The sequence below is a fragment of the Schistocerca cancellata genome, chromosome 4, assembly GCF_023864275.1.
Source record: "Schistocerca cancellata isolate TAMUIC-IGC-003103 chromosome 4, iqSchCanc2.1, whole genome shotgun sequence".
NCBI lineage: Eukaryota > Metazoa > Arthropoda > Insecta > Orthoptera > Acrididae > Schistocerca > Schistocerca cancellata.
Window position 1 is genome coordinate 515,806,459 of NC_064629.1, and position 1,117,081 is coordinate 516,923,539.

General features: G+C 42.2%; 2 protein-coding genes and 1 non-coding gene across 6 annotated transcripts; all 3 read right to left on the minus strand.

Annotated features, from left to right (window-relative positions):
• Positions 1 to 20,395: 20,395 nt before the first annotated feature.
• Positions 20,396 to 942,657, minus strand: LOC126184525 (uncharacterized). 4 transcript variants are annotated; one of them, XM_049926927.1, is made up of 25 exons: positions 942,525 to 942,582; positions 684,100 to 684,152; positions 612,172 to 612,227; positions 550,284 to 550,384; positions 540,800 to 540,932; positions 528,892 to 529,021; positions 511,512 to 511,679; positions 510,463 to 510,661; positions 460,159 to 460,289; positions 297,547 to 297,825; positions 237,642 to 237,743; positions 234,259 to 234,449; positions 232,924 to 233,533; positions 231,695 to 231,934; positions 230,571 to 230,882; positions 215,821 to 216,168; positions 208,218 to 208,388; positions 207,977 to 208,132; positions 192,181 to 192,283; positions 132,216 to 132,397; positions 95,744 to 95,895; positions 86,766 to 86,961; positions 57,264 to 57,590; positions 45,934 to 46,172; positions 20,396 to 27,525 (listed from the first exon to the last, which is right to left on the minus strand). In XM_049926927.1, the coding sequence occupies exons 4-25, from the start codon at positions 550,291 to 550,293 to the stop codon at positions 27,285 to 27,287; spliced, it is 4,620 nt and encodes a 1,539-aa protein (XP_049782884.1). In that variant the 5' UTR covers positions 550,294 to 550,384; positions 612,172 to 612,227; positions 684,100 to 684,152; positions 942,525 to 942,582; the 3' UTR covers positions 20,396 to 27,284. The 4 variants fall into 4 exon arrangements, with proteins under 4 accessions (XP_049782884.1, XP_049782882.1, XP_049782885.1 ...); XM_049926925.1 differs by lacking the exon at positions 684,100 to 684,152 and having other exon boundaries at positions 942,525 to 942,657; XM_049926928.1 differs by lacking the exon at positions 684,100 to 684,152 and having other exon boundaries at positions 942,529 to 942,547.
• Trnat-ugu (transfer RNA threonine (anticodon UGU)) lies at positions 66,333 to 66,407 on the minus strand. The gene has a single exon. It is a non-coding gene; the product is annotated as a tRNA-Thr (tRNA).
• Positions 942,658 to 964,241: 21,584 nt separating the features above from the next.
• On the minus strand, positions 964,242 to 1,022,213 carry LOC126185150 (signal recognition particle 54 kDa protein). The gene is made up of 9 exons (XM_049927995.1): positions 1,022,013 to 1,022,213; positions 992,054 to 992,230; positions 991,096 to 991,325; positions 976,501 to 976,651; positions 976,275 to 976,423; positions 975,925 to 976,186; positions 975,702 to 975,810; positions 975,315 to 975,581; positions 964,242 to 964,638 (listed from the first exon to the last, which is right to left on the minus strand). The coding sequence occupies exons 1-9, from the start codon at positions 1,022,088 to 1,022,090 to the stop codon at positions 964,547 to 964,549; spliced, it is 1,515 nt and encodes a 504-aa protein (XP_049783952.1). The 5' UTR covers positions 1,022,091 to 1,022,213; the 3' UTR covers positions 964,242 to 964,546.
• Positions 1,022,214 to 1,117,081: the final 94,868 nt, after the last annotated feature.

Genomic DNA, 1,117,081 nt, shown 5'->3' on the forward strand with positions numbered 1-1,117,081 from the left:
GTGTTCTGCTCATGGGTGATTTTAACGCCAGGATTGGAAATCGAACAGAAGGGTATGAAAAGGTTACGGGTAAATTTGGAGAGGATATGGAGGCCAACAGGAACAGGAAAAAGCTCTTGGATTTCTGTGCCAGTATGGGCTTAGTAATCACAAACTCCTTTTTTAAACATAAGAACATTCACCGGTATACTTGGGAAGGCAGGGGAACCAGATCTGTCATTGACTATATAATAACAGATCAGGAATTCAGGAAGGCTGTGAGGGACACACGTGTATTCAGGGGATTCTTTGATGACACTGATCATTATTTAATCTGCAGTGAAATTGGGATTGTGAGGCCGAAAGTGCAGGAGGTAAGGTCCATATGTAGGAGGATAAGAGTGGAGAAACTTCAGGATAAGGAAATCAGGCACAAGTACATAACAGCGATCTCAGAAAGGTACCAGTTAGTTGAATGTAGTCAATTACAGTCATTGGAAAAGGAATGGACAAGGTACAGGGACACAGTACTAGAAGTGGCTGAAGAATGTCTTGGAACAGTAGTGTGTAAAAGTAGGATGAAGCAAACAGCTTGGTGGAATGATACAGTCAAGGCAGCCTGTAAAAGGAAAAAGAAGGCGTATCAAAAATGGCTACATACCAGAACCCAGGTAGACAGAGAAAGTTATGTTGAAGAAAGAAACAAAGCCAAACAGATAATTGCAGCATCCAAGAAGAAATCGTGGGAAGACTTTGGAAACAGGTTGGAGACTTTGGGTCAAGCTGCTGGAAAACCATTCTGGAGTGTAATTACCAGTCTTCGAAAGGGAGGTAAGAAGGAAATGACAAGTATTTTGGACAGGTCAGGAAAACTGCTGGTGAACCCTGTGGATGCCTTGGGCAGATGGAGGGAATATTTTGAAGAGTTGCTCAATGTAGGTGAAAATGCGATCAGTAATGTTTCAGATTTCGAGGTAGAATGGGATAGGAATGATGATGGAAATAGGATCACATTTGAGGAAGTGGAAAAAATGGTCAATAGATTGCAGTGCAATAAAGCGGCTGGGGTGGATGAAATTAAGTCGGAACTCATCAAATACAGTGGAATGTCAGGTCTAAAATGGCTACACAGGATAATTGAAATGGCCTGGGAGTCGGGACAGGTTCCATCAGACTGGACAAAAGCAGTAATCACACTAATCTTTAAACATGGAAACAAAAAAGATTGTAACAACTACAGAGGTATCTCTTTAATCAGTGTTGTGGGTAAAATCTTCTCAGGTATTGTTGAAAGGAAAGTGCGAGTATTAGTTGAGGACCAATTGGATGAAAATCAGTGTGGGTTTAGGCCTCTTAGAGGTTGTCAGGACCAGATCTTTAGCTTACGGCAAATAATGGAGAAGTGTTATGAGTGGAACAGGGCATTGTATCTATGCTTTATAGATCTAGAAAAGGCATATGACCGGGTTCCTAGGAGGAAGTTATTGTCTGTTCTACAAGATTAAAGGTCTTTACATGGATAGTCAGGCAGCAGTTAGAGTTGACGGTAAATTGAGTTCATGGTTCAGAGTAGTTTCAGGGGTAAGACAAGGCTGCAACCTGTCTCCACTGTTGTTCATATTATTTATGGATCATATGTTGAAAACAATAGACTGGCTGGGTGAGATTAAGATATGTGAACACAAAATAAGCAGTCTTGCATATGCGGATGACTTAGTTGTGATGGCAGATTCGACTGAAAGTTTGCAAAGTAATATTTCAGAGCTAGATCAGAAATGTAAGGACTATGGTATGAAGATTAGCATCTCCAAAACGAAAGTAATGTCAGTGGGAAAGAAATATAAACGGATTGAGTGCCAAATAGGAGGAACAAAGTTAGAACAGGTGGACAGATTCAAGCACTTAGGATGCATATTCTCACAGGATGGCAACATAGTGAAAGAACTGGAAGCGAGGTGTAGCAAAGCTAATGCAGTGAGCGCTCATCTACGATCTACTCTCTTCTGCAAGAAGGAAGTCAGTACCAAGACTAAGTTATCTGTGCACCGTTCAATCTTTCGACCAACTTTGTTGTATGGGAGCGAAAGCTGGGTGGATTCAGGTTACCTTATCAACAAGGTTGAGGTTACGGATATGAATGGTCTATTGCAAGGTTGCAACGCATGAAGTCTGTAGCGAAATGCAGGAATATCCGCAGATATCTGACCGTGAGTAAATGTAGTGTATTGCGCATATATAGGCTATTAGATCCATTACTGTTCGATTACGTTATTGGTAATAAATCATCTGAAACGGTATCAAATATAAAATGCCTGGAAGTAACCGTCTGGAACGACTTAAATTGTAATGACAACACAAAACCAATCGTTGGTGAAGTAAATGCCAGAATGATATTCACTGGAAGAATCATAAGGAAATGTAATTCATCCACGAAAGAAGAGGCTTACAAAACACATGTTTGAGCGAGTTTTCTCCATCAATATGAAACCCTTACCCGGTAGAATAAACAGAATGGACAGGAAAGATCTGAAGAAGAGTTGCGTGTTTAGTTACGAGTTTCCGTGGTAATCGCTGGAGCGTTATGAAAATGCTAAACAAACTGCAGCAGCAGACGACAAGAGAAGCGTTCTGCATCACGGAGAGGTTTACTTTGAAAATGCCTAGAACGTATATTCCAAGAATAATCGGGCAACACATTATCTTTTTCGCATACATCTCGTGAAATGACTAAAGCAGGAAAATCAGAGAGATTAAAGTTCAGCTCATACGGTGGCTTACATACAGTCGTTCTCCCCGTGCACCGTTCACGAATGGAATAGGGGAAGGGGGAGAGGAAATGATAGTGCTACCAGAAGTAGCCTCCACCACACATCGTAAGGTGGCTTTCCAACTATAGATGTAGATGCAGGTGCAAGTTATCTCAACCGTCACCCACACCTAACAAAGATTGGCTGGAATTGCGTCCGAAAAGCGCACATCCCGCCCAGTGGTAACCCAGACGTGACAAACAGAGCTAAGCTCACATAACGTGAAGGGAACTGGGGAGTAGAGTGGGGCAGCACAAATGCTCTTGCACCTTCATCTCCATGAGGTGTTAACAAAACATTCGGTTTACCATTGTCTTGCTAAAGGTACAGGTCACTATCGGACTTTTGTGGGCAAACTAATGAATACGCATATTCAGAAAAACATGTGGTTCAGGAAGACAGGCAGCAGCCTTTTCAGTAGTTGCAGGGGTAACAATCTGGATAATTGACTAATCTGGCCTAGTAACATCAATCAAAACGACTTTGCTGTTCTCGTACTTCGAACTGATGAAAGCGAGGGGAAACTACAGCTGTAATTTTTCCGGACGGCATGCAGCTCTAACCGTGTGGTTAAAGGATGAGTCGTTGGGCAAGGCGTCTGTCATCAAGGCAAAAAGTCTCTCAAATGTGTCCGATCTCCCACATGCCAGCTGATCGCACACAGTTGTGACTCCTGCAATGCTGGAACGTGTGGACACACTCGTTCAAGGCGATCGACGGATTACAACCAAACGTCGTGCTGCTCAACTGGGCAGCTCTGTTGGTAGTAATGACACCTTCGTTCACCAGTTGGGGAACCCAGTTGGGGAACTCAAAGGTGGGTGTGTGTGTGTGTGTGTGTGGGTGTGTGTGTTTGTGTGTGTGTGTGTGTGTGTGTGTGTGTGTGTGTGTGTGTGTGTCTCCACTGGTTTCCTCGCCGCCTAACAGAAGCTCATAAAGAGCAACAGAGACCATCTGTGTGGAATTGCTTGCGTGTTACTAGGCTTTTCGTAATAATTTTTTGTTGAAAATCAGCACAGACGATGAAACATCGATTCATCACTTCGAAACAGAAACAAAATGGCAGTCCATGGAGTGGAGCCACACTGTCTCTCCTCCAAAGAAAAAGTTCAAAGACATGCTCTGAGCCTGTAAACTCATGGCGGCGGTCTTATGGGACTCTGAAGGGGTTATCTGTTTGATGTCCTCCCTCATGATGCAACGATCAACTTGGAAGTATATTGTGCTACCCTCAGGAAACTGAAGAAACGACTTCAGCGGGTTCTTTGTCATAAAAATGCAAACGAATTTCTCCTTCTCCATGACAACGCCCCGCCTCATACAAGATTGCTCACCCGAGGGGAGTTCATAAAATTTTATTGGACTGTTCTATCTCGGCCGCCCTACGGCTCGGGTCTCGCACCTTCCGACTTTCATCTGTTTGGCCAAATGAAGGATGCACTCTGTGGGAAGCAGTACGCGGATCATGGGGAGGTTATTGATGCAGCAAGGTCTTGACTCTGATGTCGACCAGTTGAGTGATAACATGCGGACATACAGGCTCTCTGAGTTAGGTGGCATAAGGCTGTCGCATTCAACGGAGATTATGCCGGCCGCTGTGGCCGAGCGGTTTTAGGCGCTTCAATCTGGAACCGCGCGACCGCTACGGTCGCAGGTTCGCATCCTGCCTCGGGCATGGATGTGTGTGATGTCCTTAGGTTAGTTAGGTTTAAGTAATTCTAAGTTCTAGCGGACTGACGGCCTTAGATGTTAAGTCTCATACTGCTCAGCGCCATCTGAACCATTTTTCTATGGAGATTATGTTGAAAAATAGGGTTTTGTAGTCACATGAGTGAGGAATCCTGAATAAAACCAACCCGTTTTCCGAAAAAAAGTGCTGTATTACTTTTTGAACAACCCTCATATGAGTGAATTTATCAGAATTCACGGAGCTCACACGACCTTAATTACTTCTGATCATCATAGCACTACTAACAGGAACGAAACAGTTATCCACGTATGAATTTACAGTTCTAAGCTGCCACAACACTCTTGTACTGAGTGGCTTATGATTTACGCTCTCTGCCGTGTGACAATTAAAACTACAATGCCAGGATAGTTTTGGATTTGCTGGCAACAAGTAACACAGTATTCTCCAAGACATAAAATGATTTAAATCCACCATCGCGACCAAGAGACCATCAGCGACGATATAGTCACAACACTGAGGCTGTATGCAACTGAACAGTGTATCTCATCCCACTTACTGTCATGCATAGGAGTGATGGCCTGTTGCACGGCATAAGGTTTGCTCATGATCTATTATCATTTAAGTCTGTGTGGAGTGTCAGAATCAAAATATACTTTATCGACGCCAACTAAAATCACTGCCTATGCGTTTGTACTGAAATACACGTTGTTAACGGCACATGAAAAAAAAATTACCCCATGGAGTTGCAACTGTCATGCGACGCCGAGTCCGATCTTTTATCCTGCGCGTTCTCCCTGAACAATGGTTCGTCATCCCCACAGCGAACTTTTGTGGGCTGCAGTGACGTCATACAGTCTGCTTTAGGAATATTAATCCTCCTCATAATATAATGGCCTAACTCGATTGCTCCAGTGGAGACTCAGAATGCTTCGTGAAATAATTTCCCTTACCTCCTAACCGACAAAACGTAATTTTATGAAGGACTATTTTTCCCTTCTGTCTGCACTGACTTGGACTGTTCCACCTGGTAGTATATGAGGTGGCGTCTGCCACCTGCAAACTGCACCGTATTCTTACGTCAGCTCTCCAATCTTTCCACTACTGACAATGGCTTCTCGTGGCCACTGCCAGCTCCCAACAATTCCGATTATTACACTCAATCAAAATTCAAATACACTCCTGGAAATTGAAATAAGAACACCGTGAAATCATTGTCCCAGGAAGGGGAAACTTTATTGACACATTCCTGGGGTCAGATACATCACATGATCACACTGACAGAACCACAGGCACATAGACACAGGCAACAGAGCATGCACAATGTCGGCACTAGTACAGTGTATATCCACCTTTCGCAGCAATGCAGGCTGCTATTCTCCCATGGAGACGATCGTAGAGATGCTGGATGTATTCCTGTGGAACGGCTTGCCATGCCATTTTCACCTGGCGCCTCAGTTGGACCAGCGTTCGTGCTGGACGTGCAGACCGCGTGAGACGACGCTTCATCCAGTCCCAAACATGCTCAATGGGGGACAGATGCGGAGATCTTGCTGGCCAGGGTAGTTGACTTACACCTTCTAGAGCACGTTGGGTGGCACGGGATACATGCGGACGTGCATTGTCCTGTTGGAACAGCAAGTTCCCTTGCCGGTCTAGGAATGGTAGAACGATGGGTTCGATGACGGTTTGGATGTACCGTGCACTATTCAGTGTCCCCTCGACGATCACCAGTGGTGTACGGCCAGTGTAGGAGATCGCTCCCCACACCATGATGCCGGGTGTTGGCCCTGTGTGCCTCGGTCGTATGCAGTCCTGATTGTGGCGCTCACCTGCACGGCGCCAAACACGCATACGACCATCATTGGCACCAAGGCAGAAGCGACTCTCATCACTGAAGACGACACGTCTCCATTCGTCCCTCCATTCACGCCTGTCGCGACACCACTGGAGGCGGGCTGCACGATGTTGGGGCGTGAGCGGAAGATGGCCTAACGGTGTGCGGGACCGTAGCCCAGCTTCATGGAGATGGTTGCGAATGGTCCTCGCCGATACCCCAGGAGCAACAGTGTCCCTAATTTGCTGGGAAGTGGCGGTGCGGTCCCCTACGGCACTGCGTAGGATCCTACGGTCTTGGCGTGCATCTGTGCGTCGCTGCGGTCCGGTCCCAGGTCGACGGGCACGTGCACCTTCCGCCAATCACTGGCGACAACATCGATGTACTGTGGAGACCTCACGCCCCACGTGTTGAGCAATTCGGCGGTACGTCCACCCGGCCTCTCGCATGCCCACTATACGCCCTCGCTCAAAGTCCGTCAACTGCACATACGGTTCACGTCCACGCTGTCGCGGCATGCTACCAGTGTTAAAGACTGCGATGGAGCTCCGTATGCCACGGCAAACTGGCTGACACTGACGGCGGCGGTGCACAAATGCTGCGCAGCTAGCGCCATTCGACGGCCAACACCGCGGTTTCTGGTGTGTCCGCTGTGCCGTGCGTGTGATCATTGCTTGTACAGCCCTCTCGCAGTGTCCGGAGCAAGTATGGTGGGTCTGACACACCGGTGTCAATGTGTTCTTTTTTCCATTTCCAGGAGTGTATCTCGTGATCTCAAGCTTGGATCTCAATGCAGTTTTCACCAATCTCACGTTAATAAAAATTCACGTCCACCTTTGTAGACTTCCATCTGGTTTCTTATCTTAATCACTGTTGTAATCTAAAAGCTTAGTAACTTTGAAATAAGCATGAGCATTGAAATGAGGTACCACTGCCACGTCTCAGGTTGTATATGTGAAAGGGACCTAGAGGTACTGGAAGGTTTCAGGCTGATTATATGATAGATTACATGATAGCTACACAAATATTTCAGAACAATATTTAAAACTGCAAGACATATATGAACTCTTTATTAGTTATGCACTGCAGATTAAAACTGAAAAAAATTACAAAAAGGTAGGAAATTAACGAGATCGGGCGTGGATAAGATTCAGAAGTTCTTGAGAGCGCGAAAGAGAACATGAGGCAGCGATTGGCTGAAACAGGGGGAACGTATACAGTAGATGATGAGTGGGTAGTTTTGAGAGATGAAATGGTAAAGGCAGCAGAGGAGAAGATGGTAAAGGGACAAGGCGTAGTAGAAATCCTTGGATAATATAGGAGATACTGAATTTGATGGTGAAAGGAAAAATATAAAATTGCAACAAATGAAGCACATGGTTCAAATGGCTCTGAGCACTATGGGACTCAACTGCTGAGGTCATTAGTCCCCTAGAACTCAGAACTAGTTAAACCTAACTAACCTAAGGACATCACACACATCCATGCCCGAGGCAGAATTCGAACCTGCGACCGTAGCGGTCTCGCGGTTCCAGACTGCAGCGCCAGAACCGCGCGGCCACTTCGGCCGGCATGAAGCACATGAATGGGAATACAAGCGTCTAAAAAATGAGATTAACAGCAAGCCCAAAATGGTTAAGGAGAAACGGCTAAATGACAAATGCTGCACCATAAAAAATGTGTAACCAAGGGAAAGACAGATAACGCCTCCAGCAAAATTTAAGGGGCCTTTGGATGAAAAGTAAATCAAAAGGTCAGATGGAAAACCATCACTAAGCAAAGAATGGAAAGTCGAAAGGTGAAAGGAATATACGGAAGGTTATACAAGGGAAATGAACCTTAAGGCAACATTACAGAAAGGGAAGAGGAAGTAGATGAAATGAAATGGGAGAAAATTGGCAATTGACCCTAACTTCAAAATGGCTCTGAGCACTATGGGACTTAACAGCTGTGGTCATCAGTCCCCTACAACTTAGAACTACTTAAACCTAACTAACCTAAGGGCATCACATACATCCATGCCCGAGGCAGGATTCGAACCTGCGACCGTAGCAGTCGCGCGGTTCTGGACTGAGCGCCTAGAACCGCTTGGCCACCGCGGCCGGCTGACCCTAACTAATGAAAAGCGTGAGGTCATCCTCATGAGCGCTAAAAGGAATACATTGAACTTTGGTTACACGATAAATCAGTCTAACCTAAAGGCCGCAAAATTCAACTAAATACCTAGGAATTACAATTACGAACAATTTTAAGTTGCAAAGACCACCTGGAAAATGATGTGGGGAAGGTAAACCAAAGTCTATGTTTTATTGGTATAACACTTAGAAAATGTAACAGATCTACTAGAGAGACTACCTACACTACGCTTGTCCATCCTCTTTTGGAGTACTGATGTGCGGTCTTGGATCCTTACCCGACAGGATTGAACTTTCTCGATGTACTCCATTAAAGAAGAGCAGCACGTTTTGTATTATCACGAAATGACATGATACATGATTTGGGATGGACAGCATTAAAACAGAGGCCTTTATCGTTGTGGCGGAACCTTCTCAAGAAGTTTAAATCACCAACTTTCTCCTCCGAATGCGAAAATATTTTGTTGACATCGATCTGCATAGGAAGAAACGAGAATCACAATATAATAAGGGAAATCGGAGCTCTCAAGGTAAGATATAGGTGTTCACTTTTTCTGCTCCCTGTTCGATAGAGGAATAATAGAGAATTATTGTGAAGGTGATTCGATGAACCCCCTGCCAGACACTTAAGTGTGATTTGCAGAGTATCCATGTAGATACAGATGCAGATGTGACACTGCGAGCAGAATTCGACAGAGCAACGAAAGATCTACTCAGAAACAAGGCCCCTGGAGCAGACGATATCCCCTCAGAACTGTTGTTATCCTTGGGAGAGCCAGCCATGACTACAACTACTCTACCTGCTGCGAAAAATGTATAAGACTCCAACAGAGTGTAACCATTCCAATGTCGAAGAAAAAGGTGCTGACAGAAGTGAATATTACTGTACTATCAGTATAATAAATCATGGTTGCAAAATATTGACAAAAATTATTTACAGAAGAATGGGAGAACTGTAGAATCTGACCATAGGTAAGATCAGTTTGGGTTCCAGGAAAATGTTCGAACACACAAGGCAATTCTGCCCCTATGTCCTATCTTAAAAGATAGGAAATGGAAGGCCAAATTACGTTTGTAGCTTTTGTAGACTCAGAGAATACTATTGACGATGTTGACTGGAATGTACTCCTTGAAATTCTAAAGGGAGCAGGGATAAAATACAGGAAGCGAAAAGTTATAAACAACTCATACAAGAACCACAAAGCAGTTATAAACGTCGAAGGGCATTAAAGGGAAGCAATGTTTGAGAAGGGAGTGAGATAGGACTGTAGCCTATCCCCAAAGTTATTCAATCTATACATTAAGCAAGCTGTGAGGGGAAGTAAGGAGAAATTTCGACAAATAATTAAAGTTCAGAGAGGAGAAACAGAAATTGTGAGGTTTGCTGATGACATTGTACGAGTAATTCTGACAGAGACAGCAAACGAAAGTTGAATGGAATGGGCAGCGTCTTGAAAGAAGGATATAAGATGAACACTAACAAAACCAAAACAAGGGCAATGAAATGCAGTCGAATTAAATCAAAAGTTCCAGAAGGAATTATATAGGAAATGAGACACTAAAAGCAGAGGATGAGTTTTGCTATTTGGGCAGTAAAATAACTGATGATGGCCGAAGCGGACGGGATACAAAATGTAGACTGGCAATGGTAAGAAATGTTTTTCCGAGGAAAAGAAATTTTTTAACAGCAAATATACATTTAAGTGTTAGGAAGTATTTTCAGAAGGCTTTAATCTGGAGTGTAACCTTGTACGGACGTGAAACGTGGATGACGAGCTGTTCAGACAAGAAGCGAACAGAAGCTTTTGAAATGTGGTGCTAGAGAAAAATGAGAAAGATTAGGTGGTTAGATTGAGTAACTAATAAAGAGGTAGTAAATAGAATGGCAGAGAAAAGAAATTTGCGGCTAAAGTTGACTAAAGGAAGGGATTTGTTAATAAGACACATTATGAGATATCAGGGAATCGTCAACTTAGCATTAAAGGGAAGTGTGTGTGTGGGGGGGGGGGGGCGGGGAGTGGGGGCAAAAGTTATAGAGGAAGACCAAGAGACGAGTGCGGTATGATGGTTCAGATGGCAGGTTCAAATGGATGTGGTCTTTCAGTGGTTATTTGGAGATGAAGATGTTTGCACAGCTTACAGAGCTGTATCTAACCAGACTTTGTACTGAAGACACCACCACCACCACCGCCACCAGACAGTAGATTCCTGTAAGAGAAGGTGGCAGACATATCAGGAACCCCATGCCATTGCATATGAACTTCTGCTAGCCTATTTTCCCTGTGACATGTGGCGACCAGAGATACACATGTGGGACATAGCTCCTGAGCGGTGGTGGTGGCGGTGGTGGCGGCGGCGGCGGCGGCGGCGGCAGTGACAGTGGCAGTAATAGTAGTAGACCAGCAGTTACTGGTAGATTTGCTGCACTGTGTCCCATACGCAGCTGCTAAAATGCCAGGTAGTCAATAGCCACCAACCCGTTAGTACTCATGGCAGATGTGTGTGTAGAGGCATCTGTTGCCCTTAATTGAGTATCTCTTACCTGAATTGACAACACCCCTGTCACACAGTAAACTATTCCATTTCATTGTAGTGACGCGAGTATTTGCTCTCCAACACAGTACTTATCACTGGTTCACTTTCTCCTGAGTGTGCATTTAACTATTGATCAGCGGAGCACTGCAAACTGAACCAGGTCTCAAATTTGAACCAAGTTACAGCACATGTGTCCTGATTTCGTGTACAGCCGGTGGATTACTTTATGCTAAAAAGTAACAGTCTACTGTACAGGCATCTGCAAATTCAGGTTTTTTTTAGCATCTCCATAACGCTCTTCTTTTGGTCAGACCATAATATTAGCATTTGTGCAGCCCTTATTTCTATATGGTAAATATCCCCTATTAGTCGTATCTGCTACGGTTACCATACACTTCAGCAGTATTCTAGGATGGATCGTGCCAGTCTTTTGTAAGAAATCTCCTTTGTGAACTGAATGTATTTTCCCCAGAACCCTACCAATGAAACGAAGTCTGCCTCCTGCGTTACGTAAGACAGAGCCTAAGTGATCATTCCATTTTATATACCTAAAAAGTTGTTACTCCCACATGTATATTAATATTGTAGTTATAGGAAACTACAGTTTTAAATTTTTTTGAAACACACTAATTTCCATTTCAGTACAATCAAAGCTGACAATCTTTGCACCACTTTGAAATTTTACATGGTGACAATTATTGAATTATATGCAATAAAATCGTCATAACCTCTGAATGGTTTGCATTAGGACGTTCAAACTGCATGGTTCGCCAAGGGGCACAATGGGAATTAGCATGTGCATTATAATTTGGTTTAGCGATGAAGCCTACTTTCATCTGGATGGGTTCGCAATAAGCAAAACTGGCGCATTTGGGAGACTAAGAATCCGCATTTCGCGATAGAGAAGTCTCTTCACCCTCTATGGATGACTGTGTGGTGTACAATGTCCAGTCATGGAATAATTGGTGCGACATTCCTTGATGGTACAGTGACTACACACTGGTACGTGAAGGTTTTAGAAGATGATTTCATCCTCATTATCCAAAGTTTTGTGATTTCGACAAGATGTGGTTCATGCAAGACGAAACTCGACCCCATCGAAGCACGAGAGTGTTTGATGTCCTGGAGGAGCACTTTGGGGACCGCATTCTGGCTATGTGGTACCCAGAGGCCACTGGGCCGCCATATTCTCCGGATCTGAAAACATACGACTCCTTTTTGTGGGGCTATATTAAGACAAGGTGTACAGTAATAACCCCAAAACCGTTGCTGAGCTGAAAACAGCCATTCAGGATGTCATCGACAGCATTGATGCGACATTTCAGCGGGTCATGAAGAATTTCGCTATCCGTCAGCGCCACATCATCGCCAATGACGGCAGGCATATCGAACATGTCACAACCTAAATACGAATATCCGTAGTGACGTTTACATGTTGAATAAAGTGTGCACACACCGTAGTTTGTAACTAATTTACGTTTTTTTCATATAGTTCAATAACTGTCGCCCTGTATCAAGATCTGATTGAATATTTGTGCAGCTTTTCCAGACAGTGCTTATTTACAGATAACTATCATCTGCAAGAAGACTGCGGTTACTATTAATACTTCATGCAAGGTCTTTTTATATAAAAATTTGAATAACAATGGTCCCAAAACACGTGTGTGCCGCACCTCTCAAGCGACTTCTACATCTCTCGATGTCCCTCCATTTGAGATAACATGCTGTATATTTCAATTCAAGAAGTCGTCAAACCGGTCACAAATTTTAATAGTACTTTCGTTAACAAGTGTTGGTGTGGTACCGACCATGTACTCAACTGTTGATCCACGACTTTCAGATCATCATATGAGAAAAACGTGACTTAAGTTTCACATGACCAATGGTTTTAAGATCTGTGTTGGTAGGCATGGATGATGCAATTATGTTCGAGATAACTCATCCCATTTGAGCTGTGTTCTGGGATTCTACAGCAGATAAATGTCAATGATAATGGATGATAGTTTTCTGGATCACTTCTATTCCCCTTCTTGAAGAGAGTGTGACCCCTTGTTTTTTTTCCAACTTCTGGAAGTTGTTTGAAGGATCCACGACACATTAAGGTTAAAAGAGAAGCTACCTCAGTCACAAACCGTATATAGCATCTGACAGGGATTCCATAGGGGCCCTAGAATTTACTGCCTGAGGGAAGAATGTTCCAGCCAAGGGAAGTTGTCTTCATTGAAACACTGTCACAATGTCCATCTATCTTAAGGAGTAAACCAGTTGAACTGTGTGCATACTCACCAGGACATAATTTGCTTGATACAATGCCACAAGGCACTGGGAAGTAGCTTGGGGAAGACTTTTCAAATTCTACAGTAGTTTGTTCCATATTTATAAGGGCTGCTCAAAAAGTATTTGACCTTATTTTCTGTTGTTGAAACAAACAATGGTATCGTGGCATGCACACACACTACGTTTTGTAGCTATACATAGTATGCATGCCCAATTGTTTTTGTGACTGCAGAAACAACCAGTTGTTTGTTGTGAAACTGGTAGTAGTTGGCTTTTGTGTTGTGGGAAAATGACAGAAACAGTGGAACAATGCTATAGACATCAAATTTTATTTTAAGGTTGATGACTCAAGTTGAAACAATCCATAAGATTTGAAAAGTGTTTGGCGATGAAGCAATCAGTACCACAGAGGTAAAGGAATGGTACAACCACTCCGAAGATGGCTGCTCACGAGTGAAGCACATTCAGTGAGGCTGTTGTTGATAATGTAAGGACCCTGGTGATACAGGATAGACAAATCATGATCAGATAACTTATAGATGAGGTTAAAATGTTAGTACTCGGTCCAGTCATAGATGAGGTTAAAATGTTAGTACTCGGTCCAGTCATTCCATTTTAACAGCACATCTGGACCTCAGGAGGGTTTCAGCAAAATTTGTTCCAAAGTTGCTAACAACTGGGCAGAATCAACTTCAGAGATCATGCATGACATGATGGATACTGTTTACAGCAATCCAAACTTTCTTAACAAAGTGATCACTTGTGATGAGAGCTGGGTTTATGGGTATGACCCAGAAACAAAGTTCTGGTCACTACATTGGAAGGATATATCATCCCAGAGACCTAAAAAGACAAGGCAGGTCTGCAACAATGTGACTGTCATGCTGACCATGTTCACTGATTCCAATGGTGTGATCTATCATGAGTATGTCCCAAAAGGTGCTAATGTCAATAAGGAGTACTACAAAGAGGTTCTGCATCACCTTTGTGAAGCAATGACACACAAACAGCTGTATTTGGGGGACAGCCGGCAGTCAGCACCTTCACCACGATAATGGACCCACTCATAGTTCTGAATTAATTTGGAGTTTTTTGGCCAAACGCAACACAGCTGTGGTCTGTCAGCCTCCCTATCCCGCTGACTGAGCCCAAGTGACTTCTGGTTTTTCCCTGAACTCAGAAAGGCTTTGCAAGGGACCAAATTTCAGAATATGGAAGACATTATGCAGAATTTGACATAGCAGCCATGCACCATACCCTAAGAGCCTTTCCAGTGATGCTCAGGTAGTGGCAGCAGCATTGGGAGATGTGTGTAAAAACTGAAGGGGACTACTTTGAATATGATTAGTGTCAAACAGTTGTATCTGAATAAAGATTGATTATATAAATAGAAGTCTGATACTATTTTTTAACCACCCTCATATTGTCACTAATGGTACGAATGTGTGTATATACGATTAACGGTGACACTGCAGACTGTTTTGATATTCTGAGTGATGGGATTACTGAGAAAGTACTCTAAATGATTTTTTGTGGTACAAACAGTTTACAGCACGTTGACGAGTTGCCAATGGTATGTGAATTAGTAGGAATCAGTGTACCATTTGCTCTTTGTTTTTTGTAATTTTATAGGGGACCTAATAAGCCAATTTACTGTTACAGGCTATCTGGCTAGAGAGAAGAGTTAGGTAACTTTTCCGTGTTAGTTGATAAATAGTAACTTAACATAGCTACCATTACCACTGTGGAAAGGTAATTTACCTTTACCTTTACCCTGATGTAAGGTCCAGGTACGTAGTGTCACAACTAATTTACAATATCACTAAGTACAGGGAGAGGCAAATGAAAGTGACCTGGAGAACAGAATTCCAGGGTACAAAGAAATACAGCAGACGAAGGAAAATACAGTACTAACCTGACTATAGCAGGTGTTGAAAGTAATCACCGTTCATCTCATGGCACTTTCGGGCCCTGGTCTGCGAGTTACTGAAGGTGGATCACAGCTGGACAGGTGGAATTGCAGCAGTCTCATCTGAAATGTTCTGCTGCAGTTCTTGAAGACTCTGAGGGGTTTTTTGATACACCTTAGACATGAGGGCTTCCCATAAAAAAGTGGTTACACCTGACAGATCAGGTGAACTGTGTCGCCAGCTAGGGCCACAACCAGACTGACCTCGGCCAACAGCTTTTGTCAGGTGTAAAGATTGTGTAAATGTGCTCCAAGTTTCATTCAGTTGTATAAGCAGTTGCTCCATCCTGTTGGTAGTAACTGTAGTTCTTTTGCTCCTCTGTTAATGTTGCCACAAACTGTTTCAAAATGTTGGCAAAGTAACGCGCGTAAGTCAGCACCTGATAAAAGAAGGTGGAACCAATAATGTGGCCTGCAAACACTGCACACCAAACCCCAAACTTCTGATCATGCAATGGTGTTTTGTGGAAGTTATGCAGATACTCCACTGCCCGGAATCTGAGAGTTGACATAACCACAAAGGTGAAACAATGATTTATCAGACATAAGGAATGGATACTGTCCAAGCATTCATGTTATCTCAGTGAACAGCCACTCACTCATAAAACTGTAGGCACTGAGAAGCATCAGCTGGTTTTAATGCATGAACAACAAATACTCAGTAGGGATCCATGGGCAGCTCCAGGTGGAGTGTTTGTCCACATGATTGATGTGATGTGCTGGTCTCTTGTGATAGGTGTTGGGTTGATTTGGTAATACTACTCTGAAGCATTTTCTTGTGAACTGCAGCCACATTTTCTGATGCGCAGGCACGTTTCAGAATTTTTTTGATTTGTTTAAAACAAATCCTGTCCTATGCCATTTTCAGAAAAGTGTTGCATGGAATTTTTTGCTGGCACATTGACACCATTGACCTTCTGAACAAAAAACTGACCACACCATTTCTATGAATCTGTTGTCACATAACTTTCCACAATGAACACCTGCTGCTCCATTGTTATTACTGCTGTCCCCTTCACACTGCTCCACTCACACTAACACAGCCTGAACTAGACTCTGAACTGGTATAGACTATGTGGCAGGTGTACACATGGTGTGTGCATCACAGGGTGTGGCTATTGCATACATTCACATCCAATTGTATCCACTTGTCCAGGCCACTTACTTGCCCCGCCCCGTGTAACGGGTGATAATGTTTCTGTTCTAAGCCCGTCCAATCCAAAATCTGTATCCCAAACAGGCAAAATCACCAGGAGCACCAAGGAAATCATTCCACTGAGACACCAAGATGAATATACCCATTTGGTAAAACGCCATGTCCTGCTGCATGAAGCTGTCCGCAACTGTCTGCAGTACACTTTGTCCAACAGGACTTGTCAAACTTTCAAAGCCCTTTTTTAAGGGACCAAAGGCGTGAGAATTGCATGGGAGAGAACAAGACTATGGAGCAGATGCCGTCTGTCCTCCACTTGAGTTGGTGTATCTTCTGCGTTACGACACTTACAATGTGGGGTGTGAGTTGTTATGAAGCAGCAGCACTCCTCGGTGCAACATTCCACAGTTGTGGTATTCAGCAGATATGTTGCCTCCACACACATACTTCATTCTCCAATGGATGTCTACTGGTGTTTGTCCTTCAACAGCCAAGGAATGGATAACAGCATGTTGGTCCTGTCTGGATGCATTTGGAAATAACGTCTCCACAGTTCACGTTGCCTACAAGTCAGTGTTTACATATCCACATTGGGGTCACATTATGTTGGATATATACTACAGCAAGTGCCCTCAAATGGAAACTTTTTGATCACCCTTATGAAATAACACTGCCACTGCTGCCACAAATGGGTCGCAGGTGCTACCAGGCACAGAGTGGACAAAAACACCGCTGCATCAGATGCAGGGTCACCTGCCATAGAGTCATGCCAAGATGATACACATACTGCCACATTATCATGTCAGCATTCTGGCCTCCTGTTGCATCAGCACCACTGATCTTGCTGCAGTCAGTATGCACTGAGGGAGCATTGCTCCTGAAGGACTACAATGAAAGTGCTGTAGCTTTTTTCCTAATAAAATGTGTGACTCTTAATGAGTTTTCTCGGAACGCCATCAGCTGATATCCTGATGACAACCCACCACCTCAACTCAACCCTGACACTGTAGAATCCATGCACCCCACAACCCTACAATACCAAATGACAAGTAAATTGCAGCACTACTGGTCTGCATACTTCAGTTCCATTATGGTAAGAATATACTCAATTTCTGATACAGTTACTGATGTTTCCTTGAATAATTGCTGTGTTCATGATTTTTCAGATTGAAAGACATCAGTGTGCTTAAAGTTTCTAAGTAAACATTTTTTTATGAATCTGCATACAAAGATGTCATTAAGTTTATCAAAAATAAATAGCTGTAAGACTAAAGCCATGCCAACACCAACTCATGCAGATGCCGTTAGCTGCCATGATCTCAGAAATGGTGACAAGCTACTTGCATCAGTACAGATGGATGTCTGCCACAGAATGCCTCGATAGCTGGGTTGCTGTCCACCTGTACATGGTAAACTGTCAACTGAAAATCTATTTAACTAACCAACGATCATAGAAAGTGTCTGTCCCCCTCAAATCATGCTGGTGAGTCTTGATAAGTTTGTACCTATTTGCTCAGAGTGACAGACGTAGTGATGGTAGGTGGGCATAGTGCATATGTTAGTGTATTTGGGAATAAATTGGTGCCAGGCAGGATTAGCCGAGCGGTCTGAGGCACTGCTGCAGTCATGGACTGTGCGGCTGGTCCTGGTGGAGGTTCGAGTCCTCCCTCGGGCTCGTGCGTGCGTGTGTGTGTGTGTGTGTGTGTGTGTGTGTGTGTGTGTGTGTGTGTGTGTGTGTGTGTGTGTCCGTCCTTAGGATAATTTAGCTTAAGTAGTGTGTAAGCTTAGGGACTGATGACCTCCGCAGTTAAGTCCCATAAAATTTCACACACATTTGAACATTTAAATAAATTGGTGAAAATTATTTCACCACTGTCAACCTATTTCTGCTCCTCATGAACCCAAAGTCTACATTGCCTAATAACTAGCATGTGGTTTCCACAGCTGAGGATAGCCTATTATACAGCTTTGTACATAATACAGTTGTGTACAGAGCTCACAGAGTATGGTAAACTAACTTCTTAGAACAGACAAAACTATCAGTACTTACAACATGTTAGATAATAAGTGCAACTTCTTTCAGTGATACTTCCGTAAGTGACAAAGGGTATCAGACTTTTTCAAGAAGTAGATTTAGAAACTAGCCTGGCATAAATTTTCTGAATTTGATGCTATTATTGCAATCAAACAGGCACCAAAACAAATGGTAAAAAGAAAAAGAAAAATTAGAATTCTGTCTTCCAAAGCTGTTCCACAGCAACATTTTTCACCCCAATTTCTGCTCCCATTGACGGTATAGAGAGAAGTGATCATGATACTGAAAAGCAAGACAAGTAACTTCATAGACATAAAGCCACTGGCTCTTAAGGACTGACAGTTTTTATATTGATTATGCGCAAGAACTGCTCTTCAAGCATATAATTATTGTTAGTACTTCAAGTGTCAGCAAGTTCCATTTGACTGGATAGTTTGTCGCTGCATTATGGAACCTGTTTTGTGATCATGTAAACAGATTTGCCTAGAGACAGAACAACTCCTCTTTAACTATGAATACTGATTTTGCAAGCCTCAGTTGTTTGATACCTTGCTCACTATCTTCACCGAGATACTCCACAAGACTGTAGACAGTGAAGCCCATTTTGTAGCCTTGTATACAAAAAATGTGCTCATCACTGGATGCAGTTGGACTGTACATATCTGCAGCACTCTGATACAGTTTGTACACAACACAGTTTTATACCAAAAGAAGTTCTTGTTTTGGAACACCAATAAACTGCATTATGAATACAACAATTACTAATAAAACTTGAATAATTGTTTATGATAAATTTATGCCCTCCTCTACATTTATGTAGACTGCAGTGAGGTTCTACATAAAAAAACCCTAAACTCATTCTTGACTAGTTTGATGAAACACTTAAGATGCAAGGCAATGGGGGAATACCTGTGAATTACCGAGCCCAAAATGTGCAATGCATCCAACATGGTTCTTGAAATTGAGCCCAATGCCTGCAAGAATGGCCCAAAATCTGATAAACATACATAAATGATGCAGCTATCACATTATTTTTACAATATGTTGGAAATAACTGTTGCTTCATATGGATATACTATGTCACTGTTTTGTCTAGACTTAAGTTATGTAGACAAACAAATATGTATATGTGAGGCATTATTATGCACAGACACAAGAAGTATACCCACTAAATATATCGCACCCTCTGTCCATTTTTTGTAATTTATTATTACTCATCTCATTCATTCATAACATTCGTACATTTTGTGGCTCACATTGACTTGCCTTCATTCAGGTTCACGGTGCTTAGAAGAGTTTCATCATAACTGATCTGGCATTGCAAATCTAAACCCACAATCAAATTTCATATACCCACAGTAAATGTTTATGATAGAACATTTGTTCTAAAATGTGCACTGCACGACATAAAATTTAATTTGCTTGGGAAGAGGTGGATTCTTATCGGAGTACTAAATTTCTTGTTGCCTCAGGCTGCCAACATACATTTGAACTGTTTCACTGTATTTCACATATTTCTATCATTAGTCTCTACTATCATAACAACTTATTTACTTGGAGTATGGTATTTTGTGACAGAAAATGAAACTGTCTCACATACTGTTAAGTACCAAAGAGACAAGATGTCAAGTGAACAGGCAGTGAAAACAAACCATGTCAAATTAAAAATATCACTTTGGTATCATCTGAAAAAAGTAAAAATGCCCATGGCACTGACAAAATTATATCAAGATGATCTTGGGAGACCACGGTTATGTTCTTTTATGAAGCAACAGACATTTTGTAGTGGACTTAGAGAGCAGAAATCATGTAGATTCTGAGAGAGAAATCTTTCTAACATCATGTGCAAGGCCCAAGTAAAAATTTTCACTTGGCTTCAAAAATCTTATTTCATTTCCAGAGCAACAAGAAAATTAGTGGTTGTACCCTGTACAAGTGGAAGTTTACAACTTCCTTATAAAACATAACACTAAATACAACATTCATTTCAATGTTACTTATATTTCAAACTCATTTTCCATCAATACATGTGAACATTGAACAATTTTTGACATAAAAATGAAACACTGTTAACCACAGAATTTTTTTAAAAAATTTTGTTTCCCTTTTTTTCCACACATGCCATCAGCTGTCTGGGTTCTTATTTTGCTTTGTTAAAAATGGAATAACTGGAATATGAAGACTAGAGAAACTCTATTCTGAATACATCTGAATCAATGAGACAGTAAAAATTCCTAAATATGCTTAATAATTTACAAAGCATTAACTACACTACAAAAATAAAAACTGATTTGTACTTAACATCTCATTTCACACCAAACAATAATTATGCACATGGAGTCATAAATTAATGAATGTATATAAAAATTACATCATACTAGAACAGTGATACAATATTAATTGTTATGTAGCACTGTATTATTTTAAGACTCCAATGTACAATAGTCAGTTACCTCTCTTTAGCAACAATTGATTACCCCGACACTCCATTTTATAAATATGGATTGGTCTCAAATTCAACACACAACTCAGAATGAACAGATAGTAACAATAAACACTGTTCAAAAGCAGTTGCTTTAAAAAGTACTGTGTGTTTAAACATTACTTGACTGAAGAGGCTTACATACTTAAAAAGTATAAAACTTCCCATTGATGGAAACTGATAATTTCTTAAAATTAACAACCACCATATAAAAATGTTCCCCAAACTGAAAATCTTATAAAGTATGTCTCAGTCTTTTAGCAACGAAGTTAATTTCACTCTATTGGCTATGTGGTACACAAACTCATGTTGAAAATAGTTTGTACGTACTACCCAATCAATACTTTTGCAATAATTTGTGGTAAATCCACTTTTAAAACCCTCACCTCTAGTCAGCGATACAATAGTATTTCATTCCATTCATGTAAAATTTGGAATGTCACTGACAAGGATGAAGTTTTGTGGTAGAAACATATACAGAAAATATGGGTAATCTTTAAAAATTATACTGTGAAATTACCCACAGACTACACTATCTCAGTCATTTACTAGCTTTAACCCAGACAACTGACACACCTGCACTTATTTTCTAAAATAAAAGATACAGTCTTTTTCTGAACCAGCAAAATGTCTTGTGCTTTTAAATTTTTTCACTATGACAGGTACAAATTCAACTGCATAAACAAGAAAATAGTATGATGGGTTCTTGAAGACATTCCCATTCTAGAAAGTGCAAATTGTTATACATTAGGCAAGTCAAAGTTCATAATGCATGCATATTTATATAAAAACATTTACGAAGATTACTAACAGTAAGTGGACATGTCAGTCACACACACACACATACACATTTACACACACAGTTCATTGTGAGCACAATATTTTTATTTTTGATTTCTCAATCTATGGAAGAGATCTGTGACTCGAAAACAAAACTGAATGTGAGTGTGGGCCACCTTTTTTTCAAAGTAAATATTACTTCAAACAGTACTATACAATGTATGTATGTTTTAATTACCAGTTCCATTCTTTCACTTACACTTTTTTTGAAAGTAACACAAATGAAACTGGCAGTAAATTATAATCATATCTATGCATAAAAAGATTAGTAGTAAATTTCAAAATAAGGTTAGTTATGTTTTAATAATTGCTGCTGATAGTGCCACAAAAGGAAAAAGAAAGAGTTGCCTTTACCTTTTAAATTACCTGACATGTTCACTGTTGTTAGGATAGACAAACACTTATTCTTAACATGCTTTCCTCTTAAATTTACATGTTCAAATTAAATGTAATTACACTATCAATTACCTGCCTCCAATGTATTAAAATGCACCTCTTTGAATTAATGACATTCACACTAAAACAGAGTATCAGAAAATATAGCATTTGTCTTGAGCAAATTTTCTCAGGGAAAATGTGCTCGAGAAATAAATTATTTTTTAGTGTATCTTCAACTTTTTGTGATTCTTTTATGAAAATATTCTTTTATAGGTTCAGTTATAATGTGCAAATACCAGCCATACTTTGCCTTCAAACAAATTTTGTAACAGTATTCAGAAGTTCTGAAGACCACACAATTTAATAATAACTGTTTGTGAGAGCTGATTTTAACCATGTTTACTACAGTAAAATGTATTCCCCAACCCTTTCTCTCAATGAAAGAGTACATTACCTGGTGTGCGTAATCATAATTCAGAGGAAACATTCTACGTTGTATTCTCTACTTTCTCATCAAAGACTACAATGTTGCATTGCATTTCTAACAATCTAAGCCTTGTTTCATGCATTATGGCTATAATATAAATCAAGTAATGCAAAGCCCAACGGTAGAAATTAGTTTTTACACAGTGAGGTATGTCTGGTTTAGCTTAATGTTTTGTCATTCAGTAACTCCTACACCCTCCCCTCCCCCCTTCTAACTATGTGGGGGAGTGTTGAATGTGTGTTCTATAATTCTGTTTGGGTAGAACTCTGTCAAACTTGAGAAGAAAGTTTTTACTTCTTACAAATTTAGAATGAAAACTGATTAGTTGCTGGGGGGGGGGGGGGGGTTATGGAACATCACAATGACAACAGTAGGAAAGATATAAAAATTCGAATGCCCTCCCACTCATGTTTTTAACACGAGACAGAATCAGAATTTTCATATGTGCCTGATCTCCAAAACTGAAAAAATACTAGCCGAAGACTACAGGAATGTGATATTTACACATTATGAACCAATACACTGGATGTAAAAAGAATGAAATTATCTATTTTTCTTTTACCCTAAAATATGGGAGTGGTGGTGAAACAGAAGGATGCATACTGAAATTGCAATATCATGGAATGCAAGAACAGTTTTATCTGAAATGCTAAGAGGAAAAAAATATCAAGTTATGAAAAAAAATTTATTTAGCAATGGAATGTGAACCGCACTCTTACACATGAAGAGAACTGTTTAAAATAATAACTCACACTTTAACCTTTACTGACTTTTATTCAGCTGCCAGACCTAGCACCATAAACATTATCAGAAATCAGTGCAGGTTTCACTGCATAGTCTCTGTTGTTAAATTTGAATTATTAGCTCTGTTATGCAGCTTTCAGAAATTAAGTATGTTCTCAATCTATTGCCAGAACTATTCCCCAATGAATCTCAGCCATTTATAACCACTCCCATGAAAGTGGAGCTTAACATCATATTATGTCTGTTGGGGGAGAAAATAAAAATGCTCTTACACTCTGTTCAATAATAACTATTCGACAGGTGCATCATTCTTTGGCGGCACGTTTTCTGATTGAGAGAAGGCATATTACAAGGCCTATATTATGTTAATTGAAACTACATTGCATGCAATTACTAAACTGAAAAATAATTTTGCTAACTACACATACAAGACAAAATACTCAAAAGGCAACAAATGCTACTAGAGCATGAACATTTGCAAATTTTTGAAGAAAACTAATTTAGGGTAAAATGTACAGAAATGTCTCTCAAAATCTCTTCTTTAAAGATCTGCTGACACTTGGTTTTCTGTTTTTACATTTGTTAACAATATAAAACTGAATTATAGGACATGAATGTACTTAGTCAATGCTTAATATGTCTTCAGGTCTCCAGTCCAGTGATGGGCCTATCCATGTGCCACAGTTGAAGAGTTGCTAATACTAGTGGCAGTCACAAAATGGCTATAGATGGATGGAAGGAAGGAAGGAAGGAAGAAAGGATGATTAAGAGTTTAACATATTGCCAACAGTGCAGTCATTAGAGATGGAGCACAAGCTCATATTACAAAAGGATAGGGAAGGCATGAACAACGAGTGGAGTGAGCTACGGAAACTGTGGAAGGCCTAAATCTGTATGGCCAGATGGTTATGTAAAATGTTGTCCTCCCAACTGCAAAACAAATGACTGTAAAATATGATACAAACCTATTTGCACATGCTGGCCAATATCTAGCATGTCCTGGCTTCTGAATATTAACAGCCAAGTATTACACTCAATACTTATGCTATGTTATGAAGAGATTTGTACATACAGAATACACATAGTGCTGCAGCAGACAACACTTGCATCTAGGAGAACTATATAGTATTCTTGGTGTGTACTGTGCAACTTCTGCTGTAACAGGGGAAAGTGATTGAGGAGTTTATTTTTCACTGCAACAGAGTTAGCCAGTGACTGAATATTATCCATTAAATTTTAGGAACTTGAAAAATTGATTGCTTACATATTTTATGACAGCTTACAACACTCACTCATTCAGTTCTTCGAACGAGCAAAAAGATATCTACATGGAAACTCAGAAACATGATGCTCAAAAGACGGTCACATGAAGAAATGGAATTGATTTTATCTTGCTTGATATTTGAAGCAAATTTAAGAGTGGGTAGTACTTTTAGAATGTGAGGTTTATCCAGCTATTGTCTACATCATATGACATCTTAGAAGGTAACAGTTTGTTGCCATTTAGAACGCACAAGCTGTGTATTAAATAAGACGTAAGACACAGTTTAATAGGAACTGACATTTTGAATGAGTGAAATCAGATGACTGTGCACTGTCAATACACGAGGTGACTCTCCTTTATTCTACAGCGCATAAAAATTTCGAACTGTTTCCTAACTTACAACAGTTTCACTGAAAATGGGTATATACTTCATAATCTGCCCCAAATGTGTCATGCATGGATGAGTAAGTGGATAATGCTATCCACAAGAAGAGCAGCAATGGAAAATTTAGCCAGACAAGGAATGTGCAGATATTCTGCAACTAAGAGTAATCAGGTAAGTCCATATTACTTGATAAGTGTTTTACGACTGCTATAAATTTTGGTTTACATCATCATCATCATCATCATCATCATCATTTAAAATTAATGTTCAATTTACAACTGTATGAGGCAAAAATCTGAACTGTTATAAATGGCATTGAAGTAAATTACGTGCACCATCAATAAATGATACGGCTAAACAAAAATTTGGGTTTAAAAGTAGGACAGCAAACATTTGACTACCGAACACAAATACTAATCAAACTCTCTACAAACAGCCATTTCAGCAATGGAGGAAGTATAGACTTACTGAAAATATATCTGAAAGTTAACAGTTACAAGCATGGAGACCTGAAAACAGCACAAATGTAAAACTTGGCTGTGTTGACATGCATTTCCATGAGCGTAGAAGTGCCCAAAAGGAATGATGATCATGAATACATATGAAGCATTTCACGTAATCCATAAATGATATGAGGTTTGGAAGGTACATTATTAGTTAGTTTACAGAAAGCAATTTGACAGTGTTGTGGCAAAAGCCAGAGGAAAAAAAAAAAATAAGAGGACCAAGAAGCATACACACACACACACACACACACACACACACACACACACACACACACACACACACACACACATTAGTTTACTGTAAGGATATCACATATACCATAGACAGATTAACATAAATCTGATTATATGCAGCACCATTTTAGGAGAATTTCATTTGAACAACAAAGAATAAAAAGAACTCAAGTCACAAGCACTCTGTTATAACAGCCAAGGATAAATAAATACTATAATATGTATTATATCCTTTGCTAGGCATTGAAAGATGGAAATTCTCTGGAAAAAAGAAACACAATTCCTGTGCTTCAGCAGCTAATCTATTCATATGACTGATTGTGTGTCACAACATAAGACATGTAACTCTTACTGACTCCAGTAGTTGCTTTACATGACCAATCTTCTGCTAATCCAAATCCATAGATCGTCTCATGCTCTTGAGATCTTAAATTTAAAATTTTATAAAAACCACATAAATTATCTTTTCAAAATAATTAACTATTAAAAATAATATTTATTCTATTATCATAATAAAAAACTATTTTTATTATATTCAGCACATTAACTATGTATCATTACATTTCCACTCTTTTGATTACTTGAACAGTAATGGTGAATGCAAGAATTCACAGTCAAAGGAACATACTGACTCATTACAGTAGGCACTTAAGTACTCACTGTCGATAGTGCTTCATTTGCTCCCTGGATCTACTCATTGCTACATTAGCAGCGGTGCTCATGAAGGTGCAATAAAAGTGAAAACTTCAGGTACTGAGTGGAACTGTAGACTTCAAATAACTTGTCCTCCACTCCCAATCTCTCATTCTCTCTCACAGACAAACATGAGAGTGTGAGAGAGTGGGGGGCAGGGGTTGGCATACACTGAAACAGCTGCATACAATTGAAATAATATTTCAGCAGACTAGATGCGCTAGACGTATGCGGCAGGAACTCCCTAAAACATTTAAGGTGCACTGACTACAATAGTTCAGTTATCACACACTGAGTTTCTGAATGTGGAAGCTTTTCTTCAGTTTTCAGTTACTCATTAATATGATGAACATCAGAATTTCTGCAGCATTTATGAAGCAATGTCCTTGATATGTTCCATCACATGGTTTAAACATAGATTCAGTTAGAAGATCACCAGTATCCTTAACTGATGGTCAATGGACATTACATCAAGAAGCAAGTCTGGAGAATTACATGTGTAATTCCATTTATAAATGAACATCACATCCTAATCATTGCTCAGTAATCAGCATCTCATGTCATGACTGTAGATCCAGATGTTCTTCTTAAAGTGCTTTCACAGTTTCACAAGTTTAAGGAATTTAAAAAGGCCACAGTACAACACACACAACCTCTAATAGTCATTTTCTTTTCACTAAGAACAAAAAACTGACAAAATAAAAACTGTGTCTCTGCAACAAGGCAGGCAATAAAACAAAGTCAATAAGAAAAACCTGTCACACCACACAGATAGGTAGTCAGTACACACAGTGTGTGTATCAATCAAGTGAGCTGAACTGGCCTACATGCAACAGTTCACTTTCACTGGTGGCAGCTTAGATTGGTGGAGGACCACGAACATAACGCAGCTGTGGTGTGAAGGACATCTGCATGGTGTTCATACTGTCACAGCAGCGTGGCTCCAGGAGGTATGCAACACAGAAGAGTAGCACGATGGTGACATGGAAGGGCAAAGAAGCACGTAACACACGCCATAACCACGGTCGCACTCCACTTGGTGCAGCCTCAGGATCACCTCCATCACCTTTGCATGCTCCTCCACGATGTTTCTTCCGCCTGCAACATTCATATCAACACCTTAAATCATTTGCACCACGTAATTGTGACTTCATGACAGCAATTGTTAAATTCTTGACTCATACATGTGCAATGTAACTTGGCATGCACATTGTATCAGGAAAGAACACTCTGACAGTAAGGAGAAGTTGAGGATTAATTATGCTGTCAATGTGCTAACCAGAAAACTTTTGATTCAATAAAACATGAGGAAGAATTCTTTCCAATTAACTCGGAATTACATTTTTTATGTATCTCAGTTTGTGTATAACACCACCATGGTTACTTCTTTTCCGACAAACTATTATCTCTCTCAGGGTTGGAAATACAATTTTTGTAATTACCAGTAGAAGTTTATTGAACAAACCACCTATAACTTTTTCATGAGAGTAGGATGTTTATTCATTAAGCATACCAAATGGCATGTTATAAGACACTCATACACCATGACATGTGACTCCTTATAAATATACCAAATACTGTTGTAATTAATGATTTGGAAAAGGTTTTTAAAGAATCCAGGATCAGTAATCATAAAACACTGATACTGGTAGCAAATGACTGTTCAGTTTTTTCATGTATCAAGTATCTTGAAGTCACAATCTTGACTGTGGCCAGGTGATAATGAAAATGTCAGAAATCACATAAAATCATTAATAACTGTCAGGAACTGAATGTGCAATTGAAATATGACGTCAGATCGACAGTAATGTTAGAGTGAGTATGGGTCAATAAAGAAAGGATGACAAAGCAATCAACAAAGAATATTGGAGGTAGGATAGACGAAGAGACAGTCATCAAAAGCATGAAAAAAACACAAAACGAAGTTAATCAGTCAAAAAACTGAAGTGTGCAAGGGAATGGTCTTCATTTAGCTAATTTTTATACGAGAACACATTTTATCTGAAAGAGTAAACTATCTTTCCAGTAGCAATCAGATGACGCATACTAAATCCATTGAAAATAGGTTAATTCTTACAAAGTTTGTGCACCACTGTTTCTTTCCAAACCTGCTGGAAAAATATGATAATTTTGTACCTGTTATTAGGAACATTGGAGCTGTTACAAATTTTCAAGAATTGCATGACTTTTAAAAAAATAATGTAGAACCTTATTTCTTGTTCAGAAAAAGAATTAAAGAATTTTGTATTATCACCAATGGATTCTCTATCGCAGTTTTCCAACAACAGCAGTTCCTGAGCAGTTCACACAGTTCTACTGCAGGCCAATACTGTCAGAATTTACAACAGTTTAACAACAAATGTGCAATGTTGCAGAGGGTCATTTTAACATTCTCATATAATCATTATCATATAATTTTTCCTGAACTGTAACAGGCCGTGCTGGAAGTTTTAAATTTCGCTTAATGAAATTTTGCGTTATTGCTAAACACTACACAAACCGTGCCAATGTCATCCACCTCTAGCCATTAACAGCTGTTTGTTAAGGAAACTTCCTCTCGCAGTTATGCACATAATAAACAATATGTTCTGTCACACTCTACGCACTACGAAACACTGAGGACACACACTGGCTTAATAGGTATGAATAGTAAAACTCTGAAAGAAGAAGGGTGACAGTATTCAACGTTAAAGTTCTACCAGGCACTCCTTTCTATTCTAGAAGTTATGAAAAAACGCATTTCGCAAATAGGAATTCTCGGACGTTAAATGCGTGCAAAAATGCAATATGCAGCGTTGCGAGTGTTAAGAGACGAAACAAATTTGGGCAAATTAGGGGGGACCCGCGGCGTCGCAGAGCGCGCCTGCTAACGCGGCGCAGCTTTTTCACGTTCTCCACTTTCTAAGTGGCGGTAATGACAAGCGCCCCGACGCATAGGAATCGCCTGATTTAGCCACCGGTACGCCCCCGCCGCGCTATTGCATTCCGACGCCTTCAGCTTCGGGGGAATATTAAACTTCCGGACCAGTCCACCGCTGCCGTCTGTAATAGTTTCCCCAGCCACAGCCAGCCGCTCTGCAAAGTTTTGTCGCCGACACTTGGCTCTATACGTCAAGATCTGCTCAAACCACGAGATACTAGAAACTGAATCCTCTACCAATTATTCGTGCAACTGGCTTCGATAAAATAAGGAACCATTCTTAGAAAAGTCAGCCGACGAGCAAACCACTTCAAACCAGCCGCACGTGTGTAGGTATACACGTCTCATGCTCGACACATGCACACCCGTGATTCCATTCACATATAAACAGGAGCACGCACTCTGTTCCAGCGTTCGAGACATCCGCTTTGCAGCAACTGTCGCCGCAGACGATACACAGGGTGTTCGGATATTCCCGCTACACACTTCTAGGACATAACATTTTGAATAGGAACCCGTGTCCAGAAATGTCATCCAACGATGCGTCGAAGTTATGGGCGCCGACGCCTGTATATGAATGTATATACAGGGTGATTCCGTGACGATGTTACAAACTTTCTAGGATGATGGAGACGGACAAATACATCTACTTGAGTTAAGGGACCCTGATCCGGAAGCGAATCAGTCGCAAGGTTATAAGCGAAATTCGTTCTGATACCTCTGACAGTTGAATACGATTTGTTGGTAAGATCGCAGGGTAGACAGCTTTCGGAAGTGGTAGTATGGACCATAACAAGAAACAATGTCTAATAAACATGGGCTGTAAAATGGGTACCGGATGAGCTATGAACACTTCATCTTCGTTAGTTTGAAACATCATCTCTACTGAACAAATGATCATAGCTCTCAAGGAATGCGTTTTAGAGCTCAAGTTTACTAGACATTGGTTCTTGCTTTGGTCCATACTGAAAGTTGCATAGCCTAAAATCTTAGCAGAAACAGTACAGGTACAAGTATTTCACTGTCAGAGGTATCACAACGGTTTTCACTTATACCTTTTGACTCGTTCGTTTCCGAACCTGGGACGCTTACCTCAAATTGATGTAGTTATCCGTCCCCATCACCACGAAAATTTGTAGCATCATCACGGAATCACCCTGTATATACGAGGTGCATTCAAGTTCTAAGGCCTCCGATTTTTTTTCTAATTAACTACTCGCTCGAAATCGATGAAACTGGCGTTACTTCTCGACGTAATCGCCCTGCAGACGTACACATTTTTCACAACGCTGACGCCATGATTCCATGTCAGCGGCGAAGGCTTCTTTAGGAGTCTGTTTTGACCACTGGAAAATCGCTGAGGCAATAGCAGCACGGCTGGTGAATGTGCGGCAACGAAGAGTGTATTTCATTGTTGGAAAAAGCCAAAAGTCACTAGGAGCCAGGTCAGGTGAGTAGGGAGTATGAGGAATCACTTCAAAGTTGTTTTCACGAAGAAACTGTTGCTTAACGTTAGCTCGATGTGCGGGTGCGTTGTTTTGGTGAAACAGCACACGCGCAGCCCTTCCCGGACGTTTTTGTTGCAGTGCAGGAAGGAATTTGTTCTTCAAAACATTTTCGTAGGATGCACATGTTACCGTAGTGCCCTTTGGAACGCAATGGGTAAGGATTACGCCCTCGCTGTCCCAGAACATGGACACCATCATTTTTTCAGCACTGGCGGTTACCCGAAATTTTTTTGGTGGCGGTGAATCTGTGTGCTTCCATTGAGCTGACTGGCGCTTTGTTTCTGGATTGAAAAATGGCATCCACGTCTCATCCATTGTCACAACCGACGAAAAGAAAGTCCCATTCATGCTGTCGTTGCGCGTCAACATTGCTTGGAAACATGCCATACGGGCAGCCCTGTGGTCGTCCGTCAGCATTCGTGGCGCCCACCTGGATGACACTTTTCGCATTTTCAGGTCGTCATGCAGGATTGTGTGCACAGAACCCACAGAAATGCCAACTCTGGAGGCAATCTGTTCAACAGTCATTCGGCGATCCCCCAAAACAATTCTCTCCACTTTCTCGATCATGTCGTCAGACCGGCTTGTGCGAGCCCGAGGTTGTTTTGGTTTGTTGTCACACTTATGTTCTGCCTTCATTAAACTGTCGCACCCACGAACGCACTTTCGACACATCCATAACTCCATCACCACATGTCTCCTTCAACTGTCGATGAATTTCAATTGGTTTCACACCACGCAAATTCAGAAAACGAATGATTGCACGCTGTTCAAGTAAGGAAAACGTCACTATTTTAAGTATTTAAAACAGTTCTCATTCTCGCCGCTGTCGGTAAAATTCCATCTGCCGTACGGTGCTGCCATCTCTGGGACGTATTGACAATGAACGCGGCCTCATTTTAAAACAATGCGCATGTTTCTATCTCTTTCCAGTCCGAAGAAAAAAAATCGGAGGCCTTAGAACTTGAATGCACCTCGTACATACATTTGCAGGCGCCGGCACGCGTATCTTCAACGCTCTGTACCATCGTTATGACGTTTCCGGACACGGGTTACTATTCAAAATGTAATGCACTCACCCCTTCCTAAAGTCCTAGAAGTTTGTAACGGGAATTTCCGATCGTCCTGTATTTTGTGGCGAAGGCGAAATAGTTCAACGATGCCTAAGTACTGGGATAATTAATACCTTTTGCGTGTCGCATGTGTAAGCGTAGTGGGAACGATAAAGATGGCAAGGAGTATTGTGTTTAATTGCCGAACTTGTGATTTCGAAGTAATGCTTCATTCTGTTGCGCCACTAACAGAAAAGAAAAATAGAGAGACGCTATACCGGTAGCGGCAATTTTAGGTCTGACACTTCGAATTCCTGCTACCGAGGGTAGTTACCCCAGTCTGAAGTTCCATTTCAAAGTACCTATTACAGCGAAGCCTAATATTATTCCAGATGTGCCCAGGTTCTGGTACAATCTTTGGAAAACCATCTTAAGCTGCTAGGTTCACGACTACATAACGTTTCTTTCTTTGGAAAGCGAAACACTTATTTCATGCTTAACGTTTAGAGTCAATAAGGGGATTTGTGTGTATTTCTGAACATGCAACATTGTACACGTACACTGAAAGGAAGCGCTAAAAGGGTTACATTTCCGTTCACATGTAAGAATGTCAAATTTCATCGGCGTTAACAGTGGAAGTAGCTATTTCAATTACAAGCACGAATTTGGGGTTCTTTTACTTGGAACCATAACCTGCTTCAGCACATCAAGCGCCCCAGGCTCACTCTCCAACACGTATTCGTCGGAAGTACGAACGAAGATTTTTTTTCAGCTTTTGCCTTTATTGTTTCCAGGTTGCCCTTACTTATGAGGAAATGTAAGCACCTACTTCGTTTCACTTTGCCTTTATAATTCGCGCAATCAACCAGACAAAAAAAAAAAAAAATGGCAAAAATAAAATGTATGGTAATACTCAAATTCCACGTGTTTCTCTTTAGACGTCTCGGCCAAAGTGCTAACACAAAGGAATATTTGAATGTGTGGAAAAACTGCATCTTAACAGTGAGACGCAGTAAAAAGTGGCACCAAACGAATGAACAGCTGACAGGTGCATGACTGTTCATTTGTCTCCCCTTCTAGGATCACCGTTCGCCAGGTCTTACGTAGAAAACCAGGATACTTCAGAAAATCTAAGTCATTATGGCCGTAATGAAAGGTCAGTCCAATGTGTGTCTAGAGTCTTAACCACTGCGCCATTTCGCTCGGTACAAAATTTAACCTGAAGTACGAAAGGCAACGATGACTGCCACATTACTGTCTTTTTTGCGACGCTCTAGAACATAAGCATACCGATTCTCACACACACGATTCTAGGCTTTAGACTGCACTTTGTAATTTCACACGCCATATGGGTACGTTACACACAAGAATAGCTCAATTGAGCAATTATGTAAGATGTAAAACGCCGGGCTATTTTTTAAAAAACCATGACGGAAACGAGAATGACTGTTACTTTTTCTTTTTGATTAAGAGGAGAGTGGATGGATCCGTGGGACTCAGTGGTTACACGAAGCCCACTCATATCGACCTCTATCTGCATGCAACGAGACGTCGTCAACCAACGCATGGATGTTCCGTGCTTAGAACACGCACGCTCTGTGAAGAATGAAGTCTCGCTGGAGAACTGAAACAACTGAGCGCAGTTTTAGAAAAGAACGGGACTCGGAACAACAAATCGTGCGTGCCCTGCACCCAGAACCAATCCGTTTGCACAGGAAACCGACACCAATGATGTAGACAGAATCCCGTAGCTTCCATGTGCTGGCACAGTTTCATAGGACATTGGGAGAAGACTTAGAAGACGTGGTTTCCAACGTGTATGACCGCTCCAACGAAATTGTAATCTGTAAAGTCTACTATGCTGCGTAAAAGATGATCTAGGGCACCGAAAATAGGTGTGTACTACATACTGTGTGAATGTATCATACCCTAAGTTGGAAAGACTGCAGCAACTGTTGAGGAAAGACGTAAATAACACAAGCGTTACACCTGACTGAAGCAGCCAACTAAATCATCTGCTGTTTCTATGACAATGGCAGGAGGTACACAAATACCAGCATCGCGGTGCAGGCGACGAATAACTGGGACAGTGTACTAAAGGAGTCAATAAAGAAACTTGACAGGGTCGGATGCTTTAGCTGAAGGGATCCGGCACTTAGCTTTCTTACGCAAAATATTCCAACGCTCTCTCCTCTTTGGTATGCTATTGCCTCACGCCTTTATCTTTAGTTTTAAATTTTCTCAGTTTTCGTACTATCGTTCTGTTGGTTTTGAATTTCTGTTGATTGTTTTATTGTTCAACTGCGCCGGGAGATAATCGCAACGGCAGCGCGTAGCATGTCCCGTTCACAGTTTGGTTGTAGTCCAAAGAGAGAGCAACGAAACTGGCACTCAACGTCTGATGATGGCACTAGGTAAGTTGTCGAAATACTGTGTAAAGACGAAATCACAACTTCACACCAAATCCATGAACTTATTTATAAGTTTTCAACACTTGTCCCAATAAGAGGAGAAATAACACAGTACTTGTCATTGACGTTACCATCCAGTTCAGGACTATGGGCTATAACTGAAAAGCAGGGGACGGAAAGTTACTTAATTGGTGTTCTCTTTTTCCCTACTTTCTGGGTTTCTCTTCAGCGGGCGTAATCCCTTGTTTCTAAACGATGTTGCAGTTTTCTATTACAATTTGTTATTGTAAAATTTCGAAGACATCGATGTCGTCATAGTTGGGCGTCTCGTTCATAATGGTTTAAAACGCTTGTCGCCTTGTGAAGAAACACGTATTATCTGTTTATGGTAATTATTCAAAAGACGATAGTATCGCATTTCAGCCCGACTCGCTGTTCGTGTTGTTTATGTACATTACTAACGGTGCGCGGGGTTGCCGCAATGTCTTAGGCGCCTTGTCACGGTTCATGCAAGAGGGGACTGTTGTCAGTTTTAGTGTGATTTAACAGAGAAACATTTAGCTCTGGCCCCATTTGTAGGATATTCGTCAATAAACGTGTTATACGACTACTCTAGAAGAAAAGTTGAGAACGTTCTCATTTGAGGAAAGCGCTTCAGAGATCTTAAAAGTATCAATGAAACTTTACGTTACTCAGAGGTGAATAAAGCCAAAGATATGAACCAAACAGAAAATATCACGATTGTCTAGTACCTGTACAGAACTCAACAGTGCTGAAAGACAGATGGCACACACCACCACTTTCAGTGATAAGTTTTAGTAGTGTACATGACCTGCTGTCAACGGTTTACAAAACAAGACATTCGCAGTATCGCTAGGACTGCCGATCACCAGATTGTCAGTACGAGAAAGTTATGCAAATGCTCAGAGAATCCAAATTAAATATTTCTACAAAATAAAATGTCGCGTCAAGACAATTAGGAAGATTATGTCAAGTAAGGACATTGATAGTCATTCTATCCTCTCCAATCCCAAAATTAATTTCTTTCGTGATCAGTTTAAAAAAAAAATGGGGTACAATATAATGTTACAAAGTACCCTCCACGACGAAGTCTAGTGGACATCTGGAATGTATGTGTAATATATTCATCAAACCAATTATTATTATTATTATTATTGACATTTTTTTCTCAGACTGTTAAGTCTGGTTAAAAATGGAACGTGATGCGGACCTTGATCAAGCGTGACTTCCTTGTAACTGTATGGTATATGTTATATTGCATTTAGGAACTTTCGGGTAATTGAACATGTATCAATAATTACAGATTTTTGTAGTTGTATATATATGTTTGGATGTAGCTGTATTGCATTGATGTACTGGTGGATATTGTGAGGTATGACTCCTGTAGTTGATAGTATAATTGGTATAATGTCAACTTTATCCTGATGCCACATGTCCTTGACTTCCTCAGCCAGTTGGATGTATTTTTCAATTTTTTCTCCTGTTTTCTTCTGTATATTTGTTGTGTTGGGTATGGATATTTCAATTAGTTGTGTTAATTTCTTCTTTTTATTGGTGAGTATGATGTCAGGTTTGTTATGTGGTGTTGTTTTATCTGTTATAATCGTTCTGTTCCAGTATAATTTGTATTCATCATTCTCCAGTACATTTTGTGGTGTGTACTTGTATGTGGGAACGTGTTGTTTTATTAGTTTATGTTCTATGGCAAGTTGTTGATGTATTATTTTTGCTACATTGTCATGTCTTCTGGGGTATTCTGTATTTGCTAGTATTGTACATCCGCTTGTGATGTGATCTACTGTTTCTATTTGTTGTTTGCAAAGTCTGCATTTATCTGTTGTGGTATTGGGATCTTTAATAATATGCTTGCTGTAATATCTGGTGTTTATTGTTTGATCCTGTATTGCAATCATGAATCCTTCCATCTCACTGTATATATTGCCTTTTCTTAGCCATGTGTTGGATGCGTCTTGATCTATGTGTGGCTGTGTTAGATGATACGGGTGCTTGCCATGTAGTGTTTTCTTTTTCCAATTTACTTTCTTTGTATCTGTTGATGTTATGTGATCTAAAGGGTTGTAGAAGTGGTTATGAAATTGCAATGGTGTAGCTGATGTATTTATATGAGTGATTGCTTTGTGTATTTTGCTAGTTTCTGCTCGTTCTAGAAAGAATTTTCTTAAATTGTCTACCTGTCCATAATGTAGGTTTTTTATATCTATAAATCCCCTTCCACCTTCCTTTCTGCTTAATGTGAATCTTTCTGTTGCTGAATGTATGTGATGTATTCTATATTTGTGGCATTGTGATCGTGTAAGTGTATTGAGTGCTTCTAGGACTGTGTCACTCCATTTCACTACTCCAAATGAGTAGGTCAATACTGGTATAGCGTAAGTATTTATAGCTTTTGTCTTGTTTCTTGCTGTCAATTCTGTTTTCAGTATTTTTGTTAGTCTTTGTCTATATTTTTCTTTTAGTTCTTCTTTAACATTTGTATTATCTATTCCTATTTTTTGTCTGTATCCTAGATATTTATAGGCATCTGTTTTTTCCATCGCTTCTATGCAGTTGCTGTGGTTATCCAATATGTAATCTTCTTGTTTAGTGTGTTTTCCCTTGACTATGCTATTTTTCTTACATTTGTCTGTTCCAAAAGCCATATTTATATCATTGCTGAATACTTCTGTTATCTTTAGTAATTGGTCGAGTTGTTGATTCGTTGCTGCCAGTAGTTTTAGATCATCCATGTATAGCAAATGTGTGATTTTGTGTGGGTATGTTCCAGTAATATTGTATCCATAATTTGTATTATTTAGCATGTTGGATAGTGGGTTCAGAGCAAGACAGAACCAGAAGGGACTTAATGAGTCTCCTTGGTATATTCCACGCTTAATCTGTATTGGCTGTGATGTGATGTTATCTGAATTTGTTTGGATATTAAGTGTGGTTTTCCAGTTTTTCATTACTATGTTTAGAAACTGTATCAATTTAGGATCTACTTTGTATATTTCCAATATCTGTAGTAACCATGAGTGGGGTACACTATCAAAGGCTTTTTGGTAATCAATGTATGCGTAGTGTAGGGACCTTTGTTTAGTTTTAGCTTGATATGTCACCTCTGTATCTATCATCAGTTGCTCTTTACATCCTCGTGCTCCTTTGCAGCAGCCTCTTTGTTCTTCATTTATAATTTTGTTCTGTGTTGTATGTGTCATTAATTTCTGTGTGATGACTGAAGTTAATATTTTGTATATTGTTGGTAGGCATGTTATGGGGTGATATTTAGCTGGGTTTGCTGTGTCTGCTTGATCTTTAGGTTTCAGATAGGTTATTCCATGTGCAAGTGTATCAGGGAATGTGTATGGGTCTGCAATGTAACTGTTAAATAATTTAGTGAGATGTGAATGTGTTGAGGTGAACTTCTTTAGCCAGTAATTTGCTATTTTATCATTTCCAGGGGCTTTCCAATTGTGTGTAGAATTAATTGCTCGGGTGACTTCATGTTGCAAAATTATCACTTCAGGCATTTGTGGTATCATCTTGTATGTGTCTGTTTCTGCTTGTATCCACCGTGCATGCCTGTTATGTTGTACCGGGTTTGACCATATGTTGCTCCAGGAGTGTTCCATGTCTGTTATGTTTGGTGGATTGTCTATTTTAATGTGTGTGTTGTCCAATGTTTGGTAAAATCTCTTTTGGTTTGTGTTGAATGTTTGGTTTTGTTTCCTTCTATTTTCACTTTTTTTGTATCTTCTAAGTCGTTTGGCCAATGCTTGTAATTTCTGCTTTCTTCATCTAATTGCTCTATTGCTTCTTGTTGTGAGATTTTACCTAACCTTTTTCATTTTCTGTCTGATATTTCATTTCTTATAAATTGTGTTAGCTGTCCGATGTCTTTTCTCAGTTTTTCTATTCTGATCTGTAGCCTGTGTTGCCATGCTGGTTTTGTGGGTTTCTTCTGTGTGTTGGTTTGTTCTGATCTCTGCCTAGTGCGTATATTTAGTGTAGTGAGTGCTCCTATATAAACCAGTAGTTGTAACTCTTCCATAGTTGTGTTTTCATTTATTTTGTTGTGTATGATTGTGTTGATAGTTTTTATTGTTGTTTCGACTTGTGGGTTATTTGGCGGTCTATGCAAGAATGGTCTAATGTCTGTATTTTTGTCTTTGTATTCTATATATGTCAGCTGAAATTTCTCTTCTATATCTAACACGTGTGTCTCTTCGTGTTCTATTTGTGCTTGTTCTGGTGGCTGTCTTAAGATTTCGTTTTCCTCTGATTGTTTAATTGATGCGTGTTGTTCTTTGTTTGTTTGCTCTGGGATGTTTTGAGTCCATTACTTTATTTTCTTCTTCTTCTGATTGCACATTATTTTGTTCCAGTATTTGTTGTACTTGTTGTTTGATGTTTTCTAATTCTGACTGGGGTATCCTGTTATTTTTTATTATTACACGGATCTGATCAGCTAGTCGTTTTTCTGTTAAAAATTTTAATTCCGGGTATCTGGTAATAAATGTTGTGTGTACTTGTGATCTGTATCCAGTTGTGTTGGTTCCTAGGTTTGTTGCTTGGTAATAACAGAACATGAGGTGTCTATTAACTTCATCTGACCATCTCATCCTCTGTCTTTGTTTTCCTTCTAGAGTGGTTGCAGGAAGCATATCCTGCAAAACACCTCTATTTGGATTTAAATCATTTTCCAGTTGGCTAGCAGTGTCATTACCATTGTGGGCGGGCATAGGGTTCAAGCGTCGTCCCCGACCACGATGGCGCTTGTCCGAGGCTTCTTTAGTTCTATCCTGAACCAAGTAATCACACTAAAAGGGGGGTTAGTCCTATTAGTGGTTTGTTCTTTTCGTCGCCTTTTACGACTGGCAGAACATACCGGAGGCCTATTCTTTTCCCGGGCCTCCACGGGGTTTATTATTATTATTATTATTATTATTATTATTATTATTATTATTATTACTATACATACTTCACGATAAGGCATCAGTGGGATAGTTGGGGGCAAGATTGTGAAAGAATAGTTCGACGACACAATAACCGTCATTGCTCACTCAGTGTAACAAGAATTAAAGTCAAATTCTCAGGATCTCAAAAGGACATTTAAAAAAATTCTCCAAAAACTTTTATCCAAATCTTTTACGACATCTTAGAAGTGACAGCTACATCTGCTATTGTACCTACTCATAATGGTTATATGAAGTTCACTGCTAATGGACGGTAACTTCAAGTCGAAAAACACTAACTAGTTGACGGTGGCAGTTTTGTATTTTGTAGGTGGCTAACATCGATACTTATATGGAACAAGCGTCAGTTTTAGTGCTGGCGTTGTGGCTAACCATGGCATACTGAAGTTAGATTCGAAACTTACGTAGCAAAATACAACCTTCTGCATCTCTATTTTCAGCATACACCTTCCCTAATAGATGGAACTTCACGTTTCGTGTTTTAGTTTGTACACAATCATAATCTCCTTACACAGGGTGAACAAAATCACAGCAATCACTTCTATCTTTTCCTTTTGCTGCCTGCCTATACTATCTTACCATGAGGCAAACGTGAAGTTTCCATATCGCCCGCCATCCATTGCACAAACCTATAAAAATAGTGACCACTTGAATAAAAAAAATTATGAATTACTTTTCTTGACTCACTACGTGAACTGTAACAGTGTGTCAGATACTGGAAGGTAAAAAGCCTTTACGCGAGCATGAAATCTGTAAGATGCTAGATAACGTACCTGATATTATATAACCTAATCCGAATAATTTTTTTTTAATCAAAAGTTACCAGGACGCGGTAGAGGCAGCCGAAAACATCTATACGGTACAATAAAAAGATTGACTGTACAGTGGCGAAACTTATTGGCAGATTAAAACTGTGACTCGAAACCGGACACACTCCTTTCGCATGTGCAGACACTAGCAACGGCTCGTTCCAAAAGCCGTACACGCTCAAACAGGCGTGGAAGATTCATTCAGTTCCAAGGACATGAGCCTAAGAGATTAAGAGTGTCGGTTTAAGAGAGCTGCTTTTAACAACTGTGAACCCGGACGATGCAGTGCTCAAACCTCTATTGTTAAAGACTCCCAATAAATAGGAAAAGTTGACACGCCGAATTTGCAGGTTCCTCATAATCTCATGGAAAATAAATGACGTGTTGGCTACATCTTTCTTTTCTGCGCTCTCCCATAACTCAAGCGTTCCAATTTTCTTTCCGAACAGACACGGAACAAAAATTCTATTTTTATAAAATACGCTCTTCTGGTCCAAAGAAAAACGACCAAATAGAGACTTCATTCGGGAACGATAAACGTGATTGGTGGAGTACAATCGCTAGTATTCCCTATCCCTCTAACTAATATAACAATAGTGAAATAAGCGCGTGAAATTTCGCTTCAATTTACTACTACAAAACCCTGTAAGATGAACTTATGTAAAAACATCATTTCTGAACCTATCTGCAGAAACCTGTTCAAATGGCTCTGAGCACTATGGGACTTAACATCTATGATCATCAGTCCCCTAGAACTTAGAACTACGTAAACCTAACTAACCTAAGGACATCACACAACACCCAGTCATCACGAGGCCAGAAACCTGTATAATGTAACGTTGTTTTCTGGCGTTTTCTCCCCCATACTGTAACATTCAGATGATTTCTGAGCTACGAGCGCTATGGCGCTGTTATTGATCTGTGATCGTGTCAAACCATAAAAACTTTTGGTACCGTACCCGTTTAGTTCTTGCAACTTCGATAAGTCACAAATCTGCTACGAGTATCAACAGTTACTGCACCTAGAGGCAAGAGAGCGTAGGAAGATAATGAGAATATTTCGTCTTCTGAACACAATACGCAAATAGAAACTGAGCTTCCTGATAGAGGGAGGTCACAGAAGAGCACTGTTAGCTCTAGTGCGATGATCATTGCTATGAAAATTACGTTGAACTTTATATGTGATTCGGGAATTGTCAATGAAAATATTGCGACGGGATTCACAAAGCAAAACATTGGTGGAAGTGCAGTTGTTACCATATCTGATGTAAACCATTGAAGGTAAAATCTAGACTACTAACTGAAACATTTAAAGTGAGTCAACTACTCTAACTCTGTATTGTTCCCTACCGCAGGATACGGTTACTCGTGGTGAACACTAAGGGAAGGATGGAGTCCAGAACCATTTGTCCCTGCTATGAAGCAACGTGAAGGATCTGTCATGCTTTGAACCGTCATATCATATCTTGGATTTCAGTGGTCTTATGGTCACACTACAAGAAAAGGCGACTGCCAGTGACGATAAAATCGGCGCAGTCACTGTTCACAGACTGAGAAAACGAAGATTGAGGTCTAAAGTAACGGGAACGCAAAGGTCATTTGATATGGAAGTAGGATTGAGTAAGGATGGAAACGGAAATCGTCAGTGTTCTTTTCACAGGAATCATTCCAGAATTTGCTTTAAGGAGAGTAGAGAAACAACGGAAAATCTAAATCTGGATGGCCGGGAGGGAAGCGAAACCATGCCTTTTCGAAAACGAGTACAGTCCCATTCACTGTGCCAAGTCGCTCGACGATCGTAGAAGGTAGCTTTTCTAAAACGATAATGCTCCGACAAACGTGGCTGAAAATAAAGTTATTTGAAGAGCATGACGACGAAATAGCACGTCTTCCTTGAAATTATAAGTTCCCAGATTTGAATATTATCAAGCCAGTGTGTCCTGTTTTGGAACTGTAACATTATTTGCGTGGAATTGCGCAGAATGCCATTGATTACCAGTCAGGACTACACGCATCAATACCCGAGACGACAGAGGCTATTTCGAACCCCCTATTACTGGATCACACTAAGCCAGTAATTCAGTCAAGAGTACAGTTTTTCAGTTACTAGAAGTGTGTGGACAACATAATTTAAACAGAAGTTCAGAAAACGCTTCAGTGAGTCCGATCCGGTGAGTTGGATACTAGATAGTCCAATAGCTTCCCCCTCTGCAACTTCACTGGCATGACGCAGCGAAGGTGGCACTATCACCTGCTCAGTACAGCGAATTACTAGTCCTCCATCTTCGTTCCGCTCTCTTTTCAGTAATCTGTTTACTGTGCAATGGTAACATGGATCGACAAATTAATGAAGCGATAACCAAGTTTGTAACTGCTTATGAATGTTAAAGGTGACCCGTACAGAAACAAAGCAACCACAGTCGCAGCTCGACGCAAATCTCTTCGATGAATCTACATTCGTACACATTTTCCCTTCTTTGGCATTCTTCCACTCCTAAGATTAGCTTTGCTGCAAGATGCATTGCCTGATTCGTCATCGCTCTCGGAATAATCATGCACCGCCCACTCCACAGCAGTCAGTATTGCATCTATATGACTTTTTGCAGTTCACCCTTTAGTGCTTGGCAGAGGGTTTCTCTATATCTACCTCTACATGCGTCCTCAGCAAATCACACTTAAGTGCCTGGCAGAGGGTTCATCGAACCACCTCCACAATTATTCTCTATTTTATCGCGCGGAAAAAATTAACACCTATATCTTTCCGTGCGAGGTCTGAGTTCCCTCATTTCATTAATAATCGTTTCTCCCTGTGTGAGTCAGCGGCAAAAAAGTATTTTCGAATTCGGAGCAGACATTTGATGACAAATTTCGCGAGAAGATTCCGCCGCAACGAGAAACGCCTTTATTTTAATTTTGTCCACCCCTAATCCTGTATCATGTCAGTGACACACTCTCCCCTATTTCTCGATAATGCAAAACGTGCTGCTCTGCTTTGAACTTTCTCGATGTACTCCGTTAATCCTATCTGGTAAGGACCCCTCGCCGCGAAGCAGTACTACGAAAGAGGCCGGACAAGTAGACCTGTCGCATCTTCCAAGTGTTCTGAAATAAATCGGTCTTTGGTTCACCTGCCCCACAAAATTTTTGTGTGTGTTCTTTTCAATTTAAGTTGTTCGTAATTGTAATACCTATATATTCACTTGAATTTACGGCCTTTAGATTTGACAGCTTTATCGTGTAACGAAAGTTTAACAGACTCCTTTTAGTACTCATGTGGATGACCTCACGCTTTCCATTATTTGGGGTCGATTGTAAACTTTCGCACCACAGAGATATTTTTTCTAAATAGTTTTGCAATTTGTTTTGATCTTCTGATGTCTTTACTAGACGATAAACGACAGCATGACCTGCAAACAATCGATGACGGCTACTCAGATTGTCTCCTAAATCTTTTATATAGATAAGGAACAGTAGAGGACCTTTAACACTACCTTGGGGAACGCCAGAAATCAATTCTGTTTTCTCGATGACTGCGCCCTTTCTGACAGGAAATCACGAATTCAGTTGCACAACGGAGACGATACTCCACAGGCATGCAATTTGATTAGAAGCCGCTTGTGAAGAACAGTGTTGGAAGGATTCTAGGAATCTATGAATAGAGATTCGATTCGAAATCGCCTGTCGATAACACTCAATAATTCGTGTGAACAGGGAGTCAGTTGTGTTCCAGAAGAGCAATATTTTTTTCAATCCGGTTGTCTGTCACAGATTACGTTCTTCGGCGTATTTCGTAATGTTAGAACATGGTTTACATTCCAAAATCCTGCTACAAATACATGTCAACGATATGGGCCTATAATTCATCAAATTACTTTTATTTCCTTTCTTGTGTATTTCTGTCATCTATGCAGATTAGTCCAGCGAGCGGTTGTATGTGACTGCTGTAAATTGAGTCATTTCATCAGCATATTCCGAAAGAAACTCAATTGGGTTACGATCTGGACTAGAAGATTTGCATCTTTTAGGGTACTCACGTCGTTTAGATACATCGAGGGTATCTACTTCTGAATTACTCATGTTTGCAGCTGTTCTTGATTCGAATTCTGGAATATTTACCTTGTCTGCTTTGATGAAGGAATTTCGGGAGATCGTGTTTAGTAAGTCCAGTTAAGTGGCACTGTCATCGGTAACATCATCATCGTTATTGCGAAGTGCAGGTGTTTATCTTGCTGCTGGTATACTTAAATTACAACAACGCACTAAACCGTATGCGAAGACACACTCGCCCACTTGCCGATTACTCATTTAGAAAAGCTACTCGGCTTAATTTTAGGTCTAGTGTGAACCACAACAAAGAAATTAAAACTGAGGTTTTCCGATTACAGTGTAGTCCTCTCAGAGACGTGAAAGGAATTGGCAGAGCAGCTGAACGGAATGGATAGTGTCTTGGAAAGAAGTTGTAATACGAACATCGAGTGAAGTAGACCAAGGATTTTCCATTTCAGTAGCAGATTATGTGACAATGGATGAAGTAGAGAGCAAACAACACGTAGAATGGCGACAGTAGGAAAGGCATTTCTGAAAAACAAATTTGTTAACACCAAATGGATCTAAGCACTATGGGGACTTAACATCTGAGGTCATGAGTCCTCTAGACTTCGAACTACATAAACCTAACAAACCTAAGGACATCATACACATCCATGCCCGAGGCAGGATTCGAACCTGCGACCGTAGCAGCAGCGTGGTTCCGGACTGAAGCGCCTAGAACCTCTCTGCCACAGCGGCCGGCTGTTAACATCGAACATAAATTTAAGGGTTAGGAAGTTTATTCTGAATGTATCGGACAAGGATGAACAAACCATCCGTCCAATAAGTTTCGAGACTGATTTCATTCTAGGTGTGTAAGCTGCGTCAGCGCAATAACAACGGTAGCAGCTTGAACTGTAAACAACAATGTGCATTCGACCAGTCAGTGGTGAGCATGTAGTGTTAAGTAGTGGACGTGCCGTCGTAGTGTGTCAACAGTGTGTAAGAAATCGTACCGGAACATTATTTCTAAATCAAGTGTTCAAGACACTCTTTAGAATGTTGTGAAAAAGAGAAAAGTGTGTGCAAAGTTCGCACCGTGCACGTAGACTCCCGTACAAAAACAAACGCGTGGCCATCTGCCGCGGCTCAACTGAAATAAAAAACGTGGACAGTTCTTTTCTAGAAAAAAATCATCACGAGTAACGAGACTCTGATACCAATACAAACCTACAACAAAAAGAAAAATCGCAGAAATTCACATAACTGGTCAACGCTTTGACGACATAATCGACTTCCAAGAGACTGTGACGCGCGAGTCTAACAATATCCGAAAGAAGGACTTTTGTGACCGTTTCACAATGCTTTATGAAGGTTCTGTGCGATGTATTCATGTGTACGGAGACTATGTAGAATACCTAAAGCACCAAGAACACCGTCTTAACATTTCTATATTTTTTTGTTAATCCAATCTCTAAACGTTTTGGACTGACAGGATAGAAGGTTTTTGAAATGTGGCGCTACAGGACAATGTTGCAGATTAGATAGATAGGATAACTAATCGGGTGGTAGTGAAACTAATTGGAAAGAAGAGAAATGACTAGGTTCCCGGGGCACGAATGAATCGTCAATTTGGTAATGGAGGGAAGTGCTAGGGGTACAAAATTGTAGAGGTAGGTTCGACTACAGGAAGGAGGTTCAGGTGTATGTTGGTAGCAGTAGTGCTGCAGAAATTATGAGGCCTGGACGGCATAGAGTAGTGCGGAGTGAAGTTGTGACTGACCTGGACGCGGCGGCAGTCCTGCGCTTGGCGGGCAGCTGGTCCGCGGGCTGCGCGTCGGCCAGAGGCAGCGGCAGCACCGCAGGCGCCGCAGAGTCCTCGGCGTCGACGTCCGGCCCCAGGCCGGCATCGGGGCTGTCGGCCAGCGGCTTGGCGTCCGGCGGCGCGGCGCCCGTCTGCACCAACAGCGCGCGGCACGACCGCTGCAAGCCGCGCAGCATCGCTTCTGCTTGCTCGATTTGCTGCAACAGTCCACCGCGTCGTTCGTCACGCGTTCGTTGCCGCCACTCCACACGACACACAACACACAACACGACACACAAGACACGACATACAACAGACAACACACAACTCTACGTGAAGAGGGAGCGCAGTGCTAATGTGTAAGTAGGAAACACAGTCTTGCCATCTTAAAAATGGTTCAAATGGCTCTGAGCACTATGGGGCTTAACATCTGAGGTCTTCAGTCCCCTAGAACTTAGAACTACATAAACCTAACTAAGCTAAGGACATCACACACATCCATGCCCGAGACAGGATTCGAACCTGCGACCGTAGCGGTCGCGTAGTTATAGACTGTAGCGCCTAGAACCGCTCGGCCACCCTGGCCGGCTTGTCATGTTACGCCGACGTCAATGTCAACACCGCTTCTCGAGACACACTGTTCTACTACTATCATCATCATCATCATCATCATCATCATCATCGTTTCTAGTCCTCTACCCTCCTCTGACCTTATGATCACGTTGCTTTACTCCACCCTGTATTGTATAGCCTCTTGCGCAGAAACTTATCAAAAAACGAGCCGGACAAGGTACAAAAAGTAAGGGCTGTGTGCCAGCACTGCACGATTCCCCCTGTTTTCCACGTAAACATCGGATAACGAAGGAAGACCTACACTGGTCAGCAGATTTGACCTTCACATTTATTACACACTGACGGAGAAGGAATCGCAACACCAAAAAAATTACTAATGCAGAGGCATCAAATTTCGGGAATTCATTTGTCTAGATAACACATTGACGAGACTAACACAGAAAGATCGCAGGTTAATGTAAGCGTGCGATAAACTACTGCAAATGTACATTAATAACCAGTGCAACCGCCAGAATGCAAGCATTGTGTTGTGCAGGTGCCTGATGTCAATTCGTTGAAAGGAGTTTCACGCCTGTTGCACTTGGGATGTCAATACAGGGACAGTTAATGGTGTTTGTGGATGACGCTGGAGCTGTCGTCCAATGATGTTCCATATATGCTCGACTGGAGACAGAGCTGATGATCGCGTAGGCCAAGACAACATGCCAACACACTGTCGACCATGCTAGGTTACAACGGCGGTATGTGGGCGAGCATTATCCTGTTGGAAATCCCTACTGGAATGCTGTTCATGAATGGCTGCACAACAGGTCGAATCACCAGAATGAAATGGGATAACCACGACAGTGCTTCTGCTCTCATACGAAATCGCATCCAAGACGGTAACTCTGGGTATACGTCCAGTGTCTCCAGCGTGCAGATAGGTTAGTTGCAGCCCACAACTGGCTTGCTTCTAACCAACACACGACCAATCACTGCCGCAAGTTTTCATCCGAAAACACATCAGACCTTCACCTTGCCGTCCAATGAGCTCTCGCTTGACAATAACGTAGTCGCAAATGGGGGTGGTTTAGGGTCAGTGGAATGCACGTTACAGAGCGTCTGGCTCAGGCTCTCCTTCAAGTACCCGATTTTTAACAGTTCGTTGTGTCACTGTGATGCCAAGTACCGCTCAAATTGCTGTTGCACATGTAGTACGACGCACCAGAGGCCTCGTGGTCGACCGGAGCCCGGGCTTCTTGTGACCGTACACGCTCGTGACCACCACTGCCAACGATCACGTACATCGGTTACATTCCTGCCAAGTCCTTCTGCGGTACAGCAGAAGGAACATCCAGCTTCTCGTAGCCCTATTACATGACCTCGTTCAAACTCAGTGAGGTGTTGATAATGGCGCCTTTGTCACCTTTAAGGCATTCTTTACTAACATCAGCTCACCATGTCCAATCTCAAAGATAATTGACGCTCACGACCGATACAGTGTTTACTTGAACCAAACCTGATTTGTATCCTCATAGTGGCGCTACTAGCGCCACTCTTATACGACTGGCGCGAAATGTGAACAGACATCTTTCAGACGTAGGAACACCCCTACCAACTTTCGTTAATGTCGCACAACTACTCCTTGGTGCTGCGAGTTTTTTCAGTTAATGTAATTCCACCTCCCTGAGAGAAATTTTAATCGCACAACATATCAAACATACAAACAGTTAGTATTTCTTTTTGGGTGATTTCTAATGCAATGAAAGCAGTGTCACTACTGACCTTACTTCAAAATACTAGTCTCACCGCATACGATTACTTGTCGAAAACATTGTAAATCCTACTCATGCATAATAATTTCATGTTACTATCTTATATGGCTCACCCTGTATATTTACATAGCAAAAAAATATCGATGTGACCAAACCTGAATTCCCCCCCCCCCCCCTCCGCCCCCGCCACACATTTAAGATCTGTAATTTGTATATGAGATCTATAATTTATGAAGAACAAAAAGAAAGGAAGACATCACATGAAGCGTTAATCAAAGCAAGAACACTACATGACGTGAGCACAAACACAAGTACACATAAGCGCATGCACGGAAGTCCTTGTCTATGACAAATTTTCCTACCTCGTTTTACCGAAGCCATTCCTCACGCATCAATGTGCAACGATTAATCAAATCCGGCTGAAAAATTATCGGCATGAAAAGCGTATTAGACACCATTAAAACTGTCATTCTGATGTATAACATAAACGAAGAACCTTTCTGCGACGAAATTAGTCGCTATTGTTCTAATCCTTAAGTGTACGAGCATAGAGTACGTTTTCTTTGGGGCTGATGGACTGTTCTGAGAATAACAAGTAATTTAGTGAAAGGGATGCAGTACGGACGTCACCGCATAGTATCCGAAACTTTCCATTATCACGGATTTTGTCCCTGTGCGAAGCACTGCCACCTCTATTTGTATCTATAATACTAACGTATTAGTTACTTACAGGAGAAATTAGAATCAACTGGCAATTAGTTTTTTTTTTCCTTCTAAGGCCGAAAGAAATTTCTCTTATTAAACTTTATATACAACTACCCTTTGTAACTGAACACAATAGTTCCGTCGCCAAACAAGGCAGTTACAGTGAATATCGACCAAATATACATTGATGAAAGCCATCAGCTTAGTACAGAGGCAGAAGAAAGTTAATAATAGAACACCTTATCAGAGTGGCATTTGAGCTGCACAGCAAATACTACTATTCGTTTGATATTAATGTCGGTAATAGTTTTAGTTTGTGAATTTAGAACTGAAAAGCTTGTTTTCCGTGTCACGGGACCACTAGAATCATGAACAGCTCCCATAATGAGGATAACAATAAGATTACTATTACGGTGAACGTAACCACCATGTTTCAGTATGTGCCGATGACTGCCAATCATAATATTTCGTATCATTTCATAATCACACTCTTGTCGGCATATGATGATGATTAAATATGGTCGTCCTACGAAACAAGAAACACTTGCCTCCAGAAAACCTGTCCAGTCTGGGAGTCTGTAAATACGGCCGTCTAACTGACGCATTGGGCAACTAATATAGCAGCAATCCGTCAGTAAGACAGTGTGCTATGGGTCTCTCATAAGAAAACTAATGCGGACCAGCACACGGATGACGTTTGCAGCGAGGTCGGTCAGCGCTTGGAAACTAACACAGGACATGCTCGTCACGAAGCTGCGACTGTAACGCTACCTAAACGCGGTTGTCTGCTACATCTGACGCGCCAACGATACAGATTTTGCTTCTGAAAACGTACCTGCGCGAAATAGCTATATTAACATCACTCACAACTGTCAAAGTTGCGTGGAGAAAAATCCCAAAAAGCGTCAAAATTGGATGTTCAAGCAAGAATCGAACATGGATCCCCTACTTTATAGCGCAGTGTGCTAATAAATATGTTGTGGCACAAATAATACAAACGTGATCACGGTATGTAGTTTTAAGTTGCTTGTTTGAGATGAACTTGGCAGATAGGGAGGCAAGTTTCGTTTCTACCCAATAGGAACTATCAGCATACACCCATGTAATGCGGAATTGACCGCTAGACGTTACTAAGAGGCGGGTTGCCAGTATAAATGGAGGCGGGCATATTGTGTTATCGGTAGAAAACCGATAAGAGCTGAGTGGATAGGTCAAGGTCTCTGTGACTTCGAACGTGGACCCGTCATTGAATGTCACCTGTGTAACCAACCATCAGGGACATTTCATGAAATGGAAACGTGAATGAACAACCACAGCTAAGCCAAGACCTAGCAGACCTCATGTACCGATCGTCGAGCATTGCTGAGACAAAATTGCATGAAATCAGCTAGAGGAGTGACACTTAAGCTCGTAAAGTGCTACCAACACTCCAGCCAGCAGAATAACTGTGCGCAGCGAGTTCAAAAGAATGGGGTACAATGGTAGAGCAGATCCCCGTATTTCTGTAGTCGGTGCTAAATGAAGGTTGAGGTAGTGTGAAGAGCGACGCCCCTGAACACTGGATGACTGGAAACGAATAATTTTGAATGATGAATCACGTTATACCCTGCGTGAATCCGATGGAAGGGTTTGACAAATGCCTGCCGTAAGTTGTAGTGCCAGCAGTGAAGTACGGAGGAAGTGAGCCGTTCAGAGACTGTCACTGATTGTATCAGCATAACAGTGCACCCTATAAGCAATGTTTTATGGGCAATAACATTCCTGAAATTGGCTGACCTCCCCAGAGTATCTAACTGCGCATAAAGGAACATCTTTGGGACGCGTTAGAACGTCGACTTCGCTCCACACCCCAACGTTCAACATCACTACCCTATCTGGTTTCGGCTCTTAAGGAAGAATGGGCCGCCATTTCTCTGCAGACGTTCAGACACCACACTGAAAACGTCAATCCGTCATAATGACGAAATGTGCACACATCCCACATTAATGTACACTAATAGGTGTCCAAGTATTTTGTGTCAGATTGTTTACATTGGTTGATTAAAACATCTGGACACGTTTATAATCCGCATCCTACACCTTTGCATTTACATATATAGTAGGCCTTTTAACCACTGACATACCATTATCTGACATTTTATTGTAAAAAATTGTACGAAAAACGCATCTTGTATGTGTTTTCAATATTGTGGAGCACTGAAGCAGCATGTTTGATTCTTTGCAAGTTCTAATACAAAAGCCACCAAATATGACAATTTAGATTAGTGAGCTGTATTCCAATGTGGCGGTTCAGCGTGTGACGTAGAAAACAATCGTCAATCTGGTTCATGTTCTGTAGTGATTTACCGAAATCTGACAGGACTTATTGCGAATTTGACGCAAAGTGATATTCCTACGATATGACGCAACTCAATTCATCCCGCACCATTTTTACGTTAGCTTTCATATACCGTGTGAGGGCGGCTTATGTACGAAGTTTAAAGTGATGCAACCCTAGAGATGTCGGCGCATCGACACAAAATACACGAGTCAAAATTGCTGCAACGTTTCTCCGTCCTACTGCCTCGTTTCTGTTATACACTGCACATACGGATATAGCTGCCACAGCATCAAACAGTTATGCAGTAAGACTGATACAAGTGCAAAATTATCTGGCTTTAAAGATGGGCACATACTGGTAACGAGTCTTTGTGTCACTTCTTAAGTCGAAGAAGTAGTACCGGATCTCATTCTTAACATCACTGTCGTTTTCAGATAACTATATTTTGAAGCTTTTACTACGCAAGCATAAGAACCACTGTGCGACCAGAATCTATGAATGTAGACGTTAGCCAGACGCACGATGCTCTGACGGAAACGGCCGTCACCGTCTGCACAAGCAGAATTTACAGTTAGTTGTGGGAAACCGCTGTATGGCATCTGTGTGACGCAGTTCAGGAAACATACTACAGCTTTTTTTAGATTACATTACCTATCATTCCTGCAACGCAGATTCATTTCAAATCTTGCTTCTTAGGAGAGAAAGCGAACAAAAAACGGCGGGAAGTAACATCATTGCATGAAAAGCAAAAATGTGCTTTAATTCTCAATTTTTTTTTTTTACAACTTAGAAATGTGTAATAGGCCGGTAGTCTAGCTCGCACTCTGGCCTCCTGCAGGCAGTGTGCTACGAATTCCGCTATCCGAACACTGAGTTGCAACTTGTCACTGGGCCGTTTCCAACATTTCGAACTCAACAGAGGTTCTAACGATGCCGCTATTCTTTCTTGAAACCTTCAAGAGGAATGTGAGGTTCGTTAGGATGGCGTCACTGGCAGCGAGCTGTCCGCAGGGATCCAGGTTCAACCTCCGGTTGATATTTTCAGCAGGTCACAAACATTCATTACAATGGGTACATCGGTAATGAGTACAATTTTGCCGTATCAGATTTAAGGTTAACGTTCAGCCACTTCATTTCAATGTAGCGCATCCAGTTCGGCAACTCAAGTCTGAACAAGGGATATTCCATATTTTGTTCCTGTCAGCAACGTTTACAGCAGTACTTCTAGATTATTCTGAAACGTTCTTGCAGAAGCAGATCCCAACGAGATATTTTTGACACACAGTTTACTATCAGTTTTAGAAATGGCAGTATCATCCACAGTGTTCGAAAGAAAAAATTGTTCGCTTGTTTTTCAAGCACTGTGCAAGCTTCCGAGAACTTTAAATGATCGCAGTCTCTTTTGCAAGTACCTGCCACATCCAAATGATAAACGAATTAGTCCTTCCGTTAGAGGAAATGTTATTTACAGCGACAGACAGATGCGCAACAACTGTACTGCATGCAACACTGACAGAACTGATTCTACAGCCAGGTATTACAAGAGCATTTTTTTCTGACAAACGATCAATACGTTTATCAATGCAGGAGCGGCTCCAGTCGCTAAAAAGTTAGAAAAAAGATAAAACCGCTGCCTTATAATTCATCTAATTTACTTATCAAAATACCACTATAAAAATCTCATTTCGCCTTTAACGGCGAAGCTTAAGCCACTGGAGCCGCCCCAGGCTGCAATCAGTTGTACGTGTGAGAGGGGATCACCTGCCACCGCAGTTGCGTCAACAAGCAACTGGTTTGCTGAAGACACTGAAGATCCTTCCTGTAGATGGTTGACACCTCAGGACACGCTGTTACACACATGAAGCCCGTCGACTAGTTGGAAACAAATTACACCACACTTCAGTACTTGTACTTACGTGAGTTCACAGCAACAAAAATTCTCACTTGAAACATCATAATCACAACAAAACATAAAATGCCTAAACATAATTACCTTCCAGCTGTTAAACAGAGCAGTTCAGATTTCACGACGTCTTAAGTAATTGTCGATCTGATGGTTCGCAGTATTAATGGCTCACTGACTCAGTTCAAAACGGTTCAAATGGCTCTGAGCACTATGGGACTCAACATCTGAGGTCATCAGTCCCCTAGAACTTAGAACTACTTAAACCTAACTAACCTAAGGACATCACACACATCCATGCCCGAGGCAGGATTCGAACCTGCGACCGTAGCGGTCGCGCGGTTCCAGACTGAAGCGCCTAGAACCGCTCGGCCACACCGGCCGGCTCACTGACTCAGTTGACATCCGTTCTACATTTGTGTTGAGCTGGTACTACACTGAGAGATTATACATATAGTTTGTTCATCATACATCGCAATACTTAATTTTCATTATTACCGTCTTTGTTGTATTCTACGTTACTCAGCAGTGTATGAATTTTTATCGAATAACCCCTTATGCAAAGTGCTCCTGTAATAATCTCATAGGATGTAAGCAGTATTAACAAGAGTCATAAACTAGCATCATAGAAGTAATCCTGCTGAAATACTAAGCTGCATACTGCGTGTCAGCAAATTTCTGTAAGTAATGTATGACTCACCCGAGTTGCCACCAAAAGCGTATTATGTTTTGGAGAAAAGAAGTGTCTCTCCTGGGACTGACAAGTGTTGCTGGTATATAAACCTTCAAGTATTCAGTGGTATTTCTATGCACTACATCGGCACAATTCTATGCAGAGACGTTGAACAGCGGAAACATGCAGCTTCAGAAGTCAACGTACCATTACCATTAAGGTTTCTTGACTTTTTGCACCTGGTACATACCACACTAACAGAACTCGGGACACACTTTTTTTCCAGCAGTAAACGCATTTTAAGTTAGAATTTCGGAGAGAGATTAACATAAATTAAGACTTAACTGAGAAATACATGTCTGTTGACCCTGGGTCCACTGTAATAAAGTACAGTAATCGTGAAAAAATTCTTATGGTTTGATATCTAACCTAGACCGACTGAAAACCGCGGAGAACATAGGTACATTTTGAATATGCTAAAGATGCACATCTCATTTAGTGAGACACTTCACTCCTTCAGTTAATATCTTATACTATCGACAGCCTGTAATAACCTCACCGTTGATCACACAAGTTTTTTCCTTTAGAATGTCTTATTTTACTGTCGACCGTTTCCTCGTAGTTTTCTCCTAAATACGTGGTACGTACGACGCTCTCACCAAATATTCTACAGATGTGTCATTAATATATCTATGATAATCTAACGCTAATACTGACTTGATGAAACCACCCATTTTCTTGTGTGGCTTAGTTCAGTTCTGGTTATGTTAATATGTTCAGCTACATTTACTGCAAATGATACCCTTCATATTTCAGCCCATTTATCTATCTATCTACCATCTATCGCTTTTCCTTTTACTATGAAACCTGTGCTGTTTCTTATGTGATTATCTTAACCCCTCGACCCTTCCAGTGGCCATCTCGGTACAGTCGAAATCATTATGGTCTTGGATTTTTCGACGTGCATTTCATTTTATACAGACCTGTGTCCGTGGCATGTTGTTTTTAATCCAACTAAGCTTTGCATTTTGGAACAAATTGCACCATGCACTGCTAATATGCTTCTGACGCCTTTCTTACTAAGCTGAAAGCGTTAACGGTGCATAGTAATAAATCTGATAAAAATTGCACGTGACTGAAAATAGAAGTAAGAGCCTTTTCCAAAGCGGAACTTTGTAATGTGAACATTAAGGCTCGTTACTGGAATGCTGCTGCCAAGAATTTTTACAGTAAAGCATCGATTAGCCGAAACAACTGAGGGAGGGAGGGAGGCGAGATGTTTCGAATCACTCTTATCGGATAATCGATCATTTACGAATATGTACCAATATTCATAGGAATAAGAAACAAAAAACATTTCAATTCAAACGAAAGTTTTCATATATAATTTGTATCATATGTCTTCCTAATAAGACAACTGTGTAGACATAAAATTTGACCGAGCGAGGTGGCGCAGTGGTTAGACACTGGACTCGCATTCGGGAGGACGACGGTAGGCAAATGCCGGGATGGTTCCTTTCAAAGGGCACGGCCGACTTCCTTCCCTAATCCGATGAGACCGATGACCTCGCTGTCTGGTCTCCTTCCCCAAAATAACCAACCAACCATAAAGTTTGAAAACTTCAAACTGTCACTAAAGTAGGTCTACAGTTTAGAAAGAGTAGTCTAAAATTTTGTTTTTGATTCAGAGCAGAGACTGGTTTGTTTGTTTTTTCGATATTCTTTGCGAAGACTTTAAAAACAACAATCGGACAACTCTTTCCTCCTCTTGTTCTAACCGCCTCTCGCCCGTTCCAAGGCAGTGAAAGCCTTCCTCACCGGACGATGTTTTTTCAGTGTAGTAGTTGGCGCTTCGCATTTTCTAGTCGTCGCAAGGGTCCTGATGATGGTCTATGACACTGGCAGTTATTTCATCGAGTGCCAGTTTTTGATATCCATTGTCATCAATATCACCTGTCAGCCAGTCCCGAATATTGTTTCTGATTGAATTTTACCTTTTCTCAAGATCTTGTAATCAGGACGATCAAATTGGCTGTCTCGCGGCTCTTTAAGTGTATCTGAAACAAGAGGCTGGTTCCAAACATTTCCTACTACATCGTCCTTCACAGTAGCTCCAAGCTTCTGCCGCTATGTACACAGCGTTCAACTCAATTTCTTCAACTCGTCAATAACATTAAATTCACCGGAAATACTAAGGATAAAGCGTTTACGTTTAGCGACATTGCAAATGGCACAATAGCATGACATGAGACAAGTGAAGGTTGAGACGTGAACACACAACAGGTGCAATGTCGGTTGGTAGACAGGGAGCGGGAAACAGTCGAACTGGCCAGCCCGTGCCAATGGAACTTCTACATTATCTGATCAAAAGTATACGGCCACCGCCGTGCAATGCGGAACTGACCACTAGATGTCACGAGAGGCGGACCAGCCAGTATAAAAGGTTACGATATTGCAATGCCTGTGTTAAGGAGGAGGATGCAAATTTCCTTCGGCATGCACAAAATCAGCGGCAGGAACGGGGTACAATGGTCGAGCAGGTCCTCATATGCCACACAATTCTGTAGTCTGTGCTAAGCGACATTTGTGGTGGCTTAAAGAGCTACGCCACAGTACAATAGCTAACTAGAAAAGAGTGATTTGGAGTAATGACTCACACTACACCATGTGACAGTCTGATGTGTTTGGCGAACGCCTGGAGAAGGTCACCTCCCATCATGTGTAGTACCAACAGTGAAGTGTGAAGTATGTGGTGTTCGGTATTGGGGTGTTTTTCGTTATTAGAGTGTGGTTCTTCACTGCACTTAAAGGAATTCTAAATGCGGATGGATTTGAACTCATTTTACAATATCGTGTACTGCTTACAATAGAGGGACAGTTCGGAGACAGTTATTTGTATCAGCATGAGAATGCACCCAGTCATGAAGCATCACCTGTGATGAAATGATGTGGACGAAAACATTTCATTTCACTGAGTCGCGATCTGAACGCAGTGGATCACCTTTGGGACGAACTAGAGCGTCGACTCTGCTCCAGACGCCAGCGTTCGACATGACTACCTTTTCTGGATTCGGCTCCTGAGGAAGAATGTGCTGCCATTCCTCTACGGACATTCAGACACCTCACTAGAAGTGTCCCCAGCAGAGTCTAAATCCTCAAAGGCGAAGAATGGACACACCCTGTATTAATATCCACTAATAGGTGTCCGCCTATTTTTATGCGGCACGCATACAAATTTGAATTTGCCAACTGGAACGCTTTCGGATAATCGATGCTTTAATGCTCAGACCTACGGACTGCAGAGTAAGGAAAGGCCGCCTTATTTCACGTTAAAGAGGGGGAAATGCACGTGCAGTAACATATAGGTGAAGGCGGAGTTACCTTGGAGACGGTGAGGAGCGCGTGGCTGCCGGCGGGCAGCACGGCCATGAGGTGTCGCGCCAGGCTGCGCAGCGTCGCCAGGCGGCGCTCGCGCTCGCACAGCTCGTGCTCGGAGCCCGAGTCCGAGATGCCGGAGTCGGACAGCGAGCCGTGCTCGGCCAGGGTGGACAGCAGGCAGGCCGGCGCCGTCCCCGCACCCGCCCCCGCCACTGCCACTGCCACCGTCGACGCTGCTGGCGCTGCCGCTGTCGGCGTCGGCGTCGCCGCTCCCGCCACTGCGACGCCATCCGACGCGCTGCCCTTGTTGCTCTCCATCAGCATCGAACTCTGCACACAGTGAGGCGCCAGGCCAATTTCACGTAGCCGTCCCTAGACAGACCTCGGCGATACTTTGCCAGTACTGGCTAAACCGTCCCGCACCACAAACCCCGAGTAAAAACTCTGATAAATGTTTCTCGCTGTTCTTGCCGCGTCAGATTTGCTTGTATGCTATATATACCTTTCAACGACTTCCTCCATCGTCATCGTAACTATTTAGGTGTCGTACTAATAATACGTTTGGTACTTTCGTACGCAGTTGGACGAACTGTATCATGGAGAAGTCACTAAGTTATTGACGTTCCACATTCTAACGGAGATTGCACGGACAATTGTGATGGGACATTAGTAGAGGTGCTGTTTGTGTTAGATGGTACGTAACTGAGGTATTTCTCTGTGGCCTTTCAGCATAGAGTGCCCGTTTACATGCACCACTAAGGGTGTATGTCCTGGTTAAAGTTATTGTATATTCTTATCTGCACGGAACAAGATTTTCGTTCCATCAAACAGTCGTATGATGAAATGACAACATTTCCGCTATCGGCCGTGATTATTGTTGATTTCTCAATATCGTCCAGTTTGGGCTATTATGCCATTTTCGGATTTTAGTTTACGTCCAGCCACTAGCATATGGCGCTCAAAAGCCAAAATTTACAAGTAGACTTGGGTACGTTTGCTATAACAACGGTTTAAAAGTAGTAGAAACGAAAACACTTCAGTGCGAGTGAACTGTAATAAAAGTCATATCACTGGCACGTAATCAGATTAGCAACTGACTGCACGTTGAGGCGGTGTTCTCGTTACACCAACACCGGAATGAGTACTCTGTTGCTGATGGTCTTATCCGTTTGAGAACTGCTGGTGCTATGATTATTTATTTATTTGTTTAAATTACAGTCCACTCGTACTGGGCAATGTTTTCGATTGTGCCACAAGTTTTAAACTATTTTTATACCAAGTGTACGAAGGACTACCTGTCGTAAGTTTTGTGTTTTACAGCCATATTATAAACGTCACTTATCACTGAAAAAGGCATAATATCCGAAAATGTATCATAGTTCATTTTAGAAATTTTGTACGACTATGGTACCTGAGCGATAGGAAATACGAAGTGCATCCTAAAAGTTCGGTGAGTAATCTCAGAAAATGAAGGAAAAAAGAATTTGAAACAAAATACCTTTACTGACCCTCAAAGTGGTCACCATTAGCTACAACACACTTCTGACATCAGTTATAAAGCTGTTGTAAACTGTCAACAGACGCTTCTTGTACAATCGTTCGAAGCACCGTGATCACGTGTTGTTGGATATCCGCACCATGCCAAGAGATGGAACCTGGTACTACCAACACGATCCGGAGACCAAGCCACAGTCAATGGCATGGTGTTAATCGTCTTCCTCGCCTCTCAAAAAAAAAAAAAAAAAAAAAAAAAAAAAAAAAAAAAAAAAAAAAAAAAAAAAAGTCGACTGACAAAATCCCAAGACTAAGATGGTGTTGATCGCCTTTTTCCGACAGCAAGGGCTTAGCCATCAAGGATTTGTATCCGAGGTAGACGGGGACAACGATCAACAACATGCCACTGACTGGTGTACGTAATGCTAGCACCAAGTATCTCCTCTAATGATGTGATTCCACAAGAAGCGTTTGCTTCACAACAGCTTCAGAACCGATTTCAGGAGGGTGTTGGTTATTACTTTGAAGTCCAGTAAAGGTAATTTGTTTCTAACTCTAGTTTTCTTTATTTTCTGACACCATTCAATGAACTTTTCAGACACCTTCTAATCTTCATATGGCTGTTTTCTGCGATTTATCAGAATCGCGATATTTAATGTGGCATCGGTGCTCTGTGCAGCGTTCTGAAAGCATACTACGTACTGACCAACGTAACTGCAACCACATTCCCAAGGAATTTTATAAATTCCTGGAACACTGACACGGTAAGAAAACAGAGAAACATTTATCCAACTACGTTCTCATCTCTCTGAAGTTACACTCTGACAGCACCACTGGCTATATTTGTATTACTGTACATGATAAACTACTGATTCAGACCAAATACAAATTATTCTATCAGGCAAGACCCACTGCTGTTGCACCATGGTCAGTGGCTCCTTTTATTACTGTGAAATGTAACTGAGATGGAAAATCAGTTGCTAGATGTACCTTTGCTCAATACTTGCTTGTGTACGCAGCTGCTTCTATTGGTACAGCTGTGTCACTAGAAACTAAGCATGCTTTTGATTTAACTTTCTTCGTGTAGAGAAATTTGGGCCCAATGATGTTTTTACATTATCTCCAAAATCTAACTATCCATAATATTTCAACGTGTATTCATTTGAACTGCCGACGATATAGCTCGAAAAGTATGCGGATACCAACCGACTAGAAATATATAACCAAATAACGTACGAAGATATGTGTTACACATAATCATTATCGATTTTGGTAAATTAGTTTACCTGCCTGTATTTTAGTGAAGGATATACATGGGGTGGACAAAAATATGGAAACACGGATAGCGCACAACCATTACCAAGCCTGATACGGTGAAGAAAACCCGATGGTATTCGAAATAGCTTCCGGTCGTCTAAAAAAGGAGAAATACAGATTTTGAATGAGTTTCAAGGGGATATTATACCATTCTTCCTGCAACATAGTAGCGAGTTCAGGTAACGATGATGCACGTGGATAGCTATGACGCACCCTGCTCACCACAGTAGGCCACAATGAATCAATAACATTGAGAGCTGGTGACTGTAGTGGCCGCGGGAGATGCAACAATTCATCTTCGTGCTCACAAAACCAGTCCTTGGCGATTCCAGCTGTGTGGACAGGAGCCCTGTCATCTTTGAACACATCACCACCGTTGGGGAACAAACGTTTTGAAATGGGATGGATCCGATCAGCCAAAATGGTACAGGCTGCCCAAATCACCCGTAAACTCGGACAGACGTCATAAACACTGTGAAGCAGGAATCATCCGACCAAATGACTTTCTTCCATTGCTCAATAGTCCAGGTCTTATGACTTCGGCACCACGTTTTCCCGTTACGGTCATTTACAACAGTAACGAGTGTTTTTGGCATTCCAGTTCGCCTTTTAGTTCTCTACTTATGGAGCACCCTTCGTGTTGTTTTAGAGCTTACAGCGTTCGCGAATGCGACATTCAGCTCCGCAGTGACTTTTATAGCTGCCGTCTTCTTATTTTTAGTCACAATTGTCTTCTATGACCATCTGCCACAATCGCTCAACACACACGTCCGTTCGCATTGTGAACTGTGTTTTTCCGGTTTCTCTGTACGCGGTATGTATCCTCGAAACGGTGCCTCTTGGAACATCAAACACTTCGGCTACCTTGGTTATGGAAGCACCAACAATATTTTCCCACGTTCTAATTCACTTAGCTCCGACACAATACACTCACAACCGCATTGGACATTGTCGTGCCGTTCATTGCGAAATACAACATTGCATCCTGCACGCTCGCCTAGAATCCGATCTATGTTCACGTGCTAATTTCTCACGGAGTTTCCATATATTTGTTCGACCACTGGTAGTATGTCTGTACCGCAAGCAGTCACAATATTTATGACTATTAATCTTGAGACATGAATTTATTAGCGACGCGTTTCGAACCACTAGTGCTCATCAGGCGTCGAGGCGTAATATATCTTTAGTATGGTTTTCGGTACTAATACTACTAACTACATTACTACTGATTTGTTGATTTGCCACGACATATGACACTTGCACATATGTCCACTGGCTACTGCGTTGGAGGTACGTCCTAGACCTGATGAAGACCCTGACAGATCAACAAATTTGCGATAATCTAGTTAATAGTATTAGCACTGTAAATAATATTTGTTATATACCTCGATCCCCCCCATGAACCATGGACCTTGCCGTTGGTGGGGAGGCTTGCGTGCCTCAGCGATACAGATGGCCGTACCGTAGGTGCAACCACAACGGAGAGGTATCTGTTGAGAGGCCAGACAAACATGTGGTTCCTGAAGAGGGGGCAGCAGCCTTTTCAGTAGTTGCAGGGGCAACAGTCTGGATGATTGACTGATCTGGCCTTGTAACATTAACCAAAACGGCCTTGCTGTGCTGGTACTGCGAACGGCTGAAAGCAAGGGGAAACTACAGCCGTAATTTTTCCCGAGGACATGCAGCTCTACTGTATGATTAAATGATGATGGCGTCCTCTTGGGTAAAATATTCTGGAGGTAAAATAGTCCCCCATTCGGATCTCCGGGCGGGGACTACTCAGGAGGACGTCGTTATCAGGAGAAAGAAAACTGGCGTTCTACGGATCGGAGCGTGGAATGTCAGATCCCTTAATCGGGCAGGTAGGTTAGAAAATTTAAAAAGGGAAATGGATAGGTTAAAGTTAGATATAGTGGGAATTAGTGAAGTTCGGTGGCAGGAGGAACAAGACTTTTGGTCAGGTGATTACAGGGTTATAAATACAAAATCAAATAGGGGTAATGCAGGAGTAGGTTTAATAATGAATAAAAAAAATAGGATTGCGGGTTAGCTACTACAAACAGCATAGTGAGCGCATTATTGTGGCCAAGATAGACACAAAGCCCATGCCTACTACAGTAGTACAAGTTTATATGCCAACTACCTCTGCAGATGATGAAGAAATAGATGAAATGTATGACGAGATAAAAGAAATTATTCAGGTAGTGAAGGGAGACGAAAATTTAATAGTCATGGGTGACTGGAATTCGTCAGTAGGAAAAGGGAGAGAAGGAAACATAGTAGGTGAATATGGATTGGGGGGGAAGGAATGAAAGAGGAAGCCGCCTTGTAGAATTTTGCACAGAGCATAACTTAATCATAGCTAACACTTGGTTCAAGAATCATGAAAGGAGGCTGTATACATGGAAGAAGCCTGGAGATACTGACAGGTTTCAGATAGATTATATAATGGTAAGACAGATTTAGGAACCAGGTTTTAAATTGTAAGACATTTCCTGGGGCAGATGTAGATTCTGACCACAATCTATTGGTTATGAACTGCAGATTGAAACTGAAGAAACTGCAAAAAGGTGGGAATTTAAGGAGATGGGACCTGGATAAACTGAAAGAACCAGAGGTTGTAGAGAGTTTCAGGGAGAGCATTAGGGAACAATTGACAGGAATGGGGGAAAGAAATACAGTAGAAGAAGAATGGGTAGCTCTGAGGGATGAAGTGGTGAAGGCAGCAGACGATCAAGTAGGTAAAACGACGCGGGCTAATAGAAATCCTTGGGTAACAGAAGAAATATTGAATTTAATTGATGAAAGGAGAAAATATAAAAATGCAGTAAATGAAGCAGGCAAAAAGGAATATAAACGTCTCAAAAATGAAATCGACAGGAAGTGCAAAATGGCTAAGCAGGGATGGCTAGAGGACAAATGTAAGGATGTAGAGGCTTGCCTCACCAGGGGTAAGATAGATACTGCCTACAGGAAAATTAAAGAGACCTTTGGAGAAAAGAGAACCACTTGTATGAATATCAAGAGCTCAGATGGCAACCCAGTTCTAAGCAAAGAAGGGAAAGCAGAAAGGTGGAAGGAGTATATAGAGGGTTTATACAAGGGCGATGTACTTGAGGGCAATATTATGGAAATGGAAGAGGATGTAGATGAAGACGAAATGGGAGATAAGATACTGCGTGAAGAGTTTGACAGAGCACTGAAAGACCTGAGTCAAAACAAGGCCCCGGGAGTAGACAACATTCCATTAGAACTACTGATGGCCTCAGGAGAGCCAGTCATGACAAAACTCTACCATCTGGTGAGCACGATGTATGAGATAGGCGAAATACCCTCAGACTTTAAGAAGAATATAATAATTCCAATCCCAAAGAAAGCAGGTGTTGACAGATGTGAAAATTACCGAACAATCAGTTTAATAAGCCACAGCTGCCAAATACTAACACGAATTCTTTAAAGACGAATGGAAAAACTAGTAGAAGCCGACCTCGGGGAAGATCAGTTTGGATTCCGTAGAAATGTTGGAACACGTGAGGCAATACTGACCTTACGACTTATCTTAGAAGAAAGATTAAGAAAAGGCAAACCTACGTTTCTAGCATTTGTAGACTTAGAGAAAGCTTTTGACAATGTTGACTGGAATACTCTCTTTCAAATTCTGAAGGTGGCAGGGGTAAAATACAGGGAGCGAAAGGCTATTTACAATTTGTACATAAACCAGATGGCAGTTATAAGAGTCCAGGGGCATGAAAGGGAAGCAGTGGTTGGGAAGGGAGTGAGACAGGGTTGTAGCCTCTCCCCGATGTTATTCAATCTGTACATTGAGCAAGCAGTGAAGGAAACAAAAGAAAAATTCGGAATAGGTATTAAAATCCATGGAGAAGAAATGAAAAACTTTGAGGTTCGCCGATGACATTGTAATTCTGTCAGAGACAGCAAAGGACTTGGAAGAGCAGTTGAACGGAATGGACAGTGTCTTGAAAGGAGGATATACGATGAACATCAACAAAAGCAAAACGAGGATAATGGAATGTAGTCAAATTAAGTCGGGTGATGCTGAGGGAATTAGATTAGGAAATGAGACACTTAAAGTAGTAAAGGAGTTTTGCTATTTAGGGAGTAAAATAACCGATGATGGTCGAAGTAGAGAGGATATAAAATGTAGACTGGCAATGGCAAGGAAAGCGTTTCTCAAGAAGAGAAATTTGTTAACATCGAATATAGATTTAGGTGTCAGGAAGTCGTTTCTGAAAGTATTTGTATGGAGTGTAGCCATGTATGGAAGTGAGACATGGACGATAACTAGTTTGGACAAGAAGAGAATAGAAGCTTTCGAAATGTGGTGCTACAGAAGAATGCTGAAGATAAGGTGGGTAGATCACGTAACTAATGAGGAGGTATTGAATAGGATTGGGGAGAAGAGAAGTTTGTGGCACAACTTGACCAGAAGAAGGGATCGGTTGGTAGGACATGTTCTGAGGCATCGAGGGATCACAAATTTAGCATTGGAGGGCAGCGTGGAGGGTAAAAATCGTAGAGGGAGACCAAGAGATCAATACACTAAGCAGATTCAGAAGGATGTAGGTTGCAGTAGGTACTGTGAGATGAAGAAGCTTGCACAGGATAGAGTAGCATGGAGAGCTGCATCAAACCAGTCTCAGGACTGAAGACCACAACAACAACAACAACAACAACAACAACAACAACATATACCTCGATGCCTGATGATGAGCACTAATACAACAACAACATATACCTCGATGCCTGATGATGAGCACTAATAGCTCGAAAGGTGTTGCTAGTAAATCGCCGTTAGATTAATAATCTTTAAACACTGTGACTAGTTGCCATGCTATCTTTTCAATGAAAATGATGGCTTCGCATATGTACTTTGTTTTATATGCAGCGTGTATAAAAAAGAATAACCCCATCTTTTAAAAATCATAACTATTATGTTATTTGAGATACAAGCGTGAACAACGTACTGTTGGAAAGAGAAAACTCAAATTTTTACATGGTTCCCGCTAGGTAGCAGCAGTGTGCTCCCACTTCAGTTCTAGTAAAAATAGTGGTGTTCTATGTTTTACGCAGTGCGTGACTTTCGTACTACGTGTGGTGTGAATCTTCCTACAGCGCAGAACATTAGACGATGGGATGAACAATTCCGAGAAACAGGTTGGATGTGTAAAGGCAAATCGCCGCGCTCCGCCATAGATCCACAAGGAGTCCGTAGAAATCCGTTCGCCGTTCAGCTCGACAGCTTAACACGCCCCGATGTCCGTCCGGCGTGTGTTGCGTCGACATTTACACATGTAGCCATACAAAATTCAGCTATTGCAAGCTCTTCGTGAAGGTGTCAAACAACTACGTGTGGAGTTCTGTAATTTCGTTCTTGGCAAGATGGAGGATGACAGTTTTCTTCCAGGCTTAGTGTTTAGTGACTAGGCAACATTCCATTTAAATGGAAAGGTGAAGAACTGTCATAATGCGAGAATATGGGGTACGGAACAACATGAAGTTGTACAACGTGAGAGGGATTCTCCAAAATTTAATGTGTTTTGTGCACTTTCACAGGAAAAGAGGTATAGTCTATATTTCTTTGCCGAGAACATTGTTACAGGAAGCACAGCATCTCGTTATGCCTGAGAACTTTCTTTTTCCACAGATGAAGACTGATTCGAACTACTTAATTTACCATCAGGATGGGGCATCGCAACACTGGCATCTTACAAAGCAGGAATTTTTAAATCAAAGGATTACTGAATGATGGATCGGTCGCACTGGAAATTTGTGGTAAGTTCTATGGGACCAAATTGGTGAGGTCGTCGGTCACTAGGCTTACACACTACTTAATCTAACTTAAACTAACTTACACTAAGGACAACACACACACACACACACACCATGCCCAAGGGAGAACTCGAACCTCCGACGGGAGGGAGCCGCGCAAACCGTGGCAAGGCGTCACAGACCGGCCGCACTGGATTAAATCATTCAGCCTCACATTACTGGCCTCCATGGTCACCGAACCTGACTATATGTGATTATTTCTTATGAGTGTTTATAAGACACTGTTTATGTGCCTATTACCAACAACAATGAATGAAAGAAAGAAATGAGATACCCCATAACAGCAGCTGTGAAAGCTGTAACTCAACATATGCTCACTTCAGTGTGGGAATAATTTGAATTACAATGAAATCACTACGCTTAACTGCATACATGCGTTGATATACGTCAACTGGGACAGTCGAAAATGTGTGTCCCGACCGGGAATCGAACCCGGGATCTCCTGCTTACATGGCAGACGCTCTATCCACCTGAGCCACCGAGGACACAGAGGATAGTACGACTGCACGGTCTTATCTCCGGCACGCCTCCCGCGTTATATTCATAGTGCCCCTGCCCATTACACTCATTACTCGTGGCTTTTTGCCGATTCCCGTAAGAGTTCGGGCATTGTTTGTGTATCCGCACAGAAGATGGTCAAATGGCCGGTGAGCCTTAACACACTCACTCTCTCTCTCTCATATATATATTCTCTCGGACAAGTTCGAAAAAACATACCATATTCATATATAAATAATTTTAATACCGCATTGACATATGCCGTGCATTTCAAGGGGGGCATATTGAACACCTACGAAAAGATAAAACTTAGAGTTTCCCGTTCATAAAAAAACAAAATTCATTGTATATGTTTATTAGTTTCAGAAATATAGACGTGCCAAATCGAATGATTCTTTTTGATACACCCTGTACTTTACCTTTAGTCATAAAAAGAACCCACTGGTGATAATCACTACTATTAAATTTCGGCCAAAGAAATAGCCAATGAAAAAGATTTCCTCAAATAAAGTTACCGTGAAGTACTTCATTTTTAAGGAACCATAAATGTAAGTTTTGAGTTACCAAGACAATAGTAAACGATAACATTAGATGTTAACAACGTAGTTCCATCACAGCTATAATCCCTAACTTCATGTCACTTTCGTTACTGTAACAATCCTACCTCAAAATTTCAAAACCTCACAGTACAGGTTCTCTGCTGCGTTCGTCACGCAAAGAGTCCGGGTGTGAAGGTATGGTGACTTGTACCGAGCAGTTGCTGAGAAAACGTGACGCGTTTAATTATAATAATATACGCGACATCAGATGGTAAATAATCTGATTATAAACATGTGTGTCACTACAAAACATTATTTACATGCAAGATCTCTAAAATGAGCCAACCACATGAAAATTAGTCCATGTTTCATCATCACCTTAACATCACCCTCCTCCCTCTAATTTCAGATATTTATCTCATTTATTCGTGAATCTTACAAAAGAAACTACTCGTTTCCCAAATTTACTGAAAGATACAATAACCAAAATGTAGTAAATAAGCTCCACTCACAATGATTCGCAGAAGATATACCGGGACTGGCCAAAATAATATGAACACCCTAAAATAAACACTTATTTCCAGATCTTGTTTCTGACTCTGTTGTAACGCAGTGGTGTTGTCTTCTGTTTTCATCTTTAACTTGACCTTGCCTCGAAATGCTCTGAGGCCTCAACACGTCTGCAGTCGTAGCTGTAAAATGTTGATTTACCGTGATTTTCAGCCATTCTGCTAGAATCCCTGACAACAGTTGAAAATCTGCCAAATTTATCTAGAGCTACCGGATACATCATCATCGAAACATTTGGAGCTCAAAGAATATCTTCGTCTGTAAAGTTACTGTGGAAGTAAAACTTAGTGATAGATGCAGCAGGGCCCACTAAAAGGAATTACCAGCACAAATAAGAGGCCGCGAAAGTTACTGCTGAACTATGTGCACCTGAAGGATTCAATAGTGCAAGGAGAGCGAATTCTGCACTACCGACACAGATAAATGTGTGTATTGTATTCTTGGGAGTGTACTTGTACCTTGTCGTGTAGCGACGGATATGTGGAGAACGCCACAATGAGCTGTGATATCATGGATACACTGCCCACCAAGAAGGAATGGTGCGACATTAAAGAAAGTTGGTAGGCGTTTTTCTACCTCAGAGACTTCTATTCAAATTTCACGCCAGTCGCGTAAGAGTGGCACTAGTAGCGCCACTTTGAGGATGCAAATCAGGTTCGCTTTAAGTAAACCCTCTGACGGTCGTGAGCGTGAGCGTCAGTTGTCTTACAGGCTGAACGTGTTGAGTTAATGTCAGTCAAGAATGTCTTTAAGGCGACAAAGACGTCATTATCGACACCCCACGGAGTTGAATGAGGTCGTGTAATAAGGCTACGAGAAGCTCAGTGTTCCTTCTGTGACACTGCAGAAAGACTTGGCAGGAATGTAGCCAATGTACATGATTGCTGGCAGCGGTGGTCACGAGCATGTACGGTCAAAAGACGACCAGGCTCCGGAAGACTACGTGGGACTACCGAAAGTTAAGACCATCGTGTTCGGCGTATGCCTCTGGCACTTCGTACTGCATCTGCAGCAGCAATTTGAGCAGCACTTGGCTCCACAGTGACGACGAACTGTTACAAATCGGGTACTTCAAGAGCAGCTCTGAGCCAGACGCTCTGTAGCGTGCAGTCCACAGACGCCATACCACCGTCACCTGCGACTACACTTGTGTCAAGCGAAAGCTTACTGGAGGGATGTTGTGTTTGCTAACCAAATTTGGTGGCATTGATGGCCGTGTGCCCGTTAGGAGGCTAGTTGTGGGCCTGCAACCAACGTATCTGCGTGCTAGACACACTAGACCTATACCTAGAGTTATGGTGTTGGGTGAGATTTCGTATGACAGCAGAAGCACTCTCCTCGTTATCCCACACAACCTGACAGCAAATTTGTACGTCAATCTGGTGATTCGACCTGTTGTGATGCCATTCATGAACAGCATTCCAGGAGTTGTTTACCAACAGGATAATGCTCGCCCACATACCCTGTTGTAACCCAACGTGATTGGCAGTGTTGACATGTTGTCTTGGCCTGCTCGATTACCTGATCCGTCTCCAATGGTGCACATATGAAACATCATCGGACGACAACTCCAGCGTCATCCACATGCAGCATTAAACGCCCCTGTAGTGACCAAGTGCAACGGACGTGGAACTGCGTCGCACAAGCTGACATCCGGAATCTGTGCAACACAATGCATGCACGTTTGCATACAACATTCTCGCGGTTACACCGGTTACTGATGAACCAGCATTTCCCATTTGCAATGGCTTATCTCGTGCTTGCATTAACCTGTGACCCTGTAACGTTAATAACTTAAATATTTTATATAGACAGATGCGTTATCGAAATTTCGTTACTATACCTTAATTATTTTTTGGTCTCGCGATTTTTTTCCGTCAGTATATATTTCAGTGTCTCGCACAGAAAGTAAAGGTGATTGGTAAGGACTTTGAAAATTTTATGTGATTATTCATTCAATAACGTAAGCACTGTTCACAGCAGCATTTTGCCTCTTTCAAGATGATACTATACTGCCTCCGTTCACACGACTGGATACGCCAGATACTGTTTTATGACCGCGAGGGTGAAAAAATACGCGTTTTTTGACTGCACATTTTTAGATTGTAATATTATCCGATAATTGTGGGACGAGAAGACGGAAAAAAGTAAGCATAGTTTAGGATAAGCACAATGAACACGTTACACATCGCCTTTAAGATGACCAGTGAAATTGTCATTTCAGGTAACAAGCCGACAGAAAGTGCACAATCACTAAAACTGTAGACATACTATTGTCTTTTGCGCTCACAATAATCAGAAACAAAGAAGGGAAAACACCTATATGTTATTAAGGACACGAATCAGGTAATGAACGGGCACAATGTTGAAAACGGCAGCAAATTCTCATTTTCCATTTGAGGATGGTCCATGAAATATAACTGTGTATTTCCTCGGTAGAGTGATGTAAATCAATGCCCTGACGATTGATTCAAAAACCCCAGTACATCACGAAACAGTTCCATTGGAAGAAGTATGCCTTTGGTTGCCTGTGGTATACAAAAAACCTTACACAGACTTTCACAACACACATCGGCAGCTCAAGATACGATCAACAGTGCGACTTCGAATTTTCTTACGATTAAAGTCCCTTTAAATGTTAGAAAAGTGCCCTACCAACATTTGGACTTCAGATCTTTGGATTACTGTGTTGACTTCTAGCGACACTACACTCCAAGGAACTAGTAGAGGAATGGTACATTTTCCGGGGTGATCGTATAGCAGAGGAGACTGACATTTAAATCCAGAAGCTACGCTGCAGCGATTAGGACAAGGAAACAGCGTGCCCGAAGCTGCGAGCGGACGGCCATTACACATGCTTGTGTGCCCAAGAAGTGTTTTCCAAAGGCCCGTCAAACATACGTTGTTTGCATTGGTTCCCCAGTAGCAGCGGCGCGCATACCGCGGCACTCAGCTCCTTGTCGTATATGCTCCACACGGAGAACCACTTCACAACTTAACTGGAAAATGGACGCCCAAGTGCTCTGCTCAGAGAGCGCCAAAAAGAGGTTTGAAAGCAATTATCGTCAAGAATTAACACTCCTCGGATCATACTGGAGAAAGTGATCGAGTTTAGTCATGGTCCGTCACCAAAACTACACCCTCTCAAACAAAATTTCAGTTTACATAAATAAGGGATTCGCGCATGTGAGCATAAGTCATTGCTGGAATTCTACATTATACGCTATGGCCCGAAGGTACTGTCACTTAAGTGAGCGAATGTCGGTCTAGGATAACGCTCCACGACTTTTGTGCAAAGCTTAGGGCTATTTCTAGTCAGTCCCAGATATCTAATTAGTATTTTGTTGGAGCGAAGTTTGTGACAGTAAGGGCTCCACACGCAATAACGTTGAAATTCTACTGATCTGTTGAAAATAATTATACAGGGCCATTTTAAATTCCAATTTCATTCCAGGATGATTAAAATGAAAAGCTTCAGAAAATTCATCAGTTATACTTGCTCCAATTTCTTTAGGTCTCCACAGTAAGTGCCGGCAAACTAATATTTACTTTTTAATTGCAAATAATCACTAGTTTCAGTCCTCTGAAGACAAAGAGACTAAATCGTAAACTGGCATCACCTTAATAGTTTACTTCCTAGTCTTCGGCGAGGTTCATGATCCATTTGTTCTGAATAATATTCAGACCCAGTTGTCTACATTAGGTGCATACACACAACACAGGTCAGAGTACCCAAAGACGACGACTGCGTCGGTCATCAAAATAGTGCAGAAAAATAGAAGTAACATCTCGGCTGAACACCCCGGAGCACATTATTTCTCACTCACGCCGAGAAAACTGACTGACTACATGGTACCGTCTTAATAGACCTGATGAGTGTGAGATAGATGATCACGAACATTTCCAATAATTTTCCAAGCCGAAGGCACGAAACAAACCATTTTTTCCATAAAAACTGAAGAAAAACCACTGATGAAGGGTGCAACACGTTGTGAGGAATGCCTTTGAATCACGCTATAATCTTTTGCCAGTCGTTACCTTAAAAGCTGGTACAATCAGGGATTGAAATTAGCACAAATACGTCGTAAATAATGACTCACGTGTTTAACTGCCACAACCCTGTCAAAGGCAAATACGAAAGAAACAGTTGGTCAGCTGCCTCACATGTTAACTTTAATATTCTCAGAAACATTGCAGATATCATACGAAGCTCTAGAAATGTGATCGTACGAAATAGGGAAGTTTGTTCCTGTATGATACGCGTTTGAAAGTGCTTTTATCTAACGATATACTGAAGCAACAATGGCTTCTTTCAAAGAATGTACGTAGTTTTTGTTTTTAATTTATACGAAAACATTCTCCAAACACAGGCGAAAAATACGGCGATTATTAAGGTCAATACAGCCGGCATGGCGTAGGTTTCGTATAGTTTTACCAATTCGCGGAAAATCTGCTTGAACAATGCCAAGCCAACGTTCTTTGTGTTCATGTTTCGTACATTTTCGCCTCCTTTTGCACAAAAGTGCAGCAATGCACTCTTCATGTCATAGCTCCACACTATGAATAGTAGGTAACTGGCAGGCTACAGCTGCTACAAATTATAATGCCCCACTACTATTTTTGTTGATAGGACTCTGAAAATTTATACGTTTCAAATATTCAATTCTCCTCATTTTTGTGTATAGCTTCATGACATCTTTTTGCCTAAAAAAAAAACTTGATGCGTCTATATTCTACTTATCACCATCTTTCAGAATTATGAGAAGCAAAAATGTTAACCATGTTTGGCTCAGACTCTTGTTACTTTAGTCCCTTGTTTGTAGGAACAGAGTTGTCCTGAAAGATAAGGGTACATCATAGGTGTTTCCAAACCTAACTTTCATGCTACCATATGGTAAAATAGTTGGATGAAAATGGTTCACCAATGGAAGTCACCATTACTAATGACATAATTTCCATGTAAATGAACTGGGCCCACCACAAAACAGTATCAATCAAAACATTCACAAATATGGTTGCTACTGAAAATGCTGACAAATTTTTGGCAGCTGGCATGCCATTGGGACCCACTCACAGCCACCTAACATGACATAATTCACACATTAAGACAGACGACATGACCAGATGCCAATGTAACTGTACACACACACACGCACACACACACACGCACACACACACACACTCTCTCTCTCTCTCTCTCTCTCTCTCTCTCTCTCCCATCAGCAGGTTACGTAAATAGTTACAAGTTCAAATCTCTCACAGGTATAACAGCCACTACAATATTTTAGTGTTGTTACCAGCTCTGGTGTGGTATATAAAGAATGTGAACAGTGATAGATGTCGAGTGATCACTGAAACATGCAGAATGCCATGTACATATGTGAGGTGGCATTATCAGCACCTCACCGAGTGTCTCCACTCAGCTGACTGAATGAATCGTGAAATATACAGTTTTGTAGGGCATTTGGATATTACAGATGCCAAATACTGGACTGCATGAAAACTTGGGGGCAGGCATACTCATTGTCAAGGTTCCAGTCAACCACACTTGACTATCACATGGGAGGATTGTCATACTGCACACCAAGCACATCGTAACCCCATCACATCTGTACCTGCCATCTGAAAACAAGTAATGGACCCCGTGCAATGTTCTGTGTCATCCTAAACCATTAGTCCGAGACTACTAACAGCCACACTAAGAAATTACCATCCCACGTATACACAACAAGTAACACTGCAACACAAACAGCTACGTCTGGAGTGATGCCGAGTCCATGAAGCATGGACTGCTGATGAATGGCACCAGATACTATTCAGCTATGGATCATGGTTCTGTACAATCCCATACGACCATTGTCAGAGTATGTCAGTGACCTGGGGAGAGGTCCCATTCTTCAAATGTGTTAGAAATGCACAGCACTGTTTCTTCTGGCATCATGGTGTGAGTAGCCATAGGGTATGACTTCTGGTCAGGCCTGGTAGTGATTGAAGTACCTCTGATGGCAGAACAAGATGTCACAGACATGCTGCATCCTCGGGTATTACCTCTCATGTGACAGTAGTGTGGTGCAGTTTTTCCATCAGGACAATGCTTGTCCACACATGGCACTCATATCTACGAACTGTTTGTGTTTTGTGAGGTACTCACATGGTCAGCAAAATATCCATTTCTGTCCTAGATAGAAAACATGTAGGCCAAGTCAGAGGCCAACTCCAGCCCAGTGCCAGTATCCAGGGTATCACTGACCATTCACAACAGTTGTGGGCCAGCTTGCCTCAGGAGAGGATACAACTGCTTCATGACACACTCCCCAACCAAGTCATGTGTGCATCCAGAGTAGAGTGTACAATGTCATACTGATTATCAGGGTCATACTGTCAAGTTCTTTGTAAAATTGACTCTATATTATCACTGTTGTGTCATTAGATGCCCTCTGAACTGATGAAGTTTCATTTTCTTCACACTTTCCTTCTGGGTGCTTCACTTTTTTTTGTGAGGCAATGTAGTTACTGCTTTCCTGCATGTGTAATCTTTAGAATCTAGATAAACATTTTCTTTTCTGGCACAAGAGTTGCCGCCGCCACTGCCCCCCCCCCCCCCCCCGCCTCCCATTGTTCTTAAGTTTAATTTAAAATATGTGATTTATGTGATCTACAGAGGAGAAGAAAATATGAACCATTCATTTAAAATTATATGAATCAATAATTATGATGAACAACATAGGAGCCAGCTAGCAGTGATGCAGAAAATTTACTGACCAATGGGAATGGATATTTGGTGGTAGAATTTTTCTGTTTGTTTCACAATCTAACAAATATTTTGTGCAGTTCTAGTGCAGACAGATTGGTTAGTAATATCAGATAATGGTTCACAGATAGCCACAGAAAGAAGTCGCAGCACTTATCACTGGAGGCACAACTTTATACAAGGATAATTCAATTACTATCCACAATTTAGTTATATTTTTGTTTATTTTGATAGCACTGGTGTTTTACATTGATGACGCATGCATTGTTTATTTGTTGTTATATCTTTGCAATTTTCAAGCTGCTAGGTCAGTTTTGTTATCACTGCCGTGCTCTTAATCATGACTGCTCTACTGTCTACTTGCACCAACGAAGAGCAACATTCAGTGATCTGTTTTTGGGGTCGGCAAGCGTATCAGGGGCTGAAATTCATTGAAGACTTTCGATACAATACAGGAACAGTGTTCTGCCACAACGGAGGGTCTACGAACAGATTGAAAAATTCCGAAATGGTCACACAAGTGTTATGCGTGATGAAGGAACCAGATGACCATTTACTGCCACAAATGAAAAAACCATTGAGTGTTCACGTGAAATCATTCTCTTAGACAGACAGTTAACTATTGACGAAGTGGCACACTGTCTGCAAATTAGTCACTGTTCTGATTACAAAATCATCCACAACAGACTTGGGTTTCATAAAGTTTGTGCAAGATGAGTCCCAAAACAACTCACACAGTTGCATACATAATCGCACTTGGACATCTGCAAAAAACATTTGGATCGCTATGGTAACGAAGGGGACAACTTCTTAGACAGGATCATTACAGGTGATGAAACATGGATCCATCATTACGAGCCGGAGATTAAACAGCAGAGTATGGACTGGAAACATCCAAATTGCTGTGCAAGAGAAAGTTCAAGACCCACCCGTCTGCAGGAAAACTGATGCTTACGGTTTTTTGCGACGCACAAGGTGCAGTACCGGAACGTTATTGGGAAAGGGGCACAACAATAAACAGTGTATGTTATAGTTATATGTTTACTGTCAGGCTAAAGCCTGCAATTCGAAGCAAATGCCGAGGATTTCTGTCAAAAGGTGTTGTGTTGTTGCAAGACAATGCCGGTCCGCATACTGCTGCCCACACTGCTGAAACGCTTCAGAAACTCAAATCTGAAGTACTGGATCATCATCCATATAGTCCCAATCTTGCTCCTTCTGACTATCACTTGTTTGGTCCTTGCAAACAGGCATTAAAGGGCAGTCGATTTGCCTTGGATGAAGCAGTGAAAGAAGTGGTGCATTCCTGGCTCGCAGCTCAACTGAGAACCTTCTTTTATGATGGCATCAGGAAGCTTGTACAACGATGGACCAAGTGCGTTGAAATGCAAGGAGACTATGTTGAAAAATGATGTTCTTGTAGGTTTCCTATTTGATTACAATAAAATTTTATAACTACTTTGCAGATAATCATTGACTTATCCTCACATAATAAAATATTTACAATGTATATGAATTCATTCCTGAACGAAACTAAGAAATTTTCAAATAATAAAACAATATCTACACGACCAAGAGTAATGAAGATACACAAAAAACTAAACAACTAAATGTAAAAAAGAGGAAACAAAGAATGACACTTCATAGCCCTCTAGTACAGAGGAATGAAAATAATGCATGCATAAGAATTTTTGAGCACGTCGGTGCAAACAGCTCCAAGAAATCAAAAGTAATCTGCAGGATATGAAGACTGATGAACATGTAATTTTGGAAAGTTATGTTTTGAAATGTGGTTTTAGTTAAATTTCTATATTCGGAGTAAACCGAAAATGAAAACTGCCAAAATTGTCAGAAATCATACATAATAGCACTGTGACTGGAAGAACTGGAAGCTAAATCAGGGGTAGAAATTTTTTGTCCAGAAGGTGCAAACTGGGTAACAAAAATTAAATCCAACTCCTCAGAAGTCAGCTCAACATAATATTGTTTTACATAAAATTTGACAACCATGATATGCTAAAGTTTCTGTGTTGCCCCCCCCCCCCCCTCCACCCTTGTCATTTTACAGCAAATTAATGTTTACTTACCTGAAATCAGTAAGCAAATGAAATGAATCAGAAATTGACCAATATGTTGTGCTTTGTTGTGGAGCTCTTTCTGTAGCAGGTCTATTATATTTCTCCAACAAGGGTTTTAGACAAATCCCACTGACTTTTACTGAAATCACTTTTGTATATAAGATATGAAAATGTGGGAGTGTTCTCACTTTCACAAGCAAATCAGTCTATCAAGTGTGGCAAATTCTCCATCCTATTATGAACACTCACCTTTCTGGAAATCCACAGAAAATGAAAATGACATTTATCCTTTCATCATACTAAGAAAATATAACCAACTGATCATCATGCTGCACCTCTGGTTGCATGATAATACATACAAAATAAATGAAAGGTTTATGCATATCAGTGATACCAGAATTATGATCAAAAACGTATTACACATTTCATCCTTTGGCATTTTGTTGTCAGATTGAATATCATCTCAGGAAAGTTTCCAGTATAAATAAATAATGCATAATACTGCCACAGGTACATCATTTAGTGCAAAATGTGCCCATAATCACAAAATCAACTCCCATCAGATATTGTTTTAGTACATGTATCACATTCTTACAGGCCTAATTTCCAATGGTACTCACATGACATGAATATGCTATACTTGTAACAAATCTAAGTGGTATGTTTTAATTGCTTCTACAAAGACCTTCAAACCAAATGTGACTAAATTTGATTTTACCTTGACTGAAGACATACACTAATAATGTGACTGTTCAGTTTTTTGTTGTTGTCTGTAGTGAAGATCAAGTACTCCGATAAACCATTAGACTATCATGGCAGACATTTTCCTAACAGGTTAGCAATTGCCATTTTCTCAGGCATTAAAAAAATATTACTATGTTAAAAAGTAGTTACAACCACCAGGAGATTTCTAACCAACACCAAAAGTCAATCAATGAAAATTCTATCCAGCATACACATTTAATAGTATGTGTATAATATACAAAAGTGTTTGACATAGGTTTTATGATCTTCACACAATTGGTTCATATTGACAAATACTTAATGAGTTAAATTTAAAAATATTTCAAAAACTACCAGTCGTAATCTCAGCATTGTACTGTATTTGTGTATTACTGGGATGCAATATTTGCATCCAGCTGATGATGCCTTTTGGTGTCTTCAGCTGTGGGTGTAGTTGCACAGGAAATTAATACTTCGCGTAAGTAATGCAAGGTTATCATAATTTTTTCTTCTCAACTCAAGCAACAGAATATATTATAATCTTCTCTACCAGTATCTAGGACTAACAGTAACAGGCAAATCATTTTTTCAGCTAACATTACTGGGTACGAATGAGCATTGTCTAATTGTTATTACAGTGGTCTCACTAATGAAGACAAGAGCAATGAAATGAAAGATTATCTGGACTTTAGGCTAATTTAGTTTCTTCCATAAAGTCAGTTCTTACTGACTGAGGTAACACACATTAATACTACTGTGTACAATCCAATGATTAGACACACATTATGCAGTACTGTGCATCATAGAAGAGGAAACAGAGTAAAGGAGGCAGCTGTCAATAAATGAGAGAATGAATGTCTAAAGGAATGGGTATCAGGAAAAAGAGATGAGAGAGGGGTGAGGCTCAAAAAGAATTCTGTTGCATATACTATTTCAGTAGTCTACTCTCTTACACTTATGATAAACAACAGTTAATGCATCCGGAACTAGCTTCCTCCAGGTCTGTGTGTTGCCACTATTCGTACAAAACAACCTCCTACAAGAAGAATCATCAGTGAACAGTCAGGGAGCTACTCCTTTTGTCTGCTGTCATTCACATTCAACTACACAATAGACTATGAACATGATATCAGGGGTAGAAGTGCAGATATTTCTATTGTCGACTGGGGACAGTGTGCCAAACAACATTATAATAGTGTTCACTTCATTTGCAGGCTGGTAATTGTTGCTATTACAAATGGCATGTTTTTATCTTGATTAGTAACTATGTACACATTGCACAAAAAAGTCACCAATGTTTATTTTCTCCTGGGCAGTAGGTATGCTATTGTAGTGTGGATGTGTGGACACAAAACAGATAGTCAGTACATACATTGCTTGAAGATATGTAGCCAAGGAAGAAGTGGCCTTGCAAACACATCAGTTGGACCGGTCAGCAATGACCCAATAATTATATATAACAAAGGCTTCATAAAAGTCAGCTATCATAATGCACTCACTACAGCTGCATTGTATTTTTCAAAATCAATCGTTATAATGTGTTTCAGCAGACTGTCATAAGATTATGTCACAAAAATAAAAAAAAAATGAAATTATATGCTGAAGTGACAAAATCGTGAGAGATCCTGACAATTCATTCATTGGGTAAGGAACCCAATATCCTCTACAGTCACGATTCCATGTGTGGTTCCTGTTACACCTATAGGATTCACAACTCAATTGACCCAGCATCACAGATGAAAGAAAGAATTATATTAAGGCTATGTAACAGTGCTTACAGGCAATACACAGATGACAACTGCCAATTTTTCCACTCGTAATGGGAGGATTGCTTGCAAATCTATTCAAAGTATAATGTATAGTTGTGTTGTATCTTAAAAACAGCTGGTTCTCACAAAGGAGGTACAAAGTATTAAGTAACAAGGTATTTTATCTTCCTACCAAATCTACTATGTAAGTTACACCTCGTTTAGCTGTGCCATGCACAGCATATACAGTAACTGAACACAAGCCTATTTTGCAGGAAATGAAATGTGTACAATGGTGGAAAGTAATTGTGCTGCCAAAATGTCAAAGGAAAGAAAAAGGGCAGTGATGATGTATCAGTAGTAGGTGGAAAGCATAAAACTACTATGTGTTGAAATGATACCAGTACCTTCACTGGAAAAAAAAAATGAAGCCGCAAGTCTCCAACTTACATTAATGATAGAAGATGAAAGAAAACACAAGCTAAACTTCTGAAGAGCATGCACAAGAGACGTTACCTTCACTGACTAATATAAATTCAGAGGGAATTTATAAACTTCAGTAACCATTGCCCGATACAAAAATGTCCAACATGTTCTTATTTCTGTTTTCCATTTTTCTGCATTTAGAAATAGTCTTCATCCCATGGTTAACAAATAAGGTCGGTTGGTTTATTTGGGGGAGGGGACCGAACTGCAAGGTCATCGGTCCCATCGGATTAGGGAAGGATGGGGAAAGCAATTTATGTAAATCGTGGAAAACCTACATCAGGATGGCGGGACTTGGGTTTGAACCATCGGCCTCCCTAATGCAAGTCCAGAGTGCTAACCACTGCGCCACCCTGCTTGGTAGCAAATAAGGTATGTTATGAATTTGTTGCTCTTGGTGTCAGCAAATTAACAATATGAACCTTATCCATACAAGTAACAGGTTTTCTTTTTCACCTTTTACACATAATCTCAAATCTCCAAACCTCAATACAATTTAATGATATATAACGAAGGGTTTAAGTGGCAAAGAAAACCTTCTGCGTTTAACATGCAAGTAACTTGCTTCCCATAGTGCAAACAACAAAAGCAAACATTCTTGGTATAAGGCTAGAAGCAAAAGTTTAAGCTGATGCCCGTATCCCACATTTTATGTGAAAGTGTGTTAAAACATTGACATCATGCAATAAAGCTGCTGTAGAAACATCTTGGCAACATTAAAAGGCACAGAAAAAAAAAATAATATTCTTGGTTTAAGTTCTTAAACACAAGCATCACTACAGTAATATGCCTGTCTTCTCTATTAATGTGTGGCAGCATGAATGTATACGTCACAAACCTCGACTCTCTCATTATCACTGAATATGTGAACACTATTAGATACCTGGATAAGGGTTTAGCAACCTTTTTTACAGTTCACCATTTGATGAAGAATGTTAGAGCATGCAGCAAGACTATTTAAGAACATAACAAGAGGTCTAAATCTGTAAGTTTATATTTATGTTCATAAATACAAAATGCATGTAGTAAAGACCAGAGACTGCAAAAGTAGAACTATGACTAAAACACAGGGACATGTTAAACCAGTCTTTGCGACACATCCAGAATTGATTCCTTCTTTACAAGGTAAAAATAAATAAAATCACATTACATAATGATGTTGACCAAATCACAGTTTTCAATTAATGGGAATATAGACTTAACTTCTATATTTCTCTGTTTCTTAAACATGTTACTCTTTAAAGTCTTGTTTCAAGTTTTGTTTTTGCGAGGACTTTTTTATTAAACTGTAGAGAGTAGTGACTTCCAATAGGCAAAAACTCTTTATAATGAACTATATTTCACAATTTATCCATTAGCTGCTCAAACAGATCATAGAATATTACATAAAACTCTCATTTCTGTTGACATACTTCAATATGGTTTATTTCTTCATTTGCAATTAGGAGATGATAATTGCTGATGTAGCTATGATTCACTAAGTTTACATGGCTACTTGTTCACTTTCCAAAGAGCCATAACATGATGACTGATAGAAGTTGCTGTTTTATTACAAGTTGAAAGATTGTGTATGGCTTTGGAACAATATCCACTCACTCACTCCTTAGCTTCAAACAACATTTACTAGTTTGCCGATGTTATCTTAGAAATACGATTTCCATGTTAACTCCACTGTGACAAGTTGTAACATGTAAGTATTCTGCTGATGAGTCTGATGCTGCTTCATGAAGGGTAACAGCTTCAAATCCTTCCACTCCCATTCATGGAAAGGCAGCTGTGATTCAGAGTCAATGTCACAGAATAATGGTAAATGTGGTAACATGCTGTGACACTGTGAAGGAGCAGAACAAGCTACTACAGCCACTTGCTCTGTCTAGAGAGGGAGCTGTTGTCTACAAAATAAAAAATATGGCCAACATGAATAGGCTCCTGAAGCTCAGTAATACACTTCCTGGTGAATCACCAGTAATGCATGGAAAGAAGAAGAGGTTAGTTTAGGTAATTCTTCTATTTCACAGTCTTCAATCAGCTTTTCTATCCATGAGAATTATTTTAATGTGTGTATTTGATTACAGCCAAACCAGTAATTTTTTAGAACATTTCTCATGGAGAAACAGAAGTCTGGCTAAAAGTGCTCTAAAATGGATACCACACAGTCTTGACAACAAAAACACTTATTTTGATGATAACCAGTTTGGGTCAGTGTTTGACCATCGTCAGACTCTCATAACATGATGGTAGGCAGTGGCGATGAATGGAGAGGGTGTTTCAACTCCATGAACATCAACTGCCTGAGCTTGGTATGAAGGTCTGAGGATGGTAAAACACTGACCAAAACTGGTTACCAACGAAATAAATGCTTTTGTGGTCAAGACAGTCTGGAATACATTTTAGAGTATTGCCAAATCACTTTAAAGAGAAGTACAACTATATATTACATAGATTGTGAGATATATAGTACTTTTAATTGGTTTAGTGTACAATGGTTTCACTGTATCTACAGGGTCTCTTCCATTTTCTTTCCTTAGGAGAGTTGATGGAAAAAATAAGAGTTAGATGACTTTAACAAGCAAGTCATACAAGATTTCATAGAAGAATTTTATGCCATACAGAAAGTTGTACTGTGTATCAGGAAACTGTTGCCTGTGTTACAAGAAAAGATTAGATGGAGATGCAGTACTAAAGTCAATGGGTTTCTTGTGGAGTAAAGTGCAAAACAAACTAACTGTGTTAACAGAACATAAAGACATTTTAGACTTGTATTCCCAATTCCTAGTGGAGATGAAAGAGAGGGTTGAATAACAATGTTGTTTGTAAAATGCTGGCAACACAAATAAATAGATAGAGTTACAGCATGGAGAAGTGAAGGACTTACAGTTGCAAGTATGGTTCCAAAAATGTGTTTCTAAGATATGCTCAGCTACAGTTCTGGGCTAGATCTACACAGAGCAACTACTATGGCCAAATGAATTCTATTAATTTCAAAAAAATGGTTTCAGGAATGAATTTTGCCAAACCTCAAAAATTAAGAGACATTTCTGAGAACACAATATAACTGGGTAGATGCTCCCTTTCAATCCATCACTGCACAGTCCTGGACGGGGTGTCATAATAAGGTGAAATGCTTAGAAACTGTATTGGACAAATGATGGCATCATGGAAGTTGCCATCAATTTATATAATTATTAATGTGGGCACAGCTCACTCACTCAAGTGGTGATGAATATGAACAATCAAGGACAGACAGAAGTGTTGGAGGCAGTTCAGGTGAAACTGACAGCCTTGTTTCAATCTGTCCCAGCATGTAATGTTTTGGTAGTTCCATTTTTAAGATTTAAATTAGATATTTTCGTGAAAAGTAAAAAAATGAAGAAGACATTGTTGGCAATTTATTCATTGTTGTGTAAACTTTATGAAGTAGATCTTATTTTAATACTTCATTTGTGTTGTCACAGTGTTCATAGGTGCTTTATAATTATTAAAGGTATTTGAAATCCATATTTGCAGCTAATGAAAAATGAGCAGGCAGAAATCAGACAAAAATGCAACTACTGACAATGTGTTAAATGGAAAAACGAAACTTTTCAGCTAAGAAAATATTCATTTTTAGTGGTAGCAAAGAGGCTTTTAGGTACTTGTCATAATAATGACATGCAATAGCTGCCGTGTGTTTTGTAACAGAGGAGCTTCATTGAACATATCATCAAATTAAAACCACTTAAAACTCAAATACAAATACATACAATTTCTGTGATCTTTAACTCAGTGGGTTACATCTGCTTTTGTTTACTGGTTCGAAGGCACACTAAACACACTATCATCTGCTAACTATGGTTGGTTCGGACTGCTGCGACAAAACTGGTATCGGTAACAACTGAGGCCTTTCAACATACATCTAAATGATAATCATCAGCTGCCGCACTGTGGCTCTTTAGAAAATGATCAAGTAGAACATGAAATTCTGTAATAGTGCACATTGCTGTCTTTTAGAAAACGGTATGCACCAGGCTTATGTGTAAGTATGCCCTATTGAACAACTTTCCCATCACCTCTTTTCGTAGAAATGGGAAGTAAAGCATCTTCTGTCTTCACCCGTTTTTTTTATGAGTTATAACTCAATGATGATGGAAGAATATTTGCCATGCTTGCTTCTGTGCAAAATCAAGGAATATGTAACCAGTTAACAACACTATCACAATCCTTTGTGCCATATGAAGTAAGTTACATTATAAATCACAAAATTGCTCCAGATCAGAATTTACTAATGATAGACTTTAAAGATTACTACATTTTCTCTAATTTAGATACAAATTTCATCTATATTCAGCAATATAAACTTGCACGTCAACCTAAAACAAACACTTTTTTGCAATAGAACAGCTTCACAGAAGCTACATTTGTTACACTGTGAAGCATTCAGAATTTTCTTTTTCATAGCTACACAATAAGACTAATGTGCATAAAATCAAAAATAAGCTATTTGTTCTTGTATTGCAAATTTACTCATATGAATTATCGAGACTGTGGTCCTGAGTAATTCCATTTGATCAAGGGAATAAAAGATTTTTTTAAAAAGTTTATCTTCTTTGCTAATCCTTTTATTATTGTTAGGTAATGTAAGAATTAAAGGGTTGTGATAAGCATATTTGAACAAACATTTTTAAATAAACACCTTTATTAATACAGTACATTCTTTAGTAAGTACAAGTTTAAGTCATTTAACATGAACTGCATAGTGATGAGAGCGTTCACTTTTAAAACACATCTAAACTGCAAACAACATGCAAACATAAAACACCATGCAATGAAGCATTAACAAATATCTTGAGTTTCAACGAATCAATGCACAATAGTTTAACACAGTGCTGCCAACTGTTTCAGCATGCAAGAACTCTCACTAAAACAAAACAAAAAATTAAGATGATGCTGCCTAACTTCCAGTTCCTCCAGTTACTGACTCACGAATTCTTGTGTCACTATGCAAGTTCTAGAGATTCATTCCACTAACAGTGGCAAAGTATAGCTTCTTTTATACATGCAGATAGAGGAAATCAAATGCCTCATTTTTCCACCTACCTTGTTACTTATTGAAAACATCAGCACTGCTTCAATCAGTTGCCAGCACATTAAATTTTCTTGTGAATAGATTTATACTCATTAGTTGTATGAAATTACAAAGAATTATTAATTCTGCCTAATAATGGAGTGTACTATGCCTGTTTACATAAAGAGTGAAAATAGAAATGATATACTGCAAGCAGGATACTCCAGTATTTGTCTAATACGAGCAGCTCACAATACTAAGTTTTAATGAGAAATTTGTTTTCTCCCTTTTACTGTACAGACATATTAAATTCAAGGTTACAGTATTTTCCCCTCAACATTCCATTGATTATTTATCTATAATTTCCCTCTTTTATCACCTTTTAGATCGACAGATAACGACTATTCTACACTGTAAATCTGGATAAGGTGAAGTAAAAGAGGATGATATTTCTTCTATCACTTGTGCAAGGTAGCAACATCAGGTACTGTACAAAATTACACAATCAAAACATTTATCAGACTACTAAGAACTAAATTCTCAGATGTACATGTTTCATATATTCAACAAACTTTTAAGAAACAATAGTAATAACAACGACAATAACGAAACTGACAACAAGAACCTGCATGTTACAATTATGACCATAGTAGGTGAACGAAAACTTGCTTGCCACACTATTTTGGCAATAAGCTCAACCTTGTCCACTCATGCTGAAAGAAAGTTCTCTCTTGAATCAACAATACAATCTTCGGTTGGTAGTGAATTACTGTGACACACAGACCACTAAATTCTATATTGAGAGCAATATACTACTTAAGCACACTTTTCAAATGGTGAAATGTAATCAAGGTTGTTTCACAGGGGCAGAAGTTGGTTAATGGAGAACACTTCAGTCATATCTGCATCAAACTGATACCACTTTCTTCCAGTGGCATAAAAATTTTGGTCAGGATGTATATTTCTTCTACACTGACAGCAGATGCATTGCCTGTTCCAGCTTCAGATCATATTAAAATTCTCTGCTCAATGCATTACATCTAAGAATTTCCCAGATCCTTAACTTCTCTCTAAGAACATTTCTGTGGCATTATTTATATTTCAATTAAAATGTTCCATCCCAAAATTTTAGTTGTAGCAATACGGTCAGGATGTTGTAAGGTGGAACAGTCACAGAGAACCGATTCCATTAAGTCCCGCCACCCATCACTGTACAAGTATCACACAGAATCTAAGCCTTGGCATTATAAAGAGTTTCTTAAAACAACAGCTAACTCCATTATCACAACAAGTTTATACTGCATTTTTGCCGAAGAAGAGTAGGTTTCTCTGAGAAACAGACCCTCCAACTGCTCAACTTTCTTAGCTATGTATTTGCTGTCAAAAGTGTACAAGTTTTGGGAAGCATTCTGACATAAGATCTGCGACATTAATTCAATTGGTAACATATTATGAGAGTAGTCTTGGATCACAAGAATGAACATACGAGTTTTTTACATGAGAGTAACAGGAGCTGCAATCTCATATTTTCTTGTAACCAAACAAAAATTTCATGAAGCACCAACACAAAAGACAAGAAAATAATGAAAGAGGTATGGCAAAAACACTTTAGTGCGAAAAAAGACAAGGCTAAAACCCAGATTTCCACTCAAAACCTTATCAGGATGTTCATTACCATTTGTATTTCATATCAGTTAGTGCCTACATGGATGCAGAAAAATTTGTTATTTGTAATAGTGAAATCCCTCAATTTTGTACTTTAGATGTCTTTAGATGGCAAGAATGGCATAATTCCTCCATGTCAACACTTTTGTGCTGTGTAAACACAATCTAAACCATACCCGAAAAATGGAAGAGGTAATTGCATCACTGTCCCATTCATACCATTGTGCAGTTACTTTGAAAATATGGGACAGCAAAAGTTCTTCCTCTTTCAAATTGCTACAAAAGTTGGTGAAACAGACTAAAAACTGAAGCCAATTCTACCAATGCAAATTCCTGAGAGTCCTCTTGAGCATTATGATACAATACTGAGTAATGTTCTCAATTAAACTCAGCAAAGATAAATGTCAAAATTAATATTTCTACACTTTCACTCCTAATATAAGATGAAATTATATCCTCCACAATGATTGCAATAATAAAAAAAAAAAAAATCAAAAACCCAACTGAAAACTACTGAATGTACAAGATGTGCAATCTCAGGTACATGCAGGTGCGTTCTCAAAATTCATTGCTCGCCACTCCACAGTAATTGGTAACATTCAGGGGCCACTACAATTTAAGATATGAATAATGACCAGATGGTGAAACTACTGAACCACATCCATAAGACTGTAATAATTATGAGAAGAGAGGCAGAGGCAGTAGCAATAATGGCCAGACATAATGGGCGACAAGGCCTGACCTGACATAGTGCTTCTTGCTTCTCAGACAGCACACGAGCCACCTCAGGCTGCAGCTGGCCTCCACGAAGAGCTGCATCCAGCATATGTAATGTCATTCGATCATTGCACAGTAGACCTTGCAGTTCTGTCATGTTTGTGTCAAACTGTTGCCACGTCTGTGCAGCTCGTTGCAATACTGCCAGTTGTTGAGTAACCCTGTAAAGTGAAAAATTATTCACATAAAATGTTAACTGCAAGAACCACCACAAATCTGCCATCACTCATTAAATACTAAAACATAAATTACTACAATAGTTGAGAATAGTTGACGTGTCAGTCACACAAGTCTACTGCAAGAAAATGGGCATATTCCCAGCATACTTGCAAATACTGAAATGATTACTGCATAACACTTAGTTGTGATGCAGATTTTAATGCACAAGTTTCTTGAACATGGACTGCAAGTTAGTAATACAGATACAGTGAAGTACTTTCTGATTTGAGAGATACTAGGTAAATGATGTTCTTGTCATTGGCCTACCAAAAGACAACTGGTGTTTATATGAAACTGAGGCACAACTGTAACTCACATAGTACCAGCTGTTGAAGTATGACTGTAATTACAGGTGGCTGAAGAAGAGAAGTCTCTACAAAATATGAGAGACTGAAATGGCCGATATGGCAATGAAGCCTACTACTAAATATTGTTCTCACTCCACATTTGCATCTAAGAGCATACAAGAAAACCCACAAGAAATGTAATTACACCGAATTTTCCAGCCAGCACTACTAACTGACATAGCACCCAGTACTCTCACATTTGGAAGGATGGCAGTTTAAATCCCAGTCCAGCCATCCTGATTTGGGTTTCACATAGTTTCTCAGAATTGCTTAAGGTCCCAGTAGGGTTCCTTTGAAAAAGGCACGGCAAATTTCCTTTGCCATCCTTCCTGAATCTGAATTGATGTGCAGTTTCTAGAAGATCTATTGTTCGACAGAATGTTAAAAACTAATCTTGCTTTTTTTTCCTGGAATAGCTCTGATCAACAGACAGTTTACATTTTGAATAAAGAGCTTTCTGATGTCCACTTCAAAATGTTCAACTGTGTTGAAGGTACTTTTAATGTAAGACAAGAGCAGTCTGTGCAAAAATTTATTCACATACTTCTGACTAACGATTTCAACATGGAAAGCCAAATGAGGAGAGCGTGAGTGTGGAATCAGGTAACGATGTCTTGCACTTAATTTCCTGTGTGTTGTATTCAAATTAATGTTGACAATATTCACTTCAAAATCAACGAGAGTGTTCCAATACAAATCTACCTCTTGTTGATTTGGAACTCCATCCCTACATCATCATCATCATCATCATCATCATCATCATCATCATCATCATCATCTTGGACAGTTTCCAGCCACTGGCTGGGTCTGTCGGGAACACAAGCCTCTCCATCGTGTTCTGTCTTTCCACCATTCCCCCTCTTCCACCTTCGTCCAGTTCTCTCCTCTTCTCGTCACACATTCCTTCACTCCCTTCACCCATCTATCTCTTGGTCTTCCTCTGGGCCTCTTCCCCTCCAGTTGCAGATCAAACATCCTCTTAGGAATTCTTCCCTCATCCATTCTCTTCATGTGTCCATACCACTGCAGTCTTGATTTTTCTATCCTGTCCTGTACTGGTTCCTCCTTTAGTCTTTCCCTCACATACTCATTTCGCAATCTGTCTCGTCTTGTTACACCCAACCTGCTCCTCTGGAACTTCATTTCGCTAGCCTGTATTCTACTTTTGTCGCTTTTGTGCATTACCCATGTCTCACTTCCGTATGCCAATATGGGGACAAAGTAGGTTCGGTATATAATTCCCTTGGATTTCTGTGGCACCTCCTTGCTCCAAATAAGCCCCCTAATGCATTTGTAGAACTGCCCTGCTTTTCTGCACCTTTCATTTATTTCCATTGCGTTTCCCCCCTTACTTTCAATCACGCTTCCCAGGTACTTGAAGTTCTCTACCACTTGTAGTTTTTCCCCTCCACAAGTTATATCCACATTTGGCCTATTCGTCTTCCTTGTTGTGACAATTATTTTACTTTTCTTTGCAGAGAAATGCATTCCATATTGTGCTGCCGTTGCCTCCCATGCATCTAACTGCTCTTGCACCTCCTTCTCGCAATTTCCCCATAACATCAGGTCATCGGCAAAAAGCACTGCTTTCATTTTATGATCTCCAATTGCATCTGACACTTGCTGTAGGATTTCATCCATAACAATAATAAACAATAAAGGCGAAAGTGCACTTCCCTGTCGCAGCCCATTTTCCAGCTTGAACCATGCAGTACATTCCCTCCCCACTTTCACACAACTCTCACTTCCCTCATACATTTTTCTGACTTTTCGTGTTATCTCTTCATCTATCCCTTTTGCGTTCAGCACATCCCAGAGCTTGTCCCTACAGATACTGTCATACGCCTTCTCAATATCTAAAAAGGCCATGATTAAGTCCTTCCCGTACTCATAGTGCCTTTCCTGCAGTTGCCTTACCGCAAATATGAGGTCCGTTGTTGATCTTCCCGGTCTGAAACCATACTGCTCCTCTTGCAGTCTACTTTCAATACTGCTTCTTATTCTCTTCTCCAGGATCTTTTCATAGATTTTTCCACAGTGGCATAGCAGGGTGATTCCTCTGTAGTTCTCACATCTCCTTTTATCCCCTTTCTTGAAGATCGGGACTATAATTCCTTTCTTCCAATCCTCAGGAATTCTGTTCTCCTTCCACACCACCCTCAGCACTCTGTATAGCCACTGGGTTCCTACTTCTCCTGCTGCTCGTATCATATCCACTGTTACTTCGTCCCAACCTGGTGCCTTGCCCCCTTTCATCCTCTTTATGGCTTCTTCCACTTCATTCCAAGTTAGATCATCAATTTCCCCACTATTATCATCGTCTGCTGCCTTAGGCTCTCCATCGCTGTTAGTTACCCGCTTGGCGGCATTCAACAGATCTTCAAAGTACTCCTTCCAAATCTTTTTGAGCTCATGCATTTCCTCCACAACTCTTCCATTATTATCCATGATCCTCAGGCACTCGCTTCTGTCCTTCCTCTTATTTCTTACCATGGTGTAAAGTACTTTTTTGTTCCCTTCACTGTCCTCTTCTAACATTCTTGTCCATTTTTCCATCCACTTCTTCTTCTCCGCCCTTACTATGGTCTGTGCCGCTTTCTTGCTTTCCTTATATTTTACCCTAGCTTCCTCTGTTCGGGTCTGGAACCATTCTCTGAAGGCTTTGTTCTTTCGAAGTACTGCCTCTTTAAATATGTTGTTCCACCATGGGGTTTCCTTACTTCTCCTCTTTGTGCTAGTTCTTCCGCACACAATCTCAGCTGCCTCAACTAGGGCCCTCTTAAAATCTCCCCATTCTTCTTCCACTGTTCTCTGATCTTCCTTTGGCAGCTTCTTCCTGATCAGTGTCTGGTACTGGGTCCTCCGTTCATCCTCTTTCAGCATCCATGTCTTCAACCTTTTCTCCTGTATATCTGTTGCCCTCCTATCTTTTTTCTCTCTCAGGGTGGCTACCAACAGCCGATGGTCACTGTCTAAGGCCTCAGATGGAACGACCTTAACATCTGTGAGGCTGCTCATCATCTGCCTATCCACTAGTACATAGTCTACTACTGAAGTTTGGGACCAGTCCCCACTGTACCAAGTTATTTTGTGACTACTTCTCTTCTTGTACCAGGAATTTGCGATCGTCAGCCCATTCCTCTTGCAGAATTCCAGCAACAATTTTCCTTCTCTATTTCGGTTCCCCCAGCCCTCTGGTCCCATTATCTCCTCGAATCCTTTCCTGTCTGTGCCAACATCCCTACAGCATACATAAAATTGATTCTGTACTATAAAACAGTGTGTGTGACTTACAGGGATTCCACAGTTCCTGTTTGGCCCAGTTTTGATTTAAGAAATTCCAATATGACAAAACCCCTACCTGAAGTTACATTCCAAACACAACATAAAATTAAAACAACAACAGCAACAACAGTAACAGTGTATTCCTATCCAACTATAATTGAAAAATGGTCTTTAATACTTAAATGTTAAACTCTCAAACCCTGCTACCCAATCATGTCAACTAGGTCTCCTGCAAACAGTCATATGAATTTATTTCCAATCCAAAAAGACGACATTTCTCTCTCAACATAATGATCATTTGTACGAATCTAAGAGCATTATAATAATGTAATACAAGACACGTCACAGGAAGATGAATTTTCTCACTTCTTTGCACCACATTTCTTGGTGACAAATTCTGCGTTATAAAGGTAACATTCGTCATTTAAAATCATCCACTGTCAAGATAGCCGCAAGAGCTTTGAACTACATGGGTATTCTGTACTTTCAAAGTAAACTGCAAAAAGTTTTCTCTGCAAATAGCATGTAATACAAAGATGAGAGCACTCAACTCAACAGTACGGAATAACATAACTGTTTCAGTTTTGATGGTTTTCTGGATAATGTTGAATGCCATATTTTCAAAAGTTGCTGCATATTAATAAACACCATTGGGAAGTTACTGAAACTACCTATGTCATGTCATCCTCATTTACGAACTCTACAAAAATGAATATATTTGGCACAAGCAGCACTGGAAAGAGAGAGACCAAAAATTATCATTCTTTACCTAATGACTATGGACAATAGGCATAACAAATTATCTCAAAACATTATCCTCAAATCTTTCTTGAAAGAGTGATGAGTGTGAACTTATTAACTATTCACTGTACAGTTTGCAAAGTGGCTGTTCAAAGAACTGTACAACATGAGGAAGAGACCAAACAATCCTTAAATCAGTTAAATCCAAGTCTTCATGGCCAGAAACCAATTACTAATTACAGAGTCAAGGAAATATTCCAACTGTCCACAGCTAATAAAACTACTGTGACAGGAGCAATTGCAAATCAACTGGATTTGTTGTATACTTCCAAAACAACAATGCTGCTGAGGGAGCCACACACTGCCACCCTCCGTCTCCAGCATCTATACAAATTCCATTAGTCACGTCTGATATTTAGCTGCTGGAGAAAGTGTTACAGAGAAATCCCAAATCAATAATTTACGTAAAACGTAGAAAATGTGAAATTAATCTCAAACAATGTAATGTCCACAATAACAACTAGACAATTAAAAATAAAACTAAAGAATGAAATCCATGTGACCCTATCTTCTGCACACATAGAGGTGACAAACATATTAAAAACAACACTCATAAACCTGGGAACTATCCTTGGAAGGCAGCAACAATCTCTGCCATTTTTTTCTTTTACTGCAAACTCATTCTGGCATCCATCAACTGCTATTCCTCAGCAGGAATCCACACATCATTGTGTATATAAATATGGCAACTTACATTTGAATTACACTGCTGTAAATGCATTTATGTGAACTGCATTGGTAAGCCACAATGGCTTCAGAAGTAATTATTGATTTGCAACCAAGACTGTTTCCAACCAATACTGTTAAGCAATGGTTTGCTGTATGCCACATATGGATTGGAAGAATTTTTATTGATTTGGGATCTTTCAATTGAGGGTTCCTACCAAATCAAGGTGGCAGGTTATAACTACTTAGGAAGTCGAATATTGCTTCTCATAAACAAAATGCAAAATTTTGCCACAAGCCATTGTTACATTCACACGTAACATCACTATTGTCTTTGATGTTACTATAAACGTAGTGGCCTGTTCACACTGTAATAAATTACATTGGAAGAGTCAGAGGACTTTCAAAAATATTAACTTCTTTGAGCCTAGAATTTCATGAAAAACAAAAAGCATTAATGATTCAGAAGAATAACTGTGAATTAGCATGCTAGGTGTGCAGTTATGAATATTGCTGTGGCTATTGCACTTCAGTGAAAACTTCTGGGCTGAGAGGTTGTGGTAGATTTGTACAATTATTCTGTGACATTTTGTCCCCATCTATGGGACACATTTGCAAATATATAGATAACTACACAAATAATAAGCCTTGAGGGTGTTAAGTTAGGTGAGGTGAGAGAATTTGATTGGGAAAGGAGTCTCTGGAAGTAGAAGGTAATTTTGTTATTTTGGCAGAAAAATAACTGACATGGATACAGCAGAAAGATAATGAGATGGAGACAAGTAACAGTAAGAAACTTTTCTCTGAAGAAGAAAAAAATCTATTAACATCTAATGTAAATTTAAGAGTTTGTAAGTCTCTTCTGAAAGAATTTTCCTGGATTGTTGCATTTTATGGAAGTAAAAAGTGAACAATAAGCAGTTCTGAGGAGAGAATACAACATTTATTGAATATGGTGCTACAGAAGACTGCTCAAAATTAGATGGGTATATCAGATGACTAATGATGATGAATTGAAACTGAATGAGGGTGGGGGGTGAAATTTAGTGAAAAACTTGACTAAAGGCAGGGTGATTAAAACACACACTAAGGTATCAAGAAGTAGTTCATTTCGTATTGGAGAGAAAGATGTATAGAGGCAAAATTAGTAGAGGGAGACCAAACCTGGACTATAAAAGCAAGCTGAAGTGAATGTAATTTTATGCAGAAATGTAGCAGCTTGCAAGAGAATAGACTAGGGTGGAGAACTGCGTCAATCCTGTGTTTGGACTGACAGTCACAACATAGCATCCTCATATTACAAGATGAATGGAACAACATGTGGCTGAAGTGAAAAGAGCTTTGGTTGCAGCAATCTGTAAACGAACATCTGACCAGCTGATCTGAATTGTTGAAGAAAGCACTAATGAAAGTATAAATAAAATGTCCACACTATGGAGAACAGATTATACAAATTGCTGTCTGTGGAACTTCATACAGTAAGGAGAGGAGGGAGAGAGAGAGAGAGAGAGAGAGAGAGAGAGAGAGAGATCCAATTCTTCCTATCACTGACCAGTTTTCAAAAATTACATGAATCGAAAGTTTCTTTGCGCTCACTTCAGGCCAAGAGAGGTACATGTTTACAGGTTTAGTTTGTTTCTCAGTCACCATTTGCAATCAACTAAATGTGAAAGCAAGATGCAGTAACTCTACCTCTGAAGTGTGTGGCTTTTAGTGGTGAATTCCAACGCAAATCGATATTAAGTGGAGGATTTGGCGTGTTTAACTCAATTGCGAGACTTGGCAAGGCCGAGAGGACGCAATTTTAGTAACACTTTAGAAGGCAAGGCGCAGTAAAAACATCCAACAACAACTGACGTTCCCCTATCACGTCTCGTGTAAGGTGCAGAAAGAAAGCTCCTACACAGCCCCGTGTTTGTTTTGATTTGGCCAGGGGGAGAGCCGTGGGAGCCAATTTTTGTGGCGCCGGGGCGCCTTGAGAGATCATCACGCCGCCGGGAGGGTCAATATTTGCGCAGGCGAGCTGCAATAAGCCGACCTCTGCGGCCGGTCACTCCGGATTACACGCCATTCGTCTGCATGCTAATGCACGGCTCACCCCTCTGCATTTATCGCCTGCTACTTGAGCTGCCATCCTGACACTGCACCAACTGAGCAGAACTTTTCGTTTGGTTTAAAGAAGGTAAGAACAGACTGTAATCCTTGTGTGGGTCGCCATACAGACCACCACCGTTTTCTCTCCCAAAGCCGCGTAACATGTCTTTATGCTATTCGGGTTCTGGGTTGTACGTTCTACACTGATTCACGCCTCCCGGTCCATACTTAGCCCGACAGACAGACAAGAGATACAGACTGGCTTAAGCCGAACATTTTGTTCCCCATACATCTCTAACGCTGGAAACAGTAACAACTTCGTTGTTATAAGCACATACAGCCTCGGCAGTAAGACAAGCGGCTGGCTTATGCAAGGCCCTTTCAATTTCAAATCACGCTTAGTATAACCTTCACAGATAACAAAGGTTACTTTCCCTACGCATGGTTTGTTTTAAAGAGCATAACCGACATATTTCAACAAACTGAGGTTGTACTATGTCTCTTCTAATGACCTCGTCAACCCTATTCTTTCTTCCTTCCAAAACATGGGCCTTACGGTAATGATACTGAATTCTTATAAACAAATCATAATTCACCTCGTCAATGAGCGAGCGTTAAACCCTGCTCTTTCTTAAGCTTCAGGATACGGCAATGTTTCATTCGAACACCATATTATAGTAATACACAGGTTTAAATACGAAAATATTACACGGCATTTCAGCTTCACGAACACACAATCCAAAATGAAGCCGCCTCGATTTGCTTCTATAAGCCACTCAGTGCTCAGGACAAGCGATGATTTGCCAGTGGAAGTCATAATAAGATGTGATTCCATACAAAGCTATCATACTGCTGGTGAAGATGCACTAAATTTTTGCACCCACATTTGTCGACAGCGACATCCGGGGCCCACGGGAAATATGGGTACCGCACAACGAACTTTTGACGTCACACTCGTTGTCTTGTCCGCCATAAATCGCGAACGCGCGGCTACGTGTGGGAAATCAGTATGTTAACGGAAAGTTGGCCAATAAAGTCCTTAACTCTGTCATCTGTTATCGAGAGCGTGAGTCTATTTAAGCGTGCAGCTATGAAGTATTACAGCGGTCTCAAATAGCAACTCGCTCCCCGCTGGAGACGGTCGCTGCAACGTTTAAGACCTCTAGTGTCACGTGCTATGACATACGCCACAGGGTCTGGATATTTCGTCAGCTCTGAGAGAGGTCTGTATGAAGTCTCGTACCCTGTGCAGTGATTGGCTGATATGAGCAAGGCTATGCTGGCTACATGTTCGTGACGCTCCAGTGCCGTATCTTGCGTGTTGTGAAAATACGCAGTTTCATTGCAGTACTAAACCGAAGAGCACTCAAAAACGCGTCCTTTAAGACGATTTGTTCTTGAAAGTGTCAGGAAATATTACGTCGGTCCACCGTAATGTTACCTTCGTTCGTCGGAGGCACAATAATTCGATTCGAGCCAACCAATAAATAGGAGCGGCTAGCCTCTGCAGGCTGGGAGCTAGTGTACTTACCTCTGCACGATGTCGTCCCAGACGCGGTAGAGTTCGGCCACGTCGTCCTTGAGCAGCCTAGCCGGGTGTCCGGTGTCTGTGTGGTAGCGGTGCACCGCCACATTGAAGCGCAGCAGATCCGCCTTGCGATCCAGCAGGGACGTCAGCTCCACCTGCAACAAGATAAACATCATTGCCTTCTGCAGCACTAATTTTTCCATTTGTAATATTTTCAGACTTCATCCATCCATTGACATACAACGCTTGCTGTTATTGCAGGACAGTCTTGCAGACGTCCGGTTGAGTCGCTGTGTCCTTCCAAGCGGCATTTAGGCGGACAGAAGAAAGAAATACAATCAATGGCCCTTCTCTAGATCCAGGTATTCAGTCACTAAAGAAACCTGCACAAATGGTAACGAAGTGGAGCCCTAGATAAGATCACCAGGGAAATTAACATTCAAGTGCAAAAACTTGTTCCAAATTCAACTCTTCACCTCACGTTATAACCAAATTATTTCAACAAAAAACAAGTTTTCAGATGGTAAAACGATAATTGCTGCTAAAGGAAACGCCTTATTTTCGAAGTCTGACGACTGGAGCAACAGAATGACAACGTAAACAGCTTTTAGCTTTTTTTGGTTGCTTCGAGCTAGCATAATTCAACTACACAGCCTTTTATACGACATTCCGTAATGAATAACTGCTTAATGAGAAACGTAGCGAGAAACTGTATAAAATTCGTATGTTTCTTGCCTTTTCGCTTTCTGACATTATTTTGCGGTATGCGATACACAAGAAAAAATTTGATATGTTTGGGCCGCACCTATCAAAGATTCTCAACTTGTCAGCATAGTCTCTGTTTACCGAACTATGGCAAGTGAGGCTTACAGAGACTATCACAAACGCCAACCAGCCATCCAAAGCACCTATCAATCTCCTCTCCTCCCCCCTCCCCCTATATATATATATATATATATATATATATATATATATATATATATATATATACTGCTGGCCACCGTAAATGCAACACCCTGAAGGAAGCATCCAAATCAAGTGAAATTTACACCATGAGTTTGCAGCGATGAGATATGCAACTGATTAGAATTTCAGCGCAGACGCACATCACGCGCGCCTGTGGCGCCACCTCATAGCGCCATTTAAGGCTTGGCGATTTCGACGAGTGTACGTTCGGCACGTGTGTTTACCTTGTGGTTGTTTCACAAGACAATCAGTTATGCCTCGTAGAAAACAGCGAACATCTTTTGATCAAGTATCCGAGTTCGACAGAGGAAGGATAGTGGCTTACCGAGATTGTGGATTATCATACAGAGAAATCGCTAGTCGTGTTGGACGAAACCAAACAACTGTAATGCGGATATGTGACCTTTGGATGCAGGAGGGTACGACGGACCGACGTGGTCGATCGCATTCACCTCGGTGCACCACTGCACGTGCTGATAGGCAAATTGTGCGCATGGCAGTGACGGATCGCTCAGTGACATCCCGAACCATAGCACAGCACATTGCGTCTGTAACGCATCATCCAGTGTCTGCGCGTACCATTCGACGCCGTTTACAGCAAAGTGGTCTGTCCGCAAGACGTCCATTGCTTCGTCTACCATTGACGCAGAACCACAGACGTCTCCGTCGCCAATGGTGTGATGACAGACGGATGTGGACGGCAGAATGGAATGACGTTGTCTTTACTGACGAGGCACGCTTCTGTCTGCAGTACCACGATGGTCGGATTCGAGTGTGGAGACACCGTGGAGAGAGGATGCTGGACAACTGCATTATGCACCGCCACACTGGTCTTGCACCGGGTATTATGGTATGGGGCGGTATTGGATATTACTCTCGCACGCCTCTAGTACGCATTGCCGGTACTTTAAATAGCCGGCGCTACATATCCGAGGTGCTGGAGCCAGTTGTCCTTCCTTACCTTCAGGGCTCGGCCACAGCCATATTTCAACAGGATAATGCGCGACCACACGTGGCACGCATTGTCCAAAGGTTCTTCGTCAATAACCAGATTGAATTGCTTCCCTGGCCGGCTCGCTCTCCGGATCTTTCGCCGATAGAAAACATGTGGTCCATGGTTGCTCAACGAGTGACCCAGATTACATCCCCAGCTGTCACACCAGATGATCTTTGGCAACGTGTGGAAGCTGCTTGGGCTGCTGTACCCCAGGAACACATCCAACGTCTCTGACTCAATGCCGAGACGTGTGGCAGCGGTGATCTCCAACAATGGCGGCTACTCTGGCTACTGATTCTGGCAGGAACCACATGTCACAGGCGTCTGTAAACGTAATCATTTGATACTTGGTCAACATGTTATCTACAAAATAAATTTTGTTGTGCTACCTCTTGTCTTTCTTGGTGTTGCATTTACGGTGGCCAGCAGTATATATATATATATCAACAATGTAATCATCGTATAGACCACAATTGTTGATCTTAATTACATATTTTTTATTGTTTTGGTCTATTTAAGTTATTCAGACTCAAAGTGATAGCTACCTGAAATCTGAACCAAGAGTGAACAACACTGGCTAATTATCACTATCGGTGGCAACTGGAATCTGGCACCGTATCTGAAAAATCAGTATCTATTCGTAACGCTGCTGGCCACTCCGTGGCAGCGAAACTTAGTGAATCTAACCATCACACTTCGACCTAGGAATCCTAAGAACTATTCTACAGAGTGATTTTTTCCGCCGTGTACAAACTCTAGGGATTGATCGATGAGAGAATACGGAACAAAATAGTTCTAATGAATTTGTGTCCGGAAATGCATGGTTTCCATACCAGAGACCATTTATTACATCACAATTTGTTACAGAGACGGCGCTATAATACAAGCTGTACCATGCAGCCACAATTACAGTAGGCATGGTTTCCACCTGCAGGGTGGTACTGTTCCTCATACGTCGTGCCCTAGCGCCCTCTACTGCCATAGTAACTGGTAATGTTGTGTCCGATTCACTTCTCTTGCTGACTCACCTTCCAATGGATGTGATACAGCGTTGTACACAATGGTTCAGATTTGACTCCAGAGCTTACCGAAAAATTGCAACGGGCGGCGGGCAGCAAAGTTTTATCAGGAGACCGGTCCCCGCCGACAACAATCACAGCATTCAATGTTTGCGACTGTGTGTCGCCATTTTTGTGAGACAGGGTCATTTCAGAAAGCAGCAAATCATGAAGGACGTACCCGAAACGTTCGGACACCATACTTGGAGAAAAATGTGATTAACACTGTGGTAGGCGAGCGCCGTGTCAGTACCAGACAGTTGGCCCACCAGTACAGGGTAAGCCAGACGACCGTGCGGAACATTCGCCATGACAATTGTTACTGCCCTTATCACTTACAGCGTGCGCGTGGCTTACTAGCGACAGACTTTCCACACCGGGAACAGTTTTGTCACTTGTTTATTCACCAGCCAACCACGATTCCGGGACTTGTGCCATCCATCCTATTCACAAATGAGGCCACATTTACGCGGAGTGGTATCTTCAACAACACAGTCATCTGTGGGATAGTATGCAGAACCCCCGTGGTATGGGGACCGTGAATCATCAGCAACGGTGCAGCCGGAATGTGTGGGCTCAGATAACTGACGACCGTATTTTGGGACCGGTCTTCCTTCCACGTCGCCCAACTTTTTTTAAAATTACGGTTTTAAGGCGCAAAACTGCAACGGTCGTAAGCGCCCATTCTGTGGCTTAGTAAAAAAAAAATTAAATCGTCAGCAATGGGATCGAAATTCTTGAAGGAGGGAAATTAAAAACGAAAGTAAATCCGAGATAACTGCTATTGACGGGGGATTGTTTTCCCCGAGAAAGAGCTTCAAATGACCGTTGTCATCGTAGTGACACTAATAAACTCAAGGACGCAATCGGCTGAGTGTGTGTCGTCTGCTAAAAGGGAAGATAGATCAGGCGACAGCTGTAAAAGGTCGCGCAGTGGAATAAAATAGGGGCACTGAAGTAAAAGGTGTCTCGCCGTCCACCGTTGAGAGCAGTGGGAACAAATCCGGGGGACGATTGCCCCATAAAGTTGTAAATGGCTAAAAAGACAGTGCCCTATCTGGAGTCTGGTTAAAATTACTTCCTCCAGACGACGAGACCGGGAGGAAGAGGTCCAAGCACAGGGAACAGGTTTTACGTCCCATAATTTATTATCGGGAAGTGCAGACCAATGTGTGTGCCATGAAAGAGCAACACGACTACATAAATCGTTCTGCAGATCGGCAAAGGCAACCATGCGAACGGCGGGCCGAGTAAGAGAGACTGCAGCCTCTGCCGCTATATCGGCTGCCTTGTTTCCGTGGATACCAACGTGCCCTCGGATCCAGAGGAATGCCACAGAGACGCCCCCCCAAGTGGAGCATGTGTAGGCAGTCCTGAATCCGGTGGACCAGAAGGTGGACGGGATGAAGAGCTTGGAGGTTAAGAAGAGAGCTGAGCGAATCCGAGCATATAATATACTGTATCCGCTTATGGCGACGGATATATTGGATAGCCTGGAGAACATCGTAAAGCTCCGCGGTAAAAACCGAACACTGGTCGGGGAGCCGAAATCTAACAGGGTTGTCGCCAATAATATAGGCACTCCCAACACCAAAAAATGGTTCAAATGGCTCTGAGCACTATGGGACTTAACAGCTATGGTCATCAGTCCCCTAGAACTTAGAACTACTTAAACCTAACTAACCTACAGACATCACACAACACCCAGTCATCACCAGGCACAGAAAATCCCTGACCCCGCCGGGAATCCAACCCGGGAACCTGGGCGCGGGAAGCGAGAACGCTACCACACGACCACGAGCTGCGGACACTCCCAACACCAAACGTGGTCTTTGCGCCGTCGGTGTAAATAAATGTATCAGCCTCCATTGGTACACACAGAGGAGCGAATGCCTGACGATAAACTATAGGAGGGGAGGGGGCATCCTTGGAAAGTTGACAAAGGTCACGGAGAAGGCACGTCCGGGGGCGAAACCAAGTTGGCGCCGCAGCCCCATTGGTCAAGAAAGTTTTAGGAAATTGGAAGGAAAGGGAATGTAGCAGTTGACGGAAGCGGACTCCTAGTGGTGGTAGAGAGGAAGGGCGGCTTACATACCCTAAAGCCAAGGAGAAGTAAAAAAAAAAATGGGGGGAGGGGGCAAGGATCGGATGAGCAGTCATATGGAAGACAGATGACTTGCGTAACGACTCAGAAGGACAGCTCGCCGATTGGACAGTGGAGGTTCAGTAGTCTCAGCATAAAGGCTCTCCACAGAGCTGGTGTAAAAAGCTCCAGAGGCTACACGTAATCCACGGTGGTGGATAGAATCTAGACGCCGGAGAATAGACGGCCGTGCAGAGGAGTAAACTATGCTTCCGTATTCCAATTCAGAGCGCACTAAGGCGCGATATAAGCGGAGGAGGATCATTCTGTCCGCTCCCCAGGAGGTACCACGCAGAACACGGAGGGTGTTGTGGTCTCAGACACCGAGCCAAAAGATATGAAACGTAGGGAGGCCAGCACAGTTTTCTAAAATTAAATCCCAAGTATTTGGCGACGTCTGCCAACGGAAGTTCGACAGGGCCTAAATGTAGGCAAGGTGGATAAAACTCCCTACGACGCCAAAAATTCACACAGACAGTTTTACTGGGAGAAAATCGGAAGCTGATTTCGATGCTCCATGAGTGGAGGCTATCGAGACATCCATGAAGACGTCGTTCAAGGAGGCTGGTCCATTGAGAGCTGTAGTAGATTGTAAAATCGTCGACAAAGAGGGAGCCCAAGACATCGGGACGGAGACAATCCATAACTGGATTTATGGCAATGGCAAACAGCACAACACTTCGAACAGACCCCTGGGGCAGACTGTTTTCTTGGGAGAAAGTACAGGAGAGAGTAGTGTTCACCCGCACCTTAAATTTGGGCTCTGTCCATAAATTCAAGAATGAAAAGGGGTAGCCGACCTCGAAAGCCCCAAGAAAACAGTGAGCGGAGGATGCCTGTATTCCAACAAAGGAGGGGGGGCGCTTTATGGTGACCCGACCCCCCCCCCCCCCCCCCCGCCAGATCAAAAAATATAGCTACCGTTTGGCGTTTCCCAAGAAAACTGTTCATGATGTAAGTGGAGAGAGCAACAAGATCGTCAACTGCAGAACGATGCCTTCGGAAACCGCATTGGGCAGGTGTTAAAAGGTTTCGGGACTCCAGCCACCAGCCTAAACGGCAATTTCCATACGCTCCAAAACCTTACATACACTAATCGTGAGAGATGGGGCTATAGCTAGAGGGGAGGTGTTTACGCTTTCCTGGTTTCGGGACAGGAATGACGACAGCTTCCCGCCGTGTTCTGGGAACTGTACTGCCGGTCCAAATTCCATTCTAAAGGCGAAGGAGGTAGTGCGGAGTATGGTATGATAAATGCAGCAACATTTGGTCGTGGATGCCATCTGGTCCTGGGGAAAATAGTCACTCTATTGTGTATCAGCAAGAGCGAACCATTCAAAGCGCCGAGCTAGCTGAACAGTAGCGACCAAAAGGTCCAAATGAGAGAAGGTTGACGTGGAGGCAGACAAAAATGTAGGTTCCCAGTGTTGGGGCAAACAAGATCCACTTAGTGGAAGAGGTCAATCAATACGGAGCCTCTCGGACAAGCACGCAGAGATGCCCAAAGCGGGTGGCGGGAGTCGAAGTCCCCTACACACAAATGGGGTGAGGGTCGGGGGGTGGGGGGGGGGGGAAAGCTGACCAAGGAAATGAAGGAGATCGGCTCTTGGCATTAGTGTGGACAATGGAATGTATATGGTACATAGAGAGAAAATGTATCCAGAAAGGGAAAGACAAAGCGACAGCTTGGAAGGAACTGCTCAAGGGGATTGGGTGATAATGGACAGTATCCTGGAGAAGAAATCAAACCGGACTGATTGTAAATGAAGGAAGACTAAGCGATCATGGAGACGTAGCTTTCCTGAAGACAGAAAACGACTGGGCGGGGGGGGGGGGGGGGGGGGGGGGGGATCGACAATTGATCCCGACTGGAGAGAATTCCACGGACATTCCAATGGATAATTGACATAGGGTGGACAGAAAAGGGAAAAATCTCACCACGATTGCCGTCAACTCAACGACCACTGAGAGCCGGCGGCCGACAGCGTGGAACAGCATTCAGCGAGAATGCTGAAGACCCTGATCCATAGGTTGTTCGTGGGTAGTTTCTGCCGCCAGTGATCGGCCTCCAGCGGCGAGTCTCGGCGACACGAAAGACGACCGAGGACGGATACCGCTGGGTGGCGCTGTGGTGGAGGAGGAGAGGAACTTCGTTTCTTATGAGCCTTCTTGGAAGCAGGACGTTGAGATGAGGGAAGAGTCGATGCTTATGAGGTCTGGGTACGTAGAAAATCTTCGCGAGTAGGCTCTTTTTTGGAAGTCCAGGCGTCCGATTTTGGTGCCCGTGACTTAGCAGGAGCCGGCCAGGGTGGCCGAGCGGTTCTAGGCGCTACAGTCTGGAACCGCGCGACCGCTACGGTCGCAGGTTCGAATCCTGCCTCGGGCATGGATGTGTGTGATGTCCTTAGGTTAGTTAGGTTTAAGTAGTTCTAAGTTCTAGGGGACTGATGACCTCAGAAGTTAAGTCCCATAGTGCTCAGAGCCATTTGAACCATTTGAATTTAGCAGGAGCCGATGAAGGCCGAGCCTTAAGTGAGCGGGTGATAGTGGGGAGGTTGAATGGGCGATCTTTGGGCTGGCCGATCGGACGACCGTGGCGCTGAAGGTGAGATCGCAAGTCTGCGTGGCTACCTCCTCAGTAGGTCGAGGAGAGGCGAGGACAGTGCTTTATTTACCCGCTGGGAGTATAGTGGCCTTTCTAGTGGCGAATAACTTACGAGCACCAAATGTAGACACCGTTTCCTTCACTCGGATTTCCTGAATAATTCGTTCATCTTTAAAAATAGGGCAATCTCTAGAGGAAGCAGCATGGTCGCCGTTACAGTTGATGCAACGAGGCGATGGAGGTATACAATCACCCTCATGGGCATCCCAGTCGTATGTAATACATTTGGCCGTATTGGAACACAGCTGGTTGGTATGATTAAACCGCCGACACCGATAGCAACGCGTAGGATTTGTGATGTAAGGGCGAACTGAAATGATTTCATATCCTGCTTTAATGTTTGATGGAATTTGAACTCTGCCAAACATCAAGAATACAGTATGGGTCGGTACCAATTCTTTTTCAACCAGTTTCATGACGATGTACGGCCGTTACGCCCTGATCAGACAGACAATTTTGAATGTTCTCATTGGATAATCCATCGAGTGATCTTCTATAAACCACCCTGCGCGATGAGTTTAACTTACGGTGCACTTCCACCCGGACAGGGAAGGTGTGTAGCAGCGCAGTTCGAAGCAATTTATGTGCCTGGAGGGTACTGTCTGTTTCTAACAACAAGATGCCATTTCGTAACCGGGAACAAGACATAACAGGGCCTGCAATTGCGTCGACACCTTTCTGAATAATGAAAGGGTTGACTGGAGAAGTCTATCTTCGTCAGACCGAGAAACAACTAGGAACTTTGGCACTAATGGAAGAATTGTCCGTGGCTGAGACTGGTCTAACTTTCTCTTGTGTGCAGAAGTTGTAGAAGTAGAGAAAACCATTGCGAAAGTATCCCCCATGATTACCGGCGTCTCTGATGGCGCGCTCCTTCCTAGTGGGGGCCTTCTCTGATGGCACTCCCGCCTTAGATGATTGTCCACACCTCAGGTCACACCTCCTGAGAAACGGACGGAGGGACCAATCGGCACGTTCAGAAGGTACCAGCTCGGGTACTCACCCCTTCGTGGGCCTGGCCTTTACCAGGGGGTACGTTCGTGTCCTACTTGTCTATCCGGGGCGGGGAATTACGCGTTACCCCGTCACCTGTTACGCGTGGATCGGCCCAGACACGCACAGGGAAGAAAGAAAGAGAAAGGGAGGAACAAAGAAAAGGAATGAAAAGGTCTCAAACGCCGCAGCGGAGAAGGTAAAGAGAAGAATCAAAGAAAAGAGAAGGACAAAGTGAGGACAGACTTTCCAACATAGAGAGAAATGAAGAGAAACCATGTCTTACAGTTAGAAGCGTCCGTCTCCGGACGTAGGCACAAAACATACTCCCAAAGAGAGGGAGGAGGAAAGGGAACGAGCGTGGGGAGGGGGGGGGAGAAGGATCGGGGACAGGGAGGGATGTGGAAAGGGAAGGTATGCAGCCCAGAAAGGGAAGAGAGCTGCACTAGCTCGGGGTCCCGTGGTCGACATCGCGTAACAGGCTGGAAGTATCGGCGGTTCTCAAGCGTAACTCTGCGTTCCCTGCTGGAAGACGTGCCGTTGATGATTCTAAGGGTTATGGGCTGCTACATGATGGTGCTCCAGCCCACTTCGCCGTTAACGCCCGGACGAATCTCAATCGTGTCTTCCCTGGTCGATGGATCGGACGAGGAGGTATAGTTGTATGGTCTGCTCGTTCACTGGATCTCAACCCGTGCAATTTCTGGTTATAGGGACATATCGAAAGTATCGTGTATGCAGAGCCCATTCCAGATGTGGAGACACTGGAGCAGCGTATTCATGCTGCCATTGACGCTGTTCGGGTGCAGCTTGGCCGAAGTGAACATAAGAGACAGAACATGCTACGGCGCGCACACGCATGTGTTGAGGCACATGAAAACCATTTTCAACGCATATATTAACTGTGGCTGCATGGTACAGAGCGTATTTGACCGCAATTTCAAAGTACGACTGAATAAATGGTCTCTAGCATGGAAACCATGCATTTCCAGACGTAAGTTCATTAGACCTTTTTGTCCCGTATCCTCTCAACGATCAATCACTAGAGTTTGTACACGGTGGAAAAAAATCACCCTGAACACGTTGATGCGAAAGCTTGTATAAATTTGGTCTCTTTTGCGTATGACGCATAATCAGCATCGAGATAATGAAAAACGAATGTCCTGTAGTAAGCCTGACACGCAAAAAACGAGATGATGTCATGTACTTCCCAAATATGTTTAATTACTGGCGCCCACACACACTACAGACCATAACATTTTGTGTAAGTTCGTTTCAATGCGCAAAACCTTACTGCTTTTTTTTTTTACGCAAGGCTGAGCAGGAGCTCCATTTTTTTTAATTTCCTTCCGTCTGCGTTCATGAACAGATCGTCAGTAAACTGCTCCTCTACTGCCACTGTGTAGCTCGATTTTGATGAAACTTTCCACAGCGTAACGACACAGTTCAAGGTCGCGGAAAAAACGCGCACCAATACGCTACAACAAATAGCTCCTTTGTAATACGAACAGTCATTTCTTTCCAATCAGTGTAGTAGGTATGTAAAATTAAGCCAGATGGAAAAAATACCCGAGCTACAAAAGGGAAAACATGGATCTGTACGGTAGCAGTTTCACCTCTACGAACTTTTCTGTCCATGAAACATTTCGTTTAGACACTGTACTAGTAATCGTGGAAATTTAGATCAGTTTCCTGTCCAGCTACCATGGTTTTAGATTTCCACAGTTTCCCTAAATAACTTCGTACGAAGGCCAGGACGGCCTCTTTCGGAGCCCTTTTCCGATTGTTCCCTCAACAAATTTTTCTAAACGAACAACTGTTTCGTCTCAAATAATCTCGACGGAAAGCTGAATCCTTAAATCTGCTACACTAGTTTTCCTCCATTCTGTCTTCAATGAAATCTTTACTTTTTTTTTATTCTGGAAAACTGTCCAGAAGTCACACGATGACGTCTTGTAAGCCACATTGCGATCTTCGCCTTCACTTACAGTATCACCCTCGATACATGTTCAAGATACTTTCTACATTCTGTGGGCGAGTGCGCTTCGAAACGCCACATCATCTTAATTTACTAGGTACACTAGAGTTTAATGATCTCAGTGCCAACGTCACTTTGGATGGAGCACTATCTCAGTTTAATACCGGTAAGTCAAGATACCAGCGGCAGTCTTGTTGCAGGGAACATATTAGAATTTGCCAGATGTAATTCCGGGAGTGTACGTATGACCTCGATCGGGGAAGCAACACGTGCCCTCTTGAACAAGACTGCATTGTCTTATAAGGGGCGCTACCTCTATCAGTGTAAGATTTGGAGGGCGGGACGAAGTCGTGTACGCCACCTACCTGTGAATCGTGTAACTTCGTGGCCTACTACCCAGTGTGCCGAGCCAAGGATCGTTATAATCTGGCTTGCAGATCCTCGGATCCGGATTCCTGTCTCTTAAGATCTCTTACAGCATGCTGCACAAGGCTGCATGAAGTGTATGTATATATTATTCGGCAAGAAATAACTTTCCATTATTATTAACGTTACACGTTCCGTATCGCAGAACTGTATTGCATTGCTGCTAACCGCTAAGAGCATAACCCAGTAACTATGAAGGGCCTCTGCCTGTAAACCGATTGACAGATGATTTTCGGCCTCTGTGGAAAAACATTATGAGCGAGATCCCGGAAATGGGAAATTAAATTTGTGTTAGGAGACTTGTGTCTCGTTGAGCAAAACGAGAAGGGGAGGGATGGGGGTAGGGGTTGTGGGCGTGCCGTGTATTATGTAGCAGGCGGGGCGGCAAGGGACACATCGGCCTGGGAATGGCCGCTAGCCGCACACACATGCCGCTCGAGCCATTCACTATTTACGAGGCCGCCTTACTTATACAGCAGCGCAGCGCCGCACCACGCCTCCCTCCGGCCTTGCGCGATCGTATTAGTGCTTCGCTTATGTTTGGTTCACGGCAGCGCGGAAAGTGGTACAGTGTCGATACTGAGCTCATTCGCGGCCTCGCAACTCTCCGTCGTTTTCCTGTGCCCGTACCAACTACAGGACAGGGCAGCAGAGAGCAACGCGAATGGTACATGCACAGCAATTTGGACAAACAGGAGAAAACATTCCAGCGGTCCGTCAGTATTCTATTTTCCGTTTTATGTACACAATTCAGTTCACATACATGCCTCCAATAGTTAGGGGCCAAAATTAAAGTGTAACTTGTCAGAGGAGAAATGAAATTACAGCAGTGTAACATAAAATCTCTGACATGAATGACTGATATGAAACTCAACTTTAGGAACAGATTAGAGAACACGACACTGATGAACTCACATCTGTATGGAAAGCAAACATCCACACCCGCCATAATTACTAATCGTCAACGTGCTCATAAAATAACGCGTAGGATGACAATGATACAACACAATTCAAACATATTTTCGTGAAAACCGTTACAGAAATTCTAGACAACGTTTTATCCAGAGCTGTAAGGTATAGTCTGAGCGTCTTGAGACAAAAATGACAATGGATATATGGTTGCTCTCTTTGCTGGAGACGGAAAGGAAACGGGCCGGCCGGTGTGTCCGAGCGGTTCTAGGCGCTTCAGTCTGGAGCCGCGCGACCGCTACGGTCGCAGGTTCGAATCCTGCCTCGGGCATGGATGTGTGTGATGTCCTTAGGTTAGTTAGGTTTAAATAGTTCTAAGCTCTAGGGGACTGATGACCTCAGATGTTAAGTCCCATAGTGCTCAGAGCCATTTTGAAAGGAAACGAAACTCACGAAGTTCGAAAAACTTCAACATCAAGTTCTCACGTCAGTTAGAAAATGAATACAACTTAATCGCTAGCATTTAGCCGTCAGCGGGAGATCATGAGTTGGCGTAAAAGTCCTTATCATTAGACTTTGTGCCAAAATTATCCGTGGTGTTTCATGAAGTGAAATAGAAGGCAACAAGATCCGGAATTAGCGTACCAGCGACGGCGAGTTCATTAGGAACGATCAAGAACTTTGACTGAAGAAAGATGGAGTACGCTACTTCAAGCCATTATGGCATTTGGTGGATATGGGTTTTGAGTCTCACTCCTCCAGATTCCGAGTCCAGTAGCACCTCGCTCGGTTTGCTGGGGGGGGGGGGGGGGGGGGGGCGCGGCATGAGGCACTTTAAATTAATCTGTCCCTCGAAAGGGCAACTTAGGCTCAGCAGCCTCTTTGATGATTCCCGACAGAGTAAATTTGCCAGCATCGAATTTCATATTTTCGCTGATGTAGCATAGCCACCAGACACGACACTACACCACGCAGAATCATCACGGTCACTTGCACTGACCAGTTATGGTTTTGTTAAGACGTATGACACGCAGTTCGCGGAAGTGGCGTTAACAACGAAGACTTTCATCAGGCCGTGAGCCACACGAATAAGCAGTTGGATTCCGGAACCAGGTCTAATATGTAAACGAACTCTCAAATTTTCTGAAGATGATTCAGAGGCCGGAGAGACATAATAGGTCAAATGGTTCTCAAGCCGTCACGGATCTCTTTCCAGATCAAGCTAATTTTACTATTTGCTGATTCCTGTATCTCGGCTGAAATAGACTACAGGAAGTTGACGAAACGAAGTGCTCTTTGGGGCCATCGACGGAGCCAAAACATTAAGGCGACTTATACAAGGATTAGCCACGTCTGCTACCACTGTAATAGAAACTCACGACTGTACAATAAAAAGAAAGAAGATACTGTTACTACCACTTGACAAGGGTTTTTTAAACGAGGACGAAATGTAATACTTTTTATTGAGACTTACCTGCATATATACACTTCATCCCTCAAAGCCACCTTACACCATTTATCACTCCCTACTATTGCCATTCACGAACAGACCGACGGAAAAATGCCCGTCTACATGCATATGTACGCGTCCGAACGTTTCACCTGATTCTCCTGATACCGTAATATAACCGTTGCGTAGTCTACGTCGAATACCGGTTCGCGACTACAACGTCACGCTTACTCCAGAGATTCTCTGAACATCACTGCTGTACTTCTGTGAGAGATATACCAATTCGTTACACCCCTAGCAGCGCGTTTTTAGTTTGTTCGATGCTTGATGACTGGCCTACGTGATAAGGACTCTAAACGCTGGAACAACGTTCTCGAACAGGTCGCACTAGCGTCTTGTCTGCGGTATCTTGTGGATCCTTGCACTTTCCTAGGACGTTACAAACAATCTTTATCTTCCATTCGCTTCCCTACAACTGACTTCACGTGTTCGTCTAATTTCATACCACTTCGTTGCGTGTTGAAGCAATGAGGAAGGCTCTACGAGGTTGGTGCCGAAGTTGTAATTAGATATAGTAATTTTTCACTTTGTTACGGGAGTTACATCTAATTTATTCGCCGCGCAATTCAGAACACCTACTGGAAATATCGTCTAGCCGTTCTGCATTTTCTTCCAAATTTTCACCGATGCAAGCACGCTGCTGATTGCAAGCCATCGATGTCCTACGTTGCAAATTTCAGAAATGAGTGTTTCCCGCAGGTAACAATAGTCGACGGACAATCTGATCGTGCAGCTCACCCTATCCGATAAATCGTTTATACATGGTGTGAAAAAAAAAAACAATATACAACACTTAAGTTTGTTTAGGTGAGATAAAAACGAACACTTCATGTTACAAAACTGTCACAGGTGAACAGTTTCCCCTGTAGAAGTCCATGAAGGTTTTATCGCTACTGATTTTCAAAGACCGTGTTCGAACAGGCGTGAGAACTGATGTTTTAGAGATATTACTGAAAATGTCGTCCGTTTATATTAACACACAGCGTTTGGTGTACAAGACACCTACAGACACTCCGCAAGAGATGCTCGCTTACTTGGCTAAAGCTGCAGCCATTACTCGAATATCTGGTGGTTTTGAGCGTGTCAGACAGTCATATGCACGCATATGCCAGCTGTGCGTTTATGTAAATCGCGGCATTTTCACCAACATCTCAAAAGCAATATTCATGACCATATGTCATCAACACCGCCTCTGAACATCACTTGCGTCAAAACCTTCACGCATCGCTAGAGAGGAAACTGTGTACCTATGACTTTATAGAGGAACAGAACTTCCTAAAACGTTCCGAAACATCTTTCGTTAACATCTGACTGTGGAATTTGTTGGAGGCTTCCTGTACAGCCATTCTTACGGACGCATGTCTTGCCATCCATTTTTCTGTCAGTTTCCTTGTATTCTCTTTTGAAGCGAGAGTTAACGCACCATTTTCGGAAAAGGCTCCAAATGTTAATATTCAAACACTTTGAGCGTTTACAATATTTTATTAATCGTGCCGGCTTCACTGTTTTAGAATTTGAATAAAATATTCTTAACTTGATCTAAATGTATCGTGTGGTGATTATAAATTCTACGAAATACAAATAATCCTAGCTTTATTAATAAAACTATTTTCTTTTGACGTACCTCATCGTTGTAACTGCATTATAGCCGTTAATCCCTGTCTCGTGGATGGCATTGCCAGAAGTATCTGGTTGTAATATTTCTGTAATGATTTCTGGTATGCATATGTGCCGGCGAGAAGTAAAAATGAGCGGCGGTGTCACAAACTGATTAAGTTTTCTATCATTACCATTCTGAATGAAAGCAAACACGACTGTAAACTGAGGTGACGGACTAACAGCTTACGTTATGAAAAGACTGTTACATAAAACTAATTTAAACGTAAAAATGTTCGCTGAGTCAAACGTTCCCTTTCCATGAAATTCGATCCTTGGTTTTGCCATCCTTGACTAACCAAAGCTCTTGCAAGTTGAAATTGCCTTGCCAAAAATTACGAAATTCTCTCTCTTAATCAGCCGTTTTATTATGTTTAGGCGATATCCAAATGAAAGGGATTGATCGTCAAATAAATCCATGAGCCGCCTGCGAAAACCACACGAGGGTGCATGCCAGCACAGAGGAAACTGCGTGCAAGTGACAAAAGGAGAGTTCGGCGAATGTACTTGGCTGGAGATGAACAAACGAATCCCAGAGAAAGCCGGCAGAGCTAGCGCCGGCATTGGTATGCAGCGCCGACGACACGTCCGGCCAGCATTCCTTTCTAATTCAATTTGCAATCAACAAGCAATCAATTGATTGGCATTCGGCATGCACACAGCACGGCACACGACTGGCATAGCTCATGAGGCCATGGCACTGCCCGCCCCGGGACGCGCACAAAAACGCTGTTTACGCCCAAACTTTGACACGTCCGGCAGCCGTAGCACCGGAAACGTGACGTCCGTACACAATTCCTTCACTTCATTTCATCCGAAGCCTCTATGAACGACTGTACAGTTGCCGCTGCGATTTTGTGGTTGGTCAACTCCCTTCAGTTTTAACTCAATAATCTAGTAGGCTACAATCACAGGATTCGCCGCGGGTGTGATGGCCAAAACAGCGAACAATAAAAAATAAGCAATAATAATATTACAAGTGTAACACGGGTAAAATATCGTAACTACTATTAGAGCATTTGCTGTTCCAGGCTTGGCATACAGCTTCGGAACCATCCCGGATCTGGAACCTGCAACGTCTTGTAGGGACCATGACAAAATTACAGCGTCCGTCACCCTAAATCCAATTCGTTTCTGCCAATCCATGTCTTGGCCATCTAACATATAGCTCTAATATTCAAAGCAGAGTGAATTCCTTCGCAAGTATTTCAGTGAAGAGGCGCAAGCCTTCGAAACAACTGTAAACCATTTCCGAGGAATTTTATTGAAGTTTGGCACAACGAGCGAGGTAGCACAGTAGTAAGACACCGGACCCAACAGGACGGTGGTTCAAATCCTCGTCCGACAATCAAAGTTTAAATTTTTGTGGTATCGCTAGCTCGGTTAAGCAAATGCCACGATGTTTCTTTTGGTAAGGAAATGGCCGATTTCCGTTCCGCAACCTTACCCAATACTAACTATTGCTCCTCCTGTAATATGGCATTATCGTCAATGGGTGTTGAAGCTTAAATATCTGTCCCCTTAAATGCAGACAACCAGCAACAGTGGACAGGCTGCTAAACCATTACGTTGGTTTGTGGTGCAGAAACTTACTTTTATTCCGTATTTCCAGAAGAAAACCAGCACCTACCAACAACTGCTACAAAATAGACCAGTACAACCAGATGGGTGTTTCTAAGGTAATATACTAAAACTGTACTGTTACTTTACAGAAGAGACAGATCATTAGACATCCTTTATCAAGAACCAAACCCAACTCGGCGGTTAAAATCAAACAGCCCACCACCAACATAAAAAACACTCAGGGTATGGTACAAAAACAGGTAGGCGTTGGAGACATCAAAAATCTATCTATACACCACCCTCCCCCTCACACCTATAACACTGAATGATCAGACGGAAGGCAAAAATAGAAAGACTGAAGAGGAATGCCTCCTTTTGCAGCTACAAAATACTACGAACTCAGATGTACAGGAACAGTCATCTAGTCACATGAAACAACTGGTAATGAAACTAACCCCATCACCATGCCATCGAGCTCCCCCTCCTCCTTTCTTCTTTACCACAGCAAGCTGTATCCAACAGCATCTATCGTTAATCTGTAGTATTTATCATCTCTAATACGATGTACAGTATAGGCATGAATTTTACAGGGGCCCAAAAGAGTGTGTTCCAGTTTCAATTGAATATTATATCAGTTTAATTTAGACTATTTGCAACAAATCACACATCAAATTAAGGGTAAATTAAATTGCCTTCAACTTTTGTAGTCCTTTTTTCCTCACCGAACGAGGTAGCGCAGTGGTTAGTTAGTACATTGGATTCTCATTCAGGAGGATGACGGTTCAAACCCGTCTCCAGCCATCTTCACTTAGGTTTTCCGTGATTTCCCTAAATCGTTTCAGGCAAATGCCGGGATGGTTCCTTTGAAAGGGTACAGCCGACTTCCTTCCCAGTCCTTCACTAATCCGAGTTTGTGCTCCGTCTCTAATGACCTCGATGTCGACGATACGTTAAACACTAATCTCCTCCTCCTCTCCTTCTTCTTCTTCTTCTTCTTCTTCTTCTTCCTCCTCCTCTTGTCTTCCTCACCTGCGTGTAATATTACGGTATATTGTTAAATTTTACTTGCAGACCATCGAAATACAACTGAACGAAATAATTTTCGTGCCATACGCTTTATTCTCTGCAAGGCATCTTTAGTTGCCTGGAATATGTACATATTTTATTGTTTGGTTTGCATTTTGGGACAATGTATATATAGGTTATAAACAGTTCTGGCGGTTGGTTTTTTTTAAGGCGCAGTAATATTTTAAATTCTACTTACAAGTTCCGTGGATGATTTTCCACATGTTCTTATAATTGCCATTTGGGTTTTTGTTTTCCACACCTCACAGCACTATAAACTGAACACTTGTTTTGATGCTGTGTTTTGGTTTGTGTTGCCGACTGGCGGATGCTATTTCCAGAGATTGAATGTTACAGCCAACTTTCAAGTGTAATATTACATGAGCTGTCTGTGCACTGATTTTGCACCGCGTGCGTGTGTGTGTGTGTGTGTGTGTGTGTGTGTGTGTGTGTGTGTGTGTGTGTGTGTGTGTGTGTGTGTGTGTGTGTGTGTGTGTGTGTGTGTGGGGAGGGGGGGGGCGGGGGACAGAAGGAGAGTGGGAGGGGGAGAGAGGTGGAGGTAAAAGGGAGGGAGGGAGGGAGGGAGGGGGAGGGAGAGGGAGAGGGAGAGGGAGAGGGAGAGGGAGAGGGAGAGAGAGAGAGAGAGAGAGAGAGAGATGACATATAACATGTTAATAAGTCATAGAAAATCCAGCCATCAGAACTGCTTATAACCTATATATACATTCTCCCAAAATGTGTACATATTCCAGGCCACTTAAAATGCCTTGCAGAGAATGAAGCGTATGGCACGGAAATTGTGTTTCATTCAGTTGTAGTTTCACGCTCAACAAGTAATAATTAACAATTATACCGTAATAAACTAGTTATTAATGTTCACTATTTGCATCTTTAGTTATACGGCACACATCCAACCTAAAATCCAATTCTTTCCACCCATTGGTTAACAGACCTGACAAATCATTAGGTAGTTGCGGAACTAGGCACGACCTTTTACAATGTCCCACAGGAAGAAAACCGCATGATGTGAGGTCATGTGAAGGTGGAGGCCAGCGTAAAAGAGCTCTGTCGTATTGACCATTACAACCAATTCACCGGTCAGGAACGTCCGTCGACGTTCAACCACTCTCGTACAACGAGATGCCGATGAAGAGGGGCCCTATCTTGTTGCCAAATAAAGTTTTCAAAATGGTTCAAATGGCTCTGAGCACTATGGGACTCAACTGCTGTGGTCGTAAGTCCCCTAGAACTTAGAACTACTTAAACCTAACTAACCTAAGGACATCACACACATCCATGCCCGAGACAGGATTCGAACCTGCGACCGTAGCGGTCGTGCGGTCCCAGACTGTAGCGCCTTTAACCGCTCGGCCACTTCGGCCGCTAAAGTTTTCAGGTTCATCTTTTAATGGGGGAAAAGAGGTGCATTCTTGCAATATATCCTAATCAGCCACCACTGCTACGATAGGTTCATCAGAAGAAAAAAAATAGGGAATCTCTTTGATATTGTACAAGTTCATGAGGGCGATCAAAAGAGTCGTCTCCCCACCGTAACACTTCACTTGCAAAATTGTAAGTTACAACATTGTCATCTGGCTTTAAAGCATATACGAATAGCAACTGTTACGGACGCATGTGTAAAGGTTTTCTTAAAACCTTACACACTGTCGTCTCTGGCAACTACAGTTCAAGACTAGCTTTCCGAACAGACTTCTTAGAACTACGAAGGTAATTGAAATGCCGTGTTGCTAGGGCCTCCGTCGGGTAGACCGTTCGCCTGGTGCAAGTCTCTCGCCACATCGGTGACTTGCGTGTCGATGGGGATAAAATGATGCTAAGGACAACACTACACCCAGTCCCTGAGCGGAGAAAATCTCCGACCCAGCCGGGAAACGAACCCAGGCCGTTAAGCATGGCATTCCGTCGCGCTGACCACTCAGCTACCAGGGGCGGACACTACGAAGGTAAGGTGCTCTGACTAAACATTCTCTTCGAACACATTTGGTCGTTTCGTGCTTTGCCCTTTACACACACATCCCGTCGTTAAGAACTGACTGCCATCAGCGGATGTTATTGTCGCATGGTGAATATCTCAGATAAGACGAAACGGACATGGAATTTAAATTACAGATTCACTCTTAAACTGCGGAAAACAAAACGGTTTATGCTCAGGAGTCGCCATTTTTGCGTATGTGGCGTAAAAGGAGCTGCAAGAGGAAAAAAAAAAAAAAAACAGTGGTATCGTGCTTGCGCTTATCTTAAACTGTTTGAATTACTCTAATTGTGACCTTGAACCAACACCCTACAACATTTACAGTTGACTACAATGAAATTTATAACTGGGACATTCTTTTATCGACATCATGTATAACAATGAAATCTTTTTTTTCCAGAAGGCCCATACATGTTCGGAAAAAAAGGGAGTGATTAGTAACAGTGAACCTTTGAGTCATACCGTACGTCATGAAAATGTGAAATTTCATGATGTGTGAATGCAAATGCGGGGCCATTTCAACAGTCCAGGTGAAAAATATGCAAAGGCAAAAGCAAGGTTAATATCATGAATTCATAAAATGATGTTTTCATTCCTTTACTCTCAGTTTTCACGGTCTTTTCATCCGTTTTTGCAGAATTCACAGTTTTCCAGTTTTTTTTAATGATAGGTGGCAAATTGGAGCAAATATAAATGGTTCAAATGGCTCTGAGCACTAAAGGACTTAACATCTGGGGTCATCAGTCCCCTAGAACTTAAAACTACTTAAACCTAACTAACCTAAGGCCATCACACACATCCATGCCCAAGGCAGGATTCGAACCTGCGACAATAGTGGTCGCGCGGTACCAGACAAAGCGCCTAGAACCGCTCGGCCACAGCGGTCGGCCTGCTGGGACAGAGGAGAAAGGAAAAACGAAACTACTTCCGTACTTGACAGTGGAGTTAAGATCAAACGCATTGGAAATAAGAGAAACAATTAATTTTGATTGGTTTTATTATTATCAATCTCACTAAACTAATTTATTATATCTAAAAAAACTTCAAAAATGTCATGTGAAGTTCATCAATACAGTATCTACACTTATAACAACACGAATCACAAGTCTGTAATACTTGGCCCACTTTCCTGAAAATCTTGGGCAATCAAACTACTGCATCAAGTTGAACTCTTACGTTATATGCCTGTGTTTCGAGTCGACGGGACGTGCGACGTTCATCTACCTTCGTTTCCCGGGACTGTAGTGGTCGAAGTGAAACGCACCATACACAGTTGTGGAAAAAAAACTTTTTACACAGAGTAATAGTTAATATGGGTAAATGGCAAGTTGACAACGTTGAAGATGGTTGAGTATGGAACGGATGGTGTGACTATAAGATACGTTATTTCTTCACCATATATGCCAGGGAAAGGAGAGTACTAAAAGATCTTATAAAATAAACCCATTACAATACTTATTCAAACAGTATTTACTACCTAAACGATAACACGCCCATTTATCTGCTAATGCATGCAACTCTTGACGTGAAGCCACAACGTAAGCACGACTGGTACACTTTTTCCTAGTTGTGAGTTATTTATCTCTAGTATATTCGGTTGAGTGCTACTGCGAAGGGACTGCCAAATAACTCTAGTGCTTCTTGATATCACGGACATGGCATATGAGTTTCTATAGGGGCAATCACACACCAAGTCCGTTGTTCACAAGGCTGAACACAGAGTCTCTTTTCAGAGCACAATGGGAGCGCTTGTGTAGCGCTTAATAGAAACCAGGCGCATTAAAATAGGCCAGCCGCTGTTTATCGCCACTGCAACACCGGACAAAGCGCTAACAACTGTATGGGTGTGCCAAACAACATTACTTTAGCAGTTAACAGCGACCGAAAAAAACACCTTTTTTACAAGTGGCAACAAAATGGCAACATCCACTTGAAACCAAAGATTCTTGCTTCAGACAGGAGGAGATTCACGACTTGCCATGGCTCTTTTCAACATAGTAGCTACCAGAAGGAACTAAAAGCAAGACGTGTTACTTCTAAACTGTTACCAAACAGTGTGGGACTCCGTGTCACCTTGTCTTTCGTGGTTGGCCACGGAATGTTTGTGAATACAGCCTAGTTACACGCAGAATAGCATGCACTGGAGTTTCATGCTGAGATTTTTAGTTTAGTGCAGCGAGGGTTTACATTCCACACCACAGCACGTTCGAAAAACGATGACGTTGCAGCTCGACCAAGCGAAGTGCACACGACGGGGAGGACAGCAGCATATTTGGAGCGATTCGACGTACTGTACGGTTAAAACTGCCACCGCGGCGAGTATAACATAGTTTGTAGAGTTTTAAAAATTTCTTCCCAGTAGCAGGAGGAGATGGAATATACGAATAATATTAGAAATTCATTTTACAGAACGGTGACCTAAATGGCAAAGGCACGGTGCCCCTAATAGCACCTCCGCGCCATCTGTACGGCAGCGACGCAACTTTATAGTAGCCCTCTGGCGGCGGAACTTCGAAACTCCGCAAGTTCTAAAGACTGGAGCTTTACTGGACGTTACGCTGTCTTTCTTTTTTGAATCGCATCGATAGCGTAGTCCATTTACTGTTTATGTATCAGAAAGAGGATAAGGGGCCATACCTGGCGTTATGTACGTTGTTATTTCCGCACTCACCGCCTTTTAGGCACGCCAAGCGTCAAAACCACATGGGTTCGAATCTATTTTCCTCGAAAGGCAATAGTTAAATTACCAATGTGCCATCTCACTAGAGGGCGTTTCCGCAGCAACCTGGTAGGGTCAACGTACTTCTGATTTATCTACGATTGAACGATTTCCCTGGAGTATTAGAAGAACAAGGAAAGGAAAACCGATTTGCTATAGTAACACGGTGCGACATTTACGAAAGAACTCTCAACTACAACGGCGACGATAATCTGCTTTCATACAAAGTTATTCGATATGCGCAATTTGTCATCGCTATGTTTTTATAGCAAGGATGTCTAGGAATGAGTTTTGAATGCTGACGTACGACTGTCAAATTTCGCGGCTACGCATATACTGCCACAGTTGTGCAGTCATATCTTGCAAACTACACAGTCTAGAAGGCTGTGAATTGCTTTGTTTTGTGCCTACTGCTAAGTCTCAGAAGTTGGCATAACGAATAAACAAATCAGTCCTTTGTGTCTGATATTAGTTTTCGTTGAAAGTAGTGTGATTATCGGCTATTTTTGGTAGTAAGCTAACTTCTATTGCTTTTTATTCGTAAATAAAACGACTAAGCGTAAAATTAACTTCAAGAAACGCAAATATGTGGGTAACATGCGCTAGCAGCGAAGGAAACCAGGATTATGTTTCTTAAGTGACCACGCCGCCTAGCGCAGCGAAAATGAAAGTAAGTTTAGAAACGGGTGACAGTGGTAAAAGTAATGATATTATGGATAACGTCATTATTGATCTGCAAATCCTTCCACAAGTTCTTTCTGAAACTGTCTCTTGCCGTCTTTGTGGCGATGAAGTTAAACTTTATGAGGATATCGGAGCTAGAATAGGTGTTGTGTCTAAATTGATTATTAAATGTCAGACGTGCAAAAACGAAAAAGCATTTCATACTTCATCAAAGTGTTCAGCTAATGAATTGTATGAAACTAATTTGAGACTGTTGTACGACCTTAGATGCATTGGTAAAGATGCAAGAGCTGGTAATGTTCTTTGCACTGTGTTGAATTTGCCAAAACCACCTTCTCGGTATACGAAAAATGTAACAGCAATGGAACTCTGTAAATGCTGTGACTACAGATTCAATGGTTGCTGTAACATTAGAAGCTGTTGAACAAAATGTGGGTGACACATACATCAGCACTGCTCGGGATGGATCCCGGCAAAAGCGTGGGTTTAGTTCCAGTTAGTTTTACATCTGCAATAAGTATAGACACTGGAAAAGTTTTGGATTTTGAAGTTCCTAGTAAGTACTGCCAAGGTTGTACAGTGAGCCAGAAAAACAGATTACTTCATAAGCAGCAGTGTATAAAAAATTATGATGGCACAAGTGGAGAAATGGAGGTAAAAGGAGCAGTTAACATTTCCCAGCGTTCACAGGAGGAGATATGTGTCGTATGTGAATTACTTAGGTGATGGAGACAGCAAGGCTTTCATTGCAGTACAGAACAGTAAGCCATATGATGTTCCTGTACAAAAATTAGAGTGTGTAGGACATGTCAAGTAAAGGATGGGAACACATTTGTGTAACCTAAAAACCACGCTGGGTAACACAAAACTGTCTGATGGCAAGACAATAAAATGTTCTAGAAGACTAAAAGACAAAGTAATTAATAAATTACAGGAATATTATGGGAAGGCCATTAAAGATAACTGACAATCTAGAGAAGATGAAAAGAGCTGTGTGGAGCACTTTCTTTCATCGAATGTCAACTGATGAAAAGCCGTGTCATGCTTTTTGTCCACCTCCACCAAACACTTTGTGTAAATGTAGGCAAACTGAATTTTCTGGCACCCTGCATGAATTTACACAAACATTCTCTTCCTTTGGCAGTAATGGAGACAATCAAACCTATTTACACAGATTTGGCAAATCCTGAGCTACTAAAGAAGTATTTACATGGGAAGACCCAGAATATGGACGAGTTCTTCGGTAATGTTGTGTGGTGCCGTGTGCCTAAAAATGTATTTGTTGGCCTTATGACTCTAAAGATAGCAGTGTCTGATGCTGTAATAACTTTTAATGGTGGGAACTATGAACGACGTAAGGTTCTGGAGAATTTAGGGGTAAGATTTGGACAGAACACAGCTAAAGGACTGCAGGAACTGGATGAGCTTCGTGTACGTGAAGCAGAGTTAGCTGCTCAGCAAATGACAGAAGAAGCAAGAAAGAAAAGGAGGCGGCAAGGACTGGGCTGTTGTGACACTAAAGAAATCACACACTATAGGCCAGGGCAATTATAGTGCATAAAAGACTCAGAAATATAAGTCTGAGTAAGATTTTGCAATGAAAAAGTTTTAAATCTCAATATCTGTGAACTACATGCTTTGCAATTAATGACCCATTTTCTACAAAAGTACTGATGGTCGACACATGAAATTTTCAGTGCATGCCAAGTATGAGATTCAAAACACATGGGACTAGAGTAATTAAAATACCCCGAGTTGTTTAGTTTTTATGTTCATTCATTTACGAAATGTCAAAAAAAATTAGTGTCTGAAAAAAAGATAACATGTCCCACAATACAATTCTAGTAATAATTCTAGTTCAGTGTATCTAGAAAGGTGCATTCAATAATAAGGGAAAATTTTAAGTTGGTGTCTTAAAAAGTTTCCAAGATAATGGGTCACAAAATTCCATAATTTAACATTGGCGGCATAGGACATACAAGGTACCATTAAGAATGACTAGGGGTGGCACATATAGGATGGAAATGGGAGGATGACTGAAAAGTATTCTGTAAAACGTAATTTGTGATTGTCAGAAGTGCGACTAACAACAGTTTGAAAACATGAAACTAAGGGCTCTAGCAAAGACCTTCAAAATACAGCAAAACGTATTACTGTGAGTTGACAACGACGTGGTATGCAAAGCCCTTAGAATACCACTTATCTACCAATCTCGATCCAGCTGAGTGTGACGTATTGATACGTCCCTAACGTACTACCTTCTGTAGTACCTTTGATTTAGGTAACTGACATTTCTACAGAGCGCTAGACAAAAACGACACAGGATGTGGGCGCTTGCGGTCTCTGGCGACCTTCAGCCGACAAATAGACTAACGGTAACAGCTTTCGCGCTGTATAAAGTCGTTTTAACGTCTTCGATCAATGACTCAAATACGTGTTGTAACTTTTCATTGAATTTGTTACACTCATATTCCTTTTTCATGATACAGAATTACGGCTGGTAATATCCTGTATTGAAACTGTGACGCTAGTTTAGTGTTCCTTATACAGCACCTCGTTTGGATTAAGTTTCCACCAACGTTCTCACTAAAGTCACGCTCTATGAGAAAAATTCCGAACACAAAACGGATGACTCCAGTATCCGTCTACGAGTCCTGTCAACTGTGAAATTATTTCTGCCAAAAAGTGAGTGAGGAGAGGAGAGAGGGTAATTGGTCAGGGCTTTGCCGAAAAACCTTTTTAAACTGCCAGAAGAATTACAAAAACTACGTAAAAATGTAAACTCAGAAAAGCCAATAAGTAAATTTAAGACCCTGATAGCGGATTACAGAATCTTTGTGGCCAGGATCTCGCATGCAGTGATTCTGGAATTTAAAGTAACACTGCTATTATTCGGGGTATATTTGCTAAATAACGCGAGAAAAATCTTTTTTTAAAACACAAATCGACGTAGCAGTCAAATTAGTAACTATCAATATGACTTACAACGTGCTATGCATGCACAAAGACCTGTTTGGTATGTGGCTGCTCGGTCGTTAGTAGCAGCCACAGGTTTCCACAGTAGTGTTGAATTTCCGGAAAGACTATATACCGTGGCGGTACGCCGGCCGTCCTCTTCCCGTGTCTTTCTGCTCCTGCGCGTTGATTCTTCTGTTGAAGTTCAAAGGCGTCTTTACTACAATATTGAACAGAGTTCTGAGCCATTCGTCCATTACAGGAGCATGGCCCACAGCCTCATCTTTCAGTGTGTGTACAGACCTCGCTAAATTAATGGCATACGTACAGTATGCACAAAACGCAACTCATCTGAAACCACGGCTGTATAAACAATAGACCTAAACTTCCATTAGGTCATACTGAAAGGTCAGCCGAGATCATCAGAATCAGGAGTAAATTGAGAACAAAAAACGCACCTCACCAACAAATTAAAAAAACGCAGAAAAATTACTTCAGACTGGTTATGGAATGTGGAGTAACAGGCCATAAATAAACTGCCACTGTACGTCTGTTACCCTACAGCCAAGTCTATGTTTTAAATAGTTTTCTCACTTTTTTTCAGGATCATAAAGATAAGACAGTCACGTCACGTTTCTGTGGAAAACTAGTTTCAAACAATGAATTGACTTAAGCCAAGCATCGGCATGCTGTAGAGTTTTTAGTACACACTTCACTTTCTTAGCAATACAATACGAAGGAATGGCATTACGGGCAAAGTAGTCTCAGTTTCATACGAGACATTATTGGCTAAAACTAGAAGAAAGTCGTGTTACCATTTGTCAAACACAAATACTTGTTGAGAGTAGTGTTCAATGACTTTAAAAAGTAAAATTTTGTCAACCGATCTGATTAAATACTTAAGAGGTTTCGGTTTTACGTAAAATCAGTAAGCCGTTCGAAAACCTCTACTCATTCACTCAGTGTCCATACTGTCATCAAAACGGAAGATAACAGAGAGCAGGTCGAAATACTGAATTCGGTCTCCCGAAAGTGTTCCACCGCAGAAGATCATAACACGGTCTTTCCTTCCGGTCATCGTACGAACATTGAAATGGACATATTAAGATAACCAAACGCGAAAGTCAAATGCAACTACAATCTCTTAGTTGTGGAAAGGCATCAGGACCAGATGAGATACCTGTAAGATCTACAAAGATTATGCGAAAAAATTTGCTCATCTTCTAACAGAAGCTTATCGTAGATCACTGGAGTAAGAAAGGGTACCTAGCGAATGGAAAAAAGCGCAGGTCATTCCTGTTTATCAAGAAGGGGCGTAGGACAGATGCACACTGTTACAGGTCTGTATATTTGACGTCGATATGTTGAATTATGGAACATGTTTTGTGCTGACGTATTATAACGTTTCTGGAGAACGAAACTATTCTATGTAAAATTCAATATAGATTCCGCAGAGAGAGATCTTTTGAAATTGACCTCGCTCTGTGCGTCCTTGAGATGCAGAGAGCCGTAAATATAGGCGCTCAGGTTGAAGCTGTGTTCCTTGACACCGGTATTTGACACCAGCCCGCACTGCTGTTTAGCAAAAAAAAAAAAAAAAAATAGCAGCTTACCAAGTAACAGACCAGATTTGAGACTGGATACAACACTTCCATACAGACTGAACTCAAAACGCCGCTATTAACAGAACATAAACGATAAATGTGAAGGCATTTCCTGAGTACCTTAAGGATGTGTGGTAAGACCGTTACTGTTTACAGTGCATATAAAGGATTTAGTAGAATGCGACGGAAGCTCTTTAAGACTGTTCCCAGATGTTGCTGTTGTCTATAACAAAGTAGAAACGCCAGTAGACAGTATCGATATGCAGAATGACCTACACGGAGGATTAACGAATGGTGCAGGCTCTTGGCAGTTGTCTCTGAACATCAACAAATTTAACATATTGCGCACACATAGGAAAAGAAATCCACTACTGTACAGCTGCATTACTGATGACGAATTGCTGGAAACAGCATATACCGTAAAGCACACTAAAAAAAATAAAACGATGCCCAACGAAAGAATTATCCGAATGGGATGGAATCGGTAGATGTGATGTGTATGTACAGACATATCATTACAATTTCAGAAAACTGGATGATATATTCAATTAGAGCTTCACAAATTGAGCAAGTCAATAATGCGTTGGTCCACCTCTGCTCCTTATGGAAGCAGTTATTCGGCTTGGCACTGATCGACAGAGTTGTTGGATGTCATCCTGAGGGATATCTTGCCAAATTTTGTCCAACTGGCGCGTTAGATCAACAAAATATCGAGATGGTTGGAAGACCCTGCCCATAATGGTCCAAAAATTCTCAATTGGGGAGAAATCCGGCGACCTTGCTGGCCAAGGTAGGTTGCGGAAGGGCATTACCTAGCTGAAATGTAAGCTCAGAATGGCTTGCCCTGAAGGGCAACAGAACGGACCGTAGAATATCGCTGTGCTGTAAGGATGCCACGGATAACGGCCAAAGGGGTTCTGCTGTGAAATGAAATGGCGTACCAGATCATTACTCCTTGCTGTCGATCCATGTGGTGGGTGACATTCATTCAGGCTGGTATCCCACCGCTGTCCAGTCCGTCTCCAGGCACGTCTTTGCTGGTCATCGGGGCTCAATTCGAAGCGGGGCTCATCACTGAAGACAATTCTATTCCAGTCAATGAGATTCCAGGATGAAGGCGTGTCTTAATACGAACCGTACAGCGGTGGGGTACGAACCTGACTTTCGCCCGCCATACGGCCCGACAACACACGAGTGATGGTCTGGGGGGCCATTCCGCCGCACCCTGACAGCACCTATAGGAACGTCGACGATAGTCGACGCTCCGATTTGCTGCCCTTATTGTACTTTAAGAACGCGTCCACAAAGCACGATTTTGCTCGTTCTTTTGAACTTTATTCTTTGTCTTATGTACAAGTAACACAGCCGCACACATTTTCACTAGCTCGTGTTCGCCCATACTGTGGCAATAGTGTGGCCCATTGTAAACACGTCTGGCCCAGAAATGTATGGCGTCAAACACTGCCGGCCAATAGTGGCCCGTAATGCTGTACATGTGGCTGCCATTCGTATGGTTGCAATATTGCCGTACAACACTGAGATATATTGTCAGCAATGTTCAATTTTTATGGCGCATGCAAACATACCTTTGGGGACGGAGCAAGAGTTCGAATTGAGGGAAGAACACCGACCGTGTTCTTTTCAGAGGAACCATCTTGGCATTAACAGTACACGATTACGGAAAGCTAGAAGTAACGTAAGCAAGATGTACTACGGAGATGCTCCGTGAACCCAAATGGGACTCCATGGAAGAAAGATGGCGTTTTTGTCGCGAAATACTATCTAGAAAATTTAGAGAAGCGGCATTTGCGGCTGACTACAGCACGATTCTACTGTTGCCAACGTACAGTAATTCATGCAAAGACCGCGAAGACAATGTAAGAAAAATTAGGGATCGTACGGAGACGTATAGATAGTCTTTTTTCCATCGCTCCATTTGCGACTGTAACAGGAAAGGGGATAACTGGTAGTGGTATAAGACACCCTCGGCCGCGCACTGTATGGTAACTTGCGGAGTATGTACCGGGTGGTTATAACTGAAGTGTAGCTACTTTCGGAGGTCCAGGGTGGGCTGTAATTGTCGTATGGCAGCGAAACTTTGTACACAAGGTAATGCGTTAACGCGGAACCGATTTACACTGGAAAAAATTAGTTTCAATTGTGGCCACTAAGCGCAAATCTGGCACTGAACACAGTTTGTATGACTGTACGATATCCATGCTGTAATTTGACTGGCCATAACGTCAGTGAACAGAGAGACCGTGCGTTGTTAGTGAAACTGCTTTATGTGAACGGCAGAAATTACAGTGCTGCTTTAAGAGAACATCGCCGACGGAGACGCTCGATGTCATTGAATGGTTTGAACAAAATTATAATGAAATTCGAAAACACAGGTAAGCTTCGTGTGGCACCTGGAAGAGGTGGGCGTCCTTTCACAGCCGAAGTTATCGACAAGGTTGCTGTTGCTGTAACTGACCATGCAGCATGTGGCCCGGGGAGTGCTAGTGCTCGTGCAGTGTCACGAGGTCTGTCCATCCCATGGTCAACGGTACGGAAAGTTTTGCGATCTATTTGACACTGGTACCGGTACAAGATCCAGACGGTGCAGCAACTCAAACGTCATAATCCGCAGCAACGTTCTGGATATGCTCTTCGGTTTCTGGCACAGATCAATGCTGATGACATGTGGCTGAGCAATATTCTATGAAGCGACGACGCATATTTAAAACTACAGGGCGCAATGACTACGCAGAATTGCCGAATTTGGGGTACTGTTGCGTGTCGTGCACGGAGAGCCATTGCACTGGCCATATGTGACTGCATGATGTGGATTCGCAACCACCTATATTCTCGGTCCGTTCTTCTTTGAAGAGAATACACCCAGAGGGCCTGTCATATACCGTGACGTCTACGTTATCTAGACCACCTCCTACAGCATGTGACCCCTGCTCTGGAAGAGCGCAACTATGTGGAAACCACTGTTTTCATGCAAGATGTCGTCAACACACCATTTCGCTCGCCCAGTGAGATATCTGCTTAATGTAACCTTCCACGAACGTGTGACTTCCAGAGGTTTCCTAGTTGCATGCATGCAAGATCACTTTATCTGCATCCATGTGCCTTGTGGCTCTGGGGATAACTAAAACAACGCGTTTACCAGGGACACGTTCGGTCTCTACTCGTACCTTATCTGAAGGCCAGTATATACAAACACGTTGCTCAGATTCCACCGGAACTGCTGAGAGCAATTGTTGATCACGGCGTTTCCGGATGAGCACTATGGGACTTAACTTCTGTGGTCATCAGTCCCCTAGAACTTAGAACTAATTAAACCTAACTAACCTAAGGACATCACACACATCCATGGCCGAGGCAGGATTCGAACCTGCGACCGTAACGGTCGCGCGGTTCCGGACTGAAGCTCCTAGAACCGCTCGGTCACCCCGGCCGGCGATGCAACATCTCGTCGACGTCTCCGGTTCCCATACTGAACAAATTGTGTAAGCGGCGGTTAATAATAAAATCAACATTATACCTTTATTACTTGTTTGTCTTTTTCTGCCCACATCCTGTTTCTAATCCATTACATAGGAAAACATTACTGAAGTTCTTTCTCACATTCACAGCGTCATATGTGCACCTAGCGGCCGAAATTGGAACTGTTTTCTTTTCCAGCTTAAATCGATTACGCATTAACGCATTAGAATCTCTACGAAGTTTCGCTGCCGTAAGATAATTACAGCCCACATTGGACCTCTTTAATTATAACCAGCCGGCATTTAAATGTAGATGGACCGACGGCAATGTGAACCGTCGTCCTCCCAACTAAGAATCCAGTGCCTTAACATCACACAATCTAGCTCGGTACGTGTATCGATCACGGGAGTCCGTAACACGTAAAAATTGCCTTTTGATGTGATAAAAACCAAAGCTTTGTAATGAATCCACGCCCAGAAATTATAAGAATTAAGGTCATGTGAACGGGAAGGCCATATTAATGGATCTCCTCGACCAATTCGTTGGCATTAAATGTAGGGGTTAGGCACTGTCGTTCAAGGTGCAGACAACTGGATGGCGTCCGTAATGCATGAACGACGGTCCTCTACTAGAGTAACGTTCTCCAACTGTGACCATAGTTTGCTGCGCAGAAATTGTTGAGGAAAAGCATCTGTTAATATGTCTCGCCCTGTTAGTCTTCCCACAAACAGAGATTAAAGCGAACTTACTTTCATGATCGCTTCTATATTTGTATCTACTTGTACGTTGGTATCCTGGTAATTTATTACTGCACTCCTGAATCCTGCCACATTCGCAAATGAATGCAACCTGTGAATTGCATTATCTCCAGCTTTCAACACTGTACTTGAGGAATGGATGACCTAGAAGACAGTTGTAACTACTATGCGAGATGTTATCAGAATCAGTCGATGGAAGAAGTAAACAAATTAAAAACTAGTCAACTCAAATAGAAAAAAACGTCCTAAATTACAGAAAAATTAATATTTTCGGCCCAAGTCAAACTGCCTACAGCTCAAGACGTTTATGTTACCGAACATACATTCAGTGCGTCTTTTATAATATAATATTCGCCAATACTGTCTCCTGTACGAATATCTAATTATTTTCTTTAACACCCTGTATGGCACCTCGGAGCACCTACGGAAGTGTTGCATCGTAGTACTTGCTAGTAGAAAATGTTAAACTGTCTAGTTACCAGCAGAGTTTGTTTCTCATCATAGTCCCTATTTAGGAGTTATTATTTAACATTAGCACAAAAATCCGTGCACTGCTCTGTGAGATCTTTTCTCGATAATTCTCCAATATAAACAAAAATTGAACGGTTAACTTCAGAGTTGACGGTTTAAATTTATATGCTCCCTTTCCGACACGTTCCGTTTGTTCTGCTTCTCGTTATAACCTTAGCAAGGAGATACCGAATGGAAACCTTACTGTGTCTCCCTTCGCATGGAGATGGGGGAGGTGAGCTGGAGCACCGTTATGTAGTAGTCACAATGCCCTTCGTACCACCAAATACAAGTCTTCCAGTCGGAGAGGCAAGGTCATCCGCAGGAAGTGCAGATATGTCTCGGCTATGAGGCGTTGTTGTCGCCGGTAATCCGCGCCCACACATTGAGGCTCAACCAGTGCTGATGGTTCGCTGCCACTAAAACATCACTACAGACAAAACATGCCCGGCGTGTTCTCATGTGTGCTTTCAGTCACTGAAACCTACATTGTCAAAGATGTTTTGCCTACACATTCAAGTGGACGCAACCCCAACCACATGTCCATATGACCCTTTTCTACTAATTCTCTCAGGGATCGTCTCCTGCAGTTTGCCCCCGTTTAGCACCATCACCCTGAACACTAGAAGACGACAAGAAATATTAAATGATATCGACATTCTAGGCTGAAATCCTGCTATTGGAAGGCATGACATACTAGAGTAGCGACAGAATGTCGTGGTCGTATCGTGATATGTTTATTAAACAACTGACTGCATAAATTAAAGGAACTATTATTGATAAGTTTCACTCCTGGCGACTGATCACTTTCATATCAGTTACTGGGAAAAGGCTGTTCCTACAAGTACTGATACCTACACACTGACACCCTTTTTCTAGTAACTGATCCAAAGATGATCCGTGTCCTGGACTGAAAACTATAATACAAAAAGTCTGATACACACTGTCAGTTTTTTAGTAAAGGTAAGATCGCTACATAAACTATACTACATACTCATTACCTAAAAGTTAGTTATCAGTGGTTGTAGCACAAAATGTCTTAGAAGAAACACTAAAAATTTAATTCAAAGAATTATAAAACAGGAGTTAATATTTCTAAAGTTTTATAACGGTGAAAAGGGGGGGGGAGAGAGAGAGAGAGAGAGAGAGAGAGAGAGAGAGAGAGAGAGAGAGAGAGAGAGAGAGAGAGGGGGGGGGGAGGGAGGGAGGGGTGGGGGGGGGGGTATGATTTGCATTTCTTCACAGACTGACGTAATCTACCAAGTGCGGCAGGTAAACATTTCGCGAACTAATCTGTCAATTCAACAATGCATCGACAATAAGGACACCCACATCTCCATTTTCATGCTAGCTGGTATACAAATGGCTTTACTGGTATTTCTCCTCCTCTCCAAACGTCGAAGATCAGTATTCGGTCAAAGTGTGCTTTTGCCAAGCTCTGCGCTCAATGTCACAGCGTAACAGAAGCCACGTTTTGTTTGTTGCGGTATTTTTGAGTATTTTGTGCGAAAAGTAACGATAACGCAGATCTTGGTTAATCAAAAGCGCTACCCACTCTTCCTCCACTGAGCAACAGCTTCAGACTCGATTTCACGGTACATTCAGAAGTTCATTTCCTACGCATGTTAATTCTGACTCTGTAGTTGCTCAGTAGGAAACTCAGAAGGCAGGTCGCATGTCTCTTGATGGTGACACTAAATGCGAAAGTTACACCTTCTATCCCAGGAGGCTTTTGTGGGGGCTGGAGATTCCTTGCTAAAACAAGTCGACAGCCGCCAACAGTAAATGCGCGGATACTATTATCGTTATGCTCAATGACACACTTGTAGCTAACTTAGCACGTGCGCACACTTGGAGAGACAAGGCTTTAAACAGGGTGATCCACCTGGTTACGTTTCACAGAAAGAAAAAGTCGGTTGGTTGTAAGTCGCGTTAGGTCTCTACGGCCGGAATAAATTGACTGAATCTTGAAGTTTCATTAAGCGTCGTGCGTGTACGAAAGCAACTTTCTCGCCCCTCAGCCATAGCCAAATGCTACGTCCGAAGACTAGTTGCTAATGGCGTGGAAGGAAAAATAGAAGTCATGGTCCTTCTTGGTGTAAGGTTGGAAGGATCAAAATAGTAATTTGTCTGTCCAAGCATCATTTCACAAAGATACCAGATTCACTGACGTAATACAAGGGAAATTGAAGTCATATATGTGATCAAAAAGTAAAGGCAATTTTTAAATTTCGCGGACTTTATACATATGACTTTCAATTTTTTTATCTTGTTGGAAAACATGTTCCTGATGTATGTTTGCATTTTTCAACTGTTTTGAATATTTAGTTTACTGTTAACAGTCGAAAAGGTTATACGCGTTTTCGAGTGATCTGCAAATTTTTACTTTCAAAAACGATGGCTAACAGAATTTGCATTAAATTTTGCTTTAAAAATGGAATGAAGTGCAGCATCACAATCTAAATGTTGACTGTGGTTTCTGGCGAATCTGCTATGATTAAGACAAGAGTGTACGATTAGTGCAAACCTGTCGAAGACGGTCGAAATGAAGTTTAAGATAACGCCCGCCATGGAAATTACTGACGACAATGTGGAACAAGTAAAGAAAATGGTTCTGGGAAATCGCCGTATTTCCATCAGAAAAGTTGCTGATTATGTCGGTATATCCTTTGGCTCATACCAAGCAATTTCTTCCGATGTTTTGGGCAGGAAAAGTGTAGCAGCAAAGTTGGTTCCGAAATTCTTGAATTTCGACCAAAGACATCGTGTAGACATCGCTCAGGAATTGCTGAATGAAGTCGACAACGATCCAAAACTTGTAAAGGATGTCATAACAGGTATGACGTCAAAACCAAGGCCCATTCATCCAAATAAAAACTGCCTGTAGAACCAAGACCGAAAAAAAAGATCGATAATTTCGATCACATGTGAAGGTTCTCCTCACTGTTTTCTTCGATCACTATGGCGTAGTGCCTTATGGTCGAAGGGTCAAATAAGGAATACTATCTGGAAGTCATGCGACCAGAGCCGCGAGGAGTGGCTGTGCGGTTAGAGGCGCCATGTCATGGATTGCGCGGCCCCTCCCGCCGGAGGTTCGAGTCCTCCCTCAGACACGTGTGTGTGTGTGTGTGTGTGTGTGTGTGTGTGTGTGTGTGTGTGGTTTTTAGGTTTTTAGCACAATTTAGTTTTAGTAGTGTGTAAGTGTCTAGGGACCGATGACCTCCGCAGTTTGGTCCCTTAGGAATTTGTTCTTCACGATATTATCGGACTAGAAACAACCTTCGCCAAAAAAGCGAGAGCATAAAAATTATAAATCACTACCTGATACCGATGAACATACGAGACTCTCCTTTTTTTGTTACTGCCTTTGTCCCGCATCGTGCGCAGGGTCGGCAAGTTTAAGTACGGATTTGTCATGGTTAGTTTTAAGGTGTGGCCGGATGCCCTTCCTGCCGCCACCCCATACCCCGGGATGGAATTAGTGTACCCCAGCTGCCTGCATCAAGTGTAAACTATGACATAGTGCGAACGTTTTTCAAATGTCTGCGAGGCGTGTAACTGAAGCGGGACGTGGGGATGTGGAAAACCGCCTAAAACCCACATCCAGGTTGGCCGGCACACCGGCCCTCGTCGTTAATCCGCCAGGCGTATTCGATCCGGAGTTGGCGCGCCTACCCGAGTCCAGGAAGCAGCGCATTAGCGCTCTCGTCTAACCTGGCGGGTCGATAAATATACGAGACAATGAGACAGAATTCCCGAGTCTCGGATAGTCCATACCGCATTTTTCAGTCGAGGTATGCGTGCATGCGCAAAAATAGAAAGGTGGCTCAGAAAGAGAGTACTCACCTTGACCTTTTGGATGACACCATCGAGCTGACTTCTGTCCTTGAGCTCGCTGGAAATATTGGTCACCCTGTTGGCGAGATCCATCATCTCCTCGCGCATGGTGACCATCTCGCGCTGCAAGCAGCGCACTCTCTGCAGCTCTTCTGCAGTGCTGTACAGTTGCTGCCAGCGATCCAGCCAGCCTGAAAGGAAATGTGCGAACATAGGAGTAAAATAATGCGTTGGCATACGGCTTGTAATCCAAAGAATTTGAAATTCATCACTCAGTTACCCACATTCTCTGAACGGTCACTTCCAGTATACGAATCGGTCTACAGAGAATAAAAACATTCTGGCAAACAGGAAGTATCTGCGAACACATCTATACCAGAATCCCCAATTAAAAGCTTACTTTAGAAAAGCATCTTCTAATTACAGTGCAGTTTCGATGTAAATTCCCTGACACAAGTTCTCCGGGTAGAACTACGCATAAAAAAGGAAATATTGTGTTAAACTCTTTATAGTATCTAATGCACATTCGTCTAGCAGAACGACTATCACCGACGCGAACCGTTACATTGTAAGAATGACACTGGAAAAAAAATCAATATCACCTTGGGAAGTTTAAACAATACGTTTTTCTTGAAAAACGTACCAGTTTCGAAGGTGAAAAATAATTATAAAGGAACGAATGCAGAATCCACAAACATGTAGCTCAAGTTCAAGTAAGAAGCTAACAAAATGTAGTGACGTAAATATTACTGAGGCACCGCCAAAGGATATGAATAAGATAGTTTTTACGAAAAACGAGCTAAATGAGATTGTTACTATGGTGTCTTATACATTCTCCCAGACTTATAGTTACTGTCGTGTACTGGACGAGTAAAGCTTGATAACGTACCCTACTTTTATTTCATTTTTCCTATAGCTTTGCTGTCTTTATATGAGCCTCGAATATTTTATGGACTGTCCTGTTTCCATCAATGTTTTTGTCGACGAGACGCCAAACAGTTGATAGGGAATCCAGTTCGAGTCCCACTCTGGGGCAATTTCAACCTGTCAGGAACTGTCAGAACAGCGCACACACTGCTACAGAGTGAAATATTCATGCTTGACACCATGATAATTATCAAACATGCCAAGAGTTCGGTACCAACAACAAAAACTAACACCATATCGTAACATAAGGGCAACTTGCCTCCGAATAAAAAAATTGTGCGTTATGTACGGGAAATTCGTTATTTCTGCCTTCGTAGTAATCTTTAGGGCACGCAAATGTCAAAAATTACTTGGATATCCCCACTTCATTCCGCCATGTAAAAGCAGAACCAATGCAGCCAAAGACATTCACACAAGTCTGCGCAAACGTAACGGATCTATACGAATAATTAAGCTGTTCTGCTTTTGACATCTTACGTTTGTTTGGATTGCGCTAGCCAACGAGTACATCAGTAGCCAATTCAGGGCAATACTCAGTGCACAGTTAAGTCCATCGAAAGAGAATTTGATACCGAAGAAACCGAGTCGCTATTTGAATGTCACGGAAATGGCAAAAACGCCAAACGTCATTAATTTTTAAGCATGAAATTTATGTATCTGAGTGTCACCTTTTGAGTAAAAAAAAATTATGTAGCGCCTAAAACTGATGGACTGATGATATCATTCCATTTGTCTATGTTTATAGAACATAGTTCATTCACAGCAAACACTATTAAAAAAGGAATGTGTGGTGACTGTCACGAGGGAACCCGCTGATTCCATTTTGTGGCCGTTTTGTTCAACAAGTGAAACAAAAGAAACAATGATTCTGGTAGAGGAACACACTATTAAAAATGCTAGCTAGTGAACAGGTTCATCCTTTAATCCCTCTCACTCGAAAGTGGCGAGAGAATTATTTCGAAACAAAACAATCCTCCAAATTCCAAATCTGTTCCATTTTCCAATTTCTTTTACAACTAACCGCGCGATACACTACCTTACGAGCCAGACTCAGATCAAAGCAAGACGTTGTTTAACGTACATGACACAGTCCAACCTGTAAGTGATTTTATGAGATTTCCCACAATCTAGGCAAATGTCTAGCGTATTTCTCACATCCACCTCCAAAACAATGCACAAATCGCTGGAACTCGAAAAGGCACACACAAATAAAATAACCATCGAATCCGAGATGGGTTACTGTCCAATGTTTGCGGATCTCGAAAAGTAACAATTTCAGTGTTCAAAATCAATGAGAGGATAAGATGTATGTCAGTTTTTAACAGGAAAGGTACGAGACAGAGGAGTGCATAACTCATTAAAAAACTTCAATGTGCAGATTCCTGAAACACCCATATAAAACATATCTTAATTTGAAGTTTAATCTCTGAGAATTTTTGCAACACAACACAGACTGTACCTTTCGTGGGTCATTTATATGTCTCACTACTACACTCCTGGAAATGGAAAAAAGAACACATTGACACCGGTGTGTCAGACCCACCATACTTGCTCCGGACACTGCGAGAGGGCTGTACAAGCAATTATCACACGCACGGCACAGCTGACACACCAGGAACCGCGGTGTTGGCCGTCGAATGGCGCTAGCTGCGCAGCATTTGTGCACCGCCGCCGTCAGTGTCAGCCAGTTTGCCGTGGCATACGGAGCTCCATCGCAGTCTTTAACACTGGTAGCATGCCGCGACAGCGTGGACGTGAACCGTATGTGCAGTTGACGGACTTTGAGCGAGGGCGTATAGTGGGCATGCGGGAGGCCGGGTGGACGTACCGCCGAATTGCTCAACACGTGGGGCGTGAGGTCTCCACAGTACATCGATGTTGTCGCCAGTGGTCGGCGGAAGGTGCACGTGCCCGTCGACCTGGGACCGGACCGCAGCGACGCACGGATGCACGCCAAGACCGTAGGATCCTACGCAGTGCCGTAGGGGACCGCACCGCCACTTCCCAGCAAATTAGGGACACTGTTGCTCCTGGGGTATCGGCGAGGACCATTCGCAACCGTCTCCATGAAGCTGGGCTACGGTCCCGCACACCGTTGGGCCGTCTTCCGCTCACGCCCCAACATCGTGCAGCCCGCCTCCAGTGGTGTCGCGACAGGCGTGAATGGAGGGACGAATGGAGACGAGTCGTCTTCAGCGATGAGAGTCGCTTCTGCCTTGGTGCCAATGATGGTCGTATGCGTGTTTGGCGCCGTGCAGGAGAGCGCCACAATCAGGACTGCATACGACCGAGGCACACAGGGCCAACACCCGGAATCATGGTGTGGGGAGCGATCTCCTACACTGGCCGTACACCACTGGTGATCGTCGAGGGGACACTGAATAGTGCACGGTACATCCAAACCGTCATCGAACCCATCGTTCTACCATTCCTAGACCGGCAAGGGAACTTGCTGTTCCAACAGGACAATGCACGTCCGCATGTATCCCGTGCCACCCAGCCGTTCCAAAGGACTACATCCAGCATCTCTACGATCGTCTCCATGGGAGAATAGCAGCCTGCATTGCTGCGAAAGGTGGATATACACTGTACTAGTGCCGACATTGTGCATGCTCTGTTGCCTGTCTCTATGTGCCTGTGGTTCTGTCAGTGTGATCATGTGATGTATCTGACCCCAGGAATGTGTCAAAGTTTCCCCTTCCTGGGACAATGAATTCACGGTGTTCTTATTTCAATTTCCAGGAGTGTATCTCGCACACAACCAAAACGTCCTTCACTAGTCAATATTATTGCGTTAGGGGCTTCGCACTTTACTCTTAACCTGCAGCCATCCTGTAAAACGGGTTGAGGGACTTTTGCTGGTTGGGCGACTCCGAATATTAAGTGCAATAGTGAAGGTTGCCACGTTACGCATACGTAATTCTTATTCTCAGTACATTATTCCTCACCATGACGCTCGTCTTGCTATGGTAAAAAGAAAAATCTATGTCACAGTGGCTTCCAGATTCCGAATGAAAGCTTAAAAGTAGAAAGAGATTTCCACTCTGCAGCGGAGTGTGCGCTGATGTGACGCTTCCTGGCAAATTAAAACTGTGTGCCGGATCGAGACCAACTCGGGACCTTTGCTTCTCGCGGGCAAGTGCTCCACCGACTGAGCTACCCAAGCACGACGCGATTACTGTTGACGCAGACTCCAAGAATGACTGTCCCCGCTTCTCAGGATTCAACCCACAAATAAGATATGTCGCGAACAACGAAGGTATGTCAGATCCAACCAGGTTACTGAGCAGTTCATTGTCACAACAGGCGGGGCGGCAGTCTCTAAAAGATGTTTTAGTAATTCTGCGTAATACTGTTATAAGAGGTTTTGAAATAAATGATAGTCCCAACTTTTAAGTAACGAAACACTTTTTCCAAATAACAGGTGATACGGAATACACGAATCACAGATCTAGCATAATGCAAGATTGCCGCAGCGCCGCAATAACGCTTTAATTTCTAGCCTCGGCACACGACAGAGAGCTTTCACATAACGACAGCGCAGCTAGTTTACGCATTACTTAACTATTATTTGCTCAGACCGTTGTATCGAACTTAAGATGCAGGCTAAGCTAAAAGAAATTGTTTCTGAAGAAGGGTTTCACGTGTCCAGTATACGTTAAATGAAACAGTTGTTCTGATACACTTTTCATTGTGCCAGCGGAAGCCACGAAGGACAAAGCGTCCATTACAATGACAGAGCTCTAACTAGTCATAACGTGCAAGACTAATTACACAAATACGCCGCTGCCACGAAAGGCTGACCGCTGCTGTTGAGCGCTGACCACGGCAGCGCTTCTGATACCGCACTTCTAAGCTAATGATGCCGCATTAACTATACAGGATGTACATGAAGTCCGGGAATACTTTCAATTATTTATTGCACAAGAGCCGAACATTGTACAGATATCACACATCTGTCATTTTGAAGGGAAACCCTGAAAGTGTTTTTTCTTTTTCCCCTTCATGTATACCGCCACAGCGTACTTTGGTAATTTGCCGATAGTCAGCGCTAGTTGCAAAAATGGTGAGTTCAGGTGCGGAGAGAGCTTTCTGTGTATTGGAGTTCGACAAAATCAAGTATGCTACAGCTGATGCCTCAAATGCAATCAGACGCTCCGTTCATCTTTAAGCAGGATGGGGCTCCACCCTATTTTCTTCGTGAAGTTCGTGGTTACCTGAACGCGGAGCTGCCGCATCGATGTATTGGCCGTGCTACAGAAAGGGGACAGCTGTTTCATGAAATGGCCTCCGCGATAACCAGATCTCACTCCATGCGACCTTTTTCTGTGGGGACACAAAGACCTGGTGTATGTACCGCCTCTACCACGTGATGTAGCACAGCTCCGGAAGAGAATACGGGAAGAGACTGCCGTATTGACGTCTGCCGCGTCACTCATGGTTTGCATATCAAATGTTTGTAAAAAAAGGCTTTCAATAAATAATTGAGTGTTCCTGGACTTTATGTACACCCTGTATATTCGTGTAAGTTCCGTAGCAGTAATTTCTAGCATCGGCACACGACAGAGAGAGCTTTCACATAACGACAGCGCAGCTGGTTTAAGCATCACTTAACTATTTTTGCACTTATCACCGTATCGGTATTGTTCAGCAATCTCATCCTACTAAAACGCAATTAGTAGTTGCAGATGTGCTGAACTACTCAAACCCAGATTAAGAAAACGAAATAAATTAATAGAAGGTATCTTTGGTTGACATACTGAACAGTATACATGTCCACCACATAAATGTTAATGAGTCCGTTAATTGCCTTTCGATATGTCGCATGTACGTTTATCCATAAAATTCCATTTACGTAACGTAATTAGGAGATAGCACTGTTCGACATATTAAAAAAAAATAAAGAAAGCTACTTGGCTCGTACAGCAATAAAGCAATAAGTATGAAGTCACAATGATAACGAAATTACATCATTACGTTTCGGAGAATTCGGAGTTACTGTAACTGCGGCTACCAGAACATCGTGATAGGGGAAAGCAAGGACGAGCCTACAATACATTTTCAGAAAATCGCACTCCTTTGGTGACCAGATCGAAACTAATGGAGTGATAAGACGATCCTCCCCCTACAGAAGTGTTGGTGACGATTGCAGACGGTCTGGCTAGGTTTCACGACTGTAATCACCAAATCTTAGTTTAGTGGTTTTTGAAACCTTGTCCACGGCCACGCCAAATGGTACGAATACGTGCTCGGGTAACGTATGGATGTTTAATATACTTAGTTGTAATTAACGGCATGCTGTGTGGTATGGTTGCCCACGATGCACAGATAATAAATCTAAATTCTGAACGCAATTATATCAAATGTCTCTATATCCCCATTTAGCTCGTCCCGTAACAAAATGATAGTGCTGAAACGAAATTATCAACTTCTTGCTTTTCCTTTTACAAGATATTTACGACTGCCGTTTCGCAATTTGCAGTTCGTTTTACTGTCAAAATCTGGGCAATATCTCCTATTTAAAAATAAACTGCAGACAGCACGTAATAATGCCACGAAACTGTACTCCTGCAGCAAGCTACAGCAAATGTGTGTGGTGTAATGCAGCCGCTTGTGTGGCACTTGGTCGGTCGTACTGCAAACTCAGCTTGGCCTATAAAACAAGCTCGATGAAGGTCGACCGCGGCAAGACAAAAGGAAAACCGTTCTTGGCACCTACGAGTAAGCAGCCAATGTCTCAACGGAAGGCCCTTGTGTATCGCCCACCAGAAACCTAACACACGGAAATGAACTTTCAGTAACTTCGTTTAGCATCCAATGTTCCTGTTTCTTAACATAGCACAATACACAATCTCCATATATTTTAAACTACGGTACTTTTAATATAGGAACCAAGTAATGTCTGCAGTTAGTATCTGCGTGTGAAACCATACTTTCATGCGTTTTCCAATATACGACGAAAGAATGATATGCAGTATATGTGAGGAAGCTGCGTATGACTTCTCTCCACCTCTGCATGCGCGTCGGTAAAACGAAAAAATCGTGTCGACTTCGCTGGCTGATAAAGCAACCGTCACGAAGGTCGTTGGGTCCGCTTGATAATGCCTTTTACACGAGCACTTCACACGGCGGAAAGTGCGCACTAAATCAAGGTGTCACTGATGTGAAAATGACGTGCTCTTAAAAACCCCTTAAGAACTCAGTGTGTACAGGCGCAGGACACAGTGGTTTGAACGGGAAACCATGTTAAAAAACTTAGTTTCCGCAATACAGGTACATGTAAATGGAAGTTTTCCACACTGCGTCTACCGGAACACACACACACACACACACACACACACACACACACACACACACAGAGAGAGAGAGAGAGAGAGAGAGAGAGAGAGAGAGAGAGAGAGAGAGAGAGAGAGAGAGATGCTATTACACTGGTTTGTAACCAACTAAAGTACTGTGGTAAAAACCCAACGCAAATTACTGTTGTACTATTAAACAGAATGCATGGGTCACCTGAGGAAGGAGACGCACTGAACATATACACGAAAATTGTACGTTTCGTGTGTACCTTAGCACTGGGCATTATTAACACACTGGGTAAATTGGTTAATATACAGCACGTTACCGAGTCACAATAAAGTACAGTAGGTCATTCATCAGCAGACTTCGGAGATCGAAAAACACTGGCTTATTGTTGATATTGTTATTTGTAGATGGTCCGCCCTTAAAACGAAACTCTTATATGTGACAACACTGTTTCCGTTATACTTCGGAGAATCAACTGAAGATATCATGGTGCCTGCACTTGCAAATCCTATTTCACATTTTATCTTAAAAATATTCACTACGAAATTACCGGGCGTGGTGGCACAGCGGGTAAGACGATGGATTAACATTCGGAAGAACCGGAGTACAAGTCTCCGTCCAACAATCTAAATTTGGGTTGTCCTTGGCCTCCCTAAAACGCTGAAGTCAAATGTCGGGATGGTTCCATAGGCATAAATAAGGCCATTCTTGTCCAACATGAGTATGTACATCGTCTCAAAACGCCTTGTCGTAGAAGGGGCGTGAAATGTTAATGGGAAGAGACAGAGAGAGTGAAGTGTCTTTCCTCGAAACAACTCAGTGCGCAAAACTAAATACATGTATCATGTTGCAGCACACTGTCTTAAATGAAAATGATTCACAATCAAGCGACTGACTACGATTTCTACGGTGTAAAAATGTGAAACTAGACAACTGCAATTTGCCAGACAATTAAGTCAGTTTCACGTAACGTGTATAGAACATGTTAGCAGTTTCATTACGTCCTGTCAGACTATTGCTTCGTCCAGCTTCCCCATCGAAAGAATTTATAACCCCCCTTACTGTGATTTCATTACGATACAATTCCACTATCACGAGAAAATCACATTGCTCGCATTATTAAGCAAAACTGGTATTAAGGAAAATACTAGAATATCTCCTACAGAATAAGGATTACCATAAAAAGTCACTCACATGGGGAGAAAGCAATTGTGTGTGGCTTTTCGATAGTGGAGGAGTACGTCCTCGATTTATAAGCAGCCAATTATTCCCGTCAGGAAACGCGTCCCCCATCACCACCAATGGTAACTAGTAGAGCTACTGAGTTTCTAATACAAACCCTAAAAGTTCGGACTTGACAGCACGTAAGCAGCATAACAAAGTAAATAAAATGTAGTTACAAATGCGAAATCCGCAATTAAATGTAGGAAGTCTACACACTAAGTTTCAATACTGATCAGTTTGAAAAGTACAGTGTAAATTGACTACCTCACAGTTTTACTGGAACAAAATACACATCACCCAGTCATTGATGTCGAGGGAGTATCGTGATCAAACAATACAAGTTTTTGATGACAGCAGCTTTAGCATTTGCTGAACGTTTTGTTGTTTCTGGATACTTCCTTGCAATGCCAAACATATGGCCTAGTCATTCCTAGGTACGTGTATATTGCATCAGCATATTTTTCATAGTTGATGTGCCTAACACGCATGAAAATGCTTGTGGAACATTTGCCTATTAACACAGCTTCTTCTGAATTTACTTTGCAATTTTAGTTTCTTGAGGACTGTGCCTGCAGTGAAATATGTCTTGAAAGAACATTGTAAATAAGGTTCCAGTATCACCGTTTCGGAAGCTTTCCATTATCAAGAACCTACGTATACAAAGTTTGATAATTACAATGTACTAGAGTTCAGTGTTATTTTTGCTGAACACAACTTCGAAATATACAGAAAGCCTACCACCACCGATTTAATCACAAATGCCGAATCATGTCATCCCACTTCACATACATTTGCATATTTCAACTCCACGATCGATAGATTAATAAATTTTACACTATATAAAGAAGCATTCGATAAATAATTTGAAATACTACATTATATAGCTTACGCGAACAACTTTGATCCTAAAATTGTCACCCAATTATATAAAAAAGTAATAAAATCAAAACGAGACACACTACGCAAACACATCAACCTAATTACAGAAAACAAGACACACGCTAAATTAAAATACATACCCACGGTATATTCAGGTAACATTTCCAACCAAATGAACGCACTCTTAAAAAACACGATAAATTAAAAACGAATGACACTTCCGCAGCACGAGAAATTCCCAGAGTGGATACATATGCCAAAGACATCTACAGACAAAGACATCTACACAAATGTAAAGCATCTGTGGTGTCAACTATCAGATCATACTAAATATTTACAATTTACACTAAAACGTTACATCCAACTGTATGAAAACAGCACAAAGTCAACGTGAAATGTACCACGAACAGTCACGCCAGATGTTATTTATGTGTCAGAAAAACGTTACGTCAGTTGAGAACCAAAGATAGGACATACATACTTAACGATACCTAAAGATAGAATCACCTCTGACCATAGTCTGTTACTATTTAAATATAAAACATTATGTGAACTGTCAAAAATTACAGTAAATATAACAAAATATTACGTCATTCTGTATTAAAAAGTACAAAATCGACGTTAAATCGATATTTTGGAATTTCACGTGAAATTTGACTGAAAAGTAACCAGATACAGTCACACCCGATGTTATATACGTCAGGACAACGCAGAAGAAAGTGTTCCTCTTCACACACAATTTAGAAATATAAACATTGATTACAACATAGTTATTTGTGTAATTCGCGATAATGAGAATTACGACTTATTTCTGTTATACCTCAATAACTCACGAAATTCTTCACTTATAAAAATTAAGTCTAAAATTCCTGTAGCACTATATAGCACACTGTAATTCTCTAACTTGGCATATGCACGTACTTGAAAATGGAAGTCTTCCGAAACAGCTGTCGTAATACTCAGTAATTGTTTTACGCAGTCATACTGGAACCTTACTTACAATGTCCTCTGTTTTTATAAAACGACAATGAGTTAAATATAGGCCGAACGTAGACATCGGGCTACGCTACAGATCAATCTGCTGACATCACTTTTCGCGGACTCATAACCAAACTGTCATCTTCTAGTACAACCCAAGCCTCTGACTACGCTATGTATCAGTGTCACCACAACCATGATTTCAAGGGGAAATTATCGCATTACTGATTAATGAATTCTTTACACCGAATCCAACTGATATTTATTCGAGAACCAGAAAAACATCCTATTTTAAGTCATGCGCATGGATTTCCGGTAATTTCGATTTTGACCGAAAGTTTTCATCAGAGGCCAAAGGTACCAAATACATACCAGCGTCAAAGAGTTTGACATATGCTACCATTCTGCAGTGTGAGCCTCCTCGCCGTGTCTATCATACAAAGCTCAGCACTCTAAACGATACGTGTTTCAACCGGATCCATTCAACAGGCACAGTTCCCCAAGTAGTTAGTCCGTCGCTAATGACATCGTCACAAGCAGGTGTGAGTGACACAGGTGGGAATACTTAATAGAATGTGAAGGGGGGGAGGGGGGATACTGTACAGCAAGGAGGGAAGTGACTAATTACATTTACCGAAGGTTTGAGAGAGCGGTTGATTGATTGAGGGCGGTTATGGGACAAAACGGCGAGGTCATCTGGCCTGCAATTCAAAAATAATATGAGTAAGATAGACGTGTCCACTAAAAGTGGGCGTATCCAGTCAGAGGGGTCAAACTATAAAACGAGAAAGCTAGAAGCCCACACAGTAGAAAGCGTAAAAGGGTAGGCCAAAGCCAGAAACTGGAAAACAGAGGGATAAAAGAGTGGTCTTTCTAAAGGGGGTAGTAGTCTTCGGTCCTAGACCCAGAAAATACGAAGAGAGGCCCCAAGCATAACCACCCTGCCCCTGCTCCACTAGTAAATGAAAACTATATAACTGAAAATAAAAAGCACTTTCACGTACGATACTGAGAACCAGTTCAATCATCTGTGAATCATCTGCTAATATTAAAGGCAAGGAATCCGGAAGGCTATACTTAGTATGAAGGGCCAAAAGAAACGGACATTCCACCAGTATATGGGATACCGTCAGTCTGGCTCCACAGCCACATTGTGGGGGTGGCTCCTTACACAAGCGAAAACAATGGGTGAGCCTAGTATGACGGATGAATAGACGGAATAAGAAAATGGACTCCTTCCGAGAGGAGTGGAAGGAAGAGCGCCAAACTGTAGTAGTCTCCTTGATTGTGCGAAGTTTATTACTGACAGCAGTAGGGCACCAGATGCCATTCCATTTTTGGGCAAAGAGAAATTTATTGTGTAGCCGCATATCTGCACCTGAATTCATGAAAGGAAATGGGGGACAAGTACTGCCCCTACCCAAACGGTCAGCCAATTCATTCCCTGGGATGCCAACATGACTTGGGACCCTAAGACAGACAACTAAGCAGGTGGCACGGCCAACGGCAGAGATAAGGTCATAGACAGAGAGGCCAAAGGATGAGACTAGCATCGGTTTATAGCCTAAAGGCTGCTCATTGAGTTGGTACATATTAAAACACTGTGGAGGGGGCAAGGGGGGGGGGGGCGGGCACTATCAATGGCTAGCAGTTCTCCTATGAACAACACGGCATGATCCTTGCAGTAAATGGTGTTCCATAACCGCAGAAGACGTAAAAGCATATCCCGTAGTATCTATCGTTTTAGAACAATCAGCATCCTTTAACTCTTCGAGGATGGAATGTACAAGATGCCGCAGTATCATAGGGGGCGACAAACCTTAGGCACTACAATTGGTCGGTCTTAATCCATGGTCTATGCACCATACGGAAATACACGGGACACATCATTCCAGTGAGTGGAGATGGAGATCCCAAAAAAAGGGAAGTGAGGCGCATTCCAACCAGCAATGCTACCTGAGAATTGGTATCAGGAGGGAGATGTCCCTCATTTGCAAAGAGAAAAGTTTACATGGGATGGTCAGGGAATCGTTGAATGGCGACTGCGTAAGAAACCAGGAGTTGGCTTCATCGCATTTGTAGAGGGAATCCCCGTTTCTGTGAGGAGATTGTCGATGGGACTCGTGAGAAAGGCACCAATAGCCAGACGCACCCCATAATGATGAACGGGTTCAAGCAGTTTCAGAGTGGAAGGAGCCGCTGAGTCAGGAGCCAGAAGCCTGACAGCCATAATCTAGTCTGGACAAAACCAGAGTGCAGTAAACATGAAGAAGAGTAGCATGGTCCGAACCCCAAACTTTTTGGGCCAGGAGGCGGAGAGCATTAAGTTTCTGCATGCAGGTAGTCTTCAGGTGGCGAATATAGGGTAGCCATGTCAGCTTGTTATCAAAAATAAGACCCAAGAAACGGGACTATGCAACAACATCTAGGAGCTGGTTGCCTAAATAAAGTTCTGGGTCGGGGTGAACTGTGGGTTGACAGCAAAAATCCGTAACCCTCGTTTTAGAGGGAAGAAACTGGAAGCCATGGGGAAGAGTCTACGCAAAGGCCTGTTGGATGGCGCCTTGGAGCTGGCGTTCACAGCAGATGCTTCCGAGTGGGAGGTGCGCAATATGAAAAAATCGTCGACATACAACTCCGGTGTAACCAGAGAGCCAACAGAGTTTACAATCCCATTGATGGCGACGAGGAAGAGTGTGATACTTAACTCCGAATCCTGTGGGATACAGTTCTCCTGGATCCAAGGGATGCTGAGTGAAGTGCCAATTCTAACCTCGAAGTTCCGTTGGGTTAAAAATTCACGGATAAAAATCTGAAGGGGGCTGCGAAAGTCCCAGTGATGGAGGGTAACTACAATGGGATGGCGGCAAGCCGCGTCATATGCCTTATGTAGGTCAAAGAAGACTGCGACAAGGTGTTGGCGTTTAGCAAAAGCCCGACATATTGCAGTTTCCAATCTGAGTAAATGGTCAGTTGGAGACAGTTCTTCCGCAAGCCACACTGCGGCCACGAGATTCGAATACCCAACATAATCAGAAGCTAACCAACCTCTCGATCAGTTTACGAAGTACGTTCGTCAGGCTAATCGGTCGGTAGCTGTCGAGACACATTGGATTCTTCCAGGCTTAAGTACAGAGATAACCATGCTTTCTTGCCATTGCGAGGGGAAAACAACTGTGAGCCAAATGTGGCTGAAGACCCTGAGTAGATGTTGCCTCTGGGTAATTTCCAAGTGATGGATCATCTGGCTGTGGATGGAATCTGGGCCTGGGGCCGAGTCATGTGGAGAGGTAAGAGCCTGCAAGAATCCCTAGTCAGTGAAGCTTCTGCTTCGCGGGGGTTGAAACAGAGGTGGGTTTCTTCAGCTCATCGTTTCTGCAAGAGAAAGGTAGCAGGATAAGGAAGAGGGCGCAAATGCTGTCACAAAGTGCAAGGTGTTCTACAAAGACTGATGAATCAGTGCACAGAGCACCATGTACGATACGACTCTGGACAGTTGATTGTCACTGGTGGCCCAGAAGGCTGCGGAGCTCTGGCCAAGGCATACGTCCCCAGCATTCCTTTTTACTCTGCTTGATAAGGTAGCGAGCCTTAGCACAGACACGCTTAAAAGCGATAATGGTATTCTGACAACAGTGTCACTGCAGCGCCAGCCGGCGGTCCTGGATAGCGAGTGCTACGTCCTTGGTCCACCACGGTACCAGACGACGACGACGACGACGACCCATGGATAGGCGGTAGCAGTACCAGCGTCATGAAGAATAGTGTCAGAAGATATCCTGCACGACTGCATCAATGTAATCCGAGAGAGAGAGGTGTCTAAGTGCACAGCAGAGGTATATATTGGCCAATTGGCTCTGTCGAATGCCCAACGTCTGGGCCTGTCTGCCTGGCGGCGGCAGGGGAATGGTAGAATCACCTAAAAGTGGTCACTGTCACAAAGATCATCATGTGGTGACCAGTGTAGTGAAGCTACGACAGCAAGGGAGAAGATCGTGAGATCGATAGCAGAAAAGGTGGAATGAGGGCTACTGAAGTGTGTGAGAAACCGTCATTGAGGAGAAAAAAAATCGAAGTCTGTAGTAAGTTGGTCAATTAGATGATCCTTACTCATTGAAGTGGCACTCCTCCCCAGGAGATGGTGTGCCCTGAAGCCCCGAGGTGGTGGTACGAGAGCGAGAGTTGCTGTATTAAGGTAGGCATTTCAACACAGAGAAGTTGCCTACCTGGAGGGAGGAAGACAATGCAAATGGTAATTGCTGGGGTCGTTCGCACTCTTACCACTATTGCTTCCAGTTTGGTATGAGGGGGGACCTAGTCACTAATGGCATCAGTGCAAAACGAAGTGCAGACCCCTCCAGATGCAGTACCAGACCAGGAATAGTTCCGACAGAGCGCCCAATAACCATGAAACGTTGGAAAAGATCACAGAAGAGCGTATTTTGAAAAGAAAGAACACAGAATAAGAGGTAGGTGACGGTAACATCCGTTGCAATTCCACTGGACGATCGTGTAGCGAGAATCCAGGTTAGACATGAAGAAGCTCAGAGGAGTACATGCATCAGGTCAGCAGTCATCACCAACGATGATGGAGGTGACATACATAAAAACTGCGTCTGATTCGGAGTGAGGAGGAGCGGACTAAGACCCCAGGATGCCGGGGAAGTCTCGTCCTTGGACTTTCACTGCTGCTGCTGCTGCTCCTCCTCCTCCTCCTCCTCCTCTTCTTCTTCGTCCACGTCCTCCTCCTACTCCCCCCTCGGTGGGAGGTAGGTGGTGTTGCCAGTAAGCGAACAGGTGGCAGCAATGTCCGGATCAGACAGAGAGTGAGCAGCTTTCGGACCCTTGGAGCGTGTATCCCTTGTCTGATCCAAGGTTGCAGGCTTCCTATCTAAGAACGCTGGGGAGGGGTGTTCTGAGAGGAAGCCCCGTCCCTACCAGGAGCCAGAGAAAGGACAAGAGCTGCCAGGGTGGTAAGGAAAAGGTGGGAGGGGGATGGATGTAGTAACTGAGGCAAAAGTAGAAGACATCGGCACTGGATGGAGTCAGTCATCTTTTTGACAAGCCTCAGTGTAAGATAGACTAACCAGGGACTCATACACATGCATTTTCTTTTCTTTGTTGTAAGCTGGAAAATCTGGCGAGCGTGGAGAGTGGCGCTAATGACGATTTACATACATATGTAGCGGAACATAGAGGCTTCCCTCGTGGAGAGAGATTCCACAGCCACCACAGAGGGTCCGCCATACAGCGGGAACCTATGCCCAAAATGCAAGCACCAAAAGCATCTCATGGGTGGTGGGATGTACAGCTTCACGTCACATCGGTAACACATAACCTCGATCTTCCCTGTGTGGTTATCTCTCTCGAAAGCCATAATAAAGGCACCAGTATCGGTGCGCTTGTCTTTACAACCTTTCAGCACACGTCAAACAAACTGAACGCCACGTTACTCCAGATTAGCGTAGAGTTCCTCAGCAGTTTGAAGAATGAGGTCCCTATGAAAAATCACTCCCAGGACCGTATTCAGGTGCTGGTCAAAGGTAATTGTTTGTTTGTGGTATAAAGAGACCAAACTACAGGGTCATCAGTCATTTTTTCCTGGCGCAAGCAAGCTCGAGGTACAAAAACACCCAACACCACAACTAAAAAGAAAACGAATGGAAAGAACAAAAAACGGAGAAAACATACACCACAAGGAAAAGTAGAAGAAGAAGATAAGAAGATATTAAAAACATAAAGCAGATGGTCTGGGCTGGCTGATCACAATAATAGAAGAGGATGAGCCAGCCACTCTGCAACCCATTAAAATGTCCACCCGAAAAGGACAAGGCGAGATGAACACATGTACGCAAAAGACGACCAACAAGACAAACAAATGCAAAGAAAGTGAGACAGAGTTAAAATTGAGGGAGGGTGGCGACCTCTGAGAGAAGGGTAAATGCCCACCCTTAAATGGTACAATAAAAACGCCCCTCACGAATAAAACAAAACAATCTGCTGTTGAGGCAGACGCCGACGGTAGGGAGCTGGGAAGGTTAAAAGTCCGTCGCAGAGCGGCTAAAAGTGGGCAATCCAGCAAGATGCGTACAACAGTCATATGTGAGCCACGGTGACACCGCGGTGGGTCCTCACGACAAAGCAGGTAGCCATGTGTTAGCCACGTATGGTCAATGCAGAGCCAGCAGAGAACCATAGCGTCCCTCCGACAGGCCCGCATGGAGGTCTTCTACACATCTGCAGTCTCCTTAATGGCATGCAGCTTGTTGTGCGTACTGAGATTATGCCATTCCGTCTCCCAAAGCTGAAAAACCTTGAGCATTATAATGATCGCAGGTCAGTTACAGGAATGCCGATCTCCAGAAGCGGTTTCCGTGTAGCCTGTTTGGCCAGCCTGTCGGCAAGTTCATTTCCTGGGATTCAAACGTGGCCTGGGGTCTACACAAACACCACGGAACGACTGGACTGTTCTAGCTCATAGATGGACTCCTGGATGGTCGCTACCAAAATATGGAGGAGGTAGAACTGGTCAAGAAGTCAGTACAGAGAATGAACGACTCGCCAGGGCATGAGCGGATGCGCTCAAGAGCACGAGAAATGGCCGCCAGCTCTGCAGTGAACAAACTGCAGCCATCTGGCAAGGAGTGCTGAACCAATATGTCATCCATAAACATGCGCAAAGCCAACGTGCCCATCAGTCATCGAGCTATCAGTTTAAACAACTTCATGGGGCCAGTACATGTCAAGAATCGAGAGGAAGTGACAGCAGAGAGCCGCGGGGTTAACTGAGTCCTTACGACCATGTGAAAGGTCCAGGCGAAGCTTCGGCCTAGGTGTACACCATGGAGATGTCCGAGACTGGACCTTGAGTATAGGTGGTGAAGGCAAGGACTCCCACTTCAGACAGAAGAGTTCGAACTGGGCCACCGATGCGGGAGATGAACCACCATGGATGGGAAGAGGAGATGATTATTTGGATGTTCAGGAGAACTAAGAATGTGTGCAACGTAGCTGGCGAGCAGTTCTGCATGCCTGAACATCAATGGAAAGACTCCGGCCTCCACCAGGGCGCTCGTCACCGGACTCGTCCTAAAAGCTCCCGTTGCCAGTCGAACGCCACAGTGGTGCACTGGGTCGAGTAAACGCGACACCGAGGGCGCCGCTGAACCATAAACCACACTCCCATAGTCAAGGCGGGATTGAAGAAGGACCTTGTAGAGCTGCAGCAGCGTAGAGCTATCTGCATCCCAGTCGGTGTTGCTCAGGCAGCGGAGGGCACTGATGTGCTGCCAGCACTTCTGCTTAAGCTGACGAAGGTGAGGAAGCCACGTCAACTGGGAGTCGAAAATCAGTGCTAAGAATCGATATGTCTCCACTACAAAGAGTCGATCGTCATTAAGGTAAAGCTCTGGTTCCAGATGAACGGTACGACGCCGACAGAAGTGCATGTCACACGACTTTGCGGCTGAAAAATGGAAGCCGTGGGCTAGAGCCTATGACTGCGCCTTGTGGATGGCTCCCTGGAGGTGCCGCTCAGCAACACCAGTACTGGAGGAGCAGCACGAAATGCAAAAGTTGTCTTCATACAGAGAAGGTGAGACGGACGGCCCGGCAGCTGCTGCTAGACCGTTAATGGCCAGTAAAAATAGACACACACTCAATACAGAGCCCTGCGGGTCCCCATTCTCCTGGATATGGGAGGGGGAGGGGAGCGGGAACAATGGGAGACACCAACTTGGACATGGAAAGTATGGAGCGATAGGATATTTTGGATAAAAATCGGGAGCGGGCCCTGGAGACCCCACCCAATGTGGCAAGGATATGATGTCACCAGGTGGTGTCATACACTTTTCGAAAACCAAAAAAGATGACAACCATGCGTTGGCGTCTGGAAAAGGCTGTTCGGATGGCAGACTTGAGGGAAACTCGATCATCACTGGTAGAGCGACCCCGGCGGAAACCGCCCTGGCATGGAGCCAGTAGGCCACGTGACTCCATGATCCAACACACCCGCCGGCTTTCCATTCATGCTAACAGCTTACAAAGAACGTTGGTGGTGATGATGGGCCGATAGCTATCCACATAAAGCGGGTTTTTACGCGTTTTGAGCACTGGAATAATGGTGCTGCCCCGCCATTGCAATGGAAAGACGCCATCGCACCACATCCGGTTGAATATCACGAGATGATGTCCCTTGTAGTCGGAGGAGAGATGTTTGACCATCTGACTGTGGATTCGATCTGGCCCAAGAGCTGTATCAAGGCGATGTGCAAGAACGCTGAGGAGTTCCCATCCTGTTAATTCAGCATTATAGGGTTCACTGTGACGTTCAGTGAACGAGGGGGCTTTCCTTTCCATCTGCCATTTGAGGGTGTGAAATACTGGGAGGTAATTCTCCAGCACAGTGCTCGGCAATTGCGTTTGCGTCGATAGATAACACGCCACTGATGTTAATGCCAGTAACACCTGTTGGGGTCTGGTACCAACAAACACGTCCCATCTTCGTCCAGACTTGGGAAGGTAACGTATGGCACCCAATGGTCGAGACATACCTCTCCCAACATTCCTGTTTCCATCTTTTTATAAGCTGGAGAACGTGGGCATGGGACCGCTTAAAAGCTATTAGGTGCTCTAGGGAAGGATGCCACTTACGTCGCTGTAGAGCTCGCCGACGTTCTTCAATGGCCTCAGCGCTTTCCTGTGACCACCAAGGTATTGACTTTCGCTGGGGGCAGCCTAAAGAACAAGGGGATAGTGTTGTCCGCCGCAGAAACGATCATTCTGGTGACCTGCTCAACTACAACATTGATGGTACCTTGTGGGGAAGATTCAACGGTGACAGCAGAGGTTAATGCGTCCCAGTCTGGTAGACGTCCGGGGGAATGGCGCTGGGGGAATGACAGGAAAATGGGAAAGTGGTCACTACCATACAAGTCATTGTGTGCTCTCCAGTGGATAGATGGGAAAGTCCTGGGCTGCAGAGGGATAAACCAATGGCCGAGTAAGTGCCATGAGCTACACTGAAATGTGTGGGGGCTCCAGTATTTAAGAGGCAAAGGTCGAGTTGAGACAAAGTTTCGACGTCTCTGCCTCGGCGAGTAAGCGCAGTGCCACCCCACAAGGGGTTATGAGTGTTAAAATCTCCCAAAAGTAGGAAAGGTTTAGGGAGTTGATGAATCAGTACAGCCCATGCGTTCAGGGGTACTACACCATCTGGAGGAAGATATACGTTGCAGACAGTTAGTTCCTGGTCGTCGTCATCCTGACAGCCACAGCTTCAAGAGGGGTTGGAAGGGGCACAGATTCACTGCATACTTAGTTCAGGAAGGACACAAACTCCACCTGACACACTATTATAGTCGCTACGGTTCTTGTATAAACCCTATAGCTGCGAAGGGCAGGGGTCCGCATTGTCGGGAATCAGGTTTCCTGGAGGGCAATGCAGAAAGCAGGTGTCAAGCTAAACAGTTTCCGTAGCTGAGCCTAGTGGTGGAAAAAACCGCCGCAATTCCACTGGAGGATGACGTTATCGTGAGGCTGGGAAGGCATGAAGCATGCAAGGAGGCAGGTTGCGCCTCAGGGTCACCTGCTGCCATGGATTGAGTATGTGAATAAGGCATTAGTGAGATCCAGGTCCTAAGGTGAGTAGGGAGTAGTGGTGATGGAACCACCAGAAGGTCGTTTTTCTTAGCAGACTCCTTTGTTTGCTTGCCCTCTCGCTTCTCTTTAGGGGCTTGCTGGGAGGACTTCTCCGAAGTAGCTTCAGGCACAGAGGAAGACCGTGAAGCTCTTTGTCCAGCAGCTTTTGTGCTCCTTTAGCCACTGGCGAGTGTCCGCTGCGGCATTACTAGAGACCTTGGGAGAGAGGGTCCCAAGTTGCCCCTTCCACACGAGAGGAGCCGAAGGAAGGGACCCATGTCCCCTGCGTTTGGAGGGGGTCTTGCTCCCGTAGGAGGTACTTTAGGAGCAATGGAAGATTTTCCCCCTAAAACCAAGGGGGTAGATGTATTCTACAGGACCGGAGGGCCCACTGTATGTGGCACATACTTTGGTACAACTAGCACTTGGGATGGCGATGGTAATGTAGCTGCATCATAGGTGGACGTCAACCAAACGGGGTGTAATCGTTCAAATTTACGCTTAGCCTTTTGTTAAGTCAACTGGTCCAGGGTCTTGTACTCCATGATTTTCTGCTCCTTTTGGAGTACTGTGCAGTCTGGCGAGCAGGGGGAGTGCTGCTCTCAGCAGCTGATACAAGTGGGAGGAGGCGCACATGGAGTATCTGGATGCAGGGGGCGTCCACAGTCTCGAAATGTGGTGCTGGAAGTGCAGTGGGCATGTGCCAGAATTTCCAGCACTTAAATCACCACATAGGGGAAGGGACGTATGGTTTAACATCACAGCGGTAAACCATAACCTTGACCTTTTCAGGCAATTAATCACCCTCAAAGGCCAAGATGAAGGCACCAATAGCAACCCTATTGTCTTTGGGTCCCCTGTAAACGCGCCGGATGAAATGGAACCCCCCCCCCCCCTTTCCAGATTGGCGCGAAGCTCGTCACCAGACTGCACGAGGAGTTCGCGATGGAAAATAATCACCTGCACCATGTTGAGTCTTCCATGGGAAGTGACAGAAACAGGAATATCACCCAGCCGGTCAAAAGTGAGTAACGCCCGGGATTGTGCTGGGGATGCTGTCTGAATCAAGACTGCACCACTTCTCATCTTGGTCAGCGCTGTCACTTCCCCAAACTTATCAAGATGTTCAACAAAAATTTAAGCTTCATAGGTAGAAAGGACCCCGCACCCCCCCCCCCTCCCATTCTGCTACAGATTAAACACCGAGGCAAATCTGGCTCTCTTCTTTCTGAAGCCCTATGTACCTCCTATGGTGTAGCGAAGGAGGGAAACGATTAAGGGTCATATCTTTCAGCATTGTACTCGATCTTGCCCTTCGTAGAGACTGCTGGCACCGTACAGTCACCAGCAAGAGATGACTTAGTCCTCTTCATTGCGGGTCATCCGCCCTGATACCACACACTCCGATCAGGGGCTCTCCCCACAGGCGCCACCCAGCCACAACAGAGGCCACCTGGCATGATGGCCGTTGCCAGGAGTCCTGATGTCTCAGGAAGACAGGCATCTACTCCTTGGTATACACGAGGAGTTTACAACTCAGGCATCAGCAGTGCGAGCCCTGTGTTATCAGAGAGCTACAACCAAATGGGTACATGACACCTCACCACAATGGACGGTCTACCATGCTGGATATGGGGCACAGAGAAATCCATAATGTCATGGGGGCGAATGAGGACAGGAGACAATGGAACAAGATGACATACCCTGGAAAGTGTTCTCACCCAAACAGTTGAACTGCAGGTGGAGATGCAAAGCCATGACAAGAGGTCCAGGAGATCGAATCTAAGGGCATTATGGATAACTCGCGCACCACATAAGGTGTCGTCCCCCAACTGGACGGCATTTCTGTACAATTTGGGAAGTGGCAGGTCAAACCATAAAATGGGACTTGAACTTACAGGGCCAAAAAGTGTGAGACTCCTTTTAGTAGCCTCTTACGACAGACAGGGATACCTCGGGCCTATTCTAACCCCCGGACCCACAGGAGGGACGGGTAATGGACGCCAAGACGATCACATGCACGAAGAGCTGCAGCTTGGGTGGCAGAAGAAGCTATAACAAGGAGCCCAATCGCATTTTCACTGAAAGACTCCGCCGGCCGTGGTGGCCAAGCGGTTCTAGGCGCTACAGTCTGGAACCGCACGACCGCTACGGTAGCAGGTTCGAGTCCTGCCTCGGGCATGGATGTGTGTGATGTCCTTAGGTTAGTTAGGTTTAAGTAGATCTAAGTTCTAGGGGAGTGATGACCTTAGAAGTTAAGTCCCATAGTACTCAGAGCCATTTGAACCATTTTGAAAGACTCCACTTCGTCATACCATCCTCGATATACTCCGCAAAAAACAATGGCTTTGTGGTGGTGAATGTGTCCCCGTCCGTCCTATTACAGAGCAGGTAGCAGGAAAAGTGTTTCACCCCAAGACGGCGAGCCTGGCCCTGTTCCCAGGGTGTAGCCACGGAAGGAAAGGCTGCAGGCTCATACGAAGCCTCATTGAATGATCTGGTACCACTCAAAGAGACGACCGTTTGAGAACAGATATATTTTTGCAGCCTGAAATGCTTCATGTGCCAAGCATCTGTCTTGATACCACCCACTCCGATCAGGGGCTCTCCCCCCATGGATGGCACCCAGCCACACCAAGGGCCATCTGGCATGGTGGCCGTTGCCGAGAATTCCCATGCTCTGGCATGCCAAGTAACCACTCCTTGGCATGCATGAGAAGGCAACAGCTCACGTATCAGTGGTGTGATCCCTGTGGTGTCAGGGGGCTCAGAAAGATGAGTATGTAACAGCCCCACCACACAGACTGGCTACAAGTGCTGGTGATGTAGCGAAGCGGAGAGGAGGGGGCTGTGGCGTGGAAGGAAAGAGGTGGGGGGAGAGGAACCCACGCCGCAGACGCTGGGGAGGGAATTCTCCCCCAAATGGCTTACACTAAAGACAGAAAATTTAGATGTGGAATTCAGACCCCAAAGGGGGACCAAAAACGTCAAAAAGGATGAAAGAGGAAAGGCAAGAGGAACAAAGCCGCAAGGAATACAGGGAACCAGGTGGATAGCCAGGACGACACAAATTAGAAAGCCGACAGAGCGATAGGAGGGGGGAGCGGGGAAGGAGCAAAGATGAGGAAGGAGGGGCACGGCGAAGGAAATGCAGCCCAAGAAGGAAGAACGGGCTGCACCACGCACGACCTCAAGAAAGAACTGAGAGCCCCCTGGGGAATGAGAGCGGTAGTTACACACACTTGCTATACTAAGAATTTTGGTGTTGAAAGAATCTGGACTTAATAAAACAAAGAAACCTTGGTACAGTTAGATCTGCATTTCTGTCACCATTTCCCAGAGTTACACAGTGCCAAATATTTTTAAGATAAGACTCATTTTGATGAGATGTTGCAGCTACGCCATCACCTGCCAAGTGTCATACAACAAAGTGATTGCTCTTCTTGAAGACGGGAACAGCAACACTAAGGAAATCATGAACAGTCAATGAATCCAAGGCCTCACCGCATTATTGACCTTTCATGGTAACCACAGAAAATGCAGTCCATCACTTCCACTATTATACTAATCACTCAACTGGAAATTCCGCGTCCTCGCCCTCAAATAGGCCAGTAGGGCCAGACCGACTGCCACGTCATCCTCTGCCAATGTTGTCACTGAATGCGGCATGGTGGGAGGGAGATGTGGTCAGCACAGCGATCTCCAAGTCGTCATCGGGTTTCCTGACCTTCACCCTTCTACTACTAGTATATAAAACACTGTTGTCTTACATTTGACGTAAGAATGGATGGAAACATGATCTGTTCGTAATGTGTGATATCCCGTCTGCCCCGTAGTTATTTGGCCACTGTAGGTAACGATTCTTTCCGCATTTTGAAATTTCAAGTGCATTGTGTTCGAGGCCAAGACCACGGCCGTGACTCGGCCCGCCAGTCCGTGGTTCTGGGTTGCGTCGAGGAAAAGAACAAGCAACTGAAGAAGAGCGGGCATCCTACACTATCACAGAACCATGCTGTTCCCCCGTTACGCGGCAGATGCGTCCTGCCGTTACCTGCTGTCACTGAGGTATTTTGCTACATACGTACTAACAGGACGATCCATGGTCGAAATAAAGCTGCCAATATCGCCCTTGCCGCTCAACAATAATTTCGAAATAGTTTTAATTCACACCAATAAATCAAAGATAATTTGAAATACGATTTAGGTACATCAAACATGCAATAAACGAAAACTTTTTCACAAGTACAGATTACAGGTAACGAAACTTAATGTGAAAAAATTTAGTTTCAGCACACTTTTTCATTTATGTCTCCGACAGTTGCGTTGCTAGCAGTAAAAGGAAGAACATTAACGAAGTCCGGGTGTAATAGTCACCGTTTCGCGTTGAGAATGGAACCGGCGAAATAAAATTTCTTTCAGAAGCCCCGCTGGATGCTTGTACACAAAATATTTTTGTATCGCTCTTCTCAGGGACCGGAAAATTTTTGCCCTTATGTTTTCCTTTACGAAGCCACATTTTCTTCGATTTTACAGCTTTGATTTAAAAACCTCTTCAACTCGGCCGTCATATTAGGACTACCAGCGACGTCTGTGCACAAAACCAACTTTTTTTAGTTTCAGTGGTAGTGGAATTTGATGATGTAATGGTCCTTTCGTGGTTCGTACGTATCTCTTATACCCTTACACTTTATACTTGATTAAGGAAATAATGACAGTTTTAACAAATCGTTTCGCAGACTAGTGACAATACGAGTTCTATTGTGTATGTGGTAGTGCCATTGAAAACAAAATCCAGTGTTCTGTTCTTAAAGATATTGCAACTATTTCATGGAATTTCAGGACTCAAACAAGGTTGTTCGAAGATTCGATGAGCGATATGATTTTCTATGCCAAGAAAAAGTGGAACAGTTGGTAATTATGTAAACTAGCCTATACACTAGGGCGTATCAAAAAACGGAACAGCGGAGGTCAATGTCACTGGTGGGGCGTCGCGGGCTGCTTCGTCCGAGACTCGAAGGCCAGTGTGGAGCAGTGCGGCAGCCGGCCGTCGGCTGGGCCTATGTGTACGACTCTGGCTCCCATTACCGCACAAAACCGAAGTAATAATGACAAAAACCAAAGGTAACGTGTGCTATGCCGGCACTTGTTTTGTTAAAAAGCCTAAAATTAGCCGAATAATGATATTTTAATTGCTTCAGTCGAAGAAACAGCACAATCATGATAAGATAGTAACACTGCTACAAAATCATTTACGTTACTTAGGAGCAGAACGTTCAGACGGAGGACTTTTTTGATTCAACGGAATAAAGAATGTATTACTAGCATTTAACATCTTCAAGCGAGAAGTGGATGGACGTCAGAATTTCACAAATACAGTCGGTTGATGCTTGCCCGCCGTGTCTTCTTTCTGAGAACAAAAACTGATTAATCTATACGTCTCCGCCTCTTACTAGCAAACACTTCGTATCATCAGCCTTCTGACTATTTTCGTACGTTACCTTATTGTTTCTTCTCACTGAATGTTTCACAAATTGTTTATTATTTCCTACAGCTCTCGTGACATGTCAATCCTAGCAGCCAGCCTATTATAAGCAGCTTCTGAAGATAATTATCAAACCAGCTACTGTGTGGTTAGCGTCTACTAATGAGTTTCGCAGTGGCTTGTTTCTTCGTCCATTTTGTACAGCACATTTTTCCCCAAACCAATTACTTATTAACTTTCTTACAAACATTGGTATTTGATATTACGAAATTTGATTCGCTAACTGCGAATCTAAATTCACTTCAGCTGTACTATTAATCGGTGACGTGTGAAAATTTGTGCCCAATAAACTGGTTAAGGCGACTGCTCGCTTTAAGAGGGAAATCAGGGTTCCAGTTCCAGTCTGGCACAAACTTTCCCGTGTCACCGATAAATAGTACAGCTGAAGTCAATTCAGATTCGCAGTTTGCGAATCAAATTTCACACTTCTTAATGGACAGCTGTAGATCGTCACGCAGTGTCTATTCCTTCAGACATGCCTACTGAATTGTCAACTGAGACTGTACAGTAACATTGTTTTTATATTTGAAATGTGCCCTGACGTCCACATTCAGGTTTTATTCCTGCCCAATTTGTCATCAATAAACTCAAATACCTTTGTTCAAAAAATACAGAACTTCACAAAACTATCACCTTTAGTGAAACGTAAATGTCGAGTGGGGGAAGTGGTGGGTCACGGAGAGAGAGAGAGAGAGAGAGAGAGAGAGAGAGAGAGAGAGAGAGAGAAGGGTTTTCAGGGAACGTGGTCAACGTTTGAGGTTTATCAACGTTAAATATAATCACAACTTCAGAAACAATCTGTTAGAGTGCGTTACAGCTACACTATTGTTTGCGAACACTGGAGCACTATGAAGGAATGATTAGTACACGCGCGGGCGAGCGCGCTTGGCGCTTCACGTTCCGTATTATAGATAGGTGCAGCAGCTCATTGTGGGTACACTAAGGTCCAGTGCAAGGAGCTCCTTCGCGTGACGTTACCCCTACAACCGAGCTGTTGCGGATGCTCACTGCGACACAGCTTTTTGTGGAATGAGGAGCAGCAAACTAGCATATGAGCGGCTCTCCGTTGGTCTCATCCCCCTCTTACAACAGCGGACGCTTATATTTAGCCACATCAGCCGGCAGGAGATCTGCCAGCCTCGTGCAACGCACTACAGAGGTTAGCGTCTTCTTCGTTCGCTCTTCAAGTCGCCTGCACTATGCGACACTGCCACGAGATAAAAGATTCTTATCACAAAAATAAAAATAAAGGCATAATTTCTAAACAGGAAGACGATATGACTTGCTTCCATCACCTTGGACATAAGTTACCTGTTACTTGTTCAGTATCACTTCGGTGTGTTACCGTTTTCTTATACATTTTTAAATAAATGAAGCGCGCTCTACCGGAAATGAGCAGACGATGCCAAACGGACATTTCACGCGCTAGCTATTATTAGTGACAGTGCGGCTGATTAACAATCTAATGTACAAACTCGACTGGGACGTTTTTTTTCAGTGTGAGGCTTCACGCTCGAAAGTCGCATCTCGTTTCTGTCAATACATGCACTGTACCAAGAGTCACAGCTTACCCTGGCATGTTTGCCGAAGTTGGTCATCAGTTAGCATAGAGAGGTGTAGTAGATGAAAACGCGAGTGGCGATCGGTTTTGTTATACAAAAGAGCTGACAGTGAGCGACCTCTTCCAGAAAATAGCTCTGCTTCTAGGATGAAAGAGCTCAAGTCGCTAACAGGTTGTTCCAGATGGAGGGTGTAACTTAGCCTCGAAAACGCACGAGCAATGTAGGCTGTAGAGGAAGCCCCTAACAAGTTTCCATCCACAACACACATCACTCTGCAAAAAAAATTGAAAGGTTGAAATTTTGGTCTTCGTGTTTACCGTATTACTTGGTAACTGAATAGACAGCTCATTTCTTCTTATCGCACAAAGGAATGATAAATATTCAAGTGACGCAACTGTCTGTACACTGAGATGGGTATGGGAACTGAAATGAATTGTAGCTTCTCTTTGCACCCCATGAAGAAAATAAAAAAGTGCCGTGCTCGAAATTAGAGAGAAGAATAAAAAAATAAAAACAGTGATTCGGAGGTTGTACGCGGGAGAATGTCTTCGTGGAATTTACGAACGTTAGTCGGACAAAGCCAATGCTAGTGTGAACATGTTGATGTTGCAATCTTCCAATTTCTGTTGGCAGAATGCAATTTTTACTCTGCAGCGGAGTGAGCGCTGATATGAAACTTCCTGGCAGATTAAAACTGTGTGCCGGACCGAGACTCAAACTCGGGACCTTTGCCTTTCGCGGGCAAGTGTTCTGTTGGCAGTTTTATTGATTGATTGCTTCCATGTGGATATACTGCTTGTGTTCCTGTTTTTGAAAGCAATTTCGTTTTCTCATACTGAGTTTTTTGTATGTCGCCTGATGTTATGTTTTGTGTACGGTATTTACCAAGATATCTCTCAATCTACACTTGGGTCCAGACGTTAGGTTGCGATATTTTTCTGTGCTTACTTTTATGATATTTGTACAAATATTAGGGTAGATTCCGCCCTCTTGAAGAGCAGCCGCTATTGACAGTCTGCTAGTTGCTTCCTGTTTACGACTGCAGTGAGTGCATGCTGTTCTGTGATTCGCGTGATCGCCAGTTCTACATTCCAATAAATATGGCGGTATGACCGTGTCGCTCTCATGGTCTACTACTCTTGGTATTTGGGAAAGCAATATTTTTAATCCTTAACTGTACACTTGGACTTTGTTGGTTCACGTTTTCATTTCTTCAGATTCCAGAACGTTAGAGCTATAAGGCGTGGCCACTACGCACATGAAATAAACTACTGTCACTTCATATTTAAAGTAGCCCATTTTCATATATCTAAGTGTTTGATTCATATGGTTCTGTTTAATTGTTCCTGTTTCACTTGGCTTTTATAGGTGTTCTTTATACTTCATTCTACTTAGATTTAGTGTCTAACGTTGTTTATACAAGGGTGTGCAGAAAAGCGATGTCTCCGCATTTCTTGTTCTGTTGTCATTATCGGATGAGGCATTACATGTCATGCATAATATTCAGTTGGCTTTCCTGCGGCAAGTTGCAACCCTCTGCCGCTAGAGAGCTTCGAATAGCAACGTGTAACGTGGCGGTGTGTAATGTAGCTGTCCGTGTGTGAGCCAGAACTGAAAACACGAATTCGACGGGTTCGTCCAGACATGGAGCATCCTCTCCTTCAGTGTGCCAGACCAAACACGAGCGCTACGACGTCTGCAACAATCCAATGCCTTGGGTTCACTGTCATCGATCATCGGCAATACTGTCACTACTTGGTCCCATCCGATTTTCATCTGTTTCCAAAACTTAAAGAACACCTTTGAGGACTTCATTTTGATAGCGATGAAGCGATGCAAGCAGAGGTGGGGTTGTGGCTCCGTCAACTAAGTCAAATATCCTGCAGTGGCAGTATCAAAAAACTGGTCTCTCGTTGGGAATAATACGTTCGTCGGCAAGGTGACTTGGGAAATAAATATGTAGACATGAAGAATAAGCGTATAGAAGGTTAATAAAGTTTGTTATGTTTCGAAAGCTTCACGAGTTTTTACATAAATTCGGAGGCATTACTTTTCAGCACGTTCTCGTACATTCTTGCAATAGTAAGTGACTGCAACTTGACAATGGTCATGACACCATAAGCATTGTGAATACGAAGTTAAATAAACTATATAAAAAATTTAAATCCAGTTGGTGGTGGACTTCTACCTGTAGTATGAACAAATTATTCTTACTAGATCTAGGGCACATCTTGCGTACAAACGACATGATACTTCCGTGACAATGTACCATGATTGTGCGACGTTGTTCAGGAAAATGACAAAAGCGGGACAAAAATATATCTCGGGTTTAGTATTTTGGTATTAAGCTCACATAAATGTATAATCTACAAAATGTTCCAAGGGTTTAATTTAACCAAGTACACATAAGAAATTTTCGAATGCAACTGAATTCGAAGAGCCTATTATATGTAGAGTGAGAATGTACTCGAGATGAGGTGACAAACATATCAAAATCGGTCCCGAAAGAGTCGTAGTGAATCCACTGAGACATGTTGTCACAAAATGTTGATTGCAGTCTTACTCGAAAAGCGTTAGGCTATGACATTTCATCTATTCCGGAGTGCTTACAGTAGATTGAGTCAGCATGTAAAACGGGGAGCCCCGACTCACCGCGAGATAGGTGACCGCCCAGCTGGCAGAAAGGACAGCGCTGAGAGCATCAGCACTGACGTCACCTAGTAATTGGGCGCTCTCCGGCTTGTACCTGCGCGGGACTGGGCCTCTATCAGCAGGCAGAGGGCGGCTCTCGCGTCAGTGAATACTAAACAGCAGTATCAAAACATACCACCATTACAAGCCTCAGATACGGGCACGGTTTTGACGAAGTTTGTAGCCGCATGCCATGCAATATCAAAATTTGGTCACAATGCCACTACACCGTCAGAAACTGGAACGTTTTGTTGCTGGAGAGTAGAAAAATAAATACTTCCAAACTATTCACAATGTCTCGTTTAGCATGAGTGCAGGGTAAACTGCATATCAAGTTTATTGGCTATTCTTAAATTTGTCGAGGGCCTATCGACTAAAAGAAGCCAATGCCTCTCATATGTCACCTACTGTCTGGAGACAGACTCCACTGCTCCTCTCAGTTAGATGCTACTCATCTCTAGCAGCTTCACTTCAGGCGTTTATGGTATCATATCGTCAAACTCATTTTTTTTCAATCATCCTTTATTTTCTGTGTCACGTGAAAATGCTTTAGTGGGGTTCCGGCCTACCTCAGCTGTGTAATGAGATTCCATTATACTTTATGAAAATGTAGACAGATTTGATTTATACCAAAATCTAAACGTATTATGAAGTACTGCACGGCGTTTTTCACTATGTATGCGAAGACTAACCTCTGGAACTATTGTACGAATTTTGAAACGGTGTTCACTAATTCACGAGAAAGATTTGTGCATACAATGCATTACCGCTACGGCAGACAAGTCGTTCGCACATAGATACTTCGTGCCACCCGTGTGAAGCCGGGGCGGGTTGCAGGCTGTCACTAAACAGCACCCAACAGGCGAAATGTCTCCGTTCTTCTCAAAATGTGGGATCTGTAAACTTTTTTTTTTCCTCATGCATTCGTATAAACCGAGTTTCTTGACGCATTTAGCTCGCGTAATCTGGAAGAGCAATTTAACATAAATACCCCGGTGCGTCAAAACGCGAGGAGCCTACCAAGCGGAAGAAGGAACACTTACACAATTTAGTAGTGGGCGTCTAGAAGATAAAGGGTGATTAAGCTGCCCCTACTGCTGTCGTTTTATGCAACCCACAATGTTATAGCTGGACTTCATGAAACAAGCGCGATATTTTCACCGTCTCCCGCTTGCTACGCGCAAACGATTAGTCTTATAGAAAAAAATAAGCAGAAACTTTTTGTAGGAAATTTAATGCAGTTAAATTTTGTACTGGTGCACGTTTTAACTAGAGGCCACGGTTTTCGAATTATTCACGAAAAACGTATAAAACTGATCAAACGCACCTCCACCCCACACTCCTCCCTCACCAATCAGGATTTCTAGTATGTTGTTCGTCGCGCTCCCTTCTGCCACTGTACAAAATTTCCGAGTATACCAACTATTCCCCATATTCGACCTTTTTGTCTATTGATTGGCTATTACGCCGCCAGCATTGTCGGCTACTTCGTTAACATTATTAATTTAAATGTGCCCCTGAGGGTAATGAACGAAAGAGGCCTTTTGTAAACTTTACGCTGAAACTAATTACGTTAGCAATTCGACGCAAACTTTTCACTTACAAGCATATCTACATCTACATCGATACTCCACACTTCACCTTACGGCGCGTGGCGGAGGGTACCACGTACCACTATCAGCCATTTCCTTTCCTGTTTCACTCGCAAATAGAACGAGGGAAAAACGGGCTGTCTAAATGTCTCCATATGAGCCTTAATTTCTCGTCTCATATCTTCGTGGTCGTTACGCGCAATGTACGTTGGAGGCAACAGAATCCTTCTACAGTCAGCTTCAAATACTGCTTCTCTAAATTTTCTCAATAGTGTTTCTCGAAAAGAACGTCGCCTTCCCTGCAAGTATTCCCACTTGAGTTCACGAAGAATCTCTTACGTGTTGTCCGAACCTCCCAGTAACAAATCTAGTGGCCCGCCTCTGAATTGTTTCGATATTCTTTAAATCGACCTGGTATGGATCCCGAACACAGTACTCAAGAATAAGTCGCACTAACGTCCTACATGCGGTCTCCTTACAAATTAACCACACGTTCCCTGAACTCTTCCAATAGAGCGAAGTCGACCATGCGCCTTTCCTACAACAATCCTCACATGCTCTTTCCATTTCATATCACCTTGCAACGTTAGTCCTGGTATTTATACGACGTAACTGTGTCAAGAGGACGCTACTAATATAATATCCGATGACGACGAGTTTGTTTTTCCTACTCATCCTCATTACTTTTCTACATTTAGGACGAACTGCCATCCATCACACCAGCTAGAAATTTTGCCATCTTGTGTTCTCCTAGAGTCACTCCACTTCGACACCTTACCGTACACCACTGAATCATCAGCAAACAATCGCAGCTTGCTGCCCACCCTGTCCGCCAAATCGTTTTTTGTATATAGGGAATAACAGCGGTCCTATCACAATTCCCTAGGGCATTTCTGACGATGCCCTTATCTCTGATGAATACTCGCTGTCGAGCACAACATACTGGGATCTACAACTTAAAATGTCTTTGAGCCACTCTCATATCTTTTACATATGCTCGTACCTTCTTTAATAGCCTGCAATGACGAAGAGTGTCTAATGCTTTCCGGAAATCTAGAAATATGGTAACTTCTTAGTGAGAAGGCTTGACCAATACAACGACGTAATTGTTAATTTTGTGCTGTTAAAATTACAAATTGTGAGGTAAAATTTACACAAACGTCAATTTTACACTCTAAGTGCTTAACTAAGCCGGTGGCGTCTTAAGGCTAGTCAATGAAGACTAAAAAAAGGTCGAGTATGGGAAATAATGCATGCAGTCGCAAATATTTTTACAGTGGTAGGAGGGAGTGTCATGAACAACATGACAGAAATCCTGACCGGTGGGGCCGGAGTGTGAGAGTGGTGTGTGTCTGGAGGACGCTTTTGTACGTTTTCCTTGAGTAACTAACTACGACCTCTAGCAAAAACGTACCCCAGTATAAAATTTTCTACAAAAAGGTCTCGTTTCTCTCTGTTGGACTATTAGTTTCACGTAACAAGAGAGAATATGAGCATCTCGCTTGTGGTTTATGAAGGCCAGCTGTAACATTACGGGTTGCACAAAACGATAGCGATAGGGGCAGCGGAATCGCCCTCTAAATATTACAAAGCCATGAGCAGCAGTCTCACGAACAAAGTCATCTCTAAAATAATGGTTGCTTCCATCACACGTGAACAAAATGTATGAGTTTCGCAATGAGTTGCTACATTTCTCGTATTCCAATGAGTAAAGCATTCTCCGGCAACTGGGTTGTGGTTACGGCTTGGATGTAACTGACAATCCATTTATTGCTCACTACGCATACTTTGGCATATGAGACAACCGGAGACCGCCCCCCCCCCCCCTCCCCCTGAATACCCCACTGTGTCCCCTCTGAACCAGTAATTGGGTTTCTGTTTATGTCTTATTCAGAGCAAGCAATTGGGAGAGCACGTTCCAAGGATGAGGCGGTCATTCGTGAAATGGGCTTCCGATAAAAGCATTCCACTTACGCAAGCTACTACGCATGTCCAAATACAAAGGAATGATATCCACTGTGACTAAGTGGCATCAAACGACCAAGCTGACATGTGCCTTTGAATTCCAATTTATTACATTCTTTTTTCCTGGCCTTGTCCCGTGCACACACCAGGTCGACATGTTAATTGGATTTGGCAATGTTAGTGGTAGAGGGTGGCCGGATACCCTTCCCGTCACCACCCCATACGCTTGCGTCTAGTATTATCCACGTGGAAGTGTGAGAACGTTTTCGAAATGTGCAAATCACATAACTGAGGCGGGACGTAGGTATCACCTTGGTTTTCACCTAAGCGGATGTATGCAATCGCCTAAAAACCAAATTCAGGCTGGCCAGCACACCAGATCTCGTCGTTAATCCACCGAACGGATTCAATCCGGGGCGGCCCGTGCGCCTCCCCGAATCCCGGAAGCGGTGTGCTAACGCGCGCGGCTGCCGGCTGTCCGGGCCGATCAATTCCTATCTACTACATCTAATAGAGGTGTCTCCAGAAAGTCGTTCTAGCGGGCAGATAGTGCCAAACACAGCTTGCCTTTGGGCGTGAAGAATGAATTTCATACGTCTTCCTATCTCAAACAGAAATTTCACTGCGGTTAGATTTGCTCCCGTTTCTATACTAAATCATAACCTACAAATCCCTCTAACATTACTAGCAAAGAGTTCTACATAACTGTAAATTTCTTTTACAAAGTAATGCGACTAGACACTAAGCAGTGTAAAATCTTACGTGTAACTAGTGAGAATTTTTTCCTGTGTTTGTTATTCACGGAGAACCTGCACTTCGCATTTGACGTAGCTGTGCAGAAAAACGCACAGACCAAGAACTTTTTCTTCCGCCATGATTTTGCCCTACTATAAAAGTCTAGCAAGTACTGCAGCAGATGACAAACGCGTAATGATACGCGCGACTTTCTCAGTAAAACTAACGGCGAAGGGCCGTTTCGTATACATTCTTTAGATGGTTACAGGCAGCAGAAATTGCTAAACTTTGCTTTCGTCAATAGACTTTACAGAATTTTTGTAACAACAATTACGATGTCATGTGTTTGGTAGCAAAGCGTGCAGACTTTTACACTTAAAATCCACAAATCAGCATAAAACTGGAGGGAGGAGGGGGGGGGGGGGGGAGTGGATATTGTAGTACGCTTCTCTCCGTGGAATACCCTTCCAGGCAACGGCTCTGAACTCTTCAAATATTGCGTGCGGAGAGATTCTCGGAGCCCTTCGGTGTGGCGTTAGCAACGGCCTGTTTGGTCGATATTCAGGTCAGCAAAGTGTTCCAACGTCACTCCAACAGTAATTATCGCAGAGATGCTCGTACCTTCAGTTATGCACATTAGAGAAATATGCAAATGACGATGTCATCGTTCAATGTCGAAATTTTTTACGCCATCTGAAGTCCCCGAAGCAGTGCATGACGGAACACTGAACGGTAAACACTGTGCGCTTGATAAGGTAGCTCCGTAAGTGCAGCTTGGCACGCGCTCCCTGGTAACTGTTCTCATCTCCATTTGCTGCTTGCGGCTTTGTAACTAAATTACAACGATACAGTTAGACACCAAACAATCCCTTTTCATGTCCTTGCATCTCCCCCCTTCTAATAAAACGTTGTAATATATATATTATTCATTTGTACTACTAAATTGCGAAGATCGACTCACTTTGTATTGAAGTAACTGTACGGTCTTATTTCCATGGCGAAAGGGGTAAACCCGAAATAAAACCAAAGCGAATAGGTAACAGAAGAAATATCAACGGACGTTTCAAGTTTCGTTTAAAAAAATCTGAAGTCAGTAGCACTGATTTTGGAAAAGAAATTTTACATCAAAAATTTATATATTTAAATCTACTTTCTTCAGCTAAACGACGAACACTTATTACCTGCATAAACTGCGTAGGCGTGGTTCTAATAAATACTATTCCAACGCCAGTCTCTTGAAAACAGAAAATTCAGGGCTAGCGAGGAGAACGTAGAAGAGCTATGGCACAAATTCAAAAGTATTGGAGTCCACGCACTATACAAGTTTGCGCCGTGGAAGATAGCAGATAGGAAGGATGTACCACGATTCACTGAAACATCAGAAAGTTACTACCACTGCAGAGACATATATACATAGCATATTCCGAAGCAGCCGAGTACTACCTGACGATCAAAATCTGAACAAAATCAAAACCATCGTAAGGACATTAACGCGAAAAGTGTACAATGAATTCGTCAGCACAGTATTATCAAAAAATCCTGAAAAGCTTTCGGCCTTAGTAAATAAAATCGATGGATTAGAAGTCTTCTGGCCAGATGTTCCTTTATCACGAGGACACGGAAACTGAAGTGAAGGCCGAAATGCTCAATTATTTTCTGAAATTTCTTCAGTGAAGAGTACAACATGCTTTCTACTCTCAAATGGCAAGCATCTCCTATAGCGTGTGTATAGAGGTAAGGTCATCACACCCGAGATTCTCTAACGAATATGCAGAAAGCTGTGCCGCCGCCGCCCCCCCCCCCCCCTCTCCTTCCACCAAGTCTACCATGGGGTAATGGAACGCTGAAGCGAACCATGTGGTTGGAAAAAGGCACGAGTTGATGCTCCATTATTTGAGAAGGCTCGTCGGACAGATGCACACTGACGTCAGTTTGTTGCATTATTATGTTACATATTTGTTTGCTAGCGTATGGTGACTTTTGGGGAGCTCGTATGCGCAGACGAACATCGTTTCCATGTGATACTCTGTTCGTTCACTAGGTCTACAAGATGGTATATTGCCGAGCCCAGACTGATGCTGTGTTTTTCTTCTGCTTCGAGAAAGACTCGAAGATTCAGTTGCGGATCGTCACTTAGAAAACGGGCTTGCGAAACATCGAACAGTTAGGCAACTGAACTGAAGACTTCCCAGATAAAATGTAGTACTCCCTTCCTAGCCGGGAGACATGTCAGAAAATTAAGTAAAGTCCAGTGTATCACAAGAAAGGGTGATAAGGCTACATACATATGTTTTTAACTCTGACACTGTTCGCAGACGACGCAGTTTTATACACAGATGTCACACCATTAGAAAATTGCGACTAAATGGAGGAAGACGTTAAGATGGTCAACAATTAGAGAAAAATCTTCAATAGGTTCACAACATAAATACATGTAATTTACTATGCAGGTAGAAATGGAACTGGTTTGTTACCAGTTTTTTCCTCCTTACTAACCATAGTGACGAATCAAAATGCATATAAACTCTCCAAAACAGGAAGTAAAACTTCCGCCTTACTAATAACGTAGAAATTTCTTCAGAACGCCATATCAAAACTATTAGTGATTTTATGTTTTCAATTAGGTTCCAATGGCCGGTCGGCATACTAGTTATTAGAGACATCAGTTAATTTCTTTGCTAAATGAAAACACATCGAATCAGTTAATTTCTTTGCTAAATGAAAACACATCGAATGTTAAATACCGAAGCCATTTCCTTATGTAAAAAACATTTTGACTACTCAAAGCTGTCAGGCCGCTGTGAATAATGAACATCATAATTACACTGCCAGACACTTATAACTTGGTTAAACGACGAATTAAAATGATCCTAAATAACTAGAAGATCTAGAGTAGAAGTAAAAACCGTTGTTGAACAAGTCAGCAGCAGCAGCAGCAGCACTGTGTCATTTGCTGCCCTGAAAGAGTCAAGAGTGCAACAGTTCGTTCCGCTTCCGCTCGACGACGGGCAGGAAATGCCGTATGGTCACACACCACCTGCTTAGGTGAACACAGTTTTCAAAACAGCATTACGGAAACAACGGTCAGTGACTGTCACAGAAGCTTAATGTAACTAGCTAATCAAACGGCACGGAAGCTCCGAGAGTGTTATACATGCAGTCCGCGTTTTACAAAAATATTACTGGCTTATGCTTGTAAAAACTATTTTGTGTGTCTGTCCCAAGATCACTCTACTGCTAGAGAACGTTAATTTAGGTTCGAAATGTATTCGTATTGGACAATTTTAACACATTATTAAGGTGTGACAACAGTAAACAGTCTGTTTGCAACACCGTACGGTCTACTCAGTGACTTTAGCAGAGTGCGCTAGTGTTTCCTCCAGAAGGCCATGGCTAATTTCTTTCCGTAGCTCCGTTAGAGAGAGAGAGAGAGAGAGAGAGAGAGAGAGAGAGAGAGAGAGAGAGAGAGAGAGAGAGGGGGGGGGGGGGGAGGCGGCGCATTATATATAAAATCACTGTGAAATACGTTTTGGAACGCATTAATGTGTGTACCCATGCACAAAAACAATTCACTTACTGAATTCCTCTTTTTCCGCTTTCAGTCAAATCTCAGTCAGTTTTAGTACTTTACTAAGGCGCTGCAATAGTAAAACAGCGGCACAAACTTATAAACACAAACAGTTTCGTATTGAACTACCAACAGGTACCAGACAACAATCTTTACCGAACGACTGGTTTCAAGCGCACGACGTGAAAGATGAACGTGCCGATGCACGAGTCATCGGTGGAGAATTATTAGGAAGCTGATTAGAGAAGTCTTGATATTCATTTCACCACTGAACGACGTACACATTTTTAAAAGTAATAATGTGTATCAGACTTCATTGTAGCAAGACAGAGGGCTAGCAAGTGGAAGGTAGCTACGCCTATGCCTTGTGTCAAGTTCTAAAGTTCACTAAGAGGAAGGTTCACCGGAAGAGTCGATGCTCATGCAGGAAGGAAGCAAGACGTCACTGCACTGTGGCGCTCGCTACCCTTATCGGGAATCACGGATGCACTCAATGCTTCCGCATACTCCTTTATAGCACTACTGAATGGAAAAGAAACACTGCACGTAACTATTCCTTCTACATAAGGCGTCCATAACTATCCAACGGACGGAAAGATGATTGTGAAGTTGGAGACGTGGGCAGCAGAGCGGAAAGCTTCCAATGAATTGCCTGTCAGACGGCCCGGGTCCACAGTCGGTATCCACGGCGCAAAAAGTTGCTGAAACGTAGTGTTAAGCTTTTGTTGAAGTTAATTGTTTACGTTGTTTTGAAGGCTGCGAATGAGACGTGGACGCCAATTCGGCACTCTTTATAAGTTTTATATAAAACAGCATAACCTATCATACAGGGACAGTTCGACAAATCTGCAGCCATTGAATTCAAACCTAGTCGTGATCAAACGGTTCCGCTGAAATCACGTTCAGGATAGATATTTCTGCACTAAGCCCCTGACAAAACTGTAGGAACAGCAGCAGCAGCAGAAGAGAGCGTTGTAAATGACATTCCCACCGCATGTTTGGAAAAAAGGAGGGCACTTCTGGGATTAGATTCGCGCAGAACGTGAGAAACTCCGTGCGAGAGCGTGTTTTCATGATGCAACAGGCAGTCGACGTGAGAGCACACGTGGGATCGTGCCTGCCGAGGTCGGCGAGCACGTAACCGTGGCGTTTCCTTGACTTGCTGCCCACGCCAGGCCTCGACGCAGCCGCGCTCTTAATTGCAAACAATGTCTGGTAACTGGCACAAGTGGTTCGCTTTCGATCACAGGATGACAGGCTCTGAGCGAGCACGCCACCTTCGGTAGTATTTTTATACACATTTAAATCCCTGCAGAACGTCCGAAAGTATTTACTATCTGGGACAACTGACTTCTCCCTGTACAAAGCTAAGGCTGTTCCAAAAAAAACTGATGTCTTATTCCTGCTCAACCCCTTAATGCTAGAATAAATTTCAATATGAAAGATAAAATCAAAAACTGTGGTGGTTTAGAGGGATCAGAAACACTCAGGAGACTGTGGCTCTTGTCAGAAGCGTTGGCAGCTTCACGAAGAATCAGCATTTACCGGCACTGACATTACAAAGCAGTTAACCTTCCAGTTATTAGCACAGCACTGGTATGATGCGAATTCGCGACACTCGGCATCAAGTGGTTAAGAAGCATTGCCCTAGAATTGCAGATGTGAAATTTCGTAATATCTCTGGGCGCGCACCTAGTGACATCTACAGGCACTCTGCTTCATGTAACCGTGAAAACAGCGCAGACGCAGTGAAACCAAGCCGCGGAACGGTTGGGTGTAACAAATGACTCAGGTATTGGCTCTCAGAGAAATTGTAGTTGTGGTAATTTGTGTGAACGAACATTCCACTAAAATCACGGGGCTCTATATTCCGACGGATTTTTACGACAATGGTAAATTGCCTATGGCCCATTTGTTCCAAACCGTTCTCGTGTACAGCAGACTGCTTGTTAAATAATGCAGTTTCGTAATGGTGATACTCGCGCACGTAAGCACCAATCAATATTTAACTGGTGCGTCGTGACTAAGGAGATAAAGAAAATGTAACGACACAATCATTTTAGCTATACAGTCATCAACCGATGAAACAATGATTATTATTTAACTACACACAACCACCAACCTGTCGGTGATCATAAATATACGCCACTTTTTGAGGCATACTGCAAAGTTCAAAAGTATTTGTTGTCATTCATCCTTTCCTGCGACTAAGGCATTTTCTTAATTTTTGCCAGAGAAACTGCATCACTTTGAAAGATTTTATAGCAACGCTGCGGACACTTACCATCTTCCCAAGTACATGTTGCTGCATCCATGACAAGAAACAGCTGCTTCTATGTGCAGTTTCTGCCTCCCCCGGCGCAACTGTCAACGCACATGACACACGGTACGACGCAACGGGTCGCTCTCCTAACTCGACCGAAGCACAAACCGGACTGACAGGTGGGTCATGCCAGTGAGCGTGTTTACATTACGTAAATTATCACGTGATCAACGTCGCGCAGCTTTGCGAACGAAACAGTGTCCGAGCTTGTTGGCGCGCCTCTGTCAAGCCTCCTGCTGCTAACGGTAGGGGCGCTGTGAGCGCTGGCACAGTTTCCAGTGGCGTGTAGTTCCGCTGTCTCCTCATTTCAACATAGGTTGTGCAAGAGCGAGAGTTGCTTATACGAGCCAACGAAACATATTCGAAAATGTCACATTTCAACTGATTACCATGCATGTGAAGATATTCTTATTTCACTCGTAAATGACAACAGTTTTCTTGTAATCTTGACTACAACTGACTGACTCAGTTAATTGTCTTTCACGCGTTTGAACTACTTGCGTCATTAACATATACGAAACTCCTCCCCCCCCCCACCCCTCTCTCCCGACATTCCCATGTCCGTGGTATTGGCTAACAACCACCCAGAATCAATGGAAGAAACTGTAAAATTTAATGTATACAGAATGTGATTCCTCCTAGTATTATATCTGTCTGCAGATTTTCATGTACGGTGGCATTAGAATTTATTCATTGTAACTGTTCTTAACTTCTCTTTTATTTCAGGCAACACTGAACTCCATGCATTTACAGTACTTGGTATGACTTGCCTTTACAGCTTTCTTTTCACATCTTACAAAAAATTGCTTTCCCCATTCTAATACTAAAAATTCTGTCATGACAGTGACTTTGAGAATCCTGGCATAATGATGGAACACCTTGCTTATTTTGAAGGTTAATAAAGTTTTAAAAATGAGATAAACTTGTTTCATTTATGCAGTGATTACTCCAATTTTAAATTATAAGTAATAACACAGAACTCATAATACAATTTCAAAAATATAATCAGCACTGTCAAAAAAACTGCCATATTGCTAATAGTTTTTGGTGGAGCCCTTATTCACTTCTCATGGAACACCAGTGTTCCTCAGAAAACAATTTGTGAAATGCTGGCATAGCGTGAAATTTATATCTACATGACGACTCTGCTATTCACAATAAAGTGCCTGGCAGAGGGTTCAATGAACCACCTTCAAGCTGCCTTTCTACCGTTCCACTCTCAAACGGCGTGCAGGAAAAACAAGCACTTCCATTATTCTGTGTGAGGCCTGATTTCTCTTATTTTATTGTGTTGATCATTTCTCCCTATGTAGGTGGGTGCCAACAGAATGTTTTCACAATCTGAGGAGAAAACTGGCGATTGATATTTCATGAGAAGATCCCATCGCTACGAAAAACACCTTTGTTTTAATGATTACCACTCCAATTCACGTATCATCTCTGTGGTACTATCTCCCCTACTTCGTGATAATACAAAACGAGCTGCCCTTTTTTGATGTCATCCATCAGTCCCATCTGATGCGGATCCCACACTGCACAGCAATACTCCAGAATAGGGCAGACAAGCGTGGTGTAAGCAGTCTCTTTAGTAGACTTGTTGCACCTTTTTAAGTGTTCTGCCAATGAATTGCAGTCTTTGGTTGGTTCTACCCACAACATTATACAGGGTGGTCCATTGATCATGACTGGGCCAAATATCTCACGAAATAAGCATCAAACGAAAAAACTACAGAGAACGAAACTTGTCTAGCTTGAAGGGGGAAACCAGATGGCGCTATGGTTGGCCCGCTAGATGGTGCTGCCATAGGTCAAATGGATATCAACTGCATTTTTTAAAATAGGAACCCCCATTTTTTATTACATATTGATTAGTACCTAAAGAAATGTGAATGTTTTGGTTGGACCACTTTTTTCGCTTTGTGATAGATGGTGCTGTAATAGTCACAAACATATGGCTCTCAGTTTTAGATGAACAGTTGGTAACAGGTAGGTTTTTTAAATTAAAATACAGAATGTAGGTAAGTTTGAACATTTTATTTCGGTTGTTCCAATGTGATACATGTACCTTTGTGAACTTATCATTTCTGAGAACATGCTGTTACAGCGTGAGTACCTGTAAATACCACATTAATGCAATAAATGCTCAAAATGATGTCCGTCAACCTCAATGCATTTGGCATTACTTGTAACGACATTCCTTTCAACACCGAGTAGTTCGCCTTCAGTAATGTTTGCACATGCATTGACAATGCGCTGATGCATGTTGTCAGGCGTTGTTGGTGGATCACGACAGCAAATATCCTTCAACTTTACCCACATAAATAAATCCGGGGACGTCAGATCCGGTGAACGTGCGGGCCATGGTATGGTGCTTCGACGACCAATCCACCTGCCATGAAATATGCTATTCAATACCACTTCAACAGCATGTGAGCTATGTGCCGGACATCCATCATGTTGTAAGTACATCGCCATTCTGTCATGCAGTGAAACATCTTGTAGTAACATCAGTAGAACGTTATGTAGCACCATTTAGATTGCCATCGATAAAATGGGGGCCAATTATCCTTCCTCCCATAATGCCAGACCATACATTAACCCGCCAAGGTCGCTGATGTTCCACTTGTCGCAGCCATCATGGATTTTCCGTTGCCCAACAGTGCATATTATTCCGGTCTACATTACCACTGTTGGTGGATGACGCTTCGTCGCTAAATAGAATGCGTGCAAAACATCTGTCATTGTCTCGTAATTTCTCTTGTGCCCAGTGGCAGAACTGTACATGATGTTCAAAGTCATTGCCATGCAATTCCTGCTGCATAGAAATATGGTATGGGTGCCACCGATGTTGACGTAGCATTCTCAACACCGACGTTTTTGAGATTCCCGATTCTCACACAATTTGTCTGCTACTGATGTGTGGATTAGTCATCATTTGCTGCAGGCCATGGTTTACGTTTCACATGTGGCTGAACACTTCCTGTTTCCTTAAATAATGTGTCTATCTGGCGAACGGCCCGGATCACAATAGCCATACATAAACACAATATATCGACCTTTTCCGCAATTGGTAAGTGGTCCATTTTAACAGGGGTAATGTATCATGAAGCAAATACCGTCCACACTGGTGGAATGTTACGTGATACCATGTACTTATACGTTTGTGACTATTACAGCACCATCTATCACAAAGCGAAGAAAGTGGCCCAACTAAAACATTCCTATTTCTTTACATACTACACGAATATGTAATAAAAATGGGGGTTCCTATTCAAAAAAATGCAGTTGATATCCGTTTGATCTATGGCAGCACCATCTAGCGGGCCAACTATAGTGCCATCTGGTTTCCCCCTTCAAGCTAGACGAGTTTCGTTCTTTGTAGTTTTTTCGTTTGATGCTTATTTTGCGAGATATTTGGCCTAGTCACTATCAATGGACCACCCTGTATATGTGATCATTCCAATTTAGGGTATTTGTAATTGTAATCCCTAAGCATCTAGTTGAATTTACAGCCTTCAGATTTGTGTGACTTATCAGATGATCGAAATTTAGTGGATTTGTTTTAGTATTCCAGTGAATAGCTTCACACTTTTCTTTATTCAGGGTCAATTGCCACTTTTCACGCCATACGGATTCCTTATCTAAATCAATTTGCAATTCGTTTTGGTCATTTGATGACTTTACAGGATGGTAAATGACAGCATCATCTGCAAACAATCTAAGACAGCTACTGAGATTGGCTCCCAAATCGTTTGTATTGGTAAGGAACAATAGAGGGCCTATAACACTTCCTTGGGGAACACCGGATATTACTTCTGTTTTACTCAATGACTTTCCGTCTATTACTACGAAATGTGACCTTTCTGACAGAAAATCATGAATCCAGTCACACAACTGAGGCACACAGTTTGTTTAGAAGACGCTTGTGAGGAACGGTGTCGAAAGCCTTCTGGAAATCTAAAAATATGAAATCAATTTTACTTCCCCTGTCAATAGCACTCATTACTTCACGAGTATAAAGAGCCAGTTGTGTTTTGCAAGAATGATGTTTTCTGAATCCGTGCTGAATCTAACTGTGTATAAGGCACATGCCAAGTTAAACTACATTACAAGAATCCATGAAGCAGACCACATGGAAGACTCTTGACCAACAAATTTTTATATACTGTTTATCAGTATGAAATCATTACCAAGTTGAGTTAACATAAGTAACAGAGACGATTGAAGGAGTTTCTATGTGACTTGTCATCAATTTGTATCATACTTTAGAGAAATACTCGATAAACTCCAGTGGAAAACACTACCACACTAGGGAGCAGAAAAAGTGGCAGTTCTGAGAGTTATGTTGAGTCTCCTAATACTTGTCTTCCTGCCTTTTCTAAGTGCCAATGAGAAGCCTTTGGCCTAGTCCAGCTTGATCTGTGACTCTAAGTTCACACTTACCAATGTGTAATTTCTGCTACAGGTGTCATCCAGGTAGCCTCGTAAGAAGCGACGGCTACCAAACACCTGTCATGAACAGGGTTTATTTGGCAATACACCACTTGATTTATACTGCTGCTGACACAGCTTTGCAACTTGGATGCTACCCTCAATCCAGCATTTTCTTGTGTGTGTGTGCTGCATGGAAGCATACATTAGTAGAGAGAGCAGTGACTTTCATTGGGTAATATTGCTCTTTTTGTCTGTGAATTAGGATGACCGAGTATCAAGACACAAAGAGCCAAAGAAAGGGAGTCATATACACAGTATACAGATTCCTTTGTCATTTTAGAGACAAGCCAGAAGAGGTGGAATCTTGTCACAAATTTCAATAGCAAAAGTATATGGTGTTTCACTATGAACCTTACAGAGAATATCTGCAGCAGTAGCAGTAACTGCGGCAGCCAGATGGGTAGTGGAAACCTGTGATCAAGAAGTAAAGTTTCAATCTCTCAGAAGAACCATCACAAATTTGGACAATTTCCAGAAAGATGATGTACATTGTAATGTATTGGAATTTCGTGATTGTGGTGAGCATCCTAGAAGGTAAAAAGTAGCAGACTTTTACCTGCAAGACTGCTTTTACAAGGGCCACCATTCAAGTTAAATAATTCCGAAATCTTTGGAATTCAAGTACAGAAAATGCAACAGTGGAAGATGCATTCTGATGGAGAGAGCCAATATTTTAGCAGCTATGGCTACTTTTCCGAAAAAAAAAAAAATCCTCATCAGGAAAGAAAATCTTTGCCCCATTATCTAGCTCAAGGAGAGCCGATTCAGTCAAAATCATGCTACAAAGCACATCTAGCAGGATTCAGAAGGCAGCTCCAAGTTGAAAGCACTGACTGCAAAGGAAATACCCTTACTGTCTGTCATGCAGGATCATCTGAATATGGCTTTATCAAAACCTTAATGCTAATATTTAGATCCTGCAAATTCTGTGATTGTCATGAAGAAACTAATAGGTACATACTTAAACACTAGCTTTTTTTTAGATTTTATTATGTGGTTTAAAAGAGGGTTGTGTGATTGTCATGGATAACACCACTTATCATTCAAGAAGAAATGAGAAAATTCCTAATTTGGACTCAAAGGAGGATAAAAATTCACAGTGGCTAGAAGACAAAATTTCAGGCTGCTGTACAAAATTGCAGACGTTAGAGGAAATCAGGTGCCACAAGCACCTTTACAATCAATTTGAACTATGCGGCAGAAACTGCCCACGAGGTTGTGAGTCTGTCCCCTTACAACAGTCAGTATAACTCAATAGAAAAACATATGGACCCTAGTGAGTGGAAACATCAGCCTCCAGAGCCCAGTGGTCTGCATGTGTGACTGCTAGGCACATAACCCAGATTTGATTAGTAGTACTGTCAGTGGTTTTTCCTTGATGGGAGGTCTATTATGGGGTGCACAGAGCCTCCTGAGGCCAGCTGAGTAGATACTTAAATGAGAAGTAGTGGCTCCAAGGTGAAGAAAGCAGACAACAGCCGTGAGAGCAGTGTATTGAACCACACCCCCTCCTTATCGCATCCAACGACACCGCTGGCAGGGGATGACACAATGCTCAGTTTGTCTCTGATTGGCCCATCAGGGTCAGAATGAGGAGCTAGTTAAGAGAAAGGTCAGAGCCAGAAATTGCACATGCAGAATGAAAAATGTGCAAATTTTACTTGAGGAAGCGGTTGATGATGTCACAGTGAAGACTGCATTTAGTGCATATACCACATTGAAAATTGCAAGAAAATTAGTTGTTGAAGGAAGGAATGTGAAAATAGTTCATTGAAAGCATTGTCATTGCTTCAAATGACTCCTCAGATAGTGAGGCTTCAGAGCAGGACAACAAACAGCAATAAATTGCATTAAATGTCATGTTTCTAGTTCATTCCCCTGCCCCTGAAGCTAGGAATGCTGTTCCCTCCGATTCCCTTTCCTGTAATCTTCACTTTCCTCCTCCCCCCCACCCCAAATGCTTATCAATACAAGGCAGATAAGCCACCAGGAGTACACTGCCTGTGCTGGCAAGTTTGTCAGCATTACTTGTGGGTAGCAGAAGGTTCATGTTTTCTGCTCTGTACCATGGTTAAAACTAACATGCAAAGCCAAGGAATGCTAAAATGTTCACATAGTCAAAATTGAAATAGCATTATAATTTAATATATGAGCAGTAATAATGCATTTTTGACCACAATATACCTTTTAAAACCTGTGAGAATACATTAATATGGAGAGGCTAGTGTTTCACTAAACTATTTTCTAAAATTTTCTTGGCATATGATTTTGCAGTCATTGAAACACATCACTGTCCACTTCTGATCATAAAATCTTTATTGTGATGTGCTATATGCAGATTTCAGGTATCATAACATTTTAAAGTGAGAATCTTGTAATGCACTAAGCATAAATGTACCAGATAGCAATGCCTAATGGCACAGTTTGTACGTTCAACTTGACGTGCATATGCCGAAGGCTTCTGACTTGTGGCAACGACTGATGTGTATGGTGAGAATATGTATGGGGGAAGCATGCATAAATGGGTAGAAAAGGTGGAGGAGATGCCTTCTATACTCGCCCCTCCTGATGTCACTTTCACTGCTCCCTTATAGGGAAAGAGGCTTTGCATTACATAACTTACTCTCAAAATTCCAATAGTAGATGTTCCAAAACAAATTAAGGAATGCTATTTTACCCTACAGATATTTTAACTCAAGAAATGATCACATCAGTAACAAAAGCACTATTCAGGGTTACACAGAGTGTATTGACAGTCATTTTCACAAATCACCATCCACAATTGGAATACAAAGGGTGTACAATGATGCTGATACATAACGTGCCCATTACCACTGATTTTATGGTAGCTTGCAGCACACAGATGTTAATTTAGAAAAGGACGTATGGAAGGATAGTCATGTTATTGTTGAAAAAAATCATTCCTGTTTCTGCTACAGAGATGATCTAGTATTTTTCCTGAATCAGTATCTCTTCCTCATATCATTCAGGTAAGTTAAATGTTATCTTCAAACATGAAGACACTCATTTTGCCCATTGTTCTTAAAGAAAAACTACATATTTCACTTCCCACCATGTCAACTTCATTTTAATTTGTTCAGCTGTTTTTGTTCATTCTCAAGGTTTTTTTTTCTTATTTATAATTCTCTGTTTATGCATTTCTTTTAGTTGCTGGAATGTGTCTCATTCATGTATCAAATTATTTGATTAGTTTCCATGAAATCAGTCACCAGCTGATTCACTGGGTCTTCCATGGCTTACAAACATTATTCAGTTCCACAAATTTGTACAGCTGGTACCAACATACTAATTTCAGTCTTCATCAGTTTCACATAACACAACAGATTGTGGTACTTCAGATTTTCCCAGTGGATGGTTAACAAGTAATGAGTAAATGACGAGATTTTTGTAACCAGTAAGTACAGTTTCTTTATTTTCACAAAGTAAACGAAGATGCTAGGCCTGCTGATCTGCTATAACCTTTGTAAGAGGGTAAGTAGCAGTTTGAAGTGCTCGTAGATAATAAGTTTCCACAGTATGGAAATTCATTATTCTATTTTATGATAGTAACTCTGTCTGCAGCCAAAATACTGCACATATTTACGGTATCAACCTGGTCATTTATCCAAGAAGAAGGGTGTTTCAAAAGGGAGTTACTGCCATTTGATCGTCTTTCACTTAATACAAACAAATCTTTGTTCCAGATATTATAAAGACTTTCTTTGAGAAACTTTTTTTTTCCACTGATATCACAAATGACTATGACCAAATCTGTCAGAACATCTAACAATCAAGTGGAGATATGAAATTCAACAACTTTCAAACAATTGGTACAGTATTCTGCTACATCATTTTGAGACAAATCAGGTCGACTGGACATTTGTGCAGCCATTAACCATCTTTCTTCCATATTTGTTGGAAGTCAATTTAGTTTTTCCTGGAACCGAAGGCTCTCAGAAGGTATCACTGAATGACTGCAGCCACTCTTTTGATCCTTCAACACTCAGTTCTCAGTATCAGAATATTTTTATCTCATATCTGTTGTAATTATTTTATGAGCATAAATACAGAAGATTGGGTATCTTCAGTAGGTTGGTAGTGGCAGTAGCAAAATATGGTTACTGACTGATTCCACAGAACAACACTCAAAGCAGTGAACTGTAAATTATTCAACTCAACTGAATAGAACCCAAAACTACTTAAGAAGAGTCCTTATTCAAATACGTAATATCTGAGTATCATCTTGACAACAACTGGAATGAGTTATATGCCATATGTCTCTCTCTCTCTCTCTCTCTCTCTCTCTCTCTAATCAACAATCAACCAGAACATTATGACCACCTACCTAAAAATGGTATGTCCACCTTCGGCATGGATAACAGCGGGGACGCATCATGGCGTGGGAGCAATGAGGTCTTGGTAGGTTGCTGGAGGGGGGTGACACCACATCTGCACACACAAGTCACCTAATTCCCGTTAATCCACTAATTCCGGGAGGGCAGCAATGAGCTCTGACGGCAAGATGCGTTCGATCAGGTTCAGATCTGGCGAGTTCGGGGGCCAATACATCAACTGGAACTCACCACAGTGTACCTTGAACTACTCCATCACACTCCTTTCCTGTGACATAGTGCATTATCTTGTTGAAAAATGCCACTGATCTCCAGAAACATGATAGTCACGGAAGGGTGTACATGGTCTACAACCAGTGTACCCTATTCCTTGACCATCGTGGTGCTTTGCACGATCTCCACTGGACCCATGGATGTCCACATGAATGTTCCTCAGAACATACTAACACTGCTGCCAGCTTGTCTCAGTCCCGTAGTGCAAGCGTCAAGGAGCTATTCCCCTGGAAGATAACAGATTCGTACCCTCCCATCGACATGATGAAGAAAATGCCAGGATTCATCAGACCATGCAATGCTCTGCCATGGCACCAACATCCAGTGCCAATGGTCACATGCCCATTTCAATTGTGTTAACATTGGCACATGCATGGGTCATCGGCTGCAGAGAACCATGGTTAAGAGTGGTTGGTGCACTGTATGTTTGCACTCTTAGCATTAAAGTCTGATGTTATGTCTGCCACAGTTCACCGCCTGTCCTGTTTTACAAGTCCGCCAAGTCTACAATGTCCGACATCTGTAACGAGGGTGGCCGCCCAACCCCAAAATGTCTAGACATGGTTTCACCAAGTGTTGATGATAATGATGATGATGATGATGATGATGACATTTGGTTTGTGGGGCACCCGACTGCGCGGTTATCAGTGCCCATACAAATTCCCAACCTTTGCTCAGTCCAAACTTGCCACTTTCATGAATGATGATGAAATGATGAGGACAACACAAACACCAAGTCATCTTGAGGCAGATAAAAACCCCTGACCCTGCCAGGAATTGAACCCGGGACCCCGTGCCTGGGAAGCAAGAATGCGACTGCGAGACCACGAACTGTGGACACCAATTGTTGAGGACACTCACCAAAGTACTCCTCAAACACCCAACAAGCTGTGCAGTTTCCAAAATGCTCGTGCCAAGCTTTAGGGCAATCACAATCTGCCCTCGGTCAAAGTAAAATAGATCACAAACCTTCCCCATCAAAAATGGCTTTGAGCACTACGGGACTTACCATCTGAGGTCATCAGTCCCCTAGAACTTAGAACTACTTAAACCTAACCAACCTAAGGACATCACACACATCCATGCCCTAGGCAGGATTCAAACATGTGACCATAGCAGTCGCGTGGTTCCAGACTGAGGCTCCTAGAACTGCTCGGCCACAGTGGCCGACCCTTCCCCATCGTGCACATGGACAGCACACTCACCTACACTAAATGCACAATGCGTGTATCTGAGTAGCAGTCATTCCTTGCCACTTGATGCTGCTGTCGCTTGGATGGGTTTACATTGATAGCAGGTTGGTAGTCAATGTTCAGGCTTATCAGTGTATCTTCCATATCTCTTCCTGAGCTACTGGATCAATTTGAAACACCCCCCACCTACCTATCGGGAGGTGGGGATGGGAGTGAAAGGGGGAGGGAAAGTGAAAAGGGGGGTGGGGGCAGGTGAAGAAGTAATGTAGCCCATGAGACATGGATACCCACATTTTATTCACCCACAATTTGAGAATGAGAGTACTTAGTCAGTAAACTTTACATACAATTTCAACCTTCACGAAACTTTTTCTTGCTGACTCCCTGCCCAAAACATTGAAAAGAAAGAAGTTTATTGCTTACTACATTTTCGCTGTTCACGGAGTAAAACTGACATATCAGGCATACCATTATAATTTATTTTTTCTGTGTTTTTCTGTGTTAAATTTCACAGACAGTTTCAGCATATGGTGCTGAAAGTACTTGCAAAATTATAACACTGTTCAACACACAGTTCAGGAGACAAGCCATCATAAACATTGAGTCGCATGAAAACGCAACTTCAGGGTCAGATTTCATAGAGATACAGGTGAAATGTGTGTACAGATATGTGAGAAATAGGTTTAATGTATGTGAAATGTGTATGACGTGTGTACACGGGTGAAGCCATAGGTAAGATGCTCCTCCTAAACTCCTGGGTCAATTTCAACCTAACTCGGTACACATATTACGTACTATCTGGAAAGAAATACTGTAGGGGTAAGAACCACCAACCACCTACTGGGATGGAGGTGAAGGAAAGAAAGGGGTGGGTGAGGAGGAGATGAAAAGGTGAAAGGGGAAAAGGGAAAGATGAACACAGAGGTTGGTAGGTTGATTGGTTTAAAACAGGGGAGGAAGGGACCAAACTGCATGGTCATCAGTCCCTTGTTCCAAATAAAACAAAGCCTCAAGTGTGAAAATCAAACATACAATATGTATAACACAGAACGGAAAGAAAGGAAAAACCACAACAAAGAAGGAAAGGCACCGAACACTAGAAGGAACCAAAGGGGACAAGAAAACAACAGACAGACACAAGAAACAGAAGAGAGTAAAACAAGAAAGCAGATTATAGTGACAGGCCAACCACGAAAATAAAAAGGAGAAGCCAGCCACTTTGCAACACATTAGATCCTCCAGCCTAAAAACACTAAGGTGGAGGACACAGAGGGACAAAGGACATGCACTAAAACTCATATTGAACGATAAACCCACCCTCATGTATAAAACATAAAAACAAATCAGCTGAGAAGGTGTTGTCTGCTAAAATCAATAATAACAAGTCTGGCAACCGAAGATGAAGTTGCTGGGCAGCCAAATAATAACAGAGCAGAAGAATATGTGGCACTGTCAACCAGGTGCTGCACCGACACTGAGGCGGGTCTTCACAGTGCAGGAGGTAGCCGTGCATTACCCAGACATGGCCAATGCGGCGCCGGCAGAGAACCACGGAATCCCTGCGAGAGGCCCTCATGCCCCAGGGCATGAACGGATATACTGAAGTGCACGAGACATGGCCACCAGCTCTGCAGTGAATACACTGCAGCCACTGGGTAAGGAATGCTGTTCAACACGGCCACCATGAATATAGGCGAAACCAACGCGACCATCAGCCATCGAGCCATCAGTGTAAACCACTTCAGAGCCCTGGAACACGTCGAGAATCGAGTGGAAGTGACAGAGAAGAGCCGCAGGGTTAATGGAGTCCTTAGGGCCACGTGAAAGGTCCAGGCGAAGCTTCGGCCCAGGGCCCAGAGGAGAGGTGGTAAAGGCAAGGACTCCAGTTCAGACAGAAGTGATAGAAGTGATCGCAAGTGAACTGCAATCGTGAGCCCTGACCTGGGTCGCCTATGGGAGACCCCACTCATATAATGTGGCAAGGATATGGTGTCACCAGGTGGTGTCATACACTTTTCATAAATCAAAATAGGTGGCAACCAGGTGTTGGTGTCTGGAAAAGGCTGTTTGGATGGAGACTCGAGGGACACAAGATTATCAGTGGTAGAGCGACCCTGGCGAAAGCTGCCCTGATGTGGAGCCAGTAGGCCACGTGACTCCAGGACCCAACACAACTACCGACACACCATACATTCCAGCAGCTTGCAAACAATTTTGGTGAGGCTCATGGGCCAATAGCTATCCACATCAAGTGGGTTTTTAACGGGTTTAAGCACCAGAATGATGGTGCTCTCCTGCCATTGCGATGGAAAGATGCCATTGCACCAGATCTGATTGAAGATGACGAGGACATGTTGCTTGTAGTCAGATGAGAGATGTTTAATCATCTGAGCGTGGATCCAATCTGGCCCAGGGGATGTGTCGCGGCAATGTGCAAGGGTACTGAGGAGCTCCCACTCTGTAAATGGGATGTTACAGGGTTCACTGTGTTTGAGGTTTGAGGGTGTGAAAGGCTGGGGCAGAGGGGTAGCTCTCCGACACAGAGGCTCAAGCAAAGTGCAAAGTGCACAGCAAAGTGCTCATGCTCAGCAAAGTGTTCAGCCATTTATGTGAACACCAGGAACACCTGTTGGGGTCTGGTACCCAAAAACTAGTTTGACCTCTGCCCACACCTGGAAAGGTGACGTATGGCACCCAATGGTCCACATTTACCTCTTCCAACACTCCTGCTTCCGTCTTTTGATAAGCTGGCGAACACAGGCACGGAGCCATTTAAAGGCTATGAGGTGCTCCAGGGAAGGGTGTCACTTAGGCCACTGTAGAACCCGCCTATGCTCAATTGCCACAGCGACTTCCGGTGACCACCAAGGGACTGCCTTTCGCCGGGAGCACCCAACAGAGTGAGGGATCATGTTTTCCAATGCAGTAATGATTGTTGTAGTCACCCGCTCAGCCAACACATCGATGTTACCATGTGGGGGAGAGTCAACGGTGACTGCAGGAGTGAAAGTTTCCCAGTCTGCCTTGGTTAAAGACCAATTGTTGGGGGTGGGGGGAGGGGGGGGGGTGTTGCTCCCGAAGTAGGTGGTGCAGAAGCAACAGGGAGGGTAATTCCCTCCATGGTCAAGGTGGCAGGTGTAGTCTTACAGCTCTGAGAGCCGACTGGAATTCGCTGAAATGATGGGGTTATCGCTGTTGTCATAGCGGTGGCATAAGAGGAAGTCATTCACATAGGATGGAGTCATTCAAATTTCCTCTTAGCCTCAGTGTAGGTCAGTCAGTCCAGGGTCTTGTACTCCATGATTTTTCTTTCTTTCTGTAAGATCCTCCACTCTGGCGAGCAAGGGGAATGATGCTCTCCGCAGTTAACACAGATACGAGGTGGGGCACACGGAGTATTGGGATGCGAAGGACGTCCACAATCTCAACACGTGATGCTGGAAGTACACCAGGAAGACATAGGGCCAAACTTCCAGCACTTAAAACATCGCATTAGGGGAGGGATATATGGCTTGACATCACAGTGGTAGACCATCACCTTGACCTTTTCGGGTAATGTGTCACCCTCAAAAGCCAAGAGGAAGGCACTGGTACCAACCTGTTTATACCTCAGACCCCGTGCAGCTCATTGGCAGACTGCAAAAGAAGATCCCTGTAGAATATGAGATCCTGAACCATATTCAAGCTCTCATGGGGCATGATGGAAACAGAAACATCCCCCAGCTTGCCGCAGGTGAGTAGTACCCGTGACTGGGCAGTGGATGCTGTTTTGATCAAGACTGACCCAAAGCACATTTTGGACAAGCCCTTCACCTCCCAAATCTTGTCCTCTAAATGCTCAACAAAAAACTGAAGCTTCATCACCATAAAGGATTCCCCATCAGCTCTCAAACAGACAAGGTACCGGGGTGAACAAGCTTCACTGCCATCCTTAGCCTGGCATTCTTCCCATGGTGCAGCAAGGCAGGGGGACGATTTGGGGTCATACTTCTGCACACTGAATTGAGCCCTGGAACATTTAGATACTGCTGGTGGCTGGCCACCAGCAAGAGATGATGTACCACACTTCACTGCATGTCATCCGCCCTGATGCCACCCACTCCAACCAAGGGCCCTCCCCACGGGCACCACCCAGCCTCATCAAGGGTCACCTGGCAGGATGGCCATTGCCGGGAATCCCCATGCCCCAGGGTGACAGGTATCTACCCCTTGGCATACGTAGGGAGTAAATGGCACAGGCATCAGCAGAGCGATCCCTGTGTTGTCAGGGGGCTACAACCAACAGGGTACATGGCGGCCCCACTACAACAGACTGGCTACCATGGTGGATATCAGGTGCAAAGAAGTCCATGACATCATCAGTGCAGAACGCGACACTGCACAGTGCATGGTAGAAAATGCACCCAGTTATGTATCGTCACCCAAGAGATGGAGAATGAGCGGGACTGCAATGCAACGATGAGAAAGTGGGCTAAATATCTCAATGCACGATGGACATGATGCACCATGTAAGGCGCTCTTCCCCAATTGGCTCGCTCTCCAGAAAAATTTTGAAATACAAGGTCAAACCCTACAGGGGACCATCATATAAATGCTGAAACATGAGACACTCCTTTTAGTTGCCTCTTACGACAGGCAGGAATACCTCGGGCCTATTTTTACCCATGGACCCACAGGGCGGGGGGGGGGGGGGGGGGGACACACAGATAGGATGGAGAAGGAGATCGACAGAGAGGGGAGAGGAGGAGATGGAGTAATAGAAGACTGGAAGAACTACATACGAAGGCAACGTCTGGTACTCAGTCAGTTCCCCTATAAACGAGCTGGTTCCAAGTCAGACTAAGGGCAAAGGCATACCAACTTCACTAGGGCTATTCAAACCAGTCTTGGGATGATGAATGGCTTGTTTGATAGTTCTCAAGAAAAATCAACAAATGGCATAAACGTCTCATAGTGTTTTAATGAACAATCTCTCCATGTGCGCCCAAAATAATAACATCAACAACTGAAACAGCAAAAGAGTAGTGATTTGACTGCAACTCAGGAGAAGGTGTATACAGTGTTCGTGAAAGATATTAAATTAGCAATCTTACCCAGCTTCGCATGGATAGCACTACGTATCTATGGGCGTATGACTTTTCTGATGTATCAGTAATTTTGTTTACTGGCAATTGTAAAGAGTTATGACTAAAATTCAGAGAACAATGTTAGGTAACTTTCGTATGGTACAATGCACCATCTGCTATGCACAATCGGCCATGCAACATGGTATGAAGCAGCTCTGCCACACAACACTGGTAGGAGGCACCCTCTGCCATGCAAGTAAGTAATACTGGTTCACAATATTCTTTGATATGTAATGTGGTAATATAATATGCCAAGAAACACTGGCATGGCAGCCTGGTGATTTAGTCTGGTAGCCTTAGGCTTATGTGAATGATTCCAAGCAGTTCTACTATTTCCCACGAGATGGCAGTGGGATCGTTTTCACCGTGGAGGAGGACTTTAATTCATCAAAATGCAGCCAATTCACACTAAATACTTACAGATGATATACATGAACCTTCCTCATGAATCATTCTGTGCATCAGTGTACCGTATAAAAATCCCTAAATTATTTTCCAAGATTAGCCCAAACTTACATACAGAAAGTGTGCCGGGGGAACTTTAATTTGTGTACATGTAGAAGAAGGCCAATTTCAGCACCAAAACTTGCATAGCCCTCTCAAATGCCTCATAAAAGTGTTTTTCATCTCTTGGCATAGATGTCGGGTTTGTGAACTGAGGTTGCAGACAGAAGATCTTTTGAGCTGTTGTAAATCTGGTGATTCAGTAAAAGTGCTAAGAAAATTAAAATAAAGTTTGAGCTGTTATGTATGTCCACTGCTTGTGTTAGAGTCAATTCCATTAATGCTCAGAATGCAGTGGAGTAATTCATCCTACTATACCAGATACTATTTACTCTCAATAGCACTGAGAAGTGACTATCAGGAATAATATAATGCAAGAATGATGGAACAATGGATAACCTACAATACAGTGAAGCTTGTGAAAATAATAAGACAATGAATAACAGTGATGTGTATTGCATTTGCTTACAAGTGACACAATTTTTTATGTCCTGTACCAATATAACCACATTAAAATAAAAATAACCATTTGTCATAATTACAATATTATTTAACTATCATTTCAACTAATATCTTCAAAGTAAATGCAGAGAAACATCCCCTATGTCAAGTTAGTTACTTAATATGTGACAAATAAGACATTAACATTTTCACTGGCTGTGGAACATAAAAAGTTGAATTTTGTAAACCAGAACAGGCTGCAACACAATTTGTTTTCAGGCTGTTGAAAGACAATTCCTGAGGTACTTCCTGTTAGCTTGCTGTAGGACACTTCTATGCATAAGGTTAAAAAACCATTCTTGACTGACCTTCAATTAGTAATGTGTCTCATTAAGCCAGTATTCAGTCCTAAATCGCTTAGAATGCAAAAGCATGAATGTTTTGAAGTTATCACATGACTTAAGCCACAACAGTATCTACATTTATACTCCACAAGCCACCCAACAGTGTGTGGCGGAGGGCACTTTACGTGCCACTGTCATTACCTCCCTTTCCTGTTCCAGTCGCGTATGGTTTGCGGGAAGAACGACTGCCAGAAAGCCTCCGTGCACGCTCGAATCTCTCTAATTTTACATTCATGATCTCCTCGGGAGGTATAAGTAGGGGGAAGCAATACATTTGATACCTCATCCAGAAACGAACCCTCTCAAAACCTGGACAGCAAGCTACACCGTGATGCAGAGCGCCTCTCTTTCAGAGTCTGCCACTTGAGTTTGCTAAACATCTCCGTAATGCTATCACGCTTACCAAATAACCCTGTGACAAAATGCACTGCTCTTCTTTGGATCTTCTCTATCTCCTCTGTCAACATGACCTGGTACGAATCCCACACTGATGAGAAATACTCAATTATAGGTCGAACGAGTGTTTTGTAATCCACCTCCTTTGTTGATGGACTACATTTTCTAAGGACTCTCCCAATGAATCTCACTCTGGGACCCGCCTTACCAACAATTAATTTTATATGATCATTCCACTTCAAATCATTCTGTACGCATACTCCCAGATATTTTACAGAAGTAACTGCTACCAGTGTTTGTTTCGCTATCATGTAATCATACAATAAAGGATTCTTCTTTCTATGTATTCGCAATACATTACATTTGTCTATGTTAAGGGTCAGTTGCCACTCCCTGCACCAAGTGCCTATCCGCTGCAGATCTTCCTGCATTTCACTGCAATTTTCTAATGCTGCAACTTCTCTGTGTACTACAGCAGCATCCGCGAAAAGCCGCATGGAACTACCGACACTATCTACTAGGTCATTTATATATATTGTGAAAAGCAATGGTCCCATAACACTCCCCTGTGGCACGCCAGAGGTTACTTTAACGTCTGTAGATGTCTCTCCATTGAGAGCAACATGCTGTGTTCTGTTTGCTAAAACCTCTTCAATCCATCCACACAGCTGGTCTGATATTCCGTAGGCTCTTACTTTGTTTATCAGGCCACAGTGTGGAACTGTACTGAATGCCTTCCAGAAGTCAAGGAAAATGGCTTCTACCTTGGAGCTTGTATCTAATATTTCCTGGGTCTCATGAACAAATAAAGCAAGTTGGGTCTCACACGATCGCTGTTTCCAGAATCCATGTTGATTCCTTCAGAGTAGATTCTGGTTTTCCAGAAATGACATGATACACAAGCAAAAAACATGTTCTAAAATTCTACAACAGTCGATGTCAGAGATATAGGTCTATAGTTTTGCGCATCTGCTCTACGACCCTTCTTGAAGACTGGGACTACCTGTGCTCTTTTCCAATCATTTGGAACCTTCCATTCCTCTAGAGACTTGCGGTACACGGGAAGGGGGGAAAGTTCTTTTGCGTACTCTGCATAGAATCGAATTGGTATCCCGTCAGGTCCAGTGGACTTTCCTCTGTTGAGTGATTTCAGTTGCTTTTCTATTCCTTGGACACTTATTTCGATGTCAGACATTTTTTCGTTTGTGCGAGGAGTTAGAGAAGGAACTGCAGTGCGGTTTTTCTCTGTGAAACAGCTTTGGAAAAAAGTGTTTAGTATTTCAGCTTTATCCGTGTCATCCTCTGTTTCAATGCCATCATCATCTTGGAGTGTCTGTATATGCAGTTTCGAGCCACTTACTGATTGAACGTAAGACCAGAACTTCCTAGGATTTTCTGTCAAGTCGGTACATAGAATTTTACTTTCGAATTCACTGAACGCTTCATGCATAGCCCTCCTTACGCAAACTTTGACATCGTTTAGCTTCTGTTTGTCTGAGAGGTTTTGGCTGTGTTTAAACTTGCAGCGAAGCTCTCTTTGCTTCCTGGAATATGCCCTTGGCTGCAATTTCTGGTACTCATAACGCATTCATTACAAATAGGGTAGCCAGGTCTCCAATATTTCCCAGGTTTAGATGTATTTTGACCCTTTTTTCAGTCTCTTGTCCCATGTATTTAAAAGCATTTATCCTGATCTCATTCTAATATACTGTTTTTTGGGTGAAGTGCAATATTTTTTCAGTTTTTACTGATTCAATGTCAGTTATTGAAATGTTTCACAGAAAATGCAGATAAATTTTCTTCCTGTCTGTATAACCACTGCAAGATATTATTTTGAATTTGATGCAAATGAAGATGAATTGTATGGTGGGTTCTGTAATGTCAGGGGAAATTTAAATAATAAAGTCAATCTTTGCTGATAATGCTTTTGAGTAATGGGTATCTGTGTTTTGTGATTCTAAATGCAAACTAATTAACAAACAGAATTTGAAAAAAATAAAAAAAAGAAGAATCCTGTTTTGTGATAAGTAATATGTGGACTGATGTGATAAACAGATGTTCTGTTGAACTCATTGAAAGTGAACTGCAAATTGTATTCAGAATTATTCAGTTGTGTGGAAGATAAGTTTCTTTCTGAATACCAATCAAATTATAAACATTCGTAACCATGTCTGTGCATTCAAGTGTATGAGTACAAAAATTCCACAAAAACTGAAAATTGAAATACTATACAAAACATCAACAGTGTAGTGTTACATCCTACATGATACGACATGTTGCCAATTTTCAGAAACTTCCTTATTTCAGAAAACCTGGCATCACTAATTACCAATGACACCCACTATATCTTCTCTTTGCTCTCTATGATGCTGTTTTATATCAACACAGATTTCTACTAAGCCACCTTAACATCCCTGTTTAAGTATACAACCCATAAGCCATTGACAAGACTTAAAAAGCATATCCAACTCATTCCCTTTGTTCCTCTAGTTATTTGTCTGTCTTCCTGCTCTTTGCATTCTCAGTGTGTTTCATTCCACATTAATAATTACTTTCTAATATGATAATGTTGAATAAATTCAAGTATATTCCACACACATTTGGCATCCCCTGATACTGCCACACTTGCAGATACCAGTCAGCAATGTTCACCACCTTCAAATGAAACTAGTATACTAAGAGGCAATACAGCTATTAAGAGCAATGAGCTGTAACACTGCTGTCATTACAAAAAAAAACAACCCTTCATCAATGATATTTACAAAAAGTGAGACACATACATTTCACAAGGGAAAAACACACACACACACACACACACACACACACACACACACACACACACACAAACAAAAAAACAACTTACCTCTCAGTTCTTTTAGCCTCTTCTCTGGGAGAATTCCATGTTCCTTCTCCAAAACAACACTCAAAGCACTTATATTTTCTGAGCACGTCGACACTATATGGGCCTGAAATACAAAACACGTCAAACATCAAACTTTAATCATGTTTGCCATATGAAGAGCAATTATAAATTTAAAAATCATTAACAACAGTTACTGAACTGCTGCCTTCTAATTAATGATAGGTTTGTATGTATATATATATATATATATATATATATATATATATATATATATATATATATATATATACGTGTGTGTGTGTGTGTGTATTCATCTACCTGCTTCTTGCTTGATTCCTTTGCTTTCATTTGATGGCTTTGATTATGCTTCATACCAAGTGATATTCAGAGGCAATCATGTATTGCTCTGCAGTTCCCTCTGGCTGCAAAGTAGCAGGTCTCATATAGAGAGTATATATACTCAGCCATAAGCACCATGGCTTCTGCCATCAAGAACTGCCTCATTAATATCAAATATTTTACATGACTTATATTATGGGCAATTCACCTTGGGGATACAAAAACCCCCTACAACCAGTAGTGCTCTGAACTTTTTGTCACACACTGAGTTGCAAAAAGAAAGCAATATAAATAAACTCCCCATCATTTACTGCCATGAGCATGGGAGACTTCACTAGGAGGTCCACAACTGTTTCACACGTTTGATACCACTTAGTAATTACTTGAGAAAAATATGCACTTTTAGACAACTACCTTGATTAATGTCTTTCTTTATCAGTATTGCTGCAACTGAATATCTTGAGTCATAGTCTACCTGCTTTCACATATAAGCCCTCTAAATTGTGTTATAACAAATGTGTTTGACTTGGAGGAACCTAATTCAAATGCTAGTGGAGGAAGAGATTATCATAACCAAAACTTGGTCAACAGAGGGACAAGAGGTGCTTAGCATATAATTCATAACTATCAGATCCAAAGTCTTTAACAGAGTGAAGACAGACAATATTGCTGATCATCCATCTTCCATCTGTCACTTGACATTGTTAAGTTGGGTACGTGCTTTTTTGAGAGCAACAGACTGTATTCTGGAAGTTCATTACAAATCCTTACTCCCACTCAATGCCCACCAGTAACACACACATAACATTATGCTACCCATTGTTTTCCACCTTTAATAAAATAGTGTCTTCAAAACAGTCCACGGAAATTAAACTTTGTGCATTTGGGTTACAAGACCACACAGTATTTGAGCTTTTTCCTCCTAATGCTGTAACTTTTTATTGCACAATCCCTCCAAAAGGTACCTTTGCCATCACTCACACCTTTTGCGTCTTTTGTCATTCTTCTACTGAGATAATCTGGAGTTTGATGGATTGTTTGTTTTTATTGATGACGACGATGACGATTGGTTTATGGGGTGCTCATCTACGCGGTTATCAGCACCCGTACAAATTCTCAACTTTTGCTCAGTCCAATATTGCCACTTTCCTGAATGATGATTAAATGATGAGGACAACACAAACACCCAGTCATCTCAAGGCAGGTGAAAAGTTTGTTTTTATCATCCCTTAGTTTTGCCAATTATTTCATGATGGTTCTTCTGTGATGAATCCCTGTTGATTTTTGTACTCGGTAATGTGCACCTCCTACAAGAGCCTAATGCCTTATTGGGCTGCAGGCAGAATGTAAACACTTACAAAAAAACCTGATAAGGAAGCTTTCCTTTCTTCCAAGTGAGAAATTATTTTAGCAAATATCTCTGCAGAATGAAGTTATAGTGCCCTTTCTACCATGTTGTTAAACCACTATTTTGCCTTGGGAGGAGAGGGATCTGGATTTGTCTGTGTTATGATATAGCTTAAGACCATTTTCATCTTTAAAGACACAGCTTTTATTTCAATGCCATTTGCTGCAGAGGGAGAAAATGAAGTTGGAGAGAAAGAGGGAGGGGAGGGTATGGATGTACTTTTTTAGTCCACATTTATTGAACCACTATCACAGTAGCCATGTGAAATAATTTAGGAAAACAAATCAATGAAGCCAACCAACAAACCTCAGTAAGGTGAGCATGCAGTTAATACTGAATGAAGCTGATATTTTCTTAATAATTATCAGAAAAGTTAAAATGGATTGAATGATAACAATAACAATGTGGTGAAGAGCACAACATGCTCATGAAATGAGAGCAATTCTACATCCGTGAGAGACAAAAAGGGGAGGGAATTAAATAAATAAATATAAAAAAATAGAAGAAAACGTGGAGATGAACATTCATCACAAATAATACAAATGGTAGACTGCACTGGAGGAGTGGTGATGCAAATCATTTTGCTAGTGTACACACTATTCACATGGAATGAGGTACAATAAAAGATGCTGGATAGAGAAGTTCCAATACTCAATTGTGATAAAAAAAGGAAAAAAAAATGCAAATTGTCTGGGGTTATCATTCACGCTGAAGAGTGTGGAGAGATGGAATATATGCATTTTCACTCCAATTTTAGCACAGTGGAATGCCTGACACACAATTTACAAATTAAATACTACACCTATTCAATTAATTTAGCAAAAAAGGTATGAGAGCAACTTCTTAAAAAGTTACTAATTGAATCCAAACTTCCTTTACAGAGCATTAGTTTTGCCTTAAAAAGTCATCTCAGTCAGATGGGATACTAAACCTTTCAAACCTCACCCACAGATACAATTTAATTATCTTTCACTTGTTTATCTCACTATATTTTAAAGCAAAGACTATAGTAGTAGTAGTAGCAGCAGTAACATTACTGAGACAGCTACAGAGGAAAGAAGTATTGTGGAGAATCTTCTCAGAATGAAATTCAGTTTTTGTATACTTAGCACCCACGAATACCAGGTTGGTCAACACTCACATATAATGATAGGCTTTCAGGATATTACCTACATAAGTCATGTGGCAATCTTTGACAGCATAGGTGAGCTACACAGTACTGAAATACATCTCGGCCAGCAATGCAAATATACAAGGTCATTAGTTACGATGAGACATGCAGATTATGATTGTATGCTGTTTTAAGAGTTTTATGATGAATGGGTTAAAGTTGAAGTTGCCATATGACAACCAGGGAGCTGTATACGATACATGAAATACCAGGTTCAGTTGAATGCTTATATAAGCTATGACAGAGTTTAATTCTGAGTCCCTAAAGCACAATGCAGCTCTGAAAGTCAGAAAGCATTACTATATGTACAGTTACCATGAGAAATATGCATCAAGGAGTTTGTAAAGGGATTTACAGTAACTGCTGTATAATGGGCCTATACCTACTCTGTCAACAACCAACATTACAGCCAGGCTATGTGGGCAGCCATCTTCCTTGCAGAAGACACTTGAACTCTACTGTATTTTGCACAGCCACAAGATGGCAATGTAACTGCCATCCAGTGGTCACTGGCCCCATGGACCTTTTCCCTGTGCAGGTCATGGGTGACCAAAAATAGTACCGGCTGTGTCCTGGGACCTGGGGCAGTATTTAGGCCACTCCTTGGTCCAGAAGAGCCAGTTCACCCTGAGCGGACTTCCTTAGCCAGGTGCTCACCAAATGCAGTAGCATTCCATCAATCAGGAATATCTTTGGAGCTGCTACACTGATGATGCCAATTTCCATCTCAGTGATAAGCTAGGGGACCTGGTAAGACTTCAGGTCTTTGTTTCATTAGTGCTAAACTGGACTTGGCTGTGTTTCCTCGAAATATAATGTTGATACTGGACTGTCCTCCTGGGACCTTAACTTGTACTGATTCTAACTTCAGAAAAATCACATCATTGTATATAGACTGTAGTAACGAATCAAAAGTTGTACCGAGGTCAGGATTCAAATCTGGGTTTCCTGTTCACTAAACAGATGCACTAACCACTATCCCACCCTGGTAAAATGGCTTTGCAGAAGTGCACGGACTACTACAGCATGCTTCCCACCTCAAACAAAATTCCATTCACATCTCAGCCCACTTGGTATTCCCCTTAAACTCTAACAGCATTGCAGAGGTACTCCAACTGTATTGCTATTAGCACCTCAGCAATGAATGAGGTGGGGGTCCTCCTGAAACCCGAGCATAGGTGTTTTTAATCAAATGAAACTACATGGTTCCAGAGACCTTTCAAGTCTCAAACATCTGTGGTGTATATATGCAGATTCAAGTGATGAATGAAAAATTGCACCAAGCCCAGAATTCAAACCTGGGTCTCTTGCTCACTAGGCAGATGCTGAGGTGCTATTAGAGTAAAGTTGGAGAGTCTCTATGATGCTGTTCAAGTTTAGTGGAAATACCAAGTGGGCTGGGGCATGAATAGGAATTTGGATTGAGGAGAGAGGATTGCTAGGATAGTCCGTGCAGTTGTGCAAAAAGCCACTGTGCCATGGTAGCATAGTGGTTAGCACATCTGCCTAGTGAGTAGGAGACATGAATTTGAATCCCAGACTTGGTACAAATTTTCATTTGTCACTTCAGTCTATACATATACAGCAAAGATGCCCAAGACCAGAAAAAGTCTCTGGAACTATATAGTTTCAGTTAATCACATTAGTATTTGGACTGTCCCATCGGGACTCAAACTTTGATAGTGTTGTTCATTGTGTAATTACTAAGTTCAGCTAAGCCAATGACAATTTTGATGTTTACTCTTTGTACACGAAGTGACTGTTTTGTTCACACCTTTGGCCTCCATGTATATACCCTGCTGTTATTTCCAAACTCGAGAAGAGACATTTTGTTAATACTATTTATTCTTATTCAAGATGCTATTGTCTTTCTAAAGTAATTAATTCTTACATTGTACTTAACTCATGGCAGTAGACATGTATTCTTTCTAGTTAAATAAACTTGTTATATCAATTTATATTACAAACTTTCATGTCAGCAGAACCAGGTGGACATACCAATGACAATGAAGAATGTGTGCATGAAGTTCCTGTAATGATGAAGCTAACTTGCTACAGGTACCTTCAGCAGGCCAGTGATATCAATGCATAAACTAAATTTCTGTACAACAACTACAGTAACTGGACCTCTATACACAAACCATTTATTTTTAAATTCCTTTTAAAGATGGTTTTTATACATGTAGTGTGTGACTTTGTGGGTATAATGATTATTATGTTCATCTAATTGTATGGTTACTCTGTTATAAACTCTTTTATGATGTGTGACAATCTTTGATTCTAAATGCCTAGTGCAAACCACATACTGAAGTCATTGTTGTTCTCCATTAAACTGTGTTAGATCAGTTACTTTTAAGTAAATTTCATGTGCTAGGCCTAAGGTGACCACCTCTTTGTATTTGCTACTGCCATAACCTGACAAAACCTTCAGATCAAACATTGCATTATGAAGTGCTACAAGTGCAGTCTTTTATGGCAACTCCTGTAGTGGTTATCAGTATTTTTCATACATCCATATGGAACTGGGAAATTGGGTTTATTCAACTCATGATATATACTTGCAATACATTTGGTTTAAGTACAGGAGACATATCAAAAATTTATAATACAAGGTCTGGTCAAAAAATTCTGGAACATTCATAATTTCATGCCAATGGTGTACTGGAGCGAAATGCAGCTGGCATCCCAGCACAGGCTTATGTTTAATGTGTAACTGTCAGAAGTTTCATTGTTGTATGTCTGTTAGTTATTGTTCAGTGCTGTATTGAATAGAACATTATGTCACACAGTTTGCAAAATTTCGAGATGGATTCATATTCACAGGAGATGTACATTAGTATGTTCTGAAGAAATGATTAGCATTTCAGTCACCTCGGTTCAGCAAGTGTCCTGTCACCTAGTAGGCACAGGGTCCGCCACGGGCCCTGATAACTTGTTCTACGCATGATGGCATCGATACGTATAAAGCGCGAATGCTGTCCTGTGATGTAGCCATCCATGCTGCATTCACCTGGCTCCAAAGTTCATCTGTGGTGACTGGCATTGGGTTACAGCGCTGCACCCATTGTTTCACATATCCCACACATTTTTCAGTGGTGACAGGTCTGGTGATATTGCAGGCCAGAGCAAAAGGCTCACATCCCGTGACACCATGAAAACGTGGTCGTGCGTTGTCTTGCTGAAGAATGGCATCTGGGGTGTTGCGCAGAAAGGGTTTGGCTACGTATCGCAGGAGATCATTCACATAGGTCACACTGGTCAATGCCCTGGATATGCACCAACTGTGGTTTTCGGGTGCACCCAATAGCGCCCCATACCATAAGGCCTTGAGTTGGCAATGTATGTCTTGTGAAAATGCAGTCACTGTGATGCCACTCACCCGTCTGCGGTAAAACAACATGCAGCCATCATTTTCACACAAAGAGAACCTCAATTCATCAAAAAACACTATCTGATGCCATACCTGTCCCCAGTGATATCTTTCGATACACCATTGCTGTCTAGCATGTTTCTGCACATTCATCAAAAGTAAGCGGAGAAGTGGACAATGTGCATAACCCAAGCCAAAACAAATGGTGACAGACTGTCATCCCTGATAGTGTACAATGTGTAACACTATCCCACTGTTGTGCTAGAGCTGACGAGGATGTAGATGTGTCCTGCAATGCCATCTGGATGAGTTGTTGACCTTCTCGAAAGGAAAAAGGGGGGGGAGCTGGTAGTGTGACCTGACCCATCTCATCATGTTCTAAAGCCTTCTGTGAAACATTCTGCACACACCAGTTGCACTGCTGAAACACTTCATCCCACACGAGCAGTAATTTCCTGGATTGATGCATCACATTCCCTCATTTCAATAATGCGCCCTCTTTCAAACTCACTGATTTAATGGTACGTTTCATGCATATATTTGTGAGTCATTCTGCACATCTGCTCAAATCACACTGACCCATTAGCTTCTGTTTATAGTGACAATGAGAGCTGCAGGCACATTTTACAGTAGGTGATATTGTACCGAAATATCAATGCTGAACTTGAACCTGCAGGCTGATACGGTTCAAACGCCAATCATTTCTGTAGAAGATACTAATGTATATGTCCTGTGAATATGAACGTCCTATCTCTAGTCGTTCAAGGTGTTCTGTTATTATTATGAACACGAGTGTTTTTGCATTCCAAATACAACGCTAATCAATTTGTTTGCTAGGTACTCAATGTGTGTCTGCCAGCTCAAATTTTTATATGCATTTAAACCTAAGAATATGCTGAGTCAGCTTCTTCTAAATCTTGGTTGTTGTGAATACTCTTAATCTAATCACATTTTGACTATTTGGTTTTTAATTGCATCATGTGAACCTTGGATATGTTCAGATTCAACCTACTTAGCTGAAACCAAGTTCCTAAGGTACAAAGGGTACTGATCACAGATTTGGGATTTTTTCTGAAACCTGATTTTCAATTAACACAGAAGTACCATATGCAAACATAACTGGCACAGAGCTGATATTTAAAGGTAAGCCATTAACACAGAGGAGAAACAGGACTGGACCTAATAAGGGGCCTTGTGGAACATCCTGAGATCTTTCCTTTCCCCCCCCCCCCCCCCCCCCCTCCCAGACAGAATAATAATTTGCCCCATTTAAAAAGATGCTAACTCTTTGCTTTCTGTTTGATAAGTTTGATTGTAGGGCATCACCATTAATGCCATACTTTTCAAGTTTGTAAATAAGCAATGTATGGTTTACAGAATAAAATACCTTCGTGAGGTGACAGATCATTCCTACCACCTTACTGCTCTTTTCTAATGATGTACTTATTTTCTCGGTGAAACTGTTCTCTGCAACTATGGTGTTTTTTCCCTTGTTGAAAACCAAATTGATGGTTTACAATAACAGAATATTTTGCAGTGAAGTTTTGGATTTGAGCAACAGCAAGTTTTTGAGGTGTTTTAGATAAGACTGGGAGAATTGAGATAGGATGATAATTTCCCATGATCTCTCTTGATCGCTTTTAGACACGTGGTTTGACTTCAGCACCTCTGGAAACAGCCCTCTACAAAACATTGATTTATTATTTGAGTTGCGGGTTTGCAATTTTATTGTGTATTGCTTTAGTAACATTGGTGGCTATGCCATCCCAACCTGCAGATTTTTAGTTTTTTAATGCTAGGACTGCATTTTCTACATCCTTCACAGAAATTTTTAAAAATTTTGTAAAGTTTTCAGAGTTTTCATTTAGGCCAAAGGGGTTTACTTTTTTGTGATAATCTGTTACTTTTACATCAGACTTCACTAGATTTATAAAGAATTCATTAAAGCACTCTAGTATTTGAGTTGGACTTACAGTAGTTTATCCTTTAATGTTAATTTCTGAAATTTCTTGGTTACAGTCTCTAACACCTAACTCAGATTTAATGACTGATACACAGTCTTTGTCTCATTTTTGTGGTTTAAAATTAGCCTGTTATTTGCCAATTGTTTTTCCACCTTGACAACTCTTTTAAATACAGTTTTATAGAGTCCAACATATTCAATGATATTAATATCTTTATTACATTGGTCAGGATTTTAGTTAGTCTATTTTTTGACTATGAATAACCCTCTTCAGTTTTTTATATTTTATGTATTATTTATTCTGTGTCACTGAAAGGGATGTACAGTTTGCCTCACAATCTATTTATGTTTGCAAACTGCTACCTAATTCTGACGTTCATATGATTTCTCTATGCTTAATGTTGAGTTGTCCTGAAGTTAAATTCATTAAAGGAGGAGTTGTGTGACAAATGATTTTTCTACATCTGAAAGATTATGTCTATTCAAATTTCACACTAGTCACATAAGAGTGAAGCTAGTAGCACCACTATGAGGATACAAATAAGGTTTGCTTTAAATACACACTTTAACAGTCTTGAGTGTTAGTTATCCTTGAGACTGAAGGTGTTGAGTTCATGTTAGTCAAGAATGCCTTTAAGGTGACAAGATATCATTATCAACACCTCACTGAGTTTGAACAAGATTGCGTAATAGAGTTGCGAGAAGAGTCGCAAGAAGACTGTGCTCCGTACTGTTGCATTAAGGTATGTCAAATATTTTGACTTTGTTTTGCAAAAACTGAGTGGAGGTCATAATGTTGCGTTTACGTTACCAATTCCCAATGATATCTATATGAAATGTGAATTACATTGTCAACTAATTCAATATCATGCTATTTTTGTCAATTCGTGTACAATTCACAGCAAACTGTTTTCTTTCAAGAAGTGCCTTCTTATCATTATTTTTGTCTGTACTTCTACTCTAAGCTTAAGAATATACTATAAAATCTGTGAACTTTTTTATGTGACTTAAAAGTTTTCAAACCAGTAGTACTCATTTGAAGCAGTGTCATTTTATTATCACACAAATAGTAATATTTTCATGTATTTCCTTTTCCAGGCACAAATAATTTTTTCCACTTAAAAAACCTGAAAATCAGATCATGACTAGTAAAAGGAAGACAAGACGGGTCACTACCACTCACATGAGTAACTTCACTGGAACTGGTAGAGAAATGCTGCCTTCTCAACCCCCAACTCTGTGTGATGTTCTAAGATATGGGCTTCTGCTAAGACAACAGAGGGGAGAGAATGTCAGAAAATATGAAGTAGCCACTCTTGCAAAGGATATTTATATTTATCAGAAAGTGCTTGAAATGTGTGGGCTAGCAAACATTTGTTTTGTGGCAACAATTTTAAATTCGAGAGTCACAGTCCCGAAGAAAATAGAAGAGAACTGGGAAAAGGCCGAAAACTTATCACCTGGCAGAGGAAACCTGGAAATGAAGGCGGCTTTCACAGCAATGTTAGACAAGCTTTTCGGTATCCTTAGTTGCAAGTGTGACATTAAGCTATGTTCAGAATTTGAGGGTCCACGTCCAGATGGTTCTCACTGTAAATATGAAGTGCACATCTCCAAGTGTTTATTAAAGGTCAATGAGAGAAGGTTGGATCTGTTGGACAGGAGCACATTCAATTACCCAATATATCTGAGCACAGTCAAATTAAAAAGCACAAGAGGTAATAAGACAAATTAAAAAGAATTTCTGAATATATGCAGCAAATGAAGGAAGAGTTAACATTACAACCAAATGAAATTCTTTTCTACTAACAAGGTGAAGAGACAACTGATATTAAAAATGAAGGTTCTGAAGATCCATTGCAGATACCATGTGATGATTCTGACATACTTTCTACTTCAATTGTATGGCAGTATAAGACATTACAGTTGCAGAACATTGCACTGCAAAGTATTAGGTATGTGCTACAGCTGCTGTTACAACTACTGCATATTTGGGTGCTGTGTTAATTACTGAATAAAACAGGAGACTTGTGGTTGATCACAATGAGTTAAAAGGACCCAAAGGAAAAGTCATGACATCACTTGATGAAGAATTTCATGATCAGTGCAGGACATGCAAGAGTTAATGTATTTTCTTTGATGGATGCCAAGATTCCACTATCATCTGTCACAAAGCAGGTAACTGAAGTAATCAGTCTCCAACTGTTGTGAAAGGATAGCATTATTCTTTTTGCAGTGAGACGAGTGGAAGATACCTTTGCCATTTGAGACTTAATGAAAAGAAAACCTGCTTAAGTTATTGCTAATCATCTTGTGGCTATTTTAATGAAAAACAGCATTGATAAAAATTTGCAGGCTATTGACAGTGACTCAACAAATTTCAACACTGGTCGGAAAGGAGTAGTCATACATTGGGTTGAAACAAAGCAGAATCATAAACTTATCTGGTTGTTTTGTGCTATTCATATTAATAAGCTACCTTTACATCACTTGATCAAACAGTTGGATGGGAAAACTTTGTCTACCAGCAAATGGAGTGATAAGATTGGCAAGATGCTTGATAGTACAACAGAACTTGAAATCAATCCCTCACTTGTCAGAATATCTTTTCCATACCCTTCAGTTCCACTGAGTGACTCTGCTGTCAAAAATCTCTTTATAGATCTGGCCTATAGTTACAGGATAACTTATTGTATAAGGACAGGTGGACCACCTCTAACTATTCTGCCATTATTAGAAATTGGCCCTGTAAGGCCACTCTCAGTGGTTAACAACTGCAAACAGGATTTGCCGCATATGCTTTTTGAAATTTGGCCTTAAAGACAACAGCTTGAAGATGTTACAATTTGTTATGGAGTATATTATAGACATTTACTATCCCTGCTTGTTTAATGTCAAGCCGGGCTCCAGAAGATAACTAAACTGAGAAATGGAGATGATGATACACCAGGAGACCTATCTGTTCACCCTAGGAAAACTCTTGCAGTAAATACAAATGCAACTTCTCTTTTGGAACTGACAGACTGGTCAGAAAAAGTATATTAACCACCACTTACTTGTAAACTCAAAATATCAGACATAAGGAAGTTCGTTCAAGAGCCTATAGAAGTTCCAAAGTGGCCAAGTCATGGGAAGTCCATAGAAAGGTGAGTGGAACAAGTAACAGATGCTCCTGTCTGAGTTATACTCAAGAGAAATGAGAAGGATAAATTAGATGCCAGGAAGTAAGCAGAAGAATGATGTCTAGGAATGAATCAAAGATAGATTTGATGAATATTGTTGGTTGTAGCTTTTTACATTTTTACGATGTGTTTTCAGTGTTTGACAATAGAAACAGTACATAAAGAAAATTGTTTGAGTTCATTAAACCAGTTTTTGAGCAAATTTTGGTGGAGTTTATATTAATTCATGCCCTTTCGATATATATTAGAATCAAGTGCCAATTTACCAAACCAAATGTTTATCAACAAAGAAAAACCTTTAAATTATGATATTACACATCAAAAGGCATTTTTGAAACTCCCTCATTCACAAAAATCATGAAATTTTATTTTTGTCCTCTAAAATGACACACCATACTGTCATGTGGCACTACTGAGAAGGCAGACCATTGTGTTTTGAGGTATAGCTCTGGCACATCGTATTGCATCTGCAAAAGCAATTTGAGCAGCAATTGGTGCCACAGTGACAACAAACTGTTACAAATTGGTTACTTCAAGGACAGCTCCAAGTCAGACACCTTGTAGTGTGCATTGCACTGACCCCAAACCACTGCCATTTTGGACTTCAGTGGTGTCAAGCAAGAGCTCATTTGAGGGCAGGTTGGAGGTCTGTTGGATTTTCTGATGAAAGCTGGTTCTGCCTCGGTGGTGTTTAGGGGGAAGCCAATTGAGGACCTGCAACCAACCTGTGTGCGTGCTACACACACACACACACACACACACACACACACAGGACCTCTACTAAAGAGTTACAGTCTGAGGTGCGATTTCATATGGCAGCAGGAGCACTCTCGCAGTTATCTCATGCACCCTGACTGCAAATTTGTCTATCATTCTAGTGATTTGGCCTGTTGTGCTGCCGTTTATGAATAGAATTCCAGAGAGTGTTTTCCAACAGGATAACGCTCACCCACATACCACTGTTGTAATCCAACATGCTGTACCGAGTGTCAACAGGTTGCCTTGGCCCGCTCAATCACAAGATCTGTCTCCAACTGAGCACACATGGGACATCATCATATGATAACTCCAGCATCATCCACAAACAGCATTAACCACCCCTACACTGACTGACTGAACAAGTGCAACAGGCATGGAACTCCATCTCACAAATGGACATCTGGCACCTGGACAACAAAAAGCATGCATGTTTGCATGCATGCACTCAACATTCTGGCAGTTACACCAGTTATTACTGTACCTGCAGATAACATTTGCAATGGCTTATCTCGCATGTACATTAATCTGTGATCTTACTATGTTGATCAGTTAAATATTTTACTGGACAAATGTATTCCCAAAATTTCATTACTCTGCATTAATTATTTTTTAGTGTTGTGATTTTTTCTGTCAATGTATTTCCATTCTTCTTTCAAGGCATTACTCATAAATATTTAAAATAGTGTGTATATTTTTGATTTTTATGTTCATTGCAACTTTTCAACAGGCAACTCCTTCGTCTTAATAAATCACATCAGAATCAGCTTTCCTGCACCCGCATCTGAATGTACCTTGTTTTCAAGCCAATTTAGGTAGTGAGTACATGATTGCTCGTGCCAGGATGCGAGCTCCTCTCCTCCGGAGCTATTTTAATCCCCCCCCCCTCCCTCAACCCTAACCCCTTGCCTCACTCCTCCCACAGACACACAGCTGCCGGAATGAGTATCACCCCCTCCTCCTAAACTTCCCAAGCAGCCATTATGAATTTGTAGCCTATCATAGATTACTGCCTCTCCTCTCCATGTGGTCTTTGTTGACGAGACATTTGGCAGTTCCTGGCCATGTCCTAATTCTAACACCATTTGTTTAGACCTATAGTGATATCTTCCCACAATAGCTTTACTCTTTTTTGTCACACTCATTTTTATTTTATTTATTGTAATGTTTTTTTTAAGAATTTACTACTATGGGTTTTGGTTGTTTTCTGGAAATGCTATGAGGTAATAGTCAAATTTTTGATCTCTTTTTTACATTTTTTTATGGATTAGGTTAGTTAATGTTTATATTATGGGAACTGGAATGTTAATAAGGTAGACAATTGATTCTGACTGTGAATTTCTATTTTTATTATAAATTTAGTATTACATAATTAATCTTTAATTTCACTCCAGTTTCAACCATATTTTATTTGTTCATACTGATAGCACTGAAATTTATATCTAGATTCTGTTCTGTGTTCACCTTATAACTTAGCCTCTTGATTAAATTTAACTAAATCATTTAATTAAAACACTGCTTGTTGCAACTGGTCCTCAGTATCCAAATATCATATTAAATTCTAATATTTTCCTTCAGACATCCTCTCATATTAGTTGTCCACGTGTTACATAAATTGTCTCCCTTAATAACTCATGCCTGCAGGCCTGCCTAATCAAGAAATGCCAGACCTGGAACACCGTACTGACAAACTTGTCTGCTATACAGACCATAAAATCATTTTATACTTGTGATTACTCAAACATCAATTAAACACTGTTACCCCTCAGTCTGTAAGTCCCTCCTAGGATTCCTTTACCCACCTACCATGGGCCTATACGGAAGGGGAAAAACTGTTCAGTCCAGTAACCATATGTACAATATCAATTGTCAGTCTCACTGTGAATTGCAAGAAATTGATGGTTATTACTGTCTTCCTAAATCACTAAAATTTTATATTTGGTACCCAGTCTTTCCAGCCAGCTACACGTGCTACAAATGTTTGCACTGAACTGACAGATCAAAGCCCGAAGGCAGTAAAGAGTTGTACTGACACACTGCATAATCCAGCACACTTTGACTAACCAATGCAGAAACATGGGAGGGGGGCCATGTGACTGATTCCTGTGTCCACCTACAGGGAGACAATTCTGAATATCGTTCTTCCGTGTTCTAGATCTCCTACATGGCAAATGTCAAAGTGTTCTTAATGTCCTCTTATGAGTGTCAGTCATCTTACGGGGCAGACCGCTTTATGCTGTATGTCCCTGGCTCAGTCTCTCTCTATTATTTCACAGTCACCCTGAAGCACCACTGTTCTTTTTTTAACATAATTCAACTTCTGGCCAACCATGTGACTGGCATATGGAATGTTCTTCCTGGAGGATCTTTTGTAACTCTTAATTGCTATAATAACCAGACATTTTCTTGCATTTTATGACTTCCATTCTACACACATCCCACATGAGCCATCTGGTACAGTACATTTTAACCTGGGAATTAATTCAAGTGAACATTCCACGTAATAGTCAGTTGCATTCTAAACTGTATTGTTTGAGGTAGGTAGTGTTTGGGAATGTTAAATATCTTCATAGAGTACTTTAAATAAAACAACCTGGGAAGGAAACTGGTTGTTGAGGAGAAGGAAGTGGGCAATGTCAAGGAGAAAAAATTCAGTATTTATGGACTGGAATACTAGCAATGGTAATTAACGTCTCTGAAACAAGAAATTTATGTAACTAACTCTTGCTAGATGATCAAACACATTTAGTATAAAATTTTTGAGTTGGTGGTATTCTCACTGTCAGCACCTTTCAAAGTATCACATAGTTAATCCAGATTTACAGTGCATAAATTTCTATATTTTCAACAAGCTATCATAAACATATGTTTTGTGTCTTTCTTTTTGAGGAGTTGGCACAAGAAAGAAATTTAGAAAAAGGGCTGATAAAAAATTCCTGGATCAGCTCAAAGAAAAATGTTCCTTGTTTCCCACATAGCTGTAATCATTTACATCTTAAGACATATGCTACAAAAAGTGAAGTTAATATACAAAGATACTGAAAATAATGTAACAGGTAAGTCATGAGTATAGCTGGTCAATAACATATCAAATTTGGATGAGGATCTTGGTCAGCATGTATTGACATGAATGAAGGTCTTAAATAAAAGAAGAATTTTTACTAGTATTATTCACCTACATTTAAATGTATGTTGTGAACCTGTACAACATTATCTGTTAAATTTGTGTTGATTTTGTTTATCTTCTTTAAGATGCTGAACTGGTAAACACTAATTACTTGAATGATAAGCGGTATCTACTTATTATAAAAAAAATTTATTCCTTGCATTGACCTCTGTATAATTACATTTACTTTTGTTTATTTAGTGAAATGTTGTCACCAGCAATGCATACTTTTGACCAACTGTTTGTCAACAGCAAATGATTTTTACACTGGTCTTACAGTGAGGCATAACTGGTACATACATGTGCATAATGATCACATGGCACAGACATTATGGCTGCTTTAAGTATCACAGCGCATCCCCTTGTACTCTGCCTTCAGGAAACAGACATAAAAAAATTATTACAGAACAATGAAATTGAATTAAAAAATTGAATATTTACCAAACTAGGGGCAAGAACCAAATCTGCATGCTTGCTCATATGTTCACTGATAACCATTTCAACATATTCTAACTGAGCCTGAGAAAGGTAAATAGCATGATTGAAGTCCTCTAAGTCTGAATCACTGTCAAACACAGAGCTGTCATCGGCGGGTCCCTGTAACAAACAAATGATTACTACGTAACTGCATTGTCCAACACCCACTTAATTACTTTTCTCTGGACACACTCGAGGAACTTACAGGAGGCCTACGATGTCTCAGAGATGAAGTACCATTAGTGGCACTTCTGCTCAAGCTGCAGTCTGACTGACTGTCTAAGAAATTGCGATAATCATCTCCAAATTCTAACAAACGTCGTGCTGTTTCTGGATCAGCAGGTTCTTCACTATACGGCTCACTCAAATACTTTTCCTGCAACAAAATTATCAACCTACATAAAAAATTATTCAACAAATTAAACTAAAGAAGAAACAGCAAGTAAAATTCTTTGCCCCTGTCAACTGTAAGAGGCATTTTGAAATAATAAAGTCTGTTATCAGACAATGAAGTGTACCTTTACATTAAATAAAAAATGTGTCACATCTGACCATCATAACATATTTTAAGAAAGTTCTTGTAGAATGTAAATACTTTAGGACTGAAGGAGACCACTCACTGAAAAGCAGACACATTGAGTTAACTTAGTTTTTTTGTTTTTTTTTTTTTTTTTTTTTTTTTGCCTAACAACAACCCAACAATACTTCTGTTCTTTGGTGAGTGGTCCCCTTTAATCCTAAGTATTTACATCATCATATCTTATCAGTCCTCAGCTCCAACAACTTTGACATGCTATGAGAACTGGCAGCTGTGTGAGGTTGCTGTTACTTACTAAAAGCAAAGGTCTTAAGCTACTTTGTGAACCCGACAAAAATCTATAAACTTACATAAAATATGTTTTCCTAGCATTTAATGTAGCCTAAGCACATTCACAGAACAGAATTTATTTCTTAAACAAAATAGTCATTGTCATAAACACAGAGGTAATTAAGCTGAATACTGAAATCAGTACTGAACGGCTACACTAGCTTTAAATGCACAGTATCCACTATACTATTACAAACTCATATTTTAAACCTCACAAAGTTCTTCCCATTCAATATTTGTTTTCTTTGCTCTGTAATATCTCTCCCAAAGCCTTAAAAATAATTCTCATGAAATAAAATTATTAAATACATAAATCCAAAACAATCCACTCATTACTGTGCCCACTGCAGTTGTCAAAAAACTCTTATCACATTGTTTTCTTAACATGTTAAGCACATGTTTAAATTGTTTCATACCCTATAAATAATCAATGTTTATAAATAAATTTTAAAAAATGGTGTCACCATACGAGGCCAAGTCCCACACATCCACAAGTGCTTCCAACAATTATGATGTACTAATTAAACTAATATTTTCCTTTTACTGTAAAATCTGTTGCGCCTACTTTCTACCAGCTCCCAAGTCTGGGAACATCCCATTTTAAGTACTTCAAGTCCTTTTAGCAAAACTTTCTTTTGTCACTAACAATTACCTAGAACCACTTTCCTTCAAACTTCTATTTTATATCCAGCATGACTTATTACTTTACTGGCTTTTGAAAGCAACACCAGACACCTCCATATCACCACTATCAACCAGTCATATTTATTGAGATCACACATATGGTATATTCACTGCTGAGCATCTCTTCCAGCACCCATCTGGTTACATAGCCAATAGCTTATTTTTCATCGGATCAACAATTATTTAACCTTCAAAATTCTAACCACTAAACAAATTATTCATGCTTCCATAAAAAAGTGCATTCAACTTCATGAGTTCCAAAAATATTAGATTCGAGTCTGTTCTAAATCAATGGATCTTTCATATTTGGATTCCATGAGCCATCACTTTTTTCCTGTCTGTTACTTTATTTCTCCTATTAAATTTATTTGTACCAGCTTCAAATGAAAATCACTTTTCATGATGCTGAAGCCCATTCTTCTGGAGGCCATATTATCATACTGTTGTGACTCGCCGATCATTCGAAGTGCCGCCGCGCAATTATGCGCGTCCTCTACTTGCGGCGCTGTCTGCCAGACATGCAGCAGCTGTGCCACCTAAGCAGCCAGCCGAGCAGCGGCCGCTAGACTGGGACTCAGTGCTCATTTGAATGCTTACGTGTACACATGTCTTACTTGTCAACTTACTCTGTGACTTATATGTGTTGTTGTGTCGTTCCGAAATATATGTGTTAAACTTGAAGTTCTAACACATACCTTACACATTATAATCATTTGTATCCAACTGTGAACTTTTCATGTTTCTACGTCATTTTTCATTTGACTTTAGCTATACTTACAGTTGTTTGTATTGTTTACTGCACAGTTCTTGTTCTTTTGTTCTTATTTTAAACCATTCCTCAAACATGATTAATGACACAGGACTACCAATTGTAATCACTGGAGGACAGCCTAATGTTTTTTGATACGGTAAGTTCAGAAATGCTAAGGTTTTCTGTCTGTCTGTCTTATAAAGACAGTCTGTTTAAACAATGTAATGATCAAGATCCAGAAAATTCTTACAAAACACGTACATCTACTGCTAACATTGTAATGATGTATTATGTTCTTCAACACTAATACAATCGCATAAACCTTAATGTCTCTTCTTTTTCCTCCTCAAATGTCCACTGTTTTCTTCCTTGCACTCCCTGAGGGCATTCCCCATGCTGCATCCATCAGTAGTCAGCTATCATGCTGACATCCCATTGACCCTGGTACCTCTGTTCCATTTCTATAATTTCTTGATTGACCATTTTTCCCTGTCTCTCACTCACAGCACCTACATTTTCCAGAAAATAGCTGATGTGGGAGTTAGAAAGTGCAGCATGGAGTTCAGACTCTCAGAGGCATCCACTCTTTGAAGGTATCCATCATTTTCTTGCTATATTGTCATAAATGCAGTCTCTACAGTTGCCAAACAACTTGTTGGCGCTTTGTTTAAAGGACACCTAAGGTCATCATTGAATTTCATTCATTTTATCTTAAAATGTTGTCAGAGCTGACAAAAAATTCCTTGTTTCATCCTGTATTCTGATGGCTCCCTTAACTTATTTGCCATATACTTGAAAGTGTTACCATCTTTTTGTAGTAAATTGTTTAATAATGCCAAATTTTATGCAAATTGAAAGTGGAAGTTCTTTTGGGTCCTCCATAGAATTGAACAGTATGTTTCTCCCTCCAACTCCTGTATTAACTGGCCAGATTTTCTCACACCAGTGCTTGTCTTTTTCGCAGATGGTCCCATTTGCATAGGACGCAGGGATACATGGTATAGCCAATTTATTGGGGATCAGAGAGAATTCTTTTAAATCCTCACAAATGGACTACTTGTATGATTTGTAATCAAGCTTGTTCACAATAAAGACTAAAGAATCAAATTTCTCTTTTAAATGTATTAAATATCCCATAGACATTGAAGCACATTTGTTTTTGTAGTGTAGGAGGCCCACTTTGACCTGCTTCTTGAAGAATTAATGAAAGGTCAACAATCTCTTGCTTTGTGCTGAATTCAAAACTTTTGCATCAAACCTGGAATAACGGATTGTTAAGGTCATCAACATGACAAAAGAATGAAAGGAAATCTTTTTCTCTATCTCTGGAAAAATAGAAAGAGGATCCAGGGGCTATCAAGTTCTTTTCTTGCAGTCTAGAAGCTCACAGCTGTGCAGCATCTTGTAGGAGTGACAGGTTTCTGGCCAAATCATTCAGTTCGAATTGTGAAAACAATTAAGGTTTGTGGAGACCTTGTCTTCATAATCTTGATAAAAGTGTCATATAACCCATTTCCTAATAGTGGAAGCACATAATCAAGACCATCAAGTGGCAGAGGTACAGGAATTTCAAAGCCTGAGGCAGGGGATGCAATGAAGATTTAATTTCTAAAAAACAGATTTCCTTTTTGATTTTGAAGTTGTGTTCTCATATGTAATGTTAACAAGAGAAATAGTCATCACTTTTGAGTCTATGCTCAGAACACATGCATAGAGCTTCCTCACAATATGAACATGACTTGTCCTAATTGCTGCCCTTACACCAAAGTATGCAGAACACATTTAAAATCTGTAGTTGTCCACTGCTGGTTTTGCTGCAAGTTTGCCATATATGACAAAGCAGCAATGGTCAGGAGAAAGCAGACACCAGCAGAATTATTATCCAGCACTGAAGTTTGCGTGACAAATGATATATAATGTGAACATATAGGCCTCGATGCTACATTACAGAAGTATGTAGGTAGTTGCATTATGGACTACACAACAAAATATCGTTTTTAGCAGTTTTCGCAGCAAACCTTCAAAAAACAATATGGCTGTTGTTATAATGATAAATGGCAACATTTTGCATATCTCACAGAAATTTTTAGTTTGGGTCAAAACTGTATGTGATTGAAAATTGTAAGTACTTTACCTAAGAACAGTACCCAAAAATACACCAAAAAATCCTTTGTCAACCAGTTAACCAACAATTCTAATTTCAGCTCTAAAGCCTCACATTTACTACCAATGTCTGTCATGTACTTTTCATGTCTCTCTACAATTTGATTTCAGCTTATTCTTTTCCACCTTCCTGTTCCAATGTGTGCTTTTCCCCTCATATTTTGATTGTTGGACCTAAGGAAACAACATATGGCAGCTCCTCCAAATGCTTATCGATCACAATAAGCAACAAAAAGTAATTGGGCATGTCAAGAGTATCCCAGGTCTCTATAATGGCACAGAGGCACTTCATTCTATATTGGCATCTATGGATAGAAGTGATACAGGCTTGCTTAACCCCTTAAGATATTAATTTTTTTTTTCAAATTATGTTCCAAAAATTTTATTTTTTTATTTTATTTGTGAAAGATGCCCTATAATGAATGATATTACAAACAGACATATAAAGCTCAAAACAGGAAGTTACAAATGTTTGGAGAACACCATTAATAAAATCAAAGGACACTAATGCTCTGGACTTTGACTAAAATATACTGAAACTCAAATTATTTTTAGTTTCTGTGTTGATATGAAGTTGAACCAATCACTTAACAATGATTTCCTGTTAACAGACATCTTGGAGGAGCTGGGTGGAGGCCAATGGATATATTTATCTCGTACCACAGGTGAGCAGCTGTCAGTCAACTGACAAACTGTCATCAATTTCAGTCTCCAATGAAGTATCGCCACATTCTTTTTCACTTTCTGAGATGTTAAATTCATCAGAAAACTCGAGATCATTATAGCTATTGTTTCTGGAAGCAGTGCCAAAAAATAATACAGGACACAGGCTTGTGTTTTGTTGTCAAGTAAACAGTAAAGATTGTACCTATCAGCAAACACCTCTACTAAAACATGAGTCTCGCTACAAAGGTAGGACTGGATGTGCTCTTGTGGTTGAACATTTGACTATCAGTGCTGAAATTGATATGAGAGAGGCTTTATTTTTTCATAGGACTATTCATAAATCGCCTGAGTATACTCAGGATTTTGTATTAAGCAGATAAGCTGCATTAATTCTGTCAACAGTCAACATCTAACATTCAGTACAGAAGTTTAGACTTTTTATTTCCATTTGTGTAAATGCTAGACAGGCTTCACATTTCTACCTCTATCTGCAGAACATAATATACTTGACTCAATATATGTCATCAGTACAAATCATTATAAGCACTCAGATTAATAACATGATATATATGCATTCTTCCTACACTATGTGATCAAAAGCATCTGGACACCTGGCTGAAAATGACTTACAAGTTCGTGGCATCCTTCATTGATAATGCTGGAATTCAATATGGTGTTGGCCCACCCTTAGCCTCGATGACAGCTTCTGCTCTTGCAGGCATATGTTTAATCAGTTGCTGGAAGCTTTCTTGGGGAATGGTAGCCCATTCTTCATGGAGTGCTGCAGTGAGGAGAGGTATCAATGTCAGTCGGTGAGGCCTGGCACAGAGCTGGCATTCCAAAACACCCAGAGGTATTCCATAGCATTCAGGTCAGGGCTCTGTGCAGGCCAGTCCATTGCAGGGATGATGTTGTTGTGTTACCACTCCGCCACAGGCCGTGCATTATGAACAGGTGCTCGATTGTGTTGAAAGATGCAGTTGTTGCCCCCGAACTGCTCTTCAACAATTGGAACCAAGAAGGTGCTTAAAACATCAATGTAGGCCTGTGCTGTGATAGTGCCATGTAAAACATCAAGGTGTGCAAGCCCCTTCCATGAAAAACATGACCACACCATAACACCACTGCCTCTGAATTTTACTGTTGGCACTACACACACTGGCAGATCATGTACACCGAGCATTTGTCATACCCACACCCTGCCATCAGATCGCCACATTGTGTACCATGATTTGTCGCTCCACACAAGATTTTTCCACTGTGTGATCGTTCAATGTTTACACTCCTTACACAAAGTGAGGCGTCGTTTCACATTTATCGGCATAACGCGTGACTTGTGAGCAGCCGCTCAACCATGAAATCTAAGTTTTCTCACCTGCTGCCTGTCATAGTACTTGCAGTGGATCCTGATGCAGTTTGGTATTCCTGTGTGATGTTCTGGATAAATGTCTGCCTATTACACATTACAAGCCTCTTCAACTGTCGGCGGTCTCTGTCAGACAACAGAAGAGGTCGGCCTGTACACTTTTGTGCTGTACATGTCCCTTGACATTTGCAGTTCCCTATCACATCAGAAACAGTGACCCAGGGATGTTTTGGAGTGTGGAAATCACGTGTACAGTCATATGACACAAGTGACAGCCAATCACCTGACCACATTCGAGGTCCACGAGTTCTGAGGAGTGCCCCAGTCTGCTCTCTCACGATGTCTAATGACTACTGAGGTCGCTAATAAGAAGTACCTGGCAGTAGGTGGCAGCACAATGCACCTAATATGAAGAATGTATATTTTTGGGGATGTCCGGATACTTTTGATCACATAGTGTATATCATTGCAATTTCTAACTGTAACACACAAAACTGTTAAACAACAGATCAATCTGCTGTATAATAAGTGGAGAAGGAGGTGGGGATGCTACCTCTCAGCATTCTACAAGCGGCAAAGCAGAACTCAAAAACATATCACAAGATGTTAACTATTTCTCTATTCATTTGTATATACTAAAAACTTTAATGCAGTAATAATGTTTCTAAGTTGTGGGAGTCTATGCATTCCACACATTATCTATAAATATGTATGATTTATGGTTACATCAATGATTCCTAATACGAGACCTACATATCCATAGAGGGATAATGAAAATTTAATGAATTGAAGTATTTTTAACATTATTTATCTTGTGTAATGTTGGCAGTTTCTTACAGAACTGGATAGTTAAGTTGAAAACTTTTAAGTAGATAAACATTGATAGCATCAATGTGCAAACTGAAGAGCGAGCAGACAAGTCCTTACTCTTTCTGCTGCACTACATCAGAAAGGTCACCTACATTCTGTTTCATGAAATTATACTGTCCTTTTCACAGCACAGATTTTTAAATTAGTAGTAACACAGTGGACAGAGATGAGAGTAATTATTTTCCACTAAATGCTTTGGAATATGTGATTGGTAACTACTAAACAAACGGAAGAAATGCACATTAATGGTATCCATCTAAACTGCCCCAAGCTGCACTGCACTGCTAGATGAGAAACTGTTTCTCAGACATCCTGTGCAGAAGTTTTAGCACTCTTCCAGGAAAGGCTATTTGCCCCCGAACAAATGCTGCTCACTCTTCAGTTAAACTATAATTATAATTTTTTAGTTCACATCTATGAAGTACAGAAATTAAATTAACCTGATAATTATCCCATGCTTGCTCAGAAAAGGAACTGAGCTGCTCCTCAGTACCCTGCGCACTACCGCGGTCAATATCACTGTCAGCTGGCAGTGTCAGAGGACCCAACCTAAAAACTGGCAGCTGTAGCCGGGAGTCATCCTCTGTTCCACTAGCACTAGTGGAATTTCCTGCATGTGCTAAGGTAGATGGATCACTTGCAGTATTGCGTTCTGTTGAACCAACTGCTGATCTAGAACCAACTCCAGAGAAAGACCCTGACTTCACTAAGAGTGAGCTACCAAACATTCGGCTGATAGGTCTCTGTGTTGTACTCAGGCTATCTGATCCAGATTCACTTTTACGCCCCTGAAACAGAAAACAGTTTCATAGTACATATTACTTAGTACTCAGCTTCTTAAACAAAATTAATAAAATATAAGTAGCTGAAGTAATAGGGTAATGGTAAAGCAAAATGTAGGTGATATTATGGCACTTACAATAAACTGGAAACTGAATCAAAGGACCACATTTACACGGCTCCATCTGCCACTACAAATCAACCAGAGCCTAAAAAAATGCTCTCACAGAAGCTGCCACAGGACTTAGCAGATATGACATTCAAAGTAGAACATACAATCACAATAAATATGGAATCAAGGCAAACCAGTAGCAATTTTATTATGCCAGTGACGTAGTCTTACAGGTGCATTTGTCAACATAGGTATAGACTGTTCATACTAAGTGATGAACAAGATCTCTCTATTTATAAATCGGCAGAAGTCTGTAGAAGTTGGTCGACTATGGCCTGCTCATGTTTTGTGTATAGCTGCTGCCAACCTCAGTGATCTAGTACAGAGTCCTGTGTATTTAGTCACTGCAAAGTGCTTGTTGCAACATGCTGTGCTGTGTCACATCATGTCATGTCATGTCATGTCATGAAGCAGCGCAAATTTATACATCTCTTGACGAATAGTGAAGTGGTTCCTTGACATTCACGGGCAGTACCACATACTCTTTCCACTCCTCAGAAAAAGGTGATGGTTACTACTTTATGAAGTTATGCTAGGAAATAATAATGTCGCTCAATGTTGCAAATGGGAAAGCTAAAATAAAGAGTTGCTCCCCACATTCTCTTAGGTGGTAAAACAAATAATGATGTAGAAAGCAGCAAGCTTCAGCTCTGTGAGAATAATTCAGAATTTCTGCAAAGATAATCCTATAAAATAACCAGACATTCATGGCAAAAAATGGTAAATTTAAATTCAAACTTTTCAGTTCACTAGTGATTGGAAACTGCCCCCCCCCCCCCTTGTCTGAATTTCTTTAAAGTGATCATTTCATTTGTTTGCATAAAAGCAGTATCATTTACTGTATGGACTCCTGGTACTGTTTAGCTTTCTAGGAGAAACAACTTTTTAAAATCACACGTGGCATTGTCTAGGTTGGCTTCCCAGGTATTTTCCCACACCTTGCAATTATTTTCTGTTCCCTAGAAGGAGAGGTCCCCAGGGGTGGGATCCAATTTTTGAAACCACAGAGGTGGTTGTGCAGGTTCAGATCCCAAGTATTATATCACATCCTGAGATCTTTTACCCTGATGGACCCCTGTTTGCATATAATCAACAAAATGAATGACGAGAGAGAGAGAGAGAGAGAGAGAGAGAGAGAGAGAGAGAGACAGAGAGAGAGTGTGTGTGTGTGTGTGTGTGTGTGTGTGTGTGTGTGTGTAGGGGGGGGGGGGGTGCAGAAAGAAAAGAAAATCATTGCAGTACAGTGGTTCAAGTCATTTGGTTAGTATGTTGAAGATAGTGGGTTCAAGTCCCATCACTCGTAATTTTTTTTATTACCTCTTTATAGAAATGACTGTCATCATTATTTTTACTCAATTAATTGTGCCTGCACTGTAAATATGATTCTCACAAATCTTCCAACACAGGCTGTCACTGTGATGGACAATTCTCCATGCCATAACAAACCACCAGACAAACACAATTATGAAGCCAAGTGATGATGTTGCAATGGCTGCACGAGAAGGGTGTCACCTGCAATGTAAGCATGGTGAAGCAACATCTGTTCTCTTCAATTCAAGAACATATAGCTGCAAAAGTGAAAAGGTTGTTTGGAGAGTACAACATTTCGTGGGACATTTCCAATAAATATCTGTTTAAGACTGCCCATGAATCCCTTCTGGTAGTAACTGCTGATGACCGACAAGGGCATTGTGAAAAAAACTCAACAACTAGAAGATGATTACTGGAAGGCACAACAATGTTGTTGAACTAGTAGTGGACGAAATATTTATTGATATGCTGAATCAGACAGTAGCGACAATAATAGTGAATTATGCACGTATGAGGAATATAATGAGACTGATTCTAAGCTATGTGTGTGTACTTACACTTTAGAGTTACAGATGTTAAAAAAGAAAAAAAGCCATCCAAACAGGCCTTGAAGGCACAACGGTACTGACCAGCCATTGTGTCATCCTCAGCCCTGAGATATCACCGAAGTGGATATGGAGAGGCATGTGGTTAGCACACCTCCCTCCTGGCCATTGACAGGTTTTTTAACCGTGCCACTACTTCTCAATCAACTCAGCTCTCAACTGGCCTCACAAGGGCTGAGTGAACATCGCTTGCGAACAGTACTTGGCAGACCCAGACGGTGACCCAGCGCGAAAGTGCTTAGCTTCAGTGTTATGATGGGAACCAGTGTTATATATATACTAACAAATGATCAAAATTTCTTCTTTTTTTTTACTACAATGTAAGTTTTACTGCTGCTCTTTTTAATTTCAAACTGCCTACTTGAGAACTGATAGGGAACTAGTAGCAAGAAGCACCATTACGCAACATGAAGAAACTATCAATTTCAATTTCATGAATTCTGTAAGATTTTGTTATGCTCCATTCTCAGTTTTTACTTCTGTAGACATGCAAAACACAGCAGCTGACAACTGATACAGAGCCAGTACAGTCTGCCCACAAAGAGATGAACAAAGGCTCCGTATTTCTGGACTGGCAGGAATTTCAACTTTGGCCCACTAATGTTTTATGTCCAACCACTGCCAACATTAAAGTGCCCGTCATTTACAACGGCGGCCGAGTTTAGGTTTGTTCTGCGCATCTGATGTCACAAAACATAGTCAGCCAATGAACAGAGAACAATGTTGCCAGAGTTCGACTGCAGTGCAGAGCGCGGACAAGTGTCTTCAGTTTTAGAAATGTTCAGTCGCAAATAAAGTAACTGAACAAAAGCAATGTCTTGATAGCAGACTTTCTATAAAAGAATGCTTGGAAAAAGCATTCTTCATACCAGTTGCTTCATATTCTATTAATTAATTAAACCAAACAAGCAATAAGCCTCCTAATTCAGGCGATAGCAAGGAAATTTATTCTCACTAACCGCTTTTTGGCAATAAAGAACAGTGGTAATTGTTTATTTCTTGGTGCACTTCAACGAAACATGAGTAATTCATAGTCATACCAACAGTGTTTGTTGTTATTTTGCATGATTCTTTAAAGTCCTCAAGGAAGTCTGTTGAATGACAAGCTGCGTTAGCGTAATGTTTAAAGTGTTTGGCTGCTAAGCAGAAGGTTCTGAGTTCAAACCTTGTTCAGTGCTTAATATTTTCTTTACATAAAAACAATATTGAAGTGTCTTACTTCATAAATTTTATTCGTTTGAATGTAATTTCTAGTGGCAACTAAAATCGACCATACAGAAAGTATACGCTGTGGACTTTTACCTCCACAAACACTTCAAAATTTCATGCAATGGTTTACTACATTTAATACTACACAATAACTGTGTTGAACATTGAAACAAAATTAAGTTATTTATGGGGGGAAGGTATCAGTCAAGAAGATGTGTAAAAATCAAATTTTTGGGCCAAATAGTTTTTGTGAAATCGAATGATAAGTGTGTCAAAGCAGTCAGAACACCATGTGTCTGCACAGGCGAGCAGTGCAATGATGACAAAATCGCGCACAGCACAGAATGCAGGGAGCACGTCTCTGTAGCAGCGAAAGGGTTAATGAGGCCGTGGTGGCTTTACTTCATAAACTGCGCGCTCCCCCCTAAATGTAAGTTTGTGAACTATACTATACTATGGCGCTGCTTCTCTTGGTGCCTGCAACTGGCAACACAGCACTCTCCCGCATCTGGGCGGGCATGCGCGAGCCGCCAAGATAAAACAATTGAACTATAGTGATCTAATATAGAACCTTACGTACGTAGCCATAGCGAAGTGATTGTTGTGCTATCCTGTGTTGTGTTGTATCACAAATTAACACATCTCTCCACGAGTGATGAAGCAGTTCTTGGCCCATCATGGGCAGTACTATATATTCTTTCCTCTCCTCCAGAGAAGGGCAAGGTGTAGCACTTTACAAAGTGCAGCTAGAAAAATAATTAATAATGTCGCTGAATGTTGGGACCAGATGACGAAAAACAAAGAGTTTGTTGACCCCTCTCTCAGCCAGTGAGATAAACAGTGGCATATACAGGTGGAGGGTTCATCTCTGTGAGAAGACTTCAGAATTTTTGTAAAGATAATCATGGAAAATCACCAGAAACTTCTGGCAAAAAGGTGGTAAATTTCAATTCAAATTTTTCAGTTCAACAGTGCTTTGAAACTGCATTCTACTTTATCTGAATTACTTTAAAATTGTCATTTTGCGTATGTCTGTGAAAGCAATTATATTTATTGTAAGATCTCCTGGTACCATTTCTCTTATGTGGAAAGGTTCTCAGGGTTGGCGTCCCAGTATTATGTCACATGCTGCATTCATTTACCCTGGCAGCCCCTCATTTGCAAGTAATTATGCAGAGATGAGGAATATAATGAGTCTGATTCTAAGTGAATTATGAGCACTTACAATTCGGTGTTACATATGCTTATGAATTTTCAAAATTTCAGTCATTATTTTTATTGCTGGAATGTAAGTTTTATGACTGGCTCATTTCAATTTCAAATTGTGTATAAGAATAGATATGCAATTAGTAGCAACAAACACTATCACTTGACATGAAGTTATCAATTTCAGTTTCATGAATCTTGTAAGTTTTTGTTACGCCCATCTCTCTTATTACTTTAGTAGATGTGCAATACATAGAAACTGACAGCTGGTATGGAGGACAGAACATTGCACCATCAACATTTCTTGGAGCGTAAACTGATATACGAGCACAACTGTAGTGCCACCACAGCATGGCGTAAGTGCAGCTTGTTCCCCTGCACAATCCCTCACACCTCAGCAGACTGTCCTGGGAGTCGGCCGGGCACAGCTTGCTTCTTTTGCTCTCCACACTCCGATCAGAATTCATTCATCTCCTTGTGAACAGACTATAGTATTTGTGGTTGAAACAAAATCAAGGTGGCCACTAGTTACAAAACTCAAATACATGACAAATCTGTGGATATTTTCTTTTTTCTACATTCTTGACAGTGTTATCAGTTGAGGATTTTCAGATACCATGTGCTTTACATGTGCATAAGATGGATTTTATGGTTCTGAAATCAAATGCAGTACAACTTGTACATCAGACTCAATTTTACACCTGAGAGGAAAATGGACAGTGTTGTGCAAAACTTTAAGGGCAAGACAGACAAAGTAAGGCAACATATTATTAACAACTCAGTGGAAATGAGTAGAAGTGCAGTGGAATGTTGTCACAGGTCTACCAGTCATGCACAGAAAGCTGGATGTAGCAGGGTGTGAAGTCGTGACTATAGCACCAAATGTGACTGGCCCACAACAACATGTAGTTGAAGGAACAAGAAAAAGACTGTGTGTGTGTCAATCAGTGTGCAGTTATGGTGCACTGTGGTGGTGGTGTTCATTACAAGACGGCCCAGGGACAACTTTGGGAGGATTGTTTCACTTCCACAGGGAGCATTCAGAACCATAGGCACTGCTGCCTGAAACAGGAGATATCCAACCAAGGTCAACTGCATCAGCAGATGACCACTACATTGTGAAGTAAGCAAGAGGGGGCCCACGTCAAACAGTGGGTGCAATTACAACCTCATTTAACAGGACTGCATGGTACACAATCTCATGCTCCACAGTGGGCCCTTTGCCCAGTAAAAAATATACCTTTTGTTCCAACGATACCAGCACTTTGGTGGTACCATTTTTGATGATGCCAGGAGCATAAGGAGTGGGGCCACTTATTCTTCTCAGATGAGAATAGACTCAGTCTGAGTAGTAGTTCTGTACATACTCTCATATGGCAACAAGTGAGAATGTGTAATGACCATACAACAACTGTCAACTGCTCTGGTAGAGGAATAGACAATTTGTGTCCCTATTAAGTACCATGTCCTAGATTTTCCTTACAAACCTTGCAGCCCACACGGGAGCAAGTTGCAGATCATGCAGTGCCATCTGTGGTGATCACACACCATATTAAAAACCATGTCCTACATTTTGTAATGTCCAGGGGACCATTATTAATGGTGATGACTTCATTGTAATGATTGTATTTGAATCAAAGTGTCATTTCTGTTTGTCTCATTGTGTATTTCTTTCAGTTACTTTCTGTACTATACTGTAGTGTATCTTTCTATGCATGGTCCAAGTTTCATTCAGCTATCGTAGTTGGCAGTGAGACATCATGCAAAAGTTACTTTCCTCCTTTAGTTTTGCATATCAGTGTGCTTTGTATAATTAACAAACTGTAAGTTGGGTACCTCAATTCTTATACCGTGATCGATGAAATCAACAAAAAATAACCAGTAGTGTTTTGGTTAAAACTGACATGTGCTGTGCCTCATAATTAGTTAACAACAACATAAAACTGAATTTGTGTCCAGCCTGACAGCTCATTTTGAGTATAAGAGTATTGTGCCATGGCTGATCTCAGACTGCTGAAATCTGACATCATATTGCTCATAATAACATGTGAAACCTGTAAGCTATATTAAAACTGCAAGATCCATTTAGTTGAATCCCACACTCATTTGCTATTTCCACCTCATACAAAAATATAAAGTGAAGTCTACACAGTTAACCAGTAGATAGATGACTTCCACATCCACCTTCAGTTATGATAATATTACAGTGACAATAAAAATTTGTCTCCCCTCAACAATGGGGTCCCTAGTGATGGAGCATTAGTGCAGTTGGAGAAGCATAGGAACCATTGGCTGTAATGTTGCTATATCAACCATCCCAAATTAATTAATGAAAGCCATTACAATTGCTATTGGGAACTTCATTGAGTCCACCACCAGTTTTGCTTTACATTAAGCCATTTTCAAGTGGTTCTGAAAGCTCCCACACAACAGAGTGTTGGAAGGTGAAAAAACAAGGTCACATATGTAGAATAAAAGTACAGATACGAGTAAAAGGTTTGAATTATACTGTAGAGGAGTAAAAGTTATGTGCACTATGACACTGTGAGAAAAATAGGATTGACAACATTATATGAACTGCGCAATTCCATACAATAAAAATACTGTCATGCTTTAGCTGTACGACAAATTCAAAAATTATAAATTGCATGTATTACCAGTAAAAGAGGTTAAAAATAGTTTTTTAGATTCAATAGAAGAATAAAATATTTGCAGTGATTGGAGCATGCAAGCTGAGTGTGAAGTTACATCCTCTAGCATGCAAAAGTTGAGCCAAAGGAACTATAGAGGGCATTAGTGTAGCTTGGACGCATCATGGACTGCTTGCAAAGCATGTATACAAATATTCAGGTATAGTTTTTTTTTGGTCATCAGTCTACTGACTGGTTTGATGTGGCCCGCCACGAATTCCTTTCCTGTGCTAACCTCTTCATCTCAGAGTAGCACTTGCAACCTACGTCCTCAAAACTTGATGTATTCCAATCTCTGTCTTCCTCTACAGTTTTTGCCCTCTACAGCTCCCTCTAGTACCATGGAAGTCATACCCTCATGTCTTAGCAGATATCCTATCATCCTGTCCCTTCTCCTTATCAGTGTTTTCCACATATTCCTTTCCTCTCCGATTCTGCGTAGAACCTCCTCATTCCTTACCTTATCAGTCCACCTAATTTTCAACATTCGTCTATAGCACATCTCAAATGCTTCGATTCTCTTCTGTTCCGGTTTTCCCACAGTCCATGTTTCACTACCATACAATGCTGTACTCCAGACATACATCCTCAGAAATTTCTTCCTCAAATTAAGGCCAGTATTTGATATTAGTAGACTTCTCTCGGCCAGAAATGCCTTTTTTGAGATAGCGAGTCTGCTTTTGATGTCCTCCTTGCTCCGTCCGTCATTGGTTATTTTACTGCCTAGGTAGCAGAATTCCTTAACTTCATTGACTTCGTGACCATCAATTCTGATGTTAAGTTTCTCGCAGTTCTCATTTCTACTACTTCTCATTACCTTCGTCTTTCTCCGATTTACTCTCAAACCCTACTGTGTACTCATTAGACTGTTCATTCCGTTCAGCAGATCATTTAATTCTTCTTCACTTTCACTCAGGATAGCAATGTCATCAGCGAATCATATCATTGATATCCTTTCACCTTGTATTTTAATTCCACTCCTGAACCTTTCTTTTATTTCCAGCATTGCTTCCTCAATGTACAGATTGAAGAGTAGGGACGAAAGGCCTTGTCTTACACCCTTCTTAATACGAGCACTTCGTTCTTGATCATCCACTCTTATTATTCCCTCTTGGTTGTTGTACATATTGTATATGACCCGTCTCTCCCTATAGCTTACCCCTACTTTTTTCAGAATCTTGAACAGCTTGCACCATTTTATATTGTCGAACGCTTTTTCCAGGTCGACAAATCCTATGAAAGTGTCTTGATTTTTCTTTAGCCTTGCTTCCATTATTAGCCGTAACGTCAGAATTGCCTCTCTCGTCCCTTTACTTTTCCTAAAGCCAAACTGATCATCACCTAGTACATTCTCAATTTTCTTTTCCATTCTTCTGTATATTATTCTTGTAAGCAGCTTCGATGCATGAGCTGTTAAGCTGATTGTGCGATAATTCTCGCACTTGTCAGCTCTTGCCGTCTTCGGAATTGTGTGGATGATGCTTTTCCGAAAGTCAGATGGTATATCGCCAGACTCATATATTCTACACACCAACGTGAATAGTCGTTTTTTTGCCACTTCCCCCAATGATTTTAGGAATTCTGATGGCATGTTATCTATCCCTTCTGCCTTATTTGACCGTAAGTCCTACAAAGTTCTTTTAAATTCCGATTCTAATACTGGATCCCCTACCTCTTCTAAATCGACTCCTGTTTCTTCTTCTATCACATCAGACAAATCTTCACCGTCATAGAGGCTTTCAATGTATTCTTTCCACCTATCTGCTCTCTCCTCTGCATTTAACAGTGGAATTCCCGTTGCACTCTTAATGTTACCACCGTTGTTTTTAATGTTTGTTTTGACTTTCCTGTATGCTGAGTCTGTCCTTCCGACAATCATATCTTTTTCGATGTCTTCACATTTTTCCTGCAGTTATTTCATCTTAGCTTCCCTGCACTTCCTATTTATTTCATTCCTCAGCGACTTGTATTTCTGTATTCCTGATTTTCCCGGAACATGTTTGTACTTCCTCCTTTCATCAATCAACTGAAGTATTTCTACTGTTACCCATGGTTTCTTCGCAGCTATCTTCTTTGTACCTATGTTTTCCTTTCCAACTTCTGTGATGGCCCTTTTTAGAGATGTCCATTCCTCTTCAACTGTACTGCCTTCTGCACTATTCCTTATTGCTGTATCTATAGCGTTAGAGAACTTCAAACGTATCTCGTCATTCCTTAGTACTTCTGTATCCCACTTCTTTGCGTATTGATTCTTCCTGACTATTGTCTTGAACTTCAGCCTACTCTTCATCACTACTATATTGTGATCTGAGTCTATATCTGCTCCTGGGTACGCCTTACAATCCAGTATCTGATTTCGGAATCTCTGTCTGACCATGATGTAATCTAATTGAAATCTTCCCGTATCTCCCGGCCTTTTCCAAGTATACCTCCTCCTCTTGTGATTCTTGAACAGAGTATTTGCTATTACTAGCTGAAACTTGTTACAGAACTCAATTAGTTTTTCTCCTCTTTCATTCCATGTCCCAAGCCCATATTCTCCTGTAACCTTTTCTTCTACTCCTTCCCCTACAACTGCATTCCAGTCGTCCATGACTATTAGATTTTCGTCCCCCTTTACATACTGCATTACCCTTTCAATATATTCATACACTTTCTTTATCTGTTCATCTTCAGCTTGCGATGTCGGCATGTATACCTGAACTATTGTTGTCGGTGTTGGTCTGCTGTCGATTCCGATTAGAACAACCTGGTCACTGAACTGTTCACAGTAACACACCCTCTGCCCTACCTTCCTATTCATAACGAATCCTACACCTGTTATACCATTTTCTGCTGCTGTTGATATTACCCGATACTCATCTGACCAGAAATCCTTGTCTTCCTTCCACTTCACTTCACTGACCTCTACTATATCTAGATTGAGCCTTTGCATTTCCCTTTTCAGATTTTCTAGTTTCCCTACCACGTTCAAGCTTCTGACATTCCACGCCCCGACTCGTAGAACGTTATCCTTTCGTTGATTATTCAATCTTTTTCTCATGGTAACCTCCCCCTTGGCAGTCCCCTTCCGGAGATCCGAATAGGGGACTATTCCGGAATCTTTTGCTAATGGAGAGATCATCATGACACTTCTTCAAATACAGGCCACATGTCCTGTGGATACACCTTACGTGTCTTTAATGCAGTGGTTTCCATTGCCTTCTGCATCCTCATGTCATTGATCATTGCGGATTCTTCCGCCTTTAGGGGCAATTTCCCACCCCTAGGACAAGAGAGTGCCCTGAACCTCTATCCGCTCCTCCGCCCTCTTTGACAAGGCCGTTGGCAGAATGAGGCTGACTTCTTATGCCGGAAGTCTTCGGCCGCCAATGCTGATTATTTATCAAAATTTAGGCAGTGGCGGGGATCGAACCCGGGACTGAAAATGTTTTGATTATGAATCAAAGATGCTACCCCTAGACCACGGTAATGTATAGTTACGATCTTGCATATCAATTTCAAAGGAATTCATCAATAACAGGGTGTCAGTTGTCCAGGAAACTGGTGTTTGTAAGTTGATTAAACAGAACAAGTGAGACTGCCCATAGAAGTGAACAAAATTCTAAGAGATGCCACAAAGTGACCTACAACTAATGGTTTTGAGCTTCACTTATGTCACAACCTTAATCACAAACTAAAACAGCATAATGTCTTCATCATTAAGGCAGACAAGGTGAACACCCTGATTATTGTGTACACACACAATTACATTGAAAACAGTGAAAAGTTCCTTTTGGAAAGTAATATTACAGAAATAAGTATTAACCCAACAAATAAACTTCAATCAGATATCAGGAACAATAAGTTTGTTTGTGTGGCCATCCTCCACAGCAAAAACAGAAATATTTGTTTTGTAAATAAAACCACCTTTCCTTGCTGCACTGTAATTTATTTCTCCCAGATGTGTTTTTGCCCCCTGCACCCCCTGCCCTTTTTACTCTAAGGGATCTTTAGTGGGATCTATAATGATACAGTTTTTTTATATGTGGTGTTTTTAAGATTATAAAACAGTCCATATCACATTTTTTTACGTAAATAAGTAATTACTTGCAGTTCTTCACATTTTCGGTTAGCACCTGCATTTCCTCTCATTTCTATCTGGTCTGCAGGTCACACTACCACTTCATTTACGAAACATAACCATTCCGGACTTTTTCTTCACACTGTTCATCTTGATTACCCTCATTTTTGTGGTGCACTATTACCCATCTTCCACTAGTTATACATATTTGTTCAAAAACTGTGCTTTTAAAGACATAAATATTGTGGGTTCACTATGTGCTTCATTCCGTTTGGTTTGTTTACCTACATGTTGCCAACCTAACAAAGTATATCCTGTAAACTAATGTCTATTCATGATTAAAAGATTAGGAATAGATGTTAATTTACAGCATATACTTCGTAAGTAAGCAAACAAAACAGGGTGAAACACATACTGAACCCACAACATTTAAGTTTTTAAAAGCACAGTTTTCAAACAAATATCTGTAACTACTGGCAGAAGAGTAATTGTCCACCAAAAACGTAAGGGTAAACAAGGTGGGCAATGTGAAGAAAAAGTTTGGAATATAAAAATGTGCTTATGCTTCAATTATGAAGTGGTAGTGTGACCCCCAGACCAGTTGCAGATGAGAGGAAATGCAGATGCCAACCAAAAACATGAAGAACTGTAAGTAATTACTTATTTTTATAAAAACATGTGAACGGTTTTATAATCTAAAAATAACACACATCAAAACAAAACTGTATCATCCTCCAAGCCCACTAAAGACGGCTTAGAGTAAAAAAAAATATGGAAAGGTGTGTGTGTGTGGGGGGGGGGGAGGGGGGGGGGAGGGCGAAATGCATCTGGGAGGAATAAATCACAAGGAAAGCTATAGATAGTATCTGCTTTCAGTTCAAAGATAAAAATAAGAAAGAGAGAACCTGAAAATAATGAATTGCAGAACACCTTCTCTACATCTACACATTAAAATGCAAAAGAACAAGGTTCCTGGACCAATGGTTAACATAAATAAACCTAGCTGTTTACTGGAGGAAAAAAAATCATAATTTATTAACAGATCATTATGTGTTTCAAAACAATTACTATGCAACAAATAGCTACAAACTTGCACAAGCAGTTAAAAATATCTGTATTCCTGTTAATGCAAGGTTCAATTTGTGTGATGCAGCAAACATGTCTAATAATATTCCTGCCAACAAAATGATTACAGCAATAAAAAATCATTTGCTAATGCAAAAGACACTTTTCCCTTGGGAAATTATTGAATTGATGGAACTTCTCCTGAAATAGAACTATTTTACTTTTCAAAACAAGATCTATCCACATTTCCATCAATCATTTGGAAAATAAATTCTTCATAGAACACACCGAAATTAATTGCCACACAATTTACTAAAAATGTTATGTTGACAATGTCCTCATCTTATTTGGTGGCTCTTCTGAAGAAATTAACTAGTTTGCAAACATCTTTAGTAAGATACATAACAATATTAGCTTTACAATCAAGCACCAGTGTGCTAACAATATAATTTTTTTTAGATCTTTCCATAGTTATGATTCAAGATATTGTTTTTGGAACTGATCAGAAATCAACATCTACTGATGTCACTATTTTTGCTGCATCATGTCATCTGGCTAAATAGGAACAGGCCACACAAACTTATCAACTAGAAAAGGAACTTTGCTGGTTGTGAAATATAGCCTGCAATAACAACTATAATGATCATTTATAAAATGTATAATTTGATGATGTCTAAAGGAATCGGTTGACACTGTTCAAGGTGCAACATAAAGCACAATTTGTATTGCTTCCTTTCTATGATCATGTCTCATATAGTCTCAGTAATCTTTTTAAAAAACCACAATGTAAATATCGCTTATAAATCTCAACCTTCACTGTTACATCTTTTAATACATGATGTTAACACAATGTGAGACTTACAACAAAACCATGGCATACACAAAATTTATTGCTCTGATTGTATGGGTGACTACATCAGACAAACCAGAAGGAGTTTTAAAGATACAACATAAGGAACAGACAGAATTAAAAAGGAAAAAATACTTAGGAAATAAATGCACTTTTGCAGCTCACTACACACAAGAGAGACATATGGCGTACAGTATCGAAAACAACTTTGTAATTCTTCATACAACAAGATAGGATACTTATGTGCATACCTGAAGAAATAGAAACCTATACCCACCCGAAAAAATCATAGGAAAAGTCGCTCAACAAGCAATGCACACTTAAAAATACCCATTTCTTGGACATATGCTACCCTGTTATTGTTAACTTCCTTTAAAGTTACTCTGCAAGTTCATAATGGTACCTAAATGTTTGTAACCATGCTTTGTAGCCACTCCACAACACATTGAAGATAACAGTAAAATTTACTTGACTTCATTTGATGAGTTTTAGTGTTTGGTCTATAATCAGCATCTGTGGTACACTGAAATAACAGAGAATCAGTAAAATGTAGTTCACTGAAAATCAAACTATGCATGACCCAACTAGCAACATATTTGTACTTGCCAATGTTTTATTACAAGAAAAGTACAATCTCCAACAATCTAAAGCTTTGATACAGCACCACATACATTACATCAAGAGCCTACAAAAATTATCATGACTTAGCTTACACACTGTGATACAGTAAAGTTGTGTTATGTTTATTTCCTTTTAATAAAAAATGGAGAGTACAATTTTATTGTTACTTAGGTCACATTCTTGTCACAGCATGATTTCCAATTCTCAATGAACTATTTTGTACTCCCCCCCCCCCTTTCTCTCCAGTCTAGCACAGATTCTAGTGATCGTGAAAACACAGAAATGCTAAACCTGTTGCTAAACGAGCTGACTGTGAGATCAAGACTTTATAATAATACTTTGGGTGCTGAACACAGTGACTCTAGACGTATGTTGAGATTTCATGGCTTATGTTTTATGAAGTGTTTCAAAACATTACAGGACTATTGAAAGCCTTAAATGACAGAGTGTTAATTATCAATAGCAGCACAACTTGTGATGCTATAAATAAATAATTATGGAGAGACTGGTCAAACAGAGCCAAAACTGAGTTACAATTTCTTCCTGGCCTCACAAAAGGAGTACAAAACTCTCTACTATTTAAACTGATAACCTTCCGTAATAGCAAAACAGACTTACCCCTGTCCTCCTGCGGAGCCTCATTCTCCGTCTGCGAAGAGAGCTTGTTCTTGAACCAGATCCTTCTGCAGCCTTTACAGACACTTCATCTATTGTAGATGATGAAAGATTTCCATGCACTGCACCATTTGAGCCGACTTTTGCACCAGGTGGAGTTGTAGCCATTTTGTTTATAGCACTTTCCGATATTGAGAACTGTGCAAGAGGTTCATTTTTTCCTGACTGTGCTGCAGTTTTTGCCAACTGTGTTATGCCCGATACACTCCATGGGCGTTCTCCATGATTCTGACGCCGTTTTGCACGCATGACAACCTGAAAAATTTAAAGGTTTCTATAAAATAAAACGCATTGTTAAGAAATCTCATTGGGAGGTGAAGTGTAATGTGTCTGAGAAAAACTATGTTTGCAAATATCGTCATTCCTCTGTAAAACTTGATGGAATATGGTAATGAGTGTTTGGCGTCATTGGCTGCGAGGCCCCTTGCGGGGCAGGTGCGCCCACCATGGTGCAGGTCTTATTACATTCGACACCACGTTGGGCGATCTGTGCACTGAATGGGGATGAAATGATAATGAAGACAGCACAACACCCAGTCCCTGAGCGGAGAAAATCCCCGACCCAGCTGGGAATCAAACATGGGCCCATAGGACGGCACTCCGTCATCCTCACCACTCAGCTATCAGGGTGGACTGTAAAACTAAATAGAAACCAATATATAAACTATGTAACTGTCACACTTGCAATTACTTTATCTCACAGCCACATTATTACGTGAATCTATGAGTAGTTTGCTGCATCCATGGAACAAAAGCAGACTAATACAAAATATTGAAAAACAGCTCAAATCCTGGAAGATGCCTTAGTGGTCAAAGTGATTAACAGAGGAGACAAGAAGGGTTTTATTTCAGTTTATTGAACTTACAGAGGAACTCAGATACAACTTACAGAAAAGCGTTTCATACATGGGAGAGGAATTTTAAGGGATATAATTAAATTTTATACAGTCCTCTCCTTTTTTTTTCTCGCATTATTTCTGTCCAAAATGACAGCTTTCTTCTTTTGATGTATTATCACTGGAACAACATAAATGAAGATCTACTACCGTGATGTGGTTATTTATTACCTTTGTACCACTTTGCTCTGGAGACAAAGAAGGGAGGGCAGGAGCTTTCTCTGCTACAGGTGTTGTTTCTGGATCCAACAGTACATCTGTTGACACTGATCTTGATTCACAACCTGGAAGTGAACTACCTTTTCGACATGTTGACACACTTCCATTCTGATCTTCGGATGATACAGATTCCTTTTCAGCTTCAGAATCACCTGTTGTGTATTCTCCACTAGCATCACAACTGTCCATGAGCTGTTAAAAGAAACAAATTTAAGAATTGTAAAAGAAAGTCACCACAAAGTTCTGATTTTTATGAAATGGAATTTTATTGGTGTTACCACTGAAGTACTAAGAATACAAGAAGAATATGATCAGAAATATTGTTCCTATAAAGTAATCCCAAAAGGAGGTACCCTAGAACATCATCACATGCATGTTTTCTAATGTACAATTCCAGATCATCATCATGAATTTTACATTTTCTACACTACACAGTCATAAATTTTTAATGCAGTAGCCAGTTAACAGGGCATTGCACAGAGCTCCGTTAAAATACTCATAACTTAAGGCCATTCACCACCTATACAATAACAACTGTTTGTGTGATATTCTTACCACAGAACAGCAGGTGCTACTAGAAGTAAAATTCTTTTTACACATACAATGCAATGTATAAAGACCGACATCAGTATCTTTTTGTACACAAATAGCAATAATGTAGTAAGCTCTGTAGAAATTCTGAGCTCTTTGCCAAACACCAGATTTGCAGTAAACTCTTCAGAAACAATGGTTATGGTAATGGGAAGTTCTGGTGAAGTTAAAGAACTAAAGGTAACAGACAATTGAATATCAGGGGTGCTGAGTCATCAAAATGCACATAAACAAGACAGAGCAAAGTTCTCAGTGTTGTTTATGTGCTGTTTGATGACTGAAGCAATATTGCTGATCTGAATCAGCACAAAAAATAATTCAAATTATCACCTTTTGTAAGTTTCATAACCAGGTTCAAAAGGCATGAGTCCTTACATTTAGTCACACATTTTCAAGATTTTAGCCAGTCTGATGCTCTGCTATTAACGTAAATAGTGGTTGCATGTGCAGATATTAGAAGATTTCCAGTATTTTAATATACATTGTGCCTTGGAATCTCTCTCCATTCTGTCATTACTAATTCCTAAGTAGCCTTATGATCACTCTGAATTACTGTACTTTCTGTTATAAGTTTTCCTGAGGTTACTTACCTGCATTTTATCTGTGGCCAGGCCCTGGGCATGTAGTCTCAGCCATTCTTTGGTACGTGCACTCTTTGCTTGTGCTCTTACAAGTGGATCAGAGAATGGGTCCAAAAGAAGTGGTTCAAAAACTCTTGGTGTATGCATGGGTTTACCAGATGTTTTCTTATCACTCTGAAGCTTTTCAGGTTCAATTCTGCCTAGTGCTCTCTTTACAAGCTGCTCTTTGCTTTTCCTCCTCAGAGGGGAGGTTGACAGTTCAGTGTTCTTTGTCTCTTCTGCTGAAGGTTCTAAATTTTTTTTCCCACTACTTGAAGTTCCTTCAGATGAGCTGCTACCAAAATCTAACTTCACTGCTGCAGAGCTCTTACGGACAGTCACTTCCGACATATTACTTGAGCAGTCACTCTTACGATTACGCTGCCTTGATGGAATGCTGCCTGGTGTGTATGTCCACTCATCATCTTCTGAAGACTCTTCCTGAGACTTGGCATCATTAATTGAGATCCTTGATATTCCAGGACTCACATCACTCTTAATCTTTTCCTTGTCCTGATCAGAGTCAGTGTCCATATGTTTGAAGTAAAAAGTTCCAATGTTGTTAGCCAACCAATTTGACCTGGGAATGAGGCAAGCAAATGAATAAAAGAACTTTTCTATTTTATGAAATGAATTTTGAAAATGCAAGTTACATTTAAGTAACACAAAAAGCAAAAAGAAGCTTATAATTGTAACATTTGGCATTCCTACCAGTACTTGCATTAGAAACACATACTTTACCATTTCACAAAACATGAATAAGTCTTCGTTCAACACAATGTTTTCAACAAATTATCAGAGGTAAACGACCAACTTCAAGTTCAGTGTAATTGATCAACAACCATTTCTTTATAGTTCAGAGCCAAACTTAAAATAGGCAGCAGTAAGTAATAATATACATCAAAAATATTTAAAGAAAATAGGCTTCCTGTGACAAAGATTTTCATAAAAGATAATTTAATGGAGTAGTATAACTTATGATCAATAAAATGAATTTCAGAATTCAAATTTATATCAAAATTAATTACACAGGTGGTGCATCTTGGAATTTTTTTTTTTTTTACAATCTAATCTTGCATACTTCCAGTGCCAACATACAGAAGACTTTACCATACAGGCTCTTAAAAAATTTAACTGTGTGGAGAAAGTGCTTCTGTTCATATACTGGACGATTTTAGGTGAGAACATAATTTTATGATCTCTCTCTCACACACACACACACACACACACACACACACACACACACACACACACACAGAGAGAGAGAGAGAGAGAGAGAGAGAGACTTTGCTTTTGCTTCCTGACCTGTTGAAATTACTGCAATCTTCACTAGTTGCAAAGCCATCTCTGGTAAGACTAGTTGGCCTGCATACACTGCCACTTGCACCCACCATGTTAAAATCAGATTCAGTGTTTCGAGGATGGGCAGGATTTGGCTGAAGGTTTTCACATTTATCTGCATTTGATTCCATCACACACAGCTCCTCCAAGTCATCCTGTTTACAGAGAAAGAATTATTATAACAAAACATTTAAAACATGCACAAGAAAAAGATAAATTATATTTTAACATCAACTGATGAGATGGAACCCCATGACTACATTTTTGTGAAAAATATAAGAAACAACTAACACTATCTTTTGTGACATGTAGCTGTGACATATTTGGCTGATAAATACCTTATTGAACAAGGAAAGAAGCTTGCCTCGCTAAAACATTGTGAATAATATAATTCCTTACAGTCTAATTAACAGTTCTGAAGTTCTAATACAGAGTACCAAATCAATCAAAAAGTATGTAATATCATATTGTTTTATTTACTTGAAAACCTAGTTGATCTTCAGAGCTAACACATTCAAGGGATATAACCTAACATGAGAGGAGATGAGGGAGGAGGAGGGAGAGGGAGAGGGAGAGACAGACAGAGAGAGAGAGAGAGAGAGAGAGAGAGAGAGAGAGGGGGGGGGGGGGTCCTTTTTGACAAAGCCATACTGGCAGTGTTCTCATTACATGATTCAGAGAAATTATTGTCATTGTAAACCTAAAACAGGAGAATCAGAAATATATTTAAATCCTTATGTCCATGAATATAAGTCCGGTGTCTTAGTCAGTGTCAGTCCACTCATTATGGAGGGTGGGTGGAGACAGGGCACCATATTAACCCGCGTAACATCACAATAATTTTCTGGTAGCATTCAGATTCAGATCAACAGTCAAGGAGTGGACTATCAAGTCATTCACTGTTTTCATAAATCCCATCATGAAGAAAAGCCTTCAGGGATGTAGAATGAGTGACATTATATATTAATAGACAGAAGTGGCCACTGCAGGCAATTTCTATACATTATACCAACAGCAAATTATGAATAGTGCTTATCTATACACACTCATAATTACAGGAATTATTTCTATATTGCATTACATATATGTATTAGAAAAAGGCAGCCACTGTTCCTCCTGTCACACTACTTTGCTGCCATTTTAAGTGAAGTATTTATGTCATTCAATACAGCAAACTATTGGCACAACTTGTACCAATGAATATTTTTGACAAAATCAATACAATTTACTGAAGATTTTGTACCACTCCAGAGTGAATTTCCTACTGCACACTAGTGTATGCAGTGAAGTTAATTTTCTTGACACCATAAAGGATTCAAGCCATTAGCCAATCAAGTTTTTGATTCTGAGTAGATTTGCCAACTAAAGACACATACCCTAACTCCATTAACTTCCAGTACTTTGACCTTCATGAAATTCACTAGAGTACACGTCATATACTTGTTTCAGAATTGCAACCCAAGTAGCATCGACTCTTCCAAGAAAAATTATTCTATTATCACCATACACTACTGCTGAAAAACATTTATTTAGTTTGTAGAAATAATACCTATGCAGCTGGAGAAGGCAAAAAGAGAGAACAAGGAGAAACCTTCTCATGAAAAAAACAATTGAGAATTATGGAATTATCAGGAACAACCTAAAGTAGAGAAATACAATACAACAGCAATGTAATTACTTAGTTATCATCAAAGATACATTTCTATTGTCTCTCAAAGGACTGAAATTTGTGGTAATTTAGTAATTTACATCGTGTTGGTTGGCACTGAGAAAATGCACATACACCATCAGTGACACTGCCATAGACACATACACTGATGGTTAAATGCATGCTGTAGCAGTCAGAAGCAAACTGCCTTTCATGACAATATATGTTTTCACAGCAGCATTTTTCAATAAGTTTTTCATGACCACATCACATTTGCATCCAGTCTGCTTATGATGACAAAAGAGAAAGACGTCAAAAGCTTGTGACCCAATACAAATTTGATGGAGCAATAACTCCGTGAAGTATTTATTCAAATTGCCCCTTTTTTTAATGATTCTGAAAGATAATTCTACGACTATTGTACTACCAAATACTGATTTTGAATAACAGTGGGACATTAAAATTTATAAGAGTGCTGACCCTTATTGCGGTAAATGATTTTAGAGAAGTTTTGTCCAATAATTATGAAGATTTACCTGATATACAAGTGGCAATTCAATGAAAATGACACAGATGGAAAAAAGGTAAGTAAACTGTTTATTATTTAAAAATGATCACCATAACTGTTAATACATTTATCCCACGGTTAGACAAGATGGCCAAAACTTTTATGGAAAAATGTTTGTTGTTGCCTATGAAACAATGCTTGTACCCAGGCATGCACCTCTTTGTCCAAAGGAAACTGACACCCATGAATGTCTTTCATCAGGGCTTTGAAAATGTGGCAACTACATAGGGAGATATCAGTACTGTATGGAGTTCCAGCAAAACTTCTGCAGTGTAGTTGAAACAAACTTGGCAACATGGGCTCTTTGCAAAAACTGAACGTGCCATCGCATCCAAACACCCACGAATGTTGATGGACGGCATCATTCTGTTATAGGATAATGCCTGCCCACATGTTGCCACGGTCGTTTTGACTACACTGCAAAAGTTTCATTGGGAAGCCCTTACACATCCTCCATACAGCTCCATCTCTGCCCACACAATTACTGTACTTTTGGTGCCCTGAAGAGACATTTGTGGCCATCAATTTGTTTCAGATGAAGAAGTGCATATCTGGGTACAATGATGGTTTCCCAGGCAACCAAAAACATTTTTCCACACCTCACAGTGGCATAAATGTAGTAACAGTTATGGCAATTACTTTCAGAGTAATAAACAGTATACTTACTTTTCCATCTGTCTCATTTTCACTTGACTGCCTCTCATAGTTACTATATCATTAAAGGTGCAATTCTCAATTAAATAACAGAACACTGTCATCACAAGTGCCCTGAAGAATGTTCATTTGCCCTATCACATTATCATAGTTTGTTAGGGCTGATGGCATACACTTTTAAGACCCAACAAATGAAGGACAAACTATATTATTAGCTGCAGCCCATCACCGCAACACCTATTTGCTTCCTGTGTATCAAACTTGCTTCCACATTACTAAATACTTTTAGTACTACCAGGTCTCCCTTGGTCAAAGAGTCAAAGTAGCCACCAAGCTATAACAAAATTGAAATAATTGGATACATGTTTACAACTCGGCCCTTCAAAAGAACTGCCTACACAAAATACTTGACAGACAAGTATTTAGGTTCTCATACACATACAGTTACATACAATATCATCATTGAGATCCACTAACCTCAAAATATGAACCCTCATCTGAAGTATCACCAGCTCCTGTAAGACGTGGATGTTTACTAACAGGTTCTTCGTCACTCTCTGAAGACACCCCACTTGGGCTCTGAAACAAGCAAATTTCCTTTAGAGTCTATGGCTACTACATTGTTACAGATTAGCAATCACAGTGACAGATTATACTGACTGTGATCATAACAATGAAACTACAAAACACGCGCGTGCTGTGTGTGTGTGTGTGTGTGTGTGTGTGTGTGTGTGTGTGTGTGTGTGTGCGCGCGCGCGCGGGTGGGGGTGGGGGTGGGGGGGGAAGGGGTGGGGTGGGCAAACAACCGGCTGAAAAACCTTACACAAATGTCTACACCATAAGTAACTACTACCATAAAGTGTCCCTGTTGGTTTGGCCACACCCTTAGTGAAACAAGTAGAGTGAGATCATAAATCACCACATGAAAAACTGTAATTAAGGTATTCCACAGACGTTGTATTTCAACATTCCTACTAGGGTTTAATGCAACTTCCTTCATCAACCACAGATCATTATAGGCATTTACAGACAGTACAATTATTAACAACTTTTTCAGATCTCATGGCGAAAAAATTAATACCCCCCCTCCCGCTATAAATGCTCACCGAATAAGGAAGTCATTCTAACAGAGAGATCTGTATCTGAAACAGGGAGCACAGACACAGTGACCCTGACGTTTGGTTGCCTACCCTTGTTGGAGACACCAAGATAAATATAGCGTCTGTTGATAACGTACTTTGTTACTGTGCACTCTCAAAGGTTACAAGCACTGCGTCTAACAGTTAAATTAACAGGTAAATAATCAGCACACGTTCCGCCTCAAACTTATCAAATTAGAGCTATATTAAATGTTTGTAGTCAATAAAATAACTGAAAATCATCCGCAAAATAAGAGATAAAGAGCGCATGCTAAAATGAGTGTGGTGGGTTATTTTCGCAAGCCATAATAGTGGCTGCAAGGCTGCAAGCATCTGGAAGCAACAGAGGCGAGTGACTCACTTCCGCCGCGGCCGTGACTCCCGGGCCAACTCGATGACCGCGCGCATGACCCGCCCAAGTTGCCTTTCATGGGATGCATCTGAGATGGCATGAGAAAATTATTAAACGACAACGTATGGTGACGGAAGCTTGAATCACCAGACCGGCACTGAAGGCATGCTTGCTTTGTAGCCAGACTAGTCCACCAGATGGTACAACCGCGAAGACGTGGGCAGCATGACGAGGACTCAATATTTTCCACAGAAATATTTTTCTTTGCTATTCATGTAAAGAAAATCTGCAATCTGTTTTCAAAATTAAACGCAAAGCTAAGTAGTCCCAGAATACTCTCTGCTACAGTCGGTTCTAGTCGTAATTGTAAAAGATGTTGTGAATCTGTATCCATCGCAGTAAAACAGAGTTAGGTAAAACCGAGTTAATACATGTGTTAGGTGCAAAGCCTACAGTCCGAAAAACCGAACTGAGCGGAAGAGGCGTGTCACGTGCGAGGTCATTATTTTATCGATTGTTACGAAAGTAGAATTCACTGTGGTTGACACAATGACCCGGAAGAAAGAATTGGAGGAGGTCAACGGAAATAGGTATTATGAGCTTCTCACCGCATTTGCGATACGAAGCTAGAGTTCCTTCTCTCGCAGAAATACGATCAGCGGACAGAGACAATTGGCACGGTGCCAAATGCAGTGCGCGTTGGATGGAGAAACAAACTAAAATTCACTACGAATATCTTTGGGTCCTTGCAATGTTATTGATATTCCAAAGAAACCGCGGGCTTATTATCCTGAGTAAGTTCTGACTAGTAACCTTATACCCACTTCATCGTTATTCACTTCGCAACCAACTGGTCTGAGCAGGCCACGAAGCGGACTCGAGGCGCGACGGCCAGTTTTCGTCAGTGTGTCGCCTCCAAAGTGAAAGTTACAAAGCGAAGTATGCGAACAAGATTACACAAAATATGATACATAATCTGCCATATTAACTCAAGTTCAAGCAGTTTTAAATGGAATATTGACCTGAAGTACTTTTCAAGTGGAGTGAAACTGAATCCAGAGAAAATAGTTAGCCTTCTTCTCTCATGTAATAAAAACCGATGTGTCACTGTGTTAATATGTCAGCTGGGAGAAGAACAGGGACTTCCTCGCTTGTTTTAGCTGTTGTCACTTATTTCTCCTGTCTCTTCTGCGGTATAAATTCCTTAAAACTGATGAGATATATTTACATCTGCGTAAAGTGTTGGAAGTCTGACATCAATAAATTGTAAGTACCTTGAAAAATAGGTAACCATCGGATTCTAATGAAAAGTTCAGCAAAAAAATACAGACAGTAAGTTGAAGCGGGGACAAAACCAGATTGGTAGCTCGTAAAGCGTACAGCTTACTCATGCTGTTAGCTTTACAGCCGCGCCCCAGTTTGCGTCTGCCGTCGACAATTTGAGTGTTTTATGTTTCGCTAACGCCCATGCCGTTAGAAACGGAGCACCTTCTTCCTCTTAAGAGCTTATCTTGCCGTTATTTGTGGGCCATTCTTGGATACGCCGTACGTGACACAGCAGTTGACAGGAAACATAACTGAAAGCTGTAGGTCGAAAGAAACCATCTACACAAGAAAAATAAGACTTCCGTCGACGCGTTCGAGTATTTATTATTAAAAGCGTCGTGGGCAGTAAACCAACGACACACAGCACTGCTTCTTCAGCTCGATACATTTTGAGGAACCAGTAGTTTGCGGTCTTCATTCATAAATCACGCAGGCATTTGACTGCATTGGTTTGTGAATGTGAAGAGACAACAGTGGTGGTAATTTTGAGTCACATTGTTTCAGTTATTTGGCTACGGTGGGTAGGGTTTAACACCACTTATTCTGTGACGTCATTAAAACTGTGCACTATCCATTAGATCCGGGATGAGCCAAGGAACTTTCCATCACTTAATAAAGTAGCTACTCTTCCATTCGCCCAAAGTGTTTTATGCGTACCTGAATCAGGTTGGCTGACTAGCAAGTTCTTGTCGTAGCAGGCCGCACTTTCCTCTGTGACATACAGCACACGAGATACTGGAAAAACTCCTTTGATGGCAGCAACAACTTGCTGTTTTTCGAATGATTCAGCTTTCGTAGATGAAAAACGACAAACACGGCAGACGATCAGTTACGGATACGTTCCCTGGCGATTCGGGTAAAGCGCCTTCCACGCCAGTGAGGACTTCACGAAGAGTCAGTTGTGTAGGCTCAACCTCCTTTCGCAACCAATTGTACGAGTACTAACAAGTCTGCTCACGGCTGCTGTTAAATGGAAAGTGCATACCCTAATAGCCAGGCTTAGCGTTTGTTTTACAGCGCCAGATAGGGTTCAATAACAAGTAAATATTACGTCCATTGACAGTAATTGTGATAAAACCGTCTCCACACCATGTGCAATAACAAGATTTTCAAATTTTAATTTTTAATGCTATATGATCACTGCTGTCGTTTCCCCCTCATTTCGGCTTTTTATAGTTCAAAGTCATGATGTTGGCTATTTCCTTTTAAACGTTCTGTATAATTAATAACATGTCTCATGATTCTGCGTCATATTACACGTTCCAATAAAAATAACAATAAAATACAATAACGTAAATGTACGAATCGTTACTACATGCATCTTATTAGAGTACATCATGGGACTGACCTAACAACGGACGCTACGGATAAGAACATCCGTGTTACATACATAAAAAAAGTTTTGCATCACCCCGGTTCCCAGAACTCCTGAAGATAGACGTTGACTGTGGATATTGTATCACAGACATAGTCCCTATGATTGCTCAGAGATGTCACTAAACCTGCCCAAAGATGTAAACAACCATGCATGAGCAGCGCCTACTATACGGAGAGGGTCCGACAGCCCATCAAAATGGTTCAAATGGCTCAGAGCACTATGGGACTTAACTTCTAAGGTCATCAGTCCCCATGAACTTAGAACTACTTAAACCTAACTAACCTAAGGACATCACACACGTCCATGCCCGAGACAGGATTCGAACCTGCGACGTAGCGGTCACGCGGTTCCGGACTGTAGCGCCTAGAACCGCTCGGCCACCAAGGGCGGCGACAGCCGATCAGTTCCAATTACTCCACTAGAAAGGTGGTACACGGTTCGTGTTGACGGTAGCTCAACCATGCCTAGACGGTCAATGTCGCGGTTCGATCGCGTCCGCATTGTTAGTTTGTGCCAGGAAGGGCTCTCAACAAGGGAAGTGTCCTAGCGTCTCGGAGTGAACCAAAGTGATGCCGTTCGGACATGGAGGAGATACAGAGAGGCTCGCTCAGGCCGCCCAAGGACTACTACTACAGTGGATGACCGCTACCTACGGATTATGGCTCGCAGGAACGCTGACAGCAACGCCACCAGGTTGAATAATGCTTTTGATGCAGCCACAGGACGTCGTGTTACACTCAAACTGTGCGCAATAGGCTGCATAATGCGCAACTTCACTCCCGACGTCCATGGCGAGGTCCATCTTTGCAACCACGACACCATGCAGCGACGTACAGATGGGCCCAACAACATGCCGAATAAACGGCTCAGGATTCGCATCACATTCTCTTCACTGATGAGTGCCTTCAACCAGACAATCGTCGAAGTGTTTGGAGGCAACCGGGTCACGATGAACGCCTTAGACACACTGTCCAGCGAGTGCAGCAAGGTGGAAGTTCTCTGATGTTTTGGGGTGGCATTATGTGGGGCCGACGTACGCCGTTGGTGGTCATGGAAGGCGCCGTAACGGCTGTACGATACGTGAATGTCATCCTCCGGCCGATAGTGCAACCATATCGGCAGCATATTGGCGAGGCATTCGTCTTCATGGACGACAATTCGCGCCCCCATCACGCACATCTTGTGCATGACTTCTTTTAGGATAACGACATAGCTCGACTAGAGTGCCCAGCATGTACTCCAGAGATGAAACCTATCGAACATGCCTGTGATAGATTGAAAAGGGCTGTCTATGAACAACGCGACTCCACCAACCACTCTGAGGGATCTACGCCGAATCGCCGTTGAGGAGTGGGACAATCTGGACCAACAATGCCTTGATGAAATTGTGGATAGAATGCCACGACGAATACAGGCATGCATCAAAGCAAGACGACGTGCTACTGGGTATTAGAGGTACCGGTGCGTACAACACTCTGGATCACCACCTCTGAAGGTCTCGCTGTATGGCGGTACAACATGCAATGTGTGGTTTTCATGATCAATAAAAGGGCGGAAATGATGTTTATGTTGATCTCTATTCCTATTTTCTGTAACAGTTCCGGAACTCTCGGAATCGAAGTGATGCAAAACTTTTTTTGATATGTGTAGTTCGCGGAGAAGATTCTGACAAATATTTTTCCTACTAAAAATATGGAAAAAATCTAAATCATGAGGTATTTTATTAATCTTAAATATTACTTCCTAACTGCGTATATATGTATTGCACTGTTGTGCCCGATATCTAACGAGAATGAAAATTATCCACGAATACTTCGAAACTTTTTGCAGATATGAATCACTGTAGGTGGTCTGGAAATTTCAGATCTCTCACCCGTGTGGTTGTTGGCATAATGCCTTTTTTATGTGTGGGAATGTGTGGGGACAGTGGGAGGGAGAGCGAAGTGGAAGCTTCAAAGCCAAAAATTATAATTGTCAAAATACTTAATATAATCTCTCTAACTCAATTTGCTAAGTGCATATTTTTTCGTATTTTGTGATTTTTTCACACTATCGATTGTTCACAAATCTTAACCAAACTAAATCAGTATGGCTGACACATTTGACATTGTAAATTTCTTCCCAGTTTTGAAGAAAGTTTGATATCATTGCCATTGCTTTATTAAATAACAAATGAGTGAAATAAAACCTATAGGAGTTCAAGAAATGAGGAAAAAATTCATGTAGCTTTTTACTTTCGCGATTTACGTATCACAATCTTCCGCTTGAGCAACAGACTGACACTCCCTCACGAGGGTATCTACATTTTCCTGTCTTTATGGGTTCCGTAATACATGGGGAAAACGCGTAAATCATACAGGAAGAGAGTTCGCGGCCTTCAGGAAGCTGCGCGTACGTAGATTTCTTGACAGGCCCAAGATTTTCCATTTAATTTGCAGCGATGTCTTCAGAGAAGGTGAGGTCTCCGGTCGCACCTACTGCCCACCTTAACACGCTTCCAGTCTGTAGAAGAAATCCATTTTAAAGTCAAGCTAAATAGATTAAGATGATTGAAATAAATCAACGAAAACGGACACCATTTATCGCCGGAAGGTGAAATGACACTCAAATTACCAAGGACGAAGGTTACAATTTACAGTCTTGTCGAGACTTCGGTCATTCAAAGCGGAGAACGGAGGAGAAGACTGCCACGACCTTGCTTAAGGAACCATCCCGGCATTCGCCTAAAGTTGTTAAGGCGCAACACTTGTTGCAAAGTTCATCATGTTTCGTATATTCAGCATTGTCTAATAACGCGGATTCCATTCAGTACACACCATCATACCGAAATAATGAAAAGGAAAAGACGAGCTTAACGTCCAGTTAACGGCGAGGACATTCAGAGGCGGAGTGTAGTACAAGTTTGGATAGAACAAGGTTACAGAAAAAAAGGGAGAGTCCTGTCAAAAGGAATCATCCCTGCATTATCTTTAATTTGTTTAGGGAAACCACGGAAAACCTAAATGTAGATGGGCCCGGGCAACTATTTGTGTATCGTTCCTCCCGTATGCGAGGACCACCTGCTGAGTCCATTACGCAGGAAGGTCCGTTGACGTGTATTTTAAGATGTTTTGACGAATACTAAAAAGTTGCGCTACATGACGAAGGCGGCAGTTTAAGAAGCAACAAAATCGAAGTCTGAAACGAAGGCATTCCACTGTACAGAGGTGGGTAGCACTAAAACAGGTGATGGCGTAGTTTGTGTTATATGGTCTGACGGCGGCAGATAATATCAGTTGCATTAACGCTAGTCTCTGGTCGTATCCTCCACAACTAACTGCCAGAAGATAATGAAAAAGTGGTAGGTCGATAACAGCCAAAGCACCTATAGTTTCACGAGACTTACGCAACAAGATAACACGAGTAACGGCCTGCACGCAACTATACGCTCCATGTGTGGCCTGCTGGTTTCTTGTCTCTGTTGACAGGAAGGTTTGGCACCATGTCTCCACTAACGTGCGTAGTCTGAGAACACTACAACCTCAACATCAAAACAGTATAACACAACGTGGTTTCGATATAATTATTTCATTCTAGATTCTCACTTAAATAATTCGTGTGTCATGGCAACTCCAAATATATTGGGTGGCATATTTCGACTCTGATCACAAAGTGAAGCTAGAAGACGCAACTGAAACTAGACCCGGAGTTGTTTGTCCTACCGAAACATGCACTGAGCGTTAAATCTCCACTAATTGCTCACAATGTTTACTCTAGTGACCACCAAACCGCTGATCGCGAACTATTAGTAACTCGCGGCGACATTTTCGGTACATCGCGGTAACGCTCAGGTTGGCCAACTGGGATTGCTCCTCCGAGCTCAGAACGCACCGGCGACAGTAACTGCTTGTTTCTCCGGTACAACTGCCTCTGTCAGTCAAGACAACTACACTGTCAGCATCACAGCTAATTGTGCACGTGTGAGGTTGTGCACGTCGTTTTTCGTGGGAATATTAGACATTTGATAACATAGATAATTTGACTTAGCCATTGATGATAATTCAGGTTTATTCTAATGATGGCGTGTCCGAGCAAGGAGCAAAAAACTTATCACTTTCGGAATGGGAAACCGTTTACTTCTTTACCCAGGCATAGGGCAAACATGCGCGTGTACTGTGCTACGCAAGTACATCATTTGGGAAGAAAGGGAACGTCGAATGTCACTTCAAAACCGCTCACTCAGAGATTGAAACGGGTTTCCCACTGGATATTGCTTTAAGGAAACAAAAGGTAAGGCAGCTAAAATCCAGAGTAGTGATCAAATGCTTCATGCGGAAATTAACTGGCTTAGTAGAGGCAGGGTTTTACATCGTTTTATACATTAACTTCCTGCCTTAGCAGAATTTTTGAAAGAACGAAGCAAATACTTCTGTGATTTTGAAGATCCTGTTTGGCTGCAGCATTCTGCCTTTCTCGCAGACGACACAGAAAAGTTAAATATCCTAAACCTGCAGCTTCTAGGTAACGATTAAGATATTGGTGGAATAATTGCAGATGTAGCTTCATTCAAAAAAGCTGGAACTGTGGGTAAGATACCTAATACAAGGTTAATACAAACATGTTTCTAGTTTGAAACTAACCTTTGACAAGCAAGACTCTTCAGTGCCTCCTTACAACAGTGAACAATACGCTGAAATTCTTTCAGATTTGAGAAGTCAATTCAACAAACGCTTTCAAAATTTCTAAAGCATTTAAATTGTTGCACAGTTTGTCAAATCGCCATTTACAGAGAATGATGGTAAGATGTTCTCTACTTATGTCATAGAGCAATTTGATTTTCAAGAAGACAGCGCTACATTGGAGTTGGAACTGGCTGATTTACAAAATGATTTATCTTTATAACCGTTTTCGTTTTCTTCAAGCTCTTAAAATATTTGGCCTCTTGTTCCTAAATAAAAATACCCAATTTTCGTCCAGGGTTAGCCTCAAAGTGAAGGCAATGTTCAGCTCTACATAACTGTGTGAGGCTTCTCGTTCCACCACAGGTTTAAACTGACTGATGAACACTTGGACAACTGTGTTCGAACGGCAACCACTACCAACTCTTCCAACGTTAAAAAATTTGTTGATGACAAAAAGGATTGCCACCATTTTCATTGAAATTACGGAGCCTAATACGAAAATCTGTTCTTACATATGTAATTCATTACAAACTGCACTTCAATTGCTTTCTCGTGTGCAACTCAGTTTCTTTTTATTTTATACAGTTTAGTTAAAATTGATTTCATATTTACTAGAAATAAAAATTCATTGGCCGTAAACAAATGTAAGACTTTTTTTAAATTCTTATTTCTGTTTTTAATTTCTTCTGATGGATCAAAGTAGTATTTAAAATCGGTACGGTAGCTCAGAAGCTTGGCGACACTGGTTGACACTAAATACGTGCAGTTAGACGTGAAAATTCCGTAGAACAAAATTTGCAGAACTGCAGTTTTCCCACGGAGATGATTATATCGATTACACTACAATTGTAAACAGAAGTAAACTACTTCAAAGTCTAGTTGTTAGCGCTGTTGGCTGCTGACGCGCAGATCCTGTGTTCCAGTTCAGGTGATCAGTTAGGATTTTTTCTGGTACTTAGAGAAGATGGAACAAGACCTGCTCTGTCTCGTGAAACCAAATGAGAACCCGCATGACTAAATACGCGCTGACACTGCAATGCGCAAGTCGTCGAAGTGGCTTCAAATATAAGGTGCCCCAGCAGTAATGGTCGATATTCAGGAATATGACAGGAACGATCCGAAGCGAAAAAGTTTAGTATAAATGGGCTCTAAAATGCATACCTTAAGAACCATGGGCACTTTCTTGATACTGTGAAACAAATCTCTTCTACTTCAAGGTCTCTGCTTCCCAAATTCTGAGAGGTGGTACTACGGATCAAAACAACAAAAAATTGTCCCGTAATCATTGACTCTAAACGGCATACCTTAAAAGCGATGAGCGCTTGTTCATCTCCGCTACTGTGAAATCTCTCTTATACTGAACAAGTGCTCATAGTTTTTAAGGCATGCGTTTTAGTACGTCCATCAAGGCTCGAAATTAAAAATGGAGAACGTTTTGAAGTACACAAATATCGTGTACCATATACCCAACAGAGCAAGAACGATAGAAATATATCCTCTCACAACGCACGCGGTAGCGTCTTAAAGTCTCATACCTAGTATTTGATCACAGACCTACAGGTCATAACGGGCTAACTTAATAATACTATCATCATTTTTCAAAAACGGAATCATCTATAAAATATGTCAATATTGCAAAGGGATTCATCGAAACATGAAACCTGCCTGATATTTAAGAAGGTGTCTTAACAGACTGCTCTACGCAGCGAAACGGGCTAAATTAAGCGCGGATCGCCTGAAAGTGGTTGTTCTGCAGTATAATTAGTTTCAATCCTGAAATCGTTCCTTATTTTCTTACATTAGCACACTTTCACTGCCACTCCTTCAGAGTTGCTTCTGGCTGACCAAGTGTGATAGCACAACATTTAAGACACCGGACCTGCATTCGTGAACGGGATTCAGATCCTCGTCCGGCCATCCAAATTTAAGTTTGCTGTGGTTTCACCTGAATCAAATAAGGCTGAAATCAGGAAGGTTACTCTGAAAATGACATAATTGATTTCCTTCCACATTCTTGATCTTGTACTTGTGCACAGTCTTCAAGAACCTCGTTGTCGACCGGAAGTTAAACCATAATCTTTCTTTCCTTCTGACTGGTCGGAATATCGCCCCTCAGTATCAGATATCTGAAACTTGATACCTCGCCAGGCAGCAATCGCGAACTGCAGACGGCGATGGATCTCTTGGCGCACAACGTGTCGGCTCTCCTCAAAATAGCGCAGAAATTAACGTAAGAATTAACGTGTGTTTAAGCTATCCACTTAACAACCAATTGCTAATAATGAAAAAAAAAAGAAAAACTGTCAAGCCCAACACGCTTCTTCATATTTATAACTCACTTGGCATGTAAATATGTGAAATGAAATAAGGAAAGTGCAGCATATTATTAAATGTATCCTCTCCTTCGCCAGACAATACGGAACGTATGTAGTGATTTGTATCTGTGACAGGGTGCATCATCAAATACCGGTACTGGATAAATAGTGTTTTGCCTGTTCCAACGCGCGCCGCCCCCCCCCCCCCCCCCACACACACACACACACACACACACACACACACACACAGAGAGAGAGAGAGAGAGAGAGAGAGAGAGAGAGAGAGAGAGATACGGGAGGGAGAGAGGGGGGAGGGAGGGGCTTGTGCGAGTTTTATGAACACTTAGAGAAACGTGCTAGTTCCGCATCGATCGCTGGAAGCGGACAATGCGTGTCACAGCAGAAAGGGTTCGGGGTCAATGGCCTCCCTTTAAAAACGCCTAAGAAAGATCGATATTCTCGGTCGTTGCCCTGGCAGTTAAGTCCTCTATTGTGTCTACTACCTGGGATGTCATTTCAAGTTCCGCGTCCCATTCTGGTTTACTGCCGACACTAACGTACCAGGTACCGGTGAAACTAGGGAAGGCCAGTGAGTGACGCGACTCTGATGTCTTTCACTCCATCAAAATAGATAATCCTAAGCAAAAGCCAAACAAATTCCGCGATTTCAGTCCATTATTTATCCCATTTAATTTTAGATTGCTTCTGTAATTATGCAACAAGTTACGAGTCTGAGAATGGAATTGTTATTTCTCATACATTCTACCAATACATGTATAATTAAGACGCAAAGGAATTAATGACATTAGCTGTCAGTGAGTATTAATTTAAATCGAAGGGGAAAGCTGAAAATTTGTGCTGGACCAGGAATCTAACACGGGTCTCCCGCTTACTAGGCAGATGCGCTGACCACTGCGCCATCCCGACGAAGTGGTCATCGCAACAACACGGGCTACCGTCCCACGCGTCTTGTCAGTTCCAAACTCTCAACGTATCCACATACTACTGATGTGGTGCCCCCTGCCCATTATCCTCATTACTCGCGGCATTTCAACTATTCCTTAAGAGTTCGAGCGTGGTGTGCATCTGCACCAAAGTGATCGTGATGGCCGAAAGAACAGACACCGCGTATAGATGCCTAACTGATTGGGATTTCATCCTTCCCTGTCTTGAAAAGTGGTGATCCGTCGAAATCACGGTTATTAGTGACGGCAGATGTTAAATTACGTCTATTGCATCTGCTTCATTGCTTATTGAGACAGACAGTTACCGAAATCTCGCGAGTTGTAATCCTAGCCTTATCATTAAGACGTACATAATCAGTATCTAACATTTCAGGAAATACAATGAAAGTGTGTGCATGACAGTTATTGCGTTTAAGGAGAAGTTAGATGAACCACCTGCTCAATGTAGGGAAGAATTTGAAACTAACGTACCAAAGCATGATAGTCGTCCTGCTTTGAACAGCAGCGTATTCTGTAACATTTGTACCATCTCCGGGGTAGCAGTAAGTTTGGTAGATGTTCCACGCTGTGACATGGCGCATGTGTGGAAACTCAGATTTCCAAACAACTTACGGATACGGAGAGTAAAAATACAACTACAACTTCTAAACGCGGCATCCAACAGAAGCGACAGTTTCAACGCTGTCGCAGTGACATTCATAAATCTTTTCAGGCAGTTTCAGAGTAAAGAAAATCTGCTATGAGATAATAGTATAGTTGTAATAACATCTTATGATTACTCCAAGTTCATCGTCATTACTTAAAAGAAAAGCTAGCACACTGCATTTGTTATCTACCTCCACCAACATCATTTGTTCCGTCCGTGTAATACTGACTGATTCTACCCCCACCGAACAAAATAAGTCTGTCGTCCCCATATTCTAGGGCAAGATGTAACGTCCTATCTTCTGTTATTACCACAGAAACATGAAATTCAGCAAAAAGGAACTAATGGAAATTTTGGACATATTTCAACAATTTTCGACACAGATTGGTGCTTAGAAGGACCGCATGGAGTCATCTGGACAGCAGCTAATTTTAATACTTTCGTATAACCACTATGTATCCTCTGAGATAATATTGGCAGACGATGACGAAGAATTACATTAAAACGTAGTTTAAAAGCATTAGAATGTGCACTCGGGCAGTTAATAGCAGAAACATCCACTTAAGCAGATTATTCTCTCTCCAACAAATTTAACTTCACAGTTAAGCGAGATAGAGTAAAAGAAATAACAGAAATGGTTCGCGGAGCTTAATTTACGCGACATTCATCCAACCGAGCTAAAAATGTGTGTATAACACCAATTACAGCTGATTTTGGCCATCCATTATACTAGTCCAGGTTTTTCAAGGGAAGGATGGGTTTTTCGATGGAAATTATGTCATTTTTAAAAATCAGTTATTTGCAGTATTTAACGGTAAATCTTATGAAAGGTGAAAATATGATATATTCCTACTGTCTGCCGTCGTCAGTTTTGATCCCCAGTATCGTCTAGGAGTTATCAGTGGTGGAAGACTGAAGTGAGACTCATTCAGCTTCGTGGACACAATTGAGAAGCTACTGGAAGGAGAGTTTCCGATTTCGAAAGCCAACATCCTGGTTGGGAGAGGTATGTGCTTAGTACATCTCCTCCAAAACTGCCGTTCAACGACAATATACGTCAGAAGCTGAAAAAGCGCTCTTTAGGGCTGTTTTATTCCTTGGAGCTCATCACGAAGTTAGTTTGTTTGCTGCCTTTATTTCGTCCATGTAGGACTTTTACTACTACTACTACTACTACTACTACTACTACCACCACCGCAATTGCTATTTTACATACATTCTACCAATACATGTGTATTTGATACGAATTCTATCGTTCCCTGTCCTTGAAAACTGTTGATCCGCCGAAATCATGATTATTATTGACGACAGTTGTTAAATTACGTCTATTGCATCTACTTCGTTGCGCTACCAGACTCGCGCGGGATCTAATCCCAGCCCTATCTTTCGGACGGCCGTAATCAGTACCTCACATTTCAGGGAACTGACGACAGCAACGAAAAATAACACAAATGCACGAGTATTTCTGGCCATTTCGCTGTTTCAGTCCTGATATGTTGTGTCTAGTGGTCTACTCGTGTTGGCAAAGCGCGGTCCTTTTTTTCAGGCTGCCTTTAATCTAACCATCTCTCAACGATATAAGGAGTCGCCAGGAAAGACACGTGGTTTGGATTCCACGGTTAACTGCAGGTCCCCTTTCCCGGTTGAAGTTAGGATCATGCAAATCGCCGAAGTGTTGTGCAATTGAAATATGTGCTTCCGGCCTTTGAGCCATAAGCATTTATTATTAGCAATGATAGAATGTTGTTAGACATTATTGTGTGAATCTGCTGTCGCATCAAAACAAAAGATATAATGGAGCAAATTATCATAAATGAGCAAAATCCACGGCATCCACAAAATAGAAATAAAACAGACAGAGCTCAGTACCTGTCTATCTGCTCAGTAAGCAAATTTTTGGACGTAATTTAAAATAAAAAATTTCATATTCAAATACGTAACTCTCCTTCCATCTCTTCGTCGTCGTCGTCGTCGTCGTCGTCGTCGTCGTCGTCGTCACAGCGATATTTGGCACTAAAGATGTATTTTTTTCATAATAACAAAGCCCTCGTGCCAGCGAAGGAAAGATGAAAATGTACAGATTCATGTCCTATCAACGTCCCGGTCATCAGAAACGGATCGCTAGCTCCGAGTGGACAACAAACTGAAAAGAAATCAGCTGTGGTGCTGTTGAAGGGATCATCCCGGCATTCATGTGAAGTGATGTAGATAAACAACAGAGAATCTAAAATCAGGGCGGCCGAATGCAATCTGACTCTGCTCCTCCAAACGACATACTTAATATCTAATTGCAGCAGCACGTTTGTTGGCCTGGCAGAAGTCTGCCAATATCTGCTCAAGTTCTTCATTGACCTTCATTAACGCCAAGAAACTAATAAAGCTCTGAGAGGAGGGCGACTAGTTTTAGCCAAATAAGAGGGAAACTGATGATAGTCGAGTTAGACAAACTATCCCGGCATTCACACAAAGGGACATCGGAAATCGGAGAGGGTTCTAGCTTACACTAGTTCATAGCGTATCGCCGAACAGCCACCTGATTTAATGAGGGGATGCCATGGATTACATTTTGAGGAGTCAGATTTTCGTAGTAGGAAACCACATTCCATCTCTGCCATGGGGTCAGCACACTGATCGCCTAAAGTGTTGCAGGAAATCCGCGATAAAGAAACCAACATCGCCACCTCTTCGCAGCATTCTTGGTTAACACAGTGCTGTGTTAACAGGAAGCCGTACATCGGACAAAAATAATTTCTGCTTTAGGACTACAAGCTGTGAGCATGACGATAAGAATTTGATTTTCAAGATAAAATCTGAAGGAGCAGTGCGATTCGTAACCGTTTTCCATCAACAGAATTTAAAAAACGAAGTTTTTCTACGTTGCCTCTAAGGAAGTACTGGAGGAAGTTATTAATTCTGATGACAGCTCGCAAACGTGGTCAGTCAGCGCGCGCGCGAAACGAAGCCAAGAAAAACCGCGAGCCATGGAGAGGTGGGCGGCGCTTTCTCCCAGCCGCGCGCTGCCCGTTGAGAGGAGCCGGTTAGTCCGTGGCCCTCGGCGCTGACACCTGCCCACCCCCTGCTCAGCATTCCTTGCCAGTTGCTAACACTGCACACCTGCATCATCACCCAGTACTTGACAAAGAAGCGAGTACACACACACTCTCTCTCTCTCTCTCTCTCTCTCTCTCTCTCTCTCTCTCTCTCTCTCTCTCTCTCTCTCTCCCTTCTCTGTGCATATTACCATAGCGTGATACTACCTGCTTGCAAGGTGAATTCTTTCTCGCAAGGAATATCCCACCTGAACAGCAAAAACCGCTGAAACAATTCCAGAAGATTTCGCTGCGAGTGCGTGAACTATTGCGAAGACATTAAACTGTCCTAACAGCTTGTACCTAGCGAGTTGGCTGTTGCAGTAGATCCTAAATAGTCTAACGTTATTCATTTTATTAAAAATTGGCCTTTTATAAGGGTGAAGCTACATTTAAATACGCTTTCAATGTTTACAGTAATATATACCAATGTGAGGACGCTGCCTTAACCCATACTTGCCTAACAACTCTCGTTATCAAATCATATTGAACAACAACGAGGGTAAAAACGACTGAAAATTTAGTACCTCTGAAGCAAAAGTTGATAATTGAGAGACCCACAGCTTACTTGCTATTTGACCTAGTCTTTCCTTTAATATACACTCCTGGAAATTGAAATAAGAACACCATGAATTCATTGTCCCAGGAAGGGGAAGCTTTATTGACACATTCCTGGGGTCAGATACATCACATGATCACACTGACAGAACCACAGGCACATAGACACAGGCAACAGAGCATGCACAATGTCGGCACTAGTACAGTGTATATCCACCTTTCGCAGCAATGCAGGCTGCTATTCTCCCATGGAGACGATCGTAGACATGCTGGATGTAGTCCTGTGGAACGGCTTGCCATGCCATTTCCACCTGGCGCCTCAGTTGGACCAGCGTTCGTGCTGGACGTGCAGACCGCGTGAGACGACGCTTCATCCAGTCCCAAACATGCTCAATGGGGGACAGATCCGGAGATCTTGCTGGCCAGGGTAGTTGACTTACACCTTCTAGAGCACGTTGGGTGGCACGGGATACATGCGGACGTGCATTGTCCTGTTGGAACAGCAAGTTCCCTTGCCGGTCTAGGAATGGTAGAACGATGGGTTCGATGACGGTTTGGATGTACCGTGCACTATTCAGTGTCCCCTCGACGATCACCAGTGGTGTACGGCCAGTGTAGGAGATCGCTCCCCACACCATGATGCCGGGTGTTGGCCCTGTGTGCCTCGGTCGTATGCAGTCCTGATTGTGGCGCTCACCTGCACGGCGCCAAACACGCATACGACCATCATTGGCACCAAGGCAGAAGCGACTCTCATCGCTGAAGACGACACGTCTCCATTCGTCCCTCCATTCACGCCTGTCGCGACACCACTGGAGGCGGGCTGCACGATGTTGGGGCGTGAGCGGAAGACGGCCTAACGGTGTGCGGGACCGTAGCCCAGCTTCATGGAGACGGTTGCGAATGGTCCTCGCCGATACCCCAGGAGCAACAGTGTCCCTAATTTGCTGGGAAGTGGCGGTGCGGTCCCCTACGGCACTGCGTAGGATCCTACGGTCTTAGCGTGCATCCGTGCGTCGCTGCGGTCCGGTCCCAGGTCGACGGGCATGTGCACCTTCCGCCGACCACTGGCGACAACATCGATGTACTGTGGAGACCTCACGCCCCACGTGTTGAGCAATTCGGCGGTACGTCCACTCGGCCTCCCGCATGCCCACTATACGCCCTCGCTCAAAGTCCGTCAACTGCACATACGGTTCACGTCCACGCTGTCGCGGCATGCTACCAGTGTTAAAGACTGTGATGGAGCTCCGTATGCCACGGCAAACTGGCTGACACTGACGGCGGCGGTGTACAAATGCTGCGCAGCTAGCGCCATTCGACGGCCAACACCGCGGTTCCTGGTGTGTCCGCTGTGCCGTGCGTGTGATCATTGCTTGTACAGCCCTCTCGCAGTGTCCGGAGCAAGTATGGTGGGTCTGACACACCGGTGTCAATGTGTTCTTTTTTCCATTTCCAGGAGTGTATATGCAATCCGCTAGGCAACGGACTCATCATTTTATTAATACTGTGGACTGTAACATTTAAGTGAATCAACAGCTGCCTCTAGTCGTGCATCTGTCTTTAAAATGTTACGTTAAACATTATATTGAAATTTTACAAACAGAATTGTACCCTGAATATCTGACATTCTAATGTTTTAGGGCAGGATGGCCTCCCAACTTACTACTATTACAAGGAAAAAAAGGCAAGAAAAGGCTGGCAATTAACCAAGCCCGAGGTGGTGTATGAAGTAAGAGGTAACGGTGAGCGTGGAAAGGACAGAAGGAAGAAATATTCCTCTAGCAAACTACACCCCATCAGTGCTATCTCCAATATTTGTTCACAGCCAGCTGATAACGTGTTAAAAGGGTGATCGCATCTCGACCTGTGGCTGATGATAAATAGAGAAACAAAAGAAATTATAAGAATGAGATTTTCACTCTGCAGCGGAGTGTGCGCTGATATGAAACTTCCTGGCAGATTAAAACTGTGTGCCCGACCGAGACTCGAACTCGGGACCTTTGCCTTCCGCGGGCAAGTGCTCTACCATCAGAGCTACCGAAGCACGACTCACGCCCGGTACTCACAGCTGGTGGGAGTGCCAGGAAGTTTCATATCAGCGCACACTCCGCTGCAGAGTGAAAATCTCATTCTGGAAACATCCCCCAGGCTGTGGCTAAGCCATGTCTCCGCAATATCCTTTCTTTCAGGAGTGCTAGTTCTGCAAGTTTCGCAGGAGAGCTTCTGTAAAGATTGGAAGGTAGGAGACGAGATACTGGCAGAAGTAGAGCTGTGAGTACCGGGCGTGAGTCGTGCTTCGGTAGCTCTGATGGTAGAGCACTTGCCCGCGAAAGGCAAAGGTCCCGAGTTCGAGTCTCGGTCGGGCACACAGTTTTAATCTGCCAGGAAGTTTCAAAAGAAATTATAACTTCCGCGAGAAAGACGAACCTGGTCGCCAGGGTTTATTCGGAACAGAATGCTATATCGCTTTTCCGACAGGCACCTTTCCTTACGCCACTGTAATACAAAACAAGACGATGCAGCTATATACCTCATAGCCTACAGTCCTTTTAACTGCTTTTTTCATAATCATGCCTTGCTGATGTCTGTTCCACTAGTCTCTCATGACAAGCCAAATGAAGTTTTTCCCCTGGAAACTCATACCTGGTAAATCATCAAGGACATTTAACTTCTTCAAAAGGGAGAACAACAATTCACAATTAATTAGGAAGTGTAAGACTTATAACTACTTCACTAAGAATGTATAAAACAACTGCGGCAACAAACTATGTATAGGAACATCTTCAACGATTTAACAACTCCTTTATCCTCGCAAAAGCCCAGCATTCAGTATTTACTCGTTGGCCACTTACTAAATTCTTAAAATGACCCAAATTTTATTTATAAGAAGTACATAAGTTGGGACTCTAGTAGTATCACTTAATGAAAAGGCTTGCTACTTTGTAACCACTGTATACTGTGCAAATATCATCCTTACAGAAGGTAAATTTTAGGTGACGGTACTCATATAATTTTTTACTTGCAAATAAATGATTCGAAAGGCTAGGCTGAAATTTTATTTAAAAAAATCCAAGTCTGGATAACTACACCCTAACCTGTTTGAAAGGACGAAATAGTTTATCTGCGTTACTGGAAAATACGCACAATCCACTTTCAACGCACCTTACGCGTGCACATCTTTCTTACTTCCCGCGTCAAAGAATAAAATTTCAAAGTCAATAAAAAGTTTCTCGGTGTCTAGTTTGCATTTACGTCACAATACACTCCTGCTAATCTGAATTTATGGCTGGCATCTCATTTTGTTACAGTTTCCGTTTAAATCTCGCTCAACGTACCAGCCAATAAAAAACAATACTGTCAAATTTTAACGTTCACATATCATCGACATCGTCAGCCTCAAGGGAACACACTATCCCATTTTAGACAGGTAGGAGGGAAGTAGTCAGCAGCGGGTATAGTGGAGTAATCTTCCCGGCATCGGCCTGCAGTTCTTTTTTTTTTTTCCCCTGAGGAAAACGCAAGTCGGTATGACTAAGCCGACATTACAAAACGTCTATGCCCAACTGCAAATCTTTCAGTTTGCCGTTCTGCAAGGGAAAAATAGAAAGGAAAATTACTTTATTGCCGGATGTTTCCTCTGCGAAGAAAACTCAAGTTCTGCACTCTTTAAAATCTTACCACATTGCCATCTTGTAAACAGCAACTCAGTTTAAAGAAGTGTGTACCTACAAAACTGTCATATTTCTTTTACTACCAATAAATCCTCTATAAGCATATGAAAACAGTACCGTTTCATTTCTAACATAGCTCATAATGATCTGACATGAAAAGCAATATTATATAGGCTGCGGACAAAGACTTCAGACGATACATTACTACGAAATGTAACAATCACTCAAAGAGAGAAAATACTTCTTACATGATCACGCAGTGGTGTGACCACTGGTACAATGCAATTATAGATATGTGAAAAAAAGATATTCCAAGGAAAATTCCCAATAAGTATTCGTTCCCCTTTATCACTTACACGTACCTCCCTTCCTTTTCGCGGTATTTAAATGTCTGGCTACAAAATGTGCTCTGAGGTTAAGCATTTGAATAATGTTCAGAAGAAAGAGATCCGATATGATCGTGTTGGAAAAAGTGTTCGGTTATTCACATAGGGTGGCTAAGAAAAACTGAATCATGACTGACGGATAGGCATTTGAATCAAGGTTCTCTTAAATGTAGACGTTGCTCAGTGTCCGATGACGTATGCAGGCGTATCATAATTTCATTTGTAAATAATTTCTTTTTATTTTGTCCGTACATATTGACCTTTTGTATTACTTTAAATTACAGTACATCAGGAAAGCTCACTCTGACGCAGATTTAGTGAATAATTTATTATGGCGCAAACTATAAGAATTGTCACAAAACTTACCTACTCTTGAACGATAGTGCACTAGTAATATCCGCATACTCACTCTGTGCCCCCTGTCGGGGAAGTTTTGTCTTTAGGTTACGCACCCACGAGTAAATTTTTATAACTGTCAACTCGCTTAAGGAGCGAGCCACAGAGACTTGGTGAACAAATAGTTAATTCCACACCGGTCTTCTACAGTCAAACTAGTAGTGGCGGCTACTGGCAGTGTAGTTGTCCACGAATTGAAACCGAAAGAGAGGACTCTCGTCTGTTCCTGACAATGACGAAGAAGAAAGTCGTCTAAAGCTTGAGTGACCATTTAAACCTACTCGGCAAGAGATTCTGGAGTATGGTACCCATATACTACTGGTACCGAGTATTCTCCGCCATATACGATACGGTGGCTAGTGTAGTTATGATGCAGATGTAGCACTTAAGATTCATAACGTCAGGTGGCACACTACCGCCACCTACGCCGAAAGTGAAATCTGGCGGTGACAGTCTGGATACGACACGTACTTACAGGTGACACACTCCAGCGGGGCCGCTGCTTATTCATTAGTTAGGTAACGCACGTTCATATACGATTGGATATAATAACAGACAAGCCAAGAAGAAAGTTTAAGGTGGCCGGAGCAAGCCATCATGTCTATACCAAATCTGGGACATCACACTAGAAAGCTGCTGCGCCTAAATATCCCCATCATGAACGTAGTAAGTATCGACGGTGACTGGCTGTTGTTATGATCCTTCGTAAAAGCTCAATGGTATAGGGAAATTCCTGCTATTTATGACCTCTCGTCTAAGATGAATACCTTTATCTTCATCCTCCACATTCGCACAAGATATTCACACCGGTAGCATCGTTCCCGACCGAAGCTAGTGGACGGGGAGAGGAAGTCGCTCATCTAATCACTTACAAGGGAACCTCCCCATCGCACCCCCCTCAGATCTAGTTATAAGTTGGCACAGTGGATAGGCCTTCAAAAACTGAACACACATCAATCGAGAAAACAGGAAGAAGTTGTATGGAACTGTGAAAAAATGAGCAAAATATATAAACTGAGTAGTCCATGCGCAAGATAGGCAACATCAACGATACAATATGCTCAGGAGCGTCGTGGTCCCGTGGTTAGTGTGAGCAGCTGCGGAACGAGAGGACCTTGGTTCAAGTCTACCCTCGGATGAAAAGTTTAATTTTTTATTTTCAGTTTATCTGACAAACTATTATGTTTTCATCAGTTTTTTGGGTGTGATTATCACATCTACAAGAAAACCTAAATCGGGCAAGGTAGAAGAATCTTTTTACCCATTCGACAAGTGTGCAAGTTAGATGGGTCGACAACATATTCCTGTCATGTGACGCACATGCCGTCACCAGTATCGTATAGAATATATCAGACTTGTTTTCCTGTGGAGGAATCGGTTGACCTATGACCTTACGATCAAATGTTTTCGGTTTCCATTGGAGAGGCACGTCCTTTCGTCTACTAATCGCACGGTTTTGCGGTGCGGTCGCAAAAAACAGACAATAAAAATATTACAGTGAACAGTGACGTCAATGAACGAACGGACAGATCATAGCTTTGCGAAAATAAGGAATGCAAATTCTTCACTCGAGGGAAGACTTGAACCAAGGACTTCTCGCTCCGTAGCTGCTCACGCTAACCACGGGACCACGGCGCTACTGCGCCTACACTTTTCTTGATGTTGCCTATATTGCACACGGACTACTCAGTTTGTAAATTTTGCTTATTTTTTCATAGTTCCACACAACTTCTTCCTGTTTTCTCGATTGATCTTTGTTCAGTTTTTCAAGGCTTATCCACTGTGCCAACTTATAACTAAATCTAAGGGGGGTGCGATGGGGAGGTTCCCTTGTTAGAAGTGCTTTTATTCCCATACAGCGATGTATCTACAGAAGCCTCTCTTTGGGTAATTTATCCATGACTAATTGTTATAGTGATACCCTTGCTTAAAGAACGTGCAGAGGCTTTCATAATTTGACTTTTTAAGTTCAGTAGCCCCGATTACAGTTAATTCCAAACAAGTATATCTTAATTCATACTCACTGTAGAATCACCTTATCTGATACGCTAATAATAATGGATGATGGTCAGTTTTATATCGTGGACACAAGAACTAAGTAGATGACTGAAAATGAAGGAAAAAAAATAGTTGTCTGACTTCGCACTGAAGAATATAGTACGAAAACAGTTTGATGAAACAATACCCTACACATGAAATTACTGCTATGTGTTTATTGTGTGTTCGGTTCTGGAGCCACGTACCTTCAATAATGAATGTTTTAGAACAGAAATGTCAGAACAGTAGGGAGACACCGAATACGTGAATAATGCACTAATCATGGAAAAAAGAGGAAACAATAAAAAGAGATTCCAGGAATCGGCGCAGCTATACGAAGTACCGACCGAAAAGTTGATCTGAATTAGGAGTTAACTAGAGTTTCTGAGGGTAATTGTGGCTACTGTCCTTGTCGTCAGGTACCGAGCACTAGCTCGCGTGGAAAAAGAGTTGGCGACGGAACTGCCCATAGCTTTATCAAAGGAACCGTGGCGACATCCGCCTGAAGTGGTTTATGGAAACTAAGGAAACTACGTAATCAAAAGTATCCACCCATCCGAAAAAACAAACGTTTTTCATATTAGGTGCACTGTGCTGCCACCTACTGCCAGTTACTCAATATCAGCGACTTCAGTAGTCATTAGGCATCTCAAGAGAGCAGAATGGGGCGCTCCGCGGAACTCGCGGACTTCGAACGTGGTCAGGTGGTTGGGTGTCACTTGTGTCATACGTCGTCTCCACACGAGATTCCCACGCTCCTACACATCCCTAGGTCCACTGTTTCCGATGTGATAGTGAAATTGAAACGTGAAGGGACACGTACAGCATAAAAGCGTACAGGTCGACCTCGTTTGTTGACTGACAGAGACCGCCGACAGTTGAAGAGGGCCGTAATGTGTAATAGGCAGACATCTATCCAGACCATCACACAGGAATTCCGAACTGCATCAGGATCCACTGCAAGTACTACGACAGTTAGGCGGGAGGTGAGAAAACTTGTATTTTAAGGTCGAGCTGCTGCTCGTAAGTCACATATCACGCGGGTAAATGCCAAACGACGCCTCGCTTGGAGTAATGAGCGTAAACATTAGACGATTGAACAGTGGAAAAACGTTGTGTGGAGTGACGAAGCACAGTACACGATCCGATGGCAGGGTGTGGATTTGGTGAATGCTCGGTGAACGTCATCTGCCAGCGTGTGTAGTGCCAACAGTACAATTCGGAGGCGGTGGTGTTATGATGTGGTCGTGTTTTTCATGGAGGGGGCATGCACCCCTTGTTGTTTTGCATGACAGTATCACAGCACAGGCCTACATTGATATTTGAAGCACCTTCTTGGTTCCCATTGTTGAAGAGCAATTCGGGGATAACGACTGCATCTTTCAACACGATCGAGCACCTGTTCATAATGCACAGCCTGTGGCGGAGTTGTCACACAACAGTAACATCCCTGCAATGGACTGGCCTGCACAGAGTCCTGACCTGAATCCTACAGAACACATTTGAGATGTTTTGGAATGCCAACTTCGTGCCAGGCCTCACCGATCGACATCGATACCTCTCCTCAGTGCAGAACTCCGTGAAGAATGGGCTGCCATTCCCCAAGAAAGCTTCCAGCACCTGACTGAACGTACGCCTGCGAGAATGGAAGCTGTCATCTAGGGTAAGGGTGGGTCAACATAGTGAATTCGATCATTACCGATTTAGGGCGCCACAATCTTGTAAGTCATTTTCAGCCAGGTGTCCGGATACTTTTGATTACATGGTGTAGCTAGCTGTATGGGAACTAATTCCCTACCTCCCGTCGACAGTTGTGCCCCATCAAGCGCCATAATGAACAGGCAATCAAACCAGACAGGAAATTCACTTCTGTGTTGCTGAACCTCAAGTGCAAAAGCAGAGCTCTCAGTAGTAGACAGACATTCTCAGTCTGATCCAAATCAAACGTTACAGGGATGGAATGATTTTGCGATATTCTCTAAACCAAAACAGAGCGTTCGTGAAACAAAACAATTGCATCCATTTTCTGAGACTCCATTAGTAATTTTGGGAATTTCTTGGCATTCATAAAAATTCCTTAACGTATTATCTTTCGTACATCTGTCCCAATGAATCGAGAACAGAAACAGTCGACCTTAATTACGACGACAAGCGAAGCTACACAAAACGTACACAATTAGTTAAACGCTGAATGTTACCATATTACCTTTAACCAAAATCAGAACTTTCCAAAATATCGCACTAACATTCTGGGTAAGTGAATAAAAATCAGGAGAGATTGGATTTTGGGTCATACAGATAGACTTCTAATTTATACAGATAGACTGCTGATTTATATAGACAAAACAGAAGAGTAATGACTTTATTGAGCATAAAACTTAGTTAGCATAAAGATAACTAATTTTAAACGGAAGTTGGCTGAGCTGGTTCGTGACGATATCTGAGATAATTCTGTCTGTATAAACAACAAATAAAGCAACAAACTGGCTGGAAGAATCGGCAGTTACTAAAATAAACTGCGCTTCTCTAAGATCATTTCTTCAGTGTTTCGTAGCACATGGGACTCTTACATCAGTGATCAGTGGTTTTTTCTTAGTTTTGAGAACATAAGGACTTCATTTGAAAATCATTTCAGTTGAATGATCTTTTCGTTCTTGGGTCACGTACTATAAAGTCGACATACTCGTCCTACTTTGTATTAACGGAAAGTCTTGCAATATTTCACGGTTTATTTTGTATTTACATTTGCGCGTAAAAAACATAAGAAATATTAAAATACAATTTATTAAAATTATAGCTGCAAGTATTTGAGCTACGTATTAAACTATAGCACATGATGCAATGCATAACAATAACAACACTGTTGTTAGAACTGAACATCGAAGTCCAAACACGTCACATTGTTGATGGGCCAGCAAAAGTTTTGTTTTCGATAAAATCTACGTAATGCGTTAAACTCGACGCTTGCCAAAGCTTAATTTTTCGGACAATAAAGTGGTAATGCCAACATTCCTTAAATTCGTGCAATAACTGAGATAAGGCAAGACAAATTCGTCCAGTGTTTTTTTTTAAAAAACATCGTGTAAGGATAAGTGACTAGGTTAAAAAAAACGAAAAATCCGGTACACTTGAGGTCGCCAGTGCAATTGGTTTTTAAGTAAGAGCTGAGACACATGCTTTATAGCCAGCATACGGGGACACCGCCTCTGTCTTGTGCGGAATGGGACTAGTCTAAGACGGGGACAAATGGGTGAGCTGCTGAGACAAGCTTGGGTATTCCGCAGCACGTTAGTGGAATCACTATGTGTTATACCTGGAATAAATCTGACAGACCTGAACATCAGATAGCGCGGCATATTGGCTGAAGGTGGGTAAACTAAAGGAAGTCCAGAGAAACGGCGAATCATACATTGATAACGAGCGCAAGCTTAGAAAAATAAAATGGCGAGTGAAATTTTTTTAAAGGAAATGAGGCAAAAACGATAATGGCTGAATGGTATCCCCATTATTCCCCAACATTACATTGCGATTAAAAACGGTCCACGGTCCACCGGCCCATTCGGGCATGGTTCAATTTTCAACGGAACATGGCCAGTATCCCACATATTTAGAGTGCACGAAACTCACTCAGAGATTATAGTGCCCCTGTAGAGTCCAATGAACTCCCGAACACTTTGTCCGTAACAATAAAATGCATAAGCGGAAGCCAAAAACAAGAGTCTCATTTAGCGATCTAGTTTCTACTCAAGGATACCTCTTAATCTAGAGGGAAACATAACGATTAAATCAGAATATATAACATGTTAGTTAAGGAATGACGGGAGACTCGAATCAAACGCATGAATGACACTGATGACGGCGAAAGTGAAGTAAATAAAGAGTTTGGTTACATTAATGTCAACAGTGACCATCAAGCAACCTATAAGCTCAATGTCAGACGACAAATGACTTGGATTAAGTAATAAACAGCATAAACCGTATCTCAACAGACTGATATAATTAGCAATTACTGTGTTCTTATTCACTGTAATTGGTACATCCGTTTGTTAACGGGTATCTCTAATTAATATTTAGATAAAAACTAGTACCTACTAGAGTAAGCAGTACCTTTATTTACCGATCGAGGTGGCGCAGTGTAAGACACTGGAGTCTTACTTGGGATGCCAGCAGTTCAAATCCCCGTTCGGCCATTCCGATTTAGATTTTCTCTGATTTCCCTAATCGATCTATGCCAAATCCGGGATGGTTTCTATGAAAGGGCATGGCCGATATCTTTCCCCATCCTTCCCCAATCCGACCATTTTTTCCGTCTCTAATGAGCTCGTCGTCGACGGGACGTAAAACCCTGACCTGACCTGATCTTCCTTCCGTCCCTTATAGTGTCTGTACTTGATAATAGCACTTTAAGTGTGATCATGACCAGTACACTCCAGGTTGTACCACGAGTGTAAAACTGCTTATCTATTCCGAGGCTGATACCTATAGCCAATTACCTTGAGGACAGTCAAATTATTTCTACTGTCATCTGACCTAACGTCTATATCTATCTCTATCTGTAGTCAGTAAAATTCTATCTGCCACAGGAATACCAAAGTCTTTTTTTTTCCTACAATTGTAACAGCTGCTACAAAACAACTAGAGCGATCAATAAGTTCTAAGATTAGTTACTGTATCAATACGCAGCTAGAAATCTGCTCTAGCTATTAGATAACAGATTTCAAAATGAAATGCAGCAGCAATTTAAATCAAAATAAACAACAACAAAATTGACCTTAATTTCACGGGATGAGTTAACGCGTGTACCATTACGAATAATGTATTAGTAATGAGCAACTCAGGAGCAATGTTGCACTACAAGTATTTGAGCGTAGCTACAGATTTGCGACGCTTTCTCGGGGTGACGCAATGGCGATGTGGGGCGCCCCGCCCGCCCTGGCCAGCCGCAGAAGCTGCCCAGATCCCAGATGGCCTCTCGCGTCATCGCGCGGGTATGGAAGCCATCATCGGGCTCTCACTTCCGGCTTCGCACCCACACCTGCTTCCGCCACAGGTTTTTCTTTTTTCATATACATTTCTCTACTTTGTAGGTACATGTAGGTTAAGATCTAACAACGATCCAGTGAGTTTAGTCTTGTTCTCTGTCTCAGCTCAGGTTCAGGACAAAATTTTTCGTCCTGCACACGCAAACACAATTTTTAAAACTTTTTTTCAATTTCAGTCCGGCTATTCGTTCACCGTATTTGGAGTCATCAAAACATGAAACCTGCAATTACAATCTGCGTAGGTTTTAAAGAAAGTCAACAAATAAGGTATCTTCACAGTGAAGAAAGAACTATCTGAAATCCACTGGCAATGGCCTTGTTTTTAAATGACGCAGAGATTATCGTGAAAGAAAACATATACGACCGGATTGATCGACTGTCGCTGTTACCAAATCCCAGGCAGACCTATGGCAGAATCATTTGCACACCATCAAGCCTTATTAAAAACGTTGATATCCTACAGCCACAATCTTGTGTCATAACGACAGCCCGTTGTACACAACAACTGTTCGGAATTAAGATACACAGCAAAGGACACGTTACTGCGAATCATTCTGCCATATAACTAGCGTTACATATGAAAACCACTGAAGAACTACAACTACAGCATTTAGTATCTTATGTAAATCAAATGTGACTGTTTCAACTTTTTCTGCCAGCGCTACTTCGCAAGTATTGAATTACTTCCAAACGCACTCCTTCTATGCGTTCTGCTTAAAATTTCCATGAACAGCGAAAATACGATTCCTCCGCCGTGCTTCGAGTAATTGGTAAGGTTGTGACGGCTTGAAATTGGAATTAAGCGAAATGGAGCAATTACTTTCTTCACCGTTGAGTTTGAGTCCAAAATATTCCTAATTCTTTATCGCAGTTTCCTCCAAAGTCTCATTTCAGAAGAAATGTGAACTGCAGCTTATTGTAACATCAGCATTCAAAAAGAATAACTAAAATAAGACCAGTGACTTGCTTTTAATGAAATATTAAAGGACTAATCCTTATTCAAATTCAATCCCTTACACGTCAGTGCGTATGTAGATTAGCATTCCAAATAACATGAAGCTGGCGAAACGAGTAGTATAGTACTTATCGGCGAAACCAGTAACAATCCACATAGTGAAATGATTCTAAACATCTGACCAGATCAATTACAGACGAACTTCAGGGGACTCACTTTACACTTGCTCAAATGAGCCTCACGACTTCTCCAATTTCCTCGAGCGTTAATCAAAGGTAGACGAACTGGTGCAGTCTTAAACATCCTTTTTATTGCATAGGAGGGGCGTCGCCAAAATTCCATACCGCCTCCTCCATTTTACGTATTTGTACTAATGAGTGGTGCTATATTTCCTTGTTTATAATAATGTCTTGCGTCATTATCAGCGCTAAAATAACAGTAAGATTATAGCCGCCTTTTTACTGAAGTCATTACCGAAAGTCACATTTTTTACGGTCAGGCAGATACACACATCAGTTGTACTGCACGGTTTGGGATGGTTACCTCACTAATATTTAAGCAAATACAAGTTATATTGCCGTGGCGAATATATGTGAATAAAGAACGCTGTTCTCCCTTATCTACAATATGCCTACACCACATCTACAGCTGTCCAGTAGTTCACAAGCCTGGACCAGGTGAAGTATGCGGCTCGTGCCAGTAGGCGCCACAGGTGCAGGTTGGCGACCATGGAGAAATTCGCTCTGGCTGCCTTCAAGGACACTGCACCCGTCTAGACACTAACCGGTCTGCACAATCAAGTCTGTCAACTACAAGAACAGCTATTCGCCATTACATTCTCTACCATCTTACCTAATTTTTCAGTGCAACACGACAATAATTTTACAGTCATTATAACAGAATCTTACATTACCTCTATCTATCGGCTATCAGAAGAGCGACCACGTGCGCTACTCCGTAAGACATGTGCATAAATGATCCTTTCTCAATATGTTCTAATCCTCCTGCCAGCACTAATATACATACACCACAATCACAATATCGCTGAGAGCAATACAGGTAATTATGCAGAGAGCTAGGTCTCGTAATCAGTGAAGTATAGTTCACTTAGTAAGAGACGATCGATCTTTACTACCTGTCGTAACACATTTTTTTCTTCGAATCCCGAGTTAAAATGTTCAGTAGATACCACATTTCAGTCGCAGAGGTTAATTATAGCGTCACTTAGCAAATATGATACAGAGTTACTTAGTACCTCCAAAACTTGACGGTTATCATCAACACGAAAGTTAGTTTGCGCTACACTTTGCAGCACTAGGCACTGTGCTATTCGGATATTTTCCTAGCGCTCTATACTGAATAAGTAACGGCTTCGATCTATGAATGTACACTGACACAATAACGACGCATTTCTGCCTTTGAGTTTAAGCATCGGAATCTAATTCCATTGTTTAGGGATCTATGCGATAAGATACGAATCAGAGATATCAAGTAGCGGAGGAACCGTTAACACTGGAACTGCATGCGACGTTCGGGTCCAAAGGTGGTAGGTGGCCGTGCGGTCGTCTTCAGATTAGCGACTCAGCCAGAGCACTGGTATACTGAAGTGCTGCTTGTGGGCAGCATGGTGCACTTTATGGCTTCTGTGTCGGTAGCAGCGGATCAATGTCTGTCCGCGGCAACGCCACGAATAACCTGCCCTTGCACTGCATAGCAGATGATCATGTTGTTCCTCCTCGTCTCACAGACTGCCCTAAGCAGAAATTTCCTCTTAAACTGTCTGGTTTACGAAAGAGACGCAGGAGGGATTTACATAATACCTTACGGTTTCTGACCACGATCAAAATACAACAGAAGTTAAGTATTCCAACGTACAATACCCTTACCTGCCATTCATAACTGTGGCTACCTATGGCATAAAAGGGATAATGAATACTTTTAAGTAAGAAAAATTATTTGGGACAAATTTCAAGTTCCGATGCAATAATAAAGTTCATCGATAAATGGAAAAATATAACTGAAGTCATAAATCATGTTACTCAGAAGTGGCTGAAAATTATTCAAGAGATATATATCGTTACGAGAATTGGTAAATACCAGGAATGGTGGAAAATTTAACAATCTGAGTGAAGGTGGTCAATATGGGAACCTTACACTGAGTCAGGATTGAGCTCGTCTGTATCAGCTAACTAATTTTCTTGGATATCAGTTGTATACAAAGTAAACGTATCTAACAGCATAAGACTCACGTTGAGTTATTAAACAACGCTATCTCTCAGAGAATGCGTGTCGCGAACAGCAGCGTAATTAGTGTGTGCTTTATCAATGACACCTGGCGCCTAATTTCACTGAAGTCTGACTGTAGTTAACTGTGTTTTCCGCTTCATTTCTAAGGCACTCTTTCCTCGCAATTAAGGCCGCATTACACTGCTTAAGGTCCCAGTCAAAATTTCTTTATAAAAACAAGTTTTATAAAATATCTCACTATGAACTGAGATATGCTCTTACATTTCTTGTAGAAGTTAGAGCGTGCTCCTACTATCATAAAAAGTTGTGTCTAAGATCGTTTATTGTCCAATATGGGCCTCCCTCCAATAAAAAGTTAAGTTTGCGGCAGCTTGAGTCGTTATCATTTGAATGAGGTAACAAGTTTCATACTGGTAAAGTTCAAGTGGAAAAGTTACTCGGAAATAAAAACACGTAATTCCTTCCCAGACAGAGTAAACCTGCCATATTAGTGATCCTAACCAACTGTTTTGCACGAAAGCCTCCATCTCTCACTTTTATATAACCACCATAACGACCTTTGAATGTAAATTGTTGTCTCTGGGGTCTTTCGGGTAACAGTTCCGCGAATCACGTCTAACCTATCTTCGGATTATAAAGCTGAACTTGCGGAAACTTATACTGCTAAATGACTCAACCATAGAGTACAGCGCAGTGTTGCTATATGTGACGACACACCTATGCTTGCGTCTGGTAACCTACTTCAGCGATAAAAGGAGCCGACAACTTGACCACTGACGATAAATCGGGGCGAAGAGAAATGCATTTTGTCGAAACTAACTTACTGCAGCCGCAAAAGACATAACGATGACAAGTTTGATTTAAATCATATTTTCAAAAAGTCCAGTGCACTTAACATTTCTCGGCATAATATTGCGTGAAACTTTCGCGTTCTTGTATATGGGCAGCAAGTTCATAATTCATGCTCATAATTCAAGTTCATAATTCAAGCCCGTGTGAAATTTTACTGTGCACATTTCCTTTTTTCATTTACAATAACAGAGAAATTTAAACAACCACAAGCCAGTACATGGCTACCGCGAATGATTCATCAGTAAAAGTAAGTGATGTACATATTGCTGCTGGAACTCTCATGATCTCCACCATTCTCTAACAGTGAGTCCTTTCTGATTACCAAGACGCCTCTCCCAATAGCATTAAGAGCTCAATAAGACTGCTGAGTGAAACAACCACTCCAGTCAACTGTCTATAGCATGATAAACACACATTAACAGATCTAATACGTTCCAAATGTACCTCAACAATCATCGTTTAACTACACTACCGGTACCGAATTGAGTTGCGAATAGTAAAAGGATTTTCATTCATCATTGGGGACAGTTTAAAAGATTCGATTGGACATTACCGACAACACAGTGGCAAAAATTCCCGGATTCTAGTTGCATTCCATTCGTGGAAGTGCTGCATCCGCTAACTTCAGTAACTATAAGTGCCCAACCACCGAACGCAGGGCATATATGAACTTCCATACAATCTGTTGAGAACAACAACTTCAAACGTATGCTATCTCACCTATAACGCTCCGATATGAACGTTGTGAGAGTTTTAAATTCTTACAGCGGAAGTATGTCAAGAAGTAGCTATATTCTTGATGCCTGCCTTCCCTTTGAAAATGGACGAACGTATATGAGACACAAGAAGCGGGGTTATCATCATGTAAGAAATTCAAAAATTGGGTGTGACCACTGCACTGAGCAGAGTAATGGTCCTGTGACAATGTACCTGAGAACGGATGATTCCCTGCTAAATGTAGACCACAAGATACCTTTTTATCATCAGGGATATCTTGACTTTTTTAACAAGTTAATGCCTTTCTATTTCACCATCTTATATTTTTGCCCTACAGAAATAGACAGTCGTAGTAGAAGAGTCAGTAAACTGATGTCTTATCTGTAAGAACTAATCATTTTCAAATATCACGCACTGGAGAGAAGTTTGTTACCTCGCAGCGCAGAGCATTGGGAAAAAAACACACAAACAATTGTGGAAGCACAAATAGTTCTAACGTGTATCTCCTTCGAATTACCGGAACTTCTCTATTTTTATTTTGCGACTAAGTAGTAGATAGTCATTGCTACAGCCGAAGAACCGTTTCTCGCGCCGATCAGCCCACGTCTGAATATAATGCCATAACAGTTCCGTCCGTCATCATACTATTATAGCCCGCATCTCGTGGTCGTGCGGTAGCGTTCTCGCTTCCCACGCCCGGGTTCCCGGGTTCGATTCCCGGCGGGGTCAGAGATTTTCTCTGCCTCGTGATGGCTGGGTGTTGTGTGATGTCCTTAGGTTAGTTAGGTTTAAGTAGTTCTAAGTTCTAGGGGACTGATGACCTAAGATGTTAAGTCCCATAGTGCTCAGAGCCATTTGAACCATTTTTTACTATTATAAGGACAACAGCACTGTGGTTCTTGCTAGCAAACTGACTATTTTTATGTTCTCTCTGCCCATTCATTTCACTAAACTTTTAATTCTCTCAAAAGTCTTAACGGTTTGTTAGGTCGATCATCACTAGTTCACCATAAAAACTCCACGTAAAGGACTTACGGGCTTTTTACAACGTAATTCAGACAGAAACTAGTGAAATCAGTAACCTCTATGCATTCGGTTCATCATCACGAGACATCAAAAAAAAAAAAAAAAAAGTGTCGACATCTGACAGGAGGAGGGATCATGTGACAGACCAGTATATAATTTTCGGGCCAGTTTTGCCTCCACCTGCATTCGAGTCACTGTACGCTATGTTGTGGAGGGTACTTGTAAGATTTTTTTTCTAGTAATCGTGAAACCTTCATACTGATTAAACAAATCCACGAAGAATTGTGCAGATAATTTCTTTACCTCTTCCCCATCTTTTGTTAATCCAGCTCGGTAAGAGTCCGAAACTGACGAACAAGACTCACTAACTGGTCAAAGGAGGGTTTTCTAAGTGACTTCTTTCGTGCGTGCGATCCAGTTCCTTACGATTCTTCCAATAAATCTGACATCTGACATCCGACCTTCCCCCCCCCCCCCCCCCCCACACACTCCGATACTACATTTATGGCCGGCCGGTGTGGCCGAGCGGTTCTAGGCGCTTCAGTCCGAAACCCTGCGACCGCTACGGTCGCAGGTTCGAATCCTGCCTCGGGCATGGATGTGTGTGATGTCCTTAGGTTAGTTAGGTTTAAGTAGTTCTAAGTTCTAGGGGACTGATGACCTCAGAAGTTAAGTCCCATAGTGCTCAGAGCCATTTGAACCATTTGAACTACATTTATGCAGTGGATTCACCTTAATTTGCTCTGGACGGAGGCTCCTAGATATTTAATGGTTGTCGCTTACTGAAGTTTTTGATCGCCGATGGCATAATCTAACAATCTCAGATTTTTTCGTTTATTTATGCACATTACTTGACGTTTATCTACTCTTGGAGTCGGCTGCCATGCCAATCTTGCACCAGGCGCTGATCATCTGCCCGTCGCTCTGGATTTCGTGATCAGTTTCTAACCATGTCACTTTCCTGTACACAACTTAAATGTCGAACAGCCTCATGGAACTACATATGCTATCTGCCAGGTCATTTTATTTACGTTTATCGTAAACGGCGGTGGCCCTTTTACATGGCAAAGAGGTACTGTACAATCTACCTTTTTGCATCCGACGATGCCTTCCCATTAGGAACTGTGTCCAGTTTGTAAGTAAGTCTTCAATCGAATACCATATCTCTTCGGGTGTTCCACATGCACGCGTGTAGTTTAATAGGCGACAGCGCGGAACTGTATCGAAGGCACTCTGGGCGTTATTTTGGCTACACTGTGCTTACAGAATTACTTTTCTTCACAATGCATTCAGCTTTCCTTCGCCAAATTCAGAAGAATCTTGATTAGAAGTGAATCAATAGTATATCCAAGCATTATTACCCTTAAAAATAATTCAATAATCAACAATTTTTCTCACTTCAGGTTGTCGCCAGTATTAGCTGTTTCGTACAAACACCGCCCGTCCAAAAAGTTCAGTGACTGAATTTATTCCTGGAGTACAAGCGACGTCAGCGCAGTAACTACAATGGCAGCTTGGGCTAAAAACTGTAAACGACGATGTGCAGTCGACTAGTCAGTTGTTAGCAGGCAGTGTTAACCACTGGACGTGCGATGATTATGATGATGGTTTGGTTTGTGGGGCGCTCAACTGCGTGGTTATCAGCCCCCTTACAAATTCCCAACCTTTTCTCAACCCAATATCGCCAATTACATGAATTATGATGAAATGATAAGGACAAAACAAACACCCAGTCATCTCGAGGCAGGTGAAAATCCCTGTCCCCGCCGGGAATCGAACCCGGGACCCCGTGCACGGGAAGCGAGAACGCAACCGCTACATCACAAGCTGCGGACCTGGACGTACGGCCGTAGTGTGTCAAAACTGTTGTGACATAGATCGCAATGGAACAACGAACTGACCATCTCTACATGATGCGTTCAAGACATTCTCCAGAATGCTTTAAAGAAGACAAAAGTGTGTGCAAAGCTTGTTCCGCATACCCTGACTCGCGAACAATAAAAAACGACGCGTGGAGGCCTGCCCCAATTTGAGTGAAATAAACGCACACAATTCTTTTTCGCAAAAGGTCATCACGGGTGACGGCACCTGGTGTTATATATGCTACTACAAAACTACGAAGTGCAGAATGGGTCTCCGATGGTTCGCCAAGACCTTACGAATCTGACGTGCTAATTGAAGAAGATCCAAATGAAAGACTTATCTGACAGTTTCACAAGGGTAATATGAACTTTCTGTGCGTTGTACTGAACTTCCTGTGCGTTGTACTGCAGATAGTGGGTGGGGAGAGGGTAGGGGGGGGGGGGGGGGGAGACTATGTAAGACCCATTATGCCTTAAGCCATCTTAACTTTTCCCCATATTTTATTAATCCAGTCTTGAAACTTTTTGGACTGATGGTGTAGTACATTCATATGCGGAAAATACGGCATAATATTTTTGCAGTATTCACATAAACACGAAAAACTGCATCGCATCACTTGTCAGATTGTCGATCCATTGTCTAATATATCTGTGAATGATTAAACTTCACGCACGATCGAAAAGGTCATCAGCACGAGAACTCGTATTGACACTGAAGTATTTCATGACGTCCGGTATTTTGGTGCTATGCATTTCCGTTCCAGCGACCTCGTGAACAACGCCAGCAGTTCTGGATTAACCTCGGGGTGTAGCGCGCACTTCGGATATTTACCACTAGACAGTTTCATCACTCACGTCTAAGATTTATTAATCTTTTTGCCTGTGGCTCCTCGGCCACTGTGAACATTTTAAATGACAACTTGGTTTCACAACTGCCCGATTTTTCCAACCTTTATTAGTGTTACTGCAGTTTCGGCTGTTAGGCTTCAGTTCAAGTATGTATGTATGTATTCAGAGCGTTGTTACCTAACGTTGTAACTATTTGAACAACAGTGCCATACCGATCTGTGATTCCATTCCCGTCTTTCGAAAATGGAACAACAACCGAAACTGTAGTAACACAAAGGTTACATCAGCTAGTTGTGGAACCATGTTGTCATTACAAAAGTCACAGGTTAATGTTTAGTCGTGATAACTTATCACAGAAACACCAATCCTAGGTCGGCATTAGGCCATATTCTAAGGCGTGTTTCTGGGACGTTTTGTCTCTTAATGCCGGAGACTGCAGATTTCATAGCCTCTGAGGATGTCTCCAATATTGGAAGACGAAATGTTAGTCACAGAAGCATGCCTTAAACCGCAGTGTAATGCCCTTTTAACTGAAATCCGCAAGAATGCGAAGCCCGCATTGTAATGTTTGCTAAAGCACCTAGCATGCAGTTCGAAACAAAAAATGCTCATGAACTTAGTCTAAAGGGGAGATGCACCGAAACAGAATATTTTAATGTCCAAAGACACTGGCAAATCTACCTTTCTACATTTAATCTTTCGTTAGTGGGTTACTGCGTCAAGTCATTTGAAAGGACGAAACTTCCAGAACGTGAGCAATTATACGTAGTTTCCCTGGCAATTATCCGGCGTTGCTCAAGAGAGGAGGTACGAGTAGATGGCAGCCTGGCGGGAAGCTGGTGGCGGCTTGCGAGAGCACGGCGCGCGGCTTATGGCGTCGTCCGGAGCTGCAGGGGCTTCCTTTCTTCCGGACGATTCGGCCACGGCACCGACACACGGCTTGAGCCCGCTGCAGCCCAGGTGCAAGCGGAGAGCTAACCACGCTTCGGAGAGAAGAATTGCGACATTCAGCAGCTCTTCTAAGAAGTTCAGAAATCTGACAAATGTACGAAGGCAGAATTATCAATAGTACCCAGACAACGATGAAAGTAAACGCGTACATAAAAGGAAATTAAATGGCATGGCAAAAGTATTCAAGCCGCTTTCAGCGATACATCGAGAAAATTAGGCGCAATGCTACACTCCGCTCTTGTACAGTGCTAGGCAATGGTCTTCCTTAAATATGAAGGGCGTGAAAGAAACTGGACATTATTTAAAGTTGCTGGCAGATTAACACTATGTGCTGTATCAGAACTCTACGTGTTTTGTTCCTTCTCCGGCACTCATTTTTAATCTGTCAGCAAGTTTCAAATAGGCGTATATTCCACTGCAATGTGGAAAGTTATTCTGGATACAATGGACTTACAATCTTAGAAACGCTACAGTATTACGTTAGTATCTTGGCACACGAGGAAGAAAGTATTCGCGTTATCTTCTGTGAATTCGTTCTACGCGGATAAAGATTAAGCACGCCGCATGCAGCACAAATCGAGTGCATATTTTTACGAACAAGACATCTCTAAGACGTTATTTCACTTTGCACAATCTGTAAACCAAAAGTTCGAGGGCACGAGAAAGGCTGTTTCAAAACAGAAACGTGACTACTGCAGCATTTTTAATAAACTCATTATTTTCAGGTACTAACGTGTGACCTAATTTTTTTACTTAAGTGACCTTCCCTCGGCAACAGAGTTCTGCCGGAACCCGTCTAAATGATGACCGAACAGCTTGAGTATTTTAGAGCAGCGCCCCGCTACGTGTGCATCGAGTGACTAGCAACGCTGGCTGCGGACGCGTGCCGCGGAGGCCGGAACTGGCCACACGAATGTGGTTCCAGCGAGCTGAGCACGTCTGCGACCAGATGAAGGTCAGTGTACCATCTGCAAGCCAGCTCCGCAGCCCGCCGTGTCCGGGCTATGGCGGCGGCTGCAGTCGGGCAGGCGCGGCAACGTTGCTGCTGCTGCTGGCCAAGGCGCCGGCATTTTTTCACATCTCCAGCAACAGCCGCCGATTGTACTCCGGCTGTCTGACAGTCCGCTACGGTAACCGCTTGTCAACCAAGGTCACAAATCTATTAGCCCTATCAGCGCTTCCAAAGCCTCTCAAAGCAGGACGCCGAGGCAATTTCTCCAGAGAGATGGAATCCACTTTCGTAATGCCGGCCATCGTACACACACACACACACACACACACACACACACACACACACACACACACACATATTCCGGATCAAAAGCGTTACTTACAACTCAAATTCATATTACCTGCATGAATACACTGGTTCTGTATGAAGGAAACCTAATGAATCAAATTGGATTTTCGACTTATCATTCCCGCGTATTATTGAAAGTGGCCCTTGACTTACGCCAAGACAAACTTCTCGCCTCGCTGGTTATAGGAAGGACCCATAGAGAAAGTTGCAATCGGAACCAAAGCACAGCTAGGTATTTTTCGCACGGACGAATTACTGCCCAAGGTGAAATTCACATTAAATGCAAAATAATCCTTAAACAAATGAGGAACAGACAGTGATTTTTTGGATGATAAAACTGGCAAGCAACTTGCCAAATCATTTTTAGGTCATCACTCTTCAGTCGGCTCGATGCGGCCCGCCATGACTTCCTCTCCTGCCAGTCTCTTCACCTCAGAATAGCACTCACACCCAACGTCCTCATTGTTTTTGAACGTATTATAATATGCCTTATCATGCTGCCCCTTCCCAATGCTTTCCAATTATTCCTTTCCTCGCTGATTCTGCGGAGAGCCTCTTCATTCTTATCGTATTAGTTCGCCTAATTTTCAACATCCTTCTACAGCACCACATCTCACAGGGTTCGATTCTCTTCTTTTCCGGTTCTCTCTTCTTAATCCCTTCTTTGTCTGTGCTAGTCTGCATCTTATACCCGCCTTGCTTCGTCCTTCATGCGTATTTATGAGAATTCTTTCACTTCGTCTACTTCTTAGTCCCCAATTTCCATCTTAAGTTTATCGCTAATCTCATTTCAGGTACTCCCGATCACTTTGGCCAACTTTGGTTTACTCTCAACGCATATACTGCGCTCATTACATTGTTCATTCCATTCATTAGATCCTGTACTTATTCCTAATTTCACAGATGATAGCAATGTCAGCAGCGAATCTCATTTACCATAGATATCCTTCCATTCTGAATTTTAATCCCACTTCTGAACCTTTCTTTTATTACTGTGACTGTTCCTTCTATACGCATATTGATCATTAAAAAAGAAAGACTGTCTCCCTGTCTTACACCTTTTTCAATCCGAGCACTTCGTTCTTTATGTTCCATACTTCTTGTTTCCTCTTGGTTCTTATACATACTCTCATGCTACCGACCCAAATCCTGAACATTAGTTAAAATAAAGGGAATATTACTATCAACAGCGATCGAGAAATACTCTTCCTTAGGAGTTTTAAAGCATGAACAGTTTCCTTCCCCGTACTTGCCGTTTTGCATCTCTTTAATACTACTGCAATATCCCCATAATTTGTTGCATCAAATCTACAAAATTGCATGAATGTTAGAGAAAGATAATAGAGAAGTAAAAACTAATTCAGTATCATGTTGTTTCACACAGAAGACTGTCAATTTTAGCGAATCTTCCAGTAAAAATAACACAACGGAAATTAACTTTTATAAGCCACGGGCATCACACGATGCTACCTACACATTTATTCCAACAAGATGCTAGTAAATTCAAGTCACGTTTCTAGGTCAACCTTCTCATTATTAGAAATCCATCAAACAAGTTGGGTAAAATTACCTCGGTTTTCTTGTCACGTCAGGTTTAAGTGAGAATTTCTCTGTAGTTATTGTCAGCAGCTAATTATCTTCGCTGTTAGTGAGGTAGAATTTCATAAAAATACGTAAGATTATCTCGAGAAACTGCGTTCCCATCTTCAAACTCCCTCTGCGGATTCTCACTACCGCACCTTTCACTAGTTAGAAACGAGGAAAAATACCGAAATGCCACTAAAAGTAGTCCAGGACAAGGACAAAGTACAGCGTATAGCAATGAGACTCTCATGTTGCAGAAGTAAAGTTACGAGTATCTTTCGTGTCTCTAGGGTATTTTTTGCCAAACATTAACGCGTCGTGTTTCTGTCGATCAACAAAGGCGAAATAACTTATTTGTCCCTATTTCACACAGCATACTGCAGTACCGCCAAGAATTTACTTTTATTCATTCTCATGACATTGCGGTGTCTGGTATCAGCAATGAACGACACGACAGCCGTCGTTATCCGTCTGTAACGATGCATCGGTTTCGCAGGGAAGGAAAGAAGGAAGGAATACTGATGTTTAACGTCCCATCGATGACAAGATCATCATAGATGTAAAATAAAGCTCCGGTTAGGCTAGAATGGGGAAGGAAATTGGTGGCATGCTTCTTTTCAAAGAAGCCACCCGGTCATTCGTTTTAACCTATCCAGGGAAATCACGGAAAACCTGAAGTGGCCCGGCACAGGGGTTGGAATCCTATTCCCCTGTAATGGAAATCCAGTGCCTTAATCAACGCCTGTCTTCGCTCTGTGACTGAAGCAACTATTTATGTGGTCTTGTAAGTGGAACGACATAAAAGAACCAAAAAACTGTAACCAACATTAATAGGGAACGTTATCACGTTCCGCTGAAACCGCAGGACAGTCCTGAACTCATTCAACCAGAAGCGGAACATAACCTGCCGTGTATGTCGGCCGGTGTAACAAGAAGACGAAATGCGAAACACAGTAAGGGTTGCCTAGCACACTGCCTGTTCATTTAATGTTTACTCGATGTCGATGACGTCGTAGAGGCAGATTTACAATTGTCCTACTGAAAACAAACTCACCAGCGCCCATTATAGCCAAACAGATTCTAATGCTTCTTGTGATGTGAAAAGGATATGGTCACAAGAATTTACCTCAGTCTTTAAGACTGGATGTCTGTTGATCGACAGAAGCAAGAACTGAAAGGAAGCGGGTACATCTTAGCGTTCATTTGCCGCTCGGCTACTTGTTATTCACAGAAGAATCTTTCTTCGTATACAGTTACAACTCTCCACTCTGAAGAGTCACGAAGTTATCCCTTAATGAAGTATGTATTCTTAATGTGTACAAAGCCAACTCATACAACCAACGGACATGATCTACTCGTTAATGACTACGTATTATCAAACGATATAGTAGACAATGTCTTCACTACTTATTAAAGAGCCATTTTTTTAAATTTTATAGAAGTGTTAATTACGACGTACTTTAGGTGAAGTCTCCAGGTAATGGTGCTCTGATATAGGTTGCGCGTGACGACCATCCGGCTGCGGAGATATTTGTATCTAAGCGTTTCTAGACAACAAGATTGTTCTTGGTCACGAATGTTGCACTGGGAGTGAACTTCGTCAACATTGCTCTTAAATCTATAGATTTTACGTTCTCCGTGACATCCTGTATCTCTCAAAATCCTGAACGTTTTCTTTTACGATATTTTACAATGACTAGGAGGCTGAATATAAAACATTTCGTTTTTATCAGGGTACAGAATTCATCAGTGGGGAAATTGTATAGGGGTAAACTGATAACCAAATTTTAGGGATAATTACTAGAAGAAATGACCTTGTTAATGACAGGAAAATGGTGTGTCAGTCAGATGCTAGCTTTATGTGGAACTAAGTGCCTGCTAATGACAATGTTGTGCATAGTTAAGAAGGAACAGGAAAATTATAGTGAGAAGTATAGACGTTTGAGGATTTTTCATGAACACCGGCATAATGCTTTGAAATACGCCAGTGTTATGCGACTAAACTAAATAATAATGCAGAGTTACGACCGAAAATGACATAGTATTCATTATGGATAGAAATTTAATTTATGGATCTATTCTCTTCCTCATTGTGACGATTTGCTGACGAAAAGCAGCACGTAAAACACATTTTCAGACACTTTATATAACAGCAGTACAGAACTAGTGCGCAGTAATACAGAACAAAATGCCTTTTGTCTGTAATTTACAGAATCCTAAGTTTCACTAAAAAGGCTATCACTGGAAAAGAAAACTCATTCTTCAGAAATCGCCTTCAAGCATAACCTGCATACTGAAGACGCATGGAAAAACGTAGATTTTGTTTTCCTAAATTTCACCGAGCGAGGTGGCGCAGTGGTTAGCACACTGGACTCTCGTTCGGGAGGACGACGGTTCAATCCTGCGTCCGGCCATCCTAATTTAGGTTTTCCGTGATTTTCCTAAATCGCTTCAGGCAAATGGCGGAGTGGTTCCTTTGAGAGAGCACGGTCGACTTCCTTCCCCACCCTTCCATTATCCGATGAAACCGATGACCTCGATGTTTGGTCTCTTCCACTATATCAACCCAACCTAAATTTCAGATCGATCGAGTAATTGACATCAGGAGTAGAACATGATACAAATCAAAATGAGAAGGAGTCATATAGGGAGCTATTTTATCTCACTTCATAGTCCAATGGAAAAGGATTGATATTTAATGGTACCGAGCACTCTAGGCAATATGCTGTACAGCTACTAGCGGAAATGTTGAGACAAAAATAAAAAACAAGGCGTAGAAAAGAAAAATAAGTTAAATTATAATGAAATTTAGACCTTTGGCTGCTTACAGGCGGATAGTGTGTCCGACTTGTAAGCTGGAGGTCCCGGGTTCGAGTCCCGGTCGGGGCACACATTATTCAACTGTCCCCGTTGATATTTATCAACGCCTGTAAGCAGATAAAGGTCTAGATTTCATTATAAGTTCATTCTTCGAGAGCTGCAAGATCACAAATGATACATGTACAGATACCAGCTACATATAGAAAAATAAGTGTACAGCTTGGTAGTATATGTTCTAGACACTCCAAACTTTATAATCGTCTTCACTGGCACAACCTCCTAAACAGTTTTCCAAGAATAGTATACATACAAAACAATTTTGAGTCAGGTATCAAAGTTAAGCGGCTGCTTGGTAGTCAATCACATTACAACGTAAATCGCGGAAAATGCAATTAAATGCCCTTTATCCTGCTTAAATGGCGATAATAACTGTTGTGTGACTTAAACCTTTTTCAGCCTCGTTCCCATCTCAGCGTCCCAGATAATGACAAAAGAAGCAAGATAAAACGTTCTTCTTGATTAGCCACGCCCGCATCTCGTGGTCGTGCGGTAGCGTTCTAGCTTCCCACGCCCGGGTTCCCGGGTTCGATTCCCGGCGGGGTCAGGGATTTTCTCTGCCTCGTGATGGCTGGGTCTTGTGTGCTGTCCTTAGGTTAGTTAGGTTTAAGTAGTTCTAAGTTCTAGGGGACTTCTGACCACAGCAGTTGAGTCCCATAGTGCTCAGAGCCATATGAACCATATGATTAGCCACGAATGCTACATTGTTCACAGTGAGCATGTCACTCAACGAATATTACATGTATGGATATCTCATTTACCAAATACGTCGACTTTCTACCAAAGGCGTTTCCAGTCTCGTGGGACCAAATTTGGATAAAATCTGTCTAACTGAAAGAAGTACATCCCTCAAGGAAATACTAATGCATCAACCCAGTTTTCAAAGGAAGTAAGGATTATGAACCGAAGCAGTTCCTGAAATCGTATATGAGTATCCTACGCCTGCTAACCATTTCCTAGTAAGAGGGATGGTACGAGGTTTAGTGAGCACTGTGTGTGTGTGTGTGTGTGTGTGTGTGTGTGTGTGTGTGTGTGTAAGTGCGTAGTTCTTGCCACTCGAGGTTGTGAGGGTGATCAATGTATGCTACTTACCTCATAATATTTGCTTATTTTACCGGACAGGGTGCTTGATCTTTCAGCAGTTACAGCTGGTTTCAGTAACTGATAGTGAATAACGATGCGTTCTGTTGTACCATCATTTTCTGGCAGGCGCAGAGCGACGGTTATAATCGTACAGCTACTTTACGTCCTACATCATTCTTTTTCCCTTTCACTGAATAACAGAGAAAGGAAACACTTCATTTGGCGATACAAGTTATTCGCCTTTTTGATTTCTCCAAGTTCTTTCAAATGCCGAGAAACTGTGCAGTAAATTACATCCGATGACAGTAATGTCACTGCTGCGTCCCAGTCCAGTCTGTTAACCGTCAACCCCCTCCAGGTCTTATCACTGATAGCTGTTAATGCAAGCCACACAATTCACGTCCAACATCACACCACCGAATTTTATTTTTTTACCCACCACTTCATGGTTTTCATTTCCTTTGCGAAATCCAAAAGAGCAGCCGAAGTTTCTGGTTCGTTCAGTTTTAAACTGGTAAATACACGTCCATGTTTTGTCTACAGAAAGGCCACACGTCATGCTAGCACTCAAATGATGCCTTCCTAAAAGAAAAGTTAAGTACACATTTCTAGAGAAATATCAAAGTTAAGCCAAACCAGAATTCAAAATGTCATGTGCAGTAATGACAAATATCAAAAAGTAAGATGTTGAGAAAGCACATGGAACTGAATACAACTTTTTGTAAAAAAGAAAAAAACTACTGTTACATACTTTCCTCAAGTTGCGACCTAATCGTGGAGTAGGCACAGGGATCCAGAAATACGTCATATGTATTTTTACTCCGATCACTGATGACAAAACTTTAAGTTAATAAACTTTGCTCCGTACTGACACTCTTCAGACATGAGTGCAGGAAACGTGCTAAGACGCCCATATAACATGTATGCGTATGGTACAATGCATAAACAGAAAGAAACCAGAACAAACATCTTTTGCGAAAAAAAAGCACGGGAGGGAGGGAGGGAATGCACCATAAGGAGTGCGATGTAATATCGATTGAAAAAATAAATATTTCACCTGGATGTTGCTAATGGGATAATGAATTACAACAACATGAAATATTTCTTTTAAATCCCTCTGAAGCAGCTTTCCAATCAAGTAAAACATAGCGGCTCCCACAGATGGAGTTTGTATTTTCTCTGCATGGTAGTCAAATTACAAGTTCATTTTTGTCTGTCAAAGGAGACCTAATTACAAACCAATTGAGCCTAATTTCCGGGTAAAGTCAATGTGAAAGCTAGCTTGCCATTATTGGCTCTGGAGCGGATCAAATATTTAATAAGCGGGAACACTGACCTGGAAACGCAATGCATTTCGTTTCTCGTTGTGAGAGGGTCATGTATTCGCCACGGGAAGGACGCAGTTGAAGTAAGTGTGAAAGCACGGAAGTCATAATACGCGAGTCTTTGATATTACTGTATCTCTTTTCTCCTTTGTGATGTTAAACACAGACCTATCGGCAGTATTTCAAGACTGGCTCTCCAAGAAAAATAATGACCGCGAGAGGAGAGGGGTATTGGATGAGACGAGCACAAAAAATTGTGCACCTTTCTCATGATCACCGAACTGGAAATCAGTGAAAGATCATCACGAAGCGAGTTCAGTAACCTCTAATGACTGACGACATACTGCTATGGGGAAGAAATACAAATTTTTCACTTCTTAACGCTGTCGCAGCAAATTCAAATCTGCACAGGCAATACAAAATACTTCCTGCTGATTAACTAAATTTCTCGTATCCTCGGTCTCAAACACATTCGCTAATCGATAATGAAAATAATAATCATTTTCTATCCGTCCTGTGGAGCATCATGCATCAACGAAATATTTCCAAGTTGTTTTGTTTTTACCTAAATCCTTTATTTAGTTTTCCCTTCCTTTACTCATTCCCCTTCGGTGGTGCGATTCAGTTGTTTCTTGGTCTTTCCCGCATCTCCTACCCTTTACACGCCATCTCACCGCCATCTGAGTAGTATAATACGGTTTTCTTGAAGTGTATTCACACCACCTCCATTTTTTATGTCTACACTGACTGCAGTTTCATCACTATTCTTCAATAGGTTTTAATTTGAAATCAACTTTGGCCGTTTTAGAAAGGCGTGCCGAAGTACCGATCAATGATACTGAGTTGAAAGGTAATACGTTTGTTTAGCAGGTAATACGTTTGAGGGCAGATTTCACATTATTGTTGATGTTTCTTAACCTGTTTCCTCTGGGAAGATTAACGTTTTCCAATATTTCTGCACTTCCAACATTCATGTATTACACTGGAATTACACTCCTGGAAATGGAAAAAAGAACACATTGACACCAGTGTGTCAGACCCACCATACTTGCTCCGGACACTGCGAGAGGGCTGTACAAGCAATGATCACACGCACGGCACAGCGGACACACCAGGAACCGCGGTGTTGGCCGTCGAATGGCGCTAGCTGCGCAGCATTTGTGCACCGCCGCCGTCAGTGTCAGCCAGTTTGCCGTGGCATACGGAGCTCCATCACAGTCTTTAACACTGGTAGCATGCCGCGACAGCGTGGACGTGAACCGTATGTGCAGTTGACGGGCATGGATGTTTGTGATGTCCTTAGGTTAGTTAGGTTTAACTAGTTCTAAGTTCTAGGGGACTAATGACCACAGCAGTTGAGTCCCATAGTGCTCAGAGCCATTTTTTTGTGCAGTTGACGGACTTTGAGCGAGGGCGTATAGTGGGCATGCGGGAGGCCGAGTGGACGTACCGCCGAATTGCTCAACACATGGGGGCGTGAGGTCTCCACAGTACATCGATGTTGTCGCCAGTGGTCGGCGGAAGGTGCACGTGCCCGTCGACCTGGGACCGGACCGCAGCGACGCACGGATGCACGCTAAGACCGTAGGATCCTACGCAGTGCCGTAGGGGACCGCACCGCCACTTCCCAGCAAATTAGGGACACTGTTGCTCCTGGGGTATCGGCGAGGACCATTCGCAACCGTCTCCATGAAGCTGGGCTACGGTTCCGCACACCGTTAGGCCGTCTTCCGCTCACACCCCAACATCGTGCAGCCCGCCTCCAGTGGTGTCGCGACAGGCGTGAATGGAGGGACGAATGGAGACGTGTCGTCTTCAGTGATGAGAGTCGCTTCTGCCTTGGTGCCAATGATGGTCGTATGCGTGTTTGGCGCCGTGCAGGTGAGCGCCACAATCAGGACTGCATACGACCGAGGCACACAGGGCCAACACCCGGCATCATGGTGTGGGGAGCGATCTCCTACACTGGCCGTACACCACTGGTGATCGTCGAGGGGACACTGAATAGTGCACGGTACATCCAAACCGTCATCGAACCCATCGTTCTACCATTCCTAGACCGGCAAGGGAACTTGCTGTTCCAACAGGACAATGCACGTCCGCATGTTTCCCGTGCCACCCAACGTGCTCTAGAAGGTGTAAGTCAACTACCCTGGCCAGCAAGATCTCCGGATCTGTCCCCCATTGAGCATGTTTGGGACTGGATGAAGCGTCGTCTCACGCGGTCTGCACGTCCAGCACGAACGCTGGTCCAACTGAGGCGCCAGGTGGAAATGGCATGGCAAGCCGTTCCACAGGACTACATCCAGCATCTCTACGATCGTCTCCATGGGAGAATAGCAGCCTGCATTGCTGCGAAAGGTGGATATACACTGTACTAGTGCCGACATTGTGCATGCTCTGTTGCCTGTGTCTATGTGCCTGTGGTTCTGTCAGTGTGATCATGTGATGTATCTGACCCCAGGAATGTGTCAATAAAGTTTCCCCTTCCTGGGACAATGAATTCACGGTGTTCTTATTTCAATTTCCAGGAGTGTATTTTACAATCACTCGATAAAGACGCGATTATGTCATAGCTATTGTAGTGAACTGTGATCTGTAAATGCAGGGCGCTTGAGAACTTTTATATGTTTTAACGTTTCGTATTTATACTTTTCACTGGTGATACATTTTGGCGTATGCACCTGTTCGAAAACGAATGGGCTTGTTCGAAACTAGTCACCACTAAGGAATACATACGCAACTGTAACAGGAATCTAAATAAATAGGTTTTTCAACATTTTCTCCAGACTAATTTCATCTGCGTCAGCTTTACGAATGTGAGTTTAAGCCTACCTTTGCCCACCGGTTTTTGTAGTTACGCTCCAAGGAAGACAATATAGTTTACTACTACTACTACTACTACTACTACTACTAACTACTAGTGTTTCCAACAACTTTGAGGTGACTCATTAGACTATATTAATTCAGTTCTTTAGTAGTGGTGGTGGTGGTGGTGGTGGTGGTGGTGGTGGTGGTGGTGGTCTTCGGCCGCATAGATCTTCATTTCTTCTTTAACTTTTATAATTTTTCCTTAACCCATCTTACAATTATATAACAAGCAGATGCCATAAGGAAAACAAATCAAGACACTGGCAATACTTGAAAGTATGTCACCCACGAGTTTCAGAAGTACTATCACTGAAACATCTTTGTAATGTCCTTTATGTTACTGAGTTTAGAAAACAATTATTAGTTTGAACGATAACTTAAAAAAGCACAAATGGACACAACAGAACCACAAACAAGGACACTATAGCGCTAATTTGGAATCTCACAGCCCGAAACTATACCGCAATGAAGTAACAGTATAAAGATCAAAAAGTTGTTTGCTTAAGGTATAATATTCAGAGTTCTCAACACGTGAGAGTACTGTGGGCAAACGGACTCCCACAAAGCTTCATCCGTCAGCATCGGCGAATGAAAGCGCAACCGGACACGCAAAATGCGCATTAATGCTGATTCACATACACGCAGGTTTGTGAGAAACATGGCTGCCTCTAACAGAAGTTTCGCGTATCGATCTGGAGGTAGCGATATTTACATGAGGCACATTGCTGATATGATATCTGCCCGATATTTTATCTTCTGACGCTAAACATTCAACCAGAGTTGTGACCGTTGCTCATGTTTTGTTCTAGGGTATCTACGTATCTGCACTATATTCTACGTCAACTAAAAATATTTAAGTAGAACGTAAGTGATTTTTTTTTTTTGAATGCACATAAGTAATACGCTCCTGCTAGTTAAACATTTCGCGTCCTACTTAAATTCTGCACCATTTACTCTCTCTCTCTCTCTCTCTCTCTCTCTCTCTCTCTCTCTCACACACACACACACACACACACACACACACACACACACACACACACACACACACACGGCAGCAAATATCATACAAATTCTGTCATTAGTATGAAATAAAATTGCATTTTAACTACAAACCTTACAGTCTTCAGCAGGCTTCGTGTTGATCCCAGGCATCCTCTCACAATGTAGCTTCTAAACCCTCAAAAAAAAATTTTTTTGTCTATAATGTAAACTTCGCTAATTTCGTAGCGCCATTGAGGCCACTTCACTAAAGTTTCTCCCGCTCTGGACTAGTCCATTATCACGAACGACAAAGTAAGAAACACGTTTTGCGTGAAACGAAACACGTAGGGCGTACAGATCTTTGAAGCGAACTTCGGAATACAGATATCATAGACAGAGAGCCGACGACCGTTAACCGAGGAGCATACTGCACTGCCCTACACAGCTCTCTGCTCCCAACTGGCACCTTATCTGGACAAGAGCCGATACCACCTTATTGAACGTGCCACAGCGCACAGATGCGTCTTTTTGGAACTTATCAGTTCAGTCACTAAAACACGCACGCCATCTATGCACGAGATAAGCGCCTGTAAAGATTTCCGTGAAAGCACTAAACGGAATAAAACGATATAAAGAGTATACGTCTTCCTTTGCAACCATCAGAGTGAGGCAGCTGATCTCTGTTTCCATACCCGTTACGCAATTATCAGTTTTCATCCACGTACAACCGAGCGAGGTGGCGCAGTGGTTAGACACTGGACTCGCATTCGGGAGGATGACGGTTCAATCCCGCGTCCGGCCATCCTGATTTAGGTTTTCCGTGATTTCCCTAAATCACTCCAGGCAAATGCCGGGATGGTTCCTCTGAAAGGGCACGGCCGACTTCCTTCCCCATCCTTCCCTAATCCGATGAGACCGATGACCACGCTGTCTGGTCTCCTTCCCCAAACAACCAAACCAACCAACCATCCACGTACATCTCTTTAGAAACACGTAGTAGTGGATGAACGAATAATTGACTTCTAGGCAGCGAAAAATAATAGATACCCGTCAAGTATATAACACCACTTCAACAGGTATCTATGAATTTACTCACAACATAGGTATGAACATCTCAGCACGACACTCGTGCTTATCAATAAATTGTTAGCAAAAGTAAAAGTCTGTGAGCTAAAGTATACAACAGGGGAAGCACTTTTATCTGAAATTACGCCATTCGGTGTGTCAAACTTACAGATTTAAATATATCTGATCACGATGTAACACGAGACAATATACCTTACTTATATGTAATCACTTCATATTTTCGAACATTATAGAATTTCTGTTTATCTTTCTAGAAGTAGATGTAAATTTACATACCAATTAAGCCAATACTCATGAGTGACAAATGTCATCGTCTCCGCTAACACCAACAAATGTGTTAGTTTTATATTGGGACCACTAAAAGTGCTTTTGTGGGAGCATTCTATTGTAACATGTGTAGCTCCAACGAACTTTTAGGACAGTGTGTCGTTTCTTTATTAATTACAACGTTAGCACTTTGGCAAATTGTATTTGTACAGACTGTGCATTATGAATTGACATTTCGATTGTACGCGCTACTAGGCTGTTGCGATGAAACTGCAGAAACAACTCATTCTCCGAGCGCTTGATGCTGAGAGCACGACCGCCACCACTCAACGAACGTATCACCATACATTCCGCAAGCGGTTTATCAGCCATCACTTGGTTGGGCACAAAACTTATTTCAACTCCAAGACCTAAGGCCGAAGTTCAGAAAAAATTGATGATATTAACAGATTAACGAAATCCCCCGCTAGCATGGAACGGTATATTGCCTAATTTTCCTCAGCGCCACTACAGAACGTAACAGGGCAAGTTTTGAAGCTTATCTCAAAATAACGATTTGTCACATGTAACTTCATCATGATACCCGCATTATCAACATCTGTACTGCGTCACCAGCCAGACGGATTGGTGATTTTCGCGACACTACCATGCATATACATTGATGAACCAAACGTTATGAATACCTGCTTAATAGCTTGTTTGTACGTGTTTGGAACGAAATACATCACTGATTCTGCGTATCAGGGATCCGACACTTTGTTAGAAGGTTTGTGGAGATATGTGGTATTAGATGCCTACGAACAGGTTACGTAACTCGCGTAAATAGCGGACCGCTGATTTGCGTACGCTGTAATGGCACCCGATAGCGACCCAGATGGGTTCCACATGATTCACTTCAGGCGAATTTGGTCGCCATGACATCATCAAGACCTCACTATAATGCTCCTCAAAACCACTGTAGCACGGTTCTGATTCCGAGACACGGGCAATTATACTGTTAAAAGATGACACTGCTGTCTCGGAAGACATCAAGCATGAAGGGATTCAGGTGGTTTGCAGCTGTCAGCGTGTCTTCGGTTACTACCATAGGTCCCATGGAAGCGCAGGAGAATGTCTCCCATAGCATAATACTGCTCCAACCAGTCTGTGTCCATGGCGCGCTGCACATTTCGAGCCCCCGTTCACTTCGGTGATGGAGATTGTGGAGACGACCAGCGACCTAGTTTAGCAAAAATGTGATCACCCGAAGAGCCGGCACGTTTCCATTGATGACAGTCGAATCGGGATGGTTCCGTGCCCTCTGCAATCGTAACTGACGATGTCGTTGGATCAACATGTGAACACGTAGGGGTGTCTGCTGCGGAGCTCCATGTTCAACGATGTACGATGAACGGTGTACTCCTAAACACTTGTGCGTGCACCAGCATTGCGCTCTTTCGGCAGAGATGCCACAGATCGTTAACTATCTACTTTACGGAGCAGACAAGCCTCCCCAACCCACATTCTGTGAAGAGTGCCTAGTGGTAGTTTCACTGTCGTTCCACCACTTTCCGTAGATGCTCACGAAAGTAGCACGTGACCATTCGACTAGCTTCGCTGTTTTCGAAATACACACTCACAGGATCTGTGTAATAATAATCTGTCCTTTGTCAAAGTCGCTTGTCTCAATGGAATTCTCCCGTTTGCAGCCCATATCTTCGCCAAGGTGCTCCCTCGTCCGTGTCTGCTCCGCTTACATGCTCTTGTTATTCTAATCGTGCCCGTAACGCCACCAGGCTGCATCCAACGTCGCGGTGGGTAGTAGTCATAATGTTTTGGCTTGTCAGTGTGTTTCTGATCGCTTACGGTCTAATGTGGATGCTATTAAGGAAAAAGGAAGTATCTGGAAAGCGTAATTATGTAATTGGCTACCTTGGGGACTGAATGAAACTACAGAGAGATGTCCACCTGCAATTCTAATATCGCTTCGGGCCAGTGTACACAAGCCTTACTGAATCGCACATCATAAAAAGACTGAAGTATCCTTTTCTAGCAGGAGACAATTGTCCGAAATGTGTGCGACTTTCGTGAAACATTACTTGCAGTGGAACATCTGCTGCGGTATCAATTAGCTAGACATCTCTGCTGGTCAGTGTATTACGCGTTTTGCAACAATTCTTTCTCGCTGAAATGATACTATGTAACAGTTTGGAGCCTGCTTCGGAGTGAGAACACCGACTGTGCTCGTTCTTTCGGGACATTCTACAAGGAACGTAAGGAAGGAAGACTGGGTTTAACGTCCCGTCGCCATCGAGGTCATTAGAAGCGGAGCAAAAGCTCCGATTGTGTCAAGGGGAAGGAAATCGGCTGTGCCCTTTCTAAGGCACCATCCCGGAATTTGCCGATGGTGATTTAGGGAAATCACGGAAAACCTAGACCTGAATGGCCCACCGTGTGTTTGAACTGTCGTCCTCTCGAATGCGAGTCAAATGTGCTAAACACTGCGCCACCTCGGTGGACATTCTACAAATTTTACCTTTCGTGTAGATGGGACAAAGCTGCAAAGAAACTGGTGGACTGGCAACACCGTTTGAAAAGTATATACGAGTATATGGAACTAGGGCGAAGTGCAGAAGTACAAACATGCTCGGAACTCTTACGGGTATCAGTAAATCGCTGCGAATAGTGAGGCACAGGGCACTACGTCAGTACTGTGTGGATACGTTGTAAATTTGAGCCGGTCAGGGACTGCGTCCGACTGGCCGAGACGGTCAACAGATGGTCAACAGACGGTCGCGAGGAATGGAAAAACCCAGGTTCGAGCCCAAGTCTGGCACAAATTTCCAACTTTCCCACCAATGTATTTCAGTGCCCAAAGCGCTCATGCCTATATTTCCTTTGAATTATTTGAAAATCGCATCAATTACCGAACCTGGGTAACTGGCAGTGAACATGGAGCTCTTCATTTTCCCTTTTGCTTTTCTCTTCGGTGGAAGTATTATATGTCACTATGTAGAAATGCACAAAAACACTGGAAAACCTTAATACTAATGGCCACATAAGGATGATAGTCATTGTCTTTCGGATTACGAATACCGTATTTTAAAACTGTCCCATGAACTCCGATAAGACATATTTAATGTAATCAGTACGTTCGTTAGAAGCATACTGAAAACGGAACAGCTCTACAGCAGTGCAGAGTTGCTTATCTCGTTCTCGAGACCATTTATCACTTAAAATTACAGAAAATGACAGCATAAATTATATAAAGCTATTTGTGTAGTGAGAATATCCATGTCTTGTGTTGCATACCTTTGACTTATCAGGCTGTACTTAATGAATGTTGTTTATAGTTTTGTTTCCTTTCTAGAATTTCTCGTAATATGGATATCGTTATTAGAGCCAACTGCGAATTTAACACACGAAGGCCATGAACAAAATCAGGATTCGCTGTTGCTTCGTTTATGCGAACACATTTTCCCCGCAGACGAATATTATTTATTGAATAAGAAAGATTATCATTACACAAGTTTCAACTCATGGTTCTATGGGAAGTAGTACGATGTCTCCCCCTTCCACCAGACAGTGAACTGGTTCACCAGTGTCAGCGAGCGTGTGACTTCCTTTCCACACTGGCTGCATCAGTGGCAAATACACGCCATTTTGAAAAATATTATTTCAGACAACGCTTCCGTTAAGCGGTAGTGGGCGCCGCCGACGACTCTGGCCTGGGGAGGGAATGGACGTGTTTGGGCTAATACCAGTAGTTACACCGCTGGATATGGGGAGTGTTATATTTTCTTTCATAGCACGCAGTTCTAATCAGAAGTTATGAAAAGCACGCAGCTCTTATCTAAAATTACGCTAATCAAGCACATAATAAAATCACAGATCAGGTGTGTCCGACAGACAGAAGGCACGACTTAATAATCACTGTTCCCGTTGGAAGATACATAGATACATTCCACTACGCTGCTTGGAGACAGGGTCTAAATGCACTTCCATCCATTCTCGCCGTGGTTACACGGGCCTCTTTTACAGTTTCTGCAATGTTGTTGACAATGTAGATGACCGCGTCATATCAAATTTCAAGTGAGTTCAGTAAACGTGGCAAGTTGTGAGACAGAGAGTTGAATAGCGCTATCTGCACAGGTTACAGCAGATTAACCTCGGACACGATACTACAATGCGAAAAAAATTAAGAAAAAACCACTGTGAGGTTTTATTTTAACGTCTTCCTGCCATTAGCAAACACCAGAGCAAGTGGTCGTTGATGACACTCCACATGTCCAGCGTTTGTGATTCGTTAGATTGTAAGCTTGTTCTCTATGCCACCAGTTGTGCTGTGACCGAGTGCACATAAAACGTGGTAACACTCTTCACAAAAAATTTAAAAATTATGGCTGTCGTTGCACCACAGAAGACAGGCAAAATAAAGCCGAGACGTCGTAGGCAAATGGTACAAAGCACGCCGTACTTGTAAACCATCGTTTTCAGTTGGCCTCGGGATAGTTTTTCTAAAAATTCGTGTTACTCTTTATTAATGTTAGCGGTAGATTTCATTTTGTATAATGAAACAAATGGCATCAAAGACGTGATTTACGAGCTGTAAAATATCTCCTTATCCCATTGTGCAGGTGGTGTCATGATTGCTTGGCTATGAAACGATCCTAACTACGAACAATAAGATTCTAATTATATGTCTAAGTGGTGGTATTTTACATTTGTCTGACGACATCATGAAATAGTTATGATAATTACATGTAACCTGCAGGCTTCCCAGCCACACGTACAACATTTTTTCTCTGGCTACTGACAACTAATGAAACCAAGTGATGTTTCTGTGACATTACAATAGGTTAACATTTCACCGCTAGTAGTTCGCAAAAGTCTGATCACAGTGTTAATATATCACATCTTATAAGACAGTACAGACTACTGTTAAAATCACAGTGTCCCCCAGCTGTAGCATAGTAATATACGAAATGAGCATCAGGTACTTGTCACTCGACTTCAATATAAATTTTCATGGCTCGCCCGTCACCCAAGCAATCGCCTTCTTCCATCGAGCTGCATCAATGACAAAGGCTTCCTTCGCTTTACTAACTCCCTCTCGCGGACAAAAACCACTATGGAAAATTGAGGCTTTGACGGGCAGAGGTCAGACATTTCCTTGCGTAATATCGAAAAAGTAACGATGACAAAGCTGATTTTGTCACAGTACTGCGTACTAGGTATTCTACAATGTAATAAGCACATAACCACAGCAATTACTGATAAAATAGTGAGAAATAAGAGAACCAATACTTCGGCTACATTGTAGCTACACTATGGGATATTTCTATTATCGTAGTTTATTATCCACCGAGTCTTTTGCGTGTAGGCAACCAGTCTGAAGTATACAGAGGAAAACGCCATACCAAGCGGCCTCAGTGTCATCCTCTGACATAAGGCGTCATTTGGCTGCGGTTTGGAGAGTCATGCGGTCAGCATACCGCTCTCCAGGCCGTTGTCAGCTTCCCAGATCTTGCAGCCGCAACTTCTCACTCATGTAGCTCCTCAGCAGGCCTCACGAGGCGGAATGCTTTCCACTTCTCCCACAAATGAAAAATCGCTAGCAGTACGGGAAGTGAACCCAGGTACACCGCATGACGGTCGCACATGCTGACTGCTCGTAGGAGGGATCGGGCACAGAGACGTAACGTCTATCCACAATCCACAAGAACGTTTGTTGTTGATAAAAGAGAAAAAAACGGTGGAAAGTAAACAAACATCTAGTTAATTAAACGTAGATGATAAACTGTGAATGAAGTAACAGCAAAAGCACGACAAAAATATCAAAGTTAAGGTATTTAAGGTAGCGCTGTTTCTAGCACTAATGGCAACAAATACTTTTAAGTCTACTGGTCGTTTAAAATACGATTCAATTATACTCTCTCATCCCTAAGACCATACATGATTAGAATTTCAAAATTAAATCTGCCTATATCCTTAAAACGGAAGGAGGAAGGATGATAATTCTCTTTCCCACATATGATATGGTGATAAATTAAAAAAGAACAGAAGGACGCGCGTCTATAGAGGAGGAAGCGCAAAGAACGGCTTTCGAACTCAGTAGATAGGATGACTCAAAAGGTTGTGCAAAAGACTGAAGGAACTGTGATAGGAGTCGAAATACAATAACTATGGACTAGGAAATTACTGTCTTGGAAGCCAGTGAAAGTTTTGGAATGGCAAGAACAGGAAGGACAATCAATGTAAACGCTTCAGAAAAAATAATGTACTCTTTACTCAACAACGTTGTTCATTGCAGAAGGCGTCCAAAATGACGGTCACTACATTAAATACAGTCATAGTATCTTTGCAGAAAATTCTGGCTCACTCTACGCAGGCCATCTTGACAGTATTTCGAGTTCTGGCCTGCTCACTGATAAAGTTTTAAAGAGCTGCCTTAGTCTGACCGTCCGAAGGTAGTGTAATCACTCGTCTCTTACGGATACCAGACATGGTACGAACCTCATCAGACGTTGCAAATATCCCGGTAAGAAGCGTTTCTTAGTTGTGAACTAGCCTCACGTAAACGAGGCTTCTGGTACGCCCCCACGAAAAAAAGAAATCCAAGAGGGCATTAGATCAGGGGAGCGAGGTGACCATGCGCTTGGACTACCCCTTCCGATCCAACGCCTGCGACACGTCCACACCAACTGATACAAGAGGTAAAGACTTAACAACAAACGCAATGCGCCTGCACGTTCACAGAAACAGTACATTATCTTTGGTGAACTGTTGCATTTAGACTCCTCTTTCAGCTCCTTCAATTTGTGTGCAACCTTTTGAACAACCCTGTACACAGTACTTGGTTAAAGAATACGCAACTGTCACACAACAATGGATTGCTCACAAACGACCTGTCCTCTTCCAGCTACATGTAAACACGTCGAAGAACCGAGACATCAGGGGTTCCAACAAGAGTTACCACGTCACTGCTTTAATTCTTCAAGCAAGGACATCAATAACAGAAACTTCTAGGAGAAGAAAGGTAGACATGATTTCATGATCAGAGAACATACGCTAATGTAACGGAAGTCAGTCTGACGTCGTGTTTGGTAACAGTCAGTCTGCAGGAACATTTGCGGAAGTATGTGCGCAAATCAAAGATGACATGGCCTTTATGAAGCAGATTTGAAGGGAAACTGTCAAGCTCGTAATATCAACGAAGTTAAATTGATTGTAAGGATGGAAGACTGGCGACCCATAACCGGACAATATAGACAGCACTACAAATATGCAAGGCACGATAGAGTATGTTTCATATGACACCACTTGCACAAAATACTGCTGGCGTTATATGCGAAAGAATACTGATACAAGAAACACTGAAGATAGCACTTACAGTGCTGCATCGTGAATGGGTAGAAAAGTAATAAATTATTTATGTCTTCTATAAGACGGAAATTTACTTATCAAGTACGGAAATTAAGAAGAGGTAAAATATCCAAAAGACTTGTATGTAAAAGTATGGCTCAGCCCCTGGTCAACAGTCTGTTAACTGGCCCTTTCATCTATCGAATCTTCAGTTCCCTAATCGAGCTAACCTGCAAACTGAGTTTTTGTTATCTGAAAATGTAGCTTTAAGGACAAGACTAAGTATATTCTTAAAACATGACACACTCCTATACATTCTACTTGTTAGTTAACGAATCAAGAACCAACCACTGTTAATTCAGTTCCACCTTAAAGATTTGTATACATTGTTTTCATTGGTTATTTGGTACAGTTAGAATTAAATATGCCATTTCTCACATAGTTTTTTACTGTAGGGATCCATCATCTCATCAAGAAACTACAATCACAAGGGTGACGGGGCCGGGGCCATCGACAACTAACGTAAACATCAATAGCCGTCGGAAGATGAACCTGTCTGTCTGAAATCGGCAACGGCGCTATTTGCGTAAGTAAATAGCATTTCAATAGTGGCTGGCTGTTGTTTTGTTCTTTGTGTGAATCAACTTGTACTTTTATAGCTATCTGTAACTTTACATTCTCCTCAGATCAAAACCAATCACATCATCGACTCCAGAAATTAGTTAGGAGTACCGCCATCTACATTATGTATAAGGGAACACTGTTCAGCTAGATCCTTACTTAGAAAATGTGCTTCTGGTTGGTTGTAATCATGTTACACCTCACGTAAGAAGGAGATAGTCTTCCACCACTTTTGGGAATCCGACAACGCCAGGGTCGTCGACTATCGAGACTGTTGTTTACCGTTCCACGATATTGCTGCTCGCGACTATCATGCAAATGCGAAATCGATTAATTCGCTAGAGCCACACTCAGTGCCATGCAGGATCTCAACTGACCAACGCGACAAGCGCCGGAGACGAAAGATGTAATGGTCGCTCGTCCGTACAGCCACATCATGTACCTCGAGGCGAGAACTGGACTTCTTTGCAGTAAGGTAAGTACCCACAAGGACAGCCGGACGACGTCTGGTGCACCACCAACTGACAGCACGGCAACTCTTGTTCCGGGCCAGCCGGGGTGGCCGAGCGGTTCTAGGCGCTACAGTCTGGAACCGCGCGACCGCTACGGTCGCAGGTTCGGATCCTGCCTCGGGCATGGATGTGTGTGATGTCCTTAGGTTAGTTAGGTTTAAGTAGTTCTAAGTTCTAGGGAACTGATGACTCCAGAAGTTAAGTCCCATAGTGCTCTGAGCCATTTTTGAACCTTGTTCCGGCTCCCTATGACGCGGCAGCAACAAGAAATGCAACGACAGCGGTGGGACCACGTAGCCTTTTCAGACGAGTCTCGGTCATGTGTACAGCATCACGCCGGACGGATTTGGGTGCAGAACGTCTGACAAGAACGAAAGCTGTCACATTACGTTCTTCGTCCTTATACGGGCCCTGCACCAGGCGTGATGGTATGTGCATGCCATAAGGTACATGGTTCGCACGCGCAGTAATATGGATATCAGACGTTACATTTCTGACGTGTTAGAGTCAATGGCTGGTCTTCTTTTAGAGGCCTCCGTAACGTTATCTTCCAACATGATAACGCTCATACTGTCACGAACAACTTCGTTGCAGAAAGTGTTTCACTGTTGCCCTGGCCAGCACTTTCTCCAGATCTCTCATCCACTGGAAACATCTGGATGTGCGCTGGCACGACACCACTCGCCAGCCATTACTACTGATAAAATATGGCATAAAGTTGAAACAGTATCTGTCATCGAAGGTGATTTCGAATCTACACCTAACCGTTGCGAGAGACGTTTTTGCTGCTACAGGTGGCTCTGTGTACTAAATTTCGCGTCCTGTAATATCCCTAAGCTCCTAAAAATTTAATTATGTCCTCTCCTACTATACTGTCGATGACCAATAAGTAAAATTTCGTTATTTGGTATCCTTTGTGGAACTGCAATTTTAATGGCCAGTTGCGTATTTGCAATTCCCTCGTGAACACCGTGAATGGAACGGAGGTGGTGTTATTCAAATGTTGCTGATACTGAAGACTAATCTGTTTTTCGTCCCGGACATATTACAACTGGTATGATCTTGACGGGAAAGGAAGAATGGTTGGATGAGCTGAAATGTGACGTACCGGGTTGCGGCTGTTGAGCAGCTCCTCGACGTGGCACTGCCACTCGAGCGCGCGCAGGTAGAGGTGGTGCCAGCGGCGCTCGAGGGTGCGCGCGACGCGCCACGCGCTGCCCGCCGACCGCGACCTTCCCGTCCTCCCACACGCCGCTGTCCCGCTCGAGGCTCCACCCTCGTCGTCGCTAGCCGCAGACGTCGCCGCTGCAGCCGCAGCCGCTTTCTCACACAACCGCACTACAGATGTCACGATCTTTCCGTGCGACTTTATGCCTCGCAGCAGCACCTGCAAACAAATAAAGTCTCCTTTTTTAATTTCGCCGAGCGCAAGGACCGAGCTGTTGTACAAGAGCAAAAACACAGAAATTAATTTGCCACTGTCGATTTACATAGGCAGCTGATACGCCCACCATCTAATAGTGATCTGTTGACTAAGCAGTGCAACAACACACGTATAAAGTGGAGGCAATTATCTCAAATGGGAAACTTCCTGCAGTACATCATACTTAGGGCATTTATGACTGGACCTCGGGGCTACTAATTCTTAAACTATGGCACGAGACATTGATGCGTCTTACAGCTGAAGTACGATGACATCTCACGATAGCAGTAACCATTTCTACTTGACACGAACAAGGAATACATTAGAAGCAATAGAGTTGTCAAGACATGCACCTGCATTAGCGTCATCAGTCGCTGTTTTTAGGTATGAGATAACCACAGAGTTTTGAGGCTGCTTCCAACTATATTGCGATTTTGTGGAAATAACAGCAACGACAAAGAGGACACTACAATGATTTTGTTGTTCAGTTGCCGTGTATGAACGACCTCTTACATGTTTAAGCCACGCCGGCCGGGGTTGGTTGGTTGGTTGGTTGGTTGGTTGGTTGGTTTGGGGAAGGAGACCAGACAGCGTGGTCATCGGTCTCATCGGATTAGGGAAGGATTGGGAAGGAAGTCGGCCGTACCCTTTCAGAGGAACCACCCCGGCATTTGCCTGGAGTGATTTAGGGAAATCACGGAAAACCTAAATCAGGATGGTCGGAAGCGGGATTGAACCGTCGTCCTCCCGAATGCGGCCGGCCGGGGTGGCCGAACGGTTCTAGGAGCTACAGTCTGGAACCGCGCGACCGCTACGGTCGCAGGTTCGAATCCTGCCTCGGGCATGGATGTGTGTGATGTCCTTAGGTTAGTTAGGTTTAAGTAGTTCTAAGTTCTAGGGGACTGATGACATCAGAAGTTAAGTCCCATAGTGCTCAGAGCCATTTGAACCATTTTTGTTTACGCCATAAACAATCGTAGCAGTGCAAAAATAAATTTAAATTTGTAGTTACGTTAATGCTTTTCTTAAGCGCGTGGAAATGTTCCTTTCAGAGAAAATCTTTTTTACAATAAAAAAAATAGTGAACAGGTCACGAGTGCAGTCTCAGGAGAGAGACTGTATCCGACAACAACGGAAGAACAAGCTCTTGAAGTTTCTACTACAAAAGCAGAATTGTAGTGAAGCAAGTAAGGTTAGCGGAACAAATCATAACTTATACGAAACTGCTTACTTTTACAAATACTTCGCTATTAATGTTACAGCGAGTCGATAGACGGAGCAACAAGTTTAAGACAGATTTCCACTAAAGAAGAATTAAATAAGTTCCCGGTGAACTTTTTGCTTCTAATCAGCCAGAACGCACTGAATTAAAAATTTGCGGCACCGTATTTATATCAAGGTGATGCCTTCACCGACTTCAAGAAGTATTAAAACAGTTTTGAAGTTCCGTACGTTGCCGATTACTCGGATATTTGCTGATAGTCTTTGCCTCTTTCAATTCAGTATCCAACTAATCACGGTATGATGTTAGAAACACCACTGGCCACCCTATCTTGAGCAAATTTCGAGAGCGCCCAAACTTTGAATCAGTTACTGAAGGAGAATAGTCGAACACACAGAGAAAAGTTTCTCTTGTCGTTACATTTAAAGAAATATTTACGCAGCAACAGAGAAAATAATATTAATTTCTTATAAATTGCATTCTTCACATTATTAAATATCAAACAAACAACAACAATAATTAACATTTCACCAATTCGTATAGATGCAGAGTTGCAGCTGCTCAACGCATATTTACTGCATTTACCCGTCATTTGGTATCATTTATATGAATCAGTTGTTGTACTTGGATACAGTGATGTTTGCTTATATGAAAATGAACTTCGCAGAATATAATTCGTTTATTTTCCATTAACAGTAACGTGGCAAGCACGCAGTTGTGGCCGCCTCGTCGGAGGAACTATCGCCCTGGGGGACTGTTGTAAGTATTTTAATATACGTGTTTTTCTAGAATTAAAATATGCATTTTTTAAAAGTGTTGTCTTGAATTTACAATCAGTATTTAGTTTCGTCGATTGGGGCTTTTTTTCCTTCCGTAGTACTGTGCTGGCGACAGGAAACTAGAAGCGTTATACTAAATTCGATTCCATAATGCTAAGGAAGGAATCTGTCATCGATATGGTGAAGCAACAGTTTCGAAATTCGCCTCGAGTAGTTTGTGATAACCACATACGCTTTAAAACTAGATGGCACAACCAGTAAATGAATCCTGTTACTGCAGAATATCTCTGTGTGATATCAAAGGGATTTAACTTAAAATCATAAACGCCTCGATGAACCTGGTGCTACTGTCATTTTTACTTTGCCGAGTACCATAAAATGTGGCAAAAAAAGAATTTCAGGTCATTACACAGCACCAATCAGCGGTGCGTAAGTTTACAGGGCTTCTTTTAGCGAAACTGTAGACAACTGATACACAAGCAAAAAAAAAAAAAAAAAATTGGCTCTGAGCACTATGGGACTTAACTTCTAAGGTCATTAGACCCCTAGAACTTAGAACTACTTAAACCTAACTAACCTAAGGACATCACATACATCCATGCCCGAGGCAGGATTCGAACCTGCGACCGTAGCGATCCTGCGGTTCCAGACTGTAGCGCCTAGCACCGCACGGCGACCGCGGCCGGCTGATACACAAGCAACTACAATTCTATTTTAAATCGACGGAGTCACCGTAGGATACGAGACACTGTTATTGATGAAAAATGAAACAACGCATTTACGAATGGAGCCACAATGACTTTAATTTTACGGCAGCTCATACGAGTTGATTTTGTTGATGATGGTAAGCGACACAGCATAGAAATGAAGATCAGATTGGGCTCCACAATAAGAGCGCAATATTTGCAACTTTCAATGATATTTGCGTCGACCAACGTCAAATAATAGTTTATACCTATGACAAAAAAGCGGATAAACACATTGGCCCTCTCCCGCCACGCTTATGATTCGTCTGAGGACAGTGGTAGGGATTCAAGGTAGGGAGGATCATAGATTATATATGCAAGATGTACCGCACCCTGCAAGAATTTCTGAAATGATGGTTTGGGCTTGCCGTTTCGTCGATAAAAGTATCACTACGTTCGGATCAGCTGGAGAAGGGTGGGGAAGAACATCAGCCGCGTCTTTATCGAAGGAAGCACTCTAGAATCAGCCTGAAGTGTTTAAGGGAAACTAGCAAAACCTTAATCGGATTAGCAAGGTGTAGCTCTGAATGCTGTTTCTCATGAAAACTAGGTCAGTGACAATGTCGTGCGCCACCTATAAGCTACGAGATTCTAATGAAAATTTTTACGCGTATTTCCAACGCCTTTGACGTTAAACTTGGCACTTAACTTCATTTGAATGACTTACACTGCTAAAATACAAGTGAATAACTACCGTCAATTACATGCATTGTACCAACAGGTAAAATAATGGTAATTGTGGCCGTTATGTCTCAACGAAAAAAAACTTTACGTAAGCCGCAGCCGAAAGTGAACTATTTCTACTGATTGTGGCGTCCGTTGCGCGCAAACGGAAGACAAAAGGAACCACGTGACACCGTTTATAAGGGTAAACAAGACCGCTGCCTTTCTTTTTAACTAGTGGAAGTAATAAAAATTTTCGTTGTTCCCAACTATGGAGAGAGTACTATTTAGTTGACGGCAGTAACATAACTGCCACAAGTGTAACTCAGCCAACGAAACCGAACTTGGCTCACCACATGCTGATATCTAAATAAAGCCATGACGTACAATGACACACAAATTTAAGGGGTGGTTTTAAACTATTTTCTAGTATAAATAACGCCGATCTGCTGGCCTGACAGGTGTTTCACACAAATCTGTAGAATCGAGTTCCCTTTAACTCTTACGGACAGCCAACAATCATATGAACCACTTTGTTTCACTTTACTGTGCAGTCATTTGCATATATTTGTAGACAGTGCGATTGTCAAGTCATTTTTCGTGGCATTGCCACCGAACTGCATCTTACGCGGCATCAGTTGTTTATGCTGCAATTCGCTAGAGAATTTCAGCAACAGAAGTATCCTGTCAGTGTATATGCGGTTTTCACTTCACAGACTACTGTAACAATATAGAGTAAGAATAAAGCACTTTAGCATTCATGTAAATAACAGAAACGTCAAACATTTGTATCGTAGAGCATTATCAACTGGAAATTAAATCTAAAGTATCATGATGTGAAATTCCGCTGAAGGATTCATCAGTGCAATAATTTTGCCTATGGAACCCGCTGGTACGTCTGAACGTGCGGGGCACGTTTAGTGGCTCCACTTACATCAAGAGTCACGCGATTCCGTCATCTGCAGAGCTATTCACGAAGAGCAATTTGTCAGATACCGAGGGCCTCGTTAAATGTCACAAGCTATTATGCAGAACGGTCTGCTTGTACTGGCAAAGACAAATTAAACCATTCTGCCTGGTCATCATCATCAGTCTACCACATCATGCTAGACATCGTCACCTGTTCGAAGTGTCATACTCTAAAACCCTACGGTAAAATAACATTTCATGGAAAGTTTTAGTATCATTTCACTAAAACGGTGAATATTTCAAGAAGTCTTTGGAGCTTATTGATGTATCAGCACCATGATCGAGACGGGTGAATTCCAGTCTATTTCGCTGCGTGATTCATGCCTTCCATGTTCGAAATGAAGAATCTAATTTTGCTTAACGTTCGCTACTGACAAATATATATTTCGTACTTACAAAAGTTCGCTTCCATTTTGAGGGAATCAGAACAGAGATTCTGCTCTGCTTGATGCAGAAGTGGCCTCGTACACGCACTCCGTTCTAAATTGTGTACCAAATCACGTAGTTTGCTTGTCCAGTCAGTGACAGTAACATTACACTACCCTACGCTGCAAGTAGCCTCAAATATTGTCCAAGAGCTATAATTTTTGTTTATGTGACACACAAGAGAACCTGTAATTCCATATCTATTTTGTGGCTGAAATATGCTTTTGTTTCTGCCACGAAAGTCAACTATTATGAGTGTTAAATTACCGACGACGTTCGCTACGGTAGAATAGCGTAACAACAGCATGTCTGAGTTCGATAAAAACTCCTCTGTAACGTTTATACAACTTACCGACAGGTTTCCTGCGGTGATTAATCAAGCGAATTCTACAACTACAATGAGTTGCAGAAAACTGTCAGCCAGTTGTAGCAATAGAGAAGTTAGATGATGGTATCTCATTAAACTTATCAAAACGAATTAATCTCGGACAATGGTTTCATTACAGAAAGTTGAAAAACCGGAAGGAAGCTAATCAACTCTATCACTTACCACAATCTAGCAATTTTTACTGAATATTCGTGTAACGGGGCTCTTGCGTTACATGTCGTAGAAGAGTAAGCAACACACACTGATGGCCCAAAATATTATTACCACTGTCCACCGCGAAACTGAATGCTGAATGGTTGACGTTGATGACACGGACGCTGTAACGAAAGTATATACGTAGAGCAGAGGCGAATGGAGAATCGTTCTTACGACGATACGAGCCGGAAATGAGGAAATCCACTAACATGTCTGGGAACGAGAATCTCGATAAAGGCGAAGCTGGTTGGCTGAACGCGTGCTACTGTCGTGAGAACGTATGGAAAGTAGTTAAAGGACAGTGAAACCAAGAGTTGGTGATAAGTTGCTGGGCATCGACGCCTCATCACATCACAGAACGTGTAAGTGAGTAACTTGCTCACTCTGTGTGAAGCATCGTAAGAGGCGAGCCGTGGCAGACCTGATGCCTGAGTACAACGCTGGTGTTACGAAGAACACCGTTCATCGCACTATGTTGCACATGGGGCTCCGCAGCAGGTGTTCCCTACATGTTTCCATGTTGATCCAATGACATCGACAATTACGACTGCAGCGGCCACGAGATCATCGACATTGGACAGAGGATCAGATCATCTATGAAAACGTGTCAGTCGGATGAATCTCGTTTCTTGTGCACCAAGCCGATCGTCGCGTCTGGATACGCAGTCATAGAGGCGAGCGGTTGTTCACATTACTGTGGACCATCTACATCCCTTTATTCTTCATGTCTTTCCCGATAGCGATGGCACCTTACGACAACATAACTATCCGTGACGCAAGACCCATCATACTACTGTGGTTTGAGGAGGATGACAGTGAACTCTTATTGATGCCTGGGCCGCCGTGATCTAATTAGATAGAACACATCTGGGACGCTATCGGGTGCCAGCTCCGTATCCGCAAAACCACCGGCCCGTAAATTACGGGAATTCAATGACCTATGTGTTAACATCTGGCGCCACATATCTTGAAATCTACCAAAGACATCTCGAATCCATGCCACGCAAAACCGCTGCTATACTGCGTTCCAAATGTGGAGTAGCTGGTCGTAGTATTTTGGCTTATCAGTACAGATATTGGGGCTACGGGAATCATACCGACTCTGCATTGTAAAATAACGAAGGCAATGGCAAGTGTCTTTTGCTAGTTCCGGTTCTAAAATCAGGTACTTGCAACGCCTGTTGCACGAAAAAGCGTTCACTTGATGTTATTTACACATCAACATAAAAATTTTGCATAGTTCAAAAACCGTAAAGCAGTTTCAGCGATTATTCTCTAATGGAAATGATTGAATGGGAAAGAGAGTGAAAGTCAAAGTTATGCGGAAAAACAAAAAAGAAGACCACAATAAAGTGTGCTGATAGACCGTTCATAACATTGATAGAAATAATTCAGATAGTTCCATCAGCACTATCGACGCTATTTTCATGTAGCATGCGGTGTCCTGAACGAAACTGAGCAGAAAAGTAATTCCTATTGCTTTTTGTCTTTGCCCTATCAACTTAAAAATCTAGCTCAGTTTTCACTGAACGTTCATACTGTAAGGAACCAGAGGATGAAAGAGCGCAATAAAGCTACAGATAATCTTAAGATTCCCGTAACAATACATATCTATTCTTCTTCCATGTGGCCGGTCGCGGTGGTCTAGCGGTTCTGGCGCTGCAGTCCGGAACCGCGGGACTGCTACGGTCGCAGGTTCGAATCCTGCCTCGGGCATGGGTGTGTGTGATGTCCTTAGGTTATTTAGGTTTAAGTAGTTCTAAGTTCTAGGGGACTTATGACCTAAGATGTTGAGTCCCATAGTGCTCAGAGCCATTTGAACCATTTTTTTCTTCCATGTGTGAACCCTCAACGCTGCTTTCGTCATTGCTTGGGATTTTTCTTTGGTGCGACGACTACAACGAGGTTCCTCGGCATCACAACTGAGGCGCTACATGAAGAGGAACTGGAGACTAAGGTTTCAAAATCTGTAGTAGCGCCTAGGACAGCGGCTGTGTTAACCAGGTGCCACACAATGACAACTTAAGAGGATGAAACAGTAGTCGGCCGATCTGAAACAGTAGTCTCCTGAGCCTGATAGCGGAGTTCGCTTTTCTAGGTTATCAACGCGCAATAGACACGCCAGACGGAAATCTGACGAAAAGAAACTCCTACAGTTGATCACGCGTCAACACTTTGGTCTCGTTTAAAACGCTGTAATCCACACAAAGCAAAACCAAATCGATATTGGTGAGCATCTCGTATTAACAGATCACGGGACACACTTATCCTTTTATTTCAGTCATCACTGTGTGAAGAACGCAAGGAGTTCACCGAAATGGGACTGAGAGAACTAAATGATCTTAGAGTAACTTTTTTCTTTACTGCAACCAGCTAGAGCAGTGGCTGGAGATCTCTATGACACCCCCTGTTCAAATACAGAACGATTACAGAAGGAAAATAAAATACGAAGATTGTCAATAGACCGAACTAGTTAGCCACGCATACTAAGACGAGTAGCTAGTTTTCAAACTGTCGCGGTTTCTAGTCAGGTATTGTTCAATTTTGTTTCCGGACAGCGATTGTTTGTGATGCTAATCATATAAACAGAGATGCCTCTTTGTGACACAGTCTGGTATTATCTACACAGGAAAGTTGCGAGACACTGTATTCGAGATGACAAGTACCGCCTGTATCTGGAACATATTCTAGTACACTTAAGATGCGTTGACTGGCGGTGAATTTCCTAATTCCTGTCACTGTAATCTCCTCCTTTCTTTACTGTAGAATGACATAATCTCGAGAGCTAGCGCGTACGTTACTGAAAATAGTTTACAGTAGTCGTATTTTTTGACAGCTCGTGTCATTCAAGCAAGACTACCAAGTTTTTCCATACTAATACCAGTACCAAATGTGCCGACGGAGTGTCGTTTATGTTTTTAGCTACCCGACAGTCTATCAATAAAGCTAAGAACGCTTGGAAGGAACTATTCTCAGAATCAAATAAACTACGGTGTGATCCATCGTGTTCCTGACATTGAATTAATGGCTGTGCAGATAAACCCGACTCTGACTCGGTTGCTCGGCTGTTTTGTATGCCCTTTGTTCCACTTGTACAGTGGATAGTTTTAGACAACTAAATACTGCTAACTCGCCAACTGTTCTCCCTGCTTCTGTAAAGATTTTACGGGTGAGGACTGGGAGCAGTGTGTGTTAAAACTAGCGAAATGGATTCGCAAAAAGCTTCGTCTACGATACATATGCAAGTACGGTCACGTGCCATTCAAGTTACACGCTACGTTCTAAAAAAGAAGGAAAGAGTTTCAGGAAATCTCAGAAGAAGGAACTGGGCCACAAAAGAAGCGGCAAGCGCGAGCACGCAACGAAGAGCCGGCTGGCTGCGCGCACAGACGTCTCTAAACGGCCGGTCCAACAAAAAATAAACAGAAGCGCATTCAGCGGCGGTCACGTGCGCGCGCCTGCTGTCCGCCGGGGCACGGCCGCGCTCGCCTCCCGCTCCGGAAAAACGCACGCGCCTCTCGTCATGTGCCAATTCCCAAGGCTTCGCACCTCACCTGCTCTCCACTTCACCTAATAACTCATTTCTGTTTCTTCATCCTTCTTCTCAATGTAATTTGAGGGCCACATTTTTTTTTTTTTTTTTTTTGGAAGGAACCAATTGCTGTCTACGTTATATCGCACTTTTCATTTAGAACCAGCAGTTTTAAGGATCACTGGGCGAAAAGAATACGCTTCCCTGCACACCCCCCTCCCCCCCCCCTCTCTCTCTCTCTCTCTCTCTTTCTCTCTCCGTGTGTGTGTGTGTGTGTGTGTGTGTGTGTGTGTGTGTGTGTTTTCTAGAACACAAACAAACCAATGTCAGCTGCATCACTTTAAGGGACAGGACTGTCAGAAAGAACAAGTCTCGATAGACAGGTAACTACGGCAATATGAAGTGAAATGCAGATCAGAGAAATGAGACCAGTTTATAGAACAGTGTGCATGACTGGTGCGGTACGAAGGTTCCTTGGCTGTAGAGGTGACGTGACCTAAACGAAATAAAGATCACAAGCATTCGCAGCTTTGACCGATTTGAGGAAACTAGTCATGTTTTCTTCAGTACCAATCTGGAATGTCAGCTGGTGCTCACCAACCTTTGTGCAGAAATGCAAGTGCGTTCGAGCATTTCAGGTCTCGAAATCTAAAATTTGTAACTCGAGTTAACATCTCATCAATATCTTAACATGAATTGCGGCATCCGGAAAAAGTCTTTTGTACTACCCTTTAGAAGAATTCATTTTCAGCTTACGGAATAGTAACGACTTAAGTAACACATCTTACATTCGCTCAACGAACACAGCTAATCATAGCACCTTTCTACGAATCATGTCGTGCGTAGAGATGAAACTACAAGCCATCGTAGCCGAATCCACTAAAGCCCCTAGTGGAAGTGAACGTAAAACCCCTAACTGAGAGTGATTAGTATTTTCGTTATCTAGGGCAGCAAACTATTCTCAGAGCAAGTTTGTTAATCGGCGGGCCCATATGTCTCTCGATACGTATTTTGACTAAAATACGAGAACTATAATGAATGTGGAAAACAGATGAAAGTCTGTGGTTTTACCATATGTTATAGACGTTTACATTTCAACATAAGAAATTTAATCTGACGTTAAACAGACAGCAAGTAAGTACAAGCGACAGTTCCTTCCGCTATAGTAAGTAAATACAGCAAAGATTCGAATGTAGTTACGAAGTACCACCAGAACGCAACAGTGCCAAAATACTTTGCTGGTTACCATACGGTGCAGCCCAGTTTATAAACCTCTAGACTCACAAGCTATAGAAGCAAGATTTAAATCCCTGTCTAGTCATCCCGATTTTCCGTGGTTACCTATAGCCGCTTCGGATGCATTCCTGGGTGTCCACACAAAAAAGATGCAACCGCTTCCTTCCGCCGTCTTTCATCTGTGTTAATACTCCGTGTTAAACCCTTCGACGTTACGGAGTCGTGAAATTCAAATTCCCTTCCTTATCGGCATGATAGCGAACGATGACCCCCATGTGAGGCTGTCAAAGTGACAGTAAATGAAACCGCTCGACGTGGACACGCCAATAACATCGGCTGGAGGTGTATTCCGGCGGTTTTTCATACTTTTTCACTTGAATGTTGGATCGGACCCTATATGTTTCCACTAAAGGCCTTCGTAACTGTTTCCTTCTTTGAAACGAAGACACGATAAAGGTGAATAACTATGTAACGTACGCTACAGCAACGACAGCGCATTTATCCTTGTATGACATTTGACAAACAGGCAATCTGTTGATAGATTAATCTTCACTCTTCACTACTGTTTCCCCGTGACGTCTCATATCCTGGCGGCATCAAATTTACTTTGTTTCCGGTAGGTGAAACACTGTATTTTCGGTTTTCGTTTGCATTTGCAAACAATACGCGCCACGAGTGATGGACACAACTGCTTAACAAAACTATTCTCAGAAAAAGTCTCGCAAATAGCTCTATTACTCCAGCCCCGGCTTTCTTCTTCACTGTTCCGCTGGAGAATATGACCTACAAAATGATAGACTGTTCACCGAACTGCTGCAGTCCACCCCTCGCCTCAGTAGGTCACCAAACAGAGGACAGCTGCTGCTGAACAAAATTGACCGCTGTAACATCGCAGCCTGCATCCTAACACCTGGAACCGCAAGCTAATGTACCGGTTCTTCCAGTGTAATAAAACTATGTCTCGAGCTGTCGGGTACAGTAGAAAATAATAAAAAAGAAGACGCAGTGAAACATTAAGAGCACGCAGCTAACAGTAACATAGCGAGTGCACACGAATGTGTTATCAACAGTTGCTTAGTCAACATTGAAGACATTCTTCAAAACTTGAATTCGAACATCTCAGTATGCTCATTTTACCATACACCAATTAGTCTTAACAAGAGACGCTGGCCAACTACCTCAAACTATTTTCGCGCTGGGCCAAACAGACGCCAAATTGCCAGTGGCTGTACAAGCGATTACGCACACCTTGCAATTTATCTACGATGAATCGTCTTAGGTTCACCAGGTTGCTAAGAATTTAGCTACATATACGATGGACTGTGAAAGGAACCATTGCCTGCGAAACTTCAAACATTTTTATCTAATCAAAACGGATTTTTTTAGTTACCATAATGAGTGACTTCACTAGCATGGAATTTTATATACTGGGCGTCCCTCCTCAGAGTCATTAGGTGCATTTTCTCAAATGTTTCGGCAGATAATTTGCAATTTCGTTTCTGATATGTGTAGTAGGACTCATCCCAAACAAATAATGCCGATCACGTCTTTCATGCGATACCCAGTGTGGATGGAAATTGTCGATGTGTTTCGCGTTACACGTAATTATTTTTAAAGCGGAATTACACGTGCCCATTCGATAGAACAGTCACAAATTAGCCTAGTGCAATATTTTTTATCGATGTGTATTGACAGGGACAGTAAAAAACGAAGAATAAACTCCAGCAGCGATTGGGCAGTACTGCTGCATGGCGGTAAAGTAAGCGCGGATGATGGCGGTGCTGTCGCTTCTGGATTACTAGTTATTTTTCATATTTTACTGGGCCAGTTAACACGTATCGATAAATTGAGATAATTTTCGACCGCTCTATGGAATGGGCGCGTAATATTCCGCTCTAAAAATCATTTTGTTTGTAACAGGATACAAGCTAACGATTTACGTCGACACACGAAGACGTTGTGAGTACATTACAAATGCAATACATTAAAACACCACTTACACTTAAGTTTACATTATCATACAACATTTTTAGAATAGTCTGTACATACTATTTCACTATGTGATATGCTAAACACGAAATGGTGGAATTACAATGCTAATTTCGGATAATCCTACAAGTTTTATCGTAGTTTCACGTTTTCGCGACTGTTTCACATTTACTGTCAGAGCATTAGTTCAGTTTACACGGAGGAAGATGCACGAATCGGTGACGGCCTACTAGGATGACTTCAGAAACTGCGTAAAATTTGCTTCAGGAAGGCCAGATCGCAATTTTCAGCACGCCCCTCGCGACTGCGAGTTCAGTTGCTTGCCCTGTGCGTCATTTCGCTAGGCTATCGTAATCTACGAATTTAACACAGGATAACAAAAGAACCTGTGCGAAGGCAGGAATGAGCGCCGCAATTCCACTTACAACGAAAATAGCCCGTCGTGGCGCGGCATTTGCCGGCACTTCCGCTGACATGCGAGCGTCGAGCTGCACTGGAAACAACGCCAGCCGCTGGCTATTTCTGCGCTCCTTGCATGCGGCGCGGAACCTTCGGGAAGGGCAGTGCTTTCTGTAACCTTACCGATTTTTAAAAAATAAATCGATAAGGAACTATTCGAGATAGGAATTTCGTCTCTCTAATAGTCGTCAATCATTTTCTGGTTAGATATCTGCCGACAGAAAACGGGGAAAGGAAACTTGGAAGAATAATGCAGCAGCTGCAGCTTGGTTTCCCGCGGGAGCTGTCCCGTCTGTGGCAGTAGCGGGGGCGACCCACGTGGTCAGGTGACTTCGGGCACGCACTTCGCCTCCATTAGGCCCACAATAACCTACATCCTCTCGTCAAGACACTTACACACCACCGGCACGCCTGTGTAGTCGTTTAACAGCTACTCCGCTAGACATCAGGCGAACACGTCCAATACAAGTTTGATGTGCGAAGTGTCAAGAGAATCCGCGTTTCAGGAACGAGACGTTCGTTACTTCCCAATCCTAAAATCTTCTGAATGCAACAGGAGTTTCTCTTTTCTGACATGTAACTATTCCCATCTCCTTGTTCATCTATCATTCTTACACGCCTCCACTGAAAAAGAACATCTTTACGATAAGTTTATTTTGTCACTCTGAACATACGATTCCGCCGTAATTTTAAAAATGGGGTAAACACGTTTCGAAACGGATCGGCAAATAAACTTAGGTTACTTTCATATGTAAGATATTTAGCAATTCTGTGGCAAACGGCTACACGAAGCGTTTCACTAGTTTATAAATAAATTTGTGTATTATTGCTTGTGATTTGGTATTTATACAATCCTGTCAAAATCTTAACTTTTACGATGGGTTAGATTGCTGTAGATATGAGTTGGCGCAGCCAGCGGACTTTAAAATCTTTGGTTATCTTAAAATACTGAACTAGTAATCACTTATGTCGGCAACGTGTTCAGTACTGCATTATTTAGTAACAACACAAAAAAGCACAGAGTACAACATAGCTTAGGTGACAACAAAATAAAATGTTGGTTTCTTTCCGTTAGTAAGCAAGCGAACAATTTACATAAGGTTTCCACACTTTCAGTCCTGAACAACTTTAAATTTATTTCTTCTTTGTAATAGCAATTCACCTTTAGAATATCTAAGGTCTGAGATAGCTAAAAAGCAATGAATGTTCCCCCTACCAAATCCATTCAGTAGTCAAACCATGCAAAGAAATATAGCAAATTCATAAACTTTCTGTCACATTCAAACTGTGTGCCAGAAGGAAACCATCTCCCAGGCAGCGGCTAAGCCAAATCTCCGAAGTATCCTATGTGCTACCCCCGCTAGGTATGCAGGAAAACTTATGTAAAGTTTGGTAGTTTGGAGATGAGGTGCTGATCGAAGTGATGTGAGAGTGGGTCTTGAGTCGTGCTTGGATAGCTCAGTCCGTAGAGCACTTGCCCGTGAAAAGAGAAGGTCCCAGATCGAGCCCCAGTCCGGCACACAGTTTCAGTCTGTCAGTGAGTTTCAAATCACATACTTGGAGTGTTGCCCGCGCACTTGTCACCTTCTATTCCTCAAAACCAATGCTCCCGGTATACGTCGGTGATTTAGGTTTGTAAGCAGTGACAGATATGGCAAAAGTCAGCAAATTAGGAATAGTCAGTCGAGGTATACAGTTAGAGTATTTTTAACTTGCACGTTAAATATGAAAGAGGAACTGCAAAACAATGTAGTAAGCCAGGAGATAAAGAGATGCTTGCCAGAAATCCTCCTCTTTATGACAATTACATTTTCTCCGGTTTGCGGTAAATGTTCTGATTCACCCTAGACAGCAACAATACACAGGACAGTCAACTACAGACTCAGAGATCAACAGCACAGAACGCTTCCGTTTTGAACACCTGCGTCTGGAACCGCGCGACCGCTACGGTCGCAGGTTCGAATCCTGCCTCGGGCATGGATGTGTGATGTCCTTAGGTTAGTTAAAGTAGTTTCAAGTTCTAGGGGACTGATGACCTCAGAAGTTAAGTCCCATAATGCTCAGAGCCACTTGAACCATTTTTTGAACACCTGCCCTAGATATTCTTCATCCTACAAATTGTGTTGTCTGCCTGAATCAAAAGCAGTTCAAAGGGCGTTTAAGACTTAAGGATTCGTAAGGATGAAAAGCACACAAACAAGAATGGATGAGCTAGATTCGAGTACACTAAAAAGAAAATAAGATTTCAATAAAAAAATGTAAATGTTTCGGTTCTGATTCCATAGCCTACCATGGAAACATGAATTCATGGCAACGGATTACGGAGGAAACATCAACAGAAGAAAGACCTGAATAAACACATTACAAGCCACATACGCGTAATATAGAGTGAAAAATAGTATCGACACAAAATAAATCGGCAACAACGTTGTATTTCAAAATGAAAATGTTTCTTTGGTGGGTTTAATGCAACAGGAATACATGGTTGGGGGGTAAAGCAGATGAAATTTATTTGTTGCCCTACATTGAAGTGCGAAGTGGGTGCTAATTAAACTAGTCAAAAAGTTGTATGAAGTTCTCTCATGATCTTTACACGTACATTGTTGGCTATAGCTATGAGGTTACGCATTTTATCGGTTGGCATTTCTTAGCGAATAAACATGTAATGCAGGATTTCTCATATACAGATAACTGAGCCCAGGAAAGCATTGTAACGTATATCGCACACTACTATCATTCTGCTTAATGTATAACAACCCATAGTCATTAAAAAAAAAACGCAGCGCGAAAAACGTATTAGAAAGTCGAGCACTGGAGACTTGATAAGTAATTATGTTCCCCCAAGAAAACACACACATTCATTCAGTTCGAAAGTTACTTGAAAACTACAGGACACAGTTTTCTGTTTACCTTCGAAAAGTCCATTCCTCAACATAGCTGTCTGCTTTTATACACTACGGCAGTCACGTTGCTGCCTCCGAAACAACACTTGTAAACGTGTGCGAGAAAGAAACCTGCGACATTTTGGTCATACAGCAGTATTTGTAATAAAACTATGTTGCAGTCATTTTCCACTCCTTAAGTATGCGCGAATTCCAAAAGTTATTTACTGTTGCGCAGTACACCGACAAACATCAGCAGTGGTGGGAGGCACAAAGCAACTCTGTTCCGGGAAGGAAACAGAGCAGTCGACCGGGTTTCCGCAGAATTATGTGAACAGTGTCGGATCGTTAAACAATGAAAATACGAGAGCTGTGAACAGGAGGCACAAAACAGCACGTGGACAGTGCGCTGTGATCATACCTTGCATTAGTGCGCAGTTCCTGGTCAAGTCACCGACCCCTGAACTCCACGTGCCTGCAGCCAGTGGCTGGAGTCACAAGCAAATCTTTCCGTCATCGGTGGAGCACACTCATGTAAACTTATGTTATACCGCGCAGTTTCAAAATGAAAGGCATCATTCTATTTAGATACGGTGTATTTTGCGTGAAACAACTTAAGAAAACTCCTTCAAAATGTATAGTAAGAGTCAAACTTCATCCAAATGTACTGCAACGTCAGTTTGTACGGCACAAGAATTTATTGTACAGCGAATTTTATGGAATCTTTTACTTACTCAAAGCATTACTAATTAAGAAGCAGATTTCCCATGTCATACTGAGTCTTTTGCGACAGAAGTATAATCACTGCAGAATACGGACTGACTAACTGTATTGTAATTGTACAATTATTTTCTACTTCTTGACACACTGTGCTTTAAAATACAATACAAGCGCTAATACATTCTTTACTCATTAATCACATTAGCACCACTAGACACCAGAGAAAATCTGATTTGAAGATGTTAACAAGAAGTAACTCTTTCAAAGTTCTTGAATACATTGGAACAGTCCACTCTGATCTGTAACGCAAATTATTTATTTATGTACGGTGACTGCGTTGTATTCAGTAACACTGGAGAATATGTTGCTCAATTTCTTATTTCGTAAGACTTGCATCTTTTCAATTAATTGATGAAATTAGCTGTAACAATCTCACTACGGAACTTCAATATCACGTGCACAAAAAGTTGTACTTTCACTTTAACCACCACACAACAAAAAGCTATTTCTTCTTTTCAACTAGGTACCTCCCGCAAGCAGTTAATGTCCAATTTCTTAACGCTATATAGTCATACAAAATTATGAATCACGTTGATTAATTAATTTTATAAAAGCTAGTACTAGTTCAGTGGTACGCAAATAATATTCGAAACTTGGCATCTTTGACATTAAACTTAAAGTATACTCACAATTCTGTTAATGCATGTGGAACCTCTTATCTACCAAGTGAAACGGGATTCTATCATACGAAAATAGCTAACAGGTCCGGTCTTGCTGTTAAGCAGATTCAAGGCCGGATTGGAATTTTCTCTGCTCATGGACTGGGTGTTGTGTTGTCCTCATCATCATTTCATCCTCATCACCTGCACGCAAGTCGCCCAATGTGGCGTCGACTGCAATAAGACTTGCATTGGCGGCCGAACTTCCCCGGATGGGGTCTCCCGGCTAACAATGTCATATGCTCATTTCATTTCAATGTTGAAATGAGCGTTCATAGCCGCAGAAGTACCGTCAATATTGCTACTCACTTCTAGTATACAAATAAAAAAGAAAACAGCAGCAATAGTAGAAGTACCTCCTTTACACAGGAGATCGTGACAGGAAGTTACACCTATTAAGCGTACTTTCTCCCTTTCTTGTTGAATGTCCTCTGCGGTTACAACGCTGACGTTCGCCTATTTCTTGCTTTCTGAACTTTTGCTTGCAGAGTGGGTGTTGGGCACAATCGAAAGTGAATACTGTAACTATGGGATGCAGAGATTTCGTGCCTTTCTCCATCACTAAATTGTACCTCATGCGTTGAAGTATGGAAACGGTGCTTATAGCTACATGCAAACGTTTGTTGCTCGAAGAAACAACGTTCACCGACAGATTTTATCTAGAAGTAAAATAACTTCGTGTAGTAATACGTAATAATATTTTTCTTCTTCTATGAAACACGGAAAAGAGGTAAATTCTGTTTTTAGCAATGTGAAATTATTTGTTCGTTCACTTATGCAGGGATCGTTCCACAGTGATGATTCCTGTAACGTATACCGTATTTTACGGACTGTAAGACGCACTTTTTTCTTCGAAAAATTGCCTCCAAAATTCAGGTGCGTCTTATACGCGAAATTAATATAAAAATGTCCAGTGCTTTATTTAAAATTCCCGCCAGTCTTAAAAGTGGCCATATATTCGATGTCGCGGGAAACCTATCTCTATCTGGCAACATTGGATTCAACTGGCACCAGCAGTGCACGGAAATGACGAGATCAGTTGCGGGGGTTCACAAGCTTGCTGACACAGTCTCCCGCCCCGCCATCACACGTGATCTGTGATATCGGTGATAGTACAATATTTTTGTTAACCGGTATTTTCGTAATGGAAAAAATGAAAGTTATTTCTATGATGTGGGCTATAAACTGAAGTTAACAGCTTATGCAGAACAGCATGTAAACCGAGCAGCTGAGCGGCATTTCGGCTCTCCATCAACAGGAAAAAAAAAAAAAAAAACACATTCGCGATCGACGGGCTAGTAAAGAACTGGAAATAAAAAATGAAAGGAGGGAGGGAGAGAGAGAGAGAGAGAGAGAGAGAGAGAGAGAGAGAGAGAAATGGTTCAAATGGCTCTGAGCACTATGGGACTTAACATCTGTGGTCATCAGTCCCCTAGAAATCAGAACTATTTAAACCTAACTAAACTAAGGACATCACACACATCCATGCCCGAGGCAGGATTCGAACCTGCGGCCGTAGCAGTCGCGCGGTTCCGGACTGAGCACCTAGAACCGCTAGACCACCGCGGCCGGCAGAGAGAGAGAGAGAGAGAGAGAGAGAGAGAGAGAGAGAGAGAGAGAGAGAGACTGAATGCAAAATGGGCAAAACTAGAAGATAGATTCAAGGACACCATCAAAATGGCACTGAAATTAATACGAAAGTGATTCAACTACACGCTCGTAAACTAGAGCTACAGTGGAGCTTAACGTACTCTTAAAGAGTGGAGTTGGTTGGCGCTACTGGTTTATGAAGCGTCATGGATTTAGCATGCGAATCAAAATCAAAATATCTCAGAAAATGCCACAAGGGTATGAAGAGAAAATATTATCTTTCCATCGTTTTATTATTCAACATCGAAAGAAAACCAGTGTGGAATTAAGCCAAATAGTGTATATGGATGAAACGCCTCGGACATTTGATGCGCGGAGTAACAGAACCGTTGCCGTGAAAGGTGCTAAAACTGTAACTATAGAAAGTGACATGAAAAAACGGCACTACGTTGTTGTGCTTTCGTGTTGTGCTGACGGTAATAAACATAATCCAATGAACATTTTCAAGAGCAAAACAATGCCAAAACCTGAAATACCGCCAGGTGGTGATGTTCACGTACATGACAAGGGGTTGGATGGACGAGACTGGTATGAAATTATGGATTAACAGCCTGTGGGAGAGAAGCTATGGCGCTTTGCTGAAGAAGAGTTCTCTTCCTGTGCTAGATTAGTTTAGTAGTCACTGGAAAAATTCTCTGAAAGCGAAATTGAGACAGGGAAATTACAGAGTTCGCTGTTTCCCAGGAGGACTTCACAATTGCAACCTCTTGATGTCTCGATAAGTAAACCATTTATAGCGTGTACGAGAGAGGAATAGAAAAAATGGGTGATCCATGAAACCCAACATGAATTCACGCCGAAGAGAGCTTTATGACGATCTACAATCAAACAAGCGTGTCAGTGGATAAAACAGTCGTGGTCTATTGTAAGAGAAGACATTACTCGTATTTTTAGATCTTTCAAGAACTGCGGCATAAGTAACGTTCTCGATGACAGTGAAGACCATCTTATATATGAAGAGGGCAACGTTAACGTTGACGACGGCGACGAAGAAAGTTCAGACGACAAATTTCATGGATTTTCAAGCTCAGTTCGGTTTTATAGACTAAGAATATTTTTAGTTTGGCTTCGCAATCTAATAAAAATGATAAAAATGTTATGTTTTTTTTTAAATGCTTAAAAATCAAGATCCATCTTATAGCTCGTAGCGTCTTATAGTCTGTAAAATACAGTATGAGTTATGACGACGTTGATAAGTTTCCGAGAAAAGTTTTTTTTTTTTCCTCTCCTTCTAAAGAGAACGGAATGTGATCGTTCAACAAGGTGGTCTGGAGAGTCGTATATCATGTAATTCAATAATCCATGACGGTGTCTGTGGCACAGAGGCGCCTTTGGCCATGCACTTAAGATCCGCTGTGTGCCTGTGTCATCATTCAAAACCCTTAAGTGAATCTTGCAATAGATATTGTGAACTGCTACTTCGAAACAGTGTTTTTAAAAGCATCACTGTACCTGTGATGAGGAATTGTCGTCGCGGAGGAGCTGTTCAATGATGAAGCTGATCTTAAATCGACAGGGATGGTTTCTATGGCCAAGGATTTCTTCCTTTCCTGAAGTGCTTCACATTTTGCAGTGATGCTTGTTCCCCCTCCTGTAGGTTTCAGACAAGCTACTTTCCACTTTAAATGACACCAGATTTCTCATGATTGCTGCCTCAGTACAGAAGTGAATTTCTCCCCAGTGCGAAAGTGTCTCCACAGAAGTGATTGAAAATGAGACACGTATTGTCGTCGGATAGAATGAGGAATGATACAATAAAGGTTTCTCTTTTCTTCGTTTTAGTACTACTCAATTCTTCGGAAAGCCCCTGTTCCAACATTCAGCTACTCAACTTCCTGGATCCCTCACGCATCACTGCTCTTATTAACACGCTTCTTAGATTGGCTTTTGTCTTTACCAACGTTCTACGTTTTGTTTCGATGTGAGAATGTAACAGCCTATTGTTCCCTCAGCAGCTTCGCTGCAAAAGTTTTCTTGTATTGGCCACCAACGATCTCAGTCGTCTCCACTAGTACTCTACTTGAAATACATTACATTATGCACTGACTAATATTTTATGCCAGCTGGTGTTCCCAGTATATGATAACAAACGGTCATTCATCAGATGTTATTTAAAAGCGTACGGATCGAAAGCTATGTAAATTTTTTTTGCGTCAATTCCTAAATAATCCACTTGTCATTTAACAGCGGATCTCTCGGATAAATAACAACTGATCGCTGGAGGCTGCCAACGATCTCAGTATTTTACGTGGAATTATTTCCACGTACAATTGGTTACTTCTAAATTTAGTGTCCAGCATGCGATATTACAATAATATTCAAAACATTATTAGTTCAATAGCCTTTTTCTTGTATGAATCCACATCTGCGTAAAGGTTGCAAATATTACATGCTAAAAATTTTTTATAGCGATGTAGCTTAATAATGCCCAACAGGGTCGAATTAACCAATTGTTAAATAATAAAATAAAGATAAAAGACAAACACACATTACTGCTGTTCCATAACAATATTTTCTAGATCGACGTGAACCAACGTTCGGCTCTTTAGGCCATCCTCAGACAATTTAAGACTAAGCAGATTGCCCATACACCATCAGTGACAGTTTATAGCTGTAAAAATATTGTTTTTCCAAAGATATGTTACCTTTTATGACTACATATCTATATAGAAAGCCACAAGCATAATTAAACGAACTAAAGAACTATGAACAAAGTAACCTTATAATACATTATACTCATTGAAAGTATAAGAACGTACAGGCCAAAACATTACACAAGTGGGTATGGCACGAACTAGTATGTTATATGGACAGAATAACTTGTTAATGTGATGGAAAAAAAAAGTAGGAACTGATGCAATGTGAATGGGCAACAGTTATACTACTAACAACACAGCACGCATATTATCTAACGGTGAGAAAAATATTAACTAGCTATTGCTGCTCTATGAAGGATGAATACTGGGACAATTTTTTATCATTAAGGGCCAAATCATGATTCTGTGACTTGCATTTCTTTATAGTTAGTGTTTCAAGTAATGTTAGTTTTCTGCCTTTATCTGCTCTGTGAAGAACATCACATTTAATATCGTAACAATGGTATTCATTGAGACCATCTTCAACAACGGTAGAATCTTTCTTTTCGACTCTCAAACTTCTTGCATGTAGTAGTTATAGGTCTACATCATGCAGACCTACATATACTTTGCCACACAATATATATTATTGCTATTTTAAATATGTCTACGTATTTCAAGTATCGACAAAATATGTCACAAATGTAAAAGAAGCCGGCCGGGGTGGCCAAGCGGTTAAAGGCGCTACAGTCTGGAACCGCGCGACCGCTACGGTCGCAGGTTCGAATCCTGCCTCGGGAATGGATGTGTGTGATGTCCTTAGGTTAGTTAGGTTTAAGTAGTTCTAAGTTCTAGGGGACTGATGACCTTAGAAGTTAAGTCCCATAGTGCTCAGAGCCGATGTAAAAGAAATTGTTCCTTTCAAAATAAAAAAAAAATTGCCCGCGCTGGAAAATGACTATAGTACAAATTCAGAAGAGGACTACTGGTCACAGAGGTCGATATCTGGAGGAAAAACAAATTTATAAGGAGCAGTCAAACGAAAACGAAACAGACTACATAACGAGCATGGCGCGGACGTTACTAACGCAGATACCTGTGTGTACAGAACTGCCCTCTACTGGGAACAGCGCGAACGTTCACCGCTGTTGCATTTCTCTATTAGACTTGCTCTACGTGACGTCAGCGAGTATTGTGTGCCTCCATTACGATGGAGGCCGGGAATGAGGAACAGCGCAGTGTAGTGAGGTTTTTGACTATGGAAAGAGTGTCAAGGTCGGGTGTCATTGAAAGACAGCAGTGGGCCAGGACAGGCTTGTAGTCTTATTATCCCGTATGCCACTGCTGCTGTGGATGCTGCCGAGAGAAATGACCGACGACGTACGGTGGAAGATATGCGGGTCATGTTAGCCATCAGTCAGGGTACCGCTCACTGCATCATGACGGAGCATCCGAAGTTAGGGAAAATCTGTTCGTAGTAGATTCTCCACAGCCTGACGAAGGAGCAGAAACTGAACAGACTGTCGACATCACTGCAGCACCTGGACCGGTACCACGAAGATTATTATCGTTACCTGTCCCTTATTGTCGTGGGAGATGAATCATGATATCATTTTGAAACGGAGAGCAAGCGTCAGAGTAAATAATAAACCACATGGATTCACCCGCACAGAAAAATCTAAAGCCATGCACGTCAGCTGCGGACATGTCATGGTTGGTTGGTTGGATAATTTGTGGAAGGGGACCAAACGGAGAGATCATCGGTCCCATCGGATTAGGGAAGGCGGGGGAAAAATGTTGGCTGTGTCTTTTCAAAGGAACTATCCCCGCATTTGCCTGAAGCGATTTAGAGAAATCACGTAAAACCTAAATCAGGATGACCGGACACGGGTTTGAACCGTCGACCTCCCGAATGCGAGTCCAGTGTGCTAACCAGGGCAAGTCATGATGACCTGTTTCTTTGACTGCAAGGGCCCTCTGCTCATTGACATTCTGGAATACGGCGCCAAAATCAATGCACGGCGGTACGTGGACACTTTCCAAAAACTGAAGAGCGTCATCAAATCCAAACGATCAGGAATGTTGAAGGACGGCATCATTCTGTTGCGGGATATGTCTGCCCACATGTTGACCAAATTGTTTAGATTACGCTGCAGCCGTTTCGCTGGAAAGCACTTACACACCCTCCATACAGTCACGATCTATCCTCACGCGATTTCCATATTTTTGGTCCCCTGAAAAAAAGTCATTCATGACCGTCGATTAGCTTCGGGCCGGTCGGTGTGGCCGTGCGGTTCTAAGCGCTACAATTTGGAACCGAGCGACCGCTACGGTAGCAGGTCCGAATGCTGCCTCGGGCATCCATGTGTGTGATGTCCTTAGGTTAGTTAGGTTTAATTAGTTCTAAGTTGTAGGCGACTGATGACCACAGCAGTTAAGTCGCATAGTCCTCGGAGCCATTTGAACCATTTGATTAGCTTCGGACGAGGAGGTGAACGCCTGGGTACAATCATGGTTCAGCATGCAATCGTAAACATTTTTCCTTGCAGGCACTGACCGTCTTGCTTCATAGTGGGACAAATGCATTAACATTTATGGCGATTACTTTTAATAGAATCAGCAGTTTACTTACTTTTTTCCCATCTGTTTCGTTTTCATTTGACTGCCCCCTTACAAATTAACGGAATGGGAATGCGAGATCACCCCCCACTAGCGTCCTGCTATGTATGACAGAGTGAAGTTATCTGCAATCGCAGTTTAACTCATCTGCAGTATTAACTAGAAGAACACCGAGCCGTCATTTTACAACTTCCAGTTAATTGTTCAGAAAGAAGAACTCTATACTGTCATGCACAATTCAAGTTGCGAAAAGCAACAATCACACGGAAATATAATGACAGTTTTCAATACTTTATGCAGTGGTATGATCCATTACTGTACATACCACACTGTTACCTTCGGCCATTCTGGTTCCAGTACTCTGGGAGTTCGCGACGTGGTCGGCCACCTGGCCTTAACATCGTGTCGATGAAAGGTAATGTTGACGTCACCTTCCCGAAGGATAAAGCTAGCGTCTGCGAAACGAAGTTTAGATGTATGCCACGTGATTCCAGTGAAAGGCTGCCACCCTAACAAAGTAAAACTAACGCATTGAACACAGTGTAGTAACAACAGATATCTGACAATTAAGCAGTTAATTGTATTCCGAAAGTAACAACAATTGTGCAAGACTAATGTTAGTCTCCACGTTTGTACACACTTAAAGTTGTATTTTATGGCGTTTCAGCACCTCTTACAACTGGCTTTCGTTGAATATTTATACTATTGTATAAAGACAAGTCGTTGTTTAACGTTGTTACCAAAAATATCGAAAAAGTCAATGACCGACTTACTCCAAGTATTTGCACGATGCTTTTAATACACTTTCAGAGGGACATAAGCTACGTATTTTGTTAATATTTACAAGAAGCCCTGACACGTTGTAAAATACAACTTGCAGTGCAGACAAAGGTGCAGAGTATTGTTACTCTTTCACATTCCTTACTACTTTTCGGGACACAATTAACTGCTTGGTTGTCAGATATCTGTTGTTAGTACACTGCGTTGAATGCGTTGTTTTATATATTACAGGATACTCTAATAAATTTCAGACGGACACAGGCTAAATATTTAACAACAACTTAGAGGTTTTCTATTACCACGGAGTGCGAGAAGGCAAATGCTGCGCTGTGATGTGAACATGTGCGATTACGTTTTCTTTCTTGTAGACGGTTTGAACTACAAAAGTGGGGCATTTAAACCATTAGATGAATTGTTTCTCCCAAATATATTCTTAGATATAATTTTAAGGGTAAGTTGTATAAACGCCTATGTGATATTTGTTTCCTCGCGGTCGGTTTTAACGCAAAACAGGGAAGTTGTATTCATGGCTTATCGGCTCATGATTAGAATGCTACTAGGGAATCTAAAATCGTCCAAAGTTTGTAATGCTACGCGTTGGCAACAGAAAACTATGGGAAATACTGTCATCGAAGCTACTATCCTAACAGATGGTGCAGCAGGAGAGGTATCTCATACGCTGTACACCAATAACCCCAACCGATTTAGAGATTCATTTTAAGCTACGTTAATTGCCGTCGAAGTTCCGTTGGCGATAACAATAAACAAGGCTCAATGTTAGAAAATGGGGAGAGAACAGATGGGCTGAGGAGGAGGGGGGTGGAGGCGTTGGAGAGAAATAAGCAGCAAGGAGGAGATGGACAAAGAGAGAGGGGAGTAAGAGATGGTCTGAGAGAAAAGGGGGGGGGGGGTACAAGATTAAGGACGTATATCCAATACCCATATATATTTAGCAATTACAGGTTTCGCTAGTTACCTTACAAAGGACACGGCCACAAACGTAGGTGGTGTTAAACTGCATCTCTCTCTCTCTCTCTCTCTCTCTCTCTCTCTCTCTCTCTCTCTCTCTCTCTCTCTCTCGGGGGAAGTGTTCTTTGAAGAGTGAAAATTGAAAACGTTCCAACGGCTAAATATGACATTTCTCAGGAGAATGAAAAAACAATGGACTATCTCTGCTCATACATAAATGATACGCATCCAAAAAAATTACACGGTGTTATGCTGCTCACCGCAAAAAAATGGGAAAACTAGAAAATAAACAGCCAAAAGCCAAACTAAACAACAATAAATGTAATATACACGTCCGTTTCCGATCTTCATTTGCTGGATAAATGAAGTAGTAAGAATACAGCGTTAAAAACAATTTCTCCGCAACTAAATTACAGGCAACTACACTTCTGTAAAAGAAACAAGATGGAAATGAGATATCATCATTTCAGTGCAAATAGTTTATTGTTAACAGAATTTTTCGCCTCTTCTCTATTACCTAAAAACTAAGATGCTATTCATAAAGAAATAATCAAAAGTGAGTTAAATCGTTTCCTTATATTCGTTTTAAGCAGGTAAGAACAGAGTTTGTTTGAGAAGTGAATAGTGTTGTTATTCCTGTGATAGTGAATGATGAGGGTAACGGGCACGTCTGAGATGAATGTGTGCAAAAATGTTCTACAAATGTACTCGCTTTAGTTAGAATGACGCTTTCACTACGATCACATACATCGATCAACATCTTTTTATCGTATCCAGCCAATTTATGCAGCTAATTGTCGGCAAATATCAACGTTACTTGTCTATTTTCACGAATTGTTGATAAAATAACCCCAAATTTTCACAAGAAAAAGAAAATGACCCACTACTCATTCATACATTAGAGGTAATATGTCAAATAGAAGGAAAAAAATTCATGGCAGCCCGTATAAGATGTCTGAAAAGCGGCAAGACGTTTTGAAATGATGGTAAAAAGAAGCAGACTTTTTAAAGAAGCTCCCCACAACTCAGTAACGTGTGTATCGTGCAGGAGAATTCATGTGTTCCTCATACGATCCCACTAAGGTAAGTAAGGTACGCTCGACTTTTTGAACACTTGGCGTGAATGCAGAGATCGCGGCGCGCTGGCTCCGGGAAGTTGGGGAGTGGACAGATGCCAACGTATTCCATAGAGGCGAGACGATGAGAGCGGCTCAACCGCGTAATTGCGAGGCGTCCGCCGACGACACGATCTGTGCCTTGTACAGCTATAATGGGGCAACCAGCCCACAGCTTCTCCGTCACGTACACGGCGAATTCCTGGGGCTTACCCACCGCTCACGACCTACTAGCTGCACCCACGGTGACTACATTCACCCGCCTTCAAAACTTGGACTGCCGTTTCTCAGACACCAATTATTTTATACCGCATCGATATTCTTTAACCTTTAACATGGCGAGCGCTATGGCACAACAATACGGCAGTATCAGCACAACCCGTGTTTATAGCATGCAATGAACGGGAAGAACACCACCAAACCATTAGCGAATGCATTTGAGCCCAGAACTATATTTTAATACAAGGGACATACAGCGAAGACAGAAAGACAATACATCTGCATCTAAAAGGGACAAACTTCACGATCTTGGGTATTTTCTCAGTTCGCTCTCACAAAGATCTGAACCATATTTCAAAGATCTCTTCATCTAATATGATGTTCATCATAACTTTGAACTCATCCGTCATAATTCCGAATTTATTGTCTGCTCAACAACCGTAGATATATGAAAACTTTGAAATGAAAAGCCATAAATTGTGTTAACACTTGAGACGAAACTTGTGGTTTGTCAGGGAAGTACAAGCTACAGAAAGATCTAGTTTAATAAACACTGAGGCGACAAACGTCATCGGACAGCTATATGCACATATACAGATGGCGGTAGTATCGCGTACACCCGATGTAAAAGGGCAGTGCATTGGAGGAGCTGTCATTTGTACTCAGGTGATTCATGTGGAACGGTTTCCAGATCCACAGTGTCGAGTGTGTGCCGAGAATACCAAATTTCAGGAATTACCTCTCACCACGGAAAACAGAGGCCGACGGTCTACACTTAATGACCGAGATCAGCGGCGTTTGCTTAGAGCTGTCAGTGCTAACAGACAAACAACACTGCGTGAAATAACCGTAGAAACAAATGTGGGTCGTACGACGAACGTATCAGTTAGGACGGTGCGGCAAAATTTGGCGTTAATGAAGTAATGCAGCAGATGACCAACGCCAGTGTCTTTGCTAAAGCACGACATCGGTTGCAGCGCCTCTCCTGGACTCGTGACCATATCGGTTGGACCTTAGACGACTGGAAACCCGTGGCCTGGTCAGATAAACCCAGATTTCAGTTGGTAAGAGATGATGGTAGCGTTCGGGTGTGGCGCAGATTCCACGAAACCATGGACCCAGGTTGTCAACAAGGCACTGTGCAAGCTTCTGGTGGCTCCGTAATGGTATGGACTGTTTTTACATGGAATGGACTTGGTCCTCTGGTCCTAAAAGTTATCCGACCCTGTCTAGAAATAGTTATGTTCGGCTACTTTTAGACCATTTTCAGCCATTCATGAACTACATGCTCCCAAGCAACGATGGAATTTTTATGAATGAGATTGTTCGCGATTGGTTTGAAGAACATTCTGGACAATTCGAGCGAATGATTTGACTACCCAGATCGCCCGGAATTAATCCCATCGAACATTTATGGGGCATAGTGAAGAGGTCAGTTCGTGCACAAAACCCTGCACCGCCAACATTTTCGCAATTATAGATGGCTGTAGAGGCAGCACGGCTCAGTATTTCTGCAAAGGACTTCCAACGACTTGTTGAGTCCATGCCACGTCGAGTTGCTGCACTACGCCGGGCATAAGGATGTCCAACACGATATTAGGAGGTCCCCCATAACTTTTGTTACCTTAGCGTATGTACTAGATTTATAGAACATTACCATTGTCGTCGTAGACATCGTTAATAATGACTTGGAATACAGCGTGCATGATAACAGGCAGAAACCAGAAACTACCGTAGTAATTATCTACGTCAGAAAGTTTCGAATCTGATACTTCGAGTGCAGCACCACCTATATTGGATGTGACCTTTGCCAGACCCAAAACGGAAGATCTGTCTGCAACTACTAGGGTCATGCTTTTAAATAACTGAGACGCCGCAAGATAAGAAAACACCCCCATTCTCTCTCTCTCTCTCTCTCTCTCTCTCTCTCTCTCTCTCTCCCCCCTCCCCCACCCCCGTTTCACTGAAACATGAACATTTTGTCGAAATTATGCGGAACATAACAGAAATTTATTCTAACTGTGATCAATAGATCGACAATGTGCAGTTTTAATGCTCACAATTAACATTCAAATAATTTTTTTAGCCGACTGATTGGTTTAATTTGTGTTATAAAAGTGTGCTGTCCGATGAAAGTAATAAAACAGGGGAAAACGACCCGGACTTCTGTAGAGACTAGCTTTACCGAACGATTACTCAATTTTCTGATTTCTCGCATCCACTCCACACTACGCATCAGTCGAATGCTGTAATATCAAGCACTGCAGTCGCGTGTCGACGACTTACTATCAAACAGAATGCTATCAGTCTTTCGCAGACACTCGTGGTATTATTCCTCGCGCTTGCTCCTCGCAAGCTAACCTGAAGTGGGAACTGTGGAGCCACAAATGTCCGTAGCCTTCGCCCACGCGGCCGACTCCCAGACAAAGGGAAAGGATGCACACGCCTGCGGTGAGAGAGGCGGCGTGCGCCAAACACGTCCGGTGCACGGGAACATAACCCGCCTTCCCAAATGGTCATCCGCCGTCTCGCCACTATCTTGTCCGCATCAACGGCAGACGCGACTGGACTGCCAAACAATACAAGGCACACGTTCCGGCCTACGGTCAAGGTCACGCTTCTCACGACATCCGAGGAAAAACCTATCTTCACATGTGTCGGCAACATGGCAGGATGACAAAGCAAGCGGGAAAAAACGAAAAGGAACGAACGCTTGTCCGAATGTCTGTTACGTCACAGGCAACACGCTCAATACCTGCATGGTTAACGCAGGTCTAGCGAGAACATATGCACACAGCGCGTGCCAACTACTCCAGCACGATTTGCTTCTCGTGCGTCACATCTTTCAGTGACAGAAGATTTACGGTAAGTTCCGCGAGATCCCAACGCGCGAGTAAAAAAAAGGAAGGTTTTGGTGCAATATCCTGTCGATAATGTGCTCATTACGATTAAAAACGAGTTCAGGCAGGGCAAGGATGAGGGAGGGAATCGGTCGTTTCCTGTTCAAAATTAATTATCCCGCAATCGCTGCTGTCGACTTTGGGGAAAACATGGAATGAGCGAACGTGGATTTTAACGCCGTTCCTCCCGAATACTAACAACCGTGCTGCTTCGCTCGTTCAATGTGAATTCATAAATGCAAGCACATTTTAACTCCAAACTTTCAAAAGTAAATTTTTCTGCTGTGGTAACTTATATTCTGAACAACAGGAGTGTCTCTTCATGTCACTATTTCTTTTTATGATTTCGGCGAGTATGACTTCATTTTAAACACAGCAAGCTCCCGACATTCAGGATTAATGCAGACCAGAGACTGCACCGATAACCGAACACACGGATAATCCAAAATACAGTCTTTTTTTTTAATGGAAACTGCAACTTACTTTCCTTTCAAAACATACTACATGTCGCATCTTAAAACCTATTGAATTACTTACGAGTTATCCGCCGGAAACAGTGGGTTGACTTGTATCGACTTTTAGCTCCTAAGGAAAGGGGCTAGGAAACAGAGGAAATCAGCCACAAGTTGGAGTAGAATCCCGACTTTTACTTCAAGATAGAATGGGAAATAACAACAAAATATTACAGGGATGTCCGACGGCGCGACTGGGATCTGTATCGTTTCCCAACGGTAAAACATGAGACACATGCTTCATAGTATATTCTAATCATAAATACTGTTTCCATTTATAACGAAATATAAAGAGCGAATAAAATATTGAAACTGAAAGACAGTATCACAAGCAAAGTCAAATTCCACAAGAGGTATGTGTATGACACCCTCATTCTATTTGTTGGAACAAATGATGAAGCAACAATCCTTTTTAATAAATTCAATAGTCAGCATACAAATATCCAGTACACCTTTTCTTGATACAAGAATATCGAAACAGAACCAGCAGATAGCTTTCAATGATCAAAGAAAACCTACTGGCACAGACACCACTACACCGAACTCTTCTACACATCCCACAAAAAATCTGCATATATATCAAGGCTATATAGAACCCACAAATTTTCACTTCAACATACAGAACTCCAACAAGGAATAGAAACCTTAAAATGCATTAATACAACAAATATAAACAAACTCAACAAACTACAGTCACAACTGAAAGCACCTCAGCAGTGAAATATGTAAAAAGTGGAATATGTACCGTGCTATAATGACTGATACGTCAGATATATTATTCAAAAACACAGATGTGAAAGTCAGTTTCAGTACCAACAACAACCTAAGTAGGAGGCTTATTCACAATACAAAACCGCCAGATACAGATCTTGACGTATCTGGCATTTGCAAAATTACCAGCAACCGGTACAACGAGATTATGTAAGTCCGACAGGCAAAAATTTCAGAATGCGACTTAAAGAACATACAGACTGCTACAGACCAGAGAAATGATACAAATCAGCAGTAGCAACACACATTAATGACACAGGCCACCCTCTGATAATCGAAGAGAACTTGGAAATTTTGCAAAAAATCGGTAACAGTAAAAGAATGTATGTGATGGAAGAAATACAAATTTTCATTCACAATAAAAAACGTGATGATAATGTCCTTGATGGGATAACTGAATTCAGAAATTCAAATTTCTTCTATATCTTAAACCAGTAGAACAGTACCAGAACTGCAACAGACTGAAAATGTGCCACGATTACCAGACTGCCAGTGCCGTCAATATCGATGGAAGAAATGATAATCCACACGCTGTAACGCCGACGTATTCTTTTGAAGATATAGTTTTTACATGTATGGAGAAACGTTTGTGTAGTGAAAGTACGTCAACAAACAGTGTTAAAATAAGTAGTGTAATAGTGCAATGTTGAACAACAGCTCCGCCAGTGCACCAACGATGTAAACGATTCTCTGGGACGTCAACTTCGTAAGTGAAAAATCGGCATATAAAAGTAGGACACGATTGTCGTGTCATAACAACTGATGCTAAACTATCAACATCCTCCACAGGCTGTGGTATCAACCGCAACAGAGGCACAGCTCAAGACAACATGCCTTCCCCCTCCCCCCTATTACGTCAATAGCTACTCCGGCAACAGAACAAGTGAGTAAGACATTTCTAGGTTAATTTAGGCTAAGACATTTTATCTTCCAGTAACATCTGTAGGCATAAACGCCCGATGATGAGCAAAACATGCTCGATACGCACTGCATTAAATTGAGTTAAATTAAACATAAAATAAATATATGTGACTGGTAGCAGAAACATACAAATAATTACTTTTTTTTTTTTAATATAGCCGAACGGTGCACGGATGAACTGCACGCCGTTAATCCAGAAATTGCTGTGTAATGACTGAGAACCCGCGAAGAACAATGAAGCAACAAGATCCTACATCCTCATTTCGAAAGTTCTTTCATTCTTCAGGTCATCCGTACTATAAAAAACAGATTTCCCAAACTGATTATTTTTTTAAATCATAATCTTTGATGTTTCATCTCGTTGAGAGTTAATTAAGAAAGGACTTCGTATTATAGAGTATTGTTGTTGCTGTTAAATGACTTCAGGGGTATAAGAGAGGCAGAAATCTCACGCGGCATACAGCTTGCGGCGGCTATGAAAACCGGGAGTGCGCAGCCGGCGGCTGCGCTATAACTTGCGCATTACGTCACGCTGACCTGCAATGAGTAACGAAACCGTTAGCCGAGTGCCTCACGCAAGCGCTTTACAGACGTGAAAATGTCTAGCTCTCAAACTGATGGAAGGCTGCCGTGTCTCCTGCTTTTGTTCACCGTCTACCAGGTTGGCCAATTTGCTCACCGCTTTCGCCCCGAGGCCGTTGTAACGAAATGGGAAAGACAACTAGCATCCTGCAGCGTGCTTCAGCCTTTTACAAATAAACACTCCAAGATACTTGATAAAAGTGAGCTGAACATGTCGAACTGGAGCGAAGTAAAGGGTGTCTTCCAGAGGTACAGGCAGAGGCGACCCAGATGGCGGCGACAAGGACAAGCGCCGGCTTCGACCTCGTCAGCTTTCTCGGCCAGCGCTCACATTGCTCTGACATTGCAACCGCCGCACACCCAACAGATGCATTCACAAATTTTACTGTGTACACTCATGCGTCAATCGCTATCTTCTTTTATTTTCCATTCCACCGATTCGTTAATATGCAAAATACAGGGACCATATCCACGAAGAAATCTCTTACGGAATTTAGAACACTGAACACCGAATTATTCAAAAACTAGTGAGATAGTTCCATATTTTCCGGGGAATTGTGGCGATTGCCGTAAACGGTTTATACACTGCATTACATTGAAATGGATGTCCGTTTTGCATGTAACACAGTAAAGAGCGATATCATCAGGCACAAATTTCGAGTTAAAACTGTCACAATGTTACTTGTAACTCGATCTGTTTCACATTTGCACTGAGTAAACATTACAGCTTTCCTCCAGAAAAAACTTCGATGAAATCTAGGGAATTTGCTCTGATCACTCAGAAGGTTGGCGGCTGTCAGGCCAACAATGAAATTCGACTGGAGTAAAATGGAAAATTATAACAAAATATACTCTTGTTAAATTCAAAACAGTTATTACTGACGCGTTTACAGTATCTCAAATTTACCAACAAGAACACTTGCAAACTGAATGAGCGAAGGGGAGAACTAGATCACATAGGTTACAGTCTGAAGAATTTTCATGTCGATCGGAATTACTAATTTATTTATTGTAATATATTTTAAATACTGAACTGCCACAGTCTCGCTGAGTCAGATAAGATACAACTAAATACTTTGTGGAAATGTTTGCTTTTATACTACAGGTTTGGTATTTAAACACTGCTTTCACGAACCATGCTGAATGTTCACAAGATCATTACCAGGAGTATACCAGTTAGTTGATGACAAAACGCGGCGGCGAACTGCATGTTCTTCGTTTCCACAAGCAGAAGCGTATTTCTGTATCTTAGCATGGAAAACACGAAAACCGTATTTCTATGGCCTCCGTATATCACAGACACATACATCCAATGGTATGGGGCGCATAGAGTGCGAAAACCTCGAATGAACATATTAATGTTTTAGCTCTTTGCCGCAACAGAAGTAGATATTTTGCTACTCATTAGTATCACACAGGTCTGCGACTCCCTCGGAGTATGTATTGTAACTACGCCAACACCTATCACAACTGTGTGTGTGTGTGTGTGTGTGTGTGTGTGTGTGTGAACACGCTAATCTCCAAAACTACTGGATGAATTTTCAAGGGGTTTTTCAATGTAACTTGAACATAGGTTGGGGAAACATTCATGCTTTATTTCATCAAAATAGGAAAACGAGAAGAAAGATATTGTAATTTAAAGTTTTATCTAAAATCGTCTGGTCTGCTCTACTCTGCTCAGCTCAGTAGTTCGAATGTTTAACAATCACGGCTTAGTACACCAAAGAATCAATAGATGACGCTGACAGTTTCGTAGTATTGCAAAAAACCAATACATGATCCTTTTAGTTTCTTTTTAACTCAGTGACATGTATTTTCGGAAGTTAACGTCAGTGATAAAAGTAAGCACAGCATAAGAATACAAATTAACATCGAGTTTACGTGGTTAGCACATACGGATTTACTTATTTTTCTTTGTGCATTAAAAACTTAAAGACATTGCTCTGCTTCTTTCGATGGATTTATTCGTGTACTTTGCTGGGCATACAGAATTTATTAAGTATGCCTTGTGATTTGGGTGCCTAATCATTAGATTTTGATTTCGTTTTGTTTACGAATAAAACTGTGTAGAAAACACAAGGATTTTTCTGAATACACCAATATAGTTAAAAGACTGAGGAATATGTGGTCTCAAGAATCCAATGAAGGTCATGAGGCAAGAATTGCTGTGGCTCGAGAACATCAGGTTTTAACTCGCTCTTTAGAAACTCCTTCCGAAAGCGAGGCACAACATAACTCTGATCGATGGTGTCATGCATTATCTCACTCCTGAGAACCCCTCACTCGAAGAGGCCTGAAGTTACTTTTCTCCCACAAATCACCACATAAGAGGAAATTGTGACGAAGTGGGGCAGGCGAGTGAGTTTTTATACCCCGGATCCTGGTGTTCCTAACAGTTTACCAATTCGCTTTAAACGAGTACAATCCCCGGCGAGCTTATGTTATGCCATGAACAAAAGCAAAGCACAATGACAGACACGGCGCGCTGTGGGTGTCGGCCTTAGAGCAGTCGCCTTCCGCACTTCCAGCCCCATGTGGCTCCCTCCCATGTCTGTGAAGCAAACTACCTTGTTCCTGTCTCCAATAATACTACTTCAAACGTTGTATATAAAGAAGCCTTATACGCCAAAAATAAATTTTACACATGCGGAGTCTCGGGCACAGCTATAAATAAATATTTGGACAATGCCGCATTTCTCTGCTAGTCAACAACAGTTATGGTTCCTTTCACTTATTTTTAATGTATTTCAATTGTGTAACATCTGCCCTTCGATATCCTTAGTCACACCGACTACACTGGATAGTACATGTACGATCAATAAGTATATAATCCTATGTACTATATCCGAGTGAAGTGAACAAGGGATTGTAACTCTTCTACCGTCCAAAATGCTTTCAGAGTATTTCATGAAAGTAATTATTTTTACATCGGATGTAAAAACGGCATATTTCAATCTTACTGGTGGAACACAAACTCTCGCCAGTTACAGGCTCCGGGGTTCTAACTCGAGTATGAAAATAGCGGATTCGCTACCATACCCCCAGTTTGGTTGGAGTCCACACAGAGAGCATATCTAAGCCGCCGAACCTCATGAAGGAGAATGGTTACTTCGCGAAAATAGTGTAGATAAACAATCTTCAACCCAATGTGACACCCAAAATATACTGTCCATCAATAAGGGTGTGAAAACGACACAAAACAAATTCTTCTAGTGCATACTGAAGTTAATTGTTATGCAAATCTGTTACTGGCTACTCGTGCATACTATCTGTTGTCCGAATAACTGTCGCTCATTAATGTAATAGGATATTCTTTACATCCAATCAACTTTTTTCGGCTGTGACTGCCAAATCTAGAATGTCGATGAGAGCGAGCGTTTTACGGCCTTGAAGACAGTACATTACTATAGGCACTGTATTCAAACTGGGTAAATGGACTTGTGAACATCGACAAAATCATGACTGAAAACATGAATATGGTTTATGGCACGAAAAACACAAGTATTTTGAGAATTTACGAATTCATTAATTCAGGTTTTCAGTTTTTGATTTTTTAATATCTATTGATTCTTTACGGAAAAAGTTTTTGAGCATCGACTAACATAAAACTGAAGTCACCAACTTCAGTGTTGACTAAATGCTCTCATTTTAGATGACGTTATTCCCAGTACTTTGACAGTTGTTGTGACTCCAGTATCTACTGTACCAGTGAATAGTAGTCTCATTTGTATTGAAATCTACTTCTTGAAGATAAATAGTGACGCTCTCTGATAAAAATTACAAATGTTTTCGTAATATTTGCACCTGATTGCGTTTTTGATCAGTAACTATTTAAGATAGCTGATTCTGCGAAGACGTGCAGCGCAGCCCTTAAGAAGATCACATAGCAACTTCGTAGGCTTTTTGTTTCATTTCTTCATTTATTGTTGATTTCAGAAATGCATATCGTAAGTCACCGTGGTCACTCCAAGATGAAGGTAAATCATTCACACTGTAAACAAATCGTTTTTGTCGCAGCATATTTACTGGTTTTTAATGTAATGTAATGTAATTAATACAGCATTAAGTTCAGCCCAAACTAAAGAAAGCTACAAGGTATTAAACCTTCAAAATTAAGTGGTAAGTTACGAAACAGCTACCAACAACTAAATTTCATGACATCTGAAATCCTTTATTGTTAACTGTAAGTGCCGGTTTTGAGCAAATTTTCATCTTCAGATGGCTGCAGTACATTAAGGAGACCAATTATCCATCATTTGGTCGAATTCATGGCGTCCGTAAATCTTTGTTCTTTTCTCGGAAACTTAAGTGCCCACATAGCCAAAAATATCATACATCCGTCTTTATTGTATAGGTTTTCAACGTAACAATGGATCTTGCATCGGCAGGGTTGCATCTATGCACTGTAAAATGAAGCAAATAATGTAATATAAAAAAATGTGACGCTCATTTCACAAAATCCTTTCACCCCTTCTGAAGGAATGTAAAATTATCATATATAATTTTCTGCATGAAGGAACTAAACTTGGAAATTCGACCACCTAAACAACGAAATCATCTTGCCATCTCTGGTAAGACATAAGAAAGCACCGTGAAGTAGCCTGTAGCTATATCTGAATTTTGAGGTATTCATGTGTTGCCCAGATCGCACTAAATTACTCACTGGTGAATATACTGTCTTCCTGCATCTTTGCACATTGTCTGTTACCGATAGGGAAGAAAAGAGTTACAAAGGGGACGAGAAACAGATTGCTCTCATTTGAAAGTTTCGTAGATAATGAAATCAATGCCCATTGATATAATTATTGCAATTATATCATGAAAAATCACAGCACGACGCACCACCCATGACTTCCCGCTTAGTATCGGAGGCAAAATGGTTTTCTGTACATTTCCTAGTTTGAGCACTCCAATCCTTCGGGTTATATGTATGCTAGAGACGAATTACCTGCTTGGACTCTTCCAAGGAAACAAGGTAACAGACCTTGCAATGTCTCATTACACAAGGAAAATGTTTACATTCAAAACTCTCCCAGGAAAAAGAGAATGCCATTTTCTAGTTCCAATACTCGCTTTAGGTTAGTCGGTTGCTACGTGCATAATTGACTCCATATCTAGACATACAGCGTTGAATCCTCGGTTCGTCCTTAGGTCCCTCTCTCTCACTTACCGCTTCTTTCATCTCTGACAATGATTTTTCTACGTGAAAATTGCTAAGTTGCATCATGGTTTGGAAATTGCGTTATACTAAAGGTCCCACTGTAACTTGGTACGCAGACCTGTTCACAGGTCGGAGGAAGACAGGGGTGTACCGCCTCAGATACGACCATGCCTATAAATCACTACAGTCCATCACCGGCAATGGAGGGTGAAGCTTTGACAATGCCAGCCACTCGTGATGGCGAAACGTCAGTAAAATCATCAGACGAAAGTCGGCCGAAGAACCAGGGACAGAAGCAAATAGGCAGTTTGTCAATCACTACGGCGTTAAAACGAATCTTCGCGTAGAGAGCTGCTTTACTTTTTTTACCTTTTTGTAACTATTCTTCAAAGCTTCATAGCTACTTAATGAACATCACAGATTCGAATAGCTCACCAGTAATACTGTGACCAAACTATTCTGAAGTACTCGTTTTCTTGTTTTTCAAAATTCCTTGAGTAGAAAGGGAGGATGGTACCTTAAAGATCCCGGCCAATTTCTTCGCCTATCTTTGTTCCATCCGAGCATGTGTTCGAACTCTGACCTCTCGGTTGATGAAGAGTTAAATTTTAACCTACATTTCTTCATTTGTTTAGTCATGTGTACTATTATGTATTTGGGTATACCGCTAGTATATAACCACTACAGAAAAATTATTGATGTGCTAATACTTAAATTCTACATTAACCGTGACGTCACTTAATAGTGTTAATAATGTAACGTCGAAATTAGGTACAGCAATTGTACGAAAACATAGACATAGAGTATACAGAAATAAGGTTCTGAATTAAAATGACCAATCCGCACGGAGAATGTTTTTAATGCTGGAGCACCCTGCTTCAGAAATAGACCAACGCTACAAAGACATTTTGGTGGACGTGAGGAGAGACGCGTCGTCATCCTGCAATACCCGGAAGAAACATTACGAAAGAAGTGACATGTGCTAATACTAAGCTGGCGTGCTAAACTGGTATCTTTTCCTTCAGATCTTTACGAGTAGTTAGTAGTGAGGGCAATGAAAACGAGCCTGTTGTGCTTAACCTAAGTCTGGACAGAAACAGCTCATTTCTTTCAGAGTAACAGTTTATCACAGACTGGAAAGGAATAATAGCCTTGAAAATACTGCAAGTACGATAACGCGCAGTAAAAGAACGCAAAAGAAAAACTGCAGAATACACCCTGCAGCTTTGTCACAGCTGTCACAATTTCTATCATTTTACTTCGATAGGAACTCTGGGAGCAATTTTCTTTTTTATCTATCTATCGTAAGGCATCTTAGGTTGCCTGTAATCGAGGAACGGATTTTTGTTTCGGGGAATATTTCACAAATATTGTATTCGGAAACCCAGAAAAAGAGCGTGTTTAGATCTACCACAACCTGTTGCGCGTCCACCCTTTTATTGAACAAATACTGCCGTATAGAGAGACGACCACAAGCGACATTAGTTGGCGCCTCGGGGCGCGCCCTGTTATTATTGGTACCAGGCGCGAGACGTCGCGCACATCGATCGGAAAGAACGCACGGGGCGGACTGTGTTATTCGAAACACTCGTAGCAAAATGAGACTGGTATCACCCTACACTTTTAAAAAAATATTTGAGCTTCGTCTGTAGACGAGGGAAAATAGAACTACTCAGCACATGTAAAACATACTAAAAGCGCGAGAGAGCTTAATTTTATTTACAAGATTGTAATGATAACATGTAGCCAAATTCTCGCGAAACTGAGTACCTTGTGATGGGGGCAAATTCGCATAGATCGACTTCTTTGGGCTTCATGGTGCACGTGCATCAAGTCACCGCGTTTCAAATTAAGGTAAAATAATAAATTACCGCAGTATTCCTAACACGTCATCCTCACGTTCAACAGACTTTTTTAAAATTAAATATCTAAAAAAATCCTTTCCTAATTTTTGAATCCAGTTTACATCAGTCAAGACGGTCGCTATCAAACTTAGAACAGATACTCACTTTGCAATTATTCAATTATAGGTCCCCGCGTTTCTAATACGGTATTACTTCTACAAGTTACCCAACTGCGATTTGAAGCGAAAAATAAAGGCAAGGCAAAGTTACAAATTGTTAAAAATTTTACAGATATCACGCTCATCATAGGATTAGCATCTTTCCAGGGATTTTACTGGATTCACCACAACGCCGTCACATTATCCATGCAGACAAACGTTACGGCTTTTGCACAGAACGAAGTTAATTGTAAACATGTAACAATTCAAATCCTTATCTGTCTAGAACGAGATCGTATAGAAATAACCAACTAAAATTCTGGAAGTGACACTACACTCCATTTGACTGAAAACATTAGATACCATTCACATACGACTATCTGGAAATAAAACTTAAGTCTGTAGTATCGAGCATCTATAGCAATAAGGAAACACATCATATTGCGGTACCATCCTTTTCCACACCCGATGCGTCATTGCGTCACGTAAATGCATAATTCTCAATACTTCACACAACATTTTTTTTCTAAAATATTCTTCAAATATTATGCAACTAACTGTAAAGTTTATTTAAATATCTTCAATCTTACAGGACGCAGGCAACTTAACGTAAGACACTTTCTGGTAGTAATGCATTCAATTTGCTTGTAACAATCACAATTTCATCAGTGTATCTGGCCTGTACGAATTAAACTGAAATAAATAAAATAATTTCCACATGCAATCAGCAATTTTTACCAGTTTTTATGTGCAGCCATGCCTTTAAACTCGCTAATTTGTGCCCAATCCTACTTGTAGCTATTAAGCGAATATCAGTGCCAAATCTGATACCACCATCACAAAGAAAGGTAGAAGTTGTTGGCACATAACTTCTCTTCGTAATTACAACGACGCGGTGTACTCACGACTTCCTCTTCCTTGTATACTACATTCTGAGTATTGTAAAAAATCATAAAAACTACACGTGGATCTACAAACAGTCTTGGAAATTTTGTGACCTTGCTTAGAGATTCGTGTAACACTTTACGTTCTCTGCGCAGTAATCACGGCTGCAATTACCATTTTGTTGTCTACCAAGACGTTTTTTCTTGTACCTTCCTATATACGTGAACACATTCACCGTCGTTTATCGTTTCAGCCTCAAAATAATAACTCTGTGACTCTAGTACATGCGAGCTGGCGGTAACACTACAGCAACACAGATAACACCACATACTTAAGTCAGACCCCATTCCCTGGAACCCACTATCCTTTCTACCACTCTTTTACATAACAACTGAAAGCAGACGACTAATATCTTCCCATTAGTTTATAAACGTGTCCCTCAGAGTAATACTCAGAATTAAATGTGATAAAAAGAGGAACAAAAACCTACTAGGCGCTTATACCAACACACACACGTTTCTTAGGGAAACAATAGTAATTATTAAGCCAAACGAGCTAGAGTTTTTATTGTAATACGTGTAAGTTGTAGCAACCTTCAATGATAACCAGATCAGTACTGAGGTGATTGCTCGTCTCTGCCCCCACCCCCAAGAAATTAAATATGTAAAATAAAAATAAAAAACTGTTAAACAATCAGCTAACAATCATCTTGAATAGAAGCTAGGATGCCAATGCTTACAAAAATAAGCACAACGGTGATATCTAATCAATAATTCCTAGCCAGTTTCCTGATTCCTGTAACACAACCACTATTTTGAAAGAAGTTTAAACAGTAGTGAATATATTAACCAGGTGCTTTCTTTTTATGTTTGGAATATTTAGTAGTAAATGGAAAACCATAATCGCACTTTTATTCCTTTACCCCCCCTCCTTCCTCACCCTAATAAAAAAAATGTGCAGCCTCCAGGAGAAAGAAAGAAACTTTGAAGCATCAGTGCCTGTTTGAGATTCCAACGCGCCTGAACGCTATGGACAAAAGCTAGTCACATTTTTGTAACGGGTTTCTGTGGTCACGTGTAGGCCTATTACTGTAGTCCGGCCACCTCGCCGCCAGACTCCTCGAACACACAAACGTGCACCTCATAATTGCAGTGAGCACTGAGCTGCGACAGTTCGGAGGAGAGTCCCGGACGAAACCGCCAATTGCTCCGCTTTCACAAACCCGTGAGAGCGCTTCCGGGCTGGGCACCGCCTAAGCTGGAACTCTTCCTCGACTTCTGGCACAGCATTAACTTTTCTACATATGGTCAACTTATTTGTTTCCCACTGAAATTAACTGAAAACATAAAATACGTGTGTACATTACATACTACACACGATCTATAGTGTGTCATGAAAATACGACTGAAAAAGGAGCCTCCAATCACAGAAAGACAGTGCCACAGGCTCCCGAAAACGTGGAACATGTGAGGCATGTCTTATTAATATACATACAGCTACCTGTTGATATAACCCCTAAAAAAGCGCAGTGAAAAGTATAATATAATAAACGTGACAGCAATTTGTATTTTTAATTGATATTCATAATGGTGTTGGTCAAGCGTAGCCTAAAATGTTCAGATTTAAAGTTACTCGTTTCCATTAAAAAGCTAACTCCTCCTTCGTGCAGGCTATCACTAACAACTTCTTTTTTTAAAATATCGAACTTGCTTTTCATCGTCGCCTCCAGTGACAGAGTGGTAAATTCGAGCTACACATGGCGAAACGTTCTTACGTAATGGAAAAGTAGCCAAATTTCCACTGACTTAAGTACGGCTGGTATCGTAAAATATGATCCAGCGCAGAATTATGTCCCAATTTGCTTTCGTCAGCACTCTGCTGCCTGAATGAGATAGCAGAATACATTCGAGGGTCGTCTACGTAACTCTGGAAACAAGCACATAATAATTCACACACAATCCAGCAGCCGCAGAAACCAGAACTATGAAAATCTGTGATGCTGTAATAAAAATATCTGATTATGGGGTGTATACGTGTTTAAACTTTAGTGAAAACCAACAATGGTTTTTCATAACTGAAGTTACGTCTCTGACAGAACTGCGAGCTCTACAGGACATTCGGAATTACGGGCCAATATCAGCAGAAGCATGTTGCTGAACTTAATAACGAGTAACAATGAACAATTTCATACACGCGGAAAATAAGCTATCACTTAATGTGTGCTAATTTTATCTCCAACAAGAACGCAAGTGGAGTAAAATTAAATATTGGAAACTAACAGACGTTACATTCTATACTTATAGAACACTGGTGGACACAACTCACTTGCAGTTGCCGTAGGAGCTGCAATTCAAGAGATTCAGTTATCTCGCAATATAGAATCTGGATGCGCAGTTAAACAAATGAAACCATCAGATACGACTACTGGTAAACTTTCGAATAAAATAGGATACTGCACGTAAAACTATGCCCTAACAAGATAATTTTCCTCGCAGAAATCTTCACTAAGAGAAACATCTATAACAGGACAAATGACACCAGAAATAGAAAATCTTGAGTAAATAATCAAGCAGTACTATGACGGAACTAACAGTTAAGTAGGGGAGATCCTCAGGGGATACAACTAACTAAGGATTTATTATTAAAAACAGAAAGACATTATTAAGATCGAATTCCCCAGACAGCCTTTTTGTGCAGGGCCGTTTTTATAAGTAATAAGAGATGTATGTTGAGACATCTCACGTAAATTTTACGGATCATATCGAATTTTAACATTCTTACGAGGCTGTGCATCGGATGTAACTGTACATGCAGTCTATCCAAAGCTGTGAAGATGCTTTCCAAGTTGTGCTGATTAAGGCATTCGTCTGAATATCATAAAGAGTATCTGCCAATAAAGCTCAGATTGGTGGTTGGTGCCGGCCGGAGTGGCCGAGCGGTTCTAGGCGCTACAGTCTGGAACCACGCGACAGCTACAGTCGCAGGTTCGAATCCTGCCTCGGGCATGGATGTGTGTGATGTCCTTAGGTTAGCTAGGTTTAAGTAGTTCTAAGTTCTAGGGGACTGATGACCTCAGAAGTTAAGTCCCATAGTGCTCAGAGCCATTTGAACCATTTGGTGGTTGGTTGGTTGATATGGGGGAGGGGACCAAACAGCGAGGTCATCGGTCCCATCGGATTAGGGAAGGAAGTTGCCTTGCTCTTTCAAAAGAACCATCCCGGTATTTGATGAGATTTTGGGAAATCAAAACTTAAAATCAGGATGGCCGGACGAAGGTTTGAACCGTCGTCCTCAAGATGGTGTGAAACATCTGAATTAACTATTAAATTGAATAATGTAGCACTGTGCTCAACTGATGAAATGAGTTTTTAATGCCAATTAATCAGAGATGGCTCACGGTCAATAGGCCACGTGCTAACACAATGTCTCTTCTAGAGTCCAAATAGGCTTTATCAGTGGAAATGGTTTGACTTGAAAAGAACGACAAAACGAGGCGGAGGAGGAGAATGGTAACTGGAGGGAGCAGGGGGATTGAAAAACAGAAGGAGGTGGTGGTGGTGGTGGTGGTGGTGGTGATTTGTGTATGCTACGAATAGTGGCAATACATGATTTCTTTTTGCTTTAGGGTTTCATACTTTTCATGTGTGTCTCCTTTATCACTACAAGTTTTGCTTTATAGAAGAGCGACAACAATAGACAAAGTTTCCAATTTCTAACAATATTTGAACACACTGTTTGCTTTCTTGATCGTAAATGTGTAGTGATTATGATAATAAATTAAGAAGTAAATCAATTGTAATGTAAATCCTAAATATTACGAAAGACTACCGCATTCTTTCAAGATTGTGGCATGTAGTTGCTATTTGCAAGTGTATAAACACTGGTCTATCCTGTATTTGTCTAACATGCCATGAACAGACCTGAGACTACTGACAGTTTTCGATATGATGAAAGACTAACAGTGACTATAAGAAATGGAATGAATAGTACATAAATAAGGTTGGTGGGACTAGAACCGGCAAAGTGATACCTAAAAGACTAACACATAATCTGAATTCTCGAGCAACAGTAAAAGCCCGTAAATTCAGAACTGGGATACGGAAAGCGAACGTAAGACACACAATTTAAGACTCTTAGCATATGGCGCGACGTTCCATTGAGCTGCACTCTGTTACCGTACAACGTAATTACCCCTAGAGTACATAACCTTTCTGATATCGAAAGTTCCGTCAACAAGGTACACTATATGATGCAGGTAAACGCTTACTGGACGTTAATTTCCCGCGCGAAAATGAAGCACGTGAAAGTCTCGATGGGGTCGCTGTTGGTCGACGCTGTCCACTACATAGAAGGGGCTGCGTAGGGATTAAGTTTCACATGAAGCTTGAGCCACTGGAGCGCGCGGGAAGAACGGCTACGCCAGTAAGCCAATAGGCAGACGATGGCGAAAGGGCAAGGAGAGTGAAGGTTTAGCTGCACAAGTTTATGGCCCACTAAGTGCAGTTTCTGTTATCTGGGCAAGTTTCAGAGTACACACCCATATAAAAATAGTCACTTTTATTTTATACAGACTCACATAATCTGGTAACCGATTATCATTTTTTTCTTATTATATTTTTGTGTGTAAATGAAAAGACGTGTATAATACGTCAACCATCTTCTCTCTCTCTCTCTCTCTCTCTCTCTCTCTCTCTCTCTCTCTCTCTCTGTGTGTGTGTGTGTGTGTGTGTGTGTGTGTGTGTGTGTGTGTGTGTGTGTGTGTGTGTGTGTGTGTGTGTGTTTTTCCTGTTTTTGGAAGATATACGCTGATAATCAAACTCCCGAGCGTGCTGGAAACAGATACGGAATAACAGCCAACATTAAAATCTCCACAGAAACATTCCCAACTACGCTACATTTTGTTAATCATTTCTAAAGACGACAGTCAAGTAATTAATAAAATTAAGGAAATCAGCTTTCACTAATAGTGTTTCCAGCTTATTTGTGTCCTGCAGCGTGGTGCGTTAGGAACTGGCAAGATACACAGACAGTGCCCGTTGGCTAAGTATGAGAGCTTGCCAACAGTACCATTGCGATTAATAAGTAACTGGCTCAGTTCACAAGATTTAAGGAAGGGGAAGGAAGACTACAGTTTATCATCTACATCTACGTGATTACTCCGCTACTCACAATAAAGTGCCTGGCCGAGGGTTCAATGAACCACCTTCAAGCCTTGTTGTTGTCGGCCATTTGCACGAACTCTGATCGAACATAGATGGCACAGGGACTCGATAGTATCCTTTCGAAAGAAAATACCTCGATGTCTGCCTTAAGAGATGTAGGGAAGCTACGGACAGTTTAAATTTTGGCGACCATATGGGCATTTGAATGATGTTTCACCAAAATGTGAGACTTGTCTACGTCGGTGTTGCACAAATGAAGTGAGTTACTTGCTAACACACTTACATCGTGCATTGCTCTGCAAACCGCTGCTTAAGTTATAACACAAATATTTGTCAAGTCACATTTCCGCGCCGGCCGCGGTGGTCTAGCGGTTCTAGCACTGCAGTCTGGAACCGCGGGACTGCTACGGTCGCAGGTGCGAATCCTGCCTCGGGCATGGGTGTGTGTGATGTCCTTAGGTTAGTTAGGTTTAAGTCGTTCTAAGTTCTAGGGGACTTATGACCTAAGATGTTGAGTCCCATAGTGCTCAGAGCCATTTGAACCATTTGAACCACATTTTCGCACCCACCTGGTAAAAAGATTTACCTTGGGTAGCCTATAACCCTACACGTGTCATATAAATAAGCGAATTCTTTACCCTTTTTAAAAAAAAATTTGCTTTGAGACGTAGTTTGCTGAAGACAAACATTTATGCGTAAGTAGGGTAATTTACGCTCAAATACTTTGCGGTTTGTGGTAACTGAAAACATTTAAATCTTAAAGTTTGTAATACAACGAAAGAGAGAACACGACTGGTACTTTTCAACCAATGTTAAACGATATTTACAAATTACACTACGGTATTTCACTGTCCATCGGGTTACAGACATACAATGTGTTTTGACCCGATTTCAGAAGACTGTGTCGTGTACATGATCGAAGATGGAAACTACGGATGAATTGTAACTTATGAATCGTAAGTTGGAATTTGCTGGTTCACATGACAGCTGGTATGGCTCTCCCTGATACAGCTAGCTTATTGCGCTTGTTCATTACCGAATGTGCGTCTCCGCTTTTTCATGACCGGATGTGCGTCTCGCAGACATGACCATAATACAGCAACAAAAGGCGTTTTGCGTCCTCCGTTTTAAAAGGTGTAATTCAGTTACAATTGTATAACGTGCTTCTCGGCGAGAGTATGGGACTGCACCTCCTGCAGCTCAAAGCCTTCGACGAAGGCTGTAGCATTTTAGGACGCTTGTTGTTTGTGTACTGGTAAATCCCCCGTGTGATCTTTCAAAACGTACACAGCGTTCAGAAGAGTTTAGTACGTAGTCCGCAAAGGTCTACTCGTCGTGTCAGCCGACAGTTATTCATTCGTCTGTTTGGTGTGTTTAGAGGCGACGTACAGGGTGATAATTTTTGACCTATGTGAAATAAAATCGTCAGAGCTTCTGAACGGTTTGCGTTACGACGTTCAAACTGCGTGGTTGGCCGCGGGGCGTGATGGGAATTCGTATACGCATGCGCACGCGCCTTGTTGTCGCGAGAATGTCACGGTACAGCGCATTTGGGGAACTGAGAAAATGGTGTGCAATGTCCAATCACGGAATAATCAGTGTGATATTCTTTGATGGGACGGTGACTACCGAATGTTAAGTGAAGGTTTTGGAAGATGATTTCATCGCCATTACCCAAAGTGACCCTGATTTCGACAAGATGTAGTTCATGCAAGACGGAGCTCGACCCCATCGAAGCAGGAGTGTGTTTGATGTCCTGGAGAAGCACTCTGGGAACCGCATTATGGCTCTGGGGGGTGGGGGTGTACCCTGAGGCCTCTGGCATGGGTCTCGATTGGCCGCCATATTCTCCAGATATGGACAATGCGACTCCTTTCTGTGAGCCTATATTAAAGACAAAGTGTACAGTAATAGCCCCAAAAACATTGCTGAGCTGAAAACAGCCATTCAGGAGGTCATCGACAGCATCGATGTGACGACACTTTAGCGGGTCATGCAGAATTTCGCTATTCGTCTGCACCACATCACCGCCAGTGATGACAAGCATATCGACCATGTCATAACCTAAATCCGAACATCTGTAGTGACGATTACATGTTGAATAAAGTGTGTGCACGCCGTAGTTTGTAACTAATTTACGTTTTTTTTTATAGTTCAATAATTGTCACCCTGTATGTGTTGCATACTATGAAAGATTGAACTGCTCCAAGTCCTTCACTATGGTGACGACTTCGAATAGAGTTTTGTGAATTCATAATAAGCGTGGAGGAAGACGAGGATGATAATTTACCTTTCACATTTGCTGTTCAGTAAAAGGCTACATTCTATTTGGGTGGAAAAGTGAACCGCAATAATTTAAACATATGTGGAACACAGCAGCTACATATCAGTGTTGAGCATGAGAGGCTTCATGCATTTTCCGCCGCTTCCCGAGAAAAGATTTAATGCTCTTTCTTTTCTGCTACAAAGACGGTTGCAGGAATTTTGTACCAGGATATTTTCCGCAATTGCGACAATATGCTGAAAATTTCATTTTTTAGCAGGCCGGAGCACCAGCGCACAGGCACATGCATGTAAGAGCATTTACAATGAATGAGATTCTCAATGATGAACCCGCCGTAAGAGGCGTGCGGATCTAGAATTGCAATATAGGGCTGCAACGGCACCTCATCGCACAGAGTGATTTTTTTCCCGGGAGGGGGTGAAAGACTATGTGTGTTAGCTTCCCCTTACTACAAGTTCGAGTGAACTGCGCCTCTGCATAACAACAGTAGTGGATGCAATTAATCTGATGCTACAAGTACAATGTACAGAAAGGATGCAGGTGCATGCATGTAGAAAAATACACATTTGTAAAGATATATGAGAGTTTAAATCCATCATCAAGTTTTATCTTCATTCACGCAGAAGATACGGTCCAGTGAATTAAGGTGAATCTTGTTGAAACATGCTGTACATCAAAAAGGCGGGAATGAAGTGTCAGAAATGCACTGACGTGAAAATAGTCAGCATAAAAATGTGACACTAGATTACATAATATCCAAACACGCATGCTACCAATCTGTATTACTCATATACTAGAGTGAAGGCAGTTTAGTTTGCACTATTCCGGTTTCGAACTGAAATACGTTCCTCACACTAAAACTACAGGGGGTTGACAAAAACATGGAAACACCAAAAACGTAACACATCACCATATCTAATACGGTGTAGGAAAAGATAGCATTTAAAATTGCTTCCAGTCGTCTCGGAAGGTCCAGCATGGTTTTCAAGGGAATCTTATACCATTCTTCCTGTAAAATAAGCGTAACGATGTGGATTGCAATCACACAACCCTCTCTCCAAAGTGGACTATAAATGCTCTGTAATATTGAGACTGGTGACCAGGAGAAACGCAACAATTCATCCTCAGGCTCACAAAACAGTCCTGGATGATGCGAGCTGTGTAAGCTGGGGCCCTGACGCCTTGGAAAACAGCATCACCATTGGGGAACGAACACTGTACCATGCAACGGAGATTATCAGAAAAAATGATCGCATAGTCCTTGGCAGTAATGAGATCTTGCAGAGTAACTGGAGGGGGGGGGGGGGGTGTCATGGAATACTGCCACGATGTGCCTGCCCAAATCATCACCGAACCCCCGCAGTGGGTCACTCTCAGACCGTAAACTAGGCCAGAAGTTCGAAACGGTGTGAATCAAGACTCATCCGACCAAATTACTTTCTTCCATTGCTCCATAGTCTAATTTTTATGGCTCCGCCAACACGTTTTCCTGTTACGGGCATTTCCCTGCCGTTTCCAGCTTACGGAGCTCCTTTCGTGCTGGTTTGGTACAGACAGGGTTCTTTAGTGCGACATCCACTTCCGCGGTGACTTTTGCAACTGTCGTCCAGTTATTTTTCGCCACAATCCTCTTCTACGACCGCCTGTCATGATTACTCTACACACACTTCCGTCCGCGTTGTGAATAAATGGATGAAGTTTTTCCTCTTTCCCTTTATGTCGCATAAATCTTCGACACGGTGCCTCCTGAAACACCGAACACTTCGGTTACCTTGCTTACGGATGCATCCACCATACGAGCACCAACGATTTGCCCACGTTAGAATTCATTTAGCTCCGACATAATGCACTCCCAAATACACAAAACGACTGATATTTGGAACGTATTGAGGACATTGCACGCGTGCCGTTCATAGTCAAATCCAACAGCGCAACCTGTAGGGCTTGGCTTCAATCTGAATTTATGTTCAAGCATGCTTTTCTCGTGGTGTTTCCATATTTTGTCCACCTCCTGTATTGTTTGAAAGCCTGCTATCAAAAATTATTATCTAGGAGGAAAACCTATGAGCACTCTCCTTCAGTAATGTGTAGCTATATTCAACAGTCGTGTTGTAATGCTTACATTCGTCAGCAATCGTGAGCGCAAATATGCACACATTTTTAACCTCACCCTTCAGTGTGAGGGAAACGAACTGTCCAAAGAAACCGTGGCACCACGCAACATACGTTAGGACAAAGTTTTGTCAGTGCGCCCATGCTGGTGGTGGCGGCCTTCGGTTTGCCGTCGTTCCGCCACAGCGCGCCCAGGGGCATTCGACCGCCAGAGAGCGCCGTTCATTGTCCTGGCTTTTTTCGCGCGCGCGCCCGTAAGCGGCAAAACTGTCACATGTAGGCATCTGCGCGTAACACGGCGAAGAACAACTGCTTGTAATGGGAAGGTTGGCTTGGTCGTTACCGTGGCGATGTTCGATGGTTATTGAAACATTACCAGATCTCATCGAGCAAAGGTGTACTACATATGAGAATGAATACTTGATAATCTGGAGTAGCATGCGCGTTCAAGATTTATTTCCTGTGTAAAACTGATAACATGGTGACCTGTTTTTGTATCGGCTTAACGACGTCTCGAATACTAAAATGTCATCTGAATGTTGATCTCCAGGTTCCTGTCAATTTTATAATAGGAACAGCAGTCACTGTCCGCACAAACACGATGAAAGACTAGTAAACAATGGCTAAACAACGTAGTTCATTAGACGTTAAATGAGTGACGTTGATGAATAGTCTGCTGAATTCTCATTCTCCGATTAGATGTGAAAATGTGCCTCTTACACAATCGTCACTGCATGATTAAGGTACGTTTTTTGTCAACTCAGGCACCACCAAAACTAGAATAATTGAACAACGAGTCTCTCACGTCTAATCCGGTAAAAAGCAAATAGGGAAAAATACACTCCACAGTTGTTCTTAAGATATTCATTCCTACAGAATATTTTAAAGAAGATAAAATCTTTGTCATTAGCAAAACCCTATCTTCATATGGCCGCTTTTTAAGTTCAAAAATAACCCATCACGCTACTAATCTTTAAGTAACGTTAAGGAATACATTAATACCGGGAAAAACCGAAAAAAATAATTTCATTTGGCGTTCTCGTGTCACTCGTTTTTCGCTTAAGCTTCATAACTCAGGAAAGAATGTGATTGCTGTGCTGGTCTCTTAAACGACGCGCACAAACCTGACCCCTTTCTCACTGACGGAGCAAGAAAAACGGGAAGTCGTTTCTCGAGCGTCCAGCCTACCGAAGTTGCCACATCTCTCAAGAAAACGATCAACAAGCTGAAAGTAGAATCTACCGACAGAGACCAAAAAAAAAATACCGAAGAACCTTAGACAGTAACTGATGCTGTCATTCCTGATGCCTCTGCAATTACGACGACTGAAGATCACAAAGCGTGATTTGCGCCTGGGTACATATCTGGTAGCCAACATTAACAGCCTGCTCTCAGACTGCTACCTCCATTAATCGATTCTCTGGTTACCTTGCTTCAGAGTTACGAAAGCAGTGGGTATCATCATCATCATCATCATCATCATCTATAGTACGCCATCCCATATTCAACATAACGATTTCATTACTGTTGATCTGATGACGAAAACAGTATAGGTAGCCGTGGAGGAGCCAGTTTCGAGTAAGTCTACCTAGTCGACTGGGAATCAACAGCTGTAAACAAAGTCTCCCATAAAATGCCACGCCGCATCCAACTACAAGTCGTGGACTCAGTCATTAGCAGACACGTCGTTTCTCGCAAATAACACGGTAGCGAAGACGCCTATTGTGCAAGGGCGCAGCACATGGCAGATAGCGAAAGTGACTACCGCCGCGTGCAAAGCCAGGTCCGCTTGGTTGCACGCGAAAATGTTGGGAAACCCTAGCCTTGCAGGCCGTTCACCTAGCTAACGCAGAGTGGCAACCATGAAAGGAAGCACTCGCACTGCGGGGCCTCGTCACGATCCCATCTCAGCTGGCTTTGTCCCGCAGGCTGCCCTCGTCGAACACGTGTCCGCCCGGTTCATTACTTCCACGCCAGCATTGGCTTACTGCAGTAACATCAACAACAATTATCCAACATTATGACAACGAATACACTGCCTAATGCTAATGCGACGAACTCTTGTTTTAATCCAGCCGTGAGGAGAGCTTCTGTAAAGTTTGGAAGGTAGGAGACGAGGTACTGGCAGAAGTAAAGCTGTGAGGACGGGGCGTGAGTCGTGCTTGGGTAGCTCAGTTGGTAGAGCACTTGCCCGCGAAAGGCAAAGGTCCCGAGTTCGAGTCTCGGTCCGGCACACAGTTTTAATCTCCCAGGAAGTTTCATATCAGCGCACACTCCGCTGCAGAGTGAAAATCTCATTCTGGGAAAAAACAAGTACGGACACGTGTTAATGGTCATATCTGAATCACCTACGTTTTGCCTGTTCGCTTCTTGTGCAGACTAATTTTGACAACGAATGAAAGATCTAAATATAGGAAGTTTTGAAACAGGTCTAAAAGTCAAATGTGATATTACTGAAATACTGTTCAATCAGCACATCGAAAAGAAAACTTTACATATAGCAATGAAGTTAAAGAAACAGTTGGTTATTCTTTGCATTTAAGGCAGTTTAACATGATGCGTGAATGAATAGAGAAGTACAAAATAAGATAAGAGTGACCACAACCACAGTATATCACTAGTTTTGACTTATGGCTGTAACATAAGGAACTTCCAATATGAAAAACCATTACAACTGCAGAGAGGCTTGCTGAAAACAGAATTAAGGTACACAAAAAGGATCAGGGAACACAATGGATTGAAAGTCAAGATGATGATTGTCATGGAAGTGGAAATGAGGTGGTGAGGTGAACAGGATATGCAAACAAGGGGAATGATGGTATACAGAAAGACGCATATGGTTGAAGACGGAATTGCACTGATATATCTGGAGTAGAGCTATATGCAGCAGATGTCAAACAGCTACGGGGAGAGAGAGGGGGGGGGGGAAGAGGGGGGGGGAGTGTCGAGATATCTGAGATGAAACAGGAATGACATGTTCTGAAAGTCATGTCATACACTCGACAATAATGCGGCTGAATCAAATCCTGCTCCAGTAGAAGGTGTTCAATCGTTTCCTGCTCGTGTACGGGGTAATGGAATCTGAAGCATCCAATTCCGATGTAAAAGGGCACTGAAAAGGCTACAGAGAGACGCGCACTGTGCGGATAATGGAAGGCGTTGAATCCGATTTGCCACTGAGCGGCGACGTCCTTCCAACTATCGAAACCTTGAATGCCACAACTTCACAGTTAGGAGCGCCTGCGTTGCTCATACCCCGCACACGGCTGCTGCAATGATCGCCTACAGACGACTATACCGATGTAAATAAACGCTGACGGCATCTTTGCTTATCCTTCAGCTAATAAAAGACACTCACTCCTCCGAATGGCTCGTTAAAAAGCAGACGTGATTCAAGTTGCAGTCGTCGCGACAAAGCAGCGGGGCAGACACTCGTGATTCACATCTTACAGTTATTACCTCGAACGAGTATGAACTGAACGTTCAGAGCTAACAGCACTGAAAATTTTATACGCAAGAAATTAGGAAGCAAATTGAACTTTCACGGGGTACAACAACTGGGTCGATTATTTTCAACGTTTCGATAACAGTGTCCGTGTCATCCCAATTTCAAATCACAGTTTCCGATAATTTCGACTCTAAACGTCGGACGAACACAGTGCTATAAGGTGAACACACAATATGAAAATTTTCATGTGATACCTCACTGTTAAACTTTTCGCCAAGAATAGACGTACACTGTCGCTTTTGTATAGGCTATTACTTCGTCAGAATCACGCACAAATGCACCTTGCGTACGACGACTATGGAAATCTACTGCGGTCGTTTGAGAAACCTGTTCGAAAGCAAATAAACAAGCTAATGATGCTGATCGTATTTTGTTTTGCTGCATACGGCGTTTCTCGGACTTTCTTTTAAAGTACATACTGTTTCATCCAACGAACAATAATGAAGATTGCAATGTGTGTATGTATAAACCTGAAGAACGATCTACGAGTTATTCGTTCAAAAAAACCATAAAAACAAATTTCCTGGTCGTCATTAGACGTAATTTGCATTCTAACACGAACATCTACCGCAACCATGATTGTCACACATCTGAAACTTTTGTTTATTCCAGTCCAAGTCATCTTTAAATCAAAGTCCACGTGTTTTGGGAAAAAAGACATGTAATTTGCCTGTAGATATATGTATCAATTCGAAACCAGTAACGGCGGCTTTTTAAGAAAGTACATCAAATTACAGCTGCTTGCTGCTCTGTATCATCAAAATTCTGTATCACATATTGTCCGACCACGATATTATTGCATTTGGCCTAAGAAATTTGTGCAAATACTATCATGTGGTTCAGCGTTTCCTCGTATAACAACATGATAGAAACTCATGATAAGCCAACTGAAGCTCCCTCACTCCCAGGTGCAATAATACGGCGGTCGACTAATAACAGCCAATTTTCCTTAACAATGTACTAATTTGAAGAACTGCATTTATCGAACGTATAAATATAGGATGCAAATGCTAAGTGATTACAACAAAGTGGGTGGGGGGAGCCGAGGCAAACAATTTTATATAGACCACTTGTGCTCCATCAGCCGCGAAAACTACCTCAAATTGGCCTACAAACGCTACCTGAACTACAGCGAATGCGCGTCGCGCCAGATTTTGAATATCCTCTCACCTCTTACGCAACTGGCTAACCGTTTGACGACCATTTCCCTTTTTTTTCTATAAAAGCGTCCTTGAATACTAAACACAGCTTGTCCTTGCACTTACAAACTGTGAACCTGAATTTCATGTAAATTTTATCCTTAAATTTTGTGTATTGTAACACAGATAAAATTAATAATTAAACTATTTTGTTTCTCTGCCCTTCCTACTACAAGACCACTGTGTTTGTAAGGGTTAGGTTTAGATCGAATTCTACGTAATTGATTTTTTCGTAACGTCTACGAAAATATTTTTTCTTTCATTACCCTCACGTGAAAGTTTACATTACCACCGCTAACAAAATAAATAAAATTAAAAAACCTGTCTGACTAAACAGGCGGAGTTAGTGAGCGAGAGGATATTCAAAATCTCGCGCGGCTCACATGTGCTGTAGCGTAGGTGGCTTTTGTAGGCCACTTTGATGCTGTTTCCGACTTTATAGACTACAAGTGCCCTGTCTAGAATTACTCGCCTCGACTTTCCCAACACCACTGTGGTACATTGTCAACAGTTAACGTTTACTCCTAGTGCCAGATGACATGTGTTAAAATACTGTCGTAAACATCCGCAACAATAACATATAGCCATCGTGCTTTTTCGGAGTACATGCGCTTGTGGCTTTATTTGATGGAAGTATTTACAGAAGAATAACTAATTATTTCTAAACAGAGAGGGTAAAAACATGAAGCCGACGTTACTTATCCATTATATATAGGGGATGAAACAGCAGTTCCACCACAGCACTTTCGAACTTTGTCTAAACCGTAAATCATTCACAAATTTCGGGCATGTTATAGTATCTGAGAGTTGTAGCATTGCGTTTTAGTACCCTTATAGTGTAAATTCGCTTAGTCATCAGTTATCTGTTTGTTTTGAACGGCTTGTGAGATAAAAGAGAGGAAAAAAATTGTTAGCAATGGATAGGGACTGCGCCTGTTGTGTACGGATTCAGGGGGAATTGGCCACCGTCCGTAAACAGCTGGACGCTGTGTTGGCTGTGGTCGACAGGCTCCAGGCTGTTGCCCTGGGCCGCGGTGACATTGGGACACCTGAGGCGAGCGCTTTGGCGCCTCTGGAACCTGTAGCATCGCCTGGGATCTCTGATGCCACTGCGCCCTCGGATTCGGACGTCCCTGCCGGTTGACACTTGCCTGACGGTGATTGGCGAACGGTGACGGGGTGGCGAATCAATGGGCGGAAGGCGAAAGTTGGTGCTAGCCGCCAAGGCTGTACCCTTACGCCTCCGCATCAGGTTTGAGGTACTGCCTACTGCTGAAAGTACTTCTGAGCCAGCAAGGGCGGTCTCGCTGTTGCGGCAGTGGCCGGTCTTCCTGAGAGGTCCGGACAAGCGCAGAGGGTGGGATTGCTTGTCATTGGGAGCTCCAATGTTAGGCGGGTGATGGAGCCCCTTAGGGATATGGCAGCTAAGGACGGGAAGAAAGACAATGTGCACTTCGTGTGCATACCAGGAGGAGTCATCCAAGATGTGGAAACGGTTCTTCCGGATGCCATGAAGGGTACAGGGCTCATGTCGGCACTAATAACGGGTGTCGCTATGGATCGGAAGAGATTCTCTCTGGCGGCTATCTGAGTTGGTGAAGACTGCCAGTCTTGCTAGGGAGATGAAGGCAGAGCTCACCATCTGCAGCACTGTCGACAGGACCGATTGCGGAGCCGAGTGGAGGGTCTGAATCAGAGGCTCAGACGGTTCTGCGACCATGTAGGCTGCAGATTCCTCGACTTGCGCCATAGGGTGGTGGGGTTTCGGGTCCCGCTAAACATTTCAGGTGTCCACTACACACAGGAGGCGGCTACACGGTTAGCAGGGGCTGTGTGTCGTTGATTGGGTGGGTTTTTAGGTTAGACAGTCTCGGGAAAGATCAAAAAGGGCTCCAGTCTCAAAGCGTACAGGGCAAAGAAACGACGAGAATCGACCAAGCAACAGTCGGTATTGTAGTTGTAAATTTTCGTAGCTGTGTAAGAAAAGTACCAGAGCTTCAAGCGCCGATAGGAAGCACTGAAGCTGAAATCGTTATAGAAAGAGAAAGCTGGCTAAAGACGGAGATATATTCTGCCTGAATTTTTACAGGGGCGCAAACCGTGTTCAGAAAGGATAGATTAAATAAAGTAGGTGGTGGTGGTGTGTTTGTGTCTGTTGGTAGTAGTTTATCTCGTAGTGAAGTTGAAATAGATAGTTCCTGCGAATTACTATGGGTAGAGGTTATACTCAACAGCCGTACCAAAATAATAATTGGCTCCTTCTACCGACCCCCCGACTTAGATGATATAATAGCTGAACGGTTCAAAGAAAACTTGAATCGCATTACAACTAAGTACCCCACTCATACAGTTATAATTGGTGGAGACTTCTATCTACTCTCGATTTGTTGGCGAAAAATACATGTTCAAAGCCGGTGGTGGACAGAAAACATCTTCCCAAATTGTACTAAATGCTTTCTCTGAGAATTACTTTGAACAGTTACTTCATGAGCCCGCACGAATTGGAAATGGTTGCGGAAACACACCTGACCTCTTAGCGACAAATAATCCTGATCTAATAGAGAGCGTCATGACGGATATAGGGATTAGTGAACATAACGTCATTGTAGCGAGGCTCAAAGCCATATCAACCAAAACCACTAAAAATAAACGCAAAATATGTCTATTTAAAACAGCAGATAAAAATTCACTTGATGAATTCCCAAGAGAGAGTCTCCATTCCTTCCAAGCTAATTATGTAAGTGTAGACCAGACATGGCTCAAAGTCAAAGACACAGTATCGACAGCAATAGATAGATTCCTACCGCATAAGTTAATAAGAGACGGGACTGATCCATCAAGGTAAACAAAACATGTCAGAACACTGTTGCAGAAGCAACGAAAAAAGCATGCCAAATCCAGAAGAACGCAAAATCCCCAAGACTGGCTAAGTTTCACGGAAGCTCGAAATTTAGTGTGGACGCCAATGCTAGATGCTTTTAATAGTTTCCACAGTGAAACATTGTCCCAAAATGTGGTAGAAAACCCTAAGAGATTCTGGTCGTATGTAAAGTACACCAGTGGCAAAAAAAAAGTCAATACCGTCATTGCGCGATAGCGATGGAAATGTTACCGATGATGGTGCCACTAAAGCGGTGTTACTAAATACAGTTTTCCGTAATTCCTTCACGAAAGAAGACGAAGTAAATATTCCATAATTCGAAACCAGAACAGCTGTTGGTATGAGTGACAAAAGTAGGTATCTTAGGTGTTACGAAGCAACTCAAATCACTTAAGATCCGGTCCTGATGGTATACCAATCAGGTTCCTTTCAGAGTGTGCAGACACAATAGCGCCTTTCTTAGCAATCATATACAACCACTCGCTTGACGAAAGGTCTGTTCCTAAAGACTGGAAAGTAGCCCAGGTCACACCAATATTCAAGAAAGGAAATAGGAGTAACCCATTGAATTACAGACCCATATCACTAACCTAGATTTGCCGTAGTATTTTGGAGCATATACTGTACCCGAACATTATGAATCACCTTGAAGAAAATGACTTATTGACACATAACTAACACGGATTCAAAAAATATCGTTCTTGTGCAATGCAGCTAGCTCTTTATTCCCATGAAGTATGAGTGCTGTCCATAAGGGATCTCCGATCGATTCTATATTCCTAGATTTCCAGAAGGCTTTTGATACCATTCCTCACAAGCGACTATTAATCAAATTGCGTCCATATTGAGTATCGTCTCAGTTGCGTGACCGGATTCGTGATTTCCTCTCAGAGGGGTCACAGTTCGTAGTGATAGACGGTAAATCATCCAGTAGAACAGAAGTGATGTCTAGCGTTCCGCAAGATAGTGTCATAGGCCCTCTGCTGTTCCTAATTTATATAAATGATCTAGGTGATCTTCGAGCAGCCCCCTTAGATAGTTTGCAGATGACGCTGTAATTTACCGTCTAGTAATATCATCAGACGATCAATTCCAATTATAAAATGATCTAGAGAGAATTTATGTATGGTGCGAAAAGTGGCAATTAGCACTAAACAGCCGGCGCTTCAGTCTGGAACCGCGCGAACGCTACGGTCGCAGGTTCGAATCCTGCCTCGGGCATGGATGTGTGTGATGTCCTTAAGTTAGTTAGGTTTAAGTAGTTCTATGTTCTAGGAGACTGATGACTTCAGATGTTAAGTCCCATAGTGCTCAGAGCCATTTGAACCATTTTGAAGCACTAAACAAAGAAAAGTACGAGGTCATCCACATGGGTACTAAAAGAAATCCGATAAATTTTGGGTATACGATAAATCGCACAAATCTAAGGGCTGTCAATTCGACTAAATCCCTAGAAATTACAATTACGAGCAACTTAAATTCGAAATACCACATACATAATATTGTGGTAAAGGCGAAACGAAGACTGCGCTTTGTTGGCAGAACACTTAGAAGATGCGACAAACCCACTGAAGAGACAGCCTACATTACACTTGTCCGTCCTCTGCTGGAACATTGCTGCGAGGTATGGGGTCCTTACCACGTAGGCTTAACGGAGGACATCGAAAAAGTGCAAAGAAGGGCAGCTCGTTTCGTGTTATTGCCCAATAGGTGGAAGAGTGTCACTGATTGATACGTGAGCTGGGGTGGCAGTCACTGAAACAAAGGCGGTTTTCTTTGCGGCGAGACTATTTACGAAATTTCAATCACCGCCTTTCTTTTGTTGACACCCACCTACGTAGGGAGAAATGATCATTATAAAATAGAAGAAATCAGAGCTCGAACGGAAAGATTTAGGTGTTCCTCTTTCCCCACGCGCCATTCGAGAGTGGAATGGCAGGCAAGTAGTACGAAAACGGTTCGATGAACCCTCTGCCAGGCACTGAAGTGTGAATTGCAGAGTAACGATGTGGATGTAGATATGAGGGTCATTCAAATGAAACCTGGACAGGCTCATCATGACATCACACCGGAAATGGTTGCAGAAGTGAATGCTTTTAGTCTTGGACAACCGCAGAATCACCGTGGACGAGATCCATCGGTTACTGGGTATTAACGTGGGCACCGCCCACACCATAATGCGTCAACACTTGAACTTTCGAAAAATCTGTGCACAGTTAGTTCCCCACCAACTGACCGCCGAACAGCGCAATACTCGAATGGCGCCGTCTTTGAGTCATCTGCAACGTTATCATGGGGAGGAATACGGCTTTCTGTCGCGTATCGTCACAGGTGACGAAACATGGTGTCACCATTTTGAACCGGAAAGCAAGCGGCAGAGCAAGCAGTGGAAACATGCGACTTCCCCACCTCCAAAGAGATCAAAGGCCGTGCACACCAGTTCTGGTGAAGTCATGATGTCCTCCTTTTTCGACCACAAGGGCCCACTGCTTGTCAAGGTCCTGGAACAGGGAACAAACATCAGTGCCCAGCGTTATCAAGCCACTTCACAGAACCTTAGACGAGCCATGAAATCAACACGCCGACGCCGAGGCATGTTGTCCAATGGCGTTATCCTGCATCACAATGCCCGCCCACATACGGCCAATGCGGCGAAGACGACATTGCGGCAGTTTCGGTGGGAAACGCTGGAACATCCACCGTACAGTCCCGCCCTTTCACCGCGTGGCCTTCATGTGTTTGGACCTCTAAAACAAGCTATTCGCGGACATCGATTCGCAACGGACGACGAAGTGTGTGACTGGGTCCAGGCATGGATCCGACAACAGCCTCCTAGCTTCTTCAAGGACGGAATCGACCGGCTAGTGTCGCAATGGGACAAAAGTGCCAACAGCTTTGGCGGCTATTTTTGAGTGTGTGCTGTGTATAACTACATTTTTCAGTCAATAAAATCGTTACCGTTACTTTACACTAGTGACCAGGTTTCAATTAAATGCCCCTTATATTCGCCCTGTTCTATTAAAAAGAAAACTATTGATAATGAAGACTCAACGAACTAAATGAAAAGTGGTCAACGATTTATCGTATCAAAACATCGATCATGCTCCATCTAGTAGCAAAGAACATTTCTTAGACGCGAGGCGCCTGCATTGTTATGAGAGTCATGTGAGTGACTTCCAGTGAAGTAGCAACGGACCACAGTGGCCGGGTCAGGCGAAATGCACGCTGCAGACTGGACTTCGCCGGTTGCGTCTGTCTACATAAGGAGGCACGTAACGGCAGCGGCCGGTACGCAACATGCGACTCTTTATTTGCCCGCACTGCCGCAACGTGTGATTAAGGACTGGGTAGAATACACTGAACATCTGCACACCTGGTTAATATCTCCGGGATTACGGAAGAGGAGGCAGTACACGAGAAAACAATGAGAAAATGGGGCAGCTGGAGGGTTCTGAATGTGCTCGGTCGCGCCGATGTTTAATCGATTAACATGTATCTCTATCATCTTAATTGTTTTCCAGTTTGGACTGTTACATGAAAGTAATAAAAGACCACTTTGGTAAAGGGAAATATGAAAAGAGAAAAAGTTGCATTTTAACGGAGGAGGAGGGGGAGATTAGTGTTTAACGTCCCGTCGACAACGAGGTCATTAGAGACGGAGCGCAAGCTCGGGTGAGGGAAGTTTGGGGAAGGAAATCGGCCATGCCCTTTCAAAGGAACCATCCCGGCATTTGCCTGAAGTGATTTAGGGAAATCACGGAAAACCTAAATCAGGATGGCCGGAGACGGGATTGAACCGCCGTCCTCCCGAATGCGAGTCCAGTGTGCTAACCACTGCGCCACCTCGCTCGGTGCATTTTAACGCCTCTTTCGTTATTCCATATATTAGCAATGCATATTAACGCACAAGCACCTAATGTCTTTTTCCATTTTACACACTGTTTTCTCAGACAGCAGTCCTTTATCTCTCGTACTGCATACCATTTATTTTAAATATCAGCATGAGACGGCATCCTCGAATTCTTAATGTTGCTTTAGTCGACAACCAACTTCAGTTGCAACATGGGAATATGAAAAGGAACTCCATACTAAATAAGAAACATTTTACAAAATGTTAAAGGAAACATCTACTCGATTCTCAGTACATAGAGTTGTAACATCCAAAGGACTAAGGGTCAGTTTTAACTTCCCGTCGACGACGAGATGATTAGACATGGACATCTGGATCGTTACAGTCAAGGATGTGAGAAGGAAATCAGCATTTGCCTTAATCTACATTCGAGAACCATGGAAAACCCACATCGGGATCGATGACCAAGCAGTTTGGTTCCTCCCCCCCCCCCCCCCCCTCCTCCTCATTTAAACTAAACAACCAACCAAAACCTACATCTACAAGGCCGGAAGAGGATTTGGGCACCGATCATCTCGTCCGGAATACGAGGTCAGTGAGCTAACCATTGTGCTGTCTCTATCGCCGTCACAACTCTCAATTTTTTTAATAAAAACAGAAGTTAAAAAAGGAGCACTCTGAATAATATGACAGCCTGATGTCTTCAAATAACTGGATGTGTGTGCTCGTCTCCTCAAAAAATGGTACCACTTACTTCCTGCCAATTTCAGGTGTTTTAACGTCGTATTAAATCTAAAAAAATAATGGGCAGATCTGAGGTGACCAGATACTTATCTTCTATTACCAAAGCGCATACTGATGGGTCCTGTGTTGCCGATGTATGAAGCTCTGCAGAAACATGGGACTTCAAACGTCCTGCAGGCACTGAACACCTGTAACGCCAAATATCTGATACAGCTGTAAGAGTCTAAGAATATGAAAGGAAAGCAGTAGTTGAGTAGGGAGTGAGACAAGTTTGAAGCCTATCCCCGATGTTATTCGATCTGTGCATCGAGCAAGCACTTAAGAAAACCAATTAGTAATTTGGCAACAGTCCAGGGACAATAAATAATAACTTTGATATTTGACGATGTTACTTTAATTCCCTCTGAGACGGCACAAGACTTGGAAGAATTGCTTAACGGAATGCATAGTGTCCTGAAAAATAGATAAGATGCACATCAACAAAAGTAAAACAAGGGCAATGGAATCTACCCGAACTAATCAGATTATGCTGGGGAAATTAGATTAGGAGATGTTATCCAACAGGGAAAAGGGGATCCAAAGTTTAACGTGGAATCCGAACCACGCGTCGTTTCTGGATACTTCCCATATCGTTGGGAGGTGAAGGCTAAATTACAACGCAGCCTGAAAAAGCTGTGGTCCGACGAGGAATCGATCCCGCGACTTCTCGGTTAGCAGGCTCGCACTTTACCGCTAGACCACCAGACTCGACAGGTATTGAAAGAATTAGATGAGATTTGCGGTTTGGGCTGCGAAATAATTGGCAACGCTGAAGCACAAAAAAAATGGCTCTGAGCACTATGGGACTTAACTGCTGTGGTCATAAGTCCCCTAGAACTTAGAACTACTTAAACCTAACTAACCTAAGGACATCACACACATCCATGCCCGAGGCAGGATTCGAACCTGCGACCGTCGTGGTCGTGCGGTTCCAGACTGTAGCGCCTTTAACCGCTCGGCCACTCCGGCCGGCCGCTGAAGCACAGATATTATAAAACACAGGCTGGTAACAGCAAGAAAAAATAGCAAGTTACAACGAATTTATGAAAGCCGACCTGCATACGAACAACAGGTTTTAGCGTAAGAGATCTGTAAGCTTCCAGCTACGACCTCTATAAAATAACATTTAGTTTCCAATGTACCCACACACTGAAGTGTAGGAATATTTTAGGATTTATTATTAGTATTTATAATTAAACGTGCTCTTCCTGTGTCATTTTCCAATAGCTTGCGGTCGCTGAAGTATCGACGTGAACAAAAAAATACAAGCCAGTTACGCTGTGAGAATATCAAGAACGAAACTCTCGTCTCCAAAAGTAATCTTTACTGTACTCCGCTTCGTTCAGTGAAGAATGAATAACTCTCTCTCAGAACTACAGGGGTTGGACAAGAATACGGAAACGCCGCGAGACACGCATGTTTGAACAAGAACACAGATGCTAGCCAAGCCTGCAGGTTGCACCGTTGTATTTTACTACGAACGGCAACTGTGCAATGTCTTCACGTTGCAAGCGTCAATCGTGGTCAGAACAGAGTTCTGTGTAGTTGTGAGTGCACTGTGCCGCAGACAAGTGATTTTGAACGTAGGCAAATTGTTGGTGCTCGTATGGTGTGTACTTCCGTAACCAAGGCAGCCGAAATGTGTGTTGTTTCAAGAGGCACCTTATGATGATACGGAAAAACATTTCCCGCTAAGTCACAACGCAGACGAAAGTGTGTGTTGAGTGTTCGTGATGATCGGTCACTGAAGATGATTGTGATGAAAAATATGCGGACGACAACTGCTAAAGTCACTGTAGAATTGAATATGGCACTATCGGCACCAAAACAACACGAAAGGAGCTCCATAAGCAGGGAATTGCAGGGCGAGCTAGCATTCCAAAACGTGGTGACGAAGCCATAAAATAGACTATAGGGCAACACACGAAAGTCATTTGGTCCGATGAGTCTTATGTCACATTGTTTCTAACTTCTGGCCGAGTTTACGTCCAGAGTGTGACTCACGGCGTGGATTTCGTGCCCATTTGGTCAGCCATATCGTGGTATTCCGCGAGTCCCATGATTACTGTGCAAGGTCGCTTTACTGCTAAGGATTGTTTGACCATTTTGGCTGATCAGGTCCATCTCATGGTACGATGTTTGTCCCCCAGTAGTGATGCTGTTTTCCAAGACGACAGGGCCCCTGTTCACACAACTCGCAACGCCCAAGACTGGTTTTGGAAGCACGAGGATGAAGTATCACATCTCCCCTGACCACTACGATCACCACATCTCAATATTATTGAGCCTTTGTGGTCTACTTTGGAGTGAAGGGTGCGTGACAGCTACCCACTTCCATCATCCTTACCTGAACTTGCCACAGTCCTGCAGGAAGAATGGTACAAGATTCCCTTGAAAACCACACAGGATCTGTATTTAATCCATTCCGAGACGACTGAAAGCTGTTTTGAATGTCAACGGTTCCCTAAATCGTATTAGACATGGCAATGCGTTATGTTTTTGGTGTTCCCATATTTCTGCCAACAAATAATTTATTTAACAACATAGCCGTCTAAACGATCGAGATGCTTCTGTCATGAGCTAAACACAACTATATCCGAACAGATGTGAAGACCCGACAAATATTACGTTTACTGTTTGTCTGCGAGCGAAGAACGGGAACCGAACGACACAAGAAACGAAACGTCGCTTAGTATTTGCGGAAGTAGTTGTGTCATAACAGAGGGTCCTGAAAGCCGGGAGGGGGCAAGGGACAGGTGCCTCACAGATACGCTGGGGGGGGTTTCAAAGAGCGCAGCGGCGGAGGCGCACGTGCGGGCAGCATTCCGTCGACCGGTTTGGCACGCCAACGCGGGGGAGCTGGCGTCTCCCCTCTCAAGGCGATACCGGCTGCGATAGCCACGCTTCACACCACACCACACTAGCTCGCATCTGCCAGCACACTCTTCAGTCGTCCGTATTCGACTAAGGCTCGTTTCCTACCTGTCAATATGGATAGATGTCATTTTTGGCTCCACTAAAAAAAGCGTTTGGAGACGTTCGTATGGATACAAGAAACACGTCCATTCGTTGATGTAATCCCTGCACTACTCATTAACAAGAAATCGCTCTCGTAATGACAGTGCATATTGCTGATTAATAAGCAAAAGGTAAAGCTGTCACCAATTCGAAGGTTGATTTGAACAGCACAGAGCTATATTAAGTACGGTCTTATTGGAGGTAGTATGCCCATTCCTTCCCCAAACGTTCGAAATGACACTGCCAGTATACACCCATACCTACATATTAACGTGGACTCCAAACCATGGGGCAACGTGGCATTTTAAAACTAGCAAACGTTGCCACAGGCGAAATATATGGTGACACAGAAATACTAGAACCGACCAGGGATCGAACCTCAGATCTTTGGACCCAAGACCCTGTAAAAAATGTACTAAAGGCTAACAGACACGTGCCACGTTAATCTTGAGAATATACTCATTTGTTACTATCACTTCAACAACCACCACTTCAATTAATACAAAGTCATACATTATTTTGCGCATCTCATTCTCTTTACCCAATCTCAGAAATATTAATAATCCTGTTACATTTTTGCAAATTTGTGAATATGGCTTACTCATGCAATCGAGTGCAAAAGTGTCCTCTAGTTTTCACCACCGTAAAGAAGTAGTAAGCGATTCGTTTCGTAGTATTTTGCCAAATATTTCTACAGCTTAACAGTTACTGAAGTGATAATGGCATGGTAACAGCCTACATGGCACCGCCTCTCCATTTATGTAGTACCATTCACGCTGGATCTTTCACCATATTCGTAAAGTTCACAGAATCTCATGTGTTTCAAGGGTGGATTCAAATTAGCCGAGCGCATTAACAGAGTTTTATCTACAAGTTAGCAAACATCGACAAACACTCAAAATTCTCAACACCATTAGCAGTTGCAGACCTTATTAATTTCATTATGCCGCACCTGAACTTTTAATTTGTAGCTTAATACAACATGTTTCCAATACTGAACGGCGTCATATGCAAATGGACTTACTGCGAGGTAAATCAAAACTGAATTACTGCAGCGAGCATCAGACCACTCGTACGATACAGCCACAGAGTGGTTTGTGATCTTCATTCTGTAATCACGTTGAGTGTCCGTTGTTTTGGGTGGCTGATGGCTGCGCTTTGTTTATTACCACGCACACGTGCGCAGAGAGCGAAAGCTGTGCTCAAAGAGGGTATCGCTACTGACTGCCTCCGTCCTCTACAACTGCTTGCGTTTCAATGGACTCTAGCTACCATGACATTGTCCACTCTCGCGTGCCTGGAACATTTCAGCAGATATTTTTATCACTTCATAAAATTGAAATGAGCATTATGTTGCGGCCACTTACGCTGCTATACTCCTGCAACGCGACACGGTTTTCCTCCCTGTCTTTACATTATGTAGCACATAGAACCCTAAACCAGAAGTAAGCCTATGTTGTTGATATGCAAGCAGATTGAATCGGAAGGCACTGTACATCTAACGTATTAGTGACTAGTGAGGAATGAACCCCGTCATTTTAACACGAGAGTCATCAGCTACTGCTCGCAGTACGCATACACTAAAAACGAAAAATGGCGATTATCCTCAAAAATTTCCGTGAGGCGCTTAAAATTACTCCAGTGCCACCCAGAGGGTCAGTCCCAACTTTCCAGTGAAACGGATTTACTCTAGTGACATATGTATCACAACTGATCAGATCTGCTCACGTTTAAACTTCGACTGCACATTTTAGAGAAGTATGAAACGTGAGATGGTGACTATTCATGAATGACGATGAAAAACCTCTCCTCCACTCCTTCCTAGTCTCACGTAATTTTCGTTATTTTTTCTATTTCTTCTTCGTTTATTTATTACAGTATACAGGCACACAGTTGTGGATACTGTGACTTCGACCGTGTCTGCTATGTTTCAGCTGTGGTGATCGTTCTATCACATGAATCTGTCTGATCCATAGACCAACTTCGCACGACACTCCGCTAATGAAGCCTGGCACAGAACGAAAGGCCTGTAAGCAAGTGTGATAAGAACTTTGTTGTTGGTCTTTTAACTCTGTTCACCCATCATTTACTCGACTCCGATAGACTAAATCATGGCGAATACGTGCAGTGGCCGCTCTGTCTTCGTTAGCAAATTTACATATGTTCAAGGAACGATAAAGTTTTCGCCAGACGACTGGAAGGAATACGACGTTCAATTTACTCCACGCTCGATATATGCTTTTCTCAAGTGGTATTCTACGTCAGTTTCCACATCTGTCCGACTATAGCTGAATCATTTCGTACCAGCGGCAAACGCCAGCCTTTTCTTCTTCTTCTTCTTCTTCTTCTTCAGGAAACAAGTATATCAAACGCAGAACAGCAGCATGAATACTACAAATAAAACTAGAAATTTTTCTCACAACAACGCTCGTCTCTCATCCAGTGGTGCTAAATTACGCTGATTATCTCATTCGGCCGTTCCGCAAGCCGCAGGGAAAGTCTGGCGTCTGAGCGCGCTAACCGGAACATTCAGGCTTCGCTGTTACTGCCTCAATAACGCTCATAAAACTAAGCTCTGGACAGAAGACACAGAGGAACGTTATGTTGATATCTTCAGTGCAGTCGAATTTTACGATAGCTTTCTACTGCACATTTACGTAAAACCCAACTTGGAATCTGCTTCTCTGACCTGGATCTCAATTTGTAATTACAGCCATAAAAAAAAGTTTCCGCAAAATAAAATTAATATTTAATACGGACCGAAAGCGAAAAATATACTCTGGTTTTTCTTACATTGCATTATGTTTCATCGTGCCTGGATGGAAGGAAGTTTTGGATTTCGGTGTCCTTTCGAAGACGGGGTCATTACTGACGTAGCAAAAGCTGTGATGGAACGATGATGGAAAAATAAATCGCATGGTTCTTTTCGTATAGTGCAGCCCAGAATTAGCTATAATCGATTAAGGGAAGCCAAGGAAAACTTGAACCCCAATGGGGATTTGGGCCCCGCTTCTCCCGCCGTGTTTCGTACACCGAGGAACATACACAAGAGTAGCCGTTAACTACATCTTGCATTCGACAGATATCACAGAATACTATCTTTACATAACACATACCAGAACTACACCCATGCTGATAAATTAATGATAATGCTGACACATGGTGAAACAACGCTGTGATGGGCGGTTTGCGGGTTTAAATCACCTCGGGGTATGACCATGCGGTGCATTTGACCTGCGGTCGTCGCACGGTGGCGCTGGCAGCAGTCCACATACGCAGAGGAGTGTTTGTGCATGTCAGAGTACAGTGTAGCGAGTAAGTGTGCAGACGGTTGCAGGCGTGTTAATGCTGACTGTGCGCTGAAAATGGATCAAAGAACACAATTGGATTACGTTATGAGGGGTAGAAAACTAGGGCGACTGGAGGCTTGTCAAACACAGCAGGTCGTAGCACGGGCCCTCTGTGTGCCACAAAGTATTATCTCAAGATTATGGCAACGATTCCAGCAGACAGGAAACGTGTCCAGGCGCTACAGTACGGGACGTCTACAGTGTACAACACCACAAGAAGACCGATATCTTACCATCAGTGCCCGCAGAAGGCCACGGAGTACTGCACGTAGCCTTGCTCGGGACCTTACCGCAGTCACTGGAACAGTTGTCCCCAGACACACAGTCTACAGACGACTTAACAGACATGGTTTATTCGCTCGGAGACCTGCAAGATGCATTCCACTGACCCCTGGTCACAGGAGAGCCCGTAAAGCCTGGTGTCAAGAACACAGTACATGGCCATTGGAATAGTGGTCCCAGGTTATGTTCACGTACGAGCCCAGGCATAGTCTGAACAGCGATTCTCGCCGTGTTTTCCTCTGGCGTGAACCAGGAACCAGATACCAACCCCTTAATGTCCTTGAAAGAGATCTGTAAGGAGGTCGTGGTTTGATGGTGTGGAGTGGGATTATGATTGGTGCACGTACACCCCTGCATGTCTTTGTCAGATGAACTGTAACAGGTCAGGTGTATCGGGGCGTCATTTTGCACCAGTATGTCCGCCTTTTCAGGGGTACAGTGGGTACCGCCTTCCTCCTGATGGATGATAACCCAAGGCCCCACGGAGCTGCCATCGTGGAGGAGTACCTTGAAACAGAAGATATCAGATGAATGGAGTGGCCTGCCTGTCCTCTAGACCTAAACCCCATCGAGTCCGACTGGGATGCTCTTGGTCGACGTATCGCTGCACGTCTTCAAACCACTACGACACTTCAGGAGCTCGTCAGGCACTGGGGCAAGAATGGGAGGCTATACCTCAGCAGCTGCTCGACCACCTGATCCAGAGTATGCCAACCAGTTGTGCGGCCTGTGTACGTGTGCATGGTGATCATATCCCATATTGATGTTGGCGTACATGCGCAGGAAACAGTGGCGTTTTGTAGCACATGTGTTTCGGGACGGTTTTCAGAACTTATCACCAATACCATGGACTTACAGATCTGTGTCGTGTGTGTTAGCTATGTGCCTATGCTATTAGCGCCAGTTTTGTATAGTGCCACGTTGTGTGGAACCACATTCTACAGTTATTCTTAATTTATGAACATGAGCGTATATATAAACTAGTTCACATTTAAAGTACAACCTTGAGATTTGAAGATTTATTATAGGAAATTAATAGTACAAATAAACTTTATTCATTAATTATTTGCCATTGTCTGTTGACTTGGACACGTCCATTATGTCATAAAACCATTATCTCCACACGTGAGAAAATGGTCTGTTGTCTGCAGCTCCCACGTTGCATCTTCGGGTAGTGCCCTCTTCGCCATAAGCTATATGTTTCTTCTCATGCCAACTCTAATCTTGTTTCATGTGATCAGCAGTTTTCAGGGTAATCCAAAGCCGTGCACAAGCTTGAGTGGATTCTCCATCAATATGCAGTTACCAAACTCCATTTGTCAATATCTCCTCCAGTCGTCGGGCTTAACATGCTACAAATGTATGAAAAACGGCTTCCAGAATTTAAGCACTGTACTTTGGTGTAGATACTGACGGAATGGCAAGTCAGGAATGCACTGTACTATTATTCGTGATGTTTTTAAGCGTCAGTGATAGGATAAACCTATATGCGCTGGCACTGGAAGCCAGAAAATAGGTGTAGCTCTAAGAGTCCCATAAATTATTCTTATTAGTTCTGTGAGTTCTTACCTTGACATGTGCAACAGGTATCCCGATAGGTCGGCTGTATTACCCAAGCCTCTACGCTAACTCAAATGTAAGATAAGTAAAGTCGCCGAAGTGTTTAAGGTAAATATGACGGTGCATTAGAAACAGCGCGCTGTAGTCGAGTTCGAATTAGAAGAGTTGGGCCACACATGGAGCACCCTCTTGTTCACCATGAAAATCCAAGACCACACACGAGCGCTGCGGCATCTGTAGCAGTTCAGAGCCTTGGGTTCTCTGTCATCCATCATCCTCCATGAAGTACCGACCTGGCCCCATGCGATTTTCATCTGGTTCCAAAACTTAAAGAACACCTTCTAGGACTTCACTTTGACAGTGATGAAGCAGAGGTAAGATTTGGCTCCCTCAACGAAGTGAAACATTCTACAGTGACGTTATCAACAAACTGGTCTCTCGTTGCGAGAAATGTGTTGGTCGCCAGAGAGTCTATGCTGAGAAAGAAGTCTGGAGACATGAAGAACGAAGATGTAGGATGCTAATAACGTTTGTTCTATTTAAAAAGCTAAAAGTTGCCACAAGACATTACTTTTCAGCGAGCGCTCGTTGTAGTTCTTAGCATATTAGAACTGAAGACCTCGGCTGTAAACATGATAACGAACAGTCGATGAAAAACAGAGTTATTGCATGTAAAACATGGTACATGACGTGGTCAGGTCATAGTTCCACGATAAACCGAGAAATGAAGTTCCATTTCTAATTTCAGATTGTCACTAATGGCAGCTTTGTCAAGATGTGGGCATGTGAAGAGTGGTAAGCGCCAAAAACATGGCTGCCAGTAATAGTGATGCGTGTGCGGTGTTCGTGCCTGGAAAATCCAACAGTTTGTACAAATTCGAGGATACTGTGGCTAACAACGACTCAGATATGAATATGACTCTGAATGCAAATGGGCTTCAAAAGTGGTTGCTAATAGGGTAATGTCCGTACAATTGACCATTCCCCAAATAGTGGGACACTACTGCTGACGGTAGCATGGGGGTTTAGCTCTAACGCTTCTAATATTCTAACCGATTATGTTTAATTAGAATTCACAGTACCTCAATGTATGCAAGATTAATAGCTTCAATGTACACTGAAGAGCCAAAGAAACTGGTACACCTCCTTAATATCGTGTAGGACTCGAATAATGTCTCTAGTAGTGCTGGACGAAATTGACACCGTGAATCCTGCAGGGCTGTCCATAAATCCTTAAGAGTAACAAGGTGGTGATCTCTTCTGAACAGCACGTTGCAAGGCATCCCAGGTATGCTCAATAATGTTCATGTCTGGGGAGTTTGCGGCCACCGGAAGTGTTTAAACTCAGAGTATTCCTGGAGTCACTCTGTACCAATTCTGGATGTGTGGAGTGTCGCATTGTCTTTCTGGAATTGCCCGTCGGAATGCACAACGGACATGAATGGATGGAGGTGATCAGACAGACTGCTTATGTGCGTTTCACCTGTCAGAGTTGTATCTAGACATACAGGGGATAGGCAAAATAATGTGAACACCTGTACTTACTTGGGAATGGTTTATTAATAAGGGGTTGGACCACCATTTGCCTGTAATACAGATGCGATTCTTCTTGGAATACTGGCAAATAATGATTGTATAGTCTCCAGTGGAATATTATGCTACTCTTCGATCAGAATCTCTTCTAACTCCTGTAGTGACGAGGGAGGCCAAAATATGCTCCGGAGCCTGCGCTCCAACACCGCTCACAAGAGTTCGATAATGATCAAGTCCGAGGACTGCGCTGGCCAAAGAAGATGCTGCAGTCTAGTTGCATGTTCCTCATACCTCGGTTGTAATGTCACGGCTGTGTGAATGGGGGCATTATCACCCTGAAATTTGGCATCATGTTGGGGAACGACATCTGAATCATGATCACCTAAAATGCTCACATAGTCTTTGGTTGTAACACGGCCTGTGAGAGTAATGATGGGACCAGCAGAATACCATGCTATGGCTGCCCACACCATCACACTTCCGCCTCCACGCTTAACCGTTGGAATCAAGAAATCAGGGTTTTTGACTTCTTTTTGCGTTCTCCAGGGGTAAACCTGGCCCGATGTTGGAAGTAACGGAAACATTAACTCGTCGGACCACATGACCTGTTTCCACTGATCAGCCGCCCAGGATTTATGCTGCCGACACCATGTTTTACGCTTCTTTGCGTTGGTTGTTATCACTAATGGTTTCGGTATAGCAGCTCGTACGTGAATATTCACTTTATGGAGTTCTCGGCGGACAGTGTCGATAGATATGGGGTCTCGAAGATGGCTAGCCGCCGTAGTTGTGTGTTGTTTCGACACAACTGGTGTTAGCGTACGACGATGTCTGTCATTTAGTTTTGATTTGCGCCCACTATTACGTTTACACGATGACGTCTTTCCATGTTTTGTGTAGGCTGTCATAACTTTTGAAACAGTTGCTCTTGGAACATTCAATAAGTTAGGTGTCTTGGTTACTGATGCTCCAGCTAATAGGCCCCCCACAATCTGTCCTCTTTGAAACTGTTAGGTCTTTTACTGCACGTCGACATCGGCCACTGAATGCAGATATGAAGTGTGCACTATTCGTAAACGAGCGCACTGATGCCTAGTTCGTACTGAACACGCACAGTCCGGCGCGACAAATGCCTTACCTGCGTTGTTGACCGTCAAACACAACCATCTCATTACTACCATTGTTCACATTATTTTGCCTATGTATCAGGGGTCCCATATTGCTCCAACTGCACACGCCCCACACCATTACAGAGCCTCCACAAGCTTGAACAGTCCCTTGCTGACATGCAGGGTCCATGGATTCAAGAGGTTGTCTCCATACCCGAACACCTCCATCCGCTCGATACAATTTGAAACGACACCCGTTCGACCAGCAACATGTTTCCAGTCATTCACAATCCAATGACGGTGTTGACGGCCCAGGAGAGGCGTAAAGCTTTGTGTCGTGCAGTCATCAAGGATACGAGTGGGCCTTCGGCCGCGAAAGCCCATATCGATGATGTTTCGTTCAATGGTTCACACGCTGAAACTCGTTGATGGCCCAGCATTGAAATCTGCTGCAATTTGTGGAAGGGTTGCACTTCTGTCACGCTGAACGTTTCTCTTCAGTCTTCGCGGGTCCCGTTCTTGCAGGGTCTTTTTCCGGCAGCAGCGATGTCGGAGATTTGATGTTTTGCCATATTCCTGATATTCACAGTACACTCGTGAAATGGTCGTACGGGAAAATCCCCACTTTATCGCTACCTCGGAGATGTTGTGTCCCATCCGCTCGTGCGCCGACTATAACACCACGTTCAAACTCGATTAAATCTTGATAATCTGCCTTTGCAGCAGCTGTAACCGATCTAAAAACTGCGCCAGACAACTGTCGTATTATATACCCGTTGCCGACCGCAGCGCCGTATTCTGCCTGTTAACGTATGTCTGTATTTGAATACGCATGCCTATACCAGTTTCTTCGGCACTCCAATGTAGTATATTCTGTGTGTCATTAATACTACTGCAGACCAACACAGAAGAAATAAGCAAGGGGTTGTATACAGAACGAAAAAATGTTCTGCCAACAGAAGGTGAAGTGTTATTAGTTATGCGACAATGTTCCGTGACTGATTACAGAATAGCGTGACACCACCACAACGCAATCATTTTATGATGAGCTCTTTCACACGCGTTAACTTCCACTTAGATTCTAAGGGACACCGTCAACAGACTTTTATTATAGTTCACGTGCAAATGAATTCGCGTCACTGACCACAAAACCTGAGCGAGCAATTTTTTGTAACTTCTCTTTTTTTGTAATTACTACAAGAAGGATATGAGCCTCTGGTATGGGGGGTGAGGTGGGGGTCAAGGTGGGGGAGGGATACAGGGGTAAGGGGGACGATTAAATACTCTGTATGTAAGAAGTAGCAGCTTTGTGGTAATCGATTGCTCGAACTTCATCTTTTTTGCTGTCAAAAAGTAATTCGTAAAACATGCTTGAAGGACTATCTCAGCTTTTGAAGTTATCCTAAGACAACAACAGTCGTTCAACTTTTTCAGTAACCCATTTTGAAATTGATGTTCATAGCACAGTCCGCGTCAAGTCTTAGGCGTATTATGTTGGATGTAACCATATTGCTTGAGCAAAGACCGAGTCTTAAACTCAAATTCAGAATAATTCTTCCAACAACAGAAGTACTATCCTGTACTTGTGAAGGAGCTTAGTAGCATTATTGTAAAGTGTTTGCATAAAGCGTTTACTTGAGACGGCTTACGTTCATTCACCGTCACAACCTAGAGATTGTCCACATCTTCAAGTGATAGTGACATCCGTTATCCATTCATAGTCTGTGATTTTCTTCTTAGGGTGTATATGAAAGAAAGCGATAACGTCCGAATGCCTAAGTGTTGACTAATTCACAGGTAATAGTATTTATCATGGATACACATTGAGACTAACCTAACGCCTTTAACTTGCAATTTGAAATCTAACAAGTACGACGACGTTTCTCACGATGCATTATTAATGGAAGATGAACAGTTGAATAAGTTGCAAGTGCTTAGAAAAACTAAGAATTAGTAATGCTGACACATATTTGACAGTTCCTTTATTTTAAAATCAGTGCGGCTTGACTGTTAAGTGGATGAATCAGACTACAATTCGAAGTAGTTCTGTGTTCGATTCCCAGTCCGCTTCACTGGCAATGATGGGCATTTGAGGACGGACAAGTTGAAACAAAGTTCAAAAACTGTAGGTCACCCTTTAGTTGGCTGGGTCGGTCATTTCAGGGGTGGAAGGAAGGTAAGTGCACACATACCAACTCCAGTAGGATCATTCCTAGTAAAGCACCAGCCTTCGGTTTGATGATAGCTTTACAGTTATCACACCCACAATAGGAATCGACATTTTAATAACATAACGCATTTAAAGTTATCACTGTTTACTGTTTGTTTCTGTTATTCCTTTGAGTTTTTTTAAGTGATTTAACCGCTCGCATTTTGAATCAAATTCTTCAGCGCTGTTAACTTACACAACCAAGTCCTTAGTTCTCCTTCTACACGTTCGTACCTTTGCCACGTTATAGAATCAATTTAAAGTTCATTCACTTCATATCAGGTCCTTCGAAATAGACCCCGTCGCTCTATTCTTGGCCAACTCCTTTTATATGCTTTTCCTAGTCGTTCGCCATTATCTTCCTACGAAAGCTGTAGTTCAGTTCTGCAAGTATTCCAGCACTGTGTATACGTTGTGTATCTAATCTCTTGGACTAGTATGTCACTTCTCTCAATTTGACCCTAGCACATCCTTCAAACAGGACATCAAGGTATAGGAATTGTGTAGCTCAAGTACATCGGAGCCCAAGTGGATGGGATGCAAGAAAAACACTTTCATGTTGCATGACAAGGAGAAGCTACTATTGCTCGACAAAACAACGAACGTAAAGGTAAGTGTTCAGACGTAACACGCAGTGGAAGAATTTCTCACGACCAGTATTATTTACTTATGAAAGCGCATGACGTATTATTTACTTATGAAAGCGCATGACTAGAGCCAATGAGATATAGCCCGGAAATGGCTCTGAGCACTATGGGACTCAACATCTTAGGTCATAAGTCCCCTAAAACTTAGAACTACTTAAACCTAACTAACCTAAGGACATCACACACACCCATGCCCGAGGCAGGATTCGAACCTGCGACCGTAGCAGTCCCGCGGTTCCGGACTGCAGCGCCAGAACCGCTAGACCACCGTGGCCGGCCAGCCCGGAAATGACAGACTGTTTTTAATTATGTGGAAAAATCTCCAACAAGAAGCAGCTAGACACATACTCTGCAAGTAATTACTACACAGTGCAGGGTGGGGAGTACACATCCTATCAACATTATCAATTTTCTTTCCTGTTCCATTCGCGTACTGGGCGAAAGAAACATGACTGTCTACATGTCTCTGCACGTGCCGTAATCACTCTGATCTTATTCTCGTGATCTCTATGCGGATGTAAGATGGTGCCAGAATAATGGTGCGCAGCCTTCTTCAAATTAAGGTTATCTTAATTTACTCAAAGGGATTTGGCGAGAGCTACGCCGTCTTTCTTCTAAGGATTTCCTTTCAAGTTCCTCGAGCATTTCTATTACGTTTTCGTTCGGACTAAGTCGGCTTGTAGTCTCACAATGTCTATTTTCGTGCCTATCTGATAACGACTCGAATTAATGTAACAATACTTTAGAGTTTATCGCTATGGGATATTGTATGCGATTTCCTTTACAGATTAACTGTGTTTTCGTAATACCCTTCCAACAATTTAACCATACATTCGTCTTCCTTAAAACGGACTTTACGCGATCGTCCCATTTCATACACCTTTTAAGTATTATCCCTAGATATTTATTTCATGTGACGTGCTCAAGAAGTTCAGCACTAATCTTGTAATGAGAGACCGTCTTTTTTTTCTTCTTCTTCTTCTTCTTCTTCTTCTTCTTCTTCTTTATTATAGGTTTATCTTACATTTAACCACATTTAAAGGCATATGCCATTCTTTACATTAAGTGAAAACAAGTATTTATGTAATTTCGATCTTCCAGCGACGAAATTCCTATGTAGACGATAGCAACGTTCATAGTAGTTCTGCGGACTGTGAGGAACATTTGTAAAGGATAATCAAAATATCCACGGATGTACTGCCGGTCTACAGTGTCCAACGGGCACAATATTACGGCGATCATACATGTCGCCATCATTAGGTGAACTGACGGACTGAGCTCCTGTGAACGTGCCGCAGCCGCGACCGAACCCAGTTCCCTCTGAGCAGCCATAGCGTACGGATCTCCGTGCCGGCACGTTCACAGGAGCTCAGTCCGTCAGTTCACCTGATGATGGCGACATGTATGATCACCGAAATATTGTGCCCGTTGGACACTGTAGACCGGCAGTACACCCGTGGATATTTTGATTATCAAATACGCTGGGAGAAACTCAAGAATCACATTTGTAAAGGATGATTAACAACGCTTTTACATCAGGGAACGCCTACTAGCCATGGCAACAGCATGTGGTCCCCCGCGCTCCCACGACGTGACGACAGTGTGACACTGTCAAACACGGCCGCTACAGCTGGGCTGGGGCTAACAGCGACTACCGGACCATCTGCCGAGGACTGGCAGCAGGAAACCGCCCCCTCCGCCGGCACGGCGTTTACCGCTGGAAGCCCCGGAAGCTTCCTGCAGCTGCCAGGCACGAGCCCACGAGCCTCCCCCGACTGCCGTGCTACCCCTCCACTCATTCCGCCAATAGCTCCAGCTGTGCAAACGTGTCGATGTGCTCACGCGCCTGCATGCAAACAAATCCAGCACTTCGCGCAAACACCTTCTACATTCTCAAATGGCTAGTGCTGAAATGCTTCCAACATGGGGGGAGGGTCGGAGGTCATTAGCAATATAGCTGCTGAAAATTTAGTCAGCGTTGAGAGTATTTTTACCTAATTTCAAGCACTAGACACTGATAACCCGGTCTCCCTTTTGTGATAAGGGTCCTAGAAGTTATGTCATACTTTTCACAACATAAAATTTAATACTTGTGGACTCCCGATACTTTGATTTGTTGTTGACAGCAGATATGATCAGCCTCTCATTTCCAAGACACTTATTTTTCATACTATTTTATCTCCGAAAGTTTGCTGTGAAATCTGGGAGATGATGAACATAAAAACATGAATGCTTTTGCATTTTCCTTTTGCTTTTGTTTAAGGGGGGGGGGGGGGTGTTATGACATACGAATCCGCAGACTCGCGCTAACTTCCTGAGGTACCTTTCAGGCGTTTAAGTTGGGCACACTTTCTTTCCCACATCCCCACTAAATTTCTAGAAACGTTCTGAGCCGTGATTATGTTTGAGATCACTGTAGTGACGTGTTGATCTCCCGTCAACGTCGTCTGTTGAACACAGATCTTTCTTACTCAGTGTTGATTACATTAAGAGCAGTAGGATTTGCAGGTGAACCGCAGCAGTGCACGAGTACATGAGTAGGGTTTAGCGCTGGCTGGAAGCACGGCGCTGGAACAGTGGCATACAAGAAAACGGAGGCGGAGGCGGCAAGCAGCCGGCAGACGCGGCTGCCGCTTTATGTTTTACGGCGGTGACCCCAATACCAAACAGGACATACCCTCGCCTTGTCAGCCTTCACTGCAAAAATACACCTCTTCGTGGAACAGGCCCTTAACAAAAAATCCCATCAAAAAGCTTACCCGCACTCCTCAGAGCTCCGATTTCTCGGTATATTCACGTCAGAAGATAGATTTAATGAACAGAAATCTTCTGAGACGCGGGACAGTGGTAACTTCGTTGGATATTCAGTACCCTTCTCTCTTCCCTCTCCAACAACCAGAGCTGCAGTCGACTGATCGCTGAATGAAAATCTGGTAGCTTTTATTACCTCACTGCGGCTTAGAGCTCATTCTCACGCTCAAACTCCATTTTCTGAATTACACAAAATGTGTTAGAACCGTTATGTGCGTACGTACAACTGTCTGTCTAATCAATACCGTGGGGCACTCAGCGTCATAGCAGCAGCAGCAAACAATGGCCATTTACCACCAATCTCAATCTCACTGAAGGACAAAGGAAGTGAGAGTAACAGATTAACTAGCCGACCGTAGAAGGAACAGTGGAAACAAAGTGCGAGTCCAAGACGAGGAAAATTACGGAACATTTACTGACCGAGAAATAGTGAGTCAGTATAACAGCATCGAGTGAGGTGGTGAAATTTTTCAGTGGTGCTGTGTCGAAATTCCGGGCTGACCATCCAGATACGTTTTTTTTTGCATTGTTTTCCTAAAAATCTCTGAAGAAGAATATCACTGGGGATCCATCAAGGAGGACACTGCCTATTTTACTCCCCATCTTGTCCAAAGGAGCTCACGCTCTATATTTGATAACGAGAGACCGAATTTTTAGCATAATACGTATGAATTTCGTTCAAGCAATGCATATGCTCGATTACTTACATGGTCGCTCTGGCTTCTTTTTTACATTTTGATGCTATTTTACAATGTATATAAGTGGATACTTCCTTGTTCTGTGAAAAAATACCTTTAATTAATGCCGCTTTTTGGCATTATATCCTTACTTCGATTTGTTTTTGATTGTGGTTCAATTTTTCAGTGGCCGTGGTAAACATGGTTTTTAACAGAACGTATATTACCGAGTGTACTGCGAATTCAACTTAATTATTTTATTTTACTTTATATTTTCTTTTATTACCTTTGCACCCTTCCAAATAAATGCTGTAAGTTCCGTTTAGAGTTCGCTATAAATTTTCATACACGGAATCGAACAATGTTAAGTCGGAACCGTATTCTTGTGATACTTTTTAGAATTTAATTCTACGCTACAGCAAGTAAGTATTTTTTTTTTATATGCATCTCTAAGTTCCGGTGGGGCTTTGTTATATAGTATAAGACCTTAACTTAGAACATACGGAACATACAGACAGTAATGAGAAACTGCAGCAGAAGGTAAGTAACGAAGTAAATAATAGTACAGTACGTTGCTATGAAATGTTTGGATTAAATTAGTGGTTTCGCGAATTTTTTTGTTTTATCGTAGTTTTCATGCAAGTGACTAATTCTGTGAATATAACTGACCTGGGATTTTCTGTTTTACGATTAAAACAACGGAAATTCAGTTTCACTTTTTAAAGTTCACGGTAGCTTTACTTACGGGCAATTTATGCGTACACGCTGCCTGGATTTTTTTTTGTGCATAAATGTATACATATGAAAAGGGGTATATTTTATAAAAGACCTACTCTTACTGGATGGTTTCGACGCCAACGCAACTTTGAGCTATTTATGACGCTGTTCCTCCAAAATAACTGAAATAAGTCGTTTTCAAATTCGCCGACAACTATGCATACAAGCGAGATTCGATACTTAGTGATTCGCTAGGTTTAGGCCGTAAGTGAAGATACTAACCGTACAATTTTAGGTCAAGTTCCCGTCTACGATATTACATGTTATTACAAAGCAATCTGATATAGCTTTGTACATTATTTCTTTCGTTAATGATGTAGGAGGTGGCTTAGAGAGCGCGTGATGCAATTACTATGTAAGATGCTAAATACGATGACAGACTTGCGAAACTCGTATGCTACTAATCACCTTCGAATTGTGGCTGACATCATCTTACCACGAACATGTCAGTGGGACGACCAGACCAAATGCGTTACTACCTACGTGTAATTATCCGCAACTATAATTTCATTAAAACCACTTGGGCGCCGCATATCCAAAAATAAATCCCAGCAACAGCTACTTTCGCTAATTCAAAAGCCTTCGCCCTCTCTCGTGTCTATAATATTCTAGATACGCAGGATTGCCGTGATTGAGTGTCTTATCATAGTATGGCAGCAATAACGTTTACCTACGAAAATCACTAAGCTGAATTCCATCTTTCAAGAGTACACATACACCAAGTAATAGGATATGCAGTACATTACAAGTCATTTCGCAATTGTGACACATCAAGGTCCAGCAAAACGTACGCTTCCTGAGACCGAAAGTGTGCAATTAAAAATTTCGCAACATTCCGTTGATCACAGCTTTCCGCCCGCCCCACAATTAACACGGACCGACAGAGCACGAAGTTCTACAGAAGAAATCTGACCTTTAGAAAGCAGGTCAGTGTCTTGGTCTGTTTACCGCAAAATTCATGAGTATTGAATGTAACAAAGAGAAATCCCATCATTTAGTTACTTTTGAATGTGTGGAACACATGAATACGTAGCAGTTATGTTTGGTTTGTGGAGGCACTCAACTACGCGGTCATCAGCGCCCGTACGAAGTCCCTATTATTTCACAGTCCAGTCCAGCCACTGTCGCGAATGATGATGATGATGATGATGATGATGGATGATGGATGATGATGATGAAGACAACACAAACACCCAGTCCCCGGGCAGAAATAACCACAACCCGGCCGGGAATCGAACCCGGGACCCCTTGATCCAGAGGCAGCAACGCTAGCCACTAGACCACGAGCTGTGGGCTGTATATACGTAACAGTGTAATAAATAGTTGTTAGGTGAATTTGGTATAACCATGAAACTATTGTAATTCTGATCCGTGTATTTCTCTTGTGCTTGGAGAGTGATCAATCCTCCTCCGTCTGTTAAGAGTACTTATAGGCCTATGAAGACCATTTTTAATTCTAATATATTATTTTCTCTCAGTATTTCAGTTTTCAATGTTCACCCCTGTAGGGTGCACTGCAGACGCAACGACTGTTAATTTGGACTATGACGATGTAGCGTTCATATCACGTTGTCTCGCTGGCCGTGTGACTATCCACACGCTCTTCGAAAGTTGAGGCACTTGTGACCAGAAGTTGAGAATAAAAAGACGAGCTCCATGGTATCAAATCTTCGCTCCCTATCCATATTTTTGACAACTTTGCTCTTTAACCATTTTCTAGTACTTTACTTTGGTTATTGTCTATGTTATTTTTCGTATGTTTGCGCCTCACATGAACAATAAAGTTTTCTTTGAGGTGATCACATGTCTTTTCCTTCAAGATGTCTTCTGTACATTGCATCCATTGGCTATGTTTGTGTAATAATGCCAGTGTGACATTTGCATCTACTTCTTGTATAGTGGCTCTTCATACCTTTGACAATACAGTTAAGTTTCTGAGCTCCTAGGCGGTCATGTTGTGTGCTTTTAATTAACTGACAACGCCCAAGTGTGTTTCTACACTACTGGCCATTAAAATTGCTACACCAAGAAGAAATGCAGATGATAAACGGGTATTCATTGGACAAATATATTATACTAGAACTGACATGTGATTACATTTTCACGCAATTTGGGTGCATAGATCCTGAGAAATCATTACCCAGAACAACCACATCTGGCCGTAATAACGGCCTTGATACGCCTGGGCACTGAGTCAAACAGAGCTTGGATGGCGTGTACAGGTACAGCTGCCCATGCAGCTTCAACACGATACCACAGTTCATCAAGAGTAGTGACTGGCGTATTAAGACGAGCCAGTTGCTCGGCCACCATTGACCACACGTTTTCAATTGGTGAGAGATCTGGAGAATGTGCTGGCCAGGGCAGCAGTCGAACATTTTCTGTATCCAGAAAGGCCCGTATAGGACCTGCAACATGCGGTCGTGCATTATCCTGCTGAAATGTAGGGTTTCGCAGGGATCGAATGACGGGTAGAGCCACGGGTCGTAACACATCTGAAATGTAGCTTCCACTGTTCAAAGTGCCGTCAATGCGAACAAGAGGTGACCGAGATGTGTAACCAGTGCCACTCCATACCATCACGCCGGTCGCTAGTATGGCGATGACGAATAGACGCTTCCAATGTGCGTTCACCGCGATGTCGCCAAACACGGATGCGACCATCATGATGCTGTAAACAGAACCTGGATTCATCCGAAAAGCGACGTTTTGCCATTCGTGCACCCAGGTTCGTCGTTGACTACACCATCGCAGGCGCTCCTGTCTGTGATGCAGCGTCAAGGGTAACCGCAGCCATGGTCTCCGAGCTGATAGTCCATGCTGCTACAAACGTCTTCGAACTGTTCGTGCAGATGGTTGTCGTCTTGCAAACGTCCCCATCTGTTGACTCAGGGATCGAGACGTGGCTGCACGATCCGTTACAGCCATGCGGATAAGAGATGCCTGTCATCTCGACTGCTAGTGGTACGAGGCCGTTGGAATCCAGCACCGCGTTCTGTATTACCCTCCTGCACCTACCGATTCCATATTCTGCTAACAGTCATTGGATCGCGACCAACGCGAGCAGCAATGTCGCGATCCGATAAAACGCAATCGCGATAGGCTACAATCCGACCTTTATCAAAGTCGTAAACGTGATGGTACACATTTCTCCTCCTTACACGAGGCATCACAACAACGTTTCACCAGGCAACGCCGGTCAGCTGCTGTTTGTGTATGAGAAATCGGTTGGAAACTTCCCTCGTGTCAGCACGTTGTAGGTGTCGCCACCGGCGCCAACCTTGTGTGAATGCTCTGAAAAGCTAATCATTTGCATATCACAGCATCCTCTTCCTGTCGGTTAAATTTCTCGTCTGTAGCACGACATCTTCGTGGTGTAGTAGTTTTAATGGCCAGTAGTGTATTTCAAGATGTATGCTCTCTAATTGCACTTGTGTGTGTGTGTGTGTGTGTGTGTGTGTGTGTGTGTGTGTGTGTGTGTGGGCGCGCGCGCGCTTCTTTTAAGATACCTTCACTTTCTCTGTGCGACACACACACACACACACACACACACACACACACACACGCAGTTATAGCGCATACTATCACATATAGCGGAATGTGCATTATTTTGTAACACAAACTCTTATTATTTCTTGCTGGAGTTACATGAGATATGAATGTCTGCTCCACAACACAGTGTATAAGATAAAACGTCAAGAGAAGGATTTTTAACACTTATCACTTAATTTTTGTGGTAAGTTCTATGGGACCAAACTGCTGAGGTCTTCCGTCACTAGTCTTACACACTACTTAATCGAACTTAAACTAACTTACGCTAATGACAACACACACCCTCATGCCCGAGCAAGGAGTCGAACCTCCGACGGGGGAAGCCGCGCGAACCACGGCAAGGCGCCCTAGACCGCACAGCTACCCCGCGCGGCGCACTTTTCACTTCTTGTGAGCAAATGTTGCTAACTGTGAACTCTCATACTACATCATCTATATTGATACGCATGCATTTTGCGTCATATGCCATCAATCATCACTAGCCTCACTTGCCTCAGAAACCGACTTCGCTAAAGCACCGCAGTGTGGTGTCATTCGATTCGGAGGCATTCGGGTCGTAACTTGACAGGTGGAAGATATTTACGTCGCCAGTAGTTTGCTGGCGAAATTCCGGTTCACCAAACTGTGTGCCAATCCACTGGGTTCTCATTGAAAACTATCTGCAGTCTCTCATCGGGCGAGGACATGTGACTCTACCGTTGGCTTCTTCCTTCAGATGGAAGATTTGGACCTTATACACTTGGGAGATGATAGATTGGGATAAGGTATGGGCCGGCACAGCTTTATCTTCTTCCTTCCTCTCGCCTATTCTTACCCTACATTACCAAGACACTCCACTTTATACAGAGATATGACTGTCCCCTGCACTAAGAAACTACTTTTAAGACAACCTACATTCATGCCATCGAAACATCAGCCAGAAAGGCCTGCACAATGCAGTTATTCATTTGTCAGATGAATGTATGAATAATAGCATTTACATTTTCAAGGACCTATTCGGATACGGTCAGTTCGAAAACGCAAAATATGTTCGTCATTATTCAAGAACTCGCAGTTTTGTAGAGAAAAAGACCTGGTTCATGCAGTCTGACGTCAGATAATGTGCTAAGTTAAATGTCCAACAGACCTAATTACTGGACTACAGTTCAATTAAATACGCTGTGGCTTTCTCTGCAGGTAAAGAGGAACTCCGCGTTTCTAGACGACTTTTGTTACACGCGAATCATACTACACCGTCGCAAAATATATGGAGAGGAAACAGAATGCCTTAACTGTGATAGCCGAACTACCTGGTACCAATGGTTTCGTCCATGTAGTTCAGTAAAACTCATACGTCAGTTAATTTTTTTTTTTTTTTTTTTTTTTTTTTTGCAGTTTGTTTTGCATTTCCAGTTCACAGATATTGTGCGCAAAGCAACTTACATAAACAAGATTTAACTCTAAGATAAAGTTTTAACGCTGAAGAATAGTATTCGTGAGACGCACAGAAGGCGATCCTGAAGTCCTTGAGCGAGCAGAGTTCAACAACACTGACTCATTGTGGCCAATTTAGATCATTAATGCTTCCAGCGCTGGCTGGCAGGGAAGTGTCTCGTGGTTTCCAAGGCAAATAGCTGTTTATTTTTAGCATGCCTTCGTCATTTAAACCAACACCACTGGCCATCTACGCCGTCCCAAGGCATAATTCAGAACAACTACTGAAGTTTTCAGATCCCTGCTTGAAAAGCATAATCAGGAACAACCTAGCAACGCGACAAGATTTCCTATTGAGCTAACGTTCATAGCAGTAGTTATTAAAAGAATCTTTTGGAAAATATAATTCATACATGAAGCAGGAATTTTGCAGAACACCCATTTGGCTAATTGTTGAGTACCAAACGTTAGGCGGGAACACTGACCAGATGGCATTACATGGGCGAAAATTTTAAGGGGAGCTGCACGTTATCTTCAGCACTCATTCTGTCAGCTGCAGAGCGTGAAAGTTATAGTCTGCGAAACAGCATCAAAGAGATAGTTCACCAACCCCAGTGGCAGAAAAAAAAAAAAAAAAAAAAAAAAAAAAAAAAAAAAAAAAAAAAGGCGTTGTGCATCACGGCGACGCTCGCAGGAGGATTCCGAAAGTGAACGTTCCAGAGTCACAGAATTTATTTCGTCCTCAGACATATATTGTACGAAATATCGGCAAACACAGATAAGCCTGTATCTGTAGAGGTCAACCGCCAGTCGGGCTTCCCGTAGACTGTTTGTATATGGAAGAGAAAAGGTACACAGTAGTGGTGGACGATGTTCTCAATCACACACCATGGGCTGACTTTGGGTGTATGAATGTTTTTCATCACACTCAGTATTCCATTTTGCTGGTTTCTTGCTCCATTATCGCGTGAATTCCCGTCAGCCGACGTAACAGCTCGTCGGCGCCATAAAGTATCTGTAGGAGAACGTTTCCGTGCAAGTCTTAGAGTGAATGGCTGGATCAGTATCACGGGTAAAAACTATACCCACAACCTGTCGCCATATTGTCATAAATATTAGTGGCGCTACGAATGAATGTGTGTATCATCCAAATCGCTAGTTTTCTTAATCATCCAATAAACAGTTAACTTCTACACAAAGCTTTTAGTGCAGGAAGGAACTTCGTGGCACAATGATCCCTAACGAGGCATGCACAATCCCCGAAGCAACTGCACTGATATACAATGAAAACAGGCAGCTGAAAGAAAGGAGGCAAAACATATGCATGTAGCTGTCACACCATTGCGTATCACGTCTAGGTAGAGAACTTTTAGCAGGGACAGTGCAGCGTAAAAAATACCGTTCCAGGTTCATGAAAAATCCTCTGTCCGGTCGACAGCGATGTCTGTATGGAATATTGTTTAACAATGTCTGCAATATGTGTGTAATCTACCTGTAGTGACTTGTAGTTACGAAAGCTGGTATGACAATGCGGCCCAAGGTTCCGCTGTTTAAAATATTGCAAGTGATCACCTAAAATTAACAACTCTTCATGTAAGCTGCAAGGAAAACTATAGCTGAGGCTTTTACTCCTGGAGAAACTGAGTAGGTCAGTCTCAGATTATAAACTTTGAGTCATAAAATTAGCGACAGTTGTACTCCACGAAAAGCGAGAGTCAATAAAATGTAGAAAGACACAAACAGGGAGGAAGAAAAGAAATTACACAGCCTTAACGGGGAAACGTTGAGCACAGCTGCACCAGTACGCCACGTAACGCTGATGAAAGGCAGTCATACTGTCAGGAGCATACACTGAATATGAACATCAGCAAATAATACACTAATATACATCGTCTTACATGTGATATATATATATACACCATTTACAGCCATCGACGCCGCGGCAATCACTATTATAGCGATGTAGCTACAGCATCAGGTACCGATGAGTACACTCCGTGAGTTTACATTGCACTGTAACAAAATTTTACCAACTCGAGCAGAATGTAAGCGACTAAACAGTTTTTTTTTTTTTTTTCAAAATGGACGTTTGTAGCGATACAGTGCAGCCAGACCGCTGACAAGCAGACGAGAATGGAACAATCGTTCCTCCAAAATCCAGTGCCGGGTCACGCCGAAGACATTGAGGAACACCTGCTGCTTGGGTCGCGAACACCTGCAAAATGGCTGCTTGAAGCGGCTCGTGCCGCCAAGACTGCAGGGCAGGGGATGGGTTGGGATGGAGGCGCGCCACCACGTGACCGCACACCCTCTCGCGTGTCCCTTTGTCAGACTTCGAGCGGCGCCGTGCCACAATCTGGCTACACAACAAACCTCGCTATTAACACAAAAATATATGTTCTATACGATTTAACGGACACACAAATGTTAAAACCTATTGCGATTACGTCGCACGAGCAGACGATCGCTCTACGACGGCAAGCTGCTACGTGGAACTGCGAAAGTAAAAAACGACGTTGAGTTCTTGACAAGTGACCAGCATAAAGTAAACTCTGCGACTGTCGCTACACCACCACCAACACGTTCTTGATGCCAAATCCATTCGAGCAATAATGTAACTCCGACTGATAACTAGAGAAAGTGACGTTTCGATTAATGCTGCCACATAAAGTTCCATGCTACTGTCAGTGCACGTCATCGCTGGAGGTAGCTGCTGTAGCAGCCTTTTTATTTGCACCAGGCCCGGTCGCGTTAATATCAATCTTGCTCTTTGCTTACGTAAGCGCCCGGAACGCGCTGAAACGTCAGTTGCCGGCTGACAAGTGGTGGGCGTGGCGATACGGGTCAATGGTGTATTTTCTCCAATGACTGCCTTTCTGTTACATCCGCCAAGTCCTTGTGCACGTACACAAACATTTAGACTGTGTCGCTGGTAAAAGCCCGTTAATTTCACATGCTGTCTGTCTGACTGTGGTTGATATTCTGTTTCTCCTTATTTTCATATTTAATTCTTTCATTTTTAAACGGTATACGGCTTACCTCAGAAAACGTGGATTGCCTGTGTAAGATACGGAAGTTCTCTCTTCGATTCACTTAAAGTTCTACGAAATCTTGGAATGTAACTAGAAAAAGATCACAAACGATACATTCGATGCAAAGTAATAAGTTTGAAATTGACATCGATTACTGGAAATTCTAGTTGTTCCCGACCAGTTAGCAGTCTTTATTGTTGCAATTATTGCAGTTTGCGCACAAATCAAAGTCTTGAACAACTTGTTAATTTGTTCTCAAATGTCCGACCTGCGAACAAAAAGCGACATACCGGGGGACAATGCGCGCCGCTCAACCTGTTGAACAAGCGGCGCGTTACGGGGAATTCTGAGGTCGGCCTGGCGCGCTGACACGCCGGCGATCAGCTGCTGCGGACCAGCAAATACACCTTTTTCCACAGCGCAACCGAGTCTTTTCAGAAGTATCTGTTGTAAAAAGGTTGCAACAACAGGCCAATTCCGTGACTGTAGTTGGCTGGTACCGCATCAACATCACTGAAATTGACGGCAACTAACGACAGGTACTGTCTCTTTCCACCTTTCGCATCGCCAAAAGTAGTCAATACACGCTCAATATACGTTATAAAAGTTGATATTCAATGCAGATTTAAATCTGTCCTTAAACAACAGGGTAAAAAGTGATAAGAAAGCGCCGCTACTTACCTCAAAGCAAGGTTACACTAGAATCCCGCGCAGGTCGTTCAGAAAAAAATCCCGAGCGAAAAAGGAAAGACTGAAAAACTGGCTTCGCCGGCCGGTAAATTTCCCGCGCCAAATGCAACGGTTGTACCGACGTCCCCGGAGGCACAGAAAACAGGACGCAGAGAAAGCGCTACGGGAAATGCACTAAACTGCCTACACAGAGAACAGCTAAGTCACTAGAAGCAGCAGAGCAGCTAAGGCAGAAGCAGAAGGCACGGCGAGCCTCTCCGACCAGCGTTAGAATGCCGACTGAGACCGCCGCCAGCCGCCACGCTCACACGGAAGCTTCACAGCGCCTCCACAGATGGCGCGCGCGTCGCGCCTCCAGCCGCCCCCACTAGCGCGTTTTTCAAACGGCTCCGCAGTTGTCTCTTGAATCCACACATTCAGTATCTGCACCCTGACCAAAGGCCTCCTTCCCCAAAACTCAATGGTCGCCCCCATTGGAATCGAAGTCACTCGTATGTAACAATGTCCTCAGAAGATGTGCCTTTTTTTGCCATTTCTTCAATAAACCAATACATTACATTAGTTTGTTTCCTACACGTACAGAACGGAAATTCTAAGCTTTCGCCATTTCAACTTTACAGAGTTGCACAAAATTAAATACAAAGCCTAATTCTTTATACCAGTGTAACCGACAGACTTACACAGCCATTAAGTCCCTCTCTTTCAGTGCTGGTAAGGATGGCCGACATTCAGTTTACAATGTGTGTTGAGAGTATGAAGATTTGAAACAGGCCCGCATCTCGTGGTCGAGCGGTAGCGTTCTCGCTTCCCACGCCCGGGTTCCCGGGTTCGATTCCCGGCGGGGTCAGGGATTTTCCTTCCCTCGTGATGGCTGGGTGTTGTGTGCTGTCCTTAGGTTAGTTAGGTTTCAGTAGTTCTAAGTTCTAGGAGACTGATGACCATAGATGTTAAGTCCCATAGTGCTCAGGGCCATTTGAACCATTTGAAACAGCACAGATTAAGTACATGAAGTATAGACAATTATGGGTGTACGTAGGCGATTTCACAAAGCCGCAGGTGCGAAAGATCTTAAGTTCAGACTCGACTCCATATCATTCTCAGGAAGCAACATTCGAAAAATGAATTGCTCAGTTACTCACAAAAACCTCCGGGATAAAAGATGACAAAATCTGTGCCCACAGTAATGGAGCTCGAGAGAAACGGCACGCTTTGACTGTCTAGACCGCTACCTAAATCAGAGTCAATAATGATTCAGAATCACTGATTGGGTCACCAACCGTGTATGGCCCCGTAAGGCACATAAAAAATAAGATATAAAAGACGATTCTGTAATTAATATATACATAACACAGATAATTCTTTCGCTATCACCATTTACAAACTAGATGACGACGTATGGAAACTGTACAGTCCGTCTCGTGTCAACAACAGCGTTATGCATCTATAATAAATAAAGAGACAAACTGACACACACACACACACACACACACACACACACACACACACACACACACACACACACCATATACTTTAAATTTCCTGATTATTAGACGAGAACAATGCAATTAAATCATACAGTTCCAGCCTACAGCGGACGTTCCAAAAGTAATCTAATCGTTACTAACCAGCATGCTGTACAGCTTACGCTGCCCGAGCTAGGTAGCGCGCTGGTTTGTGCACTGAGCTCGCATTCGGGAAAATTCGAAATTTGTGGGAAGTTCTTATGGGACCAAACTGCTGAGGTCATCGGTTCCTAGGCTTACACACTATTTAATCTAACTTTTAACTAAGTTACGCTAAGGACAACACACACTCGCATTCCCGAAGGAGGATTCGAACCTCCGACGGGGGAAGCCGCGCGTCGCATTCGGGAAGACAAGGGTTCAAATCCGCATTTGCCGATCCTGATTTAGGTTTTCTGTGATGTCCCAAAATCACTTAAGGCAAATGCCAGGATGATTCTTTTGAAAGTACGCGGCCGATTTCCTTCTCCTCTAATGATCTCGTTGCCGACAGGAAGTTAAAACGATCTTCCTTCCTTTCTTCGTAATACGCTGACAGAATAGCCAGACACTAAACGATTAACCAACAATATTTTCATTTAAAGATTCATAATATGTGATGAAAAAAGAATTGTGTGGCACATCAACTTACAAGGAGCTTTAGGGAAGTGTTATGTTAACCAACGTTTGCGTAAGGAAGGGAAAACGTAAGTCTATCGTGGTTACCAATAAGGCGCAGACGTGCTGGAAGCGCACCAGAAGCGTACACACGTGCCCGGTGCTGACACTGCGGGCCGTGTTGGTTTACTCCTGGTCGACGCTTTTAGTTCACCTACGGCATCACAACGCGGGAGAGCTTGCTGTGGTTTTCGCGACGTCGCAACATCTTTTGTGCAGCGCCTAGACGACACTCTGCATATCACAGCAACGACACACCATATCACCTCCACAGCGTGTTTACAGGAGTCGATAGGTGGGTCATTATACGCGGGATGCGATTAAACTCCGAAAGACGTGAGAAGAATCACCACCACGGATTATTCCAAGGGTCATCCCGATATACGAATTACTAACAAGTCTTTTAAGCTGATAACTTCCAAACACTACTTCACCAGCCCCATGTTTACACAATTTCGGTTGTAACTTTTATTTTATTGCGTCTCTAATCTGTATTACAACACCAACAGAAACGTAAGTTAATATTAGGTCTCCCTTCTACATAGTGCAAGTCACGTTAACTCATTTAAAAAAAAAACAGGTACCACGTGAAACACACAGTGCGATTATAGCTGGTTGTAACACGAAACAAAACAAAACTCGCCTGCACTGACACTAAAAATACGTAACAGATTTCCAGTATGGTCTCTGTACTATACAGCTTTCAGCGTTCCACCGAGGAACGCCTTCTGACGTTGCTTTTTATCATACTGTGGATATTGCGATCTCTTCAAAGTAACTAAAACATAACATAATTTGTCTATATTTCAGTTTATTAAAAGTTAAAGCTGTCCTCATCCTCGAGATTGCTTTGATCACGACAGTACTTCAAACGAACCATGTTCGATCCAACCATTTAACATGCTACAGTCACAACCCTGATTATCTCATTATTACAAATATCAAATCGTGATTGCACCGTAAAAGTACACGAAGTTATCTGCTTTTACATTTGGACAAGGATTTCATATTCTTATTATTACAGATACATTGTCTCCATCAAGTAACACTTTGGGTAACTGTTTGCACTTTAAGTTAATAATACGGGTGATATCTGGATCTGAAGACGATATAATTTCATTACCATGCAGGAATACGTGTGTCCAAACTGAAACCTAAGAACTTACAATATAGTTAGTATTGTAGAAGTAGTGCGTGATTCCGACAGAATGCTTGATGTAGAAAAAATTTCCGTAATTTAAAAGTTTTTGTCACTTAAAAGCCTAAGCAGTTTTGTTGAACATGAAGTTATTGTATATTACAATACCAAAAAGTAGTGCCTTGTGTTTCTGTAAAACCCCAGCAAACAGAACATTGGGTACATTAAACAAATGGTCCTGGAAATCCGGGCTGATCACCTTCATAATTTCTCTCTTTCGTGTTGTTGTTGTTGTTGTTGTTGTTGTTGTTGTCTTCAATCCATAGACTGGTTTGATGCAGCTCTCCATGCTACTCTATCCTGTGCAAACTACTTCATCTCCGAGTAACTACTGCAACCTACATCCTTCTCAATCTTCTTAGTGTATTCATCTCTTGGTTTTCCTCTACGATTTTTACCCTCCACGATTCCCTCCAGTACTAAATTGGTGATCCCTTGAAGCATCAGAACGGGTCCTACCAACCGGTCTCTTCTCTTAGTCAGGTTGTGCCACAGTTTCCTCTGCTCCCCAATTCTATCAGTATCTCCTCATTAGTTACGCGATCTATCCATCTAATCTTCAGCATTCTTCCTTAGCACCACATCTCGAAAGCTTCTATTCTCTTCTTGTCTAAACTATTTATCGTCTATGTTTTACTTCCATACACGGCTACACTCCATACAAACACGAGTACTTTCAAGAAAGACTTCCTGACACTTAAATCTATACTCGATGTTAACAAATTTCTCTTCTTCACAAACGCTTTCCTTGCCATAGCCAGTCTACAGTTTATAGCCTCTCCACTTCGACCATCATCAGTTATTTTGCACCCCAAATATCAAAACTCATTTACTGCTGTAAGTGTCTCATTTTCTAATCTAATCCCGTCAGCATCACCTGATTTCATTCGGCTACATTCCATTATCCTCGTTTTGCTTTTGTTGATGTTCATCTTGTATCCTCCTTTCAAGACACTGTCCATTCCGTTCAACAGCTCTTCCCGATCCTTTGCTGTCTCTGACAGAATTACAGTGTCATCCGCAAACCTTAAAGTTTTTATTTCTTCTCCGTGAATTTTAATTCCTCCTCCAAATTTTCTTTTGTCTTCTTTACTGCTTGTTCTATATACAGATTGAATAACATCGGAGATAGGCTACAACCCTTTCTCAATCCCTTCTCAACCACTGTTCCCTTTCGCGCCCCTTGCCTTTTACAACTGCCATCTCGTTTCTCTACAAATTGTAAATAGCCTTTCCCTCCCTGTATTTTACCCCTGCCACCTTCAGAATTTGAAAGGGAGTATTCCAGTCAACATTGTAAAAAGCTTTCTCCAAGTCTACAAATGCTAGAAACGTTGGTTTGCCTATACTTAATGTATCTTCTAAGATAATTCGTAGGATCAGTATTACCTCGCGCGTTCCAACACTTCTACGGAATCCAAACTGATCTTCCCCGAGGTCGGCTTCTATCAGTTTTTCCATTCGTTTGTAAAGAAGTAGTTTTAGTATTTTGCAGCCGTGACTTATTAAACTGATAGTTCGGTAATTTTCACACCTGTCGTCACCACCTTTCTTTGGGATTGGAATTATTATATTCTTCTTAAAGTCTGAGGGTATTTCGCCTGTCTCAAACATCTTGCTCACCAAATGGTAGAGTTTTGTCATGGCTGGCTCTCACAAGGCTATCAGTAGCTATAATGAAATGTTGTCTACTCCTGGTACCTTTTTAACTTAGGCCTTTCAGCGCTCTGTCAACTTCTTCACGCAGTATCAAATCTCCCATCTTATCTTCATCTGCGTCCTCTTCCCATTTCCATAATATTGCCCACTAGTACATCGCCCTTGTATAACCCTCTATATACTCCTTCCACTTTCCGCTTTCCTTTCTTTGCTTAGGACTGGTTTTCCATCTGAGGTCTTGATATTCATACAGGTGGTTCTCTTTTCTCCAAAGGTCTCTTTAATTTTCTTGTAGGCAGTAACTGTCTTACTACTAGTGATATATGCCTCTACCTCCTTACATTTGTCCTCTAGCCATCCTTGCTTAACCACTTTGCACTTCCTGTCGATCTTATTTTTGAGACGTTTGTATTCCTTTTCGCCTGCTTCATTAACTGAATTTTTATACTTTCTCCTTTCATCAATTAAATTCAATATCTCTGCTATTACCCAAGGATTTCTACTAGCCCTCGTCTTTTTAGCTACTTGATCCTCTGCTGCCTTCACTATTTCATCTCTCAAAGCTACCCATTCTTCTGCTACTGCAGTCCTTTCCCCTGTGTCTATCAATCGTTCCCTAAGGCTCTCTCTGAAACACTCTTACAACCTCTGGTTCTTTCAGTTTATTCAGACCCCATCTCCTTAAATTCCTACCTTTTTGCAGTTTCTTCCGTTTTAATCTACAGTTCATAACCAATAAATTGTGGTCAGAGTCAACATCTGCACCTGGAAATGTCTTACAATTTACAACCTGATTCCTAAATCTCTGTTTTATCATTATATAATGTATCTGAAATCTCTCTTTCGTATAATTAATTAATTAATTAATGTACCCTTCTCCTGAAAATTACTAAAAATCATAAAGTGACTCTTTACCGCCAAAAGGCGAGACTGTGAACAGCTGGACGTGACCTGAAAGCGGGGAGTAGGACTGAACTGGTGAGAAGAAGGACTATGTTAGTGGTAACCAGTAAACCCCCGATTCTTAAAAGAAACGAACTCTCATCTATACAAAAGCTTCAAACGTCTGATTACAAATGAGTTGATGTATTAAATATTTGACGTTAAGCACATAAACGAGAAAAAGTTTAGAAAAGGTTTGGAATTATGCTTAAGGCTTGTTGGAAGTCGATAAGTGCTATCGTTCTCAAATACTGGATGAATGATGTCCGGGTACTGGCGCGCCGTCAGCAACGCTACCTCAAGATAAGCAAAGTTTATAACTGTAATACTTGTCTTATTGTGCGAAACTTTTAAAATAAGAGTATAACTCTTAGTAAGTAGATTATGACAGCATTTTATGTTTTTAATTTCGGTCAATAATTACGTGAAATACTGAAAATCAAACTTTTGTTGCACCTGGAAGAGCCGTGCGGTTCTAGGCGCTACACTCTGGAACCGAGCGACCGCTACGGTCGCAGGTTCGAATCCTGCCTTCGGCATTGATGTGTGTGATGGCCTTAGGTTAGTTAGGTTTAATTAGTTCTAAGTTCTAGGCGACTGATGACGTCAGAAGTTAAGTCGCATAGTGCTCAGAGCCATTTGAACCATTTTGCACCTGGAAGCTATTAGATGGGCAACCTGCAACTGGTACCGGGTTCCGGGATACTGTGTTAGTAGTCTAGGTGATGAAAGCCTAATGTGAACTGTACCGCGTAAGGGTATTATCAGATTTTCCGAAAACTGTGTTAATGTAATGACTGTGGTGGGCGAGCAAAATAGTGAACAGAATCTGCCATCATCAAAATTATCAATGTTGTGGAGACAAACTGCCCATAAATAGCATGTACCTGTGAATTTTTAATTAACTCCCTTACAGCTTCATTTTCCAATGCACTTCCACTAGTGAGAATTTTAGATTCAAAGTTCGCAGAGTAACGGACGGAAAAGTCTGACACGGTAAGGACCGCACACAACGAAAACGTTTCATGCTTTATTTGTCACAGTGGGTGAAATGCTTTGCCTCCCTCCACTCTTTGAACTTGCTGACCAAGTCAGTTATTGGGGGTACCTACAGTTCACTGCGCACTACGGACCTCGGTGAAAATTGGCATTTTGCACATTAACAAATCAGAGTCAGGGGTGACAGAAGCGTGTCAGAAAAATCGTAGGATTCCTAGAGATCGAGCTCTGAACCTTCGGATTTGTAGTTTGAAATTTACGGACTGAACCTCATATATTCACTATATAATATTCAGAGCCTACAAACAGAGCGTAATGGAAAAGACGACATGACATTCAACCTGCCAGACACTGAAGTACGCGCCTGCCTGCGGATCTTAACCATTACTCGCCTTCACTGGATGCTCTGACGAATTTGGCCACTTTCCCTGTTAATTATGCTGCACCACTGAAGTTCGTCGAACAACCAGGAGAGTGGCTGAGAGAAATGCTTCAGCATCCTCCACTCTTCGTAAAAACTAGTCTCCGCTAGTCTTACATTCTAGACAACAATGAAGATGTCTCACGGCACCCATCAACTCAACTTAATGAAACCAAGGAAAACACGAATCAGAATAACAAGACACTAAACCGAAGTACGGTTTCTACCTTTTGACTATTCCCTTTCAGGTATTTTGACTATTCGCTTTCAGTTAGAGAGGGCTGTCTTATTTACAGTATATCAACGTACTCTCGCAAAGCCGTGAGCCAGAAGTTTCACTACATCTTTATCTCAAGTCGATTCGTTACGTCTTAACTTTCACGCAATAACAACAGCAACGCCTATGCTCACTGAACTACAAACTTCATGCCCTTTCCATTTATCAATACGTCCTTCGACAGTTTTGTGTGAAAGTAACGAAAAGATGCCTGCCTAAGCGAAAGCAAACACTAATCCGTTATAACGATGCTAGTATGACAGAGATGCATTAGGGTTATCATCATCCCACGAGAGATAACGCAGAAAATGATTTTTGTTTCCTATTTTTAAAAGCATTCTAAGCAGCTGCGGACGGCAGCAACTTCAGAAGAAATATTCTCAAATTCTGTATAATTTTCGTTCTATTCTCAACCTACCGTTTTTGCACTCACGAAATGTGTTTCGAGCAGGTCATACTGCCTACTAGCACAAATGCTATGAACATTGCTCCCCTACACGTATAAAATTGATAGTTTCCTTGTACGGCAATAATTCATATCGAATCACAAAAAATATATTACGCTTACTGTTTAATATTCATTCGATGAGAGGTTTATTGAGTATGAACTTATAGTTGTGTGATTAAATGGGTAAGAGTCAAGACTACAAGACAAATTGCCGGGAGTTCGACCTTCAGTCGCGCCTAGGATATGACAGTCACTAGGACCTTCATACAAACGCTGATAATGTTTTTGTGTGTGTGCGTGTGCGTGTGTGTGCGTGTGCGTGTGCGTGTGCGTGTGTGTGTGTGTGTTAAAACCGCCAAGTAGCGCTGTGGATTGGAATCCATGTTGAACTATAGGTAGCCCTACAACTGGAGAGAGAACAACGTTCAAAAGGTCAGAAGAAGACAAAGGCAAACCACCTCCCATGCCTAGTAAGCCATTGTAGTGTTCACATCAACCGTCTCATTGAGTACACATTTAATTCAGTTTAGGTTAAATGTTAAAGAATCGTATTGTCTGAATACTCACTAAATGGTAAATAGAATCTGCCAAAGCTCTAGTACTCGTAAAATCTATTAACCACATTACGAAGTCATGCAAATACACTGATCACCAAGAACATTACGACCACCGATCTACTATCGACATAAATTCGTCCAGACGATAGCAGCTTCACCTTGCGAGGAATGATTGCTAGTCAGATTCATGCACGGCGCTTGTAGTACGTGTTGTACGTGTGTAGAATGTGAAAGGCTCACGACCTATCTGAGTTTGACCGAGGGCAGATGATGATGGTGATGATGGCCCAGAGGGTCGGCACGAGCATTTCGGAATCTGTACGAATTTTTGGGTGTTCGAAGATTGCTGCGGTGAGTGTCTTCAACACGTGGCCAAACAAAGGTAATACCACGTCCAGGCGTCGTGGGGTTGGGCGGCCACCCCTCCTTACAGATGACGGACGTCGTAGGCTGTGCAGACTGGTAATACAGGACAGGGGGGCGAACTGTGGCGTAACTAACATCAGACTTTAATGCTGGGCAAAATAGAAGAGTGTCTCAACAAAGTGCACCGAACGCTCCTAACGATGAGCCTCCGCAGCCGACGACCCATGCATATGCCAATGTTAACACCACTACATCGGCAACGGCGACTGAAATGGACACGTGGCCTTCATCACTGGACGTTGGCACAGTGGCAGAGTGTTCCATGGTCTGATGAATCCCGATACCTTTTTCATCATGCCGATGGAAGGGCGCGAATCTGCGGTCTTTCAGAAGAATAGCTCCTTGCACCTGTATTTCTGGACGGAAACAAGCTGGCGGTGGCTCAGTATGCTCTGGGGAACATTCACATGGGCACTCATGGATCCAGTGGACCTCGTGTAAGGCACCATGACGCCGAAGGAGTATCGTACACTGGCTGCAGATCACGCCCACCCTTTCATGACGATCATGTTTCCCGACGGCACTGGCCTTTTCCAACAAGATAATGTGTCATGTCACAAGGCCAGGAGTGTGATGGAATGGTTCGAGAAACACAATCCCGAGTTCCAATTGATGGACCCCCCCGCCAACTCGACAATTCTGAACCCGATCGAACCCATCTGGGATGTGATTGAACGTGGCGTCAGAGCTCATCACTCCCCTCCCCTTAATGTATGCGAATTAGGTAACTTGCGTGCATATGTTAAACCAACTCCCTCCAGCGACCTTCTAAGGCCTCATTGCTTCCATGCCATGACGCATCGCCGATGTTATCCGTACCAGAGGTGGACATACCGGCTATTAGGCAGGTGGTCATAATGTTCTGGCTGGTAAGTGTATTATTGGTTACAACTTAAAAAACGAATTAACTGCACACTTTACTCAGAAGCCATCACATGAGCAGCGTGTATGACTGCAGTATATCCAAACTGTACACTCATGAAGGGCGGGCACGAAATCCTTACTTCAGAGAAGTTCGAGGAAGAGTCGAGTAATTCCCCTACTCGAATTATGTAGTATGCTCTTTAGGTAGACGAGCACATACATATACAAAAGGAAATAAGTAAATAAATGAAACCCACGACGAACGAGTTATGCAAATTGGTCACAAACCGATATTGATACAGCCATCGACGAAAAATACAAAATTGTAAATACTGTGAGCCGCTGCAGCGCAATTTCACCACACAGCTGGAAAGGATAGTAAACAAGTAACAACTCGATAGCAGGGCATAAAGTCTTTGCCAAGTTCATTTCTTGCATTCAGTTGGTCGGTAACTATGCCTGACAGACAGTCCCGTGAGCAACATACAAAGATGTCAGCCTTTGAGAGAGGACATATTTTTCTGAAATTGTAAATGACTTCTATGTACACGTGCATCCTATCTACCGATCTCCTTCCCATTCGGATAATTCCTTTGCGGTGCGTCTTTTTTGAGTGTATTTCAATCTATGTCAAGCAACGCATTACAGCAAATTACTGATCTACACTGGCCAAGAGAAAATGAAGGGCAATTTTCGTCAAGTTGCTAATTTCGTGTACTGAACAGGTAAATATTGCGGAATTCGTTTGAGCATATCACGAACGGAGGACGAAGGTGGTGGGGACGCGCAGCTACTGGCCTGGCACACAACGTATGACCTCTTTTATTCTTATTTCTTTCCACTCCTCTGTTCCCTCACATTCAACGAACCATTACAGGTGGCGAACAGGCTTAGAACCAAGATCTACATGGAAATTTTGATATGTGAGGCCGCAAATCACAAATCTACTTTTGTACATGTTTAGATCTCTCCACACAAGCACTGTGAACAAGAGCTCTAGCACCTCTAACCAGTTCTGCCTTAACTTCTGGTAGTTCAGTGTCAATAGATGTCTCGGGGCTAGAAAGAAGAGTAGGCATCAATTGATTTACAATGAATCTTGGTGAAATAGTGGTTCACATAATTTCATTAAACCCATTTATGCTGCGTAAAAATCCACCAACAGGTACAATTACTTCACAATTAATTCCCTATATTATGCTGGAGCAGAAAAGCTAATGGTGACGTATTGTCATGTGGTACACTGAAAGACAGACGAATCTCGAATCTGTGTTTTCCAAGATGTCACACTATCCTCTGAGACAGCATCAAAGAAAGGATGTTTTCTACTTTGCGAGTACCCCCGTCCTTGATGAAGGTGCTTGCTTCACACGATGGCTCGTGGTGAAAACGAGAGCACAAAACAGTTTGTGGCAAGAAGTAAGCGGTACAGAGTCTGCTCTACCAACTGTCTCGAAGGGAGTATCGGTAAGGACGGATGGGAGTCCCGTCGATAACGAAGTCAATGAACACCTAGCACAAGCTCGGATGTGGAAAGAGAATCAGCTCCGTCATTTTAGTTGAAACCATCTCAATGTTTATTTACCTTCTGAGACTTACAGTGATCACAGTATAACTGAATCTGGATGACCAGATGAGGATTTAAAACCAACGTCCTCTCACTCGATACGAAGACTAGGTTTTAATGAGCCATCAACAACGAGGTCTTTAGGAATGAGCAGAAAGATACTCGGTCGTGGCCTTTAAAGAACCACCCCGCCCATTGTCGGAAATGAATTATGCAGTGCAAACCAAAGAAGGAACTGCTAGATGGTGATTTGAGCTAAACACCTCTCAAATACAATTCATTGTTTTGAGAACCGATATTTCCACAATCCCCTTACCACTGACGGTTCTTTCATCACAAGGAGATATCAGAAAGCCGATACGAGGTTGCTACTAACTACTTCTGCAGTAGCCTTCAGTATTTGGACGCACACTGTACATAATTCACTCTGTTCACAATTCACTTGCTGGTCTCTGGTTCTGCAGTAGTACATTTACCTTATGAGAGTAAACTGTGAGAGGACTCCTCACTGCCCTCTCCTTATTTCCGCTCACATGAATTAAAACAACACAATATTATTTGACTGTATAATACATTCATTCTCGTAAATCCTATGCATTCCGCTCACTGCGGTGCTTGCCTGGCTGAGATATACGTCCGCTCGCTGTAGTCTCCATGCTACCTGCTCGCCCTTAACAAAGGGACCAGATACAGCAGTTAGGTACACTCAATACTTACGACAGTTCTCGACAAGCAGCAGCCTACATGTTGACCCCTACCAGTTTTGCACGATGCAGAGCTAGGTGGCTCTACGAGTGGCAAAGTGAAGGACATAACACACCCGTTATCGCTATAAACATGTCCCACGTTTCAGGAAATGCGTAATCAGCTAAAAAATCTATTTCTTAAGGAGGAAGAAGTGATAAAAGTTTGGGAGAATGGATATCCTCAACTGTGACCGACAGTTACAAAGTAATGTTGAACGAGTGTTTTCGACTGGGGAAAACAAGGCATGAGGTTTGGGTTTAACGTCCAATCGACGGCGTGGCCATTAAACACGGAGACTAAGTTCAAGTAACGCAAGGATGGAGCAGAAAATCGCTATGTTCCTTCCAATAACACATGCCAACATTCGACCCGATAGATTTACGAAACAACTGAAATTCTAAAGCAGGGTGACCGGACGAGGGTTGAACCCTACTCCCGAATGCGAGTCTAATGTGCTAACCACTGCACCACAACCCTCGATAGTGGTTTCGAAGGCTGAAGAACTGTTCTGAGCGCAGTTGACATTTTTGAAGTCTGAAAGAAACGTGACTGTGTAGGACAGTGGTCGTTAAACGTTTTTGCTCAAGGGGCAACACTAACATTGTGGAGCGGCACCTAGGTCCGCATATGTAACAATCATATTATTATAGGTAATCTACATAAATTAGTATGTTATGAGCCCCCAATAGACTAGCTATATTAAGGACGTGATAATCTAGCCACCGGGTCCCCAGTACAGACTGTTAAAAAGTCGACACAGTTCGGAACACTTCATGTCGACTGTTCTTAGTTTCAGATTGCTGTCACCCTCAGCAGCTATAAAGGCGTGACACTGTAAATTCCTGCCGAAGTCATTTGTTGTCCGTGCGGGTGCAAGATCAGCTGATTAACTGTACTTATATTCCAATGCAAAAAGCAACATGAGACACGATCACATATGTTTACTAAACGTTCTGACAGTAATTTTTCTTCTACTCATTGCGTTGTAGTTCAACAGCCTTTATTTAATTTCATATCCCTTACTGCAAAAATGTACCATACTTTATGACCGTCTCTACAATTGACCTCTTAGCAACAAATAATCCTGAGTTAATAATGAGCATCAAAACGGATACAGGGATCAGTGAACACAGAGTTATCGCAGCGAGACTGAATATTGTAACCCCCAAATCTTCCAAAACTAAACGAAAAATATACCTATTCAAAAAAAGCAGATAAAAATTCCCTTGACGCCTTCCTGAGAGACAATCTCCACCCTTTCCAAATTAATAATATAAGTGTAGGTCAGATGTGGCTTGAATTCAAAAAAAATAGTATCGGCAGCAATTGAGAGATTTATACCAAATAAATTAAAAAACGACGGAGCTGATCCTCCTTGCTACACAAAAGGGTCAGAATAGTGTTGCAGAAACATCTAAACAAACATGCCAAATTTAAACAGACGGAAAATCCCCAAGAATAGCGATCTTTTACAGAAGCTCGAAATTTAGAGGGGAGAAACTACATAGGGATAAACGATCAACACGATAAAATAAGGGAAATCAGAGCTCGTACGGAAAGATATAGGTGTTCGTTCTTTCCGCGCGCTATACGAGATTGGCATAATAGAGAATTCTGAATGTGGTTCAATTAACCCTCTGCCAGGCACTTAAATGTGGCACTGATTTGCAGAGTATGTATGTAGATGTAGATATGCCACTGATGCACGAGATCAACTTTACTTCTCATGGCGGAATTGACCAACCACAAGAAAACTTAACTATGTCTTAAAATATTACTGTGTAAGTATTTTCGTTTGTCACTGGTTAGGAAAACTACAGTCTTGTACTCGCGGGAACAATTGAAGGAAAACAATCGATTCCTTTGTAGTTTTACGTATTGGTTGAGTTATTGACTCTTTCTTGCGAGTGAAACCAGTCTATGACAGCAACCGAATGAAAACAATCGATTCACTCGGATATCGCTTCGACATTGACATGGGAATGGAGAAATGATATGACTGTATAAAAAGTGATCCTCAAGATAAATTCAAATAAGTATATAGTATCTGCAAGGATGATTCATATTCTGAATCTGTGTTATTTAAATAAATTCGAAGTAAATACTAAAATTGGCGAAAAAAATATATCCGGTAAGTGACAGCAATGCTTAAGAAAGTGATTACGTCACTAAATAATTTAAAAAAACTAATTTTCACATGCTTTCTATTCATGTCATCTCAGCATTTACCGAAAGAGAATTATCAGTGACGTGTGCAAACCACCATAGAGAGAGAGAGAGAGAGAGAGAGAGAGAGAGAGAGAGAGAGGAGAGAACCTCAACAAATTTAAATAAAAAAGTAATTTATCATTAATTTAAACATAAATTTGTAATGTGGTGCTAGTTATTAACCTTTAAAAGACAACAAAGCCATATTTAATGCCAGAAGTACAAATAATTCGTGTGTAACTAAATAAAAACATAAATTTTGAAATTACTTCGTTTTTAGGAACACACTTTTTATGCTCCTCTCCTTCAAATAAAGTATGATATTGGTCTCTTAAAAACTTGTCAACCCTAGCCACAGTTCACTTACAACCTAAAAGGCTAAAAAGTCTGAAATGGAAATCAGTGATGCCCGGAGAATGAATGAAAAACATTTGCGTACCTGACATGGCCGCAGAGCTTAGTTTCATTCGCTTGTTACAATCGACTGAAAAAAAACTCTCTGAATGAAAAAAAGTCAACTGGTCACGCAGTTGTTGATCCAGTCGGATGTCCCACCAGTGTCTGACCCCGCAGTCCCCGTGCTACTTAACCCCACCGCACTGAAGTAAGCGGTCAACTTTGCGTAGATCACGGCCGAATTCACAGACGTGAATAAAGATTAAGCACATTTCAAAATATATCTGTACTTTTTTCCTTGCTACTGAGCTTTAAAACTTCATTCTTAAGAAGCTCTTAACCGTTAGGTGACTTTTTTTGTATTCGGCTGTCAGTTGCTAGGTGCATAATATTATGAAATACGCCTGATTGTGAGGACCGCGGGCCTAACGAATACTTGATTCGGGCCGCAGTTTGACGAACAGTGGTGTAGAACAACATATACCTCTTCGAATGGCAACAACGTCTTAAGAAATTTGTCCCTCAATCTGTTCAAAACCCAGGCTTGGTCAACTATACATCAACTAAATCAGGTTTGCCAGTCTGAGATTCGAGCTACGATGTACGAGCCAGCCTGACAGTGTCTTAGGCTTGCAACTTTTCAGAAAGCCAACTGAAGATGGGCCAAAACCAGAAACTAGCCTTGGAAATTGCTAGTTAAAATTGCAGATGGATATTAAATTTCACTAACTGATATAATTTGTATGCACAGTGCTCAACTGCAGGTATTATAAAATAACGTTTCTTAAACTCTTCACACTTTGAATTTTTGTCAGCGATTAAATGTTTTATTCATATACCGATCACACCTATTCAACGTACAAATATTTGGAAAAATGTCTGCTGCTTATTTCACCGATTTTCTATATCTTCCAGAATAAACTCTGTCCAGCTTTCCGCCAATCTCTTACGTATTACCAGTAAAACGAAGGTCAGTCGGCAGTGTGGCGGTTGCGCGCAGTGTTGGCGTGAAGGCAGCGTGCAGGACCACGTATTAAGGAAACTAGTGTTGAAGGCCAGACAGCCTGTTGCGACCAACCAAGCAGAAGGCACGACAACGCCAGCGAGAATTAGCGCGCCTCGCTAGGCGCGAGCCTTACGTACATTCACAGTCGTACAGGCAGCAGCACAGTGCACTATATCACAGGTCTGCTTTATTTCCATCGAGTCAGCAATGTTGTATGTATGTATGTATTTTTTGCCTTCAATGAGGATCCACACTTTAGCCATCAACAACTTCACTGTTAAGCCTTAAAAAATTACACATTTCAGCCATTAACAATTACAAAATGTACGAATTACTTAAAAATAACAAATGTTTTGTACTATTATCCAAAAAGGAAAAGCTTCTTAATTTCTGAATATAGAGGTAATAATTAAATTTTCTTTACAAAAAATATTTACCAACAGGTTCGTACTGCCACAGCGCTGTGACATACTGAGCTGCACACAGTTATGCTAATACCAATATGTTAGTCACATACTGATAGCACTCAAGAAAATTTTTTAATTGATCACTAAAACGATAACTGTGTGTGGTATATGTGGGGAGGGAGGGAGCGCATTGTGCAAATGTTGACCCAATACTCACAGGCACATACCGATCTGATACTTCCGTCATTTAGTTTCATATCCGTCAACCATTTGAATAGGAGGCAAAGATTATTTTCCTACTACCTGCGATTTCATCAGTAGTGAAAGAAGAAAAACAAAAACTATACAGGAAGCTCGTGGTTCACTTTGAAGAACGAGTAACAGTGGTAGGAAAAAGCAGCAACAATCATTAAGTACTTCGGAACTCAACGAAACTACGTGACTAACCGGAGTCTAAACCACATTTCTAAGGTTTGAGCTCAATGTCTTCGAAAAATTAAGCCGCGAACTCAGTTTGTCATCATTGTTTTCGTAGTCATTTAATACTATAAAGAAACACAACCATAACACGATAGTTTCCTTACGTAGCTATAGCGAAGTCGGTAAGCCGTAAGATAAAATACAAAAGGAATAAAATGACTATTTTTATAGACTTTGGAGGGCCTATAGTAAGACCAACACACAGTTAACGAAGGTGTGGCCAGAAAACCACCGTTCCTTCATAAATAAGTGCAAATCACATTATAATACGGTTAACAACCAGAGATACAGTTACTTATTTATCACACATAAGATCAGAGAAGAGTAAGTGTTCGAATTAGTGACATTCACAAAAAATAAATAAAATCTACTCTAAAAATCTCGTTTGTGCGGCCATCATCCGCAGCAAGCTCGGAAATATTCCTTTTGTAAGAAATAAAATACATTGCAGTAAGAAAAGGCGGTGTTTATTTACACGGCGAAAATCTAATTGGGATAAGGGAGCAAGAGCGTAATTATAGTAATAAAAAGTGAATACACAAAATATTATTCGCTTTGTTTAAGGACGGAATAACAACACAATATAACCTTAAATTACCATGCTAAACACACTGTAGACAAGACAATGCAAATGTATTACACACACCCAATGATGACAAAGAAACAATTTCTTAAAAAGAACTAGCGGAAAGGGCGTGTACGTCTAGTTTTTTTCTATCAGTTTGGAAAGTCAACTACGGAATGGCATATAACGCAAAGAAATAAACCACCATAAGATTTTCTGAATAATAAGGTCGTGATATGTGAAAAAGAACATCATTCGAATAAAATTCTGCATCAAATGAACTAAGTTGTATAACGAACTAACAAATGTAGTTTGTGCATAAAAATACTAACAGAGGGCATTGTCAAGAACTGAAAATTAACCCCTTAGAAGATTCGTTGACTCAGTTCATCTAGTCGGGCAATAAAACTTAAATGCACGGTGGATTTAGATAGTTTACTACAGTACTGTTTGAATGGATATAAAGGCAGAAACCGTAATTCGCTACAAAGAACTGCCTGTATTGATTAAAATACTGTCCCTGTTGATCTTAAAGACGAAGAGAAGTAAGTCCTCAAGGCGTATTTGACGGGAAAGAAAATTTTATGCTCAAATTTTACTTATTTTACACTCGTGCACATGGTCTTCTGAGTGACAAGTGATAATGAAATGACTGATCAGCATTGTACCCTGCGTCAGGCAAAATTTCATTCAGATTCACGAATAAAATGGACTGTATTAAGTTTCACAGGAAAATATGAATACAAACGGCAATGACGGTTATTCGAGACTCAGGTTTACGAAGTGGACTGCGTGTCTCTACATCATAGTGAATTAAATGTAGTCCCCTCCCCCTTAAATACACGCTACACTAAAGTCTAAATAAGGATAAGAAAATCGTTCTTTTCCCTTTTCTGTTATTCTACTGTTCTTATAAGTTCGGCTGGGTGGGTGAAAGCTTTTCTTTACAATATGGTAATGTGTATTGATCACGTGACCTTAACTAAAATTACACCATTTCTTTCCAGTGTGTTTTAAGGAGGACCCTCTGCCAGGCACTTAGGTGCGGTTTGCAGACTATCCATTTAGAAGTAGGGGAAGGAGCTGGGCCTCGCTTGGATGTGAAAGCAACACCCACCTGCACACTTCCACATTCTGCGGAGAGACATGCCGCAACAAAAGCTCATTGCGACGGGAAATTCACGAGCCACAGCGGGCGTGAGCAAGAATAAGCGGCGAGGTTTCACACGTACTTTCCAGCTGCACTCTTTACGGCGGACTACGTGTCGACCCAGCGAGAAAGTGCTGCTCATCTGACATCTGACTAAGATGCACAGCCTATGTCACACCGCCTTACACCTCACCGCACCACAAAGTCATCGTTAAAGCAATAATCTTACTGCTTCAACACGCCCAACACAAACGAGTCTTTCGTTCTGGAAAAGTGCACTCAGGAAGCATATGAAAGAGCCGCTCTTTACCCAAAGTTACAAGAACGCTCGAATGCACAATGTATTACGCGGTATTTGAGAAATATTACAACTGCAGCAAGGCCCATCCCGTCCCTACATCTTCATCCCATTAAGGTCGAGCCACACTTGACGGGACTGAACGGAACGGAACGTCGAAGCATACCACAAAGCATCTCACATGTGGCATGCACACGAGCTTTGCTGAGTGAGGGGAGGATGGCGGTGCATTGTCGCTGCCAACACCAGAAGTTAACGTATTCTCTCAGCGCTCAGTCATGTTATAGTAGCGGATTTCGCGCTTTTTTGACTTCTTACTCTTTATTTTATTGTTTACTTCCTTTTCGCGACACACTGCAGCATCTACAGCTGTGCTCCAAGAGCTACCTGACGGTGTGTGGAAGAGAGTTCTTCTGGTATCACCAACCGATTCCCCTTAACTGAAACTTCCTGACAGATTTAAACAGTGTGCCAGACCGAGACTCGAAATCGGGACTTTTGCATTTCGCGGGCAAGTGCTCCACCGACTGAGCTACCCAAGCACGACTCACGACCCGTCCTCACAGTTTCAATTCTGCCAGTACCTCGTCTCCTACCTTTCAAACTTCACATAAGCTCTTCGCGAAACGGGGCCGCGCGGGATTAGCCGAGCGGTCTAGGCGCTGCAGTCATGGACTGTGCGGCTGGTCCCGGCGAAGGTTCGAGTCCTCCCTCGGGTATGGGTGTGTGTTTGTCCTTAGGATAATTTAGGTTAAGTAGTGTGTAAGCTTAGGGACTGATGACCTTAGTAGTTAAGTTCAAATGGCTCTGAACACTATGGGACTTAACAGCTATGGTCACCAGTCCCCTATAACTTAGAACTACTTAAACCTAACTAACCTAAGGCCATCACACAACACCCAGTCATCACGAGGCAGAGAAAAACCCTGACCCCGCCGGGAATCGAACCCGGGAACCCGGGCGCGGGAAGCGAGAACGCTACCGCACGACCACGAGCTGCGAACAGCAGTTAAGTCTCATAAGATTTCGCACACATTTGAACTTTTTTTTTTCTTCGCGAAACGTATGTGGGAAGAAGCAATATGTTGTATGACTCTTCCTGGAAAGTAGGCTACTCCTCTAATTTTCAATAGTAAACATCTCCGTGGTGCACAACGCCTCTCGAATAGCGGCCGCTACTGGAGTTTGTTCGTCGTCTCTGTAACGCTGTCGCGCCGACTAACCGATCCCGTGACCAAACTCGCCGCTCTTTCATCAGTCGTACCTGGTAAGTGTCCTAGATTGATGAATAGTATGCGAGAATAGGTATAACAAGCACCTTGTAAGCCACTTCTATAGTGCATGAATTACATTTCATTAAGATTCTTCCAATGAATCTCGGTCTCGCATCTGCTTTTCCCGCTGTTTGTTTTTGTGGTCATAACACTCAAGGTCGCTCCAGATAGCTACCCTAGATATTTTGCAAAGTTAACGGTTTCCAGAAATTTTCATCCATAGTGTGACTGTACAAGGTGATTCAAAATGAAACAACAGTTATTACAGACGAACTATAAAAGACAGAAACACACTGCGTGTGTCACTGGATAGAGGAAGATTCAGAGTTTTGACCAGCTGTGCGGCTGTTTGTTAATAGTAACATGGCGGCTACACCACAAGAGGAATCACTTTGTGTGTTGGAATTTGCGAAGTAAGTCCATTGTTCAAATGCAACGTGCATTCCGTCGTACATTCGGCAAGAAGCCGCCTCTGCACAAGCAGTTTTATGACTGCATAAGCAACCAACTTCCAAGAATTTTTTATGGCAAAGGGAAGACACTGGTCGCCCACGCACATCTGATGAAAATGTCGAGCGTATCCGAGATGCGTTCACATGGAGCCCTCGGAAGTCCAGAAGACGAACAGGCCATGAACTTAAAACTTCCTCTAAAAACGGTGTAGATTGTTCTGAAACGACACCTGCATATGAAGTCTTAGAAATTGCAGTTACTGCAGCAACTGTGTCCCGGCGACAACACGAGAAGGTACTAATTTCGCGTTTCAGTTCTTCACGATATCACACAGAACACTTTTTCCTAACGTCTCGCCTTCTGACGAATAGACGCTTCATCTAACGGGTAAAGTAAACTTCCATAATTTAAGAATTTCGAGGTCACAAAATCCTGGCGTTGTCGTCGAACATGAAACAGACTCACCGAAACTGGGCGTGTTTTATGCCGTTCCTGTTCACAAAGTTTATAGACCTTTTTTGCGGAGGAAAATGTGACAGGTATGGCATACCTGGACATGCTGCAAAATTACTTGTTCCCTGAACTTCACGAAGATCCCAATGATTTCATTTTTATGCATGACGGCGCCCCACTTTACTTTCACTTTCAGCAGCGGCGCTGTCTTAATATAACCATCCCACATTGCTGGACTGGAGAAGACTTGAACATTAGATACTGTTCATTATTTTTGGCCTCACAGGTCACCAGGCCTCACACTTTGCGATTTTTTTCGTGTGGGGGTACGTTAAAGACGAAGTCTTTGCCCCATCTATGACACCTACTCTTCAAGATCTGACAAGTCGAATTGTTGAAGCTGTCGATTCAATAAATAGGGACCTGTTGATTCGTGTGAGGAATGAAATGGACGAAGTTTCGACGTTTCTCGAACAACACATGCTGGTCATGTTGAGCCTATGGTAAAGATAGTTGCATTTTTTTTACGTTCAGGGTAACTGCCAGAACCTGTACCATTCATCAATCCTCTGTAGGTCCTTCTGCAAATCGATACCTTCTTCTGGCATTGCTACCTCATTTATCCAACCGCATCATCTGCGGACAGCCTTAAGGGGCTTCCAACGCATTCTACTAGAGCATTTATATTCACTGATGAGCCAGAACATTATAACCACCGGCCCACTTTCGGTATAAGCCAGTAAGGGTGATAGCAGTGTCACCTGGCGAGGAATGACTGCTAGTCACGTACATGGACGGTGTTTGTAGTATCAGTCAACGTGTTGTCCGTGTGTAGAATAGGAAATGCTCACGATCTATCTGAGTTTGACCGAGGGCAGATGATGATGGCCCAGAGGGTCGGTACGAGCATTTCGGAAACTGCACGACTTTTCGGGTGTTCGAGGGGTGTTGCAGTGAGTTCAATACGTGGCGAAACCGAGGTAGTACTACATCCAGACGTCGTGTGCATGGGCGGCCACCCCTCGTTACAGATGTTGGACGTCGTAAGCTGTGCAGACTGGTAAAAAACATCAGACTTTAATGCTGGGCAGAGTACAAGTGTGTCTGAACACACAGTGCACCGAATGCTCCTAACGATGGGCCTCCGTAGCAGACGACCCATTTATGTGCCACGTTAACACCACTACATCGGCAACTGCGACTGAAATGGACACGTGGCCATTAGCACTGGACGTTGGCGCAGTGGTAGAGCGTTCCACGGTCTGATGAATCCAGATACCTTCTTCATCATGCCGATGGAAGGGAGCGAATCCGTCGTCCTCCAGGGGTGGACAGCTCCTTGCCGCCTGCACTGCGGGACTCAAACAAGCTGGCGGTGGCTCCATTATGCTCCGGGGAACATTCACATGGGCCTCCACGGATCCAGTGCGGCTCATGCTAGGCACCATTACGCCGAAGGGGTATCGTACACTTGTTGCAGACCACGTTCATCCCTTCACGACGATCATGTTTCCCAACAGCAGTGGCTTTTCAAAAAGATAATGCGCCATGCCACAAGGGCAGGAGTGTGATGGAGTGGTTCGAGGAACACAGTGGCGAGTCCCAGCTGATGTGCTGCCGCCCATCTCGCCAGATTTGAACCCAATCGAACACATCTGGGATGTGATTGAACATGGCATCAGAGCTTATCGCCCCTCTCCCCGGAATTTACGGGAATTAGGTGACTTGGGTGTGCAGATGCGGTGCCAATTCGCCCCAGTAACCTACCACGGCCACTTTTTACATGCCACGATGCGTCGCCGCTGTTATCCGTGCCGAAGTGTACATAACGGTTATTAGGTAGGTGGTCGTAATGTTCTGGTTGATCTCTGTAAACAGTAATGGTCCTATCATACTTCCTCGGGGTCCGGCCGACATTACCTTTATTTCTGCCGATTTCGTTCCGTTAAGAACGACATGCTAAGTTCTATCTGCAATGAAGTCTCGAATACAATAGCAAACCCGCTCCGATACTTCCTGAATTCGATGAACACTCCATCAGCCTGACCGCCGATGTCTACAGCACTGTGGATCTCAGGGAGGAATAGAGCGGGCTGAGTATCGCAATATCTCTGTTTGCGGAATCCATGTTAATTTTTAATAATGGAGATTTACGTTCTCAAAAAACGTCATAATATATGAATATAAAACATGTTTCATAATTCTACAACAAATTGACGTCAAAGATATATGCCTATAATTATGTGTATGTATCCTACAATCCCTCTTGAAAACGGGAATGGTTCAAATGGCTCTGAGCACTATGGGACTCAACTGCTGTGGTCATAAGTCCCCTAGAACTTAGAACTACTTAAACCTAACTAACCTAAGGACAGCACACAACACCCAGCCATCACGAGGCAGAGAAAAACCCTGACCCCGCCGGGAATCGAACCCGGGAACCCGGGTGTGGGAAGCGAGAACGCTACCGCACGACCACGAGATGCGGGCGAAAACGGGAATGACCTGCGCTTTTTTCCAGTCGCTAGGTACCCTTCGTTGCTCTAACGAGCTACGATGAATTGCTGTTAGAAAGGGAACAAGTTCTTTCGCATAATCTCCGTAGACTCTTACAAGTATCTCATCTGGTCCTGATGCCTTTCCACTACAAAGTGACCGTAGTTCAAAAGTGTCATTAGAACTAGCTTGCTTCCACAAAAGAAGCGAAAAATAGTTTATGTTTTACAAACCTTTATTGCACTGTAGGTAAGTAAGAAAGTAAACTGACGAAACAAAGTTCTTTAAATAACTTTAACAGTGGAAAGTCAGCTCATTTAACGTAAAACAACAATGTCTTTGACGTTATTTGGTTCTTGGAAGCAAAAATGCAATGGATAAGGTAAAACGTCGTACTTGTACGTTAAAAAATAGTAATCTTTACTATTTCTTTTCAGACTGACATTTCACCGGGGCCCCTTGAAACTACTATGTATTGACCTCTACATATTATTTGATGTGTTTTTTACGTATACATTTTCTCTACGAAACGACTGTCGATGTCTTGACACGTATATACGACTCTTTTTCCTATTGTTTCACTTCTCAGCAGCTTACCAGACAAACTTTGTCAAGTATAACAGTTACGAATCTGGCTTTGCCCATTAATAAACAATCATAGCTAGTTCTTAATTCTTATACCGTATTCCAACTTTTTCGTGTCTCATAATCTCACTTTCACCGTTCGGCAGAGGGCTCAGCGAAGTGAAATTGTGTTGATGTTCCGTCTAGTTTGAACACACCAGCGTTTGACTGTAACTTCCCTTTCCGTTGACGTCCAGCGTGAATCGGTCTTTACGGTATCGCTTGAGAAAGTTTTAAGCTCTTGTGACAAACCCGTCCACACCTATTTCCATGAAAATAGACAGGATTAGGTACGTAGTATGTTTGTTAGCGTCTTATTTTCTATGATCGAGTACAAATACTCCAAGTGAGTGGCATTATCCATGTGTCTGCGAAATCCGTATATGATGAAATAGTCAGATGTACACTCGAAAAGAGGAGACGATGGTTACGTGCACGCTACAGGTGTGTGAATAATTTAATGTTTGCTCCACTTATTTTTGCTTTTTTTTTCACGTGTCTGCGCCGTTGGTCCAGAAGCAGTCCGGCAGTTACCTAACGACCGACTTCTCTAGAATGTTCGTTAACGCATTAAGCAAGCGTAAAGCGGCTCTAACTTCCAACATGCTACTCGTTGAACGACCATATTCAGCAACAAATTTGCTGCATGAAGAAACGTCGTACTTGTACGTTAAAAAATAGTAATCTTTACTATTTTTTCAGACTGACATTTCACCGGGGGCCCTTGAAAGTACGGAGCAGAATCGCCACGTCCGGGATGGAACATATTTTATACAACTCGTTCGAACTGTTACTCTCTTCTATGTAAAAATATGAATTGCTGTTACTGTGTGCTAGATTCTTTTTTTCCATTTTAATGTTACAACACGTAACAAACTTTTAAGGCGGTATACTAGAGTCTACGAAAAATCCATTTTTTGACGACGTTACCGAATTATCAATAGGCCTTTGACGGAAAATTTACCGTTACTGAATTTAGATGCATACAGTTTCCTCACAAATCCTAAAGGCTAAACCATATTTACGTCTGCTTCAAACCAGAATTCTATCAGAGATCCTTAATGCGAAGTAATTTGGATAACATACGACGCATAATGCTCCGTCCGCGCGTACAGGAAATGCGGAGGTGTGTTCGATTTCATTACGAGAAACGCGTTGCTAATTACTTTTTCTAGTGAGCCTGCTAATTTCTATAAGCTTAAGTGTGACGTTAATTTCTTCATAATTAATCAAGCTGAGAAATATTTATTTCAATCATATCTAAGGAGTGGGAGAAAACTAGAAATAACAATAAATACTGTTTCAATAACTAAGCAATAACATTGCAAGCAATGTAACCGACATTTCAGGTTTTCATTAGGAAGAGTGTTCGTACTACAAAGAGTGATTTTGCTGAACGTTGACTGGCAAAATCACTGAGCTCAACGAACCATTACACAGTACAGAATGTTACCTGAAACTGATGATTAATGCATTGGGGATGTACTGTAACTGTGGGAGTGAACATCTGGCAACGACGGAGTGTTTCAATGGCTTAGAGACACCGTGATAATAGGTTATACGTGCCGTGCATCCCGCGTTACACTTATTTTCTTCTTCATAGCCGACACTTCAAAAGTAATTCTGACAGAGTATAATTCACCATTTTGAGTTCGACTGATACCGCTAGTAATTATTTCGATGCCCTGCCACCACTAATAATGATTACCGCTTTTTAAACGTAAATAAGAATCCTGACGGAAGTGTATCAAGTGTCATATAACGTTAATCTGTAAAACCAGACAAACTCATCGAGCTACAACCAGATGATAGAAAATTAGAGCAGACAGAAAACCACACTTGAAACCTACTACTTCACGTGTTGGAGAAATGAGACACAATCATCAGACTCTCAATGGTCTTCACTGATCCTTTAGTATTGTTTGAATAATGTAAATTGAAGGAAGGAAGAAGGAAAGGTAACGGCTTAAGCTTTCGTCGACGAGGTGGTTACTTGAGACCGACTACAAGCTTGTCTTGGACAAAGATATGAAAGGAAATTAATTTTATGCTTTTTCAAAGCAACTATACACAAAAGTCGTCTTGAGCGACACTGAAAACATGAAATTAAATGGCCACACAGAGGTCTGAGCCCGTTCCTTCCTACTGTGAGTCCGGTGCCTTAATTCCGGGGTCACTTCATTCGGTGGGCAAACTGACGGCTGAATTGCTAACGAAAGTGAACCGAAGATAGTCAGCTAGGCGGTATTAGAACAAAGTAAATAAGCAGGCGGTAACATGTATGAAACTTGCTGAACTTACCTTCGACCGCCACCTAAAATTAGGTACGGCAAGAGAGTATCGACATCCTACAGGATTTCATAATTTGAATGATCCTGTGAAATATGAATGCTAATTCACAGTTCAATTAACATCAGGGGGTTTCGCAGACCAATTAAGACTTTTTTGGGGAAGGCAGAGGGAGGTGGCCCTTGGCGAACAAATTATTGCAAACAGGGATCCATGTCACACGTGATAATAAATTGTTAAATTTAATTTTGTGCGGGTATGAAGACACTGATATGATAAGTGTGTAATACTCTACGGTTAATCTGGCCTCAGCACACGGTCGTCACAAAAGGAAATAAAATCAGCTGAAGTTTTGTTGCGCGGTATCAGTTGTAACTTTGCAGTAACTATGATCAAAGCGTAATAATATCTGTATTCAATTACTTTAATATCCTGCGGGCGTCTACGGTTATCCTTTACAAAATACAACTCGCGAACGATCAAACTTGGAAAAAAATCTAGTGAAAGATTAGTATTGTTTCACTTTTACTCCCCACTCCTCTAATAATGAGTGCATTTGTCAACTGCTCTTAAGCAGTAGTAACATTATTAATTACTCTAGCCATTCCCAAGATACTATCACGAAATCTAAACAATATTGAGAACAGGAGCACAAAATTACAATTCTGGTAGTGGCATAATTTCGCAAATAAAGAGACCGCAACCAAAACATACTGATTTGCCGATACTGGTAAAAGCTTTGCCATCCGATACGAAACTGTGCTTCACGCACTATTTCCTGTCTCAAAAGTGCTCCCCTTTATGTGGCCCAGAACCCGACCCTCGTAGCACTCAGCGTCTTCTGTGGGGCGTCTTCCGTTAGGTGAGGAGTTTACGTTCTGCGGTGGAGTGAGCTGCGGCGTGCTGAACAGAGCCAGCAGCTCACGGCGACCTCCGGGACGAGCAAGTTGCGGCGTGGGAAGGCTTCTCACGGCAACCGGCTTCTCACACGGGCGACATGTCAGCTAACAGCAGAGAGTGAAATTCACCTCACTCACACCCAAGTTGCGTTGGTCAGTGCGTCACCGAATACATTTTAGTTTAGCACACTTGGTATGACGCTGACGTCGTCTCAGAAAAAACAGCCCAAACACATTATACAGGAAGTATCACTTGTAACTCAACTAGTACTGAGGTAACTGAATTGGATTCTTTGATTCGTTGCGTTTCTAAGTATACGCTGCTAATATTCAGTTATTACATTTGCAGCATGAAATTGTTTTACTGTTTACTTTAATCTATCCACTCCCATTTCTATCCAATATTCACACATCGCTGATCATACACAACTTTTTTGGACAAGGCATGCAAAAGGAATTTTAAGACGACTGTCTGAGCGCCTCAGTACGAGCAGCTCTAATTTCCTTTATCTCTGAATGGTGATCATTGCGCGATATGAAAGCTGGTAGTAATAATACATGCTCTACATCTTCGGGGAAGATCGGATTTTGGAATTTAGTGAGCAGGCCCTTCTGTTTAGCGCGTCGCCTATCTGCAAGTGTGTCCCACTTCAAACTTTCTATGAGATTTGTAACGCTCTCGCGATGGCTAAATGTACCAGTCACGAATCTTGCCGCTCTTCTTTGGACCTTCTCAATCTATTGAATCAGACCCAACTGGTAAGGGTCCTATACAGACGAACAATACTCTAAGACTGGACGAACTGAAGTATTGTAAGCAGTTTCCTTTGTTGAACGACTGCATCGCTTCAGGATTCTACCAAAAACCGCAATCGAGAGTTCGCCTTACCAGTTACTTGTGCAATCTGATCGTTCCATTTGAGATCATTTTGAATAGTCACACCCAGATACTTGACGGATGTTACTCCTTCCAAAGACTGATCATTTATTTTTACACATACATTAATGGGAATTTTCGCCTTGTTATACGCAGTACGTTACAATTACTAATATTGTGAGATAACTGCCAATCATTACACCACGCATTTATTTTCTGCAAATCCTCATTGATTTGTTCACAACTTTCGTGTGATACTACTTTCCTGTCGACTACAGCACCACCGGCAAACAGTCTAAGGCCGCTGTCAATACCATCAACCAGATCGATTATGTAAATCGTAAAAAGCAACGGACCTACTACGCTCCCCTGGGGCACACCTAATGTTACGCTTGTTTCTGTTGAAGTTGCCCCATCCAGGACGACATACTGCTCTCTGTCAGAAAACTTTCTATCCAACCGCATATGTCATCGGATAGACCGTAAGGTTGCGCTTTTTGGAGCAAGCGACAGTACGGAACTGAGTCGAACGCCTTTCGAAAGTCGAGGAATATGGCATCAACCTGGGAGCCGGTATCTAGAGCCTGTTGTATATCATGCACAAAGAGGGCCAGCTGTGTCTCGCATGACCGCTGTTTCCTAGAACCGTGCTGGTTTCTGCAGATGAGCTTCTCAGAGTCTAGAAAGGTCATAATGTCTGAACACAAAATATGTTCCATGATTCTACAACAAATCGATGCTAGCGAAATTGGTCGGTAATTATGTGCATCCGATTTTCTACCCTTTTTATACATTGCTATGGCCTGGGCCTTCTTCCAGTCTCGTGGAACTTTGCGCTGTTCCAATGACCTCTGATAGATGATGGATAAGAATTCAAAAAATGGCTCTGAGCACTATGGGACTCAACTGCTGAGGTCATTAGTCCCCTAGAACTTAGAACTAGTTAAACCTAACTAACCTAAGGACATCACAAACATCCATGCCCGAGGCAGGATTCGAACCTGCGACCGTAGTGGTCTTGCGGTTCCAGACTGCAGCGCCTTTAACCGCACGGCCACTTCGGCCGGCTGGATAAGAATTGTGCTACATCTGTAGCATAGTCAACATAAAATCTTACGGGGATACCGTCTAGGCCAGATGCCTTCCTGGCGTCTAAGGATCTTAACTGTTTTACAATCCCAGATACACTAAACACTATGTCAGCCATTCTTGCGTTTGTTCGATGATTGAACGGGGGAATGGTGCTGCAGTCCTCTACCGTAAACGAGTTCTTGAAAGCTAGGTTTAGAATTTCGGCCTTCTGTTTATCATCATCCGTTACATTACCCGTACCGTCCGCAATAGAAAAAAAATATATGTTGGGTTGGGTTGTTTGGGGGAAGAGACCAAACAGCGTGGTCATCGGTCTCATCGGATTAGGGAAGGACGGGGAAGGAAGTCGGCCGTGTCCTTTCAAAGGAACCATCCCAGCATTTGCCTGGAGCGATTTAGGGAAATCACGGAAAACCTAAATCAGGTTGGCCGGGCGCGGGAATGAACCGTCGCCCTCCCGAATGCGAGTCCAGTGTGCTAATCACTGCGCCATCTCGCTCGGTAAAATGTATGTTATGTCCAATATTTGATTGAATAAGTTCAGCCCCTTCCACTATCCCACAAGGGGTACGCTGCACAGCGGAATTATAGCCCGGTGACAATAACACTCGTATATACCGCCCTCTTCTCTACACATCACCGACCATCTCTCGTCAGGCCGTCCTCTGTGATGACGAGGTAATGGCTGCAAACCGGCAACTTCACCTATAGAGTCGTCAGCTATTATACGAGTATGTGTGTCCCTACTTAATACTGTTGACGTCTAACGAAAAGTATCTTCATAGATTCGTCCTGGAGCTTTGGAATTATTTTAGCCGCTGGATTCAAACGCAGCTCAATGGACTGCAGCATAAGGTCGTGTCTCCGTACGGCTATTTACATTTTCAATTACACTCACTCTCTCTCTCTCTCTCTCTCTCTCTCTCTCTCTCTCTCTTTCTCTCTCTCTCTCTCTCCCTCTCCATCCCTCCGACAGACTTTTCTCAACTCTTCCAGTCACAATCACAAAACTTACCACCTCACGACGTAAATGCCGAATAACTAAAATAAAACTGTTCCGTAAAATGTTTTCTGTTAAATCCATTTGTGGATCAACTCAAATAAGAGGGACTTTTTTCAGTCGGGTGGAGAAACAGCACTCACCGAACATAAAGAGCTTGCAGAAAATTTAGGGACGGGTCTAAGTTTCGTTAAGTCCATATTTGCTATGCTAGATTGTTAGTTTGATTCGGCCTTGCACTCATTATTTTCAGAAGATGTTAAGCTTAAGGAATACTGCCCTCCTCTAAGTCGTACTTCACCTTGTTTGGTATAATCTATGTAACGTACGATGTACACAATCGAGCGGGCTGGGGAGGAATTTAATGTGCTGCTGTTAGGAATATGCATCCAACTCTTTCATGATAAGTAATGTACTTCACAGTAGGCCCATGGAGATGCCAGCTGGATGATGGTCAGTTACATACTGCGGATGAATAACTGAGATACGTAATTCAGTCTGTAGGATGTTTATGTTTCATGCACATCTACATACTACGCATTTTCAGTTGGGGAAACCGTCAAGGAACATTATCTGTAACATTACATTTACAGAAAAGAGTAATTTTAAAATAAAAATGTACTTATCTCTTGAAATTAACGATGCTCTTAAGTTGTCATTGTAAGTAAAAGCGAGCACACATAGTAAGTATTTGTTCTGTTGGCCCTACAGTAACGGTTCGTCAAAATACGAAGAACAGCTGGTGCGGCTCTAAATCACACAACTCCATTACAAAAGATCAGGTACTATGAAAGGGAAGAAAGAGACAAGCACGTAAAGGGCAGCGAGGGAAAGGCACCAAGTGTGAGTTCGCACTGAGACTTGTTTCGCTGTTTCACCAAACGGCATAGCATTAAAGTTAACTACCACTTTCATCTGTCAGAAAAGTTCACTCTGGGTCTAGACTGTTGTCTGTGTTTCCTCGTATAGTAAGCCTCTCCTCTCTGAGACAGCAGGTCGCGGCACTCGTTGCAACTGTGCTTACACTTCGTTTCCTAGTGAATGTTGCTCTAACATGTAAATACTTCAGTTAGAAAGGAACATGGGAGGAAAAGTTAAGTTTCACTAGGCCAGACAAGATATCCCGAGAATCATGTACACTCAAATTCATTCTGCCACTTGGTAAGTGATGCGTAACGTACAAGACGGCAGCAGGAAAAATAATCAGTGCTTTTCATCTATGAAAGCAACGAGTGCAGGACGTCAATTACTAAGAGAAATGTTTATTTCAGCGCTTCTGAAACACGTCGCTCGTCAAACAAATGAAAGGCTAACTTCCGCAAATGCCGTTGTCCAATGAGCCAATGTGACTTTATTACACCCTCACATTTACAAATAAAACGGAAGGACATGAAAGTGTATTGTTTTCTAACATGGTGTTTTAGTATACATCCAGTGTCTCAGGAATTGAAATTGTCTTTGACAATGGCTCAGCATAACAAGTAAGTTCTGGGGACCAAGGTCTTCGAAAACGAGCAATGTTATTGTAATACAAAGGTATTCTGAAGACTAAGTGTGTCACGAAAGAATATTCACCATCAGGAATATACTTTCAATATAACAATTTCACTTAGCTGAATATTTTGGCTATCCATCCTATGTTTGCCATAAAATAGGACTTTTACTCATTTAGCGTTACTTGCACCTCTGGTAATACGTAGTTTAACTTCAAGTATGAGGTATACAATCATAATGCAGAGTTTAATTTTTTAGTTGGATGAGCTGATTGTCCACCCTGAAAACGAGACGGACATACAACAAATAAAACCATGGTTAAGTCGAATGATTTCCATGCATCACTTGAACTAATTGCATCTCCCCCCCCCCTCTCTCTCTCTCTCTCTCTCTCTCTCTCTCTCTCTCTCTCTCTCGTAAAGGAGGCAATATATAAGAATATGTCTACATCATTTTTCATGGTCACAGACGTGCATTACTGTGCAACTATTACAAAAGTCAACTTTTATTTTACATGTAGGCTTTCGAAGTCGGCGTAGATCCTCTAGATGCACTGCCGCGTCATGCTAGGAGACACTTAAAAAGCTAAAATGACAGGCATTTCGACCGTGTTGCTGCAACCTTCACTAGGGCGTACCTAGCCCAAAAGGATGGGGAGTGCGAGTTTCAGTACACTGCATTTCTAACAGTTTCAAGAGACCAAAAACCTCACATTTCTTAGGATTTTTATTGACCATATTTGATCTTCCCATAGTGCTACGTATTGCAATTGAAAATATTATTTACACCTTTTTCGACTCTCCAAGAATATCGGAGAGTAAAATTTGTTACATTTACGAAACGGATTCCAGAAAAATAGCAGAATATGCGAACAATACACGGTAATGTTGACTACGACGTTTAAAATGCTATCGGTACTGATGTCAACAGAAACGAAGGATTTCTTTTCAAGTTTTATACTGCGGAGGAATTCTACAACTGTCTTCGTTCTGGGCGTATCACATCGACCACACAACGTAACCGACAGTAACTTGGCAGTTGGCGTGGACATCCAATTCATGTTATACTTAGATCTGCCTTCGCGCGGATACGTAAAGACTGATTTATATGGTATCTTGCACCCTGCATGTAAGTTGTGAACTGTGTGTTGGGAGAAGAGCCCTAAATAATTTTCTTTTGGTCAACGTTACACTTTTTCCCTCCGAATGCATTTTGATCTCAACTATCAAGTGCAAGTATGAATCTCAATACGCGAACTTAACAAATACGAATGCTGTTGCAATTTGTCGAACAAATTAGCTACTGTTCTCAAAATATTACTCAGGGATATCCTACCACTATGACGAAGAGACCTTTTAATAGCTGCCGTTACTGCTACATCGGAACGCACGCAAAATCATCAAATAAGACACGCGAAAAATTAAATGTTTAGCGCCACGTGTATTTGGAAAGAAATGTATTACGGACGCGTTTCTCATTTTGGAGGATCTTTATCTGAAGAAATTGACAAAATTATGACTACTGATAACGATTTAAATTTTTCCGACATTTTCCGGCATTTGGCTTCGAAGAATAGGCATGAAGACCTTGTTTACTGATCCCATGATGAATCCGTGAATTTAACCCTTTGAGGCCCAGTGGTTTCTTCCTGAAACCAACATTTTTTATATTTCTTTGAAGTAATGAAACCTTTTCCATGAAACCACCGATGCTACTGCAAGACAGAGATTTCTAATGGTACAATGAGGTACTTCTACGAATATAGCGTATTTTAGCAGTCACTCATAGCTTCGTGATTGTAGGAGATTGTGACATGCGGTTCTTTTGGTGGCCATACTGAGATCAGTAATATGGGTTTGCACTACTGCTTTTATGAGCATAATCGAAATGAAACCACTGAGACAGTAGGTATATGTGATACAAAATTTAATAAATTTTAGACTATTTTTGTTTATTATTTAGGATTGTAATTTGTTTTAGACGTTATGAATTCATGGATGTTTCGAGATGTGGGATTTTGCCTAGGAAAAATGCGAATTTGCTTTCAAATATACCACATGAAATGATGAGTGGTTGAAAACTGTCCCAGTGGTTCCAGAGTGAAACCACCTCCTTAAAACAACTAACTTCACTGTTTGCCAGTTCCTTCTTTTATTCGTTGCTAAATAAGATAAAGGTTAAATATGTGAAAAACTTACGCGTTAACTTCTTAACTAATTACGCTATCACAGCCACTTTGTGTTGCGAATTAGCAATGCTACTATCAACAGTAAATTTTGATTATCGATCATGATAAATAGCACTTACTTCGGCATTAGTGATTTTTATCTCTTCATCGGAAGAACAACCTGTGATACCTATATGCATAACGGTCAACATTCCAATGCTAGTGAAGCAAATATTTCTTGTGTAAGGGATGCCTGCAACACAGTTGTTGGTTCCAATTTTCCTCAAAAATTAATCTTGAGTCTACGGAAGTTCCACGCACAGACACACATGGCGATACCACCTATGTTTCATTTGCTTTATTGTAAACTGATCAACATGCGGCAGTGAAGAGGTCAATATTCAACCACCATAAATTTACAGTTAAACGTTGAAAGAAAATCAAGAGTTTTCAGATACATCTCTAAGCGCTCGCTGTTACGCATTTAGGTGTTACAGGTTGTTCTACCGATGCAGAAACAGAATCACAAATGCCGAAGTAACCGATATTTTGCAATGGTCGCCAGTCAAACACGCACCGAGGGAACGATGAAAGTAGTAGGACTTCCACCACCAACAGTTCTAATAGCTCATATTACGTTTTGATTCTCTTCAGGTATGAATGGCAATGTCATTGTATTGTTAATAGCTTGAGAATATATCGACACACAGATTTATCGTCAAACCATCCAGGTTTGAGAGAGAGAGAGAGAGAGAGAGAGAGAGAGAGAGAGAGAGAGAGAGAGAGAGAGTAGTTCAATCACGAACAAGTTAGTTATAGTACTGTGTAGGAGTGGCGACTCTCCTGCAGCCACGAGAAAATGGAAAACTTCTGCGTGTAACGTAACAGGTGTTACTGGCCCAAGGAGCTTTAGCCAGCAGCAAAATTGACAAGACGAATGATATCGTCGCGTTTCTTGGCAGTGAGATCATGGGTGTCCAAAAAATTGGGCACATCATCTTTGTGGTCTTGGAGGCACTGTACGGAGGCCGACGCGTAAGCCGTCAACTATCACTGGGCTTTCATCAAGCCGCCGTGCCAAGGGTGTAACGCTAGTATGTAGATTTGGATGAAACCTCTTACACCAGCATTAACTGCCGTGAGCAACAATTTATTGATGACGGGGGTTGTTTTATTGCAGAATGTAGTAAAGTTATTTGCCGATTCAATGCTTAACAACGATGTCCCATCAGCAACCACAACATAAGGAACCACCACCTCACAATGGGATAGATACAGCTACCACTCAATACGCATACTCCACCTGCAACACGTCACAAGACAAAGGTTAGCACGGGTTTCAGCATTGGACGCTCGAAGTACAGGAAACATCGCCTTTGCCGTAAGTTTTAGTGGAGACGTTTGTTCGTGTCAAGGACGTTTACATGTGAAGAAATGGAGCCCCTAATACATGTGTCATTTATTATCTCTCCACGACGAACGATTTAGGAACCTACTATTTAATCATGGCCATCCATTCGTTCGCCTACGACAATACACGGGTGACTGGTGCTTGAAGCGAGACGGCGCACAGACCTATCGGTCTCTGTATTGGAATGGTTTGCTGTGCAGTCGATGGACTTCAAGGGACGCACATTAGCGCCCTAAGCCCAACTCTGATTAACGCCCCTGAGTTATGGCATTGGTTGAGCTGGCCTGCATCAAGATGGCTCCCAATGCTACAGCTGTCTCGTGGAGTAATGGTCATGTGGTGTCGTCGCCGTATTCAGGATGAAAGGCGGAACTATACGGTAACTTATACTTGCGTCTAACCCTATTTCCCACAAGTGTATTTCAGACTGGGGGCGTGCTACTAAACTGTAGCCCAGAAAAAACTCCATGTAAGAGGGTAACGAAGCTTCTTCTTAAGGACCGAACACTGTGTCGCTGTTAATCACAACCATTAGTGACACTGGGCGTAAACAAACAGTGTATAATTATATCATTAGTCGCAATAATAATTCACTACATATTTATGACCTCTGTGCCAAATGCACCAAAATACAATCACGATTCTGGTGCTACTATTTCTGATTCTGCCCATACAAGAGTACCAGCCCATCTGAATTCTCACTTTATCCCACTCTGCCACTTCTTTGTTTAAGTTTTAGAGAAATATCGTAGGTGAGCACAACAGATGACATCTTTATAAGCACATTATTGATTAGACAGCGTACTTAACGCCATTGTTACGTTTTCGAACACTTATTATTATCAACACAAGATTAATTAATACAAAGGTTAATTGATAACATTGTGCTGTTTTTGCTATCTTCTGCCAAGCCTTTCTATTCGAGGCATCCTCCCTGTGGTGCTCTATTATTTCGATATACACGGAGACGACAAGTCATGGGATTCCTCCTAATATCGTGTCGGACCAGCACCTGATCGGCGTAGTGTGGCAACTCGATGTGGCATGAACACACTAAGTCGTTGGAAGTCCTCTGCACAAATATTGAGCCATGCTGCCTCTACAGCCGTCCATAATTCCGAAAATGTTGTCCGTGCAGGATTGTGTGCACCAACTGACCTCTCCATTATGACCCATAAATGTTCGATGGAATTTATTTTGGACTATCTGAGTGGTCAAATGATTAGGTCGAATTGTTCAGAATGTTCTTCAAACCAGTCGCGAGCAATTGTGACCCAGTGACATGGCCATTGTCGTCCATATAAAATGCATCATTGTTTGAGAACACGAACTCCATGAATGACTGCCAATGGTGTCCAAGTACCAGAACATAACCATTCTCAATCAACAATGGCTTCAGTTGGACCAGAGGACCCAGGCCATTACATGTAAACAGAGCCCACACCATTATAGAGCACCACCAGCTTATTAAGTGTCTTGCTGACAAACTGGGTCTGCATCACTCTCGGACAACCAGGGTCCATGGCTTCGTAGGGTCTGCACCACACTCGAGCCCTACCATCAGCTCTTACCAACTGAAATTGGGGCTCATCTGACCAGGCCACGCTTTTCCAGTCGTCTGGGATCCAACCGATATGGTCACGAGCCCAGGAGATGTGATGTCGTGATGTGATGTGCTGTTAGCAAAAATTTCGCGTCGGTCGTCTTCTGACATAGCCCATTAACTCCAAATTTCGCCGCACTGTCCTAACGTTTACGTTCGTCGTACGTCCCACAGTGATTTTTGTGGTTATTTCAAACAGTGTTGCTTGTCTGGTAGCACTGACAACTCTACGCAAACGCCGCTGCTATCGGTCGTTAAGTGAATCCCGTCGGCTACTGCGTTGTCCGTGGTGAGGGGTAACGTCTGAAATTTGGTATTACCGACACACTTTTGACGCTGTGGATCTCGGACTATTGAATTCCCTAACGATTTCCGAAATGGAATGTCCCATGTGTCCAGCTCCAGTTACCACTCTGTGCTCAAAGTCTGTTAATGCCCATCGTGTGGACATAATCCCGTCGCAAAACTTTTTCACGTGAATCACCTGAGTAGAAATGACAGTTCTGCCAATGCTCTGCCCACTTGCGACCGGGGTGGCCGAGCGGTTCTAGGCGCTACAGTCTGGAGCCGCGCGACCGCTACGGTCGCAGGTTCGAATCCTGCCTCGGGCATTGATGTGTGTAATGTCCTTAGGTTAGTTAGGTTTAAGTAGTTCTAAGTTCTAGGGGACTGATGACCTCAGAAGTTCAGTCCCATAGTGTTCAGAGGCATTTGAACCATTTTGAACTGCCCACTTATACCTTGTGTACACCATGCTACCGCCATCTGTGTATGTGCGTATTGATATCCCATGAGTTTTGTCACCTCAGTGTATTGTCTTTTCAGGAACATCTTGGTCTGATGTGTTTCTGCCTGTCAGGTGGTTTCACTCAAAAATTTTCTCTGGCTACCGATCATCTAGCATTCTCAATAAATTTGCATAGCACTTTTATGATTTTCTTTCAATCCTATCACTGTTTCGGTTGACCTCATTCTAGGTCTGTCTTCATCGTTATTTATCTCCTCGATAGTTTAAATTCTGGCGCTCCACTGAAATAGTTCATTTCCACAGCTATTAGCCTTCTTTCGAGGTGAGCATTTAAATCCATAGTTCTCATCCGTAGCATTGGGCAGATTCACCTATCAACCCACTCCTTTCTTTGTTAGCTTTCTGCTTTTTTTTATTTTATATTTTACTTCTGTAGCATCCAGTCGTCTTGTCAATATGTACACCCAGATATTTAAATTTTCCTATCTATCTCATTACTACTCTGTCAATGATGTGTACTTCAAATTTAGTGTTACCATTCACTATTGCATGTTTGGTTTTTGTTAGACTCATCTGCAATCCCCATTTGTCATGATCCTGATATAAATGTCGTATCATAAACTCAAGATCGTATTCATCTCGTGCTCTAATTCCTTCATCATCAGCGAAACTTAATGAAGACATCCGTACATCATTAAAATTATTTCAATTCTTCCACAGCTAATATTCTATCTTCAGAGAGCCACTTCTACGCATAAACTAAAAATGGGTTACATACTGCTTCGTTGTCTCAGCCATTTTCTGAGATTAACCGTTTCTGGTAACTCTGACCCTGAATGAGATTTTCACTCTGCAGCGGAGTGTGCGCTGATATGAAACTTCCTGGCAGGGTCCCGAGTTCGAGTCTCGGTCGGCCACACAATTTTAATCTGCCAGGAAGTTTCAACTCTGACCCTGTTTTAATCTATACCTATTGTCTCCGTAGATGTAAACAATGATCTGTAAAAGATCATCATTCATATCTATATCTTTCAGAGTCTCCCACAGTTTTGTTCCATGAATCGTGTCATACGTTTCTGCTTATCTACGAAGGCAATGAGTAACTCTTTTCCTAAGTAATTCTGTCGGGACACGTCTTGAAGGCCCAAAGGTACCGAGCGATCGCTGTGACATCTTCAGCCCGTAGGAGTTACTGGGTGCTGATATGGAGGAGCATGCCGTCAGCACACCGCTCTCCCGACTGCTGACAGTTTTCGTGACCGTCGCCGCTGTTTCTTAATCAATCATCTCCTGAATTGGCTTCACAGAGGCAGTGCAGCCAGCCATCCAAGTGATCGCCAAGCCAGACAGCGCTTAACTTCGGGAACCGGTGTTACCACTGCGGCGAGGCCATTGGCCCAACTGTTTTCCTACTGCTATAAATTTCTCCATTAGCAGCTGAAAAATAAAGAGATTATCTGTACAGGATCCAGTCTCTCCAAATCCACTCTGGTCTTCCGCAATATGGCGGACAATATTTTGCGTAATTTTGCTCATACATGATTCTGCCAAAAAAGCAGCTCATCTTACATTTCACACTAATGCCTCTGTGCCTTTTCTACGAGTATTTCTCTTCTTGAAAATAGAAATAATGTATGAGCCTCTCCACTACGATGGAATTTCAGTCCGCTGACAGCAGTTCTTTATACGGTGCATTATTCTTTTCGTCAAATGACGTCCTCTAGCTTTCAATAATTCTACAGCAACGTTACCACGAGCAGGTGGTCGGCCATTCTTCATTGTAGCTACTTCACTATTGACTTATCGTAGTGGTCATATTTCGAACAGTTTCTACAATCTTACCTTCCTCCTCTTATGTACTAGCGTGTGTCGTCAATTTGATCTATATAACACTTTTCCATTTTGTTAAAGAAATGAAGTTTTCTACTGCTTTGTTCACTGTGTTTTTTCATACATGTAATTGTCCTCCAAACTTCTCTAATTTGTCGTCCACCCTATTGAATTCTCTATCTGAATGCATTTCTGTTCCTGAATCTTGTTCCTGTCTGATTTGATTCTATTTCTTAACGCTTGATTTATCGTCTGGCAATTTTGTCTATCTTGAGGTGATTTAACTGATAAACATTTCTGTGTGTGTATTCCAGGTAGGTAAAAAACTTAGACTGTTTGTGTCAAAACTGAAAATACTTGGGTACTGAGCAGTTGTTGAACATCAAATCTGCCAGTGTCTCACTTGCAAGTTGCCTTGCTTCCACATAAATATTTTTCGAACGACATTCTGTTACAGATATCTAAAAACATTAAGAGACACTTTGAGTAGTGGTAACAATGATGAAACTGCGGCTGATTTGGTGGTATAATGATAAATTTCTGCACGTAAATTTTGAGAAAATCTAAGTAGTGATGACTATAGTAGCCATCTAAGTGCGGAATAGCAGGTCACAAATACAGTTTGCACTGATTCACTATGAGTGATGCCTTTCGTGTACATTGTTTTATTTTTATGCATTCTTGTTCTGCAAAAGCCGCATTTAAGTTCCGGTTCAGAGATCTTGATTTACATTTTCCGCTTTACCTACAAACACGTCAAGTGAATGTTGGCGAGGTCACTGACGGCAGCTATGATCGGTTGCTTCCGAAATTCCCATCCAACTGATCTTGAACTTCGTCACCGCGTGCACGATGTTGATGTGGCACCAAAAGTTACCTGTAATCCTCATATGAGGAGCTTTAAGGTTATGGACTAACTGACATCCGATCATCACTGTAGGATCATTGAGAACTTCATGCTAAGTGATGCCTTCTGTTGCCGTGGACGACCACCAAATGTTGTTCAGCACAAAATCGCACAGCCAAACACGTGAAGGTATCTCGAGTGTTTAGAAGGAACCGATTAACAGTGTAATGCTTTAAACAACTCGCAAAGTTAACTACTGTTTTTATTGTTCAGGAGCTTCAACCGAGAGAACGAATCATCATAACGTACGTCAGGCAGTGGACGCATACTATTGCATGCATACCTGCGACACAATAATTAGAGAGTGCGCGGGTGTAGCGGAGGCGTGCAGCAGTGCGGGGACGCGGGCCGCGGCCGGCAGGGCAATGCCCCGAAGCGGGCGGCCAGATTCTCTAGCACTAGCAGCGAAACCAATTCGAGGCAGCACTGCCGCCCCTCCGCTAACTGCGACTCGCCCACTTTTTGGGAGCAGGGGAAGGAGAGGCACAGGCAAGCTAACAAAACCGGTATGCAGTTTTTTTTTCCTACTTGTCAGACTCTCCAGTACAATGCGCAACTTCTTAAAGTCGCCGCGTCCACGGTGCGGAGGTTCCCTACGGTTTGAGGACGTGCACTGTTTCCCAGCAAATTAGGGAACCACAATCAAGATATACTTAATCGGATATACCATATTTGGATCAATTTGTATGTCAATCTATTAGCAACGGTTATAATTAACTGAACAACTACGTCCTGCTTTTCAACCGAACCCATAAAACATCTTTTATATAACTCTGTTACACACCAAAATTCATGCGAAACATTCAAGTGAGCAACTGATACCAATTCGATCTACACTCCTGGAAATTGAAATAAGAACACCGTGAATTCATTGTCCCAGGAAGGGGAAACTTTATTGACACATTCCTGGGGTCAGATACATCACATGATCACACTGACAGAACCACAGGCACATAGACACAGGCAACAGAGCATGCACAATGTCGGCACTAGTACAGTGTATATCCACCTTTCGCAGCAATGCAGGCTGCTATTCTCCCATGGGGACGATCGTAGAGATGCTGGATGTAGTCCTGTGGAACGGCTTGCCATGCCATTTCCACCTGGCGCCTCAGTTGGACCAGCGTTCGTGCTGGACGTGCAGACCGCGTGAGACGACGCTTCATCCAGTCCCAAACATGCTCAATGGGGGACAGATCCGGAGATCTTGCTGGCCAGGGTAGTTGACTTACACCTTCTAGAGCACGTTGGGTGGCACGGGATACATGCGGACGTGCATTGTCCTGTTGGAACAGCAAGTTCCCTTGCCGGTCTAGGAATGGTAGAACGATGGGTTCGATGACGGTTTGGATGTACCGTGCACTATTCAGTGTCCCCTCGACGATCACCAGTGGTGTACGGCCAGTGTAGGAGATCGCTCCCCACACCATGATGCCGGGTGTTGGCCCTGTGTGCCTCGGTCGTATGCAGTCCTGATTGTGGCGCTCACCTGCACGGCGCCAAACACGCATACGACCATCATTGGCACCAAGGCAGAAGCGACTCTCATCGCTGAAGACGACACGTCTCCATTCGTCCCTCCATTCACGCCTGTCGCGACACCACTGGAGGCGGGCTGCACGATGTTGGGGCGTGAGCGGAAGACGGCCTAACGGTGTGCGGGACCGTAGCCCAGCTTCATGGAGACGGTTGCGAATGGTCCTCCCCGATACCCCAGGAGCAACAGTGTCCCTAATTTGCTGGGAAGTGGCGGTGCGGTCCCCTACGGCACTGCGTACGATCCTACGGTCTTGGCGTGCATCCGTGCGTCGCTGCGGTCCGGTCCCAGGTCGACGGGCACGTGCACCTTCCGCCGACCACTGACGACAACATCGATGTACTGTGGAGACCTCACGCCCCACGTGTTGAGCAATTCGGCGGTACGTCCACCCGGCCTCCCGCATGCCCACTATACGCCCTCGCTCAAAGTCCGTCAACTGCACATACGGTTCACGTCCACGCTGTCGCGGCATGCTACCAGTGTTAAAGACTGCGATGGAGCTCCGTATGCCACGGCAAACTGGCTGACACTGACGGCGGCGGTGCACAAATGCTGCGCAGCTAGCGCCATTCGACGGCCAACACCGCGGTTCCTGGTGTGTCCGCTGTGCCGTGCGTGTGATCATTGCTTGTACAGCCCTCTCGCAGTGTCCGGAGCAAGTATGGTGGGTCTGACACACCGGTGTCAATGTGTTCTTTTTTCCATTTCCAGGAGTGTATTTCACGACGCATGTGTCTGGTTTTCTAATCTATGAGTATCATTCAAACTGGAACACACAATATCAACTGGGAATAATATTGCTTCAGCTCAATTTAAAGGCCAGTAAGCATTGCTGTACACTGTATAATTAAGTAATGCACAAAAATTGTGTAAGTACGCGCAAAAAAGAAAGACATGTTGCAGTGACCCTGTGAAGAATGTGGTTATTAAGGTAACAAGGAAAGGGGGCAGTAAAATAGCTATAAATGAATTCTTCACTTCCAACACGTCAGCAGAGTTACATCTGTAATCATACGACTTTTTTAAACAGTTTAAAAATTCCTCTGAGTTATCTAACAAGCTAACTTCTCCTTCAGGACAGACTACAGACGATAAAGTGCACGAGGAAGGATATCAGAGTTACATAATAGTGTAAGTGAAAGAGAGAACTGGAAGACTGGGATGGGGGGATGCGATGTTGAAGTCGAAAGGGGGTGATGCTGGATTGGAGAGATGCCACTAGTGGGAGGCGAAAGGAGCATGATGGCGAGCAGAAGAGATGAGACTAAATAAGGGGGACGCGAAAGGGGGCATGAAGGTAAGTAGGAGAGATGAGACGAGGGGGAGGCAAAAGGGAATGATGACTAGTGGGATGTGGGAAGCAATGGGGCATGATGTCACGTGTGATATGGGAGACGAGGGAGCCTGGCGTCGAATGGCACGGGGCTGACGATGGGGTGAGGGGGGGGGGGGCTGACGGCAATTTAGAGAGGGAGTGCGTTAAACGGGAGCCTGAAGGCAATTCAGAGGGTGTTAGTGAAACGGGGACTTCACACCAAGTTAGGTGGAGTGACATGGGGACCTGATGGCAAGCTTACAAGGAGTGACGCAAAGGTCCTGATGGCAAGTTTGTGGGAGGTAACGCAAGGGCCTGACGGCAAGTGGGAGGGAGGAGAGGCGGGGGAGGGGGGGGTTGGATACGAGAATTCAAACAGCGACGGATGGTAGAGAACCCAAAGGCAGAGGTCGTGGAGGGATGGGGAGCAGCCTAATGGCGAGGGAGAGGTGGTGGCTCGTAAACGGTGAGGGTAAGGAGAAGGAACATGGGTACAGTTCTGAGGTGAGTGCATGAGATACACGAGGGGCTGATAGATGTGGTGGACCATGTCCTTTTTGAAGGAATCGTACCAGCATTTGCCTTAAGCAAATTAAGTATGTCTCCCTGAAATGAAATAGATAGTCACTTAAAAAAGGAGCTACATGATAATTCTGCAATGCTTGCCAATAGGTAATAAACAGTACTGCGATGATAATAATTTCTGTATTCTAATGCCTCCCAGAAGCAAAACAATTGTTTAGTATGCCAGTATAGTAATAAACGACAAAGATAGAGTAAAAGTTTGACAGCACATGTGGACGATAGAAACAGCAGCGTGGAAAATTTTCATAAATAATACGTTTGTGCCACGAACGTCACCTTCATCCATTCTGTTTTTAAGGTAAACAAAAGTGACGTCGTTCCTAGGAAAAGCATCAAATTGTAATCTGCATGGAGACTGTCAGAGTCTGGAAGCAGTCGACCGCTCGAAAAAAATTATTCTGATGACTCTCTTCAAAAATTTAGTTTCCTCATCAAAGTTTTTAGGTGCTCGGTCAGCATGTCTGGAGAAGAATATTTCACAGTAACAAAATTTTTATACTAACCAGAAATTTAGACTTCAAGGTTTCTCACAGAATGCGCTGCTAAAACCATGAGTTTTGGGCAGCTACCATATTTAACCTAAGATACAGGAAACCTAGATCAGATTTTCTAAAAGCGAATTAAAAATCTGAAACACTAGAATACGAAACGGGTCATCTCACCGAGTTTTAATTTCTTCGAACTCTGTATGTATTACTACTGCCCATTAAAACGGCACCACCGTGCAAACTTGAAACAATCGTCAACTCGTTATGAGATGTTCTACATGTTTGGATATGCAAATGATTAGCAAAGTAGGTACAAATAACGCCATATACATTCTGTCTATAGGGAAAGATTAAGCACTGTGTTTCTCACTCAGGAATCACGTATGTATGTTGGTTGTTTGCGAAAAGACTGTGTTATGCCTTCTGTACGAAGGAGAAACGTGTACCTGCACATGCATAAAGTTTACAGTGTCCTACTGAGACAGCAGTTTACCGTTCAACGATATTTCTGCTCGCATTAGTCGGGATCCCACGACTGTAATGATAATATAGGATAGATGGCTTCTGGGAGCCCATACCCAATGCTATGTAGGATTTCAACGATTCCATATGACCAGTGCCGGCATGACAGAAGGCCTACTGTTCACTCGCCTTTGCAGGATCAAACAGGCACGTCATGTATTTTTAGACAAGAAATGGGCTTGTTTGCAGCAAGACCAATATGTGCACAGACAGTGCGAAGATTCTTGAGACACCACAAATAGTCAGCACGCAACCCGTGTTCCGGCTTCGCTTGATGCAGCATCAGAGGTAGGCGTTCTGATAGTGGAGCGCCCAACGCCAACACAGGACAAAGGACAAAGGAGTGGCACCACGTAGTCTTTTCAGACGAGTCTCGGTTATGCGTTCAGTATTACGATGGATATATTCGTGAGTGGAAATTCCAAGAAGAACGATCGTTGTCCCACTGCATTCTTCGTCGTCATGCGGGCCCACCACCTCGCGTTGTGTTACTAGGTTGCCTTGCATACTCAACTGGATCACCTATGGTTCACGTAACCCGTAATTTTGGCAGCAGCCATTACATTTCTGACTTATTGGAACCGGTGACTATACTTTAACTTCCAGTTCTGTGTAACGTTATCTTTCAACAATATAACGGAAGACCACATGTCGTCTTGCTCCCCTGACTGAACCTTGACACAGAGTGTTTGCGGCTATTATCTTGGTCAGCGCCAACCCCAAATCTCACACCCATTGAAAGCATTTTATTGTGCGTTGCCAAGAGTTTGGCACGTCACCACTCGTCAATCATAATAATAATAATAATAATAATAATAATAATAATAATAGCATAAAATGATGCAACCTATGAGTCATTCTATCTCATTTCAACAGGATGCCCAGTCGGGTTGGAGCCATTGTTGTTGCCAGAGGTGACAGCTGTGTGTACCATATTTTCCACCCTGTATACGTCTACACTCCTGGAAATTGAAATAAGAACACCGTGAATTCATTGTCCCAGGAAGGGGAAACATTATTGACACATTCCTGGGGTCAGATACATCACATGATCACACTGACAGAACCACAGGCACATAGACAAGGGCAACAGAACATGCACAATGTCGGCACTAGTACAGTGTATATCCACCTTTCGCAGCAATGCAGGCTGCTATTCTCCCATGGAGACGATCGTAGAGATGCTGGATGTAGTCCTGTGGAACGGCTTGCCATGCCATTTCCACCTGGCGCCTCAGTTGGACCAGCGTTCGTGCTGGACGTGCAGACCGCGTGAGACGACGCTTCATCCAGTCCTAAACATGCTCAATGGGGGACAGATCCGGAGATCTTGCTGGCCAGGGTAGTTGACTTACACCTTCTAGAGCACGTTGGGTGGCACGGGATACATGCGGACGTGCATTGTCCTGTTGGAACAGCAAGTTCCCTTGCCGGTCTAGGAATGGTAGAACGATGGGTTCGATGACGGTTTGGATGTACCGTGCACTATTCAGTGTCCCCTCGACGATCACCAGTGGTGTACGGCCAGTGTAGGAGATCGCTCCCCACACCATGATGCCTGGTGTTGGCCCTGTGTGCCTCGGTCGTATGCAGTCCTGATTGTGGCGCTCACCTGCACGGCGCCAAACACGCATACGGCCATCATTGGCACCAAGGCAGAAGCGACTCTCATCGCTGAAGACGACACGTCTCCAATCGTCCCTCCATTCACGCCTGTCGCGACACCACTGGAGGCGGGCTGCACGATGTTGGGGCGTGAGCGGAAGACGGCCTGACGGTGTGCGGGACCGTAGCCCAGCTTCATGGAGACGGTTGCGAATGGTCCTCGCCGATACCCCAGGAGCAACAGTGTCCCTAATTTGCTGGGAAGTGGCGGTGCGGTCCCCTACGGCACTGCGTAGGATCCTACGGTCTTGGCGTGCATCCGTGCGTCGCTGCGGTCCGGTCCCAGGTCGACGGGCACGTGCACCTTCCGCCGACCACTGGCGACAACATCGATGTACTGTGGAGACCTCACGCCCCACGTGTTGAGCAATTCGGCGGTACGTCCACCCGGCCTCCCGCATGCCCACTATACGCCCTCGCTCAAAGTCCGTCAACTGCACATACGGTTCACGTCCACGCTGTCGCGGCATGCTACCAGTGTTAAAGACTGCGATGGAGCTCCGTATGCCACGGCAAACTGGCTGACACTGACGGCGGCGGTGCACAAATGCCGCGCAGCTAGCGCCATTCGACGGCCAACACCGCGGTTCCTGGTGTGTCCGCTATGCCGTGCGTGTGATCATTGCTTGTACAGCCCTCTCGCAGTGTCCGGAGCAAGTATGGTGGGTCTGACACACCGGTGTCAATGTGTTCTTTTTTCATTTCCAGGAGTGTATATTATCTACAAATTCAATCATGTATTCTTCATACTATAATACTATACTGTATGTGCGCAATAAGTAAAATTTCGTTATGCTCAGCAATCTGTGTGTGTGTGTGTGTGTGTGTGTGTGTGTGTGTGTGTGTGTGTGTGTGTGTGTGTGTGTGTGTGTGGAGAGGGGGGGGGGGCGGGGGGCTGGCAATCTGTCATGTTTCTTGAGTAGATTATCGGCTACAAATAAGACATGACTACAGAGGTAATGCGCAAAGAATTGATTTATTAGACAAGCTTCTTCCTTTCGGGTTTCAAGTCCATGAGCAATATTCATAGTATATTAGGTCGCGATAACCATAATCATTACAAACTGATTGAAAACAGTATCCAAATTGATTGGCCCACCAATACTCATTACTAAATTAATCTGCAACGTTTATCTGTCTGTATGTGAAGATAGACTGAATCACGAGGGAGGTTTGTGTATATACTATAATACCTCTACGCCAGCCAAGCCGTCTGGCCGTGGATACTGTGTGCTGAGCATACAAAGCCGGGTTAAGTCGCGAGTAAATACTGAGCACGATATAAAACAGACAAGCAGTGCACTTGGAACGTCAATGTAAATGTAGTGCCTACTGCAAACAGCTGGATCGCCGTTGACAATGGATGTTGATGTACGGTAGTTTTGGCCGCAGCTCTCTTTTAAATTCAGAAGATTTCCCGGTATTTCAACAAATTCAGAATCTGCAACACTTCCATATACAGATCCCATGCTTGTCAGTTAAATGCGAAATTCATTAAAGGATACTTCTGACGCTACCGACGATACGAAACCGTTTCTTTCTTTGTGACACGTTCAACAATCTACGACATACTTCTGACGTTTTTATCGAGCTTCCAAGTCGACAGTGACACTGGTCGTCATAAACATGAGCCAACACTTTCTACGTGCGTCGTTGAGGGGGCTGGGGGTCGTAAAAACCGGGAAAGCTTTCAGTAAGTTAACCTCAAGGCGGCTTTCCCGTGAGAGTGATACGCTAATCGGGAGTCAAAGGTTCGCACAGTACTTCGGCTACAATAGGCGAGATTGCATCAAAGGCAGAGCTTTATTCTCCTCAGCAGGATTCGCAGTGCCAGTCGCGTTAATACCTGCACGTCTCCTTAACAGCTGGCTTTCCATTCGGTCACAGCGAATGGGGTCTCTTCAGTGAAGTTAAGGCTTATGACGCGTGGGGGTTAACGAACGACGATAATGCGAATCTCCTAACTAAAGCTGTACGAGTTTCTGGGCGGAACCTTCCACATTTTCAGGCAGGTGAATCTCCAAAAGAGTTTGGCTACTGTCATGCCAACTGTAGCAACCAGCTTCACTAACAAAATTATTTTATCCCTCTGAATGCTAAGACGAAACAAACACCTTAACATTCCGTAATGCGCGACACAGTTTTCTCAGATTTCAGAATACGCTCTGAAGTGAACAACAAATGGTTCAAATGGCTCTGAGCACTATGGGACTTAACATCTGTGGCCATCAGTCCCCTAGAACTTAGAACTACCTAAACCTAACTAACCTAAGGACATCACACACATCCATGCTCGAGGCAGGATTCGAACCTGCGACCGTAGCAGTCGCGCGGTTCCGGACTGCGCGCCTAGAACCGCTAGACCACCGCGGCCGGCGAACAACAAATTACGGAGGATCTTCCGAAAAGAGACACCAAATATCGGAGCATATATTTACGGTAAAAGTAATATAAAGTTACCGTGGAGGTACTGCGTGTAATCATCACATGAAAAGCGATAAGAAAGTTAAAACCACTCGAAGAGGAACGAAGATGTCAATTATTTCATTTGATGTTTCCCAATAGTTAGTGTAATGTCCTGTATTTATGACATCGTCAATATGTTCACTGCCCAGTCAATCTAAACCATTCAGGGCTCAACGAGTATGCAGTGCAATTCCTCACACTGTGGATTTCCTCACTACAAAATCTCATATCTTGCGAAATGTGTTTACTGTTCCGGAAAATGTTACAAACTTCACGTATTTACAGTTATAGAGAGAGTACAGATAAAATAAGAGCCCCTCCCTCCCCAAACTCTCTCGGCCTGAAATCACTGAGCGACATGCGACAGAGAGTGATTTATGTCAAATTTATCAAATGGTAAGATGTCTTCAAAAATATGACGATATGAGAAATATTTTGCGACACTTAACACTAAATCAGCTTTCCTCGATCTTGGATCCCTCCCCCCCCCCCCCTCCCGCCGCCGCAGCCACCGCCGCCATTATGTATTGTGCAAGAAAATGCCAAATACTTACGCCATTTGGCGTACGGAATCTACACTTTGTGATCAAAAGTATCCGGACACCTGGCTGAAAATGACTTACTAGTTAGTGGCGCTCTCCATCGGTACTGCTGGAATTCAATATGGTGTTGGCCCACCCTTAGCCTTGATGACACCTTCCACTCTCGTAGGCATACGTTAAATCAGGTGCTGGAAGCTTCCTTGGGGAATGGCAGTCCATTCTTCACGGAATGCTGCATTGAGGAGAAGTATCGATGTCAGTCGGTGAGGTCTGGCACGAAGTCGGCGCTCAAAAACATCCCAAATGTGTTCTATAGGATTCAGGTCAGGACTCTGTGCAGACCAGTCCATTGCAGGGATGTTACTGTTGTATAACCACTCCGCCACAGGCCGTGCATTATGAACAGGTGCTCGATCGTGTTGAAAGATGCAGTCGTTATCCCCGAACTGCTCTTCAACAATGGGAACCAAGAATGTGCTTCAAACATCAATGTAAGGCTGTGCTGTGATAGTGCCATGCAAAACAACAAGGGGTGCAAGCCCCCTCCATGAAAAACACGACAACACCACCGCCTCCGAATCGTACTGTTGGCACTACACACGCTGGCAGATTACGTACACCGAGCATTCGCCATATCCACACCCTGCCATCGGATCGTGTACCGTGCTTCGTAACTCCACACAACGTTTTTCCACTGTTCAATCGCCCAATGTTTACGCTCCTTACACCAAGCGAGGCGTCGTCTGGCATTTACCGGCGTGATGTGTGGCTTATGAGCAGCAGCTCGACCATGCAATCCAAGTTTTCTCACCTCCCGCCTAACTGTCATAGTACTTGCAGTGGATCCTGGTGCAGTTTGGAATTCCTGTATGATTGTCTGTATAGGTGTCTGCCTATTACACATTACGATCCTCTTCAACTGCCCACGGTCTCTGTCAGTCAACAGACGAAGTCGGGCTGTACGTGTCCCTTCACGTTTCCACTTCTCTATCACATAGGAAACAGTGGACCTAGGGATGTTCAGGAGTGTGGAAATCTCGCATACAGATGTATGACAAGTGATACCCAATCACCTAACCACGTTCGAAGTCCATGAGTTCCGCGGAGCGCTCCAGTCTGTTCTCTCACGATGTCCAATGACTACTGAGGTCGCTGATACGGAGTGCCTGGTAGTAGGTGGCAGCACAATACACCTAATATGAAAAACGTATATTTTTGGGGGTGTCCGGATACTTTTGATCACACAATGCAGCATTCACACAGGACAACCCGTCTCCAGTGACAGCTGCCATAAAGCTACTACGTGACTCAGATACAGTTTCCACTAGAAAAAAATACTCCAAATAGCTATTCTTCCTGTGTCCTAAATGCCTCGCAGTAATTCTACAGAACTTATCTTCCTGTCCTTCTGTGCATGCGACAAGTGTTATATCCAATAATACGCCAACATAAGATCACTAATCACAGCTATTAATAAATGATACCGATAACTGTTCAGAAATTTATACTTAAAATATACTGGCACTTCACTGGAACGTGAAACGAAGCCAGGTATTCCAGTATATCAACGCATTCTCTTACTATTACACTCCATTACTCGTCAACTTTTGGAGATATCTTCTTCACATAACATCACTCCTCATTTCATTAGCAAAATTGTCTCCTACGTCTCAACGTGAAGAGTGGCTCGGTAAAACTATTAAAATTATCCTTTTTTCAGCAATAAAGAGTACGTAGTTTTAATCAACATACAGCTAACCATTAGTGAATGAAAGTCAGGCTCTTTGCGTTATGAAGTTTGTGACCTGAAATTGCCCCACCCCCGTACAGTGCGTTCTAACGCCGGAGGCAAGGAAACGGGCGAGCAGCAAGTCGTAAAGAGCACTGCTAAACGTGTAACTTCTCAGTTAATGCGTACGCTTTCTCTAAAGGCCGACTGTTGGTTTCCGTTGTCTGCCCCTGCATTAAACCAAACAGGAAACGGGATCTGGGTCACGTTCCTGCCACTATACCAATATTCGGTAGCTGGGCTGTTTGTACCAACTGAAGTACATTTTAAGAACCTGTAACACGCACTGCTATCACTGCCGAGGGTTCTCCTGTACTGTACATTACTAATTTCTTCTGTATGTATAGATATGTATGTACTCTACAACCCACCATACACATTGTATGGAGGATATTTCATGTATCTTAACCATTTAGGATGTGTTCAGCTATACTAATTTGACAAAGAAGGAAAGATCAGGCTTAAACATCCTGCTGATGACCTTGTCAGAAAGGAAACACAGGCTCGAAACATTCGGCAAGGAAATCAATTACGGCCTTTTCGGAGAAACCACCGCGATTCTATTTCCTATTTAGGGAAACTACGGGAACATTAATTCTGACTGGTAATGACATTTGAAATCCATTCTTCCCGAATGCGAGTCACATTGCGCGCTAGTAATCTAGTAAAGTCTGCAGTACATTCAGAAAGGTCTGCTAAAGCGCTTAAAAGCTTATTTAAACAGCAACTACAATTCGCTTGTGATCCAAGCAAATGACGCTGTCTTTGCAATGCGTAGTTGTCCAAACGGGATGTGTATGTGTGTGTGTGTGTGTGTGTGTGTGGGGGGGGGGGGGATAAAACCAGCTTATTGCCTAGGTGCAACACAACAACGTTGACTGCACGTGTTTATCATTCAACTGAACATTTATGGATAGCTTCTATTTGACCCTGAACATATTGAGAAATTGCTGTATGTAAGTTAAGAGCGTGTGACAAAGACTTACACTGACTTGCGTACTGAAACTGATGTCCTTACCTCGCTAGCAGAGGTTGTCTTGAAATGATAACATAATTACTGTAATTTATCCTTGCGAATAGGTAGCGTTCGACAATAGATGAAATGTTCCAGAGACAATTCTGTATATTGGGCGCCCCAGAACGGAGGGTAAGATCCTCAAGTTGGCGGTTCAGAAAATAAAACTGATTGGTCGGAAGTTGACGACATAATAATTAGATAGGTCCAAGTAAACAAACATAAAACAAAGCATTAGATGGATAAACAGCTTTCAAAATAATGTAAACTTACAGAAACCTGAATGTTGTTCGTACAGAGGAGCCTTATGCATGGAACGTACTGTGCTTTAGTAAATGATGTGAATATTTGCTTAAACTCACAACACAACGATTAGAGCTATGTGCTTTATGTATTCATAGAACGTAACTAACTGAAAAGTATGCCTATCTTGACCACTCCCCCCTCCCCGCCCCCCCCCACACACACACGAGATCGTATGTACAAGGGCAGTCATACGGAAACGAAACAGATGGGAAAAAGAAGGTAGACTCTTCATTATTTCAAAAGTAATCACCATAACTGTTAATATACACTGACGTCCAAAATTAAGACAACAAACCGCGATTTCCCCGCCCTATCTCTAATTCACGATATAATCATACAAACTGTTAACAGATGTCCGCACGATCGTGTTCTGTACGGAGGATGGCATTCCAGTCAACGGACAACCACGCCAACTACGACGACAGGGTACCCATCATACGGGGTAGTGGTTGACGTGTAGGCCAACATCCACAATCGCTGTGGACAGTTACAGACGGTGCAGTATGGCACAGAGAAGACGCCTACCAGACCACCACCACCTAGTTGGTGGTGACCAGACACACTGCGGTGGAGGGCCATAGGAAGAATGGAAGCAGGACAGTCGCAAACTGATGTGGCCCGATGGCTCAATGTGAATTGCTCTGTTGTTTCTCAGATTTGGCGACAGTTTGTAGAGAGCGAAACTGTATCCCGAAGACCAGAGCAGGACCGACCACGTGTAACATCAGAAAGGGAGGACCGTTATTTGGCTGTAAGGACACGATCGTATCGCCTTAGTACTGCACTACAACTGGCATCTGACCTCGCAGCATCCACTGGAGGTGTCGTACCGAGACAAAAGGTGTACGGAAAGCTTCGGCAGAGTGGCGTTTATTGACTGAGACCCGCTCTGTGTGAACCTCTGACGCTTCTTCACAGTAGAGAACTTGTAGTCCAGTTGTCAACATGCCACCTGGACGGTCTAACAGTGGCCAAGTGTTCTTTTCACAGATGAGTCCCGCTTTGGTCTGGACAGTGATTCTCGACGGATTCGCATCTGGAGGCAACGGGGAACGCAATGTCAGGATCCAAACACTGTGGACAGACACCGATATCGAGGATCATTCCTAATGGCGTAAATGTAAATGTCCTGTGACTAGCGCCTCCCGTCGGCTAGACCGTTCGCCGGGTGCAAGTCTTTCAATTTCACGACACTTAGGCGACTTGTGAGTCGATGGGGATGAAATAATGATGATTAGGACAACACAACACCCAGACCCTGAGCGGAGAAAATCTCCGACCCAGCCGGGAATCGAACCCGGGCCCTTAGGATTGACATTCTGTCACGCTGACCACTCAGATACCGGGGGCGGACTCCTAATGGAGTGGGCAGGGATTATGTTGATCACTCTTAACACCCCTTCATGAAACTGTATGGGTGAATCAGCAAGGTTTAACTGCTGTCAGGTATCGTGACGGTATCTTGGGACCTCATGTGCGGTTGTTGCGGTGTCCTGTAGGTCCATACATAGTACTGATGGACGACAATGCTGGACCTCATAGACCACAGGTGATGTTTCTTGGAAACGGAAGATATCGCACGCATGGGGCGGCTGCTCGCTCTCCCGATTTCAATCCCATAGAGCGTGTCGGGGATGCACTAGGGAGACGGGTTGTATTACATACGCATTCATCAATCACTCTCCAAGATCTACAAGCAGCTCTGCAGGAAAAATGGGTTTTTTTATTGCCTCAAGATGAGACTCATGACATCATTAACAGCATCCCCCGTCGTTGTCAGGCATGTATTGCTGCCAGAGGTCGTCACACCCAATGCTGAGCACATTAACCAGTTGTCGGACTGTTTGTGCAAATTCGTTAAGCTGGAAAAAACGAAGAACATATTTGTCTTAACTTTACACATATAGCAGCTTTTTACGTTACGTATTCTTTGCATTGTTTCTGCTTTAATATCCGCTGTCTGTACTATTTTGTGGCAAACGTAATCTCGTAAAAATTTCCATTTGTTGCTTTAATTTTGGATACCAGTGTACTTACTTATCGTTTTCAATTGACTACTACTTATAGAAGAAGAGAAGTGCAGTGAAAAAAAAATAAAAAACGAAGGAGGAAGAGATTCATATGAAGATTATATTGCGTCTTAACGGGCAAGGAAAAAGCTTTCGACTGTCTGTATGACTGATTCTGAACAACAGTAAAGATGGTCATCAACTGACAGCGAGCTGAACTTTTCCGATTATGTGGAAGAACACCGAACCTACCGTGAAGTCAGAGAACTGAGAGGTGTGAATAAAAGTAAATGAAAGGTACCACGAATACTTCCTGTTCCGAAATGTATATACACTGAGGTGACAAAAGTCGTGGGACATCTCCTAATACGGCCTCGGACCTCCTTTTGCCCGGCGTAGTGCAGCAACTCGACGTGGCGTGGACTCAACAGGTCGTTGGAGGTAACCTGCACAAATGCTGTCTCTACAGCCGTCCATAATTCTGGAAGTTTTGTCCGCGCAGGATGTTGTGCACTAAATGCCCTCTCGATTATGTCCCGTGTCGAGCGATCTGGGTGGTCAAATCATTAGGTCGAATTGTCCAGAATGTTCTTCAAACCAATAGCGAACAATTTTGACCCGGTGACATGGCACACTGTCGTCCATAAAAAATGCATCATTGTTTGAGAACACGAACTCCATGAATGACTGCCACTGGTGTCCAAGTACCAGAACATAACCATTTCCAGTCAATAATAGCTTCAGTTGGACCAGAGGACCCAGTCCATTACATATAAACACAGCCCACACCATTATGGAGCACCACCAGCCTGTAAAGTTTCTTGCTGACAACCAGGGCCCATGGCTTCGTAGGGTCTGCGCTACACGCGAGCCCTACCACCAGCTCTTACAAACTGAAATCGGGGCTCATCTGACCAAACCACGGTTTTCCAGTCTTCTGGGGTCCAACCGATTTGGTCACGAGCCCAAGAGACGCGCTGCAGGTGATGTGATGTTAGCAAAAACACTCGTGTCGGTCGCCTGCTGCCATAGCCCACTAACGCTAAATTTCGCCGCACTGTCCTAACCTTCACGTTCGTCGTACCTCCCACTGTGACTTTTGCGGTTATTTCATGCAGTGTTGCTTGTCTGTTAGCACTGACAACTCTACGTAAATGCTGCTGGTCCCAGTCGTTAAGTGAATGTCGTCAGCCACTTCGAGGTGAGAGGTAACGCTTTGGTATTCTCGGCATACTTTTCACACAGTCGATCTCTGAATACTGAATTCCCTAACGATTTCCGAAATGGAATGCCCAATACGTCTGGTTCCGACTGCCATTTCGGATTTAAATTCTTAATTCCCGTCGTGCGGTTACAATCACATCAGACATCTTTTCACATGAATCACCTAATGACAGCTCCGCCAATGCACTGCCTTTTTATGCTTTTCTTGCGTCGGTGTGCGGGAGGGGGAGAGAGAGAGAGAGAGAGAGAGAGAGAGAGAGAGAGAGAGAGCGCTAGCTAACTTACGTTGGCACAAAGAACCCGACTATCTGCCTGCCCACACTTCATTTTGCTACAACTGATGTTCGCCATTTAAGTGCCGTAACGAAACTACTGGATAGGGGGCGAAAGCAACGACGTGCAGCGCCGCCCCTTTATTCTTCACGGCTGACACGGTATCGCAGCACGTTACGGTTGAAGGAGCCTGGAGAAAGAGTACGCACTGACATATTGTTAGGAAAACGCCTCAGGTTACGTGGGTCGAGCGAAAGAAAGAAAAACAGACAGACAGAAACCGAGAAAGAGAAAAAAAAATGCTAAAATCTTCAGTTGGAAAGTCTGTGACAAAAATCATTCTTTCATGTGATTTGCTATGCTCTGAGACAAGTTTTACGCACATCTTCTGATTAATCAAAGTATCTTCCCTTTCTGAAAATGAAACGTTTTGAATCGGAAGATGGCCCAAATATCCATGTCAGTAAGAATACCAGCAGACAATCCAACAATCACTGAAGATTCTCAGATGGCTAACCTGCTAAATCTCACAACCATATCTTTTTTAATAAAGATGTCTAATCTCTTATAACAAAAGCATGGGGTTTCGCAGTGGTGCTCCAGGACTGGGGCGTTGTCATTGCTTTCTAATCAAACGAGAATCTGAAAAGGAAAAACGTCGAAGGACTAGTTGTACTGAAAATAATCTGTGACCATATAGTCATATAATAATATCACAATAATTGTAATCCATTGTCAATTGCTGACTACACAAGTCTACATATGCTGTGGTCGTCGTATTTCTGTTAGCTGAGTTGTTAAGTGAAGTGTCAAATCACTTAACGCCTTTATCACCTGGGAAAGAAACATTTGCATTCTGCCTTTTCATTCTCCTAAGGAATTTCTTTGACCTTTTCATAGATTTAATACAATTATGACGAACATGACACCTCGCAGCTGCGATTATAATATACACGTCCCACGAGAGGTTTTACATGTACGTAACTTTCGTGCTTTCAAAACACTAATTTTGTAAGTAACTTAAAACGCAGAAGGCGGTGGGCCTTTAGGATACATTATACTTTTAACAGATGGATTCAGGCGATATATTAAAACTATTAATTTACAACACCACTTATGAACTTCCCACGTGTAGGTTCAAATGGTTAAAAAAAATGGTTCAAATGGCTCTGAGCACTATGGACCTTAACATCTGTGGTCATCAGTCCCTAGAACTTAGAACTACTTAAACCTAACTAACCTAAGGACATCACACACATCCATGCTCGAGGCAGGATTCGAACCTGCGACCGTAGCGGTCACGCGGTTCCAGACTGAAGCGCCTTCAACCGCACGGCCACACCGGCCGGCCCACGTGTAGGATACGGGAGACCTGACACCTGGGAAACTGCCACAAACATCAGATGAAATACTTTTAGTCTCATATAATGCCCAACTAGAACAGACAATACAAAGAATGGACAATGTCCTTGTAAGGTAGCATGAATGGTGGAATGCGAGACACTGTGTTGCCATGCCCCACTACTTGAACGCCACGAATAACGTACCGGCCACCATTAACTGTAAGATGGTAATCTTGTAGCACTGGAGTGTAGCCAAATACGAGGCACAGGTCTTCGAATAACCATCAGACTGAAGATACCAAGGAGTCACTCCCCTACGTAAGAGCAGCACACTCTTGGATTAAAGGACGTCGGCCGGCACTCTGACAAAACTACGCGCAGACGGGACTTCTTGTTTTCCGTCGGACCATGGTCCAAAGTGTCAAATTGTGATAGTAGTTTAGTGCATGACGACTTTGTTGAGAACAACAGTTTATAGCACGCTATAAGCAACATTACAAGAGCATATTGGCTGATACTAAATAGCAGTTTCAACAGTGTCTGCGAGGGAACGAGTCCAGTAATGCGTTTAACGATTACTTGGAAACAGCTGGCAAATTTTCTTGGACGACGTAGTGGTGCAATACTCAACAGAAAATAATCCTGTACACGCGGAAACGCATTTCTGTAGCCAAGAACGACCAAACATTGTAACCGTTGTGTCTTATCAAGGTATTTTCTTTCCTCTCGTATATGGATCAGCACTGTCCTTAAAATGGGTCTCCTGTTTTGCTATTACATGTACGCTATTTTCCAGAATACGGTGCAAGAGATATTGGCTGTTCGGCGCTCCTATCACCTCAATGTTTATACGGCACATTCGTAAGCCGTAACCGGTGTTAATCGAGTTGTACCCGGTGTCTAATTGGACCTGAGGAGGACTACAAGCAACTGTGTTTCATTGCAGATTCTCTGTTGCTGTGCAGCAGCACTTATTTGGAAGAATTTGCTGGGCACTTAATATGAGCGTTATGGAGTAGCTACATATGTCTAGTCACAACATACGGATTTTAAAGTAATTCATGAGAACAGATAAGCAGATATATTTGTCTTAGCAGCTGAGTTTTCCAACGTCACGGTAGTTAACACCTACAAAGCTCAGTGAGCGTGCTGCCCCCACCCCTTCCAAATAAAAGCTTTCACTCAACCTGTAATGCTAGTTGGGGATTTAAACAGCCCTTTCCGTGAGTGGCAAGATGCGGTATAAGACGAAAATCGATCCGCTCTCAGGCATTGGATGGAAGTGAACAATCTGCACTTAATCTACAACGCTAAACACCAGGAATGTTCAGTTGTGGCAGATGGCGAAAGTATTACTCTCCTGATCTCTGCATACTGTCGTCACCAACGTCCAGCAACGAAGGTATGACATAAAGGAAAATTGGCAAGTCATTCCCACGCATCCAACATAGACCACTCATCATCCAGTGCAGTATAAACATTCCACTTGCCTCAGTCCCGCAACCTCGGTGAACTTTTAACGTGCACATTGCGATCAGTCTGAGAAGGGAGCTGATAACATCATCCAGTGGATCTCTCCACTCCCTCCCAAATGTGAGAGATTCGTGGATGCTGTAAAATCTACTGCCCAATAAGTTGACACATGTGGATTTCAACATTTGTATGTACCTGGATGGACGCAAGAATGTGACGAATTGTACACACAATATCAGCAATCAGACAGTGGCATAACATCTGAAAATCTATTGAAGTTTCTCAATTAGAACAGAAGAGAGAAATTGCAGAAGACCATAGCTGGATTGAATTTTACGCATGCCAACCGTGGATAACACAAACCATGAAAAAACAATTATACGCAAAGACATCTTGTTTGAGCCTCACCCTCAGTATGCACGTGACTCTGATGTACATGAAACCACTGTAGTCCTGAGCTTTCGAAAGACAAATACAATGCTGAATTTGATGGAGTGTGTCCGGAGTTCCTTAAACCTGCAGGCCCAAGATGAAACAACGGCTCCTAGAATTGAACCAAATATCACAAACCTGAATACTACCGAAGATGTTTACGAAATTCGCAGTTTTGAAGCCAAGCAAAAAACAAACTAGTACAGCGACTATCAGCCTATATTCCTACTCTCAGCATAACATACAAATTACTGGAGAAGCTAATTCTCAATCGCATCCAAAAGGCAATTGATAGACTAATCCCAGCCGATCACGGTGGCTTTAAAAAAATCGGGGTTGCCCCCATCAAGCTCATAACATTGGCTGGTTAACTCCCGATTTCTGAGAGACCTCAAAGCGGCTACATCTTTCGTCGATCTGACGGCAGCTTACGATACAGTATGGAGAGAAGAGTTGATGCTCCTGGTTTTTGACTAATTCCATATCGGTAGCTAGCAAGTTTACTCAATAACATGCTGTATGATCGAAGGTTTTCAGTTTTTTTTTTTTTTTAATTGAAAAATTCGCAGATGCAGAACCCCAAACAATGGCCTACCTCAAGGATGAGTCCTGGCTCTCGTACTATTTAAAATTGTACGTCCACGACATTCCAGTTAATGAAATCGAGTATGCAGATGATCTGGCATCAATGTCAGAATAGACATCAAGTACTGTGAAAGTACGCTCTCAAGCAACCTCACGAAACTCAAGGAGTACTTTTGCAAACGGAGACTCCAACCAAACTTAAGTAAAACGGAAGTAACAGCGTTTGATGTCCTTAATAAAGAGGCAAGCAGGAAGTTACACATGTTATTTGACGGGGGTCGAAGTTTATCATACATAGATCCAGAAGTATCTAGGTGTCACCATCGATCGGACACTGTCATTTAAGCAGCGCTGCACGTATTTGTTAAAAAAGCTTCAGTCAAGAGTAAATCTACCCGAAAAAATAGCCAGAAGCAGCTGAGGAGCCAATGCAGATACGCTAGGCAATGCTGCAATTTCACTTGTGTACTCAGCTGTTTAATATTGTGACCAAGCACGGGAAAACAACGCGCATACAACTAATACGTATGTACGTCTCTATTAGACCATAATGACCATTACTGGCACTGTCAGATTTATTCCCACATGGTGGTTACCTGTTGTATCCAATAACGCCGTTCGGGATCTACATTTACACACATACTCCGTAAGCCACCGCACTGAGAGTACCTTGCATCAATTTTTTTCCTGTTCCACACGCAAATACAGCGAGGGAAAAACGACTGTCTACATGTCTCAGTAAGACAGCTAATCCCTCTTCGTGGTCCTTAGGTAAAATATACACTGATCGTCGTAAAAAGCGCCGTATTTAGAAGTACAAGGCGGATTTCATTGTTGGCAGGCAGAAAGATGGTACCATACATATGACATGATTAAACTTTCAACTTTGAAGAGGCAACATTTATTGCACCACGCACTCATAAAATGTACGTGTTAGTATGGCGTCGGGCCCTCGTGGTTGTGAATACAAGCGCCCAGATATCGCGGCATAGTGTTGTACAGGTGTCGCATGTAGTCCTGTGATACTCAGTCCCATGCTGTGCAGTTCTCACATATTGGTAGGTGGAGACGAAGTCCTGATTGCATGTTCCATGGCACCCTACACATTCTCAATCGTGGAGAGATCATGTGATGCGGCTGGCCATGGCAGAGTCTCCATAGCTGCAAGGCATGCTCGGGATGTGGCAGCGGTATCAAGACGAGCATTGTTCTTCTCAAACAAGGCATGGATGGGCGTTCGTGAATGGCATAGCCAACGGTTGCAAGGCCACCTCCACGTACCGTGCGGCTCTCACGGAGCTCTTTAGGAACACTAACGGTGAACAAGCACCACATAATATCGCTCCCATACTACCACACCAGGTTGGCGGGGCTTGTGACGGGCGACGACAAACCGCTCTTCGTGGCGCTCTCCACGGCGCCTCCAGACAGGGACCCTGTAATCATCACGTACAAGGCAGAAGTGGGACTCGTCACTAAAGATGACCCGCCGCCAGTCTGCAGGACCCCATGCCCGCCATTGTTGACACCAGGCGAACAGGGCATGACGCTGCGAGGATGCGTGTGGAAGGCATTGTAAAGGCCAACGTGCTGCAAGCCCTGTGTCATGCAACCGCCTGCCAATGGTACTAGCACTTAAGGGATGTCGCAGAAAAGGCAGGTCAGCCCGATGCATGGGCCCTATAGTTGCCGATGGATCTGTTCACACGTGGTGGACAATCCGTCGGCCATCCCTAATTGTGGTCGTGTCGCACTTCCAGAACCTGCATGTCGTGCATGTGTGCCTTCTTGTATCCATTGCCGCTAACAATGGGCAATGGTGGTGTCCGTACGACCAGTGACGCCCACAATATGTCGATAGGACCACTCAATCTCTTGCAGCCCCACGATGCGGCCCCTCTCAGACTCGTCTAGCTGGGCAACCCGCTGCTGTACTTGTCACCTGAGCACAGTGAAAGTGCAGGTGATGTTCTAGTGACGCTACCTGCTGTCTTACTGGCCGGACCGCCTTTTGGGGGGCCCTCTTTATCAACCTATATGCACATCATCACGACTCCATTCACGCTCCTCGCTTGCGTGGCCGACCGTGCAAAAGTAATCATTAGCATAGCTGACAGTGTGCAACATGCCCACCCAGTTTGCAGTGGATCGGTCGGCTACTAGGTGCAGCTCTCTTTATGATGATCAGTGTACTTTGGCGGCACTAAAATCGTTCTGCAGTCTACTTCAAATGACAGTTCTTTAAATTTTCTCAATAATGTTTCACGAGAAGAACGTCGTCTTTCCTCCAAAGATTCCTATTTGAGTTCACGACGCACCCCCGTCATACTCGCTTGTTAATCGAACCTACCGGTAACAAGTCTAGCATCATGCCTCTGAATTGTTTCAATGTTTTCGTTTAATCCGTCGTGCAATACCAAACACCTGTACCTCGATTTCAAATATGTTATTTCAATGAGAATATGGCTTGAAGCTAAAGTACAGTACGGCTTTTCGACAGATCTATCAATGTTCCATAGCAGCATGTCGAATATCGCACAAATTCTAGAGCTGACCTAATTACTGGTGGCCGTTTCAAGAACCACGAAGGCAATACGGCACCCTATAAGTCTATTTCGAATTACAGTGCGTTAACTTTACTTTTTCATCTGTACCGTGCAAGTCACTGTTCAGTACGTGGAGAAAGGTACTGTATACCAGTATCTAAAGTTTACGACCTTCCTAATCCATTCTCGGATTTTGAGCAGAAGATTAGCTTGCATCTCTGATTGCAACTTCATCGTCGTCATGAAACATGTGCGTGGCAGTAACTAATATTTCTCTGACTTTAAAGTGTGCTTGCGGCATTCTCATAACGATCTTTTTATGATGTACAATGTCTTACTTGTAAGGTCAGTAATTGGCGTTAACTAAATTAAACCACGGCGTATCCTGCGGCTCTCCTCTGTATCTTTTCTATCTTTCCCGGTAACATAACTTTATTACGGATCTGGAAGTACTCAAGAATAGGCTGGACGATGGTTTCGTAACACCGAGTTGAAGACGAGGCTACTACAGATGGGGCACAAGCTCCGATTGGGGAAGGAAATCCATCGCGACCTCCTCGAAGGAACTATCCCGACATATGTCAGAACAGTTTAAGGGAAACTACAGTAACTCGACACCAAGATAGCCAGACGAGGATTTGAACCGCCGTCCTCCAGAGTCTAGTGTCAACCACTGCACCACCTCACTTGGTAGCTCTTTCATGCATTAACTATCGTCTGTCATAATTCTTCGAATGACTGTCCGTCCGGCATCTGCGTTCCTGGCAATGAGTTTTGTAAGGTCATTCTCCATAATCTTTTTGGAAGAATACGCTTAGACTTTTCCGCTGTGGCCGATACCAGTAGTAGATACACACACGTGTAGTCAGTAGATATGAAGTCTCTTCGTAGTTTACATGAATTACTTCTCATTTCGTTGTATGACTGTCAAATGCCGGTGCCAATATTTTAACTCAGTTACCATCTGTAGACAGGCCTTCCTGCATTTTGCAACATTCCTGTGTACAACTGCGCCGTCCTTCAACAGCCTCAAAGAATTACAGTACAACATTGTGTACCAAGTTATCACAATTCCTTGCGGTACGCCCGACACTACTTTTGCTTCTGACGAAGTCATCCTATTGATGATGAAGTAAGCTCTGTTTTCCAGGGCGTCTTCAATCCAGTGGCGACAATACAGAACTGTATCGCAAGCTTTCTGGGAGTGAAGAAGCACAGCATCAACTTGGGCTTCATTACGTGACTATTGAGAAAATGAGCGAGGGATGTTTCACTCTACTCCAGCCTTCCCCTCCTTATTAGTCAACTGTGTCCCTATTCAGCCCACAGGATCCGGTTATGGCACTATTAGAGATAGGCGCAGTAATCTATAACTGTATCCCTTTCCTTTCTAATACAGATGAGTAAATGAAGCTGTTGTCAACGAAAAGGCTGGCTTGGACGTAGTATGCTACTGTTTTCCTACGACCTCCGATCTGACTCATCCGGCTAGTTACAGCGGGACCGATAGTTTAACGTGGAATCTGAACGACGATGCAGCTTAGCGTTTTTCCCCATTAACGAAGCATTGTCGGAGGTTTACGAGTCCAAAAAACAATTTCCTAGGACCAGCTGGGGAACGCAGAGCACACCTTTAGATTTGTAGTGCGGCATTTACCCACCGAGTCAAATACTAATACTGAAATCTCCTTAACTCAGAACGCCATTGGTACGCTTTCACTGAACTGCACCGAGCTCGGCGACCGACGCAGGTGGTGCCACCGGCGGCTAGCAACCAGAAGGACGAACAATTAGCAGGGCGCTCATAATCTGCTTAGCGGGCTTGTTTGCGCGCGCATTACTACAGCTTCCTGTGCACCGCATCTGCCCGCCCATCGCTCGTCACCAGCGCCTCCCATCGCGCCGTGGGGCTCAGCCATCACTCACATAAACAAACAGCGCGAGCCGTCCATGCTAGCCAGCCGCCGCCGCCGCTGCTTTATCGCGACCCACAATCTCGTTGCCAATGCCACTGACATTTCGCAAGTAATAAAACTTCTGCGGGAACTCTGGCACCAACCAGGTGTTGTAATACGCAGCTGTATTAATAGGCCGGTGCAGGAGACAGGACGTAAAAGGAACTGCTCCTCCCGTCGGCTCAGAGCACGTGGCCAGCGTTCACTTTCTCGGACAGTCCACAGCAGACACGAAAAAGAAGAGCGCGAGATGATACATGCGCCAGCTTTCACTTTCTTTATTTACGTCGTTATTTTAATAATTGCCGCGAGTCGTCTCTTTTTTGTACTGGCCTTAAATCTCATTAAAATGAATGAGGCACATGAACGTACAATCACGATTATAACAAAAATGTGCGTTTCACTGCCACAAATCCCTTTCACCTAGCTATGGGCATATCGTAGCAAGGTTGCTCTGGTTCACTGCATCCAGGTGTTGCGTCCAGCTGGGCTTTCTGTCGAGCTGTCAACACAACTCTAGCTGCTTAACAGCAGCAACAAAAGTGATCCATCTCTACTATTTTCTAAAGCAGAACGCCACAAATGTTGCAGTTCGTGTGATGGCATGAATATGAACATGAAGATCTGTGAGAGCAACATGGGTTGCACCACAGGAGATCATGGCAGGGAAATATTTTGTTTTTATGAACATTCACTTTAAAAATAAACTTTTGTCTGGCGAACTAGCCACAGTGTAGCAAAGCTGACCTATGGATTTTTCAGTGTGAAATTCTTTTTCAGGTATGTGGAAGAAAATTAATATCCCAAAAATCTTTAAGTGACTGGGCACTGTACTGTTTTGTTCCTCTCCAATCATATCAAATATTCTCACTACGTTTATACAGTGCACACACCAACTGCTTATCATCAGAATTATTTGTGAATTGATTTCCATAGCAATCCAGCTATAAATAGATAAATGTTGTTTATTAATTCTTTGTTGTGCTTTTGAGAAGACTGAGTAAGGACTTGGAAATGTTTTAATTGAAACTTACCTTACATTGTTGCAGACTTCTGAAATTATTTTTCATCTTCCTCAAAATAGAAAGTATGTGTAATAAATATAACACATATACAAAGAAGACTATTCAAGAACATGGGAGTTATATGCTGAACTCCTCACACTCAAAAATGTTAAAACATAAGAATTTAGTGCATGTAATGCGAATGAACCACTGAAATGCTGTCCATGTTCCTAAACTTGCTGCATTTGTGTTGTAATGCTCAAAATGATAAAGGAAGGTAAGCCAAGCCCCAAAAAATTTACAAAAATTACAAATGCCTCGAAATGTGGTAATCTAGAATATTTACTGCTACACACACTTGAGAACTGCCATATTTTCTGAAAACAGTTCTGATAAAGAGCTTCAATTGAAATCTCAATTACAACAATTTTGATCATACAGATTTCAATGGAACCATCCTAATAAAAGTTGAATACTGTAATCAGCTTGTAAGTGTGACTGATGTAGTCTCCCTGGCATCCTTCTTACTAATGCCACTGTCATAGAGGGTCGATCACAGTTTGACACCTATCATTTTGTGCAGTCTATTTTCACTTAATTCCTCTTTAATTTTGCAAAGAAAGAGTTATCAGAATACAACTTCGCATACAGTGAGGCTGTCCATGAACCGCATACCCTCAACTTCACACGTACACTATGTTATAGTGTCATGTATATCCATAAGTTCTGTCTTTCTTCACTTGTCCTTCTTTCCTGACTGGATCCCATGTCATAATAATGCCGTGGGCAGTGATTTTTACCTCCAAAGTTAAGTGCAACTTTCATACATCTCAGAAACCTGACTAGTTGTTTCCCATATGTCAATGCTGTTTGAGAATCTTTGTGACAATGAATTGTATAATACCACATTAATGCCACTTCCTAAAATGGCCACACAGTTTAATGCAAAGATAATCATTGTTCATTGTACTCAACGTGTGACTCAGGGCAACTGCTTGTCACACTGTACTGTGCTGCTTATTATGAGCACTTATCATTCTCATATCAAATATTTCTCTCTCTCTCTCTCTCTCTCTCTCTCTCTCTCTCTCTCTCTCTCTCTCTCTTCACACTAAGTAACAAGCTCAATATTAAATTTTTGCCTATGATTACATCCAGCTGTCAACCTCTGCAGGAAGCTCAAAAGTTTTCAAGATATGACTGGATAATTGCGTTGCGAAGTTTCTTTTTTTTCCACTTACACTTCATAATAGGTAAACCTATCTTTGAAAGTTATGAGGTAACGACTAATATGATCTCCAAAATTGCTAAATGTATTTTCAGTGCTACTGGCAATATGTTGTTTCCATGAGAAATGCTCCAAGTCTTTCACATACATGGTGTAATGGCTGTAAGTGCAAATATTTCTACTGAGGATTGTGTACTGAGCAACATTAAATCAATATTTACTTCTTTTGCAGCATAATAATTATAGCTACTGGGAAAAATATGTTTTCAGGTTGGTTATTATCTCAGAGTACATGTGGCAAGAGCAAACCATTAATGCTTATCTTCCTCTGAGCAATAGACCAGGTGTTGAGGCATGGCTGCAAAATGGTTAGTTTATATTGACAGGTATACAGTTATGACTGTGCAGAAAACATCAGGTAGTAAATTATGTGATGTGTTTGTGGGAATACTGTTCGAGTAGAGAAAAAACAACCAACACACTGATTTTTGTACATATTAAGGTACCACATATAAAAATACGTGCACTTATAACCATTAAAACAATGTATATGAATGACAAGTTGTCGAGAATGACATCCTGCATTATGCGAGTCTCAAATCTAGTTACACACTGGTCAAGAAATTTTCTTTAACCTATGATTGGTGTAGTGGTCAAATGGAAGATGATATAAATTCATGAAAAACAGATGCAACCTCAAGACCTTGTGTGTTTCACATGATATTGTTATAGAGGGACTTTTTATTCAAAATGCATTTTTATATTGTTCAAAAAGTATGGTAGTTTAAGTTTGACTGTGGACATACACATCTTGAAAACTAAATGTATGCAGGTAATCCCAAAAGTAAGGTCTCCTATTTTTTTTATAAATATGTAGACCTGTATATTTCTACAATTGTTTACATCAGTTTACAGCTAAACATTTAGCTATTTTTCGACATAATCACCATTTCTGTTGATGCATTTTTGGAGACGCGGTCGCAGTTTTTGTATGCCCATGTCATTCCAGCTCGCCACCATGCTGTTCAGGAAGTTACAAACCTCTTCTTTCACCTCGTCGTCGGAGCTGAATCGCTTTCCAGCCAAATGTTCTTTTAACTTAGGGAACAGGTGATAGTCAGTGGGCGCCAAGTCAGGACTATAGAGTGGGTGGGTGGGTGATTAAGTTCCACTGAAACTGTTGCAGGAGAGCAACGGTTTGCCAAGCGATGTGTGAGAGAGCGTTGTCATGGAGAATGTGTATGCCCTTGCTCAACATTCCTCTCCTCCAGTTCTGAATTGCCCGTTCGAATTTTTTCAGAGTCTCACAGTACCTGTCAGCGTTAATTATGGTCCCAGTGGGCATTAAGTTGACCAACAATTGACAGTCTCCCACTCCTTTGTTCATCATGAATTTCAGTCCAACCAGCTGCTAACACTCTACTTCCGTCAATTGGCGATGGATTTCAATTGGCGCAGTGACCTTTGCGTTCAAAAGCCGAATAACTGCACACAATTCGCACTTTGCGGTAACATCCAATGGGAGCTCCATTCTCAACGGCCTCAGCGCAGCGTTTGCATGTTTACACACAGCGCGAGAAGCACTCTTCATAACAGTGTGACCAACTGCCACACAAATAGAGTTCTGTACTTTTAAAAAATTGTAGACCTTACTTTTTGGATTACCCTCGTACTCTGTGTGTACAGAGCATGAAAGCAGTATTCTAGCAAAAATATATGATGGTAGGTGTATTTGTGCCAAAATTTAAAACAATTGTGTATAATTTTCATTCCATCCCTCTCTTTGACCTAGTTCACTGATAGTGGACTATTGATCACTAGATCCTTCCATGTACAGTACAGAAGAACATTTAACATCACAAAAGTTTTGTCATTATCCAGCAACAAGTGTAGAAATTGAATACAGTTGACAATAATACATAACTAAAAGTGTAATCATTTGTGCACATCATCATCATCATCATAATATTATTATTATTAATATTATTATTAGTATTATTAATAATCATATGGCAATTACACGTCACTTCTGAAACACAAATAAAATACGTACACAATTTACAAACTTAGACATATTATTTATTACATTAGACGAAGTGTCCAAGAACTACAGATGGTATCCAGGGTCCAAATTTTGAGGACACTCATCGACAAAATGTCTGACAGTCTTTTTTGGGAAGCCACAGGTGCACTCTGCACTGATAGTCTTTCCATACCTGTACAGAAGGTCACCGCATCTGACATGGTTAGTTCGGATATTCTGAGTGTACTTCATCTCCAGGGCTTCATCTCCATGGCTGATGAAGTTCCCATGGTTTGTTGTTGGCTTCAAGAAAGCTATGGAACTCTGGCAGAGTATTTTATGGCATTCTTCCATCCGAGTTTCATGGAAAGTGAAGTTACAGCCTACCAGGCTCCTTACAGTTCTGAGAGGGGGACACCTGGTGCAGAAAGTCGTCATTAATTGGCAGCTGCTGGTTCTCGCACATTTTCTTATGTTCTTTCAGAAGGATATTCTTTCTTTCCAGGTTAGGTGATTGAATGTGGCTCACAGCAGGTAGCCAGAATACTGGAGTGGACACGATTGTGTCATTAACAATCTGCATTGTTCGATTTAATTGCATATCTATCAGTCTCATGTGGCTGCTGTTTATCCAGACCAGGCTGTAATATTCTGCTGCTGAGTAGACAGGGCCAGGAGCACATGATCATAAGGTCAAAGCTGCAGGACCCCATGTTATAATCAAATAATTTTTGGCATTTCTCGACATCAATTTAGCTCTGTCTTTGTTAGATGATGTTTACATGACAGCTTTCTGCCAAGTAAAACTCCAAGGTACTACAGATATTAATTATGGACCAGACAATTACCCTCGAAAAGTATATCTAGTTCAAGGTTGGCTAGGGTGTTGCTCAGATGGAAGCCAAGTGGATTCAGTTTTATTAGGGTTTAGCTGAGGTTCCCCGTTTACAAAAATATTGTCCCATTACACTTCGGTCTTTTGTTAATATATCAGTGAGGCACAACCAAACTTCCTGGACTGAGTGGCCAGCGTATCTTCAATATACACTGAGGAGCCAAAGAAACTAGTACACCTGCCTTAATATCGCGTAGGGCACCCGCGAGCATGCAGAAATGCTGCAACATGACATGGCATGGACTCAACCAATGTCTGAAGTAGTGCTGGAGGGAATTGACACCATGAATCCTGCAGGGCTGTCCATAAATCTGTATGAGTATGAAGGGGTGGAGCTCTCTTCTGAACAGCACTTTGCAAGGCATTCCAGATATGCTCAATAATGTCCATGTCTGAGGAGCTTGATAGCCAGCGGAAGTGTTTGAACTCAGAAGAGTGCTCCTGGGGCCACTCTGTAGCAATTCTGGACATGTGGGGTATTGCACTGTCTTTCTGGAATTGCCTAAGTCCATTGAAATGCACAATGGACATGAATGGATGCAGGCGATTAGACAGGATGCTTATGTATGTGTCACCTGTCACAGTCATATCTAGACATATCAGGGGTCCCATATCACTCCAACTGCGCACACTCCATACCATTACAGAACATCCATCAGCTTGAACAGTCCCCTGGTGGCACGCAGGGTCCATGGATTCATGAAGTTGTCTCCATACCCGTACATGTCCATCCACTCAATACAATTTGAAACTAGACTCATCCGAACAGGCAACATATTTCCAGTCATTAACAGCTTGTCAGTGATGATGGGCACAGGTGAGGCATAAAGCTGTGTGTCATAAAGTCATCAAGGTACACGAATGTCCCTTAGGCTCCAAACACCCATATTGATGGTGTTTCATTGGATGATTCACGCAATGACACTTGTTGATGGCCCATCATTGAGATATGCAGCAATTTGTGAAAGGGTTGCACTTCTGTCACAATGAACAACTCTCTTCAGTTGTCATTGGTCCCGTTCTTGCAGGATCTTTTTTCAGCTGCAGTTATGTCGGAGATTTGATGTTTTATTGGATTCCTGATATTCATGGTACACTTGTGGAATGGTCATACAGGATAATCCCCACTTCATCGTTAACTCTGAGATGCTGTGTCCCATCACTCGTGCGCCAACTATAACACCCCATTCAAACTCACTTAGATCTTGATAACCTGCCATTGTAGCAGCAGTAACTGAGCTAACAACTATGCCAGACACTTGTTGTCTTATTAAGGTGTTGCTGACCACAGCACTGCATTCTGCCTGTTTACATATCCCTGTATTTGAATATGCATGCCTACGCAAGTTTCTTTGGTGCTTCAGTGTGAAAGTTAAATAGTAGCAGTACTACATTTGAGCCTAGAGGTAGGCCATATTTTAGGGTCTTCTGCTAACTAACGGTATTGCCTGTAATTACTTTAAACACTGTCAATCAACACATTGTTCAGAAGTTGTGCTATTCTTCTGCAGGGTATTACATAGAACAACTGATGGACAACACCATGCCTCCACACAGCATCACAAGCTGCAGACAGATCAATAAATACAGCAGAAGTCTTTAGTTGTTCCTCGAATCCAGCTGCTATGTAGGTTGTCAGTCAATGTACTTTATCCATACAACTACAGTTTAATCAGAATCCAGCATGTTTAACAGGGATCCTTTGAAGTATCTCGATAAGTATTCTCTTATACAGTAGCCTCTGAAGTAATTTGTACATTATACTCTGAAGGGCAAGAGGATGCTGTTGCATTTACCTGGTTTTAAGAAATCAATGATCTTCGTCTGTTTCATAAGTCATGGAATGGATCCTATTTGCAAATGTTGGAGGAAAACTGGATTCCTCATGTTTTAGCATGTTTGCCAGCACACAGAAAAAATTCCAGGTGTATACCACAAAAACCTGGAGATTTATGTGATTTAATGCCTTGAAAAGCCATTGAATATGGGTATGATGTCAAGATTCTGCCATCATGGTTCTCATTTCACTTGTATGGCACAAGGTCAGGAAACTGATGATTTAGATGTTGAGATGACGCATGCATCAACTGTATTCCATCTTATGAGGTGATTGTTGCACTTTGTTTGATTTCCACCTACCAAATTACATAACAGAGGCCAGGTTTTACTGCTCAATTGATTGACATCAAGTTTTTCATCAGTGTGCAGCCATTTCTGGTAGCACATGGCATCAAGACCATGCAGCAGTTTGTTTGCTAAAGTCCTCAAGACTTTTGTCTCACTGACCTCAGACCATCCACAAATGTACTACTCCTGGTATTCTCTGGGAATAAACTTTCTTGCTATGCTTAATACTGCACCCACAAATTATCTGTAGTTACTGTTCAGGGGGAGGAATCCATCCCAAGATTTTACCAAGGTTTTTAAAGAAGTCTGACCAGTTTGCTTTCTGAAAGTTCCAGTGTGGGAGAGGAATAGAATTTACTAGTGGGATATGCAGGACAGCTTCCATTATTACTGGCCGGTGCTGACTGTGTGGGAAGTTAGATAGAACTCTGCATGTGGTTGCTAGTGGTTGGAGGTTATCGTCTGAAGATACAAAACATATAGGTCACAATTGTGCTCTTGCCTCCACTCAACTGGCCTAAATGTATATCAGTCCTTGGCATCAAAAATAAGGGTGAGATTGTGTTTCAGCCCATGAAATTATAGCTCTTCCATGGGATTATTGGAGTTGTACTTCCATTGCTCATGATGGCTGTTGAAATCACCCATGTAAATAGCTGGGGGGGGGGGGGGGGGGGTTGTGTGTGTGCAGGACCTGAAGTGGCCACTGGACTGCTGGAGATTTGTAGATGTTTATAATATGTAAATCTCCATTTTTTATAACAACTCTGTGGATATCGTTAGAGGTTCCTGTTGAGATTGAGAAAGCATTCTCTATTGTGGTGCATACGCATCTGGCAATCTCCTAGGGTGGATGGTAAATTGCGCCAAGGAGATCGTATCCTGGTATTTTACTTCTTGTCTTAAGTCAGTCTTTATCATTTACAGGTGTTTCTTGGATAGCGATCACGTCAACATTATTTTGCAGGCACTTTTGATAAATATTGGCATTTAGATCTGCTTATACGCTCTATGTTAATCTGTAAAATTCTAGTACCGGTTCCAAAACATCTAGGTCCTTGGTCCTTAAAAGAACTGTTGTTGACATTATGAGCCATAGTGATGTTTTGTGCTAGGAGATCAGAAAGATTGTCTAGCAGTCAATGATGTTGCTTGCTTAACACCACCCAGGGCTCACATGCAGGGTATTTTAAGGTAATACCTATGCATGCGAAGCAACAATGACATATTTGTGCCCCTTTAATGCACACTATTCCACTGCAAATTACCTTTACGTTTATGGAGAATACAGGAATCTCTGGAAGTTTAACTACTAGGCAATATGTCAGTTTCTTTGACATTATCCTCACATTAAAAGAAGGCACTGAAGTAATATTGTTTCAATTATTTTACTTTAAAAACAGTTCAATATCCACACAGTTCTGAATCCACATTTATCTGAACATTCTATCAGGCTTATGCAAAATAAAAAATTATTTCAGAGACATACATCCAAAACATAGCACTTACTGACAGCTGGCGTGCCTTCTCTTCAATTTCTGGGTGGGACCACCTTTGTACAACTCTGAAGTCAAGCGGTTCCAAATGACCTTCCATTTCTCGAACCCACTTACGCAAGCACTTTACCTCATGTTCCACACCTGAATGAAGAAAGTGAAAGTATTTATTTTTCTGTTCAACAACTAAGTGTTCAATCGTTAATACGATGTCACATAATTTTATTTGCCTGCTTAGCATTTAAAACAAGGTAGGAGATGGGGAAGAGAGAGAGAGAAAATATAAAATACTACTCAGTAATTATTTAACACTACAAATCAGAATAGATTGCTGCTCAACACGTAGAGGTGGTGTCGAGTGTTAGACAAGCATATTGAAAGAAGACTGCTTGACGTCATCAGCTACCTTCATCAGATATAGACTAAACACACTAGATTGATAGCATCAAACAGTCTTCCTTCAAGGGACCTCTCTGCCACTCAATGCCTGCTCTATGTGGTGAGCAGCAGTTTATTCTGTTTCATACTGTTGTATTCCATCCTGTATTTTCCTGTCTGATTTTGCTCAGAAATTATCAGCTTGGTATCACACAATCTTTTATTACCAAAATCCTATTTTATAATACAAGTTTTTCAGCATTTTGTGATATTATTTCCTATGTCAATTTCTTTCAGTATAAAATAATAGCTTTCATTAGTCTAGTGTTCCGAGTTGCCCACATTCATAATCTCTTCAGTCATGATAAAAGTGTGAAATCATTAAGAAATAAACATTGGAACATTGTCCAATGGCTGAAACTGGATATAAAACAGACCAGTGTACCAGTAACAAACAGATGAATATCGAATCCTCTCTAACAGTAATTCAAAACTCAGGAAACAAGTTTCCAATATTTCTGAAACATTAGCCTAAGTATTAGGATTTATAATTTGCTTTCTCAATCCATATTATAGCTTGGCAGTCATAAACAAAAAAGTTGAATGAGTATAAAATCACATACAGAGACCCATAACTATATAAAGTTCACGGGTCAGTTCAGTTGCCACAACAAAGTGACACCATGAAGTTATTGTGACTAAGGCAATTTTAGCATTTTCAATATGGGAAAGAAGATGTATAAACTAAGACTGAAAAGCATGTAAACATTTTTCATCACAACACAAGCTCCCTCAGAATTAATAGAATGAAGAAACTCCTATTTCCTGTTTTTACAGTGTAAACATTAAAACATGCCAAGGAAAAAGTAAATACAATCAACACTTAAGTGCAGATAATTTTGGGGGCAAACAGGTAGTGTTAGTGTACAAGATATTTAGCAAACAAAATTATATATAAAAAGAAACATGATGAGACTTACCAAACAAAAGCGCTGGCAGGTCGATACACACACAAACAAACACAAACATACACACAAAATTCAAGCTTTCCCAACAAATGGTTGCTTTGTCAGGAAAGAGGGAAGGAGAGGGAAAGACGAAAGGATGTGGGTTTTAAGGGAGAGGGTAAGGAGTCATTCCAATCCCGGGAGCGGAAAGACTTACCTTAGGGGGAAAAAAGGACAGGTATACACTCGCACACACTCTGTGTATATGCGGATGGATGTGTGTGTGTGTGTGTGTGCGCGCGAGTGTATACCCGTCCTTTTTTCCCCCTAAGGTAAGTCTTTCCACTCCCGGGATTGGAATGACTCCTTACCCTCTCCCTTAAAACCCACATCCTTTTGTCTTTCCCTCTCCTTCCCTCTTTCCTGACAAAGCAACCATTTGTTGGGAAAGCTTGGATTTTGTGTGTATGTTTGTGTGTCTATCGACCTGCCAGTGCTTTTGTTTGGTAAGTCTTATCATCTTTCTTTTTAGATATATTTTTTCCCACGTGGAATGTAAATATATATATATATATATATATATATATATATATATATATATATATATATATAAAATCTAATCTAATGATGGAATGCTGGACATTATGGGTTGATAGTGTGTAGAGTAAGGAGTCAAAGCTGGCAGATGCATTTTGAGTGGATGCTGTATGTAGGGGAGGGGGGGGGGGGGGGGCGGGACACCTGGCCATATAGGATATATATATATGGGCTTCAGGCCCACCTCTTTTTTTATGTCAACTTTATGAAGTATTAGACTGTTTCTTAATGCACGTTGATATATGTGGATCAAGCGATTATTACAGAACAAGCACGCTTCCATCCCAGCAAGTCCTGCTAAGGTCAAATCCTGAACCTCATGCACCATACAGAAGATTTCTATGAATGAAAGCGGATCACAGGCAAGGCTTAACACAGATCTCACAGCAGCATATAATATAATCAATCATAAGAAACTGGTAACAAAAGTATACAGTCAGTCATAATTGACAACAAAAGTAAACAACACAATGAAGGCTTACAGAATGGCACAATTCATCCAGTGCTTATTATAAAATAGGCAATTCTTTGTTATCCCTGCCAACAAAAAGGAGTTGATAGTGGATGCAGAAAAATGGCCTTCTGTAAGGAAGTGTTCTCAACCCACTGCTGTTTAACATATATGCCAATGACCAGCCAATTGAACTGGACACTCATTCCTTTATCTATGCAGATGATACAGCCATCACCATTCAGGACACAACTTTTGAAGTGGGCAGAAAAGAAACTAATGGCAGCACACAGGAACTTAGCTATTTATTTCAATTATAATCATCTAAAGGCCAACACTAGAAAAATAAAAAATTGAACACAAGTTTTGGCTTTCCATTTGCACACCACAAAGTCAAAGAGAGAACTTAATTTAACATAGAATGGATATTGCCTCTCACACTGCACTAATTTGAAATATCTAGGAGTCAAATTAGTCACTTGCAGACGATGAGCACAATAGACAGTCCCTCATGAATGTCCGCTTTGTCTTTGTGCTTTTCTGCCATAAAATATGCAGTCTCCATCAGGCAAAGCTCTGCTTATGCAGAATAAGTAGATGTTGTCCTGAATGAGACAGGACATATCATTACAGGATGTCTTTGCCCTATCCCTGTAAATTAGATCTATCAGGTTATAGATACAGCTTCCCCGAAAGTAAGGACAAGAACAGCTGCAGATGCTGAAAAACAAAAGCAAAACACAAATGCCACACACCCTACGTTTGGCCATAATAACAGAGCCAGTGAGACTGAAATCAAGAAAAAGCTTTTTATAATGAATGAAAGTAAGTCTGTTATCATCTACTAAACAATTCTAAACAGAAGAATGAAAAGGAAAACTGAGAATCCATTAAATGACAATCAGTTTGGCTTTAGGAAAGGTAAATGCACCAGAGAGGCAGGTCTGACACTTAGCTGATAAAGGAAGCAAGACTGAATACAATTTGAGACATGGTCATTGGACTTTTTGACCTGCAAAAGGCATTTGACAATTTAAAATGGTGCATGATGTTTGAAATTCTGAGAGAAATTGTGGTAAGCTTTAGGGAAAGACGTGTACTATACAATATGTACAAGAACTAAGAGAGAACAATAAGAGTGGGACACCAAGAATTAAGTTCTCAGATTAAAACGGGTGTAAGGCAGGGATGTAGTCTATCACCTCTACTGTTCAACCTACATGTAGAAGAAGCAATGAGGAAAATAAACAAACTTTCAAGAGTGGGATTAAAATTCAGGGTGAAGGGAAATCAAAAATAAACAAACTTTCAAGAGTGGGATTAAAATTCAGGGTGAAAGGAAATCAATGATAAGATTCGCCAATGACACTGATACCCTTAGTGAAAGTGAAGAAGTAGTACAGGACGTGTTTAACGGAATGAACAGTCTAATGAATACAGAATACGAATTGAGAGTAAATCAAAGAAAGATGAAAATAATGAGAAGGAGCAGAAATGAGAACAGTGAGAGACTTAACATCGGAACTGGGGATCACAAAGTAGCTGAAGTTAAGAAAATCTGCTACCTAGGCAGAAAAATAACCCACAACAGACCGAGCATGGAGGACACAAAAAAACAGACCAGCATTGGCAAATATGGCATTCCTGGCCATAAGAGGTCTGCTAGTATCAAACATAGGTCTTAATTTGAGAGAACAATGTATCTTTGGAGCACAGCACTGTATGGTAGTGAGACATAGACTGTGGGAAAATTGGTACAGGAGAAAATCAAAGCCTTTGAGATGTGGTGCTACAGAAGAATGTTGAAAATTAGGTAGACCAATAAGGTAAGGAATGAGTTGCTGCGTGTTTCCATTCCATGATTAATGTGATTTGAAGAGAAGTAATAAAATGAGCTCTAACATGGAAAGTAAGCGTTTCCGGACACATGTCCACACAACATATTTTCTTTCTTTGTGTGTGAGGAATGTTTCCTGAAAGTTTGGCCGTACCTTTTTGTAACACCCTGTATATCCAGAAAATAGTTGAGAACATAGGCTGCAGCTGCTACTCTGAGATGAAAAGGTTGATACAGGAGAGGAATTTGTGGCGGGCCACATCAAACCAGTCAGAAGACTGATAAATAACTGAACAACCACAGAGCACGAGGAATTTTCTAGGGGGGGAGGTGTTTCAAACTCCCTTATACGACATGGAATGTCCTGAATCATATAATAGTGGGTATATTCTGGACTAAACAAAATTTGGAGGAATGAGGCTAAATGTGTAGGATGAACTCTGTGAATGAGACAAACTGCAAGATCCACCCTAATTGCTAATCTGCAGAAAGTTGGATGAACTGTGCACCTTAAGACAACTTGGTTACAGCAAATAACAAGCTAATGAGGCAGCTGCTTTCTGGACCAATTCTGTAATCTGAACACATGAAAATCTCTGTGAACAGCATTTTCATTACCATCTGACATATTAAATTATTAATTAATATTTTAATGAGTTTGCTCAGTTATGTTAATGAAGTTTGTTTTAATACTGTGAATTATAATGTTACACAATAATTTTATTGTTCTCATTCTATGATGTCATGGAAAAGAACAAATAATTAAATTAATTCTTTAAAAGCTTTATGGTCACTGATACTTTCCTCTACATTAAATGAATTAAAAAGTTTTGATCTATTAGTTACAAGGGGAGAGATCTATAATGTTGTACTCAAAAGTCAGTTCTCTAATTTCCAAAAAACAATTTTTAGAGCCTGGGGCCTGTTTTACTTACAGCACCTGGGTCAAGTGGTCTATAAGACTATCTGATTACTAAGTTCCATCCACCTTTGAAGCTTACCTTCAACCTGATTATTTTGCATTCAGAATCTACAATAGCCTCACTAGATGGGGTGCACAAGCCACAGTCCTTCATATGTCTGCTTTGTCTTTGTTTCTTTCTAAAGCAGCGTATGTAACCCTTGTCTAGCTCGAGTATACCATCACCACTGTAATCCAGCCTATAATTATGCATGCATTCCACTCAGAATTTAAAATCTCTCTGCTACTTATCTCTGGTTCCAAGCATCCTTTTGTTCACATATTATGTGGAAATTACAACCTATTACTACATAAAGACTAATATTATGTCATATACACTCTTTGAGTTAACTGATATCTTATCAACAGTTGTTCATGTAACTGATTTTCTACTTTCTCCAAATATGGTATAAAATTTGTTAAGAATCCTACAGAGGGTTCTCCTGAACTAAAAATTCCCCATGCTCACCTCATACATCCTCTGCTATCCTAGTAGTCATTTCCTCTTCATATTGTATGGCTAACCTATTGAGGGGAGCCCTAAAATTCCCCACTCAACAGTGGAGGTTAAGAAATATGCATCTCAGATTCCTGCAAAATCTTCTGAGCTGAAGGTTAAAGACCACCTCTTAGCTCCTAACCAGATACCCCAATTGGTTCTGTATAGTTACTCCCCACATGGTTAACACTAATTCAGGCAGCCATCTAAAAACAGGAGGTACCCTCCGAGCCTGAACAGCAGTCTTCATTCGTGCTGACATGAGCAACGATTTTGCTACCAGCTGTAGTGTCTGTCCTCTTCAGGCCAGTATGGTGTCAAAGTCAGATCAAATATTTTGAAAACTGACTAAAATAGTCATTTATCTCAATTGTATCTTCATGTGCAAACACTTTAATTATGTTATATCAATACCTCAAGTGTGCTCAGTTTTATGGCTGATTTTCATTATTTTTTCTGTGTATACTCTAATTCAAGGACATTATCTGAAATTAGCAAAGTGTTACTTAAAAGAAACAAGCAAAAATGTCATCTCTAAAACCTTGTCAACAGGTCACTGACAATTCCAAAACATATGTTGGATGAAGTAGGAGTGTGTTAATAATATTGTCCTGTGGTCTGCTCTGACACTGATGGTGTAATGAAACTATCAGACACAAAAAACAGTGTTACAACTTGACATCTCATCACCCGTGTTAAGGCTGTGACAATGACAGTATGTCCAACAGTCAATGCAACAACAGCACTCCATAACCAGTCCCTGAAATCTATACTTATTAGTCATTTGGAATTTCAGGTGCATTATTCAAATGGAAATAATGGTACTTAGCTTGTTAGCACAACTCTTGGATGTACATTGTAGTTAGATATTCTGCTGTTTTGTCACAACTGCACTTTGTATCATCCTGACGAGCTGGGCATTTGGACTTCACATATTTCACTGCAAAAATTGTTGCACTACTGTGGTAGCAACATATTTAATTTTTCTGTCAGTTGCTTTATTTTTTATGGGCTATTATTCTTTGTTATTCTCTCTTATATATGAAAAACATTGCACTAAGATGACTCCTGTAATCTGCTATACTGTGCTCAACTGATAGTAACTTCTTTGTATTCTGTTTGTATTGGTCCACAATTATATCAGTCTCAAATAACAGACACACTCAATTGTGCAGTGCTATCACTTCAACTGCAGTTTTAAACTACATATGTGTCATGATTAAAGTCTTTCACTCTAGCAAGGTACATTGAGTGGATATGGTATATAGTGCCCTTGCCTGATCATTGCTTTGCAACGATACAATGTTACTATACTACAGAGTATTAAAGCTGTCAAAAGTGGATTTTGTGTTTTATATTTTCCTTATACAGGAAGAAACGGCACATGCATTTGTTTATTGTGTCAAGCTAATATAGCACTTGTGAAAAAGACATACATAGACACACATTTCAAAACTGTGCACCTGCGTGTGAATGCTGACTTTCCTTTTCCTGAGAAAAGGAAATCAAGAAACTTAAAAATTAGTTAAGTTTTAGCAAAATCTGTTCATAAAACCAGTAGATGAAAGTTATGCTGTCACTCTTGCTGCTTATAGTGTTTCAAATGTGTTGGCGAAAACAACAGTGAATGGCGAATTCGTAAAAAAAAGCATTTCAAGAAGCTGCTGTCGAGTTTTTTCAGCATTTTAAAACCAAGTCTGCAATAGCGGCTGCCATCATATCCCTCCAACTTTCATCAAGAACTGTCACAAGAAGAGATGAAACAACGTCTAATGTTGCTATTTCTCAATTGAAAACAGACTTCGATTAGTGTTGTTATTTATCAAAGCAGTTAGCTGAGTCCAATGAAGCAACAGGCACTGTTGAGTTGCCAGTTTTTGTAAAGGCAATTTTTAATAACTTTACTGTCAAGGAAGAAGATCATATAAGATGGGCATGTTATATTTTGCTATGATGCAACTCAGCCTGCCTGATAAAATACCTATCCACAAGCTTGTAAGCATTACCACAGATGGAATTCCATCTTATGAGGTTCTAAAAAAATATTTTTCTTCCTCAGTGGCAGAAAGGTGCAAGTTTTCCACAGTTTTTAATTTATCATTGAATTTTACATAAGCAATCTGTGTGTGGAAAGTTTTAAAATTTGAACGAAACTATCAACACTGTTGTCAAGATATTCAACAAAACTAGGTCTCACTCTCTTGAAATAAGATTTTTCAAAGATTGGGCAGGTGAACTGGAACTGTAATATGGAGATTTACTTCTCCATACTGAACAGTGTTGGCTCAATAAGGGAAAAGCTCTTCAACATCTTCACAATCTCTTATCAGCTACCAAACTGTTTTTGCACAGACAAGAAGAGGATAGTCTGTTAGCTTATATTGAAGATCCTCACTGGCTTATGAATTTTGTTGTCTTAACTAACCTAGCAAAAAAACTCCATCAGCTAAATTTTAAATTTCAAGGAAATGACAAAGGTATAGCTTATATGATATCTTACATAAATTCTTTTAATGATAAATTGTGTTTATAAGAGTGCTGCATTAAAAGAGGTGCACACACACACACACACACACACACACACACACACACACACAGGGCAACAGTTTGAATGGGGCCTCACTGTGGGTCTCCATTTTGCCAGCTGGTCAAATAATGCCACATTAGGAATTGTTGAGCATTTGGAGGTGATATTGGCCAGATGTTGGATTGCATGAGAACATGAGGGTGCTATACTCTCAAGCATGGTCCCAGTTAACTATGTATGACCACTATATGGGAGGATTGCAGTATAGTGCACCAAGCACTTTGTAGTCCCATAATATTTGCAACTGTTATAGAAGAACAAGTAATGGACTCCCTTTCACAGTCTATCTCATACCATACAGTAAATTGGAGACTAGCAGCAACCAGACTACAAAATTACTGGGCCATGTGTAGGCTGCCATTAACACCATCACACATACGGCTCTACCTGGAGTGGTCCATGACTGGAAAGCAGTCCATGATGAATGGCGTCACATTGTGTTGAGTTGTGGTTGTGCACTATCCCAATGGCCACTGTTGGTGAGTATGGTAAAGAAATGAGGAGAGGTCCCATTCTTCCAATGTTTTGGAGAGGCACAGCATGATGTGAGGAGCCATCAGTTATGACATCAGGTCATGGCTCATAGTGAGTGATCGAATTCTTAAGTCACGACAGTACATCACAAACATCCTGTGATACCTCTCATGCAACAGCATGGTGCCATTTTTCAGTAGGACAATGCTCATTCACATACGAAGTGTGTCCCTATGAACTATCTGTATGGTGTTGATGTACTCCCATTACCAGCAAGATCCACAAAACTTTCCTGATAGATTGTGTGTGGGACAAGCTCAGATGTCAACTCTGTCCCAGTAATAGTATTTAGGATACCAAGGACCAGTTAAAACAGTTGTGGGTCAACTTGTAGGAGGAGAGGATACAATAGCTTCAACTGAATCACTGCATGCATCCAGGGCAGAGGGAGTGCAGCATCATCCTGCAAGGAGGTTCATACTGAAGTTTTTTGTAAATTTGACTCAATACTGTAATCACTGCAATAAAATCACATAACCTCCCAACCCGTAAAGTTTAATTTTGTTTGCTCCTCTCCTGGGTGCTTGACCTTTTCTGTCAGGTAGTGTAGTGAATGGGAGGATGGTCAGTATTCGGGGGTATGACAGAAGAACCATATGAAGCAAAAAAAGTCTAGTATACATGGGCTCCAAAATGCGTACTTTACAAGCCATGAGTGCTATGTCATTTTCAGTACTGTGAAATATATCTTTAACTGAACAAGTGTTCATAGCTCTTAATTTATGCATTTTAAAGTCAGTGCTAACTACAAATTTTTACTTCAAATGATCATTCCTGTCATATCCCTAAACATTGACCATTCCTCCTGGAACACCTTGTATAGTCACTTACTCTAAAGAAAACTGCTCCCAGTATAGTTAAATGTGTGTTTTTTTCCCCTGGTGTGTTTTGCTTGTTATTTTACAGGATATTAAGCAACTATTACTTAATTTTCTTTTCATGTATCCTGGTGACTTTACTGTTTATTCTTCATAGGCATACAGACTCAGAATCACACTTGTACTGCAGTTGCAAGTGTTTTTCACCTACTCATTTCAAAATTGCTTGTCTTTTTGCACCTGGCTTTATTTGGCATGCACTGTATAACTAAGAACCATTAATAACATATATTTTAACACCACCACACCAATTGTTTGTTTTGGTTTACATGTATCACTTTTCTGTGATTTTATCTGTGTGCACTACAAATGATAGAATGAAAAGGAAACCCATTAGGAATGGACAGCATAGAAGACTTTTGGAAACTACACTTATGACGTTTCACTAGCCTTGATGATTTCAATTGTAATCTAGAACCACAAGGGTGGAACTTTCACTATGGCATAAATACATGCTCAATAAAAATTGATTTTACAGATTTTCTCACTGACATCTTTGTCAAATGAAGCCAATACAGATTCACTGAACTGTTAGTAATGGTCCTTATTTCGTGCTTGCTTTCGACTTCCAAACAGTGTCACAAACTGTAAATTGAATTTTATTCCAATAATAATGGACACGAGTGAGGCGATACACACAATACTCATGGTCAAATGCGCTTGAGATTTTGAAATTCATAGCATAGCTCAATACAATGTTAAGTTCTCCATGGATAGTGATGTGATAGGTTAGTCACATGGGACAGATGCAAGTGACATGAAAGAAACTACAAACTAGCTGCAGCAGCAAGCTTTCACTCTGTTTAAAATTTGACGATTTCCTGGAAGACAGAAGAAAACAGCATTAAATTCAGCTGCAACACGCTCAATACAAACTCCAGGTGAATTTTATAGGATCCTGGTGAGGCTACTTTCACCTATTAACAATTTGAACATTTTAGTGTGTGTCCTTTAATGATAACATTACTATCCCCCCCCTCCCCTTTTAGTTTTTTTCACTCGTTTGGCACAACAACTTTATATTGCAGAACGAATGAAACAAGATATCCAACTCTATACAGGCAGAATGAATAATTTTTAGAAACAACACTCCTACTGAACAGTTTAGCTGGTACTGTATACATAAGACTTATATACATCTACAGCTACATGCAGACTCTGAAAGCCATCATATGGTGTGTGACAGAGGGTATCCTGTAGTAGTAGTAGTAGTAGTAGTAGTAGTAGTACTATTACTACTACTACTACTACTACTACTACTACTACTACTACTACTAATAATAATAATAATAATAATAATAATAATAATACCCAACACAACAAATATACAGAAGAAAATAGGAGAAAAAATTGAAAAATACATCCAACTGGCTGAGGAAGTCAAGGACATGTGGCATCAGGATAAAGTTGACATTATACCAATTATACTATCAACTACAGGAGTCATACTTCACAATATCCACCAGTACATCAATGCAATACAGCTACATCCAAACATATATATACAACTACAAAAATCTGTAATTATTGATACATGTTCAATTACCCGAAAGTTCCTAAATGCAATATAACATATACCGTACAGTTAAAAGGAAGTCACGCTTGATCAAGGTCCGCGTCACTATCCATTTTTGACCAGACATAACGTCTGAGAATAGAAAGAAATAATAATAATAATAATAATAATAATAATAATAATAATAATAATAATTATTATTATTATTATTATTATTATTATTATTTCTTTATTATTATTATTATTATTATTTCTTTATTATTATTATTATTATTATTATTATTTCTTTCTATTCTCAGACGTTATGTCTGGTCAAAAATGGATAGTGACGCGGACCTCGGTCAAGCGTGACTTCCTTGTAACTGTATGGTATATGTTATATTGCATTTAGGAACTTTCGGGTAATTGAACATGTATCAATAATTACAGATTTTTGTAGTTGTATATATATGTTTGGATGTAGCTGTATTGCATTGATGTACTGGTGAATATTGTGAGGTATGACTCCTGTAGTTGATAGTATAATTGGGATAATGTCGACTTTATCCTGATGCCACATGTCCTTGACTTCCTCAGCCAGTTGGATGTATTTTTCAATTTTTTCTCCTGTTTTCTTCTGTATATTTGTTGTGTTGGGTATGGATATTTCAATTAGTTGTGTTAATTTCTTCTTTTTATTGGTGAGTATGATGTCAGGTTCGTTATGTGGTGTTGTTTTATCTGTTATAATCGTTCTGTTCCAGTATAATTTGTATTCATCATTCTCCAGTACATTTTGTGGTGCATACTTGTATGTGGGAACGTGTTGTTTTATTAGTTTATGTTTTATGGCAAGTTGTTGATGTATTATTTTTGCTACATTGTCATGTCTTCTGGGGTATTCTGTATTTGTTAGTATTGTACACCCGCTTGTGATGTGATCTACTGTTTCTATTTGTTGTTTGCAAAGTCTGCATTTATCTGTTGTGGTATTGGGATCTTTAATAATATGCTTGCTGTAATATCTGGTGTTTATTGTTTGATCCTGTATTGTAATCATGAATCCTTCTGTCTCACTGTATATATTGCCTTTTCTTAGCCATGTATTGGACGCGTCTTGATCGATGTGTGGCTGTGTTAGATGATACGGGTGCTTGCCATGTAGTGTTTTCTTTTTCCAATTTACTTTCTTCGTATCTGTTGATGTTATGTGATCTAAAGGGTTGTAGAATTGGTTGCGAAATTGCAATTGTGTAGCCGATGTATTTATATGAGTGATTGCTTTGTGTATTTTTCTAGTTTCTGCTCGTTCTATGGAGAATTTTCTTAAATTGTCTACCTGTCCATAATGTAGGTTTTTTATGTCGATAAATCCCCTTCCTCCTTCCTTTCTGCTTAATGTGAATCTTTCAGTTGCTGAATGTATGTGATGTATTCTATATTTGTGGCATTGTGATCGTGTAAGTGTATTGAGTGCTTCTAGGTCTGTGTTACTCCATTTCACTACTCCAAATGAGTAGGTCAATATTGGTATAGCATAAGTATTTATAGCTTTTGTCTTGTTTCTTGCTGTCAATTCTGTTTTCAGTATTTTTGTTAGTCTTTGTCTATATTTTTCTTTTAGTTCTTCTTTAATATTTGTATTATCTATTCCTATTTTTTGTCTATATCATAGATATTTATAGGCATCTGTTTTTTCCATCGCTTCTATGCAGTCGCTGTGGTTTTCCAATATGTAATCTTCCTGTTTAGTGTGTTTTCACTTGACTATGCTATTTTTCTTACATGTGTCTGTTCCAAAAGCCATATTTATATCATTGCTTTATTATTATTATTATTATTATTATTATTATTATTATTATTATTATTATTATTTCCTTTCCTGTTCCACTCAGAGATCAAGTGAGAGAAAAATGACTGCCTATATGCCTCCGTATTAACCTTATTTTCTCGTATCTGATCTTCATGGTTCTTACACAAAATGTACGTTGGTGGCAGGAGAATTTTTTTGCAGTCTGCTTCAAATGCCAGTGCTCTAAATTTTCTCTTAAGTATTCTTCAAAAAGAACATTGCCTTTCATCCAGGGATACTCATTTCAGTTCTCGAAGCATTTCTGTAACACTTGTGTGTTGTTCAAACCTGTTGGTAGGTGTGGATCCCAAACACTTGAGCATCACTCAAGAACAGGTTGCACTAGTGTCCTATATGTGATATTCTTTACAGATGAACCACACTTTCGTAAAATTCTCCTACAACACTGAAGTCGACCATTCGCCTTCCCCACCACAATTATCACATGCTCTTTCCTTTACATAACGCTTTGCAGTGTTCCACCCATATATTTATACGATATGATTGTGTCAAGCAGGAGACTACAAATGTTGTATCTGAGCATTACAGGTTGTTTTTTGTACTCACGCACATTAACTTACATTTTTCTACATTTTGAGCCAGCTGCAATTCATCACACCAATTAGCAATTTTCCCTAAGTTATCTTTTATCATCTTACAGTCACTCACCTTGGACAACTTCATGTATATCATGGCATCATCAGCAAGTAACTGCAGACTGCTGCTCACCCTGTCCACCAGCTCATTTATGTATACAGAAAACAATAGCTGTTCTATCACACTTCCCTGGGGCACTCTTGAAAATACCTTAGTCTCTGATGAACACTCGCCATTGAGGACAATATACTGGGTTCTACTTAGACTTAAGAAGTCTTCAAGCCATCCACATATATCAGACCTATTCCATTTGTTTATACCTTCAGTAACAGTCTGCAGAGGGGTACAGTGTCTAATGCTCTTCGGAAATCTATGAATATGGAATCTGCCTGCTGACCTTCATCCCTATTTTACAGCTAATCACATAAGAAAAGGGCAAGCTGAAGTTCACATGAGTGATGTTATCTAAAACCATGCTGATTCATGGACATAAGCTTTTCGGTCTCTAGGAAATTCATTACATTCGAACTTCGAATATGTTTTAGAATTCTGTAGCAAACCAATGTCTGTAATTTTGCAGGCCCGTTCTTTTACCTTTCTCATACAAAGGAGTCACCTACGCTTTTTTTCCAGTCACTTGGAACTTTGCACTGGGCAAGAGATCCATGATAAATGCAAGCTAAGCAAGGGGCCAATGCCACAGAGTGCTCTTTGTAATTGGGATTCCATATGGACCTGGTGACTTACTTGTTTTCAACTCTTTTAGTTGCTTCTTTGTGCCAGGGATGCATATCACTTTATCATCCATACAGGACTCTTTGCAATGGTCAAACAACAGTATGTTTGTACAATTCTCCTGCATGAACTATTTCTTAAATGCAGACTTCAGTTTTCATTTTGCTATCTTCAGCAGCCACAGCAGACTGGTAAATGAGTGACTGGATGGAAACCTTAGACCCAATTAGCAATTTTATGTAGGCCAAGGATTTTCTCAGATGGTACATGTTTTCACAGATGCACAAATCTCTACTAACCTTTGCCTGTCATTTTTTTTTTTTGTGGTTTTAGGGCGCAAAACTGCTATGGTCATTAGCGCCTGGTCCGTGACTTAGGAAACAGTAAAAAACCGAAAATGGAAATCAGCAGCAATGGGAACGAAAGTCATAAAATTGGAGAAACTAAAAGCAGAAGGAAGGCTTAAAAATCCTCTACAGAAAGGGGTTGGTTGTCCCCAAAAAAAGCTTCAAATGACTGACGTCATTTCACTGGCACTAATAAATTCGAGAACGCAATCGGCTGAGCACATGTCATCTGCTAAAATCAACGATATATCAGGCGACAGCTGTAGATGGGAGCGTAACGGATTAAAATAGGGGCACTCAATTAAAAGGTGTCTTACCGTCCACAGCTGAGAGCAGTGGGGACAGAGTGGGGGAGGATCGCCACTTAAAAGATGTCGATGGCTAAAAAGACAGTGCCCTATCCGGAGTCTAGTTAAAATTACCTCCTCCCGACGACGCGGTCGGGAGGAAGAGGTCCAAGCACAGGGAAGAGCTTTCACGTCCCGCAATTTATTATGGGGAAGTGTCGACCAATGTACGTGCCATAAAAGAACAACACGATGACATAAAACTCTCCGTAGATCGGCGACGGGAATCGATTGAATAGCTGGCCGGAGAAGAGAGACTGCAGCCTTGGCCGCAATATCGGCCGCCTCATTTCCACAGATACCAACATGTCCTGGGAGCCAGAGGAATGCTACCGAGACGCCCCCCAAGTGGAGCAAGCGCAGACAGTCCTTGATCCGGTGGACCAGAGGGTGCACAGGGTAAAGAGCTTGGAGACTGAGGAGAGAGCTGAGAGAATCGGAGCAGATAATGTACTGTATCCGCTGATGGCGGGGATGTAGTGGACAGCCTGGAGAACAGCGTAAAGCTCCGCAGTATAGACCGAACACTGGTCGGGAAGCCGAAAGTGATTTGGGGTGTCGCCAACAACATAGGCACTCCCTACACCTAACGATGTTTTCGAGCCATCGGTGTAAATAAATGTGGCTTCCGTCATTTGTGCACATAGAGCAGCAAATGCCCGATGATAAACAAGTGAAGGGGTACCATCCTTGGGAAATCGACAAAGGTCACGGAGCAGGCAGATCCGGGGACGGAGCCAAGGCGGTGCTGTACCCCAAGTTGTCAAGAAGGTTTTAGGAAAGCGGAAGGAAAGAGAATGGAGCAGTTGACGGAAGCGGACTCCCGGTGGTAGTAGGGAGGAGGGGCGGCCTGCATACCCTACATCAAAGGAGGCGTCGAAAAATATGTCATGGGCTGGATTAGCAGGCATGGAAGACAGATGGCTAGCATAACGACTCAGAAGGACTGCTCGCCGATTGGACAGCGGAGGTTCAGCAGTCTCAGCATAAAGGCTTTCCACAGGGCTGGTGTAAAAAGCTCCAGACACTAAACGTAATCCACGGTGGTGGATAGAGTCGAGACGCCGAAGAATAGACGGCCGAGCAGAGGAGTAGACTATGCTTTCATAGTCCAATTTCGAGCGCACTAAGGCGCGATAGAGGCGGAGAAGGACCACTCGGTCCGCTCCCCAGGAGGTACCATTCAGGACACGGAGGGTGTTGAGGGATCGCAGACAGCGAGCCGAAAGATACGAAATGTGGGAGGACCAGCATAGTTTTCTGTCAAACATAAGACCCAAGAATTTAGCGACGTCTGAAAACGGAAGGTTGACAGGTCCTAGATGTAAGGAGGGTGGAAGAAACTCCTTACGTCACCAAAAATTAACACTAACGGTCTTACTGGGAGAAAAACGGAAGCTGGTTTCGATGCTCCAAGAGTGGAGGCGATCGAGACATCCTTGAAGACGTCATTCAAGAAGGCTGGTCCGTTGAGAGCTGTAGTAGATCGCAAAATCGTCCACAAAGAGGGAGCCCGAGACATCAGGAAGGAGACAATCCATAATTGGATTTATGTCAATGGCAAACAGTACAACACTCAGCATGGAGCCCTGGGGTACCCCGTTTTCTTGGGAGAAAGTACGGGAGAGAGTAGTGTTCACCCGCACCCTAAATGTGCGCTTTGCCATAAATTCGCGAAGAAAAAGGGGCAGCCGACCTCGAAAGGCCCAAGAGAACAGTATGCTGAGGGTACCTGTCCTCCAACAGGTATCGTATGCTCTCTCCAGATCAAAAAATATTGCTACTGTTTGGTGTTTCCGGAGAAAATTATTCATGATATAAGTGGAGAGAGCAACAAGATGGTCAACTGCAGAACGATGCTTTCGGAATCCGCATTGGGCAGGTGTTAAAAGACTGCGGGATTCCAGCCACCAAGCTAAACGATAATTCACCATATGCTCCAAAACCTTACAGACACTACTCATGAGAGAAATGGGGCGATAGCTAGAGGGGAGATGTTTGTCCTTTCCAGGTTTCGGAATAGGAACGACGACAGCTTCCCGCCATCGTCGGGGAAAAGTACTGTCGGTCCAAATTTGATTATAAAGGCGAAAGAGGTAATGCAGACTATGGGTTGATAAATGCAGCAACATTTGGACGTGGATACCATCCGGTCCTAGGGCGGAGGAGCGAGAAGAAGAGAGTGCATGTTGGAGTTCCCGCATGGAGAAAACAGTATTGTAGCTTTCGCGATTTGGAGAGGAGAAAGCACGAGGTCGCGCTTCCGCTGCACGTTTCTTCGGGAGAAATGGTGGCGGGTAATTGGAAGAGCTCGAAATCTCAGCAAAGTGCTGACCCAATGAGTTAGAAATTGCGATGGGGTCCACTAATGTATCATGCGCGACAGTGAGCCCAGAGACCGGGGAGAAACTAGGCGCGCCTGAGAACCGTCGAAGCCGACTCCAAACTTCCGAGGAGGGAGTGAAAGTGTTAAATGAGCTAATAAAGAATTTCCAGCTTGCCTTCTTGCTATCACGGATGACACGACGGAATTGCGCACGGAACTGCTTATAGCAGATACAGTTGGCCAAAGTAGGATGGTGGCGGAAAACGCGAAGAGCATGTCGCCGTTCACGTATTGCTTCACGGCATGCCTCGTTCCACCAAGGGACTGGGGCGCCGGGGCAATTCGGAGGTGCGTGGTATTGAATGTTCCGCAGCTATAAGAATAACGACGGTAATATGTGTGACCTCATCATCGACGCTGGGAAAGTGACGGTCATCGAATGTCGCTAGAGACGAAAAAAGTGTCCAATCGGCTTGGGCAAACTTCCAGCGTCGCGGGCGCATACATGGCAGTCGAGGCTGCAGTCTAAGGACACATGGAAAGTGGTCACTCGAGTGTGTGTCACCAAGGGCAAACCATTCGAAGCGCCGAGCTAGCGGAACAGTACCGACCGCAAGGTCCAAATGAGATAAATTTGTCGTGGAGGCAGACAAAAATGTAGGGACCCCAGTGTTGAGGCAAACTAGATCCACTTGGTGGAAGACGTCTAGCAATAGTGAGCCACGTGGACAAGGATGTGGAGAGCCCCAAAGCGGGTGGTGGGCATTGAAGTCCCCAACCAGCAAATACGGGGGTGGAAGCTGACCAAGAAGATGAAGGAGATCAGCTCGCGCCATTGGTGTGGACGATGGAATGTATACAGTACAAAGAGAGAATGTGTATCCAGAAAGGGAAAGACGGACAGCGACAGCTTGGAAGGAGGTGTTTAAGGGGATTGGGTGATAATGGAGAGTATCATGGAGAAGAATCATGAGTCCTCCATGGGCTGGAGTGCCTTCAACAGAGGGGAGATCATATGGGACGGACTGAAAATGAGGGAGAACAAAGCGGTCATGGGGACGCAGCTTTGTTTCCTGAAGACAGAAGATGACCGGCGAATAGGATCGTAAGAGGATCGACAATTCATCCCAACTGGCTCGAATGCCGCGGATATTCCAGTGGACAATGGACATAGGGTGAACAGAAAATGGAGGAGTGTGACCAAGGTCAACTCAACGACTGCTCAGAGCTTGCGACCAACAGCATGGAATGGCATTCAGCCGAAGGCAGAAGATCCTGATCCATAGGTTGTTCAGGAGCAGCTCCTGCCACCAGCGATCGGCCGGTTGATCGGCCGCCAGCAGTGCGCCTCGGCGACACAGAAGACGGCCGGGGGCGATTTCCGCCAGGTGGTGCTGTACATGGGGCACGCCTTGGCGGAGAAGGAGATGAACTGGGTTTCTGTGTAGCCTTCTTGGAATTATGATGTTTAGATGAAGGAGGAACCGATGGTTGTGAAGTTGGGGTACGTACAGAATCTTCACGAGTATGCTCTTTTTTCGAAGTCTTGGTGTCTGACTTGTGGGCTCGAGATTTAGCAGAACCCGATGAAGGGTGAGCCATAGAATGGGCAGGCGAAAGTGGTGAGGTTGAACGGGCGATCTTTGCGCTGGCCGATCTGATGACCATGGCACTAAAGGTGAGGTCGCAAGTCTGCGTGGCCGCCTCCTTTGTTGGCCGAGGAGAAGCAATGACAGTGCTGTATTTTCTTGTCTGAGGCACGGTGGGCTGTCGACTGGCGAATAATTTTCGAGCAGCAAAGGTCGACACCTTTTCCTTCACTCTGATTTCCTGGATGAGCTTTTCGTCCTTAAAAACGGGGCAATCTGGAGAGGAAGCAGCATGGTCACCCATACAGTTGATGCAGCGAGGGGGTGGAGGTGGACAAGCACCCTCATGGGCATCCTTGCCACACGTAACACATTCGGCCGGATTGGAACAGGACTGGCTGGTGTGATTGAACCGCTGACACCGATAACAACGCGTAGGGTTTGGGACGTAAGGGCGAACGGAAATTATCTCATAGCCTGCTTTGATTTTCGATGGGAGTTGAACTTTGTCAAATGTCAAGAAGACAGTGCGGGTTGGAATGATGTTCGTGTCAACCCTTTTCATAACTCTATGAACAGCCGTTACGCCCTGGTCAGACAGGTAGTGCTGAATTTCTTCGCCAGACAATCCATCGAGGGAACGTGTATAAACAACTCCACGCGAGGAATTTAAAGTGCGGTGCGCTTCAACCCGGACAGGGAAGGTGTGGAGCAGTGAAATACGCAGCAATTTTTGTGCCTGGAGGGCACTGACTGTTTCTAACAACAAGGTGCCATTCCGTAATCTCGAACAAGACTTTACAGGACCTGCAATTGCGTCGACACCTTACTGAATAATGAAAGGATTGACCGTGGAGAAGTCGTGACCTTCATCAGACCGAGAAACAACAAGGAACTGTGGCAACGATGGAAGGACCGTCTGTGGCTGAGACTCAGTATACTTACGCTTGTGAGCAGACATAGTGGAAAGTGAGGAAACCATTGCGGAAGAATCCCCCATGATTACCGGCGTCTCCGATGGCGCACTCCTCCCTTGTGGGGGCCCTCTCTGAGGGCACTCCCGCCTTAGGTGATTGTTCACACCTCAGGTCACACCTCCCGACAAACGGACGGATGGACCAATTGGCACTTTCGGAAGGTATCAGCTCGGGTAATCACCCCTCCCTGGGCCTGGCCGTTACCAGGGGATACGTACGTGTCCTACCTGTCTACCCGGGGCGGGGAATTACGCGTTACCCCGTCACCGGCTACGCACAAAAATGCATGGGTCGGCCTTCAGACATGCACAGGGAGGAAGAAAGAGAAAGGGAAAGGGAAGAAGAGGGGTCTCAAACGCCGCAGTGGAGAAAAGGGTAAAGAGAAGAGGTAAGGAAAAGAGAAGGACAAAGGAAGGAAGAAGACATCTAAGCAAAGAAGGCGAAGAATGCGTTACATTTTCGAGCGTCCGTCTCCGGACGTAGGCACAAACCATACTCCCAGATGGGGAGAAAGGGAAGGAAAGAGCCAGAGGTGAGGGGTGGAGGGGCGAAGATGGGGGATGGGGAAGGATGCGGAAAGGGAAGGTATGCAGCCCGGAAAGGATGGAGGGCCACATTAGCTCGGGGTCCCATGCTCGCTACGCACGTATCCACAAAAGAGTTGTGGACCCCCTGGGGGGCTGTCATCATTTGTGTGTTCTTTTGAACCGAGAGTACAACAGCCTTTTCTTCCTCACCATTTTCCAAATTTTGTTGTTAAACTACAGTCAGTATTTTCCATCCTTAATCCTCTTACTAGGCACTCCAGAGTATGATTTACAATCTGCTTCAACTTTGCCCGTAATTCACCAATGATTGCAATTCATTGTCTAAGTGAGATGTCTGTTTTTTTTCTAGCAACCTCAGATTCCATTTTTTGTTTCATTATATTTGAAGTATTTTTTTCTTATCACTGTTGAACAGTTGTGCGCCAATCCATACTACAATGTACATGTTGTAATTTAGATGCTCTTTCTGAAAGCAAATAAACATATTCACACCATTGAAGTACTGACTTTACCCTAGGGTTTCAAATGGTGCTTGAACTTGCTTCATTTGGACAACATTTTTGCCTTTGACTTTTAGCTTTAGTTCTAATTGCCATTACCTAATTTCAACCACAGGGCTATTTTCACGTGGAAGATTCGTGCTTAAGCACACATCAAAAAATTGAAGCATACTGTGATGTGTATTGATTTTTTAAGTAATGGTTATAGTCGAAGTCTAATATTTTGTGCTTTGAAAGTATTAGAAGATCACGAACACAGCACAACAATAATTTGGACATTAGTGAAAGCAAAGCTCAGCATTCCAGCCCTAATAGGCCAACCAGGACTGATTGACCACCATGTCATCCTCTGCTGATGGCATCACAGGATGTAGTATGGAGGGGTGTGAGGACAGCACACTTCTCTCTTCTCTCCTAGCCACTGTCTGCTTTCTTGATATTGCAGCTGCTACTTTTCACTCAAGTAGCTCTTCAATTGGCATCAGAATGCTGAGTACATCCCATTTCAGTCATCCACAAAATAAAAAAAATAAAAAATCCCTGGCAGTACTGGGAATCAAACTCGGATCCTCCACAAAGCAGCCAGACCACTGAGCTACAGAGGCAGACTATTTGGTTATTAGGAACTACAATAATTAACCAGATGGGTTGCAAATAGATATTTTGATCCCGTTCATACACTAAAATAACAAATTATGAGTAACAATGTCAAATTTTCTGTGTGTCATTTCTTCAATATACTTGATTTCAATGCTATTATGTTCATGGTACTCTGTTGCATGTTCCTAGACTCATTCCAATTGCCAAATCATGGAGAAAATGTTTCAAACATTAATTACTAGAGGGTGCATGGTCTTTGTGTCAAACAGTGCTTCCCTCTAGAGCTGCAAGTGCCATGCATCACAGTATCATCCATTTAGGGGAAGTACAGTTTGCGTGGTCAGCAGAGTACATGTAAACTTCTGCTGTATCAATAAAAGATCTTTGTAATAAAGGGAAGATTAGCAATTACAGAGAAACATAAGCAAGGTCTTTGGCAGACAAGATTTACACTTGATTGTTGAGTCGGTTAAAGCTATGAACCCATTGTGTGTAATTCCAATACATACAACAGACATCTTTAATTTTAAAGATGCTGCTGAAACATTGTTGTCACTGGAGGCATGCAAGATCTCAAAATGCAGTACAAAATAAGTATCTCATACTCATCCATCTCAAACAGCTACACACAGCAAGAAAAGCTTTGCATCACCTCGTTTCAGGGAGTTCTGGAACCTGTACAGAAAACTGGAACAGAGGTCAATATAACCATCATTTCCATCCTTTTTATTGCTCATGAAAACCACACATTGCATGTTGTACCTTCAGAGGTAGCGGTCCAGATTGCTGTACACACCAGTACCTCTAATACCCAGTAGCACTTCCTCTTGCGTTGATGCATGCCTGTATTCGTCGTGGCATACTATCAACAAGTTCATCAAGGCACTGTTGATCTAGACTGTCACACTCCTCAACAGAGATTTGGTGTAGATCCCTCAGAGTGGTTGGTGGGTCACGTCATCCATAAACAGCCCTTTTACAATCTATCCCAGGTATGTTTGATAGGGTTCATGTCTGGAGAACATGATGGGCACTCTAGTCAAGCGATGTCGTTATCCGGAAGGAAGTCATTCAAAAGATGTGCACGATGGGGGCGCAAATTGTCGTCCATGAAGATGAATGCCTCACCAATATGCTGCCAATATGGCTGCACTATCGGTCAGAGGATAGCATTCAGGCACTGTACAGCCGTCAACAGCACCTTCCATGAACACCAGCGGCGTACGTCGACCCCACAAAATGCCACCCCGAAACAGCAGGAAACTTCCACCTTGCTGCACTCGCTGGACAGTGTGTATAAGAAGTTCAGCCTGAATGGGCTGCCTCCAAACACATCCCCAACAATTGTCTGGTTGAAGGCATATGCGACACTCATTGATGAAGGGAATGTTATGCCAATCCTGAGCAGTCCATTTGGAATGTTGTTGGGCCAATCTGTATAGTGTCGTGGTTGCAAAGATGGACCTCACCACAGACGTCGGGAGTGAAGTTGCGCATAATGCAGCCTATTGCACACAGTTTGAGTCGTAACATGACGTTCTGTGGCTGCACAAAAAGCATTATTCAACATGGTGGCGTCGCTGCCAGGTTTCCTCCGAACCATAATCCATAGGTAGCCGTTATCCATTGTAGTAGTAGTCCTTGGGCAGCCGAGTGAGGCATGTCATTGACAGTTCCTGTCTGTCTGTATTTCCTCCATGTTCAAACAACATCACTTTAGTTCACTCTGAGACACCTGGACACTTCCCTTGTTGAGAGCCCTTCCTGGCACAAAGTAACAATGTGGACGCGATCAAACCGCAGTATTGACCGTCTAGGCATGGTTGAACTACAGACAACACGAGCCATGTACCTCCTTCCTGGTGGAATGACTGGAACTGATCAGCCGTCGGACCCCCCTCAGTATAGTAGGCGCTGCTCATGCATGGTTGTTTACATCTTTGGGCAGGATTCGTGACATCTCTGAGCAATCATAGGGACAGTGTCTCTGATACAATATCCACTGTCAACATCTATCTTCAGGAGTTCTGGAAACTGGGGCGATGCAAAACTCTTTTTGATGTGTGTATTAAAACTCTTGCTCTAAAACAGAATAATGGAAAAACGTCAATGTATCAAAAGAGGAAAGACGATGGCTGATGTCTGCGATGCTATACATCATCTGAAAGATCCATCATGTTTATCAGTTGAAAAAAAAAAAAAAAACTGTTGAAAATGTTGCCATTTTTCCTCGACAGCACAGGGAGTTTTACAGTAATCTTTGTAACATCTGATACCAAGAATGGAGTTATCCAAGAAACAGAAATCAACACTGAAGCATTTTTCTTTGAAATTAATTTTGTTATTCTCTTGTAAAAAAAATGGAAAGATATGAGAAATGGTCTTTGTTGACTACAGTTCTACAAGTTAAAACATCACTGCTGTATTTCTATACTTAGACTATCAGAAATAAAATGTAGTGCTCAAGTATAAGTGGCACTTTAAATGAACACTCCCTTATTGTCACTCAAAACCAGCCAATTCCCTGATATGGCACCTAGAATGTTCTTAATAAATTATTTATTTTGTCTCATTTTTTGCAGTGGTGAGGTGAGCAGCAGAATTCCCTGGTAACAGAATATTTTCTCATTTTCTGGATACAAATAAGTTATGTACAAAAAGAAATACATTGTTTTTTAATTCTCCTGAGAAATGTGAGATTTGACACTTAGAATGTTTGACATAAGTTGACGATTCATGTATAGAATATTGCAATATGATCTAACATACCAAAAATATTTTTGTGATGAGGTAAACCTATTCAGAAAATTATTACACTTAAGGAGATATATGAGCTGACTGATACCAAACTCCAACAGGTGCAACTTTTAATGCCAACAGAAACACTTAAAAATAGTTAACAGTACTTCTATATTTCAGAACCAGACATTTGTCAACTGTAAGCTGGCCACTCGGCTCCCCAGTCCTGAACTTACAGAAGTCAGGAGGCTCAGCCGGCAGTAATTTCTTTTTGGTTGTAGACAACATTACCAACTTGACAGTACTTTGTGAGGTAGCTACTGTCATCTGCTTAGTTACTGTTTTGTACTTCATTCTGTTTTATATTGCTTCCTTTCGTTGTGGTAAGTATACATAATTGTTGTAGTTATGATGTTTATTGAGCATAATAATATGTAAGATGATTTCTGTTTTGATAATGAACAACTTTTAAGCAATTTTTATCTCTATGCATGATTTCTGCTTTTGCTGAACCATGAAGCCAGTTTAAGATGCCTGCACTGAGAGAGGCAGGTGTGACTTGTACTCCCCCCACCCTCCTACACAGTTCACCAACCTGTGGCAGTATTTGTGGAAGCTGGGCTTGCTTTCTCCCACTCCCTTCTTAGTCCAGTCAAATGGTATTCAGAAAGGTCAACTGAAAGTTCAGTAGAAGTTTATTTTACAAGCTTTCTGTCTGTTTTTCAAGGTGCTAAATCCGAATTTTTAGTTTCACAAAAATTTCAACCCTGAAATGGGTCAAAACCATGATAAAATGGGACTTACTTTGTATATTTAGCTCGGAACTCAAAAACAATGCAATTTTTGGTGACATTGACTATTTACGAAAATAAAGAGGGTAAAATTTGCCACAGCATAGGTCTCAGTGATGTTTTTGGTCAGACCCACCATACGATGTGTAGCATGTACTAATGTCAGTGCCATTTCAAAGCTGAGGTGATAGGCAATCTCAGGACCTTTACCACCACACATTTGTATAATTTTTTGCACATCCATTGCAAAATTCCATCTTGCAGCAATGTCACAATGTTATTGCAGTGGGTGGTAGTTGATACTTGCTGTACTGGAGGGGTAAGATGTTTGTAAGATGGCAATAACCTTTCCCTTCTGTTGGGGGACACCCGCTGCAGCAAGTTGTTTGGTACAGTGGGCAGTCATTTTCAGATATCTGTGAAAGCTATGTTTCCTTCATTCAACTGAAGTACAATTCGAGATCTGTTGTAGTGTTTGATGATAACACTGACAAGCTGAGCATCAGCACCAAGGACAACACGTGAGCAAGAAGGTCCCACTGCAACAACTCTACAGAAATAATCTTCAACAAAACGATGGTAATAACTGCTACTCAGGAGAAACTCTTCTCCAATGCAAAGAACAAGGGCCACTTAATATCAGTGTTAATGGTCACATTGGCAAAAGAAAGTACAGCTTCGAAGCAAGCCGTGGAAGATGCTGATACCTTGATTATCAACACAGTGCTATCTTTGGCTCCCACACATCCAACTATCGTAGTAATTGAGGAAGACATGGGACTTCTTGCATTCTAACAGGCCTCAATCAACAAAATAATGTACTACAGGAAAACCTACACAGTTTTACACTCCTCAGGGAATTGGCCACCCCTTTCGAGAGAATATCCTGTTTTTCCATGCAGTCAGTGGCTGTGACACTAGTTCTGCTCTTTAGAATCAAAACAAAGTGAGATGCAACATTAAATTGAAGAAAAACACTTAATTTCAACAGGACATACAAATATTTACAGATCCAAATGCAGACAAAGAGGCCGTAGTGGTGTGTGGTAAACGATTCATCGAGTCCTACAGTGGTGTGAGCAGAGGGTCTATGAACCACCTCAGATAGAGAATCTACGTCAAACCAACGTTCAAAACAACTGCCAACATTGCTTCTCTGCTACCAACTGAGGATTCTACGAGTGTACCACCAAGTGCAACAATGGCTGGACAAAAATAAAAATTCAAAGGAAAAGGGTTGAACAAGCTCAAACTCCCCTGGTTCCAATCACTATGCTCCAGTCACCAGCATCTGACATTCTGACCTGTATTGCATGCAAATACAAAACAGAGTGTCATGGCTGCCCTTGTAGCTGCTCAAAAACAGGCCTCCACTGCTTGAAGCTGTGCACCAACTGCAATACAGTTCACGAGAATGTCAGCCAAGTCAATTTGTAAGACTTAGAAGAAGCTGTGTTGGAAGTACAGGAGGAAGCATGTGTAATCTAATGACCTCATTATTGTAACAAACTCTGCACACTGGTTTCAATTCTAATTATTTACCAACTATCTGGTATGAAATGAAAGTAGTCATTATTATCTTACTTAGGTGTACCACACCCAAACATATTCTCTCTTTGCTGACCAATCAAGTAGAGATGAATGTAGGGGTGCATGACATGCAAAGCAGATGAAACTTCTTTGAAATTTCCTTAAAATTATATCACAGATAGAATATTATTATTATTATTATTATTATTATTATTATTATTATTATTATTTAATTACCAAATAAGGCATAATTATTATGTAATTTACATAAGTTGCTTGAACACCTTTTAATTGTAGGAGTGATGAAAGCTTTCATTTTGCTGTTTGAAAGATCATCATAGTGTACTGAGGGATGAGTTGGGTTTTGGAGGAGACACCCAAACTTACATCAACTTCAATGTGCACTAAATGTCATACAGTTGGTCTGATCAGAAAAGTCATTATGATCTTTTTGTGGGAAATTTTATCCTCTTTATTTCCATAAATAGTTAACTTTGCCACAAATTGTGTCGCTTCCAAATTATAATCTAAAAACCACCAAAAAAGTCCCATATTTATGGTTTCTTCTATTTTTTAACCATTTTCAGGCTGAAATTTTGGTGGGACTTGAAAAATTCAGATTCAGCACCCTCGAACACATACAGAAAGCTTGTCAAAAAAGTTCTACAAAGCTACGCTTTCCACTAAAAAATCACAATTTCACTGGAATAACTAGAACCTCTGCCCATCACCCAAATTGCAGTTAACACAATGTAGGGTCTCGAGAAGTTACCACCCTTCCCTTCCATATCATCTTATTCAACCTCACCCAAAAAAATTCTTTTGTCTTTCCAGGGGGATGAACCTCTGGTTATGGAAGCTATGGTTCCTGCTATATATTTTTATTAACTTCAATCAGGTCTGCTGGGAGTTGCTGCTCCTGAAGGTAATCATTAACCAAAAACAAAATTTCATTAAAAATATTACCATCATCTATGTATCAGGTTGAGAAATTTTCATCTTGCCCTCCTGTATTGCACCAGTTAATAGTATCACAGTAAAAGAAAAAAAAAACACCTCTTAAATTGTTTCATGCATCCTGGTTTGATTTGTCACTTCTGTGATACTTAGTTGTTTCTGCTCAGGATTATGAAGTATTTCAAAGAACATAATGCAATCACAAACACTTTACCCATGAAGCATATGTAATGGTTTAAATTTGAGTGTATAGGTGTGACTTTACTGTAGGTCTACCCCTTTTGATATGAATAACCAGCAGAAATACGAAGTACTGGTGACAGCTGTCAACATTGAACAAGAGGAAGCACTGATTCTGAAAAACTCAGTTTTCCCCTTTCTCAATAATTTACTGTGAATTATGGATGAATGTCCATAGGCAGATTCCATATTTCTAGATTTCCACAAACAATCTGACCCGGTTCCCACTGCAGACTGTTAACAAAGGTATGAGCATATGGAATAGGTTTCCACATATGTGAGTGGTTTGAAGGCTTTGTAAGTAACAGCACTCAATATGATGTCCTCAATGGCGAATGTTCATCAGAGACTTGGGTATCATCAGCAAAGCCCCAGGAAAGTGTGATAGCATTGCTATTATTTTCTGTATACATAAATGATCTGGTGGACAGGACAGGCAACCATCTGCGATTGTTTGCTGATGATGCTGTAGTGTATGAGAAGGTGTCACTGGTGAGTGGCTATAGGAGAATACAAGTTGACTTGGACACAATTTGTAGTTGATGCGATGAATGGCACCTAGCAATAAAATGTAGAAAAATTAAAGTTAATATGGATGAGTAGGTAAAACAAACCCATTATGTCTGAATACAGCATTAGTAGTGTCCTGCCTGACATAGTCACACAGCTTAAATATCAAGCTGCAACGTCACAAAGTGGTATGAAATGGAATGAGCATGTGAGAACTGTGGTAGGGAAGATGAATGGTCAACTTCATTTTATTGGAAGAATTTTGGGGAAGTATGGTTCATTTATAAAAGAGACCATGTATAGGATGCTAGCGCTGTGGTGTCACCGCAAGGCACCACACTTGCTAGGTTATAGGCTCCAAATTGGCCGCGGTCTGTCAGTATACATCGGACCCGCGAGTCGTCACTGTCGGTGCTAGCAGACCAAGCACCGCCACTTGGCTGGTCTTACGAGACAAGGTAGCGCACTGGCCAGTTCTACAGCCAACTTTAATAGGAATGGTTCACCTGTTATAGCTTCACAGATCTCATTTGCAAAGATGCTAGTTAGCATAGCCTTCAGCTAAGTCAGTAGCTACGGCCTAGCCAGGTGCCACATACAGCTTCAGCATTGACAACTGATCTATATGTGTGAAGTAAATTAAAGAAAGACCTGCTTAGTTAAACACTGTCAGCCATTAATTTCGGCCCATGAACAGATGCAAGCATTAGCTGCCATGATACAGTGTGACAATGCTGACATGTTTATGATGCACCATCACCCTGCCCAGCCAAGTAAGCAATGAATCCATATGGAGAAATCACAGGGCATGCAAAGCCTGGGACAGAATCACCATTCCATAGAAGAGTTCACTAATGCAAAATTAAAATCTTGTGGTTTCTGTGGAATTAATTAAACAAGACAGTTGTTTCTTTTGACATGCAAACTGTAATTATTGTAACAACAAAGGGCACAAAGCAGTAGTTCATTCCAGCGATATTTAGGAGAACCAATTCTCTCCAGCTCCAACTTTAGCAAACTACCTGGACAACATCACTGTCTCAGGAAAAACTCTAGATGCAGTGTCACATAATTCAGAATCAAGTGCATCTTCTTCCAGTGTGAAGTGCAATACTTAGGGCACATCTTGCCAAAACACAGCATCAGGCCAATGTCAAAACATATATAATCAACTAACAATTTTCTTCCTCCTAAAGACATCAAACAAGTATGTGCCACATTAACACACACAAACTATCAGGGAAGTTTAAAAAAATTAAAACAAAGTTTGTTACATGCCAAATGTCTTAGAAGGTATGACCCAAACAAAATGTTGACAATCACAGCAGATGCATCAGAATACATTATCGGTGCCATTTTCTTGCATCGAGAGCATGGCTTTCCCATCAAAAACACTGACAGTGGCTCAGAGAAGTTAGTCACACTGAGGAGGCTCTTGTGATTATTTTTACAGATAAAAAGTTTCATGACTAAACACACATAGGAAGAAACAACCAATCTTGGTTGCAGTGTTAAAATTTTTTATTATTTCCCAATGATGTGTTTCACCTTTATTTAAGTATCTTTGGACTGGCCGATATTTGGTAGTGATGAGTACATAGGGTGTCAGACATAAAATATTCCATCAGGAAAATGCCCCTTGTCAAGGCTTTAACAGCACAATGCAATGCCTTTATTATGCCATGTGGTGTAAATGCAAAACCAAACAGGATCAGGCCTACAGTTAAGCTTTTACACAGTAAACATGTCGAAGGTGTAGTGGATATTCTGTAGTTGTAAATTCACTTTCCTTATGGATCACAAGCCTTGGTGGCTATATTGGATCGAATAATAGTACCTATTCACAAAACTCTGAATGATTGCACCACTGAGTGCTACCTCTGTGAAATTACAACCACAAAATAATTTTCAGGTCAGTAGCTGAAGAAACAAAAGCAGCTTTGCTTTCAGGACAGACAATAGGATATGACAAAATATTTGATTCTTCTGCAAATGTATGTTTTTCTTTAGATTTAATCAGTCAAGACACTGTTGAAAACTTCCCACTGAATTCTAATTTAATTGCACGGATTCTGGAAAAGGACCTAGTTTTATTAAAAGTAAAACAGTACTTTCAGATGTAGTGGCATTTCAATATTAAGTTAATTTATCAACTTGAAATTAACTCACACTGACCTATCAGAACTGCAGTTTACAAAAGTGTCATTCTGGTTCATTCACAATCATATGTGAATTCGTGATGTCTGTTCTTTTGGCATTCATATAACTGATGTGCCTCAATGGGCTATGAATCCATAACCAGCAGTTCAGATGCACATTTATCTTCAATCTCCAGCAGCAATCTAAAATTAGCAAGCATGGAGAACATGGACGGGGAGGGCAGAGTAGTGGTGGGACTAAGAGGGGCATGCCGAGATAGTCTATACACTTGTGATTAACATTGTATCTGGGTGGTCCAGTGGTTAATGCAACTGCCGAGCAAGTATGAGATCCAAGGTCTGAGTCCCAGCCAGCACAAAATTTCACTCATTGCCACTGATTCACATGAAGTCGCAATGCAGCTGATATCATCAGTTCCTTCCCTTTGCTTTGCTTCACTTTCCTTTCTATCATGCCCCCCCCCCTCCCCCCTCTAGCTTCAATTTACGTAATATCATTCACAATCAGGAACAACGAAAGTGGGTATTGCACAGGTGCTAAAATTCAAAGTACTTCAAATGCTACATCACTGCCGTTGGGGGCACAGCATGTGCCCAACCCATTACCAGTGCGTACTGCTACTGGAAAAATATAGATAAAGACATAGACATGATGCTGGCTAAATGCCACTTATGTCAAAAATACCAGTCAGCTCTCCCTCGACAAAATTTATTGTGACTACAAACATCTGAGCCCTGGTCATGTCATGTCTAAACACTGATTTTGCACGACCATTTTTAGGAAACTGTTGGATAATCATCACCAATGCATTTTCCAAATTTCCATACGTGGTTCAACTGTAACTGATTATGTACATCAAAAGGTCTGAGGCTTTGTCAAGTACCTTCTCCACTAAAGGATTACCGAAAGCAATTCTCACAGACTATGGCACTCAGTTTTCACACCAGGAGTTAAAACTTTTTTTGTAAAAGAAATGGTATTTCACACTTCAAAACTACACCATTTATTCCTGAAGCCAATGGACTTTCAGAAAAATTTGTATGAACTTTTGAGTCTCACATGACTGGTTGTTTAGCAATGCAGTAATGACAATGCCTTATTGATTTTTCTCTCTCAGTACAGGGCCACTCCACATGATGCAATATCTCCAGTTGAGAAACTATACGAGAGTCCAAATTGCACTTTAATGTCAACTTTAAAGTCACTCATGCATCCACAGCCTAATCTCGAATACCAATCAAGACAGTATTTTTAAAGTAAATTATTCATACCCATTACCATGTACGAGCACAGCAACAAAAATTAGGGAACAGGCAATGCTGTACAGCAACTCAGTAATGCCACGTTTCCAATGTAATGGAAACATCGTCATGTCAAAACATACCATAAGAGCCAGAAAATGCCATAACATGCTCATGCACATATAAGCGGAACTCTTAGGCTGTTCTTTCAGTTTTTAGAATCAGGAAACTTCTACGTAGCCAGTCATATGGGCGATCTACAGATGCAGCCAGCAGCTGCTCCTGAATTCATCTCCAGCAGCAGGGACATGCTGCAGACTACCAGTGACAACCAGATGGATGGGGACATGGTACCTCAGATGTGGTTTTCCCAGGTGTCACAGGCAAATGCTGGAAGGAGCATTTACATATCACCAAGTGAGGAAGCATGAAACTAATAAAGCCAGTTTCACCAGTTTCCTCTCCCAAGGGGAGTAATGCTGTGCATGCAGCCATACAGTACACAACAACAGCACCAGGCAGTGCCACTAAGCATGCTCTCTTCATACCTGGTGCCGCAAAGTATCAAGCAGTCACTGTCTAGATGACAATCATAATCTGAAACCTGTTTTTGCTTCCATCAGGAAATCTTCAAGGTGTCAGATCCACCCACCTACCAATAGTTCCATCAGCCCCCAAAGGGAACACTGAAACCTGGAACTACTATTTTGTTTTCACCAACAATATCACACATTGCAAGATTACTCCACTGGTCAAGGATAAATGTGAGTACACCATCGTACTCAGTCAGTTCCTGCAGTTCCATATTTATGTATCCACTTGTGCTTCATTAGTTCTTCCATGCTAAAGTTCCAGCAAACATTGATCAGCTATTGTCACCCTAATAGCAAGACACTATTTACGAGTGATCAGTGGAGTCTGTCAAATTCAGATTTGAGATTGCACTTAATATATGTCTTAGATAGCAGTCCAGCAGAACTATGTAAGTTAGATACTTAACTTTCAATGTGTTAGGTTAGTTGGAGCATGTATGCAGTTAGAGATTACACGGTGTGACCACACACACTGCAAAAAATGCAAGCTGGCTACTTTGTACAGCAACAAATATTCTATGGTTGAGGTTCATTTTCTACTTCTATGTATATTAGGTGCTAGACTTTCTTTAGAGAATAGAACAAGCGAGTCACTGAATGCTCCCTCTTTACTTGCAAGTGTTCAACAATGAAGATAAAAAAAAGAGGCATAGAATAAACCTATTGAGAACTGTACTTACAAAGAGAGAGGATTAAAAAATTAAATTATATGTCACAGCATAAAACTGTGAGAAATGAAAATATGTACTCCACAAATTATTTTTATCTTATAAGCCTAGTTCCAACATTATAAAAAATCTAGAGGCAGTTGTCACATTAAAACTATTCTAATTGAGTTCATTTGTAAAATCCAAGAGAATACAAGTTAGGAGGAGAAACTATACATAAGAAATGCTTCAGTGCTTTATAAATTAGAAATAAGAGAGTGGATCCCAACAGCACAGTTTTGCCTACTAAGATGAACTACCTATTTGGTTCACTGCCATATTGTATGTGAACATTCCCCATACCCCAAAGACCTCAGACAGTAAATTGCTAAATTCAGCAAACTTCCAGTCTGGCATTGGAAATCTTCATGCTCACTGAATATGTATTATCTTGTATTACCTTACTAGGTGGTCACCGTTATCAGATTGTATTCTGGGTCTGAATACATAACTCAGTAGCATAAGTAAAAAATGTGTACATGTCAGAGATTAACAACAAATATTAATTATGACCAAAGCCAACTGGCAGTCAATATGAAACACACTCCATAAGTCAAATTTTTACACCTAGCAACATTACAACAGAAAACTGTAGCTACTATATAAGTGCTGGGCCCCACACATCAGAACTTAATAAACATGCACAGAGGTCTGTCACTTCCAACAAGAACATAAAGCATCCAAATTAAGATACAAATGAAAGAGTAGGATAACAATAAAAATCATCTGAACCACAACACAAAACAAAAAGCCAAAATTGGTGTAGAGAGAGCAGAGTTTGTGTAAAAGGGCATAGACAAAATATAGATCAGAACTATGATGTGATAAGGAGCTATTGTTAAGAATGGGGTAGTAGAAACCTGTGGAGAAATGATGGAAGAGAGTGACAACAATATCAGTAATAAAAACAAAGAGGGAATGACAGCAGAGGTAAGAAAGTATGACAGAAGGGACATCAGGAATGAAGTCTGAGAAGAGACAAATATAATCAAAGGCAAGAAAGACATACAACAGGTTTATAAAAAACAATCATAATTATAATAAAGTAATAAATTCAAATATCTTGGGGAGGTTATAAGTTGGGATTCAAACTAGAAACTAAACTGAAACAAGCACAACACATCACCTGGCCAACATACAAGAAGAAATGTGTCTCAATAAATGCAAAACTCAGACACTACCACTTTACTATTAAACCTGAAGCAACCTATGCTAGTGAAACACTGTTCACGATGAACACCAAATCAACCACAGACAAACTACCGAAGGCAGACAGAAGAATCCTTAGAACAATTATAAACAAAAAATACCAAGTAGAGTGACAGTGGCAACTATTACCTAACGAAGTTGTATACCAAGAAACTGAGTCAATAACTGACACAATGCGAAAAAGGAGGGTTGCTTTTTTTTCTACCACATTTCCAGACTACCAGAAACCAGGCTACTGAAACAACTCTTCACCTACTTCTCCTTATGTAAGACCAAGAACAACTGGTTTAAGGAAGTTCAAGAGGATTTAGACAAGTTAGGCTTGACAATGCAACAAATTGATGGCAGAGAAGAGAAGAAGATATTGAAACACGGTGACATGAGATTTAAACTAAAGACACTTACATGCAAAAAAATACACCATAACTGATTAAGAAAGGGCAGTCAGGTCGGAAAGGATGAAGTTTTGGGAGCAGAAGAGGAAAGCCAAATCTACAACTAGTATTAATACTTAAATGTATATGGAATGAATAAAGTGCTCCAATGTGGGTGTAAAATATGTAAATAATAATAAAATAAAGTATGCAAAAATGTTTAGTTACAGGTCATCTCTGTAAACTATGGCTTTCCTGCATCAGGTTATTATGATGTGTTATACCATCAGCAACAAGAAAGTCAATGGACATTTTACTTTTTGTATGTTAGAAGTTTTATGATCTTATCCAGTCTTATTTTTTTGGAGGTTTCTTGTTTCTTCTCACCAAATGGGTGTGAGAATAAAAGTGAGGGTCAGGTCCAAGCATATCTTCAACCTTTATTTATCTTTGAAGAAGAACCACTGTAAACATTATTTTTGAAGAAGAAACATTAAGTTTTACCAGCCTGTTGACCATACAGACTATATACACATTACTACATAGCTCAATCACTCCAACCTGAAAGGGGAGATATTTTGTGAGAAACTGATGATTCCAACAGGGAAGTGGTGAGGGAAAGGATATGTAAAGGGCAGTGGAAGGTGACTAACACACCTTGGTGCCAACAAGGCTAGTAGAGGGCAACCACTCAGAGAAGAATGAAGATCACATACTTATAGACCGAACCAAAGTATGGGAAGCAGAGTGGAACAGTGAGGAGTAAGAATTGGACTTAAGATGAAGGAAATAGGATGTGACAAGGTGGTTGTGAGACAGGGACTATAAGAGAGTGAGGCCATGGGGCACAAAGGATTGAAAGATAAGGTGGAGAGAGTGGGCCCACCTGTGCAGCCCATGAAAACTGTGTGTGTGGTGGTGGTGGTGTGTGTGTGTGTGTGGGGGGGGGGGGGGGGGGGGGGGGGGGGGGAAGGGTTGTCCAAGAAGCACGAGTTATTTGTGAAGCAGTAGTAACAGATGAATTAACATATGTCACAGCTTTCACACACAGCCATGTCTCTGAGGTGTAGTACATCCAAATAACAGGACTGAATAAGATAATATTTTCTGGGTGGATGTGTGGGACACTTCTTGCATTTCTATCTTTTACACATGTAGTACTACTGCGGCAAGGGGTTGGTGGCAGGAGTGGAATAATGATTGACTAAAATATTTTGTAGGTTGGTTGGGATAATGGAATACCACCTCGACAGATGTGGAAAGATTTTGTGAAGTAATACACACAACTGATTATCAAGCAATATATTTTCTTCTAGGCTGTTGTTTATTAATGACATGTATGAAGTTCCTGGAAGCTTCTCTGAATGACTAACATCAGCTGTACAAAAATCACATTTAATTGAAGGTATATTCAAATAAATTTACAACTGGCCTTGACCAGACCACCCTAAGCCTCATTACATACTTGATACTTTCACAACAACAAGTGTGTTCAGCATGACAGTATTCTATTTCATGTTGTGACATGCATCATTGTTTCAGGCAATCCATCCAGCATCTGAAGTAACATAAACCACACAACTGTTATGCACAAAAATAGGTAAAAGGACATGTTCCCCGAAATTTTGCTCTTGAGTGTGTTGTGTACCAACACTGAAATATGCTAGTACTCCATTATGTTGGAACTAGATGTTGCTGTGCTTAGCAAAGAGTAATAATTCAAGTAGTTACATAAGCTACAGTTGTGTGTGTAGGTGGAACTGTGTATTGCAGGTGATGATTGCATGCCATTTGAGGCCACAAGTCCCTGTAAAACTTTTGTTAGTGAGGTCAAACAGCAATTGCAAATGGGCTTTTGTAGTTACATTCCAAATTAAAATAAATGGTATGCATGTAGAAAATATCATGTTAAAGTGCAGAAGGCACCATCATCAACATTTTGTTGAAGAAACTGTGCCACAAATTTCATACAAAATGTAAAACCGACTGATCCGAGTGGCTGTACCAGCAGAAAAAGGCATGTGAGCAAGTTTCACTCCCTACAATACCCTCCAAATCATTACAGGCCCTGTATTCACAGCACACACATTTGCTGAATGTGTTCAAAATGTTCAAATGTGTGTGAAATCTTATGAGACTTAACTGCTAAGGTCATCAGTCCCTAAGCTTACACACTACTTAACCTAAATTATCCTAAGGACAAACAAACACACCCATGCCCAAGGGAGGACTCGAACCTCCGCCGGGACCAGCCACACAGTCCATGACTGCAGTGCCTTATACTGCTCGGCTAATCCCGCGTGGCTGCTGAATGTGAATTAAGAAACATCTCTGTTACCACATCCTTGAAATCCCATTTTCTGACATCACATTTACAACTTCCGACATGCTAAACATGACCCTATTTCTTGAAAATGGCAATGAGATAAAGCAAAATAATTGTGATGTAGATGTCTCCTCAATGGTCTCATTGGCAGCTTCTCCACTGTTCCCACCTTATGAAACATACAATCAGGGTTCCCCTCAAGACAATGCGCCACCCTCCTAGATGTTCACCTACATCTCTCCAATGGCTTCATCTGCACCTCTGTCTATGTTAAACCCAACAGTACCTGCATTTTGATGGTTTTCATCCTTTACAAAACCAGAAAATCTCTCTCACTCAGCCTTGCCACCCATAGATGGCATACCTGCAGTGACAAGAACTCTCTTGCCCAGTATTCTTTAAGTCTCGTGAGGGTCTTCACAGACAGGCACTACCACCCAAACCTAGTCAGATAAGACATTTTTTGTGTCATATTCTCACAAATCCCTAACCCTCCCACCACCCCCAACAACCAGTTGCCAAACAGTGCCCACCCCATCACCCATTATCATCCTGGACTGGAAAAACTGAGCTATATCCTTCACCAGGGCTTTGATTATCTACCATCACCTCCTGGTATAAGTGACATCATATATCCATGATCGCTGCCACCCCTCCTAAAGTGGTACTCCCTCATTCACTCGACCTAAACAACAACATATTCCATCCCTATGCCACTCCTAATCCAAATCCCTTGCCACATGGAGCATACCCCATGGAAGACAAAGGTGCAATACCTGCCCAATCCACCATCCCAGCACTTCCTACTCAACTGCAGTCACAGGTTCAGCCTACCCCATCAGAGGCAGGGCCACCTGTGAAAGCAGCCATGTGGTATACTACCTCTGCTGCAATCATTGCTTTCGGCTGCTTCACAATCTATGTCATTTGGATCATTCTTTCCATCACCAGCTTTTCTGAGCTATGGAAATGTTACACAAATCAATGAGAATCAAATAGTAAAGTTACATCAAAATAAAGTTTCTTAACTGTTAGTAAAATCGTATATGCTACAACAAGCATATTGTCAGGTAGTGGTATCTGTGGCATGACTGTAGCTTGCAGTTTTTATTGGGTCACATAAATGTGTAAAATTTCAGACAGAGTTAAGGACAACATTTATAATTAAAAAAAGACAATACCCAGCCAATCCAATCTTCCAGCCAATGAATGCTACTGATTTTCTCTTAATCAATTTTTAGATTTTATATTGATCAACAAACTTATTTGTAGCTTACATTACTGCTCTATTTGACTTTCTAAGGAGCACAACTGCTGCTGTTCCCAAAAAATAGAGATTTGCTTTTTCTTCATTAGGTCTTTAGGATGACATCTTGGATATTCGGGAGTCCAGCCGGATGTTCGCATCATTCTCGCATGATATTTCAACAGCGTGCCTCGCTGTCTTCTTCAGGTGCTACCTGAGACTGGTCCTTGGGTCGATCGAGTCCAGTATTTATGCCTGGGAGGAGCTGGGCGTTCCCTAATCGATCTGCGCCGGGTCGAGTGTTCCATCTGTGGTCCGTGCTCGCCAGACTCTGCTTCAATGGACCCCTCCAGTCGCAGATGATCCGACTAACGTCGGCGCCCGTTCTGGCCATCCTCAACGGATGTGGTTATCATCTGAGGTGCATCAGACCTGGTCAGAGATGTTGGGTACTCTATCTCCTGACTGTTACTATGATTTCCACTTCTGTTTCGTGCTGGGCGCTCCCTAATCAGTCCGCACCGCGTCGTGTGTTCCCTCTGAGGTCCGCGCTCGCCAGACGCGGCTACATTGTCCCTCTCTGGTCGCTGGTGTTCCCTCCGCCGTCCAGGGCCCGGCCACACCAAGCCACCAAAATCCAACATTTCAGGTGATGAAAGGGTGGCACTGAGGCGTCTCCGGGAGGATGCCAGCATTGTGGTGTTGCCCACAGACAAGGGGAACTCCACAGTCATCCTAAAGAAAACAGAATATGACAGAAAGGTGCAACAACTTCTGGAGGATCCTGCATACAGGTCAATAGCAAGCGACCCTACAGAGAAAGTGGACAAAAAGACCAGGGCTCTGTTGAAGGAGACGGGCCTGCCTGAACAAGTCATCAAGAAGCTGCGTCCCAAAGCGCCAGCACCACCTAGACTTTATGGACTCCCCAAGGTTCATAAGGATGGGGTTCCACTGCGACCTATCGTCAGCAATATTGGTGCAGCAACTCACCCTACTGTGAAATACCTGAAGATGATGTTGACACCACATGTGGGTAAATGTACACATCACATCCGGAACTCAGAGGATTTCCTGCAACGACTGGGCCAGCAACACATCACAGACACAGACATTATGGTTAGTTTCGATGTGGTGTCTCTCTTCACACGGGTACCACTGAAGGAGTCACTTGAGCTTATTGGATAGAAGTTCGATGGGGCTCTCCTTGATCTATTCAGGCACGTACTCACCTCGACGTACTTCCTATATGGGGGTCAATTTTATGAACAAACAGAAGGGGTGGCTATGGGCAGCCCTCTATCACCAGTGGTGGCCAACCTATTTATGGAAAGGTTTGAAGAGGAGGCACTCTCTTCAGCCACATATCAGCCCAAGTGCTTTTTTTGGTATGTGGATGATACCTTTGTCATCTGGCCCCATGTTAGAGAGAAGTTAGATGAGTTCCTGCTACATCTGAACTCTTGCCATCCGAACATTCAGTTCACAATGGAAATGGAGAAGGATGGACTACTTCCGTTCTTGGATGTTCTGGTGAAGAGAAAGGCAGATGGCACATTTGGACACAGTGTGTACCACAAACTTACTCACACTGACTTATACCTACAAGCCAGCAGTTGCCACCATCCGGCACACAAGAATGGAGTGCTCAAAACACTGGTCCACAGAGCACGAACTCTGTCAGATACTGATACTCTGGCCACAGAAATAGAACACTTACAATCAGTGTTCAGCAGGAATGGGTACTCCTCTAGAGGGATCCAGAAGGCACTTCAACCTGGTAACCAGCCAAAGGATCAAGAAGAAGAACCAGAAGAGGCAAAGAAGATGGCATACCTGCCATATGCCGGACCTATCTCTGCCAAGATCAGCAGGATTCTCCAGAAATATGACATCAAGAGCATATTTTGCCCACCCACCAAAATTGGGGCTATGCTGGGGAATGTAAAAGATGACCTGGGGCTACGCAAGCCAGGTATTTACAACATACCATGCCAGTGTGGGATGTCATACATTGGTCAGACCACCAGAACTGTGAACATCAGGTGTAAAGAACACCAGAGACATACCAGACTCAGGCAGGCAACTAAATCAGCCATAGTAGAGCATTGTCTGGAACTTGGTCATTCAATGGATTACAATGACACCAAGATTGTGACACAGACCTCAAGATTTTGGGACAGTGTCATTAAAGAAGCCATTGAGATTAAGGTCACAGACAATCTAATCAACAGTGACTCGGGATACCAAATCAGCACTGCCTGGAATCCAGCGCTTGAGCTTGTGAAAACTCAACGCAGGACACTCAGGGATTCTACAAGAAATAGAAGTGGAGACCGAGAGAACAGCCGTGAGACAAGGTGTCTGACATTGGAGACCAGATCTGACACACCCCAGATCATGAACTCGACTTCAGAAGACGGCCAGGCCGGGCGCGGACGGCGGAGGGAACACCAGCGACCAGAGAGGGACAATGTAGCCGCGTCTGGCGGGCGCGGACCTCAGAGGGAACACACGACGCGGCGCAGACCGATTAGGGAGCACCCAGCACGAAACAGAAGTGGAAATCATAGTAACAGTCAGGGGAGAGAGTACCCAACATCTCAGATCAGGTCTGACACACCTCAGATGATAACCACATTCGTTGAGGACGGCCAGAACGGACGCCGACGGTAGTCGGAACATCTGCGACTGGAGGGGTCCATTGAAGCCGAGTCTGGCGGGCGCGGACCACAGATGGAACACTCGACCCGGTGCGGACTGATTAGGGAGCGCCCAGCTCCTCCCAGGCATAAATACTGGACTCGATCGACCCAAGGACCAGTCTCAGGTAGCACCTGAAGAAGACAGCGAGGCATGCTGTTGAAATATCGTGCGAGAATGACGCGAACATCCAGCTGGATTCCTGAATATCCAAGAGGTCAACAGATCGCTGGGAAAGCATGAAGAATTACATCAGAGGTCTTTAGGATATTTGAATATTTCATTTGTTTGCCCATCCCATGTAGCTCGTAACAAACAATTCAATTCCATTAAATTTAAGATTTTAACTTACTCTGACTCTTTTTGAATTGAAGAAATTATGGCAGGATCTTCCTGCTTGTACTAACAGTATAGTTACATTTGAATTAACTGTAGAGGGGCCTGAATTTTCGATTATTTTCCTTACACTTGTGTACTTGCAAACACTTTCAAGAACTGTGGATGCTGGCAAGCATAATGTGTAGCTCCTTAATGTAGACAACCTTGATGAAGACCTGTGAAGGGCAAGATTATGTATACCGTATCAGTGATGAGGACTGTAGAAGGCAAGGTGAAATCCAATGCAGGCACATTTCCTATTTCTACCAAAGAGTGCCACACAACACAATTAGTTCTCTCTTTATGATGGACTTAGTACCATTAGCTGTGTCATATTTACTGCTTGCAAGACAGAAGAGCAAAATCAGCTGCCTGGTGCTAAGGAAATCTGCACCATATCCTTCCCACATTGCTAACTGAAAATGGATAACGAAAACATTTTACAACCGATATTCATAACCACTACAGTAACTACAATAACAAAGTTACTCCAACCACAGATGTGAAAATGCTTCTGGTCATGAAACATTTCATGCCATGTGTGTTGTTTCCTCTAGTTACCTCAATAAACATACTGTGGAAAATGTTATGTGATTTGAAATAATCATTTCATTTGCTGCACAAAAAGATAAAAGATATGTATATGATGATCTGGTTGAAAAATAACTGTTGAACCTACTAACAAAACAACAATATTTTGAGAAGAAAAAGAGCACAAGCAGCATTGTGGGATTAGGGACAAGGGACACTTACCCAGACACTTATCTGAATGGAACTCGAGAGTTTCAAATGAGAAGGGAATAGGGTTGAATAAAATTCAGAGAGAAAGATCAACTGGCTGCCATGTTATCCACTGCTAATGGTTTCATCTGGATGTGCTATAGAGGGACATGGGTTCAACAGACCACTCTCACAACAGTTGTCAGCTTTCTTGACCTCTGAGTTGCTACCTCTCACTCATGTAGCTCCTCAATTGGCATCACAAGGTTGGGTGCAACCTGTTCCAGGCTTTCCACCAAAGAAAAGCTCTTGCAGTATTGGGAATCAAACCACATCCTCTGCCTAGCAGCAGTCTGGCCACTGAGTTACAGAGGTGGACCAGGAGGAAAATGAGGAATTTTTAATCCTGACAACCACCCACCACTACCTGCTTCAGCCCTGTGACAGGCACCTCTTATCCTAAAACAACTATTGCAGTTTGTCAGTGTAGTCAAAACACCTGTTCAATGAACTACTATAAAGAAATATCTATACCTACCAACCACTAAACCACATCCAGAGGCAAACTATAACACAGTTACATCACATTTGCACAGCACAACATAGTGATTTCAACAACTGTGGCACTATTCATGCTACTTTGACAGTCCGCCCCCCCCCCCCCCCCCCTCCATTTAATTATGGAAGCATAAAATGTTCCTCCAGCACATGCCATCATCCCAGCTATTAATATCCACCATTCCCTGTACATTACTTGTGTCTACTCCCCTTCCACCTTCCTGTGTGTTCTCCTGCAATGTCTGCAGCTAGTGGTCGTGCGGTAGCGTTCTCGCTTCCCACGCCAGAGTTCCCGGGTTCGATTCCCGTCGGGGTCAGGGATTTTCTCTGCCTCATGATGACTGGGTGTTGTGTGATGTCCTTAGGTTAGTTAGGTTTAAGTAGTTCTAAGTCCTAGGGGACTGATGACCATGGATGTTAAGTCCCAAAGTGCTCAGAGCCATTTGAACCATTTGAATCTCCTGCAACTATCTTGCCCTATTGTATTATTGCCTTAACAGCCCTTCACTCTCTCAATAAGAGAGAGAGAGAGAGAGAGAGAGAGAGAGAGAGAGAGAGAGAGAGTGAGTGTGTGTGTGTGTGTGTGTGTGTGTGTGTGTAGAGAGTGAGCGAGTGAGCGAGTGAGCGAGTGAGCGAGCGAGCGAGCGAGCGAGCGAGTGAGTGAGCGAGTGAGCGAGCGAGCATGAGCGCATGCGCGTGAGCGTGAGCATGTGCGCGCCACTGCACCTTTTTGTCAGGAACATCCACTACCTCCATTCTCCTTCAAGAGCCAACCGTATTTCTACTACAAAATTCAACTCACATCTGATTAGAGAAGGATGGGGAAGGAAATCTGCCATGGCCTTTCAAAGGCATCAACCCAGCATTTGACTGAAGCAATTTAGGGAAATCACAGAAAACATAAATCAGGAGCACCGGATGCAGTTTTAAATCATCATCCTTCCAAATGCGAGACCAGTGTGCTAACCACGATGCTACCCTGCTTGGTAAGTTCATAAAGTAACCAACCTTGATCAGCTTAGTAAACAGACATCTTTACTATAAGAGCACAGGCTTTTGCAGTCTGAGTCGAAATGTGTGTGTCGGCATCACATGTGATAAAACTATTAACGTGCCATTTGTGCTATTACCTAATGGCTGCAATGCATAATCATTAATCAGTTTATATGTTTGGCCACTGTAATTGATTGAATGGCACTGGCGTTCTCCTTGTTGTCAAATAAAGTGAAGATATTGTCTTGCCACAAGTTTTGGAGAGCATTTCTTTCTACTGAGGCTTTATTGAACTTCATGGATGGAGCCTGAGAAAGAATGCAGCAGGTGACTAGCTTAATCTATTTTGCACCATTGCTTAAAAACTTTGGTATCACCTGATCTACTTCACTAATGACACCTGTTACAGTAGCAGCCCTTCTCTAACACCAAACATGGTACATCATCCTTAATCTTTTCCCTGAGATTCAACATGGTCTTTTGTCATGGTGTATCTTCTTATGGTATTTATCCTTTGAGCTGATCATACTTTGCAGTCTGAGGAACCTTTGATAGTTGTTTCATCCAGTCAGTTAGTACTGTGTGTACTGTGTCATGATCCTGCTGAGTGATTCTAAAAGACCCGAAGTTCAGTTCCTGTCATGTATTATGTATCCTCTTTCTCACCAGGGATTCCCCCTTACCTATCTTTTATTTTAGCTGCAGCCACAGAATCTATGTATAAATTTAGCATCTTGATACACAAGATCTCTCTCTCTCTCTCTCTCTCTCTCTCTCTCTCTCTCTCTCTCTCTCACTCACACACACACACACACACACACACACACACACACACACACACACACACACACTTTTTCTCACGTCATTGCCATGTGATAAAGTATTTCTTTCAATCATCATTTTTTTCCTACTATTCCTGTTCACAACATTGAAGTCTGTTACACACACACACACACACACACACACACACACACTTTTTCTCACGTCATTGCCATGTGATAAAGTATTTCTTTCAATCATCATTTTTTTCCTACTATTCCTGTTCACAACATTGAAGTCTGTTTTCATTTATCTTCTGTTCTTCAGTTTTGCTTCTTCCCTTCTACCTGCACTTCATTTGCCTACATCTGCATCAATACTCTGCAAACCACAATGAAATGAATATTATCACTTAATATGGTTTCTTCCCATTCCCTTCACATGGTTTTAGTATATTCTTCTATTCCTCATTTATATCTGGTTCTTGGAACTTTGTAAGCAAGCTTTCTCTGAATACTTCATATCTATCTTCAAGCATCTGCCAGTTCATGGGTCAAACAAACATGTGACCCCTTGTGCTGCCCTGGTTTGTATACATTCAATAGCCCCCACTAGTCCTATTCGGCACACATCCTACACAATTGACCAATATTACGTGGTGGATCACAATAGTGTTTTGTACGCAATATCCTTTGTAGACTGATTGTGCTGTTTTATTGGTATCCAACACTGCAACATTTTTCTGCCACACTCTCGCAACAACAAACTAATCTCTCAGGATCAGTTTTTGCTTATGTGACACACAAAAAGTATTCTTTGAACAAGTGAAGTCTTCTTTGCCATCTTATGTGAACAAATAGCTTCATATCACTCATGAGAGAGTGTAAGCCAGGTGTTATTATCCACAATTCTTGAGACCGATTCTGTATAATGGGAGTAATTTTCAATTACCTGTTTCTGGAAATAGGTTTTCTCCTTTTACAGTATGAGCCTCTCCAAATTTTCAGTATTTATTATGCAGTTTATATTAAGTATGTTACTAATATATTACTACTAATATTACTACTGATATTACTAATAATATATACAATTTGAATAATCTTCAAGTAATTAAGTTTGCAGACAACATCTACATCTACATCTACATCCATACTCCGCAAGCCACCTGACGGTGTGTGGCGGAGGGTACCTTGAGTACCTCTATCGGTTCTCCCTTCTATTCCAGTCTCGTATTGTTCGTGGAAAGAAGGATTGTCGGTATGCCTCTGTGTGGGCTCTAATCTCTCTGATTTTATCCTCATGGTCTCTTCGCGAGATATACGTAGGAGGGAGCAATATACTGCTTGACTCTTCGGTGAAGGTATGTTCTCGAAACTTTGACAAAAGCCCGTACCGAGCTACTGAGTGTCTCTCCTGCAGAGTCTTCCACTGGAGTTTATCTATCATCTCCGTAACGCTTTCGCGATTACTAAATGATCCTGTAACGAAGCGCGCTGCCCTCCTTTGGATCTTCTCTATGTCTTGTATCAACCCTATCTGGTACGGATCCCACACTGCTGAGCAGTATTCAAGCAGTGGGCGAACAAGCGTACTGTAACCTACTTCCTTTGTTTTCAAACTGCATTTCCTTAGGATTCTTCCAATGAATCTCAGTCTGGCATCTGCTTTACCGACAATCAACATTATATGATCATTCCATTTTAAATCACTCCTAATGCGTACTCCCAGATAATTTATGGTATTAACTGCTTCCAGTTGCTGACCTGCTATTTTGTAGCTAAATGATAAGGGATCTATCTTTCTGTGTATTCGCAGCACATTACACTTGTCTACATTGAGATTCAGTTGCCATTCCCTGCACCATGCGTCAATTCGCTGCAGATCCTCCTGCATTTCAGTACAATTTTCCATTGTTACAACCTCTCGATACACCACAGCATCATCTGCAAAAAGCCTCAGTGAACTTCCGATGTCATCCACCAGGTCATTTATGTATATTGTGAATAGCAACGGTCCTATGACACTCCCCTGCGGCACACCTGAAATTACTCTTACTTCGGAAGACTTCTCTCCATTGAGAATAACATGCTGCGTCCTGTTATCTAGGAACTCCTCAATCCAATCACACAATTGGTCTGATAGTCCATATGCTCTTACTTTGTTCAATAAACGACTGTGGGGAACTGTATCGAACACCTTGTGGAAGTCAAGAAACACGGCATCTACCTGTGAACCCGTGTCTATGGCCCTCTGAGTTTCGAAACCCATGCTGATTCCTACAGAGTAGATTTCTAGTCTCCAGAAAAGTCATTATACTCGAACACAATACGTGTTCCAAAATTCTACAACTGATCGACGTTAGAGATATAGGTCTATAGTTCTGCACATCTGTTCGACGTCCCTTCTTGAAAACGGGGATGACCTGTGCCCTTTTCCAATCCTTTGGAACGCTACGCTCTTCTAGAGACCTACGGTACACCGCTGCAAGAAGGGGGGCAAGTTCCTTCGCGTACTCTGTGTAAAATTGAACTGGTATCCCATCAGGTCCAGAGGCCTTTCCTCTTTTGAGCGATTTTAATTGTTTCTCTATCCCTCTGTCGTCTATTTCGATATCTACCATTTTGTCATCTGTGCGACAATCTAGAGAAGGAACTACAGTGCAATCTTCCTCTGTGAAACAACTTTGGAAAAAGACATTTAGTATTTCGGCCTTTAGTCTGTCATCCTCTGTTTCAGTACCATTTTGGTCACAGAGTGTCTGGACATTTTGTTTTGATCCACCTACCGCTTTGACATAAGACCAAAATTTCTTAGGATTTTCTGCCAAGTCAGTACATAGAACTTTACTTTCGAATTCATTGAATGCCTCTCGCATAGCTCTCTTCACACTACATTTCGCTTCGCGTAATTTTTGTTTGTCTACAAGGCTTTGGCTATGTTTATGTTTGCTGTGAAGTTCCCTTTGCTTCCGCAGAAGTTTTCTAACTCGGTTGTTGAACCACGGTGGCTCTTTTCCATCTCTTACGATCTTGCTTGGCACATACTCATCTAACGCATATTGTACGATGGTTTTGAACTTTGTCCACTGATCCTCAACACTATCAGTACTTGAGACAAAACTTTTGTGTTGAGCCAACAGGTACTCTGAAATCTGCTTTTTGTCACTTTTTCTAAACAGAAAAATCTTCCTACCCTTTTTAATATTCCTATTTACGGCTGAAATCATCGATGCCATAACCGCTTTATGATCACTGATTCCCTGTTCTGCGTTAACTTTTTCAAATAGTTCGGGTCTGTTTGTCACCAGAAGGTCTAATATGTTATCGCCACGAGTCGGTTCTCTGTTTAACTGCTCAAGGTAGTTTTCAGATAAAGCACTCAAAAAAATTTCACTGGATTCTTAGTCCCTGCCACCCGTTATGAACGTCTGAGTCTCCCAGTCTATATCCGGCAAATTAAAATCTCCACCCAGAACTATAACATGGTGGGGAAATCTGCTCGAAATATTGTCCAAATTATCCTTCAGGTGCTCAGCCACAACAGCTGCTGAGCCAGGGGGCCTATAGAGACATCCAATTACCATGTCTGAGCCTGCTTTAACCGCGACCTTCACCCAAATCATTTCACATTTCGGATCTCCGTCAATTTCCTTCAATACTATTGCACTTCTTACCGCTATAAACACGCCTCCCCCTTCACTGTTCAGCCTGTCTCTGTGGTATACATTCCAATCTGAGTTTAGGATTTCGTTACTGTTTACGTCTGGTTTCAGCCAACTTTCTGTCCCTAGTACTATATGGGCGTTGTGATCGTTTATTAATGAGAGCAGTTCTGGGACCTTTCTATAGACGCTCCTGCAGTTTACTATTAGCACATTAATATTGTTATTCCCTGTTGCATTTTGCCTACTCCTATCTTGCCGCGTCTCAGGAGGTGTCTTGTCGGGCCTAGGGAGGGGATTCTCTAACCTAAAAAAACCCCATGTGCACTCCACACGTACTCCGCTACCCTTGTAGCCGCTTCCGGCGTGTAGTGCACGCCTGACCTATTCAGGGGGACCCTACATTTCTCCACCCGATAGCGGAGGTCGAGAAATTTGCACCCCAGATCTCTGCAGAATCGTCTGAGCCTCTGGTTTAAGCATTCCACTCGGCTCCAAACCAGAGGACCGCGATCGGTTCTGGGAACGATACTACAAATAGTTAGCTCTGATTCCACCCCACGAGCGAGGCTTTCCGCCTTCACCAATTCCGCCAACCGCCTGTACGAACTGAGGATGACCTCTGAACCCAGACGGCAGGAGTCATTGGTGCCGACATGAGCAACAATTTGCAGTCGGGTGCACCCAGTGCTCTCTATCGCCGCCGGTAGTGCCTCCTCCACATCTCGGATGAGACCCCCCGGCAAGCAGACAGAGTGAACACTGGCCTTCTTCCCCGACCTTCTCGCTATTTTCCTAAGGGGCTCCATCACCCGCCTAACGTTGGAGCTCCCAATAACTAATAAACCCCTCCCCCCGTGTGCCTGCTCGGACCTTGCTGAAGGAGCAGCCACATGTCCCCTCACAGGCAGAGCGGGCGATACCACACGGCCAGCCTCCACATTGACCTTCCGCCTCGTGCGCCGCGAACGCCGCTGAACCCGCCACTCCCCTTGGGGAGAGGGTGGCCCAACCGCGCCCGGTACCCGCGAAGATGTCTCGACAGCAGGGACAGTGAGTGAAGCATGTAACACCTGGGGTGTACCTTGCGACGCACCAGACTCCCCACTGCCGCTACACTCCGAGGCAGCAGCCTGAAGACGGCTGACCGCGGCCATCAACACGCTCATCTGTTCGCGAACAGTGGCCAGCTCCTCCTGCGTCCGTACACAGCAGTCACACATCCTATCCATCCTAAGGAAACAATTTACTGAAGAGAGTTAATCAACCTTTAACTAGACTGCTAATTCACTAAAGGCGGCTGCTTATTCACTAAACTGTGGTTGCTAGCCACTTCTTGTAGAAAACAATGAAAATAGCACTACCTGTCTCTGGACTGTATTGAAAACAAACTCTAGCACTACTGGCACTATGGTTGACTACAGGGACTCTCTCTTACTGTATTCAAAACAAACACGAAATCTATGGAACACTATTAAGAGCACTCGAAAAATAAAGCTTCCTACAAGCAAATACACACGGAAGAAGAAGTGACAAGTAAGAAAAATACAGTTAATACTTAAATTAAGGTAGCTCGCTGCACAGCAGACGTGAAGCAGGCGGCAGTTACGACGACACTGACACTGACTATGGCTGACTAAAGGGACTCTCTCTGACTGTATTCAAAACAAACACGAAATCTATGGAACACTATTACTAGCACTCGAAAATTAAAGCATTATACAATTATACAATCTGGAAGTTCATTTGACTGTTAGCAGAGGATTCTGAAAAGCAGTTCGGAGACCATACAAATATACTCCATCAGTACAAATTGCTAAATTAAAGGCTCCCATCGCATTTTTTCTGTCTGCATGTGAAGACTAATATCAGGAACTACTGTAGCGATTTTGACACGGCTTTCACCAATAGGCAGATTCATGAGGAAGGCTTACGTAAATAATTTATTCCCACTACATCAGACAAGCAGCCCAGCTGTAGATTCTTAGTGCTACCCGCAAGAAGCTGGCACAGATCGCTAGTTCATATTAAAATGTGCTATCAGTATTATACAGAATGTAATTGTGCATTGTCTGTACAATGAAACATTATAAAGTCATGTAAAATAAAACATTAATGTTGGCAAAAATTTGTAGTCATTTGCTTTGAACGAGTTGCAATAAGCCTTAGCATCACTAAATCAGAGATAAATATTAATTTCAGTTAATAACAGGGCATGATCATCAGATAAATCCATCTGTAGCACCAATGTGAAACACAAACAGCCAATACAGTATGACAGAAAGTATCACCAGAATGTTATGAATTATTTTTCAGAATGGTACTAGAGATTTGACTTACTTGCATACTGATCCATTTTATCAGATTTGTTTTTGCATGGAGAAATAGCCTGTTCCAACATGTCCCATTTAGTATTCAAATGAGCAACTCTCCACGATACTTCATCTCTCACATCAGGATACCTTGAAAGTAGTTTCCGTGCTTGGTCATTGAACACTTTACGGCGGTAACAATTGCGTCGCATCTCTTCCAAATGACTCTGTGAATGACGTTCCACAGATAATCTCAAATTATATTGTATAATGTTGATGATGGCAGAACTGTTATTTACAATCAAAATGACTATCATTCAAAATGGATAATAACAGAACAAGATGCTTACTAATAAAATATTTATGATGTACAACTGTGAAAAAAAATTTACACAGTGGGTTGGCTGTGCACCGACATATTTTGGTATGAAGTTTCAAATTTCAATCTCTCTTTCTAATGAAAATACCGATATCGTAATGTACAAGAGTGTGAATATTATGGAAAATTATGTTAACTTGATGAACTTTGCTATTCTCCTACACTAATTTGTAAGTAACTGCACTGTAACTCAGCCAGACAACAAATCAAAAACTTTACTCCATAGGCCCCCCAGACACAATGTTCCAGATTAATTTTTTCACTTTTATTTATTTATTTTATTTTTATCATCATCGACATTTATCAATGGTATATGAGAAGAAATATTGTCCATCACTGACTCCTGTGTAAGCCTAAACATTTTTTTTACTGTCATGGTCATTGGGAAGTCTTCTACTGAAGAAGAGTAGTTGTGAAGTAGGTATGATTTCACCTTGTGTTTGAAGTTAAATTTCTCGTACAATAAATTATTTACACCTCTGCATAGACAATCAAAATTTATGCTTTTGAGAGCATATACTAAATTATCATTTTCTTTGGTTAAGTATGAAGTAACTGATCTGTCTGTCTACAGGTGGCACTGTTTTGTGCATGTATTCTATAGCTTTATCTCTTGAACTGTCCCTGTCAATCTTCTGAGCTACTTCAAGAAAGTGACTCTACATTATGAAAATTAACAAATTTCAGCGGACACTCACAGTTCTGAGATTCTGATCCATAACACTGTCTTCCTTGCCATAAACAGCCTCTTGAATACTATTAAGCCAAGAATAGATTTCAGAGAACTGATTTATAAACTCATTGAAACTCCATGTCAAAGCAGGTGCCACATCCTGGTCGTCCCATGAAAGCTCTCCACTTGCCTCCTAAAACAACGAATTAGCAGATTAAGTAGCAAAATAGAGTTATTATGTACCATAATAAATCACATTATGTTTGAGTAAAATTAGAGCTTTGGATAAATCAATAATGAAGGAAAAAATGTATGTCCAGCACACACTGTCTTACTTTTTTCATGGCATAGATTCAAAACAAATAAACACATGAACATGCAATTAACACATGTAACTCATTAGCATCTCAAGTTTGTTTTACACTTGCCTTACTTTGCGTCTACTTAGATGTGTAAGGCATAATACTTAAGTTACTAACAGTCAGACTTTTAATTTTTTTTTATGGCTGCTCGAATGTGCAGAGATAACTTTCGCTATCATATTCTGATTCACTATCACACAGCAACAAAGGAACTCAAGGGTAGAGTACTGCGAACATTACGCTATAATGTGATGTTCCAGCTTTTCTGTACATGTTTGATGTTGGTAACAAAGGAAAGTCCTATTTACATGCTGCCTCACACACAATTGTATGTGCTGCATTGTACCTGAAGTAAAGTGATAATCCATTTACATTAACAAAGCACTCAATAGTTTACTTTTCTGTTGGTTTGTATGTGATATCTTAATGAAGATACTTCCCTTATCAGGAAAAGTAACTTACTTCCTTCCTGACTTTCCAACAGTTCATGACTCAGTAAAACAGAACGTTGTGCTCCACATGTACATTTTCAGTAATTTCTTCTTCAACTTGAGGCCTGCATTTGACAGTAGGTTTCTTTTAGTAAAAAGTGCCGGCCTCTTCACCATTGTTGATCTGCTTCTTATATCCTCCTTGCTTTGTCCATCATGTATTATTTTGCTACCAAGGTAGCAGAATTCCTCCCCTTTATCTATTACAAAGTCTCCAACCTCAATGTTAAGTTTATCGCTTACCTCCTTCCTGCTGTTTCTTATTACATTTCATCTTTCTCTCATTTATTCTCAGTCCATATTCTGTGCTCATTGGTTTGTTCATTCCATTCAACATGTCCTGTAGTTAACACTCACATTAATTGGGGATGAAATGCCATCAGAATATCTGCATCTGCATCTACACTGCATGAGCCATCTTATGGAGTGTGGCTGAGGGTACATCTAACACAATTATCATTTACCTGCTTCCCTGTTCCATTTGCGAAAGATGCATGGGAAGAAGAAGAAGAAGAAGAAGAAGAAGAAGAAGAAGAAGAAGAAGAAACACAAAAAACCTATATATGAGCTCTAATTTCAATGACTTTCTCACCATGGTCATTTTACAAGACATACTTGGGAGTAAGTAATATATCATCTGACCATTCACTGAGCGAGGTGGTGCAGTGGTTAGCACACCGGGCTCATATTCAGGAGGATAACAGTTCAATCCCGTGTCTGGCCATCCTGATTTAGGTTTTCCATGATTTCCCTAAATAACTTCAGGCAAATGCTGGCATGGTTCCTTTCATAGGGCACAGCCGACTTCTTTCCCCATCCTTCCCTAATCCAACAACACCGATGACCTCACTGTTTGGTCTCTTCCACCAAAGCAATCAATCAATCAATCAATCAATCAATCAATCAAGACTATCCTCCAAATATACACTCTTGGAATATCAGCAGTAAATCTCCCCATAATACACAGCTTCTCTCTTGTAGCCTCTAGCAGCCGAGTCTGTTTATTATCTCCATAGTACTCTTGCACGTGTTAAATGATCCCATGACATAATGTGCCACTTTTCATTTGATCTTCACTATCTCTTTCATTAATCCAATCTAGTAAGGGTTCCAGAATGATGAACAGTACTACAGAACCAGTCTAACCAATGTTTACTAAGGCTCTTCCTTAAATTTCCTTCAGATTCTTCCAATCCATGTCAGTCGGACATCTAATTCTTGTGCAGTTAGTTTTCTGTGGTCATTCCACTTTAGACCACTCCAGGAAATTACTGCTAGGTACTCTAGCTTCCAGAGTTTTTTGCCAACAGTGCAAATTAACAGTAATAGATCTCTTACACAATGAAAACTCCAGGTAGGAATAACAACACTGTACGAAAATATACATTGCTACTTACCATAATGATAACATGCTAAGTTGCAGACAGGTACAATTAAAATACACTTATATGCAAGCTTTTGGTCACAGCCTTCATCAGAAAAAGAGAAACACCACCATTCATTCACAAGCAAGCACAACTCATGCACACATGACCGCCAACTCCAGCAGCTCAGGCCACACGGCATTCAGCCCAAACCTGTGATGGAGGTGTACACTGTCCCATGGTAGTAAAATACGATTCCCAGCATTCTCGTTTCTTGCCTTGTATTAGGTGTTGGATCCAGGAATGGCGCCACTTTAATGCAATGAGGTGTTCCATCGATGGACATCACTTATGGTGTTGGAGAGCCTGTCTGCAATCTATATTTGCCAGGGCAATTTCTGAAAACCACCATGGTACTGTCTGCCGATTGGGGGATCCCAAGGAATAGGCAATCACTAAATCTGCTGCCAATAGAATGGCTATAGTTGTGCTCTTGACGACTGCATCAATGCCTCCATGTGGTGGGGTGCTAAGGGTGACAGTAGAGGCGACAGCATCCCAGATAGCACTGCTGAGAGTGCATATGGGTGTATGTCCAGAGGAGTGATGCTTAGGGACAGAATGATTGGAAAATGATCACTGTCACACAGATTAGCATGAACTCTCAAATGATGGAGGGGAGGACTGCAAATGAAATCAATGAACGAATAAGACCCATTTGCAACACTGTAATTTGTTGGGACATCAACACTGAAGAGACAAAGATTGAGCTCTATGAAAAAAGTTTCAATAGCTTTACTATGGCCAATGGTCGCAGTTCTACCCCACAAAGGGTTGTGGGCACTGAAATAACTAAGAAGAGGAAGAATGGAGGGATTTGAGAGATCAGTGCAGACAATAAATTCTCACACTCCTCACCATCAGGAGGGAGATGCACATTACATCTACATCTACATTTATACTCCGCAAGCCACCCAACGGTGTGTGGTGGAAGGTGAAATCCAGAAAGATCCTCACATGAACTGCCTCAGCCTCAAATTCATATTGAGTGGATTGTGTTAACTACAGAGCGAGTTCAGAGCAGTGCAAGCAGCAATAATGTGATCCCTGCAGGGTCATGGGGCTACCACCATGCAGGTACCTGATGACCCTCCCACAATGGGATGGCCAAAAAGGAAGGGTGCAAATATAGAAAGGCCCAAAAGATGAAATGTACACCACATTGGAGACCTTCCCTGCATGATCCATACTTCCGTAAAATTTGGAAGAGGAATGGTATGTCAAACCTAATGATGTGGACTATGTAGTGAAGGACAAAAGTTGTATAAACTGCCATAAGAGAGAGGAAAAAAGTAAGTATTTTTTTAACTAGTGTCCGAAATCAAACCAAATTCTAGCATGGTTGACTATCCAGTGGAAAGGCAGAGGGGAGAGAAAAGAATGGTAGAAGGACGGACTTGCAACGTGGAAAGGAAGTAGTGCTGCACGGGCCATGGGCTCTATGTTATCCGCGTGCATACTCATACTCACAAGAGAGATGTGAGCCCTCCCTGGGGGAAATTTGTGTTGTGTCACTTTTCATAACCAAGAATATTTCCCTGCCATAACCTATTCCAAACGTTCAGGTCTGTCAGTTACAGAGGTTGCCCTCATGTGTCAGTTCTCTATCTATCTGCTTGAAGTACTTTTCAGACAAGATGGACAGAACAATCTCAAACAAATCCCTGTCCTTGGCACCAGTTTTAATTGCACGACTCTCCCATTCTACAGCTGGCAAACTGAAATCTCCTCTATTACAATGGTAAGATCAGAATACTTAGTTACAATGTCCTCCAAGTTTCCTCTAAAGTCGTATGTCCATGTGGCTGCTGAAGCATGTCGTCTATAAAAGCATGGAATTACTACATCTGACCCATCTTTGTAATGCTTACCTTCAAACAGATTATTTCAACTCACTAGATATTACCAAATTCTTTGTGGAAATAAACATGCCACACCACTGGCATCTGCCCTAACCCTCGCAATATGTATTTCAATATGAATTTAGTGTTTCATTAACATTAACTTCTGGTTTTTGTCAACTGTTCCTAATACTATGTGGCCATGAATAAGTATAATAAGTGAGACTAATTCTGGGTTCTTACAATGAATCTTCCTGCAGTTTACTTATACAACATTAATATTCTTTGCCTGGTGTGCAAAAGCATAAGTTCTCCTCTGAGAGTAACATGGATGACCTTTCTCTCTTACATAGGTAATCCAACACTGTTCTTACAGAAGGGTTAAAGAGAGAGAGGAAGAACGCTAAAACTACTCTGTTGGCAGAGTATCCACTTTCTTTCTGTAGAGCAGGCCTTCCTTACTGAGGGTGGTCCTACATTTCTCCACCCAATAGCAAATGTCACGAAATTCACATCTGGGATTAATGCAGAATCATATGAGCCTCTCGTTTAGACCCTCCACTTGGCTCCAAATTAAAGGACCATGATGGGCAATTGACTCTGGGTATAATGTTGCAAATAGCTAGCCATATTCCCATCTGACGTGCTAAGCTAACTGTCTTCACCAATTCAGACATCTGTTCAAGAGAAATGAGAATGTTGTCAGAAGCCAGTGCATTCAACAGCTGTATCTCTGACAAGACCTCCCATAGAGCAAACCAAGTGCAATCTGGCCTTCTTTCCCAGACTTTGTGATATTATCCTAAGTATCCTAATGTGCTCCATTACCCACCTAATTTCAGAGCTCCTACGACCAACACATCTATGCTCTGCACTTGTCTGGGTTTGATTGGAAAATTGGTCCTGTACTGGTTCAAATGTGTTATCAGCACTGGTCAGCACCTTGTAACTATTGCTCAGGCCGAAAGGGACAACTTGTGTGACCGGTTTCCACATCCATCTTGCACAAATCAGAGTTGTATGAATCTATCACTGCCTGGAACTCAACCTTAAGAGATGAAAAATCCATAAGCTGTTCCACAATTGAAGAAACAATGACATCAACATTTTGAGGGGACTATAATGGTACCAAAGGTGTCACGGCTTTTACCATTGATGCCCACACACGGCTGCAGTTTAGAGCAGCAGCCAGAAGACCGCCAACCACATCCAACACAGCTTTCAGCTTCCACTGTAATGTGGATGACATTTCTCTCTTACATCGGTAATTCAACACTGTCTTTACAGAAAGGTTCAAGAGGGAGGGGAAGAACACTAAACATACTCTGTTGCCAGACAGTGGCCAACTCACATCGCATCCACATACAACAAGCACAATCGCTACCAATTTCCAATTGCTAAACAAGGAAAATACAAAATATATGTGATGTCTTTCAGATGGCACTGAAGGTGATACTATTATAAAATGTCACAAAAATGGGAGGTGCAAGATGCTATATCAACACGAACTCTGTGAGCATGGATGCACATACCAAAGGCAGACAACAGAATCATCTATGTTCTTTCACCCAGAATTTTAATCCCACTCCTGAATCAGTCTCATATTTCCATTGTTGCTTCTTTGATGTACAGGTTGATCAGTGGATGAGAAAGGACGCATCCTTGATCTATGCCCTTCTCAAATCAGGTGTATCTTTCTTTGTCTCCCATTCTTTCTAACCTGTCTTGTATCTGTAAGTACTTCGTAATAACCTTCTTTCTCTATGGCTAATACGTATTTCCTGAGAATCTCAAACGTCTTGCACTATTTCACACTGTCAAATACTTTCTCTAGGTTGACAAATCCTATGAATGTGTCTTAATTTTTCTTGACTCTTGCTTCCATTATGACATACAAAATCAGAATTGCCTCTGTCATGCCTTCATCTTTCCTAAAGTGCAACTGACAATTATCTACGAGATCCTCAGTTTTCTTTCCCTTTCCTATGTATATTATTATTATCAATAACTTGGATGCATGAACTGTCATACAAATTGTTCAGCAGTTTTCACATTTTTCTGCTTTTCAGATCTTCAGGATTGTGTAGTTGATGGACTATATTCTTCCGAAAGTCTAATGGTAAATCTCCTTTCTCATAGAATCTACATACCAACATGATGATTTGTTTGCCTCTGCCCCAACAACTTTAGAAATTTCACAAGAGTGTTATCTATACTTTCTACCTTATTTGCTTGCAAATCAACGAAAGCTCTTTCAAACTTAACAATGGTTTCCCCTCATTTCTTCTTCCACCATGTCAGTAAACAGCTCCATCCTCTCATAGATGACCTCAGTTTACTCTTGCCACATATCAGCAATATCCTCTACCGTTAACAGTAGAACTGTTTCTGCACTCACAAAGTTGGCATCCTTTCTTTTGATTTCATCAAAAGTTGTTTTGACTTTTCTATATGCTGTGTCTGTTCTTCCAGCGACAGTTCCTTTTTGATTTCTTGACTTTTTTCCAGAAGTCATGCCACTTTAGCCTCCCTGCACTTCCTGTTTATTTCATTTTTCAGTAACCCAAATTTGTGTGTACCTCTCTCCTACTTAAGAGTCTAGCATTTTCTTCTTTCATTGATTAACTGAATTATTTATTCTGTTACCCAATTGTTCTTTGCAATCATCTTCCTTGTACCTACAATGAGGAGCCAAAACATTGTAACCACCTTCTCAATAGCTTGTTTGTCCATATTTGGAATGAAATACATCACTGACTCTTTGTATCAGGGATCCGACAGTTTGTTGGTAGGTTTGTGGCACTAGATGTCTACACACAGGTCACATAATTCATGTAAGTAATGAACTGCTGATCTGCATACACAGTGATGGCACCCAATAGTGGCCCAAGTGGGTTTCAGATTATTTACATCAGGTGAATTTGGTCTCTGAGACATCAACCTGAGTTTACTATAATGTTCCTTAAGTCACTGTAGCATGGTTCAGGCTCCAAGATAAGGACAGTTATACTACTCAAAGATGACAGCACCATCGGGAACATCAAGCATGAAGGGACGCAGGTGGTTTGCAGCTGTCAGGCTATCTTAGATTACTACCACCGGTTATGGAAACGACCATCGACATAGTGTGGCAAAAAATGTGATTCATCCAAAGAACCAACACGTTTCCATTGATCAACGGTCGAATTCTGATGGCCCCATGCCCACTGCTATTGTAATTGACAATGTAGTTGTGTCAACACTTGAACATGTAAGAGTGGTCTGCAGCAGAGCTCCAAGTTCAACAATTTATGACGAATAGTGTGCGTGCACCCAGCACTGTGCTCTCTCAGCAGAGGTACCATGGATCACCTTCTCTCCTACTTTACAGAACAGAACAAGCCTCCAAACCCTATGTTCTGTGGAGAGTTGTGGACATCCAGCCATTTGGCACTTGGTGGTAGTTTCACTGTCCTCCTGCCTTTTTCTGTAGATACTCATGACAGTAGCACATGAACATTAGATCAGCTTTGCCATTTTTGAGTTACTTTTTCAGATGCTCTGTGTAATAATAATCTGCCCTTTGTCGAAGTCATTTATCCCAATGAATTTCCTCATTTACAACCCATATCTTCACTAGGATGATCCCTTGTCCTTGTCTGATTACCTTACATACTTTTGTTACCATGTCACGTTGTCACAAGGCCACCTGGTGGCATCCAATGTCATGGTGGACAGTGGTCAAAATGTTCTGACTCATCAGTTTATGTTTTTCCAGCCTCTTTGATTGCCTTTATTGATGAATGGCCATTCCTTTTCAACTGAGCTGCCCAACAGCCCTGTAAAATCTGAATGTAAACAAACTGCAACTGAAGACAAAGCTAATGTGGGGGTACGCCTACGTGAAATGGATCCAGAATGTGATTTTAAAAGTGTAACTACTGATAACCGCCGGGTGCAATTTGCAGTCTAACTTTGCTCAATATCTTACACAAAAATTAACCCAAAGTGAACAATCCGCCACAAAGTGTATGAATAATCCGCCGACGAACATAATCTCTCAAGCACCAATATACGTGCAGGACAAAAACGAAAGAAATTCCAGAACGTTACATAGCAAGAAAATCTCAGAAAAAATGAAAGTACTAATATTAAGTGACAGTCATGGAAGAGACTGTGCTCAAATACTGCAAGACAAACTAGGGCCCTCATACCAGGTAAAAAGCATAGTAAAACCTGGCACCCCACTAAAAGAAGTGATAAAAAACGCAGAATATCTGACAAGAAGCTTCGGTACACGTGATACTTTGATTGTAATAGGGGGTTCTAACGACATAGACAAACCTCTCGATCTAATGTTGAAGCATGTGGTAGAACCATTGGAACCAATAGTCGCTCTAAGTCACAAAATGAATATCATTATCCATCCTATACCCAGGAGATATGATGTTCAAAATTTAAATAGTAAAATTAATACTGCAAACCTCCACCTGATTCAGGCTCTGAATCTAGCTAAACACGCGTACAAAAAAAAGAATTGCTGTGAACTTTGAAATACAGAGACTAGCCAGAAACCACTTCACAACACATGGCTTACACCTAAACAAATGTGGCAAGGAGATTATCTGCAATAGACTGGCCTTCCTGACAACTATGGGTGACAATAAGAAACCAAAAGTGTGAAACCATAAACAGACACTAATAAGCAATTGGATAAAGATAAACAAGATGGGAAATAAAAAGAGTAATAGTGGCCATACTGTGCAAACTACACTAGACAAATGGGTCACGAAGTCACAGAGACGAAACACAAACCCCCTGACCCCTCAAAGAGGTCAGGAACCTGAAAGGATCAATATTGTGATGGTGAACATTGAGACATCCCTCCAAAACGTCAATGTGATGCCTCAACAGTGTGAAGTGCATGTGGATACTTTTCAGGCCCACCTGGAAGATGAGATGGCTACCAAGGACGACCAATAGAACCAGCACAACTGCTCAGAAGTCAACATACCTGGAATACAGCACAATTTAAACTAAAGGTCAGTGACACAGTAAATATGACTTCGAGCCCCCTGAGTAAACCCCACTCAGACCTGAAATTCTATTATCACAATGTCCAATCCTTGAGCAACAAAACTGATGACTTAAGCATTTTGCTGGCCAGTGAACTCAGTGATATCTCAGTAGCATGCCTAGCAGAGCACTGGCTCTGCACTGATGTGGTTAAGCTAATCTCATTACCCAACTTCAAATTGTGTGAACACTACTCCAGATCAAATGATGGACATGGTGGGGTTGCCATCTTCATCAAACAACACATTGAATATAGCCCACTTCCTACCCTAAAGGAAATAGGAACAGATAAGATCTTTGAATGTGCAGCCATAAAGCTTACAGATCTAAATCTAATTGTAGCTACAATCTACCGTCCCCCCTCCAGTAGTATTAATCATTTTCTGTTACAAATGGACTTGTTTCTATCCAAAATAAGTCAGTGGAAACAGGAGGTGATTATATGTTGTGACTTTAATATAGACTTTCTCACCCACAACAGAAACAGGGAAACATTGATTAACATTGCAAAAACTTATAATCTGTATGGCCTTGTAAACGAGCCCACTAGAATAACACCCACATCCAAGACAGCTCTAGATCAAATTTTTGCAAATAGAAATAAACTTAACCCAACTCTAGAAGTATACAATGCAGGATTCAGTGACCACCAAGCTGTCATTCTAAAGGTCGATGTTAGCAAAGATACCTCAAACCCAGTTCCACCTAAAACTTTATGAAGGTTTTTCACCCAAGAGAACTTGAACAAGCTAAATGCCCTCCTTAGTAAAGAAAAGTGGACAGAGATGTACACAGTCAATGATGTCAACACGAAATTCAACATATTTCTTGACAAAATGATCCACCACTTTGAAGAGGCCTTTCCGCAAAAACCAGTAAGAATAAATAATAATAGAAACAAGAGTTGGATTACACAAGCTATAAAAATCTCTTGCCAACGTAAAAGAATACTCCACATGTTATGTAAACAAAGTAGTGACTCCCCCCCCAACTAACACAATACTATAAAAGCTACACATGTATCCTAAGAAGAGTGATAAGACAAGCAAAAAGGATGCAGAATGATGAGTACATTGACAAATCCAGAAATACATGAACACAACACCAGGAAAAACGCAAACCTGCATGTTATACGTACAAACACTCAACTGTGTAAAAAGGGAGTTTCCCACATGGGCCTCCAACTGTTCAACAATCTTCCCACTATTATTAAGTCCATCGAAGACAACATAAAATTTAGCAAAGCCGTGAAGTCATATTTGTTGTGTCACTGTTTTTACTCTGTAAATGAATACTTAGAACAGTAATCTTGCTGTTTGTGCTAAATTGAAAACATTGAGCAATATAATACATTAGAATACTATAAGCTTACATAAATACATGTTAACAATGTTAAATGACATTTTCCGACATCTGAAACACACTGTGTACCATCAGATCACATGGAAATAAATAAATAAATAAATAAATATAAAGGGTCACTGTTAACTGATCTCTTAGGATTGAAAAAAAATGTGGTGTACAACATCACAATACCTACAGCCTCAAGAGAACTTCAAACACACATCATCATTCCTCAAAACTCCAGTATAAGACTCATTTACACATCAATTCTTCTTGATGATTCTCTTATAAGTCAGCCTACTATTCATCACCATTAACTTGGGATCTGAGTCTATATCTGTTCCAGGGTATGCCTTAGAATCCAACATCAGATTTCAGAATCTTTCTCGCGACAGTGTATCCAAGCAGTACCTTCCCACATTTCCAGGTGTTTTCATGTATACCCCCTTCCATTGATATCGAACAGCATATCTGTTATGTACTAGCAGAATTTAACTGAAGATCTCAAAGTGTCCTCCACCTTCCTCACGCCTACTTCTGAATCCATATCCTCCCATAATTCTGTCTTCTATTCTTTCTTTTATTAAAGTGTTCCAGTCTCCATGAATATTAGATTTTTATCTCAGTTTCCACACTGATGAGGAAACCACCAACTTGACCTCATATTCTAAGGAGCAAAAAGTACTCTAGCAGGATATTAGCCCCAGAAATCAATCTCGCACAAAAATTTTGGCCATAATTCTGATAGTATGTGGTTATGACCTTCTGAATAAGCAGCATTCAACAGTTCGTGCACACTGGTTAACTCTCACTACTCCACCTCACTACAGCCCGAGCACAAAATACTGTGTATCAGAGCGACAACCAGCACCCTCCTATACACGGGATGATGAAGGCGAAGGAAGAGTAGAAGAAAGAGGGTCATGTCTGCCAAACATGTTTTGGAATCTTGTTCTAGAGCACATGGAAAGAGTACATATTATGTCAACCTCGTGTAAATTCATTGTCATTTTAACAGTACATGCCTCAAAATCAAAATGAAGAAACTTAAGCAACTGAAGAATTGTTATGAATTGGATTTAATGATTTTTTATTTACAATTTAAATGTGTGGTTCATGGTGTGGGTCCCTGTAGTCATGTCCTAGTTCATGAACCATGGGCAACGTATGAGTGGCCAAGTAAGTGGTCCCGACAGTCAGGATACCAGTTACTTTGGAATAAGGCTAGGCATCTCGGACATATTCTGAGTTGTGGTCACCTTTGTGCTCATAAGGCAAAGACTACCAAATCCACCGGTTAGTCCCTCAACCGTTAGGGGTAAAACTCAATGGGACTTGGGGCAAGTAAGGCTAGCAACCTGCTTCCCTGGTACTTTAAATATGATGCTGGCAACAATCAGAGCAAAATGCCTCGGACCTTTGGAGGTGACGGAGTAAGGAAATCAGGCAGAAGTACATAACAATGACCTCAGAAAGGTACCAGTTAGTTGAATGTAGTCAATTACAGTCATTGGAAAAGGAATGGACAAGGTACAGGGACACAGTACTAGAAGTGGCTAAAGAATGTCTTGGAACAGTAGTGTGTAAAGGTAGGATGAAGCAAACAGCTTGGTGGAATGACACAGTCAAGGCAGCCTGTAAAAGGAAAAAGAAGGCGTATCAAAAATGGCTAAATACTAGAACTCAGGTAGACAGAGAAAGTTATGTTGAAGAAAGAAACAAAGCCAAACAGATAATTGCAGCATCCAAGAAGAAATCTTGGGAAGACTTTGGAAACAGGTTGGAGACTTTGGGTCAAGCTGCTGGAAAACCATTCTGGAGTGTAATTAGCAGTCTTCGAAAGGGAGGTAAGAAGGAAATGACAAGTATTTTGGACAGGTCAGGAAAACTGCTCGTGAATCCTGTTGATGCCTTGGGCAGATGGAGGGAATATTTTGGAGAGTTGCTCAATGTAGGTGAAAATACGATCAGTAATGTTTCAGATTTTGATGTACAATGGGATAGGAATGAGGATGGAAATAGGATCACATTTGAGGAAGTGGTGAAAATGGTCAATAGATTGCAGTGCAATAAAGCAGCTGGGGTGGATGAAATTAAGTCGGAACTCTGGCGTGCCACAGGGGAGTGTTATGGGACCATTGCTTTTCACAATATATATAAATGACCTAGTAGATTGTGTCGGAAGTTCCATGCGGCTTTTCGCGGATGATGCTGTAGTATACAGAGAAGTTGCAGCATTAGAAAATTGTAGTGAAATGCAGGAAGATCTGCAGCGGATAGGCACTTGGTGCAGGGAGTGGCAACTGACCCTTAACATAGACAAATGTAATGTATTGCGAATACATAGAAAGAAGAATCCTTTATTGTATGATTATATGATAGCGGAACAAACACTGGTAGCAGTTACTTCTGTAAAATATCTGGGAGTATGCGTGCGGAACGATTTGAAGTGGAATGATCATATAAAATTAATTGTTGGTAAGGCGGGTACCAGGTTGAGATTCATTGGGAGAGTTCTTAGAAAATGTAGTCCATCAACAAAGGAGGTGGCTTACAAAACACTCGTTCGACCTATACTTGAGTATTGCTCATCAGTGTGGGATCCGTACCAGATCGGGTTGACGGAGGAGATAGAGAAGATCCAAAGAAGAGCGGCGCGTTTCGTCACAGGGTTATTTGGTAACCGTGATAGCGTTACGGAGATGTTTAACAAACTCAAGTGGCAGACTCTGCAAGAGAGGCGCTCTGCATCGCGGTGTAGCTTGCTCGCCAGGTTTCGAGAGGGTGCGTTTCTGGATGAGGTATCGAATATATTGCTTCCCCCTACTTATACCTCCCGGGGAGATCACGAATGTAAAATTAGAGAGATTAGAGCGCGCACAAAGGCTTTCAGACAGTCGTTCTTCCCGCGAACCATACGCGACTGGAACAGGAAAGGGAGATAATGACAGTGGCACGTAAAGTGCCCTCCGCCACACACCGTTGGGTGGCTTGCGGAGTATAAATGTAGATGTAGATGTAGATGTAGAACTCATCAAATACAGTGGAATGTCAGGTCTTAAATGGCTACACAGGATAATTGAAATGGCCTGGGAGTCGGGACAGGTTCCATCAGATTGGACAAAAGCAGTAATCACATCAATCTTTAAACATGGAAACAGAAAAGATTGTAACAACTACAGAGGTATCTCTTTAATCAGCATTGTGGGTAAAATCTTCTCAGGTATTGTTGAAAGGAAAGCGCGAGTATTAGTTGAGGACCAATTGGATGAAAATCAGTGTGGGTTTAGGCCTCTTAGAGGTTGTCAGGACCAGATCTTTAGCTTACGGCAAATAATGGAGAAGTGTTACGAGTGGAACAGGGCATTGTATCTATGCTTTATAGATCTAGAAAAGGCATATGACCGGGTTCCTAGGAGGAGGTTGTTGTCTGTTCTACAAGATTATGGAATAGGAGGCAAAATTTTGCAAGCAATTAAAGGTCTTTACATGGATAGTCAGGCAGCAGTTAGAGTTGATGGTAAATTGAGTTCATGGTTCAGAGTAGTTTCAGGGGTAAAACAAGGCTGCAGCCTGTCTCCACTGTTGTTCATATTATACACTCCTGGAAATGGAAAAAAGAACACATTGACACCGGTGTGTCAGGCCCACCATACTTGCTCCGGACACTGCGAGAGGGCTGTACAAGCAATGATCACACGCACGGCACAGCGGACACACCAGAAACCGCGGTGTTGGCCGTCGAATGGCGCTAGCTGTGCAGCATTTGTGCACCGCCGCCGTCAGTGTCAGCCAGTTTGCCGTGGCATACGGAGCTCCATCGCAGTCTTTAACACTGGTAGCATGCCGCGACAGCGTGGACGTGAACCGTATGTGCAGTTAACGGACTTTGAGCGAGGGCGTATAGTGGGCATGCGGGAGGCCGGGTGGACGTACCGCCGAATTGCTCAACACGTGGGGCGTGAGGTCTCCACAGTACATCGATGTTGTCGCCAGTGGTCGGCGGAAGGTGCACGTGCCCGTCGACCTGGGACCGGACCGCAGCGACGCACGGATGCACGCCAAGACCGTAGGATCCTACGCAGTGCCGTAGGGGACCGCACCGCCACTTCCCAGCAAATTAGGGACACTGTTGCTCCTGGGGTATCGGCGAGGACCATTCGCAACCGTCTCCATGAAGCTGGGTTACGGTCCCGCACACCGTTAGGCCGTCTTCCGCTCACGCCCCAACATCGTGCAGCCCGCCTCCAGTGGTGTCGCGACAGGCGTGAATGGAGGGACGAATGGAGATGTGTCGTCTTCAGCGATGAGAGTCGCTTCTGCCTTGGTGCCAATGATGGTCGTATGCGTGTTTGGCGCCGTGCAGGTGAGCGCCACAATCAGGACTGCATACGACCGAGGCACACAGGGCCAACACCCGGCATCATGGTGTGGGGAGCGATCTCCTACACTGGCCGTACACCACTGGTGATCGTCAAGGGGACACTGAATAGTGCACGGTACATCCAAACCGTCATCGAACCCATCGTTCTACCATTCCTAGACCGGCAAGGGAACTTGCTGTTCCAACAGGACAATGCACGTCCGCATGTATCCCGTGCCACCCAACGTGCTCTAGAAGGTGTAAGTCAACTACCCTAGCCAGCAAGATCTTCTGATCTGTCCCCCATTGAGCATGTTTGGGACTGGATGAAGCGTCGTCTCACGCGGTCTGCACGTCCAGCACGAACGCTGGTCCAGCTGAGGCGCCAGGTGGAAATGGCATGGCAAGCCGTTCCACAGGACTACATCCAGCATCTCTACGATCGTCTCCATGGGAGAATAGCAGCCTGCATTGCTGCGAAAGGTGGATATACACGGTACTAGTGCCGACATTGTGCATGCTCTGTTGCCTGTGTCTATGTGCCTGTGGTTCTGTCAGTGTGATCATGTGATATATCTGACCCCAGGAATGTGTCAATAAAGTTTCCTCTTCCTGGGACAATGAATTCACGGTGTTCTTATTTCAATTTCCAGGAGTGTATATGGATCATATGTTGAAAACAATAGACTGGCTGGGTGAGATTAAGATGTGTGAACACAAAATAAGCAGTCTTTCATATGCGGATGACTTAGTTGTGATGGCAGATTCGATTGGAAGTTTGCAAAGTAATATTTCAGAGCTAGATCAGAAACGTAAGGACTATGGTATGAAGATTAGCATCTCCAAAACGAAAGTAATGTCAGTGGGAAAGAGAGATAAACGGATTGAGTGCCAAATAGGAGGAACAAAGTTAGAACAGGTGGATGGTTTCAAGTACTTAGGATGCGTATTCTCACAGGATGGCAACATAGTGAAAGAACTGGAAGCAAGGTATAGCAAAGTTAATGCAGTGAGCGCTGAGCTACGATCTACTCTCTTCTGCAAGAAGGAAATCAGTATCAAGACTAAGTTATCTGTGCACCGTTCAATCTTTCGACCAACTTTGTTGTATGGGAGCGAAAGCTGGGTGGATTCAGGTTATCTTATAAACAAGGTTGAGGTTACGGATATGAAAGTAGCTAGGATGATTGCAGGTACTAGTAGATGGGAACAATGGCAGGAAGGTGTCCACAATGAGGAAATCAAAGAAAAACTGGGAATGAACTCTATAGATGTAGCAGTCAGGGCAAACAGGCTTAGATGGTGGGGTCATGTTACATGCATGGGAGAAGCAAGGTTACCCAAGAGACTCATGGGTTCAGCAGTAGAGGGTAGGAGGAGTCGGGGCAGACCAAGGAGAAGGTACCTGGACTCGGTTAAGAATGATTTTGAAGTAATAGGCTTAACATCAGAAGAGGCACCAATGTTAGCACGGAATAGGGCATCATGGAGTAATTTTATAAAGGGGACTATGCTCCAGACTGAATGCTGAAAGGCATAATCAGTCTTAAATGATGATGATGATGATGATGATGATGATGAATTTAATTGTGCCATTCACATTGAAGAATAGCACAGCTCCTGCCAATTTACACCACTTCAGCAATGTCAACTTTCCAGTCCAAAGAAAATAATGCACAACAGCAAAGGTAATAATTAAACAGTGTTCTGCTACTTCTTTCATGACACACTCATTCATTTCATTAATTTACCTTGCATTTGTGTATCACAGCACAAAAGTCTTCGAAGTAGAGGTTAGAAAGCTGTGCAATTTGGCACAGTAAATGAAGCACTATTGGTAGCTGGTTGACCAACATTATGAAAATGGACCTCTTACTCCACTGTACAGTGCTTCACCCTTGGGTATTAGGTGGCTGCAATGGGACACAGCAACTGACAACCTATGTTTGCAAATGTTTAAAAGCTGTACATTCAGATGGACGTAAGGGCATATTATCAGAATTATGGCCCACTCACACAGAACTGAGTGCTAGGGCTGATGACTTGCAGTTGTTTGTGATGTTCTTTTGTCAGTTAAATGTTCAATACCTTCAATATACTATTTCTATCTTGTCATCTTGTGCTTGTGACTATACTGATCACAAGAAAATGACCTTGTTTCTTACTTATAAGAGATACCTTCAAGGTTTATTTAAATGCAAAACGCCTGCAGCAATGACATGTATATCAATTATAGATGCCAATATTTTGCTTCAAGAAGTACCCTGGGCTTCTACAACATATAACTTCAACCCACTTTAAATAAGTATTTCACACTAATGGAATATAGTATTTCCTCAATGCCAATTAATTATGTATACATTATTAAAAGTTTCTACAAACTCACTATGTATAAAATCTTTGAACTATCAAAGTTTTTATTTTTATAAATGAGACATATTTTCTTGAAGTTCAGTCATAATAAATGATAAAATATTTTATAGTCTCTATTTGCATAAGAGTTCCACATTATCACTCTTGCATACTTTACAACTGTCAATGAGGTTGTTGTCCATAATGTAGTCATAGTTGTGTTGTAAAGCTGCCCAGAATTCATCTTTGTTTACTTCACGACTTCCCCAGGAGTGCCTCCACGATTCTTGCTCAGGATCTCTTCTGAAATAAATTTTAAAAAATTAATAAATAAATGACACAAAGTTACATTTTATTTGCAGAAATTAGCAGTAGTTTCATAATGTATATTTATTGGCAAAGACAATCTCCTTGCATTGAACTGACAGCAGATATTTACTGCTATCACTAACATTAATTTTAAATATTATAAACATAATCACCACCTGTGCTTGTAACTACAATATTGAGCATAAAAGTTTAATGTTATTACACGAACCATGGACTTTGCCAAGGTGGGGTGCCTTGGTGCCTCATCAATACAGACAGGGATACTTAAGGTAAAAAAACAACAGTGGAGGGGTATCTATGGAGACACTTGACTAATCTATGGTTGCTGAAGAGGGAAGCACCCTTTTTCAATAGTTGCAGGGCAACAGCCCAGATGATTGACTGCCCTGGACTCGTAACATCAACTTCTTGTGCTGGTGCTGCAAATGGTTGAAAGCAAGGGGAAACTGCAGCTGTTATTTTTCCCAAGGATTTGCAGCTCTGCCATATGATTATACGATGATGATGGCATCCTGTTGAGTAAAATATTTTTGAGGTACGATAACCAGCCAGCCTCCCCCCCCCCCCCCCCCCCATTCACATCACCAGGCAAGGACTACTCAGTCTGATGTAAACAAAACTGGCATTCTATGGGTCAAAGCATGGAAGTCAGATCCCTTAATTGAGTATGTATGCTACGAAATTTAAAAAGGGAAATGAATACTTCGAAATTAAATATGGTGGGAACTGGCAAAACACTGTGGTAGGAGGGACAGGACACCTGGTCAGGCAAGTACAGAGTTACAAATACAAAATCAAGTAGGGATAAAGTAGGAGTAGGTCCAGTAATAAATAAGAAAATCTTAGTGTGTGAGGACTATTAAGAACAACACAGTGAATTATTTATTGTTTTCAAGATAGACATGAAGCCAACATCGATCACAGTTTTACAAGTTTATATGCCAAACAGTTCTACAAATTATAAGGAGATTGAAAGAGTGTATTATGACATAAAAGAAATTATTGAGGTAGTTACGGAAGGCAAAAATTTGTGTGGGATAGTGGAATTCTACAGCACAAAAATGAAGAGAAGGGAACCTAATAGGAGAATATGGTCAGGGGGAAACAAATTAAAGTGAAAGCCATCTGGTAGAAATTTGCACAGAGCATAATTTAATCATTGCTAATCTACATCCATACTCTGCAAGCCACCTGATGGTGTGTGGCGGAGGGTACTTTGAGTACCTCTATTGGTTCTCCCTTCTATTCCAGTCTCATATTGTTCGTGGAAAGAAAGACTGTCGGAATGCCTCTGTGTGGGCTCTAATCTCTCTGATTTTATCCTCATGGTCCCTTCGCGAGATATATGTAGGAGGGAGCAATATACTGCTTGACTCCTCGGTGAAGGTATGTTCTCGAAACTTCAACAAAAGCCCGTACCAAGCTTCTGACCGTCTCTCTTGCAGAGTCTTCCACTGGAGTCTATCTATCATATCCGCAACGCTTTCGCAATTACTAAACGATCCTGTAACGAAGCATGCTGCTCTCCGTTGGATCTTCTCTATCTCTTCTAACAACCCTATCTGGTACGGATCCCACACCAGTGAGCAGTATTCAAGCAGTGGGCAAACAAGTGTACTATAACCTACTTCCTTTGTTTTCAAACTGCATTTCTTTAGGATTCTTCCAATGAATCTCAGTCTGGCATCTGCTTTACCGACGATTAATTTTATATGGTCATTCCATTTTAGATCACTCCTAATGCCTACTCTCAGACAATTTATGGAATTAACTGCTTCCAGTTGCTGACCTGCTATATTGTAACTAAATGATAAAGGATCTTTCTTTCTACGTATTCACAGCACATTACACTTGTCTACATTGAGATTCATTACACTTGTCTACATTGAGATTCAATTGCCATTCCCTGCACCATTCATCAATTTGTTGCAGATCCTCCTGCATTTCAGTACAATTTTCCATTGTTACAATCTCTCGATACACTACAGCATCATCTGCAAGAAGCCTCAGTGAACTTCTGATGTTATCCACAAGGTCATTTATGTATATTGTGAATAGCAACGGTCCTACGACACTCCCCTGCTGCACACCTGAAATCACTCTTACTTTGGAAGACTTCTCTCCATTGAGAATGACACGCTGCATTCTGTTATCTAGGAACTCTTCAATCCAATCACACAATTGGTTTGATAGTCCATATGCTCTTACTTTGTTCATTAAACGACTGTGGGGAACTGTATCAAACATCTTGCGGAAGTCAAGAAACATGGCATCTACCTGGGAACCCGTGTCTATGGCCCTCTGAGCCTCGTGGACAAATAGCACGAGCTGGGTTTCACGCAATCGTCTTTTTCGAAACCCATGCTGATTCCTAGTCTCCAGAAGAGTCATTACACTCGAACATAATGTGTGTTCCAAAATTCTACAACTGATCGATGTTAGAGATACAGGTCTATAGTTCTGCACATCTGTTCGACGTCCCTTCTTGAAAACAGGGATGACCTGTGCCCTTTTCCAATATTTTGGCATGCTAAGCTCTTCTAGAGACCCACAGTACACCGCTGCAAGATGGGGGGCAAGTTCCCTCACGTACTCTGTGTAAAATCGAACTGGTATCCCATCAGGTCCAGTGGCCTTTCCTCTTTTGAGCAATTTTAATTGTTTTTCTATCCCTCTGTCATCTATTTTGATATCTACCATTTTGTCATCTATGCAACAATCTAGAGAAGGAACTACAGTGCAGTCTTCCCCTGTGAAACAGCTTTACAAATAGACATTTAGTATTTCGGCCTGTAGTCTGTCATCCTATGTTTCAGTACCATTTTGGTCACAGAGTGTCTGGACATTTTGTTTTGATCCACCTAAGGCTTTGACATAAGACCAAAATTTCTTAGGATTTTCTGCGAAGTCTGTACACAGAATTTTACTTTCGAATTCATTGAACGCCTCTCGCATAGCCCTCCTCACACTACATTTTGCTTCATGTAATTTTTGTTTATCTGCAAGGCTTTGGCTATGTTTTGTTTGCTGTGAAGTTCCCTTTGGTTCCATAGCAGTTTTCTAAATCTGTTGTTGTAACATGGTGGCTCTTTCCCATCTCTTACGATCTTGCTTGGCACATACTCATCTAATGCATATTGTGTGATGGTTTTGAACTTTGTCCACTGATCCTCAACACTATCTGTACTTGAGATAAAACTTTTGTGGTGAGCCATCAAGTACTCTGAAATCTGCTTTTTTGTCACTTTTGCTAAACAGAAAAATCTTCCTACCTTTTTTAATATTTCTATTTACAGCTGAAATCATCAATGCTGTAACCGCTCTATGATCGCTGATTCCCTGTTCTGCGTTAACTGTTTCAAATAGTTCGGGTCTGTTTGTCACCAGAAGGTCTAATACACTCCTGGAAATTGAAATAAGAACACCGTGAATTCATTGTCCCACGAAGGGGAAACTTTATTGACACATTCCTGGGGTCAGATACATCACATGATCACACTGACAGAACCACAGGCACATAGACACAGGCAACAGAGCATGCACAATGTCGGCACTAGTACAGTGTATATCCACCTTTCGCAGCAATGCAGGCTGCTATTCTCCCATGGAGACGATCGTAGAGATGCTGGATGTAGTCCTGTGGAACGGCTTGCCATGCCATTTCCACCTGGCGCCTCAGTTGGACCAGTGTTCGTGCTGGACGTGCAGACCGCGTGAGACGACGCTTCATCCAGTCCCAAACATGCTCAATGGGGGACAGATCCGGAGATCTTGCTGGCCAGGGTAGTTGACTTACACCTTCTAGAGCACATTGGGTGGCACGGGATACATGCGGACGTGCATTGTCCTGTTGGAACAGCAAGTTCCCTTGCCGGTCTAGGAATGGTAGAACGATGGGTTCGATGACGGTATGGATGTACCGTGCACTATTCAGTGTCCCCTCGACGATCACCAGTGGTGTACGGCCAGTGTAGGAGATCGCTCCCCACACCATGATGCCGGGTGTTGGCCCTGTGTGCCTCGGTCGTATGCAGTCCTGATTGTGGCGCTCACCTGCACGGCGCCAAACACACATACGACCATCATTGGCACCAAGGCAGAAGCGACTCTCATCGCTGAAGACGACACGTCTCCATTCGTCCCTCCATTCACGCCTGTCGCGACACCACTGGAGGCGGGCTGCATGATGTTGGGGCGTGAGCGGAAGACGGCCTAACGGTGTGCGGGACCGTAGCCCAGCTTCATGGAGATGGTTGCGAATGGTCCTCGCCGATACCCCAGGAGCAACAGTGTCCCTAATTTGCTGGGAAGTGGCGGTGCGGTCCCCTACGGCACTGCGTAGGATCCTACGGTCTTGGCGTGCATCCGTGCGTCGCTGCGGTCCGGTCCCAGGTCGACGGGCACGTGCACCTTCCGCCGACCACTGGCGACAACATCGATGTACTGTGGAGACCTCACGCCCCACGTGTTGAGCAATTCGGCGGTACGTCCACCCGGCCTCCCGCATGCCCACTATACGCCCTTGCTCAAAGTCCGTCAACTGCACATACGGTTCACGTCCGCGCTGTCGCGGCATGCTACCAGTGTTAAAGACTGCGACGGAGCTCCGTATGCCACGGCAAACTGGCTGACACTGACGGCAGCGGTGCACAAATGCTGCGCAGCTACCGCCATTCGACGGCCAACACCGCGGTTCCTGGTGTGTCCGCTGTGCCGTGCGTGTGATCATTGCTTGTACAGCCCTCTCGCAGTGTCCGGAGCAAGTATGGTGGGTCTGACACACCGGTGTCAATGTGTTCTTTTTTCCATTTCCAGGAGTGTATGTTATCGCCTCGAGTCAGTTCTCTGTTTAACTGCTCAAGGTAGTTTTCAGATAATGCACTTAAAAAAATTTCACTGGATTCTTTGTCCATGCCACCCGTTATAAACATTTGAGTCTCCCAGTCTATATCTGGTAAATTAATATCTCCACCCAAAACTAAAACATGGTTGGGAAATCTACTCAAAATATTTTCCAAATTTTCCTTCAGGCGTTCTGCCACAACAGCCCCTTAGCCAGGGGGCCTATAGAGACATCCAATTACCAAGTTTCAGTCTGCTTTAACCATGACCTTCACCCGAATTATTTCACATTTCGGATCTCTGTCAATTTCCTTCAATACTATTGCACTTTTTATCGCTATAAAACCGCCTCCCCCTGTCTCTCTCTATGGCATACATTGCAAGCTGAGTTTAGAATTTCATTACGGTTTACATCTGGTTTCAGCCAATTTCCCGTGCCTAGTACTATGTGGGCATTGTGAGCATTTATTAATGAGAGCAGTTTCTGGGACCTTTCTATAGATCCTCCTGCAGTTTACTATTACCACATTAATATTGTCATTCCCTGTTGCGTTTTGCCTACTGCTTACCTTGTCGCATCTCAGGAGGCGTCTTGTCGCACCTAGGGAGGGAATTCTCTAACCTAAAAAACCCACATGTGCACTCCACACGTACTACGCTACCCTTGTAGCCACTTCCTGCGTGTAGTTCATGCCTGACCTATACTGGGAGACCCTATATTTCTCCACCCGATAATGGAGGTCCAGAAATTTGCACCACAGACCACCGCAGAATCGTCTGAGCCTCTGGTTTAAGCCTTCCACTCGGCTCCAAACCAGAGGACCGCAATTGGTTCTGGGAATGACACTACAATTAGTTAGCTCAGATTCCACCCTGTGAGCAAGGCTTTCTGCCTTCACCAACTCCGCCAACCGCCTGTATGAACTGAGGATGACCTCTGAACCCAAACGGCAGGAGTCAATGGTGCCGACATGAGCAACAATTTGCAGTCAAGTGCACCCGGTGCTCTCTATTGCCGCCAGCAGGGCCTCCTCCAAATCTCGGATGAGACCCCTTGGCAAGCAGACAGAGTGAACACTGGCCTTCTTTCCCGACCTTTCCGCTACTTTCCCAAGGGGCTCCATCACCCGCCTAACATTGGAGCTCCCAATCACTAATAAACCCCTCCCCCTGTGTGCCTGTTCGGACCTTGCTGAAGGAGCAGCCACACGTCCACCCACAGGCAGAGCGGGCAATGCCAAACGACCAGCCTCCACATTGACCCTCCGCCTCATGAGGCGTGAACACCACTGAACCTGCCACTCTCCTTGGGAAGAGGGTGGCCCAACCACGCCCGGTACCCACGAAGATGTCTCGACAGCAGGGACCATCAGTGAAGCATGTAACACCTGGGGTGTACCATGCAACACACCAGACTCGCCACTGCCGCTACACTCCAAGGCAGCAGCCTAAAGATGGCTGACAGCGGCCATCAGCACGTTCAGCTGTTCGCGAACAGTGGCCAGCTCCTCCTGCGTCCATACACAGCAGTCGCACATCCTATCCATCCTAAGAAATCAACAATTTACTGTAGAGAATTAAGTAATCAACTTTTAACTAGATTGCTAATTAACTAAAGGTGACTGATAGCTGACTAAACTGTGGTTACTAGACAATTCTTGTTGGAAACAACGATAATAAGCACTAACTGTCTCTGGACTGTATTCAAAACAAACACGAAATCTATGGAACACTATTACTAGTACTCGAAAATTAAAGCTTCCTAAAAGCAACAACACACAGAAAAAGAAGTGACAAGTAAGAAAAACACAGTTAATACTTAAATTTACGTAGCTTGCTGCACAGCAGATGTGAAGCAGGCGGCAGTTACGACGACACTAGCACTACTAATGCTTGACTAAAGAATCATGTAAGATGGTTTTAAATCTAGAAGTGACCTGCAGACACTTTAAGGTTTCAGATAGATAATATCTTGGTAAGGCAGAGGTTTTGAAACCATTAGAAGCATTAGGCAACAATTGATTCAAATCTGGGAAAGGAATAGAATACATGATGACTCACTAGTTTTAAGGGATGAAAGTGAAAGCAGCAGAGCATCAAACAGGTAATAAGACAAGGCCTACCAGAAACCAATGGATAAACCCAGGACAGGACACCGATTTTGACTGCTGGGTGAAGAAAATATATATAAAAAAAAAAACATCAAATGAAGCTGGCATAGGGGAATCTAGGTATCTAAAAATGAAGCTGACAGCATACGCAAATTGACTACACAAGTATGTCTAAATGACAAATGTAAGGCCATAGAAGCATGCATAACGAAGAGGAAAGATAGATGTTACCCACAGGAAAATTAAAAATACCTTTTGAAAAAAAGAGAAGCACCAGGAAGACTCAAGAGCTCAATACGAGAAGCTGGGACTATGCAAAGAAGGAAAACCTGAAAGGTGGTAGGAATATATAGAAGGGCTAAAAAAAAGGAAATTAACTTACTGAGAAAGTAGATGGTGATGAGATGGGAGATATGATACAACAAAAAGCATTTGGCTGGCACTGCAAGTTCTAAGTTGAAATAAGGCACCTGGAGTGGACAACATTCTCTCAGAATTATGAGATCCTTGAGAAAACATAACATGACAAAACTATTTCATTTGGCGTGCACGACATATGAGACCAACGAAATACCTTCTGACTTCAAAAACAATGTAATCATTCCAATTCTTAAGAAGACAGATGACAGGTGACTCACAGTTTAATAAGTCATAGTTACATAATACTAACATAACTTATTTACAGAAGAAGGGAAGAACTGGTAGATACCGACCTCAGGGAAGATCAGTTTTTATGCAAGAGAAATGTAGGAACATGTGAGCCAACATTGGAAAAAGTACACCTACATAAACAGCATTTGTAGGTTTAGAGAAAACCTTTGACAATGTTCACTGGAATATACTCTCTGAAATTAAGGTAACAGGGATAATATACAGATAGCAAAAGGCTATTTACATACACAAGCCAGGCTGCAGTTGTAAGTGTCAAAGGACATTGAAGGTACAGAGTGGCTGAAAAGCGAGTGAGACAGCGCTGTAGCCTATCCTCAATGTTATTCAATCTTTACATTGACAAAGCAATGAAGGAAACCAAAGATAATTGTTCTTAAGGAGTTAAGCTCAGGGAAAAGAAATAAAAACTTTGAGGCTTGCAGTTTTTTTAAGAGTAGTTGAACAGAATGCATGGAAAAGATGTTATATAATGAAAATCAACATAAGTAAAACAAGGATGATGGAATGTAGTTGAATTAAGTCAGGTGACACTGAGGGAATTAGGGAACAAGACACTAAAAGTAGTACATGAGTTTTTTCTATTTTGGTAGCAAAATAACTGATGATGGCAAAAGTAAAGAGGATATAAACTGTGGATTGTCTACAGCAAGAAAAGCATTCCTGAAAAAAAGGAATTTGTTAACATCAAATTTAAATTTAAGTGTTAGGGAGTCTACTCTGAGGTTATTTGTCTGAAGAGTAGCCTCGAATGGAAGTGGTACACGGGTGACACGCAGTTCAGACAAGAAGAGAGTTGATGATTTTTAAGTGTGGTACTACAGAAGAATGCTGAAGATTTGATGGATTGATCTTGTAACTGATGATGAAATATTGGCTAGAACTGTGCCAAAAAAGATATTTGTAACAAATTTGACTAAAAGAAGGGACTGGTTGATAGGACACATTCGAATTGTTAATCTGGTAATGGAGACAAGTGTGGGGTTAAGAATTGCAGAGGGAGACCAAGACATCCCACCACCATCATGTTGCGAAAATGAGCTTGTCAATGAAACACCTGAAACTGTGAAATGGTACCTGGACCAAAGGTGTCGAGTTCTCTCAATAAGTGCAGGATTGGTCTGACATCTTGGTATCTTCAAGGTAATGAAGGAGGCCAGATACCAATGCAGAGTTTAGCCATCCAGCCCCACATGTTCAGCAGGAAGGTGGATTAGTCATGTTTTGGTCACTGTTACATAAGTTAGTTAGACGCTGTTCGTCACTATTGACAGCAACTCAAGTTCTGTGCAATATCAGCGGGGTCCAGTCCTTCAGTCACTAATTCAGTGAAGAGTTCATCTTTCACAACAAAAATGCAGGAGTGCACAGAGCCCATCTCATGAATATCTTACTCCAGAAGGCACGAATCAACCTAATGGAAATGTTTACAAACCTGCAAACATGAACTCTACTGAGCATTCCTGTGGACAGCTGAAACTTGCTTTTTATCTTCACAGGAACCCTTCTCACATAATAAATGGTCTCAGTACAGCTGCCGTCAAAAAATAGGGTAGTCCTGAGCATCAAAATCTTGACTTCCTTGAGGATAGCATGCTAAGGAGATGTACAGGGTAGAGGAAAACTATACTGAATGTTACCCAGCAATAAAATTTGATTTCACAGATGTTCAAAGATGTGCATTTTCAAACAGACTGCCTTTATTTTTGTCAGTGTCTTGTTTTTATTTCACAGTACCCATTTCTTTTTAGTTTCATAAGGCTTATTCTTTTATTCCCTGTACCCACTGAATCTAAGCCAAAACACATTCACAGGTCTACGGAACTGATTAGAGCAGTTTGTATTCAATAAAATTATATGACCAATAAATAGTCATATGCATAACCTTCAAAACTGAATTTTTTACACCACTGTCATAAAATTAAATAATTAACCACATAAATGATATTTCCAATCAAATGATGTATACAACTCACAAGTCGGTCATCTAGCAGTTAGGATTTTTCAAAAGTGAAGTGAATTCCTGTAACGAGAGTATATTATGTTCAAATATTTTGAAACTTCCTGGCAGATTAAAACTGTGTGTCGGACCGAGACTTGAACTCGAGACCTTTGCAAAGGTAGAGAGTTCGAGTTTCGGTCCGGCACACAATTTTAATCCACCAGGAAGTTTCATATCAGTGCCCACTCTGCTGCAGAGTGAAAATCTCATTCTTCAAATATTTTTCTGGAACTAAACTAGTAGAAACACACTTAAATAATTTGTGTCAAATAAATGATTTCATTGTCTTCATTTGAAGAAAATAATAATTATTTTCTTATTAGTTCATCAACTCAAGCAACTGCCCTACATCACTACCCAAACTACTATCTGATCTTGTCACAGTCATGAAAAAGGAGATACCACTGGGTAATGTATGCAAAATGTTAGTATGATATGAAGTTTTCTGCTATGTACAGATGGCAAAATGTGATTGCAATGTTGCTAATTTGCATTTGGTTATTACAGTATATTCAAATTTCATGTCAGTTGTTTCCTAAAGTAATCTTTGTTTTCGAATTCACACCTAATTTATGGAAACCAGTGTATGTGCAGATAAACCACGCAAAAGCAGACACTAATGAAGCAGCCAACGAACTGTCCCACAAAATATTTTGTCTGATGCAGTCTCGGAGATATCTGCAATCTAAAATGTAAATGATTGAAACCAGTCATATTTAACAGCAAAAGAATGTACATTTGATCAACATTGCCACTTTTCTTAAAGTTTGACAATGAAGAACCATTTCTTCTTCATTTTCCTCACAAAAAGTAAATTTATTTGATGCAAAAGTATGCAGTTGTTGACTGATGCATAACTATTGTACAAAGATTCAACAGCAGACTGCTTAGATGTTTCTCTCTTCCCAAATGAATTCCAGAATGCAGAGTGATACAAGATATATATTTGTTTGGAGAGAAGAGTTTCTCATAATCCATACAAAGAGTGCTTATTGAGAAAATAGTCTCCATGTTTGGTGTAGTGTATTTATAACGTGATATGCTGAACTCTATTTCTCCACATGAAACTGTCACTGCACAGACCTGTAGAGAGAACTTCCTCGGCTCATCTATATCCTTATGCTAAACCAGTATGTAACCATTCTGCCACACATGATCACAATGACTGATCACACATTTTGTGGGTGAATATCTTCAATAGCAAACAGTTCAGTGTACAGAATAGTCAGTTCATTCTACCAACTTGAACCCCACAACAAGTTTTAGGTTCTCTCAGCAGAAGGGATGTTGCACTTCACAGTTTTGCACATAGAATTCAGTCAACTTCCAGTGGAGCCCCTAAATACTATGACTAAGAACACTACAGGTTGTTATCTGTTGTGTATTTCTCAAACGGCCTATAACAAGCCAACATCCATTTTCTATACTAGTATACCACAGATTACAATCACATTCAAAGTTCTAGAAGAAATTCTCAATTTAACTATGATTTCACATTTTATTTATGGTGTGTTACTCGCTGTGTCTTGCACTCCAAGAGAGGTACTTTACTATACTGTATGTTAATTTTATGGAGATTAGCTTTTTATCTTTATTTAACATGTGATAATTTAAATAAACCACTTGAGAATGTCCGAAGTCCAAACTCAGGCATGGGGAAAATATTACAGAGCAGTGCAGAAATGATCGGATCAGATCACAGTTTTATTATCCTCACAAAGCTCTGGAACCAAATGTGAACAATATGAGCTGTTAAAATGAGAAAATACTGACACTGACACACACACACACACACACACACACACACACACACACACACACACACACACAATTTCAAAACTACTACATGCTTTTAGTTACAAATCTGATCATTTTCTGAATTAATCACAGTTACAATTACGCAAAAGACTGATATAAGTGAAAAACTTCAGAGTATTTATTTCATACAACAAACTGCATTTTTTAAAGGGGGAAAAAGGGAAAAAAAAGCCAATTCATGTTGGCTGCAATTACTGTTTCCTCCAGACAGACATTCTAGTACAGATACACATTATCCTTTACACACATTTTATGAACTGATGAAGAATTAGAATTTGGAATTATTTCAGTATAAGACAAGGGTATTACCTAGATTTCTTTGTTAGGCTGTTATAGGGTCTCTCTGCCCTCATCTTCACATGCTCTGTGCCTTCTAGATTACCACTAGAGGGCTGCAGTGAAGAAAGGGAGAAGCTCATCTTCAGTGCAGAGTTTTCAAATCCTGGAATAAATACAAAGAGGAATAAGTGTCTCAAATGGGTATAAACTCACAGAACTCCTGTTGTAGTAAGTGCTAAATTTCTTCCATAAGTACATGTTCTGAAACAGAGAATAACAGTATGTCTACAAAATTATTGCAGGTTATTATTGTAATACACAGGTATAATTACAGATTTATGATCACAAATGAAAAAAAATTAAACTTGGGCCATACAAAATTTTCTGTAATATCATGTTTTAAAATACATATTATTTCAAGGACAAAACACATGTGGTGCTCCTGTTGTGACTTATTTACTCTATAGCAGAAGAAGAAAACATGGATCGCACATTGTCACTACTGATAACAACATGTCATGTGGTTGGTTGTGGCATACTTGTAAAGCACCTGCACCATTATAAATGATCCAATGAATTATCCTGGAAGCTCTAAGAGGCTGGTCACAAATGATGCAGTTGTCTATAAGAGCATACCTCTGCCAGAAGACTGTAGAAAATTGCCAGAAGACATTTGGAGATTTTATGATTGGTACACAGATTGGTAGTTGACACTGAATGTAAGTTAATGTAATGCAGTGCCCTTAAATAAGCACAGAAATCCAGTACTATACGATTACACTATTGATGACGAATCACTAGAAACAGTCACAGTTTTAAAATACCTGGAAATAACCATTCGGAATGACCTAAAGTGGAATGACTACATGAAACAGTAGTACATTCCTGGAAGAGTTGTGCAACATTATATTTCCTCTTACACACATCTCATGAAATGATCACATTGATGAATCCAAGAATTAGAGCAAATGTGAGGGTTCACAGACAGACAGACAGTCAGTCAGTCAGTCAGTCAGTCAGTCATCCCAAGCACCATTTGCAAATGGAATGGGGATGGGAGTTAAATAACAGAGGTAGCAGAAGTTTCATCTTAGGAACGAAATGTTAGTAATGGACTTGTTCATAAAATAAGTTTTTTATGCTGTAAGCCACAGTTTACTTTTTTTTTAATACGCTCTACATAGTAGTGGCAGATTTATTACTTAAAAAAACCTTCAGCAATTCAGCGTCACCCCCTTTTTGTGCAGAGGAATAAGTAATAGGGTGACAATACTCCATAAACAAACAATTAAGTACGAGTGGTTTCTACTTTCACACTTTTACGGAACATGCGTTCTGCAGCAGGCATTTTTAAATGTGTTACACAGTACAGCACATAGATCAATGGCCCAAAACTACATACTGTGTGTATTTTTGGAATAAATGCACTCTCTGGGAGATAGTTTGCCAGTCAGTCAATAGTTCCTGTATTGGGGGAGGGGGAGGGGGGGTATTTCTTAACACTAACACGATCCACGCGCTACTCCCTCAATGAATTTGTTTACTTCGTAATTGTTGCAAAGTGTATGTTAAAGGAATTCTCGCATGTTTGTGTGGCTGCGATTATCATTATAGCGGTACAAAATACCCCGGTCGTACACACCATGCTTTTGTTACCCATGTTATGTACCGCAACTGGACAATGAATAAGCTTTGTTCAGCATTCTGCATCGTTCTCTAAGAGAGAGAGAGAGAGAGAGAGAGAGAGTGTGTGTGTGTGTGTGTGTGTGTGTGTGTGTGTGTGTGTGTGTGTGTGTGTGTTTATTCGCTACATCCTTTCTTTTCCCTCTCTTTTATCGCTGCCTGTCGGTGTGTGCATCATGTTTATAGAGTTGCAACAGGAAATCTCGGGTGGTTGTGAATTTTGTATGTAGTTTTAGCGACTTACACAGTCACTGTCGCGCTGATGTTGAGACGGCTTTCTATCTCATGGAATGGTACTGTCGTATCGTCTTATGATTCCAAAATAATCATTGAGAATATTACACTACACTTCTTTGGAAACAAAACAATTGGAATGTACACAATTTCATTCGAAATGCAGAGATGAGACACCAGTCCTGGAATAACGAATGGATGTCAGGAACTACCCACGAAAAAACTCTCAGGCGTAGCTATATACCAGACAAATGTACGCAAATCCCACTTATATATAAACTTTTTTACTTCTAGTCACTATTTCCTTTTTAAATATGGTATGCGTTTCGACCGGCAGACACACCTCGTATTTATGCCCACTGGTAGGTGTCCTGTTACGTTTGATCAGATTATGTATGCAAAATGTAGATCACACAGTGCACTGCAAGCAACTGAAAGGGGAGCAAGTTCTTGCACGTGCACTGCCCAAGGGCAGGAGATATATGCTACCCCTAACAGAATCAATGTCAGCAGCATCGACCATTCCACGCTCGTACTGCACGTGGGATCTAATCACGTCGGCTGTGGTTGTTTCCGTGGTGTGTCGACAGTTGGATGAGGGTCACAGCATACCACAGCGCGGTGATTTAACTGACGGCAGCAGCCGCAGCATCTGTCAGCACTTGCCCTGCAGCTGCTATCGGCCTTTGCACGAGAGGCGCAAGCGGTCACGCAGGCAACGGCAAACAGCGTAGTACATTATAAGTGTTGTTGGGTTTAGCCTACTCTGACAACGTTCAACGGGGATGCTGGTTCGACCCTACACCCTACGCAAATGCTTTGAGGAAGTAGCGCGTGCATCCTGTTACTAGGCCGGTGGAGCAGTAGGGGGTCTAGAGTGGTATTCGTTTAGGTAAATAAACGTTTCTGTCCCATTCACATTCAGCGGTAACTGTTTAAAAAACTGGAAGTTTTGCATCTACGATAATCTTCATGTGTGTTTGAATGACGATCTCTGAAAACATTCCTGGTAATGTTGTCTGATGCTAGTGCAAGCTCCTTACAACAACTACATTTGTTTTATGTATGTACAAAACGTGCTCTTCATGATAAAAAATGATTAAAAATTATAATGCTATAAAACGTCAGAAACCGTTTTTAACAAACAAATATCTTACTTTTTTAGTTTCATGCCACAGCGCTGCCGGTGTCTCGTGTCAACTGCTGCGTTTTTTTTTTTTAGTTTTTTTTTAACGTTACTACACAGGTCAACAGGGATCCAAAAACGTTCCTAAATAAACAGACCATGCAATATGCAATCTATCTCGCCTAGAGTGTTTTAATTTCCTGCTGGTTTTACAATGGGTTTGATATCATAGTGCCAGACTTATCTTAGGCAATTATGTTTGATTGTGGCAAACATATTGGGTCATAAATTATAGTAAAAATAACTAGTTCCTAAATAGACACAGCACAGGTGGCCTACACAGGGAAAGGGGCGATGGGAGAGGAAAGGTATGACCTTGAAAGCGAAAGGTGGGGGAGGGAAGTCATAAATCACTGCACGAGGATTGGTACAGCCACCATACTGCTAGTATCAGCGAAAGAAGTGAAAAATTTATCAGAACAGAAAACTTCCAGGGCAGCATACAAATTTTATTCCAGGAAGTTCATTATGCAATTATCTACAATCCGCTAAATGGTGACGATCGAAGAAAATATTATGCAGTCAGATTTGCCAGATCTCGACTATAATTGAAATGGCGAAGCGATTACCAATTATCTCCAACAGTTGTGGGGAAAATGTTAATCTGTTCATTTCTCTAAAAGCAAATAAATTTGACGATCGGAGGGATCGACCTTTTAAGTCGTGTCACGAACAGCGGAAATTCTGATGGTACTAAAAATATACAGGTTGTCCCTGAATGAACGATCAATGTTCACGGCCATGACAGGAACGATCATTCGAAGCAAAAAAATTCTAGTAAACATGGGCTCTAAAATGCATAACTTAAGAGCTATGAGCGCTTTTTCATCTTCGCTAGTGTGAAACATCTCTCGTCTACTGAAAAAAGAGCTCATAGTTCTCAACGTTTGCACTTCATAGCCTATGCTACTGGACCTTTTTTCTCTCTTTTTTTTTTGGTCCATACTACCACCTCTCAAAATATGGAAAGCAAAGAGTTTGCAGTAAATGAGATTCGTTTCACAATATGGAAGACTGAAAAATGCTCACAGCTCTCAAGGTATGAATTTAGATCCCATGTTTGCTACACTGGTTGCTTTGAATTATCATTGCTGATATATCCCGGAATACTGACAGTTCCTCCTGGGCACCCTGTATAATCACATGGAAAGGAACCTTGGGTAATTAAATGAGAGCTGTAAGTTTATTTCATAAGAAGTCTCCTTCGCGAACGATCTGCTGTTCAACGATTTGTAACACTTGAACGAATTATCGAGTTATGGTCAGATTGGACGATCGTTGTAAAACTGAAATCGCTGAACGTGCAGATGAAAGGGCAACCCCTTGACCTGTTAATCTCAGAGAAGGAAGAGTAATTAAAAAAATCTAACTACGAATTGAATTTCCAGGCGCTCGGAAATTTGTGCTGCATTTATTGAGATGAAAGGCGACAGAAGAAGAAAAGACTAAAGCAATTATGGGTAAAACAGTATATAAATAACACAGGCATAGAAACACAAATTGGCGGCAATATTCTGTTTGCAAATTTCAGGAGGTGGTCACAGAGAGATTTTCGAGCTTCTTCTTGGGAAACTGCATGTGATAAGGCTGGCAACCACCGACTTACGTATTACTTTGAGCTATTTATTTCGCATTTCAAAACAAAATTTCAGTGATTATTCATGAAACTGAGAAAATATTAAGGGAGGTTCTTAGTCGTTATGCAAAGGTTAATTTGACGTTCAGTACGTCATTTAATTTAATTTAATTTTATAAAAAGCTGTTTACAAAACTTCAGTCAAAATATAACACACACACACACACACACACACACACACACACACACACACACACACATGTATAAAACTTCCTCGGACTCGAAAAATTCGGAAATGTCTTAGACCCCAGAATCAATTTCAATGGAGGTCGTGTTTTCCAATTTTTTGCTTCATCAATGTTCTTTATTTCCATTTCTAGTGGTTTGTTGAGGCGCTTCACCAAACCCTTCTTTTCTTTTGTTCAGATATCAGGCTCCGCAACTGCTGTGCTATTAATGAATGTTCCTCCACAGGTTTCATACGCACTGTTCATAAATTTGTAGGCTGCTTCTGTGTTTTCCTACTTCGAGACTGACATTCTTTACAGTAATATGATCGGAGTCTTCATTTAATACCTGACGCTAGGGTATCAAATTTGTATCCGTATTATTTTTGAAGCGGCATTCCATATTACTCGTATTAGTGTGTAATCATATGTAAATTTCAGCGTGCGTCCTTCGAAGTCAACAGACATTATTACACACAAATCGCTTTGATGCGTAAACTCAACACACTAAACAACAGAACACACATGAACTCCAGCTGGCTGTCGTCTGCTAAGCAGCCCTAGAGATTCCCACCGATTAGGTGAGCAATTCAATCTTGCGCACGCCCTCAAATAAAAGAAATTCCATATGCACAAATACGCATGCGTGCTTGCGCTGTTGGAAATTTAAGCGTATGCGCAAAGTTGATAAAAAAGAAAGACATCGCGTGGACGCATCTTTAGGAAGATTGGTTGCAGGCAGCAACTCTGTGTAGCGTCATGTGCCAGCGTTGCGTGCCAGTGTTGCGTGGCGGGAAACCCGTCGCTCAGGCGACAGCATTCCGAATCCCGCGCTGAGGCGCTGCGCAGGAAAGCACGTAGGAAAGCAGCACGCACCTGCCAGTCCGGGCCAGAAGGCGCATATCTCGGAAGCCATGCACACACGTGTGTGGGGGGAAGGAGGTGGGGGTGGAGTGGGGAGGCGCCACAGCGTCAACTGACTACCGCACTATAGCCCCATCTCTCATATATTATTCGCCTCTATGTTTCCCAAATATCCCACTGATGTCGATTCTGTTGGCTCTTCCTCGAGACTGTATTATACTTCGGCGGCAGATCTGCGGTGTCAGTTCGCAGGCTTCGGGTAGGACTTTGCTCAGGTGCCTCAGAATTCTAATTCAGATATCCCCGTACACATACTCGATCATTGGATTTATTCCCTGGCAAGTCGGAACAGTGTCCAGAACCGGAAATCAGCACACACTCCGCTGCTGGGTGTAAATAGATTCTGAAAACAATCCCCCTGGCTGTGGCTAAGACTGCGGTCACAGTGGCACCGACATCCGTGGATCCGCCGACGACCGACATCAAATCAGAACGCCACTATGAACGCGGTCACACTGTAGCCGACCCCATCGCCCAAACGTATTTACTTCGGACGAGATTCGGTACAATTCAAATCAGTGTGTTTTCGTCGATCAAATCGACCGACGTTCTCACATATGGGCTGTGAGAAACTGCTTAATCCAAGAATGAGTGAGTTTGTGGCATCCTGATGATAAAACTATCATAACCGGAATTAGCTCAGAATCTATGGACTGAAATCGCAGGTTTTATTGGAGATCACAAGTAGGCAAACCCTTTATCGGAAATTCTAGGCGTAAATTAAACCTCAAAAAATAATTTGTTCAAGTGAGAAGGATGACGTACCATATGCTTAAAGTTACTGCAGTGGATCTTTTCTGGGTTATGGTAGGTGGACATTAGCTGTCTACAATTTATTATTACTTCTTACTGGCGTTTTATGTCAGAAGGCTGGCGATTCTGTACAAGAATGGGTTTGCAAATGTGGTGCAGCGTGTTTCCACTTTTTAGTGCATCACGTCTTCTGAGTGTTTATCTTTCATACGTATGCTAAATGGCAATCAAAGACTTCAAATAAATTCAGCAAAACATTGTTTTTGTGATCTTCCTTTTCAAGTCACTATTAATCATCTTGAGTATGTAAAGCCGAAGACTCATACGTGAAACACGTCCCGATAACGAAAGCTAATTTCGTATACTTTTAGCGGTGTTATTCGAGCACTATGAAATTATACGATATTCACCTTAAAAAAGCAGTTCTGATCCCAGTAACACTAGACATGACATTTCGTTATTTGACATTTAGCGATTGCATCTTTCCAATATTAAAGTCTATACCACTATCTGAAAAGTACAACTTCACAGTTTTTCTATAATATGCTGGATGCTATTTACGACGTCCTAAAGACTAATTTAAAAGCTAATGTCTTCACTCTTGCACCTAAGATACTACGATATGTTAAATTTATTCTATACCGAATTTTGGAGCTATGATTTGGGCACGTGCACTAAAAAGACAATGATTTTCTTTATTAAAAGCTACACTCAATCTGAAATAATACTGCCATAAGAAACTTTGTTACTTCCTTTCTCAAATCCACTGAGCAAATGTTTAAAGAACATTGAAGTTTCCAATATTAGAGTCTGAATATACTGCCAGTACTGCATTAATTTTCATTATATTTACAATAAAGCGAGCTGCTGTGAAACCACAAATCTACCTTTCATTAATTAAATAATGCTTGCTTACCCACATGCAAATTTTATCCGTGCACCATATAATAGAAAGAGCATGTGCTTTCACTACGTAACTTAATCATGATGTGCTTACAACCTCATTGACAAAACCTTCACACATCGAAGTGGCACATCCTATCAATGTAGCATAATAAACCTTATTCGAAAGAACATGTTTAGGAGAGATCCTTAATATGGTGTGTCACTAAAATCACATATTTTCGTAATATACACGTTTAATATGAAAAACATGAAGTATGGCATGTTAGATTGACAGGTAGCGGCTCCTCCTAACGCAAATCGGAGATGGGAGAAAAAAAGTGGTATCACAAAGTTAAAGCGTTTTTAACTTTTGTGGAGTGGCGTTTTTTACTTAATGTCACATATTCGTAGAACTTTTAATTCCAGGCACTGGTGACGGAGGGTACAGCACTCGCCCACGTCTTTTCGATACAGATATAGCTCATTTACTTGCATTCGGCCTCTTTTTAACAGGATACTTCGCACTAAAGCACTTCATAAATAGAACAGATTCTAATCTAACCTCGTTGACTCCTCCACAGACTGACGGAGATCGGACGCACAGTGACCAAGCTCACGGCCGATATTATCGGGCGACCTCTGGTGCCACTGTGAATGCAGGCTATGCCGTGGCTCCACAGTATCCTTTCTTCCTGGTTTGCCAGTCCAGCAAGATGTGCTGGTGAACTTCTGCGAAGTTTGGGAAGTCGGAGACAATTTGGGAGGGTAGGTCGTCAGTCGTTCTTTAATAGCTCGGTCAGCAGACCACTTGCCCGCAAAAGATCCCAGGTTCGAGACCCGATCCAGCACACAGTTCTAATCCGCTAGGAAGTTACATGGGGATTTGTTGTCGACAACGCTGACTCATTTTGAAGAAACTGTGACGTTCATTCACTGAACACTACACAGAAAAACGATCTGTACTTGGATAACACTTCCCCTTAAGCACTATGCAGAAAGGTGTACACTGCTCAGTAGGTTTCATTTTCAACTGACTTATAGCAGAGCTGAGAAAACTTGAGTAATGAACCCAAAGTCTTCAAATAAAAGTTGAAAGGTTACCTTGTGGCACGCTTCTCCTATGATTTAGAGTAGTTCTTCAGAGTAATTGACAACTTGTCTGTACTATGTTATTTATTCGTGTACACCATCACATTTTCGAGTTTTACAAATTTCATATTTTTTAATTTTGCTTATCAGCATTCTGTGAACTATGTATTTACTCGTTCCATTACCACGCAGCTTTGGCTTCTACGATTCCATCGAACCAATCAAACAAAAAGTAAATAAATAAATAACGGATAACATCTCTCTTTTCCTAACAAGTACTATCAGGTGTATGAGGCTTGAGCTTTTAAGCTAGTACTTGAAATATGACCGAATTTGCAGGAACTAATTTAATGGTAAAAAAAAATTGCCAATGTACGTGTCCTTAGAAATGATAGGCAGCCTAAATTACATATAACACAACATCATTTCATGATTCAGCATTCCGTGCCCTTCAAAACTGCCAATGGAAAATTGAAGGCAGAAACGAGTGTTATCTGGATAGATTACTCAAAATGATGACTTTTCTGTACTTTTCTAAATCGAGCATTTAACATACACAAACTTAAATATTGATTAAAATCATCTATCAAACGAGGAAATAATTTCGAAAGTGATAAGCACGAATTCTTTCCCTAGAAGAGCGACAGTTTACTCGTTTGGCTCCATATATGGCATAGGATACAATATGAAACTAGCAAATAAATATCATAATGGCGAGCTCGCGACGGAAACGCAGGAACCAGTGTTGAAATAAGCCACTAAATGAGTTAAGTTCATTTGATGCACATTATTTACCATTAAACAACTATCTACATTTGCAAAGAATGATCATCAAACTGCTTTAGCAAATGAGTACATGTTTTCATTAAAATATCTGCTGAAGTGTGGGATACGTAAAAGACAGAAGCAAGCGACCACACGAATAGATACACCGAGCAGAAAGGCATGCACGCGTACCTGTGGGCATCTTGCTAGTTGTTATGGCAGTGTCGGAACGACAGCGCCGCGCCGCTACTCGTTCAACATGGCGGTGGTTCCGATGACGGCTGCGGCGACCACTGAAACAAATTATTTGCACACTTTAAGGCGCTGTTCTGCAGCAGTTGCATTCTGCTGTTTACATTAAAACCTGACGTGATACAGCAGCTTTCTCCATCTAAGCCGCTTGTGCCCGTCCTTCAGCTTAAACCAACCGGAACCTGGATTCATTAGCTTCTGCAGAATTTAGCCGACACGAGCTAATACAGTGTGCAGTACACTAGATATATAAAAGCTGTGCGAACATGTAGCAAGCGGCAGTGCTACGGCTGGAAGAAGCGGCTACACGGCGAGTTTCTGCGCCACGTGAGTAGCGGCATGGGAGCGCCAACTGCTGTCGCTGCGGAAGGGAACAGAACGTTTCAAGGCTGGCACTGACTCGCCTTGCAGCCCAGAATAGTCGCTTCTAATGATAACGTAAGCCTGGAATGCTGCAAATGGTGTATATAGTCGACAAAGCGGGTGCTGCGCTTGTGAATGCACAACACACTAAAAGATCTACACACAAATGCTAGATTACTAGCCCAGACGTAAAATCTTTTTCGTTATCTGTGCCACCTAATACTGTCAGTCTTTCCACTAACACATCGTCTGCATTAAGAAACATGAAAAGAAATTACACCGTTGCCTTGTGGAGTCGTTTGTGGTATTGCGAAAGCTTTAATTACGCTTTCAGCTGTCATATCGCTTGCCAGAAGTAATTTATGAGAACAGTATTACCAGTAAAACGGCACTAAAGACTGTTAGTAGCAGGTGGCAGTCTGTATGTTAGGATATAAAAGTGCGAAGTACATTTTTGTCGTTTCATTCTCAGTCACACGTTTGCAAATTGAGCACTCTGTAAGATAACAAGTAAATCTTGGGTTAGATACCCTTTACGTCTTGGTTGAAATATTTTCCTTAAATTGAATTGTTGCTGAACATACATTTAGCACAGCGATAGTCGGTAATTTAACATATTTGCCTTCAATCTGATATCTCGACACTCGTCTAGTCCGTTTCGGCAAGTGTTTACGTCCCGCCAACATACATATCCAAAACGAAATAATCTTCCAGTAACGTGCGTCATCATTAGGGAAAATGTGCTACTATTGTTATAAGTTTTGAGGATCATCGAACATCTTAAGCTAACTACATCATGGATCGACACTAGTGTTTCACAAATTCTTTTTTCGTCGTAAGTCTACAGTTCCTCCCTTCGTAGTATAGCGCTCTCACTTCTCTAAAAGAGAAAGAATCCTCCTTCCACAAAACAATGGAAAGTACTTCACAAGATACATGCTAGTCATATTCTTGTAATAACAGAAACTGCTTTTCTTTATACTTGCTTCAGAAAAAAACCTATTACATCAGCATAGAAAGCGAACTACTTCATCGAAAAGAACAGCGGAACCAAGTAGTTGTCTTTACTGAAGGCATTTACACTGTATTCGTTCGGAGTGATTTGGGTAAATAGCGGGAAAGATAATCACAATGTGCGTACATGGATTTTTACTTTGGCTCCTCAGCTGAAAGACTGCATTTTTACCGTTGTAATGATATCTACTACCGAACAACCGCCAATGTTTGCCAACATTAGGGTCTTCGGAATTAACCATGACGGCCAACCGCGAACAGTTGTGGCCCGGACACATGCCACATTTTCATCCATAAAAATTCCATCGTTGTTTGGAACAAGAAGTAAACCAATGCCTAAAAATGGTCTCCAAGTAGCTGAACATAACCATTTTCTGTCAATGATCGGTTCAAGTGGATTAAAGGTCCCGGTCCATTCCATGCAAACACAGCCCGCACCATTATGGAGCCACCACCAGCTTGCACAGAGCCTTTTCGTGGTGTTGCGCCACATTCGAACCCTGGCATCAGCTCTTACCAACAGAAATCGGGACTCATCTGAACAGACTACGGTTTTCCAGTCGTCTAGGCTCCGACCGATATGGTCACGAGCCCAGGAGAGGCACTGCAGGCGTTGACGTGCTCTTAACAATGGCACTCGCGTCGATCGTATGGTACCACAGCCCATTAACGCGATATTTCGCCAGAGTGTCCTAACGGATATGTTCGTCGTACGTCCCACATTGATTTCTGCGATTATTTCACGCAGTGTTGCTTGTCTGTTAGCAGTGAAAACTCTACGCTAATGGCGCTGCCGTAGGAAGTTAAGTGAAGGCTGTCGGCCGCTGCGTTGTCCGTTGTCCGGTGACAGGTATTGCCTGAAATTCGGTATTCTCGGCAAAGTATTGATGCTGTGGATCTCGAAATATTGAACTCCCTAACAATTTTCGAAATGGAATATCCCATGCGTATAGATTCAACTACTATTCCGCATTCAAAGTCTTAATTTCCGTCCTACGACCATAATTACGTCGGACACCTTTTCACATGAATTACCGGAGTACAAATGACGGCTCCGCCAATGCACTGCCTTTTTATACGTTGTGCACGCGATACTACCGCCATTTGTAAATGTGCATATCGCTATCCCATTACTTGCGTCACCTCAGTGTATATGCCTCTTTACGCGCCCTCAGCTGTCTTAATTTATTTTCATGAAGCCTAGGGGAGAGAGGGTGCAGCAGTATGATCACAAAGTCTTCCTCGAATGTAGGTTCTCTACCTTTACCCAAAGGGTTTTCGCAGAAAAACATCGCCTTACTTCTAAAGCTTCCTATTTAAGTTCCCCCAGAATCTCAGTTACATTTGTATACGTGCTATAGCGAACTGTTACGCCAGCGCGTCTCTGAATTCTGTCTATGGCTGCAGACGTGCCTACTCGATGAGGACTACAAGCTACGAAGCATTACTTTCCAATAATACATTGTCGGATTAGTGTTCAGTATGGGATTTATTTTAAGAATGCATTTCACTTTTCAAGAATTCTTTCGACTAATCTTAGTCTTCTATTCGCCTTCCCTCATACTGTCTTAAGGTGGTGATCCTATTTCACCCAGTTTCTTACAACTGCCCCAAATATTTGAACGATGTGATCCTCCATATGTTCGCCACCAATCTTGTAATCTGCTACTATCGCGTTCGTTCTCTTTGTTACGGACATTATCTTGCACCTACCCACATTTAAAGAGAGCCTATACTCATTACAACAAGTACGAATTTTGTTCAAACCTTTCTGCATTTACTTACGATCGTCCAACGACGAGACTTTCCTGTAGGTAACAGCATCGTCAGCGAACCCACTTGACAGTGCTGGAGATCCTATCTGATGAACTTTTTATGTATATCGAGAACAAAAGGTGTCCAATTATGTTTCTTTGGCGTTTCTGTTGAACATTCGTCATTCGGCATAACCTACGGGTTTTTATTGGTCAAAACATTGTATAGCCAGTCGTATATCTACGAAGATACTTCTTATGATTGTGTCATGGTTACGGATCGACGCCTTTCGCAACTATAGGAAGAGAAAATGTACCTGTTCACATGACTTTTACTGCTGAAAGATTTCGCTCACGAAAAACCAAGCTCTGTTCCACACGTGAGGTTTGTTCTGAATTTGTGCTGATTGTCTGAACTTACAAGGTTCTCTGTTGTCTTTAGTAATATTAGTCTTTAATTCCATGCAGACTGTCATTTAAAACTTCCATTTTCAGGACTGTTATCAGCGTTGTTAGTTGAAGTTTGAAACTTAACTGAAATATCCAATGCATTTTGTCATAATCATTCTTCTGACTGGTTTGTTGCGGTCCGCAGTTCCCTCTGGTACCATAGAGGTTAATCTTTGATGCCTTAACAGATGTCCGATCATCTTGACCATTCTTCTTGCCAGTGTTTTCCAGGTGTTTCTGTCCTGTGGAGAACCTACTCATTCTGTATCCTATTTCAGTCCACCTGATTTTCAGTATTTTTATGTATCGTCACATCTCAAACTCTTCAATACCATACAACGCTGTGCTCCAAATATACATTCTCATAAATCTCTTCCTCAACTTAAGGCTTATGTTTGACCCCAGTAGACTACTCTTGGGCAGAAATACCCTCTTTGTCTGTGCTAGTCACCTTTTTATGTTATCCTTGCTTCGTCCATCAAGGTTTATTTTGCTTCTTAGGTAGCAGAATTCCGTAACTTCGTCTACTTCGTGATCACCAATTCTGATGTTAAGTTTCTCGCTATTCTCATCTCTCTACTTCTAATTACTTTTGTCTTTTCTGGTTTATTCTCGATCCATATTCTATACTCATTGTACTGTTCGTTCCATTCAACAGATACTGTTAGTCTTAATTTTCACGATAGTAATGTCATTAGCGAACCTTATCATTTATATTGTAAGCTGTATTCAGCGCTCTTCGTTAGAAGTTGTAGGTGCGATCATAGGTCATGAGATGTGCACAACGAAATCCGCTGCTTCAAGACAGCTGAGCGGCTAGTACTTATCTTCTGTTGCTTTGTTTTCTTCCATTTGCACTTTGTTCCCAGATTCTACAGTTTCGCGCAGCTTCCTTACGTAATTGTCTCTGTTGCCTTTTAATTAAGTAAATACGTTTTTATGGTGGAAGACATCGATATTTAGTAGCTTGTAGCTTGATAACTACAAAGCTTATATGCTGCATCACTTCCATCAGTGTTCCGCAATAGCAGGTTTACAGAACCAGTTACACATACGCCTGCTCTCTATCATGTACACAGTTCAAGTCACGTTTGCCTAGAAATGCTTGAGGGCTTTGAAGCACGTCCAATTTCAAATTATCAATTACAATACTGATTTCAGCTATATGTGTTTACCACAATTCAATACAGGCGTAAAAATTAGTACAGATATTGGTGTATCTTTTAAATAAATCAGACGTTACAATATCGGTGCTTAAATATGGAGATACAATTTTACGAGCTCTTTTTGGAAAAAAAATTGTATAATTTCACTAGCGTGTAACATTCTGAGCGACCTGGTCATCATTACAATTTTATTATACCTGTCTAAAACATGTGGTGTTTCTCGTGTTATTTAATTTATTTGACTGTAGAAAATTAAGTTGAGTTTTATAAATGACATGGAAGTGTATCAGTTGTGTTTTGGGTATGTTGTTTACGACGCAGTATAATTCTTACTTGCGTTGAATAATCCTCAATCTAGCAAATTTGATGAGGAGTGAGTGTTTTTCCACATTCTCCATCGTCTGAGCTGTCTAGTGAGATACAAATTTCAGAGAAGGTATATAATTTACGTAATATGAAATTTCGTGATTTATGTGCTTCTTGAACTTTGATGTTGCTTTCATGTTTTGTTGACTTTGAAGGTTAATAACGAGTCATGGTTTATAATAGACTAGATTGGGTACAATTATGCTTTCCTGTTGATTAGTATTGCATTATTACGTAGTTTCAATCATCGAAGAAATTTTGGCTCGTCATCAAAATGTTCAAATGTGTGTGAATTCCTAAGGGACCAAACTGCTGAGATCATCGGTCCCTAGATTTACACATTACTTAAAATAACTCATGCTAAGAACAACACACGCACGCACGCATGCGCGCGCGCGCGCGCGCGCGCGGGAGAAGGTTGGTTGGTTGGTTTGGGGGATGGAAGGGACCAGACTGCTACGGTCATCGGTCCCTTTTTCCAAAGACAAAGAACATCCACAGAGAATAAAAACGAGGAACAGAATAGATCACAGACGATACAGAACAAGAGAAACGGAGACAAGGACAAGACAAAACGAACTAAAACCACACAGAGTGTGACAGTGGTTGGCCGACCATAGAAAGAAAAAAGGAAAAGCCAACCACTTAGAAACACATTAAAAGATCAGTTTAAAATCATAGGCCAAAGGCCAGAATCAAAACAAAAAATAAAACAAACACTCAGATGAAAGAATAAAAACTCCCTGCCCTAATAAAACGTAAAACTAAGGCAGCCATAACAGGGTCATCGGATAAAACGGCAGGGAGCGTATCAGGCAGCGCAAATGTCTGCCTGACCACAGCTAAAAGGGGGCAGGCCAACAGAATGTGGGCCACCGTCAAAGCCGCCCCGCAGCGACATACAGGAGGGTCCTCCCGGCGAAGTAAATAACTGTGTGTTAGCCGGGAGTGGCCAATACGGAGTCGACAAAGGACGACTGAGTCCCTGCGGTTGGCTCGCATGGAGGACCGCCACACAGTCGTCGTCTCCTTAATGGCACGGAGTTTATTGGGTGTAATCCGATCGCGCCATTCAGCGTCCCAAAGCGCAAAAACTTTTCGGCGGAGGACCGCCCGCAAATCAGCCTCTGGGAGGCCAACATCCAGAGATGGTTTACTCGTGGCCTCTTTCGCCAGGCGGTCAACATGTTCATTGCCCGGGATACCGACATGACCGGGGGTCCACACAAAGACCACAGAGCGGCCGCAACGCGCAAGAGTATGCAGGGACTCATGGATAGCCATCACCAGACGAGAACGAGGAAAACACTGGTCGAGAGCTCGTAAACCGCTCAGGGAATCGCTACAGATAACGAAGGACTCACCTGAGCAGGAGCGGATATACTCTAGGGCTCTAAAGATGGCGACTAGCTCAGCAGTGTAAACGCTGCAGCCAGCCGCCAAGGACCGTTGTTCGGAATGGTCCCCTAGAGTTAGCGCATACCCGACACGACCAGCAACCATCGAACCGTCGGTGTAAACAATTCCAGAGCCCTGATACGTGGCCAGGATGGAATAAAAGCGGCAGCGGAAGGCCTCTGGAGGGACCGAGTCCTTCGAGCCCTGTGTCAAGTCGAGCCGAAGGCAAGGGCGAGGAACACACCACGGGGGTGTACGCAGAGGCGCCCGGAAAGGAGGTGGAACAGGGAAAAACCCAAGCCCACAGAGAAGCTCCTTGACGCGTACGGCGATGGGACAACCCGACCGGGGCCGACGGTCTGGCAGATGGACGACTGACTGCGGGAACAGGACACGATAATTTGGATGCCCGGGCAAGCTTAGAACATGGGCCGCATAAGCGGCCAGCAAACGTTGGCGCCGGAACCGCAGTGGAGGTACACCTGCCTCCACTAGTACACTGTCCACAGGGCTGGTGCGGAAAGCACCAGTGGCAAGGCGTATCCCGCTGTGGAGAATTGGGTCCAGCACCCGCAACGCAGATGGGGATGCTGAGCCATAAGCTAGGCACCCATAATCCAGGCGAGACTGGATTAACGCCTGGTAGAGCCGCAACAGGGTAGAGCGGTCGGCGCCCCAGTGGGTGTGGCTCAAGCATCTCAGAGCGTTTAGATGCCGCCAACACGTCTGTTTAAGCTGCCGGATATGAGGCAGCCAAGTCAACCGGGCATCGAAAACCACCCCCAAAAACCTGTGGGTTTCCACCACAGCAAGGAGTTCGTCGCCAAGATAAAGCCGCGGCTCAGGATGGACTGTTCGGCGCCGGCAGAAATGCATAACGCGGGTCTTGGCTGCCGAAAACTGAAACCCATGCTCTACAGCCCAAGACTGCGCCTTACGGATAGCGCCCTGTAGCTGACGTTCAACAGCTGCAATGCCAGTAGAGATGTAATAAAGGCAGAAGTCGTCAGCATACAGGGAAGCAGAGACAGAATTTCCCACGGCCGCAGCGAGCCCGTTAATGGCTATTAAAAACAGGCAGACACTTAAAACAGAACCCTGTGGCACACCGTTCTCCTGGACGTGGGTGGAACTATAGGAGGCTGCGACTTGCACGCGGAAGGTACGATACGACAGGAAATTGCGGATAAAGATCGGCAGAGGGCCCCGAAGACCCCATCCATGAAGCGTAGAAAGGATGTGATGACGCCATGTCGTATCGTACGCCTTCCGCATGTCGAAAAAGACAGCGACCAGGTGCTGACGGCGGGCAAAGGCAGTACGGATGGCCGACTCCAGGCTCACCAGATTGTCGGCGGCGGAGCGGCCTTTCCGGAACCCACCCTGAGACGGAGCCAGAAGGCCCCGAGACTCCAGTACCCAATTTAAGCGCCGGCTCACCATCCGTTCAAGCAACTTGCAAAGAACGTTGGTGAGACTAATGGGACGGTAGCTGTCCACCTCCAGAGGGTTCTTTCCAGGTTTCAAAATGGGGATGACAATACTTTCCCGCCATTGCGACGGAAACTCGCCCTCGACCCAGAGACGGTTGTAAAGGTCGAGGAGGCGTCGCTTGCAGTCCACTGAAAGGTGTTTCAGCATCTGACAGTGGATGCGATCGGGCCCGGGAGCGGTATCAGGGCAAGCGGCAAGGGCACTCTGAAATTCCCACTCACTGAATGGAGCGTTGTAGGGTTCAGAAGCGTCGGTGCGAAAAGAAAGGCTCCGACGTTCCATCCGCTCTTTAATGGAGCGGAAGGCCTGGGGGTAATTCGCAGAAGCGGAACTCATAGCAAAATGCTCTGCTAAGCGGTTTGCAATGACGTCGGAGTCAGTACAAACTGCTCCATTCAGTGAGAGCGCAGGGACTGGCAGGGGTCCGATAGCCGTAGACGCGTCGAATCTTGGCCCAGACCTGCGAAGGAGTGACATGGAGGCCAATGGTGGACACATACCGCTCCCAGCACTCCTTCTTGCCTTGGCGGATAAGGAGGCGGGCCCGCGCACGCAGCCGTTTGAAGGCGATAAGGTGGTCGAAGGAGGGATGTCGCTTGTGACGCTGGAGCGCCCGCCGGCGATCTTTAATCGCTTCAGCGATCTCAGGCGACCACCAAGGCACAGCCTTCCGCCGAGGGGACCCAGAAGAACGGGGAATGGCAGATTCGGCGGCAGTAACGATGCCGGTGGTGACCGATTGAACCACCGCATCAATGTCATCACTAGAGAGAGGCTCAATAGCGGCAGTGGAGGAGAACAAGTCCCAGTCAGCCTTATTCATAGCCCATCTGCTAGGGCGCCCAGAAGAGTGACGCTGTGGTAGTGACAGAAAGATCGGAAAGTGGTCACTACCACACAGGTCGTCATGCACACTCCATTGGAGAGACGGTAAGAGGCTAGGGCTACATATTGAAAGGTCAATGGCGGAGTATGTGCCACGCGCCACACTGAAGTGTGTGAAGGCACCATCATTTAAAATCGAGAGATCGAGCTGCGACAATAAATGTTCAACGATGGCGCCTCGACCTGTTGCCACTGACCCACCCCACAGAGGGTTATGGGCGTTGAAGTCGCCCAATAGCAAGAAAGGTGGCGGCAATTGGGCTATCAGCGCAGCCAGGACATGCTGCGAGACATCACCATCCGGTGGAAGGTAAAGACTGCAGACGGTAACAGCCTGTGGCGTCCACACCCGAACAGCGACAGCCTCTAAAGGTGTGTGGAGAGGGACAGACTCGCTGTGCAGAGTGTGAAGGACATAGAGGCAGACGCCACCCGACACCCTTTCATACGCTGCCCTGTTCTTATAATAACCCCGATAGCCACGGAGGGCGGGGGTTCGCATTGCTGGAAACCAAGTTTCCTGAAGAGCTATGCAGAAGAAAGGGTGACGGCTGATAAGTTGTTGGAGCTCAGCTAGATGGTGGAAAAAACCGCCGCAGTTCCACTGGAGGATGATATTGTCCATGGCTGAGAAAGGCGTGAAAGGACTGGGAAGGCAATTTACGCCGCTTGTTCACTCACTGCCACCGATTCAGTACCCGTACGAGAGGCATCCATGGCGTCTGAGGGACCAGCGAGATCAAGGTCCTCAGCGGACGCTAGAATCTCGACTGCATCCTCAGACGCAGAGCGCGAAAGGTGCGGTGGGGTTGGCGCCACCGCAAGTTCTGTGGCCTTAGAGGTCTTTCTCTTGGACTTCTCTCGCTGAACCTTGGGTTGCACCGGCTGGGAAGGCTTCACCGATTCAGCCTCCGGGACAGAGGAGGATCGTGAAGCCCTACGCCCGGCCACTGGTGAGGACTTATGCCACTGGCGGCCGTCATCCTTCCCGCTGGTGGAACCCTGGGAAGGGAGGGTCCCAAGGGAACTCTTACGGGCGAGAGTAGCCGAAGAAGTTAGACGCTTCTCCGGCTGAGAAGCGGGGACGGACGTCCCCGACGGGTGGGAGGAGGTTGCTCCTGAGGTAGGTGGTGCAGGAGCAACCGGTTGGGTAGAGCCCCCCACAGGCAAGGGGGCAGGAGGAGTCGTACTGCTTATCGAGCTGGCTGGAAGTCCCGAAACTGATGGGGCTAGCACAGTTGTCGTAGCAGCTGCATAAGATGATGTCATTCTCACAGGATGGAGTCTGTCATATTTCCTTTTGGCCTCAGTATAGCTCAGCCGGTCCAGGGTCTTATATTCCATAATTTTGCGCTCTTTCTGAAAGACTTTGCAGTCAGGCGAGCAAGGTGAATGGTGCTCCCCGCAGTTGACACAGATGGGAGGCGGGGCACATGGAGTATCGGGATGAGATGGGCGTCCGCAATCTCGACATGTGAGGCTGGAAGTGCAGCGGGAAGACATATGGCCGAACTTCCAGCACTTGAAGCACCGCATCGGGGGAGGAATATAGGGCCTGACGTCACATCGGTAGACCATCACCTTGACCTTTTCCGGTAACGTATCACCCTCGAAGGCCAAGATGAAGGCACCGGTAGCAACCTGATTGTCCCTCGGACCCCGATGAACGCGCCGGACGAAATGAACACCTCTACGTTCTAAGTTGGCGCGCAGCTCGTCATCAGACTGCAAAAGGAGGTCCCTATGGAAAATAACACCCTGGACCATATTTAAGCTCTTATGTGGAGTAATAGTAACGTTAACATCCCCCAACTTGTCACAAGCAAGTAACCTGCGTGACTGGGCGGAGGATGCCGTTTGTATCAGTACGGAGCCAGAGCGCATTTTAGACAAGCCCTCCACCTCCCCAAACTTGTCCTCTAAATGCTCGACGAAGAACTGAGGCTTTGTGGAGAGAAAAGACTCCCCATCAGCTCTCGTACAAACTAAGAATCGGGGCGAATAACTATTACCTCCATCCTGAGACTTACGCTCCTCCCACGGCGTGGCCAGAGAGGGGAACGTTTTCGGATTGTACTTTTCAGCATTAAACTGAGCCCGATAACGCTTAGAGACTGCTGGCGGCTGGCCGCCAGCGAGAGATGATGTACCACGCTTCATTGCGGGTCATCCGCCCTGATGCCACCTACTCCGACCAAGGGCCCTCCCCACGGGCGCCACCCAGCCGCAGCAATAGCCACCTGGCAGGATGTCCATTGCCGGGAGTCCTGATGCCCCAGGGAGACGGGCATCTACTCCTTGGCATACGTGGGGAGTTAACGGCGCAGGCATCAGTAGAGCGATCCCTGTGTTGTCAGGGGGCTACAACCAAGAGGGTACATGGCGGCCCCACCACAACGGACTGGCTACCGTGCTGGATCTTAGGTGCAAAACTGTCCAAGGTCGTCGTCGCAGTTAAAAGAAACACTGCAGAGTGCAGCGTGGGAATCGCATCCAGGGACGTATCCTCGCCCAAGAGATGGAAAACGAGCGGAACACTATTGCAACGACGAAAAAGCCGGCTAAAGGTCTCAATGCACGACGGATACGGTGCACCACGTAAGGCGCCCTTCCCCAATTGGCTCGCTCTTCGGAATAATTTAGAAAGATGGAGGTCAAACCCGAGAGGGGACCATCACATAAGGCCGAAACATGTGAGACTCCTTTTAGTCGCCTCTTACGACAGGCAGGAAGACCGCGGGCCTATTCTAACCCCCGAACCCGCAGGGGGAGCGCGCGGGAGAACTCGAACCTCTGGCGGGAGGGGCTCATCATCAAATGTCACTAACTTGGAAAGATTAATTTGTGTTTTACGTTAGTAAGTACATGTCATTATTGAGAACGTTATTATTCCAGTTAAGAGTGGTTAATCTTCACAACATAGCGAAAAAACCTCAACTGAAGTTACCAATTCCAAGTCTGACCGGATTTGTTGCTCAGTGACCAATGTGATTATGAAGTGCAGGAATCGATACTATGCGAAAAGTGTTACAATATCCTTTCACCCTGACTTTCTATCCCACTCTTTAACCTTTCTTCTATTTCAGTTATTCTTTCTTCTACGTATAGATTGAATAGTAGGGGCGAAAGACTGCAACCCTGTCTTACACCCTTATTAATCAGAAAACTTAGTTCTTGGACTCCCAATCTTATTGTTTCCTCTTGGTTCTTGTAAATATTGTATATAACAATTCCTTTTCCTACAGCTTACTCCTATTTTGCTTAGAATTTGGAACACCTTCTACCACTTCACACTGTCGAACGCTTTTTCTAGATCGACAAATCATATGAGTGTATCTTGCTTTTTTTCCTTCACTTTTGCTTTCATTATCAAGCGCAATATAAGAACTGTCTCTCACTGCATTACTCACGCTAATATACACTAAAACGGGTGCAATATTACCATCAGGCATAAATCTTTTAAAGTGTTTATAATCGTATAACTCTAAACAAATTTGGAAAAGTACTAAAGAAAGGCAAAACACAGAACAAACTATGCATTCGTAATGTGACGGAGTGATTGCGCACAAAATAATAAGAAATAGACTGTTCAGCTTTTCTAATCCTAAACAAACTATTATTAATTAACGGCAATGAGAGAGTGAATTTTATTCGACAGTAACGTTCCATCTAGCATAATGCATATCTTTAACAGATATGTTTCAAATCCTAGCATTCAAAGGAGTAGAAAATGTTATTAGATATATTCATTGAACTGGAAAACTTAAGAACAAGTTGGAAAAGAAACTGAAAAGCAGGAAGATGAAATATGAAAAACTGAGGTTTGTCCACGACATTGTTGTTGTGTCAGGCAGATATCATTTGACTGGAATAGATAGCACCCCGAACAGGAGTTATAATGTAGATACAAGTAAAACAAGGGTAGCAGAGTAGTGTGTTGTATGAATTAAACCAAGTGGTGATGGAAGGTTGGGGGGGGGGAGGGGGGGGGGGCTTGGATTACAAAATGAGATGTTAACCGTCAGATGAGTTTTGTTTTTTGCACCACAGAATAACTGACTGACTGAGAATGTAAAATGCCAAATTGCATTACCAAGGAAAGCTTTCCTGAAACAACAATAGCAGCAACCACGTTAAGTCACTGAATATGTTATTCGTGTATCACGCTCCACTTTGATTAACAGCTTAGCCACATAATCAGGGTCTACCGGTAATCTGTTCGACGTATACAACAAAAATTCCGCAATATGGCTTCACGTATGTCAAGACTGAAGTAAGCGACCGATCTAGAGAACCATTAAAGGGTATCACTTTCACTTTTACAGGAATGAATGCAGTGTAGCTACTTCCTCGTACCCCTGTCGCGACGCACTACTCTACAAGAAAAAAGTTGCCCCCTTGGAGCCTTCCTCCTATGAGCAAGTTATCTAGTGAAACGTTCTGCGCCGAGCCATTTGCGTCAAACGGCACGTTTAACCGACGCATCGTCCAAGTGTTTCAACAGAATTACAGTTGACTATATATTACTCCACGATGAAGAATAAATAGTATGAAAAGCAAAGAGTATATTTTTGAACTCGATGAAAGGCGCAGTTTGTAATCAATAATTTCCCTTCCTTCGTTACAACACAATCATCACAATACAATAAACAGCTCTCGAAGCAACACAAAAAAGAAACGTTCTTTATAAAAGACTTTATTGGAGCATTAACGTCAAACAGCAATAAGGAATTCGTTACAGAAAATTTCACTTCGTATTATTATTATTATTATTATTATTATTATTATTATTTACTCTTATTAGCGTACAATACGAACCGCAGCAGTTTTTCGTACTACCTTCGATAAGTTCAGAATCTGCGCATTTATTCTGGGAACAGTTATTTGTTACTCTTAACATTCAGTTAGTTATTTAAAACTTCCTGACAGATAAGAACCGTGTGTCGGGCTGTGATTCGGAATCTGCAACCTTACCTTTCGCGCCAATGCTCTTACTGGCTGAGCAATCTAGGCGCGTCTCACGATCCGTCCTCACAGTTGCACTTCTGCCAGCAGCCAGCACCTCTCTGACACTTCCTCAGCAAGTTTCAACACAACGCGTACTCAATCCAGACTGAAAGATTAATTCTGGGAACAGTTATTTGTTACGCTTAACATGTTTTTTATCATCATTGTCTCCGGTCAAGTCACTAGAAATAACCTACAACTACAACCAACAACCAATAAGTTAGTACCAGGAACGACACGAAAGCGCTTCTTATAGCGAATGTAAGTCTGTAAGGTCTTACGGGTACGTCAATGGTCAGAGAAAAGAGTGAACTTTCGTGAAATGTATTCTAAAATAGCAGTTACCGAAAATATTAATATGTTTTCCTTCACACTTCTGCTTACCAGAGAGGATGTGGACTTAAGGAAGAAAGCGTATGATAAGCATATAGAATACATGGGCAGCTCATATAAAATTTCATTCTCTGTTTGGAGATTATTATATTTTGAAGCACACGAGGTTGTGTCTATTTTTATGGTTTATGAACGAATAGTACGTCTAACAGTCAAACTCGTCCCAACGCATAAAATGAGCGTAGGGGAATAGACGCAGCCGGCCGGTGTGGCCGAGCGGTTCTAGGCGCTACGGTCGCAGGTTCGAATTCTGCCTAGGGCATGGATGTGTGTGATTTCCTTGGGTTAGTTAGGTTTAAGTAGTTCTAAGTTCTAGGGGACTGATGACCTCACATGTTAAGTCGCATAGTGCTCAGAGCCATTTGAACCATTTGAACAGACGCACGAATCGTTCAATGCCGCTCTTGGCTGCGTCCTGATAGAGGTGGTTTGTCGTTGCCTTCCACCGACCTGTTATGGAGTGCCAAATGTGTAACTGTGTCGTAGGGATGACTGACGAGTGCGTGCACGGTGTAATGTTGTTACTGATGAAGGAAAGGGAGAGGGTGAAACCTGGTGTCGGCGCACAGCCTACTCCTCTCGAATAGCACCAAAGCAGCTGCCGAGTTTAACGTCCCCATCCGACGGGCTGATCACGACCTACTGTGTCAAGTGCCCTCACTTCATGGGAGTTTCTACCCTTAATTTGCTTTTTTGTTTATTTTCTTTTGTTACTCCTTTTTGTCTTTTCTTCCCTATAAAAAATGTTATCCGAAAACTGTTATTTTCTTTCACTCGTGTCTTGTATTGAATGTTCGCTTTCCATAAAGACATGGGATTTTTGTTCCATTACTTCCTTTCTTCAAAGTCTTTTCCATTTAGTCAATTTTTTGTTACGTAATCCTAAGTATTAAGGAGCTCCAAACTTTTTCATAAATATTTTAGTTTTAGTTAAGCTGTGATGCTGTGTAGTGATATACAGCCAAAAGCCCTCCCCGCTTTTATTTTCTTCTGTCAGTATACAGTACGTTGCCCGTCCTTTAATCCAGTTCACAGCATTGCGTCTTGCGGTTAGATACTCGCTAACTTCTCCCAGACACTTTGCCAAATTTCAGTTATGTTTAGTTTTGAACCTTTTCACTCCGTTTTCAAATCTTCCACGGAACTCATACAGCAACATTCTCGCTGCATGCAGCACAGTACAGTCGGTTTGTAAATAATATGTTGCACTCAGTCACACACACACACACACACACACACACACACACACACACACTCACTCACTCACTATTTGAAAATGGGTTGGATAGGTCCGAAAATACTCATCAGTTCAAAAATGTTCGAATGTGTGTGAAATCTTACGGGACTTAACTGCTAAGGTCATCAGTCCCTAAGCTTACACACTACTTAACCTAAATTATCCCAATGACACACACACACACACACACACACACACACACACACACACACACACACACACACACACACACACACACACGCCCGAGGGAGGACTCGAACCTCCGCCAGGATCAGCCGCATAGTCCATGACTGCAGCGCCCCAGACCGCACGGCTAATCCCGCGCGGCTACTCATCAGTTGATAAGGATAAACCTGTGAGCATCTTGGATGGCTACTTATCTGTGTTCTTCGTTGTCGAGTAATTTACAAAATACACATATGGGTTACCTGCTACGAGGTTATTATAGGGTCTGGAGTTGGTCCGAACTTTCCCGTTAACTACTTTGTACCGTGTCGCCTTCACGTTTAATGGCAGATCCCGGAAACTGATATTTTTCCTAATAGGCTCGCAGTCGTAGGCTGGAAATTTTTGTTCGAACGCATTTGTACGAGTACTTTTATTTTCTGTCGTTAAAGATATATTTATTTTGCCTTGGTCATAGTCTTCGACGGAATGTTTGTATTTAACTGAATTCGGTTAAGAAAATGCTTGAAATGGTGAAATCCGGTCGTGTCGCAAGTTTATAGGTGGTTTCACATAGGCAGGAGTAATTTCACTTAGCAACTGAGATGCTGGTTGATATCTTCCATAGTTTATACATTGTATATACATATAAAGATTTGAACTTGATACTGACTGTTTTGTTCAAGGAGAGTTGGAGTATCAAATTTAACTTAGAAGATGGTGCCACGAGTCACGAAGTGGCCTAAGGCCGACGCAATTCTACTAGAAGTGTCTTGAGAAATAGGTGATGTCTGAAACGACATACTGTATCTGGCAGTGAGGTCCTCTGAAGTTCGTCGAGTTGCCAATACCGTGCTCTTCAAGAGTTACTCATATGCTTGCGAGGACTTTTTGCAACTGGAGGCGGTGGTGTGCGTTGCGTTGGATTCGTAGTCGATACCTAATACTTTCATGTGGGAGACCAGCTTTAGACACCCTGGATTTTGCATAACTATTCCACATCCGATATTCATAATATCTGATTTAGATTTATTTACCTTTGTTCCTGACGCCAGTTTGTACTAGCCAATGACAACTACGTCATTGCTATTCGTAACTACGAGACTCATGTCATCGACGTATGCCCTACACACATTTTGAGCATTTATTTTTAGTCCTCTTAGCTGTTGGTCCAGAGTGGCTAATACAGGTTCTAATGCGATGGTGAACAACGCGATAGGCATTGAGCAGCCTTTTCTTGCTGAACTGTCGCAATCAATTGTTATCGTTAGCTGACCGTTACTACGATTCTGGATTAATTTTTTCTTAATATTCTGGGTATTAAATTGAAAAAACTTTGGGAAAAACCCATTGCTTTCATTGTTTCGCATAAGCAATTATGGCTTATTCAGTCAAAGCCTTTTTGAAAGTCTATTAACATTATCGCGCATTTAAATTTCAGAACGACGGCTACATCTACATTTACACTCCGCAAGCCACCCAACGGTGTGTGGCGGAGGGCACTTTACGTGCCACTGTCATTACCTCCCTTTCCTGTTCCAGTCGCGTATGGTTCGCGGGAAAAACGACTGCCGGAAAGCCTCCGTGCGCGCTCGAATCTCTCTAATTTCACATTCGTGATCTCCTCGGGAGGTATAAGTAGGGGGAAGCAACACATTCGATACCTCATGCAGAAACGCACCCTCTCAAAACCTGGACAGCAAGCTACACCGCGATGCAGAGCGCCTCTCTCGCAGAGTCTGCCACTTGAGTTTGCTAAACATCTCCATAACGCTATCACGCTTACCAAATAACCCTGTGACGAAACGCGCGGCTCTTCTTTGGATCTTCTCTATCCCCTCCGTCAACCCGAACCGGCACGGATCCCACACTGATGAGCAATACTCAAGTATAGGTCGAACGAGTGTTTGTAAGCCACCTGCTTTGTTAATCTATCTGTTCTTGCCCACGCTCGTTTGCTAAGTGCCGGTTACTAGTTGCATTACTGTCTTGAGCCTTTGAGTTAGTAAGCGAGCCACTATCTTATAATCGCTAATAAGCAATGCTATGGGTCTTAGGTTTTGGATGAATCACTGTTTGGGTTTTTGTATACTGAAACAACAATTCCTTCCGCGAAGATATCTGGTATTTCTGCGACAAGGATCACTAGTTCACTGAATGTGCACAACAATTTAGTCTTCATTTGCTCTTGGAAAATTTGATAAAACTCTGCCGGTATACCATCAGGATCCGACAATTTATTTTTATGACTCTGTGCTGCTGCAGTTTCCAAGTCGTCTTTGTCGATCTCCAGCGTGGGATTTTCTGAGTCGGTATTGCTTACTTTTCTTTGAAGATTATTTAAAGTAGGGGTGACAAAGAATTCGGCGCACACTCCATTCCCTCGCCGGTGTGCCACAGCGTCAAGTGAGACTGAAAATTTCCCCTACCGCCACGCCATGTTGTCTGAGCGGGCAGAGGGGAAGAGCAGTAAACGGCGAACGCGCCGTATTTAAGTGGGATGAAAGGAAGGAAGATTGGGTTTAACAACCCGTCGACACTGATGTCATTAGAGACGGAGCACAAGTTCGGATTGTGTCAAAGATGGGGACGGAAATCGGCCGTGCTCTTTCAAAGGAACCATCCTGGCATTCGCGTGGAGCGACTTAGGGAAATCTGGATGGCCGGACGTGGGTTTGAACAGTCATCCTCCCGAATGCGAGCGAGTCCAGTGTGCTCACCACTGCGCTATCTAGCTCGGTTTTAAATGGCAATGCAGTCGTACAGCATACGTCTTGGGTTCGTATTTCTCAATAACATAAACAAACGCAACAAATTTTCAGTATTACTTAATTACTTTTGGCACGCTGAAGACATAATACAATTTTTATCTGGTACAAAATGTCGCCATACAGACAGAAAAACGGAGACAGTTCACAGATTATCGCATTCAGTTTCCTACGTAACAGTGCCTGTTATGTCTCATAATCGAAAAAAAGGCCTTCAGTAACATATTCCGATGGAAGTAGTTTCCAAACCCATTACAGACACACAAACTCTCCCTGAGGAGAACAATGTAGACGTCCTGGACAGTATTATCATAAGCGATTTGTCTTTAAAACGGGAAATTACTTTAAAAATCATTTAGTTACATCCGCACATGCAAAGCGGCGGTTTCAACTGAATCGGCAAACCGTCTCGAAACCAGTTGGAAGACATGTAAGACTGATAGTGTCCTCAAAAACGTTTAGAAACACTATTGCTATAATTATTTCAAGCCACAATAGATTCTTCAAACTTCACGTTTTTCCGTAACGCCTGTTAGCTTAGGGAACTGGACTGTGTTTTTTGTCAGAATTTGTTCCTTCTACAAAGCGATTTTCTGTTTAAATTCATCCGCATCAAATCAGAAATTAGTTTCTCACCTTGCACTGTCTCACGATGGGCAGTGTGCAGTCAAGTCCACGCAAAATGTGAGGACTGCAATCCATTCCGGATGTTCTGATTTTCATTCTTACACACTTTTTGCTTCATAAATTCAACAACAGCGGGCTTTAAATCGAAAAATCGTTTCAGACATGCCCCTTGACTTCACAAACGTACTGAGCAGTAACATATTAATTCTACATACTCTCCTTTCAGTTCACCGGTTGAATAATGCGTGCGATATCTGACATTCAATTCAATTTGTTCACGTGTTCCATACCTGCAAATTTAGCTTGATGTACAGAACAACCCCGTGTGTCGCTCGTGGTAATTTTTTGCTCTATCATTGTCAGGTAAGTCTTTTAATTATTTCTACATGTTGTTGTAATGTCGTTTCATAGCAGATTTGCAGTACACGTCAATTATGTAACTGCATAATGGATATTGAGGATTCTCAACCCTCTCTTCTGTCATTCACATTCATTTTTAAAGGTTTATGACGAAAGATTGCCAGATTGTCTCATTTTGTGGAGTCAGTCACTGAACGTGTGAACGTCCGTCATACGACGAACAAATAGTGAAGGGTAAACTGCGCCGACACCACGATACTGCCGCGCTAAAGGGAATCTTGCCGACTGAAAAATGCCGCACAGTTATGCTGGATGAAATGTCGCGCTGTACGGAGTATTTCCGGAGAGGAACGAGCAAAGCTGAGACAGGCCGAGTCTTGGCCGGCCCGCACACTGTGCCCGCGCCTGGCCAACACCACCTATAAATCGCTTAGGTGGCACTGGTCTGGCACGCCGTGACCGAACCTGCCGTAAGGGGTCTTCCCGTGCGCTGTTGTCAACAGATCCACCGGACATCAAGTCAGTGAAGTGATTGCAGATGCCTTCCTTTATTTCATGCTTTGTGCTGAGTAGTGTTCTGACTTTCTTTTTTAACTTCCGCCGATATTTCTCTTAGTGCGCTTTTCCTTTCAGATATGACGAGATAGAAAGTTTTCTTCGTGGCGTACAGTATTCCGCTGTGGTATGGCTAGTAACTGATTCCAAATTTTAAAATTAGCAACCCACGTAACAATTTCCCTCCCCCCCCCCCTTTCTGACGAGTGTGTGTGTGTGTGTGTGTGTGTGTGTGTGTGTGTGTGTGTCACGAAGTAGTGAATTTTAACGAAGCAGAATTAACATTTAAGATGAAATTGCAAATACTCATCTGATTTTTAGTGTTGTTCTCCACAAAGATCTGGGGTATTTATCTGCAGACCGTTGGGCTGATTAATCAATAGTTGGAATAGTTTCTCTAAATAATGTAGATGGCATCAGGCTTGCGATTAACTTCTTCTGCCGTTTATTAGTATCACTTCTTTACAAAGATCAAAATATGTAGTCACAAAGCTTTGGCAAGATACGATAAAAATACGAGTTTCAATGACATGCGCCCTAACCAAATTTTGATGTCTGTACAACAACAATGGCTGCCGCTTTTTATACATTTCAACAATCGGAAATGTTACGATATACTGACTCTACGTTTCTTAACATTCATCAATTGATTACAAAAGCATCTACCAATTGTTACATTATGTTCTCTATTGTGAAATGTAAGCTTCTAGCGTGAAAACTGGTTTTTACAAATCGTTTAACAATACATAAAATAGATAATTATCTGGCTAATTCCAGCAATCCTCTTGTTACAAAGTTTTATACATCTTACTCTTCTGGAGTATAACTAAATTCTGTAGTTAGTTACTGATAGTAAAACGTGAAATAGAAAGTGAATACAAGTAGTCGATTACAACTTAATTTCGAACCTGACTGTCAGCTAAACATGCTGCAGACTTTTACAATTATTGGCGATTTTATAATGCTCATTACTTAGAGAAAGAAATTATGTAATCTACGTTTCGGAAGTGTGCAAAATCTGGGATCTATTTAGCTAGTAGAATGTGGTAACGTACGATTCATTATATCCAACCTGGCCCTTCATATTACACCGCGTCCGGTTCACATTACGTTTTATATCCATCTGACGGTTTCCGCTTCAGCGCCAAAATTTTAGATTTTATTTTCTGGATCTTCACATACTCTACCAGAACCTTTTATTTCCGAGAGCAGTTCATCATAATTTGTCGCATTCTGGGCCAGGGACATTTGAACCACCAGGTTACTTCAGAATTATTCATGCTAATTTCCGTTCATATTCTTCCCATATTCGTCTACATTGCAAGTGGCATTTCTCATCTTGTAAACACTCAGTTTCCACGTTCCTCTTTCTCGATCGGTTTTTTTTTATCCTTACCGAATGTATGTATACACGCTACGTGTTTCTTAAGCTTGATGGCCGATTCTTCACTTTGTACAGGTCGGTTCTTCAAGTTGTTGGATACCTGAATTCTATCTTGCCGACGTGCAGAAATATTCATGATAAATTTAAAACTAGGCGCATTCTCGTTCTTAAACTCCCATGTGTCAGTTAAGCCCATCTCCCTGATTAAGTAACCTAATTCTGGTGATGTGTGAAAATGAGGGGTTTTTATCTTTAGTATTTAAGACACAGGTACAATCTTTAGCTAAAATTGTCTTGGTGCACTCCGAAGAGGAGAGCGATCTCTCCTTCTCCCCCTCTCCCCCCTCCTCTTTTTTTATAACTAGGTTCTGTTGCGTCTTTTATTTCTGCCAAATGGTGCGTAAATGTTGATAACCTTGGTGTTGTGGATTGTGACAGCCATACCTCCGCAGTTCGACAAGATTTCCACTTGATTGTCAACGAGCCCTTCTTTAGCGATTCAACCTACGCAATTTTAAAAACAACTTATGTTGTTTATGTTCAGAGTCGCTATTCTATACGACTAAAAGCGGTTCATAATGCGCCGCTCTTATTAGGTTTCTTGTTTCTTTCAGTTACACTAAATTTCATCAAGTTAACACATGTCTGAAAACAGTTCCCTTGCTGTCGACCGGTCTGACACCGTTGTTTTGACTCCGCTTGTCTGACCTTTTCTGGAAACTTTGTTGTGCCTCTTGGGTGTGTTTACCTGAACTTCGCACATTTCTTCGTCGTCTAAGGTTTCGTCCATTCCATCTGCTCATGTATTTTGAACAGCAATTTTACAGGCGCGTCTTTCTAATCTGCTTGAAATATTAGCTATGTCTGCCGTATCAGTTATAACTGACTCTCGGTTTGTTGCCACGGAAACTGCCGCTGTCTTGCCCACGGGTGTTTGGCCTGTTACACGCAGGCTTTGAACTGAGTTTTCCGGTTGTCTCTCGTTTAGTTTACTATAGACTTGTTTCGCCTCCTCGTACATTTGACACGCGATATGCTCAGCGCTTTAATACAACGACCTATATACACAACAGACTGGCGAAGGCTCCGCGATACTCGAAGCTGATTGAAAACATAGCCGCCATGTTTTCCAACGTCAGGTTGCGAAATACTAGTATTCTGCTAGCACGGGATCATATGCTTGTTTTTGTTCTACAATAGCATTCGCTGCTGCCAGACATGGAAACGACGCGTTTAGGGAAATGATTCCGATACTGAAGTGCGTTTTTCGTGTACTACTTCATCTCACGCGTGATTTGCTATGTACGAGCTTCTGCATTATTTTGGTGACTTTACTGTAATATCAACAAGCGTATTTTTGTAATTACATATCTCTTTCCGTATAGCTACAGTCAAATTAGTTTATAACTTTTACATTCGGTTATTCAACTTCTGACCCGAATGGCATTCCACGCTTTGAGGTATTACGTTGCCTATTATCAGAGGTACATTCAACAGATCGATGGTATTTTAGTAAAAGCAAATGACGAGCAAACGAACATTTAAAAACGTGCTCAGAATATTTAATTACCAATGGTGTTGGGGAGAATTACACACACGTAGGAAGGATTTTTGTTGTTGTAGCATTAAGCCGCTTTTGTGTCACTTTGAGGAGTTGTAATAGAAGCAAGGACTGTCACGTTTTATGTCATATAGCGTTAGGATTTTGTTTCTCGGAAAATAGCCGTTACGAAATCCTCTATGATCAATTCATTTAGGTTGAAAATTAATACAAGTGTGTAACCTCTTGCACGATTCAACATCCTAAAGGACACCATTAATCTGATATCAACCTGCTGACCTTTTCTGGAAACTTTGTTGTGCCTCTTGGGTGTGTTTACCTAAGGTTTCGTCCATTCCATCTGCCCACGTATGTGATGCCATTGTAGAAATGCCATTATTACTGTTCAACGAGCAAAACCATTGATTTTACAGTGGCCGGCTTTCAAGGATAAGTTGATAATGGATGAAATAAGAGTGAAACATATCGTTGTACGCTGTGCACTCAGCTACCAAACAAATGGTTCCAATGGCTCTGAGCATTATGGGACTTAACATCTGAGGTCATCAGTCCCCTAAAACTTAGAACTACTTCAAGCTAACTAACCTAAGGACATAACACATCCATGCCCGAGGCAGGATTCGAACCTGCGACCGTAGCGGTCGCGAGGTTCCAGACTGAAGCGCCTAGAACCGCTCGGCCACACCGGCCGGCAGCTACCAAACAAATCTCTAGCGACAATCTAAGCTAACAGGAATAAAGAGAAAGGAAATAAAACACGTTTTGATATACAGTAACTAACAAGTTTAATAATAAATAGTGCTCTTTCATCTAGACCTACAGTTATCTGACAATAAAATGTAGCTGAGGATATATTTCGACATTAAGTAGACCAGTTAACAATAAATGCCCATCACTGCCCTTTAAACAATGTTAACTTCGTGTACATATGTCTTATCTGTTTTCCTCTGTCCTCAACTGATTTAGTTTTGCATAAATGATGTAACCTGCAATTAAAATGGAAATGCCGTGTGGCTAGGGCCTCCCGTCGGGTAGACCGTTCGCCTGGTGCAAGTCTTTCGAGTTTGCCATTTCGGCGACTTGCGTATCGATGGGGATGGAAGGATGATAAGAACACAACACAACACCCAGTCCCTGAGCGGAGAAAATCTCCGACCCAGACGGAAATCGAACCCGGGCCGTTAGGTATGACATTCCGTCGCTCTGACCACTCAGCTACCAGGAGGTGGACAACCTGCACGTGAAGTACCGACAATGTCAGCTTTTCAGAGTAGACTAATAAGATTCTTCTCGAAATTCAGAGGAAACCGTAGCCGCGCGGTTTAAGGCATCTTGTCATGATTCGCGCGGCTCCCCCCGCGCGACTCCCTTGGGCAAGGGTGTGTGTGCCGTCCTTAGCGTAAGTTAGGTTAAGTTAGATTAAGTAGTGTGTAAGCCCAGGGACCGATGACCTCAGCAGTTTGGTCCCATAGTCCTTACCACAAATTTCCAATTTTCAGAGGAAACCATTATGTGATGAAACCCGGTAAATAAACTCCGCCTCTGTCTCGAACTCTGAATACATCAAGATAGAAACTTAATAAGAAATTCCTCTCCCCTATTGACGTTCGATAATTCCTTCAGACCCTTCCTGTCGCTTTGAAACACCCTAGGGCACGATTTATGATTCAGAAAAAACGTTTTACGTGAGATTTCCATCACAAAACAAAGCTTCTGTTGCATCAAAGAGGTGTATAATGCTTATATAAGTCGTTATGTTGCATCCATCTAGGTAAACTACTGTGCTGACGTTAGAGAATATGGCGGCCAGCGGTGCTTGTCGCTGCCACCCGAAACATTTGTTAACGCATAGATAGCCTCTCTATGTTGATTATATATACCATTTGATTATATACCATTTAAATATCCATGTGTGCTTCTATTATAATATCCATGTGTGCTTCTACAACTCTACAATTTTTTACTTCCCATTAATCTCACTTTTAGACGTCTGTATCCCCCGTCTGCCCGCTTGGATTGCTACACTATTATATTTTTCTACTTTCGTCAATTACTTCATTATCTCCTATGTTATCCACCGATATCTACTGAGCCTCGTCTTTCGTCTATTTCTTCCTCTGTTGTCTTTATTACATCATCTATCAAAGCTACCCATTCGTTTCCTACTGCATTCCTTCAAACTGTTTAAGTCAATCTTAGCCTAAAGCTCCTTTTAACACTATCAGTAACCTCTAGTTCTTTCAATTTCTCTACGTCTATCTATTTAATTTCTTATCTTTCGACAGATTCTTCAGTTTTAATCTGCTGTTTATAACCGACTAATTATGGCTGGAGCTATAATCTGCCCTTGAAATTTTTTTGCAATTTGAAGTCTGGTGTAACATCCATCACCCACGTATACAGCCTTCCTTCATGAATCTTTAACGAAGTATTAGCACTGATTAAATAGTGCTATGTGTAAAAGTCTACCAGATGGGTTCTCCTATCACCCTTTTCCCAGTCCAACTACTAATAATTTTTTTTTCCTTAGCTTTCTTTTCCTGCTATCAGATTTTAATCCCTCACCACAAATTTTCACTTTCCATAACGAACTGAGCAATTTATTTTATATCGTCGTACATGACTTCAATCTCCTCCCTCTGAGGAACTTGTAGGCATACTTACTTCTCCTACTGTGGTGCATCTGGCGTTCTCCCCCTCCTCTTTACGATAATGCGTTCACTGCACTATCCAAATTTATATTTTCTTATTCATTATTAGACCTAGTCTTGCATTATCTCTATATAATTTTGTATTTATAACCCTGTACTCACCTGACCCAAAGTCCTGTTCATCCTGCCAATGAACTTCACTAATTTCAACTGTATCTAATTCCAACTTATCAATTTCCCTTTTTAAATTCTCTAGCCCACCTACCCGATGAAGTGATCTAAAATTCCATACTTCGACCCTTAGAATGCCAGTTTTGTTTTCCTTTATGGCGACATACCTCTTAGTAGTTCTCGCCAGGAGATCTGAATTGGGACTATTTTACCTCTGGAATATTTTACCCGATAGGATGCCATTATCATGTAACCACACAATAGAGCTGCATGGACTTGTGAAAACAATAGTTTTAGTTTCCCTTTGCTTTCAGCCGTTTGAAGTACCAGCACAGGAAGGCCATGTAGACTAAAGTTAAAGTCCACTCCTCCAACTTTTGGAAAGCTGCTGCCTGTCTTCAGGACTCATACGTCACAGATGGTCCTGCGATGTTGTACAGTTGTGACACGCAAGCCACCACCTCCCCACGGCGAGATCCATGTTTGGGGAAGTCAATTTTTCCAATACTTGAAACGCAACTACTATTAGTGGGAGAAGGATACAGGCTGTGCTTGTCGGAATGTTCATTTAACATGCTCTTATACCGTTTTATTGTTTGCTTCTCGAAATGTTGACGTCTTGTCAAAGGATTTCCACGCGTTCTGATCTAATGGGAACTTGGAGTTTGAGAATTACTGTAGGTGAAGGGAGTGAGACCAGCTTCTGCAGAACATAAAACGAGCGTCTCAGCGCTGCGTCACCTAGTTGAGTTCGGGGACCTGCTATTAGCCCATGGGAGAAAATGGAAGGCCAGCGAGGTGCTGCTCTCGCTCTACCACCGCAGCCGTTAAGATTTCGCAAGAGCCAAGCAATCTGAGTACGTCCCTCTCCGACAGTTGGCAACTAATCCTGTAAAACGCACCAAACTGATGTCGATAAGCACCGCACAATTTAAACATGATCTTATCCAGAAAGCGTTTTCCTGTGAAGAGTACAGAATAAAAGTAAATATGAAACTATCCTTGCTAGATGTTACTAAATTTACTAAATTACTAAATTGTAAAATTTTTTGTACGATGTGCAGGCACAAAGATCTATGGACAGTCAAGGCTTTTCCAGTTGTCTGAAACTGGAGGGAACTTTATGATCTAAGATTTATATTGTGTTGTCTTTTATCATTTTAATGCACATGCAAAATGTTCACGTTTGATAGGATCATATTGCTTTTCTATCTATGCGACACGCATTTTATTTTAAATAAACAGGCACAATTGGGCAGGACTAACCCAGCGCCAAGGAAAAATAAGAAGATTTTCATTTAATTTGTTAGTGACTCACTGGAGTCAGCCGCCTTTTCATCAGTGAAAAGGTTCTTGTGTATGAATATGCAGAAAGCCCTAAGTTACGCATTTCATCAGACAGAGTGGGCCTGTGAAGTGATGTTTCGGCTTCACTATCCGTTAGCATGAGCATCTGTTTACGAGATGTAGACAGCAAACCTCGTACTAAGGAATATTTCTATTTTAGATGACATGGACGTAGCCGTTTCAGTTTGTTTTACCTAATGTAGACGGTCTTTAGCCACACCCTAACTAACTCTCAAAGCATCATAATGCGAGACTAGTTTTAAAACGCACTAATTACAGTGGAGATTCTTGACTCGCAATCCTAAAAATAGCTAACCAAGACCCTACACTTTGTAGTGCAATAAGTAACTGAAATAATTCGTTTAAGCTGATCTGTGGGAGATATCTGTGCAGTAACAATGATTCAGAACAAATTAGCCGCGGCACTACCAAATTCCCTGAGATAAATGTATCACTGTATTTCCTGAATTCGCTACGTGTCATTTAGCAACGTACTACCAATTTACCGTTCAATAAGGAATTCCGTCACAGTTCTCCATCAAAACTATCTGTTTGGTTCACCTTCGCGGAAGACTATAATTCTGTAATTTTTCTGGGGAATTGTGAAAATGTGCGCCAGAATCACATTTTCTGTGCTCCCTAATGGGGTGTTCTGCCCGTGTAAGCTAAGTTCCAGGTTCCAGGAAGAGAAATAAATTTCAGCAAATAGGTCATCACAGTCGAAACGATAAGTTTGCCCGGGGTGGTTACTTATTCCACAAACATAATCTGACAGTATTAACAACAAGTAACTGCTTCCTACATTGAATTCAGTACGGCAATCAGTTTCCCCGTAACAGCAGCTGGGTTAAAAAAATTGTCCCAGAGAATCTGCATTAAAGTCTATGACTTGGCAAAGTGAATTCTCAAGTTGCCTACAACTGCATATTATAGAGGAAATTGTCGTAACTATCAATGAAACAGCAAGCGAAAGAAAGTATTCGACTCCACGAAAACAGTTATTCTGTTACCACCACTAGTAATCAAACTATGTAAGAGGAGATTTCAGTGTCACCTTTATGACGAGAGCGAAACAAATGATAACAACATAGTAAATGTTTTCTGCATATGACCTGTTCCAACAATTCCTTGCCGCGTGGGGGTAGCCGCGGGCTCTTAGGCGCCTTGCCACGGTTCGCGCGGCTCCCCCCGTCGGAGGCTCGAGTCCTCCCTCGGGCATGGGTGTGTGTTGTGCTTAGAGCAAGATAGTTTAAGTTAGATTAAGTAGTGTGTAAGCCTAGGGACCGATGACCTCAGCACTTTGGTCCCGCAGGAACTTACCACAAATTTCCAAATTTTTTCCAACAATTCCATTCATGAGAATTAGGAAAATCTTCATTGGGGACAATTGTACGCCATCCGTAGACGCCTCTGAATACCATGGTAGCGAAATGAAATTAAGTAGCGCATAGTACTGAAATAGTTAATTTTTTTTAATTTAATTTGCTACTACTTACAAAAAACCTACCACCTAGTGACTAAGACATGTCGTGTTTTTACAATATTAAATTGTGCACGTGCACAATATGATATTATTCTAGCAAAGTTTGAACAATGCTGCAGCTTTAAATATATGTAAAGTTAAATCTAATTATGAAAGCGAAATTACTAAAATTAACGACTTATGTATGAAGAAGATATGAAAACAGCAACACAGGAAAGAATTTAGATTCACTGAATGGCACCACCGATGCGGTCCAAGAGGGAGAGCCTCAGAAAGACTTTGAGCCTCTCGCTCCTGGGCAGTCACCGCCCGATCTTTTACTACTCACCATCCGAGGGCGAGGACCTCAGCGACATTGTCCCTCTTGTCCTCAGATGACGTGATCCTAGCTCTAGATCGGTACCTCTTTACTATCGTAAAATAATACGTGCTTTCCTATCTGTTAACTGTTACAACTTGTAACAAGTTTTGAGAACTTTATGTAGGACGTAGCAGCCACTGTGCTGTTCTTAATATTATCTTATTTCTGGATCTGTATATCACTGTTTGTGTCTGCTTAGGCCACTGTGTCATTCCCTGTGTTATACTGTCGTGCTCCTTGTGTGTCGTTTCTGATGGTTCCATATGGTGGTTCTTGTCTGTTGCTTCGTATAAGGTTTGTGACACTTTGTCAAATACGGGGTGTTTCAAAATAAATACACCGGTTTTAAGGCTTTGTAGTATTTATTACACTCAACTTACATAATACATCAAATGTAAGAGCAATTCCGTTTTTCTTACACGTTTGAGTGCCATTCGTCACACATCGAGTCGACAAGTGAGTTCTTCCCAAACCTTGATCAATGTGTGTGAAAATCGCATGGCGTCAGATCGTGTGTGAACTGGTCATGCAAAACAAGCTCTATCATCCGGCCCCTTGGGACCAATCCAGTGGTTGGATAACGTTTAACCAATCGCGTACTGATTTATGCTAGTGAGGCGGCACACGACCACTCCGGCCGGCCTTTTCAGCCAGACAGCACTTCCAAATGGAGTGAAGAGACGTAAATACAATATAAAAAAATATATCCTTCAATATTATTAGTATCTGCAAGATTGCTGTAAGGTTTGTATATTAATTACAGAAAAAATTCTAATATATTCATCGCTAGGGCAAGAAAAAAGTCTCAGAGTTGCTTGTCCTGGTACCCAGTACAATAGACAGGATAACTTTTACTACGTCAAATGGTCACTTGATATCCCTTAACGTCCGCCTTGCTGCAAGATCTATCCAGTGCCTATGCGTCACCAATACAGTATGCTCGGTTCCGTTTTGTTTGGAATAATGTACACACGAAATGTTTAAGTGTTAATAAAAACAAATGTGTTTTATCTAATAATTGTACTGCCTCACGCCCAATTCAATTCCTCAACCAGAGGTGGACGAGTTAAACACCTGAACCGAAACCATCGTAGAACGGAAACATTACGTTTCCAGAAATGGGTCCCTATTCAAAATTCTATGTACTCACTCCCCTCTAAAATTACTAGAAATGTGTTATGGGAATTTCCGAACATCCAGCCTGTATATGTATCACACAGGGTGTCCCTCGTAAGAGTTGTCAGGCACATTTTCTCTTGTGTTTCAGCAAGTATTTGCAATTTTGTTTTTTCAACGTATAGCTGGACTAAGCCCAAACAAATACTGTTTCACACGTCTTTCATGCGACGACCAGCGTCGATGGACAGCGTCGGTTTGTTTCCCGTAACAAACAATGTTATTATTAAATCAGAGTTTTACGTGTCCATTAGATACAGCGCTACCAGAGTAGTCTAGTAACGATATTTATTTTACCGATAAGTATTAACAGGAACAGTAAAACACGAGGGGTAGCTGGCACTCCAGCAGCGACTGAGCAGCACGCTTCTGCATGGCGGTAACAGTCAGTGCGAGACAGCCGTGCTGTCGCTGATGGAGTACTCGTTATTCCTCATTTTTACTGGCTTTGTTAATTCATGTCGGTAAAATGAATATCGCATTAGAGTAATCTGGGACCGATCTGTCTAATGAGCACGTAAAATTTCATTTCGAAAATAATTTTGTTTGTAACGGTAAACAAACCGACGCTGGGCGACGCATGAAAGACGTAATGAGCAGAACTTGTTTCGACTGACGCCAGCTACACATTGCGAAAACTGAATTGCGAGTATCTGCCGAAACACCAGAGAAAATGCGCCTGACGAACCATAGGAAAGACACCCGGTATGAACTCCGATTTGTAATATACCTGAATAATTCCGATTTGTAAAATCAGCACCAAACTCTGAGTTGCTTCCACCTTCACACGGATAAATACTGAAAATAATCAAATCATAAAAAAAACAGTATAGCACCTGGTGAAGCTGTAATTATCGCAAAATTATGAAAATTGAACCACAAAAACACCAAAAGTTCACAGAATAATGTGTCTGGAAAACAGATAATATCCCAAAAGAATGAAACAGCGCCTTGATACACCCACTCCACAAGAAAGGAGACAAAACGGGTCCGAACAATTACAGAGGCATCTCACTTCTTCCAGTAACTTATAAAATCCTCTCCAAAGCTTTGCTGAACCGACTTGACCGTAAGCGGACCCACAGATTTGCGATTATCAGGCGGTATTCAGGTAAGGGAGATCCTCTATTGAACAGATCTGGAACCTCAGAATCATACTACATGTCAGATATGCCGCAACACTACAGTCACATTTGTGGATTTCAAAAAAAAAGCTTACGATTCTGTTGACACGCAAAAGCTTTCTAACAGCGTAGAAGAATTAGGAGTCGATAGACAGACCACTGCCATCATCCAGTTAACTTTATCAGAAACCATCTCAAAAGTGAAATTCATGAGAGAAATCTCAAACTCATTCGAAACTCACGCACGAGGCGGGTTACTGCCACTCTTGTTCAAAATTGTATTGGAAAAAATAACCAAAGAAAGGGAAAACCATGTCGAAGGTATCCAGGCTGGAAAACAGAAAGGAAAGACAGTCACTGTGAAATGCCTCGTCTTTGCTGATGACCTGGCTATTTTAACAAGCAACACAGATGAAGCCAAGATAGCGCTACACGAAATCTCCTGTAAAACTGGACTCCAAATTTCCTATGAAAAAAATCAGTATATGGACACAAAATCAACTGGGCACTTTCACTAAAAACACATTATGGAAAAATTTCACAGGTCACTCACTTTCAGTACTTAGGAGAAACCATCCAACCCTCAAGACTGAATACAATTTCCAACACAGAAAGAATATTCAAACTGCAAAAGGCTTACAAACTAACACTGAATCACCACAACAAAACAGCAATATCTCGTAAAGCAAAAATACGGCACAACAACACAGTTGTTTCACCGCAAGCCTTGCATGCGTCAGAAACCACAGTTATTGGAGCGATGACAAAAAATTCATAACATAGAAAAACAAGAACAAAAAGTTCTTACAAAAATCTATGGCGCTGTTCTCCGAGACGGAACTTGGGTCACACGACCTACAAAGGAACTCTGCAAATACACAGATATCACAAATAAACTTAGGAAAAAATACGTACAGTTCTATGGACACCTATGCAGGACAGATGAAAAGAGACTCTTAAGAAATTTTTTTAACATCGTTAAAACAAGCAAATTACAAGACCAAATGGACAAAAGAGCACGTGGACAAAAGAACACGTGGAGGACAAAAGAACACGTGGAGGACAAAAGAACACGTGGAGGACAAAAGAACACGTGGAGGACAAAAGAACACGTGGAGGACAAAAGAACACGTGGAGGACAAAAGAACACGTGGAGGACAAAAGAACACGTGGAGGACAAAAGAACACGTGGAGGACAAAAGAACACGTGGAGGACAAAAGAACACGTGGAGGACAAAAGAACACGTGGAGGACAAAAGAACACGTGGAGGACAAAAGAACACGTGGAGGACAAAAGAACACGTGGAGGACAAAAGAACACGTGGAGGACAAAAGAACACGTGGAGGACAAAAGAACACGTGGAGGACAAAAGAACACGTGGAGGACAAAAGAACACGTGGAGGACAAAAGAACACGTGGAGGACAAAAGAACACGTGGAGGACAAAAGAACACGTGGAGGACAAAAGAACACGTGGAGGACAAAAGAACACGTGGACAAAAGAACACGTGGACAAAAGAACACGTGGAGAAAAGAACACGTGGAGAAAAGAACACGTGGACAAAAGAACACATGGACAAAAGAACACATGGACAAAAGAACACATGGTGATCTGCAACAACTGATAATTTAAGAAGACGAAATTTAGGACAGAGTCAGGTCAGAAGTGAAACCAAAAATAAGTAAGTTGAACAGATCTGAAGGGTAGAAACGACAGGAAAAATGGAGAGACGAAAGGAAGGAAAAGTTAGTGAATTAAGAGGTTTTGGGAGAAAAAGAAAAGAAGTGAAGCTGTGGTTAGCTCCAGTTTACACGCTCTCCTGAGGGGGAATAATCGAGAATAATAATAATAGTAGTAGTAATAGTACTCCTCTCTGTCTTCAGGCCACGAGCGGCCTACCAGGACCATCCGACCGCCGTGTCATCCTCCGTGGAGGATGCGGATAGGAGGGGCGTGGGGTCAGCACACCGCTCTCCCGGTCGTTATGATGGTATTCTTGACCGTAGCCGCTACTATTAGGTCGAGTAGCTCCTCAATTGGCATCACGAGGCTGGGTGCACCCCAGTAGCAGTAGTAGTAGTAGTAGTAGTAGTAGTAATAATAATAATAATAATAATAATAATAATAATAATGTACGCAATAGGCAAAAGTTGCTAGCAAAGACGTAACACCCCCTTATTTCGCGAACGGATCCAGATATCGAAACGAGGTTTCCGACAAATTATAGTACGCTAAGCGGCATGTATTTCCGTATGTGATGAATAGTCTTCACTCTTGTATCAATCTTGTATATCGCTTGTTAATGTTGTTTCTTTAGAAAAGAATCGGAGAAATATCGTACAACTGGAAGGCAAGTCGGCCAGGAACGGCTACTGCATTGCAAACTCGCACATGCCGGACTACTACGTCGTATCAAGCCTTTCGACTGTTTGTTGGTCTGCACTGCAGAACTAGCATTTCTGCCTCAAAATTCCTTGCATGCAAACATATACACCAATAAGGAGAAGACAGACAGGCTACCTTTAGACGTCGAATGGTGGCAGACGATGTATTGCAAAGGCATGTGGAATCAGCCAGAGGAGTGTTATTCGCACCTTGCATCGCCTTAAAACTCCACCCTTGTCATCTAACACTACGTCAGGCACTCTGAGAACGTGATTTCGAAAACCGTCCAGAATTTTGTTGGTTTGCTCTGCATTGCTTGGGAGAGGACACTACATTTTTTCCAACGTGTGCTCTTTACCGACGAAGAAACGTATCTGAACCAAAGTAATGTAAATTTATGTGACATGCACCACTGGGCAGCTGAAAATCCACGCTGGCTTTGTTAGGTACAATAACGACGACGACCGTGAAGCGTAAACCTATGGTGCGACATCTCAAAAAATTCCACCGCGGGACTTTACTTCATCCCAGGAATGTTAAATGAAAATACGCATGCACACTTTCTCACGAACACACTATCTGTTCTAGAAAAGGTACCACTGGATAAGCGACAGTGTATGTGGTTCCAACATGAAGGCTGCTCACATCACTCTTCCCGTGTTGCAATGCAAATACCACTGAAAAGTCTGACCGTTTGATTAGACGGAATGCGGCAGTACAATGGCTGGCCATGTCTCTTGACTTGACCCCTGTTGATCTATTTCCAAGGGGAGCCCTGAAAGACACAGTCTATCATGAAACAGCCTCCTCCCCCACCCAACCACCCACCCACTCCTACTACTCCTCCTCCTCCTCCTCCTCCTCCTCCTCCTCCTCCTCCTCAACTACGCCAGACACGATATGCTGTCGAATCGCCAAACCACATCATCCAGCGTACATTCATCTGTTCATCTATGTCTCGAACGGCGACGGCAAATGTTATTTGCAGTCGACGGTAAGCAATTTGTGTATATACTTATGTCGAGGACAAAACTAGATTTCGCTAAGAATAGTATTTATTTTGTGGGTGACATGTCGACAGTCATTCTGAATAAAGTGTTTAGCTTATTTGAAGTTTATTCTGTCTATCTACAGTTCCGAGTAGTATTTATAAACACATTTGTCAGACAGCAGATGGTTTACTTTAACAAGCATTCAGGCGTCTCCAAGCAAAGACAGGTCAGGTACTTCTTTTTTCGTATCTAAGAAAGTTAATACAGTAGTTTCCTTTTTCCCTTGAATAGGGCTGTTCATCATTATCAAGCATGAATGACCAGTTTCCTTGTTTCGGCTTTGACAAGTAAGCAGCAAAGGGAATGGTTTGAATGGAAAACCGCCTGACTGAACGGTAGTTATTCCCACAAAAACCTGAAAACGTACACACACTTCAAATAGTTTTCCTAAGTCCCATCTGACGCGCCAGACGCTAGAATTTGCCGTAGTTACACAAAATCAGGCCGGCCGGTGTGGCCGTGCGTTTCTAGGCGCTTCAGTCTGGAACCGCGTGACCGCTACGGTCGCAGGTTCTAATCTTGCCTCGGGCATGGATGTGTGTGATATCCTTAGGTTTAAGTAGTTCTAAGTTCTAGGGGACTGATGACCTCAAAAGTTTGGTCCCATAGTGCTCAGAGTAATTTGAACCATTTGAACACAAAATCAAAGCTGGCCCAGTTTCGATGTTCTACAGGAAACAACATTTTATCTTAGAGGCGTAGCCCTATCTTGCTGCGAACAACGACGCAGGCTCGCATAAGAGCTCTGCATGGCGGCGTTTAAACCGCTATAGCTAACTCTGCAACAATGCTTTCCAATTTTAGCATATTTCTCTGATTCTTTTGCGAAGAGTTTGGACCTCAACATTCCCAGGCGTTATATCACTGCACCCGTCTCTTCAATCGTTTTCGGAAAACGTTAAGAAAAGTATATCATTCTATTTAAAAAAACCTCAAGAGTTAAGACTAGCTATCACACATCGAAAAACATGAACCTTTTGGCGTATAGCCGAAAACCTCATTTCCATACCTGAAATCGTTAATGAAATAAAAAGGGTGTTACGTCTTACGTGTACACTATGTGAACAAAAGTACCCGGACACCTGGCCGAAAATTAATGACAAGTTCGTGGCGGCCTCCATCGTTAATGCTGGAATTCAATATGGTGTTGGCCGACCCTTAGGCCTTGACAGCTTCTACTCTCGCAGGCATACGTTCAATCAGGTGCTGAAAGCTTTCTTGAGGAATGGCAGCCCATTCTTTACGGAGTGCTGCAATGAGGAGGGGTATCGATGTCGGTCGGTGAGGCCTGGCACAAAGTCGGGGTTCCAAAACTTCCCAAGGTATTCTATAGGATTCAGGTCAGGACTCTGTGCAGGCCAGTCCATTGTAGGGCTGTTATTGTCGTGTAACCACTCCGCCACAGGCCGTGCATTATGAACAGGTGCTCGATCGTGATGAAAAATGCAATCGCCATCCCCGAACTGCTCTTCCACAGTGGCAACCAAGAAGGGGCTTAAAACATCAATGTAGGCCTGTGCTGTGATAGTGCACGCAAAACAACAACGGGTGAAAGCTCTCTCCATGAAAAACACGACCACACCATAACACCACCGCCTCCGAATTTTACTGTTGGCATTCGCCATACCCACACACTGCCATCGGATCGCCACATTGTGTACCGTGATCCGTCCCTCCAAGCAACGTTTTTCCACTGTTCAGTTGTCAAATGTTTACACTCTTTACACTAAGCGAGGCGTCGTTTGGTATTTACCAGCGTGATGTGTGGCTTATGAGCAGCAGCTCGACCACGAAATCCAAGTTTTCTCCCCTCCCGCCAAACTGTCATAGTGCTTGCAGTGGATCCTGATGCAGTTTGGAATTCCTGTGTGATGGTCTGGATAGATGTCTGCCTACTACACATTACGACCCTCTTCAACTGTCGGCGGTCTCTGTCAGTCAACAGACGAAATCGGCCAGTACGCTTTTGTGCTGTACGTGTCCCCTCACGTTTCAACTTCACTATCACATCGGAAACGGTGGACCGAGGGATGTTTAGGAGTGTGGAAATCTCGCATACGGATGTATGACAAGTGACACCCAATCACCTAACCACGTTCGCAGTCCGTAGTTCCGCGGAGCGCCCCATTCTGCTCTCTCACGATGTCTAATGACTACTGAGGTCGCTGATATGGAGTACCTGGCAGTAGGTGGCAGCACAATTCACCTAATATGAAAAACGTATGTTTTGGGGGGGGGGGGGGGGTGTCCGGATACTTTTTATCACATAGTGGATATACTCTAAAACAAAAAAACGATACTCTACGATGGAGTTTTAAAAATGGGATGGAAATCCGTAAAGACGTACATGTACAGACAATCAAATGGTTACAGTTACAGTAAAAGAGGATGATTTATTCAAGAGAAACAGCTTCACAAACTGAGCATGTCACTAATGCGTTGGTCCCCCTCTGGCCCATACGCAAGCAGTTATTCAGCACGGCATCGATTTACAAGAGTTGCTCGATGTCCTCGTAAGGGAAATCGTCCCAAATTCTGTCCAATAGACGCGTTAAATCATCAGAACCCCGAGCTACTTGGGAGGGCCCTGCCTATAATGCTGCAGATGTTCTCATTGGGGAGAGACCAAGCTATCTTGCTGCCCAAGGCAGGGTTCGGCAAGCATGACGAGTTTGAGTAGAATCTCTCACCGTCCGCGGGCAGGCATTGTCTTGCTGAAATATCAGCCCATAATGGCTTGCCATGAAGTGCAAAAACCGGGACATGCAGTATCGTCGACGTACCGCTGTGCTGTAAGAGTGCCGTGGACGACAACCAAAAGGGTCCTACTATGGAATGAAATGGCATCCCAGACCGTCACTCCCTGTTTTCGGGTCGTATGGCGGTGGACAGTCACGTTAGTATCCAACCGCTATCCAGGGCGTCTCCAGACCCGTCTTCGCTTGTCATCGGAGTTCCATTCGAAGTGGGTCTAATCACTGAAGACAACTGTACTCCAGGCAATGGGGTACCAGGCCGAAGAAGTGTCTGGAGATGACCCAGACAGCGCAGCTGTGCAATACTGAGCAGCTTCGTTTAATTATGATATCAGGGCATTTATACCATAAGACAAATAGTTTCTCCCATACACATTCTTTCTCCTTGCATTAAATTTTGAAAAAGATTGTATACCCAACTACGTGCTGTTTTGGTTTCTGCCTCACACTCTGTTTTAAAAGAAAACAGGGAAGTTGCATTTATGGCTTATGAACAAAAGACTACTACGAAATCTGAATCATCTGAAACGTTGTAATCCTACCGTTTGCAGTTTAATGCGAAATACTGCCGCTGAAGCTACTATCCTGACAGGTCTAACAGCAGGAGATGGCTCGAGGTCGCTCGTAACCCGTATAGAAATGATCCCACACGATTTACCCATTTATTTTAAGCTACTTCAGTACCCAATGAAGATTTTGTTGGCTACAATAATGAACAAGGTCAGCGAGAAGGTGGAAGAGCAAATGTACGGGGGAGGGGGTTTGGACACAGTGGGGAGGAGGGGATGGACAAAGAGAGGAGGGAGGAGGACGTGGAGAGAGATCGGGGGAGGAGGCGGTACTTAGGTAACGAAAGTCATGGGATATCTGTTAATATCGTGTCGGGTCTCCTTTTGCCCTGCGTTGTGCAGCAATTCGACGTGGCATGCACTCAACAAGTCGTTGGAAATCCCCTGCAGAAATATTAAGCCATGCTGCCTCTATAACCGCCCATAATTGCTAGGACTTGCCAGTGCAGGATTTTGTACTCGAACTTACCTCTTGATTATGTACCATAAATGTTGGATGGGATTTATTCAGACGATCTGGGTTGCCAAAGTATTCACTCACATTGTTCGGAATGTTCGTCAAGCCAATCGCAGGCAACTGTTGCTCGGTGAGATAGCGCACTGTCATCCATAAAGTTTGGGAACAAAGTCTATCAATGGCTACACATGGTCTCCAAACATCCGAACATATCCATTTCCAGTCAATGATCGGTTCAGTTGGACCACAGGACCCAGTCCATTCCACGTAGACACAGCCCACATCATTATGGAGTCACCACCAGCTTGAACAGTGCTTTGCTGACAACTTGAGTCCATAGCTTCGTGGGGTCTGCGCCACACTGTACCCCACCCATCAGCTCTTACCAACTGAAATCTGGACTCGTCTGACCATGGTCCAACCAATATGATCACGAGCCCAGGAAAGGCGCAGCTGGCGACGTGCTGTTAGCAAAGGCACTCGCGACGGTCATCTGCTGCTATGGCACATTAACGCAAGATTTTGCCGCACTGTCCTAACGGTTACGTCCGTCGTACTTCCCACATTGATTTCTGCGGTTATTTCACGCAGTGTTACTTGTCTTCTAGCAGTGACAACTCTATGGCAACTCTCGATCGTTAAGTGAAGGCCGCAGACCACTGCGTCGTCCGTGGGGAGAGGTAACGCCTGAAATATGGTATTCTCGGTACACTCTTCTGGGGTTCGCGGAATATTGAACTACCTAGCTATATCCGAAATGGAAGGTCCCATGGTCTGCGCTCGAACTACCATATAATTTACTCTGGAGCCCTTAATCAATTTCCGGTGATTCCTTGGGGAAGGGAAAGTCACCAAGAATCCCAAGCATGTAACCTCATACCAGAGGTGATAAGATCATTATCTGAGGCCGAATCGATTCTGACGGCGTACTGACGGATAGTTTATTTTCATCCCGAGTAAGAATGGCCTTACACGCTTTCTTGGTACGCCTCGACGTTACCTTTTTTTTATGATTAACACTTGTTGTCCACCATAAATTATATTAATAAAAACATCTGAGCCTATTGCATTCTAATGGAAGTGCTTTGTATGCTTGTACTTTAACAGTCGATTGTGTGGTACGGTGAATGATGCCTTTCAGAAATACAGAAGTAAGACTTCTCCCTCTTTGTCCTAGGCCATAAACTGGGAAATAATTTGTATGCAAAGAGTGAGCTACGTTTAAAATGAGTGATACATCAAACTTTGTTACACACTGAAGCACCAAAGAAACTGATATAGTCATGCGTATTCAGATACAGAGATATGTAGACAAAAAGTGTCTGGCGCAGTTGTCAGATCGGTTACTGCCGCAACAATGGCAGGCTATCAAGATTAAGTGAGTTTCAAAGTGTTGTTGTCGGCGCACGAGCCATGGAACAAATCATCTCCGAGGTAACGATGAAGAGGGGATTTTCCCGTACGACCATTTCGCGAGTGTACCGCGAATATCAGGAATCCGATAAAACATCAAATTTCAGTTATCGCTGCGGCCGGAAAAAGATCCTGCAACAACGGGACCAACGACGACTGAATAGAATCGTTCAACGAGATAGAAGTGCAACCCTTTCGCAGCAGATTTCAACGCTGGGCCATCAACAAATGTCAGCGTGCGAATCATTGAACGAAACATCATCGACATGGGCCCACTCGTGTACCCCTGATGACTGCACGACACAAAGCGGGGCCGTCAACACCGACATTGGACTGTTGATGTCTGGAAACATGTTGCATGGTCGGACGAGTGTCGTTTCAAATTATATCTTAGCGGATGGACGTGTACGAGTATTGAGACAACCTCACGAATCCATGGACCCTGCATGGCAGCAGGGGACTGTTAAAGCTGGTGGAAGCTCTGTAATGGCGTGGGGCGTATGTAGTTCGAGTGATATGGGATCCCTGATACGTCTAGGTACGACTCTGGCAAGTGGCACATGCGTAAGCTTCCTGTCTGATCACCTGCATCCATTCATGTTCATTGTGCATTCCGGGGGACTTGGGCAATTCGAACAGGACAATGCGACACACCACACGTCCAGAATTGCTACAGAGTGGCTCGAGGAATTCTCTTCCGAGTTTAAACACTTCCACTGGCTACCAAGCTTCCAAGACATGAACATTATTGAGCATATCTGGGATACCTTGCAACGTGCTGTTCCGAAGAGATCTCCACCACCTCGTACTCTTACGGATTTATTGGATAGCCCTTCAGGATTATTGGTGTCAATTCTCTCCAGCACTATTTAAGACATTAGTCGAGTCCACGCACGTCCTGCTGTGGTACTTCTGCGTGCTCGTGGGGGCCCTACACGATATTAGTACCAGTTTCTTTGACTCTTCAGTGTATTTTGTTATTAGCTATTGTACTAAGTAGTTCATTACATCCACGATCGGTGTATGTTCTGGAAGCGTCCAGCAAGTGTGTGCTTATTATATTTAACTTAGAGCAACTGTTCTTTATTACTATTTTTACATACCGGAGAAATCTGTCTTTTACTGTAATTTATGCCTTGTCCGCAGTGAGAAAGTTGTGTCATATTAGCAAAAAACTGGAAGGAATTACTTCTACAACGTATTAGAGTGTAAAATCTGACAAGAATTCAGTCAGTGGTCGGCGCTTTATATTCAACAGGCAAATGCTTTCCTATACCTTCTACATCCTTACACCATGCATTAGTGTGTTTGTGTGGCTGCCAATCGACGGCATCACTGGACATAGTCGATCTATATGCGAACATCCCTGTGAAAGATACTATTAACATTATAAGAAAATATATGCTTAGGTGTAAGAAAATTAGTAATGCAGAGATCTGTGAACGCATAGAAATACACACACCTATCGTGGAGTACAATTATTTTACCTTCAACAAGTTTTACGAACAACATGATGGCTTGGCAATGGGAAGTAGCTTGGCTGACATTTACAACAACCATATAGAACAAAAAACACTTCAACTAATCATCACAAACAAAATAATATACTGCAAAAGTTATGTTTATGTTACAATGATGCTTTTTTATGATACAAACAGCAAAAGTGATGCACTGACAGCAAATCTCAGCAAAATGCATAAAAATCTTAAATTCATAGTTGAGCATGAAACAAGTAAGAGCACAAATTTTCTCAATCTTAAAATTGTTAACATCATTTCTTCATCTACAAAAAAATCCACAAGCACCAAATGTCAGCACTGACAGTTCCTGATGTCATCCTAGTCAACACAAAATGTCACATTTCAGATCCATGGTATACCGAATTCAAAAAGTACCTTCGAGTCACCCAGATAAACAAAATGAAATCAATGTAATTGAAACAGTTACTCATAATAATGGTTATGACTCTTTGACAAACTCCACAACAAAATAAAAACAAATATCAGTGCTCCGAAGAACAGCAATTCACAAAACATTCAATCCAAAACACATCAGCCTCCCGCGGAACCAAATCTAAATATACGGTTATCACACACATAGGCCCACTATCACCCCAAATTGCATACTTATTTAAAAAGAGGAATATTAAAATCAACTTCTCTACTAATAGTAAATTACAGTAAGAAGTGATCTATGATGTAAATCTTTCCAAGTGCCCAGACAGTAAGTAAGGAATATACAGAATCCAACGTGATTCGTGACCATAATTCTACCTTGGACGGGCATGCAGACGTTTCGAGCTGCACGAAATACACCTCGATGCCATAAGGCTTGGAAATTTGAAAAAAAACTACATTTGCTGCCCACATTGCAGAAGAAAACCTTTCAGTGAGAAAAACTGAAAGCAACAGGAAAATACATTCAGCAGAAAATGAAGCCGCTATGAATCTGTTAGATGAAAGAAACACACACACACACACACATATTCCATAATAATATGGATAATATGGGCAGACTAAGTTGACTAACACTCCTTTCCTGAAAAACTTTCAGACCGTACTTCCCACACCAAAATATAATAATGTTTGCACATCTGTCTGCAGGTCAGGTAATTAATCTTTTAATATTTTGTGTGTCTGCAATTCTTCAGTATTATACATGCCAATAAACATTAATAGATTTTGATGTATTATCACCATCACTGTTCAAATAGCAAATAAGAATTTCATATAGTTTCTTGTCGTCATTTATTTATCAGTCGTTGTATAAAATAAATTAATAAAGCTGTAAATAAAAAAAATCCGTTTATTTGTCGTTATTTGTCTGTATTAAATGTTCTACATTTAATGTAATATACTTTCTCAATTTAAGAAAACAGTAATTTATGCTTTCTTTTCCAGAAAAGCCATATCTTTCTATCACTGTATCGCAGCATCTTTGACACTCACGTACTTCGTAAACACACTATTTGTTTGCGTATGTCGTGAAACAAGATATGCGGTGCACGCTGGAAATTCGTTTTTTGATCAAACGAAACTGTTTTTCAATTCAAACTAACGTATATGATGGCGAAAATACGAACATCTTTTCGAATATATTTCGTTGGAAGAAAACTGCAAAAACCAATGCGCAACATGGACATATCACATGAGTTGCGTTCTAACACAAATCTGTTGCGCAACCATCTTTGTTGCACGTTAGTAAGTGTGAGTTATTGTTTATCCTAGGGAATCCCACCTTTAAACCAATGTATCACTTGTTTTGACGAAAGCATGAAAGCTGACTGATATTGAACTACGTAAGTTAGAAACCGGTAACGGTACTTTTCGAATAAAGCAACACAAAAAAATGGCTCTGAGCACTATGGGCCTTAACTTCGGAGGTCATCAGTCCCCTAGAACTTAGAACTACTTAAACCTAACTAACCTAAGGACAACACACACATCCATGCCCGAGGCAGGATTCGAACCTGCGACCGTAGCGGTCGCGCGGTTCCAGACTGTAGCGCCTAGAACCGCTCGGCCACTCCGGCCGGCAATAAAGCAACACAAAACCTATTTGTGGCTGGTTGCTGTACACCACCAACTACTTATTTCAAGAAACAGCCACCGTCTCCAACCATGTCGTTAGTTGACACGTGTTTCATCTACATCACGTGTTTCGAAGCGGAAATTTAAGTTTCATATCAAGATTTATTCTATTTCGGCATCAAACTGGGGAGTTTTTGTGCAGAAGCTGCTACATTTACACCTTTATCTACATACACACTGTAACCCACCACACAGTGCATGGCGGGGGGAACCTCATACCATCACCAGGCAATCTTCTTCCTGTTCCACTTGCAAATGGAGTGAGAGGAAAACGAGTATCTATATGCTTCCGCACGAGTCTTTAATTTCTCTCGTCTTGTCTTGGCTGTCATTACGCGAAATTTACGGTGTCGGCAGCAGAATCGTTCTGCAGTCAACTGCAAATGCCGGTTCTCCAAAATTTCCTCAGCAGTTTTCTAAATTTTGCAATGCCTTCAGTCGGCATTTTCTTTATTTGGTGTACGATTGTACAATTTCGACCTTGGGCCATTTTCAGGTAACTAAACCGGAAGCTTTATACAATGGATGCATTAGTATCACTTATTAATTTAACATAAGAACAAGTCATATCTCGAGATATAATAGGAGGATTATAACTTACGTTATAGAGGACACGTTAATGTATACTATGCCGTGTACTACTTTGCTCCTATTACCGCATATAATTGTAAAATAAATGGGGAATAGTTTTTCGTAATTTTAATAGCACGTTACTTCAGAGCAGTTGTCGCAAAGCTCTTAGGGCCCAATTTATTTTATGACATTTACACGCAGTCTTAGGAGCGAAGACGTACATGGCCTATTATACCATGAAAGTATCATCTATAAATTAAGTTATAATCCTCCTAGTACATCTCGAGAAACGACTAGTTCTTATGTTAAATTCATAAGTGATACTAATGCATCCAATATATAATGCTTCTGTTTTAGATACTTGAAAAATCTTACATCAAATAAAGAAAATGTCAGCTGTGGGCACCACAAAATCATTTTAAAAATTAATTGCAACTTGCAGACCTAGTATTTCTCAATAGTGTTTCGCGAAATGAACATCGTCTTCCCCCCCCCCCCCCCCCCCCCCCCCCGTTGAGTTCACGGAGCATTTCCGCAACATTCGCGTGCTGATCGAACATACCGGTAACAAATCTAGCAGCACGCCAATGAACTGCATCTAGTTTTACTTTCATCCGACCTAGTGAGGATGCCGAACACTCGAACTGTACTCAAGAATGGGGGCGCACTAGTGTTCTGCACGCGACCTCATTCATAGATAACACACAGTTTCCTCTAACTATCCAAATGGTTCAAACGGCTCTGAGCACTATGGGACTCAACTGCTGTGGTCATCAATCCTCTAGAACTTAGAACTACTTAACCCTAACTAACCTAAGGACATCACACACACACCCATGCCCGAGGCAGGATTCGAACCTGCGACCGTAGCAGCAGCGCGGCTCCGGACTGGAGCGCGTAGAACCGCACGGCCACCGCGGCCGGCTCTAACTATCCCAAAAAACGGAATTCGACTATTGGCTTTTCCTATTATCGACCTTACGTGCTTTTTCCATTTCTTATCACTTCGCACCGTTAACGCTACATATTTAACCGACGTGACTGTCATGTAGTACACCACTAATATTCTATTCGAATACTACAGAATTGTTTCTCCTACTAATCTGCATTAACTTATATTTTTCTATATTGAGAGGAAGCTGCTACTCATCAAAACTGATAGAAATTCTGTCCAAGCAATATTGCATCCTCCAACAATCATTTAACGGCGATGATTTCCCGCACACAACAGCTTCATTAGCAAACAATCGCAGATTGCTGCTCACATTATCCGTTAAATGGTTTATATAGATATATAGAGATCGATCAATTGGTCGATTTGGGGGAGGGGGCTAAACAGCGAGGTCATCGGTCCCATCGGATTAGGGAAGAAAGTCGGCCGTGCTCTCTCAAAGGAACCATCCTGGCTTTTGCCTGAAACCTAAATCAGGATGGTCGTCCTCCAGAGTGGGAGTCGCCGGCCGGGGTGGCCGAGCGGTTCTGGGCGCTACAGCCTGGAACTGCGCGACTACTACGGTCGCAGGTTCGAATCCTGCCTCGGGCATGGACGTGTGTGATGTCGTTAGGTTACTTAGGTTTAAGTAGTTCTAAGTTCTAGGGGACTGATGACCTCAGAAGTTAAGTCCCATGGTGCTCAGACCCATTTTTGAGTGCGAGTCCAGAGTGCTAACTACTGCGCCACCTCGCTCGGTATTAAATTCATCTGGAGAACGTGAGTAGTCGGGTCACACTGTCCCGAGGCACTGCTCAGGATAACCTTGTCTGCAATGAACCTCGCCGTCGAGGACAACGTATTGGAGTTTATTACTGAGAAGTCTTCGAGCTACTTTTATATGTGAGAACTTACTCCGTATGTTTTGACCTCCATTAACAGTCTTCTGCCTCTTATAGGACAGGTTTCTAAGTCCAGTCATTCTGTTCTCGCATTGTGAAACATGATTAGCTCGAACAGTTTCGTATAGTCATACTAGATCCCGTACAACCAATAGTTGTGGAAGCCTAGAATAAAATAAGGGCGCCGTGACGAGAATCCAAGAACGTTATATTTATTTCTATGGACAGAGTACCATATAATGGCGGTTAATCTCTCAGTTTCACCTGTAATTTACCCAAGTAATTTAAAATTAGTGACAGCTCCTAGCATACTACCGACAACCGTTTGTACACTCCAGAAAATACGTTCTCATCCACGTAAAGTTAGTGGAGTTGTATAGATTAGAGTTTCATGTCGTTTAAGTAGAAGATCCTTTATAGATTCAAAGTTTGAAAGGAAGGCTGGAAGATTAAGGTTTAACGTCCCGTTGATGACGAAGTCATTAGCGATGGATCACAAGCTAGGATTATGAAAAGACGGGGCAGAACGCAATAGTATCGTTTTCAAAGGAACCAATCCGGCATTTTGTTTAAGAGATGTAGCAAAAATAAACAAAATTCGCATCTGGATGAATGGAAGATGATCTGAACCGCCGTTCTCCGTAACAAGAGTCCGGTATCTATCTTACGAGTCCACCGTCTCGACGTACGAGACGCTCATCGATTCAAAAGAACGGTGTTTCACAACGACTGGTAAAAACGAGATGCATGCAAAAGCTTCGGAGGATGGAGGGATACACACATGGCGAAATATATCAATAACACTTACATGCGCATTGGGTGAGATGCTGCTTAGCGCCAGCTAGTGTGCGCACACACTTAAGCTGAAGCACATTTGTTTACAGCAGTCATCAAAAAGTAGTGCATGTAAACAGTCATGTCTTCGTACAATGCAACGCATACGCGTATCGGCGAGAGAGACGCTTTTGTATTGTTGCAAATGAACATAACGCAAGCTATGAGCATAAAATGTGCAATGACTGCTTCAAATGTTAGCGCAAAGGACTGTAAATACTATGCCAAAATGCGGTCGACCATCGTCAAGCATAACATCGAACATGTGGTACCAATCTGGCGACTCTTGAGATTGTGATACTGTTACAGGAGATGAAAGTTATTATTAGCAGTTTTAACACTTTCACTCAGAAAGATATCCGATATCCTCCTCCCCCCCTCCCTTCCCCCGGACAGCCGTGAGCGTTAGCACGCCATTTCCGGGTTTCGGGGATGCGTACCGGCCCCGGATCGTATTCATTTTTCGCACTAACGACGAGGACTGGTGCGCTGGCCAGCCCGGGTGTGCTTTTTAGGCGGTTACCCACATCCGACTAAGTGATTACCGAGCTCGTAACCACGCCCCACTTCAAACGATTCGCAAACATTTCGAAAAACGTTCTCAAGCTTTCCCATGAGGTAAGACTAGCTGCAGACAGATGAGGTACACAAATTCCTTCCCAGAATGGCTGAGTGGCCCTTCCCGTCGAATCCGGCAACACACTGCCAGCAACATCACCAGATCCATATTAACATGACATCCCGTGTAGACACAGGACAAGAAAAAGACAAAAAAGATGATTCATAACTATATAAAGAAGTGGTAGGTCTGAACCCGATTTAAGGCGAAAAAAATTGATTGGTGGTTTCCATTCGCATTGCCCTATGCTCGTCATATTTCAGTGACAAGAGTGACCAACAACAACAGGGATGAGACACGGTGCTTCCAATTTGATTCGGAGTCCAAGTGACAGTCAATGGTATGGTGTTCATCAGCTTGTTAACGTTCCCAAAAAGAGACGCCTATACAAGTCGAGGACCGAGACTACGTTAAACAGATTTCCTAACATCAACAGCACACTGTGAATACTTAATCTGACGACGCTGTTTTGAGACGGTTGATCCTACATATCCGGTATGTACTGCCGGAGTTGTATGGGACTGGGAAATGGTGTCTGCTGCACGACCGTGCCCTGCCGCACACCACGATCCATGTGCGTAACTTCTTGTTTAAGCGCTGCATAACTTTAATATCCATTGTAAACAGCCTGTCGAAAAAGTTCCGAGACGGATTTCATTTATGACGCACAAACGACGACATTGCAGTAACTGTCAGCTTGAAATAAAACCTGTCAACAACAGTCGTACATTCGACCAGTGTGTTGCTAGCAGGCAGTATTAAGTATTGGACGGGAAGCAATGAACTGAACATCTCTACATCAAGCGTTTCAAGACATTCTCCAGAATGCTTTGAAGAAGAGAAAAGTGTGTGCAAAGTTTGTGCACACATGTTGACTCCTGGGCACACTTTTCTATAATTTTATTAATCCAGTCTGGAAACTTTTTTGACTGACGGGTTATTCTCTAGATCGGGAACGTGCAGACTTTTGTGTGTGTGTGTTTTTTTTCCTCCATTCTGACTCAAGAGAATTCTGGATGGTAGACATTTTGTAAAACGGATACGCATGCTGTCAATGCTTGGAAACTTTCCAGAAGAAACCTTCGCTGACAATTTACAACAGCACTAGAAACGCTGCATTATGTGTACTATGACAATGAAGACTACTCAAAACAAAATATTTTATTTGATGCTTCTGACTTTTGTTTTATTGCCCCATCCAAAGAACCTTTCAGACACACCGTGTATACCAGAAAGTAATGACATAGATGATTTTGAGCTATATATTTCATAGAAGTGTGATTCTGAATTACAAAGACTACAGCTGTTTGAATGTTATATAAACAATTCAATTCATTTGTGCGAAATTAACGAATAATGGAAAACAGACTGAATTACATGTTCTGAAATTAGATCACTAACTTCGATTTTATTGCACATGAAATTTTAAATCTGGATGACGTGTTGGCAGAACACTTAGAAGATACGACGGATCTGTTAAAGAGATTCCCATATCACGCTTGTCCCTCCCTCAGCTGTATTATCGCTGCGCGGTATATGAGATGTTTACCATATAGGATTGGCGGAGGACACCGAAGAATTTCAAAGCAGGCCAGCTAGTTTTATATTATCGCGATACAAGTTAGAAAGTGTCACGGGTATGATACGGAAGTTGGTATGGCAATCATTAAAACAAATGCGTTTTTCGTCGCGGCAAGGTCTTTTCACGAAATTTCTAGACAGCTTTCTCCTCTGGATGCGAAAATATTTTGTTGATGTCCATCCACAGAAGAATAAACGATCATCGTAATAAAACAAAGAGAAATCAGAGCTCGCACTGAAAGATTTAAGTATTCGGTTTTCCTGTGCGCTGTTCCGAGAGTGGAACGATAGAGAAATAGTCTGAAGGTGGTTCGATGAACCTCTCCAAGACAATTAAGTGTGAACTGCAGAGTAGTCATATACCTGTATATATAGATACGTTACTTGTCAAATAGAATGTGCAAGAAGATACCTTTCTAATAAGAAAAGACAACTCATGTTGATATATTCTGTCACTGTGAAAGACTATTCGATAAGACAACAGTGAAAATTAACATACTGTCGATTACCCCAAAACATCCATTTAGCAGTGTGTTACGTTGAAAATATGCCAAAACGACTGTATGTGGATTTCCGTAGCGTTACGGATGAGTTACGTTTATCGTTGACGTAATCGCACCTGAAGCTAATTTCATCCTGTGTAATTCAAATTATACTTACCAAAAATCACCCACAGATCATACTCTTCGTTTGCAGTCTTTGAGATTTTGCAATTATATGTACGGCTTTCGAAATCTGTTTGCCCACTTCACTCCTTTGCAGGTAGAAAACCACAGAATCGGAAGGCGCCACGTTCTGCTAAGTAATGCTGCAGATGCTTCCGAAGGGACACTTGATATAAATACTCCATTTTTAATTGCATCCTAAAAAGTTAACGTGATTCTTTGCGCCAATTTCTCTTGGAGGAAAGGAGACAATAATTCGGGGTCTTTTTCTCTCCCCCATCAATCACACAAGTATGTCGCATATTTCACGGTGTGTCAGTGTGAGATTTTAGTGTACTGTAACAATTAGTTACTGCAGAGTACATCAACAATGTCAACTTCAACAGGTACTGCGATCATACAGCAGGGATGTTATCGATAAGTACCTGCGACGTGTGTAAATATTACACTACGCCGACAGTCCAAAACGTTTCGAGACTTGATTAAAAAGCAAAATCACCTTAACATGGTGATTTTAATGCTTCAGTTGTCAAACGTAGCCTCCCTCCACTTGAGTACATTGCACAGAACTTTCATATAACAATGTCATCTGTCAGAAAATGCCTTCTTTGCGATGTTGTTCAGCTCTAATGTCACAATGGCTTGAATGTTGGTTACGTCATCAAAGCGCTGACCCTTCATGTGAATTTCTGTAAGTTGTTTTGTTGTAGGCTCGTACTGCTAACACCGAGTCTCGTCATCCATGACGACTTTTTTCGGAAAACAATAACTGTCCGCGTTTCCCCATTCAATTAAATCGCGGCAGGCGTCTGCGCATCGTTGCTTCTTGTTCGGCAGTCAAGGTGTACGAGACGAACTTTGCACATACTTTCTGCAGAATTTCTTGTTCACCTGATTTGTGCCACAACAACATTCACACACCACGGGCGGACGTCCACTACTATCTGCTCACATCTGACTATTGGAGTGCACTTCCGTTATGTACAGTTGTTAGTTCAAGCTGACGTCGCTTATACGACAGGAATAAAATCAGCCTCGGAACTTCGTCGAAGAACGCTGCACAGCGGAAGCAACGTGACGCCAGATGGCATTCATTTCATCACAGAGGCTTTAATGTCAGTTGTTGGGATCTCTAGAGGGTGTCCGAAACCTCTAGCGATAAAATTACATAGACGGTAGAGACCCGAAACTAATTATTTTGAGACATGGAACCAAAGAAAATTTCAGGTGGCATGAGGTCTTGCTTGAGCAATACTTGTGAGACACGTATTTCTAAGTGCTTACGTTCCAGAGTAAATAACTGCCTGCCACATCGTGACTGACGGTGCTACCTTGAAAACAGTATAGACTGAATTGCTGTGTATCCGTGGTTGACGTTTACCCACTGATTTCGATCAGGACTGGTTGTCAAAGATTGAGCACCACTGATCAAATAATCTGCATGTACAATGCAGCAATATTTAGTGCTCGGAAGCTAAATGACTGCACCTACAGAAATTTCGGAACAGGTGTCTCCTAACTGGAATAAATTTATTGCAGCGTGTAGAATCTTAGAAGAAACTGGGTCTTTTAAGCACCAGAGTGGTGGCCAAGGTTTTTGGTATCGTGATAAACTTTCAGGGAGATGGGGAATGGCAAATATGTACAAAAACTTACGAATCGTTGTTTGCAAGACGTCTACCTCAATTATTAATGTTGATAGTTGCTAACAACGTAAAGTAGGCAAATCCGACCAACAGGAAAGTCCATTATTGCACTGCAGACGGCGTGACATGTGCACTGATGCCATCGGTCTGGACGTGATTGTCTGCAAAATTGCAGACCTACACTACGAAGGTCAATGACACCTTCGCACTAAAAATTGTAAAAAAGTGGCTGAGAAATGTATTATTTTTAGATGTGAAGTTGTTATGGCCCTTCGTAGTGGTGGTGGGAAAGGCACTGGATTGGAAATTGTTGCACCTTCCTGCTGTCTGTCGTTAACAGCGTATTGTAAAGCCATGTAACTGTTTTAGTCACTTGGTGGTAGATTAATGAATGAGCAGAATGTTAATGCATTTCTCTCACCATTGATTATGTCACTGACAGAATGCATAAATCTCTTCCGTTCATGAATTGCTGGCACTTGCAGATGGGGCTTCACCGAGTGGAGCCACTTACCAAACATCGACAGTTTATTTTGCAAAGTGGGTGTGAATATGTGTGATGGAATGGGACTGATCATGTCTAAGTCTAGAACAGTAACCTGCTGTAATGAATTGATTCACTTATGTTGAAATATCTTCTTCTACAACACGTAGGTGACCTATTTCTGTTGGAGAGGTACACAATTTAGGCCTCTGGGCATCTTCAGAAGTTGACAGAGCTGAGGCTGCGGTGATGAATACGATATACCTCATGCGGTGAAAACTGTTCCAGCCAGTGATAGTAGTAGCAATGGGATCGACATTGTCAAACACACACTGACAGCCTGTAACATTTCCGACAGGCTCTTTAGTGTGACAGACAGTTGCAGTTGCTGAACTTTTCTACATAATAACTCACTTAACAACGGCAAGTATGTATTCAGTAACCTGAAAATAACATACCTGAGCTGCATGAAGTTATTTTGTCTAATCACTTAAGAGCACTGGACAACATATGTTGGAGAGAGATGCGTCTATGTATAAACTGAAAACCAAGCAGCGCTAATGGTGGTGGGGAATCTTCCTTTCCCGAAAGAACACTACAGCTGCCGTAAAGCATGAGTAAAATCAATTTCCCTTCTATCAATGTAAAACAGCGCGCAGAGGTTTACGTAGATCCTGTACGTATGCGTTTCTTGCCTTAGTATTATTGTAACCCATATCTGTATTCCATATAGTGTTAACGCACTTTGCAGAAGATAAACACCTCACTGGCATGTCGGCGCACTGCGGAAATCTATGTAACTTTGTAAAACACCCAATAGTTGCTTCTTGTGACGTACTAGGGTTGACAGAGCGGGGAATCATCTGCCTCCGTTTGTAGAACTACAAAGGAGGGAATTGCATGACTGCAATCCAATCCGGCGACCTACGTTTCTCTGCGCTTCTACTCTCCACCCACAGCCGCCCCTTCACCCTGTTACACGCACTCAACACGATTTAATATTTGTTCTTAACCCTCTTCATGTAACAGTAAACAGTCTCTTTACACCATTAAAACACTAATTTTAATGTTGCGATTTTTCCATCCCCTCAACTGTGGAAACTATTAGTCCTAGAGAAAAAATGAACAGGAACTTTTCTGTAGAAAATTTAATGTAGTTTAATTTTGTGATGGCAAACATTTTCGCTACAAGCCGCCGTCTTTGCAGTTATTCAAGGTAAGCATAAAAATGTGACCTCTAAGTGCCCCCAACCCCATGGTTACCTCCCGCCGGTGGGCTGCTACTGTACAGAAATTTGCAACTAAAAGATTTCTCCCCCTACTCAACATTTTTGGTCTTCTTTGACTAGGTTACGGTATTGTAGGTAATACAATGTACGAACAGAAGCCCAACCTTATTATTTACAAGTACAAGCTTCAATTCGTGTTGTCTTCGGACCTCGCGTCGTGTTGAGACAATGAGTGCTACAGCGCTATATGGCTCATCCTCACTTTCGTCCGTACTTATCTCTCTGGGATAAGGCCTATTTCGCCAGAGACGGAATCTTCAGTAGTCGCAATAATCACGTACGTACTGCTGAGAATTCCTACGCTATAGTTGTGACTAGTTATCAACGGAAATTTGCAGTGAACTCGTGAGCGGCCACTGCTAATGACTGGTTAATGCGCCCGCATCTGCTTACTCGCCGCTTATTTGGATCTGTGTACACTGTGTTTGGAAGAGGTACTATCCATATTGCTAGAAGATAGCCCACTTTATCTTCGTGCGCGAATGTGGTTCCAACATGATGGAGCCACAGCTTACTTCGTGCATCTTGTACGTCAGCGGTTCCCAACCTGGGGGTAATAGCCCCCTGAGGCGTAAAATGAAATTTTCTAATGGGCAAAGACTAAACAATTCGATTGTGTTTCAGTCACGAAACTAAATTGTTTTCACAAGATCATTACTATTACGACAGTTTTATAAGACTCTAATACTGATTACATAAGTTATCAGTAATTACTTTTTCTCAATTAGTAGCATTAATGCGATGGAGGTTACATGTTTCTCACACAGTACACCGACCGCACACGTATGTTGCGCTTTGTCCCGTGCATCGCTGATGATGAAAGTGAGACATATACGTAACAAACGCTAAATATCTCTAGAAAATGTCTTCTCCAAGTTGGACGTGGTACCTGCAGTAGTCCAGGAACTGCTTCATTACTCGCTTCGAAACAGATAAGTGAATTAATTGACAGCACGACAAAGCAGTGGCTACGTAAGGGCTACTATAGTGCTGTACACAGCATTATTATTATTATTATTATTATTTACTATTTTTTCTCGTTGTTATAGTGGTTACACACAAAGCATTAACAGCCTGAAGTCGTCCAGTTTCTGCCAGTTCACAAGTAAGGAGTGCAGCAATGAAATGATTTACGAACACTAAGTATAGTGCACATATCTGAACTTGTTTGATTTTAAATGGTGTTGCAGCGTTCAGGTCAAACAAGTGTCTCAATGGAGAGGAGTACTGCAGGGGAAGCATGTTTTGTAACAATTGCGTACTGTCACTGTGGATACTTAGCTTTCTTTTCTGGGGAGAAGTTGTGTATGGCACTTGCGATACACCACGAAATCCTTCGTCATTTATTTTGCGAGCGCGCGCGCGCGCGCGCACACACACACACACACACACACACACACACACACACACACACACACACAGTAAGTATCAATCCTCTCCCATCATTTTAAAAATAAAAGTATTCCGAGAAAAATCTTTCATTCTACAGTTTAGTTAGGTGCTAAAGTTGGTGATAATGTGGGGGAGGGGGGCAACACGTCCAGCGTACCCTGGAAGGTGCCCAGCTACTTGATCAGATCTGACACTACTTGGTTTCTTCTGATGACGTGTGAAAAATCACGTGCACGAGTCACGTCGCAATGTAAGAGGAGGCCCTGATCAAGATTCGCGCACTCCGTGACACCGTTCGTACGGCGTTGTTCGAATGAACACGACAGAACTTAAGGGCATGTTATGCTTCCATAGATAAACGGTAAAAATGAAATTTTCCCATGTTCACTCGATCCATATTAGCGTTCTGCGTCTCAATATGTTTTCGCTTTTCCTTCAACCCTGATACTTCCAATCACCATTGAGGGAACACCCTGCGTAAGACAAAAGCTGATAATGGTCGGTTTATTGCACACACTGTGTTCACTGATGAACCGATGTTCATCATGACGGAATCAAAATGTGTAACCTTAAGAATAGATGGAAATCTTCAAGTTCCCGTGGACTTTAAGTGTCATTTTACAGCTGGCGTGCAACGTCAAGATACTTTACGTAATCGTATCACAGTTTCTCTGGTTCCTGTGAAATCTGCTACCAGTGTGTGGTGACAGTTAACCGATACCGCATTTCCAACCGTATAGGTGATGTAACACCTCAGTGGAAAATACCTGGATGATGGATCAGATCGACCACCACACGTTACGCAATATTATCACTAAGTGCTTTCAAACGAAAATGAGTAAGACGCGTAAACCCGTAACTCTTAAAAATGCTGTTTACTACAGATGCTGACGTGTAAGAAAAAGGACAGTAATTACTCGTCCACGAACATACTGAGTTTACTGCACTGAATTCAAGACTGTATGTGCGACAGTTATGCCAGAAGAATAGGCGAATAAAACAGAAAGGATGGGTTAGATCGCTTTTCGACAAAAAAAAGAGTACTGCGTGACAAAGAACACATCATAGCCTGACGATTACTTGCGGTCGACGCTGTTTAATCTCAATAAACTGTGCTGAAAAGGACACATGAACGCATGCACGCACACACACACACACACACACACACACACACACACACACACATTGCAAGGTGGTCCAAGTCCAAAACAGGTTTCTAATTTTTTTAGATTTGGTGAATTTTCACAGGAATAATGAGAACCGAGTAACTAAAACGGAAGAAATATGTTTTGAAGGGTTTAAAGTATGGCACTATTTCATATATAACATTTAAGGGGCTCCGGAAAGGCTCAAAATCATGAAAAGTTCAATTTTTACTTTTTTGCGTTTTCTGAATCTGCAGACTATTACCTTTTAATAGATATATAATTTATTCAATTCCGAAGACTACAACTATTTTTAATTTTTTTTTGAAATGTGTTCTACATGGGCGTGACCCACTGTGGCACTGTTAAACTGCTGTCAAATGGTGTTGTTATTAACGTCCGTTTTCATCAGGTACATTTTAGTGATGTGAGATAAACTATGTGTTGTGGCTAACCTGTGATGGTTCAATATATATCGCTGGTGTGATTGTCGATTGTTTCATGTTTATTTACTCTGTCGTTATCTCGAAAATATTCGTAATTAATTCTGTTTCTTGAGTCTCTGTTTTGTTGAAGTATAATAATAAGTAAAAGTAAAGTTATTAGAAATCCTCTGAAGGCTTTTAAGAAAAGGAGAAATGTTGGAAAGCCAAAGGTATGTGTTATTACTGTAAATAACAACATTCTAACATGGTACGAGCGATGCTTGCTTTAGACAAGGAACGCCTTCGGGCTGCAGACAGGGCTGTAAAGAGTCTAGAAATACAAGCAAGAGTAAACAGGAGGAGGAACAAGAGGAAGCTGGAGGAGGAGTTTGCAGAGGATGAAGATAATCCATCCTATGGACCTGAAATGCACTAAAAAGTTAATCCAATCTTTGTCGCTCGATTCCCAAAACTTTTATTTTCTCATACTAATTACATGTTTTCTAAGGATCTTCCAAACATATTTGTTTCAAACATTCAGTAAATGTTACACAGTACCTTCTGCATAATTTAACACAGCCTTTTTCCAAAAAACTATATTTTTGAATATATAAATAAAAAATTGCAAAAAAATGTTGTGAATTTTCATTACAATTGAAAAAAATCATCTTTAATAACTGAACTAAAATTTTGTAAAATCCCTGTGTTAAGTTGTAGCCCATATTCCAATAAATTATCTGTAAAAAGTTCAACTTCCTACCTCAAATACTTTGTGAGGAAAGATGTAATTTATAAGCGTTATTTTAACATTGCAAGTATAGGGCGTTCCGGAGCCCCTTAACAAAAGCAGCAGAATCGAGAGGGAAGACATGTATTACTTTACCGTATTGTCAGTGGTAAGGACACTTGTGACATTATGAGCCCAAGTCCGAATAGCAAATACAAGTGGGGAAACGCGGCTGTTTTTCATCGCCGAAAAAGTTTGAAGCTGTGCACACAAGAATAGCGAAGTCAGGGTGAATTATCTTACCTATTTTTAAAGTGCCCACTGCTTGAAGCATTACTAGAATTACTCTCTTCTTAGCATAGGTATATTCAAATACGTGTCTGATTATCTTAATAAGAGTATCTTGCGAAAAATTCTTAAAATATTTTTGTTGTTTGTGGTTTCACAACAAAACTACTGGTGGATCAGGTATTGTTCACATTTTTTTGTACTCTGCAGAACACTAAATGTGTGTGAATTCCTAAGGGACCAAACTACTGAGGTCATCGGTCCCTAGACTTACACAATACTTAAACTAACTTATGATTAGAACAACACACACACGCCCGCCCGCCCGAGGGAGGGCTCGCACCTCCGGCGGGAGGGGCCGCGCAATCCGTGACATGGCGCCTCAAATTGCGCCGCCAGTATGCGCGGCGCAAAACAGTTATTATTCTTGTATAGTCTAACACAACATGTTTGACATTTCCATTTCGAATGATATGGGTGTCACACTGTGCTACATAACGCACTCCTTAATGTTCCATTTGCAGGCATTTACATTGATTCATTTACAAGTTTGGCTTTAGGCATGTATCGTTTGTAGCAGCTGATGTGCACTGTTTTTGCTGTCGTCCGTCGTTCGCGAACACGTTGATGCCCTGCAATGGCAGCAACTATCTTACAGACTCATTCTATCTTCTGCATTAATTTCGCTGACGATTATTTTGTCATTGACTTGAGCTTCATCAAGAAAATGCTACATTATACAGTACCACCCTGTCACTTTCATTGTCACTGCCTGAGGTTACGTACTTCTGATTACTTGTTAATTCATCTAGTAGTTAATGTAACATGACACCGGTCAGGTCTTCAACACGCTGGGACGAGGAGATGACTAATTACTTGCCAGTGTTTACAGACTGACACTACACACGTTTATTCTACTGACAAATACCTGCGGCATAAGAAGTGTGACTTTCAACACATCAACGAATCAGTAAAAATTAAATTTCACAGGACTGTATAATCACAAACAAGGAACAGCTTTTAGGCAGCGGAGGACAAAAGCATGAGCTACAGGTGGCCGTTAGATGTCAGTAGTTACCAGCAAACTTCTTGGTTCCGCTATCAAACCACTGGTAAACTAGGTTACGCACAAACACCACTGGCAAGCAAAGGCTTAATTTTTTTTTTACATGAGGTCACTATTAAGGGACATAGCTATAAATAAATCGAACAAACCGAGGTGTGCTATAAAGATAATGTGCCTCCCCACAGTGAAGTTTGTAATCAAATTTTGAAAAAACGGCATGTGCTTCAGTGATTTGGCTGGGAATTATTTTACCAGGCGCTGTCAAGGCTGCAGCTTTGGCATTTGAAATTTTTAGTTACGTGATAAAATGTATTTGTGGGCATGTGCCTTGGACGTGGAAGTTTACAGCCGCGAACTACTGTCGATCCGTGTGCTATGCTAACACTCCAGCGCGAAGGCTATTTACCTTCTTATACTCGAAGACTAAATGGTCGTAGTTACTTTACTTTTGATATTACTTTTTTAAGTAATAATCCAGTTTTCACTAAATTTCACCCACAAATAAAGGACAGTAAAGTACACGGTTATTTACAGGCAAAGTCTGTGTGCGAAAGGGGTCTTGTTTCAACGAGTTCAAGTGTGAGTTACAACCTAATAATAATAATAATAATAATAATAATAATAAAAGAAGAAAATTGAAGACAAGGTCGGATTAGCAATACAACAGATGTTTCAATCTACATTGATAGTAGCCTTTAGAAATCGCTGAGGGAGGAATTTACCACCACCACATAGAATTTTCATCATCTATACCCCCTCCGTTTTTATTGATTTTAGCGGCTGTTTCAGAGACAACATGTAACTAAAGGTTTTACGTCTGTAATTACTAATTTCCAAACTACGGGAGCGTGCTTCACATTCGACAACTGGCCCAGACGAGGCATCTAAATGCTGCACCAGGTTAGACTTACACTGATGAGCCTAAACATTATGACCACTGCCAACCGGGAGATTGAATGACGCCTGGAGGCGTTGCGGATATATTTCACATTAAGGAAAGAGTACAACTGAAGCAGAAACGAACAGGGAACCATTTATAGCGACGATACGAGGGAAAATACGGAAATACAATGGCAAAGCGACATTGACAAATAGCAGATTGTTAAGCCCCTGCGCCTGGGAACGAACATCTAGGAAACGGCGAAGGTGGTCGGCTGTTGATGTGCTACAGTTGTGAACATCTATGGAATGTGATTGAAGAACGGAAAAACCACGAAGAGGTGACAAGGTGTTGGACGTTCACGCCTCGTCAGGGGTCTTGGACGTCGGAGGATTTTCCGCTCTGAAAAACATGGTAAGCGGCAACCAGTGGCAGACACGACAGCAGAGTACAACGCTGGTGCAAATACAAGTACACTGGAGCACACCACTCAATACACCTTGCTGAACATGGGGCTCTTTAGTAGATGATCCCTACTTGTTACCCTGTAGATCCAACGACATCGTTAATCACGCCTGCAATGTGCAAGGGAAAATCGAGATTCGACTATGGATCGATGGAAACGTGTCGCGTAGTCCGATGATTCACGTTTCTTGTTACACCAGGTCATGTTCTTTTACAGATATGCCGTCATCGAGGCGAAGGGATGCTCGAAACACACACCATGCCATGGAGGCAGGCTGCTGGGGCAGTATTATGCTATGAGGGACATCCACCCGGCCTTCCATGGGACCTGTGGCAGTAATCTACGGCACCAAGGCAGCTGCAGATGATGTATTATCATGGGTCACCTGCGTCCCTTCATCTTGATGTCTTCCCCGGCGGCGAATGCACCATCTATCAGGACAACAGCCCATTTTATAGGGCCAGAATCGTGCTAGAGTCTCATGAATATCCATCTGTTTAGAGATAGTTGCGGGACTCGTCTGTTCGATAAAGGATGTCAAATTAAACACCTTTAAGCCTTCTAGTTTCCAACTTTATTTTATTTGGCAATCAGTTTCAGCGTTTTACTACGCCATCTTCACGCCCCTGACTGACGTGTAGGAAGATTCTACCTCGGTTGTGGTAAAAGCAGGGGCCAGCAATACTGGTATTAGTAGGTTTTTGCTATAGCGATAAATTCAACCATCATCTGCCCTCCTACTAATACCAGTATTGCTGGCCCCTGTTTTGATCACAACCGAGGTAGAATCTTCGTACACATCGGTCAGGGGCCTGAAGATGGCGAAGTAAAACGCTGAAACTGGTTTCCAAGTAAAATAAGGTTGGAAACTAGACGGCTGAAAGGTGTTTAATTTGACATCGTGCTATAGTAGTTTGATGAGTATGATAGTGAGCTGACAGTGATGTCTTGACCACCAAATACGCCTGGTCTCAACCCGATTGAACGTATGTGGGATGCTATCTGGCACCAGCTCCCCACCCATTAACCACCGGCCCACAATTTATGACAATTGTGCGATCTTTACATAAACATTTGGTGCCACATACCTTCGGAAATCAACCGCGGACCTGTTAGATTCATGCCAGGTAGGATCACTGCTGTATTGCGTTCGGAATGTGGACCAACGCGGTATTAGCTATCGTCATATTTTGGCTCATCAATGTACACTGTTTAGAGTTATCCTAAAATAGGCTTAACAGGCTTAATTGGTCTTGCACTTTAATGTTCCATTTCTCAAGTTTCTTTCCAAACATACAGTGGCATCTGGATTTCTTGCAGTATAATTAACAGTTTTTTTTCTACCTGTTATTCAAGAAGAACAGCCATTGCTAAATATCCGACCGTAGTAGTTTGTACTTAAGATAATCACGACTTACTTTCATATAATATCTGTGGACTGCACAAATAAAACCTGACGGTTCTTGACAAAGAAGAACGAGCGCTAATGTTCGGTCTTAAAAGTACAAGCACTTAAGTATGGGAAAAAAGTTGCAGTTATTTCAAGGGAGCTCCAATTAGCGCTACCATCCGGTGGGAAGGGACAAATTACGTTCCACGCCGTATGCTACAGTCAGTAGAGCAAGGGCGGTATAACGGGGTTCTCATAGCAAATGCGTTTATTGTTAGGCGGTTACAGATTCAACAGCTACCACCGGCCGTAACACAAGCGTCACCATTCCAAAACATATCGTGCAATAACAGGCAGGTAACTAGACAGGGCCAAAATTGCACTGTCTGTCCAACGCAAAAAAGCATTAACAATGTACCGCCAAATATTCAAACGATGGCTGCATCCTTAGTTAGTCTCTTCATGACAACAGCGCAGTGAATGCGACTATCAAATTATACTCAACATAATAGAAAGCATGAAGTATACCCGAACGAGCTATACTCAGAAACAAAAAGTATAAGGATCTGAACATTACCGTATGCAATACAAAAGCGAGGGTTTCTGGATTAATTAGAAAACGCTTTACTCCAAGAGAGATTAACTGTGGCATGATATGTTGTCGCTTCACAACGCTAAGCTTGGTTCAAATGGCTCTGAGCACTATGCGACTTAACTTCTGAGGTCATCAGTCGCCTAGAACTTAGAACTAATTAAACCTAACTAACCTAAGGACATCACACACATCCATGCCCGAGGCAGGATTCGAACCTGCGACCGTAGCGGTCACGCGGTTCCAGACTGAAGCGCCTAGAACCGCACGGCCACACCGGCACGGCACAACGCTAAGCTCATCAAATCTCCGCGTGCTCGCCTCAAGCACTACGTTTAACGCCAGAGCTGTCCAGCGGAAGCGAAAGCAATAAAAAGTGCCCAATTATGCTGTGCTCTAATCATGGAGCTAATTTTTTTGAGACATTAGCTGCATATTCTATATACTCACTTTGTTTTGCTGGGTCTGGCGTTTTGGTCCGAGTCTTCCGAATTCTCTTCAGACTCCTGAAACAGACGGGAACACGTTACTATGCAGGTACTACAACCCAACCCAAAATGGCGTTTTACGAATGTGTATGTCACGAAATACTCAGAGAACAAGGAGACCCTAAACTAGGTACGTTATGGAAGTGCTTCCAGTTAATCATAACAACTGCGTCTGACTGCTGCCACATCTATAATATACAGGGCGTTTGATTTGACATGGAACAACTAAATATCTAAAAAATACGCATGGTACACGAAAAACTAAAGAGGGGTTACCACGAATTTTCTTTCCATTCGTGATAAATGACGCTGTAATCAACAAAACTCAGTTTCTACATTTTTTGCAATTAAGAACTTACTCATTTGATTCTACTTAACATTTTCAATAAAAATGTTAACCTGTTATTCTAAACTGTTGTATCATCGTTAAAATTTTAATTTAGTATTGTAAATCAGATTGTACAGCAAAATTTATACGTTCAGGCAGTTAAAAGTCTGACAAATAAGCTACATTTAACGTAACGTAGTTTCCTGTTCCCTTCATGGCTGATTTCGGAGAGCCCCTACATCATCGGGGTGACTGATTTCGGTGTGTTCTTCCGTCAAACGACCGTAACTCTCGTGCCGATTACAGCTCCTTCTACCACGAATGGAAAGAAAATGGTTTCAGATAAATCCTAGGAGTGTTTTTTGGCGTAGAATCTGAATTTGCAATAAAAAAGGGGGTTCCGATTTGACAAACAGTTGGCCCCCGATAGATTGTGATGGAGTTAGGTGGTGGCCAGTTTTAGCACAGACAGATGTCACCTTTGAAAATACCAACTTTTCATCAGGGACATTTGTTTCATACGATGCGTATTTTTCAAGCTATTTAGTAGTTCCAAGTTAAAATAAACATCCTGTATACATCACCAACGAGAACAGAAGCTTTCGAAATTTCGTGCTACAGAAGAATCCTGAAGATAGCTAAAGGAGAGGTACTGAATGAAATCTGAGCGTAAAAAGGGATAGTTAATTTGATGATAGAGAGGTGTGTGTGTGTGTGTGTGTGTGTGTGTGTGTGTGTGTGTGTGTGTGAGTGAGAGAGAGAGGGGGAGGGGGGGGGGGGGAACTGTAGTCGGGGACCAAGGCTTCCCTATGGTGTTCAGGTTCAAATGGACAGATATGAGAAGACTTATACAAGATAAACCAGTCTTGTAACTGAAAACATAGATATACTAGCATAACTGAATCTTCATTTTGTGTGTATTATTCTTCGTTTGAAAAGCTATCTACCAAAGAGGCAAACAAAACGGTATTTAGTTGAATCCTCTACCAGAACGAAATGTAATGCTCGTTTAATCAGTGCCGTTTCTTCTTGAGTTAATTTCTCGACATTTGAAAGTCGAACGAATGTCAGTGGCTATGCTAAATGCTGCCTAACTCAATCCTTGCATTCTAAGAAATTTTGGAAGCCATGTCATCGGTTGTAATGCAAGACGTACGCTTTGATTTCTCTAACATTTTTCTCAACGGAGAATAAATTTACGGTCTATGCTTCTTCGAAGCAGGAACTGCGACGACTTGAGACATAATAACAGGGCGGACAGCCGCCAGAGGGACCAAATCGCGTAAGATAACCTGCTCTGTGAGGGAAAGGAGATCTTCCTGAATCAATTCGACACGAAACTGTGCCCGTCTCTTAGAGAGAAGGAAGAAAGCGCGGCACGACTTCCTCCTTAATGGATACGGCAATCTGTAGTTCCTCACAGTAAAGTCAATCTGGGTAACTTTGTACCACTTTATACCATTTCATACCATTTTTTTTAAATACTGGACACACAAAAATTACACATCACAACAGACGTTGAAATGTTTTACGTCTTTAGTTACTGAATGTTTGGAAAAGTAAAAATGTACACTAACTATGCCCTATTAGAATCAAATTTCAGCTTTAATACTAGTACAAAGTTACACTGTCATTCAGATAATTTTAAACTAGTCTTAGAAAACAAAGTGTTTCCTGTATCTAATGCGTCGAGTAAATTTTGATCAGGCCTAAAGGAAATCAGATATTAATAAAAAGTGAAAACAAACAAAATCGGTTAGAACTGAAGGTTTACTTTGAAATATCACGATATTTGTGTCGACCTGGCCTTGTTCAACATAAATCACTGCAGCCAGAAGCTCTCTTCACAGCCAACGCAATTAAAGGATAATCACACGCCTAACAGCTTGCAGAAAGTAGGAAAGACAACTGAAATACTAACTAGAAATCACAGAGCTAATAAAACTGTTACTCTTACTACAAAATAATGTAAGTAGGTGGAGCAGCAGTCATTTGAAGCAAAGGCGATAAGTGGTATAAAGATATCCTGACTGGTAAAAAGTTACCCTGACTGAACGTACGTGCAAGCTTCGTGAGATTTGAACATTTTCGCCAACTCTTCACCAGCCCACATATTTTAATAATCGCGGCTCTTGTCCGTAAGCTTTGTGACTTGTTGATAACAGCAGTAATTCAAACGTTAACACAAAAAATGTCGACGTGAAGAAAGTAGCTAGTTGTTCAAGCTACAATCAAACCTCCAGTTACTTTTTTGCAAAATAGTACCGAAATGGCTACGATATTTCGGAATAATTAATTCTAAACTTCTAGTCCTATCAGCAAGGAAGAAAAAAACATTTTCATTTGAGGTAATACGCAGCCATTCTAAAATCTTGTTTCTGCTCAGTTTTGCACCACATGAAAGCTACGTAATCATTGTTTCTTAAGTCGTCAAAGTTTCAATGAGAACAGCTAATAAAACACGTGTCTGAACTCTGTAACAAAGTGGGTTCCTAATATTACAAAACAGCAATTCAAAGTAGCGTTTCCAGCGATTATTTGAGAGTTGTATCATTTACTCCCTAAAGAACAGAACGGTTGTTGTATTATTGATTTTGTTGGCCGCTAAATAACTTCATTCTTTCACTTCGTATGACATATTACTTACAAGCTTTTTTTTTTTCTTTTGAGAGAGACGAAAGTGATGCATACGGTACAGGAGCACTCCGGATTTTTACGTAATATATTAATATGTAATTGTTATGTTTCTGTTGCAGTATGTTAACAGTTGTTCTTTCCTTGTGTGTTTTAGGAATACAGCGCAGGTGATCAGGACAGAGCTGTCCTGCAACTGATGTTTCATTAATTTCTGGTGCTTAGTGCGCGTCAACCTATCAGACCATACATAAAGCACTTCTCAGACTGTAGCTGGAAAGGACACAGTTACAGCCGTTGACAAAATTCTGAAATGGTATGATCATTCGGTTCTGCAGTATCTCTCTTACTTTTATATACAAAAAAATGTGTTATCAGCTACTTCAGAGCATTTTCAACCGTGGCCAGGAAACTCAAGTTTCGGCCGTGATGCAGACTGACTTTTCACTGCTAACGCTCACTGTTCTAATATTGAGGCTAACATAGAAATCTGTGCTAATTACAGTTCCCACATTAACAGTCAAAGTTGCCGTTTCACAACCCTTATCAGCCCTGATTATGTGAATTTACGTCTCAGCAAAGATTATGCATATTATCTGCAGTTTTCTCGCTCTCACAATTACGCGGAATGAAACGTCCGTGAGACTAAATGGGCACCTGCGAGAAGAACTTTCGTATTTAAATTGGCAGAAACGTCAAACTAAAAACATTACACGACAGAGACCGTCGACCTTCATGGCGTTTAACAATACATCTAGACAGTTGGAATTAGTTTCTAAGCTCTCCCTATAAGTCACTGGATTTCATGGCTAACACAACTACGACGAAGAAACAAAAAAGATTGCTTGAGGAACCCAAGTTAGTCTTATCTCACAATATGTCACAGTTCCTTGCTAAATTCGCTATAGAGTCACCCGTAACGAGACACTGGTTCCAGCAGGACAACCACGACCACGATTAATTCACCTGTTGCCTGTCATAATCTGCATTGTGCCTTGCAGAATTATATGGTTCGAATCAACTGCGTTCAATGTGAAAAGCACACATTACAACCTTTATATAATCCAATGGAACACAGTCGGTCACGGCATGTTCAATTTTATAAAGCCAATTATCAGTTCTGTTTGTTTCACAATCTATCGTCAATGGATATTCCCGCACAAGGAAACGGCTTTGGTGAAATGTTGCAACAGCACACTGAGGTAACCGGCTGCGTACAGTGCTGTCGGCAGGAACTGCGTGCGACCGTAAAACCGGGATAGCGCGTAACGACGGCGAGAACGCGAATACGTTTTATGAGCAGTGCATGGGCAACACAAAAGACAGCCACAGGCGCCTGGTCTCCCACAACAAAGGCAAACTGCGCTCACCCTTATCTCAAGTAGCGCCCAAGCGTTAATGGCAGCATTCGAGGTTAACCACCAACAAATTAAAACGCCGATAGCCGACATACTTGTGTTGCATCAGCATTTTTTCCAAAACCCCTACACTTCAACAAGAGGTTAAAGGCTTCAAATCCTCTAATTCACACGTTACCAAAACGTAAGCAGTGGCAAGCACATTAACACACTATCTCTCCTATTAGTGAATGACGCCCAGTCAACACAAAAAAACCGTTCTTAACAACACGTAAACCTAGCGAAAAGGTCGACTTTCACTAAAACGCAATTTAATATCATTAAGGGAGTTTGGTAAACGTTGGTAACACATCCAACGAAACTTTCTTTCACAAGTAAAACTTTTTTAAAATCAGAAAAAATTTCCCCGGTTCTAAGCCTCCCATCGCATTTTTTTTTTTTTTTCAGCTGGAATGTCGCACGACATTTGAGCACACGCCTCTGTCTTTATCCTGCGAGGCCCAGGCGGAAGATGCGTTTTAGGTTGCACACACGTAAACCTTATCACATGATGAGATAACATCACAGTTTATTAACGAAAGGAATAAATTATTTTTGAACAATCTCGTTTGCTCCACAGTGAAGTAAAATTGTATTTGTAGCACAGACAATACGTTGGCCAAGCTTCACAAAGACGTCAGGTGTAGTTCAGCTCTTTATGTTCAGTCACTGTACATATTAAATTTTAGTTTTGGTGAATGAAACACCGAGTGAGAGAAGAGGGCAAATTTATTTTCAGTTAACATACTCAGATGCATTTTCTGAGTGAAACAAAAAAAAAAAAAAAAAAATTCTTCTGCCAGTAAGTGCGATCATGGCAAGCAGCAATGTTTATTTTGATGATTTTCATCTACCTAAAATTATAAAAATGGAACTATCTAGTCAATCTTCCTCTGGCGAGCCAAAGAAACTGGTACACCTGCCTAACATCGCGTAAGTCCTCCGCGACCACGCAGAATTGCCACAACACGACGTGACATGGACTCGACTAATGTCTGAAATAGTGCTGGAGGGAATTGGCACCATGAATCCTGCAGGGCTGTCCATAAATGCGTAACAGTACGAGGTGGTGGAGATCTCTTCGGAACAGCACGTTGCAAGGCGTCCCAGATTCACTTAATAATGTTCATGTCTGGGAAATTTGGTGGCCAGCGGAAGTGTTTAAACTCAGAAGAGTATTCCTGGAGCCACTCTGAAGCAGTTCTGGACGCGTCGGGTGTCGCATTGTCCTGTTCGAATTGCCCAAGTCCGCCGGAATGCACAACGAACATGAATGGATGCAGGTGATCAGACAGGAAGTTAACGTACGTGTCACTTGTCTGTGTCGTACCTAGACGTATCCGGGGTCCCATATCACTCCAACTGCAGACGCCCCACACCATTACAGAGCTTCCACCAGCTGACATGCAGGGTTTATGGATTCATGAGGCTATCTCCATACCCCTACACGTCCATCAGCTCGATACAATTTGAAACGACACTCGTCCGACTAGGCAACATGTTTCCAGACATCAACAGTCCAATGTCGGTGTTGACGGGCCCAGCTTTGTGAAGTGCAGTTTTCAAGGGTACACGCGTGGGGTCTTCGGTTCCGAAAGCCCATATCAATGATATTACAGGTGTGCGCTGTTAATGTAAGGAGTATAAAACAAAGCTGTGAACGTTATACTGCTGCTGGTGTGACAAGTAACATCAAAATATTACTTTCTGCATGGCTTTAACACAAAAAACCGATTCGCTCGCAAATTATACCACAACATATCGCGTTATATACACGGTCCAGCCACCAACATAATTAAAAAGTATTTCAGCTTCATTCATCCTATCATCTAACTTGAAAAAAGACTGCATAATCGCTGACTCGCAATTGCACTACACTGAAAAATCGTCGCTTAAATGGGACGCAATATTTCGGATTCATACGAGCGTACGTGGTGATGAGTAGTCTAAAAATTGAAGTCGAGACGTCACCGTAGCACTGAACTCCTCTCTATACAACATAGCGGAATATGCCCATAAATCGCTGACGATCCTTCAGTCTTCAGTTACACTTTCCAACAGTGTAACACATTTTCACACTATTTTCTCAGACACGTTGAGAAACAATATGTAATTTTCTTATTTTGAAATGAAACTATATAGGAAAGTTTCTACATATGCCTTTAGAATAAGCACAAATATGCTTTAAGTATTTTTAAAGATTCATCTTGATCGGTTTTGGAAATTTACTGAAAAACTGCTAACCTTGTGACGACGACGACAGTGTTATCAATGTTGTATCAAATTCGCTCCTATCATCTTTAATTTTTATGGGCTCGGTTACAATGTACTTAAAGAATCTCAAGCAAACAAGTTTTTAAATGCTGGTCTCAAGATACTTTACATGAGACACAGTTGCTTTCAACAATGTATTCAGTTGGAGGAAAATAGTCTTTATACTTCTACCACAGAAGGTTATCAAATGACCTTCTCTGACTAAATATTGTGGCAAAATACACTGGTGTCCAAAATTAAAGCAACAAACCGCTATTTCCCCGTCCTCTGTCTAATTCACGATAAAATCGTACAAACTGACAACATACGTCCGTACGATCGTGTTGTGCACGGAAGATGGCATTCCCGTCAACGGACCACCACGCCAACGATGACGCAGGGCACTTATCGAACGGGATAGTGTGTGCTTGGTAGTCCCACATCCACAATCGTCGTGCACAGTCACAGACGGTGCAGCATGGCACAGAGAAGACGCCTACCAGACTCTCTGAGGTAGAGGACCATAGGAAGAATGGAAGTATGACAGCTGCAAACTGACGTGGCGCGATGGCGTAATATGCATCGCTCTGTTGTTTTGTTGTTTCTCGGATGTGGCGACAGTTTATAGAGACCGAAACTGTATCTCGAAGACCAACGCAGGGCCGACCACGTGTGACGTCAGAAAGAGAGGACCCTTATTTGGTTCAAGGGCGCGACGGTACCGCCTTACTACTGCACGTCAATTGGTATCTGACCACGCAGCATCCACTGGACGTGTTGTATCGCGGCAAACGGTGTACAGAAGGCTTCGGCAGAGTTGCCTTTATTGTCGGAGACAACCTGTATGAGTACCTTTGATGCGTCTTGACAGAGGCGAACGTCTAAAGTGGAGTCGTTGACATGCCACCTGGACGGTCGATCAGTGGGCCTATATTCTTTTCACAGATGAGTCCCGATTTGGACTGGAGAGTGATTCTCGACGGATTCACATCTGGAGGTAACCTGGAACATAATTTCGGGAACCAAACATTGTGGGAAGGCACCGATATCGAGGAGGATCCCTAATGGTGTAGGCAGGGAGTGAGTTAACCACTCGCAAACCTCTTCATGAAATCGTACGGGTGAAGTGACAAGGTTTAACTACTGTCAGGTATCGTGACGAAATCTTGGGACTCATGTGAGGCTGTTGCGAAGTACTGTGGGCCCAGACTTTGTACTGATGGACGATAATGCTCGACCCCACAAAGCGCAGGTGGTTGATGTTTTCTTGGAAACGGAGGAACTGCACACATGGCGTGGCCTTATCGCTCTCTCGATTTTAATCACATAGAGCATGTCTGGGACAGACTAGGGAGGGGTTTCCATCACGTCAGCATCCACCAACCACTCTCAAATATTTGCCAGCAGCTCTGCGTAAAGAATGGGCGTTATTGCCTCAACATGCGATTTATGACATCATTCACAGCGTGCCCCGTCGCTGTCAGGCCTGTACTGACGCCAGAGGTGGTCACACCCCATACTGAGCACAATTAACCAGTTGTCGGAATGTGTGCGCAAATCCGTTACGTTGGAAAAAATGAACTTTTTGTCTACCATTATGCATGGTGCAGTTTTTTATGTTCTGTATTCCTTTCATTGTTTCTACTTTACTATCACCTGTTTATATTGTTTTGTGGCAAAATAAACGCAACCTTGCAAAATTTCCGTTTGTTGCTTTAATTTTGGACACCAGTGTATAACATTATCTGAATACTGCGACTGGCAGTGAAGTGGCGCGTTTTTAAAAACATTCTCGTTGTTAGTCCTGTCATTAGCAGGAATAACATCGGGTAATCGAAAGTGTGTGGATATCTGCTGTGTAAGTGTACACGTATTGTCCTCAACAAAATAAATAAATTAACAGCTATCAATACCTTTAACATGTGTCTGACACTCAGCACTTTGTCTTCAATGCTGAAAAACAGAAAAATTTAAAGTACTGGAAACTGTTGGCTGGGAGTCCCCGAGGCATAGGTTCAGCAGCACGACTGAAAATATTTTATTTTATCGTGCACAATGGCACCTTTCTTCATGAAGAGTGAGAGTTGTGTCTTAAGGTTAGATGTGACTTACGAGTGCGTACGGACTTACAAATGTCGTGTTTGCGTTGTTATCATAGGTAAGACAGAGAAAGAGAGTCGGAATTCCGTTGTTGGCACATAACCCATTTCTCTCGAATGGGATGGTACCAGGTGCTTTAGCTACCCTACCTGTACTTTCTATTTAAATCTTACCAACGTAAGAACTTTGTAAAATATTCATCGCCATAAACACACAGTGACACTCAACTGTAATTCTCCTCTGTGATAAATGGAGGATTTCGCACTTATCACGGCCGAGCTCAATACGTTTTATTTCCTCCCACTTTTGTCTAGTCTACCGACATTCACTATAACGCCTGTTCAAAACAGTTGCTTTTACAGCCCACAGCATTATTTCTTTCTAATAAAAATACTGAAAACAGAATTGACACTAACTACTACTACTATTATTATTTCTCTTTCCAGTCTCAGACGTTGTGTCTGGTTAAAAATGTAAAGTGACGCGGACCTTGATCAGGCGCGACTTCCTTTTAACTGTACGGTATATGTTACATTGCATTTAGGAACTTTCGGGTAATTGAACATGTATCAATAACTACAGATTTCTGTAGTTGTATATATATGTTTGGATGTAGCTGTGTTGCGTTGATGTACTGGTGGATATTGTGTGGTATGACTCCTGTAGTTGACAGTATAATTGGTATGATGTCAACTTTATCCTGATGCCACATGTCTGACTTCCTCAGCCAGTTGGATGTATTTTTCAATTTTTTTCTCCTGTTTTCCTTCTGTATATTTGTTGTATTGGGTATGGATATTTCAATTAGTTGTGTTAATTTCTTCTTTTTATTGGTGAGTATGATGTCAGGTTTGTTATGTGGTGTTGTTTTATCTGTTATAATCGTTCTGTTCCAGTATAATTTGTATTCATCATTCTCCAGTACATTTTGTGGTGCATACCTGTATGTGGGAACGTGTTGTTTTATTAGTTTATGTTGTATGGCAAGTTGTTGATGTATTATTTTTGCTACATTGTCATGTCTTCTGGGGTATTCTGTATTTACTAGTATTGTACATCCGCTTGTGATGTGATCTACTGTTTCTATTTGTTGTTTGCAAAGTCTGCATTTATCTGTTGTGGTATTGGGATCTTTAATAATATGCTTGCTGTAATATCTGGTGTTTATTGTTTGATCCTGTATTGCAATCATGAATCCTTCCGTCTCACTGTATACATTGCATTTTCTCAGGCATGTGTTGGATGCGTCTTGATTGATGTGTGGCTGTGTTAGATGAGACGGGTGCTTGCCATGTAGTGTTTTCTTTTTCCAATTTTCTTTCTTCGTATCTGTTGATGTTATGTGATCTAAAGGGTTGTAGAAGTGGTTATGAAATTGCAATGGTGTAGCCGATGTATTTATATGAGTGATTGCTTTGTGTATTTTGCTAGTTTCCGCTCGTTCTAGAAAGAATTTTCTTAAATTGTTACCTGTCCATAATGCAGGTTTTTTATGTCGATAAATCCCCTTCCTCCTTCCTTTCTGCTTAATGTGGATCTTTCAGTTGCTGAATGTATGTGATGTATTCTATATTTGTGGCATTGTGATCGTGTAAATGTATTGAGTGCTTCTAGGTCTGTGTTACTCCATTTCACTACTCCAAATGAGTAGGTCAATATTGGTATAGCATAAGTATTTATAGCTTTTGTCTTGTTTCTTGCTGTCAATTCTGTTTTCAGTATTTTTGTTAGTCTTTGTCTATATTTTTCTTTTAGTTCTTCTTTAATATTTGTATTATCTATTCCTATTTTTTGTCTGTATCCTAGATATTTATAGGCATCTGTTTTTTCCATCGCTTCTGTGCAGTCGTTGTGGTTATCCAGTATGTAATAATCTTGTTTAGTGTCTTTTCCCTTGACTATGCTATTTTTCTTACATTTGTCTGTTCCAAAAGCCATATTTATATCATTGCTGAATACTTCTGTTATCTTTAGTAATTGGTTGAGTTGTTCATTTGTTGCTGCCAGTAGTTTTAGATCATCCATGTATAGCAAATGTGTTATTTTGTGTTGGTATGTTCCAGTAATATTGTATCCATAATTTGTATTATTTAGCATGTTGGATAGTGGGTTCAGAGCCAAGGCAGAACCAGAAAGGACTTAATGAGTCTCCTTGGTATATTCCACGCTTAATCTGTATTGGCTGTGATGTGATATTATTTGAATTTGTTTGGATATTAAGTGTGATTTTCCAATTTTTCATTACTACGTTTAGGAACTGTATCAGTTTAGGATTTACTTTGTATATTTCCAATATTTGTAGTAACCATGAGTGGGGTACACTATCAAAAGCTTTTCGGTAATCAATGTATGCGAAGAGTAGCGACCTTTGTTTAGTTTTAGCTTGATATGTCACCTCTGCATCTACACTCCTGGAAATTTAAATAAGAACACCGTGAATTCATTGTCCCAGGAAGGGGAGCTTTATTGACACATTCCTGGGGTCAGATACATCACATGATCACACTGACAGAACCACAGGCACATAGGCACAGGCAACAGAGCATGCACAATGTCGGCACTAGTACAGTGTACATCCACCTTTCGCAGCAATGCAGGCTGCTATTCTCCCATGGAGACGATCGTAGAGATGCTGGATGTAGTCCTGTGGAACGGCTTGCCATGCCATTTCCACCTGGCGCCTCAGTTGGGCCAGCGTTCGTGCTGGACGTGCAGACCGCGTGAGACGACGCTTCATCCAGTCCCAAACATGCTTGCTCAATGGGGGACAGATCCGGAGATCTTGCTGGCCAGGGTAGTTGACTTACACCTTCTAGAGCACGTTGGGTGGCACGGGAAACATGCGGACGTGCATTGTCCTGTTGGAACAGCAAGTTCCCTTGCCGGTCTAGGAATGGTAGAACGATGGGTTCGATGACGGTTTGGATGTACCGTGCACTATTCAGTGTCCCCTCGACGATCACCAGTGGTGTACGGCCAGTGTAGGAGATCGCTCCCCACACCATGATGCCGGGTGTTGGCCCTGTGTGCCTCGGTCGTATGCAGTCCTGATTGTGGCGCTCACCTGCACGGCGCCAAACACGCATACGACCATCATTGGCACCAAGGCAGAAGCGACTCTCATCGCTGAAGACGACACGTCTCCATTCGTCCCTCCATTCACGCCTGTCGCGACACCACTGGAGGCGGGCTGCACGATGTTGGGGCGTGAGCGGAAGACGGCCTAACGGTGTGCGGGACCGTAGCCCAGCTTCATGGAGACGGTTGCGAATGGTCCTCGCCGATACCCCAGGAGCAACAGTGTCCCTAATTTGCTGGGAAGTGGCGGTGCGGTCCCCTACGGCACTGCGTAGGATCCTACGGTCTTGGCGTGCATCCGTGCGTCGCTGCGGTCCGGTCCCAGGTCGACGGGCACGTGCACCTTCCGCCGACCACTGGCGACAACATCGATTTACTGTGGAGACCTCACGCCCCACGTGTTGAGCAATTCGGCGGTACGTCCACCCGGCCTCCCGCATGCCCACTATACGCCCTTGCTCAAAGTCCGTCAACTGCACATACGGTTCACGTCCACGCTGTCGCGGCATGCTACTAGTGTTAAAGACTGCGATGGAGCTCCGTATGCCACGGCAAACTGGCCGACACTGACGGCGGCGGTGCACAAATGCTGCGCAGCTAGCGCCATTCGACGGCCAACACCGCGGTTCCTGGTGTGTCCGCTGTGCCGTGCGTGTGATCATTGCTTGTACAGCCCTCTCGCAGTGTCCGGAGCAAGTATGGTGGGTCTGACACACCGGTGTCAATCTGTTCTTTTTTCCATTTCCAGGAGTGTAGTATCAGTTGCTCTTTACATCCTCGTGCTCCTTTGCAACAGCCTTTTTGTTCTTCATTTATAATTTTGTTCTGTGTTGTATGTGTCATTAATTTCTGTGTAATGACTTAAGTTAATATTTTGTATATTGTTGGTAGGCATGTTATGGGGCGATATTTTGCTGGGTTTGCTGTGTCTGCTTGATCTTTAGGTTTCAGATAAGTTATTCCATGTGCAAGTGTATCAGGGAATGTGTATGGGTCTGGAATGTAACTGTTAAATAATTTAGTTAGATGCGAATGAGTTGAGGTGAACTTCTTTAGCTAGAAATTTGCTATTTTATCTTTTCCAGGGGCTTTCCAATTGTGCGTAGAATTAATTGCTCGGGTAACTACATGTTGCAAAATTATCACTTCAGGCATTTGTGGTATCATCTTGTATGTGTCTGTTTCTGCTTGTATCCACTGTGCATGTCTGTTATGTTGTACCGGGTTTGACCATATGTTGCTCCAGATGTGTTCCATGTCTGTTATGTTTGGTGGATTGTCTATTTTAATGTGTGTGTTATCAATTGTCTGATAAAATTTCTTTTGGTTTGTGTTGAATGTTTGGTTTTGTTTCCTTCTATTTTCACTTTTTTTGTATCATCTTAGTCGTTTGGCCAATGCTTGTAATTTCTGCTTCTTTTCATCTAACTGCTCTATCGCTTCTTGTTTTGAGATTTTACCTAACCTTTTTCGTTTTTCGTCTGATATTTCATTTCTTATAAATTGTGTTCGCTGTCCGATGTCTTTTCTCAGTTTTTCTATTCTGATCTGTAGCCTGCGTTGCCATGCTGGTTTTGTGGGTTTCTTCTGTGTGTTGGTTGGTTCTGATCTCTGCCTAGTGTGTATATTTAGTGTAGTGAGTGCTCCTACATAAACCAGTAGTTGTAACTCTTCCATAGTTATATTTTCATTTATTTTGTTGTGTATGATTGTGTTGATAGTTGTTATTGTTGTTTCGACTTGTAGGTTATTTGGTGGTCTATGCAAGAATGGTCTGATGTCTGTATTTGTGTCTTTGTATTCTATATATGTTAGCTGACATTTTTCTTCTTTTGACACATGTGTGTAACTTCACGTTCTATTTGTGCTGGTTCTGGTAGCTGTCTTAAGATTTCATTTTCCTCTGATTGTTTAATTGATGTGTGGTGTTCTTTGTTTGTTTGCTCTGGGATGTTTGAGTCCGTTACTGTATTTCTTCTTCTTCTGATTGCAAATTATTTTGTTCCAGTATTTGTTGTTTGATGTTTTCTAATTCTGACTGGGGTATCCGTTATTTTTGATTATTACACGGATCTGATCAGCTAGTCGTTGTTCTGTTAAAAATTTTAATTCTGGGTATCTGGTAATAAATTTTGTGTATACTTGTGATCTGTATCCAGTTGTGTTGGCTCCTAAGTTTGTTGCTTGGTAATGACAGAACATGAGGTGTCGGTTAACTTCATCTGACCATCTCATCCTCTGTCTTTGTTTTCCTTCTAGAGTGGTTGCACGAAGCATATCCTGCAAAACACCTCTATTTGGATTTAGATCATTTTCCGTGTGGCTAGCAGTGTCGTTGCCATTGTGGACGGGCATAGGGTTCAAGCGTCGTCCCCGACCATGACAGCGCTTGTCCGAAGCTTCATTAGTTCTGTCCTGAACCAACTAATCACACTAAAAGGGGGGTTAGCCCTATTAGTGATTTGTTCTTTTCGTCGCCTTTTACGACTGGCAGAACATACCGAAGGCCTATTCTTTTCCCGGGCCTCCACGGGGTCTATTATTATTATTATTATTATTATTATTATTATTATTATTATTGACTTTTTTTCTCAGACTTAAGTCTGGTTAAAAATGGAACGTGACGCGGACCTCGGTCAAGCGTGACTTCCTTGTAACTGTATGGTATATGTTATATTGCATTTAGGAACTTTCGGGTAATTGAACATGTATCAATAATTACAGATTTTTGTAGTTGTATATATATGTTTGGATGTAGCTGTATTGCATTGATGTACTGGTGAATATTGTGAGGTATGACTCCTGTAGTTGATAGTATAATTGGGATAATGTCGACTTTATCCTGATGCCACATGTCCTTGACTTCCTCAGCCAGTTGGATGTATTTTTCAATTTTTTCTCCTGTTTTCTTCTGTATATTTGTTGTGTTGGGTATGGATATTTCAATTAGTTGTGTTAATTTCTTCTTTTTATTGGTGAGTATGATGTCAGGTTCGTTATGTGGTGTTGTTTTATCTGTTATAATCGTTCTGTTCCAGTATAATTTGTATTCATCATTCTCCAGTACATTTTGTGGTGCATACTTGTATGTGGGAACGTGTTGTTTTATTAGTTTATGTTTTATGGCAAGTTGTTGATGTATTATTTTTGCTACATTGTCATGCCTTCTGGGGTATTCCGTATTTGCTAGTATTGTACATCCGCTTGTGATGTGATCGACTGTTTCTATTTGTTGTTTGCAAAGTCTGCATTTATCTGTTGTGGTATTGGGATCTTTAATAATATGCTTGCTGTAATATCTGGTGTTTATTGTTTGATCCTGTATAGCGATCATGAATCCTTCCGTCTCACTGTATATATTGCCTTTTCTTAGCCATGTGTTGGATGCGTCTTGATCGATGTGTGGCTGTGTTAGATGATACGGGTGCTTGCCGTGTAGTGTTTTCTTTTTCCAATTTACTTTCTTTGTATCTGTTGATGTTATGTGATCTAAAGGGTTGTAGAAGTGGTTATGAAATTGCAATGGTGTAGCTGATGTATTTATATGAGTGATTGCTTTGTGTATTTTGCTAGTTTCCGCTCGTTCTAGAAAGAATTTTCTTAAATTGTCTACCTGTCCATAATGTAGGTTTTTTATGTCGAAAAATCCCCTTCCACCTTCCTTTCTGCTTAATGTGAATCTTTCTGTTGCTGAATGTGTGTGATATATTCTATATTTGTGGCATTGTGATCGTGTAAGTGTATTGAGTGCTTTTAGGTCTGTGTCACTCCATTTCACTACTCCAAATGAGTAGGTCAATACTGGTATAGCATAAGTATTTATAGCTTTTGTCTTGTTTCTTGCTGTCAATTATTATTATTATTATTATTATTATTATTATTATTATTATTAGTCAGTGTATCATATTTTCATGATGTCCATTTCGGGGCCAATACAACCACGAAATTAAACACACAAAATTTCGTCGTTTCTAATAGCAATACAATCAAAGAAATATAGTAACGATGAAGTCATTCAAAAGCATTATGATTAGTGTAGATAAGTACTGATAAAACAGATGTTCTAGTATTAGAAGTAACAAATGCATTCCCGATAGAGAAACACTACATGAAGTACCGTTAGTTTACTGTGGTACAACTGCATTGTATAAAGATGCGTACAATCCGGCTGGGATTTTCTGAGTTCTGGAGGAACACGAGAGGCTTTGTTTGAGACCTATCATAGAATGAGTTTCTGGAAGTATCTTACTGGGGATTCCTGTGTCTGATACAATGAATGGAACATTAGTTAGCTTGGACTGGTCCTTTATTTGGAATGCTAAGTTGATATATTTTCTATTTTTTCGCTCTAAATGCTTTTTATATTTCTATTAAGTTAAGCAGGTACATCAGTGAGTAAGGAAAGTTTCTATTCTATTTTCACTACAATGATTATCACTACATATTACGTAGTTCACAAGGGTTTAGCATGAATGAACTATTGTGTGCCTTTTTCTTGAGCTATTGGGTACCTATTAATAAACCGAAAGATATCTTTAGACTGCGGACCAGTACCGTTTTTCTCCGGCCGCAGTCAACCTTTGCAATCAAATAATGAAGCTGAAGTAAACTCAGGAGAATGTTTCGCGTTATTGAACACGTCTGAATATGTGATGTCAGCTCTGGTTATGTTAAAGGATCAATTACCTATGTGTGCCATTTTCACCATCAAAAAATATTCATTACGAGATAAAAAGAATAAATTCTATGTCCTTTGTGGCTAGCGGGCATCTGTCAGGCGGATCTTACTACTACTCAAGCGCTTTGCACGCAGCGGCTGTCAGTGTACGGAAAGGATCACAGTCACTTAATCAGACTGAACGTCCCACCAGCTCGTCCGAGAGACACTGGAGACTAGACTGTATGTAATAGCATTCTTCGACAAGTTGTTCTTCCGAGTACTTCAGATCTCATAGCATGACCGCTGTACAGTACCTTAATTCTGCAATACATTGGCATTTCAAATCTTTTTTAAGAATTCAGTATCAAAGGCGAAGAGTTAAACAAGGACGTGGATAGATGACATATTTTGAAGAACTGGGGAACGACACATCGTTCAGAAATGTCAGGGAAGACACCATTAATCACGTCAGCTTGAGTCGGCAACGACTTCATAGATCTTAACAACAAGCATCCAGATATCGACAGTACCTGTTCTTTTACCGTAGTTAATTGATTCTGCGGCAACTACGTTTTACCAGCCCCCTCATCCAAACCGCAGCAACGGAATAGCTGACAAATCAGTCCCACCACTGATTTCACAACCTTCCACGTGCGTGTGTAGGCTCCAGTAACCAAGGAATGCGTGTGCGCATGAGCGGAAACACGCCTGGCTGGCTTCACGGCTAAAAGCTGAAGTTAGTAGTTCCATTAGTGTGTGAGTCGCTAATAGCCTACCGCCGATACCCCTGTTTGCCACATTCATTTCTAAGGCTTCACCGCGTCTGCTTTAGGAGCTTCCGAAAAGCTAGCATTATCGCTACGCAAGGTCTGGCCGACAGAGTATCCAAAAAAAATTTACGCTCTTGTAAAATGGCTACGATTCATTGTATACCACGTTTCGTCATCTTATTTATGGTAGCAGTAACACCCACTACATTTTGCCACTGACAGTCCAAATGTGTTAGAGGTTAGTTTTCTAAATAACATCTAATCTCAGTGACATTTAGTTTATCGAAACTTCACTCGCCGAAAAAAAAAAAAAAAAAATATACAGCTTTTTAGAGGTTTCCAATTCGCTCAAGATTTATTATTGGAGCAGTCCATATTAGATACATGAAATGATTACATTTACAGGTCAATAGCTCAAGCGGTTCTGAGGTGCCAGGTATCGATCCATGCTCAAACGGGTATCGATGCATGCTCATACACCCATATTGGTATGTGGTGTAGCCTCCATAGACGGCATTGCAGGCGCTGACGACTCTAGCATCCAGTCAATCGTACACATTGGCATAATGCGGTTCAAATGGTTCAAATGGCTCTGAGCGCTATAGGACTCAACATCTTAGGTCATAAGTCCCCTAGAACTTAAAACTACTTAAACCTAACTAACCTAAGGACATCACACACGCCCATGCCCGAGGAGGATTCGAACCTGCGACCGTAGCAGTCCCGCGGTTCCGGACTGCAGCGCCAGAACCGCACGGCCGCCGCGACCGGCGGCATAATGTGCTGGGATATGTTATTCCACATGTTTTCAACCTGTTCACGTACTTCTGTAAGAGTTGTTGGTTGACAAGTCGCACAAGTCACTTCTCCTCCCATCATAACCCACACGTGCTCGACTGGAGCCAAGTCAGGGGATCGTGCTGGCTAGGGAAGTTGCTGCACTTCTTGCACAGCACGTTGAGATTCATGGGCAATGTGTGGGTGAGCATTATCCTATTGGAACAACACATCACCTTCCTGTTGCAAGAACAGCAAATGAACGGTCTAACAACATTCTGCACGCACCGAGCGCTGCTTAGCTTCCTCACCAGAAACACCAACGTGAGTCGAAACTTACCGCACCCCACACCAAAAAGCCCGGGGGTGGGGCCAGTATGTCTTGGACGAATACACTCTACGAGAAAACACTCGCCGAGTTTACATCGTACGCGCAAACGACCATCACTTGCTTGAAAGCAGAATCTGCTTTCATCACTGAAAACCACGGCGCACCACTCCACCTTCCAAGCGATCCTCTGACGACTGAGCTTTACGCGTCGATGCTGTGGCGCGAGTGGAAGACAGGTTAGAGTTGTGCGTATCCGTAGTCCCACTGCTTATAACCGATTTGCAACAGTGGTGACACGTCTAGGCTCACAAGCCCTGTTATCTGAGCTGTGGCAGCTGTACTACTACCTACTACTGCTGCCCTTACAATACGAAGATCCTGGCGCTCGTCTATGCAGCGTGGACGTCCAGAACATCGTCTACAGGTGGAAGAATATTCACGTGACCACAACTGACGCAGCACTGTCAACTTGTGTGGCAATTCTCCAAAAGGACCATTCTGCCACTCGGAAGGCCACAATGTGACCCCTTTCAAACTCACTCAGCTGGCTGTGGAAAGCACGAGTGCGTCTCCGTAGCATGGTTTGCCTGCTTACTTCACACGTTTGCACCATAGTGAGACTTCTGGCTGTGAGCATTCCCTGTTAAAGGGTAGACACAGACGGCGCTCTGGTAGCTATGCCACTACGCTATTTTAGGTGGACGACGTTGAAACCGTATCTACTATCCCCCAGGTGATACATGCCGTCATCGGATCAAAGTCGACGTCATCTTTCCAGATGTATTAATTTTCTTCCGGTAGTGTATTTCTGATGGTGGTAAAGGTCGCAGGGAGAAATGACGGACATTTTGGGACAACGTGCCGGATGGAATTTATTATTATCGCATTGAACTCCTGCACCCACAGACAAGAGAGACACTGTGTTTACATTTTTTAATTATTTCAGATTCTTGCTACTTTGAATTTACATTCGACGTTGCTGCATGAGATAACAACGGTTTTACCAACAAACCGACGAAATGTGCTTGTTTTCCACAGTGCTGTGGTAGTTACACTTCTGTTTGTTGCAATTTAAAAAAAAATGCCATAGTCCAGCAACTTACAATTCTGAAAGAACGTTTGAATCTTTTTCGGTGTTTTTATTTGCTGTTTGCCGTGTTATGGGAAGCAACATCACTTCGCTGAAATTGCAGATCATCCAACAACAGGGGAATGAGACAACAACGTTCCTTTGTAGGATGTGGGCGCAGAATGTTACTGGAATCGTATGGGCATGAATACATTGTGTTGTAGCTGCGTGCTTGTGAGGTAACTCCTAAATCTCATTCACAATATACATTATCATGTGAAACGAGTGAACTGAACGAAACCTACTTCTTAGCCAGCATTTGGCCATACGGGTACATTTGCCTACTTGCAGTTTGTAACTGAGTTTTTCTACTCGAGATTTCCTCTACGCCTCTTGGTATCTGCATTCTAAAATACGGTTCGACATTTTATTTCCGTAGTATAGTCAAGTATGTAAGCACGCACCCCTTTCCGTGCTGAAGTTAGATACACTGGAATGCAACACAGCCCATTTTCCTACTAATGTTATATTTATGAACATCTCTAACTCTACCCCTCAAATAGCTTATTGACAACCTGTTTCATAGTGAATAAATGTATTGTGAAGCAGTGATTAACCCTTTGATTACCAGTGGTTTCTGCCTGAAGCCACCATTCCTTTTTAAATACCGGTGACGTTAGCATGAAACCATCAATGCTGTTCCAAGACACACACATCTCGTGGTACACGTGATAAATGGCTCTGAGCACTATGGGACTTAACATCTATGGTCATCAGTCCCCTAGAACTTAGAACTACTTAAACCTAACTAACCTAAGGACATCACACAACACCCAGTCATCACGAGGAAGAGAAAATCCCTGACCCCGCCGGGAATCGAACCCGGGAACCCGGGCGCAGGAAGCGAGAACGCTACCGAACGACCACGAGCTGCGGACGGTACACGTGATACACCGAGGTACTTCTACGAAAGTAGTGCATTGGAGCAGTCACTTACAGCGTTGAAAGCAATAAATGGCGCAGCGATTGTTCTACGTGATTGTAGGAGATTATGATGCGCGGTCGTTTTATAATGGTCATATTGAGGGAGATCATTGACAGTAAATGTAAGTACATCTAAAGTTATTGTAACGTAAATCTGTGTTTTTACTACTTCTTTTATGACTAGTTTCGAAATGATACCACTGGCATAGTACGTAGTTTTGACGAAAAATTTATTAGATTTTCAATTCATTTTGTTGTTGTTTAGGACTACAATTTGTTTTAGGCATTGTGTATTCATGGAAGTTTCATGTGGGATTCTATCTACGGAAGAGGCGAATTTGCTTTCAAATAAATCACAAAAAAGGTTGGATGATTGAGAACTGTACGTGTTAATGGTTCCAAAATGAAATCATCTCCTTAAAACAATTGATTGTTTACTTTTTGGCAATTTCTTCTTGTATTCGTTGCTTTCTATGATAAATGTTAATTTGTGAAAAATTGTAAAATTATATTCCAAAGTGAAATTTCCAACAATTGATTCACGTATTTGACTCATTACATTTCGCTTCATAGTATTACTTCTAAATATTAGAACGATGTGGCAGAATCCGCCATTTTAGCACTTGTGTTGTAGTCGAATAATACTCAGTTATCTATCTATCTATCTCTCTCTCTCTCTCTCTCTCTCTCTCTCTCTCTCTCTCTCTCTCTCTCTCTCTCTAAAGGAAATAATATTTATATCGTTGTGCATTTTCTTACAATCATTCAGCGAAGATAATTTCCCGTAGACAACAGCGTATAATCTGAAGGTGCCACGGAGACCAACTGACAAATCGTTTGTTTTCTAGCGTAAAAATTAGTGGACCTATTACTCTTCCTTGGTGTGCAGTCACTGCTACTTTACTTTTGTTGAACATTAGCCGTCCAAAATCACGTGCTGGGTTTGAGTAACTAGTATTTTTCTCCCCAAAGCACTACAAAGTCAATGCAAACTATATTACTGTGGTTTTGTGGATTACCAACTGATCATTGCTAGTTTTAAGCAACCGACGTACTACCTCCGTGTTACTCTACGTTTTGGACTGTATCAAATACTGGTCAAAAACAATAAAAATCTCTTGAAACATGGAGATTACAGCGTCAATGCCATTATTTTTTGGCATGTACGATTCCTGTATCTCTCTGGTAACTTTTTTATTCTTGTTTCGAACATTCATAACCTCATTATATAAACGATTTGACGAATACCGTCTATAGCCCTATGAGTGTCTTCACAGACGACGCACTGTGTCCAGGGAGGTTACCTCGTTAGAAACTTATACTGAAACAAACATCTACAAATCAACGTGTGGTGCAAAGACTGGCAGCTGACTAAAAAACATAAATAGAATTTACTGGATTTGTACAGGCGAAATTATCCGATGGGTTGTGACTACGCACCACGTGATTAGTCACTGGAATCTATCACAGCCATGAGATATCCAGGAGTTTCAGTCCGGAGCGATTTCAGGAGCACGACCACATAAATGCTGCCGAGGAAAAGGTAGAGAGGCCTTAGAGATTTTTCGGAAGAATCCTTACGATGTACGATTCCTGCACTAAAGAGGTCGCCTACAAAACCATCGTTCCACCAATTCTTGAGTACTGCTCTTCGGCCTGTGATTCTTACGAAGTTGAATAACAGGAGTGCAAGAGAACATTCAAAAAAGGACTGCACGATTCGTCGCGGTTTTGTTTAGTCAGTGTGAAGGTGTCACAAAAAGGCTCAACAAACTGCAGTGGGAGACATCACAAGTAAACCGTCGCCCATCGCCGGGATCCTTACAAAATTCCGAGAGCTCACGTTTCAAAACAAGTCAAGAAATTCACTGCTTCCACCCACACTCATCTCTCGCATTAGCCACGAGAAATTTGAGCTCATACAGAAAGCTACCCAAAGTCTTCCTTACCAGGTTACATCCGCGAATGGAACATAGAAGAGGACGGCAGTTACTGGTGTGTACTTCCGCCTTGTGGATGCAGATACCTACATATAAAGTGATAAAAAATCTTTTTTTTTACATTTTTGTGATAGTAAGTTCCTGTGGCAGACCAACAGGATCACTATCTGCCACAAGAAGCTTCACTTGTATATTGGTGTTTTGGTCCTTTGCAGTGCTCGAACTCATTGTTACCGCCTGAGGACCATACAGTTTATACTCTTTCTCCCAGACGCTCCTCGCCACCACCTCCACCCACCCACCCACCCAACCACCCACACAAACGCGCGTGACAGCAATCCACAAAACCTGAATGGCTCGGTCCTTTCGTAATTTATCGTTTAGTGCCCTTAAAAAACATTTAACATGTGTAGCTACACTCTCCTAGCTTAGTCGGCTGCCCAGCAAAGAAACCGCCAAAGCTATGTCTAAACACTAAGTGGAAAATAAAGCGTTAATGAACACTGTTTCTAATAGATGTTGTAAATATAATAAAGGTATACGTCAGGAAATTATTTCTGACAACTGTGAATACCCTACGAATTACTTGTTCACAGCACATATGCAGGCGAGACTGCAGATTCTCGTTTCACTCGCCGAAAACTGCTTAGACCAATGGCTTGATACGAATCGTTGTATTAGAGGTGCCTTACCGGCTTCATTCTAAGTAACCTCTCACTCAGCTAGTTACTAGGTAAATAATTAACACGGAACCATGGGGCAACCTATATTTCACAAGCACGAAGTACCGCCGAAAAAGAAAGACACATTAAGTGTCGTAAGGAAATATTTAAAAAAAAAAAAAAAAGATAGACAGCAGCATCTAGATACATATTCTGCAAGCCACTACACGGACCATGGCGGAGGATACTCCGTACAAGTTCTCTAACCTCTTGCCTTATTTCTAATTTATTATTCTTGGGATTCCTACACCATGTGTTCTATTAATTTAGGGGAATTTTCGCACAGACTTCCACGAATATGGTTCTCTAAATTTAAGAGGAATTCGCGAAACTACGTTGTCTATACTCCAACTTTCCCGAGCATCTCTGTTACATTTCTCTATGAGCTATACCCTATCCATATCAGATTGTATACTGTATAAGCGCAGGTCATTCCCGTTTTCAAGAAGCGTCGTAAGACAGATGCACATAATTATAGGACGACATCGTTAACGTCAATCTGTTGCAGAATTATGGAACATGTTTTATGCTCAAGAACTATGACGTTTTTGGAGAATGGAAAGCTCCTCTATAAAAATCAATATGGATTCTGCAAAGCAGAACTCAACACCTCGGCTCTTAACAGAACAAAATAGAAAGAGCTAAAGGTATTTTCCGGGACACCCAAAGAGATGTGTAGGGCCGTTACTGTGTACAATGTATATAAATGATCCAGTTGAAAAGGTTGGAAGCTCTTTCTGGCTGTTCGCAGATGATGCAGTTGCCTGTACGAATGTAGCAAACCCAGAAGACAGCGTCGATTTGCAAAATTACCTACAGAAGATTGATGTATCGTGCAGTCTCTGGCACTTGACCCTGAACATAAATAAATGTAACACACTGCGCATACACAGGAAGAGAGATCCATTACTGTACAACTACACTACTGATGATATATTGCTGGAAACAAATACCGAAAATATCTAAGACTAACTATCCAGAGCGACCTTAGGTGAAATGACCACATAAAACAAATAGGAGGAAAAGTAGACGCTCTTAATAGAAAGAATATTAAGGAAATGTAACTCATCCACAAATAAAGTGGCTGACAAGGGCACAAGGCGGTTGTTCGAGCAATTCTTGAGTATCGCTCATCAATATGGGATACTTACCTGGCAGGACTGTTTTAGAAGATAGAGGGAAGATCTAAGGAAGAGGGGAACGTTTCATCACGGGATCGTTTAGTCGGCGCGAGAGCGTTACAGAGACGCTCAACAACCTCCAGTGGCAGACGCTTCAAGAGAGGAGTTGTGTGTCTCAGCGAGGTTTACTATATAAATTTCGAGAGTACTTACCGCGAAGAGTCGAACAACCTATTACCGCCTATCACGTACATCTCGCGCAGTGACCACGACGAGAAAATCCGAGAAACTAAAGCCAATACAGAGGCTTACCAATAATCACTCTTCCCAAGCGCCATTCGTGAATAGAACAGGGTAGATAGGACCAGTTAGTGATACCAGATGTACCCTCCGTCACACACCGTTAGGTGGCTTGCGGAGTATTGGTGTAGCTGCAGACGTAGACGCTCCTGCTGACAATATAAATACTTAGACTTCTCGCCGATGATGCAAGTATCTATAGTGAAATACTGTCTGAAAGACGCACAAATGTTCAGCCACATCTTTGTAAGATTTCAAGTTCGTATAAATATTGTCAACTTAATTATAATGTCCAGAAATGTAAAATTGTGCACTTCAAAAAACGATAAAACGTAGCATCCTCTGCCTAAAGTGTCAATGAGCCACAACTGGAACCGGTCAACTCATACAAATAACTAGGTTTGACAATTTTCAGGGATATGAAGTGGAACGACCACATAAGCTTAGTCGTAGGTGAAGCACTTTGAAGACTTCGGTTCACTGGCAGAATACTAGGAAAATGCCATCAGTCCACATTCGTGCGGCCCATCCTAGAATGTTACTAAAGTGTGTGGCACCCGTACCAAACAGAAGAACAGTGGACATTAAAAGTGTACAAAGAACAGCAGCACGGATGATAACAGGTTTGTCTGATCCATGGGAGGCCGTCACGGAGATGCTGGAACACTGAAATAAGTTTGAAAACCAGCTTTACATATGAAGTCAGTTTGTTTTTTGCAAAATACGAAACTCTTCTTAATTTCCTTGTTCAAATATGTTTTCGGACATTTCCATTGTTGTCAGTGGTCGTTGCTTCCATTACATATTTTGATTAGATTATTTGATTTGTACGACATCAGTTTCCGTTTAGTTGCACTGTCGTGGTTTACGCCCATGTTACTCCCTTCCTGCTTATGTTCCTCTTATAAAAACTGGCAGAAACTCTGCACATATACTTCGTCAATAGCACTTACTTCTGTTAAGCACTAACATTCATTAAACACAATATTTTATGTTTTATGAAAGCAGCTGCTTAGTAATTTTGAGGGCCATTAACAAATGTCACATGGAGTGTTTTTGTGCACACTGTTTACACGTGAGGAATATGTGCATGAAGGGAATAACACTGACAAATAGGATGACACACAACACACAAGAACGCATCAAATACTTTTGTTATGTATTTTAATTACTACAGTAGGTAATCTCTGATGATAACAAGGATGTCCTAAAACATGTCTGGGCAAAGATACTGAGAATTTTGTGCTTTGCACAGTCGGCAGGTACTCTAAATTCGTTCTGCAGGTCACAGGATGAAATGGTATCTGAATGATTTTTTTCAGAGTATATGCCATACAATTCCCTTAGATCGGAGTCCCACCCACCGTAATGGATGTACGGTGGGAAGGCAGCCATGTGACCGTCAGAGTGGAAAGGCGTCGCCAGACGCTGCTGTACAGTTATTGAGTCGCGTGACGGGAGTATACAGCATACAGCTCACGTACCGCAGGACCTGACAACAGCTTTAGCGCAGACGTTGCAAGAAGAGCCGAAGCATTGTTCTCGCTACCGGTAGGGCGGCTCCCACTGGCGCACAAGGAGAACGCACGCATCGGCGTTCGACGCCGTATGCTGACGTGTAACCTGAGTGCGAGCTTATTCGCGCTACAGGAGTCATATCCGTCAAGTCACTGCATGGACTACGAGATATGTGAATCATTAGTATAGGATCTGCTGAAAGTCGCTGTGTTCACTACTGCCTGACCTTTTGCATGTGCGTGCACATGCTGGTGAATCTTATTTCTTAAGGTACGCATAGTTATTCATAGTTTATCGGTGAAATTATTTGCGTACAGAAGGTGCAACAACATCAGCGCAGAAACTGCTGGTTGCTCAAGAACACGCGGTGATGTGCGTACGGCGAAAAGTCTACTGACCAACTAGCTACCTTACACTGTAGCTGTAGATCTAAGAATACGGAAAATTATGAAACATGTTGAGGCATTATGTTCCATAAAATACATTTACCACTAACAGTGTCGGATGAATATGAGAAATGAATACGGCATATCAGTCTCAGTTCTCTGAATTATCACAAATTTTGTGAACAGTGATCAGTTTCATTTATTAGAAGGAACGTTTACCTTCGAAGCTACTGCAGCGGCTAAAAATTTCGCATTTAAAACGAAGCTGTGATGATTACTGATGACATGGGTACTTACGGAAGAATTAGCTATGGGAATAAATTACGATTGGAATCAGTCATCCTATCTAGCTTAACGGTCACTTAGGTTCTAGTTGCAGCTAAAGGAAAGGTGTTGAACCATCGATGGTATACCAGGAAACTGCGGGTGGTATATGAGATTACATAAAATAAAGTGGTGCGATTGACGCTAGTAATTATCTACTGTGGGAGATTCAGATCAGACTGAATTAACTGAGAACATCAGGCATATACAATAGACAGAGTGAATGCTCACAGCCTCGTAGATATGGCGGGGGAGAATGAGAAAAACGCAGCAAAATATGAATTGTCACACATTATTAGGATGATAAACACATTTTCGTGGGTTTAAATGCGTCTATGGACCTGTTTTTCGGCACAATCTACGAAAATTTTTAAGAGCATTACATATATATCACTCTTGGAGTGATGTGTGATGATCTTAGTGGGACATAAAATTGCCTGCTTGTCTGCCTGTATGCAATATATTAATTCATTTTTTGGGCGCTATAACTGTGAATGGAGTAGAGAAAATGGAACAATAACATGTGCCCTCTGCCACCCACTGTTAGTGGTTTGCATGAAGTAAGGATGTAAATGAAATATACCGTAAGTGAGAGAAATATTCAATACTACATTCTTTCCAAATTGTGTGTGTCACGTGAATTGTTTGAGGCAGCCGTTGTTACTGAAAGTAGTGGTAACGCAGGATCGAGAACAATACACAAGAGCAAAATGTTAATACTAGTCATCCATAACTGAGCAGTGTGACCCGCCAGCATCCGCTAGTCTTCCTCTGGTGGCTCGCAGATGGCGCGCCAGCAGAGACAGCTAAAGTGAATCCGTATGCAGAGCAGCTGCTGGCCGCTGCGCACGACCTGTTCGCAACCGCCCGCGGCTGTACGTTATGCTGGTCTCGGCCACGGAACGTGCCCACAGACGAAGAAAGTGCCGGGAATTTGGCGCCAGTGCCGCGGTGCTCCGCCAGCAAACTTGGAGCGCCCAACACACCGACAAATCCTCACTAGAACACTCACCCAGTATACCTCAACGCAGTGACGCTCTTGTGAGTACCGACAACAAATGGCAATCAAATGACCGACCGCTCCGCTGATTCCTTGCCCAAAAAACAGGATAACCAACTCCAACATATTTTACTAAGAGAGGTTATATTTAACGTCTTCTTCAGTAATAAGTGTTTTTTTTTAATTGTACATCCGCCACTTGATCTGCCTGTTAGAATTTTGATGACAGCGAATGACAGTTACAGTTTACTTTCAAAATTTCCATTTTTTAATGTTTAAAAAACCGATGCATTCTACAATCGTTCAGGCTATACACCAAAATGAAATACCTACCAAGTTATAACTGTTGTCTTACAGCATAACAGAGATACAATTATTTACATTTTCAATCAATAATAAAATCCTAAAATGACGAAAGAGCAGAAACTAGATTCTTTTGCGATAATAACTACCACATTAAAATTATTACACTCACAAATTTAACCTCTTTTGAAATAAAAAAAAGGATAGCAACAGCAAATGGAAATGTTAGAAGCAAAAATTTGCGTCAGAAACGAACAATGAAATGCAATCCCGCATTCAACAATATAAGGTTTCTAGCAACAGTAAATATATTTTTAATATCCGTTGAAACACACAAATGTAACGAATTATCTTTGCCAATCTCCCCACTACACGCTGCGGAGGAATGTAGCTCCCCCCCCTCAGATGAATTAATTTCAGTTAACAAACCACAAACTATTTGTACATACGAATTTCTAGGTAACCTGGGGGCTCTGTCTCGCTGAAAAAATAGCTTCTGTAGCATATGCCTCCAAAATAAATATGTTTGGGCGCTTTGATACGCGGAACAATAACTGCATCGAACACATGCATTTATATTCGACAATTCGTCTCTACAGTATTGTAGGCGTTGTGAAGGAAAAACCGATTTCATTTGACTTTAAAAATACATTCTGTTTGCGAAGGTCTTCGTTTGGGTAGGGATGCGCCGTAGTACATAGATAACTATGTTAGTCGCTATTATTAATCTTTGAACTATGAATTTCAGAGGACTGTCCTTCCATAAAATGGATTTATTTACATGAACAGAACACAAGCAACATGTACATATGATATTCTGGGCACCTGTTGCAATGTCTGGCAGTAGAAATTAGAAAAGAAATTATTTAAGTTCACAGATCAAGACATTTAGTGTCGTGAAATGTATAATGCAAATGCGATTCAGAAAAGCAGCCTGTGGCGACTGATATGTATTAATATCGCTTGTGGAGAAAAGGTAAAACTGTGAAGCTGTGGTTCTACGCCCCATAGCGAAGTGGTGACCCTGGATGGTTCGGCTACTCACGGGTGGTTGGTAATCAAGTGCTACTTAGACGAGTTACTTGCTGTAGTGTAGCCCGTGTATCCTCATTTGCAATTCACGATAGCTGACAGCGACACCTATCATGAACATGCTTCTGTCACCGACAGCTGACTCTCCCATTAGCACGGTGACACGTAAAGAGCCTTGTACCTCCACGATCTCGGAATAGAATGCCCCATGCATCTGGCAGCAGTGTTGCCAACTTAGCCATTTTATGACTAGATGTAGCCTTTTTGAAGTAGCAATTAGTTATTGTCTTTCGAAAAAGCCACTCCTAGCATTCCTCGTCATTACTGATATAATCTAGCCATTTTTATTATTGAATAATTTTCACAATAAAAACGCAAAAGTAATACAACTTCACATTTTATTATGTATGTATTTGTTCTTATGTCCCTTTTCCTAAATGATACTACACAAACAAAACATTGGTCGTGTGTTAACACTGAACATCCCTGCACGTGCATACCCATGCAATGACATCATAATACACACCGTCTTATCCCCTGTATAATATGACATCTAACCTGGAGATTCCCCTGCCAGTAGAAAGCCAGAAGCCACAACTATCAGCTTGGAATTGCAATAAAAGTTACAACGGTGTTGTTGAAATTTCTCGTTTATAGCGTGTGTGAGCAGTGAGTGATGGAAAACTAAGGTGTACTTTCTAATTTTTACAGTTAATTATCACATCATGCCTAAACCACAATATACACTTATCAGCCAGAACATTATGACCACTTAACTAACAGTCGGTATGTCCATCTTTGGCACGGATAACAGCGGCGACGCGTCGTGGGATGGAAGTAATGAGGCCTTAGTAGGTCGCTCGAAGGAGTTGACACCACATCTGCACACACGAGACGCCTAACTCCCGTAAATTCCAGGGAGGTGAGCGATGAGCTCTGACATCACGTTCAATGACATTCCACATGTGTTCCATTGGGTTGAGATCTGGCGAGCTTGAGGAGCAAGAGCATTTATTGGAACTCGCCACTGTGTTCCCGAACCACTCCATCACACTCCTGCCCTTGTTACATGGCGCATTATCTTGTTGAAAAAGGCCACTGCCATCCGGAAATACGATCGTCATGAATGGCTGTACGTGGCCTGTAGCCAGTGTGCGATACTTCTTGGCCATCATGGTGCCTTGCATGAGCTCCACTGGACCCATGGAAACACGTGAATGTTCCCCAGAGCATAATGCAGCCGCGCCAGCTTGTCTCCGTCCCGCGGTACAGGTGTCAAGGAGCTGTTCCCCTTGAAGACGATTGATTCGCGCCCTGCCATCGGCATGATGATGAAGGTATCGGCATCGTCAGACCATGCAACGCTCTGCCACTGCGCCAACGTCCAGTGCCGATGGTCACGTGTCCATTTTAGTCGTAGTTGCTGATGTCGTGGTGTTAGCATTGGCACATGCATGGGTCGTCGGCTGCGAAAGCACATCATTAGGAGTGCTCGATGCACAGTGTGTTCAGACACACTTTTACTCTGCCTGTTTTACCAGTCTGCCCTACCTACGACGGTCGACATCTTTAATGAGGGGTGGCCGCTCAACTCCACGACATCTGGACGTGGTTTCATCTTGGTTTCGCCATGTGTTGAAGACACTCACCACAGCCTTCCTCGGAAACCTGACAAGTCGTGCAGTTTCTGAAATGCTCTTGTCTAGCTTCCGAATCATCACAATCTGACCTCGGTCAAACTCAGATAGATCGCGCACCTTCCGTCTTCTACATACGGACAGCACTATCACTGATACTAAATGCACCCTGTGTGTGTGTGTGTGTGTGTGTGTGTGTGTGTGTGACTAACAGTCATTCCTCGACAGATGACGCTGTTATCGCGTGGATGGGTTTATATGGATGACAAATCGGTGGTTATAATGTTATGGCTGATCACTGTACACAAACTTACAGAATGGAGTCGGAGAATACGTTGATGTACATACAACCAGTTGCAACAGTCACAACTAACGCATTTTGCTTTTTTTCGAAGTAGAAATAAGGGCAAAATTATACGATTTAAAACCACATTTAAAGACACATTTCAGTATCTGTTCCATTCAGTAGCAGACGTCAAACTGAAGTCACGCTTAAAAGAAAGGATGAAACCACGAGTAGGAAAATGACTCAAGCTGGATTAGCATTGCACTGTACCTTGCAATACATTCCGCAATAATGAGCACTGATCACATGTCACCAGTTACGGAATAACGCATTTTCTTTGAGTGGCAGCAAAACAGTCGATCTTTATCTGTATGGAATAAAATGTACGGAAATAATTGTGCATACACTCGCCCCACACTTCAATGTTTATTAATGAGAGGTGTAGGCAAACAGAAGTTCAGTCAACCGACATTCCAGTTTCCAAATTATTAGCAGTTGCGGTGCGATATTACAGCACACAAATGAACGAAATTGTGTTTATGTTTTTTGCTACTGTTGAGCTAGAAAAATGTGACGCTGCATCCATATTTTTAACAATGAAACGACTTTTGCTGAATTCAAACACTCCTAAAAAGAGCAGGGGCTCGGAACAAACAATGCCGGCGCGATGTGCACTGTTAACAATGGGGTATATGTTCAGATGAAAAAATAATTTGAAAACAATTTTATTGTTCCCATGCGTCGCGTCTGACATTCACCAATTTTCTTGAAACACATGAATAGTTCTCGTTTTCTTCTAAGTACAGTTTAGAATATAGGCACATATACAACACAATTAATTGTGAAAAAGATGAATGTGATCCACGAAACATTCCAAAAACCTGCTGTTAGTAGAATTTTAGAACAGTATGCAGAACTAACATTGCATTCTGAATCAGCCCACGACAAGGTACAGTGCTTTACTACATAAATTCTGTATAATATGTTAAACGATCCAGCTAATAAGGTGCACCAATACTACATGCAGACTACTGTGACTGAAAAAAATTTGAATCCAAGACCATGGATCCCACCAAGTTGTTACATAGTTTGGCCAATTTAGTTCCGTCCATAGGTGGAAGAATAATTAATCTCACTGCTAAAATTTATCCCCTCAGGAGCAGCACTGATAATTATATTGATCGCTCCCCATATCTTGGCTCATAGTAAAAAATGAACTACAATTCTCTAATCTGTCCAATGACGAAAACGAAACTTAAGGGACAGATGCGTTAATTTCCCAAAAAAACCTGGATCAGGAGCCTCAAAACAGGGTCCCACATAATTCTGAAGTACTCCACCAACTAATGCTGACATGAGTCAAAGAAACATGAAATACAGTGAAACAACAACCTATTACTGGTTTGCTGTCAACTATGGGTTTTGAGCAAAATGCGGTCGCGCGGTTCCAGACTGAAGCGCCTAGAACCACATCGGCCGGCACAGTTATAAGAGTAGAGGGGTATGAAACGGAAGCAGTGGTTGGGAAGGGAGTGAGACAGAGTTGTAGCCTATCCCCGATGTTATTCAATCTGTATATTGAGCAAGCAGTAAAGGAAACAAAAGAATAATTCAGTTTAGGAATTAAAATCCATGGAGAAGAAATAAAAACTTTGAGGTTCGCCAATGACATTGTAATTCTGTCACAGACAGCAAAGAACCTGGAAGAGCAGCTGAACGGAATGGACAGTGTCTTGAAAGAAGGATATAAGATGAACATCAACAAAAGCAAAACGAGGATAATGGACTGTAGTCGAATTAAATCGGGTGATGCTGCGAGAATTAGATTAGGAAAAGAGACGCTTAAAGTAGTAGATGAGTTTTGCTATTTGGGGAGCAAAATAACTCCTCATGGTCGAAGTAGAGAGGATATAAAATGTAGACTGGCAATGGCAACGAAAGCGTTTCAGAAGAAGAGAAATTTGTTAACATCGAGTATAGATTTAAGTGTCAGGTAGTCGTTCCTGAAAGTATTTGTACTGAGTGTAGCCATGTACGGAAGTGAAACGTGGACGATAAATGGTTTAGATAAGAAGAGACTAAAAGCTTTCGAAATGTGGTGCTACAGAAGAATGCTGAAGATAAGGTGGATAGATCACATAACTAATGAGGTGGTACTGAATAGAATTGGAGAGAAAAGAAATTTGTGGCACAACTTGACTAGAAGAAGGGATCGGTTGGTAGAGCATATTGTGAGACATCGAGGGATCACCAATTTAGTATTGGAGGGCAGAGTGGAGCGAGGCAGACCAAGAGATGAATACACTAAACAGATTCAGAAGGATGTTGGTTGCAGTAGGTACTGGGAGATTAAGAAGCTTGCACAGGATAGACTAGCATGGAGAGCTAGATCCAACCAGTCTCTGAACTGAAGACCATAACAACTACAACAACAACATTTTTATGTATTAAACACAAATTATAATTTCTCCATTTCTAGCCTTTTTGCGAGACTGTTACCCTATTTTCACTGAATGATAGTTGGCAACCCTGTACGGCATACGCGATCTGATCGCGATGAAGTGCCCTCGTTCTGACTACAGTCTCTCTCTCTCTCTCTCTCTCTCTCTCTCTCTCTCTCTCACACACACACACACACACACACACACACACACACACACAAGCACATAAATACATACAAAAACGTTCGTTGTACCAATACTTGAGTTTTGTCCGTAAGGCTGCACGGCAGTGATAGTTTTGTCAGAGATGTGACTACTGTACCTAGTCTCGCAAGTAAAACCGAGCTGGCGACCCTTAGCAAAAAAATATATCATTAATACGGTAGTGTAGAAAGTTCATCCAGGTCCGGTAATTAAGAGTTCCTTTGACGTAGCGGGTTTCCGTGTGTCGCATAGGAATCGATCGCGTGGACAGCGGTGCGAACGTGCTTTCACGATTGCGTGCAACTACCAAAGAGAAGAAAATTGTTACAATTTGATTTAATGACGCGTTCAGGAGACTAATGCCGTTATCCACAGGTGGTTTTTCTCCCTGTTGCTTATGAACGATTTGCTACGATGTCTGTGCGTATGGGTTACTACGTATATTTTGAAACAACCATAACCGAAATGGTAGAAGTATTTGCCAAGTAATATATCTCCCTCCCTCCCCCGCCTCTCTCTCACCTCCCTACACACACACACACACACACACACACACACACACACACACACACACACACACACACACGTGTTTAGTACAACTGGTTCACTTGATTTGACACATTTTCACATAAAGATTTATTCCATTTTATATTTGTTTTGGAATGCGTGAAAAACAACTGTGTGAAGTATATACATATACAGACTCAGATGAACTATCAATCATTACGCACAATAATGAAACCCAAGAACAATTACTACACAATACATTTACGGGCCTGGACACTTAGTCAATTTACAGCGACTGGATTCAGTACCAAACAAGTCAAATTTTCCAGTTTGGCTCCCATTGGTTGTTATGGAGTCATTGATCATGCAGCGTTGCCATGCGGTTAATCGATAGATTATCCACAGAACAGGTAATAAAACATATATAAGGCAATATAAAGACACTACTGTTATCAACCCGAAGGTTGGTTTGAACACTACATACCTATACAAGGCATGTTCCTATTGCAGGTGGTGTGCCATTCCTTTCTTTGACCTTCGAACGCACTCAGCCAGCCAGTTACAAAGGAACCTTAAGTCCAACATGGACCCCAACCACGGTGCAACTCGGTATTTTCCACATTAACAGTGACATAGGCGAAAGAAATGACATCACAGACAAAAGTCCTAGGACGACTAGCGACCGAACTCGAGACCTTGGACTGCGTAATCTGGCACTTTACCACTCTGCCACATTTTTTACTTACATGTTTCATTGTGCTGAAATACATTCATTGTGCTGAACTAAATTAATTACGAAGTTGTATAAATGTTGAAGCAAAACTTAAGCCCACATATTGCCAAGGTTGTTTCGAGTACGCTGCAGACGTTTCGCACATCTTGCATACAGTTCCGGTCTCTCTCCACGCCGTTTACATGTTTCTGGAGACCCGAAGGCAAATATTCGTAATCTTATGAGAAGTGAAATGCAAAAGTATTTTTTTCGTTTTCAGTCTTTTTAAAAAATCATAGTTACACCAGGCAATACTTTGCCTATATATTAACTCTCAAAACAAGTACAATTTAATCTATTTTCTTCATAATTTTATATTACTTTCCCAATTGCTTTGCTCGGTCAGGTGAATGTGTTGCTGGCTGGAATGGGAACTCTCCATTGTCATACGCAGATAACTGTGCACTTACAGTCAGTATCTGACTCCTTCATGAGATTTATGACTCCAGTGTTGCAATGACATAAACATAATTAAACACTGTACTGAAACAGGAATAAATTATACAAACTGCGGTCTACAACGACTTATGTTTTCCTGCCTTGAATTTACTTGGTTCAAATGGCTCTGACTACTATGGGACTTAACTTCTGAGGTCATCAGTCCCCTAGAACTTAGAACTACTATAATCTAACTAATCTAAGAATATCACACACATCCATGCCCGAGGCAGGATTCGAGCCTGCAACCGCAGCGGTCGCGCGGTTCCAGACTTTAGCGCCTAGAACCGCTCGGCCACCACGGCCGGCCTCGAGTTTACTTGATAAAGCTTTTAATGTTTGACATCGCCCAGACAACATGTTTTTATTATCAGACACCACAACTTCGCTCTTTTCGGTTGTAAATAGGAATAAAAACAAAGACAGGAAGATATTTTTGCGTAGAAAGAGCGATAAGAAACAGATTTCGGAGTACCTAAGAGGTATATGGAAAGTTGATCTCCAAAACTGACAATGGTGAGTATCAACAGACGAAATTCAAGAGTATCGTACAACACGCATTAGACATGTAAGTTGTGAGGAATGGGACAGAACCGCCGTGGCTAGACAGCCGTGTTAGAAAGACACTTTCGAAAGCAGAACTTCACTGAAAATTTAAACGTAGCGAAAACCTCACTAACAAACAAAAACTGCAATAAGCCAAAATTAGGGTAAGGAGAGACATGCGTGAAGCGTCCAACGAATTTTGAAGTAAAATTCTATCTACAGACTAAGTAGGTTTGGTCTTATGTTAAATCAGTACACAGATCGATGCCAGCTCTCCAGATATCACGGTCATAATAGGATCGAAACGAAGGATGACACAGAGAAGGCCGAAAAACTCAACATATTTTTCCAAAACTCTTTAAATGAGGAAGATCGCAGTGCAGTTCCTTCGTTGCACGAACGTCAAAATGACAAACATCGAAGTAAGTGCTCATGGGATAGAAAAGCAACTCTAACCGCTCAACAGAGGATAAGGTCACTGGACATAACGAGATACCAATATGATTCTACACAGAGTATGAGAAAGAACTTGCTAGTCTCCAAGCAGCAGTATTCCGCAGGTAGCTGGAGGGGGCGAAAAGCTTCTAACGATTGTAAAAGCGCATATGATTCCCGTTTCGAAGAAGGATCGTCGAACAAATGCACAGTACTATAGGCCTATATATCTGTCGGCCTGTTGTTGAATTCTGGACCATTTCTTACGCTGAAGTATTACGACATTTGTGGAGATCGAAAATACCCTCTATAGGAATCAACATGGATTCGGAAAAAAAACGATCATGTAAACCAAGTTCGCTCTGCTCGTCAGCGAGACCCTGAACGTAGTAGATGCCGGCTGCCAGATTGATGCCGTGTTCCTTGACTTGCGGAAGGCGTTCGATAGCATTCCGCTCTGTCGCCTAATGAACAAAATACGAGTGTGCGGAATACCAGCTGCATGAGTGGACTGAAGAGTTTCTTGCAACAGAACACAGCGCGTCATTTTGAACGTAGGGATATCTTCAGATGTAAAAGTAACTTTGGGCGTATCTCAAGGGAATGATATAGGTCAATTACTTTTCACAAGATACACGGAGGTGACAAGACTCATGGGCCAGAGATATGCACATATACAGATGGTGGTTTCTCGCGTACTCGATGTATTAAAGGGCGGTTCATTGATGGAGCTGTCATTTGTACTCAGGTGATTCATGTGAAAAGGTTTCCGACGTGATTATGGCAGCACGACAGGAATTAGCAGACTTTGAACGCTGAATGGTAGTTGGAGCGCAGACGCATGGGACATTTCGTTCCGGAAATCGCTAGGAATTCAATATTTCGCGATCGATGGTGTCAAGAGTGTACCGAGAATACCACATTTCAGGCATTACCTTTCAACACCGACAACACAGTGACCGACGGCTTCACATAACGACCGAGAGCAGCGGTGTTTCCTTAGAGTTATCAGTGCTAACAGGCAAGAAACACTAAGTGAAATGACCGCAGAAATCAATGTACGACATACGACGAATGTATCCGCTGAGATAGTGCGGCAAAAGTTTTCGTTAATGGGCTATGGCAGTAGAACACAGACGCGAGTGTCTTTGCTAACAGCACTACATCGCCTGCAGCGCCTCTCCAGGGCTCGTGACCATATCGGCTGGACCCTAGACGACTGGAAAACCGTGGCCTGGTCAGATGAGTGCCGATTTAAGTTGGTAAGAGCTGATGGTAGAGTTCGAGTGTGGCGCAGATCCCACGAAGCCAGGGACCCAAGCTGTGAACAAGGCACTGTAAAATCAGGTGGTGGCTCCATAATGTTGTGGGCTGTGTTTACATGGAATGGACTGGGTCCTCTGGTTCAACTAAACCGATCATTGACTGGAAATGGTTATGTCCGGCTACTTGGAGACCGTTTGCAGCCATTCATTTACTTCTTATTTCCAACTGACAATGTACTTTTTATGGATGACAAAATGCGCCATGTCACTGGGCCACAGTTGTTCGCGATTGGTTTGGAGAACATTCTGGACAGTGTTAGGGAATAACTTGGCCATTCAGATCGCCCAACATAACCCCATCGAACATTTATGGAACATAATCAAAGGGTTATTTCGTGCACGATGCCCTGCACCGACAACACTTTCGCAATTATGGACGGCTATAGTGACATCATAGCTCAATATTTTTGCAGGGAACTTCCAACGACGTACTGAGTCCATGCCACGTCGAGTTGCTGCACTACAGCAGGCAAAAGGAGACCCGACACCTTGTTGTCACCTCAGTGTATTTAAACCACCTAGTGGATAACGGAAGTTCCATGAGACTTTTCGCGGATGATGCTATTATATACTAACATGTCGCACTGCTAAAAAATTGTTGCGAAATGACGGAAGACTTTCAGCAGATCGACGTTAAGTGCAGTGACTGGCAAATTCACCTTGAACATAAACAAGTGTAACACATTGCGCACAAACAGGAAGAAGGAACTGTTAGGATTACAGAATTGCAGAACAATCACTGGAAGCAATCACATCCATAAAATATCGAAGAGCATGCGCACGGAGTGATGTGAAGTGGAACGACCAATAAACTAATCGCAAATAAGGCAGATGCCAGACAGAGTCACTGGAAAAATCCTCAGGAAATTCAGTCCACTCACAAAGAAGATAGCTTACAGAGCCCTCTTTTGACCAATACTTGACTACTGATCGCTATTCTGGGATCTGAAACCGATACGATTGATAGAGGAAAAAGAGAATATTCAACGAATAGCAGTGCACTTCATTATAGGTTCATTTACTGAACGCGTATGCGTCTCGTACATACTGAGCGAACTCCATTGGCGGACGCTGAAAGTGAAGCAAAAATGCATTATGGTTAAAATTCCGAGAGTGTACGTTCCTAGGAGTGTAAAAACACTATATTGCTTCCTCCTACCTTTATCTTTCGAAAAAACCGTAGCGGTAAAATCACAAGAATTTTAAGCTCACACGGAAGCATGCCCAACAACATTTCTTCCCGGCCGGGAAGGTATACAAAGTACCCGCCGCAATACACCATTGGGTGGAATATAGATGTGGATGTAGAATACGATAAGAATGCGGTCTAATTAGGCCGGATCGTGACAAAATTGGTGAGTCAAACTTGTGTTGGTAACACAGCCTTTGGTAAGGCTCAGGCAGGAAATGGCGGGGCCTGTGTAGCGTAATCGATCGGGGCGCGGGCGGGGCGTTACCTGTCCGAGGGTCGCGGAGGTAACTGCTGCGTGCGGCACGCCCCGGGCCCCACGCTACACAGCCGCATCAAACCCCACACACCGCGTATCACAATTAGCACCTTTCCCAGCACATTGAGCACTTCGCAGCTATTTACTCCGAACTGTATTTGTGTATTTGTCCCAATAACCTTCTTCGTACGTTAGATTATCTCCATCGTTAAGCTTGAACAGATTCTCCAAGTGAGATACCTCCACCTTTGTTGTGTTCAATGTTGCGTCGACTAAGGCTACTGGATGTGAAGGGTTAGCTCAATTCAACAACGATGGGGGGAAGGAACCTATGGTGGACTCATTAATAGATGATATCGGCACCAGTCTCTGAAATTTTCGGTGATTGAAGGAAACACTAGTCACTACAGCTCAGCCGGCATTTGAACCAGCTGCTCTCGAATACAAGTCCAGTGTTTGAAAACAAAGTAACTCCACTTGACAAATGCCCAAAATTATTAACATTAAGCAGTAAGTAAGCAAAACACCATTGTTTCAAGCCTGTATAGTTACTTTTGACAGTCTTAAGAGATTCACGACCATTATACAGCGCTAATGATAAGTTCTCTTTGTCGTGACAGCCAAAATTCTTTGCTAATCAATCACCTTATATTATGCGTTTAGGTGCAACTGCTTCATCCTATGTGTGGCATAAGAACAGCATCGAAAGAAAATTTACCAAAATATGCAATGTCACAGCCCAGAAACACCACGTGGAAAAACGTACCAAAATGTAGCAATAAGTGACAATTTGTGTGGGTGGGTTTGCCTATAATACGGCGTATTTTGATATACACTGACGGAAAAAAACCGCAACATCAAAAAAGAATTAATGCAGAGTAATGAAATTTCGGGAATGCGTTTGTCTAGTTAACCCATGGAAGTGATTAACATTGTGCGATCACATGTTTAATGTAAGTGCGAGATGTGAATTTCTATTACATTAATAACCGGTGTAGCCGCCAGAATTTTGAACGCAAGCATGCAGACGTGCATATATTGTGTTGTACAGGTGATGGATGTCAGTTTGTGGGCTGGAGTTCCATGCCTGTTGCACTTGGTCCGTCAGTGCAGGGACGTTTAATGCTGTTTATGGATGACGCTGGAGTTGTCCGATGATGTTCCATATGTGCTCGATTGGAAGAATATCTGTTGATAGAGCAGGCCAAAGTAACATGTCGACACTTTGTAAAGCATTTTGGGTTACAACAGTGCTATGTGGGCCTCTGGAATCCTACTCATAGATGGCAGCACAACAGTTCGAATCAGCAGATTGGTGTATAAATTTGCAGTCAGGGAGCGTGATATAACCACGACAGTGCTCCTGCTGTCATACACAATCGCACCCCAGAGCAGAGCTCCAGGTGAAGGTCCAGTGTGTCTAACACGGAGACAAGTTGACATCTTGGATATTCGGGAATCCAGCCGGATGTTCGCGTCGTTCTCGCACGATATTTCAACAGCGTGCCTCGCTGTCTTCTTCAGGTGCTACCTGAGACTGGTCCTTGGGTCGATCGAGTCCAGTATTTATGCCTGGGAGGAGCTGGGCGTTCCCTAATCGGTCCGCGCCGGGTCGAGTGTTCCCTCTGAGGTCCGCGCCCGCCAGACGCGGCTACATTGTCCCTCTCTGGTCGCTGGTGTTCCCTCCGCCGTCCGCGCCCGGCCTGGCCGTCTTCTGAAGTCGAGTTCATGATCTGGGGTGTGTCAGATCTGGTCTCCAATGTCAGACACCTTGTCTCACGGCTGTTCTCTCGGTCTCCACTTCTATTTCTTGTAGAATCCCGGAGTGTCCTGCGTTGAGGTCTGTGTCACAATCTTGGTGTCATTGTAATCCATTGAATGACCAAGTTCCAGACAATGCTCTGCTATGGCTGATTTAGTTGCCTGCCTGAGTCTGGTATGTCTCTGGTGTTCTTTACACCTGATGTTCACAGTTCTGGTGGTCTGGCCAATGTATGACATCCCACACTGGCATGGTATGTTGTAAATACCTGGCTTGCGTAGCCCCAGGTCATCTTTTACATTCCCCAGCATAGCCCCAATTTTGGTGGGTGGGCAAAATATGCTCTTGATGTCATATTTCTGGAGAATCCTGCTGATCTTGGCAGAGATAGGTCCGGCATATAGCAGGTATGCCATCTTCTTTTCCTCTCCTGGTTTCACACACCAGATGACAACCACATCCGTTGAGGACGGCCAGAACGGGCGCTGACGGCAGTCGGAACATCTGCGACTGGAGGGGTCCATTGAAGCAGAGTCTGGCGGGCGCGGACCACAGATGGAACACTCGACCCGGCGCGGACCGATTAGGGAACGCCCAGCTCCTCCCAGGCATAAATACTGGACTCGATCGACCCAAGGACCAGTCTCAGCTAGCACCTGAAGAAGACAGCATGGCACGCTGTTGAAATATCGTGCGAGAACGACGCCAACATCCGGCTGGATTCCCGAATATCCAAGATGTCAACAGATCGCCGGGAAAGCGTGAAGAATTACGGAGACAAGTTGGTTGCAGGCCCTCAATTGGCCTTCTCCTGAACACCACACACTTCTTCTAGGTGCTGCAATTTCTTTTCCGTCAGTGTATTTTCACTATTTGCTGTTGTTATGCACAAATCTTATGAAGGGTTAAACAGAAACGCATGATTTTGTTGGCTGATAACGAATTTTGACGACCAAGAAAAAAAAGAGACTAACAATATATTTCAGGCTTAATATACCGGCACGCTATGACTGATTAACTGACATCAGTATTGGAAGAGGTGTTAAGTCACCAGTTAACTTGCGACAACTATTTCGATACTACCCTGTTCTCTTAGGAGACGAACACCAGCACCAAAGTTACAACTCAGCCAACTCACTTTAACTACTGCAGTATGTCTCCACTTTAGCAGCACTGGTTCCAGATTGTGTGAAGTTATCACCTTTGGTCCAGAGGTAAATCGAAGAAAAAATTAGTTACATAACTTTCTTTTTTTCTAATTATAGACTCACACGAACAAATGCACGCGAATCTACAGTTCCCACCTCTCACTGTCTTCATGAAAAACTAACCGACTCAACCCGTTGGGTATCCTTCGGCACCAACTGATTTTTATTATTATTTGACCTCTGAGGTTCCAGCGCAGTTTACAAGTTACACTAACGCATTTTCAGAACCCAGTTCAAGAGTACGCCGTCCAGTACACATGTGAAAGCATGTCTGTCAAATTAAACATAAAAACGGAATATTCGCATCCATATCCAGTACGGGACTCAAACCACTCTTCGCAAAGCAGCAAAGCTACCCCGTTACCAGAGGCCTGTGCAATAGCTGCTATTACACTTCGGTCTCCAGTGGCTGGCTTGCGTGCAACCCTGAAGAATGAGATGCATTTTTCCCGCCCGTGGTTGTAAAACCTACCCATAAAGCGTGAGTTTATGTCCAATCCCTCCCTCCCTCCCGCCCATGCCTTGTAAAATGTAGTCTGCCTTATATTCTGAAGTTAATTTTTCTCTTGTAGGTCCATACAACAGCAATTTCACTCATCTTATAAAGACACTACATAGAATTTCGCGGAAAATGTCTGTAGCAACTACCGTGTAACGGAAATGCCTGAGTTACCGGCGCGACATCGACGCATGGGCAGCAGCGTTTCTGAGGGCTGCGAGTGACGTAAGCGGCTTACGGATGACTCAACTCCACGCTCGTTGATTCACCTGCCACACCGACAGCAACGCGTTTTCCCATATGAACCTGCGAAACATGGCGATATTAACGTCTTTGTTTCCTGCCTGGCTGTACGGAAGGACGGGGCACACCATTCGTATTGTAACTGTTCTTACCGCCACTTCGAACCGAAAGAATGGGAAATCGTCTAAAAATCTGTTGATGTCGGTATCACCACCTGAAACTTTCACAGGTTTAGCAACTGACAACGTTAAGTAGATTCTTTCCACCTGTACAAAATCTTGGCAGGCCATGCCACAGATTTTAACGTGAACAAGTAATTAACAGTGTTGGGATGTTTATGACGACTTGCCTCACATGAAATCTAAAAAAAGGGAGGAAGAACTATATCATATTGAAGTTACTACCTACTGATATACTGTTTTTAGCATCATATACAGTTTGGCTTGGAAGACGCAGAGTTATCAACGAGCGCACTTGGAAGAAAGTTGCAGTCAAGAACGTTGCTCTGGCTAAATCTTCAGTTTAAATCATAACAAAACCACTTTGTAAGATAAACACAGTTCTGAAAGATATACTTTGCGCTAGCAAGATATTTTCATCTATGAAGTATAATATGATGATGATTAATTCCCATACTCAGTGACGGAGCGTAGGGGAACGATGCGGGAGACCCGCACCGCCGTACTAGGCAAGGTCCTAGTGGAGGTGGTTTGCCATTGCCTTCCTCCGACCGTAATGGGGATGAATGATGATGAAGACGACATAACAATACCCAGTCATCTCGAGGCAGGAAAAAAATCCCTGACCTCGCCGGGAATCGAACACGGGAGCCCGTGCTCGGGAAGCGAGAACGCTACCACGAGACCACGAGTAGCGGACGAAGTATAGTATAATAATATTATTACAAGGAACAGCTGTTTTGTGATTAGTTTTCATCAAACTTTGTGCATTAAAACACCTCTTCCAACACCTCTTTTTTACCACTATTTGCCAAACTGTGCGTACAATAATTTTCCCGAATACAAGGCTTATGAAAACTAAAGATTTTGTTGATTTGTGGGTACTATGAATAACGAAAACAAAATTAAGAAATTTTTAAAATGTCGCCTCTTTCTATAACAATGAAGTGTGATACGTCAAATTTTTATTTATTTTTGGGAAAAAAGGTATAGGCCTTTAGACTGTCTCGTACTGTAATGCCTTTTCTTTGCACGTTCGTACTGCACGAAAAAGTAATCGTATCACTATGAATACAGTTTTAGTCAAACAGTCCGTTTTGATCCAATGTGCATGTAGGAAATGTCATCAAATATGGTCGACGCAAACTCAAACAAAACCTGAAAAAATGGCTCTGAGCACTATGGGACTTAACTACTGAGGTCATCAGTCCCCTAGAACTTAGAACTAGTTAAACCTAACTAACCTAAGGACATCACACACATCCATGCCCGAGGCAGGATTCGAACCTGCGACCGTAGCGGTCACGCGGTTCCAAACTGACGCGCTTAGAACCGCACGGCCACACCGGCCGGCCAACAAAACCTGAACACCTCTACACCTGAACAACTCTGAAATTTCCGTCGCTACTCACAGCCAAAGTTAGGTTTAAATCGAAATGTTATGAGATACTTATGATACATAATTTAATGGTATACTGAAAACTAAAAGCATGAGCATGGAAATTACTTAATTTTAATTGAAATAAAGAGTCATCCGGAGCATCAACAATCGCTCACTCTACTAACTACCAAATGGGCTGCCAGCGTCGTATGGCGAATCGTGGAAGAACTACTAGTCTCTCGCATGGCCGTCTATTCCGGGTTCACCCTATATTACAGACATAACAACCTTACTAGCAATTGGACAAGGGAGGAAACAGACGTTTTAACAGAGTTAATAGAGGGATTTTACACCCGTCCATTTGTAGACAGTGTAATTTACGAGCCAAATACAACCGGCAACTGCCGTTGAAGCGCGTTGCAGTCGCGTATACCACGCTGGGTCCACGCGCCGTTTGCACAAGTCTCATCGTTCCTGAGCGTTCTGCACCACGTTGAACTCGACACGCTCAATGCTGACGTGCAAAAGCACCCGTGTGCCGACGGCTTAAGAAGAATCCTGCACAGAGATCTTCACAAGCACCCATAAAAAATTATGACTGCCATAGTCGTAAATGAGCGAGATTTTGAAACTCGCAGAGCTGTGTGTGAGGAAATTCTTCAGAACATTCCCCTGTGCGCAGTGTTTACTACTTCTGAAGAGGCCCATCCGCTTGTCAGGTACTGTAAATGAACAAAATTTCCGCTACTGTGCTGCAGAAAACCGTCAATAACTTCAACAACGACCACTTCACAGCCATCATGAGAAAGTTTGGTGTGCCGTGCTGAATTTGATGTGAGGGTCCGTATTTTTTCGAAGAATATGGGGTAACGTTAAAGGTTAGTTCAAATCACTAGTATCACATGACTGAGACCTTCCTCCTACCTAAGTTAAAATAGGTTGTTGGGGACCACGAAGAGAGAGGTCTGGTTCCAACAAGACGGAACCACAGCTCACACCTCTCGACATCCTCTAGAAATTTTGAGAGACGTTTTCTGGACGTCTTCTCTTTTCACGAGTAGACATCGCCTGGTGGCCACTGTCGCCCGATTCATCACCTTGTAATTTTTTTCTTTGGTAACACTTAAGGGCTCAAGTGTACAAACTGTATATACCAATTAATGTAAAATGGCACAGTATTTGTTTTCACATATAAAAGTATTTTCTCTGTATCTTTGTTGGTTGGTAACTACTTTTTGAAATACGGGGGGACTTTTTGCCGGACACTGCAGTTGTGTAGGGACTGATATCCTGAACCTCACTGCTCTCAGATACGTTCAACAGCACCTGATGGCAAAACAGTTCATGGAGTAATATTTTTTAAAGGATTCAGTAGTCTGCATAAAATATTCAAATCAAATGAGAATAAACGGAATAACACCGAACTTCTCCTTGACAGGACGGTATCCATACAGAAACACTAGATCTCGTAACATTTACAGGGAACCTACTAGCACAGATGCCACTGTCCCAAACCGATTTACACACCCAGCACTCGTAAGAAAGCAGTATACGGGTCACTGTTAATCAGAAACCACAGATTTCCTCCCAAAAATAAATCCCCGCCAAGAAACAGAGATAAAAAATACTTAAATAAATAGTGGATATAACCCTTCACTGATTACGACACTGTCATTAGGTCAAAAAAGTAAACTAAATGAACATGTGCAAACTACACTCGCACCCAGAACCAATCGAGCAGTTACAATGACATACCTTGATGTAATGCCCGAAATTTTGTAAAGGTGTTGAGAAATGCAAGTGTAAAAATTAGGGCAACATCATGTAGCTGCGGGCTTCCATAAAATCACATGCAGCCAGTGCATAACGTTTTATACAGGCCAAATGGACAGAAATTTCAGGACTTCATACCGGACTGTTACAGGGTCAAGATACACAGCTAATCTCCAGTAGTGGAACATGTTAAAGAAGCAGTCCTATTTACAATACACGATAACGTAGCCCTCCATAAAATCATAAAACGTAGTAGTATGTATATCACGATCATAGAGGAATTAGAAATATTCATCCATAATACGATAAGATAGTACAACAAGAAACCATACATGGCATATTATTAACGACTTAACGTTGTTTTAGTTTTAAGCGTTGGCTAATTTTATTAAGGGGCACCAGCGAGTAACATATGTTATTTTCGAAAACATCGACGCCAACAGGACTGGTAGTCCGGTAGGCTAGTGTAAAGCTGTCACCGTATCCTGATAACTTAAAGTCAACAGCTACAAAGAAAAATACCGACCTCTCAGCAGTACAACAGCTCAACTGCAACGGCAAGCTGCACAGCATTGCAGTTTAGCGTTGGCAGCATGAAACAAGGTACAAATTAAATTTTAGAACGGCTAATAAGTGAAATATCTAACATGTACAGACAGTGCTAAACGAAAACCGAACTGCAGCAACTAATGCAACTATATCTCTAAGCGCCTCACACAGGCTATGTTAAGCGCTTTTGCAATCAACAAGAGTCAATAAATGGGGCCCGACACATACGCAAGTGTGGCAGCTATGGAATTAACGAATTTTACTTCCCGTAGACGTCGCGATCTTATTAGCCACCGAACATTAGTACACACTGGACGAGGACTTTCGATTTCACAAGTTTACTTCTTTTGGATAGCGATGTGTCAAAGTTTAACGCATCTTATTTATTTGCAAAACAGTACACGGAAAAATTGGAAAAATGTTTTATCCAAGAAATTGTTGCTGATGAAATATCACCCATTTACCATTACATATACGAAAAGCTTCTCAGAACTCAATAGATCAAGCACTTTCTGGAACACCCCATGCAGCCGCACTGTACCGAGGGCGCGCTGGTTTCTAATTCTTGCCTCCCACGAATTACTAATAACACCACTTTTCTTGATAGTGATGCTTCTCTACTACAACTAGTTAACACCCAGCAGTAAGTACAGTTTCTAATCTCGGCTGTCAATACTAGTTATGATTTCTAGTTGCGAAAGCGACACATCTGAATAAAATTCAGAGACTAATTCTGCTCTATGATTATTCACTACAGAACGTATATGTACGCGAGGAGTTGTGCTTCGCTGAAATTTATTGAAATTAGAATCCCATGTATAAGCTATACTGTCGTTGCTCCAACAGCAACGAACCCGACTTTTACCATGATCATAGCGACAGACTAACAATCAGTAGTATGGTGGGTACAGTTCAGGAAATAACGGACTGCTAGAGTCCAAACCCAGTTAATTTGCTTATTTAACTGAATGAAATGAAACATCGAGTTGACACATATTCATTACCCGCTTCTGTAGTATTACGCTAATATTTAAAGCACACAAGTACCAGGTAAGCGCTTCAGAAGTCCGTGACCGACAGTGATCAACGAAATTATATGAAAGCCGCTATTCTGTAAGAGAAAGGTACATATTACGCTCAGAACGTGGGAAAGAAGAGCTGCCGGTGGGGCTTCTATTCTATGGTTAATACAAAACTCTGTTTAGCAATTCACCTAAGACAGAACCGGTACTCAGCATATTATGGAGGTGCTCAGACATTGATACAGTGTATCGATCAAAGGGCACAAGCAAATTAAATTTGAATGCCAAAGTGCTCGTCGGCGCAGGCGACGAAGACTTATTTTTGGATGTTCGTTGTTATATCGCGGTGATTTAAAAAAGAAATTGGCAAGGACCGTTATTTCGGAACCAGCCTACCATATGTATAACAGAAATAAAAACAATCGCAGCCAAAAACAGCCCAGTGATCGTTTCATCAGGCGACCTTGTGTCTATGAGGGATCTTTTTACTCCAGTTATCCGCATTTTCACTACAGACTGAAACCCAGTTCACCAGCAACTAGTATGTGTAAAGAATACTCTTTTCTGAAAGATCCACTCTGTCACCCGCTTATGTGATTTACGAAAAACCACCTTAAGCCTAAATCATTATATTTCAATTTGAACCCAGTACCACCCGAATAGCAGTCGAATTGGTTCTCTCCCCACATCTGCGATGAAATTTTGTAATATTATACAACATGCTGCTCAATTTTTCCAGCAGTAATTGTAAGCCGTTTCATTCAACTAACAAATCAAATTAGTCATACCGTATGTCAAGCAGATTAAAAAAGAATAAAGAAAACACGGCATCCAACACTTGGTTCTATGCATCTTTCACCTCGGCAGCACACTTGTCTTCAATCTCGTTTACTTCTCTCCGTAGCTTCGGATTATAGTTACACTACATTTTTATGGTAAGACTCGACTTAAGGATGTGGTAAACAATGGCGAAGTTTCTGGCGGATGCCATAAAGCTAGGTGAACTAGCGAAGCTTTCACTACGCTGCACTGATAGGTATTGTAAGAAAGGTCACACCGCTACACTTTCCAATCAGACCATTTAGGGCGTTTCTCAGGCACGCTCCAGTATCGGCCAGGCGAGCGTGGGAAAACTGCCCACGCGCACACAAGCGAGCGGCTACAACATTTAATGCAGTCACAATGGAATTATCTACCACGTCTGCATCAGGGCTAAACGACACATGAAACCATTTAACCTGCGAACATTTTTCTTTCTCCTTTCACCCGACGTGGCTGGTTTAACTATAAGGAACTGGTCTGAATTTGAGCTACTCACAATAGACCTACAGTGCACTATTTAGAAGTCTACAGCGGCAGGAATTAGTCTCGCACGCAGAATATTTCGCACAGTTTTAAGATTATATTGTGTTTCCGTTGAGATAAGTTGTTGCTGAAGTATACCCGCGATGTCTTCACCTGCATTTGGCGTGATGAGCACCTGTTGTTGACGAAGGCCAAATAACAGCGGCAGTTGCGCTAGCAGGTTGTTGCTACAGGGTCTTCCACTGTCCGGAAAGCCTTCACCTGTAACGTCCCTTTACTACTAGTCTCCGAACATAAAACAAGCACACCATTCACCATAAAAAATGGACTTCCAGAACAAACTGTACCGACTGGTACACCAGTGACGTGCCAAAAACAGCTGCGGACGACTTCACAATAGCTACCCAAACTAAAACACTACAAAGAGAAGTTATTCTTTCCAGAGACTTAGAAACACTGAATCGATATTATAAATAGAGGAGACTCTGCCCAAATCCATCTAACATAGAAGTTTGCGCGTTCCACTTCAACAACCGAATAGCCAACCAACAGCTGCCAATAGTGTGAGGGAAATTCTACCCTAAATGCCACGGCATTACACTAGATAGTTTACCTACCTGTAAGTATCACCTGGAAAATATGAGTCAGAGAGTCAAGCTTCATAATAACATCACAAGACAACTTGTTGGGACTTCATTGGAACCTGATGCATCCACCCTGCACAATGCGGCTTTGATTATGGTATATCCAGTGGCTGAGTACTATGCCCCTGTATGGCAGCGGAATGCCCACACCAGGAAGATTGATGTTTACCAGAACGACTGCATAATCACGGGTACTACGAAATCCGCATTATTTTTTTCACTGCATACGATCAGTAATATTACATCCCCCAGAATATTTCAGAATATAGACAGACGGATACGACTGTAAGGGCTACAACATCAATACCACCTAGAGGACCTCTCAATCCACGAGATGCTAAATAACTCTCGGTGAAACGGTGTTAAATCTCCGAACAACTTATGGGCTGCAGTCACCCAACACAGCTTCCAGATTATAGTTGACTGGTGTTAAAAATGTAACGTAGCATCAATATGCAAACATGGTATAGTAAACCCAACGGTTCCTCTACCAGAATTTGATCTGAAGAAGGATACCTGGACCATCCTAAACTGATCTAGGACAGGCCATGCAAAAGGAACGATGTGTCGCACAATGAAAACCAAGACAGACGGAAAAATTCAATAAACTGTTTATTATTTCAAAAACAATCGCCATAACTGTTAATATATTTATTCCAATCGTGAGGCAAGATGATAAATGCCATCATGGAAAAATGTTTGCGGTTGCCTACGGAACCATGAGTCTATCCAGGCATGCATCTCTTCGTCCGAAGCAAATCAACGGCCACGAATGTCTTTCTTCAGGGCTCCAAAAATATGGACATCACATGGTGAGAGATAGGAAATGTACGGAGGATGTGTAACGGCTTCCCAGCGAAACTTCTGCAGCGTACATCTACTCGTACATCTATGTGAATACTATGCAATTCACACAAAAGTGCCTAGGACAGGTTTCTTAGAAGCACCTTCAGTTTGTTTCCTTACCCTTGCACACTCTCACAGCACGTGGGAAAAATGAACAACTAAACCTTTCTGTATAAGCTCTGCTTTCTCTTATTTTATTATGATGATCATTTCTCCCTATGTACGTTCGAGACAGTAAAATATTTGCACATTTCGAGGAGAAAGTTGGTGATTGAAGTTTCGTGTAAAGACCTCGCCGTAATGAAAAAGTATTTGTTTTAATGACACCCATCCGTACTCGCTTATCATATCTGATGCCCTCTCCCCTATTTTGCGATAGTACAGAATGAGCTGTCCCCCTTTGAACTTTTCTATGTCCTCCGTCAATCCTATGTGGTAAGGGTCCCATACAGCACAGCAATATTTGAGTAGAGGACGAACAAGCGTACTGTATGTAGTAATTTTAGTAGACATGTTGCATCTTCTAAGTGCTCCGCCAATAAAACATAGGCTTTCGTTTACTTTCCCCAAAACATTATCTATGTGATCGTTCCAATTTAAGATCTTCGTAATTGTCATCCCCTTGTATTTAGTTGAACTGACAGCCTTTAGACTTGATTGACTTATCGAGCAACCGAAATTTAACGGATTTCTTTTTGTGCTCATGTGAATGACATCACATTTGTCCTTATTGAGAGACAACTGCCACTTTTCGCACACCATAATCTGCCACTTTCTGCACAGCATAATCTGCAAACAATCTAACAGAGCTGCTCACATTATCTCCTACATCGTTTATGTAAGTAAGAAACAGCAGAGGGCCTAAACACTTCCTTGAGGAACGCCGGATATCACTACAGTTTTACTCTGTTTTCCGTCGATTACTACGCGCTGTTACCTTCTGAAAGTAAATATCGAATCGCACAGCTGAAGCTATACTCCATAGGAATAGAATTTGTTTAAAGGTCTCTTGTCTTGTGAGAAACGGTGTATTCGAAACAAGAGGCACGCCAGCTCCGAGGTAGTCACGATGACCTTTCTTTGACTGCAAGGGCCCGCTGCTCACTGACTTCCTGTAACACAGCGCCACAATTATCGCACAGCGGTACGTGGACACTTTGCAAATGTTGAAGCGCGGCATTAAGTCCAAAAGCCCAGAACTGTTGACGGATGGCATCATTCTGTTGCAGGATAATAATCGCCCACATGTTGCCAAGGTTGTTTCGACTACGCTGCGGAAGTTGCGATGGGAAACCATTACACATCCTCCATACAGTCCTAATCTCTCTCCATGCGATTTCCATATGTTTGGAGCTCTGAAGGGAGACATTTGTGGTCGTCGATTTGATTCGGACGAAAAGGTGCATTCCTGGGTACAATCATGGTTCCATAGACAGCTACAAACATTTTTCCGTGAATGCAATCACCGTCTTGTCTCACTGCAGCCTAAATGTAGTAAGCGTTATGGCGATTATTTCTGAAATAGTAAACAGTTTATTTACTTTTTTCCATCTATGTCGTTTTCATTTCACTGACACTTATATAAGCGGGGAATAAACGACAGCCCACTGATTGTAGAATCGTTGATCCAACCATCGTACACATTGCCCAGGAGTGCCGTTTAAGTAAGCAAACAGGTCCTTTTAAAATTTATCGTCAATGCGACCCTCTCCTGCACTGGGCTGACTGCACTCCTTGGACGCGCAGCTCTGATGGAGCCTCAAACATGCCACAGCAAATAATGGCCTTATTTATATTGTGTTGCATTGTACAGTATTTTATTTTATTTTATAAAATACACACATCAAAAAAGTTTTGCATCACCTCGGTTACCAGAACTCCTGAAGATAGAAGTTAATTGTGGATATTATATCACAGATACAGTCCCTTTGAATGTTCGTAGATGTCACTAAACCCGCCCAAAGATGTAAACATCCATGCATGAGCAGCGCCTATTAGACGGAGGGGGTCTGACAGCCGATCAGTTCTAGTCAATCCACCAGGAAGGAGGTACACGGCTCGTGTTGTCTGTAGTTCAAGAGTGCCTAAACGGTCAATACCGCGGTTCGATTGCGTCCGCATTTTTACTTTGTGCCAGGAAGGGCTCTCAACAAGGGAAGTGTCCTGGCGTCTCGGAGTGAACCAAAGCAATGCTGTTCGGACATGGTGGAGATACAGAGAGACAAGAACTGTCAATTACATGCCTCGCTCAGGCCACCAAAGGGCTACTACTGCAGTGGATAACCGCTACCTACGGATTATGGCTCGGAGGAACCCTGACAGCAACTCCACCATGTTGAATAATGCCTTTCGTGCAGACGCAGGACGTCCTGTTACGACTCAAACTGTGCGCAATAGGCTGCATGATGCGGAACTTCACTCCCGACGTCCACGGCGAGATCCATCTTTGCAACCACGACACCATGCAGCGAGGTGCAGATGGGCCCAACAACATGCAGACTCGACCGCTCGGGATTCGCATCACGTTCTCTTCACCGATGAGTGTCGCATAAGCCTTTAACCAGACAATCATCGGAGACGTGTTAGGGGGCAACCCGGTCAGTCTGAATGCTTTAGACACACTGTCCTGCGAGTGCAGCAAGGTGGAAGTTCTCTGCTGTTTTGGGGTGGCATTATGTGGGACCGACGTACGCCGCTGGCGGTCATGGAGGGCGCCGTAACGCCTGTACAATGCGTGAATACCATCCTCCGACCGATAGTGCAACCACATTGGCAGCATATTGGCAAGGCATTCGTCTCCATGGACGACAATTCGTCCCCCATCGTGTGCACATCTTGTGAATGACTTTCTTCAGGATAACGAAATCGCTCGATTAGAGTGACCAGCATGTTCTCCAGACATGAACCCTATCGAACATGCCCGGGATAGATTGAAAAGGGCTGTTTATGGACGACGTGACCCACCAACCACTCTGAGGCTTCTACGCCGAATCGCCATTGAGGAGTGGGGCAATCTGGACCAATAGTGCTTCGATGAACTTGTGGATAGTATGCCACGACGAATACAGGTATGCAGCAATGCAAGATGACGTGCTGCTGCGTATTAGAAGTACCGGTGCGTACAGCAATCTGGACCACCATCTCTGAAGGTCTCGCTGTAAAGTGGTACAACATACGATGTGTGGTTTTCATGAGCAATAAAAAGGGCGGAAATGATGTTTATGTTGATCTGTATTCCTGTTTTCTGCGAAGCTTCCGGAACTCTCGGGACCGAGGTGATGCTAAACTTTTTTTGATGTGTGTATTAATTAAATCATTAACAGTTATATATGATTGCGGTTGCGTTATACTGTCGTATGGTAAATAAACAAATAAATGTCTCCGTTCTAACAGTAATGCTCCCTCTAGCTCTAAACCGAAAAACAAGCCTACAGTGATGTTAAATAAGCGATTTTCAAATTGTTCGGTAACACCAGAGGGTACAATGTCCGAATACCTTTACCGCAAACGAATATGCTTATACCAAATTTAAAAGACAAAAAAAAAAGAAAAGAAAAGAAAAAAACGCTGTGGCGTCTCAAGTCTGACGCGTTTGCCTAGAAAAAGAAATGCTTTAGTTCACACACCGTTACGTCCAAGCGACGACATGGTAGAAATGGTATTCAGCAGCAATGAAGGAAAAGACTTAACTATCTTCTTCTGACTCCAAATTCCAGCGTATCATAATATGCGTTTGTATCGTGGTTTCAAATGATTCTACATTCGTTTGATTCTACTTACGGTGATTGTACCAATGTTTCGTATCTTACCTAGTCCTTTAGTCATCTCCCGTTTTTATCAGAAATTTAATTTATGCACGTCGGTATTTTCCGTAAGTTCTTTTTGTCGGCACCCAGCAATTGCTTCCAAGAAGAAATGATACAAGAACCATAGTTTAACAATATTTTACTTTTATATCTCGGCTGAATTTTTCGTGTTACACGCTTTCAGATCTGGCCAGATCTATCTGTCATTCTTTATTATTCTCTTTGCCAGTTTGGTAACCGAAACAGTTTAGGGATGATACTTTCGCCAAATCATGTTGTCCACAGTAATGTTTGTCAGACTCGGAGCACTGAGCCGGAAAACCGTTACTTGAAGGCAGCTGCTACAAATCACAACGTTGTATTGTCTACATACATGTTTAAGGTGGGGCAGTATGTGTTAACAGTCGTTTTTTTCTCTTACTATTAAGCCATCATCTACATAAATTAAAACATGTTGAATACTGCCCTGATATATTTGACAAATTTGTGTATACGTTGCTTCCAATTCTGCATACTGTAACTCTCCCTGTATGTCATCAGCTTTTGTTTTCCTCGTAGACGTTAAGTCATTATTTTCCATTTTTCTCCAAACTGTATTTATGTTTAAAATATCAAAAGCTTTAGTAAAGTGTGTGTCTTTTTGTGATGAATCATTAGCTTCCTCTCTTACTTACTGTAGGGTAAGTGTATTGTACGTTGCTGATCTTCCTTTTCTAAATCCAGTTTGTTAATCAGTGAAGTTTATTGTTAGAAGCCTGCTATTTGACTTTTTTGTATACAACTTATATGGAGTGAATCATATATAAGAAAAAAATATTCCGAGAACCGCACATTTCCATGAACTAGAAGTCAAGACCCATTGGTTTTCTTCTCTATTGGACTTATTAGCTACAAAATGAAAACTAGTTTATCATTTAACTAGACGTCGAAGACCAAGATCTAGACATGTTTTTCTCGCGTAGATCATCACATGATACACCAAGGTTCTGATTTGTATCGATCAGCGGTGGGAAGATATTGGGACTAATTTATTTCTGGATAATGAGAAATCGTATGAGAACTTGTGAAACACTCCGACAGCAACAGTGGGTAGTCTCGTGTAACATGAAGTTTGAGCTGTAAGCGGAATGGGCGGCCGAAATAGACTACTGCAATGCGCAAGTTGTGGAGTCTTGTCGCTCATTGCTCCTCGCTTATGCAGGAACACAGGAACACTGTGAAATTCCCTTCATATTTCTCGATTTTATGAAATCAGTTGCATCGCCATTTAATGACATACGGGAACATGGGAAAAATAATTCTTTGTCTGTAGTTCAATGTGAAACTACGCACAAAATACTTGTCCTTATTTGACAAACGTCCAGCACACTGAGATGAATTATTTGTTACATTTTCTGTAAAGCAATGATGCAGTTATCTACATGTACAAATATCCAGTCTGACTATGACACTTCAACATCTTCATCGCTACTCTGAAAATCACATTCAAGTGCCTGGCAGAGGGTTCATCGAACCATCTACACAATAATTCTGTTATTCCATTCTCGAACAGCACGCGGAGAAAACGAACACATATATCTTTCCGTGCGAGCTCTGATTTCTCTTATTTTATTATGATGATCGTCTCTCCCCATGTAAATTAGCATCAACAAAATATTTTCGTATTCGGAGTAGAAAGGTTGTGATTGAAATTTCGTGACAAGATCCCGCCAGAAAGGCCTTTGCTATAATGATGTCCACCCCAAATCATTTATTATGTCCATGACACTCTCCCCCATATTTCTCGATAGTACAAAATGTGCTGCCCTTCTTTGAACTATCTCTATGTACGCCGTTAATCCTACCTGGTAACGATCCAACAACTTGCAGCAGGACGCACAAGTTTAGTGTAGGCATCCTCTCTAGTAGATCTTCTGAGTGTTCTGGCAATAAAATGGAGTCTTTGGTTCGCCTTCCCACAACATTTTCTGTGTGTTGTTTCCAATTTAATTTGTTCTTAATTGTAATTCCTAGGTATTTAGGTGAATTTACGGCCTTTGGAATTGACTGATTTATAGTGTAACCGAAGTTTAACGGTTTCGTTTTAGCACTCGTTTGGATGACCTCTCATTTTTCATTACTTAGGGTCAATTCACAATTTTCGTAGCATACAATATCAAAGTTGTGCAAAGATTGGCAACTTGCTTTAAATGTTCAGAAATGTAAACTGTGCACTTCACAAAAACGAAAATACATAGTGCTTTATATACTATAGCTGGAGACATCAAGGGATCACAAATTTAGTATTGGAGGGCAGCGTGGAGTGTAAAAATCGTACATGGAGACTAAGCAGATTCAGAAGGATGTAGGCTGCAGTACGTACTGGGAGATGAAGCAGCTTGCACAGGATAGAGTACCATGGAGACCTGCATCGAACCAGTCTCAAGACTGAAGACTACAACAACAACATACTACAGCTGACTGGACATAGAAAGAAAATAGGAATAAACAGTGTCACGCCGCAAAGTCAAGCGGCAGCACGCCAGCCGGGAACGACAGGGAAGAGAAGGTTGTGAGAAGAAGTCAGCCAATCGGAGACTGACCGACCTCACTTCCAGGACGACAACGACACAGCAGCGGCCACTACGTGAAGAGGAAACAAGTGCCGCGCCCGACTGGTGCGGCCCACTTCACTAGCAGCTTCAAGATTAGCGACTTCGGTAGCATCGTCAACGTTAGGCTCTTCGATAGCAGTTCAGGACAGACTTTCGTCAGTTAGAGATCAGCAGTCACTGCAAAGACTGATTATTTCGTGTGTCGCCCATTGCTAGCGACAAATCAGTGTAATTCCCAAAGTTAATTATTGAGTTTTATTACAATAATAAAATTACATTAATACAAGTTGTTTGATTGTTTGTCTAGCGAACCGAGTGGGCAGGTTTCCTAGACACAACAAGTAGTATTAATTTTGCACCAATAAATGAAACTGTTCGCAGACCAGCTGCCTACAGGGAGATGATATTGTTAGTAAATCGTTACGAAACACTTAGAGACTTCCAAATTATCCATGTCTTGGCAGCCGACCCTCAACGTAAATAAATGTAACGCAATTCGATTAAAATGATGAAAAGATCAAAATATCGTTTGACTACGAGATCGGCGATCAGTCACTGAAATCATTTACAACTGTCCGGTTCCTGAGAGTATCTGCCACAAGCAGTTTAAATGACAACGACCACAAATATCTACCTTAAAGGAAGGCATAGCTTTGGTAAGAATCCTACGGAACTGTAATGCACTCACGAAAGAGATTTCTTACAAAATCCTCGTTTGAACAACTCCTGGGAATTGTTTGCAGATTGCAGGTCCTTATCAAGTTGGATTAACAGCGGACAAAGAGAAAGAGACAGAGAGAGAGAGAGAGAGAGAGAGAGAGAGAGAGAGAGAGAGAGAGACAGAGAGCAATGAAGAAGAAAAAGAAATGTTGTGCATCGCACCGATCCTTACCCACAAACCTGCGAGAGCCCACGTCCCAAAACGAATCAAAAACACATTACTTCCTCCAACATATGTCTCGCCTAATTACTGAAACATAAATTAAAGAAATGGAGGGAAAATACACTGTGTGATCAAAGGTATCCGGACACCTCACTGAAAGTGACTTACAAGTTCGTGGTACCCTGCATCGGCTATGCTGGAACTCAGTATGATGTTGGCCCACTCTTAGCCTTGATGACAGCTTCCACTCTCGCAGGCATACGTTCAATCAGGTGCTAAAAGGTTTCCTGGGGACTGGCAGCCCATTCTTCACGGAGTGCTACACTGAAGGGAGGTATAGACGTCGGTCGGTGAAGCCTGGCACGAAGTCAGCGTTCCAAAACATCTCAAAGGTATTCTATAGGATTTAGGTCAGGGCTCTGTGCAGGCCAGTCCATCACAGGGAAGTTATTGTCGTGTGATCACTCCACCACAGGCCGTGCATTGTGAACAGGTGCTCGATCGTGTTGAAAAATGCAATCACCATCCCCGAAATTCTCTTCAACAGTGGGAAGCAAGAAGATGCTTACAACATCAATGCAGGTCTGTGCTGTGATAGTGCCACGCAAAACAACAACGGGTGCAAGCCCCCTCCATGAAAAATTCGACCGCACCATAACACCACTGCCTCCGAATTTTACTGTTGGCACTACACACGATGGCAGATGACGTTCACCGGACATTCGCCATACCCATTCTGCCATCGGATCGTGTACCGTGCTTCGTCACTCCACACAAAGTTTTTCCACTGTTCAATCGTCCAATGTTTACTTACGCTCCTTACGCCAAGCGAGGCGTCGTTCGGCATTTATTGGCCTGATGTGTGGCTTATGAGCAGCCGCTCGACAATGAAATCCAAGTTTTCTCACCTCCCGCCTAACTGTCATGGTACTTGCAGTGGATCCTGATGCAGTTTGGAATTTATGATGGTCTGGACAAATGTGTGCCTATTACACATTACGACCCTCCTCAACTGTCGGCGGTCTCTGTCAGTCAACAGACAACATCGGCCTGTACGCTTCTGTGCTGTATGTGTCCCTTCACGTTTCCACTTCACTATCACATCGGAAACAGTGGACCTACGGATGTTTAGGAGTGTGGAAATCTCGCGTACAGACGTATAACACAAGTGACACCCAATCACCTGACCACGTTCGAAATCCGTGAATTCCGCAGAGCGCCCCATTCTGCTCTCTCACGATGTCTAATGACTACTGAGGTCGCTGATATGGAGTACCTGGCAGTAAGCCGGCCGCGGTGGTCGTGCGGTTCTAGGCACTCCAGTCCGGAGCCGCGCTGCTGCTACGGTCGCAGGTTCGAATCCTGCCTCGGGCATGGATGTGTGTGATGTCCTTAGGTTAGTTAGGTTTAATTAGTTCTAAGTTCTAGGGGACTGATGACCACAGCAGTTGAGTCCCATAGTGCTCAGAGCCATTTGAACCATTTTTGAACCTGGCAGTATGTGGCAGTACAATGCACCTAATATGAAAAATGTATGTTTTTAGGGTGTCCAGATACTTATTATCACATAGTTTACATAATCATACAAGCACTGACCGGACAAGGTGTGGAAAGAAGATGCATAAACATATTATGTAACATCTATCACATCTCGATGGATACTATAAGCAGAAGAAACCACACGATGGAAGGGTACAGCTGCGTGACCCTGTACCAATCGAACTATTTATAGCAGTACTTGAGATAGTTATGTCCAAATTTATTCAGAAATAAACGGAAATTTGAATAAATTGGAAAACTCACTAACTTTAAAGACGACACGGTAGTCCTTGTCAAAAGTATGATAAGAGTTTCAATCCTCTACGAACGATTTATCACATAGAAGCGAAAAAGCAAGCCTCAAGAAAAATCTCTCCAAAACAAATATGATGCTCAACAAGTGGGAAACTGTAAGATAAATAATACTGAACAACTGTCTAAAAATGTTAACGTTTATGTTTACCTGGGACAGGAAGTAACATCGAAGGAGACCAAAAGCTTGAAATTTTCCATCGAAACATTCGCAAACCAACATAAAAATGGTTATTTTCGATTTGTGTGTTCTTCCCGGACTATCATATAGCTGTTAATCTTGGATTTTAATCGAGATTTTCAGAAGAGAACTTGAAAAAGCACACAGTACTGTGGAAAGGTAGCTCCCAAGTCTCACTAAGGAAGATCGGGAAAGAAGTGAAGACAAAGGAATTCAGGATATTTGGGAAAGGGTAAAGGCTCTAAAATGGAAATGGACAGAACATATTGTGTGAAAATATGACGTGAGATGGACAGAAGCAGTACTAGAGTAAACACTGAAAAGACGAAGACACTACAGTAGGCGTGAGTAGTGTCTCCCCATGGATGGCAACATTGAGCTGATGCCTGCCACGCTTGACTAGCCTGATGCCAATAAATTATATAAAATTGTAATCCAAAAGCAGACGACAGTTGGAAACGGAAAGAGACCTGTAAGTAGTTCTGCGTAAAGAAACTGACAAGCTGGTATTGAGAGTATCAAAAAAGACCTGGAGCCATATAGTACAAATAACGAAACAGCAGGAACGAGAACTCGACGGAAGTGTGAGAACTGCGATTGCAAAGTAAAAGGAGTAACAATAGGACTGCAACTGCTGGATGAAAGAAAAACAGAACGTCATGAAATGATGTTGAAAGAATATTGGAGGAACGTGAAAAATAAAACAATCAGGAGAGAGATGCCTTGTATGACTGAAGCAAAAATAATAATTTACAATTTTCTAGGCTTTATGTCGGCAGGGTAAACAATCCAGACAGTACAAAGTACAGTACCTACAAACGTTCACCAGATATTCTAAACAAAGCAGCAGTGTGACAAGCAAACGCAGAATACTTAATAGGCGGAGCTACGTAGAGTAAAAATTTCACGCTGTAAAAGATCAAAAGGTGTTTGTACGAAACATGTGAAACGCGCAACTGACGCGTGTTGTCCTCCACACACAATCAACGTTAAAACAGTGCAAAATGCGGAAACTTGTCCAGTACACTGGAGTCACAGAGAGAAAATAAAGAGTAAATAAATTAGATGAAAACAACTATCCACATTCATATTTTAAGAAGAGCTATGAACAGTGCCGACGAATTTGAGTTATGAGGTTATAACGTCTGCAAATGTAATAGAAATTATTATTATCATCTAATGACTATTTAAAACAAGAAGCTTCGGTTATATTTGATTCCACGCGGAATTACTTATTATCCATTAATAAAATAGGTCGTTAAAGGTCTAAAAGCTGAAATACAACAGGAAAGTTTTGTGATGCACCAAAACGTAAGAATAGGACAGGTCATAACTTCTCATTAAGGACCCCACAATTAACTGCAGAGGGAGTTTACCATCTAATTCATCTAGGTAGTAGGTGCAGCAGATGCAGAGGAAGAATAACAGAGGGACTGGCAGTATTTCATGTAGGATAAAATGCCTCTCTATTCAACTAAGTAGTCAGCGTATTCAGAATTTTTTTCTGGTAAGATGAAATCGCGTACCTGATCGAGACTCGAACCGGACAGCTAGCTTTCATAGACAGTACTCTTCCGACTGAGATTTGTGAACACGCTTCAGCTAACAGTTTCACATTCTCTGCTTCTCCAAATAGGGACCGTGTCGCTTACTATTAGCATTCCGCTGCCAATATGTTCCAGTACGGTGTCACCCGACACTGTGGATAACTACCCGTGGTTGGAACTTACAGTTATTACAGCTATTGTAATTAGCTGCGAACTAATTCTAAAACCTCGCTGCTGTAAAAATTCTCTGTTGTAACCTTTTGTTTGCACAGGAAACAACGATACACCGACTCGAGGGATACAGTGCTATCACGAAGAATTAGTTTCCCTCCATACGGTTAATGATGACCAAATGACCAAAGCGAAAAACCAATCATAAATGCAACAAAAATGGTTCAAATGGCTCTGAGCACTATGGGACTCAACATCTATGGTCATAAGTCCCCGAGAACTTAGAACTACTTAAACCTAACTAACCTAAGGACGTCACACAACACCCAGTCACCACGAGGCAGAGAAAATCCCTGACCCCGCCGGGAATCGAACCCGGAAACCCGGGCGCGGGAAGCGAGAACGCTACCGCACGACCACGAGCTGCGGACTAAATGCAACACTTCTTGAAATTGATTTATAATATTTTTCCAAGGAATCACTGCCATCTTTTAGAAGAACCCAAAGATTTCGTGACACAGCTTGGCAACAACTGCTTTGGGGTTACAGAACACTCCTATCTACGCTGTGCGCTGCAAAACAGCATTTTACAAAATTACAACGATTTATGGTGCTACATTAAGTCCTAAACAAATCTACAGTTTTTCAGAAAGTAGCGTCCTTGTGGAAGTATTTTCACAACTGAAAAAATATTTAACAAACGAATACGATGGTGCTTTTCAGTGCGAACAATAATGTACAGTTATATTACGAATATAAAACAGACGTCACTGTGACTAAACACTTCGTTATTATGCGAAAACGTATCGTGCTAATCATGCTAGAAAAAAAATCGCGGAGGATCTGAAGCACAAATGCTGCTTTTCTTTAACCCCTCAAAATCTGAATAAATTTCTAGATGAAAGACAAAAAAAAAAAAAAAAAAAATGCGCTTTAGAGGTGCCCCAAACACTCAGGAGAATGCAGCACGTGCAGAACCATTGGTAGCTTCATGTAAAATCAGGACCCTACCGGCACTGGTATTCAAAAACAGTTAACCTTCCAATTATTAGCACAGCATTCGTATGATGCGACTTCGCAACACTCGGCATTAATCGGTTAAAAAGAAATCAAGGAAACGCAGGAATACACTGTGAAATGAGTTGTAAATTTTCCTATCTGTGATGCGGAAGTACCAGATCTCCAAGTGCTATTAGAAAGCACTGATGCTCAAATTCTTAAAAGGATAGGCTAAATATAGTTCGCAGAGGTGTATTTGTTGCTGTTAGAAGTAGTTTATTTTGTAGCGAAATTGAAGTAGATAGTTCGTGAGAGTTCGTGAGGGTAGAGCTCATTCTTCGCAACCAGAATAAAATAATAATTGGATACTTTTACTGATCTCCCAACTCAAATGATGCAATTGCTGAAAGGTTCGAAGAAAACTTTAGTCTAATTTCAAACACGTATCGACTCGCACAATTATAGTCGGAGGTGACTTCAATTTACCTTCAATATGTTGGCGATAATATATATTTAAGTCCGGAGTTAAGCATAAAACACATTCCGAAAGTGTGCTAAACGCATTCTCTGAAAATTATAACTAACAGTTAGTTCATGAGCTCACTTCAATAGCAAACGGACAGGGCTTAGTGAACATAGGGTTGTTGTAGAAGACGAAGTAAATATTCCAGAATTCGAATCAAGACTAGCTGCCAACATGAGTAACTTTGATGCAGATATCCTCGGAGTAGTGAAGCATCTTAAATCACTTAATAAAAGCAAGTCTTCAGGTCCAGACAGTATACGAATTGAGTTCCTTTCAGAGTATGTTAATGCAATAGCACCATACTTAACCATCATATACAAACGCTCGCTAGACGAATGATCCGTACGCAAAGACTGGAAAGTTACACAGATCACACCGATATTCAAGAAAGGTAGTAGGGGTAATCCACTAAATTACAGGCCCATATCATTAACGTCGATATGCAGCAGAATTTTGGAACATTGAGTTCGAACGTTATGAATTACCGGAAGCGAACGGTCTACTGACACACAGTCAACACGGACGTAGAAAACATCGTTCTTGTGAAACACAACTAGCTCTTTACTCACATGAAGTGTTGAGTGCTATCGACAAGGGATTTCAAATTGACTCCGTATTTCTAGATTTCCAGAAGGCTTTTGACACCGTACCTCACAAGCAGCTTGAAATCAGTTGCTCGTGGAATATAGTGTCAGTTATGCGACTGGATTAGTGATTCCCTGTCAGTGAGGCTACAGTTCGTAGTAATTGACGGAAAGTCATCGAGTAAAACAGAAGTGATTTCTGGCGTTCCCCAAGGTAGTGTTACAGGCGCTCTGCTGTTCCGTATCTATATAAAAGATTCAGGAGACAATCTGAGCAGCCGTCGTACGTTGTTTGCAGATGATCCTGTTGTTTATTGTCTAGTAAAGTCAGCAGAAGATCAAAACCAATTGCAAAACGATTCAGGTAAGATATTTGTTTGGTGCGAAAATTGGCAATTGAGCCTACATAACGAAAAGTGTTAGGTCATCCACATGAGCGCTAAAAGGAAAACGTTAAACTTCGGTTACACGATAAATCAGTCAAATCTAAAGGCCGTAAATTCACCTAAATACCTATGAATTACAATTACGAACAAATTAAACAGAAAGGACACACAGAAAATGTTGTGGGGAAGGCGAACCAAAGATTCCATTTTATTGCCAGAACGCTCAGAAGATGCAACAGATCTGCTAGAGAGGGTGCCTGTACTACTATCAGATAGGATTAACGGAGTACATCGAGAAAGTTCAAAGAAGGGCAATTCGTTTTGTATTATCACGAAATTTAGGAGAGAGTGTCATGGACGTGATAAATGATTGGGATGGACATCATTAAAACAAATCCGTTTCTGGCGGGTTCTTGTCACGAAATTTCAATCACAGACTGTCTCCTCCGAATGCGAAAATATTTTGTTGACGCTGACCTACATAGGAGAGACGATCACCATAACAAAGGAAGGGAAATCAGAGCTCGCACGGAAAGACATAGGTGTTCGTTTTTTCGGCGCGCTGTTCGCGACTGGAATACCAGAATTATTGTGTAGGTGGGTGCGATGAATCCACTGTTAGGCGTTAAGTGGAATTTGCGTCTTAGCCATGTAAACGTAGTTTGAAGTATGTTTAATTAAACCATCAGAGTAATTTAAAGTTATCTAAGTGCTGAAGGAAGAACATGTACATCATGACTACTGGTAACACTTAAAGTAGTCGCGTGACAACAGCCTTGATCGTGAGTTTCGAAGTATTATTCCACATTCCTCAGAGAGATTCAACACAACTGTCATAAAATAGGCGCCTTTTATCGCTTATTTAATACCTGGTTTTCAAGTTGCAGATGGAACACTAACACAAACACGATAAATACGAAGCGAAGAAAAACCCTTATCATGGGAAGCTGTCCTTATACATATGCAGGAAAGATTCGTAAACACAATGGAAAGCAAAACAAATATTTCCCTATCAGCATTCGCAAAACTGAACAACCTAATTATATGCAATGTAAAGCTTTACTTTCAGGCCATTCCAGTCCCAACTATATACCGTCTAAAAAATTCTTACGGTAGAACAAAAATTTCACAAAAGCAATTGGGGGGGGGGGGGTGTCATTTTTATCCTCCCACGCTCTGTTATAGGATTCAGAGGGGTTCTAAGATGGTCATGTCAAAACAGATATTCGAATCTGTGTGTGTATCTCGTCTTCATCAAAACTTTCGATATATATTAACAATATGAAGTACAGAACGTGTTTTCGAAATCAGTTATAAAGGAAATCGTCAACAAGTGGCGTATTGGAATGCTCTTAATGTAATTACTCGTATACTGTGCAATATATTATTTTATAGTGTGTGTTCAAAACATAACTTCTCACTTTGTAAAACTGGATCAACTGACAATCTTGAAATTCCCAGATAAACAGCTTATGCAACAAGAAATCTGTTATTGTTAATAATTCGTTTAGTTTTATGCTTTGGAGATAATTTGCAAGAGAAAACTTCAGTCTAAGGAGGTGTAGTTAGTTCTGGTTAATCAGGCCTCAAAATAACTGAAACAGTGTAAAATGGATTTCCAGGGACGTGAAGCGTACTCATCGCACCAGGAAATTGCGAGATGACTTCCCAAGTTACTGTCAAATGCAGTAATAAATCAGTTACTCCCAGAATGAATATTTCATTTTGCAGCTGAGCGTACGCTGTTTTGAAACTTTATGGCAGATTAAAACTGCGTACTAGACCAGGACTCGAACTAGGAACTTTGCCCTTGGGCAATGGTCTCTTTTTTTTTTGCCAGGAATGCTACGCTACATCGTACGCACGGGAGCTTCTGTGAAGTTTGGAACGCAGCAGAGAGAGGTAGTGGCAGAAGTGAAGCTGTGGTGGCACGTCGTGAGTCGTGCCTGAAGAGCTCAGACGGTAAGAGCATTACACTAGAACTCCCGATTCAAGTCCCAGTCCGGCACACAGTTTTAATCTGCGTGCAAGTTTCAAATGATTAGCCTTCCCAAAAAAACCACGACAAGCATAGATGAGGATAGCAGACAAGAACTTGAAATCACCAACTTCCAAAAGCGTGGTTACTTAAATAAGTTTCTGAAGTTACAAGTAGTGTCACGTATACACTGTTTCCTGATGACAATAACATTTCATTAGTAATTTCATATTTAATGCGGGATAGAGAACCATGAATGTATTTGACCTCATGTATAAAAGTAACATCCTTAAGGTTGTCTGGAATAAAAAGCAGCAGAAAATGTTTTACTATTTTCATTTAAAAACTACGGCAAATGGTCATTTGAAACAAGTAAATAATTGTTTAAAATTACTTCGGTCGTCATAGGTGCGTAGATCTAAGAGTTCATTTTGGTTATTGAAGATATTTCAAATCCGTCTTTTCAGCTACTAAAAAGGGTATTTATATTACTACGCGCGTTAAGTTTTATTAATTTAAAACGTCGTCAGTGTAAGCATTTTTGATCTACCCTTACACATTGAAGTGTCCTCTGCGTGTATTTTTTCAGGCATTCCTGCGTTTGGCACACACGTTTTGACCTGATTTCACTTTGGCTTGCAGCACTACGCTTTCTTTGGTGTGAAACACGACAAAATATTGAACAACTAATGTTTCGTTACGTTCCCCTGGCTAAATGGATGTCTACAGACAAATGTGTGCATACAGACGACGAAGATCAGTGCCAAAAGTAGGAATACCTGGAAAATTTACATGCAAAGGACACTTCCAGATGTAAACGAAAATTAGACACATATGCTACCAGCGACGTTTGAAATGAATAAATCGAAATACGTGTAGTAAAATAAAAGTGCATTTTTTTTGTAATTGCAAAGACGAATTTGGAAAGCCTTTAACAATTGTGAAGGAACTAAGGACGTTAAAGCCACACAAATGAAGTATTTCATTTTGGCAGTGCGAAAAGTCTCTAGTCACTTTCAGCCGAGACTGTATTACTGCGTGCAGGACGGCAGAGTCGTGAGCATTACAAAGGCAAGTGGACGAAAAGCGCGTGTGCTGCGCCCAATGAGCAGCGCTGGTATCGGGTAGCAATGAGACCGCAACCGGTTCCTGTCATTCGGTAAGGTGGGTCATGTGATCGGGCCGCAGCGCCTCATTTGCATTGGGAGACCGCGGCCGAGTGACTGCCAGATCTGGGTCTCAGCCGCTCCATCCACCTGCGAGGGAGGAGCGTCCTGCGTTTCGTAAAAGCCAGCTTTCTCCATTCTATTGGCCGCTGCTCTGCACAACATTCCACAACTATTCTGTTGGAAGAAAACACTCATGTTTGCCGGCGACTGCATGGAAATCAACTGCAGTATACAGCTCATGATCATTGTAATTGCTGAGTCAGGAGTGCGGACATAAAGCTCTTACCTGTGACAGCGCTAAATCAATTTCAATATGCGTAATACTGAGCAACATGGTACCGAGATTCCACACGGGCTCGGTCGCCAATCCGTTTCATCCGTCGAAGAGGAGCAATAATAACAACGTCGAAGATGAACGATAGCAAGAAAGAAGAAAAGTAGCACATGTTCGGTTGGTCAAGGATGAAGAAGTAAAGTGACAGCGATCTTGTTGGAGGAGTCAACACAGTATTCGCCTCGACTGATTGATAGAAGTCACAGAAAATCTTAATCTGGATGGTTGGACGGTAATTTGAACCTCGCTCCTCCCCTACAGGATGAAGTGTATTAATCACTGCCTCACCTCGCTTAGTGTGAGAACTACGTTTTCTGCGATGCTGCACACTGGACTTAACAGATACGCGAGCGACTTCCTGATTTCAAGTTGGAAAGTCTCCCTAGTCGATGCCAATATACTCGTATGCCGATAGATCCAGAGACACTATATTTGTACCGCGACGGTTTGCCCATAGTCCACTGCCGAGTTTTACTATACTAATCGTATTTTTCGTGCGGGGGAAGGTCCAAAAGTTGGGAAATGAAGGAGAGCGGCGGTGGGAACAGGCAGAGCTCTCATAAATCTCTCATGTAGCTCTTATGAGTTCTTCGGTAACAGAAGACATGCATTTAAATTATAGCTAAATTCGACACAATGATAACACCGAGTAAGGCGCCAGAGGGGCAAAACCTGATACTTCTCTTTCACGTTGAGAAAGGGACAGTCGTATGCGATTGCTATGTATACTGCTATGACATTGTCATTTAAGAAACATATGGTGGAAACTGCATGTAGTATGCGTCATGAAGTACTGAAGTTCGAATCATTCATTTTTGGAGCGTGCATCCGACAACACAGCACATCTTTTTCAGATGTTTTAGCTGAGAACATTTCAGTCATTGTCACTCGAGTCAGTGACTGTCTTATGAAGGGAAAGCGTGACTATTTATTCTTTGAGACGGTGAAACCACGTAGCTAAAAGCTATAACGTGGAGTTCAATGCGCATATGTTACAAATAAAACACAGTTGAAAGATACTTTTGGGGTTTCCGGTGAGAGCGTAAACCGGTATACCAAACAAAACAGCAAACTTTTTCGTAAATGTGAAGCTTCATAATGTTAACAAATTATCTAATACAACAAAATAATTTGCTAATCATTATTAGAAACAGATGTAATAGTTTATTGCCCTATTTGGTTATTGCCATAGTTCAGATGTACAATGACAACATTTTATCTACACGACTCAATAACATTAATGTAACCACCGGCTATTTTCGACGTTAACGGACAGTAACTTCTCACAGACGGCTGGTAGCAGCATTGGCAGTGGGGGCATATAAAACGAGTCATTGGGACGTGGAAAACAGTGCAGTCATTGTAACGCGGAAACCATGCGACTTATCTGACGTCCAAAAGGGCTTGATCACTGGCTTTCGCGCCAAGAGTGGAAGCATTTCCAAAACTGTTTGTAAACTGTTCGCATTCCGCCGTGGTTGAAGCATAACGTGCATGGCGAAATGGCGCTATCCAAAACCGGCACTGAGACAATTGTGGGCACCACGAGCCGTATATGACAGGGGTAAACGACGGTTGCGGAGATGTGTACGAGTGAATAGACGTGTAACTGTTGAGCAACTGATCATCCAGATGAACAAAGGGGTTACCAACAGTGTCTTCTCAGCCACCGTTCAGCGAACGTGGCTGCGTATGGGCCTCTGCAGCAGGCGCCTTGTTCATGCACCCATACTGACTACTGTTCGACAACGAATGCTGGAATTTGGACTCCACTATCTCAGCTGGACGTCCAATGAGTGGCGACAGACGGCCACTTCAGATGAATCACGTTTTATGTTCCATCAGATAGCTGACCGTTGGTGCGTACGGCGAGAAAGCGAAGGGTTCAGGCCGGAGGAGGAACCGTTATGTCTGGGGAATATTCTCGTGGCATTTCCTGGGTGACCTCGTCATTCTGGAAGCACAATGTATCAACACAAGTATCCATCTGTCCTTGAGGACCATTTCCATCCTTACATGCAGTTTGTTTATCCTCGGCACGATGGTATCTACCAGCAGGACAATGCAACGTGTCGCAGCTCGCAGTGCGCGTGCGTGGTTCGAAGGGAACTAGGATGAGTTTATCGTACTCCACTGGCCCTCAGACTCGCCGGATTTAAGCCCTACCAAGAATCTGTTATCGGACTGTTCGCGCCATGAATCCTTAAACCGAGAAACCTAGCGCAGCTGGCCACGTCACTGGAGTAAGCATAGCTCCTGTCAGTACCTTCCAGAAGCACACTAACACTTCCTGCACGCCTCGCAGCTGTCCAAGATGAAAAGGTAGTTATTCGGGTTTCTGACATGTTGTCACAGTAATGTGACTGGACATTGCGTAATGTATTAGATTAGACGTAAATCCAGACTTACAGAAGGAAATTTACGAACTTCTACCAACTTCGTTATACAAAGGAAGCTATCTGTTGCATCGGAGAGTACGCTATTGTGAAACTTCCTGGCAAACTTAAACTGTGTACCGAACTGTTACACAAACTTACAATCCCGGCTTTCCCATGTAATGCCTTTACCGACTGAGCTATCCAGGAACGAATAACGGTCCACCTCCACACATTCAACCAGTATTACACAACTGAAATAACTTCACAGAAGCTCTCCTGCAACCCTTGCTGGACTAGCATTACTCGAAGAAAGGGTAATACGAGGAAGTGAAGCAAAAAGAGTCTACAGTTTCTCTCCAGTACGAATGATGCTTAAGAGAGCTACCTGAGAAAGGCAAGGGTCTAGGCTCGCGTCTTGATTCGACACAGTTTTGAACTCCAGTGGGGTTGTGAGTTGGCTGATTCCATTCTAAGCACGTAATAAAAATGACTAGCTTCGAGTAAAGCGTTTTTTATTGTTTCCCGAAAGACTCAGACCACGTCTTGCGTCAACCTACTTTTCTGGTCAGAGTTACTAGCGCTGCCCGTGTGCAAACAAATTTAACGTCATCGACTTAGTCCCCTAATCTCAGCCACAACGGACTCATCAATAATATATCTGTAGCATTACCAGGCAGGAAATTATGCTAATTTTGATCTACAAGGAAGGGCGTCCATGCCCGGGGCAAGGGCGACCCCCGCCGCCGCCGCCCCCCCCCCCCCCCCGAAACACTAATAGTGTTTTAAGTTAATTTCTTTCAAGAAAATTATTTAAAAGTCGGTATTATGTAGGTTTTCAGCAGGGTCGGAGATGGATCTTTTTATGGCTACTTACAAATTGCTTCGGCTTCCAAAATATTAAAAATGCCCCATACCCCTTGGTATGCAGCCCCCACTCCTTGCAAACTACTGTACGGGCGCCCTTGGCCACAAGTGAACTCTTTTCCCAGTCAGTCTCTTTCTGTGTGTGCCGAATCTTCCTATGATATTAATTTTTTTGTGGAAGAGCTTATGTAGGAATATGGAGCAGAACGCAAAATAGGTCATATGTTGAAGAAACCTCGAATAGTAAATGTATTACAATTATCGACAGACACTCACGTACATAATACGAAATCCTCCTATTCTGATAAATGGATTACTAATTTACAGAGTGTCGTTGTGAGATCCAAGTACATAGCAAATAACAACAAAACCTCCTTTAGCTGGCACGTCTGTTTGAGAAGGACTGATAATATGAACGCACTGACCCTATTGAACTGAAATTTAACGCCACAACTGGAACCACTGTCATTAACTGCCCACAACTTAGCTTTCTATTTAAATACAAAAACCTGTGATGGTTACAGTGGTGACGTGTATGCACAAATACTTCAAAGGATAGAAAGCTAACGGAATTGGTACAGAGTAAACACCACTGAAAGCGTCTTTTGGTGTGGGCGAAAAGTAAATTCCTTGTACTTCGCAAAATAATGCAGGCGTCAAGACATACAAAGACGGTCTTGAGACGGTCTTGAGCCGCAATCGGTAATGTAAGTTGTAATAATGGTTTTAGTAATAGGTTCAAGTGAACCTATTTAACAAATCGTAGCATTCCGTGCAAAATGATCGAGAAAAACCATTCCTTTGTGGTTTTCATGTTCTATTTACCTGTTTCTCAAAAACGACAAAATTGTGCTTAGACTATCCTTCGTATAACGACTTATTACATGTACTCGTATCTGGTCGTTAGCATAGTAGTTAAAGGTAATTGCTGCTATAAATAGAACCCATAAAACTTAAATAAAAGAGATTTACACAAGCCGTGTAGTACACGGTTGCGTGTACACTTAAGCACTTTGCCCAAGAGGATAACACGTAAACACACCTCTTGACAAAGCTGGTCACGTCCTTTTTCCGTTACGCACTGACAACCGATGAACGCAGCAGGAAAGAAAAACTAGTCTCCGAAAAAGGTATTGTGGGTTACGGTCCGGAGAAAGCTTACCTTTCACGTAAGACGCGAAGAAGAGGTCAAGGAAGCGCGTCCTTTGATGCTAGCTGCAAATGAAAAGGGAAGGTGGATGAGACGCTCACTAATTTCAAGCAGACTTACGGTATTCAAACACCTAACCTAGAAAAATGAACCACTGTTAGCATGTCATAGATAATTACAGTCACAGACAATCGTAAATCTGACATTATTGAGTCTGACTGCGATTTATTTTGTTAATTTTAATTCGGAAGTCTTGGTTTTTTTTATCCATCAATTATGGATACAATATTCAGTTTACCTTTTTGTATCCGACAGCAAGAAATTTCAACTCCGCTAGCTATTCCGCAATCCGAGCATTTGCACAGATTGAACACGAGTGGGAGAAGAAATAGGCCGTGGTTTTCTTGAGCAGTCATCTCGATGCGAAGCTATTGTTAACTGAATACACTTCGATTTTCGTCGTCTACGAGAGAGAAGATGCGGCCATAAAGCCATTTCGAGCCAAATATCAACTTCACAGCAACGCGTAAAGATAATCCTCGAAGACCACCATAGTCGTAGTCCTAGTGTACAAAAGCACTTTGACCCTTACGTTGATATCGATGAAATTCTACCCTGCGCTTCCTGTAATAATTGAAACAAAATACAAACTTGCAATGATTTCAAAGATCAATATAATAGACACGACAATGGAAGCCGTGTAACGCAGTCCTGGGGTGTCTATGTTGATTTCGCGATGTCTGTCTTACTATGCATACCAAAACAACTTGTCAGTTTCTATCGGAAGACCACTCAAGAACATCTTTTGGAACACTAAATGTTGCTAAATCCTTTTCTGCTATTTCCAAGTCACTATCTTATGTTGTTCTACATCTACATGATTACTCTGCAATTCACATTTAAGTGCTTGGCAGAGGGTTCATCGAACCACAATCATACTATCTCTCTACCATTCCACTCCCGAACAGCGCGCGGGAAAAACGAACACCTAAACCTTTCTGTTCGAGCTCTGATTCCTCTTATTTTATTTTGATCTTCATTCCTACCTATGTAGGTTGGGCTCAACAAAATATTTTCGCATTCAGATGAGAAAGTTGGTGACTGCAGTTTCGTAAATAGATCTCGCCCCGACGAAAAACGTCTTTGCTTTAATGACTTCCATCCCAATTCGCGTATCATATCTGCCACTCTCTCTCCCCTATTACGTGATAATACAAAACGAGCTGCCCTTTTTTGCACCCTTTCGATGTCCTCCGTCAATCCCACCTGGTAAGGATCCCACACCGCGCAGCAATATTCTAACAGAGGACGAACGAGTGTAGTGTAAGCTGTCTCTCTAGTGCACTTGTTCCATCTTCTAAGTGTCCTGCCAATGAAACGCAACCTTTGGCTCGCCTTCCCCACAATATTATCTATGTGGTCTTTCCAACTGAAGTTGTTCGTAATTTTAACACCCAGGTACTTAGTTGAATTGACAGCCTTGAGAATTGTACTATTTATCGAGTAATCGAATTCCAACGGATTTCTTTTCGAACTCATGTGGATCACCTCACACTTTTCGTTATTTAGCGTCAACTGCCACCTGCCACACCATACAGCAATCTTTTCTAAATCGCTTTGCAGCTGATACTGGTCTTCGGATGACCTTACTAGCCTTACTAGACGGTAAATTACAGCATCATTTGCGAACAACCTAAGAGAACTGCTCAGATTGTCACCCAGGTCATTTGTATAGATCAGGAACAGCAGAGGTCCCATGACGCTTCCCTGGGGAACACCTGATACCACTTCAATTTTATTTACTAAGATGGCATGTCCGAAAGAACAGATACCATCGGTGACCAAGCAGCTCATTAGAATAAAATTACAATGAAATTAACACCCTTAGCTGCTTACAGGCGTTGACATACGTCAACGGGGTCATATGAAAATGTGTGCCCTGACAGGGACTCGAACCCGGGATCTCCTGCTTACACGGCAACGCGCCTCGAGTAATGAGTATAATGGGCAGGGGCACTACGAATGTAGTGCGGGACAATACGTTGAGAATGTGGGTTTCGCGGGAGGCGTGCCAGAGATAAATCCCTGCAGTCGCGCTATCCTCTGTGTCATCAGTGGCTGAGATGGATAGAGCGTCTGCCATGTAAGCAGGAAATCCCGGGTTCGAGTCCTGGTCGGGGCACACATTTTCATCTATCTTCGTTGACATATGTCAACGCCTGTAAGCAGCTAAGGGTGTTCATTTCACTGTAATTTCACTTCAATTTTACTCTATGATTTGCCGTCTTATTACTACTAACTGTGACCTTCCTGACAGGAAATCACGAATCCAGTCGCACAACTGAGACGATACCCTCTATATGACCGCAGCTTGATTAGAAGTCGCTTGTGAGGAACGGTGTCAAAAGCTTTCCGGAAATCTAGAAATACGGAATCAACTTGAGATCCCCTGTAGATAGCGGCCATTACTTCGTGCGAATAAAGAGCTAGCTGCGTTGCACAAGAACTATGTTTTCTGAAACCATGCTGATTACGTATCAATAGATCGTTCCTTTCGAGGTGATTCATAATGTTTGAATATAATATATGCTCCAAAACCCTACTGCAAACCGACGTCAATGATATAGGTCTGTAGTTCGATGGATTACTCCTACTACCCTTCTTCGTTTCAGTTTCACTCATCGTAGGTTCTGACGGTTCCTACATCTGCTGCACATTCTGAAACCAAACTCGCCAGAATCTAAGATCGGTAAACTCACTTGGGAAATCTTCGTGTATAATTCTAAAAACAGTACATTGTGAATCCTATCTTCAAATTAGGTCCCATTCCATCAATCGCCCAAACCAGCGTGCAGTAGTCTAACAATCACAAAGGCGGGCGCGACACACTAAAGGACGTTAATCTATTGTGGGTACTTAAACGTGCGTGGCTACTTCTCCGCCTGGAAAGCATTCAGTTAACGCTCTACGTTGCCCAGCGGGCACAGATCGCGAGAGTTAGCAGAGACGTATCGAAAGTAAATGAAGTAATGCAAATATGTCATAAGGTGCACCCTGGAAAATGACGCCATCACGTCTTCTAAAGCCGTTGTGACTATTATTGTAGTAGCAACTGAAGCAAGAGTTCGCAGAAACAACATCCTGTTGTCAACACGAATACGCATGCATTACAAAACATTTAATGCCTCAAAGGCACCTGGCTCTTAATGTTTTGCAATGTACTCTACGTCTAGCCTGTGGTTGTAATTTAAAATCAGTCAACAGCACGCCGTCTGATGTGATCCTCACTATCGCTGCCACAGAATCTTTGTCCTTCCTAAAACACACTGCTACGATCTAGAGCACACTACTCACATCCATTTATCATTCATTTTTGGCTTCCTGAATAGTTTCCTTAAACCTGCATAAGAAGTGCCTGACATGTATCCAACCCTATGTATTGAACAGTCTTCTGAGCACAAATTACAGTTTGTTTTGACAATTCAGAGTATACTTTAAACTAAAGTCGTACCCTGGCACGAAGTTGCACACGCTTAACAAATGACAGATTCGGACACAAAACAAATTTTACATCCGCAGTATACTGAAACAAACAAGACGAAAATGTAACATAGGACACACAAAGGTACTGAAGTGATTAAGTTGCACTATACGATGCTCTTAACACAGTTTCTTAGAGCACCAACTGAACTGTAGGCCTGTTTGATTTTTAGAATTGTACCGAACACAACCAGTGATTGGCGTGTATGCCGTTCACCGAGGTAGATCACATTTAATATTCATTCTAGGAGCCGTCAGTGGGTAACGGCTCGAGTGCACATCCAGTGGTCCGGGATTCGACCACCAGTCGCTTTGGGGATATTTTTATCCTCTCACTTTTCACTTCTTTCCTCTGGCAACGATTTTTTATGTGTAAATGCGAAGTTGCATCGTGGTTCGTATTCGACGTTAAACTGTAGGGACGCTCATAACTGACTAGGTAAATAATTCGAAGGTAGGGTGAAGGCAAGGGCACTGCTGTGTTCAAACCAATCTTCCGGTTGAGGACAGTTTTACTTTCTACGAAACGTATACGGAAGAAACGAAATTATAGATATATTTTCAGCGCTGTCTAATAATCTATACGAAAATAGAAACAATGATTTTTTTCTACAATATGATAGGTATATGTTTATGTATAATTTTCATATGTTGCCTTAAATAAAAATATTACCGTCATTAGAAACAATTTTCGCATTGTGGAAGATGGCACCATCTACTGAAAATTAGCAGTTTGACAAAACGGTGCCTTTAAAGAATGTCGGCATTATGCAACAAGTTAACAGAATCGCTCTACGCTTGGTACGTCATCCGTTGTTTTCTTATAGGATCGCTTACAGGTCGTTCAGTCAGACAGGAATATTCCAGCGTGCTGTATGCAGAGAAATTAGGCCTTTGTCCACTTCTGTCCCCGGAGATACAGGGTGTTTCAAAAATGACCGGTATATTTGAAACGGCAATAAAAACTAAACGAGCAGCGATAGAAATACACCGTTTGTTGCAATATGCTTGGGACAACAGTACATTTTCAGGCAGACAAACTTTCGAAATTACAGTAGTTACAATTTTCAACAACAGATGGCGCTGCCATCTGGGAAACTCTATAGTACGATATTTTCCACATATCCACCATGCGTAGCAATAATATGGCGTAGTCTCTGAATGAAATTACCCGAAACCTTTGACAACGTGTCTGGCGGAATGGCTACACATGCAGATGAGATGTACTGCTTCAGCTGTTCAATTGTTTCTGGATTCTGGCGGTACACCTGGTCTTTCAAGTGTCCCCACAGAAAGAAGTCACAGGGGTTCATGTCTGGCGAATAGGGAGGCCAATCCACGCCGCCTCCTGTATGTTTCGGATAGCCCAAAGCAATCACACGATCATCGAAATATTCATTCAGGAAATTAAAGACGTCGGCCGTGCGATGAGGCCGGGCACCATCTTGCATAAACCACGAGGTGTTCGCAGTGTCGTCTAAGGCAGTTCGTACCGCCACAAATTCACGAAGAATGTCCAGACAGCGTGATGCAGTAATCGTTTCGGATCTGAAAAATGGGCCAATGATTCCTTTGGAAGAAATGGCGGCCCAGACCAGTACTTTTTGAGGATGCAGGGACGATGGGACTGCAACATGGGGCTTTTCGGTTCCCCATATACGCCAGTTCTGTTTATTGACGAAGCCGTCCAGGTAAAAAGTTTCGTCAGTAAACCAAATGCTGCCCACATGCATATCGCCATCATCAATCCTGTGCACTATATCGTTAGCGAACGTCTCTCGTGCAGCAATGGTAGCGGCGCTGAGGGGTTGCCGCGTTTGAATTTTGTATGGATAGAGGTGTAAACTCTGGCGCACGAGACGATACGTGGACGTTGGCGTCATTTGGACCGCAGCTGCAACACGGCGAACGGAAACCCGAAGGCGCTGTTGGATCATCTGCTGCACTAGCTGCGCGTTGCCCTCTGTGGTTGCCGTACGCGGTCGCCCTACCTTTCCAGCACGTTCATCCGTCACGTTCCCAGTCCGTTGAAATTTTTCAAACAGATACTTTATTGTATCGCTTTTCGGTCCTTTGGTTACATTAAACCTCCGTTGAAAACTTCGTCTTGTTGCAACAACACTGTGTTCTAGGCGGTGGAATTCCAACACCAGAAAAATCCTCTGTTCTAAGGAATAAACCATGTTGTCTACAGCACACTTGCACGTTGTGAACAGCACACGCTTACAGCAGAAAGACGACGTACAGAATGGCGCACCCACAGACTGCGTTGTCTTCTATATCTTTCACATCACTTGCAGCGCCATCTGTTGTTGAAAATTGTAACTACTGTAGTTTCGAAAGTTTGTCCGCCTGAAAATGTACTGTTGTCCCAAGCATATTGCAACAAACGGTGTATTTCTATCGCTGCTCGTTTAGTTTTTATTGCCGTTTCAAATATACCGGTCAGTTTTGAAACACCCTGTACGTGCCACTCGGCAAACAATAATAAAAGGCCTGGCCACAGCGGCAGCGCTGCTGAGAGCTGCAGTGGCGCTCTGTGGGAACCTGGACTTTGCTGCTTCAGTGAGTGGTAACGGTTACGGCCAGCCTCTGTGCGAACGAGTGCACCTGTAATCCCCGTGTCGCTCCGGGCTCACAGTTTCCTAATTGCTGCGTAATCCTACAGTTAACAGGAACTGAGCCTTCATGGGACGTGAGAAACTGTACTGCTTGCGGAATAGCTACGGGCTCGTGTGAAGCATGCAGCTCTACTTATACTTCTCTCTCCTCTGAGAACTCCCACTCTGCATTCTATGCAACATTTACTGACATTACACTCTGTTATGCACTTCTTAAAACAAGTGTCTCCATCTACACACACACACACACACACACACACACACACACACACACACAGAGAGAGAGAGAGAGAGAGAGAGAGAGAGAGAGAGAGAGAGAGAGGAGGGGGGTTGGGTTGTTTGGAGGAAGAGACCAAACTGCGAGGTCATCGGTCTCATCGGATTAGGGAAGGAAGTCGGCCGTGCCCTTTCAAAGGAACCATCCCGGCATTTGCCTGGAAGAGAGGAGGGGGGGGAGGGGTTTATAGTGTCCATTAACATCGTTACAGGAAGCAGTCTGAAGATATTTGTCACACAATATAATAATTCTTCTCATCTCAAGATGTTATTCTCAATGTAGATATCAGTTGGACAGAAAAAAATCAGGTTTAAGGATATTGAACTCATGCAGTCGTAAATTTCCTTCGACATGTTATACATGACAAAACTATGTTTGCGACTACGCGATTTTCAAAAGCACCAATAGGCGCTATGTCGATACTTTACAACAATATTTATGATTATATTGATTCCAGTGAAAGATCCTCGCTCAAATTCCATTATCTAACCAAGACGAGTTTTGACCTAATTACGGCAATTTGAAAAGGACTGTTATTTAATTCTGAGTTTGGGTATCAGTCTACAGTTCATCAACGGCTGCGAAAACTGGTAGTCTGCTGTACGCTGAGCAAGATGCTTGCCTTTACCTCTAGAGCCACAGAGGCAAAGAAACCAGGAAAACCCAAGGGAGCAGGATACTCAATACAATACGTGCCTTGTAGCTCCATGAGTACCTCAGAAAAAAAAGCAGAATGAGGACCGTTGCTGATTCTGTCATAATTAGTTCAAACATCTGTGCTGTTAACGGCCATCTGGCCAATGAGCCTGAAGTCAGCATCGTATACATTTGGTGAAGGTGAGAGTGAAGAATAGTCCAGTCTTTTACCGGCTACAGAAACACGCCACTAGAACTACTTGACACCCCCATTAATCTCGGAGCCCGCCAACTTAACGCCATCGAAGGATCCATTTAGAATAACAGCGACAAATATAAAGCGAGAAACTAGGTAGCTTTTCTATCACTACTTCTCTCTCTCTCCTCATTCGTGTGTGTGTATTGGAGAGGGGGGGGGGGGGGGGGGGACGAGGCGGCGCACGCACATTTCATTCACAGTCGCTGGTTGGAATATCCAGCGACAGCAGATTCATGAACACAAGGCCAATTCAACACTGCGTCCAAACTCACGCGGCCTGGCTGAGAAATAGGCAAGAAATTGCATCCCGCGAGTGAATATTTACAGCTTTTTCTATTTTTGTACTCTTATTAATTCAACTAAAGGTTCAATTAGATCTGAGTTTCTCCGCCACCATAGAGAGCTTAACTGAAATGTAGTACAATTCATCATATCGTGCAACGGCAGTTGCTAGTTATAGGTCACTGTTTAGGTTAATGAAAAAAATTATTTTCTATGTAAAAAAAATAGTCGGCTATCCCATATATTTGCATAATTCTCGGGAAAGTTTACATGATAAATTTGACTTTCACACAGTGTTTCGTAAGACTCCCCCACCCACCCAACCAAAAATTTTCAGGTATTATATAACCATAAATTACAAATTAGAAGATGTATCACAATAAAACAGTATGAAGTTCACGAACTTATAATATTGTGTATTTATATTACAGGATATTATAAAATACATAAATTTTTCGACATTTCGAACTTACTTTCGACTGATACGTAAATCGCTCCCCGCAAAGTAGGAGAATTTCTCGACATTTCCATAGCGTATAAATTTGACAGATTTTAGTTTTCTTAAGCACAATGGTCTTATAAACTGGGCTTAGCGGGTCGTTTAATGACCTCGCTACAAGCTGTTAAATACACGTCTTCTGGCCCGTTTCACTGCAACCAGCGAAAGAATCCCTGGAAAACGGTGAGGTGGCCCCGGGCAGACAGCCATTTCCGTTCCCACTGCGGCCTTGACTGGCCCCTACCCTGCGTACGTCTAACGCAAACGTAGGTGTGAACACAGCAAACAACTCGTCGTTTACTATGGAAATTTAGTTGCACCTCTGACTCTCCAACTGCGGACATGTCTTCACGCCACGTGAATTCTGAATTCCACAGACAACTCTCCAATTGATGCTGTTATTACAAAGAACAGACCGCAAACCTTATTCAGTAGAGTTGAAGTTTTCCTCGCGTGGAAACGCTAATTCCACTACGTAGAACACCAAAGTAACGCTCAGCAGTTCCTCAGATATACTATGCATTTCAAAATATTCGTAATTTATTCATACTTCACACTCTGAGTCACTCAAATAGGCGACAGCGATGTAGAATACATTCCGATACGCACTATGTGATCAAAAGAATCCGGACACCTGACTGAAAATTACTTACTAGTTCGTGGCGACCTCCATCGGTAATGCTGGAATTCAATATGGTGTTGGCCCACTCTTAGCCTTGATGACAGCTTCCACTCTCGCAGGCATACGTTCAATCAGGTGCTAAAAGGTTTCCTGGGGACTGGCAGCCCATTCTTCACGGAGTGCTACACTGAAGAGAGGTATCGAGGTCGGTCGGTGAAGCCTGGCACGAAGTCAGCGTTCCAAAACATCCCAAAGGTATTCTATAGGATTTAGGTCAGGACACTGTGCAGGCCTGTCCATCACAGGGAAGTTATTGTCGTGTGACCACTCCACCACAGGCCGTGTATTGTGAACAGGTGTTCGATCGTGTTGAAAAATGCAATCGCTATCCCCGAAATTCTCTTGAACAGTGGGAAGCAAGAAGGTGCTTAAAACATCAATGTAGGCCTGTGCTGTGATAGTTCCGTGCAAAACAACAACGGGTGCAAGCCCGTCCATGAAAAACACGACCACACTATAACACCACCGCCTCCGAATTTTACTGTTGGCACTACACACGCTGGCAAATCACGTTCAACGGACATTCGCCATACCCACTCTGCCATTGGATCGTGTACCGTGCTTCGTCACTCCACACAAAGTTTTTCCACGTCCAATGTTTACTTACGCTCCTTACGCCAAGCGACGAGTCGTTCGGCATTTATTGGCGTGATGTGTGGCTTATGAGCAGCCGCTCGACCATGAAAGCCAAGTTTTCTCACCTCCCGCCTAACTGTCATGGTACTTGCAGTGGATCCTGATGCAGTTTGGAATTTATGATGGTCTGGACAAATGTGTGCCTATTACACATTACGACCCTCTTCAACTGTCGGCGGTCTCTGTCAGTCAACAGACGGGGTCGGCCTGTACGCTTTTGTGCTGTAAATGTCCCTCCACCTTTCCACTTCACTATCACATCGGAAACAGTGGACCTACGGATGTTTAGGAGTGTGGAAATCTCACGTATAGACATATGACACAAGTGACACACAATCACCCGACCACGTTCGAAATCCGTCAGTTCTGTGGAGCGCTCCATTCTGCTCTCTCACGATGTGTAATGCCTACTGAGGTCACTGATATGGAGTACCTGGCAGTAGGTGGCAGTACAATGCACCTTACATGAAAAACGTATGTTTTTGAGTGTGTCTGGATACTTCTGATCACGTAGTGTATTCGGCGCAGTGTAATAAGTTACGCATACGTCAAGTTGTTCGGTTCGCACCACACTAATGGCTCCCAGCATAAATACATAATAAGTTGCCAACTGGACAGTGGAAATGCATACAAAATAGCACGTAGTACTTTCTTTGTCACATTTTCTACTTCTCTATACACCTGATCCCAATAAGAATCACCCATAAAAACAGACTGGTGTTCCCTTGCAATTTGTAGAATCTTTTATTGAAACGTTGACCAGAGCGATACAAACAGCATGCATTGAAGAATTTAAAGGAACTTTATTTGCATCTTTTGAAGACACGACGTCTTGAGAAAAATCAGTAAAATAGGAAATGAATACGATGGTATAAAGAAAACGATGTTTAAGATTGTCAGTATATCCTTTTCTGTCTTCGTCAGCAAAACAGCACAATCTCGACGAGTACCTCCACGGAACCGTTCTTTTTAGCGACCCGTGAATACGTAAAAGCCTTTCTAGTTCAGGAGGTCGATGCCACGCTCGTATCTCCTGACAGCTCGTGATAACCTAGCGACCTCACCCGCTCACAACGGTTCCGTGACCGTTACGGCCCACTTGATAAAATTTCCAGGAGTACAGAATATATGCGAGGGCACCCGTAGTGCTTGCACATTTTCCTTTTCAGTAACTATTTCGACTAATAGATGGGTTGGGGCAAGTGCTTTGCCCTCACAGAGTCAAATATTTCTGGCTCATAATATATAGACTGTTAAAACGTTACGTAACATACACGACGTGCCACATACGTTGGTGTAAATGGGATGAAAATGAAATTACTGTATATGATATTGACCACAACATGAAATAAGACACAGTACTTCAGGAAAGATAAAACACGCACAGAGCACATAACCACACAACGACCATCACCAGTTGGCATGCTCACACATAAACGCATGTGGCATGTAATGTGTCGTAAAGGAGGCGGCTATTTAAGGTACGGTACTGTGCGCTGGGTACCTTGGCGTAGCTGCACGGTGGTTGTTATCGGGGTCGGGGTCGTGCTGGAGGTGAGGCCTTCCCGGTATGTCCCACACGCGCTGTGGTCCTCAGATCGAGGAAGTTTGTGCAGAGGGTATAACCGTGCACACGGTGCTGTTTTAACTTCGTCGCTTGTGAATGCGCGTCATCCGCCCAAAACATCAATGCTTCGAGGTAATCAAACCATGATTAGGCACACTATTGGCGACATCACTGATAGAAAGAGTGCCCTAATTTAACCCTAACCAGTGTGCGATTTGCAGGGGGGGATGGAGGGGATTTCCCCCGCTCTGCATCAGACCATCCCCTCCTCTGGTTTTAGTTTATGCATCCCAACCTGGGATGTTTATTTCCCACGCACTGGAATAAAACTTTACATATAATTTAAACTTGTGGAGCCGAACAATGAAAGTTTTTAATAAGTCTTACTATTAATACTATTAATATGTTTCAGTTTTCTATCATCAGAAGAAGTACAACTTTTCACAAATGTGTCTCTACTTTTGGAATTCCTCTCGTATATCTGTACCCGTATGTAGATGATTTTGTAAATAAGCTTTACCTATAATGTACTTTTAAAGATATAACAAGGGATGGCTTTTCTGATAGTGCATGCGCGTCAATAGTGAGTTTAGGCATTAACATCTATTTACAAATAGCTGTTTAACCATGCGTAACGCCAGGGTCCAAGCTAGTAACATATATAATTCTACTAACCCCCTAAGACATCCCCCCCACTGGTAAAAGCACAAATTGCACCCTGACCCTAACATCATCTAAATATGCAGCTAATAGTTGTCTTCAGTACCATAATATACTAGCTGTGTTTGCTGAGTATCTAGGACGAACACGAAATTGAGTATATACTTAAACTGCGTATCTACTGATATTAACAGTACGTCACCTTCCCCTAAAACGTCTAACTGAAGCTTAGCGTAGCCTTAAATTAACTTCTCCATTTAACTTCCTCCGGAAACCACTAGATACAATCTTTGCGACGGACAGCATTCATTAGCCGGCGTGCTTCATGAACGCGCGAAAGACTGCTGATATTGCATTCTCTGTCGCTTTTAAATATACTGGAGATTCTGTTTCCCCCGATGTGTGAAGGATACTAACTGTTTTACGTTTTTTCATTTATTCTTCCGCCGAGTCGTTCTCTTTACTGAGCTTTATCTGACCTCCTGAAGATTGTTTTCTTTAGTGACTACATTGGCGGTTGCCGTTCGTTCACTCGGTGGTCATGATGATCTTTTAGTCAATGCGTTGATCAGTGCTCCCTGGCCGACTTGAGCGCATGTATGTCGTGTGTTCCCTGTGCAGCCCATCACCGTCACCACTGAGGCGCAACGTCTCAATTCATTCTCTCTTCCTGTCAGACAGATACAGCCTGAGAGTCACACTTGAACGGATTTATTCACCCATCTACTCTTGTTATGTCATCAGACGCCCATCAATAAAAGCAGATCCCAAGTGGCTCCTAACGGATGAAAGTGAATCGATTATCAAATACGACCAGTTTGTTTCCATACGACCGCGCCCCATGCTGCAAATCTCATTTGGCTTAACCGATATTACAACAGTTGACAGTGATTCCGCTTGCTGCAAATGATTACTTGTGCCCCCTCAGTTGCATGAGCATAAATCATATCCTCCACCTAAATGAACAACGATGTCAGATGGCATTAGGGGCATCGTCATTCACTGGCGTCAACCTCCTCTTTCCAGTTATTCGAGTGTTAAAAGGTACGGTTTACCTGAACCCCTGTCCCTTCCACCGGGAAATAAATCTGAGTGAAAATTCAACATTGGCACAGGCCGGACTATACATACGCGTGCTGTCACATTCAGAAGCTAAGCCACATAAGTAACGACACCATGCAGGAAACTCGTTTGACCGAGAAGTAGGTAGTCTGCAATCGACATCCGCGAAGAAAGCAGGTTGAATGCAGCGTGGAGCGCAGTTTAAACTCTTACTACAGGTGGCCTTAAATCTGCAGAAGCAAACGCAAGGCGTTCAGACCGGTTGGCGCGCACTTTTCCCGCGCGGGCTCGCCTAACGGTCGGCGGTCCGCCAGACAGCGACACGCGTCGTGACGTAACACTCCCGACGCCGACTCTGACATCGCTTTTGATGGCAGCCTTCTTACAGCCAGTGAACAGGAACGCACGCCCGTAAGTGTGGGAGCAAGGAAAAACAAAAGCGCGAGCAACGCTCTTAGTCAGTGGACTGTATCATTCCAAAGATTCGGTGATGCCAATGACAATGCACCACATTTAGCGTTCGTGCAGAAGCGAGATGCAGCACACAGCTCTCAAAGATAAATATTTAATTGATAACTGACGAATCGGTGACAAGTAAAATGTCCACACTCTCTAAACAACAGTGTAGTAAGTTTAAATCTACGAAACCATTCGTGAGGTCTAGCAGCTTCAACCAATCCGTATCCTGCAGATTACAGTGTAATCATATGTTGATAGAATGGGAACGCTAATTATTGCAGTTCGAAAACGAAGGAAGTCTTAACTCTCCCGAAACGTTGCAGGCTGAGTTCCTTTATCTAAAAAGGAATAAATGGAATCAATGAGAAAATAACTTGGAAAAGACGAAAGCAATACAACTTGATATGGTAGAAAAACAGTCAACACGGAACTATGTTTAGGAACCAGGCACTTAAGTGTTTCACTCTTGGCAACGCTTCGTGTGAATAATGCGATGCTACAGCGTGATTAAAACTCTCCGTTAAACTCTAGAGACGCCTCAAGTCTCCCTGGAAATGGCGATACACAGATTAGAAGCTACAAGCTGAATCACTTCCTATTGGACCGAACCAATAAAGACTGTAGTAACCAAACTAATGTTCGCTCTCATGATTGCCTCACTCGAATAAAATCAGCCTAGAGTGCAACATTTACCAGATAGTGTTCCTCACTGGTTCTCAGTGTCGACTAAGAATCCTCAAGATAAGGTGATAGCAGAGGCAATCTTTATCACCTTCCTCGTCTGTTATGATTATTCCCGTATTACTTTTAGTAATGAACTTATAACGAGTAAAGTTCCAATTCTTTTCACCAGCCAACAGTGTACAATGATATTTATAGTGCCGATAACTGTTTTTGGTAGTTTTTATGTTCATAGGATGCTAATATTTCCCACTGAAAGATTTTTTATGACAGAGCTTTCTGGTATACGGATGAACTGCAACGACAAATGGGGACTCAACAACCAACAATTAAAAACGAAATGTGAAGAACAAACATGGAAACGTGCAAATGGGTAAAATCAGCTTAAATCAGTTATGTTACCGATAACTGGTACACGTAAAACTGATCTGTATGGACTGTAAAAACAGAATGCGCCACCCTGGTAAGAAACATGGAAATTTATAAAATTAGTGTTCATATGCAAGTAAATACAGTGCCATTACAGATTTCAACTCTTGGAGCAGTCGTTCCCAGCATTTTTCAAGTTACAAGTTGTTATCTGTATGTGTGAGTAGCAACAGCCTACGAAAACATACTCAAGACTGTCAACAGCAATGCGAATATGGGTGTAGTGGTAGTATTATCGATGAGCTAATGTGAATGTAGTTAGGAATTTCGATGCTTGATTGCGACTGAAACTTACGTTTAAATGTTCTCACGAACAAATAGTGCAGGTTTAAGGTCTGCGTGTCTCAAGCTACGAATCCAAAGGTTCGGGATCAGTCTCTAGCCGGTTTACGAATTCCTTTTTTTTTTTTCTTTTTTCTGAGATTAACGTGAGTTCGCCTCTGAGCACGTTCCATGACAATTTGAATTGTGGCTTTAACTTCACGTTAAACTGCAGAGTCCTCTATTAAAAGTTGAGCGAGCTTGTTTTCATATCGGACGAAAGCAAGGTCACGCCACCTCCAACAGGGCCGTGGCAACAAAGTATTCGTGTGTTCATAACCATCTAAGGGTTGACAGTTTTACTTATGGTAGTTCGACTACCATATCATCATCGTCGTCGTCGTCTAGCAGCAACGGCAGCAGTTATTTGACATGTACCACTGGATAAAGACCGTACCTAGACTTTCCCATGCACTGCAGTTTTCATTTTGATCACTTTAGGTCCTAAGGCTTTGATGCCATTATGCCGTCGTCTCGGTCACTTCTTACCTCTTGAAATCCTGTAAAGAAGTTCGTTAATCCATGGACCGTCCATTCACACATTCACAACTTCAGTTTCAGTAATTGTACGTTCATAATTACACCTTTCAATCCAGTCCTGTTCCTTTCCGTTCTTTATTTTTTCTGTCACGTAAAGAATTCTCAACATGCATCCTTCAATTGCTCGTCAAATAGCCATCAGTTTTTGAATGCTTCTCTCATTCTAATACCATGACTCACTACCGTAAGTTAAATTTGATACCGTAATACATACGGACTGTCAACTTTCACACGTGCTGGAAGCTTCGTTGTGAGAACCGGATTTAGCTTACCACACACACTGCATGACATTTTTCTCTCACTTTTATGCTGATCAGACATCGATTGTCTTAAACTGCTCTAAATGGGAATCTCACCAACAGGTTTTATAACTTCACTGTTACGGTTTAATAATTTTTTAATTGCTCAAAGTCTTCCATTTTTTGTTGAAGTTTATCATCATTAAAAGCAAAAATACAGTGTCACCAGGAAAATGCAGATAGTGCAGGTACGCTCGATTAACTGCTTCAGTTTTCCCTGTCTAATAATTCAAAAGCTTTCGCTAGGTATACTGACAATACTTTTGAGAAACGAAATATCCTTTCCTTTTAATTCTAAATTTCCCATTATCCTGATGAGATTTAACGGAAGTTGTTGCAGAAATGACTTACGGATTCTCCAGTATGTAACATATTTCGAAGCAGAAATGTCCTGTTTCACAAGGATTATTAACAGACATTTTGTTGAACCTCCCCCATCTACGAACCCCAGACAAGTGATAATTCATACTCAATTGTCTCTTCCCTGATTTCAGTCATGACTTGCAAATAGTTCATTGCGCTATATCCCTTTTTATATGTGAGTTCGTCTCTTTGGTTCATTAAAATCTCTGCTTCTATGCGGCATTGAGAATTTAGGCGAATACCTTGTACCAGGCTGACAGGTCAATAGTTCATTTTTATTACATTTTGCCTGTCCGTTTTCTTAAGAAGTACAGTAGTTACAGCACTGCTTCAGTTTTAGTTAACTGCTCTGCAGAAATTTAAAGTTTGGTTTGTATTACTTCGTCTCTATATTTAACCATTTCTACTGAATCACCACCACCAGGCGCCTTTGCTATTTTCGTAGCTCGAATGACTATACACCTTAAGTGCCACTGCTTCCGGAAAGTCATTTATTTTCTTTTTATGAACAGATGCGCCTTCTATACAGCTAGATACGTGATTTATAGCGTGTCCTGTTTGTGAAATAAACAAACAAGCTCACTTATCTCCCGGCGACTCAATACTGCCTTTCTGATCATTCTTTTCATTACCCACTGATTGTCTTTTTTATCCATCTCTTGCACTACACAAATATTTAAAGAAATCCTAGAATGCTTGGACAATTTTCTCTCTGTTAGTCATAGTGCAATCTCCCATTTTGACTCATGAAATGTAATGCCAACCCAACATACGTTTCTGCTTAATGTTATTCATACTGTTATCCTTTTCAATTGCTACTTTATCAAATATTCACTGTATTTTCTCCCATCCTATCCAAGACATTTCCGACTAGTTTTGTTTAATGTGGATTATTCTCAATGCTTATACGTTGAGGTGACACAATCCATGCGATAGCGATATGCACATATACAGTTGGCGGTAGTATCGCGTACTCAAGAACAAGATGGGCAGTGTATTGGCTCACCTGTCATTCGTGCTCACGTGATTCGCGTGGAACCGTTTGCGACGTGATTATAGCCACAAGACGGGAACTGACCGACTTTGAACGCGGAATGGTAGTTGGAGCTAGACGCATGGGATATTCCACTTCGGAAATCGTTAGGGAATTCAAGTTTCTGTGATCCACAGTGTCGAGAGTGTGCCGCGAATACCAAATTACCTTTCACCACGGAAAAAGCAGTGGCCGACAGCCTTCAGTTGACGACAGATTGGTTGGTTGGTTGGTTGTTTGGGGAAGGAGACCAGACAGCGTGGTCATCGGTCTCATCGAAGTAGGGAAGGATGGGGAAGGAAGTCGGCCGTGCCCTTTCAGAGGAACCATCCCGGCATTTGCCTGGAGTGATGGAGTGATTCAGGGAAATCACGGAAAACCTAAATCAGGATGGCCGGACGCGGGATTGAACCGTCGTCCTCCCGAATGCGAGTCCAGTGAGCTAACCACTGCGCCACCTCGCTCGGTAGTTGACGACAGAGTAGCGTCGTTTGCGTACAGCTGTCAGTCCTAACAGACAAGCACCACTAAGAGAAATAACCGCAGAAATCATTTTAGGACGTGCGACGAACGTATCCGTTAGGATAGTGTGGCGAAATATGGTGTTAAAGGGCTATTGCAGGAGACGACATACGCGAATACATTTGCTAACAGCACGACATCGTGTGCAGGGCCTGTCCTGGACTCGTGACCATATCGGTTGGACCCTAGGCCTAGACGACTAAAAAACCGTGGGCTGGTCAGATGACTCCATATTTCAGATGGTAAGAGCTGATTGTAGGGTTCGAGTGTGGCACAGACCCCATGAAGCCATGGACTCAAGTTATCAACAAAGCATTGCCAAGTTGGTGATTACTCCATAATGGAATGGGCTGTGTTTACATGGACTGAACTGGTTCCTCTGGTCCAACTGAACCGATCATTAACTGGAAATGCATATGTTCGGCTACTTGGAGACCTTGGCGGCCATTATTTTACTTCATGTTCCTGATTGGTTTGAAGAATATTCTGGACAATTCGAGCGAGTGATTTGGCCCCCTGATTTGGCCTGACGTATGATCCCATAGGACATAATCAAAAGGTCAGTTCGAGCAAAAAATCCAGCACTGACACCACCTTCGCAATTATGGATAGTTATAGAGGCAGTATGACCCAGTATTTCTGCGGAGGGCATCCAGTGACTCGTTAAATTCATGCCACGTCGAACTGCTCCACCACGCCGGACCCAAGGAAGTTCGACACGATATTAGGAGGTATCCCATGACTTTTGTCATATCAGTCTGCATTCGTATAGGATATAACAGAAGAGCGAATATTACCACGAGACGATTTTTATTAACTTGCTAGCTAGAATCTCAGTTACAATACGAAGTTCTCCATCATATTGCCTAAAATCGAATTTATCCTGGCTAGCACGCTGGAAAGATGACTATTCACATAGGCTTTTCCTGGCAACAAGCGGAAGACGTACGAGCGCGCAGGTACCACGACTGCCAATCGAACTACGTTTTGGTGCCACTGAAGCAGCCACATTCCAGAACAAGGTCGTCGCCCATAGCCTGCAGTTTCTGAATAACACATGCTACATATCCAATTTGTCTCCACCAGCTTCGACCTAATTCCTCCTCCTCCCGGTATTCTGGAAGGCCAAATTGGGTTAGGGTGTTCTCCATTCGATTCAGACAACGCAGTTTGTATCTACACCTATACTCAACAAGCCGATTAACGGCAAACTTTTCGTCATAGGTAATTCCTCTACACCCACACTCCACAAGCCACCTTGCTGTGTGTGGCGGGGTGTACTTTGTTACCAGTCACTCCCCTCCCCTTTCATCTTCCAGTCGCGAACAATTCACGAGATGTGTGATTGCCGCTATGCCTCCGTGAGGGTTCGAATCTCTTTAGTTTTATCTTCCTAGCACCACAACCTAGCATAGATAACAAAAATGTGTTACATAAATATGCTCACCTTTCAGAGATCATACCATGAGTAGCATAAAATTGTTCTCGTTCGGGTTTACTTCAATAAACTAACATACCGCTAAAACTTTGGAGTCATTTGGTTAGAAACCTGTATTTTATTTCTTGGTCTTGATTTTGAAAGACCCTAATAAGTAGAAACCTGAATCTCCCCAGAAATGACGTTGAAAATATGCAGGTCTCTAATGTCACGAGTCACTGAAACATGACACCGAACTGTTAAATCCGAAACCGGTTTCGATCTTTCTTCTGTGTCTCCCTCATGAAGAATTATGAGGTCAGGCCGCCACACTGAGAGTAGTAACCTCGTTATCAAGAACCAGCTATTCTGTGGTAGGCGTAGGGGTGAATCTGCAATTATCGCACTCTCCCTTTCTTACAGTTAGGTAACCTCTGGCCGCGCTGTAATTCCAAGGCAAAGCGGGTAGGCGGACGGGCTAGCTGGCGCAGCTGCCGACATCCGGTCTCCTTCCGACCGCTCGCTCACCCGCGACCATCAGCTGCAGTGCCACGGGCAATTACTGCCTCAGGAAGCGCCGCACCGCGCAGACTCCGCGGTAGCCACTCTGCCCGCGGTTATCGGCTTCACAATGTGCTACTTTCCCACTGGTCGCAAAAGCCAAGACGATCACTATGAGACAATTACAATTCGATGAAAAGAAGAAAATATTGTGGTAGGCACGGACCGATTCGTACCAAGCTTCGAGAATAGCTGAGTTTGATAGTGGTTAGCTATAAAGAAACAAAATAAAGATACTTACAAGACAAACAGTAACAGTGCGTGTTTGTGCTCAATAATTACCGTAGGATATACATAAAATCGACTTCTTGTGATTAGCGGAACGAAGGTAGTTTATGTTATCACTCTGCCAACAGGAAACAATTGGACTAAGTCAAATTGATAAACAAAGTGAACGTCAGAATAACGTTTAACGATAAGTCAATTAGTGCTTATAATTCATATGAATACACGTAGTACATGACAGATCTCTGAAATTAATGCAGTTCCAAACGAAAACTTAAAGTAAATAAAAAAACTGTATTTATCTGAGTAAGGTGCTCGTAACATTTAAACAGGAAGCAACATAAATGCATGTGGAACGAAGGAAATTGTCAAGTGATCATGACAGAACTGCTGCCAGCACACGGAGAGAGGATTTTGAGTAAATGCAGGAGTGGCAAAACTAAAGCACACAACCATTTTGATGTAAAAAAAAAAATTAACCTGTTGCACGTGCTGGAAAAAAAAGAAAAGAAAGCAATAGTGATGTCAAGGAAGAGATACTGGGCGGTCCAGATTATTCACACTGACACTAAGCCAACAGCCTCCCCAACTGTCGTCCCAATTGGTACAATGCACCTCAGTTTTGTTTCCAGTCTGTTTCGTTACCGACTCAGTTTTTACCGTTTCTAATACACAATTCAACAAAACTCGAAGTTTTAATTTCACAGAATGGGCATATGATTAGTGAAACTGAACAGTTCAATTTTCTACGTGCTCAGATAAACAGTAAACTGTCATGGAAATTCCATGTCCAGGATCTTGCTCAAAGATTTAATGCTGCCATTTTTCTATTCGAACGGTATCTGAAGTAAGTGATCGTTCGACACGAAAATTAGTCTGCTTATTTTCATTGGACAGTTAGAGCAATAAGCGGTGTAAGTTCAAATGTTCGTGAAATCCTAAGGGACCAAACTGCTTAGGTCATCGGTCCCTAGACTTACACACTACTTAAACTAAGCTATGCTAAGGACAACACACACACACACACACACACACACGCACACACACACACACACACACACACACACACACACACACACACACACACACACACACACGCCCAAGGGAGGACTCGAACCTCCGGCGGGAGGGGCCGCGCAGTCCGTGACATGGCGCCCCAAACCGCGCGGTCACTCCACGCGGCCGTGGTGTAAGTTCGGGAAACTCTTGTCGACCTCTGTTCACGAGTCTGGGTATTCTAACAATGAGCTCTCAATACATATATTCTTTACTGTCGTTTCTTGTTAACAATATCAGCTTACTCCCAAGAATTAGCAGCTTTCACTCAGTTAATACTAGGCAGAAATTCAATCTGTATTTGTATCGCACTTCCTTGACTTTTGTGCAGAAAGGTGTGCAGTACACTGCTGCATCCATTTTCAATAAGCTACCATAAGAATTCAAACACGTTAGCAGTAATCCACGCGCTTTCAAATCGAAACTGAAGAGTTTCCTCATGGGTCACTCCTCCAATTCTGTCGAGGAGTTCCTTGAAAAATTAAGCTGAATCCTATGTTATATTGTTTGCGTTTACTTAACTTTATGGCTATTTTTGGATTCATAAACATTTTATTTTATCTGTTATTACTTTTACATTGTAATTACATGCATTGACACGTTCCTTGACCTTGGAGATTAGCTCCTCAATTTGGTCCTACGGAACTAGACGTGTAAAATAAAAATAAAAAACATCGACGTCTACGGAGAAAGAAATTGCTGTGTCTTCCTTGACAGCGCTAATTCGAAAATCTAATTACATGACGTAACAGAAGTCACATGACTTATCCATAGCGACGAAACTGGGAAACATTGCGGTAGCTTATTCAACCAACAAATATTCGGTCTGATGCACGGCATTAAATAGACGACTGCCAATTTCTCGAGGCAAGGCAAATATTCTCATTATATGCTCGAACAAAGTAGTCATAACTCGTTCCAGAATACCAGGCAAAACAAATGATAAACAGTGAGGAAGTATTTTGAGATGTTGTACATAATGTGTGCTGGAATTGTTAACAGAAATGAGAATTTCATTTTCGCTAAGGCCTAAATTTCTTTTGGACAGCCGCTGCGGTTAGAGACGCCACGCCACGAATAACGCGGCCCTTCCCGCCGAAGTTCGAGTCCTCCCTCGGGCATGGGTGTGTGTGTTGTCCTTAGCGTAAGTTGGTGTAAGTAGTGTGTAAGTCCATGAACCGATGACCTCAGCAGTTTGGTCCCTTAGGAATTCACACACACATTTGAACATTACTTTTGGACTTTCATGAATGATAATTTTCTTTGAAATGACACACAGCACTCTATCCCATGTAGAGTGGCTGAAGTGCGGAACAATATTACGACTGTTAAGAGGTATTATCTACATGGGTCAAAACGATTAGTGAATGTGTACAGACGTTATGATGCACCCGGCGGGAGGAAACGAGACAATCGAGTGCGACACCTTCGTGGTCAGCAGCTTAGTATTACCGTAGGGAGAACAGAGGCCTGTCGGGTCACCAAGAGACAAATCATTTGACTAAACACGACGACACTGCTCACGTATTGCAGATCTTCAGTAATCCTCCTTCAGCCCTACAGTTCCCTGCAAAACCAGTAACGACAGTGTGGTGCCGAAGTACCACTGTCAAACGCGGAATCTAGCACGAGTAGTCTAATGTAGATTCAAATGGCTCTGAGCACTATAGGACTTAACATCTGAGGTCATCATTCCCCTAGAACTCAGAACTACTTAAACCTAACTAACCTAAGGACATCACACACATCCATGCCCGAGGCAGGATTCGAACCTGCGACCGTACCCGTCGCGCGGTTCCAGGCTGAAGCGCCTAGAACCGCTCGGCCACACCGGCCGGCAGTCTAATGTAGAACACTAGAGGAAGCTGCTCATTAAAAGCACAACGTAGCAAATGTCACACAGTGTCGCAAAACTATAAATTCGCTTAGGAGCAACACAGGAGGTGGTCTCACACCATACCAAGGTCGCCCAAGAGCAAGTGCAGCCAGATGGTGGAGCGCATGCTGAAAGGAAATAGTATAACGCAAATGCTGTTGGGAGGGCGTTCCCTGAATTTGGAATCCATGCCACGTTTGGCAAGATTCCTCGGGAAACTTATCGCAGTTGGGTCCTCGGTTCCATTTGTGAAGATTACTCTTCCCACCTTTGCGTCAAAGGTGAGAAGCAGTGCTCACCGTGTTCACCACACTTCATAATGGGTGGCGGTTTATTACCGTTATCGAACTTCCCAGTCTTGCATAAACTGTCCTCTCAACTCCTAAAACACGGGTAAGAACAAGACCTACATCGTTGTATTCCAATATATTTAACTGTATCTTCAAGTACGTCCTCTTATTTATAGGACGGAACTGGGAGCCTCTCTTAACATAATGCAAACTGCTTTAACAAGTTTACATACACTACTGGCCATTAAAATTGCTACACCACGAAGATGACGTGCTACAGACGCGAAATTTAACCGACAGGAAGAAGATGCTGTGATATACACTCCTGGAAATTGAAATAAGAACACCGTGAATTCATTGTCCCAGGAAGGGGAAACTTTATTGACACATTCCTGGGGTCAGATACATCACATGATCACACTGACAGAACCACAGGCACATAGACACAGGCAACAGAGCATGCACAATGTCGGCACTAGTACAGTGTATATCCACCTTTCGCAGCAATGCAGGCTGCTATTCTCCCATGGAGACGATCGTAGAGATGCTGGATGTAGTCCTGTGGAACGGCTTGCCATGCCATTTCCACCTGGCGCCTCAGTTGGACCAGCGTTCGTGCTGGACGTGCAGACCACGTGAGACGACGCTTCATCCAGTCCCAAACATGCTCAATGGGGGACAGATCCGGAGATCTTGCTGGCCAGGGTAGTTGACTTACACCTTCTAGAGCACGATGGGTGGCACGGGATACATGCGGACGTGCATTGTCCTGTTGGAACAGCAAGTTCCCTTGCCGGTCTAGGAATGGTAGAACGATGGGTTCGATGACGGTTTGGATGTACCGTGCACTATTCAGTGTCCCCTCGACGATCACCAGTGGTGTACGGCCAGTGTAGGAGATCGCTCCCCACACCATGATGCCGGGTGTTGGCCCTGTGTGCCTCGGTCGTATGCAGTCCTGATTGTGGCGCTCACCTGCACGGCGCCAAACACGCATACGGCCATCATTGGCACCAAGGCAGAAGCGACTCTCATCGCTGAAGACGACACGTCTCCATTCGTCCCTCCATTCACGCCTGTCGCGACACCACTGGAGGCGGGCTGCACGATGTTGGGGCGTGAGCGGAAGACGGCCTAACGGTGTGCGGGACCGTAGCCCAGTTTCATGGAGACGGTTGCGAATGGTCCTCGCCGATACCCCAGGAGCAACAGTGTCCCTAATTTGCTGGGAAGTGGCGGTGCGGTCCCCTACGGCACTGCGTAGGATCCTACGGTCTTGGCGTGCATCCGTGCGTCGCTGCGGTCCGGTCCCAGGTCGACGGGCACGTGCACCTTCCGCCGACCACTGGCGACAACATCGATGTACTGTGGAGACCTCACGCCCCACGTGTTGAGCAATTCGGCGGTACGTCCACCCGGCCTCCCGCATGCCCACTATACGCCCTTGCTCAAAGTCCGTCAACTGCACATACGGTTCACGTCCACGCTGTCGCGGCATGCTACCAGTGTTAAAGACTGCGATGGAGCTCCGTATGCCACGGCAAACTGGCTGACACTGACGGCGGCGGTGCACAAATGCTGCGCAGCTAGCGCCATTCGACGGCCAACACCGCGGTTCCTGGTGTGTCCGCTGTGCCGTGCGTGTGATCATTGCTTGTACAGCCCTCTCGCAGTGTCCGGAGCAAGTATGGTGGGTCTGACACACCGGTGTCAATGTGTTCTTTTTTCCATTTCCAGGAGTGAACAAATGATTAGTTTTTCAGGGCATTCACACTGGCGCCGCTGGCGACACCTACAACGTGCTGACATGAGGAAAGTTTCCAACCGATTTCTCATACATAAACAGCAGTCGACCGGCGTTGCCTGGTGTAACGTTGTTGTGATGTCTCGTGTAAGGAGGAGAAATGCGTACCATCACGTTTCCGACTTTGATAAAGGTCGGATTGTAGGCTATCGCGATTGCGGTTTATCGTATCGCGACTTTGCTGCTCGCGTTGGCCGAGATCCAATGACTGTTAGCAGAATATGGAATCGGTGGGTTCAGCAGGGTAATACGGAACGCCGTGCTGGATCCCAACGGCCTCGTATAACTAGCAGTCGAGATGACAGGCATCTTTCCGTATGGCTGTAACGGATCGTGCAGCCACGTCTCGATCCCTGAGTCAACAGATGGGGAACTTTGCAAGACAACAACCATCTGCACGAAGCGTTCGCGTACGTTTTCAGCAGCATGGACTATCAGGTCGGAGTCCATGGCTGTTACCCTTAACGCTGCATCACAGACAGGAGCGCCTGCGATGGTGTACTCAACGATGAACCTGGGTGCACGAATGGCAAAACGTCGCTTTTCGGATGAATCCAGGTTCTGTTTACAGCATCATGATGGTCGCATCTGTGTTTGGTGACATTGCGGTGAACGCACATTGGAAGCGAGTATTCGTCATCGCCATACTAGCGATCGGCGTGATGGTATGGGGTGCCACTGGTTACACATCTCTGTCACCTCTTGGTCGCATTGACGGCACTTTGAAGAGTGGACGCTACATTTCAGATGTGTTACGACCCGTGGCTCTCCCTTCATTCGATCCCTGCGAAACCCTACATTTCAGCAGGATAATGCACGACCGCATGTTGCAGGTCCTGTATGGGTCCTTCTGGATACAGAAAATGTTCGACTGCTGCTCTGGCCAGCACATTCTCCAGATCTCTCACCATTTGAAAACGTCTGGTCAATGGTGGCCGAGCAACTGGCTCGTCACAATACGCCAGTCACTCACTACTCTTGATGAACTGTGGTATCGTGTTGAAGCTGCATGGGCAGCTGTACCTGTACACGCCATCCAATCTCTGTTTGACTCAGTGTCCAGGCGTATCAAGGCCGTTATTACAGCCAGAGGTGGTTGTTCTGGGTAATGATTTCTCAGGATCTATGCACCCAAATTGCGTGAAAATGTAATCACATATCAGTTCTAGTATAATATATTTGTCCAATGAATACCCGTTTATCATCTGCATTTCTTCTTGGTGTAGCAATTTTAATGGCCAGTAGTGTATTACGGTCGCCATGAACCTCCGAGGCTGACCAATGTAAAGTGACATTCTGTTTAAGATCAGATCTCTTTTCACGTTACAAGTACCCTGTCCCGTGTAACATTCACGATGCTATATCCAGAACTCTTTCAACAATCGTTACGTACGATAGTGCTCTACTCTACACCCAATTAAACTGCTGATCGTGACAATCAAATCGGATAAAAACTTTCGGTTGTTCTTTGAGTACGGCAACTGTACAATGTTATTCATATTACTCGTTATTCAATAGCGTCCTGTAGTTAATATGAGGGTACACGCTGTCCGAATGCACTCTGAGACTCAGGTACAGTCTCTCTCATTTACTTTCCACCCACTGAGGAGTGTCGGCTCGTAACCTATCATTATCTCACGAAGCGCGTGGAGGTCAGTGCATTATTTCAGTGCTGTAACCCGGCATCTCTTCCTTTGCCTTCACATTACTGGTACTTCCGATGTTAATGACATGTCGATATCAAGGTCATTAGAAGCTTCCCAAATGCTCGCATGAGCAATGAAATATTAACCATTCTTTCTTCAGTAATGAAAGAGTGAAACTGGTTCAGAAGAGTAGTGATGTTTATCGAAACGTACGAAAGATTCACTTTATGTAAGGAATGTGCTCTAAAGGAACGACGATACGTGAACATGATAGTTTATCACTGTCCATATGCAAACCGTCACAGAGGTAGAGGATTTTACGGATTACACGCAGAATGACAAAGAATATCGTCAACCGCTCATCACGCAGAAAACTTTAATGACCACAGAAAAATTGAAGAAAGAATAGCGCTCGCTCGCTCTCTCTCTCTCTCTCTCTCTCTCTCTCTCTCTCTCTCTCTCTCTCTCTCTCTGGCAAAGCAATTTTTCGAAAGACACAAATTTAGGAGAGGAAGAGATGGAAGGAGGAAGATTAAGAGTTTAATACCCTGTGATGTTGACGTGATTGGAGACTGAGCACACGCTCAGCTTGGAAAATGATGGGGAAGGAACTCAATGTTGCTTCCTATGAAGCCGTCTCAGCAGTCACCTTTCGAAATTGAGGAAAACCCAAATCTCGATCGCCAAACTGAAATTCGAATCCCTTCCTCCACAGTCAGTTCAGTGTATTTTTGTTTGCATTTTAGTAACTACTAAAAATAACAAACAAAACCACGAAAGTAGTATACCATACACCTGTGCGAAGCGTTGCGACGTATGGGTCAGAAACCTGGTAAATTAGTAAAGGAGATAGAGACTTCTAAGACTGGAAATGAACTACTGGAGGAGTAGCGGAACATCAAGAGTGGATCACATAAGAACTGAAGAAATAAAAGGAAAATGGAGGTTGAAAGGACTATTATACACACAACTGAAACAAAAAGGCTACATTGGTGTGGGTATCTTGAAAGGATGGATGGTCCAAGATGGCTCAAACGAGTGTGGCATTTGATGCTTCCAGGAAGAGGAAAAAGAGGCAGAGCAAGAACATTGAAACGGGATTTAGTTGAAGCTACTCTGAGTGTATATCTGTAATATGGAGACTAGATGGACAAGAATCAATGGAAAATGGCAAGCAAGAAACGGTGACATCCGGCGTAAGTTGTTCTGGAATAGGGTTTTTGAAGGTACAAATAAGTAACTCAACCAGACAACTAAATTTTGCGACTCTGTCAGCCACAATTGGCAGTTTCGTGTGATACTTCTACGCACTAATTGATTTTTGAAACTTCCTGGCAGATTAAAACTGTGTGCCCGATTGATCTTTTTTTCTCCTGAAGTTAATCTGGCGCCACTGGTATGCTAGTTTAGAAAAAGAAATTTGTAAGTACCAGTCGGGACTTAATTGTCCACTTTCTAGTTTATCGTATGGATAAAGCAAATCAATCATATCCGCGGTCCTAGGTCTGCAAAGTATGTTTCGGAATGTGAAGCACCTGCAGTGGGAAAAAAGCATACTCTCAGCAATGACCAATGTGTATCCGGTCGCAACTGATGAGAGGATCATAGACCGTGAAAAGACGTAATAGTGTTCTTACCCGCGTGGTCGCGATAAATAGTAGGCCGAAGCGCGTCTTATCAATTAAGTAATTATTTTGTATTTCAGTACGGCAACAAAAAGGCGCTATGGAAAGTGGAACACAAATCAGTTGCTTTTCGATGCAACAGTATATCTAAATGGAAATCATGCATTAAATGAATGTGCATGCACATAAAATGTGCGTAAACCAGCAACTAAGGGGCATGCTGAAAATACAGGGTGTTTCAAAAATGACCGGTATATTTGAAACGGCAATAAAAACTAAACGAGCAGCGATAGAAATACACCGTTTGTTGCAATATGCTTGGGACAACAGTACATTTTCAGGCAGACAAACTTTCGAAATTACAGTAGTTACAATTTTCAACAACAGATGGCGCTGCCGTCTGGGAAACTCTATAGTACGATATTTTCCACATATCCACCATGCGTAGCAATAATATGGCGTAGTCTCTGAATGAAATTACCCGAAACCTTTGACAACGTGTCTGGCGGAATGGTTTCACATGCAGATGAGATGTACTGCTTCAGCTGTTCAATTGTTTCTGGATTCCGGCGGTACACCTGGTCTTTCAAGTGTCCCCACAGAAAGAAGTCACAGGTGTTCATGTCTGGCGAATAGGGAGGCCAATCCACGCCGCCTCCTGTATGTTTCGGATAGCCCAAAGCAATCACACGATCATCAAAATATTCATTCAGGAAATTAAAGACGTCGGCCGTGCGATGTGGCCGGGCACCATCTTGCATAAACCACGAGGTGCTCGCAGTGTCGTCTAAGGCAGTTTGTACCGCCACAAATTCACGAAGAATGTCAAGATAGCGTGATGCAGTAATCGTTTCGGATCTGAAAAATGGGCCAATGATTCCTTTGGAAGAAATGGCGGCCCAGACCAGTACTTTTTGAGGATGCAGGGACGATGGGACTGCAACATGGGGCTTTTCGGTTCCCCATATGCGCCAGTTCTGTTTATTGACGAAGCCGTCCAGGTAAAAATAAGCTTCGTCAGTAAACCAAATGCTGCCCACATGCATATCGCCGTCATCAATCCTGTGCACTATATCGTTAGCGAATGTCTCTCGTGCAGCAATGGTAGCGGCGCTGAGGGGTTGCCGCGTTTGAATTTTTTATGGTTCAAATGGCTCTGAGCACTATGGGACTTAACTTCTAAGGTCATCAGTCCCCTAGAACTTAGAACTACTTAAACCTAACTAACCTAAGGACATCACGCACACCCATGCCCGAGGCAGGATTCGAACCTGCGACCGTAGCGGCCGCGCGGGAATTTTTTATGGATAGAGGTGTAAACTCTGGCGCATGAGACGATACGTGGACGTTGGCGTCATTTGGACCGCAGCTGCAACACGGCGAACGGAAACCCGAGGCCGCTGTTGGATCACCTGCTGCACTACCTGCGCGTTGCCCTCTGTGGTTGCCGTACGCGGTCGCCCTACCTTTCCAGCACGTTCATCCGTCACGTTCCCAGTCCGTTGAAATTTTTCAAACAGATCCTTTATTGTATCGCTTTTCGGTCCTTTGGTTACATTAAACCTCCGTTGAAAACTTCGTCTTGTTGCAACAACACTGTGTTCTAGGCGGTGGAATTCCAACACCAGAAAAATCCTCTGTTCTAAGGAATAAACCATGTTGTCTACAGCACACTTGCACGTTGTGAACAGCACACGCTTACAGCAGAAAGACGACGTACAGAATGGCGCACCCACAGACTGCGTTGTCTTCTATATCTTTCACATCACTTGCAGCGCCATCTGTTGTTGAAAATTGTAACTACTGTAGTTTCGAAAGTTTGTCCGCCTGAAAATGTACTGTTGTCCCAAGCATATTGCAACAAACGGTGTATTTCTATCGCTGCTCGTTTAGTTTTTATTGCCGTTTCAAATATAACGGTCATATTTGAAACACCCTGTAAAAACGAAAATTCAATCTGGGACATTAAAAATTTTTGGCCGCCGTAGAGAATTTTCCAACGAAGTCGAAAACTAATATGAAGGGCATGTTTTTACATCTGACGAGATGTTCGGTTTAAGCGAGTCAAACGTTAAAGAAACTTGCATGGACATTGCAGAAGGAAACGGATTGCCCCATAATTTCGACACAGAGGAAGCCATAGCAGGCAAAATGTGGGTTGAAGGTGTCCACGCAAGAATTATCGCCGAATCTGAGGGAAATGGCGACAGCTAAAAAAAAAAAAAAAAAAAAAAAAAAAAAAAAAAAAAAAAAAAAAAACTTGTAAGGCGTAACCAAGGGATCTGTGAGCTGAGGAGCTGTCCACGCTGCTGCTGCAAAGGAGAAGAAATCTAAAACTACAGCTCCAACTGTCAAAATAAAGTGTTTTGGTGACTCTGCGGGGGAGCCACCATAGAAACTCATTCGTAAAACTGAGGACTGGTATAGGGAGTTCTGTAAGGAAGATCGAATGGAAGAAATGATCAAATACATGAAACGCAAAATGTGGGTTCATACAACGTTTGCAGAGGTAGGGAACGGAGGGAACAAATTATACTGCAATGCTTGGAAATAATCGTGTAAGAACTAAAATGTGGAACATTTCATTAAACTTAGACTAGTACATTTCTTTAATCCTAGGGACATAGTTCATAAAGGTGGAACAATTTATGCACCAACTGATACAACTTGGGAAACCAGATTCCTAATTCGTACCACTTGCAGACGTTTAGAAAATTACATTCAGTGTATTTATTTTTCTCAGAATTTTCAGATTTCAAATCAGACGCCAAGAACAACAGTCTGCAGTTGAGGATGGCATTGTTTAAATAATTTTGCACGTAATTTATTCCTTAGGCTATAATGAATAAAATCTGAAAAGAGTAAAAGAGTTACAATTTAGGCAACTCCCCAATAACTATGTCCAGTGACTAAAAAAACAAAAAAGAGAAAAAAGGAAGGAAGAAAACACGCAACTCTGGTACACATTCATTTTCATGTCAACTCCTCCAGCATTGGTCTTTCTTTAATGTATATTCAATGCTCTGCAAAACTTACGGACGAGATAGCTAAAGTAACGTAACGTTAACTACTCAGTGGAAATAAAGTGAGGGACATTTTGCCAGAGGTCTCCCAGCCGTGCAAGAAAGTTGAACATCACATGGCGTGAGCTCAGCGTGACTATATTGCCACGTTGAGCAGTTCTCGTAACACGAGGCAGTTGAAGGAACGGGAAAGGGCAGTGTGTATCAATCAGTGAGCAGTTACGGTGCAGCGCGGTGGCGTTCTTCATTACAACATGACCCGGAGATAACATATGGATGATGTCATACGAGGAAGAATCATTGGGAAACTGGAAGAAGACGAAGTGTGAGGAGTGGAGCCCATGAGTTTGGTACTTCTCACAGGATTTTTTTTTAAATGTATGGGGAACACACTGAACCGCAGGCACTGCTGCTCGAAGGAGAGTAGACCACGGTCTACTACAGCAGCAGATCACCGCTACGTTGTGCAACAGGCAAGAAGGGGCCCTCGTCAAACAGCCGGTGCAACTGCATCCACATTGAATAGGAACGCAACGCACGGAATCTCACGCTCCATAATGGCACGGCGACTGCATGAGGGGGTGGTCTCTCTGCCCGACGACCAGTACGTTGTGTTTCGTTGACATTATAGCATGACGACAGGTGGGAACACCTAATGCACCCAGGAACATCGGCGAACATGATCGTTTTGGTGAGCTAGGTGTTATGATGTGGGAAAGCATAATGTTGCATGGGCGTACTGACCTCCAAGTCTTTGAACACGGTACACTCACCAATCAACGTTATTGTTAAACGGTACTCCTTCCCATGTGGGTCTTTACAGGAGTGCAATGGACCCTGACTTCATTTTTATGAATGACAGTGCGCGACCACATCAAAATGCGCAAGTGGAGTGGACTTCTTAGAACGAGAGGGTATTCTGTGAGTCCATCGTGCACTAGTGGAACGCGTTGGGGAGGCGGTCCTTGGTGTATGTGGACATGCTCCAATACATTCAGCAGTTGTCAAGCGCGCTGCTGAAGGAATGGAACACCCTACAACAAGACCTCCTTCCTAACCATGTGGCCAGCACGGGAGAACATTGCGGACATGCATTGCTGTCCATTGTTATCATACACCGTTAGGGAACCATGTTCTGTGGTTTGTGACGTCCAGGGGACCATCATGATTCGCGATAACTAAAGCTAATTATTGTTTTCGAATGAAAGCGTCACTTCTTATCACGAAGTATTTCTTTCAGCTACTTTCTGCACTATACTGCCCAAGTTTCATCGAGCTGTGTTACTCGGCACATCAAGTGTCAGTTTCATCCTAAGGTTTCCCATATCGGCATGTTGTACACATTATAACAAGGCAACAAAAAGACACTCATGTCTATCTTCCGCGAGAACCTAAAGAGCTGGGAAGTTAAAGTTTTGTATTAAGTGTGACACTACGTGGACTGTTTTCTAGTTTACGATCGTCGGCTTCGTGGTCTAGTAGTTTACATTGCTGGCTACTGTGGCGGATGTGTCGAGTCCGGTGAATGGATATTTTTCTGTGACCGAAAGGTGTGGACCGAGGTGCACTATGCCTCGTGGCGCTAAATAAGAATATGTTGGATAAAACATAAGTAGCTACATTTTCGCGAAAGCCGAAGTGGCCTGTAACGTGCTGGAAACCCCACGAAATTTATATTTTTGTGGATGGTGTTATCACACACGTTAACTCTTCATGGCACTGCAAAGTCGTAATCAGTGGTCCATTAAGCGTTAACATAAAATGTCGCCCCGCATCATACCGAAACTGTATTCCTATAGAGTGCGTGCCTACAACTGAAAGAAAAAATGGCGCTTTGACAGGTAGCTCAGCATACTAGTCCCAGAGCATGTGAACATCTGCCCTGTACGGATTTTGTCTCCCTCTAATGGAAACGACGTTACATTAACGAGTTTATTTTTACAATTTTAACAGCATTTATGTACGTTACTGCTCTGTACTACTGGTGCACCAGCTCTCCACAAAAAGTTACAACCTTTTGGTCAATAGCCGTAACGTCTCATATCTTATCGGTATTCAAAAAAACCTTCCTCTCAAGCAGCTTTCTGTCTATTTTTTAACCTTGTTTTCGTGCCCCTTATGGCTTTTGCTAGTAAACCGTTCATATGACATTTAATATTTAAACTTTCATGAAATTAAGTAACAACACTACTTATAGTATGAAGGCTTTCACGACTGGATGACATATCTTCTGGTAAACCTTCCGGGTTGTAAGGTACTTTTACTTTTAACAGATTTCAAAACCCATTTTTAACACTGACTAATTTTAAAATTGGTAACTAGATTCCTCTTCCAGGTTTCACATAGTTTAAACTGAAGTCCATCTCAATTAACAAAAGAATCTGGATGTTGAAGCACTTTGTATTAACAGATTAGTAATCCAGACCACAGACCGTCCGATTACGTATGTGTAGTCTTCTACAACATCTTACATTATTTAATTTGATATATTATTTGGTTTCCTTATATATGCAGCAACTACCACGACACACATCGCAGTTCCAGACTGAAGTGTTTGGTATGCATTACGCACTTCAATGTATAATTATTTCCATCAAGTATGTATTATGGGACCAACTGAGTAGCAGCACTAAGGAAAGCTGGCAGCGGTCGGGAGAGTAGTGTGCTTATTCTACAGCCCTCCATACCGCATCTAAATGAAGCCATATGGCAGAGAATGATACTACAGCAGGTCGGCATCATGTAGTCCTCTTCGACTGGTTGCGGAGTTAGTTACTTTATACCAAATATATATCACACGGACTAAGTTCTAGCAAAACACCAGCTGCATTTCTAGACGAATCTATCTCGGGCCTTTACTTCGTAATCAAACCCCCAGCCATTTCCATTCCTACTGCTACAACAGCACAATACGCTATTTGAGCAACCTCTATCAACATGATTAATTTATTCAAGCTTTCCTTATTCTGGGCTCTTATAAGCACACAGTTAGCTAATTCCTATCAATGGCAAGCTACCGCAGCGGCAAGAGGCCGTCTTTTTCTGCTCTTATTGTAGCCAGGAATAACTTCAAATGGTTCAAATGGCTCTGAGCACTATGGGAATCAACATCTGAGGTCATCAGTCCCCTAGAACTTAGAACTACTTAAACGTAACTAACCTAAGGACATCACACACATCCATGCCCGAGGCAGGATTCGAACCTGCGACCGTAGCAGTCACGCGGTTCCGGACTGAAGTGTCTAGAACCGCACGGCCACAGCGGCCGGCAGGAGTAACTCCACTAACTTAATTACGCTTATCCATCACGGTTACTGTACAACTCTGTAAATAATATTAAATATCAAGTGGAATCTAGATATAGATAGCTACCACAAGTCACCACTAACTAGTTTTCGTGCCTCATCTGAAGATGGGCCTGAAAAACCTCTAAAACAGTTAATGGAAACAAAGAAATCTTATTACATTTACCGGGCGTGAATGTGACGTGTCGGATATCTTATAGGGGTTTGATTGGGCCGTCCTCCTTTGATGTCACAATTACAGGTGAGATGCACCTAGAGAAGCTTGACTTATCTATAGGGAATAATAAAGGATGTCGTTTATCGACAAAAACCATGCACATTGGATGAACTTCGAGAGGGCATCGAACATCCCTGTACCAATATCCAACTGGACACGTTGCAATCTGTAGTTCGAGCAGCAGTTCAGCGGGAATGCTGTGACTGGATGTTTATGGTGACCACTTTGAACACCTACACTCATTTCAGTAATTTTAACCTACACTTTAATGGAAAATGAGATGTTTCCGTCACGTAATTTCGAAGTTATGAGCAATTAAATAGTGTACACATTTTTAGGCCACCCTGTTCTCCATTAGTGACATTTCTACGACTAGCTTCTTTAACGGTTTAATACACATAATAAACATGTGACTTTTACGTGAGAATAGCTGTTACTGTGTAGCACAATTCCTCAAATGCTGGGCTGCAATCCATTTCCGGTGGCGTTCTGTAAATCCCTCACCTTAGTACCAGGACGTGTTGGTGATTACCTGCAGCCAATCTGTAGCCCAATATGTAGAATTCTCATCGTTAACTACCACTACGCGTTGGTCCAACTCTGGCCCTTATGCAAGCAGTTATTCGGCGTGGAATTGAGAGAGTTGTTGGATGTCCACCTGAAGGCTATCGTGCCAAATTCTGTTCAACTGGCGCGTTAGATCGTCAAAATCCCAAGTTGATCGGTGGGACCTGCCCATAATGCTCCACACGTTCTCAATTGAGGAGAGATCCGGCGACCTTGTTGGCCAAGGCAGGGTTTGGCAGGTACGAACAGAAACAGTAGCAACTCATGCAGCATGCGAATAGGCATTATCTTGCTGAAATGTAAGCCCAGGATGGCTTTGTAAAGAGCAACAAAACGGGGCATACAATATCGTCGACGTACCGCTGTGCTGTAATGGTGCCCCGGGTAACAATCAAAGGGGCCCTGCTATTAAATGGAATGGCGCCCCAGATCATCACTCCTGGTTTTCGGGGCAATGTGGCGGGGGACAGTCAGGCTGGAATGCCACCGCTGTCTAGGGCCTCTCGAGACACGTCTCAATGGTCCTTGTGGTTACTGAAGCACCATCTGCACGTCGAATCGATGATAATGATGAACTCGGGGCTCTGAGTGCCCCTCTGACGATTGCTCGGTCCTCACGTTCTATCGTCTCTTCAGGTCGACCGCTTCCTTCCTGACGCTGTGTTCGGCCATGTATCACCCAGTTCTGCCAATATCGTCGAATAGTGGCATCACTCAATTCAGAATCCTCTGACGAGGAAGATTATGTTGGATTTGGGGCGTTCAACAGCACGCAGACTCCTCTACTGCCTCTGTAATTCCGACCCTGGGCTAATGAGGATTACACCCAATGCAGACCGAATGTAACGCAGCATTCGGTCAGTTACCATAATCTAATATTGCCCTTTGGCGATAACCTGGTTCTAATCAGAAATGAGGTGAGTGCATGAGAGCACTGTATTCCCCACTTTCAATGTTATGGGCACCTTTGACACAGAACAATTTACTACCCACCATGCCTGACGACCATTACTCTCCATTTCAACATAAAACGGATGGCCGATAAGACAGTAAAGAATATGTCAATGAAAACGCTAGGCATATGAAACATGTGCCTTGTTCCCTGAGAATCCTCGTGAAGGTGCGAACACTGAACGAGAGAGCGGCTTTGTGCCGAGGACCGCACACAGTGACCCATCTTGGCAGACCACATGTGGCTAGCGAGATGCGGCAACAGGTGGTCGCTGAAATGCTACACGCTCCGTCCACCGCCCTCAGTACATCCCAATCGCACGGCTTCTCCTCTATCGGAAAAGTGTTTTTTTTTTCTTTTTCTTTTTTTTTTTGCACTGACAATTGTTTGAAAGCTTTGTCAGGCATATATGTTTATTACTATCTTGCCGTGCTTATCGATGGATTGTGAAAAATGAAGGACGCATTCTACTGAAGTTGAAAGTGGTGAGTAAGCAGTTTTCGGGCCATGACCTTGTTGTACATGTTCGGTATATAGGACACCAGCGCTAATTAAACGAAAGTATGCAGTAGGGAGAGTAGTGTGCTAACAAAGATGGAGAACAATCGGACGAGTGCCCTCTGGACGTTTTAGTCAACCACAAAACTGTGATACTCTACATCAATAGACGAACTGAGGAGCTCAAGTACCAAGTGCTTTGAGAGGTCCGAAATCTAGCTTGCCCTATTTGGGACAGTATCATAATAATAGACCTAATTTTAAAAAATCGTTGTAAGCACAAGCATATTCATCATAAAAATGGGTTCAGGATCATCGAAATGTCATTTATAACGACGAATGCATACAAATGCGTCACAAGCCTGGTTCAGTTTTTCCTTCGTCATTGCAGTAAGAGCACTAGTAGACAGACACAAATAGAACGCGAACGGCGCAGCAGATTTACTTCCTACAAAGTAGATGTAAGGCAGTCTAGAGGTGACCAGTCACGCACTAAATCGCCAGAGGTACAAAAAGTGCCAGCAAACTGAGTGAAGTGGCAATCGAGAGAGTTGGCACAACGGCCAGCCGGTTCTTGACCTGGGAACCTGTGGGGTTTCCCTCAACTGCAACAAAGCATAATGGTTAAAAGCACGCGTAGTTCGGATCCATTGGAATATATTTATATATAGTACGCGCAACGCTGTGCCCCACCGAAAGTTCCACGCTGTCGTGAGAATAATGTGAGAGAGAATAAGACGCGTACAGAGGCATATAAACAGCATGTATTTTCCCCTGGCTCAAAGAATACGACAAGAAATTTGTAATATTGGTACAGTACTCTCCGACGCACACAGGACATTATATGCAGGCATCGGTCGGTGCCTTTAATTCCGGCGGATGATAGAATTATAAAAAGATCTTTGTCCTTGTTCGTTTTATATCAAGGATAACATTTTTGTTAAGGATATTCCACCAACCCTTTTTGTAAATAAAGCTATTCCACAATTAATACCGTAATTTTTGTTCAGTCAGTTAATAATACAGAGTTATTAGAAATTAAACATTACTGAACACCATTATCACCTACAATTAAGCAATAGTATCAATCTCCTCGTTGCTGTCTCCTGTCCCACGCGAGCTCAAGGTTCTCAGTTGATCACCAGGCTTCCTCGTTCTAGCCATTATCACCAGTATACATTGTGGTTCGGTGGCTGTCAGCCTATTAATACCATTTACAGTCGGTACTAGGACAATTTCTGTCACTGACCGCTTTTGTCACGTATGAAAAACTTTGGCGTGTGTGACGAATATTAAGCTGATCCGTAGTTTGAATTCCACGTTAAAATCTTTGTTTCTTAATGCCCCAGTAACTGGCAGCGTGAGGCGGTTAGGTCGAAAGAAGGCAAGGATATATCAACAATATGTGCTAATTAAGCACTACGGTACTGAAGTCAGCATTTGGTATGACGACCGTTTTACTTGTGGTGGTTGTCCTGTTGCTCCCTCTTTCTTGTACTAATTTTTACGGTTTCCATTTTTATGAATGCGAACGAATGTCTAACTATAGATGAACTCTTGACATACTTTGAAAATTACAAGCAATCTCAACATTAATGAATGTAACAGTCATTATATTTTAATTTCACACAATTGCTTCAAAATCAAAGAAGACAAAATAGCATCGTCGACTATAAAATGCGGCCATGATTCTTCGCACGGAGCCAAGTGGCAGACAATGCATGAAGCTCTATCTCTAGTTTCTTCCTTATTTTCATGCGCTGCACCCTTTCTTCTCGTACCTAGAGACGACGAGCGTCTCTCACTTTCAGCAACGTTTTATCAACTGATTTCCTCTAACTCCAGTGTTTTTATCTGCAGTTATTATTCTTTACTGTAAGTGCTATGCGCAAACAAGCAAAGAAATCTTTCTATGATTCCCTTATTTTAACAATCTACACATACAGTACTAATCTCTTCAGAAGTTTGAATACCTATCTCATTGCCGGCCGCGGTGGTCTAGCGGTTCTGGCGCTGCAGTCCGGAACCGCGGGACTGCTACGATCGCAGGTTCGAATCCTGCCTCGGGCATGGGTGTGTGTGATGTCCTTAGGTTAGTTAGGTTTAAGTAGTTCTAAGTGCTAGGGGACTTATGACCTAAGATGTTGAGTCCCATAGTGCTCAGAGCCATTTGAACCATTTGAACCTATCTCATTATTCTTGTCTTCCTGTCCTAGACCCAGCAGCTCAATTTCTGTTCATGAAGGTCAACTTCTCCTATTGTGTTATTACACAATTACATTGCTTGTTGGGGAACCAAATTAAGTCCGTCTCAGTTTTTTGGGATACATCCACTTCTAAAACAATGAGTCCGCAGAAAATCGCTTTAGACACTTTATAACCAGTGAGATATGTATTTTGACAATGCAAAAGGGGGTTCAGACATTGTTATAGTTTTACGAATACGAGAGAGACTGTCTGCCAAAATGTTGCAACTGCAAATTCTGGATTATTTTTATATGATTGCTAAAAACTTTATAACTTCTTGGTAATTCTGATTTACAGAATGTGTACTGTAAGACGCACAGGTAAAATTGTATCCTAAACCAATTTAATTACATAACATTACTGTTTTATATGCAAATACATGACCACCACTACCACCACCTTCATCATCATCATCATCATCATCATCATCATATTTTGTGCTATATTAGCAGGTTCCTCTTAGTGCTCGTGTATGTGCTGACCTCCATCACATCATCCAGGACATGAAATCTGTTCCTTCCTTGCCGCCTCCTTCCTTCTACATACCCTTCTGAGGCAGTTTTTAAACGCGCCACCTTCTTTCTTAATATATGTCCAATCCAGTTTCGTTTCCTTCTTTTTATTATATCCAGTAATTGTCTTTGCTCTCCCACTCCTGTCAGAACCTCCTTATGTTTCACTCCCATCCAACTTAGTTCCTTTCATCCTCAGCCATGTCATCATTCCCAAACCTTCCAAGCTTTTCTTTTTCCCAGCCGCAGTGTCCACATTTCAGCACCATAGAGGAAGCTCCATACAAAACATTTTATTAGCCTTTTCCTTAAACTTATGTCCATAAATCGGCGCAAAAAATTCTCCGTTTCTTATAAAATGCCTTTTTTGCCAGTGCTAATATGGTTTTAATTTCTGTGCTGCTCTTCCAGTCGATTTGTATCTTGCTTCCGAGGTATTTACAGTTTTCAAATGTTCTAATACTTCTCCATTCAGCATTATGCTTATCTTTTTACTTCTTCCCAGTGTCATTACTTTTGTTTTTTGTATTAAGGCTACAGTAACGTTTGCTCTACTGACCCTTTATAAACGCAAAAAAATCTTTTGAGTTCTGGCTATCACATCTCTTGGAATGGTTTCCCACGTACTTAGCTATCGTAAGGCGTCTATTCTGCAACAAGGAGGAGGAATAGATAAAAATAAAACTGAGATGGATCTTTGGCGCTTTTGTTGCTTCATGTCCTTGACTGCATCTGTAACGTGACTACACAATGAGCCAATGAAGAGCTCATGTATATTCAGCAATGCATCGGGTTGCCAATATCCAAGTCTTCAGCCAACCAATCTCTCTCTCTTGTTGACCACCCAAAGAACTGCCTAAAACGCGAAATGAAGTTTGGGATTACTTTTGCTTGAATATAATGATAGAAAGGAATATGCCTTCGTCTTGCATGGTTTAAAATTTCAATTCTGAATTTTCTATTCATAGTAAATTAAGGCACTGATACGATTTCTTACCGCCTTTAATTTTATCGGGTGCTCTGTATTCGCAACAAATGACTCAAATGGCTCTGAGCAATATGGGACTTAACTGCTGTGGTCATCAGTCCCCTAGAACTTAGAACTACTTAAACCTAACTAACCTAAGGACATCACACACACCCATGCCCGAGGCAGGATTCGAACCTGCGACCATAGCGGCCACGCGGTTCCAGATTGTAGCGCCTAGAACCGCACGGCCACTCCGGTCGGCCTATTCGCAACACTCCTTCACTGTTTACTTTGACATTTGTAAAATTGGTCCAAATTTTGCGTACGTTTTACACTCCTAAAGACACGCAATTTCTCTGCCTTCTTTTACCAACAGAGTACTTTAAAAAACGTTTAAAAAATCGCCATAATAATTAAAGCAAATGATGGGAAGTATTTGTGTACTACCTGCTAAGAATAAAACCATTCCAGTGGTTAATTTTTTGTTTTAGTCCCTGACAAGAGGAACCTGTTTTTAGTGCTACCCGTGGGTTACTAGACAGATTCATAGAGTGCGTGTGCCATTACATATCTATCAACGAACTTCCATACAGTAACATGAATATGTGAAGGTGCGGGAACTATTGCTTTTGTTATAAATAAGTATCAGGGAGCATTCGGGCACTGGTCCAGCACTCAGGTTTAAAATATTTCCGCGCGCCCACAGGAGTCATTAGCGACCTCAAAACATAATTGCTGTGTGGATAAACTAATAACAATAAATAATACAAAACGCAATTGTCAAAACGTAATAAAACAAGTTATAGAAGTTCATTTCGCGTCTACAGATGAACACGTACCTTCGATATTTAGTTACGAAATAGCCCACCGAAGCTTTTTATGCTATTCGTTAATATGAGGTAGGGCCTACAGCACAAAATTAGTTCACACTGCATAAATGAACATTTAACATTACAACCACATTAGAATACTATTCTGATACGAATGTCGAACGTGGTATTAACAATCACCCACTATCTCAGTTGTATGAATACACTGCACTCACCAAACTACTTCAGCGGAAGGATTCCGGTGGTTTTGTACTCACCTGGAAAAAATAAAAAAATATTAGGAAACTAATTGGTATTAATTTCAAACAGAAGTGATCTCTCTCTCTCTCTCTCTCTCTCTCTCTCTCTCTCTCTGTGTGTGTGTGTGTGTGTGTGTGTGTGTGTGTGTGTGTGTGTGTGCGCGCGCGCGCGCGCGCGCGCGCGCGGTTGGGTGATGATGACGATGATGATGATGATGCCTAATACCTTTCACATTTACACACAGAAACTGTAATAATGCTTTCAAGAACCACAAAATTTTGTAAACTAAATTGAGAATTATGAAACATTAGATGCATGTCTAAGATGGGTTTGCGGTGACAGCGACACTGCAGCTCTTGCCTAAACGGCAAACTTTATGCATGCTATTTCGAGGACATCCTGCCCTGCGTCTGGGAGGTTGGTGACCGCCTTTGCGACAACATTGGGTACAATTTTTTTGGCTCTGAGCACTATGGGACTTGGCTACTGAGGTCATCAGTCCCCTAGAACTTAGACCTACTTAAACCTAACCAACCTAAGGACATCACACACAGCCATGCCCGAGGGAGGATTCGAACCTGCGACCGTAGGGGTTACGCGGTTCCAGACTGTAGCGCCTAGAACCGCTCGGCCACACAGGCCGGCAACATTGGGTACAAATCTTACATAAAACCACTACAGTGTATACTATATGCTGTAGAATATTTTAAGAACTTGTTAATTTAGCAGCATGTATTTCCAATACAATAAATTCATGAAAAGCATCAATTAAATATATATTCATTTTTTTTAAATCTAGTTTGTAATGGTTAATATAAAATTATGGTTGTAAACTCGACTATGGCCTTTCCAATTAATGGTGAGTAACGACAAAGATGTTCTATCTTTCGTAAGCAATAACTGCTGAGTCTTTCCAAGCAAACATCCGACCAAGAAAAATAATCCCGAACAACAATGTTCTTTCGGAAATAAAAATGGTCCTTTCATTTATCACGGCATACACAAAATCTCCACGAAAACAGTTCACCGTGTTTCTATTCCAGCATCTATACCAACGGTCGTCCTTCCTTTCATTTTTCTTTGGCGTATTTCACCAAGGAGAGTTTTATATTTCACATCCAACATTTTTCTTTAGCATTCTCTCTTCAGAAAGCTTCCTAGTTTTTTGTTGTTTCACAACGTTTATGGTTTCATGTAATATTTTATCTGTCGAGGCAAGCTAAGGACTTAGCTCAATACGCACCCCCACAAAAAACACAATCACAAACCTACCAATTTTCACTTTAGTTCGTCAGACATTATGGTTTTGAAAGGTGCTCATAAGAAGTCTCACTGAAACACCAGTGCAAATTATGTAAATTAACTAAGGCTGCGTCTTTCACAATAGAACCTAGAGACTGGATTACATTGCATCATTGTTTAGATGAACACATCTGGCAAACAGATACGGCTTAAGTTGAAGAACTTACCTTTCTGCATGTGGCTTGTTACAGCTAACATATCCTGCTTCCAATACTGAGAGACTGCAAACACAGCTCTTGTCTTCATTGCTGCTTTTCTCCTGTTTAGGATAATTCCTTGACCTCACATACAATATGCAGGGTAGCACCTTAGTCACAACACACACCGGTTAGAAAGTTCGGAAAACATCTTTTGAAGCGGAAGGATTTCCGAAAGCACATGGAAGACTAAAGTGAAGATGCGGAACACTTATTAGGAAAAGCGACACAAACAGCAAAAGTAAGTGCAAAGCAGGTGTCGCTGCGGCGACAAAGCCACGCCTACACAGCACACGCAGTCGCGGCAATGCGACGGCGACGACTGCAGGTTTCTGCCAATCCACCACCGGCCGCCGCTCGACCTGCCCTCTGTGCTTGACCGCGTAACTATTCCCATGGCATGGGCGCGCTCTTTGAATCTGCGTCTCCGCATCGCTTGCTATAACAGCACACCCACGTCCACATGCCACTCGCAACACCTGTTTGTCAATCTATGTCATCAGATGTATGATCTAGTTGTCTTCCTTCGTTCCTTTGCAAGCGTGTATAAATATTAAGGTACAACTTTTCAATTATATAAGCACAGAAACGCATGTACATCTGTTGTTTTCCCGTGATATCTATTTCGAGAACAACAACTGATGTAAGCACCCCGCTAGAGCTGCAACCCAAACGCCCAGTGTTCCTTTTTGTGAAATAGAGGACATTTCTGCTGCTGATTAGCTTAAAAATCAAAGGTTTCTCAATAAGAATATGTCTATCATTGATTTAGACTTTCGAGCTTGGGTCACGCCAACATTCTCACTCCAGCTGGAGTAGTGTTCACTCACTTCGCCTTTAGTGAGAACAAAATCACAAAGAAACGTGATCACCTTTAACAGAAAAAAATTAATCTTACATAAATCAGTATTTCCCCAGTGTAACTCTAAGCCCTCTATGAAGTCGAGGCTCATAGTCGAAACAACAACCAAAGAATGTCCTAACTCAGCACCGTGAAGGAAAAGGAGTTTGGCGGAGGAAATAAATGCTTCAGTACTGACAGTGGTCATTACAGAAGTATCAGGTTCCGACAACGTTTGAAGAATCACCTGCGCCCTTGCTGAAATAACCTATTAAATATCCGTCTACATTTGTACTCCCCAACTCACTAATTAGCAGAAGTTGAGATGGTTCAAAATGGAAAAACAGAACACCAACATTAAGATGCCTGGGATCTCTCAACTCTGCTTTAAATCAAATGGACGCCGAGAGCAGACAGTTTTTTTTTATTTTTTATTTTATAATTACGCTATTTCTGTGACTGAACGACACGAGTGTGGTGTGCCCAGCTCAACAATGTGACGTTCGAATGAACAGTAAGTTCACTAGAGACGAAAGCTTTCCTGTACTGATGAAGTCTTGTATACACAAACTGGTACGTAACACCCCATACAAGGTCAGTACATCATCCAAGTACGACAAGGACTATGTCTGAAAGACGTGTTCCGCCAACATTTCTTATTTACTACAATTCATCTTCTTACACTAAGCAACAAAGAAAGGAATTGTCGGCGAAAGCAAGAAAAGCTCTTTCAGTGCTAACCGAAAGAAAACGCAAAATGTGCATAGTAATATCATGTCCAGGAGACAAGAGGTAAACAATAACAAATAGTTACAAAAATGAAGTGTCAGTTGAGTAAACAAATGAGAACCGAAATATTTATATCTGTGAGCATAGGAACTATCACAAAAGAGAGTACCGAGAAATATCCAGTCACTGAACAGGTGCAACTTGGAGGGGAAGAAAAAATAAAGTAAAAATAAGGTTCTCTAACAGCTGTCTGGTTATAACGAATACTCATCTGAATGACTGAAGGCCTGGCAATATATATTTCATCTGGTATATATAAATAAACTTAATAATATTTCATAATATACTGCCAGAAATGCGGCTTGCTGTAAATTTGTAAACGAATTACATGCTTCATAGCTTTGAACAGTTACTCGTAGTTGCAGGAGAGTTCACAGTTTGCTCATTACGGAGTTCAGCAGAAATGAAAAGTTCTCAGAACATACTGACCATATGGATGTGGGATACAAAAAGGCAAAATAATCCGCAAATTGTCATTTTTTTTAAAATTGAGCGCGCTCTTGTAGCTGATGCTTTGTGGCTATAGATACCTTTATTGCAGTGACGTTGCCATATTTTATATGTTCCCCATTTACACATTTGCGTACGCAGTAACCGTTTTCGCTTACAATTTGGAAGTCTGTGTTTTCGCATTGTATGTACATATCGCCACTGAGGGTGAGATAACGGATTTCACAAACGGTATAGTTTTACTGACCACGTAAGTAAATAGGAGAACAGTGTTCGGTCGAAAAGCTGTCACCGCATCTTTTAGGCTCTGCCCGAACCGCGACCTGGGTACGTTGCGTTTCTTGCGACGGCTGGCAGAAAGGGCTACGAGACGGACGAATAGGAGCGCTTGCGTTGGCAGAGAGTAGGAATGTGTGATGAACTGCCTGGAATGCACCGAGCCATGGGAGGCAGAGCGGGGTGGCGAGGAGTGTGCTCCCAGCGGGAGCAGCGCTTCCCTGCGCGCTCCGTCGGTCTCTGAGTTTCAGTGTTGCCATTTTCCGCGCCAGCCGGCACGCGTCTGGCACGTCGCTTCTTTCTTTCTTCAGGCGGCTTCAGATACGCAGTCTAAGAACTTGTGGAACAGCGTCACAGCAAACGGGAAAGGACGGCCGACGCACGAAACAAAAACTCAACAACGCCTATAGAATGTGTGAATAGTCAGTGGATACGAATACTTATACTTGCTGCTACTAATGTAAACCGTTTTGTAAGTCACCAATATTCCACAGAAATTATTCATGCTACTCTTTTACTTCGTGAAAGGGTTTTCAAAATAATAGCACCGAGCGTGGTCTTTTGGGATGGAAATAGTACTGAATTTTCTCACCGAAGACAAATGTATACAAGTCACCAACACGATTACGAGTTGAAATAATGGGTCACTCTCAATTCCAAAATTAGGACGGCTCAACGGGGATTCAAATTCCGCTGCTCCCGAATAAGAATCCAGTTTTTTTAGCATTTCACCACCTGGTTCGGCGCAACCGTCCGCTACAAATAATAGTGAACCACCATACGAAGCGTCTAGGAAATCAAGACCTTCGTCAAATGCTATATATATTTCATTAATTTAGAATTACACGCATAATAAAAAAATATGACGCGGTGTTTGCTGAGAAAATTCTGTACTACCTACATATAAACAGCAAGTCACTATACAGTGCGTTTCTGAGGGCACTCCGTGTGAATATTAGAAATTTTCTATCGTATTTTATGGGCGAGGGAAACTTGACACTATGTTCCTCCGTATGCGCCGTATCTCTCTTATCTTATTCTCATGATCTACACACGAGACATGCGATGGGCGCAGAACGGTCACACGGCCACCCTCTTAACAACGGTTCTCTAGGTTTAACCAACATGGTTTCGCGAGAGCTATATTACTTTCTTCTGTAGACTCCTTTCAAGTTCACCAAGCGTCAGTATTACACTACCATATGGGCTATACCGAACTGTTACGATCCTAGCAGGTCGTCATGTACCCATGCCTACTTGATACGGACTCCAAACGCTGGAACAATACCCAAGAATTTGTCACACTAGCGTCTTGCACACGATTCCCATTACAGATGCACTACACTTTTTCAGAAACCTTCCAATATATCTAAGTCTAACAGAACACTTCCCTATTACCGATTTTAGGTGATCACCCAATTTCATATCACTTCTTAATACTGATCCTGGATATCCAAAGATGTGAAGTGCTCCAGACGTTCGCTGCCAATCTTATTATCGCATCCTATCGTGTTCTTTCACGTTGTTAAAGATATTCACTTGCATTTATCCAAATTTCATGGCCACAGACGTGGACATGTTTGTATGGGCGCACGACAGCAAGGTCCACATTTCAAGAGAGCTGTATTTTAATACACCACGGACAAAATTCTAGTCGGCCGAGGTGGCCGAGCGGTTCTAGGCGCTACAGTCTGGAACCGCGCGATCGCTACGGTCGCAGGTTAGAATCCTGTCTCGGGCATGGATGTGTGTGATGTCCTCAGGTTAGTTAGGTTTAAGTAGTTCTAAGTTCTAGGGGACTGATGACATCAGAAGTGAAGTCCCATAGTGCTCAGAGCCATTTAAACTATTTGAACAAATTTCTACCAAGTCTTTCTGCATTTCCTTATGCTCGCCCAACGATGTTACTTTTCTGTAGGTAACAGCATCGCCGTAGAGCTATTTAATACCGCTGGAGAGCCTATCTGATCAATCGTTTACGTATATCAATAACATTAGAGATACTGTTATGCTTCTTTGGCGCACACCACATGTTACTTTCGGTTCTGTTGAACATTCGCCGGTCAGCACAGCGTATTGGGTTCCCAAATATTCGTCCAGCCAATAGCCTATCTGCGAAGATAGTCCGTATGATCGTATGTGTTCTTATTCGAGGATGTGGTACGATGACGAACGCCTTTCGGAGATCTGGGAAGATATAAGCAAACTACACCACTTGCGTGCGACTAAAGCAAGCAGTGTTTCTCACACCAATGTTTTATCCTGAATCTGTGTTGATTCTCTGAGAGAACCTTTTTTTCTCCAGCAAATTCGTAATTTCTGAGCTGTGTATGAGCTCTAGGATCATGCCACAAACTGATGTCAGCAAAATTGCTCGTTAATTATGTGCATTCTTTCTATTTCTCATTTTGCAAGAAGTAGTTCTCTGTGCTTTCCTCCAGTCACATGGAACAGCTGAAGAGATTCTTGATACATATGTGAACAAGGAAAGGGGCTAATTCCGCAGCGTATTCAGTGTAATATACACTGAAGAGCCAAAGAAACTGGTACACCTGCCTAATATTGTGTAAGGCCCCCGCGAGCACACAGAAGTGCCGCAACACGACGTGGCAGGGACTCGACTAATGTCTGAAGTAGTGCTGGAGGGAACTGACACCATGAATCCTGCTTGGCTGTCCACAAATCCGTAGGAGTACGAGGGGTGGAGATCTCTTCGGAATAGCACGTTGTAAGGAATCCCAGATATGCTCAACAATGTTCATGTCTGGGGAGTCTGGTTGCCAGCGGAAGTGTTTAAACTCAGGAGAGTGTTCCTGGAGCCACTCTGTAGCCATTCTGGACGTGTGTGGTGTCACATTGTGCTGCTGGAATTGCCCAAGCTTACAGCTTCCTTTAAGTACTTTTTCTACACGACTTTTTCATGTCATAGAAGCTGAACGAACTGTACTTGCGGACTGAATCTTTACATAAGAAGGTGGGCGAATGGAATATATATATATATATATATATGTGTGTGTGTGTGTGTGTGTGTGTGTGTGTGTGTGAAAATTTCAGTATCTCGAAAGAATCGTCATATTATGAAATTTACGTGAATCCGAAGAGGAATGGACTGCTATCAGAAATGAGAAGTCCACAGAGTGAAGGTGTTGTGTGATGTCCTTAGGTTAGTTAGGCTTAAGTAGTTCTAAGTTCTAGGGGACTGATGACCATAGATGTTAAGTCCCATAGTGCTCAGAGCCATATTTGAACCACAGAGTGAACAAAAGTATGGAAACACCGCAAACACAACTTATTACCATGACTAATGCGGTGTAGCAAAACGGTTGACATTCAAAACAGTTTCCACTCATCTCGGAATGGATAAATACAATTCCTCTTTGGTTTTCAAGGGAATCTTATACCATTTTTCCTGCAAAGTAGTGGCAAGTTCAGGTAACAATGATGTCAACAATATCGAGATCTGGTGGCTTTGGCAGCCAGGGGAGATGGGAAAACTCATCCTCGTGCTCACAAAATCAATCCTAGACAATTAGTGCTGTGTGAACAGGGGCCCTGTCGTTTTGGAACACAGCATCACCATTGGGATACAAACACTACTCCATGAGATCGTATTAATCTTCGGCAGTAATGTGTCCCCGCAGAGTAACCATGGGAGTCATGGAATACCACCACTGAACACCCGCAACGTTTCACTCAAGGGACGCAAAACCAGAAATTGGAAACAGTGTGACAACACTGATCCGACCAAATGAAATTCTTCCTTTGCTTTTTAGTCCAGATTTTATGGCTTTGGCACCACATTTTCTTGTTAGGGAATTTGTATTACGGTGTGGTTTCGGAATTCCTGCTTGCCCTGCAATTCCCTACTTATGTAGCTCTTTTCGTGTTGTTTTGTTGCTGACAATATTCAGCTCTGCAGTGATTTTTTTCAGCTGTCGTCCTCTTATTCTACGTCACAATCCTCGTCAACGACCGTCCGTCACGAGCGCTCAACACACACTTTCTTCCGCTTTCTGACTTAGCAGGTGAGGTTTTCCTGCTTTCCTTATCTGCAGTATAAATCTTCAATAAGTGCCTCTTGAAAAACCAAACACTTCGGCTGCCTTGGTTACGGAAACACTTACCATGAGCACCAACAAATTGCTCACGTTCAAAGTCGCTTAGATTCGACATAATGCACTCACAACTACACAAACACTTTTCTGAGCACGACTGACGCTTGCAACGTATTGAGGACATTGCACAGGTGCCGCTCGTGGCTAATACAACAGCGCAACCTGCAGGTTTGGCTAGCACCTGCATTTATGTTCAAGCATGGATTTTTCGCGGTGTTTCCTTATTTTTGTCCAACGTTTATACAAGCTAATGACTGGGTTCCTGTTACCCCGCGAACAACACTGTGGGAACAGACGGCAGATTGAGACGGAAGACAACCGTTGATGTAAATCGCAGTGGGACGAATTTTTATAGGGCATCATTCATCGATAAAATTCAGTATCTCCTGTGTTACCCAAGGAATTCTACTAGCCCTCGTCTTTTTACCTACTTGATCCTCTGCTGCCTTAAAAAAATGGTTCAAATGGCTCTGAGCACTATGGGACTTAACATCTTAGGTCATCAGTCCCCTAGAACTTAGAACTACTTAAACCTAACTAACCTAAGGACATCACACAACACCCAGCCATCACGAGGCAGAGAAAATCCCTGACACCGCCGGGAATCGAACCCGGGAACCCGGGCGTGGGAAGCGAGAACGCTACCGCACGACCACGAGATGCGGGCATGGCATCATTTGGCCTTGTCGACATAAGACGCGAAGATTTACGCGCCGGGGACATCTCTACAGCGACTCTGCTGCTCGTATGGGGCGTACGGCAACGTCTTTGATGCAAATAGTGAAGGGCTAAAGAAGGTCGAATTAGTATAAAATTCGTTAGGTCACGAAATTTCTAAACACTAGGGAACGACAAGATAGCTTAGAAATTTCACAGTGAAATTTCGGAGTGCTTATTGAGTGCTGGCGCAATATATAAAGTTCCTTATAGAAATGAATTTATCTACTTTCACCATTCAACGACATCACTTGTGTGGGGGTGTGTATAAGTGTTGTACAGCATTGACTTGACCCTGAACTGAAGTTCGTTCTGGCTAGTTGAAGCTCACGAAGATGGCACATCTGTTCCAATGTGCGTGAGCGCCATACAGGGTGAACGATAAGGGGGGGGGGGGGTAAGGGAGGGGGGAGGGGGAGGAGAGGGGAGGGGGAGGAGGAGAGGGTGGTAGGGGAGAGGGGAGACATACAGTTTAATGTACCACAGATACTGATGTCCTTAGAAAAGGGAACGGCCAAAATGATTAGGTCATTACCTTTGATTACCACCGGCAATTTTGGTCTCCTTAAACAAGGTTGGCGCTGAACTACAAAGATAGGAATCCCGACCACATTACATGGCACCTTGAATGATCTGCCCCAATTCATATAGAGTCAGAAACCGCTTCTGCATGATCTTTGGCCAAAGATGTTGCTGATCAGTTACACATAGGGCGCACTTATTCGAAGAATAGCTCAGCCGTGTTATTCAGGGCTTGGTACTAATGAAATGTTCACCTGGACCGATGGAGCCTGGTAAACAATACCCCTCAGGAGTACAACTAATGCTTATCTAATTCAGTACTCGGAAATCGTGAGAGCTTGACAAAGTATTTCGTTCCTGTAATACGTTTTGTAGAGATGTGAAACTAAGCACTTATTACATCATATAAACTTTAAATGAGATAGATGATATACTTCCGTCTTCACAGGTTTCGGTGAATCACCTTCCACAGACATCATAATATCGTTATGGAGTGAAAAATTATATTTTAGACCTTGAAGGTCGATTCGGTTAGGCAACAATACAATTCCAGTGCAACACACAATCAAGGGAGAACGCATTTTTTTCTCTCTAAACAGATTCTGATGTTGCGATGTCCATAATTATAGTTTTATGTAACAGCGTTACTGGCTCACAAGTTTTTCATAGACATTTAAATACCTCGTTAAGACCCTACCTATGTAACATACAGAGTTTAACGTCCTGAAAGAGACCGTCAACATACAATAACAATAATACCAATTCACTTCATTTCAGCTGCATCCTCGCTGCTCCTGGATGTTTTCTAATGCCATTTATCGTCTTGCATTACGTCGTGATTTCGATTTTTTTATCTCTGGAATGCTTTTCTTTCTCTCTTAGAACACGGTAATGATCTGCCTTGGTCCTTTTGTTAACCATTCCGCTGGCTACTAGTCCTACCGAACTCCATTACATTTTCATTGAGGTCCCAATTAAGGCTTCCAGTTCAGCCTGCTATCAACGTATTTGTGTGTCTTTTTTTAATTTCTACCAGCTCTCAATATACATCTGTCCACTGCTCGTTGAGAAATATTCATTTTCATAAGTACGTCAGTAGACGCTTTAACAAAAGCACCCCTAATAGAAGAAGTTTATATCGACTGTAGACAGGCGTCAAGTTCTTTGTTTTAAACACTTGCGAGAGTTGTTGGCCGTGGCGAAACGAGACAGAGGAAGCAAAAGCAATAATGAGGACCGGTTATGGAAGCAGTATCCGCTGGATGCAGCAGGCGAGCTTCCTGTGCGTGACCAGCTCTCGTAGCTGCATATCAGGTCGGCAGACGCGACTACACCCTGTCGCCTGACGCGTCTCAATGATGTGACGTCGATAGGTCGACGTACCGAAGTGCAGCCACCTCTTCTTAGGTTCTAACAGCAAATTAAAACGCAGGTGTTTGTTACATTAATCATCCAACGCTAAGAAACTATGTCTCTTTCTCTAATGTACAATGCCAGGTTTTTTACTACACATCGTTGTCTAAGTTAAAATGAGCAACATATGATTCTGAGAATACTACGTCGTATTTTATACTTCTTAACAATGATCCCTTTTGTAGTCAAACAATAGCGTGTTTTAACAGCAAGATACGACACTCTTTATCCCATATACTGGTTTTGGCTCTACAGTCTTTTTTCACCTCATGGAATGGGGGGGGGGGGGGCGGGGCGGGGGGGGGGGATGAGAAGAGAAAAAAGAACATTGTAAACAGTCACAATTCAAAAAACAATTTATTTATCTATAACTTGCGACCCACCCCGACTACGCACAGGTAGCACTGAGTATCTATTGCCGGAAGAATTGTCCGGCATAGCACTAAAAAATAATATACACAAATCTCCCTCGTGAATCGGTCTATCTATTAATGCAAACTGTACCAAAATTTTTACAGTAGTCCCGAGATTAGACTTAACGTACAGATATAAAAACGCGACCAAAAACTGTAATCTGTAATATGCGTAGGTAAGTTTAAAACATACCTGTTTCTTCAGAATACTTTTCTATACGATATTACACATTTCTCATTAGGAGAAAGAGATCACGTTTTACTCACAGGTCAAAATAGCGAATACAAAGCAATTTGTAGTTTCTAAGTTATATTAGACAAAACAGGCCTAATCATAAGAAAGATTTAAACTTGCAAGTCATCATTTCAAGATGGTCTTAGGTCTCAAATTCGTTACGGAGAAATAAATCCTTCATTCGGCGATATTGTGGCTGATGCAGTGTTTATTTCTATTTCACAGTTATTTTTCTATAGAGCCGCGGAGTTTTCAAGTCGACATGGATAATATAATTCCCATATTATACACACAATTCCGGAAAAACTTCAAGTCTTGCCTTGTTTTATTCAGCAAATAACTTTAAAAAAATATCGTCTAGCTGTTCTCTATCTTCAATTCTTCCATTTCGATGTCACAGTTAATGACTCATAAAAAGCAAACACAAAGCTAAGAAATCCTGTGCGCTTCGCCACGGAATTGCACAGCTCCCACTGCAATTTCCATGCTAATGCTGGCGTGGTTCCACGGACCTGTAGCCGGTTTCTTTCAGAGCATTCAGGAAATGCACCAACTGGTCCCGTTTTTAATGACATTACTGCACATGTTAAGTGAAAAGCTACAGGGCATGCAGCAAAGCCCGTGGAGTACGATGCGATACAGAGCAACTGAATTCACTTCCTTCACGTAACGTGCACGATGAACACAGTCCGTTTAGAAATGCCTAATGGTTACCTGTCAGACAAGAAGGTGTCTGACGGCGTGGGCCTTAAGCAGGAATTAACTGTGCTCGACAGGCGCGAACTTTCTCCTGACAAGCACGACCTTAAACTTTTGATCATAAACATCAAAACATTAGTTTCCCATGCAGTTATACACCTATTTTTGCAAGCATTCTAGTTACAAACATATTAAATGTATGACACAAGCATCATTCCTAAAAAAAAAAAAAAAATATCTGCTATTTGTTTTCAGGGAGGGGGTTCTACCTCATGGCGACAGTAACGTCATTAAAGATGAGGCATTAAGTATATCCTAACACAGCTGATTGAAAGTTGCGAGCGTGGAGGGAACATTATGGCCAAGTAAAATGAACACGTGTGTGAATTCACAAGTCAAATAAAAAATAATGTCGCGGAAAAGTCACCAAGTATGTCAGATCCGCTGAATACTCTAACACCTTAGACGGGGAACATTAAATACATTCATGTCTAGCAGATTTTTATCCTAGCCTTCAAAAGAAAGTTTACAATCCCAATATACTTTAATTACATTGCAACATAAGCACTGACGTATTTTAAAGTAACTTCTGCGTCAGACATATCCATAATTTCCGAAAAAATCAAAGAGAAGCCTTTCAATAAAATAAACTAACAGCTGCTTTCAGTATACTTACTGGCAGCAGTGAACATTAAAAAAATCCATGTCCTCTCTCAATGAATTATTCTTATATCATCGACACAGTAAAATAGACTCTCATACGCAATTTCCTGGAGTTGCTCTCTTTCATATTTATGATAAAACTCGTCGGTCACAATCGTATAATGGCGAAATGTGACACTAGTGTTATTTTATTACAATGCTGGAAGTAACGTATATGAACCTTCCATCTGTTCAATACTAAAGTACCTTTCTAGCCCTGGTGTTAAAACCTCTAATTTCAGGGTGCGTACTAAGACGAATATTAAGCTCGTTTCACTGTTCCTGCATTTCCTTCTTCTGCCTAAATGTGATACTCACACTTTATTCACACTACGTGTTAGGAACTTTTTCCGAATCAACATAAAACTCATCGCAATATCCTGTAGTCACAAGCACTGCAGCCGTGCTGTTTTAATGTGTCTGGTTTGTTTCTTATGGCATCATACAGGATCAGGTAGGTCCAAAATTGTGCGTATGCATAAAAGTGGAGCTCACGGTAAAGCCTGGAGCACACTGTGCCCTATGATCAAACTAACCAATGCCTGTAATGGATAAAGACATTTAACTTATTTGAGCTTACTAATTTCTCAGCCGACACACAAGTTATCAATCTGCAACACTACACGGACAAAGTACAAGTAATTTACATAAAAAATGAGGAAATGGTAGATTTCTTTAAAGTGCGTTGTGGAGTAATCTACTGACACCACATCGTTTATATGCTGAGATCCGGAAAATAATAATATTTAAATGATATACACAGATTCAATAGCAGGAACATATCCCTCAATGATAGGAAGAGAGAAGCATTTTCACAATAAAAGCTATAATTTGACAAATATTGTACATGAATTAGCAATGATGCATATTTCATGATCTAATTTCATTTAATCGAACGCACATCTCCTGCATATCGCGCGTTGACATTTCAAACGATTGGCATGATGTCTGGGTCGGTCCTGGGGCGTGATCGGATGGCCGAGGAGATTGGTTACGATAAACAGAAAATCTGGGTGCGAAATCCGCCCAAAAACAAATTTTCAGCTGTCTCGAGACATGAGTAATATGCCGATGATCGCATAGACAATAAGGAAATATGTAAGATTTGTGGTGGATGGTTTCTGATTTTTTTTTTTTTTTAGTTTACCGAAGGATTTTAATGATTTCCTTCTGAAGGCATTCTGAGTGTGTAAAATTACATTGGTCGGACAAAAATATGGGAACACCACGAGAAATGCATGCTTGAACATAAATGCAGATGCTAGCCAAGCCTGCAGGTTGCGCTGTTGTATTTGACCATGAATGACGCCTGTGCAATGTCCTCTACATGTCGCAAGTGTCAGTCGTGCTCACGAAAGTGTATTTCTGAGGTAAGTGCATTCAAACGACGGCAAATTGTTGATGCTTGTAAGGTGAATGCTTCCGTAACCACGGCAGCCCAAGTGCTTGGTGTTTTAAGAGGCATCATATCGAAGATTTATATCGCATACAAAAAAAGTGCAAAAATACCATCCGCTAAGCCACATCGCGGACGAAAGTGTGTGGTAACGGATCGTGACAGAGGGTCACTGAAGAGTGTTGTGACGAAAAATAAAGAGGACGACAGCTGCAAAAATCACTGCAGGGCTGAATGTCGCACTTGCGAACCCATTATGCATCAAATCAACACGAAAGGAGCTCCATACGCAGGGAATTGCAGAGCGAGCTTGGACTCTATAACCATACATCACTGATGCAAATGCCAGTAACAGGAAAACGTGGTGCCGAAGTCATAAAAAGTGGACTTTGGAGCAGTGGAAGAAAATCATTTGGTCGGCTGAGCCGTGCTTCACACTGCTTCCAACTTCTGGGCGAATTTGTATCCCATGAGTGAAACATGGCGGCGGTTCGGTGATGATTTGGACAGTCATATCGTGGTATTTCATGGGCCCATGGTCACTCTGCAAGGTCGAATTAGTGCCAAGAATTATGTGACCGTTTTGGTTGATCAGCTCCATCCCATGATGCAATGTTTGTTCCCGAGTGGTGATGCTGTGTTCAAAGACGACAGGGCCCCTCTTCACACAGTTCATCTTGACCAGGTATGCTTTTGTGAGCACGAGGGTGAATTGTCGCCACTACAGTCACCAGATTTCAGTGTTACTAAGCGTATGTGGTTTTATTTGGAGAGAAGGATGAGTGATCGTTACCCACCTCCAGCATCGATGTCTGAACTTGCCAATGTTTTGCAGGAAGAATTGCATAAGAGTTATTTGAAAACCATGTAGGACCAGTATTTATCCATTCTGAGGCGACCAGAAGCTGCATTGAATGCCAAAGGTTTCCAACACATTATAAAGCATGGTAATACGTTGGGCTTGTGGTGCTTCCATATTTTTGTCCGCCCCTGTAGGTGCTTGCACTTTATCTCCTCTAGTTAGTTATACACTCCTGGAAATGGAAAAAAGCACACATTGACACCGGTGTGTCAGACCCACCATACTTGCTCCGGACACTGCGAGAGGGCTGTACAAGCAATGATCACACGCACGGCACAGCGGACACACCAGGAACCGCGGTGTTGGCCGTCGAATGGCGCTAGCTGCGCAGCATTTGTGCACCGCCGCCGTCAGTGTCAGCCAGTTTGCCGTGGCATACGGAGCTCCATCGCAGTCTTTAACACTGGTAGCATGCCGCGACAGCGTGGACGTGAACCGTATGTGCAGTTGACGGACTTTGAGCGAGGGCGTATAGTGGGCATGCGGGAGGCCGGGTGGACGTACCGCCGAATTGCTCAACACGTGGGGCGTGAGGTCTCCACAGTACATCGATGTTGTCGCCAGTGGTCGGCGGAAGGTGCACGTGCCCGTCGACCTGGGACCGGACCGCAGCGACGCACGGATGCACGCCAAGACCGTAGGATCCTACGCAGTGCCGTAGGGGACCGCACCGCCACTTCCCAGCAAATTAGGGACACTGTTGCTCCTGGGGTATCGGCGAGGACCATTCGCAACCATCTCCATGAAGCTGGGATACGGTCCCGCACACCGTTAGGCCGTCTTCCGCTCACGCCCCAACATCGTGCAGCCCGCCTCCAGTGGTGTCGCGACAGGCGTGAATGGAGGGACGAATGGAGACGTGTCGTCTTCAGCGATGAGAGTCGCTTCTGCCTTGGTGCCAATGATGGTCGTATGCGTGTTTGGCGCCGTGCAGGTGAGCGCCACAATCAGGACTGCATACGACCGAGGCACACAGGGCCAACACCCGGCATCATGGTGTGAGGAGCGATCTCCTACACTGGCCGTACAAATGGCTCTGAGCACTATGGGACTCAACATCTTAGGTCATAAGTCACTGGCCGTACACCACTGGTGATCGTCGAGGGGACACTGAATAGTGCACGGTACATCCAAACCGTCATCGAACCCCTCGTTCTACCATTCCTAGACCGGCAAGGGAACTTGCTGTTCCAACAGGACAATGCACGTCCGCATGTATCCCGTGCCACCCAACGTGCTCTAGAAGGTGTAAGTCAACTACCCTGGCCAGCAAGATCTCCGGATCTGTCCCCCATTGAGCATGTTTGGGACTGGATGAAGCGTCGTCTCACGCGGTCTGCACGTCCAGCACGAACGCTGGTCCAACTGAGGCGCCAGGTGGAAATGGCATGGCAAGCCGTTCCACAGGACTACATCCAGCATCTCTACGATCGTCTCCATGGGAGAATAGCAGCCTGCATTGCTGCGAAAGGTGGATATACACTGTACTAGTGCCGACATTGTGCATGCTCTGTTGCCTATGTGCCTGTGGTTCTGTCAGTGTGATCATGTGATGTATCTGACCCCAGGAATGTGTCAATAAAGTTTCCCCTTCCTGGGACAATGAATTCACGGTGTTCTTATTTCAATTTCCAGGAGTGTATAAAAAGGGATGTGTGTCCTTTTCAGTTTATTTCAAATGATTCACCTGTGTGTTCGGTATTTCTCGGTTAGTATATTATTCTCTCTCTTGCCTATGGCATAATATTGTGGAGCTAGTCCTAACTTATCCCATAGATATGCATACATCCTGAATTTCATCAAGTGAAGGTCGCGGTCAAATGCCCCCCCCCCCCCCCCCCCACTCCGCTCTCTCCCTACTGGATCATGTTAACTTTATTGACTTTGAATAATATCGATGAGAAACGTTAAAATCTTCTCTGAAGTCGTAATGTTTTTCTTTTTCCAGTGTGGATTCTAGATCGCACCTTGGCATCTATGGTAAACATTTTAAAATATCAAACGTTATTTCATCCTATAACCAACATAGTTGAATTCCGTAGCTGTAACGGCACATTTAAAAGCCATGTCCTCGCCCACGCCAAAGGCGGTACTTGACTTCCGCTTTACGAGAGGTTGCGGTCAGGACGATGAATAGCCGTCGCCGAAGGAAACCACAGTACAGCGCGTGCACAGCGGCTATTAGACTCTTGCCATCGGAACTCCAAGCATAACATGCTTTAAAGAGGATTATAGGATCATTCGGTACACGCACGCGCACGAAACAAGGTCACATTTAGCAGGTTACAGTCTCTTTCAAATCGACGAAAAACACGTTCCGCATGGAATCGTCTGAGATGACGTGAGATATGACTTTCATTGCCAGACAGATCAAGCATTAGGTACGTGCTTCCAGCAAAATTTTGTGATTGTTGTGACTGGGCATTAATGTCAGACGAACCCATTTAAGTATGCCAGGTGGTTTATTGAGGACTGCTCCCAAAATCTCTCATGTATGAAGGCGTAAGTCTATAGCATTTCGTAATTAGTGCATTCAAAAAGGGATTCAATAAGGTAAATGCGAATGAGAATACTCTTTGCCAAACCAAAAAACTTAGCATAGCCAACGAGTAAAAAAGAGTGTTGCACCGCTCTGTATGTTGCATTCACATGAGAGACTTATTTTCGGGCGCTACAGTCTGGAACCGCGCGACCGCTACGGTCGCAGGTTCAAATACTGCCTCGGGCATGGATGTGTGTGATGTCGTTAGGTTAGTTAGGTTTAAGTAGTTCTAAGTTCTAGGGGACTGATGACCTCAAAAGTTAAGTCCCATGGTGCTCAGAGCCATTTGAACATTTTCGGACTAGACAAACTCTAATGTGTTGCCGACAGTGTGTCGGCATCGTCTTGTTTATACTCGAGAAGGTTCAAATGGTTCAAATGGCTATGAGCACTACGGGACTTAACATCTATGGTCATCAGTCCCCTAGAACTTAGAACTACTTAAACCTAACTAACCTAAGGACAGCACACAACACCCAGTCATCACGAAGCAGAGAAAATCCCTGTCCCCGCCGGGAATCGACCCCGGGAAACCGGGCGCGGGAAGCGAGAACGCTACCGCACGAACACGAGCTACGGAAGTAATCTAGAAGGGGTTACAAAATAGGTATACTTAAGTACTGTTGAAGCGTAGAGAATTTACCTTGCACTGTTACAAATAGACTGCTTTTAAACACTATTCAAATAAATCATCACTAAAATTCCTCCCAATTTGTTACAAAAAGACTAATACACCCATTTTTTCTTTATAGTTCAAGAAATTACGCTGTAAGTACGCCCACAATCATTTTCTATAGTGATATCGCCATCTTAGTCAGTCGTGACAGTAGAATTGTATTCTGCCGAGAATGCTACAGATTTTAACAATAATAACTCTTGCCTCTTTGTATATTTGCGTTCTAGCCGATATTAAGAATTTTTATGTTTCACCGTCAAACGAAGCAAGTATCGGCCAACAACAGCCACACATTTCTCTAAACTGATCTACATGTTGCTACTGAAATAATTACAGCAGAAAAACTCGATGCTATTTTCAATATTAGGTTACTGAAGACGGAAGTGAAACAGCGTTTTCGCCTATCCCTGATGTTATTCAATCTGTAAATTGAACAAGGGCTAAACGAAACCTTAGCGAAGTTTGGCAAGGGAATTAACAGCTCAGGGAGCCAAAATAAAAGCTTAATGGTTTGACGATGACATTGTAACGCGGTTAGAGGCAGAAATGGAATTGGAAGATCAGTTGAATAGAACGGATAGTATCTTCAAAACAAGTTATAAGACGAATACGAACGACAGTAAAACAACGGAAATGTGACGTAGTTTTATTAAATCACGTGACGCTGAAGGAATTAGGTTAGCAAATCAGACACTAAAAGTAATACATGCGTTTTGTTATTTGGGCAACAAACTGCCAATTGTCGAAGCACAGAAGGGATAAAATGCAAACTGGCGTTTCTAAAGAAAAGGACAAATGTTTAACATCTGATCCAAATTTAAGTGTTAGGGCGTATTTTCTAAACGTGTCTGTCTAGAGAGTAATATTGGACGGACGCGAAGCGTGGACAATAAACAATGCATACAAGAAAAGGATAGAAGCTTTCAAAAATTGGTGCCACAGAAGAATGATTAAGATTAGAGACGAAGATTCGGTAGCTAATGAAGAGATAATAAATTCAATTTGGGAGAAAAAAATAATGACACAACTTGACTAAAAGAGGAAATCGGTTTATCTGACACATCCGAAGGCAAAACGCTTCTAAGGCATGGAAGTAAGTGAGAAAGGTAATAATTGTAAAGCAAGACTAAAGGGTCGTAAAAATTGCATAATGCCGATAATATATCCAGACAATGCTGTCCAGCAACACTTCAGCCACATGTACTACTACGCTACCGGCCAGCAATGTTTGCAGCTGTACATTTCCGGGCCAGAAGTATTTACAAGGGGATACATTATTGTCACGAAATGGACGAACGCAGGCTAGTGAAAGTGAGTGCGGCTCTACTGCTGTTACATCCCACGAGGAATAAAGTTAGAAAGAAAAAGAGAAATCGGGCTTTGTGGATGCGCTCTTTTTTAACCAAAAGGAATGCTTTAGAAAATTTAACTCGTTAACTGATGCTGGATACATATCTCTTCCAGAGTTTTACCAGAACGCCGAAACAAGATTTCGAATATCTCGTACCAGCAATCGGACGAAGAATAGCTAAAAACCAACAGAAATATGTGAAATCAATACCAGTTACAATCCGTTTAGCGATCACCCTCGGTTTTAACTGCTGGCGATTGATACAGAAGTTGAACTCCTCTTTGAAGTGCACAACTCATCAATAAGCCTTTTGGCACAAATATGCAATGATTTAGTAGAAGTACTAAAGGATTTCATTAACGTTAGTTTGAAATAAGAATACAATTTTTATTTTTATTTTCTTTTTGTTCACCAACTTAGAGATAAAGGTCACAACAAAATGATGCGCGATTCCGATTTTCTCGGCATTAGCTTGCGAACTGTCCCTATATTCAGAATGCGATCCAGAATTGCATACATGAAATTCATAATTCTCTCATGTGCCCTCTTCTCCATTGCTGCACCCCAACTTTCGAACAGAAGGGAAACGATATTGTTTCCCTCCAGACACGTAACTGCAGCGTTGTCGGTGAGAGAAGTAGGAAACAAATGTGAGAGCGAGAGGGAAGCATTTACAGACAAGGACAGAGATAAAGTTTGCCCTGCAGTACGGAATACTCTCCACCCTTGGTGGGCAAGGCCGAAATCCCTCAGCAATACGTCGTCAACAACTTGCAACATCAGCAATACTGCACGGCCATACCGTAAAACTGCCGTCTATTGCAGTCACATTGCAGCAATGTTGTCGGGAACGCTATAGCGGCCAAATAATTGTCGTTTAAGATATGCCCTACGTACACGAACCTTAGAGATTGACTTAAAGTACACGAACCTTAGAGATTGACTTAAATAAGCAAGTTCAAGCGAATGCAGGTTTCAGCTTATGCAGGGATCGGGCAGAAGACTACCAACATGAACATTAACAATGAAAACAACAAAGAAATAAAATCGTGTTAATACAATAAAAGAGATGTATATTGTGTGACAATACCTTCCGTAGTAACAGTTATTTATGGAAATGCCATATTGAACGTTCATATATCAGAATGAGTTTGAACTTGTTATGTCACTTGTCTCATTTCAGGAAATACTTGTGAAAAAGAGCTTACCGTTTAAACTAGTTGTTTGTAAGAATAATAACGGAGAATTGCAGTCGATGTAACGATAGACATATAGAGCATCAATCTGGCATCCTTTATTCCGAATGTTATGAATTCACTACGTTGAATCAGATGCAGTAGCCCCTATTATTGGCACCGCCTCTTTTCTTCTGAATGGCAGTTACTTTAATTGCATTAACAGCATGACTCAATTGCTCGGAGAGCTGTGTGCTGACACCAAGTCCCTCAGAATGACGCCCTGAGCATAGGATGACGTGGCGCCCGCTTGGTACTGAATAGCCCGTTAGGGTCAGACTTCGCATATGTCTGTCAACGTATTTCGTATCATGGCTTGCAATGCTTATAAGAGTACGCACATGAACGCGATAGTAGCTGCTTGTCAAGTAATCCAGTTAAGCCACGTGACGGTAGGTTCTGCACTTGGATATGTCAGGTGCACGACTGACAGCAATTACCTCTATTTAAAGCTCCAAAAAATGTTAAAAACTATCTTCATTTTCAATGGTCGGCCTCTTTCAGCTACTTAGTCCAACAGCTGATGAATGGGTGCATCTAGCTCGGTTGAATATCAACTGATGGCCTAGACAATATGCCAAAATAAGCACACTGGTCCTAAAATTAGATACTCCCAGCAGACAACAGCCTCATACCGTGTACTATAGACACTAATCTTGATAACTGCTTCAGTACGGTCAGGAAGAAGTTTCACAAGTTTATTGATCTACACCTATGCTACGCAAGCGACCTAACAGCGTGTAGCGGAGGCTACTTCTTCTACCACTATCTGATCCCCTCGTCCATGTTCCATGCGCGAATGGCGCGTGGGAAGAATTAACTGTCGCTAAATCTCCGTATTAGCTCTAATTTCTCGCATTTATGTTGGACGACCCATTCCGGAATTTACTCTCGAAATTTCAATAGTAAACCTCTCTTACAACATCTTCCACTGGAGTTTGTTGAGCCTCTCCATAACGCTCTCTCGCCAACTGAATCATCCCGTTATGAAACGCGCCACTCTTCGTTGGACCTTGTCTATCTCTTCTATTAGTCCAACCTTGCAAGGGTGCCGCACTGACAGGCAATACTCAAGAATCGGTAACAAACTTTACTAATGTTTCACATCTTTAGACTTCATGTCTACATATTTACTTCTCAACACAGCATCTCCGGTGACGACCACATTTCTCCCAACGAGAGACCAGTTTGTTGATGCCTCACCGTAGAATGCTTGACTTTGTTGATGGAGCCGCATCATCACGTCTGTATCCACAGCTTCATCACTATCAAAGTGGTGTCCTCGAAGATGTTCTTTAAGTTTTGGAAACAGATGAAAATCGGATGGGAACAAGTCGGGACAGTATGGAGAATGATCTATAACAATGACTCCAAGGTGTCGGATTGTTGCAGATGTCGCAGCGCTCGTGTGTCGTTTGGCATGGTCAAGCTGAAGGAGAATATTCCCTATGTGTGAGTTAACTCTTCGAATTCGTCCTTTCATTTCTCTGAGGACTTCTCACGCGCCGACATAGTCACATCACACACCGCCATGCTACATTCTACAATTCGCAGCCCTCTAGAGGCAAAGGACCGTAAATATGTACACATGAAGAATAAAGATGCAGAATGTTAATAACGTTAGTTTTATTTAAAAAGCTTCAAGAGTAATCACATAAAATATTCGGAGGTATTACTTTTCCGCAAGCCCTCGTACATTTCCTTAAGATTATTCCTATGAACCTCAGTAACTGTACAATAGGGGATTTCTTCTACGTATGCGCAATATGTTACAGTACTTAGGCCTGGTGTCACCTGCCAGTTCCCGCACCATTTATTAATTCTCAGGAGGCCCTTGTGCAGTTCACTACAGTCTTCTGACGTTGCTGCCTTCTGACAGACAACTGTATCATCTGCCAACAGTCTCATGGAGCTTCCGATATTACCCACTATATCATTTACGCATATTGTGAACAATAACGGTTCTATCATACTTCCTTGCGGTACTCCCGGAATTACTTTCATATCTGTCGATTTTGTTCCGTTGAGTTCTATCTGCGAGGAAGTCTCGAATCCAGGCATAAACCTGGTCCAATACTTGATAAACTCGTAACCTTTGCACTAAACGGCAGTGCGGGACAGTGTAAAATGCTTCCTGGAATCGAGAAACATGGAGTCAACCTGAGCACCGATGTCTACAGCTATGTCGATTTCATGGAGGAGCAGAGCAAGCCGAGTTTCGCAAGCTCTCTGTTTGCAGAATCCAAGTTGATTTTTAAAGAGGAGATTTTCTTTCTTCAAAAATGTCATAATACCTGAGCATAAAACATGTTCCATAATTCTGCAATAGTAATTATGTGTACCTGTCTTACCACCCTATTCGAAAACAAGAATGATCTGGGATTTTTTTCACACGCCACGTAGCCTTCGTTGCTCCAGCGACAAACGATGAACTGCATAATCTCTGTAGAATCTTACAGGTATCTCGCCTGGTCCAGACGCCATTGCACTGTTAAGCGATTGTGGGTTGCTATGCTATTTTGCGATCACTTATCTCATTATCTTCCATTTTGGCATTCGTGTGACGATTTAAAGGAGAGGCCGTACTGCGGTCTTCCACGACGAAAGTTTCGGAAGACCGAATTCATTATTTTAAGCTTCTCTCTGTCATCTTCTGTTTCGGTGCCAGTATGGCCACTGAGTGAATAGATGATTTCTATCCGCTTACTGATTTTACGTACGAGCAAAACTTCTTAGGGTACACCATATCCAGCTGAAGCTGTTCGTTGATGATCAGATTCTGTAGAGATAACTAATTGCAGCAATGCTGACTGCTACGTTTCGCTAACTTCAAATGGCTCTAAGCACTATGGGACTTAACATCTGAGGTCATCAGTCCCCTAGACTTAGAACTACTTAAACCTAACTAACCTAAGGACATCACACACATCCATGCCCGAGGCAGGAGTCGAACCTGCGACCGTAGCAGCAGCGTGGTTCGGGACTGAAGCACCTAGAACCGCTCGGCCACGGTGGCCGGCTTTCGCTAACTATTCCAAATAGTCTGAGACCTTTCTATGGGATGAGTGAGCCCAGATTATGGTGCGAAAGACACACCATAAAGTTCTTTGGACCACCTGGGGCCTGAACTACATCCTCTAAACACTGTGGGTTAAATGCCCCAACACCATTGGCGCATTCGACATCTAGCATAATTTGGGAAGAGAGAAAATCGCGACTCATTGGAGCACACGACACGCTTCCAGTCAGCTGCTGCCTAGTTGTATGGGCAATTCAAGACCACGCATTATGTGCTGCTGTCAGCAAATGCCTTTTGCGAGGTACCCGATTCCAAATGTCCGCTGCACGCAATTCCCTTTGTAATTTTCGCTCGGAAACTGGTTGAGACTGACCTGTATTCATTAACAGCAGCTATTCCTGTCGGGTTTAAAACAGACTGCCGTTTGCAACTTTTAACACTCGTCTCGGACCCTATCGATAAGGATCTCTTATAAGACCACTCTTCCTTCACCGTGTTATATGGCTGCGAGTGGTACACCATTCCTTCTAGACACGTCGGACAGGTTGAAATACCATAGAATCGAAAAACTTCATTCACAGGGTGGTCATGGACAAGGCCAATCACGACAGCTCCTTTCTGGCATTTTGTCACTTCTCCACGCCGATTCATCTTCCTGCGCTGATTCCATACAACCGATAGGCACATACAAACCACTTTGCTTCCATGATATATGATAGCGTTGGAGATTCATGTGACCACTTGGTACCAGTTCTACGCTATCTATACCGCCAATGTGGTCCTTTAAAGAGATGACTAAATTTTGTCTGGTGAGCTCAGTGTCTGGTAAGAATCAAGCTACCTGAAATTTATGAACGGATTCACACACTCTAAGATCGCGTCACAATGCTCCCATCATCATCCAATATTGTTAAGTTTTTGTCACAGAGGGTAGGGGTCGGGTGCGGGGTGAGGGGGCACTGATGAGTCTCAAAAATTGCAAGGAATTGTAGGAAATTACTATGTATAACACACGATACTTTTCAGTTTCTTGCCCACGTGGGTAAGCTTGTGTCCAGTAGCCTTTGGAGGACATTCCAACCAGGTAAAGGCCCCATTACCTCGCTGACTATACTTGCCTGTAAAAAAATTTCAAGCTCGCACAGCTATAGCCCGCATACCCGTGATCACAATCGATAAAGGTTAATGCATACTTCAATGCTGTGATGTCAAAGTTGTGATAGTTTGTTGCTATCGAAATTCTTTTATTAATTGTATGACATGTATTCATATTTCAGACGAATGCTTTTTAAATCTGAACTGAATTTTATTCGAAGTTATGCTAGAGGGATGAAATAAGCACGCATCATCATCTCCCAGTACCTACTGCAACCTACATCCTTCTGAATCTGTTTAGTGTATTCATCTCTTGGTCTCCCTCTACGATTTTTACCCTCCACGCTGTCCTCTAACACTAAATTGGTGATCCCTCGATGTCTCAGAATATGTCCTACCAACCGATCCCTTCTTCTAGTCAAGTTGTTCCACAAGCTCCTCTTCTCCCCAATTCTATTCGATACCTCCTCATTAGTTATGTGATCAACCCATCTAATCTTCAGCATTCTTCTGTAGCACCACATTTCGAAAGCTTTTATTCTCTTCTTGTCTAAGCTATTTATCGTCCACGTTTCAAATGGCTCTGAGCACTATGGGACTCAACATCTTAGGTCATAAGTCCCCTAGAACTTAGAACTACTTAAACCTAACTAACCTAAGGACATCACACACACCCATGCCCGAGGCAGGATTCGAACCTGCGACCGTAGTAGTCCCGCGGTTCCGGACTGCAGCGCCAGAACCGCTAGACCACCGCGGCCGGCGTCCACGTTTCACTTCCATACATGGCTACACTCCATATACCAATACTTTGGAAACGACTTCCTGACACTTAAATCAATACTCGATGTTAACAAATTTCTCTTCTTCAGAAACGCTTTCCTTGCTATTGCCAGTCTACATTTTATATCCTCTCTACTTCGACCATCATCAGTTATTTTGCTCCCCAAATAGCAAAACTCTGTTACTACTTTAAGCATGTCATTTCCCAATCTAATTCCCTCAGCATCACCCGACTTAATTCGACTACATTCCATTATCCTCGTTTTGCTTTTGTTGATGTTCATCTTATACCCTCCTTTCAAGACACTGTCCATTCCGTTCAACTGCTCTTCCAAGTCCTTTGCTGTTTCTGACAGAATTACAATGTCATCGACGAACCTCAAAGTTTTTATTTCTTCTCCATGGATTTTAATACCTACTCCGAACTTTTCTTTTGATTCCTTTATTGCTTGCTCAATATACAGATTGAATAACATCGGGGATAGGCTACAACCCTGTCTCACTCCCTTCCCAACCACTGCTTCCCTTTCATACCCCTCGACTCTTATAACTGGCATCTGCTTTCTGTACAAATTGTAAATAGCCTTTCGCTCTCTGTATATATATTATTGTTATTATAACTGCAAGCATCTGTACCATATTAAAAGTGTGAGTGATAGCAACCTATTTTAAGAAGAGGGGCGAAGAGGGGGGAGAGGGAGGGGGGAGGGAGGGGGGAGAGCGAAGGAGGGAGGGAGGAAGGGAGAGGGAGAGGGAGAGAGAGAGAGAGAGAGAGAGAGAGAGAGAGAGAGAGAGAGAGAGAGAGAGAGAGAGCGAGAGAGCGCGCTCATGTATCTCACATACCAAGTAGAATAGTTTTGTGATTTTTGACCACTCCAGGCACCTTGTTTCTACTTAGGACTTTCAGTCCCACTACCAAATAAACTGGAACTTGGATCCGCGGCTGTCTGGGACGAAGGGACACTCACACCCCATCTTTCATGTCCTTAAAAATAGTTACTGAAGGACAAGTGGCGAAGAACCGCTTGCTCCTGTGCTGCTTCACGACATCTATTCTTCAGAACTGGGACGGCTTGGCAGTCCTGGGAAACGCGCCAGGCTGCGCCGGGAGCGGCGTTTCCGCGAAATCTGTGGCCGGAGGCAGCAGGGGAACAACAGCGACGGAGGTGGCGGTGGCGGCAGACGAGCGTAGGCACGTTCAATGGAGCGCCTCGTGAATGAACAGGTGTCCTTGGAGCGCGCCCGGAAGCTGCAGCCGCCGCAGCCGCGCGCCAGCCGCCGCAGCCGCGCCGCCCCCTCTTCGGTGAAAGTGCACTGCCAACGGCCTGATATATCAGGCGAGCTGCTTTCGCATTTTAATTTCAGCCACTATCGTGCCTGTTCCGCCATCCCTGGCTAGAAAGGAATCAATTACACCCTGCAAGAACGGAACGTTGTCCCCTGCCTCCTTATACGAAGTAACTTCAGCACGGAAGTGGCCGACACAGAAGCTGCTATAGCGCATTCTGGATATTGGATTAAGTAAAATACCGTTGGCTCCGAGTAAGAGAATTCAATCGCTTTCTCCATTGAAGTAGATTTTTTCCCTAGCGATAAGACAATATTAATTTACAAATGCACCCCATCACAAAAATGTGTAACAATGTTCACGCCCGCATCTCGTGGTCGTGCGGTATCGTTCTCGCTTCCCACGCCCGGGTTCCCGGGTTCGATTCCCGGCGGGGTCAGGAATTTTCTCTGCCTCGTGATGGCTGGGTGTTGTGTGCTGTCCTTAGGTTAGTTAGGTTTAAGTAGTTCTAAGTTCTAGGGGACTGATGACCTAAGATGTTAAGTCCCATAGTGCTCAGAGCCAACAATGTTCACGTTTTCCCCTCCTGGATAAAACATGTTTTTTATTACTGGGTTGGTGCATAAGTTCGTAGCGTTTTTCCATAAGTTTAATAAACACAACAGATACACATAACAGAGCCTTTAGTCGGCAATAACATATTTTCCTTCACTATTTATAATAGTCTGCGAACGCTGGGGTAACTTTTAGATTCGGCGACTGTAGAAATCACGTGCTTTTGATGCAAAGAACTCGTCGGGCCATGTTCAGAGCACATTTTCATCCAGAAAGGAAGTCCTTGAAGTGCGTTCAATAGAGAGCGGAAAAGGTGAAAATCTGAGGGCGCGAGATCAGGTGGACACGGTGTCTCTTGTGAGTGTAACAGAATGTGGGCGTCAGTCTTCCAGGTCATTGTTCTTTGACTGCGTCTGCAAGACGTTTCATTTGTTGACAAATATCAGGACTAAGGGTTACACATAGGGGAAGCAATTCGTAGTACACCACATCGTCGCTGTTCCACCAGATGTATAAGATTATCTCTTGTGGATGCGAGCAGGTCTTTATACAGGGAGTAGCTGCTTTGTTTGGATTTAACCATTCCTTTGTTTTCCTTGTGTTACCATTCCTCGTCACCAGTAATGATTAGTCGGTATTGTTCACGAGCCAAATGACGAGCAAGCAGAGATGCACATATGACCAACCGCTAATTTTTGTGATTTTGTCGCCGGCCGAAGTGGCCGAGCGGTTCTAGGCGCTACAGTCTGGAACCGCGCGACCGCTACGGTCGCACGTTCGAATCCTGCCTCGGGTATGGATATGTGTGATGTCCTTAGGTTAGTTAGGTTTAAGTAGTTCTAAGTTCTCGGGGACTGATGACCTCCGAAGTTAAATTTTGATTTGTGATTTTGTCTTAGAGCATGTGGACCCCAAACGCCCGAGTTTTGAACCTTCTCCGTCGCATGAAAATGTTGCACAATGGTGGAATAATCACAGTTCATCATTTTTGCCAGTTAACGAGTACACTGACGCGGATCATTGTGGACTAATGCCTTTAAACGATCTTCATCAAACCCTGAAGGTCCTCCTGAACGTGGAGAGTCACCAATGTCAATCCTCATACACGGCGCAAATGTTTCTGGCTGCCTACGCTGCTGTCACCCCTCAATTGAACTCAAACAGAAGAAAATGTCGGAAATGTTTCGATTTCTCCACTTGGTGCTTCATTTTCTAGCGTCCACAGCTCCACTATCTATCTCCAAATGACAAAATGACCATGTATAAACTCAAATAGCGAATGTGAACTATAAATAAAAAATAATAATCGATAAACAAACCCAAAGCAACCGCAATACCAAGATGCAAAGCAAAAACGCTACGAACTTATGCACCAACCTAATATATTTATCTGGCATCTAGCTGTCCAGCTATTTACCCAAGACACTGTTATCTAATATGTTTAGAAATTACATATCTATATGTTACGTATACAGTGAAGTTTCGATATACTTCACTCTTTCCTAATTATTACTCGACAAGGTGAACTGGTTACACGGTTGAGCGGAAAGTAACTTGGTCACGTGACTAGGTATAGTCACATTCCAAGTCAAAGTAGCGCGCGGTTTTACCTCGCAGTGTCAGTGCGAAAAGTGCCTGGAAAAGCGATCATGGAAAATACCTTCGCAGGAAGCCGCGACAACTTCCTGTTAACGCCATAATTTTACTAACAATGAGAGCGAGAATCGCGTGACAGTGCCAATAGAGAAGGCAACGGAAGCTATGAGGACCTGATTACAAGCAAAATTACGACAATGGTATTCACATTACGGAATGAGGGACACGATGCCGAATGGAGCAAGATTCAAGTATTTGCCCATGGACGGAATAGGTAAAATGCACATAACAAATATTACATTAATGATATAGATAAATGTGTTATTAGACAGCAGTTTGTTATATTACGAATAATACAAGGAAATATCATCTCTGGAAAAACCTCACAGCTTTTGTCGCAAAGAACTGGACTTACAGGCTAGAGAAGATACTGAGAAAAACTGTTCCATGTACGGGATTTGATCTTCAAAGGTGCCGGAATGAACGAGTCGTCATGTGCGGAAGAGAGAACACATTTGCAAGAAGAGACTCTTTTTTTGCGAAATATGAAGCATCACAATTAAAGCGGCCACTGGTTTATTTAGACGAAAGGTGGATTCATACACACTACACTGTGAATGAAAGATCAAATGGCTCTGAGCACTATGGGACTTAACATCTTACGTCATCAGTCGAATGAAAGATCCAAAGTGACAATATGCGAAGAGTACTGTCAAACAAAAATGCCAAGCAACGTTTAATTACTGTGAATGTGAAGCTTCGTTTTTATTCCTGCTTTATGACTACAACATGAATACTTGGGATTATCATATATAAGTGGACAGAAAAAATTAATAAAAGTACATTGAGACAAGGAATGCCGAACTTCTGATATTAATTTAGGAACACGAACATTCTCCTCTTTACAAAAATTTACAAGAAAATTCTTCCCTTCCTCCTCCTCCCATACTATCTAGACCTAAATCCTACATAACTGGTCTGGAATGTTGCTTAGAATAAAACCCGTAATCGTAATATGTAAGGCATCTCGCTCTCTAAACCACAAAACTGACGTAACGCTACCTCGGCGACTTATGCGTCAATTTCGCTGTCTTTATAATCCAGCAGCTTGAAGTTGGACTAACAAGGCTGACTGGACCTCCTTCTAGACTCTTTTACCAGAGAAAAACTTTGAGGTGTTCATCAGCAATCGAACTCGAGACTTTGGCATTACTAACCAAAAACGCTAGCCGCTACACTAAGCGGTCAGTCTACTCCTACTGATATAACTTTAAGTTTCACTGTTGTGGCATTAGAAGACTTGAAAGGCGGTGTATCACGCCCAGAAAAGCGCGTGATGACTACTGGAGGAAAGATACTCTGACGACCAAAGAAACCGAAAATATATTAAAATCAGACGGCATAGATTCGAACAAAGAGTTCCGTGACTGAAGCAACAGGCGATGGAATAGAGACACAGTTGTGGAAGATAGCAATACCTTTGGGGAACGTAGTTTTACAGATACTGCCGGCTAAACGTCGTGAGCAACCCTGTGAAATATAAGAGTACTGTACGACCTGTTTCTGTTCTTGTGCTAAATGTTCACTTGGTTTAGTGGTGCGCGCAGAGAAGTAGCGTGTAACGGAGCTCCACTTGTAAGAGTACATGAGTGCAGACTGTTATTACCTCCCCACACTGCTTCTCGGGCGTAAACACGACGGTGCTGCCTCCCTTGCCAGGTGACCAGTTCGCTTTACGGGGTGATACGTATTATCTCTACAAATAACATAAACCGATATTCCTATTTCACTTGTGATAAGTTTTATGTCCCCCCCCCCCCCCCCCATGAACCATGGACCTTGCCGTTGGTGGGGAGGCTTCCGTGCCTCAGCGATACAGTTAGCCATACCGTAGGTGCAACCACAACGGAGGGGTATCTGTTGAGAGGCCAGACAAACGCGTGGTTCCTGAAGAGGGGCAGCAGCCTTTTCAGTAGTTGCAGGGGCAACAGTCTGGATGATTGACTGATCTGGCCTTGTAACACTAACCAAAACAGCCTTGCTGTGCTGGTACTGCGAACGGTTGAAAGCAAGGGGAAACTACAGCCGTAATTTTTCCCGAGGGAATGCAGCTTTACTGTATGGTTAATGATGATGGCGTCCTCTTGGGTAAAATATTCTGGAGGTAAAATAGTCCCCCATTCGGGTCTCCGGGCGGGGACTACTCAAGATGACGTCGTTATCAGGAGAAAGAAAACTGGCGTTCTACGGATCGGAGCGTGGAATGTCAGATCCCTTAATCGGGCAGGTAGGTTAGAAAATTTAAAAAGGGAAATGGATAAGTTAAAGTTAGATATAGTGGAAATTAGTGAAGTTCGGTGGCAGGAGGAACAAGACTTTTGGTCAGGCGAATACAGCGTTATAAATACAAATAGGGGTAATGCAGGAGTAGGTTTAATAATGAATAAAAAAATAGGAATGAGGTAAGCTACTACAAACAGCATAGTGAACGCATTATTGTGGCCAAGATAGACACGAAGCCCACGCCTACTATAGTAGTACAAGTTTACATGCAAACTAGCTCTGCAGATGACGAAGAAATTGAAGAAATGTATGACGAAATAAAAGAAATTATTCATATAGTGAAGGGAGACGAAAATTTAATAGTCATGGGTGACTGGAATTCGGTAGTAGTAAAAGGGAGAGAAGGAAACGTAGTAGGTGAATATGGATTGGGGCTACGAAATGAAAGAGGAAGCCGCCTGGTAGAATTTTGCACAGAGCACAACTTAATCATAGCTAACACTTGGTTCCAGAATCATAAAAGAAGGTTGTATACATGGAAGAAACCTGGAGATACTGACAGATTTCAGATAGATTATATAATGGTAAGGCAGAGATTTAGGAACCAGGTTTTAAATTGTAAGACATTTCCAGGGGCAGATGTGGACTCTGACCACAATCTATTGGTTATGAACTGTAGATTAAGACTGAAGAAACTGCAAAAAGGTGGGAATTTAAGGAGATGGGACCTGGATAAACTGACTAAACCAGAGGTTGTACAGAGTTTCAGGGAGAGCGTAAGGGAACAAATGGCAGGAATGGGGGTAAGAAATACAGTGGAAGAAGAATGAGTAGCTTTCAGGGATGAAATAGTGAAGGCAGCAGAGGATCAAGTAGGTAAAAAGACGAAGGCTGGTAGAAATCCTTGGGTAACAGAAGAAATATTGAATTTAATTGATGAAAGGAGAAAATATAAAAATTTAGTAAATGAAGCAGGCAAAAAGGAATACAAACGTCTCAAAAATGAGATCGACAGGAAGTGCAAAATGGCTACAGGAAGATAAATGTAAGCATGTAGAGGCATATCTCTTGAGGGGTAAGATAGATACTGCCTACAGGAAAATTAAAGAGACCTTTGGAGAAAAGAGAACCACTTGTATGAATATTACGAGCTCAGATGGAAACCCAGTTCTAAGCAAAGAAGGGAAAGCAGAAAGGTGGAAGGAGTACATAGAGGGTCTATACAAGGGCGATGTACTTGAGGACAATATTATGGAAATGAAAGAGGATGTACATGAAGATGAAATGGGAGATATGATACTGCGTGAAGAGTTTGACAGAGCACTGAAAGACCTGGGTCGAAACAAGGCACCGGGAATAGACAACATTCCCTTAGAACTACTGATGGCCTTGGGAGAGCCAGTCCTGACAAAACTCTACCATCTGGTGAGCAAGATGTATGAGACAGGCGAAATACCCTCAGACTTCAAGAAGAATATAATAATCCCAATCCCAAAGAAAGCAGGTGTTGACAGATGTGAAAATTACCGAACTATCAGTTTAATAAGTCACGGCTCCAAAATACTAACGCGAATTCTTTACAGACGAACGGAAAAACTAGTAGAAGCTGACCTAGGGGAGGATCAGTTTGGATTCCGTAGAAATATTGGAACACGTGAGGCAATACTGACCCTACGACTTATCTTAGAAGCTAGATTAAGGAAAGGCAAACCTACGTTTCTAGCATTTGTAGACTTAGAGAAAGCTTATGACAATGTTGACTGGAATACTCTCTTTCAAATTCTAAAGGTGGCAGGGGTAAAATACAGGGAGCGAAAGGCTATTTACAATTTGTACAGAAACCAGATGGCAGTTATAAGACTCGAGGGACATGAAAGGGAAGCAGTGGTTAAGAAGGGAGTAAGACAGGGCTGTAGCCTCTCCCCGATGTTATTCAATCTGTATATTGAACAAGCAGTAAAGAAAACAAAAGAAAAATTCGGAGTAGGTATTAAAATCCACGGAGAAGAAATAAAAACTTTAAGGTTCGCCGATGACATTGTAATTCTGTCAGAGACAGCAAAGGAGTTGGAAGAGCAGTTGAACGGAATGGATAGTGTCTTGAAAGGAGGATATAAGATGAACATCAACAAAAGCAAAACGAGGATAATGGAATGTAGACGAATTAAGTTGGGTGATGCTGAGGGTATTAGATTAGGAAATGAGACACTTAAAGTAGTAAAGGAGTTTTGCTATTTGGGGAGCAAAATAACTGATGATGGTCGAAGTAGAGAGGATATAAAATGTAGACTGGCAATGGGAAGGAAAGCGTTTCTGAAGAAGAGAAATTTGCTATCATCGAGTATTGATTTAAGTGAAAGGAAGTCGTTTCTAAAAGTATTTGTATGGAGTGTAGCCATGTACGGAAGTGAAACATGGACGATAAATAGAAGAGAATAGAAGCTTTCGAAATGTGGTGCTACAAAAGAATACTGAAGATTAGATGGGTAGATCACATAACTAATGAGCGGGTGTTGAATAGGATTGGGGAGAAGAGAAGTTTGTGGCACAACTTGACTAGAAGAAGGGATCGGTTGGTGGGACATGTTCTGAGGCATCAAGAGATCACCAATTTAGTATTGGAGGGCAGCGTGGAGGGTAAAATCGTAGAGGGAGACCAAGAGATGAATACACCAAGCAGAAGGATGTAGGTTGCAATAGGTACTGGGAGATGAAGAAGCTTGCACAGGATAGAGTAGCATGGAGAGCTACATCAAACCAGTCTCACGACTGAAGACCACAACAACAACAACAACAACAACAACAACAACAACAAGTTTTATGTGGCTTAGAACTGGAAGCAAATTGCTAATACGGCAAGACATTAACACAGTGCACAACTAACTAATTATATAAATGAATGCAGGCAGTTTCATCTTGTGGAATCATGTGGCTCATGTGCTCTTGTGGAGTCTACCTAGTAATGTGGTTGCTGTGGCTCGGTTTCCTCACATCTTGGAATTTAGAGAACAATGTCCGTCTCTTGAAAATATCTTGCGATGTGGACACACATTTTTGGCTGTCGAGCAAGATTCGTGACACTTGTGGGTAGGGGAATTCCCAGTTGCACGATTGCCGTCTAGAGTTGGCCTGCTTATTGCCGCAGCGGTAACAGAAGAGTAGGTTACTGTCAGTTTTGAAAGATGATGTTCGCAATATGAAGAATTAAAACTTTGATTCTGAGGTGATGTGCAAGGTAACACCCCTCCTCATTGCGTACAACACTGATGTTGTATGACGTCGTGGAAGGTTTAACTTATTCTTATAGGAATAAACGCTTGAATCTGTTCTAAGTTTTGTTCTCTCATCGTCTGACAGGTTCCCAGAATCGGTACTATTCATCAAATGACTCTTTCGTTATAACAGTTGCAAAGTTCTTATAAGTTATATATACAAAGTAAGATACCTATTCGCGATAACCGCTTTGATTGGGTTTACCGTCAGGGTCTTGAAACAACGATACGGCATTCACCAGAAGTGAGTTAAGGAAACTTATATCTGTAATGCCAGAGGAGGATCTGAAAGGTGCTCCCCACAAATATGAATCCAGTATCTTAACCAATTCGAAAATTCGCTTAGTACGTACACAAAGGTGCGGCCAAACAGATGCGCGAAGTAATATTCCTTTCATGTAATGAAAGATAAATAAGTTAACAAAGAGAGCCGATGTGCTGTTATACCAACACGTACTGTAACTTGTTAGATACCATCATCTTAATTTCCTACCTTTCCGCAGTTTCTTTAAAGGTGGAATGTAAAGAAGGCAGAAACAAAGGAAACGAACTCCGAGGCAATTCTTGGAAAGGGATGAGCAAGTAGATGAAGATGAGATGCGAGAGATGATACTGCAAGAATAATTTGGCACAACACTGGAAGCTAAACAAGCACCTGAAGTAGGCGACATTGCCTCAGAATTGTGAAGATACATTGGAGAACATACCGCGACAGAACTTTTCCACCTGGTAAGAAATGTATACGAAACAGGCGAAATAACGACGGACTTTACGAAGCATTTAATAACTCCAATTAAAAAGAAAAGAGGTGCTGTCAAGTGTTAATACCAGCAATTATTAGTTGCGTAAGTCATACTTGTAAAATACTGACACGAATTATTTGCAGACGAATGGAAAACCTGGTAAAGCCGACCTCGGAGAAGATCATTTTTGGTTGAAGATCATTTTGGGTTCCGGAAAAATATATGAACAAATGGCTCTGAGCACTATGGGACTTAACATCCATGGTCATCAGTCCCCTAGAACTTAGAACTACTTAAACCTAACTAACCTAAGGACATCACACAACACCCAGTCATCACGAGGCAGAGAAAATCCCTGACCCCGCCGGGAATCGAACCAGGGAACCCGGGCGCGGGAAGCGAGAACGCTACCGCACGACCACGAGCTGCGGACGTATATATGAACACGCGAGGCAATATTTACCCCACGAATTGTCTTAGAAGATAATCTGACGAAAGGCAAACCTTAGTTTAGAGCAACTATAGGTTTAGACAAAACTTTTACCGTGTTGACTGGAGTACATTCTTTGAAACTCTGACAGTAGCAGCGATAAAATACAGGGAGCGAAAGGTTGTCTACAACTTGTAAGAAAACCAGACAGCAGTTATATGAATTGAAAGACATGAGACGTAAAGTAAGGAAGATTACAGGTTAACGTCCTGTCGACATCGAGGTCATTAGGGACGGAGCACAAGCTCGGACTGTTGTAAGGATGGGGAAAAAAGCGGTCGCGCCCAGGAACCATCCCGACATTTGCCTGGAGCGATTTAGGGAAAACTGGACGGCGGATCCGGATTTGACACATGAAAGGGAGGCAGAATTTAAGAAGGCAATGAGACTGGGTTGTGGTCTATCTTCAGCGTTATTTAATCTATACACTGAGAAAACAGTGAAGGAAAAAGGAGAAATTTTTAAGGGAACTGAAGTTCAGGGAGATTAATGAAATCTTATAGGTTTGCCGATAACTATGTAATTCCGTCAGATATGCAAAAGATATGGAAGATCAGATGCACGGAATGGATACTGTGTTGAAAAGAGGTTACATGACAGAAGCCAAAAAAGTAAAACAAGAATAATGTGTGTATTCGAATTAAAGGAGGAGATGCTTCGGGAACTGGATTACGAACTGAGGCATTAAAAGTAATAGATAAATTCTGCTACTTCGGAAGCAAATTTGAAGACTGTCAATAGTGAGAGAAACATTTCTGAAGAATAGAAGTTTGTTAACATCGAATTTACACTGACGGAAAAAAATCGCAACAGCAAGGAGTTGGACGATATAAACGAAAGTTGATAGGCGTGTTTCTGCATCTGGAAGATCACGTCCGTTCAAAATTCGCCCAAGATGTATAAGAGTGGCGCCAGTAGCGCCACTATAGGATGCACATCACGTTTGGTTTAAATACGCACTATAACGGTCGCCAGCGTTAGTTAGCTTTGAGATTGGATGGGATGAGCTGATGTTTTTAAGACGACACAGACGCCATGATCAACACTTCACCATGTTTGAACGAGGTCGTGTTATAAGGCTATGAGAACCTATCGCAGAAGGACTTGGCAGGAATATACATGATTACTGGCACGTGTTCGACCTATAGCTCTGGTGCATCGTACTGTATCTTCAGCAGCAATCTGAGCAGTAGTAGGCACCACAGTCACATAACGAACTGTTAAAAATCGGTTACTTCAAGGACAGCTCCGACTCAGACGCCCTGTACCGTAAATTTCATTGACCCCAAACCGCCGCCATTTGCGACTTCAGTAGTGTCAAACGAGAGTTGCCCGCATCTCGTGGTCGTGCGGTAGCGTTCTCGCTTCCCACGCCCGGGTTCCCGGGTTCGATTCCCGGCGGGGTCAGGGATTTTCTCCGCCTCGTGATGGCTGGGTGTTGTGTGCTGTCCTTAGGTTAGTTAGGTTTAAGTAGTTCTAAGTTCTAGGGGACTTATGACCACAGCAGTTGAGTCCCATAGTGCTCAGAGCCATTTCAAACGAGAGTTCATAGGACGGAAACGTGGAGGTCTGTTGTGTTTTCTGATGAAAGCTGGTCCTACCTCGGTTCCAGTGATGACCGTGTGTGGATTACAACGAGGCCAACTGTGAGCCTGCAACCAACCTGTTTCCATGTTAGACACGCTGGACCTACACCTGGAGTTATGGTCTGGGGTACTATTTCGTATGACAGCGGGAGCACTCTCGTGGTTATCTCACGCACCCTGACTGCAAATCTGTACGTCAATTGGGTAGTTCGACCTGTTGGGCTGCCATTCATGAACAACATTGCAGGGGGTGTTATCCAACAGTACACCACTGTTATAACCCAACATGCTCTACGGAGTGTCGACATGTTGCCTTGGCTTGCTCTCTCACCAGATCTGTATTCAGTCGAACACATATGGCATACCATCGGGTGACAACTCCAGCGTCATCCACATGCAGCATTAACCGTCCCGGTACTGACCGACCAAGCGCAACACGTATGGAACTCCATCCCACAAACTGATATCCGGCACTTGTACAACGCAATGCATGCACGTCTGCATGCTTGCATTCAACATTCTGGCGGATACACCGGTTATTAATGTATCAGCATTTCACATTTGCAATGACTTACCTCACGCTTATATTAACCTGTGATTTTTGCAATGTTAATCATTTAAATATGTTACCTAGACATATGTATTCCCGAAATCTCGTTACTCTACGTTCATTATCTTTCGGTGTTGCGATTTTTTCCGCCAGAGTAAATTTAAGTGCTAAGAAGCCTTATCTGGGGTCTTTGAATGCCAAACAGCGACGATAAACAGTGCAGACAAGAATAGAACAGAAGATTTTGAAAGGTGGTGCTGTAGACTAATGTTGAAGATTACATGTGTAGATCGAATAACCACTGAGGAGGTGTTGAACGGAAATGGGGAGGAACGAAATTTATGGCACAACTTAACTAAAGCGGTGGTCGGTTGATAGGACAAATCCTATGGCACCAGAGAATCGTCAGTTTTGTAATGGACTTCAATGCAAGATACTTGTAACAGTTCCCACAACAAAACTTTGTCTCGAAACCTGGCAGAAAATCCTAAGAGATTCTGGTCGTATGTGAAGTATGTTAGCGGCAAGAAACAATCAATGCCTTCTCTACGCGATAGCAATGGAGATACTATCGAAGACAGTGCTGCCAAAGTAGGGTTACTAAACACAGCTTTCCGAAATGCCTTCACAAAAGACGACGAAGTAAATATTCCAGAATCCAAATCGAGAACGGCTGCCAACACGAGTAACGTAGAAGTAAATATCCTCGGATTAGTGAAACAACTTAAATCACTTAATAAAAGCAAGTCATCTGATCCAGACTGTATACCAATTAGGTTCCTTTCGGAGTACGCTGATGCATTACCTCCATACTTAACAATCATATACAACCGTTCGCTCGACTAAAGATCGGCCGGCCGGAGTGGCCGAGCGGTTAAAGGCGCTACAGTCTGGAACCGCACGACCGCTACGGTCGCAGGTTCGAATCCTGCCTCGGGCATGGATGTGTGTGATGTCCTTAGGTTAGTTAGGTTTAAGTAGTTCTAAGTTCTAGGGGACTTATGACCACAGCAGTTGAGTCCCATAGTGCTCAGATCCATTTGAACCATTTTTGACTAAAGATCCGTAAACAAAGACTGGAAAGTTGCACAGGTCACACCAATATTCAGGAAAGTTAGTAGGAGTAATCCACTAAAGTATCGTTAACGTCGATATGCAGCAGGATTTTGGAACATATATTGTGTTCAAACGTTATGCACTACCTCGAAAAAAACTGTCTATTGACACACAGTCAACATGGGTTTAGAAAACATCGTTCCTGTGAAACACAACCAGCTGTTTATTCACATGAAGTGTTGAGTGCTATTGACAAGGGATTTCAGATCGATTCCGTATCCCTGGATTTCCGGAAGGCGTATCACACTGTACCACACAAGCGGCCTGTACTGAAATTCCGTGCTTATGGAATATCGTCTCAGTTACGTGACTATTTGTGATTTCATATAAGAGAGGTCACAGTTCGTAGTAACTGACAAAAAGTCATCGAGTAAAACAGAAGTGATTTCTGGCATTCCCCAAGGTAGTGTTATATGTCCTTTGCTCTTCCTTATCTATATAAACGGTTTGGGAGACAATCTGAGCAGCCGTCTTAGGTTGTTTGCAGATGATGCTGTCGTTTAGCGACTAATAAAGTCGTCAGAAGATAAAAACAAATTGCAAAACGATTTAGAAAAGATATCTGAATGGTGCGAAAATTGGCAGTTGACCCAAAATAACAAAAAGTGTGAAGTCACCCACATGAGTGCTAAAAGGAATTCGTTAAACTTCGGTTACACGATAAATCAATCTAATCTAAAAGCCGTAAATTCAACTAAATACCTAGGTATAACAATTACGAACAACTTAAATTGGAAGGAACATATAGAAAATGTTGTGGAGAAGGCTAACCAAAGACTGCGTTTTATTGGCAGGACATTCAGAAAATGTAACAGATCTACTAAGGAGACTGGCTACACTACGCTTGTCCGTCCTCTTTTAGAATACTGCTGCGCGGTGTGGGATCCTTCCCAGATAGGACTGACGGAGTACATCGAAAAAGTTCAAAGAAGGGCAGCACGTTTTGTATTATCGCGAAATATGGGAGAGAGTGTCACAGATATGATACAGGATTTGGGCTGGGCACCATTAAAAGAAAGGCGTTTTTCGTTGCGACGGAATCTTCTCACGAAATTCCAATCACCAAGTTTCTCCTCCGAATGCGAATATATTTTGTCGACACCGACCTACATAGGGAGAAACGATCACCACGATAAAATAAGTGAAATCAGAGCTCGTACGGAAAGATATAGATGATCGTTATTTCCGCGCGCTAGAGGAGATTGGAATAATAGAGAATTGTGAAGGTGGTTCGATGAACCCTCTGCCAGGCACTTAAATTTCATGTGCAAAGTATCGATGTAGATGTAGACGGAAGTTTGGGGGGGGGGGGGAGGAAGACCATGTACGGGGAAGGACAAGGATTGACTACAGAAAGCAGGTTGAAACGGATGTAGACTGCGGAAGTTATGCAGAGATGGAGAGGCTCGCACAGAATAGACCAGTGTGGAGAGCTGCATCAAACCAGTCTTCGGGCTAAAGTGCACAACAATTACTATGCGAAATAACAGCATTAGAGTCTTTAATTTAATGTGAAAACAAGAAAAAGCAACGCAAATCTAAGAATGCTCCCCAATGCATACCTCGATTTTGGTATGCACTGTCTAAATATTGTGGAGGTGTTATAGGTCAGATATGCGTGAAATGTTGCTAAAGTCGCACCCGGACCTACTTTTTAAATGTCGCTACTACTACTAGGTGTTAGAACAGAAACCGAGACTAAATTGCGTTGAGATGAAACAACAACTCTCGCAGACGACCTATGGTCTTACTTTCTCCCATTACATTGCTCTACTATCGGAAGCGGGAGGAAAAGGCGCTGACAAACATCGGACGTTCACTGATCCTATCACCTTGAAAGCTGGACGCAGGTACAGCGAAAACAAATAGGACAATCGATAGTGGCTGTCTACATTCACCATTCTAAACCACATCCATTCTGGGTCGCTTGTGGATAAGTATTCTATCAGAAGCCGGCAGACCATTCAGGAGTTTCTTTTCTGCGAGAAAGAAGTCTTACTGACTGGTATATGACGATGTTTATAAATCTCGTATTCAACGGTGACGAAACTTTTTGGGTTTTATTGTCGTGGTCAAAGAAATATGAGGATTTTTACTCTTCGATCGCGACACTGAGGGACACCTTCAGAGTTTTCCACCAGCTTCCGAATTCTGCTAACCACACGCGTAAATTATTCATTACTCACGACTATACTGCTCTTCTTTGTTAGCGCCAAGCCGACAAATTACTAACCCGCCCGGATAGCCGCGCGTGTCAGTACACCGCTTCTAGGACGGGAAGACGAGCCGGTCAGCCTGGATGTAGTTTTTAGGCAGTTTCCCACATCCAACGAGGTAAATACCGGGCTGATACCCACGAACCACCTTCCCACGGCCCGCCTCAGTTACACAATTTGCAAATGTTTCGAAAGCGTTCGCACACTTTCAGATGGGTAACACTAGAGGCAAACATCTGGAGGGGGGGGGGGGGGGAGGGCAAATTCGGTCCCAGGGTAAAGTGGTGTCGACAGGAAGGGCATCTGGCCACCCAGTAACATTAACAATGCCAAATCCGAAAACTAATATGTCGACCATGTGTCGATATGGCAAAAAGAGAGATGCCCCCCGAAAAAATCGACGATACGTCAGTTTTGCGGTATGCCTTGTCGACCACGGTTAGTACTCCCGATGAATATTTCGTCTTCAAAATAAAAATTATCTAATGTAATAGCGTACTGTCGACATCCGTCTATAGCTTACTTCTGTTGTTGTTAAAAATAAAATTATCTGAACGATTACATTCTGACACAATGGCTGCCGTTGAACGGATTCAAATATTGTTTTCATTTGTGTTACATTTTTCAAGCTATTGTATTGTATAACCCATCAAATGAACGTACTTGAGTTACAACCAATCATTCATCAAGTCTCATAATAGGCTGTAGGAGGCTGACAGTATGTGTTTCTTGAATAGCACTCGGGTAGCATGGTACTCATGGGTATAGGAAATTACACAGCATTTCGACAGTATACAGCCTAATTATGCTGCGCTTTTTGTTACATGTGAAACGTTTTCTATGTTCTTTGAGTTCGTTTCTTTCACCTATCCGGACAATAAATTATCTACTCTTATATCTCTGTCAGTTACAATGACTTATACCCCCTCCCCTCAAAAAATGGTTCAAATGGCTCTGAGCACTATGGGACTTAACTTCTGAGCTCATTAGTCCCCTAAAACGTAAACCTAACTAACCTAAGGACATCACACACATCCATGCCCGAGGTAGGACTCTAACCTGCGACCGTAGCGGTCGCGTGGTTCCAGACTGTAGCGCCTAGAACCGCTCGGCCACTACGGCCGGCCCCCTCCCCTCCTTTCAAGGAAACTTTTCATTGCTCTATGCTTTTGCACACTTCTCTCGTTCCATTCGCGAATAGTTCCTAGGAAGAATAGCAACTTATAGACCTCTGTATGTGTTGCAATTCAACTAATGTATCTACAAAGCCACTACTAGAACAAAGGGTTACTCTTAGAATTTTCAAGGAAAACGAATTCTCGTAATAGCCAAAGAACTTTTTTCAAAAAAAGTTACTTTTATGTTTCATTAACTAATTTAGGGGTTAGCGTTCTCCAGTGAAACTATGTTCACTAGTGCTGCGTATCTTTTCAGACATGCGACATCACATGGTTCAGCTCCCATTCAATCATGCAATAAATGAGCTCCTAGCAAGGAACCAACACCTTCAGCTGCAACAAGCTCGAAGAAATCCGTATTCCTGAAGTCAATGTTGCCTCGTTTAAATAATATTATTCATGATTTTTCAGACAGTACCTGAGCTTTAGTGCCAAAAAAGTTCATCCAAATAATCAACTTAGACATCAAGTGACCATCTGTTCTCAGACGCTAAGTTACTTCATAGCAAGCTGTCAGTTACAACCATCTCGGGTAACATTAAACCTTCTAGTATACTCTTATTATCTTGCCGCATCACATTATAAAAAAACATACGGTTTTTAAAGCACACGAGGAATCTGTTGAAGTTCGACCTGAAGGAACACACACTGCTCGGCGCAGGAAGTTCCTGCTTCCTGTGTATCCATGTGCTGCGTCTGGCATTTTCGCTGCAAAGTTCAAACGGCTGCGCCGGCACCGATACCGCGCCGGCAGCTGACTCTCGCCTCGGAACAGGTACGTGAGCGCGAGCGGACCTACATTCTAACCGATTACGGGCCTGCCCGCCAGCTCCAGACGGTCTACATATTTACTTCGGCTGGCCAGTAATGTAAGACCAACTCGCAGCCTCCGTCCTTGACAGTAAATATCTCCGTCCCGAACTTTCCAATTACTTCCACCCTTCATTGCCATCCGACGATCCAAGTGAAAGAACAAACGGTCGTACAAGAATGAGCGCAGAAGTTTCGTGAGCATGAGGTGAAATTGTGACCTGAAAACTAAGTAATTCATTGTCAATTGGCGGTAAGGAAATGAAGAAGCTGTTGAAAGTTCTCAACACTCTTACTGATCCATACTCAATATTTGTATATCACACGCAATGATGTGCATCTGCTTCCATTAAAGTTTACGCCATGTCATGGAAACATCTGACACCTCTTCTAATCTCCTTTCAAAACCGTACTGTTTGACAAACTAAACTGAAAACAACAGAGTAATTCCCTTACAAATAAAGGACAACGTCTGCTTGCCTGTAACAAATTAGTGGTTGCAGTTGAACATATTACTGCAGTTCATGTTTGAAAATGTGAAATCTTACTTTGTATTTATTATTGTGAAGACACACACACACACACACACACACACACACACACACACACACACACACACAAAGAGAGAGAGAGAGTTTCATTGGTTTGGGGTATAAGAGACCAAACTATAGGGTAATCAATCCCTTTTTCCTGAGGGAAGCAAGGCTCAAGGTACAGAAACACCCAAAGTACGTCTGAGAAAGTAAAAGGGGGAAAAGGAATGGGGAACAACACCTAAAAACAAAACGAATGGAACGAACAAACAGCGGGGAAAACACACCACAAGGAAAAGTAGAAGGTATTAAAACCATAGAGCGGATGGTCTGGGGTGGCTGGCCACAACAATAAAACAGGATGAGCCAGCCACTCTGCAACACATTAAAATATCCACCCCAAAAAGACATGGCGAGATGAACATACTAGTGAAAAGACGACCACCAAGACAAACATGCGCAAAGAAAGTACGATAGAGTTAAAATGGAGGGAGGGTGGCGGTTTCGGAAAGGAGGCTAAATGCTCACCCTTAGATGGTACAATAAAAAAACCCTCACGAATAAACGTAAAGCTAAATCTGCTGTTGAGGCATTTCGCCCAACACCGAAGGTAGGGTGCTGGGAAGGTTAAAAGTCCGCCGCAGAGGGGCTAAAAGTGGGCAGTCTAGGAAGATGTGCACGACAGTCATATGTGAGCCACAGTGACATCGAGGTGGGTCCTCGCGACGGAAGAGAGAGCCATGTATTAACCACGTATGGCCAATGCGGAGCCAGCAGAGAACCACAAAGTCCCTGCGAGAGGCCCGCATGGAGGACTTCCACACATTCGTAGTCTCCTTAATGGCATGCAGTTTGTTGTGCGTACTGAGATTACGCCATTCCGTCTCCAAAAGTTGAAAAACATTGCAGCGTAATAATGATTGCAGGTCAGTTACGGGGATGCCGATCTCCAGAAGCGATTTCCGTGTAGCCTGTTTGGCCAGCCTGTCGGCAAGTTCATTTCCTGGGATTCCGACGTGGCCTGGGGTATACACAAACACCACAGAACAACTGGACCGTTCCAGGGCATAGATGGACTCCTGGATGATAGCTACCAAAGCATGGCTGGAGTAGCACTGGTCGACAGCTTGTAGGTTGTATGCTGCTCAAGGAGTCAGTACAGAGAAGAAACGACTTGCAACAGCATGAGCGGATGCGCTCAAGAGCACGAGAAATGGCCGCCAGCTCTGCAGTGAAAACACTGCAACCATATGGCAAGGAGTGCTGTTTAATATGTCCTCCATGAACATACGCGAAGCCAACGTGACCATCAGCCATCGAGCCGTCAGTGTAAACCACTTCATGGTTCCAGTACATGGCAAGAATCGAAAGGAAGTGACAGCGGAGAGCCGCGGGATTAACTGGGTCCCTAGGACCATGTGAAAGGTCCAGGCGAACCTTCGGTCTAGGTGTACACAATGGAGGTGTACGTGGATGGACCCAGAGTATAGGTGGTAAAGGTAATGTGTCCACTTCACACAGAAGAAATCGGACGTGAACCGCAATCGTAAGCCCTGACCTGGGCCTCCGATGCGGGAGATGAACCGCGTGGTTGGGAAAAGGATAATGTAATTCGGATGCTCAGGAGAACTACGAATGTGTGCAACGTACCTGGGGAGCAGTTGTGCACGCCTAACCTTTAATGGAGCGGGCCTCAACCAGGACACTGGTCACCGGTCTCGTCCTAAAGGCTCTTGTTGCCAGTCTAACGCCACAGTTGTGCACTGGGTCGAATAAACACAAAGCTGAGGGCGCCGCCGAAGCATAAACCAGACTTGCATAGTCAAGGCAGGATTGAACAAGGGCTCTGTAGAGCTGCAGCAGCGTAGAGCGATCTGCACCCCAGTTGGTGTTGCTCATGCAGCGGAGGGCATTGAGTTACTGCCAGCACTTCCGCTGAAGCTGACGAAGGTGAGGAAGCCAAGTCAATCGAGCGCCGAAAACCAGTCCTAAGAATCGGTATGTCTCCCCTACAGTAAGTGGATCGTCATTAAGTTAAAGTTCTGGTTCCGGATGAACGGTACGACGCCGACAGAAGGGCATGACACACAACTTTGAGGCTGAAAACTGGAAACCGTGGGCTACAGCCCATGACTGCGCCTTGGGGATGGCACCCTGCAGGCGCCGCTCAGCAACACCTGTACTGGAGCAGCAGTACGAAATGCAGAAGTCGTCTACATACAGAGAAGGTGGGTCGGACGGCCTGACAGCTGCTGCTAGACCGTTAATGGCCACTAAAAATAGAGATCCACTCAATACAGACCCCTGGATATGGGGGGGGGGGGGGGGGAACTATGGGAGGCACCAACTTGGAGACGGAATGTACGGAGCGATAGGAAATTCTGGATAAAAATAGGGAACGGGCCCCGGAGACCCCACTCATATAATGTGGCAAGGATATGATGTCGCCAGGTCGTGTCGTAAGCTTTTCGTAAATAAAAAACGACGGCAACAAGGTGTTGGCGTCAGGAAAAGGCTGTTCGGATGGCAGACTCGAGGGAAACTAGATTATCAGTGGTAGAGCGACCCTGGAGGAAACAGCGCTAGCATGGAACCAGTAGGTCACGTGACTCCAGGACCCAACCCAACCTCCGTTCTAACGGCTTACAAAGAACGTTGGTGCGGCTGGTGGGCCGATAACTATCCACATCAAGCAGGTATTTGCCAGTTTTGAGCACTGGAATGATGGTGCTCTCTCACCATTGCGAAGGAAAGACGCCATCGCACCAGATCCGGTTGAAGATGTCGAGGAGATGTCGCTTGTAGTCGGACCAGAGATGTTTGATCATCTGACTGTGGATCCCATCTGGCCCAGGAGCTGTGTGGGGGCAATGTGCAAGGACGCTGAGGAGCTCCCACTCCGTAAATGGAGCATTACAAGGTTCACTGTGACGTTCAGTGAACGAGAGGGCTTTTCTTTCCACCTGCCGTCTGAGGGTGCGAAATGCTGGGGGATAATTCTCCGACGCGGAGGCTCGAGCATAGTGCTCAGCAAAGTGCTCGGCAAAGTGCTCGGCAAAGTGCTCGGCAAAGTGCTCGGCAAAGTGCTCGGCAAAGTGCTCGGCAAAGTGCTCGGCAAAGTGCTCGGCAAAGTGCTCGGCAAAGTGCTCGGCAAAGTGCTCGGCAAAGTGCTCGGCAAAGTGCTCGGCAAAGTGCTCGGCAAAGTGCTCGGCAAAGTGCTCGGCAAAGTGCTCGGCAAAGTGCTCGGCAATTGCGTTTGCGTCGGTAGATAACACGCTGTTGATGTTAATTCCAGTGACACCTGTTGGGGTCTGGTACCCACAAACACGTCTGATCTTCGTCCAGACTGGCGGCAGCCTAAAGAACAAGGGGATCGTGTTTTCCGCCGCAGAAACGATCGTTCTAATGACCCGCTCAACTACCATATCGATGGTAGCATGTGGGGGGGATTCAATAGTGACAGCAGAGGTGAAAGCTTCCCAGTCTGCCTTGTTTAAAGCCCATCTTGGTGGACGTCCGGGGGAATGGCGTTAGGGGAGTTACAGGAAGATGGGAAAGTGGTCACTACCATGCAAGTCATCGTGGGCTCTCCAGTGGGCAGATGGGAGAAGTTCTGGGATGCAGAGGGATAAATAAATGGCCGAGTAAGTGCCATGAGCCACATTTCAATGTGTGGGGGCCCCAGTATTGAAGAGGCAGAGGTCGAGTTGAGACAGAAAGTTTCGACGTCTCTGCCTCGGCGAGTAAGCGCAGTGCCACCCCACAAGGGGTTATGAGTGTTAAAATCTCCCAAAAGTAGGAAAGGTTTAGGGAGTTGATGAATCAGTACAGCCGATGCGTTCAGGGATATACGTTGCAGACAGTTATTTCCTGTGTCGTCCTTATCCTGACAGCCACAGCTTCAAGAGGGGTTTGAAGGGGCACAGTTCACCGAATACTAAGTTCAGGACATACACACACTGCACCTGGCACACTATTGTAGTCGCTATAGTTCTTGTAATATCCCCTATAGCTGTGGAGGGCAGGGGTCTGCATTGCTGGGAACCAGGTTTCCTGGAGGGCAATGCAGAAAGGAGGTGTAAAGCTTATCAGTTGCTGTAGCTCAGCCAGATGGTGGAAAAAACCGCAGCAATTCCACTGGAGGGTGACGTTATCGTGAGGCTGGGAAGGCATGAAGCAAACAAGGAGGCAGGTTACACTTCAGGGTCACCTGCTGCCACCGATTGAGTATTTGCGTCCATTCCTATTGTCGACGAGGCATCAGTGAGATCGGGGTCCTCAGGGGACGCTAACATCTCCACCTAATCCTCAGGTGCAGAACTGGTAGGGAGTGGTGGTACTGGGAGCACTGGGGGGTCCTTTTTCTTAGCAGACTTCTTTATTTGCTTGCCCTCTCGCTTCTCGTTAAGGGCTTGCTGGGAGGACTTCTCCAAAGTAGCTTCAGGCACGGAGGAAGACGGTGAATCACTTCATCCAGCAGCTTTTGGTTCCTTTAGCCACTGGCGAGTGTCCGTTGTGGCATTAGTGGAGACGTTGAGACAGAGGGTCCAAAGGGATCCCTTCTGCACGAGAGGAGCCGGAGAAGGCTGTTGCTTCTCCGGTTGGGGGGAGGGGACTTATGTTCCCTGCGTTTGTGGGGGGAGAGGGGGAGGGCTTGCTCCCGAAGTACCTACTTCGGGACCAACGGAAGGAGATTTTCTCCCTACTACCAAGGGGCCAGATGTATTCTGGAGTCCCAGAGGGCCCACTGTTCGTGGCACAGAGTGCGGTACGACTGGTACTTGTGATGGCGATGGTAATGTAATTGCAGCATATGTGTACGTCAACTAAACGGGGTGTAATTTAAATTTACGTTTAGCCCCTTGGTAAGTCAACTGGTCCATGGTCTTGTACTCCATGATTTTCCTTTCCTTTTGGAGTACTGTGCAGTCTGGCGAGCAGGGGGAGTGCTGCTCTCGACAGTTGATACAAGTGGGAGGAGGTGGACGCAGGGGGCGTCCACAGTCTGGAAATGTGGTGCTGGAAGTGCAGTGGGCATGTGCCAGAATTTCCAGCACTTATATCACCGCATAGGGAAAGGGACGTATGGTTTAACGACACAGCGGTAAACCATAACCTTGACCTTTTCAGGCAATTAATCACCCTCAAAGGCCAACATGAAGGCACCAGTAGCAACCCTGTTGTCTTTGGGTCCCTTGTAAACACGCCGGATGAAATGGAACATCCCCCCCCCCCCCCCTTTCCAGACTGGCGCGAAGCTCGTCGTCAGACTGCACGAGGAGGTCGCGATGGAAAATAATCCCCTGCACCATGTTGAGGCTTCTATGGGAAGTGACAGAAACAGGAATATCACCCAGCCGGTCACAAGCGAGTAACCCCCGGGGTTGGGCTGGGGATGCTGTCTGAATCAAGACTGCACCGCTTCTCATTTTGGGCAGCGCTGTCACTTCCTCAAACGTATCCTCAAGACGTTCAACACAAAACTGAGGCTTCGTAGGTAGAAAGGAGTCCCCGTCCATTCTGCTACAGACTAAATACCGAGGCGAATATGGCATTCTTCTTTTCCCAGCCCTACGTTCCTCCCATGGTGTAGCAACGAAGGGAAACGATTTAGGGTCATATCTGTCAGCATTGTACTCGATCTTGTTCTTCTTAGAGACTGCTGGCACTGTACAGTCACCATCAAGAGATGACTTAGTTCGCTTCATTGCAGGTCATCCGCACTGATGCCACCCACTCCGATCAGGGGCTCTCCCCACGGGCACCACCCAGCCACAGCAAAGGCCACCTGGCATGCTGGCCGTTGCCGGGAGTCCTGATGCCCCAGGGAAACTTGCATCTACGCCTTGGCATACGTGGGGAGTTTACAGCTCAGGCATCAGCAGTGCGACCCCTGTGTTGTCAGGGGGCTACCGCCAATTGGTTTCACGACGGCCCCACCACAACAGACTGGCTAACGTGCTGGATATTAGGCGCAGAGAAATCCAATATTGTCATGGGGGCGAAAGAGGACAGGAGACAACGGAAGAAGATGGCATACCCTGGGAAGTATCCTCGCGCAAATAGTTGAATTGCAGGTGGAGATGCAAAGCCATGACAAGAGGTTCAGGAGATCGAAAATAAGGATAACTCATGCATCTCGTAAGGCGTCCTTCCCCATATGGCCCGCACTTCTGTAGAATTTGGAAAGTGGCAGGCCAAACCATAAAATGGGTCCTGAACTTACAGGGCCGAAAAGTTGGAGACTCCTTTTAGTCGCCTCTTACGACAGGCAGGGAAACCTCGGGCCTATTCTAACCCCCAGACCCGCAGGGGGAGGGGTAGGTAGGAGGTAGAGAGAGAGAGAGAGAGAGAGAGAGAGAGAGAGAGAGAGAGAGAGAGAGAGAGAGATCGTTGTGATTGAGGTTACTACTAATTCAGTTTCTAAAGTACCAAACCATGGGAATCCTTTTCCTGAAATACTTTGGTAAGCGCAACGTTAAAAGCAGTTCATACAACTGGAGTAATCACACGTTGTCTGTTAATGTCATTTCGGATATTCCTATCCGAATCGTATTCTAATGTGATCGTGACGTTAAATGTTTATGTAAGCAACTTGATCTAATTTCGCGCTTTGCCTGATATTAAGGAGTAGCACAGCAAGTCTTGGTGGCCAACATAGCTGCAGTGCCGCTGGCACTGCAAACCCATCCTACAGACGAATGTAATGTTTCATAATACTCAACTTGGTTTTGAAAATTATGGTGTCCAATTTCGTAACTTAATATTGGAGATACGTGTTCATTTTATAAATTGTTCTTTTGTGTGTTGTGTTTACTAATACAGTGACATTGATTCTTATGAATAGTTTCCTCATACAGCAAGTATATTTTTAGGTCGCTAATGACTCTTGAGTGCATGCGGAAATATTTTAACCCTAGTAAATATACTTAAAGTTCTAGCCTCTTACGCTAGGTAACTAGTTCCGGACTTTCTCTAAGATGCTGCTACTGTTGGTATGCCAACCAAAGCTACTACTGCCAAAATACACTGTCCATTCACAACTATACGCATGGCTTCAGCAAACGGTTGGTAAGAAAAGGAGGGCAAATTAAGTTTTACCGACTCGTCGACAAAGTCATAAGAAAATTAAGAGAGGTTCGCAATGGACAACGGTGCGGAAAGAAATCGGCCGCATCTTTTTCAAAGGTAGCTTCCCGTCATGTGGCTTAAAATGACTTAGAAACATCATGGTAAAGCTAAATCGCATAATCGCACGTGGCTTAGAATCTCGCTCCTTCCGAAAGCGAGCCAAGGCTGATAAACACTAAGCCATCTCATCTCAATCCGTGGTTGATTATGAGGTCTTACTCTAATCATAGCTCTTCATACAAAAAATGCACACAAAATTTCCCATAAAGCAAGACAAAATGAACAGTTCTAATAGATATCTGTAATATAAAACGTTTTTACCGCTTTGTCAATGAAGTGGCAGTTTTATTCTTACTTTTCTCTTTAGAAGTTTTAGCTGAAGTCTGCGTACATCATGGCATTAGATTTCTCCCGTTCAACATTAACAGAGAGAAGTTCACGAGAAAGAACAGTACAATCGTTTCCACAGCTCCTGTTAATAAATGACGCACAGAAATTGAATACAGGTTCACAAGAACGGGTAGTTAGACCTTACGAAGGGTGGTATTTCTTGGCTAACTTAATCTAGGCTTGACTGCAATGGGACCTTCCCAGTTATCTCTTGCAACTTAAACAGTATATACTGAGACTGGCAATTATACTGGCGTCAAATTGTTTGCTGTAAGCTAGTTCGAGTCTCTGCTGGCATAGGCGGATTTCTGTGGTTGTCTGGAGATTGTGTAAGAACAGTTCATACACTGGAAATATAATATGCAAAATAAATTGACATTACAGTAAGAGAGAAAGTGCAATGTTTTTTACCTAGAAGAATATTTTCGGCATGAAAAAAATTAAAAAAACGAAGAGGACTGCCAGATATTTATCAACTTCCAGGCACTAACGAATTACGACAACGGCGATTCATCTGTGGACGTTTTCTAAAATAAGCACTGGCGAAGTAGAATACAACTGCAATATATCATCATAGCTATTTTCTCCACTGCAATTGTTAATTTAAACGAAAAGTGCTAATTTTTTTTCAACATTAACAGTCAGAAAATTGTTTTTATTTGTGCATTACCTAATAAGTCGCAGCCTTCCAATAACAGCCCGATGGACGAGGTGTTTGGGTAGATCCGTTCACTTATGAATTCACTCCTCACTGCCTTTCTCTCGCTCTGAGCCACAACGGCGTTACTTTTTTTCTTTTCTTTACGTTGTCTTCTGTCAGCAACGAAGTTATCAGACATGGATTAGCTCGGATCAGCCAACAACCTGGGAAGGATATCGCCGTCGCTTTAGGTGAAGCACCATTCCGCTACTTGCCTTAATGCGATTATGCCAACGACGGGACATAAGTCAGCGTCGACAGAAAAACAAGAACTGCGCTCCTCTTCATTGCGAATCCAGCGTTTTAGCTCTCTGCCGCTATTACATAATTATACGTGAAGTGACACATTCAGACAGCGCACAGAAAATTAGAGCATAAGTCTAGAAACACATCTTGAAAATGGGTACGGAAACGACAGTATGGCACCTCTACAGCGATAAAAAATTTATCAACCACACTGTAACTAACGCAGTATTGTTAATAAATATTCAGGTTTGTTTGGCGGCCTGAGTGGTTTCGCACTCATGGCACTGCTGGCGGTGATGTATCTTTGCCTTTCTCCATACAGAGAAGCAGCTTACCCAGTCAGTTACGAAGGAACTTGTAATTCAGCATGGAATCCTACCAAAGGCGAGACTTGGCACCTTTCACATTGAGAAAAAAACTTCATATATGTGAAAGTCATTTTAAGTGACACAGAAAAGCGACTAGCCAGTAGGAGTTTCTAAACGCAACTGTTCACCTGCAAGACTCTGGCGCCTACTGTCGCACATTTAGTTTTGGGGCGTACAGTGCGACGAGGATTCACTTCCTCCACTGAGACACGTACGCTCACCGCGGCGTCTACTAACTTCGTGCCTGCTCTGAACAAAGGGGCTGAATGGAACAGGTGGATGCACACAAATACAGTGAAGAAGTCGAGAGAGAGAGAGAGAGAGAGAGAGAGAGAGACAGAGAGAGTGTGTGTGTGTGTGTGTGTGTGTGTGTGTGTGTGTGAGAGAGAGAGAGAGAGAGAGAGAGAGAGAGAGAGAGAGAGAGTTGGGGGTGGGCAATGCAGTCATCAGGCGCAGCCTTTTTTTTTTTTTTTTTCAGACTGTGAGCGTGATGTACAATTGGCTAGCGTCAAAATGTGAAATGCGGTCACTTACCAACTATAACAAGACATGGATCTGATAAGTGACACCAAAGCAGCACTTCTAGCCTACACAGATTTCCTAGATAAGTTGGTTTGATCAGTAATGAAGACTACGCTAGATGCCATTACGAATGGCGAAAGTGACAAGAGAACTCAGCACATTCTAATCCTAAAACTTTGGACAACTCGTGTGGCAGTGAACCAGTTTAGCTTCGAAGCCACATTGGTAATGTTGTATGAAGTGTCAGCGGGGTAACAGTTGCTTGTTCCTGTTTCTATGCGTTTGGGCGCTGATGACCACGCTGTTTAGCGCCCGAAAACCTCAAACCACACACACACACACACACACACACACACACACACACACACACACACACACACACACACACCAGTTGCTGCTATATAGCGTACAAAAATGGGCTTAGCGAATAAAATATGAGACAAAGTCAGTTAAAACTGATATCTTTTGTTCGCTAATCATCTACAACGTCGATATTTAGATTCAAAAAGTTATTGGTATTTGTATTGTGTCAAACGAAAATACACTTTTCATGATATTCTCATCGAGAAGTAAGGTCACATATTAAGTTACTTACCATCAAATCCCCTAATGGGTCAGTGTGTGTGTGTGATTAGTTAAGAAGCTGTACACAGTTCTGTCCTGGAACCGTGATGGTTTGCAATAGTATGACAACTGCCCGCCAAGAACTCCTAAGGAAGCCAAGAAGTCGTGCAGCGGCACCTTCGGAACTCTTGAACTGTCGGCAAACAGGAAGGTGCAGCCTCCGGCGAAGAGGAAGGGCAGCGCACTGCGAGAGGGAAGTGTCGCGTGCGGGTGCGTGCTCTCGAGTTACCACAGCTCACATTGCGAGCCAGCCTCCGCAACCGGAGATGCCGACCAGCAAAGCGCACCGCGTCGCCTAGCGCCGCTATCGGAACAGAAGCCCACGCACTCTGCATGTGAGTCGCGCGCTCCACTCGGGCGCTCCACGCTGGCCAACGACTTCAAAACTTCTCAGTGAAGCGACTTCAGCGACCTCACTATACAGTCTTCGGCTCCAACATCAACACGTTTCTCCATGTACATAAACCGCAAGTCACCATATGGTGTTTAGTGAAGGCATACTTCGTAAAAGCTATTTCCCCCCCTCACAGTCCTACTCCTAGACGACCAGTGTGTTTCTGTACGCATCGCTTAATCATGGCAAAGTAATTACGAGCGATACGCAATACGTACCAGCGAGGACGTAAGCTGGTTGCACCAAACTCCCCTGAAAGAAAACACTGGTAGCTCTGAAGCGATGTAGACGGTATAAAACTGGTACCCGGTGGTCATGTGAACCTTCACCGCTAACGTACGTCATTGTAGCAAGGTGGGAAAATCATGATTGCCATAAATGAAGTGGGTTTCCAGGTGCTGCCAAACCCACTGTATTCTCCTAATTACCACCTATTCGAGGCTATGATGAAACACCTATGCGCGGACATCTTTCCGTAGACTTCCAAGAACTGCGAGTTGCTGTCCTGCGGTGGATGCGACAGACTCTAAAAACATAGTTCGAGGAGGGCCTACAGAAGTTAGAAGGGCCAAGTTGGGAGAAAATAGTGGGTGTGGCATTGCCTCGGACTCCATTTTAGCCATGGAAGCCGTGATTTTCCGACTTGTATGGAGAAAGGCATTGCTAGAGTACTTTTTGTGACGGTGCACGCTCTCTACACTCTCCCACCAATCGCGAGTGAATATCCGCAGTGTTTATACCCTACATCTTCCTTCCACAGAAGCCACGCCGTCCTCTATAGTCACACTTCATGTTGTCCGCTCACATAATGACAGCAACCGGGTAAATGGGCAGCACAGTGCAGGGTTTACACTTCTAGCGATAGTCCTGCCACATACAGCTACACCAAAGTACTACATACGTGAGGTTGTAAAGATGAGTCAAATGGAACACCACAAACGATGGGAAAATTTGTAAATCAGTATGTAATGCCTCTCGAATATCATGATTTTTGCAGAATATGGAAAACGTCAATAAGTGGCAGCACTAAATTTCTTACAGTTACAAAATAAAAAGGCAGTTCAATGAAGTCGTGATACTCGAGGTTCGCCATCAATTGCCACTTCGCTGCCTTAGCATCTAACAACAGATTAGACCGACACTATGTCGCTCCGCCGCCCCGTCTAGCTGAAGAACGACTGACGTCGACATCATTCATAATTACAAATAATCGTGCAACCACCAGGAACATACGGGCTGTTCAATCTACAAGATAGGATTATGAATATATATACTGTAGCTACTTTTCTGAAGTATTATTCTGCGGCCGAGAGTCTGCTTCACTTTACTGGTATTCGAATTTCGCCTTCAGACAGACGCACCCTCTCTTTCTTCATGCATAAGAAGCAGCATACCCTGTGCCTTGTAGGTTAAGTTCTAAAGTAAGCTTCATAATCACCGGATGTGAGAACAGAACAGAAAAGGGTAAGCTAAAGCGTGGGAATTTCCAACCGGCCTAAATCTTCACTGGCGGGAAATGATTCTGATGATTAAAAAAAACTGATTCTCCCCGAAAGTCTGTTCAAACATAGAAATCAGTTCACCTCGGCGTTTAAAATATAATGCAATTAAAATATCGTTTGCTTACGGCTGTTTTAAAATGTTAATAGCACAGGTTTTTCCAGGATTACAACTGCTTACATGAAAACATGTTCGAAATACAAAACCTATGCTAAACAGTTATCGTAGTAACAGTTTTACAAAGAAACAATTTGTTTGTTTTAGCCTTATCAAACTCAACTAACGATGTGAAGTAACCTGCTACTGTTGCGGCGCTGCCACCCTGAGCAGCAGTATATTGCCTGGGGACGCTCTGTCAGTCTTCCTGCTCCCCCTAACACAAGCTCCCTCCCCTAACCACCCACCATCGGCAGGACCGATTCTGTTCGGTACTGGGGTTTCCGCTGCGTAGTTGTCTGATTTCCGGTGTCGTGGATCCCTGCCCAACGCCCGGCGCCTAAAACACACCGACCTTGCATATCCAAAACAGCATCTCAGTTCAACACTGCGCACACGCCGCTATAGTTAAAACTCATTCACTCGACACGTATCCTTCGCACCATTATACTTAGCGTAAGGCGATCTCTTACTCAAACAGTGGAAAGAGTTACATTTCTAGTCCTTAACAAAAGCTTACCAGTTCCGCGCTGGAAACGCACCAGCAACAGTGTGCACATGAACTACCCTTGCATCTTCCCATGACAGATTACTGACAGGATAAACACAGTGAACATTCGAGATATATAGATCATATTAGTCACATGGTTTGCCTTTCTGTTCGTTACATTTGTAATACATCTGCATGGACTAAGTCTGAGAGGCCACATTAGTGAAAGCTGCGGAACTGCATGTGACACTTTAATGACAATTACGACGTCTTTGTATCGTCTGAAGACGACCGCGATTACTAAAATAGTTGAAATGTTATTCTTGGTGTTTTCTTGGCGTACAGAATATTCGATGTTTCGGGATTGCTGCCGGATCATGTTGACATGTTGCGAGTATCCGCCACACTTACCTGAAAATAGCTGGACGATGGCCAGTCGAAATATTGGGGCAAGAAGTCAACATGATCCGGCTGCAATTCCGAAACCTCATCGAATAAGTTAAAACGTTTTCTTCTGATTTTCCAACACAATCACAATTGTCCTTACACATGACCGGTTTCGAACATCTCAAATGGCCATCTACAGATGCTAGTGTGCAGCAACTGGACTTGAAAATGGCCGTTAGAGACGGGGGAAACATATCATCTGTAAGGATAATTGTGATCATGTCGGAAAATAATAAACATTTTAAATTATGGTGGTCAGATTTAGAGATTAATCAGTACTATTTTAAAAGAAGTGTCTGGTTTAAAGGTAGTGAAATTAAACTCTCCGTTTCATATCCGTTTAGCAAGCTCTATGGTAGTAATGGAATTTTTCCTCTCTGCTTCATAGTTCGGGCACAAGGTCATCTTATGTAAAATGAAATTAGAATGTGATCTTTTACAGAGATTCCTTGTAGTTTCATACGGCGAGTCATGATGTTTAAGTACTTAATCACGAGTGTAATTTCCGATGGTTTATAAAAAGCAATCAATTTTCAGAAGACATAGGATAAGTATGATTTTAGTATTCCCTTGTAGCACACAAATTTCACAGTGGGGGGAAAGGTGAGATAATATGACATCCTTGAATGTAGCGTGGGAAAGCACATCCTACAGAATACTTTTTATCACTATGAGTGCGCTTTCCGGCTACTATACTTTATATGGTTCTTTTTATTTCCGATTCCGTACTATCTCCCTCCACTCTTCACTTCTAATAGGGCGTAAATTCAAAGGATTCCCTGCACTGATGCTGTTTCTTGAACACGTGATTCGTGCAAATCCAAGATTAAGCTCGGAACAAAAGCGCAAATACAAGTTCAAACGACAACACAAAAAGTGTTGACAGGGGCACGCAGCTCTTCGTGATGCAGAGGTGTGTCTCCATTGGATACAACAGAATGGAACTGCGATGAACATCATCATCTTAAGACATCACAGAATATTAAAGGAAAAATGAATTGTTTCCTGGGTGTGTGACGCATCAATTTGTACAGGGTACGAGAAAAGAATAATTTGATAGAGAGCCAAAGAATGAATTGTTAACTTTCGTCGCAGCCTCAATTTAGCCTGCTTGTGTACATTTCACAATAATATATGTAACACGAGTAATAGAAACGTACTCGATAATCCTCACCACAAAATAACGACCAATGTAGCACCAGAAAGTAAGTTACACATGTCCTATACTAAGACCACTAAGCAACAAGAGTGGCGTATTGTCGGAATAGAGTACATGTTCGGGTTGTCCTGCAGGCACAGTTCTGTTGCGGTACGGGTAATAGGTGCATCACAATGCGCGGCTGAAATGGCGCGGCAAATGGAAACGTACCCCACAGTGGAAGTACGTGGCACAGTATGATTCTTGAGGGTAAAGCAGTGCTCCCCTGCAGAATGTTAACAAAGGTCCGAGCATACAGAATAGACTCTCCGATACGTGAATAGCTAGAAAACATTTTAAGTAACAGAACCCTGTACATTGTTCTAGATGGCGACTGTTCACCAAAGACAAGAGTATCATCAACAGTCCCCAGGCAAGTGTGATAAGACTGCTCTTGTTCTCTATGTACATAACTGTCGTCCCAAGCTAAGACCATTGCGTAACACTAGTGGTGCACTGTCAGAAGAGAGTGCATGTTTCGAGTTCCCTGCAAAAATGGCTCTGAGCACTATGGGACTTAACATCTGCGGTCATCAGTCCCCTAGAACTTAGAACTACTTAAACCTAACTAACCTAAGGACATCACACACATCCACGCCCGAGGCAGGATTCGAACCTGCGACCGTAGCGGTCACGCGGTTCCAGACTGAAGCGCCTTTAACCGCACGGCAACACCGGCCGGCGTAGTTCCCTGCAGACAGCGTTACAGATGCTTCACAGTATCCGAGTAAAGTGGCGTGGCAACTAGAAACATACTCCAACTTTGGACAGCTCGATCCTTGTGAGTACAACATTTGAGTTGCACACAGATACACCCTGAAAATCTGGCGGTTTATTGACCAACTGCAATTTTGCGCCGAACCTTCGTGAAATGGTGTCAACAATTTGACCTAGGCCGCACAGACTTGGGTGATGATAATCGGGAAGTCCAGATCTTGCATGATGTGATTTCCATCTTTTGGACAAGTTCAAGAACATCTGTGGAAAGAGGGGGGCGGGGGGACGTTCGCAAACCAGTTCTCGAATGGCTCCACGACCAACGTAGAACTTCTTACTATTGTTACGGAGTATTGGTGACTAGGTTTAGAAATTTTGTCATGTATGTGTGGCACTCTGAACTGTAGTGCAGTAGTCAAGAACAGATGCTTGCCCTGCCACTATAAAGTGCAACTTATTTTTTTAAACCCTCGTAAATTATGCAAAGGTCTCCTCGCTAGTAATTTTCTGCGTCAAATACTATTACAAAAGTGTATCTTCAGAGTAATTTAGCACCGTTTGTAGTTAAGACCGTTTTCATTTGTGATCGACGACTTTCTTAGCGGGGTTTCCTTACCCAATAGAAACAGGATGTGAGAAAGATGCAATTTACATACACTAATCCCTGTTGTGCTGTTATGTCTGCATAACGTGGGGAATGAGAGGGCAGGAACAGTACGTCTTCCACCACAATTGTAATACACTGAAGTGCCAAAGAAACTGGTATAGGCATGCATATTCAAATACAAAGATATGTAAACAGACAGAATATGGCGCTGCGGTCAGTAACACCTATACAAGATAACAAGTGTATGGCGCATCTCCGAGGTAGTGATGAAGTGGGGATTTTTCCGTGCGACAATTTTACGAGTGTACCATGAATATCAGGAATTCGGTAAAACATCAAATCTCCGACATTGCTGCGGCCGAAAAAAGATCGCGCAAGAACGGGACCATCGACGACTGAAGAGAATCGTTCTACGTGACAGAAGTGCAACCCTTCTGCAAATTGCTGCAGTTTTCAATGCTGGGCCATCAACAAGCGCCAGCGTACGAACAATTCAACGAAACAACATCGATATCGGCTTTCGTAGCTGAAGCTCCACTGTGTGCCTTGCAAGGTGCTGTTCAGAAGAGACCTCCACCCCTTCGCACTCTTACGAATTTATGGTCAGCCCTGTAGGATTTTTGGTGTCAGTTCCCTCCAGCACTATTTCTGATATTCGTCGTGTCCATGCCACGTCGTGTTGCGGCACTTCTGCGTGCTCCAGGGGGCCCTGCACGATATTAGGCAGGTGTACAAGTTTCTTTGGTTCTTCAGTGTAACTGCTTTGACTCAGCACAGATGTGGTCACTTCACTCAACCCGGTGCGTCAAAATTACTTACTTCGTTAGACGCAGAACATTCGCACAAGCCGGCAGGAGTGGCCGAGCGGTTCTAGGCGCTACAGTCTGGAACCGCGCCCGCTACGGTCGCAGGTTCGAATCCTGCCTCGGGCATGGATGTGTGTGATATCCTTAGGTTAGTTAGGTTTAATTAGTTCTCAGTTCTAGGGGACTGTTGACCTCAGCAGTTAAGTCCCATAGTGCTAAGAGCCATTTGAACCATTCACACAAATCTCCAAACTGTCCCTTGGATTATAATAAAAAAACGGCTTTTCTGCAGTTATCAAAAACACATATGCGTGTTAATAACGAATATACACACTGATGGAAAAAGAATCGCAACACCACGAAGGAGTTGGGCACATAAACGAAAGTTGGTAGGCATGTTTCTGTGTCTGAAAGATTATGTCTTAAAATTTCGCGCCAGTCGCTCAAAGTGGCGCTAGTAGCGTCACGATGAGAATGAAAGTCAGGTTTGCTTTAAATACAAGCTGTAACGGTCGTGAGCATTAGTTACCTTTGAGATTGGAAGTGGTGAGTTGATGATAGTCAAGAAAGTCTTCAAGGAGACAAAGACGTCATTACCAACACTTCACTAAGTTTAAAAGAGGTCACGTAATAGAGTTAAGAGGAGCTGGATGTTCCTTCTGCGATACTGCAGAAAGACTTAGCAGGAATGAAGAGACTGTACGTGACTGCTGGCAGCGGTGGTCACGAGAATGTACGGTTACAAGAAGACCGGGCTCCAGAAAGCCACATGGCACTACCAAGAGGGAAGACCATCGTGATCGGCGTATGGCTCTGGCGCATCGTACTGCATCTGCAGCAGCAATTTGAGCAGTAGTTGGCACCACAGTGATACAACGAACTGTTGCGAATCTGTTACTTCACGGACAGCTCCGAGCCAGACGACCTGTAGCGTGCATTCCACTGACCCCAAACCCCCACCATTTGCAACTTCAGTGGTGTCAAGCGTAAGCTCAATTGAGGGGAGGGTGGAGATCTGTTGTGTTTCCTGACGAAAGCTGGTTCTGCTTAAGTGCCAGTGATGGCCGTGTGTTAGTTAGGAGGCGGCCAATTTGAGGGCCTGCAAGCAGCCTCTCTGCGTGCCAGATCTGGAGTTATGGTCTGGGATGCGCTTTCGTATGACAGGAGGAGCATTCTCGTGTTATCTCATGCGTCCTGACTACAAATCTGTACGTCAGTCTGATGATTCGACCTGTTATGCTGCCATTCATGAACAGCATTCCAGGGAGTGTTCTCCAACAAAATAACAATCGCCCACACATCGCTGTTGTAACCCAACTTGCTCTACGGAGTATAGACATGTTGCCTTGGGCTGCTCGATCACCAGATCTGTCTGCAATCGAGCACATATGGGACATCATCGGACATTTCCAACGTCATCTACAAACAGCATTAAACGTCCCTGTATTGACCGACTAAGAGCAACAGGCTTGAAGCTCCATCCCACAGACTTACGTCCGGAACCTGTACAAGACAATGGAACACGTTTGCATACTTGCATTCAACATTCTGGCATTTACACCGGTTATTAATGAACCAGCATTTCACATTTGCAATGGCTTATCTCGCCCTTACATTAACATGTGATCGTGAAATGTTAAACACTTACATATGTTACCTAGTCAAATGTAGTCCCAAAATTTCAATATTGTACATTAATTACTTTTTGTCATTGCGATTTTTTTCGTCAATGTAATTATATAACAGACGCGAAAAATGTATACACAAACAAACATGCAAATTGTGTAACTCATTGGGTTTTCGTAGCCGATGTCATTGAAGGTAAAACGTTCTAAGTTGTTAGGCAGCGTCATGTCCCCATTCAATTTCTCCAATATGACTGTAGAATTTAACAGATTCATGATGCGGCCGAACAATCTAGAAGATTTTATGTACAGAACTTGGTAACTCTCCAAAAACTTGTTAACTCTCCAAGATACTTTTAGTTCCGTGCAGCAACATAGCTGACACAGGCATTCAAGCGCGCGCGTTCACGACCACGCACCGTCGAACAATCTGTGCAGCTTATCAGGGACAGTACATGTACAATGTTTCTAACAGATATAAACGATATACTGTAATATATAAGAAGTTCATTCCAAGTATTCCTAGTAACATAAATACCTCGGTCCGAATGTCCATTATGTGCACTTGTGGCCACCGAAGCAAAGACATCTGATAAAAACCAATAAAAGAATTAAGGGTGTCACGCTTGTTAGAGGACTTGTACCATGAGACACTAACGTTTATACTATCATCGATTAAGAAAGTCCATCTGTTTCTCCAATACAAACTTCCAGTTACTACTGGGAATTCCTAAAGCAGATATTCGCAATGGACGCATGCTACACGCGAACGCTACATACATACTGAGGCCAGAGCACGTTACCCTTCCACAATGCCGTAAGCCTAAGTCTACGCGCCCAGCGATCTCAGGTGTTTGGTTGGATGCAGATAAGGGCTACACTGCCACGGACTGTGATAAGATTATCTGCAACCAACAAGAATACAGCCCTAGCGCTGTGTTAAAACAGTATTCTCATTTAATGGCTGGACGAAGAAAGATTTCTGCGTAGTCATAGCAATAATTTTGTTGAGTTCAGACTGTGCAACAATACTATCAGTTTAAGATAACGTTCCCAGACGCATAACAAAGAGGGCTTTCAGAACAACCGACGCTGGAACAGCACCGTACCAGTTCCTTTCAAGTGAATTTCTATGAATACTTGGCCATTTAGGAACGCGTTATATTGAACAAAAAACTTGCCTGTGTTGCGAACGCGTTTTATTTGCTTGCGTACTAGAACGCGATATCGGTTAATAGGAGAGCGTGGTGTGAGGCTTCAAACTGATTACCCATGCGAATGAACTACGCGTATTTTTAAATTATGATACGTTTAGTAATGTTTCCTTTATTGTGTAACAACATCGACATGTATTGCGATTCAGGAACTCAGATACTTGTTCTACAGTGAACAGAAATACACACAGTGAAAAAGCTAGATGACTTTTACTAAATAAGCAGTGTAGGTAATAGATCCTTTTGAATCGGCTACATGGAAGCGGCAAAGCTTCTGTATTACCTACTTACACTCTTCGAAAAGGAAAGCAAAAATAATAAACAGTTACTCGCCAACGTCATTATTCAACAGTTTTCACACGAATATCACAAAAATTTCAGTAAGGTAAAGTGGTCCTCAATCACAGATACAGATAGTTGCCAGAGGGAAAAAAAAGCGATTACCGACAGAATAAATTATAGAAACAACTGAATGACGAATTTCGGATCTTTGGATTTGCAGTCTGACACTTATCCACTTTCATCTGCATAATTCAAATGCGTGGCGCTATCATAACGTTACTTTTGCTCAGCGTTAAACAGTAATGATGAAAAATAATCAAACGAAATCAAACATTTTGTTAATAATCGGTTGCGAGTCAGGTTATACTGCAGTAGTATATACACATTTAAGAATATGTAAAAGCTTCCAGTCGCAATAAAAATTTTATTTAACTAATTACTTACACAATTTGAACAGTTTTGTTTAAGTTGACTATATGTACTGTCCCCACGGTCGTCCTCACAATCATCATCACACAATCATCGCAGGTAAACAAGTTACACAGTTGTTTTTACTAGTACTGATTTAAAATATATGTGACGAATACAACTTAACACACAATTGCGGTACAGTGCAGAATCAATATCGTATTTGTACATATCTTGCAGCTATTGCAAGTAAGTGTTTCATCTAGACAGTGACAGCGTTAGCAATTAGAAGTAAACTGAGAGACTAATCAAGGCAGACATACGTTATATTAAGTCAAAGCAAATGCCTTTTAAATAGTGACATCTTGTCACTACTGATAAAGAAATAAAAAACAAGTGGTTGTTGTGAGATAGGAAATTGTTTGGACCTTTACTTCTAAATAACATAATAACACACAAGTGCTCCTGGCATGAATTTTCAAGCGATCAACGCAGAAAACGGCGAATCACTAAAGGCTCTAATAAAATATTGAACAAAAATTTTCGAAGTCGCAGCTAACAACCATTGACTCTCTTTGTTTATGCAAAGTATATCAAAATTATGATCATCATTCTTATGGGCAATGCAGAGGTAGAAGAAGCCATGGTTCTGCACCGGATACTATATTCAAGACACCTACATCTACATGACTACTCTGCAATTCACACTTACGTGCTTGGCAGAGGGTTCATCGAACTACCTTCAGACTATTTCTCTACCGCTCCACTTTGGAATAGCACGCGGGAAAAACGAACACTTCGTAAGTGGGAGCTCTGATTTATCTTGTTTTGTTGTGAGATCATTTCTCCCTATATAGGCAGGCGCCAACAAAATATTTTCGCATTCGAATGAGGAACTTGGTGACTGAAATTTCGTGACAAGATCTCACCGTAATGAAAAGCGCCTTTGTTTTAATAACTGCCTCTCCAACTTGCATATCATACTCGTGACACTCTCTCCCCTATTTCGAGGTAATACAAAACGAGCTGGTCTACTTTGAACTTTTTCGATGTCCCCGTCAATCCTATCTGGTAAGGATCTAATACAGCGCAGCAACACTCCGGAAGAGGACGGGCAAGCGTACTGTAGGCTGACGCACACGCTTCCAATGTGCGTTCACCGCGATGACGCCAAACACGTCACATGTTCTGCCAACACATTATCTATGTGATCGTTCCAATTAATGTTGTTCGTGATTGCAACCCTTAGGTATTTAGTTGAATTGACGGTCTTTAGATTTGTTTGATTTATAGTGTAACCGAAGCTTAATGGCTTACTTTTAGTACCCATGTGACCCAACCTCACACTATTCATTATGTGGAGACAGTTGCCATATTTCGCAGTATACTCTTATCTTGTCTAAATCATTTTGCAATTTTTTTTCTTCTAATGACTTTACTATACAGTAAATGACAGCATAATGTGCGAACAATCTAAGAGGACTGCTCAGAGTGCCTCCCAAATCTTTTATTTATACACTACTGGCCATTAAAATTGCTACACCAAGAAGAAATGCAGATGATAAACGGGTATTCATTGGACAAATATATTATCCTAGAACTGACATGTGATTACATTTTCACGCAATTTGGGTGCATAGATCCTGAGAAATCTGTACCCAGAACAGCCACCTCTGGCCGTAATAACGGCCTTGATACGCCTGGGCATTGAATCAAACAGAGCTTGGATGGCGTGTACAGGTACAGCTGCCCATGCAGCTTCAACACGATACCACAGTTCATCAAGAGTAGTGACTAGAGTATTGTGACGAGCCAGTTGCTCGGCCACCATTGACCAGACGTTTTCAATTGGTGAGAGATCTGGAGAATGTGCTGGCCAGAGCAGCAGTCGAACATTTTCTGTATCCAGAAGGGCCCATACAGGAACACGCGGTCGTGCATAATCCTGCTAAAATGTAGGGTTTCGCAGGGATCGAATGAAGGGTAGAGCCACGGGTCGTAACACATCTGAAATGTAACGTCCACTCTTCAAAGTGCTGTCAATGCGAACAATAGGTGACCGAGACGTGTAGCCAATGGCACCCCATACCATCACACCGGGTGATACGCCCGTATGGCGATGACGAACACACGCTTCCAATGTGCGTTCACCGCGATGACGCCAAACACGGATGCGACCACCATGATGCTGTAAACAAAACCTGGATTCATCCGAAAAAATGACGTTTTGCCATTCGTGCACCCAGGTTCGTCGTTGAGTACACCATCGCAGGCGCTCCTGTCTGTGATGCAGCGTCAACGGTAACAGCCAAGGTCTCCGAGCTGATAGTCCATGCTGCTGCAAACGTCGTCGTCGAACTGTTCGTACAGATGGTTGTTGTCTTGCAAACGTCCCCATCTGTTGACTCAGGGATCGAGACGTGGCTGCACGATCCGTTACATCCATGCGGATAAGATGCCTGTCATCTCCACTGCTAGCGATACGAGGCCGTTGGGATCCAGCACGGCGTTCCGTATTACCCTAATGAACCCACCGATTCCATATTCTGCTAACAGTCATTGGATCTCGACCAACGCGAGCAGCAAAGTCGCGATACGATAAACCGCAATCGCGATAGCCTACAATCCGACCTTTATCAATGTCGGAAACGTGATGGTACGCATTTCTCCTCCTTACATGAGGCATCACAACAATGTTTTTTCAGGCAACGCCGGTCAACTGCTGTTTGTGTATGAGAAATCGGTTGGAAACTTTCCTCATGTCAGCACGTTGTAGGTGTCACTACCGGCGCCAACCTTGTGTGAATGCTTTGAGAAGCTAATCATTTGCATATCACAGCATCTTCTTCCTGTCGGTTAAATTTCGCGTCTGTAGCACGTCATCTTTGTGGTGTAGCAATTTTAATGGCCAGTAGTGTATATTAGACACTGCAGAGGAGCTGTAACACATCCCTGGGGAAAGCCAGATATCATTTCTGTTTTACTCGATGACTTTCTGTCGATTACTACGATCTGTTACCTTTATGACAGCAAATTACCAATCCAGTCGCATAACTGAGACGTTTCTCCGTAGGCACATAATATGATTAGAATTCGTTTGTGCAGAACAGTGTCAAAAACACACTGGAAATCTAGAAATATGGAATCAAGTTGAGATCTCCTGTCGATAGCATCCATTACTCCGTGTGAATGAAGAGCTACTTGTTCTCACAAGAACGATGTTTTCTGATTCCGTGCTAACTATGTTTTCTTCGAGGTAGTTCATAATGTTAGAACACAGTATATGTTGAAAAACACTACTGGAAACCAATGTCAGTGATCTGGTTCTGTAATTTAGAGGATAACTCCTATTTCCTTTCTTAAGTATCGGTATGATCTGTGCAACTTTCCAGTTTCTAAGTACTGACCTTTCTTCGATCGAGAGGTGGTATGTGATTCTTAGGTATGGAGCTATCGTATAAGCATACTCTGAAAGCCCCCCCCCCCCCCCCCCAATTAACCATGAACCTTGACGATGGTGGGGAGGCTTGCGAGCCTCAGCGATACAGACAGCCGTAGCGTCGGTGCAACCACAACGGAGGGGTATCTGTTGAGAGGCCAGACAAACGTGTGGTTCCTGAAGAGGGGTCCGCAGCTCGTGGTCTAGTGGCTAGCGTTGCTGCCTCTGGATTACGGGGTAGAGGGTTCGATTCCCAGCCGGGTTGGGAATTTCTGTGCCCGGGGACTGTGTGTCTGTGTTGTCATCATCATCATCATCATCATCATCATCATGTGTCACAGTGAGTAGATTGTGAAAAAATGGACTGTGTAAAAACTGGGACTTAGTACGGGCGCTGATGACCGCGCAGCTGAGTGCGCCACAAGCCAATCATCATCATCATCATCATCATCATCATCATCATCATCATCATCCTGAAGAGGAGCAGCAGCCTTTTCAGTAGTTACACGGAGAACAGTCTGTATGACTGACTGATCTGGCCTTGTAATATCAACCAAAACGGCCTTGCTGTGCTGGTACTGTAAATGGCATAAAGCAAGGAGGAACTACAATCGTAATTTCTCCCGAGGTCCTGCAGCTCTACTACATTGTTAAATGATGATGGGTAAAATATTCCGGAGGTAAAATAGTCCCCCATTCGGATCTCCGGACGGGGACTACTCAGGTGGGCGTCGTTATCAGTAGAAACGAAACTGGTGTTCTACGGATCTGACCGTGGAATGTCAAGATCCCTTAATCGCAGCGTGGAATGTCAGGTAGGTTAGAAAACTTAAAAATGGAAATGGATAGGTTATAGTTAGATATAGTGGGAAGTAGTGAAGTTCGGTGGTAGGAGGAACAGGACTTCTGGTCAGGTGGATACAGGGTTATAAATACAAAATCAAATAGGGGTAACACAGGAGTAGGTTTAATAATGAGTAAAAAAATAGGAAAGCGGATAAGCTACTATGAACAGCATAGTGAACGCATTATGGTAGCCAAGATTGACACGAAGCCCACACCCACCACAACCAAGTTTATATGCGGACAAGCTCCGCAGATGAGGAGGAGATTGAGGAAATGAACAACGAGAGAAAATAAATTATTCAGATAGTTAAGGGAGCCGAAAATTTAAAAGTCATGAGGAACTGGAATTCGATGGTAGGAAAAGGAAGAGAAGGAAAAGTGGTGGGTGAATATGGACTAGGGGGAAGGGATGAAAGAGGGAGCCGCCTGGTAGAATTTTGCACAGAGCATAATTTAATCATACTTGGTTTAAGAATGATGAGAGAAGGTTGTATACGTGGAAGAGAAATGTAGACACCGGAAGGTTTCAGACGGATTGTACACTCCTGGAAATGGAAAAAAGAACACATTGACACCGGTGTGTCAGACCCACCATACTTGCTCCGGACACTGCGAGAGGGCTGTACAAGCAATGATCACACGCACGGCACAGCGGACACACCAGGAACCGCGGTGTTGGCCGTCGAATGGCGCTAGCTGCGCAGCATTTGTGCACCGCCGCCGTCAGTGTCAGCCAGTTTGCCGTGGCATACGGAGCTCCATCGCAGTCTTTAACACTGGTAGCATGCCGCGACAGCGTGGACGTGAACCGTATGTGCAGTTGACGGACTTTGAGCGAGGGCATATAGTGGGCATGCGGGAGGCCGGGTGGACGTACCGCCGAATTGCTCAACACGTGGGGCGTGAGGTCTCCACAGTACATCGATGTTGTCGCCAGTGGTCAGCGGAAGGTGCACGTGCCCGTCGACCTGGGACCGGACCGCAGCGACGCACGGATGCACGCCAAGACCGTAGGATCCTACGCAGTGCCGTAGGGGACCGCACCGCCACTTCCCAGCAAATTAGGGACACTGTTGCTCCTGGGGTATCGGCGAGGACCATTCGCAACCGTCTCCATGAAGCTGGGCTACGGTCCCGCACACCGTTAGGCCGTCTTCCGCTCACGCCCCAACATCGTGCAGCCCGCCTCCAGTGGTGTCGCGGCAGGCGTGAATGGAGGGACGAATGGAGACGTGTCGTCTTCAGCGATGAGAGTCGCTTCTGCCTTGGTGCCAATGATGGTCGTATGCGTGTTTGGCGCCGTGCAGGTGAGCGCCACAATCAGGACTGCATACGACCGAGGCACACAGGGCCAACACCCGGCATCATGGTGTGGGGAGCGATCTCCTACACTGGCCGTACACCACTGGTGATCGTCGAGGGGACACTGAATAGTGCACGGTACATCCAAACCGTCATCGCACCCATCGTTCTACCATTCCTAGACCGGCAAGGGAACTTGCTGTTCCAACAGGACAATGCACGTCCGCATATATCCCGTGCCACCCAACGTGCTCTAGAAGGTGTAAGTCAACTACCCTGGCCAGCAAGATCTCCGGATCTGTCCCCCATTGAGCATGTTTGGGACTGGATGAAGCGTCGTCTCACGCGGTCTGCACGTCCAGCACGAACGCTGGTCCAACTGAGGCGCCAGGTGGAAATGGCATGGCATGCCGTTCCACAGAACTACATCCAGCATCTCTACGATCGTCTCCATGGGAGAATAGCAGCCTGCATTGCTGTGAAAGGTGGATATACACTGTACTAGTGCCGACATTGTGCATGCTCTGTTGCCTGTGTCTATGTGCCTGTGGTTCTGTCAGTGTGATCATGTGATGTATATGACCCCAGGAATGTGTCAATAAAGTTTCCCCTTCCTGGGACAATGAATTCACGGTGTTCTTATTTCAATTTCCGGGAGTGTATAATAGTTCGACAGATTTAGAATCCACATTTTAAATTTTAAGACATTTCCAACGGCAGATGTGGACACTGACCACAATTTATTGGTTATGGACAGCAGATTAAAACAGAAGGAAATGTAAAAAGGGAGGACTTTAAGGAGATGGGACCTGGAGAAACTGAAAGAACCAGAGGTTGTAGAGGATTTCAGGAGGAGCATTAGGGAACCATTGACAAGAACAGGGGAAAGGACTACAGTAGCAGAAGAATGGGTAGCTTTGACAGATGAAATAATGAAGGCAGCAGGGCCGGCCGAAGTGGCCGAGCGATTCTAGGCGCTTCAGTCTGGAACCGCGCGACAGCTACGGTCGCAGGTTCGAATCCTGCCTCGGGTATGGATGTGTGTGATGTCCTTAGGTTAGTTAGGTTTAAGTAGCTCTAAGTTCTAGGGGACTGATGACCTCAGATGTTAAGTCCCATAGTGCTCAGAGCAATTTGAACCATTTTTTTAAGGCAGCAGAGGATCAAGTAGGTAAAAAGACGAGGGCTAGTAGAATTCCTTGGGTAACACAGGAGATACTGAATTTTATCGATGAAAGGAGAAAATATAAAAATGTAATAAATGAAGTAGGCGAAAGGGAATACAAACGTCTACAAAATGATACTGACAGGAAGAAGTGGAAAACAGCTATGCAGGAATGGCTAAAGGACAAATGTAAGGATGTAGAAGCATATATCACTAGGGATAAGACACACTATGTGATCAAAAGTATCCGGACACCTGCCTGAAAATAACTTACAAGTTCGTGGCGCCCACCATCAGTAATGCTGGAATTCAGTATAGTGTTGGCCCACCCTTAGTCTTGATGACAGCTTCCACTCCCGCAGGCATACGTTCAGTCAGGTATTGGAAGGTTTCTTGGGGAATGACAGCGCATTCTTCACGGAGTGCTGCACTGAAGAGAGGTATCGATGTCTGTCGGTGACGTCTGGCACGAAGTCGGCGTTCCAAAACATCCCAAAGGTATTCTATAGGATTCAAGTCAAGACTCTGTGCAGGCCAGTCCATTACAGGGAAGTTATTGTCATGTAACCACTCCGCCACAGGCCGTGTATTATGAACACGTACTCGACCGCGTTGAAAGACGCAATCGCTATCGCCGAATTGCTCTTCAACATTGGGAAGCAAGAAGGGGCTTAAAATACCAATGTGGGCCTGGACTGTGATAGTTCCGTGCAAAACAACAAGGGGTGCAAGCCTCCTCCATGAAAAACAGGACCACACCATAACACCACCACCTCCGAATTTTACTGTTGGCACTACACACGCTGGCAGATGACGTTCACCGGACATTCGCCATACCCACTCTGCCATTGGATCGTGTACCGTGCTTCGTCACTCCACACAAAGTTTTTCCACGTCCAATGTTTACTTACGCTCCTTACGCCAAGCGACGCGTCGTTCGGCATTTATTGGCGTGATGTGAGGCTTATGAGCAGCCGCTCGACCATGAAAGCCAAGTTTGCCCACCTCCCGCCTAAATGTCATAGTACTTGCAGTGAATCCAAATGAAGTTTAGAATTCCTGTGCGATGGTCTGGATAGACATCTGCCTATTACACATTACGACCCTCTTCAACTGTCGGCGGTCTCTGTCAGCCAACAGACGAGGTCGGCCTGTACGCTTTTGTGCTATACTTGTCATTTCACGTTTCCGCTTTACTATCACATCGGAAACAGTGGACCTAGGGATGCTTAGGAGTGTGGAAATCTCGCGTGCAGACGTATGACACAAGTGACACCCAATCACCTGACCACGTTAGAAATCCCTGAGTTCCGCGGAACGCCCCATTCTGCTCTCTCATGTCTAATGTGTGCTGTGGTCGCTGATGTTGAGTACCTGGCAGTAGGTGGCAGCACAATGCACCTGATATAAAAAACGTATGTTTTTGGGGTGTCCGGATACCTTTGATCACATAGTGTAGATACCGCCTACGGGAAAATTAGGGAGACATTTGGAGAAAAGAGAACCACCAGTATGAATAGCAAGAGCTCAGATGGAAAACCAGTCCTAAGCAAAGAAGAGAAATCAAGAAGATAGAATCACTATATAGAGGATCTATACAAGGGCGATGTACTTGTGGGCACTATTATGGAGATGGAAGAGGACGTAGATGAAGATGAGGTGGGAGATATGATACTGCGTGAAGAATTTAACATAGCGCTGAAAGTCCTAAGAGGAAAAAAAAAAGTACCAGGAGTAGACAACATTCCATTATAGCTACTGATAGCCTTGTGAGAGCCAGCCATGACAAAACTCTACCATCTGGTGAGCAAGATGTATGAGACAGGCGGAATACTCTCAGACTTCAAGAAGAATATAATAATCCCAGTTCCAAATAAAGCAGGTGCTGACAAGTGTGAAAATTATCGAACAATCAGTTTAATAAGTAACGGCTGCAAAATACTAACACGAATCATTTAAAATAAAATGGAAAAACTCGTAGAAGCCAACCTCGGAGGAGAGCAGTTTGGATTCCGGGGAAATGTAGGAACATGCGAGGCAATACTGCCCCTACGACTTCTCAAGGAAGACAGGTAAAGAAAACGCAAACCTACATTTATAGCTTTTGTAGACTTAGAGAAAGTTTTTGACAATAACCTTATCTTGGAACTCTTCCATTTGGCCCGTGTTTGCATAGAAAAACAACAATATCAGAAATTGAGTCCGCCTAGATGCAAAACACCTTGTTATTTGTTTACTTATTTATTTTTCCAAATTAGGTTCGGCGACAAATATCACTATCATCAGTGGGCTTCTTTAAAACTAAAACATGCAGAAAATAGCATAGTTATTCAAACACAATAATATATTATTACATTTTTGCTGTTCGTTTTTTGAAATATAGTTTTCTATGGATACTTTCATACTACCTTCTTTATTGTATCTTATGGCATGTTTTTTGGAAGTATTCTCGCTGTATGCGGCATATTTTCTGTGCTTTTCGTTGTTGCCATTTTTTCTCAGCGTACATCATGTCATCTACATCTGTGTGAGCGGCAGTTAGTAAACAAATACTACAAGGTGAACTTAGTATGTCAGCAATAGACACTTGGGGTTGCGGTAGTGTTGTGGAATCCAGTTTTGGTGTGAATTGAGCTGTTAATTAGTTATTTGTGTACTCACGTTCGTTGGACGGCATAGTGGAAAGGAAAAATGTAATAAACAGAAACACAACACTTTGCAACAACACACTCTTTATCGCTCTGAGAGAATTGACCAAGGACATATAACAGAAAGCACACACACGCAAAAGAACCACTTCCCCATCACACACAGATAAATAGATATGGAACAGTAGTCGTCGTAATTCCCGCTACAGTTTTCATTGCCTTCTCGCAACATGCGATACACCTCTCGCGACACAAGAGAACAGCAAGATGGTGTAATGTTCTTGATCATAAACAAAGTGCGAAAGTTTTGTTTTTCTATGTACAGAATCACCTACATGCCGTCTAACGAACGTGAGTACAATAATAACTAATTAGCAGCCCAGTACACACCAAAACTGGATTCCACAACACTACCGCAGTCCCAAGTGTATATTGCCCCATACTAAGTCCACCTTTTAGTATTTGCTTACTAACAGCCGCTCACATAGTTGCAGATGACATGATGTACGCTGAGAAAAAGGGGCAACAGGAAAAAGCACAGAAAATATGCCGCAAACAGCGAGAATAATTCTTAAAAACATGCCATAATATATAACAAAGAAGTTAGTATGAAAGTATCCATACGAAACTATATTTCAAAAAACCAACAGTAAAAATGTAATAATGTGTTACTGTGTTTGTATAACTGCTATTTTTTGTATGTTTTAGATTTTTAAAAAATAAATTGTTTCGCATCAAGGCGGATTCAATTTCTGATATTGTTGCTTTTGACAATGTAATAATCTCTTTGCCGGCCGGAGTGGCCGTGCGGTTCTAGGCGCTACAATCTGGAGCGGAGCGACCGCTACGGCGGCAGGTTCGAATCCTGCCTCGGGCATGGATGTGTGTGATGTCCTTAGGTTAGTTAGGTTTAATTAGTTCTAAGTTCTAGGCGACTGATGACCTCCGAACTTCAGTCGCATAGTGCTCAGAGCCATTTGAACCATTTTTGAATAATCTCTTTCAAATTCTAAAGGTGGCAAGGGTAGAATACAGGGAGCGAAAGGCTATTTACAATTTGTACCGAAACCAGATGGTACTCATAAGAGTGGAGGGGCATCAAAGGGAAACAGTGGTTGAGAAGGGAGTGAGACAGGGTTGTAGCCTGTCCCCGATGTTTGGTTAGGTTAGTGTTTTTTAACGTCCCGTCGACAACGAGGCCATTAGAGACGGAGCATAAGCTCGGGGTAGGGAAGGATGGGGAAGGAAGTCGGCCGTGCCCTTTCAGAGGAACCATCCCGGCATTTGTCCCCGATGTTATTCAATCTGTATATTGAGCAAGCGGTAAAGGAAACAAAAGAAAAATTTGGAGTAGGAATTAAAGTCCAGGGAGAAGAAATAAATACTTTGAGGTTTGCTGATGACATTGCAATTTTGACAGACAGCAAATAACTTGGAAGCGTAGCTGAACGGAATGGATAGTATCTTGAATGGAGGATATAAGATGAACAACAACAAAAGCAAAACGAGCATAATGGAATGTACTAGAATTAAATCAGGTGATGCTGAGGGAATTAGATTAGGAACTGAGACACTTAACGTAAAAAAGGTTTTGCTATTTGGGAATAAAAATAACTGATGATGGTTGAACTAGAGAGGATATAAAACGTAGACTGACAATGGCCAAAAAAGTGTTTCTGAAGAAGAGAAATTTGTTAACGTCGAGTATAGATTCAAGTGTCAGGAAGCCCTTTCTGAAAGTATTTGTATGGAGTGTAGCCATGTATGGAAGTGAAACATGGACGATAAATAGTTTAGACAAGAAGAGAATAGAAGCTTTCGAGATGTGATGCTACGGAATAATGCTGAAGATTAAATGGATAGATCGCGTAACTAATGAGAAGGTACTGAATAGAATTGGGGAGAAGAGGAAATTGTGGCACAACCGGACTAAGAGAAGGGACCGGCTCGTAGGACACGTTCTGATGCATCAAGGGATCACCAATTTAGTACTAGAGGGAAGCGTGTGGGGTAAAAATCGTAGAGGGAGACCAAGAGATGAATACAGCAAGCAGATTCAGAAGGATGGCCGCGCGGTTTGAGACGTCATGTCACAGACTGCGCGGCCCCTCCCGCCGGAGGTTCGAGTCGTCCTTCGGGCATGTGTGTGTGTGTGTGTGTGTGTGTGTGTGTGTGTGTGTGTGTGTGCGTTTTGTCCTTAGCGTAAGTTAGTTCATGAGGAGCTGCATCATACCCCTCTTCGGACTGAAAACCACAAGCCGGCCGTGGTGGCCAAGCGGTTAAAGGTGCTACAGTCTGGAACCGCGCGGCCGCTACGGTCGCAGGTTCGTATCCTGCCTCGGGCATGGATGTGTGTGATGTCCTTAGATTAGTTAGGTTTAAGTAGTTCTAAGTTCTAGGGGACTTATGACCTTAGAAGTTAAGTCCCATAATGCTCAGAGCCATTTGAAAACCACAACAACAACAACAACAACAACAATACTCTGAAAGGAAACTAACTGGTATACAATCCGGACCAGGTGACTTGCTTTTATTAATTGATTCGAGTTGTCGAGTTGCTCAGCTATTCCGAGGATATCTACTTCAAAGTTATTCAGGTTGGCAGCAGTTCTTAACTCGAATCATGGAATATTTACCATTACTTCTTTGGTGGAGGTATTTCGGGAAACCGTGCTTAGTAACAGTCCGCGCTACATTTCGAGCTTTTGTAAAACATCAACAATCTTGGAGATTTTGTGTTCTTTTAAATTTGGTATGCTTTTTCTGCTCATTTTTTCCAACAGTATTCTGACGTGTTTTGTGCACTATGGGGGCGAGGGGGAGGGGCTGGGGGGAGAGGTCAGTTCCGTCTCTTTTTAATTTATTTGGTATAAATCACTCAACTGCCTCGATACTACACTCTGAATTTAAACCGCATCTGGTTTACGCTAAGATGGTTTGGAAAGTGTGGAGCGCTATTCGTCAAGGTAAAATGCTATAGCAGCCGTAGCATGCGGCTGGCGCTTGCCAACCTGTAGGGCAGACTGGTGCGGCAATGGAGAAAGTGTGGGTGCAGACTCGGCTGGTAGTATTGATCTGGTGGGTGGGAGCGGCCTATCTCGTGGCCCCTGCACTCTACTCAATCTCCCGCTCGTCACGCACTCTTACCCCCCACAGCCTAATTTGTAGATGAGTGCAATATGCAGTATCCTGCTACGTTATACACGTCATATGCTGTACAAATGTCGGGTATTGTTCATTAAACGTGCTGGAAAGCTTTTGCCTGAGATTATGCCGAAGAGGATGAAAATTCAGTCACAGCCAGTTTCGATCTTACACACTGCAGTTTACTGACAACTTACTCAAAAAATAACGAGCAATATAAACTCAAGTGTTTTCACTCAATCAAGTAGTAACTATCAATTGTTGTCCTTGTGGTCGTCTTCAGTCCAGAGACTGGTCTGATGCAGCTCTCCATGCTACTCTATCCTGTGCAAGCTTCTTCATCTCCAGGTACCTACTGCGACCTACATCCTTCTGAGTCTGCTTAGTGTATTCATCTATTGGTCTCCCCCTACGATTTTTATTCTCCACGCTGCCCTCCAATACTAAATTGGTGATCCCTTGATGTCTCAGAATATGCCCTACCAACAGATCCCTCCTTCTAGTCAAGTTGTGCCACAAACTCCTCTCCAATTCTATTCAGTACCTCTCCATTAGTTATGTGATCTACCCATCTAATCTTCATCATTCTTCTGTAGCACCACATTTCGAAAGCTTCTATTCTCTTCTTGTCCAAACTATTTATCGTCCATGTTTCACTTCCATACATGGCTACACTCCATACAAATACTTTTAGAAACGACTTCCTTTCACTTAAATCAATACTCGATGATAGCAAATTTCTCTTCTTCAGAAACGCTTTCCTTCCCATTGCCAGTCTACATTTTATATCCTCTCTACTTCGACCATCATCAGTTATTTTGCTCCCCAAATAGCAAAACTCCTTTACTACTTTAAGTGTCTCATTTCCTAATCTAATACCCTCAGCATCACACAACTTAATTCGTCTACATTCCATTATCCTCGTTTTGCTTTTGTTGATGTTCATCTTATGTCCTCCTTTCAAGACACTGTCCATTCCGTTCAGCTGCTCTTCCAGGTTCTTTGCTGTCTCTGACAGAATTACAATGTCGTCCGCAAACCTCAAAGTTTTTATTTCTTCTCCATGGACTTTAGTTCCTACTCCACATTTTTCTTTTGTTTCCTTTACTGCTTGCTCATTATGCAGATTGAATAACATCGGATATAGGCTACAACGCTGTCTCACTCCCTCCCCAACCAATGCTTCTCTTTCATGCCCCTCGACTCCTATAACTGCCGTCTGGTTTCTGTACAAATTGTAGATAGTCTTTCGCTCCTTGTATTTCACCCCTGCCACCTTCAGAATTTGAAAGAGAGTATTCCAGTCAACTTGTCGAAAGCTTTCTCTAAGTCTACAAATTCTAGTATCGTATATTTGCCTTTAGTTAACCCATCTTTTGAGAAAGTCGTAGGGTCAGTATTGCCTCACGTGTTCCAACATTTCTACGAAATCCAAACTGATCTTCCACGAGGTCGGCTTCTACCAGTTTTTCCATTCGTCTGTAAAGAATTCGTGTTAGTATTTTGCAGCTGTGACTTATTAAACTGATTTTCACACCTATCAACACCTGCTTTCTTTAGGATTGGAATTATTATATTCTTCTTGAAGTCTGAAGGTATTTCGCCTTTCTCATACATCTTGCACACCAGATGGAAGAGTTTTGTCACGGCTGGCTCTCCCAAGGCTGTTAGTAGCTCTAAAGGGATGTTGTCTACTCCCGGGGCCTTGTTTCCACTTAGGTCTTTCAGTGCTCTGTCAGACTCTTCACGCAATATCATATCTCCCATTTCATCTTGATCTACGTCCTCTTCCATTTCATAATATTGCCCTCAAGTACATCGCCCTTGTATAAACCCTGTATACTGTACCGAGCGAGGTGGCGCAGTGGTTAAACACTGGACTCGGATTCAGGAGGACGACGGTTCAATCCCGCGTCCGGCCATCCTGATTTAGGTTTTCCGTGATTTCCGTAAATAGCTCCAAGCAAATGCCGGGATGGTTCCTTTCAAAGGGCACGGCCGTCTTCCTTCCCCGTCCTTCCCTAATCCGATGAGACCCGTGACCTCGCTGTCTGGTCTCCTTCCCCAAAACAACCCAACCCCCCTGTATATACTCCTTCCACCTTTCTACTTTCCCTTCTTTGCTTAGAACTGGTTTTCCATTTGAGCTCTTGATATTCATGCAAGTGGTTCTCTTTTCTCCAAAGGTCGGTCTAATTTTCCTGTAGCCAGTATCTATCTTATTCCTAGTGATATATGTCTCTAAATCCTTACATTTGTCCTCTAGCCATCCCTGCTTAGACATTTTGCACTTCCTGTCGATCTCATTTTTGAGACGTTTGTACTCCTTTTTGCCTGCTTCATTTACTGCATTTTTATATTTTCTCCTTTCATCAGTTAAATTCAATATCTCTTCTGTTACCCAAGGATTTCTACTAGCCCTCATCTTTCTACCTACTTTATCCTCTGCTGCTTTCACTATTCCCTCTCTCAAAGCTACCCATTCTTCTTCTACGGTATTACTTTCCCCCGTGTTCGTCAATTGTTCCCTAATGCTCTCTCTTAAAATCCCTACAACCTCTGATTCTTTCAGTTTATCCAGGTCCCATCTCCTTAAATCCCCACCTTTTTGCAGTTTCTCCAGTTTTAATCTACAGCTCATAACCAACAGATTGTGGTCAGGGTCCACATCTGCCCCTGGAAATGACTTACAATTTAAAACCTGGTTTCCAAATCTCTGTCTTACCTTTATATAATCTATCTGAAACCTTCCAGTTCTCCAGGCCTCTTCCACTATCATTTATGGGTTTGATAGTGCTTCTATGGACAAGGCGAATGGAGTTGTCCGGCGTGACACGAGACTGGGATATGGTTAGAAGTTGCACTGATAATTTGTATCAGTGTCGCGCACAGGATGGGTAAGACGACCTATATTTGCGTGTATCATTGCGGCTGTCCGCATCCGACGTGTGGAACACCACACCCCACAGACTGTGTAAGTATTGGTCTCCACATGTATTACCGAGCTTAGTGTGTACCGCGGGTACCTCAATATGTTAACATCGCCGACACCAGAGTCAAGTTCAGTCGACAACAAAGAACTGATGACAGGTGCTGCCGTGGGCAACATCGACTTGTAATAACGGATACATGACTCCAATACAGTAGAACACTCGCCTGTGAGACGCTGGACAACAACCAGTAAGAAGCCATATCATCGCTCCCACACGTGTATTTAAGCTCGTGCACGTCGCAGAGCAAAAATATCAGTATGGGCACAAGAGCACCGCCAATGGACGCTCGAAACATAGAAAAAAGGGTGCCTCGACTGACGAGTAGTTGTACACGATTGCATTCACCGATGGCAGGGTACGAATATGTCGAAAACCAAATGTGGCGATGCATCCCAGTGGCCAACAGGTTACCGTTCAGCCAAGTTGTTGTGGTGGTGGTGGTGGTGGTGGTGGTGGTGGTGGTGGTGGTATTTTCGTGTGGAGGATGTTTGCAGGGGATTAAATGGTGGTTCTGATACGTCTGCTATCGTCTCTCAACGGTGAATCGTGCAGTAACCTACTATCTCATGACGTGTGCCCATTTGTTTGCCAACTTCCCGAAAGTGACTTTTATTTTCAGCGAGATGATATACCGCCCAATCTCTCCCCAATTGTCAGAATGGTTTGAAGAAACTCGTGCACTTGATGGTGCTTATGTGCTCACCTCCCCTTCCTCCCCCCCCCCCCCTCCATTTCACCTCAACTTCGATCCTATTTAGCCTGCTTGGAACGCGATGTGCGCGTCTATACTACGGTCGGCGAGAGATGACTCCTGGCATCTGGCAGCGCTTGTTGCTAGCTTTCAACCGCAAAGTTCAAAAAGCTGCAGCGAAAACGATAGTTGTATATACAGTTGTGACAAATTTGTGCCGTTGCCATACAGACGTATACAAAATAGCATCATGCGATTGGTTAAGGTAGATGCGCGAAGGACACGCACCAGTCCCACAGCAATTGTCAGGATGTTATACCGCCGACCCTAATTCAGGATCCAGTTACGGCCCATCTCCGATAGCTTTGGGATGCGGTTGAGCGGCCATGGGTCATAGTGGCTTCTCAACGCTTCCTGTGGCGTCACCTCAATGATCAGGGCGTAAGAAAGTGCAACACATTACTCCGTAACTATCTGCCAGCACTTCTTCTGATGCTCCTCCGGCTTATCACAATCTCCAATAATCAAAGTTTTGCACATAATTCACTAAATGTGCACCAGCGTTATACAGACAGAAAGTTTACTGCTAGTGATCTTATCACAGCACGTTCTTTCGAAGACACGACATTGGTCGGTTGGGTCATCTCCACAGGTACTGTCTCATACGTTGCGTATAACCAACGTCATGTGAAAAGCCGTTATGACTGAACAGTATAAACATCAATTTAATAAAAATTAACACGGTTTCTGAGATTGTCAAATAAGTAAAAGCAGTGCTGTAAAAATAAAATTTGGTACGAAACTTTCTGGCAGATTAAAACTGTGTGCCCGACCGAGACTCGAACTCGGTACTGGCAGAAGTACAGCTGTGAGTACCGGGCGTGAGTCGTGCTTCGGTAGCTCAGTTGGTAGAGCACTTGCCCGCGAAAGGCAAAGGTCCCGAGTTCGAGTCTCGGTCGGGCACACAGTTTTAATCTGCCAGGAAGTTTCATATCAGCGCACACTCCGCTGCAGAGTGAAAATCTCATTCTGAAAATTTGGTACGGTAGACTGGAAGGCTTGAAGAACTGTGAACACTGAAAAAATGTGTGCACTGCATTTAGCCACTCTACTTCCACTGCTGCTGTTTCCCAGTGACTGTGCTTCAGTCGTTCCAGACAATACAGACATTTACTTTCAGCATAGGGCAACTCAGTTACCACCACGGATAACAAGGGTACTTGAAGTGACACTGTCTTGCGTTCGATAACGTTATCGGTCACAAGGTCGTATGCACCATACCAATGTCATCTTGTCAGAACATTTAAACCAAGCAACCTCAGAATAAACGTCTAAATCAGTCCGACACTTAGACAATGAGCGTTGGCGACAATGAGGGTATCCTCTATAACTAGCCAGAGAAGGTGATTGCTATTTCCTTCTTCCGACCTTTTATGAAGTGTTCAGTATCACTCCAATGACATCATCTAGCACATCCTGTTGGGTGGCGGTATGGTGTCTGGCAGCAGCGACAGATCCCAGGTTCTAATCTGAATTTCCATCCTAAATTTACCCACAATTTACCTTCTCTAGATGCATGGAGTCGTGTGGAATCTATTCTAGATGCACAGGTTTGGAGACAGGGCTGGCGAATGTTGTTTACGCATACAAGGACGGGTGAATGATGTTTAGGAAACTGGGAATCTAGGAAGGAAGATTAGGGCTTAACGTCCCGTCAACATCGAAATCATTAGAGATGGAGCACTACCTCTGATTGTTTTTCAATGATGGGGAATCATATCGGCCGTGCCCTTTTCAGATTAACTATCCAGGCACTTCCCTGGAGCGATTTAGGGAAATCACGGAAACCTAAATCTGGATGGCCGGACGCGGATTTGAACCGTCGTCCTCCTGATTGCAAGTCCAGTGTGCTAATCTCTGCACCAACTCGCTCGGTACGAATACAAGGCCGAAGGAGGTCAAAGGCAGACCATCTTGTCTGCGGCGGTAATACGGGAATTTGATATCCATGGCAGGTACTGGCCATGAAAATACTGCTGCTCTGACCGAGGAGAAAAGGAAATACACGGTTTCCAGAGTTTATTTAAACCAAGCTCACTATTGGAGGAATAACAGTAATAATAACAACAGGCACACAAGCTTTCACGTTTAATGTCCCACAATTTATCCATAAAGTTCCAAAGTTTTTACAACGCAAAATTAAAGGCAATAAACAACGTCTACCGCCCTTACACATGTCACTGTTTGTTGACGGGCAAGAGCCCTATGTTCAGGTACATTCAAAGAACCAACGTATGGTCAGTATCGAACATAGCAGCTGGAAGTTAATGTAAAAATCACAAGTTGAAAGTTACAGTATTCCTCTAGATAAAATGCTACCCACGGCTCTGTGCTTCTGGCAGAACATAATAGTGTTAACAACGTAATAGATACGCGGTGGCCACAAAGTCAAATTACCAGCCTGTTTGCAGTAGCAAGCAAACGATATCTGATATACTGGCTGGTTCCTGGTCCCCCAAACAGGCTTCTCCGATCGCTGCACTCAAGCAAATTGCGCTTGAGTCTACCATAACGATGAAAAATGTTCCCACCGAGTTTACCGACAGCAAAGAACAGCTAAAGTAATGACGTTTGAGGAGTCGTTCTGAAACAATTACACCGACGACAAAAGTTATTCAGCTAGCAGTTATAATGGCTCATGTTCGTAACCATCATTAGCACTCCGTGTATGACTGCAGAGATTATTTGAGTGTAAGTTCGTTATCACTAATCATCTGTTTCACAGAACTACTTGTGCACTATGTATATTTCTGAGATTCTCTTGATGTACAGTTTGTCAATACACATCGTTGCATTTATGTTCCGCAAAACAGTTCGTATCTATATGTAAACTAGACCCCGAATATTGTTGTTGTTGTTGTTGTGGTCTTCAGTCCTGAGACTGGTTTGACGCAGCTCTCCATGCTACTCTACCCTGTGCAAGCTTCTTCATCTCCCAGTACCTACTGCAACCTACATCCTTCTGCTTGGTGTAGTCATCTCTTGGTCTCCCTCTACGATTTTTACCCTCCACGCTGCCCTCCAATACTAAATTGGTGATCTCTTGATGCCTCAGAACATGTCCCACCAACCAATCCCTTCTTCTAGTCAAGTTGTGCCACAAACTTCTCTTCTCCCCAATCCTATTCAACACCCCCTCATTAGTTATGTGATCTACCCATCTAATCTTCAGCATTCTTTTGTAGCACCACATTTCGAAAGCTTCTATTCTCTTCTATTTATCGTCCATGTTTCACTTCCGTACATGGCTACACTCCATACAAATACTTTTAGAAACGACTTTCTTTCACTTAAATCAATACTCGATGATAGCAAATTTCTCTTCTTCAGAAACGCTTTCCTTCTCATTGCCAGTCTACATTTTATATCCTCTCTACTTCGACCATCATCAGTTATTTTGCTCCCCAAATAGCAAAACTCCCTTACTACTTTAAGTGTCTCATTTCCTAATCTAATACCCTCAGCATCACCCAACTTAATTCGTCTACATTCCATTATCCTCGTTTTGCTTTTGTTGATGTTCATCTTATATCCTCCTTTCAAGACACTATCCATTCCGTTCAACTGCTCTTCCAACTCCTTTGCTGTCTCTGACAGAATTACAATGTCATCGGCGAACCTCAAAGTTTTTATTTCTTCTCCGTGGATTTTAATACCTACTCCGAATTTTTCTTTTGTTTCCCTTACTGCTTGCTCAATATACAGATTGAATAACATCGGGAAGAAGCTACAGCCCTGTCTTACTCCCTTCCCAACCACTGCTTCCCTTTCATGTCCCTCGAGTCTTATAACTGCCATCTGGTTTCTGTACAAATTGTAAATAGCCTTTCGCTCCCTGTATTTTACCCCTGCCACCTTTAGAATTTGAAAGAGAGTATTCCAGTCAACATTGTCAAAAGCTTTCTCTAAGTCTACAAATGCTAGAAATGTAGGTTTGCCTTTCCTTAATCTTTCTTCTAAGATAAGTCGTAAGGTCAGTATTGCCTCACGTGTTCCAGTATTTCTACGGAATCCAAACTGATGTTCCCCGAGGTCGGCTTCTACTAGTTTTTCCATTCGTCTGTAAAGAATTTGTGTATTTTGCAACTGTGGCTTATTAAACTGATTGTTCGGTAATTTTCACATCTGTGAACATCTGCTTTCTTTGGGATTGGAATTATTATATTCTTCTTGAAGTCTGAGGGTATTTCGCCTGTTTCATACATCTTGCTCACCAAATGGTAGAGTTTTGTCAGGACTGGCTCTCCCAAGGCCGTCAGTAGTTCCAATGGAATTTGAAACTCGCAGCACATTTCGTCCGTATGTCACAAAATGTTTTTCATCTCAGTTTATACTTAATTAGTTAGACATCTATTTCCGATGGTTGGTTTTGTAAAAAAAATATTTAAGGAATAGTTACAAAAAAACAATAACTAACCAAAGGAGTATAAGATTTGTTCTTGGAGAAAAATCCAATTTTTGTCTTTTGTTTTATTCCCAAACTTGTATCGCTTAAAATTTCAGCATAATCAAGGGCTTTTATTACCTTTCTTGTTAGCACATGTTGTGGTGAAGACCTACTCTAACCTAATTTCACTGTCACTGTTTAAAAATTACGGGAACAAGATGCGGACAGCTTTCTGCAGTTCGTAAACGGTGACAGTGACAGCTACTTAGTGCAGGTCTTCACATTGAAGATAATGGGGAAGCCAAAAAAAATGACCTGCGAAAGGAAACAACTGCAAGAAAAAACATAAAAATCTAGGAAAACCACAGTATGTGGTAACAAAAAACATAATAAGAGCGCACTGATGATGCTGTAACTTCAGCGAAACATGTCTTGGAAATAAAAGAAAAGATAAAATTTGTGTTTTGCTCAAGGCAGATCCCTCCTCAAAAATAAAACTATTTGTGAGCAAACACGAACAGAAGAGCTTCAGCCGCAAAAAAAAGTGTAAGTTTCATAATCTACTAATTTCAGAACTAAAACTGAAATCAAATTAAAAATTGATAGGCCTATCACTGTTTTACAGAAACAAAATTGTAGATTCTAAAAGAACATAATTCTGTAAAAATTAATTTTTCAGGTAGGTGAGTACTGTAATTAGAAAAATATAAATTGCCAGAAATTTCGCGCACCAAACACTAACACTATATAACGACTGAAAGCGTGTCAATTGCAGGTTTAGTCAGTCAGTTGTTATTCAGTTTTTAGACGCTTGATCTGTACTTCAGTTGTCTGCAACATGTACATATGTTCCGCGTATATCAGTATATATCGTGTACATTCTGTGATGTCTTTTACAGAATGTGTCTGGAAGAGGATAAATGTAAAACCTATCACTGGAGAATAGCGGTGTAACTGCATGATTCATGAAAACGCGTCTCCTTCACAACGAGGCCAGAAAAGTTTCTGCAAACGATCGTCTAGAAAAGGCTAAACACCAAAAATGACTGATTTGTGAATTTTTCTTCTAGCAGAGTTGCCAAGTTATTTATGCTAAAGCGGCATTTAGAAGTGTTTAAATTACATATTATCGTATTTTCTGAAATATTGCTTACCTACATGAAATCGTTTAAAGGTTATGTAGTAGTGAAGATTATGATGTATATACAGTAGCTCATTTGGGAAGTAAATTTACAACTCGCTACGGCCAAATAAATGTAGTCAGTATTACAGACATTGCAAAAAGATGATTTTACAATCAGTCAGTACAGGATTCGTTGTTACTCTCTCACTTGTTCATCTGTTACGCCAGATAGATATAATAGTTTTTTTCCTACAGTACCAATAAAAAATTAGATCTGTGCATTATTCGATAATGATAACAATAATAATTAATACAAGCGCTACAAGCGCTTCATGATGGTGCAAATGAGTACCAGGAGCAGAGTGTGTAATATCCTTTCAACCAGCCGGCAATAAATATAAAGATACTTCGTACATTGAGATGTAGAATAATACCTTACTGCGGTTGCTTCTGCCATTATGTACTTCCATCTACAGTATTTTTTAAACTGCTTTCATCGCCATTTAATTTTCTGCGCAACCCTGCACTTTTGCTGCTAATCAATGCGTATCTCCCCATGTGCCCACATGACGCTGCCGGCTCACTGTCAAAAACCGGTTGCTTTCGAGAACAGAGATCGCTATTAAAACTAAAACGAAAAACACTAACACTGTAATTCATCTCAAGAAAATATAGTTGGCAGATGATTTGGTTTTCGGGCGCCTTCCGCGCTGGGAGTTTCTCAGTCATTCTGTTAAGAGGTTAGAACATAGAAGAAACGTCTAACTAGGCTTGTTGAAGTAAAATATACGACTGAGTTCGACTCATGTTCCAGATCCTGCACGGTAACGAGCGTTCCGCTTCAGCATCCATTTATCCGAATTTTCATTGTTAAAAAAAAAAAGTTCGTGTCTTCCTCGCAACCCGGGGGCTGAGACCTCATGTGCACCGGTGGTAGCTGAAGTGTGCATGCAAATTGCGGTAATAGAGGACCAACGGTGCTGACCAGATTCCAGCACAGCAACCACAAATTTGCCACACATGAACACAGTTAAACCTAGCTATGTTCCCTAAGGTAAAAACAATGTTCGCGTCTTCAAAAACACGAGCCCTTTAACATCAGTTCCTCCAGTAATCCTAAAATGCAATCGCTAACACAGTGCAGCCACTTTTTTTCTGCACGGATCTATGAAGCAATTGAAAGCGGTATTGTATAACAAACCGTTGATATATTCATAATGACTGATTTCGGAAAACAATGCTTAAGATATCTGTCAACAATGGGACATATATTCTAACATTCTGCGTGGTGTCTGTTGTTCTATATCGTGTCTTCCTACCACTTTCGCGCAACGACGCTCTGAGCGTGTTTTCTGGGGAACTGACTAGTTTGAACCTGGGACCTGTTGCTCGTAAGGAGACGTCAGACCACACATGACATGTAGAACTCAGAAGAGTTCAGTGAGACTAGCGATGATATAACCAAATACTTAATGATTTCAGCGCCAGCTCCACTGCACTCCCTGTAAAAGAATCTTAATACTAACTAAATTTAGTGGAAGGGATTCAAGGCTTTCCTATTTTTAGTTAGCTGGTAAAATACCGTCGAGAAAGCAGTTAAGTTTACCATTGGAAATTTTATTCTACTCACAAAACATTGTTTATAAATTGCACTATTGATAAAAGGAAATGTTTTAATACATGATGGTAAAAACCAACAGCATTCAACAAAAATGTGAACGAATATTCCCTGAATGGGTTTCCAAGTTCTACAATGGATCGAAGGATGACCTATGCCATATCACATCTATAATCTAGGTTTAAATTAAGTTTCACAAAAGAGAAAACTATCAAAATGGTCTACAGTGACCCTCAATTATCTTTAATTACTTATCTAACTTGTCGTAAATTACAGCGGCTGATGTGGCTTCTCAATAACTATATAACAGAAAAATCATCGCGTTTCAGATTTTTACTTCAAGTGGCAAATGTGAACACCATGAGCTTTAATTGACGATCGACACTAGTTTTACGCAAAAAGTGGGTGTAACAGATGAGACTTCTGCAGTTCTGAGTGAAGCTTTATGCGCTGTTATGCGGCATCGCATGCGTTCATTACCTTGTCGGTGTTCGTCAGGGGGCGGCGGAGAGCACAGCTCCGCTCACCTCGCCGTCTCAGAAGCAACTCTCTCCTAACTTCTCCTTACTACAATTTACCGAAGTTGCTTTAAAAAAAAACTATCTGGCTGTGTTTTCATCTGACAATCAGGGTCTCAATGTTAACCTTAAGCTCTGCCTACAAAAATTCTGTCTATCAAATGAGGAACGTTATACTTTTCATGGTGGGGCAATGTTTTTAAAGTTTGCAACGTAACAGAGATGCGAAAAAGTCTCACGCTAAAACTTGCAGCTGGTGTGGTCCTTTTAGTGTTATCGTGAGATCTATACTGTTCTTCTGGAGGGCTCTATCTTTTAACATGGGCTGGGGGTGGTCCTGACGTAACAGAGACGCGAAAAAGTCTCACGCTAAAACTTGCGGGCTGGGGTGGCCCTTTTTGTGTTATCGTAAGATCTATACTGTTCTTCTGGAGGGCTCTAGCTTTTAACATGGGCTGGGTGGTGGTCCTAGCGGTTAGCTGGCGACGTGGGTGTCCGTCCCTTATCGTAGGGCCTTCAGCTTAACACGGTTCTGCTCTCGGCTTCTGTTCTCGTTTCTCCCCTCGGAACTGCGTCTGTCTCACGGTGGGAAGGTATGACATGCATTTAGGCATTCTTGTGTTAGTCTGTGGTATTCCATATGCTCACTCGTTACTCGTATTACTTTGGTTAATTTAATGTCACGATTTATTCGGAGCTATGTGACACACTACTGGATTTGCTTATCATGTCAGGGTTTTCATGGAAGGTGTTGGATTTGCCTGACACCTTACAATATCCAACAGGTGTCGTAGAGACGTCACATCTGGATGGGGAACTAATGCAAGGTAGTAACTGCAATGACTCATAGCGCTATGCAGTTGACGGAGTAGGAGTATGAAAACGTTATTAACTTCATTTAAGCATCGTACTCTGTTAGTAAACATGAGTGGATAAATTGGACAAGCGCCAATTGAATTTCATTGAAGTTATATTGTGGGAGTATGAATGGTCCTACCACGGAATTGCGGAAAGAACTTCCGAACGCTTTGACGATAAGTGTCAGGTATCAGTGTTTGTGCAACGCCCTAACGAAGGTTGTTCCGATTCCGGACGGCAGCTGCATATAGATTCACGCTAAGACTGGAGCATCAGACGAGCAAGCATTGCTCCTCGCATGGTTGACAACAGCGCAACTTATATCCGTTTTGCACGATGAACGATTTTGTAATCGATTGGCAGCCAGTTGCGTGAATGGCGGCCGTCCATGGTGTGAACGGGCTCACTATTATGATCGCCTTAGTAGCGACGCGCCGTAATTCTAAGGACAAAGGAATAGGGCCAATTCTAAATTCGGTACTAGTGATCTCACTGCACATGCGCGAGCTACTAGCTATCTGCTGTGGTCACGTCAGCTGAGTGCTGAGTCTACAATATTGCTTTCTGGTGCATTTACCGTATCGAGTTGTGTTTCTGCTTATGGTCGTTTCTTTATCACAAGGAATTTTATGAGCAAGTGAGTATAGTGCACTTTTCGTAAAGACTTTTACGGAAGTTTTTAAATCTTTGTAAATTTCATAGATAATTAATGATACGCTAATGTGATATCACGACTTCGGCACTGTTATGCTATTAGCGGTACGCTGTGTTTGCGTTTATTATTTAAACACGCTGCGACAAGATCTTGTACGGGAATAGTACGCTTGGAGCGCTTCAGTAGACTATAATCTTTCTTGAACACTTTCGTTCATCGTGTGAAAAAGGCTCTAGAACCAATGTCGCAAACACAGTGTCAACTATGCCAGTCAGGTGCCGTTCGTTGCAAGCTACGAAGGATGTCACTCTCCAGGTTTCCTCCGGCGCCTCGCAATCGTGGAGTCCACCTTCGATGGTCAAGCGAAGACCTAACTGGGATAAACGGCGCGACGTTGTATTTAATAATGAGAGCAGATTGTATCTTGACTTTTCAAGCGTGGTGTCTCCAAGGGAGTAGCAACTACCGATGTGTATGGGGCTGGGACATGAAGGACGCACTCCGGTCGTGTGGGGTACCATAATCTAGAACGACCGAGTTGAGGGAAAACGGAACACTGGAGGGTGCGTCAAGAGAATCCTGTAGTACATTCTCTTGACGTCCTACAACGTCAGAGATATGTGCTATTCCCCCAGGACAGTGCCCGAGCAAACACTCTAGCGCACCCAAAGTGCTTTCCTTGATGTTCAGCAACTTCCAAGGCTAGCATACACGACTCTCAGCAAGTGTGAAACACAGTGAAATGTAGTCTGGTCTGGTATATATTAGCAGCAACTTCTCCTGAACATATTATATAACAGGTAGAAGGTGTTCGATACAGATTTGCACTCTTCCATATGAACAAAATATAAGGGGGCGATCATAAAAGTTTCCGTTCGAAGGTTGTACAGTCCATTATCGGTATGCCAATCACGAAAAATCGCCGTGAGCAATCATCCAACCAACGCACCAGGTTGAAGACGCTTCTTTGATAAAACACCGTGTCCTGATGCGTGGAAAAGTCTGTGACTGCGCACTGCACATAATCTTTTGACAGAAATCGTCGATCCTTCAAGGCCTTTTTAAAAGGACCAAAAGAGTGATCATCGCGTGGGGAGAGATCAGTACGATAGGGGAGAGATCAGGACGATAGGGCGGGTGCTCGAATGTCTCCCATTTGAATTGGCTTAACTTCTGCGTTGCGACATTTCAGATACGGGGACGTGCGTTACCATGAAGCAGCAGGACGCCTTGTCCCAGTTTTGCACAACGATGGTTTCCGACAGACATTCAGCCCCATACTCATTCTTCAGTCTCCGATGGATGCTAACGCTGCCTGTCCTTTGGCAGCCAAAAAAAGAACGGATGGTCAGTGGTCCTGTTTGGAAGCATTTGGTAATAACGTCGCTATAGTTCACACTTCCGCATTTACTGTAGGCAAGTTGGAAAGACACGAATGCCACACTAATCCCTTGCCTATATGTCGGTGCTTACATACCCGCATCGGAGTAGCACTAAATTGCATATATGCAATATATGCACGGAAACTTTTTGACTGCCGCTTATATAAAACACTTCCTAGCAAAACAGAACATACCTTGTCACACTTAATCGACAGGAATCTTTCTTGAACTTCAGGCGTACCCCAACGAAGTGTTACGGGACCATTACTGTTGACGATATACACCGACGAGCCGAAACATTATGACTACTGCCCATCATGAGACTGAATACCACCTAGTGTTGTTGTGGGCATGTGATGCGACAAGAAAAGAATACAAAGCGGAGCAGAAAAGAATCGGGAAACATTCTAGCTAGAATATGGGCCGCAAATACCGAATCTGACACAGATAAGACTGCTGTGGCCTGACGCCCCGGAAACTGCGAAGCTGATAGGCTGTTCGTGTGTTACTGTCACGGGCATCTATGGAAAGTAGTTGAAGGACGGCGAACCAACAACTAGGCGACAAGTTGTTGGACATATACGCCTCACCACGAACGTCGAAGTCAGCGGCTTGCCCGCTCTAAAGCAGGACAGGCAGAGATCTGTAGCAGACCTGACGACAGAGCAAAATTCTGGTGCAAGCACAGGTGCCTTGCAGCACACCGTTCAGCGCACAGTGTTGAACAGGGGGGCTCCGCAACAGACAACTGCTAACGTACTCCCATGTTGGCCCAACGACATCGTCAATTAAGCTTTTGTGGGCCCCTGAGCATCGAGATTGCACTGTATATCAAGAGAACTGTGTCATCTGGTCTGATGAATAATCTTTCTTGTTACCTCGATGAATCACATTTCTTGTTACCTCGGTCGATGGTCGTGTCCGGATAAGCCGTCATGCAGACGCACGGTTGCTGGAAACGCACCGCGTCACGAACGCAGGTCGGTATGGGCAGTGTTATGCTACGGCGAACATTTACTTGGACTTCTACCATGGGACCTGAGGTACTAATCGAAGGCACCATGACAAAAATTTTCCAGCAGGATAACATACTGTCCGTGTCACAAGGCAAGGATCATGCTACAGAGGTTTCAGGAGCATGGTGTAGAACTCCTATTGAGGTCTTGACTACAATATTCCATAGAACACACTGGGACGTTACCGGGTGCCAGAAATGCGCCCACAAACCGCTGGTTCGTAAATTGCGGGAATTGCGTGACCTGTGTGTAGACATCAGGTGCCACATAACTTTGGAAATCTACTGAAATGTTTTGGTTCATCATTGTATATAAATGACCAAGTGGATAACGTCGGAAGCTTCATGATGTTGTATACAGAAAAACCGCAACGCTAGAAAATTGTAGCGCAGGACTGGAAGACCGGCAGAAGATAGACTCTTACTACAGGGATTGGCAGTCGATCCTCCTCATAAACATATGTAATGTACTGTGAATAAATAGGCAGAAAGACCTGTTACTGTATGGTTATACGATTTCTGAACAATCACTGGAAGCAATCACATCCACTAAATATCTGGGAGTATGCGTACAGAGTGATTTAAAGTGGAACAATCACATTAAGCAAATCTCATGAGTGGCAGATGCCAGACTTAGATTCGTATTAAGAATCTTCAGGAAGTGTAGTACACACACGATGGGGGTCGCATACAAAGCCGTCGTTCGTCCGATATTTACATGTATTCATCAGTCTGGGACCAGTACCAGATAGGACTGATAGAGGAAATGGAAAAGATCTAAAGAGGAGCACCGTGTTTCGTCACAGGTTCGTTTACTACGTGCGAAAGCGTCACGGATATGTTCATCCAACAGCAGTTTCAGATGTTACCAGGGAGGCGTTGTGCACCACGGTGTGGTTTAATGTTACAATTCTGAGAGCGTATGTTCCTCCACACAAGTCAGCCAGTATATTATTGCTTCCTCCTACGTCTATTTCTCGAAAGTACTCTGAAGGTAAAATTAGAGAAATTCGAATTCCCACGAGAGCTTACTACCAACAACCGTTCTTCACGCGCACAATTCGCCACTGGAACACGAAAGGAGGTAAGGGACAGCGGTACATAAAGTACCCTATGCGACAACAGACAATGTGGCTTGAGAAGTATACATAGATGTTGATTAAGTAGCGTGGGACACTCCTCTTCAAGATGAGCTCCGGCAACTCTATGATCGTCTCTAGATCATGTGCACGCATCGTGTACCACTTCTAAGTATGTTAATAAAACGTCTATCATATGCATTCATTTTTCACTAGATGCTACAACTCTGGAACCTCTCTTCTCAACTATGGACAGCTTCCTGTAGTTTGCAACCTGTTTCTGGAAAATTAATTATTTACAGGTATGTCTTCTACAACGTCGGGCTGGAATTATTGAAGATCAACTAATTGGAACTTATTTGCTGTAACTTCACTTGAATGGTTAACGCTACCTAGTGTTAATTTGGTATGTGCTGGCACGGTTGTTGTACTATGCACACCACCTCCGCGTGAGGATATGACTTCAATAAGGTGGTGCACTGCCACATTTCGACAAAATGTTCATGAACAACTGAACAACAGATATTCTCACCGCTGGATTCCATGACCGCGGGCTTCACGTCTACGTATTTTTCTTGTGGAGCGGACTTCAACCCTATTTTTTTTTTCTTGTGGGGCTACATGAAGTCGTCGATGTATGGAACTCCAAAATAAGGTGAAGGGGATTCGTCTGTTAGGACTTTTCTGTTTGTTTCTTTGCACAACAGACAAATGTCATGTGCGAATGTAGACTTTCCGGATTAATATTGCTGATAAAATCAGAAAGAGCTTCTCATAATACAACAGAGATATTGAGAGAGAGTGTGGACTAACATTATGCGGCGTTGTAATGCATGCATTGAAACTTACGGTTAGCACTTACGAACAGTTGCTATGAGCGAAAGTTGTTGCTCTAAGATGCAAGGTGTTGATGTCAGCATAAAATAAACAATTTCTGACCGCTACTTCCTTAACTCAAAATAATAAAATTAGGATCTTCTACCATCTTTATAGTTTGGTCCTACGCTCGTATTTGTAACACCCTGTTTATTCTATTGAACACACATTTACTAGAGGACTGATAGGCTCCGAAGACGCAACCTCCGTAAGACGTTCTAAACACTCTACGTCGATTAAAAAGATTCAAAATCAACATTTTAAATCCAAATCCATGTTATCTCAACAAGTAACACTGAGAATATTAATTCGCTACATACAACTGTAACTGACGCGACTGATTGATCACCAACAGTGCAACTACTTCAGGTTGAAGAAACATCAAATAACTTATCTAAAGAAGTAATTTTGAATCGTTGATACTTTATTTCAGGCGTTACTCCACTTCGTACGGTGTGACACCTGAAATACCTTTGATCGCCAAATAGTAGACGTGGCACTTCTTTTGATGACTGAATACTCTCTCTGAGTGCAGAATATTGCTTTAATACATGTGAGTAAATACTGATTACACCACTGGCTCATGACACTTTAATACTCTGATTTGAATATCTTCGTTTTTCGCCCATTTGTGTGTTGAGAGAGGAGGTGGTGTAAAGGAACCATCCTGGAATTCTATTCAACAAGTGTGGGGAATCGCCTAAAAAATCACACACACAAGCTGCTCAGTGCTAAACACCAATGGACGTCAACCCGGTGTCCGATTTCCGTACGGGTCTGGTTCACTTCCGTATTTCGCAGGTTAAAGAGCTAAGGTTACTTTATACCAACAGGTATCAATGTATAATTCTGCAACCCCCCTCCCCCCCAAGTCCTTCTTCTTTTGACATTAAATTTTCCACTAACAATACTTCGGCCAATGAAACTGATATAGGTAACAGCGTTTAGCGACATCGAATACTAAGTCGCTGAATAAGAGTATCATCTTCGTCTAAGGACGTTACTTATTTCTTTCATTCTCTACATCGACACAAACAACGACACACCTGTGGCTTATCCGGATTGCTATGAAACAAGCGAAAACTAGACATACCACTGGGCTCGCCCAGTCATCTCGTTCTACCGACGAAGTAAAGGACACCAGCCAGCACTGCAGATGTTCCGCGACGTTGCGCACACAGATGGCTGACCAGCACGAAGATCACGCTTCGCAGCGAGCCTGCGTTGTCGAGGCATGACAGCTACGCCGGAACGGTTTCGGTCAAGTATAAGTCAGAAAAAAACTCAGACAGAAACCAACCACCTACAACCAATGGTTCTCCACTCTAATAAACATTATAACATTTCCAAACTGAGAAACATTGTCTCAAACATATCTGGTCAATTGTAGGACGGAAATTACAAACGAGTTTATTTACGATTCCTGTCTTACAACCGCTAGAAAGCACACATACTGTAACACACAGAAAAAAGAACTAAAGCGAAGTAGGTGCTATTATTCACTTTCTACAATGGCGTTTTGTTTAAGAAATGTTTTTTAAACAAGCAGGTGCTAAAACAAGGTACAGGTGTCATGACAAAAATCGTCTTCGCCCACGATCAAACCGACATCAATAAGACACAACATTTTCTCATCTTTCGATTCTTTTTACGAGGGACGTTGGTTATGTAAAACGGACGTCACGTGAAAAAGTTTCAATTTATAAAGCAGTAAATAGTAACGACGATCTGTAGAGTGTGAAGAAAACTGAAACGAGCAAAAAAAATCAAGTGACCAGAATATCATACATTACCCATGAAATGGTTGGAAACCTGTAAAAGAGCAGCATATTAGAACACTGGGGATAATAGTGACCCGAGTAGGCAGAAACGAAAAATACACAACTAATGATAAGGAATACTCGATTCTAGAATAAATCTTTCACTCTGCAGCGGAATGTGCCATGTTTTGAGACCTACCGGCAAATGTGCCAGAGCGGCTCTCGAAATCGGAACTTTGTCTGTCGTGGGAAAAGCTCTTACCAACTGAGCAATTCAGACACGATTCACGACCCGTCCCTGCAGCTAAAATTTTGTGGGTCTTTAAAATTACTTTTACCGCCATTATACCGGTGGCTGTACGTATGATTTCCTGTGGTCAAAAGTGTCTCGAGAAATAGGTTACCCAATCAAAAAAATTCCAATTATGCAGGACATAAGCATGGTGTACAGTTTCTTTTGAACGTTTATGAGTGCTCAACAATATAATCCCTTCACTACCGGGTTTCATTTACCAGTGAATAATATGTGAGTTTGTAATTACGGTATTACATCGCCTCCTCCTCCCCAACCACCGCCCCACATCCACAGCGAACGACAGCGACCGAAATGCCTCGCATGCAGTAGTGTTCGGAAACACGTAAATACCGTGCGTACAGAAATTTAAACATACTGTTATCATATACACGAAATGGCATTGTATATTCCGTGCGAAAAACATGGCAAATCATGAGTGAGTCAAATACACGAGAGAAAGACTGAATCTTTTTTTAAAAAATAAAAGGTTTTAAAAATATTCAGAAGAATGTGAGTCGAAATTTGTTATGCTACTTATGAAGTAATGCAGCCTTTGCCTCATTCTTTCTTGATTACTTGTTGTAATGTACCTGGCTACTATGGGCAGAAATGAGCTTCCAGTAAAGGCACCTGATATCACCGGGGCAGCAGCTCACTTGCTTGAAATAAATTTTTCCCTATTTAAGCACGTGGGATTAACTTTGAAGGTTGCCACAGTTGCCACATCAATGCGGATTTACAGATAATTCACCAAGACAGAAACCGTTACGTACACTCATGACAGAGCATTCTTCTCATTATTAAGACTGATCTGCCGGGTAGAACGAATTGGCAGTAGGAAGCTCTTAACACACTGCAGTAGTTGTAAGCACCATCTTGTGCTGAGAGAATATAACATAGGAGTATTGTCCATCGAACAGACAGTAACAGTGTGGCAGTTGTGATTTCCAAAAGTATATGGCAGCTGACATGAAGCTTTTCTCTTTTATTTTCTTTCTTTCAGTGCCGTAGCGATTCACAACATAAACATTACGCCTGAAATTGGTACAAGGCTATACTTCACACTGTACCGTTACAAATATGGGAGACATATATACACTATCAGATCAAAAGTATCACCACACACACTAGCGGACAGTAGTATCGGGTGCGTCCACGCTTCGCCATGACGACGACTTGAACTCTGCAGGGAAAACTTTCAACCAGGCGTTTGAATGTCTTTGGAGGAATAGTAGCCCATTCTTCCTCAAGTGCTGAAATTAGAAAAGGTAGTGTTATGCTGGACGCTGGGGTCTGGAGTGTAGTCGACGTTCTAACTCATCCCAAACGTGTTCCACTGTGTTCACGTCAGGACTCTGGATAAACCTTTCCATTTCAGATACGTAACTATCCACAAACCATTGCCTCACAGATGGTGTTTTACGACAGGGTGCATTGTCATGATGATACTCCGAACTATTCCTCTACTTTACACAATACACAGTGCTGTAAAATGTGTTCGTATCTTTCCGCATTTAGCATTTTCTTCAGTTCAAGATGAGGATCACATCCTAACCCAGAACAAAACCCACATACTGTAACACCGCCTCGAAATTACTTTACTGTTGGCATGGTAGGTAACGTTCTCCACGCATTCGCCAAACTCAAACCCTTCCATCGGATCCCCTCGCAGTATAGGATGATTCGTCACTCCAAATCACTGGTTTCCATTTATCCACTGATCAGTGACGTCACTCTTTAAACCACCTCAACCGTCGCTTAGCACTGACTACATAAATGTGTGGCTTAGGAGGAGCTACTCGACTATTGTACCCCATTCTTTTTAACTCCCTGCGCACAGTCATTGTGCATTTTGGAACTCTCGAGTGATTCATTCCGAGGATTTCATGCAATTTTTTACAGCCACTCTCCGCAATGCTCGACGGTTTCTATCTGTCAGGACAAGAGGCCTGACTGGTCTTAGTTTAGCTGTGATTGTTTCTTGTGTTTCCACTGTACAATCACATCGCTAACGGTAGACTTGAGCAGCTTTAGAAGCGTTGAAATGTCCCTGATGGGTTTGTTGCTCAGGTGACTTCCAAAGACTAGTTTATGTCCGAAGACACTGAGCTGTCCCGACCAATCCATTGTGCTCTTAATGCTTCTCTACTGACAACACTCCGTGCCTCCTTTTACACTGGACTCTCGTGAAATCTAGTGGTCAATTCCGCATCACACGAGGGGGGGGGGGGGGAGGGGGGGGGCTGGTGGTTGGATACCTTCTGATAAGACAGTGTAGGTAGGAGAAAGATAAATACAAGCAACGTATATGTGGGTAACGTATTTGCCCTAGGTCGTCATCAGCAGAACAATGCTGCTACTGCTTGCAAAATACGACTTGCATTTTTGAATTGGAAAATAGCTCGTAATATATCGGCTTTTAGGAATAAAAGATGATGTGACAATCAACGATTTCGATTCTTTACTCTCTTCCTTGCAATTTCAAATCGTTCAAATGGCTCTGAGCACTATGGGACTTAACACCTGAGATCATCAGTCCCCTAGACTTAGAACTACTTAAACCTAACTAACCTAAGGACATCACACACGTCCATGCCCGAGGCAGGATTCGAACCTGCGACCGCAGCAGCAGCGCGGCTTCGAACTGAAGCGCCTAGAACCGCTCGGACATATGGGCCGGCCCTCGCAGTTTATTCACAAATTACCCAAAGCAGCTAATTTCCACCGAGCACCGCCAAGGAATATTGTTTTCCTTTTATAATGGAAGAAGTATTCAACTGGTAACACCACATAGCTTAATGCTATGGGGAAGGGGGATACGGAATAGCTGAAGAACATCGATGCACATGACCGTAACAAAAACCTCTACTGCCTCAACGTCGGTATCTGAAGACATGTACTGCACCAGACCTTCGTAAAAAACGTGAGCTGTACAAACGCGGTCGCCCCACGGGGCGTCTAACAAAAAACGAGGGAGCCGACGAGAATGAATGAGACGAAAATACGGTGGCGGCCCTATAAATGGGCACCGGCCAGTAAAAAGGCCGTCTGACTTGGACGCCATGTTAGAGAGGCAGGCCGGCAGCGTATCGTATTAGCAGAACAATGAGAGCCACAGCGCGCGTGTGCACCGACGCATTTTTGTGACCACAAGAAACTGTATCGGCAAGCACCCCGTTACACAGCAAATTCCCGATCATGAGGTGCATTTGCGATACTTTGTTAATTAGGTTTTCAGCAAATTTAATCGCGGTATCACACAATGGTGAACACACACAAATTCGTTTCCAACATGTTATATACCACACTTGATAAATGGCTTCCGAAAGGGCATATTGTAATAAAATATACGGGGAGTCCCAGGAGGAATAATCAACATTTAGGGATATGACAGGAACGATCATTTGAAGCAAAAAACTACACATGACCATATTCCTTATTCCGAATGGTTTCCGATGTAGGACACATTTAATGTAAATTATTATTTATTCTCTGTGTTATTAAACACACCGTCAGGTTTAAACATGTTAAACGCTTAGTAAACATCACAGCATGCGTTTTGCGAAGCATCGACTCTAAAACGCGTATTTTTAACCCATTCACCCCCATGCATTAGCGTACACGCCATATTACATCAGTTTGACAGTTCACAGAAGTATTAGAATATCCCATCGTCAACTTCAATGCATTTTTGCTCTCTTGGGAGAACATATTACGCTGCTTGTCGGGTAGTGCCTCTGCACGTTCCCTAATGAGGGCAGCAGCGTCCTTGATGCGGCCAAACCGTTCATCTCTCGTATCCACCTTTCGTTTGTACACCTCAGACTTCATACAACCCAATAAACAAATTTCTAAGGCGTAAGGTATGGTGATCTTGGTTGCCAGTTTGTACTACCACCACCACCACCACCAATCCATCGATTAGGGTAAGACACACACGTACGCTTCACTAGCCCAAGAACAAATGTACGTTAACTGAGTTTTATCTCGGAAATCATTGGGGATAGGGCTTACGTACATATGAGGTATTTGGCTTCATATGAGCGTCCCCCCCAAATACTGATCATTCTTCCTGTGACAACCTGTGTTTTCAACCTGATAATTTAGAGACGAACTCAGCGAGAAAAATACAACGGTGAAAACCATTTCGGACTATTGATAGTATATTTAAATATTGGATACAGAACAAAAGAGCGGGACATTCAAAAGGAATATATTTTCAGTTTATTTCTGTGAATTATATTGGTGGCGTCTCAGAGATGTTAAAATATTTGTTTGGCAACGAACGACGTAACGTGGTTGCTTGTTTTTGGGGAGTCCCTTAGTAGATGGCAGGAATATGACCTCAAGCTGCACTGTCTGCATGTCAATTGCACTCTGAAAATACCGTAATGCTAGAGATTTCTTCACTTGACGAAAATTTGCGACGACTAAACAAGATGTACGACCAGTGACGCCACCAGTAAAAAACTAAGCAAGGTGCAACGTACCGATTACAATGGAAAGCAGACTGAAATGCACACAGTGAAGTTTTACTGTCAATACACTTGACGTACATCGATCTCAGTGTATTCTGAAGTGACTCTTTATGTATATTCTACTACGAATGGACGAGAAGAAAATATACACAGTTCTCTTAGAAAGCAGTCTTCCAGTAACAAAACAAGTTGAAACCAAATGTTACACACACAACATAAATTACAAGTTTGTTTGCGTAACCATCATCCGCAGCGAGCACAGAAATATTCGTTTTGTAAGTAGAAACCATCTTTTCTTGCTGAAATGTATTTTAATTCTTACAGACGCGTTTCGCCTTGTACTTTAAGGCATCTTCAGTGGAATCCAGAATGATACAGTTTTGTTTTGATACACTGATCAGTCAGAACATTATGACCACCTACCTAATAGCCGGTATTTTCATCTTTGGCACGGATAACAGCGACGACGTATCGTGGAATGGAAGTAATGAGGTCTTGGTAGGTCGCTGGAGGGAGTTGGCACCACATCTGCACACCCAAGTCACTTCATTCCCGTAAATTCCAGGGAGCGTGGCGATGAGCTCTGACGCCACGTTCAGTCACATCCCAGATGTGTTGGACCGGGTTCAGATCTGGCAGTTGGGAGGCCAGCACATTAACTGGAACTCGCCATTGTGTTCCTCGAATCACTCACTCACACTCCTGGCCTTGTGACATGGCGCATTATCTTGTTAAAAATGCCACTCACGTCGGAAAACAATATCGTAATGAAGGGGTGTACGTGGTTTGCAACCAGTGTACAATACTCCTTGGCCGTCATGGCGCCTTGCACGAGCTCAACTGGAGAAATGGATGCCTACGTGAATGCTCCCCAGAGCATAACAGATCTGCCTCAAGCTTGCATCCGTTCCGCAGTACAGGTGTCATAGAGCTCTTCCCCTGGAAGACGACGGATTTGCGCCCTCTCATCGGCATGATGAAGAAGGTATCGGGATTCATCAGACCATGGAACGCTCTGTTAGTGCGCCAACGTCCAGTGCCGATGGTCACGTGCCCATTTCAGTCGTAGTTGCCGATATCGTGGTGTTAACATTGGCATATACATGGGTCGTCGGCTGCAGAGGCCCATCCTTAAGAGCTTTCAGTGCACTGTGTGTTCAGACACTCTTGTACTCTTCCCAGCATTAAAGTCTGATGTTAGTTCCGCCACAGTTCGCCGCCTGTCCTGTTTTACCACTTTGCCCAGCCTACGACGTTCAATATGTGTGATGAGGAGTGGCCGCCCAACCACACGACGTCTGGGCGTGGTTCGTTGGTTTCGCCACGTGCTGAAGACACTCACCACAGCACTCCTGGAACACCTGACAAGTCGTGCAGTTTCCGAAATGCTCGTGCCGAGCCTCCAGGCCATCACAATCTGCCCTCGGTCAAACTCAGATGGATACGCGCCTACCCCATTCTACTAACGGACAGCACACTCATTCATACTGCATGCACCGCGTGTGTGTCTTGACTAACCGTCACTTCTCGCAAGATGACGCTCCTGTCGCCTTGACGGGTTTACTTCGATAGCAGGTCGATTGTCATAATGTTCTGGCTGATCAAGCTATGTGATATTTGTAGATTATAAAAGAGTTCACGTCTTGTCTTTGACGTAAATAAGTGATTACTTGTAGTTCTTCGCGTTTTTGGTTGGCATCTGCATTTCCTCACATCTAGTCACATGCTGGAGGCCACACTGTAACTTCACTTACGAAGTTATTAGTGTGACCTCCAGCATGTGATCAGATGACAGGACACGCAGATGCCAACCAAAAACGCGAAGAACTCGAAGTAATCACTTATTACGTAAAAAACGAGACGTGAACTCTTTTATAATCTATAAATCTCACATCTCAAAACAAAACTGTTTTATTCGAGAGCTCACTCAAGATGCCTTAAAGTAAAAGGCGAAACGCGTCTGGAAGAAATAAAATACATTGCAGCAGGAAAAGGGGGTTTTTATTTACAAAACGAATGATATGAATTAATTTTTAATTGATCGAATTCTGTAGTGGATGTCCAAGACGAGAATACTGCCGCCGCCATATCGGGCCCATTTCACCATACTGGCACTGTTGTGCGTGCCGAAAGCGTGCTCTTAAATGAACAGACGGCCTGAATCAGCCTCCGTACGAAGCCAAAACCCACCCGTGTGCAGGAAAACTCAACTACTGATGGTTCCACTCATGCTGGGTCAGAATCACGTCGATACTTTCACGTGATGTCTTTATGTAAGGGTGATGCATCTAGCGAGACGCCGAACGAGGCCGTAATCTCACATTCCGATAGGAGTTGTGTGTGACATAATTTGCTTTGCAGCTTCTGTCTACGGCTGCTGATGCACTGGTTTGACATCTTCTGGCACTTAAGGCGAGGTAACCAACCTGGCATTGTGTTTTAGCATGTTGTCGACCTTGCACTATTATCGTTGAATGTTTCCTCCATCCTGCAATCTTTTCCACAGCCGTTAACTCTTGGGTCACATTATGCTGACAGTGCGCAGCATCTAATGTGCTAACTGTAACGTCTCCGTGTGTTCATTGTACCAATCTTCTTACCTACGACTGAAATACGGGGTGCCAAAAGCACACGACAATTAGAAGCACTACGCCCAAGACTTCCGCCAACGCATACTGTTGCAGGTACACTGTGCGGTCTCATACAGTCGTGCAGTGCAAACCTCTTGTTTCAGCGATGTCCTGCCACAACTGCGTTTGTACGAATGAATTTTCGTCGATGTCGAAAATCCTTTAACGTAAGACCTTCATTTTACTTTTCCTAATGTTACTACTGAAGCACTGCTCACTACGTGCTGCCTTTCGCCGTAGTACCAAGTACCCTACATACATTTCAGAACATCTTGTAAGGTATATTTTAGCTTCCATCACAGCTCCCCCGCGTATTTAGTGCATCACCAGCTGAGCATATGATCTAGAAAACGTCAGACATTCTTGGTAATATTCCATCTCTTGACAGCGGTATTAAAGTCATTAATCTACGTATCTACGTTACCAACGTTACAGACATCTTACACCGGAAGGAAGTTAATATTTATCACTTAACTGTCAAACAAATGACCTTCCGGAGAAACTTGTATTTGCTGGTTATTGTCATCGTACAGTCTTCCCTGCACATATCTGGATAGTTCACCGAGTTCTTAGAATGAACGAAAGTGGAAACCTGCAAAGCGAGTTTTACCTGTACTCAGTCATGCTTCCAAAATGTGTAACCATATTTATTCCTCTGCTATAATCACTAATCTGAGTTAATGACTTGGGTCATTGCCAAAAGCATGTTTTGAATAGATCGTAAGGGTCATATTCGGCAGTTCCAGCATAGAGGAAGTCTTACGTCAATGTAGAACACAGATCAAAGAAAGTTTTAAGGTGTTAAAATATTAAAAGAATTATTATTATAAAACTGCTGCTCTAGTGTCAAAATATTACTAGTATGAACCAGTACTCTGTAGCATTTTGTCGGATTATATTTTGATTAACAACTATAGTTTGATATTATTCATTTTAATTACTATCACAAAACTTTGCTTTCAGTTCGTGATTATACCAGGGTTTACTTTTATACTGATACGGCAGTTACAATTTATATACACATGGGTCACGAAAGAGTGCCATAACTATGATACTTGACGCAAGCTTTTCGTTAATATGACACGGCCGACCATGTATGAATGCACTATCTTCGAAACTTCTTTTCTTGCAGGGGTGCTAGTCCCACAAGATATGCAGGAGAACTGTGAAGTTCTCAAGGTAGCAGATGAGATGCTAGCAAAAAGTGGAGCTTTGAAGGGGAGTCCTGAGTCGTGCTTCGATAGCTCAGTCGGTAGAGCACTTGCCAGCTAAAGTCGAAGGTCTCGGGTTCGACTCTCGGTAAGCTACACAGTTTTAATTTGCCACGAAGTTTCACATCAGTTACTATTAGCTCTCAATAGTTTATGATGTCTTATCACATTACTTCTAACGAAAGAAGGACAGTGACCAAAAAGGTGAAGGATCTTCATGAGATTTGGGAGCGGAATGCAGAGGCACAATTCCACAAGAAGAGAAATTTTCTACACGAGTTTTTCGTTCTGCAAAAGAAAAACTGAGGCTTCATCAGTACTCAGTGTGGTAGAAAGCAGTGACACAAGTGAAACAAAATAGCTAAAAAGTCATGGAAAACTGTAAGACAGCTGTTAACGACTTGTAATAAGTTCCGTTTGGGGTTATTGCGGGGATACAAGAAGTCGTGCCATACCATCGGTGTATTGTTCAAAACCTTGACAGTGGATTTCAAATGTTGATAGCCACACGTGTGTGGCTGTTAAATGATTTAAGTTCTACCCGCTGCTTAACGTGTCTGCTTGCGCCACAGCAAGGCCTCGTAGTTCTTACAGCGTGCAATCGTCACAGGTTCTCGACGCCAGTGAATTCCATCTCCGTCCCTCCACCTGCACACATCATCACAGTTCACTGCAGCTAACCTGCAAGGAGAAAGGTTACGGCATTCTCGCATCTAAAACAAGTCTCACGCCCCCGCTGTGCAGTGGGCACGACCTGTAAAAGTGAATGAAGGTAACTCCACTCAGCACAAAAGACCGCAGCTGGCGGGGAGCGAACCGCTCATACTGATATTATCGCATCAGACGTTTCGACAACGGCGTAGCTGTCCTGGAACGTGACCAGAAAGCAGCGCTCCTGTACCATTAGGCTCTCATTCATCTCCTTGGACGTGACCTTACAACAAAATGTCTGCTCTGACAAGATCAACTACTTTCACCATTACCCTCCACCCTTTTCTGTATAATGCTATTTCGACGTAAGGTGCAAGCGCTAAGGCGGTTATACTGTGTTGAAATAATATTGTTGTTGTTGTTGTTCAAATGGCTCTGAGCACTATGGGACTTAACATCTGTGGTCATCAGTCCCCTAGAACTTAGAACTACTTAAACCTAACTAACCTAAGGACATCACACACACCCATGCCCAAGGCAGGATTCGAACCTGCGACCGTAGTAGTCGCGCGGTTCCGGACTGAGCGCCTGAACCGCTAGACCACCGCGGCCGGCCAAAGAGTCCCCTAGAACTTAGAACTACTTAAACCTAACTAACCTAAGGACATCACACACATCCATGCCCGAGGCAGGATTCAAACCTGCGACCGTAGCGGTCGCGCGGTTCCAGACTGAAGCGCCTAGAACCGCTCGGCCACATCTGCCGGCGTTATTATTGTTGTTGTCGGTGTTGTTGGTAGTGGTGGTGACTGCCGTTGTCAACTTAATTTATTAACTACACAAAACTATAAATAGCTGTTCCCTTCCTCATAAATAAACGTACATAGGATATACGTTATCTTCCTTCCAAATATTCACTGACGAGCCAAAACATTATGACAACCTGCGTAATAATTTGTTGGTCCATCTTTGAAACGCAATACGTCACCGACTATGCTTTTCATGGGTTCAACTGTTTGTTGGTGTGTTTGACAATGTATGTTGTACCAGGTGTCCACGCACAAGTCGTGTCATTTCATTCGACAGCGGGCCTCTGATTTGTGTATCCGGTGCTGACGCTTGATAGTGACCCAAATGTGTTCCATTGGATCCACATAAAGCGAATTTCATGACCAAGACATCAACGCGAGTACACTATCATGATCCTCAAACCACTCTGGCAAGGTTCTGGCTGTGAGATAAGGACAATCATCCTGCTGCAAGATGACATCGCCGGCGGGGAAGACATCAAGCATGAAGCGGTGCAGGTGGTCCACAGCTGTCAGCGTGTCCTCGATTACTACCACAGGTTCCACGCGACCGCAGCAGAATGTATCCCACAGTATAACACTGGTCCCACCAGACTGCTCCTTGGCGCGGCGCACATTTCAAACCGCCGTTCGCGTGGATGACTGCATTTGTGGAGATGACCATCGACCTGTTTTAGCAAAACCGTGATTCATCCGACGAGGCGACACGTATCCATTGATCCACGGTCCAATCTCTACGATCCCCTGACCACTGCAATCGTAATTGACGATGTCGCTGGACCAACACGTGAACACGTCGGGGTAGTCTGCTGCGGAGTCCCATGTTCAACAATGTACGATGAACAGCGTGCTCACTTACGCGTACACCAACATTGTGCTCTTGCGGCAGTGATACCACTGATCGCCACCTATCCTGCTTTACAGAGCACGAAGCCTCCAAATCCCACGTTCTGTCAAGAGTCGTGGATGTCCAACCACTTACCGCCCAGTGGTAGTTTCACTAGCGTTCTACCACTTTCCATAGACGCTCACTACAGTAGCAAGTGAACATCCCACCAGCTATGCCGTTTCCGACACTCGTTCACAGGCTCTATGTAATAATAGTATCACCTGTATCACCTTTGCCAATGTCGCTTATGTCAGCAGATATCCCCATTCGCGGCCCGTGTTGTCGCTAGAATGACTTTCCTCACCGTATCACATTCTCGCAACGCTACCAGGCGACAACCAACCTCGCGGTGGGCAGTGGTCATAATGTTTTGGTTCAGCAGTCTATGCAAGTCGATTCGCCCTCATTTACTAATTACTTTTTTAGATTGGTATTAACTAAGAAAACTAGTCAAAATGAAACAATTGCATGTTTTTGTTAGTGTGCTTGAAGCACTTTTCGCTTAATTTCTACGAAACATCTTCATCAGCATACCACCGTCAGATTTTACATTACAGATAATTTTTATGTTTATGAACTATCACTATGAAATCCGTTAGTGGACACCCAATGAACTGTTCCTGCACCAGACTATTTTCTTGGTAACGAGTATTTGTGGTTTTTGCTGAATTCGTGTGCACGTCACTGTATTTGTCTATTTACGCAAAGAAAAACGGTTCAAATGGCTCTGAGCACTATGGGACGACATCTGAGGTAATCAGTCCCCTAGAACTTAGAACTACTTAAACCTAATTAATCTAAGGACATCACACACAACCATGCCCGAGGCAGGTTTCGAACTTGCGACCGTAGCGTTCGCGCGGTTCCAGACTGAAGCGCCTAGAACCGCTCTGCCACTGAGGCCGGCTTTACGCAAAGAGGGATCATGAAACATATTTTCGAATATCCGTTTGTTTTGACAACTTTCTGAAGTGTGATTGTCATGTTCGTACAAAAATTCGCTTGTTTCCATGAACAAAAAAATCACAATTTAGGAAATTGTCAGAAGAAACCGATATTCGAAAATGTTTCATGATCTCTCTTAGCGTAAATAGACAGACAGTGACGTGCACATGAATTCTGCAAAACAACAAAGACTCGTTACCAAGAAAACGGACTGGTACGGAAACAATTCATTGTATGCCCACTAACTGATTTCATAGTGATATTAAATAAACATAAAAGTGATCTATTATGTAAAATCCTACATGGTGTGTTAGTGAAGATGTATTTTTATATAGCAAAGAATACTCACTGAAAAGGAATTTGTTTGAAACGATCGACGAGTAAATGGAGAGTTGAAAAAAGTGGCACTTTAATAGATGGACGGAAAAGGGGATACTGTAGAAGGCTAAGAACTGACTAATGTTAACTTATTACTGTAAAATCTAGGTGCACCGTGAATGGTTACTACGCAGCAGCTTTATGTCCCTAGTGGAATAACTGAAGCACAGTCCCCGTAGCACATATGGCGCGCAGTTGACGAACGAGTTACTGCAGCATGGCAGACATAATAGCTAACACTTGTGTCAGAAGTCGGTGGTGCTGCTAAAAGGCTAAACAAGTTCTAAGAAAGCAAATCAACGTGCCATAACAGAAATGAAACTGCTCGTGAAACTTTGTAGCAGCGATGTTGTTTCCCTAGCTACAACTCATATTAATAGAGAAAGTCTCATATTTTCAAAGCTTCCTTGCTTTCTTCGCTGACTACAATATTTCTGACTTCCGACGCTCTTAAGAATCAAGATAAATTTCCGGGAAACATTTCCAAGCACTGACGGAAACACATTTGATACAAGAGACCTATATGGACCAGAAAAGCAAAATGTATTTTAATGGTTGAAATAGATTACATCACTAAACTTGTTTTAAGTTATGTCAAAAATACATCCCCCCCACCTTCCCCCCCCCCCCCCCACAAATATTTTTTTAAAAAAATCGCCAACAATATACACGTGTTAGCTTCTATTATCATGAAGTAAGAAATACTAGTTCACGGTATTTGTGGGGTGCACAGGTAGGGAAAAATACAATTTCTTCGCCATTTGGGGATATGTATCCGTTCAGGACAGAGGAAAACTCCAATGGATCCTAATTCAAAGTGAGGGTGAGGAGTAGCCAGCAAATGGGTACATCATTTAATAAAACGCGAATGAACAGACTAGTATGAATTCTCGGAAACCTTCAACACGCCGTTCTAGTTAACGTTTCATCACTTCTTAATGTTGGAACTACGAGACGTACATTTGTCAGGACAGTGAAATGATGATTTTAGTTTCCATGATACACAGAAATCTGTTGGGACTATTCCTGGTAAGCCCATCGAGTATGAGCCAACGTCTCATTAAGTGACCACTTGGTCACATCTTACAGATCTTGCTTGACTGTACGAATAATGGCAATAGTTGTTTCGAGCTGACAGCCGATTCGGATGTTCCGAGTTCCTTACCTGTGTGGGGTGTTGTGCCATTGCATAAATTAAGTTCATCCCTCTTTTTGTATCCATCTCATTATTGCAAAAATTATGAGAAACTATTCGCCTACGTTACGGACGCTTAATGCAGCTCTTCGGTGTATTGCAACGTACAGGGGGTAGAAAAAATATGGAAACACCATGAACACAACACATTACGACACCTAACATGGTGTAGGAAACTCGTTGGCATTCCAAACTGCTTCCAATCGTTTCGGAACGAATAAATGGAGGTTTTGTACGGTATTGACGGGAGTCTTACACCATTCTTACTGCAAATTAGTGGCAGGTTCAGGTAACTATGTCGGAGGTGAATAACGATCACACACCCTTCTCTCCAAAGCAGACCACAAACGCTCAATAATATCGATATTTTGTGACAATGGTTGACAGGAGACATGCGACAATTCATCCGCTCGATTACAAAACCAGTTCTGAACGATGCGACCGTGTGAATAGGGGCCCTGTCCTCTTGGAACTCAGCTTCACCACTGGCGAGCAAGCATAGTAGCAGCCAAAATGGTCACATAATCCTAGGCAGTAATGCGACCTTGCAGAGTAACCATGGGTCCATGCAGTACCACGATATGGCAGCCCAAATCATCACCGAACACCTGCTATGTTTCCATACTTGGCCCGAAGTTGCAAACAGTGTGAAACAAGACACATCCGACCAAGTTACTTTCTTCCATTCCTCCATAGTACAGGTTTTATGGTTTCGACACCACGCACCACGATTTCCCATTACGGCATCACTGATGAATGGTTTCGGTACTACACCTCGCCTTGCAATTCCCTGCTTATGCATCTCCCTTCGCGTTGTTCTAGTGTTGATTGGGTTCGCGAGTGCGACATTTAGCTCTGCGGTGACTTTTGCAGCTACCGTCCTCTTATTTTTCTCCACAGTCTTCGATGACCGTCCGTCACGATCACTCGACACACACTTTCATCTGCGTTGTAACTTAGCGGATGATGTTTTTTCCGCTTTCCCCGCATGCGCTATAAGCCGTCGATACGATGCCTCTTGAAACACCAAACATTTCGGCTACCAAGGTTACGGAAGCACCCACCATACGAGCACCAACAATTTTGCCCACGTTCGAAATTACTTTGCTCCGACATGATGGACTCACAACTACACAGAACACCGTTCTGACCATGACTAACACTTCTAACGTATTGCGGACATTGCACAGATGCTGTTCGTTGTCAAATACAACAACGCAACCTGCAGGCTTGGCTAGTATCTGTATTTATGTTCAAGTACGCATTTCTCGGGGAGTTCCCACATTTTTTTCCCAACCACTCTATGTGTCACGATTAATGAAGTGTTTAAATAAAATGTCTTCGTGATTAGATATAAGAGATGGTCTTACGATTATAATATTTATACTACAAGGAATTTCCAATCGTATGAATATTCCGAGGAATTTCAGACAATAACCTATTCGTCCCCTTCGCCCCCTATGAATTTAATCGAGAATTTACGAGGTGGCTGAAGGGTATGCTTACGATCCTGCAACTCTACGAAAGTGCTATGGAGCTGGATTAGATGTTGCAACCAGAATGCCAAAATTTCTCGGAAATCCACTTGCTGGGTCGTTGCAACTTAAGGTACGTATCACATGAACTTCTTCTACATAGTGTATTTTGGAAAAAAAAAACCAGGCCTTCCAAGGGACGTTTTAAAAAGGAACAACGTAGACAGTCACACGAAATTTTTATTACAAAAAGGTTTCATTTGGCTGGAGCTATTAAACTTTGCAGCGCGGGATTAGCCGAGCGGTCTGTGCGCTGCAGTCATGGACTGTGCGTCTGGTCCCGGCGAAGGTTCGAGTCCTCCCTCGGGCATGGGTGTGTGTGTTTGTCCTTAAGATAATTTAGCTTAAGTAGTGTGTAAGCTTAGGGACTGATGACCTTAGCAGTTACGTCTCATAAGATTTCACACACATTTGAACATTTTTTTTATTGAACTTTATTTTTTACGGAAACGAACATACAGCATTGTCTAATAGTCTGAATGAGTAGATAATCATAGAAGTATTGCGGAAAGTACTTTAGAAGGTCTATGCAACTCGATAATTTTTAATTTTTTTTATTGATTTCAGTTCGAGTTACTAAATATATACGTACAGTGTCAAAGCTGTGATGGTGAAGTCTGCTTTAGTATCAGGGAAAATCTTAGTGACTGAATGCTTGCACGCAGCCCTCTTCGCTGGAGGAACCTTCGGTCATGAAAATCAATAAATCTTTATTGAAACACTGCTGTATGGTTTGATAAATCGTTTCAGTTGGCAGATTTAGAATTTTAGGACACACATACTGTCGCCAAGTGAATTAACTACGTCAGAAGAAGCGAAGATTTTTTTTCACCTTGAGTGTTTCAGCTCAGCACATTGCCTGAAAGTCATCCATTATAATGAAAATTTCACTACATTCGCGGAAAATAAATTCCAGTACGCTTGATGAGACCAAGACTTCCTGAGTCGTCTCCTCTATCATCAACAGGAAACAGGACAAAAAGTAACGCAAATGGTTCGTGACAACTGTATACAGTTTATTTCAGTCATTGCTAGTTATATCGTAAAATATTATTGTAGTATTTAATCTCTTCATAGAGATACTAAATTTATACCTTTATCGGCTATTTTAGTAGTGATCTTGGTTACTAATAGAGAAGAAACAACTAAGAGGCACAGGACTGTAGTAATGATCTGACTTCCAAGCATGTCAGAACATGTAAGGCCATGTTCACACTCCTACAGGAGACAGTGTCCTTTTCGACTAACTCGGGAAGTAATCAAGACAATTTTGTATTCATATTCAACAATAGGAAATCCATGCAAAATGATCTTTCCCGGAAGTTGTTTCCCGATGGGCAATAATAGATCAAAGGGAAAGCGCTGACCACAATCGATGTTCTCTCCCGCAAACGATACACGTAATGCTTCTGGAAGGTGAAATTGGCGTCTCCAACTGCTTGTGACAGTGAGTAATCTCGCAAGAGGGAAAGTCAGAATGAAGACGTTAATAAAGGATAAATGATTTCTGTTGAGGGTTATTTCAGCACAAAATCTGACAAAGTTTATATCTTGCTGAGACAAATTTCTAATAATATTTGTGCAACGAGGGAAAGTGAAAAAAATTAAATAACAAAATTTCAATTCAACTTTAGAACTAAGGATTGAATATCTGAGCGAAAGGTTCTAACTAAAATCAGATGTTACAAGTAGCTCATACCACGTCGATACGGCATGTGATCGAAAGCCGCCGATCATTTCCATTGCATTCGATTAGGGCTCGCAACCTTTAAGCGAGAGAAAGCTGTGGGTGTGGTGCCCAGCAGAAAGCATGGCGGCATTACTGCAGCTCAAGAGACCAGCTTGCCACGTTAACAAGCTCTCTGAGAAAACAGCTGCCAAGCCATTTAAGGGCAACGTTCTGTAGAAGCAGGCCGGCAAGTCATTTCAATGACAAGCCTCTTCTCATATACACGAAATTTGTATGTCTAGCTACAAGGCATACATGATAACATCTGTCAGAAGACATGTGTCTGAATATCTTGCTGGTCCACTTATTAATTTATATTCCTGATTGCTACTTCCCATAGTATTTTCTCTTTTTTAAACGACTGCAACAATAGTAACACTGACACAACTGATTTCTGATTGGACATTTTCCTCTTAATTCTGCCCCAAATTTCCATATTACTAAGGTATTGTTTAAAGGACTTCCGAATGCTACTGAGCAATTTTTAGATTTTTATTTGCCGAGACCACTAGTACCTTCATCACGAAAGATTGGAGTTACATCATGACGAGGGATTTAGCAGTACTGCATTTATATCAATTATTAAACGACTAAGTAATTAACTGGTGGTGAAGGGACATTTCTTCATCTGCAGTTCTCTGAAGTCTGTTTATGTTGTAAAGCGAAGAGGGAAGTTATGTTTGATTTGAAAACAGAGTCCTATTCCAAGCCATGAACAGAATTACATATGATATATGGTTATGACACTACGCTAGCCACATTAATTGCAAAATATGAACTTTGTCATTATCGAGTGTTGTTCGCCGCATAAGAAACAATAACGTAATGGAATCCCGGACGTTTACTATTATTAATACTAATTCTGTGGTCACAATAGCCACTACAATATTGGAGTCAAGTAATTATTTTTCCATGTTACTCCTTGCTCATGTAAGCAAGTCACACCTAAATATACAGTCGCAACAAATACCTCCTTTGCACGTGCTCCGGTAGCTAATTTTGCCAAGAACTACCAGCGGCATCATACGCGTACAGATGCAACAGTTTACGAACATTATACGACATTCCTTATGCGAAACGCCACGCAATTTCCTAACGCCATTACTCGTACATTATTGTTCATAGTGAAGACATGTACAAAGGAGCAAATTAAACATTTCGATGTTAGTCTTGCCATTGGAAACATCTGTCTCTTAGCAACCGGTTACGTTTAATTCGACAGTGCAGTGCCATATATTATGAGATGATTTAGTAAGCAATAAAAACATTTCACCATGAACATAAAACTCTCTCAAGCGTTTTAAAGATATTTCATGGAACTAATGTAAACACATATATCTCAGTTACCCAACGGTCGGAGTAGTTGCGGCATACATTGCCCCACATAATCCATTGTCGTGACCACAAAATTATGCGAAAAGAGTCGCTAATTTAAAAAAATTAACAGAAAGTTCGAGAAAAGATAAGTGTTTTTCTACGTGTAAAGCTGTAGACAGCCAGTTTCGGAAACTGATCTAGCTTGAAACTAGGGTTCTTGTTTCTCAGATATTCACTTCATCTGAAAATTGGGATGTGGCTGGAACTGAAGAGTAACTGCTTCAAATTCATATTATATGCGACAGCCATGAATTCTTAAATATTTATTTTCTTTCGTGATTAATACTAAGTACAATAGAAATAGGACAACAATAAATTATTTCGTAATTAATATACAGAACAATAGAAACAGGACAACAATAAATTCTGTTATCTTACAGAATAATAGTAATGACAAAAGCAGTTATTTCATCCACATAGACTCATTCTTCTAGTGAGTAGTGTTGTAGCTCTTTTAGATGGCACGCAAATATTTACGCTAGTTGAGTATCATTAATGGTTTCACACACCGAAAGCTAATACTGGCAACTACACATTTATTTTAGTATTAGTTATAAATACAGAGTATTTCGAAATATCCTTTACAAACTCACACGGTATGTAGGCGTCGGGTAGATTATTACTAAACTCATGTCGGGGAATGTACCGTTTCCTTACTACAGGAACAAACGCGTAAGACAATGTATTTCATTTTCCCGCGTATCAGGGTGAAAGAGCGATTCTAACAGTGCATCTAGTAATTGCTACTGATGTAACAAACTAAGTAATCTGGTGGCAATTCCTATCACTAAGCCGGCCGATGTGGCCGTGCGGTTCTAAGCGCTTCAGTTTGGAACCGCGTGACCGCTACGGTCGCAGGTTCGAATCCTGCCTTGGGCATGGATGTGTGTGATGTCCTTAGGTTAGTTAGGTTTAAGTAGTTCTAAGTTCTAGGGGACTGATGACCTCAGTAGTTAAGTCCCATAGTGCTCAGAACTATTTGAACCTATACTAAGATAAACACGAAAGGAGACCTTCTGTAACGTTTGGAAGGTAGGAGACGAGGTACTGGCAGAAGTAAAGCTGTGAGGACGGGGTGTGAGTCGTGCTTGGGTAGCTCAGTTGGTAGAGCACTTGCCCGCGAAAGGCAAAGGTCCCGAGTTCGAGTCTCGGTCCGGCACACAGTTTTAATCTGCCAGGAAGTTTCACGAAAATTAGAGTTCTCACGCGCCACACACTGTCTCTTCTTCCACTGATGGCCTACTTCATCTACATCTACATGGATACTCCGCAAATCACATTTAAGTGCCTGGCAGAAGGTTCATCGAACCATCTTCACAATTCTCTATTATTCCAATTTCTTATAACATGCAGAAAGAACGAGCACCTATATCTTCCCGTAGGAGCTCTGATTTCCCTTATTTTATCATGGTTATCGCTGCTCCCTATGTTGGTCGGTGTCAACAAAATATTTTCGCATTCGGAGGAGAAAGTTGGTGATTGGAGTTTCATGAGAAGATTCCGCCGCAACGAAAAACGCCTTTGTTTTAATGATGTCCACCCTAAATCCTGTATCATTTCAGTGACACCCCCTCCCTTATTTTGCGAAAATACAGAACGTGCTGCCCTTCTTTCCGTTGTACTCCGTCAATCCTATCTGGTAAGAATCCCACACCGCGCAGCAGTATTCTAAAAGAGGACGGAGAAACGTAGAATAGGCAGTCTCCTTAGTAGATCTGTTACAATTTATAAGTGTCCTGCCAATAAAACGCAGTCTTTGGTTAGCCTCGCCAACAACATTTTCTGTGTGCCGCCCCCCCCCCCCCCCCCATTTTAAGTTGTTCGTAATTGTAATTCCTAGGTACTCAGCTGAATTTACGGCTTTTAGATTTGACTGATTTATCATGTAACCAAAGTTTAACGGATTACTTTTAGCACTCATGTGGATTACCTCACACTTTTCGTTACTTAAGATCAACTGCCAATTTTCGCACCAATCAGATATCTTTTCTAAATCGTTTTGCAATTTGTTTTGACCTTCTGACGACTTTATTAGTCGATAAACGACAGCATCATCTGCAAACAGCCTAAGAGGGCTGCTCAGATTGTCTCCCAAATCGTTTACACAGATAAGGAACAGCAAAGAGCCTATAACACTACCTTGGGGAACGCCAGAAATCACTTCTGTTTCACTCGATGACTTTCTGTCAATTAATACGAACTTTGACCTTCCTCACACGAAATCACGAATCCGGTCACGCAACTGAGCCGCTTGTGTGGTACAATGTAAAAAGCCTCCCGCAAATCCAGAAATACGGGACTAATCTGAAATCCCTTGTCAATAGCACTCAACACTTCATGCGAATAAAGAGCTAGTTGTGTTTCACAAAAACGATGCTTTCTAAATCCATGTTGACTGTGGTCCGTATCCCGTTTCATATCTACGTCACAATGTGCTAGCGTTTGGTATTGTTCGTATTAGGTACTTGTTTATAAGTGAGTCTTATCACTTTCACGGTCACCTGCTATTAGTCATTCATACAACAGACGAAAGAGAGGAGAATACATTGTGTCATACGTAATTTCCTATGCATCGAACATGACACGTTTCAAGAAATGGGTTCTTATTCAAAATATTTCTACCAGCGCCCTCTATCAACCCTATGAGTTTTTAAGACGAACTTCAAAACTTCCTGTTTATCAGTCACAGAGGAATATTCGTGTTGATGGTCGCTCGTGGCATATTATAAATGTGTGCACCATCAGGACAGAAACCTGAACGCATGCCTTTCGTGGTCAGTGTAATCAACTTCACTATCATTTAAAGCAGGCTTCAGCTAACTGCATATTTTATCTTGGCTTTGCTTCCAACCAGCAAAATTTGACAAACAAATTAGAATGTTATCAACGAGCTTTCACACAAAAGTCACATTTCAGGGCACGAAAACTGTAAAACTTCAAGTGTGCATTGTTAAAAATACGCTCATCACGTTACGAAGATGATGTTCACGGTCGCAAAGTACGATTCCTTACCTATTTCTGAAGGATACTTTCTTCTCATAAATCTACGTCAAAGGAAGAAGCCACTGAGGGTGAAAGGAAAAAATTACCGATGTTTGGCATCTAGCGGGGAAAGTTTCTACAACGTGTTGCACTTCCACCACACGAGGAAGCTTGCACACGCTTTCCACGATAAATTCACTTATTCATACTAAAATGCCAGCTTAACGTCGACCTCTCCTTGCAACAAAACTGATGACCACAAAGCTCAAAATAATACTTAGCTCAAAAAATTCGTTCCTATATAATGAACGGAATATTTAAGTTCTAAGACATTTAGCTTAAACATGGAAACATCAACATAAAAAAAGAAGCGAGATCTGAATTAAATGGCACACGTATTAAGGAATTTGGGGACGATGGACAAGATCAGAACAGATAAGGAAACGGAAAGAAATCATCCGTGGCCTTGTCGGAGCGAACAGCCTGACATTCACCTGCAGTGACGAAGCAAAACCACGGATTACGTGTATCAGGATTGTTACATGGATATTTGAACTCTACTTCTCCCAAATTAAGTAGCAACAGTATATTTGGTTTAGTAATGGCAGGAATTGTTACAACATACGGTGTCAATACACTGAGGTGGCTAAAATCACAGCATACCGCCCAATATCGTGTCGGACCACCGTTTGCACGGCGTAGTGCAGCAACTCGACGTGGCATGGACTCAACAAGTTGTTAGAAGTCCTCTGCAGAAGTATTCAGCCATGCTGCCTCTATAGCCGTCCATCACTGCGAAAGTGTTGCGGTTGCCATATTTTGTGCACGAACTGACCTTCTCGATTATGTCCCATAAATGTTAGATGGGATTCATATCAGGTGATCTGGGTAGACAAACCATTCGCTCGAATTGTTCAGAATGTTCTTCAAACCAGTCGTGGCACAGTGACATGGCGTACTGTCATCCATGCGAAGTCCATCGTTGTTTGGGAACATGAAATCCATGAATGACCGCAAATAGTCTCCAAGTACCCGAACGTAACCACTTCCAATCAATGATCGGTTCAGTTGGACCCATACCATTATGGAGCCACCACTAGCTTGTATAGTGCCTCGTTGAGAACTTGGGTCCACGACTTTGTCTGGTCTGCGCCACACCCGAACCCTACCATCAGCTCTTACAACTGAAATCGGGACTTTTCTGACCAGGCCACGATTTTCCAGTCGTCCAGGGTCCAACGTATATGGTCACGAACCCAAGAGATGCGCTGCGCAAGATGTCGTGCTGTTAGCAAACGCACTCGCGCCTGTCGTCTGCTGCCACAACCCATTAACGCAAAATTTCGCCTCACTGTCCTAACAGATATGTTCGTTGTACGGCCCACATTTATTTCCGCGGTTATTTCAAGCAGTGTTGCTTGACTGTTAGTACTGACAAAAAATGGCTCTGAGCACTATGGGACTTAACATCTATGGTCATCAGTCCCCTAGAACTTAGAACTACTTAAACCTAACTAACCTAAGGACAACACACAACACCCAGTCATCACGAGGCAGAGAAAATCCCTGGCCCCGCCGGGAATCGAACCCGGGAACCCGGGCGTGGGAAGCGAGAACGCTACCGCACGACCACGAGCTGCGGACTAGTACTGACAACTCTACGCAGACGGCGCTGGTCTCAGTCGTTAAGTGAAGGCTGTCGGCCGCTGCGTTGTCCATGGTGAGAGGTAGTGCCTGAAATTCATTATTCTCGGCACATTCTTGATGCTGTGGATCTCGTAATATTGAATTACCTAACGATTTCCGAAATGGAATGTTCCATGCGTCTAGCTCCAACTCCCGTTCCGCGTCCAAAGTCTTAATTCCCGTTATGCGGCCAGAATCACGTCGGAAACCTTTCCTTATGAATAGCCTGAGTACAAATGAGAGATTGTTCCGCCAATGCACTGCCCTTTTATACCTCGTGTACGCGACACTACCGCCATCTGTATACGTACATATCGCTATCGCACGACTTTTGTCACGTCAGTGTATGTAAACGTTGATGCAGATTAAAATACTGCCCTGGACCGGAACTCACACCTGGAAATCTTGCCTTTCGGAGTCAGTGCTCACACTGGCGGAAATAAGGCTCTGTGGTGAGTCGCCTCTGGATTGCCCATTCGGTAAGAGCATTGCCCACGAAAGCCAAGGTTCGGGGATCGAGTCCCGATCCGGCAAACAGTTTTCATTTGGCAGGAAGTTTCTACACGGTGCGCACACTGCTGCACAATCATAACTTCACTTTCATGTGAATTTGTACATAGCCACAGATGATTCTCCTTCCTTTTCAAATCGGGATGGGTGCCAAATTAACGACAATTCTGGGGAGCCAAATGACATGAGTTTCAGATCGTTATAATTAAAACGTGCTTCACCATACCCACGTTCCAGCAGTTTCATTTGCAGTTCTTTCCTTACTCTTTCCGATACTTGTTAGAAACGTCAGTTATATTTCATACAAGATGATTATTGTATTAATGAGAAATTGACCAGAGTGACTTGAGCAACTGAGTTACATGACGTATAGTCAATAAATTACCTTAGTTTGTTATAAATCCTGAGAGCCGGCCGTGGTGGACGAGCAGTTCTAGGCGCTACAGTCTGGAACCGCGCGACCACTACGGTCGCAGGTTCGAATCCTGCCTCGGGCATGGGTGTGTGTGACGTCCTTAGGTTAGTTAGGTTTAAGTAGTTCTAAGTTCTAGGGGACTGATGACCTCAGAAGTTAAGTCCCATAGTGCTCAGAGCCATTTGAACCATTTTTTTGAAATCCTGAGATGTGTATTGAACGAATTGTTATTTCTATGTCATGTAATGCTCATGTTCCGAATTTACTGGATTACCATCTTTTATTTGGTTAATTGCAGATTGTGGCTGCAATGGATATATGCATCAAGGGAGATCAAAGTTCCAACTTGTATCGAATTAAACCGATCGAGAGGCTGAAGCTCCCTCTTGTGTCCGTGTTTGCTCACAAATAAAATTTGTTCTTGGACAGGTTCCACCTTGAGCAACCACCATTTTCTTTCCTTCTTTTTACCCACACATGTATCGCTGAAGTTACAGCACCATTAGTCGGTAATGTGCTTATAGATCAAATAAAGCAGCTAAAATCATCATTAAAACGAAAAATTAATTAATATCACACTGCAGGTACATCTACATCTACATGGATACTCTGCAAATCACATTTAAGTGCTTGGCAGAGGGTTCATCGAACCACCGTCATAATTCTCTATTATTCCAATCTCGTATAGCTCGCGGAAAGAACGAACACTTATATGGTGATCGTTTCTCCCTATGTAGGTCGGTGTCAACAAAATATTTTCGCATTCGGAGGAGAAAGTAGGTGACTGGAATTTCGTGAGAAGATTCCGTCGCAACGAAAAACGCCTTTCTTTTAATGATGTCCAGCCCAAATCCTGTATCATTTCAGTGACACTCTCTCTCCCATATTTCGCCATAGTACAAAACGTGCTGCCCTTCTTTGAAGTTTTTAGACGTACTCCGACTGTCTTATCTGGGAAGGATCCCACACCGTGCAGAGGACGGACAAGCGTAATGTAGGCAGACTCCTTAGTACATTTGTTACATTTTCTAAGTGTTCTGCCAATAAAACGCAGTCTTTGGTTAGCCTTCCCCACAACAGTTTCTATGTGTTCCCTCCAATTTAAGTTATTCGTAATTGTAATTCCTAGGTATTCAGTTGAATTTACGGCCTTTAGATTCGACTGATTTATGGTGTAACCGAAGTTTAAAGAATTCCATTTAGCACTCATGAGGATGACTTCACACTTTTCGTTATTTAGGGTCAACTGCCAATTTTCCCAACATTCACATATCTTTTCTGAATCGTTTTACAATTTGTTTTGATCTTCTGATGACTTTATTAGTCGATAAAAGACAGCGTCATCTGCAAACAACCTAAGACGGCTGCTCGGATTGTCTCCCAAACCGTTTATATAGATGAGGAACAGCAAAGAGCCTATAATACTACCTTGGGGAACGCCAGAAATCACTTGTTTTACTCGATGACTTTCCGTCAGTTACTACGAACTGTGACTTCTCCGACAGGAAATCACGAAGCCATAAGCAAGCAATTTCACTACAAGCCGCTTATGTCGTATAGTGTCAGAAGCCTTCCGGAAACCCAGAAATACGGAATCGATCTGAAATACCTTGTCAGTAGCACTCAACACTTAATGCGAATAAAGAGCTAGTTGTGTTTCAGAAGAACGATGTTTTCTAAACCCACGTTGACTGTGTGTCAACAGACCGTTTTCTTTGAGGTAATTCATAATGTTCGATCACAATATATGTTCCAGAATCGTGCTGCATATGGACGTTAATGATATGGGCAGCAGTTCTTGATTCGAATACTGGAATATTTACTTCGTCTTCTTTTGTGAAGGCAATTGGGAAGGCTGTATCTAGTAACTCTGCTTTGGCAGCACTGTCTTCGATAGTATCTCCATTGCTATCGCGCAGAGAAGGCATGGGTTGTTTCTTGCCACTAACATACTTCACGTAAGACAAGAATCTCTTTGGATTTTCTGACACGTTTCGAGACAAAGTTTCGTTGTGGAAACTGTTATACCCATCTCGCATTGAATCGCACTGAAGTCCGCGCTAAATTTCCAACTTCTGTAAAATATCGCCAAATTTGGGGATTTTGCGTCTGTTTAAATTTGGCACGTTTGTTTCGTTGTTTCTGCAACACCTCATACTCCCCATATCATATGCTTAAACTACTGATGAATGAAACTTCGTGGCAGATTTAAACTGTGTGAAGGACCGAAACTTGTACTCGGGTCCTTTGCCTTTCGCGGGCAAGTGCTCTACCATCTGAGCTCCCAAGCACGACTCAACGCCCCGTCCTCACAACTTCACTTCCGCCAGTACCTCGTCTCCTACCTTCCAAGCTACTGATAAATGGTAATCACGGATACCGACAGGCGTGTCACAAGGCTCGGTTATCCACATGAGTGCGTTCCACGAATTCCGTTACGGCCCCTCCCCCAACTATTTCAATGTAAGGAAGCTACAGACAAACGAATTCATGAGAAGGGTTATTGTGCACACGCCCTCCACAGCCTAGGTGACGGTCCCTAGCTGCTCTTCCAACAGAAAAAAGCACAATAGCAAACTATCTTACCCTTTCTTCACGAGTTCCTTTAGTGTCGAAGTTTCCTTACGAGTTTGGGAACGTTTATTTGTCGCTTGCCCACGATAAGCATGTTTAAAACTGAAAATAAAATTTTAATTACTCACCATCGAATACACGCACGAAAAGATATCTAAAATTAATGAGAATGAAGAAATGTACCGTTGGTACAGTACTCACTTTTCAAACACACTCTAAGCAAAAAAAAGACGCACCTCGAAGAATTCATCCGAATGGGATGGAGGTCGGTAGATGTGATGTACATGTGCAGACAAACAAATGATTACAATTTCAGAAAAACTGGGTGATTTATTGAAGAGAAAGAGCTTCACAGATTGAGCAAGTCAATGACATGTTGCTCCAGCTCTGGCTCTTACGCTTGACATTGACTGCTAGGGTTTTTGGTTGTCCTCCCGGGGGGTACTGTGGCGTATTCTCTCCAATTGACACATTAAAGCGTGATAATCCTGAGATGGTTGGAGGGCCCTGCCCATAGACTCTCCATAATTGGGGACAGATCTGGCGACCTTGCTGTCCAAGGCAGGGTTTGGCATGCACGAAGACAAGCAGTAGCAACCCTCGCCGTGTGCGGGCGGTTATTATATCTTGCTGAAATGTACGGCCAGTATGGCTTGCCAAGAAGGGCAATAAAACTCGGCGTACAACGTCGTCGACGTACCGCTGCGCTGTAACAATGCCGCAGATGACAATCAACGGGGTCCTGCTGTGAAAAAAAATAGCACCCCGGACCATCACTCCTGGATGTCGCGCCCTATGGCAGTCAATGAGATTCCAGGTCGAAGACGTGTCTGGAGATGACCCGAACAGCGGTGGGATACCAACATGTCGCCCGCCATACGGCCCGATGCAACCAGGCGTGAAGGTACCTGGGGATCTTTTTTTTCCATAGTAGGACACCTTCGGTTGTAATCCGCGGTAGCCTCACGACACAGCGGTGCTTCGACGACATTCTACGCCCCGTTTCGTTGCCATCCTCAGCCAACATTTCAACAAGGCAATGTCCGCCAGCACGTGTCAAGAGTTTCTGTTACTCGTCTTCACGCTCGCCAAACCTTACCTCGGCCAGCAACGTCGCCGGATCTCTCCTCAGTTGAGAATGTTTACAACATCATGGGCAGCGCCCTCCAACCATCTCTGGATTTTGACGATCTAACGCGCCAGTTAGGCAGAATTTGGCACGATATCCAACAACTGTCAACCAATGCCAAGCCGAATAATTGCTCGCATAAGGACCAGAGTTGCTGCTGCTGCAGCAGCAGCGTGCACCGCCACCACCTACTGCGACAAAAAGTCCACGTCTTTTTTTGAATAATTACAATTATTTTACGTTTTTGCAATATTGGGCTGGTAACATCAGAGTTACAGTATCTACAGGGCATGATCCGGCTGTATTTCAGAGCGTCTCATGAGAAGTTCTGTGGTCACGGCTCTCAGAGAACGAATTAGGGTCTTCTACGAAGAGAATTCAGAACAACAGCCAACAGTTTTATGTTATTTCATTTTTAACCGATTTATATGTAGTGAGTACTGAACACAAATCAATGTGTCCTGGCATCATCCTCATCAAGCCACAGAAAATAAATAAATAAATAGTAATTATTATAATAATCCAGTTGGTACGTGTCAACAGCACGCGCACACGGACACGGACACGCACATACCCTTGCCTACGTATTTATCTATAATCTATCACTGGAGTGCATAACAGAGGGTTCTTTTTTACTTACCCAGTACTGAGTCTTCTTCCTGTTCCATTCATGGATGGAGTACGGGTACGGGGACTGTCTGTACGCCCCTGTGCGTGTTGCCGTTTGCCTTAATTTCTCTTCGCAGTCTTTACGGGATCGTTACGTAAGGGGCTGAAACATATTCATGGTTTGTGTCCTGATAAACGGTTCTTCAAAGTTTATACGCAGTTTCTTGCGAGACGTACGACGTCTTTCTTCGAGTGTGTGCTAGTTAACATTTTTCTATACTTCCGTTACAGTTTCTCGGTATTCAAACAAGCTTGTGACCACTCACATCTCCCTTCTTTGCATATGCTCGATGTCCTCTATTAACCTGACTTAATTTGGTTCCCATACACATCAACATTACTTAAGTATGGCCCGTACAAGTGCTCTGTGTTTAATAGACACACTGTTGTGAGCCCAGCATCGAACGAGTGAATTATAGGTCATTGGCTTTCATTAGAATTAAGCCTCTGTAGTAGTTTCACGTGATATCTACACACGTTGTTACTCCGGAATATTTTTGGGATATGACTAACTCTAGTTCTGATTCATTTACGCTACAGTCCTAGGATACCACACCTTTGCTTTTCGTGAAGCGCACAATTCGGTGTTTTCTACATAAACTGCAAGTTGTCCACAAGGCTGTTACTTTGTCGAGATCTAGCTGTATATAACTGCAATTTTTAAGAAACTAAATTTTCTCGTAGGTAACTGCATCATCTGCGAAAAGTCTAAAGCTGAACTTATTAATATTCGGCCGGCCGTTGTGGCCGAGCGGTTCTAGGCACTTCAGCCTGGAACCGCGCGACCGCTGCGGTCGCAGGTTCGAATCCTGGCTCGGGCATGGATATGTGTGATGTCCTTAGGTTAGTTAGGTTTAAGTAGTTCTAAGTTCTAGGAGACTGATGACCTCAAATGTTAAGTCCCATAGTGCTCAGAGCCATTTGAACCATTAATATTCGCTAAGTCGTTCATGTATAATTTGAACAGCAACGGTTCTCTTACACTGCGCTGGAATACACAAGATATTACTTCAGGGTCTGCAGATGACTCTGCGTTCCGCCTGCCGGGAAATTTTCTATCTAGTCGCAAACCTGGTTAGATATTGGATAGGTATATATTTTATTTTCGGAAGCCTCAACGTGACGCTGAATCACACGTTTTTCAGTAGTCTACAAACGCCGAATTAACATTGTTTCCTGTATCCATCGCAATGGAAACATCATGTGCGTAAAATAAGGTCAAGTTTCGTATGATTGATATTTTCGAAACCCATGCTGATTTCCATGGAAATGTTTGTTTTCCTAGATACGTCGTAAATTTTGAAATCACAATATATTTCAGTATTCGGCTACAAATAGACTGAATGATACAGGGCTACAGCTTTGTGAATCAGTTCCACTTCATTCTAGGTGTGTATGACCAGTCCTCTTTTCCGATTAGAGAATATATGCCTGCACAAGGGAGCTACGGTAAATTATGGTCAACAGCGGAGATGGTTCAAATGGTTCAAATGGCTCTGAGCACTATGCGACTTAACTTCTGAGGTCATCAGTCGCCTAGAACTTAGAACTAATTAAACCTTATTAACCTAAGGACATCACACACATCCATGCCCGCGGCAGGATTCGAACCTGCGACCGTAGCGGTCACGCGGTTCCAGACTGAAGCGCCTTTAACCGCACGGCCACAACGGCCGGCTAACAGCGGAGATAATTCACTCCGAACTTCTCTGTAGAACTCGACAGGGACTGTTTTGGACCCTGGGCCGTTATTTTGTTTTGTCAGTTTAAGCTGCTTTCCAAGACTGCTAGCAGCACAGCGGCACGGCTATTGAATGATACTATCATTCAATGATTTGCCTTTTTGAAGGAACATTTTAAAACAGAATTCAATATTTTCGCTTTTGTTCTGCTATTTTCTATTTCGGTTCCTTTCTCGTCCATACGCGTCTGGAAATAGATTTTTGTGTGACGAGCCTTAATATAGAGTCAACACATTTTATTGTTGATAGACAGGTCTCTTGGTGATGTTCTGCTATGATAATTACAGAAGGCTTCTCGCGTTGTCCTTCGGATAGCCTGGCGAGTTTCAATTAGCATCTCGCTATTCTGCAGTAGGCACTGTTTCTTAAGAAGCTTCCTGATACTGTTTATACAGCGAGGGAGATTCCTATCATCTTTAGTTATTATCCCGGATATATATTTTTCCACAGATTGGGCGACTACAGCTTTAACATGAGCCACAGTTCCCCTACGAATTCGCTGCCTGAATCTAATGATTCTAGTTTCTGTTTGAAATGTGTCGGTAAAATGCACATGACAAGCGACCTGACACGACCGTAAATTCAGTCATGAGGTTGATAACGCAGGCAGTACACCACACTATGTCTGTGAAATGTTCGTTTATGGGAAGTATTTGCTGAGTAACTATTGACAAACATATCTACAACAGAAAAAAATACCACGCACATTCGAGGCTACAGTTTGTCATCGCGTTTTTAGATTAAGCAACGAGTCGCGCCGCAGGCTTTGAGATGCATGATACCAACGCACTCGAATTCACATGTGACACTCAAGAGCTCTCTAGATACCATTATCAGTACTACTTTCTACTTACATGTGTTTCATGTTGCGAGTTCGTGTGAGAATTCATACTGTTGGATTAAAAATGTAACATACCAGATACGTGGGATTATATCAAGATGTGACGGTCATAAACCCCTTTGGAACTGCAAAGGATTACAGACTCGCAAGATGCAGAACAAAAAAAGATACACCGCTACAAAGAAAACAACAGATCACGCAAGAAATCAAAAGTTTACATTATGAGATTTATAGAAGGCCTGCGTGAAAATCCAGATTAAATTAAGAAACAAGTTCAACATCTCAGGAAATTAATACACTCCTGGAAATGGAAAAAAGAACACATTGACACCGGTGTGTCAGACCCACCATACTTGCTCCGGACACTGCGAGAGGGCTGTACAAGCAATGATCACACGCAAGGCACAGTGGACACACCAGGAACCGCGGTGTTGGCCGTCGAATGGCGCTAGCTGCGCAGCATTTGTGCACCGCCGCCGTCAGTGTCAGCCAGTTTGCCGTGGCATACGGAGCTCCATCGCAGTCTTTAACACTGGTAGCATGCCGCGACAGCGTGGACGTGAACCGTATGTGCAGTTGACGGACTTTGAGCGAGGGCGTATAGTGGGCATGCGAGAGGCCGGGTGGACGTACCGCCGAATTGCTCAACACGTGGGGCGTGAGGTCTCCACAGTACATCGATGTTGTCGCCAGTGGTCGGCGGAAGGTGCACGTGCCCGTCGACCTGGGACCGGACCGCAGCGACGCACGGATGCACGCCAAGACCGTAGGATCCAACGCAGTGCCGTATGGGACCGCACCGCCACTTCCCAGCAAATTAGGGACACTGTTGCTCCTGGGGTATCGGCGAGGACCATTCGCAACCGTCTCCATGAAGCTAGGCTACGGTCCCGCACACCGTTAGGCCGTCTTCCGCTCACGCCCCAGCATCGTGCAGCCCACCTCCAGTGGTGTCGCGACAGGCGTGAATGGAGGGACGAATGGAGACGTGTCGTCTTCAGCGATGAGAGTCGCTTCTGCCTTGGTGCCAATGATGGTCGTATGCGTGTTTGGCGCCGTGCAGGTGAGCGCAACAATCAGGACTGCATACGACCGAGGCACACAGGGCCAACACCCGGCATCATGGTGTGGGGAGCGATCTCCTACACTGGCCGTACACCACTGGTGATCGTCGAGGGGACACTGAATAGTGCACGGTACATCCAAACCGTCATCGAACCCATCGTTCTACCATTCCTAGACCGGCAAGGGAACTTGCTGTTCCAACAGGACAATGCACGTCCGCATGTATCCCGTGCCACCCAACGTGCTCTAGAAGGTGTAAGTCAACTACCCTGGCCAGCAAGATCTCCGGATCTGTCCCCCATTGAGCATGTTTGGGACTGGATGAAGCGTCGTCTCACGCGGTCTGCACGTCCAGCACGAACGCTGGTCCAACTGAGGCGCCAGGTGGAAATGGCATGGCAAGCCGTTCCACAGGACTACATCCAGCATCTCTACGATCGTCTCCATGGGAGAATAGCAGCCTGCATTGCTGCGAAAGGTGGATATACACTGTACTAGTGCCAACATTGTGCATGCTCTGTTGCCTGTGTCTATGTGCCTGTGGTTCTGTCAGTGTGATCATGTGATGTATCTGACCCCAGGAATGTGTCAATAAAGTTTCCCCTTCCTGGGACAATGAATTCACGGTGTTCTTATTTCAATTTCCAGGAGTGTATTATACAGACACAATCGAAAGTGTCAATTATTTAATAAATGCACTTGTGCAAACAGTAAAATGTGTTTTTTTCAGTTTAAATTCTCATCAATGTGGACCCCTAAAAATTTGGAAGTTTCCCGCAAAAAAAAATATTCAGGTACAAAGGTAAAGAAAATATCAAATGAGAAAAGGCAAATATTAAAGAGAAAACAAGAGTTTCAAGCAAACAGGACAATAGGAACTTAACTAAATAAAAATATTCGGAAATTTCAAAGACAGGATGTAAAGAAATAAGAAAATTCAGTAAGATAAATAAAAACAATAACAGAATGAAGAAAACAAAACGAGTTATGTTGCACAGGCACAGCAAAAACAGAAACAGTGCAGAAAATTTGCTAAGAGTCAGCAGTATGTCGACCTACTACCTGGTTTAGTTTGACCTTTACGGTTGTCATGCGATCCTGAAGGTTACACATCTGTCTATCACGTGCACACATGACATCATCAATGGCTGATTGCATAACACCATCAAGATGGCGGATGATGGGAAATACTGAAATATGTAATCCATCACTAATTCAGAGCATCTTCAAAGACAGATTGAAACATGCCATTCATTGTTAAGATCCTACATAAGAAAGGTGACAGGAGAGATGTCAGTAACTATCGATCCGTTTCACTATTGGAATTATTTTCCATTTTTTTTTTGGGGGGGGGGGGGGGAGGTGTGTTCTAGAATAATATCCCACCAAACAATAATATTCTCAGGAAATCACAGTTTGGGTCTTAGAAGACTTGCTCAACTGAGAAAGCCATGTACACCTTTACTCGCCAAATTTTACAAGCATTAAATAGGAAAATAGCAACTGGTTTCACACTATATTTCAAAAAGACAATACTTTCAGTTCTACGCAACAACAAGTACCACACCAATTATGGTAAGAAAATTATAACGTGCGAGGAAACTTTCCAATTTTTAGAGGTCCATATTGATGAGGATTTAACTGAGGAAACACATTTTGGAAAGCTTAGAACAACTTAGTTCAGACACGTATGTACTTAGAATGATTGAAAATCTTGGGGAGAGAGTGTAAGTTAAAATATTTTACCTATTTTACCTCAGTAACATCATATTTAATAATGTTTTTGGGAAACTCATCTTTAATAAAGTCTTAATTGCTCAAAAACTTGATGTAAGAATAATATGTGGTGCTCACCAACCACCATCTTGTAGACATCTAAAAAAAATGGTTCAAATGGCTCTGAGCGCTATGGGACTTAACTTCTGAGGTCATCAGCCCCTAAAACTTAGAACTACTTAAACCGAACTAACCTAAGGACATCACACACATCCATGCCCGAGGCAGGATTCGAACCTGCGACCGTAGCGGTCACGCGGTTCCAGACTGAAGCGCCTAGAACCGCACGGCCACAACGGCCGGCCTGTAGACATCTGTTTAAGAAGTTAGGCACTTTGACTACTGCTTCACATTGTATTTATTCCCTCATGAAGTGTTTTGTAAATAACTCAGTACATTTCAAAAGAAACTATGACGCCCGTATCTACAGTACTAGAAGATTGGACAACGCTGTCACCAAGATTACTGATCACTTTCCAAATAATATAAATTGTTTGATAGATAACAAAGTTAAATTTGAAAACAAACTGAAAAAATTTCTCTCAGACTACTCCTAATTCACATCTATATTAAAAAAATACCTTATAAGTGGTCAGCAATATAGTCATATTTACATATGAATGTGTAAAGTGAATTTAAAATGACTCGTTCCATTTCATTACGATTAATCGTACAAATGATCCATGGAACATGACACTAACTACGAGAAACGTCGAGAAATTTGTGCTGAACCCGGCCGTACGAACAAATTAATGACATCAAGTACGAGCTCATCCATAATTACGATATTCAATTAATGCAGTGGGGTGGGTCGTTCCTTTCGTCTGACTGGAAAGTGATTTCGCGCGGAGACTACACAATAGTTCGTCTAGGAAGAAAAGAGAACCGACTGCCACGACAACGGTGCAGTGCATATGACCATGGTCAGAGTTCGTTCTCAAACGTACTTCCTCACTTGCAAGATGAGCGGCAGATCGCCAACATCCGTGCCCATTACAGCGGCAGTCATAGCATGTGCTAAGTATTTGACTACCTGAACCACACAGTACTGTTAATGTTAAACCACAGGCATGATTTCGTGCAGTCAAAAGTTATTCATCTACCAGCTGCGTGTCCCACTTCTGGATTGGACTGGAAAACTACTACAAAAATGCGAAAAAAATATCCATGCCCTCAAGAACAACTTACATATTCTACAAATTAGGCATCGTTTAGAAAGAAATAAACGTACAGCATGCCAAACAGCAGCATTACGACAACATTGTGCAAACAATATTGATATTAACAAAGGAAAGACACATATACCTTTATGTGCTAACAATTATGGGCACTTGTCAGCTTAAGTAAGTTTAAGTTAGATTAAGTAGTGTGTAAGCATAGGGACCGATGACCTCAGCAGTTTGGTTCCATAGGAACTTACCACAAATTTCCAATTTTCTTAACTTTATAGTGAGAAGCAGCAATCTGTCCATAATTCTAGTGGATGGGAAAGATACATAGAAGTATTTTACTACATAGTCCGAAAAAATAGTTCTGTACACAGCAATTTCTGTAAAGCAAGACTGTTATTAAATTCTGCAGGGCCAGATAAAAAGCCTTATACAGACAGCAAACACACAAACTTTATAACTGACATGCGAAAGATTCCATAGTTGATACTTCCAGACACGACCAAACGAACAGAAAATCATAGTAATAAATGGAGATGGGATTCCATGTAGATGCAAAATTGGCACAGTACCCTGCACTGAAAGAATGGACCGACACATTCACTAGTTTCTACAGCCTGCCGCAGAATGGTCTCAGCAATCTGCCTTGCGATCTCTTCAGTAGGTTTAACTGCTCTGTTTACCTTGACGTATGTGAACCTTTGCAACAACAGTGAACAAAACGAATAATTCAGTGGCCCTTTTCCGTAATGACGTGGCACTACGAAGTTCCGCAGTTGAACTGCATCGAGCCAGACGGTCGATGTGGAATGCGTTCAAGGTTACTTTCTTTTTCCGTGCAACGCACAATTCATTGCTACCTCGCACGCTTAGCAGCTCGACACGCGATCTGGAACTGAGGCACCCGGTGGAGTTCAATACGGCAAGGTCTCGTGTAATGCAGATAATTAACATCAGACGTTGTTATCAATTTCGCACAGTAGTCTAACGAAGTCGCCGGGATTATACACGAATCTTGCACGTGATTTTTTAGTCACGCCCTCTGCTCGTTGCCTTTCATTAGAATCCATGTCCGGCCCCGGTAGCTGAGTGGTTAGCGTGACGGAATGTCAATCCTAAGGTCCCGGGTTCGATTCCCGGCTGGGTCGGAGATTTTCTCCGCTCAGGGACTGGGTGTTGTGTTGTCCTAATCATCATCATTTCATCTCCATCGACGCGCAGGTCGCCGAAGTGGCGTCAAATTGAAAGACCTGCACCAGGCGAACGGTCTACCCGACGGGGGGGCCTTAGCCACACGACATTTCATTTTCATTAGAATCCATCCGGCTAGTGTTCTTGAATGTACGATAGTTCACACGAAACGTAAGCTCCGCTGATGAATCTTTCTAACACTGCAATGCAAAAATCATTTCGCACTGCCACCACGAAAACGTTGTTTCAAGGAATACACGCCGTTTCTCTTCAGTTGCGATCTGTGTGCGAATGATAAACTGTTTATAAAGATGAACGAGACAGAATCAGCCACCGACTACAAATTTCTGAAGTGCGAAACATTTTAGCGTCACATATTCACCGTTAGATAAGCACTATTAACGGGAATGAAACAATGAGCGAATCAGTCATTTGTAGATAGATACAATCACTATTTTGAGAATGCCACACTGTTAAAATGAAAAGGCTAGGGGGAGCATTGTTACAAATGAATGGTGGGAACGGATAGTAAATGGTCGAAACCTTTTCAGTGGAGCAACTCCTGCATTCACCTCGTTGCTTTAGGAAAAATTATGGAAGACAAACAGAATATCCCCAAGATTACTAAACAGTTTCAATGAAACATGAGATATCCTAATGCAATCTTACTGACTCACACATTCAGGGGAACAAGTACGGAAGTAAACCAAAATCACGGCCGTCAGTACGTGGAAAGCACAAGAAATTCATGATGACTTTTTCAGTATTGGCTAATGCACGAAATGACCGTACAACGGTAACAGTCCGCTGTCCTATAAAACCCACTCGTGCTGCTTACAGACTGTTACAGATACTACGACCCACAGTCCATAAGGTCCTACAGAACACCGTATGATTGTACGCCTGTAACTGTTGCAGTTCATATGCACTACAGCCAGATGAAAAGCGCAAATTGGAAAAAAAAGGGTTAGCGGTGGAGATGCTGAAACGAATATCGGAGAATGACACGCTCGCCAACCTAGTTTTAGTGGTAAGGTAATTTTCCGTATTTCAAGGAAGCTACATACCCATAATGAAAGAATCTGAGGCTCTGAGAACACACAATCAAAACTTTAATTTCTCTGGGGTAGCTCAAAGGTGAATGTATGGTGTGACGTGAAGTGCAATCGAATCACTGGTCCAGATTCGTTAGGGGATGACTTGGGAACTGCAAGCTGCTATAAACGGATATGGACACAGAACGACTGGGAGAGGGTGAAACCCAGCGACATGTAGTCAACTTTAGAACATCGAAGGGGGGAAAATAGTTTAACGTTCCCATCCGACAAACGCATCACCACCTAGTATCTTAGTACAGTCACGTCCAAAAAATAAATGATTTTCTCAATCTACGAAAAACACTTGCATCATGGCGGCATTATGCGGACTAAATTGTTGCAATACATCACGGAAAGACGTGACTACATGTCAAAGCAGCATCAGACCTTGTAATGCGTGTGTTACAATCCGTGTGGGTCGAGATCTTGTGTACAATGATTCTGACTGCGGTTTGTGTGCATTTGGAACACTATTCGCATAGTAAGGAAATAGAATTACACATGGAATACGTATGGATGGCATTACAGTTGGCCGCATTGTTGAAAGATTAGCGGCCAGCCACAGTCGATGCGGAGTTGGCCGACAGTTAAATGTCTCTTGTAGCGTCCTTTCGCATTTTTCGTGAAGATCCCGGGAATACGGAAACATTCCAAGGCAGTACGGTTAAGCTCGATCATGCCAAGATCGTTATCTAAGTGTAAGTGCCTGATTATGCGCTGCTAGAACAGAACCAATCCCGGCTAGAGACCTTGCGGCTGTCGCTGAGTCATACGGCTCCCGTCAGAATTTTTATTGCCAGCTTTGAGAAGTGGCTCTGTACACATGGTAGCTCATCAGATTCATTCTCCCCTCCCACTAAGTCACAGCGTAGCTTGGCGTCTGTTGTGCCCTTGTCCATCGAGAGTGGATCAAGGCACACGTCACCAGCACTCTTTCCGGCTGAGTTCTGGTTTAACGTTGACAATGATTTTCGCCGTGCGCTCACCTAGAGTGCCTCTAGAGCACGTTATAATCACGACGTTGTGGGAGACTGCATAATGTTAGGAAGACGCAAGCCACTGCAGGTGTTTCATAGTGGTATTGTGACAGCTGCAGTGCACAAGGATGACATCCTTCAACGGTATGTACACCATTTGCATACCAAAATTTGACTCAGATTTCATAATGCAAAAATGTAGAATGCACGGATGCACGTAAGCTCGATAAGTACTGTGCAACACTTTTAAATGCATCTTGCGACAGAGCTACTGTGTTGACAATTATGACATTGTCTCCTACAATACGGTTCATGGAACACAATGTGAGGAAATATTAAGGGCCTGACGAGATTATAAAGCACACATTCAACTTCAAATTGTCTATCAGTTATGAACTTAATTTATTACTTGGAAGAAAAAAGATAGTTATGGCAAGAAAAAGGTGCAGAAACGCTGAAGAGACTTAAATTTTCACTTTCTACGTGTGGTGTAATAAATGGATATTATCAACAGTGCAATGTAGATACTAATGTCAGACTAGCTGTGAAATCACGAACTAGTGTCATCTATTAACGCTTTTCTCGCTCGAAAGATTTCGTTTCACTATTCACTTGAAGGTCTGATCCTTGTCAAGACCAACATTAGTTTTACGTCAGTGGCTGGAAGCAATTCTACATATGCTAAGATGAAAGGAGAAAGTCAATAACGAATGTCCTGCGAAACGGGCAGATTCCTATAATAGCAGTTACAAGGTCGCTACAGAAAGTTTGAAAATACAGAAAGAACTTGTAAGAAATGTATCTAACTCTTAAAGCAATGCTTTATCAATAGGTCTCGTTTCTCCTACATTCTACCGTTTTTCTAGTGTTGACATATTTATTTCTCTTTTTGTTTTCTTCGTTATAGACTGTCGAGCATATCACATCACATCACACACACACACACACACACACACACACACACACACACACACACACACACACAGTTCCATATAAATGTTCTGTGTGTGAAAAACTAACTCCGTCCCCTCCAGACAAAAATCCTTTCTGATCTGTTACGTATGGGTAGTAAATCACATGGAACAAACAGCCTTCCCAATATTAACAAACGGTATCAACATAGTTTACTTGACAGCGAAACAGTCGAAATCCTCTGAACTAAGTATCGGCACTGTGTCAATGTACTCTTGCAGGATACAACATATGCCGCTAGCGGATTCTCAGCTGAATGTATCAGGTAAGGTGCACGCAGCCCTTGACGGCGAACTGTGACGGAAAGCGGTATTAAAGATGGCTTACGGCCGATAAAAGATTTGACCGTTAATGCTCGGCACTGCCTTGACAGACGAGCTAACAGAACCAACTGTACGAAAAACAAAGCTGTATGTGATACAATGAGAGGGTAGGTAAACAGCTGATGACGTTTACCGGCTCAGGGACATCAAAACATCTACATCTTACCTCTACTGGCTTTCACTTACGGAACCATTCAGGCTTTTTAAGGATATGCTAGTGTGCATGGGTCTATACGTGGGTGCCCCATTACAGCTACAGTTTACTGAGGTGACCAGTTACCATTCCCTCTGTTTACCAGATACGTTACGAGCTGGCTGTACAGGAACTTCAAAGTAAGTTTCAGTTTTGCGCCTGAAACGGTTCCGCAGGGCCTGCGTCTGGACTTTCACACAGAACTACTGAAGCACATACGCCTGCGAAGGCGTTGAATTTAATACCCACATCCAGCGTATCCATTTTATGGAGTGTCACTGTTAGTAATAGGAGTTAATGGTTGAACTCAGCAAAACAAAAAAGGATTTACTAGGGCTGGACAAAAATATGTAAATATCGCGAGAAACGATTGCTTGAACTTAATGCTCACGATAGTCAAGACTGCACGTGGCGCTGTTGTATTTGACCACGAATGACACCTATACGCCGGCTGCTGTGGCCGAGCGGTTCTAGGCGCTTCAGTCCGGAACAGCGCTGCTGCTGCGGTCGCAGTTTCGAATCCCGCCTCGGGCATGGATGTGTGTGATGTCCTTAGGTTCGTTAAGTTTAAGCAGGGGGGACTGATAACCTCAGATGTTAAGTCCCATAGTGCTTAAAGCCATTTAAACCATTTTTTCGACACCTATACTATGTTCTCAATATGTTGTAAGTGTCAGTCGTGTTCAGAACAGTGTTCTGTGTAGTTATGAATCCATTACATCGGAGCTAGTGAATTTGAACGTGGTCAAATAGTTGGTGCTCGTATGGTGGGTGTCTCCGTAACGAAGGCAGCCTAAATATTTGGTGTTTCAAGAGGAACCGTATCGACGATTTATACCGCATACAGGGAAAGCGGAAAAACATCATCCGCTAAGTCACATCGCGGACGAAAGTGTGTGTCGAGTTATCGTGGCGGACAAACACTGACGAGGATTGCGCCGAAAGAGAAGACAGGTGCAAAAGTCACTGCAGAACTGAATGTCGCACTTGCGCATCCCATCAGCATGAAAACAACACCAAGGGAGCTCCATAAGCTGGGAATTGCAGGGCTAGCTGGAATTCCAATACCACTCATCAGCCGGCCGGAGTGGCCGAGCGGTTCTAGGCGCTACAGTCTGGAACCGCGCAACCGCTACGGTGGCAGGTTCGAATCCTGCCTCGGGCATGGATGTGTGTGATGTCCTTAGGTTAGTTAGGTTTAAGTAGTTCTAAGTTCTACGGGACTGATGACCTCAGATGTTAAGTCCCATAGTGCCCAGAGCCATCTGAACCACTCATCACTGATGCAAATGCGCGTTGTCAGGAAAACGTGGTGGCGAAGCCAAAGAACCTGGACTATGAAGCAATGGAAGAATGCCATTTGGTCAGATGAGTCTTGTTTCCCACTGCATCTAACTTCTGACCGAGTTTAGAAACATGACGGGGGTTCGAGGGTGATTTGGACAACTACATCGAAGTATTCCTTTGGCACCATGGTTACTCTACAAGGTCGCATTACTGCCAAGGATCAAGTGACCCTTTAGGCTGATCAAATCCGTCCCCTGGCACAATGTTTGTTCCACAAAGGTAATGCTGTATTCCAAGCCGACAGCTGTTCACATAACTCGCATCGTCCACGACAGGTTTTGTGGGCACAAAGACGAATTGTCACATGTCCCCTGGCGACCATAATCACCAGATCTCAATATTATTGAGCTTTTGTGGTCTACTTTGGAAAAAGGATACGTGATCGCTGTCCACCTCTATCATCGTCACCTGAATAATGGTGCAAGATGCCCTAAAAAGCCATACAGAACCTCTGTTTACCCATAACGAGACGACTGGAAGCTGTTTTGAATGCCAATGATTTCCCTACACCGTATTAGGCATGGTAATGCGTTGTGTGCACATTTTTGTCCAATTCCTGTACTTCTGACGTCGATAGCATCAAAATTTCTTGTTTTAAACACTGCTTCAAAATACATGCCTGTAAGACGACATTATCATAACAGTATTGGAAGAAAGACTGAGAAATGTGCCAAGCTGTGTGCAGATACACCACCTCTGGGATGCTGAAGGGCACTGCTTTAAGATATCAGTAGCGAATCGGAAAAAGACAGCTTTTATATACACATGTGTTTCGATGACGATACAAACTTTCTATTATGGAGAAACTCAAAAATATCAGATTAAAACAATGACTCTGAATCAACAGTTACAAGTCGAAATAGTTGGTGGCCGTTCGCGAGAACGATCTTTTATCTAGTATGAGTAGGTCGAATTTTCTTTATTCTAATTCCTGACACAGTGCTTCGCATGTCAGCAGTAGAGTATATACGACAATCATAAGGCCTGACTTAGTAAGGTACACTGAAAGACTTTCTGATATCAAACTTGCTGATATTGTTTCAAAAGATCGTCTTTGATGGAAGAATAAACTCTAGAACGGATCTGATAAGAGTAGATCTAAAAATATTTTGCGTTATTGTAACGCATTTTGAGTAGTATTTCTTTGTAGTGGACATGAGAAGTACAAAGGTCAAACAAGCAATGAAGACCTTGGAGAATGTGTTGGTTAAAATGCTAGAAAACGTTGAAGGAAACATCCCTAATGGCACTGGGAACATTTACATTCGCTTTTCATGTATTCAGAGCTAAGTGCCTTTCGAGCACAAGCTCTCATGAGGAGCTGCATAGAAAGCTACACACAGAAGACAGCGAGATTGACAGCAGGGAGGTGAGTATCTACTCACATTAGAGTAAGTATCATAGGATAGGGGAATTGTTCGAATACATACATTCTGCTCCTATCATTCAGCATACACAAAATGGAAAATTGTGTCCCACATGGTGTTTGCAGGCCAAGCAATCAGGACAGTGAATAACTAGTTCTGGACATTGACAATGCTGAGTGGCAACATGAGAGGGACTTGAACCCCCTGCTAACACCCACCCTCGGAGAAGTGGCTCCCTCAGTCTACTTTTCACTTCCCCATATGTCGGCGATGGTGCACAGCATACTACAGACAGCGAATAAGGGGTGCAAATATATGCACTTCCTTCACGTGCATCAGCCGTAGTCTTGTCGAAAGGAGACGACGTACAAACAAAGGAGGTTCACCCCTGCCCAGATCAAATGCATGGAGATGCAATGTGAGCTAGCCAAATGACGGGTGTGCTTGAGTTAACACCATCTCTGCTGTTACATGAAATGGGATATTTAGTAGAAAAGTTCTTACATCTCATTCGTCACGTTCCCCTACATGTTAGAAGGCTTTTTTTATCTCATTACCGAGCGAGGTGGCGCAGTGATTAGCAAACTCGACTCGCGTTCGCAAAGTCGACTCGACTCGGTTCAAACCGGCGTCCGGCCGTCCTGATTTAGGTTTTCCGTGATTTCCCTAAATCGCTTCCGACAAATGCCGGGATTGTTCCTTTGACAGAGAATGGCCTATTTCCTTCCTCATCCTTCCATAATCCGAACTTGTACTCCGTCTCTAATGCCCTCGTTATCAACGGGACCTTAAACACTAATCTCCTCCCCCTCCTCCTTCTTTATCTCATTTATTCTGTGAGGGTATCGTTACCTCCGGCTGGCTTTCGGCAACTGTTTTATCTTACAACTGTTTTATTCCGTACTGAAGCTTCTTGTCGTATTACTTTACTGTAGTTCGAGCATCACAAGGGATTGTACCATTAAAAAGCAAAAATGCGGCATTTAAAGCTTTACAGAGAACACAGAAGTTACTCCCAGTTACGTTGGGTGTAGAATGATTAGTTACTGTTTGTGTAGCTGTTCCATCAATACTAAAGACGCTAGAGATGTAAATCAAATGTGAAAACAGTTACACACTTTTAATCAAATTAATATAATGTGAATATACACACTGCTTATTTTGAAACTTTCGATGTGGCAAAAGCTAAGGAAAAATGTTTGCAGCAATTATCATTTTACTTAACTTCGGCGAATAATCTTACCAATATCGTAGATGGCAAGTTTTCCCGAGTACGTACACATTTCTCATTATTGCTACGAACATCTCATCGGAGTAGAGGCGACTCGAATAATCTACCCATTTACAAACTTATCATCTTCCACATAGTAGAATCCCCAGGCCTGAATTACCTTCACTTACAGATACACCAACCGCGGGACTGCTACGGTCGCAGGTTCGAATCCTGCCTCGGGCATGGGTGTGTGTAATGTCCTTAGGTTAGTTAGGTTTAAGTAGTTCTAAGTTCTAGGGGACTTATGACCTAAGATGTTGAGTCCCATAGTGCTCAGAGCCATTTTTTTACAGATACACCGGTAGCAAAGAAAACAACACCAAGAAATAGACACAGGTGACGCTCGAAAGGGACTAGTTACGTGAAATCGTTGAAATTTATGACGTTAAATTCTAGAATAAATTAGGGCATTCGTTACCTTATTCTTCAACAAATGGCTCAAATGGCTCTGAGCACTATGGGACTTAACTTCTGAGGTCATCAGTCCCCAAGAACTTAGAACTACTTAAACCTAGCTAACCTAAGGACATTACACACATCCATGCCCGAGGCAGGATTCGAACCAGCGACCGTAGCGGTCGCGCGGTTCCAGACTGTAGCGCCTAGAACCCCTCGGCCGGCATTCTTCAACATCTAGCTAAGATGTCACTCATATAGATCAATCTATACGATAGCTCTGGTATCCTACTCTTGAAAATCCATCTCCATACAGAAGAAAGGAGTACTCTGTTGCTTTGTAAAGCTCCTCTCTAGAAGAATAGCACTATAGCACTTGTCTTTCCTTGAAGATGATGATTTTTCGATTTATGGGCGATTACCAACACATAGCTAGTACGGAAAACGATGTTGCAACCAAGAACAATCACTAGCATTCTATGAACATATAAAAAGAAAATTCCTAAGGCTTCCAAGGATTGATTGTTTCACCTGGTACTGCCATCTGTACTTAACCTCCTCCCTGCCCCGCCCCCCTCCTCACAATTCATCAGCAATTCGAGTAACCTGAAGTACGTGGTAGTCATTATCGAGCAACTGTCCTCTGAAGCATGCAGATGGAATGTTCTCTCAAGCCGGCCAGGGTGGCCGAGCGGTTCTAGGCGCTACAAATGGTTCAAATGGCTCTAAGCACTATGGGACTTAACATCTGAGGGCATCAGTCCCCTAGATTTAGAACTACTTAAACCTAACTAACCTAAGGACATCACACAGATCCATGCCCGAGGCACGATTCGAACCTGCGACCGTAGCAGCCGCGTGGTTCCAGATTGAAGCGCCTAGAACCGCTCGGCCACCGTGGCCGGCTCTAGGCGCTACAGTCTGGAACCGCGCGACCGCTACGGTCGCAGGTTCGAATCCTGCCTAGGGCATGGATGTGGGTGATGTCCTTAGGTTAGTTAGGTTTAAGTAGTTCTAAGTCCTAGGGGACTGATGACGTCAGATGTTAAGTCCCATAGTGCTCAGAGCCATTTTTTTATTCTCTTGATCTTATGAGATACAGCACTCTCACAAATCACACTTAATTTTCACAGTTCCCCTAATGTCTGTGATTATATTTTTTGTGTGAACTGAATATACTCTGAAGCACCAAACAAACCGGTATAGGCATGTGTATTCAAATATGTAAACAGACAGAACACGGCGCTGCGCCCGGCAACGCCGATATAAGACAAGTATCTGGCGCACCTGTTAGATCGGTTATTGCTGCTACAATATCACGTTATCAAGATTAAAGTGAGTTTGAATGTGGTGATATAGTCGCCGCACGAGGGATGGGACACAGCATCTCCGAGGTAGTGATGAAGTGCGGATTTTCCCGTACGACCATTTCACAAGTGTTCCGTCAATATCAGGAATCCGGTAAAACATCAAATCTCCGACATCGCTGCGGCCGGAAAAAGATCCTGCAAAAACGGGACAAACGACGACTGAAGAGGATCGTTCAATGTGATAGAAGCGCAAGCCTTCCGCAAATTGTTGCACATTTCAATGCCGGGCCATCAACAAGTGTCAGCGTGCAAACCGTTCAACGAAACATCATCGATATGGGCTTTTGGAGCCGACGACGCACCGCACTCATGTACCCTTGATGACTGCACAACACAAAGCTCTACGACTCGCCTAGGCCCGTCAACACCAACAGTGGTCTGTTGATGACTGGAAACAAGTTGCCTGGTCGGGTGAGTCTCATTTCAAATTATAGTGAGCGGATGGACAAGTACGGGAATGAAGACAACCTCATGAATCCATGGAACCTGCTTGTCAGCAGGTGACGGTTACAGCAGATGGAGGCTCTGTAATGGTGTGGGACGTGTGCAGTTGGATTGATGTTGGACCCCTGATACATCTAGATACGACTCTGACAGGTGACACGTACGTCAGCATCCTGTCTAATCACCTGCATTCCAACGGACTTGGGCAATTCTAGCAGGACGATGCGACACCCAACACGTCCAGAATTGCTGCATAGTGTCTCAGGGAACACTCTTCTGAGTTTAAACACTTCTGCTGGCCACAAACCTCCCCATACATGAACATTATTGAGCATATCTGGGATGCCCTGCAACGTGCTATTCAGAAGAGGTCTCCACCCGATCGTACTCTTACGGATATATGGACAGCCCTGCAGGATTCATGGTGTCAATCCCTCCAGAACTACTTCACACATTAGTCGAGTCCACGACACGTCACAGCAAGAAAAATTGGCTTCTCAGAAGCACACAAGTGACAGAACACTGTTTCTTCCTTATGGCTGGAGGTGTGTTTCACTGAATGAGATCAATATGATTTTTCGTGGATACCACATCAACATAAAATTCATGCCAACTGTAACACCCCAATTACAGAAACCCTAATAAACAACCCTTTGTTGTAAAAAAAGTAGGAAAATTAGTCACCCTGACAGTGGCGTCAGCTACTGACGACAGATTTTACACTTGTGATAATTTGATCAACAGGAATGCACGATATCATGTGAATAATAATATGTATCATGAAATAGAGACTGAATGAAAGAATATGATAGGATACGCAACAAAAGCATCAAAGAAAGAATTGCAAAATAATTAATAACGAACGTTAAAGCCTAGATGGTAAACTGGCAAAAGATAACATTTACCATAGAAGAGAGTTGTAGCCGCATCGAAAAGGAAGTTCGGTGTAACTACAATGTAACTCGGAAATGGAAATGTTAGCTTCAGTTGCTATCTAGTCGCTCTCTAGTACTGTTGCGATCGTAGCATGCATGTAAGCGCTAACAGATTGTTTTAAGGTAATCGAAAGTTTTGCGATATAGACTGAAGCATTATTCAGAAGTCATACTAAAGCAAAGTCATCTTTACTGTTAGCAAGATAACGGGATACGGTGATTCGCGACGAAGTTAAATCGTGTGAGATGTGTGATTGGACTTAGCCTTCGTGATACTGAATAAGCACGAACATTCAAGGACACTGAAAAACAAAGATCGCCGACAGGAAAACAATTATTAGTCTCGAGTAGGTAACATACAAACTCCAATACGAAGAACGTACAATTGCGCCGAGTTGTCAGTTGTCGTCACCGACAGGATTACTGATGCAAACGGGAACAATTCACTGAGTGAGAAATCGGTGTGTGCGCTCAGCGTAGGGACAATTAATTACAAGGAACAATAAAATTTGATTCGAACTTTAATTCTTCGTGTCACCTACATAATTGAATACACATTATCAGATGTATTAGTGAAAATTAATTGATTATTGGAATATTATGAAGTGAAAAGTGTATTCATGATTATTTAACAGTGAACAGTCATAGATTTGTCCCAAGTTTACGACGCATTCTGAACATTGCTTAAGTATATGTTATCTCTGGAATTACGTCGTGCAGCTATTGAACACGCGACATAGCGACGTTTTGACGACGGAATAAGAATTTATCAACTTAACATCCTCGCAATTCCATTATGTGGTCACGACTTGGGTGATGGATTGAGATTCGAGACTTCATATTATTAATATTCAACATCCATTATCTAATGGGGCGTAATAAAATGAAGAATCAAGAGCGGCTTACACATTCTCACGCGCTGCTTTATCGAAATATTGACATTAATCACGAAAGACGGTATCTGAAATATGAGCAAGCCACGCGACGAGTTTGTGTTTTTCTACTAGTTACAGGGTGGCGTTGTCGTGAGCGACGGACGCCGTTCCACGTCATACCGACTGGGACAACCATCACCACTGAGTCGTCATCTCTAATGAGACGCCGACGTCACATAATCCACCAACTCAACACTTTTTCAGCCTTTCTTTTGACTTGTTTTGGATTCCGTCTTCTATGTTGTTTATTTTGTGTTTATGTTTTAACCTCTGCATAACTGAGCATCTCCAGTTACATGTCTTGCAGATTGTTATGTTTGTCTGACCGTACAGTTTTCCGCCAAAAGTAGGTCTGAATTAATACGTCGATGCTCCACTAACCTTTCCACTATTCTCGTAAGTATCTCTGATAGGTTTATTTCCAACCTTTTTTATACTACCCATTTTATCTTACAATTTGTTCACTTCTCACCCTTTCTCATTTTATCTCCTTCCTCCTCATGTTTTCCCCACGGTCCGCATTTCACTCCGATGCTGTGTTCCACACGCACATTTTCAGTACCATCTTAAACATCCATATCCGATTCCTATGGAGCCCTTCCCTGCCAAACAGTTTTCTTCCCCACATCAATCTGCTTCCGTTGTCAAACGTCGGTTGTCTTGTTTAATGTTGCTTCCTAGACAGCAATGAGTTTTCACTTCGTCTGTTGTATCGTCCGTCCTTAACAGAATGGTTAGTGTGGCACCATTTTCCTTTCTATCGCTTCACTTCTTTATCCTGAGGCCAGATTATATGTTAAGAAGGAAATATGACCCGTTTTAACACACCGATGACATCATCAAAATGGTTCAAATGGCTCTGAGCACTATGGGACTCAACTTCTGAGGTCATTAGTCCCCTACAACTTAGAACTAGTTAAACCTAAGTAACCTAAGGACATCACACACATCCATGCCCGAGGCAGGATTCGAAGCTGAGACCGTAGCGGTCTCGCGGTTCCAGGCTGCAGCGCCTAGAACCGCACGGCCACTTCGGCCGGCGATGACATCATCATTTAGGGTTGGTGCAATTCTAGGATTGAACGAAAACAGAGACAGAGATCGGCTGTGTCTTTTTCAAAAAATTCACCCCAGGATTCTCTTTAATAAATTTAGGGAAGTCACAGAAAACCTAAGTCTGAATTTCAATCCTGCTGCCCCCTTACGTGACACCAGAGTCTTAACCACGCCGCCTAGCTCGTTTTCTGCGCTAAATACGAGTATGCTGTCTAGACGTAGAACCATGAGATTTTTGGAAAGCTGAAGTGGAGTTAAGGCGCAGCGAAAAAATACGAGATGTGGCTATAAAATAATGGGACTGATGCTTTCCCAGAGTAAGCAAGCATTCGCCAAAGATTAACGACCAATAGCTGTGAAGCGTGAAGTCTTCTCAGTCGAATTCGGCATCTCTGGTGTCTTAGACAAATCAGTGTGGCCGCGGCCTTCGTTTGTGTAAGAGCTGTTAGTAAGAGTTGTTATTTTGTTTTGCCAAGTGTAATATTGGAGCAACGAATTGTCATGAAGTTTCACATGAAATTTGGAAAAACTGCTAGTGGAATCTGTCTTTTACTCAAAGAAGTGAATAGCGAAGACTGTTTAACACGAACGCGAGTTTTTGAGTGGTTCAAGCATTTCCAACATCGCCGAGAAGACGAAGATGACTGACGCCCGGGACGGTTTTCAACATCAAAAAGGGATGAATATATGAAAAATGTAGGGAATCTGATTCGATCTGACCGTCGACTAAGTATTCGACAGCTTGCTGAAACTGTAGGAACTGACAAAGAATACGTTAGGTAAACTTGGTATAAGCAATTTAACACGAGTAAAGCGTGTGCGAAACTGGTGGAGAAAAGTCTCGTGATCGAACAAAAATAACCTCTTGATAATGTTTGTACAGACACCTTGAATACCAATACTAATTTCGTGGAAAGAGTCATAACATATGGCGCATCTTGGTTTTTCACTTATGATCCAGAAACTAAGCGCCAATCCATGGACTGTAAGGGCCCAGCTTCACTGGCAGCGAAAAAAAAACTCGAATGAGCAAATTAAGATTAAAAGCGATGATGACTGTGTTTTTCGATATTCATGGAATTGTGTATCTTCATTGGGTTCCTAAAGGTCAAACTATTAATCAACACTATTACATTGAGGTTCTTGCTCAACTCCGAGAAAAAATTTAAAAAAAAGATCCGAATTGTGGAAGAACAAGGCATGGGTTCTGCATCAAGACAACACACCGGCTCATATCGCATTGTCTGTGAAGAGGTTTCTAACGAAGTACAGAATTCCACTGCTGGACCACACACCTTATTCGTCTGACCTAGCACCATCTGACTTATCTATTCTGCAAGGTCAAATCTGCACCAAATGGAACAAGATTTCAGTCCACTGAAGCAGTGAAAGGAAAAGCGGCACACGTCATCAAGGAGCTCACATAGGAAAATTTCCAGCAGTGTTTCCATCAATGAAAAATTCGCATGGAGCATTGTAGGAATAGAAGAGGAGGGCATATTGAGGACGACAATAGCTAAATACTAATGTTTTTGAAATAAAATGTTTTACAGCAATAGTCCCTTTATTTTATAGCCACATCTCGTATGGCTGTCTACTGCCTTTACTTTCCTGCTCAATGATGCCATCTGTACGCGTTTATTAAAATCAGTAATTGTCATAACCATAGAAAACGTTTGGCAAGTTGAAACTTTTTTCGCTAGTTTTGGCCTTTATCTTACACCCACGACAATTTTAGCCGCATCCTTTCTGCGCGTTGAGTCTCCACTCTGTGTACCTGTTAACTACTCGATGACTTACCATCAAGCAAAGTTGAAGTTAGAGTATTATATGCACCAATCATCAATATTCTACGCAGACTTGAAAGCCAAGATAATGCCAGGAACGCAATGCATGGACGAACCATTTTTAGGCGCTGGTGGTAAGATGCAATCGAATTAGAAACAATAAGCACTACAAAATGTAAATTACTGGAACGTAAATTGTCTGCCACTTGCAATGGTCGATTTTTTCAACACACAGCCACTTGCAACGTAGTCTTGAGAATCCAGAACTGAAACGACGCGGCGTAAACGTTCCACTAGGCTGACCCTAGAGTTTCGTAAAACAAATTTCTCTGCGCTGCTTCCTTGTCGGCGACTGAGCAACAGCTGCGCACAGCGCGCGGCGCGAGAAGCGTGTCCACGAGAGGCAATACTTAATCCCAACATCCGGCCACGGAAGTTGAGCCGCCTGCTTGACCGCACGCACTACCACTTCCCACGCCGCCTCCTTACCTACTCACTAACGCAGGAGAACGCTCTTCCGCTTCCCCAATCGGCGCCATAGTCCTTAAAACATAGCACTCTTCTTCAGCAGAAGCAGTGTTCACCCTCAGTACGTTTCCTTTGCCTTCCATAAGCCACTTCAGGTCAATGCCCGTAATGTATCCCCATAAAGTTCTCCCTATTTCGTTCCCTCATATTTATTCGACCTAACTAGGGTTTTGACGCTGTAAGCTCCATGTTCATGGGACGCCTAACGCTAATCCTACATTTTTGCAACAGTACTAAGGTGGCAACCGAATACACGATGACAACCTAGAGATTCGATATATGAATGGACAATAAAAGGTACCTGTTTTTCCACGTACATACACTAGTAGAAAAGAAGCACTAAAGCTTACAAAAATGAACTTTTCTCGCTTAGTGTCACAAAATACGAACATAACGATCACAAAACGATTAGTCCGCTTGCTATTTTTCAACGTTAAAGGTAGTTGCAATTGAGAACTGGACTGCGATTTGAAAAGCAAAGAATCACTGCACTTATAATCGCTGACATTGAGGCTGTTAAATTGTGTTGGCAATCGATAAAATTTCCCAAGAAAGACGAAATTAACTGATAATCTGTAATCTGACTGCAGCTGCCAAGAAATACTATGTAATATTTTCACATTACAGTGACAAGAGTAAGAACATGATTGCTTGGTGATATATGGGCAATCGAAGCCGTCACCTGTCTCACCAATTCCTACAGGGCGCGAGCGCGCCATTTAGTCAGTAGGCTCTTCTCGCGGCTGAAAACAAACGTCGCCGCTACGCTAGCAAAACGCGAGTGTGGCCGTATCCATCACGAAGCCGTATGCCACTGCCGAGGGAAGCCATGTGAAACAAGATACCGCCAGCGGTCTTCTGTATGCGAAAGCCGTATCGGCTAATCGTGCCTGGTATACAGGTAGTTGACACAACGACGCATATGTGCCGGATGCGGAAACACGACTAGCTAAAGCTGCATCATCGTCTCCCTCTATATAAAAACTTATACGGGAAGGAAAACCAGTACCACGACAACTACCACGGGAATCGATACACAGTTTAACCTCTATACATCGAGCTGCATTCAAAATCATCTTATGTAGCACTTCTTAATGGCACACATCACCCTGCAGTTCTTACCGTTGATAAAACTATGTGGTGATCGGAATGGTCAGACTCTTATATTGACTACACATTGCTCTGCCTCAGGCAATCTGGAGAGGGCAACAATCCGAATAAAAAGAATAGAGAAATAGGAGCATTAACGTATAATATAATAATCACGACAGGCAGAATTCTGAAATACTTGGGCATCTGGGCATCAGTAAAGCACGACTGAGAAGACATCATGACAAAGCACCTCCATGAAGTCACATCGACCGCCAAAACTATGAAGATGCAACCACACATATTGATGCTGCCTTGTTAAGTAAGAACTGCGAGAGACATACGTATATTATACTCAAATTAATAGTTTTTCATAGAAGTCTCCATGCGCACCCTCGCACCATAAGTTCAGAGGAAGTGGAAATCGACATCACAGAAGCACAAACTTCGGAGAAGACGTAATTATTGATTGATACGGGAGACAACGACGCAAAACTGGAACTGAATAAAAGATGGAGAACTTAATGATACCCACCAATATGAATTAAGTAGCGCAAATGATCTGGGTAACAAAGTCTGTTTTGCAGGAAAACGTTTTACCAGCAGAAATTTAACAGGTGTGGATCTGAGAGAGCCTACATGAGCAAACAAAAATACAATGAGGTGACTAAATTTAAAGGATACCTACTAATATCGTGTCGGACCTCCTTTTTCTTGGCGTAGTGCAGCAACACACACGAGACATGAACTCAGCAAGTCGTTGGAAGTCCCCTGCAGAAACATTCAGTCATGTGCCTCTATAGCAGTCCATAATTACTACTCTCATGTCAGGCGATCACGGTGGCCAAATCATTCGCTCGAATTCTCCAGAATGTTCTCTAAACCAATCGTGAACAGTTGTAGCCCAGTGACAATTCCACCGTTGTTTGGGAACATGAAGTAAATGAATGGCTGCAAACGGTCTCCAAGTAGCCGAACGTATCAATTTCCAGTCAATGATCGGTTCATTTGGGCCAGAAGACCCAGTCCATTCCATGTAAACACAGCACACGCCATTATGGAGCCATAACCAGGATGCACAGTGCCTTGCTGATAATATGGGTCCATGGCTTTGTGTCGTTTGCGCCAAACTCGAACCCTACCATCAGCTCTTACGAGTGAAGTTTGGACTTTTCTGACCAGGTCACAATTTTCCAGTCGCCTACAATCCAACATATATGGTCACGAGCCCAGGAGATGCGCTGCGCACGATGTCGTCCTGTTAGCAAAGGCACTCGCGTATGTCGTCTGCTGCCATAGCACCTTAACGCAAACTTTCGCCGCACTATCCTAATGGACACGTTCGTCGTATGTCCCACATTCATTTCAGCGGTTTTTCACGCAGCGTTGCTTGTCTGTTAGCACTGACAACTCTACACAAACGGCGCTGGTTTCGATCGTTAAGTGAAGGCTGTCGGCCCCTGCGTTGGCCGTGGTGAGAGATAATGCCTGAAATTCGGTATTTTCGGCACACTCTTGACGCTGTGGATCTCGGTATACTGAATTACCTAATTCCGAAATGGAATGTCTCATGCGTCTAGCTCCAACTACCATTCAGCGTTCAAAGTCTGTTAATTCCCGTCATGCGACCATATTCTTGTCGAAAGCTATTCACATCAATCACCTGAATACAAATTACAGACAGCTCCGCCAATGCACTGCCCTTTTATACCGTATGCACGCGATACTATCGCCATCTGTATATATGCATATTGCTATTCGATGACTTTCGTCACCTCGGTGTAAAATATATTACATCACTACTAAAATCAGGAGTACTGTACAGATGTGTGTGTATGGTACAGATTTGACATAGGATAGTACCGGCAATGTTCACCTTCAAATGGTTCAAATGGCTCTAAGCACTATGGGACTTAACATCTGAGGTCATCAGTCCCCTCGACTTAGAACTACTTAAACCTAACTAACCTAAAGACATCACACACATCCATGCCCGAGGCAGGATTCGAACCTGCGATCTTAGCAGCAGTGCAGTTCCGGACTGAAGCGCCTAGAACCACTCGGCCACACCGGCCGGCAATGTTCACCTTCAACGTCATAGTAGAACGCTCAAGATTTCCAACGAAGAACATATCATTTCCTACGGATGCACCAGAAATGATTCTGAAGTGCTCTTCCTTGAAATCCTCGTCCAATGGAAGCTGCGAGACGTTTAGAATTGAAAAAAAAAAACGGTCACAGAAAATATCTTGGAATTTTCAGGAGACTGCAAAGGATATCTCGTCCTCTCGTCACTTCAGTTCAGGTGATGGAGTAAAGCCGGCTGAAGTGGCCCAGCGGTTCTGGTTTTAGTTGGGCAGCTTTCGGTTCTACCGTGACGATTTCCACAATGACTCCATTAAACCACTCACGACACACTTGAACCACGGAGATACGCCTACAGTTTATAAACTTGGACGTTTCAGGAATGCTATCCACTCTTCTCTCCACATCTCCCCAAAAAATGACTATGGGCATCTCTCTCTCAGCGGGTGGCGAACTGGTATTCCTCTCAACTTCATCGTACTCTCAGTTTTGCTCTAAGTAACTTTATTTTATTAATCAAATGTAAGAAATTTTTTAACTAAATACCTTAGAACAGTCTTAACGATGTTTAATTTATTACCTTTTACTTCTGTCCAACCTAACGCGCAACTTCTGAGCATCCGCAAGTTAACTATGTTCGAAAAATATCGAACGCAGACAATTTTACATACACTTCACTAGCCAGGGGATCAGCGTATTGATTATAACGGTGGGATCCATGTGTTTATGCTTATTAAATGAAAATTTATTACCTTTTGCGATTTTCTTTTCAGAATGAGTGGCTATTATCCTTAAATCTCCGCACCTTTTTGTTGTGTAGTGGTCCGTGGCTAACAGTAGCCAGTGTCTGACATAGAAATGGAGCACCCTGAAGGAGAGCAGGAAATGGAATGTAATTTCAGTGATTTCAAAAGCGAGTCAAATTTACGAAGAACTTGGTAGTACAAGCCCATCACTTATTCATACGACGTTGTAATCCCCCCCCCCCCTCTCCCCCGAACCTGGATTTATGCAGTGATTCGGATGGGAAGGGTGTCAAAAAGCCGTTTGTCTTCTACCTTGAGGCAAGCTGGCCCACTACTGTTGAAACTCGTCCTTGATATCCTGCATAGTGACATTGGGACGGAGTTGACATCCGAGCCGTTCCCACACATGTTCTATCGGAGACCGGCCTAGGAGGTCTTGCTGGCCTCGGGAGTACTTCAAAATCACTCAGATAGGTCACAGAGACACGTACCATGTGTGTAAGAGCATTGTCCTGCTGAAAAGTGACACTGTCGCATGAGAGATAACACATTAGAGCGCAGGATGTCCTTGACGCACCTTTGAGCAGTTATAGTTCTTCAAATCACTACCAACCGTGACCTGCAGGCCCGCCCAGTTAGCCGAGCGGTCTAACGCACGGCTTTCCGGAGCGGGAAGGAGCGCCTGGTCCCCGGCACGAATCCGCCCGGCGGATTTGTGTCGAGGTCCGGTTAGCTGGTCAGTCTGCGGATGGTTTTTAGGCGGTTTTCCATCTGCCCCGGTGAATGCGGGCTGGTTCCCCTTACTTCGCCTCAGCTACACTATGTCGGCGATTGCTGCGCGAACAAGTTCTCCACGTACGCGTACAGCACCATTACTCTCCCATTCAAACATAGAGGTTACACTCGTCTGGTGTGACACGTTCCCTAGGGCGGTCCACCGAGGGCCGAACCGCACAATAACCCTGAAAGAGTGGTTCGGTGTGGGGCGGCGGAGGGGTGAAGTGACTGCGATAGTCGTCGTGGGGTTGTGGGCCACTGCGGCTGCTGCGGGGACGGAGCCTCTCCGTCGTTTCTAGGTCCCCAGTTAACATAAAACTGTGACCTGAAGTCATACTGATGGCTTCCCACACTATGACGCCAGGAGTAACACCGCTGTGCCTTTCCAAAACCTTGGAAGGATGGGACCTCCCCCAGGTAGCCGCCATACTCTCCGACGATGACCACCCGGAGTACTGCAGAACCACGATTTATCGTTGAACACAATGCGACGCCATTCATCAGCAGTCCATGCTGCCCGGTCAATGCAGCACTTCAAACACAGCCATGTCTGTTGTGATGTTAATGACAACCTTCGGATGGGACGGTAATACCCTAATTCAGCTGCTGACATTCTCCGATCAGTGGTGCAGGAAGCCAAACAATGTTTCAGGGAGACCATCATTTGTTTTCGGATGGCAGGCGCAGATGTGAAGGGGTTAGCTGAGCTTCGTGCATAATACGGCGATCCAGATACTGTTGACCGGAATCTTGACAACGAGTGTGCCTGCCTCGTTGTCATGCAATTCTTACGTCGGGCCACTGTCACACCCGAATGCGTGAAAATCCAGGTATTGCAAAATTCCAATAACTGATCAAATGGAGAACCACATGGAGGCCCCGTTCTGTTGCCGTTAGGTGTCGATACCGCTGTCTCGCGCGAGTCCACGACAGAGATCACTCAGCATCTGACGCTGCTCACGCTCCTTATATTCCCTACCAGGCCTGGTAACAACACTAATACACTGCTATGACCGTTCTGCCTGTAACAGAGAATTGCAGCTCTAATCATTGGCATATCGGACGATGGTATTTAGGTGTACGAAGTCGGCCGGCCGCTGTAGTCGAGCGGTTCTAGGCGCTTCAGTCCGGAACCATGCGACTGCTACGGTCGCAGGTTCGAATCCTGCCTCGGGCAAGGATGTGTTTGATGTCCTTAGGATGGTTAGGTTTAAGTAGTTCTAAGTCTAGGGGACTGATGACCTCAGATGTTAAGTCCCATAGTGCTTAGAGCCATTTGAACCATTTGTACGAAGTCACATTGACATCCAACTCCACTCCTGGGTTTACATTTTTTGTCAGGCAGTTTACATATAAATCGTTAGTATCTTTTATTGTACCTCAGTCCTGAACGTGTAATCTGTGAGTTTTGATATTATTTCGGAAAGATGAAAGTATTCAGAAGACATTCGAAAACCAGCTCTGTTGGTCAGATGTAGATTACTGCGATTTTCTTCAGTCTAGTAGAAACAACCTTTACCCAGTGTCTACAACTTTTATCAGTCTCGATAAATCTTAATAGTGATCAGCAGAGGGTACTGCAGGTACGACCCCAAAGATCGCTGACGCAAGCATCCAACACTCGGGCAATTACATTATCCCCAGAATTCCCTCTACCTCACACTTCCCCTTGTCACCAATGGCATTACGAGTTTTTGCGAAAGTGCGAAGGGGTCACCAGGGGAACAATAGCTTCCAATTTCGTCCCCTCACCCTTCGAGAAATTTTAATTTTTATAATTCGCTTGCGCAAGCGCCGTCATTTCTTCACTGTCTGTGCGTAAGTCCAGGTCTCATCGTTCAATTGATGAGACGCTTGCTTTGAACAAAGACGACTAACTACTCTGTTTGTTGTGAACATGTATCAGAGATATGTGCTCACAGCTTTCTGCATCTAGAATGGACAGGTATGGCAACGGACAAGCATATGACTTTAGACAGGAGGAATACTGTCCAACAAACAATGACTATGAAACAGAATGGTAAGAAGATGCATTACCTGATTGGGTCCATCACGTGTTGCATTTGCTGGAACTGGCCACCCTTTTTGAAATGTATATTTAGTCTCCCACCAAGCAAGAAGCAGCTGTAAGATTTGCAGGAAATATCTATGAGGAAGTATTTCATCAATCTACTTTATTTTCAACTCTATCAAAACACACAATCATATAAATATGACGTATACATCGGCGACATCGGCGTTACGCCGGTGTACATATCACATATACGCCATGCATACGTTGCGATGTGGGCTCATTGCCCGCTACTTTGCCTTTGACACACAGAGGCTGTTGTTGGGCACGTGACAGCCACGTGCTTCTTTCTGTTAAGTGACGAACATCCCCGCAGCTGTGCTTGTTACATACTAAGACAAGGAAATAAAGGGAGTGAGGAAAAAAGAGCGGGGCAGAAGGAGCCGGACTAAGATGAGTAGTGGGCATAGGAGATGGAAAGACGGAAAAGGAGCAGATGGACAGAGAGAGTAGGGCCCAGTAGATGGGCTAATGGAACCGAAATAAATATATACCCGGGCAACGCCGGGTCTCAGACAGTCCTTAATAACTTAGCTGCATATTATATATGAAGATCATGAAATTTAAAGTTGTCTTATTTCAAAGCCATTATGCGATGCAGTACGTTAACTCCGGTTGACATGACGTTTATCAACCAACCATATCATGTTGGTTGGAATGATTAGAGGAATGTTCCACTTTCTTTCTTCTGAAATCAGCGCAATTATCTACACTGTGTAAGTGGTATCATACAGTGTGCTTTAGTAACACCAACTCACTGAGGATTTTTATCTACGAAGAGATGACCCGTTTGCTGTGCAACAACATACTGACATTAGACTGGCATATCTGCGTATTTTTCGTAAAAATCACTGAAAATTACTGAAAAGAATTAATCGTGACGGCGAAGCCTGAAATAGAATCATTTTTTTGCAAGAACTCTTACTGCAGTAATACTGTTTCTTCGCCTTAGTCGATGTCTTCCAGTCCAGTGGTCCTGTCTAAGTTCTTCAAATGAAACGGATTAAAAAGAACTTGTTTCCTTATTCCACAGTCATAGACTTATTCGTTTCCTTTATTTCATACCATACGACTAACAAACATCAGGTGTTAAATTATTTTAATGACTGTATAAATTACAAGTTCATATTTGTTTGATTATATGTGTAACGAAATTGTGTTGCACAAATCATATTCGACGTGTTTATGAACGGACCACTGTGTAAGTTTGTTTTTCTTTTGAGTTCTCATTTAAGCTTCCAGAATGAATTTTCACTCTACAGCGCAGTTTAAGCTGATTTGACACTTTCTGGTGGATTAAAACTGCGTGCTGGATCGGGACTCGAACTTAGGTACCTCTGCCTTTCGAGGGCAAGTACTCTGCCGACTGAGCTATCCAAATACGATTCACGACTGGCACTCACATATTCACTTCCGCCAGTACATCTCCTACCTTACAAACTTCATTCTCATTTCAGTTGTTTTCGTGTAGTCATGAGTAATGTTTGTATCATTTAGAACAATGACTGTTTATTTAAGCATTATATCTGTTAATTATATTATTCTTAACAAATTTAAATTTATTCCACTGAAGAATTACCATTTCTTTCCTTTAATCTATCAAAAAATAACTTTCACCATTTTTTGAGAATACAACAATGAAAGTGACATTCAGTCTACACCTTACAGAGAGAAGTTGTTCAAGCACGTCCCTTAAACATAACTAGAAAGTATTTCTGAAGATTATCGATCTATTGACAGTGCTGATTCTTTTCAGTTTCTAGGCTTGTGACGCGAGGCAAAAACAAGGAAGAATGTGACTGAACGTCACACCCGATCGAGAGGTCATAAGAAACAGAGTGCCGGCCAGGGTGGCCGAGAGGTTCTAGGCACTTCAGCCTGGAACCGCGCGACCGCTGCGGTCGCAGGTTCGAATCCTGGCTCGGGCATGGATATGTGTGATGTCCTTAGGTTAGGTAGGTTTACGTAGTTCTAAGTTCTAGGGGACTGATGACCTCAGAAGGTAAGTCCCATAGTGCTCAGAGCCAGTCCGAAGACCGGTTCTATGCAGCTCTCCACGTTAGTCTATCATGTGCAAGGCTCTCTACCTCTAAGTAGCTACTGTAATCTACATCCACTTGAATCAGCTTATTTTATTCATGCCTAAGTCTCCTTCTACAATGTTTACCTCCCACACTTGCCTCCATGACCAAATCGACTATTTCATTATACCACAGGATGTGTCCTACCAACTGATCCTTTCTAATATTCAAACTGTGCTATAAATATTTTTTTTCTCCAATTCGATGCAGTACCTCATTAGTTACTCGATCAATCCACGTTATCTTTAGCATTCTTCTGCAACACAACACGTCAAAAGCTGCTTCTCTCTTCTTGTCTGAACTGATAATCCCCTACGTTTTACTTCCGTACAAGGCAACACTTCAGACCAAAATCCCCAGAAAAGACTCCGAGACACTTAAACATTTGTTAGAAGTTAACAAATTCCTCTTTTTTTAAAAAAAATGCTCTTCTAGCTATATTCCATCTGTATTTTTGATATCCTCTTTACTTTGTCCATCATCAGTTACTTTCCTGTCCAAATAACAAATCTCGTCTACTACTTTTACTTTTAGTGTCTCATTTTCTAATCTGATTCCCTCAGGATCGCCTCATTTAATTCAACTATATTTCATTAACCCTGTTTTACTTTTTTCAAAATGGTTCAAATGGCTCTAAGCACTATGGGACTTAACATCTGAGGTCATCAGTCCCCTAGAACTTAGAACTACTTAAACCTAATTAACCTAAGGACATCACACACATCCATGTCCGAGGCAGGATTCGAACCTGCGACCGTAGCACCTGCGCGGTTCCGGACTGAAGCGCCTAGAACCGCTCGGCCACAGCGGCCGGCTTTACTCTTCTGTTGTTCACCACACAACCTCTTTTCAAGATACTACCCATTCCGTTCCACTGCTCTTCGAAGTCCTTTCAAACCGGTGTCCGGCCATCCTGATTTAGATTTCCAGTGATTTTCGTAAATCGGTCTAGGCAAATGCCGGGACGCTTCCTTCGAAAGAGCACTGCCGATTCCCTTCTCTATCCTTCCCCAAACCGAGCTTGTGCTCCGTCTCTAATGACCTCGTTGTCCACGGGACGTTAAACACTACTAATATTCTTCTTCTTCTGCTGCTGCTGCTGCTGCTGCTTCTCCTCCTCCAAGTCCTTTATCGCGTCCGACAGAATTACAATGTCATCGGCAAAAGCAAAGAATTTATTTCTTCTCTCTGCACTTCAATTCCCTTTCCAAATTTCTTCTTGATTTCCTTAACTGCTTGATCAATGTACAGATTGAATAATATGGAGAACAAAGTACAACTCTGTCTCATTCCCTTCTCAAACACTGCTTCCCTTTCATGCTCCTCAACTCTTATAACTGCCATCTGGTTTCTGCACAAGTTGTAAATAGTCTTTCGCCCCTGTATTTCACACCTTCACAACCCCGAAGACCACTGTCTAGTCAACAGTGTCGACAGTTTTTTCTAAATCTACAAATGCTACAAACGTACGTTTGCCTTTCTTCAAGCTCTTTTCTAAGATACGACGTAAGGTCAAGTACTGCCTCAAATGTTCCTACATTTCTCCTGAACCCACAATGATTTTCCGAGGTCAGATTCTACCGGTATGTAAATAATTCATGTTAGGATTTTGCAACTATGGCTTATTAAACTGATGATTCGATACTATTCACATGTCAACTCCTGTCTTTTTGGAATTGGAATTATTGCATTTCTTTGGAATTCTGGGGTTATTCCGCCTGTCTCATTATCTTGCCCACCAGATGGAATAGTTTAGTCATCGTTGTCTCACGGAAGGATCTGAATACTTGTAAGGCAATGTCGTCTACTCCAGGGACTTTCTTTCCACTGAGGTCTCTCTGAGCTTTGTCAAAGTCTTCTCACAGTATGATATCTCGTATCTCATATTCACCGACTTCCCCGTTTCTTTCCACAATACTCTCCTCAATTTTTGTTTCCCCTTTATAGATCCTCTATAAATATTTCTTCTATCTTTCAGCTTTCCCATCTTTGGTTAGTGCAGTTTTGCCATCTGAGCTCTTGATGTTCATACAGCTGCTTCTCTTTTCTCTAAATGTGTCTAATTTTTTTTATAGGTGACATTTATGTTTCCTATGATCTTGCATCTTTCTACAGCCTTGTATTTGTCATCCAGCCGTTCGTGCTCAGCCTTTTTTAATTTCCTGCCAATTTCATTTTTAGAAGTCTGTATTCCAGTCAGAGAGCTTCATTCTACTGTATTCCTTCCCTCCGTTTGTCAATCAAAACGTAAAGCTCACTTTGAAAATCTCAATAAACCATGTTTCGTTCAGTTTATGAAGGTCCCTTTTCCTTTAATTCCCACCGTTTTGTTATTTATTCAGTTTTAATCTGCAGTTCATAACGAATAAATTAGGATCAGAATCCCCATCTGCCTCTGGAAATGTCTTACAGTTAAAATCTGCTGACGAAATCTCTGCCTTAACATTATATAACAATGTGAAACCTTGTACGTACACAGCCTTCTTTCATGATTCTTAAGCCAAGTGTTACCAATCATTAAATCATGCTCTGTGCAAAATTCTAGCAGGCAGCTCCATCTTTCATTCCTTCCTCCGGTCCAAATTCTCCTACTATTTTTTCTTCTCTTCCTTTTTCTACAATAGAATTCCATTCACCCATTACAATTAACTTTTACCTCCCTTAACTATCTGAAAAATTTCCTATACCTCATCATGCATTCTTTCAGTTTCTTCGTCATTAGCGGAGCTGCTTAGCGTATAAACCTATACTTCCGTACTGGGTGGTGCTTTTACGTCTGTCTTGGTTACTATATGGGTTCACTATGTATTCATAGTAACTTAAAGACGTTTCATTTTTTTCTTATTTACTGTTAGGGCCAATTATGAAGTATCTTTGTCTGATATTGTGTTGATAAGCCTGCACCGACCAGGCCAGACGTCCTGTTTTTCCTGCCACCGACTTTCACTAATTCTCACTACATCTGAACTCAACTTACTATTTTCCCTTTTGAAATTCTCTGCTTTATTGCACGATTGAGTGTCGAGTGAGAGTCGGGTGGGGGGTGGGGGAGCTGATATTGCGCGCTCTCATATCTGTGTGTGTGTGTGTGTGTGTGTGTGTGTGTGTGTGTGTGTGTTTTTGTGTGTGTGTGTGTGTTTTTGTGTGTGTGTGGGACGGAGGGGGGGCGGTGAGGCGGGTACGCGCAAGCGCTCAACTGTAGTTTGTAGTTAGAAATTCTCTCTATTTTAATTCTTCTTTCTTTGAGTTCTTGCCGTCGTAAGGGCACAAGGATTCGAAAAATTATCAGCGAAGCCCGGTCATCCACCCCTTAATGAAGCTCCATTTGATTCCACTTACTGGGCGTCTGACATTTGTCAGTCAGTCCAGTTACATTCACGAATGTAGAGAGACGTGCTTTACGAAGGGCCACCATATTTCGCACTGTACATACTCTTCATAATGTATGGAAGTATGAAATACGCGTTCGTAAAAGATACGAGAACTCAGATAATCTGTCAGCTCAGTAAAATGCTGGCAGATTACCAAGGAGCGAGAAACGGACCATTAGTGCGCACTTCGGGTTCTAGATATGCGTCAAACCAAGCGAGCGATATTGGCCACTCTCCTTTTCTGGTTACTGGCTAAATATTCAGGATAGTGAATCAAATGACTATGATATGTTGCTTTGAGCCGCCAACTGCAGCGATCCAGATACATCCGACAAGATCTTGCAATCACTATTCATCAGCGAATAGAGAGACGCAACAGATTCCAACGTTCATAAATTTCACTACAGCGTTACAGCCTGCTCGAGGAGAGCTACACGATTGTGATTAAATAATGCTAAACTCCTTTCAAACTGCAGAACGGAAACTTGTTTCACAAACAGATGAATTATTCAATAGCTGCCTGCGCACCACCTGCGAGCAGCTGAAACCGTGCGTAGGGGGTACCCGCTGTTAGCGTGAGAGGTGCGAACGTAGCACGAGTAGGTATGCCTTCGCACTGTGTTATACGACATGCACGGAATACATGGGCCACTATAATCACAGGAGGTTTACATGAACTATGAGTCCTACTAAAGCTACCTTGTCTAGATGATAGGTGGTGATAATAGCTATGTCGGCCTCTATTAGTTTCATTTGCTGATTCCTAAACCTTTCTGTAATATTATTTCAAACAAGTACGTATACTATTTCTGGGAATTACATTATACTGCTAAAACACACACGGTTTTAAATTAACTCTTACTTTAAGAACAGAAAGCAAAAGGTAATTGTCCGCAATATTGAGAGTGGTAGTGATGTTCAGTCGCAATGGGGCACGGTTAAGTGGGGCGTTCCCCAAGGGTCGGTGTTGGGGCCACTGCTGTTTCTTATTTATACAGGGTGTTACAAAAAGGTACGGCCAAACTTTCAGGAAACATTCCTCACACACAAATAACGAAAAGATGTTATGTGGAGATGCGTCCAGAAAGCTTAATTTCCATGTTAGAGCTCATTTTAGTTTCGTCAGTATGTACTGTACTTCCTCGATTCACCGTCAGTTGCCCCAATTGAAGGAAGGTAATGTTGACTTCGGTGCTTGTGTTGACATGCGACTCATTGCTCTACAGCACTAGCATCAAGCACATCAGTACGTAGCATCAACAGGTTAGTGTTCATCACGAACGTGGTTCTGCAGTCAGTGCAATGTTTACAAATGCGGAGTTGGCAGATGGCCATTTGATGTATGGATTAGCACGGGGCAATAGCCTTGGCGCGGTACGTTTGTATCGAGACAGATTCCCAGAACGAAGGTGTCCCGACAGGAAGACGTTCGAAGCAATTGATCGGCTTCTTAGGGAGCACGTAACATTCCAGCCTATGACTCGCGACTGTGGAAGACCTAGAACGACGAGGACACCTGCAATGGACGAGGCAGTTGACGATAACCCTAATGTCAGCGTCAGAGAAGTTGCTGCTGTACAAGGTAACGTTGACCACGTCACTGTATGGAGAGTGCTACGGGAGAACCAGTTGTTTCCGTACCATGTACAGAGTGTGCAGGCACTATCAGCAGCTGATTGGCCTCCACGGGTACACTTCTGCGAATGGTTCATCCAACAATGTGTCAATCCTCATTTCAGTGCGAATGTTCTCTTTACGGATGAGGCTTCAGTCCAACGTGATCAAATTGTAAATTTTCACAATCAACATGTGTGGGCTGACGAGAATCCGCACGCAATTGTGCAATTACGTCATCAACACAGATTTTCTGTGAACGTTTGGGCAGGCATTGTTCGTGATGTCTTGATTGGGGCCCATGTTCTTCCACCTACGCTCAGTGGAACACGTTATCATGATTTCATACGGGATACTCTACCTGTGCTGCTAGAACATGTGCCTTTACAAGTACGACACAACGTGTGGTTCATGCACGATGGAGCTCCTGCACATTTCAGTCGAAGTGTTCGTAGGCTTCTCAACAACAGATTCGGTGACCGATGGATTGGTAGAGGCGGACCAATTCCATGGCCTCCACGCTCTCCTGACCTCAACCCTTTTGACTTTCATTTATGGGGGCATTTGAAAGCTCTTGTCTACGCAACCTCAGTACCAAATGTAGAGACTCTTCGTGCTCGTATTGTGGACGGCTGTGATACAATACGCCATTCTCCAGGGCTGCATCAGCGCATCAGGGATTCCATGCGACGGAGGGTGGATACATGTATCCTCGCTAACGGAGGACATTTTGAACATTTCCTGTAACAAAGTGTTTGAAGTCACGCTGGTACTTTCTGTTGCTGTGTGTTTCCATTCCATGATTAATGTGATTTGAAGAGAAGCAATAAAATGAGCTCTAACATGGAAAGTAAGCGTTTCCGGACACATGTCCACATAACATATTTTCTTTCCTTGTGTGTGAGGAATGTTTCCTGAAAGTTTGGCCGTACCTTTTTGTAACACCCTGTATAAATGATATGCCTTCTAGTATTACTGGTGATTCAAAAATATATCTGTTTGCTGATGACACCAGCTTGGTAGTGAAGGATCTTGTGTGTAATACTGAAACAGTATAAAATATTGTAGTTCATGAAATAAGTTCGTGGCTTGTGGAAAACAATTTGATGCTAAATCACAGTAAGACTCAGTTTTTGCAGTTTCTAACTCACAATTCAACAAGAACCGATATTTTGATCAGACAGAATGGGCATATTATAAGCGAGACGGAACAGTTCAAGTTCCTAGGCGTTCGGATAGATAGTAAGCTGTTGTGGAAAGCCCATGTCCAGGATCTTGTTCAGAAACTAAATGCTGCTTTATTTACCATTAGAACAGTATCTGAAATAAGTGACAGTTCAACACGAAAATTAGTCTACTTCGCATATTTTCATACGCTTATGTCGTATGGTATTATTTTTTGGGGTAATTCTTCTGATTCAAAAAGGGTATTTTTGGCTCAAAAACGGGCTGTTCGAGCTATATGTGGTGTAAGTTCAAGAACCTCTTGTCGACCCCTATTCAATAGTCTGGGAATTCTGGCATTGCCCTCACAGTATATATTTTCTTTAATGTCGTTTGTTGTTAGCAATATTAGCCTATTCCCAAGAGTTAGCAGCTTTCACTCAGCTAATACTAGGCAGAAATCAAATCTGTATGTGGAATGCACTTCCTTGACTCTTGTGCAGAAAAGAGTACAGTATTCTGCTGCATCCATTTTCAATAAGCTACCACAAGACCTCAAAAGTCTTAGCAGTAGCCCAAAGTCTTAAGTCTAAACTGAAGAGTTTCCTCATGGCTCACTACTACTATTCTGCCGAGGAGCTCCTGGAAGAGCTAAAAAATTAAGCAAATTCCAGTGTTACATTGTTGATTTTCTTTATTTAAACTTACGACTTGTCGCCTGAATATGTTATTTATATTTCATTTTATCTGTTTCTACTATCGTGTTATAATTTCATGTATTGACTCGTTCCATGACCATGGAGATTTCTCCTTAATTTGGTCCCACGGAACAATAAATAAATAAATAAATAAAATAAATAAGTCATACGTAATCAGTAAAAATATATTTCGTGTTCATCTGCACCTCCGTCTTCAATGTACTGTACTTCCGAATTTTCTTGACAACACCACGTGTAACTCTTCTGAGGTCGTCATAGGTTCTTTTATGAGGGCAGCACTACTCATAATAAGAACGATCAAGTCGTCTCTTGTATATACTTTTTCTTTGTAGACTTCGCTTTTCAACTATACCTACAGGCACAACGCTAAAGAAGTACGGTCCGAGGGCCCCTGGACGCCACGAAACTTGACCATGTCTGCCGATCCATCTTCCGGGGACTGTTAAGTTTACATGGCTAGAATGAGCAGGGGCCTGACATGCCAGAACATCATATCCATCCTTGTAGCCAAAGTCACCTCTTTCAGTAACACTGGAATCTCGTTTATAAGGAAGTCTATATAAAGGGGCCCCTGTAAGACGATGTAGCAACACAACAGGCCCAATCATGAGTGGCTATCATACCGCACCACACATTTACAGGAAATTAGTCTTGATAATGTGTCTCCACAAAAAGCACGCGCGTTTTCCCCAGACTATCAGTGAGAGTTACGAATTTTATTGACACCGTCACGACGGAAAGCGGTTTCAACAGTAAACAGTATTAACAGGATTACTCGGCCATCTGAAATCAGCCAACGACCAAATTCCAATCGTCTACCTTCATCTCCTTCACTAAGATGTTTGATTTGGTGTATATGATAAGGCTAGAAGCCTCTCATAAGTCATGTCCGCCACATTCTTGTAGGTGGAACACCGACACATGTAGAAATTCTGAGCGTGCTTGTAGAACGACTTCGTTCTAAGAGCTGAATAATGTTTCCTACTTCATCAACACACTTCATTTACACGTTCAGGTGAGATATGACTGTTAGGCACTGCCATACTCACCCAATTTAGTGAAAGCAGGAGAAAATACTCATATGCATGGTACCCTGCCGTTAGGAAATCATTTGCCGTGTTATTCACAGGCAGCAGTAGCGTTTCCATTAGAAAACCGATACACAAACACATGGTGTCCATAACTAAAGTTCCAGTTTCAAAACGCTGTAGAAAGAGAACCACTGCTCAGAATGACTTAAATTTTGAACAGCATGTTTTGACGCAGGAGGAAACGCATTGAAAAAAAAAACGAAAATCTGACTAATAGATGGCGCTACAAGCATCAGAATATGCACATCACTGACGCGCGGCACAGGGCTGTTCCTCAATTTGTGTCCGAGATGCTCGGCATCACTGTCTCCATGAAGCATCGCGCGGTAGTGGTAAATCTCTTTTACAAGAACGGTGCCTGTGAGCCAGTACCCCTGCTAACATTTCGAACACTCAAGGGTATGAAAAAGTCATTAGTCTGATGTCTGCTAAAGGTATCGAGAAAATGATAATAAAATTCAAAAAGACAGGTTCCTCTGAAGTGCTATGTGGCAGAGAGAGGAAAGCAATTGATCTGACATCTGTCGAAGATCTGGCCACAGCATTGCAGGTGGGGTCGGGTGCTGGTGTGCAAACATGCAGCGCACTTGGAACTGCCCGAACGCTGGACATACCTGCGAGCACGGTGCAAATAAAATCCTAGGAAACATCCAGCGTTGGTATCCTGCTTCCTGCTGACCTGTCAGCAAGACGAACTTTCTTCTTGCTCGCGTGGACAATGAATGGCCATGGAACCTTCTGGGGGCAGACGAAGCCCATTTCCGTTTCCATTGACATATCAATACTCAGAGTTGCAGAAATATGGGCAACAGAAAATCCGCACACACATCAACCGGTAGCACTTCAGACTGTAAAACTGACTGTATGGTGGGGGTCGACAGCATCGTTTATCATAGGGCCGTATTTTTTTTCGAGGAGTCCCGTGTGTCATGCTACCTGTACCGTCACTGGCAAACGCTATGAGAGTCTTTTGCGCACCAACGTCATTCCAACCCTTCTAGTGTATGGGTAGGATGCAAGGTGGCGCTCCTACGTACATTGCACAGTTAGTGATTTTTCCTATCCAATGTGGTACGACCTTGCAGTGATGGACGGTTTTACCTAACAGTGCTACAACTGTTGACTGCCAAACTTGTGCAATCATGCACTTTGAATAATACGGATGGTGTAATGTGCAACTCAAACTATGGCCGGCGTAATGGGATTCATCTGTCATTTCTCGCCGACCATGCGCTTACAGCGCCATCTATTGGTAAATTTGTTTAATTTTTTTAAATTTGTTCCATGACACTTCCCCTGTGTCAATAATACGCCGTTCAAATTTGACGTCATTGTGAGCAGAGGTACTCTTTCTACAGCGTTTTGAAACTGGAACTTTAATTATGGGCACCTTTTGCCCTGTCAGCATACTCAGAATTAGTAATACGTGCGGTATGCTGAAACGATATAGTAGAACTGACCAACAAATTATAATCTCAGTTGAAAAATACAATTGAGTTAACTCAAAGACAACTTGAGAAGTTTAATTTCACAACAAAAATGAGAATCGATAAATAAACTCATAGGTACTAGAGTATCAACTCACGAAATTAAAACCTCTCTCTGTAAACAATAAAAAGAAACACTACTATGGGGACTATCTCGAACATTGATCCTTATCTACCCAGTTTTTAACATGACGTGGAACACGAATGGGAAGACGGAAGATTAGTGTTCAACGCCCGTCGATGAAGAGTCACTGGAGACGGAGCACATGGTCAGGGCAAACTAGAATTGATGAGGGCATCGGCGGAGTACTTGTCATAGGAACGTCGCAACATTTCCCTTAATCGGTTTAGGGGAACCACCGAAAATCTCGATCAGTATGGTCAGACGGTGATCCGAATCCCACTTCTACCCAATGGGATTAACCATAGCGCCACCTGGCTCGATGTGGTATGCGCCGTCGCTAGAGATGCACACCCAAGTCACTTATCTCTCCCTGTGCTTGGCATTTCAGCTAAAATTTCCTTCTGATACGCATCACATTCCGCGGAACTCACGATTTACGATCTCCTCATTTGTCACTGTAGTTTCTTAGAAGTTTTCAAGCAATCTGATGTCCTCAATTTGTATCTGCTAATACCGACCCCTCCTCCGGAACAGCGGTCCGGCGCTTGATAATAAGCGGGAAATGCGAAATGTAGCTGCCGGCAAGCTGCGAGGCTGTGAACGACTACGGAATCGGAATATTAGTGGCCTGACGGCGACGATTACAATCTGGAAAGCGACGGTAATGACTTGAAATTTCCAGCAACTTAATTGGAAAAAATAATTATAATCGTAAGACTATCATCACCGGACGAGGGCAATTTACGTTAAGTGCATCTGTAATAATGCGAATACGAGGAGACAGAGAAAACTGCGGATGGTGCTACTTAACACGAGCATTCTTTTTCCAGATCGAGTGAACAGCGTTGCGGCGGAAGTAGCGCATTTCCCGCATGCAAGAGTTAGGAGGAGGGGAGAGGAGACAGGGTAGGGTAGGGCCGGCGCCGAGCGCCTTTCACCGGAGCCAGAATGTGAGCTGCCGGAATATCAGCGGCGACGGCAGTCACGACCGGCCTCCGTGTGTCCGTGGCGCGCGCAGCCGCGCACGCAAAACCTGCCCCGCCGCACCAGCTCTCCCTCGCCGGTACGCGATTCATCACAGCTGCCGCAACTCATCTTCCTACCGGACGCCACTCCGCTCTGACGCTATCTTCTAGACGCCGTGTTCACTGGGCCTATTTCGTCTACGGCAAGATCCAAACTCTGCAAACCTCTGTTAGGTGCGCGGCAGAGGATACTTTCCACTGTACCAGATACACCGCTGGCCATTAAAACTACAGCGTGATCAAAGCGGCGTACAACTAAAGTAAAATTAGAACGAACTGTACAACATGCTCGAGTGTACAACATGCTCGAGTATGCAAACGATTAACATTCCAGCGCAACCGCATAAACTAGGTACGAATAGTGCCATCCACATTCCGTATACATGGAGAGATTACGCAGCCAGTTTCTCAATCAGAAATCTTTCTTAACTGTTGTTTGCTCGTGAGAAGATTGTGTTATGTGTCGTGTAAGAAGACACGTGTCGCAATTAGACAGCGGCAGGCTCGTAGCCCATCGAGACTGGGGTTTATCGTTCCGTGATATTGCTACAAGCATGGTCGGGATATTGCGACTATCACGTGAATGTGGTATCCACGGATTCAAGAGGGCCATACCTGACACCACGAAGAGTTTCAGCGGCCCCATACGACTAACACCTGAGAGGACAGACATACTGTTCGCTTAGCCGCACAGCATCGTACAACCATGTTATGGACCTCGAGTCATGAAATAGGCTTGTTTCTAGCAACACAATTATTCACACTGACACTAGACATTCCTGATTTTATGAACAGCATCAGGACGGAGGTATCCATATGTGGAAGCCCTGAGTAGTGCGAACGTTTTCAGGTGGGATTCTTCTTCTTTGTACGGACCCAACACCTGGCATGATGGTGCTGCTCGCTATTTTGTACGTAACACTACCTCTTCTGGCATAGCCAGTAATTTGGACGGCGGCAGTAATGTTTCCGACGTGTTAAGGCCGGCGATTGTATCTCATCTTCGAGATACACTTGACGTTATTTTCCCAATAAGATAACGCAAGATGGTATGTGTCCCGTGCTTTCCTGACCTACCTCGAGTTGTATTGGTAATAAAAAGGTAGAGTCAGGTGCTCTGGATAGCCCTTGGGTTGGGGCCATTTGTGCCTTAGTGTCACTATCCTACAGTACAGGGTCAAAGTATGAATATTACACAATTCCTCCGGCTTAGTCAAACGGAACAAATCCGTTGGTTCTTTTCGCATTTGGTGTGGTCTACGGTTGGCTTGATGGGACTTAATGGAGGCACCATTAGTTCATGGCCGGTTCCTCGGAAAGCCCCACAAAACTGGATTTTTTACTGTATTTTCACCGTTACCAGTGAACAAAAACCCAGCCGAGAATTCCAAGGCCACTATGCACAACACATCTGAAATTTTTAAGATTTATTCCGAAGATACCGATCTCGAACAATCTTGAAAGTTTTCTTGATATCTTAATCCGTTTGCAAGATACCGAGGTTTCAAGTTATCCTACTTCTACACGTAAAATCCGGTATAAGGCGAAATCTAAATACTAAATACGTAACAACAGCAAATTGCTCAAATTTTGAAGGTATATACTCTAGGCATTTATCTAGAAGAACCATATCCCCGTTTTCAAAAATCTTTATCCTTTATCGAGAAATATCCTAGCAACTTGGGTTTATAGCTACCACAAGCCACCAGCGGATTCCGAGACGGCTATGCACATTAATTGGCTGTAACTGTTACTATGTATTCCTAAGACGCCGATCTCTAACAACCTTGAAACTTTTCTTCATATCTTTATCCGTTTCGGAGGTGTAGAGGTTCAAAATTACCCTACTAGTACACGTACAATATGCACGTAAAATCCAGTGTGAGGCGAATACGAGAGACGGAGAAAAAACATTGTAAGGTATCTCCTCTCCTCTCCCTTCCCCCCCCCCCCCCCTCCCCGCCGGCCACAGTGGCCGAGCGGTTCTGCGCGCTTCAGTCTGGAACCACGCGGCTGCTACGGTCGCAGGTTCGAATCCTGCCTCGGGCATGGATGTGTGTGATCTCCTTAGGTTAGTTAGGTTTAAGTAGTTCTAAGTCTAGGGGACTGATGACCTCAGCTGTTAAGTCCCATAGTGCTTAGAGCCATTTTTTCTCCCCCCCCCCCCCTCTCTCTCTCTCTCTCTCTCTCTCTCTCTCTCTCTCTCTCTCTCTCTCTCTCTCTCTCTCTCTCTCTTTTTTTTTCACGTAAAATCCGGTCTGAGGTGTAAAATAAATTTTACGTCATTTCAATTTCACTATCTACATTTTACTGACCTCCACATTTCTTTTCATTTGAGTTATACGCCCTGTGGCAACGGGAAAAGAAGGGAGCACAAGAAATGAGAATATGTTGCTGTTTGTTTAAAAGACTCGCACCGAAGAGGGGTACCAGATGCCTCATTCCACCTTCCTCGGCACCTTTAAAAATTTTCCCAAAAATGTTGGTAAGCGAACATCTTCGCCTTTTTTATGCTGAGAGAGAAGAAGATAGTGGCAGCTACCGCAGAAACGAAAATACAGAGACACAGAGAACAGTAGTTTTGTTACAAAGGAGGCAATAGAAATCTGAGAGAAAGAGAGGGACACAGTGGCAAGGGAACATGGTTGACAGTGATAGAACAGTGCTAGGAAAAGAGTGAAGGAGACAATACCAGGGGGAAGGAATAAAGAGAAAGAGAAATTAGAAATGAGTGAGAGCCAGTGATAATGAGAGACAGAATATATGATTGGTTGGTTGGATTATAAGAGGAGGGGAAAGGGACCAAACTACGAGGTCATCAGTCCCTTGTTCCGAATAAAACAATGCCACAAGTGTGAGAATAAAACAAACGAGACTGACAACTCAAAACGGAATGAAAGGAAAAATCACAAGAACGATGAAGGGCAACTAACATGTAAATGGACAGAAGGGGACAAGAAAACCACAGAAACGGGATGAAGAGATTATAACAACAAAGCAGATTACCATGGCTGGCTGACCATGAGAATGAAAAAGGAGAAGCCAGCCACTCTGCAACGCATTAAAACCTCCACCCTACAAGCATTAGGGGGGAGGACACAGAGGGACAAAGGACACGCGCTAAAACTTAGATCAAATGATAAAACCCACCCTCACGAATAAAACGTAAAACTAAATCAGCCGATGAGGCGTTGACAGATAAAATTAGCGGCAACGAGTCCGGTAACCCAAGATTCCGTCGCTGGGCAGTCAAAGTGGGACATTGCACCAGAATATGGTCCACTGTCAACCGGGCGCCGCACCGACACTTAGGCAGGTCTCCACGGCGCAGGAGGTAACCGTGGGTCGCCCAAGCGTGGCCAATGGGGAGCCGGCAGAGGACAACTGATTCCCTGCGAGAGGCCCGCATGAATGTCTTCCACACATTCGTAGTTTCCTTAATGACACACAGTTTGTTGTGTGTACTGTTATACCATTCCGTCTCACAAAGCCGAAAAACCCTATGGCGTAAGTCAGAACGCAGGTCAGGGTCAGAAATGCCCACCTCCAGAAGCGGTTTCCGCGTAGCGTGTTTGGCCAGCCTGTCGGCAAGTTCGTTACCTGGAATGCTGACGTGTCCTGGGGTCCACACAAACACCACTGAACGACGGGACCGGTCCAGGGCATAGATGGGACTCCTGGATGGACGCTACCAAAGGATAGCGAGGGTAGCACTGGTCGATTGCTTGTAGGATGCTCATGGAGTCAGTACACAGAAGAAACGATATAATGAAGTGCACGAGAGATGGCTACCTGAAGTGAATACACTGCAGCCATTGGGCAAGGAATGCTGTCCAAAATGGCCTCTGTGGACGAAGGCGAAGCCAACATGACCATTAGCCATCGAGCCGTCGGTGTAAACCACCTCAGAGCCCCTTAACACGTCAAGAACCGAGAGGAAGTGACAGCAGAGAGTGGCAGGAGTAACCGAGTCCTTAGGGTCATGCGAAAGATCCAGACGAATCTGCGGCCTAGGTGTACATCAAGGTGGTGTATACGGATGGAGCTGGATGGGAGGTGGTAAAGGGAAGGACTCCAGTTCAGACAGAAGGGATCGCACGTGAACCGCAATCGTTAGCCCTTACCTGGGCCGCCGATGAACTGCCGCTGGTGGAAAAAGGAGACGGTAATTCGGATGCTCAGGAGAACTACGAATGTGTGCAACGTAACTGGCCAGTAGTCGTGCACGTCGGATCTGCAATGGAGGGAATCTGGCCTACTCCAGGACACTGGTCACTGGACTCGTTCTAAAATCTCCCGTCGCTAGACGAACGCCACAGTGGTGCACTGGATCGAGAAAAAACAACGCTGAGGGCACTGCCGAACCATAAACCACACTCCCACAGTCAAGGCGGGATTGAACAAGGGCTCTGTAGAGCTGCAGCAGCATAGAGCGAAAGATACCCCAGTTGGTGTTGCTCAGGCAGTGGACGGCATTGAGGTGTTGCCAGCACTTCCCCTTAAGCTGACGAAGGTGAGGTAACCAAGTCAATCGGGCATTGAAAACCAGTCCTAAGAATCGATATGTCTCCACTGCAGTGAGTGGATCGTCATTAAGGTAAAGTGCTGATTCTGGATGAATGGTACAACGCCGACAGAAGTGCAAGACACACGACTTAGCGGCCGAAATCTGGAAGCCGTGGGCGAGAGCCCATGACTGTGCCTTGTGGATGGCTCCCTGTAGGCGCCTCTCAGCAACACCAGACCTGGTGCAGCAGTATGAAATGCAGAAGTCGTCTGCATACAGAGGGGGTGAGACGGACAGCCCTACAGCTGCTGCTAGACCGTTAATGGCCGCTAAAAATAGTGATACACTCAATAAAAAGCCCTGCAGGACCCCATTCTCCTGGATATGGGGGGAACTATGGGAGCGAAAGGAAATTCTGGATAAAAATCGAGAGCGGGCCCTGGAGACATCACCCGTATAATGTGACAAGGATATGATATCGCCAGGTGGTGTCACACGCTTTGCATAGATCAAAGAAGACGGTAACAAGGTGTTGGCGTCTGGAAAAGGCTGTTCGGATGGCAAACTAGAGGGGCATAAGATTGTCAGTGGTAGAGCGCCCCTGGCGGAAGCCGCCCTGACATGCAGCCAGTAGGCCGCGTGACTCCAGGACCCAACCCAACCGCCAACACACCACACGTTCCAGCAGCTTACAAACAACGTTGATGAGGCTGATGGGCCGATAACTATTCACATAAAGTGGGTTTTTGCCGGGTTTGAGCACCGGAACAATGGTACTCTCTCGCCATTGCGATGGAAAGACGCCATCGCATCAGATCTGGTTGAAGATGACGACGAGATGGCGCTTGTAGTGAGACGAGAGACGTTTAATCCTCTGACTATCCGATCGGACCTAGGAGCTGTGTTGGGACAATGTGCAAGTGCGCTGAGGAGCTCCCACTCCGTAAATGGGGCGTTATAGGGTTCACTGTGGCGTGTAGTGAACGAGAGGACTTTCTTTTCCACCCGCCGTTCGTGGGTGCGAAAGGCTGAGAGGTAGTTCTCCGACGCAGGGGCTCGAGCATAGTGCTCAGCAAAGTGCTCGGCAACCGCATTTGCGTCGGTACATAGCACGTCATTGATGGTAACGCCAGGGACACCTGTTGGGGTCTGGTACCCAAAAAGACGTCTGATCTTCGTCCACTCCTGTTTCCGTCGTTTTATAAGCTGGCATACTCGGGCACGGAGCCGCTTTAAGGCTATCAGATGCTCTAGGGAAGGGTGTCGCTTATGTCACTGTAGAGCTCGCCGACGCACTGTAATTGCCTCAGCGACTTCCGGCGACCACCAAGGGACTGTCTTTCGCCGTGGGCACCCTAAAGAGCGAGGGATCGCGTTTTCTGCCGCAGAAACGATTGTGGTAGTCACCTGCTCAATCATCACATCGATGTTACCATGTGGGACAGAGTCAGCAGTGACATCAGAGGTGAAAGTTTCCCAGTCCGCCTTGTTTAAAGCCCATCTGGGCAGGCGTCTGTGGGCCTGACGCCGGGGCAGTGACAGGAAGATGGGGAAGTGGTCACTACCATACAGGTCGTCATGTGCTCTCCAGTGGATAGATAGGAGAAGTCCTGGGCTGCAAATTGATAAATCAATGGCCTAGTAACTACCTTGAGCCACATTGAAATGTGTGGCGGCCCCTGTATTTAAGAGGCAGAGGCTGAACTGAGACAGTAAAGTTTTGACATCTCTGTCTCGGCCAGTAAGCACGGTGTCACCCTACAAAGCGTTATGGGCGTTAAAACCTCCCGAAAGTAGGAAAGGTTTAGGGAATTGATCAATCAGTGCAGCCAATACATTCAGGGCTACTACACCATCTGGAGGCAGATATACACTGCAGGCAGTTATTTCCTGTGTCGTCCACATTCTGACAGCCACAGCTTCAAAAGGGGTTTGAAGGGGCACAGGTTCACTACAGACTGAGTTTAGGACATAAACGCAAACTCTAGCTGACACACTATTATAGTCGCTACAGTTCCTGTAACATCTCTTACAGCTGCGGAGGGCAGGGGTCCGCATTGCTGGGAAACAGGTTTCCTGGAGGGCAATGCAGAAAGCAGGTGTAAAGTTTAACAGTTGCCGTAGCTCAGCCAGGTGGTGGAAAAAACCGCCGCATTTCCACTGGAGGATGACATCATCTTGAGACTGGGAAGGCATCGAACATTCAATGAGGCAGTTTATGCCTCAGGGTCACCTGCTTTTTGCCTGAGCAGTCTATATCCATTGTGTCTGAGGGTCCGGCGAGATCCGTGTCCTCAGCGGACGCCACAATCTCCACCCCGTCCTCAGATGCAAAGCTTGTAGGTAGCGGTGGTGTGGGTGCCACCACAATTTCCTTGTTCTTAGGGGTCTTTTGTTCCATTTCTCGCGCTGTTCCTTGGGTTTCCCTGGCTGGGAGGACTTCAATTAATCAGTCACTGGGACTGAGGATGAGGTTGAAGCCCTACAACCAGCTGCTTTTGCATTCTTCAGCTGCTAGCGGGTGTCATCTTTCCCACTAGCAGAATCCTGGGAAGGGAGTGACCCAAGGGACCCCTTTCTAGCGAGAGGAGCCGAAGAAGCCTTACGCTTCTCTGGCCCAGAAGTGGGACCTGAAATCCCCGATGGTTGGGGGGGGGGGGGGGGAGGTGGTGTTGCTCCCAAAGTAGGTGGTGCGGGAGCAACAGGAAGGGAAGTGCCCCCCACCATCAAGGGGTCAGGAATTCGAGGAACTGATGGGGCGACAACTGTTCTCTTAGGGGCGGTGTATGAGGTCATAGCCACAGGATGTAGATGCTCAAATTTCCTCTTAGCCTCAGTGTAGGTCAGTCGGTCCAGAGTCTCATATTCCATGATTTTTCTGTCTTTGTGTAAAATTCTGCAGTCTGGCGAGCAAGGTGAATTATGCTCTCCACAGCTGACACAGATGGGAGACGGGGCACATGGAGTATTGGAATGTGATGGACGTCCACAACCTCGACAGGTGGGGCTGGAAGTACAGCGGGAAGACATATGGCCAAACTTCCAGCACTTAAAGCACCGCATCAGGGGAGGGACATATGGCTTGACGTCACAGTAGTAGACCATCACCTTGACCTTCCTGGGCAATGTGTCACCCTCAAAGGCCAAGATGAAGGCACCAGTGGCAACCTGGTTATCCCTTGGACCCCGATGGACGCGCCGTACGAAATGAACACCTTGCCGCTCTAAATTGGCGCGCAGTTCGTCGTCAGACTGCAAAGGAAGGTCGCTGTGGAATATAATACCCTGGACCATATTCAAGCTCTTATGAGACGTGATGGTAACAGAAACATGCCCCAACTTGTCACAAGCGGGTAATGCCTGTGACTGGGCAGAGGATGCTGTTTTTATCAAAACTGACCCAGAGCGCATTTTGCACAAGCCCTTCACCTCCCCAAACTTGTCCACCACATCTCCACAAAAAACTGAGGCTTCGTGGACATGAAAGATTCTCCATCAACTCTCGTACATATGGGGTACCACGGCGAATAAGCTTCAGTGACATCCTTAACCTGGCATTCCTCCCATGGTGTGGCCAGGGAGGGGAACGACTTGGGGTCATATTTCTTAGCATTAAAGCTAGATTTTGCCCGCTTAGAGTCTGCTCGCGGCGGACCACCAGCAAGAGATAAAGTATTACGCTTCATGGTGTGTCATCCTCCTTGATGCCACCCACTCCGACCAGGGGCCCTCCTCACGGGCGCCACCCAGCCACAGCAAAGGCCACCTGGCAAGATGGCCATTGCCGGGAGTCTCGATGCCCCAGGGTGATGGGCATCTAGTCCTTGACATACGTGGGGAGTTAACGGCGCAGGCATCAGCAGAGCGATCCCTGTGTTGTCAAGGGGCTACAACCAAGAGGGTACATGGCGGCCCCACCGCAACGGACCGGCTACCGTGCTGGATATGAGGTACAAAGAAGTCCATGGTCATCGTCGGCACAGAAAGTGACATTGCATAGTGCATGGTGAAAAACGCACCCAGGAAGGTGTACTCGCCCAAGAGATGGAGAATGGGTTGGACTGCAATGCGATGACGAGAAAGTGGGCTAAAGATCTCAATGCACGATGGACACGATGCACCATGTAAGGCGCCCTTCCCCAATTGGCTCGCTCTTCTGGAAAAATGGAGGTCAAACCTTACAGGGGACCAACACACAAATGCCGAAACGTGAGAGACTCCTTTTAGTCGCCTCTTACGACAGGCAGGAATACCTCGGGTCTATTCTTACACCCGGCCCGCAGGGGGAAGAGTATATGACAATGACAACGAGGAAGAGCGAGACAGTAAGAGTGAGAAGCGACAGCAGTAGTAGGAAGGAAGGAATGAGATATTGGAAGTAAGAGAGAGCAAGAGGGATACAGCGAAAGTAAGAGGAGACTGTAGTAGTAGGACAGAACGAAGAGGACAGTGGCTCTGACACAGGAGACAATGACAGAGACACTAAGAGATAATGGCAACGAGTTCGGCTGAATGAGTGGGTGAGAAAGGTGAACAGGGAGTGGATGGATATAAGCGACTTACAGCGATGGACTTGTGAGTGTCAGTGAGTTACAGTTAGAGGAGCTTGTTGGAGTCTGAGGGAAGTTGCGTGTTTTAAAAAAAGGGAGGAATATGTTTACATGCCAAAATAATTGGGAAAATTTTTAACGGTGCTGAGGAGGGTAGAATGAGGCAGCTGGTATCCCACTTTTCAGCCAATCTTTTAAATAAACCTTAACATATTCGCATATTTTGTGCTTCGATACGAGCATTTTTAGGCTGTTACCGAAATACTTAGAAAATATCCCGGAACAACCTCCGAAATTTTGCGGGAGAAGTTCGGGTTCACCCCGCATTTATTTTATGAGCTAGGAATCGTCCTGTTATTTGTATGCACGTTGCAGCAATAAATCACAGTCACTTCAGTACAAGAGCCAGGAAATGTGAGTAACCGTACTCTTAACTTAATTCGTAAACATTACAGTGTTATCGGCTTAATGACAACGTTTCGGCGTCAATGGTCTAACAGAACACTAAAGACCTTAAAGACCAATAGCAAAAAGCAAAAACTCTCACATGCACAAGAAACATCGCATAAAAATGATGCAAATGCAGTGAAGTTTTGTCTGGCGCTGTGATTTTGAGAACGACTAGTGAACCAGTTATTTGGTGACATATATTCTGAGCACGAACTATGAATGTTACGAAACAATATTCTCCCTCCGCTTTAAGTAGTTTTATTAGTCCACGTTCATTGTGGGAATGAAAAGATAAACTCACTGTCGGATCCCTGTTCCTCTCCATTCCACACGCATGTCCGCAAGTTAAGTCTCGTCTAGATCCACGAAAACACATTGTGGCAGTGTTTGGCCTAAACTGGGTGGGGCAGGACGGACATGGCACGCCAGTACGAGAACGCTTATTACGGCTGCGATTCTCCGCGTCGACAGAGATCTAAGATACGTGGTTCTGACTTTGTCATGTGTGGGTCTTCGCTCACAGTGTGCATGTGTTGGATAAGTAACCTGACACAGAGAACACAATTCGACGTCACGCGTGACGGATCACTGGCAGATTAGTAACCGGCCACAGTAAGCCCAAGGACTGGCAGGGATAGGGAGGAGGAGGGAGAGAGTTGAATATCGCTCGTTGAGACATTTCAGGGCAGTGGATACATTTACAACGAGGGAGAGGAGGGGGCAAACATTCAACGGCAATATGAGCAAGGTCGACCACGTGTCACTACCCAATGCCAAGATCGTTATTAAGTGCCTGCTAGTACAAGAAACTACTAGAGATCTCTCGGCTGCTGCTGGATCACTTACTGTACCTCTTGCCAGAATGCGTGAAGTCACCTTAGACAACCCGAATGATGCAAATCCTCACATGAAAAACACCGCGTTGCACGGCAGACGTGGTGTCTCCCCACTGCACGGGCCCACAAACAGTGGGGTGGTGCCATATTCACAGGTGAGGCGCAGTTTAGCCTACTAAGTCATTCTTACTGTCTAGTCTGCTGGCACGCACGTAGAACACGTTACAACCCTTTCAGTATTATGGAAAGAAACAGGTATTGCGTCGGCAGTTTCCTCGTTTGGGACGGCATGTTACGTGCACATACGCCACTACATGTCTCTCCTGTGGCATACAGGGATTCGTCCTACAAAACTATTTGCGCCTGTTTCGTGGTGCGCCTTGACCTGGGTCCAGATTGAGTGGTCGAGTACCTGCAACGTGATGACATCACCTGTTTAGAGAACCCCCCGGACGTGAACAGATTGGAAATGGGTAGGGACTCTAGGCCGAAGCATTGGAGCTGTAACACTGCCGCCATGGACAATTTATAATATTCATCAATGGTAGGCCTAACTGCAATCAACGCTGCTAGAACAGGTGCACTGCATGGGGAGCCGTTGTGCATCCTGTGTTACGCGAGGGCATCACACTCCAAACTGATCTTCTGTATGAAATCGGTGGATGGACTCCACACACGATAAGGGCCAGTCAAAGCTCATTGTATTTTTCCCGGTGTACCTTGCGTCCTTACTTTCACATGTCACAATATTACCATATTCCTCTTATGTAAAATATTATTGCCGTGATTACAGCTGAATATTTGATCCATACAACTCCATAATTTTGAGATCTGAATGTATAACATTCAGAAAGCACGTCTAATATAATATAAACTACACACCACAACCAGTACACTGTTTATATTAAAGGAGAAGAGGCCATGTCACCTGCCTGTGAAAAGTTAAGCCAGTAAACTCGTATTTAAAAACACTGCTGGTTGCTATCAGATTTAATGCGTATCAGCTAGTATGATTGTTGGGTACGGTAGGCCTCAAAACAGTCTTCTAAATATAGAGCAACACCATTCTGTTTACATTGCCAAGCACATTTACTTATTTCTCCTCTTGAGTAACACACAACCCACATTTATGCAATTTTTTTTCAGTTGGCAAATGAGCCCTTTTTTTCTGAAGTCTCATAGGGCTGGTACTCGTTGAGGGTCGCTCGTGAACAGAGTACTTAGATAGCTGTGCACACACTAGCAGCTGCTGTGCAGCGTTGGTCCTGTAGTCAGCGTACCGGGTTTTATCTTTCCACTGTGATACACAATGAAGGAGTTGAAAACACGTATAAGGAAGATGAAAAATCTTTCTACACTCCTTCACTCTGCGTCGAACGATTGGAAAGAGAGCTGTCATCTAGAACTGAAGGTTTACGGTAGCCATTCCCTTCTGATACTCAACGGCACATTCAGGTATTATTGCCTCTTCTCCGGATGATTGACTTTCCTTTTTTCTTAAATTGTCTATTCCCATCATGTCAACAGAGACACGTTTACTACACAGAAAACAAGTGTCTTTGTTATCGCATAATGTTAAAGAAAATGGTTCAAATGGCTCTGAGCACTATGGGACTTAACTGCTGTGGTCATCAGTCCCCTAGAACTTAGAACTACTTAAACCTAACTAACCTAAGGACATCACCCACATCCATGCCCGTGGCAGGATTCGAACCTGCGACCGTAGCAGTCGCGCGGTGCCAGACTGTAGCGCCTAGAACCGCGCGGCCACTCCGGCCGGCTAATGTTAAGAGGACCATCTCTCATGCTCTACATGTTTCAATTTTGTTCTACTTCTACATCTACATCGATACTCTGCAAATCACATTTAAGTGCCTGGCAGTGGGTTCATCGAACCACCTTCACAATTCTCTATTATTCCAGTCTCGTATAGCGCGGAAAGAACAAACACCTATATCTTTCCGTACGAGCTCTGATTTCCCTTAATTTATCGTGGTGATCGTTTCTCCCTATGTAGGCCGGGGTCAACAAAATATTTTCGCATTCGGAGCAGAAAATTGGTGATTGGAATTTCGTGAGAAGATTCCGTCGCGACGAAAAACACCTTTCTTTTAATGATGTACAGCCCAAATCCGGTAGCATTTCTGTTGCACTCTCTCCCATATTTCCCGATAATACTAAACGTGCTGCCCCTATTTGAACTTTTTCGATGTACTCCGTCAGTCCTATCTGGTAAGGATCCCACACTGCGCAGCAGTATTCTAAAAGCGGACGGACAAGCGTAGTGTAGGCAGTCTCCTGAGTACATCTATTACATTTTCTTAGTGTCCTGCCAATAAAACGCAGTCTTTGGTTAGCCTTCCCCACAACGTTTTCTGTGTGTTCCTTCCAATTTAAGTTGTTCGTAATTGTTATACCTAGTATTTAGTTGAATTTACGGCTTTTAGATTAGACTGATTTATCGTAGAAAGGAAGTTTAGCGAATTCCTTTTAGCACTCATGAGGATGACCTCACACTTTTCGTCATTTAGGGTCAACTGCCAGCCGGCCGGAGTGGCTGAGCGGTTCCAGGCGCTACAGTCTGGAGACGCGCGACCGCTACGGTCGCAGGTTCGAATCCTACCTCGGGCATGGATGTGTGTGATGTCCTTAGGTTAGTTAGGTTTAATTAGTTCTAAGTTCTAGGGGACTGATGACCTCAGATGTTAAGTCCCATAGTGCTCAGAGCCATTTTAACCATTTTTCAACTGCCAATTTTCGCACCATTCAGATATCTTTTCTTAATCGTTTTGCAATTTGTTTTGATCTTCTCATGACCTTATTAGTCGATGAACGACAGCGTCATCTGCAAACAACCTAAGACGGCTGCTCAGATTGCCTTCCTAATCGTTCATATACATAAGGAACAGCAAAGGGCCTATAACACTACCTTGGGGAACGCCAGAAATCACTTCTGTTTTACTCGATGACTTTCCGTCAATTACTACGAACTGTGACCTCTCTGACAGGCAATCACAAATCCAGTCACATAACTGAGACGATATTCCATAAACACGCGCATCCAGCCACCCCTTAAACATTAACATGCCAAATCCGATTAACGATGGCTGACCCTGCGTAACTGCGGGACAAGGCTCAAGCGATACATAGACAGTAGCCAGTCCTAGACTCACTAATTTTTTAGTATTTTATACCAAATCTTGTACATTTAGATACATTGCATTCAACACATGCAAGACAGTCTGCGAATTCCACTACACTTTCGTCTAGAGTAACGTCCTAGTACGGAGAGCAGAAATGACAAATTTGAAAAAATGCTCAATGACTGATCAAATTTTTTAGTTTATCATGTTGATCCTATTTTTCATCATTCATGAAATGCCAAAAAAAAAGTTAAGTAAGGGTGAATCTTTCTCCTCTTTAGTTAATTAAAATCAGGTGTCTCCAAATACCCGTTTTCCCTCCATTATAATTAAATTCTACATTTTCGCACTTGTGACATCACAATAACTAATGGAAAATATGTCCTAGGCTCATCGGGTGTAGTTTCAATCCACTTATCGTTCTCTTTTATTCTTTCGGACTTTATTGTTCAACTGGTTTTTTTTTTTCGAGCAAAGCGTTGGTCTCATCAGGAATAAGTTCGAACAATGGCCCTATATATTCTTAAACAAAAAAAGTTTAAATGCTGGCTGTGATTTATATTTATTCAATAAATCTTCACGAACTCCAGCGTAAACACTGAATGGAAAGATAACAGTTATTATCATTTCTTGATTTCTCTTTCACTCTGCTTAGAGTGCGTCGTAATACGAATACGTGCTGAAGGAGTCAGTGTACAGTCATCACTATCGTCACTCCCATCGCTGCTTTCGTAACTAGATTCACTCTGAACTAATGCTTGCAGTTTCTCAGAATCTGAATCACTCACTTCATTATCGCAATTGAAAACACTATCAACAAGCTTCTGTACATCACCACCACGAACCACATATTAGTGGTTTACTAAGTTGAAGTTTAGAATACATTTAAGAGCCATCTGTCGGCTAGAAACTGAACTCCATGCATTAGCCTGTCACTAAACTATACAGGCCACTGCCGTAAACCACACAGCGTATGGAAAACAAGTCGACGCTACGGCGACAACCGGAAACGCAATACACAGCGAATGTTACGATTACTAGTAACGTGAGCCCGATTCAGAACAGATGAACTACACACAGATTTGTCTTACACAACACTACACAATCCAACAGAAGTCAAAGGCCAGGTCCAGAAAGCGAGGTAATAGCGGTATTCGAGAGTCGGCGTAATTATGGGTTCAGTAACGAAACACGAACTGCTTGCTCCCATGCCCGGTATTTACAGTAGACAGCCAACGGCCATCCCCACGTGACGCGTTTTCCGCGATCACTAGGCCTGCTGCTGTCGAAGACGGAATTATTGAGCCGTACACAAAATATCGCTGCCACTCTCCGTGTCCGCCTCCATACCGTTGGAATGGCGAATATTATAAATTTTATTCACATTGTACGTTATTTGTACTACTATTTGCATAGTATAGTCCTGAGGCAGGGATTGCGGAACTCCTGCTGCATTGTATGCAGGTATTTTGCACCGATAATAAGTAAGTGTTTTAACAAATTCGAGTTGTTTCTATCAACCTTAACTTTCCCTTACAATTACCGATGAATCACAATGTAGCGTTGTTTAATCTTCAAAGGTAGGTACTAAATATATTAATGAATAGAAATAAAAACCAGTAGAAGGAAATAATCTTCTGAAGAAATGAAACACATCCACCCATGTTTACATTCTACATCTCACTAATACTTTCAAACCCATTTACGGGTACAATCAATTCAATAAACTCATTGGTGCTTAAATGAATTATTATATACAATACCGCCAGAAATGAAGCACATCTCAAAAACTGATAAGGACTGCAGAAGAAAGTGACCACTGTGTCAGGATCATCTCGACATTCATCTGGTTCATTTTAAAAAACCAATGTAAAATTCGAAGTTAATCTTTCGGCATGGCAGCCACACTTTTATTTAGTGTGCTAAACGTTAGGTGTTATACTTTTGCAACTTTCAAAATAATAATATTTTCATCGGCTCCAAAAGCTTCACATTTGTAGGTATTATTCAAATGTAAACCACTTACCTGGAATTCACCCGTCAAAGACATACTTCGTGTAGCAAAGCGTTAAACTTAGGGTCTCGTCATGAAATATGTTTATTGGATCACAGCCCATCATCGAGTCCTCTAATAACAATAGCTCAAATACATCAGTGAGACCTGATGGTTGTCTTCGTACACAAACGAGAGACGGGACTCTGCCACGACTGACCTACACCTCTGTAGACACTGTGGCACTGTGTGTGTACTGTGCTATCTATCGACAAGAAGTGTATTATCTGCAGCAGATAAGATACTGGAGCGCTTCTGAGGCAATATATCTTATTCTGAATATAATTCTGGTCACGCCCACAATGACCATTCAAGGTCGGTTACTGACATCGCATCCTTCCTCAGGATCAGTTTATAAGTCATAACTTGAATTTCTGCCACTCTTTATTTATTTATTTGTGCATTTATTTCACCTGGCAAGACTGGGGTCTTCGGGCATTATGTTATTTCTAGCCACACATCCCTATAGAGTTACCACGGCAGTTTGCATAGTACACGAACAATATAAAATAATAATAGGAAGAAGAAGAAGAAGAAGAAGAAGAAGAAGAAAAAGAACATATATTGCAATGCGTATGTGGAATTTAACAGTATAAGTCTCATTAAGCAATTTCCGCATTACGTTCATATCGAATTTGCGTAATGACTTGTATCAGGAACTTGTGACAACAATACAGAAGGAAGTAATGTGGAGAAGAAGTTGCCTGATGATAGGAAGAGCAAGAAATAATGATGTAAGATTATCAGATGAGATGGAAGGGAAACAGAAATAGAAATGAAGGGGAAGAGATTGTTTACAACGTGACAGAGAAGCGGATTCCCTCTTCGACAGAAAGAAAACAGCAGGGATAGGTCTATGGTTCAGATTTTAATCCATATTAACAGCACGCAAATACATCTATTCAAGCTCATCATTACATTATACTCTATTCGATCGGCACTGGAAAATAAAGACGAAAACTGAAAACGGTGTAAGAGAATATTATTTCACGTGTTTGCCTATGCTCTGTCGAAGATTAGAGAGAGAGAGAGAGAGAGAGAGAGAGAGAGAGAGAGAGAGTCAATCTTGCTTCGTTGTATGTTAAGTGTTTCTACTTTTACCCTTGAATGACGAACTGTGGCAACATGTTTTCTGCTTCACCACATAATTTAATGCAACAGTGGCCAGAAACCACATGCATATTTCTTGAACTGATTTGCAGAACCGCCAGATTATAGCTCACGCGATGCCAATACGCGATACTCAATACACGACCACAGTCGGTATTACTACACTGCCTGTGTAATGTTATATCCTATCAGCTGCTACTTCAAAATCTAGAATAAAACTTCGCACGAGAAAAATCAGTCGGTCGCAGCAGCTGGAACCAACCTATGTTTTGTTGTGCACCTGACGACTGGTTGCTGAGCTACCCGTGGTCGTGCGGTAGCGTTCTCGCTTCCCACGCCCGGGTTCCCGGGTTCGATTCCCGGCGGGGTCAGGGATTTTCTCTGCCTCGTGATGACTGGGTGTTGTGTGTTGTCCTTAGGTTAGTTAGGTTTAAGTAGTTCTAAGTTCTAGGGGACTGATGACCATAGATGTTAAGTCCCATAGTGCTCAGAGCCATTTGAACCATTTTGCTGAGCTACCTCGCCGCAAGCCTGTAAATTGGAAATTTGTGGTAATGTCTTATGGGGCCAAGCTGCTGAGGTCATCGGTCCCTAAGCTTACACACTATTTAATCTAACTTAACTAACTTACGCTAAGGACCACCCCCCCCCCCCCCCACACACACACACACACACACACACACACACACACACACACACACACACACACACACACCAGAGGGAGCACTAGAACCTCCGACGGGGGCAGCCGCGCAGACAGTGACAAGACGCCTCACACCGCGTGGCTACAAAACTGTAGTACACAACAGGACGCTTCTTATTGCAGGAGCCATGTAAACTTATACGACCAAATCTGGGCGAAGTAAAATGCAGACTTTTCTAACCAGAGACAGATTTCAAATTTATATTCTAAATTGCATCAGTTGGGACGTAAGGGTTCAAAGCTAGATGCGTTCAGAATGAGCGACGGGAGGAAAACGGTGGTCAGTTCCTCGAGACATGCGAAGCAACTTATCACGTTACTTAATTCACAGCATTAAAACTGCAAAGCTTCAGATTTAGAAGATGAGCAGTAATAGGCGTACATGAAACAATGATTCTTTCTAAAAAGCAGATGCATGAAGGTAGGGTAGATCGGTTTATGTGATCTGCGAGGAAACTGAAGACAAACATTATCTTTTAGTGCGTCTAGTTAGAAACAGCAGTGTTGCCGGTAACTTTTTTGTGCCAAAATAAAAGTAACCTAATTCCAACTGTGGTTGGGAAACAAATAGTTTTGTATCACGACCAAATATCAAATCAAGTCTGTTACTCCTTTTAAAACAAATATCAACAATTCTGCTTACAAAAGCTGTGCATAACGTTAAAATTCAAGTCCAATCACTGCCAATTGACTAAGGAACGATTATCTCCTATTCAAATGCTAGCATTGTGCCGATTCACTTGAACCACGAGGAAAAAAAAAAGTTGATCCATTTAAAAGAAGTTAGTACTGACTGTCTATTTGATATTCTGCTGAACTGTGACGCTAATTCGAAAAGTCAGTTATGGTCTTAATTGTCCGCATAAAGGATAAACACACGGCCTATGTGTACTGCTGACTGCAACTGCTTTCAAAACTCAAACTATCTGAATCCAAGTTTGGAAGTGATGTATTTGGTAGCTAATTTACAAAAATTTTAAACTTGCATCTCCTTGCTGAAAATCACTTTAGTTTACTGTACTTGAAATTACCCAATGTACAAATTCCTTAGAAATTAAAATGTGCTTGCAGTTCTTCGTCTCCATAATTACTGAATTCCACTCTGAACTCCCAACTTACGCTGGTAAGTCAAAACGTTAATAGCTTATTGGTCCACTTACGGAACGCAGCACAGCAGCTAATCTGCGTGACATGGATTCAACAAGTCTTTGGCAGGTTTCCGAAGGTATGTGGCACCAAATGTCTACGCACAGGTCCTATAATTCCCATGAATTACTGGCCGATGGTTTGTGGGCGCGGAGGTGGCGCCCAGTAGCGTCCTTGTCGCCTACTTGTGGTTTCACCGTCCTTCAAAAACATTCCATAGATACTCACGACAGCAACAAGCGACCGCCGACAAGCACCCAGAGAAGCTCCTTTCTAGGCATCTGCCTTTATCAACGTGGCTTATGTCAGTGGATCGCCCCATTTACAGCCCGTATCATCGCTAAAGTGATTCCCCATTCGTCTCTGCACCACTTATATACTTTTCCTACCACGGCACGTGCTCGCAGCGCCACCAGCCGGCATTCTGTTTCATGGTGAGTTGTGGCTCATCAGAGGATTTCTGAAATCGGGAATGCCACGGTTTCCCAAAAGCTGCAGATCGCTAACTTCAAACGAGTTTTCCTTGTTGCTTTCATCTTCTGGCGATCTTTACGCATATTAGCCTGAAGCTTAAACAGCTGCGTGACCTTGGCGACGTGACAGAGTGGGGTGATAGTGACCGGCAGTTGATCGGAGGCAATATCTAAACGCTACCGACTCTCCATTCCCAGCGGTCGCCGCAAGCAATCCGTTCCAGAATATTCTGCAGCCGCGCAATCGCAAATTTGTCACACAGAATGTTGCTCTCCAACACTATCACAGACATACGAAAGTTCCAAAAAGTTTCTTCTACTCCGTGACAACATCTGAAGGAGTGCCTTGATACGTGTTCTAGTCTGTAATTATGCGTATCTACTTGTAACTGAATATTAATTTCATTTTACATCGGTTCTTAGCAAGACGATCAAACCACAAAAGAAAAAAAAATGCTTACTTTCATATGCTATAATAGTTTTAACATGTTCGTGAGGAAGCTTCGTAGTTTATCGTGGACAACTGATTGATGGAACAACAAATAATAATAGCACAGTTAGAGACACTTGAGAATACACAATACACATTTTATACGAACAGCAAACTGGCACATAAAAAAATCGAAGTTTAGACTTTGGTGTAACTGTCGAGTTTTCTCATACATCTTCGAATGAAATTACTAGTGTAGCTTAATTTAACGAAGAGGAAAAAGGAAACTTCCTTTTGTTTTGTTTTTTCTCTGAAGAAAGCTAGAAGTCTCCTGCGCCATATGTATAGGATTGGACAGAAATATGGAAATACCAAAAACACAAAGCATTACCTTGCCTAATACGATGCACGAAACCCGTTCGCATTAAAAGAACAACTTCCAGTCGTCTCAGGATGCATAAATACAGGTTTTGTATCGTTTTCGTTGGCATATTATTCTATTCTTCCTGCAAAATTGTGACAAGTTCAGATAACGTTGAAGAAGGTGGATAGCGATGGATAACGACCACGCACCATTCTCTCCAAAGTAGGCTACAAATGCTCAATAATCTTGAAATATGGTGACTACGGTGACCAGGGGAGATGTGCCAATTCAGGATCATGCTCACAAAACCAGTCCTGGAAGATAGGGTAACAAATGTTGCAGCATGGGATGGTCCTGAACAGCCAAAATCATCACATAATCCCTGGCAGTAATGCGACCTTGCGGAACACCCATGGGGCCCATGGAATCCCAAGATATGGCTGCCCAAGTCACCACCGAACTCCCGCCATGTTTCAATCTTGGGACGAACACGGCCAGAAGTTGGAAACAGATGAAACAAGAGTCATCCGATCAAATTCCTATCTTCCATTGCTCCATAGTCCGGGTTTTATGGCTTCGGCACCACGTTTTCCTGTTACGGGCATTTGCATCATTGATGAGTAGCTCGACCTGCTTTTGGAGCTCCCTTCGTGTTGTTTTGATCCTGACACGGTTCGCGTGTGCGGCATTCAAGTTCTGCAGTAACTTTTGTAGCTGTGATGCTCTTATATTTCGTCACAATCCTCATCAACGACCGTCCGTTACAGTCTCTCAGTACACATTTTCTACCGCATTTTCACTTAGCGGACAATGTTTTCCGCTTTTCCTCTATGCGATATTAATCTTCGATACTGCGCCTCTTGAAACACCAGACATTTCGGCTGCCTTGGTTACGGAAGAACCCACCACGCGAGCACTAACAATTTGCCCATGTTCGAATTCACTTCGCTCAGAAGTAATGCACTCACAACTACACAGAACACTGTTCTGAGCACGACTGAGACTTGCCACGCATTGGGGACATGGCTCAGGTGCTGTTAGCGGTCAAATGCAACAGCGTAGTCTGCAGACTTGGCTTACATCTGCATTTATATACGAGGCATGCAGTTCTCATGGTGTTTCCATATTTTTGTCCAACCCAGTTGACGTTTGATAATTTCATTAATGGAAACTTTCTACCTTTCTAACCTGCAGGGAGAATGCCATATTGCCCAAGATATGGACGGTTTTCAGTCAAAATTTTCTCAGCCGTAAGTGTGTGTATTACCTATTCCCCAGCTTCTCTAAATGTCCAGCGAACATAACTGTCACAGTGCAGTCCTATTGCTCTACGACTCATTCTCTACAGTTCTTGAATGGGATCCTATGGTCGTTATTCCGGAATAACTGTCTGAAACACTGCTAGAAAAAAACATCGCTAAAGAAAAAAATAAAAGAACTTTGCATATAGTTTTCGTTGACGTAGTTAATGCTTTACTCGAATGCGTTACGATACCTTGAGCAATTGATGAGTTTATGGCATTGTCTCTATACAGAATTTCGCCATGCGTATTTATAGGGCGGTGACAAAACGTTTTTATTACCCACATATCTTCTGTTCTGTAGAGATTAAATAAAATACGTTTTAAAAACCTACTATATTTCGATTTTGAGAGCATGGATGACGTGGAACCACACAGTGTTTTTTCGTGACCGCTCAAGATTATATCTGACAGATACCGACAGCAAGGTTACTGCTATATTACGTACACAAAAAGGTTTCAGCGAATGGGGGCACGCAAGCCGAGAGCATGTAGCTGTGAGAGAACGTTGCGGGTAAAATTCAATTCTTGAAGTAGACACTATATACTCTAACTAGGTGGGTACTGTTTGGTTTCACCGAAGGAAGTAAAATACTGATACAGCCCATATAGTATTTGACAATGGGAAAACAGCCTTCCAACAAGATTTACTCTTTTCGCTAGTCAGCACTATAGTACAATTGATAATGTACATATACTGTGAAAATCCGCCCCTACCGGCTCGTAAATGATGAGTTACAATTTCTTCCCTCACAATCAAATGCCATGCTTCACAGGGAACTTATTATCTATCACAATAAGATTTGTACTGCCCAATTAGGGCAAGGGGTAGATTGTTATAGTTGAACGCTGAGTCAAATTTGAGCTCAGACGGAGCGCAGTTCAGATAAAGGAATGCGGAGGAAGTCGGTAGCAGGATTATTCTGAAAGAGCCATCCCCACATCCGCTCGAAATAATACAGGGAAAAGGTGAGAAAGCTTGAATCAGCTTGGCCGGATGGGCATTTGAACCTTGCTCCTCTTGAATATCAGTCCAGCGTCCTAAACACTTCGCCTCTTCGATACAGTGGAAGGCTCGTTGCGGAAACTAAGAGACGATTAAATTTATAGGCCATATGAACAACATTATATGGCCAAAAACATTATTTGGCGAAGCAGTATGAGCGTCTACACGCACTGACATCAACTGGTATATAATCTGAGCGTATACCTAAAGAATGGTATTCTAGACAATTTGTCCGAGTCCAAAGTGAAGCTGTAATAGTTACTGGAAAAGTGTGGTGACGAAGTCGGCGATTAATAATACTTCAGGTCTGTTCAGTACAGAGTAACATGTGGACGAACTTCTCCTTGCTGGGATACATCTCAGATATGCTTAACTTTCTTATAAGACACCCTCTGGTGTCGACTAAAAGTGATGTCTCATACAACTTTACCGATTGATACATGAAATTCAACACTCTTATTCAATAACACATTTAGTGTCACTGACTTCCAATATTCTTGTGAGCCTAATATGTATTTGAAGATGTGTAGACAACTCTGCATGTGCAGTTTAGCGACCTGTGAAAAATAATTTTACCGCTGAAAGTCCCGTCTGCAAAAAGAAAGAAAAGATGGATGGTGCTTCGATACCGATGGCATCAGTTATTCGGCGGGTAAATTCGATAAGAGCCAATCATAATTCATTGACATCCTTTGTGCTGGGATATAGGAGCCTCTACATAGCGAAGGGTACGTTTGTGTGTGTTGAAAGCAGGAAGGGTAACACGTGATTGAGGGGGTACCTCATTAGGTCCACGAGGAAGACTGCATTTGATGTTGTTATGCGCTATTTTCGTAAACAGATTCTGTTAGGGCAAGAATTTCCATCCCTACAAGCTGAGACATCAAGAAAGCGAGCGTTAAGCATTTCGGAACAATATAGAATTTCGGCGTGGTCGACTCGGTTCTTATTTTTACATAGCCATGTGATGTCAGTATAAGGTTGAGAACATTGTTGCATGAGCTTGCGACGATCACCCCCGTCTGTGCTTAGACAGTGATCTATATCCAAATAAGGAGAATGCTCTTATGGTTAAGGGCGTTTTCGCAAGCGTGCATGTGTGCGCGGGCCACCTTGGAGTGTCTGCGCTTTGAAAATAGGTCTTCAAACCCGTACGATCGCGTCATCAAAGGCGCCTAGGTGATCACGTATTTGGAAAAGTATTTCTCAGATGTATCAAGTATGATGGGGATGCCGCCGCCTCATGCATGCGGGACCCAAACGGGCGTCTGTGTGTGTGTGTGTGTGGGGGGGGGGGGGGGGGGGGGGGGGGAGCGGCGCCCACGTGTTCCGTTTGAATTGTTGTGGGTGGATTACTATTGAACGATCTGTTCATCTTCAGCGCAGGCAGAGTCGTTTTCCCGCCATTTACCACCACCATCTTGGGTTACGTCATGCGCTGTGCACCTCAATACACTTTAGTACATGTTAGTACACGTTAGCTCGACAACATGGATTGGTAAGGGACGTGGTGGTCAGTTGAGGATCGTAGTGGAGATTTAAACTATTTCCTTCCAAGTCCAGGTGGACGTGGCATTGGCGAAAAGTCATTGTGTCAATATGTACTAGGCCTTGTGGTGAACACAATGTATGCTGCATCTTGAATAATGGTAGTTGCCTCATCAGATGACATCACAGACGACAGCGCCCTCTGCTGGTGGTAGTGTGTACTAATTCAGTTGGAGTCCAGACCTCCTGGCGAACACACTGGATGGTGGTGCTGTCTATAATTGTTTAAATAAAGACTGGTGCATGATTTTGATAGTTCACAATTAGCAAGCATGTTTGCAGAGTCTTTTAGATGGATTATTATTTTGACAATTTCAGAGTTGTTTGGCTCCCTGGTTGTAAATGTATTGCATTATTTACGAGTGGTTTGCATGTCTGTAGGCTGTGCAATGAGTTATTTTTGACAGTTTACAATTAGCAAGTGCATGTGTAGAGCATACATGAGTTATGTAGTAGTAGTTTGAAGGTGTGTATGCTGTGGGGCATGTCAGAGTGTGTGTTCTGTATCACTGTATAAATATACTCCATCCCAAAATAAATTGCTCCAAAATAAATATAGTACACTCATTCATGTCTCCATCGGCCTAGTGCAGATTGAGTCCTTTTCCCACCGACCCCTAGGAAGAGGTGGCAGTAGGGTGATTTAGGTTAGTGGAGGTGAGCTTTGTTTCCCACAATTTTCTTAGGTTAGTAGCGAAACCGCAAGTGACCTTTCTTTACTGCCAAAATTCAAACTTGGTGCCAGTTCATAGGAGGAGGTGGCGGTCGGGTGACTTAGGTTAGTGGAGGTAGCCCAAGTGACCTATCTTCCCGCGATTTTCTTAGGTTGATAGAGATAAGCGTGGTGCGATACATTATCTTGTCGGAATATGAACTTTTTCTGGAGGAGGGGAGGGGGGCGGGGCACTTTCCTGCCAAAAGCCGCCATCTTGAATGATGTCATGGCTGCCACCTTGGACGATGTCATGCGCTGTTGCCAAGTCTACACGACGCCATCTTAGATGACGTCATCGCTGCCATCTTGGATACATCTGGCAACAATGCAGAGTGTGCTCGTACAAACGTTGCCCCAATACTACAGTGTTTTGAGTGTTATGTAAGAGTCTTCATTCCGCTTGAAGTATCAGTGGTGTATCAATACTGTAGTTGAAATGTCTAGTTCCATTGTGGCAACAATCTACAGCTCGTGGTCTAATGGCTAGCGTTGCTGCCTCTGAATCACAGGTTCGATTCCCGACAGGCTCAGGGATTTTCTGTCCTCGAGAAATGGACGTTCTCATTATTTCATCATCATAGTGAAAAGTGGCGAGACTGGACAGTGAAACGATTGGGAATTTGTACGGGGGCACATTTTGTATTATCGCGAAATAAGGGAGAGAGTGTAACTGATATGATACTGGCTTTGTGTTGGGCATCATTAAACCAAAGGTGTTTTTCGTTGCGGCGGAATCTTTTCACGATATTTCCATCACCAACTTTCTCCTCTGCATGCGAAAATATTTTGTCGACGCCAATCAACATAGGGAGAAATGATCGTCATAATAAAACAAGGGAAATCAGAGCTCGCGCGGAAAGAAATAGGTGTTCGTTTTTTTCGCGCGCTGTTCGAGATTGGCATAATAGAGAATTATTGTGAATGTGGTTCAATGAATGTGATTTGCAGAATATTATCGATGAAGATGAAGTGCGCAGTTCAGCGCCCCACAAAACAAGTATAATCATCATGCACTGTATCAACAGACAAAGAAAATATTTCATAAATAAACGTTTTCGCGAGAGGATAATATAAACAATAAGACTCATCTTTATCACTAATTGCAGTCTTCTTGTAGAAACAATGAGCGAAAACAGTAATTATAAATAAAAAAATAACTAAACATGGGCATCTGAAGAAGGAAAGGAATATTTTATGAAAAATTTTTTGTATCAGGAAACTACAAAATGTAAATTAAAACTGCAACCAGTCAATGTTTTGAAACAGTTATTTATTCATTCCATGAACCGGTCTTCGAACCGTTTTAGGCTCATCTTCAGATGGTGTTTTAGAAGTTACATAGCTATTTCAAGAATAATGCTGGGTGCTGGATTGCGATAGTATGGGCGGTATGTTGATAGTATCCATCTGCCTGCTACCACTGTAATGATCAGTTGGTACCACATCACTCATTTTTACAGAATATGCATGCATAACGAATGTGTGGATAACGTGTGTATGTATACATATTCTGTAAAAATGAGTGATACGAAACCAACTGGCCATGGATAAGCTTAATCTAGATAAGTCGCCTTTATCTTAAAGAATGAATTCTTGCAAATATCAGAGAAGACATTCACCAAGGAAATGCTGCAGAGTTAGCATCGTGATTAACTTATTGATACAAGCTAGTAGCCTTGTCTACGTTGGGAATTCCCCGTATTTGTCACTATGAGGAAGTCAAGAGCATTACAGCCGGCTAGAAGACATCCAATTGCGAAAACACTGCTGACACATAACACAAAAATATCACTCAGTCTTACGCCTTCCGTGTAGTATTGTTGGTTTCATCTAAACCAGCAGAGAAGACATAACTAAATGGAATTCCTTAGTAGGCTACGTGTCATCAAAAGTCGTTCGGTCACTACCAACCGAATTATCATGGTAGGATGATATCTGTTCGAACATGGTACTGTTACACGCTGGAAAGACACTCCATACCAACAGTTTCTCGAAGTTCGCTACGTAAAAATGTACTTTACAAGTAAAATACACATGCTAGAGATGAAACAACATTTACAAATGGTTAATAGTGGATAGACGAGCTTCAATCTAGCTACAACTGACGCACTTATCACTAAAAGAAATTCAACACACATATTTTCGAAGTCGTTTATAAAGTCATACGCAATTTATGTCTGTTAAGGCGTAGTTGTACAGCAGTATTCGTACTAAAGCCATGGGAAGATATATTTTTAATCTTTCATTACGAACTTGTGATAACTTGCCAATATTCCCTCCCCCTCTTTTCTGTCTCCATATGTATGACATTTTGTTGTGGCCATAGAAATTGTTCACTTAACATCTTCTTTGACACACTCATACAATTTCTTTTACAACGGGCTACTATCGGCCGTCACCAGAATGATTGAAAGCAGCATCAGGTCTTCACCAAGTACTGTTTTTACAAACTGTGAGAGAAAGTATTACTTGGTTACCATCTTACACAGTTTTCAATCATTCCGTCCGCAAATGGTGGCGATACCAGCTGACGATATAAAACATTTTCTCTCTCTTTCCTTTCACGACTAATTCTTTTAGAATCAAGACTGTCACAGCTGCCCAGGTGAGTTATGTGAACAGTTTGGTCCGTTGCACTGGAATCACAACTATAAACAGTTTCCTAGTTGTTACAAATTTCCTGCCACTCTAGAGCCATTACACTGAATAGCATTTGCCCGTAATGTACCATGAATCGCTCGCTGACTCATATTTCGATAATGCGTCCAGAGAATATGTACCTCCCGGCGCAAGAAGAAATTTGGCGTTGTACTCTGACAGTTTCTAGTGGTCTTGATAATTCGAACGGCGTTCATTAGATTCACAAGTTACATCCGGTGACTGTCACATTACCTATTGCAAAAACTATATTGTGAAATTGTTTCGTTATGTAACCCCCCCCCCCCAAACCTCGCCCCCTCCCTTAGTGGCAGTATTGCCAACAGCAGAAGACTAATTTCATTAGCACTGTGTACTGGAGCATAGCGAAAAAAAAAGACAATGGCGTACCTTTCGCCGTAGGAAAGGTGTCTAGTGAAGAACTATGATTTCTTTTACTTTTTGCCTGTCGATAATGCTGCTATGTTTCGAAATGGTGCAGCCTAATATTTGAGGGAAGAACTCTCAAAATCGGTGAACAGTAAAAATAATATGCACTGTCCGACCAGAACTTTTTAACAAGATATGGGCTATAACGTCAATAGAGACGAGGCATTGTTAATTTATTACATAAAATAGGGCTCTAACAGGCCAGAACAGTCAATACGACACTGTCAGTGTTTCTCGAATAACTTAAAATCGGAAGAAAGATAACATTTTCGAAAACGGCACGCAGATTAATTTTAGAAACCGGTATCTGAAAAACTGTAGCGTGAATCTGTTGCTTCCATCGTTTAATTATGCAGAGAACAGAAGGATAAGAAAAGTTCGACTGGTTTATTTTTCTCAACACTGCTCGGTCGCTACAAATATTTACCAGCTTGGACTAAAGAGGCAGAGAAGATACGCGAGACTCATCGTGAGTTTAATTAACGTTTTATACTTGTTTAAGTTGACATGGCTTAAAGCCACAAAAAAGGAAGTAACATGCTTACGCAATTGCATTGTTCATTTTGTGTAATCGGCCGAATATCAAGATACACAACGATTTTGTTAAATAATTTACAAACATTCTGTATTTTTCAGCTGCACTTGATAATGGCCTAAGGCCGAAATTGCAATCGTGAAATAAAGAAAGTGTTTTACAGTCAATGGCGTAAATATGTCTTTTATAAAAATCATCGTGAGTTTGTTTAGCAGAGCGAGAGCGTCACATTAGGACCACCTGCTTAGTAGCGTTTTGGTCCACCGATGGAACGTAATACTGTAGTGACTCTACGTGACATGGATTTCAGAAGCCCTTTGTAGGTTTCTGGATGTATATGGCACCATATGTCTACATACAACTAACACAACTCGCTTAAATTACAGGCGCGTGGTTTGTTGGCGCAGAGTTGGCACCCGATAGTGTCTCAGATGTGTCCCATCGGGCTACGAGCAGGCGAATTAGGTGGTCAAGACATCAGCATGAATTCACTATCATGGTCCTCAAACAACTGCTGCACGATCCTGGCTTGACTTGTGACACGGACAGAAGGTATCCTGCTGGAAGTTGACAACAATGACGGGGAAAACTTCAAGCACGAAGGGTTGCAAGATGTTCTGCAATAATATTCACGTAGTCCACAGCTGTCATGATGCCTTTGTTTACTAATACAGGTACCATGGAAGACCAAATGAATGTCCCCTATAGCATAATACTGCTCCCACCGGCCTGCGCCCGTGGCTGGAGGGGGGTGGCATGTTTCGAGTAGCCGTTCGTCTGGATGACAGCGTATCAGGATACGACCATCGCCGTGGTGTAACAAGAAATGTTATTCATCCGACCAGATGACACATGTCTATCGTTACACAGTCCAATCTCGATGATCTGGTCCCCACGGAAGCTTAGTTGGCGATGTTATTGATACGTTAGAAGTCGTCTGCTGCGAAGCTCCATGTTCAACAATGTGCGCAGAAAGGTGTGCTCCAGAAACACTTGTGTCTGCAATAGCATTGCACTCTGTTCTAGGATCTGCCGCAGATCGTCGACTACCTTGCTTTAAGGAGTGAGCTAGTCTCCGATCTCCATGCTCTGTGATAAGGCGTGGGCGTTTCACACCTTGCCTACTCGTGGTTTCACCGTCCTTCAGCCATTTTCCATACATGCTCACGACAGGCAAAAACAACAATCATTTGTGCATCATTAGCTTCCTTTGCAAGATTAACCCCTTTAATCCTCTTTCAAGTATAACCAAGCTGCAAAAAAATAAGTCAATAAATAATATTGCAACTGACATAAAACCTCAAGTTTTCAAGTAACAAGTTCTGTATCAGTCTCCATAAAGTAACATTTACGTCGCCAAACAACAGTAATAAGGCGACAACAGTAATTAATAATGGACCTGTCCCATACTATGTGTCAGGTGGACAAAGCAAAATAATATCACAGAGCGAACAGTTAGTTTAATGTTGCACTAACAACAGAAACCACAGGGCTGAAAGCATTACAGTTACATTAAGGTAAAGTCACACGTTACACAGATTCAGTGCCCATCGTCCCACGCCCCCCCCCCTTCCCGGGGGGTGAGGGGGAGGGGGGAAAGGGGGGAAGCAGAACGGATAGCCCAAACGTTAGTGTTTCCGAACTTACGCTTCAAAATTATGTCTGGAGAGATGGAAATCCATACGCCACGCTAGCCGCACATCACTAGTACCGAAACCGCAGTAGAAACTGAAGATCAACTGGTCGATAAGACCTTATTTGCCTGCAACATTGTACAATGGACAACAGGGATATTTGAGAGAGTGAGATCAAGTGTTACGTACCGCTGTGATGTATGCATTACGTCCGCCAGCGTCACTTCGAACTGTTCCTATGAGCTTAAGCTGTTACTATAAGATTATCTATGGCAATAAAAATCTAAATATCAATTTATGACCACTAGTTCCTTCTTCTTCTTCTTCTTCTTCTTCTTCTTCTTCTCAGGTCTACGCCAAAATCTATCCGCTGCTATCTGTATAATTTTGACCATACAGATTTAGGTCACCCTCTTTATGGCAAAGCATATGAAATATCTCTAACACAACACAAAGAAAACAATGGGTCCAGTGCGACTCCATAATACACGTTTCCACTACCACGAAGTTAAACCATCTATTCCATATGTGACCTTCAGGTGGCTGTCTAAAATATTTAATGATCTAATTTATATATAAAAGTAAGATGTCCAGGTCAGCAGTGTCAAATGCCTTGCATAATAGTAGAGATTCTCATCTTGTGCACTTGGCGTGGTCTTTGTGAAAGCTGTATCAATATCCTGGTGTTCAGTCTGTTAAGACTTCTGACATCGTCAGCTTGGGGCGATATGTAGTATTATGAACACTGAATAACTTTTCAACTGCCAGTATGGCTAAAATCATTTATTCATATAGATTAGCTGTTTCGGCAATTCTCTGTTGCCATCTTCGGATCTGCAAAAGATGGGACTGAACTGGATATATTTATGTGTTATGTCAGTCGCTGTAACGTATCATTTTCGGTCCCATCTTTTAGAGGGCCGAAGATGGCAACAGAGAATTGCCAGAACCGGTCATCTATATGAATAAATGATTTTAGCGATCTTGGCAGTTGAAAATTTACTCGGTGTTCAACACTGTGTTAAAATAATGCAATAAAAAGCCACTTGGGCAGCTAATCTACACGAAATAATAGGAAGATACGGCCTACCTTTCTTACATACAGATCTAAATAAGTGTTTGCACTGACAAGGGGTGGGTCTGACATGTAGATCACTGATTTTGGTCAAGTTTTGCAAGGACGTTCTATACTGAAAATGAAGACACACGTATTTCGGCATTTTGCTACACAGTCTCTAGTTAAAAAAAAAAAAAAATCAAAATCAAAGTTGATGACGTAAAATCACATTTTCAGTGCTATACATGAAAAGATTGCCTAAAAAATGTTTTGATTAATTTTATATGGGGTCAGACATTAATAATGTAGTAGTTACGAACGTTTTTGTGTTTCAATGCTGTAGCTTCAGGGCCTGTCATCACCCGCGAGGGTAGCCGAGAGTTCTAACGCGCTGCTTCCTAGACTCGGGTAGCCGCGGCGTCCCCGGATCGAATCCTCCCAGCGGATTAACGACGAGGGCCGGTGTGCCGGCCAGCCTGGATGTGGTTTTTGGGCGGTTTTCCACATCCCGATACGTGAATGCCAGGCTGGTCCCCACGTTCCGCCTCAGTTACACGGCTCGCAGACATCTGAACAAATTCGCACTATTCCATGGATTACACTAGATGCAGACAGTTGGGGTACACTAATTCCTTCCCAGGGGGTACAGCGTGGTGACAGGAAGGGCGGATTAGCCGAGCGTTCTAATGCGCTGCAGTCAGGGGCTGTGCGGCTGGTCCCGGCGGAGGTTCGAGTCCTCCCTCGGGCATGGTTGTGTGTGTGTGTCCTTAAGATAATTTAGGTTAAGTAGTGTGTAAGCTTATGGACTGATAACCTTAGCAGTTAAGTCCCATAAGATTTCACACACATTTGTTTTTTGAACAGGAAGGGCACCCAGCCACCCCTTAAAATTAAAATGCCACATCCGATTAACCAGCAGACCCCACAAGTCGGGATTAATACTTGGAAAGTGAGAGAGCTTGAGAGCCGGTCATTCAATGTGCCCAGCAGAGCGAAGTCGCTGGTCGAACAGTCAAGGTATTAGCCTACCAAACCGCTAGTACATATTAGATCCTTGGTCGTGGCTTTTTTTTTCAGTCGATAATTTTTCGGCGTGTCTGATAACATTCTGATAACTGGAATACTTTTCTTTGCCTTATTTTGAAGTGAAACATCGGGAGGTATGATTAATAATGAAATAAGCATATATTATAATACATTGACAGTTATTCTCATCGTGACACATGGCACAAAAATACACCTGAAGTATGTTATTGCGTAACCCTAAGTGTCTATTCGTGAGCGTTCTCGCAATCAGTGGAATGAAACTTACCATTGTATTGTATTGTAGGGAACTGGAGATCTAGAAATGACGGAGAGGCTTCGTGTCCGCCGTAGCCCGCAGTGGTACACAATCCCACAACAGGCTACAGCAGTCCACTCATCCCACAGCCGCCCCACACCAAACCCAGGGTTATTGTGCGGTTCGGCCCCCAGTCCTGTATTCTTCATAAGTGTAGAGTTCAAGCGGCGGTTTTCTATTGAACCTATTGTTTGTGTGGTACTTTTGTCTCTCATCTGACGCCCATCTGCAATCAGCCATAACGCAGGTAAGCTCCTGATAATGTCTAGACGATAGTTCGTCGTAAGTGTCTCTGGATCTGCAACAGGTTCGCGTATTTTTCTATCTACTGCTTGTCTTCTCTTTATGTTCTACAACTGGATTTCTAAGCTGTTTATAGCTATGGCGCCATGGTTGGTAAGTTTTTGCTTCTGTACATTATTCACGATGTCTATATGCGTGTGACTATGTAGCTTATTGTCTGACGTAGCTATAGGTTCAATGTTCGCAATGAATTGGCACACAATTCATTTCACAACTAACTTCTTATTGCAGGTCTGCATTCGTGTCTATAATTATAAAAACACGCTTGTATTGTAACATGAAACTAGAACGAGGATATAGAACCGACTTCTGGTAGTTGGTAAATTTCACCAATCTAACTTGGTTCTGTAAGTTTACTTAAACGTTCTCCTTCACGTTAGCGTGTGAGGTGTCTAACATTCTTGGGGTTAAAAGAGATGTACAATATCTGTTCAAAAGCATCCGGACATCCGTATGCAATCTGGAAATGACGACTAGATTTCAGGAGGGGCGGACCCGCCATTGTAAAGAAAGCTGAAAGTATTGTGTTGTCAGCGGAGAAACTCCATCAGAGACATTTCAGCCCTTCTAATGCTAACCAGGTCGAGTGTTAGTGATGCAACTTTGAAGCAAAAACACGACGGAACAAAAAAATGGCTCTGAGCACTATGGGACTTAACAGCGATGGTCATCAGTCCCGTAGAACTTAGAACTACTTAAACCTAACTAACCTAAGGACATCACACAACACCCAGTCATCACGAGGCAGAGAAAATCCCTGACCCCGCCGGGAATCGAACCCGGGAACCCGGGCGCGGGAGGAGAGAACGCTACCGCACGACCACGAGCTGCGGACACACGACGGAACAGTCACAACTAAACCAAGACCAGGCAGACCTCATGTACTGACGGACAGGGACCGCCGAGCATTGGAGAGGGTGATTGTATAAAAGTTCATGAATTCAGCGGAAGGAATCACTCGTAGGTTCCAAAGTGCTACCAGCAGTCCAGCTAGCACAATGGCTGTGCGTAGGGAGTCAGAAAGAATGGGGTACAATGGTCGAGCTGTTTCATGAGCCGCACATTTCATTTCAATTATGTTAAGCAACGGTTGAGGTGGGGTAAAAATGGAAGCTACTGAACAGTGGATGACAAACGAGTGTTGTGGAGCGACGAATGACATTGTACCCCACGGCAATCCAATGGAAGGGTTTGGGTTTGACGACTGCCTGGAGAACCTTAACTGCCATGTGCTGCGCCAGGTGTGAAGTATGGAGGAAGTGACATTATGGTATGGCGGTCTTTCTCGTGGTTAGGGTGTGGTCCCCTTATTGCGCTGAAGAAAACGTTAATTGCAGAAGGATTTCAGCACATTTTACAGTACTGTGTACTGCACACAGTAGAAGAACAGTTGAGAGACGATGAGTGATTGTATCAGCATGACAATGCAACCTGTCATAAATCAGTATCTGTGAGGCAACAGTTTGTGGGCAGTAACATTCCTGAAATAGACTGGTCTACCCAAAGTCCAGATCTGAACCCAGTACAAAACCTCACTTTTGGGATGAGTTAGAACGTCCACTTCGCGCCAGGCGCCAGCGTCCATCACCACCTCCTCTGGTTTCGGCTCGCGAGGAAAAATAAGCTGTAATTCCTCCACAGACATTCCTACACCGCACTGGAAGTGCCTCTAGCAGCATTCAAGAGTAGACACGCCCCATGTTAATGTCCACTAACAAGTGTCCGTATACTTTTAATCGGACAGTGTACAAGGCCACAGCGAATCTCTTCAAACTCCTAATTCTCGGAAAGTCATATCCTAAGGAACTGAGGGTAAGAAGAAATTCTTGGTTTGCACCGAAACTAAGGTAGAAGAATCACTTGGAAGTTCACCTGAAGGACTAGGACGTGAAACTTCTCGAAGTACATACATCACATTTTTAAACATCATTGCGTAAGTCGGAAGTTAACAAAACATTGAGGAGCACGGGCGTATTTGACGGTTACTAATGGATATAGAAGACACTGGCGTATTGATTAAGAAGAGAAAATAACCCCAATGGTCGTTACCGATTTAAGGGGAGTCGTAAGATCCGGTGTCTTGCTTCTAAAACACGCAAACACAAAGATTTAACGGTTCGTGAACAAGGCTATTAGAGACGGATTGGTACGGAAGAAACAATAAGACATTTTCTGACATCGAACAGAAGAGACCATTGCATTTCAGAAAGAAATACGAAAGTTATCCAGCGTCATACACTGGAATCTGACTTTTGGGCTTGCATCTGGTATGTTCAATCCCGAGCGACGAGGTCGATTGTACACAGACAGGATCTGAGTAATTCTCTTTACATCTGCTGTTAGGTCTATTAGGTAGGATCTGAAAATGCTGGGGCACTGCTACACAACTGAGTGCACTAGCGTCTTGTAAAAGGTTATCCACCATTTACTTTTTCGTTTTTAATTTACTGGGTTTCGGAACGTGCCCATACATCCATTTTAATACTGATAATGTTATGCTACTGTTATACTTACTTTCAATTCTACGTGTTTCAAGCGCTTTTTCAATTTCAGATCGATTTGTAGTAATAACACCCCTCTCCCTCGTATTAAAACGACGTGACAGCCCCCGGAAGTTTACCACTAATCTTTAACACGATAGTATCAGTGTCGTTCTCTTTGTTAAGGACATTATCCAGCAGCACTTACCCACATTTAAAGAAAGCTAGAAATTTATTTGAGCCTGTTACATTTCTGAGAAGATACTCCACACCGTCGTATCTACGTCATCAGTCGACTATATTCTACAGCGAAGAAGACCTTTCAGAAATCTACCTATTCTCTTAGTATACAAGATATCGTGTGTGAAAAAATGTGAATTGTGTTGAGAGTACATGACCAATTTTAAGGTAACACCGTTTTAAAGAAAGAAAGAAAGAAAGAAAGCGTGTACTGGAAACCGTTATTGCGTCTTCATCAAGAGACTGCTTTCCTTCTTAAGAAGAAATTTAGTACAGCATTATAGATTTTATTTTTGGGATCACCAGATTACTGTCCCGTAGAGTACAGTCAATTAATTTTGAAATGTACAGGCTAAGGAATATGAATATTAAACATGAAACATGGGATATCCCAATTTTTACTATAAATACACCTGGACATGACTCCATGACCACTGCTATTAATATTTTTGTCTCTGCCAAAAAGCTATTCACTTCTCAAGGTTTGGATCTTGGACATTTATTTCCTCAATGAACGTAGCCAGTTCACGTTTCAAAGTAGAAGTGACCCGCAGCCACGGAGATGAAAGAAGATCTTATTCTCTAGTAACCACTCCGAAATTTCCGCCAATAGCTAGCTCCTGATACGTTACACCGCTGTCATCAGTGGCAGCGCAACTGATTTCACAGAAAGAGCCAAACTATAACGAATATTGGAGACGGTAGCGATTCAGTTGTGGACATTTCTGTTCACATGCAGTCCCGTGCTATTGCACAATTACCAATTGTGTCGCTAGTCACTGGGGTCTTGAGTCATACGGTTCTGTTTATGTATATAGCTTCGCTTTAAACATAACATAGTTCGGCTTGAGGAAAGCTTTACATTCAAGAAGTAAGGTATTTAACTCCATCAACTGAGCTCTTTTCTATATGTTCGATATTATTTATCAAATAATGCCTGATTGATTCGATTTTCCTCGACGATTATCTTAAGTGGGTGTTTTCCCCTATGGCTCTTCAGTTGTAACACTTTCCCATTAAATCTCAGAGATGCCACTATATGTACAAAACGGAGGTCTTAGATTTCTGTCCGCGAGGAAGTCATTAGAAAGGGAGAACACGCTCAGACTGGAGAAGTAAATCGGCAAAGTCCTTTTCAAAGGTTCAAATGACTCTGAGCACTATGGGACTTAACATCTGAGGTCACCAGTCCCCTAGAACTTAGAACTACTTAAACCTAACTAACCTAAGGACATCACACACATCCATGCCCGAGGCAGGACTCGAACCTGCGACTGTGGCAGTCGCGCGGTTCCGGACAGAAGCGCCTAGAATCGCTCGGTCACCGCGGCCGGCCCTTTTCAAAGGAACCACGCTTGCATTATAGGGCGATTTAGGGCAACCACGGAAAACAAACCTGGTTGGCCGGACGAGGGAACTGAATACCTGTCCTCCCGAATGCAAGTCCAGTGTCTAACCACTGCTCTACCTAAGGCTGCGCTTACTGTGGCACCAGCAACGGTCGTCAGTCACCGTCGCCAGAGGTCGCCTGATAACATCGGGCAACAGCGTGGTCACAGTGCATCCGATCTCCTCCAGTTTTTGCCGGGGTCAAGGAGGTTAGGTTTGAATTTATCCTGTACGTGAAGTAGGTCAGATTTAACCTCCCAGGGTGGGATGGATACCGCGGCGCCCTGCTTGGAGGCGAGTGCTGCATTAAGGCTTTTGCTATTAAAAAGACGTCGAATGGATGTGAATAAGCTATACCAGCCTCGAAAGGAACGTGGCGAGTGCTGCTCAAACTGTCCTCAGTTATAAGGGAATAATCACATAAGTTTTACGAATATGTGAACTGATGGGAGAAACGTTCTGTTACATACTAGAGACGATTTCAGGTGACATTGAAAAGTAAGATAAACACACTGTCTCGCTCTGTTTATTTGAAGTTGTGCAGACATACGTCAATTAACCTTAAATGACCGTCGTTCAACATGCATGTGAAAGCCAAGCATAAAGTTTAGCATAAGCTACTCTGAACACCCAATAAATGAAAATTGGACATACATACCGTACACCACATTTTCAAACCACTTCATATAACAGTCACCACACCGTTGGGATAAAACGCTAGTAAGCAGTAATAATAATTTGTAAACAATTAATGTCAGTCTACCACAGTCCAAAAAAGTTCCACTATAGTAACTATAAGCACTGGACACGCCACCCTTATCACTTGAAATTATTTTTATAATTTACGCTTAAATTTCCAATAAATATTTTGCTTACTTGTTGTTTACAATAAACCTGCTATTTCCAAGCTATATCCCGATAATGGAGTTTTCATCCTCAGGACGCTACAAACTCACTCTTTCTTGGACTAAACTTATCAGATTCTCACATTCCATATTTCCTCTATGGGAACGTCCGTGGATGTGACAGAACAAAAACTGATTTGAATTTCACCGATTATGTTCCGAAGTCTGTACGTTCGGGCCATGAGATCGGCTACAGTGTGACCACGCACTTACTGGTATACTGATCTGAAAAGATCGGCCGTCTTTGGCCTACACCGGTCGTCAGCGGAATCCACCGATATCGGTGCCACTTTGACTACAGCCTAAGTCGGTACCAGTCGTTCAACGTTAACACATACAAAAGGAATTTTTTCCCTATTGTAAGACTAAAAGATATATCCTTGTTCAGATTTTGGCTTCACCTCAATAGCGAATTTACTAGAGAAACTAATAACAATTTAGTGTGTTCTTGAACATTCTCTGCATGCAAACATGAAAATACCACGACACAGTTCAGTCGAAGTAAAACGCGCCAGCAGCAAGCTCATAACCTAACTGCACCTACTGCCGGTCTCTGCTAAGTAACTTCTCACGTTTGGTCAGCGCATTCATCTAACAAGTGTGGAGGCAGGAAACGTCCATTTAGAAGGGTGGTCTTCGCGTAAAGGAAGGGAAAAAATGACAGATTAGAGACTAGCTCATCAATTTTTACTGCAAAATTGCCTAATATTCTTGAAATTTGTCAGTTTCATTGCAACACGCCCTTTAGGCTTTATGGGTCGATGACACCACCTCAATCGTCAACAAAAATGAAGAAAAATTTTGCATCACCTCGGTTCCGAGAGCTCCGGAATCTGTACAGAAAACTGGAATAGAGATCAACATAAACATCATTTCCGCCCTTTTCATTGCTCATGAAAACCACACATTTCATGTTGTACCACCATACCGCGAGACCTGCAGAGGTAGTGGTCGAGACTGCTGTACACACCGGTACCTCTAGTAGCACGTCCTCTTACATTGATGCATGCCTATATTCGTCGTGCCATACTATCCACGTGCTCATCAAGGCACTGTTGATCCAGATTGCCCCACTCCTCAACGGCGATTCGGCGTAGATCCCTCAGAGTGGTTGGTGGGTCACATGGTCCATAAACAGCCCTTTTCAATCTGTCCCAGGCATGTTCGATAGGATTCACGTCTGGAGAACATGCTGGCCACTCTAGTCGAGCAATGTCGTTATCCTGAAACAAGTAACTCAGAAGATGTGCACGAAGGGGGCGCGAATTGTCGTCCATGAAGACGAATGCCTCGCCAATATGCTGCCGATATGGTTGCACTATCGGCCGGAGGATGGCATTCACATTTCACACAGCCGTTACGGCGCCTTCCATGACCACCAGCGGCGTACGTCAGCCCCACATAATGTCACCCCCAAAACAGCAGGCAACCTCCACCTCGCTGCACTCATTGGACAGTGTGCCTAAGGCGCTCAGCCTGATCGGGTTGCCTTAAAACACTTCTCCGACGATTGTTTGGTTGAAGGCATATGCGACACTCATCGATGAAGAGAACGTGCTGCCAATCCTAAGCGGTCCATTCGACATGTTGTTGGTCCCATCTGTACCGCGCTGCATGGTGTCGTGCTTGCAAAGATGTACCTCGCCTTGGACGTCGGGAGTGAAGTAGCGCATCATGCAGCCTATTGCGCACAGTTTTTGTCATAACACGACGTCCTGTGGCTGCACGAAAATCATTATTCAACATGGTGGCATTGCTGTCAGGGTTCCTCCGAGCCATAATCCCTAGGTAGCGATCATCCAATGCAGTAGTAGCCCTTGGGCGGCCTAAGCGAGGCATGTCATCGACAGTTCCTGTCTCTCTGTATCTCCTCCATGTCCGAACAACATCGCTTTGGTTCACTTCGAGACGCCTGGACACTTCCCTTGTTGAGAGCTCTTCTAAGCACGAAGTAACAAAGCGGAAGCGATCGACCCGCGGTACTGACCGTCTAGGCATGGTTGAACTATAGACGACACAAGACGTGTGCCTCCTTCCTGGTGAAATAGCTGGAACTGATCGGCAGTCGGACCTCCTCCGTCTAATACGCGCTGCTCATGCATGGTTGTTTACATCTTTGGGTGGGTTTCAAATGGTTCAAATGGCTCTGAGCACTATGGGACTTAACATCTATGGTCATCAGTCCCCTAGAACTTAGAACTACTTAAACCTAACTAACCTAAGGACAGCACACAACACCCAGCCATCACGAGGCAGAGAAAATCCCTGACCGCGCCGGGAATCGAACCCGGGAACCCGGGCGTGGGAAGCGAGAACGCTACCGCACGACCACGAGATGCGGGCATGGGTGGGTTTAGTAACGTCTCTGAACAGTGAAAGGGACTGTCTGTGATACAATATTCACAATCAACATTTATCTTCAGGAGTTCTGGGAACTGGGTCGATGCAAAACTTTTTTTTTATGTGTGTAGTTTGTACTTGGCTGATTGTCTTTAATTGGTTTCGTTGTCTCCCTACAGCGCTATAATGCGCAGGTCTGTTTCGTACGAAGAACATCCGCTGAAGCTAGGATGCTGAAAGTCTGGTAAATTGCTGTCTAAGAAATATCTACACTTTGAATATTTGTATTTTAACTCTTCGAACTTGGGAATAGCAATGTAGTCAGTCATGTCTAGTCTACAAATGACTGCCTTGAGTTCCGGGTTCCGGTAATGTTCCATGTCATGAAACTGAAAGCGATTTTTTCCCATGGATTAATTTTTGTTCGACAGCATCAATCTTGTCCGCCATATTTGTTACAAAATGATCCTCCCCTTGCATTAGAATACTTAATGAAATCAAATAATAGTTGATACCGACCGTCGTCTTGGAGGCTGGTGTTGTAATGATATTCCAGTGAATGTTTTTCCCGCTCATAATAGTGCGATGGCGTATTAAAGACTCTGCATGGCCTTCAAATAATAAGAAAAGTAATTCCGATTCAGAATTTAATGATGTGACGTCTGTAGATAGTATCTGCTATTTGGAGGATGCCCTGCTGTTCTGATGCGACATTAATCAATCATAACGTGGATTCTTCCCCTCCTGGCTCGTTAATACAGCAGGAAAAGGTACAGAGCTATGGAGAATGGAGCTATGGTAAAGTTACAAGAGTCGGATTCAGGATGAGCAGCCTTCAAACAGCCGCGCAAGCATCGATATTTATGATTTTCGTGATTTCCCTTAATCGCTAAAGCTGAATGTCGGGACGTTTCCTTCGAAAACGACGTGGTCGATTTTATTTCTATCCCTGCTCAATACTACTTGTTCTCCGTCTCTGCTGAACTCGCCATCCGCGGCATCTTAAAAACCTAACCTTACTCCCCCCACTGTTATTTACTGTGTGATATGTTCCGGTAGGCTCAGTCATTTGTAGTACATTTCTACCGATTCGTTTTGTGCTACTTCCCAGTACTGTTGTGAATATACTGAGGAAACCATAGCAGCAAGTCACATTTGCTGGGCATCTTGTGGACGCCACTTGGCGGTAATTTTACTGGTAAATTTCGTTTTTATCCAGTTAAAGGGATTTCTGTTTGTGCACTTTAGTTTAAATACTCAAGCATCTCTGCATAATGGTAACCATCTTCATGATAACAGTCCTCTGCACGTAACTGTTGCCTAGCGTCGTAAATGACGCGGCAACAGCTATCCACTTTTCTACTCTCACTTTTATCGGAGACGTTAGCTTCAATCTTATTTTCATGAACTTCAGTTTTTTTTTTAAGTCCAGTGTACAGTTCACTCGGGAACTAACTTTCTCCAAACCTCTCTGGGCTGACGTACATACACTTGTGACAATTACATGGCTATGCGAATTTGCTAATTCAGTCTCCGTCAAGTTAAATTAATGAAACGATTTCTTAACTCTGATATATTTTTAATAAGAAGATTAATGGTTTCCTTCTCCTCGACTGACAAGTGAATCTTATTTGGCTCAAAACTAGAAGCTGCAAATGTGACTATTTTCAGCTGTCAATAGGATGTGCGTGGCGTATGCCGAATTAAGCTGGTGGTATAAATTTAAGTTGCACTCCATTACTTTTAAATTTTTTCACACAAACCTGTGGTATTATTGGAAAAAACGATAAAATCAAATATTAACATGTAGTTGCGCCTAATGACACAGTAAATGAAGACCAAAGTGATGTAAAAAACTATAGGCTAACACAATGATTCTATCCATATCAATATGGACCGAAAAAACAACAAATTTGAGTGTTTACGGTGCGAACCACAACATAAAAATATGGTAAGAAAAAGCCGTATGTAAAAGTATAATTCCACTAATACGAAACAGGAAATTTCAGTCTCTCTTCACCATAGATGACGCACGCACTAAAACCGACACTGCCGGCCGAAGTGGCCGTGCGGTTAAAGGCGCTGCAGTCTGGAACCGCAAGACCGCTACGGTCGCAGGTTCGAATCCTGCCTCGGGCATGGATGTTTGTGATGTCCTTAGGTTAGTTAGGTTTAACTAGTTCTAAGTTCTAGGGGACTAATGACCTCAGCAGTTGAGTCCCATAGTGCTCAGAGCCATTTGAACCATTTTTGAAAACCGACACTGGTCCTTCCTTTGTAACGAAAGAGGTGGTTCACATCTTGGGTGCTGAGTCATTAGCTGTTACTGAAAGAGGGCCCAATCTTATTATGAAAACTGTTCTGAAGACTTTACATGTTTATATGTAGTTTTAGTGTTCCTTGAATACAATTCATTCGTATATCAACCTCCAAAGTTGGAGGGGTGGTTAAGACATTTTATTTGTATTCGAAAAGGTGTAATGTTCAAATCCCTGTCACGTCATTCTGATTTAGGTTCTCTGTGGTTTACATAAATCAGAACTGACGAATGTAAGAATGGTTCATTAAACAAGTCACGATTCAAATGGTTCAAATGGCTCTGAGCACTATGGGACTTAACTTCTGAGGTCATCAGTCTCCTAGAACTTAGAACTACTTAAACCTAACTAACCTAAGGACAGCACACAACACCCAGCCATCACGAGGCAGAGAAAATCCCTGACCCCGCCGGGAATCGAACCCGGGAACCCGGGCGTGGGAAGCGAGAACGCTACCGCACGACCGTAAAGTGTTTCCTTCAGTTTAGAAATCGAGTTGAACTCACGAGGGCTTATCTCAGGGAAGTGCAATAGGAGGTATAGAACAGCCCCATCAGTCAAACAAATCAGCAACACCTTGAATTGTACGTGCTTGAGCACTGTCCTGCAAAATGATGGTCAGATCCTGCAGAAAGTGTCATCACTTCTGTCTCTCAGCTGGTCGTAGGTTGTGTTCCAAAAATTAATAGCATAGACACAGAAGTGATGAAACTTTCTGCAGGATCTGACCATTATTTTGCAGGACAATGCTCAAGCACGTACAGTGCAAGCTGTTACTGATTTGTTTGACTGATGGGGCTGCTAAGTGCTATACCACGCGCTGCACTCCCCTGACTTAAGCCCTAGTGAGTTCAAATAGATTCCTAAACTGAAGGAAACACTTCACGGCATTCGCTTCAGAACTGCTACAAATTCGTCGGGCAACAGACTAAACTGTCAACACAACTGGAACTGCTAAGAGAATCCTACGACTTCCACATCGCTGGCAACGGGTTATACACAATGCTGGTTACTACTTTGAAGGTCAGTAAAACTTTGAAACACGTATCTACTTTGAACGAGCTGTAAATAAATAGTTGCCACTATTAAGTCCCAACGCTCGTATTTGCCCACATTCGTGTCCACGTAGCTCCGACATAATGCATGCACTCACAACTACACAGAACACTGTTCTGACACCGACTGACACTTGCAAAGTACTGAGGACATAGCGCAAGTGCCGGCTGTGGTCAAATACGACAGTGCAAACCGCAGGTCTGTCTAGCACCTGCATTTATGTTCAAGCAACTATTTCTCGTGGTGTTTCCATATTTTTGTCGCCCCATGCAGTCATGATGGTTATCAATGACGCACAAGTGGTCGCCTGTACAAGGCATTATTTCCAGCAAAAATGTTTGCCCAAGCTTCCATAAAATAAAGGTAATAATTCTTTCATTCACTGCGAGTGGTGAACGACAATTATTAAACACATGACATATACCTACATAACATGTAATCGACCCAAATAAGAAGCTATGATAGTATCAGATATGTACAGCAATGAAAACCAAGATTAACACACACTAGTGTGTGCAGCCTAAGGACAAAAGTAACTTTTGTATGAAATTTCACTGTCAAGTAACATAAATAGCTCTATGAAACTTGGACCACACATAGAAAGAACTGCTGCAGTGAAGTAAAGAAGGTAACTGAAAGAAATACGCAGCGAGACGAACAGAAATGACACTTTTATTCCAAGACAATAACTACACTGTAGTGACCACGATTCATGATGGTACCTTGGACATGACAAAGATTTGGAGGTCAGTACGCCCATGCAACATTATGCCTCCGCACACCATAACACCCGGACCACCAAAACGATCATGTTGGACAATGTTCCCACGCGTATTAACGTACCCCCATATAGAGAGAGGTGGGAACTTTTTGAAGACGGCGCGCTTACCGGTAAACTTTGTTGTGACACTGTACTCCTTTCCCAAGCGCGTCTTTCCAGAGGCGCATTCGGCCCTTACTTCATTCTTATGGATGAAAGTGCGCGACCGCATCGAACAGTGCAGGTGAAGCAGCTCTTGGACCAATACGATATTCGGCGAATGTACTAATCCAACTTAAATCCTGTCAAGCACAAGTGGGATTTGTTGGGGAGACGTATTGCAGCACGTGCAGATGCATCAACGACCATTCAGCAGCTGTCAAACACAGGGGTGGAGCAATGGAAGGCCCTACCACAACAAAAATCTCTCTTATCATTTTTGTGGCTAGCATGGGAGCACGTTGCACAGCTTTCAGTGCCAGCCGTTCTAATCACACAACCTATTAACAACTATGTCCCGCCTTACGTAATGTCCAGGGGACCAACGTGAATTGCGGTGACTTCAGAGTAATTATTGTCTTTGATGGAGGTGTTATTTCTGCTCGTCTCATTGCAGATTTCTTTCAATTACCTTGTGTACTAAACTGCAGCAGTTTCTTCTAGGTACTGTCCAAGTTCCATCGAGTTATGTTACCTGTCAGTGACACGTCATACGCAAGTCACTTTCGTCCTCAAGTTTTGTTTTGCACACAAGTGTCTTTTCTCACATTACTTCCGAGTGTTATCGCAGAATGTTTAATAGTACATGAACGGCGCTGGAGTTTTACAGTTGTGCGGTATTAGTTTATATTACAATCGAGCATTTGTCAAGTAGAGGAAGTAATTACTGCTTACTGACTGGACATAAGGTCAGCAAATCGACATAAGACAGATATAGGGTTGCCATAAATGTTGGTACCAAAATCGGGAGAAAATTAATCCAATCATACGAAGAGGATAAGGACGGTCGTCAAACGCCTGGAAAAATTGATCTATGCGTCACTACCTATCATTATAAATATATTTGAAAGGCCATATTTCTATGTATCCGTCATAGGAAGAACACTCACGTTTCGCTTTTGACATCACAAAACAACGAGATATATATATATATATATCACACACACACACACACACACACACACACACACACACACACACACACACACACACATACACACAGAGAGAGAGAGAGAGAGAGAGAGGTACTCAGCATAAGTGAATAATGGTTGTTATACATCGTTGCCAGCAACAGTCAAAGAAACTACATACGGTATAAGAGCAAGCCGCTGGGGGTTGCTTATATGTTATATATTTAGACAGTAAAACTTGCTCAAATCGGCACGTGTATGATTCGGAAATCTGCCCAAACCGTACAAGTATTTAAGTCTCGACGCATTCAGTGTACTTTTATATGCCGATTTATTTATTTATTTATTTATTTATTTTTTGTATAACACGGAACGTGCCTAACGCGGAAACGGAAAGCGAATCTTAGAACATACTTAGTAATTCATTGCATAATGCGGAAAAGAGCCTCAGTTCATTAGTTATTCACGACTCTACAATGACGTTACTTTTAAAACCTCTGTTCAGCGGCGCAAAAACCAAGAAAAGAGGTCCAGCGCAGCGCGGCGCTGCTGGTGTGGACCCAAAAACCGCGCCGCTCTGTGCAACGACGATTAAGTTATGCTCAGTGTCGGTACAGTACATCAAAGGAAACGGTTCGTTCGTCAGCGCTCTGTTTGTCGGCTTTCTCGTTTTCCTCATTATTGACGTATGCCGACGCATACAGTAACACTGCTGCGCATCTGCCAAGATTCTGCTCTAATGTGCGCAGTGAAAGAGGTGGGTATTGTTGCGTTAAACAATGGTTTTACCCGGAAGGGTCATTATTTTCTACCAGTTTCAGTTGACTAGTAGCACTTTATGAGATACAGTAACACGACGTCGAACAAACGGTATGTGTCGTTAACACTTAACGAAAAGATTAATGTAATCGAGGCGAGTGAGAAAGACAAACTCTCTGCGCGCAAAATAATGTTGCGTTTCAAATGCGGTAAAACAGAAATTAATGAGACTTTAAGAAACAAGGATACGATTCGGGACGAACGGATGAAAGGGAACGGGCAGATTAAAAGAAAGCCGAAGAAGACTGGAAATGAATAAACTAACGAAAAAGTGTGGGAATGATTCCATGTGCGCGGGCACGAAACTACTTCTAAAAGTCGCTAAAGAGGTTGGAATTACGGAGTTGAAGGCATCCACAGGATGGCTGGACAGTTTCAAAGCTAGGCACAACATCGTGTGGAATGAAGTGTGTGGGGAAGCTAAGGATGTGCAGGAAAGCGTAGCAACAGAATGGAAGACAATACTGTCCAACTCAGTGGTGAATTATGGTCCGAAAGATGTGCTCAATGCCGATGAAACGGGACTGTTTTATTGCGTGCTGCCTTAAAAATCGCTAGCAATTAGAAGTGAAAAGTGCACCGGCGGAGAAACGTCCAAGGAAGGACTCACTGTACTGCTGCGTGAAAACATATTAGGTGCAATGGAGAAGCCACTGGTGATTGGAATGGCGGCAAAACCACACTGTTTCAAAAACATAGACGTCAGTAAGCTTCCAGTCACATGGCGAAGCAATAAAAAGGCGTGGATGGTGAGTGGTCTTATGAAAGAATGCCTCGGCTCTTTCAATGCAAAAATGGAAAAAGGAAATCGTAAGTTCTCCTTTTCCTAGACAATGCAACCTGCCACCCGAAAGTAAAGTTATTAAACGTGAAATTGGCTTGGTTCCCTCCAGGTTCAACCAGCCTCACACAACCTATGGACCACGGGGTTAGGCGATTACTGATGCAATCTCTTATTCTTAGTGTTGAGGAAGCCGAAAGTGCGTTTGCTCTTGCACGGTCAGTTTCTGTCCTGGAGGCAGTAAAATGAATTGGCTTGGCAGTAAAGGAAATAAAACCCAAGATTGTCACCAAGAGCGTCAATAATTCGGGGTTTGAGGTTTAAGAAAAATTCATGAAAATGCGAAACCGGAGTCACACAGGGGGGGGCGGGCTCTCCCCTTTGCTCTGTAACTGTGTACCGGTACTTGATAATGATCAGCAATGGCGATGAGAAATGAAATGAGTGGAAGAAATACGACTGGAGTACAAGAAAAAAGGAATTCGGGAAGACGGTCTGACATTCGCAGACGATGTCGACATATTGTCTGAATTATTAGAAGAGACAGTTAATCAAATCACGCAACTACAAAGTCAAGCCGCTAAGGCAGGCCTACATATCTCTATCGAGAAGACACGATACATACAAACCTTAAGTAAACTCTTAGATAGATGACAATAGGAGGGGAAATTCCGAAGGCAGACGAGGGCCGGCCTCGGCTGGAGCGGACCCATGTGCAAAACTTGCGCGCGAGCATCCCCCGCATCCCTCTTAACACAGGTGATATTCGTCATTTTCAAACAAATTCAAAGTTTCGTCACTGACAAGCTACCAATATCTCAGGAGACTGTTGTAACAGCAGACCTACTGTTGTGAAAGGAAAATAATTAATCAGAGAAGGACTCTGAACAGGCTTGGTAATTACTAAAATGTTAATAATTAAAAGTAATTAGCTATGGGAATTCTTCCAATTTAATGAAATTCAAAATTCATTAAGGTTCTCAAGTTTTGTTCAGGATACACACTTAAATGTTTTCATCACTTGACTGTGTTCTACCTTTACTCCAAATTAAATGAGTTTTATGTTATAAACGCTAAGGGTTTTCTGCTTTACACATTTTACACGAACCATCTTTTCCTTGCTTTCTGACAAGCAAGTCCATCAATAATATATTCAGAATTCAATTTTGAAACCACGTCGTGTACCACTGACAGCATGGCAAGAGAAGACAGGCATTCTTGTGAGATGCTGCTTCTGAAATAATTCTTCATAAGCTTTAAACGTGAACAGCTAGTTTTAGCGGAGGCGACAGTCGCTGGCACAGTTAACAAAAGCTCTAGGCAATATAAATGTTGGGCAATGGGTTTCCAATGTCATTCAAGTATTTCAGTATTAACATAAGAGTTGTTTTCAGACTTTTTAACACTGTGTCAACGACAGGGTAGAAAAAATCGATCTTGTATTTCTCCTAAGAAAGTTGAGCTCTGCAAACCATGTCGTCACCTTCATAATCAAATTGCTTTGCCTTCTTGTCAATCCTCTTTTCTCCAAATTTTGGTTCAGTCTGTAAACTTCCAGCTATCTCTTTCGCTGATCTGCATTAACAAAACCTTATTCGCGGAATTTCTCAACAAATTTCACAAGACTTTCGAGGGATTTAGTTGCTACTTTCACGTCCATGTTTTCCTTTTTCTTGCTGCGTTAACGGCAAAGAGATCATACCATATCACAAAGTCTACAATTAATTCGAAGCTTTCTTCGTTCACAGCAAGAGAGTGTGCTTCGCTCTTCGTTTTCGATTCAGTAGTGCTGTTGCTCACCTCAAAAAGGGCGTCTCTGATTTGTCTTGTCTGGCAGCTTACAGCTTTGACACTCCCCATCGAGTATCTGAAAGCTCCTTCATTGTTAAAGTTGGTAGGTACCCTGTTCAATAAGATTTCCCATCTCTGAGTCGATGCTCTGAAAACAATGTATATTCTTTGAATTACACAAAAAAAAATTAGTACTTTTGCTGTAAATTTTGTCGCATCTGATAACCAAGGTTAAGACTGTGGCTGGCACATGGCATATAAAATGCTCTTGGATTGCACTTTAGGGTTCTGTCTTGAACATGACTTCGATAACCTTTCGTATTTGCTTCATTATCGTAATTTTGGCATCTGCAATCATGTATATAGAGTCCTAGTTGATGTAGTCTCGACAAAAGTATTTGTCAAACTTTCTACGTTTTGAAAGTCGAGGAAATGCTCTTCTACAGTCACTGCGTTTTCTCATAAATTTACCAACCCAACAACCAATATAATTTGTTCACTGTTATCAGGAGTACACTCAAGCATGACAACAAAATATTTACTTTCTTTTACAAAATAAACAATGCCGTTTTTTACTTTGTTGACAAGCAAATTTGTGTGTTCATTTTGAATGTTTTTCCCAAGATAATGGTCATGAATTTTTTGGGCTTTTACCTAACTTAAATGTTCCTGCAAAACAGGGTCAAATTCTGCTGTTATTTCGATCAAACCAAGAAATTTACTATTACTTTCTTGACAGAGATTGTCGCTGGTTCCCCTTACGGCCACATTATGTTGAGCTAGGTAGCTGACGGTGAGTATAATTCTTTTTTTGAACCTGACGTCAATGTTCCTTCTCTTTTTCCAGTTGACAGCTTGTTTGAAGGAGATCCATAAATTTACAACAAAAACAAAAAAACAAACTTTGTCGGTAGATTTCGAATATACAAGCCATTTACGATGTCTTTTTCTCCATTTGGTAAAGTTCTTACGTAAAAATGAGTTGAAAATTTTCTTCTGATTTCACTTAAGGGATACTAAAAATTTAAAATTTTAGTAGGGCCTTTCTGTACAATTTAGTTTATCATGGATGATGTTAACATATTAGGCCAGATGCATGGGTCTGAATTTGTATATACTTCACAACTGCTGCTACTAGGCCTACCTGAATGTGGGATAGCAGGCAGTCCGCATTCCAGTGCTTCACGTTCACTTGTATCTAAAGCACCACATGATGACTGGTGCTGTTGGTGCCATCGTCCTATAAGCACACTTTAGTCTCACTATCTGGAGTTTCTGCTCGAAGAAATTTTTCGAAAGCGCCTTCTCGTGAGTTCAAAAATTTTTCATGTTGTATCTTTTTCTTGAACTTTTGAGCACCTGAATCGTATTTTCTAAATATGTCCCTGTCACGACATGGCACTTTGAACTTCAACGGACAGGCAAATACACTGTATCTTCACACAGTGTGCACACACCAGACGTGAAACAGTGTGAACTGGGGAAGCACCGTACGTTTAAACTGACCACAATGAACAAATCATTCTGTGGGAAACACCTGCTGACGGAAGAATGTAATGCCCGATTGTTAGCCACAACAGTGAGTAGAAGGGGGCGGAGAGGCGCCGAGAAACAATGAATCGCGTACCTTTTAATTTAGACATGTTTTAGTCATATGTTGACAACAGATATTACTATAAAGCATCTGTAACATAGCCTCTGGTTCCTCCACTCCGATGGACGCGTAATTTTCTGAGACGTACTCCAGTGGCCAAAGTCGTATCACAGTGGGTATATAATTGAATTACATACATTACATTAAAAGTGGTTTCAGAAACATTTTTTCAATTTATCAGTAATAAAAAATTACAGAAGACAGTTTTCAAATTACCTTCTAATTTTTTGCGCGGTATCCTGTGGGGTTGCACCGTTTGCACATGCCTAAGGCAGGCACTAGGAGAGATATACCTGTCGGAATGGACAGAACCTGGTCTGACAGAAAAAGAAGCATTGGGAACACGAATAACCAAAAAAAAAATTCAATATGCAAACTATGATCGTCTACAATAGGAAGAATATTTCGATCAACGCAAAACTGAGACATTGCCCGACAGTGGTCCGCCCTGACGCTTCTTTATATTCAGCACGAATTCTGAACCTTGTAAGGACTGGGGTACTTATGAGACTGTAACTTATGGAGCGACGGATTTTCAGGAGGATATTGGGGTCTCGAGAACAGGAGACGGTCAATACAGAAGGCGAGCGAACCAAGTGTGCATCCAGATAGAGAGAATCTCGGATGCCATCAGGAAAACAAGAGGGATCACGTTTTTCGGGCACAATCTTAGAATGGGGCTGGCGTTGGGGTTGACACCTCAAATAACAGTTTCTTACGAACACAAGAAGCAAAGTACAATGGATCCACGAGGTAAAAAGGGATCTGGAACAAATGGGAATACAGGAAACAGATTTACAACAAGGTGATTTTCAAATAAAAAATTCAAGTTGTCACAAGTTTCCACGACAGAATCAGACCCAAGACAAAATCATCATGGGCAGAAGGACGAATTAGGTTGCAAAATTTAAGAATCAAAGAATACTGGATAAGGATAAAGACTAGAAGGAACGACGCCGACACGAATTAATGTGGCTTTAAGTTGGCGATGAGGATGAGGTGGTCATTTGGAATGTTTTGGGGTAACTCAAATTAGAAATTCAGGTACTCAAAAAGGTGATTTATGCTCAGCCACGTTCATCTTGTAGCCATCTGTTTAAGGATTAAAACATTTTGACTACTGTTTCCGCGTATATTTATTTTCTTATGAAATCTGTCGTAGATAACCCACTACCATTCAGAAGGGACAATGTTGTGCATAATTGCAGTACCAGAAAAAAAACACGACATTAATTATTTCTCATTAAGGTTGTCTTTAGCACAGAAATACTGCCACTAAAATTTTTGATCACTTACTCTAGGGTAAGTTAAATGTGAAAAATAAAAATTTAAATTGTCAGCATGTAGCCCTATTTACATATGAATGTTTAATGTGAATGGAAAAATGACTCGTTCCAGATCATTACGATTAATCGAAAATGCATCTAACGTGAAACTAACAAAAATTTGAACTGGACCAACTGAAACCAGCAATTAACATGTCTAACTTTTTTTTTTAATTTTATAGTCCGTTACACGAAATGTCAACGTAAAGAAAATATCAGACAATGAAAGGTTATTGTTTCGAAATAGTGTGTCAGTCCATGTATGGCATAAATGAAGAAAACTTTCAAGCCGGCTAACAACACTTCAAGAATCTCGGCTTCAGCAGAACCCTAGAATGTCTTTTCTTCAATTTTAAACACAACAGTAACAGGAAATACTTACCCACACAAATGTAAGGAGTGTGTCACCAGCAACTGCCCATCGGCTTTAACAACAGGCGACCAAAAGCTTGGCATTCCGCGTACAAACGCTCTTAAGCCATCCTTTCACGTAAACTGCAATTTCCAAACTGCTGACTGCTGCGGCTTCTATTATTTGATAGTGTTGCCAACATAACTTGCTTACATTCAAAATCACAATATGACATATACCATTAGAGAACAATATATCCGTACAGTTGTTCCTATTTGAATTCATTAATCATCGAAAAGTAGCCTGTTATTCAGAACTAAAAAAAATTCAATTCGTACTTGTTAACATTACAGGCACAACATTTAGTCTTCGCGTGTTGGCCACACTGTGTCGAAGGTAGTCAGTCTGCAGGGCCGCCTGTTCCGTGGTCTTACCGTCTGTCCCGACATAACACTGCCACGCCAAGTCACTCAGGAAGTCGTACGTGTGCGAAGAGAATTTATTAATGTGAACGATTTATTTAGATATAGCTTTTCAAAAGCGCTCATCGCGATAATACGTCCGGTATATTTCAGCAGGTTCATTAGTTAGTAGCGTTTGACGCAGAACAGTAACTAAACTTGAAATTCAGTTTATTTAGTTGGAACAGTGGTGATACACATGTGCCGCACGTCCTACGATTTTTTTTGTCCTGTTTTTTGCCTACCATTAATACAATTTTAGAGAAACTGTCAACAACACATCTACTTCACAGCAATGCATCAATTAGTGTGGGGGGGGGGGGCGAACACTGCCATAAAACAAAATAATAATAACAAATGCAAGACCGCAAAAAATTTGTGGTAATTTTTGAAAAGATCAGTAAAGATAGTGGTACATTGATACTACAACAAACGTATGTTGTTTGAATGAGACGAAATATGGCTCTATATGCATTAACACTTTGTTTGACGCATGCCCTAGCGTTTTACTAGCAAACGAAAACGAAATGTGTTTCCTTTCATGTTTGAGAACTGTGCGGTACAGCACAATTTGTTCAGCTGGTTTCAAAAGTTGATATTCTTATTGACAGGACGTGAAATTCGGCTTATGTTAAATGCGAACCTTTTGTTCTGGGTTAACAAAATAAGTCATGAACTACTCTGGGAGAACAATTGTGTATTATTCTCTTGTACGTATTTGATACTGGACTCTATCCCCAACCCTTGTACTTTACTTATCAGATTTGATAAGATGTAGTGCAACAGATTTAAGTGGCACGATATTTTATTATAGAAACAGGTTTGTAATAGCCTTTACAATATAAAGACCAGATTCCTTGATTAAAGTATGTAAAATTCTAACTCTGAAAAGGTGAAATCACTCTCGCTGCCAGCAAATTTCTGTCATTCCTCCTTAAAATTCACAAAAATGTAAGTATTTAGGGATATCTCTTACCTACTGATTGAAGGAAGAAACACCAATGGCACTATCACTAATTTTGATGACCTCAGTACAGTTGCTCATACCTGTGTTTATTCATCCTCACACTAGTGTGCGATCCATCTCAACAATTCAGCTATTATTATGATCGTTGAGTTAAAGTACTTGTGCATGTTATGAGATAATGTTTGTGTATTTAAGAAAGAAGTGGCTTTGGAAGTACATGGTAGTGTGAGGAACTTGCAATTGAAACTTTTATGGCAGCTAAAAGCAGCTCACATGCAAACTTGGAATTTCCAAAACAGGTTAGTGCAGCATTAAGTGCTACAGCAACAAATCCAAAAAGAAATTTGTTTTAAAATAAAAGGAAGCCTGGTAATTGAAGCATTTTATTTTTAGAGAGCTGCCAGGAACAGCATATGGCATTTTAAATATTCACAAACCGATCAAGAGTAGACAAAGCTACAAGTTGGTAAGCTACAGATATTAGCAAAAGTACACATATAATAGAACTATAATGGGCAAAGAAAGAAAAAGCAAATTCTTCAATATCATAAATAATTAATAAAAGTAATAAAACAAAGAACTTGGAAAGCAAGTCAATGGGATGTGTGTTTCCTAAGTGAGGCAGTTAATGATCAAGAACAGGTTTCAGTTACATTAACAGTACTTGGAAGTTTAATGCTGTGAATCAAGGAGAATGCTGCAACCACACTGCACAGCTTGAGCTTTAGTATGCAATGGAAATTGAAGTCTCTATGATAAGAGACAGATTAAAAAAAGTTGAAAATAATGTAAAAGATTGAAGGGGAAATAAGATAATAACTGACACAGACAATTACGTTAACAAAGAAAAATAAGTTTTCATTACTTTCAGTCATCACTGTGGTTCAGAGTAATTACTGTGTCAGAGGTTTGTGGAGAAATAAGAAGACAAAGCTCAGCAGCATGTAGTTTCTTTGCAGGAGTTGGTGAGACATCATCATGGAATATACTTTCTTGCAAAGAAGAATTAAGTGATAACAATTATTCAAGACAATAGCAACTACTTGATGACACAGTGGAAAGAGAAGAGCAGGTGAGATAGTCAATGCACTTCCAACCAGTTACAGAAAGCTGAAAGACTATGAAGTGTGCAAACAATACTGAGGTACAGCTGGAAACAACATCATTCTGTACAAAAGTGTCTTTTTAACGTGTGATGTACATTATGTTCCAGTACTGATACACAATATGTCACCAATGCACAATGTGTCTGAATTAGACATTTTGTGGAGCAATGTAGGTGTGAAGAGAGAGAATATGATGAGAAAAAAGATAATCTAAGACTGTTGAATTCTTTGGAGATGATGTAAAAAAAAAAAATAATGGAAAAAATGTATAAATTAGGACATTTTTTATATGGAAATGAAATAGTCCCAAAGATGAGGGTAATGAGAGATGCATGTTTTAATGAACTATGCCAGTTTCTTGTAAACGGACATGGTCGCATTCTAGGAACGCTTCCGCATTCTTATTATTATTAACCTAATTTCTAAAACACCCCTTTCTCTTAATAGGCAGCTTATTATAGTTTAAAGTCCTTACACTAAATACCCCTATTATTAGGATGTTGTTCTGTTTTTTCCTCTGTTTCAGAATGAAAGCATTTTCAGGTCACATCATGCTCATGAAAAGTCAGTCATGACTCTCTTAATAACAAACTGCTGTCCATACACACCATGGAATGATCCATCATTAGTACCTAAAAATACATATTTCATAAATGTATAAAGAAGCAAAACAATAAAATATTTATTAACTCATAATCCTGTATGTCACTATTTCTGGAAGAGGCTACTAGTTGTATTAATACTATATGATACAATCTACATATATAATTTTCAAATCATCTTTCAGTTTATGAAGGACGGCACTACTGGTACCATTATGATTTATCACCTTTCCAGTTCCTATGGCAAGTAGTGGGCAGGAAAAATGACTGCTGCTAGGCACCCATATAAGCTCAAAATTCTTCAGTTTTTCTCGTGATGGCTATTTTGCATGTGTGAGGAAGTAATTTGTTTCTTGACACATCTTGGAAAGCATGTTTTTGGAATTAATCCTATCTCTCTAACTAATCATATCAGCCAACAGTCCCAGACTGGTGAGCAATAACTCTCTGGAATCAGGGGGTTTGTCACCTATTTCTTTCTTTCAAGGGTTAATCAAATTTCCTTAAAATTAATCAGCCATGCATCTGGTTCTCCTAGAAATAGTTTTCAATCTGAGTTCCTCCAAGTCACTTCCACATTTTTTGTGTTTGTTACTGTTTACAATGTTTAGTCCTCAACCATGTAGTCGAATAACAACAGGTCTTTACACCTATTTATGTATAACATGCTATATTTATTTACATAAAGAGGTCAACTGCTAGTCCTTGCAGTAACTGTTAATCACTGCAAGCCTTCCTGCATTTTGCTAGTTTTCTTGTGTTGTGAGCTTCCTATATACAACAGCATTATCCATTAACAACCTCACAGAGCTTTGAACATTATCCACCAAAGTACAACCAGCAATGTCCCTACAACACTGCTCTGGAGTACTCTCAAAATTGCCTCTACATCACATGATTTAACCTTATCAAGGACTTGTTAAAAGTTATATCTGGCAGGAAGCCCTGAATCCAGCCATAAAAAATCAAAGTGAATTGTGTGTGTGTGTGTGTGTGTGTGTGTGTGTGTGTGTGTCGTCGTCTTTCCTTTTAGCTCTAATTAAAGTTTTATAACAATAGTAGCAAAATAATTGCAGGAGGTAAAATTATTATTGTCGTTCAAATAATAGCACCTGCAGACTGAGAGACAGACAAACAGAATCATTAATTTGTGATTTAAACTTGTCTCCCACTGTATTAAAAGAAGTTTAGATTGTTAAAATTAGACTGGCTCTGAAATATTTCCAGACACTACATATTATGATAAAGCAAAAGTAGTGGCATTTGTGATCTTGGACATAGGGTAACTGTAGAACTTGCTCATAGGAAGTTATACACATTTAGGTATGCAAGTGATGAATCCACAACAAACATTTAGCAACAGTCAACAGCAGCAACAATCAAAATAGGTTTATACTGAAAACACTTTGGATGAAAAATTTATCTTTATTTTGAGACTTGTTTTTTTTTTTCAGTTCTTTGAAGCCAGGACAAAGTCAGACCATACAAAGTCAATTGAGTATTACTCTTGCTGTGTAGCCATCAACAAATGTTCTGATGGGACGAGTATATGTTCAGTGACACCAAGCCACACAAAGTGAGACAAACATCTATTAGATAATCTTGTTCTTGTACCTTATATCTTAGTAGCATTTACACTCAGTGCTCTCATGTATTGTAATTATTCCTATGTCAGTCTTTGTCTGTAATTTTTGCCCTCTATGGGAATTATTTCCTGATGTCTTAGCATCAATCCTATCCTCACATCCCACCCTTAATTAGCATTCCAAGTGGTTCTTTCTCCACCTGTTCTGCAGAGAACCACCTTATTTCTTTTCAGTCCACTTAATGTTTCAGCCCCTTTCTGTAACACTAAATCTCAAACACTTATATTCTCTTTTCTGGCTTTTCCACAGCCCCTAATTCACTTCCATGCAATACCGTGCTCCAGAAGTTTATTCTCAGAAATTTGCCAAATTATAAAGCTTATGTCTGACCTGATAGATTTCTTTTTACATGCAATACTGTCTCTGCCCGAGCTAGTCTCTTTCTTGTATCATGCTTGCTTTGTCTTACATGTATTATTTTGCTTCCAAGGTAGCAGAATTGCATCACTTTGTCTACTACATCATCACCAGTTTGATGTTAAGTTTGTCACTAATCTCATTTCTGCTGCTCCTCAGTACTTTTGGCTTACTATAAATTCATATCCTGAGCCTTGCAGTGTGTTCATTCTGTTTAATAGGTTCTGTAATTCTGACTCACTTCACTAAGGACAGAACTGTCATCAGCATATCTTATCATCAATGTTGTTGCACCATGAATTTTAAGCCTATTTATGAACCTTTCATTTATTTCTTTCATTGCTTCTTTGATTTAAGGATAACTAGGAGAGGACAAATACTGTATGCTTGCCTTACTCCTCTACTGTAATGCAAGTGCTCCTCCCTTGGTCTTCAACTATGATTGTTCCCTCTTAATTTTTGTACACACTGTGCATTGCTCATCTTTCTATAAAGCATGTACTTGTTTCTGTGAAGATTTCAAACAGCTTGCACCAATTCCCATTGTTAAGTGCCTTTTAAAAATAAAAAAAATCCTATTAAAGTGCCTCCCTTGAATTATGGGAGGTAATATGTTACCTGCCTAGGATCACTTATAACAGAATATATGAACACCCCACACAAAAGTGTGTGGTGATTGCTCCACAACTTTAAAGGATCTTCTACAAAGATTTTACACACAAATAGCAGTTTAGATTATGAAGAAATGCAGGAACACGTGAGGCAGCACTGACCCTATGACTTCTCTTTGATGATAGGTTAAATAAGGGCAAGCCCACATTTAGAAGAAGTTTTTGACAATGTTGGCTGGAATAAATTGTTTGAAATTCTGAGGGTAGGAAGGGTAAAATACAGGGGGTAACAGCAGTTCTGAGAGTCAAGGGGCATGAAAGGGATGGAGGGTTAAGAAGGGAGTAAGGCAGGGTTGCAGCCTATCCCCAATGTTATTCGATCTGAACACTGAACAGCAAGTAAAGAAAGTGTAGGAAAAAATTTTGAGAAAGAAAGTTCAGGGACAAGCAATAAAAACTTTAAAGTTTGCCGATGACAATGCAATTCTCTCAAAGGCAGAAAGGAACTGGAAGAGAAGCTGAATGGAATGAACAATGTATTGGAAAGAGGATATAAGATGATCATCAACAAAAAGAAAACAACGGTACTGGAATGCAGTCAAATTAAATCAGGTGATGCTGAGAGAATTAGGTTAGGAAACTAGACACTTAAAGTAGTAAATGAGTTCCATTTTGGCTGCAAAATGACTTATGACGGGCGAAGTAGAGAGGATATAAAATACAGACTGGCAATGGCAACAAAAGCTTTTCCGAAAAAGAGAATTTGTTAACACTCAATATAGAATTAAGCATTAGGAAGTCTTTTCTGACAGTATTTGTCAAGAGTGCACCAGTTGTTTGGAAGTGAAACGTGGAAGACAAACAGTTCAGACAAGAAGAAAACAGAAGCTTTTGAAATGTGGTACTACAGAAGAATCCTGAAAATCAGATGAGTAGATCATGTAACTAATGAAGAGATACTGATTGGAACTGAGGAGAAAAGAAATTTGTGTGCACAACTTGACTAAAATAAGGGATCAGTTGATAGGACACCTTTTGAGACATCATCAGTGGTGTCACCAGTTTAGTGCCGGACAGAAGCGTGGAGGTAAAACAAGAGATGCATATAGTTATCAGGTTCACAAATATGTAGATTGCAGTAGTTATTTGGAGAAGAAGAGGCTTGCACAGAATAGAGTAGCATGGGAAACTGCATCAAACCAGTTTCGAACTGAGTAGCACAACAAACAACACAGTGCAATAGTTAACACACTTGATTGGAATTCTGGAGAATGACAATTCAGATCTCTGGCTGTTCATCCAGGTTTAGGTTTTCTTATGGCAAATTCTGGGATAATTTGTATGAAAAGTATGTGGCTTCCCCAGTCAAAGATTAAAAAGTTTTGGTTGTATATTGGTGTGTCTATGATCATGTGTCATTGACACACAGGTCCAATGAAACAAAAATAAATATACTAACCGCTGTAAAACTGCATCACAAAAAAGTGTAATATAACTGAAATGAACCTCCTATTACATATGGAACAAACTAACAATACATTAAATGTTATGGCATGAAACTAAAGAAACTTGATATGTTCCTGAGGATTCTCCCATCATGTAGTTTGTATGCATGTCTAGAAAGCGTCAACAATGGTTGCTGGAGGATTGTAATGACCAAGCTGCCAACCATGTCCCAGATATGTTTGATGGGTGACATGCCACACAAACATGCAGGCAGGGTAAGCAGTGCCCCCCCCCCCCCCCTCTAATTTTTTTTTAAAGGTTTGTCCTGTATACATATGGTCCACGAGTTTCCTGAATGTGGTCAAGTAAGGTAAGCTCTAAAATCTGCTTGATGAGGCAATTTCTATTTATATTGCACTCAATATGTTGAAGTCAAGATCACTTGTATGCAATGGTGCACCAAATAATTACATTATAAAATAATGAGACATAGTTGCTGGCAGTATGTACATTCAGGAGATGAAATTTCAGTACTGCCATTAGGCCCATATAAAAATACACAACAACATCCTAGCTTTCGAAACTAATAGTTCCTTCCAATATGGGAGACAGCGATAGGCTGGTGTTGGCTGCTTTTTTAATTTCTCCCCCTCCGCCCCTCTGCACTCCCCTCCCCTCCTCACTACTCTGGTGAAGAAGGAACTATTCATTCTGGAAAAGAGGATAGTGCCAGATATTTTCATGTGTTCCTATTGACAGTACTGAAATTTCACCTCCTGAAGGTAAGTGCTCACCAGCAATTCTGTTCTGTAACTTCATAGTTTTCTCAAGTGAATTAGCCTTTAGGTACAGTTACATTGCAGTAAAAGATATGAAAACAGGTACCTTCCCCTCAAATGTGTGTAAGTGGATGTTTATACAGAACAGCACTATATTCAAATTTCAGTTAGGAGCGGGACCCCTGCCGATTCGTTGCATGGAACTGTGAGAACCTGGGAGTAATGTGAAGAGTATGCACCCTTTACTCAAACCCCAAGGATTACACATACAGCAATGTGGGAATAAAATGTACAAACTATGTTAAATGATGGTTAGCTGGAGGTAACAGTGCATAAGATTCCTAACTACAAACAACAACTACTTAGATGATACAAAAGAATATGAGCAAGGACAAGTGAACATGTTGATGATACAGTCACAGGCACTTGTCTTTTGTGCCCATACTAAAATACTTAAGAGACTGAGTATTGTTATAAGTGAAAAAAAGGAACACTCACTATTAAACTACGTATTGCAAAACATACATCATAAACATGTTCAGCCTGCCTACAGGGTGAAGATCCACAAATATGGAGACTACACTGTACACACAGATTGGTGGTTGTAAGTTCATTATCTCTCTCTGATGAAAAAAGAATGCCGCTGTCTGATTGTTACTTGTGCCAATCATATAAGTATGTCCAGGTTCTACAATATACACATGAGCTAGTTGATTCATTTTAATTTTTTCTCTTGTAGTGTCATAGTTTTACTGTATCTGACCAGTACAACAGCTCAGTGGGACATGGAATACATTTCTGTTACACAGTTGCCAAAATGCTAATTTCAGATTTTCTGTTGCATCCATTAATATCATGCATCTTAAACTTTCATGTGCATGGATGAAGTTGACAAAGCACCGTGTCAGCTTAATTTGTCTCTAAAGAACTATAATGTGACTCATTTGTACATTTATCATTTCCTGAATAAGAACTGATCAACACACATAAATTTTTTCTTCTGCAAATACGGTAAAATATTTCACATAATGGGAGCTGAGGAAAAGACTGCTACATATGAGTGAATTGTCAGACTACGTTTTCACAGATGTAATAATAGAACACAAATTAATCAAAAGATTAAGGTTTTGTTGGAAAACATGTAATGTTCCCATTTCAACTGCTTGATTTGTTTCTCCAACATTTGTTTTCTATTAAACAAAATGTTGATGGAAACAGAAAAGAATTTTTTTCTTCACTTATGATGCCCTTTGACACTAATAAGAAAATTATCTCAGAGCTTTTACAACAGTTTAATACTTATATACACATAGAATGACATGAAAATACAAAAACTTCTAACACACAGAAAAATAACAATATATTATACATATTGTACAGTAAAATTTACAGAGTATGACACAGTAAACTGGCAAATCTAAATGCACACAAAGTAGCAACATTCACAAATTTCACAAATTTTGCAAAATTTATAACCTCAGTTATTTTGTACTTTGTGCCTAAAGATTAACAGGGACAATATCAGAGTTATACAGCTTACATTACTCATATAAAGATACAGCCTCTCTTTCATATATGTTTTATATAAAAGCACAATACACGATTTACATGCTCCAGTCAACATCTCAGATGGTCAGTCCTGCAGGTGAATGCTCTTTATGAGCTTTCACCAACACACATTAAAGGTATGAAGCAATTCTGGATGTGTAAAATGGTAGAACTGTATAACCAGTTCTCATCATTTTTCCAGGTTTATTTACAAATACCTATTACAGTTTCCCTGAAAACACAACTAACAATTTTGGGTATGAGTCTGATTGTTTAACTGACAACAAAATTGGAAAGAGAATGTTTGTAATGGAAACTCAGAGACAGCAACTTTACTACAAATAATTTCTTGGAACTGGGATCCACAGCCTGCATAAAATTATGAAGTGACTTTATCTTTCCTTTATTAGGGTTTAATTATAGAGAAATGTCTGTGTTTCCAAAAAAATCAGTTGATTTTGGCCTCCATGGCTATATATTCAAGTGATTAGTACAAATAAATAACTTGGAAAAATGATTGAGAAGTCCAGATTACATCTGCCTCTGTACACACACGTATCAGGTGTCTACAAATTTTTTCACCATCATTTAGCAGTAGAAAGTCCAATTCCATACCTGATCACTTACACACTGCATTAGATGTATACAATTTTACCTATTAAAGGAAAAATGGTATATCTCACTAATTTTATCACAAATGCAGAAAACTGGGTGATCTGAATACACACACCATCATGAAAAGTTGTCAGGCATGCAACATGTGATCATCCAGTAATGTTATACAGACACTTCTGTAGAATAGTTGATCAACAACCAGAACACTTACTTTGTTTCAGAAACTGTAACCTGAATAACTTGCACCAGAAATGTTAATTTCATTCACTCTTCAGTTAAGCCACATTTATACAGAGTTTCAAGCATAACACTGTTTCTGGCCTGCAGCCACTAAATACCACTGTGTGGCACTAGTGTTTGTTTATTTTACGACTTACTTCATGCAACAGACTATAGTAATTGTGTTGTCTCGTACTGCGTGGTAACTTCAAACATATGTTGTCAAAATCAAACACACTGTGAGAAGAGTACCTGTGGAGTGTGTGAAGTGCAAATTATAAAAAATCCAAGTTAAAACAGGACTCGATGCAGTAAATTGCTGCTGTGCTTAACAGCAGCAGTGACACGGAAAAGAAACTGAGGTATCTACAAATACGGTACAGACAAACTGTATCTGGTTCTCTTTGAGGCAGAACTGGATTTATGCGAGAGAACAGAGAAAATATCAGTGAGCTTGGATGTGGCAGGAGGATTGACAATTTCCTCATCACAATCATTGGTACCAACTATAACATAACTGTGGAAGAGGAGGGCTGTGTTGATAATGAAGATGATTTGATTATACAGTGTGTCTGTAAAGTCATAGTGCAGTTAGGAGCGCTGGTTGTGGCTAACATAAATGAAACGAAAGGTTGAAGCTTTTGCTACACTGGACAGTATTGCAAAGAGTTTATGTAATGAAGTTAAATGGTGTGCGCAGGCAAGGTGATGACACAACACGACAAACCATGTAGCAGGAGCACATCAGGCCACATCAGTTGAGATGTGGATGGTGCAAAGGGAAGTTCACTGTCTTTTGCAGCTTGCTAAATTTGAATATGTGTGCAGTGTTCAATCTGAATATCATCACATGTACAGTGAAGAGCCACCACATAGAAATAACATTAATTGGTAGGGTATGCAGTTAAAGGGCCTTCTGTAAGAGACAAGTCTGAAGAAGCTATATGCCACAGCTACCTAAGGAGCACCAAAAATTGGTGAGCGCGCGCTTGAGGCTTAAGCCTAAAAAAGACTGCTGTTCATAAGGTTTTAAAGTAACATATTTGTTTTTTGGGTTGCAGACTGCAATTGTTGCATACTATCAAACGGACTGATAGACCAAAATGATTAGAGTTTGTTACAGTTAAGTTTAACGAGACTGATTATGAAGAACAATTTATGAGGAAGATTGTGTTTAGCGATGAGGCCACATTCCACGACTGTGGTCATGTTCATCACTGTAACATCAAAATATGGGCTTCTGAAATTCCTCATGCCCACATTGTGTATAAACGTAACACCTCTAAGGTGGATGTGTGGTGCGTCCTGAAACATGAAGTAGTTAAGGGCCTGTTTTTCTTTGCAGAGCAGACTATGACATCAAACAATTACCCTGACATGTTGTAATTCCACAATTTCCACAAAGAGTCCTCTTAAACAAGACAACACTCCTCTCCACACTACATGAACACGGTTTGCAAGTTTCTGGATACAAAATTTCCCCTCTGGTGGACAGGAAGGGGTGGTTTTAAGTCATGGCCACCAAGATCCCTGCACCTAACACCATCAGACTTTTACTTTTGGGGTTATGTGAAGCAATTTGTGTACAGAGAATGTATCAATGACATCAATCATTTAAAACAGAGAACCACAGACGCAATTCACTCTGTTACACTAGATGTCCTTACAAGTGTGTGGGAAGGAAATACCAATTAGATGTGTGTAGAGCAACAAATTGAAGTGACATTGAACTGCACTGAACAGGTAGACACATGATGAGAGTGTGTCTTTCACTTCCTTCTCGTTTCATATTTCTGTGTTGTTTAATTGCTTTTCTGTTACTGATCAAAACTGGATCATGACTTTATGGACTCACTGTCTTTGTTAATGTACTGAAAGTATTTATTTGCAATAAAACATGTCTCTCAATTTTACTTACATACTTAAATTGCCTTGACAAACTGCTGCAACTATACATGGTGGTCAGAAACAATCTGGAAAGCTTGTAAGGGTGTTACAGGGTAGGTTGTGCAGAGAAATAATTGTTAAGAAAAAGATTCAATATGTTGCACTGCTTCTGAGTTAATTAACATTAAAGTTTGCCAATCAGGCCATTGCGCATGCAAATTCAAGTGGACCACCAAATACAATTAGTGTCAGTTGTTCTCATAGCATGAACAACAGTGCACAAAAGTGCTGAGGTTTTGGCTCACGTTCGATCCGTACTACTGTCCTATGTCCAGTTCTTGTATTGCTCTCAGGTTCATTTTAAGGAAACCCAAAAAACACTTTCCCTGGGACCACTTGAATTTGCATGCACAATGGCCTGATTGGCCATGCTAATTACATCACAAATGATGCACTAGCTAATTTTCTTTGGAACAATTGTTTCTCAGCACAACCTACCTCACAACACTCTCTCAAGCTCTTCGTACTGTTTCTGTATAAGCTATACCTGGCTTTGAGAAACTGAATAAATGTTCAAGGCTTTGAAACCAAGCTACTGTTGCCAAAAAATAAATAGCAACAAAAACTCTTTGCTTTACAGGAACTGCTTTTCTGAAATGTGTGTTTTTCTTGGAAACAAATTGCTCTATCATTTTCTTTAGAATTTCAAAACCGGACGGTGATATCCTGGTGAAGTTACAAAAATTAGCACCATCCTCCAAATTCTGCTTGCACAGCATGTAACTCCTGCCACATTTTTTATAGTCTGTTTTTAACCACCAATGCTTCCTTATATTCTCCATTATTATTAATGCAGCACCACGTATAATTAATTCACCGTTTTTGTTGGACATAGCATAGAATGCAATTCAAACACACAACATGAAGTGTTTGCCACTAGTATTGACATAACAGATGATGCTAATAAACATACATAAATACTTGTTACTAGGGCAGATGGAGATACAAACAATGAACATAGCTGCGAACATGTTGCAGATTTTGTCAGAAACAATGTTATGTACAGAAATGTGTTTTTAAACTCGGTGTAAATGTGGCTTTAAAAAGATAACAGTACACACCAAAATTTACGCTGCTTTTTAACATTGACTATATTTACACTCACTTATGTACTATCATAAATTGTCTACCCTCGATCCCTTACATATTGTTTCTGACATATACAGTTTTGGTCAATAAAGGAATAATGATGTAATTTAATAATTTCATAACAAATACAAACATCATCAAAAAAAGATAGTTGTTTGTGTAGTATAATTTCAGAAGTAGCAAGGTCATATATGACACAGAATGTACAAATTGCGTATCTGAAACAGCCTAAGGTATGTAATAATTAGTACCAGGACATTTTTATTTGCTAAGAAAACAGCAGTTGCTTCTGCAGAATATTTCAAGCAAAATTTCTGTGATAGTACAATGGTAATAGCAGGCCACTATAATTTTCCGACTACTTAAGAGGTTGTTGGTTACTACTGGATTTGCAGCAATCTCTTTACAACAGATGCATATCAATGGGTACTCACGACAATGATGATCAGCTCCAGTAGGAAAATAACAATCTGAAGCATACATTAGCATTTTGTTAGAAGTGCTGTGGGCAAAAACTGGCTATACAGAAAATGTACATGTGATATGCCATTATAACTGAGCAGCTGCAATGGAAAACACTAGAGGGGAAATCTGAAAAGATAAATAAATATAAAACCTACCCCAACACAATAAATGCATTGCAGGAAGGCTTTTTGGTGAATTACAGCAAATGATGAAAAGGTAAATTGCAAAATAAGCAAAAAGAACTACTTTTACTAAAAATTAATTTATTTGTCTGTATTGTCCACTGTGGCATGCACATGTAAGAGTGGCAGGATAGAAAACTATATAAAGAAGGCTGAAAAGGACACATGGTTTATGGAGTTTCTGAAAAAAAATTAAAATTGAAAAAAGAAATTTACAAACCTGAAAAATAATTATGTGCAAGTAATCATTGCTAGGAATGTAAATATCAGGTTTCTGAGGCAAATGTTCACACGACAATAGAAATGTAGGTGATATGATGTTATAGTGGTGCGCACACAAGAAGTCAGGTGGTGGGGTGATGCGCAGTGACCAAGATCAGTGAACCATGTGACACACCAGCCAATAGCATAATTCTGCGACATCTGTCAGTAGCATGTGCATCGAGTTGTGTGTGAACATTTAGCATTCATTCTCATGTTAGTGTAAGTATAGTGAGGTTACTTAGCCACTGTAGTGTTCCTTATGTGTGACATAAAGCAAACATTATGAGTATTTCATCAAGAAGTGACTGATAGTTTCCCGAGCATGTAAATTCTGCTAGGCAGAATCAGAAATAGAAACAGTGGCTGGGTGTAGTGCTCACCCATGCACTGCCAGTTGGCAATGACTGGAGTGTGAGCATGGGACAGACACACAGAATGTATCGCGCTGTTGTCTTCTTGTGTGGCACCCAGTTATAGCAGGGGAAAACTAACTCCCCAATGTGTGCAAGATAAGTAAAACTACATAATGAATCATATTAAAACCACCTATACATTGCAAGGTTATCTAATAATAATGGTGATGATGATGACGACAAATATTGTCTGAAACACTTCAGTTTTCAAGTATATATGTGTTAAATGAAATGACATTGCTTAGCATCAACGTCTCTCCAAAACTTCAAGAATACCAATGTGTGTGTGCGCGCGCGCGCACACACACACACACACACACACACACACACACACGGACACACACACACGGACACACACGGACACACACACAAAAAAAACAAAAACCTTGAAATGTGAAACGTCTTTCAGCGGACAATAACACAGGCTGTAATAGGAGGAGAAGAAGAAGAAGAAGGAGAAGAAGGAGGAGGAGAAGGAGGAGAAGGTACAGAACAGAACCAGCAATCAGTCTGCCTCACAAGTGACAGAATTACTTATACAATTTATGTGATAGATTCAGCATTTGATAAATTTTCTATCAAACTATTCATAGAGTAATGTTGCCACAACAATATTTTCTCCAAATGAACTGAATGTTGTGGACTATTTCCACTTAACATCTAAATGTATATGTATCTATTACTAAGTCCCGTATTTAAAACTACCACAACATGATAACAATGGATTTAATTTTTAATGTATAAAATAGGAAAGTCACCAGCCTCTACATTAGTTTGACAACACAGTTCTTTACTAGATATTGTTCTATTGGAGACTGCATGTCCTTGCTATCATCTGACCTGTGAACTGGTTCACACAGCTAGTAGAGGGTACGCGAGGGGGCTACAGTTTTGCATGTAATGTGGAATATATGTACCTAAAGTCTTATCACATCAAACACTCAACAGCAATAACATTAGAAACAGCTGGTCACATGACTGAAAAGTCAACTGACCTCAAACTGGCCACTCGAATGACAGCTGAGTGCAAGATGTGCAACATCAGTGTGTTTAGTCGCAGCCAAATTATTGTTTTCTTATGCATGGAACCTTTCATATCCAAGGCCATGCAGGCACTGCGATTTTCAGATGTTATTGTGTCAAGTCTAAACAGAGTATCTTGATTCTAGGAAGACCGCTGCCACTAGGGTCAACTGTTGTGGTTTCTAACTGTGACTAGACAAGCCACAGTGAAGCAAATCACTCATTAACTTAATGTTGGGCAACAATAGCCAGTGAGAAGCAGTATCATTCCAGAAACACCAACATGCTGTTGGGTACAGAAGCCACTGGCCCACATATGTACCTCTGTACACAGCAAGTCACAGGGTGCAGAGATTAGCATGGGTGCACAACCACCATCATCGGACTTCCAGAGCATAGAGAAAGGTCACCTGGGATTAAGGAGTAATGGTATATGCTGATACACCCCAAACAACATAAAAAACAACATAAAACAATGCACCACACTTATCAACAGGGCACCACTGGAGCATGTAGTAAAGGTATTCTTATGTGGAGGATGTTTACACAGGATTAAATAGGGCTCCTATTAGTGTGCCTTAATCTTCCACTACAGAAAAATACAAAACCAAACGATCCAGCCACATGCATACATTAGTTTGCTTACAGAATCCTGCAAGCAATGTGTGACCCCGAGACAAAGCACCTCCACCATCCTATCATTCCTCAACAATGTCAGAATGATTTGAAGAACACTCTACAATCATGAGATTGCTTGTGCATTCTCCCCCTCCCCCTCGTCCTCCTCAGCTCCAGTTCCCATCCATCACATGAAATGAACCCTATTGAGCATATGTACAACACTAATCACGTGAGATGCATGCCTTGAAAACAGCTCTGTCTATTTTCCATTAGTCGTGGCCAGTGGTTGAACGGTTGTCGGTCAGTATGTCTCTCCCCATCCCTCCCCCTCTCCAAAAAAATTCCTTTTAGCGCCTCAATGTCTGTAGCATGACAAGACACCAGTATCGTCAGGTCAAAACAGCGTGCTACACACTACTCGGTATGTACCTCTAATTCAACTGCTAATGAGTGTATATCTTATAGCAGCTATGCAAAGCAGAAAGCAGAGCACACAAAACTAACAGCACAGATGGAAATAACAGACAGTAACATCTGTGCTAAGAGGATTAAGTAAGGCACATCATATGTCTACTTTTATATGTTTTGTAACATTTTATGTAGTTAGTACAGGTTGGTCAGCTAAATCTAAATTATATGGTTTATTTCAGACTTAATTTGCCATGTGAAAGGAGCTGATTAGTGACGAAATTATAGTAATCATGTTTCAACAAACATTCTGTAAGCATTTTAGTATCAACACTTCACAAAAGGATTGTATTAAGGAAATAATGGAAGTATGCAAGTGATATTGACACTCTTCTCCAAATTTGGATGTATGGGGAGAGAAATCAAATGACACCAGTGCCAATACTTTTCAACCTCTTGGTTCATCATTGTGAGTTATCTCGGCTATGCCAAATGTTTAAAATGCACTATCCTGAGTCAGTCCAAGCGTTCATCTACTTGTCCATATTTTTCTTGGTGCCTTTACTTCATTCCAGTTCCGTATATAAAATGTAGAGTCCATTTCCTTCAATTTCTTTGTGATTACTCTTATTTTTGTAACATCATAACTGAACAAAATAGATACAGCTCTAGCGTACATGTACTCAGGCTGCTTTCTATCACGAAGTGAAGACAATGAGGAAGAATTTACTAGCTTGTGAACAGGGGAATAGTGTCTTGAATAAACTATAAGCCAAAATAACTTTTCAAGTCCTCTGTGAGCTAAGATGCAACAACTGGTAAGGAGTTACGTAAGACAAGGAACACTATTAAGCTAAAGGCCATGATATTCTTTTGTTTGTGACACCTCGTTTTGGGAAATTTTCATCAGTAAATATTGTTAACCCTTTCACTGCTACAGATGTGCTTTCTGCATTCCATGCTGAGGATGGCTTTTGTTATGGCCACATTGCTCGCCAAATGCTGGTACCTGTGTCGAGAGACAGCATTCCGACCGATATGAAATACTTACACAATTTTTTAAAAACTATTACATGAAACAAATTGATTTTTGCACATCTTACTGACTGATATCTTTGTTCTTTATAAAGAGCTGAATTTCTTTTCATTATGTGCTCTAGTTACTGCACTGCAGAAAATTAAGTAAAGCACCGAGTGAAATTTATAGATTCTGCAGAGGTTAAACACACTGCGTAAGCTTTGTGTATGGCTGATTTTAACCCATACAGTGAAGTGAATGAAATATATATATAAGATATCAAAATATTATTTAAAATTGAGAGCAGAATGGTATCTCACTTCCTTCTTGAGTTATTGGGTTTCATATCTAATGGATGGCCGCATGTGATGCACCCATTCACGTCCTTGCGCATCACAAATCGTGGTTATGACAACCGTCATATCTCAAATGATTCAAGATACCTAAATGAGGTTTTTTTTGTGAATAATAGCACACAATGAGGTACACATGTTGTACAATAAATACTCAAACTTTTTTATCCACAGAGATATGGAAGTAACTTCTCTGCAACAGTGACAAGTCAGCAGCTCAGGACACATCCAAACATCCATAGGACTGTACGAAAACCCAAGCGGCGCGTGTATACGTGTCTGCAGCACCTGGGGAACAGCGTAGTAGGATGTGTACACAAGATCAGAGCAGCAATATGGTTAAGTAACACGTATAATGAAAGTGATTAATGAAACAGAAAATAATTTGCACATATGTTAGTTTCTGTTGAATGTTGTGCACTGAGGATAGTGCTATGCAAATATTTTGCTTTCAGATACTTCAAATAAATTAATAATTTTTGAATTATTCCTTTGCAGAAATTCTTCATTTCACAATTTAATCTGGATTAAATATTAAGATATGTAATACAGATATAACTGTTGATGCATGTACGATATTGCGACAAACAGCAAAATCATACTGTGGTGTTCTGGTCTCATAACCTGCGAACAGTTAATATTAGCAATCAATGAAGCTGTTTTCTTCACAGCATCAGTAGAGATCTTAATTATTCTTTCCTGATTACATACTGTTCTGAACATTCTTCACACTGTCGCAACAGACTGTCTTAGCAAACGGTCAAGTTATTTTCCACGCCAGAGGGTTGTAGAAATGCATTTGAATTCTTATTTACACAGAGTATAATGTGATTTCTGTTGGTACAAAAGGATGACCACCTAAAATTGGCCATCTCAAAATTTGCACTTAGATCTTCATTATTAGTACTGGAATAATTCATCATCATCATCATCATCATTATACTAGTCATCCTTAGACTTTAGGTGACTTCTCACTGCAGCTATTTTGTCAGTATCATGTATTAATACATGATGAAGGAATAATGGTCATCATTACTGGAAAGCTGTGTCTCCAGAATATGATAATACACACACCGTATTAGTCGTATAAGCACTCAATGCTTCAGTAGTATTAATGGCCTCCACTTATAAAACATCATGTATTTACATTTCCTGTATTTGCAGTGCAAAGAATACTCAGAACTCTAGTAACACACACACACACACACACACACACACACACACACACACTCTCTCTCTCTCTCTCTCTCTCTCTCTCTCTCTCTCTCTCTCTCTCCATACCTACTGCTTCAGACAAGGGTAGGGCCCACACATCTCAAGTTGTGCAGTGCAGAAGCCAAGAGGGAACCAAATGAAAATTACATAACTTAAAATCGAAGTGAGCTGCCTTTGGAGGTACTTCTTCAAAGAATGACAATGCAGTCTGTTTGCACAAATTGAGAAAACTGTGTATTCAAATTATTAGACTAAAGCAAGTTATTGTAACACTTTGAAATTAAACTGCATACATTAAAGAAATATCCACTTTTTGTTTAATGTTGACATTTTTGAGTGCTGCAGATGCACCTCTTTTTGTAATAAATCACACAATGATTTAATTTTCACAGTGTGGACACACTACTAGTGCACCTCTAAGTGGACACATAGTGATTTAGTGGTATAAACTGCATTACTTCTTGTTTGTGAGAAAAGTCATTGGCTGTTATGTCCCTGTGCCTTATACTCTTTTAAATGTTTATCAGGTATTATAATGTCTGTTGTCATAATTATCATCAATTTAAATGTGTAGTTGTAACTTTAAAGAAGAAATGTTACAGGAAATATTTTCATACCATGTGAAAAGTTGATGAAAACAATTCCACAGCACAACTATCTACGATGAAGAAAGGCGTGCTTGGTATTAAGTGCATGAATGTCAATTCTTGTATATAGGTTTGTAATAAATTTATCTTCTGCAAGGTAAATGACTTTAGTCTAATAACTTGAGCATGTATGTAGTACAATTATGAGGGCAACATTCATTCTAGTGGTGCCCTGGATTGCTTTTTTTTCCATTTTCATACTTTCTTACTGCCCTTATGAATGTAAATTAGTGGTAACAATAAGCAAAACTAAAAGACTTTTTGAAATTATGCAACAACAGGATACTGAGTATCATTAGGCAGACCATAGCACAGATGATCTATACATTAGACATGAAAAAAGTGTTTCTTTATATTGCTTGGATTGTCAAAGCAGTGAGTATTATTATTTTAAAACATGTTAGGATGAAAGATAAACTGCCACACAACACACTATGGGTGTCTCATGCAGTATCAATATACTGTTAGTAATAGAGCTATGCATGTGGAGCCTGAGGAGTATCAGTGTATTATTATTTTTTTTTTTTTTCAGTTTAACTTCAAAGTCTTTAACTGATGGATACCCATTTGATCAAAACCAAAAATACAAATGCAAGCACATACTTTAAGTAGCTGCTATGAATCACACAATAAAATTATGTCTGCTTTGCACTAATAATAATAATCACATTAGCACTCCAAAAATCATGTGTAAATTATTGTATGACAAATCGACAATCATGCTCATTGTGTGATGCACAAAATGTTTAGTTCATTTTGAGAAAACGATAACACACTGAAACAAACCAAACGAATACTGTAAAACCATTGGGAATGATTGGTATAACATTAGCACAAATATGAGGTGATATTGCAGGCAGATGATGGACAAATAATAGGTACTACTGAAAGGTGACTTCTATTAGGAGTGATATAAAGATGTTGAAGCATAGTAAGCACCATAAAATTCCACTTATCAGGTTGTTATATTTCTGTACAGTGCCCACAGACCTCTTTATCAGTTAGAACAACAAATACTGTGTAGTTAAGATATTTGTTGTTAGAATGCTGCTATTTACCAGAGTTGGACTCTGGTACAGAAAAGTGCAACAATCATGCAAAATTACCCTCCAGGAACTGTAACTAGTGAGCACATCCTTATATACATACAACCTGTCAAAGACACAATCATCTACAGAAACATAGGAAATGCACACATGCAGTGGGGTTTTTTTTTATTTTTTTGAAAGAGACTCCCACAGTGCCTTAGGATACTGAAGAAATTGTCTCCTTCCTGGGAACCAGTCAGGTGCCTGCCATAGTAACAACTCTGTGGTAAAAAAACCACAACAATTCTTCATGAACCAGATCTACTCACAGCATTTGTGGGTCTTGGTTACACACACACTGAAAAATATATTTAAGATGACCAGCTATCCTTGTTGTTATGACAAGTCATTACTGTGAAATGGGAACAAAGATGTCGAACATGAAATCTGAATGGAAAAAATTACAAGACAAGGCATCATTTTTACCTAAATCATGGAGGATTGTTTCAATCTCTCACTTTATACCCTTAAATTACAGTATGACTGTCAATTTCTTTTCACTTCATACATTGTGTGTCTCTTCAAAAGAAAGATATACTTAACTCATTTTGCCTGCCACACAAAATTTTAATCAGGTGAGTGGGGTACACTTCTCTTTACTGGATTTTAGTTAGTAGAAAAATTTGTATATGATACTTTTGAAAGTTTATCAACAACTTGTACATGCAGGCCCACTGAATTTATTTCTTGCTATTTTTACTCTCATTTTCTCAATTTACATTCAAATCATTTCAAACGTTAAATTTGAAAAGACATTCAATTTTGTAACAGGCATGCAAAGATGTCCAAATTCTAGATACCATTCTGCAAATTTCATAACTATTAAGATCGTAGATAGAATACTCTTCATTTCTTTTTTGCACTGAGTAATTATTTGGAAGTTATAAATAAACCAAACTGCAATTTTCATACTCGAATGTACAATAAATATGCAGTATGTGTCATCACTGTTAAACCTATTATCACTTATTTCCAAAACCCATTAGGTTTCCAAGACCTCCTGTTGCTCCTTGTTGCAACTGCCTCATCATATTCTGAAGTCCTGGCATTCCACCTAAAGCAGAAAGGAAAAAAAAAATAATGTAAATTACTACAGGGAAATGTTAAAAATTTAAACACATGCAAAATAATATGCTCATAAGAATGAAAATACCTGTAACTTATCTGAACCAGTTACAGTCTCAAGCTTTACATTCTTTTTCTTGCTGATCTTAGCTATTGAACTACTTGCATGAATGCTTTAAATAAGCACACCCACTGTCACCCAATTCCCTGGAATGAGGAACATCCTAGCCAAGATACTTCCAAACCTACCCAAAGTGGTGTTCCACTGCCTACCCAACCACCACAACATCCTAGTCCATCCCTATGCCATCCCACCCCCCATCTTCTGTCACACGGATCATACCCTTGTGGAAGACCCAGATGCAAGACGTGCCCAATCCACCCACCCATCATAGGCTTATTCTACCCCATCAGGGGCAAGGTCACCTGTGAAAGTAGCCATGTTATTTACCAGCTCTGCTGCAACCACTGCACAACATTTTACATTGATATGACAAACCACCAGCTGTCAACTAGAATGAATGGCCACTGCCAAACTGTTGCCAAAAACAAGGCGGTAGCTGGCCCACAGATGGTTCCCCACTCTCTCACAAGGCGCTTCCCACAAACCCCATCCCGCCTCTCTCCACCCCTCACCCCAGTACACTCACCATGGGCCAGGAAAGAGCTGGCAGTCAACTGAGCACAATTTAGGGAGAGACGTTTGTGCGTGTGTGTGTTTTCCCTACAAGCTTTGAAAAGGAAGTGCATTCCAAAAGCCAGCCAAGCTCTGTACCTTTTATTTGTGTACCTATCGACGATGCAGGGCTTCTGCCTTTCAGCGAGTTGTCTTCTTTATTCCTATATAATTCATAGTTATCACACTTGGGTTTAAAATCATTGCATGTTCTATAAAGAATACACTGGTGATGATATTTGCCTGAAGAGAAAATATATAGTAATGAGCAGATTTTTAAAAGCTAACAGTACAATCAATCTCTTTGACACTTTCTGAAACATATAAATAAATTTTACTCTCAGTACAGCGAAGACTGTGGCCTCTATATTTGTTCTTTAATATCTCAGTGGCATAAATAAATTCAGCCATTACATCATTATGAAGTAAATTTTCATATAACATTTTACACTGTTGGTGTATCTACAGTTTTCATCCAGTTCTACAAATATTCACAAGCTCAATACAATAGTATGTAACTTTCTCAACTTCAAATCTTGTTCTTCTGTGTAAGAAACTAATATTATTACATGGTTGTACTCATCATATACAGCAAGCTCCTGATCTTCAAGGTGAGGATTATCCATGCATAGTTTGACAAATTTTGAAATATAAAAAAATGAAGCCTGAAGTATTGTTATAATCAGAACCAATATTTTCACTTAGAACATAAATTTCTGGTGGTTCAGTAGATAAGGAATAAATGTGTGACTGGTTTAATAGCAATGTCTCTGAACCTGGATCTGAGCCGATATGTGACATGGATGTAGTGAACAAAGCTTGTTCGGTAACAGACGAGAGCAAACATGCAGCAATCTGGGAACCAATCAGCACATACATAGGAGTACAAAAATGTGTTAATCTGTCACTACAGTATGCCAAACAAATTTTGATTGACTGCACTGATGTTTTAACTCTCCAAAATATGAGAAGCTACCTTCGTTCTTCCTTCCTTCCTTCCTGTCTGGTGCCCTTTATCTGGCCAGTGCCATGTTGGGACTGGTATGATGCTTCTTCTGTTGTGTGGAGAACCAATCGTATCTGCATATACAGGTAGAAGCTGACCTCGGGGAAGATCGTGAGGCAATACTGACCCAACAAATTATCTAAGAAGATAAGTTAAGGAAAGTCAAACCTACATTTCTAGCATTTGTAGATTTAGAGAAAGCTTTTGACAATGTTGACCGGAATACTCTCTTTCAAATTCTGAAGGTGGCAGGGGTCAAATACAGGGAGTGAAAGGCTATTTACAATTTGTACAGAAACCAGAGGGCAGTTATAAGACTCGAGGGACATGAAAGGGAAGCAGTGGTAGGGAAGGGAGTGAGACAGGGTTGTAGCCTCTCCCCAATGTTATTCAATCTGTATATTGAGCAAGCAGTGAAGGAAACAAAAGAAAAATTCGGAGTAGGTATTAAAATCCATGGAGAAGAAATAAAAATTTTGAGGTTTGTCGATGACATTGTAATTCTGTCAGAGACAGCAAAGGACTTGGAAGAGCAGTTGAATGGAATGGACAATGTCTTGAAAGGAGGATATAAGATGAACATCAACAAAAGGAAAACAAGGATACTGGAATGTAGTCAAATTAAGTCGGGTGATGCTGAGGGAATTAGATTAGGAAATGAGACACTTAAAGTAGTAAAGGAGTTTTGCTATTTAGGGAGTAAAATAACTGATGATGGTCGAAGTAGAGAGGATATAAAATGTAGACTGGCAATGGCAAGGAAAGTGTTTCTGAAGAAGAGAAATTTGTTAACATAAAGTATAGATTTAAGTGTCAGGAAGCTGTTTCTGAAAGTATTTGTATGGGATGTAGCTATGTATGGAAGTGAAACATGGACAATCAATATTTTGACAAGAAGGGAATAGAAGCTTTCAAAATGTGGTGCTACAGAAGAATGCTGAAGATTAGATGAGTAGATCACATAACTAATGAGGAGGTATTGAATAGAATTGGGGAGAAGAGGAGTTTGTGACACAACTTGACTAGAAGGGATCAGTTGGTAGGACATGTTCTGAGGCATCAAGGGATCACCACTTTAGTATTGGAGGGCAGCATGGAGGGTAAAAATCATAGAGGGAGACCAAGAGATGAATACACTAAGCAGATTCAAAATGATGTAGGTTGCAGTGGGTACTGGGAGATGATGAAGCTTGCACAGGATAGAGTAGCATGGAGAGCTGCATCAAACCAGTCTCAGGACTGAAGACCACAACAACAACAACAACAACAACAACAACAACACTCCCAAAGGCATTTTAAAGCTTCTGCCAGCTACCTTTCTCCTCTTGGGGGTGGAATTTGTGTACTACTACTACTACTACTACTACTACTACTGTCTTTGTGTAGTGTAACCAACCCACTATTCACTGAAGAGAATGTGGAAAACTATCTAAACCAACATCCAGGCTGACCAGCACACCACCCCATATCATTAATCCATGAGTATTCGATCTGGGGCTGGCATTCCTCCCTGTGTCCCAGAAGCAGGCACTTTAGCAAATGAGAACGGAGAACTATTGTCAGGAAAAATGTGAATTGAAATAGAAAGTAACTGATGATTATTTTGCAAAATCGAATGGATGATACAAAGTATAGTGTGTTTTAAGTGTAACTTTATAAAATAGTTGTCAGCTTCTGGTGAGTAACCTGTAAGCTATGCAGTGGGCTTTCACATGTGACATGTGGCTTATTTCTTAGATACAGAAAATTGCCGTTCCCAGTAAAAAACATATTTATTTTGGACTATCCATGTTTTGTAGCATGAGTTTTGTATTAACCGGGACAATCCAGAGCTTGCTGCACATTTCTTCAAGTACTTATGAAAAAGACTTGCACAAAGAGACAGGTAACATTAATTTTCATTTTGTGATTTCATTAATACAAAGTATATCAGATATAATACATGCTATCGCATATTCTTTACTGAAGGTGTGTTATGTTTATGTTGTTACCAAGTCTTTAAATATAATATCCAATGACAGAATTCTATTATGTACACCTGACATACCACATTACAGGACTTTTCTGGAGACTAGAAATCTACTCTGTAGGAATCAGCATGGGTTTCGAAAAAGACGGTCATGTGAAACCCAGCTTGCACTATTCGTCCACGAGACTCAGAGGGCCATAGACACGGGTTCCCAGGTAGATGCCGTGTTTCTTGACTTCCGCAAGGCATTCGATACAGTTCCCCACAGTCGTTTAATGAACAAAGTAAGAGCATATGGACTATCAGACCAATTGTGTGATTGGATTGAGGAGTTCCTAGATAACAGGACGCAGCATGTCATTCTCAATGGAGAGAAGTCTTCCGAAGTAAGAGTGATTTCAGGTGTGCCGCAGGGGAGTGTCATAGGACCGTTGCTATTCACAATATACATAAATGACCTGGTGGATGACATCGGAAGTTCACTGAGGCTTTTTGCAGATGATGCTGTGGTGTATCGAGTGGTTGTAACAATGGAAAATTGTACTGAAATGCAGGAGGATCTGCAGTGAATTGACGCATGGTGCAGGGAATGGCAATTGAATCTCAATGTAGACAAGTGTAATGTGCTGCGAATACACAGTAAGATAGATCCTTTATCATTTAGCTACAAAATAGCAGGTCAGCAACTGGAAGCAGTTAATACCATAAATTATCTGGGAGTACGCATTAGGAGTGATTTAAAATGGAATGATCATATAATGTTGATCGTCGGTAAAGCAGATGCCAGACTGAGATTCATTGGAAGAATCCTAAGGAAATGCAATCCAAAAACAAAGGAAGTAGGTTACAGTACGCTTGTTCGCCCACTGCTTGAATACTGCTCAGCAGTGTGGGATCCGTACCAGATAGGATTGATAGAAGATATAGAGAAGATCCAACGGAGAGCAGCGCGCTTCGTTACATGATCATTTAGTAATCACGAAAGCATTACGGAGATGATAGATAAACTCCAGTGGAAGACTCTGCAGGAGAGACGCTCAGAAGCTCGGTACGGGCTTTTGTCAAAGTTTCGAGAACATACCTCCACCGAAGAGTCAAGCAGTATATTGCTCCCTCCTACGTATATCTTGCGAAGAGACCATGAGGATAAAATCAGAGAGATTAGAGCCCACACAGAGGCATACTGACAATCCTTCTTTCCACGAACAATACGAGACTGGAATAGAAGGGAGAACCGATAGAGGTACTCAAGGTACCCTCCGCCACACACCGTCAGGTGGTTTGTGGAGTATGGATGTAGATGTAGATGTAGAAGCCTTATCGAAGTGCAAATCATTTCCTGTTTTGTGTTGGCAAAATTTTTAACCATGATCTCAGAGAATCTAGATTTTTTTAAATAACATTTCTTTAGTATGTCTGCCTATTGTCGACACAGAATCACAATGAAGTGTCTGGTATATGTTGCGACTGGTTGCCAGGCTTACACAGTTTACTGTGTCCTGCGGGAGGTCTCTCATAAAACTCATAGTCTGCCACTTATGTCCAAAACCAACTGATCACTAAGAGTTAAGTTTGATCATTGATTCAAATGTGCTATGGCTCATTTGTCATCTTGTTCATCTGAAAAGCTGATTGCAGCACAATGTTCCTCGGTTTACACAACAGCTCCGGGTCTGCAGAGAGATATTAGTTCATGTTTGCTTGGTTTGTAATCAGGTACACAAAAATCTGACTACATTATTGGAGCCAAAATTGGGCCTATACAAACCCTGCAAACCAAATTTTGAGAAGCTTCTAAAAAGTTAAACATGTGTTAAGAGATACTCCATTAAAATTATAGTAAACTCGGGGCAGTTCACTTATTTATTGTGATAGGAGACACACAGGATATGCTTGCTGATCATTTTCAATGGGGAATTATAAAACTTTTTTGACAAAATTAACCACAATTTACATCTTGTAAGGTGAGAATTATTATGAAATGAATGATGGAAAATGTGTAAGTTCCCAGTTTTCACCAGCTATGAGAAATTTCATGCAGAACTCTTGACATGGTGCTCTGAACTTTGTTCCACTTCATTCTACTTTTGTTTACTATTCTGATGGTGAAAACGGGTTTCGTCTCACAATAAGGATGCACCAGAGCACATTTTGTTGATATAAACAACAAAAAACATAATGCAGTAGAGCCCAGCTTTTCAAGGAACTTTTTTTGTGTGATATGCAGGGTGTTACAAAAAGGTATGGCCAAACTTTCAGGAAACATCCCTCACACACAAACAAAGAAAATATGTTATGTGGACATGTGTCCGGAAACACTTAATTTCCATGTTAGAGCTCATTTTAGTTTCATTAGTATCTACTGTACTTCTTCAATTCACCGCCAGTTGGCCCAATTAAAGGAAGGTAATGTTGACTTCGGTGCTTGTGTTGACATGCAACTCATTGCTCTACAGTACTAGCACCAAGCACATCAGTACGTAGCATCAACAGGTTAGTGTTCATCACGAACGTGGTTTTGCAGTCAGTGCAATGTTTACAAATGCGGAGTTGGCAGATGCCCATTTGATGTATGGATTAGCACGGGGCAATAGCCGTGCGCGTTACGTTTGTATGGAGACAGATTTCCTGAACGAAGGTGTCCCAACAGGAAGACGTTCGAAGCAACTGATCGGTGTCTTAGGGAGCACGGAACATTCCAGCCTATGACTCGCGACTGGGGAAGACCTAGAACGACGAGGACACCTGCAATGGACGAGACAATTCTTTGTGCAGTTGACGATAAACCTAATGTCAGCGTCAGAGAAGTTGCTGCTGTACAAGGTAACGTTGACCACGTCACTGTATGGAGAGAACCAGTTGTTTCCGTACCATGTACAGAGTGTGCAGGCACTATCAGCAGCTGGTTGGCCTCCACGGGTACACTTCTGCGAATGGTTCATCCAACAATGTGTCAATCCTCATTTCAGTGCAAATGTTCTCTTTACAGATGAGGCTTCATTCCAACGTGTTCAAATTGTAAATTTCACAATCAACATGTGTGGGCTGACGAGAATCCGAATGCAATTGTGCAATCACGTCATCAACACAGATTTTCTGTGAACGTTTGGGAAGGCATTGTTGGTGATGTCTTGATTGGGGCCCATGTTCTTCCACCTACGCTCAATGGAGCACGTTATCATGATTTCATATGGGATACTCTACCTGTGCTGCTAGAACATGTGCCTTTACAAGTACAACACAACATGTGGTTCATGGACCATGGAGCTCCTGCACATTTCATTCGAAGTGTTCGTACACTTCTCAACAACAGATTCAGTGACCAATAGATTGGTAGAGGCGGACCAATTCCATGTCCTCCACGCTCTCCTGACCTCAACCCTCTTGACTTTCATTTATGGGGGCATTTGAAAGCTCTTGTCTACGCAACCCCGGTACCAAATGTAGAGACTCTTCGTGCTCGTATTGTGGACGGCTTTGATACAATACGCCATTCTCCAGGGCTTCATCAGGGCATCAGGGATTCCATGCGACGGAGGGTGGATGCATGTATCCTCACTAGCGGAGGACATTTTGAACATTTCCTGTAACAAAGTGTTTGAAGTCGCGCTGGTACGTTCTGTTGCTGCGTGTTTCCATTCCATGATTAATGTGATTTGAGAGAAGTAATAAAATGAGCTCTAACATGGAAAGTAAGCTTTTTCGGACACATGTGCACCTAACATCTTTTCTTTCTTTGTGTGTGAGGAATGTATCCTGAAAGTTTAGCCGTACCTTTTTGTAACACCCTGTATGTACATAATAGGCATCAAAGTCCTAGCCAGGGACTCATTTACTATCTAATAAAGGTTATCTGAATTTTGTACTGTTTTTAGCAGTTGACAGGGAAGTGGCAGTTGACAGGGAAGTGGCAGTTGACAGGGAAGCTGAAATGTTTGACTAAATTTCATTAAACATAATTGGTGTTTCTGGAAAGCCTGCAGCTCTGTCATTCATTCATTATTTATATGATGAAATACTACACCAGTTATGTACTTTTTCCTGCTCAACATGATTTGTCTACAACTTACTCTCGCGGTTGAGTGCAAATATGTACTAAAGTATTTTGGTTGATTGTATGTGTGTTGTTCTGCCTCTCTTGCACTGTAATGATGTTTATAAGGTTACAAAGTATACTATGCCTCCTCCATTATGCAGAAAACTGCATGCACACACACACACACACACACACACACACACACACTATTTGTTTGTGAAAAATCCCAGAAAACACTTACATAAATATTTGCACTTGACAATGAGAATAACTTCTTGAAACATGCAATGCTAAGCATGAAAAAATATGTAACTGGTGCAGTGTTTCATTACTCAAGCCAGAAACATTTGAGCAACAGGAAGAGAGCAATGGTGTCAACTAGCACTACAAATTGCCGAACAACAAAACATATCCAATGAGTGTTCACACAAAAGTGTCATAATGATCATGAAGCTGTGCAAGCACAGAAAAAACAATTTGAAAACAATTATGATCATTCATGATACCTTTATTTGAAAGAACTTTTACTCCCACAGTCATCATGCCAAAGTGTAGTGGGAGGAGACTAAGCATGGATTGTTCCGAATTTTACTGATTTACATCTGCTGAGCAGAGCACCCTGGTTTCAAGAAATTTAACTACGTAATGTTTGTAAATACTACTTGAAGGCCAACAACATTTCCACTGGATTATCTGCTATCAGCAGCACAAGCACTACCAGTGCATGTTGATACATTTTGCAACACAGAGATCATGCTGCTGGTTTAAAATGTTTATAACTGTGTTGTACCATTTGAATCAACTTAATGTCATATTTGTGCTATACTGCATCTATTTAGTCTTGATGAACATCTATTCTGATAGCATACAAGGGTCTCCTAGCAAGCACTGACATGCATGCATGGTTCGGAATAAAGATTTTCTGACAACAAGCTTTTGGAAGCTCAAGCCTAAGGACTGCTGGTAGCAGATCACCACAGAACAATGCAATTAAAAATTTCCCACAGAGAAATGATTGGGAGAGCTGTATGATAAATCTGTGCAGAGGCTCATTGCCTGGAGTCTCATTAGGGGGCAGGTAAATGGAACATATTATCACTGTACTTGGTACATGTACACCTGCAGGAACTGCTCGTATGTTTCTATTTGAGTGAAATGTGAAGTTTGTAAAGCCAGTCACACTACATTCAGCTCTCCCTCCACTGAGATGGCCCTTTCACAAGAGGCTAAGAACTTTTAGCAAAGAAACATTAGTAGTTTAAGAATTAATCTTTTAGAGACAAGGCAATACAAGTCTCACTTGTGCCATGAGCCTCAATTCCTCCACATGAATTATTAATAGTATGGGAGCAACTTTATTGGTGAAGTATTTTTGTGCTCCTCTTTTCTCTCAACATATTTGGAGATATGTGTTACAGTTACAGGGAAATAAAATGACTCCCTGTGTCCCTCAGAAGGAATTCCATGTCTTCCACAAATGTGTTCTTGTCACACAAAAATAGCATCTAACACTCTGATACTTTTGGAGATAGTCTTTAAGCGTTTTAGCTTTTGACCTGAAGTTTAGTCTTTGTGACATTGGAATTTTTTGTGTACTATTTGCTACCTCATTTGGTGATTTGTTTACACCCTAAATATTCAAGCAAGTGAAATGAAGCTGAGATGTGGGGAAACTATCCTATAGCTTGCCTGACTGAATTGCCTCAACAGCCATCCACCCCATAAACACAAAGTACACTTGAGATTGACAGGGCTCTATAATGGTTTGCATTGTCCCCACAGTTCCACTTTTGTGCCCTGCAGTGGTTGGTGAAGCATGGCCACTTTCCTAGAAGCTCTGCATTCACTGTCTTGGAAGAGTTTAAATCCTCTGCTGTCATAAAACTTACTTCCATCTTTCTCCAAGCACTATTAGATTTTTCTTGATGTTCAGCTATTTGACATCTTTGAACTCCTGTTCATGTTGAGCTTGGCAACAAAGAACCATATTTTCCTTTTGATGTTCACAGCAAGTGTATGAATAATACATCCATATAGCCAAGTGCATCATATGACCCTTACCATGACACCAGGGAGCACACTGCCCCCATCAAATCTGCCTAGCTGACTAATGAGGGGGAGGGGGAGGGGGGGGTTGGTGTTCCGGTTAGCCTGGATATGATTTTTAGGCAGTTTCCCCACTTCTTTCTATACATACAACAGGCTGTTTCCCATGTCCCACCTCAGTTACACAATGCACAACCACTTCAAAAACTGTCACATGGCATATGCGCACACTTGAAGGGTACACAGATTCCTGTCCTGGAAGAGCAGGGTGGGGGGTGGGGGTAGGAGGGGCTGGCAGTAAGTTTCAAAATGCCTTTGGGAGTGATAATCCCATGGTAATAATACAAATATGGCTGGTTCTCCGCAAAATTGGAGAGGCAACATATCATTCTTAACCATGCATCAGGTGGATACAGGGCAACAGAAAGAAAGTAAAGGCTTAAGTGGACAAATAAACAGGACTGTTTGAGCTTCACATGGTCAATGATTTACTCCCATGACCTGTATATGCGGCAATGACTTGAGAAACAGTTGCTATTGCCACACACATACAACTATGATCTTTACTATGTGTATAAACTATCCATTTGTCTTTGTGTGTCTTATAAGCACTTTGCAGTGATTATTTACAAACTGTTTCAAAAAATACAGTAAGCATCATCATCATCACACAGAACACAAAATAATAAAATGTAACTGTTGTCAAAAGCAGAACTTCAGATACACTACAAGAATAAATGTTTTTTGTTGATGATGAAGTGATGATATTATATTGAACAATTTCTGTTTGTGAATTAACTAATGTAGTGAAAGCCTAATTTTTAACAATATTCTACATGTGCACTTCACTACAACAACTGTTCAACATATACCACCAAGAAGAAAAGAGAAGAGTCAGTTAAACATAAATATGTATGAATGAAAATAAATACCCATGTGTTGAAGAACCCTAGGATCCATCATCTTCGCCATCTGTTGATTAAGCTTCGTCATCTGGGCTTGATTTACATTCTTTGCCATATCACCACCTTTGAATAATCCTTTTATTCCACCCATCTTCTTTACAACTGCAGCAAATTTTGTGTACTGTGAGATAAGTTCTTTAACTTCCCTTTCAGTCACTCCTGAACCTTGTGCAACCCTCACTATTCTTGAGGATTGTTTTGTAAATAGTTTTGCACCATCGCGGCTGTCTAATTCTGAAATAAAATTAAACCACATGGAAAATGAGCAGACATAGAGAATTATTAATTAGGGTGAAGGCAATTTTTATTTCAGATAAACGGTTTCTATAGAAATAAAATAAAATTATTTCATACCACCATCATTCATGCTGTCCATAATTGTCATGAGCCTCTTCAATCTGGCCATTGAATCCTGTTCACTACCTTTCGATAAGAAATCTGTACTAAACCCAGGTATCATACCCTAAAACAAGATGAAATGACGACCAATAAATACTGACTGTGGGAAACACAGGACTCACTGATTATCAGCTCTGTACTATTTGAAAATTTTATATACTATTAGAAAGCAACTCACCATTATTTGTGAAAAAGGACCCATTTTCATAATATTCTGAAACTGCTCGTACATATCACGTAATGTGAACTGCCCATGTTTTATCTTTTCTATTAATTCCTCATTGTCATCAAGTTTCAGCTCATTTACTTTGTCAATTAAACCTTCTATATCGCCCATCCCTAAAAGCTTACTAATGAACGGTTTTGTTTTAAATGGTTCAAAGTCATCAATATGTTCTCCTGTTCCAATGAAAATAATAGGACTTTGTGTAGCTGCAACACTAAAACAGAAAAAGGAAAGCCTCTGAAAATTTATCACAATTTGAGACGGTAGTGACAACAATTCTACAAAATAAAAGTAACACTTACGCACTGAGAGCACCTCCACCTTTAGCATGTCCATCAAGCTTTGTTATTATAACTGAACCAACATCAACCTTCTCCTTGAATGCACGAGCCTGTGCTTCACAGGCTTGACCTATTGTTGCATCCATGACGAATATGATATTATCTGGTTTCTGATGAGAATAAAAAATATGTTGAGTTTAGTTAAATAAAATAATTAACAAACAACAAGTTTCAGAATATTACTTACAATTGCATTTGAAACTTGCAACATTTCTTCAAAAAGTGATTCTTCTTGTTTATGTCGTCCACTTGTATCAACAATTATTATCTCAAAGCCTTCTTTCTTGAACATTTCTACACCATCTTGTGCTATAACTACAGGATCTACTTCAGTGTAGCTGCATCAAAGAAACAAAGATAAATGATTAACTTAATAGGAAATGTGAGATGACGACTCACTGAAATAGAAGTTCAACAAATTTTAGACACTTGCACACATTGAAGAAAAGCAAACAAAGAATACCTGTGGAGTACTGCAAGCAAGTAAAAGAATGTCTATCATAAACATTATAGCAAAAAAGAAAAGTCCACAATACAGTATCTACACCAACCACTTACTCCTAATTGCTGTGACAGTAAAGTTAAGTAGGTGATACTGAAAAAATGTTGAAAAATCTGAACATTAGATTCCTACCCAAGCACATATTTATTAAAATTAAAATTATTTATTCAGTGGGATATCATAGGAAAGGGTACAACAATGCTAAGACATCAGAAGACATGAAATGACAGAAAAGGGCATGCTGCAAAATACACTTTTTGAACTTTGCAGGACTTACAATACACGAACAACAAGGCTGAGATAAAACTGGCCCAGAAAATATTTAAAATCCTGCTATGAAATAAGTTATACTAGTCAATCAACAGGAGAACTACTACTTATGGAAGCGAATGGAAATGACTACAATTGTTATGAAATGCAGAAAATACTTTTTGGACCTTTTTAATTTTAGACACCTGTACAAATAGTGTAAGGCATGTACATGATGCTAAATGGCTTTAGAGACATTCCAGTTACAAATCCCTTTGATATGGCACACTGTTCATTGTGTTAGTTAACCTTCTTCTAACCCAAATAGTTCCAAAATATATCGTTTTCAAATTCTGTTATGCAGTTGACCAAATAATGAATAATTATTGTGTGAATCACTCAGTAGTTGTTATAAAACAACTGTTAATATTAATGAGATTCCAGTTACAATGAGCATGATTGAAGCCAGATGAGAAAATTCCAATTTTTCTATTAATGAAATTGATTATATGAAAAATTGGATTACGTTTGGATTGTCATTTTCTGCCATCTTTTACTTGCCCTGGACTATCAGCAAGCGCCCCCCTCCCCCTCCCCAACTCTCCCACTAAAAAAGTGTAACATTATTTAAACAACTAGAGAATCAAAAGTAACTATTTCCATTACAATACTCACATCTTCAAAAAATATGATGATAATAAAAAAACGGATATAAGCACACCAGATAAAAAAATTGTCACCACCAGGAGACACCTTGCTAACACATTTTATCACCACCTCTAGACTTGATAACGGCCTGAATTTGGAAAGGAAGAGAGTCCATAATTTTCTTCAGGTACGCTACATCTAGCTGATGTGACCCATTGATAATTAAATCCTGTGGAGGCACCAAACTGCAAATAATGTATTGGCTGTCTTATGGAATTAAGATCGGGTGATTTAGTACGGTATTCGATATTTGATAGGGTGACCGAGTGTTTGTCAAACATGGAATGTATGCACACACCTGTGTGAACAGGGCTGTTGTCATCCCTGAAGATGGGAGTGTTGTTAACATATTCACCATGAAAATACTACAGAAAAGCAACACCTGGTCACCAAGAATGTTGAAATAAACATGCTATGTTCCCGGTAACCTGAATGAGTGATCCAAGGTCACAGTGTGAAAAACACCCTCAAAATCTCACAGAATCACTTTTGGCCTGAATTAGATGCTCCACACACTCACTGAGCTGTCAATGTACTCGATACCTTGCATCACTTGAAAGGACACAAAATTGTTACTCATCAGATCACACTACATGCTTCCAATCACGTACTGCCCAGTTTCTGTGTTGTTTGGTTCAATGAAGTTAACATGAGCAATGATCTTTTGCGAGGTACCCCGACTCCAAATGACCACTACATGTAGTTCACTCCTCATTGTTTGCTTGGAAACTGGTTGAGACTGACCTGCATGAATTGACAGCAGCAGTTCCTGTCAGGTTTGATACTGATTTGTCACTGACATGGTGTGACGCTCACCTCTAGTTCCTGTCAATTACTATCTTTTTACAACCACTGTTCTTTCTTACATTATGTTAGATGGCTGCTAGTGGCACACCATTCTTATAGACAAAAAAAGTAATGTAGCTTTGTTCACAGTGTGATCATGGGTGCATCCCAACATGATAGTGCCCTCCTGACATTCTGTCATGTCTCCACATTGCACATCATACTGAACTGCTTCCATACAACTAATTGCGAGGTACACATCACTTCACTGCCATGACATATGTCACCAGATGGCTTTATAGCAATGCAATATTTTAAAATATTTATTGCTCTTCATTCTTTTCAGAGGTTTAGTCATTTCATCTGGTGTGTTTTGGTTGCTACTCTTTACGTCTAATCTCAGTCCTGTATCTTTATATCAGGGGCAATCAGGTCTTCAGAGTTCTAAAAATTGAACATAAAAAAATTATTTCTCCTGCCTGGATCCTTTGTTCTTGTTTTACTGTTAAGAAGTAACACTCTGTTCTTTAAAGATTATAGGGACTGCCACAGTTTTATAAAATTTCATCACCAACTCAACACTGGCACTGTCATTTGAACTTGTTTTAGTTGTGCCACATAAAGATATAGAATGCTTTTATTTTGAAGTTAATATCTCTGAACTGTCTAAATGTTAATTATATACAAGGTTATCCCAGCAGATCAAATATTCCATCATCTTTTGGTCACACATCTGGGATATTATTAATTCTTTTTCTGATATTTCAACTGACAACCTTTCAGCTGTTCTGAAGGTGAGTCACTTGCAAGACTTTTAAATCACTTTACGCAATACTGTGCAGTAATCATGCATATGTCAGAGGTAACATTGTTGGTAACAAGAGCATCAGTCATAGCCAAAATTTTATGCATCTAAGGGTAATATAAAACAAGTGCAGACTCAGCAAATACACAGTTCTTACGAAGTATATGGTTGATTATTACACATGGCATGTGATGGGATGCTACACAATGAAGACTTACAGCAATATTTCTTTTGAAAGTGCAGATGTGAAATGATGTGAAATGACATGAAATGAGTTTCTGCAATTTTCTGAGCTGGAAATCCTCATCTCAGTTGAGTAGGTTGTCTGCTGATTGTATTTAAACAACTTCCTTGACCACTTGATCCCAGCAGGATGAGGCTGTTGCCAGTATCTTAACTTTCTCATAATCCATGGAGTGAGCAGTGGAAATACAGTGTTAAGCCACTGCTGACTTATTGGTCTGTAGAAGATGGGTGTATTTCAGGTGCTCACTGAAATTTCTTGTGAGTGAGGTAAAAGGTACATAGGACAAAATACATGCAATGTAAAAGTGTGTTACATTGAACACCAGTGACAGATCCGTCTTCTACAGCTAATGAATCTGCAGTGGCTGAACAATGTAATTTGATTGGCCATTCCATGGATTATGGGTAAGTAAAGAGACTGGCCCCAGTCACATCCTACTGGGATTCAGTGGTTAAGGAAGCTGTGGAAATATAATTAACAGACAACCTGCTCAACTGAGGTGAAGGCTTCCAGCTAGACAATTTCATCTCTGTGCTTCAAAAGGAAATATTGTTCCAAGTCTTTACTGCCTGGCATACTAAAATACACCATTCACAATAATCAACCAAATACTTTGTAAGCAGCATGGATTTGCTGGCTCTGCAGTTGCTTAGTTTTACTCTTCAGATGTGTAAAGTTTCATCTAGGACTTATGCTCCTGTTACTAACAGTGTTATCTCTGACACATGCATGATTACTCCACAGTATTGTTAACTTAAAAACCTTGTAAAAGACTCACCTTGAAATTATAGCTGACAGTGTCATCTGACGTATTGGAACAAGAATTTATAATATACTGGACACATGCCCGAAAGATAATGGAATATGCAGGATATTTCAGAAATACTTTAGCAAACTTTGGGGACAGGTTCCTTACAGCAAAACATGAAAAAAACATAATATACCAAATATTAAAACATCACTCATTTTTCAAGTTAATGAAATCTGACTTTCAATGGCTTTCTAGGAACAACCCAAAAACTGCACTTATCTCTGAACCCCTTTGATTCCTAGTATCCTAGATGGGGCTGTGTTGCCAGGGAGACTTGTTTACATTTGTCATTCATTTGTCTTCAATGTGTTTACTGTGCACATGTACTATAGGTAGTGAGTTAACTGTAAGTTCTCCATTCAAACACGACAGAATGTTCATTTCATGGGCAGGTAGACATATTTATGTGCAGCCACACAAATGGTAATGGACATCAGGCTGCAAGGCTGTATTGTATGGCGTTTCCAGACCAAAGACAGCAGAGTCATCCAACCCTTGATGCTGCGTATCATTGTGTTGCTGAGACAGGAACAGTTGCACCATCTTCAAGTTGAGCATGGAGGATATTTCATGAGCAACTTATGTATCCATATCATCAACACAGTGTGCAGGGCCTTCCACCTGCCAATCGCCCACCATGGAGACCTTTTGCTGATGGTTTGTTGCATGAACTGCCAGCCCGTTACTTATCTCTTCAGTTTTGTTTACAAACAAGGCAACATTTGGAAAAGATGGAAAAACATTTTCCATACCCAACACATATTGTCCAACACCAATCCTCATGCTACAGTACAGGCTAGACATCAGCATCAGTTTACGATTAATATGTGGGCTGGAATTATAGGTGACTGAGAGGATCATACATTCTCCCATCATGTCCTATAAGTGCTGCCTATAGGAACTTTGCTCAGAACATCCTCCAAGACTTACTAGAAGATGTTCCCCTGCACACAAGAACAAACATGTGATTTATGCATGATGGAGTTCCAGCACATTTCAGTCTCATTGTTTGAGATGCACTGGCTAGTGTCTACCATGACATATGGATACGTAGAGGATGACCAGTACCAGGACCCACATGTTCTGTCTACGCAATAGATCACCGGGATGCAGAAACTCCTCACTGATGCATCAAGGAAGCCTGCAATACCATTCAAAACAATCAGAGAATATTTGAAATGGTGCAACAGTCCATGATTTGATGAGTGCATGCATGTTTACAAGCAAGAGGAGGACATTTTGAGCATTTATTATGAGTTTATATGCTTATGCGCTCCTACCACCTATAATTTTAACTTTCTTTAATAACTTGAAAACAAAGTATTTTCAGACATATGTTTATAGCTTTTTTCCTTGTTTTGGTGTAAGCAACCTCTCCCCAGATATTGTAAAAGTATTTTTGAAACACACTGTACACAATGTATTTAAAAACCTTGCCTTTTCAACATATTGGACTCATATCAAGAGCTTTTCTTTTGCCAAACATTTCCTTGTAGATGCTTGTATATAAGTTTTTTAAAGATAATTCAAAGTTATATAATTTTTAGATTAAATACAGTTTGTGGACTGTCTTTTGTAAATCATTTTCTGAATCTTTTATGGTACCTACATCATCTGCAAACAGTTTGTCTTTGGTAGCTCTTTATCATATTTCAGAGCAAAACTTTTTTCCAGTTGTGAATGATGATGTCCATACAAAAGTTAAATAATACAGACTCCTTTACTCACAGTTATGTGCTTCCCCCCCACCCCCACCACCATTTACCCTAAATAGCAGTTTTAAAAAACAGTTAGTAGATGGGCTGAAGCTCCTTCCTCTACCACAATTTGTGTCTGACCACTTTGTCAAAAGCTGTAACATAATCTACGAAGCCTACAAATGTGTAAGATTATGGATATATCTGTGTCTTTCAAATAATTGTGTCATACTAAATACACAGCCCATACATGACCTTCCAGTTAAAAAGCCTTGCTGGTAATTAAATATCATGGTATATGTTACAACATTTCATATCCTTGTTACTATTTTACCATAAATTTTGTATCCCAAGTTTAGGCCCAAACCCAGCAATTCCCACAATTATTTCTATTTGGCACAAAAAGGGCTTCAGTATAGCCATCTGACAGATAGCATGTCAAACAAAAATCATCACTGATATCTACAGCCTTTTAAGGAAGAGAATAAATGAATATTTTATGAGTTGCATGTTAAGAGCAGTTATAGTCAGCATCTTTATGGTGGCTCTTATTTAGCACTCTTTTGGGCTACACCCCTAGTTTGTTCCTACTTTATGTAAAAATGAGCAGTGTGAAATTTTGGCATTCAAAATTGGTAAACACACAAAAAATCAACCTCTGCACAATATTGCTTCTGATTATTACCTAATATAGACAGATTGTTTACTTAATTTTCCTAGTTGATTGCATTCTCATTGGTAAGTGTGCTGAGCTGCCCCTTTTGATGGTCGAGCCTAGACCAATCCAGCAGTCTTTCACCTCCGAGGAGAGTGTACAATGTATTCGTCTATAGTTCATTTATAGTACATAATTTATTTGCTAGGATATTACTCTGATGAAATAAACTGCCAATATCAAATAAATGTGAATGGTTTTCATTTATAATTTGTCATGTACAAATTAACTGAGCATCAAAGTGCTGTCCCAGCTATACGGGATGTGATGATTAATTGGGAAAAAGCATTAATTTCAACAATGACACTATGAAACTAAATACCAAAATTAGAAGCTCTGTATTATCAATGGAGACAAGCAGAAAAAAAATCATAGTTGGAGGTTCACAAGTGAAAAGAAACAGGGTTTTTAAAAAAACTTGAGGAAATAGCAAATGTTAATAGTTTGTACATCATCAATAATGAAAAGGATACTCCATTTTTGATAACTCAATGGCCGAAGGATGGGCCAAGATTAATGTATGGGACTGATTACCAATCATTTGAGAAAAAGCATTTCTGAATAAGCAGGGACAGCTTTAAAAGACAAGAGCAAGAGTGAAACAAATCGGAACCTCTACAATTCAGCATATATGTACTTATATTATAACTTATAGAACACTTATAAACCACTTCTCTTTCAATGTTGGTACTTTCATGCATATATTGCTTGCTTAACTTACTATGGAAAGGAGCAGACAAAAGTTGTCTACAAAACATGTTGAATCAGGTTTTTAGTCCTATGTTAAAGAATTAGTTTCTGATAAAACTACCAAATACAAGCACTTCTAGTGGTGCAAGTGCTTTAACTGAATTTTTTTAAAGACCTTTTGTATCTACCTTGCAGGCATAAATATATTAAATCATTCTTAGGAGAGTTTTTGTGGAAATGATGAGGTGTGGAAACACAGGTCCGACTAGATCAGTTTTGAAAACAATTCAAAACATTAGGTCAGCAAATAACATTAACAAATTCCAAACCGCAATTCAGTACTGAAAGTCACAGAACACTGGGATCAAGTTGATATGTCTTGAATCCTCATTTTACTTTGAGATACAATGTGAGAACAGAGTATTATTTGGAAGGTTTAGAGTTCGATGGTATGTGTCTTGTCAAATCAGAATCTTGTAGAGTATTTACCTATGCTCCGATGCCATCCATCATGCAGGGTGGATGGCAAAATGCATTTATAATTAGAATATATGTATGTTCTGTCATAAATATTAATTATGGCCACAAGAAGATAATGCAATTTGTATATTTTCACAACTGTGTACATTGAAGTATGATTCTCATCTCTTCAAAAGTTAAAGCAATTTATGTGTATTTGGATTTCAGTACCTTTTCCAAAACCAAGTAACAATCACATTTGTTGATCCACTATATTTCACACATGGCATTATTAAAACTGAAAAATCTTTTGTGGTACCTCCCACCTGTTCTGTCATTTTGGCCACTTTTAATCTTCATTAATCTTCTGCGTTAAAAATGGAAATGGTATATGCACTGCTTTAGAGGCAAATATTAGAAGAATTGAAGTAGACATCAATCAGCTCTCAGAAAATTTTAATAATGGTATTTAACAGTTTGCTTCAAATAAAGCAGTAGTATTTATTACCAAATTTGATTTGGGTGACAATTATGTAAAACAGGTCCTTCACAGTGGCAGGAAAATAAAGATTTTCAGTTATTAATCTGAAAGTTGTAAATGATCCACATAAAAGAGGCATCTAGCTTAAGGGGGGCTACAGTAAATAATTTTCAAAAAATGATGAACAGAAGCAATATGTGTCACACGTTTTATCTGAGAATCGCAATAAGTTTCCATGGCATAAAAAGCAACTATCAAAGAACAAGGGTTTTTACAAGGAAATGTGGTTTTATGATCATATTTATGTCACAAATGTAGTGCACAGCAGGTAGATAGATGGCAGTAATCAAAGTTAATACAGTGCTTTTTCACATTTAGCTAGAAAGTTTTTTAACTACCTATATGAGAAAAAAATAAATATGACTTTTATGTATATTGAAACAAAGCACCTGGAGCAGATGATATACCCTTAAAATTATTAATATCCTTGAGAGAACCAACCATGACACAATAGCTCCACCAGGCAGGCAGGTTATACAAGACACAGGGAATATCATCAGACTTCAAGAAGGATGTAGTAATACCCGTACCACAGAAGCCAGGTGCTTCCATGTGTGAACATTACAGAACAATCAGTTAATAAGTCATGGCTGCAAAATAATGGCATGTATTACCAACAGATGAATGGAATGATTTACAGACACTGACCTTGGGGAGGAGAAACTTGGGTGAAGGGGAGTATGGGAACACATGAGGCAATATTGATCCTACAGCTTTTCTTTAAATGTAGAATGAAGAAAGGCAGATCCACATGTATTGCACTTGTATATTTAGAGAAAGCTTTTCATGATGTTGATTTAAGTACATTCTTTAAAATTTTGAAGGTAGTGGGGATAAAATACAAGGGGTGAAATATTATCTACAATTTATGTGGAAATCAAACTGTTGTTAAGAGTTGAAAGACATGAAAGGGAAGTAGTAATTGAGAAGAGAGTAAGGCAGGGTAGTAGCCTACCCCTGATATCACTGTATCTGTACACTGAGCAAGCAGTAAGGAAACCAAGGAGAAATTTTAAAAAGGAAAAGAAATAAAAATTTTGGGGTTTGTCAACAACACTGTAATCCTGCCATAAATGGCAAAGGATTTGAAGGATCAGTTGAAAAGAATAGAATGTTTTTTGAAAAGAACTTATGAGATGAACATCAACTAAAGTAAAAGAGGGATGAGGGAATGTAGTAAATTAAAATACTTGGTTAGGAAATGAGAAACTAAAGGCAATAGACGAGTTTTTCTTTTTAGGCAGCAAAGTAAATGACAATGGCAGAAATAAAGCAGGTACAAAATGTAGACTGGTAATAGCAAGAAACTTTCAGAAAGTATTTGCCTGGAGTTGTGTCATGTGGAAGTGACACACAGATTATAAAAAATGCTGACACAAAGAGTATAGAAGCTTTTGAAATGTGATGATGTAGAAAAATGCTGAAGATAAGATGAGTTATTAGGATAAACAATGAAGAGGTACTGAAACAAAATGAGGAGAAAAGAGATGTATGGGACTACTTGACAAAGAAAAGCTGATATGATGCATCTTGAGACATTAAAGAATAGTTAATTTGGTAATGGAAGAAAGTGTGGAAGGTAAAAAGTATAGAGGGAGGCTGAGGCCTGATTATAAAGCAGGTTTAGATGGACATTGGCTGAAGTAGCTAAGAAGAGAGGAAGAGACTTTTACAGGACAAGCAGCTGCTATCTGAAGGAAGATGGAATACTGTAGGGTGGTAAGGTGGACTACTATGTTCTTGACCTAGTATGTGTGCCTACCTACTGCTGAAGACCTCCACTATACAGTGGCCATCTTCACTCATTCTGTTGTAAACAAATATATGGGATTGATTAAGTCCCACTACCATTTCAAAAAAATCATAACTTGGAAACTATCAGAGATAGAGAACAAATGTTTGTTGTAAAATCTTTAGGAGCTTTCAAACTTTTTCTTGTTTGCCCTTTGTTGCAGATCTGACTTATGAGTGTGCATGAAAATGGTGACAAACCACAAGAAGGTGCACTGTGTCATCTGACACACAGAATCCATGTATGTGACAACGGTACTGCAGAATTATCAATGCCAGTACCAGAGGGCAGCGCAAGCAAAAATAAAAATTTGAAAGAGATGAGCAGTGTCAAAGTGGAAACTGCCCTTTGTCTCAAGCACATGTTGACAGAGTACAATTTGTATTTCAATTCAGCCAGCACAAGTCAGTTCATTGTGCAACACACAAATTTCAGCAAAGAAGATCAACTGCTCATCACGTGTTACGTAACCAATTACACCATTTTACATACAAAGTACAAATGGTCCATGCATTGTTGCCAAATGATCTCCATCTGCAGTAGGCATTTGCGTTTTCCATGGTGGCCTCTATAGATGCTCACAAAAATTACCTGACAAAGTGCCTGTTTTCAGATGAAGCAATGTTCCACATTTCTGGACATGTGAGTCACCACAACATTGGGATTTTGGACTCCAACAACCCACACAACATGCATGAACACATCTGTGACAGCACAAAGATGATGATGATGATGATGATGATGATGATGATGATGATGATGATGATGATGATGTTTGGTTTGTGGGGCGCTCAACTGCGTGGTTATCAGCGCCCGTACAATTTCCCAACCTTTGCTCAGTCCAATTTCGCCACTTTCCTGGATGATGATGAAATGATGAGGACAACACAAACACCCAGTCATCTCGAGGCAGGTGAAAATCCCTGACCCCGCCGGGAATCGAACCCGGGACCCCGTGGACAGCACAAAGCTTAATATTTGGCATGGCCTAATGCGCAATAGGGTGGTAGGCCCATCTTTCTTCGTAGAGATATCCTTAAATCGAATTTCAACAACATGGGGTACCACAACATCGGAATTTGAATGAGTGGGATGCCCCACATAACATATTTCCTGGGAGAGGGATGGGTCATTATGATCTCATTGTATGGCCCCTACACCCTTACATTCTCCAGATGTCACACCATTAGACTTGGTTTGGTGGGGTTACATCAAGGATCACATGTGCACAACACCAGTCCCTCGTGAGGGAGTCGCTACGTACGTAATAAACAGTATTCCATTTGAGTCCATAGATGTATCACGGCACTGCACTGAATAGATATTTGAATGTTGTGCACGGGCAGTTGAATTTAGTGAAACTAAACTTCTAATTGATGCTGTTTATAGGTCCCCTAACACTTACTTCAGAGCATTTCTGATCAAGGTAGAAAGGGTTCTTCTCACGTTGTAGGAAGTACCAGAAATTAGTTATATGTGGTGACTTCAATATAAATTTTGTATATGATGGAGCAAGAAAAAGGATATTGGTAGATCTCCTAAATTCATATGAACTGATGCAGACTGTTTTTTTTCCAACTAGGGTGCAGGGAAACAGTAGCACAACCATAGACAATAGGTTTATTCATTCCTCATCACTAGATGGGCATTCTGTTAGTAAAAGAGTGCATGGCCTTTCAGACCATGATGAACAAATTTTACCACTAAAACACTATTGTACTCAAACAAATGGAACATATAATTACAAACTGTGTAGGAAAGTTAATCCAACAGCAATAGAGAGTTTTTTAAACCTTGTCAAGGAACAAGAGTGGCAGGATGTTTATAGTGCCGATAACATAGATGATAAATGTAATGCTTTCCTTAATACATTTCTCATGCTCTTTCAGAGTTGCTTTCCATTATAACATTCTAAACGGGGTACTAGCAGTAATATGCAGCCCAGGTGGCTGAGTAGTGGGGTAAGGATATCATGTAGAACAAAGAGGGAATTATATTAAAATGTTAGAAGTAGTCACAATTGAGCTACAGTAGTCCATTACAAACAGTATTGTAAGGTGCTTAAAAATGTTATTAGGAAGGCAAAGAGTATGTGGTATGCAAATAGAATAGCTAATTAGCAGGATTAAATTAAAACCATATTGTCAGTTGTGAAGGAAGTGTCTGGTTAGCAGCACAAGGTTGACGATACAGTCAGTTCATAGTAAAAATATTTCTGTTACTGATAAATCAGATACATCAATCATTTTCTGAGCATTGCCGATGACTTAAATAAAACTTCAGTTTCTACAGGGAATCATATAATTCTCTCGGCAAATTTCTTTCCAAGACTGATGTCTTAAATACTCCTCTGTGGTACAGACAAGGGGGAAATTGGGTCAATAATTAAATCACTGAAGACTACGGACTCTCATGGTTATGATGAAGTGCCTAGCAGAACATTCTAGTACTGTGCTGCACATGTTAGCGCTGTATTTAGCCATATTTGTAATTTTTCCTTTAAGAATGGTCAGTTTCCTGAATGATTAAAGTATTCAGTAGTAAAGCTGCTTTATAAAAAGGGAGAAAGAGATAACGTAGACAATTTTAGACCTATTTCTATGCCATCCGTGTTTGCTAAAGTTATTGAAAAGGCTGTGTATGTAAGGACAAATGATCATTTTATATCACACAATTTGCTGTCACATGTACAGTTCAGCTTTAGAATTCGTTTAACAACTGAAAATGCTATATTCTCTTTTCTCTGTGAGGTTCTGGATGGGTTAAACAACAGGTTTTGAATGCTAGGCATATTTTTTGATTTAACTAAGGCATTTGTTGTGTTGATCACAAAATATTGCTCTAGAAATTGGACCATTACAGAATACGGGGAGTAGCTCACAATTGATTCACCTCTTACTTTAGCAACAGACAGCAAAATGTCATTATTCACAGTGTTGAGAATGGCTTTGATGTGGGGTCTGAGTGGGGTACGTTTAAGTGGAGGTGCCCCAGGGATCAGTGTTGGGGCCACTCCTGTTCCTTATTTATATAAATGATATGCCCTCTAGTATTATGGGTAGCTCTAAAATATTTCTGTTTGCTGATGACACTAGCTTGGTAGTAAAGGATGTTGTGTGCAACACTGGCTCTGTTTCAAATAGACCAGTTCATGACATAAGTTCATGGCTTGTAGAAAATAAGTTAATGCTAAATCACAGTAAGGCTCAGTTTTTACAGTTTATGACAACAATTCAACAAAACCTGACATTTTAATTTCACAGAATGGACATATGATTAGGCCTAGTGAAACTGAACAGTTCAAATTTCTAGGTGTTCAGATAGATAGTAAACTGTCATGGAAAGCCCACATTCAGGATCTTGTTCAAAGGCTTAATGCTGCCATTTTCACTATTCGAACAGTATCTGAAGTGAGTGACTGTGCAACAAAAAATTAGTCTACTTTGCTTATTTTCATTCGCTTATGTCGTATGGTATTATGTTTTGGGGTAACTCTTCCCATTCTAAAAGGATATTTTTGGCTGAGAAACGGGTCGTTCGACCCCTGTTCACAAGCCTGGGTATTTTGACATTGGCTTCTCAATATATACATTCTTTACTGTCATTTCTTGCTAACAGTATTACCTTATTCCCAAGAATAAGCAGCTTTCACTCCGTTAATACTCAGCAGAAATCAAACCTGCAGAAAGGCGTGCAGTATAGTGCTGCATCCATTTTCAATAAGCTACCACTCAAATTCAAAAATCTTAGCAGTAATCCACGCGCTTTCAAATGAAAACTGCAGTGTTTCCTCACAGGTCACTCCTCCTATTCTGTCAAGGAGTTCCTTGAAAATTAAGCTGATTCTTGTTGTATTGTTGACTGCATTGACTTGAACTTATGGACTAACTTTTTTTGGGTTCATAAACATTTTATTTTTATCTGTTATTACTTTTATGTTGTAATTTCATATACTGACACATTATATTACCTTGGAGATTTGCTCCTCAATTTGGTCCTATGGAACTTGACGTCTAAATAAAATAAATAAAATGTTGCAATCAGAACTATTGATGATGCAATGCTGACTCGTACTAGTGCAGACCTCTAATATCACCTTGAGCGAGTGGGGGCACACACTGATATTCTGGCACAGCAGTAGAAAACTATGAGAGCTGCTAATTTTTTTTACAACAAACCCTGATTTTCTATCTTAAATAGTTTCCAAGTTATGATTTTTTTAAATGACAGCAGTACTTTATGGATACCTTGTATTAAAAAGTGGAAGCTCCAGTGTCTTTCTGTTCTGAGATTTAGAAACCACATGTTTCAGACTTTTTGTATGTGTGTGTGTGGAGGGGGGGTTGTAAATGACAGTTCTTTTTCTTTTCACTTTAAGGCATTTCTTTAAAATGTGACAGTTTCACTAATGAAATAATGTTTGGTTGGCAGTTCCTCAATCGTAAAAACACCCATTTTGATAAGTTAAAAACAAAAAATAATCTATCCAGTTGGAAAATCCATCACTAATGTTATGAATGTTACTAGTTCAGTGACTGATATAAAAGCTTATGTGAACAATCTATTTTCACAAATACCACCTTCTGACAAAGAAGAGCCATTTAAAACAAGAGGTAACAGGTGATGATTTTTTGGTCCATCATGGTTCTCATACATCCACCCAATACTTCTTTATTTGTTAGTTCTCAATGAAAGCAACAAAATTTGATTAAACAGAAGAAAATATTAATAAAGATAATTACATGCAGATCAACTTTTTAGACCTGTTTTTACATATTACCTCCCATAAAATGGAATTCTTGCTTTTGTAGCATTCTGCTTGAGTTGGTCATAAGCACCTGCACGGAATGTGTCTGCGCAAACCAAGCATGCCTTCCAATTCTTCTTCAAATAGTGGTAAGCAAGTTTTGTACAAGTTGTTGTCTTTCCAGAACCTTGAAGCCCAACAAACATTATAATATTTGGTTTTCCTTTCACAGGCTGGTGTGCTTTCACACCTGGATCGACTAACTGAAAACAGCAAATAGCATGACAGTAATATAATCCAATAGGTAATTACAATGAATACAAACTTCAAAGAAAACCTGGCCTAATTACACAAAATTTGTGAATCATTTTCAATAGAAGAATCTAAACCAACATACGGTTGGACCTGAGGATTCACTGACAGTTATACTGCTTCAGTCAAATTACAATGAAAAACTGAACTTAGATTTAAAAAGTGCTGTTGAATATGGAAACAGAGAACAAGATTTTGTATGTGATTTATTCTAAAAACTGCACTTTTTAAAAATGAACACTACTAAAAATTTTGACATATGGCAATGGTGGCTACCTCAACAAATTTCACTGATGAAATCTCTTCTGGTATCAGCTGACTAACAGCTTTTTAAAATACTGGGTATTTCAATGCAAATTCATCTGCATAAGTCACCACACAGAAAGAGTACTTTGATTTTACAATCCATTTTCTTCTGCAAGGAAACTAAATAATATTGAACATAATTACTATAAATAAATAAAATATAATGTTCTGTCACAAAATGATAATAGTTTACTTCTTTAACTTGACTGGGACTCTTAAGTTAATGAAACATTTAATTTTATGTCACCATGTGAACATTATGAAAGATTTCTTACATAACAATAGCCTGCATGGTAAATTATGTGATTATCCTTGTTAAGTACCATTCTCACTCTCTGTGTGACGCAGTAATGCACTGGGATTTAAAACCAACCTTAACGAGCTCCTTGAAGACAGCACTCTGTATCATTCTCCTCTTATTTAAACCACCTGCCATTTCATCAAAATCTATAACCGAGCGTACATTCTCACGAAGTTTCTTTACCAATCTTATATTCACATCAGCTTCTAGGAGAGCAGCACATATCTCTTTTAGCATAGCATTGAGGACCTGAAACAATAAGTAATGAAAGCACATCATTTCTGCACAATCTTGGTAATATTAACAACTTACTAAGCTATTCTGCTGACTGACATTCCACGAGTAGTTACTGTTTTTCCTTTTCATACTTGGTAACTATGGCAAGGAAAGCGTTTCTGAAGAAGATAAATTTGTTAACATCGAGTATAGATTTAAGTGTCAGGAAGTCATTTCTGAAAGTATTTGTATGGAGTGTAGCCATGTATGGAAGTGAAACATGGACAGTAAATAGTTTGGACAAGAAGAGAATAGAAGCTTTCGAAATGTGGTGCTACAGAAGAATGCTGAAGATTAGATGGGTAGATCACATAACTAATGAGGAAGTATTGAATAGGATTGGGGAGAAGAGAAGTTTGTGGCACAACTTGACCAGAAGAAGGGATCGGTTGGTAGGACATGTTCTGAGGCATCAAGGGATCACCAATTTAGTATTGGAGGGCAGCGTGGAGGGTAAAAATCGTAGAGGGAGACCAAGAGATGAATACACTAAGCAGATTCAGAAGGATGTAGGTTGCAGTAGGTACTGGGAGATGAAGAAGCTTGCACAGGATAGAGTAGCATGGAGAGCTGCATCAAACCAGTCTCGGGACTGAAGACCACAACAACACTTGGTAACTGTCCAAAGTACTTTTGGTACTGAACACTTGCCAATTACAAAAAAATGGTTCAAATGGCTCTAAGAACTATGTGACTTAACATCTGAGGTCATCAGTCCCCTAGACTTAGAACTACTTAAACCTAACTAACCTAAGGATGTCACACACATCCATGCCCGAGGCAGAATTGAAACCTGCAACCGTAGCAGCAGCGCAGTTCTGGACTGAAGCACTTAGAACTGCTTGGCCACAGCCCCCGGCACATGCCAATTACATACAATATTTTATCCTGGTGGTAACTGACAGAGCTTTAAACTTGAAGTATTAAAAGTGAAAAAGCATCTTGATCTTGCAACAACATTTCCATTTAAATCCATTCATTCACTTGAGTTACTAATCCAGTTGCCAAGATATTTCAACTGCCCACCATTATTGGCACTTGTGCAGTTATCCATTTCTAAGACTTTAACTGAGTTTATTTTTATGAAAAATGTTAGGTATTTTATTTTATCTTGGTTAGTCACTAACTCAATCTTTCATGCATGTTTGAACTGTGAATTACATTATTTTACAAAATATATACCCTTCTTTCTTAGCAGTACTATGTTACCTGCATATATGAGACATTTATATGTGCAATCCAGTTGGAGAACCACAACCAACCACTGTCTCCACATCTCATAAACCCTACTTCATTACAGAATTTACAGTGTTGATCCTCAAAATTTGATTACAACTCGTAAGCTCTTTGCGTCCAACTGAGTCATCTTAGCAAACTTTGTTGGCCAGTTAAATACATTCATGTCTCTATACAAACTACAACCATATGTTGCCATGCCCAACCTCCTCCCCCCCCCCCCCCCCCACACACACACAAAAAAAACATTGGAAAAGAAATGCACAGTTTTGTTATACACCCAATGTTGCTGAAGGTACAATTTTGTTGTCAGCAGTGGAATGTATGGTTTCAAGAAGATAAAGCAGATATTGAGGGGCAAATGGGGAAGGAGGTTTGTAAGTTATGCTAAGAAATTGGTCCTTCTAGTTTTTGCTGTCAACCCTTTACTTTTCTAAATAGGTTTCATTTCCACAAGCCAACTCCAAATTTCACATATCATACTTGTGAAGCCTATGGATTAAAGAGTGCATGTATATTCCAACTTTTTTCTAATAATTGCTGGTGTCTGATCATTATCAGGCAGATAATTTTAAAACATTTTCATGTTGCCATTCATCATCCATTTGGTGATGTTCCTGCCTCAAATATCAGTTTTGGCCATTGGCGTACTGAAAGTAACTTGTGGATTTAAACAGTTAATTAGTTCATAAAAATATTCCCTCCAGTTGGCTGTTGTTCAGCATTTACTAATTTGTTTTTCCCCTCTCAAGAGCGCTTTCTCACACATTTAAGATTTTGGACAGTTACTCCCTTGTCTCCATTCTTCGAATTAAATGTTTTTATGTTCTCACACAGTAATACATTGGTTGGTTTATTGTGTCTCTTTATTTTAGACACTACACTGTACATCACAGTACTTGAACTTTTAATACTTATTTGGCAGATGTAATTCTCATTATCCGCTTTAACTCTACAGTATTCAAGTGGTAAGAATTCTAAATATGCAGAAAGTCATCCATGCTAACCTCACTGGCAAAGCTCCCTCTAACTGTTAAATGTTCATGTTGTATCGTAAGTTCTTCACTGTTGCAAACAATGGCTACACGATGCAACATCTGTAGGAAAAATTCCTGTATCACACAGCCTCTGTTCAGCACTGAATAGTACTCACTGAAACCAGTCCGGAAGTGGCTGATGAGTTACACAGGTTCAAGAATACAAGTTAGGTGACAGTTCATCACATGTTCCAAAATCTTTCATATGTAGCTGGTAACAACAGAATCATTACAATACTAGAGGATATAGAAACCTTTTCCCGTTTTAGTAGAGATATTTTACTGGCTTCCTGTCACAAGCTGAAGTAATTTCTTTCAGGCCAAATAAAATTAAAAAGTCCAAGACAGATACCTGCAGATTTTATAGGTTGATTTTGCAATACATCATTCTAGTTTCTAGGCCTGGCACTGTAACATTAGCCAATGTTAGAAGGCATTTCACATTCCTTATAGATAAGTGACAGCTGTACGATTTCTGGTAGGTTTTCCTCATTTCGCCACAGCAACAACCAATGTTTATTTACCTTTACCAGAGATCTCACAGACTACAATACAGTGGTAGCTGGTGTGGAACAAATGATTGATGTTATTAACTTCTATCATGATCTCCAGCTTTCTATAGTTGCTGTACTTGATTTTGCTCTTGTTATTTGAAATACTGCAATGTCCTCTGTTTGCATCTGGACCTCTGCAGAGCAATCTGCTTGCCCCTAACGTCAGAAGGTAGTCTATCTTCAAATCTGATTCAATGATTTTTTGATGAATGGTTTAGTGACTTAGAGGATCACTTTGATACAGACAGCTGGACGAACAGCATCCATTTCACACTGAAATGTGTGTGTCTTCATGACCTCCTTTGAAGCAGGCAAGTAAACATAAGGAAGTAGTCACTTGAATGCAAGTAAGAAAAAGGAAGAGGAGGGGCCCATGGCTGAGATCAACTCAGTTGCAATGCTGAGGTGTGTCCCTTGCCCACTGCACAAAAGACGCATTTCCTTATGGAAGAAAGGAACAAGTTTTAACATACTGTTGACGATAGGCATAAGAGACAAGAGCACAAGTTGGAAAGGATAAGGATGGGAAAGGAAATTCGCCTTGGCCTTTTCAAAGGAACCATCCTAGCATACATACACAATATGATCAAAAGTATCCGACACTCCCAAAAACATACGTTTTTCATATTAGGTGCATTGTGTTGCCACCTACTGCCAGATACTCCATATCAGTGACCTCAGTAGTCATTAGACATCATGAGAGAGCAGAATGGGGCACTCCGCAGAACTCGTGGACATCGAAGGTGGTCAGATGATTGGATGTCACTTGTGTCATATGTCTGTACATGAGATTTCCACACTCCTAAACATCCCTAGGTCCACTGTTTCCAAAGCGATAGTCAAGCAGAAACACGAAGGGATACGCGAAGCACAAAAGCATACAGGTCGACCTCGTCTGTTGACTGACAGAGACCACCGACAGTTGAAGAGGATCGTAATGTGTAATAGGCAGACATCTATTCAGACCATCACACTGGAATTCCGAACTGCATCAGGATCCACTGCAAATACTATTATATTTAGGCGGCAGGTGAGAAAACTTGGTTTTCATGATCGAGCAGCTGCTCATAAGCCACACATCGTGCTGGTAAATGCCAAACGTCACCTTGCTTGGTGTAAGGAGCATAAACTTTGGATGATTGAACAGTGAAAAAACATTGTGCGGATTGACGAATCACGGTACACAATGTGGCAACTCAATGGCATGATGTGAGTATGGCAAATGCCCGGTGAATGTCATCTGCCAGCATGTGTAGTGCCAATAGTAAAATTCAGAGGTAGTGGTGTTATGGTACGGTCATGTTTTTCATGGAGGGGGCTTCCACCCCTTGTTGTTTTGCACGGCAAGAGCACAGCACAGGCCTACATTGATGTTTTAAGCACCTTCTTGCTTCCCACTGTTGAAGAGCAATTCGGGGATGGCGACTGCACCTTTCAACATGATTGAGCACCTGTTCACAATGCACTGCCTGTGGCAGAGTGGTACACAATAATAACATCCCTGTTCTGGTACCGCGCGCCGTGGAATTTGAATCCGCGCCAGACGTCATGGACGTCGAAGACCCATAGAGGTCACTGCACCGTAAGCTGTGGTGGCGCGCGCCTCCTGGCCCGCTTTTAGTGTGGGGGCGCCACCAGTGGAACACGTGGTCCCAGCGGCCAATAGCGACGCCCCCGAGAGCGCCGGCCACTCGCACATCAAGTCAGACTTATCTCGCTTACGTCGATTTGCACCTCGCTTGCGCTAGACTGCTTTCTTCCTGGTTCGTGTACGAGTTTGTTTCCTTGTGACTCTGTTGTTCGGTCTTGTCGTATTCGTTCTCTCCTACATTGGTCGTGTCCATCCTTTTCCGCTGTGTTGATGTTCGCGGGCCTCTCCGCGGGTCCCGCTGCGCCTTTCGCCAGTGCTACCCCGCGACGGTCCTGGTCGCAATTACACTTGTAATGGACTAGCCTGCACAGAGTCCTGACCTGAATCCTATAGAACACATTTGGGATGTTTTGGAACACTGACTTTGTGCCACGCCTCACTGACCGACATTGGTAACTCTCCTCAGTGCACCTCTCCCTGAAGAATAGGCTGCCATTCCCCAAGAAACCTTCCAGCACCTGATTGAATATATGACTGCAAGAATGGAAGCTGTCATCAAGGCTAAGTGTGGGTCAACACCATACTGAATTCCAGCATTACTGATGGAGGGCGCCACGAACTTTTAAGTTATTTTCAGCCAGGTGTCTGGATACTTTTGATCACATAGTATACATCTACAGGGATTCTCTGCTAATCATACTTAAGTGCCTGGAAGAGCATTCATCAAACCATCTTCAAAATAATTCTAATTATTCCACTCTCAAACAGTGCACAGAAAAAATAAACACCTATATTTTTCTGTCCGATTGCTGATTTCCATTATTTTATTATTATGATCATTTCTTCCTATGTATGTCAGCATCAACAAAATATTTTCACATTCAGAGGAGAAAGTTGGTGATTGAAATTTTGTGAGAAGGTTCCTCTGCAAAGAGAAAAACTTTTGTTTTAATGATGTCCACCCCAAATCCTGTACCATGTCCATGACACTCTCTCCCCTATTTCTCGATAACACAAAATATGCTGTCCTTCTTTGAACTTTCCCAATGTACTCAGTCAACCCTATCTGGCGAAGATCCCACACCATGAAGCAGTACTCCAAAAGATGACGGGCAAGTGTAGGGTAGGCAGTCTCTTTAGTAGATCTGTTGATCTTCTAAATGTTCTGCCAGTAAAACCCAGTCTTTGGTTCACCTTCCCTCACAACAATTTCTATGTGTACTTTCCAATTTAAGTAGTTCATAATTGTAATTCCGAGTTATTTACTTGAATTTACAGCCTTCATATATGATTGATTTATCATGTAACCGAAGTTTAACAGCTTCCTTTCAAGCACTCTTGTGAATCACATCACACTTTTCATTATTTAGGGTCAATTGCCAATTTTTGCATCATACAGATATGTTTTCTAAATAATTTTGCAATTTGTTTTGATCCTCTCATAACTTTACTAGATGGTAAATGACAGTCCATCTGCAAACAACCTAAGACTGCTGCTCAGATTGTCTCCTAAGTCATTTATATAAGTAAGGAACAGCAGAGGATCTACAACACTATGCTGGGGAACACCAGAAATCATTTCTGTTTTACTTGATGACTTTCTGTCAATTACTATGAACTGTGACCTCTCTGACAGGAAATCATGAATCCAGTCACGTAACTGCCAATATTCCATAAGCATGCAATTTGATTACAAGCTGCATGTGAGGGATGGTGTCAAAAGCCTTCCGGAAATCTAGAAATACAGAATCAATTTGAAATCCCTTGTCAATAGCACTCAGCACTTCGTGTGAGTAAAGAGCTAGTTGTGTTTCACAAGAACAATGTTTTCTAAATCTGTGTTGACTGTGTGTCAATATACCATTCTCTTTGAGGTAATACATAATATTTGAATGCAATATATGTTCCAAAATCCTGCTGCATATCGACATTAATGATATGGGCCTGTAAGTTAGTGGATTAACCATTGCCTTTCTTGAATACTGGTGTGACCTGCGCAACTTTCATGTTTTTGGGTACGGATCTTTCGTTGAGCGAGCGGCTGTATCTGATTCTTAGAAGTATGGAACTGTTGTATCAGCATACTCTGAGAGGAACCTAATTGCTATACTGTCTGGACCAGAAGACTTGCTTCTATTAAGTTATTTAAGTTGCTTCACTACTCCAAGGACATCTACTTCTAAGTTATTCATGTTGGAAGCTGTTCTTGATTTGAATTCCAGAATAGTTACTTCATCTTCTTTGATGAAGGAATTTCAGAAAGCTGTGTTTAGTAACTCTGGTTTAGGAGCACTGTCATTGATAGTATTTCCATTGCTGTCATGCAGAGAAGGCATTGACTGTCTCTTGGCACTGGCATACTTTACATGCGAGCAGAATTTGTCCGACTTTTCTGCCACATTTTGAGACAAGGTTTCATTGTAGAAACTATTATAAGCACCTCAGATTGAAGTTCATGCTACATTTCGAGATTATATAAAAGATGGCCAATCTTGGGGATTTTATGGTTGTTTAAATTTGGCATGCTTTTTTGGTTGTTTTTTCAACTGTGTTCTGACCTGTTTTGTGTACCATGGGGATCAGCTCTGTCATTTGTTAATATATTTGGTATAAATCTCTCAATTGTTGTCAATACTGTTTCTTTGAATTCAAGCCGATTTGGTCCATATTTACATGGTTAATATGGAAGGAGTGGAGATTGTCTCTCAGGAAGTTGTCAAGTGAATTTTTACCTCCTTTTTTGAATAGATATATTTTTTGTTTATTTTTGGAGGATTTGGGTGTTATGGTATTCAGTATCACTACAACAACCCTGTGTTCACTAATCCCTGTATACATTTTGATGCTCATTATTAGCTCAGGATTATTTGTTGCTACGAGGTAAAGTGTGTTTTATCACCTGAGTTGGGAGCTCGGTAAAAGGATCCAAATATTATTTTATTCCAGTTGCCAAGAATGACCTCTAACCCAACTAAACCACAGGAGTCAAGTGTGTTTAGCCTACTGTTTTTTGGCATCATTAGGTCTTTTGCAAAAATTTTGACTGAACTTACCTCCAGCTTTAGCCAACTGTCAGTGCCTATAATGATGCTTTCTCTTAGTGCTTGGAGCTCTGGTCCTCTCCCAACACAGCTACGACAATTTACTACTGTTATACCAACTGATCCTAGATAAATGTTATTCCTAGGTTCAAACTGCACTCTTTGAGACTGAAGCCATTTTTTTTTGTTTCCCCAAGACCCTCTAACCTAAACAACTGCCGAGTCCATGCCACACAGTCCCCACTACACATGTAGTTGCCTCCTGCATGTAATGGACTCCTGCCCTATTTAGTGGAACCCAAAACCCCACCACCCTATGGTGCAAGTCGAGGAATCTGCAACCTACATGGTCGCAGAGTCGCCAGAGCCTCTGATTCAGATCTTACATTGTGTTCTGTACAAGAGGTCCGCAATCGGCCCTGTTGACTACACTGCAAATGGGGAGCTCTGCTTTCATCTTGCAAACAAGACTGGCAACCTTTATCACTTCTGATAGCTGCTCAAAAACCAGGGAGAATCTCTTCCAATCCAAAGTCACACACATCATTGGTGCCAAAGTGAGCCACCACCTGCAGTTGGCTGCACCCCGTGTTCTTCACCCGGAACACTCTTTCCATATCTGGAATGACTCCACGGGTGGTGTATGCACATGGAGTGCACACTGCCTTTCTACCCCTCCTTACCAGCCATATCCCTAAGGGGCTCCATAACATATCTAACACTGGAGCTCACAGCTACCAATAATCCCACCGTCTGTGACTGCCCGGATCTTGCTGGCTGAGAAGTTTCCTCTGAAACAGGAGAAGTGACTGCATCTAGCCACAGATAGCATCTGGAGCCTGTTGGTCAGACTGACTGGGGAGGCCTTAGGTTCGACCCCCTGGGAAGTCTTTCGCTGCTTGCCACGCCTCTAGGCAACCTCCCACTCGACCACGGGTGAGGAGTCAACCTCAATGCAAGCAGTAACTGGGTTGGCCACTGGTGCAGACCAATCGTTGGACTCGTGGGTCATGCTGGATGTCTGTTGAATCCCCACTGCCATCGCACAACAGCAATGCCCATCTACTGCAGCCTCAAGCTGTGTAACCAAAGGCAACACACAGCCTGGAGCTGAGAGCAAAGTGTTACTGACGGGGCTCACATCTGCACACAGCAATCACAGTCCCTATCCATACTAAAGACCATGGAAAACTACACTACACGGACAAACAATGAACTACCAACATGCAGTGTGGAACTCTACTGTACAAACTTCCAAAAACGAAAGGACTGTGTCTAATGAATTAGATTAACATGTAGAGATTAAAAAACCAAATTACCAAAGTACATAGGTGAGACTAAATAATTTGCTCCTGGTTAGGAACTTACAAAATGTCACAAAATCGATTTACTTTCTGATACAAACAAAAATATGAGAATTGTGTCTAGTAAACATTACCTACCTACCTACCTACCTACCTACCTACCTACCTACCTACACGAACTCAGTGTGCTAACTACTTTGCAACCTTCACCCATAACAAATTTCTTTAGTTTGGATGAGGTCCTCTATAATTCGACCACTTGAGATGTTCATAGAGCCCCATATCAAATTATGTACATTGAATTCTTTGAGAATGTTGATTGGGTTAGGGAATTGTCTACAACAGTCTCTACGAGCCTCTAGGTCTACAGCGGCATGTGGCAGGTACAAAGAACAAACCATTTTTTCAGCAGAAAATGTTTTAAACCTAACGTTTAAGAAATAATTAACACAGGAGAATCATACAAATATACTATCATTTGACAACTGCACAGACTCCCGTGTGGACGACATAGTAATAGAGCATCCATGTCATAGAGAAACAACTGAAAGATTTGGAAACTTAAGTCTCCAGGTCTGGACAGAATCCCAATTCAGTTTTACAAAGAGTACTCTATGGCATTGGCTCCGTACTTATCTTGCGCTTATCATGAATCTTTCGTCCAGTGCGAAGTCCCACGTAACTGGAAAAAACCATCGGTGACTCCTGTATACAAGAAGGATAAAAGAACGGATCCGCAAGATTACAAACTAATATCCTTAACATTGGTTTGTTGCAGAATTTTTGAACATATTCCAAATTCGAAGAAAATAGATTTCCTGGAGACCAAAAAGATTCTGTCCATGAATCAGTACCGTTTTAGAAAGCATTTCTTGTACAAAACTCAGCTTGCCCTTCTCTCACATGACATACAGTGAACTATGGATGAAGAGCAATGGGCAGATTCCATATTTCTAGATTTCTAAAAAGCATCTGACATGGTGCCCCACTGTAGACTGTTAACAAAGGTACGAGCATATGGAATAGGTTCCCATCTATGTGAGTGGCTCAGAGACTTCTTAAGTAATGGATTGATCTTGATGGTGAGTGTTCATCAGTGACATGGGTATCATCAGGAAAGTCCCAGGGAAGTGTGATAGCACCACTGTTATTTTCTATTTATATAAATTATCTGGCAGACAGTGTGAGCAGCAATTTGAAGTTGTTTGTTGATGATGCTGTGGTGTAAGGGAAGGTACTGTCATTGAGTGGCTGTAGGAGGAGACAAGATGACTTAGACAAAATTTCTAATTGCTGTGATGAATGGCAGTTAACTCTAAATGTAGAAAAAAGTATGTTAATGCAGATGAGTGGGAAGAACAAATCCGTAAACTGTTCGAATACAGCATTAGTAGTGTCCTGCTTCACACATGTCACATCGTTTAAGTATCTGAGTGTAACAATGCAAAGGGATATACAATGAAACGAACATGTGAGGATTGTGGCAGAGAAGGCGGATGGTCAACTTCGGTTTATTTGGAGAATTTTGGGAAAGTGTAGTTTATCTGTAAAGGAGAAGGTTCAAACAACACCCAAGTATTACGGAGATATTCTGGGAACTCAAAAGCAATCCCTGAGGAAAGGCATGATCTATTCACGGAACACTATTGAGAAAATTTAAAGACACGGAATTTGAAGCTGACTGCAGACTGATTCTACTGCCGCCAACAAACATTTAGCGTACGGACCATGAAGATACGATATGAGAAATTAGGGCTCATATGCAGGCATACAGACAGTTGTTTTTCCCTCACCCTATTTGCGAGAGGTGTAGGAAAGGAAATGACTAGTAGTGGTACAGGGTACACTCCGCCATGCACCATACTGTGGCTTCCAGAGTATGCGTGTAGGTGTAGATTCTGTTGAAAACAGTAAGAAACCAGTAAGCTGGATCAGTAAGGAGTAGTAAACATTTGAAAACACAGCCAACTGTAGACAGACATTTGGCTCTGTCTTTAACAAGTTCGTGCCTTTTATGTAGATTGTAGTTCTTCAGCACAGGTATGTCAATGTCTTTAAAATGTATCTCCTGTAGGACACAAGCAAGTGCAAGAACCTTCAATTCTTCCACAAGAGGCTTGGATACCTTCATATTCCACTGAATTAGAGAGGTATTTCAGTGGCAAGTTTGATCTTATCTTTCTACCCGAGTGATGATGAAGACGAAAGGAGATGCCATAGGACATTATTATTCTTGATATGTGTGTCGAGCGCTATTTCACAGCCATCTCCACCTGGTGTACGAGATTTAACTTTTGACATTTTAAGGATTTGTCTTCTTAATGCAAGTTTTGCATTCCCTGCTCTCTTTTCTTTTCTTGGAGAATGGGGTGTAGTTAACAATGGTTATTCATTATTTGCATTTTATAAAGGCTCTTCGCGAAACTGTATATTTTTATTCTTGGAACTGCCTTTCCATTCACTGGTGGCATCTGCTTTAATCATGTTGGAAGTGGATATTACTTTGGAAGTGCACAGGGTACACAATGCAGTACCATCATGTGTCCTTGTGACTCCATGCAACTTTATATTTTTCTTGGAGGCTCAGGCAAATGACATACAAAAGACTAGGGTGGTATTCACTTTCTTGGTTCACAATAAAATATATGATTTCTTCAGCAATCATAATACAGCTTCACGTCAAATGCTTACCAGATCTGGTACACATTTTTCGCATCTTGCTTTGTCTCGACACGTAACAAAATAATCTCCAAACTCTTGAGAATTATAGTTACGCATGGGAATTGGAATACAGGACCTTACCTTTAAATACCAATTTAAAATAATGTCTGCGTGTAAAAGAAAAGAAGAAAACCAACTTCTTTGTGACACTCCATTTTCTCTCTTCCTGACATTGAATATATTTGAAACACTTTCTGCTAGGCACTACTCCTTCATATCTGATACTGGGATGTGCATCAGATGTTTGCATGCTACAATACCCTAGTACAAACTAAGAATGTTGAATACTTATTCTACATTTTTCTTTTTGGCGAAGCCAATGGCCCTTTCAGACATTACTGTTTCAAAAAATATAGTCTGAGACATTGCCATATCTTGCTACAATTAATAATAACTGCTTTTTAGAATAGTTTTTACTTGTTATCATAATTGGTTGTGTATTAGCACTAACCAATGTTCCTCATTCTCTGCTGAGGGTTTTTTTACCCCCCACTTCCTACTTTACAGAGACCTGTAGAATGAGTAAGCCTGATACAGCTGTGATGCAACCAATGACCCAGAGTTTGTCTGCTAACAACTGTTCTGACTTAAGAGATATCCACCTCATGGCACACAACTCACCTTGAGGTTGAAGTGATTCCCACCCCCCTCCCCCAACCCCCATTCTCCTCTTTAGTTGTACCTTCTTCATGATATAATCAGTTAAGCCAATACCCCTGCTCCCATAATGTTCAACATCCCTTTGCAGCACTTCTCACAACAACCATGCATGAGATCCCAAAGACCTCCTCATGGTACCTGACAGCAGTTAAATCTTGCTGATTCACCCATACAATTCCATGAAGAGGTGTTTGAGTGGTCAACCCTGCCCACACAATTAGGAATCCTCCTCGATATCGGTCTCTATCTGCAATGTTTGGATCCCAAAATCGAGTTCCACGTGCCCCCGCCCCCCCCTCCAGATGCGAATCCGCCAAGAATCGCTGAATCGCTCTCCAGACCACATCAGGACATCTGTCTAAACAACATCGACCCACCATTTGACCATCCAGGTGGCACGTTGACGTCTTCACTTTAGATGTTCCCTTCAGTGAAGACACACCATATGTAAACAGACAGCAGGTCTCCAACAATAAAGGCCACTCTGCTGAAGCCTTCTGTAGACCATTTGCTCCAATACAATATGTCCACAGGATGCTGCAAGGTCAGATGCCAGTTGCAGTGCAGTATTAAGGTGGTACTGTCGTGCCCCTACAGACCAATAATGGTCCGCTCTTTCTGATGTCACATGATGTTGGCCCTGTCCTGGTCTCTGGGATACAGTTTTGGTCTCTATAAACTGTTGCTTCATCCGAGAAACAACAGAATGACTCGCATTAAGTTTGCGACTCTCCTGCTTCCACTCTTCGGATGGCCCTCCACAGCAGAGGGACTGTAGGAGTATTCTCTGTGCCATACTGCACCGTCTGTGACTTTGCACAGCAACTGTGGGTGGGACTACTCTGCAAACACTACCCCGCTTAATACGTGCCCTGACTGTCATTGCTGTCATGGTTGTCTGTTGATTGGAATGCCACCTTCCATGCAGAACACGGTTGTAATGACACCTGTTGACAATTTATATGATTATATTACGAATTAGACGCAGGATGGGGAAATAGCAGTTTGTTGCTTTAATTCTGAACACCCGCCTAATACCAAAAACCACACACACTTCCATGGTCTCTTCCGTTTACACAGGTGCTATGAGTTGCATAAACTCTAACAAAGTATATGTTTTAAAATACGAATAGCCATCTGAATAAGGGTTAAAACATTTTATGGAATGTGGCTGGATGATAAATTACAAAATTAATGGACAAGCTTATTACCTTGAGAACACGCTAAAATTTCCTACCCACCAAACTAGGAAGGAAAATATCTGACAAAACACAAAATATTAAAATGCATACAACATTTATTTCATTTCTGCTAAAATAAGAGTTCGAATTGTATGCTTGCATCCTACTGAGATGTGCATTTAGAAGCAGCATCTCAGTTAAGCAGCAGGATGGAGAAATTTCATAGAAGTTGGCTTCAGTGGACTGTTAACATCAGCCAATTTTCTTCACACTCACACATGGTTCTGTGTTTTAACAATAAATGTGAGAGCAACTAAGGGGATGACACATTCTGACATTGTTTTATTAATGTAGACACCCTTAATGGTTCCATTTATTGCTTGATTTCCCAGAATTCCTGCATACTATAGTAACCAGCAGAATGAGATCTCCCTGCTCCAAAGGTAGACATGGGAGACAAGCTCAATTTTTTTTTTTTTTTTAGAATAGAGGCAGGTAGGGGGTATCCATGACTGATAATGGCCACTTTAATGCTGGAAGTTGTTGCAATCAATGAGGAATGCAGATCAGAAAGTGCAGTATGCTTGTTTCCTCAAAATATCAGGGAAATTAAAGTAAAGTTGCAATAGGTGAACTGCTATCAGGTCTTGACACTGACATTATCAGTACCTCACATCACTATCTACACAGTGAAAAAATTATTAAGGCTTCCTTTGATGCGTACATCTTACTCAATTTCTATACAAGGAGTTCATTGCAGAAAGAAGGAGTGGCTATTTGTGCTAAGTAAAATGTTTCATTCAAAAGAGCTGACATGTCGAAATATTTTAAATACCAAATTTTTGAAGGTTGTGCAGAGGAGTCTGAATTTTCAAGGGGGGGGGGGGGAAAAATTCATTGTAGGCCTCTACAGAGCCCCCAGTTCACACTACATGGTTTTCCTCACCAGACTAGATGCTATGCTAAGCTTGCTTCTTAAGAGAGACACTAGGTTGATTTTGGATCAGGATTTCAAAATAAACTTTCTGACTGATTCCCCAGAGAAGAGAATGTTGATGGATTTACTTGAATCTTACAAACTGGTACATATTTTCCAACAAATGTTCACGGAAACAGCAGTACTGTAGAGCATAAATTTTTATTAACACATACACATAGGTGTGCCCCAAGCCCTCAATTCTTAGCCATGGGATTCTTTTCTGGGGATCAAAGGTGCAAAACATGGACGAAGTTCTCTAACTTCAGATAAGGGCCACAAGATTAGTAACCAAAAGTAGGAGTCAGGCTTACTGTAAAGAACAGTTTAAAAAACTGGGTATTCTTAATGCATCAAGTGAGTGCATTTATCAATATGTTGTGTGTGAGAGGGAAAACATTGTAAGTACTTCAGCAATAGTTCTATAAACAAACATTTAACAAAAGCTAGTTTGAACTAGCATTTACCAAGGGGGGAAAAATCAAAATTGCATTTTCTAACAGGGAACAAAATTATATAACAATCTGCTCAATGAGATGAAAAAAATTACTAAAATACAAGGGGCAGTGAAATGAAAATGAGACGGATGGAAAAAAGTAAGTAAACTGTTTATTATTTCAAAAGCAACTGCTGTAAATGTCATACATTTATCTCAATGTGAGATAAGATGGTCAATGCCTTCATGGAAAGAAGTTTTGGTTGCCTAAAGAACTATGATTCTACCTAGGCGTTCACCTATTCGTCCTACGTAAACATTTTTCTTCAGGGCTCTAAAAATATGTAAATTGCATAAGAAGAGATCAGGACTGTATGGAGAATGTGTAAGGGCTTCCCAGCAAAACTTCTACAACATACTCAAAGCAACCTTAGCAACATGTGAGTGGCCCAGGAAGCAGCCAAATAAGGCAGTGCATTTGATTGGTTGGTTGGTTGGTTTACAAGAGAGGGGAAGGGACCAAACTACGAGGTCACCAGTCCCTTGTCCCGAAGAAAACAATGCCACAAGCGTGAGAATAAAACAAATGAGACTGAACACACAAAATGGAATGAAAGGAAAAATCACAAGAACGATGAAGGGCAACAAATGTGGAAATGGACAAAGGGGGACAGATGACTATGGCTGGCAGACCATGAGAATAAAAAGGAGAAGCCAGCCACTCTGCAACACATGAAAGTCTCCACCCTAAAAGCAGTAGGGTGGAAGGGACAGAGGGACAAAGGGCACACGCAAAAACTAAGATCAAATGATGAGACCCACTCTAACGACTAAAACATAAAATTAAATCAGCCAATGAGGCATTGTCAGATAAAATTAGTGGCAACGAGTCCACAAACCGAAGATTCTGTCACTGGGCAGCCAAAGTGGGACAGTGCACCAGAAGATGGGTCACTGTCAAGCAGGTGCCACATCAACACTGAGGCGGGTCTTCATGGCACAGGAGGTAACCTTGGGTCGCCCATGCGTTGCCAATGTGGAGCTGGCAGAGGCCCACATGGAAGACTTCCACACATTCGTAGTCTCCTTAATGACACACAGTTTGTTGTGTGTACTGTTATGCCGTTCCGTCTCCCAAAGCCGAAAAACCCTGCGGCATAAGTCAGAACGCAGGTCAGGTTCAGAGATGCCCATCTCCAGAAGCAGCTTCCACACTGCCTGTTTGGCCAGAATGTCGGCAAGTTTGTTGCCTGGGATTCCAATGTGACCTGTGGTCCAGATGAACACCACTGAACAACTGGACCGTTCCAGGGCATAGATGGACTCCTGGATGGTCGCTACCAAAGGATGACAAGGGTAGCACTGGTTGATCGCTTGTAGGCTGCTGAAGGAGTCAGTACACAGGAGAAATGACTCGCCTGAGCATGAGCGGATGTGCTCAAGAGCACAAAATGGCAGCCAGCTCTGCAGTGAAAACACTGCAGCCATTGGGCAAGGAGTGCTGTTCTATTTGTCCTCCATGAACATAGGCAAAGCCAATGTGACCATCGGCCATTGAACCTGGTACATGCAGAGAATCAAGAGGAAGAGGCAGCGGAGAGTTGCAGGTTTAACTGAGTCCTTAGGGCCATGTGAAAGGTCCAGGCAAAACTGCGGCCTAGGTGTACACCATGGAGGTGTATATGAATGGACCTCAAGTATAAGTGTAAAAGGAAGGACTCCAGTCCACACTGAAGGGATCGCATGCAAACCGCAATCATTAGCCCTGACCTGGGCCACCGATGTGTGAGACAGGCTGCCACGGGTGGGAAAAGGAGACAGTAATTCGGATGTGCAAGAGAACTACGAACATGTGCAACGTAACTGGGGAGCAGTTGTGCACGCCTAATTGCCAATGGAGGGACTCCGGCCTCCATAAGGACACTGATTACTGGACTTGTTCTAAAAGAACCTGTCACTAGGCAAACGCCACAGTGGTGCACTGGGTAGCGTAAACGCAACGCTGAGGGCACTGCTAAACTGTAAACCACACTCCCATAGTCAAGGCAGGATTGAACAAGGGCTCTGTAGAGCTGCAGCAGCATAGAGCGAAATATACCCCAGTTGGTGTTGCTGAGGCAGCGGAGGGCATTGAGGTGCTGCCAGCATTTCCACTTAAGCTGACGAAGGTGAGGTAGCCAAGTCAATCAGGCATCAAAAACCAGTCCTAAGAATCGATATGCCTCCACCACAGTGATCCACCACAGTGAGTGGATCGTCAGTAAGATAAAGTTCTGGTTCCGGATGAACGGTACAACGCCGACAGAAGTGAATGACACATGACTTAGTGGCTCAAAACTGGAAGCAGTGGGCTACAGCTTATGACTGCACCTTATGAACGGCTCCCTGTAGGCGGTGCTCAGCAACACAAGTACGTGAGGAGCAGTAAGAAATGCAGAAGTCACCCGCAGACAGAGAAGGTGAGACGGATGGCCCTACAGCTGCTGCTAGGCCGTTAATGGCCACTAAAAATAGAGATACACTCAATACGGAGCCCTGTGGGACTCCATTCTCCTAGGTATGGATGGAACTATGGGAGGCACCAACTTGGACATGGAAAGTATAAAGCGACAGGAAATTCTGGATAAAAATCAGAAACAGGCCTCGGAGACCCCACTCATATAATGTGGCAAGGATATCACAATGAGATTTTCACTCTGCAGTGGAGTGTGCGCTGGTATGAAACAAGGATATGATGTCACCAGGTCATGTCATATGCTTTTCGTAAATCAAAAAAAGATGGCAACCAGGCGTTGGCATCTGGAAAAGGCTGTGCGGATGGCAGACTCGAGGGACACAAGATTATCAGTGGTAGAGCGACCATGGTGGAAGCCGCCCTAACATGGAGCCAGTAGGCCACATGACTCCAGGACCCAACCCAATCGCAAACACACCGTACGTTCCAGCAGCTTACAAAGAATGTTGGCGAAGCTGATAGTCCGATAGCTATCCACATCAAGCAGGTTTTTACCGGGTTTGGTGCTCTCCTGCCAATGCGATGGAAAGATGTCATCATACCAGATCCAGTTGAAGATGACAAGGAGATGTTTAATCATCCGACTGTGGATCCGATCTGGACCAGGAGCTATGTCGGGGTAAAGTGCCAGGGTACAGAGGAGCTCCCACTGTAAATGAGGCATTATAGGATTTGCCATGGCATGTGGTGAACAAAATCAGTTTCCATTCCAGCTGCTGTTTTGAGAGTGCGAAAGGCTGGGGAGTAATTCTCCGACGCAGAGGCTCGAGCATTGTGCTCAGCAATTGTGTTTTATCGGTAGATATCACGCCATTTATGTTAACACCGGGAACACCTGTTAGGGTATTCTACCTAAAAAAATGTTTGATCTTAGCCCCGACTTGGGAGGGTGACATATGGCACCCAATGGTTGAGACGTATCTCTCCCAACACTCCTGCTTCCGTCGTTTCATAAAATGGCGAATGTGGGCACAGAGCTGTTTAAAGGCTATGAGGTGCTCCAGGTAACGGTGCTTCTTATGCCGCTGTAGAGCTCGCCGATGCTCCTTAATTGCTTCAGTGACTTCCAGCGACCACCAAGGGACTGCCTTTCACCAGGAGGAACCCTAAAGAGTGAGGGATCGCATTTTCTTCTGCAGAAACGATAGTTGTAGTCACCTGCTCAACCATAACATCGATGTTACCATTGGAGAAGATTCAACAGTGACAGCAGAGGTGAAAGTTTCCCAGTACACCCTGTTTAAAGCCCATCTGGGCAGGCGTCTGTGGGACTGATGCCAGGGCAGTGAGAGGGAGATGGGGAAGTGGTCACTACCACACAGGTCGTCATGTGCTCTCCAGTGGATAGATGGGAGAAGGCCAGGACTGCAAACCGAGAGATCAATGGCTGAATATGTGCCATGCGCCACACTGAAATGTTTGGGGGCACCTGTATTTAGCACACAGAGGTTGAGGTTGAGCTGTGACAGTAAATTTTCGAAATCTCTGCCTCGACCAGTAAACACGGTACCACCCCACAAGGGGTTATGAGCGTTAAAATCTCCCAAAAGTAGGAAAGGTTTAGGGAGTTGATCAATCAGTGCAGCCAATGCGTTCAGGGGTACTGCACCATCTGGAGGAAGACATACGTTGCAGACAGTTATTTCCTATGTTGTCCTTATCCTGACAGCCACAGCTTCAAGAGGGGTTTGAAGAGGCACAGGTTCATTGCATACTGAGTTCAGGACACAGATGCTAATGCCACATGACACTCGGTTATTGTAACTACAGTTCCTGTAATATCCCTTATAGCCACAGAGGGCAGGGTTCTGCACTGCTGGGAACTAGGTTTTCTGGTGGGTAATGCAGAAAGGAGGTGTAAAGCTTAACAGTTGCCATAGTTCAGCCAGGCGTTGGAAAAAACCGCCATAATTCCACTGGAGGATGACGTAATCGTGAGGCTGGGAAGGCATGGAACATTCAATGAGGCAGTTTACGCCCCAGGGTCACCTGCTGCCACCTATTTATTTCCTGAACAGTCTGTAGCCAGGGTGTCTGAGGGTCTGGCGAGATCTAGGTCCTCAGCGGACGCCAGAATCTCTACCTCATCCTCAGCATCAAAGCTTCTACGTAGTGATGGTGTGGGTGCCACCACAAGTCCCTTGGTCTTGGAGGTTTTGGATTTCTCTCACTGCTCTTTGGGTTTCTCTGGCTGGGAGGGCTTGACTGATTCAGTCCGAGGATGATCATGAAGCCCTATGACCAGCTACTTTTGGGCACTTCAGCCACTGGTAAGAGTCATCTTTCCCACTAGCAGAAACCTGGGAAGGGAGTGACCCCTTCCTAGCGAAAGGTGCCGAAGAAGACTTCTCTGGCTGAGAAGTGGGGACTGACGTCCCCAATGGTTGGGGAAGGGGGGCAGTGCTCCCGAGGTAGATGGTGTGGGAGCAACAGGGAGGGAAGTGCCCCCCACCATTACGGGAGCAGGTGTAATCTTCTGGCTCAGAGAGCCGACCGGAATTTGTGGAATGGATGGGGCTACAACTGTTCTCACAGCGGCGGCGTAAGAGGTGGTCATAGCCACAGGATGTAGATGCTCAAATTTTCTCTTAGCCTCAGTGTAGGTCAGTCTGTCCAGGGTCTTGTATTCCATGATTTTCCTTTCACACTGTAAAATCCTGCAGTCTGGAGAGCAAAGGGAATAATGCTCTCCGCAGTTGACACAGATGAGAGATAGGGCACATGGAGTATTGGCATGTGATGGACGTCCACAATCTCAATATGTGACACTGGAAGTACAGCGGGAAGACATATGGCCGAACTTCCAGCACTTAAAGCACTGCATAGGGGGGAGGGGTATATGGCTTTACATCAGAGCGGTAGACCATCACCTTGGCCTTCTCGGGCAATGTGTCACCCTCGAAGGCCAAGATGAATGCACAACCTGGTTATCCCTCGGACGCGATGGACAAAATGAACACCTTGCCGCTCTAAATTGGCGTGCAGTTCATCGTCAGACTGCGAAAGAAGGTCCCTGTGGAATATAATACCCTGGATCATATTTAAGCTCTTATGGGGTGTGATGGTAACGGAAACATCTCCCAGCTTGTGACAAGCGAGTGATGCCCGTGGCTGGGCACAGGATGCTGTTTTTATCAAGACTGACCCTGACCGCATTTTGGACTGGCCCTCCACCTCCCCCAAACTTGTCCTCTAAATGGTCGAAACAAAGGAGTCCCCATCAGTTCTCATACATACGAGGTACCTGGGTGAATAAGGTTTGCTGCCATCCTAAGCCTGGCATTCCTCCCATGGTGTGGCCATAAGGGGGATGATTTAGAGTCATATTTCCTTGCATTGTACTGAAACTTAGAATGCTTAGAGACTGATGGTGTTTGATCACCATCAAGTGATGACGTGCCACCCACTCCGACCAGGGGCCCTCCCCACGGGTGCCACCCAGCTGCAGCAAAGGCCACCTGGCAGGATGGTAATTGCCGGGAGTCCCGATGCCCCAGGGTGACAGGCATCTACTCCTTGGCATATGTGGGGAGTTAATGGTGCAGGCTCAGCAGAGCGATCCCTGTGTTGTCAGGGGGCTACAACCAATAGGATACATGATGGACCCACCACAATGGACTGACCACGATGCTGGATATCAGGTGCAAACAAGTCCATGGTCATCGTCGGCACAGAAAGCGACACTGCAAAGTGTGTGGTGGAAAATGCACCCAGGAAGGTTTCCTCACCCAAAAGATGGAGAATGGGCGGGACTGCAATGCGACGACGAGAAAGTGGGCAAGAGATCTCAAGGCACGATGGACACTATGCACCATGTAAGGTGCCCTTCCCCAATTGAATTGCTCTTTGGAAAAAATTTGAAGAATGGAGGTCAAACCCTACAGGTGACCATCACATAAAGGCTGAAATGTGTGAGACTCCTTTTAGTCACCTCTTATGACAGACAGGAATACCTCAGACCTATTCTTACCCCCAGTCCTGCAGGGGGGAAGTGCAGTTAAGACACTGATTTCATATTTGAGAGGATTAAGTTTGCCCTGTCTGGCCATTTTGATTTAGTTTTTCCTAAATCATTTCAGGAAAATGCTGGAAAGGTTCCTTCAGCAAGTCCATGGCTTACCACTTCTCGTATCCTCATAAACATAATAAAATATTCTGTGTGTATGTATACTGAAGATCATTATTTTTGTTGTCTTGTGATGGCAAATTTTATATTAATTGGTAATGATCCCTGGATGGATGGATAGATAGATGAATAGGTAAATAAAATAAATGGTCACAGATTACTTGAAGGGGTCAGTGAGAGAAAAACAAGCACTGGCCTATCAGATCGTGATGCACGTGTTGTAATACAGAAAGGATTCAAGGCAGAACCATATCCCAAAGTTGTGAACAAAAGGTTTAGAAATATGAGTCAATTTACAATGCACACATTTAAAGTCAATATCGAAGGGCCAACTTGGAAAGAATTCTACAATTTGAAGAACAAATATATTACATTTCTTCAAACCTTTATCACATTCTTTTTCAGCTCTTTCCATATAAAAACAACTGCAGGTAGATATGCAGTAATGATTTTGTTGTGATCTTCAGACCGAAAACTTGGTTGGTGTAGCTACTCTTTTCTGTGCAAGCATTTTCATCTCCCAATACGAGGTGCATTCAAGTTCTAAGGCCTCCGATTTTTTTCTAATTAACTACTCACCCGAAATCGACGAAACTGGCATTACTTCTCGATGTAATCGCCCTGCAGACGTACACATTTTTCACAATGCTGACGCCATGATTCCATGGCAGTGGCGAAGGCTTCTTTAGGAGTCTGTTTTGACCACTGGAAAATCGCTGAGGCAATAGCAGCACGGCTGGTGAATGTGCGGCCACGGAGAGTGTCTTTCATTGTTGGAAAAAGCCAAAAGTCACTAGGAGCCAGGTCAGGTGAGTAGGGAGCATGAGGAATCACTTCAAAGTTGTTATCACGAAGAAACTGTTGCGTAACGTTAGCTTGATGTGCGGGTGCGTTGTCTTGGTGAAACAGCACACGCGCAGCCCTTCCCGGACGTTTTTGTTGCAGTGCAGGAAGGAATTTGTTCTTCAAAACATTTTCGTAGGATGCACCTGTTACCGTAGTGCCCTTTGGAACGCAATGGGTAAGGATTACGCCCTCGCTGTCCCAGAACATAGACACCATCATTTTTTCAGCACTGGCGGTTACCCGAAATTTTTTTGGTGGCGGTGAATCTGTGTGCTTCCATTGAGCGGACTGGCACTTTGTTTCTGGATTGAAAAATGGCATCCACGTCTCATCCTTGTCACAACCGACGAAAAGAAAGTCCCATTCATGCTGTCGTTGCGTGTCAACATTGCTTGGCAACATGCCACACGGGCAGCCATGTGGTCATCCATCAGCATTCGTGGCACCCACCTGGATGACACTTTTCGCATTTTCAGGTCGTCATGCAGGATTGTGTGCACAGAACCCACAGAAATGTCAACTCTGGAGGCGATCTGTTCAACAGTCATTCGGCGATCCCCGAAAACAATTCTCTCCACTTTCTCGATCATGTCGTCAGACAGGCTTGTGCGAGCCCAAGGTTGTTTCGGTTTGTTGTCACACGATGTTCTGCCTTCATTAAACTGTCGCACCCACGAACGCACTTTCGACACATCCATAACTCCATCACCACATGTCTCCTTCAACTGCCGATGAATTTCAATTGGTTTCACACCACGCAAATTCAGAAAACGAATGATTGCACGCTGTTCAAGTAAGGAAAACGTCACCATTTTAAGTATTTACAACAGTTCTCATTCTCGCCGCTGGTGGTAAAATTCCATCTGCCGTACGGTGCTGTTATCTCTGGGACGTATTGACAATGAACGCGGCCTCATTTTAAAACAATGCGCATGTTTCTATCTCTTTCCAGTCCGGAGAAGAAAAACCGGAGGACTTAGAACTTGAATGCACCTCGTAACTACTGCAACCTACACCCTTTTGAACCTACACCCTTTTGAATCTGCTTCCTGTATTCATCTCGTGGTCGGTCTCTCTCTCTCTCTCTCTCTCTCTCTCTCTCTCTCTCTCTCTCTCTCTGAAAGTCTCTTCGGGTTTGCTGCTTGATTTTAGGATCCGGCAACACACCTGAAGAGAATTTCAAGACTAATTACACTGGGAAAGCCTATGTAGTCAAACACACACATTTCCTTCCAATACTAAATGGGTGATTCCTTGATGGGTCAGAATGTGTCATATCAACTAATCCCTTCTTCCAGTCAAGTTGTGCCACAAATTTCTTTTCTCTCCAATTCTATTCAGTGCCGCCTCATTATTTATGCTATCTATCCATATAATTTCCAACATTATCCTTTAGTACCACATTTCAAAAGCTTCTATTTTATTCTTGTCAAAACTGGCAATGATCTATGTTTCACTTCCATACATGGCAATGCTCCAGACAAAACCCATCAGAAAATACTTCTTAACACTTAAATCAATATTCAATGTTAACAAATTTTTCTTCTTCAGAAAAGATTTTCTTGCGATTGCCAGGCCACCTTTTATACCCTCTCTACTTTGACCATCATCACTTATTTTACTGCCCAAATACCAAAACACACCGAGCGAGGTGGCACAGTGGCTAACACACTGGACTCGCATTCAAGAGGACGACAGTTCAATCCCACGTCCGGCCATCCTGATTTAGGTTTTCCATGATTTCCCTAAATCGCTCCAGACAAATGCCGAGATGGTTCCTTTGAAAGGGCATGGCCAACTTCCTTCCCCGTCCTTCCCTAATCCGATGAGACCGATGACATTGCTGTCTGGTCTCTTGCCCCAAACAACCCAACCAACCAAAACACATCTACTACTCCAACTGTCTCATTTCCTAATCTCATTCTCCAGTATCGCCTGATTTAATAAAACTGCATTCAGTTATCCTTGTTTTACATTTGTTATTGTTCATCTTATATCCTCCTCTCAATATGCTGTCCATTCTGTTAAACTGCTCTTTCAAGTCCTTTGCCTTATCTGATAGAATTATGTTGTCATCGGCAAACCTCTAAGCTTTTATTTCTTCTCCCAGAACTTTAATTCCTTCTCCAAATTTCTTTTTTGTTTCCTTTATTGCTTGCTCAGTGTACGGATTGAACAACATCAGGGATAGGTTAAAACCTTGTCTCACTATCTTATCAACCACTGTTTCCCTTTCAGGTGCCTCAACAACTTTTACAGAAACCAAAAGGAACACTAATATAAAAGTGGTCTGGATTACTAATGGCATTAAAATTTCATGTAGGAGGAAATAGGGACTGAATTATAATATGAAGGGCAGTCACCACAGCCCAGCAATAGAATCTCACTAGAGAAAATACTAACACATGCCGAGGAATGTCATCAAATGGGCTAAAACAACGCATTATACGAAGAGAATAAAAAGCTCTCGGAACAAAATTGAAGCTATATGGTCAACTGTGAATGAGGAATCAGAGCAGAATGTGGGTACTCGGCATTTTATACCCATCTTGTGTGAGAATGGAACTACTGATGATCCGTCAACAATGTGAAAAATATTTAATAATCAATCTTGTCCAACGTGTTAAATCAAAAATTTATTGGTACAGGTAAATATGCCAAACTCTTACAAGCTCGTGCTCCGACAGAACTACATCACATGCAGCTACAGGAAACAAGTAAAGAAGTAATTGAATCCATTATTATTATGGGAAACAATAAAAGATGTAATTGAATCCATTATTACATCATTAAAGAGTGGGCCCCCACGGGTACGATGAAACTTCAAGTATGATTATGAAGATCCACTCACCACACATTACTTCTGTATTCATTCACCTGTGCAATGTGTCTTTCAGGCACAGTCAATTTTACGACGAGACTGAAATATTCTTCAGTGAAACCACTTTATAAACAGGATGAAAAAGGGAATGTGGACCACAGCCAGACAATTTTTTTTGCTTCCTCTGCTTTGAAAAGTTTTTTGAAAGCAATGAATGAGAGAGTAATGTCATACCTCAGTACACACAGTTTGCGGTCAGACTTGCAATTTGGCTTCAGGAAAAGGTATGTACAGAAAATATAGTTTATTCTTTTGCACAAGACACACTATCAGGCCTCAATGATAGGTTGAGAACAGTATTTTCTTTAACTAAAGCATTTCGTTGGTGAAGCATGCAATACTTTTGCATAAATTGGAACATTATAGGATTAGGGGAAAGGCTCAACAATGGTTTACTTCATATCCAGAAAGTAGGAAGCAGAAAATTGTATACTAATATAACTGGGAAGAGGTTTGAATGTAACAGGATGGCATGAAGTGGGGGTACCACAGAGCTTTGATGTGTGTCAATTGCTGTTCTTGATATATATCAATTATCTGCAATTAAATTCTTCTTTGTCAATGACACAACTGTTTTGTGAAATACATGTAATATAAATGATGCAGCTAACATGGTAGTCAATAACATCTGCAATGGCTTTCAGAGAACAGAACGCAATGCATACAGTTCCCAATACAGAACAACATCAAAAGTTAAATTTTATTGTCGCCAAGCTAGTCTGAGTGTCAGTCAAATTGATCATTTTGATGTGGAGGTCATCCGTCCCATCAGATTAGGGAAGGATGGAGAAGGAAGTCAGCCATGCCCTTTCAAAGGAACCATCCTGGCATTTGCTGGAAGCATAAAGGGAAATCACAGAAAACCTAAACCAGGGTGGCTGGGTGCAAACTTGAGCAGTCATCCTCCTAAATGTGAGTCCAGTGTTGTAACCACTGTGCCACCTTGCTCGGTTATAAATTTTTTAATCAACATTCTGTAAACTCTGTACTGATTGGTTCAATGATCAATGGTCTCTTGCATGATCCCAAAGAATGTGATACATAAATAAATGTCCTGTAGTTATTCATCTGCAGAGAATAAGCAGCAGATACCTTGAAGGGCAGCTAAGAAGGAACTTTGGTGGTATGATTACATTTTGTCTATTCCTTTGCCTTCAGAACCAGGGAGCTTTGCATCAAAAGCTGTAAATTAGTTCACTGTGCTAATCTCTGTAACACTTACAGGGAATAATACAACCCTGCTTGAAGAAGAAAACGAAGCACCCAGAATGGGAGGAGACTCCAGGGGCGGAGAATATATGTAACATTACTTCAGTAATTACAAAATCCAGATAAATTTCAAAGAACTCGGCAGTATGAGCCCATTATCAGTATGATGATGTATGCCCTCTGACCTGTATGCACACACTGATTACTTTGGAAAGAGTATCATAAAGCCGTTGCATCTTGTCCTGAGGTAAAATGGGCTACAACTGTTTTAACTGGTCCTTAATATCCTGGATACTGGCACAGGGACATAGCTGATGTCCAGAGCATTATGGTGGTAGTGCACAATCAAATATAACCTCAAGCACAGTTCTTTCAGTATCCTAGGAGGATGGCACTAAGTAACTCTTACCAAATGAAAGGAGCTGTTGTTTAACAACTTCACTTATGCAAAAAGCAAAAGAAGTTGCAGGTACCAAGAGAGCAGATGGAAAGAAAAGCTTCATGGAAATGATAATGGGAACATGATAGAATACAGTGAAACAAATGAAACTATTCTGAAATGCTTCTGACAAAAACACTTGTACGGCTAGACACCACATTTCAACAGCTGAGATACCCACACACGGAAAGAGAAAAGTATGTTGTTGACTAACACTTGTCATCTATCTACTCTACAAGCTGAAGAGCGCTGTCAATAAAGAACTATCATTATATCCATATTTTGCACTCTCCCACTCCAACGTGTTATGAAATGCTACTAAGGAGTAAATCTGTGCCTTGAAAATTAGTGTTTACATGGTAAAAGAAAGACCATATGAATTATGTACAGATTCCAGAATGACATTTTCTCTCTGCAGCGGAGTGTGTGCTGACATGAAGCTTCCTGGCAGACCAACTATGTACCGGACCAAGACTCAAACTCAGGACCTTTATTCCAGGAATGCTACTTCTGCAAGGTTCGCAGGAGAGCTTCTGCGAAGTTTGGAAGATAGGAGATGAGGTACTGCCATGAGAAGACTATTTCAAACAACTAAATAGAATGACAGTAGCTAGCGTTTATGTCTACAACTGCCTTGTCTTTTTGTTAGAAAACCTAAGTATGAATGACCTAAGGTCAAAGCCATGACTATAACACAAAAAGTGGGCATACAATTAAGATGGAATATTTTAGGTTGCCAATGACTCTTAACAGCTATATTACCTTGGCATTTCCACTTCAAAAAATTACTCAAGTGTCTACAGAGTGCCAATAAATATATTTCTATCTAGAATAGTAAAACAGAAAAAATGTAAAGGATTTTACTCTGCTCAAGAGAATGTAACAAATTACCTACATTTCTGATGTGAATGAAATACAAATAAACAACCGATTTCATTATGTAATCACATATGCCATTTGTGTAACTACTTTACTATCATCTTGCACTTATCATATCATCATGCTCTATAGAGCATTTATCTTGTAGTTGATCTGTTATGTAATTATTTTTTGTTGGAGTCATTTACCTAATTATGCAGTGCATCTACCTTGTATTATCTTCTTGAACTTAGTGACAATTTTGAGAGTACTTGTTTTATAAATTATATATATTTTCGCAGATAACAGTTAGCTTTGAAGAGATCAACTGCACGTAAAGACATTCAAAGGTGAATGAAGTATCTATATTTATAAGATAACAGGTGACAAAGTAACTAACAATTCTCATAAAATTGTAGCCTACAAACATTTTAAAATTTATTTATGTCTTTGTGTGGTTCAAGATATGAATCATATACACAGTTAGTAGATAAATAAATAAAATGAAATTCCAGCAGTAATGCCAGGTAAAGCATGGGACATGAGCTAAGGGGCAAAGAAATAAAGGCATTTCAAAAGAAAATGTTAAAGCTGGAAGGAAAATATTAAAAAAAAGGAACTTCCAAATTCGTTTAAGGAATTTCTCCATAAGACCATTCTCAAAACCTGGTACAAGCACAATGAAGTAACCATTCAACTTCTATAGCTCTGTTAACACCCTGTCAATAAACTATGATCATCTGCAGCAAAAAACTATCAGATTTTAATGAGGAAATGAATATGCTGGCTTCAGAAATTGATATAGCGCAGAAGACCATCTGGAGATTGCGAAGAAAATTACAGAATAGAGCAACAAGCAAGAATTATTACCTTTTATGAGAGGCATATAGTTTAAGAAAGCTTCCATTCAGCTTAAAAAACTGTACTAACACTGATTTGACATATGTTGGTATGCATACGAAATACCCGGCCAATGCTCCATTAAACTTAATCACATGAGTGAAAACTTAAAAGTGGAGTCAAGCAATGAGATTTCATATCATGACAACTAATCTCAGTAGTCTAAGAGGAAGATTACAGGTCTTTAAACTCTGAAAACAAAGAGAGCATATGTATTTATTGATTATATCTGGGCAGTCTCCGTTTTAAAAATGACACTGTACTATTTGCTACTTCAATAGGATGTCATATGACTGATGTGATTTAAGGATATAAACTGTAAGTCGGGGAGTTGTGTGCAAGCTAAAGGCACACACCTTGTTAACAGTAGTTCATTGTACTGACTACTATGTCATATAGCACATTTATATGAACACAACTAACATGTGCACATAATTGTTACAATAAGATCGTTACAGAAAGAAAGATATTTGGGACAACCAACTCATTAGGAATGCGCTTCAAGTCCTTAAGAAATTGAGCATAGGCCTAATGGAAACAATGGATGAGCATACTCCAAGGAAGTTCATGATCTGCTGGTAGCAAACCTAGCTGTCAGCCACAAGAAAATGCTAACAATTAAGCCATCATTTCACACTTTAGTGTTTTATTTTCAGATTATGACTGTTGGCAAGTTTCGAAAGCAAATAACAACAGTGGAAAAAGATGTATCCAGAACTAAATGTGATAAAATCTACAAGATGTAAAATTTTCTATCATAATCCTGTGTTAGGTAATTCTGACAACACAGATTGTCATTATTATGTGATACGCTCAAGCCATTAGCAGCAGTGGGTAGACACACAGAAAATATCAATACAGGTCCCTCAACAATTAATTCGAGATGAACACCTCTCCAGTAACAACTAGAATTTGTTGCGCTGTTTGATAGATTCTAAAACAACAACATTTCTAGCAACTAAAAGTAAAAGACTGAGGAACATACAGATGGCACAGTACTTCTATGACTGAGTCTGCCCAAGCAACTGGAAAGAATTATGTATATTCAGAAAATCTTTCCCCCACAAAGTAAATACAAAAATATTTGAATCACTCGTATAGGTGACGTAACCCTTGTTTTAATTAATATTTTCTTATATAATGTTATTAGCGCCGAAAACTAAGTCATTTCAAACAACAGTAAATCACAAATAAAGTGCCAGCTGTTAATCAACAATGAATGTTTTTATAGTAAAGAGTGTTACCTCTTCATTAATGACCGTGGCATTGCTTAGAGACCTCAATGCCGAGGTGATTTTTCGTCCTAGATCTGCTAAAACCATTTTGTCTTTCTTCTTAAGTCAACACAAACAGAAATTTACACTATTACTCTACAACTACAAAACCACACACTCGGGCGACAGCAGATGATGCTGGCCGTGTTTTCCAAAGATGTAACATAACAGCAAAACAATCAGCAGGAAGATATCGTGAAATGCATTTCGACCATGGAGGTAAAAATAAGAGGAGTTGTCATGACGTCACAAACTTGAAGCCAACCCAAGAGAAGGTCCGCCATGTTACCTACCCCAAAACATTCGCATTTGGTGATTTGATTCCGTGTGGTCGTGAAGTGTTTTGATAAAAAAATGCCGGCTTGCGTCGCTTACGGGTGTACTAATCGTTCTGATTGTAGTCTAAAGTTTAAATAAATCACATTTCATTCGTAAGTGGACTTATTTAAGCGCTATTTTCTTATATATACTTGAAATTCTGACACACTCTAAAGTTTTACTGTAGGGTTTTATTTCTGTGATTTGACTTAGATTTCCTATCAATCCAACGCGAAGAGCTCTCTGGGTGAATGCTTTGAGAAGGAAAGATTGGAAACCAACCAAGTACAGTAAAATATGTTCGCAGCATTTCCGGGAGGAAGATATTGATCGAACATCAGTTCCGTCAGTCCGCATTAGGGAAGATGCTGTGCCATCAATTTTTTCCGCTTATCCTGCTCACTTGCAAAAGGTTCGTGAAATGTAGCATATCAATATGGAATTCAGCTGCCATAAAATTACGGTTTAAAACCTCAATATCCGGAACTACTTGTCTGGAGATTTCAATTGCAATAGTTACGCACGTGTAGTAACTGAAATGTGGAGATTGCAACGGAATTAACTGTATGTAATAAAAGTGTAGAATCTGTTCATAGATATGTTAATTTCACTTTGTTATTGTATTACACGTTACAGATATTTGAAAGGGAAGTTCATTTACATTGATGCCAGTTCATTTACTAATGTCCTTAAGCTAACACTCTCTCTCTCTCTCTCTCTCTCTCTCTCTCTGTGTGTGTGTGTGTGTGTCATATATTATTTCTGCACTGTATGGTAGTTGTTTGTTTTAATTAGAAGTTTTCAGGCAAATTAAACCAACATTTACTGTCCTTTATTGTCATATATTGTTGTTTGACTGTTTTCTGGCAAGATTACAAATCTTATTTCTGCTGCTGTAGGTGTTAAACAAAAATTTATATTTAATTGCATTTTAACTGGCAGGCCATTCCTAGCAAAAAAAAAACAAGATTGCCAAATAACTTCAGACTGTGTCAGCTTAGCACTTTGACACTGCAATCACTTCCTTAACTTCTACTGCACAATCATTTCCACTTTCGCAATTATATTTAACTTTCTTTCTGTAGCAGAAATTTCAAAAACATGCTCTGTCCCTAGCTGATCAATGAACTTTAAGCACCTGTGTTCAGTGTCTTCTCTACCATATATGCATGTCCCTTCATTATTCTTGATACTGCACACAAATCTGTTTGTGCACAAGATAATTATTATGTTCCTTTAATAAGTTTCTATGAGAATGTGACATTTTACGTTTAACTTTGGAGTTTCTAGAGTGCTGTGAGGCATGTTTGGTTTTTTTACATGTGACACATTTCAATTGCAATGTTTTAGCTAAGTTTTTTGTTTTCATTTTTTTTAGAAAGAGCGGAAGAGACCACCGCCAGCAGAAAGGCAGATGGCTACAAAAAGCACTGCAGATTTAGCCACCAAGACTGCAACTGAATCTGAAGTGTCTATACTTGCTGCTGAGACCACAAAGTGTTCGAGTAGTAGACATGATTTCGACATCCTGACGTTTAAAAACGACAGAGATGACATACAAGTAATACATCGAATCTCCTGCGAGATATCGCCCCACTAGTTGATAACACAAAAAACCCTGAAATGAGACAAATAGAGGTGCTGCGAGTACGAGAGTGTCTCTCACCAGCGAAACGCATGGCTGCACTGACGCTTTTGGCTGGAAATAGACGTCAAATGACCATATTTCAGAGACTGACTTGAGAGAACACCTGTCTGCACGTATTCCACCAATCTACCGTTCTAAAATGGCTCTGAGCACTATGGGACTTAACATCTGTGGTCATCAGTCTACCGTTCTAAAACTTACTGCTAAGACGTGTGCTACACTTTCCTATTCCCATGTAGCTTACTTGTTCCCATTTCGCTTGTTTTCTGATATATTCCCTGCTGGAATTTACTTTTATAAGTACAGTGTATACTATTAAGAACAGACAACAGGTTCCCATGCCTAAATAGTATCTCCAGCAGTTTAAAAAATACTGAAACAATCGCTCACAAAACAGATTTTAACACTTCAAATATCACATACACCAGATGACACAAAGAAAAACAAACCATTGGAAAGAGTAACATGGGGCATTTCGCAGACTTAAAAGTCCTCCATAAAAACACGCAATCAATAAAAAATAAAATACAACAATTAGAAGTTGAGCTCCAATCTTTGAACTGCACAGTAGTTTGTATTATTGAACACTGGTGTAGAGACACAGAAATCCAACATGTAGTATTACCATCGTATGAAAAGGCAAACTCCACTACAGAACTACTTCAAGGGATGGAGGATCATGCATTTATGTCAGAAAAGGAACATAGTTCAAATCAAGACATGACTTCAGTACAGTGAGTGAAGATAAACACTTTGAAATATCACCTATTGAATTAACAGGGCTTGATATTGCTAAGAAATTAATCATTTTGTGTGTGTATAGATCTCCCAGTGGTAGTGTGGACACTTTTTTCAATGAATCAACAGAAGTTCTAGATAAAATCTCAGGTACAAAGGTCAACATAATACTGTGTGGGGACATTAACATCAACACTAAAATCATAAATGAATCCAGCAGCACCTTCATAAACATCCTTTAAAGTTATGGCATTTCTCTATTGGTCAATAGTGCAACAAGGATTACTACAACGACTGCATCAGTAATTGACCATGTGGCCACAAATATGGACAGTGAATAATGTGATGTAGCTGTAAAAGATCTCGGACTATCAGACCATCTCTGTAAATAACAACAGTAAAATCAGGCATCGAATCATTCCCTAAACTACAAGCCTACAAACGATATCTATCAGAAATCGAAATAAAAGATTTTTCAAAAGAACTAGAAAAACAAAGCTGGGATGAAGTGCATGAGGAAACCATAGTGAATATGAAATTCTCTGAATTCTCCACATTGTTTAAACTGAACTAAGAAAAGGCATTTCCAAAAGTATGCATGTCTGTATCAACAGCTCACAAAAACAGATGGATAACAGCAGGCATTAAGAAGTCATCCCAAACACTTAAACACCTCACTACCATGAAAAAGATTTGCAATGATCCAGAATTCTTAAATTTCTATCATAGATACAAAAAGATCTATAGGAAGGTGCTGATTGCTGCAAAAAAGTAATTTAATGACAAGATAATATATAATGCAGAGAACAAAAGCAAAGCAGTTTGGGATGTTATATAAAAGGAAACGGGGAGAGGCAAACAAATGCAGTATAACATACTGCTAAGGGAGGGGGATAAAAAAAAAGCACTCCGTCTTCAGGCCACAAGTGGCCTACCGGGACCATCCGACCGCTGTGCCATCCTCAGTAGAAGATGCGGAGAGGAGGGGCATGGGGTCAGCACACCGCTCTCCCGGTCATTATGATGGTATTCGTGACTGAAGCCGCTACTATTCGGTCGAGTAGCTCCTCAATTGGCATCACGAGGCTGAGTGCACCCCAAAAAATGGCAACAGTGCATGGCGGCCTGGATGGTCAACCATCCAAGTGCCGACCACGCCCGACAGCGCTTAACTTCAGTGATCTCGCAGGAACTGGTGTATCCAATGCGACAAGGCCGTTGCCAAGGGAGGGGGATAAAGTAATAAATGATCCACAACACTTAGCAAACTATTTATACGAGCATTTTTCAAGTATAGCAGAGAAGTTACAGCAAATATTCCCCAAAACAAACATAACACCTGTAAATAATGTTGCACCTAAATGCAATGACGTTACTTCCAACCACAGAGAATGAAGTCAATAAAACTGTTCAAAAACCAAAAAGTAAAAAGTCAGTAGGCTTAGATGAAGTACCAATGTGTGTACTGAAACAATGCATAGGGATTATACAAGGCCCCTTGACAAATATAATAAATGAATCCTTCGTATCAGGGACATTTCCAGAGCAGTTGAAACAGGCAAGATTTGTACCTTTGCTTAAGAAAGGTAATGCAGAAGACATAGAAAATAACCAACCCATTTCCCTACTGTCAGCATTCTCAAAAATAATAGAAACAATTATGAAAGACAGATTAATGAATTACTTGAAGATATACAATCTTTTAAGCGAATCACAGTTTGGTTTCCGAAGTGGCAAAAACCGGGAGTCAGCCATAGTATAATTCACAAAAGTTGTACTTGATGATCTTGATAAAGATGACTGTATCACAGGCATATTTCTGGATCTTTCTAAGGCATTTGATTCGGCCGACCACAAGATTCTATTAAATAAATTAGAAGCATTAGAAATAAGAGGGGTAGCTAATGATTGATTTCAGTCATACCTAACATATAGGGCACAAAGAGTAGAGATAACACATACTTAAAATAGATCTCAACCTTTAGTAAAACACTTATCAGAATGAAAATACATTAATATAGGGGTTCCGTAGGGTAGCATATTAGAACCAATACTGTTCCTGATATACATCAATGACTTTCCCAGTAGTGTTACTCCTGGTGAAAAAATTCTCTTTACTGATGACAGCAATATTATAGTCACTGCGAAAACAAGAGAACTCCTTGCCGAGAAAGCAAATGAAACTCTCAAGCAAGTTTATGATTGGTCAATAAGCAATAAAGTGACATTGAACATAAAGAAAACTAATGCCATGAATTTCAGTTTGAAGAGGAAAAATGAGAGTGTTAAATTACATGTAGATGGCACCTCTATAGACTGTATAACAAATGCAAAATTTCTAGGAATGAATATTGATTCTCAGTTGAAGTGGTGTCAACACACAAAGGTACTTGCAAACAGAATGTCATCAGCATGTCATGCCCTTAGAATCCTATCATCCGTGTGTAACATGCAGTGTATTTTAGTTATATATTATTCATATGTACACTCAATTCATAGCTATGGCATTCTTTTTTGGGAAGAAAATGCGCAAAATATGAACACAATTTTCAAACTCCACAAAAGAGCCATAAGAAAAATAACAAAAAATGCTAGTCGAGCTCATTGTAAAGATCTGTTCAAAACACTGGGGATTTTAACCGCTCCATCTGAATACATTTATCAGTCAGTTGTACACATCAAAAATAACATTGGTAATTATTGCACAAATAGCCCTGTCCATGACCATGCAAAAAGAAACAGACTCAACTTACATTTAGCAAGAAAAAAATAAACATAAAACTCTAAACAGGATTTTCTACCAAGGAATAAAACGGTACAATAAATTACCAAAAGAGATTAAAGAAATTGCAAAAATACACTTATTTAAAAAGGAAGTTAAAAAGTACCTGTTATGCAATACATTTTATACATTGAAGAATTACTTAGATGAAACAGAAGAGGGGTTTGATAAAAAAAAAATGTAATACGGATAAATAATAATGATTATAAAACATCCAGCATTCCACATAACACCTTCACTTTTAGTTTTTTTCCTTCTGTTTTCCTTTCTAGAAATACTTACCCCCAAGCTATGTATAGCACAGTACTAATACCTCTTCCTCTTTCTGAGCTTAACATCTCACTCATTATGGAGGGATGCTGACTCAGTTTTTTAGGAAAGCAAATGGGAAGTTACGGTACAGAAAATGTCCCAGAGATCACCAGTGTGTGTGTGTGTGTATGTGTGTGTGTGTGTGTGTGTGTGTGTGTGTGTGTGTGTGTGTGTGTGTGTGTGTGTAGTGAATGAAGTGTTATGAAACAATGTGTGTATAGTGTGTGCAGTGACTGATAGTGAGATATGAGTGAACAGTGTGGCATTAAATTATTTAGTAAGTTATTTATAGAAAAAGTATTGTATACCAGGAGTAAATCTAATGATTGCCTCTAACAAGAAGTCTTTAAATATATGTGTATACGAAATAGCTTATTTTAATTTGATCTAAACTTGTAAATACTTTGACATGTCCTATATCCTTGTAAAAAGAGATCTATGAATGAATAAAGCTACTACTACTAGAATTTAAATACAGTAAACAGATAAAAATCTGTAGGTTGCAGCAGGTTTCGAATATGAAGAAGCTTGCTCAGAATAGTGTGGAGAGCTGCATCAAACGAGACATTGATTGTTATGGTGATGATTGGCACTGTTTAAAGAGTCTGCGGTTCCTTGCCCATAACATTAGTTTTTTTAGAAACGAGAGTCTCCAAAGTGTACATACATGATGAAGGTAGAATACCTAAAGTTTTAAACAGGGGATTACAGGAGTTTCTAGGTTTACTTCCTTTATGGTTCTAATGGCCTTTCTTTTTGTTCTGAAAACTCGCTTAACTGCTGTCAAGTTACCCTAGAATATGAATCCGTATTTAAGGTGAAAATGAAAATAGGCATTGTAGGTACTCTTAACTGTTTTTTCACATGACATCCACATTTTAAATCACACTGAAACTAATGCTCTTTACTATTTCCATCACAAACTCCATGATGGACTTCATAAGTATGCTCAGTCAGATGATTAGTCCTATGCCTAAATCTCAAACTGACGTGATAGGCCAGGGGCCATGGATAAAGGGTGGGGTGAGGAGCTCCAATCTTCCACCCCCCCCCCCCCCCCTGAGCCAAGGGCTGTTTTCTTTAAGTTGTCACATTGAAATATTGCAATTATTAGTTGTAATAAATATGAGATTAAATTTTTTACTGTTGAACACTTACAATAACTGTTAGACTGCAAAGTTTGGCAGCAGCAAGAACTGGCACAATGTCTGTAATTTGTCGATGCTAAGCTGAGCTTTGGCTTCCTAATTGTTACCAGTGCATGTCAGTACCATTTGTGTAGACTCTCTTATACTTACGACTGTTGACAATTTCAGTGGTCTAACAGCTATACCACCATAGAGGCAGGGCGGAGTCATGTTGTGTCTGTCAGCTGAAAAATAAATATCTTAAAAAGTATGTTTGAACATGAAAAATTCTATGATATTCTTTCATATAGCCTTGTAATTTACACCACAGTTGCTGATTATCAGTGCACATGCATGCCTAAAGCTGTATGATTGTGTAGCAGATGGATAGCATTCCCCTTCTTCATCCCTTCTCAATGTGGTAATGGAGTTCTCCTTCCTGCTACCTCCGCACCTCACACTCCGTAGAGGTCGAGGCGTAACTTAGGTTCGACAACTTATATAGACTTCTATCGACATCTACAAAGCGGAATTATGGAGTCTGAGATTATTAAAACTTGAAGCAAAAGAAATATGGGTTAAGCAATATAGTGATTACCAAAATCACGAACGTATTTAAAACTTTAGACTTTAGAGCGTCTCACAGATTCAATCATAGTAATGTAACAACAATGTACCTAATGCTAGATTGGCCTAATTGCCAATAATGTAAGACCACCCAGGGTTGTGTCCTAGGGTCACTGATCAATTACTGAGGTTGTGTTTGTTTACATTAGGGTTAAAAGATGAATGGAGTTTGTGAAAGTTTTAAAACGTTTCGTCAAACTGATAACAAAAAGGTAGTTGCAGTACTTAGTGTGACTGAGACTGTGTTGATTGTCCAGTTCGACTGAAGTGATATAACATGGTAAGTTTCTTTATTATTATTTCGTATTAATGAAGTGTTAAACCAGCAGAAAAATGCTCCTGTCAAAGCACAAAAAAGGCGGAAACGTTCCTCTTTAAAAGGACTAGGGCAGAAAGGTGAGGAACCAGTTGCCTCAATCCTCATTCCACTTTCCTCACCAAAAATTTTAGCATGGGAATATGTCCACACGCTTTTAACACAGAACATTTTAAATCCTTTTACCCAGTCTCTCTTTGTAGTGAAGCTGTCATACTCAGCATCTCCCTCTTAGCGACACTGTCTATATGTGTGTGTCTCCCTCTGCTTCCTTTGCAACATTGATTTACAGTATATTCAACTGACACAGTCTCCTTTCTAACTTATACTCTCTTCTTTTGTCTTTCTCTCCTACTGCCGCTGTCTCCACCATACCTTAACAGCTCAATTATTGTGGTGGGTCCTACTGATTTTTTCCCCAGTACCCATGTGTTTAAAATTTCATACCAATATGTGCCCTCGTCCATACTAACATGCTAAAGTTCGCCATTCTGGGAGGGTCCAGATCCACACTCATCTGTATTTTTTCATTTCGACTGTCTTCTCTCTCTCTGCCTCCCACTGCTGTTGTCTTCATCCATCTCTCTTTCTCTTTCACTGCCATTTTCGCTCTCCAACCATCATTGTCTCTTCTCTCTTTCATTCCCACGGTTCTGTCTCCCCTTTCTTCCATCGTCATTGTCTCTCTGCTACTCTCTTTCAGCACAAAAATTATGAATACGTTCACATGTCAAAATTTTTGATGAGGAAGGCAGACTGAAGACTGAGGCAGCATGTTCACCATTCTTCTGGCAGAGTCTTTTAAAGAGGAACATATTCGCCATTTTTGAGTTCCGATGGAAGATTTCCCTCTTTTCCCTGCTACAGCAGGATGTGCTCCTTATGCACGGTCCAATCACATTAATGTGACCACCTCCTATGTTCCACGTCAATGTACAATAAACTCTCATAGATGGCAAGTGAAAGCACTAGCAGTGAAGGGTATGTAAAGTGCATTGGGGGCACGTGGAACACAATGCAGTCGTTGTTTTAATGTGGAAATGGAGCGATTTGTCGTTTCCCAAAGGGCATGACTATGGGCTTTCAGGCCAAGGGTGGAAGCATTCCAAAATTGCAAAGTTTGTAAACTATTCACATGCCACCATAGTAAAAGAATACTGTGCATGGCAAAATGGCGCCATCCAAAACCATTGCCGAAGCAACTGTGATGCACTACAGGTCATAGATGGCAGGGGTGAATGACAGTTGCAGAGATGTGTACCGGCAAATAAAAATCCAACTGTTGAGCAACTGTCCACCTAGAAGAACCCATGGGACTACCAAGAGAGTCTCCTCAATGACCACTCAGTGAACGTTGTTTTGTGTGGGCCTGGTTCATGCACCCATGCTGACTGTTGTTCATTGATGACAAAGAATGGAATTCGCATGCCAATACCGCAATTGAGTGTCCACTGAGTGGCGACAGATGGCCTTTGCAGACGAATCACGTTTTGTTCTCCATCAGACAGATGGCTGTTGAAGTGTACAGCGTGAAATGTCTGAAGGCAAACACGCTGCAACAGCTAAATAAATGTAAATGTCGTGTGACTAGGGCCTCCCGTCAGGTAGACCGTTCGCCGGGTGCAAGTCTTTCGATTTGACGCCACTTCGGCAACTTGCGCATCGATGGGGATGAAATGATGACGATTAGGACAACACAACAGCCAGTTCCTGAGCGTAGAAAATCGAACACCGGGCCCTTAGGATTGACATTCTGTTGCACTGACCACTCAGCTACCGGGGGCAGATGCTGCAACAGCTATGGCCTGGGGAATGTGTTCGTGGCATTCCCTGGCTGATCTCGTCATTCTAGAAATCACAATGGATCAATACAACTATGTATCCATCTTTGGTTTTGTAAACCATAGTCGCCAATTTTGCAAAGGCCTCGTCGCTACTGCTGTGGAGGCCATTTGCAATGGCTGTTATGGTCAGACGAGTTTGTGAGTTTATGAAACAGCTTCTTTTGCAGTACACCACTAAGACAATTTCTCCCTGCTTTAGGTTTTCCGTGATTTCCCTAAATCGCTCCAGGCAAATGCCCGAATGGTTCCTTTCAAAGGCCATGGCTGACTTCCTTCCCTGTCCTTCCCTAATCCGGTGAGACCGATGACCTCGCTGTCTGGTCTCCTCTCCCAAACAACCCAACCCAACCCACTCCCTGCCACTATTACACAGCTATGCCCCAGTGTCAGGTAAATGGATAGGAGAACAAAGGTTCTACAACACTTCAACAAATTAGTAACAATGTCACACAAATGAGTTAAAAAGGTTTACTTATCTTTGTTACTAGTTGGAATAAGAAGTCTGCAACACTGCGTATCTCTGGCACTGGCATCAACTCGCATCTTTACGCCTGTGGTGCTTTTGCCCTGGCTGTGTCTTGTTCAGACGACACAGCATTTGGGGACCCTGACTATCCCAACATGCAGTTTGTTTTTCCTCAACACAACGGCATCTACCAGCAGGACAACGCTACTTGTCACACAGCACACAGTGTGCATGTTTTGAAGAGCAACAGAATGAGTTTACCATACTCTTTTGGCTACCAAACTTCCTGGATTTAAAACCAACCGAGAATCTGTTGGGCCACCTCGTACGGGATGTTCCCGCCATGGACCCTCAACTGAGAAACCTATCCACAGCACTTTAATCCGCATAGCTCCACATTCCTGTAGGTACCTTCCTGAACCTTCCTGACTCTTTTCCAGCATGTTTCGCTGCTGTCTGCACTGCAAAGGGGGTTATTCAGGGTTTTGATAGGTGGTCACATAATGTGACTAGACAGTGTATAAACTGAATTCTGTAGGTCAGTAAAGTTTTGACAGTTTAGTTATATACTTGGACAAATTTATATACTTTGACACATATAAACAACAAATAAGTATGTACAATATAAGGTCAACACAAAATCTTTTGCTTTAAATTTTTCTGCCTACTTTGCTCATCAATCCCATTTTACCATAATCGCCAGACTTGTGATTCATATCTTAAAAAAGTAAACATGTTATAGGAACGTTTTACTGAATTTTCAGTTTTTCCAGTTTTACATAATTTTTGGTAGTCATTTTAAATTCTTTTCAGGCATGTTAAAACTCTTTTCAGACCATTTTTTGTCACTGAAATACCACTTTTGCATATTTGTATTGGCATGAAGTGCCCAGTGCACAGAGGCGGCGTGTCATAAAGTTTTACTAGCGAAAAAATGCTGACTAAAAACTTAGTTTGGTGACCTCATGCCCGTTACAGTGGCTTTAGAACAATTTCTAAATGTTCACCATGTCAGTTAAAACTACTTTTATGCCCCAGACAAGGTATTGTAATCATGTTTTAAGTGTATAAGTACAGTATCTCTGAACCTCTGGATCTCACCAACGGATAATGATATCGAAAAAAATTTCTAAGTTCCCCACAAACATCACCTTAAGACCATATGGTAAAAAATTCGACGATCTTCCTTGATGTAATATTACAGAAATGGCCATTACAACAACTGGTACTTTTTGTACTAAAAATCATGGTTTTTCATGGTTTTCTCAGGAACCACCCATGAACAAATGATTTTTTTGTAAGCTGCCTGATGGTCACCCTTGACCAGACCTAACACAAAACAACCAACTGATTTGCTCAATGAGCATGGGCTGGAGGAAGTGTGTAATGTTGTAATTATGAGTCTGCCCATCCTTCTGATAGGTATACAAATAGTCGCTATGACAAACGCTATCCAAGACATTTCATAGCTCATCTACACGATGAATGGGACCTAAGATATGACCACATGAAAAATCGCATTTTTGCACATGTCTTTGGGGAACATATTGGTACAGTGCACTATCGTGCAGGGACCAATAACAGTATAAATTTGATCATGCTGACATTACATGGCAGTAATTTTAACGTCTCTATCATCCATGGGGTTGTGAACTATTGCGGCTGCGGCCGGAACGAAGCCTCTCCGTCGTTTCTAGGTCCCCGGTAAACATGCAATACAATACAATCCCCTCCTTCCGCTCCCTCTGTCCATCCCTTTTGCCCCCTCTTCTTTTCAACTCATCCTCCTCCACACTCTCTCTACCCATCTCCTCCTGACTTATCTCTGGCCATCCCCTCCTCCACCCTCTCTGTTCATCACATCCATCCCCTGTCCCCTTTTCTGACCACCTCATCCTACTCCTCCAACCCCTCTCAAACACTGCTTCCCTTTCATGCTCCTCGACTCTTATAACTGCCATCTGGTTTCTGTAAAAGTTATAAATAGACTGTCGCTTTCTGTATTTCACACCTGCTACCCCATAATTTCAGTGAAATTATTCCAGTGAACACTGTCAAAAGTTTTCTCTACAAATGCTATGAAAGTAGGTTTGCCTTTCCTTAACCTGACTTCTAAGATAAGTTGCAGGGTCAGATAACATTAAGATATCTGGCAACTGGAGACACTCTTATTATCACTGTATTATGCTTACTCCATTCCTAAAATTTATGTTTTCAAGTACGTCTAAGACAGAAAAGTTGTGTAGCAAATACTATAGTGAATGGGAACAGTATGTGTTGAATCTTTTTGTAGAGATGGCTGTAGGCTGCCCCTGGTGGAAAGCCTGAGATAAACGTATGTGGCCAGAAATTAGGTAATATAATAGCTGCAAGGGAAGCTGTGTGGATTAGAAGCTTTGTGGAGTAGGTAGACCTTCAATAGTGTAAGAGGGGCTTGGAGTGGAGTAGTATTATGAAAGTCTCCTTTTGGAAATCAGTAATGTCAGATGTCAAAACATGAACTGACATTACAAAGTTAATTAACTCCTCAAGTTTATTAACATTTCTGTAATCACATATTAAGTGAAGAAGGGCCTTAATAGATCGCTTGCACTTAATCATTTAATGTTAAATTATCAGTTTGTAGTTTAGGTACTGGTGAAGATACTGGTGTAGTGAAAGAGTAGATAGACATGATGGTACAGATGGTACTTCTTTCCAATGCTGGCTGTGGTAAGTCGGTGGCTAACTATCACAATGAACAGTAGTATTGAGCAAAGTCCCTTATGGTACTTCTCTCAGCACCAGTAATACACATTTCTGGAGGGAGTAGTAATTACTGGGAACCTCTGAGGAATTCAGACCGAGTTTTAACAGTATGATGAGTGTTTTGAGCCTATTCAAAATAGTGAGAGAAATAAGATCAAAAAAATATGTACATCAATAATGAGTTGAAGAGGTGGTGAACTTTTGTTTGGTGAAACATCATAATTTCCAATATAGATATCCAGAATGATCAGTAGTTCACATTTTTAACTCATGATGCTACAGTGTAGGTAAGTTATTTATATGCTTGGATTTGCATTTGTGTGTTTCTGACGATGTTTAAGTTTCTCACATACTTGTAGCCTATTGGCTGTTTGATTAGGTTACATTTCTCATTCGTACAGTGCTTTTCAGAACATGTAGGTGAGCCGAAGATTGGTGTAGAATGCTTAACAACATTGAAATGGGTCAGTCAGAGCTGTTTCATAAAACTCCGATTTCTAACAAATCTTGCATAGTGGTTGTGCCGCATTAATGCCAGAAACTACTCTGTCAAGTTAATACCAATTTATTTATTTATTTTGCATATATAAGTCCTCTTCGTTATGCATGTTTCCTATGACCATGAATGAATAAGAGGATGTGTCCAAGTGGATTTCAAATGTTTCCAAGGTGGTCAGAGTTAGCAAACATAGCGGTTAACCCTTTCCAACTTCACCTTGTGGGGAGATTATAGCAGAGAGCAAAAGCAGTGGACATGTCAAAAGACAAATGCTAAGTCTGGATGCTGCTCAGGTTTATTTGGTCAGATGTATCAGGATCTCTTTCCTCTACCTGTTCAAAAGAGAAACTGTTTCAGCCAAGCGCCATGTTTATTACTCTTGCAGCGAATTGGTGAGTTAACAGATATGATCCCTTGAGATGTCTTGTTTGATTGTGAATCATGATAAGTGAATGTGATATTGTAGTTTGCAGGGTTAATTAATACATTCTGTAGCAGATTTGTTATGTTATATATGCGATTCATGATCCCTTTTCCGATTTTGATTATTTAATTTCGTGAGCTGAGAGTATGCAGATGGAAGTGTGCTTTGTTTGGCTCTGAGCTACCACCGTGTGTGTCCTGAGTCTGATGCACCATGTACTATGAACTCCCCCTTTGCTAATTTGATCACTTATTCACTCATGCATAGTGTGAGGAATAATAGGTTAAATTCTGTACTGTTTTGACTGGAATACTTTTGTGTTTCATGTGATCACCCTCGTCTGTTAGGGCGCCACGTGTTTGTGATTGCATAATTTTCAGTTGACATGACCATGCATCTTGTAGATCATGAAATTCCGCCTCTAATGAATAGCTTCATAGACAAAGAATTACTATTCATTGACTATTTCTTGATTAATAAAAAATGTTTATGGCCATTCACCTTTGAGACAATAGCATTCACTGCCCTTTCTGTTCATTCCTCGCTTGCATCAGTGGGAGTAGGCTATAGCATGGACTATTGCTCGCTCTTGCACAGTTAAAAATTCATGTAAATTTAAATGAACCTTGTCTCATGTTCTGCAACTTAGATGTCTTGAACACAACGCTGATGCCACTCACAACGATCAAGAGACCCCCTAATTAATAAAGAATTACGAATTGGAGTCATGAGTTAGATTGTACACCTCTGTTTGCACCTTAAAAACATTTTATAAATATGTTTTAAAGTGATATCAGTGGCAGTTCTATGTCTGACATGAATAAATCATCAGCATTCATGATAAAATAATCTTACATCTCTGTAATGATTTTTCTACTCTGCATTCCATTTCCTGTCCATCCACATACACGTATCCCCAAAATAATAATGCTAATGGAATATTAGCATACCTTTTAGAGAAAGTAATAAGCCAATTAAAAATATATAATGAGCTAAAGCCTAGTGTAGTTGTTCTGTAGTCACGTACCACTATATGCTTGTATAGATTCCCATTATCTGCTGGGTGAAATCAAAATTTATTTGTAACTCTTCAGGCTTTCCCGGCGATCTAATGACATCTTGGGTTGTCGGGTGTTCTGCCAGATATCAGCGTCATACTTGCACGATATTTCGGTCACGTAGCTCGTGACCTTCATCAGGTGCGACCTGATGAAGGTTACGAGCTACGTGACCGACATATCGTGCAAGTACGACGCTGATATCCAGCAGAACACCCGACAACCCAAGATGTCAAAATTTATTTGTTTAATGGCCCACATTCACGTACGTTAATCATTATGAAAGACAGGCATTATAGCAGTGAATGTGACATAGATGTAAGTGCATGTTATTTAGCAGTGCGTGTCCAGATTTAAATTTTACACCCATTTTTTCAGCCATTCCTTACCACAGTTAAGTAAGGAAGAGGCTCCAGTAGAAGTAGATGTAGTTAAGATGCAACAGAATCTCACTAGGAAACCAACTGTATCAAAAAAAGGAGGAAGTAAGAGGAATGTTCTGTTTCTAGGTAGCAGCCATGGAAGAGGTGTGGGCCAGAATTTGCAGGAAAAATTAGGTGACAGGTACCAGGTCACAAACTTTTTCAAGCCAAGCGCAAGTCTTAGCCAGGTGGTAGAGGATATAGGTTCCTTGTGCAAGGATTTCACAAAGCAGGCTCATGTGATGATAGTGGGTGGAGTGGGAAACAGTATTGATAGGGATCAGGGCTAGAGTATTGAGTGTGACCTGGTGAAAATAGCCTCAGCAAAGACCCATACCAATGCTGGGCTGGTGCCTGCTTTCGTGTGGCATGATCAGCCCCAGTTGAATCGCTCTGTCAGGAGGGTAAATATGAAGTTGGATCAGTTGCGTAGGATGGCCACTCTGTCAGACACTGGATTGGTTCCTGTCGAGGCTATTGATAGGGGGGATTTCACAAGGCACGGCCTACACCTCAATAAGAAAGGGTAGGGTAAACTGGCAGGGTTGTTAGCGAAATCCATAAGGGGAGACATTAGTACTCATGGATGTACCTCTTTTTAGACTAATATCAGTGTCCAATGAGAAGTTCAGGCAGGCAGGTGCTAAAGGGGTACCAAACTCACAAAATTCTCATAACAGGAAAGTAAATAATGATGTTACCATATTTAACCATAATATTAGTGGATTAAAGAAACAAGTAGATTCTCACAAAGGTAAAGTACAAAATAATTTTACCATTTTTCACCAAAATATTCCGGGATTGAAGAATAAAGTAGATGTGCTCCTGGTTTGTTTAGATGACATTGAATCAAATAATGTAATAGATACACTATGCCTGTCTGAGGATCACATTGTGTCTAATATGGAAAAGGTAAATATCAGTGGTTATAAACTAGCTGCACACATGAGTAGAGAGAATAAGGTGAGAGGAGGAGTTGCCATGAATGTCAAAGGTTATCACTGTGTAGAAAGCTTAGATACAAAAACGTTTTGTCTAGAGCAACATATAGAAGCATGTGCCTGTCAACTTAAGCTGAAGGAGTGTTCTTTTATAATTGTAACAGTATATAGATCCCCTTCAGGGAACTTTCATTTATTCCTGGAAAACTTGGATGCCTTGTTGTGCTATCTGTCAGATAGGGGAAAGCAAATTATTATTTATGGGGACTTCAATGTTGATTCACTGAAAGAGTGTAATAGGAAGAATGACCTGGAAGTCTTGCATGGTTCTTTCAATTTGACATCTGTCATTAATTTTCCTACTCGGGTAGTAAAGGATAGCAGCAAATTGATAGATAATACTTTTATAGACCAAGGCAGGTTTAAAAACAGAAATTCTTGTCCTGTTGAGAATGGGCTTTCTGATCATGATGCTCAGCTAGTTACAGTATATGACATAGTTCCATTCAGTAATTCAAAACTACCCTCCAAAGTTGTGCGTTCAATTAATGACTCAACAATTAGAAATTTTAGAGAAAATCTTCAGCAGTTAGACTGGGATGAGGTGTACAAGGAACCCGATGCTAATTTTAAATATAACTTATTTCATTATACACTTGTAAGAGAATTTGAAAGCTGTTTCCCCAAGAAAGTAGTTAAATTAAATTATAAGAAACCATGCAAAAAACCTTGGCTTACTAAAGGAATAAAAATATCTTGTAACCACAAAAGGGAACTGTATCTAACAACAAGAAAGAGTAATGAACCAGAAACAGCCAAATATTATAAAAACTACTGTGCTACATTAAGAAAGGTTATTAAAAAGTCCAGAAGCATGTGCATCATGTCTGAGATTAATACCTCTGATAACAAAATCAAAACAATTTGGAATATTATTACAAGGGAGACAGGGCAACCAAGAGTACAGGATGATGACATCACCATCAAAGCGAATGGAAACTTGATAAACAAGCCAGAAGTCAAAAACATTTTGAATAATTATTTTTTAAATGTTGTAGAGAAAGTAGGATCTAAATGTTCATTAGAAGAAGCAAGGCAGTTAATGAAAGAGGCCTTACCCACACAATTTGATACAATTGAAATTCCACCCACCTCTCCTGCTGAAATTAGGAACATCATAAACTCTCTCAAGAATAAAAGGTCACATGGAATTGATACCATTTCCAGCAGGATAATAAAAGCTTGTTCCCAAGAAATAAGTAGGATTCTTAGCCACATATGTAATAGCTCGCTGAAGCAGGGTATGTTCCTAGATAGACTGAAGTATGCCATTGTTAAACCACTGCATAAAAAAGGGGATATGTCTGATGTAAACAACTACCGCCCAATCTCTCTTCTGACTGCCTTTTCCAAAATTTTTGAAAAAGTAAAGTATTGTAGAGTAGCTTCACACCTTTGCCAAAATAAAGTTTTAACAAAATGTCAGTTTGGTTTCCAAAAGGGTTTTTCAACGGAAAATGCTATATATACTTTCACTAATGAAATATTAAATGCTCTGAGTAACCATAAGTCACCCGTTGGGATTTTTTGTGATCTATCAAAGGCTTTTGATTGTGTAAATCATGGCATACTTCTAGATAAGCTCAAGTACTGTGGTATGAATGGGACATTGCTCCAATTGTTTATATCATACCTAACTGGAAGAGTGCAGAAAGTTGAAATAAGCAGTTCACATAATATGCAAAAAACTAGTGATTTCTCAAACTGGGGAACAATCAAGAATTGGGTGCCGCAAGGTTCAGTCTAAGGTCCTCTGTTGTTCTTAATGTATATTAATGACTCGCCATTCTATATTCACGAAGATACAAAGCTGGTACTTAATGCCGATGATACAAGTATAGCTATCACCCCTAACAGACAAGAATTAACTGGTGAAATTGCAAACGATGTTTTTCAGAAAATCATTAAGTGGTTCTCTGCAAATGGGCTCTCATTAAACTTTGACAAAACACAGTATATACAGTTCCACACAGTAAATGGAATGACATCATTGATAAATATAGACTTCGATCAGAAATCGGTAGCTAAGGTAGAATATTCAAAATTTCTAGGTGTATGCATTGATGAGGGGTTGAACTGCAAAGAACACACTGAGGATCTGCTGAAACGTTTGAGTTCAGCTACTTATGCTATTAGGGTCATTGCAAATTTTGGCGATATACATCTGAGTAAATTAGCTTACCATGCCTATTTTCATTCTCTGCTTTCCTATGGCATATATTCTGGGGTAACTCATCATTGAGTAAAAGAGTGTTCATTGCACAAAAGCGTGTAATTAGAATAATTGCTGGAGCTCATCCACGATCATCCTACAGGCACTTATTTAAAGAGCTAGAGATCTTCACTGTAGCCTCGCAATATATATATTCACTTATGAAATTTGGCAATGGCAAGGAAAGCGTTTCTGAAGAAGAGAAGTTTGTTAACATCGAGTATAGATTTAAGTGTCAGAAAGTTGTTTCTGAAAGTATTTGTATGGAGTGTAGCCGTGTCTGGAAGTGAAACATGGACGATAAATAGTTTGGACAAGAAGCGAATAGAAGCTATCGAAATGTGGTGCTACAGAAGAATGCTGAAGATTAGATGGGTAGATCACACAACTAATGAGGACGTATTGAATAGAATTGGGGAGAAGAGGAGTTTGTGAACCAACTTGACAAGAAGAAGGGACCGGTTGGTAGGACATGTTCTGAGGCATTAAGGGATCACAAATTTAGCATTGGAGGGTAGTGTGGAGGGTAAAAATCGTAGAGGGAGACCAAGAGATGAATACACTAAGCAGATTCAGAAGGATGTAGGTTGCAGTAAGTACTGGGAGATGGAGAAGCTTGCACAGGATAGAGTAGCATGGAGAGCTGCATCAAACCAGTCTCAGGACTGAAGACAACAACAACAACAACATGAAATTTGTTATTAACAATCCAAACGAATTCAAAAGTAATAGCAGTGTACATGGCTACAACACTAGGAGAAAGAATGATCTTCACTACTCAGGGTCAAATCCAACTTCGGCTCAGAAGGGGGTAAATTATGCTGCCGCAAAAGAATTTATTAATGGCAACTCCTTCTACTCATTTGGTGAATTTTTGGATATAATAAGTGGGTAATTTCCCCAACCCCCACAAAAAAATTAAAAATATTAAGTGCCATGTAATATTTTGTGTAATGTAATATCCTGTATAGACACCTTTTATTAATCTGACACGTTCCACATCATTATGAAGTGTCGTATTCATGCTCTATGGAACAAGTATTAATCTAATCTTATCTAATCTAATCTGTAGCGATATGAAGTGCATGTAGTTTGCAGTTCCACCACAGAGCAAGATGTTACTTTAATACTTTCACTTTAGCTAATTATTGATTTAGTTTAATGGCCCACATTTTATTATCTGTACCTAATAATGCCCTCTTTGCAAAAATTGTAATGGATACTTTTATTTCATTTTTAGTGGTTTAGCAATATCTTTCTTATTCTCTCTTAACTGCATTAAGGATTGGTTGTCATATATAAGTCTTGGGGCTACTTTTCTTTCTTTTTTTAAGGTGTAATTATCAAGCATATTTGATGTGAATTAAATACGTAAAGAAGCTACACTTGTCCACATAATACATAGGCATGGTCCCCACTTTACATTAAAAAATTAATTTACCGACATATCTACATTGAAAAGTCACTGGGGAAGATGGGGATATGTTTACGAAGAGAAAAGACATGATTTAGCATAGGAGTTTTGTAATCACGAACTGATTTACTCATGAGGGGATGGAAACGAAAGTAACTCTTCATCACAAGTAATCATTACAAGGCCCACTACATAATCAACAGTGAAGGCTGTTCGATCCAGAGCAACCCCCAAAAAGAAAAAAAAAAAAAAAAAGAAAAAAATCATTGAATTACACAACTCCAAAAAGAAGAAGATTAGTCCTCTCATGTAAGTACTGATTACACTCTGCAGTTTTAGTTCTGTCCAATGGTTAGCAGACAAATTACTTTCTATGGAGTCTGAGTGTCACTTGGTTGAACGCAGCAGTTTGCATATAGAGAAACCCTTTTTCTTTTTACAAGAAATATCATCTCAAATTCGGAAAACTGCACATATATATTGTAAATACTGATGAGTAATGTAAAAAATATCATGATTTTCCCTGCCGATCCTGCGGTTTCTAACTGAACAAAGCCCAAGAACATTCAAGTCCACGAAACCTACGCGAAATATAGAATTCACTTCCCCACTTCACACAATTTTGCTCTAGAACTACTTAATCCTAACTAACCTATGGACATCACACACCCATGCCCGGGGCAGGATTCGAACCTGCGACCGTAGCGGTCACGCGGTTCCAGACTGTAGCACCTAGAACCGCTCGGCCACCCCGGCCGGCTTTGCTCTATGAATTTAATTTACACATTGGAAGCGTTTTTACTTTATTAACTTGGAAGCATATTTACTTTATTAGCTTTATTGGAGAATAAAGCTCCCTTGTACTGAACACTAAGTGGTAGCCAACACACTCATAGACAAAGTAGTCCCTCACAAAAGACAAGAATAAATTTAAATTCACATCCGAAATTACTCCTACAGTAAGTAGTATGATTTGCCCTGATATCCAGAATGCTGAAAGAAGGATTGTTAAATATGTACATTCTATACTAAGTAAATCCAGATACCTCCAGCCACAGCCTGTCTGAAGACAAATCCATTCTTACCCAGACTTAGCACTAAATTACGTTTAGATAAGCAGAAACTATTTCTTGCTTACCTATGTTGGGAATAGCCACCAGAGATGACCATGGCACCCGCTTGCCAAACTAACCACGACTACCGGGTCGGAACCTATCGTGATAGTATAGTTAAACCTCTGGGTCTTTACACGTAAGCTACTACTACCAGCAACACTGCACTACCAGGCAACTGTTACTGGCTACCCTTCGGAAACTAACATTTACTGATCTCATATACATATACTGGTTTAAATAATAGGAAAAGGATATAGGTAGGACATGGGTACATAAATACCAATGTAAATATTTAGAGTTAAATGACTCTCTTCCTTCCGAGTGGCATGCTACCTTCACAAAAAGATAGTGAGTGGTAATCAGAGATGGGCAAACTCGTCCATCTTTGGGAATTAATTCACTGGTGATCATTCCATTTTGAGAACCAGTCATTTTTACTCATCCATCGTTCCTTTTTTTTAATCTAATTGTGTGCTATATGGATTTTAGATTAATTTCCATTCCAAAAAATCTAATACGTGCAAGTACACTGACTGCAAAAAAGCGCAACACCAAGAAGGAGTTGTGCGACATATGCGAAAGTTGACAGACTTGTTTCTACATCTGAAAAATGATGTCTATTCAAATTTCACTCCACTCGCGTAAGAGTGGCGCTTGTAGCGCCACTGTGAGGATACAAATCAGGTTAGCTTTAAATACACGCTGTAACAGTTGTGAGCGTTAGTTACCTTTGAGATGGGGACGTGGTGAGAAGATGTTAGTCAAGAATACCTTTAAGGCGACAAAGACGCTATTATCAACACATCACTAAATTTGAACGAGGTCGTGTAGTAGGGCCACGAAAAGCTGCATGTTCCTTCGGCGATTTTGAATAAAGACTTGACAGGAACGTAGCCACTGTACATGATTGCTGGCAATGGTCGTCACGACACTGTACGGTCTCAAGAACACGAGGCTCTGGAAAGCAACATGGCAGTACCGCGAGGTAAGACCCACGTGTTCGGCGTATGGCCCGCATCTCGTGGTCGTGCGGTAGCGTTCTCGCTTCCCACGCCCGGGTTCCCGGGTTCGATTCCCGGCGGGGTCAGGGATTTTCTCTGCCTCGTGATGGCTGGGTGTTGTGTGCTGTGCTTAGGTTAGTTAGGTTTAAGTAGTTGTAAGTTCTAGGGAACTGATGACCATAGCTGTTAAGTCCCATAGTGCTCAGAGCCCTCGGCGTATGGCGCTGGCACATTGTACCTCGTCTGGAACAGCAATTTGAGCTGCAATTGGCATCACAGTGATACAACGATCTGTTACAAATCGTCAAATTCAAGGATAGGACAGAACCAGACGCACTGTAGCGTGTATTCCACCTACTCCAAGCTACCACCATGTACTACTTCAACTGCGTCAAGCGAGAGCTCGTTGAACAGCAGGGTGAAGGTCTTTTGTGTTTTCTTATTTAAGCTGGTTCTGCCTCGGTGCCAGTGACGGACATGCGTTGGATAGAAGGAGGCCAGTTGAAGACCTGCAACCAACCTGCCTGTGTGCTAGACACTGGACCTATACCTGCAGTTATGGCCTGGGTTGCGAATTCCTATGACAGCGGGAGCACTCTCGTGGTTATGCCAAGCACTCTGACTTCAAAATTGTACGTCAATCTGGTTATTCGACCTACTGTGCTGACATTCATGAACAGCATTCCAGAGGGTGTTTTCCAACAGGATACCGCTCGCCCACATACAGCTATTGTAACCCAGAGTGTCGACTGTTGCCTTGGCCTGCTCGATCACCAGATCTGTCTCCAGTTGAGCAAATATGGGACATCACTGGACGACAACTCCAGCGTCACCCACGATCAGCATTAACCAGCCCTGTAATGACCGACCAAGTGCAACAGGCATGGAACTCCAGCCTACAACCTGATATTAGGCAACTGCACAACACAATGCACGCATGGTTGCATGCTTGCATTCAACATTCTGGCGGTTAACAGGTTATTACCTCACCAGGTCAAAAATGGCTCTAAGCACTATGGGATTTAACATCTGAGGACATCAGTCCCCTAGACTTAGCACTAAGTAAACCTAACTAACCTAAGGACATCACACACATCCACGCCCGAGGCAGGATTCGAACCTGCGACCGTACAGCCGCGTGGTTCCGGACTGAAGCGCCTAGAACCACTCGGTCACAATAGCCGGCCATATCTCACCAGCATTTCGCATTTGCAATGGCTTAATCTGCGCTGTGATCTTGCAGTGTAAATGAGTTAAATATGACACCTAGACATATGCATTTCCGAAATTTCATTACTGTACATTAATGATTTTCGGTGTTGCGGTTTTTTCTCCATCAGTGTAACACTTTTCCATGATTAATTGATTATCTAATGTAGATGGATTGTTTCCTTAGATTTCCTTAGCTGAATCTGTTCTCAGAATGCATCACGTCAGTCTGCTAAATTGATGGGTCAATGACCTCAAGCCACGCAGAGAGAATCCAGAACAAGCTGAACAGCAGTAGGACTTATGGACACTGTTTACAACCCAGCACAGACAACCCCAATCATCCTCCATTTCTGAAGGAATCATAGCAAGTACAATGTCTTCGTTTTAAGTTCATTTATAGAAAATTACGTATATTTGTGTGGGCAACATGAAATAATTGGAAGTGAACTGTCGCGTGTCAAACCACCATTAATAGCTTTTTTTACAATTTGTAGGTGTGTAAATTAGCTGCACATCAAAGTGTCATACTGTGTGGGAAGTAAAGATTTACTTGGAAAATAAACAACCTCCGACACGTACTGCGTACTAAGAAAAGAAGGTTTGTATCAGCAATGGCAGCAGCTACATAAATATACTGGGATATCGTCGAAACTTAACAAGTTAAAAAACAACGACCTTTTTTTCAAAACCTTGACAAATTAGCACTTGTAATTACTTTCAAGTTTTTTACAATCGAAGAAGATTACTAGTTTTTGATCACCTGCTGACTGCATGGAATCAGTCATCAGTTATTTGAGAAAGGAAACTTCTGAGCGAGCACAGGCAGTGATTAACAGAAGAGAGTGAAACGAATATGAAAATCAACAAACCAGTAAATTACGTATTAATCGACTTAAAAGATAAATTTTAAACACAAATATTTTTCGGAATAAAAGAAATCCACTACTAGTTCAGTGCTGCTAGTTTTATGCATATTTCAGTCGTTTAACTTACAGTGGAAAAGTGCAGGAAAAAGTTGCCCATGTGTTTCTATTGAAAACATTTTGGAAAAAGATTTCTCGTATTTGCGTTGAAAACATAAGAGGTATTACACGATTATGTTGCTAATTTTTTAATTAACTGCGAATTCTCTTTTCAAAGAACCATCTCATGGAGCATCTTTCAATACTTCAAAGGATTTTATCATCAAAGGTGAATGGCGCAAACAATGTATGTATTGAAAAGTATATAGCCCTTAATGAAGCTGGATTACGGCTACAAGAAAAACTGTACTTTGTTCTGTCTGTAGGATCCCATGCCGCTTCAGGACGCAAAACTCCGTATGTGGATTTCATATTTTTGTATCAGGTAGTTCATAGTGACATCCTGCATGTGGCTTTACAAAAACTGAAATATCGTTCATGGTTCCTTTCCCTTGTTCTAGTGCCTTAATCTTCTGAATCCAAAGTTAGAATGGCCACTACACTGAATTGTGAAGCAGAACCAACTTGTTGTTGTTGTTGTTGTTGTGATCTTCAGTCGTGAGACTGGTTTGATGCAGCTCTCCATGCTACTCTATCCTGTGCACGCTTCTTCATCTCCCACTACCTACTGCAACCTACATCCTTAGTATATTCATCTCTTGGTCTCCCTCTACGATTTTTGCCCTCCAATACTAAATTGGTGATCCCTTGATGCCTCGGAACATGTCCTACCAGCCGATCCCTTATTCTAGTCAAGTTGTGCCACAAACTCCTCTTCTCTCCAATTCTATTCAATACCTCCTCATTAGTTATGTGATCTACCCATCTAACCTTCAGCATTCTTCTGTAGCACCACATTTCGAAAGCTTCTATTCCCTTCTTGTGTAAACTATTTATTGTCCATGTTTCACTTCCATACATGGCTACACTCCATACAGATACTTTCAGAAACAACTTCCTGACACTTAAATCTATACTCGATGTTAACGAATTTCTCTTCTTCAGAAACGCTTTCCTTGCCATTGTCAGTCTACATTTTATATCCTGTCTACTTCGACCATCATCAGTTATTTTACTCCCCAAAATAACAAAACTCCTTTACTACTTTAAATATCTCATTTCCTAATCTAATTCCCTCAGCATCACCCGACTTAATTCGACTACATTCCATTATCTTCGTTTTTCTTTTGTTGATGTTCATCTTATATCCTCCTTTCAAGACACTATCCATTCCGTTCAACAGCTCTTCCAAGTCCTTTGCTGTGTCTGACAGAATTACAATGTCATCGGCAACCTCAAAGTTTTTTTTCTTCTCCATGGATTTTAGTACCTACTCCGAATTTTTCATTTGTTTCCTTTACTGCTTGCTCAGTATAAAGATTGAATAATATCCGGGAGAGGCTACAACCCTGTCTCACTCCCTTCCCAACCACTGCTTCCATTTTATGTCCCTCGACTTTTATAACTGCCATCTGGTTTCTGTACAAATTGTAAATAGCCTTTCACTCCCTGTATTTCAGCCTTGCCACCTTCAGAGAGTATTCCAGTCAACATTGTCAAAAGCTTTTTTCTAAGTCTACAAATGCTAGAAACGTAGGTTTGCCTTTCCTTAATCTAGCTTCTAAGATAAGTCGTAGGGTCAGTATTGCCTCACGTGTTCCAATATTTCTTCGGAATCCAAACTGATCTTCCCTGAGGTCGGCTTCTACCAGTTTTTCCACTCGTCTGTAAAGAATTCGCGTTAGTATTTTGGAGCCGTGACGTATTAAACTGACAGTTCGGTAGTTTTCACATCTGTCAACACCTGCTTTCTTTGGGACTGGAATTATTATATTCTTCTTGAAGTCTGAGGGTATATCGCCTGTCTCATACATCTTGCTCACCAGATGGTAAAGTTTTTTCAGGACTGGCTCTCCCAAGGCTGTAAGTAGTTCTAAGGGATTGTTGTCCACTCCTGGGACCTTGTTTCGATTTAGGTCTTTCAGTGCTCTGTCAAACTCTCCACGCAATATCGTATCTCCCATTTCATCTTCAACTACATCCTCTTCCATTTCCATAATATTGTCCTAAAGCACATCGCCCTTGTATAGACCCCCTATATACTCCTTCCACCCTTTCCCTTCTTTGCTTAGAACTGGATTTCCATCTGAGCTCTTGATATTCATACAAGTGGTTCTCTTTTCTCCAAAGGTCTCTTTAATTTTCCTGTAGGCAGTATCTATCTTACCCCTAGTGAGATAAGCCTCTACATCCCTACATTTGTCCTCTAGCCATCCCTGCTTAGCCATTTTGCACTTCCTGTCGATCTCATTTTTGAGACGTTTGTATTCTTTTCTGCCTGCTTCACTTACTGCATTTTTATATTTTCTCCTTTCATCAATTAAATTCAATATTTCTTCTGTTACCCAAGGATTTCTACTATCTCTAGTCTTTTTACCTACTTGAGCCTCTGCAGCCTTCACTACTTCATCCATTGAAGCTACCCATTGTTCTTCTACTGTTTTTCTTTCCCCCATTCCTCTCAATTGTTCCCTTATGCTCTCCCTGAAACTCTGTACAACCTCTGACTTAGCCAGTTCATCCAGGTCCCATCTCCTTAATTCCAACCTTTTTACAATTTCTTCAGTTTTAATCTACAGTTCATAACCAATAGATTGTGGTCAGAGTCCACATCTGCCCCTGGAAATGTCTTACAATTTAAAACGTGGTTTCTAAATCTCTGTCTGACCATTATATAATGTATCTGAAACCTGTCAGTATCTCCAGGCTTCTTCCATGTTTCTTGAACCAAGTGTTAGCTATGATTAAGTTGTGCTCTGTGCAGAATTCTACAAGGCGGCTTCCTCTTTCATTTCTTACCCCCAATCCATATTCACCTATTACGTTTCCTTCTCTCCCTTTTCCTACTACCGAATTCCAGTCACCCATGACTATTATATTTTCGTCTCCCTCCACTATCTGAATAATTTCTTTTATTTCATCATATATTTCTTCAATTTCTTCGTCATCTGCAGAGCTAGTTGGCATATAAACTTGTACTACTGTAGCAGGTGTGGGCTTCGTGTCTATCTTGGCCACAATAATGCGTTCACTATGCTGTTTGTAGTAGCTTACCCGCACTCCTATTTTTTTTATTCATTATTAAACCTACTCCTGCGTTACTCCTTGTTGATTTTGTATTTATAACTCTGTATTCACCTGACCAAAAGTCTTTTTCCTCCTGCCACCGAACTTCACTAATTCCCACTATATCTAACTTTAAACTATCCATTTCCGTTTTTAAATTTTCTAACCTACCTGCCCAATTGAAGGATCTGACATTCCACGCTCCAATCTGTAGAACGCCAGTTTTCTTTCCAACTTATGAAGGTGCATAAGGATTCAAGTAGGAATCGATGAAACCCCAAAAATATTTAAACAATTTGCTTTCAGTGACAAGTTCCTTAAGACAGATTCTTCACAGTGACATGCAATTGAAGATGTCAAAATCTACGTCTAGTTACTAAACTAAATGTAAATGATCAGATTGAGATAGGGGTCAATTCATGGAACACACTAATACATGAATTTAAAAAAGAGGAACAGAAACTGTGTGCACTTCAGTTTGTGTCTGAGTTCTCCTTTACTGTTCCAGGGCAAAAAAATCATTGAAGAATAATTATGTTTAAAATTAAACGTGATTTTATTGTCATATTTGCCTCACATGCTTAGCAAATAGTAGGTTTATATGCTGTATTATTAAAGTTAATGCAGCAGCACAGTATTAATAATTAAGTTGAAAGAAATAAAGTAAAAATTTATTTCTGAACAATATTTTTAAGATAAAAAGTAAATATGATTTATATGCCATCCTACGATTTTCCAAATGGAGAGGCCCCCTCCCCTTTTTCTTTGGAGCTGAAACCCCGAACAGCTCATTTTTTTGTGCAAAGAAATCAAATTCGTGGCAGTACTGGGAAACAACAAAACTTGAAAAATAAGAGGCTCTGTAAGTGTCATGTTTCATTTTTGGAAGAAAAGTGCAAATTGCAAGTTTTATAGAAATTTTCTTACTATACAATTAAAAAGGGTATAAAGTTCTATCAAAACCTTGTTTTTCAACCAAGCAGAAGAGACCTAAAATGTATAAAAAAGTTGATATGGAATTAGTGCCTACCCGAAATAGAATGAGAAGGAGGCAGGACCGAGATAGGTCGTGGACGTTTTTGGAACCAGGACAGTACTGGGAATGAGGACTAACAGTATTGAGAATGAGGACTGGCCGTTGTGGGAATGATGACTGAGCATTCCTGGAACTTCAGCTAGCAACTACCATTCTGGGAACAAGGGCCTGCCACTGATCGTTCCTGAAATGACCAAAGTGAATGGTGAAGAATCAGTCCTCAGAAATCGTTCTTCCGTCCTTCTGTCCACTTTAGTGAACTCTTCCTTTGGACTAGTCTGTTCGAGAATGACTCAAGTCTAGTGGTAATGTAAATCAGGACAAAGCTACAATAGGTGAACTATATATGAGATAGTACTGAGAGATCTGTCTCATCACACCACACATTGTGAAAAGAAAATGGGTCGGATTTAGCCCTTCCAATCCAAAGTTAGTTCTAAGCATTTTAAAAATAATTTTGTCTTGTTTCATGTTATTTTCACAATGCCCTCAAAATAAAGACAAGGATTACTGCTCTCCATAACATATCAGTCAGGGCTGTGAATGTAGGGGCAAGTCTTAACTTTCTTACATTGGAAATATGTAAAAGACATAAAAAGTAAAACATAATAAGAAAAAAAGCTTTTTTCAAATTGAAAATAATCAATGTATGCTCTCTGAAATTAAAACACACAATATATCAATCAAATTTTAAGTAGACAGTTTACAGAAATGTGCTCCTTTTACCAAATACAAAAAGATGAATCTACTATTCATACAACTGTGTACTGGTGACACTCAGAATAAATGTGCATGTCCACAAAATAGACCATCTTAATCAAAATGTGATTTATAAGATACTACCACAACAAATTATGATTCAGATTGGATAGTAGAATCCAAAAAAAAATAGAAAGTAAAATGCATGAAATTTATAGCAAAAGAAACAACTATGTGAACTCAGTATGGTACATGAAAAGCAGTCAAAAGTGTGTATGAAAATTTTAAAATGTAAAAAATATTAATCTATACAAATGTAATCAATATTACATACAAAACTGGTGGAAAGGTTGTTGGGGCTCTGATTCGTTCCATTCCGAAACAGTTGTTCAGAAACCTCCTAAACCTCCTTCTCCGTCTGTACCTGCACAAATAGGGGCACAAGCGAATTTGGAACATGTATCTGCGACCATTAGACTGTAGCCGAAACCGTTATTCGATCGTGAATAGTCTTACATATCTACGAGATCAGCCTGCTCCTCGTATTGTCACATGTCTGCACATAAATTTTCAGCGTGCAGGTCTGTGAAACTGATGAATCACTTTCTCCATAGTTACTTGATGATGCGTCTATCTCAAAGTTCAGATATGATTGCAATATTTCGTTCGTGTGACCTGTATTCCCTGAGGCAGCTAATGCTGTAAGTAGTCGTAATAGATCCATGGCATAATTCAGATCATCGTAATATATACGCTCTAGAGGTAGAAAGTACAGACATTTATGATGAACTTCAACCCCTTTACCCACGCTATGTGCACCTACTACTGCTGGATTAATTATATTGATATATTTTTCGCTCTCTGAGGCTTTTATTCATCCTTCAGGGGTGCTATGTGCATTCGTCATGCGCATGAACATACACTTTTATATCTTTCGGGGTATACTTTTGAACGTTCGAAATTTGTAGGAATATTAGCTCTAATACACTGGGCGTTCTTTCTAAGTCCTTATCCCCAAGTGGTTAGACACTGGACTCGCATTCGGGAGGACGACGGTTCAATCCAGGGTCCGGCCATCCTGATTTAGGTTTTCCGTGATTTCCCTAAATCACTCCAGGCAAATACCGGGATGGTTCCTCTGAAAGGGCACGGCCGACTTCCTTCCCCATCCTTCCCTAATCCGATGAGACCGATGACCACGCTGTCTGGTCTCCTTCCCCAAACACCCCCAACCTTATCCCCAACTACGTATTACGGCATTCTCGGTTAAGCGTATTGGGTACTTGCCTAACATTAAATATTTCGTCCGGCTGACCTCTTATCTTCTATCTTAGTATTCTGCAAAGAATAATGACGCCAGTAATAGCGTGTTCTTATTCTGTTCTGCTTCTACTTATTCTTCGTCTTCTTCTTTTGTGCCTCCATCCATACTGTCGGTTACTGGCTTAAACGTTTCCGAGAGATTCTGATGTGGTTGCAACTGCCCTGACTTTAACAATCTCAACTTCCATCGCATAGCCGATCGGAGTGGTCTAGGGCGCTGCACAGTCATGGGCTGTGCGACTGGTCCCGGCGGAGGTTCGAGTCCTCCCTCGGGCATGGGTGTGTGTGTTTGTCCATAGGATAATTTAGGTTAAGTAGTGTGTAAGCTTAGGGACTTATGACCTTAGCAGTTAAGTCCCATAAGATTTCACACACATTTGAACATTTTTTTTCCATCGCATAGCCTTCTGTGCCTCAATAATTTTATACTTTTTCGACGGCATGCTGCTGTATGCTAATCCGTTTAAAGTTGAAAACTTATACAGGGTTTAAAAAAACAGACGAATACTTTGAGAGGTGATAGTACTCATTGAAACTAAAAAAAGGTCCAATATACATGGGTCTAGAAATGCACACTTTCTGAGATAAGTCCAATAAACATGGGTTCGGAAATTCATACTTTCTGCTATAAACATGTGTTTACAGGAGGTGCCCAATGTGATTTCCATTTATGGCAATGCACCCCTCTGCCCTCCAGTTACAGAACGATGCACCCTTTGAAGTATACCCGGTTGTTGTAGTACCTGGTGGCACGCTTTGAAGACACGACCCTGTAGTGTTTGCATATCAATGATTGTCATGGCGAAGATCAGTTCCAGTTTGTGGTCAGGGGAACAAGCAGGCCAAGGTGTGGGGTCGTCCAGTCAATCCAGCAGTTCTGAAATGTCGGCATCAGATGTTTGTGCACCTTGAGATGAAAGGGTGTTGGTGCACCATCATACATTAACCATATTTGTATTTGTTGTTGCAGTGACACAGCCTCCAGCAAGGAAGGCAATACATTAATGAGAAAGTACAGATAACTGCTCCAGTTAACCTTTGAGGTAGCATGTATGGCCCTATTAATCTATCACCAAGTACATCTGCCCATATGTTGATTCAGAATCGGGGTTGATTCCCTCTTCCTTGAATTGCTTGGGGATATAAAACTGCAACAGCCATTGACAGAACCGCCATCTGTCACGATGATCCTGTGGCCTTAGGGCCTGAAGCGCTTTAGATGATATGAATACAGCAATTGTTCCTGAAGTACTGCCCAAATAAGAGAGGGAAAAAAGCCTTCTGCTGCCGTTAATAGTCGCACACTGGTCACTGTGGTTTCTCCCACCAAATGTAGCCCACACTCCTCCATTTCAGGTGTGCTGACTGCACGGGACCTTCCTCTGACAGTCTTCTGAGGTGCGACGGTACCTGTGTCCCTCAGACGCTGGAAACATCTGCCAAACACTGTATCAAAGGGCACTCTGTGCTGTGGATATTTTTCAGTGTAGAGGGCGCGGGCTCACAGGCTATGTCCGTCTGCTAAATCATAGTGGAATAATACTATCCGCCACTTCACTTGTCAAGTACTAGTCTTCCAGTACTAACAAGTGTGGGAAGAGAGGAAACGTAAATGTACTACACCATTTGTACATACTGTAGAGGAATGTTGGACGAGGATGGAAACTGTCAGGATGCGCCGTATTAAAACCCGTCCAAGTTTCCCAAGTGATTTATTATTTCCAGCTACAGTGCCCCCGTTCCTCTCAGTCTGTGTCACCTGGTCCCGCAATGCTGAGGACATTACTTCACTGTCTGCGAAACAGCTTGGCGCGGAATGGCTGACTCAACAACCTGTGCAATGCTCTGCTGTGTGTCGGTCTTGTACGGCCGCGGAGTTGTGACAACGTCAGGATGCGCCGGCAGTCAACCCAGCGGTCTCCATCCCTGCCGCCTCAGCGCCACCAACTGGGAGCTGCAAGGCAGCCCATGGCGTGCTTCCTCGCCGCTGTGGCTATGATACCGGCGACAACAAGCACTCGCAATCCGGCGTCCGAATCTGCGGCCCTCGCCGCAGAATGCCTCCGGCGTGTGTTGGAAGCCAACAAGACTGTCCGCAGTAGCGAGCTGTGGCGTGGTCTGCTGCTGGCTGACTGCGGACCCCGCGTTGGCCTCAGAGGGCCGAACTAGTGACCTGCTGTGGACTGGAACCCTGGTGCCCCATTTATTGCTGCGTGTAGCCGGTGGCGTGACTCTCCCCATCGTCCAGGAGAGCTGAATCCTTGTTAGTGAACAGGGGTCTATTTATACGTGGCTGTGTGCCTCTGTTTTGCTAACACACTACTGCAAGTCACGTACTCATAACACCAGGGTTGGGCCAGTGGGCCCCTTCTGACTGTACCTTGCGCCATGCAAACCGCTGTGTTTACTCTTTTCAGCAGATCTACAACCCGGTGGCCTCCATTCTAGTTTGCAACCGCTGGTTCCTTAACTTCTGCATCCTGTATATAGCTATCGACCATCAGACACTCGTACATACTACGTGAAGACAGACAGCATAAGCACCTGGATCGTAGATATTCTTCGCAGCACTAGATATTTCCCACAAGGTCGAGTTATCATGCACCCCACCTCTGTTTCGCTAACACGCCGCTCTGAGTCATGTACTCATAACACCTGGGTTGGGCCAGTGTGCCACTTCTGACTGTAACTTGTGCCATGCAAACTGCTGTGTTTACTCTTTTCAGCAGGTCTACAGCCCTGTGGCCTCCTTTCTACTTTGCAGCCTCTGGTTCCTTAACTTAGTGTCAACATGTCCGTGCCTGGCTGAAACTTGTGTCCTCCAAAATATTGCACCGAAGCTAACCTATTCTCATCTTAAACAGTGGTGTTGCTACAATTCAAACAGCGCAGTAACAGTAAACACATAAGTGAAACCGCGTTTTCTAGAAGGTAAAACACGGTTGTACTCACCCAGGGTTGACAGTGCTGTACAATAAGGCACACAAAAACGACGAAAACTAACATAACCTACAATACAATACGAAACACACAACTGATTGCAGACCACCTAATGGTAGGTAGATTATTGTGAGTAAGACATCATAATACCCTGCCAACCCATTTGATGGAGCACCTATGCAATGATTGTGCTAATATATCCAACCAAGGGTTGCGCAGCACTTCATACACACACGAGTTTATTTATGAACATTTGCGTTTCCAGATTCATGTTTATTGAACTTGTTTCGATGAGTACTACCACCATTCAAAGAATTCGACACTTTTTTAACACACTGAGTATATTTTGAGACAACTGGTGATGATGGGTGTCAAGTGCCTTAGCTATCGCCTTGATATCTCCACACATATATGTCAGTTTTGTGCTGACTTCTTCAGTTTTCTGGTTGACATATAGTTCACACTGCTGCATTCCAGCTTTCAACACCTTGACATTTACAGCTCCCGTCTCGACAAGATTTTCCAGTTCCGTTAATTTACCATTGGTTGCCTCGATTTTTCCATCAAATAGACCTGTGTGCTTTGCGCTGTCTGAATGATTGTGTGACACACATGCAATTTGTCCATAGTCTACAGTATACTTGATACAGCTACGCTTTGATACACTGCCTTTTATGCAGACTCTCACTGAAGTTTCGTGTGCATCGACTCTCATGAAATTTCCTGATTCTATCGACAATAACCAGAAAGCCACACTGTGAGTTATTCCAGCAATCCCCACGTGTTGTAACGGATTCATTGAGTCAATTCGTACATGTGCTTGATAAATATGGTTTAAATTCAGCTTGTCCTGTTTGAAACTAATACTAAGGTTCACATTATCCCAGACCAAATGCTTCAGGATGCTTGAGTATGTGTGGCTCAAATAAAATATATTGACTTGCATATGGCGACCAATGCCAAAATATCTGTGGAAATCATTCTGATTTTCCACTGCAGTGACATAAAATATTAATACGTTGTTTGGCTTTATTTTGTCAGGTGCTGTAATATCATTGCTTTTGCTGAACGCCTGATATGTTATTCCTTCAATGCCACGCAAAATCTCCTGCAACAGCAGATTTTTTTTCCGAAACAGAGGTTTTGAAAAAATATATACATGCTCGAAGTGGATTCCCTAAGGATGTGTTAACAGTATTAGAACGAGATAGTTTTCCCACAGTCTGCAGGCCCAATAACTTAAGTACGTGTAATAATGGGACCTAACGATCCATTCAACTTGTTCTTCTGGTTTCCACCTTCATCACTGCAGGGCTAGTCGCTTACCACAAGACCCTTGTTGTGAATTTGTTTAGTCCACTCGGGCATGAGGTAACTGTTCATTTACGCTGGAATGCTGGGTTTTCATATACTCTTACGTATAGCTGAGTATACAAACAAACTTAAATAACATCATAGTTCAATGCCCACATCTCGTAATGTTCTATCATACATTTCCATCGATGCACAGCATGCATTGTAGAGTTGATCTATGATTTCTTCTGATGGCCGGTTAGTTTGGCGATCTAAGTCAAATATATTGGTCTACAATGTCTAATAGAATCGGTAGACAAATATAGTCACCTTTATCGACACTCTAGCTCTTGCTATATTGCGTAGCTGGAGTAGTGGGACAAGGATGGTGCCACCGCTCATTCCATTGTTGAGAGATGGCAGCAAATGGCAGGAAAAGGACTCGACCGGTGCTGGACACAAGTCTTTACTTTGCATGCACTATTTATTTAAACAATAAGAGGCAGTACCACCATCCAGTGTGTTCACCACAAGGTAAGGACTCCAACTGACCTAGTACATAGTACTTCCACCAGAGGGCAGTGGTACTCGTTCTGTGACTTAATCCAAGATGGCTGCTATGACATCAGCTGATGACGCAAGTACCATTATCCAAGACAGAGGTAAACAGTGTTTTTGCCACGAGGTCCGGGCCTAGTACACAGTACTGCCACCAGAGATCACTATCATCCCACTCATCTGTTTGACTGCTTTCTCTCTCCCGCGATTCTGACAGGACACATCTGAAGTGTATAGGCCACGCCCGCACGCATACTGATGTCACAGCGTCTAGCCCGCACATGCATATACCAGATTGTGTTCTAGAAACCTGCTAGTGATCCTAACGGAACACGTGTGACGTGTAGCTGACACATCGTCCATCTAACAAAGTTCTCAAGTCACATCACTTTATAAAAATATGAACCAAGTCGAACTCTCGGAAATTCTATAGTGTCTAACAAACACTTAACCTAGTGTTCTGCACTTAACCTGCTGTTGTGCTGTATGTCACCCACTCACGCACACGCTCCCCTTAACTATTGATATAAAAAAATTACGCAAATTAATTAAATCGATATTTTTCACATGTATGTGGTAGTATTTTTAATTAGGAGCATCCTATTGGTTGGTGAAATCAATCGAATACAGTTTAAACATAAGATCGCTAGTAAAAAACACATCCTGTCACTCGATGCCGCCGCCGCCGCCCCGCCGCACCTGCAGCCGGCGCCGCTTCCCCCACCCCCGACCCCACTCCGGCCGTGGCTGCCACAGTATCGCTCTGGCGTCCATTGAGCACCCTCCCTCAGGCTAGCGGATTAGGGCTGCAGCAACCTGACTGCTCGCAGCGGCCCGATTCCGCAGCGTCTCCTCCTCTGCCATCACGTCCTCGTCAATTAGGTGAGGTACAGCACACGCCCCTGTCCACCTCACCACAGAACTCCAAGGCGTGCTCGCACTGATCCCATACGTGAAACGCCTTCAGGAAGCACATGTGTTTACCATTGCTGACGCTATACCTATGGATACTAATGTCACAGATAGCGCTACAGGAATCTGTCCCAGAATAGCATATTCTGCTTTCACTCTAGCGATCTTAACGGAAGAGTCCAGCTGTGCGTACCTGCCACAACATGACTGACACCTCGCTGCGAAACGTCCACATGGCGGCTCACCATCTCAAAGGTTCTCAATGTTTTGCTGACGTCACATGGTTATGTAAAAATAAGAACCAAGTCGAAACTAGGAAATTGTATAGAGTCCCAGAAATAGTTAACGCTCACTTTCTTGATGTCTCAACTTGCATGCACGGAAATTCTTGCCCTAACAGAACCTGTTTATGAAAATAGCGCGGAATAACGCCGATTTCATTCTTTCTCACAGTCCTAACATGGCATCCCGTCCATCATGTGTTACCCTTCCCGCTTTCAACATAAGCAAGCGTTCTCACCGCTGTGTAGAGACTCCTATACCCCAGCACAAAGGATGTCTTGTGAAATGAATGGCGCATTGTGATTGGCTCGTATCGAATTTACCATCTGAGTTACTGATGCTGCCAGTGTGGAAGCACCATCCTCCTTCTTTGTTTCTCTGTGTAGACCAGACTTTCAGCAGGTATTTTACACAGATCGCCATATTCCACTGGTAATTGAACCTTGAAAAATAACCTACATATCGACAAATACGGAAAGACCCCTACTAAATTACTCTGCTCTCCTACCAAGGACAGGAGCTTCAATATTAGAATGTGAAACCGATCGCCAACCCATCAGTATATCACCCCGTACTGTATCGATCTGTAAACATGAAATTCATATCTGGTGCCATACAAAGTCAGCCCCTTTACATAATTCATACATATACTGCAAAGACAGAATAGCAGCGTATATACACCTCACAGCACTAGATATTTTCCCCAGCCGATGGTCACAAGTCACCCACTCCCAACGCACGACCAGAGCACCCTCATCGGACTGAAGTCACTCTCAGAACTGTTCTTCAAATTCATCCTCGTTTCCTCCCTCGGCACAAACGTGTTACTATTTCTGATCTGGACCTGCTTCCTTCCTTGCTCGCTTTTCTACACCCATCTCCAGACTCTAGGATTACAAGAACACATGTATTTTCACATGGTTTGCTAGAATATCACGCCATTTTCGCGGTACTTCTCGATATCAAGCACACAGTAGTATCCTACCAATCACTCATGCAACATAATTCAGGAGATATAGACTGGAAATTACTACTCTAGAAGCCCGAAAGTTTAGCTAGGTGGAGCATGCTGTAAACCATGGGGTAACTAGAAACTTGTCCCGTCTGCAAAGACATATTTTTACATAGTAATGTGACTTGAGAACTTTCCTAGATGGACGTGTCAGCTACATGTCACATGTGTTCCGTTAAAATCGCTGGCAGGTTTCTAGTACACCATCTGGGACGTCAGTACGCACGTGCGGCCTAGACGCTGTGACATCAAGATGCGTCCAACGCGGGCTACACACTTCAGACGTGTCCTGTAGAAATCGTGGGAGAGAGAAAGCGGTCAAACAGATGAGAGGGATGATAGTGTTCTCTGGTGGCAGTACTGTGTACTAGGCTAGGCTATTGCCGATAGCGTTCGCTTAAACTTATGGACTGACTTTTTTTCAGGTTCATGGACATTTATTTTTATCTGTTATTACTTTTATGTTGTAAGTTCATGTACTAACACGTTCCATGACCTTGGAGATTTGCTCCTCAATTTGGTCCTACGGAACTTGACGTACACTCCTGCAAATGGAAAAAAGAACACATTGACACCGGTGTGTCAGACCCACCATACGTGCTCCGGACACTGCGAGAGGACTGTACAAGCAATGATCACACGCACGGCACAGCGGACACACCAGGAACTGCGGTGTTGGCTGTCGAATGGCGCTAGCTGCGCAGCATTTTTGCACCGCCGCCGTCAGTGTCAGCCAGTTTGCCGTGGCATACGGAGCTCCATCGCAGTCTTTAACACTGGTAGCATGCCACGACAGCGTGGACGTGAACCGTATGTGCAGTTGACGGACTTTGAGCGAGGGTGTATAGTGGGCATGCGGGAGGCCGGGTGGACGTACCGCCGAATTGCTCAACACGTGGGGCGTGAGGTCTCCACAGTACATCGATGTTGTCGCCAGTGGTCGGCGGAAGGTGCACGTGCCCGTCGACCTGGGACCGGACCGCAGCGACGCACGGATGCACGCCAAGACCGTAGGATCCTACGCAGTGCCGTAGGGGACCGCACCGCCACTTCCCAGCAAATTAGGGACACTGTTGCTCCTGGGCTATCGGCGAGGACCATTCGCAACCGTCTCCATGAAGCTGGGCTACGGTCCCGCACACCGTTAGGCCGTCTTCCGCTCACGCCCCAACATCGTGCAGCCCGCCTCCAGTGGTGTCGCGACAGGCGTGAATGGAGGGACGAATGGAGACGTGTCGTCTTCAGCGATGAGAGTCGCTTCTGCCTTGGTGCCAATGATGGTCGTATGCGTGTTTGGCGCCGTGCAGGTGAGCGCCACAATCAGGACTGCATACGACCGAGGCACACAGGGCCAACACCCGGCATCATGGTGTGGGGAGCGATCTCCTACACTGGCCGTACACCACTGGTGATCGTCGAGGGGACACTGAATAGTGCACGGTACATCCAAACCGTCATCGAACCCATCGTTCTACCATTCCTAGACCGGCAAGGGAACTTGCTGTTCCAACAGGACAATGCACGTCCGCATGTATCCCGTGCCACCCAACGTGCTCTAGAAGGTGTAAGTCAACTACCCTGGCCAGCAAGATCTCCGGATCTGTCCCCCATTGAGCATGTTTGGGACTGGATGAAGCGTCGTCTCACGCGGTCTGCACGTCCAGCACGAACGCTGGTCCAACTGAGGCGCCAGGTGGAAATGGCATGGCAAGCCGTTCCACAGGACTACATCCAGCATCTCTACGATCGTCTCCATGGGAGAATAGCAGCCTGCATTGCTGCGAAAGGTGGATATACACTGTACTAGTGCCGACATTGTGCATGCTCTGTTGCCTGTGTCTATGTGCCTGTGGTTCTGTCAGTGTGATCATGTGATGTATCTGACCCCAGGAATGAGTCAATAAAGTTTCCCCTTCCTGGGACAATGAATTCACGGTGTTCTTATTTCAATTTCCAGGAGTGTATAAATAAAACTAAAAATCAAAAGAGGCCGATTCCGGTACCTCTCCGGTGGCATTTAATAGCATGATCTGTAATTAGGACATTTGGCGATTTTGAACTTCATGGTGGCGTCCTGACGATACAAACACACACGGGAGACCCCAAATGGTGGCTACTGTACTGCATTCCGTTCATGATCTGTAGAGCACTTTTGCAGCGTTTAACTGTCAGCGCAATATGACTGCTGTATGATTCTCGATCTGTACAAAATAGTTTGCTTCTGGAGTTCTCGTAATTTATGTGTCTGTAGATAGTGTCGGACTTTGCTCCCACACGAGCAGCAGCAATTTAGTGGGTAAATTAAGAACCAATCAGAATGCTCCATTCAGAGAAATTCTATGACGTCAGTGTGACAAGACATCCTTTGAGGAGATATAGAAGTCTACAGACTGGATCCAACAAGAATGGGGCAGAGCAGTGTATCTACAGTGTGTTGCTTTACGTCACGTGATGTATTCTTTGTTCGAGTGTTTGGAAACAAGTAAAAGCAGGCCAGCCTCCTCTGGTTGGGACAGATGCGATACTGCCCCCCCTAATCATCCTTGTGGCGTTAGAGCATTTCCATACCATGATTTGTAAGACATCGAAAATTCGCCGAAAAATCGTCATTTTTCTCGTCTGTAGGACACTGCTTCGAATTTTGTTTGTTCTTTTTTTTCACGATGTGTTTTGGGTTTCGAAATATGTCATGAACTTGTAAACATGTAATTGTTCTGATTTTCCTCTCTATTCTTAGACACAAGTGTCCTTCGACAAGTGAGGAAAATCACCGACTGCAGCTCAAATATAATCTAAGCCCACTCAGCATTTCCGTGTGCGACCAGAATAACAAAGCGCACAATTGCTTAAATATTCCATTGTACCTTGTCACTCACAAATTACTTAAAGAAACCGTATTCCATACACTGCAGCAAATTTTTCGAGAAATTCTTCAACTAATTAAACTATATTCCAAATACTGCCTTGTGTACCATAAATTGTTTAAATAATGAATATTCCACAAAATGCCTTGTCTACCAGAAATTATTTAAACAGTATCCCATGCACTGCAATCGACTGCCCACCAAATTCTTTAAATAAATAAACTATATTCTATACAGCGTCTTGTACCCCATAAATGTTTTAAATAAACGATATTCTACAAATTGTCTAAATTGTTTAAACAATATTCCATACACTGCATACGGTTTACTGTCAAATGGCCAATGAACTGAGTCTTTTCCCTGACAATTTGCTGGTGGGGGGGGGGGAGAGGGAGGGCTAGAGATTCCCACTGGGGGAGGTGTTCATGGGTTTTATTAATTAGTCAATCAGATTTATATCAAAACTGTTGTATCTATGAGGGGAGTTCCTAGAGGGGTGAGGAAGGAGCATGGGGAGCATGGGGTGAAGGTGGAGGAGGGGGAGGGGTGTGGGTTTCTTAGAAGGATGGATTGTCCCCAGGGGGTCGTAATTCACTTAGAACTATGTTGGGGAGCTGTCAGTCAAAAGAGAACAATAAGTTTGCCTCCTGGTGTATGCTTGTCCCTGATGTAGGCAACCTGCAATGTGGGATGATACCGGATTTTCCTCCCTACTAGCGAAAACAGGAAGCCGTCTCAAGATATTCATCAGCGCTGCCATCATACCGTGTTGCGCAAATAAAATAAATTAATTGAATATAGAAAATTGAATGTTTAACAGCGTGGTGCAAGAATAGAGAGCTTCTTTTTTATAAATCCGCGTGGTCGACGTCATCAGTCACTGTCAGTGTAAACGCACAAATGCAGAGAGACAGTGCTATGCATGGATATTAAAAAAAAAAGCCTACAACCTGCTGCTGCTGCAATTAATAGAAACGTAATGTCGATTATAGGTAGATCATTACTTACGTGCATCGATAAGCATTTTAAACATTTACAACATATGCAGCACTTCATAATTATAGTACTGTGAAGTAACGAAAGTGGAGAAATGTGGGAGCGGGGCGCATGGCGAGCGCGGGAGGGCGGTGCTTCGTACAAGTTGCTGGAGCACAGGGTGTGGGGGGTATGGATGATCATGGCTGAATGCTGATGCTGATATCAGCGAAATATGACATACATGTGAATTGCAGTCGAGCCTCACTCCCATGAATGCAGAGCAAGGGGCACTCGGGGCAGGGGATGCTACGTGATAAATTTCCAGAAACATGGCACGACATCATAATTCCCGATTTGGCCTTCCAGACAATGAAGTGCTGGTGCTGATATCAGCGAAATATAACTAGCACAATTGCCTGAGGGAGGTAGGATTTCCAGAACGACCCCTAGGTCGGGGTCACGGTTATCTCGCACCCGCTGTGTCCTGCTGCTGGTATTGAAAGAAACTGGGGCAGAGCAGGGTCATAATATATGTAATAGCTTGCAGAAAACTTAAATTAATTTGTTTCGGTAGAACATTAGAGGCTTCAAAAAGAAGATAGATGAGATTTTTGCATGCCTAGATGATGTCAACAATTCTGAAGTTATAGAGGTTTTGTGCTTCTCTGAACATCACATAAGCACAGGGACGGAGAAGTTAAATATCAAGGATTCCCACCATTTTCATGTAGAGTTAACATGGAAAAAGGAGTTGCAACATATCTAAAAGCTGCACACGAAGTCAAAAATATTGAAACAAATAGATAATAATTATGTTGATTGGAACCTGGAAGTTCCTACTGAAGAATACTTCTCTCATAACTGTGGCAGTCTACAGCAGGAGCGGCCAATAGCAATGACTTGGCACGAGCGCCACAGCTCTCTTGCCCGGGTGCACGCTTCACCCACCACCACGCTACATTGTCTGACATCGAGGAGGGGGAAGAGTGTGATATTGCAAACACACTGCATTTAAATGGCAATGAAGGCACAGTGCATATGACTTGGTTTTGTATTTCATATTTCTCACCAACATAGGTCACAGACTAAACAAATTTTCGGTATTATTTAATTTTTATCTTGTACAACATGTCAGCTTATGGATAGGCACAGACAATTTCACAGATTTTCGCAGTCAAGTTACCCATAATCGTGATTTCTTTAGTTTCATATTCTAAAAAAGTCTTTCAAAGTCATATGTTGATCGAAATGTTTTATCCTATTTGCAGACTCATTTTTGGAGTCGTGTAAACTCTTCCCGAGAAAAGCAAAGTATACCTCGCGAACAGTTTTAACATAAAAGAATTTGCCTTTACTCAGGAATAACACTGCAGGCTACGGCAAGAAAAGGGAATAAAAGTGAGATAGTGTTAATATTTTCATCCTTCTTTACCTCCTCTGCATTACTGCAGATGACGTCACAGAGCACATTTTTACTGTGCATGCAGTACACGTGAGGTGCCTAGTTGTTTCCACTGCCCTGTGTGGAATACATAAGTTCTTGTACACTTCACTAACTTGCTGTCGTCATGATGATGATGTCCCCAGCGCAGAAAACAGCACGCAGGTCGTGATTTCTTTTTCTTGAGGCTGAAATTAACTTCGCAAGGAACTGCTGCTACGAATAAACTATAACTCATTTGGGATGCCACTCACGTTTTTATTGATATAGACACAAGAAACTATTCTTGATCACAACGTATTGAACATATCTTTCCACAGTCATTATATCTGGCTAAAATAACATGAAATACATCCTGCCACAGACAACATGTCTGTCTACTGGAACGGTCAGAACTGGAGAACAAAATTACATGAATCAAATACTACTATTACAGACAACATGTCTGTACCTAGCGACGGTCGGAACTGTAGTAAATAAAATTGCGTGAAACAAATACTGCTATAACAGACAAGATGTCTGTCGACTGGAACGGTCAGAACTGGAGAGCCGGACTGCCCGAGACCCTTTGCGCGCCAAGCCAGCAAGGCGTGACCTGAACGCCACCGAAGTGCATCGGCAATAATATCGTCGGTCTTTTGTTTTAGTAATACTTTGATTTTAATAATTTTGAAATGACTGATTAATAGCTGGCTGTTGAGAGATGTTTAATTTAAAAAATGAGGTAATTTGGACGACAGGTTTAATTAATAATAGCAACTAAAGTTTAACGTTTTGGCCCCCTACCGCCGAACACAGCAGCCAATCACAGAGCAGCAACATCATGCAGGCGGTCTTTCTCACGGGAATGGTACCGAATCTAACATCGTCATCGGTACCTCATCCCACATTGCGTCATCTCTATGCTTCTTGCACCTCCACTGCCCTGGGAATAGCTTCCTGGAGCCTAATATGATGGCTGAATAAACCAGAAATATTACAAGGCGAATCTGTGCATGCACATGCACAGGGTTGCTTTCAAGTGAAACAGCAAATAAGCTCGAAAACAGATGTAAGATTGGTAGTGCCCTCAAAACGTTTAGAAAAATGTCGTCGGAATTCTTCCAAGGCCATAATGAATTCTTCAGAACTCGCGTATTCTTTGATTGTAGTGACCTTAGGGAAATGGACAGTGTTTTCTTTTGCCACAGCTGTCCCTTCTACAATCCTATTTTATTTTTAAACATACCCCCCACCAAATAAGAAACACTCATAAATTGTTTCTTACCTAAAAAGGTCTCACTGTCGCCTATCGAAAAAGTGGGGGATATAGTCAAACGACAGGTGCAGTGCTGTGATCCACTGCCAACCACCACAGGTGAACTTTGCAACCAGATGAATGCAGCATGGATGGCTATACCGTCCGCAGCTCGTGGTCGTGCGGTAGCGTTCTCGCTTCCCACGCCTGGGTTCCCAGGGTCGATTCCCGGGGGGGGGGGGGGGGGGTCAGGGATTTTCTCTGCCTCGTGATGACTGGGTGTTGTGTGCTGTCCTTAGGTTAGTTAGGTTTAAGTAGTTCTAAGTTATAGGGGACTGATGACCTCAGATGTTAAGTCCCATAGTGCTCAGAGCCATTTGAACCATTTGGATGGCTATACCACAAGGCCCCATTCACACCCTATACACGTCGATGTCATCACGCATGGAACAAGTTATCAGGGCCCATGGTGGACCCTGTGCCTACTAGGCAACAGGACACATGCTGAACCCAGATGACTGATATGATAATCATTTCTGCAGAACATACTAATGTACATATCCTGTGAATATGAACGTCCTGTCTCTATTCTTCCATGGTGTTCTATTTTTTCTGAACATAAGTGTAAAACAAAAGAAATCAGTGCTCGCATGAAAGGATTTAAATGTTCGTTTTTCCCGCGCGCTGTTCGAGAGTGGAAGGGTAGAGAAATACTAGAGGTTGAAAATACCGCTTCAGTTCTAAATTTATTTTATTATCACGACCGGTTTCGGGCTCTCATAAACCCATCGTCAGGTGTCGCAACTGCTCTGTGGCACCCGAGCTCCGCGGTGGACCTGACTACCGCGGCGCAAGGGGGCCACAGCATAGTTGCGACACCTGACGATGGGCTTATGAGAGCCCGAAACCGGTCGCGATAACAAAAGCAGTTTACAACTGAAGCGGTATTTTCAATCTCTAGTATAATATTCAGTTGTGGATATTCATCCAACAGGATTGCTTGTGGTAGAGAAATAGGTTGAAGGTTGTTCGATAGTCCTTTTGCCTGGCACTTAATTGTGAATTGCAAAGTAATCATTAAGATGTAAATGTAGGAGTTATAATCCCTACGTCCAGCGTTGAAATTACACGGTTTTCTTATGACCGGCTGTGGGAAACGTTTCAGGCAAAACGCCGGTCCGAATCGGCACGAAAAGTTCTCAGGAAGTGGCATAAAGGGCGCCAATAAAACCGCCCCATTTCCTGGGGCGTTGATCCCCACAAAATTCGCTGCAGGAAACTGGATTTGCAGGGATGTCAATGAGTTGCCTAACTGCAGGCGCATCGGACTACTTTTGATGTTGTTTCTGTACACGATCATCTTTAAAATTCTCAATAAAGGTGGGCAGGAGCCATCGAGGGTGTTGGCGAACTCCGGAGGGTGGGGGGGTCTGATCTTTATAGGTACAGAGGGAGCCACTGGTATATTATTCACGCATGTATCAATGTCAGTGTTCTATAAATAAATTGAGTAGTTTATTTTAAATAGGGCTATTGGTGAATATGTCAGTATATTTAAGAGTACTGCAGAGCATTTTTTAGCATTTGAGAGTGCTTTTTAGCTTGGTATACCAACATTTTTAAGATTGAAACTTCCTGGCAGATTAAAACTGTGTGCCCGACCGAAACTCGAACTCGGGACCTTTGCTTTTCGCGGGCAAGTGCTCTACCAACCGAGCTACCGAAGCACGACTCACGCCCGGTACTCACAGCTTTACTTCTGCCAGTACCTCGTCTCCTACCTTCCAAACTTTACAGAAGCTCTCCTGCGAACCTTGCAGAACTAGCACTCCTGAAAGAAAGGATATTGCGGAGACATGGCTTAGCCACAGCCTGGGGGGATGTTTCCAGAATGAGATTTTCACTCTGCAGCGGTGTGTGCGCTGATATGAAACTTCCTGGCAGATTAAAAGTGTATGGCCGACCGAGACTCGAACTCGGGAGCTTTGCCTTTCGCGGGCAAGTGCTCTACCAACCGAGCTACCGAAGCACGACTCAGGCCCGGTACTCACAGCTTTACTTCTGCCAGTACCTCGTCTCCTACCTTCCAAACTTAACAGAAGCTCTCCTGCGAACCTTGCAGAACTAATCTGCCAGGAAGTTTCATATCAGCGCACACTCCGCTGCAGAGTGAAAATCTCATTCTGGAAACATCCCCCCAGGCTGTGGCTAAGCCATGTCTCCGCAATATCCTTTCTTTCAGGAGTGCTAGTTCTGCAAGGTTCGCAGGAGAGCTTCTGTAAAGTTTGGAAGGTAGGAGACGAGGTACTGGCAGAAGTAAAGCTGTGAGTACCAGGCGTGAGTCGTGCTTCGGTAGCTCGGTTGGTAGAGCACTTGCCCGCGAAAGGCAAAGGTCCCGAGTTCGAGTCTCTGTCGGCCACGCAGTTTTAATCTGCCAGGAAGTTTCATATCAGCGCACACTCCGCTGCAGAGTGAAAATCTCATTCTGGATTTTTAAGATTTTTGGAAGGTTCATTTTTACTATGTTCTCGAGTGATTTGGAATGTTTGCAGAAAACAAATGAAAGTAATATCCATGCGAAGTGGGTCTTTTCAGCTAATAAATAAATAAAAAATACTAGTTTTTAAATGTATTTGCATGAGTAACACTAAAATATGTATTCGTTGACGCTAACACCAATTACGTACACATATCTCGTAAACTGACTCTTGCCATATAATTTCGATAAAAGAATCGTTCTGATGACCTACGGTTCATTTACCTACGTAAGTAACTAACTAAAGGAAGATCTCTTGTATCACTGATAGTCATTGCTTTCCACCTGCAAATAGAGCCGGCGAGGTGGCCGTGCGGTTCTAGGCGCTTCATTCTGGAATCTCGTGACTGCTACGGTCGCAGGTTCGAATCCTGCCTCGGGCATGGATGTGTGTGATGTCCTTAGGTTAGTTAGGTTTAAGTAGTTCTAAGTTCTAGGGGACTGATGACCGCAGATGTTAAGTCCCATAGGGCTCAGAGCCATTTGAACCATTTTTTTTTGTTTTTTTGTTTTTTGTTTTGCAAATGGAGCTATAGGAGAATAACTGTGGTTCCACACAAACGCTCATTTTTTCTGTCTTCTCGGTACATGTACGTCCATGGTTGTAAAGCGTTCTGCTGCCTGTTGCAAATGTGTGTTCCGTTAACTTTCAAACTATTTCGCGATAAGAGCATCCAAACGTCTCTGAATTTCTTCGACGTCTTCCTTTCGTCCGATTGTCTCGTTAGAAAGACCACGTTATATTTTCATAGCAACAGATGTAGAAACTTTTGTACGAATCGTCACATTCTCTGGGAATTTCTCAGACCATCTTTGTTGAACTTTCATATGGATGCACTGACGGGCTGTGGTTCTAGTTGCCTCTCTATAAATTCGTTCGATAAATGCTATCATACCATTCTGGAATGCTATACTACCTAATTCTAACGATACCTTACCAGTGGATAAGTACTTTAGAACTGAACGCAACATTTTTTCATTATCCGAGAACTTTCATTGCAGCCACCAGCCGCCAGTCACCAGTGCATGGGAGAGGAGGGAAAGGGGGGGGGGGGGGGCTGGGAGCTGCAGCTTCTCCTTGCCATGTGTGGTGGGAGCAAGTGGCTGCTGTCACCCTGAGGGGAAACCTGAGCCTAGTCCAGTGGCTGGTATGTGGACATGCATTAGTAATGTCCCAAGAATCTGTGTATGGATGGACTGTGTGCTGTTGTGAACCATTTTGTTTAACATCTCTTCATTCAGTGGCGTCGAGTCCTGCACCTAACACAATCGTCTGTTTTATGATGCTGCATACAACATGTCTCAGTCCATTGCTATTGTGAATTCTTTTCTCACCATATATATTTGCTACATTTCTGAAGGCTATGGTTTGACTTGCATATAAGTAGATAGGTGCCTCATTCTGGCGCAACTTACAGGAGTGTTGGATTTCCTCATCCCCTGCAGCTATTGAGTAGATTGGCCTGAGCACTCCATCCTGCTAGATCATAGTTCACCAATCACCCATCTCCTGTCTAGTGTAGACTTGTTGGAGTCCATTTCTACGCTTTGAAAACAATACCTGTTGTGTGTGTCTACTTTGTTCATACTGTCAAGATTTCTTTCATGTGCGTTCATCACTCTCAGCGTCATCACCATCATTATCGCCGCTCTGCTGCAGTCTTCTTGACATGACACTCGTGTCGCTTTCTTCACTCCCACCTCTGTCTCTGTCACCGTCTCCATCGCCACCAGCCCCAACGCCACTGCCACTGCCACTGTCACTATCACTGCGGCCTTCATCTCTTGTTGTCCTCACCATCACATCTCCCTATTCACCCCAGCTGTCATGCTCCATCATCTCAGTCACACTCGTCCCTGGTAATAGTCATTTACTACCTGTGCTGTGTCCCTTAGCCCTGTTACCTCCATCATCTGTACCACCCTGTTCCCTGCTATCACTACTACTATGTGAAGCACTTCCTCAAATCCACCACTGAATGTGCACCATCTCTTTCACATTGTCTCATCTTGATTTGCAGTAATTTTTTTCAGCTACTCTACCCTTCCCACTACCTCTTCCCCAACTCCCACCACTTCCTTTGCCTATATCTCACCTCCAACTTCTCCCACTCCGACCATTTCCCATGCTCCACTACAAACAAATATAACATTTGAATGTGTCACTCTAGCAATGGCAGAAGTGGCAATACCTGTAATCCAATCAACTAACTGCCACACCAACTCAAGCCAAATGGAGGTACCAGTACCTCGACATATTCCCCAGCTCGCCTTCATCCCATTAAATCAAAGAAACCACTACCAGCACTGTTCACAAAATACACCAAAGCAAATTGGATTCCATTGAACAAATGGACACCACTCCTCCCAGCACTTCTTTCCTGGTTGTCCACACCTTCATCCTATCCTGCCCTGATCTCAGACTCCTTATTGCTAAATCTATCATTCTTGAAATTAAGGTGTATGTCCTACACCTTCCCATAGCCACAGTCATGTCTCACAGCAATAGAATGCTTATTAAATCCACAAACCCCACTTTCAAACAGACAGCCTCCACCACCTTTGGCACTTCACCTCCTTCAGCACCACCTCTCGAATCAAAGCCTGACTGCCATGGTAATGAAGGGCTGGCCCTGAGATCATAGCAGAGGAGGTGGTCTTCGAACTCAGTACCCATCCTGCTAAATAAATCTGCACAGCTCTTCACATCTGCAATGTCTCTTCCTCATGCGTGATATTACTGAGTTTGCTTCATCAATCATTCACCTTCTTAAAGAAGCAGCCCTGATTTAGAACTGGTACCAATCAAACCAGAATTAACCATGCCTGTCCCGCCAATCAAAAACTCCATCTTCCCACCCCCCACTGCCAAAGATATCATCAGACTCCTCACCATCTTTCGCCAAAATATCTACCACTTCCAACATCATACCTTCCAAAGAATTTGCCTTGCAGCCCACTCTGCATTTTACCTCAGTGCCTGAACCATACACTGCTTAAAACAAGTCCACTTTGTATTCACCAGTTCCAGTGTCCTCATTCAAATGCTCTTCATTTCTCACCTGCACAACCCACTGCCTAGTCTCTCATCATAGTGTGATAGCAATACAACATCCTGTACTGGCCTCTCCACCATCTAGCCCATTTTATCCTTAATGAAACGTTTCTTTAACCCTATCATATCATATGAACTTATCCCTACACCCTCCACCATATAGATAATTCTCATTCTCTGGCCAGAGGTGGAGATGCAATCGGCCACCTCAAGAAAAATCCTTGCTCAGCCACAACCCTTTTACAATCCTCCCACTGAACACGTTATGCTTACCCTCTTCATCAAATTTCTGTTACTTGCCCCACCATCTCCGTTTGATCTCCTCATTCCACCCCCAATGACTTGCTCACCAGACCATACATTTCGTACCTACATTATTGCCGTCGGCCCCAACATCCACAGTAGCTACCCTGCAGAACTCAAGTGGGGTTGTCAGTTTACATACTCCTTCAAGGTGACATTGTATTTGACACTGTCCACGCAGTAAACTCCTCCCGACCTTCCGCTTCCCAAGTGTGTGACACACCTCACTGTCCTCTGTCATAATTGATTTTGGTCTATGTGAGAGTTGGGACATGTGAACACTCTGACAGGAGGTTATTATGAAGCCTAATGCTGACGACTTTAATCTATGATCATAAAATAAGTAAGCCTAAATGAATGAATACTTTTTCCGCTTTTAGGAAAAAATATGCGAGACAATAACAAATCCAGAAAGTGAGGAAAGTGGTCACGAGAAGTTTTAGGGAATGCGTCAGATGTAATTGCAGATGGAATGTGTGTGAGAACTACTGCTAAGGAATTCCAGATCCCTTACTGGACTTGATGCAGTCAAATTCAAGTGGCATTCTTTAACAGCAAGTTGGTAGACCCACCATATTAACTTCGGAAGAAGAAAAGAAACTGTATGGCAGAATATTTAAACTGGCTGAAATGAGTGTGCCCATGACAAGCAAACTTTTAAAAGGGACAGTGTTTACTTGTTGCAAAATGAACAATATTGGAAAATATTTCCGTTAATGTTGTTTCCTTAGGACAGGTCACAAAAGATTTACTAGGCACAGTTCACCAGAGATACACATACATCAACCTGGAATAGATGATGTCCACTAGTTCTGTGCACAATAGCAACTGTTTAGCAATCGAATGGATGACTGCCAGTTTAAGAATTGAAGGTTAATTTCATCAGATTAGTCAGAGAAAAAGGAGAAGCGTCTGTAGGGTTAGAATTAAACAAAAGAAGACAGGTAACTGAATCGAAGCACCAGTATATATGAAGGATAATGTGTCCACATTGATAGAGGAAGAGATTCATGACATCAGATAGCACATTCAAATTTTGTTGAGTTCGAGAAACGTAATTGTATAAAGTATCTTGAACTACGTCATGTGGAGAACATTAAATTGTACCATCGACATATGGAAAAAAATGAATAATGTTGTAGGAATGAGATCTTCGTGTTATGTTTGTATTAGAAAGTGGTAGACTGCTTGAGCACATTTACCAGTGACGCAGTGTAAGGAACTGGTTCAGCATACCCCCTCTATTATTTTCGTGCATCATTATTAACAGTGGACTACTGTGTAAACGTATTACATGTGTGCAAAGAAAGTTACTTGGCACTGGCAATATGTATTAGGGTGAGCGATGTTGTATTTGAAGCTACGTCATGGTGCAGTGTTAGGAAAACTTGCACGCGACCGGTAATTTTATGATGCAGCGTCGTGCGTTTTGTATCGAAGTAACACTTCTCGCTTTTCTCTCTTTTTGTTAACGTTCAAGATGATGGCTCATAGGAGATCTACGACGTCACAACATGCAAAGCCAACAGCTGCCAAATCTTTTCCTTGGTGGCGCTCGAGTCCATGGTGCACCAGACAGACGACACACTCGGCCATGCTGCGGGAACTGGCTGCGCCGTCGTCATCCCACAGCTGGCAACACAGAGGCGTCTCTTCTTCAACAATGTAACGTGGAGCAGCGCAATCACGCCATCTTCAATTTCATGTGATGTATTTACAGTGTGTGTCGGGTTGGTTACAAAATGAGAGTATGCACGAATGCAATGAATGTATGTAATAAAAAACTGCAAAGTACAGTGCTGCTATTTGAGTATTTCGAATCTTTAGGTATTTGTGTTATTATATCTGTGCACTGCATGCCACAAAACTCTGTCCCTTTCTAGTTGCTTCTTCCACTGCCTTACTTTATTAATTTTTTAACATTAGTGTATTTAACATATAATGTTTATCTATTTTGTGTGTACATTTTCTTGATTATGTAACTAATTTTGTTTTATTATAAAACAAAAATTTGATATTTGCTTAGTATGCTGATACAAATGAGAAAATTTGTCTTGATACAAAATTTGTTCTTTCTAATGACGGATAAAATAGGATAAGATCGGTTGATTTACATTATTTTGAAAGCAGAAACTTAACAGTAAACTGCTCAATACTTCAGTAGTTAGTATGCTTGGTTCATTTATTCCTTAACTACATTGTTGCTAAATCAAAGTATACTTTTTTATGGGCGGAGACAGAGATTGTGTACTAAAAATAGGCCTATAAAAATTAATAGCGACACTTACGTCAATAAGTACTGCTGTTTGTCACCATCTACTGTTAAATGTTTTGTTTTTTGCCCTCTCTACCAATACTTCCGTGGTCACAGTATAAAGAAATGTATGGTAGTGTCACAGAAACCTTAACTTTAAACATATATTTTCGTGTAATAAAACCAATTGAGGGTTAATAATCCAAAAGCTTGCCAGTTTAACAGTATGTATTCTTGTTCTGTTCTGTCTTTCTTGTCTTCTGGTCCCTTCGTAAGTGATCAGTCTCACAGATAAACTTCATGTCGCCATAAATTTCCAGGCGAACTTTATTTTCTGAGATCCAGGGACGTGTGAGCATCCTATATCGTCACATGTCGAGATATTTGTCATTATCTATAACTTTCCATCTTAAATTTATCGCCGGCCGCGGTGGTCGAGCGATTCTAGGCGCTTCAGTCTGGAACCGCGCGACTGCTACGGTCGCAGGTTCGAATCCTGCCTCGGGCATGGATGTGTGTGATGTCCTTAGGTTAGTTAGGTTTAAATAGATCTAAGTTCTAGGGGACTGATGACCTCTGATGTTAAGTCCCATAGTGCTCAGAGCCATTTGAACCATTTTTTTAAATTTATCGATTTGCTTTATTGTAGAGTCTATATTGCAGGTGCCTCTGGTTTTACTGAGATATAAGATTAAAGTAATCTCTGCACACTTAAAAATGCTTCGAACAATGTTGTTGCTGGGGGAGAGTACGTAGTGTGGCCTTCGAGTGAGGAGAGTCTTAAATCCTCAGTCGAGTTGAGTGAAGCTCAGACGATGTTCCTGCTGGCATTGTTTGGATGAAATTGCTAATTCGCTTTTGATTTAACAGGTCACACATGACTGCTTATTTTAGAATTTCAGTGTGAACCGATCAGTGCCGTATGGTGGCATTTCGAAAAATTGCTAAGCTTTGCATAAGTAAAAGTATTTAGAGCAAGTAATACACTCCTGGAAATTGAAATAAGAACACCGTGAATTCATTGTCCCAGGAAGGGGAAACTTTATTGACACATTCCTAGGGTCAGATACATCACATGATCACACTGACAGAACCACAGGCACATAGACACAGGCAACAGAGCATGCACAATGTCGGCACTAGTACAGTGTATATCCACCTTTCGCAGCAATGCAGGCTGCTATTCTCCCATGGAGACGATCGTAGAGATGCTGGATGTAGTCCTGTGGAACGGCTTGCCATGCCATTTCCACCTGGCGCCTCAGTTGGACCAGCGTTCGTGCTGGACGTGCAGACCGCGTGAGACGACGCTTCATCCAGTCCCAAACATGCTCAATGGGGGACAGATCCGGAGATCTTGCTGGCCAGGGTAGTTGACTTACACCTTCTAGAGCACGTTGGGTGGCACGGGATACATGCGGACGTGCATTGTCCTGTTGGAACAGCAAGTTCCCTTGCCAGTCTAGGAATGGTAGAACGATGGGTTCGATGACGGTTTGGATGTACCGTGCACTATTCAGTGTCCCCTCGACGATCACCAGTGGTGTACGGCCAGTGTAGGAGATCGCTCCCCACACCATGATGCCGGGTGTTGGCCCTGTGTGCCTCGGTCGTATGCAGTCCTGATTGTGGCGCTCACCTGCACGGCGCCAAACACGCATACGACCATCATTGGCACCAAGGCAGAAGCGACTCTCATCGCTGAAGACGACACGTCTCCATTCGTCCCTCCATTCACGCCTGTCGCGACACCACTGGAGGCGGGCTGCACGATGTTGGGGCGTGAGCGGAAGACGGCCTAACGGTGTGCGGGACCGTAGCCCAGCTTCATGGAGACGGTTGCGAATGGTCCTCGCCGATACCCCAGGAGCAACAGTGTCCCTAATTTGCTGGGAAGTGGCGGTGCGGTCCCCTACGGCACTGCGTAGGATCCTACGGTCTTGGCGTGCATCCGTGCGTCGCTGCGGTCCGGTCCCAGGTCGACGGGCACGTGCACCTTCCGCCGACCACTGGCGACAACATCGATGTACTGTGGAGACCTCACGCCCCACGTGTTGAGCAATTCGGCGGTACGTCCACCCGGCCTCCCGCATGCCCACTATACGCCCTCGCTCAAAGTCCGTCAACTGCATATACGGTTCACGTCCACGCTGTCGCGGCATGCTACCAGTGTTAAAGACTGCGATGGAGCTCCGTATGCCACGGCAAACTGGCTGACACTGACGGCGGCGGTGCAAAAATGCTGCGCAGCTAGCGCCATTCGACGGCCAACACCGCGGTTCCTGGTGTGTCCGCTGTGCCGTGCGTGTGATCATTGCTTGTACAGCCCTCTCGCAGTGTCCGGAGCAAGTATGGTGGGTCTGACACACCGGTGTCAATGTGTTCTTTTTTCCATTTCCAGGAGTGTATTTTAAATAATAAACTGTACTGCTGGTGATCTGCTAATAATAGCTGTTTTGAATTGAACCTATCACTATAAGCTTCCTCAAACTATCAGTAATTGAAATATGTCATTAAATCCATGGAATGGAGAGAGGCAGAATCGTCGTAATGTAACACGTCCTACTGTCCTCTTATACCACTACACTATACTAGCCTTTCATAATTACTGTTATTAATTGTACTCTCCCTATTTATTTGTAGCCTTCCTCAATCTGCTCATATATTATGTTCATTTCCTGTTCGCTTTCATCTAATCTTTGTATGTAAACGTGAATAATAAATATATCCACAGGATTGTATCTAATTTCACTGCTAACACCCTGCCTCTAACTGGAATAACCATTTCCATGTTCTTGTCTAGATGTTTCTTGTATACAACTCCAACTCCATTTTCATTCATTTTCAGTCTTTTGTAAATTGTCTTGTATTCTCCTGATTAAAATTCTCCTTCCCATCGAACCTCGTTTAGCCCTAAAAGATTTTCCAAGCAAAAAACAGTCTCTGCTGCAATATTTTTCGATAAATCTTTTTTCTCATTAACAACCGGACTTTAGAGCATAATGCAGTGGGACTAGAGATACCACATTGGTTTTAACATTTTGGTTTACCCTTGTCTTACATATCTTATGCCATTGACCTTACCAGGTTCATTCACCTCCAGGAGTGGTTTCAACTCCAAGGGTAGGAGAGTGAGTGCCTGACCTTCTGCCTACTCATCCATCGTTGAAAGAGGGTGTTGGCACTTGGCACAAGGGTTCTCCTTATCCTGGGAGATTTTCAGTCCTTGTACCGTTAGCTGCTTGTGAGACAAATTCTATCCCGTCACAAAACACTAGTAGCAACAGAAAACTGGATAAAATCTGAGTTTAAAAATTTTGGTAACGTCTTCATTATAAATGTCGATACCTTGCTCATGTATTATTTCAAGCACCAAACAAAAACAAATTAAAATGTGTAGTATAGCAAGCACTTCTGCAAGTTTTTGCAGAAGATGAAAATTCAATTGTTTGCAGTACTACTTGGGTAATACAAATTTCATTTTGACAGGTGAAGTGATCACTTTATCCCAATACAGCTGAAGTGCATCATCCACAAGGTAACTGTTTTGTAATTAAATAAATAAATAAATAAATAAATAAATAAATAAATATATATATATATATATATATATATATACACTCCTGGAAATTGAAATAAGAACACCGTGAATTCATTGTCCCAGGAAGGGGAAACTTTATTGACACATTCCTGGGGTCAGATACATCACATGATCACACTGACAGAACCACAGGCACATAGACACAGGCAACAGAGCATGCACAATGTCGGCACTAGTACAGTGTATATTCACCTTTCGCAGCAATGCAGGCTGCTATTCTCCCATGGAGACGATCGTAGAGATGCTGGATGTAGTCCTGTGGAACGGCTTGCCATGCCATTTCCACCTGGCGCCTCAGTTGGACCAGCGTTCGTGCTGGACGTGCAGACCGCGTGAGACGACGCTTCATCCAGTCCCAAACATGCTCAATGGGGGACAGATCCGGAGATCTTGCTGGCCAGGGTAGTTGACTTACACCTTCTAGAGCACGTTGGGTGGCACGGGATACATGCGGACGTGCATTGTCCTGTTGGAACAGCAAGTTCCCTTGCCAGTCTAGGAATGGTAGAACGATGGGTTCGATGACAGTTTGGATGTACCGTGCACTATTCAGTGTCCCCTCGACGATCACCAGTGGTGTACGGCCAGTGTAGGAGATCGCTCCCCACACCATGATGCCGGGTGTTGGCCCTGTGTGCCTCGGTCGTATGCAGTCCTGATTGTGGCGCTCACCTGCACGGCGCCAAACACGCATACGACCATCATTGGCACCAAGGCAGAAGCGACTCTCATCGCTGAAGACGACACGTCTCCATTCGTCCCTCCATTCACGCCTGTCGCGACACCACTGGAGGCGGGCTGCACGATGTTGGGGCGTGAGCGGAAGACGGCCTAACGGTGTGCGGGACCGTAGCCCAGCTTCATGGAGACGGTTGCGAATGGTCCTCGCCGATACCCCAGGAGCAACAGTGTCCCTAATTTGCTGGGAAGTGGCGGTGCGGTCCCCTACGGCACTGCGTAGGATCCTACGGTCTTGGCGTGCATCCGTGCGTCGCTGCGGTCCGGTCCCAGGTCGACGGGCACGTGCACCTTCCGCCGACCACTGGCGACAACATCGATGTACTGTGGAGACCTCACGCCCCACGTGTTGAGCAATTCGGCGGTACGTCCACCCGGCCTCCCGCATGCCCACTATACGCCCTCGCTCAAAGTCCGTCAACTGCACATACGGTTCACGTCCACGCTGTCGTGGCATGCTACCAGTGTTAAAGACTGCGATGGAGCTCCGTATGCCACGGCAAACTGGCTGACACTGACGGCGGCGGTGCAAAAATGCTGCGCAGCTAGCGCCATTCGACGGCCAACACCGCGGTTCCTGGTGTGTCCGCTGTGCCGTGCGTGTGATCATTGCTTGTACAGCCCTCTCGCAGTGTCCGGAGCAAGTATGGTGGGTCTGACACACCGATGTCAATGTGTTCTTTTTTCCATTTCCAGGAGTGTATATTTAATAAGTACAAATGTAGTTTCTGGCAGTAAATACTTTATTTGAGAAACATGTTAAGTGCCTTATTTTCTTGTTCTTAACTAAAAATCAAATAGTAATTGAAAGACGATCTCTTTATGACGGAGTTTACTGCATTTTTGTATCCTGTTTTCGAATACTTGATTGTGCAGAAGACGAAACATGTTCAGAACTCGTGTGCGCTTGCGAGCTGAGTTGGTGACACTTTGCTCTCAACTGCAGGCTGTAATAACTTCGATTACACAGCTTAAAGTTGCTGTGGATCGGCATCACTGTTGTTTGCTGACTCTGATTGGTCCACACTGGTGGCCAGCCCAGTTATTGCTCGCACTGAGGTTGATCCCTCACCCGTGGTCGAGAGGGATGTCGCCTCAGGGCGTGGCAGGCTGCCAAAGACTTCCCAGGGGGCCGTAGGTAAGGTCTTCCCAGTTAGTCTGACAATCAGGTTCCAGTTGGTGTCTGTGGCTGACACTGTTCGCTCAGCCAGATGCAGTCACCTGTTCTGTTTCAGAGGAAACCTCTCAGCCTGCAAGATCCAGGTAACCACAGAGGGTGGGATTACTGGTAGTTGGGAACTCCGATGTTAAGCGTGTTATGGGGACCCCTAGGGACATGGCTGCCATGAATGGGAAGAAAGCCAATGTACACTCCATGTGCATACCAGATGTAGCCATTCCAGATGTACAATGTGTCGTTCCGGATGCCATGTGAAGCACAGCGTGCAGCCAACTGCAGGTGGTGGCTCATGTCAGTACCAATAACGGGTGTCACTTTGGATCAGAAGAGATTCTCTCTGGTTTCAAGCAGCTAACAGAAGTGGTGAAGGCTGTCAGTCCTGTTTGCAAGATGAAAGCAGAGCTCACTATTTGCAGCATAATCGACAGGACCGATTCGGACCTTGGGTACAGAGCCGAGTGAAGGGTCCGAATCAGAGGCTCAGATGGTTCTGCGACAGTGTAGGCTACAGATTCCTCGACTTCCGGCATAGGGTGGATGAGTTTCGGATTCTGTTGAAAGGTCAGGAAACCACTACACGCGGAGGCGGCTACACAGGTAGCTGGGGCTGTGGTGGACTGGGCGGTTTTTTTATGTTAGAGGGTCTCAGGAAAACACAAAAAGGGCTTCAGTGTCAAAGGGTGCAGGCCAAATAAAGGAAGAACGTAGATACAGGAACCGTCGGTATGAGAGTTGTAAATTGTCGTAGCTATGTTGGGAAAGTACCAGAGTTCGTAGCGCTAATAGAAAGCACTGATGCTCAAATCATTATAGGCACTGAAAGCTGGCTAAAGCCAGAGGTAAGTTCAGCCGAAATTTTTGCGAAAAACCTAACTGTGTTCCAAAAGGATAGACTAAACACAGTCAGCGGTGGCGTGGTTGCTGTTAGAAGATGTTAATGCTGTCGCGAAATTGAAGTAGATAGTTCCCATGAGTTAGCATGGGCATAGGCATGGGTGTACCCAGCGAGGGGCAGGGGGGGGGGGCAGCCGCCCCCCCCCCCCCAGAAGATATTCGCAGTTTTTTACTAGTTTACTGTTTTATTTAATAAGAAATGCTGCATGTTTTCTCGGATTGTACAAGTGCATTCTTGTATTTAAAATGTTTATTAAAAGCAGTTTTTCACTGGTTTACTGTTTTATATAATAAGAAGTGCTGTATCTTGTCTCGAGTCCTTGTTTCCTGAGACTACTATGACCTGCCCCCCCTCCCCCCCTCTCTTGTCCAGATCGTAGGTACGCCCTTGGGCATACGTCATTCTTAGCAGCCAGAATAAAATAATAATTGGATCATTTTACCGACCTCCCAATTCAGATGATACAATTGCTGAAAGGTCAAATAAACTTGAGTTTAATCTCAAACATGTACCATACTTACACCATTATAGTTGGTTCAATTTACCCTTGATATGTTAGCGAAAATACATGTTTAAATCCGGAGGTAGGCATAAAAGATCCGAAACTGTGCTAAATACATTCTTCGTAAATTATTTCGAGCAGTTAGTTCATGATCCCACTGGACAGTAAACGCTTGTGAAAACACAGTTCTTAGCAACAAATAATCCTGAGCTAATAACGAGCATCAAAATGGATATAGAGGTTAGTGAGTACAGGGTTGTGGTAACGAAACTGAATACCGTAACGCTCAAATCCTACAAAAGTAAACGAAAAATATAACTGTTGAAAAAAGCAGATAAAAGTTCACTTGACGGCTTCCTGAGACAATATCCACTCTTTCCAAATTAACAGTGTAAGTGCAAACCAGATGTGGCTTGAATTCAAAGAAATAGTATCGACAGCAACTGACAGATTTATACCAAATAAATTAGCAAACGATGGAGCTGATACACTAAACGGTTCAGAACACACTTGCAGAAACAACGAAAAAAGCATGTCAAATTTAAAGAGACTCATAATCTCCCAGTCTGGCGATCTTTCACAGAAGTTCGAAATTTAGCGCGGACTTCAATGCGAGATGCTTATAATAGTTTCCACAACGAAACATTGTCTCGGAGCCTGGCAGAAAATCCAAGGAGATTGTGAACTTACGTGAAGTATGCTAGCAACAAGACACAATCTATGCCTTTTTTGCGAGACAACAATGGAAATATTATCGACGACAATGCTGCCAAAGCAGAGTTACTACACACAGCCTTCCCAAATTCCTTCACCAAAGACGAAGTAAATATCCCAGAATTAGAATCAAGAACAGCTGCAAACATATCCTCGGAGTAGTGAAGCAACATAAATCAATCAACAAAAGCAAGTCTTCCGGTGAAGACTGTATACCAGTTAGGTTCCTTTCACACTCTGCTGATACAACAGCTCCATACTTAACGATCATATACCACGAAAGATACATACCCAACGACTGCAAAGCTGAACCGGACACACCAATATTCGAAAAGGGTAGGATAAGTAATCCACTAAATTACAAGCCCATACCATTAACGTCGATATGCAGCAGGATTTTGGGACATATATCGTATTCAAACATTATCCATTACACCGAAGAGAACGGTTTATTGACACAGTCAGCACGGATTTATAAAATACTGTTCTTGTGAAACACAACTAGCTCTTTACTCACACGAAGTGTTGAGTGCTACTGACAAGGCATTTCGAATTGATTCCGTATTTCCAGATTTACAGAAGGCTTTTGACACTGTACCACACAGATGGCTTGTAGTGAAATTTTGTGCTTATGGAATATTGCCTCAGTTATGTGACTGGATTCGTGATTTCCTGTCAGAGAGGTCAAAGTTCGTAGTAACTGACGAAAGTCATTGAGTAAAACGCAACTAGCTTCTGGCGTTCCCCAAGGTATTGTTATGGACCCTTTGCTCTTCCTTATCTATGTAAACGATTTAGGAGACAATCTGAGCAGCTGTCTTAGGTTGTTTGCAGATGATGCTATAGTTTATCGGCTAGTCAAGTCATCAGGAGATCAAAGCAAATGCAAAACGATTTAGAAAATATATCTGTACGGTGGAAAAATTGGAAGTTGACCCTAAATAACGAAAAGTGTGAGGTTATCCACATGAGTGCTAAAAGGAATCCGTTAAATTCGATTACACGATGAGTCAGTCAAATCTAAATGCTGTAAATTCATTTAAATGACTAGGAACTACAATTATGAACAAGTTGAATTGGAAGAAACACATAGAAAATGTTGTGCGGGAGGCTAACCAAAGACTGCGTCTTATTGACAGGACACAAAAAAATGTAACACGTCTACTAAAGAGAATGCCTACATCTACGCTTGTCCATCCTCTTTTAGAATACTGCTGTGCGGTGTTGGATCCTTACCAGATAGGGCTGACGTAGTACATCGTGAAAGTTCAAAGGAGGGCGGCACGTTGTGTATTATCGCGAAGTAGGGAGAGAGTGTCATGGACATGGTACAGGATTTGGGGTGGACATCGTTAAAACAAAGGCGTTTTTCGTTGTCATGGAATCTTCTCACGAAATTCCAATCACCAACTTTCTCCTCCGAATGCGAAAATATTTTGTTGACACTGACCTACATAGGGAGAAACGATCACCAGAATAAGATAAGGGAAATCAGAGCTCGTACCGACAGATGTAGGCGTTCTTTCTTTCCGGGCGCTATACGAGATTGGAATAACAGAAAATTGTGAAGGTGGTTCGATGAACCCTGTCAGGCACTTAAACGTGATTTGAAGAGTATCCATGTAGCTGCAGATGTAGATTTGACATACTCAGGAAATGTTTAATTGGAGTGAAGTCCTCTGGTTTTAGTTCTTCCAAATTTTTCTTGAAAACTTTATTATATACGCCTATGTATCCATTTCTTCAACAATTTTTTTTAATTTTTTTACTTTCGTCTCGATTTTATTTGACAATAATATTGCCCCACTGGAGGTGTCTGCTATGGTTTTTAAGCACAACATTAAAAACTTCCACTTGCCCATCTCACGGCACAACGCTAGTTGAAACACTTCTGCAAAGTACTAGTAGCAAGTTCCTGATATTAATTTGCTCAAGTGACTAGCAGAATAAACTTGTGTAAGTTTTTGTTCTAATGTAACATGTTCTACATAGTACAAACAGGACAAAATTTTATAACAGACAAGGAACATACAAAGAAAAGCAAATAAACTGCTCCACATTTAGTATGAATCTTTCTAGTAGATTCATACACTAAAGTGGACATAACCACTAATCTTTCTATTATTCACAGAGACAAAAAAGGATGCTACATGAACGTCCTAGAGGAAGTATAAATCTACAAACATTTAGTAAAAACAAATTCAAACAACATTTAAAATGAGTAAACCGATCTTGGTAAAAAATGTGTATTGAGATCTTTGACAAAATTCTTCAGTGATAAGATATTTCAGTTCCATGTTTTTCACATGAAATAAACAGATTTTAACTAAAGACATGAATGTAATTAAACACACACACACACACACACACACACACACAATTACACACACGCGCGCGCGCCAGAGACAGTCACCAAACTTGTTCTTCGTTTGGTTTCCTCAAACTGAACAAACGTAGCATATGCTCACGTAGCTAAATTTGTCACATCTAGAAAAGGCACATTTTAACTGATAATGAGCATTCAAAGAAGTGGTAACTCAAGGGCCCATATTGTGAAAAAAATGAAATGTCGTGTGGCTGGGACCTTCCGTCGGGTAGACCGTTCGCCTGGTGCAAGTCTTTTGAGTTGACGCCACGTCGGCGATTTGCGTGTCGATGGGGATGAGATGATGATGATGATTAGGACAAAAACACACAGTCCCTGTGCAGAGAAATCTCCGACCCAGCCGGTAGTCGAGCTCAGTTACCGGGGCGGACACCCATCTTGTGCATTAACATATTTTCTCGCATGCAAGTGCTTGAATTTGCGCTCGCAACGATGTGACTGGCTGACTTGAATGCTAGATAATTCGGAAACAGAACAAAGTATCGAACATTTTTCTTAACAATTACTTCTTAGAACAACCTCCGCTGCAGCACCCTTACAAGCTTTTCAGACTATTTATGACGGAGGACCTGTACATACAGAGTATCTCTCCTAAGAGTCGTCAGGCACACGTTCTCTTGTGTTTTGGCAATTATTTGCCATTTCGTTTTTGCACTTTGCAGCTAGTCTGCCCAAACAAAGACAGCTTATCACATCTTTCATGTGACAGCCAGTGTCGACAGAAAGCGTCTGCTTGTTTCCCATTACAAAGAAAACGATTTTTAAAGCGAAATTTTACGAGACCATTCGAAAGTACGGCCCCAGATTAGTCTGGTGCGATACTTGTTTTATCGATATGTATTAAAAAGGACATTAAAACTGGAAACATTGCCAGTACTCCAGCAGCCACAACTGCCATCGTCCGCGCTGTCTGCAACCGCCAAACATGCTACGCTACTGAGTCGCATTTACTGTCTTTGTTAATATATTGAGAAAACGAATATCGGATTAGGAGGGTTCTATCGAAAGGACACTTAAAATTCCGATTTAAAAATAATTTTCTTTATGATGGGAAACAAACCGACGCTTTCTGTTGACAATGAGCGTTGCATTAAAGACGTTACAAGCATTAACTGTTTGGGCTTAGTTAGTTACATCTTCCATAGATCATTTGATTGTTTCTTTTATCGAAATTATGTGATAAGAGTCAGTTTACTGCTACACAATGCAAAATCTAAATTACAAATATTTAGTGAAATACCAAGAGAAAATACACCTTTCGACTCCTAAGAGACACACACAGTATATATACACGGTGCTCCAGAAATCATACGAAAAACTTTCGGGTGTTGTAGAGGGTGACTTGACAAACAAATCGATTATCTGACCTTGTTACAGGCAACATCATCCAACGACGCTACAGAGTGTCAGAATTATACACGCCAGCGTCTGCCACTAGACCTCCCCTTCAGCAGCAAATGTGACTTTGTACACTGACAGACTGTAGGTGGAATGTCTCCCAACGTTGTTTGTTATTCAGTGATCGCGACTTATTGCCACGATTGCCAATGAAAACGATGGAGTTACTTTGTGTCAGAAACGACTCTCAGCAAGGGAAGTATCCAGGTGTCTCTGAGTGAACCAAAGCGATGTTGTTCAGGTATGGAGAATATGTCTCGCTCAGGCCGCCCAAGGGCTACTACTGCGTTAGATGATCGCTACCTAGGGATTATGGCTCGGAGGAACCCTGACAGCAACGCCACCATGTTGAATAATGCTTGTCGTGCAGCCACACGACGTCGTGCTACGAGTCAGACTGAACGAATTAGGCTGCATGATGCCGAACTTCACTTCCGACGTCAATGACGAGGTCCATATTTGGAACCACGACACCATGCAGCGCGGTACAGATGCGGCCAATAACATGCCGAATGGACCGCTCTGGATTCGCAAAGTGCTCTCTTCACCGATGAGTGTCGCATATGCCTTCAACCAGACAATCTTTGGAGACGTGTTTGGAGGCAACTCGGTAAGGCTGAGCACCTTAGACACACTGTCCAGCTAATGCAGCAAGGAGCAGGTTCCCTGCTGTTTTGACGTGGCATTATGTGGTGCCGACGTACGCCGCTGGTGATCATGGAAGGCGACGTAATGGTTGTATGGTACGAGAATGCCATCCTCCGACCGATAGTACAACCATATCGGCAGCATATTGGCGAGGCATTCGTGTTCATGGACGACAATTCGAGCCCCCATCGTGCACATCTTGTGAATGACTTCCTTCAGGATAACGACATGGCTCGACTAAAGTGGCCAGCATGTTCCCCAGATATGAACTCTATCGAATATGCCTGGGATAGATTGAAAAGAGCTGTTTATGGATGATTTGGCCCAACAACCACTCTGAGGATTCTATGCCGAATCGCCGTAGAGGAGTGGGACAATCTGGACCAACAGTGCCTTGATGAATTGCGGATAGTATGCCACGGCGAATGCAGGCATGCGTCAATGCAAGAGGACGTGCTACTGGGTATTAGAGCTACCGATGTGTACAGCAATTTGGACCACAACCTCTGAAGGTCTCGATGTATGGTGGTACAACATGCAATGTGTAGTTTTCATGAGCAATAAAAAGGGCAGAAATGATGTTTATGTTGATCTTTGTTCCAATTTTCTGCACAGGTTCCAGAACTCTCGGAACTGAAGTGATACAAAACTTTTTGGGGGTGTGCATATACAGCTGTAGATATATATATATATATATATATATATATAAAAGAGATATGAGAATTCATCCATTCTCAGTATTATGAAACGTCTCTTCTACTCCAAACTCTTTGCTTTTCGTATTTTTAGAGGAGGTAGTATGGATAAAAATAAGGAAAAAAAGTCAAGTAAACATGGGCTGTAAAATGCGTACCTTAAGAGCTATGAACAGCTGTTCAGTAGAAGCGATGTGTTTCGCACTAATGAAGATGATCAGGTGCTCATAGTTCTTAAAATATGCATTATAGGCCCCATGTTTACTAGACTTTTTTTCTTGTTCTGGTCAATACTTCCTTCTCCCAAAATATGCAAAGCAAAGATCTTGCAGTGAAAGAGATCTGTTTCATAATACTGAAGATGAACAAGTGCTTGTAACTCTTAAGTTATGCGTTTTAGAATACATGTTTATTAGACATTTTTACTTATTTGTACAAAAGGAACCTGTCCATAAAGTTTCTCGGAGTTTTTTTTGTACACACTGTATATATGAAATGATCGTTTTATTTTATTTGTACACATAAACATGTAGTGTATTTTAAATAAATTGTGAGCTATATTGTCAGTGTACTCTTAAGATCATTTAAAACATGTTCTTTTCCTGTAGTTCTCATTACAATTTAATTTCTTCCATATTGTACATAGGTACAGAAAAAATGAAGAAAACCTATATAAATAAATAAAGATGTGAAATTACTTTTAACTAGTGCTTAAAAATGTAATGAACGTACAGAAACAATTTACTTGTGTGTCATCATATTTTTGATTTTTCGTCTTTTTAAACACACTACACGCATTAGAATTACAGGGAAAGGTTATAAAATTACCATATCATATATCACAGAAGGAAAAATGGAAAATGCTGGCTATCAATGAATCTTACAATGGCTCTGAGCACTATGGGACTTCACATCTGTGGTCATCAGTCTCCTAGAACTTAGAACTACTTAAACCAAACTAACCTAAGGACATCACACACATCAATACCCGAGGCAGGATTCGAACCTGCGACTGTAGCAGTCGCACAGTTCCAGACTGAAGCGCCTAGAACTGCTTGGCCACACCTGCTGGCCAAGCTTACAATGAATTTGCTTACAATGAATTTACTAACAGTTAAAACAGCCACTATTTTACATTACCTTGATTACCAGTTTCAGCATATATTTACCATGCTCAGACCCATTACTCATATGGTGGAGATGAACCTCGTGATGGATCTCTGTATAGGGGGAAGAGTGGGAACAGTGATACACAAAAACTGAAATCCAAATTACACATTAAAAAAAATCTTTATTGGTTTAATATCTTATTATAACCATGTATACTGTGCTTAAGTATGTTCAAAGTTGTACAATAATATTTTAATGTATTATCTTTCCTTTTAAAAAATTAATCATGAAAGTGTTCACTGTACCCATGAATTTTTAATGGTGGGTACAGTGAGACATTGTCTCAAATTCTAGTGATCATCATGAGAAGCAAAGTTGATCTCAAATGAAACAGCAGATTGTTGTCTTTTTGTCTTCCTATGTGTTGTAGAAGAGTTAGGCAATAACATTTTTATGCATTTTGTGTCAAAGAACGAAATATCTGGAACTACAGGCATGACATTTGTTCTTTAGTGTCAAACTTTTCCTAAAAATGTAATTTTGCATTCGGATGTCTCTCCTACAATTGAAAGAATTTTTTCTATATATACATTTTCTTTTTTGCCTCAAACTCTACTAAAACAAAGTCATCCACTTTGGGTGAGCACTGTAAGTTTTCAAAGTTAACCATTTCCTGTTCTGGAAGCAGTTGTATCTGATCAGTGGTCTCATCATCTGAAGAATCTTGCAAAATTAATTCACTTTCATCAGAATCATTTTCATCAACTAGGAATAAAGCTCGCTTTGCTTTAGGTCCCTTAATGTCTTTTCGTTTCCTTTTTATTTGTAGTTCATTCCGTTCTGGTGTGTCGGTGGTAATCATTGTTCCTTTAGGCCGTTGGCGGCTGCAACTTTTTCTTAGTCTGTCTTTGGGTAACCTCGTATGTCTTCTGGAGAGAGATAAGGCATTGATGCAGATTTTCCATGTGATTGTGAAGAACTGGATGCTATAGACTGTGCTTCACTTTCATCATGTGCTGGGTGTCCCACATCAGTTTCAGGTTTTAGGTCTTTTTCGAGTGATATGTGTGTTTCCAGGGTTTCATTCAGAGGTTTGTCAGTAACAGAGAATGGAAGAAAATCATCTTCATTGAACACAAGGCGATCTAAAGGAAATATTCCTGTCCTCTTAAATCCAGCAATGATATTGGCAGCAGTCATTCCTCGTTGATATGCTATCCCCACACGGTGGGCAACATTGTAAACTGAGAATGTTTCACCTGGATGAGATATTATCCATGTATGTACAACAGCATCATAAAATGTATGGTAAGGTTTCATGACACTGACATCAAGAGGCTGCAATTTATTGGTGCAATGAGGTGGAATTGTCAGAATCGTTATTCCATTCTCTTTGCACAGATCTATTGCCTTTATTGAGAGGTGGCTCTCATGATTATCCATGGGTAACAATGATTGATTTTCTTTTGACCTGGCAGAGAACTTGATGAAGTGATGAATGACCTTCACAAAACATTTTGAGTTTATCCAGCCTCCTTTAACGGCAAGATCTAATGTTCCAGGAGGTGCTCTTAATATCAAATGATCTTTAAAATTCACATGTGGAAATATCGTGACAGGTGATAGGCTGTCACCAAGAGCATTTATAATACAAATTGTTGTAACCAGTGTTCCATGTTCTGCACTGGTTGCCTTGTTAACTCGTTTCATACACTTTAAGACCAAAATCTTCTGTGGCCTCTGCACCATTGTTGTTCCAGTTTCATTGGACTGAAAATACGTGATCCATCAGCAAAATCTGGATGACAGTCGATTACTTCTTCCAGTTACTCAAAGAAATTTGACACATTAAAATTATTAAAGCCTGTAGCTCTAGATAAGCTGCATCCTTCCGGGCTTCAAAGAGACACTTGAGGGGAATCTCTGTTGAATACCTTTCAGCCAGTCAGTAGGTGCTTTCTCAGTTTCAGTCCAGGTTTTGGGTAAAACAATGTTATTTTTAATACCTAATTCATAAGCTAAGGTATGGCAGTCGTTCATAGTAAGTCGATAAAACATTTTAGAACACACGCCTAGATATTCACACAAACTAAGCTCCAATTCTGGTGGAAAAATGCGGTTCACTGACTAGTTGGGACACATGCTTGAAGTGTTATCCTCACAATATTTCTTAACGTATCGACTAACTGTTTGTAAGGATAAGCCTTTCAGCTTAGATGCACCGCTGATGGTCATTTTATTTTCGATCACCAGCATGACATCTTCCGTTATTGAAGATTCTGAAAACCTTCCTATTTTCTTATCAGTTTTCTTTCTCCTGGGCATTTTATAACCTAAAAGAAAAGTTTGCACACTAAAATCTACAGAAATCACTGTTTTATACAGCAATCATGCATTGTCAGACACTATGAACAAGCACTGGGAACAGTAACACATGACTCACTGTATCCTCATTATTCATAACATTACATAAAAGTTTAAGGCACAAAAATTTACCAAGCCAAATGTTTAACTTTGTAAACATATCCACAATTTACAGAACATTTAGGATAAGTTTGTTTTTGGATGCACTTGACAATTAACAGCAATAGCTCACTTGACTACAGAAGTTATGTACCAGCATCAGATAGTATAATTGCTTTGACCAATTTGTAATCGTCTGCTTACAAAAACAAAAGTTCTGAGGTCAAACAATGTACCTCTCAACTGCTGGCACAAAAGAAAATAGCATGTTTTTGTCTCTACAATGACAAACTTGAAAGAAAATTTCATAAAGGCAGACCAATACAGAAAAAATTTAAATGCCACTTCAACCCAATGTAGTCTTATTTCTGCGTAAGGATGCAAAAGACGGTAGAGTAAAAAAATGAGGAAGTACCTATTATGCAAATTTTCAAAGTTTTATGAGGTCTGCTGTGTCAATGATTAAATTCAAGAGTGTTTCTGTCACTCCAAAATTACTGTCCAAGCAATAAACTTGAACGATTTGAGACTGAGGCCAGTGACAAAAACGTGCAAGGCCAAAAAATGCATTAACAATGCCAACATCACAGATACATATACACTTTGCATTTTCAGTACATTAACTCAACTATTCCAGAGTAAAATGTCGACTAAGACAACCACTCATAACAAGACAGAGAAAATGTGCAGTATCAAGAAAAAAATAATGTATTTACCTAACTATTAGAAGACCATGAATATGAGATGACCCATTATTTTAATATGCTTCTTGGGAGTTATTTTTTATCTTAAAGAAATACTCGTTAATCAAAATTACAAATTGTCTCACTAATGTAGAGTACCTTAAGTTGCATCAAAAAGATTTACGTTATTTTAAACACTTCAAAATTATTGGTTGCCTAAATTATAATGATATGTTCCCAATCTTATGCATCTGCCCAAATAGCCAAGTACATTAGTATGCAGCTTCTGGGATTTATGGAGGTGCCCCAGCCCATGATTGAATCTGTCAAGCAGATTAACGAGGACCAGTGTGCCAGCCCACCTGGATGTGGTTTTAAGCAGTTCATCACATTCAACTACGTGAATACCAGGTTAGAATCCATATCCAGCCTCAGTTATCACTTGAATAACACTACACGTAGATGTATGGGGAGACACAAATTCCATCCCATGAGAAGATTGGTGGCGGGGGGAGGGGGGGTCGGTAACAGGAAGGACATCCAGACACTTTTATCAATAATGTTGCCAAATTCATAAAATAATGTGCTGATCCTGTGAAAATACAGGATAAAAGCCACAAAAAAGAAGAAGATATTCTAATGTTATACCCCACCTTACTGCCACACAGTTTTTTTGTGGCCTCTGCTTTAGGTATGTACATTAAAGTTAGCATCACACTGAGTTAGCATTACACCTGTAAACTGCCAACTGTTGGTTGGTTGTTTTGGCGAAGGAGACCAGACAGCGTGGTCATCGGTCTCATCGGATTAGGGAAGGATGGGTAAGGAAGTCGGCCGTGCCCTTTCAGAGGAACCATCCCGGCATTTGCCTGGAGTGATTTAGGGAAATCACGGAAAACCTAAATCAGGATAGCCGGACGCGGGATTGAACCATCGTCCTCCCGAATGCGAGTCCTGTGTCTAACCACTGCGCTACCTCGCTTGGTGCCAACTGTTAGATCTACCTTTCTCAACGAAGTCACTGCTATGACTAGGATCCATAATCATTCTGTATAAATTACAATTCTTACAGATTTGATAATGAAAGCAAACTAAATGTTGTGGTCACTCTGAAAAAGATCATCATCATGATGTTCTCCAAATGTTGGTTTGCCAATTACATAAAATACTTGGAAATTTGATATCTGACATCAAAACAAGTATTAATTTTTAGTGTTCAGCAGCAGTAAGAACACGTTGTAAAACCGCTGAGGTCAAGTACTAAAGTTTCACCTGCAAATGAAAGATTGCAGGTTTTTAAAGGGTGAATTTGAAAAATTTCTTCTTATAGCCAGGTAAATACAGTATTCCTTCCACACAGTACAATACAGTAAATAGGACAATACATGATGACAGTATTTACACAAGATGACAAACTTACTGAATTGAAGAAAACTATATCAAGAGCATGACACTAGATCACAAAGTGGCCATCAGCAAAGAAACTCTTAAAATTAAGTAATAATAAGTGTGTGTAAACAAAAGTTACAAGGCACTGGAGTGGATTCTTTGCTGATGTAAAGTTTCAATAGAAGGCAATAATGACAAAATTATAATGCTATGGTCACCAATTTTTCTTAATCCTCCCAACATATCTCTTGGAATACACAAACAACAAAAAAACCAAATCACATTTTGTATAACAATGAATGTCAAAATTTTAAGTCTCCATTGTAAAGTCTCTGCATCATCAACAGAAATCCTAATAGCATGAGAAAGAAGAATTAGTTAATAACCTGAATTAGACAATAGATTGAATAAAATAGAGAAGAAGTTTATAGCTTTAAAAAATCTAATATCAGTACGCTGAGACAGTAAATAGCTTGTTATTTTCAATATTTGTGTAATGTGATAGCAGTAGAATTCAAATTCACATTTCAGAAAATAGTGGAAGTTTGTATAGTACATGACAAAACTAAAATAACTGGACTGATGAAATTGTCAAACCACAATTAAGAGTAGAAAGTAAATCACTTGCACTCCTGTATATGCAAATTAATAACATCACTGCCATTATAAGGAACTAATACTGTACGACTTATCTTTGCAGCATGAATATGATGTTCTTACTCACAAAAACTATAACTGCAAATTCTCATATATGTAATGGTAATTTTAAGGAGTTATTTTTTACTTGCTAATAGTGAGAAATGAATATTGTACTGTGGCAGTTCAATAAATGTCTATAAAGCGTAATATTTTATTCAATAAGTAACTACCATTTTACAAAGATTAATGTACATATATAAGAGAAATATGCAAGTTCAGTAAACACTTACATCTACAATACTTTATCAAAAGCCATTTAAATGATACACTGCAGTGATAAAATATGTCTTTGCCTTAAAAAATTAGTTAGATATTGGAACATTTCAGCCTTTTTAAACATCAACATTATAATCTACATCTTTATTCCAGATAAAGTTTCATTTTACACCTTTATACTTGGTGCAGGGCATCAGCCTTGATCACACAGCACTATCTTAGTACACAAGAACTTCGCTTATCTGGCCCTCATTAAGTCCGATTTCTGGTTTACCCAGATTCATTTTTGTTTCCTTTTCTTTTTCTTTAAGATGAAAATGTGTGGTACACAGTTGGTACAGTGTGTTGTATATACAGCTGTTATATTTGCACCACAGGTAGTACAAAGAGCAGAGAATGGCAGCTGGAAGCTTGGGACTGGTATGCTCTATTCTACCTGTGGTGGAAACATAACATCTGTACATAAAACAAACTGTACCAACTGTGTACCACACATTTTCATCTTAAAGAAAAGGAAACAAAAATGAATAAATCTAACTTAATGAGGGCCACATAAGTGAAGTAGCTAGAAAAACTGACAGTATATCCAGAATGTCACATGGAAAACACTCCAGCTGAACTGATGCCAGCCAAACATCTGTGCAATTGTGCTGCTCTCCTACACCAATCAAGTTTGCCACAAAAGACACTTCACACTATTTCAATAAATAAACACGAGTAGATCACAGGAACTATGTAGTATAAGTGCCAAAAAAGTGTTTCATGTCAGTATCAAAATAAAAAGTTTTTATACAGTAGAATATTTCGGGGTCATCCAGATTACATCTGGTCCCGCCTAGTCCAGATAAATGAAGTTCTTGTGTACATGACGATCTCGCCATCTTTTATCTTGACTACGTAATAAACTGCTGTTACAAGGACAGAAATAAACTTTAAAAAGTTATTCTGCTATCATAACACATTACAAATGTGCCAGCAATGTTTGTAGTGGTGAGATTAAACATTAGGATGCTCCAATACAAAATTTCAAAATGTACAGCAATAAATTTTTGCTGTAAGTACAACATAAAACAGTGACCATCCAAAGCTACACACATGATTCTAAAGGAATTATTCTCTTATATGGGTAAATCATTCTCATCCTTCCCCACGGAGTTCTGAACAATTGTTTAACACATTTAAGAACATGTAATATAATGTGTGTATATGACAAGTAAATGCCGATTATCTGTATTTAAATTTTGTCAGTTCAGACTGAAGTTGCACAAATGCAACACCATCTATTAATTGCTCATGAAGCCACAAGTTACTGTTTTGAGTCAGTTGTCCTTTTATAATTGTGAGTGAAAGCAAACAATGGCTTCAAAAAAATCATTGCTCTCATCAGTTACAAAGAGCATCCTGTATACCATTTTTGTATGCAAAAGGGCCTGCAGCTGCTCAAATTAATCGGAACACAGTAATTAATGGTGTTGAGACTTTAAAAATGGCAGTACACACACACATTATAAAGAATGGAGTGCCAGGTCCACTATCCAGATCTATGAAATAATGCAAGAAGTGCACTGATTGATGATGGGTGCTCTGGCTGATGAATTTCCCTACATTGGACACACCAATATTATTTACACGCGTGTCATGGAAAAATTCGGATATTGCAAATTGTGTTTGTTCAAAGTCGGTACTGCACACCCTGCTGACCGACACAGAGGAAAGTATATAAATGCAGACTAAAGCTTACTGACCACTATCTACAAGGTGGGGATTATTTGTTTATTCATGTTTTATGGGATACCCAGAATCAGAAGAACCATCATAGCAGGAGACCAACTTAGCCAAAACTTAAAGCTTCAAGCAATCTCCTAACTCAAACATGGTTAAAAAATGACAAAGAAACCGAGCTTGCCACTGTCAGTCGGCTCAATTCCCACACAAGCTGTAAGTACAACACAAAACAGTGACCATCCAAAGCTACACACATGATTCTAAAGGAATTATTCTCTTATATGGGTAAATCATTCTCATCCTTCCCCACGGAGTTCTGAACAATTGTTTAACACATTTAAGAACATGTAATATAATGTGTGTATATGACAAGTAAATGCCGATTATCTGTATTTAAATTTTGTCAGTTCAGACTGAAGTTGCACAAATGCAACACCATCTATTAATTGCTCATGAAGCCACAAGTTACTGTTTTGAGTCAGTTGTCCTTTTATAATTGTGAGTGAAAGCAAACAATGGCTTCAAAAAAATCATTGCTCTCATCAGTTACAAAGAGCATCCTGTATACCATTTTTGTATGCAAAAGGGCCTGCAGCTGCTCAAATTAATCGGAACACAGTAATTAATGGTGTTGAGACTTTAAAAATGGCAGTACACACACACATTATAAAGAATGGAGTGCCAGGTCCACTATCCAGATCTATGAAATAATGCAAGAAGTGCACTGATTGATGATGGGTGCTCTGGCTGATGAATTTCCCTACATTGGACACACCAATATTATTTACACGCGTGTCATGGAAAAATTCGGATATTGCAAATTGTGTTTGTTCAAAGTCGGTACTGCACACCCTGCTGACCGACACAGAGGAAAGTATATAAATGCAGACTAAAGCTTACTGACCACTATCTACAAGGTGGGGATTATTTGTTTATTCATGTTTTATGGGATACCCAGAATCAGAAGAACCATCATAGCAGGAGACCAACTTAGCCAAAACTTAAAGCTTCAAGCAATCTCCTAACTCAAACATGGTTAAAAAATGACAAAGAAACCGAGCTTGCCACTGTCAGTCGGCTCAATTCCCACACAAGCTGTAAGTACAACACAAAACAGTGACCATCCAAAGCTACACACATGATTCTAAAGGAATTATTCTCTTATATGGGTAAATCATTCTCATCCTTCCCCACGGAGTTCTGAACAATTGTTTAACACATTTAAGAACATGTAATATAATGTGTGTATATGACAAGTAAATGCCGATTATCTGTATTTAAATTTTGTCAGTTCAGACTGAAGTTGCACAAATGCAACACCATCTATTAATTGCTCATGAAGCCACAAGTTACTGTTTTGAGTCAGTTGTCCTTTTATAATTGTGAGTGAAAGCAAACAATGGCTTCAAAAAAATCATTGCTCTCATCAGTTACAAAGAGCATCCTGTATACCATTTTTGTATGCAAAAGGGCCTGCAGCTGCTCAAATTAATCGGAACACAGTAATTAATGGTGTTGAGACTTTAAAAATGGCAGTACACACACACATTATAAAGAATGGAGTGCCAGGTCCACTATCCAGATCTATGAAATAATGCAAGAAGTGCACTGATTGATGATGGGTGCTCTGGCTGATGAATTTCCCTACATTGGACACACCAATATTATTTACACGCGTGTCATGGAAAAATTCGGATATTGCAAATTGTGTTTGTTCAAAGTCGGTACTGCACACCCTGCTGACCGACACAGAGGAAAGTATATAAATGCAGACTAAAGCTTATTGACCACTATCTACAAGGTGGGGATTATTTGTTTATTCATGTTTTATGGGATACCCAGAATCAGAAGAACCATCATAGCAGGAGACCAACTTAGCCAAAACTTAAAGCTTCAAGCAATCTCCTAACTCAAACATGGTTAAAAAATGACAAAGAAACCGAGCTTGCCACTGTCAGTCGGCTCAATTCCCACACAAAGAACATCTACACAGAAGGGTTTAATAAGCTAGGGTAAAATTATGAAAAATGATTTGAAGTGAAAGGCAACTTCATGGAAAAGTTAAGTAAGTTTATAGAAAACTATGACTGCCAATGAAAGCTTTATCCAACTTCTTTTTAATGACCAAATAGCTCTTACTTTTCATGTGTCTCATACAATGCAAACATGTAGTCTCTCTCTCTCTCTCTCTCTCTCTCTCTCTCTCTCTCTCTCTCTCTCTCAACAGATAGCAATGCAATCATTAAAGATCATCATTAGTATTGCTGTTGTTTGTCGAAAGTATCAGCCATGTCCTTCATGAAATACTTGCACTGGTAATTATCTTGAATGACTAGTGGAAAGCAAACAAACTTAATAGATGGCTCTGTTGAAATGTAAATCTGGGTTGCTTTAGAATGATCTAAAGTAAGGTACTGGAATAATCTGAGACAAATGAGGATCAAAAAAATATATGACTGAAAGTGGATAAGATACTGACTCAGTTAAAACTGTACTCTCTCATTCACTTACACAATTATTTTCAACCACATTTGTCTAAAGCCAGCTAAAAACTTGTACAAAACAACATTGTAAAGACAAAATAAAGAACTCAGGAAAGTACAGCTGGCCATCACTTACAGTAGAAAGAGAGTGGAGGATCTGGATAAAAGAGGGGGGCGGGGGGGGGGGGGGGGATTGAACGAGTAAACTGTGTTGAAAATACATTAAAGTCTCTTTCCCAATAATTTAGAAAAATGAAACTTCCTGGCAGATTAAAACTGTGTGCCAGACCAAGACACGAATGCAATCCGAAAAGAAAGGAAGTAGGTTACAGTACGCTTGGTCGCCCACTGCTTGAATACTGCTCAGCAGTGTGGGATCCGTACCAGATAGGGTTGATACAAGACATAGAGAAGATCCAACGGAGAGCAGCGCGCTTCGTTACAGGATCATTTAGTAATCGCGAAAGCGTTACGGAGATGATAGATAAACTCCAGTGGAAGACTCTGCAGGAGAGACGCTCAGTAGCTCGGTACGGGCTTTTGTCAAAGTTTCGAGAACATACCTTCACCGAAGAGTCAAGCAGTATATTGCTCCCTCCTACGTATATCTCGCGAAGAGACCATGAGGATAAAATCAGAGAGATTAGAGCCCACACAGAGGCATACCGACAATCCTTCTTTCCACGAACAATACGAGACTGGAATAGAAGGGAGAACCGATAGAGGTACTGAAGGTACCCTTCGCCACACACCGTCAGGTGGCTTGCGGAGTATGGATGTAGAGGTAGATGTAGATGTAAAGCGAAATGCGTGTGGTGAAAAAATCACGCAGTTTTGTAGTTGCAACGACAGAAACAAAAATACCTTAAAGGCTTGTAAAACTGTTTATTGTTTACGTTTTTTACGTTTGTCTCTTCTTTGTAGCTTTCTCAATGTTTCTCATTGGCACACTATGTCTTGAAGTATGTTTCCTGTTTGAAGAGGAGAGGTCCAGTATCAAATCTTTATGTAATTTCTGCTTCTCACTCATAAAGAACGTTTTCCTACTAACAGTGGACCACTTGATGTAAATGTTCTACACAGTGTCAAAGTACAAGTTTTCTGCTTCTTGTCTGTGGAAATACATGATAGCATTGTCTTTCTATTACTCTTGCATCATGGTGTTCTGCAGTTAGGTTTTTAATCTTTAAGGGTGAAGAAAGAACGGTCTGCTGTATACGTAGAAACTGAAATAGTTGAAGCAATCGTTATCAGTTTCATCACTTCTGGAATCAATTCATCGATGTGCATATTTGAGGAAAAGAAGAGCACTAGGTCGTCTGTACCTTCTATCAAAAAATTTTCAAATTTACTCACATCTAACAACTTACTTCTGTGCAAAGTTAATCTTTCTGGATCAAAGTTATTATGTTATCCTGTTATATACCGGAAATCTTTAATTTTGGAAATAAGAAATGTTTACATTTCTTTGAAATTAGTCATAGCAGATTTAGAAAATCGATCCTTGGAACACTCAGTCATAAACATCTATCCTGTCAGGGCAAAAGGCCCAAAGAGCTACAAGATGAATAAAGCACTTTGGGCAGCTAGCAGAGATTCAAATATTCAAGCACTCAAATACTGCAAGTTACTTGGGGGACCAACCCACAGAGGTGGCCATTTCTTTCACAATTCAATCTCTCGTTATGTTCTCATTTCGTATTGCGTCTTGGGTCACAAGGTTAATAAATGTGCCAAACTATGAACGTGCAGAACATACTGCTCAATTTCTCTAATTTTTCCTTACAACCCAGAAAATGTGCTGGTTATATTTGTTGCTCTACCAGTAGGAACACCTTGAGAAAAAAGAGTGAAACGTCCATTTAAATTGTCAACAGTTCTTCAACTGTAGCAGATTCAGTATTATTGAATCCAAAAAGTAATTCACTAATTTGAAAATTATCATCACTGACACTGAAAGCAAATCGAAACTTGCTCATGTTGACATATATCGCTTTAGCTATAATAGGACCTAATTCAATTGTTGTGTCATGCGAAAGCCATCTGTACATTATTTGTTCAAGCCAAGAGGACAAACGGGAGCTAGCTTCTACAACTAACTATAATCCACAATAGTTAGAATTTTCATGTGTGTGACCATGGCTTGCGAACCCTTGCACCATGAGATAATGCAAAGAAGGTAATATTCCTAACAGAGCTGCTCTTGGAGACTTCATTTTTTCATTTCCATTAGGTATTAGATGCTGCATGTTCACACCTTTATTAGTCACATTTTTCGCACTAAGCAAGACATACAATAATTCGAGTTTTCAGGACAAGCAAACCTTTCTAACACTTTGTTCCAAGAAGAAAACCTGACATCACTGAAAGCTTTTATCTCATATTCATCTCGTTTAGTTTTCTTTGCAAAAGACCCATTAGAGGAACTCATTAACTTACATGCAAAAAAACCACTCGTATCTAATCCACTTAAATTAATCTTACCACTGTTTTTAGAAGAACAATACATCTACATCTAAATGACCATTTTTCTTGTCTAATTCATAGCAGTTGAATCGGAGCCACCTGAAACTACATCTGTATATGTAGTAGCCAAATAGCGTTCCTCAACTGACGAGAGAACAATGAATGTATCCCTTACAAAAATCAACTATAACAAAGAAATAAATCATTATTGTAAATAATTGTAAATGATACAGTGTTACACAATAAACAATGTAAAGTAAAGCACACTGCTCCACAAAGAATGGTACTGAGAGAGAGAATATCGATCGATCTAAAGCAGGTGGTTTCAATCTCTGCCAGCCATTGCACCTTGGACGGAAAAATTTAAAAACTTCCGTCATGTTCCCCGAGAGTAGCGATGAACACCTGTCAGTTGTTACAGGAGGACTGAGAAACACTAGGTCGTGCTTGCAGGTGACAATGCAAGAGCGTTGCGTCAAAATTAGCATAACTAACAGCTTTGAATTATTCCCCAATGTTTATGTTTTTATTTATTTTTTTATTTTTTAAATATTTCTTCCCAATTTCCTGTGGGTACTGAGCACACAAAAATATTCAGGGGGATGGGGCGAATACTGGAGTATGCAGGAACTAGGTGCCCCTGATTCAAAGTAGGCAATATTTTGTTTTGTACTTTAAATAAGCGACTGTTGAATGGATTGAAAATATTTATCCCCTCTTAATACTAGTCACCCAGTGACTTGTAATTGTTCAAAAATTGTGGATAGACCTCCCATAACATTTACAACACAAAAATAAAGGAAATGATGAATAGAATTGCTACTTAAAAATTTTAGATTGTACCTATCTTCATATGCTCCAGTCCTTTGTTGTTAACACTTTCATGTCGCAAGTGCTTTGTTAATTTCAAATTTTCGAGTTCAAATAATTTTATTGTTAATATCAGTATTGTTACTTGAACATTTTCTTTCAGATAATGCATGTTAATTTTTAAATCCCACGTAACGTCGCCATATTCTAACCTAATCTTTTGCATTGAGTTGAAACTAATATTAAAAACTGTTCAGCAAACCTGAATGCTGAAGATTTGTGTGGTCCAGACAAATAATTTTCTGTAGCTCAAGGACACAAAAAACTTGTTGATTAGCATTGTGTGGTGCAACAACTCACAATTTTTCTGAAATTGTTTATTACTTATCACTGTCTTTTCTTTTTAGTGTTCTCAAAGTTTCTCATTGACATAGTGAACCTAGAATTGCATTTTATGCTTTAAGAGGAGAGATCCAGGCTCATGATTTTGGTTATTTATCAACTTAAGAAATGATTTGTTGAGAAAAATTTTCTCATAATTATTTCCCTCACTTAATTCCTTATTTTTAACAACATGCAAATCCTTAATTACAAAAAGTTTTGTATAAAAATGTCCACCTTAACACCACATTGCGATGACACATTATTTCAACAACAACCACAATGACTACCAAACATGCATCAGAAAGTCAGTGGTTTAATGGTGTATTTAACTACACAAAGATGTTGTTTGAAACCGATCTGTACAAGCAAAGACAATTTCGTTTTTAATTTATAATTCTGATAACTGATATTATAAATGTTATAAGTGGTCATAATAATTGTTGAAATAACAAGAAGAATAATAGACATTATGGATATTTTTCAAAATTATAAAATATGACTGACAATTTTCTTAATATTGCAGTGTTCTCTCTGAAACAGCTTTTCACTATACATTTTAATGTGTGAGTATAAACAAATCCTACTTTACCATCTGTCTGAATATTGATAAAAATAAAAAATCTATGTTGTGTAAAAAAATTTCATTGGATTGAGTGGTGGCTTTTTCCACATACCATGCTGTATACTATGAAATGAAAGTGTACTACTGACCAGTTCCATTACACCGTCCAGAAATAGTTTATCATTGGTCCCTGAAGAAATGAAGGGTACAAAGCAGTTGGGAAAAGCCTCACGTTGTTCCCATTTTCAAAAAGGGTTGTAGGATAGATGCACATAATTGTATGTCTATATTGTGGTTTTCAGTCTGTTGCAGAATTGTTAAACGTTTTTTATGGTCACACAGTACTATGGTTTTGAGAACAGAAATCTCCTCTATCAAAATCAACGTGGATTCCATTAATAAACCCAAATATAGCTGGAACTGTTCATTCATGATATCCAGAGAACCATAGACATATTGATGCAGGGTTCCTTGAATGCATAAGACATTGATAAAGTTCCACATTGTTGTTTACTGAAAAAAGACGAGATTATTGAGTATTGTTCAAGATTTCTGACTAGGTTTAGGACTTCCCAGCAGACAGAATGTACCACATTTTTGTTAACAGATGAAATCGACAGATGTAAAGGTACTTTCAGGAGTACCCGAAGGAACGGTTATAGGGCTGTTACCATTTGCTATATACATTGGTGTTCCAGTAGATAACATTGGAAGCTCCATGACACTGTTTGCAGATACCTATAGCAAGGCTGCAACTTAAGAAGACTACACTGAAATTCGAGAAGACCTATGGGGGATCGATGTTTGATGCAGGGAGGTGCAGTAAATAGATTTAACGTATTGTACATAAATAGGTGAAGAGATCCATTAACAGACGATTACAGTATTTGTGGTAAATCACTGGAAACAGGAACAACCGTAAAATACCGGGATGTAACTCTCTGGAGCTATCTAAAATGAAATGACAACATAAAAATAACTGAAGGAAAAGCAGGTGTCAGACTGAGATTAATATGAAAGAACTTAAGGAAATGTAATTCACACTCGTAAGAACGATTCTTGAGTACTCCTCATCAGTCTGGGACTCTTACCAGGTTAACAGAAGAGAGAAGAAAGATGGTACAAAGGATGGCATGTTTTGTCACAGGATCGTTTTGTAAGTGTGAGAGAATTGTGGAGATGTTAAAAAACGCCAGTCACAAGACACTTCAAATGAGGTGTTGTGTATCAAAGTATCGTTGTTGAAAGTTGGAGAGTGTACATTCCCAGACGAGTCAGCCAGTGTATTACTTCCTCCCACATAAGTCTCAGGAATGGCTATCACTAGAAGAAAAATGCTCATACAGGGGTTTATTGAGAGTAGCTCTTCCCATGCACCAATGATGCTGGTAACAGAAGTACTCTCTGACACAGTTTGTAACGCAGTTTGCGGTGTGTAGTTTTATATGTAGATGTTTTTTATGTTCTTAGTATTCCATACAATTTTCGAAGCCATATTCAATCTGATATGGTATACCAGTGTGTGGCAATTGGTGTGCCATGGCACACTGATGTGCTGTCAGAAAGCAAAGGGTGTGAGACAAACATATAAATAGTATTATGTGAAATTAAGGGATTTCGATTTTAGGCATACTAAGAATTTTTGTTTTTAAAGAAATTAAATGTAATTTATTTCCTTCAAATTAAAGTAAGAAGGTCCTTAATTATTTTTTAATTATGTAATACATGCTGATAACTTTTATATTTCATAGAAATTACGTGTAATTTATTTAGTATGGTTGTTACACTTTACATACCTTAAGTTAATTGTATTCTCGCCTGCACTACTTCACTGGCATGACCCCAGAGGTGAAAGTATTTTGTAACACCACATATTTTGTTTACGGCTGGCTGTACATGTTTTTCCCTAATAGTTGGGGAATTATCAAAACTGTCCCTCACTTATTATTATTATTATTATTATTATTGCCTTGCTTTGATATTTGTTCGAGTTTGTGGCTGCTTCTTAAACCTTACTGCTCTTTTCATTAACCACCGAAGGACCCATACATTGTCAGGGAACAATAGAGTATCTCAGTTCACCAATGTTGTTGTTATTCCTTCTAGGACTTTTCATTGTTTGAGTATTTCAGTTTACAACCTTAAATCTGGGTCCAAAAAAGGATTAATCAAGTATTACTGGAGCAGCGTTATTTTTCATGAAAAAGTTTAGACACAGTTGTCGATGTCCCACAAAAAGCACATTATTTCAGTTTAGTTTTATCCCAGCTGTGTTCTGGAACTGTATGAATGTTATGATTGTACATTGGTATTTTTTATTATGGTATTATTAAACTATTTTTTCGATATGGATAATTTCATTGTATGGTGTGGTCCATTCCAGCAGGCAAGTAGTGAAACCATCGAGCCTGAAGAAAAGAAGCAGAAAGTAGTTTGTAGGCAATAGAGTGATAATTAATGATATTACAGGTTTTTTAATGTGGTGACAAAACATGCCCAATCCCTTAGTAAAATGTGTGTGGTGAAAAACTCAGTAATGCTGCTATGGCTCCTAAAGTACGCGTCATTTATGACGGCGGCCGAGTTTAGGTTCTTTCTGCGCATCTGACGTCACAAAACACAGTCAGCCAATGAACAGAGAACGACGTTGCCAGAGCTCGACTGCAGTACAGAGCACCGATGAGTGTCTTCAGTTTTAGAAACGTTCAGTCATAAATAAAGTAACTGTACGAAAGCAATGTCTTGATAGCAGAATTTCTTTTATAGAAAGTTTGGAAAAAGCATTCTTTATACCAATTGCTTCATATTCTATTAATTAATAAAACCAAACAAGCAATAAGCCTCCTAATTGAGGCGATAGCAAGGAAAGATGTTTGTGCCATTCTCATAAACCGCTTTTTCGCAATAAAGAACAGCGGTGATTGTTTATTTCCTATTGTACTTCGACGAAACGTGAGTAATTCATAGTCATACCAACAGTGTTTGTCGGTTTTTTGCGCCCTAGCTTAAAAGCCTCCAGAAAGTCTATTGACTGATGAGCCGCGTTAGCGTAATAGGTAAAGTGCTTTGCTGCTAAGTGAAATGTTCTGAGTTCAAACCTTGTTCATTGCTTAATATTTTGTTTATTTAAAAACAATATCGAAGTGTCTTACTTCATGAATTTTATTCGTTTGAATGTAATTTTTTGAATTTTCTAGTGGCAACTGATCAACCATACGAAAAGTATACGCTATGGACTTTTACCTCTGCAAACGCTTCAAAATTTCGTGTAGTGGTTTACTACATTTAATGCTGCACAATAACTGCATTGAACATCGAAACAAAATTAAGTCATTTATATGGGGAAGGTATCAGTCAATAAGATGTGTGAAAATCAAATTTTTGGGCCAAATAGTTTTTGTGAAATCAAATGATAAGTGTGTCAAAGCAGTCAGAACACCATGTGTCTGCACAGACGAGCAGTGCAGTGATGACAAAATCGCGCACAGCGCGGAATGCGGGGAGCACGTCTCTGTAGCAGCGAAAGGGTTAATGCGGCCGTGGTGGCTTTACTTCATAAACTGCGCGCTCCCCCTAAACGTAAGTTTGCTTGGCGCATGCAACTGGCAACGCAGCAATCTCCCGCGTCTCGGCGGGCATGCGCCAACCGCCATTGAACTATAGTAAACTGAAACATTCCTCATTGTTAAGTAAAGATGTGAGTTGTTTTCATCAGTTTTTTGGACCAAATAAAAAAATAAGTGAAGCTAATGACTATGATTCGTGTTTCGCAGAGAGTGCAGAAAGCTAGCTATAAGTTAAAGAAACTTATATTGTAAAGGTCAAAGTACCCACACATAATAGCAGAAATATTGTTAATGCCTAATTCAGAATCTGCTATTGAAATTTAAAAAATTCCTCTTTCTGGCCACACAATCAGCTGTCTACTTAGTGACACGTGCAATGACACTGAAGACATTTTGAAGAAGAAAATAAAGATCAGTCGTAAATTCTCACTCCAAATTGACGAGACCATTGATACTGACAGTCATGCAAAACTTATTTCCTACTGAAGGCACATGTGTTGAAGGGAATTTAATCGCAAGTAACTTCTCTTTTAGCAAAGGACTATCCAAATGACCAAGCATGAAGAAATATTTCATGTGACTAATTTATTTTATTCACACATCTAGTTCAGCAGGACCAAATTGAGGAGCAAATCTCCAATGCTATGGCACATGTCAGTACATGAAATTACAACATAAAAGTAATAACAGATAAAAATAAATGTTTATGAAGCCGAAAAAAGTCACTCCATAAGTTTAAGTAAACGCAATCAATAATACAATAAGAATCAGCTTAATTTTTCAAGGAACTTCTCGACAGAATGGGAGGAGTGATCCATGAGGAAACTCTTCAGTTTCGATACGAAAGCGTCTGGATTACTGCTAAGAGTTTTGAATTCGAGTGGTAGCTTACTGAAAATGGATGCAGCAGTATACTGCATACCTTTTTGCACAAGAGTTACAGAAGTCCGATCCAAATGCAAGTTTGATTTCTGCCGAGTATCAACTGACAGAAAGCTGCTTATTCTTGGGAATAAGCTAATATTGTTAACAAGAAATAACACTAATGAATATATATATTGAGAGGCCAATGTCAAAATACCCACACTCGTGAACAGGGGTCGACAAAAGGTTCATGAACTTACAGCACTTATTGCCCGAACCGCCCGTTTCTGAGCCAAAAATATACTTTTAGAATGGGAGGAGTTACCCAAAATATAATACCATACGAAGTAAGCGAATGAAAATAAGCAAAGTAGACTAATTTTCGTGTCAGACGATCACTCACTTCTGATACCATTCGAATTGTAAAAATGGCAGTATTAAGTCTTTGAACATGATCCTGGGTGTGGGCTTATCACGACACCTTACTATCTATCTGAACACCCAGAAATATGAACTGTTCAGTTTCACTAATCATATGCCCATTCTGTGAAATTAAAACGTCAGGTTTTGTTGAATTGTGTGTTAGAAAATATAAAAACTGAGTCTTACTGTGATTTAACATTAGTTTATTTTCTACAAGCCATGAACTAATGTCATGAACAGCACTATTTGAAATTGATCTAATGTTGCACACAACATCCTTTATTACCAAGCTAGTGTCATCAGCAAACAGAAATATTTTACAGTTTCCCATAATACTAGAGGGCATACCATTTATATAAATAAGGAACAGTACCAGCCCCAACACATATCCCTGGGGCACCCCCCACTTGACAGTACCCCACTCAGATCCCACATCACAGCCGTTATCAACATTGTGAATAATGACCTTTTTCTGCCTGTTGCTAAAGTAAGAGGTGAACCAATTGTGAGCTACCCCCTGTATTCTGTAATGGTCCAACTTCTGGAGTAATATTTTGTGAGCAACACAATCAAATGCCTTAGTTACATCAAAATATACGCCAAGCGTTGAAAACCTTTTGTTTAGCCCATCCAGTACCTCACAGAGAAAAGAGAATATAGCATTTTCAGTTGTTAAATGACTTATAAAGCTGAACTGTACAATTGATAGCAAATTGTGTGATATAAAATGATCAATTATCCCTACATACACGGCCTTTTCAATAACTTTAGCAAACACTGATGGGGTAGAACTAGGTCTAAAATTATTTATATATTTTACATGTTTTCCTGTAGAATCTAAATTTTTATTTAATTCACCAGCAATGCTCAGAAAATGATTGTTAACTACTGTACATATATCTGATTTATCAGTAACTGAAATATTTTTACTGCTAACTGACTTCGTCATCAGCCTTCTGCTGCTGATGAGACACTTTCTTCGCAACAGACCATATAGTTTTAATTTCATCCTGTGAATTAGCTATTCTATTTCCATACCACATACTGTTTGTCTTCCTAATAAGATGCTTAAGCACCTTACAATACTATTTGTAATGGGCTGCTGTAGCTTCTGACATTTTGATATACACTCCTGGAAATGGAAAAAAGAACACATTGACACCGGTGTGTCAGACCCACCATACTTGCTCCGGACACAGCAAGATGGCTGTACAAGCAATGATCACACGCACGGCACAGCGGACACAACAGGAACCGCGGTGTTGGCCGTCGAATGGCGCTAGCTGCGCAGCATTTGTGCACCTCCGCCGTCAGTGTCAGCCAGTTTGCCGTGGCATACGGAGCTCCATCGCAGTCTTTAACACTGGTAGCATGCCGCAACAGCGTGGACGTGAACCGTATGTGCAGTTGACGGACTTTGAGCGAGGGCGTATAGTGGGCATGCGGGAGGCCGGGTGGACGTACCCCCGAATTGCTCAACACGTGGGGCGTGAGGTCTCCACAGTACATCGATGTTGTCGCCAGTGGTCGGCGGAAGGTGCACGTGCCCGTCGACCTGGGACCGGACCGCAGCGACGCACGGATGCACGCCAAGACCGTAGGATCATACGCAGGGCCGTAGGGGACCGCACCGCCACTTCCCAGCAAATTAGGGACACTGTTGCTCCTGGGGTATCGGCGAGGACCATTCGCAACCGTCTCCATGAAGCTGGGCTACGGTCCCGCACACCGTTAGGCCGTCTTCCGCTCACGCCCCAACATCGTGCAGCCCGCCTCCAGTGGTGTCACGACAGGAGTGAATGGAGGGGCGAATGGAGACGTGTCGTCTTCAGCGATGAGAGTCGCTTCTGCCTTGGTGCCAATGATGGTCGTATGCGTGTTTGGCGCCGTGCAGGTGAGCGCCACAATCAGGACTGCATACGACCGAGGCACACAGGGCCAACACCCGGCATCATGGTGTGGGGAGCGATCTCCTACACTGGCCGTACACCACTGGTGATCGTCGAGGGGACACTGAATAGTGCACGGTACATCCAAACCGTCATCGAACCCATCATTCTACCATTCCTAGACCGGCAAGGGAACTTGCTGTTCCAACAGGACAATGCACGTCCGCATGTATCCCGTGCCACCCAACGTGCTGCAGAAGGTGTAAGTCAACTACCCTGGCCAGCAAGATCTCCGGATCTGTCCCCCATTGAGCATGTTTGGGACTGGATGAAGCGTCGTCTCACGCGGTCTGCACGTCCAGCACGAACGCTGGTCCAACTGAGGCGCCAGGTGGAAATGGCATGGCAAGCCGTTCCACAGGACTACATCCAGCATCTCTACGATCGTCTCCATGGGAGAATAGCAGCCTGCATTGCTGCGAAAGGTGGATATACACTGTACTAGTGCCGACATTGTGCATGCTCTGTTGCCTGTGTCTATGTGCCTGTGGTTCTGTCAGTGTGATCATGTGATGTATCTGACCCCAGGAATGTGTCAATAAAGTTTCCCCTTCCTGGGACAATGAATTCACGGTGTTCTTATTTCAATTTCCAGGAGTGTAATTCCCACTTTGTTCTACAAGATATCCTTATCCCACTAGTCAGCCACCCGGGCTGCCTATTACTGCTAATACCCCGTTTAGAACGTTCTGATGGAAAGCAACTCTCAAAGATCATGAGAAATGTGTTAAGGAAAGCATTATATTTATCATCTATGTTATCGACACTATAAACGTCCTGCCACTCTTGTTCCTTGACAAGGTTTAAAAAACTCTATTGCTGTTGGATTAACTTTCCTACATAGTTTGTAATTAAATATGACATTGGTTTGAGTACAAAAGCCTTTTAGTGTTAAAATTTGTGCATCATGTCCTGAATGGCCATTCACGCTTTTAGTAACAGAATGCTCATCTAGTAATGAAGAATGGATAAAAATATTGTCTATGGCTGTGCGAGTGTTACCCTGCACCCTAGTTGGAAAAAACACAGTCTGCATCAGATCACATGAATTTAGGAGATCTACCAACATCCTTTTTCTTGCACCATCATATACAAAATTTATATTGAAGCCACCACATATAACTAACTTCAGGTACATCCTACAAACTGAATCAAGAACCCTCTCTAGCTTGAACAGAAATGCTCTGAAGTCAGAGTTAGGGGACCTATAAACAACAACAATTAGAAGTTTAGTTTCAGTAAATTCAACTGCCCCTGCACAATATTCAAATATCTGTTCAGTGCAGTGCCTTGATATGTCTATGGACTCAAATGGAATACTGTTTTTTACGTAAATAGGCACTCCCCCACCCCACAAGGAACTCGTTGAGAAACAGCCAGCTAAACTGTATCCTGGTAAAGGAAGCCTCTGAATTGTCAAATTATTTAAGTGTTATTATTGTCAACATCTATAAGCAGTTCACTAACTTTATCTCTAATACCTCTTATATTTTGATGAAATATGCTAATTCCTTCTCTACTTGGAAACGTTACATCGTCAGAAGGCGAGCTCTTAGTTAGAGGGTTAGGTTAGGTTAGTGTTTAACGTCCCGTCGACAACGAGGTCATTAGAGACGGAGCGCAAGCTCGGGTTAGGGAAGGATTGGGAAGGAAATCGGCCGTGCCCTTTCAAAGGAACCGTCCCGGCATTTGCCTGAAACGATTTAGGGAAATCACGGAAAACCTAAATCAGGATGGCTGGAGACGGGATTGAACCGTCGTCCTCCCGAATGCGAGTCCAGTGTGCTACCACTGCGCCACCTCGCTTGGTCTTAGTTAGAGGGACTTCCTTTAAGCAGGTATACCTATCAACTGACTTCAGTCTGAAAAAGGTGGAGCTCTAACACCAACTACTACAGTAATTTTTCCATGAGTGACACCAGCACCACCAGCACCACCACCACCACCACCACCACCACCACCACCCCCTACTACACTGTGACCTATAAGCTTAGCCAGCCTCCCCTCATCATACCTATTGAGGTGCAGGCCATGCCTAGTGAAATCCAATGTACTGATAGACCCACCTGGCACCACTAAGACGTGAGATCATGACGCTGAAACGGTTGCACGAAATGCCCATTAGTGCCACCAGTTTGAGTAGCTATCCTTACCAGATCACCACCTACATCATATTCCTCATCCCTATCAAGACTGTTCCCTGCTCCACCCACTATCAGTACCTGATCCTCCTTCGTAAAATTCCTACATAACTCCCCTATGCTATCAGTCACTTGAGTTAACCCTGCACTAGGCTGCACAATGTTGGTGACCTGGTACTCACTCCCCAACATTTCCTGCAACTGCTCGCCCATATCTGTACCGTGAGAACTACCAACCAGCAGAACTTTCTTCTTTCTTTTAGACTTTGCAACTAACCTAGGAATTCTAATTGCCGAGGACTGCTGCATGTTCCGTGCATCTACAGCTGCACAAGGCTTCTCTTCACCCAACTCTGACAGTTGGTCAAATCTATTGCAAATACGCGAAGTAAAACTGTCTGAATACCTCCTCTTCCTAGCTGCCTTCTTGCCCATTGCCAGTTCCCACTCCCCACCACCCTTCACCCTCCTCAACCTATCTAGTTGCTCCTTTCCGCGTTGTGGTGCAGATCTTACGCTCCTGCTCCTCTATCAACTTATTTCTACTGCAAATTCTGCATTCCCACGAGAGGGTCTCACTAAAGTGACCACTGGCTTCCCCACTGCATTCCCCCCAATAAAATACTTTAAACAAATCCCACACCATAACCCACTACTCACAAACCTACAACAAAGCCCACACTTCCCATTCATGGTAAAATATTACAGTTACTGAAAAAAACTATACGACTATGTTACCAAAGTTCAGTTACACCAGTAGAACTATTTATAGAACTAACAATAATGGTCTCGAAATTCTCTGCCTACTAAGAAAGCAACTACTTTTATTAATACAACTACACCACAGCTAATACCAATACCAACAAAACTTCACAAAACTAATAACTAAAACCAAACAATTCAAATGGCCACTGGAACACTAAACGTAGTTAAAACACTGAATGAAAATTTTACAGAAATATTTTACTAGAAAGAATGAGAAACGTGAGTTGAAAACTAAGCACGAAATTTACTGAACACACAGGAAACAGTAAAAAACACAGCGAGCGAACGTTTCCAAAAATTTATTAAATCGTCATTTTGGCACGAAACACCGCTGAAAACTGTTAAATTTAATAACTATATAACAGTGCATAAATAAGTATGTCAGTACTTAGCTTTATAACTGCTACAGCTGCAGTGCACGCCGCAAAATGTAAACACACTACTGAGGCGTGACGCTTAGACGAACGACGTTAACACACTCACGAATAATAGATCACTTGAGTCAATAACACAGAAAGAAAGACTGAGATTAATGAAAATACACTAATAAGTTACTTTTACTGCAAATATTAACACAAATAAACTTTAAAATAAGTAACTGGACACTAAAATTTTATAAAATATTAACGAGCAATTTCAACAGCAGTGTAGCACACGTGACATCACACCAAATTGGTCTGTAATGAATTAACGTGGGAGGATTGCGTTGGTGTTTGTACAGATGGAGATGGTTGCATGGCAGGGCAACCAAAAGGATTCATGAGTAAAATGAGAAAAGTAAATCCTAACTTATGAACTGACCATTGTCTCATTCAGAGCGAAGCCATTCTTACTAAGCCATCAACATCAAATCGCAATCCTTAAATATGCGAATATTTCACATTTTGTATCAAGAAATGGGGTCACTGCGTACTACACTTCTGCTATATACACATGTACAGAGATTACTTTGAGATCAAGTGGTAAGAGGATGTTTGAACTTAAAGATGCGGTAATTGAAGTTTTGGAACAGTCGAAGCTTCTGATTCCACCCGTCGGCTTTGACCTGTGACGTAAGGTTGTTGTAGTGTATGACGTCAGGATGGCGCGGAGTTTAGTTTGTGAGAGTGGCGTGTTTGTAGGTGTCTTTTTGATGTGATCGGTGGTGCTCTCTGGTGGTGTGTTTATGTGTTGTGTGTTAGGTGATGTTTTTGGTTCAGTATGTGTGTGTGGCGTGTTTATAGGTGGCGTATTGTTGTGGTCGGTAGTTCTCTATGGTGGTGTGGTTATTTATGGTTAGCGTGTTATGTGGCATATGGAGTCCATTTGCGTGGAAGCATTGCACGTGTGTGGTAAGGTGGTGACTGTGCTTTCAGCGGAATATTTTTCATTGAGTTAACGATTTTGGGTTTGTTATGTCGACGTTATTGTAGTTTTTTTCTGTTAATCGTGTGTGAATTTTGGTAAATCGCTTTGTTTATTTCTTTAGTAGGTGTGGATATGACTGACAAGGTCAATAGTTTTCGGTTGTAGGCGATGATGGGGGACAGTGCGTTGGTCTCTAATAGAACTTCAGCTATTCGGTCTGTTGGCTGAAGTTGTGAAGTGTTCATTGTGACGTGCAGAAATGAGGCTTACTAAAATTGCAGCATCGCGGATCAGGGACGGCTATATTGGAGATGTTGTAAGGATACAGGTCTAGAGAAGTGTTCGATTCTAATTTTGTTTTTCTACTTGCTTTTTTTGTGGTAGGATTAAGTGTGGTGGTGATGAAAGTTTTGAGACTTATAGTGTGGTATTGGTAGTTGCTGTTGACCTATATAGATCGAGGGAAGTGCCCGATTCCAATTTTGTTGGTTTTTTGTGCTTTTTGAGGTAGTGATGATTGTGGATGTAGTTGTAGGGTTGGGTTGCATGGTTTGCTATCGGTATTTTCTGTTGACCTATACAGGTCAAGGGAAATGTTCGGTTCCAATTTTTTTGGTTTGTTGTGTTTTTTGAGGTAGTGATGATTGTGGATGTGGTTGTAGTTTTGGGTTTCATGATTTGGTATCGGTAGTTTCTGTTGACCTATATAGGTCAAGGGAGGTGTTCGACTCCAGTGGATATTGTTTGTAGTTGATTTTGGGAAGGTAGTGGTCTTTTTATTTTATCATTTTTGTCGTTTGCTTTAGTACCATGTGTTTATTTTTAGTCTTTCCCCACCCAAAAACCCCCAGTTTCCCCCACTTGTTCCTTTACTTTCATTATATTTTTGGGGGAATATGTATTTGATGGTTTTTCGATCTATTTTTGTGTTTGTCGTCATGTATACGCAATGACGTCATAGTCGCGTTATGGAAGTTGTTGTGAATGGCCGTTTCCACTATACTGGTCATGTCATTGATCAAAGCAGAAGGGTGGAATCAGATTTACTTGGAGATGATGAATGGATATCTAAGTTGGCATCTTTCTGATATTTTCATACACTTCAATAAACCAAACAAAAAATGCAAGCTATAAATGAAAGTATCCTGACTAGTATAGATGATCTTGAAGGATTTATTAATGAACTAAATTTGTGCATACAGATAATTGAAGATGTGTTGTGTAAAATGATCCCAACTGGATGATCCTTCTCTGATGATGAAGTGTTGATGGAATTAATTAATGAACATTTAGTACTCTTACAGCAGAATTTCAATGAATATTTTGGAGAGTGTGTTGAAGATTTTTGCTATGTTGGTGAGCTATTTGTGGATTCGAAACATCTTCCAAATAATGTAGTTTTAGGTTTATAAGAGGGATTTGGAAATTTGAAAGCAGACAAAACACAGAAATCTAAATTTTTCAAATTGCCTTTGGATACATTTTGTTGTCAATAAGCCATGAATACCCAGCAATCTCTGAGATGGCAGTTGATTTATTATTACTGTTTTAACTACATATTTGTTTGAACTGATCTTCTCACTGTTGCCTGAAATTAAAACATCGACGAGAGAGAGAGGCTATAAAATATAATGATGAGGGAATGAGGTTTCCTTTGTCAGTGATTACGCCACAAATCAGCTGTCTCTGTGGAAATAAGCAGTCTCAAGTATCTTATTGAAGGTATGAGTAGAGTTATTTATTTCAAAATTTGTATTTGAAAAATCTATTTTCTACAGTGAATTCAAGTTAACAAGTTGTTAATAAATGCATGAGTCTATTCATGTTTTGTAATAGTATTATGTAATAGTTCATAATTATATTAAGATTCACACGATTCTGAGGACACTGACATTTTGATGTACTTTATTGAGTCTAGGCCCATCTAGATATTCCATGAGTAATGAAAGTCTGTAGACCATTGTGATGCAGTAAAGAAAATTTACACTGTATTATAAAAAACAACAGTCAGTTTGCCATACTTTTGTCTAAACTTCATAAACAGGTGATATGTTAGTATATACCTTAAATTTTAAGGCTCAAAATCTACATTTCGTGTAGCATCATTGACTCGAGTATTTTACATATGCGGGGCCTAGCTGTTTTGTGCATGTGACTATTGTGAGTGCATGTAGGTTGATGTATTATGTTGTTAACGGCAAAGATATGGAGAAGAGGGAGTAAGTTACTCCCCATTTTAACACATAGTCTTCTTATTTTGTATAGCAGCCAGGATACCATCAATCTTAACATCCCCATTTGACAGATGCATGAACTCAACAATGACACATGCTCAGATATTAGGAGTAGTTTGAGAGTTGTTGTTTCACTGCCAGGCAACAGAGCGTGATGAAATTTGGACCGTTCATAGAAAGAACTACTTCATTGTAAAATACGAGGTAACTGAAAGAAATATGCAAGGAGACGAGCAGAAATGACACATTTTTTCAAAGACAGTAAGTACACTAAAGTCATCAAGATTTGTGTTGATCCCCTGGACATTACAAAAGATGGGTTATTAATAGGATCTGTGATCACCAACGATAGCAATGTATGCTCTGCAAAGTGCTCTCATACTGGTCATAAGGTTGATAACGAGTTCTTGTGTTAGGGCATTCCATTCCTTGACCAGTGAAGTTGACAACTTCTGGATGGTCGTTGGTGCTTGTGGACATGGTGCAGTACATCTCCTTAACACGTCCCACAACTGCTCGATGGGATTTAGGTCAAGGGAGTGGGCACACCAGTCCATTCGCCAAATATCTTCTCATTCCAAGAGCTCCTCCACAAGTGCTATTTGGTGCACTCGCACATTGTCATCCATTAAAATGATGTCAAGGCCGAATAAACTCCAGAAAAGACACACATGGGAAGAGTACAGTATCACAATAATCTTGACTGGTGAATGTACTGTGTTCAAAGATATGAAGGTCAGTATGCCCATACAACATTATGCCTGCTCACATCGTAACACCTTCCAGTTTCCCAATGATACATCCTCATGTGAAGTAATCCAAACGTTGTCACTGAGCCATATTGTAATGAAGAACACCACTACAGGGCACTGTAACTGGTCGCTGAGTGACACACACTTTCTTTCCCCGTTACTTCAGCTGTCTCGTTTCAGGGTAAAAACAATTTGGCCCTATAGCCATGCTGACGTCACATCAAGTTACGTCCAGCTTTCTGTTCACGACTAAGGAGACCTCTGGAAACAAGCTGCTGAACCTTAACTCATTCCCACCGTGCAGTTAATGTGTTAATCGTACTTTATCTACACAGCATAGATAAAAATATCGAAACGCTACAAACACAACACATTACCATGCCTATTCAGTGTATGAAAAGAGTTGGCATTCAAAACAGCAAATGGATAGATATAGCTTCTTGATCTGTTTCAATGGAATCTTATACCATTCTACATGCAAAATAGTGGCAAGTTCTAGTAACGATGATGGGGACGGACTGCGATCACACTTTTCTCTCCAAAGTAGACCACAAAGTCTCAATAATATTGCGATCTGGTGACTGTGATGGACAAGGAGATGTGACAAAACATCCTTATGCTCCCAAAACCAGTCCGGGACGATGAGAGCCGCGTTTACAGGAGCCATGTCGTCTTGGAATACAGCATCACAATAGGGGAACAGACATTGTACCATGGGATAGACCTCAAAATGGTCACATAATCCTCGGCAGTAATGCGACCTTGCAGATCAGGCCTAACCGTGGGGCTCATGGAATACCACGATATGGCTGCCCTTCCCAAATCATCATCGAACTACCGTCATGTTTCACTCTTGGGGCGTAAACTCAGCCAGAAGTTGGAAACAGTGTGAAAGAACACTCATCTGACGAAATGACTGTCTTCCATTGCTCGATAGTCCAGATTTTATAGCTTAGGCATCAATGTTGCGGGATTTACGTCACTGATAAGTAGTTTTGGAATTCCATATCAGACTGTGTTGCATTCTTTCTTATGTGCTGATAAAAATATTCTTAGACAATAATTTAAGTTTGATTAGGAATGCTAGAGTTTGACGCCCTATCGAGGTAATAGGAGAGGAAGCATTAGCTCAGTTCGAGAATGATGTCAGAGAAAT

Coding starts and splice junctions, on each gene's coding strand:
- LOC126184525 (XM_049926925.1), bottom strand. Junction 216,169..230,570: donor GGCTCCGCAGGAGGACAGGG/GTAAGTCTGTTT, acceptor TTTCTGTTTCAG/GGGCGTAAAAGTGAATCTGG. Junction 192,284..207,976: donor TGGTTCTTGCCCCTAGTTTG/GTAAATATTCAA, acceptor TTTGTATTTCAG/GCCCATATAGTGTCGACGTG.
- LOC126185150 (XM_049927995.1), bottom strand. CDS start 1,022,090: ATGGTTTTAGCAGATCTAGGACGAAAAATCACCTCGGCATTGAGGTCT. Junction 976,424..976,500: donor TGCAAGTTTCAAATGCAATT/GTAAGTAATATT, acceptor TATTCTCATCAG/AAACCAGATAATATCATATT. Junction 976,187..976,274: donor GGTGGAGGTGCTCTCAGTGC/GTAAGTGTTACT, acceptor TTTCTGTTTTAG/TGTTGCAGCTACACAAAGTC.